General features: G+C 33.4%; 10 protein-coding genes across 10 annotated transcripts; 2 read left to right on the top strand and 8 right to left on the bottom strand.

Annotated features, from left to right (window-relative positions):
• Positions 1-53,375: 53,375 nt before the first annotated feature.
• LOC140450559 (uncharacterized) lies at positions 53,376-54,206 on the bottom strand. Its single transcript, XM_072544215.1, has one exon. It carries the CDS (start codon positions 54,204-54,206, stop codon positions 53,376-53,378), a length of 831 nt encoding a protein of 276 aa, XP_072400316.1.
• A 91,103-nt stretch (positions 54,207-145,309) lies between these two features.
• On the bottom strand, positions 145,310-148,483 carry LOC140450558 (uncharacterized). Its single transcript, XM_072544213.1, has 2 exons — positions 148,032-148,483; positions 145,310-147,977 (listed from the first exon to the last, which is right to left on the bottom strand). The coding sequence occupies exons 1-2, from the start codon at positions 148,481-148,483 to the stop codon at positions 145,310-145,312; spliced, it is 3,120 nt and encodes a 1,039-aa protein (XP_072400314.1).
• A 42,878-nt stretch (positions 148,484-191,361) lies between these two features.
• On the bottom strand, positions 191,362-191,952 carry LOC140450556 (uncharacterized). Its single transcript, XM_072544212.1, has one exon. It carries the CDS (start codon positions 191,950-191,952, stop codon positions 191,362-191,364), a length of 591 nt encoding a protein of 196 aa, XP_072400313.1.
• Positions 191,953-228,916: 36,964 nt separating this feature from the next.
• LOC140450555 (uncharacterized) lies at positions 228,917-229,822 on the bottom strand. Its single transcript, XM_072544211.1, has one exon. The coding sequence runs from the start codon at positions 229,820-229,822 to the stop codon at positions 228,917-228,919; it is 906 nt and encodes a 301-aa protein (XP_072400312.1).
• Positions 229,823-289,172: 59,350 nt separating this feature from the next.
• LOC140450554 (uncharacterized) lies at positions 289,173-293,477 on the top strand. The gene has a single exon (XM_072544210.1). It carries the CDS (start codon positions 289,173-289,175, stop codon positions 293,475-293,477), a length of 4,305 nt encoding a protein of 1,434 aa, XP_072400311.1.
• A 35,412-nt stretch (positions 293,478-328,889) lies between these two features.
• LOC140450553 (uncharacterized) lies at positions 328,890-330,014 on the bottom strand. Its single transcript, XM_072544209.1, has one exon. It carries the CDS (start codon positions 330,012-330,014, stop codon positions 328,890-328,892), a length of 1,125 nt encoding a protein of 374 aa, XP_072400310.1.
• A 1,054-nt stretch (positions 330,015-331,068) lies between these two features.
• Positions 331,069-333,918, bottom strand: LOC140450552 (uncharacterized). The gene has a single exon (XM_072544208.1). It carries the CDS (start codon positions 333,916-333,918, stop codon positions 331,069-331,071), a length of 2,850 nt encoding a protein of 949 aa, XP_072400309.1.
• Positions 333,919-372,882: 38,964 nt separating this feature from the next.
• LOC140450551 (uncharacterized) lies at positions 372,883-373,407 on the bottom strand. Its single transcript, XM_072544206.1, has one exon. The coding sequence runs from the start codon at positions 373,405-373,407 to the stop codon at positions 372,883-372,885; it is 525 nt and encodes a 174-aa protein (XP_072400307.1).
• Positions 373,408-911,753: 538,346 nt separating this feature from the next.
• On the top strand, positions 911,754-912,245 carry LOC140450548 (zinc finger MYM-type protein 1-like). The gene has a single exon (XM_072544203.1). The coding sequence runs from the start codon at positions 911,754-911,756 to the stop codon at positions 912,243-912,245; it is 492 nt and encodes a 163-aa protein (XP_072400304.1).
• A 198,987-nt stretch (positions 912,246-1,111,232) lies between these two features.
• Positions 1,111,233-1,111,808, bottom strand: LOC140450546 (uncharacterized). The gene has a single exon (XM_072544202.1). It carries the CDS (start codon positions 1,111,806-1,111,808, stop codon positions 1,111,233-1,111,235), a length of 576 nt encoding a protein of 191 aa, XP_072400303.1.
• Positions 1,111,809-1,153,433: the final 41,625 nt, after the last annotated feature.

Here is a 1,153,433-nt window from a genome sequence, read left to right as displayed (position 1 = left end):
CAAAAAAGTTAAGCACAAATTTCTGCCACATATGTGGCATATGTGGCGCCCTCTATCAGCTTTATCAAAGTATGTATAAAAATATTATTTTTCCTACTCAAAAGCATCCAATTGCAAATTTTTGTATATAAATATTTACAAACGTGAAAGTTATAGCGAAAAATAAAATTTTAAATTTCCACTTTAACACCCTGTATCTTTCTTAATATCAATATTTTATTAAAGCAAGTAGACTTAATAGTAATATGTTTGTTTCTTTTTGTACAATTACTTAAGGACCAGCCTGTATATAATATATTAAAGTATTTATATATTTTTAATCCAATAAAACGATGGAACGGCAACTTACTGGAGGCAACTTACATTGAAAAACAGACAAAGTCATGTCTGCATAAAAAGAAGAAGAAGAAGAAGAAGAAAAAATATATTTTTAATGATCTCGATAGCCATATATTCAATACTCTAAGTATAATACTCTTTTTTTTTCATAAATAATTATTTCAATTTATGTTAAAGAATACGATAACATTCCGTGTAAAATATCTATTATATTCTGAACAATATCCCGTTATAATAAAATTTATAGCCAGATTGACTTAATTGCCAAAGAAAACTGCGGAATTGTGTACCTCCCGGCCAAACTTAAACGTTTAAAGTTTTGTAAGACTAGCCTAAGGCCATCCAAAGCCAATGAGAATTTATCGTTCTTAGGGGAAGTCGCCCATTGATTTTCGATGGAACCTGGGGTCAAAATTAATTGCCTATAATTGAATGCTGAATCCCTGAATTTACTGGGAATGATGATTTCGGAAAAGAAGGAGTTTGGGGTTGTCGAACGAGTCTTTTACATGTGGGTTCAGCGTGTATAGTTGAATTAAACTAAGCTTTACGTCACTTCGTTAATATAATCAGATTGTTTAACTTAAATTATTTGTTTTAAAAGCGTTTTAAAAAATGTATTTTAAAATTTTTTCGTCCCTATCTCTCTCTTTAACAATTTTTTATATTTTAAGAAAATATACTAGAAGCAAGAGAGTATTATTGTAAAATATTTAAATTATTATCTACGATATGCTGGGAAAGTTAACTGTGATAGCTGATACAAAAGCAGACCAAATATATTAAATATGCTTATAAAAAAAAAACTTGCAATTAAGTAAAAACTTCTTTTGTCTATAATGGTATGAAATTTTATTAATCATTTTTTTTTAATTAATCGAAATGGATTTTTCAAAACGTTTTCGATCCTCTCAGATCATACTCAGTGAAAAATCTAAAAGTATAACCACTTAAAAGTAAAACAAAAGGGGTAAAATTTTGACTGTTAAATTGAAAATGTGGTTATTACTTACGTCTATATAGTATTTGGAACTTGCCATATGATGATGTCATATAACCTTTAAATTACATAATTTAAGTAACTAACATTATAATTGAAGAGTCCAAAGCAAAAACGATGAAGGTCATTAAAAGTTAATTGTCGGTAAATTGAATTTTAAGTTTTGAAACCAAAATACACTTACAGCAGGAATATTAGGGAAAATAAGTTAGCGTGCATTTAGTGCAACATTTATTGGATTATATTTTGTGAAAACCTCATGTTTATAAGTCTTTTAATTTTTAACCTAAAGAAAAAAATAATTCCAAAATACAAAAATTACAACACAAAAACGTTGGTTGTCATGACAAACTTGTCAAAAACGATCTAATAATCTATGCTATTTTAAAGGAATTTCACAAATATGCAAAATAACAAACTTAAGCCTAGAAAAGTGTCAAATAACTGTCAAAGTGTGGTTACACATTTTAAAGTTTCTCCACATTTTAAAGTTTAATTCGAGATTCCAACCCTGCGTTTAGTTGATAAAGTGCCGATTAAAATCTGCTCTTACTAAACATCAATTAATCCAGTCTCTGGTTTTTTGGCAACTTCCACAAGTCGAACTAATTAGCCGATACAAGACCGGCTCTAGAAAAATTTTATCAAATGAAGAAAACAAAAATTAAAAATGGATAATTCTGAAAATATTAGTATACCTACTACATCATCAACATCGACATACTCCAATGCAGTAAGCAACTTCAATTTTCCTTCAAAAGAACAAGCCATTATTCTGTCAGCTATCCAAGGTATTAAAATACATGAATACATAGTAGCCATAGGGTCTCTACTCACACCAAAAAATGTTATCTTTGCATCACGAATAGCTAACAACAGAGTTTGTATTTACTTGAACAATACTAGCATAGTAGATACCTTACTAAACAACCATAAAACAGTACTCATCCAAGGCAATGAGATAGAAATTCGAAGACTTATTACGCCAGCAAGGAGACTAGTAATATCAAACATCTGCCCCAGCATTCCGAACAGTATTTTAGAAGAAGAACTGAAACAACTAGAAATAACTGCAGTATCCAAATTAACGTTTTTAAAAGTTGGCATGCCCGAGTCTGAGTATAGTCATGTCTTAAGCTTTAGGCGGCAAATATTTGTCTCTCCGATAATCACCAAACCAATTCCAAATACAATCTTAATAACCTATGACAACACTCCTTACAGAATCTTCCTATCCCTAGATGGTTTAAATTGCTCTAGATGTAATACTACTGGCCACAAAGAAGAAAACTGCACATCAACATCAACTGGTACAGAAACACTTAAAGATCCTTATACCTCAGAACTCGAACTCATGGAAATAAATCAGAATAATTCAGCAACAAATATTTCAGATGATACAACCAACTGTTTCAACCCTATTTCTACAGATATCCCAACGACAAATGATTCGCTTATAGTACACAGCATACCTTCAACTAAAGCTAACAGCAATAATAGTAAAACAACCAATCAAGCAAAAAGGCAAATTTCAACCTCTCCTGAAATCTCAGAAACTAAAAACCTAAACGAAACTTTCATAACTCCAAAAAAATCCGCACACAAAAAAAAGAAAAAGGCTTTAGATGTCGAAGCCACATTAAAACCAATTGAAAACATTTTAATGACAGCATCTCCTTCATATACGCTAAATTTCTCTGAATTATGCGACTTCGTGATAAACGCAATAGGATCAAAATTTCCTGAAGTCACAGCTAAAAACTATACAGAAGATTTTGACGGCTTATACACCTTATTAAAAATGGTTCACTCAAAATTAAATGATAGACGCATGAAAAATAATATCACAAGAATTATAAAGAAAATAAATCCAACAAATGAATCTTCCCTCACTGAAGAAAGCGACTACGATTTATCTCAATAGTCCAATTATATTCATTCTTCAATGGAACTTGAATGGCTATTATAGCCACATTGAAAACATTAAAATGCTAATCAATGAACTGTCACCACTAATAATATGTCTTCAAGAAACTCGTCTTTCCAACAATCAAGCAAAACTAAAAAATTATATGCCCTATACAAAAAATCGAGCAGTACAGCAAATATCCAGTGGTGGAGTCGGAATTTTTGTACATTCAACCATCCAATCCCAAGAAATTCCGTTAAATACAAATCTGGAAGCAGTAGCAGTTTCGGTAATACATCATTTTAAAATCAACATATGCAACGTATATTTACCACATCCTGACGAAACTACTCTATTAGAACTTCAAAATGTAATTAAACAAATTCCATCTCCAAAATTAATTTTGGGTGACACAAACTGCCACAACATCGCATGGGGATCACAAAGAACAGATAAAAATGGACGAATATTATTAGAAGCAATTAATAACATAAAACTAGTTTTATTAAACACAGGAGCACCTACTAGATTCAATGCACATAATGGCACTTTTTCCTCCATAGACTTATCTATCAGTGATTCAACTTTAGCTCCATTTTTACAGTGGAATACATTGGACCACCTATACGACAGTGATCATTTTCCGATAATAATTACTCATGACAAAGATGAAAAAACCTGTACAACACCATATGAAACTTGGAAATTAAAGTCAGCCGATTGGGAAAAATACTCGAACTTAGTAAGCATACGTATACCAAATCTCGTTATATCAGATAATATAGACACTACTCTATCATCTTTCAATGGTATAATTTTAGACGCAGCCAGAGATTCTATAGGAAAAACCAAAAATATCACAAAAGCTCCTCTTCCTTGGTGGAACACTGAAATCGCATCCGCTTTAAAGCAAACAAAACATGCTTTTAATATATACAAAAAGTTTAACACACCTAATAACTTAAACAATTTTAGATCTTTAAGGGCCAGATCTAGATTTTTAATAAAACAAGCAAAAAAAGAGAGCTGGACCAATTACGTGTCGTCAATTGACTCGTCTACGCCCATAAGGGATATATGGCAAAAAATAAGGAAAATAAAAGGTTCAAAAACATTTAACCATATTGACACAATCACTACAAATGATCTAACAACTTCAGACAAACACGAAATCTCAGAAATTTTAGTAGAACACTATCAGTTGTATTCAAGCAATCAGCAGTACCACCCAAATTTCTTAGAACACAAAGAAAGAACAGAAGCATCAAAAATTAATATAGAAGATACTGCTGATCCACTAAACACTTCCATAACACTTGATGAATTAAATGAAAGTCTTAATAACCTCAAAAATACCTCACCTGGACCTGATGACATACCACCAATTTTCATCGAAAAACTACCTATAAGCGCGAAGGTTACTTTAGTAGAGATCTTCAACAAAATTTATTCGACCCATAAATTTCCATCTCTCTGGCGCGAAGCAATTATAATACCATTTTTAAAAGACAATAAACCAAAAAACTTATCTTCTTCGTATCGACCAATATCTCTTACCTGTAGCATCTGTAAAATAATGGAAAAAATTCTAAGCAAAAGATTAAAATGGTACTTAGAAAAGAAAAATCTCCTTACATCCATTCAAAGTGGGTATCGATCAGAACGGTCTACAATAGATAACATTATAGCATTAGAATCTGAAATACACGAAGCTTTTATACATAAACAAAAATTAATAGCAATTTTCTTTGACATCACAAAAGCATTTGACACCACGTGGACATATCACATTTTAAAAACAATGAAGAGTTGGAAAATAGATGGTAAATTCCTAGCCTTCGCCAAAAACTTCCTGGAGAACAGAAGTATAAAAGTTAAAACAAACGGTGTCATGTCAACTAAGAAATCACTGGAAAATGGTATCCCTCAAGGATCTGTATTAAGCCCCCTGCTATTCTTAATAGCAATCAACAACGTATCTAACCATTTTATGCTTCCAGTAAAAGCAAACCTTTACGCCGATGATCTTGTAATATATATGAGAAGTAAAAACCTAAAATCAGCTGCATCAATATTACAAAATACACTAAATAAATTAGAAGGGTGGTCTTTAGATATAGGCTTGAGATTTTCAACCGAAAAAACTAAAGTAATAATATTTGACAAAAGAAAAACACAACACCACTTAAATTTAAAACTTAACGGAAATACTCTTATAACAACCAATGAAATCAAATTTTTGGGAATGACATTCGACTCTCAACTAAAATGGACATCGCACATAAATGAACTAATTAAATCATGCCAACAGAGAATAAATCTTCTAAAAGTTCTTTCCAATCACAAATGGGGCGCAGACACAACTATTCTTCTGCGATTATATCAAGCTCTAATTAGAAGCAAACTAGATTATGGATGTATATGCTACGAAACTGCTACTAAAACTCAAATGAACAAACTGGACATCATCCAATCCACAGCATTACGCATAGTTTTCGGAGCTTTCAGAACCACGCCAATTAGCAGCCTTCAAGTCCTAGCAGGAGAACCGCCATTAACTCTCAGAAGACAATATTTTTCAATGTGTTGTGCTACTAAATATCTCAGTGCAAAGGAAAACCCGTTTATAACAAGCCTAATAAGAAGCAACCCTCCAAATCTGTACTCAAATTATTGCCCTAGAAACTTACCTTTCAATGAACGAATAAATCGATTTGAATTCGATATACATCAATTGAGAGCCACTTCTACAAACAGATGCCAGTCTCCTCCCTGGAAAGTTCAAATACCAAAACTATCCCAAACATTCACACAATCCTTCTGAAATACAACAACAATTCCGGTCTACCATCTCCAGATACCCTGATTTCAAACTAATTTTTACTGATGCCTCTAAAAGCAGTAATGGTGTAGCTGCTGCAGCTATTTTTGAAGACAACACCTCTGTCACCCGTCTAGCCAAGGAGTGTAGCATATATACTGGAGAACTGCAGGCAATCTTCAACGCACTGAACCAATGTACCAGCATTGATACAAACTTTCTTATTATATCAGATTCTCTAAGTGCCTTAAATGGTGTCAAGCAGATGTATCCTACTCATGCCAATTTAGCATTAATAAAAGACATGCTATACAATGTCCAAACATGTGGTAAAAACATAACATTTTTATGGGTACCATCCCATGTTGGGATAAAGGGTAATGAAGCAGCTGATAAAGCAGCAACAGAAACTATCAATAACATGACAATTCCTATTATGCAAAACATACCAATTTCAGACCAAAAAACATTAATAAAAACTTACATGAACAAAATCTGGCAAGTAAAATGGAACCAAACAGAAGCAAAATTAAAAAGTATCAAACCAGATGTTACTTCTGCTTTACTACCGCTCCCAGCTAAAAGACATGACCAAGTAGTTATTAACAGACTGCGGCTAGGTCATACAAAATTTACACATGGATACATCATCTCCAAGGACCCTCAGCCGATTTGCCACATCTGTCAAATACCATTTTCAGTGCAACATATAATGATAGACTGTCCAGTGTACTCAACAGCAAGATCGACAGCAAAACTAAAACACAATTTGAAAGAAACTCTAAAAGAAGACATCAGCAATACAATAAATTTTATCAAAAATTGTAAACTGTATAACAAACTGTAACATAACATAAAATGTTTGTATTTTACAAAACTGTTATGTAAATTTTAATAATATACTAAATGTAACTTTTCTAAAATAAAGATATACCACCCGCTAATAACCCTAGGGGTTGATGCGGTACAAAAAAAAAAAAAAAAAAAAAAAAAAAAAAACTTAAGCCTAACTTATTATTATTTTTCAATCTAATAATAATAATTTTATATAGCATTGCATTACATTATATTGTGATAATTATTTTATTTATTTTTACTCTTTCCACCAGTTCTCATCTTTTTGATTGCTGCCTTTTTACCCTTGCTAACAATTTCTATCTTTTTGATTACTGCATCACTTTTTTCCATTTTTATAAAGTGATTGGTATGGATTCTAAAAAAGAGAAACATATTGATACAAAGAGTCTTAAGACTTAATTCAGTTATTCATTACCTGTATACTTTTTATCTGGAAGAAAAAATTCGTCAGGTCCTGGCATTTCCGTTTGATTGATGAAAGCATTACGAACTATTGCAGTTTCCAAGGCCCCATTATAGGTTGAACGATATGTTATATATATATGTGATAGATATCTGGGATGTACGGATTCTGCTTGAATTTTCCGAAGTGGCTGTACTGCAAATGGACATTTTACTACGTAATATGGGGCTAAATATTTATTCCATTGACGAAAAAAGCTCTGTTCGAGATTAAAACCTTTAAATGGGGTTGGCTTAGCTCTTGCTCCTCTAATTTCATTAATCCAGTCAGCAATAGTCTCAGCTTTAGTATTCTGGTTGATAAGGCCCATATTCTTATCACATTCTAGATAAGAGTGTCCCCTTATAGGAAAGGTAATTTTGATCTTGTCAAGTCTTCGAGTAGTTACAACAACGTAATGGATATATGGAAAAATATTGAAATTGTTGTTTTGCCCCCCACATGAGTCGCAAAATATTTCAAGCTGTTTGACTTTTTTATCTAATTGAGTAAATATTCATAAAGAATGGTATCATCGATACAGCAACGCAAAGTGGAACTGTCACCCATTATAAAAAGCAAGCATGGATGACAGATGAAATAATCGAAATGATGGACGAAAGAAGACAGCTTAAAAATAGAAATAACTCAGAGTATAAACGAAAGCATAATCTGATTCGAAGAAAAATCAGGGAAGCCAAAGAGTTATGGATGCAAGCAAAATGTGAGGAACTAGAAGAATTGCAACGAAAACATGACGAATTTAACACACATAAGAAAATAAAAGAAGTTACAGTACACAAAAGAAATACACCCATAACATTAACGAATAATGAAGTTCATGCACTATCCCTAGAAGACGAAGTAATGGAGGAATGGGAAAACTACATTAAAGCATTATTTAAGGATGATCGAGGATCACTACCTAACTTAAGTGCACATACAGGACCATCAATCTTAAAAGGTGAAGTGGAAAAAGCCATACACCAAGCCAAAAACAACAAAGCCAGTGGACCAGATCAAATATACAGCGAATGGCTAAAATTACTCTCAAATGACAATATAAAAGAACTCACTGTACTTTTCAATCAAATATATGATACCAGTGAAATTCCATCGGACTGGTTAAAATCGATCTTTATTCCTCTACCTAAGAAACCAAACGTTAAGAAATGTAGCGACTGTAGACTCATTAGTTTAATGAGCCATGCTTTTAAAATACTGTTGCAAATTCTTCTAAATCGAATTAACAACAAGTGCGAAGAAATAATTAGTCAAGAGCAGTTCGGGTTCCGGAGATGCCTTGGAACTAAAGAAGCACTATTTTCTATGCAAACACTCCTTCAACGATGTTGGGAGGTAAGAAAACCCGTATATATGTGCTTCATTGATTTTGAAAAGGCATTTGATCGCGTTCAACATACCAGACTAATTACCGCCTTGCAGAGCATCCAACTAGATAAGAAAGACATCAAACTTATTGCCAAACTTTACTGGAACCAAACAGCCATTATTAATACCAACAATAGAGAATCAAAGCCAATCAGTATTGAACGAGGCGTAAGACAAGGCTGTATACTATCTCCCACCCTCTTTAACGTGTATTCTGAGAATCTATTTAGGGAAGCTTTAAAAGATCAAAAAGGAATTATCATAGGAGGAGAAATAATTAACAATATACGGTACGCCGACGATACTGTGATTCTAGCTGAAAACATCGACGATCTGCAGGAGCTAATCAATAGAGTTGACATGGAATGCACAAATTGGGGACTGTCGATAAATATTGATAAAACTAAATACATGGTGACCAGTAAAGTGGATATTGGCGCAACCCAACTGATATTAAACCAACAAGCGCTGCAGAGAGTTCAGAGATTCAAATACCTTGGATGTTGGATTACCCAAAATCTAGATCCATCCTTCGAAATTCGATGTAGAATTGAACAGGCAAGAAACTCATTTCAAAAATTCAAGTCTCTATTATCCAATAACTCATTAAATTTGGAAATCCGTGAAAAGTTTACAAGATGTTACGTGTGGTCTGTACTTTTGTATGGATGTGAAACTTGGACTTTAAACGCCGATATCATGAATAAAATCGAGGCGTTTGAGATTTGGTTGTATCGAAGGATACTAAAAATTCCATGGACTAGCAGAACCAGAAACGAAGAAGTTCTTAGAAGAATGGGACATCAACGAACTCTATTAAATATTATTAAGAGGCGTAAACTAGAATATCTTGGACATATAATCAGAGGACCAAGATATGAGTTCCTTCGGCTAATTCTCAACGGTAAAATCGAAGGAAAGAAATGGATAGGACGGAAGAAACTTTCTTGTTTGAGGAATTTGCGGCAGTGGACAGGTTTGACAGCGGACCAATTGCTACACGTAGCGCAAGACCGAGATCAGTATAAAAATATTATAAGCATGGTAGTCGCCGACGTTCCATAGGGATATGGCACTCTAAGAAGAAGAGTAAATATAAAATGGTGAAGCATTGAAATCACTTCGTCGGACTCTTTAGCAGCAATATTTTCCGAGTAGCAGTAGAAGTGTGAGTCAGCTGTAGAAAGAACATGTATATTAAATGAGTAAAATGCAAGCTGACGTTTATAATATACATCATTAGTGGTAATGTTCGGTAGTGGCAAATTTTTTTGGAAATCCATAGCAATGCTTTCGTAGTCTGTAACGTTCATGCTTCTTTTTCTTGCTGCTCTCTTTCTAGCATAAAAAACTTCAGCCTTCTTTAAGTGTAACTCATTCTGAATTTCTAAATTTTTTAATTGTTGCATTAGTTCTACTTTGCTTTCTGTTATTGGTGTATTTTCAAGTTTTCTCTGTAAGCTTAATTTCTCTGCGTTAAATTTGTCGCACTGCATGTGTAAACTGCATGTGTCGCTTCGAGGGTATCCCAATTTAATATTGAAATTATGATTAAAGATACAGATCCGATAATATTCGTACGACACAGATCCAACATCTAAATCAGTGTACATATTGTACATTTTCTTTAAATTAAGGCTCTCCGGTAGATAAACGACAGTGGATTTTTTACGGCTAAAATGTCTGCCTTTAAAAGAACTGTGATTTTTTACAGCCTCCAAGGTAGCAGGAGGTTTGGTGCAATGGGTGTGTGAGTACATTCCCCATTCCCCTTTCAGAAATTCCATGCAAGGACAGAAATGCCTTTCGACACACCGGAACCTCAATGATATTATTTCCTTTCATAGTTCTTACCTTATAAGAATATGCTTTTTCATGAAATTTGGCTATCTCGTCATTTTGTCTTGGGCAACGTTTTTTAATTGATAACACGTTTATTAATCCTATTAAATATGAACTTTGTTCATTTTTAGAAGACATTTCATTGAATTTTTTTATAATTCGTTTACGTTCAGAAAAATCTAATATTTCAAAACATTTATACCTCAAGCATTTACAGTCTTCGCCCAGCTCGTGGGAAGCTAACCTCAGTTATTTCATAACGTCTACTTCTCGCCCAAAAGATTGTCTTTTTTTAGATCCCATATTCAACTTTTCAATTGTATCCGAGTCACTGCTATTATTTTCTTCTTTTAGTCCCTGTATATTCATTTTATCACCATAAAACTACACAATTCAATGCGAAACAGGTATTCCTCTGGTATTGTTTTGCTTTATAATACACAATAATAACAAACTGACGCTTAATGCGCTTTTAACTCGTACGGGTCATACTGACCTTAACCATTTTTGCTGTGTTTACCCGTGACATTCATCGTTTTTGCGGTGTACACCATTTTTTGTTTCTGAAATAATTCGGTAACTATGAGCTTTATTGCTGTGTACACCGGTTTAGTATATACTACAGACCCTCATCTATTTTATCGAGTTTTAAAAAAAAGTGACTTTCATCGTTTTTGCTGTGTACTCTTCAATTAATAGGACACTAGGTCAATTATACAGAATAACATTTTTTAAGGGAACACAACTTACAATTTCCCAGCTCGAAAAAGGGAACTTAATGCCCTAAGAAGCAACCACCACTGTTCAAAGAAGGAATTAAAAATTGTTTTGAAATAACAAGACGTTTAAGACAATATTGTTCTGAAGCTATTTTCTTGTGGCCTTTTAAAGTCTTCTTCTTCTTCTTGATGTGCCTATCCGTTACGAATGTTGGCGATCATCATGGTAATCTTTATCTTATCTGCAGCAGCGCGGAAGAGCTGCACAGATGTTGTATTGAACCAGATTCTGAGGTTCTTTTACCAAGATATTCTTCTTCTTCCTGGACCTTGTTTTCCAAATATTTTTCCTTATGGGATGGCTTGAAGGAGAGCAGTATACGGGATCTTAAGTATTCTCCGATATAGTCACATCTCAAATGCTTCCAGTTTTCTGCACATATCTTCGTTCAAGGTCCACGATTCAACACCATAAAAAAGGACAGAGAAGACGTAGCATCGCAGCATTCTTACTTTTGTAAAGTATTTTGTAAAGATTGAAAGAGTTAACTATTCACATTTGCTCCGAACGTAAAAATAAATCTTTTCTATCTTAGGAAGCAACTTGAACATGGCTTTGTATGGACGCAAATAGCGACATCTGATATTAAAATTCGTAAACTAATTTTCGAAACCAAATTCAGATTTTTGCTTTAATCTGTGCCTTCTAAGAATTGCAAGGCAAAACAGACGTTGATAAAGATGTTATTAGAGACATGGGGAATCTAAAAATTGCATTCCACAACATATCTCCTCAACTAAGCAAAAATCCTTAGCGAATTGGTTTCTAGTTCTCGTACAGAGTATATCGAAATAAAAGGAAAAAAGACAGTTAAGATTTGATTTCACGTACTGGACGCCTGCTCATCCGCTTATACGTATTTCGGCCTAATAGACCTCATCAGAACGGCTTTCGCAGTCGCTCTGAACGTGAAAATAAATCTTTTCTGTCTTAGGAAGCAACTCGAACATGGCTTTGTATAGACGCAAATAGCGACATCTGATATTAAAATTCGTAAACTAATTTTTGAAACCAAATTCAGATTTTGGCTTTAATCTGTGCCTTGTAAGAATTGCAAGGCAAAACAGTCGTTGATAAAGATGTTATTAGAGACATGGGGAATCTAAAAATTGCATTCCACAACATATCTCCCCAACTAAGCAAAAATCCTTAGCGAATTGGTTTCTAGTTCTCGTACAGAGTATATCGAAATAAAAGGAAAAAAGACAGTTAAGATTTGATTTCACGTACAGTGCGTTTGTGTATCCGCTTATACGTATTTCGCCCTAAAAGGACCCTTCAGACACAACTATTCACATTCGCTCTGAACGTGAAAATAAATCTTTTCTGTCTTAGGAAGCAACTCTAACATGGCTTCGTATAGACGCAAATAGCGACATCTGATATTAAAATCCGTATACAAATTTTCAAAACCAAACACTACACCTTTCAACATTATTGTTGAAAATTAGTTGCATTGCTGCTATAATAATCCTTTTTCAATCGAATGTCACCTTTGTTAACTTAGCACCTACTGAACTTCTAACTTTGTCTCCTGAATCGCTAAACACCACTAAACTGATCACTAATCACTGCAATACTGCTACTAGGGATAGCGATTGATTTATACCGTTTATGCCGTATATGATGGCGTGGTTTGAAAGAGGCTGGACGCGAAAATTTCTGACATCGGAATTTTAATTGGAAGATGGAGTGAACGATAATTTCTTTATAAGGGGTATCCATGTCAGAAGTAACCAGATATCGTAAATTTTTTAATATGACAGTTTGGCCTTTCTTTAGTCTTTATGGCTTCTCGGATAACTCTTGGTTTATAAAAGTGGATGGCAGCTATGCTTCTGAAGTTTTCAAAATCAATTTTCTGACCTGTATGAAGATAATGTTGACCTAGAGCTGAAATTGAATTGGAATGTTCATAAATCCTATTTTGAAATCTACGACTTTGGCCTATATAAGATCGGGGACAGTCAACACAAGAAACTTCATAAACTCCATGTTGTTTATTTGGAACGTTGTCTTTGATTGATTGGACAAGAGATGAAAGTTTTTGTTGAAGGGTAAATATTGTCTTTCTTCTTTGATATAAGAAGTTTCTCTCAGTTTTTTATGTGGATCAGATGGATTTTTTTTGTTTTATTTTTGGGAAGAGTCAAAATTTTGCTTGAGATCACCAAACTGTCGCGAAAGAATCTGGAGAAGGGGGGAAAAATTATTTGTTTATTTTAATCTTCTTGTAGATCTTGTAGATGGAGGTTCTATGACAGAAGCAAGTTATATACAATTTTAGATGAGCATTATTGAGCTTTTGCATCATTCATAGGACTTAATTTTCTTTTTATGACCAATCGCTAGTTAATATTTAGACGGCGTCGGGATTCTCCGTATGAATTTTCCAGCTTCTAGTCCCGAGCTTAGTGCGGCTCTTCAGACAATATGGGAGAAATTAACTGGACTAACTTTATGTTCAAAATTTAACTACTACAATACCAAAACGCATGCAGGCTGTTATAAACGCCCGAGAAACAAAAACTAGGTATTAATAACAAATAACATAAGGATTCTTTAGTAATAACTAGTTTTGATCTACAAAGGTATTCTTCATTGTTTTAATTTTCGGATAATGCCGTATGTTTAAATAAATAACTTTTTCGCATACGTTGTATTTCTTATTTAAATTTAATGTTCCTCCTTTTAGAAACCTCCTACCAAAGTTGTAACAAATATTTTGCCTACCACATAGGGTATTATTATGAGGGGTTAACAACTGGAGACAGAAGTTACTGGGGGTGGAGATAGGGCAAGCAAAATAAACTAAACTTATGCGCACGGCTCTCAGGGTTTATTTAGAGTAGCTGGGTCGTGGATAAGTGAATAAACAATGGGATTTTTTTATTTTTATTTTATTTACATGAATCTTCTGGACAAATGGACAAACAAAACACAAGAAGGACCTCTAGCTATTTAAAATAAGGACGCCGCTTCGAGGTGGCAAATTAACGATAACAACAAGTAGTTGTAATTGTTAAAATAATTTGAAAAAGACAGTCAAGATTTGATTTCACGTACAAAGTGTCTATGTATCTGTGAACGCCTATGAATAGCTGCCCTGAAATACGTATAAACAGATACATAGACACTTTGTACGTGAAATCAAATCTTGACTGTCTTTTTCGTTTTATTCGGATCTACTCTGTATGAGTACAAGAAACCAATTCGCTAAGGATTTCTGCTTAGTTGAGGAGACATGTCGTGGTATGCAAATTTTAGATTCCCCATATCTCTATTAACATCTTTATCAAGGTCTGTTTTTGCCTTGCAATTTTTAAAAGGCTCAAATTAAGGCAGAAATCTGAATTGTGTTTCGAAACTATTTTACGGATTTATTATCAGATGTCGCTATTGCGTCCATATCGAAGCCATTTTAGTGTTGCTTCTTAAAGACAGAAAAGATTTATTTTTCACGTTGAGAACGCCTATGAATTGCTGTTCTGATGAGCCCTATTTGGGCGAAATACGTATAAACAGATACAGAGACACTTTGTACGTGAAATCAAATCTTGACTGCCTTTTTCATTTTATTCGGATCGACTCTGTATGAGTTTAAGAAACCAATTCGCTAAGGATTTCTGCTTAGTTGAGGAGACATGTCGTGGAATGCAAATTTTAGATTTCCCATGTCTCTATTAACATTTTTATCAACGTCTGTTTTTGTCTTGCAATTTTTAGAAGGCTCAGATTAAGGCAGAAATCTGAATTGTGTTTTGAAACTATTTTACGGATTTATTAAAATAATTATTAGAAATGCAAAATATATCTTTTTAAATGAAACTCAAAAAAGGCGTTAGAGAGTTAGTTAAGAGTAATAAACAAAATGGTTTAGAAAAAAATTAAACATTTATTGTTGTCTCACCAAAAACAGTTACAAAAATAAATGGCACAAAATACTATAGAGATAGTTACAGAGATAAATACCAAAATACCAAAGAAGCACTATGTCCTATCCATTTACAACATACGTTTACAAGTGGAAGATACTACAAAACTACAATAAATTGTTACCGGACTATAATCTGTGGCAGAAATAAAAACAAAAGAATTACAAAAAAAGAATTATCTTTTTAGATGAAACTATGTAGAGATGTAAACCTTCTTTACAAACAAAACAAACTAATGTCAAAAATAATAATACAGCTAGCTGTCATATGTCAACATTCAATTTTAATATTGTTCTGAAGCTATTTTCTTGTGGCATTTTAAATTAATTACTATTTAACTGGGAATAAGCCACAATTAAAGGTTAAAATACGTTTATTGACGTTTCAATTTCCACTTCGGAAATCGTTCTCAAAATACAAACATTTGTATTTTGAGAACGATTTATTATTATATTATATTATTATACAAATGTTTGTATTTTGAGAACGATTTCCGAAGTGGAAATTGAAACGTCAATAAACGTATTTTAACCTTTAATTGTGGCTTATTCCCAGTTAAATAGTAATTAATTAAATTTTAAAACAGAGAACAAATAAAATGACAGCAATGGCCACACACTAAAATTTACAATATTAATTATTACAATTTAAATTGTAATGAAAGCAAATTATTATTAAAAAATGTCTTTTTTCACTTTGAAAATTCAAACAAAAAGTTACCTGAGTTTCACTAAAATGCACTTGAGTTGTAACCTGGACTTCACTGGTCGTTAAAATTTCTGGGTGAACTGGACTGGGAATCTCTGACACACGAACAAAAAACTGCATCTATAGACTGGAAAGATTGAATTGAATTCTTATGAATAATAAATAATTAATAGAGGTGGTTTGATGACTATATTAAAAGAAACACTGGTTATACAAATAAAACTATTTACGTCTGTCACATTTAATGTCTAGAGATGAACTCGTCACCGCTGCGGTTTCTTCGACTCGTTCGGTTAAGGAGTCAAGAACAACACACATCAGGGACGGCTCTGCACAAATTGCTAGAACATAGTCTGGAACGACGACCCGGGACAAGCAAAAGCGAGGTTGAAGTGGCACTAAACGCAAACCTTGGACTTTTTAAAAAACAGGAAAATGGAACATGTGGATATCTTTCAAAACCTCACATAACACTACATATTTTCCATGAAAAGTTACGAAGGACAAGAAAACATTACAAATTCGACGTAAAATTTAGACAAACATTGACGCAATTGACAAGAGCAATTGACGACGTCTCAGCGAGAGTAAATAAATTCTTAAAAATCATTCTCTTAACTTGGTATAAACAAAACACTTAACGGGAACAGGAACCTTTATCCTAAAGGGGCTCTGATCACAGAATGTGCGTCTGTGAGATATAAACAAACTCTAAAAATGTGTTTATATCAACTCGGCGAAGCAAAAAGGAATTGAAAGAATTTGGTGTTTTAATGCGTACGATAGGAAATGAAATACACTAAAAATATTCTTTGGTGTTTTAGTACATATACGAGGGGATTTCAATACATACCAAGGAATTCAAAAATGCTATCAAATATAAGTGTTATCTTCAAAAATGTGTTTTCTTTTCTATAAAATATAGTTGGGTAGTTCACAATAAAGATAGTAAATTTCATTAAACTGCTACAAGAATTTTGCTTAACAGTCATATTTATTTGCTACATTATTTTGCTAACAATAGTTTTTCTTGTTGTTTCAGGTAAGTTTCAACGTACTTGAATAAAACTTTACACTGACGTATGGTATAAGGTAAGTGTTAAGTTACAATTTTCGATAAAGTGTATCTGTCTTATCTTAAATTGACAAAAAAAAAATGTTGACGAAACACAAATAGGTAATACATGACGTGTGCTTTAATAATAATAATTGAATTTAATTCCTTAATAATATTCATTAATAGATTTAAATATGTAAATGGGAAACGAAAAAATAAGCAAAAGGTTAATATCAATAATTAGGTACAGTTACTATCACTAACTACTTCTGGAATTCTCTTAGTAAGTGTTAATGGATCCGGTAAGTAGTGCTTAGCCGCATATTTTTTTGCAAAAGTTGATTTCAGTGTAATCGTCGCTAAAGTTTGTTTTTCAAATTGTGTTTTTAAACCTCTTTTAAATCACTTCTACAACTGAATTCATTTGAAATATTTTTTAAGACATCGTCGTTTTTTCTAGATGATTTACATTTTTTTCTCCCATTTATATAATTTTTCGACCTGTAAAACTTCTAATGCCTTTCTTAAGGATTTGATAACATCTTTCAAATCATTAAAATCATACACGTTCTCAACTTTATTTATTTTCTTTTTAATATTTCCATGAACCCTATCTGCTGACATATGGTTGTGTCCTTTAGTTAAATATTTTATAGTTATTTCGTTTGCTGATGAATCTGGACAGTTGAGAATCACAGTCAATGCCGAAAAAATTCTAATGTCTAATTTTTGTCTTGGTCAGTACAATTGTCTGCCCAAAAAATAAATTTTGTAACACATTCTCTATATATTATATAACCGTAAAAGTAGAATCAACGAAGTTGCATTCTTTTGAACGCAAATGAATTTTAAAAGATAATTGCTCATTCTCACTTGGGTCGCTGTAAGAGATCAAATTTGGAGACCAGGTGTGGATCCAAATTTTACATCAAATTTGAAATGTTCCTCGTTGTTTGTCTCTTTTTATAAAAAATATGTGATGTATTGTGGCAGTTAAAGTTTTAAGTGAGGATTGGAAGAATCGTCGTTTCCATCCTCGTTTTGTTTCTCCCTGGTTGTCTTCCCAGGCTTTTTGGCAGTTTGGAGATGAATCTGTTCGTGTGTTCGTTACACAGAGAGTAAAGCCCAGTTCTACCCCAGAACCACAAGTGACGTCCAGTTACAGAAAATTTAAAGTGTTTTAGTGAAAAACCCAGGTAACTTTTTGTTTCAAATTTTAAAGTAAAGGCAGACATTTTTTTAAAGTAATAATTGCTTTCATTAAAATTTAAAAATTGAAATATTTAACATTGTAAATCTTGGGACATGGTTAGCTGTCATTTTAATTGTTGTTTTAAATTTAATATTAACATAAGACAGCTCGCTTTAGTATTTTCGATATTTATTTGTTTTGTTTTTTTTAAAGGTTAATCTCTATTGCAATAATAATTTTTTGGTAAGTTTATGTAATATCTAAAACTCTTAGATTTTGTAAACGGATGACATGTAAGTTTTCTTTGTAATTTTTGTTCTCTGTAACTATTAATCTAGTAATTTGTGCCATTTATTTTTGTAACTGTTTGTGGTGAGACACAATAAATGTTTAATTTTTTGTAAACCATTTTGTTTGTTTGTCTTGACTAACTTTATAACCCCTTTTTTTACTTTCATTTGGAAAGATATATTTTTTATGTTTAATAATTATTTCAATAGTTACAACTAGTTGTTGTAATGGTTATAATTTGGCACCTCGCAGCGGTGTCCGTTTTAAATTGCTAGAGGTATTTCCTGTTTCCTTTTGTTTTGTTTGTCCCAAGAGATTCACGTTAGTACCCCTTTGTTTAATTTTTTGTAGTTGCCCCAATCCGACCACTTGCCATTTACTTATCCACGACCCCAGCTCTCCAAACAAACCCTGAGTGCCGTTCGCTTAAGTATCGATTAATTTGCTTGCCCTATCTCCGCCCCAATAATTTCTGTCCCCAATTTTCTACCCTTTATAATATTACCCCATGTGGTAGGCAAAAATATTTCGTTACAACTTGCCACCCCAAATTTCCGGTTTCAATATTTGATGTCCTGTTTTATAACTTCCTTTCTCTGTGTTACTATCTAGGTCGTTGTTAGAGAATAGTATTTCGCAATATTTTTTCCACACCTCGGCGATACCATCTGGCTTTTGTGAATTTTAAGAAAAGCTCTCTAGATTCTTGGCGGTCAGCATGTTTCTCTAGTTCTATATGCCTATATATTTTTAATATAATTATTTTTGTCCCTTCTGCATAAGTTATTTATAGTATAGTTGTATTTATTGTGCATATCTCTATTTCTTTTTGTTTTAAATTTTATGTGCCGTTTCTTAGTTTTCGTCTTTCTTCTACAATATTGAGAGTCTCTTCAGTCATCCAATGTTTTTTCGTAGCTGTTTCCCTTTGTGATTAGTATTGTTGATAGCTTCAGTGATCTATTTCTTTGTGTATTCCACGTTTTGTCAGGATCTCCGGTAGTCACTGGTAGGTCAGCTTCTGCTAATGCTTGTCTAAACTTTTCCTGCTGTTTTGGAATCAATTTTTGTCTTTTGTTTGTGATTGTTTTACTGTACAACTTAATGCGAAATTCTGCTGTTAATAATCTCCACAGGTGATGTTTAAACATTGCTTTTACTATACTAAGATCCATATCGACGGCTAATTAAAGGAGCCACTCACATCGTTGATTTTGCTCGCCTAAAACGTGCTGACCTATCCTTCCTTTCAAATGGTCATCTATTTTAGTTTTTCCTATTATTGCATTCAAATTTCCTTTTATCATCATTGGTTTTTTATAGGAATATTAGAGATAATTTCATGTATCAGATGGTATGTTTCTTCCACTACATCTTCTGGCGCTTGGCAGAATGTTGGAATATATACCTGAATAATATGCATTTTAGCTGGTTTAGCGTTTAGAGTTATTTTAATTATTGGATTATTTACTGAAAGGTATTCATGTACATATTTTGTCCGACGTTTTTGAATTAATATTGCTACTCCTTTTTGTCCTGATTTTTTAGCTCCTGACATGAAAACTTTCTAGTAAGTGGCCTTTTAATGCCTTTGGCCTTCCCAGTGTGTCTCAGATATCTCACAGATATCTATTTTCTTTTTCATTAGTTCATTTCCTAATATATACAATTTACCTGGCTGTAACAGCCCCCCAAACATTCCATGTTGCGATGCGGTATTTTTTACGTAATGTTATGTTTGATCTTCCAATATTCCATTTCGCAGATATTGCCTGGTCGTCCACAATCATCTGCCCGGTCGCCCATTTCACACATATGGCGCTAGTTGCTAGCCGGATTGCAGAGCACAGAATTTTTTTGGTTAGTCGTTATTTCATAACGCTCTCTGGGAAGATAATCAGGTGGTTTCTTGTTACCTGTCTGATGGCAGTCTCACAGCCGGTTGAACTAAGATGTAGTTGTCGCCTGTGAGTAATTTACACTGGACCTGTATGGATCATACAACCCCAGTGTAATAATGACATAGCTGCTGCCCTATGTCATGCGCTCAGTTGATCCGCGAACACTTATTTGGTTGGACCTTTTCGCACCTGTCCTGCATATCTACAGGAACGTTCCCTATCAGCCAATGGGATGCGCCGTGTCGGATTTGAGGACTTCTTCACCAAATATTTAATATCTAAATCATATATTATCTTTAGTCTAAAAAATATTTCTCTTTGAGCTATTAACAGTAGCAGTATTTTATATGCTTCCACTAAGACCTGAAATTATCTAAAATTAACAACCCTTTCATGGATGTATATTAGTATATTCACTTGGTTAAATAACAAACTACCTATCTAATCAAATTAAAATGTTATATTTTATTTAACCAGACGTGTACCAATATGACGAAATATATTTTCGTTTCAAGTTAAATTATATAAGTACTAGGCGAAGAATATTTCACCTTGCTTCAAATAGAATCAATTAAAAGACAGTATTTTTTAAATGCCATTTTCCTTATTTTGAGTAAAATATACTAGACGTAGCTTGGTAGTATTAATATTTTTAAATAGCAATTCCGAATCGTTTCTTTTAATATCATCTTACTCTGTGACAAATGTACACGTGAACGCGATAACCCATTCAATCCTCCGGGACTAGTTCATTACCGCTTTTTATTTCAACTTCATAGAAATCAGCCGGACATACCTATAGCTATAGAACCCTTATCTCAAAGGTGTCACAACTTAATGATTTATGTTCGATCTGATTTCGTTTTCCAATTTCATCAAAATTTTATTCGAGTTTGATAAAACAGTGGCTGCCCTTTCGTAATTACCAGGACCGATCTATCGGTGAGAGAGATAGAAAATAGTGTATACGGATGAAAGAGGTTCTGGGGACGAAGGTTTATATACGGCAGGGTTCTGTCAATAGATACCATCGAGCTACTCAAAGTCGTGAAAAACATATCAGAGATTAACCCAGATATTACTGAAACTTTTATTGTTAACATTTTGAATTAATTTCGAATTTTCATGGAAATTATAGCATATGGAACCAAAAAACACAATCATATATTTTTTTATGACGATACCTGTCAAGTTTTGACATGTTCTTTTAAAAGGACGGTAGTAATATACGGTACCAGATATCATATATATTTTATTAGTATCAATTTACAAAGAATGAAAGGATTTAAAACAAAATTTTGGATGTAAAGGTATTTTGCACTTTTCACACAAAAACTAGACTTTTTTGTGACAATATCCACATCGCGATAGCTTTTCTTGATAAAGAACCAAGTGGTTAATACCGTCATATCTTGAATTGGCTACCGAATTCGAATTCCGCTTAGAAGGTCCGCGTTTTGTTTCTTTTTTAAAAGTTTCCAAAATATTAGTTGCAATAGATCTTCTAAATTCAAGTTGATCCAGTTTACCGTCTTGAGTTTTGTGAATCTGCCACGCATTTTGAATAGCCATATCAACGCCATGAGCAAAAAGGGGAAAATACCATTTCTTTCCTCTTATGGACACTCGATATAAACTGATGTTCTGGTCACTGCGATCAACGCCACCCATGAAGTTATTGTATATTCTAACAATATTTGGTTGAGGAACTTGAATATGTTTTTTCTCTGCTTGTGAAAATCTCTTTACAGAGAAGCAAGGCATTACTGGTACAAAATTGGAAGCAATAGAAACGATATTATTATCATGCCAGCGGCAAACCACTATTCCTGTATTTTTATCAAGACGATACTCGTATTTACCACGTTCAGTTTTTTTCATAATAGATGAACAGGGTAAAGGGCATTTCATGGTGCGATTTTCCCTTACAGTACCTGTACCAAATATGCCTCTTTGTTTTAGCTCATGCAGTAAATGAATAGAAGTAAAATAATTATCAATAATAAAATGGAATCGCCTTTGAGGCCATACTTCATTCAATCTGTCTGCATAGGATAGAACTACTGATGCACCCAATCCAAGGACTTTATATTGTTCAGGTATTGTAGTGGAATTACCTTGGTAAGGAGAAAACCAAACTATGTATCCCAGACGAAGGGCTCCTACCCACATTTTGTACCCCCAACGGATTGGTTTTCCCCCGATGAATTGTTTTGTGGGATGGCGACCAAAATACGGAACCATTGCCTCATCTATGCTGTGATGTTGTTCTAAAGGGAAAAATTGTATAAATTTTTTGTTTATTACGTCGAACAGGGGTCGCATCTTTGCAAATCTATCAAATTTATCTAATGACAAGTTATTGCAAACATGCAAAACTTTCATTATGTGGGAAAATCTATCCCTAGATATAGCAGCTACCACCATTGCGTTGTGCGAATCGTCACGACTTTCCCAGTACATGTACCTTTTAGGCACAACCACATAACCACTTAATACAAGAACGCCTATAAAACATCGAATCTCATTTTGAGTAATGTCGTTCAAAAGATTTCTTTGTCCTGCGTAGATGTTAGTGTATTCGGTAACCAAATTGATGACTTCATCATCAAAAAACAAATTGAAAATTTCCATCGGCGACTGAGTCATTTTCGGTCCAAATTGAGTTTTCCAGTAAGTACAAACAGGGTGTTGATACAAGTCTCCTTGAATCCAGTGTGCAGATATTCTCTTCTCTAATTGATTGGGCAGCTTTTCCTTGGAAAGAAACAAAGCCAATGGTATATTGTCATCATCCGAATCTTCTTCTGGTAGGCTGGAATTCACAGAATCTTGTGGTAATTCAGTCGCGTTGTCAAAAACAAGTTCTACATCGTTTCTCAACTGACTACCCGGTAAATTATTTATTGTAGTTAGTTCTTCATCGCCGGAGTCGCAAAACATTATCATTGGCATTTTCTGGGGGAAATATGATCAAACCATCTGGAGGGACTGGGATTTCATCAGAATCAAGCTCTTCTAATAGCTCATGCATTTTGAGAGGTCTCCTGAAACAATACGCACGTTGGTAGTACTAATTACTACAGTCTTTTTAAAAGAACAAAATGAAATCCCAAGCGGCGAGCCTTTGAAACAACGTGACAACTATTCGAGCCAAGAATATACGTACCTAAGTCCCTATTATACAATAATCCACATGCCAATGCCGTGAAATAACAGTTTTTTAATTCTAGACTTACCTCAAATTATAAGCATCCATTTTGTAGTCCAAAACCTGGCAATTTACACAGATAACCTCACAATTACAGCATGTGCGCGCACTAAAATCGTTAAAACTTGTCAAATGCTGGCTCTTGAAAACACTCCATCTAGAGCCACCTATCAGTTGGTAGCTGTACTAACCTAAATTACGCATAATTTACACTGCCTTTTAAAAGGACGGTAGTAATATCTGGGTTAAGATATTTTTTATATACACGAAATCTTGAAGTAATTTAAAAGAAGTAATATAGTCGAAATTATAACGTAATACTATTTGAGTGATACCTAAAATTAATATTAAATTCACCAGTCTTCCGGGTTGAACCGCGTTGATTTCCATTTCGCCGATCTTTCGACATCCTCTCTGATGTCTTCTTCAGGGCTTCGGAGGTCTCAGTCTCCCGAGCCCCTAGACCCTACTGCACTACTGCAAAAGTGAATAGTAATCAGTGCAGTAGCATGGTACAATGAACACAAAGTATGACACATAATGTTCCAAAGTCGGTTCGCGTCGCGCATGACTTTTTCACGCAACATTTGAATGTAGTTGTATAGGAAAGACTTCTACTTTTAATTATTTTTATATAATTTGGGTAATTTAATTATAGTAATTATAAAGACATGATAAAATTATGTTATTATAATATTTAATCATAAACAAAATTTTGAAGTTAATTTAAATTTATTGATTTTTGGTACAGTTTGAGTTTGATATTTCAGATGTTTAAAAAGATACAAAAAAGTGGTAACGAAGGTACACAAAATTTGTATGTATATACTGAACTAAACACAAAATCAAAATAAGTAATGGTAAAGTCAACTTTATTTAGATCGAATGAGCTAGCTGGCCATTGAATATGAGTGTAGTAGTGAGGTCACACAAGATTGCACAAATATTTTAAATGACATCTTTTGTAATTTTCACACATAAAATTATCTTGTTATTGTTTAAAAATGATAACATTATACATTTTAATAATGATAACATGATTTAACAAAGAAAAATATGTTATTTTGGAAGATGCTAAATTGATTTCCTCCGAAACAGATCTTATTGCAAATTGCATAGCAGGCTGAGGCTAGTTTCTCACTTAACAAATCGATATGAAAAAAACCATTTAAGGTTGCTGTCTAAAAATATAACAACAATTTTACAGTAACATGTTAAAAAGCTTTAAACTGATATATTCATATGAATTCTGGGTCTTCGTTAATCTACAAAATAAAAGATATTATAATGGAGTTTTTTCTAGTTGCATAACTATGCACATCACTCAGTTTATCCAAATGTTTTTAAAAGCAACTATTTTTAACACATAACAAACATTCAAAAATAGCGATGGTTCATAAAGAATAAACATGAATTAATGCAGATCTGGATAAATTAATACAGAGCGCAGATATCGTTATATTATTGTAAAGTCACAAAGACTAAACTGGCTTGGCCACTTAAAAAGAATGCCAGATAATCAAGTTGTACAACTAATTCAGAGATTAAAACCACAAGATGGCTAATTGGCTCTGCCAAAGCCATTTTTCAATAAAAAAAAACCACAAGCAAATAGGACAAGAGGTAAGCCCAAATATAGACGAAGATCTTCAAACCATGAACATCAGGCAGTGGTGAACCAAAGTATTCAACATTTTAGTTTTTTTTTTGCTTAGACTTATCGTCATACAGCCAGACACAAAAGGACTAAGACAGTCATCATTATAATTATTTATCTAAATGCCCTATCAAAATAAAAGATTACATCGATATTAGGAGAACAGGGACACACTCTTCTCGCCTAGGGACCTATCAAGGCATTGATTTATATAAGAAACAACAACACTAGAGGAGGAAGTTATACAAATGGTTTAAAACAAAGGTAAAAAGTTAACTAAATAAGTTTTAGAGAATTATAATGACAATTTGCTGTCTTTTAAAAATTTAATTAAAGAGTTGTAAATATCTACAGAGCCAAGTGATAATAAATATAGTATATTCCAAGGAGCTGCTATTTTATATTTTAATAAATCATTTATAAGTTTGGATGAGTAGACTCTGTTTTTAGAACAACCAAAAAATATATGATCTAAATCACTTTCCTCTCCACAATGCTCACATTTGTCATCATCCAAAACCTTTATTTAAAATAAGTGCTTTGGATAACATGCGTGTCCGAAACGTATTCTAATAATGGAAGTTATGTGCCTCCTGGAAGCTCTAAAAGACTTGTACCAAGGAAATTTGGGAATATCTGGCTGAATTATCGAGTATTTATTTTGGTTCACAAGAGTATTCCTTCCACTGGTAGCTCCACTCTCGAAGCAATGTGGACTTGCATCCGGAGGTATCTCTCTTGCGTACAGTAAGTGAATAACGTCTTTTAATTTGACCCGGTCAAATGTTTTCTGAAGGTCCACTTAACATATATAATATGCCGGTTTGTTGTATTTTAATGATTTCTTTTGCACTTGCCTTATTATAAATATAGCGTCGGTGCATGATCTTCTCGACCTAAACCTTGTTGTTCTTCTGCTGGTCTTATAATTTTATTCAGTTCATTTGTTATCACTTTGGTTATTAATTTTAGTATTGTGTTTAATAAATTTAATTAATTGCTATGTAATTTTCCGGGTCCGTTTTGTCTCCCTCTTTTAAGAGAGGTATTAAGATGCTTGATCTCCATTCTTGAGGAATTCTATTTTATTCTATTAGTTTTAGGATTAGTTTTAATAGTTTTTTGGCCAGATCGGGTCCTCCGTACTTTAGTTCTTTTGGTATTCTGTTTTCTCCTGTTGTTTTCCTATTATTAATTTCCCAAATGCTTCCTTTACACTTCTTTCTCCTCAATATTTATTTTTTCGTTTGTCGTCATCTCTGGTATTGGTGGTTCATTATCGTCACCTTTAGCAAATAGGGATCGATAGTATTCTACCCATGTTTCCTTATGAATGTGTTTCGTTTTTATTAGTTTGTTCATCTCTTTTCTTTGTCCTGTGATCATTCTCCATATTTCTTTTTATATTTCGTCGTGTCCCATCTCTTTTAATAAGCTCTGCCAGTGTTCTCTTTTTATTTGTCTAACTAAAGTATTCGTTTCATTTCTGATTCGTTTATAGTGGTTGTATGCCTGTTGTGTTTGTTGTGTTCTGTATTGTAAAGAGGCTTTCTTCTTTTCTTCACATTTTTTCTTCACTTCCTCTCTAAATCATGTTGTTTTCTTTGTTGACATGTTAGTATTCGATACTTCCTGTCCAAAGCCAAACGACGAAAGCATGAGAAACTTGCACCCATTAGAAAAGTTTTCGACAAGTTTTTGAAAAATTGCTTGGCTTGCTATACAGTTGGAATGTATTGCTGCATTAAAGAGATGCTTAAAGGTTTTCAGTGAAAATGTAGCTTTCGTCAATACATACCCAGTAAACGGGCAAAATATAAGATAAAAATGTTCGCACTTGTTGATTTGCGAACAACTTTTTATACAGCAAAGTTGGAAATATATGCTGGAAAGTAGGCAGAAGGCACCTTTAAGATAGATAATAGTATTAGCAGTGTGGTTAAACGTATGATAGAACCAATTGCCCATACTGGACGCAACATTACGTGCGACAACTGGTTTACGTCCATTCCACTGGTTACTTGCTACATAATTACAATATAACTCTAGTAGGAACCCTGAAAAAGAATAAACCACAAATTCCTTCTCTTTCTATAGTTACAAAAGAAAAACCAATAAACAGCAGCATTTTTGGTTATGGTAAAGACTGTCTTTTACTATTATACGTTCCCAAGAAAAATAAAAATGTTCTGATGTTATCTACATTTCTTGATGATACCACAATTGATGAAGAAACGGGTGAAAACTTTAAGCCGCAGGTTATAATCTTCTACAAAATGAAAAAGGGAGCAGTGGATGTTGTGGACCAGATGAAAAATGTAATTACATCGATTCTCGAATAAGTTGTAGATGGTCACTTACAGTATGTTTTTATAGATGAACATTGCAGGAATAAATAGGTAATTTATTATAGCAATACTAATACTAAATTAGAACGCCGTAAATATCTAAGAAAAATTAGTACAGACCCCACCTGATAAGTCGTGCATCAATAACAACATAATATTATTACGACTTCAAATAAGACTCCAAGCAAGTCTTCATGATGAAGAAACTTCCGTAGCAACTGCAGAAACTAGAGATAGGGTCAAATGTTTTTACTGTCCTTGAAGTAAAAATAGAAAAATCAGTTCAAGGTGTGCAGATTGTACAAAACCTATTTATGGTACACATATAATTACAATATGTCAAATATGCTACAATAATTGCTATGAGAGTGAATAAAGGGTTCACATGTCTTTTATGTTATACAATTTTTTCTATATGTATTATTGCATTAATAAAAAGTACATACATTCATGTTATTTATCACTAATATAGTTTTTAAAGAACTAGTAACCGACTAAGTTTTGTTAATTGTTGAATATCCCAATGAAATATAATTTAATGAGAAGAAAATGGCGACTGAGCGCATCGCGTCATTTCCTGATATGCGAACAATGACGGGTTAAAGACGAAAAAAAGAAAAACTACCATTTACATATCAATGTCCATAAATTATATCAGTTTATTAATTACATATCTACATATTAAAAAAAAAAAAGCTTAACGACTATGCCTATGCCTTCTTGATTTTCTGTCGTAACCCATCTTAATACTAACCAGGTTGAGGAGCCGCATTGTCCGGGAAATCAGAGTTTCAGTCGAGATTTCCTAAGTTATAGCCTATAAAGTTCGAGGGAAGTGAAAACAGGGAGACGAATACCCTCTAAATATTAATGAGTTCTGCTAAGTTTGGTTACACATTATCTGGGCTGTAGTAGTGGTAGTTTTGTCAAGTTTTGTTATTGGCTGTTCATTGTCTGTCACTATTTTCAAATTAACGGTTTATTGATGGCACGGACGCATCGCTGAACACACAGGAGGATTTTGTAAATGCATAATCAGAATATGCTTTAATATTAATTGAGGCGTAACAAATATTTTAAGAGTAATGTAATTTAGAAATACATTAGGTAATGTTTTAGGTATTTCGTTAGAGTTAAAAGCTTTTATTAAAATATTATTCCCAAATAAATGGAGGGAATTTAATTATTCTGTGAAGCTTAACAATATAAAATATAAGTTGTTTGATAGACGTACAAAGAAGCTTAACTGGTTAAATGCCATAAAAGGCCAACACTGACCCTTACATAAAAGTTGTCAAGGCTCTCAGACCCAAGCGTCGTACTAGACGGTATAAAAAGAGTGGGGTTTACACTATGAACTTTGTGCTCTTGGTACCTTACTAATATTTATTATTGCATCGACCGTCGAGCCGAGAACTGTAGCCAGATTTTTATTTTTTATTGTTATAGCCTATTTGGGTTCAATAGACATGGCGCCACCACTTAAGTAACTGAAGTGACTGTTGTTTTATTTTCGTTTTTTGGAATTTATTTTACAAGTGGTGAGTAATTTTGCTGATATTATGTATTCTTTTATGTAAACATGTATTATTAATTTTATATTGTGATCAGTCAAATTTATTATTTTTAGCACAATGAGTTATGAAAAGGAGCAAAGTCCTTTACTTCAATTGCTTGAGGAAGTAGAAACTGACACAGAACAAAATTTTGATGACATTCAATCAAAGTAAGAAGTAGATAACATACAGGAACATTTTTTAGATTCAGATACTAAACAAGAGAGTGATGGCGATGATTGCGAAGTAGATGTAATACCAGCAAAAGTTTCACGGATTGCTACTTTTATAGGCAAAGATGGAGCAGTCTGGAAAAAACACTTCCCGGTGCAAACGGTAAGAACTCGAAAATTTAATAAAGTTTTTACTTACCGGTTCTAAAAGCATATGGCAAGAATGCCAAATCTATAATTGATTGTTGGAATTTGTTGACAGTACGAACAAATATGTAGATCAAATGAAAGAGATGTATAAGAGAGTTCTGCTAAAAATACTGATGTAATCGAAATAAGAACTTTACTAGGATTGCTCTATTTAGCTGGGTGTTTGAGAAGTAATTGGTTAAGAACAGAAGAGTTGTGGGAGCGAAATGGTAGCGGGATTGAAATGTTTTTGTTAACCACGTCGCAGCAACGTTTTTTATTTTTGTTAAGACATATTAGATTTGATGATTTAGAAACTCGAGATGAAAGAAAATTGTCTAATAAGCTAGCACCTATAGGACAACTGTTTACAAGTTTTGTAAAATTTGCAAAAATGCCTTCACAATTAGCGAGTATGGCACTATAGATGAAAAACTTAAGGCATTTCGGGAAAGATGCGGTTTTAAACAGTATATTCCTTTCAAACCGAACAAAAATGGATTAAAAATCTTTGCCATAGTTGATGCAAAAACTAGAATTACATTAAATCTAGAACCATATGTTGGTTTACAACCAGAGGTACCCTTTCATTTAAAAAATGATCCAGTTAGTATTGCTGAAAGATTAATTGCTCCAATATCGGGTACTGGAATAAACCTTACGTGTGATATTGATTTACTAGCTTTAAGCTTATTACAAAACTTCGTCGTGATTACAATCTGATATACGTCGGTAGAGTGAGAAAAAACAATAGACAATTACCTTTGGAGTTTATAAACAGCAAACATCGACCTGATTATTCAAGTATGTTTGGATTCCAAGAAAATACTACAATAGTATCCTATGTACCCAAGAAGGGAAAAATGTCATACTGGCCTCAAGTATGCACAATAATGATCAAATAGACGAATCAACAGATGATCAACAAATTATATATCTGGCCAATAATTAAGAGGATAATTTGCTTCGTAGCAGAGCTAATCGACCAGCATCTAAAGCGTCGCTCCGTGGTGGAAAATATCTCTCCAGCTATTCGCAACCGACGCCAAGAAGTTGATGGAACTCCAAGTGAACTTTGCAAATGTGCAAAAAATTTATTTTTTTAACACATGCCCAGTTTCAGTGCCCTGATCGTACATTGCACCCACAAAATGTTTAAAAGTACAACGCATAGGATCAAGTTTGACAAATAAATCTTATATTTCAATGTTTTGTACCCTTAATAAAATAAAAGTTAATTTGCATGAACCCTTGTTTTATTTTTCACGATTCACGAACATCTATCAATTATTTTAGAAGGTTATATTATTTATTTAACCCAAATTACATTTTATTGTTTAAATGATGCTCATAAAGAAGTAAAGGTAGATAATACACCAGTATTGTTTTGATTTTCTAATTTTGGGTCAGTCAGACTTGGCGCCACTACTGGTGTTCCGATATGGCGCGCCACCAGTGTAGGGTTAAAATTTCACGGGGACATTTCGAGCCTGGCCAGATGATCTAGAATACATACTTGGCCTGTGCTTCTGAAATGTCAACGAGGACTCACATGGCCCATATTATTTATAAGTAATAAGTAAATATATATTTTTTTGTTATATATTCATAGCAAGAACACATTTTAGGCAAAATCAACAATAATTTCATAAAACAAAACGTAATAACATTAATATTGTTCTGAAGCTATTTTCTTGTGGCATTTTAAAGTAATTAATATTTAAATAGGAATAAGCCACAATTAAAGGTTAAAGTACGTTTATTGACGTTTCAATTTCCACTTCGGAAATCGTTCTCAAAATACAAACATTAGTTATATTATACAACCTAATCTTATATACTAAAACGCTAAGCCCTTTTCTTGTCCACCACTTTACTCAAGAACCATATTAGATAATTAAAATATTTTTTCGGAATATTATTAGTATTACGTATGAGATTGTCAAGATATACTTTTGGTACAAAAATTCACTTCCGGTTTTGAGATGACCGGAAGTTAAAATTTACTTTAAGTTTTAGACCCCACAATGTATATATGGATCGAAATGTCTCGTCGAGACGAATCTAAATATGTACTTCCGGTTGCGATCCGACACCGGAAGTGACCCGAAACGCGCATAAAACGTCAAGATAGAGCAAATCTGACACCGGATTCGTGATCAGCATGCAAAATTAACTGCTTAATGATATCCATGTCGACATTTGATGAACTAAAAATTGCATTCCGGTTTTGAGGTCGACTTCCGGTTTCGTTTTTATTAGTCAAATCAATGGAGAATTCAACGTAGAGTTCAAAAATGTAAGTTCACGAAATTATCATTTATAGTTTTTGAGTTATTGATAAAAATATTTTTACTTCCGGTCATTGTATATATTGTATATTTTTCTCGCAAAATAAAAATTTCATTTAAAAAACTCGATGTCGAGTTGGTCCGCTAGTTGTATCTAAAGTACTAATTTAATTTTTTGTCACGGAATGTATGACAAAAAGGCAATAGAATTTTTTATAGCCATCACATGTTAATAAGGTGTTGGTTGCTTTCGTATGTGCTACTTGCCTTCCTTTCTCTTCTACCATGTTTGCGTATAACGTTGTACATCATCTTCTGCCTGCACGACGAACATCGCTGTGTTTGTGACTATCTTCCATATTGACTGGTGTGACAAATCTTCTAATTGGCCCCGAATTACCTCTTCCTTGAATTTGGTAATCGTCATGCATTCATTGGAAATGCTTAGATGCGAGACGTAGGCATTTATAATTGCTGTGCCAGTCATGAGCTCTATCAATAATTTTCTGTACCATTGTATTCCTTTACGTAATGGCGAATTATAGCTTTTCATTTGATCTGATATATCAATAAAGCTTTTATATTTATCAAAGTCGATGTTATTCTTTGGCTTTACAACATAACCGCATACCTTCTGCATTGTCACCATTTCGTTAGCAAATTTAGGACTTATCATCAGAATATCTCGCTTGTCCCTACACTTCTGAACAACGATGCCCAAATTATTTTGTTCAGCTACATGTTCAGCTACAAAATCATACAGCTCATATAAACAGGATTATGCATCGGAACAGGAATGATTTCATTACGAAGACTAACGCGAGAAAGAGGACAACGAATTTAGGGAAAATGAAAGATATACTTCGCATCGGTATTTGGAACGTAAAGTCTCTAAACACAAGAGAGCAGGAAATTACAAAAGAGCTTGTAGAAAAAAATATAGACATATGTGCAGTAAAAGAGACGAAGAAAAAAGGAAAGGGTCAAATTATGCTAGATGACTATCTGATGATTTACAGCGGTGTTGCGAAAGAAACCTGAGCTAATGAAGGAGTCGTTCTGTAAGTACACAGAAAATTGTTACACCAAGTACAAGAATGTAAATATACTTCTGAAAGAATTGTTAGTGTAAAAGTTAAACTGGATGTCAAACCTCTGAATGTGATAGCAATCTATGCATCAGAGAACAGCAGAGATACCAGCACAAGGGAAAACTTCTACAAACAACTTCAGACAATAATATAAAAGGAAGAGAATAGATAATGGAAAACAAAGAACTCACAATACTCTGTTACCAAAACGACGCAATATTGATAGCCCAAGATGAAGATAGTCGGCAAAGATTTGTCCACAGATTTAACATAAGAGCAAAAGAATTTATTATAACAATCCAATGTCAGAAAACTAAAACAATAGTAATCTGCAAGAACCAATTAGACGTAAAATAGAAATTAACGGCATCAGTATTGAACAAGTAATGGAAATAAAATACCCAAGAATTACACTGTCTATCTATGGAGACCTGGACAAAGAAGTGAGAGATCAAGTACAAGAAGCATATAGACTGGCAGTATGCCTTAATAACACTATATGGCGGATCAGACACATTAACACTGAGACGAAGTCAAGAATTTATAAAGCCATTGTAAGACCAATAATGACATATACCTCAGACACAAGACCCGACACAATCACAACGCAAATGCTACTGGAAACTGAAGAGATGAGAGTACTTAGAAAAATTACAGAAAATACGAAAGAGAAGTCAAGACATTCGAAGAAAATGTAACCTACAGTATATAAAGGAATGGACACAAAATAAAAAAAAAAGAATTAAATACCCACATAAAACCAGAATGGAGGGAGACCCGTATCATCAAAATAGAAAGAGATAAGTCACCAATCGGCAGAAGAAGTATCGGACGACCACGCAAAAGATGAAGTGACAACCATCCACAGAGGTATTCATCCGACAATGAACAAGCAGAATTGCTTATAAAGTGAAAGAAGAAGAAGAAGAAGAATAAGAAAAAGAAGAAAAAGAAAAAAAAAAGAAGAAGAAAAAGAAGAAAAATAAGAAAAAGAAGAAGAAGAAGAAGCTACATGCTCACTTACTTTTCATTTTTTGGAAATGGCGTTTTTGGGATTATATTATCCGTTTTTACTTAGCGTAGCATAAAAATATAAGTGTAGGAGTTCATATGCAAGTGTGACAGAACTGTAGTAGTTATCAATCGCAAGTGTTCGACCTTTGTCAGGCAGTCCATTCCTAAGTTTTACCATTTGTTGATACATGTTCTTTTTCACTGTATATGTTAAAATTATAGGTATAACCACATTCCAGACAAAGTTTCAATAATTTTATCCCAAATTTGTGCCTCTTGTTGGCAATGTACTACTAATTGAATTTTAGTCTCCCTTGAAACGGTACTAAAGTTTTGTCAATCCACACGTTTTCCTTTGGAACGATGGTATCCTTAAATTAATTCGTCAGTCTGCTAAACAGAGAGATGATCTTCTACAAACGGTCATCTGTTGTTACTTAATTATCGTTGAAATGCAGTGTTTTTCTCAATAACTGGAAGCAATTCCTTGACATAACTTTTTTGATATTATTTACATAAAGATCATTCCACACACACCAGTACGAATGAAAATATAGAAAATGACCTAATCCCATCCACATAACTATATCCAGAAATTGTTTTATTTTGGCGACATCAGTGTTGCGCCACGTGGTAATACGTGCGCTATTTTTCTGATTTCTTTCCTGACAATGTAGGGTATAACGATTTGTTTCTTTAACATAAAAATTAAAAAAAAATCGAAATCACTTGAACAAAATAAATTAAATATTTACCATCATCGATAAAAGACCGTCGTCTTCAATCTGTTCGTAGAATTGAAAGGGCGATTTGTTGTAAAAATTTTTGTATTATTGTGTATGAAAACCTGCAGAATTATAGTCCTCAAATGTAAATTTCTTTAAATTTTCTCAGTTGATCGGTCTCCAGAAAGTAACTTAATTCATTGCATTAAATATTACTGGTTCTTCTAAAATTTCCTGTTCAGAGACTTCAGAATATTAGACAATGACAGATTCTATAGCAGTATCAACACTTTCTCCAAAATTCGTATATTATTCTTTTTCTTTTCTTGTAGACGCCGACACATCTTGACCCAACGGTTTGGTATTTCCGGCCACACGTTATCTTTTTTTATTCTGTTCTGGTGTACTCGATTCATTTTCACTGTCACTAGAATCAGTTGGTTGGTACTCGTCCGAAAGATACGTGTCGCCAAATTCATTCGATTCTTCATGTGACAGAATTTCTTGCCAATATTTTTTAAGATTTTGTTGCTCTTTCTCGTACGTTGCATTATACCGGTCTAATCTAAGTACTGACAAGAAAAACGCAAGCCACGGCGACAGCGCCTAAGGGTGCGTTCATAACGGAGACCATCGCACCGTCTCCTCGCCTAGAGCGTAGCACTGACGGCGAACGCTCGCATTTAAGGTAATGCATTAATTTTATCGAAAATCGATTAAATGATACCATCCCATGGACCGAGCGAGGGTCGGTGCCTCGTTATGAACGCACGCTTAGACACAATAGACAAGTCAAGGCCTGATACCACGTTTTACTCTCATAGGCATTTTGTGATAAAAATCCTGCTGGTGGCCGCGAAACTCCAACGTGGACTCACATTTTAAAAAATTAAATTTTAACCAAAATTCGCATTTTAGAGGGTTAGATTTTGATTTAAAAGTGGTTAAAGAAAGTAATAGAAATACTCAAAAAAATGTGATTGACCAATGAAGGTATTAAAATTTTTAATATAGTGGCAATTAACCTATTAATAACTTATATATTCTTATACTATAACGAGTTCGGCATGACAGAAAGCTTATGAATACAATTAAAATAAGAAAAACATCGTATTTGGGCCACATGATCTTTGAAACAATAAATACCAACTTCTGCACGTCATCATGCAAGCAATAGTAGTGGGAAAAAAGTCGCAAAATAGAAGAAATCTTTCCTGAGGAATATCAGAGATTGATCACTAACCTCAGTGTGGAACAGATATTTCACGTTGCAAAAGATAGGGAAGCGTTTAAAGAAGTAATTGCCTACCTTTGTTAGAAGACGGTACAATGAGAATAAAGCCACTCTTCAGTCACCCTAAAGATGACAAAATAAAGTGTCAATGATTAGAACGAACCAGACATCTCTGCGAACATATACCATTTTGTAATACTTTCAGCCATGTGAATCTTAGCTACTGATATATACCTGTTTTTGTTGTGTATTTCTTTATTAAGTATATCGAAATCATATTCCATCACATACTCCCCCCTTTTTACAATCTCCCACTAATTGTTCCATCTCCGTTAGTGGTAGTGGCTGAGATCCATATGGAAGATATAGCGATCCCAAAATTATCTTCTTCATACCTTTGGTTCACCGTCGTTAAATTCACCAATAGCAGGATTTTAATATGTTGTTTGACTATTTTAAAAGTCCTTGATGCTTTGGCATACCTGCTGTGTAAAGGTTTCCAAAAAAGGCCACTACACCTCTTTTTGAGCCCTGGCAAATACTAGACTCTCATACTAAAGCTACATCGCACCTTGTAATAGTGACAGTAAGTTATATTAAATCTGCCTTACTTTGTTGGAAATTTTGCATGCTGATTTTTTAGATGTAAGCTTTATTATCACACGATACGTCTTTTATTTAGCCCTAATGTATTTACGGTCTTTTACCAAGATGACATCGAACCTTTTCATAGAACAGTAAGTCCTACTAAACCTAAACTACTATGATGAAATCTCACCTCGTCTCTCTACTCGTTGCCTTAATATTTATATTTTTAGATTCCTTACTTCTGCTTTTCTGCCATATATATTTTTTGTCTTTATGTCTATTTTATTACCAAGTGTTGGGACGAAATACTACCAGGAACAGCAATGTGATCATATCTAAAAAGACTATAATTCAATATAGTTCGCCAGCTTTCTGGGGCATCGCGTAGACAATACTTTCCCCATATGCTATGTAATTTATTTAGATATACAGAACTATCAGCACCATTTATTTAAAAGAAATTAAAAAAAAAAGTTAAGTCACAATTGATTCGATTATTTTTTAAAGGGACTAAGTGATATTTTTAAGTTTTGACAAAAACAGAAAAATGTTTTTTATTTTTTAACCTCTTGATATTTTAAGTTTTTTTCTCTTTTTTTCATTAGTATGGTTCGGTTAAAGGTGTGTATTAATCAAATAAATCTAGAATTTTGAATTGTTTTTTCTTGGACAGATTTTTCAAAAAAATTAACTTAGGTCGTTTCAGAAATATACATTTTATAAAGCAAATTTAATTTTTTAGGTTTTTATTATAATCCTATAACATGGTAATTTTATTGTGATAAACAGCCACAAAAATATATTTACCCAAATTAAATAAATAATATAATACAAAACATAAAAATAAAACATTATTCTTACAAAGGTTAAAACAAAGTCGAAAATACACGGTTTAAAGTTCCATCAAGATGCTTTGGTTTTGGATTTCTTAGTTTTCCAGGAATTTATTATATTGACGTAAAACTCTAGCTTATCTTCTGGTAACCACTGATTAAGGCTTTGCAACTGGCCTATTTTTGTTTCCAAAATTGCCACCATGTCTTCAGGATATGCTGGTATTTTAGGCCATTCGATATTAAATTGGCTGTTGTGTTTCGGTAAAGCCCAATGGAAGTGATTAACACCACAAATGCTTTTTATATATTCCGATGCCCTTACATACCTGGACTTTTGGAGCTATATACATAATGGTTAAAGGTCGAAATTACAAAATGAGTTATTTGAGATCGAGGAACATTTATTTGTTGAGATTCAGTGGACAGGCTTCTCTTTGTATAATACTTAGGTCATCATTACTTAAAATCACGAATTTCACTAGTTTAAACTTCGTTTACTGTAAACTTGCTTTTGGCAATTGGAGAAAAAGTACAAAAAAATGAAGTTAATCCTTTAAATGTTTTCGACTTTCTAAACTTGACCTACAAGCTTCGCCTAGAAAAACCTTTTAATATGTTTAAAACGTGTGCGAAATTTTTTTACATATAAAGGAAGGCTCAAACTTTAAAAGGCTTTTTGTAAAATTCAAATCGGTTCACTTAAAGAACATTAAAAGACGCTTCTTTAAAAAAAAACGATACAGGCTTACTGGTTACCGAGATATTGAAGGGCAAGGTCAGACCTGAAGATTCTTGTCCTTCCAAAAAAAGAAAAAGACTTTAGAAAAAATTATTGAAGATTGAGTCAAAAAAAAATTTATTTATGAAAAAAAAAATTTTTTTTTCGTTCTCCTTTGTTTTAACAATTTAAATTATTTATTAACAATTTATAAATACATATTTGTTAACTAAAAGTAACAATTTACTTTAATGAATAAATTGCAAGCTCAAAAAAAATGCATGAAGAAAAAATGCATTTACTTGTTTAATATACAATTGTTTATTGCAAATTTCCCAATTTTGCAATTAAAAATATAATATTTGAAATCCTTGTCGTCCGAGACATCGATTAAAAAAAAAGAGCCAAATTGGTTAACAAGAAGCCGAGATAATGCAATTTTTAGCGCGCGCTACGATTTTGTACTCTCCGATTCACATTTCGAGTGAATGTCCCCCACCACCACCTCTCATGCAATCCGAGCGACATTTTACGCGAAAACGGTTTTTTATTTGTCTTTTTTATGGTTATTGCCATAAAGCGCATTACGTAAAACTTGTCATATAAAAAGTACTTGACATGACGAGGGTATCTGTTTAAAAACGAGCTCTCTATCACTTATGGTTACACGGCAAATATATGCCAACTTTGACCTTCAATATTTTGGCAAACAGTAAGCCGAATGTATCTTTTTTTAAAGAAGCGTCTTTTAATATTCTTTAAGTGCATAAATTTTGAAATTGATATGTTTAAAACTCGTAAAGTTATTCAATTTGTTTATAAGCCTAATATATATAAAAAATGTTTAGAACTTTAAAAAAATTTCTAGGCTCTCCTAGTAAACATATTTGAATTTTACAAAAAGCGTTTCAAAATTTGAGACTTTCTTTATGTGCAAAAAAATTTGCAACTATCGGAGAGCTTTATTTAGGGCCTACTATAAATTTAAAAATTTGCAATTTTTTTCCAGTAGGCTGGGTTGCAAAATTTTTATGCAAAACCTATCCGACCGATCTTAACAAAATTTTGCACACCTTTTAAACATATTAAAAGGTTTTTCTAGGCGGAATACGGAGCTTGTAGGTCAAGTTTAGAAAGTCAAAAACATTTAAAGGATTAACTTCATTTTTTTGTACTTTTTTTTCAATTATTGCTATCTTTTCAACAATAAACATTAAATTTTTAAATTTTTAGCTAACGAAATATTGTATAAAATTGAATAACGAAACTTTTAACTTTTTATAATTTTTTCTCTAGGATCAATATTTTCCGAATTATAAACGAAAATAGGAGCAAAAAAATGAGAAATTTTCAATTGTTTTTGGATTTTGTTAAATAAAAAATTTAGTACAGCCCACCTAGACTATAATCTTATAATAGTGTGGTTTTTATTTTGTCCAGGGCAGTTATACAAAATACATTAACCATTAGTTGTATCTTATAGAAGACTTCTTGTAAGGTATATGTGGTAGATGAGCATTTTGCGTATAGTCAAATGCGAGCCCTACCACGTCGTTCCTATCGTAACACTCTTTAACAGTATCCTTTAAATTCGTATAAGACTTGTTGAGCCTTTTTTTGTGTACCAACAATTCTGCAACAACCACTTTTTTTGAGGTATCTTCCATAGAGGGGCTTTTGATTTTTAAATTTAACTCTTTACATTTTACCAATATGTCTATTTGAGGACGGCCAAATTTCAAAGTAGTTTTTGCGAAAATATGTATAATAATAGCTGTATTTAATTTTCGTTTCAGGATTCTTGGATCTAAACATTTCGTAAATAGTTTTTATATTAAGCCTACTTTCTACATATTTATATTCTTTTCCCGATTTTTTCTTTTACCGGATAGCTTTGAATGTGCTTACGAATTAATATGTTTTGATCTTCTGGCATTGCACGTTTAATATTTTTGTTACGTTTATCTCTAGGAGTCAAATTATTTTTAATCAATGATTTTATTCGCTTTATTCTTTTTTCAGATACAGAATGCAAATTTTTAAAAAAGCCCTACAACACAATTTTACTTTTAGATCTCCAACGCGAATAAAATGAACTAAAGATACTTCCCCAAATTAATTGTTTTCATTTTTCTGAAGTCTTCGTTTTGCTACATTTTTCTGATGTATCAAGCTTTGAACATATATATCCTGTTCATCCTTGTTTTGCATTTTGTAGAAATTCTCAAATACTATTTGCTTTTGTTCATCGTTTAGCTTAGTAAAACACTGCATTTTACATCTAAAAAATAACGCATCTATATACCTAGGATACTTAATATATAACTTACTTGCAAGCACCTCCGACTTGCCAGGCAGCAACCATGTTGCCTTTATAATCTGGATACGCAATACTACTGACTCTTTGGTAATTATCATCATTTCTCACACCTCGCCGTCTTTGTCTAAGATTATCTGTTAAGGTAGTTCCACTTCAGTTTCAGTGCTTCTATTTTCGTCCGACATATTGCCAGAAAAATATGATTATATTACTCTTAACTTAACCCTTTTAGTCACACACCTAGAAAGAGGCATCCAAAAATTATAACATTTGGTAGATATGCTTGAGAGAGGTAACTAAAACAATACGTAACAAAGAAAATACTGCCCCTTTATCCGTTTTTTTTTTGTTATGACTTGTACCTCACAAGGTACATGTTGCCTTTAAGGATGTTACTAAAAAAATCAACTAATTAGTATTTAACTTATTCTAACAATTATACACGAGATTAATATTTTGCTTAAGTTTGAAAATTCTATTATATGACATGTTATCTTTTACCAGTGGAATTCCAACATGTAAGGACCAATACATTCTGACTCGTGGATATTCTACATTTCCCATTATTACGTGTATCCCTATAAATTTTTTTGTTTCATCAGGGGTCGTTGGAGAAAATCTTGCTATATGCTTGTGAACGAATGATGATTTGTCATCTCAGCCATTACTGAGAAGATATCATCAGATATATATTTATTGAAAAAATCAATTGGTGCTAGTAAATCAACAACTTGCTCTGGAATGGGATCATAACATGTTACCTTTCTGGTCTCGAACTGTACATCCTTCATCCATTTTATTTGCTTTTTCTCAGTAAAATCATGGTATTTAAAAACCACTTTAATAGTTGTTTCTGGATTCATTTGATATACTTCATCTTCTGTAACTTCTTGGTCGTTGTTTGTATCTTGCCCAAATCATCCTCTTCTTCTTCTTCTTCGTCTAGCCATTCACGTCCACATCTGAACATAAGCCTCTTCAAGTCTTCCTTTCCATTGTTTTTTATTGTACGCTACTTGTAGCCAATTTTTCCCGGCAGTCCTTTTCAGATCATCTGTCCATCTCATAGGAGGTCTGCCTCTGGGTCTTTTGTGTTGGTATGGTCTCCCGGTTAAAATTGATCTGTGCCATTTGTTTAGATCGCTCCTAGCTACATGTGCAGCGTATTCCCATTTCAACTTTAATGATTTTTGCACCACATCGGTGACTTTGGTTTTCTGTCTAATCCATGTGTTTGTTTTCTTGTCCTTAAGTGATATACCTAGCATTGCTCTTTCCATCGCGTGTTGAGTGACTCTAAGTATATTCATATTCTTTTTTGTGATTGTCCATGTTTGTGCCGCATAAGTTAATATCGGTATAATGCATGCATCAAAAACTTTAGATCTAAGATGTAATTGAATTTGTTGATTTCTGAGTATATAGTTCAGTTTACCGAATGCTGCCCAAGCTAACTTTCTTCTTCTTTTTATTTCTTCAGTTTGAATTTCCCTATTTAGTATTATTTTTTGTCCTAAGTATATATATTCTTCAACTTTTTCTATAACTTTATCGTTTATTATTGTCACGGTGTCTTTGGAGTGCATGACTTTTGTTTTGTTTAAATTCATTTTCAGTCCTATTTTAGAAGATTCGGTATGTAGTTCTAAAAGCATGCTTTTAAATCATCCTCTAGATCTTGAGAATTAGTTTCTTCTTCATCTGAACAGGCACTTTCATTCAAAAATTGAAATATTTGATCATTAGTTTCCATTTGCGTATCATCCTCCCATCCATCATCCTTATCGTCAAGATCCGGAATATCTGAGTCATCGTCATTTTCAAGAAAATATTGTAACTCCTCATGTGTAAGTGGTTTTTTACAATAGTTATCCATATCTGAAAATAAATATTTTATGAAAGAACATGTTTTACACGAAAATATGTATTATTCGTTTTGTCACAAAAACACCTTAAAAGCAGTTTGTACCTCATAAGGTACATATAATTGAGGTGCCCAAATTACTACTTTGTATCATCTACATTTTAGAAACTAATACATACTATGATACATTACAGTGTTTACTTTCCTATCAAACATATAGGTATCCGCGTTTATTCTCGAAAATAAACAGCAAAAACAACATACACAAACGGACTGTCCTAACCTGTTGCAAATGTCACTCAAACGAACTAATTTCAACTGTCAAGCCAAAACAAAATCGCGAGCAGAATTCAGGTGTCTACTAATTAGACATGATATTTGACCTGCAAAATATTTTCTTGGGTATAAGTCAATTCCCATTGATGTTTGAAATCATACATAATAAATGTACCTCTCGAGGTACAGTGTGACTGAAAAGGTTAACTGCACACAGTATCGAATCTGGTAAATCACTGAAAATATTTCGCGACACGAGGCTTGAACTTTAAACCAAAACAGAGCTCAAGGTCAAATACAGCATGACACAAAATATTTATTTCTTAAAGGGACTAAGTTAGTTTAGTTAGTCCCTTAGGTCGTTTCTGCGCTGAACCACTATTTTCTCACACAGAAATGCAAGTAATGAATAATGGAAGTTAGTTCATTTCTGCACCAAACGGTAGGTTTTGGGTCTATAATTAATTTCGCATATTAACAGCAAAATGGCCGAAATAGCACTTAAGCCGTTTTAGAAATAATCGATTCAATTAAAATTATACTTATTTTCAATTCCATGTATAGATTACAGGCGACTTCCAGAATTATATTAACTTATCTCGGTAATAACACGTTTTGTGACAAAAAAATTAAATTACGAAACAAAGTTTACAAATGCTTAAAGAAGCTGAATGGAAAATTTTGTGAAAAACAATAAATCCGTTTTAACGTTTATATCGCTGAGACTATATTAACTCTTAACATTTATAACGTAGTTAGGTTGCTGACGTCAACTGTGGTTATATTCCCTGCATCCCTTACTAAAACACAATATAGCTATAATTTATAGTTGGTGCATCAAAGTACCTGTGCTGGTATTACATATCTTGCAGCACAGAGAGCAAATCTAAGGAGAGAATACTTGATTAGTCGGTAAAAGGAAAATTGTCAAAGTCATATGCATGCCTTGTATCTCTAGAAATACACACGGTTTTCATAATTATAACTTACGTCTCTGGTTTGTTAGATGTATTAATATAATTATATATATATATATATATATATATATATATATATATATATATACAGTGTGGATATTAAGTCTTACCCCCCCCCCCTAGTGAACTCCGTTATTTAAGACAAAGATGAAAAACGCTCGGACCCTTCAATTTTTATTTTAATAGAGGTATTTTATAATATAAAAAAAATTGTCATTCCTTTCATCCCCTTCACTTGATAGCTACCCCCTCAAATTTTTCAAATAGCAATGGAGGTCGTGCGATAGTTTGTTGGAAAGTGTTTGAAAAGAAGAATTCAAAAATGTATAAGTTTGAAATTTTGTATGGCATAATGGTTTTATTTAAAATAAAATATACAAAAAATAATGTATTAAATTACATCTTTAAAATTAAAGGAACTGGCAAATTACCCTAAAGAAAACTTAAATTACTGCAGGAGATGCTCGAAATGTTCTCCATTTACTTCCTGGCAGAAGTAGATTCTTTGTTTCGTTGCCTCCCTATCCCTTTGTAGGGTCTGCATATCAATCCTATCACATTCTTCGCTTATTCTTTGACTGAGTTCATCAACTGTCGTCAACTGGCTCCCACACAGTTTGGATTTAAGGTAACCCCATAGGTAAAAATCTAGAGGAGTAAGATCTGGTGATCTTGGTGGCCATTCAATGAATCCATGACGTCCAATCCATCTTCTCGGATACAAATTATTTAAAAAATTTCGGACGCCAGCATCGTAATGAGGCGGAGCTCCATCTTGCTGGAAAATAATATCTTGGGTGAATTCGCCTGGATTGTTTCTAAGCACATCATGAATTGCAGGAATTATTTGTGTTTCCAATAGATTAAGATGGCTTTCCCCCGTTAAATTGCCTTCGATAAAAAAGGGCCTATAATGTGATCCCCTAGTATACCTGCCCAAATATTTAATTTAGTGGGAAATTGAGTATGACACTCTCGAAACAATCGAGGGTTTTCGTCAGACCAATTTCTTAAATTTTGTCGATGTACATGACCATTTAAATAGAATGTAGCTTCATCGGAAAAACAAATATGTCTTAAATAACTTGGATCTTGTAAAATATTATTATCCATAGTTTCACAATATTGCAGTCGTCGATCTGGATCATCCTCTGTCAATTCGTGCACCATTTTCATCTTATAGGGATGAAATTTTTGCTTTTTTAAAATGTTTAAGACAATCCTGTGACTTACTTCGCATTCGCGAGCAACATTTCTAGTTGAACTGGATGGATTTACTACAAATTGACACAAAATATCTACTTGCTTTTCCTCAGAAATCTTTTTTTTACCATCCCGTTTCTTGTTTTCGACAGAACCAGTTTCACAAAATTTGGTGACAGGTAATCTATAGTAATGTCGATCAATTGGACGATTCGAAAAACGTTCATTAAATATTCTCACAGCTTCATGGTAGTTACGGCCTGCTTCGCTACATATTAAAATTGCTTCACATTTGTCTACTAATCTACGAGGTATTGCCATTTTGATTATTTTGAATTTTTTATACTAAAAATTCACAGTTTACCACTAAAGCTCACCAAATCTCAAGTTCTTGTCAATATTCTTTACAATCAACAGTGCTAATTGCTTGGTTTTTATGACAGTTGTCAACAACTATACACGCCAACTAGATTATTTAAAAAATTGTTCGAACCATGATATGTTTTAACGACACAAAAGTATTTATTCTGCAAAAAAATAATTCGGTATGAACGTTCAAGAATAAAAATTAAATAAATTTTGTTATACCGAATGTCCCATATTAAAGCAAAACCAGTGTACCTACTTTTGTATTGTTGTATCGCAAAGTGTATCTCCAAACAATAAATCGTTAATAACAAACAGATCCTTAAAGTTAAAGTAAAGTGTGATAGATTTTAGAATTCTTCTTTTCAAACCCAAACAAACTATCGCATGACCCCCATTGCTATTTAAAAAATCTGAGGGGGTAGCTGTAAAGTTAAGGGGATGAAAGGGGTGACAATTTTTTTTATGTTATAAAATACCTCTATTAAAATAAAAATTGACGGGTCCGAGCGTTTTTCATCTTTGTCTTAAATAACGGAGTTCACTAGGGGGGGGGGTAAGACTTAATATCCACACTGTATATATGTATTATATATTGCTATGTTCCTATTTGATATCAAAAATAAAATAAAAATTGCATCTTTATAGACCACGATCATGTAAATTTTCAATGCCCTGTATATGACAAAATTTGTAAAAATAATTATAGCTAGTTTTAAGAAAGTGTTTTCGCCAAAATATGAATGTTTGGTAAGGCGTCACAACAATAAGAGATTATTCGGATAGCCATTTATAGGGTGGAAAATCCAGTAACCCGTATATATTTCAAAGAGCGATTATTGTATAAAGTAGACAGTTTTAAAATATTCTTTTGTATTAGTTTCTTAAAAATAGATAACACAAATTTTGGAAAGTGTAGAAGTTGTGGTTATAAAAGTATAAGGAATTTTATTTATTCTTGGAACTCCAGAAACAACAAGCAAATACGAAAGTTTGAGAATTTGGACAAAATGGAAAACAAAAAAAGCCACATGCCATGCCCACAGTTAACAAGACACAATAACAGTCTAATGGGTGTTGTGGATTTGGCAGACATAATGATTGCTCTATATAGAATACGCTTTAAAACACACAGATGGTATATAGGCATTTTTTTTTTCAAATTATAGATACATATATCCATTACTAATGCTTGGCCACTATATAAACGTGATGCAAGCATTCTACAAGAAGATAAAAAATAAGTCATTTCTTTGAAATAATTTAGAATTAAACTTGCCAAAAGTATACTGCACGCTGACAAAATAAAAAGAGGACGTCCCAGCAATGAGCAGCTACCACTATCTTCCAAAAAAATTAAAAACCCGGTAAAGCCTAGACCTCAAGATGATATCAGATTAGATCATCTGGATCTTTTTCAGTATACTGCGCAACAGACAGGTGCAAAAATTGCAAGAAAGGGCAATCTGCTATATTTTGTAACAAGTATAATATTAGACTATGTTTAGTGCGTAACAGGGATTGTTTTATGGATTTTCACATTAATAAATATTTTTGATTAAATTTTGATAGTTCTTATTCATATTACTTGTCCTTCATAATTTGGCAATGTATAATATGCTATACAGAGTATACATTTGGCTATGTATACTCTGGTATACAATCCAAATTTTTGACATATAAATGTCATATTTTTTTTGTTGTTAACCTTCCATCATTCGCACCGTTAGAAAAAATCTAATATTTTTAAATATTTGGCCATAATTTTCGTAATATTGCTTCTTTTGGGTTCTGCAACCAGGAATACTTCTGTGAAGACTCGTATAAGACTATGTTAAATAATTATGGGAGTACCTATGATCTTATAGGCGACAGCAGTTGTTGTTAGTTCAAATCTAACACGCGAGCGATCGCGTTCGTCGGAGCGTTAGAAAAAATCTAACTATGCGAATGTTGGCGTGCGTTGATTTTTAGAGAGATCACCTAAGAAAAGTTATAATATTATCATAAAAGGTAAGATTTTTAGTGAAATATCTATAGATTGTTGAACATCCGTTATTATAAACGCTATTTTGGTTTATTGCAGGTAAATATGGACAAGAAAATGGAAAACTAATATCTAAAATGGTATGAAGAGATAGACAGCGATGTGGAACCACTAGATTCTGAAAAGGACTTAAGTGATGTTCGTTCTGAATACAGTATCCACAATACAGATTCTGAGCAGTTCACACAAGATCTACCCAGTGATCCTGAAGATACCATGGAAAAAAGCCGCCAAGATGATAGTTATCCAAGATTTTATGGCAAAGATAAAACACCATGGTTGAAACATAAGAAACACACTCCCAAAGGTAAGACCAAAGCTTGTAATATTGTTACGAATTTACCTGGGGTAAAAGCAAAAGCAAAAGGTGCCAAAACCATATTAAAATGCTCTAAATTGTTTTTCTCGGATGCTATGATCAATAATATTGTAAAATATACAAATCAAAAACTGGATATGATGAGAGTGTTTTATACTCGTCCTAGGGATTGTCCTGTTGTTGACTACGAGGAACTGAAAGCATTTATCGGACTTTTGTTCCTTGTTGTGGTAAAGAGAGCGCAACATTTAATTACTGATGAACTTTGGAAATTAGATGGCACAGCTCTAGATATTTTTGCAGCTACTATGTCCAAGAAACGATTTCACCAAATAATTCAAGCTGTAAGATTTGAAGACGTCACTAAGAGGCAAAAAAAATCGGCAGTTGATAATCTTTCACCTATTCGAGAAATATATGAAATGTTTGTCACTAACTGTTTATTTGCATACACTCCTGGATTCTATGTGACCATAGATGTAATGTTAGAAGCATTCCGTATTCGATGCAAATTTAGGCAGTATTGTCATCGAATGCCATAGTCTGTGGACTAGTGCGCATTTCGATGCGCATCGCCCCGCCTCGAATTTTCCCATTGGCTCTTGACCTGGAAATCCCTATTTATCGCTTGAATAGCGCATATAAATATTGGCGATTTTCAGGTCAGCCAGGGCAGTCCCTCACGGGCTCCGTAACCCGAAAATGGACTTAAGTAGAGGAGCTCTCGACAGTATATTCGAAGCCCTCTACAGAGCACCCGGGGATATCAGAAGGTGGTTAGACCCTTAATTGTTTCCCCGAGGTGACATGGCGCCTGACAACGTGGTTAAAATCCGAACCCACGACCCAGCTCGAATTCACAGAAGGCAACACACCATTAACTTTACCATAGGTTGAAGCCAAGAGAAGAATGGGGAGAACCACGTAGTGTTAGAAAGCAATACTCTAACACTCCGACATCGAGGCGTTCTGCAGACCTGACGTCTTCGACGTGCAGACACCTTTGACGAGCCAGGCTTATTCGAAGTTAGAAGCCCCAGATGCCGATGAAAGTCCTGGAGTAGACCCAGTCATCGCCCCCTACCGAAAGTGGTTGGACGACCACGTAGGCTTCGGCACACTGGTACTCTACGAAACCCCGTTGGATATGGCAGATGGGATCCGGACGACCAAGAAGAAGACGAGCCCGTTGGAGGAGCTGGAACACCGACCGAGGAGGGACCTGTAGGAGCTTGAGATGCCGTCATTACCACCGATCTCCCCTTGTAAGTAGTGCAGTGTTGTGTGAATTTCTTTTTGAACATTTTACTTGTATTTTTATGCATATTTTCTTGTGTATTTTCACATTTGTATTTTTTAATCAATAAATATTTTTTTCCCAGCCGCAGAGTCTCCAGAGGAGGGGGATGTCATCGAATGCCATAGTCTGTGGACTAGTGCGCATTTCGATGCGCATCGCCCCGCCTCGAATTTTCCTATTGGCTCTTGACCTGGAAATCCCTATTTATCGCTCGAACAGCGCATATAAATATTGGCGATTTTCAGGTCAGCCAGGGCAGTCCCTCACGGGCTCTCCGAGAGCTTACTGCTCTCGGGGCTCTGCTTCCTGCATTTATTTTCCATACTCTGAAGCTGAGAATTGTTTCAACTTAACTTGGTGTTTTATTTCGACGAAGAAATTGTCATGTAAGAAATATCTTGCCTTTTTCAAGGCAAGACACTGAAGATAAATATTTTCCGAGTCCATAACCCGAAAATGGACTTAAGAGTAGAGGAGCTCTCGACAGTATATTCGAAGCCCTCTACAGAGCACCCGGGGATATCAGAAGGTGGTTAGACCCTTAATTGTTCCCCCGAGGTGACAGTATATAGCCAATAAGCCAGCGAAATACGGAATCAAAATGTATGCCTTGGTGGACGATAGACCATTTTTCACACAAAATCTCGAAATTTACCCCGGCAAACAACCTGAAGGACCATATCAACTACCCAACGATGCATCTAGTGTAGTAAAAAGACTTATACGACCCATAAGTGGAACCTGTCGAAATGTAACTACGGATAATTACTCTTCCTCTGTACCCTTAGCTAACTCTTTATTAAACGATCATTGCTTGACAACGATAGGTACTTTGCGTAAAAACAAACAACAAATTCTCCCTGAGTTGACAAACGTAAAAGGAAGACCTTTATGTAGTAGCATGTTTACATATGGTGACGATGGAAACAAGTGTGTACTTGTATCATATGTGCCAAAAAAAATAAGAATGTACTACTACTTTCAACACTACACAGCGATGGTTTCATTAAAGAAAACACCAAAGAGCATACCATGAAGCCAGATATTATAACTGATTACAACCTCAGAAAAGGCGGAGTGGATGATATTGATAAAATGAAGGCAGAATACTCGTTGACTCGATTTAGCAATCGCTGGCCGTTTACTGTTTTTTGCAGCCTACTAAATATTTCAACTATAAACAGCCAAATAATTTACAACAATAACGCTAATATTGTAACATCTCGAAGAAGCTACATTGCGGAGCTTGACAAGCAACTTTTAATGTGCCATCTTCAACGACGTTCCAATATCCCAAATCTGCCTTTTCAGTTGAGACTCAGGACCCAAAATATAACCGGAAAAAGCCATCAGTTTCTCAAGGGGCAACTCCATCTATAAAACCAAAATGTTCTTTTTGCCCTTTAAGGAAGAACATGTTTACCCAACATTATTATATTAACTGTAAGTTACCGATATGTAAATATTACACTGGTTTAACACATTTTACTTGCCACAACTGCCTAGAAGAGGAAGAAATCTAATTTTATGCGTAATGCGTACATTTTCTTTGGAATAAATCCCCTTATTTGTTTTGTTCTACGGTAATGTGTTGTACGCTGTTTTTGCAGTTTTGTTTTAAAAAAAATATCATTTTTTGTGAGTTAATAGCCAATAAACTTAACCAATAAGTACTAATGACTCATTTATTTGACCTATACCCATATGGTCGATAAAATCTAACACGCCAGTGATAATGTAATTTTTTGAGGTGCTAGTGAAGGAGGATTACAGAATATTTGTATGATGCCCAAAAAGCAAACATACTAATTTTTAGATTTTGAGATTCAAAATTAACCTTTTGCTAAGCTAAGTTAAGGGTTAAGATTGTACATAAATGGAAAAAACAAGGAATATTATTTACGACCAAGCCTTTACAACCTATTATTTGCCAAGTCGTTATTCATATTTAAACTCAACTTCGTTGTTTTGGTATACAATCACCAACAATATAAAATAAATAAAAACGAAATAATATATTTCGTGTGATAAATTTTCATAATGTGGGAAAACGACAACAACAAACTTACTGGAAACTTATGTACACTCTCATAAAACGTTATAAATTTTACAGAATGGAATAAAACCAAACTTGAGTTACACGCCAACCATAAATAGATTTTTCATGTTTACATTCTAATGTCCAATTTTAATTCTCTTTTATGTTAGCACAAGACTTTCTGTTTTGTTTTCCCAACTTCCCTCCAGCTAGCAACCGCCTATGTTTATTTTGTTTCTTTATTTCCATTTGTAATGTTGTTGAATGACGTTAAACGCTATATTATGTAGAGGTACGGTGTGATATCGCAAGGTGTTACTTACTTGTCGCTGTTACATCTCTATTTAAGCGCAATATCACTTTAGATATTGTTGCCCTTATATTAACCCATTAATGCTCAAAATTAAATTTTTATCAAAACGAAATCAAAACTTCAGAGTGAAATAAAGAGAGGTTGTTTTTAAAAGCAATGTGCAAAATTACAATACATTATTTATTTTAAAATTTTTACAACGTGTGATATTTGACAAAACATGGCTCGGGATGAAGTCCAACATTACATTTAATGCATCAATATTAATTGGTACACTTGCTACATTTGTTGCACCTTCGTTTTTTTTTTCAACTTTGTCCACCAAATAACCTACATTATCCAAACGAATTTCGTCAGCAACATATTTTAAAGATTTTGGACGTACGCTACTTGGCGTTGGAATATCTGGAGCTTTCAAGCTTTCAACAGGGCCTTCAAAATTCGCCTGTAAAATTTTAATAAAGAAATTGATTTCATGAGATAAGAATCATGAGATTTATCTCATGATTTTTATTGATTTAATTCAAAAAGTAGATTGATATAATGTAAACCTGTGAACCTTTATCTGGAGTACGGACGAAAAAAAACCAAATATTTCAAAATTTTTGGAAATACTTAACATGGGATCAGAAAAAAATGTTTGTTGTTAATAGTGTTTGAAGGCACAACCAAAAAGAAGAAAAACTGAAAATAAAGAAACGGAAAAAGTGAATAGCTTTATATATTATTACAGAATTGATGGTCAACCACTCACAGTCTGTCAAAAGATGTTCCTAAATACCATTTGTGTTGGAGACTGGAGTGTAAGAAGCTGGTGCAATACTGAAGGGGATGGAATGATTGTATCTTCGGTGAAAATAAATTACAGAAGAACAAGAGAACCTAAGATGCGAGAAAAAAAAGTTTCTTGAAAACTGGTTTGACAAGCTTCCAAAACTACCTTACATTATGCACGAGCTGCTACCAAAAATAATTAAATCAAAGATAACATAGTTAAAAATAAATCAATCGCAGTTGTACAAAAGGTACGTTTAATGTTGTGAAGGGGAGTCTCTTAGTACTTTTGTTTTTGATGAGATATTTAAGAGAAAAACTCTGGAAAAGATGTATGTTGCGAACTTATACAAATCAAGAAGAGTATAAATCGCACATTGTATCTAAATACCGAGCAAGGACTGAAAAGAAAACTGACAGAAGCTCTTAACGAAAATTGTTGCCTTATAACTATGGACCTTCAAGCTGTTCAACTATGTCCCAGAATGTATTTACTTATTATTTAAAAAAACTTAGAGTATATAATTTTAAAATGTACAATCTGGCAACGCATTAATCAAATTTTTGGTGACATGGAAGGCTTGAGGCTTCAAATTTTCTGGCAATATTAAAGTTACATAATAGATTATCTGCAAATAAGTTAGTCTAGTGTAATAATATACAGCGACGATAGTGGTTACCATAGTCAAACTTCGTGGAGGGATGCCGGTTTTCAACATCCCTTCACGTAGAGTCTTGTTTGCTAACAGTGTCTCTTTCAGCGGTTTGTACTTGCTGTAAGTCCAATTGGTCCGCTAGCCTTCGAATACTCAGTAATAGAAACTTAAATGGACTCTTAAAATGTGATTTAGTCTGGCCTGTTGAATAGATTGATATAATGAAATAAAACAATAACTTGTTTAGCTAGAACTGTAATTGAAAAAGGGCAAAAAATAGAAACTTATAAACTGTGAGTGAATAACTAATCGTAAGGAACCTAATTAGAAAATTACAGTTTACGAACGAAAACACCATAACACTTCACATTAAGGGTTCCCGATATATTGCGTAACTTGCGATTGTGAACGTGGAGAAAAACTCTCCGAAACTTGAAAAGTAGGTCTAAACCCTACAACTATTGCTAATTCACTGGCTTCCCCTAGCCACTCCGAAATAATTGTCTATGCATTTTGAAGGATCTAGCGGTTTAAGGTCAATATGGGTGGAGATTAACATTCTAAGAAATAAGTCAATGCAGGCAAGGAATTTATTTAGGTAACAGATGCGGCGGAAATATTTTTATTTTGTTTTGAAATAGAATTATTTGGTTGGAGATTATTGTTCTCCAACATTCCCCCCGGCGTTAGAGCCTTGTGGTCTAACCTACTCTTCTTTATCTTGCCTAGGGAGAACCGAAATTTTAGAGATTGCCCTTGTAAATTGACCATTGATGGTCTTTAACTTGACCACTCTGACTTTGCCATCTTGACCGGGCATTGTATCAACTATCGACTACATCGTCCTCTCTCAGAAGAACTAAGTCATTGACTTGTATGTTATCTCTTGGTCGGGACCATTTTGGAGAGGTTTGTAAGCGGTTTAAGTAGTCAACAGACCACTTTTTCCAGAAACTTTGTTGTACTTTTGCAATTTGTTGAAACACGGATAGTTTATTTTCCGGAATTTTTTCTAAGTTTTGCTCAGGATGCGCAGTCAGTCTGGAGCCTATTATAAAGTGCCCAGGACTGAGAAAAGTGTAATCGGAAGGGTCGCTGGACATGGCACAGATAGACCTTGAATTCATCACAGCTTCAATTTGAACCATGACAGTATAAAACTGTTCGAAAGTGAAAGAAGAAGAGCCTATTAGTCTACGCATATGATATTTAGCGCTTTTTACTGAAGCTACCCAGATCCCAGCCCAATGAGGAGATCTAGGGGGAATAAACTTCCATGAGATTTGATTTTCAGATAGATATTCCACAATGGTTTGAGAATTTGACTTATTTTTAAAGAATTTGTATAAGTCGTAGAGTTGGTTTCTTGCACCAGAAAAACATGTGGCATTGTCACTGTAAATGACGGTTGGGTTACCACGTCGGGAGATGAACCTTTTGAGTGTTAATAGAAAGGAAGAAGTTGTTAGATCAGAAACAACCTCAATGTGCACAGCTTTGATCACCATGCACACGAAAATGGCTATGTATGCCTTGACTTTTGGCGCTTTTCGGAGTGAAGAAGATTTTAACAGAAAGGGTCCACCATAATCTACACCTATTTTTTGAAAAGGTCTTGTTGTAATGGACAACCTATCTTCAGGTAAGTTACCCATTAGCTGTAGTGCAGGAGTGCACGAAAATCGGAAACATGTGGTGCAGTTACGAATAATTCGTTTTGCTTCCTTTAGACCATTGAGAGGCCAGAAGTTCAACCGAAGGTTTGAAAGAACTGTTTGAGCACCAGCATGTCCCAATCTGATATGCTCATTTTTGATTGACGGTATGATGTTTGGATGGAAGTAGTATCGGATGTTTTTGCAAATAGTCTATGTCGGGACAGTTTGTAAGTCTGCCTCCAACTCTGAGAAAATTAGAAGAATCTACAAATGGTTTTAGTGAAACAATGTTTTTATTTGAAATAAATTTGTTATTTTTAAGCTCCGCAATTTCTTTTGAGAATGCATCACCTTGAATTTGTTTGATGATGAAATCCATAGCATAATTTAACTCCGCCACAGAAAGGGGTTCAGAAATTTTTTGTTTTTTACAATTAGAAATAAACCGAAATACGTACGCTACTGTACGTTTTAAGCGTGAAATATTTGAGAAACGTGAAAAAATTCTCATCCAGAAGTTTTCTACGTTAGAATTTACCACGAGGCTTATTTTTCGTTCCTCGGGCAGGTTTTCGAGCACTTTGTCATTTGCTAGATTGGAAACATTGAAATTTTTATCTCGTAAGCATTTAGGGCGTTGCCACCAGAAATCGCTATCGAGAATTTCAGAACCAGACATTCCTCGAGAAAGAAGGTCTGCGGCATTTTGTTATTTCTAGCCACGCTCGAATTCTACCAACAGAATCTAGTATAGAATGCTTCTTTTTTGTTAATTTATTTAAACCTTTATTGCTCATTGTAATAACTTTAATTTATTTATTTTTAAATGAAATTATTATTTATTATAATGTTACTTTATAAGAACACTAATTTGCACTAAAATAGATTTTTGAATTTATATAAAAAAGTTTGATTGTACGTCACCCCTGGGTTCTTAGTACTTGAGTGTGGGCTGCCTATCCCCCTCTGGAATCAGCTAGTCCTGGAAGAGCATTTCTGGAACTATCACTGTTTTGTTTTGTTTATCGAATGTTTGTTTGTCCGTAGAATAAACAACGCACTCACTATGCCTCTAGGAATTGTTGTCTATCGACGAGAATATCCGAAACACACGAAACTTTTACTGTCTTTTTGAAAGCACAGAATTATATAAATTGAATGTTTTTAGGCCAGAAAGTCGGCTAGTAAAATCAAAATCCGGCTCGAAGTGAACAAATGGAGGGATGCCGGTTTTCAACATCCCTTCACGTAGAGTCTTGTTTGCTAACAGTGTCTCTTTCAGCGGTTTGTACTTGCTGTAAGTCCAATTGGTCCGCTAGCCTTCGAATACTCAGTAATAGAAACTTAAATGGACTCTTAAATGTGATTTAGTCTGGCCTGGTGAATAGATTGATATAATGAAATAAAACAATAACTTGTTTAGCTAGAACTGTAATTGAAAAAGGGCAAGAAATAGAAACTTATAAACTGTAAGTGAATAACTAATCGTAAGGAACCTAATTAGAAAATTACAGTTTACGAACGAAAACACCATAACACTTCACATTAAGGGTTCCCGATATATTGCGTAACTTGCGATTGTGAACGTGGAGAAAAACTCTCCGAAACTTGAAAAGTAGGTCTAAACCCTACAACTATTGCTAATTCACTGGCTTCCCCTAGCCACTCCGAAATAATTGTCTATGCATTTTGAAGGATCTAGCGGTTTAAGGTCAATATGGGCGGAGATTAACATTCTAAGAAATAAGTCAATGCAGGCAAGGAATTTATTTAGGTAACAGATGCGGCGGAAATATTTTTATTTTGTTTTGAAATAGAATTATTTGGTTGGAGATTATTGTTCTCCAACACTTCGATTTTGTCAAATGTTGTGCTGACACATAAAAAAAATGTGGATCAAAAATTTCTCGTAAAGGGCCACACGCAAATGAAATGCGATAGTGTTCACAGCCTAATAGAATAAAATCTGGATTAAAGAGAAATTTATTTGCCAGGGGAATATAAATCAATAACCAGGACCGCGCGTAAAAATCCCTTTTCTTAAAAGCAAAATATTTACACTACGATTTTTTTAAAAAATGCAACGATCCCCTTTTCCAGTGGTATGCTTCTATAGGAGTATCTAGAGTAGAAGACATAAGGTCTCTAAACTATATACTAGAAAGTGTTATATATTACAAAATAGATTTTGACTCAGAATATGTGTTTTGAGTCAAACGGTTGTGTACGACCGTTTGGTCTTTTACTTCTTAGTTTGTGTTAATATAAGTATTTGGAACCAAGTTAAGTAAAACACGATTTTATTAAGGTTTAATAAGTAGAGTAACATATTACAAAATAATATAAAAAAGTAAACTAATGTTAAAAACACTGGACAGAACATTAAAAAAACTATTTTCTACTTCGATAAAAAACAGGAAACTTTTAGTTAATCCGAATAAGTTCAGTTTGGCACTCTTCGCATACTGCACGTGTATGTTCTCTGCATAAAAACTTTTTACATTTACAGCAGGAAACAGTCATTTTCCGGTTCTTTTTACGGTCGCAAAAGTAGCATCTACCATAGACTCCTTCATTCGTTGGAGTGTCGTCTGTGTTAGGAATATTACATATGGCCTTAATACGTAACTTCAGATCTCTATTTAAATTGTCTACTGTTGCTCGGACCCGTAGATGTTCATCCATAAGAGAAAATGCTAAATGCTTCAAAAATTTTCTTCTAAGCATTTTATTATCAGCAAGGTTGTTACTTGCATGAATCACTAGCTAATTAATGCCTGCGATATTTAGTATGGTGTCAAAAATTACCATGGGCCAACGTCTTGTTTTTCGCGAAACATCATAAGAGGAGCATAGCTGATCAACGACGTCAACCCCGCATTTTGTTTTGTTATAAAACGTCAGAATTTCTGGTTTATAATGTTCAAATGTTCCTCTATCTATAGCGTCGTCATCATGTAGACTTGAAACAAGCAATACAACTTTCTTCTTTTTGGACATATACGACACTAAGGTACATGTATCGCTAAAGGCGAACACACTTGATTTTAAAGGACGAGATCCTTGAAGTAATTCAGGGGGCAGTTCCCTTTTGTTCTTTCCAATGGTCCCCACAACAGTCAATCCAAATTCTTTTTTTAAAACATCCATTAGAGGAATGCTAATAAACCAATTGTCTAGAGTAATGTTGCACCCAGAATTCTTTATTGGCGCACACATTCTTTTTACAACTTCTTTCGGGGAATTGTCTACAGTAAATGGGCCATCTGGTTGACGACATACATAAACCGCCATATTTATGGTATAATATATTTCAGCATCACATAAACTAAAAATTTTGAGCCCATACTTTGAGAGTTTGCTAGGAATATATTGTATCCAAGGGCAATTCCCTAAAAATCCAGGAAGCATTTTATCGCATGTTAAATTTTGCGAAGAGTTATATCTCGATTTACACTTTTCTACGAATTTGTCAAAAAATACTCGGATGGCGGCCATCTTATCCCGTCTCCTACGTTCTTCACGATCGACCTTATCATTAAAGCTAATGCATCTTAGAAGAAACCGAAATCGGTATAAGGACAACTAGTCTAAATATTTCGATACCTTTGCCATTAGTTTGCCAGATATCTTCTGTATTCCGGTGATGGGCTTTATATGTCCCTACCAAATATAAAAGGCCTATAAGAGCGCGAATTTCAGATGGGTTTGTAAGCTTTGCATCCCTCTCCCTAGAGAAATTGCTTGCTATACTTTCAATGTTATTATTAGTGGATTCTACAATTATGTAAATCATGTCCTCATCAATGAAATAACTCCATATTTCATAAATGTCTTTCAACTTTTTCGTAAATCTATTAGGCCCAGGTGATTGTTTTACTAAATTAGGCTTGCTCATACCCTTTTGTTTTTTCTTTGATGCCTTCTCCACACTATACCATCTTTTTCCCTAAAAACACTTTCTTCTTGTACATTATTCAGTAAAACTTCTCCTATTTCCTCTAAATCCTGTTCTTGTTCGCTTTCCTAATCTTCCGATCTCTCATCAATAACTTCCGGATTTACTTCATTCTCGTCATCGTCGTCGTCATATTCTATATCAAGCAGTTCTTCTTCCATGAGGGCTTGCAGTCTCCTTTGTTCCTTCTCATAGTCCATTCTAAAAATAAAGCCAAACAAGTTATATATAAAAGTTTGCTGTAGCTTAAAATTAAAAAAAATTAATATTTGATTCTCAATAATAGAACAAAGAAAATTATGAAATATCGTAATAGTAATTTGCTGCAAAGTAATTTAAAATTTGATGACTAATTACATAGTAAAAGAAAGAGAGGTATATTCAAAAGGCTACTAAACAATAAGACAAAAGTATAATAGTATATTGTTTAAAAAAACTAGCGTTTATACATACCTTAAGGTGATAAGAAACACAATAAAACAACGATTTATAAAAACTTTTTAGCTGAGTAGACGCGCGCGGAAATTATGATCTTTGCGCTGTAACTCCTAATCAACAAACCTCCCGCTACTCTCATTAAGTACTGTGGCTCCTTGTATCTAATGAGTAAGCTACTGAAGGCCGTGGTTGCCAAATGTAATTTTTTTCCGAAATATTAGCAATTTTTAATACGTGCGGCCTTTTTGACCATGTAGCGATTAGTTAAGGGTTAACTTAGTTAATTATAAAAACCTTTATTCTTTCAAACCCAAAATTTCTCTCGAAAAATATGAACAACTTCTTGCTATCACAAGAGAAATGGATCGAGATAACTACGATTTCTATAAAAATTTACCACATAAAATTTCCAAAAAAATTAAAGATAAATAGGTAGTGTAAATGAAACGTTTGTATGAGATTTTTATTTGTCGTAAGTTGCTGTTATTTTGTCGAATTAGACATTTAAGTTCTTTAAACTAAGTTTTTGACCATTTCTGTATTTTTTGAAAATTGAACTTTTTGACGTGACAACGTCTTAACTTAGGTTGTGGCTCGGAGTCATTTAAGAAAAAGTGTAACGCCCGCTCACGTCTGTTACAGTGAGTCACCGAACGAGAGAGAGGCCCGCCGGACCGGCGAAAGCCTTGCGTCTCTCTCCCACTCAAACATGATCGGTCCGCTGCGCGCGGCACTAGAGAATTAGGCGCGTTGAATCGCTAAAGTTGAAAATCGTTGAAAGTATCGTCAGCTGTGTCTGTAGTGAAAATGTGGAGTGCTTAGATTCGTCATTTACAACAACTACAACAATAAAGGTAAATAATTGTACACTAATATTTCATTATCGTAAACTATGATTGATTGATTAATTGTTAGATTGACACAAAAGTTGAGAAACTGAGTTTATAGGTTATGTCATACTATTGACAAATGTTGATAGTGTTAAGTAAATTATTAGTTTAAATCACTCTGCAATCAATCGTAATTCAGTCGATTGAGAAGAAACAGCGCGTATTTCTAGTCAAACATTTAAAATAACAAATTATAACTTCTAACCTGTCAAAACAGGGCAACCAAACAAACGAACTAAACCGACCAATCACCACGCGCGGAGTTAGAATTTAACTGTGTTTAGCAAGAATTTCAAATTCCAATTTTAGTAAATGTTTTAATTTTCAACTTTACCATTTACATTTACAAATTTTAATTAATTTCAAATTTATTTAGCAAAAATTTGAACCTTCGATCTGAATAAGTGTTTTGATTTTCAAATTGATTCTTTAAAATTAAAAATATTAAAATATATATAATCAGAAGTGAACGTCACATAACATTATCTGTACTTATTATTATTTAATATGTAGGCAAATACATGTGACCATACTTGGTAGACACAATTGGAAATAGTAATTTTTTATAACTGAAAAAAATAAATATATAAAATACCGGTAGCAAACAATAACTTCAATGATCGATATCTCCGCAACTAATTGATATATCGAAAAAATTTTCAAATAAATTTTGTAGAAAATAATAAGATCAATAATATAATATAAAATAAATAATATATAAAATAATATATAAAAATATAATATATAAAATATAAATAATAATATAATAATATATAATATATAAAATAATATATAAAAAATATTAAATAATATATAAAATAAATATTAAATAAAATAAAAAGACGTTGTCACGTAAAATCTTCGCCCGTAAAACCGACTTTACAGGCAACCGATTTTTTTTTAATTTATGCAACGAGATAACCGAAATAAAAAAACAATTTTCGTTGATTATAATGATTATAAATTTAAATTTATGAGTACAGTTTTTAAAATGGTAAAACCGAGAAATAAAAAAAGGGTTAACTCAAAAATGTTTAGATTTTGAATACAAAAATTAACTTTAAAACTTCTTAAATCTGTTCTAAAATATTCAACATATATTTCTTAATCTTTAAATGATTAAACTTTATAAATTAATCCTTCCTCTTCAATTTGGTGCTTTCAAAATTCATGTATATATATATATATATATATATATATATATATATATATATATATATATATATATATATACAATAGCACTAAAGGCCTTAGAGGCCCATGGCTTAAAAAGTTTGTTCTTTCTTTATTTTAGCTTTCCTTTATGTACTGAGATCTTCTCTGGCTCGATATGTGATATTTCTCCATTCCTTCTTGTTATTCATTTTTCTTTTCTGGTCTTCTAGTCCAATTTCTTCCATATCTTTTTCTACATCCTGATTCCATGTATGAATTTTTTGGCCTTCCTTTTCTCTTTTTTAAAGTTATAGTGTAGTTTAGTACCCTTTTTGGAGTCCTCGTGTTCGGCATCCTTTCTAGGTGACCTCGCCATCTTAGTCTCCGTGCCTTTATCACTCCTATTATATTAGGTTGATTATGTAATTCCTTTAACGCATCATTTGATCTTCTTATCCATAAAACGTCCCTTATTATTCCTTCATATATCTTCCTCAGGATTTTCCTTTCCCATATCTCCAGTAAATTTTGTCATTGTCCATGTCTCACTGCAGTATGTTACTATTGGTTGTATAGTTGTTTAATATAACTGTATTTTTGCCTTTCTTGATAAAAACTTGCTTTTTAACATTCCACTAAGAGCATGTACACTTCTATTGCCTGCCATTATTCTAGCTTGTATTTTTTCTTTAATGTTAGGTTCACGTGATATTATTGTACCTAGGTATGTAAATCTTTCTACCATTTCGAATTCGTATGATGATCTTTCTTCTACTTCTACTTTAAACTTTGTCCATCCCTGAACTGATCATCTGTCCACTGCATACATTTTCTTTTAGTTTCATTTATGTAAAGTCCCATTTTCTTTGCTGCTTTTACTATTCTCTGTACTATCTCCTATAGCTCTTTTTTTCCTCTTGCCAGCAACACTATATCATCCGCAAATGCCAAAACTTGGTGTCTTTTATGATATAGGAGTCCTTCTCTATTGATTTTCGCTTCTCGCATTATTTTTTTAGGCATAAATTGAAGAGTAAAGATGACAAAGGATCGCCCTGCCTTAATCCTTTGTTTACTATAAATTTGTCCGATGCATGATTGTTTACTTTGACTCTGTTTTCTGTATTCTCTAAAGTAAGATGTATCATGTTACGCAACTTTCTGCTAACTCCCAGATCCTCAAGGGTCTCTTTTAATTCCTTCCTTTTTATTCTATAGTATGCTTGCTGGAAGTCAATGAATAGCGCTATCGTTGGTAAGTTGTGTTCATAGCTTTCTGCTTGTAATTCTCTGATTATGAATACTTGGTCCGTTGTGCTTCTCCCTCGTCTAAATTTGCACTGATATTCGCCTATTATATATTCAACTTATTTTTCTAGCTTATCTTTTATGGATTTTGATAGGATTTTATATACGGTATTTAGTAACGCTACTCCTCTGTAATTGCTGCATTCTGTTTTGTCTCCTTTTGTGTGTAATGGGCAAATAATGGCTTCCTTCCAATCTTCTAGTATTCGTTCTTGTATCCATATCTTCTTTATGATCTTATATATTCAATTATTTAGCACTTTTTCACCATATTTCATCATCTCTGCTGTTATGTTATCGTTTCCAGGGGATTTGTTGTTTTTCAGATTTTTTATGATTTCCTCGATTTGTTCTTTACTGGTTGAATTATCTTGTATGTCTTCTAAGTGTTCAATTCTTGCTTCTGCTTCCATACATTCTCTTTGGTTTGACTTGTTATTGCCATTTAGTAATTCATCAAAATACTCTTTCCATCTTTCAACTATTTCTGCTTCCCCGCTTATATTATTTCCTGCTTTGTTTTTAACGAATATGGGTTTTTGTTAAAAACCTTTTTTTTTCATTTCTAGCACCTTGATATAGGTTTTTTATTTTTTTTTTTTTGTAATTCTCTTATATTTGTTTTAGCTTATTTTCTATGTGTTTTCTCTTTTTTTCTCTCAGCACCCTCTTTACTTTTTGTCTTTGCTCCCTATATCTATTCTTTGTCTCTGTTGTTTTTTCCGTGATCATTTCCATCCTTAATGATTTTCTTAGTTCTATTTTTTTTTGGCACTCTATGTCGAACCAGTCTTTCCTCTTTTTATTCTTTTGTTTAATATATTATTTTGCTGCTTTGTTCATTATTTGCTTTATGTTTACCCATTTGTTCTCAGTTTGCTCTTCTATTTGTATCTTTTTTAGTTCTCTTTTCATTGTTTCCTCGTATATTTCTTGCTCTTTCTTTGTTGCTAATCGAATTGGGTTATATATACATTTCTTTTTTATTTATTTTGTTTTTGTTTTCTGATATCAGTTGCTTAATTTTGATGCCCACCATGTAATGATCTGAGTCAGCGTCTGGTCCTCTGTATGCTCTTATCTTCTTTATACATTGCTGTTCTTCTTTTTCGATGAGCACATGGTCTATTTGGTTTTTAGTCTTTGTATCTGGCGATATCCATGTTTCCTTGTGTATTTCTTTTATTTCGAAATATTTGCTCATTATGATCATATTTTTTTCTCTTGCGAAATCTATCAGGAATTGTCCGTTCTCATTAGTTTCATTGTGTTTACTATATTTTCCTATTGTCGGTCTAAATACTTCTTCCTTCCCTATTTTGGCATTTGCGTCGCCTAGAATAATTTTCATATCATATATGGGTATATTTTCGATTGTTCTGTTTAATTCACTGTAGAAACATTCTTTGACATCATTATCTTTTTCTTCTGAAGGCGCGTAAATATTTATGAGGGTGATTTTTTGGTATTTTCCCTTGAACCTGATACTACATATGTGGTCTGATACTGGTTTAAACTTTACTATTGCTTCTTTTAGCTCTTTTCTTATCATAAAACCTGTGCCTAACGTTCGATTCTTTCCGCCGCTGTTAAAAAACATTGTATCTTCTATTTCTAATATATTCTTCTTCTTCAAAATTCATGTATACCTAGAATAATAGTTTACTTATAATCAAGTTCTATTGCCACCATTCTCCCACCAGCTCTACTGTCGTTATTTTTATTGTGACAAATGCAATATGCAAAAGACTATTTTAGATATTATACCATTGGTAGAAAATATATATATATATATATATATATATATATATATATATATATATATATATACACGAGTAAACTGTAAACTGTAAACTGTGTTAGAATTATCCGAATGAAATTTCACAGTAAGACCAACAAAACAATTATAATTTGTCACAGCTCCAGAGAAAAATCGCACGCTTTCCCGTCTCTATTTGTACCTTATTGCGGGCATTTAGACTGTACTTTTCGTCTAGTGGTACACACAATGCGGTAGCTTTACAGCCACTGTTGAAAAGATTTTCTGATTTGTCTTGAAATTAAAATAAAATTATGCAAAGGATTTGCATAGCGCAGAGTTAAATTTAAAAGCTCTGAAAACAAAAGGATAAATTAAACGGTTGTATGGATTTTGCGGAGCTGAATTTCTTACGAAATTAATTTGAATACTGTATAGAGAAACGCAGCAAGCTTTGGGTTTATCTGGGAAGTTGTAAATACAAAAAACAAGTTGGTTTTTAAGTTGTGTGGTTTGTACAACTTTGTAGGTTTTGCATTCTTTTTGTTAAGTTTAATTATCCATCTACTCTGCTCTCGCTTAACGATCATATTGGTAAATTCTTAGCTAAAGTAGCTGAGATGGCGGATTTACAAGGGAAATGTAAAAAGTTTATTTGCTGCAACTATCAAAATCAGCCTGTTATAAATGATTAAGAGGGTACCAATAATTTATTACTGTTCGTTCATCAAAATATTACTTTTTATTTTAAGTAATTTTCAGATACAAATATTGCTTTTAATATACAGGGTGAGTCATAACTATTGGGACATAGACTAAGGAAAGGTTATTTGGACCAAAATATGGCTATTGGGCCAAATATGCCTTAATTAAATGTTGCTGAGAAAAAAGATACAGAGTGTTAAAGTTAATTTTTGTTTTTCGTTTTTTGCTAATAGTTTCCCTGTATATTTATAAATTGCTATCAAAATTGGCACAAAGGCATAATATTAGACAAGAAATAGTATTTTATTTACAATTCCACTATCAAATACCAAACTAATAAACAAAGTTGCAACTAACGTAGGGTTTCCGTTTTGACGATAAATCAAAACTAAACACACTTTAACTTAAAAGAACTCACAAAAACTCAAACTAAATGTTCTACATGGTCTCCTCCGATTTCTATGCCTTTTCTAATTCTTTTTATAAGGGATTTTCGGACGTTAAAAAAATATTATTCTGTCCCCTTATAAGATTAGCTGCATTTTAAATGTATCTCCAAAGTTCGTCTCGTGTATTAATTTTATTGGCATAAACTAAGGACTTCATATGTCCCCAAAAATAAAAATCTAGCGGGTTGTACTCAGGACTTCTTGGTGGCCATTGAAAATCACTGCCTCTGCCAATCCATCGTTGAGGAAATACGTCATTAAGATGATTTCTAACAGCTAATGAAAAATGAGGTGGCGCTCCATGCTACATAAACCATATTTTTCTTCTTACATCCAGTGACAGATCATCTAAAATATCACTAAGAGTATTTTCCAAAAACAATAAATAAGAATCTCCATTTAAATTCGGAGGAAGAACATAAGGCCCTAGTATTTGGTCGCCTATAATGCCACACCAAATATTCAATTTAAACTCATGCTGAAAATGTCTAGCTTTAATAGCATGCGGGTTTTCTTCTTCCCAATAATGACTATTTCGCCAATTAAAAACACCTCGTTTGGTAATAAAAGTTGCTTCGTCGGTGAACATAATATTCTTAATAAAGTGTCTGTCATTGCGATGTTTATTCAGAATACGTTGGCAAAACTGTAACCGTCGTGGAAGATCTGTTGGAAGTAAATTTTGAACAGGAGTGAAGTGATAAGGATAGAGGTTCTCTTTTTTTAGAATTCTAACAATAGACGACTGACTTACTCCTGTTGCTGCTGATAGATGTCGTGAACTTATTTCAGGATTTTCATCTACTCAAACCAGAAGTTCATCTTCTTGATTAGGTGTGATTTGTTTCGGTCGACCACTCCGATTTTTAGTGTGAAATGACCCAGTTTCACTTAACTACGATATAATCTTGCAAAAGTTTTGTGATTTGGTTGCCTTCTGTTTGCGTATAACATTCCATACCTTCTGACAAAAATACAAAACATACAACATACAACATACAAAAATTTTCTTGTGCGTATACGCAAATCATATCTCGCATTTCTTCATTAGTAAAATGATTGTGACGAGGCATTTCAATCAAAAAAAGTAATGATTACTTTTAAAAAATGCAACATTACACTACACTGTCACATCAAAAATAATTTACACTGAACAAATGACATTTACCAACAACAATTATCTGACAGTCCAAAGCATACTTTTCATAAATGAAATAATATTTGAAATCCTTTTTTAAGACGCTAAGAAGTTCGACTGCGTTTTTATCGAAAACGGTTGAAATTATCATGTTTAAACAAGAGTACCAATTTTACGTAGAAATGATGTTTACGTCATATTTTCTAAACAAAATTACTAAAAAGTTTAGACTTAATTTGATCATTAGGAATGATCCACGTGGCGCCCTCTATGACAAAACGTAAAATTGTAAATAAAATACTATTTCTTGTCTAAGATTATGCCTCTGTGCCAATTTTAATAGCAATTTATAAATATACAGGGAAACTATTAGCAAAAAACCAAAAACAAAAATTAACTTTAACACCCTGTATCTTTTTTCTCAGCAACATTTTATTAAGACATATTTGGCCCAATAGCCACATATTTTGGTCCAAATAACCTGTCCTTAGTCTATGTCCCAATAGTTATGACTCACCCTGTATTTTTAATATTTTTATGTATCATATTGTCATACACTTCCCTATTATAAATATAAATTATAAACCCAATAATAATAAATGGATTATTAATAGGCTTACCATACGTCCCGGTTTAACCGGGATTGTCCCGGTTTTAGACATCGGTCCCGGAGTCCCGGCCGGTTTGTCATTTTGTCCCGGTTTGACAAAACTGTCGTAATTTTGAATTTTTGTTAAGTGATTTCACACGAATGATTTTTTTCCTCCTGGATTCATATTTACTGATAATAAATAAGATTATTCACGTTCGTATTATATAAACAATTCTAATAATTATGACTGCACATCTGATTGATAAGATATTTTAATAGGGTTCCAACAGAAGACGTGCTTAATTCTCGAAATCATCAAAATGACCAATTCAGCAATTCATCGTATCACATTTCTTAAACACATTATTTCAGTGAGTCGTTAACAAATATAAACATTAAAAAAATCAAGAATTGATGAATTTAAAAAAAAACAGGTCTCAGGTTACCCTAATCATTTGCAGTGCCATTACATTCCGTTTTTTTATGAACGGTGGTAAAATACGAAAACACTTTGTGTTTTATTTAAGAGCCGTGTTTGATTTAAAATGCCGAAAAGAAATTGCAAATTCACAAGCGAACTTAAAAAAGATTATCCTTTTATAAAAAAAGCTTTGTAGTGACAATAGCAGGGTGAAATGCCAGCAATGTTTTTCAGAATTTTCAATTGCACACGGTGGGCGAGCAGATATTAAAGATCACTTAAAGTGTGCAAAACACAAGACTGGAGTAACGGCGATTGCAAGTACTTCTTCGATCAAATTTTTTTTTTAAAATGATAATCTCATTTAAAACGATTTAATTATTGCAGCTAAAACGGCCACATTCGCTTATCACACAGCAATGCATGATATAAGCTTCAAAACATCAGATTGTACGTCGAAATTTATTTCAAAATTTTTTGAATCAAAATTTGGGGTTGTCAGACCAAACCTTTGTCTTTGTCAGAGTTACACACCGACTTACAGAAGGCTTTTTTCGTAAGTGTTACTAACGACACCTCAAATAAAAAGCACATCAAACTGGTACCGATTATTGTTAGATACTTTTTACCATTAGAAGGTGTCCATGTGAAACTATTGAATTTTGAGTCCATTCAGGGTGAGACATCGGAAATATTGACTCAAAATATAATTTCAACATTACGTCGTCATGACATTACAAAAAAAGTAGCTGCATTTTGTGGAGACAATTGTAATACAAATTTTGGAGATGTGCATAGAAGATGACAAAATAATGTTTACAGAAGACTTGAACAAGAACTCGGTGTAGATATTATAGGAATTGGATGTGGCACACATATTCTACCCAATGCGCTTCAAAATGCTGTGGATGGTTTACCAATCGAAATTGAAGCACTAGTTGTCAAAATATATAAAGATTTTCATATCTACACAGTTCGAGTTACTCAGTTAAAGGAATTCTGTGAATGTGTAAATGTGGAATATAAAAACCTAATCCAACATGGAAGTACCAGATTTCTTTCTCTTTTGCCGGCAATTGAGAAGATTCTAAATATATTCGAAGGACTAAAAGCATGTTTCCTTTCCCAAGATATCTGTCCACGTGCAGTGCGAGATTTTTTTGAAAGTGAAACGTGTGAGTTATATTTTTGGTTTGTGCATGGACAATTAAACAATTTTAACAAGACTGTACTACTCATGAAAAAAAGTGAAACAAGTGCGACTGACATTATTTTGCAATTAAGAAGATTGAAATCTAATCTTCAAGAACGCATGGACAGCAATATTGTACCACAAAGAGCGAAACAATTATTATTAAAGAATCTAGGTAGTAGCCAGGATATTCATAAATTTCAAACAGAAGTAACTGATTTTTACCGACGATGCATTTCATACATTGAATTGTGGGAAGACAGTTTCGGAGGAGCCGACATTTTCGAATGGATTGGACTGAATCACGTATTGAAATGGGACGAAATCGAAGGATCTGCTGAAATTATAAACAAAATACACGGTTCGGACGATCGACAAAATATTAATACTGACAACCTTTTTGACGAGCTGTCACTTACGAAAGTTTTTATAGCATCAAAGAATGATGAATGGATTTCCACGACGATACAAATTGATTATGTTGACAAATGGGTTCTACCATTTAAACATTTTCATGAACAACACATCGATATACCCAACCTAGTAAAAACGGTGCAATATATTTTGTTTTAGAGCGTGTCTTCTCGATGATGAAACATATTTGGTCGGACGATAGAAGCCGTATGTTGGAGTCTACTGGACAAGCATTACTATACTGTAAATTAAACTTTAATATGACATGTAACGATTTTTATGAAAAAATAAAAAAAATAACATTTTATTAAAAAAAGTACATACAAGCGAGAAGTATGAATGGTACAAAAAATAGGTATTTTATTAATAAAAATTTTTGGCAGCAGCTTAATCGTTTTTTTTTTTATAATTTACCCTATTCACCATTTACTGTGCCGGTTAAGAGTGTCACAATTATGGTAAGCCTAGTTATTAATGAGGTGAGACAATTAGTTATTAACTGAAAAAATTGCATGTATTATCGAGGACATTTCTCGAATTGTGTGATTGTGATAAAAAAGAGATGATCATAATCTTTTAAATTTAACCAAAAAATGCCATTAACAAAATATAATAAACACATCTGATAGTCTTTTTAAAAGTACTTGAAAAATGATATCCAAGTTTTCAAAATGTAGATAAAAGTCGTACAGAAGGGAGTACAGTAAACTATGGCGAAGATTTATGCCATGTTTTCTGCATTTTCAGATTTTAACAGGTCTCCTGGAACCGATATTATTAAAGTGCGGTATGTAAAAACTGAAAATTTTTAAAAATTGCAAAAAGCATATCTTCGCATTCATTTGTTTTAAATGCTAAAAACTTATATGCATTATAATTATGATAAAAATGCATTATACTTGTCTTGAGATTCAAAACATTTTTGAAAGAAAAATATGTACCGGGCTTTGGGGATCGGTAACGCACAGACATTACAATTTCTTACTTGTGAGTGACCGGTACTACGGGACCGGTGCATATTTATAAATGCTTACTTGTGTAGTAAATCCACGTTTAGTATCGTTTGTATTTCAATAGCAGGTGTGTTTACGCCTGTGTTTTACTAGTCTAAAAAATGTCATCTCGCGTTAAAAAGATTTTGTTTTGAGCTCAAACAGCTGATACAAACAAAACGAAAACTGTAAAGTGTAACGAACCGAGTACTTCAGTTAAAAATAAAAAACATAACGAAGATAACCCAAATATTGTAAATGCGCGCCAAAGTCTAACTGATTCAAAAGATCATGTACTTGCAGAGTTGCCAAATAGTGACAGCGAAAGTAAACAGGACGATTCTTTTGATTCGGACGATCCTGTAATCGGCAAAAATATGTTCTTTCTTCAGATGAATCGTACAGTGATGTAAGTGCGAACAATTTATTCGATAATGATAACGAGACAGAAATTAAAAGCGAAAAAATGTCAGAATCTGAAAATGATGATGAAAATGAGTGGCATGATATAGATGAGTGACAATAAAGCTGATGAGTTGAAACAATATGAAGATATGCCTATATTACATTTAGCGGTAACGAAATAAAAAATCCTATAGACGCTTACAAGATATTTGTAACAGATGATCTTTTACAGAATATTGTTACTGAAACAAATAGATTTGCTCGGGAAATATTGTTAAGTATACATCGATCAAAATCACGTATACGTTCCTGGGTTAACTGCAATATAGCCAAACTTTAACGTTTTTATTAATATGTATAGTTATGGGATTAGTTCATGGTCCCGCAATAAATTAATATTGGTCGAAAGATCCCATGTTTAGGATGATTACAAATGCCATCAGACGAGACAGGTTTCTTTTACTGATGCGTTGCATTTATTTTTGTATTAATGGACAGTGTAATAAAGATGGTCAGCTCTATTAGTTAAGTAAAGTTTTAAAAGTATTGAACAAAACTTTACAAGCTACGTGAATTCCAGGACGATTTGGTAGTCGACTTCCGTGTCAACGAATACAACAAATAAAGCAATATCTACCAAATAAAACACACCCTTATGGATTTAAATTATATAAGTTAAATACAGTGGATAGAAATACTAACAACATAATCGTTTGTCGTGGTCCAAATACGACTATCATCATCATTGGTGCTACAGCCCTATAAAAGAGCCTCGACCTTCCCAAGTCTATTAAGCCAGTCAGTTCTATTCATTGCCAACTGTTGCCAGTTTCCATCCTCATCTACACCATCCCTCCATAGAGTTTTGGTCTACCCCTACTTCTACTTCCCACAGGTTGTGACATAAGGATTCTTCTAGGAGGGTTGTTCTGCTGTGATCTTGCCAGATGTCCTGCCCATCTTAGTCTTCCTATTTTTATAAAGGATACTACTTTACCACCAAATATATGTTTATATCTGTGATATATCTCGTAGTTGTACCTCCTTCTTCAAACACCATTTTCACAGATGCCACCAAATATTCTTCCCAGGATCCTTCGTTCAAATATAAGCAGGAGATTTTCATCTGCCTTGGAAATGGTCCATGTCTCCGACCCATATGTCAACACTGGTTGTATAAGTGTTTTGTATATGGTTATTTTTGTTTTTTGGCTTAAATTTCTGCTTCTCATATGTCTACTCAGTCCAAAATAGCATTTGTTTGCTAGGATTATTCTTCGCTTGATTTTTTCCGTCATGACGTTCTCCTTGGTGATCAGGAAGCCTAAGTATGTGAATTTGTCCACCACTTCAAAGGTAGAATTATCAACCGTGAATTGGTGGCCGATGTTTCTGGCTCTATTGTTGGGTGTTGATGCCATTATCTTAGTTTTATTTTCATTTACTTGCAAGCCCATATTTTTTGAGGCGTTTGACAAGGTGGTATACATTTCTTCTAGCTTGCGTGTTGTGCGGGCAACTAGATCAAAATCATCTGCATATGCCAAAATTTGGGATGATTTATTAAAAATGTTTCCTCTGCTGTCTATTTGGGCATCCCTGACCGCCTTTTCCAAAGCTGTGTTGAAAAGGAGACACGCCAGCGCATCTCCCTGTCGCAGCCCAACATACGTTTCAAATGCCTGTGATTGTTCGCCCTGTATTTCGACTTTGCAAACAAATTTACGCATTGTAGCCTTAACCAATCTTATCAGTTTATCGGGGATGTAGAATTCATCCATGGCTTCATACAATTTTTTTCTTAAGACACTATTATAGGCCTATTTAAAATCTACGAAAAGATGGTATGTGTCGATATTGAATTCATTGATTTTTTCCAGTATTTACCTTAGCACAAAGATCTGGTCTGTTGTTGATCGACCAGGCCTAAAACCACTTTGATATTCGCCAAGAAGCTCCTCTGAATATTCACTCAGGCGACCATATAAAATACCTACTCGAAAATATTTTGTATGGTGTATTAAGGAGGGTTATTCCCCTATAGTTTCTACATTCTAATTCATCGCCCTTTTTGTGTAGCGGGCAAACGATCCCAATACACCACTCTTCTGGGATTTGTTCCTCATTCCAGGCTCTCAGTATTATTTTAGATATATGATTAGTCAGAGTAGCACCTCCACATTTAATAAGTTCCGCGGGTATACCATCACTTCCTGGAGATTTATTAGTTTTTAGGTGTTTTATTGCATCCCGTACTTCCTGAATTGATGGAGGCTCCAATGGTGTATTGTTGTTTGCTCCTGGGGGTGGTTGATTTGGATCTTCTACTTCGATAGTAAGCAGTTCTTTATAGTGTTCCACCCACCTTTTCAATACTTCTTCTTTTGTATTGAGTATATGCCCCTCATTATCCTTACATAGTCCGATCCTTGGTTTAAATTCTTTTCTTGATTTATTTAGATTTTTATAGAATTTTCTTGTTTGATTTTCCTTTTTTAATGCCTCAAGTTCTTTCAATATTCTATTTTGATAAGTTCGCTTTTTTCTCCGATGGATGTATTTCTCTTCTTTTCTGAGATCTTTATATTTTTGTTCTTTTTCTCGGGTTCTTCTTTGCTGCATCAGTTTATATGCATTGTTCTTTCTTCTTGTAATGTCCTCGCACTCAGCATCGAACCACTCCTTGCGTGGTGGTGGTCTTTACGGCCCTAGAATGTTATTTGCTGCGTCTTTAATGTAATTTTTACACATTTCCCATTGTTCACTAGTTGTTAGATTCTCTTTAGTTGTGTCAAAATACGACTACTAATGCAAATACTTCTCAAAGTAACCATATAGTGTATGGTCTTCTTGAACATATTGAATTCGAAAATGGCTACTATTGCTTTTTTATGCTGATAATTTATTACTGGAGTTTGCTTTTAGCCAAATCATTATTCAAAAAACAAATAATCTATTGTGAAACCCTAAGGTCCAACAGAAAAGGTAATCACAAGACGGTATCTCAAAAATGAAAATGGGAGAAATTTGGGGTACTCAGATCAACTCCATACGTATTATAAAATAGATTGAAAAATGGTCTCTTTTGATGTTAAGTACTGATAAAATCCATACAACTACCTTAGAACTAACAGGAAAGCGAAACTGACAACACGAACATATATTAAACCTAAAGGCAATTATATTAATTAAAATTAAGCAAAAAAAGGAGTAGAATTTAGTGATCAACTGAGTTTTCATCTTTACGTTTTAGGAAAAAGATTAAAATGGAACCGTAAACTAGCCTTTAAATTTTTGATTCTAACAGCTACGGTAAATGCCTGGATTGTTTATAAGTTGTTCCACAAAATTATCTGTACTGGAATTTAGAAGGAGATTGGCACTGGTGTTTCTTGTTACTTCAGTTGCACACGAAGACACCACTAATCCCAAAAGAGTTCTACATACTTTTGTTAAACCGTCAGGACCTAGAAAGAAAAGAAAAAGACAATGTCAAGGATGCCATTATAAATTAAGAGAAACACATTCAAGCAAACAAGCAAGTAATATAGCGACAAAAGTAACAAGTTATTGCAATAAATGTCCTGGAGTACCAGGACTTGATTATCTTGCTTTAATAGCATTCATAAAAAATGATTTATTTTTGAAACTATTATTTTTGTTTAATAACTAAGAACATATTATTTAGTGTATACATTTTTTTGTTTACAAATATCATTTATACTAAAAAATATTAAGAAGTCTTCTGTCATTTGATCTTTTAATCTTACACTGTAAAAATAGTAGGCTGCCCTGACACTTTAAGGGCCGGTTCTGACAATCCAAGTATAAATTGGAGAATAACTATTCGAGTATAACTTATACTTGAGTTTATTCCAAGTATAACCTTTCGAGCGTTCTACATTGTGAAATCGACAGCGGAATAGTTATTGTGGGTAAAACCACAGAACACTAATGTAAAACGAAATAGTAGATCTGATATCCTCAAAATTAGTTCAAAATGTTATTGACAGTGACATTTGGCGGTTGTCATAACTGTAAAATTTGTTTAAATTTAAAGAAATTGATTCGCTTTATCTGGTTTTATTCTACGTTTATATTATTATATTTTGCAAAATTAATATAAAATGGATATTATGGATATAAAATGGACATATACAGAAATTGAAATCCTTGTGAGTTAGTTGAAGAACATAAAGAAATAATAGGTATGTAAACAAGAGTCTAAATATGTATGTATGGGTTAAGTATTTATTTTAATTTTGTTTTTAGAATGTATGAAAACTGACACAACAACAAGTACCATGAAAGATAAGGAGTGGTTGAAATTGTCAATAAAATTTAATTCTAATTGTGGTACAGGAAGGACAGCTAAAATGCTTCGAAGTAAGTGGGAGTCTTTGAAGAAAACCACAAAGTGGGAGTCCCGAAGAATCCGACATAAAAGTATCGGATGTTAGTAACAGGGTGCTGGCTATTGTTGGTGTGGTGTAGTGTAAATTATAATTGATTTAATTAAGAAAAATATATTTAAAACTAAACACATACAGTTTTTAAGAGCAACAAATATTTTTCGTCATAAAAATTTATACATACAATCATTTAAATTAAAATTTCCTTTGGATTTACAATCTAAAATGTTTGTGCAATATTCATATTTAAAATTTTATATTACTTGTAAGCATATAAAATTTGTGCGCTGTGTTGTATTAAAAGATATCAATATTTTTCAACCATTATTATATTCAATTAACCATGTTGATTTTTTTTTCAAAATAAAGGTACTTTAGGATTGTAAACTTTTATTTATTTATTAATAGACAGTTTCAGCTATCTATTCTCAAATTTTCGTCCTTGATTTATTCTTTTTTGTTTTTGACAAAATGTTATATTCATTGATCGGGCTACTAATAATGTATCGAAATTAAAAATTTTTTTCCAAAAGAATTTTATTCATATTTCGTTATAACAAATTCACAAAATGATTATTTATAATTGATGCTCGCATTCTGTTATTTTCATTTACATAGATGTCATTATTTTCTAACACATTATTTTCATGCAATTCTTCATTAATATGCACCTCATTTGGCGGTTCACCATCTTTTTCATTCATTGCTAAGTTATGTAAAATTGAAGTTGCTACGATAATAGCCTGAGAAGTTTCAGGGGATACTCGGATACCTGAAAATAAAATAGGGAATCTACGTTTCCACACTCCATAAGATCTTTCTACACAGTTTCTAGTTCTGATTTGTGACTCGTTAAATAAAATTTCTGCAGGTTGACTTGAAGCTGCTAGAGGTATTATCAAATAATTGTTAATATCATATCCACTGTGTGGAGTTGTCTGTCTCCCATCGGACGCGTCCCCAGGTGGTGGATAGGGGAACGCCCTAACCGGTTCTAGGACCGGCGGGTAGGTGGGAAATAAAATACCACCCGTGAACCAAAACGGACTAAGGTATGGTAACCCTAACAGAAGAGTCCCTGGCCCTCCAGGTTGGAGGTTGGGCTTACGGCCAACAACTCTATCCCGTAAAAAAAACATCGTTACGAGATCTACAGCTAAAGAAACCGGACGGAACTTACGACGACGACCAATGCAACGAAACAAGAACAAAGATTTAAAAATTTACACGTGGAATGTGCGGACACTTTATGAACCTGCCAATCTTAAAAAATTAATAGACATACTAACTCAATATAAAGCACACATTACTGCTGTGCAAGAAGTAAGATGGACTGGCCAAGGAATTATCCAAAAGAGACAATGCGATATATATTACAGCTGTCACAAGAATAATCACGAATTCGGGACCGCATTCATTGTTAACAAAAAAGTAAATCATCTTATTATGGACTTCAAACCAATAAGTCCAAGAATATGTTACCTAAGAGTAAGAGGTAAGTTTTTTAACATCAGTCTCATAAATGTACATGCCCCAACCGAAGACAAAGAAGAGGATGTCAAAGATCAATTCTATGAGGAAGTAGAGACCATCTACGATAGAATTCCCAGAAACGACATCAAGATCATAATTGGAGATCTTAATGCAAAAATAGGGAAAGAAAATATATATAGTCCATACATCGGAAAATGCAGTGCTCATGACGTCACCAACGACAATGGAAATAGAATAATAGGATTTGCAGCATCCAAGAGCATGGTCGTTGGAAGTACCTACTTCCCCCATAAGAATATCCATAAAGTAACATGGACGTCGCCTGATGGTACAACCAAAAATCAAATAGATCACATCCTAATAGAAACCAGGCACTTCTCTAATCTAATGGATGTACGTACTTATCGTGGAGCTAATATAGATTCAGACCACTTCTTAGTAGGCGCAAAAATAAGAGCAGGAATCTCAAATGCAAAAAAAGAAAAGGGCAAGAAAAGTACTCGCTACAATTTAAAACTCTTGAAAGAACCCCGTGCACTAGAAAGGTATCAAAATTACCTTGAACATGAAAACACAATAGATGAGAATTTAACAGCTAGCGAGCAATGGGATATATGTAGAAGAACAATTAAGGAAGCGGCAAACAACGTCCTAGGACCAGAAGAATCCACTCCACGCAACAGTTGGTTCGACGATGAATGTGAAGATATCACTAAAAGAAAAAATTATGCATATAAACTTATGCAACAAAGAAGAACACGGGATAAGGAGCAAATGTACAAAGATCTTAGGAAGGAGGAAAAACGCATACATCGAAGGAAAAAGCGGACCTTCGAAAACCAGATTATGCAAGAGCTTCAATCATTAAAGGAGCAAAATGAAACTAGAAAGTTCTATAATATCCTAAATAAGACAAGAAAAGAATTTAAACCACGGCTGACGATGTGTAGAGACAAAAATGGACATATAGTCAGTACCGCTAACGCAGTACAAAGCAGATGGGTTGAGCACTTCAAAGAACTACTTGGTACCGAAGTGGAAAATGATGCGTCACCCCAAAAACCAAGAAATAACACTCACGTAGAACCTCCTTCAATATTTGAAGTGAAAGACGCAATCACACGACTCAAAAATAGCAAGTCCCCAGGAGTGGATTGTATCCCCGCAGAGCTCATCAAACATGGAGGTAACAGCATTATGCACCAAATTCACAACATAATAGTCAAAGTCTGGGAAGAAGACCAAATGCCAGAGGAATGGTGCACTGGAATAGGGGTATAACTCTTCTGAATACAATGTACAAAATATTCTCCAACGCCCTGTACAGCCGTTTAAGTACGTACGTGGAAGAAATCCTTGGTGAGTATCAAAGCGGTTTTAGGCCAGGTAGGTCAACAATTGACCAGATTTTTGTGCTACGTCAAAAAACCAATGAATTTAATATTGACACGTTCCATCTCTTTGTGGACTTTAAGTCAGCGTATGATAGCGTCCTAAGAGGTAAATTATACGAAGCCATGAATGAACTTAACATTCCCCATAAATTAATAAGGCTCGTAAAAACAACTATGAGTAAAGTGATCTGCAGAGTGCAAATACAAGGCGATATGTCACAAGCGTTTGAAACATATGCAGGGTTAAGGCAGGGAGACGCGCTGGCGTGCCTTCTCTTTAATATAGCGTTAGAAAAGACTATAAGAGATGCCGAATTACACAATAGGGGAACAATCTTTAATAAATCAACGCAGATTATGGCTTACGCTGACGATCTGGATTTGATCGCACGTACTATACGAGGACTTAAAGAGATGACTTCCACCTTCTTGACAGCCGCACAAAATATGGGCCTTAAAATAAACGAGGAAAAAACCAAAATATTAGCATCTATTCCAAATAACTGAGATAGAGCTAGAAACGCCGAAGAAAACTTCAGTATAGACCAATATAATTTTGGGTTCTCTCATAACAAACGATAATGACACATCTGAAGAAGTAAAACGGAGGGTACTGCTAGCAAACAAATGTTATTTTGGACTAAGCAAGCAGCTAAAAAACAGAAATTTAAGCCAGAAAACCAAACTAATAATATATAGAACACTCATCCTACCAGTGCTGACATATGGGTCAGAAACATGGACCATCTCCAAAACAGACGCAAATCTTCTGCTCGTCTTCGAAAGGAAGATACTAAGAAGAATAATGGGCGCATTCTGTGAGAATGGTTTTTGGAGAAGGCGATATAATTTCGAATTGTACGAGAAGTATAAAAAAATAGTAAATGGTAGAGATGTAATATCCTTCATAAAGATAGGTAGGCTTAGATGGGCTGGACATGTGTCAAGAGCAAATGAAAATTACCCACCCAGACGAACTCTATTATCGGTCCCAGTGGGAAATAGGAGTAGAGGCAGACCACGACTGAGATGGAGGGACGGTGTGGACGGGGACGCAAGGAAAATCGGCGCGGCAAATTGGCAACGGTTGGCGATGAACAGAAACGACTGGCGAAATAGACTGGGGAAGGTCAAGGCTCATTTAGAGCTGTAGCACCACTGATGATGATGATCATATCCACTGTCGCCCAGCAGAACAGAATTTGCACCGAATTTTCTTTCTACTAAGCGAGCTTTCAATCTAGAGTTATTAAAAATTGTTTGATGTGTTGATCCTGGCCACCACACCACTATGTCCATTATTCTCAATTATGCATCGCATACAGTCTGAACATTCCATGAAAAATATCCTTTTTGGTTTCTATAACATTCAGCTTGATCTCCACCTGGTGATTGGATATGGATGTGGGTGCAGTCTATTGCGCCTAGAAGAATTTTTATTCGTCAAACTCTTCAAAATAATTAGTCCTAAAGAGTTAAATTTTTTTAAAACTTTAAATGCTACATAAATATATATCTAATTCATACCGAATTCTAAAAGTTTTTGAATGCTTTAGCCTAGGTATTCCTTCTTCAAAATCTTCATCATCAGATTCAAAAATATTAATATTAACTGGATCTATATCAAAATTTTTTATTTTATATATAAAAACAAACAAAACCGCAGTTCAAAGATCGAATGGCATAAAGTGAGGTTAAAATATCTCAGATTTGACAACCCCTGAACGACCAGTGGAAATGCAGTATAAATTTATACTCGGTATATCTGCTTCACTTTGGAGGGATAAAGTTATTCTAGAGATATACTCCGATTATCTTATTCCTTGTTTATTCTTTGTTTGTAGAACACCATTTATGAAGTTATTCCAAGTATAACTTTATTCTCAGTATATACTCGCATTGTAGAACCGGCCCTAAAACATTCTTCGTTCGCGCCAAGCAACCGGTGCCAGGGGACCGGTAATGCACAGTTTCGTGGTTTACATATTTTGAGAACGCAGTCAACCAGTTAAATATTTTTAAAATTAATTAAAGTAATGTGATTATTAATTTATTATTTTTTTACGATTTTTTTACAATCACCAATTTGCCAAGTTTATTTATTTTTTTTAAAGTATTTTTAAAACAAAAATGAACAATATTTGCAAAATTACTTTGATTTATAGAGATTAAGTTTCCAAAATTAAGTCGAGTGTGTTTAAAGTAATACTAAATAATAATAAAATAATATTTAAGAATTACATAGAAGCGCTGTTAGTTAATTTTCTTGTTGCAGTTTTTAATAAAATTGAGGAAACAGTTTACGTTCATGTTGTGTTTCTTCTTCTGTTACGTTTATGTTATATACCGGACACCCATCGTCGCGCAAATAGATTCTTTAACAGCTCCTCACCTAATCTACTGCGTGGTACGTGTATATCTTAAAAATTGAATAAATGCACATCTTTCACTATTTTGTGGCGCTACTTCCGTAACGCCATGTCGTGTCGCTGATTTTGTGATGCTTGCCTTAGCATTTTATTATAGAGAAAAAGTAATACAACGCTAGTATAATAGTTGCGATTCAAAAAGTGAAAGTAACAGAACGCGCAAGATCGAGAACGATATCGGCAAATCGTCATGGAAGCTAACCACGCCTAAAACTTGGCCACGGTACTCAAAGAAGAAGAACAGAACGCTATCAAATGGAGCTAACCCAATTACAGATTCATTAGAAATAGATAATAACGTTCTCCTCTTTTTGAAGAATGTTCCATTAGAAGCAATTGCGACGATCCCAAAAAAGCTAGTAGTATATACATTTGTAACAACACTGTTTTGGATGACCACATTCTTTTTATCTGTGCACTATATTAGATATAAACAAATTATTAAAACAAAAAATATCAAGTCTTTGCTGAAATCCCTGTATTTACTTAAAAAGGTTGTTTTTTATATATTTTTTGGCCATTTTTTAGCTATCTTTTCTACTGAGACTTTTGCTAGATCATATCACGTTTTATTTCTTCCTGTAGTGACCCTGTGTTTGTGATCAATGATTTCAGATATAAATATGAGCTTACAACTTACAATCGTGGTTATGTGTGGATGATTGTTATGTAGTCTATCCACTATCATGATCTTTGTCTCTGATATGTTTAACTGTAGAGTGCAGACCAAATATTTGATATTTTTAACCATTCGTATAATATCCATTAACTTTTCTTGACTATTTTCAAGAATCGCTATGTCGTCTGTAAAAGGTAGGTTGTTTATTTTTTTGTCATTTATTGAAATGACCTTTTCCCTTCCTTCAAGCGCTCTTCTCATAATATGCTCTCAATACATATTAAATAATGTGTAGAAATAATTATTGTTTTACTTGTATCTTGAGAAGAAGTAAGTATGTATTTACCATCCGATAAAATTTTTTCGGTATTCTTAAAAATCTTTAAATACAGCTATTTTAAAAGACTTAATTTATTTTTACGGACAAATAATGTCATCGTTAGTAACCAACACTGTTTTCAGACTAAAAAATACCGCCAGAAAAGGTGAAATGTTTATTGTTTTTAGACAACGCTCCTGCTCACCCTCTGCTCACCACTTTGAAAATATTCTACGTTCAGAAGATGGCAGCTTTAGCTCTATGTTTTTGCCACAAAAATATAGCATCACTTATTCAACCCAAGAATCAGGAAATAATTTTGGCAACCAAACGAACATATCGCAGACGAAGTAATGATTGTACTTCACGATTGAGATAATGCAAAGGATACAAGACAGCATCGTACCTTGCAAAACTTAAGGTTGTAGCCGTCACAACTGCTAACATATAATTAATTAATATAATTTATTATTAAAATCCTAAAACCCCTCAGAATCCCGTTTATGAAACGTTTATGGGCAATAGACGAGACGATGCGCAAGTGTAACAACTACAGGTCAAGAGGCACTCGGCTAAGGTCAGTTTTGGCAAACAACTCACACAGAGAGGTGTATTTCTCCAAGCCTTAACCGGCATTTTTTTTTGTTTTAAAATCGGGTAGAAAATCTGGATTGGATTTAATGTTTTCCCCGAACATCAAGGGAGAAATTGGAACAAATGATAAAAAATCTTGATTGAAAAACCGGCTTCCAAATCTGCAGAAATAAATATTTAAAACCCGGCTTCCAAATCTACTGAAATAATTATTTAAAACCCAGATTTCACCCGATTAGGATAACGTTTAAGATTAGAAGTAGTTTAACCAAACACCTACTTCAACCCATTGGTAACCAGGAACCGATTACAGCAGAACCACAGAACCACAGCGTTCTTCTTCATTCGTTTTTTTCGGAGCCCCAAGGACCTTTAGAGTCTTAAGGGGACTTAACCAGGACAGCTGTAGTGTTGTGACAGACATAAACAACAAGTTTCTCAGGGTTAAGGTTTTTCTTGTAATTTACAACTTTGTATATGCATATACCAAGGTTAGTACTTATTACAGTTTTTGTATCAGCTATAAAAAGTTAGGTAAATAGTTATTAATTAATTAAATTAGATTCATTGATAGAGAAGGGGTTCATGATTTTTGTATAGCGGGTTTTAAAAGGGAAGGGAAGAAATTTATGTATCAGGGTTTTAAAAATTATATATATATATATATATATATATATATATATATATATATATATATATATATATATATATATATATATCTTTCCGAGTCTGTTGGCCATACTCATCACACTTGATCACTTTAGATATCTCCCAGCATCTATGTGTAAGCATAACACTTACACATAGATCTGGTGTTTAGCTGCTTCGACACATATTAGTCGTATATTTGTTAGGTAAGGTAGTTTCTTTTGCATAACCGTCACAGTTTTTTTTAGTATTTATATTCCCTACCTTACCTATCTAGGATTTAACTTTCGTAACTAACCTTAGTGTTAAGATTTCGCTTCTCCCATGGACTTAGATTATATATTTACTAATACACCTTTTTGTTTGGCCCAGTAGTGGGGATCTTTCATTTTGTCGTGGCTTTTTGGTCCTCGCACACCGTAGCCCCACTACTGTAATTATATTTTCTATATATATATATATATATATATATATATATATATATATATATATATATATATATATATATATATATATAGGTGAGTTTTGTTAGTTGTTAATATTATAAATATATTTGTTACAAGTAGTTTTGCTTTTATTTCAGTTCCTGCTTACAGTTATAATATAGCAGAACAAGGTCAATAGTGTCTTTTCGGTTTTTAAACATTATAACAGGGTATTAAATCAATAGTACTTTATTCCTTGTTGTTCATAACTTCATTTATTTTTTTTTTCGTTAATTTCCTTCAGAAATTAGCTGGCGCCCATTTCAGTATTTTCCTAGGCATCTCCGTATATTCTCTTATCTTACCCCATTTATAGTTCCAGATTTTCCGGTGCATTATTATATTGTATTCTTTTGGTTAAAAGATCTCTTTTCCCCTTATCTCAAAGCCAAATTCTAGTGTAGTGAGGCTAGCCCGAATTCTTGCTTGAGGTTTTGTGTCTCTGTGTTCTTTTGAGCTAAGCCATTATTTTTATTATAACTTCTTTGCTAGTTCTTCTCTAATTTATCATCTCCTTCTCCATATACCACCCCATAAATTTTAGTTAGGTTTCAAGGTCTTACAATTTAAAATCAACAATTTTTAATTTTGCTGCAGCATGAAAGAAGGTGAAAGAGCAAATATTAAAAAATGATTGGAAGAATCTGTTTGATGGCCAAGATGCAGACATAGATTAAGATTGGTTGGAAGTTACTGATTTCTGTAGGACAATGCATAATAATGCCGGAGAACATGTAGCTGAGGAAGATGTTGTACAATGGCTAGAAGTAGATAAAGGTGACCCTGGGGATAACATCATGACTGAAAGTGAAATAGCAGATAAGGTTATGAACCTAAAAAATGAGGATGGAAGTGAAGGTAGCGAAGAAGACGACAAAACAACACTGCCAAAAATAAACTTATCAGAGTTAAGATCGGATCTCGACGATCTAATAACATTTATTGATTATTCATCAGATAACGAAGTTCAACTGTATTCTACACATTTTCGTAATTTTAAAGAGTTGATAATAAAAAAAAAACAGTAAATATCGAAAGTGCAAGCAAAACTTGATTTCTTTTTCAAAACTGACAGCAAGCGCGTTGATATCAACAGCAACGTCACTTTACGACGAATTTCCGAGGACAATTAAATAGAATTTTGTTTTTTTTTGTATTTCTTATATACAGTGATGAGTGTCTTACAACCCTGCAAAATAGCGGAAAGGATAGAAGACAGATTAAGTTGTGAGAAAGTACGAGATAAAGCTAGTTCTTAGACGTGGCTATTTCACTTCAGTCATAATTATACGGATGACATCGAAAATATTTTATTTTAATAATTTCTGATGCTAGAATAAATTATTAAATAAATTAAGATATATTATAGTAAAAAACATTAATTAGTAGCGATTTTAAATTATAAATCTTTAAGTTTATTTAATAATAAAAATAACTCAACTGAAATCTTTGACTAAACTAAAGGTAGGTAAGTTCCGTCCGAAAACAATTATTATATGTGGAATTGGTGTAATAGTTAGAGACATGGTCTATTGACAAGAAGATTGGGGTTCAATTCACACCAAGGATAAAATTTTTGTTTTACTCAATCAAAAAATAATAAAAAATATGATACATACTAGGTAACAAGTTTTCGAAAAACTCATTATTTACAATTTATTCTTATTCCAATGTTATAAAATAGAAATACAAAATAATTCAAATTCAATTCCAGTTTTACAGTCTTCAGTTGTGAATGCAAAATAATCCGGTGAAGACTGTTTAATGTCAAATCCATCACTAAAATCTCAGTGTTAATATCAATTCCTCTGTACAGGTAATGATTTTCAAAACAATTGACAACATTGTTATGGATGCGCGCCAACAGCTGCCTGCTTTACAGCTAACCAAATCATCAAGCCATCAAATAATAACATATCGAGATGTGTTTTTGCACGGTAAATAGAAACTTTTTATTGAAAAAACAATTCGTGAAAATGATTTAATGGTCGAGGAAAAAGTGCAAATTGTTGTCTGACATATAAATGGATTATCAGACAACATGATTAGACAACAATTTGTAAATATATTTCCAAATAGGCCGGCTGCAGCACGATCAACAATTCAGTCTATTATACGTAATTTTTTTACTTCTGGATCTGTGTTCGCTCCAAGAGGAGTTCGTAGACGAAGGGAGGTAAATCCAGATTCGGAACTAAGGGACACTTTGATTTGTAAGTATTGAGCAAAATCCTACCCAATCATCATCTCGTCTCGGAGAACAATATGGAATTTCAAGATTTAGAGTAGGTAAAATTTTGAAAAGACATGGATACCGTCCCTATAAACTTCATAAATCCAACGAACAATTCCCTGGGGATCAATATAGACGTTTAGAATTTTGTCAAACTGCAATGGAAATGTCACATAAATGTGAACATTTTTTAGAGAACGTTTTGTTCACCGATGAATGTACGTTTTCATTGCATGGCCGTTACAATTCAATAAATGCTCGGTATTGAATGGTATTGGTCTCGCGGAAATACTCATCAATCAAGTCCAAACTATATGGAACTTAAGAAGATAGGCCTAATTCCCTTCAAGAATTAAGAAAAAAGATCTCTGATTCAATGAGAGGTATTAGTCCAGAAACATTAACTAATGTTTTGTAAATACATTTCATTAGAATAAAATACGTTTATTTAGAATATTTTTATATAATTTCTACCTATTTAAACATTTTTTGTAAGTACATTTATTTAGAACGTTCTTTTATGTTTGAAGAATTTTTACTTTATTTTCGAAAGTACGACATTTTTTTTTAATAAGATTTTTATGTTTAACTATAAACATTTCTAATAAATAAATATAAGGTTGAATGCACGAATAAATGAACTTACCGAACGGTTAAATAACATTAGGATAGAAGAGGGTTTTTATTTAGTTTCTTTTGATGTTTCCAATCTGTTTACTTCTGTACCAAGAGATGAAACATTACCTTTAGTACACAATCTTCTAGACAATTGCAACATATCGGCAAAAGACAAAGATGCTATCTTAACTATACTTAAATTCTGTCTGGATCAGGACTTCTTTCAATTCAATCAAAAAATATATAAACAACCAACAGGTTTAGCAATGGGATCTCCACTATCACCTTTTCTGGCTGACATTTTCTTAGACAGCTTAGAACAGAAGTTTGTTAACAACAACAACAAAATAGTTTTTTGGTCAAGGTATGTTGATGATTGTATAGCTCTCATACAGGGAACCCAAGATGATGCTTTACAGATTCTGGATGATCTTAATAACCTCCATCCCAACATCTCTTTTACTCTGGAACCAGAATCTGATAAAAAGTTGAACTTCTTGGATATGACTATTTCCCGTAATAAAGATTCTTTAGAGTACAATATTTACAGAAAACCTACCCAAACAGATCATGTTATACATGATACATCTAATCATCCAACCCAACATAAAATGGCTGCTTTCAACAGTTACATTCATAGGTTACTCAAATTTCCACTTTCTAATGATAATTTTAATTCAGAACTCAATACTCTTAAACAAATTGCTTTCAATAATGGTTATGATCCTAACATTATCTATAAGCTTCTAAATAGAGCTAAACTAAAAATTGCAGAAAAGCTTGCATATTCATCACAATGTTTTCTTCAACCTACTGCTTCAAATAACACCAGATATTTCTCCTTCACCTACATTAGCAGCATTTCCAATAAAATATCTAAACTTTTTACTTCTACAATCGATAACATCAAAATTTCCTTCAAGTCACACAACACCTTAGGTTCCTTCTTAATCAACACCAAAGATAGGATGAACACACTTGACAAAAGTGGTATTTACAAATTAAAATGTGATGATTGTGATGCCTCTTATGTAGGTAGAACCATTAGAAAGTTATCCACTAGAGTTTCAGAACATTTGAAAAGACCAAACTCTTCAAGTTTTGGTCAACACTTATTATCCAGTAAACACAATTTTAACATCAACACTGGTTCATCTATCTTACATGACATTAGTAGAAAGAAAAACTAGATGGAGTTGGATTTATTGGAAGATTTAGAAATTACAAGGGAAACAAATGAAAGCTCTCACTGTCTTAATACTCAAATTAATTTAAATTGTACTAAATTTAAACCTATTTTTAAAAACTTTATTACAGCTTCACCTCGTAGGGGACCCAGCTCGACTGTTTAGACTTCCTGCACTGAGCACATCCATAGTAATTTTATAGTTATACCATTGACTGTGGGTTCAACTGAACTACTTGGATTACACCCCATTTATATACTTTGCTTTCCATTTTGATTTTCAATTATTAGTATTTTAATTACATAGTCAGATCTCTTCCTTTCTACATTACAGATAGTGCTTGGTAGACCATTTTATTGTAGTCAACCACCCACTGTCTAACATATTGTTTAGTCCGCTTCTTGCATTCTTACTTTTCGTCTATTTCAGTTGCTCTCAAACTAACACCTTAATTATTACAGACATGTTTGAGTGTGAGATCTGGATTATTCAATCTACTTAAAAAATATTCTATATAATTTTATATTTCATCAGTGACCTCCTATAGTAGTGTCAGTTGGACTTTTGATCAATACTTAGTTTCATAGAATTGTAAAAGGTGCAGATCACATATCTATGATTGTGACTGCTCATCCAAGTTGTCATTTGTCACATGTCACCCCAACATTTCCGTTAGATCAGGAGCCATTCTGTCTCCGGCTTCTTCAAGTAATGTAGCCTTCCTTAAATTATTTTAAAGTGTTTGTTTGTCCATTTGTATTGTAGTGTAATGTACATTTATATGTTTATGACATCTTGTTCTTGCCGGATAGGCCACAATTGACGAAGTAAGTCTATAAACGTTAATCACATAAAAACCTTTTTTCAACCATAAACTTCGAGTTTTTATCGAAGTTAATCAATTTCTTTGGTTATAAAAAAACGTTTCTTGGCTTATTTCAGATGCCCCTGAAGATGATCTAGGGATCGAAAGTACTTGGGCAAGATTTAATTAAACTGTGCTCGATATATGCCTTTTATCTGATCAAATTTCTAATAAAGACTGAAATAAATGTTTAGTGATTTAAAGCAAAACGATATAATATCTGCATAATTTCAAATTTTAATTTTTAAAAAAGTAAAACCTTCATGTTGGATTCGAACCCTGAGCGCCTGCATCAGAACATCGTGCCTTGAACTCTGATCCGTCAGACTTTTATGATCCTTTAGTGACAGTTTGGGTTATTGTTCTGCTGCTAATGAAGGCTTATTTGAACATATTGTAAATACGTTTATTTACATTTTTTTTTATTTTTGTAGAATTTTTACTTATTTAAACATTCTTTAAACGTTCTTTTAATTTTGAAGAATTTTTACTTTATTTTCAAAAGTACGACTATACTGTTTTTAGATATTTAAGATATTTATGCTTAACTTTAAACACTTCTAATACTAGTAACGACTGACATAAATGTTTAGTGATTCAAAGCAAAACAATCTCTGCATAATTTTAAATTATTAGAAAAAAAAAAGGAAAAAAACATTTGGGTTTTGAACTCTAATCGTCTGCGACGTCTGTGTCGCAGTGTCGAATTCTTACCACTAATCCACGAAGGATTGATAATTATTCCGTGAAAAGAGTGTATGAAACTCCTCAAATCACAGTACAAATTATTCTTGGTTAATAATTTATTTAGATTAAATAATCACTATTAATTAAAGTATTTTATTCACATTTTTGCTTTATTGTGGTCAATCAGTTTTTACTTTATGCGAAATTAAAAAATGGAAATACGTCACACATACGACGTTACACATAATAATTATGACCGAGGTGATTTAGCTCGAAGCTAACGTCTAAAGGTGTGAGACTATCGATAGTGGTAATGTAATGTAATGTAAATTATAGGTTTCTAATGATTATTTCCCACCTCTACGAGTTTCATCTCTTTTTATTTCACAAGGTTACTGTGTTTTCTATCTCTTACGTTAAAAAGCCGAGTGGTAAGACACTCATCACTGTATATCTAAATACAGTGTACATACATATTTTCAAAAAAAAATTATTTATAATAACATATATATTTATAACATACATTATTTATAAAAACATATTTATAATAACCGATTTCGGCTATAACGGACACGCCGTCCCCCTAAGTAGTTCATTATATTGAGGTTTTACTATACTCTAAAGTAAGCCTTAATCTAAAAGTGGGCATGATTTTTATGCAATAATAATTAATTGTAGTCCAAGTTCACAACAAATATTGACTTTAATTACAAAAAGAAAAAATAAAAAATTGAAAAACAATTCATCAATCTCACATTTCCTGCAATGCCGTTAGAGACTTATGCAGTTAAAATAGTTGTCACTTATTCGTGTGTTAGTTCAGTTGACAGTCTAAGCCAAAATCCAGGAATTTAATCATATTCCCATCACATCGTTTCTCATTACGCAATCACTAAAATAATTTGATTAGCACAACAGTAATTTAATAATCTGTATACATACGTAAAACCCCCTAAACCGCCCCTTTATACTCTTATCATATCCTGTCACCCGGGGTTTATTTGAAATGCGTGCCTTCATTACCAGCAAATACGGTTTAATTGTACTCTTTATGTACGAGTCCTTTATCTGGTAAATTCATAATTTAGATAACAGTTGCAGATACAGCATGTTTTTCCATACAATTGATTAGAGCATGATATATATGATAGATAGTTGTGTAATAACTCATCTGCCTATTTTGGATCAAAAAAATTATCTTTTATTAAATATTTTTGACAGAAAATTCAAGACAAAGGAGAAAGATAAATGTTAACCAAATTCTTCAGTCAGTAATACTTTAGAACCACCTAGATGTGTACTAGATACGATTTTGGCCCTTTTAAGAAAATCCTCCTTGCAGCATTGTGAAATTTGTATACCACAATAAATACAGTAATAAAGGAATGACGTCAGTTATGTACGAACTTATCACTTTATAGCCCCTAACCCATTAACACGTTCGCTGCGTATCTGGAAATGGATACGTCACTACCGAACTGAAGTATATTTTAACTGTTTTTTATAATGTTATCTTAAGAGAATAAATAAACAATTAGTAAAAAAAATATATCTTAAAATTGACCTGTCAATATTGACATCACTGCACTGATCACAAAGTTACATCTGCCGTGCTAAGGTCGCCTATAAGCGACACTTACATTTTAGTAGTAAAACGATGAAACATCGTAGGTGATGGTCAAACCTAACATCTTCTACTCAATTCTACTCTTTCACCGTGACTTACATTTTAGCCAAAAAAAATTTTTAACATTTGAAAATCATTTATTTGTATTACAAAATAAACAAAACATTAATTAATAATGTAAATTAAACTACAGTCATAAAATAACTCGAACAAACAAAAATAACTAACAAAGAACAAAAAAATATAATCTTTGTATTACACAAAAATTAAAAGTCGGTACCTTACAAAATTCTTAAAACAACTTGGAAAAATAAAAATATATGAAACAGAACAAAAAATAATATATCTTAGTATTGCACAAAAATAAAACGTTCTCTTTACAAATTTTTGTGGTACTTAACAAAGCAATCAGATATACACAACCCAGGTTTGTCAATACACGTTTCACAATGAAAAAGTGTTTCTTTTCTAACTTTATTATTGTGAAAATTTTTGCATCTTTTTCTAATAATTTTACCCGAGGCATTATTGCGGATAATTTTGTGGGAAAATGTTCCGTTATTTTAGATTTAGAGCGCAGAATTAGTTCTGACGTCTCCGGGAGCAATGCTGCTATAATCTATAGTCTAAAGTTATAAAAATCTAACTTATTTCCAGAAAATTTATTGGAAAGTAAAAAAGCATTTAGCAGAATAATCTGGAGAGTATGAATGGCCAATTTTTTATACCACCTTATTGTTTTATGAGTAGTTGGGTATTAGGTCATCATTTGATCTTGACGATCGATGCCACTCATAAACTTGTACTGTAGAATTGGACGAGGCTTTAATATTTCTTCTCCCCTTTTAGTTTTAATTTTTTCTAAGCAGTTTTCATGTTCTGTAGATATATAAGCCACATCTCTTCTATCCCTCCATTTTGCAATCATTACGTCGTCTGCATATCTTGCAATAGTGTCTCCCTTAGAAAGTTTAGCTGTTTTTACCTCTTTAGGATTATTTTTTCTATCCAATCGCAGCGTCCCAGTACAATATGTATCTGATGCTAATAACTTTTTTGCTCATAAATAACTATTATAGAAATTATTCATATAGACTGAATGTCCATTATTCAATTTTTCTTTTAACAGGTGTAACACCACTTTTTCTGTATGTCCTTTTCCTCCCATATCATCCAACTGGCCGGTATAAACAAGAAATTTAAGAACTATTCCGTATGGTTCCATTAGCATGTAAAGTTTTATGTCGTACTTGTGTCTTTTGTTCTTAATATATTGGCGGAAAACTAGCCGCCCTCGCCAAAGGACCATAGATTGGTCTAGCGAAAGTTCTTTACTAGGGTAATATAGGTCGCACATTTTTTTGTTAAAATAATCTATTAGCGTATTTTGTCCAAACGATCTTCAGTTTTTGGTTTAGAAGAGTCTGGATTTTTTACGAAGTGTAAACAACGCAAAATAAGTAGAAACCGATATCTATTCATATGGCTTGAAAAGCAGGATAGATTAAAAAGCCTGTCTTTTTTCCAATAATCTTGGTATCTATTAAGTTTTATAGTTCCAGTATGTAGAATTAACCCAATATACTTAAGATATTAGAATTAACCCAATATACTTAAGATATTCTGGCACCGTTAAATCTTTCCATCGCGAAATTCGAGACGATTAAGTTTCAGCTTTTGCAAAAAATACTTCTAGTGCGTACTCATTTGTAAAATTAACTATATCATTTAAAATATTTTCGTCTAATAAAAATAAAAAATAATCAATCGGTTCATTTCCTGGGACACTGTGTAACAACTCACAACGTTTTGAAAATAATATATTTTTAAATCCCGCAAAAACGCTTTGCCATGTAGGGGTTGCTGATGTAGGCGGAGCCATCGTTGTCTTTCCATCTATTGTTGACGTTTGCACAGGAGTGTTATTAATTTCATCATCTAAAAAAAGATATTTATTTTTGCTTGTAAGGCTGCCATAACTAACTCTGTATTTTTACCTGTTTCTGCACTATTGTCTTCGTTAATGTCCTCTTCGTTAGTAAATTCATCAGTCCAGTCGCTACCACTATCCTCAAAGGGCTCAATTTCATCTTCGCTAAGGTCCGCCAATATTTTCATTTCGTCCTCAGTTAATTTTTTAGGATTTTTAGGCTGAAATGTCGGCTTTTTTACACCCGAAGAGCCGGCTTCACTGTCCATAACTAAGTCTTATTTTATACCACCGTAGTATGCAAAACAAAACACAAAACGGCAAACGAACACAAAAAAAAACTTTTTTTTGTCCTTTAAATTTACGCTCGCAAACACACTTTTTCACACTAACAATGCTAAGAGAATACTAACAATATAAAACAAAGCGCACCCTTGTCGCCTTTTACCGACATCAGCACTGCAGGCAATATGCTCATGTCACCAATAGGCGACATGCGCAGTGAACGTGTATGAACAGCACGTTTTACCATGCAAGTAGTATGCAAAACAAAACACAAAACGGCAAACGAACACAAAAAAAACTTTTTTTCGTCCTTTAAATTGAAGCTCGCAAACACACGTCTACACACTAACAATGCTAAGAGAATACTAACAATTTAAAACAGAGCGTACCCTTGTCGCCTTTTACCGACATCAGCACTGCAGGTAATATGCTCATGTCGCCAATAGGCGACATGCGCAATGAACGTGTGTGAACAGCATGTTTTTTCATATAATTGATTAGAGCATGATATATATGATAGATAGTTGTGTAATAACTCATCTGCCTATTTTGGATCAAAAACAATTATCTTTTATTAAATATTTTTGACAGAAAGTTCAAGACAAAGGAGAAAGATAAATGTTAACCAAATTCTTCAGTCAGTAATACTTTAGAACCACCTAGATGTGTACAAGATACGATTTTGGCCCTTTTAAGAAAATCCTCCTTGCAGCATTGTGAAATTTGTATACCATAATAAATACAATAATATAGGAATGACGTCAGATATGTATAAACTTATCACTTTATAGCCCCTTACCCATTAATACCCAAAAATAAAATCCTTAACTTGTTCATTTTTATCAAAACAAAATCAAAAGGTAAAAGAAATAATAAGTTAGACTTACTCACAATCAATTTAATTTAACTAATCGGACGACCGGTTTCGCTTTCTATAATATGCAAAGCATCTTCAGGTCACGATACAAAGTTAAAATGCTGAAAATAATAATCCCATATTAGGGTGTTGTCTAATAAAGATAAAAACAAAGATAAAAACATAGGTAGGTGATATAAATTATATAAATTACAGCAATTATGCCAATATTACATGTCTGTGGTTTTATAAATGAATAAAATGTTTAAGCAGACAAGGTAAGACCCACAAATTGGTAACATAGTCTATTAAACTGTAATGAATTAATAAATAAACTAATAAATAAACATTACTAAAATAAAAATTATTTATTAGTTTATTTATTAATTCATTACAGTTTAATAGACTATGTTACCAATTTGTGGGTCTTACCTTGTCTGCTTAAACATTTTATTCATTTATAAAACCACAGACATGTAATATTGGCATAATTGCTGTAATTTATATAATTTATATCACCTACCTATGTTTTTATCTTTGTTTTTATCTTTATTAGACAACACCCTAATATGGGATTATTATTTTCAGCATTTTAACTTTGTATCGTGACCTGAAGATGCTTTGCATATTATAGAAAGCGAAACCGGTCGTCCGATTAGTTAAATTAAATTGATTGTGAGTAAGTCTAACTTATTATTTCTTTTACCTTTTGAAATGGACTCACACAAGCAACACATTCATGACAAAATCAAAACTTCAAAACGAAATAAAAAGAGGTTGTTTTTAGTAGCAATGTCAACGAAGAACACAATATTTCATAAAAAAATTACTTATTTTAAAATTTTTACATGTTATATTTGACAAAACATTGCTCGGAATGAAGTCCTACATTACATTTAATGCATCGATATTTGGTACACTTGCCACATTTGCCGCTCATTCGTTGTTTTTCAATTTTGTGGACCAACTGACCCACAATATTCAAACGAATGTCGTCAGCAACATGTTTTGAACATTTTGGACGTAAGTACGCCACGTGGCGTTGGAATATCTGGAGCTATCAGCGGGGCCTCCAAAACTCGCCTGTAACATTTTATAAAGAAATCGCCTTAATGTTGCAGTAAAGAAGCCACATGTTGACTATTGCCTAATTCAAAAAAATTTAAATATCGCCCAATACCATATTTTCGATCGAATTCGAATCCTATATAAACCTCTTAGCTTATCGAAGAAGTCTACACCAGCCATTCCCTTGTTATACATTTGCACAACGTTTGGTTGAGGGACCGCTATTTTTTTTTTATTTCTTTAAGTGGAACTCTTTTAATCCTATCTTTCTTAATTGTGCCGATACAGTGTATTTTTTGATCTTTCAACCTTGTCAGTAAAGCTAAAGATCTAAAACATTATCAATATAGATAAAAGATTCTTATGGTAAAAACCCTGTACACAGCTTTTCGATTACGGATCTTCCTAACGAGTTACTCTGTAATTCATCTTCACCCCCAGTACAGGAATGAAATTTTGCAAGGTAATCTTTATTGGTCGCAACACACCAGAATTTATATCCTTAACTGATGGGTTTCCATCGAATAAACTGTTTCATTGAATGATGTCCATATTACGGTTCCATGGCTTCGTTCACTGGCTGGAGGTAACAAAAACGTTCATTTAGATGGTCAATTAGGGGTTGAGCTTTGAACGCTTTATTGGTTTGTCGGTACAACGTATTATCGTTAAAGTGTAAAAATCTACGAATCTGTTCAAATCTGTTTCGACTCATAGTATTACTAACTAGATGTGAGTGAGAGTTATCTCGACATTCCCAATACATTCTAGAAGAAGGCAATGGGTGGTATCCAGTGAGAATAATGATGCCAAAGTATTTATACAAATCATTAACGGACAGAAAGAAAGGGCAGGATTTTTGTGAAGCCTACTTTACCGTTTCTTTACAAAGATAGTCCATGAATTTTTCATCAAAAAATAATTTAAGCACATCGATTGGCTTTAAATTTTGTACTTCCCATTCATTTGGTATATGGAGTTCCATATTCTTTTTAAAAATATCATTCATGGCTTTTTTCAGTTTTTTTAATCCAAGATCGATTCTTTTCATAGATTTTTTTCTGTTTTCAGAATCTTGTGAAATTTCTGCAAGCAATACTTTAAAAATTGTAATTAAACTGGTCTTACTCATCATTTCCGGCATCATCTCTCTTACAATCATTTTCGTCATATTTGGATAATGCAACGTGAGTTAAACTTCGTTACACTAGTCACTTTTCTGAACCAAAATATCATCGTCTTCTGAACTCTCATATATTTGTAACAACTCCTCTGCATGATTGAAATTATTAGGATAATTTTTCGTAATTTTTTCTAAAACAGAAAACAATATTGATTAGTTACCACTTTGCCCAGCGTATTATACAGGGTGTTTCAAAAAGGTGGCATAAATTAAATCATGCATTCCAGGGACAAAAATAAAGTGATTGAATCCAACTTACCTCAGTACAAAAGTGTACACAAAAAAAGTTACAGCCCTTTGCAGTTACAAAATGAAAATTGTTTTTTAGCATTTTCTCCTAAACTACTTGACATTTTGTAATAAAAATGGACACGTTACTTTCTTGTTCTGAAAGCATTTTTCATAAAAAAAGAAACAACAAAATCTAAGCGCACAGAAAAATTTTAAGGGGGTTGTGCAGACCTAAATCCCCCCAAATTTTTGAGTACGTTTAAATCAAATGAATTTTGTAGCATCATTAGTTTAACACATTATCTTTTTTGCCTCTTATCACTTTTTTCAAAAAAACAGTTTTTATTGAGTTACGGCCCTTTTCATTAACCTTTAAAAAAATACGTGCAACTAAATAAATGGCTTAAATGAATTAACAAGTACAAAAAATGTCTATAACCTCTATAAATATATTACAACAAATGTTCAAAATGACCCCCATTTTCTTCAATACATATTCGGTATCGTTTTAATAAGGAAAACCGAATGCGCTGAAAAATTATATTTTTCTGACAAAATTGATTTGCAGCTTCAATTATTCTTACCCTTAATTGTATTTTGTCCTCTATTGTTACAGAATACACTTTCTCTTTCATAAACCCCCAAAAGCAAATGTCCATGGGGTTAAGACCTGGACTTCAGAGTGGCCAAGAAATAGGTGCGTCACGACCCCTTTCAATCCACCGACCAGGGTACTGCCTACAAAGCTATTCCCGGACTTTATTACTGTAATGCGGTGGAGCGCCATCTTGTAGAAACCACATATTTTGCCTTATTGCAATATTCACTTCTTCCAAATACTCTTGTAAATCGTTTGCCAAGAACTGCAAACAATTATGACCATTTAAATTGTTGGGAAGAAATATTGGGCCTATTAGATTGTTATCCACAATTTCTGCCCAAACATTAACTTTGAAAGTCCTGTGGTGATGAGTCGTTTTTTTGGCGTGAGGATTTTCGTCGGCCCAAATGTGCTCGTTATGATGGTTATTGTTATTCCATTTCTACTGAAGGAAGCCTCGTCTATAAACAAAATATATCTAATAAAATTAACATTTCGAGTGTTTTCCATTAACAACCAATCGCAAAATCCAATCCTTTTATGATACTCTTCAACCAATAACTCTAGAACCGTTGTTAAGTGATAATGTTTAAGCAGCTAATCCCTCAAACGCCTCCAAACGCTTAGGTGAGGAACATTTAGTTGAGCAGCTATTACCCTTATACTTGTTCCAGGGACTTTTTCAATGATTTCTAAAATGTCTTCATCAGTTGCATCCATTATTGGACGACCACGATTGCCAGCAACTTGCGGTTGGAATGTACCCGTTTCCCGTAAACGACGATCAATGGTCGGAAATAATCGTCTATCGGGTGTATTTCGATTTGGGTATTTTACTGCATAACGCCTTGCGCTGCTGCACTATTTCCTTGACATTCACCTACGATATTCCCGATAGTTTATTAAAATCATAATTTAATCTGACCCAACTTACCCAAAGATAAATGCATATCTGCCATTTCCTGAAATGTGTAAGCCATTGTAATATCAAAATTTTTAATATTAATCTCATTCACACAATAAATGATAGCTTCAAATTATTGACTATTATTGATGGAACTGTTTTTAATTATTGTATCCGTAGAAACTAATTGTAATTTTATGGCCAACTAGTTTTTCGAAAAAGTGATAAGAGGCAAAAATTTTTTAAAAATAATGTGTGTTAAACTAATGATGCCACAAAATTCATTTGATTTTAACGTACTCAAAAGTTTGGGGGGATTTAGGGCTGCACACCCCTTTTAAAATTTTTCTGTCGCTTACATTTGGTTGTTGCTTTTTTATGAATAATGCTTTCAGAACAAGACAGCAACGTGTTCATTTTTATTACTAAATGTCAACTAGTTTAGGAGATAATGCAAAAAAACAATTTTTATTTTGTAACTTCACAGGGCTGTAACTTTTTTTGTGTACACTTTTGTATTAAGGTAAGTTGGATTCAATCAATTTATTTTTTTCCCCGAAATGCGTGATTTAATTTATGACATACTATAGGGGAAAGGATGAGGTAGCTGGTTCGATGATTTAAAAGTAAATATTTGAAAAATTATAGTCCCACCTTCCTACATTTGGTAGATAAAAAATAAATAAAACCTCGAAGGACCAGCGACCAGTGGGTCGCAAAATTGCGGATTAGTAATAATATAGTGGATAGTAAATAGTTAAAAGTAGAATAATTAAAATAAGAATTTAGCTAGAAATATTTTTATTGTATTATTTACATAAATAAATAGTAGTATCGGGATTGCCAACAAATCACCCTTTTTATTAATAATAAAAACATAAATGTTCATATAAAATGTTCTTAAACCGCACAACTGTTTATATTAATTGTTCATAAATTATGAAATGTTGGCACACAAACTGTCGATTTTCTTCTGTATGAAAGAATAATTTCAGGTACATTTCAGCTGCACAGACACTGAATTTACTATAGTTAACTATTTAATAAAATAAGTTACACTTGAAAGCTGCTTCTATTTAAGAAGCGTGAGAAGAACTATTACTTGCTTCTATTTGAGAAGCTGAAAAAGTAAGTTTGACTTGCGTGCTTCTATTTGAGAAGGCAAAGACGAAGTGGCGTTAAGGGTAGTTGGGTTTGAATATTTTGAATCTGAAGAACTGACAGGCGCAGAAGATACAATGCAACAGAAAGAAGGCATGTCATGCTGATTTAATGTCTTTAAATTAGTGAGATATATTAGTGAAAATAACAATTAGGTATTAGAATTATTATAGAAGAACAAACTATTGTAGAAAATATAATTAATTTTCTACACATACCTTTTTGAAACACCTGTATATCATACGCAAGAATCTAAGACCTTTAAAATACTCACCAGTATAAATTTCAATACTATTTATATCACTATTTGATATTTAAAAGCCTTAATAGTTAAACACTACAAAAGATTTTTCAAAATAAGTCGAAAAAGTTATACAAAATCTCCTAAAATATAACGCCAAGCGATTATCAATTTTTAATGTTATGCTATTCAGTTACATCCTAACATCTACTCTGTAACCTATATTGGGAAAACAACTAATGTTAACTTTTCTTTCTGACTAGTTGATGGCGAAATATGTAGCAGTGTCTCGCGTACACTCCTTCTAAATTTGTCGCCTGTCTTTAATATATGTTTTCTTTTACATACAGAATACGCAATATTCTTCGCAGAGAAGGCGGCAAGACTACTTGACAAAACTTTAAATTTTCTACCTTATCTCAAAGATCCATCACCTTTTTCTTCTTCTTAGGGTGCCTGTCCGTTCCGAACGTTGGCGATCATTCTGGCTATGATGACTTTGTTGGTTTTATACGGAATAGCTGTGTTGAGGTCTTTCTATACCATGCTCTCAGGTTAGCAACCCAGGATATAATTCATCGTATATATCCATCACCATATATCTCTTCTGGTGGTTTATATTCCATTTTCTTTTTATAGGTCACTTTACAAAATACTGTCAAGTTACAGTATATTCCATATTATTTAAAACAACTTATACTGTTTTTCAAATTTCTTAATTAAATCCCAGAAAAAATATTGGAGCCGTATCACTTTAGACAGGTAAACTCATCATCAACATTTTTGCTCCAAGCGCTGGTTTTTAATGCGAAAAATTGCCTTTACCTGGTATATTTCTTGATAACGCGGAAATCTATTAAATTCAGAAATTACTTTAAGCAAATTGCTTTAAATTGTAACTCATATATTTTTATCGGATGCCTCAGAGTGAGTGATCTATTAGACGTATCTATCAATATAAACATATTCAAGATCTGAAAATTCAGGTGCATGCATTTTGCAAAGTAAAAACTACGCAGCTCAAAGACGTTGACGTTAAAGGTCGGTACACATATACGAGCCAAACGGTATGCATACGGTATGCGAACGCTATATTCGTTAATGTGTACGGCAGAAAAAACCGCTTGCGTACTGTTTCATCGTGACTCGTCGCGAACCAAATTGTTGCGGTTTATTCCACGACTTCAAAGGATGCTCGTCTTTCAGTTTGGACGGCGCTTACTAGACGCAGCGAACATTTTTATTGTCTCATCAAATCGACATTGTGGGAATGACGTGTTCCTTCCTAGAGAGACGTGAGTAAACAGTAAACTGATTATTGTACATATTTTTATTTTTGTTAAGCAAGCAAAAACAGAAACATAAATCAGTACCCAAATTATAAATAAAATGAATCATTTCGCACATGTGTGTTCGTTGTTGGTTTGTCGCTTTCCATGGATCGAGATAAGTATGCAATCAGTACGATGTAGAATATTTTTCAAGGATCTGTACGCGTACGGTACGTATACCGTTTGGCTCGCATATGTGTACCCACCTTAACAATAACGAGGCGAGAAGGAGACTGATAACACATTTGTTGGGTTTTCGTTCTTATACATAAAGCATATGTTCGGTTTTAGCTGCACGATTAGCGGTAAAATTGTTTTCAGAGTAATCAGTTCTGTATTGCTAGTAAAGAATTTGCACAAACTGTAGTTGTTGAAAAATTAATTTTATCATAACTTTGCTGACACATTGCGAATCAGTTGTTGGGTTTGGTCAGAAGGAAAAAGAGTACACATTTGTTATGATTGTACAATTAACTCCATTTTTAATTTTTTGTGGGATGTTGGGTTTTGTCAGTATGTCGACTATATCTTCGCTTTTAAAATCTTCAACTAAATTAATAATACATGACTTTTTTGTAGCATCAAATAATGGTTCCTGTGAAATAAAATCATCCTAAATAATGCCCTTTGTCTACAACTTTTTCCACTCTTTTATGGAAAATATTTTAAAGAACTTATCTGTCAATAATTTTTAAATATAATTAAAAAAGAAATCTAAATTTTGTGTTCCAACATAATTTTTTAGTGCTACCCACACAAGCTTCATCGGGTTTCAATCTGGATGATATGATGGAAGCCTTAATACGTAATGTTTGTTATTTTCAATAATGGAATTAATAGCAAATAGTAGGTGACTTTTACTTTTAGGGGTGAAAGTAAAATAATAATAATAATAATAATAGAGTTTACTTATAACAAAAAATGCGTTTCAATATAAATTTACATATTTTATACAATGAATAAACCCAGTTTCTCACAGAAGTTGTTTGTCACATGGAATACAACTTGTACGTGAGGGTTGATTTTTTTGTAACATATATGCACAAATTACAATTATAAATAATTTAAAGTAGTAAAATACAAACTGTTGACAAATAACAATTAGTAAAACATAAAATTTATTTCATTATTATTTTATATATTTATATTTTATATTATAAGATTTATTTGAAATTGAAGCTCATTAATAGCTGTTCATTACTTCATGCAATTTATATCTGTTACCATGGATCCATTGTTTTAATTTTTTTTTAAATTCTTTATAGTTATGTATTATTTTGATGGTAGATGGTAAGCAATTAAACATTTTTGGTCCCAAAAAATCAATGCAACGTTGGCCAATCGTTTTTTCTTTTTTTTGGTACTAATATCGTTAAGTTTCTATTTCTAGTTTGATATGTATGGTGGGTGCAATTCAGAAATGATTTCTCTCTGTGTAAATATAATAATGATTTGTAGGAGTACAACTGGTTTAAATCCATAAAATGACTGTCTGTAAATAATTGGTCCGATGAAGATCTTATACCCCTTCTATATATTATTCTAATTATCGAATTTTGTATAACATTTAGATTTTTGAGGTGAGCACTGTATGCTCCACCCCATCCAATAATCCCATAGGTTAATTGTGATTGTACCAGAGAATAGTATAAAATCTTCAAGTGGTGAACATCTAAGAAGTCGCGAAGATATTTGAATGTTGGGAGTAAACCTCTTATTTTTAGACTACATATTTGGTATGATGATCCCATTTTAGGTGTCTGTCTATTACAATACCAAGGTACTTAATATTTTCTGCTTCTGGAATTGTTGTATCGTTGTCAATTTCAAGTTGTTTGAAGTTTTTAACCCAGTGGTGTATGACGAAAATGGCAAGTATTTAGTTTTTTCAATATGTAATGTTAACTGATTATGTTGAAACCATTTTTTTATTTTTACAAAGTCCATTTCGACATGTTCCTTTAACTTTTTCCAATTATTATTGCTATAAAAAATAGCTGTATCGTCAGCGAAACTTATGATCTGGCCTAAAGTCTGCAATGTAAGTAATGTATTTATCTAAATAGTAAATAACAGCGGCCCCAACACCGTTCCTTGCGGGACTCCGTAAGTCACAGTTCTGGTCATGCTGATTTTACCATCTACAGTTACCTTTTGCTGTCTGTCACTTAAGTAGCTCTCTAACAATTTGAAGGCCACACCCCTGATGCCGTAATTTTTTAGTTTATGTAACAGTATTTTGTGGTTTACAGTATCAAATGCTTTAGAGAGATTTACAAATATACATAAAGAAGCTTTTTTATTATCTAAAGAATTGTAAATATTTTTTACCAATTTACCAATCGCATCTTTTGTAGACCTTCCCTCTCTAAAGCCATATTGACTTTCACATAATATATTATGTTTCTTTAAAAAATAATTTAGACGAGATTTTATAATTTTTTCGATTAATTTACTGAGATTCGAAGTCAAACTGATAGATTTGATGAGATTTTTTGCTTTTGTTAATAATCTGCTGAGATAATTTTTGGATAATTTATATTCGTTACTGATATTTATGTCACTGGGGTGTTTCTTAGATTTTTTTTTTATACAAATAATTTTTTTCCTCAATAGCTCTTAATAATTTTAAATTGATCCAAGGTTTTTTATTTTTTGATTTTTTTCGAATTTGTACTTCCTTAGTGGTTATGTCAATATTTCGTTGTAGTGTATTGATAAACTCCTCAGTTGTATTATTTATGTCTGTGGAATTATAAACAGAGATCCAGTTTTCGTCTTTTAAATTTAGCTTTAATTTTATGTAATCTGTATATTTTTTTAATATTGTGTTCTGTTGTTTATTTGTGGGACTAACTGAAGAGTTGAAATTTTCTAATATTAATACAATGGGACTATGATAAGTTATTTCGTAGTTAAAAATGTAAGAACTAAGTTTATGTTTACTTTTTTGTGAATTTTCAATAAAGAAATGATCAAGGCACGTTTTACTGTGACGTCTTGTGATTTGGTTTATATATGATACATATCCATGCATGTTAAGTAAGTTTTTATACTCCGATACATAGTCATCATCAACTAATAAGTCGATATTAATATCTCCTGCAAAAATATTAATGTCCGACTTCTTTGTACGGCGCAAATAATTGTTAAGGCATGAATTAAATACCTTTGGGCATAAGCTTAATGATCTGTATGTAGAAACGATTTTATTATTTTCATTTTTTCCGTAGATGTTTAATTCGATTGCTATCATTTCAGCGATCTTAATAATGTTGTATTTATAGTTTAGGTGGTTTTTTACATATACAATAACACCATCATTTCTGTTAAACTTACCTCTACTATATATGAGTTCGTATTCCTGTATTTGAAATATATTGCAATCCAGGAGCTGTAAAGTTTCCGTTAAAATAATAATTTCAAAATCAGATGTAAAATGATTTAAAAAAACAATAAATTCGTCAAAGTTTTTTTGGACGCTTCGTATATTCATATGCAGTATTTTTAATGGTAAATTACTGATTGAATTCTACTATTGTATCGATTGTTTCAGCTTTAATTTTATTGTTATTATAATCACGTATAAATGGATCCATATTCAAAATTTAATAAACAGGTATATATTAGTATTAAATACATCTATTTATTAAATGAACGTAACCTAGAAAACTGCCTTGACATTGGTTCTCAGTAGACTTATTTTTCACTTCGTTTTCTATATTCTTCTTTGTGTTGTTACTCTTAATCGGATTTGATGGGTTTTTTTGGTATTCCTATTGATTTTTCTTCAAATACTGGTATTTCTGCTTCAGTCGTCTTTTTGATACTTGGTGTATTCGGTTCACTATTTGTTTGGTATATATTTTCCTCTGTATCTTGCAAGTCTTCTAAAGAGTAAGAACTTCCGTCTACAAAAAGTTTGTTGTCTTTAATGTAGCTTCTAGAATTATAATTCTGTCGGGCAAGTTTAAGATGGGATAAAACGGGAGACTATTATAAGTTTAAGATGGTATTTTAATATTTTTTGCTCTTCTCTTTGTTTTTGAGATTTTAAAATAATTAATAATACCAGAAAAATGTGTCCCCCTTTAATCAAAAATTGACGTAATGCTGGGTTTTTCAAAAATTCTGTCGCAATTACTGAAAATGCCTCTGTTTCATTTTCATCATCCACCCTGTACATACTATTATAAATTACTAATAACATAAATACTAATTGTAATTGAACAAGAAAAAAAAATAAGGTAGAGGATATATAATAACCAGTTTAAGTGCATCTGCAATAATTATCTTAATCCGCTATTTACTAAATTATACATAAAACCGTTTTCTTCAAAATTGTCTGTAAATATTCTTAGTTTTCAATATTCGAGCCTGGCTGAAAATGCCTCTCCAAACTCCAAGCTCTCAACCGATTGTGATAGGGGCAAACTCACTATTTATTCAAAATAGTAAATTTAAAACGTTTGAAGGCTTATCTTTTTCTCGACTTTATTTTATTTAAGTCGAACTATCTCGTTCCAGTTCTTGTCAATGTGCCAGTTACTCCTATCATCTCGATTTACTTTTCAATTTATTGGAATGGGACGGTATTTTCTTGATGTTTGTTGGATCATTTCTTTATCTAATATATCCATGTTTTTAAATTAGATATTGATTTCTTAGTCTTTTTAATATAACCATAAAATACTGAAAACTTTGTTTTCAAAACTTCCACAAAATTTACCATAATATTTTATCACTACAACTGTTTCGACAGAGCGCTTTTCTCAGGTGATCTATTTTTGGAATGGGTTTGGTAGTTTAGTGTTTGTAGTCTTTTGTTTTTCTGTTTTTCTACTATTGAAATCTCTTTTATGTTCTGCTATACGTTTCTTACAAGTTTTACCAGTTTGACCGATGTAAGTTTTTGGACAGTCGCCACATTAATGTTTGTATATACCACTGTGTAAGTGCTTTTTATTTTCGCTCTTATTGTTTTTAATATATTTTCTTAAGTTGTTGTTTGCTCTAAAGGCTGGTGTAACTCCTGTCTTTTTTATGTATTTGTAGCAAAACGTACTGAATTTTTTCTCTGCTGTTGGAAATTCTAATTTCAGTTCTTTCTTATGTAGTTTTTGATTTAAAATTTTATTAGTTGTTTGTCCGTTGTACCCATTGTTTACTGCTACACAGTGCTAGTCAAAAATACGTCTTCATAACAGGTGACATAATAGTGACAGATGACGTTACCGCGCCACTGTGACAGATAATTTTAAATGGGACCTTATGGCAAGTGATATCCCGTTTGAAACGTATTGAAAATACCTATTCAACCATACTAATTTTATTTGAGTTTAAGCTCATTTGGATGAATAAATTAAATAAATACTAAAAATATAGCTTCTCATTTAATTTATAAATATTTATCAACCAGTTCTTATAATAACTGTTCAAAATGTGCTCCATTTACTTCCTTACAGTAATTCATCATATTTCTAAAATCTTGCCGTACTCGTTCAAATGTATCGGGGGAAATTGCCCTACATTCTTCAACAATTCGTTGTTTCAAAATGTCAATATTGTCGGAGTGTAAATTTTAAATTTCAAGTATTCCCACAGAAAAAAATCTAATGGTGTGAGGTCCGGTGACTGAGCTGGCCATTCTATCATACCTCGTCGTCCAATTCATCTACCACGATATTTCCCATCTAGGTAACGTCTTACCATAATGGTGTGCAGGAGCACCATCTTGTTAAAACGTTATTTCCAAGTTGCCGAATTCATCTGGATTATCCTCCAGAATTTCAAGTATTAACGGTTCAATTGCATTTTGTAACATCTCCAGATACACTGCACCGGTTAAGTTAGTATTGAGAAAAACAGGCCCAACTATGTGGTTTTCCAAAATCCCTGCCCAAGCATTTATTTTTTTTTTGAAATTTAGTATGTGTTTCACAAAAGACGTGAGGATCTGTGTCACTCCAATACCTCACATTGTGTGTGTGTGTTAACATTTCCGTCGAGAGAAAAAGTACTTTCGTCACTAAAACAAATTTTTATGATTTAATTGGGCTGTTGGTTAATTTTATTGGACATATTTTCACAGAATCCTAATCTACGATCGGGGTCATCATCTGAAAGTTGGTGCATAATTTTTAATTTGTATGAATGAAAAAATTGTTTTTAGCCAACACTCGGTGTACTGTCTTTTAACTAATACCATAGATAAATGCAACTTGGACTGTAAAAAAATAGGGTTAACGATCCTATTTCTTTAAACTTCCGACGGAGCTTCCTCAAATAAGCTTTCGATGTAGGGCGATCGGTGTACCCGTTAAATTATTTATTTCTTTACTAATTATTAATATAGCTACTACTTTGTCGGCTATAGTACGTAACATTCTGCCTTTTTAAAAATTTAAACGTCTCGTTAAACAATAATTAAACTAAATATTAACTAAAATCAACTTGACTAAACTTAAACTATTTAAACAAAAAAAAAATTTGTTTAATTTACTAATTTAATTAATTAATTAATTAATTAATTAATTAATTAATTAATTTAAACTTGAATTGACTAAACTAAGGCGAAACAGAAACTAAATATTCAGGTATTAACGCGTTTGCAACTAAAAACACAATCTCACAAAATCTAAACGACAACAAACTATTACTAGGCATTTTTCTCGATGTTAAAAAAGCCTTCGGCCAAGTCTGTTATGCTGGACTGGTGAAGAATCTACTGAACAGGACAAATGATAAACATATCTGCACGAATAGCGAACTTTGAATAAACAATACATTTTTTGACCACAAAGACCAACACAAATATACATTTAATAACACCCGTGGACAAAGATCTATGATAGATTACGTTATAGAGGTATACATCCGTCAAAAATATTCGACGTAAGATGCCTTAACTCAGCAGATGTAAGTAGCGACCATAGCCTAGTACTATGTAAAATAAAAATCATCGCGAAATACTTCTCACCTAAGGCAGGTAATAGACGGGCGTAAAATACGCCGCGAGAGATACGCAGCGTATTTGGTTAACATAATAGCCGAGCCTTTTATTTCACGCCTGTTGGCGGAAAGAGTACAGTCATAGTCAGTAATAAAATGGATTTAGTTCAAGTCGGATGTGTTGCTACACTTCGTTTAGTGTTAAAAAAAAAGAAAAATCAAAAAAAGAATTCGTCGTTGGTGGGTTCATCCTGTTATTAGTAGCAGACTCCAAACAGGACAATTTCATTTAAAATTTTGCGAACACAGTATCCCGAAAAATTTTTCTCATACTACCACATGTCTGTAAAAAGTTTTGATGAACTGCTGAAGCTGGTAGAAAGTAAAATAACCAAGACTAAAACCAACATGCGAATTCCAATTGACCCAGCAGAACGATTAGTTATTACAATAAGGTAAATAAACAAAGTAAGATAAAATTTTATTAAAGTAAATTGTTATCCTTAACAAGTCGTTAAGGTAAAATAATTAAAAGTATTAATATAAATCAATTAAAGTATCTTCCGATGCAGCTGGTGACGAAGGGACTAAATACTGTGAAGTTGATTGAGTGGATCCAGAAGAAGAGACTATGGGAGAGTAAGGCGAGGGTGATTGGACGGACGAAGGAGACGGAGTTTCTGAGCAGTGTAGTGACAGACTGGATGCAGCGCAAAAACGGGTTGAAGATACCGGCGGTTATTGCGAGCATGAAGATGACTGCTGTGTATACACTTGTTGAGAATGTTGCATATAATTTAATTGTTGGCAGGTACTCGGCTGATTGTTTATTTGTGGTTGTTGCTTGTATGAAGAAGACTGCTGTGGATATGGAGACTATACAGTGATGAGTGTCTTACCACCCGGCTTTTTAACGTAAGAGATAGAAAACACCTAGAGTTACCTTGTGAAATAAAAAGAGATGAAACTCGTAGAGGTGAGAAATAATCGGAAAAACCTATAATTTATATTACATTACATTACCACTAACGATAGTCTCACACCTTTAGACGTTAGATTCGAGCTAAATCACCTCGGTCATAATTATTATGAGTAACGTCGAATGTGTGACGTATTTCCATTTTTTAATTTCGCATAAAGTAAAAACTGATTGACCACAATAAAGCAAAAATGTGTAGTGATTATTTAATCTAAAGTTTTAAAATATTAACCAAAAATAATTTCTACTATGATTTAAGGAGTTTCATACACTCTTGTCACGGAATAATTATAAATCCTTCGTGGATTAGTGGTAAGAATTCGACATTGCGATACAGACATCGCAGACGATTAGAGTTCAAAACCCACATGTGGTTTTCTTTTTTTTTTTTTTTTTAATAATTTGAAATTATGCAAAGATCGTTTTGCTTTGAATCGCTAAACAAAACTAAAGTTAAAACAAAAAATCTTATTGACAAAATAGTATCGTCGTACTTTCGAAAATAAAGTAAAAACTTTTAAAGAATGTTTAAATAAGTAAAAATTCTACAAAAATAAAAAAATATCCGTGGCCACTAATCAATCGATTAGGAAAAGTCGCACTGAGATATTCACTGACGATGCGAGAATTATGTGCAGGACAACCATCGTGTTGAAATCATATGGAATCGAAAGGTATTGGTAAATTACAAAGGGCTGGGACAATTTCATTTTGCAAAAGTTCCAAGTATTTCCGCTTAGTCAACATACCGTCTGTAAAAAATGGACCAATGACATGATTCCCTATTATGCCTCCCCAAACATTTACTTTTCGAAGACGCTGGGTACGAGCGACATAAATCTGACGAGAATTTCCTCGAGATCAATACCTAGCATTGATTGAATTGTGACGGCCATGCAATGAAAACGTACATTCATCGGTGAACAAAACGTTCTCTAAAAAATGTTCATCTTGATGTGACATTTACATTGCAGTTTGACAAAATTCTAAACGTCTATATTGATCCCCAGGGAATTGTTCGTTGGATTTATGAAGTTTATAGGGACGGTATCGATGTCTTTACAAAATTTCACCTACTCTAAATCTTGGAATTCCAAATTGTTCTCCGAGACGAGGTGTTGATTGGGTAGAATTTTGCTCAATACTTGCACAAATCAAAGTGTCCCTTAGTTCCAAATCTGGATTTACCTCCCTTCGTCTGCGAACTCCTCTTGGATCGAACACGAATCCGTAAGTAAAAAAAATTACGTATAATAGACTGAATTGTTGATCGTGCTGGAGCCGGCCTATTTGGAAACATATTTACAAATTGTTGTCTGATAATCCATTCACATGCCAGACAACAATTTGCACTTTTTCCTCGACCGTTAAAATATTTTTTACGAATTGTTTTTTCAATAAAGAGTTTCTGTTTACCGTAAAAAACACTTCTCGATGTGTTATTATTTGATAACTTGAAGGCTTGATGATTTGGTTAGCTATAAAGCAGGTAGCTGTTCGCGCGCATCCATTCCAATGTCGTCAATTCTTTTCAAAATCATTACCTGTACAGAGGAATTGATATTAACACTGAGAATTTAGTGATGGATTTGACATTAAACAGTCTTCAATAGATTATTTTCCATTCACAACTGAAGACTGTAAAACTGGAATTGAATTTGAAATATTTTGTATTTCTATTTTATAACATTGAAATAAGAATAAATTGTAAATAATGAGTTTTTCGAAAACTTGTTACCTAATATGTATCATATTTTCTATTATTTTTGATTGAGTAAAACAAAAATTTTACCCTTGGCGTGAATTGAACCCCAGTCTTCTTATCGATAGACAACGTCTCTAACTATTACACCAATTCTAGATACAATAATTATTTTCGGACTGATTATACCTATTTAGTTTAGTCAAATATTTCAGTTGAGTTATTTTTATTAGTAAATCAACTTAAAGATTTATAATTTAAAATCGCTACTAATTAATGTTTTTTACTATAATATATATTAATATATTTAATCATTTATTCTAACATCAGAAATTATTAAAATAAAATATTTTCGAGGTCATCCGTATAATTATGACTGAAGTCAAATAGACACGTCTAATAACTAGCCTTATCTCGTACTATCTCACAACTTAATCTGTCTTCTATCCTTTCCGCTATTTTGCCGGGTGGTAAGACACTCATCACTGTATACTGTATTGTAAAGGCTGCATATAATTTGTAAACTGGCTTGTATTATGTTGATTGTTTGTTTCATAAATATGTGTACTGGTGTATATTTGAATCACTTCCATTATCTTAAGTCTAAAATTGATTAAATTCTGTTGCGGCATACTATTCATAATTGACAATAATGACATTAAAAAAGCTTTATTACCCATAACGTCGTCCAATCTCTCCTGTTTTTGTAAAACTACTGACTGCGAAAATATCACTGTGATACTTTTTAAATCTTCATCTTCCTCTAATCTTCGTTTGCGAACATTTTTCTTTAATCTTTTGTTTTCGGGTTCTTCAGTGTCTGAATTTGAGTATTGCTTTCATTTATTGTTTCCGCAACTTGTTGTTTATCTTCTTCTTTTTCTCTTGAATATTAGATGACGTTGGCCTCTTTTTATATGAACCGTTTAAAAAAAGAGTTGATCATAGTATATATATTTTCGCTTTCTTTGTGTAGCGGCTTGTCCGCTTTTAACTTTCTTCTCTAGGGTAACTTCTCGTTTAAATTGATCACGAAGTGAGTATTGGAGTATGGGAGTATTACTTCCATGTGGCAAAGTCAACCATTGGACAAATAGTAAAAGAAACATGCTTGGCTATATGGGAGACATTACAACCGTTAAAAATGCCTATACCAACTAAAGATAAATGGATAGAAATATCAAACACAATGTTCACAAGGTCCAATTTTCCGCACTGCTTGGGCGCGATAGACGGTAAACACATTCGTATGATGTATCCCAAGAATACCGGAAGTGAATACTTTAATTACAAAAAATTTTATTCCATTGTCTTATTGGCCATCTCAGATTCAGATTATTGTTTCACAGCTGTAGATGTAGGGTCTTACGGAAGAAAATCTGACAGTAACATATTGAAAAGTTCAGCTTTTGGACAACTTTTGGATAGTAATCAACTTAAAATACCATTACCTCAACCACTTTCATATACTGATAGTCCCGATTATCCTTTTGTATTTGTTGGTGACGAAGCTTTCGGATTAAACACTAATTTATTACGGCCATATCCAAGACGAAATCTCAGCGATAGTGAGCGAGTTTTTAACTACAGGTTAACAAGAGCAAGAAGATTTGTAGAATGTACTTTTGGTATATTAACCAGCAAGTGGCGGATATTCCTTACACCTATTTTACTTAAACCTGACTTTACAGAACTCTGTACAAAAACCGCCTGTGTCCTTCATAACTTCGTACGAAGAAGAGACGGTTTTGATTTTAATGATACCCTGACAGATCCACTACAAGATATATCGGCCTTAGGAACTAGGGGGACGACCATCGGGAATTTCGATACGATACGATTTCAGTACGATAAAATATAAAATTCAAGTAAAAAATACCTGCCATAAAAGCAATTTTTTTTAAATTGCATATTGTAGTTGAATAAAAAGGTAAAACTTATTTTTTTCGTCTGGGGATAAATCGTTCCAGTTTTCAACCATTTCATTTGCAATTTCACTGCACAATTTGGCCTTTAAATCCCTATTAGAATATTCCTTTAAATGTAAATTGTAAATCGCAGGATAAATCTTTCTGTATCAAACATATTTAATTTGAAAAATTATTTTTTGTTGTGTCTGTACCTCTGGCGTGACACACGTCTCGTCTATTTGAACACATAAGAAACAATTAGTTGCATGCTAGTTCGTTTCTCTCGCCGCGTGGACAACGTAGCAGATTGCGATTGGCTGGCGTAGGATTGCGAGAGCAACGCTCGTGTATTACCGTCCATTGAAATGCGTGGTTCCTATTACAACGTAGAATACGCTGCGTATCTCTCGCAGCGTATCTTACGCCCGTCTATTACCTGCCTAAGAAAACGGCGCTAACACAAACAAAAATCAGAGTCGAAGGACTAAATACGGAATCCAATAAAACAACTTTAAAAAAAAAACTGAATTTTTTTGTACCTAAATTATACTCGTAAAGTATTATGGAACTTTTTTATCTGAACATTCCCATTAAGCTTGGTTTAAAAACTGTTTCCACCTTGTTACAGTGCAGACCTCACATTCTCCAAATTTTAGTACCAAAGGTAGCTTAGTACCAAAGTTTTTTTTTTTTTATTCAGCATCGTATTTCCCATCATATCTTTATAAAGTTCATTATTAAGTTTCTAAACGTAAACAAAAAAAAAATGCTAGGTATACATAGTTGATTTTATAATACTGTTTGTAGACGTTCTTTTTTCTTTTCCTTCAAAATTTTTAAATGTAGAGAATATGACTTTTGCATCTATACTCTTTAAATGTGTTTGTGATTTTGTTGTCTTTATTAATATTCTACCGGTTAAAGAGTAAAGTTTTTCTACTTCATCATCATATTTCTTTTCAGCTGCTGGGGCATAGATTTTGTAAGAAGTTATTAAAAGATTTGCCCTTTAACTGTGTAGCGTTTTAAATTTGGTGGAATATTTTCGTTTTTCTGTTTGCAAATGAATTTTAAAACGATCAATATATTATGACATTTTAAGTTGAGATTCTAAATATCAAGTTTTGGTATTCAGTTGTTTTTGTCATTTGTTTACATTCGAGTCCCCTAATATAATATTGCAAGTCAGGTATTCGGTTTTTCTAAGACGTATTAACTGAGAATATTTTTTTGTCTTTGTTTACATTAATATTCCCCTATTCTCTGTATGTATTGTGAGGTAAAAAATTTCCAGTTAACCAATTTAAAAGTAAATAATCAAGAAGTTTTTTTGTCGGTTCGTTGCTAAAAACGAGGTCAAAAAAGGGTAGATTGTTTGTTTTAAGTTTGTTGGCAAAAACTAGCTTTGAGGCGCGAGGGGAATTTATTTTGCGTTGAAATTGGTAAAATGTAAGGCGTCGGGGAGTCAAGCAATAGATCTCAGAGAAGATAGATGTTTGGGCCATTTTAAATCGCGAGCCGATTCAATTTTTTTGTGTTATGTCTCATTACCGGTTAAGGTGATAATACTCTTTGCAATATGGCAGTTTAAAACAGAATAATCACCATAAGGTTTATGCACCGGCACTGAAGAAATTTTGTAAAATGAGTATATAGGATGTCCCCGTCGTCAGCTTGATTTCCTCCACCAAGTTCCTGTTTCAATCGTTCCTGCCTGCGTATGGAAATGGTTCCTTTTTGTTCGAGTTGAGAGTTTTGTCCTTTGCAGCTCCAATCTCAGAGAAAGTAGCAAGTTTTTTTTTTGAAGTTAAGTGAAACCTAGTGAAGTTAAGTTAACAATTAACATTTTAAATCTTAAAGTAACGACAGACATTTTTTTGATAATTATTAATAATTGCTTTCATTAAAATTTAAAGGAATTGTAATATTTAATAAATTGTAAATTTTAAGGTTTAACTTGGCTGTCATTTTATTTATTTTTTTAGATTTAATGTTGACATAATATGGCAGTTAGCTTTATTTGTTTCGATATTTATTTGTTTTGTTTGTTTTAAACAAAGGTTAATTTCTGTGCGGTAACATTTGTAAGTTTTTGTAGTATCTCCAACCCCTTTGTAAATGGAGTTTGTAAACGGACACATGTAAGTTTTTTTTTATTCTGTATTTGGCAACTATTTATATAGTATATTTTTTATGCCATTTATGTGTTGATAACTGTTTGTATGAGACAAAAATAAACGTTTTGATTTGTTTCTCTGATCCATTTTGTTTTTATTTTAGAAAATCTCCTAACCTTTTTGTATGTTTACTTTTTAGGAAGGAAGAAACTTTTTTTCCTCCTGCAGGAAGTTTTCTCGAAGCGGCGTCCCTTTTAAATAGCTAGAGGTATTTCTTCTTGTCTTTTTTTGCCCATTTGTCCAGGAGATTTATGCAAGTAACCCCTTGTTTTCATATTTTGGTAGTAACCTCAATCTCAACCCCCTTGCCATTCACTTATCCACGACCCCAGCTCTCCAACAACCCCCTGAGTGCCGTTCGCATCAGTAACGATTGTTTTGCTTGTCTTATCTTTGCCCCTTATAGTTTCTGTCCCCTATTTCTACCCTATGATTTTACCCTGAGGTAGGCAAAATATAATAATTCGTTACAACTGGAACAGAATGACTCTCCCAAAACTAGGCGTCACATTGTTGACATATCCTGTGTATGTATTATGGGGCAATCAAAATTCCTCTACGACTCTATTTTGATTATAGTAATTATTTTCGGTTTAGTAAAGTGCCCGCTTCTATTTTATATTTTCCTAAACCATTACATCTGACGTCGCTGAGTCCCAGTATTTGTGTATTTAAACGTTTCATTTGTGAATGACATTATCTAATTTTCCTGATTATTAGAGTTTTAACATTCCATGTGCATAACCTAATTTCGACTTTCATCATTTTGAACCGGAAGATTCTTCTCGTAGATATCAATGTTAATTGTATAAATTAATTTGTAACATTAGTTTCTAAATTTAATTTTCAAAACTAGAATGCGGTTTTTGGACGAAACAAACTAAAGTTACACGCCTATGGCATTCATGTATATATATACAATATGGTTGAAAACAGCGAGCTGTCACGAATGAAACCCTTATCAAAAGTTCACTGAAAGTTTTATGATTATATAATAAGTTAAATTTAAATTAATACCACGTCCGAAACAAGATAAGGTAAATACAGCTTTGTGGGTTTTTTTCGCAAAAAGTCTGAGGTTTAAGTTGACAGTGAAAAATATTTTTGTAAAGTTCGTTTTGAAACTATCAAATAATCCGAATAAACTGAAATTATGACAGTAATTTAAAAGTTCTTGGCCTACTTTTGAAATAACAAGAATTTATTTTAATAATTTTGCATCGTCTGTATAATTAGATTGTAAAATATACTAAAACGGAATATGGCGAAGAAGATACAACTCTGAACTATACAAAATATACCAGGATCTGGATATTATAACATTCATTAAAACAGGATGGTTGCGTTAGATAGGACATGTAGAAAGAATGGAAGAAGGCGAAATACCAAACAAAATATTCAAATAGATGCCAGTAGGAAAAAGAACAAGAGGAAGACCGAAACTGAGATACTTAGAACAAATAGAAAATGATATAACAACCTTAAAAACAAAAAACTGGAGAAAAAAAGCACGAAACAGATTATATGAAAATATACTTTTTTTTTCGTCTTTATAGAGGTGGGGTCTGGAATCTTCAAAAGACATCTCAGTCCAGAACGCCGCCTGACTAACTTTAGTGCAGGATTCGTTCTTCGTACTCCCGGAGATAGTTCCCGAGGTACTTTAAAATGCTCTCTCGTCGCCGAGTCTACGCCGAACGCCTACCTTCTAAACCAGACCCTCCTCTGTCATCCAGCGATCCGGAAGTGGAATGGCAGCTGTAAGGCCGGCATCACTTCCGAATCACTACCTTTATTCATTCATTCTCCATTCATACACATCCACACTCTATTCATCAGCAAGGAGGTTCCCTGTCTCGTTCCAGGTAGCGCGTAGAAGACACTCATCGCTCCATACAGTGTGACCCACTTATCTAGCTTCACCTTTCAGCATCATTCACTCTTACCTTTAGCTTTGGTCCAGCTGTCTTTCTTCCTCTTCCTTTTTCTTGATCACTGCACGGATATAGCTGTGTATGTTCGTCCAAACTAATTTATTTTTAATCATTCTCTCAATAATTTCTGTTACTGTAGCAAAATTCACATCTGTCTCTCTCTCCATTCTGTTCCTTTCCACTATCCATCTGCTGCAATCTAACATCGTATGTGTCACAGTGTCCGAGTATCCACAGTATAGGCATTCATCTGTATCAGCCTTTCCGATCCTATAGAGGTAGGCCCTAAACCACCCGTGTCCTGTGAGCACCTGCGTCAGGAAATAATCCAGTCGCCTGTGGCCACAGTCCACCCAATCTCTTATGTTCGGGATCAGCATTTTCGTCCACTGTGCCACATCTTCCGTGTTGTTCCATTCTTCTTGCCATCTTTCAACTGACCTTTCCCTTTCCTGTCTTTTCTCGGCCAAAGTAAGGTTTGGACCTCTTCTCTCATAAAGCTCTTTTCGTTCCACCGCCAAAACATGCAACGGAACACATTCAGTGATGGTCCATAAGGCTGCCCCAGACACAGTCCTGTAGGCGCATGCTATTCGCAACAGCCTTGTTCTGTCTACTCGTGTCATGAGACTCCTATAGGCAGTTATCTCTACGGCCTCGCTCCAGGCTGGTGCCGCGTAGAGGACGATCGACTGTACAACACCGTGTAACACCCTCCTCCTTTCGGATTTGGGTCCTCCAATGTTCAGTAGTAGTTCGATTTTATCGAAATCCACTTTGCTCGTTAACCAGGAGGTGATTTTCTTCTAATATCCATAGCAATCTTTTATTAATAATTTTTTCCATGACTTTGCACATTACATTGGCGAGACAGATGGGTCTATATGAGTAAATTTTAGTTCGTACATTGTTAGGTGTGAGAATAGATATAATTATTGAATCACTCCAGGAAGTTGAAAAGATATTATTTAACCATATTCGATTGAAAATTTTTAGAAGAGTACACTTAGCATTGTCTGGCAGTTTTCCAAGAATACTAAAGGTATATTATCGGGTCCAGGACCAGAGTTTTTTGTAGTATTAAGGATAAAGTTAGGTTCATCTAAGGTTAAAGGAATATTGAAGGAACTATTATTTCTATCTTCACAATCGAGCTGTTGTTTTTCTATGATGATTTTGTGTTGTATAAACTCTTCGGAACAGTTGCTATTGCTGGAGTCTTTTTCGAAATATGTAGCAAAAGCATCAGCTATTTCGTTATGTTTTGTTATTACATTAGTATTATAAGTAATAAAAGGCACTTGGTAAAATTTGTTTTTTCCTGGTATTTTACGAATATTGGACCAGACTGTGGATAAAGGTGTTGTACTGTTTATATTTGAGACAAATTTCGTCCAGTTGGTTTTTCGAGCATTTTTGTTATATATCGAGCATGTGCTCTCTGTTTTTGTATTCAGTGATGTTAGTAATGTTACTATGTTTTTTCATTCTATTAAAATATGCTTTATATTAATTGATTGCATTTTGACATTCTGTATTCCACCATGGTAGAGGTCTGTGTGTCCTTAATATTTTAGTTTTTCCTATATGCGTTTCTGCTGCGTATGTAATAATATCCGTAAAAATGTTAGGAGTTTCATTTATATCAGTATTTTCAAGACTAGATTTTTGTGATTTTATGTCTGTGTCTATGGCATCAGCATACTTGTCCCAATTAGCGTTTTTTAGGTTCCATTTTCGGACTGGTTGGTATTCAGAGATACTGTCATCAGAAAATACAGAAATTTTTATTGGGTAATGGTCGCTCCCATATAAAAAGGGTAGTGGATCCCAATTAAGAGCCATTGAAAGAGTCGGGTCACAAATCGATAGATCGATTGCCGATGTTGTACCAGTACGTACATTAAATCTGGTTTATCTTCCATCATTGAGAATGTTTAAATTTTCTTCAGTTAACAAGTCTTCGATTAGTCTGCCTTAGATATTAAAATTTGTTGAGCTTCACATTGGGTTGTGACTATTGAAATCTCCTACTCTTAGCCGGGGCATAGGTATTTATGAAATGAGTGCTTTTAAGTCAGTTAAGGTGAAAAGTGTATTTGGGGGAGTATAGATGCATTGGGAAGGTTTAACTGAGACGGCGACAGCTTCGATGTCTGTTTTTAGAGGAATTGTTTGTGCTTCAAGACTATTTTTAACATAAATGGCCACTCCACCACTTGCTTTTTCCTACTTGTTTCTATTTTTATAAAATATTGAAAATTTTTTAAATGTGTGGCAATATTGGTCTTTGAAATTCGTGTCTTGGAGACAAATGATAGCGGGGGTAATATCATTAATTAAAAGTTTTAGTATTCACATTCATTTAAAAGATTAAGATTTCCAAATATTTGAATAAAGCTTTTGAAATATTTGTTAGAAATATTTTATTTATTTGGCGTTACAAGTTATGTATTCCAGTCAGGTCAGCTAAATATTTAAAACTGTTGATGTTGCCAAGGTAACTTTAAAACACGCGCGTTTTTGAAAGTTGAATTTGATCACGCTACGGCGTACTTTAAGTAAACAAAATGGGTACCAATAAAAAAAATTAAATTAAAACAAGAAGTTTTAACGAGTTAAATCACTTATCCTTGTATTTGCGAATATATTAATTTGATAATGCTAATTACTATTATTATAACTAAAATTAATATAGGTAATGCTTCCCAAATAAATATCCTTAATCCACAACACAATTACCTCTCTATCTGTAGGAATTATACCTTAAAATGTCTTCTTCTTTAAGTTCCATCTTCTATCGAAGGTTGGAAATCATCATGGCTATGCGGACGCTGTTGACTGCGGCTTAAAATGTAGAGAAAGTTTAAAACCTGTAACAACACTTTGACAGTTATTTGACAATGTAAATTTTAATTTTAATATAGCATGTGACACAAATGTGACTACATGATATTAACTGCAGTAAATTCAAGAAGTGTTATCAAAGGTGATATAAGTTTTTGATCAAAGGCTACTTAGATATTTATTATTTACTATTATTGTGCATTAATCAGTTCTTTATAGGATTTTGTTGTTTTGTTTAGGTCAGCACAATTATATGATTAGCGAAAGATAGAGAAGTCTTCGCGGTTGATGGCCAACTTCCGATGAGAAGAAAGCACATGAAGAAGAAACATCGATCACAGACACAAACTAAGACAGAAAAAAGAAAACTTATAAAGAGAGAACATACTGAACTGAATTAGAGAACATACTGAATAATATGTAAAGATTCAAACCTTGATTCAAACTAATTAACAATTTTACGAATACTATAATGTAACTAGCAAAATAATCGATCCAGATTAAAACAAATACAGTTTAAAAAAAACTCATCAAGCAAAGGAAAAAAAGAGATTTAATAAAAAAAATACACTATACAGGTGTAAAACACTTAATAAAATAGAAATAGACTAGAAATCTAAAGGTGTCTCAGTAATATGTTGAATTTTTGTATAAAAAATAAAACCGGCAACGTCGTAAAACAAGTCATCGACATGTGCATTCCGAACATATGGCTTGCATTGTATAATTGCTTTACAGTCAGGTAAAGGAAATGAAGGAATTGCGTAAGTGTACCTTTAACATTATGCAAGATTCAACATTCAATAATTATATTTATTATGCCTATTTTATTAATGCAAATAATATTTTATAAAAATATAAACTTGAATAAACTCAAATAATTATAATACCAGACACAGTATTAAATAAAAATAAAGTGAAAACTTAAAAATCTTATTATAATCCTATTATATAACCACATCCGTTTTTACCTTATGAAATGTAGTTGTAGTCGTTGTAGTCAATTTAACTAATCACCGCGCTCAAATTTCTTTCAGTCCTTTCTAATCTGTGTCATTGTGCAGGTCTCATACCATGTGACTTCTCTTTCATGCAATGTTTTAACTATTTCGTTGTTCCAAGTTGCTCCTGGCGTTCCTCTGTCTTTTTTTTGGTTTTTTAAATGCTTGCCATGCTTTTTTGGTTTATCTTTGGTTGTTCATCCTAACCAGCTCCATTGTCTCTAGTCCATGAATTCTAAAATAGATACTTTAAGTTCTTTTTTTAATTTGGTAACTTCTTATAAGCATTTCCTTTTTGTCACATCTCGAACTCGCCTTATATACATTATTTCTATGGCCCGAATCTTAAATTTCTGCCTCTAGGACAATGTCCATCTCTTGCATCCAAGTGATTTTTAAAATTTGTCGCTATTTTCGAAATTTCTTTTTAAGTCGCTCAGAAGCAGAGTGGCCCAACTGATTTTTTTGTATAATTCAGATAGGTAGTACAATAGGTGGTATTGTATCATTATCATATCTTTCATTTCAAAGTGGCTCAACTAACATTTCGCTGTTTACCAAGAGATGGCGCGAGTTGTACAGTTATATGCTACGTAAACATTTTATATGATTTACTTATGGAAATCTGGCCCAAGTGACAGTTAGGCCAGTGTGCTGTGCACTCTGATATTTTAAACATTCTCACTCTTGTCTTGTGTGTTTGTATCACCCTCGTCTAGCCTTAATTCTTTTTTACAGTACTATCAGCCTTTTATACGGTTTATGTTTGTGCAATCTTGTGTAACGATAAGTAAAATACTGTATTTTAAATTAAAAGTTATTGTAAATATCTCGGCTCAAAATTTAATTTATGATTCTAAATTTTTTAAGATTATAACTTGAAAATTATAACTTTAAAATGAAGAAATCGGGTTCGTTTTCTAAGCTTCTAAGTAAATTAATAACTCCACCGCTGGGTAAAAGAGGCAAGCACCCCTCTAAGAATAGAATAAGACAAAGGATATTCCAAATATAAAAGATTTCATAAACAAATTTGCCAAATATACTGCCCACTATATCCGCTACAAAAATCCTAATCGAGAGTATCTGTTACCTGATTTAAAGATCTTAAAACTTTTTTATTTGTATGTGCAAAGTAAAGAACCAGACGTAAAGGTATCCAAATACCTCTTTTCGAAAATATTTAATGAAGATTTTAATCTTTAAGATACCACAACAGTAATTATATTTGATTTGATGATTTTTACGGCAGTGGTTTATTACAAAAGACTGCCGTGGACGTATTGTTTTGGCATCCACAATCTAACGACAGGTCAGATACACATGTATGTATGGCATGAAGGCATAGCTTTACGTGGCCCACAAGAAATTGGTTCTTGCATTTTCCACTACGTAAAAACTTATGTTAATACACCGATTTTGATCTTGTATAGCGATTAATGGGGAGGTCGGGAGAAGGAATCGAAATATTAAACTGACATCTATTTATACATACATGACTGTCTCCAATACTTTCAGTCTAACAGACATACATCACAAGTTTCTAGTTTCCAGTCACTCCTAATTGCCAGAGACTTTGAAGTGATCGAAAAACAAAAACGATATTTTAAAGGCATTTTTTTCCAGACGATTGGGTGAAAGTTATTTCCAGTTCCAAAAAGAATAATAAATTTCAGGTATTTAAAATCACCTCTGAAAATTTTAAGTGTACTGAAAAACTAGAGAGGTTACTCACAAACTTAAAAAAGGAGGAGCAAGATAAAAACGTATACTGGTTTAAAATACAGTAAGTAATATCCAAAGCAGAAGGACCCTTCAAAATTTATTTTAAATATTCTAATCACGAGAGTGTACTATTTAATTGTGTTGACGTCTCAAAAAAAAAGAACAGACATTTTTCAGATAAAAAGAGAAGACTTCTACTTGAACATCCTCTATCCTGCTGGAAGAAAGGATGTTTTTTTTTTCAAGTTTCACTATATGACTATATGTTTTTTTTCAATATTTGGTACCTGGAATGGAAAGCATATATGTGTAGGAAGTTGAGTTTTTTAAATTGTATTATCCCAAAGCAAAAAATTAATTGATTTATGTGTGTATTTGATATAGAAGGTGAATAGAGTAATTGATGTAATGTACTGCTGGTATATTAACTAACTTATAACTTAAGTAGAAAAAGGTTCTTCATGTGAAAAACAACATTTTGCACCTGAGAAAATAAGGTGTGTAAGATATAAGTTCATGAACTTATAGCTTATTGTTATTGTGAGATGAAAAAATACTGGATAAGAGACTGTGATCTCCAGTAGTCCAAAACGGTAACCTGAGGAAAGCATGTGTAGATAAGGGAGATAAAGTATGCTGTAAAAAATTGGAGGGGAATGATGATCTTAGTTAAAGCAGTTGTGTTAAAAATGGTGTTTATGTTACTATAATATTGTAAATATATATTTATTATTACATAATGACAACTTAGACAACACTAGAAGAAACTCTGAAAGTGAATATAAAAGTGACCGCTCCCCCAAAATATTAAAGTCAGAAGTTGTAAGGGCAATCAAACAGAGCAAATGGGAAAAAGCACCAGGCCCAGACGACATATACATAGAGGTTCTAACACTGTTGAGTGAAGACAATAAACACGCCTTGGTAGATCTTTTTAATGACATTTATGGATCCGGTTAAATACCACAGGATTGACTTCAATCAACCTTTATACCAATCCCAAAAAATCCAAACGCTAATAGTTGCGACCAATTCCAAATGATCAGCTTATTGAGCCAGGTCCTAAAACTCTTCTTAAAGATAATCCACACAATAATATACAACTGATGTGAAAGAGACATTAGCCCCACACAGTTCGGTCTCATATAAAGATTTGGCACAAGAGAAGCACTTTATAGCTTAACTGTCCTACTTTAGAAATGTAGAGGTCAGCAAAAATATGTCTTCCCATGCTTTATAGATTACCAGAAAGCGTTGGATTGTGTTAATCATTCAGAATTAGTAAGATTGCTCCAGGAACGTTCGATGGATGAGAATAACCTTAAAATCATAAAGAGCCTTTATATGAATCAAGTGGCATCTGTGAGAGTAGGACTGGAATCTACATCATATTTCTCAATTGAAAAAGGTGTACGACAGGGTTGTGTTCTGTCACCCTTCCTTTTTAATCTTTACTCTGAAACGATTTTCGATGGAGTCTTAAGTGACACTGAAGATGGAATCAAAATCAACGGACAAACTATTAGTAATCTTCGCTGTGCTGATGATACAGTCATAATAGCTGATAGCCAAGAAGCGCTACAACGACTAATATATAGAATAAACACTCAAGGAGAACGACTGGGCTTGAAGATTAATATAGACAAGACAAAGGTAATGGTGGTTAGCAGAACACGAAATATGCAGTTATACATAAGAGTAAACAATAAGAACATCCAAAACGTCCCCAAGTTCAGATATCTCGGTAGTTGGATAATTAAAGATCTAGATCCAGACATAGAGATACGTAGCAGGATTGAGCAAGCTACAACAGCATTTACTAATATGAGAATCTTTCTAAAGCAACAGCAGCCTTAACTTAACGCTTCGATATCACTTTGTAAAATGTTACATTTACTCCATACTACTATATGGTGTAGAAACCTGAACCATAAAGGCCAATGTGATGAACCGGTTGGAGGCTTTTGAAATACTACTTAAAATTTCCTGGATAGATCACACAAAAAAAGTCAAAGTATTAAATCAAATGGGCAGGGAACGAGAATTGCTGCCAATAATAAAAAGAAGAAAAACTGCTTATATGGGTCATATAATGTCGAAATTCCAAGTACCAGTTCGTAAAGCTTATTATGGAAGGGAAGATAGAAGGAAAAAGGGCATCGGAAGAAAGAAATACTCATGGCTTAAAACCATAAGAGATTGGACAAAACTCGTTGCCCATGCACTCTTTAGAGCCACACAAGACCGAGAGGAGTATGCCAGAATTGCCACTAACATAGACTAATTGGATAGGGCACCATAAGAAGAAGATTACATAATAAAATGGTAATTATTGATGTATGTGGGTGTGTATTTGATACAGAAGTTGATCAGAATAAATGGTGTAAAATTCTGCTAGTATATTGCTTAACTTATAACTTAAGTAAAAAGGTCCTACATGTTAAAACAAAACATTTAGTACCTGAGAAATATTGTAAGATGTCTAAGTTATAAGTTTATGAATGTTAGGTAGATGATAGAGTTATAAAATACGGCAAACTAACAAAATTTATGGGTATAGGGTGAATCTATTTGGCTAAAGTTGTAATTTGTAATGTCTAATTATTGTTGTTGTGATAGAAAAATTGACCAAATAAGGGACTGAGATCTCTAGATGTGCAAAACAATAGCCTAAGAAAAGCATGTGTTGATAAGGAAAGAGAAGTATACTTTAAAGAAAAAAATAAAAAAGAGATGATTTTAGTTAGAGCAGTTATGTTAAAAAAAATTGGACGTTAATATAGTATTGTAAATGATAAAAACGAGATTCTGATATGTGGCTTGGCTTTAGATAAACCATGAAATTATCTTGGTATATGAGTGTAAGGGGATGTATATAAGTCAGGGATTATACTTATTGTGTGGTTGTGAACGGTTAGTAGAGGGGGAATAGAATTATCTGATCTGAATCTACTTCTGGAGTATTGATGGATGAAGAACATTGGGCATAACGGCCAGATGTGAAGTTTAAAAATACTGGAAAAAAGGTGTGGAGTAGTGGATAAGTTAAATGCATTAAGAAAGAGTGGCTTGGTGTGGACTGAGAAGGATGAATACTTGGCAAAATGAGAAAGATGAGTAGGAGTTAGGTGTAAGACGAAATGGGTCATGAGAATAGTTGGTGATGGAGAGGTAGAAAGTCTCGATAAAATGAGACATGGCTCTGAGAAACTGTGTTAATTAAATCTGTGTAATTTCTAATTATATTTAGTAATACTAACTAACATTTAGACGCCCTATTCTTCTTATATCTTAATTCTAGTGAGAATATACGTACCTGTATCTCACATGGAGAGTTATTCAATTTAATTTATTTTACCTACACCCCCTTTAAAGTATTAAATAGTAAGTGTAGTGTAGTGATAAGATATTATAATAAATTTTGTAAAACTTTTGAAAACAAAGTTTTCAGGGCTTTATTGTTATATTAAATAGTTACGAGAAATATTAGCTAATAATATAACCGTTTTCACAATTAAATTTAAATATACCTAATTAACATAAATTTAATTCAATTTAATTTTAATTAATAAAATAATACAAATTTTATTACACACAATACCCTCGTTGGGCTATTATTTGAGTAGTTACCAAAAATCCTCTTTCGATTGTCTTAAAGTTCTTGTCTATCTCCTTTATTCTCAATTGTATCTACTTTGTTCCCAATCTAGTCAGTTGGCTGGTTCTAATCGTTGGACGAACTTGCCTACTTTACTGGCGCTAGTTTATTAATTTAACAGTCAAAATGTTACTTTATGTTTTTATCATCTTAACGTGGAAATATTTCTAGTTTTCACTAATGATAGTCTGACTGGACCTAAAACGTTTTTGAAGATATTTGTATCCTTTTGTATAAATTTTAAATCTTTTAGTAATAAAATATGCCATTATACATCAGAAATCTTTACTTCGTTGCAATATTTTAAACTACGGTATACAACCAATATTTTCCTTTAATTTTATCAAACTTAATATCTAACGAACGTCTACCGACAACTGATATAACTCTGGAAAAGAATAATATATAAAAGGCTGAATCGTATATATACTTATACAAAAAATGGAATTATCAAAGCTTAACCTTAAAGAAGAGAGAAGATAGATGATATTGCTTAGCATGGGCAGCATTTGGAAAATTAAAAACAAACTTACCAAATACTTTAAAGGCAAAAACTGTGGCAAAAAAAATTAGTATGTATTGCCAATTGTGACATATGAAACTGAAACATGGTCTTTTAACAACAACGCAGTCCACAAACTTCCAGTAACCCAGGGAACGACGAATGCTCAAAATTAAGCTCAGAAATCGCAAATCCAGTGAAGACCTACAAAGCAGATCAAAAATAACAGATGTAATCAATAGATTGCCATGTTAAAATGAAATTGGCCAGGACATATAGGAAAAATGAAAGACAACCGTTGAACGAATCGAAATGCTGGTATATTTAATATAAAGGCAAGATTGCACCAAAGCTTGGTGCTTAGTTCTTATTTATTCTCATTAGTGGTGGATCAGATAACAGCGAAACTAAAGGGTCATTTTTAGGTATTACCTGATACTTAATGATGCTGTTGATGCAGTATTAGTCGAAGATAGTGAAAGCAATTTAGAACAAAAACTAGAACAGTGGTGACAAGCACTTGGAAAAAAAGTTTCAAACTTAGTAGGACACAAACAGGCTACTTTGAATGTTTATTTAACGAGTTAATACAAATAAAACGATTTCATTGGATGGCAAAATGACTGTGAAAAGTAATAGTTTAAAGTACCTAGGATTGATATTACAAGATAATGGAGAAATAGATGAAACTGTATGCAGTAGAACTAGGATTGGATGAATAGAGTTCAAAAAAACGAGTGGTATGTTGCGTGACAGAAAAATTCCAATGGAGCTGAAGGGAAAGTTGAAAGAATAGAGTTGAGTGAAAATCGTAGTTATTTTGCTTTATCCTTGTTACCAATTTGTTTCTATACTGTTTTTTTACGATATTTTGTTTATTTTTTTTTTCATTTAGATTTTGTCTGGTATTCAAAATTTCCTTTGTTTTTCAAGCATGACTGCCTTACACTTTTAACTATTTTATCTTTTATTTGCTCTTTTTTTATTTTAGACTTCACTCAATCTAGGTCCTGTGTTGTTCAAATCAAAATTGGCCTTTTATATATTTTTTTATTATTAGGCAGCCACATAATGCTAGTGAAAATAGATCTGACTGTGTAAAGAATCGTTACAGGTGTCTCAGAAAAAAAAAGAAACGAGAAAACACAATTAATTATTATTAGTTAAGGTAAGTCAGGGTAAGAGCGAACGCATTTTTCTAGAGATGATGTTCATGTCACTATTAAAACTGAAGTATGCATTCTAAAATAATCACAATTAGTATATAAACTCATTAAAAGTTTCTAATTAGTACTGATTTAGTAACACGTGTTAATTATGCAAACATTATCAAATACAATTTTTTTTTCGTTACCTGATCAAATATTCTCACTTGCCCCGGACTGTTGTGTATTTTACTATGTATGGGGCAATTGCGAATAAGAAACATAAAATTTAGTGTCAGTAATATTTATTTTTATAAAAAGTCCAAAATTTTTTGATGAGAACAAAATATAAAAGCTAAATTTCCTAGCATACGAAATTCAATCGTTTGAAAGATTACACTGAACTGGAACGATTTTCCTCTTCTATTTTCTACAGGATCTGGCAATATCATGACAATATTTTCCCTGGAAACAGTGTCAGTGTCATCATTATCTGGCCAGTAAAATGTATAATTGTTATTCTTCTTTTTCGTGAATTTAACAATTGGATTGTTATTTTCCTGGTCAAATCCCACTATTGTTCCAATGAACTGTTTCACAGATTTCTTTCCGGTATATTTCACTACAAGCCACTGTCCAGACTCAAAATCTTCCTTTAAATTTTCAATATTGTTGCCCATATCGTCATCTAGGATGTCGTCTTCCAAATCATCCAGCGAATCATTATCCAAAGAATCATCATCTAACGGTAGATACATATATCAGATAGCTCATCTAACGAATCATCATCTAACGGTGGATCTATATCAGATAACTCGTCACTAGAACTGGAACTATGCTGTTTTCGTCGTCTAGATTTTATTTTCCGCTGATATTTTACCCCACTGGTGCTGGGCACTGCTTCAATACTATTGTTTGCTTTTTCTTGTAATTTTTGGTAATAATCATTACTGGTTATAACCTCGGCACCAGGAGTTACTCGTGTTTTCTTTACTGGTTCCAAACGAGGCATTGGTTTGAATGTTTTCAAAAGCAAGTCTTCAAAAGAAACCGATGGCGGTAAATCTTCTAGAGTTGCTTCCATATTTTTGTCACCTTGATTCGCAGTTTTGTTATTTATCTCCTTCCAACGTTTATAGGCATCGGGGTGAAATTTATCTTCTTCTACAAAGTCATTTTTGTATGGGAATATTCCCGCTTTCCGAAATCCGCTTTTGATGATTTCTGGCTTTGTACCATACCACACGTCACGAACATGTTCAGAAAATGTTCGCTTCGGCATTTTTATTTCTTGATTTCTTCGCTGCCAAGCCACTAATTTTTTGTTTCACTCAGTCTTAAAGGATTTAAACACGGACAAATCTAAGGGGAGAATGGTAATCTTATTTTCACGAGCTAATTCGATGACTTTTGTATTTACGTGAGTGCTGTGACCATCATATATCAATAATAGTGGTCTTTGTTGTCCCACAGCATTCAAAAATGTATTTTTTAAGAAATTGACGAAAACGTCCGTTTCCATCCAGCCGTTTGGAGTAGATGCATATGCCATATCAAGATTATCTGGGTCCTGTGTTGCCATCCACTGGTCCCATACGAACTTTCCTTTAAATACAATACATGGTGGTACTTTGTCTCCAAATGCATTTGCCGCAGATAATATTGTTACATTCTCCTTACCTGGACCACTCGTAGTTCGCGAACACGGTTTACCTTTGGCTCCTAGCACCTTTACTCGGGATGGGTCAACGCATAAGCTGGTCTCGTCCAAATTCCATGTTTGTTTAGGCTTATCATTAAGATCTAATTCAACAAGAGTGTTCTTTAAGATCTCAAAATACTTATAAATGGAAAATTGATCACACATCTTCTTCGTTGCATACTCAACCGATTGGGGTTTCTTGAGAGATAACTTGTATCTTGCTTTAAAGCCGGTGAACCAGTCATGACCAGGAATATTATTTTTAAATGGCGTTCTTATATTATTTTGTGTAACCAAATCAGAGAGAATCAACAGAACTTCCCGGTTTGACAATCCAAAGCCCCATTTTTCTAGAGTTTTCAATCCTTCGGCTAACTTGCGTTCATGTTCGGCATGAATAACCTAATGTTCCTCTACCTAATGAATCATTTTTTTCCTCTGACACCAGTTGAATGATTGTGCAATGTTGTTTTTGGAATTGCATAATTTCGGCTTGCTGTATGTAGTGTTGTTTTTCCAGATCTGATATCTTCCAGTGCTTTTGCTGTTCCTTACTATAAGATGTCGCTCTCTCCGTCTTACGTTGATAAATGCGAACCATGGTAGCCCCTAAAAAAGAGTCAATCATTAAAATTTTAATCGGGGCAGGTGGAAACGTAACTAATTATTCCTAGTTCCCACTTGCCTCGATAAAATTTTATTGGGGCAAGTGCGAACATTAGTGTACGTGGCCTCTAAGTAGGGTTATGTATATTGAAACACGTTTATCGTATTTACGAAGTGCACTTTTACACTAAAATAATACGGCTAATAATCTTACCTTGAAAATCTTGCTATTGCAGAACACTGGGGTAAGTTCAAATTTGACCAATCAAGTGGATTTTTGCAGATATATGTTCAATACCTCAACTCTCACATTACTGTCGGTAACGTCGCTCCACCGTATACAGAACACATGGTTATGAAGTTGAGTAACGTTTACACTAGATTTCGCTATTTTACTATCGTTGGTTGAATTACGGTATTGACTAGTCGCACTTGCCCCAGATTCCCACTTACCCTGACTTACCTTACCCATATTAACAAAGAAAGCTAATAAAAGGAAAATACCACTATTTACTACAGTCAGCAACATATCGAGGATACATCATTCATGTTTTTTAAATGACAAACATATAAAATCCGAATTTAATGTCTATTGAAAGTAAACTAAGTGTAAGACCAAATACTTACCATGTTGGGATAGTATTATGAGGTTTTTTTCCTGGTTTTTTCCTCATAATTTACTATATAATCAGTAACAGAAGAATGTTACTGTCATTATGGCATGTGGTTATCTTTTTGAAGACGAATTACATGCTACGATTGTTTTCTGACGGATATTCTCAAGTTAAAGTTGATTTCATGTAATCGAATGAACTATCTTACAATAAAGTCGTCCCAGGAACGCAAATCAACCACATTGGCAATATCCTTTTAAAGTCGTTTACTTTAAAATGTATCATATATGTGTAAATTATCAATATAAATAAGTCACCAAGTGAATTTTTCACCAAGTAACAAAAAACAAAATTTGTTTAATTTATTAATGTTTGTATTTTGAGAACAATTTCCGAAGTAGAAATTGAAACTCAATAAACTTATTTTAACCTTTAATTGCGGCTTATTTCTATTAAAATAGTATCTACTATAACTAAGTAACTAAAACTGGTAATATTTTTAAGTATATTCTTAACAAATGTATGAGCAACTATAGAGTATTTAAAATAAATTCGTTAAAATATTTCGTGAAAAAGCAATCGTTTTCTATAAAAACCTTTTCCAAAAGGTAAAAATCATTTACGTGTTTTTCGTACATCCGCCAGTCGTCCGAATTACGGAAATACACAAGTCGAGAGTTGGCAACTTTGCATTAAGGAAGACAGTTGGTGGCAGGAAAGCGACAGGTGCACAGTCAGATGCTTCGGAACAGGTATTTTTTACCTTTTGTTCGACCGTAGGTATTTCGAGTTATTGGTTTGTTGTCTGCGTGTTTCTTTTAACCCCTTTCGCTAGATATTAAGGTCAGAATATATCTGACAAATTTTACAAAATCGGAATGCTGCGATAAAAACTAGGAGACATCGGATAGAAGACAATTAAAACTATGAATAGCGTATTATTTTTGTTCTACATTTAGAATAGTAATGGAAAAGTTAAAAAAACTGCAAATAATACTATGTAATCGTTTCCAACGACTGAAAATGAGGTTGAAGAAATAATAAAATATTTAAAAAATAAAAAGTCACCAGTACATGATAATATTAGATCTGAACTTTAAAAAATAACCATATTTCAAAAATCTTAACTTACATAATAAAGAGATGTCTTAATTTAGGCATTTTTCCAGATATTTTAAAAACTGGAACTATTAAACCACTATTCAAATCTGGCAAAGAAATATATTGTCAGAACTATAGGCCTATCACCCTAATCTTAAACATAGGTAAAATATTAGAAAAAATAATTAAGAAAAGACTTATAAATAAAAAAAAACAATTAATTTACTATCTGTATGTCATTATGGATTTTAAGAAGGAAAATCCGCTGAAGATGCAATCGATGCTATATTAGCTATCTACAAAGCTCTTGATAAGGCAAGATAAGCTCTTTGTATATTTGTATATTTATCAAAGGTATTTGACACTGTTACACATAAAATATTGCTAACTATTCTTCGTTCACAAATTGTTGAGAGCACGAAATATGCCTCAAACTCATAAAACGGTCGTAAATCATAGGCGTTCCTAAGGTGTTTATTCATTAAATAATAATATATTGTTTTAATACTGTTATATATAATATTGATAATATTTTAATACTAATATATTTAGCAAAAAAACAATTAAAACTTTCACGACTAATGTTGGTTATTATATTATATTAATAAAAATAAGAATTTAACCATTAACAATTTTGTAAATAAGAATACCTTATCTCTTTGGATATTTCAATACTAATCTTCGCGTTTAATCACTTTACTAGAAAACCTGGAATTCATATCCGAAGGTACTATTCGTTGCAAGATAATTAAGATGGAATTCCCCAGATTTTTAATAATATAATTATATTCGAAACTTTACTTGAAAGGGTGAAGTTATTACGAACGAAAACAATTTTATTGTTTAGTACGTTTTTGATCGCATGTAATTTACGGCTCGTCGGTGTTTCCGCGTCTACGGCAGTAATTAGCGTCTCGAATATTTCTTTTGCGAATTATATGCAGTACGTGAGTGATTTTTTATTCCATATACCTACGAACATATACGTACCTTTCGCTCGTGCTCGTTTTGTTAGATTGTTTGTGATGGCTTCATCATCAAGTTTTACACCGGTACTGTTGCATACAGTCAGTAAGTCTGTCTATTCACCAAGAGAGAAGACTATTGACCTGAATGTTCACGATGCTCTGGTTTCTCAGATTCTCACAAACACTGTTCGCAACATAGTCGAAAGTTGTGCCAACATGACTGGCGTAGGAGAGTCAACTTTATATAGGTTCCTATCAGAAAGAAAAAAACACGGTATAGCTAACCCAAACCCAAACGAACACTTAAAGAGAGGGAAAAAGCCTATTGAAATTGATGAATTTGCCAAAAATGGTATTCGAAGGAAAATTAAATTTCCGGTGGGAGAAATCAGACCGAAAGTCACTTTTGATTGACCGGGAGGAGAAGATGATGTTGGAGAAGAAATTATCTAAGATTCATACGAAAATTCCGGGCTGAAGAAAGGCCCATCTTCTACCAGGATGAAACGTGGGTAAACTCAGGTCATACTCTAAAAAAAATTTGGTCAGATAAAAATTTATTAAGCTCCAGGCAAGCCTTTATGGAAGGTTGGTCTACTGGTATCTCCCCACCTTCTGGTAAAGGCAGTAGATTAATAATTTCTCACATTGGCAGTGAAAAAGGATTTGTTAAGCATGGTTTGTTGGAATTTCATTCCAAAAGCACAAAAGACTATCATGAGGAGATGACAGCTGATGTTTTCGAAGAGTATTTTGAGCAAATGATTGAACACATACCACCAAATTCAATTATAGTATTAGATAATGCACCTTATCATTCACGACCAGTAGAAGGACTTCTAACGAATGCGTGGAAGAAACAGGATATTCTTGACTGGCTGCGGAATAAGTATCTGCCTTGCGAAGATGGAATGGTAAAAGCAGAACTTTTAAAAATTGCCCGGCAACACAAATCTAAGTTCAAGAAATACGTAGTTGACAAAATGGCGGAAAGGCGAAACATCACAGTCTTTAGACTTCCACCCTACCACTGTGAAATAAATCCAATTGAACTCATTTGGGCACAAATGAAAAGTTATGTGGCTAGAAAAAATACGTCATATAAAATACAAGCTGTACGTGAATTGTTATACGAGTCTTTATAACATATTACAAAACAAAACTGGAAAGATGCAGTAAGACATGTAATAGAAGAAGAACAAAAAATGTGGGATCTTGATAACATAATTGATGCGACCGTAGAGATTATTAACCGAATTATTAACCCTTAAGACGACTCGGATTCCGAAGTTGATCCTATTTATTTTGAATTTGAATAGTTTTCTAATCGTAATTATATAAGGTAAGTAATAGTAGTTGTAATCGTAAGGTATTAAAGGGGAAAGGCGCAAAATGTCGCCTGTCAAAATGTTCAATGTGTTTTAAATGTATCCATTTTTTTTCCTATATTTTCTCTTTTATTTTCACCCCTGTTACATAACATATTAAAATAAACATTGTAGAAGCTTTCAGGGACTTTCTGCCCTGAGTAATAATGTAATCTTTCATTCTGCGTTTAAATTTTTCAAAAATATTTATTAGTTTTCTCCGGATTCGAAAATAATGGATACATTTAAAACACATTGGAAATTTTGCCAGGCGACATTTGGCGCCTTTTTCCTTAATTAAATAAATGTATCTTTTACAAATGGCAAGAAACATTTTATTTTTGAATAAAATAAATAAGTTTTATTAAAAAATACAATTTACATAAGTACAATTTAAAAAATATATCTATTTAGTTCAAATAAATGTTTCAATCATATACTCTACGACACTGGTCATTCATCTCTAACCATTCAAAATACTCCCGTAATAGGATTATATGGTATTGTATTCCTAAGGTGGGTTAGTCGAAAACGTCTTAAACCGTCAGTTTTAGGTTGGTTTTTACTATTATATCGTATTACCTATCCTCTCTGTATTTCAGTTTTCTAATTAGGGTTAAACTTGTAGTGAGCTATCAACAAATTGTGAACCGAGTATAATCTTAAAAAATATGGTATTAGAAGACTTGCATATATTACCCTAGAAATGTATCTTCTAAACAGGCAACAACATGTTTATATATATATATATATATATATATATATATATATATATATATATATATATAGAGAGAGAGAGAGAGAGAAATTATTAAGGGAAGAATTAAATCCTATGGAGTCCCGCAGACAACAGTCTTAGAACCAATTCTCTTTAATATCTACATCAATGATCTATTCAGACTGAATATTTAGGTAAGATAATACGCTTTGCAGATGACACAGTTATTTTCTATGATGCAAATACATGGGGTAATTTAAAACAAAAAGCCGAAACAGACTTTGCTACAATTCAGAAATGATTTCAGTGTACTAAGCTCACCTTAAATGTAGATAAAACAAAATATATGCCATTTACATCGTATGTAAGTAACCTTTAAAATTTTGGCCCATTAATGAAATTCCATATACATACCAGATTTAATATCTAGGAATAATAATTAATAAACATTTACGATGGAATACTCAAGCAAATAATACTGTAATTAAATTAAGAGGGCTACTATCAAGATTCAAATTTTTAAAACAATTTTTAGGAATAACTCAATTACGGATTCTATATTATGCACTTATACAATCTCAACTTACCTATGGCCTTTTAGAATTGGGTGGAATACAAAATAATTACTTGCATTCTATAAACATTATTCAGAAATGGCTAATTAGAATTATTTATGGGAAACATTTAAGATATTCTAGCGAGCTGTTATACAATGAAAGTCAATTTTTAATTGTACGTAAATATTCTGTTACAAAGCCCTTATACATATACATGAAAAAAAGATAATATTATTAAACTTTATTAATTATGTCCATTAAACTAGATATTCAAGGAATAATGCAATTTTACCTAAATGTAATAAATCCATACTCTAGAGATATGTTGGTTACATAGGGCCAAAGTTACAAATTAAAGATTATAAAAAATATAGATATAAATATGAAATTAAACAATGGATTGAAAAACAAAAACAACAAAATTCTAGGAAGAACTGATTATTGGAAAATAATAATAATTAATAAATATTAAATTAGACTTTGATTAAAAACTACATTTCTTGAATTTACTGCAATTATTATCATGTACTTACATTTGTGTACTCATAGTTGTGTCACATGCTATAATAAAATTAAAATTAATGTATTTATTATAAGTACGCATATGTAACTTACTATTTTTTTTTTATTTAGAATTTCCGCATCAACCACTAAAGGTTATTACCGGGTTTTACAGATTTTACAGTTGTTATTAAATATACTAATTACAAATTGCGTATTAAATTACAAATTATAAATTACAAAATTACAAAATATTACATATAATATAACTTCAATTTTGTGTAGTAAACGTATGTCCTTAAGGAATTTGATTGTATTTGATACATTACAGTTTTAAATATTTTTAAGTTTGCTTCTTCTGGTACGTTGTTAATGGCTCTTTCGTAGGAATAAAGAGGACATTCAATCAATATATGTTGAACAGTTATTGGACATTCGCAATAGGAACATTCAGGTGGTAGTCCTTTTGTTATGAGATGCGGGTGAGTTAACGCTGTATGTCCAATTCTTAGTCGTTTTATAATCACCTGTTGCCATCTGTTTTCTGGAAATTGTAGTTTAGTGCCAATCCTAGTTTTAACGTTTTTCAGGTTAGCCTTATTAGAATTCCACATTTGTTGCCAATTTTTTACACAGTGCCGTTTAATAATGAGATGGATATCGCTGAATGGAATTGTAGTCATTATTTCAGTTTGCTCGTCAGTAGCAGTTTTCTTTGCTAATTCATCTACTTTTTCATTTCCTGCGATACTTGTATGTGGTGGTACCCAGAGAAATTTAACGTTCACGTGTCTGTTTTGTAGGTGATAAAGTGCTAATTGTATTTGTTACAGGATAGCATGTACTGGATATATTTGCCGTAAGTTCCGAAGAACTGATAAAGAGTCAGTAACGATAAGAAAGTTTGAGCTTGCATGACTCTTACACATGTCTAATGCTTTTAAAATAGTGATTGCTTCTCCCGTGAAAATGCTGCAGAATTGAGAGATGCGAACTGCATATTCAGACTTTCCTAGAATAAAGGCCGCTGCATTTCCGTTTTCAGTTCTTGACGCATCAGTAAAAATCTAAAAAAAAAATGTATTCTGATATACCTTCTTGATATAATTTGTTAATGATTATGGGATTTGTGGTACTCTTTGAATATGCCGTGAGGGATATATCAATAGTGGGAAAATTAATAGTCCAGGGAGGTATAGTTGGTTGTGTAGGATAAGAATGTGTCAGCTGCTCCATGTCAAAACCATATCTCGTTAAACGTTCTTTAAGGGGTGGATATTTAATTTGTTGATGGCAATGAGTAGATGGATATATTTTGTAAAGAACTGGATAGTTTGTGTTATTAGGGTTGGAAGACAGTCTCGCAACATAATTTAAAGAAATGTGTTGTCTTCGTATTAATAGGGGGGATTCATCTAGGATAACCTGAAAACTTGAAACAGGACTAGTTTGGTAAGCATCCAGAATAAGTCTTAAACATGTGTTTTGTATAATGTCTAGTTTTTAAAGAATATAATTATAATTACTCGCAATTGAATAGCATATTGCACCATAATCCAGTTTACTTCGGATTAATGATTGGTATATGTGCAGCAATTTTAGGGTGTCCGCTCCCCAAGATCGGATTGATAGAATTTTAAGGAGATTTATTTTAGATTGGCAGGATACGACTAGCTTTTTAATATGTTCTGCCCATGTTAGCTGACTGTCCAGTCTCAGGCCAAGAAAGTCAATGCTCTCTAGTTGTTTTAGGTTGATACCATTTAAAGTAAGTGTTGTTTTGCAATCAGTTTTTCTTTTATTGAATACGATGAAACAAGATTTATCAATTGAGAACGTAAAACCTGTTTTTTGGGACCAGTCTTCTAGTTTATGCAGAAATGATTTATCTCTTGAGCGATATTATTAATTGCTATTAAAAATAGAGTGGGGCTTAAGGTTAAGCCCTGTGGAATACTGTTTTTAAGACATTTTGTTTTTGAAGTAATTCCATTCACACGTACTTGGAATACTCTATTATTCATGAAATGTTTAACAAAAGCAAGAAAATTTCCCTGGATACCCATGTTAGACATGGTTTGTAAAATGTTGTATCTCCTTCTTCTTCTTCTCGTGCCACTCCTAGCGGAGATTGGAAATCATCATGGCCACTGCGACTTTGTTAGCAGCGCGCCTAAAAAGTTCAATCGAACTACACCCGAACCATTCACGTAGATTACGAAGCCACGATATTTTTCTTCTTCCCACACTTCTTTTGCCCTTAATTTTGCCCTGCATGATATTTCTTAAAAGTTCGTACTTTTCACCTCTCACAATGTGCCCCAAGTATTCCATCTTTCTAGTTTTTATCTCATTTAGAATTTCGCATCTTTTGTCTAAAGTTTGGAGTACTTGCGTGTTAGTGACGCGGTCCATCCATGATATTCTGAGAATGCGCCTATAGCACCACATCTCGAAAGCTTCGATGTTTTTTGTGGTCAACTGTTTTAGTGTCCAAGCCTCTACTCCATACAACAGGGTAGAAAAGACATAACACCGCAGCATTCGTATTCGTAACTTTATGTTGATATCACGATTGCAAAAGAGTTTGCTTGTTGTATCTCCATGCAGTATCAAATGCTTTATTTATATAAAAAAATATGGCAACTTCTTTCTGGTTATTTCTAAAAGACTCACATATAATATTGTCAATAGCTACTAAGGCATCATGAGTTGATCTGCCTTTTCTGAAACCGCTTTGGACATGGCTTAATAATCGGTTTTTTTCAAGAAACCATATTAATCTGTTATTTAAAATTTTTTCTAGTAGTTTGCATGTATTATTTGTAAGAGAAATTGTCCTCTAGAAAAGAGGGTCAGTTTTCGATTTAAAAGGTTTTAAAATGGGAATAATTGTTGATTCAGACCAGATTGATGGAAATTTTTTATGAAGGTAAATGTGATTGAAAATGTGTAGGAGAATTAATTTTCCTATGTACGGCAAGTTTTTGATAAATATTATTGGTATATTATCAGGACCTGATGAAGTGTTTTTTTATTTATCTAGAGCTTCTTTAAATTCTTGATATGTGATGGGAAAATTTAGTAGATTATCACTATCTACTATAGATATTTCTGTCATTTCACGTTTATTTTTTGAATCTAAAAATGCGGGATCGAAGTTTGCATTGCTTGAATTTCTTATATATCTGAAATAATATTACTAATTTCTTGTTTGGAAGATATTAATTTGTTTTTATAAGAAAGAGTGTTAATGTGAATTAAGTTTTGTTCACCTTTTAGTGTAGTACTTTATTCCAGATTGTAGTCATAGGTGTTGATGAATTTATTGTAGAGACATAATTTGACCATGTTTCTTTTTTACTTTTCTTAATAAGATATTTAGTTTTTGCCCTTAGTTTTTTAAAGTTGTTAACATTTTCTGTTGTTTTATGTCTTTTTAAAACATTGAAAGCATGTTTGCTAAATTTCATAGCTAAAGCTATTTCTTTATTCCATCATGGTACTGGTTTTCGTTTACAAGGTTTTGTTTTTCCCACTGCAATATTAGCGCATTTTAGTATAGTATCATTGAAATGATGAAGAGATGAATCTATGCTATCTTCTAGAATAAAGTTCGTAAGATAATTATTTATTAGATCTCTATATAAGTCCCAGTTTGCTGGGTTTAATTTCCATTTTTGGTAAAAAGGAATATTCGGTTGATCATGCCCAATGGTTTCAATTGTTAGGAGAAAATGATTATATAGATAATCAAGACTATTCCAAGAAAAACTTGTAGCTAATGAGTGATCGCACAACGAAATATCGATGGCAGAAAAAGTACTATTGTGGGAGCTAAAATAAGTAGGTTTACCAGTATTCATTAATATAAGATTTTGATTATCTATTAATTTCTGAAGAAGTCTACCACGTTTGTCTGTTTTTATACTACTTCATGTCATATGACAATTCAAGTCACCAAGTATTAGTTTGGAAGCAGGAATATCATCGATTAAGCGCTGTAAGTCTTCAAGTACATTTTCATTTGGATGAGGGAGGTAAATGTTACATATGTTAATAGGTCTGCAGTTGATATTGCATGACATAGATACAGCAACGGCTTCCAAATTAGTGTTTAGGTGAATTTTTCTTGCTTCTACATAATTTTTTATCATATTTTAAAATTACTATTTCATATTAATATATATACCGGTTGTTCTATAACCCTATATCTTTAAACTGTTGAAAATCCTCGAGTGCATTATTTTTAAGAAAATTTTCAGTACGTGGCTCATCGACTGCTAGTGCTACGATCACTACATCATTTGGCGTGTTGTTTTTTTCGGTATCGTCACAAATGTTGACAGTAGCAAGTCTGTTGTTATATTATGCTGGGAAGTTTATCTGGACTGGTTACATTCCTATTCTTTGGTAGTTTTGTAACCCTTTCCATTTCATCAAAGGGTGTGTTTAGTTTGAACTAGTCGATATATTTCAGATTTGAATTTCTGTTCTTTTAACATCAAGTAAATTCTCAATATATTCCCTCCTCCTATCTAGTTTGTCTTGTTCATTGATTATAATATTTCCTTGTTTGTCAAGTAGACTACATGCAGTTGATTTAAATGGTCCAGTATTTCTTGCTCACTTTTGTACATATTAAGCGTGTCATTGTTTTTCTGCAGTTCTTCTATTTTAAATCATTTGCTGCTGTACTACTTCCTTTTGCATCCTGGATCTTTCTTCTTATTTCTTTATTGATTTTGTTGTATTCTTCAGTATTATTGTCTTCAGCTAGTTAGTTATTCGAAACAAATAACTAGCTGCAACAACAACTACTACTTCAATCCAAACAACAGACTTCTATTGAACAAATATATGCGAGAGTATCGTCAAGTTAGCATGAATTCTATTTTTAGTAAAGACTTTCGTGTGCAAAATATATGTGCGGGCTCGCTGTAGTGATAATGAAAGATAATTTTTGCAATATTTAAATTAATGTCTCCGAGTAAAGGGAATTATTTAAATTTATTATTATAAAAATTTCTCCGTGACCTCAAAAGATAGTTATTATGATTATTGTTGCATGGAAGTTATTATCAACCCTAAGAAATTATGAACTCGTAACTTATTTAATTTACGCCGCGATAGCTCTTAATACACTGTAATTACATTGGGCACATTCATTTTTATGGGAATTTGAGCATGACATTTCTATATAAAGTTAGAATTGGCTGTTATAAACCGTATTCGAAATTTAATTAAAGTTTCTTATTAATTGTACAGAATGAATCTTTAGGAAGAGTTTTAGACTTGCTTTATTGTCATGAGATAAAAATAGTTTATGTGAGAAAATTTTTAATAACATTGTGTTGTACTACCTTTTTGACATCTAGATTAGACGCCAAATCAAATTACTATTATTCAATATAACAAACATGTTTTTGCTTAAATTACGAGACCTAAGAGATTAACTTGAATACCTGAATAGGGTAAACCACCCAGTTATTGGCACTTAAAGGAAAAGAGTTGTTTACATTAGATTTGCTAATATAGGTAACATCATAGAGGGATATTTTGAATCTTTTTATAATTTACCATTATTACTGAACACAAATTAAATGTCATTTCATTATAAATATTGAGGAAAATAATCACAAACAGGTTATTTTAGACAATATACACATTTCGTAATTATTGGCAGTTATATTCTAGTTATTGACATGTAGTAATTGACAGTGTACTCAATCATTAGCACCCAGTAATTGGCAGAATTTTATATCAAAATATTGATTGAGCATTGAAAACAAAACTAAAATATAAGTACTTATGTACAAACAAAGTGTCATTTATTTATATATTTTTTAAAAACAAATTTTACAAAAACAATATTCTTTATACAAGTTGTTTAAGACAAGTTTTACAAACAAAATATTCTTTATATAAATCATATATTTTTCAAGACATCCCTTATGAAATGTTCTGGAACACTTCTGGCATTTAACTCCAAACCGAATCAGGGAAAAATGTCCAGTACATGTAAAGCATGTACCCTTATTTATAAAAATAATATTTTTAGGTGGTGAGGAGAGTTCTGGAACCTCTGGATCAAATCCCTATACTGACAGATTTCTAACGTGCTTTTGGAATTGACCTATTTCCATATTTTTTTCATGGAGCTGTCAATCATCTTCTTTATTTAAAAGCTTGTTTACTTTTAAGTCCTCTAAAATACTAGGTTTCTGCTGAAATAAAGATGTTTCTTTGAGTACCTTAATCTTAGTATTTCGTTTAACACTTTTTCCTTTCAAGAAATTTTCTTTACTTTTCAAAAATCGTTTTGCTTTATTTTCTTTTTTTTTGCTCCTTTTTATTTTTTTTTGCATTCCTTTTCCTCTAGTTCTCTTTTATAAACTGAAGAAGAAATTACAAAAACCAGATCTTTGGGTATTACGTATTCCCTTATTTATAGAGTTTTGACTAGTGGAGGGAACTAAATCAAAAGTTGAAATGGCAGCGAATTCTGTGATTGCTTCTTGAGTATTTTCTGAGTAAAATGCTAAACTTTGTGCCACTTTTGTATTTTGTTCAGGAACTTCTTCCAAAAGAACAACAGGTACAGATTCTAGATATCGTTAGTTAAAGTCATCGCTGCTATCTCTTCTACTACAGACTTATCTTCGAAAAACATTACATCTATTGCAATTTGTGAATTATCGCCTTCTTCATTATTTGAATTATTTAAAAGGAAAATGTTAAAAAATCCGTAAAATAGTTTCGAAACACAATTCAGATTTCTGCCTTAATCTGAGCCTTCTAAAAATTGCTCTGCAAGGCAAAACAGACGTTGATAAAGATGTTAATAATAATTTATTCGGATCTACTATGTATGAGTACAAAAATTTTTAGAAGGCTCAGATTAAGACAGAAATCTGAATTGTGTTTCGAAACTCTTTTACGGATTTATTATCAGATGTCGCTATTTCGTCCATATCGAAGCCATTTTAGTGTTGCTTCTTAAAGGCAGAAAAGATTTACTTTTCACGTTGAGAACGCCTATGAATATCTGTTCTGATGAGCCCTATTAGGGCGAAATACGTATAAACAGATACATAGACACTTTGTACGTAAAATCAAATCTTGACTGTCTTTTTCATTTCGTAAAATGTTAAATATATTAAGTAGTATCCTGAAACTTTTGCTAGTGTTATTAGAGTTTCCATTTTTCCTTGCTTCTTTTAAGAGCTGTAAAGTATCTTCATCGCATATGTTGCAAAAATCGGTCAAATTGATTGATTCTGTTGTGGTTTCGCCAAATTTATCTACGGTATATATTTTAGCTAGGCATTTGCTGTAGTCAATACTATCCGCGTTCCAAGGACAGAAATTACACACTGTAAAACCACTGAAGATAGCCGATTTTTAAGAGTATCTACCGCTTATTTTAAAATTGGAGCAAAGTTATTCTTACTTAGTTGTTCAAATGGATTTTGTCTCTTCCAATTCAACAAAGCTCTTTTCCACGCATTTTTAAGTGGCCTGAAACTAGAGACGTCGGCGGGTTGAAAATTTCTAGTGGCATTTGGATATAATGCCACTAAGATTATTTCCCGTTCTGTACATAGTTGACTTAGTTGATATGTTAAATGTGTTTTGTGCCCATCTACAAACATTATAATTGGAAATGTAACATGCTGTTTTACTAAATAAGGATATAATGTCTTAGATATATAATCATGAAAAACATCTGCTTGCATCCAATCTTTTTTACTAGTAGCAATACTCCACTCATCTGTAACACCTTCTGCGATGCTTTTGGGTAATTTTTTTTTAAGCATAAATGATCATCGGTGGCGTTGTAACTCCCGCAGCAGAAAATGTAAACATGGCGGTAATATTTGTTTTTGTTTGTTTTGTTCTTTTTCTTAGATATGATCTGATGATTTATCTATTCGTAATGTGAAAAACTCTTATAATAAAATTATACAAAATGAATTTCAAGGTCTGACTTTTTTATTCTCGCTTGACACACACAGAGATGATACAGATAAATTATTAGTTGCTATTGGCAACCTTGACATTTCCCCTTTTTAATAATTATGCAGCCACTATCTTGAACATGCCCCCCACCTTGAAAGGATCGCTTTCAATTTAACAGGTAAGCAAGTAAATGAGGAAATGCATTACATGCAATAAAAAATAAACAAATACATCTTCAATAATTATTATAAACTTTTAAGTTTAAAAATCAAACAAATGTTCTTTAACTAAGACGCATTAACAGTTCTAGAACTTAAGACGTGATTGCACCTTCACTTTGATCACTAGGAACCGGAAGTGGACAAATGTTTGTAACAGCTCGCTTTATAAGTCCCTTTGAAGTTCTTATGGTAACCACTCGTGTAACTCCATCAGCGCCGGGATGCAAAACTTCTACGCGCCCAAGACACCAGTTTAAAGGAGGTAAATTTCTTTCTTTGATGAGGACGAGTGTGCCAGTCTGAATTTTAGATTGGTTGACTTTCCATTTCTTCCGTTCTTGCAATTCGGAAATGTATTCCAGAGACCAACGTTTCCAAAAATGATGGCGAAGTTGCTGCAACTGCTGGAATCTAGACAAACTGGTAATGGATGAGTTTGATAGATTTATTTCTGGAACGGAATCCATGGCTCTTCCAATGAGGAAGTGAGCTGGTGTCAAAGGCAAAAGATCAGAAGGGTTAGAAGACAAGGCACTCAAAGGACGAGAATGTAATACTCCTTCAATCTGAGTTAGTAATGTAACAAATCTTTCATAATCTAATTTCGTATCTGTCATAACTCGTTTGAGGTTAGCCTTCACCGATTTGACTCCAGCCTCCCAGAGACCGCCAAAATGAGGAGAATGAGCCGGTATGAACTTCCAATTTATATCAGATTTAGCACACATATCAGGGAATTTATTACCATTGGTTTTCAAAAATTTACCCAATTCCAACAAAGAATTGTTGGCACCCACAAATGTGGTTCCGTTATCACTCATCATCTGACATGGTTTGCCCCTTCTAGCTATAAACCGTTTTATTGCCGCCATAAAGGCTTCGGTGGAAAGATCCGTTACCACCTCTAAATGAATGGCCTTTGTCGATAGGCAAACAAATAAACTAATATAACCTTTATATGAAGAAGCACCCCTATGACGACTAGTTCTGAGGGCAAATGGACCAGCATAATCAACTCCTGTAACAGCAAATGGAAATGAGGGGGTGACTCTTGATTGGGGAAGATCTCCCATGATGGGATTAACTTGATCGGGATTGAAGCGAAAGCAACGCAAGCATTCGCGAACCGTTCTCCTAGCCAATGATTTTCCATGTAAAGGCCAATATTTCTCACGCACGTGAGCTAGGAGATGTTGAGGTCCTGCATGGCACAGCTTGAAATGCTCTTGACGGAAAAATAGAATAGTAAACTTATGATTAGATTGAATTAGAATAGGATGTTTCTTTTGATAAGAAAAGTTTGAATTACTTAATCTACCACCAACCCTGAGTAATCCTTCTGGATCTAAAAAGGGATTAAGTGATAAGATTCTGCTTTTAGAAGAAACTGCATTACCTCTTCTTAAGCACTGAATCTCAGATGGGAAACCTTCAGCTTGTACCAACTTAACTAGAGTAAGGGTAGAATTGTTAATCTCCTGTGTGGTTAAATGCCCCAAAACACGAGTGGCCTTGTTCTTTCGTTGAGAATTGTAGTAGAAACGCAAAGAGTAAGCCACTGACCTTAGCAAGGTTGAAAAACTCGAATATTTTTCAAAATCAAATAATGGAGTAGACGAAACTATCATAAATTGGTTGCTAATAGTTTTAAACTCTGGAAGTTTTTCTTTATCAAAAGATACTTGAACTGGCCAAGTTTCAGGAGAATCTAGCAAGAATGACGGGCCGTTTCACAAATGTGGTTCCGTTATCACTCATCATCTGACATGGTTTGCCCCTTCTAGCTATAAACCGTTTTATTGCCGCCATAAAGGCTTCGGTGGAAAGATCCGTTACCACCTCTAAATGAATGGCCTTTGTCGATAGGCAAACAAATAAACTAATATAACCTTTTTATGAAGAAGCACCCCTATGACGACTAGTTCTGAGGGCAAATGGACCAGCATAATCAACTCCTGTAACAGCAAATGGAAATGAGGGGGTGACTCTTGATTGGGGAAGATCTCCCATGATGGGATTAACTTGATCGGGATTGAAGCGAAAGCAACGCAAGCATTCGCGAACCGTTCTCCTAGCCAATGATTTTCCATGTAAAGGCCAATATTTCTCACGCACGTGAGCTAGGAGATGTTGAGGTCCTGCATGGCACAGCTTGAAATGCTCTTGACGGAAAAATAGAATAGTAAACTTATGATTAGATTGAATTAGAATAGGATGTTTCTTTTGATAAGAAAAGTTTGAATTACTTAATCTACCACCAACCCTGAGTAATCCTTCTGGATCTAAAAAGGGATTAAGTGATAAGATTCTGCTTTTAGAAGAAACTGCATTACCTCTTCTTAAGCACTGAATCTCAGATGGGAAACCTTCAGCTTGTACCAACTTAACTAGAGTAAGGGTAGAATTGTTAATCTCCTGTGTGGTTAAATGCCCCAAAACACGAGTGGCCTTGTTCTTTCGTTGAGAATTGTAGTAGAAACGCAAAGAGTAAGCCACTGACCTTAGCAAGGTTGAAAAACTCGAATATTTTTCAAAATCAAATAATGGAGTAGACGAAACTATCATAAATTGGTTGCTAATAGTTTTAAACTCTGGAAGTTTTTCTTTATCAAAAGATACTTGAACTGGCCAAGTTTCAGGAGAATCTAGCAAGAATGACGGGCCGTTTCACCAAAATGAACAAGAGCTTAGAACCTGAGGTTCAATTCCTCGAGAGAGTAAATCAGCAGGGTTACAATCCGTAGGTACATGTCTCCAATTTTCGGGATCTGTGTTGGACTGAATTTCTGAAACACGATTACCAACGAAAGTTTTTAGTACATGTGACGAAGTTTTTATCCAGCCCAAGGTAATGGTTGAGTCAGACCACAAAAAAATCTTATTGAACTGAATATTCAAAGAAGTAATAACCATTTTAGAAAGACGTGATAAGATCAAAGCTCCGCTAAGTTCCAGGCGAGGTATGCTCAGCTTCTTTACAGGTGCTACTTTGCTTTTAGCACAAAGTAAATTTATAAAAATGTTACCCTTTTTATCAACACTGCGAATATATGGCTGCGCCATAAGCAACTTCGCTTGCGTCACAGAATCCGTGCATTTCAATAAGAACAGAATTAGGGAGAACTACATTTCTTTGAATTTGCAATTTATTCAACTCATGCAACTGATCTCTGAAAGATAACCACTCAGACTGAATATGCAATGGCACTCCTTCATCCCAGTCTAACTTCTCTAACCAAAGGAGTTGCATAAGGATTTTGACTTTAATGATTGATGGACTTAAGAGACCTAAAGGGTCGAATATTTGAGCAATACCAGAAAGTATTGATCTTTTAGTGATAATTTTAGGAGTAACATTTGAATCAATAGAATAGGACAATGAATCTAAACTAGGGCACCATTGTAACCCAAGTGTCTTTGTGTTTTCATTGGCACCAAAAAGGAAGGGAGTGTCTAATGAAATAGATTCCTGGATGGACTTAAGAAATGAAGAATTGTTTGACGTCCACTTTCTAAGTGGGAAGCAACCTTTTGAAAGAATTTCAGAGACTTGTTTACAATTAAGGATTAAGTCCTCTAACGAATCAGAACCAGTTAACAAGTCGTCAACATAGAAGTCTTCAGCTATGATTTTAGAAGCTTGAGGGAATGTATCAGAATGCTCTAATGATAGCTGATAGAGACATCTAGTGGCTAGATAACTACTTGACGTAGAGCCATAAGTAACTGTATTTAATTCATATGAATGAAGAGGATCTTTCGGATGATTTCTCCATAAGATTCTTTGGAGACACCGTTGAGTATCATCAATAAGAATTTGGCGGTACATTTTGGCAATGTCCGCAGATGCAACAAATGGATACCTTCTAAATCTCAACAGGATAGATATCAAATCATTCTGCATGACGGGACCTACCATCTGAAGATCGTTTAGCGAATGACCAGATGATGACGGACAGGAACCATCGAACACTACTCTGAGTTTTGTAGTGAGACTGTCCTGCTTCATCACCCCGTGATGAGGAAAGTAATAACTATGTACTGGCAAAGTACAATCAGTAACTCTTGACATGTGGCCTAAAGACAAGTATTCCTTCATAAATGCAACATACTGCTCCTTCATGATAGGATCATTAAGAAGCCTTTTTTCTAAGCTATAGAACCTTCTTTGAGCTATTGATCTGGATTCTCCCAAAGAGTCAACCTGTGACTTAAAAGGAATGGACACAATGAACCGACCATCCAAATTTCCCCTAAAGGTTGATTTGAAGTGCTCCTCGCACAATAACTCTTCTGAAGACTGAAGTATAGTACCTGAGCACTCCTCAATCTCCCAAAACCTAGAAAGGCCGTCAGTTTCGATATTGTGTGATAATCCACATATGGTAGATTGCTGACTATTCACCCTGGTATTTATTAAAGGACCAGAAATGATCCACCCTAATCTAGTTTTCTGAAGTATGGGTTTTTCAGGACCTAACTTGACCTGACCCACACATAGCAGGTCCCAAAAAATACTAGCACTGATCAGAATATTTACTTCCGAAGGAGTATGAAAATTTGGGTCTGATAAACGAATATTTGCAGGTATGGGCAACGAAGATGCATCAATTTGACAAACTGGAAGTTGTCCACATATTTGTGGAATGATTAAACACTCTAGGGGGAAAGAATATATAGATTGTAAAGAGTTAATAACAATATTACATTTGTGATTTATTTTAGAAGAAACATGAGCGATACCCACTACAGAAATGTTAACCTGCTCCCTTGAAATACCCAGCAAATCAACTAAACTTGACGTGATAAAATTAGATTGAGCTCCACTATCTAAAAGAGCTCTACAATTATGAGCAACCCCTAAATGGTCACGAACTTGGACAACAACCGTTGATAGATGGATTTGTTGATTTTGAGAAGTATTAGAAAGTGTCTGAGGGCTACTCTGAGAAGCAACTACTTGATCATTAAACTGAGACAATGGATTTAGTGGATTTTCAATAAATTCATGGAGAAGAGTATGATGTTTCTGGTTACATTTCTTACATTCGCCATATTTGCACGTAGCTTGTTGATGTCCAGAATGCAGACAATTCAAGCATAATTTAAATCTACGTACTTTATTGATACGGGCAGGAATGTCTAATGAATGAAATTGACTACAGTGAACCAGTTTGTGTTGCTGGTTGCATAAAGGACAAGAAAGAAAAGAAGATTTTGTACTTACAAGAGCCTTAGTACTGTTGTGTCTGAATTTGACATGATTATTGACAGAAGTCCCTTGAATATTGGGTTTATTTAGATTATATCTTTCTAGAGTATCTGCCTTCGTTTTTAGGAAATATATGAGGTCCGAAACTTGACTGACTTTACCATTGTTGGCCTTCTCCCATTCTTTCACAGATTCAGAATCTAATTTTTCCAAAAGAATATATTTGAGAAGGACATCCCAATGTTCGACTGGTTGTTTTAATGCCTCCAAAGCTCTAAGATTGCTACAAAATTTATCAATTAAATTTCTGATTGAAAATGAACCTTCTTTATTGATTGCCTTTAAATTGAAGATGGCTTTAATATGGTTATGCAACAACAATTCCTTGTTAGAATATCTCTCAACCAAAAGATTCCATGTAACAGTAAAATTAGAAGCAGAGAGAGGTATAGAAGCAATGACTCTCTCAGCAGAACCTGTTATGCATGCTCTTAAATAATGTAATTTTTGTATTTCAGATATACTATTATTTTTTATAACTAACGAATCAAATAAGTCATGAAAATCTAACCATTCTTCTATGTTGCCACTGAATTTTGGCAATTCAATAGAAGGAAGTTTTATATTGGAGGTTGTATATGTATGATTGGATGCAAAATGTTCACTAGTAGGACTAGATGTACTGGAGGCACTAGCTGAGGTTGTTGTCAACAGTTGTTTTGCCTTAATTATAACTGAATAAAATGATGTTTCGAACGTTTCTCTGTAATTTATTTCTTCCTCAGTTATTGCGTCCAGTAAACTTTCTATTTTTAATTGGGTTTCTTGATATTGAGTATGAATACTATTCGCGTTTTCGATGCGCAATTCAATTTCAGCGCGAGTTGGCTCATTCATCTCACCTTGGGTTGAGTCCCTATCAATGAATTTAATAAATGAGGTTAATCGCGCTTTAAGAGATGCTCTTATCTTTTTTAACGTAGGCAAATCCCCCATTTTAATTCAAATTTAAATGTTTTAACTATTATGTGTCAAAGTAAACTAACAATGAACAATAAATTTCAAGATTGAAGAAGTCTAAGTTAGGAAATTGAAATGAAAGGCAGATAAGTAAGAAACAAAAGCAGTTTGAATTTGTCTTTCAGTTCGAACAGACGATAAAACCACATTAAGCAGAGATAAGTTTTTGCGGTAATTAAAAATCGATATTTATATTTAAATTTAAAGTTGTGTAAATATATCGGTTTAATACTTGGAATTTTAGTGTAAATAAGTGATTTACCTCCCCTAATGGGGGAGGAAAATAACATTAAGACGCAAATGTGCGAAGTGAGTGTTGCGACAAGTACCCCAGATATGGATATGGATAAGGATATTGAAATTGGTGCGGATTCCGGCAAAACAAGGGAAGTTAAACTGTATAATATTTCCTCTAATAATTATGATTTTCATACCTGTTGCGTTTATATAGAGAAATTAAATAATCAGAACATCTCTCGTTTACATCCAATGGTGGTGGGGGAAATTTTGTATCAAAAACTTAAAATCAAAAACCTAAAGGAAATTAAATCTATAGGAAAAAATAGAGTTAAAGTCATATTAAAATCTATTTTGGATGCAAATCATCTAGTAACACATGATAAGTTAAAAGATGAAAATTTAAAAGCCTATATCCCTAACCATCTCTTGGAAATCAAGGGAATAATTCACGATGTAGATACGAGGTATGATACTGATTATTTAAAAAAACATATAGACTCTTCCGTTAAAATTACCGACATTAAAAGAATGCATAGAAAGGTAGATAAAGAAGGTAAAACAGAATACGTCCCCAGACGAAATATTATAGTTACATTTGAAGGAAATGTTTTGCCAACTCATGTCGTAGTTAATTTTGTGTATTTACCAGTAGAAAGATTTGTAGGCAGGGTAATACAGTGTTACAAGTGTTTGAAATTTGGTCACATTTCTAAGCAATGCAAGGGCACACAAGAATTTTGTATACGATGTGCAGAAATTAAAAATGATAGTCACATATGCGACACTCAAAAAACTTTTTGTATACATTGTAAAAGTAAAGATCATATTTCGATCTCCAAAAGTTGTCCCGTTTATGAGGAACAAAAAAAAATTAAAAACATTATGTTAGATCAAAAAATCTCCTTTCTAGAAGCAAAAAGATTTAAAGAATCATCTTTTTCCGAATTTGTTAGTAACAATAAATTTTCGATATTGTCAAATCTTGAAGAAAATTTTCCAAAACTACCTAACGTATCTGATGACATTATGTCATCTCATCCTACCATTCCAAGATCGTATATGAAAAAATCAACAAACTTTACTCATCCTGGACCTAGTAGGATTAATACTGAACATAATGCACTTAAAAAAAGGAAAGTTTCTACTCCTGTTTCACAATCCCCTACAGATTCCTCCACCTTTCCTTTTAGATTTGGCCCGTTACAGCCCCTACCACCTAATCCCAATAAACCTAATAGTTCAATAGATGGTGAAAAAAACAAGATGGTTATTTCGTTAGTCAAATTTTTTTCTGAATTTATAAAAAATGTAAAATCATTTGAGGATGCAGAAACACTGGATAATAATTTGTTAGCTAAGGGTTTGCATACTGTTCTCGAGGATATTTTTAAAGGTACTTAAATTTATGGCTTTTAACACTAAACTTAAAATTATGCAATGGAACGCTAGATCAGCTGTTGCAAATAAAAACAGCCTACTCAATTTCCTTATTAAAGAAGATGTTGATATTGCTCTTTTAAGTGAAACCTGGTTCAAAAATAATGTTGTATATAATTTTAAAGGTTATAATATTGTTCGTCAAGATCGTGCAGACGGTTTTGCTGGTGTCGCTGTTTTGGTAAAAACGGGTATCCGTTTTGAAATATTAAAATTAAATAAAAACTTCAATAAAGAGCTGCTTGCCTGTGGTATTAAAGTTAATTACGATAATACTCACTTGAGTTTTCTCTCTGTATATAGATGTCCAAAAACCAAAACCAGAATAGAAGATTGGACAAACTTATTTTCCCAAGTGAAGCACCCTTGCATTATTGGGGGTGATATGAATGCCCACAATGCGCTGTGGGGATCAACAAAAAATGATAATATTGGCGATCAAATTGTAGAGACCCTACAGGATCTTGATTTCATTGTGATGAATAACGGTCAACCTACTTGTCAAGGAAATCCAGGACATTCAGATTCTATGATTGATATTACGGTTTGTTCCCCTTCCATTTTTACTAAGACATTTTGGACTGTAGATTCTGATACACTTGGATCAAATCACTATGTTGTAAAAATAGAATTCGAATACCCAAGAGCTGTTAATGAGACCATATACCCCAAAAGTAAATGAAATACTAAGAAAGCTAATTGGGATATGTACGCTGAAATAATTGAGAATACTTTAAATGAAAGTGGACCTATATCCCCAAATGTAGAAGAAAAATATAATCTTTTATTAGACTGTATCAATAAAGCTTCCACACAATCTATTAGCCAATATAAACCCTTTAAGTGTAAGAAACGGACTCCTTCACCATGGTGGGATGCAGAATGTGATCTAATTGTTGCAGAAAGAAAAAATGCATTAGTAAAATACAAGCAAGATCCATCAGTTGAAAATTTTATTAAATGTAAACAAGCTAGTGCACACGCTAAGAAATTATTGAAATCGAAAGCCAAACAAAGCTGGGTTGATTGGTGCTCAAAATTAAATAAACAAACGTCGCCTACTTCGATTTGGAATCAAGCGAAAAGGATGAACAGGAAAAGGGTCACTGCTCCATTACCACTAGAAGATTCGTGGATAGCAGAGTTTTTCGACAAAATTGCACCACCGTATGTGAACAATCACGAAGATTTAATGTTATTCAATCCGAATTATAGTCATTTTCTCTTAAAACCGTTTACTATGGTAGAATTGGACTGTGCCCTTAGTGACCGTCCTAACACTTCTCCTGGTTATGATGAAATCAAATATATTATGCTATTTAATTTACCAAATAATGCAAAAGAGTTACTTCTAAATATTTTTAATCAGATAATTAGAGAAGGTTCTAACTTTTCGGCCTTCAAACATATTATTGTCGTTCCTATTCCCAAACCTGGGAAAAATCTAAAATTAGTTGAAGCTTACAGACCCATATCTTTATTATCTTGTGTACAAAAAACTCTAGAAAGAATACTTAAGGCTAGGCTAGAATGGTGGTTACTAGAACAGAACCTTCTACCCAAAGAACAATACGGATTCAGGAAAGGTTTTGGTACCTTGGATGCATTGGCTTCCCTAGTTGTAGACATTCAAAACAATTATTCCCGGAACAATTACTTACCGGCATTATTTCTTGATATAGAAGGTGCTTATGACTCTGTGTGTCTAACAGCACTCAAAGAAAAAATGACAAGAATATTTCAAATTCCAGCTCAATTTGCTGATAGTATTGTTAATCTTTATTCAAACAGATTAGTTTATTTAAGAAAAGAACAAATGCTCATAGGCCCCAGAATCGTAAACAAAGGATTACCTCAGGGTTCTGTATTGAGTCCTATCCTGTTTAATTTGTACGTAGCGGATTTGTACAATATTAAAATAAACAACATACCATTCAACCTCATACAATACGCAGATGATTTCTGCATTTACACAGAACACAAAGAATATAAACAAGCAATCAAAAACTTGGATAGTATTTACCAACTACTTCAAAAATGGCTTGATAAAAACAATTTTGAATTATCTTGTAATAAATCACAGGTTTGCATTTTTACCAGACATTATAAACCTAATGATCAAATAATTAAATTAGGAAAACATCAATATCCACTAAAAAATAAGGTCAAATATTTAGGTATGACACTTGACAAACATTTGACTTGGAAGGATCACATTGAGGATATGTTAAACAAATGCAACAAGGGAATAAATTTTCTTAAATCGATTAATAAAACGTGGTGGGGTGCTGATGTAGACGTAAATTTATTATTCTACAGAGCGTATATTCGCTCTATTTTGGATTACGGAAGCATATTTTATGGATCAGCCAGTAATGCATTGCTAAATAAAATTAACGTAATACACAATTCAGCTCTACGTACATGTTTAGGTGCTATGAAGTCCACACCAATTCAACCCTTGTATTTGGAAGCCTTGGAACCGCCTTTAAATATCAGACGAAACTTCCTTACCGAAAAATTTCTGGTAAAGACATATATAAAAAATCAATCGTTATACACAAAGCTCATCACTCTGAATTGCTATGATTTGTCTACTAAATACTGGGAAAAAAAGAAATCGCCTTTAGTCTGCGAAGCTCTGCAACATAATATGGAAGCATTAAAAGAGATAGATAAAGCTACGTATACACTTCAAAACATCTCATATGCAACATATCATGGTTCAAATGCAGATATCATGGTACCAAAATATAGTGACAGTATACACATAAATAGAAAGATTATTCACTCAATATTATCAGAATTCGAAAACTCCGTTGTTATATATACCGATGCCTCCAAATCATCAAACGGTACTGGATGCGCTTTTTTTATTCCATTGGAACGAATAGAACGCACATTTAAGTTGAACTCCCAGATCTCTATTTTTACAGCAGAAGCTCTTGCAATATATGAGGCCTTACTTTATGCAACAGAAAGTAACTCGGACCATATAGTGATATTATCAGATTCTTTATCAGTTTTGACCTCTATTGGGAAACCGGGATTGCCAAATACGTACAGTTGCCCTTATATTTACAAAATTAAGGATATCAAACAAAAGTTAGTAACAAGGGGCAAAAATGTACTTTTTGTTTGGATTAAAGCACATATAGGTTTGGAAAATAACGAACATGTAGACCAATTAGCAAGAGAAAGTATTATGTCTGGTAGAGAAACTTCGTATAAAATCACGGCTTGCGACTTTCTGGCTTCCTTAAAATTAAGATTATACCAAAGGTGGGATAATATATGGAAGGAATATTCCATTGTTAGCCCAAATAGATACACTTCTCTTCAAACAGATATTCCTAAAACTCCTTGGTATAAGTTTTTTAATGTACCTAGAAAATATGTTACCACGATCATAAGACTGAGATTTGGGCACGCTTGTTACCCCAAACATTTATTTAAACTTAAGGTTTTAGATAATGATCAATGTGAATTTTGTACAGAAGAAGGAAACCTAGATCATATATTTTTCAGTTGCCCCAGAAATATTATAACTTCATCCAGATTAATAAATAATTTACACAAACACAACATATTAGCCCCTTGGAACCTTCAGTACCTATTATCATTAGACTCGAGAGCAGTGTATGATTTATTAGTTATGTTTTTAAAAGATAGTAAAATAACCATGTGAATAATTATACATTAGTTAATAACGTAACCTTTGTCTCTAACCCAATTGTTTAAATTCCTTTCTTACCGTGGCCTAGTGTTGTATGTAAAAAAAAAATGCCTTGATGGGCCCCTAGGCGAGAAGAGAGTGACCCTGTTTACCGTTTTCCTGTTTTGTATATATTTATTTTAATTTTAATATAAACTCAGACAATCTTTCTTCTTTTACCATGTTGAGTCTGGCTGAATGACTAAAAGTCTATGCCAAAAAAAAAAAAAAAAAAAAAAAAAAAAAGAAACAAAAGCTCACTTCCCTGATTTTTGATGATTCGATGCCCCGTCCAGTGAAATCGTCAGTATGTGTTCAATCGGATTGTATACTTGACTTGAAGCCTGGGGCAAAGGAGTACTCGATGTATTTCTGCGACTGTCTCGTTCAACGTTGTCGGCTGATCTTGTAGGTTGTATGGCGTGGAATAGCACAAATATCCGAAGCTCTAAGGACCAATGTTTGTTTTGTTCTTTTTCTTAGATATGATCTGATGATTTATCTATTCGTAATGTGAAAAACTCTTATAATAAAATTATACAAAATGAATTTCAAGGTCTGACTTTTTTATTCTCGCTTGACACACACAGAGATGATACAGATAAATTATTAGTTGCTATTGGCAACCTTGACATTTCCCCTTTTTAATAATTATGCAGCCACTATCTTGAACAGTTTTCGATGGGCTTTGCTCTATCTGATAAACATTTTTGACACCTTTTGTTGCAAGAACCCTATCTTCTTTCGGACAAAGAGTAAAATAAGTTTCATCTCCGTTGTTAACTCTGCTAGGATCAAAAAGAATATGAAAATAGTTTTTCTGATATCATTTGCTGGCACGTTTCCACTGGTATTATTTACAGCTTCAGGAATTATATTTGTTAAATTAGAGTGTCTTCTTAAAAATGATCGATACCAATGATCCCCAGGAAGATGTTTTTAAATAGATTTGGTCGGGGGTTCTGATCCAAAACTGACTTAACAAAAGCTTGGATGTCTTCGTTTCTTTTCGGAAACATTTTTCTGTAACAATCTACTACCCATTTTTCTAATACAGTTTCTTCTAAAATACTTAAATAGGTATTTGGACCATGTGCTACTTTTTAAAAAATTTCGCTTAGTCTAAATTGCAGAGTAGCTATGGGTATCTTATATTTAACTGCTGCCGTCGCCTTTGGCATGCCATTAATTATTTCCCGTAAAGCTTCTTTAAGAATTTCTTCATTATATTTTTTTGTATATTTGCTTTTCTTTTGTACTTTAGGTATTTTTTCTTAAAAAAATAATTAATATTAGCGGGGAAGTTTCTTAAGGGGTTTCTTATAAAACAGTTACAATAAAAACCGAAGATCACCAATCATCATCAATACAGGATAGTTTGAACTATGTTTCCCGAATCATTAATTAATAATTCTTGTACAGGCATGTAAGTAGTACTTTGTTCTTTACTAATGTATTACAATTCAATAGATTATCTCTTACCAATTTGTGGATTTTACTTTGTCTGCTTAATCTAAATTTTTAAAACCCTCAGTATGGTGGAGATATGCAGATGATGTATTCTCAATATGGCCTCATGGATCAGAGTTGTTGGACACATTCCTAAATGATATAAACGATAAAGAAGAGACAATAACATTTACCATGGAAAAGGAATATAATAACACATTACCTTTTCTGGATGTTTTAATCTCTAAGAACGATACTGGATACGAAACTCAGGTGTATAGAAAATCAACACACACCAACAGATATTTAAATTTCAAATCAAATCACAATATTAATATTAAAAAGGGAATTATTAAATCCTTATACGATAGAGCCAAAATTACTTGTTCTAACGAAAATTCGTTCTTGGAGGAAAAACATTTGTTAACATCTGTTTTATTAAAAAATGATTATCCTTTATCGTTTATAAATAAGGAATTTTCAGCAATCGATCGAATAGAACAAAACAACTTAGAACGAGATCCTACAGCATATGCAAGGAATAATACGAGGAAAATAACAATACCATACATAAAAGGATTATCGGAAAAGCTTAAAAGGATAGGAAATAAATTCAACATTTCAACAACATTCAAAACAACAAACACTTTGAGATCTATTTTGTCCAAAACCAAACCTAACAATGATCAAGAAAGGACAAAAAATTGCATTTATAAAATACCTTGTGAATGCGATCAGTTTTATTTAGGTGAAACATCAAGACCATTAAATGTTAGAATAAGTGAACATCAATCCTATATTAAAAATAGAGAATTTGATAGATCTCAAATATGTAAACACGCATGGGATAATGAATATAGGGTTCAATGGAATGATTCAATAATAGTCCTAAAAGAAACGGATGGTAAAAAGAGAAAAATCAAAGAAGCGGCTCTAACTATGCTAAATTAGACCAATTGGGTCGCGAATTCCTCGGCAGAATGTAGTAGGATCTGGTTACCCATATTGAAAGAGGAAGTTATTAAAAGGAAAATACCAGTATTGGTAAGTCAGTAACATATAGAGAATACATCATTTATGTTTTTTAAAAAACAAACATATAAAATTGGAATTTGGTGTTTATTGAAGGTAAACTAAATGCACGATCAAATACTTACCATGTCGGGATAGTATTATGAGGTTTTTTTCCTGGTTTTTCCCTCATAATTTACTATGGAATCACTAACAGGAGAATTTTACTGTCATCATGACATGTATTTGTCTTTTTAAAGACGAATTACATGTTATGATCTTTTCTGACCAATATTCTCAAGTTAAAGTTGATTTCATGTAATCGAATGAACTATCTTATAAGTAAAGTCGTCCCAGGAACGCAACTCAACAATATTGGCAATATCATGTTAAAGTCGTCTACTTTAAAATGTATAAGGTATGTCTGAATTGTCAATATAGATGAGTTAGATAGAATTACATTATTAGAAGAATTTTTCACTAAGTAACAAAAAATAAAATTTGTTTAATTTACTAATGTTTGTATTTTGAGAACGATTTCCGAAGTGGAAATTGAAACGTCAATAAACGTATTTTAACCATTAATTGTGGCTTATTCCCATTTAAATAGTAATTAATGTAATATTAACATAATTACTGTAATTTTTATCTTTATCTTATATAAGACAGCACCCTAATATGGGCTTTTTATAATTTCAGCATTTAATTTACTTTTTACCGTTTGACCTTAAGATGCTTTGCAAAGTGTAGAAAGCGAAACCGGTCGTTTTGGTAGTAAAATTAAGTTGATTGTAAGTCTTATTTTATTTCTTTTACCTATTATGTTATACATTTTTATATAAAAATGTTTAAGTGTACCTATACTATATTTTTGGACAGAGAGAATATATTTTTTGGCATACAATAAGTTTTTATTTCTTATTTTATGACTATATTTACTTTCCTTTAAAAGCATACTTTTTGAATTTTGGCGCCTAAAATTCACATCATATTTTTTGAATTTGCCGCCTAAAATTTAGAAAGTACGTTTTGAATTTGTCGAATGAAATTAGTTTCGGCCCGTCCGTATTTGGCGATAGAAACTCTCTCTCGAAACTGTTTATGGGAGTTACCTACCTTACTAGGGGGGTATATACTCTGGATATTGACGATTATAATATTCTACGCCCCCGATATACAAACACAAGTTCTACGCCCTACCATAAATAATACATGTTGCCAGATCATTATAAAAGTGGAAGTAAGTACTTACAGTGAATTGCTCCCCAATTAAAAATTTATTTAAAAATAAAATGTCCACTGCCAATAAATGGGCTAGTGCCAACAATTGGGTGGTTTACCCTACTTAAATAACTGAGTACATAAAAGTACTAATAGATAAAACGATAGAATAACAAAAACTGAAATGAAAATTTTTATAGAAGAATGCTGAGAATATCATGGACAGCAAGGATCACGAACAAGGAAGTTCTAGAAAAAATGAAGAAGGAACCAGAGATTGTGTTTACGATCAAACGCATAAAATTGCAATATCTGGGACACGTTATGAGAAATCAGCACCGTTACTCCCTGCTGCAGTCTATATTGCAAGGTAAAGTCAAAGGTAAGCGAGGACCCGGTAGAAGGAGAATATCATGGCTGCGGAATTTAAGAACATGGTTTAAGAAAACCTCAACGGAGCTGTTTCGAGCCGCAGCGAGCAAGGTCATGATTGCCAATATGATTTCCAACATCCGAAACGGATAGGAACCAGAAGAAGAAGAAGAAGAAATGAAAAATGAAAAAGACAGTAAAGATTCCATTTCACGTACAAATCGTCTATGTATCTGTTTATACCTATTTCGCTTTAATAAAACTCATCAGAACAGTTATTTATAGGCGTTCTCAACGTGACAAATAGATCTTTCCTGTCTTTAAGAAGCAACAATAAAATGGCTTCGAAACGGACGCAATAGCGACATCTGATATTAAATCCGTAAAATAGTTTCGAAACACAATTCAGATAACTGCCTTAATCTGAGACTTCTATAAATTGCAAGGCATAGCCAGACGTTGATAAAGATGTTAATAGAGACATGGGGAATCTAAAATTTGCATTCCACGACATGTCTCCTCAACTAAGCAGAAATCGTTAGCGAATTGGTTTCTTGTACTCATACAGAGTAGATCCGAATAAAATGAAAAAGACAGTAAAGATTCCATTTCACGTACAAATCGTCTATGTATCTGTTTATACGTATTTCGCTTAAATAAAGCTCATCAGAACAGTTATTCATAGGCGTTCTCAACGTGAAAAATAGATCTTTCCTGTCTTTAAGAAGCAACAATAAAATGGCTTCGAAACGGACGCAATAGCGACATCTGATATTAAATTACGTATAAATTACGTAATTAAATAAGTATAAACAAATACATAGACGATTTGTACGTGAAATGGAATCTTTTCTGTCTTTTTCATTTTATTCGGATCTACCCTGTATGAGTACAAGAAACCAATTCGCTAACGATTTCTGCTTAGTTGAGGAGACATGTCGTGGAATTCAAATTTTAGATTCCCCATGTCTCTATTAACATCTTTATCAACGTCTGGCTATGCCTTGCAATTTATAGAAGGCTCAGATTAAGGCAGTTATCTGAATTGTGTTTCAAAACTATTTTACGCATTTAATAACAAAAACCTTTGGTACTAAGAAGACGTCTGACACAACAAAAATCTATGCATTGAGAAAATGTGAAATTGCTTGAATTGTTTTGTTTAAAAATTTTGTAAATTTTTCATGTCTTATTTAATAACAATTTAAACACAAAACATTGATTTGAATGGATTTAACAATATAGTTCTGGGCAGTAATGGATTACCTTTGCTGTTTTTTTTAATATATTAGTATAATTAGTTGTCTTTGTAAAGTCTTATTTAAATTTCAAATATTTATATGTATTAGAAATTTATCTTAAAGAATTTTTGTCACTAGACGGACTTCGCCCGTGTTAATTACATGATAAACTTATTGATTATTGATTTTTGTATTTGTAGAAAGAGATTACAATAAATAAAATATGTATAATTTTTTTTTTAAAAACAAATCAATTTTATTAGTTTAATTTGTATTTTGAAAGTATCAAATATTAAGTATATTTAAATAAAATTTTGGTGTATTGCCTTAAAATATATAAAATAATCAGCATCAATGAAATGAACAATAATATTACCCAAATATTGAAAGAAGCTGAAAAGAAATACTGTCCTCGTCCTGAAAATAATAACAAAAAATTAAGCCACAACACAAAACATCTTCTAGAGGAAAGAAGAAAATTTAGGGAAAATCAGGATCATAACCAAAATGAACTAAGAATTTTGAATAAGAAAATTAAAAAGGAAGTTAGAAAAGATCTGAGACGATACAATACGATGGAAATAACTAGAGTAATAGAAGAAAACAAAAGCTTGAAAGTACTCAGACAGAGCATGTCCATTGGAAGAAAAAACGTCCACAAATTAAGAAATGAACAGGGGCAAATCATTGAGGATAGAATTCAAATTATGAATACGATAGAGAGTTTTTATAGACAACTATACAAAGAACAGCAATGTAACCGGAGTGGATCATTACCAAAGATAATCAATCAGGGATCTGAAATTTTACCGGACGTAACACCCAATGAAGTTCGAAGGTCAGTGCAAGAAATGAAAAACAATAAGTCCCCCGGAGGCGATAAAATAGTGGCAGATGCCTTGACGGTGGCTGAAAAAATATTATGGCAGGTCCTTGCCAAACTATTCACTAGATGTTTGCAGAAAGCAATAACACCAACCCAGTGGTATAACGCAGAAATTATCATACTTCATAAAAAAGGGGATGCTACCGACCTCAGGAATTACAGGCCCATAAGTCTACTTTCACATATTTATAAACTATTTACAAAAATAATTACGAAACGACTAGAAAATAAATTGGAATTTTATCAGCCCATAGAACAGGCGGGTTTTAGAAAAGGCGATGGAACAAACGATCACCTACTGGTAATAAAAAATCTTATAGAAAAATGCACTGAATATAATAAACCACTAGCATTAATATTTGTCGACTATGAAAAGGCATTCGACACCGTAAATCAACAAAAAAATGTTGGAAGCCTTAACAGAATGCCGAATTGACTATCGGTATATAAATATAATTAAACATATATACCAAAATGCAACAGCCAGTGTTAGAGTGGGTGATCGTCAAACCCAGAAATTCCCGATACAACGTGGAGTACGCCAGGGGGACACCATATCGCCGAAACTGTTCACTACGCTTTTGGAATATATATGTAAAAGGGCAAAACTGACCGACAAGGGTATAAACATAAACGGAGAAAAGCTTAGCCATCTGAGGTTTGCAGATGATATTGTACTAATAGCTGATAGGATAGATGAGGCCAAAGAACTTTTAAATCAGCTCTACCTTTCCTCGCTAGAAGGGGGATTGAAAATAAATATATCTAAAACCCAGATGATGACAAATCTTGTAGTCAGCGAAGATATATGCGTAGGAACAAGATCCATAGACCAGGTAATGGCCTATAAATACCTAGGTCATGAGATTCGCATAGGAAAAGATAACCAAACCGTTGAGCTTCTCCGTCGTATAAGACTGACTTGGGCAGCCTTCGGCAAGCTGAACCATATTTTCAAATCGTCTGATATACCAATATGCCTTAAAAGAAAAACGTTTAATCAGTGTGTTTTGCCAGTGTTAACTTACGGTGCCGAAACGTTGACCATGACAAGGAGAACAGTTCAAAAGATCCGTGTGTGTCAAAGGGCGATGGAGCGTGCTATGTTGGGCGTTTCACTATGAGACAAGATCCCAAATCGCCAGCTACGACAAAGAACAGGAGTGGCTGATGCAGTAGAGAGAGTAGCAACACTAAAATGGAACTGGGCAGGTCACGTGGCTCGAATGACAGACAATAGATGGTCAAAGCGGATACTGGAATGGAGACCAAGAGATGATGCCTACCGAAGTAGAGGTCGTCCACCAACACGTTGGACTGACGATCTAAAACGTTGTCATAGGAATTGGATGCAAGAGGCACAAGATCGAAATAGATGGAAAATTATGAGGGAGATCTATGTCCAGCAGTGGATAAGCGAGATTGAATGATGATATAAAATAATATAAAAATGCCACAATGAGATAGTTTTAGAGTAGTTGATGTCATATATAAAAACTTGTATAGCGACCCTCGTTAACAAAAAATACAAAATATCATAACTTACTTAGTTTTCTGTTAAATCCTTCATTTTACAATTTCACCGCAAAACCATATAGAACGATTAAACCCAAAGTTTTCACCTTCCTTTATAGCATATTTCGGTATTCATAAAACGTACGACACTTTCAATTTTTCTTTTTTGCAAAGGCCCCAGTTAATTTCTCCAACCAATTTATTATTTATGCGAAGTCCCGGATTAACACCGCAAATATAATGGACTTATAACCCTAATGCTCCCATTTAGAGAACGGCAGGATATACCCGGAATCCCATATTTTATCTAATTACATCCATAAACATTTTTACTAGCTGTGTGTGATACATCACGCAGATTATCCCGGTTATTTATCTTCCAGAAACTGTTTTACCGTTGTTTGATGTGAATAGAGGAGTCGATAAAGATTACTCAGCAAGATAAGAAAGGAGAAATCTTTATTTCTGCGAAATGCTCGTTTTTATGGATTAAATGGCGTACTTTCTACCATTGTAATAGAAAGTATAAAGGATATATTAATTATAAAAAAAGGTGGATGAGTTTTCTTGGCATGCGATTTATATTACGCTTACACGAGAAAAAAAAACCACAAAAGTTTCAATATTTTCTTTGTTGGCTTTTGATTACACTGCTGCTCAAATTGAACGCCAAATTAAGTATCGTCTTTAAATTAGATTGGGAAAAGACCAAAAGATTAATAAAGAAAGTAAAATAAATATCAGAAAAATTGGAAAAAGTGCAAACAATGGAACGGTATTTTGCTATAAACGGACATTACGATTAAGATTGGGGCCTTCCAAATGTATATATATATATATATATATATATATATAAATATATTATAATTTATATATTATATATTTCTTATATATATACATATATAAGAAAAATATAATTAATCTGTTGGTGTCTGTAATTCAAATTATCCAAATATATGAAATAAACAACTCAGTAATTTTTTCTTTAATAATTATATTGAAATTCAATAAAATTAAAAATTGCCACCATCAAACTAAACACTTTTTACATTATTAAACTCTCAAAGCTGATTAATACCTCAGACTACCGACCACTTTCTAATAATCCAACAACTTATTTAGAGAAAACAACAAAAACCATGATCAATAAAACCTCTCTTCCTGTTGATATAAAAAATCACCAATTCCTCGTGGAAACTCTTCCAGAACACCTCAGATATATGGCCTACCCAAAATTTAACAACACAATATTCTTCTATGTCCCATTGTAAGTACATACAACTGCCTTACGCAAACATTGGCCAAGTACTTGGCCAATACTATACAACCTCTTGCCGAAAATGCTTTATTCCTTGTCAAATATTCTTTTCATTTTATCGAACTTCTTAAACAATACTCTATTTTACTCTTTACAAACATTTCTATAGACGAAACTCTAAACATTATAAAAACCAAATACAGTATTCTGCAAAACCACTTATCTCATTAAACATTGTATTATTAAAATAAATGGTGCCCCAGTATATCTTTATAAAAGACTTTGAAAACCAAGCATAATCCTCATTTATTCTGAAATTCACAAATGCGTTGGCTACGATATGTTGACAATACATTTGTCATTTGGCTTCACGGCAGAGATGCTTTGGTGTCTTTTCAAACCCATCTGAATGGTATTCAGTTTACGCTTAAGGTGAAAATGATTCATCCCTACCGTTTCTCGACGTTATCTTAAAAAAAAACCAATTCCAAGGTTTTCATCGCTCTGTTTATCAAAATCCCCACCCAAACCAATCGTTACTTGCATGCCAACTCTCATCATCGACCTTTACGAATTATTTTGATCATTAATACGCTTGCCTCCAGATCAATACGCCTTTGTGATTATGCAAGTAGACTTACTGAGGTCTCTAATTTAAAACAGGCTCTCATTCAAAACGGTTATCGTGAAAATCACATAAAAAAGAGCATCCCCAGACATCAATATCTGACTCAGTCTCAAGACTCTTATTATGCAAAAGAATTTTTTCCTTACATCAAAGATGTCACTGACAAAATCAACAAGTTTTACGAGAACGTCATTAAAAAAACCTTTTTAATATTTTAGTCGCAAGTCGTCGTGGGAGTTCTCTTCTGCGCCGTACGTCATATGTCTGTCGTCAAATCACTGTCCAAAGCGCTCGCTTAACGCTGATGGACGTGATCTATTAAGTAAATATCAGCCACTGTTTGAAACCATAAAAACGGAGAAGAACTTATGAAGAGCGTGAGTGAGGGGAGGCAGAAAGAATGGATAGAGACGTTGAAGAAGATGTATAAAAAACAGAGCAATTAGATCTCGTGGAATCTTGACAAGAAACTAAACTAAGAGAAAAAAGCCTTGACCAGCTTAAGTAACACCAGACCAAATGGCCCATTAACTACTAGTCAATGAAAAATTCAGCCGGAGATTACGACCGTAAGGACCCACAAATGCTACTGTGCTAAATACCACCCACCAAAGTGTGCTTGCTTACCCTTTCACATTGAAAAAACTAAACATTGGTACCGGTTACATAAGGAACGCAAGATAGCGAGTGAGGAAGACCTATGCATGGAGCAGATCAGAAATTTTGGTACAGTTACGAGACATTGACTGCTAGAATTGTTTAACCGATGTATCTCTTCAATCAAACATATGGGCGGACCATTTTGAAGAACTGCTTAGCGGCAACCACGAAGATGGCGAGATTGAGGATCCCATGTTTCAAATGAATGAAGATAATCGGCAACCACCCCCGACCGAAGAAGAAATTAGAGAAGCCATTGCAACACTGAAAAATTAAAGCTCCCGGTTCGGATAATCTCCCTGCCAAACTTTTCAAAAATGGTGGCGACCCCCTCATGAAACACATGCATAAACTGATAACTGCAATCTGGCAACAGAAAGAAACACCCACAGACTGGAAGTTAGGTGTACTGTGTCCTATACAAAAAAGGGAGACATGATGGTGTGTGATAATTATAGAGGCATCACTCTACTCAATATGGCATATAAAGTGTTGTCCAACGTATTGTACAAAAGACTCCTCTCCTACGCCGAACAAATAGTGGGAGGATATCAGTGTGGTTTTCGTCCTAATAAATCAACAACGGACCAGATATTTACAGTGAGGCAGATCCTTGAAAAAACCCTAGAGTTTGATCTTGTCCGGTTAACTGAACTTACACTCACAGGTGCAGAGATCATGGTAAAAATCCAAAACGATCTCTCAAGACCCTTCCATTGCAAAAATGGACTAAGACAGGGTGATGGACTATCGTGTCTCTTATTTAACCTGGCATGAGAAAAAATAATTCGAGAGTCACAGATTACTACGAATGGTACTATCTTTAACAAATCAGTACAAATTGTCGGATACGCAGATGACATAGACATCATAGGTAGGTCCACAGAATCTCTGACTGAAGCATTTCGGTCGTTAAGAGCATCTGCACACAGAATGGGACTAAATATAAATGTTCAAAAGACCAAATACATGTGTTGCACTAGGTCAAGCAACCCGACACCTACACGAATAATAATTGATGACCTAGAACTGGAAGGTGTTGACACCTTCATATACCTAGGGTCGCTGCTAACCAAAGATAACAACGTCAGTGAAGAAATCAAAAGAAGAATAGTGCTCGCCAATAAGTGTTACTATGGCTTAAGAAGACAAATGGCCTCAAAAATGCCTAGAAAAATTAAACTGACTGTATACAAAACACTAATAAGACCAGTGCTAACATATGGTTCAGAAACTTGAACACTAACACAGAATGACCAAGAACTGCTCAAACGTTTTGAGCGAAAAATACTAAGACGAATATATGGAGGCATAAAAGAACAAGGTTTGTGGCGCAGGTGTTACAATTTTGAGTCGTATAGAAGATTTGGAGAACCTGACGTTGTAAAATTCATTAAGGTAGCACGCCTCAGATGGATAGGTCATGTAATCAGACGAGAGAAAGATGTCATAGTTAGAAAAGTTTTTGGCCGAAGAGGGCTAATCGGACAACGAAGAAGAGGAAGACCGAGGCTTAGGTACCAAGACAACCTAGAAAATGATTTGAAGTCTATCGGAATTAGAGCATGGAGAAGAGTTGCCAGAGACAGGGGCGAATGGAGGATTGTTCTGAAGAAGGCTTTGGCTGATAAAGAGCTGTAACGCCACTGATGATAATGATCTCTTTAATCCAGATATCCCAATTCTGGAGGAAAACAAAAGTTATTGCTTTGGAGAAACCAGCCCAGCCTGCCGATATTGCCAGTAGTTACAGACTAATATCTCTATTATGGCACCTGTAAAAACTTTACGAAAAAAGGCTACCTATATAAACTTGGTTACAGTTTACAGTTGTAAGATTTGTAACATTAACCGCAGCTAATGACACTGTTAGCCACAGACTACCCCTTGAGAAAATCAGAGGATTACCAGGATACGAAAAATGTTCAAGTGACATAAAATCACTGCTTAAAAACAGGAGATTGTATGTCTTTTTCGAAGGAAAAGAAAGCCGCTGGTAAAACCAGAAGAACCTAGCGCAGAGTAGGGTACTATCACCGATGTTGTTTAATATCTACAATAACAATTAACCAAACAATAAAACTGCAGAACACTTTGCAATTTGCCTGTATTAAAACCTGTATGCTGAAGACCTTACCGTACAGGACAGCACCTTCGAAGGAACCGAGAGCAGTCTCGAGAAAGAACTTTAAGACCTTATAATTTACTATGATAGGAACTCGAGAAAGCCTTATCCCATCAAAGTAAAAGCAAAAAGAAAGCAAGCTTAAGATTAGATGGAACCTTTACCAACAGTAGCACGCGAAGTATCTAATATACTTGGTAGAGCTAGACATAACATAACATAACAGCTAGACATAACACAAACTTATTAAGCACACTGCCAAAACATCGCTCTGAACTTTTTTTTGTCACCGTACCTTAAGAGAGTCATAACTATGACCTCACCAGGGATCATGGGGAGGAGAAAGGCAATGCAGAAGAGTATGACAGCCTACCTTGTACGTTCGATAGAAAACCACTAAGGGACCTCTTTCTCTACCACCTTCCACTCCAGGAACCTTTCACAAGCGCAAGTTCAACTTAAGTCTGGACTTATTGGACTTGTATAACCTCCCACAGAGGTTATGTGGAATGAGATGGGGGTGGTCTCTTGTTAGTTTATCTGCGTTCTTTGCGCCATCTCGATAAATCAAAAGACGGCTCAACACCTCTCATACCATTCCATTAGTCGCTTTTTATGACAGGAGGATATCAGCGTCCTAGTAGTATTTGTTTTGTTCGTTCGCTTTTAGGAAGCTACTAGGACTCGGAGGACAGCAACAAAAGGAAAATCAAAAAAGCACCTCTTATGTAACTGAATAAAGAAAAAAATGTGTAGCAAACCAACCTTATTAGAATGTATCAGGCTCTTGTTATGGATACTGAAAAAATAAGTCAGCAATACGGATATATCAACGAGTTAATAGCATGTCAGACACATATTATAATTAATTATGCTCTCCACATTTACGAGTTAACTAATTGATCATTTTTATTTTAAAGGTTTCTTGAAAGAAATTGTTTATTAGTAGTTAATCTCATATTACAGAAATAGTGCAAAATGTAAAGGATAAACACTTAAAGACAGATAGATTAGAAAAATCATAGATGACCGATGAGTCCTGAAACTAATGGACAAGAGAAGAGAAGCCAAAAATGACCCATACAAATATAAAACAATAAATATATTAATAAGAACAAAAATCAGAGCAGCGAAAGAAAAAGAAGCAAGGGAAAGATGCGAAGAAATTGAGACTCTGCAGTCAAAGTACGATAGTCACAATGTACATAGGAAAGTTAAAGAACTCACAGGCGTACTTAGACGAAAGCAGAAAAAAATATAACTGATTCTGATGGAAACATCATCTTGGATAAACAGAGTAAAATAAGAACGTGGAAAGAATATCTAGAAAAACTATTTAAAGACCAAAGAGATAACACCTTTGAGCTAGAAGAAGAGGTAAACGATATATCAAGAATATTATAGTAGGAAGTTTATTCCGCAATAACACAGTTAAAGGATGGCAAAGCGGCAGGCCCTGATAATATACAAGCAGAACTACTCAAACTAATGGACAACGAATCAACAGCAATAATCACAAAGATACGCAGGAACATATACAACTCTAGAGAAATACCAAGAGAATGGCTGAAATCTGAGTTTATTGCACTTCCAAAAAAAAAAACAGGAGCCAAAAAATGCGAAGATTATCGTATTTTAAGCCTCCTCCTAAAATTGTTCCTAAAGATAATTCATAAGACAATCTACAAGTTGTTTGAAAGTCAAATTTCCTCCAACCAGTTCGCGTTCACAAATGCTGTGGGTACTAGAGAGGCTTTGTTCTCAGTACTAGTCTTATTCCAGAGAAGCAGAGATGTCAACTGCGACGTCTACGTATGTCTGGTTGATTATGAGAAAGCGTTTAATCGAGAACAGCACGACAAGATGATGCAAATACTAAAAGAAGCAGGAATTAACAACCAAGATCTAAAAATAATTAGAAATCTTTACTGGAACCAGACAGCAAATCTCAGAGTTAAAGGTGAACACACTGACTATGAAATCATGCGTGGAGTAAGGCAAGGCTGTATTTTGTCTCCTTTAATCTTCAATCAATATTTATTAAAGATTTGCACGAAACTGAAACAGGTATTCTACTAAATGGTTACCGGCTAAACAACATCAGATATGCAGATGACACCATAGTATTTGCGGACAACTTAGAAGACCTACAAGTTCTTATAAACAAAATCACGTATTACAGTTAACAATGTGGACTCAATATAAACGTTAAGAAGACAAAGATTGTAATAATTAGCAAAGAAAGGATAACGGAAGGTCAACTTTACGTCAACCAATCCCCTGTAGAAAGAGTGACGCACTACAACTACTTCTGCACCATAATAAATGAAAAATGGACCAACAACCAGGAGATCAGAGCACTCATCGAAGAAGCTAGATCCACCTTCAATCGGGTGGGGGCCTTCTTCAAGAGTCACAACCTCTCTCTTGATACAAAAGTAAGAATGCTGCGATGCTACCTCTTTTCAGTCCTTTTTTATAGTGTTGAGTCGTGGACCTTGAACGAAGATATGTGCAGAAAACTGGAAGCATTTGAGATGTGGCTATATCGGAGAATACTCAAGATCCCGTTGGCTGACCGAGTCACGAATGAGGAGGTCCTCAAAGAATTAATAAGAACCGAGAAGTACTGACCACCATCAAATCTCGAAAGTTACAATTCTAAGGTCATCATCATTCAATCTTCGCTTATCCACTGCTGGACATAGATCTTCCTCATAATTTTCCATCTATTTCGATCTTGTGCCTCTTGCATCCAATTCCTATGACAACGGTTTAGATCGTCAGTCCAACGTGTTGGTGGACGACCTCTGCTTCGGTAGGCATCATCTCTTGGTCTCCATTCCAGTATCCGCTTTGTCCATCTATTATCTGTCATTCGAGCCACGTGACCTGCCCAGTTCCATTTCAGTGTTGCTACTCTCTCTACTGCATCAGCCACTCCTGTTCTTTGTCGTAGCTGGCGATTTGGGATCTTGTCTCGTAGTGAAACGCCCAACATTGCACGCTCCATCGCCCTTTGACACACACGGATCTTTTGAACTGTTATCCTTGTCATGGTCAACGTTTCGGCACCGTAAGTTAACACTGGCAAAACACACTGATTAAACGTTTTTCTTTTAAGGCATATTGGTATATCAGACGATTTGAAAATATGGTTCAGCTTGCCGAAGGCTGCCCAAGTCAGTCTTATACGACGGAGAAGCTCAACGGTTTGGTTATCTCTAAGGTCATATTATGCGAAATAAATCCAGATATGCTCTCCTTTAAGCCATCCTGCAAGGAACAATATTTGAAAAACGAGGTCCAGGAAGAAGAAGAACATCTTGGTTAAAGAACCTCAGAATCTGGTTCAATACAACATCTGTGCAGCTTTTCCGCGTTGCTGCAGATAAGATAAAGATTGCCATGATGATCGCCAACATTCGTAATGGATAGGCACGTCAAAAAGAAGAAGTTAATCCATTATAAAATAATAGTTAACTTAAACATGCCATAAGAAAATAGTTTTAGAACCTTTTTTTGTTTCTTTAAAGCATTTATACTTTAAATCCAACTCACACTAAATAAAATATTCTCGCTTTCTAATAAACTAAGCAAAAAAATAAGAATTTATTATCAGTTCTAGTAAAAATTTAACAATTGTCGTAAAAAATAAAGTCCTCAAAAACAAGCCAGAAGTGATAATATATCAGTGGGCTCCCCTACACAAGCTATTATCTCCCGCATAACATTGTTTTTAAAATGAACAGCAGAACAGAACGTACCAAAAATGTGCCCCGTAACAAAGCTAATGCCTGTGAAATTAGTCCCCAGAAAAAAGACCTAAAGCATACAAAAACATCGTAATATTCTCTTCTACTCCCACCAGTAATGAGTTTCTCCTTTGTAGACGAGAAATTTAAATATAACAATTTTTGCTATAAAAAGTATTATGCGAAGAATTACGGTTTTTCGTAAAAAGGGTGAACAAGATAAAATATTTCGACAGTGCGAGACCATGAATGCAAACAACTCTATTTTGATGTGGTACATGTCTCCTTGCAAAGTAGACGCTATTCACTGAAACGACGCCTGACATTCGGTGTCGCATATGTGTGTTGTATTTCCTGGGGTGTTGTGTTACCATGAATTTTACATAAGTTGGACACAAAAACTTCAACCAGATATTAATTCTGCAGGTCAGGAAATATGAGTTGTTTGTACAAAAATTGTATTTAGTATACGGTGAAAATTTTTCGGTAAGAAAAAAAAACTAGCAAATATAAGCTTATATATTATTTGTCTTTATTTTTAAATTTTCTACGTTGGTTACAATACGTCTCTTGTTAAATAATTTTTAAACCGCTACCCTCCAGGCATTAAATCCAGTAAGTTCATATAGTTAGATCAATATTAAAAAATTTTTTGTTGAAATCCTTTATAAAAGGTATATAAATTAAAAAACCCAAATGGGCTATGTTATGAAGACAAAACGTTTTCGAAATCCAAGTTCCATCATCAGTGTCTAGGTTTAGATGTTTTGAGCCACCAAATATCTGGGTGAAAACCCGTTAAAAGTTATATGTTACAATTTAGTTTACAATTATTTAGTCTTATATATTAGGATGTTAAAGTTACCAGTGGATATGATAACATGGCAACGTATGACTCCACATGAAGTTGCTGGTCCTGAGACGAAGTGTCTACGAGGACTTGATGATAGCAACTGTCCTCGTAGTGTCAAGTCCTCGTAGACACTTCGTCTCAGGACCAGCAACTTCATGTGGAGTCATACGTTGCCATGTTATCATATCCACTGGTAACTTTAACATCCTAATATATAAGACTAAATATTGTAAACTAAATTGTAACATATAACTTTTAACGAGTTTTTACCCAGATTCAAAACATGTACACCTAGACACTGATGATGGGATATGGATTCCGAAAACGTTTTGTCTTCATGACATAACCCGTTTGGGTTTTTTAATTTATATATTTTTTATAAAGGATTTTAACAAAAAATTTTTGTGATACATGGTATACAGCCAGCTACAGGAACTTAGTTTCCTTGTCGAGATCAATATTAGTTATTAATTATGTTAAACCTTTTATAAAGTTAGTCAGTTTCAGTAAAATAAGAATAAATATTCACCGCATCTTAAACGTTTTACAACATATCATATCTTCTGGTGATACTTACAAAAGAAAATAGGCTTTCTGATATTTAACCTTCTTATAATTATCATTGCTTTAATTTTTGCTATTCCACGAAGAATTTTAAAAGTTTCTGGGCTGGAGAAGATTCAAAACTTTCAAATACTAGAACATCTCAGCAAGACTACTGAGATTATAAACGCATCAAGAAGAGAAAGCTGGAGTACTTAGGACATGTAATGAGAGGTCCCAAATATAGGTTGCTACAAAATATTATGCAAGGAAAAATAGCAAGCAGACGCAGTCCAGGAGGAAGAAATACTTTATGGTTAAATAACTTACAAGATTGGTATGGTATTGATACAGGTATGCTATTTAGAGTAGCAGTGAATAAAATTAAGATACCTATGATGGCAACCAACGTTCTAAATGGACATGGTACATGAAGAAGAGGAGGTCAGCTAAATCTCGTTATCATTTATAACTTGGTTTATGACGTTGCTGCTGTCGTGACACTTTCCCATTTTTTCCCGTATTTGTATTAAATTTTATCTCGTATTTTATCACACCACCGCTTGCCCCAATACATGAATTCATATTAATTAATCATGATAACATTAATTATACGATTTTTTTGTCACAAGATTTCTTGGTTTGTTTTTCATGTAAAAGGCAAGGCCACACTGCAGCAAATTGCAAAACAACTCAAGAATCAAACTAAAAATTTTAACCAAAACCCCCACTCCTAAACATCTTCGAAATCCACACCTCCCCAAATACTTCCAACTAATCCCCCAAAAACTCCAACAAACAACCAATCATCAATATAGATACAATACAGTCTACACAAAATAGCTTAAAATGCAGTTTGTAAGAAATATTCATACTTTCCCCTGCGCAAGACGCTAATTCCCAAAATCCCAAGTCTAGACTTGTTTGTTAAAAAAATTGATGCTTCATCCACAAAACCAAAATAAAAGTAAGAAAAAGACTCAAACTCACATACTTATGGAACCGGCCAAGGCATTCATCTCAGGGCGAGACCCTTTATTTATTCTTGATTTTAATCAAATATCTGATCTCTTTGAAAATGTTTATGGTTTACAGGATCCAGTCAGTGTTACAAAAAACTACACTGACGATTTTGAAGTTTTAGTGAAAATGCTAACAGAAATATACCCTTTTTTCAAACAAAGATTCATTAAAGCTAGATGTACAAAAATAAGGAAAAAAGTACAGATACATTTACAGATGACTTAGTTGGATACTGAGGCATCAGAGACTGAAAGTGAGTTATCTCGGGGATAGAGTCATTAACTTCTGTAACAATCCCAAATTTCAGTTTTTATTTATTACACATAGGCTTCTTTTACAATTTTTCAGTGGAACATTAACAGTTTTTACAATAACCTTCCAATGCTCCAAATTATTCTGACCAGATGCAATCCAGATATAATTTTTCTTCGGGAAACTTTAGAGCTCTGGAAAATCAATATTATTTGAAAATATTGTTATTGTTTAAATGAGGTTTTAATATTACTACTACAATCTATAATTGGCTTTATTTTTTAAGTAAAATGTACAATAAATTAAAAAAAAAAAACAATGAAAATTAAAAAACAGATACTGTAAATCAAAGTTATCTATAACCAAACGTTACAAACCAAACTAGGTTCTATAATATCCTAAATATAACATCTTAATCTGATTCAGACTGCATGTTCTTTTTTATCTCAGTACAATGTACACAAATGTTTGCTTTAAATATCCTGGGCAAGTCCACTCATCACAGCTGATGCACCATTACCATTTTCTTGTGTTCTTATTCCTTGCTCGTCCACAAATATGACAATGCCCAAGGACCGAAGATCGAGTCGAAACTTCTTAAGGAGTTACCTTATTTATTTTTAAAAGAAATTTAATTTTTTCTTTTATTTCTGTTGATATGTGAGTGTTGTCAAGTCGCCTTAACATCAGTGGTGTTATTAACTCAAACGAAATGTCCTGGAGAAAAGTGCTTTTTGTGAGTGATGCAGTGACATTATTAGCCTTATACAGGAAAACTGCATTATTTCCTGATATATTTAATAAATCAAAGAACACGGTGAGCGGCCAACGCCGAGAATTTCGGGAAACATCCTATTGTGCACACAACTGGTCAACCAGATCGACATTGAATTTTGTTTGTTGTAATCCGTTATTATTTTGGGTTTGTTCTAATTTACTGTTTCAGGATCAATACTGTCATCATGGTGCATGGTTGAAACAGCTAATACGATCTTATTTTTTTTGGAACGTACGTTACCAAGGTACATTTTCTTGTAGGAATCCGAATAGTGAAGAATGTATGTCTTTGTTATACGTTCTCTGATGTTATAAATTCTTGTGGTAGATTCCTCTTATTTTTACTAATTGTACCAACAATAGTTAACCGGTTTTAAAGCAAGTAAATGGCCAAAGGTATACTGGTAAACCAGTGATCCATGGTTACATTTCTGCCCGTTCCTTTTATGGTTTAACCATTCTTTTAACAACTTTTCCGCTACCCCAATTAGTTTCAAAAGGTTGGTTGTGTTTCACAGCAAATCTCTATATTATAATAGGTATATGCATATTTGCTTTCTACTAACGCAAATATTTTTATACCATATTTGGATGGTTTACTGGGTATGTATTGACGGAATTGACATTTTCCCCTAAAAGCAAGTAATTTCTCGTCAACTGTTAAATATTTTAAAGGTGTAAAATTTTTTTAAAAATTTTTAATAAAAACTCCAAAAATGTCTCGTATAGGAGCGCAAGTTTATTAAGGTTTTCTTCTTTGTTGTCTAGAATTAAAGTCGTCAAACCTCAAACATCTCAGTAGAATTCGCAAACGATTTAAAGACGTTTACGTCAAGTAAATAACTTTAACACCAGTACCTTTCTTATTATCATTTGCAAAACATTTAGTCTTTCAGATTTTAGAACACCTGCTAAAAAGAGTACACCAATATGACCAAATTTATTCGACATCGGTCATTTTAGTATCTCTGTGGCGTTGGAAATTTGCTCTTACCTTCTCTTTCCTTTCATTTCTTTGACGATATTATGATCTAGCATACATTTGAAGAATTTAAACTGCGTTTGTGCGTTTCTAGCTTCTTTTATTGATCCTGGTAACTTCAAAAAATATTTGTTGCACGAGTTCTTGAAGTAGGCGCGGGACACATCTTACTCCACTTTGTTTTTTTTTGTCTTTGCTAAGATAGTATTTTGAAATTATTTTTCCTTCATCTTCTTCTCCTTGAACCTCTTCATACCAGTCTTGTTCCTATTCTTGTTCAGATATTATACATTATTGTTCTAGAACATCGTCAGATACAATTTGCTCAACATTATAGTCATCTGAAATTGCTGATAAAACTTATCTTAACCGCCGAATACAAAATATAATTTTTAGTTTAGGATTACGTAAGTACACGCGTCGATTACAAAGATAACATAACCGAATCAAGTTCTTACACCTACACACATCAAGCGACAGTCGCATACTGAAACAGTTCCTTATACTATAATACTTATACTAAATATACTGTCCTAAAGATATAAGGAGATTCAAGACATTTAGCGAGAAGAAACAATGCCAGATGAATGAAAAGTAGGGGTTATTGTACCAATACACAAAAAAGGAAACAAAAGAGTACTAACTACCAAAGAATAATACTCCTAAACACTACCTTCAAAATCCTTGCAAACATCCTGATAGAAAGAACCACAAAATACACAGAAGGAATCGTTGGAGATTATCAATTCAAGATTTAGACCGGGCCACTCTACCATTGACCAGATATTCACAATAAAACAGATAATGAAAAAATGCTGGCAGTTTGATTGTGAGTTTCATCAGATGTTCATAGATTTTGAACAAGCATTTGATAGAGTATGCAGGGCCAGACTGTGGACAGCGATGCAGGAACTTGGCTTTCCAAAAAAACTAGTCATGTTAATACGGATGTGTATGGAATGGTTACGATGTAAGGTGAGAGTTGGACAACAATACTCGGAGACATTTGAAATAAACAATGGACAGGGAGATGCACTTTCACCACAACTCTTCAACTTAGCTCTGGAACACCTAATCAGAAGTGCAAGAATCGAAAAACCGAATACAGTATTTCATCGAGAAGGACCAAACTTACTACTGGCATTTGCAGACGATATCGATATAATAGGAAACATACGATTAAGGACGAAGGAGACTTTCGTGAGGTTCAAGAAGGAAGCAGAGAAGATGGGGCTCCAAATCAACAAAAATATGACGAAATATATGTATATGAGCCGCAATAACCAAAGCAGAGACAAAATCGGTCAGAACATCACCTTCGATGACTTTAACTTTGAGCGCGTTAGAGAATTCAAGTATCTTGGAACAACAATAACTGAAGAGAATAACGGATCTCAAGAAATAAACAATATAATCCAGGCCGGCAACAGATGTCTTTTTGCCCTCCAAAACCTTATAAAATCCAAACAACTAACAAGACGTACGAAAATACAGGTCTATAAAACAACCCTACGAGCCGTTGTGATGTATGGAAGCGAAACGTGGACGATAACAAAGGCAAACGAACAGATACTATATGTTTGGGAAAGAAATATCCTAGAGAATATCTTTGGCCCTGTGCTGGATGAAGCATCAGGACAGTATAGGATAACTAACATAGAGCTCGAAGAACTTTACTCAGACGCCAACATCATAAAAGAAATGAAGTACAGAAGACTCCAATGGACAGGACACCTCAGAAGACATTCTGATGAACGAATAGTAAGACTGGTGTGGGAGGAAGTCCCAACTGGAAGGAGGCCATACGGACGCCCTCGTCTCCGGTGGTGAGATAATATAGCAGGAGACCTAAGCACTATGGGCGTGGAGAATTGGATGGAGATTGCTCAAGACAGAAAACAGTGGAGGGATGTTGTCGAGTCGCCCAGAACTCACGAAGGGTTGTAACACCACGAAGTAAGTAAGTAAGTAAGTAAGTAACTTTATATACAGTATAGTCCGAATAGCAATATTATAAAATACAATGGATTACGTCTGTAATCCGCGCGTAAAATGTAACAACTATAAAGAAAAGTTAACAATCAAATATATATATATATATATATATATATATATATATATATATATATATCAGAGAAATGTTCAGCATTAACGCAAAGCGCATGTTGCACAATATACTGAACAACTAAGTGATAATTTAGGTCTACAGTAAATAAAAAATATGTCAAACCCAAAAAGTTTCTTAACTTCAATAATTAACATTCTTAATGTTGTAACGGTAAGACTACCAAAGAGAACTCAAGTACTATTGTAAAAATAATACCTCAATTAACCATGGGAGCTTATCGTCTATACCTTGCCTAGCTCACTATCTCAAGAGTGAGTTCGTCTTGTCTTAAACTAGGGATTGAACCTGAGTTCTCAGTTGATAGCCAATAAGACAAATTTTAACCAAACATATTTATTTAAAAGAATAAAAAAACAATAATTAACCCTGCCAAAGCTTAACAGTTAATAAGTGCTACTTATTGCTTCGATGGGCTGCTTGTGTGTTCTAGCTGTTAGGTCCTCCAATTAAGTTGTGGTTTCTGGAGAGCTGCAGTTACATGTGGCTGTATGTCCTGATTAGTTGTTGAAATCCAATATAGCCAATCAATTTGAACTGGTCAAAAAATCCAAATAAACTTGTTGATATGCCAAAATAAAGTTTTGATATGCCAATAAACCCAATAAACCAATAAAGTTTGATATGTCCAATAAAGTTTTGATATGTCCAATAAACCAATAAACTAAAAGATAAGAAACAACTTGCATTAGAATCACATGAAAAAGAAAGGTTTAACTTCCTTGCCATGTTACAAAATTACACTTAAACAAATAGCGTATGGCAAGGATAAAATGAAATATGATTGTTACTACTTAGTTAAAGTCTGTTAAAGAGTCCTAATGCATATATAAAAAAAAGTGCTTTCGAAATAAAGTAAGGTTACAAATATTGGAAATGCGGTCAGAATTATAGAATAAATATCACAATGAAAGTACTCACCCCAAGAGAATTTGTAGACCATAAAAATGAGTCTTATAATAACTTTTGCATCCTTTTATAAATTTCAAAAAGAGGCAAAAAATAATCCCACCACTGAAAAGTTGTTTTAACAGAAAGTGGAAGACTAAATGAAGTTAGCACATATGTCATAGGATGTTGCTGTAGATATCATAAAACTAGCTTGTCTGTCAACACGGAACAGAATAGTCTGCCGGACAAAAGTGAGAGGACGAATATTTATTCTACGGGACAGAAAGAGAGACAAAATAAAGACAGAGGAAGAAGAGAAAAAAACAGAGGGCGCCAACTACTTTTAAAATAAAAAAATAGTAAAAATTAAACTGAAGATAAAGAAATTAATATATCAATAAAGAAATTAAAATGAAATAATTATTTAAATATAAATTAATAGAGATGTGATGTTTATAACGTTACAATGTAATACAAATTTGTTGTTCGCTACCATTGTTTCGCTAATAGCCAATTTGGCTAATGCAATTTTTGATAATAAAAAAAAAAAAAAACATATTTAAGTATTAAAATAAAAAGAAAAATTCCACATGATTTTCTATTCATAATACAAATTTACACCTTCATAATGTTATGATTTCCATAAAACATTCATGCTTGAGTAGCTTTCATAGTAATGTTTACCAAAAAAATATGCACATTTTCACAAAATCAGCTCGCTTTGTGGTTTTGAACATTTCGCCTACACAACGTTCACTCTTTGTTCTTATAAAAAACAAAAATTCCCTTGTGAGGCTGAGTAACTAATTGAAAAATTAAGATTTAAAGCAACAAGCTCGCCAAAGCAGCAAAAAGAAATCCATTTTCACTATTCCATGTTAAGAGTTCATAAAAAGGTTTTCATTTCTCTTTCTCTGGGAAAACCAGCGTAGAACTACACAAATTTTTTTGTGTGTTACTAGCTCTGGCTTAACGACTTATTGTGTTCCCTACTTTCCACCCAGGAAACGGCTAATGAGTAAAGTTTTTTATTTCAAAGCTATAAAATACGCGAGACATGTAGAAAACTCGAGAAAATCCAGAAAACTTTTGCGTTTTAACAATAAAATAACGTTCACAAAATGATTGCCGCAGCTACATAATTGCTTGTATTGTTGATTTACTATAAAAGATTTCTAACAAATTTTCCCGAATATTCGATGAAATGAGAGCAGTCTTGTTATTTAAATTTTTATATTATCAGCTTATGTAGAAAGATATCATTAAAACGTATCTGAGAACATTCAACGAAATGTTTATTTCTTTTATATAGAGTAAATAAAAGATACAAGAAAGTTGTAAAAGCACCGATTTAAAACCTTAATATTTCAGTGAACTAACTCACAATACTCTGAATCTTCACTATTGTGAATTCACTCTACGATCTAAGCAAACTACTCAACATTAATAAACACAATTTTTTTATTTATATTTTTTTATTATTACTGTTCTTTACAAACCAAAAACATTTATTTTATTTTATTAATAACAGCAACAACCACTTTGGGTTTTTTTTGGCTTAGACTTATCGTCATACAGCCAGACACAAAAGGAATAAGACAGTATCCATCATTATAACTAAAGCTCGGATTTATAGGCAACAAAAATTGAAAAAGAAGGCGCCTATATAGGCAAAGATTTTTATTAAAAAAGGCAGGAATATTAACAATATAGGCAATAAAGGAATATAACTTATGATTTATTGTACAAAGTGAATTAACGTAATATTAAATTAAGGCAGGTATATTTACACATCATAATCATAACAGCATAAATAAGCTGGTAACTAAATAACTGTAAATTGATAATTAAACATTGTAACCACTTAAAATTAATTTGTTCATTGAAAACGAACGTTCGACATCGACAGATGTAATTGGAGCATATTTCAGAGCGGATAATAAATCTGGCATAATTTGAAATTCCTTGGAAAATGTCCCATTCAAAACTTTAGCAACATTAGATAAAAACGAAAAACCTTCATTCTTGTCGAAAACATATTTCATTTTTTTTTTTTTTTTTTTAAATTAATTGACCGTTACTTCCAGGTGCCGATTTAACTTTCGTCTTTAAATTATCTATTAATTTTACTGACTCACATAAATTTATCTCTTGTTTTTCTAATAAGGTAATTGTGGTAACTATTAATTTATAATTGTCATTGATATAAGCGAGTTCCCGTTTCAATTTGGGATTTTTTAATATTTTTTTTGCTTCTCGAATGGCTTCGGAAATATCATCATCAAATTCTGACATAACCAATTCTATTTCATTGCAGTGTTCAAAGTAAAAAAAACTGCTTCGAGCCAGGTTCCCTACCTTGTAATTACTGGTTTAGGTGGCCAAGGGACACCGGGAAGTCTTTCTTTATATTTTATATTTGCACCTTCAACGGAGCCTTTACAAAAACTTTTTTCATAAAATTTATAAAATTATTTACCAACGGAAACAGATTTCTTATTTCTTCAGCAATTCTATTTACTCCGTGGGCTACACAAGTGCAATGAATTAAATTAGGATAAAAGATCTTTAAATTAACAGCAGCTTTTAACATATATGCCGCAGCATCTGAAAGCATTAAAACTATTTTATTCACTGATATAGCGTTGAGTAAAAAGAGGTTTGATGAAATTTTAAAAAAGGCACAAATAGGCGGAATTTACGAAAAAAGGCAAAAAGTGCAAAGAACAATTATAATAGGCAAAATAGGCAAAAAAGGCATTTTGCCTATAACCGAACTTTAATAATAACTTACCTAAATCCTAAATGCCCTATCAAAATTAAAGATTACATCGGTATTAGGAGAACAGGGACACACTCTTCTCGCCTACGGACCTATCAAGGCATTGATTTATATAAGACACAACAACACTAGGTCACGGAGAGAAGGAAGTTATACAAATGGTTTAAAACAATGGTAACAAGATTAACTAAATAATTGTTAGAGAATTATAATGATAATTTGCTGTTTCAATTAAAGATTTGTAAATATCTACAGAGCCAAGTGATAATAAATATAGTATGTTCCAAGGAGCTGCTATTTTGTATTTTAATAAATCATTTATATGTTTGGATGAGTAGACTGTATTTTTAGAACAACCAAAAAATATATGTTCTAAATTACTTTCCTCTCCACAATGCTCACATTTGTCATCATTCAAAACCTGTATTTTAAATGATATGTCCAAATGTTTTGGATAACATGCGTGTCTGAATCTTATTCTAATAATGGAAGTTATGTGCAACCTGGAAGCTCTACAAGACTTGTACCAAGGAAATTTGGGAATATCTGGCTGAATTAACGAGTATCTATTTTGGCTCAAAAAAGAGTATTCCTTCCACTGGTAGCTCCACTCTCGAAGCAATGTTGACTTACAAGAAACAATACTATCACAAAGCGTTACTTTATGTAGAATACCAGTATCGGTTGAAAATCTTTCTTCGGCTAATAAGTCGACATATTCATTATACTCAAATCCTACATGTGCTTTAATCCAGAGAAAATGTACATTGATTCCTTTGGTTAAAAGAGTTTGAATATTATCCACAAGGAAACTAAGTTACTGTAGCTGGCTGTATACCATGTATCACAAAAAAATTGTTAAAATCCTTTATAAAAGGTATATACAATTAAAAAAACCCAATCGGGCTATGTCATGAAGACAAAACGTTTTCGGAAACCATGTTCCATTATCAATGTCTAGGTGTACATGTTTGGAGCCATTAAATATCTGGGTAAAAACCCGTTTAAAGTTATGGGTTACAATTTGGTTTACATTATTTAATCTTATATAAAATATTAGCAGTTGCTATTATCAAGTCCTCGTAGACATTTTATCTCAATACCAGCAACTTCATGTGGAGTCGTACATTGCCATGTTATCTAATCCACTGGTAACTTTAACATCCTAAGGTTACTTGTTCTCTTCTATTGTTAAATTTTGGGAATTTTTAATGAATAATATCAACTTCGTAGAGCTTGCTTCGGGAGTTCTTCCATGTGTCCTGCCATATTGAATTAATCTTTTCTTTAAATCATGCTTTGAGGTTAGTGTGAACCGATTTCGTATTCTCTTCTGCCTTTGGGTTAGTAGGTGCATTTTTTTTATTTTGTCTACAACTTCGATTTCAGTATGTGACGATATCCATATAAAATTAACTTTAATGTTCATATTTTCAGAATGTTTTAGTTATTTTTTAATGAGAAGGTGTAGTGGATGATTACAGTAGAGTTGGTTTAATATCACTATTGAACTGAGAAAATCTGTAATAATGATATTTTTCTCTTTTTATTTTTGTTAACTATCAGAACTAGTGCTTTTAGTATCGCATACAGTTCAGCAGAGAACGTTGTTGTATATGAAGGTAATTTGTAAGCTTCTGTATAATCTGATGAGTAGATTGCTGCCCCAGTTTCGTCTTCGTTTTTGGAGGCATCGGTGTAAACTTTGAAACAGCTACCATATTTGCTTAATATTTTTCAAAATTCTTGATTAATTTGACTTGCTGGCGTTTCTGATTTGTTTAGGCGTGGGATTTCTGGTGTCGAAGTAGAGGGAAGTCGAATTGTCCAAGGAGGAATGGTTTGAATTGGGGAGATATCGCTGGTGTCTGAAAAATGGATACTTATCGTTAACAAGTAGGTATGTAGGCAGTAATAGAAAGGGTGATCTGTTCGCTTTGAAGTTTGGAAACAACTTTTGAAGCGGTCAGAGAATACGTTGTGTATTGTCGCGGCATAAGAAAGACTTAGATATTGTCTTCTAAACGAGAGTGAAATCTCTCTAGTTTCCCAGTATAGGGTTTGTAATGGACTTGTGTGTTGTACTCCTAAGAAAATTCGAAGACCTTAATTTTGAATAATATCTATTGTTTTTAATTACGTTTTTTGGAGGAGTTGTAAACACTTGAGCCGTAGTCCAGTTTGAAACGTACTAGGGGCTTGTAGATATGTAGTAATGTAGAAGAATGTACCTTGAATTTTGACAGGAATCGTTGTGTCCTGTAAGTATTTATATTACTGACATAATTTACTACGATACAGTCATATTGCTTCTAAAATAGAGTTACAAATAAGCAATTTATTCTAATGGCAGCTTAAAGCTGGCCTGTAGTATTTACTGAGTTTTGGAATAATAGAAATTTGGACCACTTGGGAAGTAATCTCTATTTAAAAATAAATTGACAATATAATTAAATAACCAGACTTTATAATATCCATTTTTATTAATAAATCATTTATTATGTAACTATATTACAGACAATTGTTTTTTTATATTCCGAATATTAATTACTCTTTTTTGTTCCAGATTTTGTGAAAGGAATAACAGTGGTCATTTCGTATAGCACATATAGTAAGTACTTCACAGATAACTAAATATTTATTCTTGAACGACGTTTAGGAGTAATTGTTGTAAAAACAACCAATTTCTTTGTATATATAATATATTTTAAGGTTACTTTACGTTAAGAAAAACATTTTACAGTTTTCAGATTTCTAATTGTACATTTTTCGCTTCAAAACCATGTTTTGTAAAATGCTTACTACCTAATCTACATAAAATGAGTAAAAAATACCCGACTAGTACTGCAACAATATAATTTGCTTATAAGGACTAAGAGGAGAACTGAAAAATTACTGGGCTTGGAAATGGCGTAAGCAAAAAAAATTATATATTTTAGATAGCCATAAATGGAGAACAGCTCCCAAAGGAATGGACGGAGGCATATATGACATCTATATTTAAGAAAGGAGATAGAAAACGATGCAAAAACTACAGTGGAATAAACCTAATATCATCAATAGGAAGATTATATGGAAAGATACTGCGAGAAAAGATAGACCAAGCGATAAAAGGCAAAATCGGGGAGGATCAGGCAGGCTTCACGGCAGGAAGATCATGCATAAACCACATATACACACTGGAATAACTGTTGGAAAAGAAAAAAGCAAAAAAGGGAGATATACATTTGGCATTTGTGGACTTGAGAAAGGCGTATGACTCTGTACCAAGGTCAGAACTATGGGAGGCAATGTACAAATTAGAAATGCAGACGGAACTCATAGAAGCTACAGAAGCTCTGTATAAAGAAAATAAAGTGTCCATTAAAATGGGAACAAGAATCATAGCAGACTTCAACACAACAAGGGTTGTTTCACATCTCCAATCCTATTTAAAATATACTTAGAGAAAGCCTTGACTACATGGAAAAGAAAATGCGAAGGCATGGGAGTACCGGTACGAAACGAATACCTATATACGATAAGCTTTTCAGACGATCAAGCAGTGATTGCTCAAGACCAAGACGACCTCAGCTACATGATGAAGAATCTACAAGAAGAATATACCAAGGCTGGCCTAGATATTCTTCTTCTTCTTCTTCTTAGCCTTCTGTCGTCCATGTTTTGACATAGGCCTCTCCTAACTCCTTCCATCGGTCTCTATCCTGAGCAACATATTTCCAATTTGTTCGTGCTATTCTTTTAATATCATCAACCCATCTCATCTGTGGTCTTCCTGTTCGTCGTTTACTTTCGTAAGGTCTCCAACGTTGTATTGTAGTATTCCAACGTTGGTCTTTTTGTCTAGCTTGTGACATAGATATTAACCTCGCGAAAACAGAGTACCTATCTACAAGTGAAGAAGACATAAAAGGTCTACAGATTGATGACAACGTAACAATCAAAAGAAACGATAAATTCAAATACTTGGGGTTTATAATCACGAAAAAGGCAACAACAGAGGAAGAAATTACACAAAGGTTAGGACACACAAAAACAGCAATCCGACAACTTAACTCAGTATGGTGGGATAGACACCTAAATATGAAGACAAAAACACAGAGTTATAAAACATTAGTGCGAAGTATTTTGACATATTGGGCTGAAAATTGGATCATAAACAAGAAAAACAGCAGTAAAATAGTAGCAACAGAGATGGAATGCCTGCAAAGATGCTGCAGAGTAACAAGAATGGATAGGAGAAGTAATGACGAAATAAAGCAAAGAACATTAATAGAAACAGACATACTAACATACATAGAACAAAAAAGACTAAACTATGGACATGTAATAAGAATTAGTGACAGATGGATAAAAAGAATAACCGAATAGGAAGGAGGAAAAGAAGACGACCCAGAAAATCCTGGAGGAACGAAGTAGACGACGCCATGAGTAAGAGAGGTCTAAACGATGGAGAATGGGACAACAGAGAGAGATGGAAACAATTGAACGAGGGAAGGCAGTGAATACTGTAGAATCCCTGAATATATATATAAAAAAAATTAAAACGTTTGCTAACGGCTACTCGTGTCTTGGTTGGAGAGCAAGGTCGTGGATAAGGATTCCTTTTTTGGTGGGGACTGGGAGAACTAACTACGAAAAATAAATCAAGAAATACTTACAGAAGTGTCGTGAGCACATACTAAGCAAGAAAATTTCTAAACTATTAGAAATTAGGACGCCGTTTAATAAAATCCTCTTGTTGTTTAAAAAGAAAGGTGTAGGGTTGTTCTTTCTTAAACATGTTTAATGGTGAATATCTTTTTAAAATAAATATTTTTTTAAACTGATAGATTGAAGAGAAAAAATTACATGTTTATTTTTATTTAGATAAACAGTTATTACAAAAGAAATATTTTTAACCTACCAACAAAACAAAATTAAAAACTATGATTTAGTACCAAATGGCAGAAAAAGATGTACTAACTTTCATATATCTAAATGAAACGTCCCAAACTTTCTGAATCATTAAATAATTATCAAAGGTTAATTGTATTTAAAAGAAACTAAAACATGACAATAAGCTAATACATATATTTATTTATAAACTTTTTAAATCGTTATGACAGCAAATCTTATTGTATTAACGATTAATGTTTATTTAGAAAAATTTAATAAAACTACTTGCTTCACTATTTCTTTTTAAATTAATAAAATCGTTTTTTACCTTACATTTGTCTCACAAACTTTAAACAATCAAAACCTGACCTTTGAAAGACTCAAAATGGAGGCTGGATAGATCGTAGCAGAAATCAAATAAAATACTGTAACCTCAGAACCTTTTTTGGATGGTGCTAGAAAGGTCACCAATGGAAACACTGCGGACGACAGCCAGACGGTTGGTGGAGAGCGAGTCGTGAGTTTAAAACTAGCTTTTGGAATTGGGAATGGGTCCTACGGAGGAAATACGTAAAGATAGGACAGGATACAATATATTAGAAAAAATACAGAAATAAACAAAAAGATAGATGGGTAAAATTACCAAAGATAAGATAGAAAAAGGGCGCCACTTAACTTTTTTTGGTTCAAGGGGAAAATTAAGAAACTTTAGAAACTAAAAGAGGTAAAGAAATTTAGGTTCTGAGACCAAATCCATGGAAAGATATCAACAGTTCATTATTAAATAAATTTTGTCAACACACTACATAAACAAATACTAAATATATTAATTTATTAATCTCAGTTGAATTTGAGTCTTGGAATTGAACCTTGATAGTTTCATCAGAACGGCCGAAAAAAACTGACGATATATTAAAAAAATCTTGTTCTGTCTGCCTTATAGATTTAAAAATATTGTCAGCATTTAGCAGGTTGTTTATTTTATGGATTTCGTCAATTTTTTTGTTAGATACTCCAGTTTTTCCTCATTATTGGTTAAAAAATCGTATGTCTCAATGAAAACAGTCTCATCACTTTAATCCATCCGCATAACGTAGCCCATTCATCTTTGACGGTCTATTTTAATAGTTTTTACGATATCTGCTTGCCAAAAATTTTTTGAAATTGTATCGACTTTTACAGGTAAATACTTTTCTTTAACTTCGTCATATATGGTCCTTAATAATTTACTTTCAAAGATTCGTAGTAACTATGGGCATTGTCATTGCCCATTTTACTGATATGAGTGTGATAGTAAGTGAGCACTGGGCGTATAATTGTTTTATAAAGTTTGCACTTTGTTGCTCTCAACACACTTTTCGCTCTTTATTAACAGCCAAGGGCAAAATAGCAGCAGTTCCTTTTAATATTTCTTTATATGTTGTTTTTATAGTGACCAGGTACCCTAAGTAGCAAAATTCTTCCACCTTTCCTATAGTTTCATGTTGCACCTCTAAGTGATTTTCTTGCTTTCTTAATATAGCCAGCATATATTTAGTTTACTGGGTGTTAATCGCAAGTCTGATAATATCAGCGAAATTTTTAATACGTGTGAAGAAGCTTCAATTATCTTATTATCTTATCTGCATATGTCATTATTTGTTATTATTAAGTTTATTCCTGAATCTATCATTATTTATTTTTATTACAATGTATTCTACAGTACCTTTGTTGTTAATATAAATATTTTAATTAAATTGATAGTTTTAACGAAATATTTAGATACCATTTTAAGAAAATTGTGTAGATTGACTGGACTAAAGATTATAGCGCTATTCAGATTTTAGCGGCAGGTGTACTCAAATCTGAGCAAGCAGGTTGTGTCTGGACAGACAAGGCCAACGTTTAAATGGCTCCATAATTCAGTAGGCCAAAAGAGTTACAACGGCACCGAAGCGCAGCGATCTTGAAAAATAGCAAGAACCTGGTGGCTCCCCTGAGAACTCCTTCTCAATTTATGCGTTAATTTAAGCTTTACAGAAAGTTTATCTTGTCACTGGAAGTTACCCGAGGTTTACCTGAATTATGCTCAGCTTCTCCTATCTATTTTCACTAACGATTTAAAACCACTTGATTTTCGGGAAATATATTACATCTAACAATGCAAATCGGTAAAAATACTAGTTAAGATTTTGTTTTATAGCAAATTTATTATATTGATTACATTACTTTAGTTTACTAAAAATTAATAGATTCCTTTTTTTATTCTCTCCCATCTACAATATTTTTTATAAAAAGCACAAAGTAAACTTTTTAGCAATAAATATTATCAAGAAAAATATATAAAATTAACCATTTACTTTAACATTTGTATGTAGCTTATTGTCAAAAAGTTATTAGGAAAGCGATACATTTGTATCAATATCCTAATATAGCCTCACTTGAAAAGCCAAATTTGATATTGGTATTAATAATTAGGCCTCCATAAGTCAAATAAAATCTATAGTTTTTAGGTATTGTTAACGAAGAAGATTTATATTTGTATATCCCAAAGAAAAATTTATAAATAAATGTAGATAGGGATGCCGACTTTGCACCAGTTGAGGCTCGCAAGTCTCCTAATCTAAACTAACCTTAGGTGAGCTATTATTATAATCATAAATATACAATACAAAATCGACTAACTGCTGCACTACAGTGGCGTTTCCCCAGTGCGAGAGAGAAACTGACGTACAGTAGTCTCTACATCTCTGTCTAATGAGCAGGGTTTTTGGACCACTGGTCCTTCTCATTAGTCATTAGGCCACGTGGTCGATAAACTTGACAAAGTAGATAGAGCTGCAAGGCCAGCTTTGTGTCACTTTCTCTGTTGCACTGGGGAACTGGTTGGTATTACAACGATCGGTCTATCTTGTATTTATGTCTATGATCATAATATAACTACTCGCACCCCATTTTCCCATTTTTTCATTTACATTTCTAACTAATACAACACTACTATAACAAAATATCACTTTCTGTTGAATGAAGCGTTTTTTTAATTTTCAATGGTTTATAACAAGAATCTTAATATATACATTATTTTTGCACTCCTACTCGAACTAACGTCGGAAAACGAAAAAACTGTAAGTGTTTGATTAAGTATGTAACACATGTTCTGTGCTGTTCCTTTGTTTCTCCTCTGTTTTCTTTATTAACATATCAAGGTTCCAGAATATTTCTTCTTCTGCTATAATACGTCTTATAGCTTTGTACCAATTGTCAGATGAAATTTTTGATATGAAGTCAGATATTAGTTGACGAACATTTTGACGTTTAAATTTTGTATTATTTCTCTTGACATTTCCCTTCATTTAAGCCTAGATTAGTTCTATGGGGTTAAGTTCACATTAAGGTGGTAATCGCAACACTTAAACTCCATATCCGTTTGCTATTTTAACAAAATATTTCTTAAATTTTGTTGAATATTGTTTGCATATCTGCTATAACTCTTTTTTAAGTAAACTTTCTGCTAGCACTACTATTTCTTTGGTTATTAGCGACTCCACCAAGGGTTTTTGCTTTCTCCATTTAGCGTTAGTTAATGGTTCCTTTATTTTTGAATGGTAACTGGCATTTTCCATGACTATTACAGAGTTGAACGGTAATAAATCTATCGTTTGACTGAAATATTCCTTAAAAGCACTAGCAGTCATTTCTTCATGGTAGACGTTCGTACAAGTTGAAATAAAATTTATCAAGACTTCATCAACAAATTCTTTATCTGCTCCAATATAAGTGATGATTAAAAGGCAACCTCGGCTATTTGAAAATTTTAAACCCTTATACATACCATCTATAAATACCCGACGAGAATTTGTAACCAGTTTATCTAGCCAAACTTTTTTTACAAAATGCCCTTTATTTATCCATGTTTCATCTAAATAAAAAATATTTTTGCCTTCTTTTCTCAATTTTCGAATTTCCCTAAAATATTGGCTCCTCCAACAAATAATTTCTTCTTTCCCTGTGAGCGCTGATTTTCTATTTTTATATTTATACACAAATCCTAATTTACGTGAAGTTTTCCATAATTTGTCTCTTATAATTTTTGGGATGATTCCTCTTGTTTTGTAAGAGATGCGAAACCTACCGACATTGCCAAAATCAAAGGCCTAATTGGTCTTCTTTATCTTGCTGATATTGGAAAAGCATTCCACATGAATTTAGAGGATCTCTGGAGAACACATGGCACTGGCATTGAACCTTTTCCGCTTGTAATGAGTAAGCCTAGATTTCAATTTTTTTGCAGTATCTGCGATTTGATAACAGTCACAGAAGAAATAAAAGAATACAAGTATATAAGCTGACTCCAATACGAACATTGCTAACAATAAGAAAATGCTATGCTTATTCTGCTTATGTTACCATTGACGAGAAACTAGAACACTTCTCGCAAGCCAAATAAATATGGCATACAAATGTTTGCTATTTCCGATGCCAAACAGTTCTATACCAGCCACTTGGAAGTGTACATCGGAAACAATTAAATGACCCTTTTCGTAAGTTAGTACAGCGATGCAAGACGTAATAGAAAGACTTTGTGATCGTATTTATGGGAGTAATAGGAATGTTATTCTGGATAATTGATTTTGTAGTGTCCCTCTGGCTCATAGCCTTAAATAAAAAAAAATAACTTTAGTGAGTACAATTCGAAAAAATAAAAAAGTTGCCATTAGAATTTGTACACAATAATGGCCGATGTATTGGCTCTTATATGTTTGGTTTTTACGACAGAATCACCTTAGTTTCGCATATTCCAAAAAAAAATTGTCTACTCATTGTCCTACTCATCTCTAAAATGTACCATGGAAACGATATTGATCCTACGACAAATGAACCTGATATAATAATTACAGATAATGAGACGAAGGGCGGAGTAGATGTGGTGGATATATTATGAGCGCAATATAATTGAGCCCGTGCCATGAGACGATGGCCTATGGTTTCTTTTTGTAGTTTGTTGAATGTACCAGAAATAAAGTCTTTTGTAGTTTTTACTAGTCTACATAAAGAATCTAAAACACCACGTAAAGAATTTTTACTGCAATTCTCTATGTTATAGTACTTGCAAGCACTCTTGACCATGAAGCTGCTCGAAGGCGGAGTCAAAATTCACGTAAAGGCAGAAAGATTCTATTGTAAGTGGAATTATACTAACCAAACTAAAATGTTCTACCGTCGACTGCAACCTCGAAATTGTCGAAATAATTACAGTGTTGGACTAAGTAATAAATAAAAAATTGCACGGTGCATAACAAAAATTATTTTTATCTGCATTTCGTTTATATTTTCAATGATTTTTGTTCAATTTTTTTTTAAAAACTGGCTTTAATTTGATATTTTAAACTTAACTTTCGATATTAAACGTGAAAAAAGCCCTATTATTTATTGCAAAATTATTGTTTATAAGTTTATATTTTCAATTTCTTATTTTGAGTTGAGACATCTAACTAATATTATGGGATGAATAACTAATACACATTTAATTTAATAATTTATTTTTAAAATGTCTAAACAGTTGTATCTACTTAAAAATTATTTACAAATTAACTAATTTTTGTATTGATTTATAATGGTATTTAGAGATCAAATACGAGACATCAAAATGTAACATTTTTAAGACAGTGCGTTAATTTTAATAAAAAATAATCTAATAAACAAGTTTTAAAATAAAATTTTAAGGGATATAGATAGATTGTTGAGTGAGTATGATGATACAGAAATATAAGTTATATTAAATATAAGTAAATTATAAGTAATTCTTCTAAAAGTTCACATCCTAGGTCACCTTCATCATCGTCAGTGTCTGACCACGAACTATTAGAATCATCTTCGCCAACGTGTATAATTAGTTCAGCCACGTCATCTATTAAGTGTTCTTTTTTAAGGTATTCCTGTTCTACTTCAATAACGTGTTCACATGTATTCTTCCACACATCTGCTCCGAGATTGTTGAATTTTTCTTCCACTATTTGCCTAACGTCGGACATTTTAAACGACACATTCTTTGAAGCCACATCATTTTTAACTACTGCCCAAATTTTTTCAATAGGATTTAGTTCGGGGTGATATGGAGGAAGACGTAATACAATGTGTCCTTGTTTCGCTATTATAGTGTCTACTACATATTGTTTATGTGCTGGTTTATTCAATTTAATTTTTGCACAAAGTTCTGGTTTTGTATCAGTCACTGCAAAATAAATGCATCTTTCTGTTAGCCATCGCTGCATGTCCTTTTTTTCCATGAAGATGTAGGGGCAACTTCACAGGCTACGTTATGATAGGATGCGTTGTCCAATACAAGCACGGTTTTCTGCTGCAAGTTGGGAATTAACTTTTCTTGAAGCCATTTTATAAAGTTTTCGTGGTTCATATCATTATGATAATCTCCAGTACGCTGACCAGATTTGAAAATTAGTAGGCCATTTACAACGAAACCTTTGTCCCCTCTTGCATGTACGATAATTAACCGCTGACCTTTGGCAACAGGAGACTTTAAACACTTTCTTGAACCATTATCCCATGATTTAGATGTTGTATGGCTGCTGTGGAGATACGTTTCATCAGTGTAGATAACATTATAACCCTCAGCTCTATATTTTATTATTTTTTTTAGATATTCGGTTCGTTTGGCTCGAATATCCGTTTTTTCCATAAGTATTTTTCGGTTGTCATTTGTTTTTTGCCATTTAAAACCTAATTTCTTCAACACTTTTCTGAACGACGATAGTTTATCTTGGAAATTAATCTCATTCTCAACAGCGTTGTAAACAGCTGACGTTGTAGGTGTGCTGCCATGAATCATTGCAAAGGTATGCACTGTGTTTCTTATAATTTCTCCCTCATAACCATCGACGTTGGTTTTCGGTTTTGGCTGATTAATTTTTTTTCTGGGAGATTTAAAGACATTTCCCGAGCTTCCTGAAGGAGATGAAAAATCGGAAACTACTTTTAGAAATTCCAGTGGCTTCAACAACCATATTTAAAACCGAAGATTTTGTGTTGTGTTTTTCTTGTTCCTTTTTTAAAAACTTATATACATTGTAAACAATATGTCGGCCCTGACTGTGAATAACACGGCTGTTATTCATTATGATAGCTCTGTGAAGGAAATGAAAATATAAAAATATTTTGATTAAACAATTATGATTGATCTAAATAGAAATTAAAAAAAAATATCACTTCTATGTTCGGTAGGTGTTATAAAATGTTTATTTTTTCTATAAAAAAATCACCAAAAGAATATAATTTAATTATAATCTGACAACGAATTAAAAAAAATGTTAAGATTACATAACTACGTATCTATAAAATAAGTATTGAAATTTTCTATTTTTATCAACAAAAATTATTTTTTATGTTAAAAAAGTTTTAAAAATGTAAAATTTTATGTTAAAAAGAACACGATATATAAAACAAAGATTTAAAAAAAATGTAAACTCAAATCAACGTAAATCGTAACCTATGAAGTAGTTTAAAAAAAAAAGATTTTCCAATATCAAATATTAACCAATTAATTGAAACAGACTGCAAGTAATTTTTGTTTTGCACCAGTCTCAAAACAAAAAAGAAATGAAAAAAATTTATTAAAATTTCCTTAATGCACCCCTATGTATTTTAATTTATGATAAAATACCTAACTTTTGACCGCTTTTAATAAATTTGAATACGCAACAGGTTAACGGGCGAAAACACACAAACTTATTGAAGTTAACACCTCAAAGTCAAAAACACAACTAAAAATTTTCAAGTCGATATTTTCACGTTGTATAGTACAGTGCGTTTCGCGTGGAGGTGGGGACTAAACCAAATTTCGTCTACTGCGCCGTGGTCAAGAGTGCTTGCACGAACTTTACTAACCAGGGAGTATCAAAAATACGGGCTATGTCTACCAACTTACTCAGAACCATTAGAATGAGGCTTAGGCAACAAGCCTGCGCCTTAGGCCAGCGGAACAAGTACCAGTCATAACACCAGGACTCAAGGTCACTATGCTGTTTGTGATTGGCGGAAAAATAGAAAAACAAAATATTTTTGCCAAATATGAACAAAATATCTATGTTTAGAACATGTTACACGATTGTGTACTTTATGTTAATTATTTCTTTTTTTTGTTAGAATTACTCTTTATTTTTGTTTTGTTGTGTATTTAATTAATTTACTTAAGTTCCTAGTAAACAAATTTAACAATATTCACTATATTTTTTTTACTTTTCAAGTTTTTTTGTATATATTAATTGATCATTATGAAAACTAGCTAACTTTTCATTAAAGTAATATATTGTTGGAACAAATGCATATCTACAAAATTATATAATTATATATTTAGTAAATAAGATAATTGTACACAATTTTTAAGAGAAAAAAAAAATTACTGACCCATATTTTGGGCCCGGTCTTGTGCATCGTGTGCTAGTATTTGATCACAGAAAATTGGCGCGAGTAACGAAAAGAGAAGTAACCAAAATGATTCACAATCTGCAAAACACGTTCTGCCGCTTGGAAATTTTCATCCTTTTTAAGAAAGTTTTAGGGCTTATAAATTGACCTTCTCCTTTTGGGAAATTATAAATATTTTTACCTATATAAATTATGTACTTATATCATTTGTTGATTAAAATGACTACAAAATTTAAGACAAGAATTGAAATAAATTGGTTGTTGGAATGTTTTAAAATTTTAGGTAAAACCCAAACATTTTCAGAAAAATGATGAATATTTTATTTTAGAAAATCTCTCTCAATGTTTTATGATGTTATATTGGGATTTATCACACGTGCAATCAAATTTGTGCTATCAATCATTTTTAAATGTACTGTAACATATACGTCTGTAAGCTTCTAATTTGTGTATCACACTCTATAAAATGTATATATGCCAAGAGTTAGCAGACGATAAATAAACATAATTTCGTTGTAATATTATCTAATTTGACGTTAAAAACTACTAAACATTCTTTTTGTTTTACAAGTTTAATGTACATATTGCCTAAAGATGAATTGGATAGATTTCTAAAACGTTCTTTATAGTAGACCCAAGGAAAGGTCTTAATATTTAATATATTTCTAAGTAATACAGGAGGCACGTGCACATCGTTGTGACCACCTGGCGCTCATCCACCTGCCATTAATTCATACCTTCTCGCCGTCCAGGCCTTGCCCATCCCTCATTTTGCAACAGCAAATATTACGAAAATGTTACGAAAGGTGTCAGTCTGTGTGTACGTGGGATAGACAAAAAATGACTAATTAAATAGGTGTCGAGAGAGATTTATGAAAGATCGGATCGTTGAATATGTTAATAAGGTAATGCGAATTTTTATTCTTTTAAGTAAATAATATGCTATTTATCGTATAGCCATATAAATAATTAATTATATGGTATCACAATTATCTTTTAAAGAAACAGGAAAGTTGCAGAAGCAATGCGGAAACATTGATTCGAAGATATATTACGGTATCCCCATCTAAATGAGAACTTTAAAATAAACACTGACAGTTTTTACAAGATTCGCCCTCTGTTTGATTATCTAAATAATTCATTCATTGGAAATTCAGCTGCTATCGATGAGAGCATAGCATTATTATGGACGTAATCCTACAAACCAAATTAATACGAAGCAAGCCTATTCGTTTAAATTTTAATAAGTCTTTTTAAAACATTCCCTTTTAAAAGCCATCGTACTTCGAGTGTATAAAATATGTGCATGTTCACTTCCCATTTCTTTACACAAAGCAGAGAACACTCTTGAGTTCAGTGGAAAAGATTTCATGAAGTTTATAAATTTTACACGCGCTTGCATATATTCGGTTAAAATGAGCTCCATTTTTTTGACAGCTGATGTCTCTGTGGGTGCTACAATGCGCCCAAACACATTCTTGTGCTAAGGCTTTGATCCTCGGAAAAACTCCAGTACGAGAGCCTGTCATTGCTCGTGCTCCATCGGTACTTACCTCCATACGTTTATTTCATTTAATTCCATTGTCAATAATGTAGCTGTCAATCAGAATAAATATTTCTTCAGCCGTTGTTCTTGTTGACAGAGATTTACAAAATGGAAATTCATCGTGAATATTATTTTCAAAATTGTTTCTTACAAAATGCATTAAATTAGCAATATCTGATATGTTTGTAATTTCATCAACTTGCAAGGAAAAATAGTTACACAAGTAACATAATAGTTTCTTTATTATTATCTGCCATCTCCACAATACTACGCTTCGCTGTGTTATTTGATAGAGCCAGCGAATTCACTTGCTCTTCCTGATTTTTATCACATATATCCGAGATGCTACTATTTTCACTGCTGGAACTATTAATTTTTAGTTAATTACGTATAACGGTTTCAGCAAATAACTTGGATATTTCATGAGAAGCCAGTACAAGGTTTTCAGATTAAGCATTCTAACAAAAATTCAAAGGCATTGTCTTTTTGGCAGCAGAATAATTTTCTCTTATTTTGGCTATTGGATTACTTCTGTATTCCGGATGCTTTAATTCTAAGTGCCACTTTAATTTTAAAGGTTTCTAAAAGTAAATAACACATAATAGTTTGTCATCAATACCCTTTATAAAACCAACCTGTAAGTAATCTACCATAAAAGTAGGGATTTTAAAATAGACTCCGAGAAATTGGTAAACTCATCACTGGCCTACATGCACCTCGTGGCAAGTATAGCCCATAGATCCCTTGCAAACCGCCAAGATTTGGTAATTTGGCAGAATAAATCTAAAATAGATGTATTAAATGAAAATGAAATTCATTGGTTTTTATTTGGGAATTCCATAAAATTCTATTGATAGCTACCTAAAACTATGCGAAAAGAAAAATTTCTCTTCATTTGCCCTTGTTCCTTTAACATGGATAGTGAACTGCTCATGGATTACCTTTTGAGCCATCGCGGACGAAAAATATTAATAATTTCAAATTTTAATTGCGAAAGACTCGAAATTGCCTTTTGTGGTCTTGTGTGACGAGAGGGTGTAAGGCTAAATGTCATACAACTGGTGAGTAGATTTTATATCCTTTTTGTTTAGTTGTTTCGCATTGGTGGCGGATCATTCTGGTCAAACAGAAAAAAATTTACTTAATTTAATTCTTCAGCTAATTTCTGTATAGAATTGCAATTGTACTCTTATAATCAGTTTTGCAATACCAGCTGAAGATCGAAATATTTCTTTGACTTAACCATAAATGGATCATTTTTTATAATTCAACAATGTAATTTTTCTTATGAAACGTAGCAATATGAAAACAACTTATTAAAACTTCAAAACTAAAGAAGATGTTATGTTACGGAATAAAGTCCAGTTGTCTGAAAATGACCAGTATGTGTTTATATTTTTATAATTATTTTAGTTGCGGAACATATTCTGCACTGCGACTTGGAACACAATCATATAAGCGACCTTCGAAAACTAAGCCATCAAGTCATCAGCAACTCCTGCAAAAGTAAAAGCTCAAGAGGATTTATTGGAGAGGCCATCAAAAATCATTCACCAAAAGATTGCAACTTGTTCTTTAAAAGAACATCTGACAACAACGAACATCTCTTGTATTCGGTGGAATATGAGCAACGATCGTTCGCCTTTTATGCCACCTGTACCGAAGAGAATGGAAAAGCGCATCATGTAATCCGACATAAAAATTTAAAGACGGACCATGATAAATGTTTTGTATTGCATAACAATTCGCAACAAAATATTATTGATTTTTGGCATTCTTGAGAATATTTAAGTTACTTGGCGAAAGCAGATACAAATTTTATGCAATTTTTCATTCATAGCTCATTAAATGGGCATTACCTGTCTCTTATATTGTGTCTTCCCTAAAAACGCATAGAAATCTACGTCCTGGTCTTTATTCAATTAATTTGTTGCTCCGAAGAAGTTGGTGTAATTTTATGTTCATCAAGACTTGTCGCTGATTTTAAAATTTTGATTTACATGGCCGTAATTGCCATTCGGCCATCTGCACAGCGAATTGATTATTTAACTTGACTCAAAGTTGGTTTCGCAAAATCCAAAAAATTGGTTTGGTAGCCACTTACACGAGAAAAGATTCCAACGGAAAATGGCTGCACCACTTATTTGGCTGGCCATTTTTGGACCCAGAACGAGTTAGCGATTGTTTTGTCAACGCTCCGTTCGGCTCGCGGAGATAAGAATACGGCCGAGGTCAGAAAGCCCTGCTTGTCGTAAGAGGCGACTAATGGGTAGGAATCGAGAGGTGGAGAGCCGTCGCTTGAGGTGTCGGGTTCGTAGAAACGCACACGGTCGCTTAGGCGACACGGTCACCGGTCTACATTCCTAGTATCCGAGACGAGACTCTCGTGGGACCACTCTACTCTCATTCCAAGAGAACCTGTCGAGGTTGAACGAGCTGGGCCCGTACATACCTCTCTTGACCTTGTGTCAAGCGTGGTGTGGGTGCCCCGGCACGTACCCGTCAGGAGATTCAAAAGTGGTAGAGGAGAGATCCTCGGCGGCGACCTGTCTACGTGCGAGGTGGAAATTCCTCTGCCTGCTTCGCCTATCCGCCCGTGGGTGGGATAACGGGTAGGTGAGGTAATCGCAACACAGGTACTACGGCGAAGGTGAAGCCCCACGAAACGTTTCTGGTATACGTGGCGTGGCACCTTCATTTTGTTGTCGGACTCGTAGGGCAGTGGATTCGTTAACGGCCGTATAGGCGACAGGCCAGGTAGACCGGAGTCCTGCCAGTTTTTAATTGGAGGGCACAAAGCATTGCAATGTTTTGTCAACGATGCAGATATCCCTAACCTGCCTTTATTTATGAAAATGGCCGATTATATGGTAGAGAACTACAAAAGTAATAAGTCTCTTTTCCCTCTAAGTGTTTGGGTATCCCAGTCTAGCTATATACATTTCACCACAAATCCATACGAATCCTTTCATTCCCATTTTTTCAACCGTTTTTACCATTCTCATCGCAATATTCTGACTTTGTATCTACGCTTTTACAGTAATAAACATTGGTGTACATAAAACTTCAGAGTTTACATCTACCTGTCTGTAAACTCATTAGGATGACAAGCAAGCTGAAGACATCTTACGTCAAAAGTTAGAAGAGTTAAGTGGGAACAAAATTTTCAATTAAGAATTTGTGAATGTGTCATACAGATATCATAAAAACTTGTAAAAGTAAATTGGGGCAAAAATGCTGGTGATGTGTTTACGTATCTGCGGTGATGAGTTTACCTATCTCCAAAGGACGCCGCTGATCAATTTACTATATCTCGGAGGGTCTAATACTATAAAGTGATGAGTTCGTACACGTCCAAAATCTTGTCGGGTCCAGGTATTCTTCTTTTTTGTGACATTTGTAGATTGCGCATTGAGCAGCAGTTTCCAATTACCACTCGTACCTTCCTCTGAATGGATGTTACTCGACTGTCTATTATTATTGTTGCTCTTAGAACTTGTACCCGGCTGCAGATCACTCGACGGTCTGTTTGTGCAAGTCCTAGAACTTGTACTTGTTTTATAACAAATTTATCCATCGTCAATGATTCGAAAATAAACAGTCATTAAAGATATCGGGTTTTTCTTCAAAATTTATTTGAATCCTATTTATGCCAGTAATAATGCATATGTATAAAAAAATCATAAAAATAGAAAAAATGTGCGTTTAATGGTAGTTAGTGCAAAATAATTTTGTGAAATTTAGGAAGCATAACTATCTTTTGTAGTAAAAAAAGTATACACTACACAAGTCTATGAAATCTGAGAATATTTAGTAGTCACTGATCAGTTAGATGTTATTAGCAAGTTTTATATTTATAAATAGTTATAAATAATTATTTATTTACCGTACATTTGCTGTCTCGAAAATTTTTAAGACATAATCTTAAAATCCAAATAAACCAAAGCAGAGATGAGGTTTTGTTCCAATATAGGACATACATTAGGAAGTTTTCTAATAAATACCAAGCAGTACAAGCTTATTGTTGCGTTTTTATCCTTTTATTACCATTAAAAAGAGGGACCTTTTTATTTTTTGGTTGTAAATTTCAGCAGTTAACTGACGTAATAACCTGATCTATATTTTTATAACAGCAGTTTACGTCTAAAAGAAAAGACGTTAGGAGAGTTATGTATCGAGTTTTATGAGAAGTTATAAATGAAATATTCTGCGTCGATAAATTCCAATCGATCGATGTTAAGTGGAAGTAGCTGATGTATTTTTAACAGCCACCTATATGGTGAAAAATTTAGCCTTGTTTTCAAAAATTTACTACTTTGAGTGCTGATATTTAAGTTTTAAGAAAAGGAAATAGTGGTATAAAATCGTCAAATCTGACAAAGATGTAACATAGAGTTTCAAATTTTCACAGTCTACCTGTTCAGAACCCTCAGCCCCGATTTGTGAGTAACTGTGACTTCATTTTACTTCTGTCAATCAGAAATTAATTACGTTGTCAACCCTCTTAACGCCTGAATATATGGTCGTGGTGATTAGAATGCCCATTTTGAAATTACCTCCTTTCTAGAGGAAAATGTTTTTTTTTAAGTTGGCGTAAACATATATAAATATTTTTAAACGCTAGCTACAAATTCACAAGTAGATCTAACGTTCACCTAAGAGGAGAATTTAAAAGGTTGAATAATAATTGATTCATTAATAAGTCAATAATTAAATTATTTTCTTAGTTAACTGTCACTTATTGGATTATAGGTATGTCAGAATATTTTTTTCGCACGTAACAAAATAAAAAAGAGAAAGTATCATTAAATAAAATGCAAATCGACATTAGAATTATTTAAATATGTAAATTACAAAAATGATTCTTTCACAATAAGTCCATCGAAAACTAACGTATTTTTTTTCGATACGTTAAAATCAGCTATAGTCCATTTCCATCATATTGATAGCACATTATGTATGCAAATCCCTAAACTGTTGATACGGGTGACTCAATGAAAAATAGATATTTGTCAACAAGTTTACAGAAGTATATAGGAAAACAATTTTAAATTGAGTATGACCACCAGGTATAAAGGTTGAAGCAGAATAGAATACAATAGTTTTGAGGGTTACTAATCCCTAAATAAAGTTGCCAGTGTCGGAGTGATGGAGATTAACAGGTACTAATGAATGTGCAAGAAATGTAAGATGTTTATTTTATTGGTTATATATAAAATAATTTGTGGCCGTAACAGGGGCCGATTTGTAAAAAATGAATATTATTTTAATCAAATTCCATTTCAGATTCACCGCTTTCTTCAGAATCTAAGGAATCTTCAACTCCAATGTTAATTATTACCGGTTCCAGCATTGCATCAGTCATATTATCCAAATTCCACATTTTATTTTCTTGCTTGTGAGCATGACTAACAGCATTTTTCCAATTTTCTGGAGTTACTTTTGATAAGAAATGTTCTAATAATTGTTGTAAGTCTTCTAATTTAAAAGTTTTGTTGTTGCCTCCGACTTCACCCTTTACTTGAGACCATATTATATTTTCTATCGGATTCAGATCACAGTGGTATGGGGGTAAACGTAAAATAATTACGTCACGGTTTAATGCCATTTCATCAATTATATATTTTTTATAAGCTGCTTTATGTTGCCTGACAATAGGTAATAATTTCTTTTTTGTCGAAGTCTCCTTGTACTCAATTGCGTGTTTATCCAACCATTCGATTATCTCTCCTTTTTTCCATGCCGTTGTTGGCAATTTTTCTGCTAGTCTAGAATGGTAACTAGCATTATCCATGACTATGACAGAATTTTTTGGAATTAAATCCAACATTTGCTCAAAATATTCTTCAAAAACGTCAGCAGTCATTTCCTCGTGGTAATCTTTGGTTGATTTTGAGGCAAAACTTAATAATCCACCATTGACAAAATCGTATTCGTTTCCAATATGGGTTTTTATGAGTCTGTGTCCTTTTTAACGGGAATATTGTTTATTCTAGTAGATACACCTTCGATGAATGCCTGACGGGAACTTTTCACATTTGTATCAACCCATAATTATGGTACAGTATGACCTTCATTTAGCCAAGTCTCGTCCAAATAAAAAATTATTTTCCCTTCTTCTCGGTACTTTTTAATAGTTTTTAGATAATCTCGTCTCCAACATACAATGTAATCTTTTTCAATTAAAACGGATTTTCGTCTATTCTTTTGCCAACAAAATCCCATCTCTCTCAATAGTTCCCATAATTTCTTGTTGCTTATGATTGGTAACTCTTCGTTTTCTCTAATTAATGTTTGGATTTTGTCCAATGTTGAAAATTCTTTGTTAAAAAAAAATGAGTGGACACTGCGTCTTATCATGTTTTTATGTATCTCTTCAATTTCCAAGGGTTTACTCCCTCCACTCTTCTTGGGAGATGAAACAGTTTCTCCTTTTCTTTCTTTTAGGAATCTATAAATTGTTGATTCTCCAACCCCTGTCATATTTGAACACATGGTAACGATTTCACGAACATTACTTAAAAGGCGTTGATGTACAAGTGCATCGTGTACATTTAATATTATATTTTTCCCTCTTAGACTGAAGGCACCTTTAAAACTACACTTAACCGGGATAAAACCTGTTCTGAACGTCATTTTTAAATGCAAATAACAAAATATCTACACCAAAAACGTAGGTAAGTAAGACACGAACAATGTACATCTACAAACTAAACGGAAGATGCAAACAATTTCTAATTTATATTATTGGCATAAGCTGTAATGTGGCATAAAAACTACTTAAACTATCATTAGTGAAGCCTTATCAGTAATTCCAGGTAATCGTTCAAAGAAGGCATTCTTTTTGTGTCAGGCGATAACTTAAAGAATAGTATAGAAAACAATAATAACCTTTAAATTACTGTTTACATTTATTTATTTCGTGAAACATTGAATTCTCTCGTTAATCACCCGTGTAAAATTAACAATAATCGTGTGGCATATATACCGACGTTTTTTACGCACAAAAAAGGTATAGTGAGATTAGTGGACACTTATTTTACAGAAGATTTTTTAAAAGATAATGAATTGTTGACGGCATCTTAAAATATTAATTTTTTTTATTTATTTCAAAACAAGTATAGGGTGACGGCTATGGTTTTTTGACCTGTTGAGGATTTGCATACATAATGTGCTATCAATATGATGGAAAAGGACTATAAAATGAAAATGAATTTACTTTTAGTTGTATTCTTATATGTTAAATAAAATCTCGAAGTACAAAAGAAATAAATTTGTGATGGATTCGACCGCTACTTGATGGAAATTCATTTTATGTAACAAAAACAATGAAAACTTTGTTTTCAAAACTTTCACAAAATTTATTATAATATCTTATCACTAAAGCTGTTTCGACAGAGTGCCTTTCTCAATTATTCTATTTTTGGTATCTGTTTACACTTTATAGTTTTTAACATGAATAGATTGAGCAGGGGAGAACTGTTTGTCTCAAGTTGGTCATTGAGAAATCTGTCTGTATTTTTTAATTTGTTAATTTGCGTAGATTCTAATAAAAATAGTTTAGGGCCTTTATTTTGGATGTGAAGAATTTGAAATTCGTCATTAAAAGAATGATTATGATCTAGAAAGTAAAGTGCGTATGTAGAACTTTGTTAGCCCTTTTATTTACTGCTATCTTTTTTGTTCGGCCTTAAGTAATCCAACTTTGGACACAGGCCTCCCCAAAATCAATTCAGTGTTTTCTATTTTGCGCCACTTGCTTCCAGTTGTGTCCTCCCATCTTGTTAATGTCATCTGCCCATCTCATTTGTGGTCTTTATCTGCTTCTCTTTCCTAACCATGATCTACATTGTTGTATTTCGTGGTTCCATCTTTTATCCTTCAGTCGGGCAGTGTGTTCTCCTGCGTTTTTTACTTTAATTTTGCTTCTAATCCATTTGCTTGTTTTTTTGTCTATAAGTCTCACCCCGAGCATTGATCTTTCCATCGCTCTTTGCGCCTTTACTAGACTTAGTGAGTGTCCACGTCTGTGAACCATACGTGAGTATAGGGAGGATACACTGATCTTAAATTCTGGTTTTCAAATATTGTTCTATTTTAGCGCTTTTCAAGATCCAACTCGGTTTTTCAAATCCTGTCCACGCTAACCTTATTCTTCTGGTAATTTTGGCAGTTTGATTTTATTTCTTAACTTTCATTATCTGTCCCAGGTAGATGTATTCACTTACTGTTTCTAAATTTATGTCGTTCAACGTTATTTTTCTAATTTTTGGTGTAATTGTCATTATGTTTGTGTATGTGTGAGGATAAACACACACACCGTAAATATAAGTTGTGCCCTCCGAGACATTGTATTAAAAAAAAACAATATATAGAGATGTGTAAAAGATATAATCTTTTAGCGAAAGCCGCTATCGCTTTATTAAATTAAATGGCCAAATATATGGCCTAGGAGGACAAATTCGTTAAACTTCCCGTGCTCGAATCGATATCAATAAAGTGTTATGATCATTTCGGCCTAGCCCAGCCTCATCAGACACTTTGGGCTGATACAAATTCAAACTCGGAAAGTCCAACGAATGTCTCCCAAAACTTCACTACAACAGTAGTTAGCTACAAAGGCGCCACCTGCTTTGGCGGCCGTGAACGAAAACGATATGATAATATCGTTTTTTGTATCCTCTGCGCTATGCGGAATGTGTAAAAGATATAATCTTTTAGCGAAAGCCGCTATCGCTTTATTAAATTAAATGGCCAAATATATGGCCTAGGAGGACAAATTCGTTAAACTTCCCGTGCTTGAATCGGTATCAATAAAGTGTTATGATCATTTCGGCCTAGCCCAGCCTCATCAGACACTTTGGGCTGATACAAATTCAAACTCGGAAAGTCCAACGAATGTCTCCCAAAACTTCACTACAACAGTAGTTAGCTACAAAGGCGCCACCTGCTTTGGCGGCCGTGAACGAAAACGATATGATAATATCGTTTTCTGTATCCTCTGCGCTATGCGAAATGTGTAAAAGATATAATCTTTTAGCGAAAGCCGCTATCGCTTTATTAAATTAAATGGCCAAATATATGGCCTAGGAGGACAAATTCGTTAAACTTCTCGTGCTTGAATCGGTATCAATAAAGTGTTATGATCATTTCGGCCTAGCCCAGCCTCATCAGACACTTTGGGCTGATACAAATTCAAACTCGGAAAGTCCAACGAATGTCTCCCAAAACTTCACTACAACAGTAGTTAGCTACAAAGGCGCCACCTGCTTTGGCGGCCGTGAACGAAAACGATATGATAATATCGTTTTCTGTATCCTCTGCGCTATGCGAAATGTGTAAAAGATATAATCTTTTAGCGAAAGCCGCTATCGCTTTATTAAATTAAATGGCCAAATATATGGCCTAGGAGGACAAATTCGTTAAACTTCTCGTGCTTGAATCGGTATCAATAAAGTGTTATGATCATTTCGGCCTAGCCCAGCCTCATCAGACACTTTGGGATGATACAAATTCAAACTCGGAAAGTCCAACGAATGTCTCCCAAAACTTCACTACAACAGTAGTTAGCTACAAAGGCGCCACCTGCTTTGGCGGCCGTGAACAAAAACGATATGATAATATCGTTTTTTGTATCCTCTGCGCTATGCGAAATGTGTAAAAGATATAATCTTTTAGCGAAAGCCGCTATCGCTTTATTAAATGAAATGGCCAAATATATGGCCTAGGAGGACAAATTCGTTAAACTTCCCGTGCTCGAATCGATATCAATAAAGTGTTATGATCATTTCGGCCTAGCCCAGCCTCATCAGACATTTTGGGCTGATACAAATTCAAACTCGGAAAGTCCAACGAATGTCTCCCAAAAGTTCACTACAACAGTAGTTAGCTACAAAGACGCCACCTGCTTTGGCGGCCGTGAACGAAAACGATATGATAATATCGTTTTCTGTATCCTCTGCGCTATGCGAAATGTGTAAAAGATATAATCTTTTAGCGAAAGCCGCTATCGCTTTATTAAATGAAATGGCCAAATATATGGCCTAGGAGGACAAATTCGTTAAACTTCCCGTGCTCGAATCGATATCAATAAAGTGTTATGATCATTTCGGCCTAGCCCAGCCTCATCAGACATTTTGGGCTGATACAAATTCAAACTCGGAAAGTCCAACGAATGTCTCCCAAAAGTTCACTACAACAGTAGTTAGCTACAAAGACGCCACCTGCTTTGGCGGCCGTGAACGAAAACGATATGATAATATCGTTTTCTGTATCCTCTGCGCTATGCGAAATGTGTAAAAGATTTAATTTACTTTAATAAAGCGATAGCGGCTTTCGCTAAAAGATTATATCTTTTACACATTTCGCATAGCGCAGAGGATACAGAAAACGATATTATCATATCGTTTTCGTTCACGGCCGCCAAAGCAGGTGGCGCCTTTGTAGCTAACTACTGTTGTAGTGAAGTTTTGGGAGACATTCGTTGGACTTTCCGAGTTTGAATTTGTATCAGCCCAAAGTGTCTGATGAGGCTGGGCTAGGCCGAAATGATCATAACACTTTATTGATACCGATTCGAGCACGGGAAGTTTAACGAATTTGTCCTCCTAGGCCATATATTTGGCCATTTAATTTAATATATAGAGTTCATAAACACTTTAGGAAAAAGATACATAATTGGTGACGATTTTAAGGCAAAGAATACCCACTGGGGCTCTAGGCTAACTACAACTAAAGACAAAGAACTATTGTCAGCTGTTAAGGAAAAAAAGGGTAAAGTAATCTCTACTGTTAGACCAACATACTGGCCTACCGATAGAAACAAAATTCCAGACCTGATAGAGTTCTTTATTTACTAAAATATCTCAGCTAACTATCTGGATATCAATGACGGCTGGGACATGAACTCTGATCACTCGCCGATAATTTTAACTATGAGTTATACATTGATTAAAAAAGATTTAAGTCCAATATTAATTAATAAAAAAACTGACTGGGAGAATTTCAAAATAAACCTTGAAAACAAAACTAATCTTGCTGTGCCATTGAGAAACACGAGGCAACTTGATGAAGAATTAAGTTTTTAGAAAAAAAAAAGTTTTTAGATCAAAGTTGGTGTACCACAAGGTGTATTAGGTCCGGTCCAGAATTAGAACAAAACACTATTGTTAACTTCGCGGATGATACAGCCATACTAGCGATAGGAGACACTAGTGAAGAAGCCACTGATAAGTTGCAACTATCAGAAATACATACCTGGACCAGAATATGGAGAATAACTTTAAATGAGTCTAAATCTGCATATATCCACTTTAAAAATAATAAATAAAAAATTTCCCAATTAGAATAAATGATACCCAAGTTGCAATATCAGCAAAATACTTGGGCATCACCCTAGATGCTAGGCTGCGCTGGAAAATCTATGTCAAAAAGAAAAGATGGGAGCTTGATATTAGATATAAAAAATGATTCGAAAAAGTGATTCGAAAAAATTCAACATTATCCATTCATAATAAATGATCCATTTACAAGCAAGTACTGAGGCCAGTACGGGTATATTGGTGCCAACTCTGGGGCTGTACCAAAACTAGTAATCTACATATTATCCAGAGATTTTAAAGTAAGCCATAGGGTAAGCCCTTATATTAAAGTATTTGCTCTATATTCAGCTAGGTCATAAAATAACTGATAATTGGTCATTTCTGACCAGATAGCAGTATACAAACACCGTACAGGTGTTGTACAAAAAAAATATTAAAACAGCAACTGAATATATGGTACAGACACAATTTATCCTAGAACATACGTGCATCCCACGCGACTGCTTATATAACAAGTTCCTATGCGAGTAATCCAGGGATAACTCGTGCATTATTTAATGGCAAGAGCTACATTCATTAAAATTAGATCATTTTTTATTAACAGGAATCTCAATTTAGAACTGAGGATGCGAATGACCCAATGCTATGTCTACTCTATATTATTATATGAAAGTGAAGCTTGGACTTTGTAAAAAACTTAGACATAGACGCTTGTTTAATATTTTTACGACTAAACGTCAAATAAAAAAGCAAGTATTGAACCTCATACAGAAATCACATGCACTAAAATTGACCACACATTAAAATCAGTTGAAATTGAATTCACATGCACAAAGAAATCTGGTTCCGAGAGTTAGAACTTATAAAAACGATTAAAAAAGAGAAGTAGGCAAAAGAGCCATGTCATGGCTTCGCAATATCAGAACTTGGACGGTCATGAATGTTCAACTATTACTAAGAGTGGTGCCGAATAGAAAACATTTTAATGTAGTAATCACTTAATATAAACACAAAATATTATAAATTAACTAAAAAATACTTACATTGTTTAGGACTAAGTTTGGTTGCTGCAAAACTCTGATATTGAAATAAATACTAGCGAGCACCTAACAAGTTTACCAGCAAAGTTGTAGGTTAAAAAGACATGTGGAAATACTAAAAATTATATACCACCTAAAAATAGGCCAGCCACAATACACATGAAATTTTATGGGTGTGTAAAGTCACTGGCAATCAAAGTTGCCACTGAGTGGAATTAAGTAAAAAGGTCACGATGCCTTGGATAAAAAATTTCACATAATAGCATAGTTGCAACTCGAAACAACTCTTTACAGCTATTGGCTCTAAAGTAGTTGTAAAGAGGCCATAATAAATGTCAAAATTCGTAACGGAGGCAGCACTTAAAGGAGAATATGTATTTAATTATAATATTTATGACGATCCATTGCTAAGGTGTTTCCATGAAGTAATTCTGGCTACAGAACAAGTTTTTGGATAAAGGGTCTAAGTAAAAGTTAAAAAATTTTGTTGGGAACTCTGATTTTTCTGCTTTCTATTCTTATTAGTTTTCAAAAAGTAAAATGAAAACTATAATCTAATATTTTTTTTCCATCTAATGTTTATTCTTCTTCTTCTTCATGTGCCATCTCCTTTAAGAAGGTTGGCAACCATCATGCCAATTCGCACTTTCGATACCGCTGCTCTAAAGAGGTCAGTAGAAGTGCAGTTAAACCAAGCTCTAAAATTGTTTAACCACGAGATGCGTGTTCTTCCGCGCCTCCTTCTACCCTGTATTCTTCCTTGTATCATTAATTGCAGCAAGTTATAACGCTCGCTCCTCATGACATGTCCCAGATATTGCAGTTTTCTGACTTTAATTGTATTTATAGCCTCTTTATATTTTCCCAAGCTTCTCAACACCTCGACATTCGAGACTCTATCCATCCAACTTATTCTTAATATCCTTCTGTAGCCCCATAACTCGAAGGCTTCTAATTTGTCCAAAACATCTTTCTTTAATGTCCAAGACTCCAACCCATAAAATAATACGAAAAACACGTAACATCTCAGAAGTCTTATCTTTAAAAAAATTGAAATTTCCCTGCTGCAAAGAACTTTTTTCAGTTTGTTGAAAGAATTTCTTGCCTGTCCTATTCTTGCCTTAATCTCTTCTGTGTACTCATTATTTTAGTTAATTATTGTACCCAGATATTTATATTTTTCAACTTTTTTAATTTATTCTCCATGTATTGTTATGTTTTCTTGGCGCTGTTGGGCTTTTGTAATTACCATTAATTGTGTCTTTTTTGTGTTTAGGGACAGTCCGTTTTCTTCACTGACTTCTACGATTCTGTCAATCATTTGTTATAAATCCCCAAGACATTCCGCTAATAAAATAGTGTCGTCGGCAAACCGTATATTATTGATTGGTCGGCCATTTACTTTTATTCCCACAGTTAGTTCTTCTAATGTTTCCTGGATTATTTCCTCTGAATACAAATTGAACAAAGTACGATGCTGATGCCTTCTCAATCTGTATTTCATTTGAAAAGACGTTGTTCTCTTTTAGCACAGCGATGTGATTATAATAGATAGCGCTAGTGATCCTGATGTCTCTTATATTTAAGTTTTTCCTTTCAAGTAATTCGATAAGACGGTTATGTCTGACCTTATCGAAGGCTATGTTGTAATCCAAGAAACACATATACTGGCTGATTAACATATATGCACCTTTGCACATTCACAGCGAACAGGGCTTCCCTCGTTTCCAGTGCATTTCTAAATCCAAATTGTGTGTCACTTATGTCCTGCTCAAGTTTGTTGTGTATTCTCCGGTGTATAATTTTTAAAATATTTTCAGCGTATGACTTATTAAACTTATTATCCGGTGGTCTTGGCATTCTTTTGCATGTGGTTTTTTTGTTAATGTTATGAATGTTGACATCAGCCAATCTCTGGGAATGATTCCTGTACGATATATTCTATTGAATAAGTCGACCAATATTCCAATTTGCTGTTCTTCTATTAACTGTATTATGTCTACAGGTATTTCGTCAGGACCTGTTGCCTTGTTGTTTTTTGTTCGCTTTATCGCCTCTAATACCTTATCTTCTGTTATGTCTGGGCCGTTGTCGAACTTTTCCTGCTCTATTACTATCTCAGTTCGTTCGTTTTTAAATAGTTCTTGAATATATTCCTGCTATCTTTTAAGACTTCCACCGACGTCTATAATTATTTTGCCGTTTTTATTTAGCAGTATATTTGTTTTTTTTTTTCTTAATATTAGTGCCTGTTATTTCCCTAATTTTTTTTTGAAGGTTTAAGTTATCATGTTTTTCTACGAACTGTTCAATCTCTTCGCATCTGTCACTATACTATCTTTCCTTTGCATCTCTGATCTTTCTTCTTATTTCTGTGTGTATAATAATATACACGTTTTTGTCTTTGGTTTTATAAGATCTTCTTGCTTTCATGAGATCCAGAATCTCATCTGTCATCCATTCATTTTTGTTCTTGATCAGCTTAGGTGATATGTTTTAATGTTTATTGCAAACTGACAATTCGGTAAAACATTACTGTCATATAAAATAAGCTCCAGTCTTCTTAGAAAAAGCCGTTTAAATACTTTGCATATAATAATAGGCAACAAGCAAATTGGGCGATTTGGAGATACTTTCGTATGATTCTTATTGGTTTTGGAATAAAAACAATTTGAGCAACTTTCCATTGAAGTGAGAAATAACTTGTTTTTAGTATTGAAAGAAATATAATAATATAATCTTATATATTTTAAAACTTTTGTGACATTGGCATAGTTAACCCGGTTTGTTTAAAATCAAGATATGGCGCATGGTGTCACATAACGCAGAACATTGCATAACCATTATCTCACCTTGTACGATTTAACGTGGGAGTCTACATCTATCGGATCCAATAAAATATGAATGAAAATTGTAATTAATAAACATTAGAAAACAACGACAACACGTTCGATGTTATTCACCTTTAAAACACTTACGAATGCAAATTTTAAAATATACAGGTGGTTCCTTTAATGTGTGGGAGATTTAATTTGCGAGAAACCAATAATCTAAGTTACATCTTCCAATAAAGTCGTGATTTGTAACAAATGAGACTTTAAATTACGTTTTAACATTTCTAAAATATGGGGAAAGTGTTATTTTACTCCTACGAGATACTAATTGGCTAATATACCGAGAGTCTCTCGGCAAATTAACTGTCAGATTAATCGCTCTTAATAGAAATGTAGATTTTTATTGCAACTAATATGTTTACTGTCCTACCCTTTCTTCACAATTTTTTTTATTTCGAAATATGTGTCTCGACTGCCAATGGTTAATGACGCAGGTATAATTTACATTTACATTTAAACTTTTAATACTTTTACATTGGGTACAATACTACTTACAATAAAATTTGTGAAATACATTTTTTTTTTAATTAAATTTTATAACTTTGAATTTTTTACAAAGTTTAATACATTTTTGTAGTAGCAAAATATATAAACACCAAGACATACACAAAATATCATGGATGAGACCAGCGAGTCTGGAGGAAAATTAAATAGACCATGTACTGATTAAAAAGACACACAAACAATCGATAAATGACATTAATATTATTGAGTGTTTAATTAACATTCTTAAAACGAAAAATATGGTATTAAAAAAGTCAGTAATGTTTTTTCTTAAGGTAATTCGGTTGGTCTAATCATTAGACCAATAAAAATATACATTTTCAATAAAATATTGATACAGTCCTTTATTTACTATACTCCTATTACAGGTCAAATGTTTATATACAGCAAACGATGCACCACATACCTATATAACTAATTCTTTTTCTCTTTCTGCTCTCTCTTACCTATAGCATTACATATGTAATGATTGTGCAGATTGACTCCTATATAAATTTTTAACGGCGAACGCGTGTATAGAAGTATAACTTCTACCGGCAGTCCCACTGGACTGCCACACCCGTTTTTTTCATTAGCACTCGACGAATCCACTGATATTAGTTCCACAGCTCAACTTCTCATATTCATACGAAGTGTTACTCAAGATTTTGAAGTCTTAGAAGAGTTATTAGGAATTTGTTCATTGAAAGGTCAAACCAAAGGAGTTGATATACTCAATGTTCTTTTGGATGAGTGTTCAAAAACTGATTTGGACTTATGGGGATCAAAATTATGGGGAGTTGCGACTGACGGTGCTCCTTTGATGATTGGTGTCAATTCCGGGCTAGTTACTTTGCTGAAAAAGCATCTGCAAGAAAAAAACATAAACGCTGAAGATCTTATGCAGTTTCACTGCATTATACACCAAGAAGCCCTCTGTTCTAAAAAAATTGAATTTAAAAATGTCAGGAAAGTGGTAGTTTCGATTGTAAATTACATAAAATCACGAGGACTCAATCACAGACAATTTAAACAATTCCTTGATGACATCGAAAGCGAATACGGAGATTTACTGTATTATACATTAGTAAGGTGGCTAAGTCGTGGATTGACACTGGAACGGTTTCTAAATTTAATAGAAGAAATTGGAATGTTTCTAGCGGAAAAGCAAAGGGATGTCCCGGAACTTAAAAATCGTGATTGGTTGTGTGATTTGGCTTTTTTAGTTGACATTACAAATCATTTGAATGTCTTGAACACACAGTTGAATTCTGGAAATTACAATCATTTTCCGAATTATAAGAAAATGGCTGAAAAATTCAACAAAACTGCGATTAATTTCAGTTATGTACAAAAACTAGATATTTTGATTCAATTTTTTCAAGAAAGATTTTCAGAGTTTAAAAAAGTGAAACCTCTGTTGGACATATTCAGCAATCCTTTCACGATTTCAGTTGAAAATGCGCCAGAGTCAATGCAGTTAGAAATTATCGACACTATATATGTGAACAAACTTTTTCAATACTAAATAATAATAAAACAAAAAATCGAAACCGCCTTACAAATGAAAGTTTGGAAGCAGTTTTACGTGTTGCTACAAGTATATTTGCCCCATATATAAAAGATTGTAAGCACTACGCAGTGCCACGCTTCAAATTAATAAATTATTTTTCAATTTTAATAAATTATTATCAATTCTTTATTGTCTTTAATTACCTATACTTCTGGCGGCCGGCCCGCCATCAGTTCATGATTTGCCCGACCCGAGTGGCCCCTAGTCTTAATAAGTCTGTGCATCCCTGGTCTAATGTATAAAGAACAGAAAATTCTATTTCTTCAGAGTGGCTTATGCTCTATGACATTTCGTATAATATTTAATGCTGTTTATTTCTCTTTATGGAAACCCTTAAAGCGCATGTACTATTATTTACGTCTTCTATGTCATCTTAATAATTAGTATTGGTTTTCTAAGTTACTGAACGGATTATATCATCTCAGATATTGTCCCAGCAGTCACAATTTCATCAACGTACGTAACGGCAAAGTTATCAAAGGATATTCCTGATTCAGACACCACTGTATTTCATTCTGCAGGAGTTGAAACAGAAATATCTTGGGTTTTAGCTTCCTTTGTTGACGACAATGGAAAATCACAATAATTTTTTATAGTAGTTATAATATACATTTCTCTAAGATTTATTAGCCACCCTCGTGGTTTGCAATACATCTGTAGTAGAATTCTGTTTCCTTTCATATTAATTAAGATGTTCCTGACAAATTATTTTTTATAAAATGAAGAAGTTTTTGATTAATCATTGATCCATAGGCTGTATTTATGATGTATTGACAGGCAGGTAAAACTGTAAGAAAACATTTCATGAGAAAACTGAAATATGGTGAAGTTAAAGAAATAGTCAGCAAAATAATAAGTATAAAAATCAAATCGATAATACAACAGAAAACACAGAAGAGAAGATAAAAAAAGTGCGGATAATATAGGCTAATAAGTCTAATGAGCCATACATTAAAATTTTTTCTTAAAATTATACATCGCAGAATATACAAGCTATGCGAAGAGAGAATACAAGACACACAGTTTGGATTCATGAAAGGCGTAGGTACGAGATATGCACTGTTTAGTCTACAGGTATTATTCCAAAGATGCAGAGATGATATCTACACCTCCTTTGTGGATTACCAAAAGCATTTGACACAGTTTAACACCAAAAAATGATGGATGTTCTAACAAAAGCCCAAATAGATAATAAAGACCTGCGTATAATATAAAATTTATACTGGAACCACTCAGCCACAATGAGAACAAATCTTGGGGATGAACCGACGAAAGCGATCTAGATTCTGCGAGGCGTTATACAAGGATGTATACTTTTACCTATATTATTCAACCTATATTCAGAGGAAATATATATTGAAGCCTTGGAAAATTGCGAACATGGAATCTTTTTAAATGCAGAAAGCCTAAACAGCATCTGCTATGCAGATGACACTATTATTTTTGCAGACAGTTTAAACAGTATACAGCAACTAACAAACAAAGTTAATGAAGTAAGTAAAAGATTTGGACTACAAGTAAACATACCAAAAACTAAATTTATGGTCATCAGCAAAAATAAAATTAGAGACGTCCAGCTGCTTATCAAGAACACACCAGTGGACCGAGTAAAACAGTTAAGCTATCTTGAAACAATAGTTAGCGAACAATAAGATCATTCACAAGAAGTAAAATGTAGAACAGAGATGGCTAGGAGTGCATTCAGCAACATGGCCAAACTCTTTAAAAGCCACAACCTTAATCTGGATATAAAAGTTGGGTCCTACGATGTTATATCTTCTTGATATTATACTACGGAGTTGAATCCTGGACACTCACTGAAGCAATGGAGAAAATAATTGAAGCCTTCGAGATGTGGCTATACAGAAGAATCCTAAGGATATCATGGACGGACAATATAACCAACGAGATTGTACTACAAAGAATGGGGAAAGAAAGAGAAGTGATGTATACGATTAAAAGGAGAAAGTTAGAATATCTCGGACCCATTATGAGAAATGTTACAGATTACTGAAAATACTCCTTCAAGAAAAAGTATTCGGAAAGCGAGGAATTGGGAGAAGAAGAGTATCTTTACTTTACTTTTATGATTTGCAATACATCTATAATAGAATTCTTTTTACTTTTATATTTATCCACATATTATTAACGTTTCAATTTCCACTTCGGAAATAAACGTATTTTAACCTTAAAAAAAAGAAAAAAAAATTTATACAATGAGGAAGCTTTTGATGATACATGGATCCTTACGCTGTAATTATGACGTAGTGGCAGACAGGTATTAAATTTTATCAAGATTTTATTTTTAATCTTTGGCCATTTTATAATTAATATTTATAAGCCGATCTCAAGTCATCCTTTTTTTTTATTTAGAAAAAAACATATAATCCACATCAACCACGCAGGGTTATTAGTGGAGTAACGTACACAAGAGTTCATTTTATTTACATTAAATAGATGTATGTAAACGTAAATCTTTTAAATAATTTCTTACATGGTCAGTGTTTATGGTTAAAGTGGTTTTGATGTCATCTGAGATTCCATATTTTCTTCTTATTTCTCCGTGGTACTGGCAGTCAATCAGAATATGCTTCAACGTCAATGGGAGAGAACAGTTTCTGCAGGTTGGAGAAGATTCTTTGTTGATTAGGAATTTATGGGTCAGTGCAGTGTGTCCAATTCTTAGTCCGTTAGTTATTACTTGGTCCCTTCTATTGGATGGATTATTCGAGATGGTCTTCACAAGGAGATCAATTTCAAATAGTTTGGTTCCTTTAAGTCATCCTTGCATTTGTATTTTCTTCATATTCTAGAGAAAGCGATTAACATAATTGGCATCCTGAAAAACAATGAGGTTTTTAAGATTAACTGGTGACTACTGGTGAGAGTTTTTCTGTACTCGACATGATTGGCTAACAGTGTAGTCAAACGTTTCTTCACATGTCCCTGCCACGATACTAATTAGTTTGAAAAGTTTAAGTATTATTTATTATGAAAACATTTGCTGAGCAGTCAACAGAGTCCGCTTAGCCATGATAATTTCCAACCTTCGATAGAAGGTGGGACTTAAAGAAGAAGAAAACATTTTAAAATAGTCCCATTTTGACAGCATTGAAAATGTTGTCAGGTTTATAACTATGTAGCAAATCTTTAAAAGTAAATTTATATCATCTTTTGAACTTTTCTATCCATTCATTACCGGCCTAGATATTTCGCCTTTTTCTAATAACAGTGTACTAATATTTTGATTTGCACGACATTGCTTATTTAAATTAAGTAAACACTTTCCCATCCCGCAAATTCTGCAATTCGTCGGCTTTTATAGGACGAGTTTAGACCGTTTTAAATTTTTTTCATGATGTCTAATTCATTTTTTATCACTGTTCACAGAGTACTCATTGGCAGGCCAAATTGTTCAGCAACATCTTTCTTCTTTTAACAGATCTTCACAGCTTCGAACACTTCTGACTTTTCAACGAGACTTAAACTTTAAATTAAATTAAAAATAATAAAATTTTTACTTTTTAATCACTTGTTAACGTAGTTCATAAATTCCTGTGATAATCCTATTTATAGTATACTTCTAAATTATTTTTTAAGAAACATTGGTATACATATATTGTTGGCAAATTCTTAAGTCGGTAACTTATTTTTCTTTGAACTGTAAAATGAATACCTTTTTACCAAATATGTAGGTGGTACAGGTTGTAAAATAAATCATTGTTATGTTCGAGATAAAGACGTACAAATACGTCAATTTAGTAAAATGAAGGTTTTTGGAGCTTGAAATAAAGGAAACAAAACATTTTTTGATATTTAAAAGTTTTGGACTTTTAATTGCGATAATTTTCGGGACAAACTATATACTTTTATAATATTTTATTAATAAAAAATATAAATAAAAATAAATCAATAGCGATATTTATAAATGGTTTTCTTGGAATGTCATGGTTTTTGCAAAAATTTAACTTGATAATAAGTTAATTTTGAATGAATGAATTTTGCATATATTTACATAAATGCTAGAATATATTTTTATTTTTACGAAATATTACTACTTAGTTTTGAGAGAAACAATAACCAATCTTTATGAATTACTTAAAATAATGATTGTAAATAATATCTTCATCATTCTTTGAGGCCAGTTCTAAAAATTTACTGCATTAAAAGAAAATGTAAATTTAACTACTAATTTTTGTAATTTCTGTAGTTTGTTATTGGTTTTTATATTAAAGATTGTTCAGTTATTGGATTTGTTTTGCCATTATGATTTTCGGCAATATCTTGTTTGACTTTCTTGAAGTTTTCGTTTATTTTAAATTTCGTTTTCGCATATGTGCTGTCTTGTTTGAGTTGGATTGTATCCATGATTTTCTTGGAGCTAGAGTGCTTCACATTCTGTAGTTTTACTCTTATCGACAAAAACACCGGATTGTGATCGGGGATATGTCGGCTACTGGATAAGTTTTATATGATATTATAGAACTTCTATATCTTCTGTTGACGATAATATTAATCTATTTGATTTCTGACTATGTTCTTGTTGTCAGCTGGTGGTCTTATGTGTATAATCTATGTTAAGGAAGTTTAAACCAGGTATTTGCAATTATGAGTTCCTTATTGATATAGAAATTTACCAGCCGATTGCCACTTTTTTTTAGAAAAAAAGTAAATTTTACGGCGAATTTCAAATGGACTCAATTTTTCCGAGATTTCCCATGTTTCCCGACCAGTGAAAACTATGTAGTTATTCATATTTCGACGAGCTACCCCAGATTAAAAAAAAAAGACTTCTAGCTGCAATGGAAGCCGAGATAATGTAAATTTTTTCTACGTGTTTCAATTTGAAGGAAAAATGGAGCTGAAGTTCCCTCCACTTTCCTATGTCGATCTTTCGAAAGTACCTTCGTTTCGAAGGGCTGTAAGTTTCGAAAAATTTGATGAATTTTATAGCTATAAGTTTCAGTATAGAGTTAAGATTTTCATTCAAAATTTGTGCAAATTTTACTTCTTAATTAATTACTATTTAAATGGGAATAAGCCACAATTAAAGGTTAAAGTACGTTTATTGACGTTTCAATTTTAAATAGTAAATTTACTAATGTTTGTATTTTGGGAACGATTTCCGAAGTGGAAATTGAAACGTCAATAAACGTACTTTAACCTTTAATTGTGGCTTATTCCCATTTAAATAGTAATTACTTTAAAATGCCACAAGAAAATAGCTTCAGAACAATATTTTACTTCTTAATGTTTATAAACAATGTGTATATGATTTTTTTAAAAATAGTCTTTAACTTCGTTTCTATTGGTCACAGAAGGTTTTTTTTAAATGTGAGTTTTTTTTTACCAGCTATCAAATGGTTGTACGTATAGGTCTGTAGCTTGAAAAATATAAAAGTTATTATTATTGTTTATAAGTAAAAAATGTACCCCTTTTTCAAACGTTTATTTTGTAAATAATTTCGATGAAAACGCAATATGAATTTAACTTCTGAGATAGTTTAAGTCTTAAAAAATCCTATAACATTTGCTAAATGTCTCTAGCATCATTAATAGAGCAAGTTCAATAGTTTAAATATTTATCCTCAGGGATAAATAAATTAAATAACTTTTAAATATTTAACTTATCGGGGAGAAATTTCGCACATATTTAAAAGGCGGTAATTCCTCGATGTTCAAATGCATTAATAACATTTTATTTTGTTAATTAAAAAATTAAGAAAATTTATAAATTAGTGCCAAAAATCTGCTTTTTTCCAAATATCTCCGTAAATTATTTATCAATTTTAATTTATAAAACGGGAAAATAAAAATATTCTTGATATAAAAAAATGATATAAATATTTTTTGTGTAAAATATAAGGGAAAAAACTAGACAAAAAATCGAATTGTGACCATAAATTATTGTTTAAAAAAAAGCAAGGTAAAAATACGAGTACTTTTTCATCTATTCGTTATCTAGTAACCCCCACCTATGTCTTAAAAGCTTCAAATATCTGCGAAAAATTTTGCCGTGAAATTGATGATTTTTGCATAACCAGACTGGGCTAAAGAGTTAGCATGTCTAAACTATTATACTGCACACTGGCCCAACTGTCACTTGGGCCACATTTCTATAACTAAATCATATGAAATGTTTACGTAGCATAACTGTACAACTCGCGTCATCTCTTGGTACACAGCAAAATGTTATAATATAGTATTTTTCATATAAAAATGCGTGTACGTCACAATCTATATAAAGTCACTTATATTTAAAATTTCCAGAACGTCAACCTTATGAGTTCAAATTTTCCTAACATAGCTAATAATACGAAACCCATATGGAACTGCTCGATCTTTCACAGGCGTCAACATGGTATAATAATCAGAAAAATGTAATCATCACTATATTGGGAATTTTAAAATTATATTAATTAAATAACCAAAAACATTTGTCATTATTAATAATATAAAATTTTATGAAATAACTCTTTAAGTCTAATATTCCACAAAATAATAAGTTTAATTAAATATATTAGACAATTGTACGCAACTGATACCGGAATACTTTTCGGTTCTGTTCAAAATTTTTTGACAGTTCAGCGTGTGGCAAAATTGTTTAAAGTGTTGCCGCTTTTTTAGAGTAAGAATTTTGTTTATGTTTTGATTTCTTACACAATTTGATCATAATATATTATATATTAATAAATTGTATTTATAAATACATATTAAATTTAGATTAATAGCTTTAAAAACTAATTATTGTTGTGTATTGTGATTGTGCTATGCCAAAACAACTAAATAGTCTGTAGAAAGCTTATAAGCTTTCATTTAAGATAGATTATTTTAAACAAGAAATAATGGCGGGACGTTTTTATTATTAAGCTCTAAAAGTGGTAAGTTTAAAATTTATAATATATAATTTTGTATTAAAATGTTTTCTTGTGTATTTTAGTGTGTTGCAGTAATCTTAAAACTAAGTGTATTTACTGTTAATATAATAGTTTGACAAATAGTTGGCATTTTAAAAATTCCTCACTTACTAACTACTATTCTGATTAATTACTATTTAAATGGGAATAAGCCACAATTAAAGGTTAAAATACGTTTATTGACGTTTTAATTTCCACTTAGGAAATCGTTCTCAAAATACTTTGATTATTATTTTGAGAACGATTTCCGAAGTGGAAATTGAAACCTCAATAAACGTATTTTAACCTTTAATTGTGGCTTATTCCCATTTAAATAGTAATTAATTTTAAATGCCACAAGAAAATAGCTTCAGAACAATACTATTCTGATGTTTTGGCAACGCTGTGGGGCTCTAATGTCGTAAATCTTTAATGACGTGCACGCATTTTTGTATAAAAAATACTGTAGATGAGCCACTTTGAAATGAAAGATATGATAAAATGCCACCTATTGTACTACCTCTCTGAATTATACAAAAAAATTAGTTGGCCACTCTGCTTCTGAGCAACTCAATTATAAATTATTGAAAATCCTTTTCTTAAAAACAGCTGTTGTACTAGCGTGTTCGTTACGTAAACCAACGGGCAAATGCCATTGGTGATAAAGCAAGCAGCGAGTTTTGCAAGTAAAAGTTCAAAGCAAAGAGCGAGTTTTGGATATAACTGTAATTTTCTCGGGAGCATAAAGAACAAGTTTTGGAAAATTCTGATTTTATCATTCGATTCCGATTTAAAATTGAAATAAATTTAACCCTTAACTAGCGTCGTGGTTTATTCTGCTATTAACTGCGTCCTGGGATCTACAGGACCCCATTTTTTTTGTTGAAATTATTAAAGACATAATTCATTATTTAGTTATAATTTTTAATTATTTAAGCTGAAATTAAACCATGTAAGCCCATTATCTATTTATTTTTCATTAATAATGACCAAAACTCTAAAAAAATGTAACATAACATATTTTTTAAGGTTTTCTGACAGCAGACTCTAATTTCTTCCAAAAGAAATATAAAAAATAAAATCACTATTTGTTTCTAGATTTTTTCGGTAATATGAAGAACACAGAATTAACGTTTACAAACTCTCTAATTAAAATATATTATTATCAACAAAACTGTGAACTATTTGCGAGTAACATTTTTCTAAATGCAATCCTTGCAAACATAATGCTCTGCAGTCTCCGTACATAGGTCGGGAACATTAGGTGGACGACATTTTTGTCATTCTTTCGAACCACATCTTTTCGTTTCTGGTTCTGACTATTTAATTCTTCCCTCTCTGCTTCAGGTAAAGCTTTCATTAGTATTCTACTGATTCCCATGCGAAGCTCCCTAGGAAATCGAAAATTGTACAGTCTTATATTGAGATGTGGTTCTGCAAGTTACCCTGCAAGAATTTTGTTAAAGACTTCTTTCTCTATGGCTTGGTTGTTTTTTTAACATGAATGTAAAATGTGTAGAATAGTAGAATTAGTAGAATATGTGGTATATTTTTAATCTAGTGCATCCACACCGCCTTTTGTTTGATTATAGAAGCAAATATTGTGAATTTATTAGACTCTCTGTCCTCACATTCGGTATGGTGCATTGATGATATTAAGACAAATGCCTTGCCTTTTTTTGAACGTAGGAAATTACAGTGTAGTCATTTGTAAAACCATAAATGGAAGATCCTTCAGCTCTGCTCCGACTTGCAAGGAACTGCATAGGTATTTCCTTTTTTTCGCTTGAGCGCGTCAACATAGGTTATTCCTTGTTTTTTATTGCATCTATGACTTCTATAGATGAAAAACAATTGTGTGCTGTGACATTTCGGTGTGAATTAGCAATTGGATGACACAATGTAACATTGCTTTTGTTGGTTTCATGAAACAAGTCTCCTCATTTGTTAGGGAAAAATTATCATTATACTTACCAAAGTAAATATACAGCCATTATAGAAATAGTGTGAACTTGCTTGTGTTGAAGCCATAATTTTCAGTCCATATCTCCGAGGTTTATTAGGTATGTAAACTAATGAGGGGTCTAGATTTAAAACCAGACATTTTAGATCCTGTTATAAATTTTAAAATATACGATAAGGCGTAAACTAAAGAAAAAGTAATGAAAATTGGAAATGTTTATTTCTGCATCCAAACTACTTGATTTTATGTCCCTAATTATCCATTATTTTAAATTAACCCATTAGCGCCCACCGTTACTATATGGTAACGTAAAACACATGATTTTTAAAAATTCTGCGGTACGCCCATGGAACTAGTCAGCGACATATTTTGAAAACTATCGTTTCTAGGAATACTTCAGGCACCCATAAAACGTAACGAATTTGTATTTTAGTCTTCTCTCAACCGTCGAGAGATAATCATATGACAGTGTGGTTTGAGTTTATAGAAAAAGATGGACGTCCGTTTTGCGTAAGTAATTTTTGACAGTCTTCTAGTAACTATATTTGCATATTTAAAAAAAACTAAGTTTATTATACTCCAACTTATTATAAATTGTTGTATTTTATCAACAATTAAATGTAGCGAATTTGGTAGGAATAGTCAAAGTACGCCGTTACCATATGGTTGCGGTGGGCGCTTACGGAGTCATAATTTAATTTTTTTTTCAGTCGTGGATTTTCGTTAGCAGAAGCGCTAGATATGGTTTACGGTGACGAAAAATTAGCTGAGCAAGTCGATAATATTTTTATAACACCGCCAGATGTAAATGGTGCTGATACAGACGAGGATTCTGCGAATGAAGATGAAGGTGGATTCATAAATAACCTAACAGGTGCTTAGTTATACAAATAATGATATACGTACATATTATAATTGTTTATTTTTACAGGTAGGCAGCTACGAGCGCAAGCAGAAATACAACTTTCTAGCAACGAAAGGATCGATATTGACAATAAAGAAGTGCAGACAGATGTAAGTATAACCAGTAATTTTTTAATTTACTTAGGTTTAAAATTTATTTCTATTACAGTTACAAGCAGTAGTGGAGACACCCAAAAGAGAAACTAGAGCATCGTTTCAACTATGGCAAAATGAAAGAAAAGATGTATTAATGAAAAACTGTGCTTGGGTTCAAGGAGACTTACAGTCTGCAAGTTTTTCGTTTCCAGAAGAAGATAATTCTATGTATGAAAATCTATCATGTCTTGATATGTTCAGTATATTTTTTGATGATGAGACAGTAAACTACTTAGCGGAAGAATCCCAACGATATGCACAATTTGTAAACCAAACTGACCCATGCATTACATCTGGAGAAATACGTTGTTTTATAGGTATTCTCCTGCTATCGGGGTACAATCCATTACCATCGAAGAGAATGTATTGGGATACTCATGATGATGTAAAGAACACTTTAGTTTCTAATTCAATGAGACGAAATAGATTTCTGCAAATTCAAAGGTTTTTGCATTTCGCAGATAATACAAAGCCTAATATTAGTGACAAAGCATGGAAAATTCGACCATTGATTGACAGAGTAAAAACAAAATGTCTTGAAAATTTTGTTCCAACAAAAAATCTATCATATGACGAGTCTATGATAAAGTATTATGGCCGCCATCAATGTAAACAATTTATACGAAATAAACCAATCCGCTTTGGTTATAAAATGTGGTCGCTAAATACTTCTACTGGATATCTGGTAAACTTTGACCTATACTAAGGAAGAAATCCACGTTCAAATGAACAATACGATAAACTTTTTGGCAAGTGTTCATCCCCTTTGGTGCGAATGCTTGAAGAGATAAATCACTCAGATTTACACTACAATTTACACGTTGACAACCTATTTTCACGATTAAATTTATTTAGTTACCTACGATTTTTGGGGTACGGCACAATTGGAACAATTAGAGAAAACAGAATTCCATCTAGCTGTCCCTTGGAAAAAAAGAAGGAGTTTTCTAAAAGAAATCGTGGCTATTCACAACATACAATAGAAAAAAATAGCGGTATCTTACTGGTGCGATGGAAAGATAACTCTGTTGTCACAATGGCATCTACGAGTTGTGGTGGTTCAGCATTGGGCACGGTAAAAAGATTTTCTCATGAAGAAAAACGCCATATTCAAGTAAGTCGGCCTCACTGTATTGCTGAATACAATAAAAATATGGGGGGTACCGACTTGATGGATCAAGGTGTTTCAACCTACCGAGTAGCAATTCGCAGTAAAAAATGGTACTGGCCAATTGTAACATGGTTGTTGGATGTTGCAGTACATAATTCATGGCATTTATATAAAAAAAATAAAAAAGATATATCCTTGCTATCGTTTAGGAGAGAATTGGCCCAAGTTCTTCTCGCAAGATATGGAAGTCCTCCCTTATATACAGGAAGACCTACTCTACATAGACAGAACTTGCCAGATCTTCGTTTTGATCGCATCGATCATTTCGTTACACCAAGCAGTAGAAGGCGATGTGCTGGTGAAGGATGTACAACATCTGGACGAACAATGTGCCAAAAATGCAACGTTGGTTTGTGTGTTAATTGTTTTATAGGATACCACACCAGACGATAAAAATATTCTCAAATAAATATTTAAAAAAAAATTAAAAATTTTTATTTCAACGATCCTAAAAATTCCTTAAGCGCCCAGCGTTACCATATGGTAACACCATGTAATTTTTTTAAAAAAAGACATGAAACCGAAAAACTTATTTTTTTGGATTAAATTATTAACATTTTCATCTAATTAACCCTAAAAGTAAAGATTTTCAAAAAAAAAAACTTGAACGCTAATGGGTTAATATACTCGTATTACACACGAAAACTAAGAACAAATTCCGTATGTTCACAGATTGGATCATTAAAATCCTGCGTATGTCGTTCTATGTCGTATGAAGTTTTGCTTCTTTGGCCTTTACACCTGCAGATAAAACTACAGGATTTATACCAGTCAATACTTTACCTTTTTTGGTTACTGATAATGCAGTTCCACTGTCAGATTTGTAGAACATCTGTCCTTGAACAAGAATTCTATGTCCTCGCAAACTTTTCTCTTGTAATATTGTAATTCTTGACGATTTGCTGATTTGGAAATGCCAACTTAGGAGCCCTTTCAATAACTTCATTTTTTCTGTTTTCCAATCCATTACTTCAAATTCTGGATATTTAGTTACGGTTGTATATTTAGAAAATATATCATAATATTCTAGGGGTATTATATAATTATTGTCGTTTTTCTTCGTACCGCTTTTTCAATAACGCCAAAACTCGATCAGCAGGTAAAAAAGTTAAATTTGATTAATATTAATAGAAGCACCATCAGCAAGCGATGTTCAACACATAAATACAAGTGTCGAATTTTTGTTTTGTCCCCCACATCCGTCAGATATTTGATGGAATGTATCTATTTCAGAGGGAAAATCTATAATGTTTTAGCCTGTGATATATTGCTGAAGCAATTTCGCAGGAACCTTTTGGTTGATCAAACTCGGTCAATGTGTATGTAAACACATTGTCTTTGGTAAGTTTTGCTTTTACAGAGCCTTGTACTATTGTAAAATTATATACGTAGAGTTGTCTCGAATAGTAGGCTGCCTGATTGGGTATTTTTGGTAAGGGCTTATTTTTCTGACAGTCAAAACTAAAAGTGTAAACATTGGAACTTTCATGCTTTAGTATATCAAAGAAACTTTTAGCTCCATATTTATGCAGCCGAAACTCAGTCATTTTGATGACTTTTTCTTGTTAATTCTCGCAGCGTTTAACAGTTTCTCTCAAACAAAGACAGGTAGAGCAGACATTTGTAGCAGGTGAACCAAACCTAATATTATATTTTGTGTTAAATATATTACGGAAAAAAACAATCTCTTACTTTCAATTCGTTAGTGACTGATTCATTTTATATACGACAGAGTTTCATTATATTATTCTCTGGATCTAAGTACACTGTTACTCTTAAAGATGGTCTGCAATAGTGTGATTCGTTACATTTAAGAGATTTGATAAATTCCTGAATTTTGACGTGACAACGTCTTAAATTAGGTTGTGGCTCGGAGTCATTTAAGAAAAAGTGTAACGCCCGCTCACGTCTGTTACAGTGAGTCGCCGAACGAGAGAGAGGCCCGCCGGACCGGCGAATGCCTTGCGTCTCCCACTCAAACATGATCGGTCCGCTGCGCGCGGCACTAGAGAATTAGGCGCGTTGAATCGCTAAAGTTGAAAATCGTTGAAAGTATCGTCAGCTGTGTCTGTAGTGAAAATGTGGAGTGCTTAGATTCGTTATTTACAACAACTACAACAATAAAGGTAAATAATTGTACACTAATATTTCATTATCGTAAACTATAATTGATTGATTAATTGTTAGATTGACACAAAAGTTGAGAAACTGAGTTTATAGGTTATGTCATACTATTGACAAATGTTGATAGTGTTAAGTAAATTATTAGTTTAAATCACTCTGCAATCAATCGTAATTCAGTCGATTGAGAAGAAACAGCGCGTATTTCTAGTCAAACATTTAAAATAACAAATTATAACTTCTAACCTGTCAAAACAGGGCGACCAAACAAACGAACTAAACCGACCAATCACCACGCGCGGAGTTTCAAAGCAAGAATTTCAAATTCCAATTTTAGTAAATGTTTTAATTTTCAACTTTACCATTTACATTTACAAATTTTAATTAATTTCAAATTTATTTAGCAAAAATTTGAACCTTCGATCTGAATAAGTGTTTTGATTTTCAAATTGATTCTTTAAAATTAAAAATAATAAAATATATATAATCAGAAGTGAACGTCACATAACATTATCTGTACTTATTATTATTTAATATGTAGGCAAATACATGTGACCATACTTGGTAGACACAATTAGAAATAGTAATTTTTTATAACTGAAAAAAATAAATATATAAAATACTGGTAGCAAACAATAACTTCAATGATCGATATCTCCGCAACTAATTGATATATCGAAAAAATTTTCAAATAAATTTTGTAGAAAATAATAAGATCAATAATATAATATAAAATAAATAATATATAAAATAATATATAAAAATATAATATATAAAATATAAATAATATATAAAATAATAATATAATAATATATAATATATAAAATAATATATAAAAAAGACGTTGTCACGTAAAATCTTCGCCCGTAAAACCGACTTTACAGGCAACCGATTTTTTTTCTGTGGGAATTTTTTAAATGAGAAACTCTGTCACCGCCCCTTTGATCGGTCGGCATTGTCCCCAATTTGTGAAATTTTTTCATTACATCCAAAGCTCGGTGTTTGGAAATATCAAGTATACCTAAGAACGCCTTTCTACATACGGGTATTTTTTATTTGTTAACAGCAGTGTATATAAAATATTTTACACTCACTTCTCTAGCTTTTTTCTCCACCTGATACTTATGACGTGCTGGTCCACGCACTTCACAATGCTTTAAAATAAAAGCATCTTGAACATCTTTTTTTTTATTTCATAAAAATTTTTATGAAATCGCTGTATGTCCATCATTGAAAAATAGCAGCATTGAAATGATTTTATTTTGTGATTACACGATGGATACTGAGGCAAACTGCTTGCAGAATATCTACAACAATAAATTAACACTGGATTAATATAAACGCTAAGAAAAATAGTTATAAAAATAGTTACCAATGTTAGGTATATTAATATTTTTACTCATAATACTTGATCAAACATATACAATTTTAATTGTGAATGAAACAATTATAATTTTCATACATTTATAACGGCAAAAACTTTCGAGTCATATAAAACAAAGTTACAGATTTTTGAAGCACTTGGCAATGTGGTCTAATATTTTTGCTCATATTTATGTCAATCACCGAGTAAATGTGCTGTAAATGGTTGTAACCTAAATACATTTAATTGCCGCCAAATATTATTGGTTATGTTTACAATACTGTTTTATATTTTAAAAGTTTAAAATCTTACCTTGCAACTTTTTGTTTTGATCTTTTCCAAGAACTAGGACCGCGTTGTCTTTTCCTTGAATCGCTGGTTGAAACTTGGGAGCAGGTTGTTTCCATTTTTTTAATAAAAAAGCAAATCTGATTCCTATTGTTTAACTTGTTGAGTTCGCGTTTATAAGTTTCACACTATATTCTTATATTCAATAATACTAACAGTGTTGCCAAGCGATAGCTAATAGAAATGTCATGTTTTAAATCTCAAGCGTTGGAGGAAAAGTCCACTTTTGCATCTGAATCAATTCTTTAACACGAAATTACTACTAGGCAGTGTTTACTTTTGCTCTATATAAAATTGCTAATATATGGATCTTTAATCAGTAATTACAGGGGTGTATTTAACTAATTTTGACCAAAAAGTGGAAATGTCCGGTTTTGCATCTAGACCCCTCAAATAACCAAGACACTGCTGCAGTTCTATTATTAGTTTCACGTTCTTCTCGATCATCTGCATTATCAAACCTAAAACAAAATCAATAAAATATTTACACTAACTATTCAGTTAACAAACCTTAGACATGCGAGCAACACATATACTCTTTTCAAAGACATAATGGATCTGAATATGTCTCCTCCCGTTCCATCAGTTGCAAATATTTCTTGCAAGTCTTCATCGTTTGACTTGGAAACTGCAGATAATACAAGATAGCAAGACACGCAAATTCTTCCTTTGTTAGTTCTCTCAGTTATGTTTTATCAGAATTGCTAAATTTATCTTGAAATAACAAAACCTTTTCATTTGTCCGTAGAATTATTTCGTTTCTCATCATCACATTTTGCTGGTCCTTTCTACCCCGAAAGAATTTACCAGATTGATTTTTTTGGTTCTAATTATTAAATCTGGATTGGCCGGAACAGCAGACCACTTGTATCGATTTATGTATATATATATATATATATATATATATATATATATATATATATATAATCCTAAACCCATTTACCCTAAGGTGTCGAGTGTAATGTCTTTAGTTAGTTGCATATACAATTTTTCTCCATTGCTTCTTATTTTTTGCTTGGTTTCTTGCTTGTTCTTTGCTGATTCCTCGAGTCTCTAGGATTGAGGTTACATTATCATCCTATGTCTTCATTGGCCTGCCCCTTGGTCTCTTGGTTTGACTGCCTCATTTCTAATCCTGTCTAACCTGGTTATACCCATTATTCTTCTAAGAAACTTCATTTCTATGCTCTGTGTTTTCGATTTTAATTTATCGGTAAGCGTCCAACTTTCACTACCAAAAGTTAAGAAAGGCACAAGCACCGTTTTGTATATGGGATACTTCTTTTTTTGACAAAAACGTACTTTTAATTGCGTGGTAGATCCGAGCAGCACTTTCTATTCTGGAACTTATTTCAGTTTCTTCAGTTCCTCTGTTCTCTATTTGTACTCCCAAGTATTTGTAAGTATCGACTTGTTCAAGTGTATTTCCGTTAAGTGTTATCTTCGTTTGTTTTCTATTTTTTCCACATACCATTACTTTCGTCTTCTCATTATTGATCCTCAAATTTCGTTTAATTAGTGCAGCGTTCCATACTTGTAAATTTCGATTAAGTGCTTCTTCATTTATCCCAAATATCACTAGATCGTCTGCCTATGCACACTCTGAGATCCACACTGCATCTAGATTTCTATGTCCGGCATATAATTTCAATGTTTCTGCTCTAGTTTCTTTAATTATATCATCCAAGACAATGTTAAACAATATGGGGCCTAGGACTCCTCCTTGACGTAGACCCTCATTTACTATGAACTCTTCGGATTCCATATTATCGGTTCTGATTCTGTTCCTTGTATGTCTATATATACTCATAATGGCTTGCCTGAGTTTGATTTTGACACCTTTATTTTTTAAGCATATGTCAATCACTTTCCTTGGAGTACTATCAAATGCCTTCTCTAAGTCTATAAAGGCTTGGTATAACTCAGTGCTTGAGTTCCGTGCGTTTTGTATTAGTTTCTTGATAGTAAAAATGTAATCTTGGATACTTCTGCCGTTTCTAAATCCACTTTGTGATTGTTCCATTTTAGAACCAACTTCTTGTAAAAGACGTTTTTCTATATTCTCCCATATACTTTGGATGGGATGCTCAGTAGTGTTATTGTCGCCCATGTTTTTAAGCATTTCTGCTGTGATTTTATCAAATCCAGCCGCCTTACCTTTCTTAAGCTCTTGTATGATTTCTTTTGTTTCTGCTATAGTTATTTCATCTTGAATTTGGTCTTCTTGCACTACCTCTTCTGGTTCTTCCGTGATAATGTCTACATCGTTTTGGATATTCAGTAGATCCTCGAAATATTGCTTCCATCTATCTAGGATGTGGTCATTGTCATGCAGTAAGTGTCCTTCTTTATCCCTTATTTGTTTTGGGGTTTTTTGAGCCTTTTCGGTTCTTAAATTCTTCAGGGTTTTAAAGAATAACTTTTCGTTAGAGTGGTAGTCTTCTTCCATCTTATTTCCGAATTCTTCCCAACTTTTTCGTTTCGCTACTAGTACCATATCTTTGACTTTGATTCTTTTCAGTTTATATATTTGGTAGTTGTCTGCAGTTTCGTTCCTTAAATAATTTTTCCAAGCTATCTTCTTGGACTTCACTTCTGTTTTTATTTCATTGTTCTACACTTTGTTCTACAGTTTGTACACTTTTTGCTTCTATTATTTCTTGTTATTCGGCATGCTTGTTTTCCACCGTTTAGGAGTGCTTCTTTCAGTATTTGCCAACTTTGGTCTAAGTCACAGTCATGTTCAACGTGCTCTGTTAGGTAGTTTTTAACGTAGTTTTGAAACTTGTTTGCTGTCTCCTTGTCCGCTAGCTTATGTGACGTGATTACCTCTACAGTGGGTATATAATAAACTTTGCTTATTTTCTTGGTCTCTTTCGTTATTGATTCTTGTCGCACTCCCAAGCTGATCCTGGCTACAACTAGATAGTGGTCACTATATATTTCAGCTCCTCGTTTTACTCTTACGTCTTTAATGCTTTAAGTCTTTAATGTATCAATTTTTACCAAAATAAAACTTTTCATTTGTTGTTTCTGGCTCCTCTTTTTCTTCATCTATAGCCTGATTTTCGTGTGTTTTAGTATTGTCCACTTGATCTTTTATCTCAGAATCAGAGTTTTGGTCACTCCCTGGATAAAAATCTTTGTCATTGTAGTCCTCATAATTACTAAAATCGCTTTCTAATTTATTATACCACCGCCTTAAATTTTCATCAATATTATGCTCTATGAAATATATTATTTTAGACAAACCTGCCATTTCAGAAATAAAACATTATTAGAGTCGTGGTACCACACAGACCACAAATGTACTTTACCGCTGGCTATTCAGAACAATACTAAATCACAGTGAAGTTTTACATGGATTTAAAATGTACTGTGCTCCACCTGACCCTACAACGCTAGTTGACGGTTAACAAAAAAAAGATTTTGTCGACTAGTGAGTTGGAAATAATGCCCTGATATAGAATATGCATATGATTGTTTTACTAAAATTTACTACAGATCTACAATTTCGAAGTTATTGATGTTTATTTCTGTTGATAAATTGTCTTCTCATTTCATTTTTATTTAATTTTACTCTAACAATATATAAGGGTATATTGGGGGTGAAGACACCATTCTAATAATATATAATAATTTATTGATGGAAGCTGTAATTAAATCTAATATACCCCTCTAATGAATTGTCTCCACTCTGATAAATGCTGTCACCATTATAGAAGACATCTGATTCAATATCCTTATCAATGCCTCTACAATTCTTAGGGGATACTTATCCCTGCGAGCGGGGCAAGGCTTACTGGCTCCACTAGTCTGAACTGACTGGTTTCGCCCTCGCGGATTTACAAGAGGGTAGAGAAATCTTTTTGGAAAGGAAGGGGATTAAGGACTTCTCGGTCTCAGGTCCTGCAAAGAGTGAGAGGCTATGGGCTTACGTTAGAAGCCGGAGCACTGCATAGCGAAATGTGTATCTCTTCTAGTCTCGACCTGTAACGGCTAGGAATAACAAAACAATTTCGAATTTACAATGTATTAACTAGACTGTCGATCGGATAGCCAAGCGGGCTGGGCGGCTGGCTTCTCCTTCGCTTCAATGCGAGAGATGTCAGTTCAAATCCCCGGCTCGGTGAATAGCAAACAAAAAGGCTAACGCAGTAGTTTAAAATTCTAAAATGAATCTGCGGCTTAGTCTAGAATATGCTGGTATCTGATCGGCCTATGGTGGAGCAGTACGGCAAGAGATAAGGGCTTGCGGCTAGGTGATACTCCTCCATAGATCCCTACCGGAAGGGCGTGGAACGCCTAAATACCGGGTATATATATATATTAACTAGACTGTACATTACAAATATCAGTTATGACAAAAATTGTTCGCTCAGGCGCGAAGGGAGACGAGAAAAGACAAGCAAGGAATTAAAGATCAGACAATTTCCGTATTATTAGACATACCTGGGGTTAGTATATAGAGATCTTAGTTACCTCTGCGTATCTAGGCTCTAGCTAAGGAATACGCCTCCAGTCTACCGGGATTTGAGATTTCGTAACTTCGAATCTCCAGTTGCCGACACTTTATACGTCACACTACCCCGTCGAGTTAAATAACGCGTCCACTGTCTGCGTACCTTCCGATCTCCACACTATGGCGTGGAGCTGCTGCGTGACCACTTCCCACTAACGCCGCTCTCGCGTGGAGCCCTCAGGCGCCGCGCTACTACTGTCTGTTTGACCAACTTCTGTTTGTTTTTATGTATCGCCAACTCCACCTTAGATTCTTTATGTCACGTATTCCATGTGTTAAACTTGATCACGCTATGTAAAAACTTCTTACTCAGCTCAATTCTTCTCACTTGTTTAACAATTCTTACCTTGTATTAATTTCCAACAAGGTCTAAGTGTCGTAATTTTTTAAACATTCAGGCTTGTGTTAAACTGGGTCAATCGTTTTGTTTTTACTTTGGAATGTATACGTTAAACTGTGTCGAATTTATTCTTTATTAATTTGGAATATATAATAATTACTTAAATAATTATTACTCTTTACTAGGCTAATTACCTCTTAATTTTTCCTTCTTTATTTCCTTGCTGTTTACATTACATTACTTATATATTATTATTTTTTTATATATTATTACGCTATATTCTTTATTATATATTGCCTTAGACCGTCACTGTATGTGTTTTCATCGTATAAACGTATTACTGTATATCACTTCATCCTCCTATTTATTCCGTTTCTATTTTTATACCCCAAGGACCCGTAAAATACACATTGCACGAATCAATATATCCTAATGAATGTTCCTCTCACGTTCGTGGCCTACTTCATTACTAATGGAGATTCTACTGCTTCTTTCCGCACACTAATCCTCTGCTAACTTCGGTTCGCTCCTATCGTCCTGTTAATCCTCGTAATCCTAGACACGACGAAGAAGTTCGTCAAGTAGTTTTGGTCGTTTTACTTTAACTTTTAAAGATTTCTTACCCTGTTATCACAGGGTTTTCTAGATAGATAATATGTGCTATTTTATATTAATTTTAAACTTTTTAGAGATTATGGGCAAAACAAGAAATAATAATAAAAAACTTTATTTATTGTCCTTGAGAGCTGTTAAAAAACTTAATTATACAGAATGGTTATAGATTCAGTAACTAAATATGTATTTGCTTCAGATAAGAAATGGATGAATAATAGTACCTGGATACAAAAAAGGGAGTATATTTGACAATATATATATATATATATATATATATATATATGTGTATATATATATATATATATATATATATATATATATATATATATATATATATATATATATATTATATAAAGTGCACTCGTAAGTGAATGGGATGTTTTCGGTCAATTTGGAGTTAAAAAAGACAAGAGTTGTGCTACTTTATCTATTTATTGAAGACGTTTCGCCCACTGTTCAATGAGCATCATCAGTTCATCTAAAAGAGTGTTATTAGCGATACATCTAATATGAAAAACAATTAAGTAAATGATCTTACATACAGAAACACAGAACGCCGGAAGATTCCCAATTTAAGTAATTTTATATTAATTTTTTTAATTTAACTTTTGAAAACATTGATTGATTATAAAATCTATCAAAAAAATGTAATTGTCAATTTTGAAATGTTATATTAACAACGGCACGGCTAGGGTTCTTGACTGTTATGATCATATCATGCAAAATGAAGTATTTGAAAGCTCGAATGTCAGAACTGACAATCAGCTGGTGAGATTGAAGGAAAAGTTTTGTAGATGCCAATATAAATGTACATAGATGAATGTATAGATGCCAATATAAAAGAATCAATTTTGTAGTATTAGTGCATGGTAAATTTGGCTTAAAATGCTGATATGATTTAATGCATTAGGTTGTTTCAAAATATGGCACATCTCCATAAACTGTCTCTTATTAAGGTTACGTTCTCTACAGAGAATTCTAACATCATCAAAATTCACAGTATATTTGGTGTTGATTGCATGTTCTGCAAGGGCACAAGTATGTTTAGAAAGTTCAATGTCACTACGATCTGAAGTAAGGTGAAGTAAGGCGTCCTTTAAGGGAACGGCCAGTCTGACCAATATAACATGCATCACATTCAGAACAGCGTATGTGATAGACTACATTCACTTGTTCCAAAAAGGAAAGAGGTGTTTTAATTTTAGAAAACAAGTTCCTGATAGTCGTAGCATTATTGATAGCAATCTTAACCGGGATATTGTTCTGTTTGTACAATTTAATAAGTTTTTCAGTAACATATGGGAAATAGGGTAGTGAAAGTAATGGGTGGTGAAAGTTGCAATGTTAGGAGAAAGTAGAGTACTGTTGTTCATAATATTATTAGAAATCATTCTTAGTTGATCACCAATAGGTAAATCATTAATAGAAGACCCAAAACTTGTTAAAAAAAGGTACTTATTTATGAGAGATGTAAGGTAAGAATTGTCAGATAGTATACTTCTGAGTAACAAAAGAGAATAAAAAAAAACAATATATATATATATATATATATATATATATATATATTTATCATAACTTAGCTTATATTCTTCCACTGCTTCACATAGGCCTCCCGTAAAACTTTCTACCTATTTCTATCTTGAGCTTCTTGCATCCAATTTGTGGGGATGCACTTTATATCGTCGTCCATTCATCTAGTCGGTGGTTGTCCTCTGTTTCGATATGATTCGTCCTCTTGTATTGGTCGCCATTCCAGAATTTTTCTGGTTTATCTATTATCCGTTAGTCTACCAACATGTCCGGTCCAAGCCCATCTAGTCATGGCTATTCTTTTAACTAGGTATATCCGCAACTCCTGTACTTCGTCTTAATTCTAGTTTTGGTCCTTTATCTCTGATGGTAATACATCATAACATTGATCTTTCCATAGCGTGTTGTGTAGCTCTTATTTTATTCATTATTTGTTTTTGCCAGAGTAATAAATGTTTCTGCACCATGTTAAAGTAGAAACCCTCAATTTAGAAGAGTGATATCATACTTTAAACGCGGAATATCCTCAAATTTAAATGTACACAGCGGCCCTCGAAAACTGCCTGTTTTCTCGATTGCAATTTGCGTTTCCTCATAAGAAATTACAGAATATATAAAGTAGTATATTTATTTATGCTTCTCTATAGTAGACTTGACCAGAAGTTGTCGACAGTGTAGCCAATTCTTGTTCACAAGTAGTAATTATGGTCATACAAAACCTGTATTCTTCCATGCAGCGATTATTACGGTCATAAAAATACAAAAAAACCTGATTTTTTCAATAGTAAAAATTAAGCACAAAATTGTAATGAAATAAATTTTATTTATATGTTCCGTTTCGTTACATATTTAAATTTATAAAATAAAAATCGATATTTCAAAACAATATTTTTCAATCGTTTGGCAACTTTGGAATTAGCGAGGGAACTCCGTTTCAATTCAGATCCACAGAAAGCCGTCAAACTAGTTTTTGTCGAGCGAGTGCCCATCAACAATAGGTTATTTACATTGGCGTATCTGAGAGTAGGATATTTTATGCGATAAGTTTGTGTTATTGATAAAACGTGTTATTGATACTACGATTGTTATAGTTTGTCGTTTTATAGTAAATGTTTAGTTATATTCTGTGATTATTTGGTTTGAGTTTTATTGGAGTTGGACGAAAAGCCGAGTTGTTCCAAGAGAAGACTGCAAAAATCTGATGTTGATTCCAAAAATGAAATGCCGCAAAAGAGACGGAAAATGTTAACGTCCGAAGAGAAGGTAATAATACGAAACGTTTATGAAGCAATTGTCGGCAGAAAAATGGAATTAAATGTTAGCCAAGCGATCGACATTTGTAGCAGTTTAACAAAAGTATCCGTTAGCTGTATTTATCGTGTACTTAAAAATACATCGGAAAATAAAAAGCAAGAAAAAGGTAAAACTAGAGGTAGGAAAAGCATTGTTTTGGATGACGAGACAAGGAATATTATACGTCGAAAAATTTATTCATTTTATTTTCGGAATGAAATTCCAACACTGAAAAATATTTCTCAAGAGCTCGAAAACGATGACTCCTTACCCAAGATATCTCGTAGAGTCTTAACCAGGACCATGCGTGAAATGAACTTTCGATATGTAAAACTCAACAGAAAAAGTATGCTATTAGAAAAAAATAAAATTATTGTGCGGAGAAGAAAATATTTCGAAGAAATACGCAAAATTCGCAGCACTGGACGCAAAATATGTTATTTGGATGAAACCTGGATTAACCAAGGTTGGAAAAGGTCATACAGTTGGAAAAGTTTGGCAAGATTTACATGTCAAAAGTAAACGCAAAGCATTTATAGAGGGCTGATATACAGGATTAAAAGCTCCATCAGGAAAGGGACGGCGTTTAATCGTCACCCATATAGGAAGTGATACAGGGTTTCTTGATGATGGTTTTCTTCAATTTGAGTTGAAAAAAACAGGTGATTATTAAAGAAATTGAAAGGGAGGATTCAAGAATGGCTTACAGAAAAGGGGATTGCATACGAAGAATCAATGCTCAAAATTTAACTCCTTGATATTGCACGGTTAAGGAAAATTGAATATCTTAAATATGCTGTAGATGAAACTACAAAAGATTATGGTGTCAAAGTTCTGCGTCTACCACCTTATCATTGCGAACTTAATCCCATTGAACTTATCTGGGAGCAAGTGAAAGGAGATGTAGCACGCAATAACAAAACGTTCAAATTAAACGAAATTAAGAAACTTTTGATTCAAGCAATCCTCCATGTAACTCCAGCGAAATGGGCTAAATGTATAGGCCACATAATTAAAGAAGAACATCGTATGTGGGAACTTGACACTCATATCAAAGTTTTACTAGAGCCAATTATAATTACACCAGGTGGTGAAGATAATGACAGCGATAGCAGCACTGCATCTTTAGATTTAGACAGCGAATAATATTTTCTAATAGTTTAATAAGAACATCAGCATAAAAAAAAACCAAAAACAAAAAAAAACGAGAAGAACATAGTAAGTGTGTATAGTGTTTGTGTTTAAACACATCAAACATTATTTTTATTTTGTTTTTATAGAATTTTATTTTGTTTTTATAGGATTTTATTTTGTTTTGTTTTATACTGTTTAAGTGTTTTGTTCATTTATTTAATAAGGCGATATGGCTCTTGGCGAACACCCATTTAAAAAAAGTATCGCGCCACAAGACATACCTCTGGGGTGGTGTGGAAACTGTCTTAAAATTTGTTTTAAAAAAATTTCATTGTGTAACTGTTTAAGGACGGGTCACGTCAAAAGACGTTTTAGCGTAACTTCCGCGACAGCCGGTTGGCATCAGGAAACTTTCTGCAAAATTACTTCTTTTTTATAGCTTTTTGTTTATGGCATTCTGTATTTTTAGGGGAATGTAGGGAATGAGCCACAAAATATTTATTCATATGTTTATTTATTGACGTTTCGATCTCTATATCCAGAGACCGTTTTCAATTATACAAATGATAGTACTATTTATTTTCTATGACTTTTCGCTTGTCATTCTGTATTTTTAGAAATGATGTTGGGAATAAGCCACAATATATTTATTCAAATGTTTAATTTACGGACGTTTCAATCTCTATAAAGAGACCGTTTTCAAACATACAAATGACAGATATATTTATTTTTCTATAGCTGCTTGTTTGTGGCATTCTGTATTTTTAAGGAGAAGGTTGGACATAAGCCACAATATATCTATTTACATGTTTAATACATTGACGTTTCGATCTCTATTCCGTTTTTAAAGAAAAAAAAAAAGAAAATAAACAATATAAGATTATAAAAATATATAATAATAAACAAATAAAATAAATATAACTACCATTTATATCTTTGAAAGCGGTCTTTGGATATAGAGATCGAAACGTCAGTAAAAACTTGTAAATAAATATATTGTGGCCTATTTCGAACATTAATATTTGAAAACTAAAATATAATTACCGTTAAAATAAAAGTAAGTGTACGTCATTGGATTTCCAAACAGCTTTCCGCATTTCTGGGCCTTTAAACGATGACTCACTCTCTCAAATAGTAAAATTATACCATAGAACCGGTAAAACACATTGGTTAAAAACCTTTCTTTTTTAACAAACCGGAATATTAGACTTGAAATGTTGTTTAATCTACCAGGGGCAGCCCATTTAATCTTTCGTTACTCGCGCACGGCGTGTCAGTCCGGCTCTGTAAATAGTTTCTAGTAATTCTGATTGTAGTGGGGATTTGGAATACTGCTCGTGATATTGCTCCATATAATACCTCTTTAGTCTTTACTTCAGTCGTCACTTAACTGTGGGTGAAGGATATGTGCACGTGCAGTGTACAAAAGAGCATTGTAATTCTATTATTAGGCAATACAGTCCGGTACACGGGGTATGAGTATTATTCATACATTTTTGTGCTTTGGTTCAGACATCCAAAGTTTTACTCTGTAAGGTGATATAAGTTCTTTTTATTATTTTCAATGTTTATATATTTGTATATTTATAGGTATACAGATATGGATTACAAGAAGGAGAAACAGAGATAATTAAAATTATTTGAGAAAGTATCGACCGACGAGAAACAAAGATGGTGATGAACAAAATGAAATTTACTATGTAGAAGAACGATCTGAATGTAGATATATCTTGATTTAAATAGAAAAAAGCTAATATACATACAATATAAAGAAAGTACACTATAAATTTTTGATATATTGTTTAAGTAACATTTTGAAATTATTGAGATTAGTACATTTTTTTACAGATGTTGGTAACTGATTAAATTAAAGAAAGCTGTTAAAAAAAAAAACGAATTCATCGTACTTTTATACATAGTTCTAGGTACATATATGTCATCCAAACCTCGGGTATTATAAGAATGAATACTTTTGTTGAAAGAACTGAATTCCTGAAAATATTCAGGTGATAAGCCATTTACTATTTTGAAGACCAAAATCATGGTGAAATAAAACAGTCTATTTTCAACAGAGAACCAATTTAGAGTATTTAACATCGTCCCAATTGGGGTACGGCGAATTGTTTTAAGAACTATTCTCATTCCACGGTTCTGTAATTTTTGTAGTCAAAATGAGGTTGAATAATTATGTTATATACTGTTATTTTTGACTCCATTGATAAATTTTGAGATATTCTACTCAGAAAGTAAAGGTTTTTTGATATTTTTTTATGAACATACTCGAAGTGACTTTCAAAATTTAAAATATTGTCTAGCTGGAATCCCAAATATTTAACTGTTGTGACAATTTCAATTTTTTCATTATTATTATTTAAATTTATGATTTCAGAATCAAGCAACCTATATTTATGTTTGGTAGTGAAAACCATTGCCTTTGTTTTTTTCACATTCAATTTCAGTTTATTCATTTTTAAATATTTATGAACCATATCTAAAATAGTTGCCGAAGACAGCTACGATCTTAGCTATATGGTAAGAAAACTGCAAGAAGAATATGAGGTGGCAGGTCTAAACATGAATATGACAAAATGTGAATATCTCTCAGTGGAAACAGATGAAATATGTGACCTAGTCTTGGAAGACGACAAAATCAAAGGCGTGCAATCCTGCAAATATTTGGGGATCATTTTCAACAAGAAGGGAAATAGCGCAGATGAAATCAGGGAAAGAATAAACAAGGGCAGAGCAGCGACCCGTGCCTTAAACTCTCTTCTCTGGCAAAAAACAATTCGACGAGAAACCAAAAAACACATTTACGGTAGTATAGTTCAAAGTATTACACTTTACGGTTCGGAAGTATGGGACGTCACCAAAGCTAATAAAAACAAACTTATAACGACAGAAATGGATTATCTGAGACGAAGCTGCGGTAGATCGAAACTGGAGAGAGTTAGAAACGAACAAATAAGAAACGAAATGAAAATGGAGAGAAAAATCAATGATGACATAGAAAGAAAAGAATTAATCTGGTTCGGACATGTTAAAAGAATGCCAGAGTACAGATGGCCTAGGAGAGTACTGGAATGGATCCCTCCTGAAAGAAGAAAGAGAGGACGACCACGGAGAAGTTGGCGCGACGATATTGATGAAGCAATGACGGCAAGAGACTTAGAAGAGGCAACTGCATATGACAGAAAAAGATGGAAATTGGGGGCGGAGAAGCGGCGACAGCCGTAATAAATCCGTTATTATATATATCTAAAATAGTGTTCATTTTTTGAATAGCTACATTAAAATTTTCATCACTACAACATATTAGAGTATCATCGGCAAAAAGATTAATAAATTAACAAATTACAAAAATATCGATATCGTTAATGTACGGAATAAATAAAAGGGGGCCTAATACACTACCTTGAGGAATCCCTGTATTACTATCCATTTCAGATGACAATTGGTCTTCAAATCGAACTTTTTGTTTGCGATCTTGTAAATAATTTTCTAACCACGCAATTACTGTACCTCCTATACCATACTGTTTAAGTTTAGAAATCATTATTGTCCTGTCAATTGTTTCAAAAGCTCTTTTTAAATCAACAAATACACCGACTACGTACTTATTTTTATCTAAATTACTCTTTATGTGACATAATGTAACTTGTAACGCTGATTCACAAGGGAATTGTTTTCGAAAACCTGATTCATTATTAATTAAGATTTTATTTTTTGTTACATGTTCTAATAATTGTTCATAAACAGCAATTTCTAATATTTTCTCTATAGGAGGTAAAGTATTGATTGGTCGGAATTCTTCAGCTTTGATAATGTTGGGTATTTTTCGAATAGGGGTGATGGTACTTATTTTTAATACATCAGGAATTTTACCCATAGTAAGAGATGTATTAATTAAATTTAACATAACGTGCCCAATGGTTTCAAAAACTTCCTTTACCATTCTGCAATTTAACGTTTCATGTAGGGAGAATTTATTATCTAAATTGCCAACAAATTTTCGCAAATCCTGCATAGAGAGCTCTTCAAATTTTTCAAAATTTAAATATAGATTACTATTTACGTTACACCATGTTTCAGAATTATCAATACTTTGAACAATACTTTCAATGCTTTCAACAAAATACTCATTTCTACGCTGTTTGTTAATCATTTTAGGCCAGTAGTAGTTTCAAAGATTACAGTGGCATTTCTATGCCACTATACAGTGGCATGACTATTATCATTGATTAATTATTTTAAAGTTTTAAAAGTCTGCCATTTATGTTGTTTTTCAATGACGTTAATACATTTTGTAAAATCTTTATAAGCCCTATCATGTTGTTGAATTTGTTTAAACACCTCATAATCAAACCAAGGTAATTTTGATTGAAACTGGCATGTTACAATTGGTATTATGCCATTGATTACATTTTCACAATTTTGCAAAATTTCCTGGAAATTGATATTAACATCAACAGAATCTAAATTAAAGTGACACATGATAAGATTAGTTTTGATTTTATCTATAGTAGAAACCCTCAATTTAGAAGAGTGATATCATAGTTTAAACGCCGAATATTCTCAAATTTAAATGTACACAGCGGCCCTCGAAAACTGTTTGTTTTCTCGATTGCAATTTGCGTTTTCTCATAAGAAATTACAGAATATATAAAGTAGTATATTTATTTGTGCTTCTCTATAGTAGACTTGACCAGAAGTTGTCGTACAGTGTAGCCAATTCTTGTTCACAAGTAGTAATTATGGTCATACAAAACCTGTATTCTTCCACGCAGCGATTATCACTGTCATAAAAATACAAAAAAACCTGATTTTTTCAATAGTAAAAATTAAGCACAAAATTGTAATGAAATAAATTTTATTTATATGTTCCGTTTCGTTACATATTTAAATTTATAAAATAAAAATCGATATTTTAAAACAATATTTTTCAATCGTTTGGCAACTTTGGAATTAGCGACGGAACTCCGTTTCAATTCAGATCCACAGAAACCCGTAAAACTACTTTTTGTCGAGCGAGTGCCCATCAACAATAGTTCATTACATTGGCGTTTCTGAGGGTAGGGTATTTTATGCGATAAGTTTGTGTTATTGATAATACGAGTGTTATAGTTTGTCGTTTTATAGTAAATTTTTAGTTATATTCTGTGATTATTTGGTTTGAGTTTTATTGAAGTTGGACGAAAAACCGAGTTGTTCCAAGAGAAGACTGCAAAATTCTGATGTTGATTCCAAAAATGAAATGCCGCAAAAGAGATGAAAAATGTTAACGTCCGAAGAGAAGGTAATAATACGAAACGTTTATGAAGGCATTATCGGCGGAAAAATGGAATTAAATGTTAGTCAAGCGGTCGACATTTGTAGCAGTTTAACAAAAGTATTCGTTAGCTGTATTTATCGTGTACTTAAAAATACATCGGAAAATAAAAAGCCAGAAAAAGGTAAAACTAGAGGTAGGAAAAGCATTGTTTTGGATGACGAGACAAGGAATATTATACGTCGAAAAATTCATTCATTTTATTTTCGGAGTGAAATTCCAACACTGAAAAATATTTCTCAAGAGCTCGAAAACGATGACTCCTTACCCAAGATATCTCGTAGAGTCTTAACCAGGACCATGCGTGAAATGAACTTTCGATATGTAAAACTCAACAAAAAAAGTATGGTATTAGAAAAAAATAAAATTATTGTGCGGAGAAGAAAATATTAAGAAGAAATACGCAAAATTCGCAGCACTGGACGCAAAATATGTTATTTGGATGAAACCTGGATTAACCAAGGTTAAAAAAGGTCATACAGTTGGAAAAGTTTGGCAAGATTTAAATGTCAAAAGTAAACGTGAAGCATTTATAGAAGGCTGATATACAGGATTAAAAACTTCATCAGGAAAGGGACGGCGTTTAATCGTCACCCATATAGGAAGTGATACAGGGTTTCTTGATGATGGTTTTCTTCAATTTGAGTCGAAAAAAACAGGTGATTATTAAAGCAATTAAAAGAGGGGATTCAAGAATGGCTTACAGAAAAGGGGATTGCATACGAAGATTCAATGCTCAAAATTTAGCTACTTGACATTGCACGGTTAAGGAAAATTGATTATCTTAAATATGCTGTAGATGAAACTGCAAAAGATTATGGTGTTCTGCGTCTACCACCTTATCATTGCGAACTTAATCCCATTGAACTTATCTGGGAGCAAGTGAAAGAGAAGTAGCACGCAATAACAAAACGTTCAAATTAAACGAAATTAAGAAACTTTTGATTCAAGCAATCCTTCATGTAACTCCAGAGAAATGGGCTAAATGTATAGGCCACATAATTAAAGCAGAACATCGTATGTGGGAACTTGACACTCATATCAAAGTTTTACTAGAGCCAATTATAATTACACCAGGTGGTGAAGATAATTTCAGCGATAGCAGCACTGTATCTTCAGGTTTAGACAGCGAATAATATTTTCTAATAGTTTAATAAGAACATCAGCATAAAAAAACCAAAAACAAAAAAAAAAAACAAGAAAGAACCTAGTAAGTGTGTATAGTGTTTGTGTTTAAACACATCAAACATTATTTTTATTTTGTTTTTATAGAATTTTATTTTGTTTTATAGGATTTTATTTTGTTTTATTTTATACTGTTTAAGTGTTTTGTTCATTTTATTTAATAAGACAATATGGCTCTTGGCGAACACCCATTTATAAAAAGTATCGCGCCACAAGACATACCTCTGGGGTGGTGTGGAAACTGTCTTAAAATTTGTTTTAAAAAAATTTCATTGTGTAACTCTTTAAGGATGGGTCACGTCAAAAGACGTTTTAGCGTAACTTCCGCGACAGCCGGTTGGTATCAGTAAACTTTCTGCAAAATTACTTCTTTTTTATAGCTTTTTGTTTGTGGCATTCTGTATTTTTAGGGGAATGTAGGGAATGAGCCACAAAATATTTATTCATATGTTTATTTATTGACGTTTCGATCTCTATATCCAGAGACCGTTTTCAATTATACAAATGATAGTACTATTTATTTTCTATGGCTTTTCGCTTGTCGTTCTGTATTTTTAGAAATAATGTTGGGAATAAGCCATAATATATTTATTCAAATGTTTAATTTACGGACGTTTCGATCTCTATAAAGAGACCGTTTTCAAACATACAAATGACAGATATATTTATTTTTCTATAGCTGCTTGTTTGTGGCATTCTGTATTTTTAGGGAGAAGGTTGGACATACGCCACAATATATCTATTTACATGTTTAATACATTGACGTTTCGATCTCTATTCCGTTTTTAAAGATAGAAAAAAAAAGAAAATAAACAATATAAGATTATAAAAATATCTAATAACAAACAAATAAAATAAATATAACTATCATTTATATCTTTGAAAGCAGTCTTTTAATATAGAGATCGAAACGTCAGTAAAAACTTGTAAATAAATATATTGTGGCCTATTTCGAACATTAATATCTGAAAAATAAAATATAATTAACGTTAAAATAAAAGTGAGTGTACGTCACTGGATTTCCAAACGGCTTTCCGCATTTCTGGGCCTTTAAACGACGACTCACTCTCTCAAATAGTGAAATTATACTTTAAGTTTTGATTAATGTAGTGATATTGAACAAGAATTTGAAGATGATTAAACAGAGGAAGAAAATGTTAGTTTCCAATATATTTGTACGATTGCCAGCTATGAAAGAATTTGTTAAAACTCAATCAACACCTATTGACATTTTGAATTGCATTTTTGACAAAGAAATGCTAAGTCTAGTTGTTGACTGTACAAATATAAAAACTAAGAGTGTTAATGGTCAGAATACACCAACAGGTGTATCTGTTCTGATGTGAACAGAACAGATACTTTGAGCAAGTCATGTAGAAGTACAAAATAATAAATATCAAACTAAGAATAGTCATTTCTATAAAACATTAGAGTCAGTACTGTATATAGAAACCGAAAATCTAGAGAAATTTAATTTTTCTTTTGTTTTGGACACTTTAATAAATACGTTTGCCGAATAAAAAGCGAGGTTCATTTTTAAATTGTTTAAGTAACAACGTAGAACTATATTTAATAAATATTTTGTTTAATACAAACGTTTTTGCTTCTTTTGATGAACATTTTTTACCACGATCCCATATCAGTCGTAGAAAAAAGCCCCGCGACAAACTTTGATACTGCGCCACTGATTTTCGTATTCTAATAATAGGCATTTTTTTATATTTGCTGTTGCATTATTTTATATAAGTGCACGAGATGCAAAACTCGCTAATCGACCAAAATTGAAAAAGTAGTTAAGCACGCCATCTTGTTCGTACAATATTTAATTATTATTTTACATAAGTATTTGGAGCAAAACTAGCTTTTTAACACACGAAAATCCGTCCCAAAAATCATGACTTGATGCAAAACCCGCTTCATGCATTGATGCGTGTGATGCAAAACTCTCTATTTGTACGGCGTTCAATCACAGCATCGGATTTTACTCACGTGGTTAGGGAAGGGCATCATGCATGTTGTTTGTTTCCTGGTGTGGTTTGACCGTTTGAAGTTTCCTGTTTTTAAAATTATTAAAATGCAAGTAGACAGTGAAATTTCTGCAGCCAATGATAGTGTTAGTTCTGCAATACAAACTACTCCAAAGAACATGTGTAGAACGAAAATTACGACGGAAAGTAAAAGACAAAAGCTCAAAAGATTAAGGTAATAAAAACGATATCAATTTGTTAGAATATTTTTTTAAAACTGTGTTATTTTAGGCACACTCGGACACATTTACCGGAGTACCCGACCTGTGGACTTAACGGTCAGCCAGGTAAGCCGTACTATTGTGCCACTTTAACGATAAGCGAAATTCAAGATTTTCATAGAAAACTGTATGCTTCTAAGGAAAAATGTAGACAAGATAGTTTTATAATTGCAACTTGTGAAGACCAGAAGTGCAAAAGATCAAAAGTGGCAAAGGCAAAAATATCCATTTAGTATTATGTAACCACTTCTGCTAAAAAAATCCGTATTTGTAAGACGGCATTCTTAAAAATCATATCCCTTAGTAGAGATCGGATTGGGAGAGTCATGAAAAACTTTGTTTTAAAAAGGAATATACCACGAGAAACAAGAGGAAGTGACATCCTTAATAAAAACGATGATAAAAAGTTAGCAATAAAACATTTCATTGAATCTCTCCAATGCATAGAGAGCCATTACTGTAGAAGTAAAATCAGTACTCGTGTTTATTTACCATGTGAACTTAATTTTACAAAATTATGGAAAATATACGAATCTAAAGTTCGCGATAACCAACTACATGTTAAATTGGCATTTTTTAGGACATACATAAATTCTAATTACATCGGATTTGGCACCCCAAAAACTGATTTATGCTCAACCTGCTTAAGATCCAAGGAAAAGTTAAAAAACAAAAATATTTCTAGTTCAGAAATGCAAATTATTATCACCGAGCAACGGATACATAGACTTAAAGCAAAGGCATTTTTTGCCTTATTAAAGCAGCCGCTAGAAAATACAGCGGTTTTTTCGTTTGATTGTTAGAAAAATTTGCCTTTGCCTAAGCTTCCGGATCAAGCTAGTTATTTTAGTCAACAAATTAACTATTACAACTTTACGGTAATTCATGGATCATCAGCAGCACAGTTGGTTCCAGAAAATGTTTATTCTTATGTTTGGACGGAGGTGGATTTTTCCAAAAATTCTAATTCGATAGCTTCAGGTGTTTGGGATGTATTGAATAAGTTTACCTTTCCCAATGAAATCGGTACAATTCGTTTATTTGCTGATGGATATGAGGGGCAAAATAAGAATATTATAATGATGACCATGCTTTCTGTTTGGTTGATGACGAAAGCTCCCACAAACGTAAAGACCATTAACATAATATTCGCTGTAGTGGGACATTCTTTTCTACTACCTGATAGGTTGTTCGGAATGATTGAAAGAGAGGTAAAAAAGAAATCCATTATTTTAAAAACTTCTGACTACGAAGATATTATAGCAAATAAGTCGACAATTAGAAAATTGGGTTTAGATTGGCAGGTGTATGACTGGTAGAATGAAGCACAAGTAAACACCAAAGCACCATCCTCATGGCACTTTCAGTTTAATAATGCTAAAAGGTTTGTGCTTACTAAAGGAAAAACCAATGCACTAATACGAGGTGAGCCCAATTATTGTGTTGACGTCGGTGAAGCCAAGTCTGTTGTTAAGAGAGGAATAAAATTGACACGTATCAATCCTACTCAACTTCCTATTGGCTGCAAACTCAAAGGCGATAAATCGACAATAATTTCTCTTCTCAAAACACATTATGGAAACGCCTAGGAAGAAAATCCTGATTTGGTTTTCTTTAAAGAAAATCTTGTTAACCCTCGAAGGGTGGAAAACCAGACTTTTATAAACGATGTTGAAGCTGGTTGCAGTGGTTTAAAACCTTGCGATATTAATTTACCAATTTAATGTAATATGTAAATAACTGCTTAATTTCTTTGTGAATAAAATTTGTTCCAAACTATTGATGTACCATTTAAATGCATTCTTTTTTCTTCATTTATTTAAAAAATCTGCACTATTTTTTTTAAATATGTTAAAAACTATTAGAGGTGTATATGTTCTAAAGGTACGCTTACATTATTAATTGGTTATTAAGAAATATAATGCAAAAAACGTTTTTTGCATTATATTTGTGTTTTGCGTCTCGTGCACTTATATAAACTATGTATATAAATGGACTTGGACAAGCTTTAATTAAAATCAATGTTTTTAAAGTATTTTTATGAGAAAAGCTATTTTCTTTCTATTATAACAACATCTACATCTACAACAAATAAAGCCATACATTATAATAAGAGATAAGATAGTCACAAAAGGATAACATACAATGTAGTCATGATAATAAAAATAATAAATTCTTAAACATAGTTAGCTTTTATGATGCTTGATATAAACTTTTGATTCATTCCTCAAAATAAAATTGACAAAAATGTGTAGCAGTTTTACGGTAATTTCGGAAATAAACGTTTCCAGTCAAAACTCTATAAACTTCAACGATGTCTTGTTAATTCTCAACAAGTTTAGATCTTAGACAAAACGAAGAGGTTTTCCAAGTGTTTCTTCCGTTTTTATTTCTGTTTCTTTTTAATCTCGGATGTCTAACGTCTCGGGCACTTCACAAATCTTAATTGGCCTTATCTTTTGTAGCTCCAAATTGGGTGGGTGTGAAAATAACAAGTAATAATGCGAGAAGTAAGTAAGTAAGTAGAGTTGTAGACTAAAGTTTGGAGTGAGTTTTACGGAAAAATTCTTTTGAAAAAATTGCTGTACTTTCGAAAGTCGGCGGGCAGAGGAGCACAGAGACGAACTTTGCTGATGAAGTTAAAAGTTTACTAGCCTTGGAATTATATATTTCAAGTTTTAATAAAATAACTTTATTAACATTAGTAAGTTTAGCTTCTCTTATACTTTTACTAAAATAATAAAACAACTTCAATGTAAATTTAAAACCAAGTTTTAATATTGAAAAACTAATACTTAACTTAATAAATCTTCTACTAAAAATGTTGATTTACTACAACTAACAAAAATCTAATTAAATTTTAAATACATCGTCTCTTTTATTTGCTTGTTAAAAAATAATCCAAATGGAATTTGGAATCCAAATTGTCAATAAATTAATTAAAACGTTTTCTATACGTTTATTGGTAATTTTTTTAGCCTCCAGAGTTGAAAAAACAATAAATGGTTGTTTTCTCGAAAATTACTTTTTTTGACTGACGGGGTTTTTCTCCTGTGACCTTCATATATTTGGGTACCACATACAGCAACTTAAACTTTTTAGTTCGTAAGGTTTTATAGTCGGTTCGCTATATTTACGTGGGTTTCGGATTAAAAATTTTATTGTAAGTACCCAGTTTTAATTACCTGCTCTTTGGGGAAATATCAACTGGCCAAATAAAATGAAAAATAATCCATAATTTTTTTTAATTAAATAATAATGGAAAATCTTTTATATAATTGACAGTATAATAAGGAGAATTACTTCATTAATGGAGTCTAATCTGGCTAATATAAACCTATTCTCTGTTCACAAATTGTTGAGAGCACGAAATAGGCCTCAAACTCATAAAACGGTCGTAAATCATAGGCGTTCCTAAGGTGTTTATTCATTAAATAATAATATAATGTTTTAATACTGTTATATATAATATTGATAATATTTTAATACTAATATATTTAGCAAAAAAAACAATTAAAACTTTCACGACTAATGTTGGTTATTATATTATATTAATAAAAATAAGAATTTAACCTTTAACAATTTTGTAAATAAGAATACCTTATCTCTTTGGATATTTCAATACTAATCTTCGCGTTTAATCACTTTACTAGAAAACCTGGAATTCATATCCGAATGTACTATTCGTTGCAAGATAATTAAGATAGAATTCCCCAGATTTTTAATAATATTCGAAACTTAACTTGAAAGGGTGAAGTTATTACGAACGAAAACAATTTTTTTGTTTAGTACGTTTTTGATCGCATGTAATTTACGGCTCGTCGGTGTTTCCGCGTCTACGGCAGTAATTAGCGTCTCGAATGTTTCTTTTGCGAATTATATGCAGTGCGTGAGTAATTTTTTATTCCATATACCTACGAACATATACGTACCTTTCGCTCGTGCTCGTTTTGTTGGATTGTTTGTGATGGCTTCATCATCAAGTTTTACACCGGTACTGTTGCGTACAGTCAGTAAGTCTGTCTATTCACCAAGAGAGAAGACTATTGTCCTGAATGTTAACGATGCTCTGGTTTCTCAGAATCCCACAAACACTGTTCGCAACATAGTCGAAAGTTGTGCCAACATGACTGGCGTAGGAGAGTCAACTTTATATAGGTTCCTATCAGAAAGAAAAAAACACGGTATAGCTAACCCAAACACAAACGAAAACTTAAAGAGAGGGAAAAAGCCTATTGAAATTGATGAATTTGCCAAAAATGGTATTCGAAGGAAAATTCATGGATTTTTTTTTTCAAAAAAGAAATACCAAACCTAAACAAAATTTTACAAGAAATTAGAGACGACCCGGATTTGCCTCATATCGGCCGAAACTAAATTGTGGCAAGTTTTAAAAGAATTAAATTTCCGGTGGGAGAAATCAGACCGAAAATCACTTTTGATTGACCGGGAGGAGAAGATGATGTTGGAGAAGAAATTATCTAAGATTCATACGAAAATTCCGGGCTGAAGAAAGGCCCATCTTCTACCAGGATGAAACGTGGGTAAACTCAGGTCATACTCTAAAAAAAAATTGGTCAGATAAAAATATATTAAGCTCCAGGCAAGCCTTTATGGAAGGTTGGTCTACTGGTATCTCCTCACCTTCTGGTAAAGGCAGTAGATTAATAATTTCGCATATTGGCAGTGAAAAAGGATTTGTTAAGCATGGTTTGTTGGAATTTCATTCCAAAAGCACAAAAGACTATCACGAGGAGATGACAGCTGATGTTTTCGAAGAGTATTTTGAGCAAATGATTGAACACATACCACCAAATTCAATTATAGTATTAGATAATGCACCTTATCATTCACGACTAGTAGAAAGACTTCCAACGACTGCGTGGAAGAAACAGGATATTCTTGACTGGCTGCGGAATAAGTATCTGCTTTACGAAGATGGAATGGTAAAAGCAGAACTTTTAAAAATTGCCCGGCAACACAAATCTAAGTTCAAGAAATACGTAGTTGACAAAATGGCGGGAAGGCGAAACTTCACAGTCTTTAGACCCTACCACTGCGAAATAAATTCAATTGAACTCATTTGGGCACAAATGAAAAGTTATGTGGCTAGAAAAAATACGTCATATAAAATACAAGCTGTACGTGAATTGTTATACGAGTTTTTATAACATATTACAAAACAAAACTGGAGAGATGCAGTAAGGCATGTAATAGAAGAAGAACAAAAAATGTGGGATCTTGATAACATAATTGATGCGACCGTAGAGATTATTAACCTAATTATTAACCCTCAAGACGACTCGGATTCCGAAGTTGATCCTATTTATTTTGAATTTGAATAGTTTTCTAATCGTAATTATATAAGGTAAGTAATAGTAGTTGTAATCGTAAGGCATTAAAGGGGAAAGGCGCAAAATGTCGCATGTCAAAATCTTCAATGTGTTTTAAATGTATCCATTTTTTTTTTCAAATCCTGAGAAAACTAAAAAGCATTTTTGAAAAATTTAAAGGCTGAATGAAATATTTTTTAGAATAAATAAAAAGTTTCTTTTGCATGCAATATTTTCAATTAAAAATTATACTATATTTTCTCTTTTATTTTTACCCCTGTTACATAACATATTAAAATAAACATTGTAGAAGTTTTCAGGGACTTTATGCCCTGAGTAATAATGTAATCTTTCATTCTGCGTTTAAATTTTTCAAAAATATTTATTAGTTTTCTCCGGATTCGAATCCGTTTTATTAAAAAATACAATTTACATAAGTACAATTTAAAAAATATATTTATTTAGTTCAAATAAATGTGTCAATCATATACTCTACGACACTGGTCGTTCATTTCTAACCATTCAAAATACCCTCGTAATAGGATTATAAGGTATTGTATTCTTTCAGATATAAGGTGGGTTAGTCGAAAACGTCTTAAACCGTCAGTTTTAGGTTGGTTTTTACTATTATATCGTATTGCCTATCCTCTCTGTATTTCAGTTTTCTAATTAGGGTTAAACTTGTAGTGAGCTATCAACAAATTGTGAACCGTGTATAATAATAATTTTATATTACACTTCACAAAGAAAATATGGTCTATGTATATTTGTTCCATGGAGAGAATTTCTAATGAAAAATAAAAAAATTTAACTTGCCAACAAAAATGAAAATCAGTCATTATCATCAAAAATATCATAATCTTCATCATCATCACTGTCATCACCATTAATTGTTATTATTATTGGACTTATTTCTGATTTTAAAATATGTTGTGTAAATGGTATGTGTTCCTTTGTCAACCATTCTTTAATTTTATTAACCAAGAATTTGTTGGACTTTTGTTTAATACTTCAGAATGGTAAGGTGCATTGTCTAAAATAATTACGCTGGGCTCACTTAAACCTGGGAGAAGTTTTTCATGTAACTATTTTACAAACATTTCTGTGTTCATATTATCGTGATAGTCACTTGATTTTGATTTAGATGAAAATATTAAATCAGCACCTTCTATAAAACCCGATTTCCCTCCTGCATGTAAAATTATGTGTCGCTTCCCTTCTCCATCAGTATGTTTGATAGACTTTACGTTATCATCTTGACATATTCTCTTGGTTGCACCCCTAGAAAATATCCATGTTTCGTCTAAATATATAAAATTTGCCCTTTCTTCTTTTAATTCAGAATATTTTCTTAGAAAGTTAATTCTTTCATGCACAACAGAACTTCTTTCACAAAGGGCTTTTCTGTTATCCTCCTTTTGAAATTTGAAACCCAAATTATGTATCACTTGCCATAGACTTGTTCTGCCAATTTCGTCAAATTTTCTATCTTTTAATTCCGAGAGAATTGTATTTAAGGTCACATGTTCCTTGTTGGCTCGCATTCGATAAATGGTATCACGAATTTCAAATTTTTTTCCATCTGGAATATCTTACGTTTTCAATGACAGGCGAGTTTTTCGGTGATCTTCTTTCGGCCGTTCATTATTGCGATTTTGTAATACTCCTCTTAGTTTGGTTTCACTAATTCCTAGAGCATCACATACGCGTTGTTGAACAGACATTACCGATTTTAAAGGACCGCCATTTTCTTTTTCATCCGTAAAATACTTATGTACACTACAAATTAGACTATCTACATCTAACATACGTCTAGGCATTTTTAAATATTTCCACCAAACATACAATGTCATCACTGGCAAAGAATCAATTCAACTGCAATATTGTAACAAATTTATACTAACCCTAATGTTATTTTAATGTATTTTAAAATATGACCATTAATGCAGTTTTTACCTAATTTTCTGGGAAGTCATTTACTGCAACTGGTTATCAATGAGTCATTAGCATAATTTTGTTAATCCGAAACCCACGTAAATATAGCGAACCGACTATATTATGCAATTTGCAAATGTTGCAATGGATTGTATATTACATTTTGTGGTACCTATTTATGATTTATAAAATTTTAGTACATTTTAAATTTTTTTGTTATTGTTTATTCAGTGACAATAAAGCATATTTCTATATTTCGGGAATCCAAAAGTAAATAATGAACAGGGAACTCTATTTGAAATGAGAAAGTTGTTTTAAGCCACTCTTACACGACACACCCTATATGAAAACTTTTTATTTCAAAAGATGCTCAATTTAAAATACCAATCAACGTGTTTTTACCTGTTTTGTACACGATCCTATTTATTTAATATCTAATTAATTCCATTTGGCTGTTCCACTCTGTGTTTAAAATTTTGTCTGTAATAAAATATATAATACTAATGTCAAATTATGTTAGAACTATGGATAATTTATTAGAATTGCAATGAATTACAGTTTTAGTAAACAAGAATTGATATTTAATGCATCTATTTGAAAAAAAAAAAAACAATTTTTTTTAAGCTTGTTGTTTGAACACAGAAAACAGATTTAAAAACAGATAACAGCCTAAGGATGCTAATATTGGCCTATTAAGCTTATATGTAAGTTCAAATTTCTTGGATGTTTTATTTTAGTTCCCCTTTCCTTCAGTCATGTAGGAACGCCCAAGATGATGTTTATTAAGTGAGAAAAGTGGGTAGAATTATCGCTGCTGTATTTTTTAGCACTTCGGCGGTTTATCTAAGCCTTCAGGAGACTTTAATGGCAGTATAAACAGGCTTTATGTGTTTTTGTATGAAACGGTCGTATGTTTATCTTAGCTCGCCAATTTGAGATTTACGCGGTCAGGTCAATTTTCCCTATTGTCTCGAGCTTTAACACCCAATGCAACGGTCACTGTTTACTTAGGAATTTGATAATATAACCAGATGTTTGACTTTCCAGGTTTCGATTTATAAAATACTTTTATTCGATTTAAAACACAATCTTAGCATCGATTTGTTTTATGATTAATGTTTAATTTTTAAATATTAAAAAAAAATGTAATCAATTATGGACGCTATTAACATGATTAACTATCAAGTAATCCATAATACACTCGCGATCATAAAATCCGGGTCATCTTGAAAATTTCAAGTTTCTTAAATATTTTTGCCTCTGGTGCAGTAATAACCTTTTTTTTTGGCTAATGTATTTTTTATTTGTCATCAATGTTTGCTTTGAAAAAAAAAAAAAACGGTTTTTTTATTGTTTCTATTGAAAAAGCAGAAAACAAACCAAATTGTTGAAACAGACTTACGAAAAAAAAACATGAAAAGTGCACAACGTGGTAAAACATCAGTGGAATTTCAATGACTAATATCGTGTATTGCCTCCCCTTCCTCTAATAACCTCTTGCAGACGACGGGGCATATTCTCAATTTTTCTCCGGATTACATGTTGAGGTATGTTATTCCACTCTCTCACTAACAGATCCTTAAGCTCCTGTGCGTTGTTAGGAGGAAGTGTATGGGTTTGAATACGTTTTTTCAAATCGTCCCAGAGATGTTTGATGGGATTCAGGTCCGGAGACCTAGCTGGCCAGGGTAACCTCGTAATTCTAACCTCGTCCAAGTATTGCATACTGATCCTGGCAACGTGCGGTCGCGCGTTGTCCTGCATAAAAACGGCGTCTTCTCCAACCCCTGCCATGGTGGGCATAACATGTTCTTCCAGAATCTCCCTAATGTACCTTCGTGCAGTTAAGGACCCATTTTCGATGAAGGGTAACTCTGTGCGGAAGTTGGAAGATACATCTCCCCAAGCCATGACCGAGCCTCCACCAAATGGCATTCTTGGAGCAATGCAAGCTTATGAAAATCGTTCACCGGTTCTCCTCCAAACTCTTACACGTCCATCGGATCCAGTTAGGCAGAAACAGGATTCATCTGAGAATAACACTTTGCTACAATCGTTAATTCCCCAATGCGCGTATTGTCGACCAAAAGCTAGTCGCGCAACTCGAGGCACCCGGCGAAGTGGCGGTCCTCTAGCCATTATCCGAGAAGATAGTCAAGAGGAACGAAGTCTTCTTCTGACTGTTGCAACACTAACATTGCGATTTCGTACTTCCTCTAGACGATTTTGATGCATAACCGCAGTTGAGGTCCGGTTTCATAAAGCCTAAAACGCAAGGAAACGGTCATCTAGTGCCTTGGTCGTTCTTCTTCGTCCAGAGCCAGGTCACCTGGTTAGCAAACTTGCCTCCTGAAAGCGTTGAAGCACTCGTTGAACCGTAGAAAGGCTTACGCCAACAGTTCTTGCGACTTGCCGTTGAGTGTGATCGTCTTCCACAAGTGCAACAATTTGTGCCGTTTCAACAACAGTCAAAGGCATTTTTGTCAAAAAATAAACACTAATAATGGCACTAATAAACACTAATGGTGGCAATAATAAACGTTTGTCCGTTGCATTTGAACAGAAAGTCGAAGTACAAACGAGACATTTAAAACAAGCGTAGTTACAAGTAGCGTTCATTTTGGGAAGTGTGCACTTTACCGCGAAATACCGCACTATTGGAATCTTTTTTACAAAGGAGACCGCAACAATTCTCAGAAACATGCATTAGTTTGTATTTGTGTTATTATTATTTACGATAAAGCTCGGTAAAAATGAAATATCGGTGATTTTCAAAGTGACCCGGATTTTATGATCGTGAGTGTATAAAAAAATGAACCGCAAAATGTGTTGGTAAGCGCATAACTTAACAACGCATGGACCAATCATAACAATTCTTTTTTTTTTTTTAATGGTTCTTGAAGTCTAAGGATGGTTTTTACGGCGAGAAAAATTGGAATTATTACCGGGAAAACCCTAAAGCCTAAATATAGTATTGCATACAAAGCTCTTATGAGTGAAATTGACCGGCAGAATTAAATGTTGGCTTACTATCTCTGCAATCTAAAGGCCATCATATAGTAAAAAAAATATTCTTTCATGTACTGCAAATGAGTTTACTAATATAGTAATAATAGTCAATAATAAGGCCTTTTGTTCTTTGATGTAAAATAAATCCCACTCCATCTTTTCCACTTTCATTGCAGCTATAATATACAGGGTGGCGCACCGAAAACGAAACAGATGCATTTACTGGCAGATGATTCCTTTAAAAAAAAACGCTTGGACCCGTCGATTTTGTTATCGAGGGGAAACAAAATTGGCATAAAATCACATTAACATTTGCAGCCCCCTAAGCGGGGGTGGCACCATCCCTAAAATCTTAAATGGAAAGGGGGGTCGAATGATCCATCATTGAAAAGGTCTTTCAACTCCCTTTACAATGATGTAAAATTCATGTACTTCAATTCAGTAGTTTTGGAGATTTATTGATTTAAAGTTTAAATACATCGTCGTAAGAGGAGATCAATACATAGCAGCAAAGTTGTTAAAAAATAAAGAATGAACTGACCTGTCAGCCGAGTAAATGTTGAAAATGACCACCATTACTTTCCATGCAATAATAAAGATTTTGCTGAAAACGTTGCCGGACATTTTGCAATATTTGAGGAGTAATTTGATGGCACTCATTCACAATTCTTTGTCGTAAATCTTCTAAGGATGTTGGCTGAGTAGCATAGATTTTGCTTTTTAAGTAACCCCACAAAAAGAAATCCAAAGGTGATAAATCTGGCGATCTTGGGGGCCATTCAACGGCACCTCTTCTACCAATCCATTGACCTGAAAAGGTCTGATCTAAATAATGCCGAACTCTTAATGCGTAATGTGGTGGGGCACCATCCTGTTGGAACATCAACATATTCTCAACGTATCGACCATCATTCTGATTTTTAATTATATCTGTTAGCGCAGGATCTATGGCATTTTGCAGTAATTCCAAATACATTTCACCAGTCAAATTTCCAGGTAAGAAAAAAGGACCAACCAAATGATCGCCAAAAATGCCAGCCCAAACATTTAATTTTTGTGGCTGCTGTGTGTGTACCTCATGGTAAATTCTGGGATTAGAGTCCGACCAATATCGACAATTATGACGATTTACTTCGCCAGTTAAAAAAAAGGAACATTCGTCGGAAAAGCAAATGTTAAATAAAAATTGTTCATCGTTTGTAATTCGTTCACTCATAACTTCACAAAATTCTAATCGCTTATAAAAATCGTCTTCATTAAGTTCTTGTACAAGGTGAATTTTATACGGATGAAAATTATGGGCCTTTAGAATCCGTTGGATAGTACGTCGACTAACACCACACGAAGTTTGCAATTTGCGGGTACTTAATGTAGGATCTACAATAACTTGCCCTAAAACCCCCACTTCTGTTGCTTCGTTCCTTATAGGATTTTCAATATTACGGTTTTTATTGGCGACTGATTCAGTTTCCCGAAATTTAGCTACAAGTTCTAGAACATATTTTCGGTTCACATTATTGTTCTCATGTCGCTCATTAAAAATTTGTGCTGTTCTATTAGCGCACTGATTATTTCCGAAAAATATTTCAATAATTTCAATACTTTCTGCCGTGGAATATACCATGGTTAATTTATGTATAAAGCAATAAATGATATTTTAACAACAAAGATTGGTCAAATCAATCGCAAACTAATGTACTATTTCCTATTTAAAATAAGTACGTGGCATTCTCTACTTATCTTTCTTCAAGAAACAACTTTTTTTGTCACAAAGGACACTTCAATTGCTATTTTTATTATTAATAAACCATGGGCGTAGTAAATAAAAGCATTTACTTATTAAGAAAATGCTTTTACTCAAATTTCTTCTGAAAGAAGTACAAACTAATTTGATGTACCTATTAAAGTCTACTTTAAACTTTAAATCAATAAATCTCCAAAACTACTGAATTGAATACATGAATTTTACATCATTATAAAGGGAGTTGAAAGACCTTTCAAATAATAGATCATTCGACCCCCCTTTTCATTTAAGATTTTAGGGATGATGCCACCTCCGCTTAAGGGGCTGCAAATGTTAAAGTGATTTTATGCCAATTTTGTGTCCCCCTCAAAAACAAAATCGACGGGTCCGAGCGTTTTTTCAAAAAAGGAATCATCTGCCACTAAATGCCTCTGTTTCGTTTTCGGTGCGCCACACTGTATAGAACGGGTTCTCTTTTGCAGAGTGTCTATCCCGTCCATGGCATGTTTTTTTATTAAATTAATTAGAGTTTTCTGATTTACATCGCAAATATCATAAAGTTTTTTTTAACGTCAAAGGATAATTATTAATATTGCTTAATAAATTTAAAAAGTTTCTTTTTATGATATTCAGAATTTTTTTTTTTTTAGTACAAAAACAGTTTTAAAATTTTCATAGGAAGTGTAATTATTTTACGAGTATCCAAATTTCTTGTTTATGTTGTTTTATCAATGTTATAAAAAACCAAACCGATAAATTTTTGGTAAATTAAAATTATTTATGTGGTACAATTTTCATTGGGATAGTTAAGCCCATGGAATTTATTTGATAAATCTTATTATTAATTATTAATATTATTTCTTTTGATAATAGAAAATATTTGTATTTGTTTGTTTATGTTATTTCTATTTATTTCCTTTTCCTATTTTATCCCGATAAGGAACAACTAAGAGATACTGGAAGCCACGAGAAAAGATAAGTATAACCTAAACTGATTTATTCTTTTTTTTTATAATAAAATGGCACCCTGAAATTGTTTTTTTTTATGTTTGATTTGCGACACTTAGATAATTAATTATATAATAATTAATTAAAGTAATTAAATAAATAAAAAGTTAATATAAAAGTAAGAAAAAGCAGATCATAGTACTACATATTATGTGTATTGTATTATGTGTTATGTGCTTACCGCGTAATATAATTAAACTCCTCATTACTATTTTGTTCCCGTATAGTAACCATCTGTATCTTTCTCATATTGTTTTTGTCTTATTGTCTTTCCGCTCTCGTCACTTCGTATTTTTTCGTTATCGTTCCTATCCTATTTTCTGCCAATTCCAATATTGACCAGGTTTCCCTTTTTCTTTCAAAAATAGGCTGGTCCCCAAAATTCTCTTCCCTTTCGTATTTCTTTCTCCATCTCACTCGGTTATCTTCTGTAGTCTAGCCCTGTCGAACCCCGACCAAGAAATCTCTGCCAGACTGAAGCCTGGACATTAATTTCGTTCTTTGTGTAAACCTCCCTTCTGTTTATAAAGAGGTTACATTGTTATAATAAAAACAAGAGGTCATTTATGGAATATATGTATTTTGTGATATAAATATAAAACTTACGGATTTTACCTAGTGACGGTGCTGTTTTTAAATAATTTTTATTTTAGAATTAAATTATATCGCTTTTTTACTTTAAAAATATTTTACTTATTTTACTTTGGTTAGCTCGTTAATTTTCCAATAAATCCTTTTTTCTCCAACATTTAATACACGTTTTTCAAAATACAAACACAAACACAAAAATCATAAAGTAAAACAAAATCGATGATATTTGCTAGTAGCATTATACCTATAATATCTGGTTAATGTCAATATGGAATTTTTTCAGCTAACGAGAATATTATTTGTGCACCGGAAATATCAACTAACTACGGTATAAAACACATAAATATTGTTTTAGATTGATTCGTATATTAAACCAGATATTTGAACGGTACCGACGATATAAAGGTTTACAGTATTTATTTTTCTTTTAATTTATATTTCCAAGCCATTGGGGTTTGGAAAAATGTTAGTTTGGATTAGTATTTCCAAAAGCTACTTTTAAACATTTTATCGTTTAATTAAAGATATATACAGGAAAACCAAATGAATCAGCTATATTATTTTGAACTATGTCAATATTTTAGATTGACGAAATGAACAGTCAATTTTTAATTTGTTTGACGGTAGTTTTCAGTTCTTAATTTTCAATTGAAAACCAGAAAACATTACATCACCAGTAAGATTAAGAGTAAAATACCTTTTTAAAGTCCATGCTATCCTCTTCACAATATACCCTGTTGTGCAAAATTTAACCGGACACTCAGATTTTTCTGTTTTTTTGTTGGTGTTTAGATTAAAACTTGTTTAATTTGTATGATTTGTATTTTATGCCTTATTAGCCATAACGTTTTTTTTTCTTGTTTGAACATAGTTAGATGTTTTGTGCGAACAACAACACTTTTACACATACGTTTTGTCAACCACGTGAAATAGTGGCTTATTAATTTAAGTTTATTGTGGTACTTTACCTGATTATAAGTTCGGCTGTAGGTTTTTGTATTGTCTCCTGTTTAAAACTTGCATTAAAAGCTGTTGCTTTACAGGATGATGGTGGAGCATTCGTTACATCGCAAATGTTTAAGGAATTTCTCGAAGTAGCGTGTTTGATGCAATATAAAGATTTCCGTAAACAGGACAGTACACTAGGAAGCCAGGTCAAGGTAGACGAAGAAGTCAGGGTAAAGATCGCTTTCTTAGATTACAAGCGATACGTGATCGTACATTATCAGCACCAGTACTTGCTCAACGATTAAATAATTTCAGCAGCAGCTCATCTGAGGCAACGTTTACACTTCGCTCGGGAACATCTAAATTGGGGTGCTGACGATTGGAGTGCTGTGCTTTTTACGGATAAATCAAGATTTAACAGATACTCATCAGATATGCGGCCTAGGATATGGAGAGGAGCTGGTGAACGTTATCAGCAATGTTGTTTTACTCCAAGAGCTTAATTTGGTGGAGGTGATATAAATCATCTAGTGCCATTTGCTCCATTTTTTGGACAAAAACTTTCGTCTCATGCAAGGTAATACTCGTCCGCACATCGCAAGAATAACACGGGATTACTCGGATGAAGATGGGATTCGTTTATTACCATGGCCCCCAAGAAGTGCAGACTTATATCCAATAGACCATGCATAAAATATTCTGGGACGACATATTCGACGTAACCATGATGAGTTTAAAACCATAAATGATTTAGAGTAAGCAGTTCGTGACGGACAAATCCCTCAACCAGAGCTTTGCTGCCTTAATCGGAAGTATGTCTGATTTAATGAGAGCCGTAATTAGGGCCAGTACAGGTAATACACTCTACTAAATATCGTTTTTCATAAAAAACGTTTATATTAAAAAAAAAAATTGTTTCTTTGCTGATCTTAAAATGGTTTGAATTGTTTATTGTGTTTTCTGTGTAACGTTCTTGAGTGGTAAGAAATTTGATTTTTAAATTTTGTTTATTATTAAATACTCTTAAACTTTTTTAAACGCCAGTTTTTACCAAAAATCTGAGTGTCTGTTTAATTTTGCACCACAATGTCTACTATCCTTCTGCAAGAAACATTTTGAGGTAATATTGTAGATAATTAGAGCGGTTATAGAATATCATATAAAAAACTCAAACACGTTTATTAAAATAACTAACATAATTAGCATAACATAAAAAGCTTTTATGAAAACAAGCATTTCAGTATACAAGAAAAGCATAAAAGTAAGGACATAAATTATGAAAAACCATATTTTTACAAAAATTAGCATAAAACATTATATAATAATTTGTAAGCTTAGCTTAAGAACTAGTAAGTACCTATTAAGAAAAGTGGTACAATGAGCTGTAATGTAGTCTAGCGCAAAGATTTGAACTAGTCTTTCTGTATTTTCACATGTGTAAATAAAGAATTGTTACTAAGAATAACAAATAAACTTACCTACTATAGGTGTTTGTGTTGACACCTGACCGAAATATTCACAATTAACATTTGTCTGTGATGACGAATACTAATAATATTGGAATACTTTATTAATTTTTTCATTTTTTCTTTATTCACGTTGGAAAGTATCAAGTAAATATTTGTTTGTGATGACAAATATCGTCTATAATTCTGAAACTGTTTTCAAATTTTAAAATACTTTCAAAACTTGTATTTATAAAACTTCTTCCTGGAAACAGAAACGTCAAATCAGGTATTTTCGGTTCGCTGATCCCAGTCCCAACTGTCTAGTAAATTTAGTAATAATTATTTTTTGCTACTTTGGTTAAATTTTGACCGACTGGCAGTGGTTGGAAATTACTTTGCAACCAAACATACGTGCTTGTAGCAAAATTTAAATAAAAAAATATTCACGTGCAAATTATTAACACAATAAAACTGCATCAATTAAAACAAGTTTATTTTTGAAATTTGTAAGAAATATCAGAAGCACGGCTAGTAAAAAACTCCTGTAATAGTGAAAACTGTCCTATACACTATATATATACATATATATATATACACATATATATACACACATATATATACATACATATATAGATAATTTTTATAGCTTTGTTAATTTTATTACATATTTTTTTAACAATGTTGGCGTTTAAGTTTAAGTTTGCGAGGGAAAACTACAAGATCATTACGAAGATAGTGCTATACTTCACTTAGAAAGATCAAACCAGATGAAGAAAGCAGTCCTACAAGTAATCAGTAATCAAATATCGTCAATAATATAGTTGGTAATACCGTGTATATAATATTATCACATGTGTAAATAAAAATTGTTATTAAGAATAACAAATAAACTTACCTACTATAGGTGTTTGTGTTGACACCTGACCGAAATATTCACAATGAATATTTGTCTGTCATGGCGAATATAAACAATAGTGGCTTAGTTAATAAATTTTTTTATTTATTCTTCATGGTTTCAAATACCAGAAGCTGCGAACATAATACATGCGGCACAAAACAGAGAAACCTATCGTTTGATGGTCGCCAACCTTTGGTAGAAGACGGCACATAACGAAAGATTTATTCTTCCTTCTCTTTGGAAATTATCCAAGTAAATATTTAGTTGTGGTGACAAATATCGTCAATAATATACTTGTTAATACCGTAAAAAAAAATATGCAGAAGAAATATTTGTTGTGATGACAAATATTCAGGACAAAATATTTGTTGGAATAACAAAATTGTAGAGGAAATATTCGGGGAACTTATCCTGATAATGAATATTGTTTGTGATAAAAATAATAAGGTGAATAATAATATCTATAATACAGTTTGTAGTGACAAGCTTAAGCATATGGTTTGATATAAATAGGTTTCAGGCCAGATAGAATGTAGTGCTTTTTGGATTGCAAGAAGACATTTTATCAATTCTGGGTGATGATAATAAAGTAAAAATATCAGTTACAAGCTCCATACAAACAGATTGCCGCTCGATAGGCTCATATTTTAACTTCCGGGCTAGAAGAAGATATCTGCAAGCTAGTGGCTCCTCTAAATATAAATCCGGAAGTAAAAGTAGCAGTAAGTGACTCCACACTTCGCAAAGATGCTCGTTTGATACTGCTCCAACAATAAATTGATGCTAGTATGGCAGCTGTAGGAATAGCTTTAACAAACATGCTTGGTGAAAAGGAGGGAGGAAATAAAGAGTAGCGATGCCAGCCGCTTATTGACAAACATTCATTATTCAGAGTCATTATCGCGAAGAGAACTAATAGCCATTAATTTAAATAAAGAAATAGAGGTATTAAAGGATACCCCAATCACGGAATCGCCTTTTGGTAATGATCTTGACAATAAGGTCAAGACGGCGAAAGAATTGAAGAAATTAGGGTAACAAAAAGGTATTAACATACATACGAGGTATGGTTATCCCACTTGCAAAGAAACCAAAACAAACAGTTGTAGCGTCTGAAGATAAACGGTCAACTAAAGAAGTAAAACTTATTACAAACCTTATAAACAAATTAATGCTTAGTGGTGCAATATCTAATGTTGATCATAGTGATGATCAGTATATTTCCAAGGTTTTTGCAATTCCAAAATCGGATGGATCATACTATCTTATTTTATATCTTAAAAAATTTAATAAAATTGTTGGAAATGTACATTTTAAGATAGAAGACAATAAAGTTGTCAGATTTATATCTCAAGGTTGTTCATGTCAAAATTGATTTAAAAGATGCTTACCATTTAATATCGATACAAACATCTCATCGTAAATATTTAAGATTTTCATTTAATAGCACTTTATACGAATACAACTGTTTTGCCTTTTGGTTTAAGTTGTGCACCTAGAATATTTACAAATATATTAAAACCTATTGTAGGAATTCTAAGAGAAAAGGGGGATCTTTTAACAATGTATTTGGATGATTTTCTGATTCTAGGGAAATCATATAAAGAGTGTAAACATAATGTAAAATTAACTGTAGAAATACTCACACATTTTGGTTTTTAATTAATCATACTAAAAGCAAAATTACTCCTGCAAATGTGTGCACATATTTGGGGTTTACTTTTGACTAAAATAATTTGACAGTAACGTTACCTAACAGCAAAAAATTGAAAATTCTAAAAACGCTTAATATTTTTTGCAACTACCGGAGTGTAAAACTAGAAAATTTTAAAAAATTTTGGGAACTTTTGTATCTGTTTGCCGGCTTTAAAATTTGATTTTTTGCACACAAAAATTATTTGAACGTCATAAATATTTAACATTGAAACAATCATTTGAAAAAGACAAAAGATTTAAGAGGATCATGCAGAGCTTTATTACTGACTCATAAGAAACCTTTTCATAAGGCCACTCCACAAACCATTTGTAGATGGATCAAATTTATTCTACAACAGAGTGGCCTGGATATAAGTCAGTTTAAAGCACATAGCACACGCCATGCCGCAACATCTGCGGCAGCTAGGAAAAGGGTCAGTTTTGACACTATAAGTTGGCGGCAGGTGGGACGAAAAATTCTAAGAAACTTGCGAAAAATTTACAATAGGCCCTTAGTTTTAATAAAGAATTTGCAACACAATTTTAAATAGGTAAAAGAACCTGATTTATGTTAAGTACTATATATAATATTTGTAAGGATTTTAGAATATACATTTAGTTAAGGTTGGATTATGTTATGTAATGTGTTAACTAGTTGCCTCAGGGCATTTTAGATACGAACTTTACATTTTAGGGACATATAATATGTTGGGCAGTATTATAATAGAGTTGTTGCAACGACTTTAAACATCTACAATTTATTTATTTATGAGATGAGGCCGAATATAATCTTAAGATCAAACGAACTTACCTGAAGTTCGATCTTGATTATATGAGGCCTCATCGAAATAAATAAGTCCCAACCCACCCTAACATTTTGGAAAAATGCCCATAATATGTTGCAACAACAACTTTCAAATAGACTGAAAAGTATAGACCAGAGACGATGAGAAGAGGTTTCGAGTGGTTGTTTATTTATACTTTAAAGTGTAAGTAATTAGCCAGAAGCGGAGATACTACTACAGTAATTAGCCAGAAGCGGAGATACCACTACAATTTATTTATTTATGAGATGAGGCCGAATATAATGAGCTGTAATGTAGTCTAGCGCAAAAATTTGAACTAGTTTTTCTGTATTTTTAAAATTGAAAAAAGTAATTTTATTATTTATTTATTAAAACCAATTAGCGCCGAGATTAATAAATTATTGATTTTATATTATTTCTTGCAATATTATTAATGAACTGCGTTTAAATAATAATAAACGTCATAAAATATTTTTTTTTGAGATATTAAGTGTTGCCTGAAAGCAACGCTAGGCACTTACACTACCTAGTTTCTGTTGAAAATAATAAACCAAAAAATTAAAGCATTTGGCATACAGTAAAGTAGGCAATAAAACAAAAATAGATATTTATTTATAAAAAATGTAATTCGGTGTAATTAATTATAAAAATTTACACTATCCAGAGTGAAACGGTATAAAACAAGGACTACATAGTCCAATATCACATTTTAAACACACTGTTCTAAGGATAGATTTACATGTTTTAGACGCACATCTTTTCTTTTTCCCATCTTGAATGTACTGTATCAAATGATTGATGGTGTCAAAACAAATGTCATCCGATACTCGGCTGTCGACAAACGCTGTCAAGGAAGCCGACAGTCTTCCACTTCCTTTACTAAGTACACTACACTTCGCTAAATATGTGCTTACAATCTCTCTTGTAAAATCTAATTGCGATACCTTTTCTCTGCCAGTTTTATTATACAATATCCAACTATTTTGTAACGCAACATCGAGCATCCACGTAAAAATTGGCCAATACCTTTTTTTTGCCACGAATACTGATCCGGTAGCAACTTACATTCTGATCCATTTGGCCAGTTCCTCCCATAAATATATTATACTTGGCGATCAATTTCGGTCTAGAAACAATTATGTTTCGTTTGAGTTTCTTCGAAAATCTTCTTACTTGCTTCTTGAGTGCCACAGGATGATGAAATCATTGTTACTGCTGCATTATCCATCCACCGGACATATAATTGTCCATCATTTCGTTCAATAGCTGTTTCAAAATAAACTCGATCTTTTTTCAGAAACTTATTTTTAGGAGTTAATGGAGATCCTCTGGGAACTCGTTTTTCGCGAATGGTTCCTATGGCGGTATAACCACGAAACACATAAAAATGAAAATAAGGCCTTTCCAGAAAACAAATTATCCATATAAATATTGTATCTTAGATTGCTTTTCTCGGCTGGCAGATCATCCGATAATAATAGCAAAGTACTGGCAGCTTTTCCAAATAGTTTTTCATAGTCTTTATTTGATTTTGGATTTTTTCCTTGGTATAAGTCAATGTTAACTAAATACCCATTTTTTGTGTTGACACACGACATTTTGTATCCAAATTTTGTATCTTATTGGCTTTCCTCTAGTAAACTGCTTACAGCTATGTCTGCCAAAGTATTTTATCATACTTTCATCGTAAGATAAATGTTCTTCCGGTACGAAATTTTCAACACAACTTTTTTAAGCATGTCAATAAGAGGTCGTATTTTCCACGCGTTGTCATTTTGGTTGATTTTGGTATTATCTGAACAGTGCAAAAACCGGCAAACATGTAAGAATCGATCTCTTCGCATGGCCTTGGATACTATTGATAATTAATTATACCCACTTATATATAAATAGTAATAAACAAACGGATCTCCTCACCTCTTATCTTCGGATCGGGACAATTTAAAAATAATGCATAGCGACTAATTTCGTCCACTAAATGTTGGATAAATGCATCATTTATAAACTGTTCAAATATTTTTGTTGGAGATATTTGTTCATATCTAGAATAGTCGGATTTTGGAAATACCGATGCACGTTCTTTGTCAAAGTCTGCTCCCTTCAGCCATTGAGGTTGATTTCGAGGCTCAAGAAGTCTATTTAAAATCCAATTTTTTACTACTTCAGAATTAAAATTATGGCCACAACTATAGTAGAAACCCTCAATTCAGAAGAGTGATATCATAGTTTAAACGCCGAATATCCTCAAATTTAAATGTACACAGCGGCCCTCGAAAACTGCCTGTTTTCTCGATTGCAATTTGCGTTTCCTCATAAGAAATTACAGAATATATAAAGTAGTATATTTATTTGTGCTTCTCTATAGTAGACTTGACCAGAAGTTGTCGTACAGTGTAGCCAAATCTTGTTCACAAGTAGTAATTATGGTCATACAAAACCTGTATTCTTTCACGCAGCGATTATTACCGTCATAAAAATACCAAAAAATATGATTTTTTCAATAGTAAAAATTAAGCACAAAATTTTAATAAAATAAATTTTATTTATATGTTCCGTTTCGTTACATATTTAAATTTATAAAATAAAAATCGATATTTTAAAACAATATTTTTCAATCGTTTGGCAACTTTGGAATTAGCAACGGAACTCCGTTTCAATTCAGATCCACAGAAAGCCGTCAAACTAGTTTTTGTCGAGCGAGTGCCCATCAACAATAGTTCATTACATTGGCGTTTCTGAGGGTAGGGTATTTTATGCGATAAGTTTGTGTTATTGATAAAACGTGTTATTGATAATACGAGTGTTATAGTTTGTCGTTTTACAGTAAATTTTTAGTTATATTCTGTGATTATTTGGTTTGAGTTTTATTGAAGTTGGACCAAAAACCGAGTTGTTCCAAGAGAAGACTGCAAAATTCTGATTCCAAAAATGAAATTCCGCAAAAGAGACGGAAAATGTTAACGTCCGAAGAGAAGGTAATAATACGAAACGTTTATGAAGGAATTGTCGGCAGAAAAATGGAATTAAATGTTAGCCAAGCGGTCGACATTTGTAGCAGTTTAACGAAAGTATCCGTTAGCTGTATTTATCGTGTACTTAAAAATACATCGGAAAATAAAAATCAAGAAAAAGGTAAAACTAGAGGTAGGAAAACCATTGTTTTGGATGACGAGACAAGGAATATTATACGTCGAAAAATTTATTAATTTTATTTTCGGAGTGAAATTCCAACACTGAAAAATATTTCTCAAGAGCTCGAAAACGATGACTCCTTACCCAAGATATCTCGTAGAGTCTTAACCAGGACCATGTGTGAAATGAACTTTCGATATGTAAAACTCAACAGAAAAAGTATGCTATTAGAAAAAAATAAAATTATTGTGCGGAGAAGAAAATATTTAGAAGAAATACGTAAAATTCGCAGCACTGGACGCAAAATATGTTATTTGGATGAAACCTGGATTAACCAAGGTTGGAAAAGGTCATACAGTTGGAAAAGTTTGGCAAGATTTAAATGTCAAAAGTAAACGAAAAGCATTTATAGAAGGCTGATATACAGGATTAAAAGCTCCATCAGGAAAGGGACGGCGTTTAATCGTCACCCATATAGGAAGTGATACAGGGTTTCTTGATGATGGTTTTCTTCAATTTGAGTCGAAAAAAACAGGTGATTATTAAAGAAATTAAAAGGGAGGATTCAAGAATGGCTTACAGAAAAGGGGATTGCATACGAAGAATCAATGCTCAAAATTTAGCTACTTGACATTGCACGGTTAAGGAAAATTGAATATCTTAAATATGCTGTAGATGAAACTGCAAAAGATTATGTTGTCAAAGTTCTGCGTCTACCACCTTATCATTGCGAACTTAATCCCATTGAACTTATCTGGGAGCAAGTGAAAGGAGAAGTAGCACGCAATAACAAAACGTTCAAATTAAACGAAATTAAGAAACTTTTGATTCAAGCAATCCTCCATGTAACTCCAGAGAAATGGGCTAAATGTATAGGCCACATAATTAAAGAAGAACATCGTATGTGGGAACTTGACACTCATATCAAAGTTTTACTAGAGCCAATTATAATTACACCAGGTGGTGAAGATAATGACAGCGATAGCAGCACTGCATCTTCGGGTTTAGACAGCGAATAATATTTTCTAATAGTTTAATAAGAACATCAGCATAAAAAAAACCAAAAACAAAAAAAAAAACGAGAAGAACATAGTAAGTGTGTATAGTGTTTGTGTTTAAACACATCAAACATTATTTTTATTTTGTTTTTATAGAATTTTATTTTGTTTTATAGGATTTTATTTTGTTTTATTTTATACTGTTTAAGTGTTTTGTTCATTTTATTTAATAAGACAATATGGCTCTTGGCGAACACCCATTTAAAAAAAGTATCGCGCCACAAGACATACCTCTGGGATGGTGTGGAAACTGTCTTAAAATTTGTTTTAAAAAAATTTTATTGTGTAACTCTTTAAGGACGGGTCACGTCAAAAGACGTTTTAGCGTAACTTCCGCGACAGCCGGTTGGTATCAGTAAACTTTCTGCAAAATTACTTTTTTTATAGCTTTTTGTTTGTGGCATTCTGTATTTTTAGGGGAATGTAGGGAATGAGCCACAAAATTTTTATTCATATGTTTATTTATTGACTTTTCGATCTCTATATCCAGAGACCGTTTTCAATTATACAAATGATAGTACTATTTATTTTCTATGGCTTTTCGCTTGTCGTTCTGTATTTTTAGAAATAATGTTGGGAATAAGCCACAATATATTTATTCAAATGTTTAATTTACGGACGTTTCGATCTCTATAAAGAGACCGTTTTCAAACATACAAATGACAGATATATTTATTTTTCTATAGTTGCTTGTTTGTGGCATTCTGTATTTTTAGGGAGAAGGTTGGACATAAGCCACAACATATCTATTTACATGTTTAATACATTGACGTTTCGATCTCTATTCCGTTTTTAAAGATAAAAGAAAAAAAGAAAAAAAACAATATAAGATTATAAAAATATATAATAATAAACAAATAAAATAAATATAACTATCATTTATATCTTTGATAGCGGTCTTTGGATATAAAGATCGAAACGTCAGTAAAAACTTGTAAATAAATATATTGTGGCCTATTTCGAACATTAATATTTGAAAAATAAAATATAATTAACGTTAAAATAAAAGTAAGTGTACGTCACTGGATTTCCAAACGGCTTTCCGCATTTCTGGGCCTTTAAACGATGACTCACTCTCTCAAATAGTGAAATTATACTTTAGGAATGAATTCATTCTGTACATAATCTTCGTTCAAACCAATTCTTTCATTGTTTGGTAGTCGTATTTCTGCTCCGACACGTAATTGACGGGATAAAAGGTTATCTACCGGCCTAAAAATGGTAGGTGTTAACATTACATTACACTACTAAGGCCATACGTTTTTATTATAAAAGATTTGATTATAGTTTATTCGTCTTCCGGGTTTGGACCGTGTCATTTGTGAGTGACACAAAAGTGGGTTCATCTCGACGTTTCGCTACAATTGTATGTAGCTTCTTCAGGAGAACAAAAAAGAAAAAGAAAAAAAAGACAGGAAGATGGGTAGTTAGCAACGGTAACTCAGTTACTCAACGCAACCAGAGGCGAATACTAACTACCAAGATGGGCATTTGGTCACAGTAACTCAACTACTCAACGCAGCCAGAGGTGAAAACAAAATGCCAGGACAGGGATTCACGTTTAACAGCTCAGAACACTAACGCGTCGAGAGGCAGGGAGTGAATCCCATTCATAGGATTGGTCTGGTCCCCATAAGAACAGAGCAAATGGTGGATACGAAAATATTAAAAACTCCATTCGTGCGCATATAAACTCTATTCCAGCAAAAGTAAGAAAATTCCATTGCACAAGAAAAGAGCAACTAGACTGTATTTTGATGAGTCTTTTACGCTTCCGAAATTATATTCGCTGTATAATTAATGAATGTTAGAGAATCACCTATGCGACAAGCCAGCCACCAAAAGTCGGTTTTTGGACCTAAAAGAAATCATTGTCTCACTTGTAATCTACATAACACTAAAGCAAAGAAAGACGAGTGAAAAAGAGAGAAAACAAAAGTGAGGATACAATATAAGACAAAAAGAAGATCGATGGAACAAAATTCCTATAAGTTGGAGACCGTGGGAATATAAACGAAGCAGAGGAAGGCCCCAAATGAGATGGATAGAGAAGAATGGAAAAGGATTGGGGAGGCCTATGTCCAAAGATAAACCGAAGAAGACTAATTAGATAGATAGATAGATGGATACCATTTACATGTACCTAATCAAAGAAACATACTGTGTTGAAATATTCTTGAAAAACTTCGTATTTTAACCCGACCTAAATTAGGACCTGTAATTTTAACAACAATACGATACGTGAAGGTGAAAAGCTGAGGAAAAGTTATAAAATATGGAAGATATGGAAGAAAACTACAAAAAAATATTAAAGCTAACGAAGTAAAAAAATAAAATGTTATGTAATTTTTTAAAATCGCTCTCTAAACTAAGCAAAAGTGAGTAACAATATTTTTCATATCAGGTGTCGATATGCTTAGAAATCCAGTCTCTAGTAATAATACAACATAATTAATATTGAAAAATTGGACCCAGTAAATTTTCGATTTTTAAATGCTTTGTGTGCTAAGGTAATATCAAATTTACTAAGTTTTTCACTGGCCTATTTTCTTTGACCCATAGTGTACAATAATAATAATTCTAATAAATAAAAAAAACTCGACGAGCAACGCATCGGGGATATAAGATGCGCCGCACAAAGCAAACACGAAGAAGTAATTTAAAAAATAATTCCATACCAATATAGCCGGTTTATTCATATATTACCTTCAAAGAAAGTTTGTAAACACGGCTGATAAAAGCCATTAATTTAACCAATACTCTCCCTTGTTGTATCCTTTAGAATTCCCTTTTGTTTAATATTAAATTTCGGTCCCGTATATAAAACAACCTCTACTTATATTAGAAAAATCTGTTTTTTCTTTTCATCACAAATCATGTGCACTTGGCTGATCAAAGAACAAAAAGGCTCTTTTCTAAAAGGTGGTTACTTGAGGAGCTCTTTTCCGTTCTCAGCCTTGCGTGTACAAACCTATCTGGACGCTATCCCAATAAAACAACAACAAAAAGAAGGCAGAAACAAAAAAACGTGGTATTTTTTCTCGTGTAATATTGAATGATTCGGTTGGAGAATAATAAATTTGGGGCTTTGGTAAAGGGATTATAAAATCGAGAATCGTCATAGTTTGTGTAAAAGAATATAATTCAAATTATTTTCAGTTCCCACATGATTTTTTGGGAATATATATATATATATATATATATATATATATATATCTACGGCATAAAGTGGACTCCGCCCATGTTAAAATTCAGGTTCAATTGAGCTCCGTGGTCAAGTGGATACCGATATACGGAGCTCACTTGACCATTCCATAATATTGGTTCTGTCGATTCGTCAACATGTAGAGTTTAATAATTTATAAAAATTTTTTGGAGCCCGTAAATACCCCTGTATCATAAATGTATATCGTTTAGTTCACGTGTATATATTATAGGGGTCGTACAGATCTTCTTCAATGTATATTTGAACCATACGTTTATCGGTTTAAGTAAGCTCTGAGAGTTTGGCAACTGTGTGATTATACCGTATATTTTCAACATATACCCTGAACGGTTCATATGGGCTCCTTATTTTTATCTACTGTTCGTAGACAGTGTAATCTAATACGCATTACACCGAGTAACAGAGGATATCTTATTACCTGATATAACTACGTACTGAAAGGTAACTGGTTCTTTAAAAACAGGTATATAGATACAAAAGGATTTGGGCTTATTATTTAATGTAATATTCGGTTGCATAGGAAATTTTATTTTGTCTGCATTTTTAAAAATGTTGTTCTTTTATTTAATATAATTTTATTAGTTCAATGCCAAACTCGATGTTTTTTTTAATTACAAAAATTTCGTAATATATTTTGTTTACGTGAGTATGTCTTTGTACGTTTTATGTAAGCATCCGATTAATAAAAACTAATTTTATTTCATCCAATCTTCTGCGATATCTTGTATAAAGCTTTTTTATTATTTTAGTTCTGGTCTTATTTATGTACAACATATGATAAACTCGGTTCGCTAATCCCAGTCCGAACTGTCTAGTGAATTTAGTAATTATTTTTTCGCGAAGTTAGTTACTTTTTGACAGACTAAAAGTGGCTGGAAATTACTATACAACCAAGCACTCGTACTCATAGCCAATATTAATAGTAAACAAACTAAATAGTAAATAAAATAGAACTTTGCGAATTACCGACAATCAATATTTATTTATCTGCACCATATAATAAATAGTTATGTTAAATTATAACAACTAAATATATATTTTTTAAATATATACTACCCAAAATTTGATGGGTTTAGTATACACTTCGACTATTTAGAATAATTCTTCTTTTTTTAAAGAAAGAAGTCTGTAATAGCAGGATACTTGAGCTATTAATACTGAGAAGTAGGAATTGTTGTGTTGTAGGTTTCCGACAATGAATCTGTCAAAATTTGTCCGAGCTAAGCGAATGGAGTTTATCTCGATAAAAGTTTATCTCAAAATAAATATGTCTAACATAATAATATAATAATTTTTCTAACAAGGTATATTCGGCAGCAGATGCATATAGTGCAAGCGTCTATGTTTTAAGGGCGGAAGGATGTGCACCTCATTTTTAGCTGACAAGCTTGCGAACAATATTATTTCTGGTCCTCAATTTACCTTTTAGTTTTAAACAATAATCTGTGACTGACCCCGTGCGATACAAACTATTTTCAAGGAATTTATAGGGAGTCTACGTTCAACAATTTCATGACATTATTGGATGTTCAGTTTTGTGAAGGCGTCTATGTTAGGGAAATTGAAGGAACACACACGAGCTTTTTAGGGGTTTTGGCTAAAAATTGATTCATAGTTTATTTTTATTGTGCAATAATAGGTGTATCGTCTATATAATAGAAGTCTTAGTATCTACCGGTATGGATCATTCGTTTGTGTAAATGTTATACAGTGTAGGTGCCTTTATGCTACCCCAAGCGAGACCGTTCTTCATCTGCTATTTTTACCATTGAGTGATATAAAAAATATTCTCTTGTGTAGGCATACACAGAAATTATAAGTGAGTTTGTTATCTAAGGGGATACCATATAGTTTTTCAAAAAATATTCTGTAAGTTAAGGTGTCGTAAGCGGCATTTAGATTGAAAAATACCACCACTGATACCCGATATTTTTCGTACCCATCTTTGATTTAGTATTTGTGATGTACATCACTTTGAATAGCTGACAAAATAAAGATATTGGCCGATAGTTTTTGTGGTCGTTGGAGTTTTTGCCAGGTTTAAGCAAGGTAACAACTTTGGTATGTCTCTAGACTTTGGGTATCTCCTAATTTGAATACAGTTGTTCATCATCTGGATAAGCCATTGTAGTGTTTTTGGTCCAGATGTCGTAATAAGCTTTGTGCTCAGGTCCTCAATGTCGGTATTTGTATTATTTTTCATTAAATATATAGATGGTGGATCCAAGCTCAAAATCGTTAAAAGGTTCTCTCAGCTGACTGGTTTTGTCCTTTCTTACTTTGAGTTATTCTTTGCTTTTTTTCCGATAGAAATAATATGTCTATATCTATAATGTGGTTTTCAGCGATCAGCTATATACCAAATACCCTAGGTTAGGCCCTATATGTGTTTCTTGTACTAGAAATTAGTCAGATTCGTGTTTAGCTCATATGTCTGATAAGTTTAAGTAAAGTAAACTTTCTTGATTTTTAGATTTACCCCCTTAACAGTTATAGATATATGTTATTAGAATAGTTGGTTCTAAAAAGGACCAATTTGACAAAATCATATTAAGGGGGTGACTGAAGAATTAGCCGATTAATTAATTAATCATTACCCGGGGTATGCCCGATTGCGGTGGTCTTATTAGTACTTCAATCTACCTAAAGGCTCGTTTTTTAAACCCCATAAGTAATGCGTAATCTTTTACTTTTTATTAAAAATTTAAATTTTACATGCCGTGTATTACTTTTTGAAGATATGTCGAATCAGATTTGTATAGTAATAATTTTAGGTTCTAAAGAGCCTCTTTGTGGAAAATAAATAAGTTTGTGATATCTGTCACAACTCATAATAAAGATATAGATAATAAAAAAATAAACAGTTAAAATAATTGTAAACAATCTTAACTACATACATCGGCGCCACTGTTCAGGTGATGGGTTTATCACAAATATCAAAGGTTACATTTTAATTCAATGTTCTACTTACGTATCTTCAATATTAAAAAAGTAGAAAAAGACATGTTTATGCTTTTATTTTTTTAAATCTATTCTATTTTCTTTCTAGAGTTCCGTCTTTTTTGAACGATCTGTGTTCTTTTTTCAATTGGGCACTTGTCCAAAGCTATGACAAATACTCTGTCCTCTGCTATTCTACATTAATATGACATTCATTATTTTCTCTAAACACTCTGTCCTCTGATATTCTACATTAATATGACTGATTTATTTTATCTTTCTTGCAACTATTTTAATGTTTATCCTGTGTATCTTCTTCTTCTTCTACTTTTTCTTTTTATATAGACATAACTCTGTCTGTTTTTCAATGTGCCTCCAGTAAGTTGCCTTTCCATTGTTTGCGTGGTCGTCCTACTGATCGTCTTCTTATGGGTTAACCGTCTCTTGCCGTCTTTATTGTTTTATTTGTTGTCATTCGGCTTATACGATCGTTTCATTCTACTCTTCCATTTCTTGATGTTCTTCACCTTGCGTCTACGTCGTATATCTGTACTTCTAGCTCTGTCCCATAGTGTCTTACCATCAATTTTTCTAAGTGTTTTCATCTCTGCTGTTTCATATCTTTTTGGTCATCTCTGTGTCAGATCTTGTTTCTGCCGCGTATGTCATTATTGGTCTGATGACTGTTTTGTAAATTCTGCCTTTCGTTTCTTTTCCGATATTTTTATTTCTTCATAATGTTTCATTTAGGCAGCCTGTGGCTCTGTTTGCTCTATTCACTGGGTCTTCCACTTTAGTTTCGAGCTTTCCGTAGCTAGATAATGTGATGCCTAGATATTTAAGCTCTAACACTTGTTCTATTATATGACCTTCCAGCTCCAATTAACATCTTAGTAAATTTGCTCTTGTAACCATGCATTTTGTCTCTTTTGGGGAAATTAACATGTTAAATTTTCTGGCGGTTATATGAAATTGGTGCAGCATACGTTGTAAATCATTTTCACTGTGAAAGAGTAGTATTGCGTCGTCTGCACAGCAGATTATTTTAATTTGTTTTTCTTCCATTTGGTATCCCTTTTTAATTCTTATTTTTTATTATTTCATCCATAATCAGGTTGAATAATAGAGGACTCAGGTAATATCCCTGTCTTATCCCATTGTCACCTTTAATAGGGTCGGTTAGTTCTTCTTCTACTTTTACTTTTATTGTGTTGTTTTGGTATATATTTTCGATCGTTTTGATTTTTCCTAGAGGTATCTCTCTTGCGTACAATAAGGGGATAACGTTTTTTTAATTTGTGTATCTTCTGTTTATCATTATTTCTTTTGTGTACTAAAAATTAAATTTTGGTTATTATTTCTTAAGATTCTCTTAACGTGTTTATTAATTGTCTTGTTTCATGTGTATCAAGATATGTGTGTCATGATAGATTGTAATGCATATTTCATTTAATGTAATTAAAGTGCTCTTTGTGTTTGCCAATTACTTTCTCACTTCCTCAGCGATAGGTCTTTTTTTCCTCATCAATAACCTTATCCTCGCTCAATACAGCTATTTTAACCCTCTATAGCCCCGTGTGTACTCAAGGCAACAAAGGAGTTTTTGATGCAGAAAACTTTTTTAAAACAATTTACGACTCTAGTATGCCCTCTGTTAATTTCAGGCAACATTTGGTTATACATTTTAATACACTCGATGAACCTATGACAAAACCTATATGGAAATGTTTAACAGTATGTCAAATGGACATGACTGCCTTATTAGTTTGTATTTTCGATCGTGATTTATTGTTATAAATTGTGTACAATATATTTTAAAATACATACAGAGGCATTATATCAGCATTTAGATATTGATTACCGTTGACATTTGTTTATTTTATTGTGTTGTTTCAGTACTGTGATAAAAAACAGGTATGTTGCTTAGATAATAAGAAAGTGATAATGAATTTTCGAGGTACTCAGATATTAATCGATCCAGGATCAAATAAAATGGAAAATGAAGATGATTTGTACGAAGCAAATTTAGACCAGGATACCAATTTAGATTTGGACCAAGATGAAGATGAGGGCGATACCGATAAAACAGAAAAACACACTGAACAAAATGTGCTCAAAAGGTCAAAAATGATCGTAAAAAACATTCAGTGGAAGAGTGGTTTCCGAACAGTATTTCCAATTCCAGAATGGAAAGGTAATTCACCAACATGCAAATTATTAGAACCGGAATCCCCTCTACATTATTTTAAAAAGATGATATCTACCAATATGCTGGAAAACATAGTAGAACAAAGTAATTTGTATGCACTGCAAAAGAATATAAATAAACCATTGAATATGACACTAGCAGAATTAAACCAATTTATTGGATATGTTCTACTGATGTCAATATATGGCTTGCCAAGGACAAGATCATTTTGGCAGAAGGAAACACGTGTTGCTTAAATAGTCGATACTATATCTAGGAATCGCTGGGAAGAAATAAAAACTAAAATGCATTTCAATAATAACGAAAATATGGTCAACAATAATGATAAGTTATACAAAATTAGACCATTCATCAACGGTCTATTTTAAAATTTTCAAAGTATTCCAATGAGTGAAAAATTGTGTATTGATGAACAAATGATACCATTCAAAGAGGCACATTCTTTAAAACAATATATGAAGAACAAACCCGAAAAATGGGGATACAAGGCATTTGTTTTGTGTGATAGCAACGGTATTGTTTATAACTGGGAATTATATACAGGAACTGTTAAACATCCTCTTCATTTGCCTAATGTAGACACCAGCGGTAATGTAGTAATAAGATTGTGTGAGATAGTCAAACCAAACAAATACTATAAAGTATATTTTGACAACTGGTTCAATAGCATTCAGTTGCAGATTGAAATGGAAAAACGTGAACTGCAATGTTTGGGAACTGTTCTTCCAAACAGATTGCCTTATTGCCATTTTTCTGATGACAAGAATATAAAGAAACAGAGCAGAGGTACTGTAGAAGAAAAGCACGCTACAGTAGATGGCATAAGACAAACAGCGTTAAAGTGGTACGATAATAAACCGGTTCATTTGCTTAGTACATTTGTTGGTTCTGAGCCTACTTCGTTAGTCAAGATGTGGAATAAGAAACAAAAATCAAGAATTATTGTATGCTGTCCAAATTCAGTGCAATTTTATAATAAATTTATTGGAGGTGTCGATCTTATGGATTCACTAATTGCTTTTTACCGAACAGACATAAGATCTAAAAAGTGTTATCTAAAAATATTTTTTCACCTTCTGGATTTAGCTGTTGTTAACAGCTGGTTGTTGCATCCTCGTGATTGTGATTACCCTTGCTGTCGTGATTGTAATTACTTTGAAATTAAAAAGAAGTTGCCTTTGTTACAGTTTAAGTACCACTTATGTAGCGTACTGTTAGCAAGCAATGACCAGATCAAAAACAAAGGACGTCCCAGGCTCAGTGAAATTGAGAACGAAATTGTAAAAAAACAGAGGAGAGGATCTACTGCTATTGTCCTACCAAAGGAAGTTAGGCTTGACCAAACCCTTCACTGGCCAGTAATTTCTGAAAAAAAGGGAAGATGCGAAAAACCAGGATGCTGTAATACTTCTAAAGTAATGTGCGATAAATGTAAAGTTGCTTTATGTTTTACAACTACAAATATTTGTTTTTTTGAATTGCATAATAAATAAGTATAAAACTTAATTCGTTAGTTTTTGGTAAACACTCCCAAAACTCTCCCCAAACGAAATTTAAAAAATCTAAAAAAATTAATAGTTGTTGTAAATGGATATTTGAGCACATATACAAATTAAAACATTTTATAAACAAAAAAGTTTACAAAAAAGTCGGGCAATAGAGGGCTAAGATATTTATATTTCACTATATGCTCTATCATTTGGTTTTCATTTCAAATTTGCACCTATGACGAAATTTATAATATCTAATATCTGGTGCTTTCATATGAAACTGGAATAAAACACTTGTTAGATAATATTTATTTGTTTTGAGTACACTTTTTTTAGAACCTAGTATATAAAAAAATAAATATTTGTCTGTCAACAAATTTCTATATAAAAGTACGAGGCACTATTCTCATGCTGTGAGCTTTGCTGCTCTGTTACTTTTATAACGCTTAAGCTATTTTTAATTTATTTTCAATATTTTTGAGGTGTGTTTCCTTAAATGAAATTAAATGAAATTTACATTAATTTGATAGTTTCCATTTTATTAGTGCTGGTGGTATATGACTAGCATCTGTTGGTACTATATATCAATTTCAACATGTGGAAGTGAGAGCACTCTCTTGTTTGTAATTTCAGTGTAAATTTTGACCAAACCAGAAATAACCCATAATATTCTCCCCGTGTGATCTTAGTATTTCCGTTGAATAAATAGTATAGGGTATCCAATATTTCAATCAACGGTATGTCAGAGTGGTTTTTATTAATTTTTATATATATTTGCAAAATGAAAAAGAAAGTTCAGTACAGGCAGTTAAACAGCTGATCTGTCAATTTAGAAGTAAGAGCAAGTACCAACTTGCTGAAAAGTATACCCATACACAAAAGTGATGATAAAATGTACTGCACAAACTGTAGCGGTAAAAGCTATATATAAGCTATATATTAATAATTAGGATATACAGTATTTTTTCTAATACACCTGGAACGATTGAGTGAATAGGTGAACTATCAAATAGGAGACCATTAGTGTGGAATTAGAACAACTTAATAAATCGTTGATCAATTATTCACTATTAGGCAGTTAAAACATTAAACATTAAACTAGTTATTTATAGATTTTAAACAAACACATGATATAATCATAAGAATGAAACCATAGAATACTAATGCCGAACAAGGCTTACCTAAGAAATTAATTTTAACAAGGAGTAATCTACAAGTAAAATAAATATGCTTTTACAGAAAACTGGACAAAGTGCTTTAAAAAGGTGAATGAATTAGCGTAGGTAACAGCTGTTTTGAAACCTAAATATTATGAGAACAATTGGGGATATTATATTACATAAACTAAACCGCTTGTCTACAAAAATTATCAGGAAAATTTGATACGACAGGACAGACTAATGACTTTACAACTAATTGCCACATAAATATCACTTTACACAAATAGGATGATTTTGTATAATATAAGACAATTCATATATTATAAATTATACGTATATAGATACAAATAGTAAAATAAAATTACAACTATTATACACTATAGTAAATACTTATTTAGATAAACGTAAAATATTCCACAGAACGTTAAAAATAAATGTTATAAATAAAGGTGCTTTTCAATTCGCGGTAAAAGATTTGATAGAGTTCAGCACACAAGATAAATTCGTAACAAAATTCATATACCAGTAAATGGTACTCGATACAGCAGCAAAGTAATTTTGGCAATAAATATGTAGGTTGTACTTTATCCCATTGGAATCATAGCACCCGCTATGGAAAATGGTGTCTTCTTTGACATACAGCAACCACAAATGTGAAATCAGGAAAGATTAATGTGAAGTTAGGAACATTATATACTTAATGAAAAATGTTATGGGAAATGAAATGGGAATAAAAAAACATTAAGCTAGTTATTTATAGATTTTAAACAAACATATGATATAATTATAAGATTGTAACTAAAATGCTATGGAAGAACTAGGCATACCTAAGGAAATAACTGTCAACTTACTTTCAAATGTACAGTTACCTCAAACAGGAAGATGCCGTATCTCCAATCGTGTTTACGATCGTTTTGGAAAGCATCGCCCTGAAAGCTAATACAGAAAATCTCACAGTTTAATAATCAAGGTCTTCAGATTATACGGACTTTCGAGGATGAGTTTAATATAGTAGCGAGTATAATTATTAGTAACAAAAAAACATTAATACATTCAATAGAAAAAGCGCAGAAAAGGGTCCTCCAAATCAACGATAATAAAAAAAATATATGGCTATCATAAGAAGAGCACTACGAAACAGAATAGGACATAATATTTTAATAGACCAGTACAACTTTAAAATGGTTCATCAGCCTAAATAGTTGGGATTTAAGAGCACTTTTAACAAAAACACTACAAAAGAGAATAACAGAATACAAGCTGGCAATGCTAAGTTTTAAGCAAAAAAATTAAATCCAATCTTTATTTTCCTGTTTGACCTTAGCATTAGTTCCCGGTCGTAAAACATTTCTGGGGCTTTTCTTGTGAGTTTTACTTACATTGTTTTTTTATATCCTGATTTTAGTAGTTTGTATTACACTTCTGGATTTAAATTTTCAAACCTTTCAAAATTATATGGGTCTATTGTTACGTTATATGCCCTATTCTACATCGTCTCTTTTGTCTTTTAATGAACATTTATCTGGTTTTCTCGTTACTGACTATTATACCGTTTTTTTTTGCTGGTATGTAATAGCATTACTCAATAGTATTCTAATATTTAATCGATGGATTAAATCCGGATAGCGGATAGATAATCTTTACTTTTTTGGAGAAATTATATTCTAACACACAAAAAACCTATTAAATTGCCAAAACCTTCCTTGGCTATTATATATAATCGTCTGGCTGGTCGTTGGATAATAGAAAGCATGAATGTAGCAGTTTTAATGGCTTGCTAAAATCGGGAAGCAGAGATATCAGTAGGTACCAAGTTAATAACTCTTGGAATTGTTGCTTGACCGGCAAAATATTAAATACCAGAAGGTATAACGATAGCAGTCTCACTGCGACCTCGATGGAGAAGGCAAAGCGAAACAACTTCATTATTATTAAACAACATTATATTTTCTAGTAAAATCATCACGATTTTACAGTAAGACAAATTTTCTAATGTTGGTAATCAAAAGATCATGTACGTACCACTGGATTCCCTATTTCGGTATCCAGCAAACTCCTTGTAATAACGATACAGGAAACAAAACACCAGAGATATAAATAAATAAACCAGAGATCTAATAAAATACAGATTCTCGATTCAAATAAATCAAAAATGAACGAACAGCTTACCAAAATAGAAATAACGTCCTTTTAACACGTAATCCATTAACGGTCAATTAACAAAGCAGCTCCTAGAATGATGCTTATGATATAGATTTCATAGGAAACTCTCTCCCGTTCCTAAACGACATCTTCAACAAAGTCCAGAGAGCATGAAAAAAGTTTTACTTAAAATCAACGAGGTGAAAACCAAATACAAGCAAATACACAGAAGAGACCAATTCAATGAATTTAGATAAAACATTAAAGTCAACAACTACGTTTTTTAAAGTATGGAAGACTTTAAATATATTGGATCAATAATCACAGTTAATAATAAAGCCACTGAAGAAATAAAGAACAACTTCAGACCTATTTTAATATAGTGATGCGAATTATGAAGAATGACTAAAACAAATAAGGTTTTATTACTATACTGCTACAAATCCGTATAGATTAGGAACAGATACTGAATGAAGAAAGCTCTTATAAGTCCAGGAGAATTAATTTTATTGACTAAGTTAGATCGGACACAAAATCGGATATCTCAAAAAATTAATATTTCATTTGATTGCAGATTCATAGAAGACCGATCAACGTGGAGAAAAGTTGTAGTTAGCGAAGACTCACCCAGTGTTGTAGCGCTATGTAATGATGACGATAAAAAGAAAGGGCAAATAAAAAAGCAACAAAAATAAACCAATGGTGCAGAGCTGCTTAAAAATCTTGATTGGAAATAATTAATAATGTATATGTATAGGTCATTTCCAGAGCCAATGTGCTAATTGTGCGTAAAATAAAACTTTTTAGACTAAATCTGCTACAGGATTGTGTGACCCAAATACATCCATAGCTAAAAACTATCGATGTTTGTATGAAAGATGAAAATTTCATTTTTAAATGCTAATTACAATAAAATGGTAAATTTATCGCTACGGGACATACCGATGTCGCGGTGTCTACCTGCGAATTTTATTAATCTCTTTTAAAAGAATATTGGCACGTACACATAATCACATAATTGTAGACGGTATCTTGTACATAAATACTAAGAAGGTTGTCGTTGTTATCTAAGACTAAGTTTGACAATTTACAGGAGAACCATGTTGGAGTACTATTACTCAGGACTCCCACATGAAGAACATTTAGCTGATAGTTGTGCTCCTAAAGCGCATAAGAGTGTTATAGCTCACAAAATGGGTTCAATTACATTGCAATTTTTTAAAGTTTTTGTGATAAAATGAAGTGATTGATTGTTGTTTTGAAAAAGCAAGTTGTTTTTTTATTTTTGTATTCCTATCATTATATAAATGTACCTGATATTGTAAAACCAACAACATTTTTCATAATCTAGTCTGAAATGGGCTTTCTCTTACTGATAACTATCAAAAGTTTTATTAACTTCTCGTTAATATAATTATGTAGGTATTTAGATTTTTATCTTGTTCTTACTATAGTGCTAAAACACAAATCTAGTCATAGTCTACTGTATTTTTTTCGTAGGTTTCATAGTTTTTAACTGTGTGATAGCCTATGTGTCTATAATAACTTACGCATAGAAAATAATAGAATTTTGTACCTCATAATTTATGTTTATTATCCTTTGTTTTTTTTGGAACATCTAAAAGTATAGCAATACATTTTAATTATTAAACAAAAGAGAAAATAAAAACACTTTTTGTGGTGTGCCACTTAACCTTACACAAAATCGTACACAAATAGTCAAATGGTAGTAAAAGTTTCCGATATAGGCAGACGGCAGAGGCATCGCCGCGCACGATGTCCATACTATGACATGTTTTTCATACGGTTTTCGGATCGATTTTTTCAAAACATCAAATATAATTTATTTTTGCCTTTCTTTATTTAGGCTAACCGCTACTGTTTTTTTCTTCAGCGTTTCTTCTTAATCTAGATTAATGTTATATTTACAATTCTTTCTGAAACGAGCTATAATTTTTCTCAAATATCCATATTGTTTGGTTAAGGCGCCTTACGGTTTAGCATGCTGTGTCAGATGCTCTTTAAAGTCTCTTTCAATATTAATATCGTTTGAGAAATTTTTCCCAGATACTTATATTTCGTTAGCTAATCTACCAGTTGAAGTTCAATTTTCTTTTAATATTAGTTTAAATGGTTCAGTAGTGTATTCGAACAGTTCAGTTATAAGCAAAATTAGGTGTTGTTGTACACCTAATTCTTTTAGTATCAGTCATAAGTGTATCCATTTGGCTCTGTCGAACGCTTTACGATAATCTATAAAACAAATCTATAGTGGGATATTAAATTCCCTAGACTTTTATACTTTTTTTGGACTTTTATAATAATATCTTTAAAATTAAATGTTTAGTGAAAATCTCTACGCGACTTTAATGCATTAAATATTTTAATTAAAAATCGACATACCTATTGAAATTAGACAGTAAAAAATTATGTCATTAAAGATTGATTTATAAATTATTGTAGTTTAAATTCAACTACGATATGAAACAAATATTGTATGTCATAATCTACAGTAATCGAAAAATTACAAAGACCTTCCTGTTGTACAGTTTTCTTGAATTAATAGGGTAACAAACATTATAATCCTACCGAAGGGGCTTCTACTTTCATAAACTGTTACACGATTACTCTATCCGATGTACGTACATTTATCGACTAAATGTTTCAGTGCCAATGCATTTTAACAAAAAATACTAATTAATAAAAATGGAAACTTAACTTTTCCAAGTTTATAATAGACACTTTATTTTTGAAAATATATAAAGCAAGTAATATAAATTACCGTCTTGTTTATTAAAACTAAGAAGTAAACTAAAGTTATGTGTCGGTTAACAATTTATATTTAACTTCATTAGCCAAGTAATCCTGAAATTCCTCCATGACTAAATTGATGGATATTTAAATAAATTTCAAGTTCCAAAGTGTACCTGCTGTAAAATTTGAAAATCTACTACTAATACAATTATTGGCAACATCGCAGGAGTTTAGAAATGTACACAGAATGGTAAATACGGATCCCATAAATGGTTTATCCTTTTGTGGAGTCCACTTAATCCTACATGTTGGTCGGAGTCTACATAAAGCGCTACTCAGATAATAGTATACACGGTGTATATTTTACTGGAGTTAGTATAATACCGTTTTAGAACGGAGCTTACATTAACCGCTAGATGTATATATATATATATATATATATATATATATATATATATATATATATATATATATCGAAAAAGTTGTATTTTATTAATTTTATTTTTATTTATAATAAATGTAGTAATTTTTAAAATATGTGGTTCGTTGTTTAATTTAATATATACCTCAGCTAGCTCAATTTATGTGTTCTAAGCAATCTGTCACTATGTGACGTCGACTCTGTAGTCTCCTGGTAGAGTTCAAAAAGAAATTAAACCAAAATTTACTTTAGACTTTTGATAAATTAACCCAAATAAAGCACGTTATTTATTAATATTGAACAAATTTAATATAAACAATGTCGTGAGTGTCGTGACAATAAAAATTTATTACAAAATGTGGAGACTCTCTACAAGTACCTAAAAACTAAATAAATATTGCAACTTTATAAAGTGTTTAAATGAACTATAAAGAAAAAGAAAATGAACACTTTATTCCGCTGACTTTTAACTTGCATTCAAATATAATCAAAATTTCAAATGATCCCCAAAATTATTATCCAACCTCACTTTAAAACAGTTCTGATTTATTTAAAGAAAACTAACTACTCGCAAAATAATCAGTGAAACTGGAATATCAATCCTCTCTTCGGAAGTTAAGGTACGTACTATTCTATTTTTAATTTAATGATCATTAATAATTTCAATTTTTTTAAGGCCTATCGCAATTATGTTAACTCATGAATTTTAATTTTCTCAATTTAAATGACATTTCTGTACTCCAATAATAATTTATAAGTCAAATTGTTTCTCTTACTCTCTGGAACAAATTCTGGATATCTCTGCTGTGGAAACTGTGGAAAAACTAAAATTCTAATTAGACGAGTTAAAAAAAACACTCCCGACCTATTCTACAGTTTCGGGGGTCCCCTTCGTCGAAAAATCCTCGTCGGCCTCCCCAAAAAAACTCTTATCCGTTGCTAACAGCAACCAACGTTCTTTTTCTTTTCGTTTCTATTTTTTTAAACCATAAAACTGTCCTGTTCTGACACATTTGTCAATCCACATTAATTTCTCATAATCACTTTAATCACATCTAATTTGGGAATTTATAAAAAAAAAATGTTCAGATATAAAACTTATTCTATTACAATGCTAATACAATTTATTTTTTTCATCTCCCCATCATTGTAATTTCTTATTTAACAAAACTCCTATTAATTTAGCTCCCACAGACTTGCTTGACAGTTTATTTTCTGACGTTTTTTTTAAAATTTCTATGTTTAAATATTTTTTAAGAATTCTTCTTTTTTTGTTCTTTTTAAGGTTTAGACGATTCACCTATACACTAGGCAACTATACTATTCAGAAATTATTAACACTATACCAGGTAAGTCAAAATTAATTTATTTAACAATTTACTAATCTTTTTCTCTCTTTTTTTTCAGAGTCGAACCCACATTGTGATGGCTTCATGAAATTCATGAACAACAAACTCATATAAAAATCCATTTAAGTTGTATCCTTTTTAACATATTGAAATCATTTTAACTTCCCCCCAATTTGGATTTTGTTTAGTGCTAACTATCAGCACTTACTAAATCTAAATTCTTACCGGTAAACTTAAATATTTTATTAATATTAACATAACAATAAACTGACTTTTATTAATAAGCATATCTCTTGAATATTTTTTTTTATAATATACTCTATGACAAATACAGAATTCTCCAAACAAAATCTACAAATCTTTCACTAATTATATCAACTTCAGAATCAAATTTCCAAGTACTTTCCCAATTTCTTTATTTCTTTCCTGTACTATTTATTTCTTGTACTATTTTCGTAGAAATTCTTATAATTGTTCCCCTATATACTATTTCATATACTATTTCAGTATCTTTATTCATTGCCGCATTATTATTTATTCTTTTTATATCCGCATATAATATTCATTTCATCATCTCTACATATAACTCTCTATATTTCATATTTCAATATTTCATATAATTCTATTTTTCATCTTATTTCCGCATATACTATTTATCATTATAATATTCCCTATTTCCCAATTTCTACAAAATATCGATTTGTCCTTAGTACTTTGCTCATTTATTTATACTTGTAACTCCTATAAATCTACTTGAAAATAAATCAACCTTTTTTGTTTATATAAATTCATCATTATTCTGTACATCTGTTCCTAATAAATTATTTAATTATCAAATTTATCTCAAGATATGCTTATTTATTAATTATCCTTCTATTTACAAAACTTATATCTTATAATACCAAATTCGTGTCATAATATTGCCTACCCTTGTATGTTTATTCATAATACTTATAAATTCCCTCTATATTAAATATCCCTCTAATTTTATTAGTTTCTGGATGTCTTAGTTCATAACTGTTTACCCCATGTTCATTACTAATGACTTAAGGTCCTTCAAATGGCAAAAGTAATTTTCCACACAGATTTTCATCCCTTTTAGGCACCTGTAGTGACCTGATAAGTACCTTCTCCCCTTTTTCAAAAGTAACTCTTTTCTTTCTCTTCTTATTGATTCTATTTACATAACGATTAACATTTCTTATTAAATTTTGGTTCACCTTCTTCATTACTTCTTGAATGTCCCCTGTATTACTGATTTCCCAGTGTTCGGATTTGATCCAAACTGGCAACAGCGCCCTCGCGTCCTACCCCTAACCACCCTTTGTTACAGACCAAAAATTTGACGATACGAAAGATTGCACACAATTCTCTCTCTTGTACGTTCAACTCTCCGAGAAGACACATCGCTCAGAACCATCCGATCACGTCTTAATAATAACTGTAAGTGTTAATATTCATTACACAAGCAATGAGCAAATAAATAGTAATTAGTATATTGTTTATTAAACAATTAAGGGTATACTATTGATAATCAAAATACATTTCTACTGAGCAAGAGTAGTTTTAATTAAATCCATGTAACAAAAAGAACCACCGCTTAATGGAAATATACCAAATCGAAGGATAATCCGAAATAATTACCTTATAATTATTTGTACCCAGCCGAAGTATTTATTCGGCCCACTTGGACGGTGCAGAGGAACCCAGCCCGTTCCATGGTCCTTCTCCCATATGTTATAAACTAGGATTTATATAAATAACAAATTCAACACAAATATATTTAAATATATTATATTCTACAAATTGCTACGTCGCGTCATTGGCTGTGTGAGAATTCACGGCATCAGGCACACCGCTCATCACTGCAGGTACAGAAAAAGTCCTTTCTTCCCACGTGCTCACAGAATAATTTCGATACTAAGAAAGACACTATTGTTTCGCATAAAATAAAAATTTGAATAATAATTATTTTAAGAAATTCTTTGTAATAATTAGTTTTAAGAATTAAAAACATTTATTTGCTCAAGCGAAAAACTTATTATTATTTATCTTTGAAATTTCACTAAATAAATACTTTCAATATTTTTACACATCATAAATATTATACTTACCGATTTCACAGTGCCTCCATATATTTAACGATTTTATATATACTACACATATTCTACAACACATTTAAATATTCATTTATTGATATTTCTATTGATTTGTTTGTATTGTATTGTTTTTCTTTCAGGGCGCTTATAAAAGTTGTACTATATCTAACGCGGTAGTGTTTTCGCAAGTGAATTTAAGGTGTTTGTAGTGATTGCATATATCATACTTGTTTAGATTTAAAACCTATATTTAATAATGGAGGCACTGAAGAAACAACGAGCAACGGCAAAGTCGGCTTTAACGCGAGCATATAATTGGTGTGATCAATTTTTACATTCTCAACTAACTATAACAGAATTACAACTAAGAGAAGAATCAATAATTAAACATTTTGAACGTTATAATGTTATACAAGATAACATAGAACAAGCCACTGACGATGCCGATGCTCTTGAAAATCGTGATCTTATGGAAAAACATTATTTTAAATATTTAACTTTATTACGCGAAAAGTGCAAATCTCTCGTAGAGTCAAATCTACCCAGTCTTACCACTCAAACTCCCACTGTTACACAAACCACGCCTACTAATGTAAAACTACCCCAATTATCACTTCAAATCTTCTCAGGCAACTACGATAAATGGATATCATTTTATCAACTCTTTACCTCTTTAATCATTGATAACCCCTCTCTGACAAATATTCAACGGTTTATATACCTAAAATCTTCTCTAAAAAATGAAGCTCTCGCCTTAATTGACTCTCTCGAATTAACCCACGAAAACTTTACCATTGCTCTTGACCTCTTGGAAAAACGATACTCTAATAATTTAAATATAATCAACGCACACTTAAAATCCATTTTGGACTACCCCACTCTCACTAAGGTTAATGCCCAAACACTCAGAGACTTCGTAACTACAATAAGAAAACACATTCAATCTTTAAAAAACTTAAACATTCCAGTAGACACTTGGGACATCATCTTAGTTTATATTTTATCAAGAAAAATTGACTATAACTCCAAAAAACAATACGGAGAAAAAAGAATTAAATCAGATTTACCCACATTAGACGAGTTTCTAGACATTTTAGAAGATAGGTGCAATTTATTAGGTGATTTAAGTGACTCACGTGACTATAAAACGGAAAAACCTTCTCCGAAATTCTCTCGCACTACTTCTCTTCACACCAATGTTACCTACAATAATTCTTCCACTTCTAAATGCATATACTGTAATGACTTCTCTCATAAAATATATCGTTGTCCACGTTTCTCATCTCTACCACACTCTGATAAATTAAATTTCACACATTCTCAACACATGTGCACAAATTGCTTGGGCACAGGACATTCTTACAATGAATGCATCTCTAAAACTTGCTCGATTTGTTCTAAAAAGCATCACACTCTCTTGCACGTACGCAAAACCCACAACACTAACTTCTCGCATCCATCTCACAATCCAGGCACATCTCAAGGCCAAAGAACTACCTATCCTCAAGGCAACCAACATAATTGGAGATCCAATTCAAATCAAACACATTCTGATGCCAACTCCAGAAAACATAATTATCATCAAACTCAAGAAAAATCAAACCCTAATTTAAATTCTTATAAAAATCATACAGAATTCGACGACAAGCCATCTTCCTCTGGCAATAACATCCACCCCGAGTCTGTCACAGCGGTATCTCTAGATACCACAGGCGACCTTACATTCTCCGCTAAACCTTGTAATGTTCTATTAGCAACAATTAAAATATCTATTCAATCAAAATCAGGACATATGATAACAGCCAAGGCACTTCTCGATAATGCTAGTCAAAGTAGCTTTATATCAAGGAATCTTTTTGAAAAAATTAGCTGTAAAACCCTCCAACAACCACTTCAAATTTCTGGAATTGCCCAGAGCTCAATCATGTCTAACATAATGGCAAATCTTACAATTTTCTCTACTAATAATAAAAGCAATAAACTTAACATGTCTTGTTACGTACTCGATAGAATAACTACCCCACTACCGCAGACACATATACCCCTAGAATTGCTCGAAATACCACACAACATTTCCTTAGCCGACAGTGAGTTCTTTTCAACTTCAAGCATTGACATTTTGATAGGTGCTGACAAATACTACGAACTCATTACCGATGGCATCGTAAGATTAGGAAAAAATCTCCCTGTACTTCAAAACACCTTTTTTGGTTGGATTGTCGCTGGTAGTGTACCTCATAATCATCTACAAAATAAAAGAGTATCCTTATTTACTCAAACTTCTAATGTTATCTCCGAAAACACTTCTTCCCTTAACTCGCTTCTTCCCAAATTCTGGGAAATGGAGGAAATACCCACTAAAAAACTTCTCACCCCGACTGAAGAAATTGCTGAACTTGACTTCAAGAAAAACTTTAAAATTTTAGAAACCGGACGATTCCAAGTCAATCTTCCCATTAAATGCCCCTCAGAGCATACCAAACTAGGTGACTCTTTTCATATCGCTAAAAAACGATTCGAAGGCTTAGAAAAGAAATTCCAATTAAATCACTCTCTATTTCTTGAATACAAAAGGTTTATCGATGAATACATTACATTTAATCATGCACGATATATCCCACTCACACTATACAATAACTTATCCGAACACAAATATTTCTTGCCCCATCATTGCGTGATAAAAGAGAGCAGTACCAGCACTCGATTACGCGTTGTTTTTGATGGATCTTGTAAATCCTCTTCTGGAACCTCTTTAAATGACATTATGCTCACAGGTCCACAGGTACAACCTGATCTATTTGACATCATTTGCCGTTTTAGAATACCCCAATTTGTTTGTACTGCTGATATTCAAAAAATGTATCGTCAAATAATTATCAACCCAAATCAAACCTTCCTGCAAAATATACTGTGGAGAGATGATCCCTCTAAACCACTTGAATGCATTGAACTTACTAGCGTAACGTACGGCCTCAGATCTTCAAGTTTTTTATCTACTCGGGCTATAAAAGAGCTTGCATTCACTAACATCCAAAAATACCCCCTCGCTTGTGAAGCCTTACTTACACAAACTTACGTAGACGACATCCTCTGTGGTGCCGAAACTGAAGCTGACCTAGAAACCACATATCACGAATTAAATACCGTTCTAGGTAGTGCTTGCATTTCAACTCATAAATGGGTTTCCAATTCCACAAGGTTCACTAAAAAATATTGTAATAATGATCAACCCACTTCATATGACATCCAAATCGAAAATGCCTCTAATAAAGTTTTAGGACTTTCATGGAACCCTTCTCCAGACACACTCTCAATTTCAGTACCTGAAGCCCCAACTAACACTTGCGTTACAAAAGGAATTGCCTTATCCACTCTAGCCAAAATGTATGACCCCTTAGGGTTAATAACTCCTGTGATTCTACATGGAAGGTTATTTATTAAGAAACTTTTCCTTGAACGAATGGACTGGGACGATATCTTGCCTCCCTCTTTGGAAAAAGAATGGACAACCTTTGTAAACAGTATACCTCACTTAAAGTCCTTAAAAATCCCACGCTGTCTATTTCTTAATAAGAAAGTCGCACACATACAAATTTATGGCTTTGCTGACAGCAGCGAAAGGGCTTATGCAGCATGCATTTACTTTCGTACTGTATATTCTGATAACACAGTTTCCTGCATACTGGTTACAGGAAAATCTCGGTTAAGCCCTATCAGGACAACTACCCTACCTAGACTTGAACTCTGTGCCATGTTACTCCTCTCAAAACTCACCAAAAGAATCATATCAATATATGAAAACAAACTGTCATTCTCTAGTGTCAATTTGTGGAGCGATTCAAGGATAGCACTATCGTGGATACAATCCCACACATCCCGCTGGAATACCTTTGTTTCCAATCGAGTTGCTCAAATCACTGAATTGACAAATGCCTTTCAGTGGCGCCACATAAAATCTGCAGAAAATGCTGCCGACTACCCATCTCGAGGATTACTAGCCCAAAACATTTTAAAATTAGATTTATGGTGGTCAGGTCCTTCATTTCTGCAAGACCCCAATCTAAATCTCGCTCATTTTAATGAAAAAATTAATGAATGCAACTTACCAGAAGAGAGAAAAATCTCACTTATTACCACTAAACCTACCGAAGAAAATTTTTGGCATAAAATATTTCTTAGATTTTCCAAATTTTCTAGACTAGTGCACGCAATGGCATATGTTCACAGATTTATTCACAATTCAAGATTTCCCACTAAAACTCTTACTGGTCCACTATCTGTAGATGAACTTCTCACGTCCACTAACTCAATTTGTAAAATTGTTCAACACCAACACTTCAGTTCAGAAATCTCTGAAATCCAAAATAGTAAATCACTCTCAAATAAAAACATGGTCTCACTTAGCCCATTCATAAATCACTATGATTTTTTATGTATCGGTGGACGCTTAAAAAATGCAGACATTCTAGAATATCACAAACACCCTATTTTACTTCCCTCTAAATCACATGTAGTCACTCTACTGCTTTCACACGAACATACTAGACTTGGTCATGTCTGACCACAGGCCTTACTTTCCGGTCAGAGCTGTACGGATTCGAACTAGTGAAGGAGTCTTCATTAGGCCCATCACAAAGCTATGTCCCTTGACTCAAGATTCTTAATTTGATTGTCGTTTATTACTTTCTTCTTATTCCTGCTTACTTTCTTGTTTATATATCATAGGTCTTCTGTATCTTCTCACGTTCCAACTGAACCATTAGATCTCATTCCTTTCTTATCTTTCTACCTCATTATTGAATGAGACATTCAACGGCCGGGGAGTATGTTCGGATTTGATCCAAACTGGCAACAGCGCCCTCGCGTCCTACCCCTAACCACCCTTTGTTACAGACCAAAAATTTGACGATACGAAAGATTGCACACAATTCTCTCTCTTGTACGTTCAACTCTCCGAGAAGACACATCGCTCAGAACCATCCGATCACGTCTTAATAATAACTGTAAGTGTTAATATTCATTACACAAGCAATGAGCAAATAAATAGTAATTAGTATATTGTTTATTAAACAATTAAGGGTATACTATTGATAATCAAAATACATTTCTACTGAGCAAGAGTAGTTTTAATTAAATCCATGTAACAAAAAGAACCACCGCTTAATGGAAATATACCAAATCGAAGGATAATCCGAAATAATTACCTTATAATTATTTGTACCCAGCCGAAGTATTTATTCGGCCCACTTGGACGGTGCAGAGGAACCCAGCCCGTTCCACCCAGGGTATTTCTGGATACTTTCCAGACATTAGGAAATATGGGCATTGTTTGGTGATTCCATGTGGTGTCTCATTTAAAAATCTTTCGACTTGTGGTAAATTTTCCTGCCATAAATAATGTTGTCTAGCACACAAAATTCTTAAGAATTTTACCACCTCTTTGACGTATCTTTCTGCAGGATTAGATGCGGGTCTTCTGATACTAATGAAATTTAATTGGATTTTCTTTTCTTCACAAACTCTTTTTAATCTTGGACTTTCAAAATATGTGGCATGATCTAAGATAATTGTTTCTGGAGTACCTACTTCCTCTATGTATTTTTCTAGATAGTATTTTACGGTTTTTTACATTTGTCCTTTCGCTGGGATATAACTTTACAAATTTTGTATGTATGTCAATCATTATAAAAATATTTTTGCAACCCTGTTCACTTATGGCTAAATTTATTAGTTATTTTTTTCATCTCCACATCATTGTAATTTCTTATTTAACAAAACCCCTATTAATTTAGCTCCCACAGACTTGCTTGACAGTTTATTTTCTGACGTTTTTTTAAAATTTCTATGTTTAAATATTTTTTAAGAATTCTTCTTTTTTTGTTCTTTTTAAGGTTTAGACGATTCACCTATACACTAGGCAACTATACTATTCAGAAATTATTAACACTATACCAGGTAAGTCAAAATTAATTTATTTAACAATTTACTAATCTTTTTCTCTCTTTTATTTCAGAGTCGAACCCACATTGTGATGGCTTCATGAAATTCATAAACAACAAACTCATATAAAAATCCATTTAAGTTGTATCCTTTTTAACATATTGAAATCATTTCAATATATATAAACTAAATGTAATATCAAATAGTTACCACGTCAAACTAATGTTATGATGTTTTTTCCTGGTTTTTACGAATGATTTACTATAATATCGCTAACATGAGAATTTTACTTTAAAGACGAATCATATACTATGTAAAAAACGTCGGGATATATGCCACACGATAATTGTTAATTATACACGGGTGATTAACGAGAGAATTCAATGTTTCACGAAATAAATAAATGTAAACAGTAATTTAAAGGTTATTAATGTTTTATATACAAGTTATCGCCTGACACAAAAAGAATACCTTTTTGAACGATTACCTGGAATTACTGATAATGCTTTACTAATGATAGTTTAAGTAGTTATTATGCCACATTACAGCTTATGCCAATAATATAAATTAGAAATTGTTTGCATCTTCCATTTAGTTTGTAGATGTACATTGTTCATGTCTTACCTACCTACGTTTTTGGTGTCGATATTTTGTTATTTGCATTTAAAAATGACGTCGACAACAGGTTTTATCCCGGTTAAGTGTAATTTTAAAGGTGCCTTCAGTCTAAGAGAGAAAAATATAATTTTAAATGTACACGATGCACTTGTACATCAACGCCCTTTAAGTAATGTTCGTGAAATCGTTAACATGTGTTCAAATATGACAGGGGTTGGAGAAGCACCAATTTATAGATTCCTAAAAGAAAGAAAATGAGGAACTGTTTCATCTCCCAAGAAGAGTGGAGGGAGTAAACCCTTGGAAATTGAAGAAATACATAAAAACATGATAAGACGCAGCGTCCACTCATTTTTTTTTAACAAAGAATTTCCAACATTGGACAAAATCCAAACATTAATTAGAGAAAAAGAAGAGTTACCAATCATAAGCAACAAGAAATTATGAGGACTATTGATAGAGATGGGATTTCGTTGGCAAAAGAATAGAAGAAAATCCGTTTTAATTGAAAAAGATTACATTGTATGTTGGAGACGAGATTATCTAAGAACTATTAAAAAGTACCGAGAAGAAGGGAAAACAATTTTTTATTTGAACGAGACTTGGCTAAATGAAGGTCATACTGTACCATATCTATGGGTTGATACAAATGTGAAAAGTTCCCGTCAGGCATTCATCGAAGGTGTATCTACTGGAATCAACAATATTCCCGTTGGAAAAGGACGCAGACTCATAACTTATATTGGAAACGAATACGGTTTTGTCAATGGTGGATTATTAAGTTTTGCCTCAAAATCAACCAAAGATTACCACGAGGAAATGACTGCTGACGTTTTTGAAGAATATTTTGAGCAAATGTTGGATTTAATTCCAAAAAATTCTGTCATAGTCATGGATAATGCTAGTTACCATTCAAGACTAGCAGAAAAATTGCCAAAAACGGCATGGAAAAAAGGAGAGATAATCGAATGGTTGGATAAACACGCAATTGAGTACAAGGAGAATTCGACAAAAAAGAAATTATTACCTATTGTAAGGCAACATAAAGCAGCTTATAAAAAATATATAATTGATAAAATGGCATTAATCCGTGATGTAATTATTTTACGTTTACCCCCATACCGCTGTGATCTGAATCCGATAGAAAATATATGGTCTCAAGTAAAGGGTGAAGTCGGACGCAACAACAAAACTTTTAAATTAGAAGACTTACAACAATTATTAGAACATTCCTTATCAAAAGTAACTCCAGAAAATTGGAAAAATGCTGTTAGTCATGCTCACAAGGAAGAAAATAAAATGTGGAATTTGGATAATATGACTGATGCAATGCTAGAACCGGTAATAATTAACATTGGAGTTGAAGATTCCTTAGATTCTGAAGAAAGCAGTGAATCTGAAATGGAATTTAATTAAAATAATATTCATTTTTTTACAAATCAGCCCCTGTTACGGCCACAAATTATTTTATATATAACCAATAAAATAAACATCTTACGTTTCTTGCAAATTTATTAGTACCTGTTAATCTCCATCACTCCGACACTGGCAACTTTATTTAGGGATTAGTAACCCTTAAAACTATTGTATTCTATTCTGCTTCAACCATTATACCTGGTGGTCATACTCAATTTAAAATTGTTTTCCTATATACTTCTGTAAACTTGTTGACAAATATCTATTTTTCATTGAGTCACCCGTATCAACAGTTTAGGGATTTGCATACATAATGTGCTATCAATATGATGGAAATGCACTATAAGTTAAAATTAATTTCATGTAATCGAATGATTTATCTTATTACTAACACTATTATTATTACAACAATTACACTAATTTTACACTAATTATTACACTAATATTGGCAATATCATTTTAAAGTCATCTACTTTAAAATGTATAATATATGTCTGAATTATCAATGTGAATGAGTCAGATAAAACTAAATTATTATAAAGATTTTTCTTCTTCTTAAGGTGCCCCCTCCATTACTGAAGGTTTGTCATAACTACAGCAAATTGCTCTCTATCTTGAGCTGTTCTTAGTATCGAATGTGTGTCTATTCCTGTTCAGTCTATTACATTTTTCAGCCAGGAGCAGTTTCTTTTTTCTGGACCTCTTCTTCCTTCCACTTTAACTTCCATTATCAATCGTAGGAAGTTGTATTTTTCTCCTCTGTAAATATGTCCTAGATAACTCGTTTTTCTGTTTTTTTACAATATTTAGGAGTTCTCTCTCAGTCCTCATTCTTCTCAGCACTTTGTTGTTGGTCACGTGCTCTGTCCAAGAGATCTTCAGCATCCTTCGAAAAACTCACATTTCAAAGGCTTCTACACGTCTCATACTTGTGATTCCGAGAGTCCATGTGTCCACTCCGTATAGCAATATGGAATAAATGAATGTTTTTATTTACAAATTGGTATCGGATATTTAACGATTAGGTAGTTTATTAGAAGTTTTTTTCATTCTTAGAAAAGCGGACCTAGCATACTCTATACGAGCACGTATTTCGACTTCGTAGTCAAGATCGTTTGATATCCAGCAACCAAGATTTTGTACGGGTTCTATCTGTTTGTTGTAGATATGAATAATAATCTCGCCATTTCGTGCACGTGTAACGGCCATTACTTTTGTTTTATTTGTGTTTATATTCAGCCCCAAGCTATCTCCCTCACTGGTTATTGCATTTAAAAGTCGTTGCAAACCCTCAGCACTGTCCGCAATAATAGCGATGTCTTCTGCGTGTCTTAAGTTGTTTACATATTCTCCGTTGATTTTTATTCCTTCTTCAATATTTTGAGGCATTTTGAAAGATCTTTTCGAAATATATATTAAACAATAATGGAGAAAGTATACAGCCCTGGAGAACTCATCTTTTTATTAACGTTTTTGCTGTCATACGATTGTCTATTTTAATTAACGCCATTTGATCCCAATATAGGTTTTTAACCCTCGATCGAACGCGCCTATAATTATCGCGTGAGTGGACGCGTGGTGCAAATATGCTACCAGCAGCAAATTAAAGTTCTAGAACTGTTTAAATGGCTTATAAGTAAATAAAGTTTTAGGAAATTGTTTTAAATATTTATTAAACGTATATTTTACATACCAAACAAATAAACAAACACTGTAAACATAAAAAGTTAGTCACTTTCATCAGTCTCCACTAAATTGGTTTTACATCTGTGACAGGTAATCGTAGTTTCACTGTGCTCTTGACAGACAAAATTATCACATTTGTCACACAATTGTGACGTAAATTTATTTTTCTGTCTTGCACATAGGTATGGCGCAACGTTCCTGCTTTTTTCTTGGTACATCATGTTTTTGTGCCCCTTCTTTAGGTTTGTAAGTCGTTAAAAATAACTGAATATATGAAGGTAACGACGACATTTTAGACCTTTTCTCTTAGTGAGATTTTATAAGTTGACATGATAAATTTTTAAGAAAAATTCTTCTTGGCCTCTTTGCGTTGTTTTGGTTACTGTTATATAAAATCTGGGCATTTATTCCAGCAACATTGAAAATAGCATAAAATAATGCTAAGGGTTACCTTCTGGTGTTTCGCGAAACAAAATATCCCCCATATAATTGGTCGACTGTATCGACGCCACCCTTGGTCTTATTGTAGTCAAGAATTATCACGAGCTTTCCAGTTTTTTCGTTAATTATCCCATCATCATGCATAGTAGAAAGTAATACTACAGATTTTGACTTTTTCGGAACGTAAGACACCATACACACCTCTTTTTGAAAACCATGGCACGAAGATCCAATTGCACGATCTTTGTGGGGCAAAAACTCAGGAGGTATTTCTGATCGCAGAGTAACAATGGTTGTTATTTTTTGTTTCAAAAGTGAACATGCCAAAGGATAGCTAGTGTACCAATTATCGGTGGTCAGATTTCTATTAGTACCTTTTATATGCGCAACTAGTCTGTTTACTATATCAGATGGAGAGTTAGATTTACAGTAGGGCCCCTCAGGCTGTTTGCCATAGTAAACTTCAAAAGCACTGGCATAATAAGTTTCGGCATCGCAAAGCGCAAAAATTTTTAAACCGTATTTGGCCGGTTTATTCGGGATATATTGGATAAAGCTGCATCGTCCTCTAAAAGGTTCCAGTTTTTTATCTATGGTTACATAGTAACTGTGATTTTAATATTTCTTACAGCTGTCTTGAAACTTGTCTAAAAATACTCTAATTGCCGCCAGTTTATCTAATTTTTTACATTGTTCTCTTTTTTTTTTATCGTCAAACCTTATACATCGCAGCAATAATTGAAACCGCCTATAGCTCATGCAGGTCCTCAAAATTGTCAAACCTGTTTCGTCATTTGTCCAAAGTTCCTGGACATTAGTCCGACTTCCTTTTTTAGTACCAATTAGAAACAATAATCCAAACAAAGCCATCATTTCAGATTTACTTGTAACTTTAACTGCTCTTTCTCTGCTATAATTAACCCCCTTTCTCTTTTTTTCAATATACAGATCTGTAAAATGTACGATATCATTTATAATTCTATCATCAATTAATTCCAAAAAAGTCTCAATCTCGGTGGGAACGTTGTTTGCAGTCCCTTTCGGACCAGGATTCGTTTTTAAAAGATTTTTTGAACTGATCTTGGAAGTTTGTGAATGGTAAGTAGTTTTTCTCCATTTGGTTTTCTTGTTTCTACCGGTATAAAAGTTATTACCGATTTCGCCAGGCAGACTGTCAGAATCTACTTCCATATCAGAACCGGAGTTACTAGCATAAACAGCCTCATTTTCCTCAATGTCTTCCAACTCTATCTCTGAACCTGAATTATGGTCTTCTTTGGTTACAATCTCTCCGTCTTCTTCGCTCCATTCTCCGTCATCTGAGTCATTAATTTCTTCTATATTAGACATATCTTCTAAAATTTTTCGAAGCTCTTCCTCCGTAAGTCCTTTTACCCTAAAATAGAGTAAAATGTAAGTTTTGGCAACGCTGTAATACAAAGACACTGATAAACGACATTTTTTAGCAACCTAAAATTAGTAGTAGCAGAAAAAATAACATTATAAAGAAAAAATAAAAATTAATTCACTTACATGACTGGACGCGTGGTAGCAAAAATGATCCAATTAAATTTAAGTTGCCGTAGACAAAGACAATTTCTCGTCAAGACAAGCTCGTCAATTTCTAGGAAGATACTGAGGAGAGGTATAAAAACAAATAACCCAATAGTCCACGCGCCACCCACTCATAATGTAATATTGGTAGCACTATTGCACCAGCGCCTCCACTCGAGGGTTAATTGGAACCACCGTGTTATGGTCTATACCATGTTGAATTAGTGTTTTTATGAGTTCTGTGTGTTTTACCCGATAATACGCCTTCTCGTAGTCGATAAAACAGAGAAACACGTCTTTTCGTTGATCTCGATATTTTGTAGTAATATCTGAAAGCCAAATAATGCCTCTCTCGTACCAATCCCCATACAAAATTCAAGTTGATTGTAGCTTAAATTTCTTTCGCATTCTCTGTATATACGTTGATGTACAATTTTGAGTAAAATTTTCAGAAAATGACTCATCAGGCTAATTAATCTTAATCTGATCTGTGAGCATCTATTTGCTTTATTTTTCTTGGGTATAAATGTCGATCTAAGCCAGTCTTCTGGGAATATTCCTGTGGTATATATTTAGTTAAATAGTAGTGTTGGACTGAAGATTTTCTTCATGGATAAGTTTTTTTTTTTTTTTAAAGGTTAAAATACGTTTAATGACGTTTCAATTTCCACTTCGGAAATCGTTCTCAAAATACAAACATTAGTAAATAAACAAATTTTGTTTTTTGTTACTTAGTGAAAAATTCTTCTAATTTAATTTTATCTGACTCATCTATATTGACAATTCAGACATACCTTATACATTTTAAAGTAGACGACTTTAAAATGATATTGCCAATATTGTTGAGTTGCGTTCCTGGGACGACTTTACTTATAAGATAGTTCATTCGATTACATGAAATCAACTTTAACTTGAGAATATCCGTCAGAAAAGATCATAACATGTAATTCGTCTTTAAAAAGACAAATACATGCCATGATGACAGTAAAATTCTCCTGTTAGTGATTCCATAGTAAATTATGAGGGAAAAATCAGGAAAAAAAACCTCATAATACTATCCCGACATGGTAAGTATTTGATCGTGCATTTAGTTTACCTTATTATATAAGTTAAATTTTATATAAATATTACTTATTTATAAGTTTTATTATCTCTACATATATCTCATCTGGACCTGACGCCTTACGTGGCTTTGCCGTATTGATTGTTTTTGTAACTTCCAATTTTGTGTCTTGTATTGTGTCTTTTACTATATTCATTTGTGGCTCTGTTCTCTCATCATCAAACAGATCTTCTATGTATTTTTCCCATATATTTCCTACGTTTTCTGGACTAGATACTATTTGGTTGTTATCATCTACTACGATTGTTGTAGTGAATTTTTTCTTCATATTTGTGACTTCCTTAATCTTTTTGTATGCATTGAAGTAGTCATGTTTTTTAGTAATTCCTTCAGTTCCTCACATCTGCTGTTCATCCATTCTTCTTTGGCTTTTTTTTTATATTTTTCTTTATATTTCTTTTTATTTTACTTCATTGCGGTTTTTGTAAGATCTTACGTTCATCAGTTCTAGGATTTCTTCTGTCATCCATGTATTCTTTATTTTTCTTGTGTTGTCTTGTAGTTGTTTTGTTTGTGTACTTGTGGTTGTTGTTTTAAAGATGTGCCAAATACTTTCTACTGATTCTTCTGCTACCACGGGTGCTTGACTGAATTTTTTCTTTAGTGTATCATTGAGTATTTTCTCTATCTCTGCCTGTATTGCAGGATCTTTAAGTTTTTCGAGGCTATATTTTATCTTCTCTCGTATTTGGTAGTTTAAATTAGGTGTTTGCGATAATTAGATTTTCCTCTTGGCAAAATTGGACCAGTATTTCTCCTTTATCCTTTCTTTGGCTTAAACCAAAGTTTCCGACTACATCTTCGGTCCGTCCTTCACCTACTTTGGAATTAAAATCTCCCATAATAATCTTTACAGCATTTTTCATTGCGATCTTGATTAGCTGTTGATCTCTTGGTAAAATTCTCGTATTTCTCTGTTTTTTTCTTCTGTAGGAGCATGTACTTTAATAAAGTTAATAATTCGAGGACTGGTATTAATTTTTAGTATAGTTACTCTATCAGATATAGGTATAAAGTTTTTTACACATTTACTGCTTTTCTCGTTAACTATAAATGCCACTCCGTTATATTGATGACGATTGTCATTATTAGCATAGTATATCACATGGTTATCGATGTTTGTCTGTTTAGATCAGGGCCACCTAACTTTAGCATAAAGAGAGATTTTGTATTCCAGGTTCCAATTGTCAATGTGTCATCTTTGTTTTCCACTTTCGGGTGGTTTCTAGCATTTAACGTGGAGATTCTTAGCACCCCTTGACCATTTAAGGTCTGCTACGGATTGGGGGCCTTTTGTTTTCCATAACTTGCCATAGTCATAATATCCTGAGAATATTTAGTGTATTGGTTTTTCCTTGCGAAAAAATCATTCTTCTCTAGCCTTGGAGTTACTAATGGCATAGCTGCTGCCCTATACCATGTCCTCATTTGATCCCTACTTAGTTCAGAACTCTTCCTCCACAAAAGCTGAGACCAGCCACGGATTTTTTTTTCACCAAGTAACAAAAATAAATTAGTTTAATTTATTAATGTTTTGTATTTTGAAAACTATTTTTGAAGTGGATCATACTTTATATTTACTTGGTTTACATGCAAGAATTTTATTATTTTAAAAATTTATGCAGAAATGGTAACTAACACTCAAATAAATCTGGCAGATACATTAAAATAGGTTCAGGGTCGTATTTTAAACATCTACCATGGTGCATTTAGATAATAACTCAATTTAGTAAATTGTATTACTTATTGGAAATATCTTTGATGTCAGTCTTATTAATGATAGAAGTTAGATACTTTTTATGTAAATCATCTCCAATATCCATCTTTTAATATAGTTTTGTTCTTTTTTTACAATTTGTACTTTTCAAAATCAAAAGAATGGCTATTTTCCAAAGAATCCTTGGCTAAGACTGTTGTGTTTGATTCGTTGTTTTGTAAACTATGTTTGTGTGCAACAACCCTTCTATGCAGATATTGATGTGTTTGTCTAATATATGTTGAATTGCATTATTTACAACTTATTTTATAAATAACATCTGACTGATGAACTTCATCTATATTGGGTTTATATTTTGAAAAATATTTTCCGGATGTTTTTGACAATTTATGTCCATCATATTTTGCCATCATTTTCGATACATTGTTGTCCTGAGAATCTATTAATGTATGGTAGGGATATGTAATGTTTGTTTGATTTAGTGACATTACTGTTATTATTGCTAGGTATGGTTTGCAACCAAATTAACAATCAAAGTGATAACAAATAAACTGAATGAATTATATCACTTTTTATGAGTTTATATCACTAACAACAAGGTTTTAAAGGTCTGGAAGATCATAAATCGATGTTATTTTTATAATAATGCAAGTGCAAGAGAAATCATTAGAATACAACAAACCCGTATATCTATATTTCGTAGGCCTTAAGAGGATATTTGACAGGGTTAAATCAAAGTACGTTGTTTCCTTATTGTACGCAAGAGAAATACCTGTAGAAATAATCTTAACAATTAAAAATATCTATCAAAATAACACAATAAAAGTAAAAGTAGAAAAAAAACTAATTGACCCAATAGATGCTGGCAATGGCATAAGACAGGGAAACTTCTATTTGTTTAATCTTATCATGGGTGAAAAATAACTTGAAATAATGCGCAATGACGACGCAATGCCAATCTTTTAAAGTAAAGATAATTGACAACGTATGCTGCACCAATTTAATATAACCGCCAGAAAATTTAACATGTTTTTTTTTTATTATTATTATAATTACCCCGTTATTTGCGGGGTGGTATATTTTTATTTTAGAAAAGTTACACTTAGTATATTATTAAAATTTACATAACAGTTTTGGAAAATACAAACATTTTATGTTATGTTACAGTTTGTTATACAGTTTACAATTTTTGATAAAATTTATTGTATTGCTGATGTCTTCTTTTAGAGTTTCTTTCAAATTGTGTTTTATTTTTGCTGTCGATCTTGCTGTTGAGTACACTGGACAGTCTATCATTATATGTTGCACTGAAAATGGTATTTGACAGGTGTGGCAAATCGGCTGAGGGTCCTTGGAGATGATGTATCCATGTGTAAATTTTGTATGACCTAGCCGCAGTCTGTTAATAACTACTTGGTCATGTCTTTTAGCTGTGAGTGGTAGTAAAGCAGAAGTAACATCTGGTTTGATACTTTTTAATTTTGCTTCTGTTTGGTTCCATTTTACTTGCCAGGTTTTGTTCATATTTTTATTAATGTTTTTTGGTCTGAAATTGGTATGTTTTGCATAATAGGAATTGTCATGTTATTAATAGTTTCTGTTGCTGCTTTATCAGCTGCTTTATTACCCTTTATCCCAACATGGGATGGTACTCATAAAAATGTTATGTTTTTACCACATGTTTACCACATTTTGCTAAATTGGCATGAGTAGGATACATCTGCTTGACACCATTTAAGGCACTTAGAGAATCTGATATAATAAGAAAGTTTGTATCAATGCTGGTACATTGGTTCAGTGCGTTGAAGATTGCCTGCAGTTCTCCAGTATATATGCTACACTCCTTGGCTAGACGGGTGACAGAGGTGTTGTTTTCAAAAATAGCTGCAGCAGCTATACCATTACTGCTTTTAGAGGCATCAGTAAAAATTAGTTTGAAATCAGGGTATCTGGAGATGGTAGACCGGAATTGTTGTTGTATTTCAGAAGGATTGTGTGAATGTTTGGGATAGTTAAGTAAGGTAAAATCTACTTTTGGTATTTGAATTTTCCAGGGAGGAGACTGGCATCTGTTTGTAGAAGTGGCTCTCAATTGATGTATATCGAATTCAAATCGATTTATTCGTTCATTGAAAGGTAAGTTTCTAGGGCAATAATTTGAGTACAGATTTGGAGGGTTGCTCCTTATTAGGCTTGTTATAAACGGGTTTTTCTTTGCACTGAGATATTTAGTAGCACAACACATTGAAAAATATTGTCTTCTGAGAGTTAATGGCGGTTCTCCTGCTAGGACTTGAAGACTGCTAATTGGCGTGGTTCTGAAAGCTCCGAAGACTATGCGTAATGCTGTGGATGGGATGATATCCAGTTTGTTTATTTGACTTTTAGTAGCAGTTTTGTAGCATATACATCCATAATCTAGTTTGCTTCTAATTAGATCTTGATATAATCGCAGAAGAATAGTTGTGTCTGCGCCCCATTTGTGATTGGAAAGAACTTTTAGAAGATTTATTCTCTGTTGGCATGATTTAATTAGTTCATTTATGTGCGATGTCCATTTTAGTTGAGAGTCGAATGTCATTCCCAAAAATTTGATTTCGTTGATTGTTATAAGAGTATTTCCGTTTAGTTTTAAATTTAAGTGGTGTTGTGTTTCCTTTTGTCAAATATTATTACTTTAGTTTTTTCGGTTGAAAATCTCAAGCCTATATCCAAAGACCACCCTTCTAATTTATTTAGTGTATTTTGTAATATTGATGCAGCTGATTTTAGGTTTTTACTAATAAACATGTTTATTTCCCAAAAAAAAGTCAAAATGCATGGTTACAACACTAAATTGCTACATCTACTAATAAAAGACTGGTTTATTTTATGTAGAAATGGAGTGGGCTAACTACTTCTTATCTTTTTAAAACAGTTACTAACATCCCTCTTATTTATCTCAAATACAATTTTAAATGCACATCTTCCACACATATTTTCGTTGTCTCTATTAAATTTGTTTAAGTCTTTTTAGCTAATTTTAAGCTAATTTTCGTCGAAAACTATAATATATTTGCGCATCAACTTCGTGAAAAGCTTACTTTTGAAACTAGCATCGAGCTTGTCCATATCCTAATTCAACTTCTATATTAGAATAAGTTGAAATTATCAGAGAAGCCTCTAATATGCTAAGTTTGTCCATTAGGCGTGTTCTGACCCACATAATTGGCCATTATGAATAAAAACTCTCGAAACCTTCAACTTTGTGTACAACTTCCAAACTATTTAGAATTGCGTGGAGCTGAGACACTAATAAAAAAGTTTCTTTGTTTTTTGCTCTCGTTTTTCGCTGTTTCATTGAAACAACGACCAACACGCAAGGGTGGACTTGTGAGGGTTGCTGCTTTGGTGAAAAAGTTGTTTTCGTCTTTTGAGAGTTATTGTTTGCAAAAATGCTTAAAGGAAAAATTCTATAAGGCTTCGGTTTTGTTTCTAAATTCATATATTTATAAAATAAAGGAGAAATGATCAAAAGAAAAAGCAAATTAAAATTTCATTTTCTATATAAATTGTTTAATATTTGTTTATGAACAAATGAATTTAAATTATTTATTACACGAAAATATTACATCAGTAATATATTGTTTTTTCCCTAACAAACAGATCAAAGAAACCTTAATAATGTTAACTGTATATAAAAGCGTTGTGTTGTATTTGTGTTAGATTTATGAGCCCAAAATTTCTGTTTTTGTATAAACATGTTTTTTTCCCTGAATTTGAAATGCTTTAGCCTTTAAAATCCCACGCTAGGATTACGTTAAATTAACGTAAGCAACCAAGTAAAGTATTATAGCGATCCCATTTTTGTTTAATATCAGTGACTAATATAAACAAAAATAAAACAAAATAAAACAAATCCCATTTCTATCAACACATTGACCAGAAACATTCATACCAGTGAAGTGATGTTAAGAGGGGATCTCAAAATAATTATGTCTAATAAGTCTTGTTGAACTGTATATCAGGTTTATAATATGTTTTATTAACAATATTAATTCCCACCACCAGTAGCACAGCCTCAAATGGGGTACCAATATCAAAACCAACATGTTAATATCAAAACCTACAAGTATTCCAATATATAAACCAACAATCAGCCCCAAACTTTGCCTGTGAAGAAAAACGGGAGACAGTAATAAACAAAAAAATTAGCAAGAAGCCCTGAATTGGAAAAATCTAGAAAAGAAACAATATTAAGCGACTATTGGCAGCAAAAGCCACTCAACAAAAATAACTCTTTAAAAGATTAACTAAAAAAAATAAAGAAAGGAAAGAAGAAGAAAATCATAAAAAAAAACAATTTAAAAAATATACCTAAGCCACTAACGATAACTATGTACAGAGTGTTTCAAGTGTTAGGGTAGGTAAAAATCTGAAAAATAATTGGGGTTTGCTTAGTAAAAAATTTTTGTAACGCCGTCCGTGTTCAAGATACAGGGCGTTGAAGAAAAAAAAAATTTACGCATTTTTTACGATTTTGCCGAAACTACTGGCAACATTGTAATGAAATTTTATACGAATATGTTTTGGAAGCTGATACATCCCATGAATTTGTTTTTATATCTGATTCTCATAGAATTACACGGATCGTACTAAGTATTAGTCAATATAACTTTTTTAAGAGTGAAATTATTAATCAAAATTTCAAGTAAACTTAAACATCATTCAATTTTACACGAAAAAGGTACTCTTGGTAAAACTCGATACTGTGTACCGTTTTCGGAATATTTTGATTTGAAAATTATGAAGTAATAATTGATGCTGGTAGTAATGATAAAGTTCTAATAGGTATACCTCTATTTTCTCCAAGTGTGCCGTGGAAATCTGACATTTATTGATTGTTATGACGATAAATCAACAATAATAAGAGTTTTGAAACCTTGTTATTTGTAAAATCAAATCAAAATGTACTCAAATGTTGAATACACTGACATTAATCTTAGGCGAATGTTTAGGATGTTCTAGTGCAGCTGTGACACGTTATGCAGAAAAGTTTCCTAGAAGAAACTTACCAAGTAAAAAAACATTTAGAGCCGTTGAATGACGTTGTCGAGAAACTGGGAATGTGAGGCCAAATAAAATAAATTCTGGTAGACCAAGAACAACAAGAACAATTAATAAAGAAAATAATAATATTTTAAATTAACTTGATCAAGATCCAACAGTTAGCGTAAGGAATATAGCAAGACAAACAAATACTTCTTCTTCAAGTACTTGGCGGATACTGAAAGAACAGCAATTACATACTTATTATAACAGACAAGTCCAAGAGCTCTTGCCAGATGATCTACCGATTAGAGTGGATTTTTGTGAAACATTGCAACAAAGGACAAGCCCACAATCCAAATTTTTTTAAATGCATTCTTTTTACGGACGAGGCCACCTTTACGCGACAAGGTATGTTTAACTCTCATAATGCACACTACTGGTGTGATGAGAATTCACGAGTCAAAAGGGTATCATATTACCAACACTCATTTAAAGTTAATGTTTGGGCAGCAACTTTAGGTAACAAATTAATAGGTTATCATCTTCTACCAGGAAATTTAAATGGTGATATGTATCTTGATTTTTTAAACAATTCCTTATTCGAGATATTAGAAGATTGAACGCTAAACGAGCGAAGATCTTTATTTTTTATGCACGATGGAGCTCCACCACACTTTGATAGAAGGTGTCGTAATTGGTTGAGTAATCATTTTCCGAATCGATGGATTGGTGGAGGTGCAGAAGCTCCGATTCATTGGCCTCCTCGGTCATGCGATTTTAACCCGTTGGACTACGCAGTTTGGTCGTATATTAAGGAAAAAGTCTATGCTACAGAGGTAAATTCACGCCAAGAATTGGAAAAAAGAATTCAACATCAATTAAAGACATCATAACTGATCCCCTACCGTTTAGAAGGTTAATGGAATCTTTAGAAAAAAGAATAGACTTGTGTATTCACGAAAACGGAGGGCATTTTGAACACTTACTGTAATTGAATTTTATTTTATGTTCTTAGTCATTAATTTAATTTTCTTCTTTTGAGTTTTGTTTAATTGCTAACTATTTTATACCAGCATCAATTATTACTTCATAATTTTCAAATCAAAATATTCCGAAAACGGTACACAGTATCGAGTTTTACCAAGAGTACTTTTTTCGTGTAAAATTGAATAATGTTTAAGTTTACTTGAAATTTTGATTAATAATTATACTCATAAAAAAGTTATACTGACTAATACTTAGTACGATCCGTGTAACTAGCGCCCTCTATGAGAATCAGATATAAAAACAAATTCATGGGATGTATCAGCTTCCAAAACATATTGTTGTAAAATTTCATTACAATGTTGCCAGTAGTTTCGGCAAAATCGTAAAAAATGCGTAAATTTTTTTTTCTTCAACGCCCTGTATCTTGAAAACCGATGGCGTTACAAAAATTTTTTACTAAGCAAACCCCAATTATTTTTCAGTTTTTTACCTAACCTAGAGACAGGGTTACCTTTTTTTTGAAACACCCTGTATATTGTAGATGTAGTACAATACAATATAGGACTACTTAAACAAATCACAAATAATAAAGACATGATCAAAACTATCAGCCATCAAACAATAAAGGCCCAAGTCTTAACCTACAAAGGCCCAAGGCCTCCAAAATACTTCTTCTTCAAGTGCCATCTCCGCGGCGGAGGTCGGCAATCATCATAGCTATTCGGACTTTTGAGACGGCTGCTCTGAAAAGTTCATTTGATGTACATTCGTACCACTCTCTCAGGTTACGCAGCCATGACATTCTACGCCTCCCTATGCTTCTCTTTCCTTGAATCTTTCCCTGCATAATCAGTTGGAGCAAGGTGTATTTCTCTCCACGTATAATATGTCCGACATATTCCAATTTTCTTGTTTTAATTATATTTATCCAAAATACTACATTTTCCTAATTACAAGTTGTATCATACAAAAGGCCAAGATGGTGGAGCACATGCAGGAAGTGCCATAATTATTCGTAATTCCATGAAACATTCTGACAGGGAGACGTACACCATGGATTATTTACAAGCAACCATCCTAACAATTTAGAAAGAATATGGCCCAATAACATTATCTGCTATGTACTGCCTATCGAAAGATGCCAACAAAGAAGAAAAATTCCAGGAATATTTTACCACTATAGTTAAAAAATTAATTGCCGCTAGAAATCGTAATTCAAAACAATCGATATGAAGCTCTAGAGTAACACCTCAACAAAAGGCTGAGAATAAGCTGTCCTTAAAAGAAAAGCTTCAAATAGAATCAGCAGTAGTAAGTCTAACTAAAAAATTACCAATTGCAGCTTGTCATACGACTCCTCCACATGTGTCACTTCCAGAAGGAAGCAATGTGTCTCTCACAACTAAACAACAAATTGCAGAAAAACGACAGCTTTAAAAAAGTTGGCAATAATCAAATATCGAAGAAAATAAGATAAAATTTAATAAAGTAAAAAAGGATTTAAAAGAATAATTAATCCATAAAGAAACAAAGCTTGGAATTCAAGAATACCTACAAAATCTATCTTCAATCGAAGCTACAGGGTTTACTGCTCGAATGGTTTGTTTAAAATTTGCTTTCTTAGGCATATAAAAAATATTGTCTTCAATTGTAGACATTGGTAGTCAATGAAAGAAACTATACTATTTATTGAAAAATAAAAATACAGTAAAAATTTAAACTAAATGTAGGTTTGTAATATAAAATGTAAGTATTTATTTCCCACGGAAATTTACAAAACAGTTGCGATCTTTTTGAATGCACAAATGCACCTTACATTTAGTGCAAGTCCATCTAGACTTGCCCTTGCAGCCAACATTCTTGCACCGTCCAGGAAGATACACTCCAGTGTGCTCAGGTATATGATTTATGTTGTCTAATTTTACTGCTGCAAGAGGCCTTCCTACTTTCTTTCTGGAAATATCATTGCCCTGCTTGATGAGCACCTCCCCTATCTCAATTCTGAAGTGCAATAAGTCCAGTTGTTTTTTTGTTGGGCGACCAAATAATTGGCAATATTTTCTGTAGGTACTCTAACCAAGAATTTACAATTGCCACACACGCCACATTCACGGCATAGCATCCGGAACTATCCCATAGTTCCGGAACAGCATAACATCAGTCAAGACGTACCCAGGAGTTGATATTAAATCAGACCATAACGCACTGATTGGAAAAATTAGGCTCAGGCTAAAGAAGGTTAGACGTAGTGTCAATCCAAAATTCGACATCAAGCTATTGAAAGATCAACACACAGAACATAGTGTAAAGCCGTATATACAGAACAATTTGAATACCGTTATTCAATCAAGTGTAATGGACCAGGAGCTAGAAAAGTTACATACAGTTTCAAAAGACATACGAGAGAAATTTCTCAAACCACCAAAAATAAAGAAGAAATCGTAGATGACAAATGAGATTCTAGATATGATGGAAGAGAGGCGAAAGTTCAAAGATCAAGACATGTCATTATACAAAAGAATCGATAGAAAGACCAAAAAAACTATTAGAATAGCTAAGGATACACATCTAAGAAAACAGTGTGCGGAAATACAGCAATTGCATCATGAACACGATTCATTTAATATGCACAAAAAAGTTAAAGAAGCCGCAGGCTTATACAAACCTAGAAGAGTTGGGTGTTTGGCAGATAAACAAGGCAAACCACTGTTAACTGTGGAAGAAAAACTAGACACTTGGAAGAATTATGTGGAAGTAACTTTTGCAGATGAAAGGCAGAATACCATTGAAGACACTGAGTGCCAAACAGGACGCCGATTACCATTGAAGAAGTCACGTCAGCTATTAAAAGAACTAAAGATGGTAAAGCGCTAGGGCCTGATGAGTTTTGTGCAGAATTCCTAAAACTTATAAATGAACAGAGAATAAAATGGATAACAACTGTATTCAACAACATATACGTAACTGGAAAAATACCCCAAAGCTGGTTAAAGTCGACCTTCGTGACCATAAAAAAAAAGGAAATGCCAAGACATGCGAAGACTACAGAACAATTAGCCTAATGAGCCACTTACTTAAAACGTTCTTGAAAGTGATACACGGCAGAATATATAAAAAATGCGAAGAACAAGTATCATGGACGCAGTTTGGATTCCGCGATTCCTTAGGCACCCGAGAGGCTCTATTCGCTGTCCAAGTGCTTATGCAAAGATGCAGGGATGTTAACTGTGATGTGTATACTTGTTTTATCGACTACAAAAAGGCATTTGATAAAGTAAAGCATGATAAACTTATAAACATCTTGAAAGAAGTGGGGTTAGATGATAGGGACTTAAGAATCATCTATAATTTATATTACAACCATAAAGTGGATGACCAATTGACAGAGGCAGTCTCCATAGATAGAGGAGTGAGGCAAGGATGCATTCTGTCCCCGGTGTTATTTAATATATACTCTGAAGCAAGCGCTAGGCGAACTACAAGAAGGCGTATTAGTCAACGGAATACGTCTAAACAACATTAGATATGCCGACGACGCAGTAGTTTTTGCAGATATTCTGGACGGTTTGCAAAGAATAATGTCGCGTATATTAGATATAAGTAAAGAACACGGACTTGATTTTAATACGAAGAAAACAAAGTACATGGTAGTCAGTAAGCGCGAAATATTAAATACACAGCTTTTGGTTAACCAACATCCAATTGACAGAGTGGACAGCTACACATACCTTGGTACCAACATTAACAGCCAATGGGATCACTCCAGTAAAATAAAATAACGCATAAGAAAAGCGAGATCGGCGTTCATAATGATGAAGTCTCTTTTCAGAAGTCACGATTTACCACTTTCTACTAAAATCTCTTTCATTGGATGCTATGTATTTTCTACGTTATTATACGGAGTAGAGGTCTGGACACTTTCCGAAGCTTCTTTAAGAAAACTCGAGGCATTCGAGATGTGCTGTTACAGACGTATTTTAAGAATTTCATGGGCGGATCGTGTGACTAATGTTGAGGTCCTACGTAGAATAGGCAAGGAATGCGATATTATTAACACCATCAAAGAGTGCAAACTAGAATATCTTGGCCATGTTATGAGGAATAAACAGAGATACGGCTTGTTGCAACTCATTCTTCAGGGCAAGGTATTTGGAAAGAGAGGACCAGGGAGAAGAAGAATATATTGGTTTCAAAACCTGAGAAAGTGGTTTAATACATCGACAACCGGACTATTCAGAATAGCAGCAAGCAAAGTTAGGATAGCATGTTTATCGCCAACATCCGGAACGGATAGGCATCGTAAGAAGAAGAAGAATATCCACGGCATGAGATATCATTCTCAGTCTCCATTTTTTGGAGCAAATTTTTGTTCTATATATTGATATAAGGGCGTCAGCTTTGTCGACTCTGCTCATTGAAGTATTGTATTCCTTCACTATTTGAGGTCGGTTCACGGAAATGTCAAACAACCAATAATTATGTTATTCAAATAAAGCTGTTAGCTCTTTCAAATTGGTTGGTAAGAACTGATTATCATTATTCCGAAGAGCATGAATATTGGTACAATCGACCATTTTTTCGAATAAGTTTTCTGTAAAATATTTCACGAAATAGTCTACTGGATATATTTCATTCTCAAGCGAAAGGTTTTGAGCTGATTGTTTTTGAGCTGATTGTTCCTTCAAAAACAAACTTCTGGTTTGAAGCTTGACCTCTTGCATCCGTATGATCTCGTTTCTCTGGAATATATCCATATTTCGATAAATATCTATAAACTCTTTAGAATTTGGAGGCGAATGTTCCTCATCCATAATGCTATTCTCGATAACATCATGACACTCATCTGCTGGTTCAATTATATCCTCCATATCATCAGGTAAAGGATCTACAATTCCTCTTGACATTATAATATCTTCATCTTCATCGCTACAATCAATTTCAAGGCCTTCTATATCAAAAAGTCCCTTTTTCTAGCTCTTTAAAAGTTAATTTTCCGTTAAAAATTTTCTATTAAACATGATTTGCTGAAACAAATAAAATATTTAAAAAAAAAATAAAACTTTCATTTTATACAATTGTCTACAATTGAAGACACCGGATTTTAGAGACCTGTTATAGTCACTTCAAGAAATATATGATGAAAATATTTATATACACCTAATAACATAATATTTTTACTGCAAGTGAAAATATAAGGGACTGGATGAGCAATAACTTTTGATATATTCATGGAATTACGAGAGCTTACCTGGGTAACGCAGTAACCACCATGTTAACAGCTCTTATAAATTGATGCTTTTCTATGCTAGAAGTTTCTTCTAGCATAGAGAATCTTTTTCTAGGCAATACTTATTACAGAATGTATGTGGCTAATGTATAAGATATCACATAACTGTAGAACGAAGCCAATTGTGTGTAGGCCAGATACTTGAAAATTATGTCTACAATGGTAGACACCATTATCGAAAGGGTTAATTAAGTTCTATATTAGGCATCTAGATTTAGAGTCTAGAGTACTAATAACACGCTGCAGTAAGGGAATTATCAAAGTCGAAATTTTAAACGTAGAATAAAATAGTATTTTATTATTATATGAAAAAGAAAGGTAGGGGGGCCATAAAAATTAAAGATGATAATTGTGCCCCCAATCCTAAAAGGTTAAGAAACGCTGTGATATGGTATAATGATTTTCATTTGCTTCCATTAAATATTTAGATTTATTTTTATAATGCATTATGTATCTTCCAAAACAAGCACAATATTTGAGAACTAAACATATAAAACTTTTTCCAATATCCAAAACTACTTTATCCAACTTTAATTATTAGCTGAAAAATTTCAATGGCGTAATCGTATTTGGCTTGTTTACAAAAGAAAACAACAATGCCATTTCGTTACAATTTAGAGAGAAAAGTTCCAGTGGATTTTATTTGATAAAATTTACAATTAAACTACCCTTAAGTTCTCCTTTTATCTAGTTGGACGATAAATTGACGTCTGTTTGGTAATTTTTTGTTAAGGTCTAGAAGTTGTTACAGCTTTACTGAAATAAAATGGTTTTAAGGGATTTATCTCCGACTGAATTGATGCCAATACTTGATATTTTTGGTATAAAATTAACTAGGGGTACAAAACTTTTAATGATAGGCATTCTTTTACAAATGTTAGATATGAATTCTTTCTATTAAGGGTGTTATTTATATTACAGTCCACATTTTTTTTAAATGTTTTATTATGACATTAAACATTAACCTACTGCTCTTCAAAAAGGGAGACAGGGGAGATCTGAAGAACTTTAGGCCAATCTCCCTGCTATCCCAAATGTTCAAACTGTTTATGAGAGTAATAACAAACAGGTTAACGTCGAAGCTCGATATCTATCAACAGTAGAACAGGCAGGATTTCGAAAAGGTTACAGTACAGCGGATCATCTTCTTACAGTCAGAATGCTAATAGAGAAAGCCAATGCATATCACTTGAACTTATACATTGGCTTCGTTAATTATGAAAAGGCATTCGACTCCATGGAACTTTGGGCAATAGAGATAGCTATGAACAACTGCAGGATATACTCGCGATACACAATGCCATACATAATATTTACAAGAAAGCTACAATGAAAATACAAATAGATGCGAAAACCAAAGCTATACCAATCAACAGAGGAGTTCGCCAGGGAGATGTTATCTCACCAAAGCTATTTACACTTGGACGGGAAGACGTGTTCAAAGACATTAACTGGGCAGATAAAGGAATAAATGTTAATGGAAGACAACTGAGTCATTTAAGCTATGCCGATGACATTGTAATATTCGCTACAAGTTTCGAAGAACTACAGATCATGATAACGCAACTATTTCAAGCTTCGGAAAAGTAGATCTTAAGATGAACTTGGAAAAAACAAATTTAAAATTTAGAAACAGTAAGCCAATACATCTACCTGGGACAGATAATGAAAATTAACAACGAAAATCAAACTGCCGAAATTACTAGAAGAATAAAGTTAGCATGGGCAGGATTTGGAAAACTGAGTTGGATCTTGAAAAGCACTAAAATAGAACAATATTGGAAAACCAGAATTTACGATCAGTGTATCCTCCCTATACTCACGTATTGTTCACAGACGTGGAAACTCACCAAGTCTTATGTGGATAAAATAGTAAAAGCACAAAGAGCGATGGAAAGATCAATGCTCGGAATAAGACTTATGGACAAAAAAACAAACAAATGAATTAGAAGCAAAACCAAAGTAAAAGACGCAGGAGAACATGCTGCCAAAATAAAATGGAGCTTCGCAGGCACAATGCCCGACTAAAGGATAAAAGATGGAACCACGAAATACAACAATGGAGACCATGGTTAGGAAAGAGAGGCAGAGGAAGACTACAAATAAGATGAGCTAATGACATAATGAAGATCGGAGGCCACAACTGAAAGCAAGTGGCGCAAAATAGAAAACACTGGATTGATTTGGGGAAGGCCTATGTCCATAGTTGGATTATTTAAGGCTAAAGAAGAGAAAAAGAAGAAGCATTAACCTTTAACTACTCACGCATCAAGTTATATAACATAAGTACTTCTTCTTCTTCTCGTGCCACTCCTAGCGGAGATTAGAAATCATCATGGCCACTGCGACTTTGTTAGCAGCGCACCTAAAAAGTTCAATCGAACTACACCCGAACCATTCACGTAGATTACGAAGCTACGATATTTTTCTTCTTCCCACACTTCTTTTGCCCTTAATTTTGCCCTGCATGATATTTCTTAAAAGTTCGTACTTTTCACCTCTCACAATGTGCCCCAAGTATTCCATCTTTCTAGTTTTTATCTCATTTAGAATTTCGCATCTTTTGTCTAAAGTTTGGAGTACTTGCGTGTTAGTGACGCGGTCCATCCATGATATTCTGAGAATGCGCCTATAGCACCACATCTCGAAAGCTTCGATGTTTTTTGTGGTCAACTGTTTTAGTGTCCAAGCCTCTACTCCATACAACAGGGTAGAAAAGACATAACACCGCAGCATTCGTATTCGTAACTTTATATTGATATCACGATTGCAAAAGAGTTTGCGCATTCTATTAAAGACTGATCTAGCGATTTCTATTCTACATCTAATCTCTTTTGTTTAATCAGGATCGTCTGTGATCCAACCACCTAGATATTTATAACAGGACACACGCTCAAAAAACATAAGTACACGCGTGGCGTATTAGTTTTGTTTATTTGTTTTAAAAAAAAATACACTTAGTTATTTGTTATAAACTTTTTGAGCATTTTGGACATTTTGAGTAAGTCAGATAGAATGAATTCAACAGAAATTCGACAGATTTTTTAAAACCAAAGAGACGTAATTATCATCACTCAACCAATCGCGTCCACTGCTGGACATAGACCTTCCTCAGTTCTTTCCAGTGTTATCTACACTGGGCCGCTTGTAGCCAGTTTCCCGCTACACGTTTTATATCATCGGTCCATCTAATCGTTGGTCGTCGTTGGCTTCTTTTATAGTTTCTGGGCCTCCATTTCATAATACGTCTTGTCCACCGTTCATCTTGTGTTCTGGCTAAGTGCCCTGCCCAGTTCCACTTAAGCGTCGTGGTTCTTTCGATGACGTCTTGAACTCCTGATCTTTGCCTGATTTGTTGGTTTGTTATGTGGTCTTGAAGGCTCACGTTCAGCATTACACGTTCCATGGCTCGTTGTGTAACTCTGAGTTCATTCGCAGATTTTTGCGTGAGTGTTAAAGTCTCTGCTCCATAAGTTAGTACAGGCAAAACACATTGGTTATAAATCTTTCGCTTGAGACACATAAGAATTGAACTTTTTAGAATATGACTTAATTTGCCAAATGCTGCCCATGTCAGGTCTATTCACCTCTGCATTTCATGTGTTTGATTGTCTCTGCTTATTTTGATCTCATGTCCCAGATACTTGTAAGTGTCTGTTTGTTGTATGGTATTATTGTCTATAGTTATATTTCCACTCATTACGAGATTTGTCATAAGTTTAGTTTTCTCAAAGTTTATCTTTAATCCTGCTCTTTTAGACAGACTTTTAAGCGAATGTATCATAGAAATTGTATCCTGTAAGTTATCTGCGATTAATACAACATCATCTGCAAACCTTAAATGATTTAATCTTTCTCCATCTATATTGATACCCATATCTTGCCATTAAGTGTTCTTAAATATTGACTGTGGAGCTGCCGTGAACAATTTTGGTGAAATATTGTCTCCTTGTCTAACTCCTCGAACTAAGCTGAATTTTTCTGTGTCTTCGTGTAGTCGTATACTTGATATAGCGTTCTCGTAGATGTTTTTAATTAGTGTCGTGTACCTGTAATCTATTCGGCTTTGATTTAGGGCTTCCAGTACTGTTTCAAACACTACAGAATCAAAAGCCTTCTCGTAATCGACAAATGCAAGAACCAGTGGTATGTTGTACTCGATGCACTTTTCTGTTCAGATCTTTATGGTATGCAAATGGTCATTTGTGCCATATCCTGCCCTGAAGCCTGCCTGTTCCTTGGGCTGATAGAAATCGAGTTTAGGTGTTAGTCTCTTTGTTAAGATTTTCATAAAGAGTTTGTATATATGTGTCAAGAGGCTGATGGGTCTGTAATTTTCTAATTTAGTAATATCGCCTTTTTTGTGTAACAAGACTATCACTGCATTATTATAGTCTTTTGGATTCGTACCCGCATGTAAGCATTTATTAAACAGTTCGCTTACTGATTTTAATATAATTTCTTCTCCTGATTTTATTGCCTCAATAACGAGTCCATCATTACCAGGCGATCGATGGTTCTTCATTTCCTTTAAAGCTGCTCTTACTTCTGACACAGTAATGGGTAAAAGTATTTTCGATCCCTGATTTATGAGAGTCTTTACTCGTGTCGGGAAATTGTCTTGTGGTCTTTGGCTGGTATAGAGGTCTTTATAAAACTCTCTGGTTATATTCAGAATATTTTGTTTATCTGTTGTTGCCTTTCCGTCCTTATCTCTCAGCTTGTGTATTTCTTTTTTACTTTGTGCGAGTTTTCTTTTCATTATATTTTGTTCTCTTCTACTGTTTGAGTAATTACAATAGTATTATATCTTTTTACATATTTTCTAATTTCCGCTGAAATTCTTTTATTTAGTTTTTTATATTCTTCTTTGTCTCCCTTTTTGTTTCAGCTTAGGTTTCGTCGAATTTCCATGAGAGCTTTTGTATCTTTGCCAATCTTTTCACTTTTGTCATTTTTCTTGCAAAAGAGATGTAATACTAATATTAAAATATAAAAACTAACAGTCAAAATGATAAATATTTATTGCACATCCTCTAAGCTGTCATATTTGTTTTGACATTGTGTGTAAGTAACAGCAGCAACAGAATGATCCTTGCAGACTTATCTGAGACAAATGCTGCATGTTATCGTTGTAGTTTGATTTTTCTGTCTACTACAAGAAAAACACCTTCCTCTCGTACTTTTGCTGGTGGTTCGTTATTCCGTTAAGCTATTTTAGGCCCGAGCTATTTCAGCTCGTTCTGAAAGAGGTGGTTTTATCAATGATATTGCTAACGATTTTAAAAAATTTCTTCTAAAGTTGGTTAAACTGTTAAAGTGAGCAAAATTATATAATATTGGACTATTCATTCCTGAACCATTCAATATCTGAAAAAATATGACTAAAGGTCACCTACGGGTAGGTCTTGCTACTGAATTCGTAGAGCACATTTTATCTACGGTGTCAAGTGAGACCTTTGTGATAATTATAGTTCATAATAATATTAAGTTTATTAGTGACTTAATCTAGGAGGAGGAGGAATTATATTGCATCGTGGAAAGTAAAATAACCGCTCTTTCTTTTTTGGAACAAATGATACAAGTGTCGCTTCCTGTTAAAACCCAAAAAGAAATGAACATTCTATTCGATTTTTTTTGGGTAAAAAATTTTTTGGGATCTCTCTTTTTTAAAATTAATTATAAATGAATTTTTTGAAAGTAATTTATTAAACCAAAATAACCTAAGGTCTAAAATAGTCAAAAAATAATTAAGCAAATTACCTATATCCATTTAATTGTAGTAAAAAAAATTAAAATTACAATAAAATGGCACATAATGACAATCCCAAAGTGCTACTGCACCAATACCAATAAGCATATGACAATTCACAAAATAGCTGGCGTGTTTGGAAATTGTTAAAAACTCGCGCCTAGAATCAACAAAACTAACGCCGGATCAGGTTAGATACCACCTCCTACTAAAGGAAAAAATGTCTAGAAAACAAAATATTCCAACGTTACAACGTGATATCTTCAAGTGCCATCTCCGCGGCGGAGGTCGGCAATCATCCTAGCTATTTGGACTTTTGAGACAGCTGCTCTGAAAAGTTCATTTTATGTACATCCGTACCACTCTTTCAGGTTGCGCAGCCATGACATTCTACGCCTCTCTATGCTTCTCTTTTCTTGGATCTTTCCCTGCATAATCAGTTAGAGCAAGGTGTATTTCTCTCCATGTGTAATATGTCCGAGATATTCCAATTTTCTTGTTTTAATTGTATTTGAAATTTCTATTTCTTTATTCATCCTTCTCAGAACCTCTTTGTTTGTGATGTGTTCTGTCTACGATATTTTCAGAATTCTTCTATACACACACAGCTCGAATGATTCCAGTTTTTTCATTGATGTCACATTCAAGGTCCAAGATTCCATTCCATAAAATAAAGTCGAAAAAACATAGCACCTCGCCAACTTTTGGCCAACTCTTGGCACTTTTGGCCGACCGATATAGGCATTGAAAATAACACTAATGACATTTTTTTTCCTATGAAGAACTTCTACCAAATATTTCTTTAATAAAAGTTGGTAAAGAAGCAGGTTTGGATCATATTAGAATGGAGCAAATGAAAATTTTTGGCAAAGAAACAATAAATTGGCTCTTACTAACGACCAATTTGATGGAGTTTTAAAAATACATAAACTGTGGCGCAAATCAAAAGTGGCCACAATTTTGAAACAAAGTATAACACACACCAAAACCAGAAATTTCCCACCAGTTTAACTGCTTTGTCAAACTTTATTTAACTGTTTTATAGAATACCAGAAAGCGTTCGATTGTGTTAATCAGAACTAGAATTAGTAAGATTGCTCCAGGAACGTTCGATAGATGAGAATGAACTTAAAATCATAAAGAACCTTTATATAAATCAAGTGGCATCTGTGAGAGTAGGACTGGAATCTACATCTTATTTCTCAATCGAAAAAAGTGTACGATAGGTTTGTGTTCTGTCACCTCTCCTCTTTAATCTTCACTCTGAAACGATTTTCGATCTGAAACGATTTTCGATAGAGCCTTAAGTGACACTGAAGATGAAATCAAAATCAACGGACAGACTATTAGTAATCTTCGTTATGCTGATGATATAGTCATAATAGCTAATAGCCAAGAAAAGCTACAACGACTAGTAGATAGAATACCCACCGAAGGAGAACGACTCGACTTAAAGATTAATATAGACAAGACGAAGGTAATGATGGTTAGCAGAACACGAAAAATGCAATTAAATGTAAGAGTAAACAATAATCTCATCCAAAAGGTCCCCAAGTTCAGGGGATTTACTAATATGAGGACCTTGCTAAGCAACAGCAGCCTTAACTTAACGCTTCAATATCGCTTTGTAAAATGTTAGATTTACTCCATACTGCTATATGGTGTAGAAACCTGGACCATAAAGGACAATGTGATAAACCGATTGGATGCCTTTGAAATATGGGTATTTAGAAGACTACTTAAAATTCCCTGGACAGATCACACAACAAATGTCGAAGTATTAAATCGAATGGGCAGAGAACGAGAATTGCTGCCAGTAATAAAAAGAAAAAAACTGCTTATCTGGGTCATATATTTCGAAATTCCAAGTAGCAGTTCTTAAAGCTTATTATGAAAGGGGAGATATAATGAAAATTGGGCATCGGAAGAAAAAAATACTTATAGCTTAAAAACATAAGGGATTGGACAAACTTTGATAACGGAGAGGAGTATGCCAGAATTGTCTCTAACATCCACTAATTGGATAGAGTACCATAGAAAGAAAGACGTCAAACTTTCAAAATTTTTCAGCTAATAATACTCAACAAAATCTTGACCATTATAGAAGAGAAGCTTATAGCAAATTAGGCTAGATTCAGAGCTGGAAAGTCTTAAAACCTCCGCTTATGACAACGTCAACCACCAAAAATTGCTAAATAAAGTGTATGAAATGACCAAGAATTTCAGACTAATGTGGCTGCTGAGGTGCATCATAAAGAATCGTCAGTTCTGTGTTACATTTCAATCCAGGAAAAGCCGCTAAAGAAATCAGAGAAATTGTCTGTCTCAGGAAAGAGTGGTTGCACATCTTCTCTATAATATTTACACTAACGACTTGCCAAATCACTTTGATAAAAGGCGCTTTATTTATGCTAATTATACGGCGGTAGCGGCACAGGAAAAAATTTTAAAGGCGTAGAAACGAAATTTCGGCTGCGTTAGAAAAACTATTAGAGTAATCATCAAGCCAGAAAAACCTGAACATAACATGGCGATCAGAACTGCTGGAGAACTGTACAAAATCAAAATACTTAGAGATAGAATTGGATCGCACTATCACATTTAAAGATCATCAGCTATTACTTTGTATCTCTCTGCAGCAGAATATTCAGCTCCAGTTTAAAATTCATTAAATATCAAACACCACACTATTTTCCTTTAGTGTACCTATAAAAATTATACAGATGGCAGGAATATATAGCAGAACTGTTCAGTGACAACCAACACATTGAAGTATATGACAACGTTGAGAATGGACCAACAATAACAAAATCAGAAGTAAGATCTACCATAAATCATCTAAAAAACAACAAAGTGCCAGGACCTGATGGAATATATGCTGAGGTATTGAAATTGATAGAAGATAATCAACTTGACATTCTGAGAGAATTATTTAACCGTATATATGAAACAGGAACTTTACCAAAAGATTGGTACATGTTCATATGTATACCACTGCCAAAAAAGCAAATACTAGGAAATGTGAATAACACCGAATCATTAGCCTCATGAACCACTCACTCAAAATATTCTTAAACATCATCCATGCTCGCATATACAAGAAATTGGAGGAGGGTATTGCTGATGTACAATTTGGATTTCTCAGCGGTCTTGGCACAAGAGAAGCACTTTTTAGCAAACAATAAACAACGAGCAAGAGATGTTAATACAGATATCTTTGCCTATTTCATTGACTTTCATTGACGAAAATGCATTTGACAAAATACAGCATGAGAGGCTTATTGAAACTTTGCGAATCGCAAACATCGATGACAAAGATATAAGAATAATAGCCAATCTCTATAGGAAACAAGTAGCCAAGATTCGAGTAGACAAGCAATTATCCGATGAAGTCCCAATACAAAGAGGAGTACGACAAGGTTGCATACTCTCGATTTTCCTGTTTAATGCGTACTCTGAACATCTATTTCGAGAAGCTTTGGGAGAAACGACTGATGGCGTGATTGTTAACGGTGAAGTAATAAATAATCTAAGATCTGCAGACGACACTTTCCTTGTTGCGGATAGTGCTGAATGATTACAAAGACTGATAGATCAAGTAGTTAACATCGGTAGAAAATATGGAATGAAACTTAATAAAAGAAGACGAAAATTATGATCATAAACAAAGACCAAGATACAGATGCAAATTATGGCAGACAATGAGGTATTGGATATAACAAAAAAAATAACATACCTAGGATGCAAAATCACAGACAGCTGGGATCACTCATACGAGATTAAATGTAGGATCGAAAAAGCAAGGAGTGCCTTCCAACAGATGAAGAAAGTTCTCTGCAATTTAGCCTTGAATGTAATCTCCGACTCAAAATCCTTAATTTTTATGTGTTTTCTGTTCTTATGTATGGAGCAGAGGCATGGATACTCACTGATGCGTCTTGCAGACGGTTGCAGTCTTTTGAGATGTGGTGCTATCGTCGCATGCTCAGAATATCATATGTACATCATATAACTAACGACGCAGTAATGCAACGTTTACAAAAAGAACCTGAAGTCTTGAAATCCATTAAAGAAAGAAAGTTAGCATACTTCGGACATATAGTGAAAAATGAAAATAAAAACAGAATCCTACTATTGATATTAGAATGGAAAATAGAAGGAAATAGAAGACCAGGACGCCGCCGAATATCCTGGCTTAAGAATTTGAGACAGTGGACAGGTACGACCACCACAGACCTATTTCGAACAGCTGCTAATAAAATACGATAGGCCATTGTGGTAGCCAACATCCATAGAGGATAGGCACTAGCAGAAGAAGATAGAAAGACTAAAAATATTTTGACGTTAAAATTTAAACATTTTGAACCGAATTAAAGAAATGTAGAAAATCTCTACAAAGTCGCTAAGTGCGATTTCTATGAGGGTTATATAATAAAGATATTAGCCTAATAATTCTTTTTCTTATTTGCGTGCCTTAGGAAGTCCCCTTGACGTTGATGACTAACATTGAAAAACCCTCCCTATCTTCAGCTAAGCTAAAGAGTTATTCTGCTCTTCTTACGACGGTTTTTTCTTTGATATTTTATAACAAACCTCATTTAAAACGTAATTTTTTTCTCTACACGACACGCTATTTTTTTATTTACGTAATAACTTTGAACATAATTTTGGATTTAACTAATTTGTTGGCTGATTATCAGTGATAACAAGAAAAGCCTACAATTTCACCAAATTCTCTAATTAAATATTCTTTGTGACCTTCAATACAATAATTCAATCAGATAATTTTTTTTCTTTTTGTAAAACTATCACTTTTTCATACGAATTTAAAAACAAATGAATCCTAATTATCTTCTTTGGTGTTTGCCAGGTTACCTTTGATTTGCGATTTGTTAACAGCCGATTAATCAGAGATATTATTGTAAAGGCTTACAAAAATATGATTTTCGAGTGAAGAAAAATATAATTAGTTAATCAGTGTACTAAGGCTACGGCAAGGATCTTTAATACGAACCAACTAAAAATAACCTAAATTGTCAATACGTTAAAGATTTAACTGAGAAGTTTGACGATACGTGTGACGTTAACAACACAAAACATGAAGTAGACCGTCTAGTACGAAATAAAGCAGTTAAAGTTGCGGTATTGGGTCATTTACAAATGGATAATCGACAGTATATCAGACAACTATCTCGTGCATCTGGTGTATCAGCATCTAGTGTTTATTGATTTTTAAAATCCTATTAATTTCACCCTTATAATAAAATACGATTACTTTATTAATTAAACGAAGATGATTATAATCGTCGGCATCTATTTTATGAAGAATTTAGTGAAATCATAAGTAACAACCAACATTGATTGTACAATACGTGTTTTTCCGACGAGTTTACTTTTATGTAAAATGGTGAAGTTAATAGACATAATTGTCGTCATTTGGTAACAGTAATCTTCATTTATTCATGGAGACATATTCACAGACACCTCAGTAATTTAATGTATGGTTTGACATTTTAGGTAAACACGTGATTGGACCATCTTATCTCCAACGGAACAACTTATTTAAATTTCTTAGAAGACGTTATTGATCCGCTAATCACTGACACATTAGAATCTATGATAATCTTTTAGAGGATGAACTGACTTTCTACAGGACGGGGCACCCCCACAATATAATATACGCGTAGAACAACTTTTGAATCAACGTGTTTCAGAGCGTTGGATTGGCAGAATGGGATCCAATAGAGTCGCCTACCAGATCTCCGAATCTTTTGTCTTTGGATTTTTTTTGTAAGGATACTTAAAATCAAAAATATAAGCTACTCCGCTTGCACACCTTGCAGAGTTGCGACAAAGAATTGTGACAGAATGCCGATTGTTGACGATTAATGCCGGAAGTATTTGCAAATATACGAAGAGGCTTTAAAAAAAGACTCAATTATTGTATGGAGGTTACGGGAGGCCATTTCGTACATTTAATTGGTTAATTTGATAAAATTTTATGTTGAATTTAAAATTATCTTCAAAGTTATTTCGTAAATTAAAAAATAAATAAGAGTGTCGTTTAGAGAAAAAAAAACTTTCCAAATGATGTGCCAATGGACAACACTTGCTACTTAAAAAATAGGAGGTTGAAATTTTTTTCCCCTTCCAATACAAATTGACGTGTTTTTTTTTTTTAACTTTTGAAGAAGCTCTTCGTTTCTGAGTTTTCGGTGGGGTCAAATTTTTGTTGGAACACACTGTATAGTAATTCGTTGCAGTTATGTCTAACAAATAAAGTATTTGTTTGTCGCTCGACGTATTCAGCAGCAATATTGTAATATATAACTTATTAAATTATAATGGAGAAAGCTATACAAGTCAACAATATATTTGGAAATGCATATTTCATACTTGCCGACTTCGCTTCTGTGAAATATTTGCCATCCAATAACGTGTAGCACTATTCAACTACCTTTATTATTCAGAGCTACTATTTCTTATCTAGGAGTGTCTCAAACATAACATTGCTGATATGAAAAATATTTTTAACAAGGCAATAAAAAATATTACTACACATACGTTCATATGAATGTATACAACACGTTAACCAAAATGTCTAGAGTAGAATATGGAACTTGAACAAATTAATAATAAGTCCATTACAGTGAATGAAGACTGAAAAATTAGCTTAAACTTAATCATAAAATACATGATAATGTATTGTTGATATTTTTTTGCATTCTTTATTTATTGGAATCTGTTTCTTCAAATAAAACAAAACAATAATCAATAAGTTTATCACGTAATTAACACATATTCTTCTTCTTCTTTCGTGCCGTGCTTGTATTCAAGTGTTGGCTATCGTCATATTGACAAGCTGATGAAATGATTCTCGGTCGGCAGCTAGATGAAACAGTTCCTCGACCGTTCGACCTGTCCATTGTCCAATGTTACGTAGCCAGGACAGTTGTTTTCTTCCGACCCAACGTTTTCCTTCGATTTTGCCCTGAATGATTAACCGGAGTAAGCGATATTTAGGTCCTCTCATTATATGACCGAAGTATTGGACCTTTCTCATTTTGATGATGTTGATCAATTCTCGCTCTTTGTGCACGGTCTCTAGCACGCGTTCGTTAGATATGTGTGCTGTCCACGGGATTCTGAGCATGCGACGGTAACACCATAACTCAAACGCTTCTAATTTGTTAAGATTTTTTATTTTTGATGTCCAGGTTTCACATCGATAGAACAAAGTGGACCAGACGTAGCACTTCAATACTCTTAGACGTGTGGTCAACGACAGACTTCTACTGCATAATACAGAACGCCAGTTTATAAAGTTTTTCCGTGTGAGTTCTATTCTGGTCGAAATTTCCTCGTCATTTTCAACCCTGCAGTCAATCCAGCTACCCAGATATCTAAAGTGTTCCACCCTTTCCAGGATTTTGTTATCTAATCTTAGTACATTATGTTTAATTTAACACATATTGTCCTGAAGCTAATTTCTTGTAGCATTTTAAAGTAATTACTATGGAGGGATGCCGGTTTTCAACATCCCTTCACGTAGAGTCTTGTTTGCTAACAGTGTCTCTTTCAGCGGTTTGTACTTGCTGTAAGTCCAATTGGTCCGCTAGCCTTCGAATACTCAGTAATAGAAACTTAAATGGACTCTTAAATGTAATTTAGTCTGGCCTGTTGAATAGATTGATATAGTGAAATAAAACAATAACTTGTTTAGCTAGAACTGTAATTGAAAAAGGGCAAGGAATAGAAACTAATAAACTGTGAGTGAATAACTAATCGTAAGGAACCTAATTAGAAAATTACAGTTTATGAACGAAAACACCATAACACTTCACATTAAGGGTTCCCGATATATTGCGTAACTTGCGATTGCGAACGTGGAGAAAAACTCTCTGAAACTTGAAAAGTAGGTCTAAACCCTACAACTATTGCTAATTCACTGGCTTCCCCTAGCCACTCCGAAATAATTGTCTATGCATTTTGAAGGATCTACCGGTTTAAGGTCAATATGGGCGGAGATTAACATTCTAAGAAATAAGTCAATGCAGGCAAGGAATTTATTTAGGTAACAGATGCGGCGGAAATATTTTTATTTTGTTTTGAAATAGAATTATTTGGTTGGAGATTATTGTTCTCCAACATTCCCCCCGGCGTTAGAGACTTGTGGTCTAACCTACTCTTCTTTATCTTGCCTAGGGAGAACCGAAATTTTAGAGATTGCCCTTGTAAATTGGCCATTGATGGTCTTTAACTTGACCACTCTGACTTTGCCATCTTGACCGGGCATTGTATCAACTACCCGTGCTAGAGGCCATTTTAGAGGAGGTACATCGTCCTCTCTCAGAAGAACTAAGTCATTGACTTTTATGTTATCCCTTGGTCGGGACCATTTTGGAGAGTTTTGTAAGCGGTTTAAGTAGTCAACAGACCACTTTTTCCAGAAACTTTGTTGTACTTTTGCAATTTGTTGAAACACGGATAGTTTATTTTCCGGGATTTTTTTTTTAAGTTTTGCTCAGGATGCGCAGTCAGGCTGGAGCCTATTATAAAGTGCCCAGGACTGAGAAAAGTGTAATCGGAAGGGTCGCTGGACATGGCACAGATAGGCCTTGAATTCATCACAGCTTCAATTAGAACCATGACAGTATAAAACTGTTCGAAAGTGAAAGAAGAAGAACCTATTAGTCTACGCATATGATATTTAGCGCTTTTTACTGAAGCTTCCCAGATCCCAGCCCAATGAGGAGATCTAGGGGGAATAAACTTCCATGAGATTTGATTTTCAGACAGATATTCCACAATGGTTTGAGAATTTGACTTATTTTTAAAGAATTTGTATAAGTCGTAGAGTTGGTTTCTTGCACCAGAAAAACATGTGGCATTGTCACTGTAAATGACGGTTGGGTTACCACGTCGGGAGATGAACCTTTTGAGTGTTAATAGAAAGGAAGAAGTTGTTAGATCAGAAACAACCTTTATGTGCACAGCTTTGGTCACCATGCACACGAAAATGGCTATGTATGCCTTGACTTTTGGCGCTTTTCGGAGTGAAGAAGATTTTAACAGAAAGGGTCCACCATAATCTACACCTATTTTTTGAAAGGGTCTTGTTGTAATGGACAACCTATCTTGAGGTAAGTTACCCATTAGCTGTTGTGCAGGAGTGCACGAAAATCGGAAACATGTGGTGCAGTTGCGAATAATTCGTTTTGCTTCCTTTAGACCATTGAGAAGCCAGAATTTCAACCGAAGGTTTGAGAGAACTGTTTGAGCACCAGCATGTCCCAATCTGATATGCTCATTTTTGATGATAAGATTGACGGTATGATTTTTGGATGGAAGTAGTATCGGATGTTTTTGCAAATAGTCTATGTCGGGACAGTTTGTAAGTCTGCCTCCAACTCTGAGAAAATTAGAAGAATCGACAAATGGTTTTAGTGAAACGATGTTTTTATTTGAAATAAATTTGTTATTTTTAAGCTCCGCAATTTCTTTTGAGAATGCATCACCTTGAATTTGTTTGATGATGAAATCCATAGCATAATTTAACTCCGCCACAGAAAGGGGTTCAGAAATTTTTTGTTTTTTACAATTAGAAATAAACCGAAATACGTACGCTACTGTACGTTTTAAGCGTGAAATATTTGAGAAACGTGAAAAAATTCTCATCCAGAAGTTTTCTACGTTAGAATTTACCACGAGGCTTATTTTTCGTTCCTCGGGCAGGTTTTCGAGCACTTTGTCATTTGCTAGATTGAAAACATTGAAATTTTTATCTCGTAAGCATTTAGGGCCTTGCCACCAGAAATCGCTATTGAGAATTTCAGAACCAGACATTCCTCGAGAAAGAAGGTCTGCGGCATTTTGTGCAGACTTTATGTGAAGCCATGTAAAGTTTTGAGTCAACTCCTGGACAAGTGCTACCCGGTGAGCCACGAAAACCGACCACCGACTCGGGTGACTTTTACACCACGACAGAGCTACCTGGGAGTCTGACCAGAGGGTGACTGAATGAAATTTTACAGGTTGATTTTCAAAGATAGAAATTAATTTTGAAACAAGTTTTGAAAGGAGAACCATTGCGCACAGCTCAAGCCTAGGAAGTGTTACCGTCTTTAACGGAGTTATCCTTGATTTGGAAGAAACTAATGCACAGGATATGGTCTCATCGGCATAGAAAGTTCTCAGGTATACGCATGCGCCATAAGCTGCCAAACTGCTGTCAGAAAATCCATGAAGCTCAACCTTTAGAATTACTTTTTCAGAAAAGTAGAAACGAGGAATTTTTAAATTTTTTAATTGTGACAAGTCCTGTAGAAACTTGTTCCAATTGTTTAGAATATTTTTGTCCAAAATTTCTGTGTCCCAGTGAATTTTTTGCAGATAGAGTTTCTGCATAAGCATTTTGCCTTTAACAATGAATGGATTGATAAGTCCCAGAGGGTCGAAACATTGTGCTAATGCAGACAGGATTTTTCTTTTTGTTACTGGTGGGCAGAAATTATTTTCGGGGACGGAGATTGTTATTTGGTCTTCTGCAGGGTTCTATTTTAGGCCTAGAACTTTGCTGGAAGTAGAATCGAAATTTAGGTCAAATATCCTGAGTAGTATTTTTTGAATGTTTTGGATTGATTTTTTGTAGGAATATGGATGAATTTGAATGAAATTTATGTAATGTAAAACCATGGCGGTTTAGAACAGAATTTAATTGCTGAAGTATTTCGAGCAATTCTTCAATATTATTTGACCCACATAAACCATCATCTACATAGAATTGGGTTTCGAGAAAATGTGAGGCCAATGGAAATTGAATTTTATTTTTATTTGAAATCTCTTGCAAGACTCTCGTCGCAAGAAATGGGGCGCTGTTCGTCCCGTATGTAACAGTATTAAGTTGAATACATTTTATAGAATCGTGGGTATCGTCCCTCCACAGAATATTTTGTAGAAAGCGTTGATCTTTGTTGATCCACGTCTGTCGAAACATTTTTTTAATATCACAGGAAAATATGAATTTGTATTGCCTGAAACGAACCAGAATATCGAATAGATCAGGTTGCACCTGATACCCTTTTAATGAAATATCGTTCAGACTTTTTCCTGTAGAGCTTTTACAACTAGCATCCATGACGACACGCAAAGTTGTACTTTTATTTTGTTCGTTGATGACACACAAATGTGGAATAAAATATTTTTTGTCCGAATTTTCATTCACGAACGAAAGCGGTACATATTCAGCATGCCCTGAAGAAATATATGTGTCAATGAAGTTTTTGTACTCGAAAAATAATTTTTTATCTTTTTGGAATTTATTTTCGAGCGAGAGAAAACGCCGTTTGGCTATGGAAAATGAATCACCCAGTAATTGGTGTTCTTGTGCACTTTTTAATGGAATATCTACTTTAAAGCGTCCATTTTCAAGGATCTTTGTTGTAGTTTGAAATATTTGTTCGGCCAGCTCGTCAGCTTCCGACAGAATAGGTTTTTGAGAAAGTTCTTCCATGTTCCAAAATTTTGTGAGCTGCTCATCCGTGCTACACGTAGAAAGTAGAGCAACCTCTCCAGAAACATTGTTTGCTACTGTGGGTGCCGTCAAGTGATGAGCTATCACGCCGGCAATTAGGTACCCCAGGTGCGAAGCCTGCAAGATTGGAAGCCTGGGGCCAAGAGGAATTATTTCCGGAAGAATTAGGTCGTAGTACAAATCTGCCCCAACCAAGATGTCTATTTGACTAGGTTTGTGAAAGGAATCATCGGCGAGAAAAATGTCCCCTGGAATTGGTAACTTTTTTGTAAGAATGCGGAACTGTGGAAGATTGCAAGTAATATTTTCTAAGATAGCACATGAAATTTTGAAAGACTTTTTATTGTAGTTAGAATGCATTTTTATGTTGACCATCTTTTTTGAAACCGAATTATTTTGGCCTATGCCAGAGATATTTAGAGAAATGTCATACGGCTTATAACCCAGCCTATCAGCGAGACACCGGGTACAAAGGCTATTCTGACTTCCTGTATCGAGTAACAATCGGGCCGTTAAAGGGCTCCCGTTTTTGTCGAAAATGGTGACTTTGGCCGTAGCTAGAAGTATGTTTGAATTTTTTACGGACAAAGCAGAAAAAGAATTTGTAAAAGGTTCTTGCCCTTGAACCGAAGGACCTTGAAAAGTTGAATTAGACGAATGTTCGCGTTTGTAATTGTTTAAATTTGTAGAAGTTGACGGACTTTCATTGTTATGAGTCGTAGAAAAAGTATAATTTTTACCCGAAATGTGAAGAACAGTGTTATGGCGCTTTTTACATATGGTGCATCCATGTTTTGAGGAGCAGTTTTTAGAATTATGCCTACCTAAGCAGTTTACGCAGAGACCTTTTGAATTTACGAATTTTATTTTGTCATCATGCTGAACGTTTTTGAAAAATTGACATTTATAAATTTTATGTCCTTGTTTTTTGCAGTAAATACAATAAAAGTCAGAAACTAAATTATTTGAAATATTATTTTTATTTGAATCCTCTGATGTGTTATTACTGTATGCATGGTGTGAAACTTTTACGTTTTTGGTTTGCCTAGGATTTGTATTTTCCAGACTTTCCAGAACAATGCACCTTTTTTCTAGAAATTTAAGAAAAGCATCTAAATTTGGTACATCTGTATGATTTCGCTCAGTTTCAAAAAGTCTCGTTGTTGAAAAGTCTAATTTGCTTTGTAGCAGAAAAACTAAAATTATATCAATGAGCTCTGAACTTGAAAATTGCAAATTTTTTAGCAGTTGCATATTTTTTGTTACAGTTGTTAGAAAATTTCTGAGGATCTGCGGTGAGCTGTTTCTCAGTGTAGGAATGTCTAGAATTTCTGTTAAATAAGAATTTATGATTGTGACCTTATTTTGATAGCGGTTTTTTAGAATATCCAAAGCAATTGAAAAATTTTCATTGGTGACTTTCAAAGAATCCACCAACTTTAGAGAATCACCTTGTAGGTAACTTTTTAAGTAAAGAAATCTTTGGATATCAGAAAGGGACTGATTTTTTATTATTAGTGTGTCGAATAGTTCATAGAAGCTTTCAAAATCATTTACGTGTCCAGAAAATTTGTTTATACTGATTTCTGGGAGTTTTACGGCCATTTGTTTATTAGCGCTCCCTGTATTGGTAATTTCCAATGATTTAATTGAATTTTGAATTTTTGAAAGCGTCGCAAAATAATTTTCTTCAAACAAAGCACGATCAGACTCTTGAGAATCGTCCAGGAATTCAATTTCATCCTGTACGCTGTTGAAGTCAGAGAAAAGGTCTTTTAACCTATCTTCTCGCGTTTTGAATGAGAAAATATCTTTTTCCGAATCGTGGTTTATTTCTAGCCACGCTTGAATTCTACCAACAGAATCTAGTATAGACTGCTTCTTTTTTGTTAATTTATTTAAACCCTTATTGCTCATTGTAATAACTTTAATTTGTTTATTTTTAATGAATTTATTATTTATTTTTGAATTAATTAATTCTGAATTATTAATTTTGAATTTTAACAAGCATGCAATAAGCTAAACTAAAAATTTAACTCTGAATAGTTTTTTAACAATGTTTTTATAAGAACAATGTTTTTTGAAATAACTTTTTGAATTGATATAAAAAAGTTTGATTTGTACGTCACCCCTGGGTTCTTAGTACTTGAATGTGGGCTGCCTATCCCTCTCTGGAATCAGCTAGTCCTGGAACAGCATTTCTTGAAGTAATCACTGGTTTTCTTTAAACTATCACTGTTTTGTTTTGTTTATCGAATGTTTGTTTGTCCGTAGAATAAACAACGCACTCACTATGTCTCTTCTAGGAATTATTGTATATCGACGAGAATATCCGAAACACACGAAATTTTTACTGTCTTTTTGAAAGCACAGAATTACAGAAAATTAAATTGAACGTTTTTAGGCCAGAAAGTCGGCTAGTAGGATCAAAATCCGGCTCGAAGTGAACAAATGGAGGGATGCCGGTTTTCAACATCCCTTCACGTAGAGTCTTGTTTGCTAACAGTGTCTCTTTCAGCGGTTTGTACTTGCTGTAAGTCCAATTGGTCCGCTAGCCTTCGAATACTCAGTAATAGAAACTTAAATGGACTCTTAAATGTAATTTAGTCTGGCCTGTTGAATAGATTGATATAGTGAAATAAAACAATAACTTGTTTAGCTAGAACTGTAATTGAAAAAGGGCAAGAAATAGAAACTTATAAACTGTGAGTGAATAACTAATCGTAAGGAACCTAATTAGAAAATTACAGTTTATGAACGAAAACACCATAACACTTCACATTAACCCATTAACCGCCAAGGTATGAAATATGTAAATTTTTTATAAAAATAATATAAGGGTTAGTTATTTATGGTGTTTTAAAGACAAAACTGGATATAATTTTTTTTTAGGTTACAGGGTGTTCTAAAAAAATAATGTTGCGTTTTCGCATCAATGGCGGAATCTGTTAAGAAATTAACGAAATACACTTTTATGGATTATGAGATTTATTTCAAAATTAAAGATACAAAAGTAGTAAAACTAAATAAAATATTTGTAAAAAAACTATAAAACCTAATATTACAATTTATGGAAGCTGTCAAAACATGTAGAGTGTAAATGTACATTGCACTTCTGACACATATATATATATATATATATATATATATATATATATATATATATATATATATATATATATATATATTCCTCGTCCTTTGTATTTAGGAGCTGATGTACCCTCATCGTCGCTGGCTGATAATGAATTACTTTCTTCTGATTTTATTAGCGCCATAACAATATAAGAGCGAAACTCTAATTGCGATATTGTAGAGTCATTTGCCAATTTATAAATTTTCCATGCATTGACGATTGTACTGCCTATAGTATTTATAAAAAGAGGCCACCACCATTTCTTTCCTCTTACTCTTATACGATAATTGGCTATGCCGTTATCATGTAAATCAACACCCCCCATATTTTTGTTGTATTCTTTTATTAGAAATGGCCGGTCTACACTTACTTCTTTTCGTTGTTTTCTATCATACCGTTTTACTTGCTGAATTGGATTTATTGGTATATTATTTGACATCATAATAACGATTGAATTATCATTCCATTTAACTACACAAATTTTGGATTTTAAATCATATCTAAAATCGAAAGCACCTCTGCCCCCTTTTTTTAAATCATTTGAGCTATCTAAAGGACACTTTTGGATTCTGTTTTCCCGCACAGTTCCTGTGGCGTATATATTATTTTCAGTAAGATATTGAAATAGTTTAAAAGACGAAAAAAAATTGTCAAAAAATATTCTGTGTTGAGAAGGAAATTCAAGAACTTTTAATAGATCTATAACAACATCTGCTCCCAGTCTCATATCACTTTTATGTTCTCGTGCTCCAGCGTATGGACTAAACTGAAACAAATATCCATCTTGAGAACAAAGACACCAAATTTTAAAACCGAAGCGAACAGGCTTCCCTTTGATGAACATTTAAGCGGAGTGTCTACCAAAATAAGGAACCATTTCCTCATCGACTGATAAATTTTGTGAAAATACACCAAACTGCAGATTTCTTCTGTTTATTTTGTCAAATAATGGGCGCAATTTAGCAAACTTATCTTGCTTGTCAAGTTAAGCATTATCACATACATGTATATATTTTTTTATATTGCGAAACTTATTTCGACTCATGCAATTTTTAATTAATGGTACTCCCTTGTCCTCATCTCTGCTCCAATACATCTCCATTTGTGGCAACGTGTGATATCCTGACAAGATCAAAATAGCAATAAATTTCTTTAAATCAGATACTGTCATTGAAAAATCATGTCGCTTGTTGTCCTTGGCATATTTTAAAGTGTATTTTAAAATCATGTCTAATAATTCCTCGTCAAAAAAATTATAAAATACTTCAACTGGTGATTTACCGTAAAGCATGTCTTTTATACGTTGTTTTTGAATGTGCTCCTGCGATTCCGGAAAATTACTGTATACGGGGTCCCTTTTGCTCCAGTTTGGATTATATTGAACAGATTTTGCCCTCTTTGAAGTAGCCTGGCTTGTAGAAGGTTCATTATAATTATCTTCAAATTCATTTGTGTTGTCCTCAGCCATCAATTCGAATGTCCCAGCAGTATCTTGAGGCTTATCATGGCCTATAAGTAATAAAAAAATAAAAGTTATATAACAGTATCTTATATAATTATACCGTATAATACCTTCCAATAAATCGTCATCTATTTCCTCTTCATCAGTAAGCTCATCGACATCTGGTGGTATTATAACAGCATCAATTTCGGTCTCATTTTGAATTTCTTCAATAGCAGCTTCCAATTCTTGAATAGTAAGAGGTCTATTCCGATCATAATTATCTTTCCACTTATTTTTGCCAGAACTCATTATATATGTTTTATCCGCAACAATACAGAGAAACACAATTATTGCTGTATATGCTTATACTAAAACGCTTTAGACAAGACTGAACTAGTCAAATACGGTTACACTCGATTTGTCACGTAGCGTAGGCGGTATTACCTAGAGACAGCACATTCCGCCGTTGATGCGAAAACGCAACAATAAGTTTGAATGCATGTAACTTTTTCTTGATAAAATTATTTAATTTTTTTGTATGGTTATTGCTAAATCTGTAGTTTATGCTTTATAAAAATCATATAAACCATTATGTTATAAGCAAAGTGAAAATTCTACAAGAAGATTATATAGTCATGACGAATCATGTAAAAAACTGCTGAAGAAATTAATTTATAATAGATAAACAATTAATTATATTTGTTCTATAAAATATATTTCAATATCATCAAGCCTTTAGGACTTAAAACATATAAAGAATTTTCTAAAAACAAATAATTTAGTTGTATAAAAAAAATTCCTTTTAAAATGTTGCGTTTTCGCATCAACGGCGCTTAATGGGTTAAGGGTTCCCGATATATTGCGTAACTTGCGATTGCGAACGTGGAGAAAAACTCTCCGAAACTTGAAAAGTAGGTCTAAACCCTACAACTATTGCTAATTCACTGGCTTCCCCTAGCCACTCCGAAATAATTGTCTATGCATTTTGAAGGATCTACCGGTTTAAGGTCAATATGGGCGGAGATTAACATTCTAAGAAATAAGTCAATGCAGGCAAGAAATTTATTTAGGTAACAGATGCGGCGGAAATATTTTTATTTTGTTTTGAAATAGAATTATTTGGTTGGAGATTATTGTTCTCCAACATACTATTTAAATGGGAATTAACCACAATTATAGGCTAAAGTAAATTTATTGACGTTTCAATTTCCACTTCGGAAATCGTTCTCAAAATACAAACATTAGTAAATTATGAAATCAAAGAAGTGGCTCTAATTATGCTAAATGAGACTAATTGTGTCGCAAATTCCTCAACAGAATGTAATAGGATCTGGTTACCCATATTAAAAGAGGAAGTTATTAAAACGAAAATACCAGTATTAGTAAATCAGTAACATATCGAGGATATATCATTTATATTTTTTAAATAACAAACATAAAATCAAAATTTGGTGTTTATTGAAAGTAAACTAAATGTACCAACAAATACTTACCATGTCGGGATAGCATTATGAGGTTTTTTTCCTGGTTTGTCCCTCATAATTTACTATGGAATCACTAACATTAGAATTTTACTGTCATCATGGCATGTGTTTGTCTTTTTAAAGACGAATTACATGCTACGATTTTTTCTGACGAATATTCTCAAGTTAAAGTTGATTTCACATAATCGAATGAACTATCTTACAAGTAAAGTCGTCCCAGGAACGCAACTCAACAATATTGGCAATATCATTTTTAAGTCGTTTACTTTAAAATATATAATGTATGTCTGACTTGTCAATATAAATGAATCAAATAAAATTAAATTATTAGAAGAATTTTTCACCAAGTAACAAAAAAACAAAATTTACTAATGTTTGTATTTTGAGGACGATTTTCGAAGTGGAAATTGAAACGTCAATAAACTTACTTTAACCTGTAATTGTGGCTTATTCCCATTTAAATAGTAACTAATTAGCACAGGGGAGATCCGTTTAGTGACAAAAATTATTTGAGATAAATTTCTAATACATATAAATATTTGAAATAAAAATAACACTTTACAAAGACATATTATACTAACATATTAGAAAATAGCAATAGTTAAAATACACGCACAGTTGGGTATATAATGATAGTATATGTTTATGTATTTACAAGTATAGAAAAGTCTAAAGGATCACAGCGATTTAGTCATCCTCTGATCGGTCGCTTAAGTAGGTCTTGGGTAGGCATATTTTGATGGTTCAGTAGTCTATTTTTATAAATGCCACTGAGCGACCAACGATGTATTTAACCTTTACACTGCGGCTTTTTGGATCTGAAGGTCTCGATGTATAGCATAATTGGGCACATACCATGGTGCATTGGCAATATGTCTCAAAACTTTAGATTGGAAACGCTAAAGTTTCAGTAAATGAGAATTAGATGCTGTACCGCATATCTGTATGGCGTAAATCCAAACTGGCTTTAGAATACATTTATGCAGTAATATTGTTATGTAGACTTAATTTGGGTTTTTAGGTTATGAAACAATACATTTTCCTGTATCTTAATCGTAGTTGCAGTCGCTTGGTCCAGATTTACTTTCCCCAATTTAATCGGCTGTCAAAATGTGCTCCCCAGTATTTAACATCACTTCTTTTCGGTATTATCGTATTGTTTATACGCACAAATGGTACACTCTTCTTGCGTAACGTAAATGGTATGGCACAGTTTTAACTATTTTTATAGATCATTTAAATAAATTTGTAAATTTTGACAGGTTGTAACAGGGAGCGAGCTAGAAGCCACTATTACAGTATCGTCTGCATAGGTAGTAATTGTGCAGTTTATTCTTTACTCTTTTCAATTATATCTCTTGCTACTCTGGCAACCCTATTTATCTACTCAATTGTTGCCTGAATTCAAACTGATAATCCGGTATTAACATTTGTCTGTCAGTTACCTATAGAATTTATTGTTTGAAGGAGTATCCGTATATCTTAGAGATAATGAACTGATTGAACGATACGATAGTATAATAGATCATGTAAGTCTATATCTGCTTTCGGTATTAGAACAATTTGTGTTATTTTTCGTTGAAACGGAAAATAACCTAACTTTAGTATAGCGTTAAATATGTAAATAACCAACCGAAATCTTTATTCAAGTAAATTTCTGCAGATTTTTTCCGATAATAAATCATACACTGGAGCTTTTTTAATATTACGATCTTTAACTTAATCTTTTATTTCATTCATTTTGATATTTTCTATAGGAGGTGACTCTGGAGATTGCATCTAAGTTCTTTTGAATGAATTTTTCTTTTTCCATTGAGATAGTTTTGGAGTAAGGTTAAAAAACTTGTCTAAGATGATAAACAAATGCTTTTTCTTTATCTTCATTGTCCTTGGCTCAATCACAATCTTTATTTCTAATGTTATAATCATGCTTAATCTGATGTTTAAGTTTCTTAGAGAGTTTCCAAATAGAGTAATTGCTGTCATCAGTCTTTTAAGTAGAGTAAGAGACTTCTCTTTTCAGTAAGACTTTCAAGAAATTCATTTATACCTTGATCTTTGTATTTGTGTAGTTTGATTTTAAGCAAACGAGTAGCACTATTCAGTTCAGTTTTGTGCGTAGGAGATCTAGAAGTTTGCTACTGTTTTCTTAGTTTTCTCTTTTCGCTAATTAGAATTTTGATATGATGTGGATATGGTACACAGCTATTACTCTGATTTAGATCTTAAGTTGCTCTCCAAGTTGCCTGTTAAAGGTTTGATGTAGGGTGATGGACTGCTTCCTTAATATTTTCATTTGTTTTAAGAGGAAGATTTAAAAAATTATTTGCATTTTGAATATTAACTCTGAACAAACTCCAATTTGTTTTAAGATTTGAAAACGTGGGGTATTTGTTTGTATTAAATAGATGTTCCATCACATCAATACATACATCACTTATTTGAGAAACCCCATAAGTAATAATTTTACCAAAATCGTATTTTCAGTAAAATGGATTTTTAAACTATAAATACATATTTTTTTAAAGAAACGCCTTCAGCCAGTGCATTCATAATCTATCTACAGCGGTATGATTTGGCGATGTATTACAGAAACACCAAAGTCCATGACTAAAGGCGTTTCTCCTATGCAGCGCGCATGTCATTATAATTTCGCGCAACAATGCCAATATTTTCAGTCAAGTTCAATCTTGGGCTGTGCATGCACATAAGATGCACGTAGATAAATAAATGTGTAGTGAATACGAATAGAGTAGTAATAATATTGTGGATTACTTATTTGTATTATATCTTGATAAAAGTATTTTAAAATGAGTGAAAGCGGCAGTGATCATAACGATGTTAATTTACCTAATCAGAAAAAGAAACGAATTAAAAAAATCTTATTTAGTTCAAAAACTTTTTTACTACAGTTTTCTAAAGGTCTTTTTTGCTATGGCACTATTGGATAAAGTAGAAAGTATTTTTCAAAACATGTGTTATGTACTAATACACATTTACTTCAGCATCACTCCGATTCTGTTGCTCCCGCTTATATATCAGAATGCAAATGATAAAATGCGTATCTGTTAAAAGTAGCAGACATGATTATAAGAGTCAGAATAAAGTATTGAAAACCAAAAAAACAGATGAAGAAATCATATCATGTCCAGAACCTATTGCAGACTATAATAATAGATATATGGGAGGAGTGGATTAGTTTGATCATCATAATGCAAATAATTTAGTTGCATGGAAGTTTCCTCAGTGTTGGCCAAAGCTCTTATTATCTGTTAGATGTGTCAGTCGTAAACATCTACGATGTTTATAAAGAAACCCTAAAAATGGCAAATGTTATAATTTTCCAAAGCCACCGCAGATTTTCAAGAAAACTTACAAACATCTCTAAAAACTCTAAAACAAAATTTTTAAGCAAATGTTATTGAAAGTCGTAATATTAAAAAAGTCTACAAATACATACGTTCCTCCTTGACGTCTAAAGTTTCCATTTCTCTACTTCAAAAACTCAACCAGACTTTATGCTTTTCTGACAAAGAATCTTCCGAAACTCTCTCTTTAGCATTTTCACAGGCTTTACTAAAGAATCGAATGATGGCTATTCTACCTGCTATTAACTGTAATCGTGTCGGCGCATCCATACAGCAAGTTGAATTCACAGTAGATCATATCATACAACACTTAATTAAACTTTGGAGAGCCGCTTCATCTGGTTTAGATGGTTTAAGACCAAAACTGTTAAAAAGGTGCACAGACAAGCTTTCAATACCCGTAACCTTTAACTACCCGCGCTGGTATATAATATATACCATTTCTACTAAAACAACGATAAAATCCAAATTCCGTATACCCCACTTTTTTACACTCTATGTAAACTTGGAACGATGTGTTTTTTACGTGCACACGCAGTTGCATGTCGATAGCTGTAGAGTTTGATGATTTATTTATCACTTTCTTCGTGCAATACAGTTTGGTGAATAAAATACACCGCGCGAGTAGCAATGTAAGTATAATTATTTGTTCAGTAAATTGATGTTTTTTTTTGGTTTTTTGGACATTTTCATTATTTTATTTATTTTTATTATATTTATATTTTATTTTTAGGGACAAAGTAAAAATCAAAAACCATCATCATCATAATTGGCTTTTACAACTCTTCGTGAGTTTTTGCCGCGTTTACTATTGCCTTCCATTAATTCCGATCCTGTGCTATTATTTTCCATGGCCTTACTTCCATCTTCTCCAGGTCTTCCCTGACTGCGTCTTTCCACCTTTTTCTAGGCCTTCCTGTCGATCTTCTACCATCTGATCTTTCCCAAAACACATTGCTAATCAGTCTGTCGTCATCACTCCGTACCAAGTGGCCTGCCCATCTTAATCTATTGGCTTTTATGTATCTTACGATGTTTCCTTTCCCGAAGAGAGTCAGAAAAATCAGAAACCCCAATAAATTAACACAGATGGAATTAGAGGAGCTGGCTCAAGTTATTTGCAATTCCGATTCGGAAGAAGAATTACCAAACGACGATGCTGATACTTCTTCTGAAGAGTACGTAAAGGAGACTGAACATGACTCAGAATTAGAAATTGAAAGTAACGACTCCCATGACGATTTAGAACATGTTGAATCTAGCAGTTACTTTATTGCCAAAGATAAACTGACTAGATGGAATAAAAATCCACTCAAGAGCAAATTTAGTAAAGTCAGCGCTAAAAATCTTGTGAAAATCTTTCCTGGCGTGAAACAAAAAGCAAGGGATATTCAAAACGAAGTAGATGCTTTTATGAAAATATTCACAGATGAAATGATAGAGTACATTATTAAATGCACGAATCGATACATTACGAATGTTAAACTACAGTTTATGAGAGAACGTGATGCAAAAGACGTAACAAAAGTAGAAATGCAGGCATTTATAGGTTTGCTTTTGTTATCTGGATACAAGAAGCAAAATCATAGCCACTTTTTGGAACTCTGGACAACAGATGGCACCGGCTCTGAAATTTTTCGGGCATGTATGAGCAAAAACAGGTTCTTATTTTTACTCGCAGTGATTCGATTCGATGATAAAAGTACCAGAAATGAAAGAAAAAAGGTAGATAAGTTAGCTGCAATAAGATGGGTTATAGATACATTCGTAACGAATTGCAAAGACAATTACACTCTGGGTGAATTTTTAACAATTGATAAAATATTGATACCTTTCCGAGGGCGTTGTAGTTTTCTTCAATATCTTCCCAACAAACCCGCGAAGTATGGACTGAAACTTTTTATATTGTGTGATGCAAAAACATTTTATGTGTCAAACTTTGAAGTTTATTGTGGTAAGCACCGTTTGTTGAACGAAGTAAAAGGTACTAATCGGAACTTGACATGTGATAACTGGTATTCAAGTTATCCGCTAGCGAAGGAGTTATTGGAAGATAAAACTACCATGATTGGGACCATGAAAAAAAATTAAACGGGAAATACCGCAAGAGTTTTTACCTTATAAAAATAGACCTGGTAAATCTTCGTTATTTGAAATCCAAAAAAATGTAACATTGATTTCCCATGTACCGAAAACAAATAGAGCGGTTGTATTAATCTCAACGATGCACGAGGATGGATATATAGATCCAGTGTCGAGTAAACCTGAAATCATCTTACAATATAACGCAACCAAAGGTGGAGTTGATACTGTTGATAAAATGTGTAGCACATACTCAGTATCAAGAAGAACAAGACGATGGCCATTGTCTATATTTTTCCAACTCATGAACATCGCGGGAATCAATGGACAACTTCTCTATAATGCAACTCATGTCAATGCAGCTTATAAGCATAGACGGGAATTTTTGAAAGTGCTTTCCTTAGGTTTGATGAAGCCATACCTCTCTGAATGCGCCAGTATTCAATCACTGCCAATTGATATAAAAGGTTTTATGGCGAAATATAAAAAACCAACAGAGGACAATGAGGAACCACCTGCAAAGATCAGAGCGCGGTGTTTCATTTGCGGTAGGAAAAACAATCGAGTCACAACAATTATCTGCGGAAGTTGCAATAAGTCAGTTTGCAAACAACATATGACAACAGTTGTTACATGCGATTGTTGCAAAAATGGAGAAGCAAGCAGTGAATAATACAAACTAACAGTGACACATGTGAAGTTTTCATTTTAAGAATTTACTTGTTTTCTTGAGTTATTTCTTTGTGAAGATTTTGTCTTTAAAAAAAAGTATTTTTTATTTATATCATTAAAAATGCATAAAAATTAAGGAATCATGTTTTTTATCCCTATACATTAATATAAATAATTCGTATGTATTGAATCTGATATTAATAAATATGGTATATAGAATACACCGCGCGGGTAGCTGCGTGAGATTTTGGAGCGCGGGTAGTTAAAGGTTAACGTTAATTATGCAAACTTCTTTCATCCAGAACTCCGTACCCCGTAGTTGAAAATTAGCATCCGTCATCTCTATTTTGAAAAAAGGCAACAAACTCGACCCCAACAATTATCGTCTGATTAGCTTGCTGTCAGTAGTTGCCGAAGTTATGGAAGCCATTATTTCCGAGAAGATTGCCAAATTCCTTCTTCAGGAACATGTTATTCCAACACAACAACATGACATTGTCGCTCTACTCTAACCAATCTCCTACATTGTGTTAACGACTGGACGTCATCCCTTAACAGTTCGCAGCCGGTCGAGTTGTTTATCTAGATTTCTTTAAGCCTTTGACCTTGTACCTAAGCGCAGACTTCTACATAAGCTAGAACATTTCGGAATTCGCGGTAATTACTTTGTTGGATAGATGATTTCCTGACAGATCGACATTACCAAGTTGGCGAATCTTTCTCACAGGACAGGTTAGGGGAAAGTGGAGTGTCTCAGGGTTCTGTCCTTGGACGAACCAGCGATGTTCCCTATTAGGTCTCAAGTAAAATATCGTTCTACGCTGACAACACAAAAATATATGCCAATCCAATCACAAACCAGCTAACCCTCTAAATGGACTTGGACTCTATTTTAATTTAATGTTCCCAGTGGTTACTATCCTTAAATGCGGAAAAATGTGTAGTGCTTCGAATTGGTAAAAATAACCCACTTGTCTCCTACTTTCTTAACGGGCAGCCATTAGATTCTGTGTTTTGGTATAACGACCTTGGTGTTATCGTAAACAGTAGCCTAACTTGGTCCGACCATATTACCTCTATTTGTAAACGTGCGAACTCCAGACTGTATATTATTCGGAGGTGTCTTTCGAGAGTTTCAATGCAATCATTCTGTAAGCTTTACACTCTTTACGTAAGACTCATACTTGAATACGCTGGACCAACGTGGTATTCTGATTTGGTTCGAGAAAAGACTTTGTTGAAAAACGTTCAAAGAAAAGTCACTCGAATTCCTTTGGGACCGAGAAGACCTTCTTATGCAGAAAGACTAAGTATGGCTAACCTAACTTCTTTTGAACTTCGCCGACAACGTGGAGACTTAATTACAACATTTAAAATATTAAAATTTAATTTTGGAAATCTCGATGAAATGTTTACCATTAATCAAGATAAACGCCTCAGAGGTCATCAGTTTAAACTAAAGAAAGACAACTTTTCTACAAGATCAAGACAGAACTTTCTACCAAATAGAATTTTTAAGTGCTATAATAACCGCAATGATACTATTGTCTCTGAGCCTTCTACCAACTCGTTCAAAAACAGATTTGACCGTTTTATATTATAGTTAAAATATTGTTTTTCTTTTAAACCAAAAAATTGTAATTTTGTTATTTTTTTTGTAATTTTGTTATTTACTAGTAGGTTATTAATGAACTTGTTTCTCTGCCGTCGCTTATGATAATAATAATCTCTTACTGCCTAGAAAGATAGGTTTATCTCTACTAAAAAATTTTAGGGGTGAATATAAATACCTTTTAAAAGAAATAATTTTGAACTCCTGGTTTAAACAGGAACCTTACATATTTATTTTTATTTCACATAAACAGTTCTTACAAAGAAATATTTAAATTTATCAACAAACATTAATTGAACCTTCTAACAAAACAGACTTTAAAACTATGGTTACATACCATATAGCAGAAAAAGATGTACTAACTGTTATTATGTCGAAATGAAATACTAAACTTTTCTGAAATATTAATTAATTATCAAGGTTAATTTTATTGAAAAGAAAACTAAAATATGACAATTAGCTGATCCTCAAAACTTATATTTATTTATAAGTATTTAAACTGAAATGAGAGCAAATTTTAGTTTATTAAAGAAACATGTTGATTTAGAAAAATTTAACAAAACTAATCGCTTCACTGGCTAATTTTTTGAAATCATTAAAAAAAAATTAATACAAAAACACTTTCCCACTAACTTCAAACGATCTAGATCCGACCCATGGGAGACACAAAATGGAAGCTGCAGCTTAACAAACCCTGGGAGAAATTAGATATTAAAACCGGGCATCGGGTTATCCTGGATGAAATCAATGTGTTTCCTTAAACTCGGCTGCTCAGATTTCACTCAAAACGGCTTACTTAGCCTTAACTCTAACCGAAAACCATGCTCTGTTCCATTCTACTTTCACACCCCGCTCTGTTCTCTCCGACAGCTACACTATCGAATTCCCGATGACAAATTTTTTTATGATTTTAACAATGAAATGACTGCTCTCGAGGCCGGTCCATCAAGGAGTGATTTCATCTACACAAAGCATTCTATTGCCCGCATCAGCGGAAAAATTGTTGCTTATTTCAGGCGTAAATATCTAGGCGGAATCAATATCAATCGAAAGAGCAATTATCATAATTATAAACACACTGGAAAATATTTACGTTACCAATCTTAGAGACGCAAAAAGATTAAGAATATTTTTCGGTGTTGTTTGATATACGGGGTAAAACGAAAATGCTACAACATCAGCCATCAACTAGAGACCGACCGATTAATCGGCTTCGGCATCGGCTTCGGCCACCTTCGGCCAATATTTAAACCTTCGGCCTAAATTCGGCTTCGGCCGAAACAAAGCCGAAGGTTTCGCCGAAGGTGGAATAATAAAATGCTCTGTCAGTATACTATACTACTATACTATAGAAATGAAACAATCTCTGAACAATATGCTTCGGCGAGTCTTTGATAATTTAAATAATATTTACACCCTATTTTATACCCTTAACTAAAACGTTTTACAAACTTTTAGGTCAGGTATTAGGTAGGATATAAATTTTAACAATAGGCCAAGATGTCTCAAAGATCATCATTTGAATATTTCTCACGTAGTAAAATTCTGATAATAATAATTTTATTGTATTTGTTAAAACTCACGATTACTGGTGTTTTGACTAGATACCTAAATGGCAAAACAAAGACTATTGACTATAAATTATTCGACTTTAATGTTTTATAATGTTATTTATTTTTATTATCGCTTCTATTACCAAATAATGTATAAGTGTTTGACTTTGTATCTCATACTTTCATATTTTTGTTTACCACTTATCAGGTAATAAAAAAATAAAGCACATTATTTAAATTTTTAACATATAATAGGTATATTTTTAGTCACCTTCGGCTTCGGCTTCGGCTTCGGCCGAAGGTAACCTACAGGCCGAACTTCGGCATCGGCTTCGGCTTCGGCCAAAAAAATCACATTCGGTCGGTCTCTACCATCAACTATCACAACCAGCTCTTTTTTCAATAAGGAGGATTACCGTCGATATGTTCTATGCAGTAGTTCTCAAAAAAAACTCAATCTAACATCTATGTAGCTTGTCAGATTGCTTTGTGCAAGGGGCTGCATAGCTCCATATTTTACAAAAAAAAAATAAAAGAATATTTTGATGTTTTAATTGTTTTAAAGTTTTATAACCACTATGCATTTTCATACGTTTTTTTTTTATTTTTTAAATTTGCTTGGTAGTTACAGCTACCGTCATGTAACAGGAGCAATAATGATCACTGAGAGCTATACCTACCGCCATTTTATCTTCTCCCTACGCTTGAAAATTAATTAAAAAACTTTTTAAAATATTTTTTCCGATTTTGAGATGTTATCCTTTGTAAGGTCGATTTAAAAAAAAAGAATTTTTTTAATCAAACGTAGTTCTGTTCATTAATTGAGAAATAATACAAATCCCCAAGTTGAATTCATGACTTTATGAGTTTTCACGATTAATAAGTAAACTATTTTCTATTATAAAATTAAATGAAAAACTCAAAGTCAAAATTAGATATCTATTTTAACAATTATGGTCTCTTAATATGCATTTATAGGTTTTTATATTCATACCGCAAACAATTTAACTCTAGGGGTAACTTTAATGATATCTTATGAAATTTTTAATTAATTGAAAGTTACGTTAATTATATTTGACTGAATTAATTGCAAGATTTTTAGTCGCAAAGCATCCAGTTAAATTTTTAATCGGTGCTTTATTTTTAGAGTTTCTAATAAAATTTAAAATGTTAGCAGCAAAATGATGTTTACAACAGACCCTTAAGTTAATGATATACTTAATCTATTAATTATAGTACTCAGCCATAACAGTTAAAAATTTTCATATTCCAATTTCATTTAATCATAAAATGTGATAAACACTTTAAGATTCTTTATACAAGAGTACAATATAGTTGGTTTATATGAGTTCTCAAGTAAATAAGTTTTTAGATATTTTATGAATAAGAATAAAGGCATCTTATTTTTTGTACAAAACTGAGTACAATAAACTTTTAAAATATTGAACTGAGTTTATATATTTTAATACTTAGTTTATTAAAGTCTTTATTTGTACTTTGTCATACTAATTTATTTCACACTATAATTATATAATTTATTTAAAACATTTATTACAATTTATTTATCCCGACAATGAAACTTTCTCACACAATGAAAATTTCTCTCTCTCTCTCTCTCTCTCTCTCTATATATATATATATATATATATATATATATATATCAAACAGTCGTTAGTCTGGAATCTCTCGAAGCGGACGGATGTTGACCTGTGCTGACCCGTGAACTGTCTCGAACGGCATAGAAGAAGTTTCTTTGAAGAAGAAGCTTCTTTGATCTTCGGTCTCCAACGAATTTATTGGATCCTTCTCTGGAGAGTTCCAATCGCAGGTATAAGAGGGGACCCGTTTGGTTATTACCTGCTAAAAAATACTTGTTAGAAAAAGATTTTAAGAGTCAATATTTCTGTCACTCCAGTGAATAAGTGGTTAAGTCAATTTTGCATAGTTTTCAGGAGATGAGTTACAAGTTTTGACAACATGTCATAAATCGATTTTATACGATAGAATGCTAAAACATTTACAAAAAAATTAGATAGAATACAAATGTATTATTGGTCTCATTCTGTAACTACTAAGTGATTAGGATACTGAGATATGAGACTTAACCATTTATTCACCGTCGACTTAACCAGTTATTCACATCAATATATTAATAAAAATAAGCCAATCTGTGTATTTTATTTCTTGGTTTAATGACTTAAAACATAAAAAAAAGGATATCTCTTTATTTTAAATTTAACAAAAACAGTTTAACAGTTTAAAAAACATTTATTATGAATTATTTGGTGTATCTTCGTCAGGATCCAATTCTTCCAGGTCAGGATCATTGACGACATCGTTTTTCGTTTTCAGGTTTTGATAAAATGAATGGAATGAAGGATCTATTAAAGGCAATAAAGACAATAAGTCTTTTTTCTTTTCTGCTGCTATCGGTACTGATTCGTTGTTAATATTGGGTAAACTATATAATATAGTTGGACGTCCTCTACGAGCAAAATTTATTGTTTTGAAATGATCTTCTTCTTTTAATGAGCACTTAAATGAAATTTGGCCGCCGCTTTGAGCATATTGAAGCCATTGGACAGGTTTCCACAGAAACCGTTCGCCATCATTATCAATTTTTTTAATAATGTAAGGGCCATGTTTCTTCACAAGCGAATTAAAATCGAAGAAATTCTCTTTCAACATCATAACAATTTCAAAAGGATTTTTTTGTTTAGCAATTCTGATTAACTGTGCCTAGTCGTTAAGATGATTTATTTTTAAATTAGTTTTTTTCTTGGCCCTTTCAATAACGGAGTGGTCAGTATCACACTCCATATGGGTATGACCACTAACCAAAAATTTGTGTTTGATCTTCAGGTTTGCCTTTTGATTCACAAAATTAAGAAACATTAATGCAACGACGTTATTTTTATTTTGACCGCCACACGTATCGGAATAAAATGTTACTTCTGTTTTTTCAGAAGACAAGTGTGTTAAAAAATGATTAAGGCATGAGGCGATTTCATTAGCTCCACTGCCAGATATGGTTTCATCCCACAAGTAGCAAGTTGCTTTGTCTGTTACCATGTCATGCACCGTGAGGTTAAAGCTCCACAGCTGCCTCTTGTAGAAAGAAACTGAGGTTGTAAGGTAAGGGGTAGGCAGGCACTGTTGCAAGTCAAATGCATAAACTCCTTTCGATTGATTTTCTTTAGCAATTGCCTTGTCTCGACTTTTCTGCTCATAAGCAAATTGAGCCATGTTATGATGTTCGTCTCTTTCGGCTATTAATTGGGTTTTATATTCTTCTGAGGATAATTTAATTTGTACATTAAAATTGTCACATTTGTGACATGTATCTTGCTTTGGTTTTTTAAAAGCTAAACCTAAATCACGAAAGATTTTAGTGTAAATAGTTAGGCAAACAGAAGATGCTCGTCCTTCCTTATACAAATTAAACATTTTTGAAATAGTCAAATTGGATGGTAAAAATTTCTTATTAGTTCGATTTTGACAATAGTGGCTCTCGTAATTGGAGAATGACAAAATATGGGACTTGACATCCTGCAAATCTTTTAAGCTCCATTTACTTTGAGGAGAGGCTAAAACTCGTTGGTCTTTTTGTATTATACCACTTGCAGAATTGGTCTTTTTTTTCTATTACTAATTGGACAAAACCTTTTGTTTCGCCCAATATTTTTTGGAAACAATCTCGGCATACTTTTACTTTTTGTTTATCAATTATTAAATGGTACGAGCAACTGCATGACCTGTCTTTTTTTGGATTAATAATATTTTTTTTAGTCTTTTTATCATTTATTTCTATTAAAGAACCAACGTAACTGGCCCTCTTGTTTCTACTTCCTAAATTCCAATAGTTTTCGAAGCAAATTTTTTTATCATTTTATGTTATCCTGTCATTGCATTTCATTCTACATGATTTTAAAGTACCCATTGTTCGTTCAGAAATTATTTTTCCTTTTTCGGTTATATATGATTTTCCTAAATTTCTCAATTTTTTGCATTCGGCTCTCTGACGTCTGGATCTCCCTCTTTTAATATCTTTTTTATTATTATTAGTTCTTACCTCAACAACTTCAGTGTTACATGAATTACTTCCATTGTTGTCTTCTTGGCACATATTTGTTTTTTTCGTCCGCTTAGTGTTGGAGTTTCCTTCATCTGACGAGCTTGAATATCCAGGCTGTGGTAAATAAATCGGATCAGCAATGCTATCATCTGAACTGAAATCTTCCAGCACGTCAACTGCAACGATATTACTAGCTGATGATGTATTTGCGACATCCACATCTGAAACAAAGAACTGTTTTAGAAAGGTTTTGCACAAATCTAAGTAAGTAACCTTTCATTAAATCGCTATCATTATGGTCCTTTAGTTTGTTGTCTTCTTGGCACATATTTGTTTTTTTCGTCCGCTTAATGTTGGAGTTTCCTTCATCTGACGAGCTTGAATATCCAGGCTGTGGTAAATAAATCGGATCAGCAATGCTATCATCTGAACTGAAATCTTCCAGCACGCCAACTGCAACGATATTACTAGCTGATGATGTATGTGCGACATCCACATCTGAAACAAAGAACTGTTCTAGAAAGGTTTTGCACAAATCTAAGTAAGTACCTTACCTTTCATTAAATCGCTATCATTATTGTCCTTTAGTTTGTTTGAATCAAAAGCAGGCAGCACAATCTTTTTTGACAAAGCTTTTTCTTTTAATTCTCTCAAAAATATTGACCGGGAATGCATATTTTAAACAGAATGCAGAAATAGTACGAAGAAATAATGTTATCAGTCACAGAGTAAAATTAAAATGAATGTAAATTTTTAATTTATCCTCGATAATAATATCGTTATATGCGCGTGTACTTCCCCGAATAGTGTTAATTAATAATTCAATAAATGTACATACAACGCTATCTAACGACTAGTGTATAACTACGCTGTAGCTCATCCAAAGGTATCTGCTTTGGATCGTAAATTAGCCAGAAAATGTCGTGATGTAATAACTTATATTATAGTTAACCAGTTGTGCACACTGGTCCAAAAAAGGTCAACTCGACTTAACCTGTTAAGCACAGAAAACGATTATTGGTCATAACTGGGCAGGTTAATTTAACCATTTATTTCCTAAGACATTATTTTATATGTTATTAGGTAAGTCGAGTTAATCTAAATAGTACATAAATTTTAAAGATGGCCAAAAATACACATACGTATAACTTTGGCTAGAGTCAGCTTACAACTTAACTACTTGTTCACAACATCGGAGTTCACATTCTTTCCTCATTTGTACACTTAACCCATTTTGGCAAAAATTCGACTTAACCACTTATTCACTGGAGTGACAGATTTATCGTAACAATATATAGAAAAGACATGTAAGATTTGATTTCACGTATAGTGCATCTGCAATTCGCTTATACGTATTTCGTCCTAGCAGGACACATCCGAGCGACTGGGTAGAAGCCCCGAACATAAAATCAGATCTTTTTCGTCATAAGTAGTTATAATAAAATAACTTCATACATACGCATACGGCGTTATCTAAGAATAAAAATAAAATTCGAAAATGTCTAGCTCGAAACCAAAATTCAGATTTTTGCCTAAATCTGTATCTTCTACAATTTTTAAAGCAAGCACCCGATGAATTCTTTGTCAGAAAGTTTCAGTGCAAGAAACTTTTTGTGACAGATAATAAGTTTTATCAATTTCCGCTTCTTTACATAAGTGGACATATCGATCCGAATAGAGACAGGCTATACTCATGTTATGGTCCAGGTAAACTTTATTCATGTTCTCTTGTCGACTGTAGTAACTTTGATACTTTGGAATCGAATGTATGTGGTTTCTTACACATTTAGTATTTCCGAATCAAATATTTTGTTCACACGGTTTGCATCTTTTCCTCTGTTGGTTGTGTCTATCTGGCACTAGGTTTCCTTCTGTCTTCTTGCGAACAGTGTTATTTACTCTGCCTTAGAAGCTTGAAGTCCATAGATATTTAAAAATTCTGTTTTACAGACACGTGTAGTTTTACCATTAACATTAGTGGAGTAGACTGCATTGCTCTTTCTATGCGATTCTTGATGTTTTTGCTTCTTTCGGTAGAACCTTTTCTTCTTAACCAATATCTATACATACGAATAAGTAGTAGTTTTTAACTCACATGAACCAAGGTTCCAAAAATCGTTAAAAATATTGCTCTTGTGGCCCTGACTTTTTCCTACAATTCTTAATGCAACTGCAAGACGCTCCCAATTCTCGACCAGACACTTTTTTTTTGTCTTGTTGGAGTTTTGTCGGGTGTGTTTTTTTTTGTCCTTTTTCTTGACGGACCTTGTTCATTATCCTACATTAAAATGCAATAATATAACAAGCCATGTCACAAGCCACTACAATCATACTTTTATATTGAATGGTAATAATGTAACAAGCCACATTTAACAAAAAAATTATATACCGCTGTATTTTCATTACTTGAGTCACTTCTAGATTGTACATAGTTAGGATCACGGTTACTGTCATCAAACGTCGACTCAACTTCAATATTTTTCACTCACATAAATATCCGAATCGCTTCCGCCCATGTTCGCCATTTTGATGTGGCTTATCATTATGTCAAGTAGATACTAAGACAAATTAGACCTATGCAATAGTATTATCAGAGGTTTATCGGGCAATCTATTAACGAAGGGCTGAAATAAATTTTTATTGGCTTGTTATACTATTACCTATACTGTATATGTATATATATATATATATATATATATATATATATATATATATATATATATATACCGCTTTTCACATGCAAAACCGCCGACACTATCGGTGCACAGAAAACAAGAGTCAGTCACGGAAGGTTAGTGGCAGCCACTTAAATTTAAACACTAAATTACTCCAAATACCATTCAAAGCAATATGAACTTATTATTTTAAAATTAAACAATAAAAGTAATATACAGTGAGCTCCTAAAGTAATGGTTAAATTTATTTTAGACAATATTATGAATACAAATGGAAAATCGTAAAACAGGTCAATTTTTATATATGAAAATACACTTTCCCAATGACATTATTCAAATGTATTTTGAACTTCCTAAGGATAGTAGTTACCCCTGAAAAAATTTTAAATGAAAAGGGGTAGCGTGTGGTACAGCGTTTAAAAGGGTTTTGAATGCTTTATTTAGCAATGTAAATAATTTTCGTTTGTGTACAGGGATGGTCAAGAAAAAACTTATTATATTTCATTCCATCAAAAAGCCATCGAGTCAAATATTTTTCAGGATTTACTCGTCTATTAGTTGTTGTGTTTTGTCAAAGAAGTAACATCGAATCTTTATTGTTTAGACCATAGATAGTTGGACCATACTTTTTTGACGGTACAGTAACAGAAATGAATAGAAACATACGATTTTAACAAGATGGGGCTCCACCACATTATGCAGGAGCAGTATGAACATTTCTCGATCAAACTTTTCTGCATCGATGGATTGGTAGACGTGGCGACATTGAATGGCCATCCCGTTCTTGTGATCTGACTCCACTGAATTATTTCTTGTGGAGCTATTTAAAAACAAAAATTTACATAATCAAACCGACCAATATTGATGATTGAAAGCACCGCACAAGGCAAGAAATTAATGAAATCACCGCAGGGATGTCGCAAAATCGAAAATTTTCAACACCGTCTATTTTTCTGTTAAGAGATGAACAGTAGGGTGGAGCTCAAATTTATTTTTTCGAATTTCGTTTTTGCGGGGTGCGGAATTGATACGTCTTCCATTTTCGAATGAAAAACTTAAATGACATTTTTTCGTATTTTCAGTCTGAAAAGTGCCCCAAGGTGATTGAAATTTTGGAATTTTGTAAAAAATTTTTTAATTCGACACAGTCAACGATAATGTTTTTTATTCATTTATTTGAGCTATTAGGATTATAAATAATACGAAGAAAAAAGAAAAAATAGTTAATACAAAATAAAAAAAATATGCTTACAAATTCAAGAATAACATAAAAAATCATTATAAATGATAGTCTTTCTTACTGTCAAATTTAGGCATCAAAAGGCATGATTTCAGCTTATTCTTAATAAATAAAATTCTTAATAAATTCATAATAAATCCATCTCTCCTCTGTGGTCCACAGACGGCAGCACTTGCTTCTGTAATTAATTTGACACACCTTTCAGTGGATTGTGTGTGACACGGAATTTTTCTAATATTGTTCAGGATTTCATTTTCGACAAGCTGTGGCTCTGTGATGGCCTGATATATTATTTCGGTACTGATACTCTTCGTTAGTGGAGGTTCTGTCTTAGTTTTCCAATCTATCATATCGATATAATTATGAGCATCCATATTTAAAGTAGGTACTTGGAAAATACGCAAGGCTCCGATGTTTGATGTGTCTCTCATCTTCAATATTCTGCGGAGTGCAAGTTCTCTGACGTACTCTCTGTTGTCGGCTAACATTCCTAGTAGTAAATTCTCTGAATGTCCAAAGAATGCATTTCTCTGTATGACTGGGTCAATAATATTCTTCAAATGGTTTGGCAAATAGCACGACAGTTTAATCGTATCATATAAATGTTTGGCACCAAAAATACACATTGGCTCAGTCTTGATCCTGAACCACATAGGAGCATAGACCGTTGAAATAAATGTGCTTAGTATAATTAGGTTTTCTGACGGAGTTTCATTTGAGACATATAATCTCAATATCCGGTTCCTTAGCCTTTGTCAACCATCTAGAGTGAACTAGTTTACCAGGATTTTTTTCGCAAAGTTTTCATCACAATGTCCACTATTAATATACTGACATATTTGTATTAGATACAGTTGATCGGAGCTTAACTCTTGTGTCGATTTGGTAATATCGGGTAACGCACATTTATTTGCATCAAACAGAACAACTGGTAACACTTCACAGTTAGTAACTGCCTTGCCAATGGGACCTGTAAAAGCTTTTGGTCCACTTGTAGTGCCCTCTAAATGTTAAAAAAGGTGACGCAATGGCAGTTCAATAGCGTGTAGTTGGCATACGAGCCATTGGAGGGGACGTTGAAACTTGATTTCCAATAAATGAATAACGCCACCTTTGATTCCTGTGTTCACGGCAGTCCCATCACAACCAATAGCCATTATTTGATTTGCATCGATGGACTTGGAGGAAAGGAATGTCAGAATAAAGTTGCAAATCGTTTTGGCGTCACCAGTTTTCAAAGAAATATGACCTAGGTATTCAGAGTCCGGTTCTTTCAATTTGGTAATATGCTCCTCCTGAATCACTCTTCTACGACCATCTTCGTGTATTAACGTTTTATCTTTTCTACCAACGTAAAATAATCCGATAATAGCAACAAAAATTGTAGGTTCACCTGTCAATGTAGCCCTAGCTTTAGAACGAGCTCGTCGAACTCTACTTCTGTCTATAACCCGTGATGAATCGTTTGCAGTAATGAGACCAATGTCTTGGAAAACTGCAGAAATGATTACAGTTCCAGCACGATCTGAAACCCCATAACGATCTAATGTTCTGGCAGCAACTGGAAATGTGATATCAGTCATAGTGAGTGAAGAAGTGGAAATAATTGATTGCGATTGGAAGTCGTCAATGTCACCGTTTTTCTTTAATGTATCTGACTGTTGAACATTCAGTCGTATCTTTGAATTTGTAGGTGATTTGGAAGTACTAGGAATGGATTCCACATCTATTTGCAAGGCTCTTTGTTCTTCACGTTGCTTTTGTTGGTGTAATCTATGTAAATTCACCTCATTTTTTTTTTGTCGCTTCACGATCTAAACTACCAGTAATCATTTTACGGTCAGTTCGTTGGTCGATTAAGAAATTTCGTTCTGGTATTGGAATTTTTCGGTTTCTAGGACAGCTGCAATCTGTAAACTCTAAACATTTGCAAGTAGCAATATCAAACAATTTCTTGCTATCCTCATCAAACTTAAACAGCTTCTCTTTGTAACCAACTTCGTCCTTCCTGCCTTTATATGGTTTCAATAATGTTCTATACTTATCGTGGCTATAACTCTGGCTAATATTGTTTTGTGTTCTACGAACAGTGTTTATACTGTTTTTTATAGCTTTGAGGTACGAATATAAACAACTTCATCATATCTTTATACGTAGGTAACACATTTTTAGGGAGCTCACTACCAGAACCAAATATTGGACAAGTTACTTCACTCCGGAGTAATGCCATAGTTGTAATCTAATTATAGTAACTGAATTCACACAAAATTTGTCGCAACACTAAACTTTGACGATTGAGCTTGATGCTACAGAAAACGATACTAAACCAACCAATTATCGAAACAGTACTGAATAGTGAATACAAAAGATGTACCTAGTACCTACTTAGAATTGAAATGGAGTGGGAGAGTAAAGGTCGACTTCTGTGACAGGTAATAACTGGTTGGTATCTCCGTTAGGTAGGGGGCTGGCCCGAAATTCAAAATAGATCGATTTCAGTAGCACCGGGGCAGTTATTCTGATGGAGATAGCAAGAAGTGTTTGAAGTTTTCGTTTCATATCCTAGAACCGGATTGATACCGCACCCCGCGCATGAAAAAATATTTCTTTTTTATAACTTTCAAAATTTTATATCACGTTGGGACAGATGTCAGAGTAGAAATATAAAAAAATGACTATAAACTTTTCGAATACTGTCCCACAGTAGCATCGATTCCGCACCCCGCGTTTGTGAAAATCGTTATTTTATTTTTTACCATATAACAGCGCTCCACCCTAATGAACAGTGATCATTTTGAGCATATAATAGACTAAATTGTTAAAATTATTGTTAATAAACTTAAACTCGTTCTATGGCAGTATTATTTTACAAAATAAACAAATAAATCCGATGTTACTCTTTTGAAAACAAAAGAGAGAACATAAAAAAAATTCCTTGGCCATCCCTATAGAAAAAATAAAAATATTTACATTGCTAAATAGAGTATTAAAAACACTTTTAAACGATGTATCACACGTTACCCCTTTTTATTTAATATTTTTTTAAGGGGTAACTACTACCCCTAGGCAGTACAAGATACATTTGAATAATGTCATCGGGAAACTGTATTTTCATATACAAAAGTTGACCTGTTTCAGTATTTTCCTTTTGTATTCATAATGTTGTATAAAATGAATTTATCCGTTACTTTAGGACCTCACTGTATATACTCCCTAATATATAACATGACGTCTTAGTATTAAAATCTTAATATGCTAAAAAAGTTTTTGGAAATCGTTTAAAATACATATTTATAGATGAAAAATGAATGAAACACAAACAACAGATCCAAGCAAATAATCAAAGAGGAGAAACAAAGGGAAATGAAAATTATATTAATTGGATGAAATATTTGTAAGCATTTTAGCGAAATACTAGTTTAATTAAAGTTATATAAACATACCAGCGCCAAAATTATCCTTCAATTAATATTCATTCCATCAGAAATGCACAATTGATCTCCCAATTAAACAATATAGTTCGCTAAACTTGGAGGTTCATGTATAATACCGTCCTGTTCCGTACAATAGTCACCAGAGACCATAGTTGTCCCTCGGGGCCTAGAATTTACATTTAAAAGACAAAAGTCCCCTATACAAATGAAATCTGGTCTGGGACTTTTGACATCCGATAACTAGTTTTACATATTCATTATCCGACAAGTAATGTCAACGTTATTTTGCATATTACATCCTATAAATTGTATCAGTGATATGTGTTAACGAAAATAAACAGAAAGCGTTTGAACTACATGACACAAAAATGAACATAGAAGCTTTAAAAACATGATAATAATGTTGTTCAGAAAGGTGTGAAAATTAATAAATACAAATAATTACTTGGGTTACATTAACGAACCACACAATTAGTTTTTCATGGATGAAATATTGGAAATAACAATAACTATCCAATTATTTTCGAAAGAAATCAATTTCACCTAATTAGTAAAATGTACAGGTGTTTATGTAAATTTTATTGAGGCTGGCTGGTTTCATAATTAAAATGATAAAGAAAAAATGCAATATTTGATTTTGAATAAAATTAGTAATTAATAGGTTGGACTGCCAGTGTTTCCTATAGAACACGCTAGTCGACCATATATTCTCAGCCAATGTTTCCTATAGAATACACAGTTTATTGCATTTTACATTGGAGACATGTAGTAGTGGTCCCAAAGGATATCTGCGTCCCAGACAATTGCCCAAAAACAGTTTCTCGAAAGAAAATTCCCCGAATGGACAGTTCCTCGAATGGACAATTTCCCGAATGGACAATTGGCAGATAAACAATTGTCTGAAAAGAGAATTGACCGAAAAATATATTTAAATATTTATTGCTATACATGTATTTCCTATATACTAATACGGTAACTTACGTACTATTTAAATAGTTATTATAGTCGGTTCGCTATATTTACGCGGGTTTCGGATTAACAAAATTATGCTAATGACTCATTGATAACCAGTTGCAGTAAACGACTTCCCAGAAAATTAGGTAAAAACTGCATTAATGGTCATATTTTATAATACATTAAAATAACATTAGGATAGGTATAAATTTGTTACAATATTGCAGTTGAATTGATTCTTTGCCAGTGTTGACATTGTATGTTTGGTGGAAATATTTAAAAATGCCTATACGTGTGTTAGATGTAGATAGTCTAATTTGTAGTGTACATAAGTATTTTACGGATGAAAAAGAAATCGGTCCTTTAAAATCGGTAATGTCTTTTCAACAACGCGTATGTGATGCTCTAGGAATTAGTGAAACCAAACTAAGAGGAGTATTACAAAATCGCAATAATGAACGGCCGAAAGAAGATCACCGAAAAACTCGCATATCATTGAAAACGAAAGATATTCCAGATGGAAAAAAATTTGAAATTAGTGATACCATTTATCAAATGCGAGCTAACAAGGAACATGTGACCTTAAATACAATTCTCTCGGAATTAAAAGATAGAAAATTTGACGAAATTGGCAGAACAAGTCTATGGCAAGTGATACATAATTTGGGTTTCAAATTTCAAAAGGAGTATAACAGAAAAGCCCTTTGTGAAAGAAGTTCTGTTGTGCATAAAAGAATTAACTTTCTAAGAAAATATTCTAAATTAAAAGAAGAAGGGGCAAATTTTATATATTTAGACGAAACATAAGAGAATATGGCAAGATGATAACGTAAAGTCTATCAAACATACTGATGGAGAAGGGAAGCGACACATAATTTTACATGCAGGAGGGAAATCGGGTTTTATAGAAGGTGCTGATTTAATATTTTCATCTAAATCAAAATCAAGTGACTATCACGATAATATGAACACAGAAATGTTTGTAAAATGGTTACATGAAAAACTTCTCCCAGGTTTAAGTGAGCCCAGCGTAATTATTTTAGACAATGCACCTTACCATTCTGAAGTATTAAACAAAAGTCCGACGAATTCTTGGACTGTTAATAAAATTAAAGAATGGTTGACAAAGGAACATATACCATTTACACAACATATTTTAAAATCAGAATTATTACGCTTGGCAAATATCCACGCAAAACCAAAAACCTTTGTTGTGGATCAGATTATTGAAAGTTACGGTCATCAAGTTTTACGTCTGCCACCGTATCATTGCCAGTTTAATCCCATCGAATATATATGGGGAACAGCAAAACAATATTATGACAACCATATTGGGCCTAACGGTTATAGCGACGACGCAGTTCGGGAAACTTGGCGAAAGCCACTTTCAATTGTAACTCCAGAAGTGTGGTGCAACTGTATATTCAAGTGCGAGAAACTAATAGAAGATTGGTGGACTCCTGAAAATAAAATAAACGAAATAAGTCCAATCATAATAACAATTAATGGTGATGACAGTGATGATGATGACGATTATGATATTTTTGATGATAATGACTGATTTTCATTTTTGTTGGCAAGTTAAATTTTATTTTTCATTAGAAATTCTCTCCATGGAACAAATATACATAGACCATATTTTCTGTGTGAAGTGTAATATAAAATTATTATTAGGTTTATATTAGCCACATTAGACTCAATTAATAAAGTAATTTTCCTTATTATACTGTCAATTATATAAAAGATTTTCCATTATTATTTAATTAAAAAAAGTTATGGATTATTTCATTTGACCAGTTGATATTTCTCCAAAGAGCAAGTAATTAACACTGGCTACTTACAATAAAATTTTTAATCCGAAACCCGCGTAAATATAGCGAACCGACTATACTGCTTAGCCTGTGTTCGACCTAGCTCTCGTTAATTAATTTATTATTATAATATATATTTTGTATTCCATTTTCCCTTCGCACTTTACTCAGGCTTAGGACTGGCAGCGTACCACTGGCGTGTTCAGAACTTAAAATAAACATCCAATTTGTCATTTTTTTCAGATTTTTTATTTTTTTTTGAATTTTTTTACAGTTTATTTTATTTAGTATTAATTTTAAATTTTTTTTTTTTACTTTTTTTTACAGTTAGTTTTTTATCCTTGTAAATTTTTTATACATACGATCTTTATATATATTTCCTATATACTAATACGATAAATTATGTGCCATTACCCGCAAGAATCCGTAAGATTTCGCAGAGTCTTAATTGTTTACCAGACTTGCAATCCGCTCTGCACAATATTTGTATTTCTTACGTGTAGCAAAACTTTCCAAGCCACCTATATACTATTCAATTTGAAGTTCACGTAAGCTCTACTTCAGCTGAATGCCTTTAATAAAGCTCCAAATGTTTGGATGATCTGCGGAAATCTGTTGTTCAAACCCTCGATAATATCCTTCTATGGAAGTGTTTATTTTTGGTATACTTTCTTAGACCGCATCATAAACATTCCACAGATAATGTAAAAATAAGGACAAACTATGTTGTCTACCTCTTTGTGGACGCCCGATTCAGATATCTTTAAAATAATCAATTACTTACTGACTGGGCTTTTGCTGGAAACACATCTTGTTCGCAAATCGTTTCAAATGCCTCCACTGTCTCCTACTGTCTGCAGTAGTAACGAATATTAAGGCCGGATAGCTTAATAATCGAAGCTTTAAACCAAAATCTATATTAGTTTCATATCTTTTTAAACCGTCTGACTGGATTCTTCCAAATAGATATTGAGTAAAATAGAAAAAGCACCCATGATGTCTTGAGTCGAGATATTCTTGTCTTATAGCACTTATCATACTGCTTTCCAAATCTGTTAATACGGTTGCAGGCGAAGCTCCAGACAAAAGGGTTTTTAATTTTGAAAGTCGCCGAACATAAGTTTCTTCTGTCTTGTTAGGTAGTAGTGCGTATACTAAAGGAATCGCAGTATTTGTCTCTAATCCGTGGATTGTATGATATAGTTAATAAAAAAGGTGAGGTACAGTTTTAAAAGTTCCGTCGGCAAACCAGTGTTGTGACCTTGCCAGAAGAAGCAGATTTTGTCTTGTTAAAAAATTAACAACCGATCATCGTGTGGGTCTGAATCAAATAGTAAAAACTGTAATCTATTTTGTGATAGTTTATACTTTTCTGGAAATCAATGTCTCTTCTGTGAACAGGTAAAGCCAGAGCGACTTGCTGATTACTTCGAAATCGCCTTATTGTACTTTTAATGCTGCTCACTTTTAAAAGCGTGGCAGCTGTAGCTTGACTTAGCTGAACAGATGTAGTGGATATTATATGCTGTGGCCCATCTTTTATTTTTGTTTTTTCCACTTGCCTTGCATCCACTATATGGTTATCTGTCCCACTTCTTTTTGCTACTGCATCTTCTAAGGTTATAACACGAGCTTTATACTTGAATGTCTTGTAGTAATCGTAATAAAAGTAAACACTTTTAATAAATGTTTCGCTTTTCCTTATCTTTCTGGTAAAGATTACCACCGATCAATAATTTACTCTTACCCTTTTGAGATTTGCAGATGACACGGTAATTATGGCTGAGAGTATAGAAGAACTACAAACTTTACTAGATGCAATAAATAGTGAATGCATTCAAATGGGACTTGACATCAACAAAGATAAGACCAAATTTATGATAGTATCAAGAAGTCAAATAAATAATGAACAACTAACTCTTGGTGGACAGCAAATAGAGAGAGTGACAAAATATAAATATCTGGGAGCTTACATCAACACAGAATTAGATCCAGACCAAGAGATCTGGGTACGAATAGAAATGGCAAGGGCAGCGTTCTTAAAATTCAAACAATTGTTCTGTGACAAAAATCTGAATACTGCGCTGAGACTGAGGTTTGTTGAATGTTACGTCTGGTCGCAACTATTGTACGGGGTAGAAACATGGACACTAAAAGTGCAAATAGTTAAAAAGATTGAAGCCTTTGAACTTTGGATATACCGGAGAATGTTGAGAATTCCATGGACTGATAGGGTCACCAATGAGGAAGTGCTGAGAAGGATGGGTCGAGACAAAAAATTGTTGAGAACGATAAAAGTACACAAGACTGCATACCTTGGACACATACTAAGAAATTATAAATATAGTCTTCTGCAGGTCATCATGCAGGGTAGAGTCGATGGCAAAAAGGGAATAGGTAGAAAGAGGAAGTCATGGCTGCGAAATATTCGAGACTGGACAAACATGACTGTAGACGAATTATTCCACGTTGCAAAAGACAGAGAAGCTTTTAAAAATGTGGTCGCCAACCTCCGTTAATGGGGACGGCATAGGAAGAAGAAGACCCTTTTCACTAAGTACTTACTTCAAAGCCATTTTTGCGTCGTGACCCTAGCTCAGAGTTAATACCGCAATAGAAAACTTTTGTTTTTTAAGAATTTATATGAAATTTAGTTGTTTTGGTTAGTGTTAAGACTAATGGCTCAGATTGTAATCTCTGTTAATGAGCTGTTCTTATAAAGAATTTAAGAGTGGGATTTTCCAACTTCAGGTAATCAAGTAAAATAGAATTTATTTTAAAATTTTATTATCAAAAAGAACAGGAAACAAATAATAAATATTTAGAAATGTCGTTGGTCGTCGAAAAGTTAGTTGCACGTTACATTAAAATCTAACCGTAAATAAGGAGACAAGGCAAATTGTCGCATTGTTCACTTGGAAAAATCCTGATATAGGCATTGCCAAAAGCTGCCAAAAATATGTTAACATATCCTTTTTAAACTAAACTTTATGTACTATCTTTTAAGTGCCTCTTTTGCAACATACAACTTAACATACAAATTCAGCTACATTGACTTGTCCCCTTTTACCCACAATTAAAACATACTTTTTTTAACCGATATTTGAGTTAATCCCGTTTTCATCAAAAATTGATTTGTCCCATTTTTCACGTTTATAAGCGATTTATTATAATGGCAAAACGGTAGATAATATTCATAAAAGTAAAATTCCCAACTAACAGAAACTTTCGTTTATTCGTACGTCCGATACGTATCGATACATTCATTTTTTTTTCTATCGATGAGACGTTAGTCTAATCTGGTACACAGCAAATATTTTTTTTTTGAACCTATTCCCTATCCTTCCATTGTTGGATATAGGTCTCCCCCAGTTCTCTCCATCTTTCCCTATCTTGAGCTGTTCTCTGTCATGTGGGACCTCGTTGTTTCCTGATGTCATCTTTCCACCTCATCTGTGGTCTGCCTCTTGATCTCTTTGCATTGTATGGACGCCACTTTCCGATGGCATTGTTCCAATCGTCCGTCTTGGAGACGTTCATGGTGTCCAGCCCATGTCCCTTTCAGTTTTGCTGCTTGTTCTATCGCGTCTACTGTCTTTGTTCTTGTTCTGATCCACTCGTTACGTTTTCTATCTTTAAGTGATATACCCAACATTTGTCTCTCCATCGCTCTTTGTGCCTTCCTTATCCTATCCAAATTGGCCTGTGTAAATGGCCGTGTCTCTGCTCCGTAGGTGAGCACCGGTATTATACAGGAGTTATATACCTTGCTTCGTAAGTATAGAGGGATTGTTTGATTTTTTAGAACGTAAGAAAGTTTGCCGAACGCTGCCCATCCCATTCTTACTCGTCTCGATATTTCGGCTGTTTGATTTTCTCTGTTAGCTCTGATTGCTTGTCCTAGATAGATATACTCATTTACCTGTTCTATTTTTTCTATTTGTATTTTTATTGCCTCTTGGTCTTCCGTGTTTGTCATTACTTTTGTTTTGTTAAAGTTAATTTTTAGGCCTTTTTGCAGTGATTTTTCATGAAGTTCATTCAGCAATAATTCTAGTTCTTGTCGTTCCGAGGAGATCAGAAGTATATCATCCGCATATCTAAGGTGATTTAGGTACTTTCCATTAATACGTATTCCTCTGTTTTCCCAATCTGTTGATTTTATTATATCTTCGAGGGTCAAGGTAAACAGTTTAGGTGAAATTATATCGCCTTGTCGGACTCCTCGTTTAACTTTTATATTATCCGTTATTAATTTGTCGTCCAGAATTACGATCATGGTTGCGTTTTGGTAAATATCATGTATCAATTGTCGGTATTTTGAATCTATGCTACTATTGACCAGAGCTTCTTCCACCGCCCAGTGTTCAATGCTGTCGAAAGCCTTTTCATAATCTACGAATGCTAAGTACAGCGGAAGGTTGTATTCATTGGTTTTCTTAATTAAGATTTTAAGCTCATGTAGATGGTCGATTGTGCTGTATCCTTTCCTGAATCCGGCCTGTTCCACTGGTTGGTAGTTATCAAGTTTGTAGGTTAGTCAGTTGTTTATTATTCTTGTGAAGGTTTTATATAGTTGTGACAAAAGGGAAATAGGACGGTAGTTGTTTAGGTCTGTTCGGTCTCCTTTCTTATGTATTAAGCATGTGTTGGCATTTCTCCATTGTTTAAGTATTTTACCTTCAAACAGACATTTGTTGAACAGTATTTTTAGTATTTTTTTTATCGTGTCTCCTCCTTCTTTTAGCAATTCCGCCAGTATTTTGTCCTCACCGGCCGCTTTATTTCTTTTCATGTCGTTTATGAATTTTTCGATTTCATCTTCAGTTATTTCTGGTAATACCTCTGAGCCAACATTTTGTATTTTCCTCGAGAGCTTCTGTTTAGATGATAGTGGTGGGTCATTTTTAGAACTGTATAGGTCTGTGTAATATCTTTCTGTGATTTTTACTATTTCTTCTAGATCTCTTTCTTCATTGTTCTCAGCATTAAGCATGATTAGTTTTCTTTCTCCTATATTTGTCTTCATTGTTTTTAAACTTTTGTTCTTCTCTATGCTTTTCTTAATGCGATCTTCTTGGTATTTCTTTAAATCTTCCTTTATCTGTTTTCTTAGGTTTTGTTCAGTTCGGTAAACTCCACTGTATTTCTTTTGTTATCATTCAGGAGTTGTCGTCGTTTTTTTAGCATATCCTGTGATTTAGTGCTAATTTTTTGTTGTTTTTGCTTTTGTTTATTAGCAATCTTCAGGCCTGCTTCTAGTAGTTCTGTTTTTATTTTGTCGTCCAGCAAATATTAATAAATTATACTAAAATAAATAAAATATTATAAAAAATACAAATAAATTATAGGAATATTTTTATACAAATCACCAGAATTAGTAAAAGAATATTTTATTAAGAATAGTATTATTTCTAAAAATCTTAAACAACATATAACTAGAAATTAGATTTATATACCTAAAGTGTCGAGATAAGCAGATAATAGAAACGTTCAACAATTAAATGGACCCCATATATCTCACAATGTTATCCGTAATGGCCACTATAATTCTCATCGACAAAATCAATATTCCTAAAGTAAACGTAGAGATACCTCTCGAGTAAGCATATTTTATGCGATTATTCCCGACCGTCTAATGAATCTTAGACATTACCCGCCATTAAATTGTTCACTACCCAGAAATGACGTCATCCAGTACCAACAATTCACTTGATACCTGTATCTGACAATGCACACACAACGTCGATAGGACGATTTGTCAAGCCAACCCTCCGGAACAAGATCCAAGATATCTTTGGAGAAGCGTTGTGTGTAATCTCACCTCTTTTGTCTTACCCATATTCATCACTGGCTTTTCTCTCCCACCCTTCTTATAAAGCATATAAATCTCGCCTGCGAAAATGTCGATATACCATTCAACATAGATTAAGGTTTATGTAGTGCCATATATTCGTGAAAAGTGTCTGGAAATTTCAATAAAGATTATTCGATTGGCAGAATCGGGAAATGAGAACGGAATTTATGCCGCAACCGGTAATAGGGACAACTGCACTGAGAATTGGATGTCACGATGGCGGGACAGAAATTTAAATATATATTTTTTCTACTTATATACTGTATGAACTGCAAATTAAAACTAGATAAAGCAAATATCAAAAAATTGTGTCAAAATCGATTTCCCTTGATAGCTTTATATATTGCATCACAATAAAATAAAAGAGTTCTTTGGTTAATCCGAAGCGAATACTGGCTTTAGAACAGGTACGAGATTATACATCGAAATAAACAGTAGAGTATTTTTAGAACCTATTTTGATTTTATTTGTACTACTACCAAATTTTTCGTCGCATTCAAAACACACTAAATTTGCAATAAATTGCACGATTACCTACTGTTAGTATAAGAAATCCAATTAAATATGTATATTTTATACGTATACTGATAACTATTTTATACAATGTATATAATGCGCGAAAGAAGGAACTGAACAGAAAGATCCGAGCCGAGAAGAGGCACAGGAGAGAACTGTGTGACAAGTGGAGGATGTATGGGTTAAGGGGTACAAAATCGTAATAAACTCGTTCAAGCTGTACTTTCTGTATGAGATGCCGCGGGACAAGAAGCTTGAGGTTACCTGAGAGCTGTTTTCACCCAGCCACTGGCATGGAGTTTAGAAATTAAAAAGCTGAACGAGCTGAACCTTTTATCATGGACGAACGCAACGAAGCATTGAGTGCCCTAAAGACGCGAAAGGCTCCTAAACTCGATATGATACCACTGGAAGCGTGGCATCATTGGCAGTTTGGAGCCGACGTGGCTTTTGGAACACATGATTGCACTGCTTGAATTTCCAGCAAATTGAAAGATTTCTAGGATCGTGCTACTCCCAAAGGAGAAAGACAATATCGCGCTGTTTAACTTGTATCGTATATGTGTAAATTATACGAGAGGCTTGTAAGAGGGCGAATCCACGAAGAGTCAGGCAGTGCAGTTTCAGAAAGAACAAGAGTACGGTAGATGCGGTGATACAATTCTTCCGGTAGTTGCGCGGGGTGAAAATTAACCAAAAGTGGATATCCTGCTGTTGTTTGACGTTTTACGTGAATGCTTTTAACACCTTAAAATGGAAAGTAATGGAGGTCTTACAGGAGAGAAGGTGTTCGAGCAACTTGATCATTTTGTTGTCGGAGTATCTGTCAGAGAGGAAAATTATGGTAGGAAAAAAAGTGATGGTTGACGTGACGGCGATAGTACCGCAAAGGTTGGTCCAAGGACCCATGCTGTGGAATCTGGAATATAACGGCATTGTGAGCCAACAATACGGAGATGGTGTAACCTGTTTAGCATTTGTAGATTACCTCGCTATGTGCAAACAAGTCAATTAATGGATGAACATGCACGAACTAGAACTGTCTTTGGGAAAGACCTAGGCTATAGACTTCAATTGACCAAGGAAGAAGAATGGGATAATATTCGAATATATATAAAAGAGAGTGGTTGCAAAGAAATGCGCCAAATTTTTAGGTGTAACTCTGTGTGAAAATAGAAAGTACGGGGAGAATATAAAAGCAGTGATGCAAATCTAACAGGAGAAGGGTCCATTATTCTGTTGTACAATTGATCGTTCTCTACGAGCCGCCGATCTGTTTTAGCAATGGCGTTCAGACAAAAGCTCATTCGATCAGATAGGAAGAGTCTGTTGAGGATAGCATGTGTATACAAAACAGTGTCTGCCGAGGCGCTGGGAGTTATCATCAGGTGTATTCCAATGCATGTGTTGGTAAAGGAAATGAAGACAGCAATGGATTGTTTAAAAAATTAGAAATGAAGATTATGTCAAGAGGAAGGGGATAGGATGAGGAGGGTGTCTCAGTGGACGGAGGTGCTGATTCCTAATCTGAGAAGATAGATGGACTGCGGGAATCGGAGTTTGGATAACTTCCTGACGCAGAAGCTCACAGGCCATGGTTCTTTCAGGGTATATTTTTATAGACTTAAAAAGGCAGAAAATCACAAATACCTGTATTGTGAAATATCGAACACTGTCTCACACACTTTATTGGTATACAATAGATGGATAGCAGAGAGAAGCCTGTTTAAGACAGAGCTAAGATGTACGATGTAATCTGTCATGGAACTGGCGGAGGCAGTAATATGTAAAGAGAACGTTGGAGAGAAAGGAACAGGAAGAAAGGGGACTCAAAGAGGGCAGGGTGCCCAGGAACAAGCAAGAAGATAAGGTGGAATGAGAGGTGGTGAGATTAAACATGAACAAGAATAAAATTGAGGAAGAAAAGAATTCAGCAGTTGCAGTAAAAAAGGGCGAGAAAGTGCGTAGATGCGAGATGCGGAAAATGCCGTGCTGACGTTGTGTCACAATTGGAGGGTGTTTTAGCAGGTAGATCTCTGGCATTGACGGTGATTGTGTCTGAACAACCCTTGCATGTGGTCGTTCACGCTGAATGAATCATGCTACTGAGGCTGGAAGTCGGTTCTGCCCACCTTTTAAGACCTAGGTATTTTTCGAACATTTTGATCACCCTCTTCATAAAAGAGGAAAAAAGTTAGATTAGGTTAGATTAACTTGTGGCCTTTAAGTTACGCAGGGTCTCAGTATAGCAGGATATATGATCATCCTGCGTTAAGCACATATGTTTTTGGAGTTTTCTAAGACGTTAAGGTTAGTTCTATTACCCAAAACAACAGGTAAGTATTTGTGTATTGGCATTTTTTTAATCAGTAAAATGTAAGAGAGAATGGCTGCGTGGTAGAATTAAGTAGATAATTGAGAGGTCTAGATGTTTCTCCCATAAAGAGTATGGTTTCTGCTAGGGTAAATATATGGTAAATGTCTCTCGAAAGTCGGAGAGTGGAGAAGTCGCAGTAACATAAGAGCTGCTTTGATTATTACATATGAGTATTTGTCGTCCGAAACGCTTTCAGCAAATTGCATTGAAGTAGCGTAATAAATCCCTTGAGAAAAAAACAATGCTCTAAAGATATGGGTAACATAAGAGCAGTACTAATCTCGAATACCACACCTGGCGGATCATAACTGTCTTCACATTTTCCTCTTTTTTAACTTAATCTTTCCTATTAGCCTCCCTTGGCTAACTTTTGTTTCTTTCCACGTCGAATGGCTATTAGGCTTCCGAGAGCAGACGAGTCATTGTATTTCCTTCTATTACACATGTAACTTTAGATCTAGTAACCGAACGATTACCAGTATAAGTAATCCCCACTTTGAATATGACACTTGATAGGGTACTTCATAGCGCTGGAGCTGAGAAATTAACTACCATATTAAAGTTCCATAAAGATATCCCCAGGGCATCACAATGGGTGGAAATCCAAAAGAAACGAGCCCCAGTATCGGGCACCCGTTAAGTGGGTAAATGGTGCTAAGAATCCACTGATTCAGCCAAGATTGTAACAAAAGTGAAAAGGATCGGAATGAGAAACATTAAAAGCATGTCCCAATCAGCTAAGGCAACACATATAGATAAACAATATATCTATTATTCGAGAGATGACACTATAAGAAACAAAAACAGGGTATCGGTAATATTAAAAAGAGAAATAGCTAAGGCACGAAAAGGATTTACTCCCACATCAGACAAAGTTGTGTTAATAGAGATTGACTCGGTCTATCTAATACAAATATTATTTAGGTCTACGCACCGAGATTCGAATTTACAGGAGCAAAAATAGAAAATTTCTATCAGACTTTGGAGAACTCTCTAAAACTGACAAACAAAACGCGAACTAGCTATTATTGTGGGCGATTTTAAGGCCAACATAGGACAAGGTGCAGTCGAGAATGTTGTGGGGACATAAAGTTTTCGCAAAAGAAACGAAAAAAAGAGTCCAATTCTGCCACAGGACGGATATGGTTGTAATGAATACATTTTTTAAATTACATCTAAGATGATTTTATACAAAGAAAGCACCCTGTGATCATCATCATCATCATTTAACCCGGATCTATCCACTGCTGGATATAGGTCTCCCTCATTATTTTCCATGTATTTCTGTTTTGTGCTGTTTGCATCCAATTTTTGTCGATCCGTTTTATGTCATCAGACCATCTTGTTGGTGAACGACCTCTACTTCGATGTGCTTCTTGTCTCGGTCTCCACTGTATTATTCGCTGTGTCCATCTGTTATCCGACATTCTAGCTATGTGCCCCGCCCAGTTCCACTTAAGGGTCATAATTCTTTCTATGGCATCTGTCACTCCTGTTCTCCGTCTTATTTCCTTGTTCGTCATCCGATCCCTACGAGAAATGCCTAACATCGATCGTTCCATGGCCCTTTGGGTAACACAAATTTTATTTCTTACTTTCTTGGTTAGTATTAATGTCTCTGCACCATATGTAAGTACTGGCAACACGCACTGATTAAAGACTTTTCTTTTAAGACACATAGGCAGTTCTGATTTAAGAACATAGCTTAGCTTGCCGAATACCACCCAAGTGAGTCCTATGCGGCGGCTTAGTTCGCACGTTTGATTATCTCTTCCTATGCGTATCTCATGTCCTAAGTACTTATATGAGGTGGTTTCTTCAATATGCATGCCATTTACTGAAATCTTTTCGCTTAATACAAGATTTGTCATGATTTGTGTTTTTGTGTGGTTGATTTTTAATCCTACTTGTAGTGAGGCTAGGTATAGTTTCTCCAGTTGCGATACTGCATCATCGATTCTGTCAGCAAAAAGGACAATATTGTCAGCAAACCTCAAATGACTAAGCATTTCTCCATTGACATTAATTCCTTTTTCACTCAGATTTGCGTTCTTAAACATATGCTCTAATAATGTTGTAAACAATTTTGGCGAAATTGTGTCTCCCTGTCGCACTCTCCGTTTTATTTTAAATACGTTGGTCTTTTTATCTGCCAGTTTCACACTTGCTGTCCCATTTTGATAGATGTATTTTATCATGTTTATATAGCGATGATCTATACGGCACTCTGTTAAGGCTTTTAACATCTTTTGATGACTTATTGTGTCGAAAGCCTTTTCGTAGTCATCAAATATCATGACTAATGGCTTGTTATATTCAACACTCTTTTCTATTAAGTTCTTAATTACTTGTAAATGATCATTCGTGCCATATCCTGCTCTAAAACCTGCTTGCTCTCTTGGCTGATAGAAATCCAACTTACTTCCTAGCCTGTTGGTAATAACTCTTGTAAATAGCTTATATACTTGTGACAACAAGCTAATGGGGCGGTAGTTTCTAAGGTCGCTGATATCTCCCTTCTTATGAAGTAAGATGATTTCCGCGTTGTTCCACTGCGTCGGTATTATCGCTTCGCACAGACATTTATTGACCAGTTAAGCAAGTGTCAGTGAGAGCTTATTTCCTCCTAGTTTTAGGCTTTCGGTCATTACCCTGTCTTCACCTGGGGATTTATTGTTCTTCATCACCCTAAGTGCATTTTTAATTTCGTCAACAGTTATGTTCGGCATTAATTCTGAGCCTTGATTCTCTATCTTTGGTAAGGGGCGTCTTTTATCGGATTTACTTGTTTCATAGAGTTGTCTGTAGAAGTCTTCCACTGTTTTCACTATTTCTTCCTTATCAGTCACAATGTCGTCTTGTTTATTTCTTAACTTATGTATGTTCTTTTTTCCTGTGGACATGTTGTGTCTTAGAACTTTCAGACTTGTATTTTTCTCTATCACCCTTGTTACCTCTCTCATGTAATGTTGCCGTATGTCTTTTCGGATTTCTTTGTTTATTGTTTTACTGAGTTGACTAAATTCTGCGTAGTTTGTGTTATACTTGTCCTTTAGCCTCCTTCTTTCTTCGATCAGATTTTTAGTCTTGAGACTTATTTTCTCATGTTTTTTCTTCATTTTAGGACAGCACAACTTCTCCGCTTCTTTAAGGGCTTTTACGATACTTTCGTTTAAAACTTCGACCTGTGTTTCGTCGTTGATTCGTTAAAGGTTATGGTCAATGATGTCACGAAAGTGGTCTATATTTTCGGGCGGGGTCCATTTACGATTGTCTGATTTTATCATTTTTGTTCGTTCATTCTTTAAATTGAACAGAATTTTTGCTCGAATCAATCTGTGATCGCTTCCAATTGTAAATCTGTTTAAAACAGATAGATCTTGTACAATTTCTTTTTTATTAGCAATGATAAAATCTATTTCGTTCTTTGTGAAACCGTCTGGACTTTTCCACGTCCACTTTCGTTGGGGCTTTTTTTGAAAGAATGAGTTCATAGAAAAAAGATTTTCTTGGTGTAAAAAATCTACAAGCATGGCCCCTCTTTCATTTCTTTCTCCATAGCCGTAGTTTTCTAGTGCGGTTTTACTTTGGTCTTCTTTATTTCCCAGCTTAGCATTAAAATCTCCTGTTATCAGAGTATAAAACGTCCTAGTACTTTTCAGGGCTGTTCTAATATCTTCAAATAACATTTCAATCTCTTCATCTGTGTGGCTGAATACAGTTGTATCAATTTTAATTTATTAAAAAAATTAAAAAAAACCCTGTGATACCCTGGGAAAAATCATTAGAAACCAAGTAGGTTTTATTAACATAATCAAATATAACATAAAATGAATCTTTCTTTTTTTTAGTTTAAGTTTTAGGTATGCTAAAACAAAATTGTGGTCACTTGCTATATCTGTCCCTGATTAAGCTTTAGTAGTTACTATGGCCTTAGGAAATCTTTGGTTTATAATCATATAAAAAGCTATATAAAGCTATCAGAAACATAATTTTCAGTGATTTATAAATAGTGATTTTGTTTTATTTTTAGACTGGGTTATAAGTTTATTATTTATAATCCAAAGCCATACTTATATTTCATAATTTTCGTTAAAATAAGTAGTATAAAATAGTTTTTATCCACTACCTAGTTGAAATAACTTTTACAGCTAATATTAGCTCTTAGTAGATTTGCTTTAACAACCGCAAAGTTGTTACGTTGAGGCAGAAATGGGCATAATGTGGAATTGTGTACGGATATTACGTGGAGTTCAAAATGAAGGAGATTACCGGTGAAAGCAAATGAGCCTAGTTTACACTGTAAAATTCTCGTAGTGAATTTGTGATTAAGCTTTTAGTAACTGGTAAAATGTGGTTACATATGAACACTGACAAAATAATACACCTGAAGAAGGATTAGGTACGCGGTTTAAAAACTTTGAAGCTCTTACGATACAACAAAATATAAAGAATCTTACTAGCGAGGATGATCAAAATCATCTATTTATGTAACAGGTTAGGATGGTAAGTCACTGTGTGCCCAGTATAGTATACTACAGTAACTGCGCCAACTAGTAAAGAAATTTGGACTAGCAACATTTGACATTTTAATCATATTTTGTTCTTAAAACAATACGTTTAATTAATAATACTAATAACATTAATCACATATTAATATAATTATATAAAGCCTCGTGGCATGAAGCGTGCACATATTTTTCAGTTGGTCAGATCTGTTGTGATTTTTGTAATAATAAAAGATTCTTAATTTTATATTTTTACATTACTTTGATTATGAATAAACTTATATGTAACAGATAATCATTTTTCATTTATTTTAACGTTCCTTGCTCTATTGTGCTTTTAAAAGCCTCTGCGCACTCTTAGGAAACCTACTGCGTACTCTTAAAGCGATATATTCACATATTGCGGATGTGCACCATCTAAATATTATTTAATTATTAATGTTTTGTGCAACTTTACAGTCAAAAAGTATTGACATTTTTGTATCTAATATATTACATATAAACAATGAACAATGAACACACGCCCTCATCTGGTCGATACTATCAAAATTAGAAAGACGTCATATATAGGACACATAATGCGCCATGGGGAATTTGAGCAGCTCCAGGTAATATTAGAAGGCAAGATTTAAGGTAATAGGGGTGTAGGACGAAAGAAAAAATTTTGGCTACAAAACATCAGAGATTGGACCCACACAGGAGGAAATGAATTAATTCATCATGCCCAGAACAGAGAAGAATTTGCCATATTGATCGCCAACCTCAACAGAGAAGGCACTTAGGAGGAGAAGGACATATGTCAGCCATTACTTATTTGATAATTGAGGAGCTTGCGTTCAAAAGGGGCTATATCCATTTGGAAAAAATGTCCAGGAAACGAAAAAAACTTCTTATTGGTCGGCCTTAGTACTTGATGATAACAAGATAAGGTTTATTTGTAGTGTTTTAGAAAAGTAGTTCGATGCAATTTGATTTTTATTTTTTGAGTTAACGTTTTTTGAAAAAAATTGATTATTAATCTAGATATGGATAGTTTTGATTGCAAAATTTTAAAAATTCTCAAAAAGCTAATTAAAATGCCAGAAAACACATTTTTATTATAAAATTGGAACACAAAAGTCAAAAGGAACCAAGAGAAACAAAAAATATTTATATGTGAAGAGCAAGTTCTTCATCCAAATAGTCACATTCCTCGCTCTCGTCTACTTCTGTGTCAGTAGATTCCGTGTCTGCATTAGCGGAAACAAGTAAATCTTTACACCATTTTAGATCTGTTCGCAACATCCAATTTTCACCAAACTGCTCTTTCAGAAGCTTCGTAAGACTGGGTTTCTTCCTATCTGGTAACGAGTTTCTGGGCTCTATAATGTTTAAAACCAGATTCCCATCGTCTTTTCCTTTTTTTAGCATCATCTGACGCGATTTATTTCCAGATGCAAGCCGATAATATAGGTGTGTATTTACTTCAATATTTTGTTCATTTTAAATGTCTTTCGTGATAGAAATTCTTTTTGTTTCCGCAATGCCCTTTACCTTATTGTACACTTTATCTAGTTCCTTTATATTAAAAAGTTTCTAGCCCTTTTCCTAAGAGTTTTACTTGACCACATTCTGAATAAAATTTGACGTACTCCTCTTTAGAAATTATATCGGTATTTTGCCTAAGCAACTTCTCCACTCTCCCAAAACAACGATCAGCAGCCATAAAACTATGTTCGCGGTCTGGAAAAGTGATTGAAATTTCGGATACATCTCTTGGAGACTTATTTTTAAGCCATAACATAAGTGCATGAACGATGTAAGAATTTTTGTTTTGACCTGTACACCCATCACAGAGTAGTCGAATTTTCTTAATTCCATCGTAGTCAAGAGAATCTAGATGGTGAAGAAGCGCTGAAGCAACTTCTGTTGAGCCAAGTCCATCATAATCTTCAGTCCACATATAGAAAGTTGGATTACGCGAAGACAGCGTGACACAACAAAAAGCGTAGAGACTTATCTGATGCGAGTAAAAGGCATCGCCAATAGCCGTCTGAGGTAAAGGCTGTACCTGTTAAAGGTCAAAGCAGAAACTTAAACAATTTTCTGGAGTTTCTTTGGCTAACTTATAAAAGGCAGCAGCACGTTTTGTATGTAGGCGGTATTCCAGTAGCAGCTGATTTCTAATTTCAGCTTTTGGCTCAAATTTGTACTGTTGTTTTAGTCGCGTACATTTATTACACACATTCGAAGCGGGCGATGAAACCCCAAGGTTAAAATCGTGTATAAAAACCTTTCGGAACATAAAATATGACACCCGATTTTGTGGGTATTCCTTATTAAACATTCTCCATAACTTGGCAACTGACAGACTTGCAGATAAGTATATTCTCTTTGACTTTTTCCTATTATAATGACTTTCGCGCCCTTTTAGTCTCTTGAGAAAATGTCGAACGCATTCTTTTTTATCTTTACTTTTTTTAGATTTATGTTCACCGCCCCTATTTTCCATTAGAACACCACCTGCAAGGAGGACTTTCGCAACAGTATTAACTCTTTTTTTGGAGATACTCAGTGCAGCAAGAAACAACTTTTGACACACCTGCGTTGCTTTGTTGTCGCGCTTAATAAAATACGAGACACTATGTCACTACGATGACACGATGGCATTCACGTCAGCCGATCTATGACGAGCAATAGGAGCGACGGATAACATATGGCACAGTCTAACGTCTTGGTTAGTTTTGATCGAATCTGCATAAAATTTCTGCCTTAGGGTTTGGATGTGCCGTTTTCTAACTGTAGCACACTGAAATGATTTCCCATTATGTTGGCAACGCCTTTCGAGTTGAAGCAGTGTTGGATCGGGATCACCATACCTGTAAAATGCAAAGAAACTAGCGTAAAAAAAATATATTTATATCAAACGACACTAACATAGCCAGTGGGACCACCCCCCAAACCCCTTAAAAGCAAGCAATCGAAAAACTAATGTGTAAAAATAAAATTATTATTTATATAAAAGCAATGTAACCAGTAACTAAATCGTATAATATAATTTAAATTTTTACATACCTTGATGACTGTTTAGCCTGGCGTTTTGTCACATTTTTTATGCGGCGTCTAGAACCTTTATTTCCCTGCTCTACGGTGATCATTTCTTCATCCATATTGCACGTGGATCGTCGTTAATCGTCAATATTTCCGGAAGCAAACCAGTACTATTCCCACAAGAGTTGGCGAATAACTGATCGCTGATCGTCACTCAACGAACGCCTTTAACCCCTACCACTCTTTAGTTAACGGTCAACGCGAGGCGGTCGCGAGTTCGCCAAGTGTATCGTTAGGCTACGGTTACTATGCATGCGAATTCGTACGAAATTTTGTTCTTACGTGTTCTGGCGAACTGGTCGTCAGAGCAAGGTGGTTACACTGTGGACGCATTTTGATCGTCAGTACGTTTCTGCCACCCAGCGAAAATGGACGAACTCGATGATCTATATTTTTTGGATAATCCTTTATTAAAGTTATTAATTTTAAATAGTGGAAAATTTGAGCACGTGAGCCAGTTGTTTAGCGGTAGAGACGACAAAGGAGAGTTTCGTATGTTGTTTCGAGAGATATGGGACCAACCAGAGAAGTTTTTCGAGTACTTCAGGATGACACCTGAAACTTTCGACTACATACTAAAGGGGATTGAAAAAAGGATCGAAAAGTTCTCCAATTTTCGCGAATGTATTTCGCCAAAACACAGACTGGCTGTAACTTTAAGGTAAGAAAAAGATGAACTACAGTGTATACTATATATTTAGTTCTTTACTTCAATAACAATTTGAAATATTCAATAATAAAATAAAATACAAAAAGTTAAATTAAACGCAGCAAAATTGAACGAACAAATAGCGCTTAGTTTTTAATAATGTTTGTCGTCCGGTGTTACATTAGAAAAGTACAAAGTAAGGTCATCTTGTTGACTATCACTCGTCGATGAATAAGTGGAAAATGTATGAGTTGGATGGTGAATTGGTTGTGGTGTATATTTACCTCCAAATCTTTCCTCCTCTTCACAAAAAACTTGTTGGAGTTTAGTCCTCACGTACAGTTTTCTGTCATCTGGCACTTTCCTCAAATAAGGTAGTATGCTCATCAGAAAATGATAGTCCGGATCGTCGTTTCGTGGAGATTAATTTCTTTTCTTGATCATTCAAAGTTTCTCTTCTTCAAAATCCATCAATTTTCTGACGATAGTGGCATTATTTATCTTCGCTACTTTTTTCTTGGGTGCAGAAAATGCTTGTGGTGGCGTTGTTTCATCCACTGTGTTATGAGGTGATACGAGAGTTTTTGTATGTGAATCTGGTTCGTCTTCAGCGGAATCAGGGGGAAAACTAAAAGGTGAATTATGGGTGTCTTCTTCACTATCAGATGTTGGCTGGGTGGGTCTCGGGACATTACCCTGCAGTTGTCTTTTTTGAAATTGGTCCTTTAAAAACTTCATGCTTCTAAAATAGGCCCACTTAGACTCTTTGATGATTCCTCCTTCGTCTCCGCTTCGTTTTTCAGCATACTTGCTCAATTCCTAGCGAAACGTGTCCCTCAAACCTCGCCACTTAGTTTTGGCTGTTTCACCTGAAATTATTGAAATGAGAACCAATTAATCTTTTTTTCATTTGTAACCTACTATTATTTTAGTGTATTGAATTATTGTTTTGTTAAATAATGTTGATTTAGTGTGTAGTAGATTTGTTTCTTATTTCAGATTTCTGTCTACTGGGATGTCTTTTCGAGCACTTAGCTTCTCATACAGAATTTCCCACTGCGGTATTCGAAGCATAGTTTACGACACATGTCAAGCTATATGGGAATGCTTCTGCGGTACACATATGTCGTTGCCAACTACAGAGGAATGGAAAAACATCGCGAGTGACTTCTACAACAAATGGAATTTTCCCAACTGCATTGGTTGCATAGATGGCAAACATATTCGCATGAAATGCCCAAAAAAAACTGGGTCGACATATTTTAACTACCAGGGCTATTTTTCAATTGTACTGCAAGGAGTAGCCGATGCAAAGTACAAGTTCATTGCTGTTGAAGTTGGGGGATACGGTAGGCAAAGTGACGGGGGAACATTTTCAGATTCAAATATTTATCAACAGTTGGAAGCAAGAACTCTAAACATACCAGAGAATGAAAATATTCCGTCAACTAACATTCCAGCACCCTATGTTCTATTGGCTGATAATGCTTATCCTCTGAAAACCTATTTATTGAAGCCGTATTCAAGACAAAGACTTGGTATTGAAGAACGGATTTTTAACTATAGACTATCAAGAGCTAGACGGTGTGTGGAATGTGCCTATGGTATTCTGGTATCCAAGTGGAGGTGTTTAAAAACCGAACTGCAAATCGATCCAGATAAAGTAGACATCGTAGTTAAATGCGTTTGTCTTTTGCATAACATAATCGTTGATAAGGAAGGACTGAGTTCTCTTGATATTCCTGCGATGGGACTTGAACCCAAAAACAATGCTCCAGTTTCACGGAGATATAATAACTACGGAAGAAGCGCAAATGATGCTAGAGAAACTTTGAAAACTTATTTTGTTAGCCCAGCAGGTGAGGTTCCGTATCAATATGACCTAGTATAATAATCTCCAGCTCTATAAGATTTGTTATTGATGGGTGAAATGTTAACATTATAACTCTACTTGCTTAGGTAATTTACTTGCTTTATGATTATGTGTAAATTAATATATTCGTAACTAATGTATGTGTAATCACAAACAAATTCATAAACTTTGCTTACTGCTGGTGTCGAGTTGTGATGCAACCTTCTCCCAACTTTGCCGACAAACATCTCTGTTGTGGTAATGTTTTTCCCTCATGTTCCACAAACACTTGTTCTCTTGAACACATCAATTAATTTTTCAATGTCCATGGTGGACAGTCCGCAGTTCCTAGAACAAAACATCCATGTAAATGTTATTGTTTTTAAACATCCATAGTTGAAAGGTTTAACGCAAAAAAGGAATTAACAAATTAAACATCCATGTTTGTTAACATCATAATTCTACTTGATTAGGTGTAATTCGCTAAAAAATTCTTAATAAAAAAAGAAAACTTTACTTACTGCTGGTATGTGTCGCAAAACAGCCGCTATTCGGAACAATTCGTACGAAAATAACAAAGTTGTTTGAACTCTCAAATCGTACTGACGACGACGCACGTATTCTGACGAGGAAATCGCATCCACTGTAAACACTTCCATTGAAAAGCATTTATTTGTTTGTTCAAGCGAATTCGTCAGAACACGTAAGAACAACATTTCGTACGAATTCGCATGCATAGTAACCGTAGCCTTACAGTATTGTCAGATGCACCACTATTTTGCCGTATTTCTGAATATAACGAATTACTGGATATAGCCACTTTTGATCGCAAAAGTAGGATATAGCTACATTTGGTGCAAAATGCCGACTTTATATGCGATTTTAAAATAAAATAGCTCATTTTGAACGCTAATGAACGTGCCATTTGATAGATCTTGTAAAACATAGCCGAAAATCACAAAAAAGCATAATTTGGAAAAAATGGATATAGCCCCTTTTGAACGCAAGCTCCTCAATTAAAACCTAACCATTTATTTTATAATGGAAAAAATATGTTACGTGCGTATTATTGGGCTACAACCTTATACAATGTGTTGTACGTACTGTATAAAAGTTGTTCTGGAAAACATTAAATACATTTTCGATAATAAACATATTTTATTTTATTCGATACAAACTTAAGTGAGTAGCTCTCGTATTTCATTATTATTAATAATTACAGTTTTGCTGTTTCAAATGTTAATTTAAAATAAATAGACGTTATTTCGAAATTCCATTTATTACTCATTTCTCCGAAATTAATTAACAAAGTACATATGTAAATAGTGCAAGTTAAAATCCATTATTAATTAAAAATTCCCTAAATTCCACAAGGGGTTATATTCATCCACAAAACAGATACCCAAAAAATATTAACCCAAAACAAATAAAAGCATAATACAATTTGGTTATTGGGCTATGTATATATGTAAAAGTTTTGTCAATAATTCTAATTTTAAAGTAGTAAAATTTCAAATTTTAACTTAATTAAACAAACAACTAATAAAATGACAGTTTTCAAAATCAAAAAACCAATTAATTCTTTACAGTAAATATTAATTTACTCTAACACACATTGTAATTATTATTTATGGATATTTTGATATGGATATTTAAAAAAAGTAAAGTTTTTAACAAATTAATGAAATTTAATTTAATTATCATGGACATAAAGGACATTGTGTATGGAGTTTTATTATGCGAAATACTACTTTATTTGTTCATACTAGAGCATAGGACTTCCGTAAAATTCTCAAGTACACATAAGCTTATTACCAATTAGTATAAATGCCCTTGTAGATAGTACAAACTCATCACCGCAATAAAAGCAGGAATTTTAAAATAGACCCAAACTTATCATTGACTTACCTGCACCCCGTGGCAGGTAAATAGTTGCAAACCACTAAGGTTTGTTAATTTAAAAGAATAACCCAAGTCCGAATGCAAATTACTAAAATAACGAAGTTGGGGACTATTTCGGATACAACCGGAAATAACATATGCTTAAAAATATTTTCATTAAATGATCACTATTAAAAACTTATAAAGCTGAATTTTCAGATTTCAAATCCATTTAGATTTGCAGGTATGGTACGGTTCTAAAAGGGCCAATGTCAAAATTCTTCGAAATTGAGTTTGGCAGTGATTCTTACTAGGAAATAGTTTATTGTGTAGAAAGGCCGTAAGTCTATGGACTGTCATAAACACTGTATTGAAATTCCACCAAGCCCAATGTAAATTAATACAATGTTTTATATTTTTTATAAAAACGGCTACAGTAGACATAGAATCGGAGTTCCGGAGGTTATTTCATTGTAGAACGGCCTAAATCTATATCGACCCTTCTAACAAAAAATATTTTCCTGCTCTGTTGACGTCGGCCAAGTAATCGAGTGAGCAAAATGTGGTTCGCCCAAAATCTACTGTAGCTAAATTCATCAACTGATGTGTGTTAAGTGTCTGGATCTATGTCGGATCTATGTAAAAGGATTGTCCAGCTCGGTAGAGAGTTGAATATTCAAGAATTTACTGCTTTCGTTAAGGAGATGTTTTTTTGATAATTATTTCTAACACATGTTACTGTTACAACTAACCTGTTACTGTATAATGGATATCTCATAAAAGCAGGTGTTAAAGACAAAATTTAATTGCAATGGATAGTATAGTTTTTATATAACATCATTTTGCAGATAAGATACATTATGTATAACTCATGTCATTTAGTCAGAGTATTGAGAGTTACAATATCTCGGCCACGTTATGAGAGGGATAAATATGTGTTGCTAGAAACCATAATGCAGGGAAAACGAAGTATTGGAAGAAGACGCATCTCCTGGCTCAACAATCTGAGAAAGTAGTATAATTGCAGTTCCGTCGACTTGTTCAGAGCTGCAATCTCAAAAGTGAAAATAGCTGTGATGATTACCAACCTCCTTAGAGGAGACGGTACCTAAAGAAGAAGAAGTCAGAGTATACAGATACATGTATATCAGCTTTTGCTGACTATTGTCATCGGACCCACTTAACTCCAGCAGTGAGAATTCGGAATTGATTTGTTAACCTCTTTTTCAGGTAAATCTGACGCAAACTCTAATTTTTGGAATCCAAGTTGCTTGTTACCGGTCATATCTTGTTTTGACACCACTTGCAGCCTCACGTAACGGAAGCGCAGCAGCTGTTTCTGATATCGCACAAGAAGAGAATCATTCCGTGAATCAAAACTACGATAGTAGTTCTGATCATTTGGTGAAAAACAAGAAGTACAGTAAACGAACAGAAGTCCATTTGATTGTAGACGTTATTGGGGTATATACCTTGACCAGGAGATAAATGCCGATTAACGAAAAAACAAAGAAGACATCAATAAAAGTGGGAACAAGTATAAGGGAGAGTCTTAAAACTGCGGAAAAACGGCACCAATAATCAAAAGGTAATGTTGTTCCTGCCAAGCATTTAAGAATCTTGAAAATGTAAGCTAAAATGTAATGGAAAGTTTAGTGGGCAAGAGAGATTATGTATTTTTGAGAATTTCTATGAACTCTCAGCTAAAGCGCAAAACGCACATCTTGAAATTATTATCGAGGAAGTAATAAAGGAGGTTGAGCGGTTAAGAAAATCAACAGAAGATAGTAGAAGAAAGTACTCTAGAAGGTATTTTTTCATCGAAGGCCATAACAGCAGGATAGAAGTATGTAAATAATGTATATAAGTACTCCCGATTTAACTGAGAAGAAGTTCGGGGTGCTTTTTGAAAAAACAAAAACAGAAATAGTGAGTCAGGAATATGTACGGTGGACCAATAAGGAAAGCCTTCTTCTTCTTCTTCCTAAGCCGTCCTTATTAACGGAGGTTGGCGACCACATTTTTAAAAGCTTCTCTGTCTTTTGCAACGTGGAATAATTCGTCTACAGTCATGTTTGTCCAGTCCCGAATATTTCGCAGCCATGACTTCCTCTTTCTACCTATTCCCTTTTTGCCATCGACTCTACCCTGCATGATGACCTGCAGAAGGCTATATTTATTATTTCTTAGTATGTGTCCAAGGTATGCAGTCTTGCGTACTTTTATCGTTCTCAACAATTTTTTGTCTCGACCCATTCTCCTCAGCACTTCCTCATTGGTGACCCTGGCAGTCCATGGGATTCTCAACATTCTCAGGTATATCCAAAGTTCAAAGGCTTCAATTTTTTTAACTATTTGCGCTTTTAGTGTCCATGTTTCTACCCCGTACAATAGTTGCGACCAGACGTAACATTCAACAAACCTCAGTCTCAGCGCAATATTCAGATTTTTGTCACAGAACAATTGTTTGAATTTTAAGAACGCTGCCCTTGCCATTTCTATTCGTACCCGGATCTCTTGGTCTGGATCTAATTCTGTGTTGATGTAAGCTCCCAGATATTTATATTTTGTCACTCTCTCTATTTGCTGTCCACCAAGAGTTAGTTGTTCATTATTTATTGGACTCCTTGATACTATCATAAATTTGGTCTTATCTGTGTTGATGTCAAGTCCCATTTGAATGCATTCACTATTTATTGCATCTAGTAAAGTTTGTAGATCTTCTATACTCTAGCCATAATTAGCGTGTCATCTGCAAATCTCATGGTGTTTATGATTTCTCCATTAATTCTTATTCCCTCTTTTCTTTCCCATAAGGCTTTTCTGAATATGACCTCTGAGTACACGTTGAAAAGCGTCGGAGACAAGACGCATCCTTGCCTAACCCCTCTCGCAATCGGTATATTATTTGTTTCTATATCCTTCACCTTTACTAGTGCTTTCTGGTTCCAGTATATAGCCTTAATAAACTCAATGTCTTTTTTGTCTAAATTGATGTTTTTTAATTCATCTATTAACTTCATATGCTGCACTCCGTCAAAGGCCTTCCTAAAGTCTATGAAGCATACATATGCACTCTTGTTATATTCCCGACATTTCTGCAAGAGTACCGTCAACGCAAATAATGCCTCTCTTGTACCCATGCCTCCTCTGAAGCCAAACTGAGTTTCATCTATCTGCTCCTCCATTTCTTATAAATTCGGTTTTGAACAATTTTCAAGAGAATATTTAAAGGGTGGCACATTAGGCTTATCAATCTATAGTCATTACATGATTTGGGATTGTTGTTTTTTGGTAGAGGTAAAAATATCGATTTAAGCCATTCTTCCGGGATGTTGCCCTTTACATATATGTGGTTGAGAATTCGGGTGAGTCTCTTTATATTACCGTCATCTAAGGCTTTTAACAGTTCAACTGGAATTTGATCAGGACCCGGTGCTTTTCCTTGTTTTGCATTCTGTAGGGCATTCTTTACTTCTGAGGGTAAAATTTGTAGGTATTGTTTTTTTTTTTTCACCTATATCTTGTTCATTTTCTCTCTCGTCATGGAAAAGATGGATTATATATTGTTCCCATACTTCCTTTATTTTGCTCTCTGCAGTAAGTATTTCTCCATTATTATCTCTTGTTATGAGTGTTCTTCTTTGTCTGGTGTTTCCTGTAAGTGGTTTCATTTTTTATGTAAGTTTGAGGTGTCATGTTTGTTGCTGAGTTCTTCCAATTCCTGGCATTCTTTGTTCATCCATTCCTCCTTAGCCTTTCTGATTTCATATTTGATTTTATTATTGGGAATAAAATCAAATATGAGGAAAGGGAGAAAAGCCTGAGAACCGCCAAAAAATGTCATCTGGAGATAAAGAACGAATAAAGCCCTAGATAAATATGGTCCTGACATATCAGAGTCACTATTTACGATATCATGCTTAACTGCTCTCATCTTTCAATATCACAGATGTAGGTATCGCCTTTATGTATTCATCAACATTGTTTTGATGATAAAATTGAGCCAACAAGTTCGTCAATTTACAAAAAAATTTTTGCGAAGGAATTAAATTTATCTTTTCACAAGCCAAGCAACGATACATGCGGTAAATGTGAGAAATAGGACCTCATTAAGACCTCATGTAAGGTAGAAGATGAACTTTGACCTCCAAAAATGTCTCCCTACACCATTACTAAAAAACAACTACTCCTTTTACAAAAGGAAACTTTAGACACTAAACGTAACTCCTTTTTGAATTGAATGCTACAAGCAACTCATCCATCTGTTACTTACGGAACGAAACTCTTGCAAACCGTGGTAGGTGTCAAATTGCATCTTGTATATTTGCTTACTTGAAGAATATTCCCGAGAGCATAAAAAATTATATTTTATAGTGACTGTTGTCTAGGCCAAAACAGAATCATGTATCTTGCTGTAATGTCCCTACTTAGTATTGAATACTTCCGTAATGAAGGACGACATGTTACTATAATACATAAGTTTTTGGTTGCAGGACACAACCATATGGAAGCTGATATGATTTATGCAACCATAGAAAAATCTAATTGAGTAACAACTGCTTATATTGATATCCCTAGGGACTGGGCTAACTTTGTAAGGTTGGTTTTAAGAAAGTCTCCTATTATTGTCAACGAAATAGAGCGAAACCAGTTTTTAAACTTCAAAGCAGTGCTGGCAAACTACTATCAACACAGAAAAGTCAATACCAATGGAGACTCAGTACCTTGGAAAAAGATATATATTCTGCGTTACAGCTGAGATAGTCCAGCGACATTTTTTTTACAAAACATCATACGAGGCGGAATCTGAATTTATGAGTGTTGACTTAGTTCAGAAATCTAGGCGCCTCTTCGCTACCAGGCCTAAAGATGAAATGCACGGTAATATATCAGATTTAGCGAAAAATGCAACTTTTTTAAAACATTGTTTTGCGTGGTCCGTTTAAATTTGTGGTGACTTGAAGAGCATTTTTTAGTATTTAAAAAAGTATTAATTTACCATAAGCACCGCACTAAGGGACAACCCATATAAAACAAAGATTATAAATAAATAAAAAATGCCTTCCTTGCATTACAATTGTACATTTTTGTTATATACGAGTATTTTGACTGTGATTTCATATTTAGTGTTACTGTCGTACGGCCGTAGCGTCCTCCTGGTTTTCAGGGGTTTCTGGACGATCTACGGCCGCCGCTCTCGAAGAGGATCTCAAGTTTCGAGAGTCCATCTTCGTATTTAAGGAGTTGATTGAGATACCGGCCGTTACGGGCAAGAAGTTCCGCCGAGCCTTTGTGGTAGGTGAGGGGACACCGGCAATCAGAATTCTCTAACAGTTCGAGCTTTCTTACAGACACAATATTCTTACACTGACTTATATGTATTAGAATTCTGATGCGTGGTGTATATCTCAAGTTTCACAAAGATGTCGGCCTTCTCGCTTCGTGTAGCCGCGTTCCCTCTCCTCGAGAGAGGTACAAGAATGCCGGCAATGTCGACTCTTCCTGCTGGCAGTCGCTTCGTATAACTACCTTTTTGTTAACAGTAATTCCTATAGTTACTATTTACATAAGGTTTCGGAGACAAAGTGTTACTGCAGCTCAACCTGTTTGGAAAAGCAATTACAAGTCCTCGTCGGGGCTTTTATTCGCTCTTTACCGTGACAGGCCCAAATAACGCTGTGGTCAGTTCGACACGATTTGAAGTAGTTCTAAGACCAATGTCTTTTCTATCTCAGAAAGTCGTGTTCTACTGTCAGGAAGCGTTTTGTAGTCGACACGCCGGTTCTCGTACACTTGATGATTTAACTTCTAAAGTGGATAACCATTATTGGGTATTATTCTTCAATTTTGGACGTCTTCGACGATAGCAGAATATTGGTTAATTAATAAAACTCAAAGGTAGCTTGGTAGCGCACCGGACCAACAAGGTCTTTCGAGGCTAGTAGTGTATGACGACTGGATCCTGGATCGGAAGATGTGCTGCTCTTTTATACACATCATGTCTGAGAATTTTCAGCACACTTCCGCCGAGACCAATGACAGCGCAGTTAATAACGAGCGCTGTGGTTGGCCGGCCAAAGTAACAATCTTTGTCATGATTGGTTACCTTGGCGACATTACCTCTACATATTTTTATACAAAAGCTTATTGATCAGTGGCGTAGAAATGAAAAATAAAACAAAATAAAATATTTTTTTAAATGTTCCATAGGCAAGAAATAAACAAATTTTCTAATAAAAACAAAACGTCAGAATCTTATCACAAAAAATCTTACTCCAACAATGTTTTCAAGTTATTTATTCATAACCATGTACTTCATTAAAATGCTCATTTGAAGAAAAAGATGGAAAATCAGGACACATCGTGCAAAAATTTGATGTTAGTTTCCTTTGCTTCTCATTTGCGGAACATACTTAACACTTTCTCTTTCGTCTTGTTCCTTCCTTTTTTGACTGAGAGGCCGTAACGTGCTTATGAGATTTTTCTTTAGCCGGATTCTTATAAGTTATATCCAGTTTTTGGTAAGACGGTGAATGTTTTTAAAGAAAGTCATTCACTAACTATTTCTAAAAATCCACTAAACTAATTTGTTTGTTATGTGCAATTGTATAAAACATTTTTGCATTTAGTACCATGCGTTGGATCATATGAAAACCAACTTTTTTAAACCACGTGTAACCTTTTCTAGTAATATCGTAGGACTAAATATCTTGATCTACATCATCCACTGCTATTATATGTTGGTTGTAGCGTTCAACCACTTCAGGTTTTAGAACTGATATATTCATGCTGGTTTTAATTGATTACGTTCTCTTTCGATAAATCCTGCTATAAGTTTTTTAGTTAGTACATACACGTCCCTTTTATCTTTAAAACGTACCATTAGAATGTCGTCGAGTATTTCGTCGAAGGAGAAAATCCGCTAGGCATAATGATGTCTTTATCATTTTTTGTATTTTTCTTCTGCTAATAACCCTTAGTGGTTAAAGAAAAATAAATAAAAAACAATAATAATTATAGGTAAATTGACGTCCCTAATTTTAAATTTATATTTTTGTTGTGCAATATTTTTATATTTATTAATAATCATTGGTTGTATTCAATAAATATAGAAGTAATAACCATTACCTAAATAGAATTATTGTAGGAAGAAACAAATATTTTAATGATAACACCATATCGACATTCTATTGCACACATTAATGCAATCTCTTTACCCAAAAGAGAAAGCAGCGGAAATTGACGTAAATTCGTAAAAAGACGAACGTATTTCAAAAATCAGTTCGCTAAGCCAGAATGGCATATCGAACGTACTTTTAAAACATAGCAAACATGAACTATTGTAAAAACTGACAATACTCTTCAATGAAATTTTTTAAAACAACCAGAATTCCTGTCGAATAGCAGAAAAGTTTTATAAAACATCCTGTCAAAACCGACCAAAGAACCAGATCGAATAATTATAGCGGTATAAACTTACGCTGCGTAACATTGAAAATATTAGAGAAAAGATAATTAAAATAAATTTAATATGATAAAATCGATGACTTTGAAAAACGATGCAAAACGTTCCTGATTTCAGTATCACTAACGGGTAATGGCTACATTTTCATTTGTGGAATTAAAAGAAATTCTAATATGGTAAGCTACTGAAGTAAAGTAATTATTGAAATCGTTTGATGTAATCGCGCTTGGACAGACTTTTTTATTTTATAATTTATTTATGTGATAATTTATATCTTTCCATCTGGCATAAGCCATTTTTTTCTTATATGTTATTGTTGATTTATATTGCTTCTTAAACTTATTATAATCATTTTAATCTTTTGTAACATCAGCAATTATTATATATTGACTGTGAAAAGATTTTCTCGCATTACTTTTAATTTATCATCAAACCAAGAGATCGGAGCTTTACTATGGCATTTTTGTTATACAGTTTTTCTACGGCTCCAATAATTTTTCTGGAATTAAAGTGGGTATTTTAAAAAACGATAAAAGTGTTTCAAATTATATGGAATATCCCGTAACTTAGCAGTATTTTGTTAAGTGACCCCAGAAATAGGAAATGGAATATAAACTAGAATAAGAGATATGATTAGGTGATGAGAAGGTAGAAAATCTGAAGTTTTGTCAAGTAGTCCTACCGCCTTCTCTGCGAAGAATCTTGCGTATTCCATATGTAACAGAAAAAATATATTAAAGACAGACGACAGATTAAGAAGGAGTAAGTAAATAGATCCAAAGACGGCTTCTAAACATCGTTAACCTTACAGTAGTCGCGCACAAACTCTCGCTCCATGATCAAAATTTTATATGAAATTTTTATCATGTTAAAATTATGGAAATTACACGGCAGACACAATCGAAAAACCTCTAGAAACTATCAGAAATAGAGTTTTATCTCAGAGAAAAGCTGCAATAGAATTTGAAGTACCAGTAAGTACTTTAAAAAATAGAATAAAAAATCGGTATACAAAACAATATGGTGGTCAGAAAATCAAAAACAAAAACTGGAATGGCAGCAAAACTTTGGATGCATTTGATGCAATTGAAACATGGCAGCATTGGAAGAAACACTGAGCAGCCGATCAATCAAGCCAATAATCAGATTTGCGTAACACAGAACAAAAATCTACAAAATGAGGTCCTTGGAGACGTTAATAACGAAGTTGTACTTGGCAGTGCCTAGACCAAGAAATCTATGAACAAGCGACCATTGCTGCAGCTGGGTCTAGTGAATTGCCTAAACATAAGATGGTAAAACAAAACAAAACGCTTCAATAAAATACAAGATATTGGAAACATTGCAGATACTACGTCTTATTCTGCATCTAATGAGAGAAATATGAATAATGCAGATCTACAAGAGTTTTCCATTCGAGTTGGAGACTTCGTAATTGTATCCAACTGCTTGGGCAGCTTTCCAGGAAAACTCGATGGATTTGTAAGAAGTAGTAATAACTGTTACGGTTGGGTGCAAGTAATGGTACTAGGTGAAAGAAGTTTATGGCAATGGCCCTAAATCGGCGTAAGAAAATCCTACCACTTGGGTAATAATGATTTCACAGAGCCATTGGAACTTATATAGAGATAACCCATATTTCTTTCCAAATTAAAAAAAAAAGCTTGTGAATCGTTTTATTGTTCAGTTTTTTATAAGAAATTGTGTTTTTTGTAAACTTAGTGCCCTAGGTAGAGTTTCATGTTAGTTGTAGTTTTTTTTTGTTCGAAATTAAAATAAATTTTTTTTATAACTAACAAAATGTTTGTTTCTGATTCATCTTGTAGGATGGCTTTAGCCCAAACAATAACAAGCACAGAGAATAAATGTTGAATGTTGCTTGAGACAACGTCACCCGACACTAGCAAGTGACTTTGCACACTACATATTTATTTTTTATAATAAAATAAGCGCTTCTTTGTGTTTTAGTGTAATTTTTGAAAAAAAGTAGTCAAAAACTCAAATACAAATAAATAAAGAAACATACTTTTATATATTCAGAATACTAAAATCTATATTTAAACTTCGAAAGTTAGCCAAAGTCACCCGAAATTACGGTGACTTTTACGCATTTTTTGTTGTAATTTTTTTCTATTTCCAAACTCTCAAAAGAAAGGCTATTTTTTAGAGAATGTTTGGCTAGAGCTGTTGAGTTTAATGCATTGGTCTGTACACTATGTTTGTGTGAAACAATTCTTTTATGTAGTTATTGGTATGTTTGCCCAACATATATTGAATTATAGTCTTTACAATTTATTTTATAAATAACATTTGATTGATGGTCTTTATTAACAATGGTTTTAAATTTTGAAAAATGTTTTCCTTATGTTTTTGATGATTTATGTCCAATATTAATACATTTGCCGAAATTTTTGACGTTTGTTCAGAAAATTCATTAATGTATGGTAAAATAGGGTTGTAACATTCTAGTGGATAATTATTTTTTTCTAAAATATCTTTAACTTCTCAATCTAATCTTCAATTTGTGGAATGGTATTGTGGACTAGATAGCTTAATTGCTCTGTCAATTAGACTGAACACAACACCTCTTTTATGGGCTATAAGTGCGTTGGTATTACAATTTAAATATCTTCCCGACCAAACATCTTTTGTAAACCAGTTAGTTGTTATCATTCAGTTAGTGTTGTTATATTCGAAGCTTAAATCAAGAAAAGTAATTTCACTATTTTCTTCTAGTACATAAGTAAATTAAATGTTATTATGAAAATTAATTAACATTTGAAAAGTATGATCGATTTCATGATCCGGAATGCAGAGTAAGCAGTCATCAACATATCGTTTGTAGAAATGTATGTTGTACTTCAATTTAGAGATGATTGTTGTTTCTTATATTCCCATTATTAAGTTTGCCATTGGTGCTGAGATAGGCGAACCCATGGCCACTCCAGAAATGTGAGAATAGTATTCATTTTCATGTTTGAAGAACGTTGAATTTATGCAGAATTTTACACCCTTTAGGAAATCTTCAAGAGGAAGAGAAGTACGTGTTTGGATATCATTCCATCTAGTCTTGACATTGGTTAAAGCTATTTCAATTGGGATGTTAGTGTATAATGATTTTACGTCGAAAGATATAAGTTTGTGATTACATAGTTGGTACAGATTGTTTTGAAATAAAATTGTGAAAATCCCATGGATATATAGGATTCATACACTATCAATTAAATGAATGAAAGCTCATAAGTTCCAAAAAATACAAAAACGTCACTTTAAATAATACTTTAAATATATGAACATTGTAGATTTAACCCGTTTTCGATTGTAATTATTAGTTATCCATCCGTCTAATGGAGTGGTAATTTATATTCGAAAATGTTTCTAAAATATTTTTGTTTCGTGTATTAAAAAACCAAACAAAAATTAATAAACTTGTAATAATAGGAATATTGCGTGCAAACAGAACTCCCAGTAACAGGCAGCATCTAGGCCCAAAACAGCGGGCGAAACAGAACGACAAATAATACTTTTTTATGTCTCACCTTATTGGCCTTAATAAAAATATATGAAAGTGTATACATGTCACTATCAACTGTAATTGAATATGTTTGCTACATATTTGGGCCAAGCTTTCAGCCGTACACAAAACATAAAATGTCTCATTTGTCTGAAGTAACGAACAATTTTCTCTTTTACTTTTTGATGAGATTGTATCGTGGCAGCATCTTTTTGGCATAAAAATGCGAATTGTAAACAATCTTTGCTGCCTGTTATACCGTTCGTTTGCTTTTTTTAATAAGTCTTTATTTATTTTCCTACAGGCTACGACATGTATTTCTTGGGTAAAGTTAATTTTGTTTTTACGGAACAGGAGCAATCTGAATTTTTATTAGTAGGGATAACTGTAGATATGTTAAACAAAATTATGCATATGATGTTTTAAGTATAAATACGAAAATTCATACATTATTAATTTTTTTCCAACCATTTTTGATGCTTTCTTGCTTTATATAAATTATGAAGTTTATTATAAACCACATTTGCAAAATAATCCTTTATTTCTCGTTTAGATCTCAAAACCGCAAATCATTTTTAAAACAAAGTTTGTGAAATTCACTCAATTCGAACGACAAAACGTCAAACAAAAATTTATTTTGCAATTATGTTTTGTTTTTAAGTGTAGAAGATGTTTCAGGTAAACAGCTCCACAATAATTGGGGCTAAATTATACCGCTGAAATATAAACAGCTCCCTACCCTTTTCTTCTTCCTGTATGTGCTCTTCCTCTATGTGCGAGATTTTTTTCTTCTTTATTGTTTATGTCATAAGTTTTTTGTAAGTTTTCACATAATTTGTATTATCTGCAATTTATTTTATTCTTTATTTTTGATCAATTGTCTTTTGAGTGCTCTGCAAGCTCTATTTAGATTTGCTTTATCTTCTGGATACGTAGTAAGCTGCCATCTCTTTTGCAGTTTTCTGTTTTACAATATAAGTGTATTCATGTGAGCAGGAGACCTTACGAAAGTAAGACCAAGACCAAGAGGAAGACCACAAATGAGATGGGTTGATGACATTAAAAGAATAGCCGGAACAATTGGAAATAATTTGCTCAGGATAGAGACCGATGGAAGAAGTTGGGAGAGGCCTGGTAATAAATAAATCTAGAAAATTAATGGCTGGAAAAGTAATGTCATTTATAAAAATAAGGAAAATAAGAGGACCCCATACTGAACCTTATGGTAATCCACATGCAATGCTTTTGTGACTAGAGTATCATTTGATTGGCTGGTTGTTTCCTATTCTTAAGTTAGATTGGAACCAATTCAAAGAAATACCTCGAAAGTCATATTTTGTTACAGGAGAGAAATCATTATTGGTAGAAAGCATAAGTGTGCCATCATGAACTGAACTAAGACGATAATACCTAGCAATTGCGGTATATTTTTCTACAAAACAAAGGCTCGTTGAATTCAAGCCAGTGCTCGCTAACCGCAACTGTCAAGTGAAATTCTAATTCCTCTAGAATCAAAAATATTTCATCTGTTTTATATTTTATAGAAAGAATATTAATCTGAACGATATTAAAGTTGTCATCACTAAAATAATTTGAGGATTCTAGTTCTACAAAACACGTCATATTATTTAAAAATTTCCGTTTTGGAGAGGCAACGGAATAGTAGTTTCGGTGACTTTCCTTTGATTTTTGCAGGTGAATAATTCTTTTCGAACTGAGAAAGAACCTAAAAACAGTAAAATCAGCTTCCACCTCCACCAGAAAATAAATATTTCATATACAAAACATCTAAGTGTGACCACACAGTTAACATTTGAATAAAATTATTTATTGATCTAAAAAAAGGATTATGATAATTTGTACCACAGGAGTAGCTAAAAAATTTTACTTGATTTGTTTTAATAACATTTTTATGAGGTCTCTCCTTATATCTTCTTCTTCTCGTGCCACTTCTAGCGGAGATTGGAAATCATCATGGCCACTGCGACTTTGTTAGCAGCGCGCCTAAAAAGTTCAATCGAACTACACCCGAACCATTCACGTAGACTACGAAGCCACGATATTTTTCTTCTTCCCACACTTCTTTTGCCCTTAATTTTGCCCTGCATGATATTTCTTAAAAGTTCGTACTTTTCACCTCTCACAATGTGCCCCAAGTATTCCATCTTTCTAGTTTTTATCTCATTTAGAATTTCGAATCTTTTGTCTAAAGTTTGGAGTACTTGCGTGTTAGTGACGCGGTCCATCCATGATATTCTGAGAATGCGCCTATAGCACCACATCTCGAAAGCTTCGATGTTTTTTGTGGTCAACTGTTTTAGTGTCCAAGCCTCTACTCCATACAACAGGGTAGAAAAGACATAACACCGCAGCATTCGTATTCGTAACTTTATATTGATATCACGATTGCAAAAGAGTTTGCGCATTCTATTAAAGACTGATCTAGCGATTTCTATTCTACATCTAATCTCTTTTGTTTGATCAGTATCGTCTGTGATCCAAGCACCTAGATATTTATAACAGGACACACGCTCAATCGTTGTATTGTCTATTACAAGATTAGCTCTGATGTTCTTTGATTTCGTGATTACCATAAATTTAGTTTTTTTCAAATTAATTTTCAAGCCGTAACTGTTACAGTATATATTGAGACTTTGAACGAGATGTTGTAGTTCTACTAGCGTTCCCGTTAGGAGAACCGTATCGTCAGCATACCTTATATTGTTGATCGTCTCACCATTTATTATCAGACCAAGATCTTCTTCCTCGAGTGCTTGTTCACAAATAGCTTCACTATACAGATTAAATAAAAGTGGCGACAAGATGCATCCCTGCCGGACTCCTCGACGGATTTGAATTTCTTCTATTAGCCTACCCTCAACCTTCACATTTGCTGTTTGATTCCAATATAGGTTGCATATAATTCGAATATCTCGGCTGTCTATATTTTTCTTTATTAGAATTTGTCTTAGTGGTTCATGTTGTACTTTGTCAAAGGCCTTTTCGAAATCAATAAAGAAGGTATAAATTTCTTGGTTCATGTCTAAGCATCTCTGTGAGAGAACGTTCATTGCAAACAGAGCCTCCCTTGTACCCAGCCCTTTTCTGAATCCCATCTGAGTGTTACTGATGTCTACGTCTAATTTCCTATAGATCCTATTATGGATTATTTTCAGGAACAGTTTTAGAGCATGACTCATCAAGGCTATCGTACGATATTCGCTGCATTCCCTTGTATTTGCCTTTTTTGGCAGTAGTATAAAGGTCGAACGGAGCCATTCCCTAGGTATTATTCCAGTTCTATATATTGTGTTAAATAGATCTAGGAGTATTTTAATAGATTCATCGTCCATAAGTTTGAGCAGTTCTACGGGAATTTCATCAGGACCGGGGGCCTTACCACTTTTCGCTTGTTTGATTGCATAATCTATTTCTTCTCTGATTATATCAGGCCCTGTATCATCTGTATATTCGTTTGAGATTTCTTGTCTATCTTTGTCATCAAAAAGTTGTGATATGTATTCTGTCCATCGATTCATTTTTTGTTGTAAATCTGTTATGAGTAAACCATCTGTATCTTTGATCTGTCCTGTCTGTGTTGTGTCTCCTTATATCTGTATCATTAATTTGTTAATATTTATACTCAGGAAACTCTTGTAATTTATTACAAATCAATTCTAAAGTTATTACTATATTCGCATCGTACAAACTGCAGGTAGTTCATTATAATAACATACAGTGTGTAAAAGCCAAATGGAATAAATTCATTATTTAGGTTACTGTACATATTTATAAAAAATCCCGAAACACGTCAAATTTAAATTATAACTTGACATTCTTTAACGTGAAAATGCAACCCCTACCTTCAACCCCCTTAGAATGACAAGTACAACCTCCAATTTTTAAAATACAAAACTTATTTCCCGTTTAGGTCTTGATAATGAGAAAGTGAACAAAAACCATACCAATGTGGTTTCTAGATTGTAACCATTAAAAAACTTTAATGAATTTCCGTGGCAACGTTTTTTAACACGCATTAGTAAATTGTTTTATTTAAGTTGTCAGTATTTTTATTTAAGTAAAAAGTTAGTTTAATTCAATTCTGAAAAATGGTTAGATTAACGAAAATGCATAAAATAACAGTTTTACAAATGATTGGTTACGGAGGTAACACCCGAACACAACAAGACGTAACTCGCCTATTTTATGAGAAATTTCCTAATTTATCGCCTATATTCCAAGGAACAATAAGTAAAATAGAGAAGCAGTTTCGCGAGTTTGGTCATGTAAGGCAGATAAAAAAAGCAGCTGCCAATGCACTGAGTGATGAACTCAAATTAGATGTGTTGCTTGAGTTTCAGGAAAATCCACATACATCGAGTAGACAGGCATCCACTACATTCAATGTTAGCCATACATCGATAGTAAACATATTAAAAGAAAATAAATTGCATCCCTATAAGATGATACCTACTCAGGAGCTCATGGAAGACGATTTTGATAGGAGAACTTTTTTTTGTAAGCAAATGATGGACATGTTGGATAACAATATTATCCAATTAGAAGACGTTATGTTTTCTGATGAGTGTACTTTTTCACTTAACGGTCATGCTAATCGGCAAAATTGCCTCTACTGGGCCACGGAATATCCTCACTGGATGAGAGAAGAACATACTCAATACCCTCAAAAGGTTAATGTTTGGGCAGGGATTGTAGGAAACAATATCATTGGTCCCTTTTTCATTGAGGGCAACTTGAATGGCAACAATTATTTGGCACTACTTCAAAATGATGTCATTCCAACGTTGGCAAATTTATATCCTGATCCAGGAAACCCTCAAGTTCCAGCGAATACGATATGGTTTCAGCAGGATGGAGCACCACCACATTATCAACTTAATGTCCGGCAGTACCTCGATACAATATTTCCCAATCGGTGGATAGGGAGGCGAGGATCGATTGAATGGCCAGCGCGATCACCTGATCTTACATTATTAGATTTCTTTTTATGGAGATATGTGAATAGCCATGTGTACAAAACTAATAAAGGGGATTGAAAAAAGGATCGAAAAGTTCTCCAATTTTCGCGAATGTATTTCGCCAAAACACAGACTGGCTGTAACTTTAAGGTAAGAAAAAGATGAACTACAGTGTATACTATATATTTAGTTCTTTACTTCAATAACAATTTGAAATATTCAATAATAAAATAAAATACAAAAAGTTAAATTAAACGCAGCAAAATTGAACGAACAAATAGCGCTTAGTTTTTAATAATGTTTGTCGTCCGGTGTTACATTAGAAAAGTACAAAGTAAGGTCATCTTGTTGACTATCACTCGTCGATGAATAAGTGGAAAATGTATGAGTTGGATGGTGAATTGGTTGTGGTGTATATTTACCTCCAAATCTTTCCTCCTCTTCACAAAAAACTTGTTGGAGTTTAGTCCTCACGTACAGTTTTCTGTCATCTGGCACTTTCCTCAAATAAGGTAGTATGCTCATCAGAAAATGATAGTCCGGATCGTCGTTTCGTGGAGATTAATTTCTTTTCTTGATCATTCAAAGTTTCTCTTCTTCAAAATCCATCAATTTTCTGACGATAGTGGCATTATTTATCTTCGCTACTTTTTTCTTGGGTGCAGAAAATGCTTGTGGTGGCGTTGTTTCATCCACTGTGTTATGAGGTGATACGAGAGTTTTTGTATGTGAATCTGGTTCGTCTTCAGCGGAATCAGGGGGAAAACTAAAAGGTGAATTATGGGTGTCTTCTTCACTATCAGATGTTGGCTGGGTGGGTCTCGGGACATTACCCTGCAGTTGTCTTTTTTGAAATTGGTCCTTTAAAAACTTCATGCTTCTAAAATAGGCCCACTTAGACTCTTTGATGATTCCTCCTTCGTCTCCGCTTCGTTTTTCAGCATACTTGCTCAATTCCTAGCGAAACGTGTCCCTCAAACCTCGCCACTTAGTTTTGGCTGTTTCACCTGAAATTATTGAAATGAGAACCAATTAATCTTTTTTTCATTTGTAACCTACTATTATTTTAGTGTATTGAATTATTGTTTTGTTAAATAATGTTGATTTAGTGTGTAGTAGATTTGTTTCTTATTTCAGATTTCTGTCTACTGGGATGTCTTTTCGAGCACTTAGCTTCTCATACAGAATTTCCCACTGCGGTATTCGAAGCATAGTTTACGACACATGTCAAGCTATATGGGAATGCTTCTGCGGTACACATATGTCGTTGCCAACTACAGAGGAATGGAAAAACATCGCGAGTGACTTCTACAACAAATGGAATTTTCCCAACTGCATTGGTTGCATAGATGGCAAACATATTCGCATGAAATGCCCAAAAAAAACTGGGTCGACATATTTTAACTACCAGGGCTATTTTTCAATTGTACTGCAAGGAGTAGCCGATGCAAAGTACAAGTTCATTGCTGTTGAAGTTGGGGGATACGGTAGGCAAAGTGACGGGGGAACATTTTCAGATTCAAATATTTATCAACAGTTGGAAGCAAGAACTCTAAACATACCAGAGAATGAAAATATTCCGTCAACTAACATTCCAGCACCCTATGTTCTATTGGCTGATAATGCTTATCCTCTGAAAACCTATTTATTGAAGCCGTATTCAAGACAAAGACTTGGTATTGAAGAACGGATTTTTAACTATAGACTATCAAGAGCTAGACGGTGTGTGGAATGTGCCTATGGTATTCTGGTATCCAAGTGGAGGTGTTTAAAAACCGAACTGCAAATCGATCCAGATAAAGTAGACATCGTAGTTAAATGCGTTTGTCTTTTGCATAACATAATCGTTGATAAGGAAGGACTGAGTTCTCTTGATATTCCTGCGATGGGACTTGAACCCAAAAACAATGCTCCAGTTTCACGGAGATATAATAACTACGGAAGAAGCGCAAATGATGCTAGAGAAACTTTGAAAACTTATTTTGTTAGCCCAGCAGGTGAGGTTCCGTATCAATATGACCTAGTATAATAATCTCCAGCTCTATAAGATTTGTTATTGATGGGTGAAATGTTAACATTATAACTCTACTTGCTTAGGTAATTTACTTGCTTTATGATTATGTGTAAATTAATATATTCGTAACTAATGTATGTGTAATCACAAACAAATTCATAAACTTTGCTTACTGCTGGTGTCGAGTTGTGATGCAACCTTCTCCCAACTTTGCCGACAAACATCTCTGTTGTGGTAATGTTTTTCCCTCATGTTCCACAAACACTTGTTCTCTTGAACACATCAATTAATTTTTCAATGTCCATGGTGGACAGTCCGCAGTTCCTAGAACAAAACATCCATGTAAATGTTATTGTTTTTAAACATCCATAGTTGAAAGGTTTAACGCAAAAAAGGAATTAACAAATTAAACATCCATGTTTGTTAACATCATAATTCTACTTGATTAGGTGTAATTCGCTAAAAAATTCTTAATAAAAAAAGAAAACTTTACTTACTGCTGGTATGTGTCGCAAAACAGCCGCTATTCGGAACAATTCGTACGAAAATAACAAAGTTGTTTGAACTCTCAAATCGTACTGACGACGACGCACGTATTCTGACGAGGAAATCGCATCCACTGTAAACACTTCCATTGAAAAGCATTTATTTGTTTGTTCAAGCGAATTCGTCAGAACACGTAAGAACAACATTTCGTACGAATTCGCATGCATAGTAACCGTAGCCTTACAGTATTGTCAGATGCACCACTATTTTGCCGTATTTCTGAATATAACGAATTACTGGATATAGCCACTTTTGATCGCAAAAGTAGGATATAGCTACATTTGGTGCAAAATGCCGACTTTATATGCGATTTTAAAATAAAATAGCTCATTTTGAACGCTAATGAACGTGCCATTTGATAGATCTTGTAAAACATAGCCGAAAATCACAAAAAAGCATAATTTGGAAAAAATGGATATAGCCCCTTTTGAACGCAAGCTCCTCAATTAAAACCTAACCATTTATTTTATAATGGAAAAAATATGTTACGTGCGTATTATTGGGCTACAACCTTATACAATGTGTTGTACGTACTGTATAAAAGTTGTTCTGGAAAACATTAAATACATTTTCGATAATAAACATATTTTATTTTATTCGATACAAACTTAAGTGAGTAGCTCTCGTATTTCATTATTATTAATAATTACAGTTTTGCTGTTTCAAATGTTAATTTAAAATAAATAGACGTTATTTCGAAATTCCATTTATTACTCATTTCTCCGAAATTAATTAACAAAGTACATATGTAAATAGTGCAAGTTAAAATCCATTATTAATTAAAAATTCCCTAAATTCCACAAGGGGTTATATTCATCCACAAAACAGATACCCAAAAAATATTAACCCAAAACAAATAAAAGCATAATACAATTTGGTTATTGGGCTATGTATATATGTAAAAGTTTTGTCAATAATTCTAATTTTAAAGTAGTAAAATTTCAAATTTTAACTTAATTAAACAAACAACTAATAAAATGACAGTTTTCAAAATCAAAAAACCAATTAATTCTTTACAGTAAATATTAATTTACTCTAACACACATTGTAATTATTATTTATGGATATTTTGATATGGATATTTAAAAAAAGTAAAGTTTTTAACAAATTAATGAAATTTAATTTAATTATCATGGACATAAAGGACATTGTGTATGGAGTTTTATTATGCGAAATACTACTTTATTTGTTCATACTAGAGCATAGGACTTCCGTAAAATTCTCAAGTACACATAAGCTTATTACCAATTAGTATAAATGCCCTTGTAGATAGTACAAACTCATCACCGCAATAAAAGCAGGAATTTTAAAATAGACCCAAACTTATCATTGACTTACCTGCACCCCGTGGCAGGTAAATAGTTGCAAACCACTAAGGTTTGTTAATTTAAAAGAATAACCCAAGTCCGAATGCAAATTACTAAAATAACGAAGTTGGGGACTATTTCGGATACAACCGGAAATAACATATGCTTAAAAATATTTTCATTAAATGATCACTATTAAAAACTTATAAAGCTGAATTTTCAGATTTCAAATCCATTTAGATTTGCAGGTATGGTACGGTTCTAAAAGGGCCAATGTCAAAATTCTTCGAAATTGAGTTTGGCAGTGATTCTTACTAGGAAATAGTTTATTGTGTAGAAAGGCCGTAAGTCTATGGACTGTCATAAACACTGTATTGAAATTCCACCAAGCCCAATGTAAATTAATACAATGTTTTATATTTTTTATAAAAACGGCTACAGTAGACATAGAATCGGAGTTCCGGAGGTTATTTCATTGTAGAACGGCCTAAATCTATATCGACCCTTCTAACAAAAAATATTTTCCTGCTCTGTTGACGTCGGCCAAGTAATCGAGTGAGCAAAATGTGGTTCGCCCAAAATCTACTGTAGCTAAATTCATCAACTGATGTGTGTTAAGTGTCTGGATCTATGTCGGATCTATGTAAAAGGATTGTCCAGCTCGGTAGAGAGTTGAATATTCAAGAATTTACTGCTTTCGTTAAGGAGATGTTTTTTTGATAATTATTTCTAACACATGTTACTGTTACAACTAACCTGTTACTGTATAATGGATATCTCATAAAAGCAGGTGTTAAAGACAAAATTTAATTGCAATGGATAGTATAGTTTTTATATAACATCATTTTGCAGATAAGATACATTATGTATAACTCATGTCATTTAGTCAGAGTATTGAGAGTTACAATATCTCGGCCACGTTATGAGAGGGATAAATATGTGTTGCTAGAAACCATAATGCAGGGAAAACGAAGTATTGGAAGAAGACGCATCTCCTGGCTCAACAATCTGAGAAAGTAGTATAATTGCAGTTCCGTCGACTTGTTCAGAGCTGCAATCTCAAAAGTGAAAATAGCTGTGATGATTACCAACCTCCTTAGAGGAGACGGTACCTAAAGAAGAAGAAGTCAGAGTATACAGATACATGTATATCAGCTTTTGCTGACTATTGTCATCGGACCCACTTAACTCCAGCAGTGAGAATTCGGAATTGATTTGTTAACCTCTTTTTCAGGTAAATCTGACGCAAACTCTAATTTTTGGAATCCAAGTTGCTTGTTACCGGTCATATCTTGTTTTGACACCACTTGCAGCCTCACGTAACGGAAGCGCAGCAGCTGTTTCTGATATCGCACAAGAAGAGAATCATTCCGTGAATCAAAACTACGATAGTAGTTCTGATCATTTGGTGAAAAACAAGAAGTACAGTAAACGAACAGAAGTCCATTTGATTGTAGACGTTATTGGGGTATATACCTTGACCAGGAGATAAATGCCGATTAACGAAAAAACAAAGAAGACATCAATAAAAGTGGGAACAAGTATAAGGGAGAGTCTTAAAACTGCGGAAAAACGGCACCAATAATCAAAAGGTAATGTTGTTCCTGCCAAGCATTTAAGAATCTTGAAAATGTAAGCTAAAATGTAATGGAAAGTTTAGTGGGCAAGAGAGATTATGTATTTTTGAGAATTTCTATGAACTCTCAGCTAAAGCGCAAAACGCACATCTTGAAATTATTATCGAGGAAGTAATAAAGGAGGTTGAGCGGTTAAGAAAATCAACAGAAGATAGTAGAAGAAAGTACTCTAGAAGGTATTTTTTCATCGAAGGCCATAACAGCAGGATAGAAGTATGTAAATAATGTATATAAGTACTCCCGATTTAACTGAGAAGAAGTTCGGGGTGCTTTTTGAAAAAACAAAAACAGAAATAGTGAGTCAGGAATATGTACGGTGGACCAATAAGGAAAGCCTTCTTCTTCTTCTTCCTAAGCCGTCCTTATTAACGGAGGTTGGCGACCACATTTTTAAAAGCTTCTCTGTCTTTTGCAACGTGGAATAATTCGTCTACAGTCATGTTTGTCCAGTCCCGAATATTTCGCAGCCATGACTTCCTCTTTCTACCTATTCCCTTTTTGCCATCGACTCTACCCTGCATGATGACCTGCAGAAGGCTATATTTATTATTTCTTAGTATGTGTCCAAGGTATGCAGTCTTGCGTACTTTTATCGTTCTCAACAATTTTTTGTCTCGACCCATTCTCCTCAGCACTTCCTCATTGGTGACCCTGGCAGTCCATGGGATTCTCAACATTCTCAGGTATATCCAAAGTTCAAAGGCTTCAATTTTTTTAACTATTTGCGCTTTTAGTGTCCATGTTTCTACCCCGTACAATAGTTGCGACCAGACGTAACATTCAACAAACCTCAGTCTCAGCGTAATATTCAGATTTTTGTCACAGAACAATTGTTTGAATTTTAAGAACGCTGCCCTTGCCATTTCTATTCGTACCCGGATCTCTTGGTCTGGATCTAATTCTGTGTTGATGTAAGCTCCCAGATATTTATATTTTGTCACTCTCTCTATTTGCTGTCCACCAAGAGTTAGTTGTTCATTATTTATTGGACTCCTTGATACTATCATAAATTTGGTCTTATCTGTGTTGATGTCAAGTCCCATTTGAATGCATTCACTATTTATTGCATCTAGTAAAGTTTGTAGATCTTCTATACTCTAGCCATAATTAGCGTGTCATCTGCAAATCTCATGGTGTTTATGATTTCTCCATTAATTCTTATTCCCTCTTTTCTTTCCCATAAGGCTTTTCTGAATATGACCTCTGAGTACACGTTGAAAAGCGTCGGAGACAAGACGCATCCTTGCCTAACCCCTCTCGCAATCGGTATATTATTTGTTTCTATATCCTTCACCTTTACTAGTGCTTTCTGGTTCCAGTATATAGCCTTAATAAACTCAATGTCTTTTTTGTCTAAATTGATGTTTTTTAATTCATCTATTAACTTCATATGCTGCACTCCGTCAAAGGCCTTCCTAAAGTCTATGAAGCATACATATGCACTCTTGTTATATTCCCGACATTTCTGCAAGAGTACCGTCAACGCAAATAATGCCTCTCTTGTACCCATGCCTCCTCTGAAGCCAAACTGAGTTTCATCTATCTGCTCCTCCATTTCTTATAAATTCGGTTTTGAACAATTTTCAAGAGAATATTTAAAGGGTGGCACATTAGGCTTATCAATCTATAGTCATTACATGATTTGGGATTGTTGTTTTTTGGTAGAGGTAAAAATATCGATTTAAGCCATTCTTCCGGGATGTTGCCCTTTACATATATGTGGTTGAGAATTCGGGTGAGTCTCTTTATATTACCGTCATCTAAGGCTTTTAACAGTTCAACTGGAATTTGATCAGGACCCGGTGCTTTTCCTTGTTTTGCATTCTGTAGGGCATTCTTTACTTCTGAGGGTAAAATTTGTAGGTATTGTTTTTTTTTTTTCACCTATATCTTGTTCATTTTCTCTCTCGTCATGGAAAAGATGGATTATATATTGTTCCCATACTTCCTTTATTTTGCTCTCTGCAGTAAGTATTTCTCCATTATTATCTCTTGTTATGAGTGTTCTTCTTTGTCTGGTGTTTCCTGTAAGTGGTTTCATTTTTTATGTAAGTTTGAGGTGTCATGTTTGTTGCTGAGTTCTTCCAATTCCTGGCATTCTTTGTTCATCCATTCCTCCTTAGCCTTTCTGATTTCATATTTGATTTTATTATTGGGAATAAAATCAAATATGAGGAAAGGGAGAAAAGCCTGAGAACCGCCAAAAAATGTCATCTGGAGATAAAGAACGAATAAAGCCCTAGATAAATATGGTCCTGACATATCAGAGTCACTATTTACGATATCATGCTTAACTGCTCTCATCTTTCAATATCACAGATGTAGGTATCGCCTTTATGTATTCATCAACATTGTTTTGATGATAAAATTGAGCCAACAAGTTCGTCAATTTACAAAAAAATTTTTGCGAAGGAATTAAATTTATCTTTTCACAAGCCAAGCAACGATACATGCGGTAAATGTGAGAAATAGGACCTCATTAAGACCTCATGTAAGGTAGAAGATGAACTTTGACCTCCAAAAATGTCTCCCTACACCATTACTAAAAAACAACTACTCCTTTTACAAAAGGAAACTTTAGACACTAAACGTAACTCCTTTTTGAATTGAATGCTACAAGCAACTCATCCATCTGTTACTTACGGAACGAAACTCTTGCAAACCGTGGTAGGTGTCAAATTGCATCTTGTATATTTGCTTACTTGAAGAATATTCCCGAGAGCATAAAAAATTATATTTTATAGTGACTGTTGTCTAGGCCAAAACAGAATCATGTATCTTGCTGTAATGTCCCTACTTAGTATTGAATACTTCCGTAATGAAGGACGACATGTTACTATAATACATAAGTTTTTGGTTGCAGGACACAACCATATGGAAGCTGATATGATTTATGCAACCATAGAAAAATCTAATTGAGTAACAACTGCTTATATTGATATCCCTAGGGACTGGGCTAACTTTGTAAGGTTGGTTTTAAGAAAGTCTCCTATTATTGTCAACGAAATAGAGCGAAACCAGTTTTTAAACTTCAAAGCAGTGCTGGCAAACTACTATCAACACAGAAAAGTCAATACCAATGGAGACTCAGTACCTTGGAAAAAGATATATATTCTGCGTTACAGCTGAGATAGTCCAGCGACATTTTTTTTACAAAACATCATACGAGGCGGAATCTGAATTTATGAGTGTTGACTTAGTTCAGAAATCTAGGCGCCTCTTCGCTACCAGGCCTAAAGATGAAATGCACGGTAATATATCAGATTTAGCGAAAAATGCAACTTTTTTAAAACATTGTTTTGCGTGGTCCGTTTAAATTTGTGGTGACTTGAAGAGCATTTTTTAGTATTTAAAAAAGTATTAATTTACCATAAGCACCGCACTAAGGGACAACCCATATAAAACAAAGATTATAAATAAATAAAAAATGCCTTCCTTGCATTACAATTGTACATTTTTGTTATATACGAGTATTTTGACTGTGATTTCATATTTAGTGTTACTGTCGTACGGCCGTAGCGTCCTCCTGGTTTTCAGGGGTTTCTGGACGATCTACGGCCGCCGCTCTCGAAGAGGATCTCAAGTTTCGAGAGTCCATCTTCGTATTTAAGGAGTTGATTGAGATACCGGCCGTTACGGGCAAGAAGTTCCGCCGAGCCTTTGTGGTAGGTGAGGGGACACCGGCAATCAGAATTCTCTAACAGTTCGAGCTTTCTTACAGACACAATATTCTTACACTGACTTATATGTATTAGAATTCTGATGCGTGGTGTATATCTCAAGTTTCACAAAGATGTCGGCCTTCTCGCTTCGTGTAGCCGCGTTCCCTCTCCTCGAGAGAGGTACAAGAATGCCGGCAATGTCGACTCTTCCTGCTGGCAGTCGCTTCGTATAACTACCTTTTTGTTAACAGTAATTCCTATAGTTACTATTTACATAAGGTTTCGGAGACAAAGTGTTACTGCAGCTCAACCTGTTTGGAAAAGCAATTACAAGTCCTCGTCGGGGCTTTTATTCGCTCTTTACCGTGACAGGCCCAAATAACGCTGTGGTCAGTTCGACACGATTTGAAGTAGTTCTAAGACCAATGTCTTTTCTATCTCAGAAAGTCGTGTTCTACTGTCAGGAAGCGTTTTGTAGTCGACACGCCGGTTCTCGTACACTTGATGATTTAACTTCTAAAGTGGATAACCATTATTGGGTATTATTCTTCAATTTTGGACGTCTTCGACGATAGCAGAATATTGGTTAATTAATAAAACTCAAAGGTAGCTTGGTAGCGCACCGGACCAACAAGGTCTTTCGAGGCTAGTAGTGTATGACGACTGGATCCTGGATCGGAAGATGTGCTGCTCTTTTATACACATCATGTCTGAGAATTTTCAGCACACTTCCGCCGAGACCAATGACAGCGCAGTTAATAACGAGCGCTGTGGTTGGCCGGCCAAAGTAACAATCTTTGTCATGATTGGTTACCTTGGCGACATTACCTCTACATATTTTTATACAAAAGCTTATTGATCAGTGGCGTAGAAATGAAAAATAAAACAAAATAAAATATTTTTTTAAATGTTCCATAGGCAAGAAATAAACAAATTTTCTAATAAAAACAAAACGTCAGAATCTTATCACAAAAAATCTTACTCCAACAATGTTTTCAAGTTATTTATTCATAACCATGTACTTCATTAAAATGCTCATTTGAAGAAAAAGATGGAAAATCAGGACACATCGTGCAAAAATTTGATGTTAGTTTCCTTTGCTTCTCATTTGCGGAACATACTTAACACTTTCTCTTTCGTCTTGTTCCTTCCTTTTTTGACTGAGAGGCCGTAACGTGCTTATGAGATTTTTCTTTAGCCGGATTCTTATAAGTTATATCCAGTTTTTGGTAAGACGGTGAATGTTTTTAAAGAAAGTCATTCACTAACTATTTCTAAAAATCCACTAAACTAATTTGTTTGTTATGTGCAATTGTATAAAACATTTTTGCATTTAGTACCATGCGTTGGATCATATGAAAACCAACTTTTTTAAACCACGTGTAACCTTTTCTAGTAATATCGTAGGACTAAATATCTTGATCTACATCATCCACTGCTATTATATGTTGGTTGTAGCGTTCAACCACTTCAGGTTTTAGAACTGATATATTCATGCTGGTTTTAATTGATTACGTTCTCTTTCGATAAATCCTGCTATAAGTTTTTTAGTTAGTACATACACGTCCCTTTTATCTTTAAAACGTACCATTAGAATGTCGTCGAGTATTTCGTCGAAGGAGAAAATCCGCTAGGCATAATGATGTCTTTATCATTTTTTGTATTTTTCTTCTGCTAATAACCCTTAGTGGTTAAAGAAAAATAAATAAAAAACAATAATAATTATAGGTAAATTGACGTCCCTAATTTTAAATTTATATTTTTGTTGTGCAATATTTTTATATTTATTAATAATCATTGGTTGTATTCAATAAATATAGAAGTAATAACCATTACCTAAATAGAATTATTGTAGGAAGAAACAAATATTTTAATGATAACACCATATCGACATTCTATTGCACACATTAATGCAATCTCTTTACCCAAAAGAGAAAGCAGCGGAAATTGACGTAAATTCGTAAAAAGACGAACGTATTTCAAAAATCAGTTCGCTAAGCCAGAATGGCATATCGAACGTACTTTTAAAACATAGCAAACATGAACTATTGTAAAAACTGACAATACTCTTCAATGAAATTTTTTAAAACAACCAGAATTCCTGTCGAATAGCAGAAAAGTTTTATAAAACATCCTGTCAAAACCGACCAAAGAACCAGATCGAATAATTATAGCGGTATAAACTTACGCTGCGTAACATTGAAAATATTAGAGAAAAGATAATTAAAATAAATTTAATATGATAAAATCGATGACTTTGAAAAACGATGCAAAACGTTCCTGATTTCAGTATCACTAACGGGTAATGGCTACATTTTCATTTGTGGAATTAAAAGAAATTCTAATATGGTAAGCTACTGAAGTAAAGTAATTATTGAAATCGTTTGATGTAATCGCGCTTGGACAGACTTTTTTATTTTATAATTTATTTATGTGATAATTTATATCTTTCCATCTGGCATAAGCCATTTTTTTCTTATATGTTATTGTTGATTTATATTGCTTCTTAAACTTATTATAATCATTTTAATCTTTTGTAACATCAGCAATTATTATATATTGACTGTGAAAAGATTTTCTCGCATTACTTTTAATTTATCATCAAACCAAGAGATCGGAGCTTTACTATGGCATTTTTGTTATACAGTTTTTCTACGGCTCCAATAATTTTTCTGGAATTAAAGTGGGTATTTTAAAAAACGATAAAAGTGTTTCAAATTATATGGAATATCCCGTAACTTAGCAGTATTTTGTTAAGTGACCCCAGAAATAGGAAATGGAATATAAACTAGAATAAGAGATATGATTAGGTGATGAGAAGGTAGAAAATCTGAAGTTTTGTCAAGTAGTCCTACCGCCTTCTCTGCGAAGAATCTTGCGTATTCCATATGTAACAGAAAAAATATATTAAAGACAGACGACAGATTAAGAAGGAGTAAGTAAATAGATCCAAAGACGGCTTCTAAACATCGTTAACCTTACAGTAGTCGCGCACAAACTCTCGCTCCATGATCAAAATTTTATATGAAATTTTTATCATGTTAAAATTATGGAAATTACACGGCAGACACAATCGAAAAACCTCTAGAAACTATCAGAAATAGAGTTTTATCTCAGAGAAAAGCTGCAATAGAATTTGAAGTACCAGTAAGTACTTTAAAAAATAGAATAAAAAATCGGTATACAAAACAATATGGTGGTCAGAAAATCAAAAACAAAAACTGGAATGGCAGCAAAACTTTGGATGCATTTGATGCAATTGAAACATGGCAGCATTGGAAGAAACACTGAGCAGCCGATCAATCAAGCCAATAATCAGATTTGCGTAACACAGAACAAAAATCTACAAAATGAGGTCCTTGGAGACGTTAATAACGAAGTTGTACTTGGCAGTGCCTAGACCAAGAAATCTATGAACAAGCGACCATTGCTGCAGCTGGGTCTAGTGAATTGCCTAAACATAAGATGGTAAAACAAAACAAAACGCTTCAATAAAATACAAGATATTGGAAACATTGCAGATACTACGTCTTATTCTGCATCTAATGAGAGAAATATGAATAATGCAGATCTACAAGAGTTTTCCATTCGAGTTGGAGACTTCGTAATTGTATCCAACTGCTTGGGCAGCTTTCCAGGAAAACTCGATGGATTTGTAAGAAGTAGTAATAACTGTTACGGTTGGGTGCAAGTAATGGTACTAGGTGAAAGAAGTTTATGGCAATGGCCCTAAATCGGCGTAAGAAAATCCTACCACTTGGGTAATAATGATTTCACAGAGCCATTGGAACTTATATAGAGATAACCCATATTTCTTTCCAAATTAAAAAAAAAAGCTTGTGAATCGTTTTATTGTTCAGTTTTTTATAAGAAATTGTGTTTTTTGTAAACTTAGTGCCCTAGGTAGAGTTTCATGTTAGTTGTAGTTTTTTTTTGTTCGAAATTAAAATAAATTTTTTTTATAACTAACAAAATGTTTGTTTCTGATTCATCTTGTAGGATGGCTTTAGCCCAAACAATAACAAGCACAGAGAATAAATGTTGAATGTTGCTTGAGACAACGTCACCCGACACTAGCAAGTGACTTTGCACACTACATATTTATTTTTTATAATAAAATAAGCGCTTCTTTGTGTTTTAGTGTAATTTTTGAAAAAAAGTAGTCAAAAACTCAAATACAAATAAATAAAGAAACATACTTTTATATATTCAGAATACTAAAATCTATATTTAAACTTCGAAAGTTAGCCAAAGTCACCCGAAATTACGGTGACTTTTACGCATTTTTTGTTGTAATTTTTTTCTATTTCCAAACTCTCAAAAGAAAGGCTATTTTTTAGAGAATGTTTGGCTAGAGCTGTTGAGTTTAATGCATTGGTCTGTACACTATGTTTGTGTGAAACAATTCTTTTATGTAGTTATTGGTATGTTTGCCCAACATATATTGAATTATAGTCTTTACAATTTATTTTATAAATAACATTTGATTGATGGTCTTTATTAACAATGGTTTTAAATTTTGAAAAATGTTTTCCTTATGTTTTTGATGATTTATGTCCAATATTAATACATTTGCCGAAATTTTTGACGTTTGTTCAGAAAATTCATTAATGTATGGTAAAATAGGGTTGTAACATTCTAGTGGATAATTATTTTTTTCTAAAATATCTTTAACTTCTCAATCTAATCTTCAATTTGTGGAATGGTATTGTGGACTAGATAGCTTAATTGCTCTGTCAATTAGACTGAACACAACACCTCTTTTATGGGCTATAAGTGCGTTGGTATTACAATTTAAATATCTTCCCGACCAAACATCTTTTGTAAACCAGTTAGTTGTTATCATTCAGTTAGTGTTGTTATATTCGAAGCTTAAATCAAGAAAAGTAATTTCACTATTTTCTTCTAGTACATAAGTAAATTAAATGTTATTATGAAAATTAATTAACATTTGAAAAGTATGATCGATTTCATGATCCGGAATGCAGAGTAAGCAGTCATCAACATATCGTTTGTAGAAATGTATGTTGTACTTCAATTTAGAGATGATTGTTGTTTCTTATATTCCCATTATTAAGTTTGCCATTGGTGCTGAGATAGGCGAACCCATGGCCACTCCAGAAATGTGAGAATAGTATTCATTTTCATGTTTGAAGAACGTTGAATTTATGCAGAATTTTACACCCTTTAGGAAATCTTCAAGAGGAAGAGAAGTACGTGTTTGGATATCATTCCATCTAGTCTTGACATTGGTTAAAGCTATTTCAATTGGGATGTTAGTGTATAATGATTTTACGTCGAAAGATATAAGTTTGTGATTACATAGTTGGTACAGATTGTTTTGAAATAAAATTGTGAAAATCCCATGGATATATAGGATTCATACACTATCAATTAAATGAATGAAAGCTCATAAGTTCCAAAAAATACAAAAACGTCACTTTAAATAATACTTTAAATATATGAACATTGTAGATTTAACCCGTTTTCGATTGTAATTATTAGTTATCCATCCGTCTAATGGAGTGGTAATTTATATTCGAAAATGTTTCTAAAATATTTTTGTTTCGTGTATTAAAAAACCAAACAAAAATTAATAAACTTGTAATAATAGGAATATTGCGTGCAAACAGAACTCCCAGTAACAGGCAGCATCTAGGCCCAAAACAGCGGGCGAAACAGAACGACAAATAATACTTTTTTATGTCTCACCTTATTGGCCTTAATAAAAATATATGAAAGTGTATACATGTCACTATCAACTGTAATTGAATATGTTTGCTACATATTTGGGCCAAGCTTTCAGCCGTACACAAAACATAAAATGTCTCATTTGTCTGAAGTAACGAACAATTTTCTCTTTTACTTTTTGATGAGATTGTATCGTGGCAGCATCTTTTTGGCATAAAAATGCGAATTGTAAACAATCTTTGCTGCCTGTTATACCGTTCGTTTGCTTTTTTTAATAAGTCTTTATTTATTTTCCTACAGGCTACGACATGTATTTCTTGGGTAAAGTTAATTTTGTTTTTACGGAACAGGAGCAATCTGAATTTTTATTAGTAGGGATAACTGTAGATATGTTAAACAAAATTATGCATATGATGTTTTAAGTATAAATACGAAAATTCATACATTATTAATTTTTTTCCAACCATTTTTGATGCTTTCTTGCTTTATATAAATTATGAAGTTTATTATAAACCACATTTGCAAAATAATCCTTTATTTCTCGTTTAGATCTCAAAACCGCAAATCATTTTTAAAACAAAGTTTGTGAAATTCACTCAATTCGAACGACAAAACGTCAAACAAAAATTTATTTTGCAATTATGTTTTGTTTTTAAGTGTAGAAGATGTTTCAGGTAAACAGCTCCACAATAATTGGGGCTAAATTATACCGCTGAAATATAAACAGCTCCCTACCCTTTTCTTCTTCCTGTATGTGCTCTTCCTCTATGTGCGAGATTTTTTTCTTCTTTATTGTTTATGTCATAAGTTTTTTGTAAGTTTTCACATAATTTGTATTATCTGCAATTTATTTTATTCTTTATTTTTGATCAATTGTCTTTTGAGTGCTCTGCAAGCTCTATTTAGATTTGCTTTATCTTCTGGATACGTAGTAAGCTGCCATCTCTTTTGCAGTTTTCTGTTTTACAATATAAGTGTATTCATGTGAGCAGGAGACCTTACGAAAGTAAGACCAAGACCAAGAGGAAGACCACAAATGAGATGGGTTGATGACATTAAAAGAATAGCCGGAACAATTGGAAATAATTTGCTCAGGATAGAGACCGATGGAAGAAGTTGGGAGAGGCCTGGTAATAAATAAATCTAGAAAATTAATGGCTGGAAAAGTAATGTCATTTATAAAAATAAGGAAAATAAGAGGACCCCATACTGAACCTTATGGTAATCCACATGCAATGCTTTTGTGACTAGAGTATCATTTGATTGGCTGGTTGTTTCCTATTCTTAAGTTAGATTGGAACCAATTCAAAGAAATACCTCGAAAGTCATATTTTGTTACAGGAGAGAAATCATTATTGGTAGAAAGCATAAGTGTGCCATCATGAACTGAACTAAGACGATAATACCTAGCAATTGCGGTATATTTTTCTACAAAACAAAGGCTCGTTGAATTCAAGCCAGTGCTCGCTAACCGCAACTGTCAAGTGAAATTCTAATTCCTCTAGAATCAAAAATATTTCATCTGTTTTATATTTTATAGAAAGAATATTAATCTGAACGATATTAAAGTTGTCATCACTAAAATAATTTGAGGATTCTAGTTCTACAAAACACGTCATATTATTTAAAAATTTCCGTTTTGGAGAGGCAACGGAATAGTAGTTTCGGTGACTTTCCTTTGATTTTTGCAGGTGAATAATTCTTTTCGAACTGAGAAAGAACCTAAAAACAGTAAAATCAGCTTCCACCTCCACCAGAAAATAAATATTTCATATACAAAACATCTAAGTGTGACCACACAGTTAACATTTGAATAAAATTATTTATTGATCTAAAAAAAGGATTATGATAATTTGTACCACAGGAGTAGCTAAAAAATTTTACTTGATTTGTTTTAATAACATTTTTATGAGGTCTCTCCTTATATCTTCTTCTTCTCGTGCCACTTCTAGCGGAGATTGGAAATCATCATGGCCACTGCGACTTTGTTAGCAGCGCGCCTAAAAAGTTCAATCGAACTACACCCGAACCATTCACGTAGACTACGAAGCCACGATATTTTTCTTCTTCCCACACTTCTTTTGCCCTTAATTTTGCCCTGCATGATATTTCTTAAAAGTTCGTACTTTTCACCTCTCACAATGTGCCCCAAGTATTCCATCTTTCTAGTTTTTATCTCATTTAGAATTTCGAATCTTTTGTCTAAAGTTTGGAGTACTTGCGTGTTAGTGACGCGGTCCATCCATGATATTCTGAGAATGCGCCTATAGCACCACATCTCGAAAGCTTCGATGTTTTTTGTGGTCAACTGTTTTAGTGTCCAAGCCTCTACTCCATACAACAGGGTAGAAAAGACATAACACCGCAGCATTCGTATTCGTAACTTTATATTGATATCACGATTGCAAAAGAGTTTGCGCATTCTATTAAAGACTGATCTAGCGATTTCTATTCTACATCTAATCTCTTTTGTTTGATCAGTATCGTCTGTGATCCAAGCACCTAGATATTTATAACAGGACACACGCTCAATCGTTGTATTGTCTATTACAAGATTAGCTCTGATGTTCTTTGATTTCGTGATTACCATAAATTTAGTTTTTTTCAAATTAATTTTCAAGCCGTAACTGTTACAGTATATATTGAGACTTTGAACGAGATGTTGTAGTTCTACTAGCGTTCCCGTTAGGAGAACCGTATCGTCAGCATACCTTATATTGTTGATCGTCTCACCATTTATTATCAGACCAAGATCTTCTTCCTCGAGTGCTTGTTCACAAATAGCTTCACTATACAGATTAAATAAAAGTGGCGACAAGATGCATCCCTGCCGGACTCCTCGACGGATTTGAATTTCTTCTATTAGCCTACCCTCAACCTTCACATTTGCTGTTTGATTCCAATATAGGTTGCATATAATTCGAATATCTCGGCTGTCTATATTTTTCTTTATTAGAATTTGTCTTAGTGGTTCATGTTGTACTTTGTCAAAGGCCTTTTCGAAATCAATAAAGCAGGTATAAATTTCTTGGTTCATGTCTAAGCATCTCTGTGAGAGAACGTTCATTGCAAACAGAGCCTCCCTTGTACCCAGCCCTTTTCTGAATCCCATCTGAGTGTTACTGATGTCTACGTCTAATTTCCTATAGATCCTATTATGGATTATTTTCAGGAACAGTTTTAGAGCATGACTCATCAAGGCTATCGTACGATATTCGCTGCATTCCCTTGTATTTGCCTTTTTTGGCAGTAGTATAAAGGTCGAACGGAGCCATTCCCTAGGTATTATTCCAGTTCTATATATTGTGTTAAATAGATCTAGGAGTATTTTAATAGATTCATCGTCCATAAGTTTGAGCAGTTCTACGGGAATTTCATCAGGACCGGGGGCCTTACCACTTTTCGCTTGTTTGATTGCATAATCTATTTCTTCTCTGATTATATCAGGCCCTGTATCATCTGTATATTCGTTTGAGATTTCTTGTCTATCTTTGTCATCAAAAAGTTGTGATATGTATTCTGTCCATCGATTCATTTTTTGTTGTAAATCTGTTATGAGTAAACCATCTGTATCTTTGATCTGTCCTGTCTGTGTTGTGTCTCCTTATATCTGTATCATTAATTTGTTAATATTTATACTCAGGAAACTCTTGTAATTTATTACAAATCAATTCTAAAGTTATTACTATATTCGCATCGTACAAACTGCAGGTAGTTCATTATAATAACATACAGTGTGTAAAAGCCAAATGGAATAAATTCATTATTTAGGTTACTGTACATATTTATAAAAAATCCCGAAACACGTCAAATTTAAATTATAACTTGACATTCTTTAACGTGAAAATGCAACCCCTACCTTCAACCCCCTTAGAATGACAAGTACAACCTCCAATTTTTAAAATACAAAACTTATTTCCCGTTTAGGTCTTGATAATGAGAAAGTGAACAAAAACCATACCAATGTGGTTTCTAGATTGTAACCATTAAAAAACTTTAATGAATTTCCGTGGCAACGTTTTTTAACACGCATTAGTAAATTGTTTTATTTAAGTTGTCAGTATTTTTATTTAAGTAAAAAGTTAGTTTAATTCAATTCTGAAAAATGGTTAGATTAACGAAAATGCATAAAATAACAGTTTTACAAATGATTGGTTACGGAGGTAACACCCGAACACAACAAGACGTAACTCGCCTATTTTATGAGAAATTTCCTAATTTATCGCCTATATTCCAAGGAACAATAAGTAAAATAGAGAAGCAGTTTCGCGAGTTTGGTCATGTAAGGCAGATAAAAAAAGCAGCTGCCAATGCACTGAGTGATGAACTCAAATTAGATGTGTTGCTTGAGTTTCAGGAAAATCCACATACATCGAGTAGACAGGCATCCACTACATTCAATGTTAGCCATACATCGATAGTAAACATATTAAAAGAAAATAAATTGCATCCCTATAAGATGATACCTACTCAGGAGCTCATGGAAGACGATTTTGATAGGAGAACTTTTTTTTGTAAGCAAATGATGGACATGTTGGATAACAATATTATCCAATTAGAAGACGTTATGTTTTCTGATGAGTGTACTTTTTCACTTAACGGTCATGCTAATCGGCAAAATTGCCTCTACTGGGCCACGGAATATCCTCACTGGATGAGAGAAGAACATACTCAATACCCTCAAAAGGTTAATGTTTGGGCAGGGATTGTAGGAAACAATATCATTGGTCCCTTTTTCATTGAGGGCAACTTGAATGGCAACAATTATTTGGCACTACTTCAAAATGATGTCATTCCAACGTTGGCAAATTTATATCCTGATCCAGGAAACCCTCAAGTTCCAGCGAATACGATATGGTTTCAGCAGGATGGAGCACCACCACATTATCAACTTAATGTCCGGCAGTACCTCGATACAATATTTCCCAATCGGTGGATAGGGAGGCGAGGATCGATTGAATGGCCAGCGCGATCACCTGATCTTACATTATTAGATTTCTTTTTATGGAGATATGTGAATAGCCATGTGTACAAAACTAGACCTTCTGATTTAAATGACTTAAAAGAACGAATAACGCTTGCGATTGGGTCGATCACGCCTGTTATGTTAAATAATGTTAGAAGACAGTTTTATTTGAGGTAAGGATGTTCGCGGTGAACATTTTGAACATCTACTTCATTAACATTCATAGTTCGTTTTCGTGTTCTACATTTTATTACGTTTTGCATTACATTTTAGTTTTTGATTGTATTGTAGCGAGTTTCGGTAACCACATGATTTTAATTTATTTTATCTTAATTAATCCTAATAAACTTGAAAGCGACAAGATTTTTGAATGGAGAATGAAAAGACCTTTCAAACGATATATCACAAGCTTATACTTCCTATTTTAAAAATTGGGGGTTGTATCTGTCATTCTAAAGGGGTTAAAGGTAGGGGTTGCATTTTCACGTTAAAGAATGTCAAGTTATAATTTAAATTTGACGTGCTTCGAGATTTTTTATAAATATGTACAGTAACCTAAATAATGAATTTATTCCATTTGGCTTTTACACACTGTATATTATAGTATTGCCAAACCTTCCCCGTTTTTGATTTGATCATTTTCACTTTAAAGCAATGTACGTGCATGATCTCTAATTTAATTATTTTACATATCGTCGTTAACCGTAGTTTTAGTTCATTTGTGAATACTCGCAACAACCGCACTATTAGTAATGTTATTATATTCTGTTTTCACATACGCATACATATTTAAAACAAATCGCCGACATTAAACATGTAAATTTTTGTTTTCAATTCGGGACCATCAATATTGCTAATTCATTTGACTGGTGCTCCAATTCAATAGATTTCAGCGATAATTCATCTTTATCTGTCATTTAAAATGGTAGCCATAACACCATACTCATTATTTAGTTAAATATTTTATTTATAAAACCTATATGTTGGTAAAATAAATTATATTATTACGCATGAAAAATAATCATATTCCACCACTGCTATATTCTCTTTCCAGGTGTTAAAATACTCAACATCTAGGGTATTGCTAAATTTTTATTTCTAAAACAGTCAACAACAATTAAATATCGGGATCACAAAGGTTTTAATGTTAAAGCGTTGCTATAACAACTGTTTTGAGTAGATAAAGTATCACTTTAACCGCAAGGGTAGATAAAGTGACACTTTAACAGCAAGAGTAGATAAAATGTTTTAACTTTTTTTTATTCAATAAAATTTACAAATTCAAACACATAAAGGATTAAAAACAACTGAAATTTTACAATTAACATTATTAGAAATATTTATAACACTTGATTTGAGGTACTGGATTGATTTTATATTGGATACAGAGTAATTCATATCCCTAGCAACGGAGCAACACAATTGCTATTTTTGTGCTAAAAATTACAATTTTCTTTGGAATTCTATTTTTCACCTCAACTTGCAGTCTTGCTATAGGAAAAAAAATGTTGTATTGCACACGACAATAAAATCGCATTATCTTCTCGAGCATAATTAGCGTTTCGACTGACGTCTCGACGCTAAAAAACGCTCTCGAAGATAAAGTACAATTTTATCGTCTTGTACGATAAATAAATATTATATGCTTGGAACTTTTTTGAATTGGTTAGACAAATGATGTTATTTTTTATTCTTCTGGGTGATCTATTAAATTTATTTGTCTTTATTTTGTATATTTTTAGTAGTTTAGATATACGCCAAAATATCCAAGATCTAACAGATAAAAGAACACATCTGATAGAAAAATACAACTCTAACTACACAATATTGAAGAAATTAAATAAAAAAAATCGGTTGCCTGTAAAGTCGGTTTTACGGGCGAAGATTTTACGTGACAACGTCTTTTTCTCGGTAGAATATTTATTGATATGAATATTATTAAATTGCACAATAGGAACAAGGAATTGAATGAAAATAAGAATTGCACAAATTTTAACTATAGAAATATATTTTGTTTACTAAACGTTTATGTAAACTTAAACTTAACTAATTTCTATTTGAGTGATTTTGTTGAGGATAGGACGATGATAGAAGAAATAGCATCGCACCAGCGGACCGATCATGTTTGAGTGGGAGAGAGACGCAAGGCATTCGCCGGTCCGGCGGGCCTCTCTCTCGTTCGGTGACTCATCGTAACAGACGTGAGCGGGCGTTACACTTTTTCATGAGTGACTCCGAGCCACAACCTAATTTAAGACGTTGTCACGTCAAAATAATAATAAAATTTTCGGTCAAACCGAAAAGACGCAAGAGAAAACATTACTACAGTTAGAACCGAAATCCTCGAGGTTATCGTGTCACTGGTAATCTTCGTGGTTTGAGCCACGAGAATTCTTCCCGACCGAGTTGTCCATTGTACTCAAAGACAACTTCTGAAGAACACCATAATGGAACACTATATTTTTTCTGTTTTTAAACAACGAAACTATACTATGACAATTTTTTAACTTACATCAATAATAACATTTGTAACATAAAAAAATCATTTAAACAAAATAACTAGAAAAGGCAGAAGATGCAGTAGATGGCAGAAGAAGTATGGGAAGAAGACGAATTTCATGGCTCAAGAACATGAGAGAATGGTTTGGATGCAGCTCAAAATAACTTTTTAGAGCTACTGCTTTAAAAATTAAAATAGCTATGATGATTACCAACCTCCGTAACGGAGATGGTACCAGAAGAAGAAGAACTAGCAAAATTTTAGCTTTTCTTGTTTTTGTGATTTAAAAATCTCTTAAAATTAAAATCCAATCTTTTTTGACATTTATTTTGAACTTTATAACTTACAGTCATTAGTGGCTTTTCCTGTTCTGACGTAGCTTCAGGAGCACCCCCCCCCCAGTTTGGAGATGGGTTGTTTGGGATCTCTAAATGGTTGGCAGGTTAAAGTCATCTTCTTCGTTCTCAGGGCCCTTCATGGTTTGTAGTTCTGTGTCTATCGTTGGAGGTACAGGCCCTATTTCGTTGACGTGGATGGCCCTGTGGACGTTTTGGTTCTGGCGTACCTCATAGTTTAGATCGCCTACTGTTCAGATGATGATCTCAGGTTCAGTCCACGTACTTCCAAAGTTTTCCTTTACGTGGTTTTTCACGAGCACTTGTTGTCGTGGCAGGTAGGTTTGGGTTTGGCCATTTTCTGGTTTCAGAGGGAAGAGGCTCGGGGCGTAGACTGCGACCTTCTAGGTGGCTGTTGCTACTCTTTCTACGCAGGACTCTTGTTTCTTTTTTGCAGCTGTCTCCTTGGACCTCCTTGGACGGTATCCAAGTATTAGGTTGGAAGGTGTTTTCTCCGTGGCGTCGTTCCTCCGTGTTTTAACACTAAACATGATATCGGTGAGATAAGTGTCCCATCTCCGGTCTTCTTTTGAGGACACTATTGCTCTTAGGGCATTCTTGAGCTCCTGAACACGTCTCTCTACAGGGTTTGATTGTTGATGTTGTATTGGGCTAAACTTTGCCTTAATTTTTTCTGGTAAGAAATCTTTTCCAGGAGTTGATTCTGTATGGGCTGCGCTGTCGCTAATGATGATCTTATGTCGCTATATATATAAAGGATGTCGAAGGACACTGTATCTTATGGATTGGTTGGAAGTTCCTTTCTGAACTCTGGATAGAAACTGACGTTCTTGGTCTCGGTTTTGGGCATCTGGCTGCTTTTCCCTGAAGTCATCCGTCTATGATGTAGGCTAACCAGTGCTAAGGATTAATTTTTTTATCCAGCATGTGTTCTTTGGTTAGATTTAGAAAGACGACTGGCTCATTGACTTTGTTACCAAAAAGACTGGTGGTGAAGGCGTTTATCTGGAGCTTGGCTAGTAGGGTTCATAGGCCAACTGTAGTGAAGATGTTGGTCTGGTCATCGACGGAGCCCTGGGAATGCCGCTAATTGACCTTCAGGTGGAATTCAGGAAGATATCGTGGTTGCTGGAGGCTTCATGGGTATTGGAGGTATCGCTGGAGAGGGAGTTGACGTAGATATGAAGGTGTAATATAGAGCCTGGATGAAGCTTTCGGGATTTTGATCTTTCGTTGATTGAATGGTTGTCAGCGGAGAGAGCATGGTCATTGTGGTCTCCAGGGTCGTTGAGTTCATGTAATGTTATTGGGAGTCATGTCACTGGTTAGAATATTCGTGGTTTGACCCCCGAGGATTGCCCTCGGACGAATTGTCCATTGTACTCATTTGAAAAAGTGAAAAACACTTTAATAAAACTCTATATTCTTTTTTTTTTAACAACAAAACTATACTGTGACACTTCTTTATGAAACATCAATAATAACATTTGTAACATAAGAAATCATCGGATTAACATAGCTAGAAAAATATGTTTTTCTTATTTTTGTCACAGTCTCTCGTAAAATTAAAATCCAATCTGACATTTTTTTGACATTATTTTGAATTTTATAACTTGGCGGTCATTGGAGGCACTCCTAAAGTTGTGATGTAGCTCCAGGAACAGTCGAATTCTTTTATCGCAAAATGTATGAGAGCACGAGAGCGCTGATAAAATGCAATATCAACCCCTGCCCAAAATTACTGGCGATGACAAAGTAGTGATTGAGGTGATCAGACTAGGTGAAAATAAATTCATCCAGGCTTTGGCCAAGCTTTTTACCGAATGCATCTACCAAGGAAAATCTCCTTCTCAGTGGAACAATGCAGTCATTGTTTTCTTACACAAGCAAGCAAACATAATTGATCTAAAAGACGACCGTCCTATCAGTTTGTTCTCACACATATATGTATATATATATATATATATATATATATATATATATATATATATATATATATATATATATATATAATTTTCACAAAAATTATTAAGAAGATTGGATGCTAAGTTAGATTCGATCAGCCTATAGCACAAGCTGGATTTAGATCAAGCTACACTACTAACGACCACATACTATTAATACAGAATTACTATATTAGTTATATTCCAATCTATCATATACTCTTAATTTTTTGTTTTTTTTTAGTTTTCCTTTGTTCCTGTTTCCAATTTTTCCTTTCCTATAGTTAGTTTGTTGAATCCAATTCTCACTAAACTTCCTTAAATTTTCCTTTCCTTGTCCTTTGCCTTATTTATTTCTGCATTTCTCTTTCTGCATTTCTGTTGCAGTTAGGTTGTGATTAATATATATACGCTGGTTCTTAATTTTTTTCAGTTTGGATTTATTTTGCATTATTTTTTCTTTGTCTTCAGTCCTCTCCATCATACATACTCATTCTTTTATATTTCTCGCTGCTTTTACCTGAATTTGTACTTTCACTTTTTCTGCAGGAAAATATAGTACTTTTCAATGTATTTAAATCTTCTGTCTGTATTTGGAAGCTGGTAATCACCACATTGCTTTCTTTTCTCCTAACATTCTACTTTAAGCGGCCTACTTCTTGCTTTATCTTCTCGTTCTCTTTCTTTACTCTTTTATATTCATCTTTTATGAATTGGAGTTCCTATTTTATTATATTCCTGTTTGAATAATTTCGTATCGCATTTCTTTCTGCTTATTTCTTTTGTGTCACTCGCCATCTCTTGCATTTTTTTTTATTTCATTCATCAACTGCAATGTTTTGTTGATATTTTTAGACTCAACATCTGTTGAGTCACAATCAATGTTAGATTTAATTTGTTAATTTAATTTTATATAATTAAAAATTTTGCTTTTTTAAATTTTACAATACCTAAGTCCGGCCTGTTCAATTTTACTTTCTACCGATAAAACCCGCATAGAGAAAAAAGCCGGATAAATTCCTAAAAGCCTTTGTGTGTATCAAAATTTAAATGTATTGCACTTGTTTTTGTAATTTATCAAACACTTGCCTGATTATACTATATGCTTGGTTGCAGTATTTACAGCAGAATCACTTTACACTAAAAATTTTTCAGACTAACTGTGGAAAATATGGAAGGTCTACTAAAATGCAAACTTTTTACCGCCGGATTAGGAGTTTTAAACTTATACATACAGTCAGTCGTCTATTTGTTGTCTTCTTCTTCTTAGAGTGCCATATCCCTACTGAACGTCGGCGACTACCATGCTTATAATATTTTTATACTGATCTCGGTCTTGCGCTACGTGTAGCAATTGGTCCGCTGTCAAACCTGTCCACTGCCGCAAATTCCTCAACCAAGAGAGTTTCTTCCGTCCTATCCATTTCTTTCCTTCGATTTTACCGTTCAAGTCCAGTCGCACTATCCATAGCAAAAGTCGATAATACGATTTAATTTGAAAATAAAATATTTCACGAGAAATATCCCAAGTCGAAAAAGCTGAACAGATATTAAAGAAACCATCGTAACAACAGTGAACCAATGTCGCCAACCATCTATAAATAATATCATTAAACCGTGGATCAGCAGAAACACGTGGAAAGTGATTGAACAAAGAAAGCAACTTAAAGTTGGCCCCTGTGATCAACAGACATATAAAGCTCTCTCCAGGGATATTCAACGAAGATGCCGAAAAGACAAACAAGAATACATCTCTGAAATCTGTCAAGAAATAGAAAATCACGGATATCGAAATGAAACCAAAGACCTCTTCCGGAAAGTGAAAATTCTTGCGAGAGAATTTAAACCCAAGAACTATGCAATAGAGGACAAACATGGTATCATCATAAGTGATATCGACAGAGTGTTGGAAACATGGAAAAACTATTGTTCAGAGCTCTACAGGGAAGAACACGTAAATCTAGGCCACACTTCAGCCCTCGAAAACATCGCATACAACCCTGAACCTGAAATTCTGCTGTCCGAGATTGAAGAAGCTGTAACTCACCTCAAGAAGAATAAATCCCCTGGTTGCGATGATATCACGGGAGAGCTCCTTAAGAACATGGGAGACAAAGGATGTTACATAATGTGGAAACTTTGTAATAAAATTTGGAGATGCGGAAAGTGGCCCAGAGAATGGCGCACATCATTGTGCATACCAATCCATAAAAAAGGAACAACTACAAAGTGTAGTAATTATCGTACCATCTCACTGATTTCCCATCAAAGCAAAATATTACTAAGAATCATTAAACGCCGTTTGCAACAATACTTAGACAAACAAATTCCCCAAGAACAAGCAGGCTTTGTCAAAGGGAAGGGTACGAAAGAGCAAATCCTTAATATGCGGCAGCTCATAGAAAAGGCCCGCGAATTTAAAATTCCAATAATAATCTGTTTTCTAGACTACCAAAAGGCATTTGATTGTATGAAGTGGGAAGTTCCCTGGACAGTTCTTCATGAGATGGGAGTTCCAGATCATTTGGCAATATTAATTAAAAACTTATACGAAGATAACTCAGTTAAAATAAGAATTGAAAACCAGCAATCTGATACCTTCAAAACCAGCAGAGGTGTACGATAAGGGTGCATACTATCTCCAGACCTGTTCAATTTATATGGAGAATACATAATGAGGAACGCACTCGATGGATGGAGAGGCGGCATCTCCATTGCAGGAAAAAAGATCTCAAACTTAAGATTCGCAGACGATACAACACTGATAGCAACATCTGAAGAGGAGATGTCGAAACTGATAAAGAAAGTAGAAACCGAAAGCAACAAGTGTGGGCTCAAGATTAATAATCAGAAAACAAAAATCATGATTGTGGACCACGCGAATATCCTCCAAACAACAGGCGCCCTAAATCAATTCGAGAAAGTAGACGAGTTCACGTATCTAGGATCTTCCTTAAGCAATGCAGCCTCCTCCCATACGGAAATTCGCAGAAGAATAGGGATGGCCAAGAACGCGATGAGTCGACTGTCAAAAATATGGAAGGACCGCTCTTTATCCAAAAAACTCAAAATGAGACTGGTACGGACACTCATTTTTTCAATCTTGAGTTACGGTGCCGAAACATGTACAATAAAATCAGAGGATAGGAAAAGGATTGACGCATTCGAAATGTGGTGCTGGAGACGAATGCTACGCGTCTCGTGGACGGAGCACAGATCCAATCAGTCGATTCTCGAAGAGCTAAACATTCAGACCAGACTCTTCTCTCAGTGTCTTGCAAATGTTTTAAAGTTTTTTGACCACATTGCGAGAAGAGACAATGACAACTTAGAAAGACTAATTGTGTGCGGAAACGTAGAAGGACGTAGAGGCAGAGGACGCTCACCTATCCGATGGTCAGATCAAGTACAGAAAGCCACTGGAGAGACGTTTTCCGAGTCCATGAAAGCAGCCCAAAATCGCAAGAGATGGAGAGAATTGACAGCCCGCATTGTAGGAAATCACGATCCTCAGCAATGAGGAAACGACAAGAGAGAGAGAGAGAAGTTTCGCTAGAGAACTTAGAAAAATCCTGAAATAAATGGATAGCGGTAAGGTGCAATAAAAAGCAGAGTTTCTGGGAACTAAATTAACCAGGAGGTCTCTAATTTCAAGAAGGCTGGTTCTGCGAAGCCCTGTCTAGACCAGAACGAATTGTTGGCTGTCGTGCACCTATACTTACATGAAATTAAGTAGGTCAAGTGCTCCATGGCACTCTGCCCTTGGAGCTTGCACGACAGCCAATGCTCAATTTCGGTTAATACCATTGACTGCAATTATTTTGCAATTCGACCAATCGTAAAGCCGAAATTGAGTTTCAATTTCGGGCAATACCACTAGCTGCAATTATGGTTGCAATATGACCAACCGTAAAGTCGGAATTGAGCTATTGGCGATATTATGATAGCCTTAAATGGAATACCGTTGTGTTTAGTGATGAATCCAGATTCTGTTTTGAACTGTATAACAGTAATAACGCGACGTGTTAAAAGATGAGATCCTCAATTTTCTGAAGTAAGGCAAGTGCTTCGCACTGTGGGAATTCTTTTATGTTCAGTAGAGGCAACGTAACCGGCTTGTTACATCTAGGATGTAATGTTTTGCTTATATGTGAATGTACCCACTTTTCAAACAAAAACATATTAACCACATAAAACCAGAATTACGTTAAATTATTTAAAAAAAATCAACTCGATTTATTAACTTGGCCCCCTAGATCTAAGGACCATTCACCCATTCAATATGTTTGGGATATTATGGGTAGAATATGAGTCCATTTACCTCATCCTCCATAGCAATTTCCTCATCTAGTGGCAATTTGGCACGTTTTACAAGTAGCCTGTAACGAGAAACTTTAAGAGGTAATTAATCATTTCATTAGGAGTATCTCCAAACGTATTTCTGAGTGTAGAAGATATCGTGGCGGCCCAACACATTATTAATATTTTTAATTTTTTTCCAAAGATTTTATTTTTTTGCAATGTTGACCAATTAATCAACACGTGTCTCTTAAATCTCTAAAAAAATCTTGTAATAAATTCAGTATTGCTGGTTATTCCTTTTTATATGTCACTTATTATAACAAATTATAACAAACTACAGTAATTTTCCAAATTATTTATTTTCAAAATCATGTTTATTGTCGACAAAGTTTCCAAATTTACTTAGCAATTTATAAAATTCGAATTGTGAACTCGACTAACGTCTCGTGATTTAACTGTCAAAATTTAATTCCCGAAAATTGCCAGGCAACAAACTTTCGTACCAGTCAAAAATATTGCCGGCAAAATTTTCTCTCTCATGATATTATACGAAAAAATACTCCTAGAATATTTTACCAAATTATTTACATTTTTTGTCGACGGTGATTAAGTTTTTTGAATAAATCGACTCATTAATGTGATCAAAATATTCTTATCTTTAAATCAGATTTACTGCTTGTATTTTTTTTTTGTAAAGTTCCAATAAAAAAACCTCGATTTCGTTATATTCCCATGTACATCTTGCCTATACTGGTTTTGCCGATAAACTGTTAATAAAAAATGTTAGTAATAAATTTGTCAATATCTGGAACATTTTAAGATCATTAGCATTAATTAACGCGCTTAAGCTGTAAAAATTAGATCATTTAACTGCGTTGGCTAAAACTTGTCAAGTAAGTCATTAGTTTTTTACAATACACATTTTATTGGCAAAATAATAATTTATTTTCCTAAGTAGTAATCAAAAAGTAACAAAGCATATTTATATAATATTCAGTAATAATCAGAATATACTTATAGTATAAAGGAGTAGTCTGGTCAAGATAGACATTCAAGGATACAAAAATTCGTATAAGACTAAAAATTGGTACGAATGTTTGGAACTCCATTACAAATAAAATGTAAAATGTTTTTATTAATCACTAGAGCTCGGGAAATATGCACTTAAAAAACCCTAAAATATGCATGCACATATGTACAAAAAACACTGGAAATTTGCACTAAAATATGTTGTTTGTACTGTTAGGCATTTAATGCATACTACTACTACTAAGGATTTCCACAGTTTTCACTGTCTTCCTTCACTCAACCGTTTTCTCCATCTCGCAGGATTCTTTTCTCCATAGCCTCGTCGATTTCATCTCTGAATGACCTTCGGGGTCTTCCTCTCTTTCTTCTTCAAATCTGGCTCCATCCTGTGATTTTGTTTATCCAGCATCCTCTGTCCGCTCTTCTGACGTGGCCGTACCAGGATAGTCTCTTCTCCTCTATATAGTCGATTATGTCTGATTGCACTCCCATTCTCCGCTTAATCTCTGCGTTTTCAATTCTGTCTCTTTTTGTAAGTCTACAGCTTCTCCTCAGGAACTCCATTTCTACTGCTCTTATTCTACCTCTATTTCTCTTGTTTATTGTCCAGTTTTTGGACCCATATGTCAGGATACTTCTTGTCAGGGTATTATATATTCTCTTTTTTGTCTTTATCGGAATGTTCTTATCCCACAACACTGAGTTTAGTTGTCTTATACAGTTTCTTGTTTGTCTCAGTCTGTTGTTTATATCTTCTTCTGTTGTTCCCTGGTTCGATATTATGGTTCCTAAATACTTGAATTTATCTGTTCCATTTATTTGTCTTCCCTCGTCTATCTCTAGGTTTCTCATATCCTTGTTTTCTGTTGTTAGGTATTCGGTTTTCTCTAAGTTTATTTCCATTCCGTTGTTTTTATATTCTTCTTCTAGTTTTCTGAGCATAAAGCTGAGATCTTCTTCATCTTGTGCGATGACTACTTGATCGTCGGCAAAACTTAAGGTGTATAGGTATTCGTCTCTTACTGGTATGCCCATTTCTTCGCACTTTCTCCTCCATGGTTTGAGTGTCTTTTCCAAGAATATTTTAAACAGAGTAGGGAGTATTTAATGCATATAAATCAAAAACACAGTAATACTTGTATTAAAGGTAGGTGTTTAATTTATTTTATGCCAAAGTCACAAAAAGTGTTGGGTTTCTTTTCCACATTAAAACCTTGCTTTAGTCTCTTTTTAGTTCTAATGACCTTATCTACAGTAGAAGGAGGAAAACCATTGTTGTTTGCTATTTGTTTAATAATTGTAATTTCTTTATCATAGGTTTAGTTTTTTTGGGAGGTAGGGATGTTAATTTGGGGTGATAGGGATGTAAATTTAATAATTAATGACAATAAGTTGTATCTTGAGAGGACCTGTAACTCCTAGAGAGCGCGTCCTCAGGTGGCGGATAGGGGAATGCCCGACCCGGTTTACCGGTAGGTAGGAGGGAAATAAAATACCTCCCGTGGACCAACAGGTAATTCACCAAATGATTGCTGGTATAAGCAAACCCCTGCTTACCGACCAACCGGCAGATGAGTCGGTAATTAGTTGGACACTCTTTTTTCCTGGAGCTGAGAGATCGACTCCAAAGGCGGAAGAACCAATAAATTGGTCAACGGCAGAAGCATGCAGAAGAAATCGTCATGGCTTATAGAAATGACAATCAACAACCTACTAATCATGGTTCTCGGATGCCAAGATTCGACAGGGAACAAAACAACAGTAACGACAGGGCTTCCCAAGCCGTTAGCCAGCGAAATCTCTGTGCACTAAATATATACAAATCTATCTGCAAAATCGCTACATGGAATGTAAGAAGTATGTATGAACCTTGGAAACTGAGGAATATACAGCAAGATATGTTGCGACTGGAGATTGATATATTAAGAATAAGCGATATAAGATGGATCAGCTCTGGCGAACTCAAGACAAACAATGGACGAATTTATTACTCTGGAAGCAGGGACACTCAACACAGATATAGAGTTGCTATGATCCTCAGTGAAAAAGTACAGAGATCAGTAACAGGCTTCGTTCCGATGTCCGAAAGAATTATATTGCTGCAGCTATTGACAACCCATGGAAAAATGAACTTAATTTAGATTTATGCGCCAACTGCTAACAAAAATGAAGAAGAACTAGAAAACTTTTATAGCGAACTTCAAAAAACATTACATCTCACAGTATCTAGAGATATAACAGTGATCATGGGTGATTTCAATTCAAAAATTGGCGAAAGAAAGTGCTAACCTAATGTAGGATCATATGGGCTTGGTGAACGAAACGACAGAGGAAATCGCCTAATAGAATTTTGCCAGGAACATAATGTTATAGCCGCAAATACATTTTTTAAATTACCTGACAAAGACAACAAAATCGTCAGAAATCACATTGACTACATCCTAATAAAACACAGATATCGAAACTCAATTTAGGCAGTAAAGGCATATCCAGGAGCAAACGTGTCCTCTGATCATAGTCTTTATATTGCTAGGTTTCAACTTCAACTAAAAAAGACGCAAAAAAGCCGCAACAACAATAAACTTAACATACAGAAACTAAAGTCAGAAGAAACAAAAGAAAATCTGAAACACGAAATCAACACAAATCTAGATGGAGCCAAGTAAGAAAGTACTTAAAATAACCAAATGTAAGAAAAAGAGTGAATGACCGAGGAAATTCTAGAGTTGATGAATAAAAGGAGAAAAAAACAAAACCATCAATACGATCCGCAATAACCAGCTTCAAAACCAAATAAGAAGAAAAATTAGAGAGGCTAAAGAAACCTACTTCTCTGAAAAATGTAAAGAAATAGAAGAACTGCAAAACAGATATAACAACTTTATTCTACATAAAAAAGTCAAAGAACTAGCCGGAGTAGAAAGTAGAAGAACCTCAAGTATATTGCTCGACAAAAATGGAAATATATTGTAGACACAACAAAAACTACGACGATGGAAAGAGTAAATCGAGGAATTATTTCATCACCAGAGAGAAGGTAGTACATCTGTAGATTGCCAAACGGGACATGTAGGTCCAGAGATAACCAAATCACAGGTTAGTCAGGCATTAAACTCAATGAAAACCAATAAATCTGCTGGTCCAGATGAATTACCAAGCCAGCTATTAAAGTTGGTCAACGAGAAAAACCTGGACATAATAGTCAAACTGTTCAACGCTATCTACATACGGGAATCATCCCTAGAGAAATGTTGACATCAACATTTGTGTGTTTGCCACAGAAAGTGAATACCAAAGAGTGCAGTGACTATCGAATCGTAAGATTAAAGTCACATACCTTGAAAATTCTGTTGAAAATTATCCACGCCAGAATTCACTCTAAACTGGAGCTGGATATTAGTGACACACAATATGGGTTCCGCAGTGGTATGGGTACCAGAGAGGCACTATTCTCCTTCAACGTGCTGACGCAGAGATGTTTGGATGTTAACCGTCCTCTTTACGTCTGTTTTATAGACTACAATAAATCGTTTGATAAAGTAAAACATGACCGACTCATGGAAATTCTAAAAAATAAAAACGTAGATGAAAGAGATTTAATACTAATAACAAACCTTTCTTACAATCAGCGAGCAGTAGTACGAATTGAAAAAGAGACATCTGAAGAGATGGAAATAAATGAAGGAGTCAGTCAAGGCTGCATACTATCACCTCTATTATTTAAGGCTTATTCTGAAGAGGTAATTCGAGAAACTCTGGAAGATGAAACAGTCGGCATAAGAGTAAATGGAGTCTTAGTTAACAACATCAGATATGCAGATGATACAGTAATAATAGCCGATAGTTTACAAGACCTGGAAAGACTCATAAGTAAAATAGTAATGTGTAGTAGGGAGTACGGACTCTCGCTCAATATCAAAAAGACGAAGTTTATGAAAATTTGTAAAAACAATCATAATTCTAACGAAATCTTGATAGTAGAGGGCCAGCAGATCAAAAGAATAAAAAAGTACACTTACCTATAATAGGAACACTTATAGCAGAAAATAATGACTACACTGCAGAAATCAAAGTCAGAATCGAAAAAGCACGTTATAATTTTATAAAAATGAAAAAGGTCCTTTGTGGCAAAGATTTAACATTAGCTCTTAAAGTATGTCTAACAAAATGTTACGTATACAGTGTACTATACCACGGAGTGGAATCATGGACGTTAAATCTAGACACAATGAGATAACTTAACGCCTTTGAAATGTGGACCTATAGAAGAATTATGAGGGTTTCCTGGGTAGATAGAGTTACGAACAATGAAGTACTGAGAAGGATCGGTAAAGAGAAGGAAGTTGAACTTACAATTAAAAAAAGAAAGCTACAGTATCTCGGACATGTGATGCGGGGCGAGAAGTATAGCATCCTGCGACTCATAATGCAAGGAAAGATAGATGGCAGAAGAAGCATCGGAAGAAGACGAATTTGATGGCTTAAGAACCTGAGAGAATGGTTTGGATGCAGCTTAAAACAACTATTTAGAGCTACTGCCTCAAAAATTAAAATGACTATGATGATTGCAAACCTCCATACCTCTATGGTATATCCATACCATAAGATTATTTGTGGTTAAGAATGAACAAAAGTATTTTCAAGAAAGTCTGAAAAAGATCTGCAAGTAGGGAGAGAGTGGATTTACCATTACTAAACCTTCTGGTTGTCTATAAATTTTATCGTTTAAGATAAAGAAGTCTTGAGGAAGGCAGAATTAGAGTAGAGAGGTAATTTGCGCATATTTGTTCAGGTCAATTGTTCTTGCGAGTAAGAGGTTATTGATGATTGGAATGGTGTCTAATCTGGAAACATTAGTGAAAAGATTTATTACATCGGAAGAGACCATAATAAAGTTATTTGGAAGAGTAGTTGAAGAAATTTTGGAAGTTAAATCTAAAGTGTTGGTGACAGTATATGTGGGAGTGTCAATAATTAGATCTTGGAGAAGAGTGTTGATAAATTTTGCTAATAAGCTGGTAGAGTATTGACAAAACTAACTAATGGTATTATTAGAAAATTAACTTTATAATTTTTTGGAAGACCATGTAAAGCCTTGGCATCAAGGGATTGCTGGAAATAAAAGTTTTAGGTTTAATTTTAAGTTCTTATTCATTGGAATTTTGGTAAGTGAAATAAATGAGTTTTGGAATAAAAAATATTCTACCTTATCAGTATAATCAATCTATGACATTAACGTTAATGGCAACAAGTTAAACTACCTCAGATTTGCTGACGACATAGTGATTATAGCGAGCACATTCGAGGAAGTGCAAATTATGATGGTGGAACTAGCAGCCAGCTCCCAATGCGTCGGCTTAAAAATGAATATGAAAAAAATAAAAATAATGACAAACACACATGACTCCAGACGTATAACTATTTATGGCAGTGAGATAGAACAAATCCAGGAATATATTTACCTATACCAAATCCTGAGACTTGACAAAGAGAACCAAAGTGTGGAAATTACTAGAAAAGCAAGACTAGCATGGGCGGGATTTGGAAAACTTAGTTGGATACTTAAGAACCGCAAAATACCCCAATACTTGAGGAGCAAAATGTTCAACCAATGAATCCTTCCTATCATGACATATGGATGTCAAACCTGGACCCTAACCAAGGCAAACATGAATAAACTAGTCACAACAGAAAAAACAATGGAAAGAGCAATGTTAGATATACGACTGTCAGATAAAAAGAGGAACGACTGGGTAAGATCCAAAACAAAAGTCGAGGACATAGCAACAAAAATTGCCAAACTTAAATGGAGCTTCGCGGGCCACACTGCTAGATAAAAAGACCAACGTTGGAATACTACAATACAACATTGGAGACCTTACGAAAGTAAACGACCAAGAGGAAGACCACAGATGAGATGGGTTGATGACATTAAAAGAATAGCCGGAACAAATTGGAAATATGTTGCTCAGGATAGAGACCGATGGAAGGAGTTGGGAGAGACCTATGTCCAAACATGAACGACAGAAGGCTACGAAGAAGAAGAAGAAGTCATTATAATCTGCATTGTAGAGGATAAGAAGACAACTTCCTTTTTCAACTTTTGTTATTATAAGCTTAGGTTTTAATTTTATTAGAAATAAATAACTCGATATTTTCTAAATCAGTTTTAGTTGCGAAATAAAATGTGAGACCCTTACATAAAAAATCAAGTTCTGTTTTTGTAAAATTGCAATCAGATAAATTTTTATCTCTTTCATGATGAGAAAAGTTGACTCACCTGATTCCTGCTGTTATTATTACTTGTAATAAAAGGATGTTGTTGATTATTACCTGATCGGTCTGATTTTAGTTTGTTGCATTTTTTGTTAGGTTTTTCATATTTAAGGTGTACACTCAATGCTAAATTATCATGATGTTCTTAAAGAGCTTACTGAAATGCTAAAAAAGACGAAGTTACCCCTGCAATGTTGTTTTACATCATTTTGAATGCAATGTTGATATTGTTGATCTTGGCATAATAGAGACAAATTTCTTTTCAAATGAGCTTTCTTTCCAAATCTGTTTTCAACTTTGTTGGTATGTTCTTAGATGTCTTACAGCAAAAATTGGTGTTAAATGTTGCTTAAGGCATTGACGGATGAACCAGATGTCAATAGGTAAAAGTTCTCTCTTTGTAGACAGTCTTAAGATACTTTTGAATTTCCACTACCATACTATAGATTAACAAATAAAAAAACTGATATGATTTTGTGTACACACTTATAACAAATAAAAAAATTAAAAAGAAAATCTTTTTAAAGTGTGTAAACATTTATTTCCTAGCTGAGTACTTTCGGCTTACAAAGCCATCATCAGAGCTATGGTACAATAAAACACTAATATAAATAACTAAATTAAAGTTTAAAATTTTCACTTACGTTAATTTTTGATTTATATGATTTATAATTGTTGTTTAATGTAATTTGATAATAAAACTCTAATTGTTATACATAGTTACCCAGGAAAAATACTAATAACTTTAAAAAACTAATATTTGAGACCGTCGGCCTAATTAACATTTTTTGCAGATGTAGGATTGATGGGGATGTTTCACATTGCAATTATGATGGTATTAACTTTACTCATTACTAGCTGTAATTGTTAAAAATATCAATTGACAGGATCTAAAAATATCTTCAGAATTTTAGAAATAATTCTCCCGGTATAAAACGTATCCTGGATATAGACATTATGTCAGTGTATTATTTAATGTTTCCCCAAACAGAAAAACCACTTACTAAAATATCGACTAGATCTGTCTCGAAGAATGGAATTTATGTCTCTAAAACCAGAAATAAATATCTGTGTCTTAATTTTTTCAGCGAAACTGAAACATCTACCCCCTGCATGCGCCCATCTCTTAAATGCCCTGCTTCCTGAACAGTGATATGGAATAGCGAAAGAGACTGCGGTGAAAAATGGCTTGTTTATTTTCTCAAACTTCTTATCTATTTCTATTCCCTACTGTTATTTTTGATAGCGATCTCTCAGTGTTTACGAAAATCACTCCCAGTTCACTTCGTTCGCTGTAAATTGGTTTGCAAAATTGGTATCTCGAAATGTATGGAAAAAGCACTTTGATTTAAAAATGAATCAATCAGATTTCTATGCATAGTAAATAATAAATGTTTTTAGTTAGAGCTGTTTTACCAACAGTTATTTAGGTAAATCTAGGGGTTTGTTGTAAAAATAATGTTTTAATTTACTCACTATTTAAATCTACAAAACTGTTTTTGGGGATTACTCTATCTTTTATCTGATATTAAAGCAGAATTATAAACAAAGTTTTATAAGCAAGAAGCTTATAAGGTCGATAATAGTTATTTATATGCCAAGGTTATTAAATAACAGATATAAAAATTCTATAGCCTCAGTTAAAACTTATCCTGGAGCAGATGTTAACTCAGACCACAATCCGTTAGTTGCTGACGTGAAAATAAAATTAAAAAGAATTAAACTCAGAAAACAACAACCAAAAATTAATGTAAGAATGCTAAAAACGAAGAAATAAAAAACGAATTAAAAAATAATGTGAATGTTAATATGCAAAAAACACTAACTGACAACAAACAAATTATGGATATAAATAAAAAGTGGTACAATATAAAAAAACTCATTACTGAAACCAGCTCAAGAAACTTTGATACAACATAGGTCAGAGGCTAGAAAACAGTGGATAACAGAAGAAATACTATTACAGATAGAAGAAAGAAGGAAATATAAAGAGATAGAAGAACTAGAGGTACTACGCCGGATAGGTAAAGAGAGAGAGGTAGGAATAAGTATAAAGAAAAGAAAGTTGGAATACTTGGGTCACGTTATGAGACATAATAAATATAGAGTACTACAACTGATCGTTCAAGGGAAAATAGACAGCAGAAGGGGTCCAGGGAGGAGAAGACACTCGTGGCTCCAAAACTTGCGGCAATGGTTCGGATTGTCATCTGCTGAACTATTCAGATCTGCCGTAAACAAAGTCAGAATAGCCATGTTGATTGCCAACGTTCGGAACGGACAAGGCACATGAAGAAGAAGAAGAAGAAGAACTAGAAACAAAATATGGTATGAGAAATATGCACAAAAAAAAATAAGAGAAGTGACTGAAATGGGTTGAAATAGACAGCAAGGACACATAAAAGACAAAAAAGGAGTACTACTAATAGATTTACCAGAGAAATTAAGACGATGGGAGGAGTACGTTAGAAAACTTTTCTAAGATGAAAGAGGTGAAATGCAGAACATACAAAAATTATATCCTTTAGAGAGACAGAAGATCACGATAGATAAAATCAGATATGCTATCAAAAACTCTAAAGACAATAAGGCAGCTGGATTAGATGAAATACCAGTAGAACTGTTAAAACTAGTGAAAGAGGATAACTTGGAAGTATTGGCAGATTTATTCAACACGGTGTACGATACGGGAATAATACCACAAGAGTGGCTGCAGTCAGCATTTATAACCATCCCTAAAAAACAAGCAGCAAAAGAGTACTCTGATTATATAACACTGAGCCGAATGAGACATACTTTAAAAGTACTGCTGAAATTAATACATAAGAGAATATACGAAAGGCTAGAGGAGGATATTAGCGAGACGCAGTTCGGGTTCCGAAATAGAATGGGTACTCGAAAAGGACTATTTGCCATCAATATATTGATTCAGCGATGTCGGCATGTAAACGTTGATCTACACTTGTGCTCTGTTAACTACGAAAAAGCTTTCGATAAAGACATGAAACTAATGTCAATACTTATAAACAAGCGCATTGACAGTAGAATCATAAATATAGTGCAAACATTATATTGGAACCAAAGTGCCATAGTTCAAATTGATGGGCAACACTCAGAAGAAATGAAGATCTGTAGAGGAGTTAGACGGGGATGTTTTATCGCCACTTTTGTTTAACTTATATTCTGAAGAAATTTTCCCAATACACGCTTAATACAGTTTCGTTTGAACCTTCGAAGAGAGAAGTCAAACAACAATAAGCGGCTTACCGATTTGTTATTAATTAATGTTCAAGTTTTTGTTTTTTCGTGTTGCTAAATTTATCAAAACAATTTAAATAAGTTAGATTTTAAAAACTTCGCCCCCGCCATGGGGAGCGTAAAAAATAAGACGCCAGATGGTGATAGTGGAGTTATTTGTGAAAGTGATAGTTTTTCCAATATGGAAAGTACTGCTGCCGTCATGGAAACGGGAACAATAGGCGCTAAGGAGGACGAACCAAAACTATTTGACTCGATAAATCCAGATAAGTACTTGTTAAATAATTATTGCGTATATGTTGAAAAAACTAATCAGCAAAGTTTGGGTCGTTTGCATCCTATGTTTGTAGGACATATTTTACACAAAAATCTAAAAGTACAAAACATTCAGGAAATTAAGGGAATAGGTAGAAATCGCGTTAAAGTAATATTAAATTCAATAGCAGAAGCTAATAAGATGGTCAAAAATAAAAATTTAAAAGAATTAAACTTAAAAGCTTTCATACCTAATCACCTTTTAGAGGTCAAGGGTCTGATCCGAGACGTTGACACAAGTTACGACGTTGATTATTTAAAACAAAACATAAATTCAAACTCAAGGGTTCTAGACATCAGACGAATGCACAGAAAAATTAAAAAAGATGGTAAAGCTGAGTATGTACCTAAGAAGACCATTGTAGTCAGCTTTGAAGGAAACATATTACATATTACCACAGCCATATATCCGTTAATTTTGTTTATTTTAATGTGGAAAAGTTTATAGGCAGGGTCACACAATGCTATAGATGTTTGAGATTCGGACACATATCAAAACAGTGCAAAAGCAGCCAAGAACATTGTATTTTATGTGGATCTGTCAAAACCGAAGAACATAACTGTTCTGAATTTAATAAATCATGTATACATTGCAAGAGTACACAGCATACATCGATTTCCAAACTATGCCCAATTTACGAGGAACAGAAACGTATTAAAAATTTGATGATAGAACAGAAAGTATCCTTTTTAGAAGCCAAAAAGCTTTTTCAATCTTCATATTCAGAAATCACAACGAACAATCGCTTTTCTGCCTTAACAAACTACGAGGCAGACTTCCCGAAACTACCTCAAAGTTCTGGTAATAAACATGCTTTCCAGCAGCCACAACCTACAAATTCTCAACGTTCGGATAGTAGCAGACCTATGGCACTAACCCATAACAACAAAAAACGTAAAGCCACTACTTCTCCCTCATCCCCAAACTTACAGAACCCTCCCATGTTTAACTTCCGTTTTGGACCATCACATCCTCTTCCCCAGTATCCAAAGCAATCTACCTTTCAACCCACAGAAGGTGATAATAAAGATATTGCTCAGGCAGTGACGGAGTGTGTCATTAATTTTTTAAAAAATATTCACACACTTGAGGATTTAAAATCTGAAGATAATGAGAGCATAAATCAAAAAATATTTTCAGTATTGGAGGGTACTAAAACATTGAAATAAAATTCTTAGCATATATCAAAATCAAAATTATTTATCTAAATTATGTAATTCAAATGGAACTTTTTTCTGGCAGTATTTCTTATTTAAACATTAATCCAAGATCAAAATGCACTATTAAAAAAACAAATATGAACGTTTTCACTTATTTTATTATACAACTTTTTACTTATTCGTTAGAATCAGATGTTGGAGGACATCTTCAGTAAATAAGGTTTTCCAAGGACAAACAACTCTGAGAATTTTACAATGGAACGGAAGGTCCGTTGCATCCAATAAAAATAGTTTAGTTCATTTTTTAACAGCTGAAAACATTGATATAGCGTTGTTAAGTGAAGCATGGTTCAAACCAAATCAAAACTATATATTTAAAGGTTATAATATAATCCGCCAGGATAGATACGATGGATATGCCGGTGTAGCAATTTTGATTAAAACTTCTATCTCATTCTGTCAAGTGAATATTACTAAAAATTTCAATGATAAAATTTTAGTTTGTGGCATCTCCGTTAAATTTAACAATTTAGAATTAAGTTTCTTGTCTGTGTATAGGCCTCCTAAAGTCCATACTTCTAAAGATGATTGGAAAAATATCTTCTCTCAAGTTACATCACCTTGTATAATTGAAGGGGATATGAATGCTCATAACTCTTTATGGGGCTCACTGCACAATGATGCTGCAGGTCATCAAATCGTCAGCAGTGTCGAGGACCTAGATCTTATTATTTTGAATAATGGGGAACCCACATATCTTTCCAAATATGGTACTCAGAAATCTATGATTGACATTTCTCTCTGTACAGCTAATCTAGCCAGTAAAGTTTCCTGGTCCGTATCTTCAGATACCTTAGGGTCAAATCATTTTGCTATAACCATGAACCTTTCCACAACTAACACATCACATGAAACAATTTATCCAAAAAGCAAATGGAATATCAATAAAGCCAATTGGTCACTTTATACATCCTTAATAGAAAACATGTTTGTCAACTATAGTATCTCTTTAAACACTTACGAAAATTATAATTTTCTTATTAATTGTATTCATGAATCTGCTTCAAAATCTATCCCTCAATATAAAATTCTTAAACTCAAAAATCGTCCCCCACCACCATGGTGGGACCCTGAATGTGATATTATAATTAATGAAAGAAAAAAGGCTTTAAAAGCTTACAAACTTTCATCGAGTTTTGATAACTACTTAAAATGTCAGGAAGTTACTGCTCGAACAAAAAAGCAGTTGAAGCAAAAAGCTAAATCCAGTTGAATCAAATGGTGCTCCAATTTAAACAAAAATACCTCTGCTAAGCAAATATGGTTACAGGCCAACAAAATGAATCGAAAACCGCAGAATAGTATAAAACCTTTCAGCAATGAAGTTTTAGATGACTTCTTTAATAAAGTTTCTCCTCCCTGGGTTCAATATTTCTCTAACCAATCCGAACAAAGTCACCAATCCAATCACTTTTTGTTGAAACCTTTCACTAAATCTGAATTAGATTTCGCTCTCAAAAATTGCAATAATACCTCCCCAGGGATTGATCAAATCAAATACCCTATGTTAATCAACCTACCAAGAGCCGCTAAAGATCTGCTGTTACAGGTATTTAATGACATCATTCAAAATAACATCGTTATTGATTCATTTAAAAACGCCATGGTTCCTATCCTAAAGTCTGGTAAAGATCCAAATATTGCAAATTCATACAGACCAATATCGTTACTTTCCTGTGTTGTTAAAACTCTAAAGAGACTCATAAAATTTAAACTGGATTGGTGGTTACAAAAAAATAATTTGCTACCAGAAAATCAGTTTGGTTATAAAAGAAGCTTTGGAACACTAGATGCTCTAACAACCATTGTGGTAGATGTACAAAATACCTTAACCAGAAACAACTATTTAACAGGACTATTCTTGGATATTGAAGGAGCATACGAATCAGTTTGCTTGTCAACTTTAAGAAATAAAATGGTTAATTTATTTCATATGCCAATCGCATTCGTAGATACAATAATTGGATTTTACACAAAGAGGATCATCTATGTAAGAGATCATAATAACAAGCTAATTGGACCGCGATATAATTATCAAGGTATACCACAAGGCTCAGTTTTATCTCCAATCTTATTCAATATATACAGCTCTGACATACATAACATCCAAATAAATAACAGTTCATTCAAAATCGTACAGTATGCCGAAGATTTCTGCATCTATACAGAAAACAAAAAATATGAAACCTGTATACAAAGCCTTAGCAAAGTATGTGAATCCCTTTTTTCCCCGCCTTTATGCATGGCATTACAGAATAATCCTATTTTTTCAAGAAATTGGACACGGTTGACAGAAGCTTAGACTACTATTCTTTATTCCACAGAACTCAGGTTATAATACCCACTTATAGTGAGAACACCATTATGAGTAGCAATCTTCTAATATCTCTATTGCAGGATTATAGGGAAGCCACAGTAATATACACGGACGCATCAAAAACAACAGAAGGGACGGGATGCGCATACTTTTTACCTGCTACAAACGTAGATTTCAAGTATAAACTACCATATGAATTTTCAATCTTTTCAGCGGAATCAATAGCTATACTTGAAGCTCTAAAATATGTTAAAAACACCTGTAATAGACATATCTTAATTCTGTCAGATTGCCTTTCAGTTTTGCAGAGAATAAAAAACATTGAATTACCCTCAACATTTAGCAACCCCTACATATTTGAAATAAAAGACCGATTGTATCATTTATCATCGACTAGAGTCAACATAAAATTTATTTGGGGCAAAGCACATATTGGTCTCAAACACAATGAATATGTAGATCACTTGGCTAAAATGAGTGTAACAACTGGCTCTACGTTGAAATATATGCTTAACACATCAGATGTTACTACGATTTTCAAAAAAAATCAGCAACTTAGATGGAAAGAGCAATGGAAACATTACTGTTCTACAAACTCTAAAAGGTATACCTCTTTACAACCAACTCTACCTCAAACAACCTGGTTTCAGAATTTCAAAGCTCCTCGTAAATATATTACTACTATAAATCGAATACGCTTTGGACATGCATGCTACCCATGCCATTTATTTAAAATTAAAGTCATCGATGATGATAGTTGCAAACATTGCGGCAAGCTAGGTGACCTCGATCACATCTTCTTTGAATGTCCTAAATTTATTCAGCATTCAAACTCCCGGTATACAAAATTAACTAAATGCAATACATACGCTCCATATAATATACAGTCTTTGTTAGCCATAGGTTCTGTAACAATATATAATTTAATTATAGAATTTTTGTCAGACACATGCATAGCTTTATAAATCTGGTACTCGTTCATGAAAATTTTCATGAGCGTGTATAGGATTAGACTTGTACCCTTTGTTTATCCTATATGTAACAATACCTTATCCGTGGTCCAGTATTGTTTGTCTGTTAAAATAAATGTCTTGACGGACCCCTAGACGAGAAGCGAGTGTCCTTGTATTTTCCTTCGACGTGTTCTTCTATTAATTATTCGTCTATTTCGTTTTAGGGATATCGCTGTGCATTTGTCTGAGAGAAATAATCTGTACTTATCTGTCTATACTTTTTTAAGGAATATATTATAACCTTTCGAGACTGGCTGAATGACGAAAGTCAATGCCACAAAAAAAAACACGCTCAATACTGTGATCATAGCAACGAGTATCTACAACATCTTATCGAAAGCTTAAGTATGAATAGTGCTGAGATGGGAATTACTATAAACGCTAAAAAAACGAAGTACATGCTAATTACAAAAAGACCACAAAATATACATCACCTATTAACAATCAATGATAACGTGATAGAACAAGTAGAAAAATATCACTACTTGGGAACTTTGATCAATGAAACCAATGATTATACTGCAGAAATAAACAGGCGAATAGAGATTGCCAGATCAGCATTTATACGAATAAAGCCACTCCTAACGTGCAACCATCTAAATTTGGAGATCAGACTACGTACCATTCGCTGTTATATATTTTCAATATTATTATATGGAGCTGAAACTTGGATATTAAATAAATGCAATTTAAAAAGAATCGAGGCTTTCAAACTCTGGTTATACCGCAGAGTATTAAAAATATCATGGACTGATAGAATTCAAGGGAAAGATTCAAGGAAGAAGATCTGTTGGCCGAAGACAGAATTCATGATTGAAGAATCTACGTGACTGGTATCAGTGCAGATCGATTGATTTGTTTAGAGCAGCAAGTTTAAAAATAAAAGTAGCCATTATGATTGCCAACCTCCGTAGGGAGACGGCACTCGCGACGATGTTACAAAAGGGGGGGGGAGGGCGACGAGGGTTTGTAAGTCGCCCGAGGGCATATACATCTATTAATACCCACAAACTTGTCATACTAGTTCGTTAATATATATATATATATATATATATATATATATATATATATATATATATATATATATATATATATATATACATTTTTCCTTAGAGCTGTTTTGACTTTGTGCATTTCTTCGTTCTTATAGTTCTCGTCTGCCAGTTTCTCAGATCTTGTTATTAAGGTTTTTATTACCGAATTTAATTGTGCAGGATGATGGTGTGAGTCTGCGAGATAGAAATATTTCTCACAAAAGTGATTGCAGAATTAAAAAACCATCTTGTGCTTTGGCAGAGCATGTAATCGATAAAAACCATATTATGGATTTTGATAACATTAAAATTTTATGTAGTGAAAGTAATAAATTCAAAAGGACTTTTTTGGAAATGGTTTGTATTAGCAAAAGTGATAATAGTTTAAACAAAAGATCAGAAATTCAAAATCTAAGCAAAATTTATAATTATATTATTTCTTTATAATTTATATATAAAACTTGAAAAATATCACATTTTTATTTAATTTTCCATATATCTGTTACATTTTTTCAGACATCTATCAATGGTGAATAAATCTTCTTCTTTTTTGTTACTAAACAAAAAAGAATGTTTAAACAAAATTTTATTTTTGACAATATAATTGTCAAAGGTAAACATTTTAAGTTGACATTTATGACATTGAGGCTTATTTGTAATTGGTTGCTTCTTTAAACTATTTATAAATTCAATTATTTTTTTGTTAAAAAAATGTTTTCAAAATTATTAAAATTTCAGGGAAGAATTTATTAGATAAGGGCATTTTAGTATTAATTCTTTTTGACATGTATTTGCAGCAATTTTTATTAACGAAACTAATTTTATTTGGTGAGTTAACAAAAAATGTTTTTCTTTATGTTCAACTTTGTAAGATATTTTGTCTTTTTTAGCAGCTCTTGATAAGAATTGTAAACACAATTGAAAGCTCGAGATATTAAATTTCTAACCAATAGCCCCTTTTATTGACTCCAACCCATCAAAAACATTTATATATATATATATATATATATATATATATATATATATATATATATATATATATATATATATATATATATATTTTATATATATATATATATATATATATATATATATATATATATATATATATATATATATATATATATAATAACGGATTGATTACGGCTGTTGCCTCTTCTCCGTCCCCAATTTCCATCTTTTTTTTTTAAGAAATTTTTATTTAATATTATATATTATTTCTTCATTGTTTAGAATTAAAAACTGACATGACAGAACAAAATTTTTAACTGATAGATATATTTTGTCGCTTGGAGTAAGTCGCAGACATCACAGACATTTTATACATGTCTACGGCGTAGATACGAGGTATATAATCTAAACTGAGAAGGTAGAAAAGTTGAGCGCCAACTATTTTGAGAAGAAAAATAATAAAACAAAATAGAAAATTAACAATAGGTATATAGAATTAAAATAAATTGGAATAACATAATTATTAAAAAAAATGTGCAACGGGTGACGTTTATAACGATACATTTTTAAAATGATAATACTTATTGTAACTAAATTGTTCTATTGTAAATAAGCTCTGTAGTTAAGACATAATCAACAAATAACTTTTTAAGCCCTTTTCTATTTACCATGACCCGAATTATAATATGTTCTCTACAAGGAGACCATCAAGGCTGGTTTGAAAAATATTGTCGGGTAAGCAGCTTGGCCGAATGATAATTAAGGATTAAAAAAGAGATGCAAATTCCAAATTTTTGGAGTATTATGGTTATGTCGTGTATTAGTCTTACCTATTAAGACTAGGGCAAACTATCTGGAAAAACCCGATATGCTTTGGAGTTTGTTTTAAATAAGTGGTCTGTTTTCCAGGAATATTTTCAAATAAGGAATGATAGTTTCCAATTTAAGTGTCTTAATTGTCTAATGGTGGTCAAGAGACCGAAATAAAAAAACCTAAAGGCAATAGATTAGGAGAACGAGGAGGCTAAATATAAAACGCGTTTATTAGCTATACATTTTCTATCCAATATTTCTTTTAGACACTAGCCAATGGATCTTGTATTGTGCAGTGTCGCGTGGTCTTGTTGGCATCATGCTTGATTTCTAATTCTAGCAAATTGTGCAAATTTAGTTAAACTGCATTCCGTAAAATTTTTCAATATCATTGGTGTAAGACACAAAAAAATTTAGTCATCAGAAAAAAATGATCAATAAACTAGTTTTAAATATCTTAAGTGTGAAAGTCCTGAGAAGACGGCTAAAAAGTGAAAAATATGAAATACATAAACTAAAGAACAAAGAAGGAGTCCCCATATCAAATAGATAAAAACTAATTGAAGACTTCTATCAAAAACTATACACAAGTCAAAGAGAAGCCGAAAATAACTTGGAAGCCGCCTCATCAAGCAAAAACATCAACCAGGGTTCAGAGATCATGCCAGAGATCACACTAAGCGAAATCCAAGACGCAATGAAAAAGATGACAAGAAAACAACAAAACACCAGGAGAAGATGGAGTCATAATAGAAGCTATAAAGATGGTCAGATATGCCCTTCCCAACCAAATAAATATTTTGTTTAACCTTTGTCTAACAGACTGTTGCATACCGGAAACATGGAAGAATGCAGTAACAATTTTACTATACAAGAAAGGAAACAAGGTGCACTTAGAAAACTATAGACCAATCAGCTTATTGAACCACATCTATAAAATGTTTACTCGAATAATTACGACAAGACTTGAAAAAAAGTTTCTACCAGCCTCGAGAACAAGCTGGTTTCAGCTCAAAATTCAGAACCAAAGATCACATATAAACAGTCAAAACCTTAATAGAAAAATCGATAGAATATATCAGATCACTTTTACTTATCTTCGTAGACTTTCACAAAGCCTTCAATACTGTGGAATAAGACAGCAATATAACTGCTCTGAACAATAGTAGAATAGACTACGGGCTAACAAAGTTAGTACAAATATTGTACCAAAACGCCACAATGCATTTAAAACTACATAATACCACCAGAGAAATTCATATAAAGCGAGCGACACTCTCTCACCTAAATTATTTATAAAGATCCTCGAATACGCCTTTAAAATGCTAAAGTGGGAAAATAGAGGAATAAAAATAGACGGGTAAATGCTCAATTATCTGCGTTTTGCCGACGATATAGTACTTATTACCGAAGATCTGCGTACAAAAGGTCTAAAATTGAACATTATTAAGACCAAATTTATGACAAATTTGGTTCAAAGCGAACAACAAACCATCCAAAATCAAGTGGAAGAATTGACAGAAAGGTACATATATCTCGGTCATGAAATCAGAATAAGAAAGGATAATCAGACCAGTGAATTTCAACGACGAATAAATGGAAGACATTTGACCAATGCGTTCTTCCCATTATGACATACGGAGCAGAAACTCTCACTCTCACAAAAACAACAGCACTAAAAATGCGAGTAACACGTTCAAAACGCATGAAAAGATCGATTCTTGGTGTGACAAAAAAAGACAAAATAAGGAACCAAGACCTAAGAAAAAGAACGGTATCACTGATGTCGAACGTATAGCTCAGCTGAAATGGAATTGGGCAGGTCACATAACGAGACTAAAAGACTCAAGATTGACCAGAAAACTAATTGACTGGCGCCCAAGAGAAGACAAACGCAGCAGAGGATGACCACCAACATGCTGGATGGACGACATTAAACGAATAGCCAAGAAATGGCAACAAGACGCACAGGACCGTGAAGAGTGTCGAAAAATGGGAGAGACCTATATTCAGCAGTGGACAGAAGAGATTGTATAATGATGATGGTGATGAAATATGTTAAACTTAGAACTTACCATAAAAACATAAAATCCATAAAACCAAAATCATAAAACCCAAAGAACAATGGAAAGACAAATGTTGCACATAAGACTAATGGATAAAAAGAGAAACGAGTGGATAAAAACGAAAACAAAAGTGAGTTATGTTAGACAAGAAGTTGCAAAATTGAAATGAAGATTTGCCAGACACAATATAAGACAAAAAGAAGACCGATGGAACAAAATTATTGTAAGTTGGAGACCGTGGGAATATAAACGAAGCAGAGGAAGGCACCAAATGAGATGGGCAGATGATATCAAGAAGCACGTGGGGTCTAGGTAGACGACTACAGCGACAGACAGAGAAGAATGGAAAAGGATTGGTGAGGCCTATGTCCAAAGATGGATCGAAGAAGGCTAATTAGATATATAGATAGAACCTACCAGGACAGTGTATGCGTCTTCTTGACAACTGTTAAATTTAGATATAGAATGAAATTAACTAATCTTAAAGAAAAGGTAAGGTTTTTTCTAATAACTATATAATATATAGAGAGATCTATTTGAGAAATTTTACGTAAGCGTCTTGAATCGCCTTGTATATTAAATGTAATTTTATCATAGAATGTTGAAATATCATTAAATTCTTTAAGAAGGTACCAACAAAATATTTACTGAACAAAATGTTTAAAATTTTATTATTTAAAAAAATCCAGAATGTCAAATAAACACTGTTTCATAATAAAATTGGCCATATCTCGTAAAACACCCAGTACAAGGTAGAAAAACCCTATATTAGGAGAAATATGAAGAGCAGTTAGTAGAACTAATAACCACTTCACAATTTCTTATCTACATAATGAAAGTAAAAGCTGGACAAATCACTTACCACTAAGGCACTAAGTGTTACTAATTATACTAATATTATAATTTGTTGATCAATATCTTAGACTTCAACATACGGAACAGCAATTAAAGTACGTTCAGACTTGATTTTAAAATCAAATATGGTGTAGGTACTAATCAAAATATACGAAGCAGTCATCAACTTTTCTAATAGAGCTTAAAATTGACTTAGGACGGCCATAATCACTTATACAAACTCAACTTTGTTGCATCGTCTTTAAAATATTGTTTTCAAAGATAAATAATGTTATATTAGAAGTCAATTTAAATTGTTCTTACATAAAGTTAAAATATTTTACATTATTTCGTTAATATAAAGGTTTTATACTATTATTGAATAAAATCATAAATAAAATAACTATAGCGAGCCCTTCCAGGAAAAACATCGTAACCAACAATTTTTCGAATTTTTGATTTTTCATGGAAAATGATCCTATCAAGGTTTTTCGTTGACCAAAACATCGTAAGCCAAACGATCACGGTTTTTAATTTAAAAGTAATAATGCATTTTATCGTTACCAACACAAGTCCATATCAGTGAAAGCCAAAACATCGTAACCGTGCGTATAAAAAATCGTTAGGATACTTTTGCATGGTTACGATGTTTTGGGCAAAACTTTTCTTATAGATCAACAAGCCTACACAACATTAAGTTATCGGACTCAAGGTTGTCGATCAAGACAATTCGTTGGTTTTGGAGGGACGTGTGCAGGGGTGCAATTTACTGTTATCGGCTGGTGAATGTGACCTTATCAAACACACCCGTACAGTGTATCCTATGTACAGTTTAGATAAACAAGTTTAAGTAGTTTTTGAAAGTTAACAAGTTTTATTGTGAATTAATTATTGTTTGTTTTTTATTTTAATCAATACATAAATCGGATTACCTACAGCGAAAAATGTCACGACGAAAGGTATGTACTTAATCTTTTAAGATTTTAAAATTCATAACGTAACCTAAAATAGTCGTTCTTGTTCCTTCTTAACTTAAATTACCTGAGAACAAATTATTTTTTTTTTATCTTTTATTTTCATTATCATACAATTTAATTAACCTGTCACTGCGTTATGTAAAATTTGCAACAAATCCTACTCGAAAACAAAAAAATATAATCGTATAGGAAAACAATTCTTTAAAAAATCTACTAATTTTTCTTGAGCCAACTGGGTAACTCATTTTTATTTCCAAATGCATTTAAAAATGTTTATGATCAGGTGTTTGCTATATTTATCATAAATTTGGTTACTTATATCGTAAATAAGAATGACGAAAATTATGTATGTTGGATATTATAAAGCCTGATTTTTTTGTATACGAGAAAATAATTCATAGGTATTTCAGGGTGAAAAGGCAAACCGAAGTGCAAGAATGCTGAATATGGTATTATCTTCGAAAAACGACGAGTATCAAATGGAGGAAGACCCACCAGTTGTATTAAATGAAAACGTTTTACAAAGAGATTTTTTAAGTAACAGTACATATGAACGTGTTCAGGAGTGGATTAATAGTAATGTACTGGATACCTTTCCAAAAATAACACAACAAAATATCAGCAAACTTGTGTATTAATTATCATCTTCATCTTCAGCATCATTGCCGGATGCTATAACTACACCCAACACAAAATCTTGTTTAAATACTGATAATGGTCCACTAAGTAGTCATCTGGAAGATTCAGAAATGTCATGGAATCCAGAAATTCAACAAGAAGATAGCTCTGATACCAAGAGCCTTGAAAGCAGTACAACCTAACCCTTGTCTTACTAAAAAATGTGGTAATAAATGTGCTGAAAAGTTAAGTGAAGAAGATCGAGTTTTGATTTTTGAAAACTACTGGGGTATGGCAAGCTCACAAAGGCAAAGAGATGGGATCTTATCCTGTATGGGGGAAACCCCAATTAAACGAAAAAAGGATGAGTATACGCGAAGATCAAAAACCATGGAATACTATATTCTATATAACAATGAAAAAGTAAAAGTTTGCCATTAATTTTTAAATAAAAGGCTTAATATTTCCCAAATGACGCTACGATATACGAAAGAAAATGCCCTAACCAATAACATTGCTAAGCAAGACCAAAGGGGAAAAAGAAGCCCTAAAAATAAATTTCATTCCAATCAAGTCTCTTTGGTTAAGGAATACATTAAGCAACTACCGGCTGTTCCTTCGCATTACTGTAGGAACAAAGCAATAAATTATATCTTCCAGCCGAGTTTGAGAATGTTACAAACTTGTATCGCTTATACAAAAAATATCTCGTTGACTGTGAAAAACTAACTGAAATTAAATCACTCAGTAAATTTCAAAAAGTATTTCGGTCAGATTTTTATATTGGTTTTCATCTGCCAAATCTTTGTGAGCAGATTAAATATCTACCTAGCCTTGAACAAGATTAAGAAAAGAAGACATAATCCTACAGGCAACACATTAAAGATAAAGAAAAGTGCTTTGAAATTTTTTTGAAAGACCAAAATCTTGCAAAAGAAGAATCTGTGCTGTGTGCAAGCTTTGATCTGGAGAAAGTACTTAATATTCCTCATGGAGAAAGTGTAAATTTATTTTATTGTAGAAAGTAAGTGTTCTATTATGAAACATTTTATGAGAGCGGCTCTGCAAATGTTTATTGTTAGTTGTGGGGTGAATCAGATGCAAAACGAGGCTGCAACGAAATTTGTACAATAGTTAACATGTATTTAAAAAAGAAAGATATTGAAGCCACACATGAAACAATTTACCTATATTGCGATTGCTGTTCCGGACAGAATAGCAACAACGCAGTGCTGGCTATGCTCTCCTCCTTAATCGAAAGGAGTGCATTTATAAAAAATATAAAAATAGCATTTCTGTTACCAGGGCTTACAATAATGCCCATAGACTCTGTGCACAGTAGCACTGATCTTTTCAGCCGTCGCAAAACTGTGAGATCTCCAAGAGAATGGCCAACGATTATACGCAATTCAAGAACGAATCCTTTTAATTATGTTACTGAGTCATTGGATTTTTCTAATTTTTTTAATTGGAAAGATTTCGCTGAAATATTAATACCAAATAAATTAAAAATGAACATTAGTAAACCTCGCGTAGCCATGTTTAATAAAGATAACCCACAAAGCTTTATTTTAAAGTATGGATTCTTTGACAATAGTGAACTGAAAACTATAAATTTGGAGGAAATCTTAAGGACACGCCATAATCGTAATAGTAACAATAGCGCTCCCCAACAGCTCTACAATAATCGACCCAAAAATTTAGTCAGCTAAGTACCTAGATCTTAAAAAACTATGTGATAAGGATATTATCCCAGCAGAGTTTAAAGATGACTTCCTTTTATTACCCCATAGTGGTGATATTACAGACTGCTTGATGGAAACAGATAACGAGGATACAAGTGACGTTGATTTTTGATTATAACTTTTGTTTAATAAATGTATAATTTTCATAATTGTAATTTTTTTCATTGATTTTCATCAAATAAAACACAATTAAAATATATCTTAAGCAACGTGAACCCTTTAAATTTGAACACACGAAACATTGTAGCCTACAATCTCGACAAAATCTCGACAATCTCGACAAAAAGCGTAAGTGACAATTAAGCACAAAAATTTGAAAAACCAAACATCATAAGTAGCACTATTATTAAAAAAATTAAACAAACAACATATTTACTCTTGTCATTTGTAAAGCACACTACCAAATAATATAATATAAAATATTTAACTTTCAAAACTGATTGGAACGGATATTAATTAAAAAAAAACCTCCTTCTGCAAAATTGCACTTTTGCTGGTTACGATGTTTTCCCTGAAAGGGCTCGATAAATAAAGTAAGAAAACAATTTGGAATAAGGTTTAGTACTCATTACATTTCGATAAAGAAGATCATTACGGTCTTTAACTAGGGTCATAGTAACTAGTGTGTGTTTCTCTTCCTGCAGACGCAATTGAATACTTTTGTTAACCATTTTAAGACGTTTTAATTTACACTTCGAAGTTATTCTAATAATTTAATTTTACCTGACTCATTTATATTGACAATTCAGACATATTATACATTTTAAAGTAGACGACTTTAAAACAATAATATCAATATTGAGTTCCGTTCCTGGGACGACTTTATTGTAAGATGGTTCATTAAATTACATGAAATCAAGTTGAACTTGAAAATATCCGTTAGAAAATTCATAGCAAGTGATTCGTCTTTAAATAGACAACCACATGAGATGACGACAGTGAAATTCTCCTGTTAATGACTTAGTAAAGCAGAAAACACACTTAAGCGATCATGTAAAAAAAATATGATATATTGTTCGGCCTGTCCCACCCCAATTATTATTAAAAATAAAATCGATCTGTAGCAACAACTCGTTCCCTAAAATTTGTTTGTTGTTTGGTAATTTTTTGTCTGATCTAAAATTTCAATAAAACTTTCAAAATTCATTCTAAAAAAGTTATAGAAACGGTTCTTATCTCTGCGAAGCTCTAGGTGCAATTTATGAAATTGTTCTTGTTACTTGCACCTCAGATTAATGTCATGTACCTAAATATCTCTTCTTTTTTTTGCAAAATAAAATGCATTAATATCTGCATTTGTAAATGAAAAATAGAATGCATACGCACACCTGTCCTGTTCTTCCACAGTTTAATGCTAAAAGAATACTTCTTATGCTTCTTTAGTAATATGCTTCTTTAGCCATATACTTTGCTTCTTCATGTAAATCGTACATTATATAAACTATTTTCCAACAGGTCTATATCGGTCTAATATGTTCGCTTTCTACAGAAACCGAGATCGTCATCACTATCGTGGACGCGATCGCGATCGTGGTTGCTAAGATGTGTTCTCCGCTTAAATCATGGGGAAAAAACCTTATAATACTATACTGATATTGTAAGTATTTGGTCTAACATTAGTTTACTCTCAATAAATACCAAAATCTAATTTTATATGTATATTTATATTTTTATTTTATATTTGTAAACTTATTTTAAACTTATCGTGTGGCCTATTCTCAATAAAAATAGTAATTGCATTAAAATAACACAAGAAAATAGCTTAAGAACAATAATAATTATTTTATCATCAAACAATGTAATCTATGTATAATGAACAAATAAACAAATGAACCGCAATCCCAATCGGAAATCTAATGTCACATTCTTTAACTAAGATATTTATTTATTCTAAATCTAAACAATTAAAACTTTTAATAAATGAACAATCTCCTAGAATACTTTATCTTCAAGAGACCCATTTTAAAAATACCAATATAAATCTTCGAAATTATTAATGTTTTCTAAGAAACAGAAACGCACACCAAGCCAGTGGCGGAATAGCTACCTTCACTAGAACAGATATACAAGCTAAATCAATTGCATTAAGTACTAGTCTTAAAGTTGTAGCTGTAACAGTTACTTACCAAAAACACATTATCATTTGCAATATGTATCGATTTACAAGAATTTAGAAATCTTATATCTTATCTTTATCATATTCAAAACCCAAAAATTATTTTAGGCATAAGGAAGTCATAAAACTGACAAATTCGCTAACTTAATAAATCACTTTATTGATTCCTTAGATTTAATACTACTTAATGATGGAAAAAGGACTCGATTTCATTCTTATAACGGCTCATTTTCCACCATAGATTTGACATTATGTAGTCTGACATTAGGTCCTTAAATAATATCATAACAGAAGCAGCCTTAACTAATATCGGCAAAACTAAACTTTGTTATAGACAACCAGTGCCTTGGTGGATCAGCGAAATCGCATTAGCTCTATCTATAACAAAACGCGCGTTAAATAAACATAATACGTAAGAACATTTACTCAATTTTAAAAAACAGAGCAAGAATGAGGTATCTCATAAAAAAAAGCAAAAGAAATGCATTGGAAAATTATCTCTCCTATAATTTCATCGACCTCTTTAGGTATCATTTGGTCTAAAATTCGTAAACTCAAAGGTTCCAACCCTTTTAGACAAATAAACTCCTTAACTCTTGGTCAAACACTGTAAAATCCTCTATTATCATCATAGCCGATCTTGATGATCCTTTAAACATCGCCATAACTCTTCAAGAAATAGAATTTGTTATTTCTTATTTAAAAAACACCCCAGCTGGACCAGATGACATATCACCAAAATTTCCATCATCAAGCCAAATAAACCTAAACATAAGCCCACTTCTTACCGGCTCATCTCGCTTACCTGTAGTATGTGTAAAATCTTGGAAACAATTTTAAACCTTTGTCTAATATGGCACTTGGAAAATAATAATCTCCTCTCCCCTTATCAAAGTGGCTTTCGAAGAAGCAGATCGACGTGAGATAACCATGTTACTTTACAAACCTCAATGAAGGAAGTTGCGAATAACCAAAAACTAATTGCAATATTTTTTCCAAAAACTAATTGCAACAAACCGCATTTGCTGCGGTTTACTATTCTGATGAAGAAAACCTCTATAGCATACACTTATATACAAACTGTAGTATATTCACAGGCGATACCACAGCTATATATTTTTTTTTTGCATAGACTTTTAGTCATTCAGTCAGACTCAACATGGTAGAAATGGTTGTTTCAGTTTATATAAAAATAAATATACAAAACAATAAACAGGTAAACAGGGTCACTCTCTGCTCGCTTAGGGGCTCATCAAGGCATTTTTTTTTAAGACATACAACACTGGGCCACGGTAAGAAAGGAATTTAATAATTGGGTTAAAAACAAAGGTTACGTTATTAACTAATGCATAATTATTTACATGTTTATTTTACTATCTTTTAAAAACAACTAAGGAATCATACACTGTTCTAGAGTCTAGTGATAATACCGAAGTATAATACCGATAAGTACCGAAGGTTCCAAGGGGCTAATATATTGTGTTTATGTAATTTGTTTAGTAATCTGGATGAAACACAGCTATATTAAAAGATTTAACTTTTTTTAAAACGAGTAACACGATGAAGTGCGTCATCATCACAATTTGACTTAACACGTTCCTTGCCGATAACGCGCTGGCGCGTCGCTACAAGACTTTAGCTAGACGCCGACGACGCTCTCGCGCGTTCAGACTTTTATTGATTATGATCTTGGATTATTCCACTGGCGCTACAAGAGGGTCTCTTATATTTCAAAGGCAGGTAACTAGGGGTATCAATTCTCTAACTTTGTTTTTGATTCTTCGACTAACGACTTTTTGTCCAGACAGGGTGTCTATATCTTTTGGCTTTGTAATAATTGTAAATATTAGTAACAGTACATAAAATTCTGCAAATGCTTAATATTTTATCGGATTAGTAACCGTCTAAAGATTAGTAATTCCCAGATTTCAATATTTCTCCTATTTTTTGACTCGTGAATCATAACGCTTGGTAATACCCGGATATTTTCAGTGTTTCCCCTAAATATGATTTGGGTTCTTTTACATCTCGTTTGGTTAGTTTATATTTGAATGACATAGGGTGTGCATATTGAAGTGTAAAAATGAATAAAAATAATATAAATGACGATATTATACCAAGTGGCTCAAATTTAAATAAAAAAAGAAAGTTAGATATGAAAAAAAAAGTTATCAGATGAAGAACTGTTGAGGTTATTAGAAACAACTTTCAAGACTTTCTTGATTCAAACAGTGAGTATTTACCAGAATCTGAGGATGAAATTGAAAATAACTTACCTGCAGCACTTATTGAGGATACGGAAGATAATGTATGTTATAAAATTAAATGCAAATATTAATCTTTTAATAAAACTATATTTAATTGTAGACTAAGCTGCTCGTTGAAGTTGATGGAAGCGATAAATGGGAACAAAATGTCGATGGTATGAAAAATTTCCCTTTTTTAAAACACCAGGAGTTACTAATACAAGTTCCCGATAATAATCCAGTTCACTTTTTTCGAATGCTACTTACTGATGAATGTTTGCAGCAAATATGTGATGAGACCAACAGGTAAGCCGAGTACGTTTTCTTGTTTAATTCAGGGGCGACACATTCTAGAATTTTCGATTGGAAAATTTTGACTCCCGAAGAACTGCTAGTCTTTTTAGGATTGGTTTTACATATGGGTCACATTTCATTGCCTAGGATTAAGGATTATTGGAAAAAGAAAGATACTCTTTTTGCTAATGCAATTTTTTCCACTTTTATGGGCTGGAACAGATTTATGGTCATACTGCGTTGTCTGCATTTTAGTAAAAATCCAGAAGAGGGAGAACAAGTACCTGAAGACAGAATATATAAAATTAGATCGATGATAAACTTTTTTAATAAGAGAATGGAAGAAGTTTATTATCCTGATCGTAATTTGAGCTTAGACGAGTCAATGGTATTACACATAGGACGACTTAATTTTAGACAATACTTAAAAAACAAAAAGCATAAATATGGAATAAAGTTGTATATGTTGACCGAACCAAATGGTCTAATTTTAAAATTTTTAGTTTATTCTGAAATGTTTGACGATTCAGGTGGAAAAGGACATGTCAATAAAGTGATTTTGCACCTTTTAGAAGGGAAACTAAATGTAGGCCATTGCGTTTACATGGACAATTTTTACAACAACTTTGATTTAGCCAAAAATTTGCTTGAATTTTCAACTTACTGCACAGGGACTCTTCGAATTGACCGTAAAAATAATCCTTCAGAAGTAAAACAAGAAAAACTTGCTAAAGGTGCAACAATTGCCCGTTGCCTAAAAGGGGTATTAGTTGGCAAATGGGAGGATAAGAGAGAAGTTTACTATATAACAACAGAATGTCAAAACACCTTACAACAAGTTACAACAAGAAGAGGTCAGCATGTAATGAAACCAGATCCTATTATAAGATATAATAAGAATATGTCTGGTATTGACCGACAAGACCAGATGCTTGCCTATTATCCTTGTCAACGAAAAACTGTACGATGGCCAACAAAAATATTTATACATATTATGCAGATGATGGTTATAAATGCTCGCATCCTATACAATAAGTATTCTGGAAAAAAGATTGGTCTTTACGAATTTCGTTTAGAACTCGTTAGATCACTTTTAAAAATTAATAATTCTGAAACTAAACATGTTACAAAAGATCACCTAGTAACAAAACGAGAGGTAAAAGATCTAAAGGGAAAAGTTATGAGAAAACGCTGTAAACTTGCAGCGAACGAAATATCCGTAAAGATACAATTTACGAATGCAAAACCTGTCCCGACACCCCTGGATTTTGTCTGGATTGCTGTCAAATATCCCACATTTAAACCTTAATTTTGTTTTATATATCTATATTTTATCTTATTTTGTATTTCTTGTTTTATTTTTATTTTATATTAGTAAATCAATAAAATGTTCCTATTAAAACTGATTTTATCAATATTATTTACAAAACGCACCAGCGCGTCGTACGGCGTATGTATATAAATACTAGAGCCGAGCGCCAGTGACGCTCTGGCGAGTTCACCACCAACGCTTATTGTATATATGTGCATTTAGTTTAAAAACACTTACGTTATTCGAACTTTTCCAAAAACTAATAAATAAACGTCTGTGTATCAAAAACAGAAAGCGGCTCTTGGTGAAAACCTACCCAGAATAGATCGGCAGTGAACGTGTTAATGCATTATTGAAATTAAAGCAAATTGATACAACAAATCCCATGATACAACTTTCAGTTGGATACAATCGCACACTGAAATCTGGGAAAATGAAAAAGCAGATCAACTAGCAATAACTAGCGGTATCAACTTAGAAGATACTACAAAAATTACAAAATATCCTTATAGTGACATGAAAAATTTTAGAAGAAATTACAGGAACTCAAAGAAGACATCAAATAAGTTTGCTTAAGAAGAAAGATGGAAAGATTATTATAGATTTAACAGAAAAAATTAATAAATAGAGTGAATACATAAGAGAATTGTTTGAGGACAACAGAAATAACATTGTTCAGGTAAATGGTGAAACGGGACCTGAACTCCTAAAATGTGAAGTAGAAGCGGCACCTAGAAATTCAAAAACTGGAAAGGCAAATGGACCTGATGAGGTTCCTACTAAATTGCTAAAGCTCTTGAATGATGACTTAATAGGTATAATATTGCACATATTTAACACAATATACAAAACTGGTATTATACCTCAAGAGTGGCTGTTGTCTACATTCGTTGCACTGTCAAAGAAATCCAATGCAAAATAATGTTCAGAACATCGAATAATATCTTTAATGAGCCATCTACTAAAAATATTTCTAAAACTCATCCACAACCGAGTTCATCAAAAGTTGGATTCAGATATTAGTGATACACAGATGGGGTTCGGAAAGGGATTAGGTACTCGAGAAGCTCTCTTTAGTTTGAATGTTCTTACACAAAGATGTCTAGGCGTTAATCAGGAAGTACATGCATGTTTTATCGATTTTGAAAAAGCGTTTTGGCAGAGTACGCTATGATAAGCTAAGTACATGCATGTTTTTGTCGATTTTGAAAAAGCGTTTGACAGAGTACGCCATGATAAGCTAAGAGACATTTTTGAAAGAAAGGGCATAGATAATAAAGATCTGCGAATATTTCCTAATCTATATTGGAATCAGAAAGCTAACATTAAAATATAAAATGCCTGCAACAATTATGGCATAAGTATCAATCTCAAAAAAACCAAGTATATGGTCTTCAGTAAGAACATGACACAACCAGCACATATTAGTATAAACGGCATTTAAATTGAAAAAGTATCAAGTTACAAATACTTGGGTACTTCAATAACCGAAACTAGAGACCAAAACAATGAAATAAAAAGACGTATCGAAATTGCCAGGGCCACTTTCATAAAGATGAGGAAATTCTTCTGAAACAGAGATATAAGCATCCCTCGCCGATTAAGAATGCTAAGGGGCTACGTATATAACACGCTATTATATGGTGTAGAGGCCTGGACTCTCAAGCAGAACAATATAAAAAATATTGAAAGTTTCGAGATGTGGTGCTAACGTCGAATGCTAAAGATAAGTTGGGTTGCAAGAGTTACAAACTTTGAAGTAATGTGAAGGATAGGAAAAGACCCAGAAATTTTGTCAACGATTAAACGAAGAAAACTCACCTGATGAGAGGACATAAATACGGATTACTTCAAAATATAATGCAAGGAAAAATAGAAGGAAAACGGAATCCAGGCCGTAGAAGAATGTCATGGTTGCGTAATTTGAGAGAGTGGTTTGGCTATACCACTAATGAACTCTTTAGGTCAGCTGTAAACAAGGTCAGGATAGCCTTGATGATTTCTAATCTCCGATAGGACTGGCACAAGAAGAAGTAAATTTGTTGTTGTGCTTCTTCAACATCTGCGTAGTTAGTTAACTACGGAGATAACTAACAACTAACTAACAAGAACTAACAACTAGTTATAGTTATTCCCAGATATCTAAACCTTGCTTCCTGCTTTAGTATATTCCCATGAATTTCGATTTTACATCGTAGTGGGTATTTAGATGTTGTCATACATTTGGTTTTTGCTGCTGATATTATCATATTGTATTTCTCGGCTGTTGTATTGAAGATGTGTGTTAATCTTTGGAGTTCGTCTTCTATCTCGGCGATTAATGTGGCATCGTCTGCATAACATAATATTTGGATTTCTTTGATCCCCATTCTGTAGCCATGACTTTTACGTACTGCTTGTATTATTTCGTCCATTATATATTAACGAGATTGTGTTTGTCATCTCACTAATAACCCTGTGTGGTTAATGTGGAATAAATATTATTAAATAAAAAAAATAAACAAATGCAATGTATGGCATTTCTCATTTCAGAATCTGTAATCTCTTTTATGTAGAAAGTTTTGTCCAGTATTAGTTATTGAATATTACTCTCAGTTTAAAACTTGAGTCTTAAAAACATACTATCTTTTTAATATTATAAATACAAATAGTTTTGTTTGTCATGGTTTCTCGTCCTTTTTATTTGACGGGTATAAATGCCTAATGTTTTATTCCAGAGAATATTTGTAGGAAGTTGTGATTAAGTTGTTTCGAGAGCAGGTAAGTTTCAGGAGCAGACCTTTTGAGATTTTCGTTGTGTTGACTTCAAACTCAATTAACTACGAAATAGACAACAAAAGAGAGGGGGTCAACGGAATTTATTTTTAGCAGCCTCGAGTGAAAAAAAGGAGAAAGAACCAAAGCACTTCTTTGAACTCGAAATCAACTAAGAAAAGCAAGCGTGAGCTCTTTAAGACTACGTTTAAAAAGTAGAATACAAACTTGATGGAAAAATCCCTTAAACAAAGAAGTCCTCGAGAGATCCCGTCCTGTCCAGAATACAAATTCAAAAGGGAGACTGGAAACCTTCGTTTTGAGTGATATAAAAGGCGTTCAGTGCGGCTTCAGTTCTCGATCGATGCTATTTTATGATTATATCTTTGTAATTACATTTTTATTTATGTTTCTTTTGGTTCTTTTTTTGCTGCCTTCTGCCGCTTTTTATCAGTAGAGCTAAGCGGACGGGTAATTAGGTTATGTCTGCTCTAGATACGACCCAAAAATAAGATTTACTTCGAAGTAATTTGAATGGAAACAGAAAATTTAAATTTTACTTCGATGATTCGGTTACGAGGAATATGGAAAATATGGTTGCCTTTGGAAGATACAAAATTCGCTGTACTTAATTCGATCACTGAATTATTTCCATTGTATTCAGATAGGTTTTCCGTCAAATTATTACAGAGAAATATGTATTGATCATTTTGAATTGTTTTTCCTGCTTATTTTATAACCCAGAATTAACTTACGAGACCAAAACTTACAGTAAAAGTAAGGTTAGATAATATTTAGGAATAAAGGCTTTATGGATATCAGTTTTAGATAACAATTATACAACTCCTAGTCAAATTTAATCGAAATACTGTTTATTTTTATTTTTACTTTTTAATACAGTGTGTCAGAATTGACGCCGACGGATTTGTTATGTGTTGAATAAGATTATTTGAAAATTGAAAATAGATTATGAAGCATGCTTCAATACTTATTTAGGACTGGCCTAATCGAGCTAGAACGTGTATGTTCGACCTCTTTAATATTTTGTTGTCTAAATAGCGAAATGGTTGATATTAATTGATAAGAATCACAGTGGAGTAAAGTTATTGTGTTGAGCACCTGCCAGTAGTATTTTGGTGAGTAAAATTTAATTTTACTTGCATTTGCTGGCATAAAAACATTCACAACACTTTATTTAGTAAACGACTTTTTGCTCCTGTTATCAATAATTAGTACGGTACAATAAACATAAACCTCTTATTGGAACAACTACTTTGGAACGACTACTTGTCGAATAGGCAGCCAGAATTACAATGAGTAATTACTGGTTGCTAAACGTAATATTCCCCAATGGAAGACAAAACTAAAAAGATTTCCAGGGTTGCTTTTGACTACGAGGGCATCCCAAATAATAATATGACTTGACCGACTGAAAATAATCCCACTCCGTCAAACATGTCACAGCAATCTACTTCAACAAACATCTCACATCCTTCCATTTCTTACACAGCTGCAGTTAAATCAGCGCCGAAATGCTCCTTTCCAAAGGAGGAGCAAGCCATAGTGATCCATTCAGAAGAAGACTTAAAGTTATATGACTACATTAAATCCATAGGAGATATCATCGGACCAAGGAATATATGCTTCGCCTCAAGGATCTCAAACAGCAGAATATGTATTTATTTAACCAAAACAGATCTAGTTGAGCAGCTCATTTCCACAAATCCTACTATTACTTCCTTTAGCTTTCTTAGAGAATTGCTAAGGTAAAACCAGCCCACTGAGCGAAGCACTCTTGTTTACAAAAAATATAGAAGATCTTCTCTCCGACATTTCCAAGATTTACAAATCAATAACTGAGAGATCTCTCAAAAATCGACTAACTAGAATTAGTAAGAAAATTAAAACGGAACTGGGCTCTAATAATTCTGACGCAGAAAGCATAATCTCGGTATTCTCACAAGACAATTTCGAAGAAGACCATCTCTCTGAAGGGGCAACCACTTCAGAAACATAACATACTCATTTTTAATTTAATCCAGTGAAACTGCGACGGGTTTTAGCCCCGTCTAGAACGTATTCAACAACTAATCATGGACACGAATGCTGACATTATTTGCCTACAAGAAACAAACTTCAAGCAAACGGACAAGTTTGAAATTGTCACTGATCTACCTTCTTTCCACTATTAATGTCGATGTCTTCTTCAATTCTAGAAATTATCCTTCTCCGAGAAAGTGCTTTTCTTTTCATCCCATTGTGATCGAAGAGGTTTCTCAAATGTCTCAAAGTCTCTTTTGTAATTCTAATTATAATGACGTTCACGAAATTTATAGCAAAATTTTAAAAGAAACTTACCAAGGAGTTTTACCACCTTTCATTCATCTTACTAATTTAATTCTATCAAGTGGAGTATTTTCGGAAGTACTAAAATACTCAAAAGTACTTCCTATCTACAAAAAAGGTGATTCCTCAAACACTGACAATTATAGGTCCCTAAGCGCAGTTTTTTTTTGTTCGTGTTCAGAGATTTTCCATCCAGTTTCTACCCCCAGAAATGTTAGTAAGTCCAGTTTACAACTCAAGTGCATTTTAGTGAAAATCAAGGTAACTTTTTTTTTGTGTTTAAACTTTCAAAATAAAAATAGACATTTTTTTTTTCTAATAATTGCTTTCGTTAAAATTTAAGAATCTGTAATAATTAAAATTATATGTATTAGGGCGTGGCCATAGATGTCATAATTATTCTCTGTCTTTAAATGTTATGTTGGCATATGACAGCTGGCAACTAACTTTATTAGTTTTGACATTAATTTGTTTTGGTTTTTTAAAGGTTAACCTCTTTATGAATAGTTTCATTAAAAAGATTATTATATAGATAAATTATTTCGGCCACATGTTTATAGTCCAGTAACTATTTTTTGTAAGTTTTGTAGCATATCCTGAGTTTGTAAACAAATAGGACACATGTAAGTTTTTTTGTTCTTTTAGATATCATTCTTTGTAACTAATTATATCGTATATATTTTGTACCACTTGATATTTTGTACCTGTTTGTGTGAGACAGTAATAAATATTTTATTTATCTCTCTGAACCATTTTGTTTATTTAAGAAAAGTCTCCTAACCTCTTTTTGTGTTTTTTTTTAGGAAGGAAGAACCATTCTTTGTCATTTACTTATCCGCGACCCAGCTCTCCAAAAAAGCCCTAAGTGCCGTTCGCACAGTTTGTGTATTTTGCTTGCCCTATCTCTGCCCCAGTAACTTCTGTCTTAATTTTCAAACCCCTATAATTATACCCTTTGTGGTAGGCAAAATATTTCGTTACAGAGTTAGACACAATTTTATGATCTATTAAAATAGAAGGCATTACAATAGTAATGGGGGACTTTAATGCTAAAGTCGAGAGAGAAAAAGTTGAGGAATATGTTGCGGAATTTGGACTGGGCGACAGCCCTCATCCTCATTTCTATTCCTATTCCTCAACATATAACCAACGTTTGATTATACAAAATTAAGAAAAAGAGAAATATATCAAAAAGTGATCCAAGTCAACTCAAATATAACATCAGAAGATGTCAATGTAAAGTGGAGCAATATCCAGAAAGCATTACTAAAGGCTGCAGAAGAAAATTTAAAGCTTGAAAAGACAAACAAAAAACAGAAGTGGATGACTTCAGAAATTCTAGCATTAATGGAAGAGAGGAGAAAGGCCACAGGGAGAAATGAGCAAAAATATTAAGAACTACAAATTAGAATTAAAGTAGAGATAAAAAAAACGGGTGTGGCAGTCCAATGGGACTGCTGGTAGAGGTTACACTTCTATACACGCATTCGCCGTTACAAATTTATTTGGGAGGCAATCTGCACAATATTTACATATGTTATGCTATAGGTAAGACATAGCAGAAAGAGAAACAGAATTAATAACAACTAACTAACAATTAATAAACAACATTTGACCTGTAATAGGAGTATAGTAAATGAAGGATTGAATCAATATTTTGATGTGTATGAAAGGAGTTGAATGCAAAAATTTTTTTACACATACTCTGCAGTAAAATTCATTGTTTATTTTGTTATTAATATAAAAATACAATACAATACACTGCAACATAATTCAATATAATAATACAATACAAATTAAATTGCAATATTCATAAGTATTTAAAAATGATAATAATATACGTAACTTTTCTACTTACGCATGTGTTTAATTTACGATGTAATAATATTAATAAAAAAGTTCTCCCCGACTGGGAATCGAACCCCGGTCTCCCGTGTGACAGGCTGGGATACTGACTACACTACTACCGAGGACATGACAGAAACGTATTTCAAAATTGACAGTTCTGGGTCATGCAGTGATTTATTGAGATTATTATTTTGAAATACAAAAGACTAATATAATTATGAACATTTAATAAATAATACAAAACATATCACATAAATAATAATATTAATACATATTTTATTATATATATATATATATATATATATATATACAATTATATATACATTATATAATTTATATAATATTATATATATATATATATATATATATATATATATATATATATATATATATATATATATATATATATGTATATATGAAAGGAACATTTTTATATTCGAGAGAGGAAGAGAGAGAAAATATATCTTCTCTCTCTCTCTTACTCATTATCTTACATATGTAATGATTTCACAGATTCACTCCCATACAAATTTCCAACATAGAAGTATAACTTCTAAAAAGCCAAGAAAAAGTGGTTGACAGATTAATGCATAGAAATAGAAGAGTATGACAAAAAATATGACAGCTTTAATATGCATAAAAAAATTAGATAACTAACAAATACCAAAAAGTGAGCACACTATGGATACTCACAAATAATAATAGTAAACTCATTATACGCATCAAAGATAAACTAAGATTTTGGCAGAAATAAATACTTTACATGTTTTGTGTATATTGGCGAGACAAAATAAAAGAAGTCAAACTCTCCATACTTAGAACATAATAAATGAGACAGCTAGTTTAATAATTTTACGAGATTTTATGAAATAACCGGAAACAATATATTTTAAAGCAAATAAGTTAGAATATGCCTTTGAATTAGATTACATTATAATATAGTAAAAGTAAGTAAAAGAAATATAAAAATATGAAAATAAATACTTCATACTTTCCCAAACACCCAGTGTGGATTCAGAGGAGGACTAGGAATTAGGAATGAGAAAAGCTCTGTTTCACTTTTAACTTTCTCGCGCAAAGACCACTAGATATGAACCAGTCTCTATGTCTGCTTTACAGATTATCAAAAGGCTTTTGATAGAGTACGACATCAGAAACTCGTAAAACTGTTAAAAGAAAATAATGTGGATATTCGAGATATACGGGTTATTGTCAATCTGTACTGGGATCAAAAAGCAAAGGTTAGAAACGAAAATGCCGATACAGAAACTATAAAAATTAAAAGAGGTGTTAGACAGGGTTACGTGCTGTACCCATTGTTATTTAATCTATACAGCGAAGCTATTTTTAGGAAGCAATATCAGACGAACAACAAGATATATCAATAAACGGAAAAATCTTGAATAACATAAGATCCGCAGATGACACCGCTGTTTTTGCAGACAGTCTAGAAGTACTGCAATGCCTGGTAAATAGATAACACCAAGTCAGTATAAAATATGGACTACAAATTAACGTTGAGAATAACAAGTGCATAATTATTTCTAAGCAACATATATTAGGAAGGCTAGATATCGAGAAAAAATAAGTAAAAATAAGTATAGAGTGAATAACTACAAATATCTGGAAACATGGGTAAATGAAAACAATGATCAAGGTAGAGAAATAAGGACACGCATTGAAATTGCAGGACAAGCATTTATAAAAATGAAAACAATGTTTGGTAATCCATACCTTACTCTAAAGCTGAGGATAAGAGCCTTAAGATGCTACGTGTTCTCGACTTTGTTGTATGGAATGGAAATTTGGACACTAAAAGTCGATAATATAAAGAAGTTGGAATCATTTGAGATGTGGTGTTTTAAAAAGATTTTGAAAATACCATGGACCCAACGAGTTATCAATGCAGAATTGTTAAGAAGGCTACAAAAGGATTGCGAGGTCATAAAGCACATCAAAACAAGAAAGCTGGAATATTTAGGCCACATTACTAGAGGTGATAGTGACGCGCAACGTATAGCCACTTCTATCCAAAAGTCAACCTCACCTGCTCGTGTGATGATCTAGATCATGGTCATCTGGTACATCCTGCTAGATAACTAACGAGGCTCTGACGTCCGAGTGATTACCGGTATAAGCAATCCCCCCACTTACTGACCAACGGCTTCGGGCGGATGAGTTGGTAAGTGGCAGGGCACTCTTTTGTCCTGGGGTTGATAAATCGGCCCCGAAGGCGAATGAACCAAAATTTGGCCAACGGCATAAGGATTTAGAAGGTAAGGGGAAGCCACTAAATTAAAGATCCACATGAATATCCCTGCAATAATTATCTCATATGTCGGACAAAAGTGAACCAAAGGCCCTCAGTTCCGGGCAGACCTTAGATGGTCCAAGGGTGCTAAGAATCCCCCGGGTTCGACTTAAAGATGTTATTCGTAAAGTAGCGACATGGAACATCAATAGTTTGTGCATCCCAGGAAAGATAGATAACTTGCTCAAAGAAATGCGGCGCCTAGAAGTAAAGATAATGGGTGTAAGTGAATCGAGGTGGTCTGGCTCAGGTATTTCCCATAAAGACAACTTTACAATGTACTATTCCGGTAGCGACACCAGAGATAAATACCACAGACACGGAGTTGCAATCGTACTTGATAGTGAAATTGCGATGTCTGTTATAGATTACATACCCATTTCAAACAGAGTAATAATAGTGAAGTTAGCAGGCCAACCTATTATTATCAACCTAATCCAGGTTTACGCGCCCACAGCTGATAAACCTGAAACTGAAATTTTAGCTTTCTATAAAGACATACATGAAGCATTAAAGGTCACAAAGAAAAACGAGATTAATACACTCAGGTGCAAAAAAATCGATCCATTCCTTATTTCTTATTTATTTGAAGTTGTATAATTTTAGAGACATTAAATTACGTATGTAAATTTAGGTATACCCTCGTATACGAGAAATAAAATAATATTTTTAATATTGCTTTTTATATTTCTTAAAACAAATTGGTCTTTCAGGTTTTTGTCAAAAAGGGTCTGAAGCAAGTAGATATTTATTGAATCTTGTTTTTAATTCAACAACCATACTAGTGTAGTGATTTTATTTTCAAAACGTGTTATATTTTTATTTAATTATCCTTCCTAAATGTCTCTAATTCCGACAGATGCTGCAAGGGCGGTGAGTTTAGTTCAAGATGGTCGTAGCCAATATTATGCAGCTAAAATGTTGTGTGTTAGTCGATCTTCGGTTCAAAGAGCAGTTCGGCGTTTTAGCGACACCGGTAACTTCACAAGAAGACCAGGATCAGGTTGTAGAAGGGTAGGATCCGAAAGAGATGATCGATTTCTGGTGTCATAATGTTTGAGAAATCGGCATCTAACTTCAGTTGAACTGGCAAATCGTCTGAGCGAAGTGAGAAATGTGGATGTAAGCAGATGGACAGTTCGTCGACGACTTGTAGAAGGTAATTTATTATCCAGAAGGCCACCTCTATCTCCAATACTATCCATAGAACATCGCAGAGCTCGTCTTGCTTTTGCAAGAGAACATGAAAACTGGAGTGATGCAGATTGAAGCAATGTATTGTTCTCAGATGAATCCAGATTTAGTCTAAGGTCACCAGACGGCCGAGAAAGGGTTTGGAGAAGACACGGAGAGCGATATTTTTAATGTAATATTGCGGAAAGAATAACTTATCGGGGGGGATCCGTTATGGTTTGGGCTGGTATCAGTTCAGAAGCCCATACTGATTTAGTTATTGTAGATAGAGGTTCTATGACTGCTGCAAGATACATAACAAGTATTTTAGATCAGAATGTGGTACCTTTTGCTCCTTTCATTGGACCTAATTTTATTTTTATGGACGACAACGCGCGTCCTCACCGTGCTAGAATCGTCAACCAATATATAGAAGAGGTGGGAATTGTCCGTATGAACTGGCCAGCTTGCAGTCCCGATCTCAATCCCATAGAACATCTATGGGATATGATGGGAAGACGTCTTCGAGCACGAGTACCCCGTCCAAACAACTTGGCTGAACTTACAGCGGCTCTTCAAGAAATATGGGACCAATTGGATTAATTTGATATCCAGAGGTTAATTACCTCAATGCCTAGACGTGTACAGGCTGTTATAAGGGCCCGAGGGGGAAACACTAGATATTAATTTATTATCAATGTTTTTCTTAATTTCAGAAAGTTTTGAATATTCTTGTATTTTTGAGTTTTGGCGTATGCCTCTATAAATAAATGATTTTTTTGGATAATCTGTAAAAATTATTTTAATCTAGCATATACTTTTACATATATACCTGATTTAAAACTAATATCTTCAAACGTTTTCTTTTTTCAGCAAATAATACCCATGGATCGATTTTTTTGCACCTGAGTGTATCATAATGGGCGATTTCAACGCCAAAGTTGGTAAGGGTAGATGTGGCGATGCGGTAGGTAATTTTGGTCTGGGTAATAAAAATGAGCGGGGAGACTTATTAATTGAATTTTGCGAAGGACATGATTTGTCATGATCTTACCAATACATGGTATCAGCTCCCACCAAGAAGATTGTATACATATCGAGCACATGGAGACAGGCCAGGTCATATGATACGAAATCAAATTGATTACATCTTGATAAACAAAAGATTCCGCAACTATATAAAAAGAGTGGCTGCTTACCCTGGTGCAGACATTTCATCTGACCACAACCCCCTAATCGCAAATGTAAGGCTTCGACTGGCGAAGGTTAAAAAACCATCAAATAAAAAATATATAAACATGAGAGAACTAATGAGAGATGAAGAGCTTAGAACTACATACGGCAACCACATCAACGAGAACCTGAGAAATATACAAGTAAATTGCATAGAGGAAACCTGCGAGAAAATAAAAATGGCTGTAGCCAATGCGGATGAATCAATCGCAAGTAAAATAAAAAGAAATCACAAAAACGAGTGGATGACGGAAGAGATACTTGAGCTAATGGAGCAGGGCCGACAGTACAAAATACATCAGAACCAACGTAAATACAATGAAACTCAACGTACGATAAGAGCAAAAATTAAAACCGCAAAGGAAATCTGGATGAAAGAGCGTTGTGAAGAATTAGAATCACTACAAGAAAAGGGGGACAGCTTTGGACTACACAAAAAGGTTAAAGATATTTCGAATATATACAAGAAACACCACGAGACAAACCTGAAAAATGATCAAGGCGACTACGTACATACCCAGGAAGAACTAGCTAAAATCTGGACAGATTATGCTTCGTCCCTCTTTGCAGACAACAGACCGAATCTGCCAACTACTAACCTATCTACAGAAACTTTGTCCGGTCCTCCGATTATTCGCGCCGAGGTGGAGTACGCTATAAAAATAGCAAAACTGGGCAAGGCCCCTGGACCGGATGGCATTACTACGGAAGCCCTAAAACTGTTGGATGATGACAACATCGACACTCTGGTAACAATCTTCAATGCCATATATGACACCGGCCACATTCCAACGGATTGGCTTTGTTCAACCTTCATAATGATCCCTAAATCACAAAGAGCGGCAAGGTGCAAGGACCACAAACTGATTAGCTTGATGAGTCATTTACTTAAAATATTTCTTCGCATACTCCACACAAGAATGTTCAGAAAACTAGAAGAGCTGAGCGGCGAGACACAATTTGGTTTCAAGAAGGGACTCGGAACGCGCGAAGCATCATTCTGCTTGAATACCCTGGTACAAAACTGTATGGACCAACGAAAAGATATAGTCATCACATTCCTCGACTACGAAAAAGCTTTTGACACCGTAAAACACGATGAAATAATAAAAATGCTACACAATGCTGATATTGATGAGAAAGATATAAGAGTTATCCAGAATCTCTATTGGAATCAAAAGGCACGTGTGAGGTTGAACAAATCAACAAACACAGAGAAATTCGAAATTTTACGAGGGGTGCGACAGGGGTGTATTTTGTCTCCTATGCTGTTCAACCTCTATGTGGAGAATGTTTTTGCAGAGGCACTTGAAGGCACTGATTGTGGTATAAAGGTCAACGGGTACCCGATAAATAACATTCGTTACGCTGACGACACCGCAATAATCACAGATAACGAACATGATATGCAGTTGATACTAAATAAAATAAACACCACTGGAAAAACATATGGCCTGAAGATAAATGCTGGAAAAACAAAATGCATGACAATAAGAAAGGGCGCATTTTTCAGAGTACAACTGCACGTAGATAATGCTCCAATCAAGCAAGTGAAAACATTCAAATACTTGGGAATGATGGTGAATGACCAATGGGATCCTCAACAAGAAATAAAATGCCGTACCGAACAAGCAAGACAAGCTTTTCTTAAATTTAAACCGCTACTTTGTAACCGCAATCTTTCCTTCAATCTCCGTTACAGAATGGTTAAGTGCTATGTATGGTCCATATTGTTATACGACATGGAGACATGGACGTTGAAAATATCTTCCATTAACAAGTTGGAAGCCTTCGAAATGTGGACCTTGCGAAGAATGTTCCGCATACCATGGACAGATAGGGTGAGAAACGAGGAAGTCCTAAGAAGAGCAAATACTGAGAGAGAATTGCTCAACTTGATCAAGGCACGAAAGATTGGATACCTAAGCCACATCCTGAGAGGGGAAAAATACGCAATCCCTCAACTAATTATCCAAGGAAAGATTGAGGGCAAGAGAGGAGTAGGTCGCAAACAAATGTCGTGGCTGCGAAATATAAAGAACTGGACAGGCGTAACTAACACTGGCGAACTTTTGCATGCCGCAAAAGACAGACGTCTGACCTTAAGATAATTCGCCAACGCACTATAGGTGCACGGCACCATAAGAAGAAGAAGACTAGAGGTGCGACATATGAAATATTAAGGCTCATAATGCAAGGTAAAATAAAGTTTAAACGATCCTTAGGAAGACGAAGAATTTCCTGAGAAACCTAAGAGAGTGGTATAGTCCAGCTTAGTAGATCTTTTCACAGTAGCCGCCAATAAGGTAGAAATAGTTTTGATGATAGCCAACCTTTGATATGAGAAGAAACTACAAGTAGAAAAAAAAGGAAATTGACCGTCGTGGTATATTAGGAAGGAAGACTTACTTTTTAAAAATATATAGATTTTTCAGTCTACTTATCGTATGTAATGATTAAAAGCTAAAGTTTAGATTTTTTTATTTGTACTAATCAATTCGAAAAATATAATTATACTTAATATAGCCATCTTGTGTCCTTTTAAGTCTATGCATATGCTAATAATTCATGCGTTAAACCGGTTTCCAACTGTATATATTATTTTGAAATGTTACATTTAGTTTAATGGATACTCCTGCCTTTGCACGTTGGTCCTTGTTAATACTTCTATAAATACGTAGATAACTATCTTTTCCCTGAATATAATTTAAAAAGATTCATTATACACATCTATAGAAATTCTTGGAAACCTTAATTATTTAAAAAAAATGTCGAAAAATTTATTATTAAATTGCAATCCGCGAATTTTTTTCTATCGTTTAAAAACAAATTTCAGTCGGCATCATTAAGCATTTAATTTGAAATGTTTTTACCTTTTCCTATTTAAAATCGTTGAAGAAAAACCATCTGCATTAAATACTAAAACCAACTTAAAAAGGATTATTTCTAAAAGAAAAGTTAAACGGAAATTTAAATGAGTAGAAAGAAAATCTGTTTTCCAGGTGAAAAGAGCGCATAATTATATATAATATAATGCCGTGGAAAAATGTTACTTCGTATTTATTTCCAGTACTTTTTATTCTTTTTGAACTGAAACTATATTATATAAAAGAAGCTTTTAAAAGGTTTAAGTTTACAAAAGTTTATATTAATTCAAGAAACAAGAAAAAAAGATATTAAACGACCGTTTTTAATAAAGTATATCAAAAGAATTTAAATCTTTTCTTGGGGCACTACACTGTAACCGTAAATAAATTTAAATGTACAGCTTCAAGAGGTCTGCCAAAAATAACAAAATACAAAAATATGTTACAGGCTTATCAGAAAAATCAGATACTTAGTAAACACTTTTAAATACTACTAACACTCAAAATAGTAAATACCAATAATAGAGGGTTAAAAAGCTTAATTGTATGAAAATACTGAAGAATCAGTCGATTATTATTTCAATTAAAAATTGTAATTAACCCGTAACTGGTCAGCTGGAGTCATATCGCTGTCCCGGTGGAACAATGACGTAACTGCAAATTTATCGAAAATGAGTGTATGTCGTCATTGGGTTCAAACTTGGTTACCCCATTCGTCAGATCACTGTCAGACGTGTTGTTGAGCTTTAAGCCACCAGGAAGTAGATAAGTCATATTTAAAAAATCAACCGATCTCGGAGAAACAATGACAGAATGTATAGTTGTGCTTCGATAGGTCGAGTGTGTGCTTGTATAGTACATCCACTAATAATTTTCCAACATAAACATGTCTCATTCTGGTATCAAAGGGACCGCCTTTCAATTCAAGGTTGTCAGACATATTTCCTAAAATTCCTAAGGTTATATTTAAAAAATATTCTCTATTCTCTATTCGTTATTATTCAATTGCTAGTCAACGAACGACACTCTTAAAAAATAATATGAACATATTCTCAAAAAATATATATATATATATATATATATATATATATATATATATATATATATATATATTATATATATATATATATATATATATATATATATATATATATATACATATAAATTAATTAACTATAGAGCGTTTCACATTAAGAAAATAACATTGCAGAGATAGGGCTATGTATTTCTTATGGACGATAGAAGCGCAGCGATGCCACGATGAACACAAGCACGATTCAGGGTTGTATATTTGTATTTTCGTTTTCACAGACATGAATTAAATTAATGCTTTTTAACGTAATTGACCAAAAGTGCCCATTCGAAACAAGAGATGAAAAGTAGGGAAAATGATTTTAATTAAATAAATAGTACCTATTTACAAAAGATAATTTTATTTTATCTTATTTTAATTATAGTAACGACAGTTTATTTGTTTTTCGGTAAGAATATCATATACCATGAATCATAGAAATCAGTAGAAAATATTGATTAGTTAAATCATGCACTTTGCCGGCTATTAAAGATTTAAAAGCAAATAAACGGACCGCTTGGAATGCATATATCTAATTACTAATTGCAACTTAAAATAATACGGTGTGCGTATGTCAGCGATTTTATGTCGTTCTCTGAGATTACATAATGAACAGTAATAAGGCTTTGTGCTTTGTGGTTCTTCAGTTGTTATTCTGACTTTACAGTTAAATGTTAATTAAAAATGGAAATTCGAAAAATATATCGACAATCTAGTAAACCGCATGCTTGAGAGTTTTGGCAACACTGAACTCCATAAGCCTAATGTTATTTTCTTAACGTGGAACGCTGTATAGGTACTAATATTTCCATGGACTCTTCACTAATGAATTAAAGCAACCGTGAACTTTGTATATATTACTTATATTCTAAGTAATTTTCGAATATTGGCAACATTGTAGTCTGGAGAGAATTTGAACGTTCGACGTTGCCCTGTTGGTGAATTTAGCGGTAATACTTTTATAGATATAATGATCGACTTTTAAGAAATCAGACAACTTTTAAGAATCCAAGTTCTCAAAAACGGTTTCAAGAATTGTATTATTTTTTTCCAAATTTCATTGATTTTATACCTTACCTGGAAACATGAAAAATTGCAGATATATTAATAATGGTATTAAGGTTATATTCACTAATTTTAAACTCATGCATTATGGCAACAGCGAAACGCAAAGCCATAAATTCTAATGAACACCTGTTTGTCTGGCTATGTGATACCCTAAAATATTTCCTTTTGCAGAGGCGGAGGCTTATTATAAGGTATAAGTAATATAAGTTATAAGTAATATTATATTTTTCTAGGATGGAATTTTTTAAGATGCATCAACTTCTGTGTTATCAATAAATAATGACAATTATGTTAATGACAGCTCCGAATTAAAAAATAAAGATTTGCACGTACAATCCCAAAGAATAGTTTTAAATATGTATGAGTGTTTGAAAAAAGAAAATATTGGGATGGCTGATAATGCAATTGTTTCGAGAATTCATGTATTAAAAAAATCGGGTATAAGACGATATATACAATTATTAAATTAGGCACAGTTACAGATCATTCCTTAAAACGAAAGCGACCAAATAAAAAATTGGGTAGGATTGACACTGCTGCAAAAGACGTTATTCAGCGAACAGTTTACAATTTTTACAAAGAAAATAGAGTGCCTACTTTAGAACTGATTCGTGAAAAATTAAGAGATTTCCCTGAATATAATTATATATTCCGCCGAATTCAGTGATTGTTATGGATAATGCGTCGGATCATTCCCGCATATTAAATAAAATACCTAATAATAACACGAAAAAGGACGAAATTTTAAAATTTATGCAACTTAAAAACATCACTGTTCCTAAAAAGATTCCAGTAAAGAAAGAATTAATTAGAATGATCAAAAGTATGAATTTTAAAAACGAATACGTTATTGACACCATTTGCAGCAGGCACGGCCATACTTTTTTGCGATTACCCTCATACTATTGCATTTTTAATCCAATTGAAATGGTTTGGGGTACCGTAAAAAAACGATTGCGAAAATATAATCAGTCATCAACATTAAGCGCAATGGCCATTGAGAATATTCGAGAAATAATTAGTGGCATTAATAGCGATGTGTGGAAAAATTGTGAAGCTCATGTTGTAAAAATAGAAAACGAATATCCTGTTTTACCGGCAATAGCACCAATAGTTATCCAACCTGGAAACGATTCGACTTCAGAAGACTCTGACGATTCTTTTCAGTCCTTCTAATTAATTTCTTTACAGCTATCGCGATGCATCTTGAACACTAGTATTCATTATTATACAGTGTGTCGCATTTAAGATGAAGACACCTCTATATATCAGCTACTAAAATACATACAGATTTGACATTTTGCACAGTCATACATGTTGATAGTGCACATTTTTTTAAGATAGTCATCTGAAATTTAAATTTTAAACGCGGCATACTGCGAATCTACAAACCGGGTAAATTTTCGATATTTTGCTTCGCGTTAGAGAAATCGGAAAAACTTATTTGGAAAAGTTGTTCCACTTATTGTAACTGCACATACCAAATTTCATGACAAAATTCGCAATTTTAGATTTTCAGTATTATTTGTAATCTCGATCCTAAATCTACAATTGGCTGTCTAAAGATGCATCTCGGGACAGCCAACTGTCCGTTTTAGAATCCTGACTACAATTGAAGAGCTTATTTCCAAAGTGTCTTACATCCATATAATGAAATCCATGAAATTACAGATTTTCATACAAATTTAACATACAAATTATACAATTGTACAATTTTCATATGCACTTTTAAATGGTAAATAAGAAGTTGTTTTGGTACATATAACTTTATTCTAGACTTGAAGAAATCTATAAAGTTTAAAAAAAGAAAATTAAAAAAATCGAAGACACTTTGGAAATAAGCTCTTTAATTAATGAAAAAAGTAAAAGTGCGAATTTTGACATAAAACTTTGTTATGTGGGGTTATAATAATATTTGGAACATCTTTTCCAAATAACTTTTTCAGATATCTCTAACTCGAAGCAAAATATTGAAGATTCACCCTGTTTGTGCATTAACAGTAGGCCGTGTTTAAAAATTAAATTTCAGTTGACTATCTTAATTGCTGGATAGACAATCTTTTAAAATTTTCTGACAGAATGAGCCATTATTTACAGATAATTGTAAAAAAATATTATGGTTTATGTAAAAACTAAATAATAAGTCCAATATTCTTATAAATCACTAAAATTAACAAGCTTTAATTTGAAAGAATTAATTTGTTATTTATTCGATGTTGTGAGCCCGCTCCCATTTGAAAAAAAAAATGATTCTGTCCTTTGAAGAGTCCTATTCAAAAATGCCCCGTTTAAACAAATCGAAGGTTGAAGGGTGCCGGAAATTTTTGCCGGAAACAATTCAAATTCAAAAGATCACCTTTTTCTGCTACGGAAAATATTGCTCCGATTTCTCACCAAAATCAATGTTGATACTTTAGTTTAGATACTCTTGAATCTCAAAAATACTCATTTACATATTTTTCAAGCCTCGAAAATGCATATTAGGTATCGCATTTTTCGGATTTTAAATCGCCTATATCTCCAAAACTATTAACTTTTGAGAAAAATGACTTAGATCTTATTTAGAGTCACCCAAAAACCTAAAAAATATTTTTTGAAGCATAAAAGGTGATATTTTGAATTTGTTTAAAAAATTGTTTAAACAATTTCTGCCCAAAAATTGAGAAATTTTCCTGAATATAATTATGTAAAAATTAATAAAAATTATGTGATTTTTCTTGAAATATGCGTTTGATAACTGATCCCTTTTCTTAATTTCCACGCCAATGGTCGGCATTGGCATCAAAGAATCTCAAAAGCCGACGCTTGGCAAATTGACGATGGAAAAAGTTTACTATTTAGATTTAAATGCATGATATAACTAATATTTTTATCTCAGGATGGCTATAATTTAATACGTTTCACCTATTACAAATAATTTACCTTACATTCTGCACAGTACACAGCTGATTGATATTGATTTTTAATACCTGGTTTTAATAGGATCCCCAATTCAGCAAACATGACCTGCTTATTCTCAAGTTCATCAAAATAGCTAGTTCAGCTTATCACATTTCTTAAACATATTTCAGTGAGCGTGAGAGTCATTATCGAATATAAATATTAAACAAATCAAGAATTTATTGTTGAATTTAAAAACAGTTTTTTTCTCGGAATTCATTATTTTTTTATTATGCGGTAACTATGTATTAAGGTTTTATTATTTAAGGTTTTCACCGGTTATTACATTAAAAAGAAAAAATCAGTAATATCCGTGACAAAAAACAACCCAAAATAGTGTAATAACCAGCTGTATAAAGAAACCAACCATAAATAATGCTCAAAATAAAGTAAAAGGCTCTTTTGAATTAGATGGTTTAGACGATGTAGATTTAAGTTAAGGTTCCACTGATGACTATCATCCTTCGACTACTGAGGTATCATCGTCATCAGAAGAAAACTAAGTAGACATAAATTAATATACACCAAGATCCCCAAACACCAACACTTGGTAATGCTCTCTTAGTCAAGAAGGGAAAAAAAGACAAAGGAATGTGCATAATTGGTTAAAAGAAAAGAAGAAAAGGAGAAAATTTTGGATAGGAGTATACTTCTAGAACAGGAAAACTTGTAGCTGCTAAAAAAATGAGACCTGTGTGTCGTTGAAATGTCCAAACAAATGTCCGTGACAAATGCCGTTTGAAATGTCCAAATAGGGTCCAAAGCCGGACTAATACTCATGTAGGATTCTTTCCGTATAGCAATTTAATTTATTTCTCAATATTATTGCCAAGATTTTGTATACCGTGTCTAGTAAGGCTATACCTCTATAGTTGTCACACTTGAGTTTGTCTCCTTTCTTATGCAGAGGGCATATGCGGGCCTCATACCACTCCGATGGCATTATTTCCTTTTCCCGTACTTGCACTAGTAGTGGTGGAGATTAATTGTTTTGCAAATAGAGGTCTCATTTGCTACCTAATAGCGGATGGTAGAAATGGACGTGGAAAATTACTATTAAGGTTCAAGCTGCATCATGAACTATTATAAATAAACAGTTTTTTCACTCAAAATGAAATAAATTTAAGTATAACTGACAAAAAACACACCGTTAAAGACATCACCGTTCTAAACAGATTTGTTACCAGTAGCGATCATATAATGGTAAGAGGTGAAATAATAATAAGCTTACAAAAGGAGATATATAAGATGAATTAAAAGAAGAACAAATCAAAACCATAAATGAAAGTATCAGATCTAGATAGTTTTCAGGAATGTATTTCCGGCAAACTTGGTAGTCCTGAAACAGAAAATATTATAAACAACAAATATAATAAATTAACAAATGCCTTAGTAAAAAGTCAAAACAAATTTTGTCCTATTCTCCGTTCACAAATTGTTGAGAGCACGAAATGTGCCTCAAACTCATAAAACGGTCGTAAATTATAGGCGTTCCTAAGGTGTTTATTCATTAAATAATAATATAATATTTTAATACTCCTATATATATAATATTAATAATATTTTAATACTTATATATTTAGCAAAAAAATAATTAAAACTTTCACGGCTAATGTTGGTTATTATATTGTATTAATAAAAATAAGAATTTAACCATTAACAATTTTGTAAATAAGAATACCTTATCTCTTTGGATATTGCAATGCTAATCTTCGCGTTTAATCACTTTACTAGAAAACCTGGAATTCATATCCGAAGGTACTATTCGTTGCAAGATAATTAGGATGGCGGCTTTGGCCACGTGCCTCGTCTGTTCAGTTTATATTCGAAACTTAACTTGAAAGGGCGAAGTTATTACGAAAGAAAACAATTTTTTGTTTAGTACGTTTTTGATCGCATGTAATTTACGGCTCGTCGGTGTTTCCGCGTCTACGGCAGTAATTAGCGTCTCGAATATTTCTTTTGCGAATTATATGCAGTGCGTGAGTGATTTTTTATTCCATATACCTACGAACATATACGTACCTTTCGCTGGTGCTCGTTTTGTTGGATTGATTGTGATGGCTTCATTATCGACATCACCAAGTTTTACACTGGTACTGTTGCGTACAGTCAGTAAGTCTGTCTATTCACCAAGAGAGAAGACTATTGTCCTGAATGTTCACGATGCTCTGGTTTCTCAGAATCCTACAAACACTGTTCGCAACATAGTCGAAAGTTGTGCCAACATGACTGGCGCAGGAGAGTCAACTATATATAGGTTCCTATCAGAAATAAAAATACACGGTATAGCTAATCCAAACACAAACGAATACTTAAAGAGAGGGAAAAAGCCTATTGAAATTGATGAATTTGCCAAAAACGGTATTCGAAGGTAAATTCATGGATTTTTTTTCAAAAAAGAAATACCAAATCTAAACAAAATTTTACAAGAAGTTAGAGACGACCCGGATTTGCCTCATATCGGACGAACTAAATTGTGGCAAGTTTTAAAAGAATTAAATTTGCGGTGGGAGAAATCAGACCGAAAATCACTTTTGATTGACCGGGAGGAGATAATATGTTAGAGAAGAAATTATCTAAGATCCATACGAAAATTCCGGGCTGAAGGAAGGCCAATCTTCTACCAGGATGAAACGTGGGTAAACTCAGGTCATACTCTAAAAAAAAATTGGTCAGATAAAAATATATTAAGCTCTAGGCAAGCCTTTATGGAAGGTTGGTCTACTGGTATCACCCCACCTTGTGGTAAAGGCAGTAGATTAATAATTTCTCACATTGGCAGTGAAAAAGGATTTGTTAAGCATGGTTTGTTGGAATTTCAGTCCAAAAGCACAAAAGACTATTACGAGGAGATGACAGCTAATGTTTTCGAAGAGTATTTTGAGCAGATGATTGAACACATACCACCAAATTCAATTATAGTATTACATAATGCACCTTATCATTCACGACTAGTAGAAAGACTTCCAACAACTGCGTGAAAGAAACAGGATATTCTTGACTGGCTGCGGAATAAGTATCTGCCTTACGAAGATGGAATGGTAAAAGCAGAACTTTTAAAAATTGCCTGGCAACACAAATCTAAGTTCAAGAAATACGTAGTTGACAAAATGGCGGAAAGGTGAAACATCACAGTCCTTGGACTTCCACCCTACCACTGCGAAATAAATCTAATTGAACTCATTTGGACACAAATGAAAAGTGATGTGACTAGAAAAAATACCTTATATAAAATACTATATTTTCTCTTTTATTTTTTTTTGAGGACTTTCTGCCCTTAGTAATAATGTAATCTTTCATTCTGCGTTTAATTTTTTTAAAAATATTTATTAGTTTTCTCCGGATTTGAAAATAATGGATACATTTAAAACACATTGGAAATTTTGCCAGGTGACATTTGGCATGTATCTTTTACAAATGGCAAGAAACTTTTTATTTTTGAATAAAATAAATAAGTTTTATTAAAAAATACAATTTACATAAGTACAATTTAAAAAATATATTTATTTAGTTCAAATAAATGTTTCAATCATATACTCTACGACACTGGTCGGTCATCTATAATCATTCAAAATATATTCCAAATATATATAAACCTATTCAAATACCCTCGTAATAGGATTATAAGGTATTGTATTCCTTCAGATACAAGGTAGGTTGGTCGAAAACATCTTAAACCGTCAGTTTCAGGTTGGTTTTTACTATTATATCGTATTACCTATCCTCTCTGTATTTTAGTTTTCTAATTAGGGTTACACTTGCAGTGAGCTATCGACAAATTGTGAACCGACTATAGAACTCAAAATGAAGAGAAGATCAACCAAAAGACCAGCCAACTAATGCAGAAAAGAAGAGAAATGAGAAGCGAGATGGAAACTAAAGCCAGCAAACTCAAAAATTAAATAAAGAAATATCCAGAGCTTTTAGAAAAGATATTCGAAAATACAACCAAGAACAAATCGAACATAAAATTGAAAACAATAGAAGTATGAAAATATTGAGAAAAAGACTTAGAACGGTGACAAATCAGATAATAAAGATTAAAGATAGAAATGGTCATCTTACAACCAACAGAGAGAAAACCCTTAAAATAGTTGAAGACTTCTACAAATACTTGGTTTGAAAATTTTGAAGTTCTTGAATTATTTCTTGAAGTTGAAGATCTACGTCACAATAGACGTAATAAAACTAGCCCTAAGAAAAGCTAAGAATAACAAATCTCCAGGCGAAGATTGTGTAGTTACTGATGCAATCAAAATCAGAGGCACTTGCCCACTTAAGAAAATAAAAAAACCTTTTTAACATGTGCCTTTTGAAAAGTAATATACCCGACAAATGGCACAATGCTGAGATAATTTTATTGTAGAAAAAAGGAGATCCCCATGAATTAGAAACCTACAGACCTATGAGTCTTCGTAGTCACCTATACAAACTCCTTACAAGAATAGTAACAAATCGTATGAGTCATTCAAATCTGGATAAACTTAATTCGCATATAAATACATAAGTATTATATAAAAAGAAATATTAAAATACCTTTATTTTACAATAGTACTGAAATTTTTCCTTATTATAACAAGCCTCCACAATTTTATTAAAAGTTTTTTTTTGCGAAGTTTAAAATATATGTAAGGTTTAAGGGAATACTAAATCAAAAGAAGGCCCCAAAAGAAGAGGTAGACCCAGAGCGAGGTGGATTAGTAAAGTGGAGGAAGACCTTAAACACGTGAAGGTGTTAGCGAATGGAGAAATATTATCCACCAGGTCCTTTAGAGTAGTTAAGAATGTTGTGTATACATATTTAAGTTAAAGTTTTGTTTAAAATAATTGTAATTAGTTAATATTAGGATTATGTTTTAAAAAAAATGTCCTAGGCCTGAACGGCCTGTTGTGGGTAAAAATAAATAAAACTACCTCCAATAGTCAAACTGTTACATGTTTAGTATAGGTATACCGATTTTCTTGCAAAAATGAGATTTTAATAAAATTTTTGAATCGTTAAAATATAAGTGAACTCAACTTTTTATCACAAATAGTACAGAAAACACTTTCATTGTCTATAATCTTCATTTCACTGTTGCCACCAACCCAACTCCGCAATAGACTTGATTTTTGTTTCGCTACTTTTGGCATATTTTCAAAAAAGAAATTATTTTTATTTTATAAGCAGAATATTCACAATCACAAGTTGCTTTGCCAGCTATAGTGTATTTTTATGTATGAGAGAGTAATAAAACAATAAATTATGTATGCAAATTCCTAAACTGTTGATACGGGTGACTCAATGAAAAACAGATATTTGTCAACAAGTTTACAGAAGTATATAGGAAAACAATTTTAAATTGAAAATGACCACCAGGTATAAAGGTTGGAGCAGAATAGAATACAATAGTTGTGAGGCTTACTAATCCCTAAATAAGGTTGCCAGTGTCGGAGTGATTGAGGTTAACAGGTACTAATGAATTTGCAAGAAATGTAAGATGTTTATTTTATTGGTTATATATAACCAATAAAAGTTTAATAAGTACCTACCTATTTGCAAAATAAAGTTTAATTCTTTAGATAAAATAAAACGTTTTATTTTATCTATTTGCAAAATAAAGTTTAATTCTTTGCCTATTTGCAAAATAAAGTTTAATTCTTTAGATAAAATAAAACGTTTTATTTTATCTGAAATGAGTGCATTCCACGAAGTAAGGGTTTCAACAATCAAACATTTAATTCTTTATTTCCAGGAATCTACGACAGTAATTGACTAGATAATTACCTTCTAAACTTATTCCACAGAAAATGTGATAGTGGGTTTTTCCATTTTGTATATAGGAAGGTCCAAGTGGCGTATTCAAAATTCTTAACAGTTCACTAAAAGTAGGTACTTCAGTTGCAAGGTGCAGTTTATTGTGTATACTAGTGTTATGGAAAATTTGGAAGTGCCGTGTAAACGCCGAAAAATTGGTCCTCTAACAGTTAATGAAAAAACATTAATATTTATTTGTTTTAAATCATTTACAGACAAACGTTTATGTGAAAGTGTTGATGAGACCGTTGAGTTAGTTAGCAGTACACTTGGTGTTGGGAAATCTACGATTTACAGAGTTATTAAAGAAGAGAAATGTGGTAGTTTTCAAATGCCACGTAATGCTCTAGGGAAACCAAAATTTCAAATAGAATATCATTTTAAAGAAGAACTTCGACGGAAAGTGCATGAATTCTTCTTTAGACAAGAATTTTTAACATTGGATAAAGTTCTTGTCTCAGTTCGAGATGATAAGGATTACCCAGAAATGAGTCGAAGTACGTTATGGAAACTTTTAAAAGAAATAGGCTTCCGCTGGAAAAAGAATCCCAGAAAGTCTATTTTATTAGAAAGAAGCGATATTGTCATATGGAGAAGACATTTTCTAAGCACCAGAAAGGAAATGAGAAACCAAAAAAGAAAAATATTTTATCTTGATGAAACATGGATCAACGAGGGTCATACACCAAATAAATTTTTGCAGGATGAAACTGTTACAAGTCAAAGGCACGCTTTTGTAAATAACTTATCTACTGGTTTAAACCCACCATCAGGAAAGGGACGCAGGCTGATAATAGTACACATTGGCAGTTCAGACGGTTTTGTTGAAGGTGGTTTATTAACTTTTGAATCAACTCGTACCGGTGACTACCATGAAGACATGAACGCTGATGTCTTTCAAGAATGGTTCGAACAAATGATAGATCTTCTTCCTAAGAACTGTGTAATAGTAATGGATAATGCAAGTTATCACTCCAGACTTATAGAAGGACTGCCCACAACCAAGTGGTTAAAAAAAGACTTGCAGAATTGGCTGAGTTCAAAAAATATTACGTACCATCCCGGATCTATAAGAAAGGAACTTTATTCGTTGTGTGCCCTTCATAAAGAAAAATTTAAAAAATACGAAATTGATGAAATTGCCAAAAATCGTGGAATGACAGTACTTAGATCCCCACCATATCATTGTGAATTAAACCCGATTGAACTGGTATGGGCACAGATAAAGAGTGAAGTTTCAAGAAAAAATACCACTTTTAAAATTCATGATGTTAAACAGTTGTTTTTGGAGGCCGTAAATAATGTAAAACCTGAAAACTGGGAAAAGGCAGTAAATCACACTATTAAAGAAGAGGAAAAAATGTGGAAGCTGGACAATATTACTGATAAAATGATCGAGCCAGTTATTATAAATCTTGGTTCTGAAAGTTCATCTTCTGAATCTGATTTGGATTTGTAACAAGTAGCTGTAAGTTTTATATTAATATTTTTATTCATCTATTTAACATACCTTAGACGGTTTTAAAAACTCTTTTTCTCTTTTGTAATTTTTAAAAATTAAAAAAAATGTGAATTTTTTAAAACCCTTTTTAATGTAGGCCAGTCAGTTCTAATATAGTGTGTGATAAAAGAGGTCACTTTTGTTTACATACACATAACACTTTATAACACTGAAATAATTCATTTATTTTTTACTTTTTTTAATTTTAATTTTTCACTTTAATTATTCAAAGTAATTTTTCAATTAATCTTGAGCACGCCCATGGAGTGGTCGGAGCTACCAGTTAAAATTATGCTAATTACTCTCTCGTTCATAAAAATAAACTATAGTAAAGAGAATTTAAAAACGAATTTACTGTATAATACCTACCTGCATGTTGGCCCTATTCTTCTGATAAATAATTCCCAGATGGGTTTTCCCAAACAATAAAACTTGTAGATTTAACAGATATTTGTAATAAAATTATTTCGTAGTTACCTTACCTAGTACCTGCTATGAATAATTCCAAGAAACTATTATCTAAATATGTATAGAAAACCATTTTATTTATGTGATATTTTCAAATATGTGGCAATATGCTCTTAATCAAGTAAATATGAATAGCATATGCATTTATAAAGAAACCCACAAATATGCTGCATATATATGCACATGCATTTTGCATATAATCCAGTCTCTAGTTATGAGACTCCACGCATTTTATACTTTTAATAAATTCGACCACGCTCCTCAGTTTCCCTTTATATGCGATCGTTTGTCTCCTCTACTTTTCTCACATGGAAGATTACTTTCCCCTCTAAAATTGTTCATTATAGTTCGGAGTCGGCCGGCCCATTGTGATCCTCAAAACATTAATGAAAGTCTCTTGGCAAATGAATAACTTGCCATCTGGACCTTTTACTGGACTACACTTGCATGTAGTCGTTTTATTACGATTGACTCCAGTTTTTGGACGCGACGTCTGCGAACAGGATTTAACTCTAGGAATTGCAGTATAAAGGTGTCTTGTTTAACTTTCTCTTTATTTTTATGAACAGTTTTAGAAAATCCGTAGTTCAGCGTCAGCCGCTGAACAGTACGGACGTGCAGTAGAAGCGACACCTGAAGACCGCCGAGGAGCTGCAGCGTTGAGTCGAAGCCGGACTTATCAGTCTGTGCCGTGAATATAAGCACGGCAGAGCGGAGACTTGCGTTAGCCGCGGCCGAGGCCACTAGAGGCAAAAGCCTATGCCGAGACAAAGCTGAACCGGGGAGATTTGTATTAATCGAATCTTCACGGAGGCCAAAATCAAGGCATAGGCAAGTGAAAAAGTAAACGGGCTTAGCCCGTCGGGATACTTCCTGTACTACGATTGGGATGACACTGTGAGGTGTAATATTTTAGAAATTACACCTGGCAGACACGGCCCCAAGGTCAGGGAGGTAAGAAATTCAAGCGGATCCCACTCTAGTTCTGCCTAGAGCGTGAACTTCCGAGTAAAGGTACTGGGTGGCACCCAGAAGCCGTGCTGACAACGGGTCAGACGGTCAAAAAAAATAAGCTTTCCTCCAAAGATTAGGACTTCCACCCCACGCGATTATGGATCGGTCACGATCCCCACCCTGCCGAAAGGCCACTCCAAGCCCCAATGGTTATAGTTCGAGGTATAAACTCAACTATAATATCTATGATGCCCTCCTAGAAGACCAGGACACAAATTACGAGATCTTTGAAAATCTCCCCACCGAGGACATACACGAAGGGGACTTCAAACGCCCCAAGACCAAGAAAAAACGAACAAAAGACCGCGCGGAGGGAAACCGCGAAAAAGAAATGTACTCCACTGACGACGACGTACCACTCGAAAAACGAGCCACTACAAAAAGGATGAGACAGAGGAGCAGTGAGGACGAAAAGTCCGCACTGGCAAAGATGAAGATGATATTGAAAGAAAAGGACGCCGAAATAGCAGCACTAAAACAGAAAATTGAAGAACTGCAGGATACGATAGTAACCTCGCAAAAAACAATAATTGGCCACATTGACTCAAAGTTCCAAGAACTTAGCAATGGAAAAGAAAATAAAAAAACCAAGAAGACAACAGAAACGGTCTCAAAAGAGAGCAGCAAAGAAGATACCTGGGAAACCCAAGCCAAAAAGGCGTCAAAACCGGAAAAGTCTACGGGAACAATCCCAAAGACAAAAGCAACTGCAGAAAAGTCCACGGGAACAATCCCAAAGACAAAAACAACAATAGAAAATACAAAAAAGGGAAAACAAGCAGAAGAACCCAAAAACAGCAAGAAGAAGGCCGTGAAGGAAGACTTCCCTCCACTAGCGACCCCTAGTGCAACAGAACTAGAGTGTCATCAGGAAAGAGATGCGCGCGCTACACCACGCCCTCCGACTCCATGCCAAGCACAAGCAATGGAAACCGACGGAGAACAAACCACGAAACAAGATAAACCAACGTGGAAACCAAAGCCGCCTGTAATTAAATTACAGAGCGTCAGCCAGACAGGAGCAATACTAGACATTGCTCAGAAAAAGAAGGTGATAACGTCGAATAGACTATCGAGAAGTGGACGAGAAACGTTAATACAAGCGAAAAATCCAGAAGATTATAGGTCTATGGTAAAAATCATAGAGGAGTATAGTCAAAAAACACCTATACAGTGGATTGCCTTCCCACTAGAGGAAGACATAAAACCAAGAATGGTTTTAAGAGGACTACCTCCAAACACAGACGTTACAGAAATGTTCAATACTCTCAAAGAAGAGTATGATATCGAATGTGAATCAATAAAGAATATGATTTCCAGAAAGAGTGATAAAAGAAATCTACCAATGTTTGTGCTGACACTGGAGAAGGAGGACGTGGAAAAAGCCAGGCGCATTACTAATCTGATGCATATGAAGGTTCACATCGAAGACCTCAGAAAAGCAACTGGGCCCACGCAGTGTTTCAACTGCCAGGGGTACCACCACGCGCAGAGAGCGTGTTTTAAGACACCTCGATGCGTACGATGCGGAGAAAATCACTCCACAAGAAACTGCCAAATGCCCCGAGAACAAAAGGCAAAATGTGCCAACTGCCAGGGTCAACACCCGGCAAACTTCAGAGGATGCCCCAGATGCCCAACCTGGGGAAGAAAACAACCACAGAGACAACAAGCCCCGCAAACAAGGCCGCAACAAACATCAAGCGGACCTTCCTACGCACAGGCAGCAAAAGCGCAAAATACCGAGAACACCATCTTGATCTCGAAACAACAGCAAGACGGCCTAGTGAACTCAGTTAAGGAACTGGTCACTAGAATTGTCCACGAGGCGATTGCAGATATAAAGCTAGCACTGAACTAGTGCAAGCAAACAGGGGATACTTGAGGATAGGCTCCTGGAACCCAGGAGGCATAAGGACCAACCAGAATATACTGGACGAACTGGTCAATAGATATGAAATGGACGTCGTGGCAATACAGGAAACAAAGCTCACGAACAACATCAACATCAAGTTTCCAGGCTACGACATATACAGGAACGACAACACAGCAAGATCAGGTGGCACAGCAATATTAGTGAAAAAAGGCATAGGTCACATCAGAATTCTAACACCACAACTAAATACTATGCAAGCAACAACAATAAGAGTACAAATGAGGCAAGGAGAAGTCAGAATTACCTCCGCCTACGTAAGACCACAAGACCTACTGATTGAAGACGACTTAAATATGTTCCTAAACAACGAACCCTCAATCATAATAGGAGACCTAAACGCAAGATCCCCAAACTGGAACGACAGAGCTACGAACAGAAACGGAAGACTACTAAACATATACATAGAAAATAATGACGACGTTATGGCAATGGGCCCCACAGACCCAACGCATTACCCAGGAAACGGACTTCCTACACACATAGACATTGTAGTAGCAAGAAACCTAGGACTACAAACAGAAATACAAACATTAAACGAAGGCACAACGGACCACAACCCCATCCTATTAGAACTAGGAACGTGGGAAGAAGAAAGTACAATCAAAAGAGTTAAAAAGAAAACAAAGTGGACAAACTTTAAAAGACTCGTGAGCACTGGAATTAACATAGTTCCAGTGATAGACAACCCACGAGAAATAGAAGACAGAGTCCTAGAGTTGGAAAACATCATCCAACAAGCACTCAGAAACAGCACTACAGAAGAGGAAGTAGAAATGCACACGGGAAGATTTAAGGATATACCACAAGCAATAAAAGACTTAATAAGGGAAAAGAACAGAGCAAAGCAGACAGCGAGAAGGACAAGGAACCAGGCAGACAAAAATAGAGCAAATAGGCTAAACAGAGAGGTCAAAACAGCACTACAACAACACCGTAGTGAAAGCTGGGAAAACCACATAAGAGACATGGAGGAGCAAGGACCAAATATGCAAAATATTTGGAGGCTCCAGAGAATACTGAGAAACGACAGAAAGCAAATCCCTCCATTACATGGAGAAAACGGAATAGTCTACACCACAGAGGAAAAAGCAGAAGTAATGAGGAGTACTCTCGAAAGAGAGTGTACATTAAATTACCACCCAGATGAGGACATCGACTTCATAGAAGAAGTCGAAAGACAAAGAGGAAGACCTGAAAACCCGAACGAAATCATCCCTCCTACATCACCGGAGGAGATAAACGAGCTAATTAAAAATAGCTCGCCGAAAAAAGCACCTGGTCCTGATCAAATAACGAACAGGGCTCTAAAATACTTACCAGCGAGAGCCATAGTATATCTAACAAATATTATCAACGCGATGCTAAGATTCAAGAAATTCCCAAACAGATGGAAAGAGGCTCATGTCATAATGTTACCAAAGCCCGGAAAAAACAGCACATTCCCGCAAAACTACAGGCCAATAAGCTTACTACCTGCAATCAGCAAGATTGTAGAGAGAATAATACTCGTCAGACTCCAAGCTGAAACAGATAGATTAGATATAATACCCGAAGCCCAATTCGGTTTTAGATCAGAACACTCCAGTGAGCTACAAGTACTCAGATTAACAGAGTACATAGCAGCTGGATTTAATGACAAACAATTCACAGGAGCTGTCTTCCTAGATGTAAGCAAAGCTTTCGACAGAGTCTGGCATAAAGGACTTATCTACAAAATGAGACGATACGGCTACAGCGGAGCAATGACAAGACTAATCTCTTCGTACTTAAGCAATCGTAGTTTCAGAGTCCGGATAGGACAAGTCCTATCCGAACTCGGGAACCCGGAGGCTGGAGTGCCACAGGGAGCGGTACTGTCACCTCTACTGTATACGATATACACAGCAGACATACCTAGAACACCAGGTACACTACTAAGCCTCTATGCCGACGACACAGCGATAGCGGCCAAACACAGAAATGTAGACATAGCGGTAAACAACTTACAAACAGCGCTAGATGACATACAAGAATGGAGTTTAAAATGGAAAATCGCTATAAACTCCGAAAAGACACAGGCTGTACTTTTCAAAAAGAGGCACCAACAACCAGAAGAACAGGTAACTGTGCAAGACAATCCTATCGAGTGGAAAAGTGAAGCAAAATACCTCGGAGTAATCATGGACAAAGGCTTAACATTTAGCAAACATGTAGAAGCTACAGTACAAAAAGCCAACATGGCAAGAGCATCAATAAGAGGCCTAGCAGGAAGAAAAAGCAAACTTAGATTGAAAACAAAAATAAGATTAATAAATTGTATAATTCTTCCTATACTAACATATGCATCTCTCGCATGGGGACACATATGCAATACATCAAAAAAGAAAATACAAGCGGCACATAACAACAGCCTAAGAGAAGCAGTCAACGTACCGAGATACGTAGCAGAAAGATTTCTCTTTAGAGAACTACAACAAATCAGAGTGACCGACACAATGAAAGAAAAAGCTAGGACAAAGTTCGCGGAGATAGAGAACCACCCCAACCACATATTGCGAGAGATATTGAGGTATGACGCTTTCCACAGATGGAAGCACAAAAGACCCAAACAACAAATAGTAGAATAAAATCATAATACTAGAGAGAAAATCAACAATCACACCAGAGAGAAAACAAAACACCAGAGAGAAAACACTTCAAAAAGCAACAACAACGCACAATGAAGATAGTTCGTAGCTCATAACCCTTGTGGACAATCGCAAAGTACAGCGTGGACCCAGTAAATTTTATGTAGATAATTTATTATATAAATATGCACTAATTCTGATTTTATGTTTCAGGCATCCTACAAAAAAAATCCAAAAAACAACAAAAAAAACGGCTTCGGCCACCAAAAAAATCAAAAAACTACTAACAAAATCCGGCGCAAGCCACAAAAAAATATTAACAAAAACCACTAAAAACTCGGGCATGTAGGGCCCAACCCCTTGAGCACCAAGTCGCCGAACTGAGCCTAGCTCAGAGCGGAGACTTGAGGCCCAAGTAAGCAATTTTAGTTCGCGGATAAGCCACATTAAGATAACAGGAATATAGCGACAATGCGCTGTCCTGAGTTTTGAATTCGGTTAGGAAACCATGTTGGGGTTCTATTACCCAGGATCTCCACATGAAGAGCATTTGGCTGATAGTTGTGCCCCTATCGCGCATCAGAGTGCTATAGGGGGGAAAGGGATGGTCTGGAGCATTCGAGCGCGGTGGAGTGACTCCTGTTTTTACTCGAGTTAATACACCTCGCTCCAATGAATTGTTACACCCGAACGTAATTCTTAGGGGTGAACATTTCTCACAGGCTGGGTTTAATTAAATTGCTTGCTTGCTTGCTTTAGAAAATCCCATCACATCCGCAATATTGAGTTTTGTGCACTGGTAGGCTCTCCCGTCGTGCTTGCATGTTGGCATTTTAGGCGCCTTTGTTTCCCCATAGCTACAAATAAATTAAATACACATTCTATTTTAGATTTCTAGTAATTATATGTAAATCATTTTTTGAATTTAAAAAAACAATGAAAATTATACATGTTCCGTGCATTTTAACAAAACTGCCAAGCATGTTGCACTTACGACAGATGACAGTTCTACGCTCCGTGCGTGACTAACGCGACATCTACCGCATTAATCTGACAGTTTTGGACCTCCCAATTTGAGGTTAAACATATATTAAATAGACATATACGAAATTGACAAGTATTAATAATTAGTTTTTTAATTATATTTTTCAGTTTATGTACAAAATAAATTTAGTATTAAAAACTGGGATTCTAAAAATTCATCAACTTTATCATTTCAACCCCAAACAGAAAAGAAAGGGAAAAATCTAGTACTGGCAAATTAAGTTTTTGCATGTGGAAGAGCATGTTATTAAAAACAATAATAGTAAAAATTATGATATAAAAGCTAAAGTCATCAGACAGGCTGCAGTTAGCTTGAAGCCTTATGAAATATCATTTAATGTAAATTATTTAACTTTTTCCTATTTCGATTGCATAAAAATGAGATTATGCGACATTTACTTTTTCATATTAATAGCACGAATCCATCTTTTTCTTTTCTGTAATTTATATGTAATCTTTGGAAAACTATAAAAACTACACTCACTATTTTTGCTATTACATATTAGCACAATTAAATACGCAACATGTATTTGCTCCAATTTTTGATAAAATTTATGCGTTAAAAGATCCAAAAGGTCCAATTTTGTCATATTTTGCCGCTACGCACGCTGGCATCGTTTCAAGGTACCCCTACCATGGTCACGCACGGAGCGAATAGATCTAAAAATATACTAACCTCAGCCGTTTTCTCACATTTCTCGCTCATTTCTCTGACTGTGTGACTCTTTTTCTACACTTTGTAGGCGTTAATACTTCTGATGTTGTCTCCATTTATTACTAAATTGCAAAAACCTACGAGAATAATGTTCCTTTTCTCAGCTTTGGCACTGGTATAACCGCCATCTTAAAAATCACCGACCACGAGATACAATCTAGCGCTATGATTGGTACAGAGGGATATTCTGCCATCCTAAGCCAAAAAGACGCATCTCAATATTTTAAGTTTTTGAGTTATTGCGATTTATCAATTTTTTATTACAGCACTCGTATTTCTTTAATTTTTGAATTTTTTTTTTAGTTATTTGTAGTAATAATGTGTTTGAGTAATAAATACGTTTAAAGATTTATTTGTTTAGAAAGTGCTTTTTAGTTAAAAATGAGATGCGTCTATTCCGCTTAGGATTTTAGTACAAATTTTAGATACGTCAAGAAGGATATTGCATTTTCCTAATATTATTATTATATATTTGCTAATATTACAAAAGAAATGGACAGATTATTACATACTTTTTAAACAAAAGTTTATTGAAAGTGAATAAGTTTAACATATCAGCTTACAATAAAATATTAGCATTTTAGTTTGAGTCATCGAGGTTTTTTATTATTAACTCTTTCTTTTTAGATGAAATTCCAAGGACTTTTTGTTGTTTTTTTTGGCGGGGGCAGTATTTTATTTTTTGTAATTTTGGTAGTAAGAAAATCAAGTGCAATTTTTGAACCATCGAAGTCATTTTGGTATGTCATAATATGGGAACCCCTTTGGACAGATACTTGGACTATTTTATTTAGATATAGCCGGCGGTTAATTTTACTAAGTTTATATTGCGAGGTGTAATCCTTCCAAAGAAAAAAATGCTCTAACTCCATTGGCAGAACTTCAGTTTGCCGTGCGGATTGTTTTAGGTCTTGATCAAAATCTGCAAAATCGTATAGTTTGTTGCCCATCTTTTTCATTGACAGTTCAACTTTGTGATGAAACGAATCCGCGGCCATAAATATATGGCTGGGCTCGAAATATTTTATAATAATTTTATTAGCATTAATTTCATTAGAATTAACAATGTATAGCAAAAATGAAAACAATGACCAATTTTTATTTTGCGCAGAGCAATTATCAAGCAATAATGTTATTTTGACAGCGTCTCTCTTGACAAGAAAAAACTGGTAAAATGTGCTTATTAATTCATCTTTACTGCGTTTAAACAAGGCGTCATGCCAAACAGCGGCAAACGTTTTGTCATTCTTTTTTAAATGTTTCCAGTCTTGGCAGCATAATAACTTTTTCAAGATCTGCGCAGTATATAATCTTACCTGGTTCATCTGGTTGACTACCATCATCTCTGTAATTTTCACGCGACTTTGTTACTGTGTCTATATGTTTTTCCAACTGTTAAAATTATTACAGGTTTCGTCAAGATTATCTTTTGTGTGACTTTTATCATGTAGAGAAACCTCTTCACAACTTTCACATTCTTCGTGTCCAAGATTTGCTAGCGAAATATTCATCTTCTTAGCTACTATACGGTAATTTTCATAAGAAATTTGTATATTGGGATATTTAATTAGAAAATCCTGATGCATTGCCGCAAAAGTAAGGTCACTTGGAAGGTAAAGACGTTGGGGTGCATGCTCTCTCCGATAGTGTGAAATAGTTGGGTTGTAAGAAATAATATGATTACGAATCACTTCATCGTCCATTTTATTGTGAAGTTGCTTCGTGCATCTTAAGTCAGCCACACGTACTACAGAATTATTAGCATTATGCAATGCTGTACGGATAACTTTGTCACTTTGTTTATTAAAGCCGAGAGTTGTCAAAAAAAATACCTTGCATACATTTTCAGATGTTCCTTTTTTCATTTAAGCGTATAGTTATAAGTATTATTTCTTTGATAACCGATATCACAACTGAAGTAGTTCTCTGTTTCACAGGTTTTGATGAAACATGATGTAAAATAAAAGATTTTCTGTCTTTATCATTTGAAATTTTCCAAAATTCATTGTTCAAAAATTTTCTTCTCTCTTCTGATATCTTCAACAGACATTTTTTTAAACAATCTTTTCCACAACCTTCTTTAACGCTGTGCTTTTTCGCAAGTGATTCATGCTTAGCTTTTTTTCTGGATCTTACTGATAATTTAAACTTCTTTCTTTTTCGAACTATTCCCTTTTTGGTGTATTGAACTACAGGTGCTGTATTATTTACTTCAGTTCCGTCGGGTTCTACAAAATCGTCAGAATATGTAACAGGCTCGTCTTGAATAGGTTCATGCATCAATTGTGACTCGGCTGCTTCCGTGATTTGATCACATAATTCAGTCACTGTTTCCAACTCAACATTTTCTACTTCTGACGTAAGGCGGCATAAGTCTGCTTCTTCGAGAGCCTCAAAGTAAACTGACACAAAAGATCTAGAAATATCGAGAAGAACTGGCCTTTCCAATTGTACGTGTATGGCAGGGGCGATTTCTGTTACAGAATTCTCAGATTTTATGTCGTTATTCAAATTAATGTCGTTATTAATATTAAGTTCTTCACTGAACTTACTTGCCGTGTCGCTACTACTATCATTTTCCGAATCAGGGTCAGTCGGATAATAATCTAAATCTCCTGAAACCTTACGGTTTTTATTTTTTTCCTTGGGTTGGAATGCTTGTTTAGTTTCCTTGTTCAGCGCCAACATGACCAGTTTTTTTCCTCGAAATCCTTGTGTTATGTTCATTGAATCTGAAATGGAAGGGAGAGTTAGTTTTAAGTGTTTTTAATAATAAAAACTATTTCTGGATTTTTTTAAGATGTACACCTTATTAAACGTAAATAGTAAAAAGACGAATAAAAACAGACAAAAGTGCTGCTCAGACAAAGACGGCCGAGCATAAGCTCTTCATTATATATTTATAACCTTAAAATATGTCTCGCTCTTTTTGAGGTATGATTAAAGTATGATTCTGCGTTATTTTATAGAAATACCTTAAAACGTTATTAGTTCTCAGGCGCTTTTTACTTTATCGATGTCTCTCTATCATGATGCACGCCAAAAATACGATCTAATTGACTAAACAAAATTAAAAATAATTACTTACCTGTCGAAAGTGTCTTGTAGCCGATATGTCTTCTGTTACAACTTTATAATGGGCACTGTATTTAGTAAGTCTCACAGTTTATCACCGCGATAAAACAAATTTGTTGAAACAACGATTACTACAATTCACATAAAAGTTAGGTTATAAACAGCCGATAACCGGTTGCTCGTTTGTTCTTACCACCACGAATTCATTACACAGAAACTACGATATAACAACATAATTAATTTGGACGGCATCTAAATGCGCACTGTGCTTATACTTACCAAAAATCCTAAGCGAAAAAGGCGCATATTTGAGAAGCGTCATATTCGCTTGGGAATTTGAGATATGTCGAATCGGCGTAGGATTTTGTATTCTTTTTTAAGATGCGTCTAATTTTATTACCAATTTTTAGGCACTATGGAGTTAAAATGCGTCTTTTTTGCTTAGAAAATTATGTTAAGCATGATATTTGGGGTCTTTAAGAACCATAATATAAAAATCGAAAAATTTTGAGATACACTCTTTTGGCTTAGGACGGCAGTATTGGTTGTTTTGAAACCTACACGATCTTGGAGAATGGTCGTTTTGAAACAACAACCAATTTTCTCGATTTAATTTCAATGAGAGTTTGGTAGTTATGTTACGAAATTTATGCATAGCTGGATGCGTCTTTTTACAAGAAATCCAGTGACGTATTCAGGTCAGATTGTTCAAAAAGTGGAGATTGATTGTTTTGCAAGTAAAAGTCTTAAATACTAAATTACAAAGAAAACAAATTCTGTCAGTGGCTTCTATCAACGTTTTGCCGTCAATAATATTAGGTGATTCATATAAATAAGTTATTATAAGTCATAGAATAGACAACAACAATCAATTTAGTTTTATTTCAAAGCTCAACGTATTGACAATGTTTAAACGTTAGTCAAAACGTCTACAAATCTTTTTTGAAAATTTTTACTGGTGAAACCTTAAAAATTATAAGAAATATAATATTTTTAATTAATAATCCTTTTTTTTATAATTATGGAATAGAACATTCAGTGACAGTAAACTTTAGCCCTCTTGAGTCTACTAGAGACTATTATACGATCATTTAGATTTATATTAAAGTCTTTTACTACATAGAAAATTGGCTCAATCATATAGGATTTAATGATACCGAACATAAAATTTTAGTTCTAATTTGAATTTTAATTTGAGAATATTATTTCGATGGAAGCTTTAGATAACATGTTGCAGTTTAAAATTTCCAGTAAATGTTCGTTTCCAGGATTTCAGATCAAGAGAATCTAATGTTGATTCAGCAAAAGTTGACTTGGTTTTTTTCTTTAATTTCTCCATTCGTTTCCCCCGAGATTATAACCGAAGAAATGAAAATCATTAAAAATATTATCCAGACGACACTAAGTAGCCGTCCCCTGATAGCATTCTGTAGAGTATAATAATATGCGCCTTATCTCTACGATAATATTTGACTACTAGTGGTTGGATCTACTTCGGGTTTTGAGGTAATTACACTGTACAGAAATCCCGCGAAAATAAAACCACCGCGAACCAAAACGTTATCTCGGAAATAATGAAAAATTACAATCTCTGCCCAGAAACTCATAAAACTTTTTCCTATTCTAGTTTCCAGGATAGCAGATATCAAAGAAAGGAAACCGTCTTGGTAATTAAAGAAAAATTGAAAAAGGAACAAAACGGAAGCTTCTGTTTACCACTTAATAAGAAAAGCTAGACTGATAAATGAATCTCAGTCGTAAACGTGATATTGTTCTTTATGATACAGTAGTGAATAATAATTATTTCTGATATAATTTTAAATCCACTAAGCCCAAAAACTACATTTGTTCTTAAGTTCTTAATATATTTAGATAATGATGATGAGGGTCTATATATATATATATATATATATATATATATATATATATATATATATATATATATATATATATATATATATATATATATATATAACTGTTTTGGATGGGTTGGAGTCAATAAAAGGGCTATTGGTTAACTATTTTTTTATTCTCGAGCTTTCAATTGTGTTTACAATTATTATCAAGAGCTAAAAAAGACAAAATACTTACAAGGTTGAACTAAAAAGAAAAAACAATTTTTGTTAACTTACCAAATAAAAATTAGTTTAGTTAGTAAAAATTACTGCTTACATCTTCAAAATATTTAATACAAAAATGCTTTAATCTAATAAATGTTTCTCCGAAAATTTTTTATAATTTTGAAAACATTTTTTTAATACAAAAATAATTGAATTTATAAATAAGTTCAAATAGCAACCAATTACAAATAGACCAATAGCACAGCTCCTCACTGACATCTTAACTAATGCTTATAATTTAAACAACAATTTTTACATTAAAGATTCATTTGATTTTAGTTCTTTCATTAATAATTTCCAATTACCACAAAATTATGTTTTAGTTAGTTTTGATGTAACATCTCTTTTTACTAATTTGCCTTTAGATTTAATCATAAGTAGTGTTGAAAAACATTGGAATGAGATTTCACAACACACTAATATTGACTTATTACATTTCAAAACACTTATCAACCTTGTTTTTGATTCTAATATTTTTATATTTAATGGTTTATTTTATAAACAATTTTTTGGTAGTCTTTGTTTTAAACAAATTGCACTTTTTTCATTCCTTTTATTAAGAGTAATGTAGATGATTTAGTTTTGGCACTTTCTAAACACAAAATTCATGAAACAGTCAACATTTTCAACAGTCATAATCAACATATACAATTTACAGTTGAGGAAGAGGTAGATAATTCTCTACCATTCCTTGACATGAGAATTGTAAGAAATACAGACAATATGTTGAAAACCAGATGGTTCAGAAAACCCATATGTAGTAATAGATTTATAAGCTATTACTCTCACCATCCAAATAAGATGAAAATGAACCTTATAACAGGATTAAAAGAACGTGTTTTAAAACTTTCTCATCCAGATTATCTACAAGAAGATCTTCAATTATTAAAAAATATTCTAATTGAAAACTCTTATCCTCCAGATATGCTACATAGGATGCTTTTTTCTAATATTGGTAATATAAATAATTTAACACCATTTTTTGCTCAATCTCAAAACATTGTATCTAACAATCAGAACATCTATTATCATTCACTACCTTTTATACCATCAATAACACCTAAATAAATACAAACACTAAAGGTTATTGACAATTTCTCACAAAAGTGATTGCAGAATTAAAAATCCATCTTGTGCTTTGGCAGAACATGTAATCGATAAAGACCATATTATGGATTTTGATAACATTAAAATTTTATGTAGTGAAAGTAATAAATTTAAAAGGACTTTTTTGGAAATGGTTTGTATTAGCAAAAGTGATAATAGTTTAAACAAAAGATCAGAAATTCAAAATTTAAGCAAAATTTATAATTATATTCTTTCTTTATGATTTATATATAAAACTTGTAAAATGTCATATTTAATTCTCCATATATATGTTACATTCTTTCAGACATATGTCAACGGTGAATAAATCTTCTTCTTTTTGTTACTAAACAAAAAAGAATGTTTAAACGAAATTTTACTTTTGGCAATATAATTGTCAAAAATAAAAATTTTATGTTGGCATTTATGACATTGAGGCTATTTGTAATTGGTTGCTATTTGAACTTATTTATAAATTCAATTATTTTTGTATTAAAAAATGTTTTCAAAATTATAAAAAATTTTCGGAGAAACATTTATTAGATTAAAGCATTTTTGTATTAAATATTTTGAAGATGTAAGCAGTAATTTTTACTTACTAAACTAATTTTTATTTGGTAAGTTAACAAAAATTGTTTTTTCTTTTTAGTTCAACCTTGTAAGTATTTTGTCTTTTTTAGCTCTTGATAATAATTGTAAACACAATTGAAAGCTCGAGAATAAAAAAATAGTTAACCAATAGCCCTTTTATTGACTCCAACCCATCCAAAACAGTTATATATTTGTTCCAAACGAGTCACAAGTACTTCTTTTTTCTTATTCTTATATATATATATATATATATATATATATATATATATATATATATATATATATATATATATATATATATTGTTATGATGTATTATTTGTGAAGATGCAATGATGAAGATTTGTGATGAGCAATGAGTGTTTATTTAATAATATAGGGTTTTTATCGCGGTTCTCAAAGAATTAGTTTGTAAGCACTTTTTAAAGTATCTTTATTATTTCTATTATGAAACACACATATATATCTAACATAACCAATGTAAAATTTAAAAATAACTATCTTTAAATTAAAATTCTTATTAAACTAATTAAATTCTATAGACAATGTAAAATTTAAACAAACTATCTTCAAAATTGAAATTGTTATGACACTAACTAAATTATATTAACAAAATGTTGTACCTTTCTTTCACTGGATGCCTAAATGAACTGTTTTTCACTATATAGATTTTAATCACTACTCAATGTCTTCGTGCTTCGGTTATCCTTGTTTTTGTGAAATTACTTTTTCCAATTATCAGCTTCCACCAATTTAAAATATATTTTTTCTTAAGCATTTATAAACCACCAAGCAAACCAGCAAACAGAATTTATATTTATTCTTCTTTTCAATATACCAATATCCAATCACCAAATATATTATTTAATTTTAATATTCAATTAATACTTCTTCCATTATCCAATCATTATTTATACATAACATAATTTTTAATCTTCAATAATATTTTCTTTATACTGTTTCTTAATCTTGATTTAACTCACTATATTGAACAATTGTAACTGATTGACTGACTCTAACTAACTTTCATACTAAAACTGGACTCATAGTAACTGTAACTCATAACTGATGCCTTGAATCCAAATCACCGGGTATTTATATCTTTTTCCATGTTCCAGAATCATCAAGCAAGAAATCATGTTCGATTTTGTTCCATCTCCTACATGTCTGAATTTTATGGAACAGTCCATTTCGCAAACAAAGCCATCTCCGGTGATCTAGAGAATTCCTTACTTTTCTATCGAGAATTTTGTTGACATTTAGGCTTTTCAGATCAGAATATACACTTAAATCAGTAACTATATATAAATTAAACATTTTAAACTAACATATTATTATAACCCCACTTTATATTCCTAATTATTATTTAAAATGTCACTTGGAGAGTATGTATATCTGGTTCCCTAATCACATGGCTCACTTAAATATATTTACAACATTATAATTATAAAAAAAAATACTTTTTATATGCTAATTTCTTAAAAATTTCTATAAAATATATATATATATATATATATACAAGAATTACTGGATATTAGTGACTGTCGATATAAACAAACAACACAGTTTATTAGGGTTGCAGTCAGAAAATTGGCCGGGATGTTAATGAAACACTCTTATGACTTTTTGTCTGGCTTTCGGAATGGTTTTATTCTTTTCAAGATACTGTAATAAGAAAAAAAAATGTAAATATTTAAAAAATATCACAAATCTTCAGTGCAACTTACTAGTCGTTGAGATTATTTGTAAAAGCATAGACACTCAACATTAATAACACATATAAAATATAAAATAATGGACAAAATACATTCTAAAATTCTTTAAAATTTAGGTACAGATAGTAAAAATTTAGTTTGTCATCTTTTACTGGTGTGTTTTAACTCTGTTTTAACCATTCAAAACACGTTTTGAATGGTTCTTTTTCTTTGCCAAAATACAGGAATCCTCGAAATTAAATTCATGTTTCAACGTTAATGCATGTTCTGTCAATGCACATGCATTTTTTTTTCTTTTTATATCGCTACGATGTGAGATCACCCTACTATAAAAATTACGAGATGATTCTCCTATATATATTTTGTTACAATTATTACACGGTATAGAATAAACAATATTCGATGACTCCTGCATTGTGAAAGGATCTTTTGTTTTTGTGTATAACTTCGATACCGTTTTCACATTTTTGGTTGTAATTTTTAAACCACTAACATTTTTGAAGATGTTGATTAGCTTCGGTGTCAGAACTGGAATGTAGGGTAGGCAACCATAAGTTATTTTAGATGGTATCACTGATGTGTTCTGTGTCAATGTCAATTAAGACAGGTTTAAAAATTAAAATCACCTAAGATGGGCCTCTAGTATTTCTTAAAAAGAAATATAATATTGAGTACACCTAATTACTTTTTAATCATAGGGTTTTCTCTTTTTGTTCTCTATGTGTCACAGTTAAAACACACCAGTAAAAGATGACAAACTAAATTTTTACTATCTGTACCTAAATTTTAAAGAATTTTAGAATGTATTCTGTCCACTATTTTATATTTTATATGTGTTATTAATGTTGAGTGTCCATGCTTTTACAAATAATCTCAACGACTAGTAAGTTGCACTGAAGATTTGTGATATTTTATAAATATTTACATTTTTTTTTTATTACAGTGTCTTGAAAAAGGAATAAAACCATTTTGAACGCTAGACAAAAATTCATAAGAGTGTTTCATTAACATCCCGGTCAATTTTCTGACTGCAACCCTAATAAACTGTGTTGTTTGTATATACAGTGTGGAAACCACTTATGGAATAAAATTGTTTGTGTCCTTATTTTAGAAAATAATAGAAAACGTTGAGATACCTAAACTTTTAAATTTAAATTTGCGCCTTTTAAACATAAATTTGAATGTACAGGGTGATCCACGCAAGTCTGGCATAGTCCACAATCTGTTTTTTAAATAGAACACCCTGTATATTTTTATGTTTTTAAAAGTTCAATAACAACCTGATCTCAACGAATTATACCATGTAGGGTCTATTGTGAATAATACAGGGTGAAATTTTGAAATTAAGTATAATTTTCTTCAAGACAATTAATTCATAGAATACCCGAACTAATTGATTGGATTACATTAAAATAAATGCTCAAAATGTTTTCCACCTTGTTGTTAGGAATAACACAGTCTCCTATAAAACTCGTCCCGAATTTACTTTAAAGTTTGAGTTGAAATATTCCGTATTTCTGTAGTTATTCTTTCTTTGAGATCTTCAATGCTAGTTGGTTGTGTTGCATATACTTTGTTCTTGAGATAACTCCACAGAAAAATATCCAAAGACATAAGATCTGGCTACCTAGCTGGCCACTCTATAGTACCCCTTCGTCCAATTAAGTTATTGAAGTAGATTTTATTCTACGAATGGAATCTACGATGGAACCAGATAGTTTCATGTGGTAGGGTAGGATCTCTTGGATTGGGATATAAGTTAGCCAAGTGAGGAAGAACATCGTCTCTTAGCATGCTTAAAGATTTTTCCACTATCAAATTACCATCTAGATATATAGGACCAATAATATGATCTCCTGTAATACCTGTCCAAACATTCAACTTTTGAGGATACTGAGTGTGTGTCTTACGCATCCAATGAGGATTTATTTTCCGCTGACCAATATTTACAGTTTCGTCGATTTACCTGTCCGTTCAATATAAATATCAGAAAAAAGAATTGTGCCAAGAGCTATTTCATTTGTGTTAATTTTATCCATCATTCTTTCGTAGAAATCCATTCTACGATCTGGATCGTCTTCTGTTAGCTCCTGCACAAAAGCAATTTATATGGATGAAGTTTTTCTTCATGAAGACACCTTAGGACAGTTATGTGACTCACATTATTTTGACGTACAATTTGACGTGAACTTGATGTTGGATTCTCTGCGACACTTAAACAAAATATCCACTTTCATCTCATCTTCAATGAAGTTAGGTTATTTTTTAATGGTTTGACATGTTCAAGTTCTCTGAATTGTGCATAAATTTTAGACACAGTACCTTGTGCAATATTAGGCAGCTGAGGATATCTCTGATTAAATAAGTTTGCTACTTCAACTTGACTTCTATTTCTTAAATTGACTTGAATTCTTATTGACTTGAATTCTCCCCGTAACCGATCATCATTAGAATCTCAATTCGGTGGGTCTCAGTTAAATATTTCATTTTTATTTCTATAAGAAATTAGTTTTTAATTAGGAATTTATTATTTTAATGTAAAATATCAACACACTAACAACTGATTGATAACAATTCGCATTATTTACCGATTTAGTTTAATTATCAGACTATCTAGACAGTTTTTACCTATTCATGACAAAAAATGTTATGACACGGTTACTAACCAGAAATTTTTCCCAATATACTGACACTTAGAGTAGAAGTGTATTTTGTGTATTAAGCTAATTTAAAATAATACCATAACCCGTGATAAATTACTAATTTCAAAATTTCACCTTGTATTGTTCATTATAGACACTACATGATATAGTTCGTTGAAATCAGGTTGTTAAGAATCTTTTAAAAGATAAAAATATACAGGGTGTTTCATTAAAAATAAGGATTATGGACTATGCAAGACTTGCGTGGATCACCCTGTACATTTAAATTTATGTTTAAAAAGCGCACATTAAAATTTAAAAGTGAACGTGTCCCAGAGTTTTTTATTATTTTCTATAATAAGGACACAAACAATTTTATTCCATAAGTGGTTTCCACACTGTATATATATATATATATATATATATATATATATATATATATATATATATATATATTATATATTTCTATATATAAGCATGTGATAGCTTATTATAATTAATTTTAAATATTAGGTAGAATTAAATGTATATATAAATAGAAAGTGTTTCGATTTCGAACCTTCGAACAGTGAACACGTTATCGCTTTAAATCAATTATATTGTTAATTTTATTGATATTTAATATCAGTGTTTAATACAATTAATAAAATGTGAAATAATATTTGTTATGTTTGCATATGAAGTGATTAACAGTCAGTAAGTTTTTATTCTACATATTGGATAATTAATTATTAATTTTGGACTATCTATCGTCTATATAAAATTTCAACTAGTAGTATAAAATATAGTTAGTATAGTGGCTGTAAAGCTGGCCACGGACGTATTAAATCCTTAAATAATTTTAATACGTTGAAGGAAAATAAAATATGGCTACTAACAGCAACATCTCACCTACCTCACTACTAATATCTGAAATAAACTCTAATAGCTCAACGTACTTATCAGCAGTAGCAAATATGCAGTTCCCATCGAAAGAACAAGCGATTGTCTTCAGTGCCTTGGATAATACTAAATTGCAGGACTATTTAATTCCATTGGGCAAGATAATTCAACTTAAGAATATAATATTTTCATCCAGATTATCAAATAACCGTATTTGTATGTATCTAGCAAATAAAAAAGTTGTTGATGACTTCATGACAAACCACGATCATATAAAAATTCAAAATGTAACTGTACAGGCTAGAAGATTAATCAACCCTGCGGAAAGGATTGTTCTTTCTAATGTGTGTCCCAACATACCGCATATTTTCTTAATCAACTACCTACAAAATATCCGACTTAACATGGTATCTCCAATTACATTTTTAAAAATCAGCTCTACATCACCTAAGTATAGTCATATTCTCAGTTTCAGAAGACTTCTACGTTTACTATAAATCATGACGAAACAACATACCGAATCTTGCTGTCTTAAGATAGTATGGTATGTTACAACTGCAAAAAGACCGGACATACTGCCCATCGCTGCAATGAAAACTCACAAGTTTATGTTGAAGAATGTTCTATGGAAACCAATAATGATAATTTATCCCAAATTGAACTTAGCAATGTCATTATGCCAACTCCAACTTCATCTTCTACAGATAAAACAGAATCAATCAAACAAAAATCCGATAAAACACCTAACCAAAAAACTATCACCAACAAGATTGATATCAAAATAGACACATTAGGTATAAATAGTAAACCAAAACGGAATATTCATGATATTCTTACACCGCCAGACACGGATGTAAAAGAAAACCATTTTTCGACACCAGCACCTAAAATGAAGAAAACTAAGACCAGTGAAGATTGCACAGAAACCATACCATGCAGTCAAACTCTTTTCGAACCAGTAAAACACTTTATTGAAAATCAATCACAACCATTTATCCTCAATTTCGATCCATTTTGTTTACTCTTAAGTAATGTAAGCGTGTACAAAATCCCATTAATATAATTCAGGACTTTATTGCAGATATCCCAGCCCTTATTCATATGCTAAACACAATTTACCCCCATTTAAAAGGAAGATCTGCTAAACGAAGCATTACCACACTAAAAAGAAAAATTAGTAATAACAGCAATTTAGAGTCCGATAGTGATACGTCTCAATTCAGTGCCTAAACAATTCATTTGTTTTCTTTTTTTCTTTTCTAAATAATTAAATTCACTAAATTTGTCTTTTTACAGAAACTCATCTCTGACCATTGCCCAGATATAATATGTATCCAAGAAACTAACCTTAGTCCAAACAAAAATTACAATCCTAAGCAGTTCAATTGTTTTAGAAATGACAGAATAAGCAATTGTAATTATTCTTCTGGTGGGGTTGTCACTTTGGTCAAAAAATCTTTTGTAGCAAGCCTATTTCTTGTAAACACCACACTTGAAACAGTCGTAATAAAACTTGTAGTACCTTCAACTCTCTACATCTGTAATATTTATTTACCATCGAGTGCAGTATTTACTTTTGATGACATAAATAGTCTTATCGAACAAATACCATCTCCTCGTATTATAGTCGGTGATTTTAATGGTCACAATAACATATGGGGGTCAGTAGGTACAGATAGTAGAGGCAAATTACTGGAAAAATTAATGTCTGAGTTACAGCTCAACTTACTTAATGATGGAACTCCTACATGTTTTAACATTCAGACGGGAGATTCATCTGCAATTAACTTAAGTTTTTGCGATCCAGTTTTATCTCCTTAGCTCTTGTGGGAAGTCCTACCATATACATATAGTAGTGACCATCATCCCATTATTATCCGAAATTTTACTAGACAACAATCTACTCACGAGTTTTTATCCAAGTGGAAAACTGAATCAGCAAACTGGACAGAATTTAAAGACTTCATCGATAAACCTATGAAAAACTTTATTGCAAAAAATAACATCAATGATACTCTAGAAGACTTCAATAATATCATTATACAAAGTGCAAAACAGTTATAGGTAAAACAAAACCGCCAAAAAATCATACACCCATACCATGGTGGAATCCTGACTGCAGTAAAGCGATTAGGGCAAGTAAAAAAGCTTTTAATATATATAAAAAACATAAAAATCTAGAGAATAAGATTGCATATAAAAGACTTAAGTCTAGAACTTAACTATTAATTAAACAAGCAAAAAAATGCAGTTGGATGAAATATGCTATTAATATAAACAGCTCCACGTCAATAAGTGAAGTTTGGAAAAAAATTCGCAAAATTTCCGGTTTTCAACAGCCACCCACAGTATTGAGCCCAAAAGTAAATAACCAAATAATTACATCACCAAAAGAAATTGCCAACATATTAGCACAAAATTATACAAAAATATCTTCCAATGAAAACTATGACCCTGTTTTTCTTGAAAACAAAATACAATCCGAAAATTATAGCACACTTTCATAAGAAATTAACAATAATCCTCTAAATCTTCCTCTAACGCTTCATGAGTTGAATGATTCGCTTAGAGATTTGAAGGATACTAGTCCTGGACCAGATGATATACCATCTCTTTTTTTAAAACAACTTCCTAATTCAGCCATAAAAGTTATGCTACAGATATTTAATTTCATATGGCAGCAACACCAGTACCCCACAATTTGGACAAAGAAAAAAGAATTTGAAAATTACTAGAAAAAAGTATCAATACAAGGCTCACCTGGACACTTGAAAGTTCAAATCTACTAACGAATGAGCAAAATGGTTTTAGACAAAATCGATCAGGCATAGATAATGTACTAGATTTAGAAAGCGATATCGAGGAAGCACTAGCGATGCGACAACACTGTATGGCAATATTTTTCGATATAAGGAAAGCATTCAACACGTGCTGGAGATATAATAATTTAAAAAAGCTGCACTCATGGAATATCCGGGGAAACTCTCTAGAATTTATTAACAACTTTTTACGACAAAGAGCATTACAAGTCAGAGTTCAAAGTTCATATTCCGAAGAATATATCGAGGAAAACGGAACCCCTCAAGGTTCTATAATTAGCCCGACATTATTTCTAATCGCCATAAATGATATAATTAAAAATTTACAAAAACCTTTGACAGCTCGTCTTTACGCAGACGATTTGGTGGTTTATATCAAGGGCAAAGATTCTTCACTTATATCGAAATACTTACAAAATTTTCTAAAACAACAGGAAGAATGGTGCTGCGACACAGGATTTATATTTTCCGTATCTAAAACAGTGGGAATGATATTCACTAATAAACACGCTTTCAGTAAACCAATATTAAAGTTTTTTTAATTCAGAGCTCATGTTTAAAACAGACATAAAATTCATGGGAATGTGGTTGGACAAATAACTATCCTGGAAAAACACGTAGATCACCTTGTCGCATTGTGCAATAAAAGATTAAATATATTAAGAACTTTATCTAACAGCGATTGGGGCTCTGATTACGATACACTAATTAGTCTATATAAAGCATTAATTAGATCTAAAATAGATTTTGGCTCCATTGCGTATATTTTTGCATCCGACACAACACTAAAACCATTAGATAGTATACACAATACCGCAGTAAAAATTGCTCTGGGAGCATTTAGAACAACACCGGTAGAAAGTCTATATAGTGAAACTGGAGAACCATCTTTAATACACCGTCGCATTTATTTAACATTAACACATGCAACTTCTATAGCATCCAATCGAAACAGACCTATTTTTGACAATACATTCAATAACAAACATACACTTTAAAATAGATCTAATTCACACAAACCTTTCTATAAGAGAATTCGATTCTATCTAAGATATTTAAACCTAGATTTTCCAGATATATTTCAAATAAATTTGAACCATCCTCCACTTTGGTGTACCAATATCCCCGAAATAAATTATAATCTTACTGTATTTATTAAGCATTCTACAAATCCGGCTAATATTAAAAATAACCTCAATTCATTCATAAACAAACATGGAGAAAAATGCTGCAGTATATTTACAGATGCATTCAAATGCAACACAGGAGTTGGTGCTGCATATATAACGTCTAACAATTAATTTCAATTCAGACTGCCCAAATATTTCAGCATCTTCTCTGCTGAACTTTATGCAATACTCAAAGCTCTTGAACATATCAACAATAATAAAATACCAAAATGATTGATTCTGAGTGATTTCCTTGGTGTTTTACAAACCTTAAATCATATGTATCCAAAAAGCCCCCTAGAAAAAATGGCAAAATTTAAATTAAAGCAAGCTGAAGAAAATTCCAGATGCATTACCTTCATATGGATCCCATCTCATATTGGTATTGATGGAAACGAAGCTGCAGACCAGTGCGCGAGTAAAGTGTCGAAACAGATGTAACGGAGTGTCGAAATCCCGCGGGTGATATAAAAACATCTATAAAAAATTTAATTACGTGTAAGTGGAAACAAGAATGGAATTACTCACAGACAACACTACGATAAATTAAAGACAATGTTTATCCATGGCTACCTAGAACTCGAAACCGAAAACTGCAAACCATCATTACTCGACTACGTTTAGGCCATACAAGATATACGCATTCATACCTTTTTACCAGAGATAATCCCCCTAAATATGACATTTGTGACGAAACAAACAGTGTTAAACATTTATTAATTAACTGTCCAATTTTTGTAAATGAACGCAACAGGTTCAGTATTCCAAATATCATCAATAAACTCTTAGGTACAGACTTAAATTATGCTGATTTGGGAAAATATTTTTTTTTTTTTTTTATTTCAACTTTAACGTGCTCGGCTACTATGGCCACTTACACAGGTACTATAACATGAATTTTCATTACACAAACATTAAGTGTTACATTAAGATTATGTTACAATAATACGGAATGATAATAATATGTTATACAATGTCTAAATTAAAATCTAATTATATTTTTTGATATAAGTGTTCATCTCTAAGGAATTGTAGCACAGCTTTTATTTGGTCAGGGTTGTTTAGGATATCTCGTACTTCGCTTTTGAGTTTGTATTGTAATCTTCTGGCCGAATGTTGATGGCATTCAGTGAGAATATGTTTGATTGTCAAATACGATTGGCAGATTTGACAGGAGGGACGGATGCTAGAGGACATTAGGTAGCCGTGTGTGAGTTTTGAATGTCCTATCCGAAGTCGTCTTATCACAATGACATCTCGTCTTGAGAGGGCTGAATAGTCAAATGTAGGCTGACTGGTTATTGACGGTTGTATTTCGTGTAAGATCGAATGGTTAGAGTTCCAATGCTGCTGCCAAAGGAGTCTGGTTCTTCTTTTAATATATGATTTTAGGTCCTTACAAATTTGAATTTTATCGGTGATTTCAGGTGATGCTGTAGCAAGTTTAGCATAGTGATCTGCAGTTTCATTGCCTTCTATACCAATATGAGATGGCAGCCAGATTATGGTAACTGTTATGTTTTGGGACAAGATAATTTGGTAATAGTCTAGGATCTTTTGGACGATTGGATGATCAGTAAATATATTTTTGAGAGAATAGATTGATGCTAAAGAGTCTGTGCATATGGCAACCTGCTTATTAGGTGGAGATATATGGTTAAAAGCTTGCAATATACTAAATAATTCGCCAGTATGAACGCTGCTGATGGCTGGTATAAGTGATGACTTAATTAGTGAATGAGAGGTTGTAACAGAGCAGCCTACTCCTGTGTCATTTTTTGAGGCATCCGTGTATAATATTAGGTCGTATTTATTTGTATCTATAATGTCTTTAAATGCATTTATAATGATCTCTTTCGGATGTTTATTTTTATCGAAGTTGGTGAGCGAGGTGTTAAATTTGGGCGTGGACATGATCCAAGGAGGAGATGGAGGGTATGTGTAAGAGAGATATCATTAAGTGTCTGTGCTAAAATTAGTGGAATAGGTTTTATTGGTGGTAAGAAATTGGTATTGTGTAAATTATACGTGGACAATACAAATAAGGGATGCACTGGATTAGAGGGGTTAGCTGATACCGATGCTGCATAAGAGAGTAGCAGTTGTTTTCGTCTTATACAAAGAGGAGGTTCGTTAGCTTCGCAATAAAGATTATCTACAGGACTAGATCGAAAAGCGCCAATACAAAGACGAAGGGCTGTGTTGTGGGGAAAATATTTAAAATGTATGGGATTATATTATAAAATTTAAACTATTAGAATTGTACACCTACACTGTATTCCCGCTAATTACCTTATGGTGGACTTATGGTGGATGCGGTAAACTTTTTCAATAAAAAAAAATTCAGGAAAAAACCATTTAAGATTGTTTTGAATAACGAGAGGATTATAAAATAGCGATTAACCGTATTCATCTATTGTCTTGTCAAAAATGGGAAAGTTTACAAATTCAATTTATGCAGATTCTATGGTTGGGTATTGGCTTATTTTGTCCATATGCGTCCCTCCAAATGGCCTCAGTAAATTTTCGTGTAATCAGAAACCTTCGTGTCCAATGAACACATAAGGAACTGTCGTTTCTGAGACTCTTGTTAGTGCGCATAGTGCTGGTATATGTAGACTGCCGTCTAGCTTCATTTTACAAAATGTTGTCTCCTTTAATATTGATGAATCGGATTCTTTTTCATAAGATCCGACACTGACGTGTACAAAGCGATAGTCGGAGTCTACGATCGCTAATATTATGATGGAAAAAATCCTTGTAATTGATATAAAGTGAACCGATATTTAGTGGTTTTTGAAGTCGGATATGTTTTTCGTCGACAGCTCGGAGACAGTGGGGAAAATTAACATTTTTGTTAAATCCACTTGCTATCTGTTCCATTCGTCGACTGATGTAGGAAGTCGCATAAATTTTTCACTAAAATTGTTTCATACTTATCTTGAAACTTCTTTAATAATATTGCTAACAGACGATACACCAACGCGATAGGTGTAATGAAGATCTTTAAATAAACACCCGGATGCTGCATACCTGAAAATAAAATTTTACACTTGTTTTAGGAAAACTTGTTATAAAAAAGTGGAGATAGATGAGAGATGCCTGGCTAAGGACACTAAATGATAAAAAGAATTGCAAGACGTCTGGTTCCGCTGTTTCAAACACGAAGCCCTACAAATACCATAATCAGATGCTGTTTTTGAAAAAAGTAGTTGCTGCTGGCGAAACGCACGAAAGCGTCTCTGCTAAACAAACTGAAGAATACACCGAAGATGACACTACGATATCGAGTAAACCTACAAATGAAAATGACAGTGTGACTACAATGACACAACTTGATAATGACAGTCAAAAAGACAAACAAAATCTAGCTCTCCTGCCAAAACGCAGAGCACCAGGCAAAAGAAAGGTTAAAGCTGTTTTATCGGTGCACCAAAACCTAGCGACAGTCTTTTCTCTGTTACCGACAAAATGTCTCGAAATTTGGACACGTTATTCGAAATTATGTTGCCTTTAAAATGATGGTTTTACTTTTTTTATTTTTTGAAACTTCTGTTGAAAAATTGGATTATACTGTTTAACGTTCTATTATAACCAAACTTCTTACGCCCATCACTTGAAAGAGTTTTTTTTTCTGTAATCGTTGATTTTTGTTTCACCTTTCTGTGTCCAGTACTAATCGAGAAAAGCGTGTTCCAACTTTGAAGAAAATTGCTAAAAAATACTAAAATCTAATAGTGAAACGTGTTACTCATCATTGGCGCTTAGATTCATCGTTATCGCCTTCGTGACGTCAAATCTCATGAACGTACGGTCAGTTAGTTCGTGTTAAAACTAATTTGAATTTGTTGTTATTAAACTACCCGTCGGCCGACGGCACTGAGTAAAGATGGTCTGGCGTAAGCAGTGTAGAAAAGTAAGTGATACGCCCATTTCAAATCGCAGTGTGCTTGAACTGCTAAAACAACCTTAATGAAATTGATGTCAGAATGATGCCCTACATTGATTATTAGATAAAACGGAAGAAAATTGAGCAGGATGATCGCAATTTATCGTTCTTCAAAGGTAGTTTACCGTGCTTGGCTTTGCTTGATGATGAACAAACTTTGGAATTCCAATCAGGGGCGATAAATCTACTACAAAATATTAAACATAGAAGAGTTGGCCAGTCAACTTATGAGTGGTCAGCCTATACACAAACATCGGGTGCTAGTCACTATCAATCCCAGGGCTATTTTAGCAGACCACAGCCTACTGATAGTGCACTATCGCCAGTACAATCTGTATAAAGTGATGCTACCTTAGTAGATCTGTCTGAGTTTTAAAAATAAAAGTACGTACCTTAAAAATATCGCTAGTTTTTCTTCTGGGCAGATACTTTTCCTCCATCGGGTATCCTGCTTTTTTAAATCCTTTTTCAATAGTTTAAGAAGTTCATCAAAAGTAGACATTGACATACGAAAGTAATTGTAAAATTTCGATTCATCACCTCGTAATTGACTCATAAGTAAACTGTAAGCACCCTCTCTAGATCTTTGGGCTATAAGTGGATGCTGCCAATAACGTCGAATCTTCCTTCTCCGACGATAGTACAAATACAACACGACAGCGTCTATCCTTGTAGAATAGCGGCATATACACTGCGAGTTTTCTGTTTACATCGCATCCAGTAATGACGGATCCGTTGACCGTTATACAGTGCCTATGTGTACAGAGCATAAATTTATGACGTATCCGTTAAAAAGGAACCAGTAAAACGGACTCCCATGTGTGAACGGGCTGTTAGACGTATTATCCAGTATATCAAATTTTCTGGAATATTAGTGAACAGCGAAAATACATCCATAGAAATCACTACATAGTTATCAGGTAACACTAAACCTCTTACATCAGTTACGAATTTTGATACATTGTGGGTGAAAGAATTGATAGAACTTGTAATGGGACAAAGAGGGCAATTGACTTCATGGATCTTTGGTAAACAATTTAAATTTGGAAAAGATGCATTATAGATAACTAAACCTTTTGTCCCTTTCATCGTGAGCTGATTTTAGGATTATAACCTTCTTATTAGGTTATTAAAAGATGTTTGAATTGACGAAGTTGGGTCTCTTTATTTGAGTAAATATGTTTTTGTGTCATTAAGTAGAAGTTCAGTTTTTTTGATGTAATCATCCTTATTCATAGCCACTGTACAACCACCTTGGTCTGATTCTAAAATAAGTAATTTAGGGTATAACTGAGAAACAGTTTAAACTTTTTTATAGTTATATTTAGATTGGATGGCTTTTAATGTTTGCAAGAATGTATAAAATTAGTTACCACATTAGTAGCTCTTGCTATTAGAAGGTCACTTGAATTGGTCGGAATATCAACAATTATATTCTCTACATTAGAAAGAACATTTTTCAGCCGTAAATCATTTTAAGTATATTTAGGTTGCCAGTGATGTTGTATTGGACAAACCGGACAGTGGCTGAAACATCGGATCACACAACACAAAAGTGACTGTAACAGAAGAAATAAAGCATGCGCTGCTGCCGAATATTTTATAAAAATGCACCACCAATTTGATTATGATAACGTGAAAATATTGCAATCATTAAGCAATTACAAAAACAAAAAATCAACGAAACTAAGAATGCCATTAACAATAAAAGAGACACTAGTAATCTAAGTAATATATTTTATATTGTAACATTTTAAACACTTTATAGTTACATCAAAAATAACATAAGGTTACCTCTCTATTTAATTTTATTTAGGCTTTAATATCTAAGTAAAATAAAGTTAATATATTTTAAAAATGGTAGTATTAATTATTTTAGTGTAATTTTTAAAGTCTCTTGATGTACTGGTTTGCATTTTAATGAATTCACTCTGTGAGATTTTAATTGTCTAAACGATCTATGTATTAATTGGTTTTAATAATAATTGTAATGCATTCGTGATAAAGCTAATAAATATTAGCGAATTATCGAGTTTGACGAGATAATAGAATCGTTTTATTTTTTGACTGAAAAACGTTAGAATTAGAATGATGAATATGAAAAGTATAAGAGAGTTATAAATCAATAAAACTTTTTGAACAAAAAACTATATGGTTACACTGTCTTAATTTCCTTAACTAATGACATGAATTCGCTATGGATATCAAATATCGATATTTTTAATTAAAGTTCCATCATATATACAATTAAATTAACAATAAAAAACTTCTCTCTACTAGGAATCAGTTATCCGATGGAATGGGATTTTCTGTAGTAAATACAATTTTTGAAAAATATCTTTTACATGGAGTAGAATACATTCACGTTAGCGGAAATAAAAAGGGTATCATTTGGAAGTCTGCTAAATGTTAAAAGCATTAGTCCTATTTATGATGTAGTAGTCAAACATGATTTAAAAAGGTTTGAAAGGGAATATTTCCATTCAGTGTCAACATAAAATACGGCCTTGCGTATTACGATTAATGGAACAACCATATTTTTAAATAGTGCGTTTTTAATATTTTCTAGTGTTTGTAGACTTGCATAGCGTTGTATATAGTTGTGCTGTATTATATTAAACCCTAATTAATAAAGTAACGAAAAGTCTCAAAACAGTGCAAATGAGTAGTAATAATAACTTTAAAACTAAAAGACAAATCATGTTCAGTTTTTCAGAGTATTTTCGGCGATAAAGGCAACACTGGTTAAATACAGTTCTACAATCAGAATAGTTTTTTTTTAAATTTTATTAACGCATCAACCACGCAGGGTTATTAGCGTATTTAGATTAATACAATATAGATACAATAGGTAAAATATACATTAGTTTACAATAATAATAATAACAATATCTTTGTGTGTTACAATGTACATTTTAGATCTTTTGAAGAAGTTGGCAGTCTTTAAGATAGGAAAATATTTTTCGGGTGTCTGTATTTTCTTCTAGGGCATCTCTTAGGGAGTTGGGTATGTTATATTTGAGTCGTTTACTATTATATTTGGGACACTGTATTAAAAAATGTTTTACCGTTAGAACACTGTTGCACACTTCACACACTGGTTTATTTTTGCGCTGTAATAAATAGTCATGAGTAAGTTGTGTATGGCCGATACGGAGACGGGTAAGTATCACTTGCTCTCTCCTGTCTTTTATTTTTTGGTTTTCAAAGATGTGAATGTTTGTTGACTTCGTATAGCCTTGATGGAGTGTTGTTCCAAGTTTGTTGCCATTTTTGAATTATTTTTTGTTTTAAGTATGGTTTTAAATCGTTTTGTACCAATATATTACTTTCTTCGGACATCGGGTTAGTTGGTGCGTTTTTAGCCAGTTTATCTACAACTTCGTTACCTTCAATTCCTATGTGAGAAGGCATCCATAAAAAGTGAACTTGGATGTTCTTATTTGCAAGTTCTTTTTTAATAAGAAGTAGAAGGAGGTTGTCACAGCATAATTGAGTCAGTGAGGATAATGAACTTAAAGAATTTGTGATTATTATACATCTTTCTTTGTTTTTGTTTTGTATTAACAATAGTGCTTTTAGAATTGCAAATAATTCAGCCGAAAAGATGGTTGTAATTGATGGCAATTTGAAACTAACTGATGAGTCTTCCGAATAAATTGCTGCTCCAACTCTGTCTTCATTTTTTGACGCATCGGTGTATACGTTGTAGGTATTGCCATATCTGTTTAATAGTGTATAAAACTTTTGTTTAATGACGGCTGATGATATCTCTGATTTTCTTAGGTTTGTTAGACTGATGTCGATATCAGGAATAGATATTGTCCATGGTGCTGGGTTGTGGATTGAAGAGGTATCATAGGTTTTTGGAAATTGAAAATTTAATTTGGATAAGTATGATTTTATACGAAAGTAAAAAGGATGATCAATTTGATATGGAAATTTATTTGTAAATCGATCAGCAAAAACGTTATGCAGTACTGGATTATTTCGGTTTGATGACACTGCCGCTGCATATGTTAGGCTTAGATATTGTCTTCTGAAGGAAAGAGGAAGTTCTCCACTTTCCCAATAGAGACTTTGAATGGGACTTGTGTAGTGAGCACCTAAAGAAGTACGCAGACATCTATTTTGGATAATATCCAGTGACTTCAAATGTGTTTTTTTGGAGGAGTTGTAGACGATGGCTCCATAGTCAAGTTTTGATCGAATTATGGATTTGTAAATAAGTATTAAACTTGAATAATCGGCACCCCAGTTTTTACAGGCAAGTGATCGTAGTAAATTTATACCAGGTAGACAGGATTTTTTCAGCTATTGAATATGTGTCTTCCAAGTTAATTTTTTATCAAACGTCATACCCAAGAATCGGATTTCTTCTACATAATCTAGTTTTTGTTCGTGTAGATATAATTCTTTTGTTTGGATTTGATTTCTCTTTGAGAAACAGATTGCTTTTGTTTTTGTAGTGTTAAACTGAAGTCCACTTGTAGCAGACCATTTCTCAATGTGTGTTAACGCTTTTTGAATGTGATTGTGAATCGTTGCTATGTTTTTTCCTCTACAGAAAATAAATAGGTCGTCAGCGTATAATCTAGCTTTGACGGGGTTTTCAATTTGTGTTAATATCGAATTTATTGCTACTAAGAATAAAGTTGTACTTAAATTTGATCCTTGTGGTATACCATTTTGTTGAATTTTTGTTTGAGAATATATTCCGTCAACTCGAACTTGAAATTGTCTGTTTTCAAGAAAATTTTAAATGTATTTTAATATGTTACCCCTTATTAACCAGTTGCTGAGTGTTTTAATGATTGAATATTTCCAAACGGTATCATATGCTTTACTTATATCAAAAAATATTCCAACACAATGCTGTTTTATTGCAAATGCTTCGTGGATTTCTGAGTCTAAGTCAACGAGGTTGTCTAAAGTTGAGCGATGTTTTCGGAAACCACATTGTTCTGGAATAATTAATTTCTTTGCTTCTAAATACCACATAAGCCTATTGTTTATTATCTTTTCTAAAATTTTACCTATGCTACATATGAGTGCTATCGGTCGATATGTTTGTGGATCTGATTTTGGTTTAGTTGGTTTTTGAATAGGTATTATGATTGAATTATTCCATGATTTAGGAAATACGTTTCTGGATAAGATTATATTGTAGATTTTGAGTAGGTGTTCTTTAGATTGAGGGCCTAAATTTTTAAGAAATATAAACGGTATATTGTCGTGTCCAGGATAAGTGTTCTTACAATTCTGAAATACATTTTCTAATTCTTCCTTTGTTATTTGTATATTAAGATCGTTATTGTTTTGATCGTAATATTCTATAGGATTTTTTTTCTTCTTTTATTTTGATTTTTAAGAAATTGGAAGTATAATTTAAGTTACTTGAGTTATATTCATAAGTAGATGCTAGTATATTGGATATTTCTTCTGGGCTTTTATAAATAGTGTTATTTTGAGTTAGAAAGTTTATTGATTTATGGGGTTTGGAACAAGACATTTTGTTGACTTTTTTCCATATAGCTGTTATAGGAGTTGAACTATGTATTGTGGTGACATATTCTCTCCAAGAGTCACGTTTGGCTTTTTTAATGGTATACCTAGCGACTGCCCTTAATTTTTTGAATTCTATAGAATTTTCTTGAGTTTTTTGTCGGTTGAATTTATTAAAAGCTTGTTTCGATTGTTTTAATGCTTCTTTGCAGTCATGATTCCACCAAGGTACCGACTGATGTTTGTGATCGTACTTAATTATTCCAACGTACTTTTTTGCTGATTCTGTGATTACGTTTGTCAGAGAGTATATTGTTTTGTCTACATCTACATTGTCATTTAGGTTTTGCAGGTTGTTTTCAACGTAATTTTGAAATTCTGTCCAATTTGCGCCTTTTAAATTCCATTTTAGTTGTTGCGGGGTAGTTGATTGTAGTTCATTGCTTATTATGATAGGGTAGTGATTACTATCATATAGATCTGGTAACACATCCCACGTAAGAGTATGTGTAATTGATGGTTCGCAAATACATAGATCTATACTAGAGCCTTCACCTGTTCTTGTGTCAAAGCGCGTATGTTGTCCGTCGTTAAGAATATTTAGGTTGACTTCTTCTATTATTTTTTCTATTTTTCGACCTAGAAATGTTAGTTTTGCTGAACCCCATAACGGATTATGTGTATTGAAATCTCCAATTATTATCCTTGGAGCAGGTAGTTGATTTAATAAGTTTGAAATTTCTTTTGAATCGGTTTCTTTATTGGGGGGAATGTAAATATTGCAAATTGAAAAAGAAATTGTGTCTGTGACTCTTATTCCAATTGCTTCAATAGTTGTTGTGAGTTTTATCAGTTTAGCGTCAAAGCTATCTTTTATGTAGATTGCTACCCCTCCGCTTGCAATTTTCGAATTTTTTCGATTTCTAAAAAAACAATTGAAATTCTTTAAGTCATGAGCTTTGTTGTTTTTGAAGTGAGTTTCTTGTAAACATATCAGACTAGGTTTATGTTTTGAAATTAATAATTTTAACATTTCTAAATGGGTGTAATACCCATTTATGTTCCATTGAATTAGAGAGTTGAAAATTATGTGTTATTAATTTTCTATTGATGCGTCGCTTTCTAAGTCTGTTTGAAGGTCTAAGTTGATTTGTTTTAATATTTTATTTTTTATTCGAGTGCATTTGACTTTAATTTTTCGGTCCTTTAGGTAAGGGTATATATTAGTTAATAGATCTGTGACCTCTACTGTTTCTTCTGTATACATTTTGGTGACACTTAACGGGTCTGGTGAGTGTCAAAGCGCGTATGTTGTCCGTCGTTAAGAATATTTAGGTTGACTTCTTCTATTATTTTTTCTATTTTTCGACCTAGAAATGTTAGTTTTGCTGAACCCCATAACGGATTATGTGTATTGAAATCTCCAATTATTATCCTTGGAGCAGGTAGTTGATTTAATAAGTTTGAAATTTCTTTTGAATCGGTTTCTTTATTGGGGGGAATGTAAATATTGCAAATTGAAAAAGAAATTGTGTCTGTGACTCTTATTCCAATTGCTTCAATAGTTGTTGTGAGTTTTATCAGTTTAGCGTCAAAGCTATCTTTTATGTAGATTGCTACCCCTCCGCTTGCAATTTTCGAATTTTTTCGATTTCTAAAAAAACAATTGAAATTCTTTAAGTCATGAGCTTTGTTGTTTTTGAAGTGAGTTTCTTGTAAACATATCAGACTAGGTTTATGTTTTGAAATTAATAATTTTAACATTTCTAAATGGGTGTAATACCCATTTATGTTCCATTGAATTAGAGAGTTGAAAATTATGTGTTATTAATTTTCTATTGATGCGTCGCTTTCTAAGTCTGTTTGAAGGTCTAAGTTGATTTGTTTTAATATTTTATTTTTTATTCGAGTGCATTTGACTTTAATTTTTCGGTCCTTTAGGTAAGGGTATATATTAGTTAATAGATCTGTGACCTCTACTGTTTCTTCTGTATACATTTTGGTGACACTTAACGGGTCTGGTGAGTTCTGACAGTTTTCAAAAAAGTCTAATAACTGTTCGTAAGTTATAGGGTAGTGGGAATTTGGGTTCTCAAATAAAGGTTTACAGTATCTTAGCATTTCTTCTAGTGTTTTTTGTGGTTTGACATTTTGATCTGATTTTACTTTCTTCTCTTTATTTTTTGGTGTAATAAAAGTAGGTTCCTCTGTAGATGTAGTAGCTGGTGGAGAGACTTGGGAGATTGTGCGTTTGTTTTGTGCTTTGCCTGTGTTTATATGCGTTGCCTTATTTTCTATATCTATTTTTAAGTAGTTTGTTGCTTCTGAATCTTCTTTGGTTAGCTGCATGTGTGGATTTTCTTGTTGGTTATTTTGTGGTTGGGTTTCTTGTTGCATGCTTTCTTCTTTTAATTGTTGTTGTTTAGTGTTTGTCTGGGTTTTTTGAGTTGATAGATTAGTTGTATTTTCAATTGGGTTTATATTTGGAACTGGATTATTTGATGTTGAATTATCTGTTGTAATTGCAGTAGACATTGGGCAATTTTTTGTTAAGTGGTTGGTTTGTTTACATGTTTGACAAGCTTAGTTATCTAATGAAAGGAAAATTCTGTATGTCGTTTTCTCATATGTGATAAGAAAAGAATCAGGTAAGGGCTGGTTATTTAGTGGAGATATGTATGTTTGGCGTCTGAAACTCAAAATATGTTGGAATTGTGGTGTTGATGTGCCCATTCTTAGGAATGTTATAGGTAACAGAAGATTTAATCCATGTGATTTTAATGCGGATATTAGGACTGAGTGTGGGATTGAGGGACAGACATTGGACAATACTAATCGCTGACTGGGGCTAATTAGTCTACGAGCTTGTAAGAGTTGTTGGTTTATTTGAATTTTTTCATTTCTGTTTATGAAATCCTCAGCTAGTTTTTCGTTTGCTAAATAAATACATACTCTATTATTTGATAATTTTGAACACAAGGATATCTGGGTTGGTTGTATCAGATGACTCAAAGCGGACAAGTAATCATCTAGTTTGGTATTTTCAATTGAATTAAAAATAATTGCTTGTTTTCTTGATGGAAATATATTGGATTGTGGTGTTTGATTGGTTACGGAAGAATATGTAGGTGATTCATTAAATTGATGTGATGAGGAGCTGTTTGGTGTATTATTAGTTGTAGGAATTTCAGATTGAATAGAACTATCCATTTTTAATTATCATTTGTAACTGGAGTACGGTCCTGGCAAACAACCTTCTTAGTCTGTAGTGGAGCAGGTTTGGTATAAATACCTGTCCTAGATTTTGTAGGTTATCCGAAATAATATTTGATAATAGTAAAAACTGTTATGTTTAAAGTAACTTACTATCTCTTTTGTATTTGTTTTTGTTATTTCACTGCTGGATCACTAATTAACGAAAATATTTTTAGTATTTCACTAGTTTTTAAATTAATTATGAGAGCTCAATTTTAAAACACGTATTAGCTACTATGTTCAGAGTCGAATCTCAGAATAGTTTATTCTTATTATTATACTTCAAGTAATGAGAACTGTATTATATAGGGTTGGTTCAAAATAATTATGAGAGGTTATATAGATAATAGTCAAATCAAGTTTATCAAAGTCTCAGAAATGTTTCTGTTAGAAACACTCGCGGTATGTCGATACGCAGGCTTCCAATCACGATATTCATAGTGCTTATTTCTCGTACGAAGGGAGCTGTATTTAGCGGTTTTTGTTCACTATGTCACGGTACTGTAGTATTATTATTAATCTAATTTATTGTTTTTATTTATTATTATAGGTTCTACACTTATAACACTTATAAGTTTATTTAAAGTCTTTATTTGCACAATATAACTAATTTATCTTACACTTAATAATTATATAATTTATATACGTGCGTTACATTTTAAAACCTCGGCGCGATGTTCAAAAACTAACTGTTCTGTTTACGACAAAATTCCTCTTTAAATATAAAATCCCGTTATTCGAGAATCACGGCGATCCCCCATCGAAGAGCCGAGAGAGTCACCCATGCTGGTTTTATTCGGCCTGCCTTTGGAAATTTCGAATCGTGGGTGACTCACCATCATTCAGGTAAACAGATCTTTCAACTGAGTGCCGAAATTACTAGAAATAGAGAAGAATTAGTAATAAAATATTTACAGTTTTATACGCCGTAATATTTATCGTAACAGTACTATTGTCAAGAGAGTGATCATCTATTCGGCATGAAAACTAAGATCAGAGAGTTAAGCACAATGTGTCTTTTGTCTTCGCAATTTAACAGCAGAGAAGAATTCGCAGTATTTTTGTCTCGTTGCTACTGGAACAACAATCAGAGAGAGGTGTCAAATAGGTGTCAAACAAATTAGGTGAACATTTTGACAGATACACGCAGAACGGAGAGAAGTGTGACTCGTGTTACCTGCAGTTAAGAGTCGAGGGAGAGTTTATTTTTTTATTTTCTAAGATATGTCTGTATTGTTTTTTAATATTAAAGTTAGGAATTGAGTTATTCAGTGGCAGATCCAAAAATTTTTGTCAGGGGGGGTCATGGGTCTTGAGGGTGATTTTGATATAGAATTTAGATTTTTGCACCTGTACGATTGATATGATTTGTGCCTCATGTAAGGGAACCATTTTCTCAATAATTATTTTAAGCGATATATTAAACAAATGAGAAGTTATTAAAACCCAAATACCCTATGGGTGCAAAGAAGGGTACAACATTAACGGATCTTAAACTTAAACAAAAAAAAATAATTTAAACCCACATACTCTATGACAGTAAAATCAAGGGTATAAGACTATTAAACCAAAGGAAAGTTATTAAAATATAAATACTGAAAAATCAAGGACTGTCAATTTAAACTAGTTATTTTAAAGACAATTAATTTAAATCCACCTATCCTATAGCTACAAAATCAAGAACAAACCAAGGATAAATAAGTATAAACCAAAGTTAAGTAATTTAAATGCAATAACTCAATGTAAGTGTAAACATTAATGAATGTATTTTACATTCCTAATAAACTCTATCTTATCGTTGGATATCCGATATCAATTTGCAAAAACATTCATTTATTCCTTATTGCTATACGGAGTGGAAACATGGACTCTCGGAATTACAAGTATGAGGCGTATAGAAACCTTTGAAATGTGTGTTTTTCGAAGAATGTTGAAGATTTCGTGAACAGAGCACGTGACCAATAACGAGGTGCTGAGAAGAATGAGGACTGAGAGAGAACTCCTAAATATTGTAAACAACAGAAAACGAGTTATCTATGATATATTTATAGAGAAGAAAAATATAACTTTCTACGATTCATAATGGAAGGGAAAGCAGAAGGAAAAATAGGTCCAGGAAGAAAAAAATGCTCCTGGCTGAATTATGTAAGAGACTGGACAGGCATGGACACAAATTCGATACTAAGAACAGCTCAAGATAGAGAGCAATTTGCTGTAGCTATAGCAACCCTTCCGTAATGAAGAAGAAACCTTAAGAATAAGTGTAAACAGCATTTTATTAAAATTGATTTATTCAACCAAAAACAAAATATAATTAAGGAATAGTTATTTCTATAATTAGGCATATTAGGCTATAAGTGAGTGAAATATTTTTTACTCGCTATTGAAATTTTTCTCACGAATTGTCAGCAACAGCCGACAACGAGTGGTAAATAAAAGTTCAATCATTAAAAATACTATAAGAATAAGATAAGTTAATATTATATAATTTTATAAAAATGTATTCTTTTCGCCTATCCTATTTAGCAAATCGCTCTATGATTGCATCAACATCTAGAGAAATTTCAGGATGCATATTGGTGAGTGCTAATGCTAAACCAGTTAACCTTTCCGCAGAAGTACTATTTCTAAGCCAAGTCTTTAGACGCTTAAGCGTTGTTGCTGCACTGACTGGCAGTGTAATTAATATTTGCAGAAATATTCTGGTATTTGGATACATATGAATATCGCAGTTTTCTTATACTTTTAAAATACAATCAGGAAGCTTTCCATTATTTTGCACGACTATTTTCCACTTTTGAATCCACAGTGAAAACTCTTGTTCTACTGTGAATATGCAGTAAGTAGTTGGTCCAATAATACCCTGGAAGGTGTCAACAATTTTTTTTTATGCAACTCTATCTTCTGGTGTGTTATCAGTTTTAGGTAAAACAACTCGAAAATTAAATAGATTCATAACTTTCGGTGAAAGTCGTTCTTCTTAATCAGTTAAGATATTGTCTAAAAGGGGTAAATAAATAGATCTTCGGAAATATTCTTCGCAAGAGTTAGCAGATTGGTTTTGACGACAGGTTTGACAGAAACTATACGAGGCATCTTCAATTCAATGTCTAGTTGTTCAGCTATTTGTTTACTTCAGAGTAAAGTTTGCTAAAAACAGATTCAGCATTTGATCTTTTATTTTGAAGAATGCATTTAGTGTCCTCTATGGCCTCAGTAACCTACTTAAAATCTAATTTTGGTGACTGAAGAAAACGACTAAGTGATGCAGTTGTACCTAAAACATCACTAAGACAAACTACTGTTTCACAGTTTCACAAATACCTTGAACATCAGCCCTCAGTTCCTTTATTTGTATTCACTAACATATCAGACAGAGCGAATGCAACAACAATATTTACTTTGATATTTATTATAGTAAAAATATAAAATGTAGCACACAGTCTCAACAATTATAATACATATTCAAATTACAAACAACCAATTCGTAAACAAAACTGAAGATAAGAAATACCTAATAGAAAATAAAAATGTGCGGATTTCGTGCGAAAAGTCATGTCATGTAGGTACATTGAATGAGCAATAATGTGTGGACGGTAATTCTATCTCATCGATAATCGAACGATTCTCTGGCACTCAAATGATGAATTGACAAAATTTGAAAATCGCGTAACTCTGAATTCGTGGAAGTCTTAGTCGAGGTATTAATGTATTTAGAATTGTTGATTTTTTTAAAGAGCAATTTAAAAAGGCTTCCGTGTAATTCTACACTTACCCCTAAAATAAATGAGTTTAAATCATTTCAACTCTTGCCTTCCTGCTTATAGGGTTGATGGGTTTTAAATTATTTTTTTTAGGATTATTTGATTGATATTTAGTTTTGTTTTGGGGGTGGTCATGACCCCCGTGGCCCCCACCCCCTTGGATCCGCCAATGGAGTTATTACAGCAGAAAATATAAAATGGTGTACAATATTACAATGAGATCCTGAATTCATTTTTAAATCAACTAAATAATGAAATATCATACAATAAGTATAACAAGTATTTAACAACAACGAACAAAAAAAAACGAATGAAAATACTTTAGTTCTTTGACGATAGAGTAATAAGTAAGAGTAACTAAATCTGGAAAAGTAAATAAAAATAAAGCAGTAAGTGGTGATAACGTCAACGAACGTTGTCTAGAAATGTCCTAATTTCTGTTACGGAAAATCCAAATACTAGCATTAGAAAAATTTCAAGTGAATTAAAAATCAGTCAAACGAGTGTATGTAGAATACTTTAGACAAATCACTATCATCCGTATCATATTCAACTACACCAGCATTTGACAGAACAGGATTATGATAAATTTTTAAGTTTTTGTTTATTGACTTTAGATAAAGTTGGGAAAGATCGTGATTTTTTAAAAATGTATTTTTGAATCTACTTTTAACAATAATGATCTTGTAAATAGACATTATTTTCATTATTATAATACGGTAAACAAACATTTATTTCGTAATGTTGATCGCCAACACCAATGGAGTGTATTGATTATGGGCGAGTATGTTATCGGCTGTAGTTTTTGGATCTCAAATTAATAAAATGTTCTAATTTTTAAAATAGTCCGAACAAAAATGTGGCTCCAATTTGACGGAGCTCCTGTTCATTTTTCCCGTGATGTTAGGAAATACCTTAACCTTAACAGAAATATTGTTCTGAAGCTATTTTTTTGTGGCATTTAAGTTTATTGACGTTTCAATTTCCACTTCGGAAATCGTTCTCAAAATACAAACATTAGTAAATTAAACAAATTTTGTTTTTTTGTTTCTTAGTAAAAAATTCTTCTAATAATTTAATTTTATCTTACTCATTTATATTGACAATTCAGACATACATTACACATTTTAAAGTAGACGACTTTAAAATGATATTGCCAATATTGTTGAGTTGCGTTCCTGGGACGACTTTACTTGTAAGATAGTTCATTCGATTACATGAAATCAACTTTAACTTGAGAATATCCGTCCGAAAAAATCATAGCATGTAATTCGTCTTTAAAAAGAGAAACACATGCCATGATGACAGTGAAAATCTCCTGTTAGTGATTCCATAGTAAATTATAAGGGAAAACCAGGAAAAAAACGTCTTAATACTATCCCGATATGGTAAGTATTTGGCCGTGCATTTAGTTTACTTTCAATAAACACCAAAATCTGATTATATATGTTTGTTATTTAACATAACAACATAAATTATGTTAACATAAACGATGTATCCTCTATATGTTACTGACTTACTAATACTGGTATTTTCCTTTTAATAACTTCCTCTTTTAATATGGGTAACCAGATCCTACTACATTCTGCCTAAGAATTTGCGACACAATTGGTCTCATTTAGCATAATTATAGCCGCTTCTTTGATTTTTGTCTTTTTACCATCCGTTTCTTTTAGGACTATATTTGGATCATTCCATTAAACCCTATGTTCATTATCTCATGCGTGTTTACATATTTGAGATCCATCAAAATCTCTATTTTCAATATAAGGTTGATGTTCACTAATTCTAACATTTAATGGCCTTGATGTTTTACCTAAATAAAACTGATCGCATTCACAAGGTATTTGATAAATGCAATTCTTTGTCCTTTCTTGTTCATTGTTAGGTTTGGTTTTAGACACAATAGATCTCAATGTGTTTGTTGTTTTGAATGTTGTTGAAATGTTGAATTTATTTCCTATCCTTTTAAGTTTTTCTGATAATCCTTTTATGTATGGTATTGTTATTTTTCTCGTATTATTCCTTGTGTATATTGTAGGATCCCGTTCTAAGTTGTTCTGTTCTATTCGGTCGATTGGTAAAAATTCCTTATTTATAAACGATAAAAGATAATCATTTTTTAATAAAACAGATGTTAACAAATATTTTTCCTTCAAGAACGAATTTTCGTTAGAACAAGTAATTTTAACTCTATCGTATAAGGATATAATTATTCCCTTTTTAATATTAAAAAAGGGTGTGTGTTGGTTTTCTATACACCTGAGTCTCGTTTCCAGTATCGTTCTTAGAGATTAAAACATCCAGGATAGGTAGTGTGTTATTATATTCCTTTTCCATGGTAAATGCTATTGTCTCTTCTTTATCGTTTATATCATTTAGGAATGTGTCCAACAACTCTGATCCATAAGGCCATATTAAGAATACATCATCTACATATTTTCACCAAACTGTGGGTTTTAAATTTTGTTTAGAAATAATATTTGTTTCAAAATCTTCAATAAATATATCAGCTAATAATAGAGATAAACTAGAGCCCATTGCTAGACCAAAATTTTGTTTATAGAATTCATTATTTAGTTGAAAATATGTATTATCAGTACATAATGTTAATAACTCCATTATAGCTGATATTTTTAGTCTTGTTCTAGTTGCCAATGTATCATCACTCTCTAATTTTGTCTTGGCTATTGTTACGTAAAAATATGAGTCATATTTAAAAACCTGTAAACATGTTTTTATTCACATGTTTATGTTTTAGATTTTACGAGAGGCTTCTATTTACCTGAGCGGACCTTCCAGAAAACGGTCGAAACGATGACCCGGATTGACCTCCTAGTATAATCAGGCTGAATTCTCGACCGGCTGTGTTTTGATATATAATAACGGAGCTTTCATGGAAGGGACAGTTAATTCTGAAGACGCGCTCGCGAATTTAATTGTTACGTTCGGATATATAAATTATTGTAAGATAAATTAATATAAATAAAGAAAATAAATTAAATTCGTAAGTGTTATAAATATTGAACCTTTAGTAAATTAAGATAAGAACAAGACATTATAAATTAAAGAATTCACAACAAAATATAAATAATTATAAATAAATAAAAGACTTTACACTATATTTAAGGTCTTATCTATAATGGCACATTCTTAAATAAACTATTTATGTCAAAACTTACCAAAGTATTATTTGAATTAAATTCAAAATTTGATAATTTATTTAAAAAGTGTTGTGTATTTTCTATAAATGTGTCATTTTTATTTGCAAATAGTTGTATAATATTTAATAAAAATTTTGATAGTTTACTACAAGGAGAATTCATGGTACCAGAAATTGGTCTAAGTGGTATATTCGTTTTAGAAACTTTCGGTACTCCATAAAAATGAGAAGTCTTAATCTTCTCTGATAACTTAATAAATAATCTTTAAACTTGTATAAGGTCCGTTTATTATTAGATCTTTAATTTTGTTTTATATTAAATTTTATCCATTATCACAGTTGCATTCCCGTTGTCTGCTGGTAGGATAATTATGGAGTCGTCATTTTTAAAAGTTCTTATAGCCTTTAGTTCCTCGTTGCTTATGTTTTGTTTAATTTTAATAGACATTTTTAATTTCAGTTTACAAAATACTCTGTGTTCTTTCTTTTCGTGGGTTGGTAAACATCGAGATATTTTCTCCACTGAGCTTATTATGTCTAATTTTGGAATGAATGGATATGTAACAGCAAAGTTTAGACCCTTTGACAGTATTAAACTCTCCGTGGCGTTTTAATGTCTATTTGATATATTGACAACTACCGCTAATATGTCATTACTTCTATTGAGGTTATCTAAAGTGTGTATAGGGGGTTGAAAGGGGGCACTGAACAATCACTGGGCTTGGATGCAGGGTGAGCCAATAAATTGAAACTTTTGAAATTTGAAATTAGAACGCCGTTTAAAAACATCTTCTTGATGCCAAGAAAGAAAGCTTTCTCGTTAATGCATTGTTGATAAAACTAGAACGGTTTTGTTCTTTTTGGATTTATACGACAATAACGTCTCCTCTCGGTCAAAGCAAAATCTTGAATTTCCGATTTCTCTGTTTTTAAGATTAATCGTTTCAGTGGGTATATCTCGTTTATTTTGCCACAAAGTACCAATTATTGTAATGTGGTAAGGAGGCTTCAAAAGAGTATCTGCAAGGGTAACTAAAGTGAACCAATTGTCCATTGTGACGTTTCGGTAACTTCCGTAAATAGTTTCAGTCAACTTTTTAACATAGTATTCTCCTAGAGGTTCCCCATTTGTGTGCGTACGTTTGCCAAAATACGGCTCCACGTTTATCATATACTTGGTACCCACGTCACAAGTCATCACAATTTTAATTCCGTACTTGGCCGGCTTATTCGGGATATACATCCTGAAAGGAAATCGGCCCCTAAAAGCTAATAACTTCTCGTCAATGGTTACATAGCTACCTGGGCGGAAGTACTCTTTACAATTAAAAGTAAATTCATCCCATATTTCTCGGATAAGGGCAAACCTATCTATATGTTTTCTTTTAGTTCTTGTCGTTTTATCATCAAACCCAAGTTTATGTAGAAGAAAATCAAGTCTTTCGGAGGTCATTATTACTCTATAAACGTAGCCAGACATTTTGGAATCAAACATCTTTCTACTATGAAGATGATTATCTTTTTGTGCTCCAGAAAATATAAGGAGTCCAACAAGAGCATTTAATTCAATCTCTTGTTACGAGAGAATTAGTATGTTTAGCAACTTTAAAATTGTTAGATTTTAGGCTGATTTGACTATTGGCGTGCAACAGAATTTTTCGTACATAGAATCATTCATCAAACACTGAAATACATCTAATGGTGTATAAGCATCTCTTGCCTATTCAGATGGTCCTTGAACAATATGCAAAATATTCCTTTTTGTAGTACGTTTCCGAAGATTAGATACAGTACATCACCGATGACCATTTTTGCCTTTGAGACTTGTAGTCAAATTGGAAGTATGTGGTTCAGATTCATCCACAATGTCTTCGGTTTCTTGCTCTTTCACTTATTGAAAACTCACTTCTTCATTACCTTTTTCGTTTTGATGAGGCTGAGTTATAATTTGCTGAAATGAATGTTCTTGTTGAATGTCGGTTTCCACCGAAGAAATCTCACATTGAACTCCACATAGGCATAGAAACAGAAGTATAGTGTTTCTTAGATTTTCTTTTTTTTTTCGTTTTAGGACTGCTATGCTCAAAATCGCTGCTTTTGTCACCAGAAAATTCTTACTCGTACTCCGATTCAGACGGACTGAAACAATTTTGCACTCTATCTTCACTCTCTGAATTAGGAGAAGCATCGTCATTTGATTGTAGGATCTCATCATCAAATTCACCCATCAATATTTTTTCGGCTTCCAATTCCAATTTTAATCGGGGTAAGGGAGTTTTATCGTCAAATTTTCTAGCCATTTTTTATTTAAATTGTCTGTAATAATACCAGGATAAAAAAACCTACGTTAACACTAACCTTTCGTAAAAAAATACGAGCAACTGAGACCTTGCGGATAACGACTGCACAAAGAAATGTAACTACACCGTGAATGTACTCAGCAGACTGATTACCGAAGCAACTCCAATAACCATGCTTCTAGAATTCGTGCAAGGTTGCCAATTCTTAAAAAAACAATTAGCTTTCGTAAATTTTACGAATTGTTAGTGTTCTATGCTATAATTTCACTATTTGGGAGAGTGATTCATCGTTTAAAGGCGCAGAAATGCGGAAAGACGTATGCAAATCCAGTGACGTACACTCACTTTAATACAAACTTACCGCATAAAATATATTCACAAAATGCAACACATGCACTACCCTCAGAAACGCCAAATTAATGATTGTTGATGGGCACTTGCTCGGCAAAAACTAGTTTTACGGCTTTCTGTGGGTCGGAATTGAAACGGAGTTCCGTCGCTAATTCCAAAGTTGCCAATCGATTGAAAAATAATGTTTTAAAATATCGATTTTTATTTTATAAATTTAAATATGTAACGAAACGGAACATATAAATAAAATTTATTTAATTACAATTTTGTTCTTAATTTTTACTATTGAAAAAATCATGTTTTTTGGTATTTTTATGACTTTAACAATCGCTGCCTGGAAGAATACAGGTTTTGTATGACCATAATTACTACTTGTGAACAAGAATTGGCTACACTGTACGACAACTTCTGGTCAATTTTTCTATAGAGAAAATAAATAAATATACTACTTATATATTGTGTAATTTCTTATGAGAAAACGCAAATTGCAATTGAGAAAACGGGTGGTTTTTGAGGGCCGCTGTGTACATTTAAATTTGAGGATATTCAGCGTTTAAACGATGAATCACTCTCCCAAATAGTGAAATCATAGTATAGGGTTAATCACATTATTAAAAACGCACTTTATTAAATTCTAATTTTTACCTTTATTTTAAACAGATTTTTTTTTAAACAGACAAAATATTTTCTGGAAGTGAAATATCCGAGAATCATAACAATATTATACAAATTGGTTAAAATTACTTAATACGTTTACATTTGATAAAAGTGATTTCGATTTAAATAGGTCACACTGTAGTTTACAATGTATAAATGTACATAAAAAGGGCGACAGCTAAAAACAAAGAAAGAAAAGGCAAAGGAAGCTTTGATTTTCTCTACAAGCTCCTGTTATTTTCTATCTAAATTAAAAGAAAATAAAGATTTCTGCGCTAAGACAAAAACCATTAAATTGTTTCCTGAAAACAATGTCAACTCTGTCATTTCTGTTACAATAGAACACTGCTATACACACTTCTTGCAACAAAAATTTCAAATAATACACCGCAAAGGAGCAGTTTAAGAGTTAAAAACCAACAATAATTATCTCTGTAAGTTCATGCGATAAGGTTCGTAATAGTGCATGAACTTTTCTTGAGAACAAGATCTGGTGAAAGATACATGCGATTAACGTTATATTAACATTGCTTATTCTATGTGAACTGTTTTTATCCACCAAAACTAATTATAACTTCTATAACTCTCTGAGAGAATCTGTTTTTCTCTCATGGAATGCTTTATAATGCGTTTAATTAATGTTTCGTATCTACCGAGTAATTTAAATGTGGTTAATATTATAATATTATAAATTAAGGAAATGTGTGTAAAAATTGATTTTAGGAAGACGCATTATTAATTAAGCACACACTATTTAATTTTCATGTATAAGAGTTATTTTATTTGACTGATTTTATCAGTCGAATTTATTACACTGATCTCTTTTAACAGCTGTCGCAAGTTGCTTCCTTAGTATCTTTGTAATATGTAATAATTATTATTTTTTGTGTAAAACCAAAAAAATTAAAATCGAATAACTTGATTAGTTATTCTAAAAAGTGTTTCATGATATACAGGGTGATTTTGGGGAGTTCTAATAATACGTTTTAGAGAAACTTGACATAATCAGGTCAGGTGTGGTAAATGTAAACGATTTTTGCACTTTACAACTAAAAATTTACATATTTTGTGTTTAACCCTTAATAGGTAATTGTGTCCTATGAGATACATTGATATCTAGAATTTTATAAATTTAAAATAATATTTTTACGAGAACTTCATTAAATTTGCGGCAAATCGATCATTGTGTACTGTGAGATCCACAAGCAGACTAACGTATTATACGGTATGGTAACGGGTAGCGGGTGGGGAAATCCATTATTTGTCAGTGTGTTTTTAGCAGTGTGGTGATACGGTCGACAAAATGGAGACGGTAAGTTTTGTAAAGCAATAAAAGACCTTGTACTCATTGTTTTCTTTATTTGAGAAGTTAGAAGCAGTGAAAATACTTTAGAAAATCTAAGTACATTTCTATTTTATAGTTATAATTTGTATAAAGTACCAACATCTTGTTTACACTTGTTTGTATCTCTCAAGATACAACGCCCATAAAAATGTACTGGAAATCCAAATCTTATCTAGCTTTTTTTTCAGCTTCCTACGGTTCTATGTGGCAGTTTTTATAGAAAAAACAGAGGTCCTCAAATTGTAGTACTACCTCCTGAAGATGCGTACGTTTCAAATGTTGGATCATCTAGTAATGAAGAGATGGACGACAGTGATCTGGACCCTAATTTTGAACCAGAAAGTTTACTTCCACACCTACCTACCGAAACAATCGAGCAACATCAAAATGAAGATGATGAATATGACACGGATGATGAGATACCATTATCCATTAGAATTTCAAATGTGAAGGAAAGTAACCAAAAAAATAGAAAAAAAGTTGGAAGCAACTACAATTGGGTGAAAGAAAACTTTCAACGCAACAAAATCTCCATTGAAAGTGAGTATGATGCTCCACCTAATGTACTTACACCTTTGCAATATTTTCAAATGTTTTGGGATGATTCTATTATGCAATATATTGCAGAACAAACGAATCTCTACTCTACTTTTACAACCGGGACATCAATCAATACTTCTCCATCTGAAATTAAAACATTTATAGGAATAGAAATTTAAATGGGTATAATAAGAATGCCATCAGTCGAAGACTACTGGTCAATCAACACAAGCTACAGTATTATAGCAGATGTGATGCCCATAAAAAGATTTAAAAAACTACGTAGACTAATACACTTCCAACATAACAGTGTAGATGTCAACCAAGATCGTTTATTCAAAATCTTTGTATCTACTTTTTTAAAAGTACTTTTACCTTTTTAAAAGAATTCGATCAAACTGTAATAAAATTGAAGGAGAAAATCAGTATTCTATTGATGAAATGATGATTAGTTACAAAGCAACCAAAGCGGGAAATCTTCGCCAATACTTGCCGAAAAAACCTAGAAAGTGGGGTTTTAAAATGTTTGTAAGGGCAGGAGTTTCTGGAATAGTTTACGATTTTTTTATTTACACGGGATCCTCTACATTAGATCATACGGTTTTTTCTAAAAAAGAATCTAACGTGGGTTCAGGCGGCAAAGTAGTTGTTCAAATGTGTAAAACAATTCCTAATCCTTTGGAAAGTATTGTATATTTTGATAACTGGTTCTGTTCATTAGAACTGATTACGCTGTTGAAAAATAAACGTGAAATAGACAGTTTGGGGACCATAAGAAGTAACCGATTACGTAATTGCACTTTGGAGTCTGATAAAATTCTGTTGAAAAAGGTAAAGGATCCATTGACCACAAAGTTGATAATAATGCAGGAATAGCTGTAGTAAAATGGGCAGACACCAAATGCGTCACCTTGGCTAATTCATATATATCCTATAGCCCTATTGTCCAAATAAAGAGATACTGTAAAAATGAGAAAAAAAAAGTTGACGTTATTTGTCCTCAAATAATAAAACAATACAACAAATAGACATTTCTGTAAACAACGCTTGGCTGATATATAGAAGAGATATGCAGGCTACTGAAAATGGAAAACATGATAAATTGAAAACGTTTCGATTACATTTAACTTCATCGCTTCTAAATTGTGACAATATTACTAAAACTAGGAAATTTGATTTTGCAGATGTGCAACCGTCTTAAAAAATTAGAGTACCAGTAACACCCAGACCTACAGACGACGTCAGATATGACCAAATCTGACATTTTCCAACTTTTGTTGAGAAGGGGAGATGTAAACTTTGTGTAAGTGGGCAAACAACGGTTTTCTTTCAAAAATGTGGCTTACATTTGTGCATTGTAAGTGTTAATAATTTTAAAAATTGTTTTACAATTTGCCATACAAAGAACAACTAGATAAGTAATTTTTTTATTTTTTTGTAATTTTTACGTTTACTTTTAGTCGAACAAAATTATTTGTTTTGCAATTGATAAATGCTTTTTTAGTTTTTTAACATAATTATTAATTAGTTTGCAATTTTCAACCCTCTAAAAGAATCTCCCTCACCTATCCCTCTGAACAAAATTATCTCTATAAGCATTTTTAGTGTGTACCATAAATGGGCAATGTACTCCACAAGATATATACTGTTTTTTTTTGCAAACGTTTATAAAAATTTATAAAAATTTTTTTTCTGTATTGCTTAATAGTTATTTAACCAACAGGTGTATTAATAAGGGCGATTAACAATTGAGATATTTTAACGCGTGAGCGAAGCGAGCGCGTTAATGTTCGAGATTGTTAATCGCCATTTTAATTCACGAGTTCGTTACAAAACTTTTCCGTCGACCGTACTTTTCAGAAATAAGGATATCTTAGTTTAAATATTTATTTACTTAACGATAAACAACAATCTTTTCAGCTTTTATTGACTTTATTCAAAGTTTCCTTAGTGGTAGTTTTATTATAGTAAACATTAATATTCGAAATGGTGCAATTACTGAAATTAAAGGAAGATATTGATAAATGATTATCTGCTGTATAGCATTTTGACAAATTTATATTTAAGTCTTCTTGGACCTCTGTAAATTCTGTGATAAAATAAGTTAAATTCTGGTGGAGTTAAATTAAACTCTTCGTCAATATCCATCCTTTGATTTTTCAAATACACAGAAATTCACTGCCAATCACAGAGCGTTTAATTAATTTATGCAAGCAATGTATGTTGTGTTTTCTATAATAAAATCGTTCATTAATAGAAAATCATTCATTAATAGGGGTCATTAATCAATGATTTTGAGGGTGTTAAAATTGATCATAAATGGACGGTCGATGGAAATGTATATTTAATAAACAGAATGTAAAATTTTTAATATTTTACTTTAAATAAAATTTTGCCCGTTTAAGGGTTAACAGAGCAAATTCGTATCTTTGGTAATACCTACTTAGTTCCAATTGTTTTACCCATTTTCTCGAAATTTGGTGTTCGTATTCGTTATTATAAGAGCTTCAGGGGCTGTTTACAATTAACCGAACGAAAAATTCAAACTACAAAAATATAGGGCTAAATGGAAACACGCAATTCGTTGTCCTATTAACTTTATATTGAATTCTTACGGGGAAATGGTGAACGACAATGCAAGTGAACATTTTAAATACATGTAATGTACTTTACAATGATGTTCACAATTATCTCTATATACAGTTAGTGCACACAAATGCCAATAAAAATAAGCTAAATCAAAGTTTTTATTTTTCGAAAACACTGACAGTGCCGGGAAAAATGTGAATTGTTTTTCTACCTTTCGTTGAAATTGTGAGCTCAGGTAACCAGGCCTCGATCATTTCAAATTCAATTGACGAAATATCGGATTCCTTTTCGACGAATTCAGTTCCAAATTTATCGTTGCTCCTAAATCCAACGACTGCAATGTCACCATTTTCTTCATCTACGTCGCGTACACGGCAGACATATTCATAACATGTACTTTTTCTGGTTCCTGCAAGGAATTTCGCTAACACATATATGTTTAGCTTAATTAGGTGCCATTCTGGCAGTTTATATTCAACATCCGGAAGATTTTCTGCTGCATCGTCTTGCGCTCATTCCATTTCATTTAGCTCTTCAACCGAGTCGTCATCATAGGGAACTTCATTTTCTTCTTCGCTTGAATTGCACTCCTTATGTTTTCCTTTTAGTTTCTCTTTGGGAGACTTTTTCATACGAGGCCTAGATTTTCGTGCAGTTTTCTCCTCTTTTTTACGTTCTGCTTTTTTAAGTCGTTCGACATCTTCAATAGTCGTTAGCACCTCTCAATACTGGGCTTGTTCTAATCTTGGTGTAACTTTTTTGGGTTCTACAGAATTTCTGTTTGGGTCCACATTTAGTGTTTTAACAATTGCTGATGAGAATGTAGCAACAATATCTGAAGCAGAAGTAATACACTTGACATCTAAAGTGGCAACATCTAAAGTGGCAGATCCGGATGGATCCTGGGGTACTCGTAGCGGTTCTGCCTCTGGGGGAATTCCATCACTATTGTTTGTTTCTAGTTCGACTTCACTATGTTCGCCCTGTTGAATGTTATGATCTTGAATGGCTCTCTACTGGTAGTCTTTAAACCTTTTCAAATCAGTAGCATTAAATTCGTCTTCTGAAAACTTCTTAGGGTTGACTGGAAATACCCCTGTGGTTACAAATTTGCTTTTAATAGTATTCTCAGTGAAAGCTTCATTCCACACTTGTCCTAAAAGCTCAGTAAATTCTTTCTTCTGTAGGCATCCTGCTCCGTGCCTTATATGTTTCTTTCCATAAGCAATAAGCTTTTTCTACCAGCAAGTTTTTACCGGGCCGAAAACACACTTATCCGGTGGCTGCTGCCTATCTGTTAAATGGCTGGGAAACTTGACTAATACTATTTTATTTTCAAGTGCGCACTCAATAATCCTCAACCTTATGTCACTCTTATGTCCGTCATATAACAGTAACGCTTTCTGGTCAGATAGATGTTTTGTCGCTCGCAAATCCTTCACCCACTTTACGAAAACAGAGTGGAACCAATTGTAGAACTGGGGTTCCTTCATCCATCCATTTGCTGACACAGAATAAACTGTTCCTTAGAAAGCTTCTTCCGGGGTCCATCTTGCCTGCATTTCACATCCTTTAAAAACAATGAAGGGTGGCAGAAAATAATCATCAGCCGCAACGCAAGCCAGAACACTTGTGGACTCTCTCCCTGAACCACCAGAGACTCTTAAGAGAGTTTTTCCTCGGTCTCCAATCCCCTTCAATCTTCAATCTATTAATATGTTCCTTGACTACCACGTTTTCCAAAGTTTTATATAAATTACAGATGACTTCTGGTTTTCTCTCATCTTTTCTGGCCTTCTGGAGATGACAGGCTTTTTGAAGGTCAACTTTTTATGTCGATTCATAAAGCTGTAATACCAGTCTAAGCCACGTCGGCCATCCTTAAATGGTGTTTGTAAATAACTTTCTTTGACAAAAGTTGCAATTAATTCGCGAAGTTCTTCTTTATTACAGGGGTATCCCATTCGTGCTTGAGCCTTTAAACAATCTACTATTGGTTCTTTCACTTCGTTACTTAACACAGTAGGACGTCCACCTCCCATTTTGTTTTCGGGTACTTTTCTGCTCTTGATTCTATGGAAAATAACTGCCAGAGGAACATCATGTCTCTGTAAAGCTTAACGATAAGTACAATTTTTGTTTTTTACATCACTAACTGCTCTTAACAAATCCTCTTGAGAGTATCTCTCCACAGTTTTCTTTTTTATATATTTTCTGGGCATTTTTACTCAACCCTGAAATAAAATAAATACGATAAGTTGTTGTTTACAATAACCCTATATTAGTGTTTACATTTTCCCCACAGACAAATTTTGAAGGGGTAAATGTAAACACTCATTTGTTCAGTATCAATTCGTAATATTGAGGTTAGATCAACAAAATACATTTATTTACATGCATACATTACAACTCACAGCAATAAATGATTTAAAACTTACCTTTCAGTACCTTTTTATTTACGAGCAGGTGATGCGACCGACATGAATTATTACACAATCACAATCTAACTTATACAGTCTGACTTACTTTTTTACCTTCAACTTCCAGCATCTTTCCTTCTTACCTTTGCCACTAATCTAGCTCTCTTTCTTTCTTTTTTTTCTTGATAACTGCCTAAATATAATTGTGTATACTAGTCTAACCTGCTTTATTTTTAATCATTCTCTCAATCATTCCTATCACTTGAAAGGAAGACAGGTGTGCATTTTGTTCCTTTTTACTATCCATCTGTTGCACACTAACATTGTAGGACACAATGACCGAGTGTTCACAGCATAGGCATTTATCTATGTAAGCCTTTCCAAACCTAGAGATTTAAGTCCTAAACTACTCGTGTTCTGTGTGCACCTGCATTAGGAAATAATCCAGTCACCTGTGGCCACAGTCCACTTAATCTCGTATATTCGTGATCAGCATCTTTGTCCACTAATGCAGCCGCACTATTATTCGCAATCTTTTGTGCCACCTCCCGCACGTGCTCACCCATTTTCCATTCTGGTGTAACATCACTATCAGGTACTTTACATGTTTCTTAGGGGTAAGACACGCTTCCGCACATTGTAGTTCCACACTTGGCCTGTTCCTGGGTCCTTTCAGAATGATATACTAAATCCAGTATACAATAATACTAAATCCAGTGATTTTCCCTTTTCATATAATAAATGTATCGCGTCCCGAATTCTCACTATATCAAACGCTTTCTTTAAATCTATCAGACGCATATATGCTGGTTTGTTGTATCCCAGCGACTATTCTTTTATTTGTCTTATTACAAAAACTGCATCCGTGCATGATCTTCCTGTACGAAATCCTTGCTGTTACTCTTGCAGAGATATTCGTTCGTTTATTTTTGTCGCTATTATTCTTGTTGTCAATTTGAGTGTTGTATTTAATAGATTTATTGCTCGATAATTATTGGGGTCTTTCTTATCTCCTTTTTTAAAGATCGCTCTTCTCCATTCATCTGGTATTCTGTTCGTGGTGATTATTTTATTAATAAGAAGTTGCAGTTGTTGTACAAGGTGATTACCTCCATATTTTAAGAGTTCATTTGGTATTTGATCTTCTCCTGGTGACTTTCTGTTTTTTAATTTGTTTATTCCTTCTTTCACATCGTTTTGGGAGATTTCTTTCTTTTCCTCAGTTATTATATTTGGTTTCTGGTAAAGGTTCTTCGTTTTGTTTTTTAAACATTTCTGTCAGAAAGGCCACCCATGTATCCTCTTGTATGTGTTCTATTTCAACTAGTTCTTTTATTTCGCTTCTTTGTTGTCTTATGAAGCGCCATACTTGTTTCTGTTGTCCATAGAAATCCATCTCTAGTCCTTTTGTGAATCTTTCCCAGTAATCTGTTTTTGTTTTTCTTACCGTGTGATGAGTTTCAGTTCTTATTCTTTTATATCCTTCATATTCAAAAACAGAAGTAACAGTCGCAATTACAAACAATGTGGAAAATTTATGTGTGGTGAACACACTATCTATACTTGCCCAGATTATTTTGAGGATAATTTTTTTAACTAAATTTAAAATATATATAAGTTTTATCATAAGTTTTATTTTCATAACAAACATTAAAACTTTATATTATAATCAGTTGTTTTGATTTTTAATAATTTTTTTTTTCAGAATGTATTCCCGATAGTCTTATTTTAACCTCTGTGGAGTGCGGATGTGTTAAAAATAATTTTCTTTGCTAAATAATAATTAACATTCATCGAATTCTCATTAAAATCTAATTATCGCTTAATAGGTATTTTAGGTGATTCGAACCAAATTTGATATTTTGATAAAATTATCTAGATTTATAAAACATAAAATATTTTATTAAGTGCAATAAATAAATTAATTAGTGGGTGATAAGCTGAAAAAATGGACGATGAACCACCCCTGGACAAGGGTGGAACAATGGATGATGGAGGAGCTAGCGTAGATATGGTTACGTTTAACACCACGACAACCAACAGTCAAGATGGTAAAAATACAAGTGATAAAGATAAGGACACACCTTTAGATAGCAAGCAAAAAAGTAAGGTTTTCAATCTACAAAAACCAAACCTGTATTCAGATTTTGTCTACGTATTTATTGAAAATACCAATAATCAAAATATAGGTAAATTACATCCTATGGCAGTCGGTCATATTTTACATAAAAAATTAAATATTCAAAATATTGTAAGAATTGATAGAGTAGGCAAAAACAGAATTAGGGTTCAATTAAAAACAATTAAAGACGCCAATAAACTAGTGGCTAATGATCAATTGAAAAAAGAAAATTTAATTGCTTATATTCCAAATAATTTATTATCGAGGAAGGGTGTTGTTAAGAATGTTGATACTTCTTTTGATGAGCAATATCTTTTTACAAATTTTCTATCTGCGGTAACTATTACTGAGATTCGGAGAATCAAGCGAAAGATTATTTCTGATGGAGAAACAATATTTGTCCCTCGACAAACAGTCATAGTTACATTCGAGGGTAACATGTTACCCTCAAACATTTTTATTAATTCTGTATCTTGTCCAGTTGAACCTTATATTCACGGTGTTACACAATGTTACCGGTGTCTTAAATATGGTCACGTAGCGAAGCAGTGTCGTAACACAGTGGCTCTTTGCATAAACTGTGGTAAAACAAAAGATGAAACTCATTCATGTCGGGATCCACAGGATAATTGTTGTATTTATTGTAAAACAAATTCACATAAATCTATCTCTAAATCTTGTCCAACATATATAAAACAAAGTGAAATAAAAAAGAAAATGGCTGAGGAGAATTTAACTTTTACGGAAGCAAGAAATTTAAATAAAACATCATATGCTTCAACATTAAAAGTTAACAATAAATTTCAAGCTTTATCTTATTTATCAGAGGAAGAGTTTCCCCCTTTGCCCACACGAAGGCCTAATATTAAAAATCCTAGACAACCTTTTTCATCGCAGTCAACTAATTCTATTACCTTACAAACTGAGCGAAACCACAACGCTTTAAATCAAATCGAGTCAGTTAACAGAAAGCGAAAAGCCACATCTCCCATTCAAATATCAAATCCCCCTCCAATGTTCCCATTTAATTTTGGACTTGATAAACCTATTAATGTACCACCAAGAGAAAATTTTGAATCTGATATGTCAGATGAATTTATTAAAGGATTTTTCACGGTCTTTCAGAAAGTACTAAGTGAAGTAAAATCTTTTGAAGAACTCTCAGCCATCGATGTAAATTTTATTAAAAATATTGCGTTTAATTGTAATGAAAGTATACCTGATGATGACGACACATTCTAATCTTAACCAATTAAAAATTTGTCAGTGGAACGCACGTTCCGCTGTATCCAATAAACATAGCTTAGTAAAAATATTATCAGATTATGATGTTGATATTGCTCTTTTATCAGAAACATGGTTTAAACCAAAAGTAACTTATACATTTTATGGATATTCTATTGTGCGAAAGGATAGGATAGATGGTATGACGGGTGTCGCTATTCTTATAAAAAATAATATCAGCTTCAAAGAAGTATTTCTTAATAATGTAGTAGATGGTATGCAAGTCTGTGCAGCAGAAATTTTTATTTCTAAAAACTTATCTATTAATTGTGTTTCTGTATATTGTCCTCCAAATGTTTCAGTTACTGTACAAAATTTTTCCAATCTTTTTAATGATATAAATGGTACATCAATAATTGGAGGAGATTTTAATGCGCACCATGACCTATGGGGCTCATATAAAATCAATCAATCTGGGAAAAATATTGTAAATGCATTAAATCAAAATAACCTGGTAATTTTAAATGATGGGTCACCTACAAAAATATCTCGGTCGGGTCAAAATTCTTCTGTCGATTTAACACTAGTATCTCCAGATATCGCGGATAAAACTAACTGGACGGTGGTAACAGATACTCTTGGATCAGATCATTTTCTCATTCTTATGAAACTTAGTATATTGAGGGAACAGTTTAGCAACACAATACAACCAAAAACCAAATGGAACACTAGAAAAGCTAACTGGATGGAATACGAACGAATGTGCATTTTATATTTTAGTAATAAACCGCAACTACTAAATGTAAATGATAAATATAAATATTTCATGCAAGGCATTGAATATGCTGCTACATGTTCAATTCCAATCAATAAACCTTGTAAAAGAGCTAAACTGTCATCACCTCCTTGGTGGGATGATGAATGTGATAAAGTCGTTCGTTATAGAAAAGAAGCTTTAAATAATTATATCAACAATAGTAATATAGAAAATTATATACAGGTTAAAGAAAAAATGGCAACATCAAAAAAATTTTTAAAAAACAAGGCTAAGAGTTACTGGATTAACTACTGCGCTAAACTTAACAAAAATACTCCGTCTAAGGAAATATGGCAGCAGGCAAAAAAAATGCAAAGAATTCCCGCACCTAAGCCTAAATGTAGTAACTATGACTGGATAGAAACTTTTTTGCAAAATATCACACCATGTTCAGCAGATCAGGAAGTAAAGGATTTAATAGATAATGCAGATGTTCAAAATGATATATTTAATTATCCTTTGAAATTTACGGAACTACAATTTGCATTAAAAATTACCAGTAACACAGCTCCAGGTATGGATCAAGTTACATACGATATGTTGTGGAATTTACCAACTGTCGGTAAATTATTTCTTTTGGAAATTTTTAACGATATTTGGTTATATAACGCTGTCATTGAGGAGTGGAAAAATGTTTTAGTTGTACCAATCCCCAAACCACACAAAAATCCCAACCTTGCAGAGTCTTACCGGCCTATTTCCTTGTTGTCCTGTGTTATGAAAACTTTTGAACGGATTATTAAACACCGGTTAGAATTTCATTTGACTAGCACTGCCTTTTTTCCGTTGGAACAATTTGGTTTTAAAAAGGGGTTTAGTACTATTGACGCAGTTTCTTATTTAACAACAGACATTCAGTTATGTTTTTCAAATAACTATTACTTAGGTGCTGCATTTCTCGATATAAAAGGTGCCTACGATGCAGTTAATATCATTATGTTAAGAGAAAAATTGCTTCAGGCAGATGTCCCTGCGAGAGTGTGTAATGTCTTATGCAATCTTTTAACACAAAGAAAAGTTTATGTAAGGTCAAATAACAATTCTGTAATAGGTCCCAGACGATCATCCACAGGTTTACCACAGGGCTCCGTCATTTCTCCCCTTTTGTTTAATGTTTTTACAAAAGAAATACACGAGGAAAAATATAATTATAATATTATACAGTATGCTGATGATTTTGTCGTTTATAACACTAATAAAAAATTAGAAGTAGGCATAACTGAGCTCACGTCACATATACAACTAACTACTTTGAAATTTGAATCGTTAGGTTTTTCTTTAACGCCTCAAAAATCTAGTGTTACCATCTTTACAAGACATAATCTACCCAATATTGATAACATAAATGTAAATGGTACCTTATACCCAGTATCAAATAAGGTAACTTATCTTGGAATTATTCTTGACAAAAAGCTTAGCTGGAAACCATTTATACAAAGTATAGAATCAAAATGTTTAAAAGGCATACATTTTTTAAAATGCATAAGGAGAACCTGGTGGGGAGCAGATCCACATACATGTTTAACTTTTTACAAAGCCTTTATTAGGTCTATCTTGGATTACGGATGTACGTTATATGGATCAGCTAGTCCTTACATTCTAAAACGACTTGAAATAATTCAAAATATTTACCTAAGACTCTGTTTGGGTGCAATGTGTTCAACGCCTGTGGAACCACTTCGGATTGAAGCACTAGAACCACCATTATTTTTACGAAGGGAATGGTTAGCAGAAAAATTTATTATTAAGTCTTTTTTTAAAAACCGTACTATGTTAGATAAAATAGCCTTATTAAATAACCACGATTTAACTAACTCGTACTGGTCAAAAAAACCTTCTCCTCCATTATGTATGGCGTTTAGAAATACAAGTAGTTATAATAGTAATTTAAAAAGAACTATTTCAGTCGAAAAATTTGAATTCTTTGATATGTTGGAACCACTAGAAATTAATATTCCTGTATATAATGAAAATTTATTGATAAGTAAAAATATATTAAGCGCCTGCATATCAAATCTGTCAGATTTTCTGGAAATATATACCGATGCATCAAAACAAAATAATGGTACGGGATGTGCATTCTATATACCCTCAACAAACGTTCAAGAAAAATTCAAATTGAATAATAATACTTCCATTTTTTCTGCAGAAGCGATTGGTATTATTAAAGCCTGCGATTATGTCGAAAAAAACAAGTTAAAAAAAATACATTTGTTGAGTGACTCCTTATCTGTTCTTAAATGCATCGCTAACCCAATTAATGTGATGGCTACTGATACAAATCCGTTTATTATAGAATTAAAAGCAAGAATTCATAAATTAAAAAAAAGTCAATACGAATTAAAATTCACTTGGGTAAAAGCTCATATAGGACTTCGAGGCAATGAAGTTGCAGACTCCTTAGCCAAAGAAAGCGTTACAACTGGAGAGCATATCAACAACAATTTAGGTGGTCAGGAATATTTAATGATATCTAAGAGTAATTTTAAGGCAAAATGGGAATTGCATTGGAAAAACTATTGCTCTAATAACCTCACACGATATACCCTATTACATCCAAGTATTCCGACAGATTTGTGGCACCAAGAATTTGATTTTACAAGAAATGATATTGTGACCATTTGTAGACTAAAATTCGAACATGCAAGCTTCCCTCAACACTTATATAAAATCGGTGTAGTCAACACCGAACTTTGTGAAACTTGCAATGTGGTTTGCGACTTAGATCACATTTTTTATGCTTGTAGTAAATTTGAAATACAAAGACAAGAACTTATTAATAGTTTATTATTGCAAAAATTATACCCCCCTTTCAATCTACTTTATTTGATATCATTAAATATGTACAAGGTATATAAAATTATTCTTAAGTTTATTAAAATGTGTAACTTAAAACTTTAGTGTAGGTGTTAAGCTCGTTACCTCTGTTGACTCGCCAAATATTTTACCTTTTTACATATACTTTCCGTGGTCTACACTTTCTGTCTGTGAGTCACCTTGAATGACCCCTAGGTGCGAAAAGTAATCCTAGTTCCTCTCCCATCGTAGTCTTCTTTTAATTTCCAGAATTGTAGTGTATTTAGTTTAGTTAGAATAGGTTAATTTAAGTGAATTTTATTACACATTTGCTGCTGGCTGGATGGGCACTTAGCCCGATTGCCAAAAAAAAAAAAAAAAAAAAAAAAAATGTATTCCCGATATTACATATTTTGAAATATTATAACATTTTAGTCAAAATCAATGCTCAAGCTGTATTTTATTATTTTTAAATAGTTGATTAGCTATTAATGATCATATCCGAAGATAGTAGAATAAATTTAAGCCAAGAGGTTTGACAAAAATATATGCCGACAAATACTCCGCTCGTCAGCCTCAGTGTCCAGATTATAAGCGCCAGCCATGGAAGGTTAAGTAAATAAAAACTTAATAAAAGAATAAAAGTCATGAAATACACAGTCAGCAGCTGTTAAAATGATACAAACTCAAATTTGACGACAATTAATATCGCAAAGACCTGCTTTTTAAATTAAGAAGGAATTGGGAGGAAGTGGACTAAAATACAAATAAAATCATATGTATTTTATAGTATAAACTCTTTTTTTTATATTACTTATATCTTTTAGTATTGGTTTGACAAAATCCCCTAATTATATAACTTGTCATGTGAAATTAATTTATGGGAAAAGAAAATTGACAATATCTTTTTGTTTCAGATTTCCAATGAAGAGCTGTTAAGTATAATCAAAAAGGATGGTAAAGTTTGTAAATGGTAAGTTTTTATTATTTACATCAACAATTTTATTTTGCTTTTGCTGTCTATTAATGTCTAATATACTAAATATATTTGATAATACGTTTGATTATTAATATTAATCTAACTATCTTTGTTTAATTTATCTTCTAGGTATATATCTACTTAGCTTATTAAACAGAAATATGATTACTAATATATTTCTCACACTACTCTTCAAGAAATTACAATGATAAATTTTTCATAATTACCCAATATTCACATCATTCTAATATTAGACCAAAAGATAAAATCTAAATTTCTCACATCCAACTCAGTTCCTTCTTTTTACAAAATATACACTTGAAGTTTCCATGAAATTTTTAATAAGCTCTCCGGTTCATTCTGAATGGCCCTCAATTAGAGCATTACGTGTTTTAATTTTGTTAATTTCTCAAGAATACTTAAGAACCTTCACTCTGATTTTTTACTTAAGCAAATAATTTGTTTTGGTAATAATTTTGTTTTATTCAAAAATTTTTAATTGGAAAAAACAAGGGTTAGAAATTAAACATGTATTAGAAAAATTTTTTTACGTCACAAAAGTATTAATTTTTGTGACTTGATTGTCAACATAAAAATGTTACTTTTACGCTTAGGCACAAAAGTGAAAAAATCAAAAGCACAAAAGCCTTGTAAACCGCAGTGGACTTGGTAGGCAACAATCCTTCAGTTGCTGTCTTTGCAGTACAGAAAATATCCGGAGGAATACGAATGCTGTAGGATCTTCGGAATCAGACATAATACTATAGACAGACAATAAGCACAAACGTTCACAAAACTTAACGGGTAGCGCAAAAATCGGTATTTTTTTTATTTGGGGTGAAAATGACTTTCTGTTCCTTGGCTTAATGTTGGAATCACTAGGTTCGTCTGTCAAACGTACAACCTTGCCACAAAAATTAGAATTTTTACTTCTAATAACACAATATACTATAAATAGGGTAATTCGAGGAGATGGCGTACAAAATTAAGAACTTCGTTATAATATTTATTTAAAAAATACAAATACGTGTAAACTATAAAGTTATAACTAGACTTCGGCAAATATGCATATTGCATATTTTGCATATTGTGCATATTTTATGCAAATATTTCATATTTTGGCATATTTGTATAAAAGTTTGCATAAAGTGCATAAAAGTTCAGATTTTTATACTGTATTTGAAAATTTTTAAACATACCAATTTATTTCAATTCTTGTATAAAATTTTGTAGTCATTTTAATCAAGAAATGATCTAAGTACGTAATCTCTACAGGTACAAAACATTTAAAATTTCAAAGAAGATCAATTTAAGTAGCCCTCAACATTCTTAGAAAGTCTCGGTCACTGAGGCATTCAGTTATTGGATAATCGCTAAGGGTTCGCTCATTTGCATTTTATGATCTAATCCCCAAATCTATCTACAATTTATTGTATCTTAACAGCAGGTAAACGGCTAATAGTTTTGTTCCTAATTTAGGGATTTTCCAAAATCTCCCAGTTTATTGAATTAGGTACCTAAACATTTCTAATTTGATGCTCAGATTTGTAAATCATTTTTGTTTTGATATTCAAAGCGTAAACACTCGTTGTGCGTAACAAAAAGGAAGATTGTGATTTTATAATGCCTAAAAGAACCAGTGCTTCAACTTGGATTAAACCTTATAAAGAGCTGTCTATGGATATGGGAAAAATCTACTGTTCAGTATGTGGCAAAATTGTAAGTATCTAATATTTTCTATTAAATATCTAATATTTCATACATACAGGGTGTTTCCAAATGACACTTACAACGTTTGACTGTAGATACTTCTCGAAAAATTGAACAAAACGATATAGTTAATGAGGGGTCAAACTTATTTACTTTTCGAGATACAGGGTGTTAAAATTAAAAAAAATTAAATTCTTTTAGATAATAATAACAATAACTTTAAAACCAATAAACGTATTTACTTGAAATTTAGTACTCGTAGGTTGTTTTTAAATGAAAAATAGCTTCCTTTAGTGAGAAAAAATTGTCCATGGTACAATACAATGGTGTGTATTTAGAATAATTTTTCACCTTTACTTTTTTTATGAAGTCAGCTATTCTAAAACACAATTATTTTTATTGTAATTGAATTAACAAAAAAAAACTTTTGTTGAATTTTAAAATAAGTTATATGATGTACTAATGGTTAGTAACAAAAACTAATTTGTGGATTAATACTGCATTTAAAACACTTAGCGAGTGTTTTTTTTCCAAACCAGTTATTTGATTAACCAATAACACCTTGTATATTTTTATATTTTAAAGGTTGGGTTAAAATAAAGGTTTTTATTTTTATTTATAGATAGCATGTGAGAAGAAATTTCAGATAGACCAACATGTGAGAACTGCTTCACACATTGCAAAAAAAGGAAAAATAGGAGGAAAACATCAAACTTCAATGGCTAAATGTTTCCAATCTACTTCAAAAAAATTAGATGAGCAAGAAACTTTTAATGAAGACTTGTGTCGCGCATTAGTGTCTGCAAACATACCGCTTTCAAAATTAGCAAATGTAAATTTTAGTTCGTTTCTAAAAAAATATTGCAAGCTTAATGTTCCAAGTGATCGGTCTCTAAGAAGAAATAATGTGAACGGGCTATACTCGTCGGTGTTAATTAATATTAAGGAAGAAATTGCAGATTGCCTCTATTTTTACATATCTGTAGACGAAACCACTGATTCCTCAGGAAAGTATATTGCTCATTTATTGATTGGTGTTCTTAAAGAAGATACCTTACCAAAATCTCATCTTATTTCATGCCAGCAACTTGAGAAAACAAATGCTTTAAGAATTTCGCGTTTTATACAAGAAACATTAGCAACTTTTTTTCTTCCGACAACTATTCCTTCTAATAAATTACTGCTTATTTTATCGGATGCTGCTCCTTATATGGTGAAAGCAGGACAAAATTTAAAAATATTTTTCCCAGATTTAATACATGTTACTTGTGTAGCGCATGGATTAAACAGAGTTGCAGAGGAAATACGAAAAAAGTTTCCTCTTGTAAATACCATGATATCCAGTGTCAAAAAAGTATTTCTTAAATCTCCTATAAGAATTCAACTTTATAAAGAAATGCTACCTAACATTCCTCTTCCACCACAACCTATTTTAACGCGACGTTAGAGGTAATATTGGAAAAGATATTTTAAAAAAATTTGAAGCTACTATGGAAAAAAATAAAGGTTACCATATTCTTTCTGAAGTAGTCAGTGTTCTAGCTGGAAATATTTCGGAAACAATTAATTTAGAACCAAATGTTTTGGTTAGTTTGAAAAATGCTCCCGTTACATCAGTTGATGTTGAACGAAGTTTTTCCATATATAAATATATGTACTCAGACAGGAGCCACAAGTTTTTGTTAGAAAATTTTGAACACCACTTGGTCATTTATTGTTACCATAATTCTAAATAAGTTTATTCATACTTAAAAATGATGTAGTTACTTAAAATAAATGTAAATCTTAATGAATAGTAAGAAATATTTAGTTATGTACACTTTTTTTTTAAATAAAATTGTTACTATTTTACGATTTTTTTATTTATTTGTATGCATATTTTGTAAAATATTTGCATATTTTCGGGTAAACACGTGCATATTTATGCGCATATTTTCTACATTTTTATTTGCATATTTGCCGAAGTCTAGTTATAACACATTCAGCTGACTACCTTTTAATAGTAAACTAAAGATGCTATTTCTAAAAAAAATGAATAAACAAAATAAAAGCAATCTCTTCTCTACTATATAGGAGAGATGACTCACCAAAGGTGATATGGCGTGCTTATATTTATTAATAAAACAACAATATTTTAGGAGAATATTCTACATATTATTTTTTGGTTTTACATATTGTTCTTTCACACACATCAGAAAAGTTTAAGTATACTAAGTGACATAGAAATCCGAACACCCAGTTTAAATAATTTTATTTCAATTTTGGTGTAATTAATTAATCTTACTAAAAAAACGAGTGATAAAGTTTTTAGCCTTATCAGTTGGAGATTCCGGTTCTTATACTTTTTGTTTTTAAATTCACTAACAATCTAAAAAGAATATGTCAGCCACAGTAAAGATCCAAATTTGTCGGATTGTGGATCTTGACATTCTTTACGATTGGTTACGATGCTTAGAGTACGGAGACCTGTACGATTTCGTCAACTTAGTGAGTTTGATAGGGGCCGTATAATGAGACTTCGGGAAGCTGGACTTTCTTTTCGGGAAGTTGCAGTTAGAGTGCAAAGAAGTGTAGACTCCGTGGTTAGGTGTTGTCAGGCATGGCTTCAAGAAGGCCGTACGCAAAGAGCAAGGGGCACTGGATGCCGCCGTAGAACAACAGACCGTGAAGATAGCGGCCTAAGATTATTGGCTTTAAGAGACCGTTTCTCCACTACCAGTTCCATTGCAAATGAATGGTTTGCAGAACACGGAAGATCTATTGCCATGCGAAGTGTTTACCGACGAATGAGAAGTTTTGGCCTGTTTTCATACCGACCAAACTGGGTCCTCCCTTTAACTCCAGAACACCGCCGTAATCGCCTTCAGTGGTGCAGAGAACGGTCACTCTAAGATCAGAAATGGAACAGTATTGTCTTTAATGACGAGTCTCGATTTTGTTTAGGCATGCACGATGGTCGAGCGAGGGTTAGAAGGCGACGTGGTGAAAGGAGGAATTCACAGTTTTTTGTTGAAAGACATGTTCATCACACTGTTGGAGTTATGGTTTGGGGTGCTATAGCTTATGGTTTCAGGTCACCTTTAATCTTCATCAGAGGTAACATGAACACGCAGCGTTATATCCAAGAAGTTCTAGAACCCCACCTTTTACCCTATCTTGACACCCTGGCAAATCCAACTTTCCAACAAGATAATGCCCGACCACATGTTGCAAGAGTCACAATAGACTTCTTTCAACATAATGATGTCACATTGTTAGCATGCCCACCAAGATCTCCCGACTTATCCCCAATTGAGCACGTATGGGATATGATGGGTAGAAGTTTGCTCAATTTGCAACGTCCTCCTCAGACTCTACAAGCACCTCGAGAGAAGTTGGTGGTTGCCTTTAATGAGATACCACAAGAGGACATTGTCCACCTGATCAGAAGCGTTGAAGAATGCGTAACACATCGGGGTGCATTTACTAATTATTAAAGGTAAAAGGGCTTTAAAGCAATGCAATAATTTTGAAATTTTAATCATTTACTTATTATGCTTCATTGAGTACTTATACAAAATTTTATTAAAATAAAATCATTTAAACTGGGTGTTCGGATTTCTATGTCACTTAGTATATCTTGTACAACCCTTATGCATCCAACGGATACAATTGACGCACTGAATCCAGTCTTTGCGCTTAGTGGTCTTTTCATAATGTTTGCCGCAGTTTAAATATGTTGCTTTTTCTTCATCGCCGCTAGAAGAATCGTAAATAATAAATTCATCCCCATGCTCTTCGTCAGAGGAAGAACCTTTATATTTCGTATTGTTTTTAGCGCGTGGTTTCTTAATTTTTCCTTTCGACACTGTAATAGTTTTCTTCTTCTTACGATGAGTTTCAAATATTTTTCTTATCAATATAAGCCTAATCGGTTAATATAGTTGCACCTTGCTGACTTCTCTTTCTGACAGAACCAACGCCAGAAGGAACACTTTGGTTTGTTTATGTCAACTGAAGGATTGGAAATGTGCTCCGGAACTCTTTCGGAATTTGCTTGTGAATTGTTATTAGTATTGCTCGTACCCAAATAAGCGTATTCTGGAATTACGGGTGGATTAAATGGGACAATACCAGTAGCTTTTGAAATAATGATATAACATAATGATATAATGATAAAACAGCATTTTGAAATGCTGCTGATTTTTCCCAAGCTGTTGCGAAGAGTCGACCAAATTGAAGTCTGACAAATATTAGAAAGCTTTAAGCGATTGTAAAAACTTAGTGGTGTGGCTTAGAAGGCAAAACAGATTAACATCATTTTCAGATTTCCTATCGGTTTTCTTGGGACAAATTGTTCTTAAGCCCTCGCAGAAAAAGTTCCTTGGTAACGTACGCTCATTTTTCACCCATAAATACTCTTGCACCAGGTGGCCTTACCTTCTTCAAATCCCGCTTTTTGTTTTTACCCTTAAAAATGAACACCGGTGATACAAAGGACCCCTCAGCATTGCAGCATGCGATTACTGAAATTGTTTTTCCTTTTTCAGCCGATGTTACTAAAGCAACATTTTTTGAACCCTTAATTGCCATAACATATTCCGGCATGTTAAACAGCTGTAACCCGGTCTCGTCCATATTGTATATTGAACCAGGTTTATTCATTAAGGAATGTTCATTCAGGATATTTTCAAGTAGAGTAAAATAAGTAGAAATATCAGTTTTGTTCATTCCTACAGCTCTGACAGCTGATACACCTTCAGATTTTCTTACTGACAATTGCTTATTTCTTCGTAGAAATGATTCCAATGGTAACCTGCTTTTTGGCTATCCTTATTAAATTTGTGCTTTGCTTTAACTTTTTCAGCTAATTCAAATGCCATTGATCTTATCATTGTCCGAGTAGGAGCAAAACCATGTTGCTGTTACTTTGTGATACGATTTACCAATTTATTATCATAATTGTCTATCACAAGAGTAGAAGTCGGACCAAGTTCAGGCTTTCGGAAGTCCCTGGTTTTTCGACGGCGGCGCAATGTCGCCCCTGGTATTTAAAAATGTCTACTGGCTTTGTTTACATTTATTTCTTCATTTTTAATTATTGTAATTGCTTGCACAAACTGCTTCTTCGACCACTAATATGTAATAGATATATAACATTATCTTACCTGAACTTGTATTCGACTATCGTAGATTAAAAATTTTCAATGATTCACAAAAATATCTTTGCTTATTTTACACAACTTAAACACGTGTTTAGAACGGCGCCGTAGACAAGTAACACTAATTTCTATACAGGCTTTCGTACAAGGCTGTCAGAATCTTAGCAATGTGAGTGGGGATGGGGATAGTAATACCGAGTCATCTCACCTGATACGCCATCTCTCCTAGAACTACCCTATCTATAGGCTAAGGAAAGTAAAGCTACAAATTTCAAAGCATTTGAAGCAAACTAATACCATTGCTTTTCTTTTTAAATATGATTTTACAAGACATAATATAAAACAAATACTAACAAGATACTAACAAATCTTAACAAACGAAAAATTGTCTGTTCACAGGTCTCCATTTAGTCATTGAAATACCACTTGATGCACTGAAAGAAGGGTTTGGTTTGAACTCTATTACTAAGACTATCTATCGACGCATGCTTTAAAACTCACACAACTGACACTTCTAACCAGTGGCGTTCCGCGCTTGCTGTCTTTTACTTTATCCTTGGTACCTCGCGTTTTTAAGACCTAGTAACCCTAATTTGCGACCACTTTTTTTGAGGGAATTACATCACGACATTTACGTCATGGGCAGCGTATTTTATTTAAAAAATAATTGAACGGAACAAAATTTTTGTTTAAAAATTAATTACCAGCTTTGCATATGACTCATAAATTTTTAATGAGGTTAGGGTCTGGCGAATTGCTGGGTCAATCTAAAACAGAAATCTTCGTTTTTTTTGAAAAATGCCATCATTTGCTTTGAATTGTGACAGGGAGTAGAGACCTGTTAAAGAATCGTTCCTCCTTTGTAGCATTTCTAAATTCTCTGGTATATATTGAAATCCCATCTTATATGTATTAAAAAACCGAAGAATAATTTCCATGTATTTTTGTTTCCTATCCTACAAGTTAAGTTTTTTCAATCCTCTTTGCGTTGATATTGATTACTTCCCGAGGTCCTCGATTATAAACCATTTTAGAGTTAGTTTATTATTTCACAGATGGTTATTTCCTCGGTATTCTTTGATTGTTAAACCGCTCGATACTGCATTTTAAATTAATATTCCCGTTAAGTGTTTTGTTTATACCAAGTTAAGCGAAGGATTTTTAAGCAATTGCTCACTCTCGCTGAGGCGTTGTCTAAGACAACTGCTTCCAGCGTTTAGTCCAAACTCTACTTCGAATTTTTATTTTTTTCTCGTTCTTCGCCCCTTTTCATGGAAATCTAGTGTGTAGTGGCAGTTAATTGTAAAGTTCAATATGTAGTTGCGGTCTAATTCTACCTGTTCATGTTGTTTAAGAAGACCAGTCTGAAGTCCTAAGAAGCAGTCTCAGAGCATCTTTTACAGTTTGGAGCTGGATTTGACCGTGTGGCAGAAGCAGACCGTGTGGTCTGGGCAGGTAAGCCCAGAAATCTTTTAAAGTGCAATTTAGTGAAATCAAGGTAACTTTTTTTGTGTTTAAATTTCAAAGTAAAAATAGACGTTTTTTAATAATAATAATTGCTTTCATTAAAATTTAAGAATTTGTAATAATTAAAATTATATGTATTAGGGCATGGCCATAGCTGTCATAGTTATTCTCAGTTTTAAATTTAATGTTGACATATGACAGCTCGTTTTATTATTTTTGACATTAATTTGTTTTGTTTTTTAAAAGAACGTTAACCTCTCTATGAATAGTTTCATTTTAAAGATATTTCTTTATAACAATTTTTCTAGCAATTCCACTTGTAAACAGAGTTTGTAAACGGATAATGACATGTAAGTTTTCTTTGTTATTTTTGATATAAATCTTTGTACCTATTAATCTAGTCTTCTTCTTTAGGTACCATCTCCGCTACGGAGGTTGGCAATCATCATAGCTATTTTAATTTTTGAGGCAGTAGCTCTAAAAAGTGGTTTTGAGCTGCATCCAAACTATTCTCTCAGGTTCTTGAGCCATGAAATTCGTCTTCTTCCGATGCTTCTTCTGCCATCTATCTTTCCGTGCATTATGAGTCGCAGGATGCGATACTTCTCGCCCCGCATCACATGTCCGAGATACTGTAGCTTTCTTTCTTTAATTGTAAGTTCAACTTCCTTTTCTTTACCTATTCTTCTCAGTGCTTTATTGTTCGTAACTCTATCTACCCAGGAAACCTTCATAATTCTTCTATAGGTCCACATTTCAAAGGCGTTAAGTCGTCTCATTGTATCTAGATTTAATGTCCATGATACCACTCCATAGTATAGTACACTGTAAGTATACGTAACGTTTATCTAGTAACATTAATCTAGTAATTTGTGCTAATTATTTTTCTAACTGTTTGTGGTGAGACTACAATAAATGTTTGATTTATTTCTCTGAACCATTTTTTTTATTTATTTAAAAAAAGTTTTAACCCCTTTTTTGAGTTTTATTTAAAAAGATATATTTTGCATTTCTAATAATTATTTCACTTTCATTTCTAATAGTCATTTTAATTTGTCGTCTGGAAGCGGCGTCCTTATTTTAAATAGATATAGGTCCTTCCTGTTGTTTTATTTGTCCATTTGTTTCAAGAGATTCATGTAAGTACCCCTCTGTTTCATTTTTTTAGTTGCCCCAATCTAATCCCCTTGCTATTCACTTATCCATGACCCAGTTTCTCCAAATAAACCCTGAGTACCGTTCGTATAAGTTTCGTTTATTTGGCTTGCCTTATCTCCACCCCCAGTAACTTCTGTCCTAATTTTCAACCCCTTATAGCAGATCCTATGTGGTAGACAAAATATTTCGTTACACCTTGGGGTTGACATTTTTGGAGTTCTGTGTCCAAACGCTGTTCCAATATGGAATTGTATTTTTGGCTGTTCATCATGCTTTTAATTTTTACCAACGATCTAACCCTGATATATGAAAAACATACCCAAAACATGTTTTTGACTGCATGTTTTACGATTTGATCAATATGAGATTGTGTAAGGTTTTCGTTGTCAAACTTCCCCACGAATTTTGACCTCTGTCCTTGAAAAACTATAAAGTGAGTTTCATCTGTAAATAGGACTTTTCTCCAGTCATCTACAGTCCAATTGGAGTATTTTTGGGCACAATATAGCCTTTGTTTCTTCTTCTGTTCAGTTATAAGCTGCTTTTTCTGTGAACCACAAGTCTTTTCCGAACAGTTGGGTCATGAATCACTACACCTAATGTTGCTAGATCTTGTTGAATCCCTTGGCTTGTTTTTCTTGGGTCTAATTTGCTTTTTGGAAGTAAAAATTTTTCATCTGCTGGTGTTGATTTTCACTTTCTTCCGCATTTTTCTAACCTTTTGATATCCATTGATCCCGTTACTCGTTTATGCTTTAAAATCTTGCTTACTACCCCCTGACTTACTCCACACGTTCTTGCGATTTCGCTTTGTGACATAGCAGTGTGTTCACTTAACGTAATAATCTTTTCTCGTTTTCTAGGCGTAATATTTATGATGGAATTAAACGAAATAAACTCACTACCTAAACAACATAAATAGAGTAAGAAATACCCTAAAATACCCTCAAATAAAAAGTAGGGTTAGGTTTTCAATGCTTGGTCAGTTGTAAATGTGTGGACAGTGTTGCCAACTGTGAATATTGAAAAATGTCACAATGATCCCTTTAATTCGCATAATACTATTAATTGTATTATTAATTGAATTAAAAATATTTGCAGATACTTTTTGAGTGTCAACCTGTTCTCAATGTATCCTCCTAATTTTAAATGTATGTAAAAATATTAGTTTGATTTACTACTATAAAATTCGTAAGACGCGTAACACTCACATAAAACAGTATGTACCTCGTAAGACGATGACTCGCACGCCGTTCAAAGGCAACAAATAAAAGCAATTTGTTGCCTCCAGACCGAAACATTGTATTTACAGCAAAACAAACAATCAATTGTGCAACAAACAAACGTAAATCACGAGCTTAAATGACGATTAACTAAGTTTGAACGGAAGAGCTTATGACATACGTACATTGGATTTTAGAGTTAGAACATAATTATAAACATATTTGGTGAAATACATGCTATTTAGTCGCTTTTTATAAATTATTACATTTAAAGAGTAAAAAAGATAATATAATTTTTATATTTCATAAATATTTAATGAGATAAACTGTTGATCGTAGCCATATTCAAGTTATAGTGATGGTAATTGATAAGTTGAGTGTAATTTCCATGTATCTTCTTATCTAATGTAAGACAAGTTTCTTATTGTTTTAATATTTTATCCATCTTATCATTTCGACCTACTGCAAGGCAGGTCCAACCTGAGTAAGTACATATAGATATTGAAAAATAATGAAATTACAAAATAATTCTTTTATTATTACTGACACCAACTCTAAAAATCAACAACATAGTTACTTGAGAGCTCTTAGCCAACAGAAATTCCCATCTAGAAATCAAGATATATTTTTCAACTGTTTTAATGGAATAAAACGAGAGCAACATCTTGATGCATCGAAACGAAAATCAATTTAAAAAATATACTTTTCTCGTTTAACAATAGAATATGTGTTTACCTATTCAGTGTGGCAAAGGCCGATGAATTCATTAACACTGAAAATGGAATAATTACACAGCATGGATCTAACAAAGACTAGTAATTAACTTAGAGTTTTCTCTATGGTTAAACAATTTTACAGTAAAATTGACAAGTACCAGAATCCCCAACATATTTATACTGGTATATCACCAGATCAGAAAAAGAAATGCGATGTGACTTCATACACAACAACTATACTGCTTCATACAAAATCTCAAATTTTAGTATAGTATATACAGAAGAACTATTAGCAGTCTATAAAGCATTAAAATATGCCCTTAACGCTAACTTAGACAGTTGCTTAACAATCACAGATTACCTAAATTCTATGAGTAGCTTAGTTACCATTCGCCAAGCTCTTCTATTGTTGCGATTGAAAAAAGAGTAACCAACAAACAATGAGACGTGGGTATCCAGAAGTGAACTGTGTCTATTCATCAGTTCCAGGTTTTCTTAAATATAAAATACTAATAATAAAAAATAAAATAAAAAAAAGAATGTACCTACTTAGTTTAACTTAGATCTATGTATGTAAAAATCGACGTAGGTAAAAATCTATGTATGTCAAGATCAGTTTATATTAAGTATCCAAAAATGTAAGAAAAATTGTAATACCCAGTGGCGCTAATATTCACATAAAATGATGCTCCTTAAATCATCATCACCAATGGCGCTACAACTGTTCGTGAGTCTTTGCCGCGTTTACTATTGCCTTCCATGTTTGTCGGTCCTGTGCCAGTAATTCCCATTCTCGCACTCCCATTTTCTCTAGATCTTCTTTGACTGCATCTTTCCACCTTTTTCTAGGCCGCCCTACAGACCTTCTTCCCTCTGGCCTTTCCCAGAACACATTGTTCATCAGGCGATTGTCGTTACTGCGTTCCACATGCCCTGCCCATCTGAGTCTATTGGCCTTTATATATCTGACTAGATTTTCTTTTCCGAATAAAGGCTCTAGCTCGTTTTTGTATCTGCCCCTCCATTCGTTCGTCACGCTGCAAGGGCCATATATTATTCGAAGAATTTTACGTTCCCACACCAGCAATTTATTTATTTCTCTTTTTGTTAGCGTCCATGTTTCGCTTCCATACGCGACTGCTGGTCGTATTATGGTCTTATATATCCGGATTTTTGTACCTCGTGAAAGAAGTTTTGACTTCATTAGATGTTGCATTGCAGATCGAAAGATCTATTTCCTGCCATTATTCTCGTTTTAACTTCTTTAGATGTAAATAAAAAAAAACAATTTATTTGAAAACAAATTATATTAAGAATTAAACAAGCAAGAAAAAATAAGCACAATCAAAGATAAATCCAAGACTTGGGTCATATGTTGGGAGGTCAAAGATACGATTCCGATTATTCCGAAGCATATTAGAGGATAAAGTACACGCTTAAGCAAATGTGGAACAAGAATATGACATTAAAACAATTAATATTACCAACATGATATCCAGAAAGACAGACAAAAAAACTGCCCATGTTAGTTATAAGAGTCGAAAAGGAAAATGTGCTTAAGGCGAAAAAAATCACCAACCTTATGTACATAAAAATATACATAGAGGACAAAGTCAAGGGCCAACCCAGTGTTTTAACTTCTAGGGCTTTTACCATGCTCAAAACGCATGCTTTAAAGAGGCAAGATGTGTCAAGTGCGGAAAAGACGATCTCACAGTTCTGCAAAATTTCAGCAGAACAAAAGGCAAAATGTGCCAACTGTCAGAGACAACACCCCGCTAATTATAGAGGATGACCAAAAGTACCCACATGGGAAAGACCCAGAATACAAGCACCTATTAATACCCGGAAGCGACAACAAATGAGGGCAAACGGGCAGTCATACGCACAAGTCCCAAAAGCACCCGAAATACCATCTTGATCTCGAAAGAGCAACAAAATGGACTAACCCACATGGTGAAAGACCTGGTCCCAAAATAGTGCAAGAAGCGATACAAGACACTGCTAACACTGAACTAAGGTACGAGAAAAAGGGATACCTAAAGATTGACTCCTGAAATCCAGGCGGCATAAAAAATAACGAAAACGTACTAGACGAATTAATTAATAGACACGAAATGGACGTTGTAGCAATACAGGAAACCAAACTCACTAATAACATAAACATAAAGTTTTCTGGCTACGACATCTACAGGAACGGCAATAGAGCAAGGTCAGGAGGCACTGCTTTCCTAGTGTGAAGAGCAATACCGCATAATAGAATACTCACACCATAGAACCAACTACAATCAGAGAACAAATGGGGCAACAAGAAATTAGGATCACCTCTGCATACGTAGGTATGGCCACTAACTTCAATTAGTGAGTATGATCTAAATGCGTTTTTGAATATAGAAAAGCCGTCCTTATTAATAGGAGACCTAAACGCAAGATCCCCAAACTGGAATGATAGGGCTACGAATAGAAATAAAAGACTACTAAACAACTATCTAATAAACAACGACGTTGCCATGGTAATAGGGCCCATCGAGCCAACGCATTTCCAAGGAGATGCTCAACCCACCCATCTAGACATAATAGTAGCTAAAAACCTAGGACTACAGACAGATATCTGAACATTACACCAAGAATCAGCAGGCCTCAACCCCATATTATTAGAAATAGAAACATGGGAAGAAAACAGCACACCAACGATAAAAATAAACAAAATAAAATGGTCAAACTACAAAAGACTTATGAGAATCAACAACATCCCAGTAATCAACAATCTACAAGAAATAGAAGAAAACGTCCCAGAGTTCGAAACTATTATCAACGAATCTGTAAGAAATAGCATCACTGAAGAAGAGTTGGAAATACACGTGGGAATATTTAGAAATATAAACCAGGAAACAAAAGACATGATTAGGGAAAAAACAAAGCCAAAAAGAGAGCCAAAAGAACAAGAAACCAGAAAGACAAAAACAGAGCAAACCGTCTAAACATAGAAGTAAAAACGGCATTGGCAAAACACAGAAGCCGAATGTAGGACAACTACGTACAAGACATGGATGAACAGGGGCCAAATATGCAAAATATTTGAAAACTTCAAAGAACATTTAGGAACGAAAAAAACCGATTCTCCATTACATGAAGAAAATGGCATTGTCTACATCATTGAAGAAAAAGCCGAGGTGATGAGAAGGACTCGAGAGAGAGTGTACACTAAATTATTACCAAGACAAAGACGTAGACTTCATCCAAAAAGTCGAAAAACACTAAGAAATGCCTAAAGTAGCGGAAGACATAATCACACCCACATATCCACAAGAAATAAACAAACTAATAAAAAATAGTTCACCGAAAAAAGCATCTGGTTAAACAAAGCTCTAAAATATCTGCCAGCGAAAGCAATTGTATTTTTAGCTAACACCAACAAATTCGATACTCAGATACAGGCTCTTTCCAAACCGATTCAAGAAGGCCCACGTTATTATGATTCCAAAGCCAGGAAAAAACCATACGTTTCCGCAAAACTACAGACCAATAAGCTTACTTCTAGCAGTCAGCAAGATTGTAAAAAAGGTCATACTTTAATTAAAAACAGACAAATTAGGAATAGTCCCAGAAGCTCAGTATGGATTCCGAGTAGAACACTCCAGCGAACTACAAGAAAGACTAACAAAGTATATAACAGCTGGATTCAACGACACCAGTATACAGGAGCAGCCTTCCTTGACGTTAGCAAAGCCTTCGACAAAGTCTAACATAAAGAACTGACATACAAAATGAGAAGCTATGGATACAGCGGAGCCATGATAGGAATAATCTCATCGTTCTTGGACTGCCGGAGGTTTAGGGTTCGGATGAGATAAGTTATGTCTAAGCACGGAGTTCCGGAGGTAGAAGCGTTACAGGGAGCGGACCAGCTCTACTATATACAATATACACTGCCGATGTTCCAAGAACATCAGGAACACTTCTTAGTGTGTATGCAGATGACACAGCAATTACGGCTAAACACAGAAATAATAATGTAGCTGTAAACAACTTACAGACAGCATTGGGTAACATAGAAGAATGGAGTATCAAATGAAAAATAGCTATCAACTTAGAAAAAAAGCAGCCTGAAAAAATGTCTGTTTCGTCCCCCGTTTTTTTTTAAGTGTTTTCTGTGTGTTTCTGTGTGTGTAAAAGTGTCTTAATTTAATTTTAACATAAAAATTTTTTGGACTTTACAAAAATTTGCCAGATATTGCAACAACTTTATCAAAGAAATTTGATAACTACAAGCTTATATAATTGCACACCCACACAATTTGTACATCCATTCTTATTCATTGTCTTACAACTGTCACCTTCCAAAACAAAACATAAAATCTCAATAAATAACACACATTTCATAAATATATCTCCAGAATAAATATAAATAACTTTAAAGAACTTAATGGTATAGAACATTACTTTCATCAAACAAACAATACATTTCACCTATCTCTACTTCATTGGATAAAATCTGTCTCCTCAAGAACTTCCCCGTTTACTGTTAAACAATTACAATAGTTGACCTGAGTTCTCCAATCAACAATACAAGATAGTTTGAACCATGTTCTTTCAACCATCAATTAATAGAGTACCGGCATCATTTTAACTTTGTATCGTGACCTGAAGATGCTTTGCATATTATAGAAAGCGAAACCGGTCGTCCGATTAGTTAAATTAAATTGATTGTGAGTAAGTCTAACTTATTATTTCTTTTACCTTTTGAAATGGACTCACACAAGCAACACATTCATAATATACATAACACTTTATTATGCGGTCTCGTAGGGATAAATCAAGATTACGGGTAATGAGTAACTGTCGCATCTTTAAGAAGGTGTTTCTTGCCTGTTCTATTCTACATTTAACCTCTTGTTCTTGATCTAAGGTTTCATGTATCCAACAGCCTAGACACTTAAACTTTTTCACTTGTTCAACTAGATTGTTGTTAGTAGTATGTATGTTTATAACTGGTGTGTGTTTTTTTGAAATTACCATTGTTTTGGTTTTTTTACATTCACTTTAAGGCCGTATAGTTCTCCTTCTCGCACTACTTTGGTTAACAGAATTTGTAGTTCTTTTTGACCATTGACTTTTATTCCTTCTTGTGCTTCATCTAGAGCGTGTGCAAAGATGTCCTCTGAGTACAAGTTAAATAATAATAGTGATACTATACAACCTTGTCTAACTCCTCTTTGGATGTTTATGGTTTCAGTATCACCCATTTCAGTTCTGACAGAGGCGTTTTTGTTCCAGTAGAGTTCACGTATTGTATTAATGTCGTTTGGATTCAGGTTCTTTTTTGCAAGCATTCTATTAGCTGATTGTGTTTGACTTTGTCAAAAGCCTTTTCATAATCTATAAAGCACAAGTAGACATCTTTTTGTTGATCCCGACACTTTTGCATGAGAACAATGAGACTGAACAAAGCTTCTCGAGTTTCCATACCGTTTCGAAAGCCAAATTGTTCCGGACCCATATCTTCTTCGCATTTTTTGTAAATTCTGTTATGGATAATTTTTAGAAATAGCTTCAGAATATGGGGCATGGGACTTATTAATCGAAAGTCGTTACATTTTTTTGCGTAGTTTGATTTGGGTATGGGCACAAAGGTAGACGTTAACCAATCTTGTGGAATTGTACTTCTTCTTCTTCATGTGCCTTGTCCGTTCCGAACGTTGGCAATCAACATGGCTATTCTGACTTTGTTTGCGGCAGATCTGAATAGTTCAGCAGATGACAATCCGAACCATTGCCGCAAGTTTTGGAGCCACGAGTGTCTTCTCCTCCCTGGACCTCTTCTGCTGTCTATTTTCCCTTGGAATTGTACTAGTCTTGTATATACTGTTGAAGAGTCTTGATAATAGTTCTAAATTGTCTTCTTCCAAAAGTTGTATAATTTCACTATGAACGTAGTCAGGTCCAGAGGCTTTTCCGGTTTTCATATTTTTTAAGGCGTATTTTATTTCTGATGTTAAGACGGGCAAGTCGTTATTTTCGATGTTTGTTTGTCTATCAATATTTATTGTTCTATCGTCTGAGAATAGATTTTGTATGTATGTTCGCCATTCAACGCTTATTTCTTCTATTGTGGTCAGGACTCTATCATCCGTGCTTTTTATTGTGCCACACTGCCTAGCGTTTCTGATCCCAAACATTTCTTTAATTTTCTTATGGAGAAGTCTATCATCATGTTTATTCTGTAGGTCTTCTATCTCTTCGCAAGTTTCTACAAGCCACTATACTTTTGCTTCCACTATCTTTTTTCTTATTAGTCTTTGTATTTCTTTATATTTATTCTAGTCTTTGTTCTTGTGTTATCGTTTCACATTCATCATTTCTAATATTTCATTAGTTATCCATGGTTTCTTGCCTCTTTGATTCGTGTATTTAAGGTGGTCTTTAGCTTTTGGAAGTACAGTCTTGAGTTCTTTCCATATTGGGTTTAAGTCGTCGGCTTCTTCTGGTACATCATTTTCCTTTTGTCTGTTTTTAAGTTCTCGACATTCGTGGGTAAGTTCTTGTGATATCTTTTGTCTCTTTTCTATATCCTTGAGTAAGCTCATGTCTGATTTCTGTTCTCACTTCTTTCTTTTTATGCTTTTCAGCGTGTTTTTGAATTTGGCGACGAGCAAGGTGTGGTCGGAAGGGGCATCTGCACCGGGGTAAGTTTTTGCGCTTTGTATGCTATTTCGGTATCTCTGGTTGATCATGATATAATCTATTTGGTTTCTGACGCAATTTTTATCATTGCCTTGTGGCGATTTCCATGTATATAGTCTGCGCGCAGGTAATTTGAACCATGTATTCATAATAGTAATATTCTGTTCTTGACAAAATTAAAACAGCCTATCACCTCTTTCATTTCGCTGACCTAATCCATGTTCTCCAATGATATTCTCAGATCTACCTTTTCCCACTTTTGCATTGAGGTCTCCCATTATTATCGATATTTCATGCTTTTTTGTAAGCTGCATTAGTCCTTGTAGGTCTCCGTAGAACTCTTCAATTTCAGTGTCGGGTTTATCAGTTATTGGAGCATATACTTGTATGATATTAATATTCATTGGACTTCCATGTAATTGTAGAAGTAGCATACGATCCGAGTGGTAGACCACGTTTTTAATGCATTTTTCTATATCTTTGTTTACGATGATACCAACTCCATTCCAATGCTGTATTTGATTGTTACCTGAGTAGTATATTTTCTTGTTGTCAATTTTCATCGTTCCTGAATTAGGCCACCTCATTTCACTAATGCCAAGGATACTAATGCCAAATCTATTCATTTCTTGGATGGTGTTATGGATTTTGCCGGCTTCAAACATACTGTTGACAATCGAGGTTCCAATTTGTATGATTTGTTTATTTTTAAATCTTTCCACTTTCGGGTGGGTCCTAGCCTTCTTCGTGGGGATTCTTAGCACCCCCTGACCATCTAAGGTCTGCCACGGACTGGGGGCCAATTTTGTGGTTGTGTTTTGCATGGTCATTAGTTTAGGGAAATCTGACGATCTTTAATGTAGTGGTTTCCTGTTGCCTTCTACATCCTTATGCCGTTGACCATATATAGGTTCATCCGCCTTTGAGGTCAATTTCTCAACCCCGGGACAAAAAAGTGCACCTAACTCATCCGTCCGAAGCCGTTGGTCAGTTAGTGGGTTATTGCTTATACCGGCAATCACTCTGTGAATGATAATGTAGTAGAAAGAAGTATAATGACCCGTCTGCCCTCGTAACCTAATAACCATTTGGGGTCGGAAGAACAAGAGTTAGCCAAGAGACTAAACACTAGTGTTGTTAAAAACCATAAACAGTCATCGCACGAAAATGTCGAAAATAATAAAAGAGAATAATAATTTATCGCGTATATAATTTTATAAATTGAAACTCGGGACTCAAGATGGAACAATATTAATACAATAAAACTATTTTCCATAAAAACAACCTAAATGTACTCAAGACGCTGATTTTGAAGTGCTCTAATAAATCTTTCTACTTAATTTTATCTTTAGAGGTAGTAAAAGACTAAACTTGAAAAATATTTAAAAAGTGTTTTCTTAAAACTTTAAAGTGATCATGCAAATTGAAAGTTATGAAGATTCTGCTTATATCTCCTCTTTGTATTTTTTATTATTAATTAATTTAGTAAAATTAATATTCTGAAACAGGGAAAGTTCTTAATCTACCTTCACTTCAAGTAGGTATATAAACTTTGAAAAACTAATTTTCCTTGTTAAGTACTTTTTGGTGTTACATTGCATCTTGAAAAGTTTGCCGCAGAATCGGGCAATGTCATAAATTTTAAGCAGATCTAAAAGGTAGGTATGCAGCACTGAATTTGCGATAGTTCTCTTAAATCCTGGAAAAGATCATTCTTGGAAAATAATTAAAAGATATATAATAACAGATTCGAAATTGTGTACTAAACGGTAAAAATGCTTTAATAATAAAAACATTTTCAAACAAATTAATGCATTACCAAAAATACCCAAAAGTTTTTTAACAATTAAAAGAGTATATTTTTATTAAAACTTTTTCTCCTACTTAAATGATATTTCTTTAAATAACAAATCGCTGTTCTTGTCTAGCATTTTCTTTTAAAAAGTGTCTAAAACGATCTGATAAATATTGGCACTTGTATCTACAACAAACAAAGATACAAATCAAGTGAGTTATTTATGAAAATCAAAGAAATTAATCCAGCGTTCAAACCACGGACACTTGCCACTTAAATATGGAAGAGCTGGCATAAGGCTGGAAGAGGACAGATATTAATAGGGAAGATACGCCCTACTGTACACATTGGCGACTTCAACAGCCCTCCCAAATTGTGGAAGTATAAGACTTATGATGAAAATGGGAAGGTACTGATAGAATGGTTCGAAGAGCAAAACACTTACTCGTATCTAGTTTTTTTATGCCAAACACAGAAGAACATTTAAATAAGCTGCACGCAGAAAAACGTTTCACCCAAATCCATGATTTGTATCAAAAGATACTAATGCTAGATCACTAACAACTACTAGAAGTGTCCTTGAAGACTTTCCACATACACTACATCTCGTCCTGTGCTTATCACCATTGGCATATCAATCCCAATTATTAGATTACATCAATATAGGTCAAATCTTAGAGAAGCCTAGAAATCCTAGAAGAAGTTCTCTGAAAAACTAGACCAAACCTTAGGCTGGATCCCATCAACCAGCAAGGATTACGGGAGAATTGTGGGTGCAGTAAAAAGCGTTGCAAATGATACCGTCTCCAGAATATATCACACAGAATATGTACCCGAATGAACATGTGAAGACTTATACGCACAGTTTCTCGAAAGTGGTTATCGAGAAATAGTAGACGAGCTCTTACACAATATCCATACAACTAGAAAAATGGATAGAGACTGTTGAAAACCTTGACTTTAAAAAATCAACCCAGCAGAGTTGGTACCTGTTGCGAACAATTGAAGCAGCTAATCAACTGGAATCCAAAGAAAATAAAATATCTGCCAACAAGATTGTTTTCCATGTAGTAGTCTTCAGAGCTCCACGAGATCAAATACATACTAGCAAGATGAAAAGAGACTTAGGGACAATAAAACAAATGAACAAAATGGATTCAGAATATTCAGCAAGAATTTTTAATTGTAAAATTATACATGCGCTGAAAGAAATAAAATTAGGTAAAGCACATTGGTTTAATTTCATTAATCCTAGTTTACGGAACTATACGGAACGGAGATATACGAAACTAATAGCCAATATATATAAGGAAGCCAAAACAACAATTACAGTATATGAAGTAACAAAATTAATACAAATAAATAGAGGCGTGAGACAGGGTGACACAATATCACCGAAACTTTTTAATCAGGATCTGGAAGATATTTTTAAAAGATTAGAATGGGAAGAAAAAGGTATAAAAATTTGTGGACAACGCTTGAACCATCTAAGGTACGCTGATGGCATCGCATTGATAACCGATAAAAAAGAAGAATTATTTGAAATGATTAAAGCAGCAAGACCAATATCATAACAATGAAGACATACAGATGAAGACATCACAATTAGGATCGGACAAGATGAAATAGAAAAAGTTCAGGATTATATATATCTGGATCAAACTATAAAACTTAACAAAGAAAACCAAACAGCAGAGATAAAAGGACGAGTTAGACTGGCATAGGCGGCATTTGGCAAACTAAGCTACATTCTTAAAAACAAAAGATATCCACAGCATCTTAAGACCAAAGTATACAATCAATGCGTACTCCCTGTTCTCACTTATGGCTCCCAAACTTGTACATTTACAAAAGCAAACATGGACAAAAGCATAAAAACCCAAAGAGCAATGGAAAGACAAATGTTGCACATAAGACTAATGAATAAAAAGAGAAACGAGTGTATAAGAGAGAAAATAAAAGTGAAGGATGTTAGACAAGAAGTTGCAAAATTGAAATGGAGACTTGCCGGACACAATATAAGACAAAAAGAAGACCGATGGAATAAAATTCTTATAAGTTGAAGACCGTGGGAATATAAACAAAGCAGAGGAAGGCCCCAAATGAGATGGGCAGATGATATCAAGAAGCACGTGGGCTCTAGGTGGATAACTATAGCGACAGACAGAGAAGAATGGAAAAGGATTGCGGAGTCCTATGTCCAAAGATGGACCGAAGAAGGCTAATTAGATATATAGATAGAATCCTGAGTTTCTGATACACAGTGGTGCAAAACACTATATCGTGTCTTGGAATGTTCTACAATTCTAAAATCAGGCAAACCAAATGATAAAACAGAAAACTACCATTCCACAGCTTTAGTCAGTATGGTATATAAACTATTAAAAAGGCAACATGATTAGTCTCCACGGAACAAGCTGGCTTTCGCCCTCATTCAACCTGTACCGACTTAATCATATAACTAACAACATTATTTGAATCTGTGAGAAGAGAAAGCGGATATGTCCATAAATAGGAATTTTTGACATTTTAACAGAAAACCATTATAAGTATGAAGACGCGCCATTCTGTATAGAAACCCGACATATCCTCATACTAATAATGCTTTTATGTGTATTAGAAATTATGGTATTGTGAAAAAAGCGGATAAGTCCTGGACATGTCCACTTTTTCTACAAGAGCCACAACGCACGTCTATAGTCGGTTCGCTATATTTACGCGGGTTTCGGATTAAAATTTTTATTGTAAGTACCCAGTTTTAATTACCTGCTCTTTGGGGAAATATCAACTGGTCAAATGAAATGAAAAATAATCCATTACTTTTTTTAATTAAATAATAATGGAAAATCTTTTATATAATTGACAGTATAATAAGGAGAATTACTTTATTAATGGAGTCTTATGTGGCTAATATAAACCTAATAATAATTTTATATTACACTTCACACAGAAAATATGGTCTATGTATATTTGTTCCATGGAGAGAATTTCTAATGAAAAATAAAAAACCAATCCACCAATCTTCTATTTGTTTCTCGCACTTGAATATACAGTTGCACCACACTTCTGGAGTTACAATTGAAAGTGCCTTTCGCCAAGTTTCCCGAACTGCGTCGTCGCTATAACCGTTAGGCCCAATATGGTTGTCATAATATTGTTTTGCTATTCCCCATATATATTCGATGGGATTAAACTGGTAATGATACGGTGGCAGACGTAAAACTTGATGACCGTAACTTTCAATAATCTTATCCACAACAAAGTGGTGGATCCTTTTTTGCGTGGATATTTGCCAAGCGTAATAATTCTGATTTTAAAATATGTTGTGTAAATGGTATATGTTCCTTTGTCAACCATTCTTTAATTTTATTAACAGTCCAAGAATTCGTTGGACTTTTGTTTTATACTTCAGAATGGTAAGGTGCATTGTCTAAAATAATTACGCTGGGCTCACTTAAACCTGGGAGAAGTTTTTCATGTAACCATTTTACAAACATTTCTGTGTTCATATTATCGTGATAGTTACTTGATTTTGATTTAGATGAAAATATTAAATCGGCACCTTCTATAAAACCCGATTTCCCTCCTGCATGTAAAATTATGTGTCGCTTCCCTTCTCCATCAGTATGTTTGATAGACTTTACGTTATCATCTTGCCATATTCTCTTGGTTGCACCCCTAGAAAATATCCATGTTTCGTCTAAATATATAAAATTTGCCCTTTCTTCTTTTAATTTAGAATATTTTCTTAGAAAGTTAATTCTTTTATGCACAACAGAACTTCTTTCACAAAGGGCTTTTCTGTTATCCTCCTTTTGAAATTTAAAACCCAAATTATGTATCACTTGCCATAGACTTGTTCTGCCAATTTCGTCAAATTTTCTATCTTTTAATTCCGAGAGAATTCTATTTAAGGTCACATGTTCCTTGTTGGCTCGCATTCGATAAATGGTATCACGAATTTCAAATTTTTTTCCATCTGGAATATCTTTCGTTTTCAATGATAGGCGAGTTTTTCGGTGATCTTCTTTCGGCCGTTCATTATTGCGATTTTGTAATACTCCTCTTAGTTTGGTTTCACTAATTCCTAGAGCATCACATACGCGTTGTTGAGCAGACATTACCGATTTTAAAGGACCGCCATTTTCTTTTTCATCCGTAAAATACTTATGTACACTACAAATTAGACTATCTAACACACGTCTAGGCATTTTTAAATATTTCCACCAAACATACAATGTCAACACTGGCAAAGAATCAATTCAACTGCAATATTGTAACAAATTTATACCTACCCTAATGTTATTTTAATGTATATAAAAATATGACCAATAATGCAGTTTTTACCTAATTTTCTGGGAAGTCGTTTACTGCAACTGGTTATCAATGAGTCATTAGCATAATTTTGTTAATCCGAAACCCGCGTAAATATAGCGTTCCGACTATATCGTCCCAATAGTCATTCGTCACTATGGAAGGTGTACAAGATGATAATCTCGAATTAAAAATTAAGAAAGAATAAATCCAGAGTATTGGAAGGCTGTTATCAATAAAAAAAAGCAAGACAATCTGGACAACAGTATACTGATTATAAAAGTCGTACTATTCCAAGCAAGACGATTGAAAAACCATGCAAGTATGTTGTTGTAACCTCAAATTTTGTTAAATATTTAATTCTTATTAGACTTCTTACATTGTAGAAGTAAGAAGAAATGCTTTAGTACGATTCCTCGTAAATGTAGAGAAGAGATTTTTACAAAATTTTATAAATTGGAAAACAAAAATGCTCAAGACGCTTATTTTCAGTCCCTTATTGAAATACTGACAGTTGCCCGACGGCGTCCTAGACAAAACACTAAAGATAACAGGAGAAAACCACATGAACAATCATTTTCATACAACGTGACAACAAGTACAGGAGTTTATTTTGTTTGTAAATCTGCATTTTTAAGTCTACATGCTATAACGAAACACAGAGTAGATCGGTTTGCTAGAGCTTTTAAAAAAAGGACAAGTACCTGTTGACATGAGAGGTAAACAGAAACCAGCTAATGCAAAACCTAAAGAAATAGTCAATAGTATAAAAGCCCATATTGAGTCATTTTCTGTCAAACTAGCACACTACACTGGACGCGAAGTGAAATATTTGAACGAAAAACTAAATATAAAAATAATGCATTCGTTATTTTCGGAAAAATTTCCAGATTACGCTTCGGCAGGCCTCAGATTGACACCTGCAGCAAACGCGAAGAACTATATTTGAAAATAAAGTCCCAATATTTGAATGATATTGCTTAGAGGGTAGCAATAGTTGAAAAGATGGTGCATGTACGTCGATAAAAAAAGTTTTTTGCTAAAATAAATGTGTAAGAGGTCCTTACCAAATTGGATCCATCGGTAGGAGAAATATGCAAAATCTATTTCTACTAGTAACATCTATCCAAGATATATTTTACCTAACTCAACTTACAGTCAGTGTGCTTTATATACACGATTTTAAAACTTGTAACACTGCCGTGCTACAATGATATATACAAGCCAGAATCGCTCACTGTCGAAGAGAATTGGACGGGGTTTTCTTAAACATATAGAAACTATATCGTATCTTAAATTCAAACACAATTAGATAATATGAAATTATAATTTATAATTGGACGCCACCCCTGGTTTATCCTCGAAGGGGAAGAGCAAAAAAATTAAGATTTATTGAAAGTTTACAAGAAAACTATTCATTATTATTTCTTAGTAATGAACAAAAAGAAAACATTAAAAGTTACGTCATCCCAAAGGGATTCCAAAATATTATTTTATGTTAACATTATCATAAACAAAAAATCTTTGTATCGTATTAAATTAAGAATTGGTTATAAAGAAAATGAATGTATATATATATATATATATATATATATATATATATATATATATATATATATATATATATTGTTATGATATGTAAAATCGAGAAAAATATTGGTTTGTTTAAAAATATTTCAAAATTCAATAACATTAAAATAATTCAGATAAGTAGGATAATATCCAACAAACATTTCGGAGAAGGAAAGTTATTAAATCCTTGGATTTCCTGTACTAAACAAAGTGTAAGCTTTGCATTTATTTCTTATACTTGTTACTGCGTTATACTTGAGTGACCCGCATAAGTTTAAGTGAAAGCCACAGACAATTGAACGGGGTTTTTCAAAATACATTAATGCAGTGATTAAAGACAATAGAAGGGATTATAGAAAGTGGTTTTTGTTAGTTTTTAAGAATTATAGAAAAATATTATTTGTAAATAAGTTTTAGGAAATTTATAAGTATAGGTAAAAATTTGTTTGTTATCGAAATGAAAAAATGGGGGAATTGTGACGAGTTGTGATTGGCGGAGATTGAAAAAGGTGGGACAAGTATGTAGGAAAAAGTTTAGCGAGATTGAGGAGAGAGAAAAGATATAGTCAGTTGGTTTTCCAAATCTGTAAGAGGAACAGTGATTGTTCTCTGGCGGTTCCTGAAATGTAGCAAGCAGTAGTGTTGAATGTTAGTGAGTTTTTGTGGAGTTAGTGTATCTGACAGAAGCTGAAGCAGCAAAATATTGTAAGTCATATTTCTCTACTTATATTCCAAGAGTCACTGTTCAGGCCAACGAGAGATTCAGTTTATCGTAAAGAGAAGATATTCCAAGAGTCATTTTTCACTCGGGCCAACGAGAGATTCAGTTTATCGAGAGGAGAAAGGCTATCATAATTTGAATGATTTGTGCTTTTGAACGAGATCATTAAGGACGATATACTTGCAACAATCTGTGTAAGATTGCTGATTACATAGGGAGCGGTTGAGAGGAGATAATATAGTCTACAAGGAACAAGGATTTGGACCACTCATCATCAGAGAGAGAGATATTTTGTTTTCTGCAGTTTTTTCTTTTATTGATAACACAATTTTTACACTTAATTTAGAAAGGATATAAATATTTTGATTAGGAGAGTTAGAATAGTTCGGAATTTTGAGATTTCAATTAATATTGTTTGTACCATTAATTTTGATTGTTCACGTACGTAGAACAAAATTTTTTAGAATCATTATATGAGATTTGTTTATTGAAAACTTTTGAGTGTGAATTATTTCATTATTTTTATTTCAATATATAGTGTTAGAACATATGTGTTTTTTTATTATTCCGGTATTCTCTGGACCTTACCTTTCACATGTAATAGCATAGATATTGAAGCACGAATTTAACCCTGAGATAAAAGAATTAAAAATTGTGATAGAGTCATAATCATATCATTTAAATAATTTTAATTAATCAAAAAAATTAATTAGCTAATTATTGCTTGGCGCACCAAGACTTTAAATATCACAATAATATATATATATATATATATATATATATATATATATATATATATATATATATATATATATATATTAACCCCAAATTTCGAAATTTGTTTACATTGAAAATAATATAGTTATTTATCAACTAGGAACAATGAAGAAAATAATCCTTTAAATTAAATTAGAACACTCCACTATATTTTCATTTTTTTTGAGTTCATAATCATTTCTGTTGTCTTGAAAGTAGGTATAATAAAAATTGGTACAACCTTAATCTGCTCTGTTTCTCTTCTTATTTAATCAGTCACTAAATAAACCATTGATTCAGCTACGTACTATATCAAATCACCACCATCCTAGATAAGAGGGGTTAGGGATTCCATAAAAAGATACTGCTACTGGGCCATAATCTGGAATAACTCCATAGCAATACTATCTTGCGACGAGTATTAGAAATATATCAGCATTATAGCCTCTCCAATAAGGGTCTCTGAATGATAATAGTATTACCAAAGGTTATAAGTCCTGGTGGACTAGATATTACAAAAGAAATGTTTTATTATATGGATCACTAGGTAGGCATATTCCCAAAGAACAAAAAGTTTCTTTTTCTATGAGCAAGTTCATGCACTTTTCTTGTAACTCTCAGGCAAACGGTCAAATTGTTGGTCATGAATTTATTGATGGAATTGTTCATCATACATTTGAAGTTTCTACACGCACCAAAGTAGAGTCACTACCTGTTAACTTGGCCTATCCTCAAGTCAGATTTCCGATTAAGAAAAAGAAATTAGAACATATATTGAAATTTGCACCCTACTTGGATGAAAACATTCCTGGATGCAAGGTATTGTATGATTCTTATTTACATGGCCAACTGCAGAAGGTGAAGATGAATCCGAAGAATTTTGATTTATTCCTTTTTATCTTGGTATTTTGTATTGTATTGTTTATATCATAATAAATAATCCAAAAATAATACTATACTACCATACTAGCTTAGGCTTGACCTCTACAGAATTGATTGACTTAAGCGCTGCCTGACAATCTGTGAAGATAGCAACTGAACGGAACGTTCTTTCCTGCCTTTCTATTTTTTCCAAACAGTGATGGATTACCGTTATTTCTGCCTGGAAAACTGTCACATCCTTAGATCGACTTACCGGGAAATGTATCCCTTGATTTGTCTCTACTATACCGGCTCCCACACCTTTCGATGTTTTTGAGTCCTTCGTGTACCAGGTAGCAGCAGCTTGTATGGGTACACCTTTATTCCTGTTTTCCCTGCCTGGTATCTTAATTGTGAACTTGTTAGTTGTTAAAGCTATATCTTGTAGCTGTTGCATCAATAGGTTGCTCCATCACAATATCGGCTTTTAGCTCCTAACATGCTAACATGCATGTCCCTTATATGTCGCTAACTATGGATTAATCTATGCATCACTGATCTGATTTCGCGCTGTATAAATATATGAAGTGGTGGTCGATTCAGCAGGACTTCCAACGCTGCAGTGGGAGGTATTTTTATGGCCCCCGTAATACACAGGCATGCTAGCCCTTGTGTATTACCTAGCAGCCTTATTGCTTCCACTTGCTGCGTCTTTGTCCACCCCGTCACCGAGCCATAGGTTATCATTGGTCACCTTGTGTATAATCATAGAGTCATTTTGAGGATAAGTCTTCAATTCTTACCGCACATTCTTCTGTATCTGCCCAGGGACATAGTAGCTTTCTGTGTGGGTTTCAGAATGTGATTATTCCATGTAAGCCTATGATCAAAATACACCGCAAGGTCTATAGTGGATATAGGCCCTCTGTCGTTGCCCCATCACAATATCGGCTTTTAGCTCCTAGATTAGCTTTCTATTGTCAGCACCATGCATCTCTCTTATATGTCGCTAACTATAGATTAATCTGTGCATCACTGATGATCTGACTTCGCGCTGTATAAAGATATGGTGGTCGATTCAGCAGGACTTCCAACGCTGCAGTAGGAGTTATTTTTATGGACCCCGTAATACACAGGCATGCTAGCCCTTGTGTATTACGTAGCAGCCTTATTGCTCCTACTTGCTGCGTCTGTGTCTACCACGTCACCGAGCCATAGGTTACCATTAATCACCTTGTGTATAATCATAGAGTCATTTTCAGAATGTGATAATTCCTTGTAAGCCTATGATCAAAATACACCGCAAGGTGTTTTGTTTCTTTTCCAAATGAAATCTCTGTTCCTTGACGATTTGTATTTTTTTGAGCATTGACTATCAGTCTTTTTTATTTACACTAGTCGTCAAACATATTTAGGCCTGCTTGCATTCTCTACACCACCTAGGCAAACCTGCCCCTGACAACGATTGCTGTATCGTTAGCATATCCTTGACAATAAAAGCCTTTTATGGACAGATTTCTAAGGAGATCATCTACCAAGGTTGTCTAAATTAGAGGGGACAGAATTCCTCCTTGTCTATTCCTGTCCTATTCTCCAGGGATGCCCTTATCCATCTGCATATTATTGCAGGTGCGCCTCGTCTACTCATAGCTTCTTTCAAAGAGCTGGTAGTGACATTATTAAATGCCCCTTCTATATATAAAAAAGCGGCCATTGCTATATATTTGTCTTCCATTGACTTTGAGATGAGAATATTTAGATCATCCAACGCAGACTCCGTAGATTTACCAGATTGGTATTCATATTGACGATTGCTTAGAGGATTATCTTTCAGCACTTCGTCTTTGATGTACCTATCAAAAAGCCTTTCCAGCGTTTTTAATAGAAAAGAAGATAGGCCTGTCAGTATGTATGACTTTGGTGTTAGGACTGATATTTTACCTACCTTGGGCAAGTATATGACTTTAACCTTTTGCCATATTTCTGGTACAACCTCCATGCTAAACCGGTTTTGAGGAGCTTGCATAGGTGTGGTATCAACACCTCTAAGTCCGTATGCAACAGTATTGGATATATGCCCTCTGTCCCTGGAGACTTGTATGGCCGAAACTTATTTATAGCCCATCTAATTATATTTGGTCTTGTGATTGCTGTGGCTATTTCCCAATCTGTAGATCTTGGCCCAGTCAGCCTTTGGTCTATGTTGGTTTGCCTATCTGCATCATCCAGAATTGTTGAGCCCGGAAAGTGCGAAAGTGCGTGTTTATCAGTTTTCTAAAAATTTCCTCTTTGGTGTCCGTAAATTTGCCATTAGCTTTCTTTAAGAAACCTATTTCTTTAGTTGTAGCACCATCTCTTGCTAGGACTCTATGTATTCGAGAACATGCCGGGATATCTGCAATCTCCTTGTAAAACTCTATCCATGAATTCCTTTTAGCTTTCCGAATTTCTTTATTGTATAGCGTTAGCCTATACCTGTAGGCATCCCAAGTTCATGAGGAACATGATGGTTCGTCAGACACAACCCAATTTGTTAATATATCCCTTATCTTGCTTGTGCAGAGTGTTAAATCCAACACTTTTTTGCGTGCCTTAGTGACAAAAGTTGGCTTGTTTCCTATATTGGATATAACCAAACCTTCAGATAAGATGAAATTTAAAATAGACTAACCCCTTGCATTGATGTTTGAGCTGTTCCATATGGTGCGGTGTGCGTTGGCATCATATCATATAATGAGCTGTAATCCTCTTCCTAGACAATATGCAACTATGTCGTTTATAATGCTTGGTGGACACAGGGACTCATCACCTAAAAAGTAGGCTGATCATACCACCACTTTCTGCTCTCCTACTTCCGTGGTTATATTTAGAACAGCTGTGACAATATCATCGGTACAAAGCACCGGGATTGATGTACAATTTACTCTATTACTGTGAATTATACACGACCTTGGCCTTATAGCTTTGAGTGTCTATAAAACCTTACCTTGTTTAGTTGATAGGTCAGCAATCGTCTCACCTATCCTCCAAGGTTTCTGAAGTAGGGCCACATCAATGCCTTCTTGTTCCACTCCTTTAACAAGCGTTGCCGATGCGGCTTTTGCATATTGAAGAGTGGCCTGCAGGAGCCTTATTTCTCTCTTCATTGCGAAGGGATGGCAGATTTTAGATCTGTGGACATTCCTTCTTCCCTGGGTCTGACACCCATTTGGACATTAGTCCCTATGAGTGTGTCAACTTCACCCAAAAAGGTTGTTCCTCTTCCTGAACCCCCATATGTAGAGAAGTTTGCCCTGTGTATGAATGTTAAAATGGGCAGGACACATAGGAAGAATAAAAGTAAACCGTTGGAGAAAAAGAATTATTAAATAGCGACCAGGAGCAAACAAGACAGCAGAAGCAGACAAAGACAAGTAGAGGCAGACGTCAAACCAGATGGACTGATGACATCAAGCGAATGGTTGATCACGAATGGATCCAAAAAACAAAAATAAATGGATATACTTAAGGGAGTCTTACATCCGACGATGAATGGAATAACTGTTGATAATGATAATGATATTAAATCGCATTGATAACAACACCAGGTAGTCAGAACATTTACACATTCTTCAGCTCTGGTTTCATCTAACCAAATCTTTATAATTTTTTAATTTTTTTGATGAAAAATGTTGAAACAACTGAAAATTTCAAGTTTATGAAAAAAATGTGTTTATTTTGCATAGCCCCTGTATTATACAACACTGTAATTTACAGACTATGAAGTATAAAAGAAATTCAATTCTCAGTTTGTATTATATTGTTGAGCCACTACAATTCAATTTATCTCATTGTTTTATTTTTCTTTCTTATTGAAAATTTTTATATTGTTCGTTTTGCACCATCAATAACTGTACAATAAAACTCCTTAGAAATTTATTTTATACCATTTTCTCATTAAATATTTATTTACAATGCTATACTTTACAATTTATTGTCCCGCTTTTTGTAGCATAAATTAGATATGAATCAAATTTTTCATTTATTTCACAACTTTTCAACAACAATTGATAAATGCATTAAGGTATATTTTTATAACTTTTCTATTTTGTATTTTCGCCAAAGTGCCATAAAGAACCAACTCAAAAGTGGTCAATACATAGAATGTGACATTAGAATGTATTTTTCTCCATTTCATCGAATTTTCGTTCAAGTAGAAATGCTTACATCTCAATGGCTTGATTTATTGGAAATTCTCCGAATAATTTCAGAAGTTTTCAATTTGAGAAACTAAGTTTTTCTATTTTGCTACACTCCAATGTTTGAAAAAAATGACAAACAACATATATTGGCGACCTCGATATTAAAATAATTGTGCTCGACAAGAGGAGGGGGTAAAAGTGTTTTAGAAGAAACTAAAAATAGGTAGGGTAATGCACGCAGTTATTGGCACTTACCATTAAGTAAATATTCCGAGAAAAATATTTCCGAGTTCCACAAGAAAAGAATCACAATTTCAGGAACTTTTATTCTGGGCAGTGTGATGTCCTACCTTTCTTATCACACAACTGTTTTTATTAATAACGTTAATATATTTAAAAGAAATTAATTTAAATTAAAAAAAACAGAGAAAATACTAGTTATTGGCACATTGCCTGCAGTTATTGGCATTCAGATGGCTGTAGTCATTAGCACCTACCTGCAGTAATTGTCACACGTCTTGCTGCGTTAATAGCAGCACTTTCATAGTAATGGAATGAAACAATAAGAGCTCAAATTATTTTAAATAAATGTTTACATTTGTTAAATAAAAAAACTGTAACTTAAGCTGAAATAACACTAGAAATCCTAAGATTTCCTACTTAGTGAAACTCTGTTTTAATTTTAAGCTGAAATGGTTTGAAATAAACACCTTAGCTGAATAAATACTTACTTTATCGCGTTAGGACATTTCATACATAAAATTTTGGCCCAGTATCGTGCTACGTCGATTTCATTTTTGTTGGCGAGCCACAAATCTTCGAGGGTACATCGATAAGGACATTTTCTGCATGTAAGAATATGTTCCATATTCTGTGTTTCTCCACAGTCACAATTCACATCATCTATTTTTCCTTATATTGCCATGTTTGATTTTACTGGAGCGACCCCCGTTCTTATCCTATTCATAGTTTTCTACGATTAAAAGTCTAGGGACTGGCCGGTCCATTGAACCTGGGGAAGAGAAAAATACTCAGGCGGTTCATCCTGCACTGTTCCAAGGAAGCTTTTCCTGGATTTTAGTCTCATTCGTGGTGTTCGAGCTTTGTATAGGGCCTCTCGCTCGTCCGCGATCCGGTATCCACCAACAACGTATGCCTTTTACCATTTATTTCTCCATCTACATATACACTATCTTCACGACATTTTCAAGAAGCTATTAGTATGAAAAGGTTTTTGGAAAAGTTCCGGATCGAAGCTGCCCCCCTAAGGCCGACCCGTTGTAGTTTTCCTGGTGGTGAGTTTCTTGATTTGCGTCGTACCTAGGGTGCTTACATGAACTTCATACGTGTCCTATTTCGCCACAATTCCAGCATCTTATGGTCTTCGTTTTCTTGTATGTCATACTTTTAATCATATTAACGAGCTGGTCAAGTTTATCTTCATCTCCTTCCTTTTTTACAGTCCTAAGTTTACTGTACCCGCCAGAGGCCTGCGTAGCTGACTCGTATTCGAGGGCGGCGGATAAGACATCAATCAGCGTCTTGTGACGAGCTAATCGCAGTGTTCTCTGCATTTCATGATCACGAAGACCATCAATAAAGGTTTGAACGGCCAATTTTTCCATCATATCTTCGGGAGCTGTTGGATAAGCATATCGTACTAATCTGGCAATATCTACCTCATATTCTTGAAGATCCTCATCTTTCTTCTGTCTTCGATTTTTAAGCTGCGACTGATATATATGCTCCAAATGTTTGTGGCCGTATCGCATATTTAACCTCTTTTTCAGTTGTTCGAAATTATCCGTCTCCTCTACGGCTATGGTCTGAAGCACATCTAAGGCATCTCCTCGAAGAGCGATAGTAAGGTTTACAGCCTTTTCTTTTTCAGACCATCCATTCGCTCTTGCAGCTGATTCGAACTGTTTGATGTAGTTGTTCCATGATGATTTTCCGTCGAAAGTTGGGAATTTCACATGAACAGAACCTCCACTTCCTTCAAATTTCGGCCGTGTTTCCAACTTATATTTCGTCTCTTCTTCTTTTGTCTCTACCGTAATTGGATTGTTTATTCTCTGTGCTGTCCCTTTTTCCTCCATCTTCCTTTCCATCTCTTTCCATATCTTTTCTTCGAAGGCCAACATATCGGCAGCAACTTGGTCTTTTAACGAAGACATTGTATCGTCGAGGGCAGTCATCTCAGAAGTGACTTTAGAGATGTTAGCAGAAACTTTGTTTTCCAGAGAAGAAATCTCGTTATAAACTTTGTAATGAAGCGATGTCGCCGGAAAATTTCGAAATATCGCCAGAAACTTTGTTCTCTAATGATGCAATGTCAACAGAAACTTTGTTTTCTAATGATGCGATGTCACCAGAAACTTTCGAAATCGACGAGATGACCGTAGCGTGTTTATCTTTAAATATATAAGTTTCCCTGTCTAAACCCTCTTCCTCTAAAGCGTTCTTTAGTCGTTGGACTAAATCTCGTAACTGTGAGCTCATAAATTGTAGTCATTTTCACAATTTATTTTATATTTCACTTTTGACACCAGTTGTTATATTTTTATTAATCTAATTTATTGTCTTTATTTATTATCAAAAGTTTTACACTTATAACACTTACAAGTTTATTTAAAGTCTTTATTTGTATAATATAACTAATTTATTTTACACTAATAATTATATAATTTATTTACATTTATTACAATACGCGCGTTACATTTTAAAAACTCGACGCGATATTATCTTCAGACTATAAATAACTCTGTTTTCAACAAAATTCCCTCCTTAAATATAAAATACAGTTAATCGAGAATTCCTTCGAATTCGGACAACGACCCTCTCGAAAATTCAGGTTGGTTAACAGGTTTTTCAGCTGAGCGGCGAAATAACTAGAATAGAATAGAATTAGAAATAATATGTTTACAGTTTAATATGAATCATATATTTATCGTAACAATATACAATAAATCCAGTAAAGTTAAATAAATATATCAAAAATTATAATTAGCATTAAAAATGCAAAATTAAAATATGCATGTGGAATGTTAAGACGTTATATGAACCAGGAATGCTTAGAAACCTCTTACTTAAAATAGGCAGACTGATATCCTAAAATAAATAAAGGATTCACTTAATCTTGGATTAAAAGATACATTAAATCCTGATAAAACATATGCTTACATAGTATCTGAACTCCCTGTATGCGTTTAATCATTTTAACTTTACCTTCAAACGTAACCAACGTTGTACTAGTGAACCTGAAAATTAGAAAAGCTCAATTAATATATACCGTTCATTTGAAGTGCATTTCTCTTTTACTTCCCTTGTGGAATAAACTCGTTCCTACCCGGAAACGTGGCATGTTTAACGAGTTTGTTCAGTGTAATTAAGTTGTTGACATGTTCTGATTACTTATTCAAAACCTGGTATACGTGGTGAATATAAAGACACAAACTAAATCTACGTTTACCTGTAAAAAAATTAAATATCACATTTTTTTTTAATAATCATTTATTTAAAACCAAACTTTCTACATTAGGTAGAATCGTGATCTCCTTCAATACTCTCAGCAAATATTCTACATTGGTCTCTACCTTCAACTGCTCTTAAAGTTTCGCAGAATGAGTGACTTGCTGAATCCTGAATTTGGTCATTATCATCTGGTTGCTGACCGTCCTTCCGATCTTTTTCTCGGAATGTTTTTAGAAAACATTAATGTCTCTAAACTAACGTTATCTTACTATCGTTAACTCTTGCTACAGTTAAATAAACATGCAAATACTCTTTTAAATGACGTGTTAAATTTAATATCTAATTACACAAATTACTGATGAATCCATCACGCTCATATACAGATTGAACGAATTTAAAACGGAACGTACATTTTAAAATATGTCTGTTTGAACTGCATTTGAAATAGTGGACCAATATAAAACTTGGACAAAAATAAATCCATACCCGGTGATAGACATTGTATAAAATATCGTTCAACTATCTGTCTCCTTTTAGGACGCACCATATTCTATAGCGCCGCCCAAAGTCAGTGTTGCCAATCGCCGTGTAATAATCCGATTTGCGGATCTTTTTGAGAGTTATATCTTCTTCGTATCTTTAAATAAATCGGATATTTGCCTATATTTTTAAAAAAATAAACTTAATGGTTTGTAGTTATTTCCTTTCTTTCCTGTAAAAATTTTATGGTTAACACCTTATTTGAAAAACATCTAGAGGAATGAGATTGGCAACACCGCTCAAAATATCCATCTGACTGCTTAGATAAAGGAAAGAGGAGCTTGCCTAATTGTCGGAGAAATAGAGCCGAAATTTTAAACTGATCAGTAATATGACATTTATCTATTGGAATATATTCATTGTAACTGGGTTAAGACTTTGCCTTACAGGCGGACGCCCCTCGTGGTACAGGGATGAAGTTGTAATTTTTTTCGGAAAAATTAACGATCGATAATATGGCTGAAAATTTGCCCAGAGTAAGATATTGGTATAACTAGACGAAATCCCAAAGGGCGGACACGAGAGTGGATACATAAGGGGTGGCGGACAGGGGTGAAGTTGCAATTTTTTGGGGAAAAATTAACGATAAGTAATATGTCCGCCATTTTCATGGCTCATTATTTAGCCCCTAAAAACTCTAAATCCAAAAGGGCGGACAGCTGGGTTCGTACAGAGAGCCATAAAATGGGGTCAAATGTACCACTTGCCTGCGCATTTTAGGTCTCGGTAACAACTGATCTGAACTTTTCAAACTGATTTTATTATGATATTTTTACACCGATTGATTTGAAAATTTGTATGCTCACTTCTGTTACTAGTTATTCTGAAAAGCGTCAAGTAGAGTTTTCCTTAAAATTTTCCAAAAAAATTTCCGTAAATGAAAATTTTTGTAATTTTTTGAGTAAAATTTAATTTGTAGAATCCTTTCGATTTTCTGTCAGTTATACCATGATTTTTTTCCAAAAATTTTCAAACGATTTTTCCGATAAGAAAAAAAAAATTTAGAAAAACTTTAAAAATTTCGTCATTTTTCTCACTCTCATTGATGTCATCACATTCATCATCTTCGTCACTTTCACTTTCAATAATATCACATTCATTATCTGCTTCATTTTCAATCCCTACTTCTCGAACTGATTCTGGCATCTGAGGTCCACTAAACCATTCGAATTTATATGTTTCATCTTCAAGCTCCCAACCATGTTCTTCAACAATCAATTCTGTTGGTACTTTTTTATGAGCATTTGTCCAAATATTTGAAATATAATGAGCTCGCAGTAGATGTTGGTGTATTTCATCTTGACATGGTGGTAAGCTTGAAGCATCGAAATTTTTTAGTTTTTTTTTTTAAGGCTCGTTCACATCATGTAACTTATACTGCCGGTTAAATAGTGAAAATCTGACATCGTTTACTTTTCTTTTTGGAATTGTTCTCGTCAATCCTGTTCCATATAAGTGACATATGAAAGTTTCTAAGGTTTCAAAAACTTCATTTCAATCGAAGTCAGTTTCACCAAGTTGGATAAAAGCATCTTGCTAAACGCAATTGATTATTATATTGAAAATATTTTTTTTTGTTTTTCATTCTAATATCAAACATTTATTCAATTAAAAATTAATTCGTAAAATATTTATATTTAAGAAAAAAATGTGATTTGTAAAGTAAATATGACTTTAGTTTGAAAAAAAAAACATTATCATAATATCATTTTAAAACCACAAAATATTCTATAAAAGATTCAGACGATGACGTAGAGTTTTATCAAATGTTTTAGAAAAGTTTTTCTAAATTTTTTTTTTCTTATCGGAAAAATCGTTTAAAAATTTTTGGAAAAAAATCATGGTATAACTGACAGAAAATCGAAAGGATTCTACAAATTAAATTTTACTCAAAAAATTACGAAAATTTTCATTTACGGAAATTTTTTTGGAAAATTTTGAGGAAAACTCTACTTGACGCTTTTCAGAATAGTAACAGAAGTGAGCATACAAATTTTCAAATCAATCGGTGTAAAAATATCATAATAAAATCAGTTTGAAAATTGTTACCGAGACCTAAAATGCGCAGGCAAGTGGTACATTTGACCCCGTTTTATGGCTCTTTGTACCAACCCAGCTGTCCGCCCTTTTGGATTTAAAGTTTTTAGGGGCTAAATAATGAGCCATGAAAATGGCGGACATATTACTTATCGTTAATTTTTCCCCAAAAAATTGCAACTTCACCCCTGTCCGCCACCCCTTATGTATCCACTCTCGCGTCCGCCCTTTGAGATTTCGTCTAGTTATACCAAGATCTTACTCTGGGCAAATTTTTAGCCATATTATCGATCGTTAATTTTTCCGAAAAAAATTACAACTTCATCCCTGTACCACGAGGGGCGTCCGCCTGTAAGGCAAAGTCTTAACCCAGTTACAATGAATATATTCCAATAGAGAAATGTCATATTACTGATCAGTTCAAAATTTCGGCTCTATCTCTTAGACCATAAGGAAGCGATAGGTGGTTTGACAGCATAATAACTGCTTGTTTAGTCTAGTTTTGACAGTGATTCTAGGCAACCTATTTGGGTGGAGTTTTGACTTGTTCTTGAATGAATTCAGAATCCAGCAGCCCGCTGAAGTATTGGATTTTTATAATATAATTATTTGACAACCTTTTGTTGGCCAACCACCTAGAGCGGAGTTGAGCCGAAATACATTGATTTCGTATGTTCCGTTTTAAATTCGTTCAATCTGTAGATGATGATAAAAATAAAAATTTAATCTGATACAACCCCTATTAAAAAAATTGAAGAATTCTACGATTTATCTCTAAAGTAGAAATTTTTTAAATAATGAATTTATTCCTTTCATTTGTACATATACTGTATATTCTAGCGTAATATTAAGTCATATTTTAGAAACAAATTATTTCCTTCCAGCTGTTGTACTATATCGAAAGACATTTACCTGCTACCAAAGAGATTGAATTCAACTTGGTTATAATAAGCTCACCACTTCGTTTATATTTTGACGTATATTCGAACTATTCCACAACAAACAGGTGGGTACAATAATAATACTACACTACAACAAAGCAGCATACCTATCTGATTAAACCATATTGATTTCTCCTACAACAATTATATTAAACTTCATTATTCTATTAGACAGCAAACTTTATCGAACAGACACAAAGGAGGCTGTCGATTAATACTTACTCTTCACTACCCACTATTCGCTATCTTAGTTTGCTTGACGGCACATCATAAAGTATGTCATAATCGATTGGTTTATTAAAGTAAATGTTAGTAAGCTAAATTGCAAAGTTTAAATTACAGAGTGACCAGAAACTTCTTCAAAAAAAAAACCGCATTCAAAATAAATTTTTAATAAACTTATTTGTTAATAATTACAAGTGATTAATATATTCATAACGTCTAAATTGGAATAAATCATTTTCACATACCATTAAGTAGTAGTAGTAAAGTATTTTCCACCTAAGAAGACCGCTTTGCAATTAAATGCTGGTAATTTTATTACTAGCGGACCAGATAAGCGGCGATATATTTTACACTACCATTATGAATAAAATTTTACTGCTCTGTTGTTTCAATCAGCACTGCTCAAAAAGTTATTGTTTATTGGTTTTAATATTTTATTTCAATAGTACGAGTAAGAAATATTTATTTAAACAGTGAATTTATTACATTTTGACGTATCGTATAATGTAGGTTTACCCAATAAATCAAAGTTATGCCTTTACAAGAACATATTAGTAGAAAAATAAGGAGCACCATGTGTCATAATAATTGTAATCTGCTTTATACACACTTTAATAATTTGTTTAGTAATGTATTTCTTAAATGACCATAATCATTTAAAAATGATTCATGCTAATTAAAAATATCTTTCTGTTAACGACACTGTTATCGACAAAGTAGATCAAATTCAAACTTGCCATCATATTACACTTCTGTTTATCGGTAAAAATTAATTGATGGTCGTGGGTTGTATTGGAGTTATTTAATAATTTAGCAAAATACATAATCAGCAAAAATCTTATTTAAAACATGCGAACGGTTTTTGAAATCACAATAAATGCAGTGTTTATGCTTGTTTAGCATTGGCTGTTAAATAACTTGTGTTCGATTGTTTCGTCTGTTGTACAATCCTCGTCCTTTTTAGGATGTAGTAGTTGTATATAATTACCTATTTGTTTATAGCATTTTAGTGAAGCGGTACTTTAAAGTAAAATGAGTAATTTGGAAAAAAATAAAATCAGTCAAAACTCAGAGTGTTATCTCCAGAAGAATCTGTACTCTGAAAGAATATTTATCGAAGCTTTGCCCAAAAGTAAAAAAGGTATTCTACTAAATGGTTACCGGCTAAACAGCATCAGATATGCAGATGACACCATAGTATATGCAGACAACTTAGAAGACCTACAAGTTCTTATGAACAAAATCACGTATTACAGTCAACAATATGTACTCAATATAAACGTGAAGAAGACAAAGCTTATAATAATGAGCAAGAAAAGGATAACAGAGGGTCAACTCTACGTCAACTAATCCCCTATAGAAAGAGTGACGTACTACAACTACCTCGGCACCATAATAAATGAAGAATGGACCACCAGTCAGGAAATTAGACCAAGCATCGGAAAAGCTAGATCCACCTTCAATCGTAAGGGGGCCTTCTTCAAGAGTAACAACCTCTCTCTTGATACAAAAGTAAGAATGCTGCGACGCTACGTCTTCTCTGTCCTTTTTTATGGTGTTGAATCGTAGACCTTGAACGAAGATATGTGCAGAAAACGGGAAGCATTTGAGATGTGGCTATATCGGAGAATGCTTAAGATCCCGTGGACTGACCGAGTCACAAATGAGGAGGTCCTCAGAAGAATAAGAACCGAGAGGTACTGACCACCATTAAATCTCGAAAGTTACAGTTCTTCGGACATATTATGCGAAATGAATCTAGCTATGCTCACCTTCAAGCCATCCTGCAAGAAAAAATATTTGAAAAACGATGTCCAGGAAGAAGAAGAACATCTTGGTTAACCTTTTAAACGCCAACGTTCCCATTTTGGGAACACAGTAAAAAATAAGTTGGATTCAGAAAATATTGAAATATTTTCAAATATTGTAACAAATATGCTTTCTGTATGTCCCATTCTTACTTTCTGTTAGCTGAAATGTTTTTTTTACTTACGGGATTCATCTAGAAACCGCGCAAAATGACGTTCAAATTCATATCACTTGCTTTTTTGTGCTAAAGTTGTTACTGGGAGTCGATATGTACCAAACTGTGATTTATTTTTGAATAGAAATACAGTAAATGAATTATATAAAGGAAATATTTACAAAAAACACATTTACGTAACTTATTTCTAAAGATATCACGTTCAGCATTCATTGTTCCCAAAATGGGAACGTTGGCAACAGCGAAACACTGTTATTCAAGGTTCCCTAGAGAATGACCGCGCGTAATTGTAACGGCTTGGATTAGTCGTCACGACGTTACGACGAAGAAAACACGTGGTGTTTATAATAATTTTGAGTTTTAGTTTTATTTCAGTGAAAAAATGGATATATCTTTGGATCCAAAAAGTTTTTATGGGTAAGTTGGTGGCAACAAAAAAAAGCATAATACTTAGATATATTTTTATACACTTAGATCATCTATACGAAGGCATAGATTTCTAATACATGCACTCGACGATGTGGAAGCTTCAACGTCCGCAGAACCAGTGGATATTGTTATTCTTCCACCTGATTCAGCTGATCAAGGTACTGAAAGCGACGAGGATACTATTGACGATCAGGTGTTAGATATTCCTGATATACCAGACGAAGTACCCGGTGAAGTAGAAATTCACGCTTATGAATCTTCCGACGAAGATAAGGAAGAAAATGTATCGGTTCAACGTAAATGGAAAAAGAGTGAGAAGGTTGGAATTCAAGCTCAAGCTTCCACACCACCAAGAGTAGGCGATGAACACTTGGGCAAATCTGAGTTCGAAATTTTTTCATTATTTTTTACATCTGAAATAGTTCAATTTATTCGTCATAATACCGAACTCTACGCTCATAGAGATAAAAATATTCACAACTTTACTGTTTCTGAGGAAGAACTTCGTCAGTTTTTGGGGTTACTTTTGATAAGCGGATATCACCATGTTCCTTCTGAGGATGATTACTGGTCTACTGCAGATGACATGCAGGCTCCAATTTTTTCGAAAATAATGAGTCGGCAAAGGTTCCGACTTATAAAACGTTATCTTCATATTTGTGATAATGCCAACCTTCCAGTTGGTAATAAAGTTGCAAAAGTTGCAGAATTATATGATATGCTGAAACAAAACTTCAAAAAATTTGGAGTTTTCCATGAAAATCTCAGCATAGATGAATCGATGATTCCGTATCATGGGCATCACTCGGCTAAGATGTTCATAAAAAATAAACCAATACGATTCGGTTTCAAAATATGGATGTTATGCGGACAAGATGGATTCCCCTATAATTTAGAGATATACTGCGGTAAAACAATAGATAGAAAGATGCCTTTAGGTTCCCACGTTGTAAATAAAATGTTAGAAGTAATTGAGAACCCCAACAACCATAATGTATTTTTTGACAATTTCTTCACCAGTTATTCACTATTGTCAAGCTTGTGTGATAGAGGTATTCGGGCATGTGGAACTGTGCGTGAGAACAGAATAAATAAATGTCCATTGGTGTCATCAAAAACAATAAAGAAGCAAGATCGGGGAACATTTGATTACAAATCCGATGGTACAGTTATTTGCGTCAAGTGGAATGACAACGCTGCAGTTACAATAGCAGGCAATCATTTCTCCATCAGTCCGCTCCAAAATGCGACAAGAAGAGTAAAATCTGAAAATAGAAAAGAAGTTCCACAACCAAATTTGATCAAGAAGTACAATTTTGGAATGGGTGGTGTCGACCTTTGCGATAGAATGTGTGCTAGTTATCGTCCAAGATTAAGATCAAAAAAATGGTGGTGGAATTTATTTTCTCACTCCTTAAATTTAGCGGTGGTAGCAGCATTCCGTTTCTACCAACACGTAAATCCTGAAAGTACTATAACTCATTTGGATTTTCGAAGAAATGTTGCTATGGCGCTAATCAAAGTTGGAGCAAGCTCAAGAAAAAGAAAAGGTGGTCCAACTTGTCCAGTTCTTAGAGATATACGATTTGATGGAATAAATTATATTTCTAAAAGTACATCACAAGGTAAATGTACTGTATGCCAAAGAAACACACGCTTAGAGTGTACTAAATGTGAAAAGTGTCTACATAAAAATTTTTGTTTTGATAAATATCACTCACCTTGCTAACATATTATTTGTAACATTAGATTTATAGTTTTATTTTAAATTTTGTTAGTTTTGTTATAATATATGGAATAAAATATGTTTTTACTGAAATGATATTACTTTGTTATATGTTGTGACTTATAGATGCCAACGTTCCCATTTTGGGAACATGGTTTTTTTCTCAAAAACAGCATTTTATTTTTTTTTTCACAAAACAAAATTATAAAAGATATCCCAATAACATCTTTTTTATGGATAGTTGAAATTTGTTTACAGTTTTTAATGATTCGGCGTTTAAAGGGTTAAAGAACCTCAGAATCTGGTTCAATACAACATCTGTGCAGCTTTTCCGCGCTGTTGCAGATAAGATAAAGATTGCCATGATGATCGCCAACATTCGTAACGGATAGGCACATCAAAAAGAAGAAGAAAGAATACATTTCTATGGTCTTTTATGTATATACATCGAGAGACATAATTGTAATGTATTTAGAGCAGTTATTTCACTCAAACCAATATCATCCATTTTTTGTTTAAGTATTTTACCACTCTAGCCTTGTTTTTATCATCCTTTCAAACTTATTAGTTGTACACGATAGTAAGGATATAGGACGGAAAAGAAGAGGCTCAATTTTTATCTTTATTAGGTTTTAATCTCACTTCCCTGCTGTTGTCTAGCAGGTTTACCGCACTAGAATTTGGGTAAATTTCTAACCGCTTTAAATGCCTATCACTACACTTTGTTATTTCTTCGCACACAATAGTCACTGAGAGATCACGATGTATGACTTTATTAGGAACGTATTGTGGTGCATTAACGATCTGCCTAAAGACTTTTGATTGGAACCTCTGCAGGATTTCAATATTGGATCCGCTTACACGGAAGGATTTAGGAATTACTTTATAGGCTAATATTTTATTTTCTAGTGATATTTCAGATCTTCTCCCAAGTAGCCAGTAAAGTTGTCTTAATTTTAGTACGAGTTGTTTTCGTTTATTAAAGATGTGGTTTCTCCGAGTAAGTCGTCTATCAAGATGAATACAAGGTATTTTGCACTATCGGATTGCGGTATATCTTGATTGTTTAGTTGTGCAATTGTGTCGTTGTTCCACGGTAATTAGCTGGATGACCTTCGCAATAGTGGATGCATTTTGGAATAGCATTCTTTATCATATTTTCTAGTGATGTGGTTTCCAGTACATCCCACATATCGAGGTTGCTTCACACAGTAATTTTGCGTATGGCCATAGACTTGGCATTTTTTACATTGGGGATCAATTTATTATTCTTTGGCGGGACAATTTCCACTCTCAGTTAAAAGTAAATATTGCAATTGGTGATTAATAAATGCTACAAACTTTGGTATACCACTAACATTGCTTAACAAAATTTATCGAAATTGAGTACAAATGTACAAATGTACTATATAAAAATGTTTAACAGATTTGAAAAGAGCATGTTAGGATAGTGTGGTTACTGCGAAGCCCTTACTGATATTACGAGGCATGTTTTTTAAGTAAGTACCGTTTTGCGATTCCGCCGCCGCAGCGCTACGGTCGGCGTTCCGCGCATGTGCGCTGGTTACCTACATCTCTTGTCTACGCACTGACGCCTTTACAGTCTGATTCTTCATTGTATACTTGTTTACTCCAGTGTTTAAGATGCCTCCAACAATCGTGAGTCACGCTGATTGTGAAGTACGGGCTGTTATACGATTTCTTAGTGCTAAAGGCGTAAAACCAATCGATATTCATCGTGAGATCGTTGAAGTTTACGGACAAAACATTATGAGTGATGGAATGGTAAGGAAATGGGTGAGAGCATTTAAAGATGGCCGCACAAATGTGCATGATGAAGAACGGAGTGGGCGTCCTTCGGTCGTTAATGAAAATTTGGTGCAGAAAGTTTACGAAAAGGTGAGAGAAAACAGACGCTTTACAATTTCATCATTGTCCGACTGCTTTCCTTAGTATTCTCGTAGCGTTTTGTATCGCATTGTTACCGAGAACTTGAATTACCGGAAATTGTGTTCACGTTGGGTTCCAAAAATGTTGACGGATTTGCACAAAACCCAACGTTTAGGCAGTGCATTGACTTTCCTTGAGCGGTACCACAGTGAAGGTGAAGATTTTTAGACCAAATAGTTACTGGTGACGAAACGTAGGTGGCCTACGTCACACCAAAATCGAAACAACAATCAATGGAATGGCGACATTCATCATCGCCCAAAAGAGTGAAGTTTAAGCAAACAATTTCTGCCCGGAAAATCATATGCACAGTTTTTTGGGACAGAAAAGGAGTATTGCTAGTGGAGTTTCTGCCTCGTAATGAGACAATCAATGCAGCGTCTTATTGTGAGACATTGAAAAATCTGCGTCGTGCAATCCAGAACAAAAGACGTGGCAAGTTGAGTAAGGGTATCGTTTTGCTGAATGACAATGCCCGTCCACATGTGGCTAATCAGACCAAAGATCTCATCAAATCATTTAAATGGGAAACTCTAGATCATCCTCCATACAGCCCTGATCTGGCGCCCAGCGACTACCATTTGTTCCAGCACTTGAAGAAACACCTGGGCGGTCAGCGCCTTCAAGACGATAACGAAGTCAAAACATTTGTGATGCAGTGGTTAACAAGTCAGGCGGCAGAATTTTATCAGGAGGGTATTCAAAAACTGATGCCACGTTATGACAAGTGCCTCAATATTCACGGAAATTATGTAGAAAAGTAGATTAATGTACAGGCTTTCATGTAAAAATAAAATTATTGCCATATCTTTGCACGTCTTTTTTTAATTCCAAAACGGTACTTACTTAAAAAACACGCCTCGTAGTTTTCTTCATTTTGCGTGGTGGTATCGAAAAATGTTTTTCTTTTAGATCTTTGTCTCGTGGTGTAAATTTATCAGTAATGTTGCGCTTTGACTATTTATTAAATTTTTATAACTGTATTATCAAGATTGTTGGTAGTTTTTTTCGTTAGATATTTTGTCGAACATATATTTTACTGGTTCTGTTGAATATAAGGTTGTAGTTGGTATTATTTAATTGCTAAGTTCAGTTCGAAATAAATAATTATTAGTCTAAATAATGTTCTTCAATATGTGTAACAGTTAAATTCTTCTTGAATTTAAAACTTTTTATGGCACTGTATGTATCAGTAACCCTGTGTGAGTATAGACTGTTTGGAAAAATTCCTAATATCGTCGATGACTACTTTTTATTTTTAAGTTTATCCTCTTAATCGGTTTTATCTGGGTGTGGTTAATATAAAAATTAGTATCTTTTCATGAAACAAAGTGATAGTACGAATGCCTCTGTTTATTCCTTCCCTCCAGTAGCTACTTAAGACATGTATATTTTATTTTATTTTGAATCCGCATGGCCGAAGATCAAACCGGTCTCACTTCGCTATTGAAGTGGTACATATCTGACCCCAAGCTTTTCCTCATTAGCGTGTGACTAACTTGAGGAGGCTTATGATCTGAGCGTGGGTATCCTGGGTAATGGAACACCCCACTGTTTTTCTTGACTAATGTTAAGCCACCTAATTGTAGGGGTAGCACACATATCGGTTTTTCTCCCTATTTAACTGATTCTATAGAAGTTAATCTGAGATGACTACGGAACTGAGTTCCCGAAAAAAAGGGTGTGTGTTCCGAACAGAGAGCCATCAAGCTAAGTTTATGTCTCTCTGTGCGAAATATGTGTGTATTCGGTTAAAAAATTGTTGTCAAATCAATGTGTTGTCAAAAATAAATTTTGATCTCCTCGCTGGCTGAGCACCCGAAAGTCCTGGCCAGCAAGCCCATGCTTGTCGTACATGACCTTGATGCCCAGTTAAATTGACTGAGGTCTTTTTTCGACCTGTCTTATTTATCTATGCCTAAAGGGCATATAAAAGATTTGACGGATCTTTTATACTTTGCTAATAATAAATGTAAGTTTTGCCTGATAAAATAAGTTATTCAATTGACATTGAGATAAAAAAATGGATATGATGTGATAGGAGGCAAAAGTTTTTTTTTACTAACTAACCTAACCTACAAGTCTGCGTGTGGTGGGGTATGCATTCCCAAGTGTATACGGCTATCACACACCCCGTGTATTTTGTTTTTAACCTAAACGCGTACCCTCCCGGCCCGACTATTTTTGGGTTCACCTCCTTTCTGCTTACTACTGTGTAATTTTGACAACCGGGTGACTATCTCGATTCTTCATAGGTCCTGTATTTCCCTGTATTCTGTGATTTGATGTTTTGGCCGTTTATCTACCTTCCTCTCATTTTCGTCGTAGGTAGTCACCTCACTTTGTTTCCTATTTGGATGGTTTCTTAGGCTGTTGAAGATTTCGTAGGCGTTTTTGTCCATCGTACGCAGGATCTTTAGTTCTTTAACCAAGATGTTCTTCTTCTTCCTGGACCTATTTTTCCAAATATTTTTCCTTGCAGGATGGCTTGAAGGAGAGCATATCTGGATTCATTTCGCATTATACGTCCGAAGAACTGTAACTTTTGAGATTTGATGGTGGTCAGTACCTCTCAGTTCTTATTCATTCTTCTGAGGACCTCCTCATTTGTGACTCGGTCAGTCCACGAGATCTTAAGCATTCTCCGATATAGCCACATCTCAAATGCTTCCAGTTTTCTGCACATATCTTCGTTCAAGGTCCACGATTCAACACCATAAAAAAGGACAGAGAAGACGTAGCATCGCAGCATTCTATCAAGAGAGAGGTTGTGACTCTTGAAAAAGGCCCCCATCTGATTGAAGGTGGATATAGCTTTTCCGATGCGTGCTCTAATCTCCTGGTTGTTGGTCCATTCTTCATTTATTGTGGTGCCGAGGTAGTTGTAGTGCGTCACTCTTTCTACAGGGGATTGGTTGACGTAGAGTTGACCTTCTGTTATTTTTTTCTTTTTTATAGTTTATTCGTCTTCCGGGTTTGGACCGTGTCATTTGTGAGTGACCCAAAAGTGGGTTCATCTCGACGTTTCGCTACAATTGTATGTAGCTTCTTCAGGAGAACAAAAAAAGAAAAAGAAAAACAAGAGACAGGAAGATGGGTAGTTAGCAACGGTAACTCAGTTACTCAACGCAACCAGAGGCGAATACTAACTACCAAGATGGGCATTTGGTCACAGTAACTCAACTACTCAACGCAGCCAGAGGTGAAAACCAAATGCCAGGACAGGGATTCACGTCCAACAGCTCAGAACACTAACGCGTCGAGAGGCAGGGAGTGAATCCGACGATTACTCCGCTACCGCTCTATTTATAGTCGCGGTGACCTGTCGTGTCGGGACGTATCGGCACACTCCGTGGCGCGAACGTCAAGAAGCGAGCGCTGGCCAATCATGTGGCTGCATCGTGGTAGCGGGACCGGACGGCGGCTCTAGACTGAGATTCCAGATGGGAGACAAGTAGTATCCTTCCTCTCGATTGATATTATGTGGATTTTTTCGGATCTCTAGAGATTCGCGGATTTTCCTGGAATAAAAGAAGGGGCTCTTAGAAATAATATGGGTTTTTTCGAATAATATGGAATGACCGGTTTCTTGGCAGTGTTCTGCAACTGCAGAATGGGAGAAAAGACCTGATCGAATGCATCTTTGATGCTCTTGAATACGAGTTTTGACGGAACGACCAGTTTCGCCAATATACACTTGTCCACAGGAACAAGGAATAGAATAGACACCACAGGAAGATAGGGGCGGTAATGGGTCCTTAGGAGAGGGTAGATATTGTGAGATTTTCTTGGGTGGTCGAAAAGTAGTCCTGATACCTTCTTTGCGAAGAATTTTGCCAATCCTATCAGTGACACTTCGAATATACGGAAGAAAAGCCACAGGAGTATTACCCGAAGATTCTGAATTTGTCGTCCTAGGGTGTAAAGGGGGATGTAGATGTCGGTGTGTAATATTTTGAATTGTGGACTTGGAGTAACCGTTGGCGACAAGGGTTTTTTGCAGATGGCCAAGTTCTTCTCTAAGGTTGTCAGGTTCAGAAATCGAAATGGCCCGATGGATGAGAGAGTTGATCACAGAATTCTTTTGGGCAGGATGGTGGTGTGATGAAGCATGTAGGTAACGATTCGTGTGAGTCTTTTTTCTATAAACAGAGTGACCCAATCGGCCATTGGGCTTGGAGGTGACTAACACATCGAGAAAGGGAAGGGACCGATTATTTTCTACTTCCATTGTGAATTTTATACTCGGGTGTTGTGAGTTAAGATGATCTAGGAAGGGAGAAAGGGTATGTTGACCATGGGGCCAGATGATAAATGTATCATCAACGTAGCGGAACCAGACTTTTGGTTTTAAGGGGTAAGATTCTAGGGCTAAAGACTCAAAGGCTTCCATGAACATGTCAGCAATGACAGGGGAAAGGGGAGAACCCATTGGTGTTCCAGATATTTGTTTGTAGAAATTGCCTCTAAAAGAAAAATATGTTGAAAGGAGGCATTTTTCCGCAAGATCTGCCAAAACCAAAGACTTGTTATCATTGGTCAAGTGATCTCGCAGAACAACTAGAGAGTCATGTATGGGGATATTGGTAAATAGGGATGATACATCGAAACTGACGAGAATGTCTTGGGGATCGACCGTGAGGGAGGAGATTAAGGTGATGAAATGTGTGGAATTTCGGACATAAGAAGAGGTACGACCAGTATAGGTCTTAAACTGATTCGACAAGTACTTTGCGAGTTTGTAGGTAGGAGAGTTAATCGTAGTCACAATGGGACGAAGAGGTACGTTGTCTTTATGGATTTTGGGAAGACCGTAAATTCTGGGGCAGATGGAGGCAGGATCTTCCTGTCTCTTGTTTTTCTTTTTCTTTTTTTGTTCTCCTGAAGAAGCTACATACAATTGTAGCGAAACGTCGAGATGAACCCACTTTTGGGTCACTCACAAATGACACGGTCCAAACCCGGAAGACGAATAAACTATAATTCTGACTCTGGCCGTGGAAGCCTACGATTTCATTTATTTTTTTCTTGTTAATTATCATAAGCTTTGTCTTCTTAACGTTTATATTGAGTCCATATTGTTGACTGTAATACGTGATTTTGTTCATAAGAACTTGTAGGTCTTCTAATTTGTCCGCAAATACTATGGTGTCATCTGCATATCTGATGTTGTTTAGCCGAGAACCATTTAGTAGAATACCTTTTTCAGTTTCGTGCAGAGCTTCGATAAATATTCTTTCAGAGTACAGATTGAAGATTAGAGGAGACAAAATACAGCCTTGCCTCACTCCATGCATGATTTTTACATAGTCAGTGTTTTCACCTTCAACTCTAAGATTTGCTGTCTAATTCCAGTAGAGACTAATTATTTTCATATCTTGGTTGTTAATTCCTGTTTCTTTTAGTATTTGCATCATCTTGGCGTGCTGTACTCGATCAAACGCTTTCTCGTAATCAACCAGACATGCGTATACGTCGCAGTTGACGTCTTTGCATCTCTGGAATAAGACTTGTACTGAGAACAAAGCCTCTCTAGTACCAAATGTATTTGTGAACCCGAACTGGTTGGGGGAAATTTGGCTTTCACACAGCTTGTAGATTCTCTTATGAATTATCTTTAGGAACAATTTTAGGAGATGAATCGTGAGGCTTAGAGTACGGTAATCTTCGCATTTTTTGGCTCCTGTTTTTTTTTTGAAGTGCAATAAACTCAGATTTTAGCCATTCTGTTGGTATTTCTCCAGAGTTGTATATGTTGTTAAATATCTTTGCGATTATTGCTATTGATTCGTTGTCCATTAGTTTGACTAGTTCTGCTTGTATATTATTAGGGCCTGCCGCTTTGCCATCCTTTACTTGTGTTATTGCGGAGTAAACTTCCTGCTCTAATATTCTTGCTCCATCATTCACCTCCTCTTCTAGCTCAAAGGTGTTATCTCTTTGGTCTTCAAATAGTTTTTCTATATATTCTTTCCACGTTCTTATTTTACTCTGATTGTGCAAGATGATGTTTCCGTTAGAATCAGTTATATTTCCTTTCTGCCTTCATCTTAGTCTCCTTGTGAGTTCTTTAACTTTCCTATCTACATTGTGACTATAGTACTTTGACTGCAGAGTCTTAATTTCTTCGCATCTTTTCCTTGCTTCTTTTTCATTCGCTCTTCTGATTTTCTTTCTTATTAACCTATTTATGGTTTTATATTTATCTGGGTCATTTTTGGCTTTTCTTCTTTTGTCCATTAGTTTCAGGATCTCATCTGTCATTCAATATTTTTTCTTCAATAATCTATCTGTCTTTAAGTGTTTATCCTTTACATTTTGCACTATTTCTGTAATATGTTTGATCGTTTGTTCTTCGTTCGATTCGTCTCTAATTGCAGTAATTTGCTCCTTTAACGTGGCATCGACTCTTATCCTCGTATCAAGGTCTTTCAGCATACGTAGGTCGTATGATTGTACTTTCCTTTTCTGCACTGTTTTGAGTTTTACTCAAAATACTTTCACCATTGGAACGTGGTCTGTCTCCAAGTCTGCTCCAGGATAAGTCTTAACAGTCTGTAAGGCTGTTTCGGAATCATTTATTTCCTAAAATGGTCGGTAAAACGCGTCTGGTATAGGATTACTCTAAGATATTTAGCCCTGTTGCTTCATTATATTGAAGTATTTATAATTCTTATTTCTCTGTTTAATCTACTTTTCCATTTCTGGTACATAACCGCCTCTGTTTTGACGGGGTTTAGTGAAATTTTTTACTCTATGCATCACCTTTGCAGTTCATTTAGAGTGTTTTGTATGTGATTGGTGGCTAAATCCGGGCCTCTGCTGCTGGCTGCTGTGGCAGTATCGTCAGCATATAGACTCAGTAGTGATCTGGATTCTGTCGGCGTGTCTAGCTACTGCCAGACGGTTTTTTTTAGGTGTCTTACCAGCGACCTCTGTGGTTGTTCACTTCCTGTTTTTTTAGGGAGAGTTCCACTTGTAGTTTCTCTCACCACAGACGCAGGGGCCGGTTTTGTCCATTTTTATCAAAGTGAAAAACTTACAGTGTCATCTCTGTCGACCTGCAGTGAACCCGAATCTTTACAAACGCTTGTCAACAAAAACCTATGCGAGAAGCCTATAAAGGCAGATTCTCGACAGTTTAATTAATGTCGATTTCGTATTCCCTCTGCGTTAATATTAACAAGTCTCTACTAAGGTTTACGCAGCGTCTCCGCCCCTTAGCCCTAATAAGGAGCACTAAGCCTTGTAGCTCGTTTCTATCAAAGCACACTTCTGTACTGTTCGACCGTTGCGATCGATAATTAATTAATTAATTTTATTCGGAGACCGATCTAAACATGGTATTCATTAATGTACAAATTGGTATTACAATAATCTTAAAAAAAAATATTGTAAAAAAATCTAATTAGTATGCCCATCCCGCAGAGTAGAGTAGAGTAGAGTCGAGTAGAGTATTTATTTAACTACATAACATATACAAATATTGTTTGTAGCAAGTCAAAAAAACAGATCCTAATTTAATAACCATGATCTAACGTCCAGAATATGTATATCTTAATATCCTAATTTAAACGTCCATTTAATTAAAATAAACCGTGAATAGAAACATAAACACATAAAAAAACTAAAAACGCACTTTTCGGGCTTTCGTCTCGGAAAACTTTTTGACAATACCTTTAATGTCCAATGTCGCACACACTTCATGTTCTATAGATAACATTGCAGAAAGCAGAAACATATCTTACTACAATAATTGTTATTTGTTCTACGTGCGCCCCAATGTTTTTTCTCCATTTCATATAATTTTTGATGAGCAGAGTCAATTGTTAATCCTTTTTTTAATGTTGTAGATAGTTTAAACAGTTTTTGAGAATATTTTATATGAGCTGCACCGGATTCATGTCTTTTTAAAATAACAGCTAAATGTTGCAAGTCACTTACCCCATTAATTCCACTAAGTAATTGTCGGCTGCTTTCATCACAACAAAATAGTTTACAGGGTGCACAAAAAACACTATTTAGTGATCATGAGTAAAGTAACCACGGGCGATGAATTTGGTCTTGATTAGGTAATGTGCGGTAATATTAAGTTTCTGAAAATTTCCTATTATTTGTATCTCTGGGGAAGTTAATTTTTGTAATTTGCTGAGGAAAATTTTCAACAACAAATTGAACTTCACTTGGATTCATATTTGCAGATCATTTTCCAGGATCATCTGAAACCAAATATGTGCTGGAACTTCCTACACTGCAATCCAGATTAACTTGAACATTAATTGTTCTGTCTTGGTTGGTGGTTTCAGGTTCAGGCGTTTCAGCATCAGTACTCGCACTATCGCTATTATTGTCATCAAATCATACGTCTCTATCCGCAGGAATATTCAATTTTTTGGTACTTTTTTATATGGTTTGGACTTTGCTTGAAGTTGAAGGTCCTAAATTTATATCCGAGTCTTCTATATTTTCATGTATGTTTTTCATCAAAAATGATTCCAGTGCACCTCTAAGTTTTTTTTTCTCCTCAGTTTTTGCCTCTTTTATTTTTTTATATTAAAAACCTGAAAGTCATTTTCCTTTTCTTTCGGACATTTTGAAATCACCACTTAAGAACGAAGCCGGGCTGATTTAACAAAATAAATCCAAAAACACTGCAAATAAGTGGTCCAAATAATGTTTCTCCAAATAATATGTAGCCGTAACGCGTATACGAATAAAATTGCTCCGATCTCGACGTTACTCCGAAATACAGTACCTACTGTGCAAAAGAAACGGATACAGTACTATATTTTATAAACGAAATCGTCTATCAAAAGCGTGTCTAAATTCATCGAATTCTCAACTAAGACTGAACATAAGACATAATAACCCATCTATAAACATAACCATAGGAAAAATATTATAACAGAAACTTTACAACCACTTGTCTCAATTCTTGTAAAGTATCTACGTGTGAAATCCCAAATAACTGGAGTCCGAAAGCCGCCAGCCGCTTTGAATTAAAAAGTATTCCCGAAACTGCTTTATGACTGTACCTACAAAAGGGCGGCAGTTCATTCAATAAATAATATTTTTTGACATTTTTTTTAGATTAGGATGAAAAAAAGAAGTATACATGATAAATGAAACACATTTAAGTATTATCACGTACTGAATAATTATTATTGTTTGGAATATTAGAGTTCACAGAATTATCTAAATCATCATCATTATCATCATCAAACGCGCTACAACTCTTCGTGAGTCTTTGCCGCGTTTACTATTGCCTTCCATGTTTGTCGGTCCTGTGCCAGTAATTCCCACTTTCGCACTCCCATTTTTTCTAGATCTTCTTTGACTGCATCTTTCCACCTTTTTCTAGGCCGCCCTACAGACCTTCTTCCCTCTGGCCTTTCCCAGAACACATTGTTTATAAGGCGATTGTCGTTACTGCGTATCACAGGTCCTGTCCATTATCTTTAATTAGTTTAATTATCTGAATCATTACTATTTAATTATTTGAATTTATTTTCGTTTTAAAAAAGTATTATCATCAGTGGACTGCTTTTGGCCGCCCCTATTGTTGGCCGTCCGTGGGCGATGCACACTTGGCACACATGGCAGCGGCGGCCCTGGAAATACGAACAAACCAGTTGAGTCGATTATCTATGGTTATTCCCAATAGTTTAACAGTATCTTTATTAACTAGATCATTGTGTAAATTACTTGCAGATATAACCAAATTTTGCGTTTTATCAGAGTTTTCGTTTGTTTGCAGCAAACCATGAGCTAGATTTAGTAGAAACTTCCTCATAAGACATTTTTAAATCATCATTATTTTTTCCTGTTAAAACGTATGTCGTATCATGTGCGAATTGTACGGAGATATGAATTTACAGAATTTACAGAGAATTACAGAGAATTGTACAGAGGAATAAACATAATGGGAATTATAAATTGAAGTCAGTTTCATTTTTTTTTAAATATTATGTTCTTTATATGTTTCATATCCTAATAAATCTATTATACTTACTTGATTGCATGAAAAGTATAATCAATCCCAAAAATATTGACTACCCAATTATTTATTTCTTCGTCTCACCCGTGAAATATGCTTATATTAATTTTCCCGAGTTAAACGGCGCTTTTCTCTGTTTTATAAAAGGATTTAATTTTGCTCGTTGCTGAATTGGTCGAAATTTTATACTCTCTAAATTAATTGCAACCCTTTCTCGAATATTATTTTCCCTTTTTAAGACGTCATTACCAAAACTTCAGAAGTATTAATGTTGCGATTATATTTTTTGGAGATCTTTTATGTTTCTTTTTAAATTATGAGCAGGTGGAATGAAGACGTAATTTGAAAGACGCTTTTGGCGAATTTCTCTTTTGAAACATTGTTTTTGTAAGAGAAGTAATAATATACCTATCTATTTTAAGAAGATAATTGAAGAATTAAAAGGGTTCACGGAGCATGGTGGAAAATAAAAGCGGAATTCTTTAAAACTTTTAAATAACAATAATAACAATTTAATTAAATAATTAAATACGGGTTAAAGTCCTACAAGTGATGTTTGGTAAGGCGTTGGAAGCAATTGTTCTTATTTAAAGCTACATTTTATTTGGAATTACGAAAGAATTATGAACTACAATTATGTATGCAAAACTCTAGCGCAATCAGTTTTTGAGATAAATGGCGTTGAGGACAAATAAGTGTTAAACATTTTAACGATTTTGCCGAAATTACTGGCAACATTGTAATGAAATTTTATACGAATAAGTTTTGGACGCTGATACATCCCATAACGGCTATAGCGGGATAAGATGGTCAAAAGTGCCCCCCCCCCCACCGATCAGCACCGCGACTTGTGTTTTCAATAAAGCATATAAAAACATGACTACATACAAATTTTTAACTTCCCAGAGCCCATAGAACTTCTTAAATCTAAAAAAGAAGATCTTTTCGGCTTTATTTTTTTCTGGACGCAATTTTGCTTTAAAAAATCCGAAAAAATTCATGAAGATGTAACTTTTGAATACAAAATAGCCTGTTTCTTTTCAAATTTTTATATTAAAAATTGAGCTCAGGAAAAATCATTAAAATGTTCAATAATTTTTTAGGTTATGTTAATAATTTTTGGTTAACTTTTAAATAGTAATTTTTTATGTATTTTTTTTTCGTTTTTTTAGATAGCCAAGGCATAATTTTTAATTTCTGAACGGAAAGCGTCGAAAAATCAAAAAACCGTTTTTGTAGTGATTTATTTGCACATAACCTCAAAACTTAAATGGTAATTTAATATTTTTCAATATTTTTTCTTCCACGTTATCAAAATTCCCCATCAAGTAAAAGTCCCCATTTAACTCTTTTATAGAGATAAAATTCGAAAATACCACGTTTTTTATCCTTTTCGCATTTTTTTTACCTTACCTCAAAATCAGATAGTTAGATGTATGCTTTTCCATCTATTTTCTTACGGGCTATAAATCATCATTGTAAAAATAATAATTTTTAACTTACAAATTCTCAAATTGCGAAAAAATTGTGAATTTCTAATATTTTCCCATTTTATTAGCTCATAACATTAAAATCTAGTGGCCTAATGATCGAATTTCCACTTGTCTTTTTTTTCCTAAATAGTCAAAACTCGAAACAAACCTATAGCTTTATGACTGACCCTTCCTCAACAATGGTGGATCCAAGGGGTGGGTCACGGGGGTCATGACCCCCTCCAAACAAAAATAAATATCAATCAAATAATCCTAAAAAAATAATTTAAAACCCATCAACCCTATAAGCAGGAAGTTAAGAGTTGAAATGAATCAAGAACATAGGAAGAATTTGAATCCAATAATAAAAACTGTTATTCTTTGTGGTAGACAAAATATTTCTTTGAGAGGGCATAGGGATGATAAAAATATTAAAAGTATTGTAAACAGCGATGGTACAAAACCAATAATGGCAATTTTAGAGCATTGCTTAGGTTTATGATAGATACTGGCGATAATGATCTGCTAAAACATTTGAAAACTGATCCGGCTAATGCTACAATAATTAGTAAGACTACTCAAAATGATATCATTTCTTGCTATAAAGAAGAATGTATCTGCGATGTCTATATTTAAATGATATTAGCGAAGATTTCATTACATTTGTTATCGCCTACGATTCGATTCGAGAAGAAGACGTCGGTTCAAAAGGAGAACGCCGCTTAACTGGATTGTTAAAGATTCCGTAAAGAATTTTAATTTAGATTTAAATTTTTGTGCAGGTTTTGGTGTCGACAGTTGCTCAGTAATGGCATTCGAAACGAAAGATGCCGTTAACGAATTAAAAAAATTGGCCAAACATGCTGTGCGTTGTCCATGTAGCAATCATATGTATTTTGAATAATTCCTTGGCAAGCTCCTCAAAAGTTAAATCATGTCGTAATGCTTCAGGAACTATGAGAAAAGTAGTAGTTTTTCCTAATTCCTCTCCCAAACGACATGTTGTTTTTAATAAGGATCTGGGGGCTGCTGCCCAAGGTATTTGTGAAACTTGTTAGGTTGAAAGGCATAAGCTTCATCTTCAGTTCCAGGGCGAATCAATGATCAAAATATACAACGCTCTTGAAACCATTTCTACGTGGAAGGACAGTAAAATGTCAGCTGATAAATTCTCATTAATGCAAATTATTAGGATGCTTACGTTGGTGCCAAGGTACACATAAGATTCTAATAATGCACAGTAAACGAGGGCCAGGCAGGAGAAGACACTCGTGACTCCAAAATCTGCGGAAGTGGTTCGGGCTCATATCGGTCGAACTATTCAGAAGCGCCACAAACAAAATCAGAATTGCCATGTTAATATCCAACGTTTGCAACGGACAGGGCACTTGAAGAAGAAGAAGATTAGGAGCTCAGAATTTCACATTTCAGTAGTTTGTCTTTGTGATGTTTTAGTATACAACTGTATTACTTAGTTGTCTTCTTCGATCACCAAAATTATATTTCAAGTAGGCTACTGAGGCCATAGAAGATATTAAATGCATTATTTAAGATAAAAGATCAAATGCTGAATCTGTTTTTAGGAAACTTTACTATGAAGTAAAGAAAATAGCTGAACAACTAGACATTGAATTGAAGATGCCTTCTATAGTTTCACGTCAAAACTAACCTGTTAACTTTTGCGAAAATATTTAAATATATATATATATATATATATATATATAAAATATATAAAAGATCTATTAATTTACCCCTTTTAGACAATATTTTAAAAGAACGACTTTCACCGAAAGTTATGAATCTATTTAATCTTCGAGTTGTTTTATCTAAAACTGATAACACACTAGAAGATAAAGTTGCATTAAAAAAAATTGTTGACACCTTCTAGGATATTATTGGACCATATACTGCATATCCCACAGTAGAACAAGAGTTTTCGCTGTGGATTTAAAAGTGGAAACGAGTTGTGCAAAATAATGGAAAACTTCCTGATTCTATTTTAGAAGTATTAGAAAACTGCGATATTCATATGTATCCAAATATTAGAATATTTCTGCAAATATTAATTACATTTTTTGTCAGTGTAGCAACAGCAGAGCGTAGTTTTTCTACGCTTAAGCGTCTAAAGACTTGGCCTAGAAATAGAACTTCGGAGGAAAAGTTAACTAGTTTAGCACTCATCAATGTGTATCCTGAAATTTCTCTAGTTGATACAACCATAGTATTTTAAATCACAGAACTTTTATTTACCACTCGTTGCCGGCTCTTGCTGACAATTCGTGAGAAAAATTTCAATACCGAGTAAAAAAATATTTCACTCACTTATAGCCTAATATGCCTATTTATAGAAATAACTATTCTTAAATTATATAGTGTTTTTGTTAAATAAATTAATTTAAATAAATTGCTGTTTACACTTCTTCTTAAGGTTACTTCTTCATTACAGAAGGGTGACTATAACTTTAGCAAATTGTTCTCTGCCTTAAGCGTTCTTAGTATCGAATGTGTGTTTATGCCTGTCCAGTCTCTTACATTCTTCAGCCAGGAGCATTTTCTTCTTCCTAGACTTTTTTTTCCCTCTACTTTCCTTCCATTATGAGTCGTAGAAAGTTATGTTTTTCTCCTCTGTAAATATATCCTAGATAACTCGTGTTTCTGTTGTTTACAATATTTAGGAGTTCTCTCTCGGTCCTCATTCTTCTCAGCACCTCGTTGTTGGTCACGTGCTCTGTCCACGAAATCAGCATCCTTTGAAAAACACACATTTCAAAGGCTTCTATACGCCTCATACTTGTAATTCCAAGAGTCTATGTTTCCACTCTGTATAGCAATAAGGAATAAATGATTATTTTTACAAATTGATATCGGATTTCCAACGATAAGATAGAGTTTATTAGGAATGTTTAATACATTCATTAATGGTTACACTTACATTGAGTTATTGCATTTAAATTACTTAACTTTGGTTTATACTTATTTATCCTTGGTTTGTCTTAATTTTGTAGCCATAGGATAGGTGGGTTTAAATTAATTGTCTTTAAAATACCCAGTTTAAATTAACAGTCCTTGATTTTTCAATATTTATATTTTAATGACTTTCCTTTGGTTTAATAGTCTTGTACACTTGATTTTACTGTCATAGAGTATGTGGGTTCAAATTATTTTTTTTTTGGTTTAAGTTTAAGACCCCTTAATGTTGTACCCTTCGTTGCACCTGTAGGCTATTTGGGTTTTAATAACTTCTCATTGATTTAATATATCGCTTAAAATAATTATTGGGAAAATGGTTCCCTTACATGAGGCACAAATCATATCAATCGTAAAGGTGCAAAAATCTAAATCCTATATCAAAATCACCCTTAAGACCCATGACCCCCACCCCTCCGACAAAAATTTCTGGGGATCGACCACTAAAAGGTGCAAAAATCTAAATCCTATATCAAAATTACCCTCAAGACCCATGACCCCCCAGACAAAAATTTCTGGATCCGCTACTGTTCCTCAACAATTGTTTTTAATCGCATATCACTTTTTGTGCTCAAGTCTTAGCTGATAATGCATATTGCCTACATATAGTTCCAAATGTTTATCAAAATAAATAAGTTACTAGATAATGATAGAGTACGCCTATGGGATATATCATCCCTTTATCCTAAAATTCGTTGCGAGTTAATATCGAAAATCTCGAGTCGTATTGAAATTCTCGAAGTAGTTGGTCAAATCGAAGTTTAGAGTTGAATATTATAATTGCCATATATCCTATAGGCGCGCGTATGGTACTCTATGGAATAACACGGTCAAAGCGATACGATTCGAATACGAATTACTGGATATTGAACATCTTATAGATTTGACTAAAAGATCTTTAGTTGAGTTTTTTCTATTTAATCATAATGATCGCTTAAGTCCACAAAAGACAATTAAATTTTAAAGATTTAGTAACTAAAATTTGTAACCAACGATCAGGTCACTGTCCATGTGAAAGGATCAAGGGCAAATGAACAGAAAGTTTTCTTTTTGCGTAGTAAGAAATAATACTATAAAAAGTAAAAGTAAGAAATTGTACAAATAGAATTTAGTGGAATTGCAACGTTCCGGCTAACTCTTGCATTTAGTACATCCCGATTTGGATTATTCTTTACAATTAGCAAATCTTATGTGCCTACAATGTACAAACTTTATCAACAGAAGCATCAATGATAGAACTGGAGAATGAACTACAACACATAAAATGGTATAAGTGAAGTTAGGCGTCGAAAAGAAGATCAAATAATACTTAAGTTGGAAATATGTTCCATTTCAGAGGAAACGAAGATTCATCTGTTGGAGGAGTGGGTTTTTTAATCCATAAAAAATGGGTACCAAACATAATCACAATAAAAAGTATATGTACCAGAGTTATTTATCTTATTTTTAAATTAAGCCCAAGATACAAACTTAAAATTATACAGGCTTACGCACCAATTATGAGTCACCCGGATGAGGAAGTTGATCAATTTTATGAAGATATCAGAGCAGCTATACAAACTTCAAAAACACATTACACATTGATAATTGGAGATTTTAACGCCAAATTGGGATTCAAACAAGATGATGCAGAATCTGCTATGGGAATCTTTGGATTTGGTGAGAGAAATGAGAGAGGTAACAGGCTTCTTGACTTCTTACATCAGGAAAATCTCTTTGTGATGAACTCATTTTTCGGAAAGAAACCCCAACTTAAGTGGACATGGAAGAGTCCGAACCAAAGAACAAAAAATGAGATTTATTTCATAATATCAAATCGGAAAGATATTGTTCAGGATGTAACAGTATTGAATAAATTTTCAACAGGGAGCGACCATAGACTAGTTAGAGCAAAAACCACTTTTAACGCTGAAGTTGAAAGAACAAAAATGATCCTCAAAAAGAAAAGTGGAAGGTAGCTGTTCCCAGAAGATATAACACTTTACGAAGAAAATATTAAGACTAGTTTGGATACACACGACTTAGAGAATATCAGCATCAATGAAATGAACAATAATATTACCCAAATATTGAAAGAAGCTGAAAAGAAATACTGTCCTCGTCCTGAAAATAATAACAAAAAATTAAGCCACAACACAAAACATCTTCTAGAGGAAAGAAGAAAACTTAGGGAAAATCAGGATCATAACCAAAATGAACTAAGAATTTTGAATAAGAAAATTAAAAAGGAAGTTAGAAAAGATCTGAGACGATACAATACGATGGAAATAACTAGAGTAATAGAAGAAAACAAAAGCTTGAAAGTACTCAGACAGAGCATGTCCATTGGAAGAAAAAACGTCCACAAATTAAGAAATGAACAGGGGCAAATCATTGAGGATAGAATTCAAATTATGAATACGATAGAGAGTTTTTATAGACAACTATACAAAGAACAGCAATGTAACCGGAGTGGATCATTACCAAAGATAATCAATCAGGGATCTGAAATTTTACCGGACGTAACACCCAATGAAGTTCGAAGGTCAGTGCAAGAAATGAAAAACAATAACTCCCCCGGAGGCGATGAAATAGTGGCAAATGCCTTGAAGGTGGCTGGAAAAAGATTATGGCAGGTCCTTGCCAAACTATTCACTAGATGTTTGCAGGAAGCAATAACACCAACCCAGTGGTATAACGTAGAAATTATCATACTTCATAATAAAGGGGATGCTACCGACCTCAGGAATTACAGGTTCATAAGTCTACTTTCACATATTTATAAACTATTTACAAAAATAATTACGAAACGACTAGAAAATAAATTGGAATTTTATCAGCCAATAGAACAGGCGGGTTTTAGAAAAGGCTATGGAACAAACGATCACCTACTGGTAATAAAAAATCTTATAGAAAAATGCACTGAATATAATAAACCACTAGCTTTAATATTTGTCGACTATGAAAAGGCATTCGACACCGTAAATCAACAAAAAATGTTGGAAGCCTTGACAGAATGCCGAATTGACTATCGGTATATAAATATAATTAAACATATATACCAAAACGCAACAGCCAGTGTTAGAGTGGGTGATCGTCAAATCCAGAAATTCCCGATACAACGTGGAGTACGCCAGGGGGACACCATATCGCCGAAACTGTTCACTACGCTTTTGGAATATATATTTAAAAGGGCAAAACTGACCGACAAGGGCATAAACATAAACGGAGAGAAGCTTAGCCCATCTAAGGTTTGCAGATGATATTGTACTAATAGCTGATAGGATAGATGAGGCCAAAGAACTTTTAAATCAGCTCTACCTTTCCTCGCTAGAAGGGGGATTAAAAATAAATATATCTAAAACCCAGATGATGACAAATCTTGTAGTCAGCGAAGATATATGCATAGGAACAAGATCCATAGACCAGGTAATGGCCTATAAATACCTAGGTCATGAGATTCGCATAGGAAAAGATAACCAAATCGTTGAGCTTCTTCGTCGTATAAGACTGACTTGGGCAGCCTTCGGCAAGCTGAACCATATTTTCAAATGGTCTGATATACCAATATGCCTTAAAAGAAAAACGTTTAATCAGTGTGTTTTGCCAGTGTTAACTTACGGTGCCGAAACGTTGACCATGACAAGGAGAACAGTTCAAAAGATCCGTGTGTGTCAAAGGGCGATGAAGTGTGCTATGTTGGGCGTTTCACTACGAGACAAGATCCCAAATCGCCAGCTACGACAAAGAACAGGAGTGGCTGATGCAGTAGAGAGAGTAGCAACACTAAAATGGAACTGGGCAGGTCACGTGGCTCGAATGACAGACAATAGATTGACAAAGCGGTAACTGGAATGGAGACCAAGAGATGATGCCTACCGAAGTAGATGTCGTCCACCAACACGTTGGACTGACGATCTAAAACGTTGTCATAGGAATTGGATGCAAGAGGCACAAGATCGAAATAGATGAAAAATTATGAGGGAGATCTATATCCAGCAGTGGATAAGCGAAGATTGAATGACGATCAGTTAGAAAGCATTTTATATTCTCCACCTGCCATGGGGTACAAGTAAGCCAGAGATAATGTTTGCAAATCTATTCATGTCTATTTCTAAATCCTGGTAAAATATCTAATGTTATAGTATTATATGTTAGAGCTCATAATCGCTTGTTTATCAATTTTATTACCGCTGCTTTCTAATGAAGGTAAATTGCATTAAGTTTTTACATTTCTCATCTCTCAAAGTTTGCGACGCATTATAATAAAACAAATCGTTTAACGTAAGAGATCTGTCCTCATCAACACGATTAGCAGAAAATAGAGAAATAAATTTATTTATTACTTTTAGCTAGGAGAAGTTAACTATTTTTTAATTAAAATTCTCAGTCTTTCATCTCGTCAAAGTTTAAAGTTCAAAAGTTTATGAAGCAAAGAAAAGATTAGTTGATTGCGCTTCACGCGTATATATTTCCATCACGCAACAGGAATTAAACTCATAAGTTCCCCTTAACCTTTGTAGTTGTCGTTATCCCCTCCCCATCACTATCCACGTTGATTATTAGCCGCATCCCTCTAGAAGTTAGAAGCAAATAATGAAAAACCTTGGTAATACAAACTGGAGTGTAGTTTGGCGCGAAACAGGGTAGGATTAAAGAATATTGATATTACCGAAAGTAAATTTAATAAATAATTATAAGTACATCCTACATTATTAATAGGGAATTAATTAGTTTTGTTATTATTTCGCCACTAGTGAATTAAAACAATTTTACTGAGATGATAGAAACAGAGCGTAGGCGCAAAATTTCGGGCCAATGCTTTTTAAATGCATTCATTTTTTTCGAATCCTGAGAAAACTAATAAGTATTTTTGAAAAATTTAAACGCAGAATGAAAGATTACATTATTACTAAGGCCGAAAGTCCCTGAAAACTTCTATGTTTATTTTAATAAGTTACAGGAGTGAAAAAACAGAGAAAATTTAGTGTAATTTTTAATTTCAAATATCTCATTCGAAAAAACTTTTTGTTTATTCTAAGGGACTTTCGGCCCTCAGTAATAATGCAATTTTTCATTATGCATTTAAATTTTTCAAAAATATTTATTAGTTTTCTCAGGATTCGAAAAAAATGAATGCATTTAAAAAGCATTGGCCCGAAATTTTGCGCCTACGCTCTTAAGCGTATTATTTTCAATCAAAGATATTTTACTCATTAAAGTTGACCCTTTGACGCCGAAATTATTTTTTTTTTTTTTAACTTTTAACAAGTTTTTTGGTTTTTTATATAAAATCATTATTTTTAATAACAATGTATTGTATTTTTTATTATTTATCAGCTAACAAAGGCTATAGACCGTGTCATAAGTAGGACAGTAGGCGTCCTAGTGGGACACTAGAAAGACTGGTGTGGTTCTTTTCGAGTGCTGCAAAGGGCACATCTCCTTGGATTTATGGAATTGAAGAAATTGTAGAACTAAACTTTATGGCCCTTTTCTACCAATTTACAAGTAAGATCCTTTACGACTCTAGCTCCTATTTTTTTTTCTGTCGTATCAGCAACTTTTCCTGTATAAAAATCGAACTGGCATACAAATCCGGATTCGCCGGCCCTGATCCAGACCTTGTAGCCTATTTTTACTGTCTTCATTGGTAAAAATTGACGTAAGGAACTATGTCCTTTAAATTTTATCATTGACTGGTCTATTGCTTGATTTTCTGAGGGATTATAACAAGCAAAAAACGATTCTGATACATGATTCAGTAAAGGCCTAAGTTTATATAGTTTGTCATAGTTGGCCTCATGTCTTTTAGCTTAAAGAGAATTGTCGTTTAAATGCAAGTCTTTAAGCAACCACACAAACCGATCTCTTGGCATACAATAACTAATATACACATCTCGAAGATCCGCTCTAGAAGACCAGTAGTCTCTCAGACTAGGAAGTCCCTTTATTCCCATTAGTAAATTCATTGCTAAGAATACCCGCATTTGTTCTGCATTGGTTTGTGTAAATCTATTCTCGTCACCTTCGCTATTTTGGACCGTATATAGATTGGTTTGAAAGACAATATTATCAGGAAGGTCCTTTGTAAAGAGTTGAAGAAATACATCCGTAGGAGAATCAATATTGTCTGGTATATTGGGGTCGACTGATTCATTAATTTTTTTTTTTATAGGGAATGCAATTTTGGGAGTCTCTAGTCCAAATTGTATTTGAAAGAAAATATTTCCTTCTACGTATATCCAATGAAGTATCATCATCGTCACTCTAATCTGCTTCAATTTGATTTGTCTCTAAGACGTCCTCAAGTTGGTTTTCCATTGAAACGGCGTCTTTAAAGATAATCGGCAAAGACTCTATATCAAAAATACTATGATTCATATTTGTTTTAAATCTGTTTCCTTATCGTTATCGGAGCTGTCATCAATACTTAAATCTACATCAGATGGAATGTCTTCAATAAGAGTAAAGATTTCCTCTTGAGACGTACGTTCCAAATCGGCATAGAAATGTTTAATTTTGACTGGAACAAAAAAGCATGCTTGTCAGCCAGCACTGCCACCAATATAATTCTTCTTATAGGAGGAATTTAAGTCAGAAATTCAAGTAAGTGAAAAAATAGGATGTTAAAAAAGTACAAAGTATGTAGTAGTAAAAATGTTAAGTGAAATAAAAGGGAACGTATTAATGTATTCCACCGACTTCTAAATAAAATATTACAAGATAAACAAATCGCTCAAGACTAAAATTAAACAGTAAATTGATACTGTGTCAAAATGGCGACCAATACGATCTACAATCTACATGAGAATGTTATATTAACCATTGTCTAGAGATATTATAAATTATTAAGCGTTGGAACATTAAAGCTATAGGTCTAGAATTTTTTAAGTATTAAATCACGAACCCGAAAATCCAAGATTTCTAATTGACGAAACCAAAATCCAGATTTTTGCTTTAATCTGTGCCTTCTAGGAATTGCAAGATCAACAGATATTGATAAAGGTGTAATTAGAGAAAATGGGGAATCTAAAATTGCATTCCACGGCATATCTCCTCAACTATGTAAGTTGCTGCAAGACCAAAAGGAAGGCAATGGAAAAGGTGGGAATATGAAGTAGCAGTGGACGCGCAAAATTTGCTAGACGTGAGAACCTGGAGAAAATCGGCGCTGGACCGGCAAAGTTGGAAGCATAGTTTGGAGGAGGCCAAGATTCGATTTGGGCTGTAGTGCTATTGGAGATAGATAGTTATTATTATGTATCTTACCAGTAAATGCTAGCGTAAACATTTCACAACTTTCATGAGTTTTTTAAAACTCAAAAAATTACATGTTGTTTACGAGATACCATGTACTAACTACGAATGTGTCTATATTGGACAAACCACTTAACTGCTTTAAACAAGAATTCGTTGTCACAAATATGAGAAGAACAACATCACTGCGCTTACAAAGCATGAGAATAAGAAGCATAAATTTGACTTCGGAAACATCAAATTTTAAAAACTAAGCAAAACAAAAATAAAAGGGTACCAATCAATAGAAATAAAAAGGAATACTAGCGCAATCAATGACAAAAAATATACAAAGAATCCAAATAAAATACATTTCAATCTGATTTCAATAATAATAAATATAACACCATAAAAAATTCTTAAAATTGTTCTGGAAGCTATTTTCTTCACGCAAAGTCACAATTGAAAGTTAAAATAAGTTTATTGACATTTCAATCTCCAAAGTGGATTCTTTAAAACCAAATAAAGCACCAGTAGTTGATAGAATTGCTCCAGAGTTCTACAACTTTCTTTCAAAAAACGGAAAAGTGCTTGTACTTGGGCTTACTAACAATGTTTTCGTCAAACCAGACTTTCCTTAGAATTTTTATGATGCAATAATTTTTCCTCCTTTTTAGAAAGGAAACATGGAAAGTGCAGAAAGTTATCGAGGTATTAGCTTCTTAAATGCAATAATCAAACTCATTGGGGCATTGACTTTAACCAGATTTACCTCGTGGGTACAAAATAATAACATTTTAAATGAGTTCCAGGCAGGATATAGAATCGGCTATTCAACTGTAGACAACATTTTTAATCTTGCACGGGGAGTAAAAAATGTTTATACATTTTTAGTGGACTTTAATGCTGCTTTTGATACAGTTGATCGGTTGATCGGCTAGCCCTTTTTTACAATTTGAGTCACTTGGGATTATCTACTAAAGTGCTGAATTTGTTAAAAAGTATGTTCGCAAATACAAAATCGGCAGTCTGGTCAAATTAAGGTCGATCTAAATGGTTTGACTGTAATGTAAGAGTGAGACAGGGATGTCTTTTAAGTCCATTACTGTTTGCGCTTTTTTGAATGACCTACATGAAGCATTGGGAGGCGGTTTGGAGATAAATCGTTTGATTATAAAACTTTTATTATATGCAAATGATTTGGTTTTGATGGCAATCAATCCTAAGGTGCTACAGCGAACTAGAAAAATACTGCCTTCAAGAATCGTTGGTGGTGTCCCTTCCCTCTCATCTCTACCTCTTACCTCATCTCTTTCGTCGTGCAGGTTTTTTTCTTCTTCTTCCTCTGTATTAAGTGCCTGCTTAAAGTATTCCACCCATTTATTCAATACATCTTTCCTTGTTGTTAATAGGTCGCCATTCTGACTTCTGCATTGTCTTGTGGATGTCTTAAATTCTTTTCTGTTGATGGTGACTTTTTTATATAATACTCTTAATTCTTTCTCTTTGTTGAGGTTTTCTATATATTTAACTTCCTTATTTAAGTGCTTTCGTTTTTTTTGTGTACCCTTCTTTTTTCTCTTTTTTTTTGTCTATTAATTCTCTATAGTTCTTTTGTTCTATATTTTTATTTGATTTTTACAAGCACAAATTTCTATTCTTATTTCATCTTTCGCTGCTGATTCAGTGTCTTTTATTATTCTGGTCCAGTACGAGTCTATATCTGTCTGGCCTTCTTCATTTACATTTTGATTCCTTAGCCTGTTTGTGATGTTTTCCGAGTAACGTTCTGCAATTGTCGCATCTCTTAGCTTTTGCACATTCCATTTGTTTATATTTATTTTATATTCTTTATTGGTGTTTGAAATTATAGTCCTCAATGTTGGGATCACTAGGATATGAGTCCATATTTGCCTCTATAACTTCTGCAGTTTATTATATCTGTTCCATGCCTTAAATTCATTAAGATGTAATCAATTTGACCCGTTATTCTTCTATCAGGAGAGGTCCAGGTTACCTTGCGTATGTTTAAAATAGGTGCTAGCGACTGTCATATTTAGTGCTGCTGCTAAGTTTATCAGTCGTAATTGAATATCGCTACTGATGTTGTGTAGGCCATGCTTTCCCCTCGTGGGCATCAAAACTCGTTCTCGTCCTATTCTTGCATTCATATCACCTAACACAATCTTAATGTCACTTATGAGACATCTTCTGTAGACTTACTCTAGGTCATCGAAGAACTGTTCTTTTATTTTCTCTGGTTTGTCATTCGTTGACTGTAGGCTTGAAAGTCAATAATAAGGCCTTTTGTTCTTTGGTTTACAGTAAATTCCATCCCATCGATGTGTTGACTTTCATTGCAGCTATAATATTATGAAATGGTTTCTTTTCTCAAGAGTTCCAGTTCTCGTCCACAGCATTTCCTGCAGTGCTAAAACATCTACTTTGTACGTGTTTACTATGTCTAGTAAATATGTTCCAGTTCGGTACAGGGTTAGAAACACCATTTTATAGTTTATTTTAAAAGCTATTTAAATGGAATTTACTATTCTAGAGATTACCATGTTTTTTTATAAACTTTTTTATGGTAACCACTTCAAGAGGAAAAGTACATATTGCCATAGGGTAGATTTTATTATTTGAGCTATTTTTTACCTACTGTCAAAATTTCAACCAGATCGATACAAAAAAAAATCCAAAGGTTTTCTACTATTTTTACGATCATATCTAGATTATCAACTTGGTCATATGTTTTTATCTTTCCCTTCTTGTGAAACTAGCTACTTCGGATAGGATTTCTTTTCGTCTTCTATCAGAAATACTAACTCTTTTCCACAAGTTTTCCTCTTCTCCTAATGATTATTTTGAAATGTAATTCCAATTAGAAAAATGAACTTAAGAATGAATTATGAAATGAAATGAAATGAAATATGAATTATTCACATGAATTAGAAATTTGAACTAAACACTGCACTAATATGTTGTATTGTCTTGTAGATAGGATCAAAATAGAAAAGTTTGGAATAATGACATTTAAGGATAATTTTCACATTTGGTGCCATTGAAGATAGCTATAATTGAGCTGTCAATTAAAGTTCATAGAACGAAATGTTGGCGTTTGACTGTGTTGCCATGTTTTTTTAATAAATCGGGAAAGAGCATGTGATTTATAATTAATCCAATAATATAAAAATCCAATAGAACGTTAACAAACTAACAGTAAAAAAGAAATTCTTTCAAAAATTAATAAGAATAGTATTCAGGTACTTTCCACAGACATCTGGTGACCATCTGTAACAATCTGGCAACTGGTGGTTTGAGGATTTCCAAATCTATCAGCTTATTATCAAAGCAAATGATAAAAAAATGTTGTAATAATTAACTGCAATTAATATGAGAAGAAACGAGTATTTATTCGTTCGTGTTGTATATAAAAAAATAAAAAGATTGCATAATTCATATAATAATAAAATAAAAATGTATTTTTGAAAGCTTCTCTATTTGTAATTGAAGCCTACAGCATATACATTACAAAGACATAACAACACATTCAAACGTCAAAAATTTGTTCTGTGAATTTAATTGACAGCTCCTTTATAGCTATCTTCAATGGGACCAAATGTGAAAATCGTCCAAATTTTACCATCTTTAACATAAGAGTATAAGTATAAGTTTTAACATACTCGCATGTCATGTACAATATGTGCTAGTTACATTATTTCGTACTGTTGTCTGTTTTGTACTATTTTATAAATAATTATTTATATTAAATACTACTAAAAGCAAATATAAATATAAAAAACAAGCATAAACTAATTAATTAACTAAATCCGTTCCTGACTGCTACTCAGTCACACTCCGTCATCATTTGAACCTATAACCAACCATTCACCTGTCCAGGTCTATTGTACCTGAGCTTCCGTTCACAAGTGCCTTCCTCTTTCCCCTCCGCGATGCCTACTCCACCCATCGACCCTAAGGAGCAGAGGTTATGTCTTGGACCTGTGGGCCGCGCAGCCGTTACACTCTCGTGCTCACAGTGTGAAAAAGTGAACAGTCCCACGATTGTGTTGTTAGGCTAAACAATAAAAGATATAGATTATGTTTATGTATGAGTCATTAAGGAAGACCGGAAAGACGGTAGAGGATGTGAAAACGGCAGAAAATAAGTATGAAGACGATCTTAGAACGCTAATAGAACGATCAAAATCGCCGAAATTACAAAGATTAAGTGAAAGGAGAATTGGTTTAGTATGTTTTGTTTAAAAGTATCTATTTTTAGTTAGAATATATTAATAATAGTAAAAAAAATAGCAAAAGTTACCAAGCCACAGACATACCTAAAAAATAATAAAATGAGTGTACTCCTATTAACACTTTTTTAAATTTTTATTATAGCCTCATCAAATAAAATAAAATCAAAATGTTATTCGGTACTTGTTGAAATACATTTTATTAAAAATTTAGGTGAAAACAAAAGATATTTTTAAGAAAGTATATGTACTGTATAACTACACTTGAGTGCAAAACAATCGACCAAAAGTGATATTTGAGATTACACCTTCTGTTTCAATGTACAAGTGCAAACAATATTATTGAACTTACAAAAACTGCTATTGCCTTATTTGGAAGACGCATTATAAAAACAATATGCAATACGAAGAGAGTTTCCTAAATATTCATCATTGGAACTAACGCAAGAAAGACGTTATGAACAGAGAAATCATCAATTACAAAATGAATTTCTTTATTTTTCAGTATTTGATATTATCACCCCTACTCCTAATTACACTTTCCAATCGATTTCGCATGGATCGGATGACTTTTATAATAAATTCTTGAGGCATTGCTCCCCATTCATCATTAAGCTCAGCTCTCGATTCCATTATGTTCCTTGGTGCATGATTTATGTCCTGGACCCTTCGTTTAAGCTCATCCCAAACATGCTCTATTGGATTTATGTCCGCGCTCAACGAAGACCAATTTATTGTAGGTATACCGATCCCAGTCAGATAGGTGGTGGTCACTAGTGTGGTATGACATCGTGCCTTATCGTCCATTAAAATAATGGCATCACCAATAAATCCCGCGTATGGAACTACATATTCCTCCAAAATGTCTCTGATATTATCCGCCATCCGCCGTTAAAACTCCTCAACGTCCTCCACCAGGCACGAAAACCAACTCGGATTTTCATCCATGGAAATGCCTGCCCAAAACATACAAGAAGCGTCTTCATATGACCCAATTTCTCGTATACAACATTGAGCAAATCGCTCTCCTGGCCTTCTATAGCCTTATATATCCTTGCCATGTAGGTATTCCTACTTTCGTCGAAGAATAATACCTGACTCCATTGATAGTCGTCCCAATCCAGATGTTTTCGAGCAAATTCTAATCGCCTTTTCTTCTGGACTGCAGTTAGCTGTTGACTCGTAGCTGCTCTTTTTAGTGTCAGGTTGGCTACCTTCAGTCTCCTTCTGATTGTCCAAATACTGGTAACTACACCTCGGACCTCTCTAAGCTCTTCTTTGAGATTAGCACCAGTTAAATGTCGATTTCTCGGGGATTTCGATACAAGAAATTGATCGTCTCTCTCCGTTGTTATTCGTTTACGCCCTCCTCCTTAGTGGCGGACATAATCACCGGTATCTTGGTACCGACGATACACTCGGGACACAGCAGATTGGCTTAAATTTAGTCGATTTGCCACGGCCCTCTGACGCAGGCCTTCTCACAATAATGCTACTGCTTGAGCTGCTTTGACGGATGTGGAATCCATTTGTAATGCAGTTGCGAACTTAGAGACTGATGTATTAGTGGGTTGCTATGGAAATTGTTACGTACGATGTTAACCGAACGAAGTCGGTGCGTGTCGATTTCAATGAATCAAATTCTGACCCCCTCTCTACGTGTTGCATTATTTACTTGTAATAAGTCATCGGATTCACCAAAAAACAAAACTTTTTTAAAACTCAATAATGAGGTTAATGATTGTACACTAAATATTTTTAAATTTACACTTTTTAGATTGAAACAGGAGACATACTTTCTCAAAATAATTTTGAGTCTATTATTTTGCACTCAAGTGATTGTTTAAATAATGAAAAATGTGACATTTTTGTACACAATTTACTTTTTTAACTACTGCGGTAATTCATATATTTATAAAGGATTCAACGACTTTTTTCTTCAAAGTTGAAGGAAAAAGCTTTAATATAGGACTTACTGAATTAAATTTGACCCTTATTTTATTAAAATAATTATAAATATAGCTTGAAAAACAATTTTGCAAAAAAATATATATATTTACATTGTACGAAAGCCCTACAAATATTTTATTTTACAGGAAAAGTTGCATTATGTTACCAATATAAAGCAAAAAAAAATTGGTTGAAAAACATTTAATGGTTTATAAGAAATTTAATTTGTTTATTAAATGTGTCTTTTTTTGTTAACTGCAAAAACGCAGTTGTAACCGATAGAGACACTTTTATAAGGTCTCATTTTTTTGTTTTTTTTTGTAAATTTTCGACAAATGCGTTGGGAAATCAAAATTTCAATAAAACTCTCCCCCAAAGTGGTTTTTAAAAATTGTTTTTATTTGTTTATAATTTGTTTTTTATAATGTCATTGTCGAAAATAAAAATGTTAAAATGACCTTTCGATATTTGTTAGGAATTGTTCCACTAGATTATCACCAATTATACCCTAGGTAGCGTTCCTTTTCTTAACCTTTGCCGCAGTAATTAGAAGCTAACCTGTTGAATCATTGAAGTGTTTGCTATTTTGTGATTTTGATAATAATTATCATTTTTTCAACTTTTATTTTTGAAAGTGTAAGTACTGGTGATGTTTATTGATACAGTATAAGAATCATTTGTTTGAGATCGAATATGTTTATTAGGTTTTTTATTCTTTCAGGTGAAATATTTGTATTGGAATAGATTTTCAAGAATTGTCGCCTTAAGTCCCATTGGATTTTAGGAAAAATATTATAAAACACTCGCTTTAACTTCAGATGACCTAGAGAGTTCCACTCATAAAGATGTATGGATAGTAGTTATTCTTCCTGAGGTTGACTATCAAACTGGCAATGAGGGCATAGATAAGAATGATCTTCAGACCAAAAGCTTCTGAAAGGTGTTCCCGGAGAAATACAGGTTTATTACAAAGTGATGGCTCTGATAATGATGAAGAAGACAACCTTCCCCTTTGACATTAGGGGAGAAAATTTACTGAAGGATCAAAATAAAACCAAATAGTCTGACTGGGCAAATGAAAATACTGATATTAGAATGACAGGTTACAAGGGACGTCTGGATGATAGGAAAGAGCAAATCCGAGGTAATTTTCCTATCGAAATATTTTAAAAAATTTCGACAATAAGACGATTGAATATATTACAGAACAGACAAATTTATATGCCGCCGAAAATTCGGGAAAATTATTAGTGACGAATTCATGATATTGTTAAAAAAGGTATAAAATAAAAATAAAAAAAAAAAACAGGCGCAGATACTTGTATCTATATATGTATCTACTATTTCTGGGGTGCCAAGAAATTGACCAAAATTTATCAAAACAGTGCCGTAAATTAATTAATAATAAAAAAACTCAACTTACCACCAGTATTTACCACTAATGAACTTAAAGTTTGTTAATACGATTTAGTCTTTAAAGAATGGTTGAAAGCGGTCATTTTCCAAAGAAAATAGACAAACAACTTCAATGTCGCCTATGCCATTAAAGAGTACGTTGGACATGTATACAGTGTGAAGTTACTCTGTGTTTGGAACGTGATTGTTTCGTATAATTTCATACTCATATTAGATTATAATACAGGATATAGCCTATGCATATAAGTATGCCCCCATATTGTAAGCAAATAAAACATTTTCATTTTTACACAATGTTTAATATTTTTGACTCCTGATCAGTAGACTTCGGCAAATATGCAAATAAAAATGTAGAAAATATGCGCATAAATATGCACGTGTTTACCCGAAAATATGCAAATATTTTACAAAATATGCATACAAATAAATAAAAAAATCGTAAAATAGTAACAATTTTATTTAAAAAAAAAGTGTACATAACTAAATATTTCCTACTATTCATTAAGATTTACTTTATTTTAAGTAACTACATCATTTTTAAGTATGAATAAACTTATTTAGAATTATGGTAACAATAAATGACCAAGTGGTGTTCAAAATTTTCTAACAAAAACTTGTGGCTTCTGTCTGAGTACATATATTTATATATGGAAAAACTTCGTTCAACATCAACTGATGTAACGGGAGCATTTTTCAAACTAACCAAAACATTTGGTTCTAAATTAATTGTTTCCGAAATATTTCCAGCTAGAACACTGACTACTTCAGAAAGAATATGGTAACCTTTATTTTTTTCCATAGTAGCTTCAAATTTTTTTAAAATATCTTTTCCAATATTACCTCTAACGTTCCGACAACATGACGCAAATTCTTTTATTAATGCTGTACTTTCGAACAATGACAGTTTTGGTGATTCTAACTGAGTAATTGTTTTTTGAACAAAACTAAAATTTGATTTTATAAATCAAAGTTCTTGTTGAAGCAAGTTACTCTGAAAAGTTTGTTTAGAATCCAAAAGAGATTGGGAACTTTCATCTATTAACGTATCAATTATGTTCTTTATTTTAACAAAATGATCTGCATAAAAATTAGCTGCTTCTAACCATGTTCCCCATCGCGTTAAAATACGTTGTGGTGGAAGAGGAATGTTAGGTAGCATTTCTTTATAAAGTTGAATTCTTATAGGAGATTTAAGAAATACTTTTTTGACACTGGATATCATGGTATTTACAAGAGGAAACTTTTTTCGTATTTCCTCTGCAACTCTGTTTAATCCATGCGCTACACAAGTAACATGTATTAAATCTGGGAAAAATATTTTTAAATTTTGTCCTGCTTTCACCATATAAGGAGCAGCATCCGATAAAATAAGCAGTAATTTATTAGAAGGAATAGTTGTCGGAAGAAAAAAAGTTGCTAATGTTTCTTGTATAAAACGCGAAATTGTTAAAGCATTTGTTTTCTCAAGTTGCTGGCATGAAATAAGATGAGATTTTGGTAAGGTATCTTCTTTAAGAACACCAATCAATAAATGAGCAATATACTTTCCTGAGGAATCAGTGGTTTCGTCTACAGATATGTAAAAATAATTATCTGCAATTTCTTCCTTAATATTAATTAACACCGACGAGTATAGCCCGTTCACATTATTTCTTCTTAGAGACCGATCACTTGGAACATTAAGTTTGCAATATTTTTTTAGAAACGAACTAAAATTTACATTTGCTAATTTTGAAAGCGGTATGTTTGCAGACACTAATGCGCGACACAAGTCTTCATTAAAAGTTTCTTGCTCATCTAATTTTTTTGAAGTAGATTGGAAACATTTAGCCATTGAAGTTTGATGTTTTCCTCCTATTTTTCCTTTTTTTTGTGTGAAGCAGTTCTCACATGTTGGTCTATCTGAAATTTCTTCTCACATGCTATCTATAAATAAAAATAAAAACCTTTATTTTAACCCAACCTTTAAAATATAAAAATATACAAGGTGTTTTTGGTTAATCAAATAACTGGTTTGGAAAAAAAAACACTCGCTAAGTGTTTTAAATGCAGTATTAATCCACAAATTAGTTTTTGTTACTAACCATTAGTACATCATATAACTTATTTTAAAATTCAACAAAAGTTTTTTTTTTGTTAATTCAATTACAATAAAAATAATTGTGTTTTAGAATAGCTGACTTCATAAAAAAAAGTAAAGGTGAAACATTTTTCTAAATACACACCATTGTATTGTACCATGGACAATTTTTTCTCACTAAAGGAAGCTATTTTTCATTTAAAAACAACCTACGAGTACTAAATTTCAAGTAAATACGTTTATTGGTTTTGAAGTTATTTTTGTTATTAACTAACAGAATTTAATTTTTTTTAATTTTAACACCCTGTATCTCGAAAAGTAAATAAGTTTGACCCCTCATTAACTATATCGTTTTGTTCAATTTTTCGAGAAGTATCTACAGTCAAACGTTGTAAGTGTCATTTGGAAACACCCTGTATGTATGAAATATTAGATATTTAATAGAAAATATTAGATACTTACAATTTTGCCACAGACTGAACAGTAGATTTTTCCCATATCCATAGACAGCTCTTTATAAGGTTTAATCCAAGTTGAAGCACTGGTTGTTTTAGGCATTATAAAATCACAATCTTCCTTTTTTTTACGCACAACGAGTGTTTACGCTTTGAATATCAAAACAAAAATGATTTACAAATCTGAGCATCAAATTAGAAATGTTTAGGTACCTAATTCAATAAACTGGGAGATTTTGGAAAATCCCTAAATTAGGAACAAAACTATTAGCCGTTTACCTGCTGTTAAGATACAATAAATTGTAGATAGATTTGGGGATTAGATCATAAAATGCAAATGAGCGAACCCTTAGCGATTATCCAATAACTGAATGCCTCAGTGACCGAGACTTTCTAAGAATGTTGAGGGCTACTTAAATTGATCTTCTTTGAAATTGTAAATGTTTTGTACCTGTAGAGATTACGTACTTAGATCATTTCTTGATTAAAATGACTACAAAATTTTATACAAGAATTGAAATAAATTGGTATGTTTAAAAATTTTCAAATACAGTATAAAAATCTGAACTTTTATGCACTTTATGCAAACTTTTATACAAATATGCCAAAATATGAAATATTTGCATAAAATATGCACAATATGCAAAATATGCAATATGCATATTTGCCGAAGTCTACTGATCAGCCATTGAACTCGTATGAGTGCTGAAAATTAAATTTTTTAAGTCAAATAACAATGAATTTTTGTAATTTAACCCAGGTTCAACAAGGACATTAAAAACAAAATGTATTATCGAAAAACAAAAATGTCGTGGGATCAAATAGGTCAAATAATATCCTTAAATGACCTTAATAGAATAATTAATGACCCTTAGTAGAATGTTTTTTTTGAAGACTTTTCCTGCAATAATTAGACTCTACACTCTACAGTATATTGTTTTCTGAAAAGTACCTTTTGTCAGATATATTATATTCCTTACAAAGTTAACAGCCTAATTTAAGCAAATGGCGTGATTTTATTCTGCCTTTAATTGCACGTTTACCTGCCTTACAAGAACCTTTTCGTTAAAATTTTATCTAGACATAAAAGTTGACTGGCGGACTGGGAATAATAATGTTAACAGGTAACGTAGCTAGAACATGAAGGCAAGCTTGTTTCAATTTCACACTCAGCTGATATCATTAGATGGAAAAGAGTCTTTTTTCGTTGAAGAACAAATATAGACGGGTGGTAGTTAGTTCCGCATTAAAGAGAAGGTTTTTTTTGAGAATATATTGAATTTTAGTCAATTTTTTTTCGTTATTTATATCTATATCATGGCATTATATATATAATATATATTTATTTAATAATATTTATATATATATATATATATATATATATATTTATATAATAGAAAAATATATATTTATAAATATTTTTATCGTTATCTGTCCTTGTTCATTAGCATATTGGTGATAAATTTTAAAACATTTAATAACAAATATTTTAATTATTGTTTTGAAAGACATTAACAAAAAAAAAAAGTAACTTGTGTATAGTGCCAGCAAAAGTACATTCTACCAAAAATTTCAAATTGAGCAAGAAAAATGATCCTGAATCAAATAAATGAAGAGCCGGTCGTAAAACATGTTAAGTGACAAAATCTTAAATTTTCACAAATCACAACAACTGGAGCTGATATAACAGATTACATAGTTCTAAATCACACTGAAGTCGCTGATTAAAAGCGCGAACAAACTGTTATGTGACTTCAATTTTATTCAGTGTATAAAAAAAAACTTATCAACTGCAGTCAGTGTACTTAACGCGTAGATCTTGTGCCGATTAAGTTAATAAAAATGTTAGAATAAACTAATATTTCTTTACAAGAGGAATCATTTTAAGGTTCAGATTCTGATCCATACTTCAGTGAAGGAGAAATATCGTTAAACAGTTCCGAAATTGAACAAGTAAGTTTGAAGATAACTTAACAAGTGTGTGTAACTATAGTAAAGTCGTTTTACCCTGTCTTATTTCGGATTAACGCCCGAAAAATAGCTTATGACTGTTGTCACAGCCACTCTGTTATGCTTTCCCTTTTCTACCTGCTTTGTGGTACCGAACCTCCTACTGGTCGGCTGTAGTACTTGAGGATAAATCAGAACTACCAAAACAATTTTTTTATAAATCGTGAACAAACGCAAATTGAAAACTTTGTGATGATAATTTATTGAAAAAACTTTTATAATTTTATTTCAAATAAAATTGTCTCGAAGAGTGCATCCATTCCTTGCGGTCGCATAACTGGATAATTTTAGTTGTTATATTTGCAAAAATAGTAAACAGCCTGCGGAGTCGAGGCTCTCCATTGACCGGACTCATCGGCCAATGACCGACGCGCCCTGCCACCAAGGCCCCGCCCCCTCGTGTATATATTCAGAGAGCTCCGAAAAATCTCGCTATTAGTATTCAACGATCGCCGGTTTTCAATAGTAACAATGGATAACGTACAAGAAAACGATAGAACGCCTAAATATAAGTTTTTATCTCCGAGTGAGCGTCGAATTGTGTTGAAAGTAGAAAATTATTTTACTTTACATCAGTACTGGCCGTTCAAAAAAGGACAAGTGCAGCTTGTGCAATTTCAGAAGGGACCTTGCAAAGAGTTCGCAAAATGAGTGATGAGGAATTAAGTAATGAAAATAAAAGGATTCGTTTGCATCCGAAAACCCTCGACTTGCCACAAGGTATTAAAATCTCAATCAGAAATATCATTTATGACATGTACAAAGCAAAAGAACATGTTACAAGAAAGACGCTTACTCAAAAAATAAAGGACAGAGAACTTTGTAATATGGGTTTGACCAGTTTACCAAAAGTATTAAAAGCTATGGTTTTTAGATAGAAAAAAACCAATGTTGTTGGAAAAAGGTGGAAATTTATAAAAAACTATTTAAAAAACAAGAATTCCGAATTTGCCAGACAATTTGTGCTTCTTGACGAAACATGGATTTTTGCGAAAGGAAATAATACCGAATCATCCTGGCAAGATGATTCTACCAAATACTATTCGAGTACTAGTGCAAGTAATGGCAAAAGATATATTATATTGCATGCAGGAAATACGGAAGGTTTTATACCCAATGCTAGTCTTATATTTTCTTCGACAAAAAAAACTGATGATTACCACGGAAATATGGACGCCGATATTTTTGAACATTGGTTTGAGGAAAAATTATTAAAAAATCTGGAAAATCCGTCATTAATAGTCTTAGACAATGCTTCATATCACACCAGAGAGGAGGAAAAGATTCCCACAAGCAGCTGAAAAAAAGAAGCCTTAAGAAAGTAGCTGTCGGAGAAAAATATAGAAAAAAAAAAGAAAAGAGGTTAGTCTTTGTATGTGGGTATATTTTATTTTATAAAAACCCTTAAAAGGGCAACATTACAAGCACGAACGTTTTCGGAACAACTGTTCCATCATCAGGTTAAAATGCCTAAAATAAGTATAAACCATTTAGTTACAACAAACGTGGTTTAAAATTTTGACTAAGGTTAAAAACAATAAAATGGTTATACTTACAGGTTAACATGCCTGAGCCACCAAAATATTTGGGTAAAAACCCTTTAAATTGAAAAATGTTACCGAAGAATGTACATGATGTTTATAATATTATATGATGTTTAATATTTTAATTAGATTTTACTTCAGGTAACATACACCCATGCTTAAGTGAGTTCCAGTGTCCGGAGAGTAAACCTCTTCAAACGGACTACGGTTGGCAACTGATTGATGAAATACTCATGAGCGGTGTCAGAAACAAAATGTCAATGAACCATGAAACAGTGTTAGTTAAACATTATATTACTACAGCCAAAAGATTAAAAAACTTTGATGATGTTAAAATGATAACAGTAATCCAGGTGTTGGAATTTAAAAATTTTTCTCTATAATTATTTAATATTGGATGTAAAAGATGTAAATTACTGGTGTTGTTGAAGGTCATGTTTAAGAAGATGACGTATGTATTAGGCAGCTTATTTTACTCTTTATCGTATGGAGTGTGGTCTAAAAGGTGTAATTTGTGAAGAATTAGCTGAAATATATGGAAATGTCCTTTTATGTTGCTAACATCTAGGACAAGGAAGAATAATTAGTATATATTTGTAGCTAATGTAAGACTTTTTTAAGTAGATGAAATTGTTTAATACTGCTAGTATCGTAAAAATTTTTTTAATATAAGTGAGTCCAATAGTTTGAGAAAAAATGATTGAAAATCTTCCGGCTGAAGGAATTAAAGTTATAATTTATGTGATTAAATTTAAAAATTTTATGGAAAGACTGAGATCCTCAGAGACCTGGCAGGAATAACAGTAAATGGAATGACTAAAGAATAAAGGGGAGTGGGTTAAAGGGAAATGAATGAGTTAATCAACAAAATTAGAGATGATAGAGGTCCTTCATGCTTAAAGCATCTAGCATCCTGAACAAAATATATTTTGGTTGTGTTAAAATCTGATACATAAAAGTTTGAAATTTTATTTGTGAGTATGGTGTACTAAGTTGTTGACTAAGAGAGGGGGGAGCAATGGTTGATTAAAGGTTTAGGTAAAGTGGGAGAAAGTGAATTCTGATGAATTGCTGGATTGTGTTTAAATGTTTACTGAGTTTGGAAGTAATGGGTGGATGGTAGATATATGAAAAGACAGAGAACTAGCAAAAGAAAAAAGAATGGACAGGAATATGGTGCAAACGTGAAGATTGTAAAATTATGAAATAGTGAGGTATAAAAGATATGATGTTAACAATAGGGGGCTGAAAAATTCTTTTGGAGGGAGTGTTGTGACAGTAGTGTAGAGAGAATGGTTGTTTTTTAAAAAACAATAATTGTTGAGAAGGATTAAGGTGTTGACATTTATAGAGGAAAGACAGATGAAGAAGATGGGGTAAATTTGAGAAGTGTGGGTTATGAAAAGAGTTGTCGGTGTAAGGGTTGAAAGTCACGGTTGAAAGATACATGGCGATTAACGCAGTTGGGGCTTCTTTGCTTTTCCTTGACTATTTCCAAGTCTTCATATAGATCTAATTTTAGAAAATTTTTTTGGGGTATATTATGTAACAAAGAGACGTCTTCTGGTATGTTGAGGGTATGTTTATGTTGTGCAAGATGTTGTGAGAAGGTGGAAGTGTTCTCTTTTTTAGTGTGTTCTTGGGAACGGGAAGTTAGTGATCTACAGGTTCTACCTATATATGTAGCATCACAATCAGAGCACTGTAATTTGTAAACACCACTACGATCCATGTAGTTGATGCAATCTTTTGAATTGGTTAAACATTGTCCTAGATTGTTCAGGACTTTAAAAGAAATGTGGGTATTCTCAACAGATCTTTTTAGAATATATCTGATATCTCCAGAAAGACGTTCTTGAAGGTAAGGTAAGGAAGCATAATGAGGTTTAATGGTCAAGTCTCTGTGGAACGCAGCCTCTCTCAAAAGTTTGAGTTGTCTTTTATTAATAAGTTTGTTAATGAGGTTGGGGTCATACCCATTGTTGGATGCTATTTGTTTTAGAATATTGAGTTCTGTTTGGTAGTTAGATTGTGATAGTGGGATTGTTTCTAGGCGGTGAATATAACTATGGAAGGCTGCATATTTATGTGACATTGGGTGGTTGGAAGATAAAGGTATGATATGATCGGTTTGTGTAGGTTTCCTATAGATACTGAAATCGAAATGGTCGTTTAATCTGGTAATAGTAAGGTCGAGGAAATTAATTGATTGAGACGACTCTAGTTCCATGGTGAACTTTATATTTGGGTGGATTTGATTTATTTTGGAGAGTAATAGATCAGCTGAATTCGAGTTACCTGATATGAAGACTAAACAGTCATCAACATATCGAAACCAATGGAGAATTTCAGGATTTTTCATAATGTGTGTGGATTCTAAGTGATCCATAAATATATCAGCTAGGAGAGGGGAAAGGCAACTACCCATGGCTAAGCCATCAGGTTGTCTGTAAAATTTACTATTGAAAACAAAAAAGTCTTGAGCTAGACAAGTTTGTAATAATTGAATAATTGAGTTAGTGGTAGACATAGTGATAGAATTTGCTCGTAGAAGAGAGTGGACCAGATTAATAGTTTCTTGTTTGGGGACTGAAGTAAACAAATTGCTGACATCAAATGAAAGCATTGTGATGTTGGGATGAAGATTTATTTGTTGGAGATTGTTGACTAGATGAATTGTATTTTTGACTGAAAAGCGAGGGGTGAAGTTCGTCATATTGTTAATGAGATTCAATATGAATTTTGACAGGATAGAAACTGGAGTGTTTATAAAACTAACAACAGGACGAATGGGAATTCCCTCTTTGTGTATCTTAGGTAAACCATACAATCTGGGTGTTAATGGGTTGCTAGGTATTTTATAATATGGAGCATCATGTTCTGACAAAAATTCTGTGAAAAGTTTATTGGTAGCTTTGATTTTATTAATGAACTTTTTTGTTGGATCTTCGGGGAGTGGAGTGAAATTGTTATCTGAAAGAAATGTAGTGACCTTGTCGTTATATAACTTCTGATCAAGAATGACTAGACAATTGCCTTTGTCTGCTTTACTAATGATTAAATTATGGGATTTGATTTTGTTTTGAATAGACTTGAGGATATGAAGTTGGTCTTTCTGTTTTTTGTATGAAAATTGTGGAAAAGGAACGTTGAATGAGTAATTTTGAGAAGTAGAAGGTAGGTTGATGGATGATGAGTTGTGGGATGTGTTACACATCCCACCTTCTACTTCTCAAAATTACTCATTCAACGTTCCTTTTCCACAATTTTCATACAAAAAACAGAAAGACCAACTTCATATCCTCAAGTCTATTCAAAACAAAATCAAATCCCATAATTTAATCATTAGTAAAGCAGACAAAGGCAATTGTCTAGTCATTCTTGATCAGAAGTTATATAACGACAAGGTCACTACATTTCTTTCAGATAACAATTTCACTCCACTCCCCGAAGATCCAACAAAAAAGTTCATTAATAAAATCAAAGCTACCAATAAACTTTTCACAGAATTTTTGTCAGAACATGATGCTCCATATTATAAAATACCTAGCAACCCATTAACACCCAGATTGTATGGTTTACCTAAGATACACAAAGAGGGAATTCCCATTCGTCCTTTGGTTAGTTTTATAAACACTCCAGTTTCTATCCTGTCAAAATTCATATTGAATCTCATTAACAATATGACGAACTTCACCCCTCGCTTTTCAGTCAAAAATACAATTCATCTAGTCAACAATCTCCAACAAATAAATCTTCATCCCAACATCACAATGCTTTCATTTGATGTCAGCAATTTGTTTACTTCAGTCCCCAAACAAGAAACTATTAATCTGGTCCACTCTCTTCTACGAGCAAATTCTATCACTATGTCTACCACTAACTCAATTATTCAATTATTACAAACTTGTCTAGCTCAAGACTTTTTTGTTTTCAATAGTAAATTTTACAGACAACCTGATGGCTTAGCCATGGGTAGTTGCCTTTCCCCTCTCCTAGCTGATATATTTATGGATCACTTAGAATCCACACACATTATGAAAAATCCTGAAATTCTCCATTGGTTTCGATATGTTGATGACTGTTTAGTCTTCATATCAGGTAACTCGAATTCAGCTGATCTATTACTCTCCAAAATAAATCAAATCCACCCAAATATAAAGTTCACCATGGAACTAGAGTCGTCTCAATCAATTAATTTCCTCGACCTTACTATTACCAGATTAAACGACCATTTCGATTTCAGTATCTATAGGAAACCTACACAAACCGATCATATCATACCTTTATCTTCCAACCACCCAATGTCACATAAATATGCAGCCTTCCATAGTTATATTCACCGCCTAGAAACAATCCCACTATCACAATCTAACTACCAAACAGAACTCAATATTCTAAAACAAATAGCATCCAACAATGGGTATGACCCCAACCTCATTAACAAACTTATTAATAAAAGACAACTCAAACTTTTGAGAGAGGCTGCGTTCCACAGAGACTTGACCATTAAACCTCATTATGCTTCCTTACCTTACCTTCAAGAACGTCTTTCTGGAGATATCAGATATATTCTAAAAAGATCTGTTGAGAATACCCACATTTCTTTTAAAGTCCTGAACAATCTAGGACAATGTTTAACCAATTCAAAAGATTGCATCAACTACATGGATCGTAGTGGTGTTTACAAATTACAGTGCTCTGATTGTGATGCTACATATATAGGTAGAACCTGTAGATCACTAACTTCCCGTTCCCAAGAACACACTAAAAAAGAGAACACTTCCACCTTCTCACAACATCTTGCACAACATAAACATACCCTCAACATACCAGAAGACGTCTCTTTGTTACATAATATACCCCAAAAAAATTTTCTAAAATTAGATCTATATGAAGACTTGGAAATAGTCAAGGAAAAGCAAAGAAGCCCCAACTGCGTTAATCGCCATGTATCTTTCAACCGTGACTTTCAACCCTTACACCGACAACTCTTTTCATAACCCACACTTCTCAAATTTACCCCATCTTCTTCATCTGTCTTTCCTCTATAAATGTCAACACCTTAATCCTTCTCAACAATTATTGTTTTTTAAAAAACAACCATTCTCTCTACACTACTGTCACAACACTCCCTCCAAAAGAATTTTTCAGCCCCCTATTGTTAACATCATATCTTTTATACCTCACTATTTCATAATTTTACAATCTTCACGTTTGCACCATATTCCTGTCCATTCTTTTTTCTTTTGCTAGTTCTCTGTCTTTTCATATATCTACCATCCACCCATTACTTCCAAACTCAGTAAACATTTAAACACAATCCAGCAATTCATCAGAATTCACTTTCTCCCACTTTACCTAAACCTTTAATCAACCATTGCTCCCCCCTCTCTTAGTCAACAACTTAGTACACCATACTCACAAATAAAATTTCAAACTTTTATGTATCAGATTTTAACACAACCAAAATATATTTTGTTCAGGATGCTAGATGCTTTAAGCATGAAGGACCTCTATCATCTCTAATTTTGTTGATTAACTCATTCATTTCCCTTTAACCCACTCCCCTTTATTCTTTAGTCATTCCATTTACTGTTATTCCTGCCAGGTCTCTGAGGATCTCAGTCTTTCCATAAAATTTTTAAATTTAATCACATAAATTATAACTTTAATTCCTTCAGCCGGAAGATTTTCAATCATTTTTTCTCAAACTATTGGACTCACTTATATTAAAAAAATTTTTACGATACTAGCAGTATTAAACAATTTCATCTACTTAAAAAAGTCTTACATTAGCTACAAATATATACTAATTATTCTTCCTTGTCCTAGATGTTAGCAACATAAAAGGACATTTCCATATATTTCAGCTAATTCTTCACAAATTACACCTTTTAGACCACACTCCATACGATAAAGAGTAAAATAAGCTGCCTAATACATACGTCATCTTCTTAAACATGACCTTCAACAACACCAGTAATTTACATCTTTTACATCCAATATTAAATAATTATAGAGAAAAATTTTTAAATTCCAACACCTGGATTACTGTTATCATTTTAACATCATCAAAGTTTTTTAATCTTTTGGCTGTAGTAATATAATGTTTAACTAACACTGTTTCATGGTTCATTGACATTTTGTTTCTGACACCGCTCATGAGTATTTCATCAATCAGTTGCCAACCGTAGTCCGTTTGAAGAGGTTTACTCTCCGGACACTGGAACTCACTTAAGCATGGGTGTATGTTACCTGAAGTAAAATCTAATTAAAATATTAAACATCATATAATATTATAAACATCATGTACATTCTTCGGTAACATTTTTCAATTTAAAGGGTTTTTACCCAAATATTTTGGTGGCTCAGGCATGTTAACCTGTAAGTATAACCATTTTATTGTTTTTAACCTTAGTCAAAATTTTAAACCACGTTTGTTGTAACTAAATGGTTTATACTTATTTTAGGCATTTTAACCTGATGATGGAACAGTTGTTCCGAAAACGTTCGTGCTTGTAATGTTGCCCTTTTAAGGGTTTTTATAAAATAAAATATACCCACATACAAAGACTAACCTCTTTTGTTATACGTGGTATACAGCCAGCTACAGGAATTATTTTCCTTGTGGATTTTTTTAAAAATATAGAACACGAACATCTAGTTTTAAAAGCTGAATTATTAAATAAGTGCAAAGAACACATTACTGAGAAAAAATTTGTCGTTGACCAAATGGCACTAAAATATGGTCATGAGGTCCTAAGACTACCACCATATCACTGCCAGTACAATCCAATTGAATTGGTGTGGGGCATCACTAAAAACTACTATGATAAACATGCATGTAAGACCACCGACGAAGCCAGCGTTTTACAACTCTGGCAAGATGCACTAAACGAAGTCAATGAGGAACAATGGCGGAAATGTATTGAGCATTCTGAAAAAAAAAATTTAGAGTCATATGAAATAGAACAAGTTATTGATGAAGTAAGACCTTTAATTATTCGTAATGATGAAGATTCAGATGAATCGGATAGCGAGTCAGATAGTGATGATACCTGTCCATAGATTAAGACGTAGATAGAAAAATTAACACAAAAGGGTACCAACCACCAAAAAAAAACAAAATAAAACAAAAACCGCATGCAGGAGAGAGCCGGAGGCACGCCGTACGACGCTCTTGAATGCTTGACGGGGGATACCGCGAAATAGTCGAGACCTGGCTCCAAAGATCAGGGGGCGGAGGAAAGCCGGGGCTGGTTGTACCGCAGGAGGACAACCTACCTCGGTGGGTTTGGGAAGGTGTGTGTGGGAAGTAGGAATAAGTCTTTGTTTTATATAGATATATATTTTTATAGATATATCTTTATAAAAAATATAAAAATAAAAATATAATACAAAATTTTGAACACCCAGTATTAACATTGGCAATTTTTTTATGCTTAAATAAAAAAAAAGTTTAGTACACGCTGAAAAAGAATTTTTGTTTTTTCAGCATAAATGTTAACCACAATATTAATTTTTGAAGTTGCATGTGTAATATGATAAATTTTTCAAAAACTTTAAATATCTCAAAAACGGCTATTTTTTCGTGTAAAAGCACAGTTTCTATTTAAAATAAGAAACTTAATGGTGACTTCCGGTACAGCCGGAAGTGCTAGAAGAATACAAATATTTAAAAAATGAAGAATGCTTTGCATAACCCATTATTCCAAGTTTGCGGAAACCAGTGACGACCAGAACTTTGAAAACTTTTAACCAACATGTTGCGTGAATGACCCTGTATATTTCATACTCAATGTTTATCAATTTACATTATGATATTCAATTATTATAAAACATAATACAAAGTTATTTTATTAAAAAAATCCCTAATGTCGTATTATCAAATTAAGAAAACCGTACATTTTTAATTTGAGAACCGCTGACTACCTGAAGCAAATCTGAACAGACACTTTTAATACTTATGCGACAGGATAAAACGATCCTACTTTATCGCCTAAATACCATCACACTTTCAGATACCTGGCAACAAAAAACAGATCAAGCAGCTAATCTTGCTCTCGAGCGATCAAATAATATGTCCAACTCTACATCCAGTACAATGGAACAAGTATTCAAACAATACTGTTTCAATTCCAATTTTATAGATTCAATTAATATTTTACAAATATTTTATGAAAGCACAAGATACAAAACAATATAGGCCTATAAAAAGTAAAGAAATGAGAAACCAAGTAAAATATATAATGAAATGAACGACCAGGAAGAAAAACGGAAATATATTATGTTTGCGTTTGGATTTAATTGGAGACTCTTACCACTCTCTTACACGTATTTTAAGATCTAGCTATCATCAGAGAGACTTGTAAGAAGACTGGAACCAACTCAAAGAGCACCGGTTAGTACGGCAATTATACTCTTTAACGTTTCCGGTAGAAGACAGATCTACTTCAGAGATGCGACCCTGCCCACGTAAGCTATAATTATCTCCCAATCTCCTGGTACCTAGCAGAAATTATATCCTAGACCTATTCTCCCATCTAATTACCAAAGTTTCCCTGCCAATGTCCTACTCTAACGTCAGGCAGCGGCATCACCAGTACCAAGATAGAGCGTAAGGGAAATGAGCCTGGGTTGGTCTATTATTGGATACTATAAGTTTTAACTTAACTGAATGATTACCGATATAAGTAATCTCCCACTTGTTGGTCAAGAGCTATGGGTGGAAGAACCGACACGTGGTAGGGCACTTCATTACTTTGGGCTAAAAAATTAACTTCGAAAGCAAAAGAGCTAATTAGTCAACGGCATTGATATGTGGAAAGCTATGAGATGACTACCACATTAAAGATCCGCATGAATATCCTTGATAAAAATCATCATGGACCCACTAGTCGATGATTTACTTAATGATCATAGAGCTCGGAATCCAAGATCCGGCAGGGGCGGACAATCAGATTTAGACGACAGCGCCTCTTAGGTCATCATTAAGGTAAATCCCTGTCAAACAAATAAGAATAACTCTACAGCCTTAAAAATTTTCACAGGGCACGTAAAAAGTTTATACCAATTAGGCAAAATAGATAAGCGACAAGACTGTGTCGGAAATGTGCACAACGCAGATTAACATACTGTGGTTTAGCGATGTACAATGGCCTGAATCAGGAAAATGTAATACTAGAAATGGAACAATGTATTATTCTGGTAACAGCAACACCAATTACAAGCAGATAGTTGGCATTATAGTTGACTAAGAATTCTCAAAATGCTGTTTTTAACTTTGTTCCTTATTTTGATTGATTATTAATGCTTTCTCTCAACTCTCATTTAAAACGTAAAATATATATAATAGAAGTATATGCACCTACTTCAGACAAGGATGAAGACACCATACAGAGCTTCAATGAATTAATTGGCTATGTCTTAAAGCTGACTAAAAGACATAATATAAATATTAAAATGGGAGATTTAAGCGCTAAAGTGGGAAAAAGTGGAGAATTGTGTTGGACGATTTAGATTCGAAGAGAGGAATGAACGTGACGATCGGGTGGTTGATTTCTGTATTAATATGGAACTCATAATTGCAAATACCTTGTTCAAACTTCCTAAACGTAGATTATATACATGAAGGTCATCAGCTGACCATGACAACAAAATTGTCAGAAATCAAATAGATTATATTATCGTCAACAGAAGATATAGAACTTCTATAATATCATCAAAAACTTATCCCAGAGCGGACATATCCTCCGATCAGAACCTGGTTGTTTTGTCAATGAGAGTGAAATCAAAGAATGTAAAGCAGCCTAGTTCCAAAAACAAAAATCATAAATGCAAAGCGGATCAAACAAGACAACAAATATGCGGAAACGAAATTTAAAACAAACGAGAACATAAGAAAAGTCAAGGAAGATTAATGCAGAAACTAACTATAGACCAAAAATGGGGAAAATTTAACATTTTCTTGTGTCTATTGTAACGTTCCAACGAACATTCATTGGACGTCAATCTATGACGTGCCAACGAATATTCATTGGGTGCCAATTTGTAACCCTTCGAGGCTCAATTTGTAACATCCCAACGTTGAGCTGTTGTTGCCAACTTGTAACCGCAAACCTTAGTTTGCTGCTACAACCCGACTAACATCATTAACAACGTTGGAGCGACAAATCGTTTTCCGTTGGGACCAATTTTTAACGTCATAACCCCTAATGTATCAATTGCAAAATTGCTACATTAGACGTTATACGAAACACTCCCTGGCTAGCTCACTCAGGACGTGAATATGGCCTACTCTGGAACAACACACGCAAACAAGTAAAAAGAAGAAACAATACACAGTTAAATCAACACATGTTTATTAAAATATTAAAAAAAATGACAGAAAAATACATGTTTAAATATGATATTGAATTTAAATAAAAATTATTCGACTTCTTGCTCCAGTGTTACATTACAGTAAAGAAAAATGTTTGTCACCAAATCCTAGGTTTTATCCTGGTCTTTTCTGCTATGGTTGTTAGCAAGCCATGTTGTTAGCTGTGGATTTTCTTGCCCCGGAGTTAACTCTCCTATCGGAATGATAGTGCCATTCTCAGGCCGGTTGGTCTTCTGGATGTTAATAGAATTTGACCCGCACCTGAGAAATGTATCCCGGAGGTTGACTCCTAATCAGGAGACGACACAACAATTGGTTATTGTACTTTTACAGAAGTCATGAAGAAAATCGACATTTTTAGAAGTAGAAGCCATTATATCGACTTTTGTATCGAACGGGAAGGGGGAAATGTCAACAAAAAGGAGTCTTTGACAGACAGTTAACCAATAATGCAATGACAATGTTACTAGCATTAAACTAAACAGAGAATAAAGATGGCACCTCTCGTTCCAAAGTAACAGAAATAGAGATGAAAATAAAATTCATTCTTTAGAAACTTGAGTAAAAGATAAAACTGATGATTATTAAGAAAATAGGAAAGGTAGATACTGAAATATATATATATATATATATATATATATATATATATATATATATATATATATATATATAAAGAAGATAGATTTGGACGCCAACTGGTTTTTATACCAAATACCAGTAAAAATGACAAGAGAATAATGAATCAATTAAGTAACGACATAATTCTGATACAATCTATATCTGAGAAAATATATAGAAAAATAAGAGATACAATGGAGGATATAGAAGAATATGAATTATGACAGAAGATATGGAAATTGGAGAATATAATTAACGAAATATATTAACATAAGAAAGAAAGCAGGCAATGTAGCAGTTATAACGCTACACTATTGGAAAAGAAACCCTCAAACCACTTGGGTTAAAAGTAAAACCTCGGATGACAGTAGAAATTCTTGAACTCATGGAAGAGCGAAAACAACATAAAGCAAAGACCTGAATAAATACAAAGAAATTCAGAAAAATATCAAAAAAAAATTTGAGACGCAAAAAGAGAGGTGGCTCTCCCACAGATGCAAGGATATTGATCCGGAGAAAAAGTATGATAACTTTAATTTACACAAACAAAATCAAAGAAATGGCAGGTTCTAGAAAAAACACAAGAACGAGTATCCTTAAAAATGGTAAAGGAGATATTATTACTGATGTGAAGGACAGATTGTATCACTGGACAAATTATATCCAAAAGCTATTTAATGATGAAGGAAAAGAACTGTCATTAGCAACCACAGAGGATACCAGACCACCAATATGATGGGAAGAACTCATATATGCCACCAAAAACATAAAAGAGGGCAAAGCTACTGGACCAGGTGATGTTTCCATCGAATTATTCAAACTTATTGATGAATATGTTATTAATGTAATGATTAAAGTCTTTATTTAATGTATTAGACTGCTAAAATCCTCAGACAATGCTTGCAATCAACCGTTGTGGTAATAACCAGAAGTTCAAGTGCAAAATCCTGCTCAGATCACAGAACAGTAGCTTTACTGAGTCATACACTTTATATATATATATATATATATATATATATATATATATATATATATATATATATATACAAAAAATTATTTCTGTATAGGAGTCAAACTGCCAATGAAGCTAAAATATTTTTAACTATTAAAAAAAGAAAACTTATGTACTGAGGATATGTGAGGAGAGGCCAAAAATACTCATAATTGCTACTTACTATGCAAGACAAAATTTGAGGAAATCGAAATGTGGGAGGACGAAGAATATCGTGGCTTAAGAACTTGGGGCAATAGTTCGGCAACAACTAGCGGCATAGCCATGATGATTTCCAACCTTCGATATAAGACGGAACTTAAAGAAGAAGAATTACCAAACGATACATTTAGCGACCTCTAACGAGAAGGATGAAGTGAATATACTGTGAACATAAACATAATTTGTAAACATTCCGTATATTACTCAACTTGCATTAAGTTTCGTCTAATTGAAAAACAAAGCCCCACTTATAAATATTCCATAACTACCCGATATTTTTAAGCTTAAACCGCGCACTCCACCCTAATGGCAGTCAATCAGAGTTCGTTAATAAATCGATTGGTATCGCTATTATAAAGTTAATTAATACATTTCATAAGCGTTGTTTTGAATTAAGCTGGTTGGCTATGAAATTTAATTACTGCCATTTAATATATCTTTGTGTCTGGAAAATTAACGTCATTTAAAAGCGGGGAAAGAAACGAATGTTATTAAGCCCTTTTATACTTATTAAAACGAGACTTAACTAAAAATTTAGTATAGCGCTCTATGTAAACATAGAGGATATAAAAACTTTTACCAGAAATAAGATAGCGCTGCTAACTCATTTCCTTCTGCTAAAAATATTAACATAAAATAGAAACTGATATTATATACTCGTCTTGGAGTTTTTTGAATTTAAGAAATGATGTGAGAGCATCGTATACTGATTCGAAATAAATGCATATGTATAAATATAGTCCAAAAGTTTATTGGAGAGGATAAATACACACACTCATATATTTATTGTAATATATTTGTACACACTACATATCATCGTAGTGTGTATAAATTACAGTTGGTTATTGTTTGAGTTTAACCATCATTTTTATATCAGCTTAAACAGAAGAATTTTCTATTGCCAGTGGTGTTTTTATTTAGTCATAAAGTGCATCAGAGACCCCGTATTTTGGATTAACAGATTGCAAGGTCAGTCTTTTTATTTTGTTTATATCTATTTACGGCGATTCTCTCCCACTGCTGCTCTGCTGCTTCCACCATGTCGACCTGCGCTAACTGTTCACAGTCAATCGATGATCGAGATTCATCAAAACAACTTCAATGTAAAGCCTGTAAACAGAACATGCATCTAGCTTGCACTGATCTACGAGTCGAAGATCGAGTTACAAGGCATTAGCTACGTGGAAATAAAATTCTCTGCAACAACTGCTGCTCTGATATCGGAAGTTTTGCTAATTTAAAGACGCTCTTAAGAGATCTAAAACAGGATCTTCAATCAAAAATTGATCTAATAGGTCAAAAAGCTAATGATATTAGTGAAAGACTTTTACAGATCGAAAACAAGTTGTCTATTGAGGATCATTCTTCATCTCCAAAATTACAGATACCATAGCAAATGAAACAGTTGAGCGCATTAACCGGGCTAAGAATATTTTTGTTAGGGGTGTACCAGAAATTACAGGAGACATTGAAACAAAGAAAAGTCACGATGGTGGAATATTAAAAAATATTTTAGATACTGTAATGTGTAACTCCACTCCTGTCACATTTTTCAGGATTGGAAAACCAAACAATCGCTTCCCTAGGATGATAAAGGTCATTATGCAAAATGAACATAAAGCCAAACCTATTTTGAAAAACAAAAAGAAACTTTTACAAAACGTCTCTTTAAAAAACGTTTCCATTATCGACGATAAGACTCCGAATCAAATAGAATCCCCAAAAGAACTTCGAATGGAACTGGAACAGAGAAAATCAAATGGAGAGGAAAATTTAACCATAAAATATATACAAGGTGTCCCGAAAATTGTAAACTTTTGTCACTAATTCTGGTATTTCAGGTTTTCATAATTGGCTCTGTTTCTATACTAATCTAGCTACTTTAAATTCTAAACTTAATGCATTTTTATGTAACATTCAAAACCTAATTCCTCAAATAATTCTTATCACTGAAACATGATTAACACCAAATGATCTTGACTCGTTTTATAACATTGATAATTATTTCCTTTAGAGGTGTGATCGTCGTAATCGACGTGGAGGAGGAACTTGTATCTACTTGTCGTCAGAAATTACTAATAATTTCTCTGTTACATCTCTTGATATAACTGTCCCTAATATGGAACTCCTTGGCTTAAAAATATGTCTTAAAAACTCTTTTGTTTTTCACCTAGTATGTGTTTATCGGCCTGGTGATTCTAGATTAGCAGATGATATCTTATCGCATCACTTGATGAACTGTCTAGGCTAGAGAATCTGATTGTTATTGGAGACTTTAGTTTAAGAGACATTTCGTGGCCTATAACTGATCCACCTAGTGGCTTAACAACTTCCAAAAATGTATTTACAGATTTTGTATTAAATTCTAATTTACATCAATTCATAACGGAGCCGACTCGTTTCAGAATTAATAATTTACCATCTATTTTAGACTTGGTATGCTCTAATGATCCCCATTTATTAACACATCCCATAATAATCTGGTTGTATTCTGGGATAAGTTTTTACACGTTGTTAATTTCTACAAAAACCGAAATACCTTCAAAAAAAATTATATACAAAAATAACATAAAACCTTGGATTAATGGAGAATTATTATATCTTATCAAGTATAAAAGAAAGTTGTGGAACAAATATAGACGTACAAATCGCATAGAGGATTTACTAATTCATCGAGACTTTGCCAAAGATTTAAAGAAATCTCTACATGAAGCTCGTGTTGCCTACGAAGAGAGTATAGCCATTAGTAATAACTGTAAAAAATTGTACATGTATATTAAAACTTCGTTGACAACAAAAGTTTCTATACCTTTACTGGAAAATGATAATGGGGATATATCCCATAGTAACTATGAGAATGCCGAAGTCCTCGCCAGTACTTTCTCTAAGGTTTCCTCTGTCGAACCCACTAATCATTAGTTGCCTAATATTACTTCGTCACGAGTTTCTTCTTCCCTTGAAAATATAATCATACCTCCTGAAAAAGTTAAACATCATCTTCAAAGCCTAAAAAATAATTCGTCTGCTGGTCTTGACTTAATATCTTCTTTTAAAGAAATGTTCTGATGCTTTAGCTTACCCACTATATGTGATTATGTCCTTATCATTCACCACACATATTTTGCCTCCTGTATGGAAAACCATATCTGTAACACCGATTTTTAAAAAGAGAACAAATTAAATCCTAATTACTATCGTCCTATCAGCTTAACACCTATAATATCTAAGATAATGGAATCTATTATCGCTGAGACAATTTCTGATTTTCTGCAAAATGAACTGGTTATACCAGAACAGCAGCATGGTTTTGTCAAAGGACGTTCTTCAGACAAATCTTCTCTGGTGTGTTAATAAATGGTCAAGAGCATTAGACAGAAAAGCCCCGGTAGAAATTATTTACCTCGATTTTGCTAAAGCTTTTGATCGAGTTCCAAAGCGAAGACTATTACATAAATTGTAACACCTTGGTATCCGTGGTCAATTACTGAGGTGGATCGTTGCATATTTAACAGATAGAAAGATTTGTGTTAGGGTTGGGGACTCTTTCTCAGTTGAGAGAACGGTTTTTAGTGGGGTACCGCAAGGATCAGTTTTGGGCCCCCTTTTATTCATAGCATACTCAAGTGATCTACAATTTCACATTAAATGCAGCAAAGCTTTCTATGCCGATGACACGAAGATATTTTCCGGTCCCTCTGTAAATTTCCAGTTAGTACAAGATGACCTTGATTGCATATCGGAATGGTGCTTTACTTGGATGCTGCCTCTTAATGTGGACAAATGTGTAGTTCTTCACATGGGTAAAAATAATTCGTGTCTTCCTTACTCTATGAATGAGCGCGTGTTAAAAACAGTGAAATCACATAATGATTTAGGTGTTATAATTAATAACAATCTAAGTTGGTCGGACCATATTTTGCATATTTCTAAAAAAGCTAACAGTAAATTATATCTACTAAATAAAACGTTTGCGAAAGTGTCATTTATGAGCTCAGTTCATCTGTATAAACAGTACATTCGTCCAGTTCTGGAATATTTCGGAATTGTTTGGTGTCCGGTATTAGTGCGCGATCGTAATATTCTCGAAAACGTACAGCGGCAGTGCACTAGGATGTCTTTTGGTCGCTCAAGACCTACGTATTCAGAAAGACTGAATATGGCCAATCTCACTACATTTGAACAACTTCGACTTCGAGGCGATTTAATTATTACGTTTCAGATAGTAAAATACAACTTTGGAAATGTGGGGGATATGTTTATACTAGACAATGACAATCGTCTTCATGGCCAAAAACTTAAGTTTAAAAAGGAAACTTTTTCAACAACAACTAGACAATTTTTTCTCTGTAATCGAGTGTTCTCGATATGGAATAGCCTTCCGGCTGAGATCATAGATGCCCCATCTGTCAGTATTTTCAAAAATAAACTGAATGAACATTTGCTCCATAGTTGAACATTTAATTTGCTCAAATTTATTATAAAATAAATAAATAAATTAATTAATTCCAAAATTCCAGCGGCGTCGTTATTTCATTATTTTTTTAGGGATTGCATTATTTTAATACAAATTAATTCCATCGTGATCTGTAAGTATCTTTGTCGTTGTGTGAGTTTTGTAATGACCCAAGTCTGGCCTTACTATTATGGGAACGTAGGCACGTGAAATCTTGCGATTAAAGCTTTTACCTAAATTAATTTGTTAAATCCACACATCATTAAACTATGTTTAACAAGATAAGATATTGCGCATACTAAAGAGAAGGGAGATTGAAATCGTGACGTAGTTGGAGAGTGATGTCAGTTTAGTTTAAATGGTTCGCGGTTATTAGCTAAGTTTATTTTATATTTTATTTGTATAAAAGTGAGATCTACCTTACTAAAAAAGTGTTAACGTGAGGTGTGCTGGTTTTAATTGTAATAACGAAAATCAAATTAAAGGCTTTGCTGGTGAAATTAGATTTTTTTCGGTTTCCCAAAGATAATGTTTTATCTAAGAAATGGGTACATTTTTATAGCTGGTCTGACAAATTCAATGTGCTCACTGTAACAATGTGTTCTGTACATTTTACTGGTGATGATTTTAAAAGTCATGTCATGGCAGAATTATTAGAATATGCCAGCAAGAATAGAAGAATCGTAAAAAAGGATTTCATCATCATCAGTTGGCGCTACACCCCTTCGTGAGCCTTGGCCTGCTTCAAAACATTCTTCCATCCTTCCCTATCGAGTGTCTGTCTACTCCAGCCCCTCACTCCAATCTCCCTCAGAACTTCCTGTACATCGTCCAGATATCTGAGTTTAGGTCGACCCCTTCTTCTTCCTCCGACCGGCCTGTTTAGCATAGTTATTTTAGTGGGATCACTCTCATCCATCCGCATAACGTGGCCCACCCACCTTAGGCGGTTTATTTTGATGGTCTTCACAATATCTGCATCACCAAAAAGTCTATAGAGTTCAAAGTTATATCGCCGTCTCCACAGACCCTGTTCGTTTACTCCGCCATATATGGTCCTCAATACTTTTCTTTCAAAGACTCGCAGTAACTCTTCATCTCGGGTCGTCATTGCCCATGTTTCCGATCCGTATGTGAGCACTGGGCGTATTATTGTCTTATAAAGTTTGCACTTTGTTGCTATTGACATACTTCTCGCTCTTAGTTGAGGGCCCAGGCCAAAATAACAGCAGTTAGCCACGCATATTCTTTTTTTTGTCTCGTTGGATGTGTTATTTTTGTAGTCTACCAGTGATCCTAAGTAGCAGAATTCTTCTACCATTTCTATCGTTTCGTGTTGCACCTCTAAGTTATTTTGTTGAATTCTTGTTATGGCCGGCATATATTTAGTTTTCTGGATGTTAATCACAAGTCCGATGTTTTCTGCGGCATTTTTGATACGTGTGAAAGCCTCCACTGCTTCATTTTGGGTTCTTCCAATTATGACGATATCATCAGCGTATGCCATTGTTTGTATACTACGGGTATATATCGTACCTTTTTAAAAAAAGGTAAAGGAAAAAGGATTTAGTACCTTTCTTTTTAGAGAACAAATTAGCCTGTAAAAGATAGATAGATGGTTTAATGGTAATAAATGAATACAAAAGTATTTTTTGCAAGTCAAAGGAAAAAAAATATATGTCAATATAGTTAATATACACATATGAAAATATAAATATAAAACACAAAACTGATGAAAATTAAGAGCTGTTATTCTAGCTGGCACTAAGTTGTAGAATTTTATGGCTAATACCTTGAACCATTTCTGGATCTCTCAAGTCGGTCAAATTCTGGTTTAAGATTATTGTTAAATCTGGAGGGATAATTATGAAAATCTACATGCGCATTGTATTGGCTAAGATTTTGTTTAAGTGCAACAGATACTGCATAATGTATACACAAGGTAAAGTTAAAATTTTTAAAGTTCTAAAGGAGTTTCTACAGTCTGCTCTATAACAGAGCCCAGAAATAATACGAACACACTTTCTTTATTGTCCAAACACTTTATCAATATGACAAGAGTGACCCCAGGAAAGAATAGCATATTATGTCAGATGAGAATGAAAATTACTATAATAAGCTGTTAAAATAGATTCCCTGGAAGTCACTTATACAAGGTTCCTGAAGAGGAAAAGTTGTCGGGAAAGCTTTTTCGATAGATTAACTATATGTTGTTCCAGGTTAATCCTGCATCCAAATATATTCCAAGAAACTTTGCTCCGGTTACACATTGTGGTAGAGCAACGTTTTCAAAACAAGTGTTATTTCTTAAAGTAAAATTAACAGTTTGTGATTTAGAGTTGTTAAAAGAAAGACGGTTAGTTAAAAACCAATTGAATAAGTTTTTACAGATATTTGGTAATCAAGGGTGTCGAATTTAGAAGGGTGATAGCTTGTATAAAAAGTAGTGTCATCAGCAAATAAAACAGTGTTAACTGATTTATTTTGTGAGTACACTTATACTCACAAAAGTATATTTTGTACTAAATATAATAATATATAATTACGTAATGCTAGATTAGTGAAGAGAAATATTAAAAACAGTGTTATTAGAAAAGAACGCAACGTAGGTATTTTGTGTAATAATTTAATGTTTCTTAATTTTTTCTGAACGTTTTAGGTGAACTCTAGACGGCGAAATGCCGGAAAATATATACCGAACTTGCTGAAAATCTCAATTTGGATGAAAGTGTTAAACAGTTTTTTGTTAAGTCGTTTGTATTTTAGAGTAATTAGGAAATTAAATATTGAGTTAAAAAAGACTGACAGGACACGCAAACAAACATTTAATAAAATAATTCAATGATTACAAAAAACAGCAGTTTCCAGTATTTTCTATTCGGATTACAATCTTCAAGAATTAATTCTTCATTAATTTTAACCGTTTGAAAATATTTTGATATTAAGTTGTTTAAGAGATAATCAAAACATTCTAACATTAAAAAAAAATGAAATCTTAAGTGTAGCATCTGGGAGCAAATCTAGCGCAAAGAAATTTTCTAAATTGTCTCCAAATATTGTTATTGACTATTTGTACATTAGGCCGGTTAAATATTTTAATAGGCCTTTGTATATTTTAAATTTTAACTGGAAACCTGACGAGGCCTTATTTCTTCCAATATCTTTATGTCCGAAGACAGATACAGTGGTAACACGTATTCAAATTACCTATTATATATAATTTTATAGTAATTAATTCACAGCTTAACAAGAAAAAATGTGTCTTGGTGCCGAAAAAAAATCAACTGATTTTCTTTCTATCAGCTCTAGTTTTCTAGATATAACATAATCATCAAATACTTAAATACATTCTAAAAAAAATTCTTACATTTCTGTATATTTCACCACTATAATTGCAATATGTTTATTAACAAACTTAACAATTTCTATTGACACTACAACATAAAAAACCTTGCACCGGGCAAATTTGACAAACGGCAGGTTGTGGCATCCAGGATACCTGCATTTTGATCTTGATTTTTGGCTTTCATTAACAAAGTCTGGAAGGTGTTTACATTTTCATTTTCTTCGTCACTTTCGTCGAATGTATCTGGTTCACTTCTGTTCTTGGAGTACAAGAGCGACCTAGCAAGCGAAAACTTAAATGGCAGGTAATCTTGAATATGTTTTTTGGGAGTTTCTACAACTAAACAATCTTTCTTGTATTGTAGCTAACTAGCTGCAGCACAAAGATCAATAAAGGCGTAAATACATCGTATTGTCCATTTATTTGTTCTATTGCTTATAGGGTACTGTGACATAATCCTATCCAGCAAATCTACTTCACCTATGCTTTAATTTTAGTGCTTAATCACTGGTGGACGATTTATTTCTATGTATTTTTTATCTTTTACTAAACAGCGGATACATAAGTCCAAGGGTTTAGCTCCAAATGCTGATAAAGCCATATAGATTGGTTTGTAATCAAACCATTTTATAAAAGCTATTTTGTTGTCTTTGTTAATGACCATATCGTGGGAGTCTCTTCCTGATTTTCTTAGATCTTTATCTGTCTTAAATGTCACATCAGTTTTTGGTAATCTATTTTTCATATTAGTGTTCCTGGTTCATAAAGCTTCCGTAAATGTAATGCATCAATCAATATTTTTGACGTAAAACATCTGTCAACAAAAATAGATACTCCCACTGGCAGAGTATCTGTAAGTTTTAAAACAACCTTTCTCCCGATGTCCAGCCGTTTTGGTGTAAGTACCAAGCTGGATTTAATAAATCTGCCTTTACCTTCATACATGTGAAAATCAAGTGAATTCCCCCCCGTAGGCGTCATGATAAAACTCTTCCATCCTACAGGGTTAGGTGTTCCTCGCACAAACTGTCTTATTAATACTTTTCCATAAAAAATAATCATTTGCTCATCGATTGACACTTTTTCAGTTCTTTCATTATTCAGACAAGCCCTTTGAATTTGATCCAACAATGGTCCTACTTTCCAAAATCTATCATTTTCTTTAGTCTTCTTGGTTACAGAATCATCGTCAACTATTTTGAGTCGTGTTCGAATGGCAAAAAAACGATTTCTTGAGATGATGTCTGAAACTATTGGTACCCTGGTGTCCATTTGCCAAAACATTAGAATTCGTGTTTAATTATAAATACCAATATGCAAGCAGCCTGCAATACACGTTTTTAATTCTTCTGCAGAAGTTTCCAAAGATTTTCCAGTTTTTTTACTTCCTTCATATTTGCGTACAACGCCATGGATTCAAAAAAATTGTTATCGATGTATTTATTGAAGTAGTCAATAGGTCTTGGAATATTTTCGGGATTTAAGGGATCTTGTAGGGTTGATATTGGGCAAATTGTAGTGCAAAATGTGTTCTCTTCCATTCTTTCCTGTCTTTTTCAGGAATAGAATTTGCCGTGTTACTCTCCTTTAAAAGTTGGGTTGCCAAGAGCATGTCATCATCCGAATCGTCTGATATGTCACTGATTTCAGCGTGATCGTCACTCTTTTCTTCCTCACTTTCAATAATTATTTCATTGTCAACCAGATTTCTAGGTTCATCCCATTCATCCCCATCATCATCACTGTCAGGAAAAAGAGAAAGATTTATGTCAGATCACTTTTACCCTATGACGGCCGATATGCAATTAAGATATGATCAGTGGGCCTCAAACAGTGGGGCGTTAATATTTAATTCCGATCGCCTGAAAAGTAAAAATATTTAATTTCCTGTATTTTATGTTCATTAGTAATATTGGATTTTACTGTATCAAAGGCAAATAAAATGACTATAGTATGTATATACAGGGCGTGTTAAAAGAAGTGGGACGGAATATTTCGAATAAGTCTCTATTTTACGTAGAGTGAGAATTATACTAATGGTTTTGCATGCAGTAAAATTGGAAAATACTTGCCAAGTTGCTGGTATGTCCAAATTTGAATAAAATACATCCAAGACTTTACTTTCTGCAGACACTGTATTAAGTATAACCTTTTATTTTTAGTTTTCAGCAAAACAAAAGGTTTAAATACATGTAGTCCAGTAATTAATACCAAATCTACTGAGAGTATGCAGTCCAGTAATTAGACCGAAGGTATTATCGTTTAACTAAAACGCACCACAAAGTCCGGATTGAATTCCCGAAATACTTTTTTGTTACTTCTTTTTAGCAAACAATTTGTCCTATTCACTGTCTGATATTTCACTAGCAGAGTCGTCACTATCTGAATTGTCTATCCGAATAATTAGAAGTCGGACATCATCTATAACTCGCTCGGTTTGAAAACACTAAAGATGATTATGTCTTCCGTATGTCTAATACAATTTTGTCTTTATTCTGCCTTTATTTGTTCTAGCGATTCTTTCCATAAACTAAGAACGCTAGCGTCGTCTGTTGTTTTGGATGCATGTTTGTAATAAAAATTTTTGGCTATACCCCAAACTAACCCAATTGCATTATGGTGGCAATGGTAGGGCGGAAGTCGAAAAATTTCATGGCCATATTTAAGATCCATTTGGTCAGTAACAAATTTCTTTTGAATTTTGTGCTCTCCACACCTTTGAAGTAAATCGACAACTTTAATAATTCTTCTTTTGTCCAGCTGCTTGAAGGAAATCTCTCTTCTACTCTTAAGTGGTAGGATGCATTATCCAACACTATTATGGATGGTCACTCCAATTTTTTTAACAATTTTTTTCAAACCATTCTTCAAAAATATTTGCATCCATACTTCCATGGTAACCACCTGTATTCTTTGTGGACGAAAAAATTACACTAGCGTCAGGAATCAAACCCTTATCATTTCCAGCATGAAATATAATGTAGCGTTTACCATTACCGAAACGACTAGAAGAGTTTCGTGGTGCCATCTTGCCAGGATGATATTGACATATTTCCTTTAGCGAAAATCCAAGTTTCATCTAAAAATACAACTTGCCTCGGACTATCAGACGTTTTATTGTTTATGTATTTTCTTAAAAAATGCCACCGTTTTGAAACGACATTTCAAAACGGGCGAGAGTTCACGCAATACTTGTCTATTATTTGTCTTTGTATATAGAAAACCTAAATTTTTCAGCACTCTCCACAAATTTGTTTAACTTTTACCACGGAGTTTCTTGTCTTTTATTTTTTGTAACACAGCACTAATTGTTTCAAGTTCTTTGGCTTTATACATATTATATATAATATTTTTAATTGCAAGTTTAATTGACTGGTGCAAATCTTAATTTTTTGGGTGCCGACGATTTCTCTTGCTTACTTTATTTATTTCATCATTACTAATGTTACTACTGCCATAACAGATGTCAATGGACTTATATTATTTTTTTCCAAATTGAAATAACTTTCGACTTTCAGAACTAAACGCCCTTCTTCTGGAGATAACATTCTACGTTTCGACTGTATTTTACTTTCTTCCAAATTACTCATTTTACTTTAAAGTGCACTACACTACTATAAAAAATAGGTACTTATATACAACTACTACACCCTAAAAAGGACGAGGATTTTACAACAGACGAAACAATAGAACACAAATTATTTAACAGCTAATGCTAAACAAGCATAAACACTAAATTGATTGTGATTGCAAAAACCGTTCGCATGTTTTAAACAAGATTTTTGCTGATTATGTTTTTTGCTAAATTATTAAATAACCCCAATACAACCCACGACCATCAATTAATTTTTAACGATAAACACAAGTGTAATATGATGACAAGTTTGAATTTGATCTACTTTGTCGATAACAGTGTTATTAACAGAAGGATATTTTTAAATAGCATAAATCATTTTTCAATAATTGTGTGGATTTAAGAAATACATTACTAAACAAATTTTTAAAGTGTATATAAAGGAGATTACGATTATTATGACACATGGTACTCCTTAGTTTTTATGTACCTGTAAAGGCATATCTTTGATTATTGTGTAAACCTACATTATACGATACGTCAAAAGAAATTAAAAAAAAATACATGTTATAAATTCACTGTTTAAATACATATTCCGTATTCGTACTATTGTAATAAAATATTAAAACCAATAAACGATAACTTGTTGAGCAGTGCTGATTGAGACAACAGAGCAGTAAAATATTATTCATAAAGGTAGTGTAAAATATATCGCCGCTTCTCTAGTCTGCTAGTAATAAAGTCACCAGCATTTAATTGCAAAGCGGTCTTCTTAGTTGGAAAATACTTTAAGTCACGTAATACTTTGTAGGCATTTCATTGATTTATATTTTTAGTGATATTATAAGCAGTTAGTGCTTTAGCCCGATCTAACATTAATTGCCTGATGGTATCAGTTGTTTGTTGTCTGTTATCTGAGGGTAACACATTCTTCTAGTATTTCTTGGGTACTGTCGTTTAGCCCTTTTTGAAACGTATTTTTTTCTTCTAATCATCTTCTCTAAATCGTCAACGTAATTATCCTAATATTTTTTATTGTTTTGATTTTCAATATCCTTCACAGAAAATTACTGATATAAAAATAGGTTCAATTTAGTCGCTAATTTTTGAAAAATGTGTTAGCTGTTTGTTTTTATTTTTGAGCAATAATGTATCGTTTTATTGTTCTGAAGCCATTTTCTTGTGGTATGTTAAAGTAATTACTATTTTAATGGGAATAAGCCACAATTGAAGTTTAAAATTAGTTTATTGGCGTTTCAATTTCCACTTCGAAAATCAATTAAAAAAAATTGAAACTTCAATAAACTTATTTTTTTCCATAGCTAATGTTAAAGTGTTGCGATAACAACTGTTTTGAGTAGATAAAGTATCACTTTAACCGCAAGGGTAGATAAAGTGACACTTTAACAGCAAGAGCTGATGGCAGGTTTTCCTTTTCTTGTGTCAATTCTTTTCCGTCCATTTCGTATTTATTCACTTTGTACAAAAAACGCAACAATATTCTCCGCAAAAACCAAAACGTAACATTTGTTTGACATTTGTTGACAGAGTAATTCATATCCCTAGCAACACAGCAACACAATTGCGATTTTTGTGCTAAAAATTACAATTTTCTTTGAAATTCTATTTTTCACCTGAACTTGAAGTCTTGCTATAGAAAAAAATGTTGTAGCTCGAGCATAATTGGCGTCTCGACTGACATCTCGACGCTAAAAAACGCTCTCGAAGATAAAGTACAATTGAAGAGCTTAATGTGAAACAATGACAAGCCTCAAAAAGGCAAAAGTTAGATATTTGACTTTGAATGTTAAAAATAATATTATAAAATCCAGTAACAACTTTTGTTGTTTTAATTTAGATATGTGGGTGCATGTTGCGCTATGGAACTATATTTATAACAATATTAATAAAATTACTCCAAAGTTGAGATAAAAACAGTCTTTATTTAAAAAAAATGTGGCTTGTTACATTATTACATTAATGATAAGTACCCAAAATCTTATTTAATCAACCAACTCGGCGACCTCATCAGCAACATCAGGGTAAACTCTTGTAGAATGGATGATACACTGAAGGTATGTAGGGTAATAATGATCTTAAATTTTCGGGTTTCTTTATTGCAATCCGAATGGGCTCAATATACTTCTGTTTTAAAGCAGATACAGTAAGCACATTAGGACGTCCCTTCTTGACAACACTAACGGGGTTGTAGGTACCATTCACAGAATGTTTAACATAAAATGCTTGTCTGTTATCACTCCTGAGGAAAAAACATTGGAAAAATCCAAAGATTGCTGGTCATCAGTGCGAGTACTCTTTTTAATGTTCTCTAAGAGTGGTTGTACATTGAGGAAATCTTCCTGCTTCATAACAGTTAAGTTGAAGGGCTTCTTTTTATTAGATTCTTTTATAATTTTTTGCCATTCCTCAGGAGAGTACACAAGCGGAGCATACTTTCTATGTAGTTTTTCTATAAGAGCAAAATCCCTGTCGGAGGGAAGGTGAGTGTGTCCGCTGACTAAAAAATGGTGTGTAATAGACTTAAACTTTTGTTCCTTCACTAGCTGGAACCATAAAGACATTAAAAGCCAGTTTTTGTTTTGCCCGGGATACTTATCCGTGAAGAAAACGAGATGCTCTACTTCACCTATCTTTGAGCTTAGAAATTTTATGAGTATTGATGCAATTTCATCACTTACTCTTTTTGCAATGTTTTCCGTCCAGACAAACATATGACCAGCGTCTTCCGTACAATCATGGATTCCTAGAGTATACATGCAGATTTTCCTGCAATAAAATGCAGGACTAGTGGTTAATTTGGGAATCGGTAACGCTTGCTGCAAGTCAAACAATATAACACATGTCCTGTTATCAATTTTGGACTGGGCTGTTTCGCTCTTCAGTAGTTGTTGCATTGCCTGAGCCTTACACTTGTGCAAGTTAAGTCTTGTTGTTAATTCGCTATAATCATTTTTTTCTGATTTTGCTGACTCTATTTGGATATTAATTTCGTCGCATGTCTTGCAAGTATCTGATTTTGGCAGCTTGAATCCAATATTATACTCGGTACAAAATATTTTACGGTAAGTATGCTCCTTGACTGGTTCAATTCCCATTTCTGTAAACCAAGGGACATATCGATCCAAATAGAGACTGGCTATACTCATGTTATGATCCAGATAAACTTTATTCATGTTCTTGTGTCGACTGTAGTGACTTTGATACTTTGGAATCGAATATATGTGGTTTTTAAGACTTAGTATTTCAGAATCAGATATTTTGTTCACACGGTTTGTATGCTTTCCTCTGTTGTCTCTTTCTGGCACTAGATTTCCGTCTATCTTCTTGTGAACAATGTTATTTACTCTGCCCTTAGAAGCTTGAAGTCCGTGGATATTTAAAAATTCTGTTTTACAGACACGTGTAGTTTCACCATTAACATTAATGGAGTAGACTGCATTGCTCTTTCTATGCGATTCTTGATGTTTTTTCTTCTTTCGGTAGGACCTTTTCTTCTTAACAATATCTATACATCCGAATAAGTAGCTATTTTGTAACTCCCATGAACCGAGGTTCCAGAATTCGTTAAAAATATTGCTCTCGTGGCCGTGAAGCTTTTCCCTACACTTCTTAGTGCAACTGCAAGGCGGTCCCAATTCTCGACCAGGCACATTTTTTTTTCGTTTTGTCGCTTACATATGGTTGCCCTAAATTTCGTCGAATTTTTCTTTTTGATCTTGAATAACAGTGTTCATTGCTTTGTCTCCATCGACTTGTTGGAGTTTTGTCGGGTGTGTTTGGTTTTGTCCTTTTTCTTGACGGACCTTGTTCATTATCCTACAACAAAATGCAATAATATAACAAGCCATGTCACAAGCCAAAACAATCTTTAGCCACAACAATAAATACTTTAATCTTTAATGGTAATAATGTGACAAGCCACATTTAACAAAAAAATTACGTACCGCTGTATTTTCATCACTTGAGTCACTTCTAGATTGTACATAGTCAGGATCACGGTCACTGTCATCGAATGTCGACTGAACTTCAGTATTTGTCTTACTAGAATCGTCAGAACTCACAGAAATATCTGAATCGCTTTCGCCCATGTTCGCCATTTTCATGTGGCTTGTCATTATGTTGAGTAGATACTAAGACAAACTAGATCTATACAACACTGTTACCATAGGTTTGTCGCGTCATCTATTAACGACGGGCTGAAATAAATTTTTAGTGGCTTGTTATACTATTACTTTAACCGATCATAGCACTAACTCTTTTTGAACTCATGTGTGGCTTGTCATTGTTTCACATTAAGCTCTTCAATTTTATCGTCTTGTACAATAAATAACTATTAAACTTCAATTGTGGCTTATTCCCATTAAAATAGTAATTATTGTATCGTTTTAATCTTCACGCAGAAAACAGTTCGTTGCACTTACAAACTTACACTGTACTTAAAAAACCAAATTAAATTTTTTATTGCATGTCTTTTAATAAAAATCGACAAGCTGAAATATTAATATCCACTTAAAATGGTACCATAGTTAACTGCTAACCAAAAACATAATTTCATGTAGTTGAATTGAATTGAAATTCAAAATAAACACAAATGTAACAGCAGCAGCAACAAAAACCATCGTCTCTTCATAACAGCTAGTTTATATTACTTAAATATTAAATAACTCCAGTTACATAAAACGAAACTGCTTTCCATAGTTGCTCACAAAATCAACAACTTTTGTTTAACCGGCAATCATTCCCGTTGTCTTTGTAGCTCTGTTTATTTTACTGTCAGAAAGAGATTTTCTCTGTATTTATGAAAACATTAGGCAAATAAACAATTATTAAAAGTGGAACAAAGCATCTGAATCCATTATGAGTAGTAGAAATAAACATACAATTCAAACGGATTCTTTAGGTTTGAGATTCGTGGTCATAAAAGTGGAGTCGGTCGGGAAAGATGAATCGATCTTTTCCTTTCAGGCCTAGTTTAGTCAGGAATAGATGTACAGGAAATGGTTGAAAATGTAAATATAGGACACCCCGATGGTTGCCGTTGTAAAAAAGGAATGTAAACATACATTATAGTTTGTCAAAATAAAAAACAATCTAATAGTAAACCAGAAAATAATTAATATTTTAATTAATGTTATATAAAATACGGAATAAATTTATTATATTTAAAACCTAAATATTTTTAAAGGAACACAGTAATGTAGAGTTTAGAGTGTTTAGAGTTTATTTATTTAACTACATAATAAATACAAATCGCTCATCCGGAAGAAAAGTGACACAACTCAAAAAATGCATAATTCCAGTTATCTTGTTAAATTGACTCCCAATATCCTATACTTTTACCAGAAAAAGTGTCACATAGATATCTACTATCAACTTCGAAAAATGGGGGTAGTGTCATTATTCCTTTGGTGGTAAAATGAACACTTTTATTCCGGAAGAATGACACTTTTCAGTTGGGCTCTGACGTTCGAAGTAAACGTATCGATTTTTATCAAGAAAACCGTTATATTTTGAGAAGTGTTCTAGTATTTTTCAGCGTTTTGACGGAACAGTGAGATATTTAGATTTAGATTTGTGTCGTTTTTCTTAAAAAGGTGAGTATGTTCCTTATTGCATTTTTAATAAAATATAGTCATATTTTGAGTTATGTAATTAATTATGAAGTATTTGATAAAATATATTTTACGTTTTTGTTTTTTTCCACATATGACATTGTTTTTGAAAAAATAGATTAACTATTTATCGTCACTGTTGAAATATGTAGAGAAATTACTTTTTTCTCGTATATTCATCTACCTTTTTGTAAATAACTAAACATTTTAATAATTAGTGATGGACAGAATCAAATAAGTTGATTTAAAAAATAAAATACTGTTTTAAATGTATCAATTAGTCCTGATTTAAAAAGAAAAAGACAGTCAAGATTTGATTTCACGTACAAAGTGTCTATGCATCTGTTTATACGTATTTCGCCCTAATAGGGCTCATCAGAACAGCTATTCATAGGCTTTCTCAACGCGAAAAATAAATCTTTTCTGTCTTTAAGAAGCAGCAATAAAATGGCTTCGATATGGACGCAATAGCGACATCTGATAATAAATCCGTAAAATAGTTTCGAAACACAATTCAGATTTTTTCTTTAATCTGAGCCTTCTAAAAATTGCAAGGCAAAACAGACGTTGATAAAGATGTTAATAGAGACATGGGGAATCTAAAATTTGCATTCCACGACATGTCTCCTCAACTAAGAAGGAATCCTTAGCGAATTGTGTTTCGAAACTATTTTACTGATTTATTATCAGATGTCGCTATTGCGTCCATATCGAAGCCATTTTATTGTTGCCTATTAAAAAAAGAAAAGATTTATTTTTCACGTTAAGAAAGCCTATGAATAGCTGTTCTGATGAGCCCTATTAGGGCGAAATACGTATAAACAGATACATAGACACTTTGTACGTGAAATCAAATCTTGACTGTCTTTTTCTTTTTATTCGGATCTACTCTGTATGAGTACAAGAAACCAATTCGTTAAGGATTTCTTCTTAGTTATGGAGACATGTCGTGGAATGCAAATTTTAGATTCCTCATGTCTCTATTAACATCTTTATCAACGTCTGTTTTGCCTTGCAATTTTTAGAAGGCTCAGATTAAAGAAGAAATCTGAATTGTGTTTCGAAACTATTTTACGGATTTATTATCAGATGTCGCTATTGCGTCCATATCGAAGCCATTTTACTGTTGCTTCTTAAAGACAGAAAAGATTAATTTTTCACGTTGAGAAAGCCTATGAATAACTGTTCTGATGAGCCCTATTAGGGCGAAATACGTATAAACAGATACATAGACACTTTGTACGTGAAATCAAATCTTGACTGTCTTTTTCTTTTTATTCGGATCTACTCTGTATGAGTACAAGACACCAATTCGCTAAGGATTTCTTCTTAGTTGAGGAGACATGTCGTGGAATACAAATTTTAGATTCCCCATGTCTCTATTAACATCTTTATCAACGTCTGTTTTGCCTTGCAATTTTTAGAAGGCTCAGATTAAAGAAGAAACCTGAATTGTGTTTCGAAACTATTTTACGGATTTAGTCCTGATTTGTTTAATGTTTATATTCGTTAATGACTCTTACATTCACTGCAATTGGTTTACAGAATTGCTCGTTTTGATGATTTTGAGAATAAGCATGTTTTCTTTATTAAATAGGAAATTCTAATTAAAAATAAATATTATAAATCAATACCCAGAGTGGAAAACTACTATTACCGTGCCAAAACTGAAAAACAATATACAGAAGGAGGTAAAACAATTGCAGAGCTACATAGGGATTATATTAAAATTTGTGAAGAGAAAAATCAACCGTTTGGAAACTACATGTTGTACGCTCGTATTTTTAACGAAGAATTTAATCTGTCTTTCTTTGTCCCAAAGAAAGACCAGTGCGAAGTATGTGTTGGTTATAATATCGCTACGGAAGAGGAGATAAAGGGTCTACAGATCAAGTATGACGTGCATCGTGTAGAAACAGATTTATCTCGTAAAGAAAAAGAAAACGATAAAAGTTCTAACAACACGATTGCAGTCTATGATCTTCAGGCGGTTTTACCATACCCGTCTGGAGAAGCCTCATCCTTCTATTATGTTTCCAAAGTTAACGTTTATAATCTAACTCTCTGCAACATTTAAACTAAAAATGTTCAATGTTACATATGGCATGACGGAGAGACTCTAAGAGGAGTAAATGAAATAGGTTTATGTATACTGAAATACCTCCATAGTTTTGAAAAAGAGAAAAATAGGACTATTTTTTTTTTTTGATAACTGTGCAGGCCAACAAAAACACCGTTTTATAATAGCTGCATACTCATACGCCATTTTGAATATCGATGAGCTGCAGAGCATAACACATAAGTTTTTGATTACAGGACACAGCCAGAATGAGGGAGTGCTTATTCAGTTAATGAACGCCAAATTAAAAGATCAAAAAAATCAGAAGCTGTATATTATATCCCTGATCAATATGTGACGCTTGTACGCGCTGCTAAAAAATCTGGAGAATCATACAAAGTTGATAAAATTTGTCATCAAGACATTTTTGATCTAAGGCAATTAACAGCTGATATTATGACTTTATTCTTTTTCCAAGAATACTAATGGCGAACCCGTAAAAATTTCTGATATAAAAGTTTTAAAAATAACAAAAGAATTTCCTGGAATATTGTTTTATAAAACCTCTTACCAGCAAGAACATTTTGATAGTGTGTTGATATTGAATCAAAGAAAAAAAAAATATCAAACCAAAATTAAAAAAGGTTTACAAAAATAAAGTAGGGATATCAGAAAACGAGAAAAAAGGGTTGATGTCTTATTTAAAAAAAAATTGTATCAACAAGTGTTATTTGCAATTTTATTAGTCTTTGTAGATTATCTACTATTTACCTGTTATATTCAAGTATTTTCGTTTTATCAAGTGTTATACATAAAATGTCTATTTTTTTTATATGTTTAAAAAAATTTTTTTAAACTAGTAAGATAATTTCCATATTATTATAAATAAAATTTTATTTTTCAAGTTATTACTTTCATTAATTTTTAAAAATGTGACCAACATTTTGAAGGAAAACTGACATAAGTCAAAATTTTCTATTTTTATCTCTCCTGAAAAATGATGTTTTTTACTTGTGACACTGTTCTTCCGGATGAGCGAAATATTATTTGTAGCAAGTCAAAAATACGTAGTAATAAAAATGGAATATAAAACATACCTAGCTTAAAAACATCACAAATAAGAACACAGATTAACAGAAAATGATTGATCGGAATGTAATTTCTGGGACAATTGTAATAAAAAAACGGGTGTGGCAGTTCAGTGGGACTGCCGGTAGAAGTTATACTTCTATACACGCGTTCGCCGTTAAAAATTTATATAGGAGTCAATCTGCACAATCATTACATATGTAATGCTATAGGTAAGAGAGAGCAGAAAGAGAAAAAGAATTAGTTATATAGGTATATGGTGCATCGTTTGCTGTATATAAACATTTGACCTGTAATAGGAGTATAGTAAATGAAGGATTGTATCAATATTTTAATGAAAATATATATTTTTATTTTTATATGTATAAAAGGAGCTGAATGCAAAAAAAATTTACACATACTCTGCAGTAAAATTCATTGTTTATTTTCTTATTAATATACAAATTACAATACAATAAATACACTGCAACATAATTCAATATAATAATACAATATAAATTAAAATGTAATATTCATAAGTATTTAAAACTGCCAATATACATAACTTACTTTACGAAGATAAAAATAAAAAATCAACTAGGATTATGTTGTAAATTTTCATTTTATTTTAAAATTTATGTTTTTTGCGTATATTACATATATTTAATAAGATTAACGTGAGGTTTTTAAATATTTCAAAAATAAAAAAGGAAATTCATAATTGGGATTCGAACTCACAACCACCAGCATATGAACCAAACACGTAAAGGATTTGCCAATTAGACATGACACTAACGGATTTTAAAATTGACAGTTCTCGTTAAAACAGTGATTATTTTGAAATACAAAAGCCTAAAATAATCATAAACGTTTAATTTTAAATAATACAAAACATATCACATAAATAATAATATTAATACATATTATAGTATATATAATATTATATTTATACAGTAGACTCCCTCTATAACGAGAACTGAAATGGCAGACTAATTACCTCGTTATAAGCCGATCTCGTTATATCAGGCACCCTACATGTTAAAAACAACGTTTGGTACCTGAGAAATATAAGGTGTCTAAGTTCTAGGATAATACTGTGCATACATATGAATATGTAATTTTCTAAAACATTAACTTCCTATAGTCAAGCCATTCGGAGCAATATAAGATGCTAATAAATATTGTTTGAATGGCGTTTTTGAAAAAAAAGTTGTTTACTTTTATTGTCAATGATATACGTTAAAACTGTAATCTGTACCTACTGAAAAAATCTGTACTTACATATTGTTCCAACTACAAAATGTATAAAGTATAAAGCGTATTTTCAAGGATAACATAAACTATTGCTTCTGCAATTGGAAGAAGTCTGTCATTTTTGACTGCTTTAAATTGTCAAGTATCATTCTATCTATTATATTTTCTAAAGATTTGAAACAGTTGTATTTATTGTAAAGAAGTTTATTGCGGGCGGCAGTTAAGTTTATTGGGGGGGCAGTTAAAAAGGGTATTTATTTATAGCCACGGCCGGACCAGAAACGTAAAAAAAAACGTGTTTTGATCTTATTTTCTCTCGTTATAACCAAATTTGTCTCGCCATAGAGGGTTATAGTTCAATAGAAATTTCACGGGACATCTAATGTACCTCGTTATAAGCGAAACCTCGTAATAACCGTGTTCGTTATAGACGGAGTATACAGTATATACAATATTATATATATAATATTAAATATATATACAAAAGGAACATTTTTATTCTCGAGAGAGGAAGAGAGAGAAAATATATCTTCTGTCTCTCTCTTACTCATTATCTTACATATGTAATGGTTTCACAGATTCACTCTCATGCAAATTTCCAACGCCGACCGTGCGTATAGAAGTATAACTTCAAAAATTGATTTATTTCGTATGGAGGTAGATCAGGTTGTACCTAACTGGATCTTGTATTGTTTTTTTCTAAACTTACTATTTTTCAGCATTCTCTAGGTTTATTATTAGAACTGGCAATAAAATTACAGTAAGCTGACTTTTTAACAATTCCTAATTGCCGATTATATTAGAGTTTGTTTTTGTTTATATACTTTAAACAAATCGGGATCCTTAGTGGCATCTGCAATGTGTTTAATAAGAGAAAGATCAGATCATTATTAATCCATTGCACGGGTGTTTTCTAAGCAGTTTGTTCTAATTTTTTAATGGAAAATGCTTTAATATTAAGTTGTTATAAATATCGATAAGAAAGACTGTGAAAAAATCAGGATCATTATTAATATCATAGAAAAAGTCCATCTCTGTACTAGTCAGCGCACATCTATGTAGGGTCTGAAAATAATGCTTCCAGATTTCTGTTGATCACTGATTATTTGCCTACTTTCATCTTTACATAGACTTGTTTGAAGTTTTCCTCTAATTTCGTTTTTTTTTTGAAATTTTCTTCCAATGTTTCTATTTATCCATTTTCATAGGCTTTTTTTATTTCTACATATCTTGTCTGCTTTCCGTCTTGCGACTTCAAATGATGTTCGTCTTTTCCCTCTTCTTCTTGTTATATACATTTTGTGTGCTCGTCATCGAACCATGCTGCTCTTTTCATCTTTTTCTTCTTTCCCAGGGTGGACACTGCCGCTGTCAATACTACTGTTTTTATATTATTCCATTTGCCCTCTATGGAGTGCAGTTCTAGCGTCTTGAATTCATTTGCGACTTATTCTTCGAACTTCTCTTGACATTCTTGAATCTTCAGTTTTTCCAGTAAGTACTTTCGTCAAGCTAAGTTGACTGTAGTTTCTCCCATTGTTCAGGATGTTGACGAGGATGAAGAAATGCCTTTGTGAGAGTGGATACACAAATTTAATGTAAAGCAGAGCGGGTTTTAAACTGATCTTGACTCCTAAATTTTAGTAAACGATCAGGTAGAAACATTTCAAGTTTTAAGTAAGTTTTTAAAGAAATTGTGGAACAAGTACAAAATGTGGAAATGGATGTTGATGAAGATGAAGAAGAAGCAGACGGCGTTGATTGTCCTACAATCCAAGAAGCAATAAGAACGCTGAGACCATATCCAGGTTTTATCAGTTCAGGGAGGCATCCTCAATTCCCAAAGAAGCAAGCAGCTCAGAATATTAAGGACACTAAAGAAAAACTTTATTTTTCGAAAAGGGTTGTGCAGAAGAAAATAACTGACTTTTTCATAAAAAATGTAAGTTACATGTACATGATATGTTTTATTTCTTTATCCTAAACGCAGCTGTAATAATAAATAATGCTGTAATAAAATTTTGCCTCGTTAAAATTTTATTTTTTTTTTGGACTCTCGACTTTTTACTGGACCCTTCAATGATGCTATAACCAAGTTCCACTGTAATTATTCGAAGAAAAATAACAAACATGTGACGTTTAGAACGTTACAGAATTTCTACTAATAATACAGAAAAAATATAAAATTGGACTATAACTGGAGGAATCATCTCTACCAGACAAACAATGATAATTTGTAAATTGTTTCTTGTAAATTTGTATGCAATAATAATTTTTGAAATTACACTTACCGTATACATTAGGTAATTAATGGTAGTAGAGCAATGCTAGTCCATTTAAACATAATTTTATATTCACACGGCTATTGTTTAGAAAACATGTACACAACGATTCAGCGTTGAGGTACTAATTTTGCTTTGAAAAGGCGTGTCCCCAACACGACCGACCAGCTAGGTGCAATGAAATAAATTATAGACCATGGTAAATCATTCAGTTCTTATATTTAATTACTTTCAAGTGGAATAATGCATTATTAACGGTGAAATCATGTAGTATTGTTTTTATCGTGGCTCTATTTATTGCGTAAAAAGACTTATAACGTAGTCGTATAAATTTTAATTCAGTTATATCGACTATTCGTAATGAGATAATTAACTCTACATAACAAAATACTCGATAGATTACAATTTATAGCAATTAAAATATTTCTACGTTACTTTGCAACCGAATTAACAACTCGTCTTCTTTTACGGAAGGTCGATCTGTGACAAAATCGTCGATTTCATATAGGTAAACATTTTATACAGATTTTTTAAGGTTCTAACAAGTACCTATATGAGGAATAGCTAATGACAAATCCTTGTTCCTTTGTTTTTTTTAAACGTTTCTTATACATTTTAGAAAAAATAATTCAAATAAAAATTGTGAATATTGAAAAACTCGTTGATTTGCGAGTCCTTACATTAAAATACATAAAAAGTTCAGAGAGATAATTTATAAATTTGAATGTTAATATCTAGAGTGCTTTTTTATGCATATTAAATGTATCGTGTTTTGTTCCAACAATTATACAGTGATGAGTGTCTTACCATCCGGCTTTTTAACGTAAGAGATAGAAAACACAGTTACCTTGTGAAATAAAAAGAGATGAAACTCGTAGAGGTGAGAAATAATCGGAAAAACCTATAATTTATATTACATTACATTACCACTTTCGATAGTCTCACACCTTTAGACGTTAGCTTTGAGCTAAATCACCTCGGTCATAATTATTATGAGTAACGTCGAATGTGTGACGTATTTCCATTTTTTTATTTCGCATAAAGTAAAAACTGATTGACCACAATAAAGCAAAAATGTGAATAAAATAATTTAATTAATAGTGATTATTTAATCTAAAGTTTTAAATTATTAACCAAGAATAATTTCTACTATGATTTGAAGAGTTTCATACACTCTTTTCACGGAATAATTATAAATCCTTCGTGGATTAGTGGTAATAATTCGACATTGCGATACAGACATCGCAGACGATTAGAGTTCAAAACCCACATGTGGTTTTCTTTTTTTTTTTTTAATAATTTGAAATTATGCAAAGATCGTTTTACTTTGAATCACTAAACAAAACTAAACAAAAACTAAAGTTAAAACAAAAAATCTTATTGACAAAACAATATCGTCGTACTTTCGAAAATAAAGTAAAAACTTTTAAAGAATGTTTAAATAAGTAAAAATTCTACAAAAATAAAAAAATATCCGTGGCCACTAATCAATCGATTAGGAAAAGTCGCACTGAGATATTCACTGACGATGCGAGAATTATTTGCAGGACAACCATCGTGTTGAAATCATATGGAATCGAAAGGTATTGGTAAATTACAAAGGGCTGGGACAATTTCATTTTGCAGAAGTTCCAAGTATTTCCGCCCAGTCAACATACCGTCTAAAAAAAATGGACCAATGACATGATTCCCTATTATGCCTCCCCGAACATTTACTTTTCGAAGACGCTGGATACGAGCGACATAAATCTGACGAGGATTTCCTTGAGATCAATACCTAGCATTGATTGAATTGTGACGACCATGCAATGAAAACGTACATTCATCGGTGAACAAAACGTTCTCTAAAAAATGTTCATCTTGATGTGACATTTCCATTGCAGTTTGACAAAATTCTAAACGTCTATATTGATCCCCAGGGATTTGTTCGTTGGATTTATGAAGTTTATAGGGACGGTATCGATGTCTTTACAAAATTTCACCTACTCTAAATCTTGGAACTCCACATTGTTCTCCGAGACGAGGTGTTGATTGGGTAGGATTTTGCTCAATACTTGCACAAATCAAAGTGTCGCTTAGTTCCAAATCTGGATTTACCTCCCTTCGTCTGCGAACTCCTCTTGGATCGAACACGGATCCATAAGTAAAAAAATTACGTATAATAGACTGAATTGTTGATCGTGTTGGAGCCGGCCTATTTGGAAACATATTTACAAATTGTTGTCTAATCATGTTGTCTGATAATCCATTCACATGCCAGACAACAATTTGCACTTTTTCCTCGACCGTTAAAATCCTTTTCACGAATTGTTTTTTCAATAAAAAGTTTCTGTTTACCGTAAAAAACACTTCTCGATGTGTTATTATTTGATAACTTGAAGGCTTGATGATTTGGTTAGCTATAAAGCAGGTAGCTGTTCGCGCGCATCCATTCCAATGTCGTCAATTGTTTTGAAAATCAACACCTGTACAGAGGAATTGATATTAACACTGAGAATTTAGTGATGGATTTGACATTAAACAGTCTTCAATGGATTATTTTCCATTCACAACTGAAGACTGTAAAACTGGAATTGAATTTGAAATATTTTGTATTTCTATTTTATAACATTGAAATAAGAATAAATTGTAAATAATGAGTTTTTCGAAAACTTGTTACCTAATATGTATCATATTTTCTATTATTTTTGATTGAGTAAAACAAAAATTTTACCCTTGGTGTGAATTGAACCCCAGTCTTCTTATCGATAGACAACGTCTCTAACTATTACATCAATTCTAGATACAATAATTGTTTTCGGACTGATCATACCTATTTAGTTTAGTCAAATATTTCAGTGGAGTTATTTTTATTATTAAATAAACTTAAAGATTTATAATTTAAAATCGCTTCTAATTAATGTTTTTTACTATAATATATCTTAATATATTTAATCATTTATTCTAACATCAGAAATTATTAAATAAAAAATTTTTGAGGTCATCCGTATAATTATGACTGAAGTCAAATAGACATGTCTAATAACTAGCCTTATCTCGTACTATCTTACAACTTAATCTGTCTTCTATCCTTTCCGCTATTTTGCCGTGTGGTAAGACACTCATCACTGTATATCTTGACACTGTGTTTTTAACTAATTTTTTGGCCTTTCATATTTCGTTTCTTATTTGTCTCTGAATATTTTTGTACGTTCTTTTGTTATTCTTTGATTTTCTTATTTCTTCCATAATGTTGCAGTATATTGTCATTTATCCAACTTTTCCTCTTCTCTTTATTTTCTATTAGATGTTCTTCTCTGATCTTGTTAAGAGTGTCACATATATTCTGAAGTGATTCTTCTGGATCATATGTAATCCAGAAGATCATATTCATCTTAATATTTTAAAGTGTCAGGTTTAAGTTACAATAATTATTGTCATTCTGATTGGTAATCTCCCAAGAGAAGCTAAATGCAAGAAGAAGATATAAGCTGCAGTTAAAATTTGAATCATCTCAAAATCTTTCTTCTTCTTCTTCTTCCTTTGCCCTATCCGTTTCGGACGTTGGCTATTAACAAGGCTATTTTGACTTTGTTTACGGCACCTCTGAACAGTTCGGTATATGTTAATCCGAACCATTGTCGCAGGTTATGCATCCATGAGTGTCGTCTTCTTCCCGGTCCCTCCTACTGTCGATTCTTCCTTGGACTATTAACTGTAGCAGCCGGTACTTAGTATGCCTCATGATATGTCCGAAGTACTCAAGCTTCCGTTTCTTTACGGTGAAGATTATTTCTTTGCTTTTGCCTATTCTCTGCATTACTTCCACGTTAGTGATGTGGTCTGTCCAGGATATCCGAAGAATACGGCGATATATCCACAGCTCAAAGGATTCTAGTTTCTTCAGGGTGGCTTCCGTTGTGGTCCATGCCTCTGCTCCATAGAACAAGACCGGGAAGACATAACACTTGACCAGTCTTAATTTTAGTTCCATTGAGATTTTGCTTGTGAACCACTTTTTCATATTGTTATTGTTTCATATCTTATTTCTGTTGATTGGTCCCATTTTGTATTAACTGTGGTTCCAAGGTATGTATATGTCTCCACTTGTTCTATTTTTCGGTTGTTTAATGTCAATTGCATCGGAGGTTGTTGTGTTCTGCTGATGAGCATGCATTTAGTTTTGGTTGTATTGAGTTCTAAACCATATTCTTGACTTGCTGTGTGTATGCTTTGCATGAGTCTTTGAAGCTCGTTGCAGTCATTTGCGATAATAACTGTGTCGTCAGCATATCTAATATTATTGATTACCTCTCCGTTTACTTTGATACCCTCCGAAACTTCTCCCAGTGCTTCTCTGAAGATTTGATCAGAGTATATATTGAACAGGAGCGGCGAGAGGACGCATCCCTGTTGTACACCCTTTTTAATATCTATCTTCCTACTGTGTAAGTTGCCCATCTTTATCTCAGCACTTTGGTTCCAATAGAGACTGGTTATTATGCGCAGATCCTTGCCATCAATATCAATATCAAAATCTTTAAGATTTTATATTCAGTCTCGTAGGCTGCGTTTTAAAAACTTCTTCGGTCCAATATTACGTTTTTAGCTAGCGATAAGAAATTTTAGATTATAGAATCTCTTGCTCTCGTGAAATTTAAGTTTGTTTGTCCATTAATGTCATAAACATAAAGTTCATTAATATCAACTAACTAGACATTATATAATATGTTATTATACTGGTTTAATAATATAAAAATACAAAACTTTCATGCAAAACCCCTTTACCATCAAATCGCTTGCCAACAAATCTGCAATAAAATTTTAAGCTTAACTTGCCCCTAGCAAAGAGAGTGGATTTTGGCGCATAAATTTAAATACAATTTAATTTTTATTGAAGCTAAATTACCCTAAACCACGTAATCTACTTAGTTCATCATAGAATAAAAGAATGCGAAGGGAGTCCGAGAATTGTCAGCTTCAACACATTGTCATAGACAAAAATTATTATGGTTTACTGTGTCAACCATAAAAGATTTAAATTTAAGGAGTTTAAAATTTGCTGGACAGCTTTTAGTAGTAAATATTTATTTATTAAAATTAATTTTGTTACAGTAAAGGGGCAGGACGATTGAAAATTTATGGTTAAAAACTAATTTATTCTTTTTTAAAAGATTCTTTTTGTAAATTAAGATAGTTCTTTTCTCTAGATACAGAGACAAGTGGATGAAGCAATTATTTTTTTATATACGGTTAAAGAGTTGTTAAAGTTTATTTATTTAACTACTTAACAAATACAAATATTGTTTGTAGCAAGTAAAAAAAAAATACATAGTATATAAACAAGGAATACAAAACGTAATTTAAATATATCTCAAACAAGAACACATACTAAACAGAAAAAATGTATTGCAAAGTAACGGTAAGCAGTTCAGTGGATGTTCCGCAATGAGTCATATATTCTTCTGAGCAGACAAAAGCAATGTTTCAGAAGATATTTTTTTTCAACTTTTTCGAAACTATCATAGCTTAATATTGTTCTGAAGCTATTTTCTTGTGGCATTTTAAATTAATTTATATTTAAATGGGAATAAGCCACAATATTTTATAATTAATAACCTTTAATTGTGGCTTATTCCCATTTAAATATAAATTATCATAGCTTAGCTGTTTAATACTTTTTGCTCAAATATTGTATATATCAAAATTTGGTTATATCTGCAAGTTATTTACATAATGATCCAGATAACAAAGAGACTGTTAAACTATTGGGAATAACCATAGATAAATGACTGAACTGGTCGGCTCATATCTCATAACTAAAAGAAAAGCTATCAAGTTCATTATTTGTTATTCGCCAACTAGCAAGGGTTGTTAACTTTGAAACAATAAAAATGACATATTTTGTCAGTGTAAAAGAGTGTAAAAGAAAGCTATCAGAATTTTAGCAGGAGTTAGTTATCTAGAACACTGCCCAACTTTCTTTATCTAATTCAAAATTATGCCGCTATGGATTAAATCGCTGTAGATTACGTCTTTTAGATAAAACTTGCATTAATTATAATTAAATATAAGGTTGAATGCTCGAATAAATGAACTTTGATCAAATAAGAGGCATATATCGAGCACAGTTTAATTTAATCTTGCCCAAGTACTTTCGATCACTAGATCATCTTCAGGGACATTTCGTCAATTGCGGGCTATCCGACAAGAACAAAATGTCATAAACATATAATTGTACATCACACTACACTACAAAAGGACAAACAAACACTTTAAAATTATTTAAGAAAAGCTACATTGCGTGCAGAAGCCGGAGACAGAATGGCTCCCGATCTAACGGAAATGTTGGGATGACATGTGACAAATGACAGCTTGGATGAGCAGTCACAATCATAGATATGTGATCTGCACCTTTTAAAAATTCTATGAAACTAAGTATTGACCAAAAGTCCAACTGACACTACTATAGGAGGTCGAAGTATAAAATTATATAGAATATTTTTTAAGTAGATTGAATAATCCAGATCTCACACTCAAACCTGTCTATAATAATTAGGGTGTTAGTTTGAGAGCAACTGAAGTCGACGTAAAGTAAGAATGCAAGAAAAGGACTAAACAATATATTAGACAGTGGGTAGTTGACTACAATAAAATGGTCTACCAAGCACTATCTGTAATGTAGAAAGGAAGAAATCTGACTATGTAATTAAAATTCTAAAAATTAAAAATCAAAATTGAAAGCAAAGTATATAAATGGTGTGTAATCCAAGTAGTTCAGTTGAACCCACAGTCAATGGTAGAACTATAAAATTAATATGGATGTGCTCAGTGCAGGAAGTCTAAACAGTCGAGCTGGGTCCCCTACGAGGTGAAGCTGTAATAAAGTTTTTAAAAATAGGTTTAAATTTAGTACAATTTAAATTAATTTGAGTATTAAGACAGTGAGAGTTTCCATTTGTTTCCCTAGTAATCTCCAAATCTTCCAATAAATCCAACTATATATCGTTTTTCTTTCTACTAATGTCATGTAAGATAGATGAACCAGTGTTGATGTTAAAATTGTGTTTACTGGATAATAAGTGTTGACCAAAACTTGAAGAGTTTGGTCTTTTCAAATGTTCTGAAACTCTAGTGGATAACTTTCTAATGGTTCTACCTACATAAGAGGCATCACAATCATCACATTTTAATTTGTAAATACCACGTTTGTCAAGTGTGTTCATCCTTTCTTTGGTGTTGATTAAGAAGGAACCTAAGGTGTTGTGTGACTTGAAGGAAATTTTAATGTTATCAATTGTAGAAGTGAAAAGTTTAGATATTTTATTGGAAATGCTGCTAATGTAAGTGAAGGAGAAATATCTGGTGTTATTTGAAGCAGTAGGTTGAAGAAAACATTGTGATGAATATGCAAGATTTTCTGCAATTTTAAGTTTAGCTCTATTTAGAAGCTTATAGATAATGTTAGGATCATAACCATTATTGAACGCAATTTGTTTAAGAGTATTAAGTTCTGAATTAAAATTATCATTAGAAAGTGGAAATTTGAGTAACCTATGAATGTAACTGTTGAAAGTAGCCATTTTATGTTGGGTTGGATGATTAGATGTATCATATATAACATGATCTGTTTGGGTAGGTTTTCTGTAAATATTGTACTCTAAAGAATCTTTATTACGGGATATAGTCATATCCAAGAAGTTCAACTTTTTATCAGATTCTGGTTCCAGAGTAAAAGAGATGTTGGGATGGAGGTTATTAAGATCATCCAGAATCTGTAAAGCATCATCTTGGGTTCCCTGTATGAGAGCTATACAATCATTAACATACCTTGACCAAAAAACTATTTTGCTGTTATTGTTAACAAACTTCTGTTCTAAGCTGTCTAAGAAAATATCAGCTAGAAAAGGTGATAATGAAGATCCCATTGCTAAACCTGTTGGTTGTTTATATATTTTTTGATTGAATTGAAAGAAGTCCTGATCCAGACAGAATTTAAGAATAGTTAAGATAGCATATTGTTCTGAAGCTATTTTCTTGTGGCATTTTAAATTAATTACTATTTAAATGGGAATAAGCCACAATTAAAGGTAAATACGTTTATTGACGTTTCAATTTCCACTTCGGAAATCGTTCTCAAAATACAAACATTAGTAAATTAATCAAACTTTGTTTTTGTTTTTTAAAAATATGGTGATATCTATGAAAATTGCGTTTGTACTTACATTGTTGTTGTTGAAGTAAGCTAATGCAAGAGTTTCTCAAATATTGTTTAGTATCAGCATTGTTAGTCATACCTTCTATTAGAGTATCCAGTTCTACTGCAAATCCTCCCAGCACTGGGTCACTTAACCTAAAATTCTGACAAGAAAACTTAAGGCCTAATCCTAAAAAATACAGTTCATCCTCTGAAAAGTTAGTGTTACTTAGATTTAAGAATCTAGGATGAAATTGGTGATCTGAAAACTTATGCATAAGTGTTGAGGTGCTTCTCTATTGTTTTTGCAAAATCAAACGGTTTAATTTGTTGGTAAGACTTCTCTTCTTGGTGGATTGTAAGCGGGAGACCTCATCTTCTATGTTGTGAAAGGAATCGTTGACAAAAAACCAAGGATGTTGTTGAAAAATTTGATCATAAGTAATTATCTGCATTAATGGGATCTCCATTATCACCTTTTCTAGCTGATATTTTCTTAGACAGCTTAGAACAGAAGTTTGTTAACAACAACAGCAAAATAGTTTTTTGGTCAAGGTGTGTTGATGATTGTATAGCTCTCATACAGGGAACCGAAGATGATGCTTTACAGATTCTGGATGATCTTAATAACCTCCATCCCAACATCTCTTTTACTCTGGAACCAGAATCTGATAAAAAGTTGAACTTCTTGGATATGACTATATCCCGTAATAAAGATTCTTTAGAGTACAATAGTTACAGAAAACCTACTCAAAGAGATCATGCTATACATGATACATCTAATCATCCAACCCAACATAAAATGGCTGCTTTCAACAGTTACATTCATAGGTTACTCAAATTTTCACTTTCTAATGATAATTTTAATTCAGAACTTAATACTCTTAAACAAATTGCGTTCAATAATGGTTATGATCCTAACATTATCTATAAGCTTCTAAATAGAGCTAAACTAAAAATTGCAGAAAAGCTTGCATATCCATCACAATGTTTTCTTCAACCTACTGCTTCAAATAACACCAGATATTTCTCCTTCACTTACATTAGCAGCATTTCCAATAAAATATCTAAACTTTTTACTTCTACAATTGATAACATTAAAATTTCCTTCAAGTCACACAACACCTTAGGTTCCTTCTTAATCAACACCAAAGATAGGATGAACACACTTGCCAAAAGTGGTATTTACAAATTAAAATGTGATGATTGTGATGCCTCTTATGTAGGTAGAACCATTAGAAAGTTATCCACTAGAGTTTCAGAACATTTGAAAAGACCAAACTCTTCAAGTTTTGGTCAACACTTATTATCCAGTAAACACAATTTTAACATCAACACTGGTTCATCTATCTTACATGACATTAGTAGAAAGAAAAACGATATATAGTTGGATTTATTGGAAGATTTGGAGATTACTAGGGAAACAAATGGAAACTCTCACTGTCTTAATACTCAAATCAAGCTGTCATTTGTCACATGTCACCCCAACATTTCCATTAGATCGGGAGCCATTCTGTCTCCGGCTTCTGCACGCAATGTAGCTTTTCTTAAATAATTTTAAAGTGTTTGTTTGTCCTTTTGTAGTGTAGTGTGATGTACAATTATATGTTTATGACATTTTGTTCTTGTCGGATAGACCACAATTGACGAAGTAAGTCTATAAACGTTAATCACATAAAAACTCTTTATCAACCATAAACTTCGAGTTTTTATCGAAGTTAATCAATTTCTTTAGTTATAAAAAAAACGTTTCTTGGTTTATTTCAGATGCCCCTGAAGATGATCTAGGGATCGAAAGTACTTGAGCAAGATTAAATTAAACTTTACTCGATATATGCCTTTTATTTGATCAAAGTTCATATATTCGAGCATTCAACCTTATATTTAATTATAAGTAATGTAATTTTTATCTGAAAGACGTAATCTATAGCGATTTAATCTATACTGGCATAATTTTGAATTAGATAAAGAAAGTTCGGCAGTGTTCTAGATAACTAACTCCTGCTTAAATTCTAATAGCTTTCTTTTACACTCTTTTACAATGACAAAATATGTCATTTTAATTGTTTCAAAGTTGACAATCCTTGCTAGTTGGCGAATAACAAATAATGAACTTGATAGCTTTTCTTTTAGTTATGAGATATGAGCCGACCAGTTTAGTCGATTATCTATGGTTATTCACAATAGTTTAACAGTCTCTTTGTTATTTGGATCATTATGTAAATAACTTGCAGATATAACCAAATTTTGCGTTTTATCAGAGTTGTTTTAGTTTTTTTTTGCAGCAAACCATGTGCTAGAGTTAATAGAAACTTCCTCAATAAGTCATTTTTAAATCACCATTATTTTTTCCTGATTTAACCTATGTCAAATCATCTGCGAATTGTACGGATTTGTATAGAGATATGAATTTAGGCAAGTCGTTGACATAAATATTAAACAAAAGAAGTCCTTTAGAGATGACCTTTAGACACTACCGCCTAGTGACTGCCACATAGATAAGAAATTATAAGCTTAAGAGGGATACCTATGATTCCATAGTAATTTAATTTGTAAAGCAAAATGTCGTGTGAAACACAGTCAAAAGCCTTTGGCAAGTCGCAAAGAGAAATTGATAGGGGATTGCCGCGTTCAAGCCCCTCAATCACCTTGCTCACAACATTAAATACCGCGTTCGTAGTAGAACGAACACTTCTAGAATCCATATTGTGGGTTGCTAAAGTAATTATTTTACTCAAAATAGATATAAAATTTTTGTTTGATAACCATTTCAATCACTTTCCCAAATGTAGAAATAATGCTTTTGGCTCTGTAATTGTCAGTTTTTGAGGAATTACCTTTTTTGTAGATAGGTAGTACTTTTGAGTATTTTAGTACTTCCGGAAATACTCCAGTTGATAGAATGAAATTAGTAAGATGAGTGAACACACATAATTTGAAATGAGGAACAGTTATCTGTGAAAACCTTATAGATTTTATACAGTATATTTTGGTTTCTAGAGGCTGTGGTCTATGTTTCTTTCTGATATTCCATTTATAACTAGTGCAGACGTTAACAAAGGCAAGTAATAGAAACAAACGCAGCCTATCAGATATGCACACCATTTAGAAAATGACATATTGATAGGTGTTACAATTTATTGGAGTGACGTGGATTGATCCGAGTAGATCAGGAACCACTCCACCTCGCCCCAATGCTTCAGACCATCCTCCACGCCCCGATAGCACGCTGATGCTTTATAGAGGCTACAAATCGGTAAACTACTTGTCACATAAGAGTCGAAAGTACAATCCAAAGCCCCTCCATGGGAGGGGGTACAAAGCCTCCCACATGAAATACTTGTCGTAGTTATGCTGAAGAGCGTGAGGCGCTATAATCCTGCTATCATCTTAACTGACATCATCATCGTTGTGCTTTTGTTGTTGTTGGGCGACTAGGCGCTCGAGTGTTTGGGCCGTCCAGCTTTTTATGTTTTTGTTAGTATATATTTTTGTAGCTTGCGTCGTTTTGTTAGCTTCTTTTAATTATTTTTGCTTAGCTGAAGCAGTATTTCTGAGAGTTTTGCGAAATTAGACAAGAAGATATCACCAACAGGGATGATTGTCGGAAACAAATAAAAACAACAGTATTCACTGCATATCGAGAAAATGTTTTAAGACAATGAACATTTAAAAATGGCTGAATGGCACAAACCATCTAAGATCTAGTGGACGTTCCGAGCTACTACAAGTCCATAGACAGAGAAAAATATAATCTTTTTCTTCTTCTGTCAGTACCCTGTCCGATTATCGAACGTTGGCGATCATATTGGCAATAATAACTTTGTTTACGGCGGCTCTATATAATTTAGCGGTGGTCTCTTGATACCATTCTCGAAGATTTCGGAGCCAAGATGTTCTTCATCGGCCTGGGCCTCTCCTTCCGGCGATCTTACCCTGTATTATGAGGTGTAGAAGGTTATACCTCTCTAGATGTCTCATTACATGACCGACATATTGTAACTTTCGAATTTTTATCGTTTTTGTTATTTCTGTGCTCTTTTTCATTCGATGTAAAACTATTTCATTTCTTATTCGATCAACCCAACTTATCCGCAATACTCGTCGATAAATCCACATCTCAAAGGCCTCTAATTTTTTCATTAATGTCTCTGTAAGGGTCCAACTCTCCATACCATACCACAATGTAGAGAATATGTAGCAGCGTAATAATCTGACTTTAAGGTTTAACGTAATATTTAATTTATAGAAGGCGGCTCTGGATTTTTCAATGCGTATTCTTATTTCTTTATTTATATCCCAGTTATCGTTAACGTTTGCACCCAAGTAGGTAATATTGTGGACTCTTTCTAACTCTATTCCATACGCCCTGATGTTCGTTGGTTGTAACTCCGTTTTGGTGACAACCATAAGTTTTGTCTTAGAAGTATTAAGTTTTAGCCCATATTCATCACATGCTTAGGTTACCATGTGTATAAGTTGTTGCAGGTCTTCTTCATTGGAGGCAATAAGTACCTTATCGTCTGCATATCTGAGATTGTTGAAATTTATTCCGTTGATTTTAATGCTTGTATCTTCAACTAAGGCTTCTTTGAAAATAAATTCGAAGTAGATATTAAAAAGTAGAGGCGATAGAATACGTCCTTGCCTCACTCCACGTCGTATTTCCACTACTTCCGTCGTGTTGTGTCCAGCTCGTATGTTTGCACATTGATGCCAATACAAATTTTTGATAATACGGAGGTCTCGGTCATCAATTCCCACCTGTTGCAAGACACCTATAAGTTTGTCATGGTTTACTCGGTCAAAGGCCTTATCGAAGTCGATAAAACACATATATACTGATTGTTCTATATCCCTACATCTTTGAACCATGACCTGCAAACTGAAGAGTGCTTCTCTGGTCCCGAGGTTGTTTCTGAAACCAAATTGTGTTTCACTTAGTTGTGCTTCTATTTTGTTGTAAATTCTCTAGTGCATAAGACTGATAGTGCGATGATCGCCACACTGTTTGGCATTTATTTTTTTCGGTATCATTACAAATGTTGACAGTAGCCAGTCTGTTGGTATATGTCCTGTTTCGTATATTTTATTAAAGAGGCTTACAAGAGAATGTTTGCCCTTATCGTCGAGCAGTTTGATTATTTTGCTTGGAATTTCATCTGGACCGGTTAATTTTCTATTCTTTGATAGCTTTATAGCTCCTTCCATTTCATCGAGTGTTATGTTTGGACCAGTCGATATGTTTTTGATTTGAATTTCTGTTCTATCGTCATCAAACAGCTCCTTAATATATTCTTTCCACCTCTCTAATCTCTCTTGTTCATTGACTATAATATTTCCTTGTTTATCAAGTAAACTACGTGCAGTTGATCTATATGTTCCAGCTATTTCGTTCACGTTTTTGTACATATTAAACGTGTCATTCTTTTTCTGCAGTTTTTCTATTTTAAGATATTTGTTGCTGTACCATTTTTCCTTTGCATCCCGGATTTTCCTTCTGGTTTCTTTATGAATTTTATTGTATTTTTCAGTGTTTTTATTTTTCTGTTTTCGCCTGCTTTCCAGACTATTATTTTCATGACTATTATTTTGGAAAAATACAATAAAATACATAAATCAATCCAAAAAATAATTAAAGTAGGAAGGGACCGATGGCTACAAGAATCATATTTAGAAATTAGGAAGCTGGACCAACATTAAGACAGCTTCCATTTGCATAAAAAACTAAAATAGTTAACAGGAAAAAGATGAATTTACAGTCAAAACTTATTACAAGGCTTTGATGGTAGAATTTTAAGTAATATTAAAGAGCGCTGTATCAAATGGAAAAATAACATAATAGAATTATTTAAAGATGAGCAAAGAAACGAAGGAAGGCTTCTGGTCCTAACAAAATACCTACAGAATCGTTACAACTATTAGATAATGAGAGTGCGACTATCACCTTCTTCTTTAACAACATATACAGTAGCGGTAAATTAACAGACAACTGGTTAGTATCAATATTTACAACAATACCCAAGAAAAAAAATGCTAGACAGTATAGCGACTATCAGCTTGTCAGTTTAATGAGTCACACGCTCAAAATTTTTATAAAATATTGCATTGTCGCATATATAAACTTTCTGAGGGGATAACTGGTGATGAGCAGTTTGGTTTCCGAAACGGTATGAAAGGCTGTTTTTGGAAGAAGCATTGAGTTTAGAAATTGATATTTCAATGCTTGGACTGAGTTATATGCTGGACTGTATGTGTGCTTTGTCGATTATAGAAAGGCCTTCGACCGCATCAAACACGAAAAATTTATTGAGGTGCTAAAAGAAGTAGGGTTGGACGGACACGACATAACTATTATAAGTAATACATGCTGAAACCACATAGGATGCGTTCAAACAGAGAACGGAAACACCAAGTATATCAACATAGAACGAGGAGTGCGACAAGGGTGCATTTTATCCCTCCTATTATTTAATGTATATGCCGAACATATAATTAAAGCTTCTCTTGAAGATCGCCCTGAAGGTGCCAGAGCCAATGGAATCATCATTAACAATATAAGATAGGCCGATGATACCGTAGTATTAGCAGAAACAGAAGACCAACTAAAAATATTGATGAGCACATTATCAAAACAAAGTCACAGGCTGGGCTTGGACATTAACTATTCCAAAACCAAAATTCTGGTATTCCACAAAAACACTCATGAACAAGTTACACCTAACATACAAATAAATGGCATCACCCTTCAGAATTCCCAAAGCTTCATATACCTGGTCAGAGAACTAAATAGTCAACTAGGCCACTCAAAAGAAATTAGAAGACGCATAGAAATAGCAAGATCTGGTTTCATAAATATGCGTAAAATGCTCTGTAACCACAAGCTATCAGTCTCAATAAGATTAAGAACACTAAAGTGTTATGTGTGGTGGAATGTGTATTGAAGAAAATGGGGTTCATTTTGAACATTTATTGTAATATCATATTTAGAGAGGTTTTAGTATATATTTATAGACATTTTTTGTACTTGTTAATTCATTTAAGCCATTTATTTGGTTGCACGTAATTTTTTAAAGGTTAATGAAAAGGGCAGTGTTACGTCCCTCCACATATATTCTTAGTTTTTATTAATAATTTTTATTATTTTATTTTTATATTTAATTCTTTACTTAACGTGTGTGTATGTCTTGTCATCGTGAATTAAGACGGACCTCTACAGTCCTCCCCCCTAGTATTAAGGGAGCAAGCTACGGGACGACACGCATTTCAATCTTAGTTTAGAGATAGTCCTGTATAAATCGGCGCGCTAAACACTCCAGTATTTTGTGTAACCTTGACCACGCGACCCTTTTGAGAAGATTTCTGTTCCCGAATCAGCCCAGTGCACTGAGGAAGAAGAAGTATACATCAACATCACAGGTACCGTAATTTGATTGCATACACACATAGTATTTATATTAATTGATAAATTTACATATAACTTATTTTCATATTAAAATTAAGCCAGCACCTAAATAAACAATTATGAGTGAGTGTCTCTTATAGAACTTAAAAACATTCATTGGTCCTTCAGATCCGCATTAAAATTAGTTTAAAGTAATTTATTCAATTAAAAACGTGATCAAATTATATAAAATTTTAAATATATACTGCATAGCTTCTCTCAAGGTCGTTTAAAATCATTGAAAACATTCCACTAGCGGTACACATCTTGCAACGGATCCGTTAATCCCAAACAAGGTCTCTACCTGATCTATTGTTAAATCGAAGTACAGCCGTTGAAAGTTTCCAAAAACACGTTCAATTTCTGTTACAATCTACAATTTAGAATTCTTTAAATACAAGGGGTTTATATGATTATATATTTTATTTTAAATAACTTAGGAAATTGTAAAAAACGCAATATTAATTGAACACTGGTTTTAAAAATATTTTATGCGTATATTTCTAGTTACAATTAAATAAATATATTTTGGATTTTGTTTAAATAATACTTGGAGTGTTTTTTTGTTTGCTCGATTATACATACTCATATATAATAAATATTTATTCTTACTGATACTTGGGTTAAGTTGAGTTGATTGAGTTTCATAACTTTAAAAGTATTACATATATTACATATACGAGTACATACTGAATTTATTGAGATCATTCTTTAAAGGTTCTTTGTGTTACATAAATTTCTTTTTCTATATATACAATAATGTCTTCCAGAAATTCAAATAAAATTGTTCGTTTGCGTGCATTGAGAAACGTTGACATTTGTAAGATTAAACAAATGGAAAAGCTGGCAGATGAAGTGTTGGTTGAAGTTTCATTAATTCCAGGGTTTCTCTTTGCTGCAAAAGATTATGAAGCTATCAATACTAGCTTCAATAATCAGCATACTGAATTAATTAATTTAATTGTTGTCGAGGAAGACGCAAATCTGGATACGGAAGAAATAATTAGGTTTGAATTTGCCAATAGTATTAATAAAATAGCTTCTCTTTATTTTAAACATAATTCTTTATTAAATAATACTACTAGTGGAACTCAAAATGTGTCCGCTGATCCACATATCAAATCAAAAACTAACGTAAATCTTCCTAAACTGAATTTAAGTATATTTGCGGGCGAGATTACAGATTTCCCCACATTTATAGATTTATGTAATGCTCTTGTACATAATAATTCTGATCTTTCTAATATAGAAAAGTTTAGTTATCTTCTGCAATCACTTAAGGGAGTACCTTACAATTTAGTTAAAAGCATTAAGCTGCAAGATTCTAATTATATAATTGCTTACAACACCTTAATTGATCGCTATGAAGGTAAAAGAGACTTATCTAGAGCATTATGAAAAAATATTCAAAATGCCAGTGTGGTTAAAACTGATGATCCTGTTTCACATAGAAAATTATTAGATATTTTCAATGAAAACTTAGCCTCTTTAGAAAAATTACTTTTTTCTCCCTCTCAATGGGACTTTATTCTAATGAATTTACTGATGGACAAATTGGATGTAGAAACAGTTAGAGCTTTCGAATTACACTTTGCTTCAAAAAATGTACCTTCCTATGAGGAAGTTTATAAGTTCGCATTGCAGCGTTGCACTTCATTGGAGTCATATAAAAGACAAGTCAGCAAAAATGTTAAATCTACTAATTCCGATACTTCTAATAACGTAAGGTATTCATCTCGTCAAACTTCTACATTTTTGACCAGTTCTGTCAAAAATAAGTGTCTATTTTGTGGTTCGGGTCATGCTTTATTTAAATGCAATCAATTTCTTGCTGAATCACCTCAAAAACGTTTTGACTTTGCTAAACAGAATAAATGTTGTATAAACTGCTTGTCTAAAACTCATGTTACGATCAAATGCCTTTCATCCAAAAGATGTACACATTGTAATAAAAAACATCATACTGCTCTTCATTTTGAAGAGCATCATCAATTCAATGCGGCTTTATCGATACAAGGTCTTGATAGAATGTGCACCCCAGCCAAATCAGGCGTAAAATTGAACATTTCTTCGTCTTATGACATAAACTTTCATTGCGAGATAGATGCAATAATTCTTCCTCAAATCTGTCAAAACATGCCAACTGTTCCAATTTCTTTAGACAACTTGCCGTATCTTCAACATTTAAGGTTGGCTGATAAAATGGCAAATATTCCAGGTGAAGTTGATGTTCTATTAGGAGCAAATATCTTTCCTGACATCTTAACAGGAGGAATTATTAAAACCCGTAATGATCAGCTTTCAGCTCTTGAAACAAGTTTCGGTTATGTTTTGATGGGAAATATTCCACCTACAAATATAACAAATATTCATTCCTTTTTCACGTCATTTTCTGCTAATGATTCTGAGCAATTAGATGCGACATTAAAACAATTCTGGGCCATTGAGGAAGTACCAGAAGTTAAATCTTATTCTCCGGAAGACTCATTCTGTGAGAAGCTGTATACTCAAACCACTTGTAGAAATTCCGAGGGCAGATTTGTAGCAAAGCTGCCTTTCAAAAACGAAATACCTTCTTTTGGCGACACGAAACGTTTAGCCTTATAAAGATTTAGTTCTTTAGAGCGCAGATTTGCCAAAAATGAATCACTTAAGCTTCAATATTCAAGCTTTATCAAAAGTTTCATAGATAATCATTATTTAAATCCTATTCAGCCAAGTACGGCAATAAATAATGCTTATTATCTACCACACCATTGTATTTACAAGGAGTCCAGTACTACTCCATTGCGCGTTGTGTTTGATGCTTCCGCACACGCCCCTCACTTTCCGTCTTTAAACGATACGTTATATTCAGGTCCAAAATTACAAAATGATCTTGTAAATTTATTGCTTAAATTCAGGTTTCATAAATATGTCTTTACTGCAGATATTAAATCCATGTTTACTCAGATTCTTATCGCTCCTGAGCAACAAAGATTTCAAAGAATACTTTGGCGTTTTTCGGAACAGGAATCTATTGCTGAATACGAACTTACTCGGGTTACTTTCGGTGTGTCTAGCTCACCATATCTTGCAATTCGTACTCTACAGCAGCTAGCACTTGACGAACCGGACTTACCTGTAGCCTCATCTGTACTCCTAAAAGATACTTACGTAGACGATGTGGTGACAGGAAAGGATTCTATAGAAAATAGTGTTCTTGCTATAAAAGAATTAATATCTTTATTGACACGTGTTGGATTTGAGTTACAAAAATGGGCAAGTAATGCCCCTCAGTTATTCTCTCTCGCTAATATTCCTTTGGATCATATTCTGCAACAGTCTTTTTCATTTGACTTAGATCAATCTTCGTTGAAGGTATTAGGACTTGGATGGAATCCATCATCTGATGATTTCTTTTACAAAATTTTACCTCTTATCCCAAATAGCTCGCATATTCGATCCTTACGGTATTCTTAATCCTGTCACTTTGATAGTGAAGACTATTATTCAACGTCTTTGGCTACTTAATTTAGATTGGGATGCAACTCCACCTTGGGAAATTACTTCAAGGTGGGAACAATTTAAAATTGAACTGCCTATACTATCTAAGTTTACTATACCTCGTCATATTTCTTTAAATGGAATTATTTTCTGTGAGCTTCATGGCTTTTGCGACGCTTCTTTACGTGGATCTTCTGCTGTTACATACCTTCGTGTGTGTTATGATACAGGAGTCATCAAAACTTATTTTCTTTTAGCCCGAACAAAGGTATCTCCTACCAGGGTGCAAACTATCCCTCGTCTCGAGCTCAATGCAGCAGTAATTCTTAGTAAATTATTATCCTATATACTGCAGACTCTCACTATACCGTTTCGTAGAATTTACGCATGGTCAGATTCGACTGTTGTTCTTCATTGGATTAATTCACAGCCATATAAATGGAAAACCTCGTCAGTAACAGAATTTCTTATATTCAAGACAGGATAGCTTCAAAACACTGGCGATATATATTCCTTCTTCATTAAATAGTGCAGATCACGGATCCCGTGGACTTTTCCCCGATGATTTCTTAAATACTCCTGCTTGGTGGGTGGGTCCGGAATTTCTTCGCACTACTGAAGATAACTGGTCATTCTCCTTGACCGATTCTATCGAACATAACTTAGAATTGAAACAGAAAAGTTGTCTTTTGTCTTTTCCATCTGATGAATTTGTCGATAATCTCTGTAATCGATTTTCTTCCTTTTCAAAATTAAAACGTATCTTTTCCTATGTTCTTAGATTTGTTGGTAACCTAAAATCAGCCAATCAACGAACAGTTGGAAAGCTTTCTATTCAGGAACAAAGTAACGCCACTAATCAACTAATTAGATTAGTGCAACAAAGATATTTGAAGGAGGAAATAGAACAGGTTAAAGGTAATTCTATAAAATTCAAATATTTGAAAAAATTAAATCCCTTCTTTGATTCACATGATCTCCTAAGAGTGGGCGGAAGACTTAGCCAGTCAGAATTAGCGTATGATAAGCGCTTTCCTCTTATTTTACCTTCTAAAGGTAATTTTATCAAATTACTTATTTCGGAAATTCATATTGTACATCTACATGCAGGCATTCAAGGTACGCACTTCGCCTTGTCACATAACTTTTGGATAATTTCATCCAAACGTGTTATTCGTAGTGTTCTTTCAAAATGTCTTTCCTGTTGGAGATTAAAACCTCAAAATTATCAGCCACCTATGGGGGCTCTTCCCGACCTACGGATATCCAAGGCCAAACTATTTTCTTGCGTTGGCGTCGACTTTGGCGGTCCTTTTCTGATACGAGCCAATAAGCTTAAAAATGCTAAACGAACGAAAGCCTATATTTGCCTATTTGTATGCTTTGCCACTAAGGCTTTGCACTTAGAATTGGTATCTGAACTTAGTACCGAGGCATTTTTAGCCTCATTCAGACGTTTTATAGCACGTCGAGGACGTTGCTCTGTTGTCTATTCTGATTGCGGAACAAATTTTGTAGGAGCAAAATCCTATTTAGAAGACATTAAGTCACATTTTGATAAAAACGACGTCATTACATGGCATTTAAATCCTCCGGCAGCTTCTCATTTTGGTGGATTGTTTGAAGCGGGTATAAAAAGCGTAAAAACACATGTGTCTAGAGTCATAGGCGAACAGGTTTTAACCTATGAAGAATTCAATACATTACTCATACAAATAGAGGCTGTCTTAAATAGTCGTCCCTTATGTCCTGTCAGTAATGATCCAAATGATTTTTCAGTGTTAACACCTGGTCATTTTCTTACACTAGAGCCTTTAAAGATAATTCCCGATCGGGATTACAGTGATGTTCATTTAAATAGACTAAGTCGTTGGCAATTGCTGCAACGATTATATGCAGACTTTTGGCAAATATGGAGTAGAGAATATTTACATATTCTTCATCAACGCTCGAAGTGGCATAAAAATGAGGGTAACCCTATTATAGGTACACTCGTACTAATACGCAATGAGACCAAGCCTCCCTTACAATGGCAAATGGGTCGAATTAAAACTTTAATTTTCGGTCAAGATGATATTGCTCGCGTAGCTATCGTACAAACCGCGAAAGGTGAACTTAGGCGACCTTTGGTTAAGCTATGCCCTTTGCCTTATATTGACTAAAAATGCAAATATGCATTTTGGTGGGTGGGAATGTTACGTCCCTCCACATATATTCTTAGTTTTTATTAATAATTTTTATTATTTTATTTTTATATTTAATTCTTTACTTAACGTGTGTGTACGTCTTGTCATCGTGAATTAATACGGACCTGTACAGTCCTCCCCCCTAGTCTTAAGGGAGCAAGCTACGGGACGACACGCATTTCAATCTTAGTTTAGAGATAGTCCTGTATAAATCGGCGCGCTAAACACTCCAGTATTTTGTGTAACCTTGACCACGCGACCCTTTTGAGAAGATTTCTGTTCCCGAATCAGCCCAGTGCACTGAGGAAAAAGAAGAAGTATACATCAACATCACAGGTACCGTAATTTGATTGCATGCACACATAGTATTTATATTAATTGATAAATTTACATATAACTTATTTTCATATTAAAATTAAGCCAGCACCTAAATAAACAATTATGAGTGAGTGTCTCTTATAGAACTTAAAACATTCAGGCAGTAACTCAATAAAAACTGTTTTTTGAAAAAAGTGATAAGAGAAAAAAAATTTAAAAATAATGTGTTAAACTAATGATGCCACAAAATTCATTTGATTTGAACGTCTTCAAAAGTTTGGAGAGATTTAGGGCTGCACACCTCCCTTAAAATTTTTCTGTGCGCTTAGATTTTGTTGTTTCTTTTTTATAAAAAATGCTTTCAGAACAAGAAAGTAACGTGTCCATTTTTATTACAAAAGTAGTTTAGGAGATAGTGTAAAAAAATTTATTTTGTAACTTCAAAGGGCTGTAACTTTTTTGTGTACACTTTTGTACTAAGGTAAGTTGGATTCAATTAATTTATTTTTGTCCCCGGAATGCGTCATTTAATTTAAGACATACCTTTTTGAAACACCCAGTATATACATTTGGATTTTCCTTATACGAGATCGCCTACTTTTTGAGTGATCCTTGTACCTAGTCTACTAAATTATTAGTCCAAATTCAATTACAGAAAGCATAATAGTTCGGTTTCGTTAACCACGTGGATCAAACTGTTTTTCAGTAAGCGAATTATGTCAACGATACCGTATCCAAATGCTTAATCAACGGAAAACCGAAGAAAATTTTGTGATTAGAAGATCTGTGTCAAGTTTCATAAAATATAAAGTGTAAATAACTCATTTAACGAATGAAGTAAAAACACAGTTTTGTTTTACAAGAAATACGGCACTTTGTGAATCCGTTATAAAAATTATAAATATTACACAAACCTTTTTAATTCTTGATCAAAAATTTCAACTATCGCTTCAAAAAACATTAATTTCATATCCATTCGTATCAAGATTCTGCAAACAATTTTTTTGTTCCATTCCAAGTTTTGGTTATATTTCCTCTTGATTTAATAATTGTAATGGGCCATATCATCAAAATGATTTAAGATATTGGAGTTCAGGCATTTTTATATTACTTTGCGTTGGCTTTTTTATCTGTTAATACATAATTTTATTCTTAATTAAAAGTCCAGGACAAATTTTTATTGACAATTTTGTTTAATAGCATTAGCTACTGGTGGGAGTTTTTATAAGATTCGCCAATATTTGAATATTTTTAAATATGGCTCAGTAAGCGTGTATTCACGTGTTAGTTACCATTTTGTGGAATCTGCAACGCAGTGTAAGATTTGAGAAAGGCACTCTGGACGAAACTGCTGTAGTGATAATAATATAAAATAAATTTTGTGGAAGTGTTGAAAACAAAAGTTTTCGGTGTTTTATTGTTAGAATAATAAAATTATTATTTCTAATGATCTTAAAGCGATTTTTGCAAAGAAACTGCCTTTATACAGTGTGTCCGTAAAGTATGGAATAAATTCGATATTTCCTAAATGAAAAGCCTTTTTAAAAAATCTAGAACACGTCGATTTTTAAATTTATGTTCTACGTTTTACAATAAAATTTTATCATACAAGGTGATACAAATTACAGTGATGGCTCTTTTTTAAATGTAACACCCTATATTTTAGGACATTTTTAGATCGATAAAAATGAGTTGATTCCAAAAAAGTTTTAATACTTGGGTCTAATGGATATAATTTGAAAGATATGCGCTTAGAAAATAAATTATTTATTATGAATTGCAAAAAAGTAGCCTACTTCTAGTTTTTGGTAAACTGTAATTATTTTTAGTAACGTTCAATAACAATTAAGTAGTACAATAATTGTATTAATTCGTGAATGTTCTGTATTATTGCTTAGAATTAATTTTAAGTAGAAATGAATTTGAGTGTAAAGCAAAGAATTGAAGTACTCATGATGATTGGGTATGGAGACAAATCGCGAACTCAGATGGAAGTGTGTAATTTATTTAACCTTTAACTACGGGCGCCCCTCCATTAGTCATAACTACGTGCGCGGTGTATTCTGTACACCACCGACTAAAAACGCAAATAAAAGCCACAACTAGGTATTTTTGGTACATATATTGTATATAATAAATGTAGGCATATATTTAAGAAAATGTCTTAACATAAAAAATAATACATAACGAAAATATAAAGATTAGCAACAAATATAAGAACAAAAACTCAACCACTTCTTTTTCTCTAAAAATAACCTTCTTGAGATTCTTGTATATTAGCTTAACATTAAAAATATTATAAAACTAGTATATAAATCTAAAAACTAGGAGTAAATAATCATTCAAAAATGAACATATTTGAGAATATGTGTGCTATTCACTTTCGTTTTCTTCCTCGTTTGCGTCTACTAAATTACAATTTGCACAAATTGTAACAGAGTGCTTTTTACAAACCATTATATTACATTTGTTGCAAGATATTGTTGTAACTCTATTTTTGCTCCTTCCACAACAATGGCACCTCCCCCGTTTTTTTGCTGGTGGTTCTTCATCGTGGTCGTCTTGTACGTTTTTGTATTTCTTCAAGAATATTTTTAAATCCAGAGGTAAACTCTGTATTTCCGCCCTCTCAGAAAGATGAGGTCTTATCAATGCCAATGATAATTCTTTTAGAAAAACTCTTCTATATTTTTGAGGATTGTCGATGTTGGCAGCATTGTACAGGATCTGGCTGTTAATTCCGGCAATATTCAGGAGTTGAAAAAACAATGCCATTGGCCATCTTCGTGTTCTTCGGGATGCCGAATAGGTACTGCACATTTTGTCTACAGTGTCTACGCCTCCTTTATGTGAATTATAGTCTAAAATTATCATTGGTTTTCCTGTTTCGCGATCTACTGTAGAATTACTGTGCATGGTAGATAGGAGAATGACAGCTTTATTTTTTTTTGGTGTGTAGGATACAATGGTAACTTCTTTTTGAAAACCAAAAGTGGATGATCCAATTGGTGTGTTTTTTCTTGGTAAAAACTCTGGAGGTAGTTCCCTTTTATTTCGTTTAAGTGTGCCAACCATCGTTATCTTTTCCTTCAAAAGGTCAATTGCCAACGGATAACTCGTATACCAATTGTCGCATGTTAAATTACGGTTTTTACCTTTCCAAGGTTGAAGCAGGCAATGGGTAATATCCGTTGGTGTGTTAGATTTTTTGTAGGGCCCTTCCGGTTGTTGACCACAATACACCTCAAAATTGGTGACATAAAAGGTCTGCGCGTCACATAACACAAACACTTTTAAGCCATACTTTGCAGGTTTACTTGGAATGTATTGCACAAAGTTGCATCTACCTCTAAAAGGTATCAACATTATATCGATAGTCATTTCTTCTCCCAAGGAATAGTTGCTGCTACAGTTTTTCATAAACGTATCAAGAGTAAAGCGAATGGCAGCAAGTTTGTCAATTGATTTTCGGTCCTTTCGAGTATCTTTGTTGTCAAACCTAAGAGCAGCAAGCAAAAATAAAAATCGATCTGCGCTCATACAGCCTCGAAAGATTTCTGAGCCGGTACCATCTTTTGTCCACAATTCGAGGAAGTGTGTATGATTTTGTTTTTTAGTCCCTGCAAGAAATAATAATCCTAATAATACCATGATTTCCTGTTTAGTCGTATCTTTAGCCCGTCTTGGCCATTCATAATTTAATCGCATTTTTGCAATCTGCAAATTTGTACATTCAACTATATTTTCTATGATTTCATTTATAAAGAGTTTTTCAAAAGCACTTAGTTCCGTAGTAACATCTCCCGCACAAACTGTTGGCCCAGGAAATATCTTGACAATATTTTTTGAAGGAGTTTTAGTAAATTTGCTAAGAAGAGATTTCTTATACCATTTAGTTTTTCTGTCTTTTGCTATAAAATAATCATTGTCTTCATCAAGATCTGAACTGTTTTCAATGTTACTGTTTGTGTCCGAGTCAATCATATATTGATTTTCATCATTCAGATCAACTTCTGATTCAGTGTCGTGCTCCGTTTTTTCTATTAGCTCGTCGTCTGAAGTATCTGGGTCTCCACCAACATCTTCATCAGATTCTTCCTCAAATATAGCTTGAGCCATAGCTCTAAGTTTATCTTCTGAGAGTTTTTGGGGATTTCTTACTGGTACACGATCCCTGCAAAGTAAATATTTTGTAGTACCTCTCGATTTATAAACGTTACGAGAAATATATAGAGGCAACGTTTGTAATTTTTATTATTTATTTCTAATTATTATTTCAAAGAGACATGACCGTATTGCTATGGAAGAAAGAACATGAAAAAACAAGACCACAAAAACAACTAGAAGGTCGTTAAATAGTCCAATAATAGGTACTCACAAATATCCAAATAGATAACGGTATATTAAGTTATGAGAAAATGCTAAAATAAAATATTTGATCAAATGTATTATCATAAAACTAGTTTTATTATAATAAAATGAAAGTTTTATTAAAATTTTAATAACAAATTACAAATTCTTTTATTCAAAACGTTGCAAAATGTCTAGCTTTTGTTACATATAAGTCGCTATACATTAATAATGCTATTTTTTAGTAGATAAACGTAATATAAATCTCACAAAATTTACTTACATAACTAGGTGCTTGGTGTACTACATACACCACTGCTAAACTTCTCCTGAATTTTTCCAACCGTCAGTCTATCTCTGCAGCAATCAATTTTACAACTGTTGAGGTTTATAGCTGACACATCACAGATAGGTTAGGTAGAGGGACACGTGCGCAACCAGTGCTTATCAGAAATAGCGGCAAATTTAGTGCGACTGGTGTACTGAGTACACCGTAGCCCGTAGTTAAAGGTTAATGATAATATCCAGAAATACCCATCACGCAGTCAACAGTAAGTAAGATTGAAAAGAAATTTCGAGAAACTGGTACGGTTGAAAATTCACGCAAATCAGGTCGTCCCCCTGTAAATTATGTTACAACATTAGATGTTCTACTTGTTTTTGAAGAAGATGCGCACACTTCTGTTCGTAAGGTTAGTAGTAATCTCGATGTTTGCAAAACAACGATACACAAAGTACGTAAAAGTAAGTAAAGTAAGTAAAATACACAGTTGTACAGTAATTAAAGGAGGATGATCCAGATAAAAGAATCCAATTTTGCGAAATATTGATGGATAACAGCCACCGAAACCCTCTCTTGGTTCAAAACATTATTTTTTCTGATGAGGCTACATTCAAATTAAATGGCGAGGTCAACCGTCAGAATTGTAGATACTGGGCAAAAGAAAACTCCAACTGGATGCAGGAACATTATACACAATACCCGCAAAAGGTAAACGTATGGGCTGGCATTGTAAGAAATAAAATCATTAGACCCTACTATTTCGAAGGTAATTTAAACGGGCCAGCATACGTTCAGTTTTTAAGTGGGTATCTACCGACTTTAGTTAATTTATTCCCCAGTACAATTAATCTTAGAGGTTTAGATAAAAGTTTATAGTTTCAACAGGATGGTGCGCCTCCGCATTATGCTTTAAATGTTCGAAGGTACCTAAACGAATTTTTTCCGAACAGGTGGATTGGAAGATGTGAACATATTGAATGGCCAGCTAGGTCGCCAAACCTCAATCCTTTGGATTATTTTATGTGGGGTCATTTAAAGAATATTGTTTATAAAACGAAACCTGCAAATATTAAAGACTTAAAAACAATAATTCGTAAATAAATAAACAATATTTCTCAAGAAAACATAAACAAGGTTCTACAAGAATTTGTACAACGTTTGGGTTACTGTCAAATACAACAAGGGCTACAATTCGAACATATAAGATTAAGTCATGTGTTAATTACCGGATTACTTTCAAGTTATTTATTATAATTTATTTATAATTTATTAATATTATAAATCAGTAAAAATGAATTTTCTAAGCGCATACCTTTCAAATTATATCCATTAGACCCCCAGTATTATACTTTTTTGGAATCAGCTCATTTTTATCGATCTAAAAAAGTCCTAAAATACAGGGTGTTGCATTTAAAAAAAGAGCCGATGACGTCATCACTGTAATGTGTATCACCTTGTATAATGAAATTTTATTGTAAAATGTAGAACATTAAATTTAAAAATCGACGTGTTTTAGATTTTTTTAAAAAGGCTTTTCATTTAGGAAATATCGAACTTATTCCATACTTTACGGACACACTGTGTACTTCTCATCCAAATGTGGTCATTTTAAAACAGATACCGCCCGGTCTGTAAATCCAACACATTGCCTATATAGCTATAATACTCAAATACAAACGGAACATGCCAGAAACTAAGATTAAAATATTTACTCCTAAAAGCTTAAAATAACTTGACAATTCCAAATATGTGAATATTTTACATATACACTACGATAGTTGCCATTTGCTTTTAAATTTCCTGCTGTGTTATCTTAGAGACAGTCACATTTTAAAAGATATATCTAATTTATTAGTTATAAGAGAACTCGTTCTGACGACTTTATATCATAATGTCGGCAGTGCAATGGCTGCTTTGTTTCTTTTTGGTTAAAAGTTCCACTTTTTGTCGCCGTGTGGGTTGTAATTGTTAGACGGAAAAGGATAATCTTAGTCTTGTTGAATGTCTCGATGACTCACTATAATAAGAGTTTTAAAATTTGTTTACAGAATTAACAGCAGTGGCGGCATCTTTAGGTAAATATATTGCAAGTTTTTAATGACAAACAATTTTATTGTTGACATATTTATTGATCTCTTATTAGGAAGATGTTTTTGCCTATTCCTGGACAAGATGGGATAGGATTTAAAATGAGTTTGTAACTGAGTCTCATTATGCTTTACAGTCCCATACAGAAAGGTGCCAATACACGTCTTAGAAACAACTTTATAAAAAAGAGAGGATTAAGAGTAGTATGAGTAAACAGAAAATTCACGAACCAAACAACGTGTAAGCGAAGCTACTGGAGTATCTGTATGCATAGTAAAAGGCAAAATTCCACAAAAGAATATGTTATCAAACTCATATTCAAATAATTGACCAGAATTTCCAGCTATAACACCTGATAAACGAAAGGCCAATGTGACAGACATAAGGGACTACGATAAACAGTTCATTAGAAATACAGTTAACCATTTACATGGGATTAAAGGTTGTCGAGTATCATTTAAGCTATTGCAGAAACATTTTAAAGAGAGATACGAGTGGATACCTCTTCAAGAGACTCGTACGTCTCTGAAGTGTGAGTTCTCTTTACAGGATTGTAAAAGATTTGGGATTTTACTAGAAGATAATTAAAGGTGTTTATTAATTAAACGGAATGAATAAAATTCATGTATTTAGACACTATTAAATACTTTAGAAGTGAAGGTGAGCTAATTGTAAAATACAGAACTACGCTGAAAAGCTGGTCAGATGATAGTGGTAAAATTTAACAAGAAAGCAGATTTGTTATCCTACATGGTGGTGAGTAAATGAGTTTCATACAGAATGCTCTTTTAATTTCTATACCAATTACCAAGTCAGGAGATTACTATGATGACATTTATGCAAAAAATTACAAAAAATGGTTAAAACACGAGGTAATTTTCAATTAATAGATCAAATTAGCAACAGATATATGTTTCGAAAAACTTGATAGTGTGTAAATTTTTTATTAAAATCAGCTTTTAACATGTCACACACCATCTTCAGAGCTTCGTCTTAAGGGAGGTTATAAATACCTAATGGGAATGTAATTACCAACACAAAACATATTAAAAAGACACATTAAAAAGGCTAAAGCCTTTGTTATAGGGATTAAACCCTTTTGATATCTGAAAAATCACATTTAATAGTGCTTATTGCACCAATAGATACCTGGTAGGTAGTATTTATAACCTCCTATAAGACAAAGAAGTTCAGCTGAAGACAAACATGCAACAAGTTTACTTAATTCAAGTATACGCAACAGCAGCGAATAAGGACGAAGAGGACATTTTTACATGGAGTTAGACACAATTTTAAGATCCGTTAAAGAAGAAGACGTTACAATAGTAATGGGGGACTTTATTGTTAAAGTCAGGATAGGAAAAGTTGACGAATATATTGAGGCATTTGGACTAGGTAACAGACACGAAAAGGAAATAGTCCCTTTGGGGATGGATATGTATGTCACAGAAATCGCTTGTCTGCTGGTAAATAAGAACGGGAGTATTTTAGAGCATGATAGACACGAAGGACGACTGGCTAAGCAATGACTCTCACGGCTCAGAAGATCAGTAAGGCGTCTCAGAAAAAGATAGAAAAATAATGTTGAAGCCGTTTTATCTGATTGTGATGTTTTATCCAGCATCTGCGTTTCTTCAAACAGCATCCGATGTTCTCCGCTTTCCACAATACTACTCACGGTTATATTGGGAAGCGGTGGAAATATATAAGCACCCAAATAATTTTAATCGGATAGAAGAAGGACTAAAAATTAACAAAACATAGATACCAACATTAAAATCCACAAACACCCTTCCCGCAAATCATGAAAAAAGAAAAGCTACAAACGACGACACGCCCCCTCACGCCGAAACCAGTGAAGAGGAGGCGAGTAGAAAATATAAATATTGCCTCCGTAGTACAACTCGGCGTCAGTTTCAGCTTAAAAACGAAGCAGTAACATCTCCAGAAGATGCCAACCCCTAGTGTTGGCGAAACGTCGAGAACTAATCTCAGAGGACCAGGGCCTAACAGCCCGAACAAACAGTTTAACAAGTTAGACGATGGCCGTGTCTAAAAGCCTAACGCATTTTATCTTGGAAGTAGTGTTCAATATATAGATAGTGTAAGCTCATCGTGGCACACCCTGTATAATTATAAAAAGCTACATCATATATGCAGCTGGTATTATAAAGTCATCTAAATTAATGACATTTATGAAGTAAGCTTAGTTTAAAAATAGTTTAAAAACAACTCATTTTGATAGTTCATAGAAAAATTCTTAAAGTTTAGATTAATTAATTAGTGTGATTGTTAACGTCGATTCGGATAGATGCATATAAAGCTAAAACTAAAAGCATTCGTATAAATATTTTCATACGTACTTTTCATAGTCGAGTAATTTTTTCTGGAGAAAACCGGCCATGTGACTGATGAAATTAAAAAAGTTTTGTCAGAATTGTTTTGAACGGATAGAAAAACTAATCACCGAAGCTAAATTGTGGAGTATGTGGAGCCTCTATATGTAATCGAGTTACATATAAAGGCAAAATATTAACAAAAATAGCCAAACACATAAAAAAGGAATGACACCAGCTTTTAGAAAAAACAACAACTTAGGCAAATATATTAAAAACAACAAGAGCCAAAATAAAAAGGCACTTACACAGCGGTGTATACAAACTTAAATGTGGCGACTGCCCAAAAACTTCCATTGATCAAACTGGTAGAACTTTTATCAAACGTATAGTAGGACACAAAAGGGATTTCAATAATAGAAAAACAGATTTTACATACGCACTTCACCTTCTAGATCATAATCACTCTTTTAATGTCGATTTTCAAATTCTTCACATTAAAAATAAAGGACATAAACTATCTTTGTTAGAATTCATGGAAAATAACAAATTAAAACACACAGATATAATTCTGAATGACCAACTTGAGACAAACAGTTCTCCTCTCCTCAACCTATTTCATTAAAGACTATAAAGTGTAAATTCATACCAAAAATACATCATTTGAGAAAGGCACTCTGGCCGAAATAGCTGTAGTGATAATAATTTATAAATAATTTTTTTATAAATAAATTTTGTGTAAGTGTTGAAAACAAAAGTTTTCAGTGTTTTATTTTTAGCTAAATTCGTTAATTTAAGACTAACATGACTCAATCTCCCTACAGTGGGGATCTCCGAGGTCGACTCCAGAGGGTAAATATTTCAACACCCATAACATCAAGTTAATGTCATTCAATATTCATCTCTGATTTAGCATCAACTGACTTATTTTTAATCCTCTTCATGAAAAATAAAGTTGAGCCTGACGAAGGTTGGTATATTAAAAACTTATGCTTTGGATTTATCTCATTTACAGCGGAAAATGTGTTGCATAAATTCGTTTCGAATATAATAATAATTTTTTTTTTAAGTAGTTTTAAATTAAAAACAAAGAAACATGGCTGTTTGCAATTTTATTTTACATGCAAATCTGTACATTAAAGCAGTTATAGTAACATAAAGCCTGGTTTGGAATCCCATTTTTTTGATATGCCACCTGAATATCTTTTCCGTGTTTTTGCACTACTAAAGATCGTAATGTGCTACAACAAATTTTAAGCAATCTTTTTAATTGTTCTCTCTGTTCAGCTGTTATAAGAGTTTCTCAGAATAAATGGAAAGTTGAATTCTGAATTTGGTCGGACCATCTGGTTGGTGACCGTCCTCCTGGTCTTCTTCAGGACTTAAGATCCAAAAACAATTAATCTCACTAAATTTTTGTTACCTCTGTAAACAACGTGATAAAGAACTGTAGAATTCTCTGCAGAAATGTTGTGGATAATCTTTTCTTAATGTCAAGTTGGTCAAGAGTGAAAACGTTTGTTTCATGGTCTAATTCAGAAGGACAGCCCCAACACAGTATGCAAGAAATTGTTTAAAAAATCCATATCCACCGTTCTAAAAACTAAGCTAATCATATCCACTTCACCGATAGAAGGAGGAAACATATATCTATAACAAGACAAGTGACCCAAAACTACAAAATATTAAAGAATGCATTAATAAACTCCCCGATATGAATCTCATTACACATTTCATCAATCACAAATGTCTTAATGTCTTGATAGAACTCGACACCAATACTAGGCTTACCACAATCATTAACCAAAATATACTGAGGTACTTTGGACACATTATCAGACGAATGGAAGGCATGAAGAGGTTGGTGGTTGAAGGCGTGGTAGATGCTAAAAGAACCCTAAAAAGATAGCCACTTCGATGGTCAGACCAAATAAAGTGCGCTACCGGTTACTCTCTGTCTAGAATGGATAGCAACCATTCGTCAAATACCATAACGTCACCACATCCTTAAGAAGGATAAAGGATTTTAAATGTTGCACCTTGTCAAATGCCTTTTCAAAGTCTATAAAGCATATGTAGACTTCGCAAGGAAAATAGGGCCTCTCGCGTTCCTTGTCCGCTTCTAAACCCAAACTGAACACTGCTAATGTTTTCTTAAAGCTTTCTATACATGCGAGAGTGAATAACACAATGAAGGATTTTGAGTGCATTGCTCATTAAGCTTATAATTCTATAATCAGAGCATCTAGTGGCATTTGCCTTTTTGGGGAGAGGGATGAAGGTGGAAACAAGCCAATCTGTAGGAAATTCTGCAGTTTCATAGATTTTGTTCAGTAGACTCGTTAGGAATTTGAGTTTGTTGTTTTCAGTTTCAATATTTCAGCTTGTATGTTATTAGGTCCAGGTGCCTTGTTGGTTTTTAGTCTTTTTATTGCAGATGTTAGTTCACTGAACATTATTTCTGGTCCTGAACATCCAGAAACACTGACTTCTGTCTCTTGCTCTTCCTTGAATAATTCTTCCATCTATTTCCTCCTTCTCTCAAGTATTCTCTCATTTTCGTAGAGCAGATTGTTGTGCTTTTCTAGTATAAAGTTATGACTTCGTGATTCGTTTTCTCCAGTTAAGTTTTTGATCTTTTTATGTTGGTTAAAAGTGTCATGCTTCTGTTCTAGGGATTATATTTCTATGCCATGATTCTTTTGCTTTTTTAATATTTCTCTTAATGATTTTGTTTATTTCTTTGTACCTTTCCTCATTCTTTTTTCTGTGTTTTCTTCGTTCTTCCATTAGCTCTAATATTTCTTCTCTCATCCAAGGCTGTGTCTTTATATTGTTTTCTGGTTTAAGTTTATATCGACCACTGAATTACAGATATTTTTGATTTTATTCCACATGTCATCCACACTTATGTTTTCTTGATTAATATCTGAGATTACCTTACTGTTTATTTTGTTTTTGATCTCCTCTTTGACTTCTTCTCTTGTGGTTTTATCTTTCAACTTCTGGATGTCAGAAAATTTTTGTGCTTTTTTATGGACTTTTTGTCATGTGGAGTTTGAAACGTTTTAGTAAAAGATTATGGTCTGATGGAAAATCTGCTCCCGGATTTGTTTTTGCGGATTTTACGGAATTCTAAAATCGTTTGTTGATGATGATATAGTCAATCTGGTTTCTAATCATTTTTTCTTTTGGACAGTCAGCTAAAGATTTCCAGGTGTAGAGTCTTCGAGGTGGTAATTGAAAAAAGGTGTTCAATATTGCGTTATCCGTTTCCTGGCAGCACTAAACAAGGTGGTCTCCTGTATCATTTCGCGTCCCTAGTCTTAAGTGTCCCACAGTATTGCCAACACCTCCTTTGCCTACTTTGGCGTTGAAATCTCCTAGCAGGATATTCACTTCTTGTTTTTTTGTATGTTTTAGGGATTTTTTCAATTGTTCATAGAATATTTCTATTTCCTGCTTTGAGCTTTCCGAAGTTAGAGCATATGTTTGAATATTGTTCATGGTAACTGGTTTAGCATTAATTTTGAGTGCTGCAACTTTATCTGATATTCCTATAAAACTAAGTACCCATTTGTTAACTGCTTTATCTACTATTATAGCCACTCCGTTTTTGTTTGTTGTAGTATCTCCACAGTAGTGTATTGTGTGGTTTTCTATTTCGCACTAGCCTAAATTGGGCCATCTAACTTCACTGCATCGAAGTATGTCAATATTGAGTCTTCGTATTTCTTTAATTACGTTATTCACTTTTACGGCCTGGAATAAACTTCGTAATTCCATGTACCAAACTTATGATATTTAGGGAAAGTTAATTGGGGTGGTTTCCCGTTGCCTTCCCCAATTATTTTTCTTTCGTGTGAGGTTTACTCCTTGGGAATGGATATCTAAGAGGATTTATTTGTTTTTTTTGTAGGTATCTTGGGTTGGGCACATGACTTCCCCCGGCACGGATAGCCTTGGCTCGCATGGGCAGGGTTGTATACCTGAAGTAGATCTATTTCACACCGGGATAGTACAAGAGTACCTACCCGCTACTGCAGTTAGTTTATAATAAGTTTAATAACAGGCTTAAGTAATTAATTAGGTGTACTCATAATAATATGAGAACAATAAACGTATGGGAGTATTTTTGACAATTTACAATGTTGTTACAGATGTGGTATCTGTAGATGATTTTGAGAGTATAAGTGCTCGAAATTGGAAAGAAATGCGAAGGTTTACCTTCAACTTTAGAAGATATTCGTGCTTCTATTTCGCGGGTCTAAGATGGATATTGTAGAGGATGTACCTTTAGCATTGCGGTTAAAAAGATTACGAGAACAAAAGTGTTTAGTTCCGCAATGGACAAAAATTTGTAGTACAGTATGGTAAAAACATCAGGATGGAATGAGTGGTTTGAAATCGTTAAATATGAATTACAAGACTTAAATAAAGTTAAGATATTTTTTTGAAAAATAAAAAAGTATGAAATATGCGCATAAATATGCAGTATTTTTTTTTATTTTTTTATTAACAAAAATACTTACAATATTATAAATACATAACATATACAATTATTTTAACATATAAATATTATTTTGAATTGTGGTAACAATAGATTATCAAATGATGTTCAAATTTTTCTAATAAAAACTTATGGTTTCTATCTGAATACATATATTTGTAAATAGAAAAATTTCTTTCGACATCAACTGATCGGCATCTTACGGCACTATACGGCATCTTTCAAATTTACTATAATAGATGGTTCTAAATTAAGTGGTTCGGAAAATGTCCCAGCTAGTACTTGAACCACTTCAGAAAGAACCTGGTAACCACTATTTATTTGCTTGGTTACTTTAAATTTTTGAAAAATTTCCTTTCCAATAGTACCTTTAACATTTTGACACAATGCCTCAAATTTTTTTATTAAAACTGTAGCCTCTAACAATGATAATTTGGAGGATTCTAATTGAGTTATAGTTTTCTAGACAAAACTATAATTTGATTTAAGAATGACAGTTGCTGTTGGAGGATGTTATTTCGGAAGGCTTGCTTAGTTTCCAATAAAGATTAGCAACTATCATCCGCTAAAAGTGTTAATTCTTTTTTTTTTTAATCAACCAACTGATTAGCATAGAAATTAGCTGCTTCCAACCATGTTCCCCAACGTGTTAAAATGGGTTGCAATGGAAGTGGAACAGCAAGAAGCATATCTCTGTAACATTGTATTCTTACAGGTGATTTCAGGAATACCTTTTTGATGCTCGCTATTAAACTGTTAACTAGTGGAAATTTTTTTTTTACTTCCTCCGCAACTCTGTTTACTCCATGCGCTAAACAAGTGACATGTATTAAGTTTAAATAAAATATTTTTCAATTTTGTCCTACTTTCACCATATATGGTGCGTCATCAGATAAAATAAGCAATTATTTATCATTAGGCACAGCAGCAAGAAGAAAAAAGTTTACTAATGTTTCTTGTAGAAACCGTGATCTTGTTAGAGCGTTGGTTTTTTCCACTTGCTTACAGGAAATTAAATACGATTTTGGAAAGGTTTCATCGCTAAGTACACCAATCAATAAGTGCACAATGTATCCTCCTGACGAGTCAGTGGTCTCGTCCACACATATGTAAAAGTAATTATTACCTATTTCGGCTTTTATGTTAGATAATTTTGAAAGCGGTATATTTAAGATACTAATGCACGACACAAGTCTTCGTTAAAAGTTTCTTGTTCGGTTTGTTTTTTGGAACTTGACTGAAAGCACTTGGACACTGAAGGTTGATATTTTTCACCAGATGTGATTTTTACTTTTTTAGCTAAATATTTCGCGGTTCTGACATGCTGATCTATTTGAAATTTTTTTTAGATGAAATCTAAAAAGATTATAAATATTCTATAGTAGGTACACATTTTTAAAATCTAAGATTGTAGAAATAAACTAAAAATGAATCGTTTTTGCATAACAATTAAAAGATTTAAGTAAAATCAAATAAAAATCGGTGTAGTAATCTTAAAAATGTCTAGCAATGACTGCGCCAGAAGGAAGAATCCCCAAATATTCACAAAAGGCTCTGGGTCTTTTCTGTTTACATTTAAAGAAAAAATTCTATGAGCATAAATTAAAAGCACTTAATTAATTAAGTCCAATATATAATATGTTTTTCTTTTTAGCAAAATTAAAGCAAACTATGCTATTGTTAGAAATATATTAGCTACCTTTCAGTAGACTATTGAATGGTTTCAATCTTAAATAGGTATCCTATTTTCTATCGCAAGGAGTTTATAAAATGCTCGAAAAAAGAAAAAATGCATCGATTTATTCTGAACTAGCCTTGTGTCGGTATTTTTCATAAATATATAAATATACAATATATAATCTACAGTTTTAAAATTTTTGTTTGTACCACCGTGTAAATTTTTAAAATAAAATAAAAAATAATACTTATGTACGTAAGGTGTTATCCAAGTTGAAACATTGCTTATTTTCGGCATTTTCAAAGCACAATAATTATTCACAATTAGAAATACACGATGTTTACGCCTTCAATTTTACAACAAAAGTGAGACCAAATGAAACTGACCATTAAAATAAAAATTTCTACTTAGAGAGATAAACTGGCAAACACAAACCCTTAATTCCACGACAAATGAATACCAAATGATTATAAAACAAAACTAAATATTGGCATTTTCATGCTATCTGTAAGTTTGAATATAGAAATATATAGTTAACACTAAATTTTCAAATTATATGCACATTGTGCTCACTTTTCTAAAAATATGCAAAATTTTACATTTTTTATGTGAAGTCTAGTTGTGACTTTTAATGTCTGTTTCAGTATTATTAAATAGAACAGATGCAATGATAATTTCGTCTTTATTGGTCTAAATTAGACATACTTTTATTCCACACTCCTATTCCTATTTTTATGTAAATTTTTCGAATTTTAATATCTCTATGATACTCTCTTAATTATTTTTCCGACGATGCGCCAATGGACGAATGACGTTTCTTTGTTTGTTCGGCTACCTGAGTTCTAAATTTAGTCGAGTGTGTACATGATTCCGTTAGCTTCGCCCAGAAGAAATAAATAAATTTAATCGTCGTGTCCGGTTGATTGGAATGGGAATATTTTCTATGTTCCGCCGTGGATGATTGATTTATGTGAATAAAATATGCTTTTGTAAAATAATATCTACCTATCTAGATATTATTGCATTGAATACAAAAAGGAACAGATTTGTTATAGGATATTAGAAAACGCGGAAACGATGACAATATTATTTTTCCAACATTATTAACATTATTGTCCTAAAAACATTTTTACGTTGTTTATTCTACGTCCCCGTTTTAATGAGTGTGTCCCCTATTTGTGGTTCATAATACATTTCCCTATGTGGATTGCAAAATAAGCGTTCAAATATTTGGTAAACTTCTGGCACGATCAAAAGATTGTTTGTGTTTCAGGCCGCCCCAAAGCCTAAAAGTTCATTCCAGCGTATGCAAGAACGTGCTTAGTTATCTATTTGAATCATTGTTCCTTAAAAATATTGCAAAAACGTAAACTAATAACTAATTAAAAAAGAATTAAACGATATTGCAGAAAATTTATTCGAAATCAGTTCGGACGGTGATTTTGATACAGACGGTAGCTTGGTATAGCGGAATAGACTACCTAAGTCTGTGTAGTCTTAGCGCCATGTGTCCACCGGTGGGCATTTTCAATGTTTCCTTTAAGATCGCGTGCCCACCCGTGGAAATTTGATGTTACTTACTTTAAGTTACCGTGGCCATATGTGGGCACGGTTTATATTAGTTTTACGTATGGTGACGTATTCAGGGGTCCCAGGAAACAACAAAATTTTACGTAGACCGGGCAAAATGAATGTATCGGTTGTGATTTTTGGCAGTACAAAAAACTAATATAATTGTGTCTGTTTACATCGTTTATTACAAAAATAAATTAAATTCTACACTAATAAAAATAAAAATAAACGAACAAACATATGTAAATATTAAAAAACAAGTAATCTTAACGTATTTGTAATACAACAAAAAATAATAAAAATTAAATTTCTGGAAATGAGATAGTTGCTAGATATGCTTTTGAAAACATTCGAGGCACATTGGCAGGTTACAGGTATCGCATTACATATTAATTTTTTTCGCGTTTTTACGGGCATAAACTAGATTTTGTCGCTGAGACATAGTCTTGTAGCATGGGCTGCACCTTTTTCTGGTAACCCGCTTTTGCCTCTCGTATTCTTATAAAAAGTGTTTTATCTTGGTACTGTAGGGCCTTGATTGTATTGGAATTGGATTTAAATCTTGATAAATCAGAGCCTCGGCGATATTTTCTTTGAATTCTATTATTCCCAATTTCTTGGTATTAATTTTGTTATACAGATGCAGAGCATTTACCATAGCTGTTGAAGTAACAAAATGAAAAACGAGTAGCTTATACCACTTGACGGTTCTTTTCACGTATGGTGCATAAGATGCCATTTGGTCAGAAGTGTCGACAAAAGCTTTTCCCTTGTTGTAATCTACAACCATCGCTGGTTTATGAACTTCTTGTCCTCTTCGATTAACTGTAACCATAGTGTCGTCATGTTTGGTGCTGAGCATAACAACATATCTTTTATCTTTCCATTTGCAGACAACTGTTTTTTTTTCGTTTTGTTGGGCCACGACTTTACCCTTTCTTTTTACCTTAGCTTTTTTTAATTTAGCTTTTACCACATGTGGGGAATTATATTTTCTGTTTGTCCTTAGTGTTCCAACTTAATGTGTTTGTCGTTGAATTAGACTATTAGACAGCGAAACACTAGTGTATCAGTTATCGGTATATACAGTTCTACCTGCATCCAAAAGTCTCTCCATCAGTGTTGTGACAATTTTTTTGGCAACTGATATATCGTTCGCTCTTTCTTTGCCGGTATAGACTTTAAACGACCATGTATAACCTCCAGCAATACAGAGTTTGAAAACCTTTATCCTATACTTATGTCTTTTATTGGGAATATACTGTCGGAAATAAATACGTCCTCGAAATTGTACGTTGCTTTCATCTATACAAACTTCTTTTTCAGGAATATACGATTCTTTGAATTTCTTTTCTAATGCGTTTAAAAATTTAGAGATTTTGTGAAGTCTTTCTTCCAGATCGATTGGTTGCTCATTGTTTGATAGATGAAACATCGAAAGTAACATCTCAAATCTATTGCGGCTCATTATTTTTGGAATTCCATTTTCATAAATTCTTTTTTTGCTCCAGTAATCCCTCAATTTTGGCAAATGCTTAAGTCCCATCCACAAGACAATGCCCAAAAACTTGCGCATCCCTGTACAATAAGTGTCAACCCATTTACTAAGTCTTGGAGTTCCGCTTCCTGCTGGGGCAGCTTCATTCAGCATTTCTTTGTGCAGCAAATATATTGGTTTTTTCCACAAACAATGAGATAATTTCATCGTCTATGAAGTGTTCAAGCAGCATTTCTTTGTGCAGCAAATCTATTGGTTTTTTCCACAAACAATGAGATAATTTCATCGTCTATGAAGTGTTCAAAGTAACTTATAGGAGAGGCTCCGTTAAGTTTCTGGATTATATGTTCGGGTACACCGGTGTAGGCATAAAGAAAATTAAATTTCAATCTGTCCCCTGTACTGGCTCCCAGTTGGTCTGGGGTATATTATCGGTAAAAGTAACTACTTCAGCAACTTCGTTACCGACATCAAATGCAGCTAATTCATCCTCACTTGAATCCGAGCTTTCTTCATCATATGAGTAATCTTGATCTGCAATGGAGTACTCGGAATAGTCGCAACATCAGACAAATTTTCCAACTTTCAAAGCAGTTCTTCTTCTGTTAGTCCTCTTCTTGCCATTATTCTTTAAAATTTGCAACAAAAGAAATAATGAAATGCGTGACCACTGGTGGACATTTGGTCCCACAATGTAAAATAACAACCTTGGACCGCTTGACCACCGGTGGGCACTAAAAAAATCAGAAAAAACAAAGCTGCAAAAAAAAGGGTTGTTTAAAACACCATAATAAACATTTAAAAAGCAGGTTTCTAGAAGAAAAAAACATTTTAAATATTTGGTCCCAGGGAGTGAACAAACAATTACAGCGTGGCCCTAAATGTGTTAAGATTGTTTGGTAAATGGTATTTAATTCTGTTACGATTAAACTTTTCGCACTTTTCCACTAGCACATGTTTGACCATAAGGAGTGAACCGCACTTATCAAAAATAAGACGTTCTTCTTTCTTAAACCAATGTTCATGAGAAAACTTAATATGTCCAAGTTGTAAACAAAAAATAATTATTTGCTTTTGTTTGGATACCTCGGGTGGTTGCCATGGTCCAACCTTATTTTTTATCTCCTGAAGTTTTGATCGTGTGGATTTCCATTTATTGTTCCAGTTCTCGTGCGGGTGCTTTATGAAGTAGCTGTTTAGATCCATACTTACAGGTTGGAGTGATATGAGGATACGCTTATCGTTTATAGCTTCTTTGACATTTTGTCTGCTGCTTCGTTATCTGCTATTCCAAAATGTGATGGGACCCAGAGAAACTTGATGCTTGTATTTTCAGAATACAATTTATTCAGTTATTCCTTTATTAGTAAAGCTAATGGATGCTTCATGTATATTTTTCAGATTATTTGTAGTGATGACATAGAATCTGTCACGATTAATATTTTGTTCATCTTATTTGCATTTGCGTGCAGTATCGCTTGGTAAAGTGCATAGAGTTTTACTGTTTGCATAGTTGCAGTATCAGAATCTTTGTGCTGTTATTTATTGCCACTCCGACTCCATATTTAGTTTTAGGCAAGTCTGTATCGTATACTGTGTAATAGGAATGGGAGTTAATTAGATATCTGCAGAGTTGTATGATAAGACTAGGGTGGGTGCTATTTTTTTGGAATTGAAATAGACTGCAATTTGACTGTTAGAATTTTGATAATCCAAGGTGTAGATTAAAATATATTTTTGTATTGATATAAGGATGGAAATTGCTTCCAGTTAAGTAGGTTCATTGCATGATAAATTTTGCGGAAATATGGGAGATTAAACTATGAAAAGTCATTAGCCATGGATATATCTAAAATATTATTTATTGGAATTATTTTATTTACAGTTATGCTAGAAGTGTAATTAAGGGTTAATAGCTACCTAAGACGCTTTAAAGTGAGTTCACCTATTTCAGTTTGTATGGTATTTATTGGAGTTGTTCTGTATGCCCCAATTATAATCCTTAGGGAGGTGTTATGTAACTTATCCAAAGGTGTTAACGTAAGGATCTGTATAATATGAGTCTTTTACCATCGGCACCCTAAATTTTGTGAGCTAGGTACTTTAACAAGTTGAGACCATTTCGACATGAAAGTACTAACTGCTGGACATGACTTTTTCAATTTAACTGTTGATCAAATATCACTCCTAGAAATTTTATTGTATTTGAATGGAAAGATTTTGGTTTTCAAGCATTAGGTGTAGTTTATTCTTGATGTCTTTTTGACAATATTCTACAATTTGTTTTATCGGAGTAAAAACTAAAACCGGTACTTAGGAACCAATTTACTAGTGTTTTCCTAGTATTGACGCCATACGATTTAAATTCTTGCCTTTGATAATGGACAGGCTTTATTTTTGTATTTTGAGAATTTCTATAAGAGCTCTATATGAATATTTTCTTTCAAAAGCGACTATACGTTTTTTTTAATGAGCATACATACATTTATTGGAAAATAAAAAATGACTATAGGCCATCGGCGAGTGGCTCGAGCGCAATTATAGGCGGCACACATTTTATCAAGTAGATCTACTCCTCCTTTGGATATGTTATAGTCATATATAGTATAAGATTTCTGACTTGGCCGTAAATGCTCGATTTTCTATGCATTCGATATACTTCTGGGAGAAGTAGGATATTTCTTCTTTGACAGATTTCATTTGAAGATCACGAGCAATAACACTGTTAGTTATGTATGATGGAGCTTTTACGATAATCCTAAGTACTCTGGACTGGAATCTTTGTAGGATTTCGATATTTGAGTAAGATTCTTTCCCCCACAATTAAATTCCGTAGTTCCAAATTGGATTTAGTGTACTATGTAAATTAGCAATTTGTTGGTAAATGTTATTTGTGATTTTTGACCTAACTACAGAACAATTTGCTAAGTTTTAAGCCCAGTTACTTTCTATTAGTAAATATATGTGCCTCCAAGTTAATCGTTGGTCCAGATGGATTCCCAGATATTTTGCATCTTCTTTTCTTGCAAGAACCCACCATTTAATGACACAGTTAGACAGGCACCTCTTCGTAGGGTGTAGGTGACATTAATAGATTTAATTCCATTTTCTTTAATTCGCCACATTTTTGCCAGGAGGAGATACCATCCAAGCTAGTCTACAAGGTTTTAGAAGCGATGATAAGATCTATGTTTAGAATTTAAAAAAGTATTTTAAAATAGAGGAAGCCCAAAATAACCATTAAGAACTGATAGGAAAATGTTTGATTTTCAATTAAGGGATTTATAGATTTCAAAAATAGTATTTTTCCACTTTTTTTTTGAGCATTTAAAATTGTCATTTTAAATTTTTTCTTACTTATATATTTTACTTTAAAATCCTTGAAAATCGTTACAAATGTATCAGGTTATGTTACAATTTAAAAGTGCAACGATGCGACCTATTAACCCTGAGAGGGCTTACAATGTTGTCAACGTTAATTTGTGCGTTCTTGAAACATCTGGAAGGAAATGTCTACTCGAGAATGTATCAACACATCTTTACATCGGATAAACGAGATGGCAATACTTTTTAGAAACGTCATATTAGAGAAAAAGTTCGGTACGATAAATTGAATTTTTGTTAGACAAGATAAAGTGATTTTTTTCAATCAGAAAGCTCCAGTTATTTCTTTTACATTTAACTCACTTTCCGCGGCAGTTCGTTCTTGAAAGTTTTGAAACTACTTACACAAGGGAGTCGTAACCTCGAACACAGCGAAAACGAATTGATTTTACACTGAGTTGACAAACTCGATAATTCTGCTCTCAACGTGACCTACAAAAATAAATAGATAGGTAATTTAAGGTTGTCACCAAAAGGCGATAACCTGAAAGAATCAAAAAACAGTGTTAAACAGGCATATAGTTCTTAATAGTTCTTTATGTAGCGAGGGCAAAACGTATACATTCTTGCTTGAGAATAACACATAGCGTTTATTATTCAAAAACAATGTTACACTTTTTTTTAATATTTAATAAAATAAAACATTTTTTAAATGGGTAACTAGTATAGAGCTATCGAAAAGCATCGAATTTAAGATGGACCAAGCCATCACATAAATATACGGGTAAATAGTAGCATAAATAATTAGAGCTGGGGAAATATGTAAAATGCATATTAAGTAAATATTTGCATATTTTGGATAAATTGTACGAGTCATGTTTTTTAAATAAGTACCGTTTTGCGATTCCGCCGCCGCAGCGCTACGGTCGGCGTTCCGCGCATGAGCGCTGGTTACCTACATCTCTTGTCTACGCACTGACGCCATTACAGTCTGATTCTTCATTGTATACTTGTTTACTCCAGTGTTTAAGATGCCTCCAACAATCGTGAGTCACGCTGATTGTGAAATACGGGCTGTTATACGATTTGTTAGTGCTAAAGGCGTAAAACCGATCGATATTCATCGTGAGATCGTTGAAGTTTACGGACAAAACATTATGAGTGATGGAATGGTAAGGAAATGGGTGAGAGCATTTAAAGATGGCCGCACAAATGTGCATGATGAAGAACGGAGTGGGCGTCCTTTGGTCGTTAATGAAAATTTGGTGCAGAAAATGGACGAAAAGGTGAGAGAAAACAGACGCTTTACAATTTCATCATTGTCCGACTGCTTTCCTCAGTATTCTCGTAGTGTTTTGTATCGCATTGTTACCGAGAACTTGAATTACCGGAAATTGTGTTCACGTTGGGTTCCAAAAATGTTGACGGATTTGCACAAAACCCAACGTTTAGTCAGTGCATTGACTTTCCCTGAGCGGTACCACAGTGAAGTTGAAGATTTTTAGACCAAATTGTTACTGGTGACGAAACGTGGGTGGCCTACGTCACACCAGAATCGAAACAACAATCCATGGAATGGCGACATTCATCATCACCCAAAAGAGTGAAGTTTAAGCAAACAATTTCTGTCCGGAAAATTATGTGCACAGTTTTTTGGGACAGAAAAGGAGTATTGCTAGTGGAGTTTCTGCCTCGTAATGAGACAATCAATGCAGCGTCTTATTGTGAGACATTGAAAAATCTGCGTCGTGCAATCCAGAACAAAAGACGTGGCAAGTTGAGTAAGGGTATCGTTTTGCTGCATGACAATGTCCGTCCACATATGGCTAATCAGACCAAAGATCTCATCAAATCATTTAAATGGGAAACTCTAGATCATCCTCCATACAGCCCTGATCTGGCGTCCAGCGACTACCATTTGTTCCAGCACTTGAAGAAACGCCTGGGCGGTCAGCGTCTTCAAGACGATAACGAAGTCAAAACATTTGTGATGCAGTGGTTAACAAGTCAGGCGGCAGAATTTTATCAGGAGGGTATTCAAAAACTGGTGCCACGTTATGACAAGTGCCTTACTATTCACGGAAATTATGTAGAAAAGTAGATTAAGGTACAGGCTTTCTGTATCTTTGCACGTCTTTTTTTAATTCCAAAACGGTACTTACTTAAAAAACACGCCTCGTATAAGTAAGTGTATATACATTTATTAAAAGTGCATATTTTAAGATATATCACAATATAGACAAATATCTGAGAACTCAAGGAATACCCCTTATTGGTATTAGCATAATATGACAATATGAGCTGTAAAACGCGATAAGCCGATTGCCAGATTGAACAAATTACCAGAATTTTTATTAGCAAAAGACAAAATGCAATTGTCGTTCTGTACTTAGTTACAGGAAGTTTAGTTTGGTGTATTCTTTGGTTCAATGAAGTTCTGTTTAAGTGTTTATAAAAAGTGTTTGAAAATGCCAAAACAAAGTGCAAATGAATCAATTCTTCCGAAAAAGTGGATTAATAGTAGAACAAAGTTTAAAAGCATTGATGACAACCATATACACTACCGAGCATAAAATTAGGGTCACCTTGTAATTTAAATTTATTTTAGAAATTAATATTCTGTTTTAACTATTTTCGGTTGTAACATAGTTTTCTAATGGATTTCTTGAAAAAAAAAATTGTTGTCGTTGTTGTTTTGACAAGGTTTGAGATAAAAAGGACCCCTTAGCCTAATTCCTAAAAACCGTTATCAGCACAGTTTTTATGGTTTTAACGTCAATTGTAAATTGTTTGTGTATTGTTTTCACTGTCAGTGTATTGCAATGAGCATAAATTCTGTTATGGCGGCATTAGAAGATGGCCATGGTCGGCGCGAAACTGCGAGAAACGTTGGTGTAAATCTCTCGAGTGTGCAACGAGTATGGCAACGGTACGAAGAGACCGGTCTGCTTACTCGAAAACCTGGTTCAGGTCGAGGCAGGATTACACAGCTAGAGATGACCGCTTTGTCGTTTCTAGTGCTTTGAGAAACCGAACGGTCACGGCTCTTCGAAATCATCTGCAAGAAGTGAGAAATGTAAACATAAGTGAATGGACAGTTAGGAGACGACTTCATGCTGCTGGTTTAACTCCTCGAACTAGAGTAACTGGACCGCCGCTTTCCCGTGAACACCGCATTGCCAGATTGAATTTTCCACGAGAACACTTGGCTTGGACAATGCAGGATTGGAGTCGTGTATTGTTTTCCGATGAATCGAGATTCTGTCTTACGGGCTCAGACAAACGTGTAAGAGTGTGGCGACGTCTAGGCGAGAGATATGCTCAAGCATGTGTTGCCGAGCGTCTTACATTTGGTGGAGGGTCAGTTACGGCATGGGGAGACATATCGTTTGATGCTTGCACGGAGTTGGTCTTTATCGAGAATGGGACATTGACAGCGCATAGGTACCTGACACAGGTTCTTAAAGACCATGTTTTACCGTTTATAGTTATTCTTGGAGACGACGCAACATTTATGCATGATAATGCACGGTCCCACACTGCTAGGATAGTTACTGAGTATATTGACGAGGTTCAAATCACACGATTTGTTTGGCCTGCTTGCAGTCCAGATATCAATCCCATAGAACATGTTTGGGATGAGATGAAGAGACGTTTACGGAGTCATGTGCCAGCCCCTAGAAGTTTGAGAGAGATTCGCGACATATTGGTGCAAGAATGGAATAATCTTCCGCAGAATGTGATCCAAAATCTGATCCAAAGCATGCCTCGTCATTTGCAAGCTGTTATCACTGCCAGAGGAGGGAATACTCGCTACTGAATTTCTTAAAATTTCTTTTTTTCAACAAGAAAGCACATCAAATTAAAATTGTCCCTTTTCAATATTTAGTATATCAAAGGAAAATTCTTCATTTCCATTATTTTTAATAAAATTTAAACGACAAAAACGTTGTTTTGTTTAAGCAATCCGTTAGTAAACTATGTTACAACTGAAAATAGTTAAAACAGAATATTAATTTCTAAAATAAATTTAAATTGCGGGGTGACCCTAATTTTATGCTCGGTAGTGTATTTTGCACGGTTTGTAACAAACCGGTAAGTATTATGTTTAATTTAATTATTGTTTTAATTTTTAAATATTTTTCTAAGAATATTAGCTAAATATGTATAATTTTACGTTAAAATTTAATTTTAGAATAGGAATCTCATTCATTATGAAAAACTTATTTATTTTAATGCGCTGATTTTAAAATTATTTTTTCTTCTTCTTCTTTAATTATTACGCTATTTTTTTACGATAAAAATGTGACATTTTACTAAAACCTCTGATATTTTTGAAAAAAAAATTTTACGATCAAAACTAAAAAAATAGTTTATATAGGAGATATTTCGGGAAACAAGTTTTATAAAATTGTAACATGTACCTAGTGTGCTTGATTAATATTTCAGCTGTGTTATGAAAACATTTGTAAAGATTGTGAATGTCATAAAATCAAATGAACTAAAACACAGAGAGTTTCACGAATTTTTGAAAGAACTTATGTCGCAATATGGGGACATTCTTTACCACACAGACGTGAGATGGCTGAGGGTAAAGTAAAGGGTAAAGATTGGAACGTTTCTTTAGCATTCGACATGAGATTACTCTGTTTTTGGCTACAATGAATAAAGAGTTTCCTGATATTCATAATTTTAGTTGGTGGCTTAAAGTAGCGTTTCTCACTGATACAATGAGCATTATGAATGAAACATTGACCAAATTGCAAGGACACTACAATAACATTGTAACGAAAATGATGAGTATTTTGTTTTTACTGGAGCAGAAGCTGAATATGTATATTGAAGAATTATCAAATGAAGATTATTCCAGCTTTCCTTCCGTTAAAGCACTGTTTGAGGAAAATCCAGATGAAAGTCAAGAGTTTTCTGACCTACTGAAGCTGTTAGCAGACCTAAAGGATCAATTGTCTGTGAGGTTTAATGACTTCAGGAAGTTCCAAGAACATTTCGCTTGGTGGAAAATCCATGGGCAATAACAACAGCAAATGTAGCTCATCTTTCTATTTTTGGATACGAAGCTAGGGATTTGAAAAATGAGTTAATTGATTTTCAGAATGATACAGAGCTCAAAAGTATTTTTGAGGAAAAAAAGAAGGAAAAAGCTCACTATAAGTTTTGGGAAGCAGTTGAAAATGACAAATTTCCTAACTTAATTGACTGTGCTCAGAAAATTTTGTGTATTTTTGCATCTACGTATGTCTGTGAATCTACATTCAGTAAGCTGAAGTTCATAAAAAACAAGTACAGATCTAGGCTAACTAGTGAGAACGTTGAAAACATTTTGAGAATTTCAGTTTCTTCCCAACCTGCTAACATAGATGCCATTCTAGAGAGCTGTGAAAGATTTCACCCATCGGCTTCAAAGAATTAACAAATTCAGTACTTGACATTCCTGGAGTCAAATAAAAGACATTTTCCAACTTTTTACATGCAAAACAGTCCATATAATTTATAATTGTATTGTTTTTACGTAACTCGTAATTAACTTATGTTATAGTCATACAGTTTTAAAGTTATTTCATACCATCACTTGTACTTGCGGCCCTGAGGAAAATTGCATTCAAACTATTAGGCTCTCAAAGAAATCCTAGTGAGGACCCCTGGTCTATACGATGTTTTGAGCTTAATGATATTCATTCCATTAGTATAAGTTATTGCTTAATTTTGTCAAAATAGAATAAGTCGTATTATTAGAAGAAGACGTGGATACTATTTCTTACCTCAAGACATACATTTTTTAAATACGCTACCAAAAAAATAGAACTGTATTTTAAGCTACCCATGTGAACATAAAAAAATTGATTTCTTCAAAACTACTTTTTTCGACCTACACTCTAGTTCTCAATCACCCTAGAATTAATAACTATTAATATTTTTTGACTAAATGCATAATTCTAACACAAATATTTTACAAATGAGTTAATTTTTAAAAAACTAGTTAATATTCCGTTAAAACACTGTCGACATCCTATTTAACGTAAACGAAAAACCGACGTGTTTACCTTTTACAACGAACCACATTTCCTGCATTTCATATATTTTTAATTAACCTTAAAATTTACTAACCTGCGGATTAGTATCAATCTGTTAATTTTTCAACTCGTTGGAGCCGCGTAGTTTTCCGACTTCCTTTGTAATGTTAAATTTCAACCCCTAAAAGCTAATTACCGCAAAGTAGTGTTTCAAAATGGTTTCCATAAGCTTTCACTACCTACTGTAGCTATACAATCAAAGACCGGGCTGGCTTTTCCAAGGTTGAAGCACAACACGAGCTGCAGATGAAAAAGCGTTTCAGGAGTTCCCTTGATTGTATTCTTGCTTTATTAATATCATGCTTTACAACGGACAGGATAGAATGGGTTAATACTTTTTAGATATTTACATGCTTTTTTAGTTGCATATATTTCTTTGCTAAATAAATAAATATATATATATATATAGTAAACTCTTAAATATTGGGGAAATCTGCAAGAAATACTCTAATGTGTATCAATTGTTTCGCCTAACGTTTTCGCCAAAGAGAATTAATTTGGCTTCTTCAGGGCTGAAAGAGAATAAATTATAATTAGCTACCATATATTATCTATTAAAACATTATTGATCTTACCGTAACTTAGAATTGTAGAGTTAGAATATTAAAAAACTTTGCTAGTAACATAGTGGTGTTTTTTGTTACTATGTGCAAAAAAAAGTTTTTTATAAGGATTGAAATGTATGGCAGCTATGAACTTGACACGTAAAGGCTTACCCAAGGTTAATCGAAAAACCCAATGCAACTACATTTAAAAGGAGGTAATTCTTTGAATTGTCGGCAATAACTACATTTTTGATTTTTAGATAGTTAAAAGTGAGGTTCTGTTTAAGCCAGAACGCAAGCGCTGACAACTTCATTAGTTCGTATGAATCTTTATGTCGTTAAGGTTCATTGGTAAAAAAACGAATGAATTTAAATCCCAGTAAAGGGAAATATTATTTTGATTTTTTTTATTTAATTATATTATATTGTTCATGTATTATTGAATCTTATTGAGACGTATCTAAGAAAAGCAAGGGAATGTTATATATTTTTTGTTAATGAAAATTAATTATAAAGGTATGTTAGTTGTTAATGGATAAGTCAAGTTAGTTATCTGTGATATAGTATTGTTCTTGGTATCTGATTTAAGTAACAGGTGGTATATATCGCTTAGATTCTTGATGTCACTCTTAACATTAATGGAGAAATCGTTAAGGAAAATATAAGACATTTCAATGAACTCTCTTTTAGATTTATTGTTCTCACGGTGGAGAATTGTGGTGTTAGTATAGTCCATGAGATGACCAGTGGAATGGACATGTTTGGCTAATGCACAACGGTCAGGGTGAAGTCGAGAATCACTTTTGTGTAGTGTAATACGTGATTTCAATAATTGAGATGTTTGACCGATGTAGGAATTGTTGCAAGAGAGACATGGAATGTTGTAGACAATATTACTAAGCCTATCTATGGGAGTCTTATCTTTTATCTTAGAATAAAGATTATTAATTGTTAGGGCTGATCTACAAGCCACATTAAGTTTAATGTTGTTATTATTATTGCCAAAGCTATTTTCAACACTTTTCAGAATCCTTGTTAACCCCGGAGTGATATCTCTGAAATATGGTAATGAAAAATATTTGTTTATAGGAGTATCCGAGACTGGGTTCCCACTTAAGACATCAGGATCAGCATTGTTAGTCGCAAAGGAAGGTGAAATATCTTCGTCATGGATAGTATTAAACAAAATCTTATTAACTAATGGTGTTGGATAAGCGTTTGAAATAAAAAGTTTCTGTAGGATTTGTAGGTTTTTTGTATGAAATGAAGGATCTGATAGTTTTGTTACTCTATTTTTCATCTGTTTGATTAAGTTGACTTTGGTAGAATTATTATGGTATGAGTTGTAGTTAAGGTATCTACTAGAATGGGTCGGTTTTTGATACCAATCTATTTTGATGTTGTTGGTTTCCCTGATCATCCTTATGTCGAGAAAGGGGACGGACCAATTACCATCTTCCCTCTCTATAGTGAACTGGATGTAGGAGTCATAACCATTAAAAGTGTCTAATAGTTCATCTACCTTGTCATTGGGTATAGCCAAAATGATATCATCCACATATTTTTTAATAAATGGAATATTAAAGGATAGTAAAGGAATGACTGAGTCTAATACTAATCCATAACGTAAGTTGCAATGATAGGAGAAATCTTAGCTCCCATAGGGGTACCGAAAGTTTGTTGATAGAATTTATCATTAAATGAGAAGTAAGTGTTGTTAAAGAGAAATTCGACGATGCTGATGAATCTGTCGTAAGACATGGAACAACAACCTCTAATACGGTCCCAGTTGATCTCTATTGATGTCAAACATATTCCTAGATGAACATTGCTGAATAAGGATACAACGTCAAGGCTAACGAGGACATAATTTGATGGAAGTATGTAGCCATTATATTTATTTACCATCTCAAAAGAATCTTTAATGTAATATTGACTTTCATAATTATATGCATTAGTAAGTATGTCTGTAACAAAAGCTGAGATATTTTCAGTGGGTGTTCCAATGGAAGCTACTATGGGACAAACCGATAGTGTTGGTTTGTGGATTTTTGGCAAAGCATAAAACTTTGCAATGTTCCCATTATATGCTGTTAGTTTTTTCTTTGTGTTACGGTCAATCTCATTGGAAGGGGCTAAGGATGCGATTAATGTATTGCATTTCCTTTGCAGAGAAGAAGTGGGATTGGAAGTAAGTGAAACATAAGATCTATCATTATCTATAAGAGAAGAACACAGTTGTAAGTAGTGAGTTCTTTCTAAGATGACTGTAACATTACCTTTGTCTGCTTTTGTCACTAAGAGCTCAGGATTGTATTTAAGAAATTTTTTAGTTTTAGTATATAAGTTATGAAAAAATGTATTAGATGATTTAGAAGTATCCAAAATGTGATTAGTGATAATGTTGGTGGTTCTTGATCGGATTAAGTTTTGTTCTAATTCAGATGGCAATGAAGAAATTATGTATTCTAAGTCTGCTAAAAGTGTTTTTACTTGAAAATCTTTTCCTAACTTTGGTTCGATGCTAAATTTATTTCCTAATGCCAAGAAACCTAGAATATCATCAGGAATAGTTGTGGTAGATAAATTTTTAATCCATTTTGGATCAGTTTTAAGAACAGATTTACAACAGGACTGATATAGTGAGTTAATTTTTTTGATATTGTCTGATTTAATTGAATAAAATATTTTATTATATCTAATAGATTGAATATGTGAAATGAAATGTCTTATATTTTCCTTAACGATTTCTCCATTAATGTTAAGAGTGACATCAAGAATCTAAGCGATATATACCACCTGTTACTTAAATCAGATACCAAGAACAATACTATATCACAGATAACTAACTTGACTTATATATCTATTAACAACTAACATAACTTTATAATTAATTTTCATTAACAAAAAATATATAACATTCCCTTGCTTTTCTTAGATACGTCTCAATAAGATTCAATAATACATGAACAATATAATATAATTAAATAAAGAAAATCAAAATAATATTTCCCTTTACTGGGATTTAAATTCATTCGTGTTTTACCAATGAACCTTAACGACACAAAGATTCATACGAACTAATGAAGTTGTCAGCGCTTGCGTTCTGGCTTAAACAGAACCTCACTTTTAACTATCTAAAAATCAAAAATTTAGTTATTGCCGACAATTCAAAGAATTACCTCCTTTTAAATGTACTTACATTGGGTTTTTCGATTAACCTTGGGTAAGCCTTTACGTGTCAAGTTCTAAGCTACCATACATTTCAATCCTTATAAAAAACTTTTTTTTGCACATAGTAACAAAAAACACCACTATGTTACTAGGAAAGTTTTTTAATATTCTAACTCTACAATTCTAAGTTACGGTAAGATCAATAATGTTTTAATAGATAATATATGGTAGCTAATTATAATTTATTCTCTTTCAGCCCTGAAGAAGCCAAATTAATTCTCTTTGGCGAAAACGTTCGGCGAAACAATTGATACACATTAGAGTATTTCTTGCAGATTTCCCCAATATTTAAGAGTTTACTAGTTAACTAATCTGCAAAGATTAAATTTCTTTTCTATATATATATATATATATATATATATATATATTGTCATACTTTTTCTTTCCCAACCAAAGAAAAATAAATAAAATATCCATCGGAATAAAATTTTAAGAAATCATTATAAACAAAAATGTATATATTAATTTAAGATAAGATTTAGTGTAGATAAGAATAGAAATTTGTTTGGCAAACGACCTGTTTCCGTTGCAAACAAAATTATCAAAAAACCTTTGTTTAGAATTAGAAGACATTTTACCTGCAAGTTAATAATCTTTTCATTGTTTGTATAGTCGAGTATTAAATGACCATATTTTAATCTTTTGAAATAGGTATAAATGATGTATTGAAAAAAACCAATTTTAAAGTAAGCTATTTAGTTTTCTCTGAAACCGAAATTAGGCTTTTCCAAAATCATGATAAACACAATTTAAGCGTTTTGATTGGACGGTCGTTTTTAAAATGGGAATTTGGTGAGTCGATCATGAGAGAGGAGAAGTTAGTCATATTTTGGTCATCGAAAGGAGACAGTCGTGTGTCTCAAGATAGGGTGTGGTTCGTGAGTTTGGATACCGGCGTAACGAAAAGAAGTGAATAGTTTGAAGAAGGAGATAACAAGTAGATAAAAAGAGGTCCTTGTATCTACCGTGGGCATTTTATACAGTATATGTGAAAGTATTCTTACGGCATCAATTTGACAAAAGGAGGTCCTGGTGTCATAAATAAGTAGCGGAGTTTGGAGAAGTGAATCAGGTGTTTTTTGTGTAGTCTGAAGGAGATTTGCAGAGACGTAAAGAAGGAGCCGAGGTGCCAAAGAGGGGAGATCACATCTTTGAGGAGACTGGACTTTTCTGGGTATGTTCCAACATACAACTCAAGAAGAAAATAAACTGTAAGTGTTTGTACAATTGAATTTTATATCTGTGAAGGATCGTTTCGACATCATGGTCATTAGCATTCAAATTTAAGAACTGAGGTTTTGTTAGGCTAATCAAAAGTTTAAAGTTTTGTGGTTTCTTTTTTCAAGTAAAGAAAATTTGGGGAAGGCAACGGAAAACCACCCCATAAGAATTTCCTAGAATAGTTATCATGGCAATACACTACGATAACAAAAACATTACTGATCATGGTGATCGGATCCCAAGACCCGGCAGGGGAGGATGCACACAAACAAATAGTAGGGCCTCCTTGGTCGTCAGCCAGCGAAATCCCTACGGCCTAAAAAAGGAAGCAAGTCCTCAACACCTAAGGATTGGAACTTGGAATGTACGAAGTATGTACGAGAGCGGCAAAACTCATAACATTGTAAAAGAGATGAAAAGATTAAAAATTGATATATTGGGAATTAGTGAAACACACTGGCAAAACTCTGGACAATGCGATATACTTGGATATAAAGTTTACTATGCTGGAAACGACACAACACATCACAGAAACGGCACCGCAATAATAGTTGCCCCACGTATTAATTCGGCAGTAAAATCTTTCACTCCCCATTCAGATAGAATAATGCTTTTACAAATTCAAGCAACACCGGTGAATATTAACATATTACAGGTATACGCGCCAACGGCAGATAAAGATGAGGTAACCAGCGAAGAATTCTATGAACAACTGGGAAGCCTGATGAAAATGACAAAAAAACATGAAGTAACAATAGTGATGGGAGATTTTAATGCAAAGGTTGGCAGAGGCAAGGTGAATGAGATCGTGGGTAACTTCGGCCTAGGAGAGAGAAACGATAGAGGTGATAGACTTATATGCTTCTGCCAGGAATATAACCTGCTATTAAGTAATACACTCTTCAAGCTCCCCAAACGTCGACTTTACACATGGAAATCCCCCGCTGACTCACCTGACAACATCATAAGGAATCAGATAGATTATATAGCAGTGCCAACAAGATATAAAAACATGATAAAATCATCAAAAACGTACCCAGGTGCCGATGTTCCTACGGACCACAATCTGTTGGTATGCAGAATGGTCATGAGAGTAAAACGGCTCGAGAAAAGATCTAATTTAAACACAATTGATATTAAGAAACTCACTAACCCAAAAACCGAAATAAAAGTACGAGAACAACTAGGAAAGAAAATAAACGACATTAACGAGAACACGTCGGACATAATAGAGAGATGGGATAAATCGAGGGAAGCAATCCAAACAACATGCGCGACTCTATTAAAGCGTGACAGACGAAAGAAGAACGAATGGATGTCTGATGAGATAATGGATATGATGGATGAAAGACGTAAATTCAAGAATAAAAATGAAGAAAAATACCAGCAGATCCACAAAATCATAAGAACGAAAATTCGAGAAGCCAAAGAAAAATGGTTTTCCAGCGAATGCAGGGAAATAGAACAATACGAACGAAAATACGACAGTTACAATATGCACAAAAAAATAAAATCAATGACAAACAAGAGGAAATTCAATAAGTCACCCAACAGCATAAAAGATGGCGATGGAAATCTTATCTCGGAGCCATCAACGATCTTAGAAACATGGAAATCATACATAGAAAAATTATTTGCATCTGACAGGACTGATAATCACCTATATGGAGAAGGAGAAACAGGACCTTCAATCCTTAAATCGGAGATAGAAGATGCCATTGCAGCACTAAAAAACAATAAGTCAGCAGGTCCGGACAATGTACCCTGCGAAATATTAAAGATCCTATGTAAATCGGACAAACAGTTCCTTGATAATCTAGTTGAACTTTTTAACAACATATATAATAGCGGTAAAATCCCGGAGAACTGGCTGCAGTCAACATTTATTACAATCCCGAAGAAACCAAAGGCCCAGATCTGTGATGACTACCGGCTTATAAGCTTGATTAATCATGTCACTAAAGCGTTCACTAAGATCATTCATAGAAGAATATATGATAAATGTGAGTCAAATATTGATAGATCGCAGTTTGGCTTTCGGAAAGCACTTGGAACTAGAGAAGCAATTTTCGCTCTCCAGGTGCTTATACAGCGGTGTAGAGACGTTGATAAGGACGTGTATTTGTGCTTTGTGGATTTTAGAAAAGCATTTGACAATGTCAATCATGAACAATTGATAGATATTCTGCGAAAGACAGGTATTGACGACAAGGACATTCGAATTGTGGCAAACCTATACTGGGGTCAAACAGCAAGAGCAAAAATTGGCAACGAACTCACTAAAAGTGTGCAGATCAAAAGAGGTGTCCGTCAGGGTTGTATATTATCCCCACTCCTATTCAATATTTATTCCGAAGAAATATTTAATAAATGTATGGAAAATGCAAATGAGGGCATAAAAATAAACGGCGAGTTAACAAACAATATAAGATATGCCGACGACACGGTGATCCTTGCCAGTACCATAGACGAATTACAGCAGGTAATGGAAAGAGTTTATTTAGTTAGTGAGGAATACGGCCTGAGCCTCAACTTCAAGAAGACAAAGTGGATGCTGATAAGCAGGAAGCAACAGCCTGCTCGACAGTTACGGATAAGTAACATACTAATTGACCATGTAGAATCTTATGTGTACCTTGGCACCAACGTAAATGTAAAATGGGAACAGGCCACAGAAATTAAGGCGAGAATAGAACGAGCTAGAGCAGCATTTAGCAATATGAAAAAGCTCCTCATAAGCAGGGATTTGTCTCTTCCCCTAAAACTACGACTAGTTAAATGCTACATTTTTCCGATCTTACTGTATGGTGTGGAGGCCTGGACGCTGACGGAGACGCTCACGAGAAAACTAGAAGCATTCGAAATGTGGGTGTACCGACGCATTCTTCGTATATCCTGGACCGAACATGTCACCAACACAGAGGTAATCCAAAGAATCGGAAAGGAGAAAGAAATCGTGAATACAATTAAACAAAGAAAGCTTGAATATCTAGGCCACATATTGAGACACGATAAGTACCGTCTACTGCAATTGATTGTCCAGGGAAAAATAGACAGTAAGCGAGGGCCAGGCAGGAGAAGACACTCGTGGCTCCAAAATCTGAGGAAGTGGTTCGGGCTCACATCGGTCGAACTATTCAGAAGCGCCGCAAATAAGATCAGAATTGCCATGTTAATAGCCAACGTTCGCAACGGACAGGGCACTTGAAGAAGAAGAAAGAAAATTTTAAGTAAAATTGGTTTTTCACGTAATATAAATGTATGTAGCTTTATAATCTTATTATCATAATAATTTGATTTATTTTCTTGTATGCTGATTGATAAGATAACGACAGAATTTAATAATTGTTTTATTCGTTCATATAAAATAAAGAAACGTAAATATTTGTAATATAATATATTTGTATTATTATCCTTTCTTCTTCTCCCGATAAAAGACAACTAGAAAATCTTTTGAATCCATCGAACACAGGTAATATAAGGATTATTTTACTTTTGATAACAGATAAGTTATAATTTTTTTATTGGCTCAATAAACTAAGTTTGAACTCAAAATAAACAATCATAACAAAATATATATATATATATATATATATATATATATATATATATATATATATATATATATATATATATATATATAAGTCAAAGACAGTAACGGGTTACTGGTAAACACAGACGGTTGAAGGTAACCGGGAACGACCCAATACTAAGGAAGCAATAAAAAACGGGTGCTTCTAAGTGAGTGTCTTTTATTAAAAGTCAAGCTTTCGCCACATAATTTTGGGCTTTATCAGAACTTGCTGTAATGGAAAACCATTCTTTACAATATCATAATTAAAGATGTTATTTTAATCTTACTTTAATGTCGAAACTATCTCTTAGTGTATAATAAAATTGACATGGACATACACATATTTTTGAAAACAAACCAATCGCATCTCCCAACTGAAGGAAAAGTTTCAAACAAGGCCTTTATTCAATATTTAAAGTTATTTTATTATAACCGTGTGGCCGGCATTTTTGACAAGAATTGTTAATTAAGTGATGTGTTGTTTCAACTGTCACTTATCGAAACAGCACCTGTCTTAATCACTTCTTCTTTTTGTTGGCATAGAACAATAATATTATTTAGTCAGCAATATTAGACTTTTATTAATTGTCATACAAAATTAAATTAAAAATTAAAAATAAATATAGGCCACTCCTCTATATAAACATATCATGTTTAATAAATTATTTGGTTTGTAATTAGTGTTGGGTATAGTAGTCAACACTACGGTAAGATGTATGTCTTATATATATATACAAGGATTTCCACAGTTTTCACTGTATTCCTTCACTCAACCGTTTTCTCCAATTTTTCCTGTTTAGCCAGTCCCCTTCCTGTAGGTTTCTTCTACTCATTACTTCGTCCACCTCATCTCTGAAAGATCTTCGGGGTCTGCCTCTCTTTCTTCTTCCTATCGGGCTCCACTCTGTTATTCTATTTATCCACCGATTTTGGTCTGCTCTTCTGACATGTCCGTACCAGGTTAACCTCTTCTGTTCGGTGTAGTCTATTATGTCGGAGTTCATTCCCATTCTCCTCTTATCTCCATGTTATTTATTCTATCTCTTCTTGTTACTCTGCAGCTTCTCCTTAGGAATTCCATCTCTGTTGCTCTTATTTTGTTTTTGGTTTTCTTATTTATTGTCCAATTTTCACACTCATAAGTGAGGGTACTTCTTGTCATGGTATTATATATTTTTTCTTTGTTTTCTTGCTGATGTTCTTATCCCATAGTACCGGGTTCAATTTTCGTATGCAGTCTCTTATTTGTCCTAGTCTATTTTTTATATCTTCCTCCGTTGTTCCTTTGTTTGGTATTATGAAACCTAAATACTTATACTTGTCTGTTCCTTTGATTTGTTTACCTTCGTCTATTTCCAGCTGTTTTATTTCTGTATTCTCCGTTGTTAGGTATTCAGTTTTATTTAGGTTTATTTCCATCCCATTCTTTGTATATTCCTGCTCCAGTTTTCTCATCATAAAACTGAGGTCATCCTCGTCTTGTGCGATCACTATTTGGTCGTCGGCAAAACTTAGCGTATATAGATATTCGTTCCTCACTGGTATACCCATTCTTTCGCACTTTCTTTTCCATGGTTTCAGGGTTTTTTCCAGGAATATTTTGAACTGGGTTGGGGATGTGGAGCAACCCTGTAGTAGTCCCTTTGTCGTCTTAAATGGACTGCATATTCTATTGCCCGTTTTGATAGCTACTTCGTTATTCTTGTAGTGTGCTTTTACCGCGTTTATTAATCTTCGTGGAACTTCGATGTCTTCCACTGCATGTATGTCTTATATACCTTTTTTTAAAGAACCAAGTGTATCAATGATGTTAATAGATATAAAACAAAAGTTAATCTTGTTCTCACAAAAGGGGCTTTATTTTAAGAAATAAAGTATCTGCTATGCAAAAGAAAACAAGTAAAAAACAGAGGCCTAAATCTAGAAAAAGATACTTGCCAATGTATACGGCTAAGACACTAACCAATTTGTGTGGCTAAAGTTTCATTGTAGAATGATTGTAGTGATATGATTGAAAAGAGAGCGAATAAAAATTTGCATTGGCTTATATAGGATGGAACGGCTACTAAAAATATTTATAATTAAGTGAGGTCGCTTTGGAATAATATAGTACGGGGGACAAGTACCAAGCGGAGCTTGGTGTCACGTTTAATTGGTTGATTGAAACGTTATAAGTTTTAAAAGACAAAATTTATAATAGTATGTGAGAAACGTTTTTACATAAGAAACGAAATATGGCCACCGAAAAAGAAAACTCTTAACACTTAAAACGCAATAGAAATGGATTGTTGGAGTGAAGCGGCCGTTAAATCAAAATTAGACAGAGTAAGAAAAATTCATGGTCGTTTTTAGTTTTTTTTATCCGATCTAAATTTCGCAAAATATTCGACCGCTTCTTTTGGCACACTCGGTAGAAGTTGTTGTGAAAATGCCAACACAAAATAGTTGTCAAACCGTATTAAATTCTGGTTTAGAAAAATTAATTTTTCCTAGGAAGTGACATGATTTCGCACATATTTTATTTTATTCTATGAAGCTTCCGTTCAAATTACGGAGAAGTTTTAACGAGTTTAAAACTAGTTAACAGAATTTGTATACGTATGATATCGCTGCAATGACAACTGGATCAAACTGTTGGAATCAATTATATTTAAAAAAAATTCTATTTTTAACATAATGTGAATACTTCTCCAATTCTTACATCAAATATAGACACTGCATGTAGTGCATATAATAATGCAAATATTTTACATTTTGCATATTTGAAGTGAAAATTTGTAAATGAATCTAAAGCTTTAATTATTTTTCAATTGATGTCAGTATCAATACAATTTTTATTATTTATGTTAATACCAAGAATATACAAAAATGACAATATTTCTTGATACGTTAGGAGGATGTGATCTATAGTCCGTCAACGCCTGGACTCGTATTTTAGGTGACAACATAATTGGCCCTTTTTTCATTGTGCGTACTGTTAGGTACCCACAGGTATTCAAGGTAATAAAAGTTTGCAACGAGGAGGTATTTCTTCATCCACATGATGACAACACTGTGCAAGCAGCCATTAAAGAAGATACACTCGTGCCTGCGAGAAGTGAAACGATCATAGTAACGCGGCTACAGGGAATTGTGGACGAAGAAACACCTGTTATGACGGAGCCTTGGAACCATGACGACGAGGTTGGCCGTGGAATTATAATTGGAAAGGAATTGGTGACTTCGGATAAAGAAATTCCCGTGAGACTTATCAATGTCAATGACTACCTAGTGACCATCAAGAAAAAGACAAAAGTAGGAACTTGTATACCTGTGACATCCATAATCCGTCAGGCGACAACATCTGATAATTCCAACGACAAATTCAACCAAATGGTTGCAGTTGCGGGACAGTCTCTAAATCAAATGGAGAAAAGGAAATTAAGGGAATTTCTTCGACAGTATCGTGATATTTTCGTACCGAAAGGAGAAAAGACGGGAAAAATAACCGTTGTTAAGCACAAAATTGATACTGGTAATGCTAAGCCAATTCGTCAAACAGCTCGACGATTACCACAAGCGAAAAGAGAGAAAGCTGAAACGATTGTTCAGGAAATGAAGAAAGACGGGGTGATAGAATCTTCTACGAGCCCATGGGTCTCTCCGGTGGCCCTGGTTAAGAAGAAAGACGAAACGACGAGGTTCTGTGTGGATTACCGTTTGCTGGACAACGTTACCAAGAAAGATAGTTATCCTCTGCCTCGGATCAACGACACATTAGACACATTGGCTGGAAGTAAAATGTTTTCTACTTTGGATTTGAAGTCTAGATACTTGCAGGTAGAAATGGACCCAGTAGATAAAGAGAAGCCTTCACCACAGGATCTGGATTGTGGCAATTCAACGTTATGCCATTTGGACTCTGTAATGCTCCTGCGACATTTGAGAGGCTTATGAAAAATGTGTTAAGAGTGTTATCTTGGAAAACATGCCTGGTTTATTTAGATGACATAATCGTCTTGGGGAAGACATTTGAAGATCATATAAAGAATTTAGAAAACGTTTTTAATCAACTTAAAGCTACCCAATTGATGTTAAACCCCAAAAAGTGCCAGCTAATTCAAGGTAAAGTCAATTATCTGGGTCAATAGTCAGTAAAGAAGGAGTGGCCGTGAATAAGGGAAAAATCGATTCCATTAAGGAATGGCCAGTACCAACGGACAAACATCAAGTGAGAATTTTTCTTGGACTATGTACTTACTACCGGAGGTTTATTAAGAAGTTTGCAGATATCGCTAAGCCATTAACGCGACTTACAGGAGAAACAAGAGACTACCGCTGGGATACAGACTGCCAAAATGCTTCTGAGACCTTAAAAAAGCATTTAATCACAGTACCAATTTTAGGGTATCCACTGCCAGAAGGAGAGTTCATTTTAGATACAGATGCAAGTAATGTGAGAATTGGAAGAGTGCTGTCTCAGATTTAAGGAGGACAGGAACGAGTCCTTGGATATTTTAGTAAAGTTCTTTCAAAACCTGAGCGGAATTATTGCGTCACGAGAAGAGAACTTCTAGCAGTAGTCAAATCAGTAGAGCACTTCTATCAATACCTCTATGGAAGGAAGTTTTTAATCCGAACCGACCATGTCGCCCTTAAGTGGTTGATGCAGTTAGAATTCAGACGGTCAGATAGCCAGATGGATCGAACGACTCCAAGAATACGATTTCGAGATTGAGCACCAGGCCGGAGTTAGCCACAGAAACGCTGATTCTCTTTCCAGAAGGCCATGCCCAGCAGAGTGTTCCCACTGCAACAAAACGGAATCCAAGGAAGCAGCAGTCCTAAGAACAACGATGGTCAACGACGATTGGACGCCTAGTAAGATAAGAAAAGAACAAGAGAGAGATCCAGTTATACAAATAATTCTAAAATGGAAAGAGGAAACCGTCGACTACCTTGGCAAGAAATATCAAACCTATGCGTAGTAGTTAAGACGTATTGGGCCCAGTGGGATTCATTAATCATGGAAGATAGCTTGCTCAAACAAGTACTAAAAAATGATGACGGTTCAGAGAAGAGAAGATAGTTGGTGATCCCAAAGAGCAGAATAGCCGAAGTACTTTGTCAGTTACACGACAGTCCATCAGGAGGGTATTTCGGTGTAAAGAAAACCATTCAGCGAATTCGGGAATGGTTTTATTGGATGAACAGTTCCGACGACGTAAAGGACTGGTGTAAGAAATGTACTATTTGTGCTACAAGTAACGGGCCTCACCGAAAAAGGAGAGCTCCTATTAGACAATATAATGTTGAAAGCCCGTTTAAAAGAATAGCTTTGGACATCGCTGGGCCATTTCCAGAAAGTAAAAATGGAAAGTACATGTTGGTAGTAATGGATTACTTTACTAAGGGGGTCGAGATTACGCACTTCCAGACCAGAAGGCCGCCACCGTTGCAGGTAAGTTGATCCAAGAATATATCAGTCGATTTGGAGTGCCTTTGGAGATCCATAGTGACTAAGGAAGAAACTTCGAAAGCGATCTATTCCAAGGAATATGTGATACACTAGGCATGAAGAAAACAAGAACTACAGCGTATCATCCGCAATCGGATGGTATGGTAGAACGGATAAATAGGACAGTTGGCAAGTATTTGACAAAGATGGTGTCCGATCATCAGCGAGACTGGGACCAATATCTTCCGTTCTTTACAATGGCCTATAGATCTGCTGTTAACGAATTAACAGGCCAGACACCAGCCAGAGTCCTATTCGGACGTGAGATGCGATTACCTTGTGATCTAGAGTTTGGGTGTCGATCTGGAGAAGATGTAGCATATGAAGAATATGTGATCGAATTACGAAGAAGAATGGACAATGTACACGAGTTGGTCTGTTCCCATCTTCAGATCGCTAGCGACCGAATGAAGAAACGGTACGATACGCAAGCTAAAAAGGGATGCTTTAAGAAGAACGACAAAGTCTGGCTCCATAATCCCAAAAAGCGAAAAGGTTATCAAGTTGCAGCAGTTTTGGGAATGTCCATACCTCATTATGGAGAAGATCAACGATGTCATCTACCGAATAAGCAAGATTTCGAGTGGAAAGCCGATGATAGTACATAAAAATCTAGCATCTTTTGAAGGTGACCACGATGTAGATGAAGAAGTGGAAGTAAACCAAGTCCAAGATGTCCTGGTAACAAAAGACACTGCCCATGACCAACCTACCTCCCGAGATGTATGGGAAGCCTTACTTCAATTGAGAGAGCACGTACTAGAGTCCGACGTGCAAAAGTTAGCCATGCCGAAGTAAGAGTACCACCAATTAGATTGGAGGGTTATCCGAAGTATGGTTGAGGAGATCTTTAAAGATACCGAAGTCCAGGTGTTAGTCTGTCGCAATCCGCATAGTTACTGGTTACTGTTACTGGTGCGGAGAGAAAACTGCCCCTTGTCATTTTTATACAACTGGAAGTTGTAAGAGAGGGTCCAGTTACCGATACCAGCATACCGTTCATGTTCCAGTCCCGACAAGATGCCAGGAGGAACAATTTTTTAAGAGGGGGGCAATGTTACGATAAATATTATGACTCATAAAACAGTAAACATATTATTTCTAATTCTATTCTATTCTAGTAAGTTCGCCGCTCAGCTGAAAAACCTGTTCGAGAGGGTCGCCATTCGAATTCGAAGGCATTCTCGATTAATTTTATTTTATATTAAAGGAGGGAATTTTGTTGAAAACAGTTATTTCTAGTTCTAGTTCTATAAAGAATCTCTAAAAGTAGAAAGTAGAATCCGGATACAAAATGAATTAACGGAAACAATAGATGTGAAAAAGGGACTACGCCAGGGAGACGCTCTATCATGCATCTTGTTCAACATCGTACAACCAAATAGAACGAGCTGCACAAAATAGTGGTCTTAAAATCAATCAGACCAAAACAAAATATATGCAGGTAAGTAAAAACGCAGAAATAGGGCAGCCACAATATATAACAATAGGAGAATACAACATAGAGGGGGTAAAAAACTTTATATACTTGGGATTCCTAGTCACGTCTGATAATAACGTTACGGAGGAAGTGAAGAGGCGAATATTTATTGCAAATAAATGTTACCATGGCTTAATTAGACACCTAAGATCAGATAACGTCGCAAGAAAGACAAAATGCCAAATATATAAAACCCTAATAAGACCGGTACTCACATATGGCTCAGAAACCTGGACACTCACTAAAAGAGAGGAAACGTCGTTAGCCACCTTCGAAAGAAAAATCTTGCGACACATATATAAGGGCACAAAAGAAAACGGAATATGGCGAAGACGATACAACTCCGAAGTATACAAAATATACCAGGATCCGGATATTATAACATTCGTTAAAATAGGACGGCTGCGTTGGATAGGACATATAGAAAGAATGGAAGAAGGTGAAATACCAAACAAAATATTCAAACAGATGCCAGTAGGAAAAATAACAAGAGGAAGACCGAAACTGAGATACTTAGAACAAATAGAAAATGATATAACAACCTTAAAAATAAAAAACTGGAGAAAAAAAGCACGAAACAGATCAGAATGGAGAAGAATCCTGGAACAGGCCAAGACCCAAAAAGGGTTGTCGAGCCAGTGATGATGATGAGTTAGTTCTAGTTCTAGTTTTGAATATCGAGTTTAAATTGTAAGCCGTAAATAAATAATAATAAATATTGTGAAACAAATTAATGAATATCGTAATAAAGACTTTAATAAACTTGTAAGTGTTATAAATATAGAACCTTTGATAATAAATAAAGACAATAAATTAGATTTAATAAAAATACTACAGTACTTTGTGTCGTAAATACCTAGATCTCCTTAAAATCACAATTTCAGCAGTTCGAGCATTACCTAAATTACCCATGGATAAAATTTGGTTACAGCAAGAAGATGCACGGAAGGGGTTAGATTTTTAAAATTTTACGTTTCCAGATAGAGTTTAGTACAAAAGGTGCCATACAAATGTCACCTCTCTCTCCTGATCTTGCACCTTTAAACTTTTTTGTATGGGGATATGTGAAGCAACAAATTTACTGACAGGAGCATTAACTTGCCGGAAATTTAGACGAATTACGTAAAAAAATTATTCAGAACTTTTAAAGTTTATTTCAAATCATCCGAATTATAGACGAACACTAAACTTAACGTAGTGGACTTTTTAAAGATTTAATTTAAAAAAAATTTCATTAAAATTATAAAATTGTTTTTTTTTAGAATAAATTGTTAAGAATTTATTATGTGTTTTTTTATAAATTGAGATTAAAGAAACTGTTGAATCACATCTTTGAAATATTTGCCCAGACCATCTAAAAAATAAACAGTAGATTCTACACTTTAAAATATTACGATTTAAGCCAAATTTCTTTAATAAAATGTTGATATTAAGAAAGATACAGGGTGTTAAAGTGCAAAATTAAAATTTTATTTTTCGCTATAACTTTCATGTTTGTAAACATTTATGTATAAAAATTTACAACTGGGTACTTTTAAATATGAGAAATTATAATAATTTGATGCACACTTTGATGTAACTGATAGAGGGCGCCACTTATACCACATATGTAGTATAAATTTGCACTTAACTTTTTTGCTCTTTAAGTTACCTATATTTGGGATAAAAAATATTAAAGATAAATTATTTTAACAAAAAAAAGGTATACTTGTTAATAACTTCAAAACTCAACAGTTTTCGAGATAATCGCATTTTAAAAATCAGCTGCATAATTCTGATCTAAGGCAATTACTCCAGGCAACTAAGAAAAAATAGACAAAAACATCTGAATTTTGGTATAAAATACCTTTTACTAAAGTTATTAGTTAACAAAATATTAAATAAAATAAATATATCAGCAGGATAATTAATAATAGAATTTGACAAAATAACAGAATAATAGGATTTTACATCAAACATTTTACGTTTTATGTTAAATTAAAGTCATAATCAAAACATTCTGTTTACAAACCAAATTAATAAATAGTTAAACTAAATAACATAACTTTTTGTCAAAGTAAGTGTTCAATATGTCTTACCCAGTATCCTCGGGTAAGTTCCTCGTCCCCAGTCGGTTCGGGACGAGTTTTATAGGAGACTGTGTTATTGCCAACAACAAGGTGGAGAACATTTTGAGCATTTATTTTAATGTAATCCAATCAATTACCTCGAGTATTCTATGAATTAATTGTCTTTATGAAAATTATACTTAATTTCAAAATTTCACCTTGTATTATTCATAACAGAACCAACATGATATAGTACGTTGAGATCAGGTTGTTAAGAAGCTTTTAAAAACATAAAAACATACAGGGTGTTTCATTTAAAATACAGATTATGGACTATGCCAGATTTGCGTGGATCACCCTGTACATTCAAATTTATGTTTAAAACATTAAGGTATCTCAACGTTTTTTATTATTTTCTAAAATAAGGACACAAACAATTTTATACCATAAGTGGTTTCCACACTGTATATTAAAGCCTAAATAAAATTATATAGAGGTATATGTTATTTTTAGTTACTATAAAGTGTTTAAAATGTTATAATATATATTACTAAGATGACTATTTTTCGTTATATTACTAATAACAGTCTTAGTTCGATTGATATGACAGATCTCGAAAAATAATCTAATTTTGTAATTGCTTAATGATTGCAATATTTTTACGTTATCATAATCAAACTGGTGGCCTGTTTTTATGAAATGTTCGACAACAGCGCATGTTTTATTTATCCTGTTCCAGTCACTTTTGTGTTGTGTAATCCGGTGTTTCAGCAACTGTCCGGTTTGCCCAATATAACATCTCTGGCAGCCTAAACACTGTTATTGATATATGACATTACTATTATACATCACTGGTGTCCGATATTTAATTTTAGAGAATATAGTTTTGCATGTACGCTTACTGTATGTGCTAATTTTTATATTTGTGTAGTCCCTAAACAGGGGTTTGTTAAACTCCGAATGTATGGTAGTGTTTTCTATTTAAGATCTTGTGCATGTTTATCTAATTGTCCATCATCGTGTGTTGAATATTAGTTGTTTTAGTATATCCTCAGGATAACAGATATTTAGAAACAATTGGAATAATTTGTTTTTTTCTGGTATAAAAATTTGTCGTTGCGGATGTGTTCTATTCTATTTTTCATTGCAATAACGGTACCTATTACATTTTTGATATTTAGGGTGATTAGAAGCATAGTTTAGAAACCTTCCCGATGTTGTAGGCTTTTGATACCAGTCTAGTACAATATGATTATTAGATTTACTGTTGACTTTGGTATCTAGAAATAGTACACAATTGTCCTTCTCCATCTCAACAATAAATTGTATGTTTTTTTTGAATGAATTAAAAACTAAAAGCATTAATGTTGTCTGTAAATGATCTTGTGGGACAGCGCAAATTATATCATCAACATATTTGTATAGGAAAGGTAGCTGAAAGGCAAAGTAAGGACATTTTCTGGTATTAAATTATCTAAAACAATCAGAGCTAAAAATCGATAGGACTGCCCATGGGCGTTCCAAAAATTTGACGGTGAATCAAATCATATCATTAAAAGAAAAGTACGTGTTTTGGATAATACATTTTATTAAATTTAAGAAATTTTCTTTGGACAACCTTGTCCCATCTTCAATAAATTTCCACTTAGACTGTATTATACATTACCGTATACCAAATTTTCTGGAATATTAGTGAACAGCAAAACTACATCCAGAGAAATCAATACATAGTTATCAGGTAATATTCTTCAGGGATTAGTAACTACGTCTAGTGTAATTGTTAATCAATGTGTTATCAGTGTATAATGTAATCAGTGTAATTGTTAAAGTCCTGTGATGTGCTGGTTTTTTATGTTAATGGTTCCACTCTATAAGTGTTTATTTGTTTGTAATTATGTTTTATATAATAATTGTTTTTAATTATAATTTTAGTGCACTATGATGAAGCTAATAAACGTTTCTCTTAATTAATTTTTAATCTCAGGACTATTTTTTACCGTTAATTTTCTACGTGGCTTCAAAGTAATATCTATACTAATGCCTTTGAGTGAAAGATGGACAATGGGAAAATAAATAAAAATAAATAAATTTGTGATAATAAATTATCAAACAATTTTTAAAAATTACTTTTAATTTATTAAATCAAATAAACTTATAATTAAACCAAACATATAACCTATGCTTTAATAAGTATAATTAAATTTAAAAATTCTCTAATGTTCATACACAAATTATCAATACTTATAATGACTTGTAGTCAAGAAGAAGATCTCTTACTCTTAATTAAATTTTATATTTATTATGAAAGCGAATAGCTGAACAAAATATTGAAATAATGAAATTAGGTATGATATCCTTACGAGTGTGGTTGAAGTCTTTTTTTATTGTATATTAGACTGATCTTTTATTTATACAATTTTTCTATCGGCTTCTTTTCTCTTCCGACTGTGCTCTGACCATCTACTGCTCGTATTCTTGGATGCTTCACACACCCCTGTTCTCCTCAGCTGGTGAAAGTCTCTCACACACACTAACGCCGCCACAGTTTCTCCAAAACACCTCCTGGATAAACAGCTATCCCCCAGGAACACACTTTCTTAATAATTGAAAGGATTTTCACTGCACCGATTAGCACTACATATATGCTACATCTGTTATCCTTACTACAGGATGTAAATTCCACTTGGAACTGCTACCGCTGCTTTGAGGAGCATCAGATTCCAGCATCATACACTCCACATCTTAAATTCCAACCAGTCACATTCAATACTTTCTCAGTAAACAAACTTGCTATCGTCATGAACTTATATCATTTGGTATTTCCAATTTCATGAATACTTCCTTTCTTTTTGTTTCCAAGTCTCGATATAAAAATATAACTAAACATCAAGACTATTATCTAGTCATCTTTTACTAAAAACTTTCTCCTTGGTTTCAAAATTCTGTGTATACTCCATTCGCTTAGCTCGGGCATATTTTGACAGATTCATTGTCGGAAACCTACAACACAACAATTCCTACTTCTCAGTATTAATAGCTCAAGTATCCTACTATTGCAGACTTCCTTCTTTAAAAAAAGAAGAATTATTCTAAATAGTGGAAATGTATACTAAACCCATCAAATTTTGGGTAGTATTTATGGTTGTTATAATTTAACATAACTATTTATTATAAATATGGTGCAGATAAATAAATATTGATTATCGGTAATTCGCAAAGTTCTATTTTATTTACTATTTAGTTTGTTTACTATTAATATTGGCTATGAGTACGTGTGCTTGGTTGTATAGTAATTTCCAGCCACTTTTAGTCTGTCAAAAAGTAACTAACTTTGCAAAAAAATAATTACTAAATTCACGAGACAGTTCGGACTGGAAATAGCGAACCGAGTATACAAAAGATTTCTATTTTGTATTCAAAAATTTCCTATACCTATGCCTTTGACATAATTGTTTATTAAAAACCAACTATTGCTATCATATTGATATCTCTCTAATGTTCATACTTTTCTTATTTATTTATTAAATCGAGTTTATTGGTCCATTTACGAGTCGATGAGAATATATATATATATATATATATATATATATATATATATATATATATATATATATATATATATATATATATATATATATATATTGTTGTACTTTTGAATGTCCATAAGCAATAAAAAACCGATATACAAATTTTATTACTTAAATAAAAATTAAAATTATTGATATTTCATAAAGACACGGGCATATAAATTTTCAAACATCCTGTATAAGACAAAATATGTTTTTTAAGTTGTTCGAAGAATTGTTCATTAGGCCTCAGAGACAAGACTTTCAAATATTATCGATAAGAAATTAGTCGGTTATTGTGGAATGGATCTACCCGGAATAAAAGTGTATATAGAAAGTGTTTAAACAATAGACCGGGATTTGCGGTGGTTTTTCTCCCCGAAAGATTATATCGGTAAAAGTTTATTAACAAAAGACATTGAATTGAGAAACAGGTATCGTTTGTAGCTATTAGTAAGAAATATTTGTAAAGCAGATAGATTTAGTTAGAATAATTAAAGAATGTTGTTTTCTGGAATTACCCGAATGACGTTTTATAGAGAGAGTTGGTTGGGAACGATATACGTCACAGAGGTGGATGATTATTATTGGTCAATTTTTGAATGCAAGGAGGTGGTGGTTTTGGCTATGAGATAGGAGAGAGGAAAAAAGTTAGTTAGACAGTTTTCGTCGTCCAAGAAGGAAGGAAATTTGTGATTTGTGTTTGTTTGAAGTCCCGAAGACGTAATTTACCGGGTGTGTTTATTTGCTGTGTAAAAGCTGACCAGTGTGAGGAACGGAATATATATATATATATATATATATATATATATATATATATATATATATATATATATATATATATATATATATATATATATATATATATATATAGTCAGTAGTATTGACCAGTATACTGCAATATACTGGTCAATCTGAAACTAATCAAATAAGTTTTATGTCACGTGATTTATCAATATTACTACCGATATTACAAGAGATATTCTCAGATTTTGACGAGCAATTAAATTGATCGATTATATTATATTGTAAATTTTTAATAATTTATTGTTTCTTGTTTCAGGTAAGTCTTTTGATATTTATTTTGAAAAAATAAGGTAAGCAAAATAGTAAAGAGGATATATTCAGTTTGTTTTATATGAAGAACCTGTTCTGAATATACAGTTTACTAAAAAAATTAAAAAATATAGACATGGTGTTATATAGATTATGAATACTTCCCGTATTATGATGATCTGTATTATTTAAAATATCGAACAAGTAAAGTATTAAAAAATTTGTAGCTTCAACTCAATAATTTATTGATAGCTGTGATAGCATTAAATCTAAGTTTTAAGATAAAATCAAAGCATAAAAAGTAATTAAATTCTACCTTATATTGGTTAAAATCAGCAGCTCATTACAAATGCAAAATTTCAACAGCAGAAAAGAATTAACAAAGAAAGAGCATACAGAATGGGGAACACAGAAGTAAAAATACTCTTGTATGATACGTAGAGAACTACAAACTTTACTAGATGCAATAAATAGTAAATGCATTCAAATGGGACTTGACATCAACACAGATAAGACCAAATTTATGATAGTATCAAGGAGTCCAATAAATAATGAACAACTAACTCTTGGTGGACAGCAAATAGAGAGAGTGACAAAATATAAATATCTGGGAGCTTACATCAACACAGAATTAGATCCAGACCAAGAGATCCGGGTACGAATAGAAATGGCAAGGGCAGCGTTCTTAAAATTCAAACAATTGTTCTGTGACAAAAATCTGAATACTGCGCTGAGACTGAGGTTTGTTGAATGTTACGTCTGGTCGCAACTATTGTACGGGGTAGAAAGATGGACACTAAAAGCGCAAATAGTTAAAAAGATTGAAGCCTTTGAACTTTGGATATACCTTTGAATGAGGAAGTGCTGAGAAGGATGGGTCGAGACAAAAAATTGTTGAGAACGATAAAAGTACGCAAGACTGCATACCTTGGACACATACTAAGAAATAATAAATATAGTCTTCTGCAGGTCATCATGCAGGGTAGAGTCGATGGCAAAAAGGGAATAGGTAGAAAGAGGAAGTCATGGCTGCGAAATATTCGAGACTGGACAAACATGACTGTAGACGAATTATTCCACGTTGCAAAAGACAGAGAAGCTTTTAAAAATGTGGTCGCCAACCTCCGTTAATGGGGACGGCATAGGAAGAAGAAGATGATACGTAGACGACGCAATATTGATAGCCCAAGATAAAGATAGTCTGCAACGACTGGTCCACAGATTTAACATAAGAGCAAAATAATTTAATATGACAATCTCATCTTAGAAAACTAAAATAATAGTAGTCAGCATAGAACCAACCAGATACAAAATAGAAATTGATGACATCAGTATTGAACAAGTAATAGAAATAATATACCTTGGAATGACACTGTTCAACTATGTAGACCTGGACAAAGTAGTAAGAGATTAAGTACAAAAAGCAAATAGACTGTCAAGATGCTTTAATAACACTATAATATGGCGAAACAGACACATTAACAATGAGATGAAGACAGGAAACAACAGGAACGACAGTAACAAGAATTACAAGTAATAGGTTGAGAAATGGAAAGAGAAGTGAAGACATTAGAAGAAAATGTAATGTGCAGTGTATAAACGAATTGACAATAGATAGAAAAAAAGGATGGAATGACTACATAAGCAGAATAGGGGAGACCTAGGTCATCAAAATAGCAAGAGATCAGTCACCAATCGACAGAACAAGTATCGGATGACCGCACAAAAGATGGAGTGTTAACCTTCCATAGAGGTACTAATCCGCCAATGAACAAGCAGCATTGCTTTTAAAGAGGAATAAGGAGAAGTACGTAAGGCTGGTTGTCAAGACCATAAACTATTGCTGTACGGATATAGTTACAATCACTAAGGTTTTTTAACGGTATTCGACCTAGAAGCATTCGTTAAATAAAATAGTTGCAAGTTTAAAATAATTATTTAAACTAAAACTCAATTTCGTATAATTTATTATCCATGATAGCATGAACTCAATTTTTAGGTATACATACAATATAACTTGACTTAATTTTTGGGTGAATAATTTGGTACAAAGTTTTCGAACACACAGAATAGAGTAAAAGGTATATAGTTTTAATATTTCTAACTATATATTTTTTTTTGTAATTCCCTCTTAAACATTTCGATTCGTTTAAATTAAATCGTTATAAATATAAAGAGTGCAACTTCCTTTGATCTCTCTTAATGGCAGACGCTACTAGAAGTTCTGTTTTGTATGATTGAAATCTTAAAAATAACAAAAACAGCACAAATTCTATTTCAGATTGCGTAATCTATAAAAATTCTTTCAGAGAAAATAAATAGATCTCATAATTTAAGGCCAATGCGGCCATAAGTTATATTTTCGTATCATAATAAATATATTTGAGGCACTTCTGAGTTGGTATGTGTGTTAGAGGTGGGTTAGTCCTGAACGATTAATCAAATTTAAACGTTATTATAGGAAAATAAATACAATGATTCAGTTACTACTTTCGTAAGTTTACTAAAAAGTTTTGTTTTTTTTTCAAATTTGATTAAGAAATGTCGAGTGATAAAAGAAATATTATAGTAATCTAGATGAACGTATAATCATTTTGATGAATATTCGATATCTATTTAAATGTACTAGATTACAATAGTTACAAGTAAACAGAAACGGGGAGAATGATCAGTCGGAGAAGAAAATATTGATGGTTAGAAAAGTCGATGGAATGATTTTTTTAGTTGCAAATAAATTGTTAAAATAAAATTTAAACATACGAAATAAATATAATATTTCTTCAAGTTCCATTTTTTTTAAAGGAAAACCTGACAACATGTAAAATTTTTTTTTCAAATCCTTTATAAAAGGTATATACTAAAATAACCAAACAGGGTATATCACAAATACATCACAGAACGTTTTCGAAATGTAAATTCCATCATCAGTGTAACCTGAAAGTATATAACCACTTTAATTAAAAAGAAAGTAAAATTTAAAATGTTGACTAAGGCTATGCAAAATATGGTACAAATCTTTATCCTTCACACCGAATCAGTAATTTATTTCATGAATTTATAACTTAAAAAATCTATTGTATTTACGAGTTACCAAATGATGTTTTTTTGACATAGAGGGCCTTCCATGCTTAAGTTGTAAGTTAAGCAACACATGAGCATTAAATTACAAAAACATTCTTTTCATATTCAAATTTCATCTCAACAGCACATTCAAACATATTGTTCAGTATATCACTATATCACTCAACAATAAATTTTATAGAACCATCTTCCTACATATGTCTTTTTTACTATTTCCTAGGTACCAAATGTTTCATAACATACAGGACCTGTTGTTAAAATTAAATTTAGACACATGTATAGTTGGTTGCCTATCGATACCTACAAAATTTCACGTACTCCAGTCTGCCTACATTAATTTATAAAACAAAGTTTTTCATTGTTTTTCAACATAAATATAGGACAAATTCACATTACAGACTACGACATTGATGGTTGATACTGTTATATTATTATAAATTTAATTTATTCAATTTTAAATAAAGTTGGCTGCTGTCATTTTTAGACAACTACCGTAAGTTGTACTGACTGCTTTGTTCCGACATCCTTCCTAACATGTCAATATTGTCATTTTTATCAGTTGTTTTCAACAGGTCCTCGAAGACACCTTGTCTCAGGACCATGTAACCTATGTAGAGCCATAAGTTGCCATGTTACCAATTCTAACGGTAACTTGAACATCCTAATTTGCAATAATATATAATGTAACATATCTATAAATTAATAATATTTAACCGTTTTACACCCATATATTTTAGTGGCTCATAGCAGGTTATACTTCGTAAGTATTAACCACATTTTGCATAACCTTAGTCAACATTTTAAATTTTACTTTCTTTTTATTTAAAGTCGTTATATACACTCGCGATCATAAAATCCGGGTCAACTTGAAAATTTCAAGTTTCTTGAATATTTTTGCATCTGGTGCAGTAATAACCTTTTTTTTTAGGCTAATGTATTTTTTATTTGTCATCAATGTTTGTTTTAAAAGAAAGAAAAAACGGTTTTTTTATTGTTTTTATTGAAAAACAGAAAACAAACCAAATTGTTGAAACAGACATACGAAAGAAAAAATGAAAAATACAGAACGTGGTAAAACATCGATGGAATTTCAATGACTAATATCGTATATTGCCTCCCCTTGCTCTAATAACCTCTTGCAGATGACGGGGCATATTCTCAATTTTTCTCCGGATTACATGTTGTGATATGTTATTCCACTCTCTCACTAACAGATCCTTAAGCTCCTGTGCGTTGTTAGGAGGAGGTGTATGAGTTTGAATACGTTTTTTCAAATCATCCCAGAGATGTTTGATGGGATTCAGATCCGGAGATCTAGCTAGCCAGGGTAACCTCGTAATTTCAACCTTGTTCAAGTATTGCATACTGATCCTGGCAACCTGCGGTCGCACGTTGTCCTGCATAAAAACTGCGTCTTCTCCAAGCCCTGTCATGGTGGGCATAACATGTTCTTCCAGAATCTCCGTAATGTACCTTCGTGCAGTTAAGGACCCATTTTCGATGAAGGGTAATTCTGTGCGGAAGTCGGAAGATACACCTCTCCAAGCCATGACCGAGCCTCCACCAAATGGCATTCTTGGAGCAATGCAAGCTTGTGAAAATCGTTCACCAGTTCTCTTCCAAACTCTTACACGTCCATTGGATCCAGTTAGGCTGAAACGGGATTCGTCTGAGAATAACATTTTGCTCCAATCATTAATTCCCCAATGCGCGTATTGTCGAGCAAAAGCTAGTCGTGCAACTCGATGCGGACGGCCAAGTGGCGGTCCTGTAGCCATTACCCGAGAAGATAGTCCAGAAGAAGACCGCGAAGTCTTTTCCTGACTGTTGCAACGCTAACATTGCAATTTCGTACTTCCTGTAGAATATTTCGATGCATAACAGCAGCTGAAACACATAATCACGTGCCGTAGTCGTTCTTCTTCGTCCAGAGCCAGGTCGTCTGGTTAGCAAACTCGGCTTCTGAAAGCGTTAAAGCACTCGTTGAACCGTAGAAAGGCTTACGCCAACAGTTCTTGCGACTTGCCGTTGAGTGTGACCGTCTTTCACAAGCGCAACAATCTGTGCCGTTTCAACAACAGTCAAGGCATTTTTGTCAAAAAATAAACAATAATAAACACTAATAATGACACTAATAAACACTAATGATGGCAATAATAAACGATTGTTTGTTGTGTTTGAGCCGAAAGTCGAAGCACAAATGAGACATTTAAAACAAGCGGCAGTTACAGGTATCGTTCATTTTGGGAAGTGTATAGTTTTCCGCGAAATCGGCATTATTGAAATTCTTTATTACAAAGGAAACCGCTAAGCCGACAAAAATTCTCAGAAACATGCATTAGTTTGTATTTGTGTTATTATTATTTACGATAAAGCTCGTTAAAAATGAAATAACGGCGATTTTCAAGGTGACCCGGATTTTATGATCGCGAGTGTACTTTCAGGTTACAATGATGATGGAATTTACATTTTGAAAACGTTCTGTAATGTATTTGTGATATAGCCCGTTTGGGTATTTTATTATATACCTTTTATAAAGGATTTGAAATAACATTTTTTGTGATACATCGTATACAGCCAGCTACAGTAACTTAGTTTCCTAGTGGATGACAACATGTATATTTGTATACCCGTTATCAAGCCATTTGCCACTGTTTGCCATTTATGTGCAACCACATACATTTATACAAAATTTCATGTGTATCAAAACCATTACAGGAATTACTACAGCAGATAACTCTGGGTAAATATACTTTAAAATGTCTTGCTAACAACCAAATTAAAGTTCAAGCTGACTTATCCAAAAACTATTTATTAATCGTAAAATCTTTAACAGAAAAATATACTCAGTACCAGACATACCAAATAAAACAAAACCGTGGATTCTGAGTTGTTATACGTAATTTACATTCTTCAACAGATGCTTCTTCTTCTTTAAGTGCCGTATCCCTATCGGAGGTTGTATATCATCATCACTATATTTAATCTATCTACTGCTGCTCTGAAGAGTTCTATAGAACTGCATTTAAACCAGTTCGTTATTATTTCGCATTCTTTGCCCATTTCTCGCAATACTTCCATGTTAGTTTTCTTCTGTGTCCATGCTATTCTAAGCATCCTCCTGTAATACCACATTTCAAAGGACTGTAACTTATTTATGTGTTCTTGCTTTAATGTCCAGCTTTCAAGTCCATATTGCAGTATCGAAAACACGTAGCATCTCAGTGCTCTTACTCTCAGTTCTAATCTAAGGTCTTTGTTGCAGAGAATTGTTTTCATTTTTACAAACGAATTTCTTGCTATTTCTATCATGGCTCTTATTTCGGCTGTTTTATCATTATTGTCTGCAATCAAGGTTCCTAGATATTTGTATTTATCAACCCTTTCTATCGGTACATTTCTCAAATGTTTGTTTGTTGGTATATTTGTTTTCTTTGTTATTATCATGTATTTGGCCTTTTTTATATTCATTTTTGGTCCATATTTTTCACAGAAACTGTTTGTTTTGTTTAGCAGTAGTTGGAGTCGTCCAGCAGAGCTTGCCATAATTACGGTGTCATCTGCATATCTTATGTTAATAGATCTTCCGTTAGTTATTATTCCTTCACTTTGAGATAGTAATGCTTCTTTAAAAATGGCTTCACTATATACATTAAATAGTAATGGGGATATAATACATTCCTGCCTAACTCCTCTCCTGGTTTCAAATTCTGGACTGGGTTCGTTACCTATTACGATTTGTGCTCTTTGATTCCAGTAGAGGTTTGTTAGTATTCGTAAGTCCCTATGGTCTATTTATTTTGTCTTTAGAATTTGGACTAATTTTTCATGTCTTACTTTGCCAAATGCTTTTTAAAATCAACGTAACAAACATGCACATCAAAATTAATATCCATGCATCTTTGAGCTAACACATTAAAAGCAGTTCCTTGTATGTTTCTAAACCCAAACTGACTATCATCTATTCCTTCTTTCAGTTTTTTATTTATACGATCATGTATTATTTTCAGGAATAATTTGAGAATGTAACTTATTAGTGGTATTGTTCTGTATTCACTGCAATCTTCAGGGTTTGTATTTTTAGGGGTAGCACAAAAGGTGGAGAGTAACCATTGTTTCGGTATGTGTCCTGTTTTATATACTGAGTTAAATAAGTCTACTACGAGTATATTGTCTAAGGTTTCATCATTTATGCATTTTAAGATTTCTATAGGGATTTGGTCTGAACCTACTGCTTTACCATTTTGGCTGTTTTTTTCTCTAAGCAGATTCAGATGACATTAAAAAAGCGTTGCTAGTGTACATATATACAGCACTGAACATCTCCAACGTTAAGCAAACAGGCACAAAGAAATATCTGCCACTATTTATTATAGAATTCAATTCAATAATAATATAGAACTATTCAAATCAATAATAAAGTTGAGCCCACGCATCCGAAAAAGGAAAAGAAACATTTTGGTCACACACACAATTATTGCCACGCTCTGTAAAATGCGTGGGCGATTACCTATCGTCTCAATGTCCAAAACAAAATGAGATGTTCAATGTGTAAATTGTCTGGAAAATCATCCTGCCAGCTACAAGGGATGTTCAGTATACAAAGAGCTGTAGAAAAAAAATTTAAGAGAAAAAAACGCAAGTCAACCACCTCGTGCTATACATCTATCAATCACTTAACCAACTGTCAGCTATGCGAAAATTGTTACAGGAAGAGATAATACAAATACATCTACCACAGAAGAGATTTCTCATGTAATAGAAACAACAACTCCTCAACACACACAAAACATTTTAGAACTAGTAGTGCATAAGTTAATGGAAAGAGTGGTTTATAGGAGATAGTCAATTCTCACAATCTTAGGTAGTTTTTATTGTAATAAACTTGTAGGCTACCGGTTTTAAGACCTACAATATATGCCCTATCACAGTACAAAGGTATTAGTTTCAATAAAAACCAAAAGATATCAGATACAAGAAGGCTCTGCTAGAATGTATAATACAATATTATTACAATAAAAACTACGTAAGATTGTGAGAATTGACTATTTTCTATACCAAAGTGTTATAGACTCACATTAGCAAGCTTTTCATTATTTATTGGAAAGAATGGATACGTTTGATCTCATAACGTCTCTGATATCTAAGCTTAACCTTTAACACTAAACTAAAGATGTGCTATTGAAATGCCAATGGCTTAACCACTTATTTTGACGAATTTAAAGCCTTTATTTATTTTCATAATCTAGATGTTATGTTTATTTCCGAAGCACACACGACTAATAAGAGCCGTTTCTATATTTCCAAATATTCAACTTATGTAAAGTTTGTTAAGCAGTAAATGGTTGACTTCAATTTTAGTACCGACTATAAAAACCGATAATAGTATAAAAGGTCCGGTTTCAGGTAAAATTTAAATGTTTCCTGGTAAAATTTGTCAGGCTTCATTTCTTAATGTTGATTTAATTACGTACCATCCAAACTGTACTGATAAGAGAGTTTTTCGAATTCGACGATAGTGCGCGACGGGTTTGCGAATCACCTTTTAAGTGGTTTTCAGGTATTTATATAATAAGTTTATGGAACTGAACACCAACCAGTATTTAAATACGAGTTCTTCATAAAATTTGATTGTCTTTATGTATCACAGGAAGTGTTATGTAGTATTACTCATGACGACGACAAGATCGTTTTAACCTTATTTAAGCCTGGGCCTCTTCAAGGAATGGGGTACTCCCTTTTTTTTCTATGAGTAGTGGGGGTGTGGTAAACGGCAATAACGTGAAACGTTGTGAGAAGTAGTGGACTACTAAGAAGCAGGGGGGAAGCTGAAGGTGGCTATGTGTGGGTGATCTGAGAAGATCCAGAGGCGCACAAGAGGAAGTGGGAACTGCCTAGCATGCTAGTTAAGGTACTTCAGGGGTTACCAGCTAAGTTTTAGGAACGGCTGTTTATCAGCGTTGTTGGCGCGCAGACTTTACCTGCGATATTGGATGGGGAATGATTCTAAAATATCAAAGTACTCTGCTGAGGGTTATCATTCTGTCCTTTATTGGTGTTATATTGGCTAATGTGTGTATGTGGGCTGATGGATACGACCAATCCTTCCTCATGCAGTATCGTAGGATACGACGTTCAGTGGCCATAATGGCATTTAGTTGGTGTGAAGTATTACTCATTTTATTCATTAGATTTTGTATCAGTATATAATAATGGAGCTTCTTCTAAAGTTCTGGTGAAGAAGAAACATTTGTCTGTAGATTAAAAGCAATTTGTAAAAACTATATACAGTTACTTACTTTAAAGAAGACTCGACACAACTTCCGTTATGAGTGAAATATGCGATTTGACGAAAATACCTCTGACCACAGTAAAAAGAATTACATGAAATCCCACAGAAACAAGAAAAAAAAAACGTAAAGATTCCAGTTCCACCAAATGTATGGGCGAACCCGATAAGGACTTGATATGTCGAAAAGTCTATACCATGCATAAAGAACAATGCATACCTACATTAAGAGCTCTGAAGCAACGGCTCAATGTTGACGAAACCCAAATAAGCTGTACCGTCACCAGCTTATGGAAAATTTTGAAAAGTATGGGCTTTCGATATCGTATAATTGATAAAAGACAAGTAATTATGGAATCTCATAGATTACAAAAATGGCGTTATAAGTATATAACTTCGATAAGAAAATCATAACCTTACGTGGACGAGAATTATTAAAAAGTATTAATAAGAATCATTTAATTCCTCTCTCTACTGGATAGCTTACTTACTGGCCCAGTGACTTTACTGATTTTGCTATAGTGAAAGAAATATCACATACCTACCTCCAAATTTCTCCTTCATTTGACCTATCATCATATCATTATCCGTTCTTTATAGATTTACAAAGCCAAATTCGTAACTGACCTAAACCCTTTAACACTTTCGAATAAAAGGACAAACTGGAACAGATATAGAGAAGAAGAAAAATAATCCGCTAACCTAAACTTGCCTCTTAAAAGTGAAAGCGACATAAAAATGCAGTTGTTTACTTAACTATAGTTATTCAGCAAAAGGCTTGTACGTCCACCCCAGAAATTACCTACAAAGACATTTCCAGATCCTATTCTGCCCACAAAAAAACACCTATATTGGAATAAAGACAACTGCAAAAGACGTGGTAGCTCACTAGACATCTAGAAGATAAAGCAAATCTTAATAGAGCTTACAGACTACTCAAAAGAAATCTGATCCAACATAAACACAGTGGGATCAACAAATATATAAAGAACCTTTTATCTGCTGCAGATGATACAAATTAGTCGCTGTGGAAATTACCAAAAAAATTATACACAACGAACAAATATGAATATGCCAATCAGGAAATAAAATGGGACTTGAGCTAAAACTAACATAGAGAAAGCATATACTTTTGCAAATTATCTTTCCAAGTATATCTTGGGTTAGAGATATCCCGTTAGAGGGAAGTCTCAGTTAAAGAAGAGAAAGCTATTCATGAAGTCGCAAATGCACCATATCAAATGGCTCCGCCTATTAAATCTGTTAAGAAATTCAAAATCAAGGAAGGAATTGATAATCTTGCAACTAAAAAGTCACCTGATATGATATAATATCTAATTTAGTACTACAAAATCTAATTTGTAGTTTTTTGTAATTTCATTAAGTACCTAATAAGGCTAGTGATAAATGAAATATTATAGTTACTATAGACAGAGTGCTTACTATTGCTGATAAAAACATATTTGATGGCTTTAAAAATTTAAATTATAATATAAGCAAAGAAACGCTGAAAATTTTCAGTAGGACGAAAAGAAAATATTGATGGTTAGAAAAGTTGATTGAATGATTTTTCTAATTACAAAATATGAGCGAATAGTAAAGAATCGAATCATTAAATCTAACGGTTTGGCCCAGTTCCAATACCAATAGGCGTTCAAAATAAATATTATTTTGAAAGGGCAAACGGAATACCCAGTGATATCTGGGAATGTTTGCCATATGGCTACAACCGTTGCCAGGTAAGTAAAGATTGTGTAAATGGTAACAGTATGTTGAGGTTTAATTTGATCCGATTCTCTCGTAGAAATTGAAATATTGTTAAGCTAATTATAAATGAAATAGAACAAAATATAAACAGATATTATTATTAGTATTGAGTATCTTCTACATTTCGTAAGGAATGATAAAAAAAATGATCTCATAAACATCTTTAAAAATATGGCAAAAAGTCAAAAGGGAAAAAATTAGCTACAGTATAAATTAACCCTTCACTGCGCATTTTTTTTTATTTCGTTTCCAAAAAAAAATCGGAACAATGTAATTGTGTCTACAAAACAAGAAAAAAATAAAAAAAAAAATAAGGGACAAACTCAGTTCTCGTGCAAGCTGACAAAGTAGTTATTATTTTTGTTTAAACAAAGATTTACACCACATTTAAAACATTTTATGAAGGAGACTGACTTACAGGTTGGTAATTTACACCTTTTTCTGGCTTCATGATATGTAGATCAGTGACCAATGGAGTAAGTCCTGATGTCTTTTTCTTATTCTTCTTTTTTTTTCTTTATAAGCAAGTCTGCTTGTTCATCAGCGGATTATTACCTCTATGGAAGGTTGTCACTCCATTATTTGCGCCGTCTTTCGATACTTCTTCTGCCGATTACTGACATATCTTGCTATTTTGATGACATGGGTCTCCTTCATTCTGCTTATGGGGTTACTCCATTTTTTTTTTCTATTTTATGTCTATTCGTTTATACATTGTACGTTACATTTTCTTCTAATGTCTTCACTTCTCTTTCGATCTCACCGTATTTCCTGTAATTCTTCTCAGTACACTCTTCTCTGCCGTTTCCAGTAGCCTTTGCGTTGAGGCTGTATCGGGTCTTGTTTCTGAGGCATATGTCATTATTGGTCTTGCACGGCTTTATAAATTCTTGAATGCATCTCAGTGTTAATGTTTCTGTTTCACCATATGGTGTTAGTAAGGCATACTGCCAGTTTATTTGCTTTTTGTACTTGATCTCTTACTCCTTTGTCCAGGTCTCTATAGCTAGGCAGTGTAATTTCCAGGTATTTTATTTCCATTACTTGTTCAATACTGATGCCATTAATTTCTATTTTACATCTGGTTGGTTCTTTGCTGACTACTATTGTTTTAGCTTTCTGAGATGAGATTGTCATATTAAATTATTTTGCTCTTATGTTAAATCTGTGGACCAGTCTTTGCAGACTATGTTCATCTTGGGCTATCAATATTGCGTCGTCTGCCTAACAGAGTATTTTTATTTCTTTGTTTCCCATTCTGCATCCTCTTCCTTTGTTAACGCTTTTGATGATTTTATCCATGATTAAATTGAAGAGCATGAGGCTCAATAAATCACCTTGTTTTATTCTGCTGCCTATTTCTATAGGTTCTGTAGTTGTCTATCTAATCTGAATTCCATTTTGTTGTTTTGGTAGATGTTTTCGACAGTTTTTATAATATTTAGGGGAACTTCTCTGTTATGCAGAAGATGGATTACATCTTTGGGTATTACTCTGTCAAACGCTTTCTTTAGGTCAATCAGATACAGAAATGCTGGTCTATTATACTCTGGACTCTGTCGAGCTACTTGATCCACCCAATAAAGCCCGCAGTTTTGATGGGTGGATCGAGTAGCTCGACAGAACTGTTGCCGGTCCCAAGCCCGGATAAAGAAGGAGGGGTCTACAGCCAGGTTAGCACCCTACTGATAGACTTTAAAACCATACAGCTCATGGAAACAGGAGTATGCCTCGGAACAGGAATGATTTCTAATGTCTTTATAAGGTACAAAATGTACAGTTGCCGATTTTATTTTACGATTGGTAGGTTGCTAACCTTGCCAATCACCCTCCAAATATTATCCGGGATTACGACTGGCTGTGGTAGCCGCAGAGCTACTTAATCCATCTCGGCAATACCAGTAATTAAGCAAAAACATAACGAGGATGTCAAAAACAAAAATGGAAAACTGATGATAAACTTTTGCATGAATAACGAACTAAGAATAAACAACACATTTTTTGACCACAAAGACCAACACAAATAAACATTTATTAACACAGATATCCATCCATCAAAAATAATGACGTAATATGCCTCAACTCACCATATTTAGGTAGCGACCATAGCCTAGTATTGTGTAAAATAAAAATCATTCTGAAATACTTCCCATCCAAGAGAACGGTGCCAACACAAACAAAAATCGAAGTCGAAGGACTAAATACGGAATTCACGGAATACTTATATAGGAAAAGAATATTAGAGAAGATCGCTTTGAATGAAATATTAGACAACGATAACATCAAGGAAAGCTGGGAAAAACTCAAAAATACCCTAATTAAGGCAGCAACAGAATCACTTGGAGAGAGAAAAGTAATGAACACTAATATATCAAAAAAGAAAACACCATGGTTTAGAGAGAAAGTGAAGACAAAATGTGAAGAAAAGAAGAAAGCCTTTTTACAATACAGAACACAACAAACACAACAGGCATACAACCACTATAAACGAATCAGAAATGAAACCAATACTTTAGTTAGACAAATAAAAAGAGAACACTGACCAATAATGACATACGCGTCAGAAACAAGACCTGACACAGAGAAGACAAAAAGGATGTTAGAAACAGCAGAGATGAAAACACTCAGCAAAATTGATGGTAAGACAGATGGGACAGAGCTAGAAGTACAGATATACGACGTAGATGGAAGGTGAAAAACATCAAGAACTAAATAAAAATAGAAGAGTAGAATGAAACGATCATATAAGCTGATTGACAACAAATAGAGTAGTAAAGACGGCAAGAGATGGTTCTCCAATAGTACGACGATCAGTAGGAGGGTCACGAAAACGATGTATCGACAACTTACTAGAGGGACATTGAAAAACAGACACAGTCATGTCTATATAAAAAGAAGAAGAAGAAAAAAAAGATTTCAACAAAATTACACATAATTGATTTTTATATAACTAGAAATATTTCTTTTAATTATTTACAGTTTGAGGAAGCATGGGACATAACTTCGATCATTCTCCCATCCCTCTCACAGTGAGTGATACTGCTATTTAATGTCAGCCACCTTCTAAACTAACCAATAGACTAACAGACTGGCCAAGAATAAATAAAGGTGATAACACACTTGAGTGTGAAAACGTCATATAGGAAAAAAGTGAAATTAAATTAGTCACTCCAAAAGAAGTGTCCAATGAAATTAAAGTAAACATCAATCCCATGAAAGCACTTGGGTTTGATTTAATTACAGCGAAAATGTTAAAGCAAATTCCTAGAAAAGTAATAGTGAAGCTGACAAATCTTATCAAGGCCATGGTTTGGTTAAGATCTTAAGATACAAACATTAGTAAATTCATTTACTAATGTTTGTATTATATAATACAAAGTAATATTATATCTTTAAAAGCCACAATCTTAATCTGGAGATAAAAGTAAGGCTCCTACGATGTTATATCTTCTCAATATTGTATTACGGAGTTAAATCCTGGACACTAACTGAAGCAATGGAGAAAAAACTTGAAGCCTTTGAGATGTGGCTATACAGGCGAATTCTAAAGATATCATGGACAGACAAGATAACCAACGAGACCGTATTACGAAGAGTGGGCAAAGAAAGAGAGGTGATGTATACCATTAAAAGGAGAAAGTTGGAATATCTCGGACATATAATGAGAAACAGCACTAAATACAGATTACTGAAGGTAATCCTACAGGGTAGAGTATTCGGAAAGCGAGGAATTGGCAGAAGGAGAATATCATGGTTGAAGAACCTGAGGAAATGGTTCTCCACAACAACAACGAATCTATTTAAAGCATCAGTCAATAAAATAATTATAGCCAGAATGATTGCCAATATTCGGAACGAATAGGCACTGAAAGAAGAAGAATGTTTGTACATATTTTGAGAGCGATTTCCGAAGTGGAAATTGAAACGTCAATAAACGTACTTTAACCTTTAATTGTGGCTTATTCCCATTTAAATAGTAATTACTTTATAATGCCACAAGAAACTAGCTCCAGAACAATACAATTTTTATGTTCAGTGTACCTTCCTAACTATGTAAGAATTAAAAGAAATTAAAGCTGATATCAGAATCCTATACCTAACAGGTACATTACATGGCAACAGATTAAAACTTTCCGAATTTTGGACCACTGATGGAACTGGTAATTCTATATTTCCGACCGCATTGGGTATAAATCGTTTTTGTTTTCTTAAGAAATACATGAGACTAGATGATGTAACCACAAGAGAAGAAAAAAAAGAAGTAGACAAGATCACTGCTATTAGAAACATTTTTGAACTGTTCAGTAATAATTGTCAAATATCATATAGCACTGGTGAGTATGTGACACTGGATGAAACGTTTTGGGTCTTATGCGACAGGTGCAGTTTTTGTATGTATATTCCCAACAAGCCAGCAAAATATGGTATCAAAGTTTTTGCTTTAGTAGACGCCAGAACTTATTACACCGTTAATCTAGAAATTTGCGCAAGGCTTCAGCCGGAGGGTCCATATAAAATTGGTAACAAAACTGACGATGTTGTAGAACGATTGTGTAAGCCTATTTTTAATTCCAGAAGAATTGTTACGATGGATAATTCATCATCATCATCATCAATGGCGCTACAACTCTTCGTGAGTCTTTGCCGCGTTTACTATTGCCTTCCATGTTTGTCGGTCCTGTGCCAGTAATTCCCATTGTCGCACTCCCATTTTCTCTAGATCTTCTTTGACTGCATCTTTTCACCTTTTTCTAGGCCGCCCTACAGACCTTCTTCCCTTTGGCCTTTCCCAGAACACATTGTTTATAAGGCGATTGTCGTTACTGCGTATCACATGCCCTGCCCATTTGAGTCTTCTTCTTATGGTGCCGTGCACCTATAGTGCGTTGGCGAATTATCTTAAGGTCAGGCGTCTGTCTTTTGCGGCATGCAAAAGTTCGCCAGTGTTAGTTACGCCTGTCCAGTTCTTTATATTTCGCAGCCACGACATTTGTTTGCGACCTACTCCTCTCTTGCCCTCAATCTTTCCTTGGATAATTAGTTGAGGGATTGCGTATTTTTCCCCTCTCAGGATGTGGCCCAGGTATCCAATCTTTCGTGCCTTGATCAAGCTGAGCAATTCTCTCTCAGTATTTGCTCTTCTTTGGACTTCCTCGTTTCTCACCCTATCTGTCCATGGTATGCGGAACATTCTTCGCAAGGTCCACATTTCGAAGGCTTCCATATTGTTAATGGAAGATATTTTCAACGTCCATGTCTCCATGCCGTATAACAATATGGACCATACATAGCACTTAACCATTATGTAAAGGAGATTGAAGGAAAGATTGCGGTTACAAAGTAGCGGTTTAAATTTAAGAAAAGCTTGTCTTGCTTGTTCGGTACGGCATTTTATTTCTTGTTGAGGATCCCATTGGTCATTCACCATCATTCCCAAGTATTTGAATGTTTCCACTTGCTCGATTGGAACATTATCTACGTGCAGTTGTACTCTGAAAAATGCGCCCTTTCTTATTGTCATGCATTTTGTTTTTCCAGCATTTATCTTCAGGCCATATGTTTTTCCTGTGGTGTTTATTTTATTTAGTATCAACTGCATATCATGTTCGTTATCTGTGATTATTGCGGTGTCGTCAGCGTAACGAATGTTATTTATCGGGTACCCGTTGACCTTTATACCACAATCAGTGCCTTCAAGTGCCTCTGCAAAAAGATTCTCCACATAGAGGTTGAACAGCATAGGAGACAAAATACACCCCTGTCGCACCCCTCGTAAAATTTCGAATTCCTCTGTGTTTGTTGATTTGTTCAGCCTCACACGTGCCTTTTGATTCCAATAGAGATTCTGGATAACTCTTATATCTTTCTCATCAATATCAGCATTGTGTAGCATTTTTATTATTTCATCGTGTTTTACGGTGTCAAAAGCTTTTTCGTAGTCGAGGAATGTGATGATTATATCTTTTCGTTGGTCCATACAGTTTTGTACCAGGGTATTCAAGCAGAATGATACTTCGCGCGTCCCGAGTCCCTTCTTGAAACCAAATTGTGTCTCGCCGCTCAGCTCTTCTAGTTTTCTGAACATTCTTGTGTGGAGTATGCGAAGAAATATTTTAAGTAAATGACTCATCAAGCTAATCAGTCTGTGGTCCTTTCACCTTGTCGCTCTTTGTGATTTAGGGATCATTATGAAGGTTGAACAAAGCCAATCCGTTGGAATGTGGCCGGTGTCATATATGGCATTGAAGATTGTTACCAGAGTGTCGATGTTGTCATCATCCAACAGTTTTAGGGCTTCCGTAGTAATGCCATCCGGTCCAGGGGCCTTGCCCAGTTTTGCTATTTTTATAGCGTACTCCACCTCGGCGCGAATAATCGGAGGACCGGACAAAGTTTCTGTAGATAGGTTAGTAGTTGGCAGATTCGGTCTGTTGTCTGCAAAGAGGGACGAAGCATAATCTGTCCAGATTTTGGCTAGTTCTTCCTGGGTATGTACGTAGTCGCCTTGATCATTTTTCAGGTTTGTCTCGTGGTGTTTCTTGTATATATTCAAAATTTCTTTAACCTTTTTGTGTAGTCCAAAGCTGTCCCCCTTTTCTTGTAGTGATTCTAATTCTTCACAACGCTCTTTCATCCAGATTTCCTTTGCGGTTTTAATTTGAGTCTATTGGCCTTTATATATCTGACTAGATTTTCTTTTCCGAATAGAGACTCTAGCTCATTATTGTATCTTCCCCTCCATTCGTTTGTCATGCTGTCTCTGCAAGGGCCATATATCATTCGAAGAATTTTACGTTCCCACACCAGCAATTTATTTATTTCTCTTTTTGTTAGCGTCCATGTTTCGCTTCCATACGCAACTGCTGGTCGTATTATGGTCTTATATATCCGGATTTTTGTACCTCGTGAAAGAAGTTTTCATTAGATGTTGCATTGCAAAGAAAGATCTGTTTCCTGCCATTATTCTCGTTTCAACTTCTCGCTCTAATTTGTTGTCATTTGTGATTGTTGCTCCTAGATATTTAAATTCTTTAACCACTTCGAAGTTATGATCATTTATAGTAATGTTTTGCCTTTTTCGTCGTCGTTCTTGTTTTGAGACGACCATGTATTTTGTTTTGTCTTCATTTATTTTTAGACCGATATTTAATGCAGCTTCTTCAAAGCTCGAGAAAATATCCTTAATTTCTAATGTTGATTGTGCTACTGCGTCTACGTCATCGGAAAAGGCGAGTATGACTTTTGCTCCCCGAGCAGTTATGTCTGGTTTGATTTTTGGATATATCTTTCGCATGACATATTCTAAGGCCAGGTTAAACAACAATGGGGACAACGGATCTCCCTGTCTCAATCCAGAATTTACGCAGAAAGCATTTGATATTAATTCCCCTATTCTAACTTGTGCAAAAGGGTTACTTACACACATTTATGTTACCGCAGCTAGTTTCTTGGGTACGCCGAGCTCGATCGTTGTCTTCCATAATGTTGCACGATTAATTAAATCATCAGCCTGTTTAAAGTCTATAAAAATCTGATGCACGTCGTGATTATATTCCCAATACTTTTCAAGCATTTGTCTTATTGTAAATATTTGATCAATAGTCGATCTGCCAGGCCTGAAACCACACTGGTAGTCACCAACTATTTCTTCGGCGTATGGTACTAATCTTTTTAATAATATCAAAGCCAATATTTCATATGTAATGTTGATTACCGAGACTCCTCTGTAATTCATGCATGATTCTTTTTTTCCTTTCTTGTGTATTGGTACAATAATACTACCACACCATTCTTTCGGCATTATTTCTTGTTACCAGGCCATTGGTTTTTGGCAGCCAGCATTTCTCCATTTTTATCTCTTACGAAGTTAGGTGTGCTTATGTACGAGCCTCTCTTATGTTGTCTTACTTCTCTGTAGAAATTTTTATTTTGATTTCGTCTGTGTTCTTCTTCTACTTTTTCAATTTGTTGCTGCAGATATTGTCTCTTTTTTTGTCTAAGTGTTCTTCTAGCTGCGGCTCTCTCTCTCTGTGGAATCGTATACGTTTTTCTTCTGATGGATTCGATAGATAATCAATTCTTCTTTTGTTTGCTTCTTTTAGAGTTCTTTCACATTCGTCGTCGAACCATTTTTTCTTTTTTGTTTTTTTTTTTCGTTCCTCCGATAGATTTCTCTGCTGCTTCTGTAATAGTTATTTTTATGGAGTTCCATCGCTGATCTATATCTTCACTTTAATTTTCATTTATTTCCAAAACCTGAAACCTATTTCGTAATTCTAGTTGGTACTGTCTTTGATTATTTTCTTCTTTCGGCTTCGCCACATTCGGTTCGGTATAGTTCTTACACTTATTATACTGCTAGAATGTCTCCCAGCAATCAATACGTGATCTATTTGATTATTTGTTCGTTCATCTTTTGATCTCCATGTTGCCTTGTGCATCTTTTTTCTATCGAACTGGGTGCTTTTGATGGCTAAGTTGCAGCCTGTCGCAAAATCGACCAAACGTGATCCATTATCGTTTGTAACTTCATGTAGACTATATCTTCCTATACGATGGATAATTGGTTTACTGGAATTGAAATAATGAAAAAGATGCTTAAAGAATATAAGTTAACAGTTGTTGGAACTGTACGGAAAAATAAGAAACATATAGCATCGGCATTCATTCAACCGAAAATATTGCTCTTGCTTTATATATTCCAAAAACAAAAAACAAATGTGTGTTGGTAGCTTCCAGTTTACATCACAACGATAACATCCATGAAAAACAGCTGAACCAAAGAAACCTAAGATGATATCATTCTATAAACTGACCAAAGGAGGTATAGATTCTGTTGATCAGTTATGTTGTAAATATAATTGTGCAAGAAATACCCGACGCTGGCCTATGGTCATATTTTATGAAATACTGAATGTAGCTGGTGTAAACGCTTTTATACTCTAATTCTAACAAAAATGGTACTCTCGCTAGACGACATTTTATAAAACAGTTATCATTGTAGTTGATAAAAAACCATTTAATGGAAAGGGCTGAAAATATGCATTTGCAAAATTTGAAATGGAACCAATAAAAGTTAATAACTCTGAGCCTTCAACCACTAAGAGAAAGTACTTCTTCTTCTTCAAGTGCCGTCTCCATCAATGGAGGTTAGCGGTTATGGTGGCAAACGTTTGTCTATCTTCAGCTGTTCTTAAGAGTTCCTCAAATCCAAGTCCTGTCCAGTTCAGTTCAGAGAAAGTACAGTACATTTTAAAAGAATAAAAAAAGTAGATATTAGTTTAAAAAATGCGCCTGTTGCATTTGTTTGCAACATGCTAATTACGTATGTCCTAATTGTAGTGAAATCTCTGACTTCCTAATTCTATCGAAAACTTGTGATTTTAACGTTTTAAGTTTCCAGTATAAATCCACTGTATTAAGGAATATTTAATGTGGTGATGTATTTCTGATAGTTTATAATATTAAACTACTAGTTTTATTGCTGCATACCGTAATTTGGGGTAACTTGAGAAACTTTTTAACTTAAACCTGAAGTTTATTACATACGGAGAAAAAATTAATGTTCAAAAACTATTTGAAAACATTAGTCGGGCAGGTAACTATGATATGTTTATAGAATATTTCTGTTTATTTTGTCACAAGTTTTTTCAATTTTTTTTATGTCTGTCTCAAGTCTTAGTATAAATTCAAAAAGTGACTTAAATTACGCATTGATAGGGTAACTTGGCACACCGAAAATATAAATGTTAAATTGAGACATTCAGAATATTTTTTTGGGTTAATAAAAAAGACATTTAAAAACAATTAATTACAGCAATTTTAGTTCGGGTACTGAAAAAATACCTCGGTTGTTTAGGGCTTTAGGCGGTTTAATACCACCTACAATGTCCTGCCAGCAATAATACAGTTCATCCTTAGGTTTGGGCCATTTCCAGTTTTCCCGTGAAGTCTTTGTCATTGCACTTATTATTGCGCCTTTACCGTCAATCTTTTCAATTACCCCAGGATAAAAATTTGAGTCATAACTAACTATGACAAAGCATCCAACTTGTTTAGTTATTGGTTGCAGAGGATGTTTATTTTGATGAGAGTAAATATTATCCTGGTCATTAGTCTCTTCAGTAATATTGTCAATCTGTTTTGCTTGAAATGAATCCCAGTCATCATCTGAACTGTCGTCAAATACAACCTCATTGCAACTGTCTTCGTCACTTTCACTAGACATAATTACTTTACTTGTTTTTTGCCTTTTCTTACTAGATGATGGTTTTTCTTTATTTTTTTCCATTAATTGGCTTCTTTTCTTTTTTTCTAGCTTTGGTTTGTCTTCCAAAATTATTGTATCCTCTTCACAGATTCCTCTACCAGCAGGAACATTCAATTTCTTTTTTTTTTGTTTTCTTAAACCATCTGTCTCTTTCCTTCTACTTTCTTTTAAATATTCTTGAAATGTAGTTACTCAGGCAACGGTATTCTTACTTTCTTTGCCATCCTCTACTGCCTGTTTACTGGGAAGCCTCTTCAAGACTTCTCCTCGATTTAGTGGAATTAACCCTGCTCCTTGAAATCCACTTATTACGTTTTGTGAAAGATTTTTCTCTCCCATTGCCTCCAGACATTTTTTTAATAAACGAGGAAATGTATCTTTTGGCACAGTTCCACGATTTTTTGTTTTTCAAGAATCTAAAGTTTTGCGCCACTTTTGAGTGCTATTTGGGGGAAGTAGGATGAAGAATATGTTGTTTTTTTTTTACATTCCTCTATTATATATTGGGATATATGGCTCGCCAAATTATGCCCAATCATTACTTTTTTCTCTTCTTTATCTTGTTTCGAGAAATAAGGCAAGGCAATTTTTCGAAACCAATCTTCGAATATCTCCAAAGTGAACCAGCCACTCTTACTTCTATTATAAACTGTCCCCTTAGGGCCATGTTCGGTCCATGTATTATAAAGATTCTCAGCTTTGTATGTTACATATGGAGGAAGAAGTGTCCCGTCTCCGGCAGCGGCAAACATTACAGACGTACTTGACTTAGAAAAATCAATAATCCTTTCAGGATGTCGACATCCTCTTCTAACAACAACTTTTTTACGACCAGGATCGTCTGTCATATTTGTTTCATCATAATTAATGACAGAATGAGAAAGAACTCCCTCCATTCACTGATTTAACTCATCAAAGTAAATATTTATGGCGTTATGGTCGACTTTGGCTCGAGATCTCTTTATGTTTTGGCACATTTTATTACTTAAAGTGTTCTGGTGACGCTTCAAGAAAGACATGACAAAATCTCTACCTGGCATGTTGTTTTTAAATCTATGTTCATTTCTTCCAGAACGGTCGAGGAATGCTTTGACAATGAGTCTAATATCGTATAGTGTGAGAGGAAAGCCCCAATCCCCAGCTGAACATAGACACATTACTAAAGCATTTTGGTCAACTTCATTTAAAACAAATGGTCTACCAACCTTTCCTGTGTTCTTTTCATTTATTGCTCTATTTATAGAACATCGTGGTATTCCAAACTTTTCTTCGGCTTTCCTCAAAGAAATCCCGGACCTAACAGCTTCCACTGCTTTATGAAGTTGCTCCTCCGAGAAATTTCGGTATTTTCTAGATCCCAAAATTCTTTTTTGCGTTCGAACCATACCTAGCCTAAACCAATAATGAAAAAAAAAGGTAAGTAGATAGGTAAGTAGATAGGTTAGAAACTAGTTTTTATAGTATCTAATTTGTGGTGGGTAACTTGAGACAGCTGTCTCAAGTTGACCAACCAAGGTCAGGCTGAGAATTCATATTTTATAGCAGCCATAAACTTGGCAACGCCGCAATGAAATTTACGGCACACCAATATTAATATTAGAGGTTACGTTTTCTACAACAATTGCTTGTTTTCGGATATTAGTCATAGAATTATTATATAAGTTATGTTCTACATGAAACTTGGCAATTTTAAAGTTGATGTTTATTAAAAAAATTATCAACTTACCTTAGATAAGACAAAAGAATTTAATTACTAACGGTCAACAACCACACGTTAGCTACCTTTTGCTATCAAAACAACACTAACAGTATTAACCGGGATGCCAAATCGACGAAAAATAATAGTGTCTACAAATTGTCTCAAGTAATCCCATCGTCTCAAGTTACCCCAAATTACGGTAATTGTTAATTAAAACTTGTTACCCATAGGCCTCTCAGGCCTAACGTGTGCTATAATGGATTTTTTCACGTGTTTACTGTAGGGTTAATAAAAAAATCGCATTTTATGTACGAAATTTGGTTATTCGAGAAAAGATGGATATAAAAAAAACTTTCCTTTATTTTTATATTTTTTTCTGTCTTAAAAATTAATACAAAACCTAAACATATATACAATGTACATAACATTAATCAATATTATTATTAATAAAAAAAGATTCCCCAATTGTCATTAAGTCAGAAGAATAATTAGGCTAATTTATTTTAAATATGACTTAAAAAGGGTTTATACTTTATACGTTATATGTATTAAATAAAAAATCTAAATCTATAGAGTAGTAGATATAACTGAATACCTGATAAAATATTCGTAATAATTTTTTACACAGAAGTCCGTCTATCACTAATGCAACTAAAACGTTGAAGGGATATGAAATTAATTAATGTCTAATTAAATCCTACCAAGACATGCTGGGCAAGTCGTCCTGTCTCTAGTCCAAACCCTGTTTGAAACCATGACCACATAATTAGATCACAGATTTGCTTCTGATGGCCTCGCCGCAGAAATCAATGATTTGAATTTATGTTCGGATTGAACATTATCCTGTAGGAATATAAAAATATCTTAGATTGCTGATGAATCGATTTGATTAATGAAATTTGGCCGATCTCTGTAACTGACAATATGATAATTCAAAAGAAACAATTTTTTTATCCTCAGTGTTTATAATGAAATTATTAAAAATATAATAATTCTACTGTTAATTTTACAGTTGAATGTGGTTGTAAAAACCAACTTCATGTTATTATTTATTTAGTTTTTACGACAGTTATTAAACCCTTTAAGTATTAGAAGTGATTAAGTATCAGTATTTAAGTGGTAGATAATATATTTACCTGATATGAAGACGTTGATGTTAATTATTGCCTGTCGGACTATAGAGGCGATTCTGATGCAGAAAGCAATATTTCAACTGTATCCTATTCTACGTAGTGTCTTGCCCAATCTTATTTAAACACAAATATTATTTTAGTATAGAACACTCTCTGAGCAATCCGTAGGTATTAAAATAAATGGTGTTAGATTAAACAATCTGAGATTTGCCGACGACACCGTTCTGATCGCAGAAACACTTGAAGAGCTACAGACATTGGTGAATAAGATAGCAGACTGCAGCGAAGAATATGGAATATCTTTGAACATAAAGAAAACTAAATTTATGGTAATATCGAAATCAACACAAAATGTCCAAAATTTATATTTACACAATGAAATTATCGATCGAGTTAGCAAATACAAATATTTAGGCACTTTTATAAATGAAGACAACGATAGCTCAGCAGAAATCAAAATGAGAATAAAAAAAGCCAGATCCATATTCACTAAAATGAAGAGAGTGTTCTGCGGAAGAGATTTGAGCCTTGAAATGAAACTTCGCCTGATGAGATGTTACGTACTTTCTGTGCCATTATACGGAATGGAGTCATGGGCGTTGAAAAAGATTGATACCAAAAAATTGAAGGCATTTGAACTGTGGATGTATCGCAGAATCCTGAGAATATCATGGACCGAGAGAGTCACAAATGTCGAGGTCTTGAGAATGAATAAAGAAAAGGAAGTCATATTTACGATCAAAAAACAAAAACTGCAATACCTGGGACACATTACAAGAGGCGAAAGATATGAACTGCTTCGAATAATTATGCAAGGGAAAATAGCATGAAAAAGGTCCATAGGAAGAAGACGAAACTCCTGGCTAAAGAATCTACGGGAATGGTATAGCTGTAGCAACAACGAATTATTTCGGTCAGCAGTTTCGAAGATACGTGTAGCCCTGATGATCGCCAACCTTCGGAACGAAGATAGCACTTGAAGAAGAAGAAGATTATTTTAGTTTAAGATCAAGCATTGCTTCAATATCTTCTCCTTTGTGTACCGTAATTGTTTTCAAGCGTTGGCTATCATCGCATTAAGAAGCTGATAAAATGTTTCACGGTCGGCAACTATATAAAGTAATTCCTCTACCGTTAGATCTGTCTATTGTCTAATGTTACACAGCCTAATGAAAACAGCAGATATTGTTTTCTTCCGACCAAACCCTAAATGATCAATCGGAGTAAACGATATTTAGGTTCTCTCATTATATGATCGAAGTATTGGATCTTTCTCATTTTGTTGACGTTGATCAATTCTCTTTCTTTGTTCATGCTTTCTAGCACATGTTGCTTAGATATGTGTGCTGTTCATGGGATTCTGAGCATACTACGGTAACACCACAACTCAAACGCTTCTTATTTGTTAAGATTTTTAATTTTTGTTGTTCAGGTTTCACATCCATACAACCACACGTAGCACTTTTATACTCTTAGACGTGTGGTCAATGAGATACTTCTACTGCATAATACAGAACAGCTTGATAATAAAGCTTTTTCGTCAAAGTTTTATTCTGGTCGAAATTTCCTCGTTACTTTTAACTCTGCAGTCATTCCATCTACCCAGATATCTCAAGTGTTCCACCCTTTCGAGGATTTTGTTATTTAATTTTAGTACATTTTAGTACTGACTCTTCGATATTAATAGTTTTCCGACCACTATGCATTTTGTTTTCTTTGCGTTGATTGTTAATCTCTTTTCAATGCATTTGTGGTTTACAGTTCAATACAATTTGAAAGGCTTTCAGACTCTCTGCCATTATGGCAGTGACATCTGCGTATCTGGTGTTACTTATAATTTGAGCACCGATTTTAATACTTTTGCGACGATTATTTAACGCTGGTCTCAATATAATCTCAATCTTATTTAATCTCAAAAACTGGTTCGGTATAGATATTAAACAACATCGGTGACATAACACATCCCTGTCTGACACCACGATTGGTAGAAACTTTACCTGTAACCTATTGATCCATCTTAATACAAGCGGTATGATTGTAGTAAATATCTTAAGCATTCTATGTACTCCATCAAAGGTTTTCCGAAATCTATAAAACATACGTAAATATTTTTCCCAAACTGATATGTCGATAGTCGCTACACTGTCTGCTGGTGTTTTTTTGGAAATAGTTATAAATATTGATTGTAATTAATTGTCTGGCGATTTGTTTCTGCTAAAAATCTTTTTAAAGAAAAGGGTAATAATCTAAACACTCTAATTATCTAACAATTCTGCAGGTATTTCGTCAGGATCAGAAGCTTTTCTTCGTTTCTCTTGGTCGATGGCCTTCTGAACTTCTGAGATAGGAGTAGGTGTGCCTGTATCTCAGTTAGATGTTATTTCTAAGTAAATTCTTTGGTAATCTTTAAATAATTATATGACGTAATTTTTTAATGTGATAAAAAGCTCTTTAATATCATTTAAAATTCTACCACCAGAGTCTTATAATATATTTTGCCTGTAAATTCTGCTTTTGCTTGTTATTTATTTTAGTTCTTTATGCAAATGGAAGCAGTTGTGTCGTTTCTCCAGTTTCTTAATTTCTAAATAGCATTCTTCTGGCATCGGTCTGGCGTCAATATTAAACAAACCTAAATATTAACAAACTCATTTAACTTTGGATTTCCCAGGCAGCGGTGATGAAGATTATGACGATTTATATAGTTTTGTATCTAGATTATTTTGCCGAAAAGATTTATACTAAGAGGACAAAACCTAAACTATATACTCATCTGACACTGACTAACAGCCAGAAGTCAATAATAACAATAACCATGTGAATGTTGTATCTTCCAATAAGTGTGAATTTAGTTGACCTAAAAAGACAGATCCAATTTTAGACTATAATTCATTTCATTTTAGTGAGGATAAAAAATGTATTATTGAATTTCCAGAAAATGCTTCCCTATTGGATTTCTTCAGTAGTATTTTCAATGTCTTGTAGTGCAGATAGAAAAATTTTTAGATCTCACTGTGGAAGAACCAGAAACTTTAATTATGGGTTTACATACATTACCTACAATTCTATAGTTCAACTAACAGAAACTTTTTTCTATTCAGGATCGCAAATATCTTTACTATATTATTTATCTATGAAAAAGTTCTTAAAAGTTTTGACTGTTATACATTAACGATAATTTAGAAATAGCTTACAAGCGTAAACACCATCAAGGAATATGTCAATCGACAGAAGTATAGTGTCGTTCAAAGGCAGAATTGTAGTGTATATTAAAAAATATTTTTTTGTCCATGACCGGACACAAAGGATCCTAGTCCGTGAATCCTGGCTGAGCCGACTTCGTTGTTTCCTCATGGTCCAGTCTTTCTTCTGGGATGGACCTAGCTGGAATTGATAGAATATCCCTGGCCAGACAAGTCATTTTAGGAAATTTATTGTTGTCTTTCCACCAAGATAAGATGTCCACCTTTCTGTTTTCTCGTTTTTCTAATTCGTCGGAGAGCCGCAGCCTTTTCTTGTACCGTGACAACATTTTAAGATCGTCCTCGTCACGGTTTAGGCTCTTTTTTCATATTTTTATCTTATTTTAGTAAACGGTCCTATTACGATAAATCGATAGCTTTCAATTTGTGGTGTAGATCGATTACTAGAGAAATACAGTACACCCAACTTGCTGTATTGTAGTATTTGATAACCTGCTATTAAAGTGGTTTTCGAATTAAATTCCCCAGTCATTGTTTTAAACAGTACTATACTCGTTTTCATCGTTCTTGGCGTGTGCCTGAAATAAGCTACTACGGAATTTTTCATATTCGTCTCTCTCTGATACACAGATGCGTAATTCAATTGTGCGAGTCACGTTCGTCATGGTAAACTGCGATGAGAAGGGAATGAAGAGACCACCCACGTCTCCCAGTATTGTAGCAATAACATCGATGCGTTTGGCCGATACGGTGTCGGTGATAAGTTCGGCCTCTTTACGAATACACATAGCTGGCAGTGACGTGTTTTTTTTTAACATGTTACCCTGATCTGTGCAGGTTTGAAGTAGCTGATGAAATAGTTTTTATAAGTAAACAGTTTTTAATTAATTAATAGTTTGAGCTCGTACTGTGTGGAATTCCATTACATAAAATAATACTCTCGACACCTTAAAAATTCCAGTTTATTATAAATTAACTCTCTCTCTTCCGATACCCACTGCAATAATGACTTGTGGCATTGTTCTTGAATAAGCTGGCTAATAAGTTTATAATTGTAGCAATTACCATTGATATTTTATGTTGTTTTAGTCGATTTTAGTCAGTCATTGTTGGAATGTGTTCCGAACAGTTTTACTTATTATTTTTTGTTGTGAATAACTAATTGTTCTATTTAATAAAAAAAAATGCCGGGAAAAACGATAACAGGAGAAATGCGACAATGTGTAGTTCATTTATTGGAGAAGTTTAAAAAAGAAAAAGAAAACAACGGACCTTTGCTTTCGTTATCATCGGTACATGAACGAGTAGCGGACGCTTTGAAAATCAGTCTTCGCACAGTGACAAGAATAAAGAGTGAATACAAGACAGGGGCAGCTCTTACTACACCAGGAGAGTCACGTAATGTACAAAAAAAAAAGACTAATGATGTCAGCGATACTATAAAAGGAGAGATTAGAAATGTACTGTATGGCATGAAAGCAAAAGGAGAGCACGTTACAATTAAAGTTCTAAATACACAATTAAGAAACAAGCATCTCAATGACGGTTCTGATACAAGTTTGTAGCGTCTTATGAAAAATTGTGGGTTTTCATACAAACTAGAAAATAGTAGACGAGTGCTATGTGAGAAACCATGTATTGTCTCCAAACGACTGTATTTTTTGAGGCATAATATGAGAAATTTTTTAAGTCCAAGCTCACTTCAGTTCGTTTTTTAGATGAAACATGGATATTCCTAAGAGGGGCATATAAACGTACTTGGCAAGATGACTGTGTCAAAAGCACCAGAAAAGGACACGAAAATACAGGTAAACGCTTTGTTGTTTTACATGCCGGAAGTAGGCAAGGATTTGTTAAAGATGCTGGATTACTGTTTTCTACGAAATCGAAGAGTGCAGACTATCATGATTCTATGGATAAAGAGTCTTTTAAAAAGTGGGTCTCCGAAAAGCTAATACCAATGTTGGAGGAACCATCTCTAATTAATATGGATAATGCCTCATACCATAGCTCTTTAATAGAAAAGTTACCGAATGCCAGTTGGAAAAAATCGGACTTACAAGAATGGTTACGAGCGAAAAAAATAATTTTTGACGACGATTCGGGCAAGACAGAGCTATTAAGTCTTTGTCGCCAGAATAAACCACAAAATACCAGGTACGTTATAGACGAGCTACTCCAAGAACATGGGCATCAGGTTTTGAGATTGCCTCCATATCACTGTCAATATAATCCGATTGAGTTGGTCTGGGGCATTTCTAAACAATACTATGATCGTAATATTGAAGAACTTGGACGTGGAGATGAAACAGTGAAAAAAGTTTAGGGCGATGCATTAGCTGAGGCAACACCTGCAGTGTGGGCGAGTTGTGTTAACCATACTGAAAAATTAATTCAGGACGACTGGGCAAAAATGGTCACATATGATGAAAATGAAAGTAGGATAATCATCGATTTGGCGGAAGATTCCAATGATGAAGACAGTTCCAGTGAAGACGCTGACTGATTAGCTAATTAATCAAGGTCAGTACGTTGTAACAGTTCAGAATTCGCTACAGTGCTTAAAACTTAAAAAATCTGTATCATTTTTTAATTAAAGTGGGTTAAATAATTAACACTTTTTTGGGTATATTTCAAAATCCTTTTAAAATGTACTTTTCGTTATATCCTGTCATATTGTACTGCAAGCTAGAAAAATATTTCTTCGCAATTTATACGTATATTCCGTTATTAGAAATTTAATGAAAAATAATTTATAATTTTCTTTTATAACTATTATTTCGTTTGACATGATACATTTTGCTCCGCCACTGGAAGAGGTAAACGAATCGAGCTTAGACAAGGAAAGACAGATGAAACAACTTATTGCAAGTGTTTTTACACGCACACGCCAAGAACGATGAAAACGATTATAACATATTTTTGTCGAAGTAGTTGAGTCCTTAATTTATGTACATTACCACACCAGAAAACGTGACGTACTTTTCGCCTCCTAGTAAGTCTGGGAAGTCTAACTTTCTATTAATTTTAGTTAATCCCATTCTGCTGCTTGAATTCTGAATGGTATTAATTTTAAATTATTGACACAGAAAAAAGTAAAGGAAAGAAAGTTCATTTTATTTTATCACGTTCACGGTTAGGTTCAAAGGTATCATTATCAGGTGGTGTTGCCGTAATGTCGGGTTGCGGTTTATTAAGAGGACCTAAACCAAAACAATTTTTTGCATACGGGGACATTTCGAGCCCGGCCAGATGGTCTAGAAAGCATACTTGACCTGTGCTTCTGAGATGTCAACGAGGACTCACATGAACCATAATATTTATAAGTAACAATTGCATAATTATATATTTTTTGTTATTATTCATAGGAAGAACAAATTTTATTCAAAATAAGCTTTATTTTCGTAAAACAAAATGTAATAACATTACATCAAAATTGTATCTAAAGTACTAACTTATTTTTTTTACCAAACCTAAGACAAAAAAACAGCCAAGGCAATAGAATTTTTTACAGCTTTCACAAATCAATGAGGTGTTGGTTGCTTTCCTTTGCTACCATTTTTGAGTAACACGTTGTACATCGTCTTCTGCCTGCACGATCAACATCGCTGAGTTTGTGACTATTTTCCATAATGAATGGTATGACAATAAAATTTACTAATAGGCCCCGAATTACCCCTTCCTTGAATTTGGTAATCGTCATGCTTTCATTGGCAATGCTTTGATGCGCGATATAGTCATTTATAAGTGCTATGTCAGTCAAGAGCTCCATCGATAATTTTCTGTACCATTTTATTCCTTTACGTAATGACGAATTATAGCTTTTCATTTGATCTGATATATCAATAAAGCTTTTATATTTATTACGTTCGATGACATTCTTTGGCTTTACAACATCAGCGTGTGCCTTCTGCATTGTCACCATTTCGTCAACGGTTTTGGTACTAATCATCAACACATTTCGCTTCTACCTCCACTTCTGAACAACGAGGCCCGACTTACTTTGTTCAGCTACATATTTGCCTACTTTTAATTTTTGAGAAATAACGTTTTGGGGATTATATTTGCGGTTTGCACATAGCGTACCAATAATATAAATTTTTCGGTGTAGGAGTTCATGTGCAAGTGTAACAGAACTGTGGTAGTTATCGATGAAGTGTTCGTCCTTTGTCAAGCAGTTCATCCATAAGTTTTATCACTACATTTGTTTGTAAGGTGCTACCTTTAGCAAGTTTTTTTCCACAATATATGCAAAAATCATAGGTATAACCACTTTCCAGACAAAGTTTGAATAATTTTATCCCAAATTTGTGCCCCTTGTTGGCAATAGACTGCTTGAATTTTAGTCGCCTTTGAAAAGGCACTAAAGTTTCGTCAATGCACACGTTTTCCTTTAGAACGATGGCGCCTTGAATTTATCCTTTAGTCTGCTAACCAAAGGAACGATCTTCTGCAAACGGTCATCTGTTGTTACTGAGTAATTATCTTTAAATGCAGCGTTTTCCACAATAACTGAAAGCGATTCCTTGACATTACGTTTTTGGTATTATTCACATAAAGATCATTATTTGACCAGAACGAATGAAAAGATGGAAAATGACATAATCCCATCCATATAACTATACCCATGAATCGTTTTATTTCGGCGACATCAGTGTTGTGCCACGCGGTAATACGTGAGCTTTTTTCTGATTTATTTCCTGACAATGCAGGGCATAACGGTTTGTTTCTTCGACCTAAAAATAAAACAAAATCAAAATGAGTTGAAAAAAATAAATAATATATTTACCATCAGGGATAAAGGACAATCGTCTACAAAATATTTGTAGAATTGAAAGGGCGATTTATTGTAGAAGTTTTCGTATAATTGTGTATGGAAACCTGCATAATTATAGTCAACATTTTCGCTGTTGACCGGCCCCCAGACAATAGCTTCATTCATTCATTCAAAATGTCTTCTTCAGAAACTTCAGAGTTTTAGGCAACAACAGATTCTATAGCAGCGAGAACATTAACACTCGTATATTCTTTTTCTTTACTGGGGGACGCCAATACATCCTTGTCCCAACGGTTTGATATTTCCGGCAACACGTTTTCTTTTTTATTTTGTTCCGGAGTACCTACTCGATTCACTTTCACTGTCACTAGAATCAGTTGGTTGGTACTCGTCCGAAAGATACGTGTCGCCAAACCCATCCAATTTTTCATCTGACAGAATTTCGGGCCAATATTTTTCAAGTTTTTATTGCTCTTTATTTTGATTTGAAATTTAAAAACAGTAGGAGAAATAGTTTAAAAAAAATGATCGGCCAATGAAGACATTAAAATTTTCAATAAGGTGACACTTAATCTGTTAACCCGGCACTACATATGTGGGGTTTCACAAACCCCAGCTCCCAAATATCGCTCTTAAAATAAATCAAACGCAGACTTATGCGCACGTCCACCCCAATAGCTTCCCAAAAATGTCCCCACCATCAAATTCAGGCATTACCTCAGTACATTGTAGGCAGTGAGTGAAGTTACACGCGCCTGAAACGCTCTGGGGTGTGTCAAACCCCACCTATGTACTCGCGTTTGCAATTTTGACATTATAAGTTTTTATTTTTGACTTATTTGAATCTGCATATTCAATTGTTTAATTTTTTAGCTAAAATATCATGTCATACGAAGCGGAACAGAAAAAGTTTGAAGCTCTATGGGCTAAAATTGATGACGATGCCATCGAATGGGGAAGCGATGACAATATTGACCATATTTCTGAAAGCGACCACAACACCGACTCGGAGCAGGATATCGCAATAGAAGATGTAGTTTCTGACGGACATTCAGACATGGAGACATCAAAAACAGAACTTCAGAATGAGACGGAAAATAAAAGCTTTGACGGACCTCCAAGAAACGAAGAAATGTATCTCGGAAAAGACGGAACACAATGGAACAAACTTGCTTCAAATAATAAACGAACAAGATCAGAGCACAATATTACTCATTTGCCTGGTGTGAAGCATTATGCAAAAAATGCTAAACGTGCTTTAGATTGTTGGCAATTGTTTTTTGACCGACAAATGATCGAAGACATAGTGCGCTGGACCAATCTCAAAATTCAACAAAAATCAATTGCATATCAAAATAAATGCATGGTGAAACCAACCAATGAATGTGAAATTAAAGCATTTATCGAACTTCTTTATTTAGCAGGTATGTTTTATTTTAATCGCCAGAATTTGAGAGACTTATGGCAAACAGATAGGACTGGTGTCGATATACTCCGCAATACTATGTCTATAAATCATTTTCAATTCCTGATGGTCTGTCTTCGGTTCAATAACATCGAGAATCGTAAAGACAGATTGGCGATTGACAAATTAGCTGTTGAAAATTGTAAGCTGGCCTATACTCCTTCTCAATATGTGACGATAGATGAGAAGTTGGAGTCTTTTCGTGGAAGATGTGCTTTCAAACAGTACATGCCCAACAAGCCTGCAAAGTATGGGATCAAAGTGCAAGCCCTAGTTGATGCCCGTTCGTACGACGTTTTAAATTTCTAAGTGTATATAGGAAAACAGCCAGAAGGTCCCTACAGTGTTAGTAATTCCCCAATAGATATAATAGAGAGGCTAATACAACCTATTTCTGGTTCCAACCGAAATGTGACCTTTGACAACTGGTACACTAGTTATGAATTAATGATAAAATTGCTGAACGAGCATAAACTTACGTCAGTAGGCACGCTGAGAAAGAACAAACGATGCATCCCAGCACAATTTTTGACAGTCCAGAACAGAGAACAAATGACATCTTTATTTGGCTTTCAGAAAGATATTACACTTTTATCGTATGTGTCGAAAAAAAAATAAAAACGTCCTACTGTTGTCCACCATGCACCATGATAGAGCTATTGATGAAGCAACTGGCGATAAAAATTTACCAGAAATAATAAGCTTCTACAACTTTACTAAAAGTGGAGTAGATATAGTGGATGAACTGTCTGCATCATATAACGTATCTAGAAACTCACGGAGATGGCCTCTTACGATCGTCTTTTCTCTCTTGAATACAGCCGCCATAAATGCTTTGGTGATATACAGAGAAAACAATCAAGATTTCAAACTTGCCAGAAGATTGTTTATCAAAATGTTGGGCTTTGAATTGATCCAGGACCACATATCTGAAATAAAAAATAATCCAAGAATACCAAGGAGTATTCGTCAAAACATTGCACATTTTGGCCAAGATGCCCCTGCAGTGCCACCTGCCAAGATTCCAAAACTCATGGGAAGATGTTCAGTATGTCCAAGAAGCCGAGATCGGAAAACTAAATATTTTTGTTCAAACTGTGAATCATTACTGTGCCTGGAGCATGCTGTCATAAGTTGTCAAAATTGCATGAATTCAAATAGCGATTAATTTTTTTTCTTTCACTGTACAACCGGGCAGAGTTTTTCCTTGTATTATCTTACTATTAGATTTTCATTTTTGATCATATAATGTTTATATTTTTTGGTAAGATTGTTTAGTTAAGTTGTGGTTTTTGCTTATGGAGAATTGCCTATTATTAGTTTATTTTTAATATCTTTTGAATAAAGGTGTTCTGATTATTTCTTTTTTGCTTAAATAGTCCTTAGATGATCACTTCAGACCATGAAATTAGAAAACATATAAAAAAACTGCCAGAAAAAATTCTGATTTTCTTAGAAATTGGGGTTTGTCACACACCACATAATATGTGACACTAATGACAGCAAAATCCACGTATGTGACGCCGGGTTAATTATTTTTCATCAACATGAATATTAAAACAGAAAACCTTTTAATTTCTATAAATATTTTTACGTTGCAAATGTAATGCAGATACTTTTGTAAGTTTAATTACCAAATCATTCTGATAATAATAAAAGTGCACTGTTTGCGGGGCATGTGGGACGTGTTCCGTCCCGTGTCCCGTCTCGTCTCGTGGGACAAAATGCAGGACAAAGTTCGGGACGGAACGTCCCGCGTGTATCCCTAATTAAGGGTATTTACTATTTTATAGTTTTATTTTTTATCTTTAGGCAAAGGTTAATAAATAATTAGCTTCTTACTCCATCGATCGTTTCCAACTTTTCTGTGAATAATATAAAAATTTACGCAATCGCAGTTACAACGCACCTAGAATATACCGTCATAGCAATAAATTACATGAAATATTACTACACACAGAATATATTCCAATGCATAGAACTTTTTCAAACAAAAATAATTGTTGTGCTACCGCAAAATAATTTGATTTACATAATTCGGATGTTACTAATTGAACTTATAAATTAGTCAATATGCTAATATCCTTTATAATTTAATAGCGACGATTTTATGTTCCCAAAAAATTATGGTATAATTCATATTTGCCTGTTTACCTTTTAACCAGATCTAATGGCTCCAACTAATTGGGTCACTTGTTTTCAAATACTAAATTATAATAATAGTATGCTAACACTGCACATTATTTTGTTTATGTAGATATAGATTTGGATCAACTATAATTTAGGTGATCGGAAAAGCTAGTTTATTGCTTGTATTCTATTTACTGGGGCATTATAATATTCTATAAATTTAATTTAAATATTACAGCTATGTAAAAACGAAGTAAAAAAATTTTTTTTAAACATTTGCAACAGCTGAATCATCTTAAATTTATTCTTCTTTTTTACGTGCTGGATCCTCTCAGAAGGTTGGTAATCATCATGTGATGCAAATCTTCGATGCCGCTACTCTAAACAGTTCTTTAGAACTGCAGTTGAACCACCACTTTTTATCCGGAGTCTATCTTGGGTTGTCCAATGTAGCAAAGATTGCCCAATGTTCTCTGAAGTCAAAAGCTTTATTATAAATAACAAATGTCAACCTAAGTGAAATTTAATATTCCGTGCATTTTTCTACGAGTGTGTGTACTGATTAAAGTTAATCAATTCATTAGAACTACCTTATTGAGCAAGACGATTACGATTAATATTAAAGTGTTATCTTTTCGTGTGAATAAAATACATTTAGTTTTTGTCGGTGAAAATTGTAATTTGATAGTCCTAGACCATGATTCTAACTAATTGATTGTTTGTTGTAAATGTTTTTGATTGTATGTAGAGTGTTTTCCTTTGGCAAGTTAAACTAAGTCATCAGCGTATAATCTTCCTTTATCAATTGGTGAGCATTGTTGGAGTATGTCGTTTATGGCTATTAGAAAAAGTGTTGAGCTTATAACTGATCCTTGTGGTACTCCGTTCTCTTAAACTTTTTTTATCTGAGTTAACGTGGTCTGATCGAACTATGAAGCTGCGAGATTGAAGAAAATTTGAAATAAATTTTAACATATTACCTCTGATTTTCCAATTATGCAATTTTTATATGATATTGAATCGCCAGACAGTATTATAAGCTTTATTAATATCAAAAAAGACTGCGATACAATCTTGCTTATTTGCAAATGCTTCATGTATTTCTGACAAGTCTATTAGGTTATCTATAGTAGATCGATTTTCCCTAAATCCGCTTTGTTGAGCTTTAACGTTTAAAACACATTGTTTATTTCTTACCCACAATCGGAATCTTATTTACATCGAAAAAATATGATGCAGCAATATTACAGTAAAAAGTTTAAGAATAGTTTACCACGGTAACCTTCTCAAAATGTTTTATTTGTTGAAAAATTGTATATCAATTTGTTTATGGATATTGTAAACTGACCTATGTTATATAAAATAAAAATGGCCTTAGTGAATTTTAAAACTAATTTGCAAAATTTCACCTCGTATTTTTTGTTTTTAAATTAGATGTCCAACCTGTCGAAAATAGCCTCGAAAAACGTTTAAATCGGCATTTTTACTTGTACATTTGTCTATAAAGGTATATATATATATATATATATATATATATATATATATATATATATATATATATATATATTTTGACTTTAATCTTAGTTTATATAGCCAATAAAAAAAATATAACTTATTTGTTATCAAAAGTAAAATAATCCTTATATTACCTGTGTTCGATGGATTCAAAAGATTTTCTAGTTGTCTTTTATCGGGAAGGAGAAGAAAGGATAAGAATACAAATATATTATATTACAAAGATTTACGTTTCTTTATTTTATATGAACGAATAAAACAATTATTAAATTCTGTCGTTCTCTTATCAATCAGCATACAAGAAAATAAATCAAATTTTTATAATAATAAGATTATAAAGTTACATACATTTATATTACGTGAGAAACCAATTTTACTTAAATTTTTCTTTACTTGAAACAAGAAACAAAAAAACTTTAAACTTTTGATTAGCCTAACAAAACCTCAGTTTTTAAATTTGAATGCTAATGACCATGGTGTCGAAACGATCCTTCACAGATATAAAATTCAATTGTACAAACACTTACAGCTTATTTTCTTCTTGAGTTGTATGTTGGAAAATACCCAGAAAAGTCCAGTCTCCTCAACGATGTGATCTCTCCTTTTTGGCACCTCGGCTCTTTCTTAACGTCTCTGCAAACCTCCTGCAGACTACACAAAAAACACCTGATTCACTTCTCCAAACTCAGCTACTTATTTATGACACCAGGACCTCCTTTTGTCAACTTGATGCCGCAATAATACTTTCACATATACTTCATAAAATGCCCACGGTAGATACAAGGACCTCTTTTAATCTACTTGTTATCTCCTTCTTCAAACTATTCACTTCTTTTCGTTACGCCGGTATCCAAACTCACGAACCACACCCTATCTTGAGACAAAACGACTGTTTTCTTTCGATTACCAAAATATGACTAACTTCTCCTGTCTCATGATCGACTCCCAAATTCCCATTTAAAAACGACCGTCCAATCAAAAAGCTCAAATTGTGTTTACCATGATTTTGGAAAAGCCTAATTTCGGTTTCAGAGAAAACTAAATAGCTTACTTTAAAATTGGTTTTTTCAATACATCATTTATACATATTTCAAAAGATTAGAATATGGTCATTTAATACTCGACTATACAAACAATGAAAAGATTAACTTACAGGTAAAATGTCTTCTAATTCTAAACAAAGGTTTTTTGATAATTTTGTGTGAAACGGAAAAAGGTCGTTTGCCAAACAAATTTCTATTCTTATCTACACTAAATCTTATCTTAAATTACTATATACAATTTGATTATATTGATATCTTGAAATTTTATTTCGATGGATTTTTTTATTTATTTTTCTTTGGTTGGGAAAGAAGAAACATAACAATATATATATATATATATATATATATATATATATATATATATATATATATATATATATATATATAAGGATTTTTACAGCTGTCGCCGCCTTCCTTCTTTCAGCCAACGTCTCCAGTCCTTTTCGTTCTGCCATTCTCCATCACTATGGTCTCGTCTTTCCATGGCCTCGTCCACCTCATCCCTCCATGATCTTCGGGGTCTACCTCTTTTCCTCCTTTCTATTGGGCTCCAATCTGAAATCTTTGCTATCCACCTTGTATGATCTGTTCTTCTCACATGTCCATACCAAATTAAACGTTTTTCTTCGATGTAGCTATGTCTTGCTCTACTGCCATTCTTCGTTTTATCTCCTCATTTCTGATGCGAGCCATTTTTGTTACCCTGCAGCTTTTTCTCATGAACTCCATTTCAGTTGCTGTGATTTTGGATCTGTTTCGTTTATTTATTACCCAATTCTCTGCTCCATAGGTCATTATACTGCGTACCAAGGTGTTATAAATTCTCTTCTTTGTATTTCTGGTAATCTGTCTATCCCACAGTACCCCGTTTATTTGTTTAATACATGTTCTTGTCTGTGCTAATCTGCTGGTTATCTCTTGCTCGGTGGTTCCATTTTTTGAGAGTATGAATCATAAATATTTGAATTTGTCAGTGCCGTTAATTTCCCTATTATCGTCTATTTCCAAGTTTTTCACTGGTTCTTGCTCTGTTGTTAAATATCTGTGTCTTTTCTAGATTTATTTCCAGTCCATTTTTTGTGTATTCCTTTTCTAATTTTCGGAGCATAGAGCACAGATCTTCTTCATCTTGAGCCGTTACCACTTTGTCATCTGCAAAGCTGAATGTGTACAAGAGGTTGTCCCGGATTGGTATTCCCATCCCTTCAAATTTCCTTTTCCATGGTTTTAATATTTGTTCGAGGAATATCTTAAACAGTGTCGGAGATGTAGAGCATCCCTGCAATAAGCCTTTTGTGGTCTTAAATTCGTTGGAGTATTTATTGCCGGTTTTAACTCTTACCTTGTTATTGTAAAGGTTTTTTACGGCTTCTATATATATATATATATATATATATATATATATATATATATATATATATATATATATATATATATATATATATATATATATATATATTGGTGATAAATAAAAATAAACACGGGGAGAATAAAACACAATGCAATTAAAATACCAAACTTTGTAACAAAGGCAATTTTGCATACGTTGTAGATAAGTATTCATATTTTATACTGCACCATACCCGTGTTTTTATCTTTCGTGAGAACAGCACTATGTTACTAGTATGTATTTAGAGTAAACGTTAATAGGAAGAATGGCCATGGGATTCAAAGACTGCTGCTGTAATAATTGCAGTAGGATGTAGTTTAACGGTAAAAGTGCTTTTCAATAGAACCCAACATTACTTGATTATGGTTGTTATAGGGAACACGAGAAGTTTAAAATGAATTGAAACATAAATAACATTTTTTATGGTTGATTATGTTTTCAGTGTTTCGTAAATGGGAGACATCTGCATTGCGATTATTATTTTGGATTCTTACTGTACTCTCTGAAACAAACGCACATTATTCTATAATATCTATAAATAATATTACAATTTCCAATTTTTTCAAAGCAATTAGATTTTTTCTATTTTATTAGAACATTAAAAATACAGATAATATGTTGTTTTTATAAATGAGTCTTCATTTGTATAATTTAACGCTGATGCCATGATATGTCTTGTTTGATATGTTGATAGCAATTTTCCAACTTGTTCGCAGTTACATATTGTCTCTACTAGTTACCTTATAATTGGAACAATTAGATAAAATTTGGTACTTAAATAGAGTTCAAATATTCGTATCTTTTTCTATTCCTCGCCTAAGTTTTTCTTAGAAGAGAAAAATAAACAAAATATTTTTGCAAAACAGTTTCTTACAAGACTTTTTTTACAAATAGATGTTAAGCGGTGACCTTTACCACATGAGGACGAGCAGGAGCTTGTCCCAAAACATACGAGTTAACTAAGTACGGTAGCCCAGAGAATATCAAGTATGCTCCTCAGTCGGCGGATTTAGCGACCTATAATAAAGAGTAATAAAGATAAAGAATAGTAAAAAAAAGGTAATATATTTTTAATGTTTGCATTAACCACATATAATAAACATATTTCATTATTTTTAGAATCTTTATGTTCTTTTATGTCCCAATCGATTTTATAATTCGCAGCAAATTGGCTGAATAGTTCTAAGAAACACGATTTTACAGTTTTCCGTAGATATTAGCTATTTTTACTTTGCCATCAACGAATACGTTTTTAATTTTTTTGCTCTAAAATAACTACTGACATTCATTCATGTAGCAACTGCTTCAAAACCTGACGTTCATTAACGACAATACAATTTTTGAATCGTCCATATATCCATTCATCTCTGGTTCTAATTATGGTTCCCACAGTTATTTCTTAGTTTTACCTACTGTTTTTATAATTAGACTACCTACATAATTCATCCATAAAAGGGCACTAGCGCAGAGCCGTACTCCACGTTTTAAATTTATTTTGGAATAATTATAATTTAATTATTAATTTCTCTACTATTGTAGAGATTCTGTAGACCCAGAGCAAAATAAAATCTTTATTTTTCTGTAAAAAGTGTTTAACATTATTTTCTCATTTTATTCTGTTTGTTGATTTTTTACTTTGATTACTCATTTTTAGTTTTAAGACCTCTATTTTAAAGCTTTACATATATTTTGTTTCTTGCCTTTGTATTAATCCGGCTGACAAAACGTGATCCATCTGTGGTATTTTGTTTTTTTCATAAACATACCTACTGGATTCATTATATATTTTTTAGCTCCATGTAATTCGTCCTACTTAATAATACCCGTGTACCTTTTTCCTATTCCTATATATAGCTTCAAGAATTTTCTCTTCTTACTATTCTAATTTCTTTAGTCCTCTTTTTTTGGTGCTCATTGCATTCCAAGGTTATTCCAATTCCGAAACCGAGCAAACCAAATTGTAAGCCAGAAAACTATCTTCCCATAGCTTTAATTAGCATGGCATATAAACAACTATTAGAAATGCTTCATCACAATAGGATACTTAAAAATGTCTCCAGTGAACAAGGGGACTTTTGCCTTCATCGACTGTACGGTCCGCTGTACGGACCAAGTCTTGACACTAACAACTTTTATAGCAACTAGTTTTCTAAAGAAACAAAAAACAGCTGCAGAATTCATACCTAGATCTATCAGCGGCATACTGTTTGAAGAAGATATTACAGACCAGTTTATACAGGGTGTGATAAAAGAAGCAAGACGGTCAAATATTTCTCGAACTAAACAACAGATCAGAAAATTAAAAAACGTTACAATATTTTCAAAAATCTATCGAATAACACCAAATTCGACCCTCAGTCACACCCCCTAGAGCAGGGAGGGGGGCAACTTTGAAATCTTAAACGAAAACTCCCATTTTTGTTGCAGATTTGGATTACTTATAAAAATATTTTTTTACTTATTATATTGTTATTACTATATTAAAACAAACATTTTTATTTTGTAATACTAATCACAACTATGACACGTGCTACACTAATTTGTAGAGTATGCGTGTTAAGTTGGTTTCTCGTTACATTAAAATTTAACTATGAATAAGGGTAAGTCAAGTTGTCTCATTATTCACTAGGAGAAATACCGATGTAAGCAAGCAAGCAAGCAATTTAATTAAACCCAGCCTGTGAGAAATGTTCACCCTTAAGAATTACGTTCGGGTGTAACAATTCATTGGAGCGAGGTGTATTAACTCGAGTAAAAACAGGAGTCACTCCACCGCGCTCCAATGCTCCAGACCATCCCTTTCCCCCCTATAGCACTCTGATGCGCGATAGGGGCACAACTATTAGCCAAATGCTCTTCATGTAATAGAACCCCAACATGGTTTCCTAACCGAATTCAAAACTCAGGACAGCGCATTTTCGCTATATTCCTGTTATCTTAATGCGGCTTATCCGCGAACTAAAATTGCTTACTTGGGCCTCAAGTCTCCGCTCTGAGCTAGGCTCAGTTCGGCGACTTGGTGCTCAAGGGGTTGGGCCCTACATGCCCGAGTTTTTAGTGGTTTTTGTTAATATTTTTTTTGTGGCTTGCGCCGGTTTTTGTTAGTAGTTTTTTGATTTTTTTCTAAATTTTGATCTTGACACTGATTTGTTGTAGTTCTCTAAAGAGGAATCTTTCTGCTACGTATCTCGGTACGTTGACTGCTTCTCTTGGGCTGTTGTTATGTGCCGCTTGTATTTTCTTTTTTGATGTATTGCATATGTGTCCCCATGCGAGAGATGCATAATATGTTAGTATAGGAAGAATTATACTATTTATTAATCTTATTTTTGTTTTCAATCTAAGTTTGCTTTTTCTTCCTGCTGGGCCTCTTATTGATGCTCTTGCCATGTTGGCTTTTTGTACTGTAGCTTCTACATGTTTGCTAAATGTTAAGCCTTTGTCCATGATTACTCCGAGGTATTTTGCTTCACTTTTCCACTCGATGGGATTGTCTTGCACAGTTACCTGTTCTTCTGGTTGTTGATGCCTCTTTTTGAAAAGTATAGCCTGTGTCTTTTCGGAGTTTATAGCGATTTTCCATTTTAAACTCCATTCTTCTATGTCGTTTAACGCTGTTTGTAAGTTGTTTACCGCTATGTCTTTATTTCTGTGTTTGGCCGCTATCGCTGTGTCGTTGGCATAGAGGCATAGTAGTGTACTTGGTGTTCTAGGTATGTCTGCTGTGTATATCGTGTACAGTAGAGGTGACAGTACCGCTCCCTGTGGCACTCCAGCCTCCGGGTTCCCGAGTTCGGATAGGACTTGTCCTATCTGGACTCTGAAACTACGATTGCTTAAGTACGAAGAGATTAGTCTTGTCATTGCTCCGCTGTAACCGTATCGTCTCATTTTGTAGATCAGTCCTTCATGCCAGACTCTGTCGAAAGCTTTGCTTACATCTTGAAAGACAGCTCCTGTGAATTGTTTGTCATTAAATCCAGCTGCTATGTACTCTGTTAATCTGAGTACTTGTAGCTCACTGGAGTGTTCTGATCTAAAGCCGAATTGGGCTTCGGGTATTATATCTAATCTGTCTGTTTCAGCTTGGAGTCTGATGAGTATTATTCTCTCTACAATCTTGCTGATTGCAGGTAGTAAGCTTATTGGTCTGTAGTTTTGCGGGAATTTCCTGTTTTTTTCGGGCTTTGGTAACATTATGACATAAGCCTCTTTCCATCTGTTTGGAAATTTCTTGAATCTTAGCATCGCGTTGATAATATTTGTTAGATATACTATGGCTCTCGCTGGTGAGTATTTTAGAGCCCTGTTCGTTATTTGATCAGGACCACGTGCTTTTTTCGGCGGGCTATTTTTAATTAGCTCGTTTAACTCCTCCGGTGATGTAGGAGAGATGATTTCGTTCGGGTTTTCGGGTCTTCCTCTTTGTCTTATACCGATGTAGGCAGTGCCAAAAGGAATATGTTAACATATCCCTTTTTACACTAAATTTTCTGTACCATTTTATAAGTGCCTCTTTTGTAACAATCAACTTAACATACAAATTCAGTTACATTGACTTGTCCCCTTTTACCCACAAATAAAACATGCCTTTTTTAACCTATATTTGATTTAATCCCGTTTTTATCAAAAATTGACTTGTCCCATTTTTTATGCTCGACAGCGAAATGTTTAGACACTTCAAAATACTTTTCTTTTTCATTATTTAATTTTATTTTCCGTCGACCGTCCATTTATGATCAATTTTAACACCCTCAAAATCATTGATTAATGACCCCTATTATTGAATGATTTTCTATTAATGAACGATTTTATTATAGGCAACACAACATACTCGTACATTGCTTGCATAAATTAATTAAACGCTCTGTCATTGGCAGTGACTTGTGGTGTAAGCAACCAAACATATACCTATTTATATTCCCACTAAAAAATTAATTTAAAATGAAGTAGCCGCTGTTAGTACTATCTGTCATTAGTGTCATTGTATGTCATTATTTACTTTTTTGTTAAAAATTCTGTGTATTTGAAAAATTAAAGGATGGATATTGACGAAGAGTTTAATTTAACTCCACCAGAATTTCTTCTTCTATCACAGAATTTACAGAGGTCCAAGAAGACTTAAATATAAATTTGTCAAAATGCTATACAGCAGATAATCATTTATCAATATCTTCCTTTAATTTCAGTAATTGCACCATTTTGAATATTAATGTTTACTATAATAAAACTACCACTAAGGAAACTTTGAATAAAGTCAATGAAAGCTGAAAAAATTGTTGTTTATCGTTAAGTAAATAAATATTTAAACTAAGATATCTTTATTTCTGAAAAGTACGGTCGACGGAAAAGTTTTGTAACGAACTCGTGAATTAAAATGGCGATTAACAATTTCGAACATTAACGCGCTCGCTTTGCTCACGCGTTAAAATATCTCAATTGTTAATCGCCCTTATTAATACACTTGTTGGTTAAATAACTATTAAAGTCGGCGTCTATAATTAAGATCGTTAAGATATATTTTTAATGGAATATTGATTAAATTAATTCATTGTTTTGCTGTGTCAAATTTTTGACGTTATAAAATCAGTAATCCTATTTAAATTTAGATCAAATTTCAATATTATAATAGTATATTATACGAATTATTACCATAATAATAACAGATGTCGTCATAATAGAGACGCTGCTCGCGGTAATGTTTTTGTTCGTAAACAGTTTTCATCTTTCTTTTTTCCTATTATATTGTATATAATTATTTTTTGTAGGTAGTATCATTATCGTACACGTCCCCTATGGTTTCGTCCTCAGTGTGGTCCTGCGTACCATCATACCATTGAAAGTGCAAGAGATTTCTCTTAAGATTCTGTAATCTAGTTGTATAAAATAAAAGAGTTACAAGAGGCAGGATATACAAACGAGCAAGAGAGATAAAAAATACGACAGCCGGATGCTGACCAATACCTGTTTTATTTCATGTTTTTTCATTCGAGCTACTGGCACAAGGGCGAGGTAGCGTAGTCGTAGTGAGTTCAACTTTTCTTGCAGGGGCGTGAGAAGTGTCGGATCTAGAGGTTCGGTACTTGAGATACTTGTTTAAGGAAATTGTTTTGAATTCAGTTTGCCTGTAAATATTTTTTAACTTCTTTATTTGGTAATCTGCCTACATAAACAAGGAGCTTATTATGAATTAGAATTTTTTGTTATCGTTTGGTAAAATGCTTAACGTAAGGTTGTTAAAAAAAAAATTCTTTATCGTAACATATTTGCTTTATTTTAATCATTTCAGCAAAATAAAAATAATTCTACTAACTCTAATAGCGGACCATGATCGAGAATAAATCGCAATTTTTTCTTAAAAAAGCTTTGCCAATTTTTGTTCATTATGAGTTTTCAATCTGTAAGCAGAGACCGTTTTATACATTATGAACCAAAATTGTTGGATGTTATCTTCTTTCGGTAGATAAGGTTGACGCTTTCACAAGTTGGGGAAAACAAATTTTGTACGGTTGGATATCCGAAGACAAACATATCCATCTATCCGTGAAATCAAAACCCTTAACAGGGTGAGTCATTGTAGATGGGCATTATGTCTAAAGAAAATGTTGATAAACTATTTTTAAGGATAGGTGTATTCCAAAACACTGTAACACTCTCTATTTTACCTTCTTCTTTTTTAAAGTAAGTTTTAAAGGAAGTTTTTTAAAAATATTTTAATTGTCTGAGAATTCAGTACTTTTAAAAAAAGGATAAATCTTTTCTCTATCGGTTTTTCTTAATTTAAAGATAAAGTCGCATCTCACCTAATGGTTATTAGCGACCAATCTGTACAATTCTACAAGTATAGATAATTATATTACATGGTTACAAAAAAGATATTTTTGCAAAATAGTACTGAAAGTGTAAACAATTTTAAACAAAAATAAAATCTTTTGGAATACATCGATAGCTTTTAAATAGTCTATTAAGTTATTTAAATTATTATTTTGACCTAGCACGACTGATAAATTTGAATCTATATTAATTTTTTTTTATTGTTACATTGCATGTTTACAATCTACTCTATACACAGAGTAATAAGTAAATAGTCTGTAAGTAAATTAACGTGAGTTAGGTACCGTCCAATGACGGTTCTCTAAGTATTATTGCGGTAGGTCTTCTGGCCATACCCTCTTCAATCTTCTTTCGGCAAGTGGTTGGGTGAATAAATTATTTATCAGTTCGTTGTTGTGATCAGTGGTGCCATGTTTATATTTTATTGAGTGATTCTTTATTATGTCCTTAAGAAATGGGATGTCCAGATCATTGTGAAGTGTTTGGTTAGATACATACCACGGAGCTTTACTTATCATGCAGAGTATTTTGGATTGGAATGTTTGAAGTATCTTCATATTTGAAGGTTTACTACAGCCCCATAGTTCTATTCCATATGCCCAAACTGGTATAAGTATAGCTTTGAACAGAAGCAATTTATTTTCAAGAGATATCTGAGACCTTTTGTTAAATAGCCAGTTCATATTTTCTAGTTTGAGATCTAGTTGTTTCCGTTTAGTTTTAATGTGCGTTGTCCATGTAAGTTTTTTATCCAGCTGCAATCCCAAGTATTTGACAACTGGTTTTATAGGAATGGGAGTATTATTAGTATAAACTTGTGGACATGTGGATTTTCTTGTTGTAAAAGTAATTTGTACTGATTTGCTAGCATTAACACTTATCTTCCATTGCTTAAGCCAATTTTGTAAATGATCTAAATGATTTTGTACTTTTTGTGATGCTACATTAGGGTCGATATCCACTGCCAAGATTTCCGTGTCATCGGCAAATGTAGCTAAGAAGGTATCATTGCTGATTGGAACGTCTGCTGTAAATATCAGATACAGAAATGGGCCCAAAACGCTACCCTGAGGTATGCTGGACTGTATGATGTGGTAATTTAAGTAGCTGTTTTCAATTTTGACTTGGAAGTAACGGAGTGTAAGATATGATTTTAGTATAATGTATAGTTCGTCTGTTAGGTGTAATTTCAGTTTGTAGAGGAGACCTTCATGCCATACTCTATCAAATGCCTGTTGTATATCTAGAAACACTCCAACGCAAAACTGTTTCTCTTCGAGACTTGTTTTAATTATATTTACTATTCTGTGGCCGAATTGGTGTTGTGGTATAATTTCGTTCATGGGAACAACTTGCTCGATTTTAGGTAATACTACTAGCCTTTCTAATAATTTTGACATTATTGGGAGTTGACTTATTTGGCGATATAAATTTGCTTGCCTTGCGGGCTTACCAGGTTTCGGAATCATAGTAACTTGAGAAAATTTCCATTTTATTGGAAAGTATCGAAGACGTAGTATGCTGTTGTATATTATTGTTAATAGCACCACTGCTTTTCTCGGTAATTTCTGAAGTAATTCCCCTGTTATCAAATCATAGCCAGCAGCTTTCTTAGGATTTAACATTTTTATTTGTTGTCGAACCTCTGTCGGAGTAAATGTTCTCAGAAGAAGAGATAGTTGACATGGAGTTTTGAGGTATATTCTTATATCATCATCTTTATCGTTATTAGTATCTGGTGCTGCGTATACAGTTGCAAGATGCTCTGCTAATATTGTTGATTTTTCTGCGTTTGTGAGGGCCTAGGTCATATCTGTTTTTCTTAAAGGTAAATTTGTTACTGTCGGTCGTTTAAACTTTTTTGTAGTTTTCCATATAGAGTGGTCTTCATGTTAGAGGTTCGAAATATAAAACTGGAAAGTGTCGATTTTTTCTTCATGTAATGCTCTATTTAGTCTATGACTTATCCTGTTAAGATACGTTTTATTTAGTAGATTTCTCGTTTGTTGCCATATGCGTCGAGCTCTTCTTTTTTCTGCTACCAGTTCCCTTATATGAAGGGGGTTATTATGGTTTTCTTGCACACTTCTTTGGCGCTGTGGTGTTGCTTCCCATAGCTGGGATACAATTTGATACTGAATACGCGAGAGTCTAAACTCTTAAACCAGAAATGCGTCGAATTTTATCGAATACGAAACTAAACACTAACTAATATGCGAGTGCGACCAGCTAAGCTTGGATACAATGTTATACTGACTAAAATTCCGATTTTCAATACCCGACTATTTCAAGTGATTTGCGGGGGTCGGGGGACAACTTCAATATTTTTATACAGAGGTAGGTAAAACCAACCTTTTGAATTCTTGTCTAACAGGAAAATTTTTGAAATTAGTCGGAGAAAGTTAATCTATGGGTAAAAATATCTTTTGAATAGATTTTCGGCTTTTATGAGAATTTGCTGGAGAATTTACTTAGGTATTATTTAAGAAGTGTAAGGTAATTGCTACCAATGGCGTAGCAACACTTAAATACATTTCTGTATTTCACTTGTTTATCGTTTTCTCCATTTCAATGACAAAACCATCTAAAGAAACAATCTTTAAACATAATTGTTTTCAATTGCTAATACATTGGCTTCTATATAATTCATTGTGTGATCTTTTTGGTTAACGTGCATGGATAAACTACACCTATCTGGATATTTCTCCGAAATACTCTTGTGGGAGGTGATACGGTCCTTTAGTCGCCTTCAAGAATGGCCAATGTATTGTAAATTACAATTTTTACAAGGCATACTGTAGATTATGTTAGGAAATTATAGTTTAATTTTTTATCTTTGAGTTTAGAGAAAACTGAATTTATCGTTAAAACTGTTTTATTAGCAAATTTAAAGTCACCAACAGAATTGAATATTCGTGTCAGTTTCGGTATGACATTTTGTATATATGGTAGTATTTAAAATGTTTTGGGAGTATGTGTGATAACGGTAGTGTCATTTTCCTGATTCACAGCAGCAGTGTTAATAGAGGAATGATTTTGTGTAGTATTATATGTTTTAGACGATGTTCTAAACAAAATTTTGTTTAAAAGAGCTGGTGGATAATTGTTGTCTAGGAACAGTTGGTATATAATTCTAAGTTTTTTTTGTTGTAGTGATGTATCTGAAATTTTTATGACCCCAGATTTCATTTGTTAAGTAAATTTAATTTTATAGAATGTTTGTGGTAGGACATATAATTTAAATACCTCCCTGAGGCCATGGATTTTTTGTACCAATCTACCAATATTTCGTTTTGGTTTGAACAACTTTGTGTCCAAAAACGGAACAGTTTGGAAATTGTCTTCAACCTAAATTGTGAACTGGATGTATGGGTCATAACTATTAAAAACGAACAATAGTTCCTTTTTTTAAGATGTAAAGGAAAACTATCGCAACCTATCAAATATGAAACTGGCATTAGACAAGGAGATTCGCTAAACCCATTAATATTTAATCTGATAATGGATGAAATCATAAAGAAAGTTAGAAAAACTTTAGAAAGAAAAAAGAAGAGGATATAGAATGGGAGAAAAGGAAATAAGTATATTATGCTATGCCGACGACGCCATAATAACAGCCGAAAATGAAGATGTCCTACAAAGACTAATTAAAGAATTCGAAAATACGGCGCTCATATACAACATGGAGATCTCAACAAAGAAAACTAAAACGATAGTGATATCAGCGCAACCGAGACGATGTAAACTAGTCGTAAATAACAAAATAATATAACAAGTGATGGAAACTGAATACTTGGGAATAAAACTGTCAAGCTACGGAAAAGTGGAAGAAGAAGTACAAAAACAAGTGAACATGGCAAACAGAGCAGCAGGATGTCTCAACAACACAATATGGAGAAACAAAAACCAGGATATATAAATCAACAATAAGACCGATAATGACGTACACAGCGGAAACAAGAGCAGATACGGCGAAAACACAAAGACTACTGGAAACAACAGAAATGAAAGTCTTACGAAAAATAACAAACCAAACTCTAAGAGACAGAGTAAGTAAGAAGAAGAAGAATAGTACCTTTGTTTTATCACTAGGAATGGCTAGTATTAGGTCATCTACGTATTTTTTAATGAAGCTTAGCCTGAAAGGTAAGACTGAGATAAAAATGTCTAGCAAATCGTCCATAATCTAATTAGCTAAGATAGGGCTAATCTTGGCTCCCATAGGTGTACTCCAATTTTGTTTTATAATGTTTTCCTCATAAGTGAAATAATTATTATTGAAAAGGAAAGAAATCAAGTCAATGAAACTACTGATGTCCATCTTACAGTGTCTACTTTTCTTATTCTAATTTTTATGTACAGATCTAGCATAAGCATCTACATATACAAGTATCTAGATATATTTCTAAAAAGAGATACCACATCTAAATTGACAAGGACATAGTTGTTTCGGTAAAATATAACCATTGAAAATTTTGTTTACTTCAAAAGAATCTTTTATGAAATATTCATTATTTTTGTCATATGCTAAGGTCATATGCTATAAGGTTAAAATATTTGTTATAAAGGAAGATATATTCTATGTGGGTGCAATATTAGTTGATACTATAGGTCTTACTGCAAGTGTGGGCTTGTGAATTTTAGGTAAAGAATAGTATTTTGGAACAGAACTAGAAAATATTTTGATATAAGGTTGAATGCTCGAATAAATGAACTTTGATGAAATAAAAGGCAGATATCGAGCATAGTTTTATTAATTAAATCTTGTCCAAGTACTTTTGCTTCCTAGAGCATCTTCAGGGGCATCTGAAATAAGCCAAGAAACGTTTTTTAACTGAAGAAAAATTAATTAACTTCGATAAAAAACTCGAAGTTGATGGTTGATAAAAGTTTTTATGTGATTAACGTTTTAGACTTAATTCGTCAATTTTGGCCTATCCAAGAATCAAAGAATGTCATAAACATGGATAGGATTGGATAGGCCAAAATTGACGAAGTAAGTCTAAAACGTTAATCACATAAAAACTTTTATCAACCATCAACTTCGAGTTTTTTATCGAAGTTAATTAATTTTTCTTCCTTTAAAAAAACGTTTCTTGGCTTATTTCAGATGCTTCCGAAGATGCTCTAGGAAGCGAAAGTACTTGGGCAAGACTTAATTAATAAACTGTGCTAGATGTCTGCCTTTTAATTAATCAAAGTTTATATTATATTTAGTAAGGCTTTTCTTTGCAACTTCATCAATATATTTATTATTAAATAAAGTAGCTACTAATTTATTGCTTTGAGTTTGTATTGTATTCATTGGATCAGTTCTTAATAGTATATACCAATTATCGTTATCTAAGAGTTCATTAGATAATGTTTTATAATCGATTTTATCGATGACTACAGTGACATCTGATTGTGACTCTTTATCTGATTTTGTAACTATTATTTCAGTGTGTTCTTTCAGAAAATTCTTTGTTTTATAAAGTAGGATAGAGAATTGATATAGACTGACAATGACACTTATTCTATGTAATAGAAGATTAATAAGCCTTCGCAATGGTGATTGCCAACGTCAGATAACTCTGATATGGCACGTGAAGAAGAAGGGAATGCATATAATCAGATAAGTTAGGCAGCGAAGACAGAAATACAACCTGTTATGTTCCAAATTTAAAGTAGACGGTCCCACCTCTATTTTCAAAAATTTTAACAGTTCTGGACGTGTAAGATCGGTTGCCTATAATATATTATAAGCAAGGTGGCGAAAATAAAATTAGTAGTTTTCAAATAGGGGTAATGTCTGGCAAATTGTGCTAAAGTTTTCTAGAGCCATCTTGGAAAAATTGGGATCACAAAATTTAAATATTTTAATCCCGGTATTATTCGGTGACCTCCGTGTATCAAGTTGACAAGTGTTCGGGAAGACGACGGAAAGAAAGGGATTCTAGGTTTGACCGTATTACTGAAAAGTTCGTGGAAGCGTTTTTTTTTTGGGAATATCCACAATTTCTCTAAAAAAAAAGCGGATCTACAGTACACGCGAATACCGGAGTCGCATTTAGATCAAGAAATTAGCCTTAATGACGAGTCCAAATAGCCGACTACGTTTAGGTCCAATTTAGGATATTTCAAACCCCTAATCTGGCTAAGAAGGGTGAGTGTTAGAACATTTCGTTTTTAATTAATTAAAAAGTTGTAATTTTTTTATCCCATTTCTAAAAAGCTATTCATATTTTCATAAGTTGTCATATATTTCAAGTTCCAAAGACGTCTTTTTTGGTATTGCTCCATTATCGCCAAAAAGCAGATAAACAAAGTGTTAAAATCAATATATTTATTTCCAAATTATTATTTTAGACACGTATGGTAATTAGTGTTTTCTTGCTTCAGGGTTCTTCTTCTTCGTCTTTTTCTGTCTGGCTGTAATTTTTAACTTTTCACACAAACATTGTCACACAAGTCTATGACATCTTCTTCTTAAAGTGCCTATCCGTTCCGGATGTTGTCGATCATCACGGCTATCTTTACTGTATTTATTGCAGCGCAGAACAGTTCAGTGGTAGTCGTGTTATACCACTTTCGTAAATTTTGAAGCCAGGAAATGCGTCTTCTTCCCGGCAATCTCTGTCCCGTCTTCTATGACATCGGCAATCGTATTTTTGGAGTTCCTCTGAAGTCGCAGTGGATTTTCCGAATGGTATTTTTTGATTGAAGTCACACTAAACGTTAACTAGGATCCCACGCGGTAAAGTATATGAATGTGATTAAAAATTCGAAGTATGGATCGATAATTAATTTTCGATGGAAGCTTTAAGCGCCGTCTAATTTGTTTACGGGATACAAAAGTTTTTTTAAAGATTATTTGCGGTTTGTTTTTATTTTAATATTTACAAATACTTTACAGTTTTTTTTTAAAGATTATTTGTGGTTTATTTTATTAATCAAATATTTACACATACTTATTATATTTTTGTAAACTGCGTCTAAGGGGGGGGGGTGGGGTTAAATATTTGAAATAAATATATTTTTTTTATATTATTGTCTGCGCATGCACTTGATGCTCTCATGATGTCCTATTTAGGTTAATTATTTTTTCTGTCGGTATTGAAACACACACCCCTTAGCGTCCGGTACTTTTGATACATCTTACCCTTTTTTTGAGCAATTAAATAGAAATAACTTATGAATTTTTATTAGGCAAGTAGAAGCCGCATTTTTATATTATTTTTATTAAGCCTTTGGTAAAGTTAAATAATATTGTAATATGTATTTGTTTTCAAATATCTTGGGAACCTATTTATTAAAATTGACTAAATCCTGATCTTATACAAGTTCATTTATTTTTTTATATATTCAGGTTGTATACTATACTAAATATTTTAGTAGTAAACCTATTGGAAAGTTGTTGGTTTATTGAATAGTAACATAGGAAAGGCTGTGGGCCAATTTAGCTGGCGCCCCTGATATAACTTCGGGTTTTTTTTTGTTTAGTGGACCGCACGACCATCTCCACTGTTTTGTCTAGCCGCAAGCCATTCCCAAACTATCACCGTATAGTACTTTGCTTTCCGAGTGTACGTCTGATTTACATGTGGTACATTTTGTAACTTTTTTTATATAGATTCGGTTTTGTACGCCACAAACCCTTCTACATTCGATAAAATCACCAAAAAAAAATAAAAAAGGTGACCATCTCCAGTGTGACAACTATAGAGGTATAACCCTGTTAACAACTGCTTACAAAATACTAGCAAATATTCTCTACGAAAGGCTGCAAGTTTACACAGTGGGCATAGTTGGTAAATATCAAGCTGGATTCACTCCAGAAAGATCAACAATTGACCAGATTCATTCAATAAAACAGATTCTCGAGAAAATATTAGAATTCAATATTCAAACCCATCACCTATTCGTCGACTTCAAGGCCGCATACGACAGTGTCAAGAGAACAGTGCTATACCAATCAATGCATGAGTTTGGTATACCAGAGAAACTTATCCGACTAACGAGAATGACAATGTCTAACTTAAAAGCCACTGTTAAAATACAGGGAGAGAATTCTAGATCCTTTGAGATAAAGGATGGACTCAGACAAGGGGATGCTCTGGCTTGCCTCCTATTTAATATTGCCTTAGAAAAGGCAGTCCGAGATACACGAATTAGGGACGGCGGTACTATTTACAATAGATCGATACAAGTCATAGCATATGCTGATGACATTGACATAATAGGGCGTAGCAAGCGAGATGTTGAGCAATATCTCCTGGAATTGGAAACAGCGGCGAAACAGGTCGGTCTAGTCATCAGCGAAGACAAAACCAAGTACATGTTGGTTACAAAGGATCCGATAGCAAATTAGGAACGAGAAACAGTCTTTGAAAGTCATACCTTGACTTGAAAGACAATTTCACATACCTTGGGTCGCTATTGACTACTACCAATAAAACAAGCGAAGAAATCAAAAGACGAATAAATCTTACAAATAGGGCATACTATGGACTCCAAAAGCATTTCCACTCAAGAAACATTCAAAGAAGAACTAAAATTATTATATACAAAACATTGCTGAGGCCGGTCCTCACATATGGAGCAGAAACATGGACTCTAACGCAGAAAGATGAAAGACTTTGCGGAATATTTGAGCGTAAAATACTCCGCAAAATATTTGGAGCTATAAACGACCAAGGGCAGTGGCGCAGAAGATATAATTTTAAATTGTATCAGCTCTTTGATAAGCCAGATGTCATAACGTTCATTAAAACACAGCGACTTAGATGGGCTGGACACATAATACGAATGCCAGAAAATACGATTGCTAAAAAGCTAACTACAGGCACACCTGTAGGAAGAAGAAGGCCGTCCGCGAATTAGGTGGTTAGATAGAGTTGAAACCGACTTACGGATATTAAAAATCAGAAGATGGCAACATGTTGCCAGAAACCGAACAGAATGGCGACGAATCTTAGAACAGGCCAAGATCCATAGAGGATTGTCGAGCCAAAGATGATGATGATGATGATAGCCTAAAAAACTACTACATATTCTTAACGAATGATGGCCACCTTGATAAGTCAGTTCCATTCCATTCTCATTCAAAACATTTTCTCCTTATTGGCTTACTATTTTGTTACTATCCTTTCTTCCAGTTCTTGCTTTGAGGTCACCCATCAATATAATTTATTTCCAATTTTTTATATTTTTTAGTTTTTTTTTCATAATGTTTCTTGTACTTTTATTGGTAGAAGCATAATCTAACGAAGACCTACTCCTCCTCATTTCTCAATCGTGCTTGCAACCAGCTACGGCGAAGATTTTTTAATAAGAGTTAAAAAAAATGCAAGGAACTTTATTGTATCACACAAAAGTATTTTATTCATATATTTAACGATATACGTGTTATTTGAAAAAATATCCAGTGTATTTAGTTTAGCTAAATTTAAAAAACCTCAAAATGAAACTCGACAAACAAAGAAAAGTACTCTATATTTCCCATTTCACAAAAAGAGAGGAATAGGCAGGGAAAATCTAACGTAATTAAAGAAAAACTCTTCAAAGAAGTTATTTGATTTAACAGTGAAGCTAAAATAACACATTTCAGTTGAATAGACAATGCCCATCGCTTTGTCTGTTATATAAATAGTCGCAGATCAGTAAAAAAGTTAATTAAGTTCTAATAATATGTGCTTTTTAAATGAAATGGTCGTTAAAAAATACAAAAGATTCAAACCATGTACTTCCAAACATCAATGAGATATTATTTTGTATTTTAAAATAAAATTTCAGTACGACAAACTTAAAATCGATATTTATTTTTTCACTTGATTTCATTTTAAAAATCAAGGTATTGTGTACACAATCAATAGAATCAACAATATTAAATCATATGTTTAAATTTTTATGGTACTTACCGTTTTTAAATAATTTCATATTGTAACGAAATATGAAATTACCCAACCCCCACTATGGGGGTTGAAATTTGGGGACAGAAACTACTGGGGGTGGAGATATGGCAAGCAAAATAAACGATACTGTGCGAATAGCACTCAGGGTTTGTTTGGAGAGCTGGGTGGTGGATAAGTTGATGGCAAGGGGTCGGATTGGGGCAACTATAAAAATGAAACAAAAGGGTACTGACATGAATCTCCTGGAACCAAAGGGTTAACAAAAAACAACAAGCAAGACCTCTAGCTATTAGAAATAAGGACACCGCTTCGAAGAATCCTAATCTTGCTGTAAAAAGGAAAAAAAGGCTCTTCTTTTCTAAAATGAAGAACACAAACAGGAGTTAGGAGACTTTTCTAAAATAAAATAAAAAATTGGTTTAGAGAAATAAATCAAACATTTTTTGTGTCTCACCACAAACAGTTACAAAATTACAGATGTCACAAAAATTACTATATTAGTAGTTACAGAAATTTATACCAAAAATAACAAAGAAAACTTACATGTGTTCTATTCATTTACAAACTCGGGATATGCTACAAAACCTTACAAATTTTACTGAGCTATAAACTGTGGCAAATAAAAAATTATTTCAAATAAAAAATTATCTTTTTAAATAATGAAAGCAATTATTATTTAAAAAAAATGTCTATCTTGACTTTAAAATTTAACACAAAAAGTTACCTTAAAATTCACTAAACTTCGCATATCTGGGGTCGGGAACTGGAATCATGCTGAAATTATACTGGGGGCAGATCCGGGATGACGACCAGGGATAAGAAGATGAGGGCGGAAGCCTGCACCGGCTGGAACACAAACCTTGAAAACTTGTCTTCTTCAAAGACTAGTGTCACTTCATAGTACATTTTCATGACAAGAAAAGGAAAACCAAAAGATTAAGAATTTGAAAATAAATTCCGACTCCAACAAAACTAAACACGCCTTTAACAGCAGCCGGCTTTAGCGAGAGTGATCTCATAATCTTGTAGATTCATTCGCACAATCTTGGTATAAACAAAACGTATAAACTGGAATATTTCCGTCTATTTCCAACGCGCAAAATATCTCAAAGCGGTTTCGATCAAAAAGATGCCGAGGAGAAACACATCTGTGAAATATAAACAAACTCTAAAATGGTTTACAGTAACCTCGGCGACGTAAAGATGACTTGGAAGAATTCGATGTTTTAATACGTACGAATGGGAAACCGAAATACACAAATACAAGATTATTCTTTGATATTTTAACAAATACGAGGGGATTTCAATACATATTCAAAGAATTTTCAAATGCTACAATATCAATGCAATTATTATTTTTAAACATCTTTAAGACAGAAACTGTGGAAAATACAAAGAGAGATTGGAAAGGACAAGTTAATAAGAATGATATAAAAAATATACAATGAGAACAACAATGCCGTAATTAGAAATAGTACATTAGATTAGTTTACAATAAAAGGGTTTTAAAATAGAGACAAGCACTTATTATTTTTGTTCATAATTTTAATGCTATTGGTACGAGACAGGCTCTTTTCTCAGTACAAATCTTACTCAAATAATGCTGACACGTCAATATGGACGACAAGCGTAAAGCCATTACTTGAGATCAGAAAGGTCACTTTTTAATTGTAAGTATCGCAAGAGTTTTTGTAAAATAAATACATAAATAAAAAAAATAATAAGTAGTTTAATTAGTAAACATTTAAAAGTATAGTAGTAAACATAAGTACAAGTACATAGTATAGTTAACACAAGTACTTAGGACATGAGATACGCATAGGAAGAGATAATCAAACGTGCGAACTAAGCCGCCGCATAGGACTCACTTGGGTAGCATTCGGCAAGCTATGTTCTTAAATCAGAACTGCCTATATGTCTTAAAAGAAAAGTCTTTAATCAGTGCGTGTTGCCAGTACTTACATATGGTGCAGAGACATTAACACTAACCAAGAAAGTAAGAAATAAAATTTGTGTTACCTAAAGAGCCATGGAACGATCGATGTTAGGCATTTCTCGTAGGGATCGGATCACGAACAAGGAAATAAGATGGAGAACAGGAGTGACAGATGCCATAGAAAGAATTATGACCCTTAAGTGGAACTGGGCGGGGCACATAGCTAGAATGTCGGATAACAGATGGACACAGCGAATAATACAGTGGAGACCGGGACAAGAAGCACATCGAAGTAGAGGTCATCCACCAACAAGATGGTCTGATGACATAAAACGGATCGACAAAAATTGGATGCAAACAGCACAAAACAGAAATACATGGAAAAGACTGAGGGAGACCTATATCCAGCAGTGGATAGATCCGGGTTAAATGATGATGATGATGATGATGATGATGATGAGTAAACATAACTCTGTATAACAAATACTAGGTAAAAACTAAGTAAGCAAACAGAGAACAGGAAGTTTTACAAGAACCTGTCAAAAGCAGAAATAAACTCAAACCGATAACAATTATCTGCAGAGATAAGGAGGATAAGACATTTGGAATAGCAAGAAATATATTTATAACTAAGAACATAAATATAAAATTTTAATATACTATTAGACCAAGTAGACAACAGAGAAAAGAGTCTACCAAAAATAGGAAGGAAGGAGGAGACGTATTACTAAATACCATACATCAGCTAATAACAAAGTTATAGAGTGAAACTTCTCCATAACGTACACCAATGGAGAAAAATATTCGTCCGTTGTGTAGAGTTATCGCTTAATCGATTGAAATAAAAAAAAATAGGTTTTTATTTACTTGATCTTTAAATATACATTTTCGTACAAATTTGCATAAGCATATACACAAGGCCAGCCTAATGAAACAACAAAGGAGAACGTCAAAAGAAAAATAAAAAACGTGGTATCAGAAGCACTACCAAATATAAAGAGCTTTAAAAGAACTAAAAAATAATAAAGCTCCAGGACACGACGGTATAATTGCCGAGCTCTTGAAAACAAGCAAGACATTAACAATCCCTGTACTAACAGAGCTATTTAATAGATGTCTCCATAATAGCAAGATCTCTAAAGACTGGAACGAGAGTCTAGTAATACTCTTACACAAAAAAGGAGACAAATGTGATCTTCAGAATTATAGACCTATATCGTTGCTCAGTCAAGTATACAAACTATTTATGAGAATTATTAACAACCGGTTAACCTACAAAATGGACAATTACCAACCGGTTGAACAGGCTGGCTTCCCAAAAGGATATAGTACATCAGACCATCTGCTGACAATGAGAACATTGATAGAGAAGGCAAATAAATACCAACTACCCGTATTTCTTGCCTTCGTCGACTATGAAAAAGCGTTTGATAGTATCGAGATGTGGGCCATAGAACAAGCTATTAATAATTGTAGAATAGATTCGAAGTATAGGCAACTAATACATAATATATATGAAAATGCAACTATGATAGTACAACTAGACGAAAATACAAATCCCATCCCCATTAAGAGAGGAGTGAGACAAGGAGACTTAATATCGCCAAAGCTTTTCAACCTAGCCCTAGAGAGACTTGACAAAGAGAACCAAAGTGCGAAAATTTGGAAAACTTAGTTGGATACTTAAGAACCGCAAAATACCCCAATACTTGAGGAGCAAAGTGTTCAACCAATGCATCATTCCTTTCATGACATATGGATGTCAAACCTGGACCCTAACCAAGGCAAACATGAAGAAACTAGCCACAACAGAAAGAATAATGGAAAGAGCAACGTTAGGTATACGACTGTCAGATAAAAAGAGGAACGACTGGGTAAGATCCAAAACAAAAGTCGAGGACATAGCAATAAAAATTGCCAAACTTAAATGGAGCTTCGCGGGCCACACTGCTAGACAAAAAGACCAACGTTGGAATACTACAATACAACATTGGCGACCTTACGAAATTAAACGACCAAGAGGAAGACCACTGATGAGATGGGTTGATGATATTAAAAGAATAGCCGGAACAAATTGGAAATATGTTGCTCAGCATAGAGACCGATGGAAGGAGTTGGGAGAGGCCTATGTCCAAACATGGACGACAGAAGGCTAAGAAGAAGAAGAAGAAGAAGAATACACAAATAAAACAAATAAAATACTAATGTTAAAAGGTAGGTATTACTTCTTAAAAAACCATTGATTTTGGTTGAGTTTTTGTTTTGAACATGATTTTTCATGATTTAACGAACAAAACCATTTAAATTTTCTCCTAAACGATTTGCATCAACTCTTAGATGTTCCTTTAAACATCAGATTTAATATGTGATTTTTACATGACGATGCTCCACCTCATTATCCACGTGAAGTGCAAAATTATACTGTTTTTCCTCACCAATGGATGGGCCAAGGCAGTGAACATCTGTGGCCTTCCCGAAGCTGCGATTTAAAACCGTTAGACTTTTTCTTTTGGGTATATAGGAAACATCCTATATAGGAAACATTCAGGACCTGTGATCAATACACGAAATGAGTTTTGGCAAAAGATAGTGGATGCTACTTACGAAATTGGAATATGGAGGGTGGAATATCTAAAGTACGTGTAAATAATAAACTGCCTGGCAGCTTTGAAATCAACAGTGGACTCAAACAAGGGGATGCGTTATCTCCACTACTATTTAACCTTGTATTAGAGAAAGTCATGAGGGCGGCCGAAATAAAAACAGAATTGTTATGGGTTCAAGGTCCCAAGCTATTACTCGCATATGCAGATGACATAGATCTCGTTGAAGACTCCATCCTATCCACGAAAGACATCTTCAACAAGGTGGAAGGAGCAACAAGTGAAGTAGTGCTGACGGTTTATGAAGAGAAGACGAAATATATGTGTATAAATAGAACGACACTCGAAGAAACAGAATAGGACAAAATGTGACGAGCAACACCTTCAACTTTGAAAGAGTACAACGTTTTAAGTATCTGGTGGCCGTAATCACAGCTGACAACTATGTTACTGAAGAAATAAAAGACAGAATCCAATCTGCAAACCGCTGTCTATTCGCACTGGATAAGCTCATAAAATCAAAAAATCTTACAAGAAGTTCAAAGATCAAAATCGATAAATCCATCGTCAGACCTGTAATAACATACGGATGCGAAACGTGGACCATGACCAAAGCAAACGAAGAAAAGCTCAGACGCTTTGAACGAAAAATACTTGGACCTCGCCATGACATCACCACAAACCAGTATAAAATCAGAACCAATATCGAATTAGAAGCACTCTACAATGACGCCGATATTGTTCAAGAAATTAAATCACAGCGACTAAGATGGGCAGGCCACGTGCACAGACTGCATAGCGATATACTTGTAAAACTGGTATAGGAAGAGATCCCACAGGCAAAAGACCACTCGGACGTCCCAGAATGCGATGGAGAGATAACATCCAAGCAGATCTCCGGAAAATGAACATTCCATTTGACCCTAGGTTGATCCGAATCTTTTTCTCGCAAGAAGAAATTTTATAAAGAGATGTAAAAAATGAATGAAAGTAAATGAAGGACATTTTAAACGTTTGGTTTAGTTAAAAGTACTATTTTTATTGTTCATTCGTTATTTTAGCTTAATATTCTGATTCAAATCATTTTAAAATATGTTAGTCTTTATATTTCTTTTACAACTATTCCTGATAAGGCAAATGTATCGCAATGACATAAACATGACAACTTGCACAATTATTATGGTTTCAAGCTTATATAACAACAATTATATTACGCAAAATATTGAATTTTGCATCGGATGGTTAAAATGCGTTTATTTCGAAAATGGTTGAATTTAGCGAGATGAATTTGGTATATCTTATTTGACCCTAGAGTACTAACCATCGTAATTTTTTAACGCCAATGTCGGTTCGCCCGCTCATCTTACATTAGTATATATCGAAACGGTTTACAAGTACTGAAAATGAGCACAGCTTCGTAAATATTAAGAAGGTACGTAATAACGTTATAATTGCAGTAACAACGATATTGTCAGTTTTGTTTTTTTAAGTGTAAAATATGAATACGAAAAATAGAGACATGCACAGACCTCCCAGAAAGCGGGAGTTGGAAGCTGAGATGCAATTATGCCTGGAAGAATTTTGGCCAGATGAATCGGATAACAATTCTGATAAATTAGACAGTGAATCTGAAACATAAGATGCCGTTTTAAAAGCATTTAGTCAATCTGAATGAGAGTTCGAACCATCAAGTGAAAATGACTCAGATTCCGACCATGACTTGCCATCCAGTAGTAAGAAAGGAAAAAGAAGTTCTAAAAAGAGTAATGAGTTGGAAAAACAGTTTACTTTGGTGTTTTTAAGAAAAGAAAGTAGTGGCTCTAAAATCGACAATGAAAAGCAGTGTCTTGCTCAGCAAACTCCATCAAATGAAGAAGAATCTCCAGAAATTACAGCTAAAGAGAAGCAAACTCGGTTGCCGTCGAGTCTAAAAGGTAAAAATGGACACAAGTAGTCCTCTCAACCAAAGGCCGCTATTCTATCTATCTATCTATACAGCCCTTGCTGTCCAATTTTGAACATAGGCCTCCTCTTCCTTCTTTCACGTCTCTCTATTGTAGGCAGCTTGTATCCACTTCGGGCCTGCGTGTTTCTTCAAGTCATCTGACCATCGCATTTGTGGCCTTCCTCTTTTTCGTTTGTAACTATATGGTCTCCAGTGTATAATCATCTTATTCCATCTGTCGTCTTTCTGTCTTATGGTATGTCCAGCGAACTTCCACTTAAGGTTTGCTATCTGCGTTAATACAGCGGTCACTTTTGTTTTGTTGCGGATCCAAGTATTTCTTTTCTTGTCTGATAGCCTGATGTTCAGCATTTGCCTTTCAATGGCTCTTTGGGTCTTTGCTCTTTTTTCCATGTTTTCCTTTGTAAATGTCCAAGTTTAAGAACCATAGGTGAGAACAGGCAGTATACATTGGTTGAAGACTCTTGTTTTTAAATATTGCCGGTATTTTCTATTTTTTAGTATACCATGCGGTCCATATGTATGGAATAAATTCATTTTTAGCGTTATGATGTACTATATGAAAAAAACCTGAAACAGGTCGATTTTTATTCTTAAATTGACAATATACAGTATGAAAATATTATCCCTTTCCAACACCCCCTTTGAATTATAAGCACCCCCTCGAAAATTTTAATTAACAAAGGGGATCGTGTGGCACCTTGTTAGAAAGAGATTTTAGTCCTCTGTTCAGCAATATAAAGTTTTTTGAGTTTGTGCAATCATAACTGAGAAAATTGGTTTTTACAATTAAATTAAATGTTCAACTTGAGCACCATTATTCAGTTCTTGACAATAACCGAGGCGATTTTGGAATTCTTTTACAACATTTTGTATGACCTCGGGGGTTATTTTGTTAGTTTCTTCCGTTATCCTAACTTTTAAATCAGCAGTATTGCCTGGTCTGTTAAAATATACTTTGGAAATAATCAGGTATTTTCGTATCTGTTCTGCTAAACATTAGGGAAAAAACTTTTAAAATAATAAAATATTGGTCAAAAAGACTAATAAACAGTTGATATGAATCTAGTAGGCTGCTGTCATTTAGGTATTTAAAGTTATTAAAAGACGTCAGTATAATATTTGTGCGCGTATTAAATTTAATTATGGCTTATTTGTCCGAGACTAAAAGAGTAGAAATTTTAATTATTATTGGTTTTAGTAATAAAACAAGAACTCAAAAGGAGGTTTGTGAAATGTTTAATAATAAATCCCTGGTCAACAAGTTTCGCAGTCTACGGTTAGAAATATTGAAAAAAGTTTCGTTATACTGGACATGTAAAAAATATTGAAAAACAAGGTAGAAATGTTAAATTTACTGATGAAAAAAAGTTAGATGTACTTCTAGAGATTGAGGAAAATCTGCATAAGACAATTCGAAAACTGGCCGCCGTCAATGATGTAAGTAAATCATTTATTTTGAGAGTTTTGCATAAAGAAAAATACCACCCTTACAAAGATCAGTTGATTCAGGAGTTAAATGAAGATGATCCCGATAGAAGGCAAGAATTCTGTGAAATGATGATGGGCAGAATGAACGTAGATTTGCAGTTCATAAACAAAATAGTTTTTTCTGATGAAGCGACGTTTCATTTAAACGGAACGGTTAACAAACTCAGAGAAAATCCTCATTGGTGTGTGAGACTCACGCAATATCCTAAAAAAATAACATTTGGGCTGGTATCATTAACAATAAAATTATTGGTCCTTATTTTTTTGAGGACACAGTTGATGGTGAGGTTTATCTAGATTTTTTGACTTTTAGACTTTTTAGTGCCTACATTACGAAGATTGTTTCCTGATGTCAATCATCCAAATGAGATCGATATATTTAATACCAACAAGACAAAGCTCTTCCGCATTTTGCACGTATAGTTAGAAATTATTTAAACGAGGTTTTTCCCAATAGGTGGATTGGAAGACGTGGAACGATCGAATGGCCGGCTAGATCCCCGATTTGACTTCTCTCGATTACTTCTTATGGAGTTATTTAAAATCTAGAGTATATTTTAGTAGACCAAACAGTATCGCTGATTTAAAAGTTTGGATAACGGAAGAAATTACCAAAATAACCCCCGAGGTCGTACAAAATGTGCGAGAATTCCAAAATTGCCTCGGCTATTGTCAAGAAGTGAATGGTGGTTATTTTGAACATTTAATTTAATTGAAAAATACATTTAAAATATTATGTGACAATATTATCTTCATTCAACCTAAAGTTTTGTGATAGAGACATTATCAAAATTTTACATCTTAAAAATCAATTTTCTCAGTTATGATTGCACCAAACTTAAAAAACTTTATATTTCTGAATAGAGGACTAGAATCCCTTTCTAATAAGGTGTCACACGACCCCCTTTGGTATTTAAAATTTTCGAGGGGGTGCTTAAAATTTAAAGGGGGTGCTGGAAGGGGATAATATTTTCAAACTGTAACTTGTCAATTTAAGAATAAATATCGACCTGTTTCAGGTTTTGTCAGATAGTACATAATAATGCCAAAAATTAATTTATTCCATACATATGGACCGCATGGTATAGGAAAGTTTTACGAAGGATACCCAAGCCAACCGTATCCTTCTCTCTATTTCTCCGGTCTGATTTTCTTTATTTAATTTAATTAGTTGTCCCAAATATACCTATTCATTTACTTGTTCTATAGTTGTTTGTGCAATTGTAATTATTAATTCTTCTGGTTGGTTTGTCATAATTTTCGTTTTATTATAATTCATTTGTAGACCTATTTTTGTTGATTCGCTATTTAATTCAAGCATTATACTTTGCAATTTTTCCCTTTTATCTGTTATTAATACAATGTCCTCTGCATATCTTAAGTAATTCAAGTATTGGCCATTTATGTTAGTACCCCCGTTTTTCCCATTGTAATTTCCTCATAACGTCTTTCAAAGCTTGATTGAATAGTTTGGGTGATATAGTGTCACCCTGTCTGACTCCTCGCCGTATCTTAATGGGTTCCGTTTGTTCAACTATTTTGATGGATGTTGTTGCCTGATCATATATATTGGAAATTAAGTCCGTATATCTATCGTCTATTCTCCCATTTTGTAAAGACTTCTTTACTGCCCAATGTTCCACCTTATCGAATGCTTTTTCAAAGTCTACAAATGCCATATACATTGGGATTTGATATTCGTTGGCCTTTTCAATTAATGTTTTTATCGTTAGCAGATGGTCGCTTGTACTGAATCCTTTTCTAAAACCGGCTTGCTCTCTTGACTGGTAATTATCTAACTTAGTTGTTAATCTGTTTGTTAGTAGTTTAGTTAACAGTTTGTACATTACATTCAGTAGCGTTATGGGCCAATAGTTTTTTAGATCTTTTCTATCCCTTTCTTAAACAGTAATAGTGTTATTGCCTCGTTCCATGTGTTGGGTATTTGTTTTGTGTTCAATATTTTATTCATTAGTACATAAAGGACTTCCACTGTAGTTTTCCCACCATTTTTAGCATTTCCGCAGTTATTCCATCTTTCCCAGGAGATTTGTTATTCTTCGTTTCTTTGAGTGCTTTTTTTATTTCATTTTTACTGATTTCTGGTTGTAAGTTAGAGTTAACGTTCTTTATTTTCAGTTGTAACTGATTACGGATTTCTTGGGTTGGTTTTTGTTCTGTTTTAGGCTGCTATTAAAACTCCTAAAGGTAACTTCATACATTTTGTTTAAGGCCCCTCTGATAAAACCAAGCAAGCACAAACTCCCTTAGATGCTTTTCATTGTTTTATGAGTGCAGAGTCTCTGGCAAAAATTGTAGGATATAAATGCTAAAATTTCTGTTGGGACATAAAAATATAAAGTCGAAAAACTTACAAACTCGAAAGTAAATATCGACAAATTGCATGCACTCCTAGAACTACTTATTTTTGCTGCTGCACAAAAAGACAATCATTTAGCGACAAGACAAATGTTTGATGACAACATTTCTGGTATAGATATATAAAGCAACTATGGGCCGGGAAAGATTTGAATCTGATAGAATGTTTACGTTTCGATGATAAAATAGATAGAAAAGAAACAGACCTATTAGCAGCCATTCGTGAAATATGGGATGATTTTATACAGGACTGCAAAACGTCCTATAAGCCCAGTTCATACCAAACAATCGATGAGCAGTTACTGGCTTTAAGGGAAAGATATCCTTTCCGGATATATATCCTAAACAAGAATCTCCGATGCAGAATCTCCTACAATATCCCTGATGCAGATTTGCATTTATTAAAGGGAACTAAAACCTCTAGTAAAATATTATGTAAAACAATTAACTCACGGTTTGTACCTAAGTAACCGTTACATAACCATGGATAATTGATTGACATCAGTAGCTCTAGCATCAGAGTTCTTAAAACCTCCTTACCTACTAAAAAAAGGGAAAAATAAGGTTAGTATTCTAGGGTTGAGTAAAAAGATTAAGAGAATAAAAGTTTTGATTCAAAAAATATGTAGGGTGGGGAATAAAAAAATGTAACGTATTAAATGAGCGCTGAAATACATATGTGGCACCCTCTGAGTACCACATTTTACCCAAAAACCCCCACTTACCAAATTTTGTGTTGTTATTCCATGCCTGTCAGAAAATATTCAAAAATAAATAAAATAAAAGGTTAACATTGACACTCTGTATTTCGGCTATTATCAACTTTCGTACTAAGGTAAGTTAGCTTAAATCGACCTATTTTAACCTCAGGAAGCTGAGGTTACCCTATGGCCCATTCGATACCAAACACCCTATATACTTTTCCTCACAATTTCTTTAATTGCTTTTAAAAGTTGAGTAATGTTACCCCAACTTACGATATTCTTCTTTTTTATAAACATTTTATATTGTATTTCTCTATTTACCACTTTTATTGATAGTTCCTATACATTTTCACGTCTTCTGAAAATAAGGAATTTAATTTGAAACGCCAATAAAATATTAATTACGTACTAATTTAAGCATTTTCTAACCAATGACAAAAGTTACCTGAAGTCTTTGATATTTTGACCAAATACTCAATGATATATTTACACATAGCAACAAAGCTGTCGAAATAACCAAATAAACATTTATTATATTGTCTAAATACACAAAGAGGTATTAGCACACGTTACAAAATTAATTGAACAGATTGCCGCCTTAGGCTGTTATTGCCAATTGGCTGTTGTTTCGAATAAACACGTTTAATGCCGTAAAACAACATATCATATGTAATTACCAATATTATACATTGTTAATATGCGTTATGTTAAATTATTTTCATGGGATGCTGTGTCACAAAGTAGTAATTAAAATCACTAATTATAAATAACTTTTCCCTTTTGCCCTTTAGCAGGCAAAGTAATACATAGATTTGAACACAATTATTCGATATACCGGAACTAAGTATATTGGACTGCTCATGGTAGAGGGAGTTTAAATATTTTTTTTCTGGAGTTTTTTTTCATATACGGAGTAATAGACATAATACGACGTGTTTTATTGTTCTTTGTGCCTGAGATTTAAAAACTGAAGCGTTTATAAAAAGGTATGTTCCCTATAGATAAATAGTTTTAGTCTTTTTATACAGATAACGACATTGGTTTGTTGACCATAGGAATTAAGATTTATTGCAATCCCATCTCTAGATTATATTTATTATGCTCTAAAACTAATTTTTTGATATATTTAGCCTTAATAGCAATACAAATAAATAAGTAAGTAAATAAGTATGTAATATGCTTTATTGTCACTGAAAATTGTACAAATTTTATGGACAAAGCTTATAACCATAAGACAAGAAAGAAAAAAAAATCAGAATAAGAATCGTTTGTACTTTTAAATAAAAAAAAAATAATAAAATTCTTTCAAACTTAAACATAAAAATTACTACCTAATTAAGAACCTACAAACTTCGTAAAATTTACCTTACTAAAAATAAAAATTAGGAAAGCAGATTAATGAATTAAAGGCTCAAATATTCCACCTCCTTGTGCTAAAGAGTAACCAAATCTGTAATACAGACTTCTCCTCATATTTTGGAGTATGGCTGGTGTAATGCTTGCAGAGAAATGAAGTATTTTTGCCCTTAATTCGACTAGGTTTGTGGCCCTTTCAAACTGATGCCTAAAAATGTTTTCTTTGAGAAAACCTCAAAAAAAGAAATCGTTAGGCGCTAAGATACAGGATCTAGCGGGCCATTTCATTGTACCACGTGTACATATCAGTCGATCAGGAATCGTTTGATTGAGGAAGTCGATAGTTGGTCTAGAGTTGTGAGCCGAACACCCATCCTGTTGGAAATAAACCTCCTGAAAATTAACGGGAAGGCGTCGAACTGCCGGAATGATCTCATTCTATAAAAGTTGTAAATAATATTTGGGCTTGTTTAGGTTTCCATCGATAAAAAATGGACCGACAATATGGTCGTCTAACATTATAGTCCAAACATTTAACTTTTGCGGATGCTGCGTTCGTACTCCAACACTGAGGTACTTATTTTTCCGAGAATAACACCTTGCAACGGATGGATTGTGTTTTCTATGTAATGCAAATAAAGATTCGTCAGAAAATAAAATATTTTTTAAAAAGTGTACATTTTTATTCTGTTTATCTAACGTAAATTCACAAAACTCCATCCGCCTAAAATTATCTTCCGGAAACAGTTCTTGTGTTGGTTGTATTTTAAAACAGTGATACCTATTCCTTTTGTGAACTCGCTGGACAGATCGAGCATTCACGTTAACTTTCCTAGCAATTTGTACACTATTGCAGAGTTAAGTGCTTCCACAAACGCACAAATATCAATATCCCTGTTTTGACGCTCCTAATCGGCAGGTCTAACACGTGGTTCATTACCTTCAGACACTTTTTACAACTGTTTACACATCCCGAAGTTTGAAAATGTTTAATGGTATTTTTAACTGTTGTAACATTTGGTGATGGTCTATTTTCGAAGGCAACTATAATAAATCAATTACTTCGCGTATCGAATGATCCTGAAAGTACCATTTTACAAGTTGTACTTTTTCTTGGAGGGTATACAACGTAATAGGCATTTTATTAATTATTTGTTTATTCGTTCAGAACTTCGTTTGGAATTTTTAATGTCAATGTGACAATAACGACATTTGTGTTGTATGTTCAATAAAACAATGTCATGATCTGTATAAGTCGTATTAATACTTGTGATGGATGCCTTTTAACCTATAAATATCGTGGTTTATATCTAACTGAAACTTTTAACCTGTGGTAGTAGACATTAAACTATATAGTAGTTTTACACAATGATACATGTTTCATAATGTACCATACTAAATCATTCTATACCAATAGCATTCTACTGTAGGTGTACCATGGCAAGGAGGAAGAAAGAAAGATCAAGAGTTAAATTTACAAGTGAACAAACGACCGCAGCAGTCATAGAGGTTATAAACAATAGAACTGCACTTTGCGCTGCGGTAGATATGTTTGACATACATTTTAGCACATTAAGGCAATATCTTTAAATGAAAAAAAATTATCCAAATGCAAAAAATGGAACCAAGTTATGATGTTAGATAAGTATTTAACAAAGAGCATGGAACGTCGATGTGTGATTATATTAAGAACTGTAACAAAATGGCTTTTGAGTTGAATACTCTAAAAGTCAGAGAATTGGCATATGAAATGGCTGCTAAAAACAATATCACTATGCCAGAATCTTGGAAGGCTAACAAATGTGCAAGCAAATATTGGTTAAGGGCATTTATAAAAAGAAATTAATCATTAAGCCTCAGAAGGCCAGAAATATATTCACTGTTAAAGTTTACTTCAATTACGAAACCAAATGTTTACCGAATTTTCTTATATGACCGAGATTTGAAGCAAATATACGTAAAATATTCATCAATTGTTGAATATATTCGCATCTACAATGTTAACGAAACAGGATTACTCGCTACTACTTGTGTAATAATTCGAGCAAATAGAACATTTCTACCTCCGGTCATTGTTTTTTCTCGCAAAAAGTTTAATACGATTATGCTAAAAGGTTCTCCGCCAGGAACATTAGGACTAACTAATTATAGTGGATGGATGATTGCCGAATTGTACACACAAGTATTAGATCATTTTATTAAGAATACTGGTGCTAGAAAAGAAAATCCGTGTTTATTAATATGTGACAATCACGAATCGCATATGTATTTGGAAATAGCAGAAAAAGCAAAAGCTAACAACATAATAAATTGTACCTTACCTGCATATACAAGCAATAAGATACATCCATTGAACAAACATCTTATACATGTTTGTAATGTTTAGTGTTTCTGGAAGATATAATCTTCTCGTATTTTTTAGACTGTAATGTGACTTTCGCCCTTTAAAGCTGAAGATATGACTATGGATTTTACCCAAAATTTCTTACGTAATCTTGTGAGGTTACATAGTGTCAACAATAAAAATGGATGACTGGGACCAATATTTTGAGAAACTCCGAAGGGAAGATAGACCACAATTTAAAGACAGCAACGAAACACAAAATATAAATATTTTAACTTCACCCATACGAATAACAACGAAAAAAGTGGAAGATTTATGTAAATCTCTAAAAAATAACAAAGCTCCGGGTCCAGGTAACTCTAAAGAGTTGATTAAACACGGTACACCCAAACTATATACAAGTTTAGCAAAATTGTTTCAAAACTGCATTAATGGAATGACAACCCCAGAGGAGTGGAAGACATCATTCATATCCACTATAGACAAAAAAGGTAAAAGGGATGAATGTGACAATTACAGAGGCATTGCCGTGACAAACTCGTTCAGTAGAATATACGCAAAAGTAATTAAAAACAGCATAGAAAGCGAATATAAAGACTATAAAAGGATTTAGGGCAGGTAGATCTGCTGTTGACCATTTGTTTTGCATTACACAGATTATTAAAAAGAAAATGGCCGTTAATCAAGAAGTACATTTATTGTATGCAGATCTACGAAAGGCTTATGATAACGTACCACATTATAAATTATGGGAAGCGTTGAAGAAAACAAACATAAGCATGAATTTAATAAATGCGACGAAGGAACTGTACGCTAATGCTAACTCAAAGGTAAAGGTTCTAAATAATCTGTCAAGTGGATTCCAAATGAATAAAGGCCTTAAGCAGAGGTACGGTCTCTCCCCGACATTATTTAAAATTTATCTAGAACAGGCCCTAAAACTGTGAAAGCCCAAATGTAGAAATATGGGAATGCCGATTAACAACAATAACATATACACTTTGTCATTTGCAGATGATCAAATAGTGTTAGCACAAGATTATGAAGATATTGAGTATATGACTCGAAAATTATTCGAGAAGTATAAAAAATGGGGACTTGAAATCAATATCTTTTTGAACTTGAAACAACAGGACCTTATATTGGAAGATGGAGAAGTTATCAAACATTGCAACACATATAAATATTTAGGTATAATCATCACAAAAGAAGGCAACGTAGACGACACAATTGAGGAGAAAAACAACCAAGCAAGAAAAGCAATTTCCAAAATCCTTCTCAATAGTATCCTTTAGGATCAATCAACCTCTAATAATAACAAGCACAAGATATATAATACAATCATTAAAATTATAATTACCTACAGTAGAGAAGTATGGCAAATAAAGAAAAGATACAAGAGAAAACTTGAGGCAACGGAAATGGATTTCTGGAGACGTTCAGCTGAAAAATCTAGACTAGAAAGAGTAACGAACAACAGAATAAGAGCAATTATGAAAGTAAAACATACGATAGTAGACGATATTGGTACCCAACAACTCAGATGGTACGGTCATGTACAGATAAGTTCGAAGAACGTCTCCCAAAACAAGTCTTAATGTGGATCCCACACGGTAGAAAAAAAAAAAGAGGAAGACCTGGCCTTAGTTGGAGAGAAGGCATCAATAGAGAAATGAAAGACAGAGACATAGAAGAAGACTTATGGATAAATCGAGAGGAGTGGCAACTGGGTATTGGAAGACGTAGGAGAACGTTTTAAACCGATCTATATATAACCTTGTAAGGACGGTTTGTGTGCTTTCCCCTTTTATCATTTCCCCCGCCTTTATCTTTAAGATGTTTTTTGAGAGTTATCAGTCTTCGATTTATAATTCCATGTAAATTAATAAAATCTGTTTGACATACTTGCATTTCCTTAAACTGCTGTTCTTTCTTGACAAAAAGCCTTACTTTGTACTTAAAAGCGTTCTCTCCTTGGAAAGGTCTCCTTGGACGCCTTCTTTGTAAATTATTTATGCTAATAAGGCCACATAAATGCTTTGTTCATTTATCTTGCACATTAAATTGAATTGTTAATTTAATCACGTTTCTGCATATCAGTAATTACGTCAAAACACTTGAACCTTTTACAGTTACATGATTCACCAATTTCATGAGTGTGGTTTCTAATTTTCTTAGTTAATTTATTAACTTAGTTTCTTAATTTTGTTTCATGCATAGGATATGACATACGCAATCTTATCCTCCGTGGTAGCTATTTTCGGCGAACCGAGGCATGGTTTATCCAAAACCGAACTGCCACTACATTGAAACTTAAACCAATATTTGGCACTTACCATAGAAGGATGGTAAGTGCCATCAAGGCAAAGGAAGGAGTCAACGTACACATAATCCAAGCGCTTTTTGATTTCGCTACGCGATTTCCCTTCCAAAAATAAGAATCGAAGCACCGACGGACATGGCTCTTTTTCCATTTTTTTAAAATCCGTGGACACGCCCCCTTTCAAACGCGGTCAAAACAAAATAACCAGTTCGACTTGGTTGGAATTTTGATATAAGCCTGTAACGAAATATTTTGCCTACCACACGGGGAATTAATACAAGAGGTAGAAAATTAAGGGAAGAAACTACTAGGGTGGAGAAGGGCAAGCAAAATAATCAAAATATATGCGAACGGCACTCAGGTTTTGGTAGGAGAGCTGGGGTCATGGATAAGTAAAAGACAAGGGGGTTGAATTGGGGCAACTACAAAAAAATGAAATAAAGGGGTATGAATCTCTAGGGACAAAATAAAAAGAAACAGGAAACACCTCTAGTAATTTATAAAGAGCGCCACTTCAAGGTGCCTAATTATAACTATTACAACAACTAGTTGTAACTTGAGATATAATTATTAAACCTAAAAAACATATCTTTACAAATGGAAACTCAAAAAAAGGGTTAGTTAAAAAAAAAGAATAAACAAAATGTTAAGAAACAAAATTTAACATTTATTTTTGTGTCACCACAAACAGTTACAAAATAGATAGTGAAAAAATAATACAACAATACTCGCAAAATACAAAAATACAAAAAAGACTTACATGTTTCATCTGTTTACAAATTCCAGGAGTTGGAGAAACCATTATAAACTTACAAAATTTACCGCACAGAGATTAACCTTTTTTTAAAAATAAAACAAACTAAAATCAAAAATAATAAAACGAGCTGTCGTGAGTTAACATTAAATTAAAAAAAAAACTGAACAAATAAATTGACAGTTAAAGTCAAACCCTAAAATTTTACAATTTATTAATTATTATTACAAATCCTTTTTGTCATGAAAGCAAATTCTTATTATTAAAAAAATGTCTGTCTTTACTTTAAAATTTGAAAGTTACCTGGATTTCACAAAAATTACACTTGTGCTGTAAACTGGACTTCTTAAAAAGTCAACAGTGGCTGGGAATCTCTGACACACGAACAAAAAGGAAAATGGGTCACTGGAACACAAACGTGGAAACTAAACTGGACTTGGCTTCTTAAAAACAGGAAAAGGTACAACTGGATACAATGGCAACATTTCAAAACTCACTCAAAACTGTAACTGAACCATTAAACTGCTACTATATTTTACATATTTTTTATAAAAAAAGACGAACAACGAGGAACATTTCAAATTTGACGTAAAATTTGGACATAACGCTGAAGACCACCGCTCTTCACCGCGGCTCCAACGAAAGTGACAAAATTATCTTAAAAAATTGATCGCATAAGTTTGAATAAACAAAACACTTTGGGTTTAAGACACATTAACAAGACACAACGGAAATCAGGACGTAAATTCTTAATTTGAAAACGCAATATCGGGCGGTTTAAACAAAGAAATATCGAAGAAATTTGCACCTGTGATATAAACAAACAATAAAATGATTTATTATCGACGGCAGCGACCTAAAAAGAACGAAAGATTATTTGGGTTTTAAATTGAAGGATACGAACTAAGAAACATTGAAAAAATTCTTCGTTATTACAATGCATATAATAGGGGATTTCAATTAACACATATACGAGGGGATTCCAATAAATTTCAAATGCTACAAGCCGTCTACTTGTCTACCAGTGTTGTATCAATCGCGATTAATTCGTTCGGTTTAATTCAATCGCTTTAAAGTATTGAACGACCCAATCCCGCTAGTGCGGGATAACGATCCAATCGTGCGGTGACAAAAATGGATAACGCCGTCGGCGGTCGATCGAACTAAAAAAAATCCCACAACCAATACCCTCATTAATTTCGGTTCTTGGTCGTGTATGACGATGACCAAATATTGAATTAACAATTGCGTGCAAGGCAGAAACTTAGCTATAGACCGGGAGTATTGGAATTGGAAAATATACTAGCGGGCCCCAGTGGTTGCTTTCGCTTGTGTTGTAGTTATATGTTAATAGTACGACTTTAAAATCATAAAATATCTATTTGCACGGCTTTTATATAAAGCTAAAGCGAGACCAAACGTTTAAATGACAATAAATATTATATTTGGATGCAGCGCAGATTTCCATATAAATTTATAATTATTTTTAAGTTACACTAAAAAACTTGCAAACAAAACAGTACGTAAACATGATATTCCAACAATTCAGGTCAAGGCAATACACATACGAAATACAGTAAGCAATAATGCTCTTGGTTTTCAATCGATTCAGCTCAATCAATCGGTTACTCGTTATTTTTTTTAAACGGCAACGAAAAGTATTGAAACGAACAAAGGAATAAAATGATTCGATCGTATTCGGAGTCGGTCACTAATAGTTTACGTCACTGACTGCTGACACTATCACTGACACTGTCTACGTATAGTCTAAATGTATTACACGATAGTCGATTTCTCTTGAGATAGTGGCGCCATTGGGCGATAAGGCTAAATACTTTGGATGGTTACGTACTTCCAAAATTGCTTAACACGGTCACATTTTAGAGCAATTTACAGTTGTAAAAGGTTTGAGACAGAAAGATCCTTTATCCACTACATTATTCAACTTAGTTTTAGAAACTGTAATCAGAAAATTCGACCAGAAGGTGAAATAAACAATCATGAAAAATGAGCATTAGTGCATGGCATTTGCTGATGATCTGAGGATCTTAGCAAAAACCGTTAAAGAATTAAGCAGAGTAATGAAAAAAATTATTGAAGAATCAAAGAAGTACGGATTGGAGCTAAATGAAGACAAAACCAAATATATGATTATGGGAAGGACAAAAAAGAGAAGATATTAGTGTGAGGTCTGTAAGTATAAAATTTATAGTTTTTAATAGGGTAAAAAAATTTTGCTTCAAACGTCAAATAATGATGACATTACTTATCTAACTTAATCCTGTCAAAGTTTGATGTCTCCGCCGGCAGCAGTTTTTTTTTTCCCATTTCTTTACGGCGGAGGGAAAAATGTTGTCATGGCAACAATATGAAACATGTTACAAAGCAACAATACAAATGTCATTAACAACAATTAAACATCATTTTTATTTATAGTAATATTAAAAGTACAATTAGTTAATGAGGCATTTTCAAAATTGAAACCGTGCAAAAATGTTTCCGACTCTTGATACGCATTGGTAATTGTTGATAATACTGATGGTCGAGAACAACTTTCAGCAATCATTCCCGATGTTGGCGAATCATGAGGGTTTAAAATTGTTTGAGCATTATCGTTCTTATTTCTTATTGAATCCTCTATATATCCTTCGGCAACCGTGCTTGATTTCCAGTCCCCATGCCGTTTGAGGCATTCTAGATTTCCGCCTCCATCAATTAAAAGTGTTGCTGAAGTTCGTCGTAAAGAGTGACCCATGTATGCGCTTGCATCGTTTAAATTTAAATAACTAGCTACTTTTTGGGCTACTGCGCTGATCGAATGTATTCCCATGAAGCTTCGGTAACACTTTCCATTTTGGTACTTGATAAAAAATCGGTTTTCTGTGAAATTTTCAGGCCGCAGTGATGCATACTTTTTATACAGTTTAATGTAGTTTTGACCAATTATCGTAAAAGATCTAATTTGTCGTGTTTTACTGTCTGGGATTTTGATAATTATTACATTTTCTTTATCCTCAATGTCCACAGTCTTAATTTTTACCATTTCGTCGCATCGACAGGCGCCGGTAACCCCAATTAACAAAACAATCTGAAATATTTTTATAATTTAGTAGAGTATACTACATGCTTTGCAATATAATTTTTTTTACCTTTAATCCTAAATACAACTTATCTGGCGCTTCAAACAAAAATATATCAAACTCGTCTTTAGTGAAAACTTTAGACTTCTTTGCAGTATATCCTTCGCTTTTTTTTTTTCAGAAAGGCACGTAACTTTAAAAATTTGCTTATATCCACATTTTTTCTAATAACTAACTTGGATTTTATCATAGAGTATCGTGACCACATTGTAGAAGATTTCCATTTATTTTCATTTTCCATTATATTAAAATATGCCAGTAAAACGTCTTCGGTAACTTGCCTTACTCCTCTTGTATCGCACCACTCGTGGAAGTGATTGTACGCTAACCGATACTTTATTCCGGACTTGGAGGGCCCCACCTCCCCCCTACTGCATCATTAGCCGCGGACTCAATTTCGTTTAGGTTTTCCATTTTCGCATTAAATTTGCGCTTGCGGTTGCAACAACAATAAGCTGTCTTTAATAATCGCAAACAACTGTCAAACAACTGTAACCAGGGAGACGCAAATCCCACCGACGACTTAATTATTTTAATTTCTAACATCTAGACGACTTTGATAGTTGTCACAGTTAATTTCGAGTAAAAATAGCGTATGAATTATACTATTTATGGTTGAAAATTGCTACGTTTGAAAAAAAAATAGTACACTTTATTCGGCAAAGAAGCGACTTTTCTTGACTTGCCCTCTATTACGCGCCTCACTTCGTTCGGCGCGTAATATCGGGCGCGTCAAGAAAAGTTATGCTTCTTCGTCTCATAAAGTAATATACTATTGAATACCTAGGTGTAGTATTCGATGAACATAAAAAAAATGTGAGCTCGATGCCAAAATATCAAAACAAAATAAAACATTTGGCCGTGTAAGAGCAAGGCAAACCCCGAATATATAAAACAGTAATTATACTCACACTAACATATGTTTGCGAGGCATGGACATTAACTAAGAAATAAGAGGAGACTCTGAAAAGATGGAAAAAGCTATTGAGACGCGTATTCGGAGGAAGGAAAAAAGAAACGGGTGAGTGAAAAGAATCAACAACGAAGTATTGGCTTTGTACAAAGAACCTACCATCACCGAGTTAGAATGAGATAGTTGGGACATGTAGAAAAATTGGCAGCGAACAGATTGCTTAAACTAGTTATGACCCAGAAAACGAAGTAGGCCCAGAACGTGGATTAATAAAGCGGATTAAGACCTAACGGATGTTAAAGTGAGGAACTAGAAAAGTAAAGCACAGAAAAGAAGTGAATGGGAGAAATATTATTGTTCATCGGATCCTTCAGAACAGTAGTTAAGAGCTTTGTTTATACATAAGTTTGAGTTTTGAATAAAATAATTGTAATTAGTTATCCTTATGATTGTATTTTATAAAAATGCCCCAGTCCTTACTGTCTGTTATGCGTATCAGTAAAATAAGTTTATGCATAACCTATTTAAATATATGTGGAAGTTGTTGGATTTATTTATCCAAATAAAAAATAGCTTAAAACGCCTACAGAGTATGTCCTAAATTTCTATATTTGTTAATGTGATGACCTGAATATTTCGGTAAATAGGGAAATAATAGTGCGACCGCGAGCCCCAGGGGAGTATCGTATTTAGGTTATCCGTTATTTAGTTAATAGGAATAATCTGTTTGTTTATTTTCCTCTTATGAAGATAAAACGAACGAAACTATCACGGGAGCTTTAATGCGTACACACTTTGGAGTCGTAAATTTCACCTATTGTAATTTAATCAAATATACCTACTTGAGGTAAGAGCAAAGCTTGTAATATTGCGTTACGTTAAGAAATATTAGTTGAATGTAGGTACACACAACCAAATTTATATGGAATCAACATGTATTTTAAACTATTATTTATTTATTTTGAACAAACTTGTTATTGTTGGGGGGAATAAAGGTTTTAATTGCAAATAAACAAACCAACAAAACAATCAGATAACACGGCACGGTATAGATTATTTGTTTTAGTTGTAAATTGAATTAAACGAAAATAAATAAACTAACTTTTGCTTTTAAAAAGGAAAATATGCCTTATGTGGGGTTAATGGATGTGCAAAAATCAAAGATTATTGGTCTTGTGGAGCAATGAATGTCTCAGAGGGACATAACTACATTGGTAGGCGTCAAACAGGGCGTTGTGTCAAAAATATATGCTAGGTATCAGTTATAGTTAGAAATGCTTAAGAATAGACCATTATAAAATCGTCAAAAAATAACAACGGTTTTATATATTTTATTATATACGCGAAGAAATAATATTTAAAGATTTCTATTAATATTAACTTAAAGAAATACACAATAATATTATGTTTCATTTAATTTGTATAAATGCATTATAAAGCGTTTTTATGAAGAACATTTATTTGTTCTGTAACTGTAATCGAACGAAGATGATATTTTGGCATAAATTGGTAACACTTATTTGACAGTTGCGGTGTTGACACTTTTTGTACTTTAATATTTTGAATTTTAAAGTAAATACCCCTTGTTTTATATTTTTACCTATTTAATAAAATCTGTTCTTTTTAGAACAAAATTAGTGTGTTTTATTTCAAAAATGTCAAGTAAGAATTTAAATAGTCGTTGTAAAGGATGGAAAAGATGGATGTAAACGAAATCGAATAAACGATCTCTATCTAATCACTATCGATCAGAAAACCGAAATTTAAATAAATCTAAACTAAATAAGTAATAAAAAAAGTGTTGTTTTTGTATAAGTATTCCATTTTACATCTTGATACGACACATACAAGCGGCTTAAATTGTTTTTAACAAGATTATTTTTTAACTCTTGTTTTGTTTCTGTATAATCTACTTTTGCAATAATTATGTGACCTATTTGATTTAAAATGGATTCAGGATTTTTTTATACTTTGACAACTATGTCAACTTCGATCTCTGTCAATGATAATGACGTGCAACGGTAAGTAAATTAGATGGACTGTATACATACCAGCAGAGTCACTACAGCCTTCCTTGAAGCAGAAGATATCACTATTCTGTAGTGACTTGCTTGCTCACCCGACCTTAACCATATAGAGCATTTGTGGGATATGCTTAAAAAAAGAATTAGAACTTGCTGGGATAATCCACAAAACACCGTACAGCTAGTACAACTGGCTCTAGAAGAAAGGAAACAACCTACCACAATAAAATGTTGGCAATTTTTTTAGAAGCATTCCCCGCGAATTGAAGCTTGCATACCGCCTAGGGTTAGTAACCGTGACTACTAAAAAAACATAAATAAAAACAATTGAAACATTACTCCTAATATACCTATTGAAATTGTGTATGCTATTAACTTTAAACTAAATAATTTCAATTTTAATATTTAAGAACTTATGGGTTTCTTTAATATTTATGTATAGATGATTAAATTGCTTTAAAATAAATATGATTTGACTTTGTAGGTTATTTTTTTTTAATTACTTAAAATAATAAGAAATATCAGCTGATTCCATATAAGTTTGGTTGTGTGTATTTAAGAATATACACACTTACACATCAACTTAAGTGAAAAATACAAATAAGCACAAAATTTAAAACAAATCTTAATTATCAATGACTTTAAAATTATGTGTTTATTTCATATTTACTCCTCTTTTGGTCAATCTTGTCTTGTTTTTGAAGTTATACTTCTATACGCGCGCTCCACGTTGGAAATTTGTATGGGAGTGAATCTGTGAAATCATTACATATGTAAGATAATGAGTAAGAGAGAGACAGAAGATATATTTTCTCTCTCTCTCTTCCTCTCTCGAATATAAAATGTTCCTTTTGTATATATAATTTAATATTATATATATTATATAAAGATATATATATATATATATAATATTATACATATAATAAAATATTTATTATTATTATTATTTATGTGATATGATTTGTATTATTTATTAAATGTTCATAATTATATTAGTCTTTTGTATTTCAAAATAATAATCTCAATAAATCACTGTATGATCCAGAACTGTCAATTTTGAAATATCTACATTATTGTCATTTTTAAATACTTATGAATATTGCATTTTAATTTGTATTGTATTATTATATGGTATTGATCCATACTTGCGACGGTATTTAGTGAGCTTTAGGGGGCTAATTTCACTAGTAACATAGGTGTGTCTTTTAACATTAAAACAGGTAAAAGAAAGTATTGCGTTGCTTTAATTAGAAAAATATTTCTTTTGGCAATAACTTTTGATAGTGGTAAAATTATATTAAAAAAGTTGCCTAGATGGGACTTCCTTAAAACCAAGCACATATAATACACCAAACTTCATATAATACACCAAAAGATTAAGTGGACAATCTGTCGTCGAATGCATAGTATTAAATACCCTTTTAAATTTTATTTACATTTTATATTTTATTTACCTCGAACAACTAATAGAAAAAGGAATGGCCAAAAATAGATTCGTCCATCTGGCTTTTGTTGATCTTAAGAAGGCATATGACTCAATACCTAGAACCAAGCTATGGGAAGCAATGGAAGACATCGAAGTTCCACGAAGATTAATAAACGCGGTAAAAGCACTCTACAAGAATAACGAAGTAGCTATCAAAACGGGCAATAGAATATGCAGTCCATTTAAGACGACAAAAGGACTATTTCAGAGTTACTCCACATCCCCCACCCTGTTCAAAATATTCCTGGAAAAAACTCTGAAACCATGGAAAAGAAAGTGCGAAGGAATGGGTATACCAGTAAGGAACGAATATCTATATACGCTAAGTTTTGCCGACGACCAAATAGTGATCGCACAAGACGAGGATGACTTCAGTTTTATGATGAGAAAACTGGAGCAGGAATATACAAAGAATGGGATGGAAATAAACCTAAAGAAAACTGAATACCTAACAACGGAGAATACAGAAATAAAACAGCTGGAAATAGACGAAAGTAAACAAATCAAAGGAACAGACAACTATAAGTATTTAGGTTTATTAATATCAAACAAAGGAATAACGGAGGAAGATATAAAAAATAGACTAGGACAAACAAGAGACTGCATACGAAAATTGAACCCGGTACTATGGGATAAGAACATCAGCATGAAAACAAAGAAAAAAATATATAATACCATGACAAGAAGTATTCTCACTTATGGGTGTGAAAATTGGACAGTAAATAAGAAAACCAAAAACAAAATAAGAGCAACAGAGATGGAATTCCTAAGGAGAAGCTGCAGAGTAACAAGAAGAGATAGAATAAATAACATGGAGATTAAGAGAAGAATGGGAATGAACTCCGACATAATAGACTACATCAAACAGAAGAGGTTAACCTGGTACGGACATGTCAGAAGAGCAGACCAAAATCGGATAAATAGAATAACAGAGTGGAGCACGATAGGAAGAAGAAAGAGAGGCAGACCCCGAAGATCTTTCAGAGATGAAGTGGACGAAGCAATGAGTAGAAGAAACCTACAGGAAGGGGACTGGCTAAACAGGAAAAATTGGTGAAAACGGTTGAGTGAAGGAATACAGTGAAAACTGTGGAAATCCTTATATATATATATATATATATATATATATATATATATATATATATATATATATATATATATATATATATATATATATATACCAACGTGACCAACGAAGAGGTACTACGCCGGATAGGTAAAGAGAGAGAGGTAGGAATAAGTATAAAGAAAAGAAAGTTGGAATACTTGGGTCACGTTATGAGACATAATAAATATAGAGTACTACAACTGATCATTCAAGGGAAAATAGACAGCAGAAGGGGTCCAGGGAGGAGAAGACACTCGTGGCTCCAAAACTTGCGGCAATGGTTCGGATTGTCATCTGCTGAACTATTCAGATCTGCCGTAAACAAAGTCAGAATAGCCATGTTGATTGCCAACGTTCGGAACGGACAAGGCACATGAAGAAGAAGAAGATATATATATATATATATATATATATATATATATATATATATATATATATATATATATATATATATATATATATATATATATATATATTGTTATGATGTGTTTTTTGTTTGAATGATGAGCAATGAGTATTTTTAATAATATAATATATAGGGTTTTTATCGCGGTTCTCAAAGAATTAGCTTGTAAGTACTTTTTTATATTATCTTTATTATAACTATTATGAAACACACATATATATCTAACCTAGCCAATGTAAATTTAAAATAAACTATCTTTAAATTGATATTCTTATAAAACTAATTAAATTCTATAGACAATCTAAAATTTAAACAAAACTATCTTCAAAATTGAAATTGTTATGACACTAACTAAATTATATTAACAAAATTTTGTACCTTTCTTTCACTGAATGCCTAAATGAACTGTTTTCCACTATATATATTCTAATCACCACTGAATGTCTTCGTACTTCGGTTATCCTTGTTTTTGTGAAATTTCTTTTTCCAATTATCAGCTTCTACCAATTTAAGATATATTTTTCTTCACCAGCATCTATACACCACCAAGCAAACCAGCAAACACCATTTATATTTATTCTTCTTTTCAATATACCAATATCCAATTATTATAAGTTGATTTATACTAATCTCCAATCATAATATAATTTTAATTCCTTTCAATGTCCATCCAATATTCTTCTAATATACTTTTATAATCTTCAATAATTATTTGTGTATAATTATAAATGTGCATTAAATATATGCATAATTTTTAATCTTCATTTAACTCACTATATTAAACAATTGGACTATTTGTACTTGATTCACTGACTCCAACTAACTTTCATATTTCTTACTAAACTTTTCTGACTGACTTCTTGAAAATTCTGAACAATTTACTTTACTAACTAAATGTATCTACTAACTTTCATAATGAACTGGCCTGACTTCTGACTAAAAACTCCCATCTTGAATCCAAATCACGGGTATTTATATCTTTTTGGATATTCTAGAACCATCTGGTAAGAGATCATGTTCCAATTTCGTTCTATTTCTTCGATATGGATGTTCTCGAAAAAATATCTGTTCCATCCACCGACATAATCATTATTCTAGAATGTTCGACCGTAAACAATGGTCACACTCTGCACTCTGGAGAATTCGTTAATGTTCCATTGATAATTTTGTTGACATTTAGGCTTTTCAGATCAGAATAAACATTCAAATTAGTAACTAACACTTTAATTTAATAAAATACACATTTCAAACACTATATTATTATAACCCCACTTTATATTCCTAAAAATTTCCTAAAATGTCACTTGGAGACAGAGTTTGTATAGTTGGTTGCCTAGTCACATGGCTCACTTAAATATATCTACCACATTATAATTACTAAAATACAACTTTTTACAATTATTATATGCTAATTTCTTAAAATTTTTCTAGTAGATTAACAGTCAAAATTTTAACCTCTTTTATTCATTAAATTAAAGTGGGATTACTTAAATTCAGGTTTATTTGATGATGGTGTAATAGGACTGAAAACATTTTAAAAATTCTAATCGCTTTATTTATTTTATTTTAATAATTTTACAAATATACTAATTACACTTTTTTTAAACTGTGGTATACAACCAACCAGTGGCAATTTCCCCGTTGTAAGTTTTTGGTACACACAATAATCCGATTGTTACATAAAAAAATTTAATTATTTTTTCTTGTTTCAGGTAAGTCTTTTGGTTTTCCCTTAGAAAAGGTAAGCAAAATTATGTTCGAATTTTAAGGTATTTTTGTGCTGGCAAACAAAGTGGGCATATACTAGTACGCTCCGACGGTTAGATTTTAATAGTCTACAGGAAAGGGTCACAGGTAAATTCGATCCGGCCATATACACACAACGCAAAAGTCTAGGAATATTTTTATAAATAGACGTATTTTGTTTATCTCTAATCAATTTAAAACAAGTAATACAAAATTTGTAGTTTAAATTGTTGTTTAATATGTCAAAAACCATAAATTGCAAAAAAACAAAAAATTGGAGCAAAAAAAATATATTGCAAATCACCCATGTTTCACATACCACCATAAAATGTCAAAAATACGAAATATAAACTTAAAATAAAGTATGACCACCACGTTGGTTTATCACAGTTCTACATCTACTGTTCATGCTCCGAATCACATTGTTAATGTCTGCTTGAGGTAGTTGTGTCTATTTTTCTCTCAGAAGCTCTTTTCATTGAAACTCATTGTAGATATTGCCTATATGTGGAGTAATTTTTCGTTGGAGCATGTCTCATACATGCTCAATGGGATTCAAGTCCGGTGATTGTACTAAAAAAAATAGATGGAGTATATCTTAACCATTTGCGTTTCGCAGACGACATAGTACTAATAAGCACAGATATCCATGAACTAAAATCAATGCTACAAGATTTAAATCACAAATCGAATCAAATAGGATTAAAAATGAATCTCGACAAAACAAAGATATTAAGCAACAGCCTAGAAAACATCACGATAGATAACATCAATGTAGAAAAGGTAGAACAATATATATATCTAGGACATGCAATTAAAAACGAAAAGGAAAATCAAACCCTAGAAATTAAAAGAAGGACACAATTATCATGGGCTGCTTTTGGGAAGTTGAGCTTCATTTTAAAAGACAGAAAAATCCCAATACACTTAAAACGAAAAACCTATGACACTTGTATACTACCAGTTGCAACTTATGGATTGGAAACTATGGCAATAACAAGAAAAATGGCAGAACAATTAAGAGTAACTCAACGGGCCATGGAGAGGGCCATGTTAAATATAAGCCTCAGAGACAAAATTCCTAACACCGAAATACGTCGAAGAACTAAAGTAACCGACATCATGGAAAAAATAGCGACATTGAGATGGCAATGGGTAGCACATGTAGCAAGACAAGACACCAACAGATGGTCTCATAAAGTGACATTCTGGAGACCTCGAGAAACAAAAAGAAGCGTGGGAAGACCCAAAAAGAGATGGATAGACGATATAACAGCTGTAGCTGGAAAGCAATGGATGAGAATTGCAAAAGATAGGGAAGCGTGGAAACAATTGGAGGAAGCCTATGTCCAACAATGGATGAATGAAGGCTGAAGAAGAAGAAGAAGATTGTACTGGCCACGGCAATACATCAATACCCTCGTTATCCAACCAGTTTGTTACAATAAGCGCAACATGTAGTCGAGCGTTATCATACATAAAGTAAAAATTTTCTCGAACAGCAGCAGCAAACGGGCGCACAACAGGTTCAAGAGTAGTGTCCAAATATTGCTGACTTGTGAGAAAGCCACGTGGGAAAATGAGGTCAGTTCTTCCGTCAATCATGTTTCCGCCCCATACCATTAATGTACCACCTCTGTATGCATACACTGCTTGAAGATGTCGTAATCGTTTTCCATTTCTGTCATCAAGTGCCACCAATCACGCACTTCGATGTTCATCGCCCTTCCTTCTGGAACATTTAATTAAATTTAATTGGTTGAGAAATGAAAAAGTTTCATATAAAAGTTAATTTATCTTTAAATATGGGACATTTTCGGATCTCGAGTCAGTCGAGTCAGTTAGAGGTCAGTTGTGACGAGTTGTGATAGTAGTGTCTAACTCATGGTTTTACCCGTGTAGGGTAGCTCCCTAGAGCACTTTGCTCGAAGGGCTCTGTTTCTTTCTAAGACTCTGAAGCTGAGTTTTTTTTCTTCTTAGAAAGAATGTGTTTTATTTCCACCACCTAATAAAACCATAATGGCATTGTCTCTTCAAGATAATGCCACAATAAGAGCGTACCGGCCAACTACGCAATATTACACCATATTGCGCAATAGTTGGATAAATTAATAAACATGGAAACTTGCACCAAGTTGCAATCAGTTTTTCATACGTTTATTAATTACACCGGAGACGACATGTATGAAAAACTGATTGCAACTTGGTGCAAGTTTCCATGTTTATTAATTTTTCCAACTATTGCGCAATATGGTGTAATATTGCGTAGTTGGCCAGTACGCTCTTATTGTGGCATTATCTTGAAGAGACAATGCCATTATGGTTTTATTAGGTGGTGGAAATAAAACACATTCTTTCTAAGAAGAAAAAAACTCAGCTTCAGAGTCTTAGAAAGAAACAGAGCCCTTCGAGCAAAGTGCTCTAGGGAGCTACCCTACACGGGTAAAACCATGAGTTAGACACTACTGACTTGACTGACTGGAGATCCGAAAATGTCCCATACTTAAAGATAAATTAACTTTTATATGAAACTCTTTCATTTCTCAACCAATTAAATTTAATTATAAGTTCCAGAAGGAAGGGCGATGAACATCGAAGTGCGTGATTGGTGGCACTTGATGACATTTCCGGGTCGTCTCCAAACGCTTGTCCGACGGGAATCTGGATGAAATCCATATCTAGACTAGTCTCTAAACAAAACTGTGGTCCAGTCATTGTCAGTCCAATTCTGAAACTCTTGACACCAGATTAATGTTGCAGCGCGATTGCATCTAGAGTTAGACATCTCAGTGGTCGCCGACTACGAAGATTGGCTTCACAGAGACGATTTCTTACAGTACTGCTGCTAATTGTTACATTATGTGCAAGCTGTAAATCATTAACCAGCTCGGGTGCTGTGATTGTTGCCTGCCTTCTGGCATTTAAAATTAGATATCGGTCTTGAGCGACGGTTGTAGAGCAACCACGTCCTGGATGTTGCTCGACTGGTTCCCAATGTCTCTAAACTGACGCCACAATTGACTTACGATGCTTTGGGAGACACCCAGCAACTTGAGTTTGTCGCATACCAGCTTGAAGGAGGCCCACGGCTCTATTCATCTCGTCCAACGTTAAATGTTGTCGTTGCATGGTAAAAAGACAATACCTTTAACTCACCTATTAAACAAGAATGGTATAAAGTGACTAAAATTAAAAATAAACAAAACATAAAAATGTCGATTTTTTTGTCCCTTATAAAAAACATTCTAAAATACGTATTGCTATCAGTTTTACAATTTTTTTTGATGATAAGAAGTGACTGTCTGTATCAACAATTATAGTACAAGCAAATTTATATGGCCATGAAATTTCTGTCATTGGTATTGTCAAATTATTAAAATATCCTTAGACTTCTGCGTTGTGTGTATTTCTTAGAAAAGATAGTTTAAAATGCCTTAAGAAGGTACACAAAGAATAATAATGAGTAGCAAGGGTCAGCGTAAATAAAGAATGTTGTCTTTATAAAGCAGCTACTTTAATACATTTTATTAATAAAATTTATAATAAATATTTCTCAAACTTTGTAGTTACCTAAATACAAAACTACTTCTTAGAACTTATATTCCCTTGTTCAATATTTGATTGAATTTTTTCCCTGTCAGAAATTGTAAGTGATATATTTCTTGAAAAATATTGGTAATTATTCTTCTATTTTAAATTTTATGATAGGAAATAGAAGTAGTGTGAATAAATTTGAAATAAGTGAAATGTTAAGCGAAAAGGGCAAGTATATGCTAGATATTGTCAATTATAAGTATCACTTTTATAAAGTTCTTGCTAATAATATCAAAGCAAGAAGTGGTAAAGCATTTGTTAAAACTCTAAACATTTATAACAGTGTAGTTGAATGTAGTGATAATTGTGTGTGTGTGTGTGTAGATAGTGGATGGCATTAGAACTTGTCTATTTGCCACAGAATATCTGTATTTTTTTTTTATTATTATTATTAAGGATAGGATAGGGATAAAAACATGGCCACTCGTTTCTTGTCTAGGGACCCATCAAGACATTTTTATTAAGACAAACTAGACTAGGTCACGGGCAGGAGGTATTAACAAATGGGGTAAAACAGAGGTTTGGATTCTAATTACATAATGTTTGTAAAAACATATTTATATACACATATATACATATACACATATTTAACCATATGTGAGCTAAATATCTATTTTTGCTTCTAAAACAAACTTGATTAAAAGGTTGTATATTTCTTTCTCTTGTTGTGCTAATAAAGTAGGAATGTTAGTTGGTAGACTTACAAACTTTTTCAGTTCTTGGTACAGCATATCTGTATGTGCAGTATATTTTTGACACTCTAAGAAAACGTGATTTATATCGGCTAAAGGTTTTTCTGGACAGTGGGGACAACACGGAGAATCTAAGATACCAATCCTAAACAAATGTGCTGGAAAGCGACCATGATTAAGTTTTAAACGTGATATAATTGATGACCTATATCTATTATAATCCCACGAGTTGATGTAAGGAATCTTCTTCTTCAAGTGCCGTCTCCATCAATGGAGGTTAGCGGTTATGGTGGCAAACGTTTGTCTATCTTCAGCTGTTCTTAAGAGTTCCTCAAACCCAAGTCCTGTCCAGTTTCTGATATTACGTAACCAGGACAATTTTTTTTTTTTCCAATTCCTCGCTTTCCTTCTATTTTGCCTTTTATTATCAACTGAGGGATGTAGTATTTCTCGTTGCGCAACAAATGCCCTAAATAACTGGTTTTTCTTCTTTTGACTGTTCTCAATAGTTCTTTTTCTAAATTGAGTCTCGCTAGTACTTCTTCATTTGTTTTTCGTGCTGTCCAAGGAATTTTGAAAATTCTACGGTACACCCACATTTCAAATGCCTCGATTCTATTCAGGCTCTTTATTTTTAAAGTCCATGTTTCGACTCCGTAGAGAAGAACAGACCAGATAAAACATTTTACAAGTTTTAATCTCAATTTAATATTTATATGTGTATCGCAGAATAGAACGCGCATCTTAAAGAAACTATCCCTAGCTTGAGCAATTCTCGCTTTAATTTCTTGTTCTGGGTCCAGCTTGCAATTAATCCAACAGCCAAGGTATTTGTATTGGTTTACCTGTTCTAAAATATTCCCATTTATTTTTATAGGTAAGGGGATATTCTGTTTTCTTTGGATCACCATTACTTTTGTTTTTTTTTTCGTTGATCTTCATTCCAAACTCTCGACAAGCATCCTTAAGGTGGTCTATAACCCTCTGTAAGTTTGTGTCTGTATCAGCCAGTAGGACAGTGTCATCTGCATATCTTATGCTAGATATTGGTTCTCCATTAATTTTTATTCCTGTGGAAAGGTTTTCCAAGGCTTGCTTGAATAGTAGTTCCGAGTAAAGATTGAACAGCATAGGGGATAGTATGCATCCTTGCCTTACTCCTTTATTTATACTAATATTTCTAGATGTATGATCGTCGATCCTAATCTTGGCACTCTGCCTCCAATATAAGTTCTTAATTAATCGGAGATCTTTGCTATCCAAGTTGATGCTCTGCAAGGAATTTAACATTTTATTATGGTTTACGCGATCAAATGCCTTTTCAAAGTCTACAAAACATAGAAAGACATCCTTTGTAAGGAATGTTCGTCGGTAAAACCGGTTGAAGTTTAAAATAGAGGTTCTCTGATGTAGTTGAAAATTTACTGTACTGAGTTTCCCATCTAACCCTTACATCAGCCTTATATAAATTAATAAGATCTGATGGGTTGCACATGTTTACTTTCAATTCTGAGTCAAGTGCTTTTTTAGCTGCGATATCAACTGCCTCATTCCCAGTTATCCCTGAATGACCTCTAACCCAGACTAGTGTAACTCGTACACCATACTCCTGCAGTTTATATAGACTATTTTTTATAGATAGAAGAATATTTTTATTATAATGATTAAAAGGAGGGCTTTTAATGGCGTTCAAAACTGAGAGAGAGTCTGTTACAATTACCACAGATAAAGGTAAATTCATCTCGCACCAATCTAAAGCTTTGCTAATAGCTATAGCCTCTGCACTGAAAATCGATAAATAATAAGGGACTTGATATTGCTCAACATGGTTAATATTAGAAACTAAAAATGCACAGCCTGTTTTACATCTTTTTTTTGATCCATCCGTATAGATGATGATTTTATTCTCTCCTAAATTACAGAGTATAGATTTGAAAATTAATTTTGATAGAAATATATTATCTGGATAGTTTGGAATTATAATGGTTGGTTTAAATATTAAGGCTGCAAAATTGATTTCGTAAATAGGATATTTTTTTTGACTATGTATTAGTTCTTTATGTCTCTCAGTGTCAATAAAAGCATCAGCAAGAGGGGGAGATGTTTTAATTCTCCAATATTTGTTTGTAAGATTCTGGACCACTATATTTGATATTTTTTTGACCATAAATGTACTAAACGTCCTATACTTTATTAGCTGTTTATTAGCTAAGTACTCTCTTCGAAGGCACAAAGGCGGTTCTTGTGCTTCAGCGAGAACTGCACAATTCGGTGACGACATCATAATTCCTAGACTTATTTTAATTGCCTTATATTGAATTCTGTCTAAGATTAATAAGTTTGATTTGCTAGTTGAGGCATAAATAGTACATCCATAATCTATTATTGAGCGGATGTATGACTTGTAAAAAGTAAGAGATATTTTAACATCTGCACCCCATTTATATTTAGAAACTACACGCAGAAGATTGAGCCCTTTCTCACATTTTTGCTTTACGTGTTTTATGTGGCTGGTCCATAAGAGTTTATTATCTATATGGATGCCAAGATATTTATATTCTTTCACTACGGGTATAGTAAAATCACCTATGGTATACAAATCGGGTGTTTTAAGTCTATGCCTAGTAAGACACATAACCGCTGTCTTTTGCTGTGAAACACTAAAACCCATAGTATGTAACCAATCACGCATGCAGCAAAAAATATATTCTAAATCTATAATACATCGTTCATATGAACTATGGATAGTATAGAAACAAATATCATCCGCGTACTGTATAACTTTTATAGTGTCATTCATCAAACTATGCAGCTCTGCTGTGTATACATTAAATAAAAGTGGACTCAATATTGATCCCTGCGGCAAACCGTTATATACTGTTCTTGGCCCGTGGAGTACATTTCTGTGGTCACGAATATAAATTTTTCTGTTTAGAAACAAATTTATTAAGTTATTTGATACCTGTTTGCTGATACCCATTTTACACAATTTTGTTTTTAAAATACTCAAATCAACCACATCATATGCACCTTTTAGATCCACAAATAGGCATAACATGTATTTGTTATCAGATAAGCATATTTGTGCATCTGTAACCATATGAGTCAATGCATCTATCGTACTACGGCCTCTCCGAAATCCATACTGTGTAGTGGGTAGGAGAGAATTGCTTTCAATAAAATGTTCTAGGCGAAACTTAATCATGCGTTCAAAAGTCTTGGTCAGACAAGACATTAACGATATAGGTCGATATGATGAGGGTAATTTTGGATCTTTAGATGGTTTTTTAATTAAACATATAACAATATTTTTTAAATCCTCAGCATAATCTTGTTTTACCCACCAGTTGTTAAAAATTTTTAAAATTATTTGTTTAGCTGAAACTGGAAGATTGTGTAAAATTTTATATGTGAAACCATCCAAACCGGGAGCCGTGCTTCTGGTTTGGTTTAATGCCAAAATTAACTCTGAATAAGTAAAAGTTTTAGACATAGTATCTGAAGTAGAACAAAAATGAAAATTTTTTTGATTGTCTACATTGACATTAGAGACCGAAGGCGGGGCCAGCTGATTCAGAACATCCTCAATTAAATCTTCGTGCAATGGAGGTTTCTTTTGTTTATGATATTTGTTTCTTATAGCTTTTACACAATTCCAAATGTTTGAAAGGGGTGTAGATCTATTGAGTTGATTAAGAAAGGTTATCCAACTATTTTTTTGTTTTAACTTGAAAATGAGTTTAGCCTTTGCTGCGATATTTTGGTAATTCAGATCATTTGTAATATTTCCTTGTCTTCTGAACAATTTAAGTGCGTGGGAGCGACTTTCAGCTATATCAGAACATTCTTTGTCCCACCAATAGGGCCTTGGGACAGAAGGAATGAAAGGTTTTTTAACGGGCATGGATGCAGATGCTGCTGAAGATATAACTTCAAATAATTTTTTTGTTATTTGACAGTTATCTGAATCATTTAGAGATAAATTTGAACTGATTTCATTTTCAATAAATGCTTGAAAGGCTGACCAATCGGCACGACCGTCATTCCACTTGGTTGTCGGATTGATTTCGATAGATATGGGAGCAATTTGAAGCTGAATCTGAATAGGGTAGTGATCAGAACCTAAAGTGTCTTGATATACGGACCAATTTACCAAATCTGCCAAAAAAGGGGAGATAAGAGTTAAATCAACTGCAGAGTGATTACCATTGGGATTAACTCTAGTGGGCGATCCATCATTTAAAGTAATTAGTTCCAAAAAATCTAAAGCTTCTGTTAAATCCTTTCCCCCGCGATCTTCCGGAATAGGGCCCCACCTGTAATGGTGTACATTAAAATCGCCGCAAAAAATTGTACGGGAGATATCAAACTGTACCAATAAGTTTAACCAATCTTTTTTTTTGGCTGCTATGTCTGAAGGTTTGTATACTGAAACGAAAGAAATATTTATATCTGGAATAAATACTGCACATACTTCAATGCCCCTTGAAAAATTTTGAATTATTTCACTTTCTTGGTAGTTAATTGTTTGTAAGATAAATATACCAACTCCGCCATATCCGTCATCACGACACCTTTTAATGAAGTTATATCCCTTAATATTAAAATTACTATTAGACCTAAGCCAAGTTTCGGAAAGTATGATAATATCAACATGGTTTTTATTAAGGTAATTTAACAAATTATTTTTATTAGATGTTATTGATCTACTATTCCACTGGCAAAATTACTAATTGGTTTTTAATTGTTTGTTTATTAGCCATTTTTAAAGTTTAATCAGTAAAATAGTTTTTCACTTGAATCTGATTCACTATATGTTTCCATGGCATCATTTGGATCACTTGGAACAAACGCACTTTCTACAAAGTCCCGTATATTAGATTCCATGAGAGTATTTGGTGGTAATTGAAAATTTTTTTGAAATTTATTTATGAAGGAGGTAATTAACATTATAGTTTTCTCTTTATAGTCCATAAATTCTTCTCTGTAGGGGTTAGGTATAATGGGTTTAGGTTTTTGACTAGGTTTAAAAGATTTTTTTACAGGCATCGTATCTGGTGTAGGAGAGGTTGGGTGTGTTCGTTTAATTGTTTTAACAGTATTCACTTTAGAAGCTGGTTTTGGTTTTTTAAAAGTACTATTAGATGATGGACTGTCGCCAGAAGTATTTGGTAAAGTTGGAAAATTGTTATCGTTGTTTAAAATAGAGAAACGGTTATTCGTAGCCACCTTCGCATATGATGGATTATTGTATATATTTTCGGCTTCTTTAAAAGAAATGTTTTCAACTGACATAATTTGTTTTATCCCCTTTTGCTTTGCATATACAGGACAAATACGTGAAATTGAGGGGTGGTCGTTATTATTACAATAAATACACAAATTATTTTCTTTACAATCCTCTTTTGTATGACTTGTATCTGTACACTTTTGGCATCTCTCATTTTTTGATTTACATTGTCTAGCTGAGTGGCCATATCTCAGACATTTGAAACACTGTACAACGGGTTGTATGTAAGGTTCAACATGAAAATTGCATAAATTTATTTGTATACATTTTGGAATTTCATTTCCTAAAAATTCTACTATTATCATTTGTCTATTTACCAAAACTACGTTTCCATCAGAGTCTATACTTTTCCTTTTCATACGATTGACACTTGATACCTGTTTGTTTGATTTGATAGCCGTTAAAAAATATTCTTCAGAAAAGAAAGTATCTACCATCCTGACAACTCCTTTTTTGTGAGTGTAGAATTTAGGTATAAATGCTATTAACTCATTTTTTAATATAACTTCGTGGTTAACTAAACTATTGGCTATTTCTAAGGTATTAAAAATAACCTTTACCCTATTAACTCCTACCGGTTTAATGTCTATTACATCTTTTTTTAAAATTTCATCTTTAAGTAGAAAGGGCCCTATTTTAATTGGAAAAAGTCTCCCTAAATTTTTATTTTTATGTTCCACAAACACATAAAATGGGCCATTATCTCCTGGTCTATAACTGTTATTCATATCTATTTGCTGAACATACCTGCTATTATCACTATCAGTGTTTTTTTCATCGGGCGGCTTATCGCCGCCCGTTTTTTCTGACATCACTTACGCCTTAAAAAACTCTAATATGCTCTCCGTAAATATCAATACCAAAACTAACAACTAATTACACTTCTTATATTTTACAAGAAACAATCACCAGCTAATTCACAAAACTCGAATACGTCCACCCACCTTGACTAACGAATTCGAACTGGTAGTGATAATTACAACCATAAAAGTTTATCAAAAACTTAAACTTGCCATGAAACCGGCAAAGGTTAAATAATGGTGATAAGAGAAAAGCAATGTATGATTTGTATGGAAAACCATTGAAGTGAAACACAGCGAAATTAAACGAACGGGCATTGAAACTCTTACTGTAGAAGGTGTAAAAATGATCTGCCTTGAATTGTTTAAAGACAAAAAAGTGTCAAAAATTGAAACTAAGTTTTAGTCAAAAGATTGTGTAGGCCGATTACGAAAAATTAGGTAAAAATAAATGCAGGTGTAGGTTAAGTGTTTTTTTTCTGCGAAAATGAAAGTAAGTAGATTTCATCTCAGACAATCATACTGGAGAAAAATTTAAAAAGTTAGAATGGCTACTAAATATTCAAAGGACACTGACGTCGGGCAATACCTTAGATACATATTTGGTTGACCTTTGGTAGATCCATTAGACGTGGTGAGTGTTTTGCTTTAGATTTTAGCATGAGAAATTAAAGCACAACTCCAATCAGTACAACAATTGGCTGACTATTTAGTCGACAACTATACTTATGAAGAGGCAGAGTTATCGCCTGAAATGTGGGCGGAAAACAGTCCATCACTTAAACTTTATCCTCTTTAGACTCCATCGCTAGGTACACTGTGAAACTTTTTTTACAGAAAATTTTTTTCAGTAAAAGAAAAGATAACAATGCATTGAATTGGCGGCATTAGGATATATGTTCCATGATACAACAAGTTAAAGTTGGCGATGACTTAATGTGACCGTTTTGTGTTAATTTTTAGTTGGATTCTATATTTATTGTTAATCACATGAATTTATATATCAGAAACAATAGAAAACCACAACTTTTAGATTTCTATATTAGAATCTACATTTTTTCGATGTTGTTTTCTTTTTTTATTGTCTCTTCATCAAAACACACTAAATGTGAGTAATTCTCACTTAAGTGGCTGATGTTAGATTTCCTGTTAACGGTTTTTTTTTGTTTCAGAGATAAAAGCCATTTCAAGAAACAATCTTTTAAATTAATTGTTTTCAATTACTAATACCTTGGCTTCTATGTAATTCATTGTGTGATCGATTTGGTTAATGTACATGGATAAATTACACCTATCTGGATATCTCTTCGAATCACTCTAGTGACAGGTGATTCGGTCGTTTAACCGCCTTGAAGAATAGCCACTGTATTGTAAATTACAATTTGTACAAGGAATACTATAGACTATGTTAAACCTTTAAATCTTTTAATGTTTTATCTTTGGGTTTAGAGAAGACTGAATTTATCATTAAAACTGTTTTATTAGCAAACTTAACGTCACCAACAAAATTAAAATATTCGTGTCAGTTTCGGTGTGACATTTTGTGTATATTATGGTAGTATGTAATTTTTTTTTAAATAGGTGTGATAACTGTAGTGTCACTTTTCTGATTCACAGCAGCAGTGTTGATACAGGAATGATTTTCCGTAGTATTTTATGTTTGGGACGGTGTGCTAAACAAAAATTTTCTTTAAAATAGTTGGTGGGTAATTATTCTCTAGGAATAGTTGGTATAGGATTCTAAGGTTTTTTTGTTGTAGTGATGTATCTGAAATTTGTATGAGCCTACATTTCATTTGTTTAACCAACTTTAATTGACACATCTGATTAATCGAAGGGAATCACTTCAATTATTAAGAAGTATTCTAATTGAGAATTCCTACCCATCCTCTCTCATTAATAAATACCTTTACTTACAAAGCTATGGCTCCTCTTTAGATGACATACCCAATGGTGACCAACTTAGAGTAATATCTAATAATTCAATTAATAGCATTGTTCTGCCTGATACTGATCTTGGGCTCCTACTACCCATTATTCATCTTTACCTTACTTTCCTCAAGTTACTGAGAAACTTATTAAACTTTATAAACAAAATAACATACCTGTGAAAATCGCTGTTAAAAATGCTAAGACTGTTAGAAATTTGTTTTCAAAAACTAAAACACCCTTGTCCCTTCTGGAACAAGTTAATACCATTTATCACATACCTTGTGCTGAGTGTGACTCATGTTATATCGGTCAGACTGGAAGATCATTGAAAGGGCGCCTTACTACTCATCGTAGTGACATTAATTTATCTAAACATACTTGTGCTCTTGCCCAGCATGCTATTGATACCAAGCATAAGATAGACTTTAATGAAGTTAAGATTCTTGGCACAGAACGTAATCTCGTCAAAAGACAGTTTTTGGAAATGTGTTCAATACTTAAACACCCGAATGCTCTTAACAAGAGAACAGACATCAGTAACTTGAGCCAAATATATCATGCTTTAATATTGCAGAATTAGGCTTAACAAGCTATTTACTTTATCATTGTCATTCAAGGTGTATAGGTTTACCATATTTTCATTATTTTCTTATTAAATAATTAAATACATATAAATAATAAATTTAAATAAAATAAAAAAACAAAGAAATATTTCTCACTTATATTAACTTAAACTTATGTAACTTTTGACATAGTCACTAGTTGCATATTCACATATATTTATTAACATATAAAATAATTTTAATATAAAATAGAATACAAGAAATATTTCTTACTTATATTAACTTACACGTATGCAACTTGCATTACTGTTGACCTAGTCTCGTGTTGCATATACACAGATTTGTATTAACTGTTTTTAATCAAATAGTTCAATACAGTTATATAATTGATGTGATTCATAGAATTCTTTTTTTTATTTGCAGCTCCAAGTTATGAACCTTGGACTGTTGGAAATTATAATTGATCTTCACCTGTGGCTGATTAACCATCCACAACGTTGACGATACATATATGAGTTTTTGGTTTGACCTCACTTGTTTTGTTTGTTTTTTCTTAGCCGATCAATGGGGGATATTTGGTGTTATTAACCACCTTTCCTTTCATTTATTGGTTCCTAACAAGCAGGTTGTCACCCAAATTCATCCTATAATTTAAATAAACCGCTCTATCATTAGGGTTGGTATTTCACCTTGCTGTTCTGTCATAATTAATGACCTCAAGGTTTTTACTCTCTTTTACGTTGATGGCGTGATTGTCTTTATTTAACACCATTTTACCGGCAGCATTTAAGAAGCCAGGAGTGGTAATTTCATTATACATTAAATTATTCAATTTCAATATTAATTAATATAATAATGCTACCTAAAGTAAAAATTAAATCATAACTATTGCTATATTGTTGGAAGTGCTTCTTTGATTTTCTTAGTTCTTCATTCTCTTTTTAATGTTTTTTTTTAACTTATACATTTACATAAAAAAACAAAACCACATGTTCTTTTTTTGAACAAATTGTTAACTTATCTAGTTCAATTTATTGTTTATACATCATAATCGTATAATGTTCATTTACTTAAGTGTCTTTACAACTTTGTTATCACTGACTGCTACATATCTTTTTAAGGTAACACATGTAACAACTTTTCCATGCTTTTGTGGTTTTTTTCATATTGTTCTTTTTAGATGAACTGACGATGAAGAAAGCGAAACGTCTTTAATAAATAGATGAAGTAGCCATCAACTTTGTCTTTTTTCTCCACCTTTTGACCGAAAAAACCCACCACTCTTCTAAGTGATCCTTAATTATATATATATATATATATATATATATATATATATATATATATATATGTATATATATATATATACTTATTATCCATCCAAAATTAGCAAATACGGAATTTAAAAATCGATTATTTTTAAAATAATATGTTTTTTTCGTTTTCTGAAAATTAACAAAGTGGTTTTTGTAAAACATGCCTCAATTAATTTTACACGCTCTAGAAGAAAAATACACCTGACTTAAAAACAAACCTGATGACTATTAAAAATCTGACGTTTTCTTAAATATTTAATATTCTATAACTGAATTAAATGTAAAAGTTATTAGCAAGGGTTAATATTATACAACAAAATACCCAGGGTGGGACACTATTAAGTCATGCCTTTATTATTATAAACATTTAAGTATTTAAACTTTAAATATTTATAATGGCAAATTGTCGAATAAAGTAAATAGAACAATATTGATTTAACCAATAAACAGTTAAATCAAACACTATTATTACCTTTTCTTATAAATCACTTAGCTTCTTCCCTTCTTTTTCGCACCTATACCTACCGGTTCGGTGTCACAGACATTAATATCACACCTGTCCAACTAGAGAAAATTACTCAACAAAAAGACGAATCGGTCTCATGTCAACTAAAAGTCCAAGGACGATCCGACACTCGAAAAAGGACTAAGGAGAATTTCAATTTTATTTGATACAAATGCGGGAAATCATTCTTCCATTCTTATTCTCTACATGCGGAAAAACTCTGTCAACTTGATATATGGGCCTCATATCTTTTCTCGATGTTAGGATACTAACTATTTAGTTATAGACGAATTTATCACAAGTGAAAGAGAGAAAAATTGCGACAGCTGAAAGGGTCATAGCTTCATTAGAATCGTCTTTTCGCCAAAGTACAAAGGTCAAGCGGGTATCTGGAATATAAATGTTTTATTATTTTTAATATATACGATTAAACTGTTCTCAAACTGTTTTCTTGTGGCATGTTTAAGTTAACTACTGTATGCATGTGGGATTAAAGTACAATTGACAGTAATGAGATCTACATTTTACATTCGTTTTTAACGTTGCGATTTCTGATCCGGAAATCGTTTTCAAAAAAAGTTTTATAAATTAAGAAATTATTTTAACCTGTAAATGTGTAACAAATGCCGCTTTAGGGCAGTAAATTTAACAGTTTTAGCAAATTAAACGACAAAGATTAGAACATCGTCGGTGTACGGCCCAGAAAATAGCAAGCCTCAAACAAATAGGGAAACGTTTTATAACGAACTACAAGAGTACTAGATCAAATCAGAGGGAAGATGATAATATTAAAGATTTTTACGTTCAATCAAGGCAATCAACTTCAAGCAATCAAGTAATACCCGAACCTAAGCAAAAACAAAAACATAACGAAAATGCTAAAACCGAAAATGGAGAAACCATGATAAACTACTGCACGAATAACGATTTTTTTTTTAAATAGACAACATATTTTTTACTAGAAGGACCAACACAAATACGAGTATACATTCAATAACACCTGTGCACAAAGACCTATGATAGATTATGTTATAGTTGTACACAACAGAGATATACGTCCCTCAAAAATAATCGACTTAACCCTTTGAGACCCTGTGTACATGTGTATGTACATAGCTTTTATTGTTTTGTTAAATACCAACTACTCGCTTATCTATACCGAAATAGCATTCAGTCACTCAAATATACATTTACGATCCACATTTTTAACTTCTACTTCCATCTAGTGGTCAACAGGTAAAGTTGTCAGCGATTTTGTTGTAAAGGGTCAGCTGTTTAGTTGGTAACTTGGTAACCGATACTGCTAGTTTTATTTTACGAGAAACTGTTATCTTTTGTGAAACGAAATCGATCCAACTTTTTAAGTGTGATTTATAAGGTAAGTAGTTTTTTATAAAGTACAAAACATTGCCATAAAAACGATAGTTTTGAAATAAACAAACATTTTTTAGATGCACATGAGCATGTACAAGTGGTCTGAAAGCATATTTCTGATTGTACATCTGTATGTACATATGGTCTAAACTTGGGTTTTAACTTAGTATTGTTGATTGCAGATAACATGGATTACAAAAGAAAAAAATATGATTTCGATAACCCAAAACATCTCCAAGAGTTAATTGACCTGATAGAGGACGGTAACGTATCAGAAATAGACAATTTGGAAGGAGGAGAGAGTTCTGACGAGGAGGATGGAATTCTGGATAACTGTGAGAATAAATCTATTATAAGACCAGGGGTTGATGCTTTGACCAGACGTGACACTGAGACACTGGAAGAAGGTGATGGCAGCGAAAATGATAATGAGGAGTTATGGAGAACTTATGATTCAGACGACGAATATATACCAGATGAAGTTGCAGGTTACTCGGGTACAAAAAAATTAGGAAGTAAAGTATGTTTCTCAGAAAAGGATTGTTCTAAAAAACTAAAACAAAGAGAAATTAAAACAAAAAAGAGAACCGTAGAGTGAACTAAGGCATCGATAGAGACTCCTAAATTTACATGGCATTCTACTTCCCCAAATACAAGTCTTACAGAGCCACTGTACCCAATTCAGTATTTTTCGAAGTATATTTCAAATGATTTGTTTGAAAATATAGCAACATTTACAAATGTATATGCCTTACAGAACGGAAAAAATTTTAGACCAACTAATGAGAGAGAAATTAAAATTTTATTTGCACTTCATATAATGATTGGAAATTTAAACAAATTTCCCAAAATTAGGATGTACTGGGAAAGAAGCCTTGGTATTAGAATGTTCCTAGATAACATGTCTAGGGACAGATTTTTCCAGCTTAGAACATGTTTACATCTAGTGAACAATTTGGAAAGACCAGCAGGTGATACAGATAAATTTTATAAGGTTCGTCCTATCATCGACGCTGTCAGAAAGAGATGTTTACAGCTTGAACTTAAGGAATTACTTAGTGTTGACGAGCAAATGATTCCTTACACAGGAAAACTTTCCGTAAAACAATATGTGAAGGGGAAGCCCTGTCCTTGGGAAATAAAATTATTCGTCTTGTGCGGAAAAAGTGGTTAGGCTTTTGATTTTGTTTTTTATCAGGGTAAATCTACAGAACTGAATGCAGATAATAAAACAAAACATGGATTAGGGGCATCTATCGTTCTTCAACTAGCCGAAAGAATTTCCACCAGTGAAGGCCACAAATTATATTATGACAATTATTTCTCATCCTATGAACTACTTGAAATATTATTGGCCAAAAAAATATATGCTGGAGGGACTATTCGAATAAATAAATTTTACAAACCTCCTGTATTACCAGACAATGAAATGCTGAAACTACCGAGAGGTTCCGTAGATGAAGTCGTCAATAAAGAAAAAAATGTGGTGCTAGTCAAATGGTTAGATACAAAGACTGTGAAATTAGCCTCCAATTATATTGGTGCAGGTAATTTAGACATAGTTAGAAGATGGGACAAAAAAGGCTTTTGTTACGTAGATGTTAACCGACCTGAAATTGTCAAAGATTATAATTATGGAATGGGCAGAGTTAATCTAATGGACCAGAGGATTAATTATTATCGAATATTTATTAGATCGCGAAAGTGGACATTGCGTGTTATTATGCACATGATAGACTTCGCTCTCACCAACAGCTGGCTGGAATACAGGAAGGACTGCGACAAATGTAATACAACCAATAATGATCGAATGAAATTTCTAGACTTCAGAGTTAGAGTTGCCGAAAGCCTAATAAATATGGGCAATTCAGTAAGTAGAAAATGAGGAAGACCAGCATCTTCATCTCCTAAGCCTTCTATTTCAACATTTAAAAGACGAGGAGAGACGAGACCATTTTTGGAAATACAAACGGACACATACTGGAGTTTGATTCTAAGAAGGAGGCTACTAGGTGTAAAAACACAGATTGTAATGGACGTAGTCATGTGTTCTGTACAAAATGTAAAATACATCTGTGTTTAATTAAGGCTAGACACTGTTTTGCAGCTTTTCATGAACAATAAATATGTAATAATAATTACTTTGTAGTAAATATATTTTTAGTGTTGAGTTTATATTTAAGACCATATGTACATACATATGTACAATAAAAAATTTTTTTTTTAAAACGGTAAACACAAGTTTTTTTCATTTTATCTTACTAATTGAAGACTTTTGAAATATAAAAACACATAAGATTTTTTTTTGAAAATTAAAAAGTCAGGTCTCAAAGGGTTAAGATGCCTCAATTCAGTAGATGTAGGTAGCGACCATAGCCTAGTATTATGTAAAATAAGAAGCATAAGGAAATCTTTCGCACCCAAGAGAATGGCGCCAACACAAACAAAAATTAGAGTCGAAGGACTAAATACGGAATTCACAGAATACTTATACGGAAAAAGAATATGAGAGAAGATTGCTGGTAATGTAGTATTAGAAAACGATAACATCGAGGAAAGCTGAGAAAATTTATTTTAGTTGTATTTGTTTTGTTTTTTTGCTATATTCCTTCCAATATAGGGTTTGGTCCGGGCGTAGCCCAAGGCATTTGGTTGTTTTATTGTTATTATGTTTATGACTTGTTAGTGCTGCTCTTTCATCTGCAAATGGGCTAATTGTTACGTTACTGGACTTACCTCTGGTAATACCATTGGGCATAACTCTTTTTGATAATTTGGTATTTAGTTTGCACCTGTGAAATCTAGATCTATTCTTTTTATTAAAAGTTTTTTTAGTAATTTGGAGATTGTTAATAACATACTTATGGGTCGATAGGATAGGAGATTTTACTGGGATCCTTCCCTGATTTCTGGAATAAAAGTATTTCCGCAATTTTTAAATTGTTAGGCCAATAATTACACCTTAACATTGCGTTAATTCTATATCTGTAAGGATTGCTACACTTTTTTTGAGAAATTCTTCTAGCATTTTTGGTGTTATTAAGTGTACGTTTGGATCTGACACTTATTGCATGAAATTTGTGTTAGACATACTAGTAGGTGAGCTGGTAGATATTTTTGGGTAGGTATTTGAGATATTCTGAAAAATTTTTAGATACCTTTTCCGTAATATCCTAACACAGAAATGCAGACCTGGCTGGAGGGAAGTAATCATTTAACAATCCCTAAATTAAAAAACATTTTAATTACAAAAAATATCTTTGAGGCAACTTGTAATTTTTTTGAAGTGAAAACTTCCTTGTGCACTTTTAGGATGGGGAAAAAGCATTGAATGCGTGACAGATTTTTGCGCTCGTCACCGCTATGCAACTTGGTAGCAACGTTGCACAGCTCCAGAACGGCTCGATGGATAGTGATGTATAACGTCTCGTTTAAATGGGGAGAAGGAAACTAGTACAGTGACGAAAAAAATACATGGCGGTATTGCCAAAAGGGTATTACATCATATCTCCGTTGTTAGTGGTCCGATTGGAGTCCGTAATGCATTAAATAAAAGGAAACGAGATAACAATTATAATAAGATAGAAAAAAAAACAGGGCGACTATCGAAAGGGCACTAAACAGCATCTTTGTTATTAATGAACGTAGAGTTATATACGAGATATCATAGGGACTATAGATGAAAATTGATTAACTATAAGACAAATTTTGATTTATTGACTTAAACAAGGCTCGTGACTGAGTACAAAATAAACAACTATCCGAATACTACCATATGATACATTAAATGACACGACGTGAGATGTACAGTACATATAATGTATACAGGGTATAGTAAAAATCATGAAACATATATGTATTTACAGAATATAAAAAAACACTCGGGGAAGCGCGGATCAAATATTTGTGCCACATTTGAAAGAATGCTTCTTTTTGAAATGCATGTTTCCTTTTGTTGTGCAATTTGATAGCTTATCATTGTGAGGTTTCCATGATATTCCTAGCGTCTTCGTATTTTCATGATTTGCAAAAAATAGCACATGGTGCTCTTCATTGACGGTTTCTTCCTCTTTAAGTACACGTTTATCATTTGAATAGAATTTTCTAAGATGAAAACCGCCCTGTTTTAATATTTCCTTAACAATAATACAAATTTCTGCTGCATCTTCTAACTTGTCAGCGCCGCTTAAAAGATCATCCACATAAAAGTGATTATCTTCCGACAATTGAAAAAGTAGTACCATTTAGCCGTAAATCGCACATGAATATCTCACATATTAAAATACTAATACTGCTAAAACAAAGGGACTTTCCTCAAAACCAGTCAGCAAAACCAGTCTCGTAATTTTTTTACTAATTTTTTGTAAACATTTTTAGTTGTTACATATTTCGCTTCCTTTGTCAAATCATATTTGATATTGAAGGTGCTTTTGACACTATAAGTAGGCAATGTATATTAAACAAACTTATCCTTCTTAATATTAATGGTAATATATTTAACTTCATACGAAATTTTCTATCTTCTAGATCGTTCAGAGTCTCTGTCAACGGTATTTTATCTTCTACTCATACTCAAACTGATGGCGTACCTCAGGGATTGGTACTAAGTCCTACACTTTTTAATCTAGCAATAAGTGATTTATGCTCTCACCTCATTTCCCCTATTAAATATATCATGTATGCTGATGATCTAGTAATTTACTGTCATGGACAAAACCCTTCTACCACCTCGAAGCTTATTCAAACTGCTGTTGACACACTTTTAAAAAAAAAAACTAGTGACATGGGGTTATCTTTATCCTATGTAAAATCTAAAATTATAAACTTTAGTAGACGTCCCCCTTCTCCATCTCCACTTATTTTGATCAACAATGTCCCTCTTCCTGTTGTTAAACAATGCAAAATTCTCGGATTAACGTTTGACTCACGACTAACTTGGAAGTAACATTTATTTGCAATAAAAGGAGAAACGTGCATAAGACTAAACATAATAAAAACTCTATCACATCATTATTGGGGATCTGACGAATTCTCACTTCTTAAAATATACAGATCACTAATACGCTCCAAGCTAGATTATGGTTGTCACATATATATATATATATATATATATATATATATATATATATATATATATATATATACATATATATATATATATATATATATATATATATATATGTATATCCGCCTCCAAAACATATATTAACCTTCTAAACTCAATTCACAACACAGCCCTTCGTCTTTGTATTGGCGCTTTTCGATCTAGTCCTGTAGATAATCTTTATTGCGAAGCTAACGAACCTCCTCTTTGTATAAGATGAAAACAACTGCTACTCTCTTATGCAGCATCGGTATCAGCTAACCCCTCTAATCCAGTGTATCCCTACACAATACCAATTCCTTACCACCAATAAAACCTATTCCACTAATTTTAGCACAGACACTTAATGATATCTCTCTTACACATACCCTTCCTCTTTATCCCCTTCCATCTCCTCCTTGGATCATATCCACGCCCAAATTTAACACCTCGCTCACCAACTTCGATAAAAATAAACATCCGAAGGAGATCATTATAAAAGCATTTAAAGACATTATAGATACAAATAAATATGACATAATATTATACACGGATGCCTCAAAAAATGACACAGGAGTAAACTGCTCTGTTACAACATCTAATTCACTAATTAAGTCATTACTTATACCAGCCGTCAACAACGTTCATACTGGTGAATTATTTAGTATATTGCAAGCTTTTAACCATATATCTCCACCTAATAAGCAGGTTGCCATACGCACAGACTCTTTAGCATCAATCCATTCTATCAAAAATATATTTACTGATCATCCAATCGTCCAAAAGATCCTAGACTCTTACCAAATTATCTTGTCCCAAAACATAACAGTTACCATAATCTGGCTGCCATCTCATATTGGTATAGAAGGCAATGAAACTGCAGATCACTATGCTAAACTTGCTACAGCATCACCTGAAATCACCGATAAAATTCAAATTTTTAAGGACCTAAAATCATATACTAAAAGGCAGCACTTTGGCAGCAGCATTGGAACTCTAACCGTTCGATCTTACACGAAATACAACCGTCAATAACCAGTCAGCCTACATTTGACTATTCAACCCTCTCAAGACGAGATCTCATTGTGATAAGACGACTTCGGATAGGACATTCAAAACTCACACACGGCTACCTAATGTCCTCTAGCATCCGTCCCTCCTGTCAAATCTGCCAATCATATTTGACAATCAAACACATTCTCACTGAATGCCATCAACATTCGGCCAGAAGATTACAATACAAACTCAAAAGTGAAGTACGAGATATCCTAAACAACCCTAACCAAATCAAAGCTGTGCTACAATTCCTTAGAGATGAACACTTATATCAAAAAATATAATTAGATTTTAATTTAGACATTGTCTAACATATTATTATCATTCCGTATTATTGTAACATATTCTTAATGTAACACTTAATGTTTGTGTAATGAAAATTCATGTTATAGTACCTGTGTAAGTGGCCATAGTAGCCGAGCACGTTAAAGTTGAAATAAAAAAAAAGCGGTAAAAAATTCCAGTCGTAGTTTTCTGTTTTTATGTTTTTTTGGAATATTTTGGTCAAATCCAGGATAGCAAAAAAAATTAAAGTGCAATAGGACAAATATGCAAATGTACAGCACGTTTTTCATATTTAGCCAGTTGCTTCTGTTAACAAAAACGCATTTAGTACGAAGGTGCGGCAATCCATCGGACACAAAAACGATAAAAAATTATTTATATTGTAGAGCGATTCGTGCCGGGGCATTTATATAAGATTTTTCCCACATTCATAGAATATAGACTCATAATTCACGGTAAAACACTGCGGGGTTATTTCAGCAATTTTATTTCATCCCGGACATTTATTTGAAAATACATTAATAGGATTTATTTGTTTGCACAAAGGAATTCAATTTGGAAAGATAAATCGGAGTGTAAAATCATCGCATTGCATTTTTACTTTTTCTTTACTTAGTGTTTAAAATTAAAGTAGATGATAGTAGTAGCTAGGTGGAAACACGTGCCTTGAATTAAAGAAACGAAATCTCAGGGCTTTGTGCATTATTGAAAACACTTAAAAGTGTTTATTACATTTCTCATTAAAACAATTAAGTGCTCTTTGCAAAAAAAAGAGAGGAACTCCACAGGGTAACAAACAAATAATGTTATGTCAGAGTAGTACGAATTGTTGGTGGATTTCGAAAATCGAGCATCAAAACTTTACACGGAAAGGAAAGGGGGAAAAATGGAACTCAGTTTTTATAGAGGTCTTAAATAAATAAACGTGGCACGATTTTTTCCATTTTTTATAATTCTAATGAGGTCAATGACCACCTCTACCATGTACCCCTTTCATTGACCGGCCACTATGGAGTTTCTATAACTAGAAGCTAATCTTCAAAACCTACAGCATAAAATTTTAGTTTTCAGTTTTTCATTCTGCAATTGGTGGCCAAAAATTAAAATCAAATTTTCATGTTATGGGTTTTAACCCTTTAATTGATTTAATGTATCTTTAAAGATACATATCAAGGAAAAATTTGTATCAACGTATTTTCTTCAAAATTCTGCCAGTCTTTCTACAAATTCTATAATTTTTAGGGGTCGAATCACTGACGACTGGACTATAAAAGTGGTTTCAATTTTTATTTATAATAGGCTAAAGGCAGGGATTGACACGATTCAATTGTAGTTGGTTAAAGTCTGCTTGGAAGTTGCGCGTGCAATGCTGAGAAGCTACTTTAATCGTGTCACCTGTTCATCCAAATACACTTGTATCAACAGGTTCTATCCAAGTTAATTAGGATGCTGGCCAACTTCCTTGGATAGAAGTAGTGTGGTATTGTAACATTAAAATGGCGTCGGAGTCGAAAAATCTAAAACGAAAATTAAACACAAAAAGAATATGGTCTGAAAGGGAGAGTGTTAGATTCATGGAGTTATACGAAGCTGAGGAAGCATTATGGAATGTACGGATAAAGGAATATAAAAATAAGGATGCTAGAGTGGGGCACTTTTTCTTTTTTATTAATTTTTTCTGACTTTCAAGCTCATCTATTAACACATCAGCAAGCACTTTGACATCCAAGTCATTTAACCATTTCAACCAACTTGGTACAGGTACACTTGTACAAGTCCACTTGGTCCAAGTTGGAATCCAAGCATTCTTGTAACATAGTTGGTAACGTCGGTCTTGTTTTTTAATAATGAATATCTAAGGTTGTGATTTTCTGTTAATATTTTGATGTGACTAAATACTCAATATAACTATAATTAAATAACAATATAGTAAGAAATGATCAATAGTTATTTATTTTCGAGAAAAAAATGCACTTTAAAAAAAATTTACTAACATAATTGATAAATAATTTACAAAAACATGTCAAGTTTTTGAATACAAAATATCAACCAACATAAAGACAAGGGTTGAAATGTCACTAAAAAATTAATATTATTCAACAGATGTCCAACATAAACTGAAACTATTGTAAGTTTGTTTCTTCATTTTCTTCTACACTGCACGCAACGCGTAGTCCGGTTAAATGTTCCAAACACATATATTTGCCACACTGCCTACAAAGAAACCGAGTTTTGCGATTTTTCTTACTACTGCAGAACGTACATCTTTCATACACATTATTCTGGATAGGTTAATTTCTTGTCTGCATGCCACAAATTTCCACTAACCTGATACGAATTGTCCTTGGAATATTTTGTTCTAGGGCTCGTCTGCGAATATGTTCGTCAATAAGTTGAAAACCTAAGTCTTCCAAAAACTTTCGTCTAGGAATGCGTGTGTCTATATTCGATTTGTATATAATGTAGGAATTTATCCCAGCGACATTCAAACAACTGTAAAAAAAAATCGGTTGCCTGTAAAGTCGGTTTTACGGGCGAAGATTTTACGTGACAACGTCTTTTTCTCGGTAGAATATTTATTGATATGAATATTATGAAATTGCACAATAGGAACAAGGAATTGAATGAAAATAAGAATTGCACAAATTTTAACTATAGAAATATATTTTGTTTACTAAAACATTATACATGTAAACTTAAACTTAACTAATTTCTATTTGAGTGATTTTGTTGAGGATAGGACGATGATAGGAGAAATATGAAATGAAAGGAAGTGTTTCTGCTGTAATGTGTCTTGAACGCCAAGAACGCTCGAGAAAGACAGAGACACAAGCACGGAAGCACGCACCGATTCAACGCGCCTAATTCTCTAGTGCTGCGCGCGCAGCGGACCGATCATGTTTGAGTGGGAGAGAGACGCAAGGCATTCGCCGGTCCGGCGGGCCTCTCTCTCGTTCGGTGACTCACTGTAACAGACGTGAGCGGGCGTTACACTTTTTCATGAATGACTCCGAGCCACAACCTAATTTAAGACGTTGTCACGTCAAAATGACCATTGGCCAACGACGGGTTACTCTAGCGCAATTGTATGCCGTGCAGAGTTTGTCCACGACATCCACGCCTCCTTTAGTCTTACTATAATCTATGATCAATATTGTTGTCATAGTAGGTAACACTAAAACATTTTAACCTTTTCGGGGTACATACGATACAAGGGTACACTTCTCTTGAAATGCGAACATACTGGATTTTTCTGGCTTTTGTTGTGTAAGCACTAGAGGAGTTTGAGGTTTATTCTTTAGTAACGTTCCTATAACAGTAATACAATGTTTACGTTGAAGTAATCGCGTGAACTGAACGCTTGTGAAAAAATTACCCATGGTAACGTTCCTTCCCGTTCCCCAAATCGGTTCACACAGACGAGGTACAAGTGACATATTTGACGTATCAACAAAATATTTTCCTGCTGGCTGTCTACTAACATATACTTCCATCTTGGACGTATAATACACCTCAGCGTCTGCTAAAGCATATATTTTTATATCGTAACGATTTGGTTTATTCGGTATGTAAACCCTAAATGAACATTTGACGCGAAAGGCTTCTAACTTTTCATCTATCGTAGAATATGCTGAAAGATTGTAATGCTTCAGTAGATTAGAATTAAAAGCTTCAAAAATCTCACGTATCGAGGCCAACTTGTCGAATTCTTGCCTTTTGTATTCTAACTATTTATTACCTCGAGCTTTCCATTGTATTGACAATTATTATCATGAGCTGCTAAAAAAGACAAAATATCTTACAAAGTTGAACTAGAAAGAAAAAAATTTTTGTTAACTCACCAAATAAAATTAGTTTGGTAAATAAAATTGCTGCTAATACATCTCAAAAAGAATTAATATAAAAATGTCCTAATCTAATAAATGCTTCTCTGAAAATTTTTAGTATAATTTTGAAAACATTTTCTTAACACAAAAACAATTGAATTTATAAATAAGGTAAAATAGCGACCAATTACAAATAAGCCTCAATGTCATAAATGCCAACTTAAAATTTTTATTTTTGATAATTATATTGCCAAAAATAAAATTTTGTTTAAAAATTCTTTTTTGTTTAGTAACAAAAAAGAAGAAGATTTATTCACCATTGATAGATGTCTGAAAAAATGTAACAGAAATATGGAAAATTAAATCAAAATGTGACATTTTACATGTTTTATACATAAATTATAAAGAAATAATATAATTTTGCTTAGATTTTGAATTTATGATCTTTTATTTAAAATCACTTTTATTAATACAAACCATTTCCAAAAAAGTCCTTTTGAATTTATTACTTTCACTACATGAAATTTTAATGTTATCAAAATCTATAATATGGTCTTATTATTATAAACATATACTATATATTTATAGGTAAAGTAATTGAAGATACAAATGGATGATTGTGATATGTAACTAAATATCTATTATAAGGTAATTGGCTCTAAAGATTTTCATTAAGAACTTTTTCAAATATTGTGTTTTAAAGAGTCTAAGTTAAATGTAGGGGAGACATGAAAGGAGAAGACCCTGATGGTTTCCAGGGCAACAACTAACAATAACCACGGAGGAAGCTACAGCTACCTGGGGAAAGGAATGCTAAACGTTGAAACGTTTAAAACAAATGGAAAAGGATAACTAACTCTAATGCCACAAATTGGTCGCATTGCTCCTGTAGTTATCCTTTTCCAAGTTAACATGCTTCTTTTCTAACTTGGCTGCACCGTACTGAAGACGACCAATAGTCAGAAATACGTATATACGGTTACCTTCCATCGATATACCTTTTTTGGTTTTTTGTTTTGCGAGACATGCCAATACATTTTACTTTTATTATTTACTCGCATTATCCTTTTCCATATATATATATATATATATATATATATATATATATATATATATATATATATATATATATATATATATATATATATATATATATATATATATATATATCTATATTGTTGTGGTATTCAAAATTGAAGAGTAAAAATATTAAATGTACGATGAAATCAATATTTCAGAGATTATAGAAAGTAAAAATACTCCGAACTGCCTGGAATTAACCAAAGGTAATCTTAGTCATAAATAATCTTTTGTATAAATATAGCAAGTGGATAGTGCGGGTACAATGAATAGAAGTTAACGATGATTTTTTCCCATAAGCCATAAAGTGTTCCGTAATCCGGGTTTGCGCCATGAACTGGACAATAAAAATAGTTAATTAGTAAATGGTTTTTCGGAATCTGTAAATACCCAGTAGAAATTAAGTGTCCTTGTAGAAATAATATGAATTAGGAAAGTTTGTAGGTATTTCTGATATGTGGGGAGTGGTATGCAAATTTCTGATTGGCCGAGAATTTGGAAAGTGGTGAGATGGGTGTGTACAATGAGAGGTTGGATGGATGGATAGATGAGATGAGATAGTTAGTTAGTTCCAGTTTCTTAAAGTAATGGTTGGTTTTCGAGGTATTCTTCAGGGGTAATAAGTGATAAAGAATAAGTTGTGAGTTGGTGAAGTAAGTGTGTCCGACGGTAGTTGATCTGGTACAAATTTGTAAGTAAACTTTTCCTACTTGTATTCTACGTATCGCTGTTTATTTCGGAACGTGAGATTAAGTTTGGTGAGAGGAAAAGAGGCTGGCATCATTGGAAAGGTACGTGCATTCGAAGGAGAGCATTGAATACACTAAATTGCAATATCTTGTTTAATATTGTCAATTACATAGGAGGCTGCTGAGAACTGATAGTTAATTTTGCATAGACCGAGTAATTGGACAACTCAAGGCAAAGGAAGCTTTTCAACGGGAGAAACATTCATAATATATTCAATTTGAGAATTTTGGGTCAAATAATATTATATCATATTGAATAAGTTGTCGATAGTCGAAGGAGATCAAATTTGTTCTGAGAGGGGACACGGAGCTGTGGAGAGAATTGGATAATTCATACAAATTTTTCTTGGTACAATCGATATACCAAAATTGCATTAGGATCGACACTGAATATTACTTGATTTGTTTATATGGAATAATAAGCTGGATTTTAGATTATAATTGTATTATATTATCCATGCATTATTGAAGGTTCACGTACGTAGAACGAATTTTGTTTGATAAACATTATATGCTAATAATTTTTGGAGGTATTTTAATCAGTTTTATTACATTATTTTCATATCATATTATGTTGTTTTATTCCGTTATTCTTTGGACCTAACCCATCAGCTGTAAAGTATAGATATTGAAGCACGAGTAAAACCTGAGATAACAAAATTGAAAGGTGGGATATAAATCATGAATCAAAAATTTAAATAATGTTTTATATATATTTTTTGTAAAGTTTTAAAATTAAAATTCTTGATATCACACTAATATATATACAGTGTATAAAAGCCAAATGGAATAAATTCATTATTTAGGTTACTGTACATATTTATAAAAAATCCCGAAACACGTCAAATATTAATTATAACTTGACATTCTGTAACGTGAAAATGCAACCCCTTCCTTTAACCCCTTTAGAATGACAGGTACAACCCCCAATTTTTAAAATAGGAAGTATAGGCTTGTGATATATCGTTTGAAAGGTCTTTTCATTCTCCATTCAAAAATGTTGTCGCTTTCAAGTTTATTAAGATTAATTAAGATAAAATAAATTAAAATCATGTGGTTACCGAAATTCGCTAAAATATACTCAAAACTTATTTCCCGTTTAGGTCTTGATAATGAAAAAGTGAACAAAAACCATAGCAATGTGGTTTTTAGATGGTAACCATTAAAAAACTTTAAAGAATTTCCGTGGCAACGTTATTGTAACACGCATTAGTAAATTGTTTTATTTAAGTTGTCAGTATTTTAATTGAAGTAAAAAGTTTGTTCAATTCAATTTTGAAAAATGGTTAGATTAACGGAAATGCATAAAATAATAGTTTTACAAATGATTGGTTACGAAGATAACACCCGAACACAACAGGAAGTAACTCGCCTATTTCATGAGAAATTTCCTAATTTACCGCCTATATCCCAAGGAACAATAAGTAAAATAGAGAAGCAGTTTCGCGAGTTTGGTCATGTAAGGCAGATAAAGAAAGCAGCTGCCAATGCACTGAGTGATGAACTCAAATTAGATGTGTCGCTTGAGTTTCAGGAAAATCCACATACATCGAGTAGACAGGCATCCACTACATTTAATGCTAGCCATACATCGATAGTAAACATATTAAAAGAAAATAAATTGCATCCCTATAAGATGATACCTACTCAGGAGCTCATGGAAGACGATTTTGATAGGAGAACTTTTTTTTGTGAGCAAATGATGGATATGTTGGATAACAATATTACCCAATTAGAAGACGTTATGTTTTCTGATGAGTGTACTTTTTCACTTAACGGTCATGCTTATCGGCAAAATTGCCGCTACTAGGCCACGGAAAATCCTCACTGGCTGAGAGAAGAACACATTCAATACCCTCAAAAGGTTAATGTTTGGGCAGGGATTGTAGGAAACAATATCATTGGTCCCTTTTTTATTGAGGGCAACTTGAATGGCAACAATTATTTGGCACTACTTCAAAATGATGTCATTCCAACGTTGGCAAATTTATATCCTGATCCAGGAAACCCTCAAGTTTTAGCAAATACGATATGGTTTCAGCAGGATGGAGCACCACCACATTACCAACTTAATGTCCGGCAGTACCTCGATACAATATTTCCCAATCGGTGGATAGGGAGGCGAGAAACGATTGAATGGCCAGCGCGATCATCTGATCTTACATTATTAGATTTCTTTTTATGGGGATATGTGAAGAGCCATGTGTACAAAACTAAACCTTCTGATTTAAATGACTTAAAAGAACGAATAACGCTTGCGATTAGGTCGATCACGCCTGTTATGTTAAATAATGTTAGAAGACAGTTTTATTTGAGATTAGGATGTTGCCAAGACGTTCGCGGTGAACATTTTGAACATCTACTTCATTAACATTCATAGTTATTTTTCGTGTTCTACATTTTATTACGTTTTGCATTACATTTTAGTTTTTGATTGTATTGTAGCGAATTTCGGTAACCACATGATTTTAATTTATTTTATCTTAATTAATCTTAATAAACTTGAAAGCGACAACATTTTTGAATGGAGAATGAAAAGACCTTTCAAACGATATATCACAAGCCTATACTTCCTATTTTAAAAATTGGGGGTTGTACCTGTCATTCTAAGGGGATTGAAGGTAGGGGTTGCATTTTCACGTTAAAGAATGTCAAGTTATAATTTAAATTTGACGTGTTTCGGGATTTTTTATAAATATGTACAGTAACCTAAATAATGAATTTATTCCATTTGGCTTTTACACACATATACAAAATCTAAATGTTTTTTATAAATTTTCACGCAATTGTTGTATCGTAACATGATATTTTCATATGATAGTTTTAAAGTCGAAATAATATATCCCTGTTAAAATCCTCTAGTTGTATATAGAATCCTTTGTTTTTACCAAAGATATTTGAGCATATTGTGCTCCATTATTTGGCTCTTTTGTTCACATAATTAACCACACCATTAATCTAGTCGATGAATAATCACTTTATGACACGTAACTGATCGCGGTTTGTTATTCTCACCTACTTTCAATACCCACTAATCAATTAAGTAATATATCTCGATCATATACTTAATTTCGTCAGGAGCTGAAAATAGCTAATAATTAATTTGTGACTTTGCGAGGCAAACATATTAAATTAAATTGACATGTCATTAACCTTAATTTGATAATTTTAGGTTAATTAAAGACGAATTTGATATGCTTGGTGTATTGTTTTTTCACTTCAATATGAAATTGTGTTACATACAGATTGAACGAATTTAAAACGGGACATACGAAATCAATGTATTTCGGCTCAACTCCGCTCTAGGTGGTTGGCCAACAAAAGGTTGTCAAATAATTATATTATAAAAATTAAATACTTCAGCGGGCTGCTGGATTCTGAATTCATTCAAGAACAAATCAAAACTCAACCCAAATAGGTTGCCTAGAATCACTGAAAAAACTAGACTACACAAGCAGTTATTATGCTGTCAAATCACTTATCGCTTCCTTATAGTCCAAGAGATAGAGCCGAAATTTTGAACTGATCAGTAATATGACATTTCTCTATTGGAATATATTCATTGTAACTGGGTTAAGACTTTGCCTTACAGTCGTGGTACAGGGGATGGCTATACAGGGATGAAGTTGTCATTTTTTTCGGAAAAATTAACGATCGATAATATGGCTGAAAATTTGCCCAGAGTAAGATCTTGGTATAACTAGACGAAATTCCAAAGGGCGGACGCGAGAGTGGATACATAAGGGGTGGCGGACAGGGGTGAAATTGCAATTTTTTGGGGAAAAATTAACGATAAGTAATATGTCCGCCATTTTCATGGCTCACTATTTAGCCCCTAAAGACTCTAAATCCAAAAGGTCGGACAGCTGGGTTGGTACATAGAGGGGTCAAATGTACCACTTGCCTGCGCATTTTAGGTCTCGGTAACAATTTTCAAACTGATTTTATTATGATATTTTTATACCGATTGATTTGAAAATTTTTATGCTCTCTTCTGTTACTATTCTGAGAAGCGTCAAGTAGAGTTTTCCTCAAAATTTTCCAAAAAAATTTCCGTAAATGAAAATTTTCGTAATTTTTAAAGGTTAAATCCAATTTGTAGAATCCTTTCGATTTTCTGTAAGTTATACCATGATTTTTTTCCAAAAATTTTCAAACGATTTTTCCGATAAGAAAAAAAAATTTAGAAAAACTTTTCTAAAACATTTGATAAAACTCTACGTCATCGTCTGAATCTTTTATAGAATATTTTGTAGTTTTAAAATGATATTATGATAATGTTTTTTTTTTCAAACTAAAGTCATATTTACTTTACAAATCACATTTTTTTCTTAAATATAAATATTTTACGAATTAATTTTTAATTGAATAAATGTTTGATATTTGATATTTTATTAAATTAAAGTAATTTTATAATGTTAACTATTAAATATTTTTTGTATAACAAATAGTAATTTTACTTATTTTTTATTACAATAAAAAGGTTTTTAAATTTATATTGCATAAATAATGGTTGTTCAGATATAAGAAAAATTTGATTTATTATTACATTAATAATCAAATACAAAATATATTATTTCTATTTATCAATAGGTAAAATTCAATTTGTAGAATTCCTTTAACATTTTACAAATAATTATTAATAAAAATCAATTTAATAGTGGAATTATCAATTTTTTAAGTTTTGAAATTTACTTTGTACTTAGATATTTTCAATATTTTTTTTTAACTTTCAAATTGATTGAATTTTTTTTTCATTAGTTAATTATAATTTTACAAATTCTGTTTGGACATTAATTTTGCATCATTATTATTTTAAAATATTAAAATAATAATGATGCGCGTTCCATTTAGACCAGTAATTCTAGACGCGTGCGCTAAATGTAATAAGTATCAAGATGCTTTTATCCAAGTTGGTGAAACTGACTTCGATTGTAATGAAGTTTTTGAAACCTTAGAAACTTTCATATGTCACTTATATGGAACAGGACTGACGAGAACAATTCCAAAAAGAAAAGTATACGATGTCAGATTTTCACTATTTAACCGGCAGTATAAGTTGCATGATGTAAACGACCTTTTTAAAAAAAAAAAAACTAAAAAATTTCGATGCTTCAAGCTTACCACCATGTCAAGATGAATTACACCAACATCTACTGCGAGCCCATTATATTTCAAATATTTGGACAAATGCTCATAAAAAAGTACCAACAGAATTGATTGTTGAAGAACATGGTTGGGAGTTTTAAGATGAAACATATAAATTCAAATGGTTTAGTGGACCTCAGATGCCAGAATCAGTTCGAGAAGTAGTGATTGAAAATGAAGCAGATAATGAATGTGATATTATTGAAAGTGAAAGTGACGAAGATGATGAATGTGATGACATCAATGAGAGTGAGAAAAATGACGAAATTTTTAAAGTTTTTCTAAATTTTTTTTTCTTATCGGAAAAATCGTTTGAAAATTTTTGGAAAAAAATCATGGTATAACTGACAGAAAATCGAAAGGATTCTACAAATTAGATTTTACCTCAAAAAATTACGAAAGGAAATTTTTTTGGAAAATTTTGAGGAAAACTCTACTTGACGCTTTTCAGAATAGTAACAGAAGTGAGCATACAAATTTTCAAATCAATCGGTATAAAAATATCATAACAAAATCAGTTTGAAAATTGTTACCGAGACCTAAAATGCGCAGGCAAGTGATACATTTGACCCCGTTTTATGGCTCTCTGTACCAACCCAGCTGTCCGCTCTTTTGGATTTAGAGTTTTTAGGGGCTAAATAATGAGCCATGAAAATGGCGGACATATTACTTATCGTTAATTTTTCCCCAAAAAATTGCAATTTCACCCCTGTCCACCACCCCTTATGTATCCACTCTCGCGTCCGCCCTTTGGGATTTCGTCTAGTTATACCAAGATCTTACTCTGGGCAAATTTTCAGCCATATTATCGATCGTTAATTTTTACAACTTCATCCCTGTATAGCCACCCCCTGTACCACGAGGGGCGTCCGCCTGTAAGGCAAAGTCTTAACCTAGTTACAATGAATATATTCCAATATAGAAATGTCATATTACTGATCATTCCAAAATTTCGGCTCTATCTCTCCGACTATTAGGCAAGCTCCTCTTTCCTTTAAAGGAGACAGATAGTTGAACGATATTTTATACAATGTCTATCACTGGGTATGGATTTATTTTTGTCCAAGTTTTATATTGGTCCACTATTTCAAATGCAGTTCAAACAGACATATATTAAATTGTATGTTCCGTTTTAAATTCGTTCAATCTGTATATATACTTTCTATAGTGTTTTCTTTATTATTCCGCATTAAAACTTTCGAATTCCAATTAACGTCAGAGTACTGAAGAGTGTAACAAATTTGCCTTGTAGGGTAGCTCAATTAACCTTGATAAAGTAATATCTTTTATCTTTGACTCATCAAGTACCTACACAATGTAAACCTGACAGTAATTCTTTCGATTTGGTCTTTTACTAACACTTTTAAGTTAGACATCCAGTGGCCCCGCGGTATTATGAGGGTTAAGAATACCTAATTGATGGATTCGACCGTTACTTGATGGAAACTCATTTTATGTAACAATAAAACACTGAAAACTTTGTTTTCAAAACTTCCACAAAATTTATTTTAAATTCTTATCACTACAGCTGTTTCGGCTAATTGCCTTTCTCAAGTGATCTGTTTCTGGCATGGGTTTACACTTTATAGTCTCTAATGAAATAGGTTGAGGAGGGGAGGACTGTTTTTCTCAAGCTGGTCATTCAGAATTATATCTGTGTTTTTTAATTTGTTGATTTCCATAGATTCTAACAAAGATAGCTTAAGGCCTTTATTTTGAATGTGTAGAATTTTAAATTCGTCATTAAAAGAATGATTATGATCTAGAAGGTGAAGTGCGTATGTAGAATCTGTTTTTCTATTATTGAAAGCCCTTTTATGTTCTGCTATTCGTTTATTAAAATTTCTACCTGTTTGACCAATGTAAGTTTTTGGGCAGTCACCACATTTAAGTTTGTACACACCACTGTGTAAGTGTTTTTTATGTTGGCACTTGTTGTTTTTAATATATTTGCCTAGGTTGTTATTTGTTCTGAAAGCTGGTGTTGTTCCTTTCTTTTTATGTGTTTGGCTATTTTTGTTGATATTTTGCCTGTATATGTAATCGAGCAGAAGGTACTGGGTTTTTTCACTGGTGGTGGAAATACTAAGTTCAGGGCTTTCTTGTGTAGTTTTTGATTTAACATTTTATTAATTGTTTGTTCGTTGTATCCATTGTTTACTGCTATTTGCTTAATGATATTTAATTCTGTCTCAAAATTGTATTTTGACATAGAAATTGCTGTTAATCTATGTAACATACTATGATAGGCTGCCAGTTTATGTTGTGTGGGATGGGATAATGAATTGTGAATAGTCGTGTCCGTATGGGTAGGTTTATGAAATATGGAGAAGTCATGTTTGTTTTTAAGTCTGGTAATTTTTAAATCTAAAAAATTTATGGATTGATTTTGTTCTGTTTCGATTGTAAATTCAATATGACTATGAAGAGAATTAATATACGATAAAAATTGGTCGAGTTGCCTGTTAGTTCCTGTGAGACATACCAGTACGTCATCTACGTATCTCCACCAATATAAAAACTGTTTGAATATGGGATGTTTTGAAATCTTTGTCTCTAGATGATCCATAAATCTAGATGATCCATTATAATGGGCAATCCTCTAAGCCCATAGCTATCAGATATTTTTATGGATCATCTAGAGATAAAGATTTCAAAACATTCCATATTCAAACAGCTTTCAATAATAGAAAAACAGATTCTACATACGCGCTTCACCTTCTAGATCATAATCATTCTTTTAATGACGAATTTAAAATTCTACATATTCAAAATAAAGGCCTTAAGCTATCTTTGTTAGAATCTATGGAAATCAACAAATTAAAGAACACAGATATAATTCTGAATGACCAGCTTGAGACAAACAGTTCTCCCCTCCTCAACCTATTTCATTAGAGACTATAAAGTGTAAACCCATGCCAGAAACAGATCACTTGAGAAAGGCAATTAGCCGAAACAGCTGTAGTGATAAGAATTTAAAATAAATTTTGTGGAAGTTTTGAAAACAAAGTTTTCAGTGTTTTATTGTTACGTTAAGAATACCCTTATATTGTAAATACGATTTACATTTTGAGCACTTATCAGAATTTTCTATTTACTTTTTTTTCCGTGAAATGTATTTTCTTTTTTCTACTGATTCACTTGTGCCCGCTCGACTGTACCTCTTGTTCCATTTTCTTAGAAAACTATTTTTATTTCTCATTTTCCGGTTGCCACCATAATCATATCAACCATATATCTTATTACTGATGAAACAAATCAACGAAATTGAATTGTTCCTATATCGAGTTTATCTTTGATGTATCCTTTCTTTAATAAATAATTATTCGCAATATTGTTTATCAAGATAACCCAAACGTCATTATTTTTAGATTTAGAACTAACAATTTCGAGATTAGTCTTATTGCATCCTGCTCGAGATACGAAATAAGAAATGTAGTTGGTAATCGGAATTCTTCATCAGTGGAAATGATAAAAGCCATCCTCTCTGAATTAACTGCGGATGTGTATAAGAAAAAGAGAACATTAATGAGACAGCAGTATCAGTCTAATAAAAAGTAAACAGCTTGTTTGATGCAACTTTATAAAATTGCGATATTAGGAAGTCTTTCATTACTAAGTTGGTTTTTGTTGTTTTTTTTTTTTTCATTTTGATATAAATTAATGTGTAATGTAGTATCAGTAAATTGTATTTTATGATCAATAAATTATATATTCACCAGTTTTGTTGGTAATTAATCAGACAGTAACTTAGGACGATTTTCGGGGATTTTTTGATTCGATTTCCTAATTATTATAATTTGTAATATTAAACGATAATAATGTTAGCTTGTAATGAAAATAAAAATCTGGTCTGAAATATCAATTTAACATACTCATAAGTATAAGTAATAAGTAAGCGCTGTAAGCAATCCTGCAATTTATGTGATCACCATGGTTTTGGATGACACTTCACATTCGATTTAATATAGAACTGATCACGATTTATATATCCCTTTAAGAACAAGTGGTTCCTCATTGCGAGCCATTTAAAGCTTTTCACATGTTGGAGGAGATATACGGCGTCTTGCATGCCTTTTAAGAAGGCTCCATATAGACTCAAAAGGATTAGGTCTGCACTTCGTGTAGGCCAGTTCATTTTTGAAATACGAACATCTTTAGGATACCGTGTTACAATCCTTATCGTATGTGGTCTCGGATTATCATACATTACCAGTAAACCATTGCCAATAAACATATGGCATAACATGATATTGTCTGATCTTCGTTATGAATCTATGTGCTATTAATACGTCCGTCTCAATCAAGACGAGATTCATGTGTGCCTCAAAGGAAATCTGTGTCCAAAACATTACTGAGTCATTACCAAAAGCAACCTGGTGTGACCGACAGCAGGCAGTATAACGTTCTCTATCCCTTACATATACCTTATTCCGAACATCTATTTCATATAATATTATTCTACATTTATCCATTAACAATACTTTTTTCCAATCGTTTATTCTCCAATTGACGTGATTACGAGCAAATTTAAGCCTGCGTCTTTTGTGAACAACAGTAAGTAATGGCCCTGTTGTTGAAAGGCAAGCTGTCAAACCTGTTCTGTAAACCTTCTTTGAACAGTAAAATACTGATTTCTGGTCCTTGAGCTTGCTGAATATGGCTTTGGAGCATTTTTGCAGTTTGCAACTGATTTCGCAATGCGGCAATAGTAAGAAAGCGATATTCTCAGACCGTCGTTTTTCTTTTGACACCCGTACCAAGTCACTGTTGATAAGTTTCGGTCTTAAGAAATTGTTGGTATCTTCTCTGCACAATGTAAAAGACTAACATTTGTCTTGCCTCATCCCTATGACTTGTTTTGTTTTTCAGCAACGTAACAAATTGAACAGACTTTTGATATTTTTCTATCAATCCAAATATTCCTTGAGCTATCCAGCGCCTACAGATGGTCTCAAGTGCGTCTCTATATGGTATCGGAACAATGGTAACGGTGGTGTATTGTGTAAAAAACTAGTGAAAGTATATGTAGGGATAATGCATGCAAATATATAAAGGTCGAAGACTAAAGAGAGACGACGATAGAGGAATTACACAGGAAATAGGTAAGTGGAAGCGGAAAGGCTTGGTAAACGAAATAGTTAATTATCGATCTAAAGCCGTGGAATGAATATAAACTTAGAAAATACTCCCTGGCACTGGGGTCGCTGGGGTACTGGTCGCTTCCGTCCACCTTCTCAGTTGTCAGAGGTAGTCGTGTAAGATAAGAGTTTTTGAGCGGCGAATGGATTTTAGGTTGGATTAAAGAAACATGGAAATCGTGATGATTAGAGAAGACAGAGAATAAAGAAATAAATACTGTCTAATTTCTGAGGTCATGAATAAAAATAAGGTAGAGGACAGATGGTGGATGGTGAAAAAATTTTTGGATTTTATACTTTATTTATCTCACGTTCAAGTACAATTAAAAATTTTATATCAATAGACGTAACCTAAAAATGTTCACTGAAAAAAAGTTATGTAACAATATAAAAAATACACAAAACCTAATTAAAATTATACTCAGAACTTTGCGTACTATTATTAATAATACAGATAACGACATTGTTTTGTTGACCATAGGAATTAAGATTTATTGCAATCCCATCTCTAGAGTATATTTATTATAATGCTCTAAAACTAATTTTTTGGTTATTTTTTAGCCTTAATAGCAATACAAATAAATAAGTAAATAAATACGTAATATGCTTTATTGTCACTGAAAATTGTACAAATTTTATGGACAAAGCTTAGAACAATAAGACAATAAAGAAGAAAAAAAATCAGAATATGAATCGTTTGTACTTTTAAATAAAAAAAAACAATAAAATTCTTCCAAACTTAAACATAAACAATACTACCTAATTAAGAACCTACAAACTTCGTAAAATGTACCTAACAAAAAATAAAAATTAGGAAATCAGATTAATAAATTAAGGGCTCAACTATTCCACCTCTTTGTGTTAAACAGTAACCAAATCTGTCATACAGTCAAGTTTGTGGCCCTTTCAAACTAATGTCTATACAAGTTTTCTTTGAGAAAACCCCAAAATACCCCAATCTAGCGGGCCATTTCATTGTACAACGTGTACTTATCAGTCGATCAGAAAACGTTTGATTGAGGAAGTCAATAGTTGCTCTAGAGTTGTGAGCCGAACACCCATCCTGTTGGAAACAAACCTCCTGAAAATTAACGGGAAGGCGTCGAAATGCCGGAATGGTCTCATTCTGTAAAAGTTGTAAATATTTCAGCCTGTTTAGATTTCCATCGATAAAAATGGACCGATAATATGGTCGCCTAACATCCCAGTCCAAACATTTAACTTTTGCGGATGCTGCGTTCGTACTGCAACACTGAGGTGCTTATTTTTCCGAGAATAATACCTTGCAACGAATGGATTGTGTTTTTTATGTAATGAAAATCAAGATTCGTCAGAAAATAAAATATTTTTTAAAAAGTGTACATTTTCATTCTGTTTATCTAACATAATTTCATAAAGCTCCATCCGCCTAAAGTAATCTTTCGGAAACAGTTCTTACGTTGGTTGTATCTTAAAACAGTGATACCCATTCCTTTTGAGAACTCGCTGGACAGTTCGATCATTCACCGTTAACTTCCCTAGCAATTTGTACACTATTGCAGGATTCACTAGCTTCCACAAAAGCACAAATATCAAGCTCGCCTAAACGCACTAATGTTTTAGAACAGTTTGTTTCAAAAAAAATGCCAACAGTTTGTCAGACGCGATGGAATTTTAAATCACCGTTAGTTTTCACTGTAGCAGATTTTCGTGAACAGCTTTTGGAAGTTTTTAATTTTATTATTGAATGCGACGATTTTAAAAGTGATGATATCTCGATCCGTGAAGCAATCGGTTTGAAAACTTTATTAAATGATTACTCTTTTAACATTCTTTTAAATATTTTTAAGAAAGTATTTACCCAAACCGATTTGATATTCAATGTTGTTCAAAATCAGTTAACTGACAGTATTCATTCCAAAAATAGAATAACAAAACTGGTGCAAAATCTCGGAGATTTTCGTAATCTCCAGTATATACGCAGTGACGTTTTGGACTCGCTTGATAGTTCCGAATCCCCCAAACAAAGACAAAGGCATGACACAGAAACAGATCTCGAGAAACCAGTATATTTTGAAATTTTGGATACTATTATTATGCAAATAGATACTCGTTTTTCAAATTTTGAAGATTTATAGATTTTTGACCTCTTTGACGATTTAAAATTTAAAAGTTAAGCCAAAGAGTTTCCAAGATATTTATTAGACAGGTGAATTAAAAATAATCCATCATTCTATAATAAAATAAAATTAGAAAATGAATTAAAAGTTTTATATGTTGATCCAAATATTTTCGGAAGGTGGGATAAGTTACAACATATATGTATAATGTTATTTACTGCAATTCATTACAACAAACTGTTACCGAAATTAATAAATTATTGTCATTAATTCTCTCATTACCACCAACTTTTGCCTCAAATAAACGAGATTTCTCTTGTCTCAAAAGAATCAAAACGTATTGGCGAAACACCATGAAACAAGAGAGAATGTCAAGCTTGTCTCAAATGTCAATGGAAAAAAAAACTTTTAAAATCTCTCCAAAACTTTAATAAATTGTACGATGACGTTATAACCCATTTTGCTACTTCCAAACAACGTTGTCTAGAGTTAATTAATAAACCTGTTTAGGTTCTAAATTTATAGGAAAAAACAAAAAACGTCTTTTTATTAGACGGTATACCTGAGGAGACAAAAAAACCTTGCCGACCTTGTCACTAAAGCCACGAGTCGCCACTGGCAAACATACAATTTTCTTAATGGGACACCCTATACATTTATCATATTTATATTCGCCTCATAATTCTTGGTCTTATAATATTGGGCTTTGCTTTACTATACAGAGTATTTAATAAGTTATGACCAATTTTATTTCGAAATCCCTATAAAATCAACACAATATATATAAATAAGTAATGCATAAACAATATTATTTATTTTATATGATAAGGTAAACAATATATTGTAGTTTTTAAATTAAGTTTATTTGAAATCATTGATTAAAATTTGTAAAAAAGGGTAAACTACAAAATGAAATTACGATTTTCTCAATTTTTTTAAATAGATCACCCTGTATTTTATTTCTTAGAAATATTGTATTTATGATACCCTTTCATTTTTATATAGCATTCTCTATACCTAAATCCATTATTTTTCGAAATATTTTTAGTTGTCTTTAAATCTCGGGAATACATTCAATTTTTGTAAGTAGAAATAAGTATTGAGTATTGAGTGATAATACAACAAAATTATTTTTATTCAATAAGTAACTAACAAAAATATAAACCATAATAATATGTAATGAACATAACAATGAATGTGATATTAAGGAAATAAATCTAAAGTAAATGTTCAAAATGTCCATACAAGTTTGTAACCGATATTCAAATGACCGAGCACATTCCTTAACATTTTTTTATTAAAAGTTTCTCTTATATATTGCATATCATCTGAAGTTGTTGAAGGCTTCTGGTATATAAGGTCTTCGATGTAGCCCCACATGAAAAAATCAATTTTGGAGAATTCCGGTGATCGCGGTGGCCAAACAGTTGGTTTTCCTGTGCCTTTCCACCTCTCAGGAAAGTTATTATTTAGATAATTGTGAATAGGAGCAGTGTGGTGAACTTCAGCACCGTCGTGTAAAAACCACATTAGTTGTCGAATATTAAGCGGTACATTTTGCAGTAAAATATAGTCTCATCTCCAAAAAGCACATAATCGAAAAAAAAAATCGGTCTCTTTGCACTTGCTCCTGAGACCATTAACAAATAGCTAATCTGCGTTGATAATCATCGACTGCCAATTATTGATGTAACTGTACTACACGAAAATAGACTAATGTCATGTTGAGGTGAAATTTCAAGAGTGCTATTTCAATAAAACAATTTTGGTTCTCTCATTTTTTTTATATACAACTGACCCAGTGCAAACGAAACGATCCATTAATTTTTCAAAAGCTCTTGCGTTTGGCTTTCTCCGTTTGGCGTTCAGGATATAGCTCGTGCTATATTCTGGATGCAAGTAAGCAATTTCTCCATCTTTCTCCTAATACCCAGATCATATCTGTTAACACGACCATATCTGTTAATTTAACGAATTTGTTCTCCTAGGCCATATACTTGGCCATATAATTCAAAAAAGCTATAGCAGCTTTTGATAAAAGATGTAATCTTTTACACATTTCGTATATCCCAGACGACAGAAAACAATATTCCTAATCATTTTGGCTTTACAACCCTGTGTGATTCCCAGCCTCCCCAAGAATTTTTTTTCCAGTCGTTCCTATCCATCGCCTTCCTCCGCCAAGCATGTATTTCCATATTTCTCATATCTTGATCTATGTTATTTAGGAATCTTGTTCTGGGTCTTCCTCTTCTTCTTTGACCAATAGGCCTATCAAGGAGCGTTTTTCTAGCTGGGTCGGTTTGCTCCATCCGCAGCAAACCTTTGTACCTGGTACTTTTGTACGCTAACCACTGCAGTGGTCAAGTTTTAGGTGGACATTCGCTAGGCTTTTCGAGTTTGAATTTGTATCAGCCCACCAAGTGTCTAATGAGGCAGATATATGCTAAAATGATTTATAACACTTTATTGAAACCGATTCGAGCACGGTAAGTGTAACGAATTTGTCCTCCTATATATACATATATATATATATATATATATATATATATATATTGTTATGATGTTTTATTTGTGAATGATGAGCAATGAGTGTTTTTTAATAATATATATAGGGTTTTTATCGCGGTTCTCAAAGAATTAGTTTGTAAGCACTTTTTGAAATTATCTTTATTGTATCTATTATGAAACATACATATATATCTAACATAACCAATGTATAATTTAAAATAAACTATCTTTAAATTGAAATTCTTATAAAACTAATTAAATTATATAGACAATGTAAAATTTAAAACAAACTATCTTTAAAATTGAAATAATTATGACACTAACTAAATTATATTAACCAAATTTTGTACCTTTCCGTCGCTGAATGCCTAAATGAAAATGTTGTCAAAAATAAAGATTTTAATCACCACTCAACGTCTTCGTTCTCACCCTCGGTTATCCTTGTTTTTGTGAAATTACTTTTTCCAATTATCAGCTTCCACCAATTTAAAATATTTTTCTTCTTAACAGCATTAATATATATTCTTCTTTTCAATATACCAATATCCCATCACCAAATATATTATATAATTTTAATTTTCAATTAATACTTCCTTCCATTATCCAATTACCATTTTTACATAACATAATTTTTAATCTTTAATAATATTATCTTTATACAGTTTCTTAATCTTCATTGAACTTATTATATTGAACATCTGGACCTTCTGACTGACTATCTTGAAATTACTGAACAATTGACTTCACTAACTAAATGTGTCTATCTTCTAACTAACTTTCTTACTAACTGACTGGCCTCATAGTAACTGTAACTATATATAAATTAAACATTTTAAACTAACATATTATTGTAACCCCACTTTATATTCCTAATTATTATTTAAAATGTCACTTTCAGAGTATGTATATCTCTCTGTCATTTAAATGTATAGTTGGTTGCCTATGCACATGGCTCACTTAAATATATTTACAATATTATAATTATTAAAATAAAACTTTATTACACTTATTATATGTTAATTTCTTAATAATACCCTCATATAAATAATTTTTATAAAATTCTCTAGTATATAACTTATTAAAATAACCAAATACTTTTAATATCTAATATTATCTAGTATATAACTTATAAATTAATTTTTTAAACACTATTTTTCCTCCTCCTACGTCCAATATCATTTCAATATATATATATATATATATATATATATATATATATATATATATATATATATATATATATATATTTATATATATATATATATATATATATATATATATATATATATATATATAGAAATGTAGCCATAAGCTCCCTTACTATTAAGAATCAGCAGATTCCGATATCCGACGTTATAAATAGGAAGAAATCAATATTTTTATTATTATTGTAATTATTATGTTTCAATAGTCAACTTTAAATCATTAAATGTAGTAGTTTGTAGAATTTCTCAAAAATTGTAACTTTTTATTTCGAAATAAAGATTTTTTTTTGGGAATATCGACGTTGAAGAAACATTTCTGGCGCTGCGAACCACAGGATATTTCATACAGAAACATAGTCGTTTCCTGGTCTACATTAGTTTAATGAAATCCTGAAGAACCTGGTAAAAGAGAAAAATGTATTGGAAATCAAACACGATCATCCTTGCGTAAGTTTTTCCTTTCTTTACCATTGTTTATGAGCATTTATTATTTTAATTGAATTCTTAAACATTTACATTGAATTTATTATTTATTGTTTATTGAATTTATATTATTTATAACATTTTACTTCAACGAATTTTTTATATATATCTGCATTTATATTTTTTCATGTTTGCATATATTTTATGAGTACATTGAATGATATTTCCCAAAATAGTATCGAAAATTTAAGTTTACTATTCGACAATTTAAATTTAAAAATAAAAAGAAATCTACAAACCTCTAAATCTAAGCCTGCATCTAAATTACGTTCCAAAATGCCGATGACCAATAGCGATATTGCTAGCCTTTGCTCAACTCTGCCCGAATTCTCTTCTGGAGACAACCTCTCCACCTTCATCAAAGCAGTAGATAATTTAATAGTTTTCTTAGGCACCCAAGATTTAAATCCGTCCCAAGAATTTATCTTAAATTCCCATATCGTATCTCGAATTAAAGGAGAACCTAGAAATTTCTTAAACTATTCTAATAAAACCAATTGGACAGAAATTCGTCCAGCATTATTAACTAAATACGGAGACAGACGTTCCGAAGACATATTAGTAACACAACTATCCACTACCGTCCAAAAACATAGTGAATCCTACGACAATTATCATCAGAGAATAACTACAAATCTGAACGATTTACTCCAACACATCACTTTAAACGATAATCCCGCGACAGTAACATTTAAAACTCCATACTTCAAAAACATTGCCCTCAAAACTTTCTGTACCGGAATCAACGAGCCTTATTGCGAATACTTATCGCATTTTGAATTAAATTCCTTAGAAGAAGCCCTTCAAAAGTGTATTGCCTACGATAACCACAAAAATCAACAACAATACATGAACTTCCTTAAGAGCCAACAAAACAAAAAGGCCCCACTCAAAAATAAACCCTATCAATCTTCGAATAATCAAAGATCCACAAACTTTCAACCCACATACTCAAACTTCCAACCCACGCATTCAAATTATGTGAGACCTTCAACTCACAACACAGAGCCCAATTTTAACTTCACTCCACAACAGAACTATAATTTTCCTCAGAGACAAAATTTCAGTTCTCACGAACAAAATCAATCCTTCCAACGAAACAATGTTCCGAAAAACAACCAACAAAGACTAAATAAATATAAAGCTCCTCGACCCCAACCAAATTTTGCTACTCCAATGAGCGGTGTTCAAACTACCACAACCAGAAACCATCAGCCCATGACAATTACAACTAATAGAAGCCACAATTTTCACATAGATTCAAATGATACCCAATATTTCGAAAACGATTTCGAAAATTACGAATCCGAACAAGAGCCCGATTTGCATGATGAAAATCATCAGGATTTTCAAGCCATCCCGTTAGACGATCATCCACCCCCTGTATAAACCTACATAATATCGAAAGTTCCCCTGGGTTACCCTGTTTCGTTACACCCAAAACACATCTACGCGTTTTAATCGATACCGGCGGTTCCCATTCAATTTTAAATCCGCGAGCTCTCAAACTATTTGATAAAAATCATATTTATCGAAAACCTTTTTCGCTAACGTCAATGAAAATTACTTCCAAGCACGACTTAAATATTAAGACGCCACTATTCCTAGAATATGGAATTCCACAAACATTCGACGTAAAAATTGCCGACTTTAGTCAATTCTTTGACCTCCTCCTTGGAACTTACGATCTGAAAAGATTCCACGCCACAATTAGCTACGCAACTCATACTTTAACCTTTGAGAATCCTCACGTTAGCATTCCATTTGAAACTTTATACCAAAAAATTCCAGTAAGCGTTCATAATGGCGAAGTCTTATTGCGCGAAAGACACTTTCAAGGTATCAAAATTCCCCATTCTATTCACGTTGCAAAAAACGGCTTTCTAGACACTTTCGACTTACCTATGCCTATGAAATTTAATAAGAGAATTGAAGTTGAGAACTTTTGTAATTATAATATAGCAAAAATTCCAACGACGCATTTTAACGAAAACAAAATCCGTACTTCGCACTTAAATAACGAAGAAAAATATAAAATTATAAGTCTTTGCAAAAAATTTAAAGACGTATTTTACGACGAAAATAAAAATTTAACTTTCACGTCAGCTGTTAGACACGAAATTAAAACTAAGGATGAAAATCCAATTTATGTAAAGGGATTTCGGCATCCCAAAGCAATGCAGGAAGAAATAAAAAAACAAATAAATAATTTATTAGATAATAAGATAATTCGACCGTCAATTTCACCGTACTCAGCTCCAGTTTGGATAGTACCAAAAAAAGCTGATGCCTCAGGTCAGAAAAAATTTAGATTAGTAATTGATTACAGGAAGCTTAATGATCATACTGAAAGTGATCGCTACCCACTTCCTCAGATAGATGAGATACTGGATAACTTAGGAAAAGCCAGTTATTTCACAACATTAGATTTAGCTCAAGGTTACCATCAGATTGAAGTTCATCCGGATTCTATTCGGAAAACAGCCTTTTCAGTTCCGCATGGTCACTTTGAATTTTTACGTATGCCCTTTGGTTTAAAGAATAGCCCAGCAACATTCGAAAGGTTAATGGACAATATTCTTAGGCCCTTTATTCATAAGTTTTGCTTCGTCTACATGGACGATGTCATTATTTTTTCCAAGTCACTGCAAGAACACTTAGTTCATATTGCGACTATTTTTGACACTTTTAGAAAAAATAATTTAAAAATTCAGTTAGACAAATCTGAGTTTCTCACGAAAGAAGTTTCTTTCTTAGGTCACGTAGTGACAACCGAAGGAATCAAACCTAACCCAGCAAAAATCGAAGCTATACAAAAATATCCTCTACCAAAAACAGTAAAAGAAATTAAATCATTTCTTGGTTTAATCGGTTACTACCGAAGATTCATACCCAACTTTGCAAAAATAACGTCCCCATTTTCGAGATGTACTCGAAAAGGAGCAACTATCGACCCCACAAATCCAAATTATTTAGAATGTTTTGCAAAATGCAAACAATTGTTAACTAATTCTCCAATCTTACAATATCCAGACTTCGAAAAGCCTTTTGTACTGACTACAGACGCCTCTAATATAGCTATAGGATCAGTATTATCTCAAAATAATCACCCTATTGCCTACTATTCTCGAACTCTAAATTCCGCAGAACGAAACTACTCCACTATTGAAAAAGAACTTCTAGCCATACTAGATTCTTGTAAACACTTCCGTATGTATTTATACAACCAAAAATTCACCGTAGAAACAGATCACAATCCTCTCGTATGGATCTACAAAATTAAAGACCCCACTTCTAGATTAGCCCGATGGAGACTTAAACTAGAAGAATATGATTTTGAAGTTAAATATAAAAAAGGCAAAGAGAATCAAGTTGCTGATGCTCTTAGCCGAGTCCAAATAAATGCCCTAAGCTCGAGTTCAGAATGTGCTGAACCCCCGAATTCAGAATGTGCTGAACCACCCGACAATTTCGACATAGACGATTTCCTTGCCGATTTTGACAACTTACAAAACAGTACTAACACACAACATACATCAGTTGAGAACCCTATCACTGGAATAGAGATTTCACCTGAACCAATTAATTTATCCTCAAACCAAATTATTTTTAAACCAGAGTCAAATAATTTTGAAATTAAATACAAAAGAATTTTTAACAAACACCGTTACACTGTCACTTTGACAAATAATTGGAAAACAGAAATAGCAAATACCTTCCAAAATATCCTTAGACCAAATCAAAAATTTGCAATAACAATCCCTCACGAATTTAGACCTTTTATCTGTAACTATTTTAAAGAAAAAATAAATTCCACAGTCAAAGCAATATTTTGCAATATACTACTTCAGGACATAGAAGAAGAAAACCAACAAATAGAATGCATAAAGAAATATCACGTAGAAAATCACAACGGAATAATTGAAACCTACAAACATTTAAAACAAAAATTTTATTGGCCCTCTATGCAGACAACTATTTCTAATTTTATCAATAAATGCGAAATTTGCCTAAAAAATAAATACGAGCGACGTCCTTATAAACTTCCTCAATTAGGACCGTTGTTAGGTCAAAAACCTTTTGATATATTACATATCGATCTATTCCACTGCAATAAAAACCTGTATCTCACAATAATAGATTCTTTTTCCAAATACGGTCAATGCTATAAGCTCACCGACAAAACTTCCATTTCGATACTAAATAAATTAAGACACTACTTTTCGCACCACAATTACCCAAAAAAGATTGTATGCGACAGCGGCACCGAATTTAATTCCGCAGTCATTAAAGAATTCCTAAATATCCACAAAATCGAAATACATTTTACAACAGTAAACAATTCTTCCTCAAACTCTCCAGTAGAGCGCTTTCATTCAACTCTTATTGAAAAACTTAGGACCTTACAAGCCCAAAATCCAAATGATTCGTTAGATGACATTCTAACACACGCCATTCTTATTTACAACCAATCAATCCACAGTTCCACAGATTATTCCCCGTTCTCAATTCTGTACGGACCCTATGCAGAAGAAATACATTTCGACTTTGATCTTCCGATATACGAAACATATAATCAAAGACATAAAGAAGAACTCCAACCCTTTATTGCAGAACTATATAATAAACAAAAACAAAAAAGACAACAACTCTTAGATAGACAAAACGAAAATGCCGAAGATATTCCGGAAATAGACCTTACAAAATCCCTATATGTTTCTAAGAAAAAACATAAGTCCAAATTACAAGCCCCTTTCTCCACTATTCATCCAGAAACGCAAGACAAAACAAAAATAATCGGTAAAACAGATAAACAAAATTTAACAAGCACTCACCTTAAATATGTAAAACGAATACGAAAACATGTAGATAAACCTACTCAAGACCCAAATTTTTCACAGGACAATCCTCGCCCTGGTCCATCCACTCAATATTCAGGAGATTCCGAATAATGGTTACTATGCTGAAGAGATAGGCAAATCAAGAGAAATCTCCCACTATCACAGACATTTTCTTCACATTCCACTAGACAAATTATCCGACAGTATTGACGCTAGTCCGACAAGCTATTTCAAAGATCACTTCAAAAATGCACCTCTCTCGCTACTGTACTCCCAATACACCCACATACAAGAACAAACAAAAGACGATCTACACAAGATTACGCGAAAACAGAAACGCGGACTTTTTAATTTTCTAGGTACAGCCATCAAATACGTGACTGGAAATCCAGACGACTCTGACTTAGACTTGTTAAAATCACACATAATCTCTTTAGAAAATAAACAAAACGAAATCATAAAAAAATTTAATAACCAAATATCTTATGGAAACTCTTTTAACACGAGATTCGATAAACTTTTAGAAAAACTAAATTCTGATAATTCAATTCTCATATCTGCACTCAACAAATTATCAGCTGATTTCGACAGCTATATCATTCTACACAATGAGATAATAAATCTCCAAAATATAAACGAATTTCTAATGAAACTTATAAGAACCATTACTTTATCTGAACTTAATATCTCTAATATAGAATTATTCACTTTAAAGGAAATAATAGACCTTAAAGAGAACCTTCTCAAAATTTATCCCAGAAATTCAATTCCCAATAGTAATGAACACCCTTACGAACTTATAGAGTCAACAAAAACTTTAGTTTGTGTAACTTCAAATACAATGCTCATAATAATTAAAATCCCTATACTCCATGAAATTCCTTATACTACCTATAAAATCTATCCCATTCCAAACAAAGATCATGTTATGATTCTGCCACCTGCAAGCTACTATACAAATAATAAATGGTTCAACACTTGTATAGGACAAGGCGATAACATAGTTTGTTCCAACTATGTACAATCCAAATGTAACATACCCAATGTAGATAATTGCACAAAAACGTTAATCACAGAGAACTTTTTCCAAGAAACCAGCAAAGTCATATTGCTAGGAATAGTTCACCCAATGAGAATCCAGCAGATAGAAATTAATTCAACCAGCCTCTTGACGACAGATGTACCAATAATGATTGAAGGTATCCAATTTAATAAAAAGACGTCTCAAGATATTTCCATTCCAAAAATTGTTCCAATAAAATTAATACCAAACCATGAGATGAAAATTGAAAAATTAACAATCCCAGAGACACATGGCCAAATTCAACCAATAGATACCATAGAAGTACTACCCCGATTATCCATAGGACTGAGCACCACTTCTGTTATAATATTTTTAACTATTTTAGCTTTCCTAATAATCTTCCTAATTAGGAAAAGAAAACGAATTTCCAAAATCCTATTTGGAGAAAAATTGCATCCTGCCCAGATCCAGATACTAGACGAGCTGATAGCCGAAGTAACCAAAACTTCGAGGACGAAGTCCCAACCAATGGAGGGAGGAGAAATGTAGCCATAAGCTCCCTTACTATTAAGAATCAGCAGATTCCGATATCCGACGTTATAAATAGGAAGAAATCAATATTTTTATTATTATTGTAATTATTATGTTTCAATAGTCAACTTTAAATCATTAAATGTAGTAGTTTGTAGAATTTCTCAAAAATTGTAACTTTTTATTTCGAAATAAAGATTTTTTTTTGGGAATATCGACGTTGAAGAAACATTTCTATATATATATATATATATATATATATATATATATATATATATATATATATATATATATATATATATATATATATAAACATGAAAAATAATTAAGTTAACGAACCTTAGTAATTGAACAAGTACCGCTGTTGAATTTGTAATTATTTAATTTAAATTAAATTGTTAATAATAATAGAATATTATCAATAATACTGGGTTATTTCGAAGTTTCCGTAAGGTCGATGTTATCTGACTCCACTGATTAGTTTCCTCGTTAGGTTAGTTTTATAATCAGTGATTTTCCCTGGAAACTTGACCGTAAATTTGTATATGAAACACAATATTTTACTGAAAGGAGACAGAGAAGCTTATTATATAAATTTCCGCTTCGTTGCCGTATTTTGATTTGGTTTGAATCGTATTTGTAATTCTATAACCAAGAAACCCTCGTAATGCAAGACGATGCGGAACTATTTTATTGAGCTCAAAATAAAACTATTTTCCTTTACGTACGTCTATATTCGTATAATAATAAACTCATACATTTAAATAATAATATTATGTTATAATGGTTAAATATTCGATATTCGTATTACCAAAATATTAAAATAAAAAAATGTTATAATAAAGTATTTAATAATGCAATTTTAATATCATACGAAGATATTAATGAGTGGAATAAAAGTACCAAAATAATGAACACATGAAGAGTGAAATAAGAAGTGTTATGATAACCTCGATCCAGAATACTTTCCTTAATCCAGGCCACAGTAACCAAACTAAGAGTTGCCAAAAGAAGAATGAAACGATCGTTACTTGCATTGACTCGCTGAGACAGAATTTGAAACGAGGAATTAAGAAGAACAGACGTCAGAGATGTCATAGAGTGCATAGAATGGGTGAAGTGGAACTTGGCGGACCATATGGCCAGAATTAATAACAGGCGGTAGACCTAAATAATAAGAGAGTAGAGACCACAAGCTGACAGAAGAAGCAGAGGTAGAATACCTACACGATAGACTTCATCTTCTTAAAGTGCCCTCTCCTCAATGGAGGCTGGCTACTACAATTTTAAACTCTTCTCTATCTTCAGCTGTTCTTATTAGCTGTTCAAAATTTAGCCCTGTCCATTGTCGGATGTTTCTGAGCCACGATAGTCTTTTACTTCCTAGGCCTCTCTTTCCCTCGATTTTTCCTTTCACTATAAGTTGGGCATATTGGTACTTATTATTTCTCAGTATGTGGCCTAGGTATGATGTTTTACTGTGTTAAAAAGTTCTCTTTCCTTGCCTATTCTATGCAGCACTTCTTCGTTTGAGGTGTGCGATGTCCATGAAATTTTGAGTATTCTCCGGTAGAGCCACATTTCAAAGGCCTCCAATTTATTTACGGTTGATATTTTAAGGGTCCACGTTTCAACTGCATATAGAAGAGTCGATTAGACGTAGCATTTTGATAAACGTAGTCGAATTTCGAGTTTTATTCGAGAATCACAAAGCAGTTTTTTATTTTTTCGAAAGATTTTCTGGCCTGTTCTATTCTCGATCTTATTTCTAGATCAGGATTTAGGCTGCTATCGATCCAACATCCCAGGTACTTAAATCTATTGACCTGTTCTAAAATGTGCCCATTTATTGTGCAAGGTTGAGGTACGTTTTGGTTTTTTCGGATTGACATCACTTTGGTTTTTTGAATGTTTATTTTCATACCAAATTGCTCACAGGTCGAGTTGGTCTTGTCGATGAGTCGTTGTAGACCTAAGTCGGAATCCGCAATTAACACTGTATCATCGGCGTATCTGATACTGTTGATATTTACGCCATTCACATTGACTCCATCCTTGGAATCCTCCAATGCTTCTTTAAATAAAAACTCGGAGTAAAGATTAAATAGCAGAGGCGACAGAACACATCCTTGTCTAACTCCCCTCCTAATTTCTACTTCTGCGGATGTGGAACCTTCGATCCTAACTCTGGCGTTTTGGTTCCAGTACAAGTTTTTTAAGAATTTGATGTCTTTTCCATCTAAACCGACTTCTTGCAAACGTTCTAAGAGTAGGTCGTGTCTTACTCTATCAAATGCTTTTTCGAAGTCTATAAAGCATATAAATATATCTTTCTGTTGGTCGTAGCATTTTTGGGCGAGGACTAGTAAACTGAACAGGGCTTCTCTCGTTCCCATGCCGGCTCTGAATCCAAACTGATCGTCTCCGATGATTGTTTCGCACTTTCTATAGATACGATTATGTACGATTTTTAGTAGGACTTTTACTGCATGACTCATAAGACTCAAAAGCCATGGTTTGGCTTTTTTTTGGTAGTGGGAAGAATATTGACTCCAGCCAATCTTGGGGTATTTTACCTGTATCATAAATGCGATTGAATAAAAGGATAAATATTTCGATATTTTCTTCGCTGATTAATTTTAACGTTTTTGGGTGTATTCCGTCTGGACCTGGGCTTTTATTTGTTTTAAGATGATTAATTGCATTTATGATTTCAGATTTCAGAATTGTTAGCCCTTCGTTGTTATTTTCCAATCTTGCTTCTTCTCGTATGTCGTGAAAAAGAATTTTAATATAGTTTTCCCATTCTTTCAGTTTATCTTCCGTTGATTCTAGCAGTTTACCATCCGTGTTTAGCATGGTGTGAAAAGTCGTTCTCTTGGTAGTCGATGTAAACTCTTTTACCTTTTTATGGAAATTAAAAAAATCGTGCCTTTGTTGTAGTTCTTCTATTTCCACGCATTTTGTTTCCAGCCATTTCTCTTTTGCTTCGGTTATTTTTTTTTCGAATTATTCTATTTAGTCTTTTGTATTCTCCGTCCTTGTCATTTTTTCCTTTAGATTCTCTTCGTTTGTTCATTAATTGTAAAATCTCTTCTATCATCCATTCCTGTTTCTTATTTCTAGGTGTTACTTTCGGATGTTTTTCCGTTACATTGTTCATTTGTTCTTTAATAGTTTTCCACAGAACGTTTATGTCATCGTACTCGCTAATTCTATTGTGGTCGATATTTCCGACAAATTTTTGTTTAATTCTTTATTTACTGTCTGATGTATGGTGTCGTTTTTCAATAATTGGATGTCTAATAGTTGGTGTTGAGGTTTTTGGTTCTTTATTAGTTTCCATCTTGCGCGAACTTTTGCAACAACAGGATTATGATCGGAATTGATGTCAGTTCCAGGATATGTTTTTGCACTGATGATTGCATTGTGATATATTTTGTTGACCAATATGTAATCTATTTGGTTACGGATTACTCTGTTTTCATTGTGTTGTGGTGAAGTCCAAGTATACAATCTGCGAGGGTGTAATTTAAACCATGTATTTGTCGCTACCATGTTGTGTTGTTGGCAGAATTCTGTCATTCCCTCTCCCCTGTCGTTCCTTGCTCCAAGTCCAAGGTCTCCGATCAATCCAGAAACTTTTCCTCTACCTAACTTAGCATTAAAGTCACCTAAGATAAATGTTAGGTCTCGTTTTTGGTCATCTTTATAAGTTTTTCTACGTCAGCATACCACGCTTCTAGCTCTTCTATGAGTTTATCGGCCGTAGGGGCATAAGTTTGAATGATGTTAATATTTACTGGCTTTCCGGATAGTTGAATAAGAAGACATCGGTCCGAAAATGGCACAAAGTTTGTGACGGCATTGTTATATTTGTCTTCTAAAATTACTCCAACCCCGTTACGATGAACCGGATCATTATTACCCGAGTAATAGAAAGTTTTGTTCATGGTTTTAACTTTACCTGAACCTGGCCATCTAACTTCACTCAAACCCAATATCTGCAACCCTAAACGTTTCATTTCGTGGCATACGTTAGACAGACAACATCAAAGGAATCGCTGGAGATTGGCTACAAAAAGCTCAAGACAGAATTTAAAGAAATTAGGGGTTTCCTATATTCAACTTTGCATACAAAAGACTGGATGATTATATTGATGATTCTACAATTATATTATAATCCCACTCATTATGCGACGTAGAAATTAGACTACTAACAAAAACATTACTCACTTGAACCTCGGGCAGGGAGAGACACGATAAGTATCTAATATCTAAGCATGCGAAGGCTTTCGATGAATTTCTGGAATTACTTGGTGGGCAAAAAATTTCTTCTTCTTCTTGATGTGCCTATCCGTTACGAATGTTGGCGATCATCATGGCAATCTTTATCTTATCTGCAGCAGCGCGGAAAAGCTGCACAGATGTTGTATTGAATCAGATTCTGAGGTTCTGAGGAATAGTACAAAAAATTTAATTTGAACTATTCTATCACATACTTACTTAATATCCACTTTGGCCTACAATTTCTTCTAACTTCCATCAGTGGTTGAAAATTTCCATCACCAATGCCTACATGCACTATCTGAAAACACGCTCTGACGGGACAAAAAGAGCTTGCCTAAATAAGGCTCCCTAACACATACTTAACATTATCTAATACACACCAGACAACAAAATATCCTGCATAGTTTAATCGATCGATCGCGGTTTCAGTGAGTTTGTTTCAATCTTTTATATGGCGACTTTATTGCAAAGAATACCCACTTGGGCTCTAGGCTAACTACAATTAAAGGAAAAGAACTATTGTCAGCTGGTAAAGAAGAAAAGAAAAAGTATGATCTACTGGTAGACCAATATACTGTTTTACCGATAGGAACAAAATTCCAGACCTGATAGCTTTTTTTATTCACAAAAATATCTCAGCTAACTACCTGAATATCAATGACGGCTGGAACATGAACTTTGATCACTCACCGATAATTTTAACTATGAGTGGTACAGTGATCAAAAAAAAATTATTCCAATACTGACTAATAAAAAAACTGACTGGAAGAGTTTCAAAATAAACCTTCAACACAAAATTAAGCTTGCTGTGCCATTGAGAAACACGAGGCAACTTGATTACGAATTAAAAGTTTTTATAAAAAGTATCTTGGTAACAGGTAGCTTGGAAAAATACTTCCACAATAACTTCTAGAACAAAAGGGGACAACTATCCAAAAGAAATCAGAGAATTCATAGTTATGGAAAGCAACATAAAAAATGAAGAGACCAATTATTCATTCTCCTCCTATCAATTTGGAAAACTGGGCAACTGGTCTAGAAGTAACGTTCAGAAAGCAGAACGGGTTGCAGACCAATTAGAAAGCACGTTCACACCCAACGACAATGATGGTGAAGAACTGCAATGGGAAGAAACATTCCAAGTTGAAGAAAGAATAACGTTGACATCATTTAGAGAGGTATCAACAGAGATAAAAGATAATATACATCCTAAGAAAGCTCCAGGATATGATCTCATAACAGGAAAACTATTAAAAAATCCACGAAGAAAAGCCATAGTTAAGCTGATGCACCTAACAAATACTGCTTTTAACTTGAGTTATATTCCCAGACTCTGAAAATAGCCGAAGTCATTATAATCGCCAAACCAGGTAAACCTCCTAATAAAGTGAAATTCTATCGGCCAATTTCACTCCTTCCAGTGATGCTAAAACTTGAAAAACTTCTTTTGAAAAGATTAAATCCAATAATAGAAAGAAAATATCTTATACCAAATCATGAATTCGGTTTCAGAAATAGATATTCCACTATAAATCAAGTTTCCAGAATAACGAATATAATAGAAAGAATATTAGAAGAAAAGAAAGTCTGCTCTACAATCTTCTTGGACGTAGCACAGGTGTTGCTGGCATGAGGGTTTAAACTATAAACTAAGAACGTTCATGCCTTAACAGTATTCAGAAATCATAGAATCATACATTGTGAATGTATTACATCCGGTCGTAATTGTATACGTGAAATTCCACAGCTAAAACAAAACACTGTTGCTATAGTCCATTTCCTTCATATTGATAGCACATTATGTATGCAAATCCCTAAACTGTCGATACGGGTGACTCAATGAAAAATAGATATTTGTCAACAAGTTTACAGAAGTATATAGGAAAACAATTTTAAATTGAGTATGACCACCAGGTATAAAGGTTGAAGCAGAATAGAATACAATAGTTTTGAGGGTTACTAATCCCTAAATAAAGTTGCCAGTGTCGGAGTGATGAAGATTAACAGGTACTAATGAATTTGCAAGAAATGTAAGATGTTTATTTTATTGGTTATATATAAAATAATTTGTGGCCGTAACAGGGGCCGATTTGTAAAAAAATGAATATTATTTTAATCAAATTCCATTTCAGATTCACTGCTTTCTTCAGAATCTAAGAAATCTTCAACTCCAATATTAATTATTACCGGTTCCAGCATTGCATCAGTCATATTATCCAAAGTCCACATTTTATTTTCTTCCTTGTGAGCATGACAGCATTTTTCCAATTTTCTGGAGTTACTTTTGATAAGGAATGTTTTAATAATTGTTGTAAGTCTTCTAATTTAAAAGTTTTGTTGTTCCGTCCGACTTCACCCTTTACTTGAGACCATATATTTTCTATCGGATTCAGATCACAGTGGTATGGGGGTAAACGTAAAATAATTACATCACGGTTTATTGCCATTTTATCAATTATATATTTTTTATAAGCTGCTTTATGTTGCCTTACAATAGGTAATAATTCCTTTTTTGTCGAATTCTTCTTGTACTCAATTGCGTGTTTATCCAACCATTCGATTATCTCTCCTTTTTTCCATGCCGTTGTTGGCAATTTTTTTGCTAGTCGTGAATGGTAACTAGCATTATCCATGACTATGACAGAATTGTTTGGAATTAAATCCAACATTTACTCAAAATATTCTACAAAAACGTGAGCATTCATTTCCTCGTGGTAATCTTTGGTTGATTTTGAGGTAAAACTTATTAATCCACCATTGAAAAAACCGTATTCGTTTCCAAAATGGGTTATTATGAGTCTGCGTCCTTTTCCAACGGGAATATTGTTTATTCCAGTAGATACACCTTCGATGAATGCCTGACGGGAACTTTTCACATTTGTATCAACCTATAGATATGGTACAGTATGACCTTCATTTAGCCAAGTCTCGTCCAAATAAAAAATTGTTTTCCCTTCTCGGTACTTTTTAATAGTTCTTAGATAATCTCGTCTCCAACATACAATGTAATCTTTTTCAATTAAAACGGATTTTCTTCTATTCTTTTGCCAACGAAATCCCATCTCTCTCAATAGTCCCCATAATTTGTTGTTGCTTATGATTGGTAACTCTTTGTTTTCCCTAATTAATGTTTGGATTTTGTCCAATGTTGGAAATTCTTTGTTAAAAAAAAAATGAGTGGATGCTGCGTCTTATCATGTTTTTATGTATTTCTTCAATTTCCAAGGGTTTACTCCCTCCACTCTTCTTGGGAGATGAAACAGTTCGTCCTTTTCTTTCTTTTAGGAATCTATAAATTGTTGCTTCTCCAACCCCTGTCATATTTGAACACATGTTAACGGTTTCACGAACATTATTTAAAGGGCGTTGATGTACAAGTGCATCGTGTACATTTTATATTATATTTTTCTCTCTTAGACTGAAGGCACCTTTAAAACTACACTTAACCGGGATAAAACCTGTTGTCCACCTCATTTTTAAATGCAAATAACAAAATATCGACACCCAAAAAGTAGGTAGGTAATACATGAACAATGTACATCTACAAACTAAATGGAAGATGCAAACAATTTCTAATTTATATTATTGGCATAAGCTGTAATGTGGCATAAAAACTACTTAAACTATCATTAGTGAAGCCTTATCAGTAATTCCAGGTAATCGTTCAAAGAAGGTATTCTTTTTGTGTCAGGCGATAACTTGTATAGAAAACAATAATCATCTTTAAATTACTGTTTACATTAATTTATTTCGTGAAACATTGAATTCTCTCGTTAATCACCCGTGTATAATTAACAATAATCGTGTGGCATATATACCGACGTTTTTTACGCACAAAAAAAGGTATAGTGAGATTAGTGGACACTTATTTTACAGAAGATTTTTTAAAAGATAATGAATTGTTGACGGCATCTTAAAATATTAATTTTTTTTATTTATTTCAAAACAAGTATAGGGTGACGCCTATGGTTTTTTGACCTGTTGAGGATTTGCATACATAATGTGCTATCAATATGATGGAAAAGGACTATACCTTCTCGGATGATACAACCATACTAACGATAGAAGACACTAGAGAAGCGACTGATAATCTAATAAAATTAAATAAGGCTAAATCTGCATACATTAACTTTACAAATAAAAAAATAGAAAATTTTCCAGTTAGAATAAACGATACCCAAGTTCCTTATGCAATATTAGCAAAATACTTGGGCATCACATCATCAAACAATTCAACATTATCCATTCATAATAAATTATCCATTTACAAGCAAGTACTGAGTCTAATATGGGTATATGCGTGCCAAATCTGGGCTGTACCAAAGCTAGTAATCTACGTATTATCCGCAGAGAATTTTTCAAAACAAAGCACTGAGGAACATTGTTGTTGCTCCTTGGTATATCCGTAACAGCAACCTCCATCAGGACCTGGGTATGGAAACTGTGACCGAAGTAATCAAGAAAACAGCAGCAAGTCACGAGCAGAGGCTGCATAGTCATGTGAATGTCAAGGCAATCCAGTTTCTTCACAACACTGAGCTAAAGAGATGACTCATAAGGACAAAACCATTTGAGTTAGTGTAAAAGTGTAACAGTTTAGTGTAAAAAGCAGAATGCTCTGATGTGCATTAGTTGATAGATAAAATAAGAGTAAGCCATAGGGTAAGCCCTTAGATTTAAGTATTTGCTGTTTATTAAGTTAGGTCAGAAAATAACTGATAATTGGTCATTTGTGACCAGATAGCACTGTACAAACACTTTACAGGTGTTATAGAAAAAAAATTCAACCTTTGGATACATTGAGTTACTGTTCATGAATTCCCCTTCTTATCTTAACGGTAAGGATCACAATAGATCTAAAAAGGTTTCAGACGAATAACCCGAAAGCCAGCTCATTGAATATATACCCAAACGGTATATATACCCTAACGGTAGTCCGATTTTGTCATTGGATAAATATTATAAACGTTCAAATATGCTGTCCCAACAAAATAACTTAGAGGTGCAACACGAAACGATAGAAATGGTAGAAGAATTCTGCTACTTAGGATCACTGGTAGACTACAAAAATAACACATCCAACGAGATAAAAAAAAGAATATGCGTGGCTAACCGCTGTTATTTTGGCCTGGACCCTCAACTAAGAGCGAGAAGTATGTCAATAGCAACAAAGTGCAAACTTTATAAAACAATAATACGCCCAGAGCTCACATACGGATCGGAAACATGGGCAATGACAACCCGAGATGAAGAGTTACTGCGAGTCTTTGAAAGAAAATTATTGAGGACCATATATCGGAGTCAACGAACAGGGTCTGTGGAGAAGGCGATATAACTGTAAACTCTATAGACTTTTTGGTGATGCAGATATTGTGAAGACTATCAAAATAAACCGCCTAAGGTGGGTGGGCTACGTTATGCGGATGGATGAGAGTGATCCTACTAAAATAACTATGCTAAACAGGCCGGTCGGAAGAAGAAGAAGGGGGCGACCTAAACTCATATCTGGACGATATACAGGAAGATCTGAGAGAGATTGGAGTGAGGGTCTGGAGAAGACAGACACTCGACAGGGAAGGATGGAAGAATGTTTTGAAGCAGGCCACGGCTCACGAAGGGCTGTAGCGCTAACTGATGATGAGGGCTGGGCTGTCCAAATAAGACACGGTCTTACGAAAGCGGAAGACAATTAGGTGATAAAATATTGATGAAATCAAGACTTTTTAATTAACAAAATTCAAATTTGAACTTTTTAGAAATTTATTGCATTTACGTATTTTATTTTTATACATTAAAGACTGTAATTATGACAAAATATACAGAGAATGTGTATATTGATTGACTCTTACTGTGTTTATTGTACAACGGAGATGAAGACCAAACGTTTTACGCCTCTATTCATATGAACCGTTTATAGCTTTTTTATTATCCTTGAAAAACATTGACACTGCTATTCGAGTACTTTTACAGGATAAACATGTTTCCCACATACGAGATTCGAAACTTAAGTATTAGATCATGGAAATGGCCAATAAAACGCAAAGAATACGGCGAGTGTGGTAAATGGAGCGGCCATCAAAACCCCATTTTCCATTTTAAAAATTGTTTGTTACAATGTTGTTTCTGAAAGCAACTAGTTGAAGATTAATTGTCTCAATAGATAAAAAGTGTGGTTGCGAAAGAAACTTAATTTATCATCGAGAGAAAAAACGTTCAAGTTTGGGATTCATGAAAATGTTAATGGCGGTATAACGGTTTGAAGTAGATTAATATGGTCTTTGTATATACGCGAAATAATAATTTAAAAACGACTGAGAGCTTTTATTACATGTATATTTGAATGAGTTTATTATAAAGAAAATAAGTCAATATTACGAGACGTAAATAAAAGATTTCGAGATGGCAATGCTGTTTTAAAGTCATCAAATCGGAATTGTGAAGTGGGAATTTCAAATATACAATTAAAAAATTTGTTTGAATGTTTTATTTAGTAATCCAAAAAGGTACAGTAGATTCGCTGGATCTTTGCACCTTATCAACATTCCTTCTTCTTCTTCTTCTTGCCTCTTTTATGTAAAGCCCTTAAAAAAATTCTTTAAAGACTGTTTTTTTGTCAATATTATCCTCCTAAATTGTTTAAATTATCGCACCATCTTTTTTTTTTGTCTAAAAATACTTCTTCGTCCATTTGGCGACTTATCTGTATTCGTTCTATTTAATCCTCTGCCATGTGTTTGTTCCACTCCTGTTTCTGTTTTGTCACCCATCCATTTATGTCTTACATATTGCATGCTCTTCTTATGTTTTCTTCTCGCTATTCAATAGCTTCTCTTCCTGTATGTTAATATGTGTATGTTAATATAGGTCTATTTGTTGCTTTATAGATTCTTGTTTTTGTGTTTTGTCTTAGGTGTTTGTTCTTCCAGATTGTGTCATTAAGAGATCCCGCCGCTTTACTTGCTTTTAAGCTTTTTTGTCCTACTTCTTCTTCAACATCTCCGTTACTAATATCTTCTGTATAATGGAAAAGTTCTCCTAATAATTATATAAATTATCAAAAACATCCACCAAAAAAAGTGGAAGTCAGAATAGATGTACAACTTACAGAACCTATAGAAATAGGCAGCGGAATAAGACAAGGGACTCATTGAGCCCCATGCTCTTCAATTTAATAATGGATGAAATCATCAAAAGCGTCAACAGATGAAGAGTATATAGCCTAAGATGAAGATAGTCTACAAAGACTGGTCCATAGATTTAACATAAAAGCGGAAAAGAATTTAATATGACAATCTCATCTCAAAAAACTAAAACAATAGTAGTCAGTAAAGAACCTACCAGATGTAAAATAGAAATTGATGGCATAAGCATTGAACAATTAATGGAAATCAAATATCTGGCAATCACACTGTACAGCTATGGAGACCTGGACAAAGAAGTAAGACATCAATTACAAAAGCAAATAGACTGGAAGGATGCCTTACCAACACTATATGATGAAACAGACACATTAACACTGAGACATAAATAAGAATTTATAAAGCCAGTGTATGACCAATCATAACATATGCCTCAGAAACAAGACCCGACACAGCCACAAAGCAACCGACTACTGGAAACGGCAGAGATGAGTGTACAGGAAAGAGTTATAAGAAATACGCTGAAAGATCGAAAGAAATGTATACAGATTAGAAGAAAATGTAACGTACAGTGTATAAATAAATGGACATAAATAAAAAAAAAAGAATGGAATAACCACATAAGCAGAATGGAGAAAACCCGTGTCGTCAAAATAGCAGAGCTGTGCTTTGTGCCCTCCAAATAAATTGACAGGACTCTGGTCTACCTGGCCTTTCGGCATACGACCGTTAGCGCCTCCACTGCACCTACGAGTCCGACTCCAAAATGAAGGTGCTGCGTTGCATATGCATCGCGGGGCTCCACCTCCCCCGTAGTACCTGTGTTGTGATTACCTCACCCATCCGTTATCCCCTCCCACGGGCGGACAGGTGACGCAGGCAGAGGAATTTCCACCTCGCACGTAGACAGTTCGCCGCCGAGGATCTCTCCTCTACCACTCCTAAATCTCCTGGCGGGTACACCGACACCACAATTGGTGGTGTAAGGCCAAAAGAGGTGTGTACGGGCCCAGCTCGTTCAACCTCGCCTGGTTCTCTTGAAATGAGAGTAGAGTGATCCCACGAGAATCTCGTCTCGGATACTAGGAATGTAGACCGGTGACCGTGACAACTAAGAGCCTCGAGTGCGTTTCTACAAACCCGACACATCAAGCGACGGCTCTCCGCCTCTCAATTCCTACCCTCTTACGACAGGCAGGGCCTTCTGACCTCGGCCGTATTCTCATCTCCCTGAGCCGAACGGAGCGTCAAAATAGCAAAAGATAAGTCCCAATCGGCAGAAGTATCGGACGGATGCGCAAAAGATGAAGTGAAAACCTTCCATAGAGGTATTAATCCGCCAATGAACAAGCAGAATTGCTTATAAAGAGAAAGAAGAAGAAAAAAAAAAAGAAGAAGTGTATGGGTTTAGAATTAATGAATGACTTTGTTTTACACAATATCGAAGAGCTTTGAGCCTCGTAAAGGGCATTGTTCATACAAAATTACTAAAATAGACTACAAGCCCATAGGATATTGTTAAGGGGTCATTTGATCCAGTATAAATCAAATTTAAATAAATACCAAAATATGTAATATGCAATATGTAATAACAATTTTAGAAACTATGTCGTCAATTTTTATTGGTACAGGTGTCTACACTGGTAAGTTAAACTTACCACTCAAGAGGGGACATTTTGGTCAAACGTATTATTTTTTTTAGTACGACATTTATAACTTAGGTAGGTAGGTAGGTAATATAAAAATAATGACCTGGGACCTAATACCGTACAAAATATTGGTACCAGTAGCAGGGACAATCTTTGATGATCGGAAAATTTTGATCCCATTTTCGGTAATTTGGTACAGTACGGCATTTATACACATCGTTTCAGATCGTTATTTAGATTACTTTTTTGCAGTGCCGTACATATCGGCTGGTATCAGGAAGAGAAATCTAGGGCGCACTCCCCTTTTTTTAATCAGTACAAGGAAGGTGATTTAAGCCAATATGAAACTCACCCATTTAAATTTAGTTGCATAAAATAATAACATTTTTGGATATGCCGTACATTTTTCACGGTACATGTGCTTATAAGAAGAAAATTAATTACCCTTTGATAAATGGGATATCACGTTCGAAAATGTATGTACGGCATTAATGTATTTTGTTAATATTGACATCAATTATCAATAAAAACAAAATGCCGTACAAAAAAATGGTTCTAAATGGCTTTGATAGTATTATAGTATTAAATCCCAATTCTTTTATTAAAATGCTAACAGATGTCTTGTAAATAAACATATCTTCATTATCCCTTAATTCATTACTTCTTATACTTAACAGAGTAACATATTTTTCTAAAAAGAGATAAGTACAGAATAAATCGCACTGAATACTTTGATTTTATTAAACTATTAAAAAACTCACCAGAAAATTTACTTAACTACTTTCATCAATCTTTTTTTACGACATACATTTATATAGAGTATTGATTAAAATGTTCCTTCGGGTTTATTATAAAATTCAAATTGGAGTAATTAGATAAGAATAAGAAAGAATACATAAGATTATTTCCTTTTTATAATTATAATAATAGAATTATTTATTGATTATATATTTAGATAAATTAACATACTTTTCAATACGTTACTTATTGAACATATGAAAATAGCTAAAAAGACCGTCCATTCATTTTTTCTAATTCAAACTTCAACATACATAGTTAACGCAGCTCGAATTCAATGGTTTACCAGGTATATTCTGAAAATAAAGCCCCTTAAAAATATTTTGTATCACACCGTTGACATGGTTTTTCATCATCAACCTGTATACGTCCAGTGCTGGATATATGTCTCCCTTAGCTCCTCACATCTACTTCTGTCCATCTAGTTAGAGGGCGTTCCTCTGCTCCGTAGTGCTTCTTGTTTTGGACTCCACTCGACAATACGTTTTGTCCATCGGTTTCTCAGAGACACCCAACATAGTGCTCTGGCGTTCCATAGTGCTCTGGAAACACACATTGGTCAGATGTCTTTCATTTTGAGGCATATGGGTAGGTCTGATTTAAATACATAGTTTAATATATTAAACGCTGCTTAGGCTAAACTCTGCCCAACCGAATTTCATAACGTCCTAAGTACCTATACGATGCAGTTTGTACAATATTTCTTTCATTTACAGCAATATTTCGATTAAGCACCAGGTTAGTCATTACTTGCATCTTGTTCATATTAATCTTTCGGCTAATCGGCTATAAGGACGATGTAATCTTCAAATTTCAAATAACTGAACTTCTCTCTATTTATGTTGATACCATGCTCGTTCAGATGTGCCTTCTTAAAAGTATGTTCTAAAAGCGTCATGAAATAGCTTTAGAGAGACGCCTCTAGGCGAGAGTACGGCAAGGTGGTGTATGGTATAAAATGCTTTCTCGTAGTCCACAAATATCAGTTCCAATGGTTTGTTGTATTCTGCAGACTTCTCTGTCAGGTTCTTTATCACTAGTAAATGGTCGTTAGTGCTGTATCCCGATCTAAATCCAGCTTGTTCTCTAGGCTAGTAGAAGACTAACTTAGCATCCAGTTTTTTTTTGATAAGTTTTGTGAAAAGTTTATATATGTTTAAATTCAAACTGATAGGATGGTAGTTTTTTAGATCTGTTATGTCTGCTCTCTTGTGTAATAAAGTAACGACTGCATTATTTCATTCAGGAGTTTTTTCTTAGTAGATGCATTCGGTGAAAAGCTTGGCCAAAGCCTAGATAATTTTATTTCAACCTAGTTCGATCGCTTCGATCACTACTCCGTCATCGCCAGGGGATTTGTTATTTTTCATTGGTAAAAGTGCCGTTTTGATTTCGTATGGAGTTATTTCTGACATTAATTTTGATCCCTGGTGTGTAATTTTGGGCAGACTCTGATATTGCATTTCGTCGGTTCTTTCATACATTTCGCAAAAAAAAAAACGATTCAACAATCTCAAGGATTTTGGTTCTATCCGTAATAATGTTTCCATTTTTGTTTTTATTTTGTACATATTTTTGTTGTCTATGTTGTTCGTATTTGGCCTCAAATATTTTAAACTTTTGTTCTCTTGAAATACATATTTTAGTTATTTCTCGTATATTTTTTGCTCTTACGTCTTTTCGGATTGACCGGTTGATATCTTTATTTAATTTCTTTATTGTTGTATAGCTGAAGCCGTATGTTTCCGTCAGCTGTCCTCTTTTACTCTATTAGCTCTTTAATATGCTTAGTTTTTCTTTATGGGTCACACGGATCGGACAGTTCTTCCTTTTTTTCTTTTTTGAGAGCCTTTGTTATGCCATGATTTGCTTGATGTACAACTTCTATTTCGTCTTGCAAGTCCTGTATATATCTGGTTAGTGTAATTTCATACCGGTCGTTGTTTTCTGAGGAAATATTTTTCTTTTTTCTTGTTTTTACGATCATCTTTGTTTTTTCCAATTTAACATTTAATAGTATCTTAGCCTGGATTGATTTGTGATCGCTTCCTATTAAAAATTTGTTAAGTACTTCAATGCTTTACATTTTTTAATATATTTCATTTTTGACTCTGCCATCTGGGCTGATCCATGTCCATTTACGCTGAGGATTTTTATCGAAAAAAGAGTTCATCATGGATAAATTTTCCTGGTGTATAAAGTTCAGCAATTTTTGCCTCCGTTTATTTCTTTCGCAATATCCATACTTACCCATTGCTAGTTATGCATCATCTAGGTCCACATAAAATTCTTCAATTTCTTAATCCGAGTGGGTAGTTGTTGGAGCATATGTCTGGATAACCTTAAGGCTATATCTTGCATTTAATTTGAAGATGAGAATGAGCAATTTTAGAAATACAGGAAAAGTGTGAGTGGATATATATTATTATTGGATAATAAAATAATCCAATATTATGGTTTTTAAAGTAGCAGAACTGTATGGCACTGTCAACAGCAGAAGCTGAGTACATTGCAGCATCTCATACTGTAACGAAATATTTTGTCTACCACATAGGGTATTGCTATAAAGGGTTGAGAATTGGGACAGAAGTAACTGAGGGTGGAGATAGGGCAAACAAAATAAACGAAACGTTTATGCGAACGTCACTCAGGGTTTATTTGGTGTAGCTGGATCGTGGATAAGTGAATGGCAACGAGCTTGGATTGGGGCAACTACAAAAATGAAACAAAGAGGTCCTTGCATAAATCTCCTGGAATAAATGGACAAATAAAACAACAAAAAAGACCTCTAGCTATTTAAAATAAGGACGCCGCTTCGAGGTGACAAATTATAACGATTACAACAACTAGTTGTAACTATTGAAATAATTATTAGAAATGCAAAATATATCTTTTTAAATTAAACTCAAAGAAGGGGTTTTAAACTGTTTTTCTAAATAAATAATCAAAAATGGTTAAGAGAAATAAATCAAACATTTATTGTTTCACCACAAACAGTTACAAAAATAAATGACACAAAAATACTATATTAATAGTTACAAAAATCTATACGAAAATAACCAAGAAAAACTTACATGTCCCATCTATTTACAAACTCTGTTTACAAGTTGCTACATAACTTACAAAAAACTGCTACAAATAAAGAATTAACTTTTTAAGCGAAACCATGTATAAGGGTTTACCTTCTAAAAACAAAACAAACTAATGTCAACATAAATTTTAAAACAGAACAATTAAAATGACAGCTAACCACGCCCTAAAACATATATTTTTAATTATTACAAATTCTTTACAAATCCTTATGAAAGCAATTATTATTATTAGAAAAAAATGTCTATCGTTCCTTTGAAAGTTTAAAAACAAAAAAGTTACCTTGATTTCACTTAATTTAATTTTTAAAGATAAGAAAATAAGGGTGGAAGCTAGCACTAGAACACAAACCTTGGAAAACTCGTTTCCTTAAAAAACTGGAACAAGTACAACTAAACACAATGGCAAAATGTGGTTATCTTCAAAATTTCACTCTAACTGTAACTATTAATTGAACTGCTACTATACTTTACACTGCTACACATTTTTCCATAAAAAAAGGACGAAGGACGAGGAAACAATACAAATTCGACGAAAAATTTGGACAAACGCTAGAAGCAGCTGTCAACGCTATTATGTACTCCAAACTCTTGCATTAAATGCATTAAAATATATCTTCTACATATACACAAGTAACAGAAAATTACGAGATAATGTATTTGTGAAGGAGTTAATGATCCAACAAAATCTTTTTATCAAAAGGTTTTGCATTGGCTGAGCTACTTCAATTAAATTTGAACCTTCGGTAAGTTGACTCAAGGATGTTTGGTCACTCATTTTAACACTTATAAAAAATTACTCTATATCATAATTACCATGCCTGATATTTTGTCGTATTTTAACGGTATTGAATCTCCAAAGTGGTTGAGTTATGACTAGCAGATTTGATATTAAGAAAAAAACTTTAAAGCTTATTTTGTACAAAAAGCATCATTCTAGCATCCCTAAGTATGCTAGGTGCTAGTGTTAAATTATAAAAACACTTCAGAAGCCACTCAATTTTTGTTTAATAAAAAGATATTAACTGCTGATTGTTAACTCCGGTATAAAAAATTGATTTCCCATAATGTCAGCTTTAATTTATAGAAAATTATTTGCTTATCATAAATTTATTAAGAGCTATGTGCGAATAAATGCTGATCGAATACTAATCTATTTTATTATTAATACCTTATTTGGCTACAAAAAGAAATTTGTACCCATGACACATTACAAAGCGAAGATTCGGCTTTTGAACATTTGCCAAAGTTTCTGATTCAGCCCTGTTAATGCACATCGCACTGTCGGACAATGACTCGTAACTGAAAAAATATGAGTTTAATTGGATTTTGTTGTGCAAGTGTGTTAACAATGACTGCGAAAAAACAAAAAGAATAGTTAGATTTATTTATTCATATATGTATGCTCAATTTGATTTTTCGATTAATGAATGTTTTATAGTATTAGTAGTATTATTTGTAATCTTTTATCAATATTTCTGGTTTTTATTTCATTTAAATACCGATCATTATCTTTAAAATCATACTAAAAAACTGTGTTATAACAAAACAATCATTAGGTATGAAATGAAAAAAAAAAATGAAAAAGATTGGTAATAAAACCTTTTTGTTCACAATACTTAACGTTCCTCAAGTTAGGAAGCTTTGGGGCTGGGTAAGAATATATATGATATAAAAATGCAGATCTAAAACAGATAGATAAACGATAGAAATTAATTAAATCAGAAAATAGTTTGACAAAAAAAAACAAGACACAGAAAACAGCTAAACTCTAAAACAAATTGGGCACCAATGAGTTTTACCCTAAAACTTGAAAAAACTCAAGAGTAAATCAACTAAACAAACATTTCTCTAACAGATTTAAGCGAAACACACGTTAGAATACATAACAACACATTATCAACAAAAATCATAAAAATCGACGCATTTAAATATAAGCTGTAAGAAAAGGTTACACATTCAATGAAATACTTAAAGATTTTGTACACTGAATTTACTATCACTATGTTAAACTGTCTGAAAAGGTTTGTGAACTGTGGCGATAAACCCCTGATGTAAGAGACATACTTCACTTACCTGACAGAAAGAGTTAAAAAACTGGATAACTTCAATGTAGTGTATTCTATTCCATGTGGTTTCTGTTCAAAAGTATATGTCGGTCAAACCAGCCAGAAACTATCAAAAGAATAGCTTTGCACAAGAGTGATGCTGTGAGGAAACCTACAACTACAGCTTTTAGCCAACATAATAAGAATACTGGACACACTGCCAACTATGACAATGTGAAAGTACTAAAAAAGGTAGACAACTAATTCAAGAGAAATTTCATAGAAATGTGCTACATCCATAACTGTAGTCTTCTATGAATTGTAAAAGGGATGTGGAAAACTTGAGTTGTATTTACTCATTTTTGCTTCAACAAGACTTGACAAGACGTAACAGACTGGAATATGGAGGCAACTTATCATAACATACACAGATGACCTACCTGCACTTGAGAACGGATTTCGTTCCCCGGCTGATTGTGTTTCTTTGGAAGTTTTGTTCCGGCTGGCGATTCCATGTTGTTGTATGGGGTGTAGATATAAATATAACCTTGTTACAAATGACGTCAAGATATTGACAGAAGATGGCAAGATTTTCAACAAAAGAGAAGAATAATTTTTCTGTTCTACTTCTTCCCTTTGAAGTGCCTTTGACATGAAGTTGTGGTTTTGTTGTTTTTTAGAATTTTTTTATTTAAAATTTTAAATGTTTTTTTAACATATTTTATGACAATGTTCACTATCAGGACTAACTGAACATTTTCAATGTAAGTTTTACATGTTAACTTCCACCACTTGTACTAAATAAGTTTTCCATTTAGGTGCTGATGAAGGTGACAGCCTATCACTGAAAATTTCACATTTAGAATAAAGTTCTTCACCAAACTGGCTTATACTTTTCCGAAAGTTACCTACCAAAGATTCAAAGATGTATTCTTAGCATCGCTATATGTTGGAACTAGATTTTATTGTCCATTGAAATCAACGTTTCGGCAGGTAACCCTTACCTTTGTCAAGAGTCTAAAATATACAAGATTAGGAACAAAAAGTTATTGTAAAGTAAAAAACTTACCAAAACGTAAAACGGGACACTGACATTAATGAATTGACTGAAGACTGATATCTGATATCTCATGGTTTACTATCATTAGTATATAATTATTTTTATATGGGCGTATTATTGGTGTTTTCGAAAAAGGTAAAGTGAAGATATGTTATTCAGAATTTGACGTCAATCCGAGGATACAACAACACCCCTCAGAATTGCATTCAAAGACATGAATAATGCCTCTATGGGTGGCCGCACACAGAAAGAGCAAAACTGTTTTAGTCAAAAACGTTTTTGACTAAACGAGTCTGACGCTGATGTTTCCATATAAATGAAATGAGCTGACGCACACTGATTAGTCGTGTGTCTAAAGCATGTTTAGGCTCATTTAGTTTCAGTCAGCCTGTTTGATCTTGATGTTGATTACCGGATCGTCGTTTTGTGTCGAAACATTTCAATGTACGCAGGCGCAACGTATTTTTGGAATTCCCTTCTTGAAATCGCTCGAGTAGTCAACAAGAAGCACATGTGGAAACAGCGATGTTTTGCTTGTTTATATTGTGTGTATCATGGAAGTGGACGCAGAAAAATTAATTTTACTGATTGAGGCCAGATTCTTTTCTCATTTATAGGATGCACCCAAAATTGTCTTTTATTTTGCGTTTTTTCGTCCTGTAGGAGGAACCACTGCCAGAAAACTAGTGCAATTTCGTCATTATCTGTCGAAATCTTTAAAAAAACTGATTGCAGTATGGTTTGTGCAAACATTTTGTTCCTCTTGAAAACAAAATGTTTCTTGTGGAAACAAAAACGTTTTCGTTTCGTTTCAAACAAAAACGTTTTTGACTAAAACAGTTTTGCTCTTTCTGTGTGCGACCACCCTATAAGATCAAAGCAAGTTAAGTCAACTCTTATATTAGTATTACCACCTACCACCAATGATTATAAATATTTATAAGATAAAATCATTTATAATTTTTATTTCAGAATTTTTGAAGAACGATTTTCCGATTGAAAATCGAAATGGTAAAGCAAACATAAAATGTAATTCTTATTACAATCAACTGTAATTAAAACCCGTATAAAATAATTCACAGGACCAAATGTAAAATGAATGTTTTTCTTTTTGTATATTTGGTATTACTTCCACAAAAACCTAATATTTATACATTGTGTAGATACATGTATTTCTTTGTAATATTTCTTTAATAGACAAGGCATTCCATATTTCAGTCAATGCTCAATTTCATCGCGGTTTTGCTCCTGAATAAAACTTTATAGTATGTTATTTTCCGAGTCATCAAAAGGCTGTCCGACGTACTCCAAGGGATAAAGAGCTACACATAGGACTTTAAAGCAGCAAAAAATAACCGCTGCGGATATAAAATCAATTTCAGCTCACCTAATCCTCTGGTAGATGTGTTTTGTAAAAAGTATACAATGTTAAAATTCTGCCTGCCCAAGACTCTTCTCCCTTCAGAGACGTACACAAATATTGTTACAGTGAAGGATTTTCCGTATCAATTACGGATATATATAAAGAGTCACTTCAAAATTTTTGTGTTGTACAGAATTAGGATCAGATTTATACACTGGGCATGGAAAATTACTGTTATCTTAAATTTAAAATGTTAACTACAACAATACTAACCTTAATCTTGGAAATTGGCTTGCAACCGAACCAACTTGATTGATTGTATATAAAGCTGTCGTTTGGCCTTTCAGACCTGCCCATAATGCTAACTAAAATATCGTTTATGTATACTCTACCTCTATATTATTGGCTCTCGGATAGGTTTTAGCGTCTGTTGTGGAGCTTGCTCTTTTTGATCTAGATCTCCGTTTATCCTCACCCGTTAGATCTTTTTCAATCCTTTCTGAGCTACATCGCGGTTTTTCTGACGACTTGTTAGTAGATCGCTTTATAGGATATACATTTCATAGTTTCTGGATGACTGAGTTATGTTTTCCCAGTCTATTAGTTTCTCAGAAGGACGATCTCTTCCGGAACAGAACGTTTGTGTCAGCTAATACCCCTGTTGTAGAGAAACTAATTTTATTACATATTGATAAAAGGCGAAAACAAAAAGGAAAAAAAACAATATGATGTTAATAATACGATGCTTTATAAATTATGCCTTGAAAGAAATAGAACTCATCTATTTTACCTGACCAACATTTGCTTGGTATAGCTCTTCTTTATTTTCATTATTCTATACGAAGCGGCATCTATACGAAGTAACAAGAAGTAAAGAGACCTCTGATAGTATTTTTCAAGGGTGAATCGTAGATGCATGTCGAAGTAAAAGAATACTTCTAGCGTCGTTTAAAAGCCTCTAGTACGGGGCTTTGAATTTGAGGTTCACCTAATTTGCTATCAAAGAGAGGTCTGTTTCTCTTGACCATTGGTCCTGCCAAATCTTCAAACTCATTTTTCTTTTTGTATTTCTGAACTTAAAGCTCCGTTGCCCCTTTGGTACATCCGAACCCTTTTCTTCTTCTTAACGTGCCCTATCAAGTCCCCTTGACGTTGGCGATTAACATGGCGAAATTGTCTCTGTCTTGAGCTATTCTAAAGAGTTGCTCAGCTTTCCTCATTCCTGTCCACTCCCTGATATTCTTCCCCAAACCCTTTTATTAACCAGTATATGCACCAGCACAGCACCGGCCACTATTTGTAAGGTAAGGGTTGATACGGTCCTGTGCGCTGCATAACCTGATCAATGCTATTCTCTGTGTCCTAAAAAGCATGTCTTTATATTTCGCTTTGTTAAGGATCTCATGCCACACTGGAGCTCCATATAGTAAGATGGACATGATTAATTGTAGGATAACCTATATTCGGCATTGTCTTATTAAGGGTCGAGGTCCTCTCTTCCCCCTTCCAACATGCCTCTTGTATATGGTGTCTGAATGCCAGTTTGACGTCCAGTATGATTCCCAAGTATTTTACGGCCTTCTGGGATCTTAGGTCTGAATCGAAAATTTACGTTTTTTCTGTCCCGTGATCCCCTCAAGATAATTACTTCTGTCTTTTCTACTGCAAGGTTTAGATCATTTCTCTCCATCCATCTCGCAGTTTTTTCTATTGCTTCATTTACTTTGTTTATAATGCCCCAATTCATATCTTCTATAAGTACGGCTAGATTGTCTACATATGCAATAGCCCAATAGCCCCCCAGTTTGTTGAATTGAAGGCGTTTTTGATGTCCAATTAAACAAGAACCACCCATTTCTTTTTGCTTGTTTGCACCACGTTTCTTATGCAAATCACAGCATCGACTGCTGATCGACCTTTTCTGAATCCATATTGTTAGTTGGATAGAGCTCTCCTATCTACCAACACGCCTTCCAGCCTCTTCTGGACAAGATTCTTATAGAACTTGCCAAGGTAGTCCAAAAGGTATATTGGCCTATCCGAGGAAGCTGAATCAGAGAGTTTCCTAGGCTTTAGGGACAAAATCAGATTTGTTTCCTTTAGTTCTCTGGGAAACTCTTGCTTTTGCAGTAGATCGTTTTATTAATTTCTTGCACGCAGTGACCGACCGATGTAATTTTGTTGTTCGGTTCGGGGACAATGAGCAGGTCTGTTTCCAACATGCAGGCTTTTGTGTAAACAAGATCGTAAGCTCTTTTCGCTCTGCCCACGTTTACCTGCAATATCCTTATACCAGTCTTCTGGTAAGTAACGAGCCTTACATAATTATGTAGTTAAATTGCTTCGTAAAAGTTATGATTTGGTGTGCCTCTAGTAGCTTTAAAATTTTACCATGCACTCTGTCAGGTTCTGGTGGTTTTCCATGTTTAACTCGCTTAATACCCATAGTTACTTCTTCGTTTGTTATTTCTGGACCAGAGTGATTGTCTATTTCGGTCTGTCTTCTTGCTGTATCTTCGAATAATTCTTACATGTTTTTTTTCATCTTCCTATACTAATCTGTTTACAACTACCGAATAAAAATCGTTCAGATTAATATTTTTATGATTGTCTTTTATTTATAAAAGAAGAAAAAACCCTGTCCCGATTATTAATGATAGAATTTGAAAGAGATTTTTCAGCAACAACGGTAACTCGTAGAAAAGTTACTGCTTTAAAATAACTAAATTGTTCGGGAAACTTTTTAGTATTATATTGGTGCCTTTTATTTTTTTATGACATTTAAACTAAAGCGTGCAAAAAAATATTTTTCAATCATTTATGGCACGTCGATTTAATTTTATATTTTTACGTTTTCCATAAACTATTTTCCATATTTTTATTGACAACATAATAAAGCCTCGGAAAATTGACAATTCTATAACCCATAATTTTCCGTTCGCCACGGCATTGCAGTGGAATCCAATACCCTCCAATATAAAGTTCGATTTTAAAACGATTTCTGAGAAGGTAAGCAGCAAGAACGGTTCGGAAAATCTTTTAGTTGAGGTATTAAACTGACGAGCAAACGATAACAGTTTTCTACGCCGAATAAACTTCATCGGGAATAAATTTTGAGCATGGAGTTCTTGTAAATGCAATTCGAATATAGCCGCAGATGCAGATCTATGAAAAGTAGGTTTTGAAAATGTTATTTTTAGTTACTTAAGGATAATTGGCAAACCATATAGAAACTATTTTTAGTAAAGTATGCATTAAATAAAAAAAAACTAATTTCCTTATATATCTATGTATTTTTTAATCAGTTAAATTGTAACAATAACGAAAAGTTATTAGAGGATAAATCCTTCTCTTATTATAGCCCTATTACAGCCATACTTTTGTTTATTGTTAACATATTATATAATGAAATTAGTTTTCTTTATTTAATACATACTTTACTGTTATGTCATGTAGTCGATGAAACAGAGGTATATTTTTTTTGGTGATCGAGGCATTTTTGAATGAGTGTTTATAGTACTTATGTCTATTTTACATTTTTTATAAATTTGATTCTTTATGATCTTTAAAAATATTTTTACTAACTGACTCATTAAACGAATGGGACAATATTAGTCGCATTTGCGGGAACTGGATTTCTTTGGTATAGGTTTGAATTCTGAGTTAAGCCATTCCTTTGGTACTACGCCACTTTCATCATCATCATAAGTGGCTCGACAATCCGTTGTGGATCTTGGCCTGCTCACAAAAAAGTAGCCACTTTTGTCGATTCCTGGTTACTTTCCTCCATCTTCTGATCCTTAGAATCTATAAGTCTTCTTCCACATCATCAATTCATTGCCTTCGTGGTCGTCCTCTACTTCTTGTGACCGCTGGTTTTGAAAATGGTAATCTCTTCGTGTCTTCGTGATCTGACCAGTGGCGGCTAGTGTGGTAAAATTTTGGGTAGGCCAAGCCAGCAAATTACATATAGCTATGTGTAATCAGTGGCGGATCCAGAGGGAGGGGTCACGAGGTCATGACCCCCCCCCCCCTAAAAATATTTGAAAACCCACTTATTCTATTGGTGGTAAGACGAAAAGTGACCTTGCATCAGAGAAAAGTAATCACCCTCAAGATCCATGGCCTCCCCAAAAAAAATTCTGTAGCCGCCAGTGTGTGTAATACATATTTTTTTTTTGTGAGAGTGGGAATCTTTTTTTTTTTTCGAACTTTACGATTTTTTTTAAATTTATTTGGGCAACCGTGCACTTGTTTGCAATTGTGTTGTTTGTTTGAAAATATGTTACAATTATAGATTATGTTACATATTTTTTTATCATAATTTAAAAGAAAATTTATATTACAATTCGATAATTACGTTACAAGTGACAACGATGATCGGCGTAGGCCCGATCGTCTGGTGCCTAAACAGCAAGCATAAATACGACAATATAAATCGTTGTCCGGCAAGCTGCTTAACTTCAAACGCTTTTTGTACGGGGATCTTATGTGAGCTGGGTCGGCCAGTTCCAATCAGGCCTATTAATGATATTTAAAATGCCTGAATACGATTCGATGCTTTCTGTGGTAATATAATAACATAGTTGTTTTAACGGACGCTAATGTATTAAGTGATTTAGTACATTTAAAAGTTATTTACATGCCTTAACATAATTTTTGAATATATGTTTTTCAATTCTAAAGCTCTTAAAATTATTGGGTAGGCCCGGCCTATCCTGCCTACACCCAAAAGCCGCCACTGGATCTGACATTCTAGCAATGTGTTCAGCCCATCTAAGTGGATGCTAATAATGCTAATATTAGCGAACTTCTCTTTAAGTCTTATTCGACATATCCTATGATCAATAGCTTTGAAATTAATTACAGTATGTTTGACCTTGCTGCTTATGATAAATCCGGTACCAAATTCGTGTCGGGTAAGGTGTCCACTGTAGTAAATATTGCAGTTATTTTTTTCCAGGATGCCTGTGCTAGTCCACATCATTTCCTGTACAGCATTGATATCTGCTATGGCTTTATTTATTTCTTGTATGAGCAAACCGTGGCTCCAGACTGATAAAGACTTCTTACCTTCCACGTGCAAATTTTTAAATCATTATCCTTATTTGGTTTGCGAGTTCGTCGTAGGTTAGACAGTTCCATTTTGTTTCTCTGTAACTCTCATAAAAAAAGGTTTTTTACAGAGTTAGATAGTTAATTCAACGCCAAACCCCCTTTGCGGAAGGCCATTTCACCCACTTTCATCAGTTCCTGGCCAAACTTTCCACCTGGGTTAAATACCAGATCTCCAGTTGGGTTGTTTATTTTACAGGGGACACCAGCGTAAAGGTGAGGTCATATTTGAGTAGAAGCGGCTAATTGGAGTAAACTGGAATCTCTAAACAACTCCATGTTTTCGCATTCTACCTCTTTATCCCCCACGCCACTTTCATATATGATGTTAAAAATATATGTTTGCAGTTTTTTGTTGTTATTATCTATTAGTTTTATTACATTTATATATAGTTCTTCCAGTCCACAAGCTCTCCAATTCTTTCAATACCTCTCTAGGATTGGGGATCCTTCCATCTCCTACGTCGAAGTCTGTTGCAATTCAGGTCTGTCATCCGCAAAGGATTTTTCGATAAATTCCTCTCATACTTGAATTTTTTCGCTTCTTTCTATAATTATTCTTTCTTTGTTATCAGCTAGAGTGGGTATGTTATGTTTATTCAGGTCTTCATTAAGTTTGGTTGCTATTTTTTTTTTAGCTTCGTTTCGAAGTATTTTAATATTGCAATTTTTTGGTTTGGTTTGGCATATTGTTTTTAATTTTTGTATGACAATTGATTAAAACTGGATTTTTGTCTGTTTCTACGTCCATACCCGGATAGGTTTTTTGCACTCTGGATACTTGATTTAAATCTATAAATAACCAAAGCAAAATCAATTAGATTGCTTACAATCTTTTGATTATTGTTTTGAGGTGATTTTCATGTGTAGATTCGCCTGTGAGGTAGTTTAAACCATGTTTTTGATACCACATATTCTTCTACCTGGTAAAATTGTATTAGACGTTTGCTTTTGTCATTGCGTGGGCCTAATTCGTATCCTCCAGTGATCAGCTACTTTTTCTTTACCGATTTTTGCATTAAATTCTTCCACCTCATTTTCTTTTTTGTCTGCTGTGGGTGCATGTACACTTGTATTAGATTAAGTCTAGTATTTTTACCGTTAATTTGTAGTAGCTCTATCCTTTTGCGCTAATTGAGTTCACTATCAGGATATTTAATTTTTTGTTTACAGATTTTATTTTAATCAACCAACAAAGTTCTGTCGCCAGAAAGGTTAAGAAAAAATATCATGTGACGATAAGAATTACCTCCATATACTGTATACATTTACTAAAATAAAAAAGCTATATAACAATTTAAAAACAATAAACTAACACATAGTAATTAACTGTATTCCAACATTTCCATTAGAACCGTCTCATGTTGTCTCCATACTTCCCAAACATTTTCGAAACTATTCCGAATACGTTTACAGAGTGAAGGGCACAGTGTTAGTCCATTTAAAACTTTGATAATGTGGGTTACCCGAGAATGTCCAATATCAGAATAAGTCAAGTCGAGGGCAGAGTTCACTGGAAAAGTATATTGATCAGTAGTATTGTGTACTACAACAACAAAACTTTAACTTGATTGTTTGACTTCGTTACAATCACTCATACGATTTATTTTATATAACAGCATTATAACTCGTCGAACTAAATTTCTATAAATTGTAGGACTTTATATTTCAGAAGTTGTAAGAGATGATTTAAAATATTTATATAAATAATAACATAAAAGGACTTTATATTAACGTTTTGAGAAGAGTAGTTAATTATTGCAATTACAGTAATAGTTATAGACAGTTTATAACTTCGTTTTTGTTAAACATGTTTATGCTTCTGTAAAATGCAGCCCAAACAACTGAAAAAAATAGCTCTTCATAACGATGGTTGTATAAATCGTTATAGTGATAATTGTTGTTAATCCAACAAACAAAATTTTTGGAGCAGACTTAGGATAGTTTTAGTTGAGATTCAATATGAGTGGGTGCTTAACCATCCGAGGTCTATTGTGGCTCATCACTAGGTAAGAGTTGTCTGTTCAGCCCAGCCGTTTAACCCTCGAGCGGGCGCGCCCATGTATTTTGTACACGTCTAATAGAAAAAGTCGTCTAAAAATAGAAGTGTCGTCAATCTGGCGATATCGTCGCGTCTATTCGTCCAGTAGAGATCTGTCGTTCGAATAGTTGAGTAATATTTTTTGTTGCAGCTGAGTTTTGTGAGAATTCTTAGAACTACGAGAGTGTGACGGTTTTGTGTACATAATACACGGCGCGCCTTCTAGTGTAAGTATTTTATCCATTAATTATTTTACTTTATAAAAAGTTGTAATTCGAAATTAAAGTCAAATTAACTTTAGTTTTACTTTATTTTAGGTTGAACAGGATATTGTAACATTATTGAGAAGAAATATAACGGCTACGCTGAGAGAATATCATGTAAGAATTTAGTTGCATTGTTATATTATTTGTGTGTTACTTTTTTTTTATTTTTGCAGGCTAGAAAGAAGTTTTTAACTGAGGCTGAGTTATATAAAATTCCTAATGAAGACCCAGAAACAGAAACTAGTGAAATAGAATATTCCGATGAATCTGAGACAGATGAAGAAATAATACACCATGATGACCACAATTCTGAATCTGAACAAGAACAGAATGACCACGACAGAGCCAGTAACTTCGAAGATAATACTGCAGTAAGTACGACTGGTTTCGAACATTTTCAAGGTAAAGATAAAAAAACTGCATGGCGTAAGACTCCGCTGTCGTCGCAATCAAAAATTAAAAAGAAAAATATTATCAAAATACTTCCAGGACCAAAGGCAATGGCTTCAAAAGTGACCTCAGAACTTTCAGCTTTTGAAAAAATTATAGATTCTGATATATTAGAGAACATCGTACAATTTACTAATTTGTACATTGATAGTAAAAAAGAATCTGTTCAATATAAAAGAGAACGAGATATGAAACATACTTCAAAAAGTGAAATAATGGCGTTACTGGGAGTGCTTTACCTCCTAGGCACTAAAAAGGCTAACCATACTAACGCACTTGAACTTTGGACATCCGATGGAACAGGTATAGAAATTCTTAGAGCTATAACCAGTTACAAAAAATTTTTATTTTTGTTACGTTCAATGCGCTTTGATGACAAAACCACAGGACATGAACGGAAAATATATGACAAACTTGCACCAATTAGAAAAATATTGGACGCATTTGTTAGTAACTGTAAAAATTCCTATAATCTTGGTGAATTTGTTATAATAGACGAAAAACTAGAGGGATTCAGAGGACTTTGTAGTTTCATCCAGTATTTACCAAATAAACCAGCAAAATACGGTATCAAGCTGTTCATTTTGGGCGATGCACAAACTTACTTTGTTGGAAATTTAGAGGTTTATTGTGGACGGCAACCTGAGGGGCCTTATACTGTATCAAACTCTCCCAGTGATTTGTAGATAGGCTTATTGATTATATAAAAGGTTCAAATCGCAATTTGACAACCGATAATTGGTATACCAGTTATCCTTTAGCTATTTCCCTTTTGGAAAATAAAATAACTACAATTGGCACTTTGAGAAAAAACAAAAGGGAAATACCTATTGAATTTTTACCCCAAAAACAAAAAGAAGTGGGAACGTCACTCTTTGGGGATTCCAGAAAAATGTCACTTTGGTTTCATTTGTTCCAAAAAAAAGTAAGTCGGTCATACTTTTATCCACGATGCATGACACTGCCACCGTAGACGTCGAAACTAAAAAACCAGAAATTATTCTGGATTATAATGCCACAAAAGGCGGTGTGCATACTATTGACCAAATGTGTGCATCATATTCTGTAAAAAGAATAACCAGGAGATGGCCACTAATTATATTTTTTTCTCTAATGGATATGGCGGGTATCAACGCGCAGGTGTTGTTTTGTGCCAATAAAACAAATCCCAAAATATGTCGTCGAATTTTTCTAAAGAATTTAAGCTTGAGTTTAATGAAAGTACATCTTTCAGAAAGAGCGACAATGCGATATCTTCCTCAGGATATTCAAGGTTTTCTAATGAAATATAAATCATGTGAAGAACCTACTAGAACAGAAGTGCAAAGCTCTAGAAAACGTGGACGTTGTGCAATATGTCCAGGCTCAAAAAATTCCAGCACAACAGTTAGATGTGGGCTATGTAGAATATTTGTATGTAAAATGCATTCAGAAACCACAATTACCTGCGTAAAATGTAAGAACAATGAACGGCAGCAATCAGAAGAAATCGAGTGAAGTAACCCGTAGGTACATGTTTTATGTTTATTATTTTATGTAACAATAAACTATTTTTGTAAATCGTGGTTGTCATTTTGTTAAAACGCACTAAATTTGGTAAAATCAACTAAAATGTGTTTTGTGTACAAAATACACAGCGGGCCCGGTTATGAAACGGTAGTCTGCTGTAGGGTTAAACAAAGTTTATTACGACAGTTGACACTTCTACAAAGTGGTAGGGCTTAAGTTGGTCATGCACAAATGTATTGAGCCTTATCCTATTCAACCTTGGGCAGTTACACAGAACGTTTTTCGCCGTCACGTCATTAGCCTGACAGAATATGCAGTTTACACTTTCTGCCAGTTCAATTTTGTTCATGTACCACTTGAGGTGACAGTGTCTTGGTAGGAGACCTACGACAATAAGCAGAACACTACCATTCTCTCTAGTATATCTTTGGATCTTTTCTTTGAAGGTTCGTGTATAAAAGCCTTTAAGTATTTGAGATTTTCTTGTCCGTATTAGTGGTTACGTTTCATTTCTTTCACCCAATTCAATAACGTTCTTTTGGTTATGTTTTTTGCTATGCCAACGACAAGTTCTGGACCTATGAATGTTTCCTTTGCCCCCCCACTAACTGTTACTTTTTCCGATCCGAATCAGATTCTAAAGACAGTTCCAAACTAACTTGGTGTCAATCCGATTCGATACCAGTGACTTTAATGTCGCCTGGCTGTAAGCAATTTTTTTTTATAGATTTGGCCCTTCAGTTCCTTGTGATGAGTTCCTGTAGGTACATTTCTATAGCATAGATTTCTGCTCTTGGAAGATAGTAGAGTGATTACCTAGGCTTTCACTTAGGCTTAGTCTTTGGTTTTCCCATGTATACTCCAGCTCCAACCCCTTCATCGGTTTTAGAAACATCGGTATACCAGCAGTCCCATTCGTTCTTTCCTGTAAATGCTTTTCTAAATTATATTTATATTGCATTGCATGTAGTATCATTTCCAGCTCTGCGTGATTTTTAATTATCCCCCTACATTTGATTCCGGTATCCTTTTGCCCTGCTTACTGGCACCTTGCTCGTCTTCTGTATTCTTCAACCTTTGTCTCCTTTTCCATCCATATATGTAATGAAGGGAGGTTAAGCAAGACCTACATGGAGGTGGTTGGGGTAGTCAATATCGTTCCTGTTATGATTAAGTATGCTTGTTATTGAAACTTATTCAGCTTCTCTTTGGTTCTTCTCTCAGCTTCTTATCTTGTCGTTTAGACCACTATATTAGTACGCTATACGTAGTTATAGGCCAGACTATAGTCATAAATAGCCAATAAATCTGTTTGGATTTCAGACCCCAGTGTTTTCACATATTCTTCGACATTTATAATGAGAAAGCTTTGCAATGTTGGTTATTTTTACCAAATCAACGTTTCACGCAACTCGCTTATCTAGAATTACTCCTAGATATTTGACTTCATTGGCCTCTTTGAGAGTTTCTCCATACAGAGCGTTTATCCAGACGTTATCTAGTTTCTGTTATCTTGTGAAACTAAATACCTACTATTGTTTTACTATTTAATGTTTTTTGGAGTGTGTTGGATAGCACATTACCATATTTTCTTCTGACTGTAATAACTAGATCATCTGCATTTATGACCTTGCTATTATAAATCATCACCATCTTTGGCTTTGATTTTATTCATATGCAGTCGGATTTCCTAATTTTATTTAACGACAAATTTGTATCTTAAATTACACCAATATCAATCTACTTCACATATATATCCTTCCTAACAGCTTCCCCCAGGTCCTCTTTGGACTTCTCTTCTACTTCTTTATAGAAGTACATGAGTACATGAGTATTTGCACTAGTAATGTGCAAATCAGCAATTATTGATATTGGCGATTAGCATTTTAATATTGAACATGAACTAACCATCTTAACCTGTACTTCTTCATTTTTATTTATTCATTTTGAATATAATTTGGATCTATTTTTCCTTCGTTTTTATTTTCTACACAGTCGGTATCCTCACTTTCGCTCTCGGACCCTTCAACATCCATATTCTCATTACCTGTGATAAAGCAAACCAAAACACAAGTTCAAACGCAGATTGTAAATCGTGATCGCTCTCCATAGCAAAATCTTTATCATATTCTAATTGTATATCCTGTTATCGCTGTTATCCTCTTCAAATTACTTTAGGAGAACGTCTTCAAGAGTCTTGTCCCCGTAGATTACTCGCTTTGGATAAAGTGGTCCCTTTTCCATTATATTTAAATAAATCCAAAACTAACTTTGACACTATGATCCCATCTAGTAGACGGTACCTGCTGCTTAAATTCAAATAAATGGCAAACGACGCTTTTGCCCTATCGGAATCCAGTCTGTATCGACGGTGTGTACTTAAGGGTTAAGTTAATTTTTGAAATTTTGACCTGTAAGCGGATTCAATTCCATAGCTTCCCGATGGCTGTAGGTGTGTTGTCACTCTTTCTTGTTTGTGCAAAGAGAATCTATTAAACATATCGTCAATTATTTTTCTTCTTCTTAGCTTTCTATAGTTAATTTTTGGATATAGGCCTCTTCAAACTCCTTTCATCGATCTCTATCCTGAACAACATACTTCCAATTTGTTCTGGCTATTTTTTTGATGGCATTTACCCATCTCATTTGTGATTTTTGTTTTGGTCATAATACCTTTGTAAGGTCACCAATATTGTATCTTGGGGCTCCAACGTTGATTTGTTTGTCTAGCAGTGTCGTCTGTGAGGTTTCATTAAGTTTGGTAAATATCAAACCGGTCAAACTGAATCAATTCCGACAGAAACCCACTTATCGTTAAAAAAACTATCATCATCATTATTCTGGCTTTTTAACTCTGTGTGGGTCCTAGTATCCTCAAGAATTTCTCTCCAGTCGTCCCTATCCATCGCCTTTTTCCGCCAAGAAGGTATTCCCATATTTCTCATGTCTTCATTGATGCTACCAAGCAACCTTGTTCTGGGTCTTCCTCTTCTTCTCTGACTAATGGGTATCAATGGGTCTATCTATCAACATATATACGTATGTTTTATTGACTATAATAAAGCATTCGATAAAGCACGGAATAAACAATTAATGAATGTCCTGAAATCAAAGAAGATTGACTACAACGAGCTCAGGATCATATCAAATTTATACTATAAACAGCGAGAAAAAGTACGTGTTAACGAACAGCTGTCAGAAGAAATTGAAATAAGATGTGGAGTGAGACAGGGACTCACTCATACTCTGAAGAAGAGATCCTAAAAAACGCTCTTGAGGGTCAAACAGCTGGAATAAAGGTAAATGGAGTTTCCATTAACAACATTAGATATGCGGACGACACTGTGATCTTAGCCGAAAATATTGAAGATCTTCAAAGACTGGTGACCAGAATAGCGGAGTATTGAAAAGAGTATGGTCTAACAATGAATGTCAAGAAGAGGAAATTTATGAGAATTTAAAAAACTCTAAGAAATAAAAAGTATCTTCTAATAAACGGAACCAACGTCGAACAAGTGGACAAATATGCATATCTGGGAACAATGATTAACTCAACAAATAATTACATTCAGGAGATCAAAATCAGAATAGAAAAGACAAGAGCAAATTTCAACAAAATGAGAAGAGTGCTATGTACAAGGGATTTATAATTGGAACTAAGAGTTAAGTTGGCGAGGTGCTATGTTTTTTCGACTTTATTTTATGGAATGGAATCTTGGATCTTGAATGCGACATCAATGAAAAAACTGGAATCATTCGAGTTGTGGGTGTATAGAAGAATTCTGAAAATATCGTGGACAGAACACGTCACAAACAAAGAGGTTCTGAGAAGGATGAATAAAGAAATAGAAATTTTAAATATAATTAAAACAAGAAAATTGGAATGCCTCGGACATATTACACGTGGAGAGAAATACACCTTGCTTCAACTAATTATGCAGGGAAAGATCCAACGAAAGAGAAGCATAGTGAGGCGTAGAATGTCATGGCTGCGCAACCTGAGATAGTGGTACGGATCTACATCAAATGAACTTTTCAGAGCAGCCGTCTCACAAGTTCGAATATCTATGATGATTGCCGACCTCCGCCGTAGAGATGGCACTTGAAGAAGAAGATGACATACATATTACTGTTTTCAGAGCCAGATTGAACAGAATATAGGAGGAGGGATATAGTGTCACCCTGGCGCAGCCCGTTATTTGTTTTAAAAGGTTCAGACAGTTCTCCCTGAATTCGTATCTTACATTTAACTTTTTTAAGAGTTAGTTTTGGTAAATTAACCAACTTATTTGGTATTTCTTGCTCTTTTATTCCTTTGAACATTTCTGTTCTATTTACAGAGTCGTAGACTGCTTTGTAGTCTATAAATATGTGATGAATATCAATGCCATATTCCAGTGTTTTTTCCAAAATTTGTTTCAGAGTTGCAATCTGATGAATTGTAGATTTACCACCTCTGAAACCAGCCTGTTATTTTCCTACTATCCGTTCTAAATATTGTGCCATACAGTAACATAGTACTGTGGAAAATATTTTATACGCTGCATTTAGAAGCGTAATTCCTCTGTGGTTAGAGCATTCAAAGATATCCCTTTTTGTGTACAGTGCAAAGTATTCCAATATTCCAATTAGAGACCGACCGATTAATCGGCTTCGGCATCGGCTTCGGCCACCTTCGGCCAATATTTTAACCTTAGGCCTAAATTTGGCTTCGGCCGAAACAAAGCCGAAGGTTTCGCCGAAGGTGGAATAATAAAATGCTCTGTCAGTATACTATACTACTATACTATAGAAATGAAACAATCTCTGAACAATATGCTTCGGCGAGTCTTTGATAATTTAAATAATATTTACACCCTATTTTATACCCTTAACTAAAACGTTTTACAAACTTTTAGGTCAGGTATTAGGTAGGATATAAATTTTAACAATATGCCAAGATGTCTCAAAGATCATCATTTGAATATTTCTCACGTAGTAAAATTCTGATAATAATAATTTTATTGTATTTGTTAAAACTCACGATTACTGGTGTTTTGACTAGATACCTAAATGGCAAAACAAAGACTATTGACTATAAATTATTCGACTTTAATGTTTTATAATGTTATTTATTTTTATTATCGCTTCTATTACCAAATAATGTATAAGTGTTTGACTTTTTATCTCATACTTTCATATTTTTGTTTACCACTTATCAGGTAATAAAAAAATAAAGCACATTATTTAAATTTTTAACATATAATAGGTATATTTTTAGTCACCTTCGGCTTCGGCTTCGGCTTCGGCCGAAGGTAACCTACAGGCCGAACTTCGGCATCGGCTTCGGCTTCTGCCAAAAAAATCACATTCGGTCGGTCTCTAATTCCAATCATTGGGAAGGGATTTCTGTATTCATATTTCTTTTATAAGCTACTGTAATGCCATTATGGTGTCATGGCCACCTTCTTTATATAGTTCAGCTGAGAGATTATTTATTCCAGGTGATTTGTTTTTGGCTAGTTTTTTCACTGCATCTTTAACTTTAAGAACCGTGGGTAGTTTCCCTTCCCTCTCCTCTGCTCTCCTTACCTAATCTCTTTCGTCTTCCAGGTTTTCTTTTTCTTCCTCTATATTAAGTGCCTGGTTAAATTATTCCACCCATCTATTTAATACATCTTTCCTTGTTGTTATTAAACTGTTAAAATTAAAATCAAACTATATATTATATATACCGAATTAAAACTATAAACGTTTTTAAGTTATATCAAAAGTAAAAAAACAACGCGTTAATTTTATCTAGAAGTCTATTTGGTAAAATAACACAATATTGGATAAAACGAGAAATAACTCATTTATTTATATGTATCTAATTTTGGTCTGTTTAATACAAAAAACTCCACTTTTAAAACTCCACTAAATTACTAAATAATCGCTTAAAATTTTAACTCACTAATCGTTTTCGCATCATCCTCAAGAGCCGTTCATAATTATTCTGCGAAATTAGTTTCATTTCTAGTAGGTATTCATACAAAAGTTTTCTCGTTTATTGTTACTTTAGGTGCAACAAAAACAAATTCGAATTGAAATGAACACAAATTGCATTATTCCACCATTTTAAATTTAATTAAAAAACTCCTTGGAGCTCAGCCACTGTTACCTTCCGTCCAAGAATGAAAACCATTGAGAGAATTGCACTGCAGATGGAAATTTTAATCTGCAATGCAATTATATGAAACTATGAAAAAGTTGCAATATTGGCCATGTTAGGTAATTTTGATGGGCCCTTGAATTATCAGTTAATTGTATTGCAAACAAAGTCAAGCAAGTAACGTTTTACACATTTTGCGCGTAAATTATGGAAACATAAAAATATCTGTGATACCCCGTATAATATAGTGCCAAAATATTAGTTCTTCTTCTTATTTTTATGTAGACATGACATGTCTGTTTGTCAATTTGCCTCCAGTACGTTGCCATTTCATTGTTTTTGTGGTCTTCTATAATAAATTGGGGTGGCTAGCTGTAATAATTTAGGATTGAAGCTGTAAATAAATCTAATAAACCCCTCTAATGAATTGTCTCCACTCTAATAAAGGCTGTCACCATTGCAGAAGACGTCTGTTTCAATATCCTTATCAATGCATCTACAATTCTTAGAGGATACTTATCCCTGCGAGCGGGGCAAGGCTTACTGGTTCCACTAGTCTGGACTGACTGGTTCCGCCCTAGCGGATTTACAAGAGGGTAGGGAATTTTTTTTGGAAGGAAGGGGATTAAGGACTTCTCGGTCTCAGGTCCTGCAAAGAGTGAGAGGCTATGGGCTTACGTTAGAAGCCGGACACTGCATAAGCGGAAATGTGTATCTCTTCTAGTCTCTACCTGTAACGGCCAGGAATAACAAAAACAAATTTCGAGTTAACAATGTATTAAACAGACTGTACACTACAAAATATCAGTTATGACCAATAATATTTCGATCAGGCGCGAAGGGAGACGAGCAAGGAATTAAAGGTCGGACAATTCCGTATCATTAGAATATACCTTGGGTTAGTATATAGGTCTTAGTTACTTTAGCGTATTTAGGCTCTAGCTAATGAATACGCCTCCAGTCCTACAGGGATTCGAGATCGCGAACTTTCGAATCTCCAGTTGCCGGCACTTATACGTCACACTATCTCGTCGAGTTAAACACCCGCGCGGCGGGTGGCCGCCGCGCCTCTCGCGTGGGCCACTCTCGGGCGCCGCGCTCTTACTGGACGCTGGCCTGCTTCGTTCCGTTTTATCTATTGCCAACTCGTACCTTAGATTCTTTTTGTCACGTCCGAAGTGGAGGTTTGTTTCTACGTTTTCGCTGATTATGCCATCTATTCCATGTGTTAAACTGGATCACGCTATGTAAAACTTCTTAGTCAGCTCAATTCTTATCACTTGTTTAACAATTCGTACCTTGTATTAATTTCCAACAAGGTCTAAGTGTCGTAATTTTTTAAACATTCAGGCTTGTGTTAAACTGGGTAAATTGTTTTGTTTTTAATTTGAAATGTATACGTTGAACTGTGTCGAATTTATTCTTTATTAATTTGGAATATATAATTATTACTCTTTACTAGGCTAATTACCTCTTAATTTTTCCTTCTTTACTTCCTTGCTATGTTTACATTACACTTCTTACTGAACGTCTTCCTATTGGAAAACCGTCTTTCACCGTGTTTTCTACTTTATTTGTTGTCATTCGGCTTATATGATTGTTACATTCTACTTTTCTATTTCTTAACCAGTTTATACCTGTACTTCTGGCCCTGTCCAATATTGTTTTACCATCTATTTTTCGAAGTGTTTTTATCTCTACTATTTCTAACATCCTTTTTGTCTTCTCTGTGACAGGTCATGTTTCTACTGCATATGTCATTACTTGGCTGATCACTGTTTTGTTAATTCTGCCTTTTATTTCTTTCCGATATTATTATTTCTCCATATTGTTCTATTCAGGCCACGTGCGGCTTTGTTTACTCTATTTACTTGATCTTCTACTTCTTCTGTTTCCCAGGGATTCTAGGGATTGCCAGGGCAGGTCTGGAGATGGCGCTGGACGTGACAGCATGCAGGACGTCGGTGGCAGAGAGTTGTGGAGGCGGGCCCCTGTTATACTATCAGAAACAGTAAAAACAAGAGCTCCACTCCCTGAAGGTGCTGCGCTGGAACATCAGTCAGCGCTCACTCAAGCGGGACGACTAAGACAGTGCATAAAATGGATTGTGTCCATGACTGAAAATATTTTGCGCTCTTATTAAAGGTGACAAACCTCGGTCAAAAAACGAACGGCTATCTACAAAATCTGTATGCTGAATTTTGCAGAGAGTATCCAGAAATGCAAGTATCTAACCGAGTAGCAGATCAAATCCTCCATAGTTCTTCGGGTTTACTTTGAAACACTTTTGACTTTAGATACAAGCAAATTTTGGCCAGGAAATATCGCCGTTTTTACTCATAAGACGACCAGGGAACGACCTTCTTAGTAAATCCATTGGCACTCATGATGTAACATGTTGCATCATCCTGTTGAAAGGTGGTGTGTTCATCTCAATAATTCTTGAACCCGGAAGAAAAAAAATTCACGTAGCGAATAGAGTTTACTGTTACCTTGTCCCCAAAAAAAATAAGGTCCGATAATGCCTAACGAAGAAATTGCACACCACACGGTTATCTTTTTTTAATATAGGGGTGTTTCCGTTATTGTCGGATCAATAACGGAAATTTTGTTTATTTACATACATACTTAGATAAAAGTGGGCTTCATCACTCATCCAAAGATTATGCAGCAAGTTGTCGTTTCCAATAATACGCTAAAACATTTGTTCACAAAACCCTAGTCTTCTTCTTCTTCTTCTTTTTTTTATGTAGACATGACTTTGTCTGTTTTTCAATGTGTCTTCAGTAAGTTATCGTTACATCGTTTTCGTGGTATTTCTACTGATTGTCTTTCTATTGGGGAACCATCTCCTGCCGTATTTGCTACTCTATTTGTTGTCATTCGGCTTATACGATCGTTTTATTCTACTCTTCTATTTCTCATCCAGTTCTTGATGTTCTCCACCTTGAATCTACGTCGTATATCTATACTTCTAGCGCTGTTCCATAGTGTCTTGCCATCAATTTTTCTGCTTTATTCTCTGCTACTTCTAACATCCTTTTTGTCCTCTCTGTGTCAGGTCGTGTTTCTGCCGCGTATGTTATTATTTGTCTGATGATTGTTTTGTAAATTCTGATTTTTATTTTTTTCCCGATATTTTTATTTTTTCATATTTCTTCATTTAGGTAACCTGCGGCTCTGATTGCTTTATTCACTTGATCTTCTACTTCAGTTTCGAGCTTTTAATAGCTAGATAAACTAGCCCTAGTCGGGTGGAATAATCTTGAACGTTAAGGGCTTGCACAATCTGGATTTTGTATGAATGAAACTAAAGATATTTATGCAAAAATTCTGCTTGTAGTGGTATAGCTTAATCCCAGATTTAAGCTTCTTCGTCGCAGTAATCTTAGAGGACTCGCGTGTAGTGAGTTTCGCACCGCTTCAATATTCTGTGGTGTGCGCAGGCCCGACCAGTGGGGGGCAGGGGGGGCCAAATCCCCGGGGCCCAAGGGGGCCCGGGCCCGGCCGTTAGCAAATTTAAAAAAATTCCTTTTATTAAAATATTTTACAACAGATTGAATTTGCTTGCGGTTTTAATTATGGAATTATTATAAGGAATATTATGCATTTGGAAAAAGCAATATGCAAGAAACTATTTCTTTGCATAAGTTACAATTAATAAAAATATATCGGGAATTCATTGCGCGTGGGAGCCCCTGATCGGAAGCTCGCTCTATCGGCCACTGCCACACGATTCGCAGAAGCGCTGACCTTGACGATGTTGAGAGTAGTAATATAGAGAGCCTAATTGATGATTTAAGTGCCTTAAGAAATAACTGGGACAAGATATTGTCTGAATGCAAACATGTTGCAAATGCTTATGGTATCTAACAGGAACTCTCCACTTCCCGTGCGAGAAAGAGGAAGACTTTTCACGATGAAACAGCTACAGAAGATGTAATGTTAAATTTATCCCCGGAAGAACGCTTCAAAACAGAAGTTTTTTACACAATAATTGATGTTTTGGTGGCCAACCTAAAAACGAGGTTCACAGCACTGAGAGAAATCGAAATGAAATTTTCATTTTTATGGAAGTTTAACGAAATGGACGACAATACGATCTCAGAAAGTTGTGTAAGATTCGCCGAAGAGTACAATTCAGATGTAAGCAGGGATCTAGTTGATGAAATGATTTACTTGAAAACTGTTAGTAAATCAAACATCTCAGATACGTCGCTGAAACCAGCAAAACTTTTGAACAAGCTCGTGTCCCTTAATGTGACAAATCTTTTCACCAATGTGTGCATTGCTCTTCGCATATTCTGTTGCCTACCAGTATCCGTTGCTCAGGCCGAGAGATCATTTAGTGTTTTGAGCCGAATTAAGAATTGTTTCAGATCTACTATGGGTCAACAACGATTATCTGGTTTGGGAATGATTTCGACCACGTGATCCAAAACTTTGCGGATATGAAAGCAAGAAAAGTTATGTTGTAACTAACAGTTCTATTGAAAATAATTAAAAACAAAGTTTGCTTCCTTCCAGTGTCAATAGCATGAGTGTTCACTATTACATATCCCAGTTTATAAGTTATCAGATTTTTGGGAATTTTCGTTCAACTGGGTTTGGGGGGGGGGGCGGCCGGGTCTCATCCCCGGGGCCCGGCCTGGCTCTGGGCGGCCCTGGGCGTGCGAACAGTTCTGACACTGCCACCTCTTTTATGTGATGTTGAACCACCACTTTTAAAGTACCCAATCCAGGGCTGAATAGCCTTGTTTGATGGAACTGGAGCGCGGGCGGCAATTTGTAAATGCACGTTATTTACCAGATCACTGCTCCATAATAACTAAACTTCAAACATCCCACTCTCTAAATTCACAACGTTTACGTCACAAGCCTGCTTCTCCTATATTTTTCGCCAAATCGTGCCTTTCACTAAATCACCCATTAGTATATAACAATTTTTGCACCAGATCACAAGATACTGTAGTACAGGTGAAATGTTCCCGATTAGGTACAGGATTTAAGTTATTGTTAATTGTATTTTGGTTTATTGTAAAATGTGGGATGTATACCGTGACAATACCGATTAATTTCATAGGATTCTTTTAAACTTTCTGCAATTGTGTCACTTATAATGTAGCATGATCTTTCGTTTAAGTACCGAATATTTAAATATATAAAATGTACACGGATTTACTTGATACGCCCCTGGCTACGTCACAGAGACCTGAAGTTTGTTTACCCAGGTTTATGTTCCGAGTCATCTAAAGAAAATATTAACTGCGTAGTGTCTAATTGCGTTTTAATTTAAATAAGTTCCCACACAAATTTAAAGTCCCAGCACTTTAAGCTCCATTATCAAATCAAAAGCGTAGTTAAAGAGAGATCCGATTGGGTGCGAGTTAGAAATTAGTACGGGGTGAACGGCGTCCTATTTTAAATAGTTTAGGAATATTTTGGTGTGGTGTTGCCCAGGACATCTCTGTAAGTATTTTTTTTTATTTCTTTTTCGCAGTTGGTCCTCACAGTCCTCCCCAAATAAAGGAATCCTTATCCACGACACAGCTCTTCAACCAAACACGAGTAGCCGTTCGCAAACGTTTCAATTTATATGCTTACTCTATCTTCAAATCCAGTGATTGTTCAGTCCCCCTCTGCATCCCCCAATAAGCAAAAAATATAATTGTTACAATAGTATTATAGAATTGTGTGTTCAGTATTTTTTATCCCATTGAAATGAAATTTGTATTGAAAGAAGGATTTTTTTTTCATTCTCACATGATAATATTGTATAATTTCTTATCATTTTGTAGTAGATAAGGTGAGCTACCTCCTTAGGTTCCTGTCACTTTTTTTTAAGTCTCATCTCTTAGTGACATAAGAAGTTTCACATTATCTGTTAGCCAAGAATTATAATTTTTAGTGACATTAATTTTATTAAAGGGAGTATGTTTGTCGAAAAGAGACACAATGGAACTACTTAAGAATTTTACTTTGCCATTATTGTTTTCAATGTGATAGATATTGGCAAAAAATTAGAGTTTAAATCAAGTAAAAAAAGATTTTCATTAATGTTGGAAATTTCTAACAGTCTTACAAACTGTAGCAGGTTTTTCTGGGAAGATAATTCTATACACATTCTTATTCTTTGTGCTTTAATAATTTATTATGCTAACAAATTTGAACCGCAGAATATAAATAACTAATCCCTTAGTATCTTCCTGGATAGCAGCTAATTAACATTTTTATATAATTCTTCACCTTATCTTTGGAGGTAACTATGTCAGTATATCTCGCTTCAAATACACTCCGTTAGCTGTATCTTTGCACATCATAGCTGTACGAATTAAATCAAAGCGTTTAAATCAAACGTTAGTATTTTCTACATTCATGAAATAATTAGGAAATGTTTAATATCCCGTTAAACGTATTTATAGTGATTGTTTTTGTTTATTAGGATTATTGGAAGAAATGCTCTATTTGAAATATTGTAGTCGAGAAAGATGGATCCTAGATCAAACAGCTTAAATTCTCATATTTATTTTTTTATTTATACATCAAAGCATCCAACAGCCGAAGCCAGTTACTGGATGAAAAAAAAATTTTCATTCAAAATACAATATTAAACATTTACATCGTATACATATGACAGTCAATTTTTAAGCTTAAGCATAAGAAAATGCCCTAAAAGATAAAAAACTCTTGTGCATGCTTTTCGAACTAAGTTAACAAAAAATATTTTTTTTAAACTTTACAAAATAAAACAATAAAAACAATGGAAAAAGAAAAATTTCGAAAATACATTAATTTATAGAAAACTTAAAGGGTGTTACAAATTAGTGCTCAATCTGTACGTCTCTAGGTATACGACTTTCCATGTCGCATACCTAGAGACTTAGTATTTCTTTTTTGTACTAGCTGGTTTTTATCAATTTTTTTTTACTTGTATATCAAACTTCTCTGTAGTTTCCAAAATAAAGTGTGGAAAGTTATGTGTAAAAGGTTTCATTGTTTTAGCCTAAAGAATGGATCAATTACTTTGTTAGTAAAAAAAAAACAAAATATCAAAATTATATATTTCCTATAGAATCCGAGATATCTCCAGGATTTATTATGATGGGTTGAATATCAATATCAACTATATTTTGCTCTCGGACACACCACTTTTGAATAATTTCATGAGTATGTCTTACACATTTTTCCCAAATGTCTCCATTACATTGATTAAGCGCCTCTTTCCTCATATTTATAACAGCACTATCAGAATAGCCATCCCTACCAATATGCTTATTGTAATATGACTTGCAATTTGCCCAAATTAATTCAACAGCGTTGAATTCGCAATGCTAAGGAGGTAGTCTCAACACTTCATGACAATGATCTCTTAGTAACTCATAAATAACATACACATTTTCTTTTTTATTCATTTTGGCAACTTGTAATAATTCAGGTTTTGTAAATTTTGGGTCAAATTGGATGTTATTTGTTGTCAGCCAGGTAACAATTTCATCTTTCCTTGAATCAGTGGTAGGTTACTTTTCTAAAAGAACACTGATATGGAGCATTATCCATTACAATCAACGATGGTTCTTCTAAATTGGGAATTACTTGTGTCCTTATCCACAAAAATGTCGTTGTTCATTTCTCCATGGTAATCAATATGTTTAGACTTAGAAAAAAACAATAAACTTGCTTCAGAAACAAATCCTTTAGAAGAACCAGCGTGAACAATTATGAAACGTTTACCATCAAAACCTTCTGGTTTACGTACACTTTTGCTACCAGTGTCTTACCAGGAAGTTATTTTATATCCTTTTGAATAAATCCTTTCATCCAAAAAAACAAGTTCTCTTGGATGCACACTTTCCAGGTTTTTAAAGTACTCACGAAAGAATTTTGCTCTTAAACCAGCAATATTGGTTGGTTCGAATAATGATCTTCGATTGTCATCATTTTTATATTTAAATCCTATATCTCTCAGTACAATGCTCAAGGATGTTTTTCCCATAGTAACAACTTCTTTTTCCTCTAATTCACATTTCAAACTTTGTAGAGTAACATGCTTTTCAAAAAAAAAACTAGTAATAATAGTGAAACTTTATTTTAGATGTGTTAATTTTGAGGTGAAACATCTATTGGCTGGGGTATAAACCAGATCGTTTTTATTTTGTAGAATATGAACTTGTACTTACTTTGTAGTTACATATTGTACACAGTGTTTCGTATTGCCATGTTAGTTCCTTCAGGCAGATCAGCTTTTACGACGACGTCTACCTTTGCCTGGACTTGAAAGGACAGGATTGCTTTCTTTTCGTTTTTTAATTGTACATACTGTACGATGTGATATTTTCAAGGCAGCAACTACCCTCTTACATTAAAAACAATTTTATGATAGGTAAATTATTAAACAACATACAATTCATTACAATACCTCTTGAACACAAGCCAAATATGTCAATAAGGGTCCTCCGTTCCTTTTTTCTAACTCAAAATATCCATACAAATTCAGCAATGCTAAGTTGAGTTGCTGGGATTGAGAATTTAATGTATTTCCAGGCATATTCTAAAAATAAAAACCTTGAAAAATATTCTGTTTGATATTTGTTTGATATTTATGACAACAAATAATGTTTTATATCGATCCGTTAGACAGAGTTTTAGCCAGATTCAAAAATGATACATCAAATTAAAGGTAAGACAATTTAACTGCAAAATCTATACTTACATCAAGGAATCCAATACTAAGTGAACAGTTAGTTGTTATAACAACTCTTTTTGAGAAAATTTATAAACTCAAGGCACGAAAATGTAATGGAAAATTAAACAATTAGAATATAATTTTTGTAAACACCATAACGCTGTGAAGTTGACAATAAGCAGGTTCAATGATGAGAATTTATCACAGACTGTTGTTATATTACTGTCTTTGTGTTATGTATTATTAAATGTTGGACAAACGGCTTAATTTCAACATTTTATATTCTGTGAGTAGAAATGAGACAAAATTTAAAAATAGTTCGTGAATAATTTCATACATGTGCAAAGATACAGCGAACGAACTGTATATGTCTTTAAATTGTCTAGTTAGACTGTTTTTCGACATAAATCAGTTTAAAAATTTGTAGGATAATAACTGATAAACTCTTTTAACCAAGAAATACTTTTTACCTTTTTAACCTTTTTAATCTCTTACAATTAATCCACCTTCACCCTTTATTTAAAGCCTAATTAAATTACACCGTTGCCCTTTTAATTCATTTAAGAAGTTTATTATGACTTCGCTGTTTTATTTGCTTGGGTGCAGTTTGTTTACTTCTTGGCGAAGGTAAAACAAGCATCTGCGTAAGTTTCATTCACTATACCAAACTCATTACAATTTATTTAATTAAGTGAGTGAACTGGATAAAGCAGATAGAATAGGGAGAATGGAATCTTGAACAATAACAGATTCGGACTGGCTTAAATTGGTTTTAGGTATAATCTTTTTATATCTATAAACAAGGATTTTAAAATCCTCCCCTTTTTAAATTTAATGTCTATTTCGTCCCCCCGTTTTTTAAGTGTTTTCTGTGTGTTTTCTGTGTGTCTTAAAGTGTCTCAATTTTAATTTTTAACTTTATATATTGGACTTTTCAACAATTTGCCACATATTGTAACATAACTTTATCAAAGAAATTTGATAATTACAAGCTGATATAATTGCACACCCACACAATTTGTACATCTATTCTTATTCATTGTCTCACAACTGTCACCTTCCAAAACAAAAATAAAAATCTCAATAAATAACACACATTTCATAAATATATCTCCAGAATAAATATAAATAACTTTAAAGAACTAAATGGTATAGAACATTACTTTCATCAAACAAACAATTACATTTACCTATCTCTACTTCATTGGATAAAATCTGTCTTCTCAAGAACTTCCCCGTTTACTGTTAAACAATTACAATAGTTGACTTGAGTTCTCCAATCAACAATACAAGATAGTTTGAACCATGTTCTTTCAACCATCAATTAATAGAGTACCGGCATGTAGATAATGTTTTATTTATTTGTTTATTTATTAATTCATTACAGTTTAATAGACTATTTTACCAATTTGTGGGTCTTACCTTGTCTGCTTAAACATTTTATTTATTTTTAAAAACCACAGACATGTAATATTGGCATCATTACTGTAATTTATATAATTTATATCACCTATCTTTGTTTTACCTTTATTAGACAACACCCTAATATGGGTTTATTATTTTCAGCATTTATTTAACTTTGTATCGTGACCTGAAGATGCTTTGCATATTGTAGAAAGCGAAACCGGTCGTCTGATACTAAATTAAATTGATTGTAAGTAAGTCTAATTTATTATTTCTTTTACCCTTTTTTTAATTATTATTCCTTCACTTTGAGATAGTAATGCTTCTTCAAAAATGGCTTCACTATATACATTAAATAGTAAGGGCGACATAATACATCCCTGCCTAGCTCCTTTCCTGATTTCAGTTTCTGGACTGGGTTTGTTATCTATTACGATCTGTGCTCTTTGATTCCAGTAGAGATTTGTTATTATTCGTAAGTCCCTATGGTCTATGTTTTTTGTCTTTAGAATTTGGACTAATTTTTCATGTCTTACTTTGTCAAATGCTTTTTCAAATTCAACGTAACAAACATGCACATCAACATTCATATCCAAGCATCTTTTAGCTAACACATTAAAAGCAAATAACGCTTCTCTGGTTCCTAGTCCTTTTCTGAACCCAAACTGACTATCATCTATTCCTTCTTTCAGTTTTTTATTTATACGACCATGTATTATTTTCAGGAATAATTTGAGAATGTAACTTATTAGTGATATTGTTCTGTAGTCACTGTAATATTTAGCGTTTGTATTTTTAGGGATAGAACAAAAGGTGGAGAGTAACCATTGTTTTGTTATGTGTCCTGTTTTGTATACTAAGTTAAATAAGTTTACTATAATGTGTAAGGTTTTATCATTTATATATTTTAAGGTTTCTATAGGAATTTGGTCTGGACCCACTGCTTTACCATTTTTGCTGTTTTTTAATGTCATTTTAATTTCCTCTTTAAATATCTTTAAAACCATATCCTCTTCTACTATCTCCATCTGTTCTGTTTTATTGTCTTTGAATAGTTCATTGATGTATTCTGTCCATCTCTAATTTGTCGTTAGTATTCAACACAAGTTTCCCATTTGCATCTTTCAGTATTCCTGGTTTTCTTGTTCTATTGTTGTGAGTAAATTCTTTAATTTTTTTTATATGTGTTAAAACTTTCATGTCTTTTCTAGTATTCTTCTATTTCTGCGCATTGTTCTTTTAACCATTGTTCTTTCGCTTTCTTAATTTTGTATTTTATTTGTTTATCCACTTTTTTATACATCTGATTATCTTTGTTTTTATATTGACGTCTTTCTTCCATTAGATCTAAAATTTCTTCCATCATCCATTGCTTTTTTTTATATCTGGTTGGTATTAGAATTTCTTTTTGACTTTTATCTATTTCTGTCTTTATTAATAATCATTTTTAACCGTCTCAGTATTTTGTAGAATTTGTTCTTTAACATTCATTAATCCGTTGTTGATTTCATCTGCCAGGCGTTGCCTTATGTGTGAGTTCCTTAATTTACTTGTATCGATTTTTGCATTTGTTGTTCTTCGTTTTATTATTTTCATTTTGAGCCTAATTTTGGTCACTACTGGGTTGTGATCTGACCCTATGTCGGCACTTGGATAGGTTTTTGCGGATATAATTGCGTTCCCGTGTCTTTGTCTAACTAATACATAGTCTATTTCGTTTCTTACAATTCTCTCTTCTTGATCTGCTGGTGACTTTCAGGGATATAGTCTTCTCTTTGGCATTTTGAATAATGTATTAGCTATCTTCTTCTTAACGTGCCCTATCAAGTCCCCTTGACGTTGGCGATTAACATGGCGAAACTGTCTCTATCTTGAGCTATTCTAAAGAGTTGCTCAACTTTCCTCATTCCTGTCCACTTCCTGATATTCTTCAACCAAGAGGCCTGCTTTCTACCAATTTCTCTGCGTCCTTCGATTTTACCCATCATAATAAGTTGAAGAATATTATATCGGTCTCCACTTACTACGTGTCCAAAATAGGCCATCTTTCTAAATTTGATGTTATCAAGCAGCTCGCGAGCAGCATTTGCTCTTTCAAGGACTGCCACATTTGTCAGCATAGCCGTCCAGGGAATTTTTAGTATAAGTCTGTGCAGCCACATTTCAAAGGCCTCCAGACGATTAATGGTGGATATTTTTAATGTCCATGCTTCTACACCGTATAAGAGGACTGACCAAATGTAGCATTTAACCATGCGCTTTCGAAGTTGAAGCTATAAGATTAGCTATAAAAAAAATATTGTTTTGGCAAAATTCGATAAGCCTGTCACCCCTTTAGTTTCTGTTACCCAGACCATATCCTTCTGTACATTCTTCTACTTTTTCTTCCCCAACCTTTGCGTTAAAGTCTTCCATTATTAAACTCTAATTATATATATAAATTATATCGTTGTTGTTACGCAACAATAGTATTTATTTAAAATCCACAGCATTTTACACAAATGACCATGTATCATTTTTATGTTGAGAGTAATATGTAATATAACAATTTATGCATCCTTTTTTGCTTAAAAAAAATTGTATCAATCTCCCCCACTACACCCTACTTTTGTAAAATATTTTACAATATTTAACATAAACTGTTTAACTGTTAAATGATTTAGTTTGATAAAATAAGCCTTTCTCTTCAATTTGGTGCGTTTAGAATTCATGTATACCCAATAGTTTAGACATAATAACATTGTTGATAAGATCTTTATGGGATAAACAATTTCAATTTTGCAATAACTATTACGTCAAACTTCCTAAAATTTATATAGCTGAATACATAGGATTGTCCCTATTATCACGGGGAATTAAAGGTTTTTTGTTTTTTTAGGAAATTTATTAATGATTTTCAAAGAATCTACTTTTGAAGCCCTTTTTGCAATAATGAAGCTAAAAATTAACAAAAAATAACTTTACAAACTCTCATATTTTTCAGTAAAATTGTGTCATTTTTCCATATACCTTACCGGTCTTCATCTTTAGTTTTTAAAATCAAATAGACACCTTACATTGTTTGTAAGTAAAACATTGCATCTTTTGCCTATTTTCTTTATTACATTTTGTTATCACCAAATGTATCAAAAGCAGTTAGATATCTGTCCCAAAGAGTGTCACGAAAATGGTTTTCTATTTGCTAATTTCTCTGGTCTATATGTCGGAAGTGGAAAAACTGCTATGGAATTCGATTAAAATACATATTTTATTTACAGCAGCTCTCATTGTTTTATGGCGTCAAATATGCCTGTTAGCATCAACATTTGCTAACATTGTGGCAACTGTGCGATAATTATTACTGAAATTGTTACAAACACTTATCAGATGTATGATTTTAATTAGATCGTGAAGAATTGATGCTCTCACGTAACGGCACGTTATCGATACGTTGGGAAGGAAAAGATAACCTGCTGCGAGGTATCGAGATTGGATTAAAAAAAATCGTAGTGGATTACGTCACATCCGGTGGATATTATTGCTCAACATGTTGGTTGTTGATGTTGCTATCTGGAAGGTTATGATTAGCAAGGCACCAGTGGCGTCGCTTGATTGCCTAATATCTAGTTATATAGAACTGTTAAGAAATCGAGGATAATAGCTTGTGACATAATATATACATTAAACACTATCAACTTAATTAACAGGAAGACAATTATAGATGAATCAATGACTCCATAAGTAAATGTGTAAATACATATTTAATACTCCACTTAATATTCTCTTGTTTTTAATTTCCGTTTAACTTTTTTCTTTGTAAATTTGTTAGAACTTGTTCCAGAGCTATGGTAATTAAGAGTTTGCAATTAATTATTTAAATACTTTATTCTACAATAATAATTAGAACTAAAAATGTGCTAAATGTACACGTAAGTGACAGTTGAAAACCAAAATCACTACTAAAATTGTGAACCAGTGTTGCAAATACAAAATGTGCAGTAGATAAACGGCCAATTCGCAGTAGATAATCTCGAGAACTAAAAGTGACTAAAACATGAAAATTGGAATGTAGGGGTTTGAAGAGTGATCTATTTAATAAAAATATTTTCATCTATTTGCTACATTTTTGCTAACTGTTCTTGAGTTATGTTTTTATATGAAAATTACACTTTTCTACCATCTATATAAAGTTTAATATCCTCTAATGGAATTTGAATAAAAGTTTAAATTCCTTATTAACCATATACAATATTATCGTTTACAGCTTAAAGTTTTCGCCTAATTCCTTTTTTCAAATGGGACACCCTGTGTGTGATATTATATCTGAAAAATATGTTTTTCAATATTGATTTATATTAGTATTCCCTATTCATATCTCTTGCAGTTTTCGAATAAATTAACTTTATACATTTGTCACAAAATATTTATTTATCAAGTCGCCTATGGAATATTCTAAAAAATATATCAGTTATTATTACTACTACTACTTGTCGGTTTATAACGTTCTCCGCCGTTTTCCGACTTCCAATCGCCACTTAGACCGGTTGTTCCATAGATCTTCTTCTATGGCCCTCTCTCTCAGTTCTTTATTTATTCCTTCGCTCCAACTTTTTCTCGGTCTACCTCGTTTTCTCTTTCCTTCTGGTTGCCACTTTAGTATTTCTTTTGGCATTCGTTGTTCGTCCATTCTTTGTAAGTGTCCGAACCAGATAAGTTGTTTTGTTGTTAGGTCATCTGTGATTGTTCGTTTGATTCCCATTATTTCTCTAATGCGTTCGTTGGTAATCCTTTCTCTTCTAGATCTTCCTGCGGCTCTTCTCCAAAAATCCATTTCTGTCGCTTTCAGCGTTGACAGTGTTCTTTCTTTCAGTGGCCATACCTCACAGCTGTATAAAGTGATACTTTTTACTATAGTCTCATATATCCTCTTTTTATTTTCTTTGCTGATGGATTGGTCCCATAGAATGGTGTTTAACATTGTGATGGCTTTTCTCCCTGACGTATTTCTCTCTCTTATGGCTTTGTCCAATGTTCCATCTTGTGAAATAGTGATACCTAAGTATTTGTAGTCACAGCAGTGCTTTATCGTAGTGTTATCGTCTAATATGAGATCTTTTTGTTCTGCTCCAATGCACAGGTATTCGGTTTTCTTTTTATTTACTTCTAGACCCCATATATCATACTCTTCAATTAATTTTCGTGTCATATAGTTTAAATCGTCATAATCTTGAGCCATTATTACTTGATCGTCTGCAAAGTTAAGCGTATATACCATAGTATTGGTGAGCGGTATCCCCATTGTCCTGCATTTTTGTTTCCATCTTTTTAAAGCACTTTCGAGGTATATTTTAAATAAAGTGGGAGACAAGCAACATCCTTGCTTTAATCCTTTTAATGTTATAAATCCTGTTGTTATTTGTGTCCCCGCTTTTATCTTTATTATTGGTTGGTTGTATAGCACTTTGACGGCTTTTATTAATTCTATATTAATATTCGTGCTTTCCATTGATTGCCACAGCTTCTTCAGTGGAACGCTGTCGTAGGCTTTCCGTAGGTCGACGAACAACATATGAATCTCTTGATTCCTTGCCATCTTTTTTTCTATTATCTGGGTTAAGGAGAAAATGTGGTCAATAGTGGATCGACCCGTACGAAATCCTGCTTGTTCTTCTGCTTCATAATACAAGTATTCTCTCTCGATTCGGTTCTTTAACACCTTTCCATATATTCGACTCATAGATCCGGTTACAGCTATTTCTCGGTAATTTTCACAATTATTTTTATCACCCTTTTTATGTATAGTGCTAAGGTGTGATATCTTCCATTCCGTAGGGATTTCGCTTGTGTTTATGCATTCTTGAAAAAGTTGTCGAAGACATTCGTACAATTTGTTCGTTCCGTACTTAAACAATTCTCCGGGTATATCTCCTGGTCCGGGTGCTTTGTTCCTCTTCAGCTGTTTACATACATTTTTAATTTCCTCTGTTGTTAATCTTATTGGCGAGCCAACTATTGAAATTCTATCTTGGTTTTGATTTCTACGTTCCTGAAATTCGACTCTATTCTCTACCAAAAGTCCTTTGAAATACTCTTCCCAGTCTTCAGGTTTTATGCTCTGTATTACTTCTTTATTCTTTTCTTTTCTCAATTTTTTTATCAGTTTCCAGCTTTCTGTGCTTCTGGTTCCTCCTAGATAAGTATTTATTCGTTGGCAGTTTCTTTCCCAAGACTCGTTCTTCTTCTTAGAGATTTTCCTTCGTACTTCTGCTTGTTTTTCCTTATATTTTATTTTGTCTTGTAATGATTTAGAACTTAAATATTGTTGGTATAGTTGTCTTTTACATTTTATTTCTTCCTCTATTTCGTTATCCCACCAGTATGGTTTGTTTACCTTGGGTTTTATGTAGTATCCCATTGCTTCAAATGCTGCTTCGTGTAAACAGTTTTTTATATGTTTATATAGCTGGTCGATATTCTTGGGGGCGGGAATTTGTAGCTTCTTATCCAATCTATTTTTAAATAAGTCTTGGGTACTTTCTTCATCTAGGCTTCTGATGTTGTATCTTCGTTCCTGTATCTTTTCTGTTGTGTTTATGTCTATGCGTGTTTCTCTTTGTGGTCTTCGGATTGGGAAGTGTATTTTTGAACGTAATAAATAGTGATCGCTACCGCATGTTGAGCTTCTCTGAACTCTTACATCTTGTACTCTTAGTCGGGTTTTTTGTTTTGTTACAATATAATCGATTATTGATTTTATGTTTCGTGTTTCCTGAGTCCATGTATAGCTGTGTATCAGTTTATGTGGAAAGTACCCATTTAATATTCTGAGTTGATTCTGGTTGCATAAATCTATGAATCTTTCACCATTGTTGTTCATGGTGTCTTCTCCGTATTTTCCTACCATTTCATCCGCATCTTTTCTTCCTACTCTACTGTTAATATCCCCCATTAATATTATTTCCCGCGATTGACTTATTTTCGATATTTCTTCGTGAAGCTGTTCAAAAAATGCGTCTTTTACGTTGGCTAGTGCGTCGTTATTTATTGCGTATACGCCCATAATTGTTAGTTTATATCCGTGAAGACACATATTTACTTTAATCAATCTTTCACTTATGGCTTCCCAGGTTGTTATGAACTTTCTTAGTCTTCTGTGAATCATTAAAGAAATTCCCTGTTGAGCTCTACATTCTTTTGGTACTCCACTATAGAAATGGTCATATTTTCCTAGATTTTCAGAGCCGGTTCCCTTCTTTTTTGTTTCAGTAATGACTGCTATGTCTATTTTTAGTTCTGTTAATTCATGTAAGACTTCATTGAGTTTTTTTGATATACCTTGAACGTTCCATGTACCAAAAAATCGTGTATTTTTTCGAAGCTTATGTCGTCTTTGTTGTGCCGTCCTATTCCGAGTCGTGTGATTGGGTTTTTTAACATTTTTATGTTTTTTACAAGTACTGGGGAGTTAGCCCAATGCCTTAACCCCCAACCTGGAGGACCAGGGGTTTGGGTTCAGAGTCTCCCTCTCCTAGACGAATTGCGGGATCTACCGCTAACGGGTTTCGTCCACCCTTTTTAATTTTATACGAACCCTAAAATCGGGGGTCGCCACTTCCGCCATACACACCGTACTGAAGATGTTCTTCTCCGCCGTGGATACCGTTGTGGTCTTCATCCGTGACCCTGGATAAGGGACCCTAATCAGGTACTAGTTTCCCGGGTCAGGAAACTCCTGGAAGGTCAAGAAAGAGGGCAGGGATTGATTCATTTTCCCTGGTAGGACTGTCCAAAGGAGTTCCTACCCGCTACCCGTCAGTAATATCAGTTATTACTAATGTTTAATAGTAATCTTGTTTTTGCCATTGGGTGACAATTATAATAATAATTTGCCTAATTTTCTTGACAAAATAATACTGGCTCAGTTAGGATATACAAATGATGATTTTTTAAATTTAATTATAATTTACGGTGAGTGTAACAGAATGGTATCCAAAACTTGCTGTGATTTTGCTGAGATATATCCTGAGAAGCCTTGACCAAATCATAAAACTGTCAAACCTTTGTTGAACAACTGTTTCCAGTTTGGTCAGTTTATAAGTAAAAGGACACACATCGATAATAAATACCTACAAATAGATATTCTGGGATATTTTGCAGCTAATCCAAATTCTTTCTTACGATAATGTAAGCAATTGTTACAGGTATTGACTCGAAAAATTCACAGAATTTTAAAAAACCTCATTGGACCCTTTATTCGTATACACTAGCTCAACATTTACATCCTAGATTTATTTATCGTATGGCAATTACAACACATTTAGAACAAATACACAAACACTAGTAATATAGGTATTTGACAAACTTTAAATAGTTACAAACAAACATCAAGTGTATTTATATAATCAATTGACTCTGAAGTTGCAAACAGGAAGTCTACAGGGCTACCATTGTAGGATCTTGAGGGACACTCTTGAATAATGTGGTCGATGGTTTGGTTCTCCCCACAGTCACATTGAGGAGACGGGTTCTTTCCCCATTTATGTAGCATGTATGCACATCTGTCATGTCTGGTTCGGATCCTATTTAGAGTGGACCATGTTTTGCGTAGAAGATCAAAACCTGGTGGCTTGTGGGTAATGCAGGGCATGTTATTTTGCCATTCGTTCCATTTTTGGGACCATGCATTCAAGATGTTGAACTCCTCATGTATCATTCTTGCCGTTTTCATTGGTGGTTTTCTAGCTGATTGTCGAACTTTTTTACGTGTGGACTGTGTAGCCAGACTGGAGCACAATATTCAGCGGTCGAGAAAACAAGGGCTAAGGCAGTAGAGCGGAGAGTGGAAACTGATGCTCCCCAGGTGGTACGGCAGAGCTTCTGTATAATGTTATTTCTTGTACTCAACTTTTGGGCAGTTTTTGTTAAATGCTCTTTAAATGATAGCGTACTGTCTAGTGTTACGCCCAGGTACTTCGGTGTTTTGTTGTGGGTAAGTGTGTAATTTTCAAACCGTATGTTGAGTTCCTTTCCAGCAAGTTTATTGTTCAGGTGAAAGCAACTAACTTCTGTTTTGGATGCATTTGGTTAAAGTCGCCACTTGCGAAAATATTTTCCCAATGTATATAAGTCTGCCGTCAGAACTTCTTCAGACGTTTCTAGTATTCTGCATCGTGTAGCGAGGGCCCAGTCATCGGCGTATCCGAACTTTCTTGACTGTGTTTCCGGCATATCTGCTAGGTATAAGCTAAATAGTAGTGGAGAGAGCACTGACCCCTGTGGTAGGCCATTCTTAAGTTTCTTTGGTAGGCTGATATGGCATGGAGGCGGGAATACAACCTCGACCTATGCTTCATCTCGACCGACAACAAAGACATACCTCTAGGGGCTTCACGAAGAGTTCTAACTGATTTCCCACACAGCCAACATCGACCAGTAATAATAGAAGTAGGGACGCAAATCCCTTTAATTAGTTCTATCCCACGTCCAAGATGGAATTTTAAAAAGGCCAACTGGACTGACTTCTCTGCGGATCTGGATAAATGCCTAGGGTGGATTACACATAATATCAAAAACTACCACAGATTTGTTGGTGCCGTCCTAAGTGTAGCCAAAAAACACATACCAAGAGGCTATCGCAAAGAATATATCCCTGGCTGGTCGGAAAATAGCGAGGAATTATATCAGAGCTTTCTTAAAACTGGCGACCAAGAAATACCGGATGAACTACTGTACAGCCTAGATGCCGCTAGAAGCCAAAAGTGGACCGAAACAGTGGAAAGTCTAAACTTCCAGAAATCAAGCAGACAGGCATGGTCATTACTGAGAAAATTAGGGAGTGGTGTCCGTACGAAACGCCGAGAGGCAGCCGTAAAGCCAGATGCCGTAGCATCACATATAGTAAAAACATCCAGGGCACCAAAGGATAAAGCACACACCATTTTCGTAAAGAGAGAACTTAAAACTTTAAAACAGGTAGCCACAGAAACGGAGCATTCCCTCCCCTTCACCAGCAAAGACATACCAAAGGCTCTTAAAGACGTTAAGCCAGCAAAGGTACCAGGATTTGATAATATTCACCCTGAATTATTCCTAATAAAGTGTGGCAAGTATACAAAAGTTTGGCTGGCTCGATTTTTCACAGACATCATGGTAACTGGAAATATTCCACAAGAACTAAAGCGCTCTAAGATAATAGCCATACTAAAGCCAGGCAAACCCGCCGATAACCTAAAAAACTACAGACCAATTGCGCTTCTCTCTGCCATCTACAAACTATTAGAGAGGCTTATATATAATAGAATCAGTACAGAACTGTTCCAGGCGATCCCAGTCGAACAAGCGGGTTTTCGACCAGAACGAAGCTGTGCAGACCAGGTAATGTCACTCACCACCTACATCGAAGCGGGTTCCCAAAGAAGACTTAAAACTTCAGCGGCATTAGGTCTGGAGAGAGGGCCTTATATACAAAATTCTCCGTGAAATCCCCTGTAAACCAATAGCACGCCTAATAGATAGCATGTTCAACGACCGAATGTTTCAAGTAGTGATGGGCACAGATATCAGCCTACATCCTAGAGATTATGTAAGACGTGTAGAATGTTGTGAATGGGTTTTAATGAAATGCCAAGATCAAGATTTTCCAAAAAAAAAATTATTTGGTGTGAAGAATGGAAGTTTACAAAAAACTGTGTTAAATTTTAACTGTGTTAAAATTAATCCCTTAATTTGTAATCTTACATTATTCTTAACTTCTTAATATTTTATAGTTTCACCGTGTATAAATGAAATATTGCGAAAACATATCATGTAATCCACAAGGAAACAAAGTTCCTGTATTTGGCTGTATACCATATATTAAAAAATTTTTTTGAATAAAATCCCTTATAAAAAGGTATATAAAAAACCCAGTTGGGCTATGTTGCATTGACAAAACGTTTTCGGAATAAATATTCCATCATCAGTGTCCTAAAATAGTATTTAACCACTTAATTAAAAAGAACATAAAATGATTTAAGTTTTGACTAAGGTTAATGTAAAAGTGAGGTTAATACTTACAAGTTAATACATGGATGTAGCCACTAAATATGTGGGTAAAAACCCTTTAAAAATTATTAAATAAGATTTGATTTACATTATGTCTAATTTACAGTTAAGATGTTAAAGTTACCGTTGGATTGGTAACAAGGCGACATATGACACTACATTAGTTGCGAGTCCTGAGACGGTATGTCTACGAGGACTTTGTCAAAGCAACTGATTGAAATGACAATCTTGGCAGGTTAAGACGGAAGTTATGACAGAGCAGTCAGTGTAACTGTATAAGTCTATTTAAGACAGAAGCCAACGTTGTTTAAAATTGTGAAAGTTGAAATAAAATAAAATTATAACAGTATCAACCATCAATGTTATTGTTTTAAATTATGTATGTGAAATGAAATTGTGGTGAGAAAATTATTTGATTATAGTTAGGCAACCAACTATACAGTGTCGAGTGGTGTGATGAAAAGATTCTTATATAAGGCCCTTTATGTTTTAATAACATTTGGTACCTGGAAAATGGAAACTAGACACTGGTGGAAAGTTGGGTTCTTGAAAAAATATAGGAATTGATATATTTAATATGTGAGGATGTTGTTCAATGAATGAAATAAAACTATTATGATATAAAGTTCATGTAAAAATTAACTTACAACTCAATTATATTAGGCCCTGTATGTCAAAAAACAACATTTGGTACCTGGAAAATGTAAAACTTCTTGAGTTGTAAGTTCATGAATATGAATATCTGATCTGATGATATGAATATCCATGTTTTACATTTTCCAGGTACCAAATGTTGTTTTTTGACATACAGGGCCTAATATAATTGAGTTGTAAGTTAATTTTTACATGAACTTTATATCATAATAGTTTTATTTCATTCATTGAACAACATCCTCACATATTAAATATATCAATTCCTATATTTTTTCAAGAACCCAACTTTCCACCAGTGTCTAGTTTCCATTTTCCAGGTACCAAATGTTATTAAAACATAAAGGGCCTTATATAAGAATCTTTTCATCACACCACTCGACACTGTATAGTTGGTTGCCTAACTATAATCAAATAATTTTCTCACCACAATTTCATTTCACATACATAATTTAAAACAATAACATTGATGGTTGATACTGTTATAATTTTATTTTATTTCAACTTTCACAATTTTAAACAACGTTGGCTTCTGTCTTAAATAGACTTATACAGTTACACTGACTGCTCTGTCATAACTTCCGTCTTAACCTGCCAAGATTGTCATTTCAATCAGTTGCTTTGACAAAGTCCTCGTAGACATACCGTCTCAGGACTCGCAACTAATGTAGAGTCATATGTCGCCTTGTTACCAATCCAACGGTAACTTTAACATCTTAACTGTAAATTAGACATAATGTAAATCAAATCTTATTTAATAATTTTTAAAGGGTTTTTACCCACATATTTAGTGGCTGCATCCATGTATTAACTTGTAAGTATTAACCTCACTTTTACATTAACCTTAGTCAAAACTTAAATCATTTTATGTTCTTTTTAATTAAGTGGTTAAATACTATTTTAGGACACTGATGATGGAATATTTATTCCGAAAACGTTTTGTCAATGCAACATAGCCCAACTGGGTTTTTTATATAGCTTTTTATAAGGGATTTTATTCAAATAAATTTTTATATCATGTAATATTTAATAATTAGTTCATTTACCTACAACGTAATAAATTGCCGAATAATATATTTTCCAATTGAACTTCCTAAATGATGCAATTACGGCCTAGATTAAATTGTATTGTAAGCTAATATTTCAAAGTTCGTTAGTGTGATAGAAGCAATAACCTAGGTGCTGAGGTATACATTATTTGTGGGATTATCAATTGGGGATTTGAGCTTATTTGAGCGCAGTCTATTGTAGAAAGTTACCTAACCATCATCTATAGTGTAATTATTAGTAGCTGTCAATAAAACCATAATTTTTACTCCACCGCTTCGACGTTTTATTGTATTTATCATCGTCAATCAAGAAGAATCGGACAAAGGGACATTACAAAACGATTCGATCCTTATAACTACGTTCGAATCTGTCCAACTGCCATAAGAGTCATTTTTGGAGTGACGAAAATTCTCAGCTCACGTGTGATAGAAAATGTCAAGCATTCTTTTCGTTCATTGTTTTTTGTGCTGATACTCGCTCTTATGATTTCTGATCAAAATTTAAACCGAGAGCGTTACTGCAACATTTTACGCCAAGTAATTGTATCTGCGCTGAACGCTTATATTAATATTACCGACCAACGAGGCTTAGTTTCATCAAGATGAAGCACCAGCTCACAATATTTAAGGAGTCGGCACATTGCTTGATGAAATATTTAGCGATAGACAGATCGCTAATGAAAATAAATTTCTCTGGTCTCGAAGATCACGTTGTCACCGTTAGATTACTATGTTGTATGAGGATATGTTAAAAGTAAGATATTCTCTAAACCTGTCACTACTAAGAAAGCTATAATAAATAAAATTCTTCAAGTTATTAACGAAATAGATGGATAATCAGTATCGAAAGTTACTAATGAAAATCTGATAAAAGAGTTCATAAATTATTAGATGGGTAAGATTTTAAACATTTATTACATTAATAAGCTGGTGCCTATTTTCTTTGATAGTATCTTTTTATAAGGAGATAGGGATTCTGAAAATACCATGGACAAAGTCACAAATGAAGAAGTACTGCGGATGATAAACACAACCGCGGATTTGGTCAACATCGTAAAGGGCCATAAGCTGCAGTACTTGGGGCATATAATGAGAAATCAAATCTGATACGAGCTACTCCAATGCACTTTGCAAGGTAAAGTATCTTTTTAATTGTTCAGTGTTTAACTTACAATATGAAAATTGTAAATTAACACAACATAATCTACGAAAATAATTTTTTTGTGGCAAAAATGTATAAAATTAGTTTATTTGAAAACTGCAAGAGATAGGCATAGTGAATACAGATCGATAGTGAAAAACATATTTGTCTAAAATAATGAATCACATACATGGCGTCCTATTAAAAAAGGAATTAGGTGATAATTTAGGATGCCGGTTTTATGCCAATTTTGACAGCATTATGTAAAATCAAAAAGGCAACATTACATTGTAAACGATAATGCTGTATGCGGTTTATAAACTTTTAAGGAATTTAAACTTTTATTCAAATTACTTAAATTGAAATTATATACATGGTAGAAAAGAATAATTTTCATCATCATGTGGTCTTGGCCTGTTCCAGCATTCTTCTCCATTCTGATCTGTTTCGTGCTTTTTTTCTCCAGGTTTTTATTTTTAAGGTTGTTATATCACTTTCTATTTGTTCTAAGTATCTCAGCTTCGGTCTTTCTCTTGTTCTTTTTCCTACTGGCATCTGAATATTTTGTTTGGTATTTCGCCTTATTCCATTCTTTCTAGATGTCTTATCCAACGCAGCCGTCCTATTTGAATAAATGTTATTATATCCGGATCCTGGTATATTTTGTATAGTTCAGAGTTGTATCTTCTTCGCCATATTCCGTTTTCTTTTGTGCCCTTATATATGTGTCGCAAGATTTTTCTTTGAAAGGTGGCTAATAACCTTTCCTCTCTTTTAGTGAGTGTCCAGGTTTCTGAGTCGTATGTGAGTACCGGTCTTATTAGGGTTTTATATATTTGGCATTTTATTTTCTGTTTTGTTATCTGATCTTAGTTGCCTAATTAAGCCATGGTAACATTTATTTGCAATAAAAATTAGCCTCTTCACTTCCTCCGTAACGTTATTATCAAACGTGACTAGGGATCCCAAGTATATAAAGTTTTTTACCCCCTCAATGTTGTATTCTCCTATTGTTATATTTTGTGGCTGCCTTATTTCTGCGTTTTTACTTACCTGCATATATTTTGTTTTGGTCTGATTGATTTTAAGACCACTATTTTGTGCAGTTCGTTCTATTTAGTTGTATGCCTTTATCATTTCTCTTCTTGATCTTGCGATTATGTCAACAGCATCTGCAAATGCTAGTATTTGCACGCTTTTATTAATGATTGTTCCTCGTGTATTGACTGTTGTGTCCCTCACTATTTTCTCGAGTACGATGTTGAACAAGATGCATGATAGAGCGTCTTCCTGGCGTAGTCCCTTTTTTACATCTATTGTTTCCGTTAATTCATTTTGTATCCGGATTTTACTTTCTACTTTTAGAGATTCTTTTATCAGTTCTATTAGTTGTGTTGGTATATTAAATTCTTTCATTGCTTTTATTAAGAATTCTCGGTTTATATTGTCATATGCGCTTTCAATGTCTATGAAGAGATGATGTGTGTCGATGTTATATTCACTTGTTTTTTCAAGGATCTGTCGCAGAACAAATATCTGGTCTATTATTGACTTCTGTCTACAGAAGCCACTTTGGTATTTGCCAACTATTTTTTCAGCATGTGGTCTAATTCTTTCATAAATGACGTTGGACATTATTTTGTATGCTGCATTCAGCAGCGGGATTCCACGGTAGTTTCCACATTCTAACTGATTTCCTTTTTTATGTAATGGTACAATAATACCGCTATTACACTCCGCTGGTAGCTGTTTATTCCACCATATCTTTGTTATCAATTCATGTATTGTTTTTTGTAGTGCACCTCTTCCTTCCTTCAGTAACTCTGATGCTATTTGATCCAATCCCGGTGCTTTATTGTTCTTTAATTTGTCTACTGCTGCTCTAATCTCGGCTATTGTTGGTGAAGTCTTTTCTCTGTTGTCAGCTTGGTCTAATGGTATGTCAGGGTTCGTCTCTCTCCGATCGCCTTCAAGCTTTTCCCTGAAATGTTCTGTCCATTTACTTAGTATCTCTTGCTGTCCTGTTAATATATTACCTTCCTTATCTCTACATATCGTTGTTCTCGGTTTGAAGTCTTTTCTGCTTTTGTTCAGTCTCTGATAATATTTTCTTGTCTCTGTTGATTTACTTAGTTCTTGTAGTTCTTGAAGTTTTTTGTTCATATATTCTCTCTTTTTTCTTCGGTGAGTTTTCTTTTCTTCTTTGCGTAGTCGTTTAAATTCTTCCTCTGCTTGTCGGGTTCTGTGCCCCCACTCCTTATTTAGGCTTTCATGCGTTATTCTGTTTTCTAGTTTGTTGTTTATCTTTTCTTTATACTCTTTATTTTTGTTTGTTTCTTTGTTGGTATTATTACGAGCTCGAGGCATATATAGTTTGGGCGCCATACGAGATTCTCGTATTCCAAATTGCAAGCATCCGGTCGATAAAGATATAAAAGATGAGCTACGTAGCTATTCTTGTGAATTTGTAGGCTCTGCATTTGGTGTGGACATCAATACTGCCTTTTGGAAAGATAACATGTCAGTGCGATTGGCATCAACGTACATCAACCAAACATCCAGCGAAAGCAGCTCATAATAGTCACATAGGCGGCGTAGAATTGATCGACGGACTTACGGGCCGGTATCATATTAGAGCAAAATCACACGATGCAATCACCCGATTGTTTTACCATTTCATTGACATTGACATTGACAAGCGGACAAGTTCAACGACTCAAGTAATTACTTTACTTATGTATTGGCCAACATTACACATCTTAGACATTACTTATGTCTTGGCCAAAGAACGGGTATTGAAATTACCACAATTTCGTGAAACAGTTGCCGCTTCTATAATAGCCTACCAAGAAAAACGGCCCATTGGTCGTCCAAAACCATCAACATCGCGACCATCAACTTCCGTAAATCCAAAGCCAGGCAGCTCGAGCGTTGGTCAAAAGTCGAAACATCCACTTCCTGACGTGTGTTACGACGATCAAGACCATTTCCCAATCTGGCTCGACAAAGAAGGTGAAAAGAGATGTGCAAATTGTACAAGAAGTCACAAACGCAGTGTGTTTGCTCAAAATGCTTTTATGCAGTTCCAACGTCAAAAACTGTTTTTTCGATTACCACACTAAAAAATAATTCATTTCATTTATGTTTTGTCATTTATCCTCATCCATTTATTATATATATTATAAGCAGCGACGCACAATCACTTTTAGGAGTCCGTGTATGGAGAAGAGCAGCCACAGACAGACAAGGGTGGAGGCAAAAAATAAAGGAGGCCAAGGCTCATTTTGGGCTGTAGTGCCGTAGAAGAAGATTTATTATATTATTCTTTTATCCCTTAATAAACAACATTTTTATTGATGATTCTACCTTACTCTTGTCTTGTATACGTGCTCTTATATTCGGCCTAAACTGTCATGCGTGCCCGAGGCATTGTTTTACCTTTACTAAATGATTAGGCATCACTAAATGATTTTTTCTTCAAACGTCAAATAATGATGACATTACTTATCTAACTTGATCCTGTCAAAGTTTGATGTCTCCGCCGGCAGCAGTTTTTTTTTCCCATTTCTTTACGGCGGAGGGAAAAATGTTGTCATGGCAACTATATGAAACATGTCACAAAACAACAATACAAATGTCATTAACAACAATTAAACATCATTTTTATTTATAGTAATATTAAAAGTACAATTAGTTAATGAGGCATTATCAAAATTGAAACCGTGCAAAAATGTTCCCGACTCTTGATACGCATTGGTAATTGTTGATGATACTGATGGTCGAGAACAACTGTCAGCAATCATTCCCGATTTTGGCGAATCATGAGGGTTTAAAATTTTTTGAGCATTATCGTTCTTATTTCTTATTGAATCCTCTATATATCCTTCGGCAACCGTGCTTGATTTCCAGCCCCATGTCGTTTGAGGCATTCTAGATTTCCGCCTCCATCAATTAAAAGTGTTGCTGAAGTTCGTCGTAAAGAGTGACCCGTGTATGCGCTTGCATCTTCTTCTTAAGGTGCCATGCATTTCTGCGTAGGCGTCCACCGTACATCGTCTTGTCAGGTGAGATGTTAAATAGTCAGGATTAAATAATTCTGTTTTTAGCAGCATTGCGAAGCATTTCATAGCTGTGGATTCCTGTCCATTGTCGAATATTGCGCAGCCATGACATTTTTTTACGTCCGAGACCTCTCCTACCCTCTATTTTCCCTTCGAGTATCAGTTGCTGAAAAGTGTATCGTTCTCCTCGTATAATGTGCCCCAAGTATGCAGTCTTCTTACTTTTTACATAATTAAAAAGTTCCCTATCCTGTAAGCCCGCTCTTCTGAGTACTTCCTCATTTCTGACCCTGTCCGTCCATGATATTCTGAGCATTCGACGCAGGCACCACATTTCGAACACTTCAAGTTTGTTAATGGAACTGGCCTTTAACGTCCATGCTTCCATTCCGTACAGGAGAACAGGCCACACGTAACACTTAAGCATCTTGTATCGGAGGTTGAAGTCCAATTTGCGATCAGTCAGAAACTTACGAAGCCTCAAAAAAGCATTTCTGGCTTGTTCAACTCTGCTCTTTATTTCATTCTCGGGGTCCCAACCCTCATTCAGCAAACATCCCAAGTATTTGAATTGCCTGACTTGTTCGATTTCTTCTCCAGAGACATATATCTTTGCGTTGGGGTAATCATTTCTACTTATAATCATTGATTTTGTCTTCTTGATATTTATTTTCAAACCCCGAGCTTCACTTGCAAGAGTTAGATCATTCAAAAGGCACTGAAGATCTTCGATGTTATCTGCCACTATGGCTGTATCATCGGCATACCTGATGTTATTAATAAATATGCCGTTAACTTTAATACCCTTATTAGAGTCTTCCACTGCTTCTGCGAAGGCTTTTTCTCCGTATAAATTGAACAGCATTGGAGACAGTATACAACCTTGCCTTACTCCTTTTTTAATGGAGAAATCTTCTGTTTCGTTGGAATTTTGAAGACGTACTGTTGCTGTCTGATTCCAATACAGATTGGCAATGATTCTTATATCCTTTGCGTCCAATCCCAACTCTTGTAGGTATTTTATCATCAATTCATGTTTTACATTATCGAATGCTTTCTCGTAATCGATGAAACAGATAAAAACATCATTTCTTTGATCTAAACAATTCTGTATCAATGTTTGCATACTAAAGATCGCTTCTCTCGTACCAAGTCCATTTTTGAAACCAAACTGACTCCATCCACTGACCTCTTCACATTTCTTAAACAATCTAGTGTGAAGTATTCTCAGGAAAAGTTTCAAAAAGTGACTCATTAGGCTTATTAGTCGGTGGTCCTTGCAGAAGTTCGCACGTGGTGTTTTTGGTAGGGCGATAAATGTAGATCGAAGCCAATCTTTTGGAATCTGGCCCGTATCGTAGATGTCGTTAAAGAGCTTGACAATAATGTCTAGGTTTTCTTCATTAAGTAACTTGATTGTTTCTGCGTACATATCATCTGGTCCTAAGTTTTGTTACTTTTTAATAGTTTGATAGCGTGTACAATTTCAGCTTTCAAAATACTTGGGCCATACAAATGGTCTCCCAGTTGTGGTGGTTTTTGTGTTCTGTCATCATTGAACAAATTGGCTGTGTACATTTTCCAAGTATTAAGTATATCGCTAGGGTCCGTTATTAATTCATTTTGGTCATTATGTATACCAGTGACTTGTTTTTTCTTGAAGACACCAGCAATTTCCTTAATTTTCTTGTGAAGATTGAAGCTGTCGCCGAGTTTATATAGGCTTTCAGCTTCGGTGCAAAGTGTAGTCATCCAGATCTCCTTCGCCGCTATAATTTCTTTACGAATTTGACTGTGTATATTTCGGTACCCTACTTCGTCCTGCCTGATCTTACACTGCCTGCGTTGTTCCATCATCTCTAATATTTCTTCTGTCATCCACTCATTCTTGGTAGTTGTTTTACTCTCGAGTAGAAAAGTGTTGTTCAACTCATCAAATGATTCTTTTATGGTGGTCCATGACTTTTCAACATCATTCTCAGTTGCCATATTAGAGAACCTATTGTTTATTTCCTCTGTGTACGCTTCATTTGTTTCATTGTTTTTGAGTTTTCTAATGTTTACTGATGCCTTCTGGTGTTTTCTTTTAGCTGTAGCGAGCCTCAGTTTGATATTTGCTACTAAGGGATTGTGGTCGGATCCTATGTCTGCTCCAGGTAATGCAGATACCTTAGTAATAGCATTCCTGTACCTTCTATTAATTGTCACATAATCTATTTGGTTCCTTATAATGCCCTGATGTCCGTCTAAAGGCGACTTCCATGTGTAAAGCCTCCTGGGTGGTAACTTATACCAAGTATTGTCGATGCGCTTGCATCGTTTAAATTCAAATAACTAGCTACTTTTTGGGCTACTGCGCTGATCGAATGTATTCCCATGATGCTTCGTTAATACTTTCCATTTTGGTATTTGATAAAAAAATCGGTTTTCTGTGAAATTTTCAGGCCGCAGTGATGCATACTTTTTATACAGTTTAATGTAGTTTTGACCAATTATCGTAAAAGATCTAATTTGTCGTGTTTTACTGTCTGGGATTTTGATAATTATTACATTTTCTTTATCCTCAATGTCCACAGTCTTCATGTTTACCATTTCGTCGCATCGACAGGCGCCGGTTACCCCAGATAACAAAACAATCTGAAATATTTTTATAGTTTCGAAGAGTATACTACATGCTTTGCAATATAATTTTTTTTACCTTTAATCCTAAATACAACTTATCTGGCGCTTCAAACAAAAATTTATCAAACTCGTCTTTAGTGAAAACTTTAGACTTCTTTGCAGTATATCCTTCGCTTGTTTCTTTCAGAAAGGCACGTAACTTTAAAAATTTGCTTATATCCACATTTTTTCTAATAACTAACTCGGATTTTATCATAGAGTATCGTGACCACATTGTAGAAGATTTCCATTTATTTTCATTTTCCATTATATTGAAATATGCCAGTAAAACGTCTTCGGTAACTTGCCGTACTCCTCTTATATCGCACCACTCTTGGAAGTGCTTGTACGCTAACCGATACTTTATTCCGGACTTGGAGGGCCCCAAACGTGCTACTGCATCATTAGCCGCGGACTCAATTTCGTTTAGGTTTTCCATTTTCGCACTAAATTTGCGCTTGCGGTTGCAACAACAATAAGCTGTCTTTAATAATTGCAAACAACTGTCAAACAACTGTAACCAAGGAGACGCAAATCCCACCGACGACTTAATTATTTTAATTTCTAACATCTAGACGACTTTGATAGTTGTCACAGTTAATTTCGAGTAAAAATAGCGTATGAATTGTACTATTTATGGTTGAAAATTGCTACGTTTGAAGAAAAAATAGTATACTTTATTCGGCAAAGAAGCGACTTTTCTTGACTTGCCCTCTATTACTCCTCTATAATATCTAATTATACTAGAAAAAAAAATTGCCATTCATTTTTTTTCACGTTGAGAGTTTTGACTGTTAGAGGGTTAAACAGGTTCTAGAAAATAATGAAGGCTTCAAAATTATTCAGAATGTGTCATACATTTTTAGAAGCCATTTTGACATAGATGGAATCCTGTTGTCAAAATTAAAATATGCCCCTTTTATCTCAGTAGATGTGGAGCGAAGCTTCTCTATATAAACACATGTTTTTTGATAAAAGACAAACCTTTACTCTAGAAAATTTTGAAAAATATTTAGTTGTAAATTCCTTTTACAATATCAATAATGAAAATAAGGATATCCAACAAAAGAAAGTGACCTAATTTTTTATTTCGTTTCAGCTTTAATGTTTACAATTTACGTTTCAATGTTAATTTTGCAAATTCACTTTTTCTCCCGAATATTTTTACATACATTTTTTTTTGTAGTTTTTCAACCTTCAGTAAATTGAAGTGTTTGTCTGTTAAACATTGCAATATGATGCTTTTACATTTGGAATATTCTTCTTCTTCTTCCTACTTTATAAATAGGCAAAACGCCTGTTTTACTTCGGTTTTTAGCCTCAATTAACGTTGTCTGACCATCTTTTTCTCGGTCGTCCCAATGATCTTCTTCCATTTGGCGATTTGTCTCTTGCTATTCGTACTATTCTATTTTCTGTCATTCTTTCGATGTGTTGATTCCATTCCACTTTTCTTCTTTTGGTCCACGCGTTTATTTCCTCTATACCACATCTTGCTCGTATTTCCTTACTTCTTACTCTGTCTCTTAGAGATTCTAAGAGACTCTAGGAGACATTTGGAACATGTAATAATAATAATATAATAAATTGCCTTTATTTAGTCTGTAAAAATTTACAAACAAGAGATACATGAGGCGAAGTCTAGCTAGAGCTACTCCACTTAACCTCAAGTTTACAAAATCAGTTTGAAATAAGTAGAACATGAAAAAAAAAATTATTTATAAATTGACATAAATAATAATACAATATTGAAATGGTAGAAATAGTCATGTGGCTACTAGAAAAATAAGATAAAGAAAATAATTTGTGATGTTATGTGATAAATGATATTAATGATAACAATGGTAACAATTACGACAACAATATACTATATAATAATAATAACGTTACTGCGATTGTAGTAAAAATTTCTTATAATGCCGCTTCATGAAATCAAGAGATTTACCTCTTAAATTTTTTGTTAAACTATTAAACACTAAAACAGCATTGTAAGTAAACGATCGCTGGAAAATAGCTAGTCTATATCTTGGCAGCATAAGACTAGTCAGTTTAAATTCTGCTTTTTTTTGCTTCACTTTAATATTGCTCTGTTTTCTCCAATATATCTATAATTGCTTCTCTTCCAGTAGTGTAGTTACTCTGAATTTCTTATTGTTATAGTTAGTAGCATTTGTCAGCCAAGAAACATTCACAATTGCATTAGCCATTTTCTTTTTATACACTCACGGACACGAAAAATGAAACACTTGTATTTTTAAAATAAAAACTTTAATTTAAAAATAAAATGTTAATTCTCTTTGAACTTTTCTTTTTGATTCTTTATTTTTGTCTGAGCCCATAACCTTTTAGATTTTACTCACCAGTTATTGTAATTAAAAGTTGTCAGTTAATTATTGAAATACTTTATTCTAAAGTAAAAACAAAAACTAAACATGTGCTATATTATAACATAAGATTACAAGTGACAGTTAACAACCAGAATTACCAAAAATGTTGTAAACCAATGTTGCCAAGTACAAAATTCCATTACGATTTTCTCTTACATTTTCTATTTTTATTCAAAGATTGAAAAATTCCAGTCAAATCAGTTAATGAAACAAGTATGGTACAACCTAGACAGTTTAAACCATGAGAGTGTAAAGCTACTGTATAAAAAATGATTAGACCAAAAATTAGAAATGGGTAGTTTTGAAAATATCGAAAGAACACTACGAACAAAAGGTTGATTCATTTAGCAGCAGAAGAAGCACTGGGGAAATGTGACGAAAACCATAAAGGAATAAAACCGTACTAGTGGGATGAAGAAATAGAGAAGGAAATTAGAGATAAACGTCGGAAATACCAAACATTATTAACAACAAAAACAGAAAACAATAAAACAACCTACAAAGAAGCACAAGCCAAAGTAAGGAAAAAGATAACTCAAAAAAGAACGAATCATGAGAACAGAACTGCCAAAAGATCAATACCTACGTAGAAGATAGAAGAAGAACAGAGAGTTGGAGATTGGTTAAAAGTATGAGAAATAATAAGAAAAAAGACGTTATATCACCAATATCAACAGAAAAATGGGAAGAATATTTCAAAAATTTAATAACAGAACAAAGACCAGCATTTACTAACATGGAAGACAACACGATAGGTATACGTATAAATGTATTCATCACCATTACAAATAAGTAAATCAGAGATGGAAGAAATAACCAAATCCCAGAAAAATTGGAAAATCCCCTGGTCCTGGTGACATCCCTGCAGAATTAGTGAAAGCCGGCACAGACAAACTCCAGGAACAGTTAAGAAAACTCTTTCAAGGCTGCTGCTTAAATAGAGCTAAATTACCAAAAGAATGAAAATTATCTATCATGTCAACTATCCACAAAAAGGGCAGCAAGGATCAGTGTGAAAATTACAGAGAAATTGCGGTAACTTATTAAGAACAAAATAGAAAATGACTATAGAGATTACCAAGCAGAGGAGCAAGCTGGTTTTAGAGCTGGGCGATCCACAGTAGACCACTTGTACTCTATTACGCAAGTTATTGAGAAAAAAACAGCCGTCAATAAAGAAGTTCACCTGGTGTACATATACTTACAAAAAGCATATGATCGTGTACCCCTCAGTCAACTATGGTCAACCCTACAGCAAACCAACATTAAGCATGGTCTTATCAAAGCAGTCCAAAGTCTGTATAATGGAATGACTGCAAAAATTAAAACTTGATCAAGGATATCTGAGGGATTTAAGGTCATGAAAGGACTAAAGCAGGGTTGCTGTATTTCGCCTACCTTTTTCAAAATTTATCTGGAACAAGCACTCAAGCTGTGGAAAAGAAAATGTAATGGCATGGGAATCCCTCTCAAGGACGAGACTACACTGTACACCTTATGCTTCGCTGATAACCAAATACTGATTGCTCAGGATCATGACGACTTGAGTTACATGACTCGGAAGCTAATAGAAGAATATAACAAATGGGGTCTCGAAGTCAACATTAAGAAAACTGAAACCATGTGTATTGGAGGGACAAAGCAGTCCATTATATTAGACGATATGGTAGAAATTAGACACTGCGATGAATACAAGAACCTGGGTATGAAGATAACTCAAGATGGAACACTCGATGCTGCTATAAAAGACAGAAACATACAGGATAGAAAAGCCATATCCATGATGAACGGCATTTTGTGGGACCAAACAATATCTAAAGCGAACAAACAACTCATATACAACACCATACTTAAAAGTGTAATCACATATGGCAGTGAAGTTTGGCCAATGAAACAAAGAACAGAGAAACTGTTACTAGCAACAGAAATGAACTTCTGGAGAAGAGCAGCAGGCAAATCAAGAAGAGATCGGATACCAAATGAGAGAATACGAGATATGATGGGAGTGAAGCATACAATAGTTAATGATATAAAAACAAAACAGTTAATATGGTACGGCCATGTACAGCGAATGCCAGATGACAGGATTCCGAAACAGATTTTGACGTGGACAACACAAGGAAGAAGAAAAAGAGGAAGGCCGAGAAGAAGCTGGAGAGAGGGAATTGAAAAAGAACTAGAGGAAAGAGAAATCCCTCCAGGCCTATGGTTAAATAGAGAAGAATGGCGGTTAGGAGTCGGAAGGCGTCAGAGAACGCTGTGAACCGATAGTAGTAGTAGTGAAACTCCAGCTCAAACTGACTTTGACTAGTGAATAGTTAATAATGCATAATTATATAATATTGTTCAACAATTTTATCACCTTTTAATAGTAATTTTTTTCTATAACGACGCAGAAAGTTTTTTAATTATTTACTTTGCTAACTATATGTATCAAATAGAATTCAATGAAGTAGGTAATAGTTTACTTATTAATGTTACCTGTTACTTGGAAACTTGTATACTGAAATTGCAGCTTTAAATAATAATTACAAACACTAAAGTAATATAACATTAGGACTATGTTTTGATATGGTAAATTCTTGTTTGTTATTACTCGCATATTCTGCTGTTTAAAATTTGTCATCCACATTGTATTTAGTAACTGTGAAACTTCTTCACACACATGATGATGATCGGCAGAAGCAATGTCCTGTTTATAAATTGTCTGAGTTTGGAAGATTAAAATATTCTGACAATTAAAATATACATATTTGAGTTTTTATTTTATTATAATCAGTAGAGCTCGGGAAATATGTACTTTATCATTATATTATTGCCTTATGTGTCAGAAAAAACCAGGCTTGTGTTTATTGTGTTGCTTGCAAATTTTTATAAGTCCGAAAAGTATTTTACTTACATTATATTTTTTTGTTTGTATACAAGTATTACAACATATTCTAAATCTTCTCCTTGCGACATACATGTGCGTCGTCCGTTACTGGTGTAAGTACCTTTATCTTATACCATACATGTGAGCCATGCAAAAATTTTTCGTTGATTCACTATAATAATTACATCGGTGAGTTCGAAAACCGTACATGTCCAAAATCTGCATTCCGAGAAAATCAATAAAAACCTTTTAACACTCAAACTACTCAACATAGACTATCAGCATGCATAGAAAAGTTTTAGATCTCTTACTTTGCAATATGTTTTTAATGGCAGTTTTTCAGAAAATAAAATGGACTACCAAAGAAAGATCAAAATGGAGGATGGACTTGTATGGTTTTTGAACTCAAGCCTATATACGAAAAGAAATAGGTAAACATTTCTTGATTTATTTAACATCCATTCAATACATAATATCAAAACTGTTATCTCAATCACTTTATCATTATTTTCAGAATTTGTGGTTTTCAATGATGTGATGTAATAGAATTCCAATGCTTCATTATGGGTATAAGTCAATAACTTCTTGAGGTCCAGGATTTTTTTTTCATTAATTTTAAAGGGTTCTTTATACGCCTTACTAATGGGCAAAGGTGGACTGTTCTTATGTTCTTTGGGCAATTTACAAGTATTGGAGTGTAAACCATCTATATACTCCCACGTTTTAACATATCCTGGCTTTGAACTGCCATACAGGAACTCCCTATAGTTTGACACAGCAAATGTTATTGGAACTAGTACCTCGAGAGCTATACGTAATATCAGTGTATCGGATTTGCTTAGGATTAGAGATCCTCTAGTCCTAGATAACATTCTCTAGCCTGACGCTTTTTATAAAGTCTAGTAGCTTCGAGACTGTACCTTCCATGTAGCTATTTGCTGGTGGATTTTCTTCTCCTAATGCAAAGAACCGCACATTTGCTAGACTGTCACACTGACACAAAATGTGTTCTGCCGTTTCTTCTTCGAGGTGACAGAATCTGCATAGGTCATCATCTGATAATCTTATCAGCTTTAAATGCCTATTCAGCTTACAGTGCCCTGTTAGAAGAGCGACTATGGCCTTGACTGTTTTTCTGTCTTTGCTTATTAGGTCTGCCGTAAATTTTTTCAAATGTTCTCTAATGAACTGTTTTGCCTGTCTTTGTCCTGGTGAATTCCTCCACCATTCCAGAGATTTGTGAGCTACACACTTCCTTGTAGCCGTTCTTGTTACTGATTTTGCAACTCCGCAGAAGGGTTCCGGTCCAATGAATGGCAATGATGAGCCTTGTTTGGCCATTTCATCTGCTTTTTCATTGCCCTTATGACCCTCGTGCCCCGGTACCCAGGCTACCGTAACCTTGCTACGGTCTCCTAGTTTATTTAGGGCACACATGCAATCCCATACTAGCTTAGAATTGACCTCTACAGAATTGAGTGCCTTAAGCGCTGCCTGACTATCTGTGAAGATGGCAACTGAACAGAACGTTCTTTCCTGCCTTTCTATTTCTTCCACGCAGTGATGGATTGCAGTTATTTCCGCCTGGAAAACTGTCACATCCTTAGATAGACTTACCGGGAAATTTATTCCTTGATTTGTCCCTATTATGTCGGCTCCCACACCCCCCGATGTTTTTGAGCCATCCATGTACCAGATAGCAGCAGCTTGTATGGGTACACCTTTATTTCAGTCTTCCCTGCCTGGTATCTTAATTGTCAAATTAATTATCTCTCAAAGTCAATGGAAGACAAAGAGATAGCAATGGCCGCTTTTTTAGATATAGAAGGGGCATTTAATAATATTACCACCAGCTCTTTGATAGGGGCTCTATGAGTAGACGAGGCGCACCTTCGCTAATATGCAGATGGATAAGGGCATCCCTGGAGAATATTACAGTAATGTTCACTCTGGATAAAGTAACCATCAAAGCAAAAGTAGGTGGAGGCCGTCCACAAGGAGGAGTTCTGTCCCCTCTACTTTGGGCAACCTTGGTAGATGATCTCCTCAGAAATCTGTCCACAGAAGGCTTTTATTGTCTAGGATATGCTGACGATATAGCAATCCTTGTCAGGGGCAGGTTTGCTCAGGTAGTGTCTGAGAGAATGCAAGCAGCCCTAAATATAGTTGACGACTGGTGTAAACAAGAGAGACTGATAGTCAATGCTCAGAAAACACAAATTGTCAACTTTACCAAAAAAACAGCACTACAAGGCCTAAAACTACCGGTGCTGGGAAGAACAGAGATTTAATTTGCCAAAGAAACAAAATACCTTGGGGTGTATTTTGATCATAGGCTTACATGGAATACTCACATTCTAAAAACCACATCCTTCAGCAGATGTAGAAGAATGTGCGGTAAGAATTGGGGACTTAACCCCAAAATGACTCTATGGTTATACACAAGGGTTATTAGACCAATGATAACCTATAGCTCGGTGACGTGGTAGACAAAGACGCAGCAAGTGGAAGCAATAAGGCTGCTACGGGGGCCATAAAAACAACTCCTACTACATCGTTGGAAGTCCTGCTGAATCTTCACCACTTCATATCTTTATACAGATCCGTGATGAACAGATTAATCCATAGTCAGCGACATATAAGCCAGATGCATGATACTGACAACAGAAAGCTAATCGAGGAGCTAAAAGCTGATATTGTGATGGGGAAACCTATCGATGCAACAGTTATGAGATATAGCTTTAACAATAAGTTTACATCTATACTAACATACTGAAACGTAAAAATTTGTTTTCAAATGAAATGGATTCGCGCTAAAAGTTATCAATAAATGTACGTATAATGCACATACACTCTATGTACTACTATAGTAAAATTAATTAAGCGATGCAGGAAGATGTAAACATTAGCACGTGTAGGCCTGCAACAGGGCCGCATTTGGGATTATCTTTTTGTTTAGTCAGAATATATATTATCTTATAAAATACGAAATTTATATTTTAATTTTGCAAAAGTGCTCGACAAAGTACCTGATTGTTTTAGTTGATATCCGATAATAGGAACCATTTATACAGGGGAAAAACCCAAGAATTTATTTTTTTTTGCCAACAATTTTATGTACCGAGTGCCTGCAAAAATATGTTTTATTTTTAATTTTTGCTATACTTAGTTGTTTGTACAATTCTAAAAAGTTTCATAATAATAATAAAATAAAAATACTCATTACTCAATTATGTTGAAATAATATATATATATATATATATATATATATATATATATATATATATATATATATATATATATAATTATATAATTATATATAATTATTAATATGTCGTGACTCGTCACTGTTAAATTATCAATATCTGAAAATTTTGGGGAATGCATATGTAGGTACTATAAATATGTCACCAGAACTAAACGTAAAGTCAAGCAATGAGGCATGCAAGTCATAGGTTTAATGATAACTCACCGGTAAAACATGAGGGCAAACAAATTCAACAAATTGTTTCTCATATATTAGTTTTTTCGTTACCGTTAAGTTTGGCAGGAAAGCGCTGTTGCCAAATAAAAACATATGTATTTATTACAGCAGCTACCGGCCAAACCATGCCATCATGAATTGCCATCAATCAATGCCATCACTTGCCATCGTGAATTGGTGTCAGCATATAAACATTACGTTTGTTTTTCCAGTTCACTGCTAAAATATTGTCTTTGGTGCTCATGTAGAACGTTCCATGCGGTACATTTTGCGAAAACGTTGGAAAATATTTTCTGTTTCAGTTCACCGTACTGCATACACAATGTTTTTGTCACACAAATACTTGCTAAATTTGGACTTGCGTACCAATTGTCTGTCTAGAATATATGTCCTTTATTTTCATATTTGGTTATAAAATATTTTACTACGCTACCACTAAATCCACTGTATAAACTGTTAATAAATCTGATACTATTCCAATTTCACCATCACACAGCACAAACATCTTTACTCCAAATCGGTGTCTTTTTGAGGGGATATATCTAAAAAAGGAGATATGTCTAAAAAGGAGTCTGTCATGCCCCGCTGGATTTACATTGTCGACGAAGTGTAAATATCGAAGTAGTTGAAGAATGCGATCTCTGGTCATATATTTTGTAAAAAAAGTCCGTTTTTATCAATTAATCTGTTGTCCAGATTCGGCATTAACATCACTAAAGCGAAGAAGGTATACATGTCACTCAATATTCGGTAAAATGTGGTTTTTGAAAAATTTGGCAAATCAGGGTCATCGTTCACCTTCTTTAAAACCTTATCAACGGTGGGTATTTCGTTGCTCATAAAAAAATTATGAACCAGTCTTCTAATTACATTTTTGTCAAAATCATCAATTTTGTCAAACTTCTTTTTCCGGGTCAGACATACTTTTGGTCCAGCGAATTGATGATTCGTTTTGTATTCCTTTATCACCGTAAACACACTTCTATCGCAAACTCCAACTTTATTAGCCACTTTTTTCACAATATCTTCAACCACTAACCCGGGATTTTCTTGTCTTTCACATTTAAAAATATTTAAAATTATTTCTTTAATTTTTTTCGAGGAGGACTCCATGTATTTTCAACCAATTCATCAGCAGAATCAGTGGATGACATTTTTGCTTTCAATATCAGTTATTGAAATATGTGGTTATTGTTACAGTAATCACAATCACGTATAGACAGGGTCTTTATACAAATAAAAATATATACTTAAATAGTTTTAAATCGCACAACAAATAATTGCTAATTCAACATTAGCAGCATAAATATAATTTATTGTCCTTTAACCATCAAGATGACTAAAAATATACTCACAAATTGATTCAAATTACAAAATTTCAATACCGAAATATAATACCTACTTAAATCGTGTCCGAACCTGTATGAGTTCCGACGACGTCGGCAGTAACGAAATAAAGATGGACATTTCGGTTAGTTTTTAAATATTCTTGAAGAACTGTTACTTGCATGTATGCATAAAATATTCATTTATTTTATAAATCAGATTATTTTTTTACTTACTATGTATTCAGTGATAAAAATAATTTATATACTATGCAATAAACACTAATAGTTGAGAAAATAAAAGAATTAAGTAAGTGTCATAATTATACTGTTACTTATCGGAACGAGTAGACTCATTTGGAACATCTTTAACAATCATCTGATAAATTTATATTTGTTTAACGCCCTGCATCGCTTAATGAAAGTAGGTATAGTCACAGTGTAGAACTTTTTTACTTACCTACACGCAGATCCTACAGTCTTTGCATTAACGTGTTTTCCGTTCTTAGAAACATATGACTGACCTTGTAAACGGGATATTTTTCTTGCATTCAGCAGAAACCAGCAACATTCCTTTTTGTTTTTCGGCTATCACTAGTGATATCAGTAACTTCTTCACTATCACTAAATGACATAATTTTGTTTGAAATTTTTGATAATTCGCAAATATGAAGTGAATGTTAAGCATGTCAATATTCAACTGACCAATATTTTATTGTGGAGGTAAAAACCCGTACAAGGTACAAGTCTCGGACATGTACGGTTTTTCTCCTCACATACGACTACAATCAGCTGTGCTACGTTAACGGCTAAGTATGTAGTACGGATTTTAAGCCCAATCGAGAAAGGGATAAATTTTAAACAAAATGGCTATTTTACTTTAAAATAAATATCAAATTGTGGACTTTTTTCGAACGGTTTTCGAACTGACTGATTCATTTGTGATTAATAATTACTAGAAGTCGGGAAATTATGCACTTAAAAACCTAAACTATGCATGCAAATATGCACAAAAACAGTTGAAATATGAACTAAAATATGCTTTTTATGCATATAAATAAATGTCTTTTAATGTATATAAATAAAAAACGTAGTCATATTTGTATTAAAGGTATTTAATTTAATTTATGCTAAAGTCACAAAAAATATTAATTGAAATTTGTATTATCTACATCATTATTTATTCATCATCATCATTCTTTATATTATTAAATGTTTCTCTAAATTTTCTAAAGAAAAACTGTGCCGTCTATCTGATAATAATTATTGTCTATATGCCGAAAAATTTCTTTCTATTTCACATGAAGTTAAAGGAGCAAACTTAAAATATTGTATATTTAAGAGTTCTACCTGTAAAATTAAAATATCTTCTCAATTCCCCATCTTATAGTGTATTTTTATGTATGAGAGAGTAATAAAACAATAAATTATATATGCAAATCCCTAAACTGTTGATACGGGTGACTCAATGAAAAACAGATATTTGTCAACAAGTTTACAGAAGTATATAGGAAAACAATTTTAAATTGAGTATGACCACCAGGTATAAAGGTTGGAGCAGAATAGAATACAATAGTTGTGAGGCTTACTAATCCCTAAATAAGGTTGCCAGTGTCGGAGTGATGGAGGTTAACAGGTACTAATGAATTTGCAAGAAATGTAAGATGTTTATTTTATTGGTTATATATAACCAATAAAAGTTTAATAAGTACCTACCTATTTGCAAAATAAAGTTTAATTCTTTAGATAAAATAAAACGTTTTATTTCATCTATTTGCAAAATAAAGTTTAATTTTTTAGATAAAATAAAACGTTTTATTTTATCTGAAATGAGTGCATTCCACGAAGTAAGGGTTTCAACAATCAAACATTTAATTCTTTAATTCCAGGAATCTACGACAGTAATTGACTAGATAATTACCTTCTAAACTTATTCCACAGAAAATGTGATAGTGGGTTTTTCCATTTTGTATATAGGAAGGTCCAAGTGGCGTATTCAAAATTCTTAACAGTTCACTAAAAGTAGGTACTTCAGTTGCAAGGTGCAGTTTATTGTGTATACTAGTGTTATGGAAAATTTGGAAGTGCCGTGTAAACGCCGAAAAATTTGTCCTCTAACAGTTAATGAAAAAACATTAATATTTAATTGTTTTAAATCATTTACAGACAAACGTTTAGGTGAAAGTGTTGATGAGACCGTTGAGTTAGTTAGCAGTACACTTGGTGTTGGGAAATCTACGATTTACAGAGTTATTAAAGAAGAGAAATGTGGTAGTTTTCAAATGCCACGTAATGCTCCAGGGAAACCAAAATTTCAAATAGAATATCATTTTAAAGAAGGACTTCGACGGAAAGTGCATGAATTCTTCTTTAGACAAGAATTTCCAACATTGGATAAAGTTCTTGTCTCAGTTCGAGATGATAAGGATTACCCAGAAATGAGTCGAAGTACGTTATGGAAACTTTTAAAAGAAATAGGCTTCCGCTGGAAAAAGAATCCCAGAAAGTCTATTTTATTAGAAAGAAGCGATATTGTCATATGGAGAAGACATTTTCTAAGAACCATAAAGGAAATGAGAAACCAAAAAAGAAAAATATTTTATCTTGATGAAACATGGATCAACGAGGGTCATACACCAAATAAATTTTGGCAGGATGAAACTGTTACAAGTCAAAGGCACGCTTTTGTAAATAACTTATCTACTGGTTTAAACCCACCATCAGGAAAGGGACGCAGGCGGATAATAGTACACATTGGCAGTTCAGACGGTTTTGTTGAAGGTGGTTTATTAACTTTTGAATCAACTCGTACCGGTGACTACCATGAAGACATGAACGCTGATGTCTTTCAAGAATGGTTCGAACAAATGATAGATCTTCTTCCTAAGAACTGTGTAATAGTAATAGATAATGCAAGTTATCACTCCAGACTTATAGAAGGACTGCCCACAACCAAGTGGTTAAAAAAAGACTTGCAGAATTGGCTGAGTTCAAAAAATATTACGTACCATCCCGGATCTATAAGAAAGGAACTTTATTCGTTGTGTGCCCTTCATAAAGAAAAATTTAAAAAATACGAAATTGATGAAATTGCCAAAAATCGTGGAATGACAGTACTTAGATCCCCACCATATCATTGTGAATTAAACCCGATTGAACTGGTATGGGCACAGATAAAGAGTGAAGTTTCAAGAAAAAATACCACTTTTAAAATTCATGATGTTAAACAGTTGTTTTTGGAGGCCGTAAATAATGTAAAACCTGAAAACTGGGAAAAGGCAGTAAATCACACTATTAAAGAAGAGGAAAAAATGTGGAAGCTGGACAATATTACTGATAAAATGATCGAGCCAGTTATTATAAATCTTGGTTCTGAAAGTTCATCTTCTGAATCTGATTTGGATTTGTAACAAGTAGCTGTAAGTTTTATATTAATATTTTTATTCATCTATTTAACATACCTTAGACGGTTTTAAAAACTCTTTTTCTCTTTTGTAATTTTTAAAAATTAAAAAAAATGTGAATTTTTTAAAACCCTTTTTAATGTAGGCCAGTCAGTTCTAATATAGTGTGTGATAAAAGAGGTCACTTTTTTTTACGCACACATATATACACATAACACTTTATAACACTGAAATAATTCATTTATTTTTTACAATTATTCAAAGTAATTTTTCAATTAATCTTGAGCACGCCCATGGAGTGGTCGGAGCTACCAGTTAAAATTATGCTAATTACTCTCTCGTTCATAAAAATAAACTATAGCAATATTATTTATTTGAATTATTTTTGATATTAATCATTTTTCTTTAAAATTGCGCACACTTTTTGATACACTTTGTATGTTTCCCTAAGGTGTTTAATTTTTTCATTTAATGAATTGATAATTTCAATACATTGGTCTAATAAAATGTTTCGCTTTTCTAATCTGGTAATTGATTCAGCAATATTTACAAAATTGGTTTGGATATGTGCCAAATTACTTTTTAATAACGATTTTTTTAAAACGTCCACACATTTTTTTATAGCACCTGAGCTATCTACATCGAAACTACAAATTACGTCTCTAATTCCGTCAAAATATCGGTTATAAAATTTACTAAATTTAACCATATTTCTCATCTAGTTATCACCGGTTCAGGTGGTAAAGGCACATTAGGTAAACGATCTTTATACGCCTGTACTCGCAGAGGGGCTTTTAAAAATAATTTTTTTAATTATACAAGAACCATTGGAAACTCTGTCCTTACAGTTTCTGCTGCTCTATTTAAAGCATGTGCTAAACAGGTGTATCAAATTTGAGAAAATTATTTTTAAATGCTGTCCAGCATTGATCATATTATATTGCGCAGCAGCACTTAACAATAACATAATATTTTCAGTTAGTGTCGGTTGAGGTAAAAAAAAAAGTTACTCACACATTCATTTACAAATCTACAAGTTACATTGTTCGATTTTTGCAACTCCTTAACGGAAATTAATATCCGGTGCTACACTCACTCCCGTTTAAACTTTCTTTAACTAGATTTTCAATATACCGTCATTTAACATTAGTCGTCTCGTCAACAGATATCCATATTGAATTATTTCCAATTGCAGGTTTAATCGCTTCAACAGTAAATTGCATGCTAAAATCTACATTTTTTTTTTTTTCGTAGAGTCGTAGCAGAAGGAACTGGTACAACATCATTATTGCAGTACTTTTTAAAAAATTGTTTTAATTATAGATTATCCAATTTTGTAATTGGAATATTGCAACCAATCAGCAAACTGCAGAAAACTTAATTAAAATTTTGTTGGTAAGAAACTTTAGTTTCATTTGTAGTTATAAGCTGCTGAACCGAATCTTGAGGCTTTGGTGCACGAGATTTATGCATTGCAGTTCGCAAATGTATATCAACTTTTTTTCACATACAATCTGAAAATTGGAAATAAAAAAGTTAACCAAAAAACTTGTAGTAGCCACTTTAACATTAATTTAATTGGTTTTCACCTCTATTAAAATTTTATATACGAGATATTAAGACAAATGGCGATTTCCTTAGTCACTTTTAAACATAATAACATATTACTTTATGACGAAAAATCAGTGTCAAAACCATGTTTACATCATCATCATCATGGGCTCCACAACCCATGGTGGGTCTTGGCCTGCTCAAGGATAAGTCTCCATTTTCTCCTATTCTTCGCCTTGGCTTTCCAGTTTTGTACTCCCAACATTCTCAAGTCTTCCTCCACCTGATCCTTAAATCGTGCTCTGGGTCTGCCTCTTCTTCTCACTCCATCTATTCTTTAGTTATAAATATGTTTTGGCGGCTCCATATCATTCATTCTCTCTATGTGACCTAACCACCGCAGCCGGTTTATTTTTATAATATCAGGTCTGTCATACAGGCGGTAAAGTTCGAAATTATAGCGTCTACGCCATAATCCGCCCTCCTGTACTCCTCCATAGATATGCCGGAGGATTTTACGTTCAAAGCGTCTTAAACGTTCTTCATCGCTCTTTATCATCGGCCATGTTTCCGACGCGTAGGTGTGGATGGGCTTGATAAGAGTTCTGTATATCACTAGTTTAGTTCTTTTTGTAACTAGGCTTGTTGTTAAAATTTTTTTTATTCCATAATAGGCTCTATTTACCAGATATATCCGTCTGTTCATTTCTGAACTTACTGCATTATTCTGATTAATTTGTGAGCCTAGGTATGTAAACTCTCTTACTCCTTCGAAAGTATATGTTCCGATCGTTAGATCTTCGGGTTGTGCTGCTTGCATATAATTTGATACTTTCATATTCTTCGCCTTACTAGTGTTATCCTCTAATCACATTCTTTTTGTTGCTGCATCAAGCGCCTTGAATGATTCGACCACGTCCGCCCTTCTTCTTGCAATAATGTCGATGTCATCGGCGTATGCTAGTAATTGTACGCTGCGATTAATAATAGTTCCTATGGGTGTTATTCCAGATTCTCTTATCGCTTTCTCTAGTACAATATTGAATAGAAGGCATGATAGGCTGTCTCCTTGTTTAAGTCCTATCTGAGACTGGAACGTTCTGGAAACTCTGTTCTGCACTCTAACTTTACACTCGACTCTTGAGAGGGTCGCTTTCACCAATTTTACTAAGTGTACTGGTATGCTGAATTCTATCATGGCCTTGTATAGTGCGTTTCTTTCAACACTATCATAGGCACATCTAAAATCAACAAACAGGTGATGAGTATCAATGCCATACTCGTATGTTTTTTCCAGAGCTTGCCTTAGAAGGAATATTTGATCGGTCGTTGATCTTTCTTTACGAAACCCACACTGATATTTACCTATTATGTCTTCCCAATATCCTGATAGTCGGCTGTAAAAAATATATGCCAATGTTTTGTATATTACATTTAGGAGGGTTATTCCTCTGTAGTTGTCACATATTGTTTGATCTCCTTTATTGTGGATAGGTACAATTATACCTACATTCCAGTCTTCTGGCAACTTTATTTGCTTCCAGATTAGTTCTATCAGTCTACATATACAGTATGTCAGGTTTTTTGCCATGTTTTAAAAGTTCTGAAGGAATGCCATCTGCCCCAGGAGCTTTATTTTCTTTTCAGTTTTTGTATAGCTTGGATGACTTCTACCTCTGTTGGGATGTTATCTTTCTCTCTTTCGTCATCAATGTCGAGTTAGATTTCTGATTCGTGAAGCCCTGTCTCACCTCTTATATTTAGAATTTCCTCGAAGTTTTCTGCCCATCTTTTTAGTATCTGGTCCTAATCACCAATAATCTCCCCTGTTCTATTTCTAACGATTAATAATTTAGGTTTGAATTATTTCCTATTCTGGTTATTCCTATTGTAGAACTTTCCCGTTTCTGCTTGTGCCTTATAGTTCTCTAGTTCTTTTAGTTGGCTCTCTATATGCCCTTTCTTCTTTTTTTTAAGTATTCGTTTTTCTTCTCGTATCAGCTGCCTAAACTCTTCCTCTATTTGTCTCGTTCTTTACCCGTGGAGTCTTCTATATGTCTGATTTTTTCTATGCGTTGCTTGTGCGCATTCCTCATTGTACCAGTCTGACCTTAATTTTTTACGTTTTTGCTTTCCGATAACTTCAGTTGCCACTTCTTTTAATATTGCTCTACACTGCCTACAATAGTTGTTAATATTTTCAACTATAACATCCATGCAGCCTTCCAGTTTGCTTTCGGGACTTTCCTCAAATCTCTTAGCTATCTCAGGGTTCTTCAACGCTTCTACTTTAAACCTTTTCTCTTTAACTCCTTTTTATTTCTTTACATTGGAGATTCCAGCTCTTAGTTTAGCTTGTAGTAGGTAATGGTCCGTGTCTATGTTCGCCCCACGTCTTGAACGTACGTCTATCACGTCGCTGAAGTATCTTGCGTCAACTACCACATGGTCGATTTGGTTTACTGTATTCCCATCTGGACTTCTCCATGTTCTCTTATGTATATCTTTGAGCCTGCAGTATGTGCTGGCAATCAACATATTCATTGAGGAGGCTAAGTGTATTAGTCGAGTTCCGTTGTTGTTTGACTCTTCATGTAAGCTGTGAATTCCAATGGTTGGCATGTATTTACTCTCCTTACCCATCTTTGCAATGAAATCTCCTATTAAGACCTTAACGTCATTTCTAGGACAATGTTGTATGATATTTTCCCGTTGTTCATAAAATTGTTCTTTTTCTTCATCCGGCTTCTCCTCAGTTGGTGCATGGGCATTTATTATTGAATATTTAAAGAATTTACCTTTGATTCTTAGTGTTCATAATCTGTCGTTGAGAGGTTGGAAGTCTACTATAAGGTGCTTTACTCTTTTATTGACTATGAATCCCAAAACCATGTTTACACCTTTGCTAAAAATAATTTTAAAATTAGTCCATTAAAATAAATAAGTTTTTCATAATGAATGGCAGTCCTATTCTAACATTTACATTTTAACGTAAAATTATATCCAGCTTATATTTTTAGACAAATATTTAAAAATAAAAAAAAAATAATTAAATTAAACATATTATTTACCGGTTTGTTACAAACCGTGCAAAATATATGGCTGTCATCAATGATTTTGAACTCTTACTATTAATCTACTTTTTCAGAAGAATTGATTTACTTGCACTTTGTTTTAGCATTTTCAAACACTTTTGATAAATACTTAAACACATCTATACTGAACCTAAGAATACACCAAAATGAACTAACTATAACTACGGATAGAACTACAATTGAATTTTGTCTTTTGCTAATACAAATTCTGGTAATTTGTTATTTGCTAAGCTTTCGAGAAAAAACATATTGATTTATGAATTATAATTTTATTTAATGCCTGCAATCGGCTTAATGCATTTTACTTATATTGTCTTATTATGCTAATACCAGTAAGGGGTATTTCCGAGGGATATTTTTACCTATAGTCCATTTCCATCATATTGATAGCACATTATGTATGCAAATCCCTAAACTGTTGATACGGGTGACTCAATGAAAAATATATATTTGTCAACAAGTTTACAGAAGTATATAGGAAAACAATTTTAAATTGAGTATGACCACCAGATATAAAGGTTGAAGCAAAATAGAATACAATAGTTTTGAGGGTTACTAATCCCTAAATAAAGTTGCCAGTGTCGGAGTGATGGAGATTAACAGGTACTAATGAATTTCCAAGAAATGTAAGATGTTTATTTTATTGGTTATATATAAAATAATTTGTGGCCGTAACAGGGGCCGATTTGTAAAAAAATGAATATTATTTTAATCAAATTCCATTTCAGATTCACTGCTTTCTTCAGAATCTAAGGAATCTTCAGCTCCAATGTTAATTATTACCGGTTCCAGCATTGCATCAGTCATATTATCCAAATTCCACATTTTATTTTCTTCCTTGTGAGCATGACTAACAGCATTTTTCCAATTTTCTGGAGTTACTTTTGATAAGAAATGTTCTAATAATTCTTGTAAGTCTTCTAATTTAAAAGTTTTGTTGTTGCGTCCGACTTCACCCTTTACTTGAGACCATATATTTTCTATCGGATTCAGATCACAGTGGTATGGGGGTAAACGTAAAATAATTACATCACGGTTTAATGCCATTTCATCAATTATATATTTTTTATAAGCTGCTTTATGTTGCCTTACAATAGGTAATATTTCCTTTTTTGTCGAATTCTCCTTGTACTCAATTGCGTGTTTATCCAACCATTCGATTATCTCTCATTTTTTCCATGCCGTTGTTGGCAATTTTTCTGCTAGTCTTGAATGGTAACTAGCATTATCCATGACTATGACAGAATTTTTTGGAATCAAATCCAACATTTGCTCAAAATATTCTTCAAAAACGTCAGCAGTCATTTCCTCGTGGCAATCTTTGGTTGATTTTGAGGCAAAACTTAATAATCCACCATTGACAAAACCGTATTCGTTTCCAATATGGGTTATTATGAGTCTGCGTCCTTTTCCAACGGAAATATTGTTTATTCCAGTAGATACACCTTCGATGAATGCCTGACGGGAACTTTTCACATTTGTATCAACCCATAGATATGGTACAGTATGACCTTCATTTAACCAAGTCTCGTCCAAATAAAAAATTGTTTTCCCTTCTTCTCCGTACTTTTTAATAGTTCTTAGATAATCTCATCTCCAACATACAATGTAATCTTTTTCAATTAAAACGAATTTTCTTCTATTCTTTTGCCAACGAAATCCCATCTCTCTCAATAGTCCCCATAATTTCTTGTTGCTTATGATTGGTAACTCTTCGTTTTCTCTAATTAATGTTTGGATTTTGTCCAATGTTGGAAATTCTTTGTTAAAAAAAAATGAGTGGAAGCTGCGTCTTATCATGTTTTTACGTATTTCTTCAATTTCCAAGGGTTTACTCCCTCCACTCTTCTTGGGAGACGAAACAGTTCCTCCTTTTCTTTCTTTTAGGAATCTATAAATTGTTGCTTCTCCAACCCCTGTCATATTTGAACACATGTTAACGATTTCACGAACATAACTTAAAGGGCGTTGATGTACAAGTGCATCGTGTACATTTAATATTATAAAAATTTTGAATAAAATCCTTTATAAAAAGGTATATAAAAAACCCAGTTGGGCTATGTTAAATTGGCAAAACGTTTTCGGAATAAGTATTCCATCATCAGTACCCTAAAAGTATTTAACCACTTAATTAAAAAAGAATTGAAATAATTTAGGTTTTGACTAAGGTTAGTGTAAAATGTGGTTAATACTTACAAGTTAATACATGGATGTAGCCACTAAATATGGGGTTACAAACCCTTTAAAAATTGCTAATTTAAATTTAGTTTACATAATGTCTGTTTTACAATTTAGATGGTAAAGTTACCGTTGGATTGGTAACATGGTGACATATGACTCTGCAATAAGTTGCAAGTCCTGAGACGGTATGTCTACGAGGACTTCAATAAAGCAACTGATTAAAATGACAATCTTAGCAGGTTGTGACGGAAGTTGTGACAGAGCTGTCAGTGTAACTATATATGTCTATTTAAGACAAAAGCCAACGTTATTTAAAAATTGTGAATGAATTGAAATAAAATAAAATTATAACAGTATCAACCATCAATGTTATTGTTGTGAATTATGTATGTAAGATAAAGTTATGGTGAGAAAATTATGTGATTAAAGTTAGGCAACCAACTATACAGTGTCAAGTGGTGAGATGAAAAGATTCTAATATAAGGCCCTTTATGTTTTAATAACATCTGGTACCTGGAAAATGGAAACTAGACACAGGTGGACAGTTGGGTTCTTGAAAAGTATAGGAATTAATATGTTTGATTTCCACCTGTGTCTAGTTTCCATTTTCCAGGTACCAGATGTTATTAAAACATAAAGGGCCTTATATTAGAATCTTTTCATCTCACCACTTGACACTGTATAGTTGGTTGCCTAACTTTAATCACATAATTTTCTCACCATAACTTTATCTTACATACATAATTCACAACAATAACATTGATGGTTGATACTGTTATAATTTTATTTTATTTCAATTCATTCACAATTTTTAAATAACGTTGGCTTTTGTCTTAAATAGACATATATAGTTACACTGACAGCTCTGTCACAACTTCCGTCACAACCTGCTAAGATTGTCATTTTAATCAGTTGCTTTATTGAAGTCCTCGTAGACATACCGTCTCAGGACTTGCAACTTATTGCAGAGTCATATGTCACCATGTTACCAATCCAACGGTAACTTTACCATCTAAATTGTAAAACAGACATTATGTAAACTAAATTTAAATTAGCAATTTTTAAAGGGTTTGTAACCCCATATTTAGTGGCTACATCCATGTATTAACTTGTAAGTATTAACCACATTTTACACTAACCTTAGTCAAAACTTAAATTATTTCAATTCTTTTTTAATTAAGTGGTTAAATACTTTTAGGGTACTGATGATGGAATACTTATTCCGAAAACGTTTTGCCAATTTAACATAGCCCAACTGGGTTTTTTATATACCTTTTTATAAAGGATTTTATTCAAAATTTTTAATATATGGTATACAGCCAAACACAGGAACTTAGTTTCCTTGTGGATTTTAATTTGACGGTATGGTCAACTTGGCTCCTCAGTACATGCGCTTAGCCACTAAAAGATGCACTTTGAAGCTGGATATTTGGTTCATCTCCCAATGTATAAATAACCAGGTCTTCCCTACTTTTTGTAAGATAAAAACTCCAGGAAATGTTCCAGTCAACCTAAAGAACACCTTCCAACGGAAAATTCTGAAAAAGGAGATTTGTAACCATTATGGAAAGCTCAACTACATTGATTGTAAACTTAAGGTAACATATGACTCTCTACTTGATTGCATGGGCTTCGACAATTTAAATAATTTTTTGAATGATGTTCAGGACAGATTGGACAATGTAACTTTTACCAAATTCAATAAACTTAAATCTAAATTAAATAATCTTATCAAAAATAAACATAATTCATCAAATAGTAACAGTAACAACAACAGTAAATTCTCTAATTTTTCTTTTCACCCAAGATTAAAAAATCTCTCTTCAGTTACCTTCGACAACAATGAACTTCATCTTCTAAACCTAGGTCTCAAATACTCCATCCCCCTTAAGGTTTCCGAAAAAGACCTTCAGAGTCTCTCCATTGAGCTAGATATTATCATCCAAAACCTCTCAGTCCCGTTAAATCAAAAAACTTCTATCAGAAACTCTTGCTTCAATACCATCAACAAATTTAAAAACAAAAATTATCCTTCTAATTCTTCAACAGTACTTAATACCAACACACCCTCATCTTCCAACTTTTCTTCCAACGCACAAAATCTTCATTTAACACCCAATCTTCATTCAACACCCAATTTTCATCAAATGTCTCAAAACAAACGCAATGAACACCTCAAGACCCTTCATTCCATCAAGAAGAAAATCAAATCTAATAACTTAATCATCAGCAAAGCTGACAAAGGTAACTGTCTAGTGATTTTAGATCAAACATCATACAACAATAAAGTTTCTACTTTCCTTGATAATAATAACTTCACTTTACTTGCAACAGACCCCTCTAAAAAGTTTATAAACAAATTAAAAGATAACATTAAACATTTTACAGACTTTTTCTCTGAACATTTTGCACCATATTATAAAATCCCAAGTAACCCTTTGACACCCAGACTGTATGGTTTACCTAAGATACACAAGGAGGGCATTCCCATTCGTCCAGTTGTTAGTTTCATAAACACTCCAGTTTCCATTCTATCAAAATTTATATTGAATCTAATTAATAATATGACGAACTTCACCCCTCGATTCTCAGTCAAAAATACTAGTCATCTAGTCAATAATTTACAACACATCAATCTTCACCCCAACATCACTATGCTTTCATTTGATGTTAGCAATCTATTCACCTCTGTCCCCAAACTAGAAACAATTAATCTGGTTCATTCACTTCTAAGAGCCAACTCCATTACCTCATCTACCACTACCTACATTATCCAACTATTACAACTTTGTTTAGATCAAGATTTCTTCGTTTTTAACAACAATTACTATAGACAACCTGATGGCTTAGCCATGGGCAGCTGTCTCTCCCCTTTATTAGCTGATGTCTTCATGGATCATTTAGAATCCACACATATCATGAAAAACCCTGAAATATTACACTGGTTTCGTTATGTTGATGACTGTTTAGTCTTCATTTCAGGTAATTCCAATTCAGCTGAACTTTTACTTTCCAAAATCAACCAAATTCACCCCAATATCAAGTTCACCATGGAACTAGAATCTTCCAAGTCAATTAATTTTCTTGATCTAACCATCACCAGATTAAATGACCACTTCGACTTCAGTATCTATAGGAAACCTACACAGACTGACCACGTAATTCCTTTTTCATCTAACCATCCTATGTCACATAAACATGCAGCTTTTCATAGTTACATCCATCGTCTAGAAAGCATTCCACTGTCAGATTTAAACTACAAAAAAGAACTAAATATACTTAGACAAATAGCAGTCAACAACGGATATGATCACAACATCATTAACAAATTCATCCACAAAAAACGCCTCAAGACCCTGCGGGAGACTGCGTTCCCCAGAGACCTTACCACCAAACCCAACTATGTTTCACTCCCTTTCTATCATGAAAGTCTTTCTGGAGATATTCGAAATCTCATCCAACGTTCTGTTGAAAACATCCATGTTTCTTTCAAAGTACCCAACAATCTGGGACAACATATTTCTAATTCCAAAGATCCTATCAATTATATGAACCGGAGTGGAGTATACAGACTTAAATGTTCAGATTGCAATGCCACCTACATAGGTAGAACATGCAGATCTCTTTCTTCACGCTCTCTAGAGCACATAAAAAGAGAAAACACTTCCACTTTCTCCCAACATCTCAAAGAACACAACCACACCCTCAATATCCCAGAAGACGTTTCACTCATCCACAATATCTCCCAAAAAAATTTCCTCAAATTAGATTTATACGAAGATCTTGAAATTCTTAAAGAAAAACAAAAAAGCCCAAATTGCGTTAATCGCCATGTTTCATTCAATCGAGATTTTCTTCCTCTCCATCGCCAACTATTCTCCTAACCCACATTCCCAATTTACTTCTATAATTAAAAATCCATATTCATTAATAGTCTACCATCCTCCTTAGTCAATTCTAATAAATTTTCTTCCAATACACTTTACTCTCCATTTATCACACTCTTTTCTTTTCAAACCAAATTTCATTTCTTAACCACTATAACCAATACTTTACATTCCTCTATTTCGTCATTTCCAAATTCAGATCAGATCACCCGTCATCCCCCCACCCCTTCCTGACTATTAAATTCTTATTTTACTTCTCTACACAATTCCCTCAGGGTTTGGCTTCGGTTCTCTGGGACCTCAGCCTTCCGTAGTCTATCCGTTTATCACAATTCTCTCTAAAAAACACCTTAATTTTTATCCTCTTTACTCAAATTCTACAGAGCCACCAACAACAATTTCATTTTACTAATATATTCAATATAGACCAATAGTTCATTCAACCCACCAACTTATAACTTAATCTTTTATTTTCCTTATGTACCTAGTGTTGCTTTATAACAGATAGGGCCTTTTCTCAAGTTATAAGTTGAGTACTTTATGACCAGCACATTATAAAACCACTTCCAACCATCAATTTTTTGTCCATTTCAGATACCTGTAAACACTTAAAATATAAATACATAACTCAGTTTGTTAACACCCAATCAGATATTACATTTATGAACTTGCAACTCAAGAAATTCTACATTTTCCAGGTACCAAATGTTGTTTTTTGACATACAGGGCCTAATATAATTGAGTTATAAGTCAATTTTTTACATCTATCTTATACTACAATAGTTTTATTTCATTCATTGAATAACATTCTCACATATCAAACATATTAATTCCTATACTTTTCAAGAACCCAACTGTCCACCTGTGTCTAGTTTCCATTTTCCAGGTACCAGATGTTATTAAAACATAAAGGGCCTTATATTAGAATCTTTTCATCTCACCACTTGACACTGTATAGTTGGTTGCCTAACTTTAATCACATAATTTTCTCACCATAACTTTATCTTACATACATAATTCACAACAATAACATTGATGGTTGATACTGTTATAATTTTATTTTATTTCAATTCATTCACAATTTTTAAATAACGTTGGCTTTTGTCTTAAATAGACATATATAGTTACACTGACAGCTCTGTCACAACTTCCGTCACAACCTGCTAAGATTGTCATTTTAATCAGTTGCTTTATTGAAGTCCTCGTAGACATACCGTCTCAGGACTTGCAACTTATTGCAGAGTCATATGTCACCATGTTACCAATCCAACGGTAACTTTACCATCTAAATTGTAAAACAGACATTATGTAAACTAAATTTAAATTAGCAATTTTTAAAGGGTTTGTAACCCCATATTTAGTGGCTACATCCATGTATTAACTTGTAAGTATTAACCACATTTTACACTAACCTTAGTCAAAACTTAAATTATTTCAATTCTTTTTTAATTAAGTGGTTAAATACTTTTAGGGTACTGATGATGGAATACTTATTCCGAAAACGTTTTGCCAATTTAACATAGCCCAACTGGGTTTTTTATATACCTTTTTATAAAGGATTTTATTCAAAATTTTTAATATATGGTATACAGCCAAACACAGGAACTTAGTTTCCTTGTGGAATTTAATATTATATTTTTCTCTCTTAGACTGAAGGCACCTTTAAAACTACACTTAACCGGATTAAAACCTGTTGTCGACGTCATTTTTAAATGCAAATAACAAAATATCGACACCAAAAACGTAGGTAGGTAAGACATGAACAATGTATATCTACAAACTAAATGGAAGATGCAAACAATTTTTAATTTATATTATTGGCATAAGCTGTAATGTGGCATAAAAACTACTTAAACTATCATTAATGAAGCCTTATCAGTAATTCCAGGTAATCGTTCAAAGAAGGTATTCTTTTTGTGTCAGGCGATAACTTGTATAGAAAACAATAATCACCTTTAAATTACTGTTTCCATTAATTTATTTCGTGAAACATTGAATTCTCTCGTTAATCACCCGTGTATAATTAACAATAATCGTGTGGCATATATACCGACGTTTTTTACGCACAAAAAAGGTATAGTGAGATTAGTGGACACTTATTTTACAGAAGATTTTTTAAAAGATAATGAATTGTTGACGGCATCTTAAAATATTAATTTTTTTTATTTATTTCAAAACAAGTATAGGGTGACGCCTATGGTTTTTTGACCTGTTGAGGATTTGCATGCATAATGTGCTATCAATATGATGGAAAAGGATTGTCACCTCACTAAATTGTATTACTTGCGTTCTCAGATATTTGTCTATATTGTGGTATACCCGAAAATATGCACTATTAATAAATGCATATGCACTTATATAATTTACCCAAAATCTGCAAATACGCACTTAATATGCATTTTGCATATTTCCCGACCTCGATTTATATATGTCAAAAAAGTCAATCAAACTTGAGAAGAAAAATTTATCCATTTTAAATTTTTTATTTTGACTTTTGACTCACGGTATCTTAGCAATTGTACGAATACGATACTTTTAATATTCTGTAATGGTCCCACGGGCTGAAAAATTAGCAAAGCTGAGTTCGTCTATTAAAATTTCTCACAATTTTTTACTTCAGCTCCTAAATGAAAACCTTGATTGTAATAAAAGTCTTTATCGCCAAGGACGAAATTAAAAAAAAAAGGAAACTTTCCGCCGAATGTTTCAAAAGTAATTAATTTCAGTTGTAGCACAAGCACTGAATGATACTTATTTTCAAATGATTTTAATAAAATGTCTTGCTTGCTTTAAATCTGAGTTGTTGAGATTTAAGTTTCAGGAAAATCTAAAGTTAATTCAAACGGATAATTAATTAATTCAGCTGAAAAACGAAAACTTTCGGGGAAAGCTTATATCGTCTTATGCTTTACTTCCAATGGGGAAATTGGGAATTCTTTTTCAATTAGTTCTGATAGAATTCTAAACAATTCGAATTTGTCCGAGTTTTTTAGAGTTCGTTTAACATTTTTGAATCAAGATGAGATTGGGATTCACAGAAAACGCAATAAGTGTTTCTTATTTGGTGATACGTAATATTTTAAACTGAGCAAATATTTTTATCTTCTTTACTATGACATTTAATAGTAATAAAAAAGAACTAAAAAGTATTTTTATGAATAAAATAATTTATATAAAAGTTTTTAGCAATTCAACTTTAACTGAATTTACTAACAGTTTCCTAAAACTGAGTCAATCCTATTTTTTTTTTCAATTAAGATTTCTTAATTATAACCTAACATCTTCTTCTGCTTCTTCTATTTATGAAGACATGACTCCATCTGGTTTTTAGTGTGCCTCCAGTAAGTTGTCATTCTATCGTTTTCGTCGTCTTCCTATTTGTTGTCATTCGGCTTATATGATCGTTCAATTCTACTCTTCTATTTCTTACCCAGTTCTTGATGTTTTTTACCTTGTATCTATGTACTTCGTTTACCTCTAATTCTAGCTGTCCAATAATGTCTTACCATAAATTTTTTATTTCTCCTGTTTCTAACATCCTTTTTGTCCTCTGTCTTTAGTCGCCAAGGTAACCGATCACGACAAAGATTGTTATTTTGACCGGCCAATCACAGCGCCCATTATTAACTACGCTGTCATTGGCCTCTCAGCGGAAGATTGCTGCAAATTCTCAAACACAATGTGTATAAAAGAGCAGCACATCTTCCGATCGGGAACCAGTCGTCATACACTACTAGCCCCGCTAGACGTTGTTGGCCTGGTGTGCTACCACTTTACTTTAATTTTATTATTTAACCAATATCCTGCTATCGTCAAAAACGTCGAACCCAAGAATATTTTATCCAATTTAGAAATTAAATTATCAAGAGTACGAGAACCGGCGTGTCGACTACAAAACGCTTACTGGCAGTAGAACACGACATTCTGAGATAGAAAAGACATTGATTTTAGAACTATTACAAATTGTGTCGAACTGACCACAGGGTTATTTGGGCGTATCACGGTAAAGAGCGAATGAAAGCCCCGACGGGGACTTGTAATTGCTTTTCCGATCAGGTCGAGCTGCAATAACACTTCGTCGCCAGAAACCTTATGCAAATAGTAACTATAGGAAATACTGTTAGCGAAAGCTAGTAACACGAAGCGACAGGCAGCAGGAAGAGTCGACATTGCTGGCATTCTTGTGCCTCTCTCGAGGAGAGGGAACGCGGCTACACGGAGTGAGAAGGCCGGCATCTCTGTGGAATTTGAGACATACACCACGCATCAGAATTGTAACATAAATATTAAGCCATTGTAAGAATTCTGATTGCCGGTGTCCCCTCACCTACCACAGAGGCTCGGCGGAGATTCTCACACGTAGAGGCCGGAATCCTAATTTAACTCCACGAAACGAAGACGGACTCTCGAAACTTGAGATCCTCTTCGAGAGCGGCGGTCGTAGATCGTCCAGAAACCCCTGAAAACCAGGAGGCCGCTACGGAAGTTCGACAGTGTCAGGTCGTGTTTCTGCCGCGTATGTCATTATTGGTCTGATTACTGTTTTGTAAATTCTGAATTTCATTTCTTTCCCAAAATTTTTATTTCTTCATATTGTTACATTCAGGCAACCTGCAGCTTTGTTTGCTCTATTTCCTTGATCTTCCACTTTAGTTTCAAGCTTTCCGTAGCTAGTTAATATATTATTTAAACTTCATTACTTGTTCTGTTATCCGACTTTTCAGCTCCAATTTAAATCTAAGTAAATTCGCTCTTATAACAATTCATTTTGTCTTTTTGGGGAAACTAACATGTTAAATTTTCTGGTAGTTATATTAAATTGGTTCAGCATACTTTGTAAATTATCTTCACCTTGAGAGAGTAGTATTGCGTCATCTGCATAGCAGATTATGTCATCTGCATAGCGATTATGTTAAGTTGTTTTTCTCCCATTTGGTATCCTTTTTTAGTTCTTACTTTTTTTATTATTTCATGCATAATCAGGTTGAACAATAAAGGACTTAGGGAATCATCTCCCTGTCTTACCCCATTGTCCACTTCAATGGGGTCGGTTAGTTCTTCTTTCACTTTTACTTTTATTGTGTTGTTTTGGTAGATATTTTCGATCGTTTTGATTATTCCTAGAGGTATCTCTATTGCGTACAATAAGTAGATAGCGTCCTTTAATTTGACCCGGTCAAATGCCTTCTTAAGGTTCACGAAACATAGATATGCCGGTTTGTTGTATTCTAATCATTTCTCTTGAAGTTGTATATAAATATAGTGTCGGTGCGTGATCTTCCGGACCTAAAAAATTGTTGTTCTTCTGCTAGTGTTAGAATTTGATTCAGTTTATTTGTTATCACTTTGGTTGTTAATTTTAGTGTTGTGCTTAATAAATTAATTCCTCTGTAATTTTCCGGATCCGATTTGTCTCCCTTTTTGAAGAGAGGTATTAGAATGCTTGATATTCATTTTTGAAGAATTCTGTTTTTTTGTATTATTTTTTGAATTAGTTTTAATAGTTGTTTGGTCAGATCTGGTCCTCCTTACTTTAGGAGTTCGTTCGGTATTCTGTTCTCTCCTGGTGTTGGTGGTTTATTATCGTCACCTTTAGTAAATAGGGATCGAAAGTAGTCTACCCATATTTGCTTTTAAATGTGTACCGTTTTTATTAGTTTGTTCATCTCTTTTCTTTGTCCTCTGATCATTCTCCATATTTCCTTTTGTGTTCCGTAGAAGTAGTGGTTCATCTGTTTTGAGAAGCTCTGTCCGTATTCCCTTTTTATTTGTTTAACTTAAGTATTTGTTTCATTTCTGGTTCGTTTATAGTGGTTATATGCCTGTTATGTTTGTTGTGTTCTCTATTGAAAAAGAGCTTTCTTATTTTTTTACATTTTGTCTCACTTCTTCTCTAAATCATGGTGTTTTCTTATTTGATATATTAGTGTTCGTTACTTTCCTCTCACCAAGTGATTCTGTTTTATTATTTTTGAGTTTTTCCCAACTTTTATGTTAACTCTTATGTTATCGTTTTCTAATATTTCATTCTCAGCGGTCTTCTCGGATATTCATTTTCTGTATAAGTATAAATCAATTTAAATGAATTGGGCTATTGAGTCTTTTCATTTCAGTGGTGTCAAGGAATTAAATTCTCTTAACATTCCCATAGCTATGGAGTCTTTTCTTGATACTTCTCTTGGTATCTTGGTGTATTTTGAGAGTAGGTAAAAATAAATAAAAATAAGACTTACTCACAATCAATTCATTCTACCACCAACGACCGGTTTCGCATACTATAATTTGCCATGCATCTTCAGTTCAACGGTACATGGTAAACTACTGAAATTATAAAAACGCGTATTAGGGTACTGTCTGGTACAGAATATACAGCAATTATGCCAATATTATGTGTGTCATTAATAAATATGACTTGAAAAATTGATTAAATGCACAAAGTCAAACTTAAGTGAAAAACAATCTAGTAAAATTGAAACCAAATAAATAAATAACTAATTAGTTAACTAATTAATTAGCTCTAAAAAGTAACTTTTAAAATTTTTTAACATGTTATATTACTATAACATGTTAAGTCCTACTCGTAATTCTCAACAGTTCTCAAGTTGGTTTACTTACTGTCCTGGTTCATATTATATAATATTGTATTTAGAATTGCCATTTTATTGCCCTCAGGTAAATCAGTAGTTTTCGTTTTTAAACGAGGTGTGCTTTTTTCAGGAGAAGATAAAACAGGATTTTTTTCTATTCTTTTTCGTATATTGAATACTGTTTTTCTCGCTAATTTAGGTACAACTGCACAAAACAAAAATAAGAAGGTCCCAATTATAAATATTTTGTTTTGTAATAAAGTAGGCAAATAAATAATATTAATAATACATATGCTTGTAATCATTAAAGCTGTATAATAGCGCACATTTAAAAATTATAATTTTTGTACCTATTGAACAGATGACAACGGTTCCAACGGCCCCCCATTTCTTTTTTCCAATTCAAAGTACTCGATTAAATTTAAAACGAATTCTTGTGCTTGTGAGGTAAGAGTTTTTTCATTCCTAATCTAAAAAAAATCAATTAAATATTTTCTTTTTGTCATTTCTTTCACTTTTCCGAAAACTTAAACAAAACCATGACATAAATTATTGACAAAAAATTAAATACACTTATCATAATATTTCAAACTCAAATGAATGGGTCCCTCCAGTAACGTTCCAAGCGCCAGTTTAAAAAATTTTCAGGAAATGAAAAAAACATTTTTAGCCATAAAAAATAAGTTAATACCTTAAAATATTATAGCAATATTATTGTAAACCTTTGTGTACAACATTAGTAGTAAAACCTTTAAGTTACACAAAGTAGTAATAAAGTTATAAGCAAAATAGTAAATTTTTAATTGCAACAACGTTCTAAGCGACTGTCGCTTAGAACGTAGTTGTAACTTTTTGCGGGAGTAATGACGGTTGAAACGTTATTGCGTGAAATAATCAACACGTTCACATGTTAAAAAGTAACTTTATTTTACAGACAAAATCGTGAAGCCAATTTAAAAAAAAAACTTATAAAATTATTTATAAATTATAAAATAAAATAATGATTGAGTTTTTAAACTAAACGATAATGCCACTATACGGAAAAATGTACACATTTTTATACAAAATAATACCTGTCAAAGTTATGAAACTAATACAATTTAAAAAGTTAAAGTAAAACAAAATAATCAAAAACAGCTTGCTTTTAAATATTTTACTTTAGTCTAGTCCTCGTCATAAGCAGATATATTTTCATAAAATTCCCTAAATTCCTCAGGCACATATGGCATCATTGACATGAGGTCCTTCTTTTTCTCTTTTTATATTGGAAGTTGTCCTTCATAAAGTCTGCGAAATGTTGCGACTTTTACTGGAGGGAGATTGACGTTCCTCCTTCCTGCTGCTTTCTTTGCAATGCATTGAGTCTGCCATGGCTGAAGGATGTTGTGGGAGATTCTGGTTTAAAATGAAGTTGGATCATCATGTGTCAGTTTAAACCACATAAAATTAGTTATTTGAAAATATACTATTCTCAGAGAATTTTCAACAATGCTAAAATCTTTAAAGTTTTCAGTAGACATTAAATAGACAAAAAAATTTTTTGGAGCAGCTGTAATTACTTCTACCCACTGGAAAGAAACATAAACCATTGCAGATTTCTTATGACGCTCAATCAGGGCAAAGTCCCTATCACAGGGTAAAAAGCTGTGTCCTGTTATTAAGAATTTCTGTTCCACAGTAGTGAAAAATTTATTTACATCAAAATGTTGCATAAGAGCTACCATTTTCCAGTTATTATTCTGCCCTGTACAACGATCTGACCATATGATTAAGTTACGGGTCATGTTATCTTCTAAGGGGGCAAAATGATAGGTGACATATGCAAGGATGCATTAGGCAATTTCTGCAGAGCCTCGTTTTCCTTTAGTTTCGTCCCAAAGAAACATCATTACTTTGTTGTTGCCCTGGTCATGGACACATAGGTTGTAGCACGATAGCTGTCTTTGGTAAAAGACATCTCCATGATTTAGAGTTGGGCAATACAGCACCTGTTGCAAGTCAACACAAAGTACAATGGTGTCTTTGTTAAGTTTACCTGTCTTTTTGTCATTTGCTAGAGTCTTGTATGCACCGTCAGCTCTAGCATGATGCAATTGACTCTTTATCTTTATTTGATTAAACAAAGCATTGCTAGATGTTGTTGTTGACCTCATTTTTATAAAAAAAGATTCGCTTTGTTTACAAGTATCTGTGCTCGGAACACCAAATCTTAAATTCGATTTTGTTTTAAACACGTTCCGATAGTAGTGTAAATTAACTCTTGTACCAGGGTATTTTTTCTTAAAAAGGTTCCACATTTTATATACACTTAAATCAGGTGACAAACACTGTTTGCTACTTTGATGTCTAGAAAAATGATTCTCTTGTAAAGGAAATGAAGCTACATGGCTCATAACAAGATTCCTATTTTCATCGGAAATGCGGTTTGGTCGATTACCATGGGTCCCACGACCATCATTCAGTGGTTTCCTGAACTTAACTTTTTCTACCAACATCTGAACTCTATGCGAAGTAATTTAAAAATGTGACATAGAGTTTTTCTACAAATTCTAATTGAATACCCATTAGTTTTAATGTAATACTCTACACTACACTGTCTCTTAGAAACATCTTCACTCACCCGTCGCCGCTTTACTTCACCAATCTTAATGCAAACCACATTTAGATATGATGACTGGCCGTTGTAGTCGAATTTGTAAAATTCCTGGAACAAAACTACTTTGTCTTCATCCTGAATGTCCCCACAATGGTTTTGGCAGCTGCAGACTCTACCCTAAAACCTAAACAAATTATTACACATTGGTCCCAAAAAAGGTTATTTATTGGTTAAAATTGAAAATGCCTATAACTGTTTCAGTGTTTTGACGTGAGTTGTAAAGCTTAAGTTAAATAACGCTGTTTTAAAAGCGAAAACTGAAAATTTAAAAAATGCACAATATTATGAAACATGTCGCTTATAACGTTACTGCACTCACCTCATATGGAGGAAGTTTTCCTAGCTTAGGCTTCCTCTTCTCAGTTAAATAAGGTTCCCCTGCATTTCTAAAATCCTTATGCACATTTTTAGACCAGTGAGCGATGTTAAGTTTCCTGCTTTTACTTCGGTTTAACCGATTTATATCAGATGGTGCTAAACTGACACACGGCGATAAATAACTGCAATTTTTCTGTTAAAATTAGCATAAAAGTCTCCTTTCGATTCCTGTTTAAAAATATATTACCAACTTTAACTGCTTAGATACTATTTTATTGGGAGTAAGCCACAATTAGAGGTTAAAATAAGTTTATTGGCCTTTCAATTTCCACTTCGGAAATCATTCTTAAAATACAAATAATAATAAATTAAACAAATTTTGTTTAAAAAAAATTGTTTAATTTATTAATATTTGTATTTTGAGAATGATATCCGAAGTAGAAATTTAAACGTCAATAAACTTATTTTAGTCTTCAATTGTGGCTTATTCCCAATAAAATAGTATCTAATTTAAAATGAAATAAGAAAATAGCTTCAGAACTTTACTGCTGTAATACATTGAAAAACTTTGCATATCAGGTATCTAATCTGAAGCTCGTTTAGTTTGGTTCTCCACATTTCCTCATTTTTTTTAATTACTATTTAAAAGTACACACCTCTTCTAATACATTTTTAATGCATGTTTGCCCCACTTGTTCCACTATTTATCGAGTAATTTTGTTGTACCAAAAATATATTATATATTTTAGAACTATAATTTTGTTACATGTTTTAGACAACTCAATTAGCTCCATCATAATCATTCCATAAACAAGTGGTGATTACTTACTTGTTCTATTGAAATATAATATCTTGAAGGGTGTAAACTGCTAAGTGTTCTTCTTGTAATTTATATCTTTCTGCATCCGGTGAAGGTTTTCGTGAACATGGCAAGCGGATATTTTGCATAATTGCTTGCAACTCGAAATATGCATGTTTCGTGATAACTAGTTAATGTTGGATCTGCATACAACCTATAATACCGTCGTTCTTTAAATTATATGTCAATAAGATCTATGTTTTTCAGATGATAGGCCTTCATGTTATTACAAAGTGTGAAAAAGTTAATTGATTGACTTTTTTATTAAACAAGTTGACTGTTTTACTTTATAAGAACAATCAACAAGGACAGTAAATTCCTGTAGTTGGCTCGATGCCATAAATCACAAAGGTTTTATTTAAAAAAATTCCTTTATGAAAGGTATATTAAGGCTGCTCGTAACTTTAGAGACAAGGGTCGGCAAGTTTTTTTTTTGTCTCCTCATATAGGTATTCCGTCTAGTAAAAAGGCTTCAATCATCATATGAGATTTTTTTTTTATTTTTTTATGTTTTTCTTCTCTTTTTTTCTTATAAATTTAGAACCTAAACATGTTTATAAATTAATTCTAGTCTACGTTGTTTGGAAGTAGCAAAATGGGTTATAACGTCATCGTAAAATTTATTAGAGTTTTGGATGGATTTTAAGTTATTTTTTTTATACGTTTTTTGAAAAAAAAAAAGTCAGAATACATAAATATTATAGTTAGAACTCTTTCAACAATACTCAAAATTAATTAATATTAAAGTATTTTTCACAGTTTCATTTAGTAAAACTGGTTAAAAACTAAGTAGTGTGTGAACTTCGGCAGTAAAAAGGCAGTAAACTTATTGGAGAAAATCTTTATAGTGCTACCTTCAAGTCAACCGAGTAAACGTTACGTGAGTACCAAAAATCACTTCATAGTATTTATATTAATATTAATATAACCTATAACGTTGGGAAGAAATAGAAACAAATCCAGTTTTGGTCAAAATCCACACCGGTTTTCGAACCGGTGATGGGGCCGGACTTATAATTAATCAACCATGACTTCGAATAAAACTATGAATACTACTCACACTTCATGTCACGTCTCATATTCCAGTGTTGTCAACACATTTAAAGATCCAACAAAAGAACAAGCTACAGTACTTTCCAGTATTGAAAGAACTAAAGTTCATGACTACATCATCGCTGTTGGTTCACTAGTTGGTCCACATAACGTATCCTTCGCTTTCAGAATTGCCAACAATAGAATAAGTCTATATCTTTCATCCAAAAATGCAGTTGATTCACTACTACATTCCCACAAATATGTTAATATAAATGAAACACAAGTAGAAATAAGAAGATTTATCTCTCCAGCTCAAAGACTAGTCATATCAAATGCTTGTCCTACTGTTCCAAACTCGTTAATTGAACAAGAACTACATCAGATGGGTATAAACTCTGTCTCAAAAATGACTTTTCTAAGAGTAGGTATGCCTGAAAGCGAATACAATCATAAGACATGAATATTTATTACACCTTTAGACAATATATCTATTCCTGATTCTTTCATTATCTCTTATGATAATACCAATTATCGTTTATACCTTTCTATAGAAGGATTTAACTGTACAAAATGCAAAACTATTGGTCATCAGGAAGCTGAATGCTCTAACCAAGCAAACCCCACTACTTCTAATGTACACTCAGAAACTTCCCAAAACATATCACCTACAGTAAATACATCTAATAACCAAACAGAACTACAAAGTTCTGACAAAGCTAATTCATCCACTGCTAGTGCACACCCAGAAACTTTTCAAAACACATTAATTCCAATAAAATCCTCTAATAACCAAACAGAACCAATTATGGAAACTGACAATAACCTGACTGGATCCATAAGTAATAGAAGTGAAACATCTTCCTAAAAAACTCCAACATCATCAACCTCAAACAACATCAGAAATCCTACTCCAGTAGAAATAACACCAAATCCAATTAATACAAACGTCACTAATCAACTAAAAAGGTTCATCTCATCTTCTCCAGGCACTAACGAAAATACCCCACAGACCGATTCACAGATATTTACTTCTCCTGTAGTAAGCAAACCAAAAAAAAGTCAAAAAAGTCAAAAAGAAATTTCCGCGAAGAACTTTTACTTTCACTAGAGTCAATTAAAGACAAAATAGAAAACAGATCACCACCGTTTATCCTAATATATTGACTTTTTTATCCTGTTTATCCTGATATATAGTAAATATGTAACTTTCTAGAAAATAAAATATATGCCAAACACCCTGAAATAATTTCAAAAGATTACTCGAATGAAACTACCGAGCTAATTGAGATCCTTAATTTTGTTCACGCTTATACCCACAATTCAAAATTAAAAAATAATATAACTAGATTAAACAAGAAACTAAAGCCCAATAATATCTCTTCCACAGAAGAAACACATGAACAATTATCTCAGGCAGAATTCTAATATGTCCAATTCCTTTATTTTACAGTGGAATCTTAATGGGTTTTATACCCATTTGGAACAGTTAAAACTATTAATAAATGAATTATGCCCAAAGATCTTATGTCTTCAAGAAACTCATTTTAAACAAGTTGATATAAATCTTCGAAATTATCAATGTTTTCCAAAAAACAGAGTAGCACAACAGGCCAGTAGTGGAGTAGCTATCTTCATGCTCTAGCCCACTGAGTGTGAAACATAAATATCCTGCTTGATTGTCCTTAATTCAAGGAAAAAAGAAGATCCAACGGATTCATAGATGATGATCTCAAGACAGTTCTCACCAAAAAATTTCGACAGTGTTAAGCTATTTAAAAGACATCAAGTTATTCAATTTTATTTAATGTAATATTTCATGTATTTGTTATAACCGTGCAGGGGGTTTGTTGTGGTTTTGTGTTTAAATAAAAAAAAAAAAAGTTTTTTTTTCTATTGACATTTGAGACAAGCTTGACATTCTCTCTGGTTTCATGGCGTTTCGACAATACGTTTTGATTCTTTTGGGACAAGAGAAATCCCGTTAATTAGAAGCAGAAGTTGGCGGTAATGAGATAATTATTGACAATAATTTATTAACTTCGGGAACAAATTGTAATGAATTGCAAGTATATAACATTATATATATATATCTTGTAACTTATCCCACCTACCGAAAATATTTGTATCTGTTTGTTTCTATAAAGACCTAAATAATTCCTTTAAATTATCGTACCACGATTCACACCACAGATTTTGATTTTTGCCCTATTTTTCAAAAATAAAATGCAAGCCAATAAAAAAAATTTATTTTTTATTTCACTCCCGGTAAGCCATAAGTACTTGTACCAATTATCCAAAAATAATCTATTGCTTCCCTTATCTCCGCACTAATATTTATAAGCGGAGACATTTTAGGCAAAAAAGTCTGTATTTTTAATATCAATTTGTTCTTCGTATGGAACTGTTGAAAACCCATTTTGAAAAATATAATATACAATATCAGATTTGTCAGTACTTACAGTCTCTCCCATAGCTTGCATTTTTTAGTTTTTTTAACCAATTTGCTTACACTAATTTTAAACAAGAAAAACCTTCAAATATATCGCAAAACCTTTAACTATTTACGACAACGATAAATTATCACAGGAAAGCTTATCCTTCGCTACTACAGTACTTATCCCAAAATAACATTTCATCCCGCACTCGCAAGGCACGTGAAACTTTGCAGCTAATCCAAATGAAGCATCAGCATACTCAGATTTCAGTTCCAGTTTCCAGTTACAGTCGGATGGATAATTCAGATCTAGGATCATTAATTTGAAAAGTTTCTTGATACGCAGATATCATTTACCGCTCAGATTGGCCGAAGTCTGTTAGAAACCATGAATAAAATCTAGTCTGCATTATCTCACAGATATTGGTTTTTATTTTACTGAAACAAATAACATCAACTTATTACCTACGGTAATTAATTACTAAAATACTGATTAAACTAAGTACTAAAAAAATCTTTAATACCCACAAATAATTTCTTAAATCCACATATATCATCGAAAAATGATTCATGTTATCTAAAAACTGTTATCGACGAAGAAATATGTGCTGCGGAGGCAACATCTGTGAGAAAAGTATTACCACCTGATTTATACTTATTATCATCTGACTCAGAGTTCAAGTTAAATATACCGAATATAAGAAAATCGTGCGTAGAGTGAGGCAAAACTGTATTTTGCCTCCTATACTCTTTAATCTTTACTCTGAAAGACACGGAAAAAGGCATTTTTCTAAACGGATACCAGCTAAACAATATTAGATATGCAGATAACACCATAGTATTTGCTAACAATCTAGAAGACCTACAAGTCCTTCTTTTTATTCTTCTTCGGGTTTTCTCTGTTATGAGTTTACTGCTTTCGTCCTCCATACTACTCTATTTTCCCAGTCCAATATTGTTTTCGACCACCTGTGCTCTGGCATTATTTTTACATGCCCGTATCTCTGCAGGGCTCAGTTTTCCAACTTTTTTGTAATTTTGTATTCTGCTTCCATTCTGTTCCATATTTGATTTGTGGACAACTTTTGTCAATTTGTAGACGGAGGCAAACTTTATTGTTTACCTGTTTTCATTTTTCAAAATAAATTTCTCAAATAAATTCAAATTTCGATGTTTGCAATAATTTTGATATTCCTTAATGATACGCCACAAATAGAGAGTGTACTATAGAAAGAGATAAGAATTCAAAAAAATTATGCTGAATAAAGGTTAATTTGCTAGAACGTATTGTAAATAAGTCCGTTATCACAGTTAGCTAACTGCAAAGGACCGTATATTACGCATTAAGATGTACTATCTATCCAAATCCGCTATCCAAATATTGTAAAGCGATATAACTTTGATTTTCTTATGAGTACACGGCGTATTTGATTTGCACCTCGTACGATTTTTATTTCACGTTACAATTATGAGTCACCCTCCCCAATTTCTTCTTGACAAAGTATTTATAAACGGACTAAAAAAGTTTATGTTACTAACGCACGTAAAGTAAATGTTGAGAAGGGAAATTTTGAGTACTTAACACAATTGGCTTAGTAATAGTAATTATACTTACACAATCCTTTGAGTCCAATTTTCGTCAACACTCTGTATATTCTCCACTTTGTACACTAATGGTTCAAAATAAGGTATTTGCATCAAACTCACGGTATTGTTTTATCGTTTCATATAGCTCTCTTAATTAGATCTAGTACTTTTAAAAAGCTGTTGACTGATGCACTGTAAACAATTTCATTACTGAGCGTTTATCAGTTCGTTGCCCTTATAGGTGCTTACAACTTCTAATGGGTAGTCGTAAACTTCGTGTAAATTCAAACAGAGCTTGATAAGAAGATAACCTACAAAGTGAGCGGCTCACTAATGCTTTCATACTGATGAGGAACATAAACAGTGATGAGAGGTAAGCTTTAGATTAGAGTCAATTCCCAGGTCGAACGTTCCCTAAAACTTTCTCGTATTAGATATTCAAAAAATATTAACATACGTATCCCGTAGTACAAAGTTTAATTTGAAACACATTATTTGCTAAAATAAGTAGTAACGAATATATAAATATATGTTTATTAATATTTATTGTTTATAACGTTTGTTCTGATCTTTAAATAGTTTATCATACTGACTTAAATAAGCTTGAAATTAATTATTAATCGTTCTTATATTGCGCAATATTTGACAAGGAGTTTTCTGTGTTAGATATTTAAATATTTACTGTGATCTAAATTCGAATATTAAATAGGGTTATAGTCGGTTCGCTATTCCCAGTCCGAACTGTCTAGTGAATTTAGAAATTATTTTTTTGCGAAGTTAGTAACTTTTTGACAGACTAAAATTGGCTGTAAATTACTATACAACCAAGCACACGTACTCATAGCCAATATTAATAGTAAATAAAATAGAACTTTACGAATTACCAACAATCAATATTTATTTATCTGCACCATATAATAAATAGTTATGTTAAATTATAACAATAGAAATATATTTTTTAAATATATACTACCCAAAATTTTATGGGTTTAGTATACACTTCCACTATTTATACTAATTCTTCTTTTTTTAATAAAAGAAGTCTGCAATAAAAGTTTATTTAAGCTGGTAATATTGTGAGCTAGGACCTTTTGTATTGTAGGTTTCCAGCTATGAATCTGTCAAAATATGCCCGAGTTGAGCGAATAGACCTTATATCCGGTTAAATAAGACATTATTCTATTACAGCTGTTTTCAAATGTAGTGCCGAGCAGGGCTAGACATGTTTTATCACAAATGGAATTTGTGTTAAAATTAAATATTAAAACAAAAAATTATTTTATCTTTAAAACCGTCATTATAAACATACAAACAACTGAATCTCTGTCTCGATGAATGACCCCTATTTTTTGATTTGTAAATTCAAGATCTTTTATAAGACTACATCTTTTATAAGAGTTTTAGGATAAATTATTTATTTATATTTAACCTTGCTTGAGTGGATTTGAAGATTGGAATATGGTTTAAAATGGCCTTGAGCACTATTTATGATTTAAACTTCTTCTTCTTGTTCAAGTTTGTCTCTATCTTCTCCTTTTCTTAAAAATGTTCAGGATATAACGGTTTTCTGCTAAGAATTATTTGCTTATGCTTGAATTTGCTTGAAATTTTTACTGTATGTGCTTCTTCTCTCGGGGTGATTACCACCTCAACTCGCGGATGAAAAATGTTTAACAAAAATAACCATAGTAATCGCTAGAATAGTGACTTTTAAGACAAACCTGTTCTTTATAGTCGAAGATGCCAGTGCAGGATCACTACGTTCATAACATAGTTGTAGTAACATAGTAACATCAAACTAACATTTTTACATACATTTACAATTAGGAAAATACTATGCTACTATACTATACTAAATAATAGGATGCCAGTAAATAAGTGGCAGAAAATATTTTTTATTCAATTAATATTAATTAATTTTTGAATTAATTTTTTATTTCGTCAATTTATTTTTTAAGTTAAATACACTGCTCATGACGTATATGCATGTTTTTTATATCAAAATAAAGCTAATTTTTTATTTATTGTTATGATGTAAGGTTGTCTGAGAAAAAATGGTCGCAAATTAGAGTTTCCAGCTGTTGAAAATGAGAGGTACCAAAGATAAAGTAATAGAAAGCTAGGGCAAAAATTGCCACCTTGCGTTCCATCTTTTCATTCGACGATTTTGTATTTGACAAAAATAATTGTATTTCCTTGAGTTATAACATACATATCCCCCAATTTTTTTATGTACTATGAGTTATAGAAACAGCAGGTCGTCAGTTAAATTATGCATGATGAGAAAACAATGTAAGGTGAGACCAATTGAGACATACAGTCGTGTATAATAGGTATCAAATGAACAGATCACTTCATTTAATAAATATTAACAAACCAGCTTTTATTTTATACAAATATCTTAAAATAAAAGTTATCCACATCGATCCAGGCGTTCTCGAGTTGTTATAAAAAATATATTGTATAGGTTAAATTATAAAGTGTATATATATGAATGAGTATTATGTATGTATATTACGGTATACCTCAAGGTTATTACAGGCGTCTTGAATTTTCGCGTCACCCAACTAATGGAATGGAGTAAACAATATGTAAATTGTTTAAACTTCTACTTCCACCAATATTTAAAAAAATTTGAAGTTATACTTCTATACGCGCGGTCGACGTTGGAAATTTGCACGGGAGTGAATCGGTGAAATCATTACATATGTAAGATATGAGTAAGAGAGAGACAGAAGATATATTTTGTCTCTCTTTCTCTATCGGGAATAAAATGTTCCTTTTGTATTTATATATATATATATATATATATATATATATATATATATATATATATATATATATATATATAATATAATATATATTAATATTATTATTTATGTGATATGTTTTGTATTATTTATTAAATGTTTATAATTATTTTAGGCTTTTGTATTTCAAAATAATAATTACAATAAATCACTGTATGACCGAGAACTGTCAATTTTGAAATACGTTAGTGTCATGTCTAATTGGCAAATTTCTTACGTGTTTGGTTTATACGCTGGTATATAGGAGTTCGAATCCCAATATGAATTTCCTTTTTTATTTTTGAAATATTTAAAAACCCCACGTTAGTCTTATTAAAGATATGTAATATACGCAAAAATGATAAATTTTAAAATAAAATGAAAATTTTCCACATAATCCGAGGTGTTGGTTTTTTATTTTTATCTTCCACAAACATTTTTATCTTCCACAAACTTCTATACGCGCGTTCGACGTTGGAAATTTGTGTGTATTCGTATATATTGAGTGAATCGGCAAAATCATTACATATGTAAGATAGAGGTAAGAGAGAGATAGAAGAAATATTTTCTCTCTCTTTCTCTCTCGAGAATAAAAATGTTTCTTTTGTAAACATATTTAATATTTATTAATATTATTATCATGGTAAATTAAATATATGCGTAAGTTATGTATATTGTCATTTTTAAATACTTATGAATATTGCATTTTAATTTGTATTGTATTATAATATTGAATTATGTGGCAGTGTATTGTATTGTATTTTTATATTAATAACAAAATTAACAATAAATTTTACTGCAGAGTATGTGTAAAAAATTTTTTTGCATTCAACTCCTTTTATGCATATATGAAAATAAAAATTTATATTTTCATTAAAATATTGATTTAATCATTCATTTACTTACTTTACTCCTATTACAGGTCAAATGTTTATATACAGCAAACGATGCACCATTTACCTGTATACCTAATTCTTTTTCTCTTTCTGCTCTCTCTTACCTATAGCATTATATATGTAATGATTGTGCAGATTGACTCCCATATAAATTTGTGACTTTGTGAATTTGTGAAAAAACGAAGAACGCGTGTATAGAAGTATAACTTCTAGCGGCAGCCCCACTGGACTGCCACACCCGTTTTTTTTTTGTTTCAATTTCAATTTGAAATTTGTGGTAATCTGAGAAATATCTTTTTAGACCAATATTGCATTGAAATGAACTATTGCATAGTTTTTCCAAGCATTTATAATTTCACATTGATTTGCGATTTTGGGTTTTTGATGATGAGCTTTTCTGATGTGCTTGTTTAAGTTTGATTGTGTTGAATAAGGTTTCTTACAAATCAAATACATTACAGACATGTTTAATATAATTTAAAAAATACAAAAATTAAGAATTAAAAATAAATAAATTAAAAAATACAATTTAGAAAATGGAGCGACGCACCGCTGTACCCACACTAAATCCAAAAAAAAGTATTTTTTGGGTATTTATCTAAACACAAAGTTCGTTGCAAAGTACGAACTATGCCAATTTGCTAATAATTACAAATTCAAAATAATAAACAAAACATAAAAATGTGGTTACATAACCTCAATAACTAGTGCCACAAATGTCATCCAGTCGTCCAATGAGAAGATGGAACTTAAAGTGGCAACTAGCCTCTTATATAATAATATAGTGTCGTGGCGCACTTACTTTATTTCTTTATTTTACTATATCTGTAATACCTTGCGTTTTTACCAACTGGCAACCCTAAATTGCGACCATTGCAACCTTATTCGTCATATTTAGCTTTAACTTGATATAAAAAAACATGAATATACGTCATAAGCACTGTACTTTATTTAAAAAATAAATCAACGAAATAAAAAAAAAAAGAGTTTTTTTCGCTAAGTTGTATATCAGGGAGAATTGTGTGTAGATATATAGGGAGGTTTTTACGTCGCAATAAGCTATTTTCATGGCTTATTTGGTTCTTAGGTGTATGGTATGTGGTGTCATCTGTGAAATTAGGAGCATGTTTAAGACGGGTATCGGTTAGGGAGAGGATTTGTATGTTTTGGGTAAAAATCCAGCGTTTGATAAGAGCTCTTTCCTAACCGACACCGTTGAAGTTGATCGTCCCTATTACATAATCATACGTAGTGACTTAATAGTTGGGTACGAAGGTACTTAATTTCGACCTTATTATTTTGCATGGAAGGAACAACTGAGTGCCCAAAGAGTGTACTGGACAGATCAGAAGTGTACTTGCGTATCATTTTCCGTCTGTCAGGGAGAATGTTAAGCATTAAGGTAGGTGTAAATTGGATGAAGGCTTTAATCTCGTTGGTTTTATGGCATCTGGGAGATCATGCGGGATAACGTATGGCCCTAAAGTTTTGGGAAAAATTTCAAAAGCATATAACTCTGCCACAATAATCTTATATTTTTATTAAATTATTCAACTTAACTATCCTTATTATAAATCGAAATTCAAATGACAGACAAGGGACTATTATTTTCAATTTGCCTAATAATTCCCCTGACACGTTGCATCATCCTTTGGACGACCTCAGCGTCAATTTCTCTAATTTTTGTATATATGCGGCGTCTTAACTGTTCCTGATTTTGTGCTTCCCATCCGTTATTATAGACTTTCCGACTTAATATTGCCCAGAACTCTTCAATTGGACGAGCCTGAGGTAGGTTGGGGGGATTTTTTACTTTCGGTACAAAGGTAATGTTGTTAGTTTCGTACCAGTGATCCTCACGTAATGACATGAAGCAAGATCTGGCCAAAAGACTATTTGATCATTTGCATGATGTGTGTTCACAAACTGAAGCAATTTAGAGAGACATCTTTGAATATAAATATTTGCGTTTAAGGCTTCGCCTCGAACAACACCAATGTAGGGCTGTGAGATAAAGCCAGCCTCAGAAATTGCACACCATACCAAAATTTTGTCCTCAAATTTTTTCTTACTTTTGAATTTTATTTCATCACGTACATTTTCGTAATCGTTCTTGTAAAACCCATCGTTACCCTTCATCTCAAAGTTGGACAAAGTAAAATATTTTTTATCGTCCATCACGATCAACTTCTTGACGAAATGCACTCGCCTTAACGCGCGGCAACATCTCGGAATTTTCTGTAATTGATCCTCTGTGTATTTTGGAGCTTTCCTTCTTTTCCGGTAGATAATATTGTTGCTCGATAGGGTCCTGTATACTGTAGTCTTTCCAACATGAAATCTTCTGGCCAGTTTTCGCTGTGAGACCCCAATTTTGTTCTTAGCTGCTTCAATCAGTCTTGCCTCTCTTATATCGTTCAAATCCGCGGTCAGCCACTTTTACGCAAGTTAACACATGGTATTCCTTCTTCACATTCTCTGATTGTGCGATAAATTGTCGATTTGCTTATGTTTTGATTTTCTATAAATATTAACAATATCTCGTTTCGACATTCGCCCAATCATATTATAAACACCTCGACGAATATCAATTTTATAAGACATTTGCAGAGCACAAACCAAAATATTCTGCTTTGTTTATTAAATGTCAATAACTGATGACATTTCAATTCCATGGCTTTCTTTATTAAATGCATTTTGCTTCTCAATCAGACTAGGTGAAATTTTTTCCAAAATTTTAGAACCATACGTTAAGTACCCTCGTAGTTTGGGCATTTGGGAGATTTTAGTTAAGGGCAGCTAGGACTCCGATGTTCATTACTGCCACAGTTAGGACATATGGTTGGTCTCTGCTGGCATTCCGAGATGGTGTTGATTTCGCAATATCTGCTGCAGTATGTGTTGGTTGGTCTTGTAGTGTGGGAGGCTTTACAAGGCCTTATTAATTGGATTACCACTGATACATTTACCATTAGTAAAGGCGTCTTTGAAGTGAGCTTCAGAGTCAAGATACATATGGATAAGCCTAGTAGGTTTGTCGTATTTTAAAATTACTGGTGATTAGTATTTGAAAAGATGATTTGGTTTTATTGGAGGACCTGGAGTTTTTGGTCTCAATAAAGATTGACGGATCTCTAGTCCTGTCTTAGAGTTTTCTTGCCATATTTCGAAGATCGACCGTTTTGGAGGTCTAGAGATATGCAAAATGGTCTTTAGGTACCATCCAATGTTTACCATAATACCTTTCAGAAGTTCCTGTACGTTTACCAGTTAGAAGAACTACCTCTGGGTATCATAGGCCAGTTAAAAATTAATATTGCTGGTACTTTGGAGCATGAAGCTACTGGATAATCTATTGATTTTGTTTGCTCTTTGTGGTATTGATATTAAAAGAGTTAGCTAAAGTGGTTGAGTTAATTTGTTGAAGTTTAGAACTCGCACGAGTTCTTGGTCTTAAAGTTGAAGCGGACCTGGAGAAATCGGATTTGCTGTAAGAGGCATAGTCTCTGGATTATGGAAGGGCTGAAAAGTCTCATTAATAGCTTACAGACTTGCTACCTTGAGGTGGGTCAACGAATATTGGGTGGCTTAGTTGTATACTCTGTAGAGGATGCGAGAAAGAGGCAGGAAAATTTGTGAGGCCTTCCTTGAGGAAGGCACGTGCTTTGGATGGTTGGCTTTTGTTGGTATGTATAGGGGCACTCTCTAAGACGATGAGTTTTCAGTCTCAAGAGTGGAGGATTGCTTGACGCCCCATACTTAATAGGAAAAGGTATAGAGAAGCGCGCGGATTTTTTGTCCGCTTATCTTGTTAGCCACCGGCAGACTTACCAACGGCAACAAAATCCTTCTGGGAAGACTTGTCCCTTTTAAAATAAGCTTTAGTACCCGCTGTGCACTTACGAACCCCCGCATAACTAGCTAAAGACCCCACCTAGAAATGTCCAGTGAACGGTTTTGGCCATTCCTGAGGACCAGTGCCCTAGGTGTTACTTTGTAACTCATTTCCAGTATAGTTATCTTATATTTGCTATGCCCAACTGTTGTTAGTATGTTTTGTAGTTTCTGGTATTAGATATTTATTATTATAATTCGATATCCATTTATTATTTAGACTTCTGCTGAAATTTTCTATTTATTATTTTCTGGGAGCCATTCCATAGAAAATGTTGAACATTATGTATACCTGGTCCATGTCATCATACTGGTAAAACTAAGTCAAGATGCTGAAATTAAAAGAACACAACTGGCATGGGCCGCTTTTGATAAACTAGCAAATATGTTGAAAAACAGCTCCATTCCCATAAATTTAAAGAAAAAGCTGTATGATACATCCATATTACGGGTTGGAGACTATAGCCAATCATTAAAAAATCTGGTTAAAAACTAGAAACAACGCAAAGAAAAATGGTGCGCAACATGTTTGAAATATCTTTGAGAAACAAGATAAAAACACCGAGATAACACGTAGAACAAATTACAAAAATGAAATGGTGCTGGGCCCTTCATATATCCAGATATGATAATAATTGATGGATACGGAGAATTCTAGAATGGGGACTAAGGAGGACGACAAGAAGAATGTGAATATCTCAAAAAAGATGGGTGGATGACATGAGAGTTTTTTTTATTTTCGCATGTATATTTGCTGTGTCATCACAAAAAAACTGAACAATAGAAAGTGGTCATACAATTTTGTAAAACAAACTATATTAATGCTATGGTTAGGGGCTATTTAATACAGACTTGATTTTAAAAACTATTTTTAATGTATATAATAAACATTTATATGCACCTACCCATCTAAAGAATACTTACTCAGCATGTTCAACCTAATTTTCTCGAAAACATATAGGCCAATATCTCTTACGTGTAGTATGTGCAAAATGCTAGAGAAAATAATAAATAACAGACTCATATGGTATCTGGAATCAAAGAAACTAATTATACCAGAACAAAGTGGCTTCCGAAAACGTCGTTCTACTGTAGACAACCTTATTGATGTAGAATCGGAAATACATGAGGCTTTCGCAATCAAACAACACTGTATTGGAATATTTTTCGACATTAGTAAAGCCTACGATTCAGTATGGAAATATTTAATTTTGAAAACGCTCAGCGAATGGAAAATAAGAGGTAATATACTCAAATACATATCAAACTTATTAAAAAATAGACAATTTCAAGTCAGAGTAGACGGCGTATATTCCTCAACAAAAAATTAAGAAAATGGTATACCACATGGCTCGAACCTTAGCACTACTCTGTTTCTTGTAGCTATGAATTCTATTACCGGAAAAATTAAACATCCTGTAAAAGCTAGGCTTTATGCAGATGATTTAGTTATACTTTGTAGAGGAAAGAACCTAACAACCATCCATAACCATGTCCAAAAAGCCATAAATCAAATTGAAGAATGGTCATTCACAAGTGGTCTTCAGTTCAATACCCTCAAAACCAAAGCAGTCTGTTTTATGAAAAGTCACCAAATACAACCTAAGAACTTATATTTAAATGGAGAACAGCTTAAATATAAAGACGAAGTTAGATTTCTTGGTATGATCTTTGACCAAAAACTAACTTGGAAGAAACATTTAGAATATTTAAAAAAGACATGTCTGCCTAGAATAAATTTGTTACGATCCCTTGCAAACAAAAAATGGGGCGCCGACTCTTCTACATTACTACATATCTACAAGGCTTTAGTACGCTCCAAACTGAACTACGGCTCAATTGTTTACAACTCCTCCAAAAAATCGTACTTAAAAACAATATATGTTATTCAAAATACAGGCCTGCGAATTTCCTTAGGAGCACACTACACAAGTCCAATACAAACTCTATACTGGCAAACTGGAAAGATTCCACTCGCATTTAGAAGACAATATCTAAGTCTTTCTTATGCCGCAGCAGTATCGTCTAATCAAGATAATCCTGTTATACACAACGTATTCGCTAACCGCTTCAAAAGTTGTTTCCAAACTTCAAATCGAACTGATCACCCTTTCTATTACCGCCTACATACCTACCTGTTAACAATGGGTATCCATTTTTCAGACACCTACGATATCTCCTCAATTCAAACCCCTCCTCCTTGGACAATTCGACTTCCCTCTACTGACACCAGCTCATTGCGCCTAAACAAATCAGAAACGCCAGCAAGTCAAATTAATCAAGAATTTCTAAAAATATTAAGCAAATATGGTAGCTATTTCAAAGTTTACACCGATGCCTCCAAAAACGAAGACGAAACTGGGGCAGCAATCTATTCATCAGATTATACAGAAGCTTATAAATTACCTTCATATACAACAACGTTCTCAGCTGAACTGTATGCGATACTAAAAGCACTAGTTCTGATAGTTAACAAAAATAAAAAGAGAAATATCATTATTACAGATTCTCTCAGCTCAATAATGGCATTATACCAAGTCTACTGTAATCATCCACTACTCCTTCTCATTGAAAAGGAACTAAAACATGCAGAAAATATGAACATTAAAGGTAATTTTATATGGGTACCGTCACATACTGGAATCGAAGGAATCGAGGTTGTAGATAAAATAGCAAAAAATGCACCTACTAACCCAAACGCAGAAGAGAATACGAAAGTTTTTCACACCGATCTGAAAGCATTCTTTAAAGAAAGGATAATTTTAATATGGCAAGATACATGGAAGAACTCCCCAACCAAGCTGTACGAAGTTGATAAGAATCATAAAAAAATCCCAAAATTTAACAATAGAAGACAACAAGTAACCTTCACTCGCCTCCGGATTGGCCATACTCGGTTAACACACGACTACTTCTAAAACGTACTGATAAACCTGTGTGTGACATGTGTGAAAGTGTCTTAACGGTAAAACATTGTTTATTGCAGTGCCCCAAGTACGATATGCAACGCAAAATGTATAACATACCGTCAACATTAAACAGTGCTCTTGGAAAAGACAGTAATACTAAAAATATTTTGCCTTTCTCAAAGACTGCAAGCTGATATCAAAAATCTAATATTTTACTGTGTATAGATCTAGGTTTATTTCTGTTTATGTATTGCTATAATTAATATTCTATTGTTAAGTTCTAACTCTGTATCACAATCCATACACGCTAAAAACCCTGCGTGGTTGATGCGTCATATAAGGAAAAAAAAACATTTATATAAATCTGTTTGCAACTCACATATGCATTTTATTTTTATTTTGGATTATTTTAAATTAATTTACAAAAATAATCACTATAAAGTACAAAGAATGTAGGAAATTAGCTTTGCGGTTATTAAACAATTACAGCATGAATTAATTTTGAAGAGAAATATCATGCAATAATTATAATTATAATGGCAACGTTTAATGGAATTTACAGTTATTTTGTAAATATTGGACAAAATAATTGATGTTTAATATAAATAGAGAGAATACACAAGTAATGAAACCGTCGAAAATGCTATCAAAAGGCATTTATGCAATACCATACTTTGGATGTTTCACAGCGCTAATAAAACATTAATATTATATGAAACATTGATAGGGATGAGACTCGAATGACAATCGTACCTATTAATTTTTATGCACTAATAATTTTATTCAATTTTGTAATAACATTTTATTGTACATTTGCGTTGTTATTATTCAATATGAAAACTTTTGTATGCAAATTATTTTGATGTCCTCACAAAATGAAAATTTAGATTTTTGTTAGTTTAATACCTCTTCTCAATGTTTTATATCTAATTACGACAAAAATACACATTTGGACAGTATTTGTAGTAGTTGGTACAAAGTTAAATATATCCCCCTTATAACGTTAATAATTATGGCGAAAATACAGTAGATTCGCCGGATCTTTGCACATCGTCGTCATTCTTATTATATAGGTTATTTCACGAATATACAACTGTTTTGGATTAATACGACAATGAATATTTTACTGTGCAAGTAGAAGTATGAAACAAAATTGGTCTAATCATTATTCCAATAAAAAGGATCTACTGTTAGTATGACATCTATACTAAAATTATTTCAGTTAATAGATGTTCATATAGACGCAAAATTTATTGTGAAATTTAATCGGAAAATAACAAAAATTTTTACGCAAACGCTCCTGCAAATAAATACAATGACGTCTATGAAGTCAAATGTGTTCATCAGACATTTGGGTTGGATTTTGGCGAAATTTAAAGACCAAAGAGGCATACCGGGTTTCTCTGATATTACACTATTTTATTACTTTATTAGATACTACAACTGTAATAAAAAGAAATATACTATTTTTAATATAAATGAAAAGAAATTGGCAGAACGATGGTTCAGAAACTAAAAAAAGAATCTAATATTTCACTTTGTTAGTTTTACATATTTATTTGCTTTGAGTGGATGTACTCAAAAGTTGCGAAAGTAACGGGTATAACATACCGACTATTGATAGTTAAAGTACCGAGTCGGTACAGATATTAAAAAGTAACGAAAATTTACATACAGTTTCATATATCTCCGACTGAATTTAGTTTTAAAAACCGTCCGTTTAGAGGTGTCCGTTAAGAGAGAGTTTAGTGTAGTGTTTTTTTTTATTGAAACCAAAAATGCCGAGACGTGTTTTAGATGTAGACAACTTTATATTTAATGTACTTTCTTATTTTACTGCTGAGAAAACCAATGGGGACACTTTGCGACCAGTCGAGTCCGTTTATAAACGTGTGTGTGATGCACTCTGTATTAGTGAAACAAAACTAATGTCGGTTTTACAAAAAGCAAAAAAAGTGGACAAAGTGAAGAAAATGTCACACAATATAAATCTCTTTGACAACCAAAGACTATAGAAATTCCCGAATATATTTGAAATTTCCAGAACAAGTCTCTGGAGAGTTTTAAGACAGATTGGCTTTAAGTTTAAAAAAGGAAAACAATAGAAAGGCTTTGTGTCAAAGGGCTAGTGTCGTTTACAAAAGAATAGAATTTTCAAGAAATTATAATAAAAAAAAGAATGTTTTTCCTTCCGTTTATTTAGACGAAACATGAATTTTTGCTAAAGGCGGTATCAAACGAATTTGGCAGGATGAGAGTATAAAATCCATAAAAAACATCGATAACGAGGGAAAGAGATATATTATAGTGCATGCAGGTGGTAAACATGGTTTTATTGAGAGAGCAGATCTTGTGTTTTTATCAAAATCAAAATCAGCCGATTATCATGACAATATGAATACGGAGATATTTGAAAACTAGGTATACATTTATAAATATTATTTTCCAATTTTTGGAAACCTACAGGTCCTCCAATAAAATCTACAGTAAATAAATATTTAACCATAACAGTTATAAATAAAAGTGTCTTCATTGCATGTAAGCAAATATGTATATATCGGTGATGGTCTAAATAACTGAATAGGATCCATCTCAGGGCTCTATTATCTTTATCATTTCGTTTATTTAGTGTTATATATGGTTTTCGGACTTAACTAATAACTTTGTTTTTACTACTGTTAATATTGATAGATTCAAGATCGAAAAGCTTTAATTACGTGTTGTAAAAATAACCTATTTATAATATTGTAATCGTAATATAGTTATTTTATCAACTTGTACGCTCAGGACGTCAGCTCTCGTGTTAATGTGTTTGCCACCCTCTCCTTCATAATCTCTCTTCACCCCGCGTTATATAACTTGCGTGCGAATTTGCCTCTCGGCAAGAAAAAACGGGGTTGTGTTGTCGATCCCGAAAGGTACGTGTTGCGTGAGTGATAGATGCGCAAACGTTAGAACCAGTGTTTTGTGTTAAAACGTACACCAGTTTTATTTCTCTCAATACTCTGTATCTCTGTTACTGCCTCCTAGCACTGTAAAGCTAATGATATTTTTGTAACTCTTTTTAGTATTATCAGAATTATCAGAAGCGATAATTATCAATGTAGAATCAGCCCTTAAGTTTTCAATAAATTAATCTAAGGAAAAATACGTCAAAAGTGTTTTATTGCTTCAATGGTCCTTAATAAATATTTTAAAGCAAGTGTGTGTTCAACTACGCCTCTCTAAAATGTGGAAAGTTTGGTAATGAATTTATCCTCTTCACCATTACGGATTAATTAAGAGCCGAATGAGTATTATTCATACAAAATTACTAAAACTGTAATAAACATTGTAAACTAGATGCAGGTTACAAATGTTATAAAAATAAATTAAATTAAAATCTATATACCAAAATTAACACAGCAAAATTCAGTATAATAAATTAAACTACAACCATAAATAGACTTTGTGGTGATGCACGTATCGTAAAAACCATCAAAATTAACCGCCTAAGATAGATGGGCCACTTTATGCGGATGAATTAAAGTGATCCTTCTAAAATAACCATGTCGGAATATAGGCCGGTCGGAGGAAGAAAAAGGGGGTGACCTAAACTCAAGTATCTGGACGATATGCAGGACGATTTAAGGAAGATTGGAGTAAAGGGATTGAGAAGACCGACACTCGACAGAGTAGGATGGAAGAATGCTTTGAGGTAGGCCAGGGCTCACGAAGCTCCAACTGATGATGATTCTTCTTCTTTCAGTGCCTATTCGTTCCGAATATTGGCAATCATTCTGGCTATAATTATTTTATTGCCTGATGCTTTAAATATATTCGTTGTTGTTGTGGAGAACCATTTCCTCAGGTTCTTCAACCATGATATTCTCCTTCTCCCAATTCCTCGCTTTCCGAATACTTTACCCTGTAGGATTACCTTCAGTAATCTGTATTTAGTGCTGTTTCTCATTATATGTCCGAGATATTCCAACTTTCTCCTTTTAATGGTATACATCACCTCTCTTTCTTTGCCCACTCTTCGTAATACGGTCTCGTTGGTTATCTTGTCTGTCCATGATATCCTTAGAATTCGCCTGTATAGCCACATCTCGAAGGCTTCAAGTTTTTTCTCCATTGCTTCAGTTAGTGTCCAGGATTCAACTCCGTAATACAATATTGAGAAGATATAACATCGTAGGAGCCTTACTTTTATCTCCAGATTAAGATTGTGGCTTTTAAAGAGTTTGGCCATGTTATTGAATGCACTCCTAGCCTTCTCTATTCTACATTTTATTTCCTGTGAGTGATCCCATTGTTCATTTACTATTGTTCCAAGATAGTTATACTGTTTTACTCGGTCCACTGGTGTATTATTGATAAGTAGTTGAGCGTCTCTAACTTTATTTTTGCTGATGATCATAAATTTAGTTTTTGTTATATTTACTTGAAGTCCAAATCTTTCACTTACTTCATTTACTTTGTTTATCAGTTGCTGTAAACTGTTCAAACTGTCTGCAAAAATAACGGCGTCGTCTGCATAACGGATGTTGTTTAGGCGTTCTCCATTTAGAAGTATTCCATGTTCGCATTTTTCCAAGGCTTCACTAAATATTTCCTCTGAATATAGATTAAATAGTATAGGTGAAAGTATACAACCTTGTCTAACGCCTCGTAGAATCTGGATCATTTCCGTTGGTTCACCTCCAAAATTCGTTCTTATTGTGGCTGATTGGTTCCAGTATAAATTTTGTATTATACGCCGATCTTTATCATCCATTTGGGCTTTTGTTAGAATATCCATCAATTTTTGGTGTTGAACTGTATCAAATGCTTTTTGGTAGTCCACAAAGCAGGTGTAAATATCGCAAGTCATATCTCTGCATCTTTGAAATAATACTTGTAGACTAAACAGTGCATCTCTTGTACCTACGCCCTTCATGAATCCAAACTGTGTGTCTTGTATTCTCTCTTCGCATAGCTTGTATATTCTACGATGTATAATTTTAAGAAAAAGTTTTAATGTATGGCTCATTAGACTTATTAGCCTATATTCTCCGCACTTTTTTGCTCCCTGTTTCTTTGGTAAGGTAATAAATTCTGAAAGTAGCCAATCTTTTGGGATATTGCCTGTGTCATAGATATTATTGAAGATTTTACATAGTACTCTTAAAGATTCATCATCAAGAAGTTTAAGAAATTCAGATTGTACTCCGTCTGGTCCTGGAGCTCTCTCTACCTTCTTTTAGTGATATTATGGCTGCTCTTATTTCTGCCACTAGTATAGGTGGTCCTGTTTCCGTAGGTATTGGGGGCTGGTTCTCTCTCTCATCAAAAAATAAATTTCTTATGTAATTTTTCCATGATGATGATAACAGTCGTAAATTTAAGATTTCTTCACTATCAGATAGCTACTCAGCTATATGTAGATATGCAGAATGTCAACATATTTTCATATTTTTTTCTCGAATATACCACTTTTAATTAATTTCATGAGTATGTCTCACATATTTTTCCCAAATTGCTGTGCTTCCATATACACTCAGCGCCACGAAAAACGGAGCAATCGTATTTTTAAAATAAAAACTTAAATTTTTTAATTATCTTTCAACTTTTATTATTATAATAACGTAAACACAAACAAAACAAACTGTTTAACGCCAATGGTGCGAAAACGCACCATTTTTTTGTAGAATCTTTTATTGGCAACACGTTAATTTTTTTAAAATCTTTTTATTTTTTTCGAAACCAGAAGGTATAAGTGTAACCAAATTTAATTTTCTCTAGTTTCCAAACTCATTTTTTCTTTACAAAAATATTTTCTAAATATCCGACATTTTCAGTCCTTCGACACAACTTTATTTTTAGTGTAGTAATTTTATTGCTAAAACACTTTTGTGGTCAAATAAATTGAAACTTGATATTTTTAACCTATTTGTACATCAATTGATATAGAAATAAATAAAAAAAATTTTTGAGTCATCAAATTTCGTGTTTGAAAATAATGGTTCGATAACGAACCGTTGGCGGAAGTCGACTTAGAAACTTGTCTGGTCAGGAATTTCAAAGACGGGTATTCTGGTATTCAGTTTTGTTATACTCTAGGGTTGTGAGGTTGTGTAGTGTGGTAGACAGAATGTCGAATTGGAAAAATAACCCTAAAAAGGCTCTAACTTTGTTGGAATTTGAAGCCGAATTGGAGAATCTCAGTGATAACGATGATGAAGTCGCAGAAATAGCTATAATACCTTCCGACTGTGACGAATTGACAGATGAAGAAATGATTGATGATGATGTTGTAATAGGTAAACTATTTCCTATTTTTAGTTTCATATCAACTATAACGTAAGGTTGTAGGTGACAATGGGATTCGAGAGATTGCCGGTACATTTGAGATTTCTGCTAAAGATACTGTTCTTCGGGAACCTTCCACAAGTAAATCCGAAGTTGTTTTGTAGAGATTCCTACTAGGAAGTCATTCGACGTTGACCCAACAACTAGGAAATTAAATAAAAAATCGTAAAGTATGTAGTGTGATAACTCCAAAATGGTCTACAGTAACTGATCCGACATTTTCATCAGCACCACAGTCACATAAAATTGAAAAAGGGATAGAACTTGAGAACTGTGTCGCTGGAAAAACCCCTTACGAATGTTTGCAGTTCTTCCTCGATGATGGTTTGACAACCTTATGTGATGATGAAAGTTTACAACCTTATTATTAATTTTACTATAAAATGTACCAACGATAATAACTGTCACGATTTTCATTTGACAAATGCATCACTGAAAAGGTTATTGGGAATACTCATTCTTACAGGATATCACACCTTGCCACAAATGAATATGTATGAATTTGGAGACGATCTGGCAATGCTGAACGATTGGCCACCGTGCAGAAGGTTCATAAAGAGTAAAGCGGCGTCTAAATCGTCGGTAAAGTGGGCGTCCACATACTGCCAGGGTCGTGCGAACATTCCTTGAAGATAATGAAATTGAGGATTTACCATGGCCTGCACAATCGCCAGATTTGAATCCAATTGAGCATGTATGGGACATATTGGGCAGATTTATTGTACAACAAAATATTGCGTTTAATAAAAGACAGCAACTGTTTTAATCTTCTTAAGAGTTATTGCGATAATTATAAGAAATAATGTTTATTTTATATTTGGGACACTTATTTATAACTTTTTATTAAAATATATAAAATAAATTATTTGAAATCCTTCTGTGATCGCGCATTTTGTTTTTGTCCCCTAGATTATTTTGATGTGTGTATTAGAAGGCCAATATTTACAGTATGTTTCAATTCAAGACCATGAATGTTACACTTGATCTGATGTAAACCTATTTTGGTCAATATTTCCTTTATATAATACTTCCTTTATAGATTTATGTAGTGTTTAAAGATTGTTTATATTTATTTATTTGTTTTAATACCATAATGCTCTTTTTTACCAACTTGTTTGTGACGGAATCACTTAGCTTTTCGTCATTAAAAAAGAATATACCTACGTGTGATATACATTTGAGTGATAAAAACTTTCAGAATTTTTCATTTCACTTGTAATTTCCAAATGAAATTTTCGCTTTAATTACCTACAACAGGAATAAAAATTTAACTTTATTCTCTTTGAATGAATGCAGCTTCGTCAGGAAAAACTCGACAGAAATTAGGGTGGAAGGCATTCAAAATAAGTTCTCCCATATATATTCAGATTTTATAGTATCAAGGTGTATTTAGTAGCGAAGGATAAAAAGGGGATGACATTAATTGCTGTCACACTCCAGAACGACAAATTTTCCTTTGAAAAAGAAGTCCCCCAACTGTAATTTCACGGTACTAATCAAATACGGATGGATCCCCGTAGCGTTTTATATTCAAACTAATAATAAATTTTAATATTCAATTTTTTACATATATATCTTTGGGTTATTACTGGAGCACTGCACAGAACATATTAATATTAATATAAATGAAAACCCCGAAATGAAATATATCCGAGATTTATTAGTATAATTTTCACTTTGATTCACATTCTATTAATATATCGAAATAAACGGTATTGCCATTATACATTATTCAAACTTTTATATAGAAACATAAACCATTAAAAGCCATACGGAAGAGGCTGGTACAGTGGCCACTGTTTGGGAAAGTATGTACTATTTCTTTTCATATTTTTATTATTAATATTTTTCTTTTAGTGTACTATAATGTGATCTAATTCAATGCTGTATTCTAACGACTTTGGTAAAATATATTGCTTCCTGTTATTTCGTAAAATTGTTAAACTGGATATCTCATTTATTGTGTTTTAAGTACGGAGAATTTGACTTCTTTTGTTACTTTTGTTTCGCCAATACACACAAGTGTATGGTTTCGTATTACGGTCACAATTAACTTAAATTATTGCCACTCAAAATCGCAATACAATAGAGTGATTTATGGGTTTACCCTCTTGCTACCGACCACCTCGAAGCATGGTCAGAGAATGGTTTTCTGACGATCTCAAGACGACACTTTATCCCAAGACAGCGAACCAAACGGACCTAGTGTGTGATATGTTCTCGTCCTATCGAGCGTCGGCGGGCGTCCCGACGTACCAACGAGATTTCCCTGGCTAAGAATACGACATCAATATTTCAAAGGGTAAGTCTGTATTCTTTGTACACAACAATAATGAGTAAAACCAGTTAATTTCTTAATTTATTTACAGTTGTATTTGCTATTTTTCGCTAATTTATTTACAAACAAAATATTGCATTTTTATTTTATAATTTTTTATCTAATATCATTTAATCAGCGACCTCTTAAGTTTTATACAAAACCTTTCGAGTAAATTCAAGATAACTTTAATATAAATCATAATATCTTCTTCTTCTTCAGCCTTCATTCATCCATTGTTGGACATAGGCCTCCTCCAATTGTTTCCACGCTTCCCTATCTTTTGCAATTCTCATCCATTGCTTTCCAGCTACAGCTGTTATATCGTCTATCCATCTCTTTTTGGGTCTTCCCACGCTTCTTTTTGTTTCTCGAGGTCTCCAGAATGTCACTTTATGAGACCATCTGTTGGTGTCTTGTCTTGCTACATGTGCTACCCATTGCCATCTCAATGTCGCTATTTTTTCCATGATGTCGGTTACTTTAGTTCTTCGACGTATTTCGGTGTTAGGAATTTTGTCTCTGAGGCTTATATTTAACATGGCCCTCTCCATGGCCCGTTGAGTTACTCTTAATTGTTCTGCCATTTTTCTTGTTATTGCCATAGTTTCCAATCCATAAGTTGCAACTGGTAGTATACAAGTGTCGTAGGTTTTTCGTTTTAAGTGTATTGGGATTTTTCTGTCTTTTAAAATGAAGCTCAACTTCCCAAAAGCAGCCCATGATAATTGTGTCCTTCTTTTAATTTCTAGGGTTTGATTTTCCTTTTCGTTTTTAATTGCATGTCCTAGATATATATATTGTTCTACCTTTTCTACATTGATGTTATCTATCGTGATGTTTTCTAGGCTGTTGCTTAATATCTTTGTTTTGTCGAGATTCATTTTTAATCCTATTTGATTCGATTTGTGATTTAAATCTTGTAGCATTGATTTTAGTTCATGGATATCTGTGCTTATTAGTACTATGTCGTCTGCGAAACGCAAATGGTTAAGATATACTCCATCTATTTTTAATCCCTTTTCGACCCAATTTAGTTTTTTGAAGACATTTTCTAATGCCAAAGTAAATAACGGGTGAGATGGTGTCACCCTGTCTCACGCCTTTGCCAAGGTCTATTTTCATAGTTTCCAGATCATCATCTATTTTTACGTGAAAAGTAGCATCATCGTATATATTCTTAAGGAGGGTAGCATATCTTGAATCTACTCTGGCGTCGTCCAATGCTGTTAAGAAAGCCCATTTCTCGATACTGTCGAATGCTTTGTGATAATCGACAAATGCCAGATGTAGTGGTATGTTGTACTCTATTGTTTTTTCAATAACTGTCCGGATTGTTTGCAAGTGATCGATAGTGCTAAAACCCTTACGAAAGCCTGCTTGCTCCACCGGTTGGTATGCATCTAGCTTAGCTGTCAATCTATTTGTTATTATTCGGGTTAGTAGTTTGTAAAGGTGTGACAACAAGCTTATTGGTCGGTAGTTTTCTATATTTGCGGCGTCTCCTTTTTTATGGAGTAGAATGACTTCCGCATTTTTCCATGCTTTTAAGATCCTCTGAGCCCACATTTAAGATATGTTTTGTTGGTATACCGGGGTTCGGAATAGTAGAAGTATACAGCTTCTCGTAAAATTTTCGGATTTCTCTAACGATCTTTTCCTTATGCGAGCACAATGTTCCACGGTCGTCTTTTATCTTTATGATTTTATTCCTGCCAGCGGATTTACATGTTTTTAGTACTTTCATGTTCTTATTGTTCTCTATGGTTTCAAGAATCTGGTTTGTTCTATAAGCTCTGAGGTCTTTTCGAATATGTTTCTTAACGCTTCTGTTGAGCGCTTTATAGTCCGGGTTATCTCTGTTCGTTCTTCTTCTTTTCTCTATCTGTTCTAGAGTCTCGGGTTTTAGTTTAGCTTCTTTTTGTTTTCTTATTCTGCAACAAAGTTTCTTAGTGACTGTTTGTATGTCTTTAGTTATTTTCTCAGCTAGTTCATCTATATTCTTGTGCTCAAAGGTATTTGCTACTAGTTTCTGTGCTAATTCCTCTTGATATTTCTCTTTATTACTGGCTAGGATGTCTGCCGTCGGTAAAGGGTTTGTTGTTAATAGTTTTCGTCTTTCTCTCTTTACGTTAATATGTATATCGGCACGAACTAGTCTATGGTCACTGCCAGTATTAAATTTGTTCAGCACCTCGATGTTTTTACATATTGATCTATCACTGGAAAGGATAAAATCTATTTCATTCTTAACCTGGCCGTTCGGGCTACGCCATGTCCACTTTCTTTGTATTTGTTTTTTATAGAACGTGTTCAGGCAAAACATTTTTTCGGTTCTTATGAAATTTGCTAATGTCTCTCCTCTGGTGTTTCTGTTGCCTAGACCGAAGTTTCCTATGTAGTCTGAGTCGCCTGGTATTCGCCGCCCTATTTTTGCATTAAAATCTCCGGTGATGATAACATAATGTGTTTTTTCTAGGTCTTTAGCTCGCGTTATATCTTCGTAGAGTTGTTCTATTGACTCGTCATCCGCAGTGGAAGTTGGAGCATAGCAGTGTATTATTTGTAAGCTATATCGTTTATTCAGTTCTAATACAAGATATATCACTCTTTCCGACACTGCTGAGTATTTTACAATCTGGTGTTCTATTCTTCGGTTGACCATGAAAGCCACTCCTCCTTGACCGTGGTTCTCTTCTGAATTATATTGGTATAAAGTGTGCCCAGATTTTAGGGTGGTCTTTTTCTCTCCTTGAAGTCTCGTTTCACATAAGCTTACAATATCCCATTTAATAGCCCCTAGTTCCTGCTCTAATTCCTCTAGATGGTCGTTCGTTCTCATGGTTCTAATGTTGTATGTAGCAAATTTAAATTTTTGAGAATTAATTTGTTTATTATTGTCATGTATTTTCGATCTTCTCATTTATTTATAATATAATGTATAATTAATAATATAATTATAATATAATATTTCATCATAATATAATAAGTATAAACTCAAACAATCCCAAAAAAATACGCAGGAGTAACTAATTTTGTTTTTTCAAAAAATGTAGCCACTGTAACAAACTAGATGGTACAGTGGCCACAAAGGTAAGGTACAGTAGTCATTACTTGCAATTCTTATATTTTTATTTATAATATTCATAAAAAAAAGTAATATTAATCTTTAACAAATATTAGATGATAAATCCGCTTTAAAAATAAACAAATTTGCTGTTCGTCGTGTTGCACCAGCACTTTTTGGTTGGATTAAAATGAGCTCAACATCTTCTTTTGTAATTGTGGCAGAATCTGTAACTGTAGGAAATAAAAACTGTATTCCTTGACGCCTTAGAAAATTTGCATTGTATTCCTGACCGGAGGAAAATCTTCTGTAACTTGTGCAACATAAAATTTTCTTTGTTTGAAACCTCACGAGAACAAATGAATTCACTCTCACCATTCGTGAGGATATGTATTTGTCATAAATTTTATCTACTTCTGAAAATAGACTAACATCGTCGGAATCCACAACATCAGACAATACAATGTCACTGTTAGTGTCATCACTGGGTATGATTTTATTTTTCTTTGCATTACTTCTATTCGACTTGTTTGAACTATCGATTTTTCTTTTTACCGTTGTCTTAGCTCATTTCAATCTACTTTGCCTTGATATTCTGTTTGCTGTTTCCGCTTCTATTCTTTTATAAATTGGTGTATCAGTTAAAATTTCAGTAGTCTTCTTTTTCCTTTATTTCTTTAATGGCAATAAGGTAGCTTTAGGGAATGGTTGCAGTAATACAGGGAAAATAAATCGATTTTCGGGTGTGTCCTTGGAAGTTGCCATCGCTTCGTAAGAAACAGTTTTCTTTTCAGATGTTATTTCCGATGGATGTTTCTGATTTGTTTCTGGAATTGTATTTGGACAAGTTGATGTTGAAGGGAACTGAATGTCCATTTGTGGTATATCGCTAACATTTAAATTATTTGGTTGTTGTTTTTCTTGATGTATGTTTGGCATGTCTGTTACGGTTGAAGCCGTAAAATCATCGTCATTAAAAATGTTATCATTATATAAAAATGCCCCAGTAGCTTTAAAAGCTGATACCACATTTTTGGGACAGAAAGCAAGTGGATAAGCGTCGCTCAAAATTTCTGCTCAAAATGTCGTAAAACTCTTTTTGTATACCACAAAACATACACAACATTTAATATGTATATTATTATTGGTTAAAAAGATGTTTAAACTTACCTGCTACTTCTACACAACACAACTCTCAACAGGTTCGTATACAAAATGGTTCTGGAAACGATGGTGCAGGGGTCAAGCGTAGTAAGCGACTACTGTGACTAAAATTGTTAGCGTTTGTACTAGATGGCGCATCTGTATCTATCAAACAACAACAAAATATTTAAAAGTGGCCACTGTACCTGACTGGCCACTGTTCCAGCCTCTCCCTTATATAAAAATGTGTAAAAATAGGTTTCTTGAAATTTAGTTTAGGCCAGTGCCGATAATTTTTGAAACCAAAAAAAAACAGTAAACGGATGGACCCCATGGTAAAAGAAAGAAAATACAGCAAAAATTAAACGAAAAATAATTTATGGCGATCTGAGGTCAGGAAGTAGAAGGTGTAAGTTTTCAATGGTAAAAAGCGGTTTATCACGATTTCCGGCAAAACTACAAGTCCAATGGAAAAAACTTAACTAGCAAAGTTGTAGGTAATAAAAAAATCTAAAATTTTTTATTTAAAAATCTCATAATATGCATGAAACTAAATGTAACTGAATCATAAAAATTGGAATAAAGGGGTTTTGAAGAGTGACCTATTTAATGAAAATATTTTTATCTATTTACTACTTTCGATTAGACCGGTAGTTACTTATAACTTCGTTTTTTTAATGGGACATCCTGTATATTTTTTAACTTAGGAAATATTCACATTACACAATACCTGTTATAGAGCATTTTTGAGTTCTACTGGTTTTTATATGATAGTTACACTTTTCTAGTATGTATATAAACTTCAATATCCTCTAATGTAATTTGAATAAAAGTTTAAATTCCTTTAGATCTTATTAACCAGATACAGCATTATCGTTCATAGTGTAACGTTGCCTTTTTCATTATACAGGGTGCTGTCAAAATTGGCATAAAACCGGCATCCTAAATTTTCGCCTAATTCTTTTTTTTTTAATTGGACACCCTGTATGTGATCCATTATTTTAAAAACATATATGTTTCACTATCAATTTGTGTAAGTATTTTCTATACCTTGTCGCCAAGTGCTCGGTCAGAGTGACCAATGAGCACTCTTGGCGCGTATCGCCCCGCCTTCCTTCCTTTTCCTATTTTCTTATTGGTCTTTTGGTTTGGAATCTTGTAAAATATTATGTATAAATATTAGTTGATTGTTAAACCAAAGAACCAAAGATAGTCTACCTCGGTCTCTTCTAGAGCTCTAAACTCTAGGGAGCCGACTAGCGGGGCTCTGCTCCACCTACCTTAGACTCTGAGGCTTTGTCTTCGCCTTCTACAAGTTAGTTTATTTTATCCTTCGAAAAACAATTCAACATCCCAACTTGAAAAAGGGATAAGTGCCTAAGGTATTTCGCACACCAAATTCACGAAATATTCTAGAGCAGAGCGTACAGTGGGGGACGGTTTTACCGTCCTGTTAACCCTCGCCCCCCCCCCTCCCCGAGACGACAACCTATCCCTAGCAGTTTTCAAATAAATTAACTGTAGCCTATGGAATAGTCTGACAAAAATATCAGTTATTGCTAATGTTTAGTAACAGTTGTATGATATTGGGTTAGAGTTATATTAATAAAAAGAGGTTAATCTTTGTATGTGGGTATATTTTATTTTATAAAAACCCTTAAAAGGGCAACATTAAAAACACGAACGTTTTCGGAACAACTTTTCCATCATCAGGTTAAAATACAGGTTACCATGCCTGAGCCACCAAAATATTTGGGAAAAAAACCCTTTAAAATGTAATGTGTTACCAAAGATTGTACATGATGTTGATAATATTATATGATGTTTAATATTTTAATTAAATTTTACTTCAGGTAACATACACCCATGCTTAAATGAGTTCCAGTGTCCGGAGAGTAAACCTCTTCAAACGGACTTCAGCTGGTAACTGAAGTCCGAATATTTTTTCGGAATATTATTAGTATTACGTATGAGATTGTCAAGATATACTTTTGGTACAAAAATTCACCGGTTTTGAGATGACCGGAAGTTAAAATTTACTTTAAGTTTTAGACCCAACAATGTATATATGGATCGAAAGGTCTCGTCGAGACGAATCTAAATATGTACTTCCGGTTGCGATCCGACACCGGAAGTGACCCGAAACGCGCATAAAACGTCAAGATAGAGCAAATCTGACACCGGATTCGTGATCAGCATGCAAAATTAACTGCTAAATGATATCCATGTCGACATTTAATGAACTAAAAATTGCATTCCGGTTTTGAGGTCGACTTCCGGTTTCGTTTTTATTAGTCAAATCAATAGAGAATTCAACGTAGAGTTCAAAAATGTAAGTTCACGAAATTATCATTTATAGTTTTTGAGTTATTGATAAAAATATTTTTACTTCCGGTCATTGTATATATTGTATATTTTTCTCGCAAAATAAAAATTTTATTTAAAAAACTCGATGTCGAGTTGGTCCGCTAGTAACTCTCTAATACTGTTGACGTATATCCATTTCTAAAAAAAAAAGTTAAAAACAGAACTGCAAGTACTATATGAAAGAGAAGAACTGCGAACCATTTCTAGAGCCGTTCCTCTTTTATTGATACTTTTAAAGGAAGAACTAATACCTACTTTCCAAGAACCTGTGTGATGTGGGGGTGTAGAGTTATGTTATAGAGGTAGAATTTTAGGTGTTATAGAGATAGTGTCACAAACGGGCGATGGTTCTTGATAACTGGTCCTCATAAGACAACTAACTCTCAATTATGGCTCCACGTGCCACACACCGGGCAACTGCGTTGGTCTGCAGGCTACACTAAGTAAGGGTAGCCAGATATGGCGAAAATTTCACCGAGCGATTACCGGTATAACCAATCCCCCGTTTACTGGCCAACAGCTTCGCGTGTAGAAGCTAGTAAACGGTAGGCCACCCCTTTGCGCTGGAGTTGGGAAACTGGCTTCAAAGGCAGAAGAACCGTGGAAGTGGTCAACGGCATATAGATGAGGAACAAAGATTGGGACAAGACACCTCATTAAAGATCCAGTGGGTAAGTCCTAGTAGAATCAAATGGCTATGCTTGCAGCGAAATTCAATTCCGGAGTAAGCACGATTAAAATGCAAAGAAGACAGAATAAGCACATGGAACGTGAAAACCATGGCACAGGAAGGTAAAATCAATGATATAATACAAGAAATGGCACTTCTTCCTCTTTCAGTACCCTGTTCGATTATCGAACGTTGGCGATCGTATTGGCAAAAATAACTTTGTTTACGGCGGCTCTAAATAAATTAGCGGTGGTCTCTTGATACCATTCTCGGAGATTTCGGAGCCAGGATGTTCTTCTTTGGCCTGGACCTCTTCTTCCGGCGATGTTACCCTGTATTATGCGGTGTAGAAGGTTATACCCCTCTGAATGTCCCATTACATGACCGAAATATTGTAACTTTCAAATTTTTATCGTTTTTGTTATTTCTGTGCTCTTTTCCACTCGATGTAAAACTATTTCATTTCTTATTCGATCAACCCAACTTATTAGCAATAGTCATCGATAAATCCACATCTCAAAGGCCTCTAATTTTTTCATTATTGTCTCTGTAAGGGTCCAGCTCTCCATACCATATAGCAATGTGGAGAATATGTAGCAGCGTATTAATCTGACTTTAAGGTTTAACGTAATATCTCTATTAATTAGAATTTTCTTTAATTTATAGAAGGCTCTGGCTTTTTCAATGCGTATTCTTATTTCTTTATTTATATCCCAGTTATTGTTAACGTTTGCACCCAAGTAGGTAATATTGTGACTGAATAAGACTCTTTCTAACTCTATTCCACACGCTCTGATGTTCGTTGGTTGTATCTCCGTTTTGCTGACAACCATAAGTTTTGTCTTAGAAGTATTAAGTTTTAGCCCACATTCATCACATGCTTCGGTTACCCTGTTTATAAGCCGTTGCAGGTCTTCTTCATTGGAGGTAATAAGAACCGTGTCGTCTGCAAATCTGAGATTGTTGACATTAATTCCGTTGATTTTAATGCCTGTATCTTCAACTAAGGCTTCTTTGAAAATAAATTCGGAGTAGATATTAAAAAGTAGAGGCGATAGAATACATCCTTGCCTCACTCCACGTCGTATTTCCACTGCTTCCGTCGTGTTGTGTCTAGCTCGTATGTTTGCACATTGAGGCCAATACAAATTTTTGATAATACGGAGGTCTCGGTCATCATTTCCCACCTGGTGCAAGACACCTATAAGTTTGTCATGGTTTACTTGGTGAAAGGCCTTTTTGAAGTTGATAAGGAATGGCACACATGAAATTAAATATTCTGGGAATAAGCAAAATGCTTTGGAAAGGTATAGCAACCGCAAATATCGAGGAACACCGCATTTACTATTCTGGAACAGATAACGGCAAACATGAATTAGGTGTCGGCATTATATTGACAAAAAGAGTGGCAAAATGTTTTGACAACTTCATCCCAATCTCAGCAAGAGTAATGTCCTACAACTCAAAGCAAGACCAATCGACATCAATATAATTCAAGTGTATGCACATGTCATGGATGACTTTAACGCCAAAGTTGGGGCCAACAAAACATCACCTGCAGTTGTAGAGATGTCAGCTGTGATGTTTTTGCATGCTTGTTTGACTACAAAAAGGCTTTCGATAGAGTTAGGCATGACCAAATGATGGAAGTACTAAAGAGGACAGTGATTGATGGAAGAGACCTAAAAATAATAGCTAAGAGAGGGATATGGGTACATAATTTCAGCACTGGTATTCAATCTGTACGCGAAACACATTTTTGAAAAGACTCGAAAAGATATTATTGGGAGAATCTTAATAAATGGAGTCAAGCTCAATAACCTGCGATATGATAGTGTTTTCCAATACCCTAGAGGGGCTGCAAAACTTAATGAACAAAAAAACGGAAACAAGTAGAACATATGGACTGGATATAAACACCAGCAAAACTAAGCTAATGATCATCATCAAGGAAAACATAACTGGAGCAAATCTGTATGTAAACCAAATGTAAATTGAACGTGTCTTACAGTACAACTACTAGGGAACTATAATCAATGAGTCGCGGGACAATACCCACGAGATTAAATGTCGGATCGGAAAGGCAAAAGTGTATTCTTGACTATTTGCTCTGTGTTCAAGAGCCATGACCTTACCCTAGAAACAAAAATAAGGCTTCTTAAATGTTACGTGTACTCAGTACTTCTGTACGGAATAGAAGCGTGGACATTGAAGGCGGAAAATCTATCAAAACTGCAGGCTTTTCAGCTATGGTTATACAGAAGGATCCTGAAGATACCATGGACAGATAAAGTCACCATTGAAGAAGTACTACGGAGGATAAACACAACCGCGGATTTGATCAACATCGTGAAGGGATGGAACTTGGGATATATAATGAGAAATCAAGGCAGATATGAGCTACTACAAGGCATTTAGCAAGGTAAAATTAAAGTAAAAATGGCGTTACGACGAAGAAGAATTTCGTGGCTTGAGAGCATGGTGTAGAAAGACCTCACCACAGCTATTCTGTATAGTAACCAACAACGTCATCATAGACAGAATGATCGCCAACGTTCGGAAGGTACCCTAAGAAGAAGAAAAAACCTGTTAAGCTGCTTGAAGTTTAAGTGACTACGCCTTTGTCATAATCCGAAGCTGAAAAATGCTTCTCTATGTTAAAGAGGACAAAAACTTTTTACGCAACGTCTTTGAAAGAAGAAAGACTAAGTGCATTGGGAATAATGCCAGCTGAGAAAGTGTTTTCCAACAACATTAAAGACTTTAATACACAGGTTATTTACACACGTTTTACTTATAAAACAGAACGAAGATTTCAAATATATTTCATATTTGAATGTATGTTTAAGTGTGCACGTTAGCCTTTTAAATTTTATAGGTATTTTAAAGCTTTGGTGGGAGTGTAACTTATTTCTGATAACTGCAAAACTTTCCACATTTGATTTAGAGGTATTTTCCAGGCTGATCACTAATCTGTTATCGAAATAGATGTGTTAACCTATGGTTATTTGGAAGTTACATGATTATATTAATTTTCTCAAAAAATAAAGGAAGTATTTACATTTTGACAATTTTTACCGTAATAAGTTCTAAAATCGGAATCCGTTCGACGGTTTTTTTCTGTCTAGTACAGTTTTTTCAATTTAAGATTGAACAGACGGGCAGCCAAACATAATTTAGACGGTCGAAATTTTATTTTTGTATGATTGTTTCGATTAAATGGAAAATATTTTTCCTTAATATAAAACTTTTCTTTATATTATTTTTGGTAAATAGAAAAGAATGAACACTTGAAATACACCACAGAAAATATGACAAAAGATCGGTTTCGAATAGTATCCAGTATCACATTAATTACGCCACTCTTTATACTATTTCATAATAATATAATTTAAATAGTTAATAGAAATACATTTCTTTGATTTCCAGTAAATGCATATTATTTTGTAATAAATTGCGCTGCATTCATAGGTATTACATGTGATAATTGGCATTTAAAAGCTTAGTTTATGAAGTAATTATAATACAAATTAACTGTGTGAATGTCAAACACTCGAGAGAGTTTCATGACTCATTTTGTATAAATCAGTACTTGCAGAAAAAACAACATTTACAATCTAAGTAGAAGTACATAAATTACATTTTTTTTCTTTATTTACATTAGTTCTATTGTAATAACTGTTAGGTTCAGGGTGGATCCAGAAATATTTTTTGGCGCAACTTTCAGTTTTTAATAGTTATAAGATAAGTAAAAATATATTGGTATGCTTTACAGGAACTAACAGGTAACTTTAACAATTCTTTTTTTTTTTTTATTTAGAAAAAACATATAATCCATATCAACCACGCAGGATTATTAGTAACGTACACAAAAGTTCATTTTATTTACATTAAATAGAAGTATATAAACGTAAATCTTTTTAATAATTTACTACATGGTCAGTGTTTATGGTTAAAGTGGTGAGATTTGTCTGTTTGAGATTTCTTCTTGTTTCTTTGTGGTACTGGCAGTCAATCAGAATATGCTTCACCGTCAATGGGAGAGAACAGTTTCTGCAGGTTGGAGAAGGTTCTTTGTTAATTAAGAATCTATGGGTCAGTGCAGTGTGTCCAATTCTTAGTCGGTTAGTTATTACTTGATCCCTTCTATTGGATGGATAGTTTGGTTCCTGAATCTTTCCAGTAGTCTTGCCATATTAGGTTTTTGAGATCGGAGTATGGGCAATTTCTTGATTTTGTTGTGTATTGTGAGATTATTCGACTTGTGTTTGCTAGGTTTTCCACTTTCTCATTTCCAGCTATTCCTACATGCGACGGTACCCAGATAAATGCTACTTCTTTTTGAGTTGATTTAATTATATTTATCTTATTTTTTATAGCCCGAAATATTGGAGTTGTAGGGTATATTTGTTTTACACCTAATAGAGTATTTAATGAGTCAGTGATGATGACACATTTATTCTCACTACGCGTTTTGAAGAAAATTAAGGCTTCCAAAATAGCCATCGCCTGTGAAGATTCAGCGTGTCTGTCATGAGCTTTAGACGCATCACTGAAAATTTCGAGATAATTAGGATAATGAGATATCACTTCGGAGTACAAGTGTTTACTGAAAATCGGATTTGTAGTTGATTTGGGGTAATTTGTGAGGGTTAAGTCAATGGTTGTTGAGGTCAAAGTGGTTGAATTGTCCATAGAGGAAAATTTACAGTGACTTGTAGAGATCGATTTAGCTTATCCATATCAAAGATAGAAGATTTTATTCGTTCTATAAGGGGATTACTATTTTTAGTTAGTTTTGTAGAATCAATACTGGGATGGCAAAGTTGGGAGAATACTGGAAGTTGTTTCTGTGCTGATATTTTCCCTATATAGTTTAGGGATAGTTGTTGGCGTCTAATATACAGAGGTGGTTCTGTCGCTAAAACTTGTAAGCTACTAATAGGACTAGTTCTGAAGGCACCCAGTTCTAATCTCAAAGCTGTAGATTGTATGCTATTTAGTTTTTTTAAAGCAGTTTTGCTGCACCACCGTAAGATATGCAACCGTAATCTAATTTACTTCTAATAAGTGATTTGTAAAGGTTAATTAATGGTTTACAGTCGGCACCCCAAAATTTATTAGATAATATTTTAAGTATGTTAAACCGGTTTTAGCATGCTTGTTGTAATTTATTAATATGTACATTCCAATTTAATTCTTTATCGAAAGTTAGGCCTTTTTACCAATTCCTATCTTATATTAATTCACTTCATAGTCAGATCTTTGCTCGACCAACTTGAAAGCTATGATATAAACGAACCGACAAAAGAAATGTGCACAGTGGTAAAACAGTTGGAGAACACAGTAAATCACAGGAAAACAATGATAAAACTAGAACTGTCAGTCAAAGATCACATGGGAAGCCAAGCACAGAAGATTAAGTAGCAAAAATAACAAGGATAACCAATACTTCAAAAAACTAATTAGGGATACAGCAACTAATAAAAAGAAGGAACGAAAATTGTCTACAAATAAGGAAAAGGTAGTAAAGAGTGTAAAAAAAAACAAAAAACTAAAAGATTGAAATTTAAAAAACTAACAGGATACGAATAGGAACATGGAATATATACACTCTATTAAAAGCTGGTAACATGGAAGAGCCTGGTGAAGGAGATGGAAAAGAATCAGATCAAAATCTTAGCATTACAAAAAATTCGATGGAAACATCAAGGGGCAATGGTACAAAATAAATACACAATTTTTTATTCCGGAGATATCAAACAGGGTCATTAGGGTACAGCTTTCCTAATTAGCAATAAACTAAGGTACAAGTTGATAGATTTTAAAACTATTTGTGGAAGATTATATTATGTCAGAATAAAAACCAAGCAGTTTAATCAACTATTGTTATGAAGCTATTTTCTTGTCTCATTTTAAAGTAATTACCATTTTAAAGCATCCGCATTGTCGGGATGTCTGCGGGACATAGTCTGGTTCTATGTCATAGAAGTTCGCGAAGATCTATCTATCTCTATCTTGCGCCAATCTAATCTACTGTTTGCCTGCCACTGCTCTTATGTCATCTATCCATCTTTTTTGAGTTCTTTTCATGCTTCTTGTTGTCGTCCTTGATCTCTATTCTAGAATTCTCCGTGTCCACCTGTTGTCATTATATCGGGCTATGTAACCTGCCCAGCGCCATTTCATTTTTGTAATTTCTTCCACAATATCCCTAATCTTCGTTCTACGTCTTACCTAGGTGTTTCTAATCTTGTCTCTCAGTGATATTCCAAGCATGATTCGTTCCATTGCTCTTTGCGTTGTTTCTAATTTTTTAGCAGATTTTTGATAAGGGCTACTGTCTCCAAGCCGTAGGTACAAACTGGTAGTATGCATGTGTTATACACCTTTTACTTTAAGTTTACTGGAATGGAAGTGTTTTTTAAGATATATGCTAGTTTGCCGAAAGCGCGCCATGCCAGTTGTGTTCTTCTTTTAATTTCAGCATCTTGATTTGGTTTTCTTAGTTTGATGACATGACCTAGATATACATAATGTTCAACATTTTCTATGGTATGATTTTGTATTGTTATATTTGTCTGGTCTCGGCTCAGTATTTTTGTTTTACTGTAGTTCATTTTTAAGCCTACTGCTCCTGAAACAGCATTTAATTGTTGTAACATATCATTTAGTTCTTGGATATTATCGGCTATAAAAACTATGTCATCTGCGAATCTCAAGTGGTTTAAGTATGATCCGTTGACGTTGATACCCTTGTTGTTCCATTCTAGTTTCTTAAAATTGTCTTTTAGAGCAAGGGTGAATAATTTGGGAGAGATGGTGTTTCCTTGTCTTACTCCCCGTTGTAGTCTTATGGGATTAGTTTTTGTGGTTTCTTCCAGTTTAATCTGCATGGTGGCATTTTCATATATATTTTTAATTATGTTAGTGCATTTTTCTATCAGTGTTCTTACGGCGTGCAAGAAGTCTTACTTACTTACTTACTTAGTCCTAAGCCTTTCTACCGTTAGGTGTAAGGCTGGTGGGGTTAAGATTTGCACTGTTGTCTCCATGCTATCCGGTCTTGTGTTAGATTTCGTGCACTTTCCCATGTCAATCCTTTCTTCTCAACTTCTTTTCTGATTTCGTCTACCCACCTAACTCTTGGTCTTCCTAGTTTGTTTTTCCCTTGCATTCTCGTTTCAAACACTCGTTTTGTTAATCTTTCATTCGACATTCTACACATGTGCTCGAACCATCTTAGTTGCCCCTCTACTATTTTTTCGTTTATTGGTTCTAGTTTTAGGTTTTGTCTGATTGTTTCGTTACGTATTTTGTCTGTCCTCTTTCTGTTTGCTATTTTTCTCAGGAACCTCATTTCCATAGCATTGACTCGAGATTTTTGTCTCCCAGTCAATGTCCATGACTCGCTATTATACATGATTGTGGGTCTAACTAAAAATGTTGTTTTCATAGTGTTAAATAAGCTTCCTGTTCGTCCCATTCTCTCATTTATTTCCATGTTTTGTTTACCGTTTGATTCAATTATTGCTCCTAGGTATTTAAAATGTTCCACTTGTTCTAGTTGTTTTCCGTTTAATTGTATTGCGTGTGTCTTTCTCTTATTTGAAATTATCATTGTTTTGTTTTCTCTGTATTTATTTTCATATTTATGTTTGACAGTTCTTCTTCTAGGATTTCAAGTTTGTTCTGTAGGTCTTCTCTGTTTTCTGCTATCAAAACCATGTCGTCTACAAATAGAAGCTCTGATAGTTGAGTCTGTTTCATTTGCCAGTATCCTAATGTTAGTTTTCTCATTCTTCTCTTGGCTTTCTTTATTGCTTCATCCAGTACCACTGAGAACAGCAGTGGGCTCAACACGCATCCCTGTTTGACGCCTTGACTTGTAGTAAATTCTTCGGATTCCTCGTTGTTGGTTATCACCGTATTTGTATTATTATTGTACATATCCTTTATTACATCAATTGTTATCCTGTTAACTCCTTTTTCCTTTAATGTCCTCCATACGTCCTTTTTTTGTATTCTGTCAAACGCCTTTTCCAGATCAATAAAGCATATATGTATTTCTTTATTTTTATTGATTACTTTCTCACTTATTTGTCGTTGTGAATATGTGGTCGTGCGTGCTTCTGTCCTTCCTGAATCCACATTGTGTATCATCCATAGTTGGTTCTATTTGGGTTTTTTTTCTTGTTTCTATTATTCTTGGGAATATCTTCCCAGGAATACTTGATATAGTAATACCTCGGTAATTATTACAGTTTCTCTTGTCGCCCTTTTTGTGTATTGGTAGTATAATGTCTTTCTTCCAGTCCTGTGGTATTTTTGCTCTCTTTATGATATCATTCATTAGTTCTTTCATGCTGTCCACTCCCTCTATTCCCATGAATTTTATCATTTCCGGGGTGATATCATCCTTGCCTGGTGCTTTGCCTAATTTAACTCTTTCAATTGCCTTTTCTAGTTCCTCTGTTGTTATGGGTTCTACTTTTTGTTCTTCATTAATTTCTTGTATCTGCACTATGTTGTCTACGTCTGTATGAGTTAGCTCTTTGAAATGTTCTCTCCATCTTTCCATTATTTGGTTTTCTTCTGTTATTACCTTTCCATTCTTGTCTTTTATATTCGGCATCATGTGTTCTTTCTTTTGTCTGAGCTGTTTTAATGCGCCATAGAAGAGTTTTTGGTTTTCTCTATAATTATTTGTCATTTTTAGTCCAAACTTTTCCCATGACCTTTCTTTTTCTGCTTTCACAGCTATTTTAACCTCTTTTCTTTGTTCTTTATATGCCTCATAATCTTCAGGGCGCTTTGTACTTAGATATCTCTTCCATTTTTCTATTTTGTTCTTTACTTTCCTTCGTATTTCGTCCGTCCACCATTCAGTTCTCCTCATGCTATTATTTGTTATTTTTGTCTTTCCGTAAGTTTCCTCAGCAGCTATGATTAAGCTGGTCTTGAGATTTTCCCACTTTTCTTCTATACTTGCAGTTTTTGTCCTATCTTTCAAAATATTGTCTAATTTTTCTTGGAAGAAAGTCTTTTGGTGCAAGAAGTCTATGGTACTAAAATGTTTTCTGAATCCAGCCTACTCGACAGGTTGATAGGAATCGAGCTTATGTGTTAGGCGGTTGGTTATGATTTTAGTTAGTTATTTATACAGATTCTTTCCACTACCAGGCAAAAAGGCAATACCTTCTGCTTGATTACATATACAGGCAAGATATCAACAAAAATAGCCATACCCATAAAAAAGAAGGAAATAATACCCGATTTTAGAAATAACAATAACTTTAGCAAATATATTAAGAACAACAAGAGCAAAAAGAAAAATAAAGCTAATTACATTGGTCAAACTGGCAAAATCTTTTACAAACATATAGCAGAACACAAAAAGGCTTTTAATGATAGAAAAACAGGTTATACGTGCGCACTTCACCTTTTATGTCATAATTATTTTTTTAATGACCAATTTTAAATTCTACAGTCAAGGTATAAAAAAAGTCAAGAGTTAGGTCTATATCAAGATTATTTGCATAAAAAGAGTGAAATAAAAAGTTAGTTAAGATATAATTGTAACCCTACTGATTTGTTAAATTTATAGAGTTAATACCAGCTATAATAGTTCTCAATTAGTAAATTTGCACATAATTTTGCTGATAATTATATTGAAAATAATTATATTTATCATGCACGGGATAAAGCGAAATTACTGTTGCTGTAATCATCCATCAATTTACATTTGCACTGAAAAATTACCTAGGTTGTTACGCGTCACATATCCAAAAATTAAATATGTTAATAATAACGTAACAAAAAAATCTAGGCAAAAGGACACGCAAAGAATTGTCCGATCCCTTGATTTTGATCAGATTATTTGCGCAAGAAGTTCTACTTCCTCCAATATAGAGGAATTTATTTCGTTAAATTAATATCCCTCTATAATTTTACAAAATGACTAAATTATTATTTTCTAAATGTTGTTTTCTTGTAAATTATTAAGATTCCACCCGTCGATAATGTGGGATCGACCACGGAGTAACTCGGCTATGGAATAACTAAGTAGGTAATAATAGTGACCACCCGAAGAAACTCGTCTACATCCGTTTAAATAAGTGGATTAAACTACAAATTTTCATTATAAAAATATTGTTTATCATATTATATAAAGAAATACTGGTACAAAAATTGTATAATATAATAATTGTCTTAGACCGAAATGAAATTAGATAGATATAAATAAGACAACAATAAGACAATTTCTTCCGATGGAGTCACAAGCAAACGTTACTCGTAACAGATATTAGTGTCACACTTATTGCTTTACCCAATATTCTGTAAAATTATGAAATAAGTGGACATGATATACTCACCAGTTTTTTAATAATTATATGTTAAGTATCCTTATAGGTTACTACTTTTGTAATGTGACATAGAATGGATCTGATATATGATATAATGAATAATAATAATGACTAATAATAAACACTAGTTTAAATCTTTTATTTAAAATCAAACACTTTTTTTAGAAGATCTTTACAATAAATAAAGAATTTAAACGTAAAAACAATCCAAATTTATACTGGTACTAGAAATAGAAATAAGAAAAATCCTAATTCAATTGTCATTGTCTGAATCATTTCCTGTTTCTTTCTCGGAAAATGGTAGATTTAAAAAATATTATGACAAGGATTCAATATAACTCTTGTCACATAGAAATTTTAAAAGGTCATACTTTTTTTGGATATAGGAAGTAATGTTGTATTAAGGGGTTTTAAGCAAAAGTCTCTGGCATTGACGTTGAGCGACTTTCTTCCTTTTTTAGATATTAATATTTTTTTAATGGATCATCGTTACTGTAAGAATATTTGATGAAAACTACATTTGGGGTATGAAAGTTTCAACAGTTTTAATTTTATTCCACGTGACTTTTTTATTTTGTTCATCCTTGTCATACTTGATTGCTGTTTTTTCTTGTAGACTTTTTAAATTTAGTATGTTTGCTTGCTCTAGTTCAATTACGACGTAAAGTTGTTTTCTTTACGCAGACCTAACGATTGTATACCATTGTTCAGGAGTATAAACAGATACATTTTTGGCAGCTTTCTCTATAACACTATGTACCGAGTCCCCTTCAGACTGTGTATGGCTACAAAGCAGCCTACAACTCTGTGAATAGAAGAGAAATGTCCAAGCAATGAAAGAGCTAGGAATACCAAATCAGATGGTAATTTAACAAAACTAACTCTTAAAAAAGTTGAATATAGAGTACGAATTCGGGGAGACCTTCTTTCCTGTTTACTGTTCAATCTGGCTCTGGAAAAAGTAATACGTATGTCACAAATCACCACTGCTTCAATTATAATAAATCAGTGCAAATCTTGGCCTATCCTGATTATATCAATATTGTTGGGAGAACGGAAAACGCTGTACGAGAGGCGTATGTAGTATTAAAAGAATCAGCAAAAAAAGGGGTTTAATAATAAAGACCAACAAAACGAAGTATATGGGAATAAGTAGGCAACCACAAATAATACGACCACTTGTTATAAAAAACGACGTCATCGAAGCAGTGAACGAATTTGTATACCTGGAAGCGCTCCTTAACACTGAAAATAATACTACCGCAGAGATAAACCGCAAAATTTGCACGGAAAACAAATGCTACTTTGGGCACAATCTCTCTTAAAACCAAAAAATAACATCTTTTGTACAATTTGCATTTATTATGCGTTATTTTGTGGTAAGGATATTCCAGTTCTCGTATTTTTTGTTTGTTCTGCTTGTATGTACAGATATTTGTTTTTGTCATGATATTGGTTTCATCCGCAATTAATTTTAGTACTGATTTTACAGATCTCAGATGAGTTAAACAATTTGTACCTTAAAAGTTTAAAATATAATCATTTTTTCCATCGAAGTCCTTTGCATAAGCTACAAATATTAATTACGTTTCTGCATAATTTACTTATTAAGCCTCATCTTCATTTCAAAATAAACTTTTTTAAAAGTTCTCCAATTTATATGTTTTTATTAGACTTAAAGAGCCAGCTCGACTCTGATATATGCAACATTAACGTTACTCGAGCTGCGAGAAGAATATGAATGAAAGAAGAAAAACAAAAAGAGGATCTAAGAGGAGCAGGTGGAGCAGAGCGAGTTGTTTAGCTTGGAGCGCTTTTTGTATCGCATAAGCGCAGGATTACGATATTTTTTAAAGGTAAAGTGTAACAACGGTATCATCCGGAGATGATAGCATCTTTTAAATATTGAAGAGTATTGTTGGAATTTTAGAATTCGATTAGGATGTATAAAATATGACATAAAAGGTGGATTTATATTAGATATATTATGTAATGTATGAATATTTAAAGCAGTTTCGTTTAACCAATTTGCAGATCATTTAGGTACATATTTTTTCTCTCATGTGACGTTCTTTAAAGGTGAATGCTATATTTATCTCATTACCCATTACGTACTTGAAACAAGTCAACTTTATTTTTGCAGTAGGTTCCAGAACTTCTTTATCGTGTTTCATAAATAATGCTAGTGAAGCCCTTTTTACACTGAATGTTTTGCTACAAAAAATTTTGAAGTTTTAAAAAGTTCATTAACACTTGGTGAGACGAGAGGAACTAAAAATAATTAAAAAAGAGGTTTAAATCTTTGTATGTAGGTATATTTAAAAATCCTTAAAAGGGCTACATAAAAAAACACAAACGTTTTCGGAATAATAATTCCATCATCAGGTTAAAAAGCAGGTTAATATGCCTGAGCCACCAAAATATAAGGGTACAGCCCTTTACAAAAAAATGAAGTTACCAAAAAATGTATATGTTGTTGTTTAAAAGTGAGTGATGTTTAATATTTTATTAGATTTAACTTCAGACAACACATAATCATGCCTCACGTGAGTACCAGCGTCCGGAGGGTAAACCCCTTCAAACGGACATCAGCTAGTAACTCACTTTTTAACCTGATGATGGAATTATTATTCCGAAAACGTTTGTATTTTTTGATGTAGCCCTTTTAAGGGTTTTTAAATATACCTACATACAAAGATTTAAACCTCTTTTTGTGATACATGGTATACAGCCAGAGCTGCAGGAATTTATTTTCCTTGTGGATTTTTTAAAAATAATTGTTTTAAAATAAAATACATGTTATTTAGTCACAAGCATAGAAGATAATTTTGGCCCACCATTATTTCAGCAGTTTATTGTCCATCAAAGTATCAACCTAACTTAAATGGATTTGAAACACTTTTTAAATTATTAGGTCCAAGGTTCTTAGTCGGTGGCGACTAATATTCAAAACACAAGAGCTGGGACTAAAGATTATCCCCTCAAGAAGAAGTAGAGTCTTATACGACGTGGTGAAAGAAATGCATCTAAAATATCTCTTAATAGACTGCACGATCTATTTGACTTCTTTATCTATAAAGGAATACCAAAAGAATACCTGTACATAGAATCATATAATCAATACATATGATCAGATCATTCACCAATCATTGCAGCAATAATAATAAATCCATCAGGAAAATATCCATGTTCAAAATTAACGAATAAAACAACAGGCTGAAATATTTTTAAAGAAATCCTACAAGGAAAAATCTAAAGATCTTAAAATCCTATTAAAGCAACCATAAAATATAGAAATAGCAATAAAAATATCAAAATAAATACAAGAAAATGTATCTACAAAAGGAAATCTACAAAACATTACTTTGAACAAAAATGGTCCCATAAAGATTGTCCAACAATAATAAGAACAACAATATTAGAAAAACGAAAACTTCGTAAAATATGGCATTAAACTCGTTCACCTCAAGACAAAACAAAAGTAAATAGAGTATGTATGATAACAAAAAAAACTACTAAAACAACATTGCAATGCCAATTTCCAACATTACCTAGAAAATCTAACACCTAACCCAGATAGTGATTACTCGTTACTACTACATACTAGTTACTCGTAACTAGTTATGAATGGCCACAAATAAGCTAAAGTGGGCACAAAATTTAATTTCACCTATCAAACAGAAGATTTAAAATAATTAAAGAAAGATTTGATTCTACAAATCTTTAGAAGAGGTCTTTGGTAGAAACAGGCCACATAATTATTGTAATCGGATAGATCAAACTAAAATACGACAGAAGGGAGATGAGTACAGAGAAGTCTTAAGAAAAGAATTTGTAAAACATTATCAACAAGAATATTCTGACAGGAACACAATTAATAAAGAAATGCAACGAAAGCTCTTGAAAGCAGGACTGACTGTTGCAAAGAAAACGAAAAATAAAGACAGAAAGAAGAAGAAGAAGAAGACAGAATAAGTGATGAAACAAAACGGTTGATCGAAAATACACGCACATTTCTAAGCGGAGGAAAGCGAAACACCAATGGTTTCAAAGAATTGAATAAACAAATCAAGAAGGGAGTAAAGGAAGATTTAAGGATTTACAATAACAACAAGGAAAAAACAATAGAAAAAATAATAGAAAAAACCGAGGGATGAAATGCTTAAGATCAAAGTTAGGAAAACCTATAATGATCTCATTAAAATATAAAGATGGAAAAGAAATAAGAGAAAAGAACAAAATCCTAAAAGTTACTCAAACATTTAACCGTTATTTATATTCCTCAAACAAGAACTCAGATAACACTGCAAAGGAAGATCTTAAGAGAAAGATAACGAATGACAACTCCCTAACATAGAATCCTTCGAAATAAAACAAGCTATGGCACAACTAAAGAACAACCAAATGCCAGGATCGTTACTTCTTTTAACTTTACGCTTCTTCGAATTCTCCATTTTGTTCTAAAAAAAAGTAAGATCCGGTAAAAATCACGAGTTAATATAATTATGAATCAGGATTTGTAAGTACTATCCTGAGTATGCTAATAAATTATATACTAATAGTATATAGTATATAGTATACTAATAGGTTAGTAGACCAAAATTGAAAACTAACTTTGACAAACTTAAGAACACGGTTAGTGGCGTGGGGGACAGTCGTCAACCACTAAAAGATTTATGGAAATAACAACTAAAGGAATGTTACTGTTCACAATTACGTTATACATTAACCCACATACTGCTTGGAAAGTACTGAAGTCTAGGAAACGCTGACACCTACCGATTTAAATCTGTGAGTAGAAATCACTCAACAACTGAAAAATCAACAGGGAAACATCATCACAGATAAAAATCAAGAAATATGCATATGGGCCGAATACATACTCTTTGATGATAATAGGTCCGAACAACCTAGGTCCTACATATCGATGGCCTAGAATGAAAAAGTCGTAAGTAGGTTTTTACAAATTATACAGGAGGAACAAAAAACTGGTTATTTTGACCAATAATGGTTTTAATGAAAAACTTTTTGGTACCATATTAGTTTTTAGACTAATACAATAAAATTGATATTAAAAAAATCTTAATGAGTAGGCATTATGGAGAAAACCAAATTTTTTTGGACTTACGACTTTTTCAGATAACAAAATTCTAGAAATTACCTGACTTACGATATTTTCAGATATCAAAATTAAAGAAGCCAGCCTCAACATCACATTAAATACATTTATTAAGAAATTATTACAAAGTTTCAGTACAAAATAAAACTAATAAAATATAATGATTATGTTCTATAGCTTTAGAAAAGAATTTATTTTACTCGTGTGGTAATGAATCATAGAAATTGTGCACCTCTTTTGGAAGGACATGTTTCATTTCTTGCACGTGTCTAAATTTTATAGCTGTAATCTTCGGTTTGTTTTGATATAAAGGTGTGATTCGTTCCAAGTCTTCTACAAGAGGCATTTTAATTCTGCGTGGAATATTAGAATACTCATCTTCATAACTTGTCTTTACCTTTAGCTCCCCATTTGGGCAATATTGAATACATTTTATGTCTGTCACTACAGGATCGCCTGCTTTGTTACCCGGTCTCAGAGACGAGACATAGTTTAAACTACTAAATTTCTTGAAAAAAGTATACTCAAGCCATTCAACATTATATGGTTTCGGTTTAATTCTGGCAGTTCTACATATTTCTATGTAATTACTTGGAGAATAAATTTCTCGGTTCTGCAATTTTCTCTCAATAGTGGCATGCATAGCATTACATTCCATTTGTGTATGGCCCTTCTCTAAAATTTTTTGAGTAATTTTTATTCCTGTTTTGACAGACGCAAGCAAGAATGTATTTGCCAAAATTGAATTCCTATTCTGGTAATTACAACCGTCACTAAAAATTATTATTTCAGCATTTACTCCTCCTTCACTTTCATCCCACAAAAGACAATATCTTTCAGACGATTTTATATCGAATATTGTAAAATTGTGGACTTTTAGCTTGGTTCTGTAATAGAGTGCTGATGCCTTTAATACGGGACATAAAAGTACTGCTTGTAAGTCCATTGTTAATACAATTTTACTGTTGTCAGAAAATTTATCTGCATTTTTTTCATTCCTTGCTAGTGTCTTGTTATTTTGGTGTATCATATAATTTTCTTTACTTTCATTTTCTAATTTGTAAGCGGTGCAAAGATCACATTGATCTTTTCGAGGACTAAACAATGATAAATTTTTGCTCTCAAAAACATCATCAAAAGTGAAAGATGAAGCCGGTTTTTGATTCATGGCATTGCAGTATGTTATATATTCACGATAAAGAGCTGCCTTTGAAGACCACATTGGTTCCAAATATAATTTTTTTGTTGATTTTCGACAATAATGCGACTCTACTTTGGGAAGAGCATCCAAAAAATTATTAATACACTTTCTAGAATCCTCAGCTTTATTTGAGCCAGCTTTAGGTTGAGCCTGCACATTTTTTTCTTCATTGGCTTGTGAAGAATCCAAAGCAGAAGCTTCTTCCTCTTCAATTTCGGACTCCCTTGTACTATTCAAAGAGTTTTTGTACTTTCCTACCCAGTCAAATACTCATCTCTCTCCAATTGCCAATGTATTTAAAAAAAGTTTCTTACAAACTTTGTACTTTTCTTCAGCTGTACTAAGTTTTAGGTAGTATTCATAAGTAGTCTGTCTTCTGAATTTTTTCTTGTTTTTATATTTTCTTTCCTTGACGCTAACAATATTGACAGATTGAGCAACAAACATTTTTTTTTTCATCCCAATTCATATCCCAAAACTGAGCAAATATTTTTTGTCTTTTGGATTCATCAAACAAAGCACATTTGAGTTTCTTTTCAAGTTTACCTTTTTTGCAACCACAATGTACTTTTAATTTTTTTGCTTCTCGCCCAATAGTAAACGAATTTCCTTCTCTTCCCAAGTAATTTTGTCCTCTCATTCTCTTATCTTTGTTTGACTTTTGGATCCACTCTCCCTTTCTCGGTTTACCTTTTCGTGCTCGTTTTCTTATATTTTCTGAAGAAATTTCCATGGAACTATGAGAATTGATAGGCTCATCTGTACCAATGTTTTCCAAGATTTGTTTACTTGAATTGGAAGCATCATTCACGTCATCATTTTCTGCATAAATTACAATCGAAATACTAGCATTGGTCGGATCATGATGTATAGTTGCAAGATTTGCATCAGTGTTGGTTCTTTCATTTAAATCTGTATTGATGTTTTCCAAAATTGGTTTACTTGAATCTGAAGTACAACTTTTGTCACCAACAAGTCCAGGGGTATTCATTTCCAATTGCAAAGAACCATCTTCTTGGACTAAGAAATTTAGAGAACTTTCAACTACAGGAAAACTATTCATTGTATATATTATACTCGTATCATTAGATACACTTAGCTCTAGAGGTGAAACTGGTAGATTTGAGGTAGTTTCGTGTAGGTTTTCGTCTGCATTGATAATATCTTGCTTGATATTTACACTACATTGGATCGGTTCTGTATGTAGCTTTTGATCCACAGGAGATTCTGTCTCGATATTCTTGCAATGAGACTTTGGTTGCAGAACGGATTTTACCATTCTAGCTCCTCGAGATTGATTGGTTTGTGATAGTATACGATCTGTAACAAAATAAATTGAAATAAATAAAGCAAGCGTCTTTGTGCTGGTGAGATGTGAGTATGATAATGTCTAAAAATATCACCATTGATTCTAAAGAAAAATTCTGTTGCCATATGTGTCCATTTTAGAATGAAAACCACGTAAGTCTGACCTAAGCAACTGGGACTTGGGAGTAAACAAATAAGGCACGATCTAAAAACTCCAGTGAAGTCGTAAGTCAAGACATATGACTTTTTCACTGAAGTATAATAAGCATTCTCTCGACTTACAACGTTTTCATTGAAATTTTAATCATTTTATTCCTTTTTTAAACGCAATAAACACTAAATATTAAGCCAAATAATTAAGGAAAAACAATAGCAAATAGGGAATAAAGAGTACAAAAATGTAATAAACTTACCCATTTTCCAAATAAATTGAGTTCTTTGCACAAATCAAAATATTATTTATCGGCACGTTTCACTCGAGATACGACAACTTCACTGGTGAATATACAATTCAAGACTGACAACATTTTTATTTTTCGCCAGGTGGCAGCAGGAGATTATTTTTCTCTCTCTCTCTCTCTCAATTGTAATGTTGTAGCATAATACTGGGGTGTGTAGGAGGAGAGAGGTATAAGAAGAGTGGTCTATATATATGGGATGAAATAGATAACAATTAAGTAAAGAAGTATGAAAAAAAAATATTGAACGGAATGTGGCTAGGCTAGCAATGTAGGCAAGAGAATGACCACTGGAAACTCAAGGATGGATACGGCCAATTTGCATGCCTTTTAAAGACAGTAAATCAGGAAAATATTTATGATGGATAGAAAAGAAGATATGAAAAATAAATAGATATAATGAAAATTAACAAAGAAAACAAATTGAGGGCGCCAGAAGAGGGATACTACTCTAAAAAGAGTAACGGTCACTCTTCCAGGTATCGTATACTGCTAATATTAATTAAAGTTGATTTAATAAACAAAAATGCTGTAAATGTAAAAAGGTAAGGAAATTATATGCAAAAACAAATTCAAGTTTATTAAATATAACTTCTTAGATTTTGACAATCTCTAAGTTACCAAAAAGTATATGAAAATTTCACAATATAATATTTTAAAAAAAGAATGTTGAAAACAACTATAATAAAAAGTTGAAAACTACACAGAATAACTCTGATATAGAGTGTACAACCTACATCTAGGTTAAAAAACAACCTTAAACAAAAAATAATGCTAACGTTGGAAGAACGTATAGCCAAGTAAATATATCATACTAACCTACAATATGACCAACAATATTGTTAAACACCTCTAAATTCAAATATAATAAACAAGTAATATATATAAATGGGAACAAGCCAAATTAAACAATTGAAACGGTATATTATCCTGAAGGGATAATAACCGGAGTTAATAACGCAAGATGAAATATAAAAAATTAGTTAAGTAGACAAATAATGAAATAATTAAAGTTAATAATGAAATAATTAAAGTTAATAAAGAAATAAATGGTTAATACAAAAAACAATGGAAGATAATCTCTGGGTAGAATTTGAGCTCAAACTTACCGATACCTTACACCAAGGGGAGTTATATTAATTAATATATATATATATATATATATATATATATATGTTATAAAAAAACTATAACTAGTGAAACAAGATATATATATAGTTCTGAATCAAAAACCAACTGTCCTCCTAGGTGAAACAGTTGTCTGGAAGGATACTCCCGAATGGCTTCGGTGTCCCAGCGAAGTCCTCCTTGAGGTCCGAAATTAGCACGGAGCTGGTGCTAATTGGCTCAGTTCCGATGATGACTGTCCTGCCCTATCTCTAGGTGCAGGCTGGAGAAAAAATGAGGGTGGAGTAGACAATACTCCCTGGCTTGTCCCAAATGACCCTGATTCTAATAGAGTTGAAGTGGTACTCTCCCTTGGATGTTCTGAGGGAAATTTATAATTCCATGGTAGGTGGCTGAAAACAATTCCCCGTTACTTCCAATCTCAATATTGATAAAAAGAAATCAAAGAAGAAGTGAGGAAAGTTTCTTTCAGCATAAGAAACCGGAGCAAAAAGATAATTATGATAGATAAAAAAAACCATCCAATCGGATGTAGCGTGACCTTGCTTCACATAGAGTAAAAATATAATGGCCTTGGACAAAATACTATATTAAAATATGAAATAATGAATCTGAATAATAGGATATAGATAAAATACTCTAATGTTTATAATATAAAAAATTATTATTTACCAGATAGCTAATCAATTCCGTGCTAGAAATCTCACTTCACCTCCCGAGTTTGCGAAAACACCGTCAATTAAATCGTTATGGTATACTTAGAATATTTAACTTCTTGAAGTGAAGAAAATTCTATGCATTAATTGGATTTTCTTTCGCTAACTGCCACTTGTACCACTTCAAACTATAGATCAAAAGTGAATTTTAATTCACAGTTAATTAACCAAGAAGAGCCAATTTCCACCTCCCTTAATCTCCTGTCATCTCTTTTGGTTCGCAATGGTACCAAATTAGAACAGAGTGACAACTTAAATTATTAACAATACACACTTAATGGGCAAATGAACACTTAAAGTTAGGCAACCCATACTACATCTCTGAAATTATTTTCATATAAATTGTTTATTATTTAAATACAAATTGTAATAAAAGTAACGACTGTTACATTCCCCTACTAGTCGGGAAAAAAAAAAATTTTAGTCAAAATTTTTTTTTTCATAAAATTAAAGTATCAATAACTAAGTGTACTGGCCTAACATTACACGTTGATCCGTAAGTTTACACAAAAAAAATAACCACGAACTAAAGATCACGGGAAAAAAAAAAGAATGGTCATGGCGCCAAACACCACAAACTCAGATGACTCAAAGTAAAAATCCAAGTCTCAATCGACAATATGCTTAAAAGCCAAATATTAACTAAATATACCAACTAAATTCTTGCTGACAAATAAATGTCGAATTGGGCACTAAATCCAAAATTGAACTATCCATGGACATCAGATTTATAAGACTAAGTATATCCAAGGACGAACAACCAGGCAAATGTATGAGCCAATTCAACCAATATCTCACCCGGAGATATACTAAACTAAGATCAAAGAAATCATAAACTAAATAGGTTAAGAACTGAACACTTAATCCAAAATTGAACTAACAATGGACACCAGATTCATAGTAATATATCCAGAGAAGAACAATCAGGAAGATTTATGGAGCAATTCTCACCAAACCAAATAACACAAATAGTAATCTAAATCATAAACATACCAAAGTATATCAAAGACGTAATAACCAAAATAAATGTGAAATAGGACGCTTAATCCAAATTCAGACTATCAATGGACACCAGATTCATAAAAGCATATCCAATGAAGAACGACCAGGAAGATTTATGGACCCATTCACACCAATACTAAATCTCAAAACTAAATGAGGTCTACGTACACCCACATCCGGTAATACAAACCTACATAACCAAATAAACCAAATAAGTGAGGAATCAGACACTGAATCCAAAATCGGACTATCGATGGACACCAGATTTATAAATAGAGCATATCCAAAGAAGAACGATCAGGAAAGGGCCAATTCTCACTAATGCTAATAACTAAATTAGCTCTTACCCTCATCCGGTAATATGAGCCAATGCCAACTAAGTAATTACAATAAAGCAAAATTTCCTAAAGTGTGAAGCAGCATTGTCACACTTATTCAGACTAAGTAATGTAATATGTAACTGAACTAAACCAAAGATAAAGATAAATACCTAAAGTCTAAAGTCTAAAATGGACTAAAGGAATTCAGAGGCTAAATAAATTTTGAGGGTGCTGGTATTCGCTAACTATAGCATGGGGCTACAACAGATGTATGAGAATAACCAGACACCGATAAAATCCCAATAGAAATCCTAAGAAAATATAAGTGGTGGACTTTTCCTATAATACCATTACTAACGAAAGAAAAAAAATATATGTCGAGAACAAGCAACCAGTTTTGAACAAAACTGTAGATTTATAACAAGTTCTCGCAGCATGGAATTATCCGGGAATAGTCCTAAATCTAAACAGCAATTTATGCCTAAGGAAAGAAGTGGGATTACACTAAGAGAACAACTCATTTGTCTAAACTCTTAAATAGTGAAAATGTCTAACTTGACATGTGTAGGGATAGTTAAAGAAAAAAAACATAACCTGAAGTAAGATAACTAATATGAACTAATTAAACTTCCCTATCAAGTTGTGAAAAGGTAACTGGAATATTTGGACAATCACACAAGAATGGTTAGGACATGTCGCGAGCATTTCCTGACCAGAAATATTATGAGGCATAAACATCTGCCTACTCTGCAATAAACACATATAGTACGAACCTAATTGAGCAGCAGTGATCAGTTGCTGAGCAACAATCTCGAACCCACGTATTCACTAAAGCTGAGTATTGACAGATTCATTGACAGAAAATTCAGAAGAATAAATAAGAAGAAATAAGAAGGACGCCGGCCATCCTTACCTACTTCAAAATTCCAAACTAATTCCAGAACCATCCTGTATATGGAATCAGGACATAAATTATTGTAGAGTATTTAAGATTTTCGTGACAAGTGAGAATAAAGCAGACCAAAGATAAAAAAAAATCATAACATCTTTCCAAATTGGCAAATATTGAACAAATATATCAAAACAAATACTAAGGAATCAAATATCAAAGATATAACACACAATATATGATCCAGTAGTGTAACAACATAGTTCCATAGTTCCTTATCAGTAATAGGATTAACTATAAGTATAAATCTAAATATGTAAATATATACTAAACAACCCTCGTATCATATGAGGTTAAAAGGAGTAATTCTCCTGGGAAGATTAGTACTTAAGAATATTAATTCATTATGAAGTGCATCATTTATAATACAAAAAAAATGGATAAGTCATACATACTAATTATCTAATAAGTTATAGAAGTCATTAACCAATGCCACAAGATACAAAAAATAGCGGTGTACCTACGTTATCTGGTGATTAAGAAAATCTTAGACTAAAATGCAAAATATAATCAAAATAAGCTAAAGACAAACAGAGAAAGAGATTAGCTTAAACGAAAGTGTTAAGTTAGTCTTCTTCTGAGGATGAAGAACTAACCTCGTCGATGGTGTTATCAGGCAGTAAATCCTTTACATGAAATTGACCAATTCGTTTGTTGGACGAATTGTCCCTTAATTCATATACCAAAGGAGATATTACCCTTACAACCGTACACGGAATGTATTTCTGGCAAAATTTTGCCGAAATAGCATCACCTTTACTTGATTTTACAAAGTTTCTCTTTAAAACTCTATCGCCAACAAAGAATCGCAAATCTAAAGTATTTGATTGGTTATAAATATTATATGGTACAACCATAGACATATCATCATCATCAACAAACCTAAAAGTTGATACTGATAATGGAACTATTTCACTACTGTAATCATTAGAATTGTGTTTAACTCTACTGGGTAAAGAAGAATTGGTAGTTGACCATCTGTGATCACTTAAAACAGGCGGATTCAACGTTTCATGATTAGTAGTTAATTTCGGGACTGATTTTGTCTTGTGGTGTGCTTTGCTTTTTTGAAAGTTACCCCTTTCCCTTTCCGACTCGGAGATGGGTTTGGGTTGCTGGATGTGCTTGGACCAGCGGTCTCGTTTGAAGTTTGGGTTTGATTCCCTGATTGGATGGTGGACGGAGAAACGCTCAGGGGACGGACCTCCGACAATTCGTTTCCCGAACACTTAAAACAATTTCTCTTTAGAGTGTTTTCCCTACCACAACCATGGCAGAAAATACGAGTGCGAGGGATCGAACATTCAACAAACGAATGACCAGACTGACGACAATTCCAGCAGACGATAGAACTTACCACTGACACATTACGTTCAGGGCCCTTATTTTGCCAAGAACGATGACTAAAAGAGTTTGGCTGAGAAGAAAAATTAGAAGAAGGTCGAGATGTGGATGAAGACTGAGAGGACCAGGATAACGTTTCCTCTAAACGTTTACACTTTACAGTAAGGTCATCAATAGTTTGGATGTCCATAAGAGCTAGCTGTTGATGGTAAAAAGGTAACAGACATTTAAGAATAATTTTTATCTTAGCAGAATCTGATAAAGAAGTCTCCAAACGGCTACACATGCCCAAAATAGTGTTAATGAACATGGTGACAGATTCTCCAGGTTTCTGCTTATGGTTTTTGATTTGGTCCAATAGATCATCCTGGAATGAGTAAGGAAGAAAATCTGACTTCAACTTGTGTACCAGATCAGACCAACAAGAAAAATTACCTCTATTATTCATGAACCATGTAAAAGCTGTACCGGTGAACAGTTCAGCAGAAGCAGCAAACAAATCCTCTTCAGAGACACCTCTAGAAACACGAAGACATTCAACCCTTTCTATAAATGACATCACATCAGTGTGCTGTTTTTCACCAGAAAATGAAACACCCCATTTGTGTACTTGCACAGGTTTGGAGTACGAAAAGCTAGAAACTACATTGACTGGAGCATTAGGAGTAGATGTAACAATATAATTAACTCTAGAATCAAGTTCACCCTCCAATGTAAGTATTCTCAGAGAAACAGTCCTTTTAAAAGATTCCTGCTCTTCAGTAGAGCAATGTAACAAATGTACGCGGCCAGAAATGTGAGCTAAACGAGAAGTTAGTCGCGCATACAAGTTATCTTGTACAGTTCCCCTGAAATCTCCTATTCTCGTCGACAAATCATCTAAGGTTTCGGATATTCCTTTCTGTTGGTCATCGAAAGGGATGTGTGTAGCAGAAATCTGAGTAAAACTCCTATTTTCCTGTTTCTGCTTTAAATCTCCACGCAAAAGCTTGCGTTTGTCTTCTACCTTTGCCGACTCTGCAGGCGTTATACCCCTAACATTCAATTCGTAATCCAATTCGTTTACCAAAAGATGCTCAACTTTGAAAGCACACATGATGAGAGGAAAAATATGGACAAAGTGATACCAAGATCAGAAATATGAAATACTAATTATTAATTATACCTAAGTTGTAAAAAAATGTGGACAAATTATTAGCAACACACCACCAAGATCAAAATAGCCAGCAAAAATAATATATATATATAATCAAATAAATACCTTAGTTATCTTACTAAAATACTCAAAATAATTTCTAGTTATATGTAAATTATAACTATTCTAAACCAAATATTAATATATATGCAACAATTAATAGTACCTATAAGTATAATACTGTTGGCTGTAGGAATAAAAGTTTATATAATATACGATATAAGTATGTGTAGGTAAGTAAGTAAATATAAGTTCTCAATAAAAAAAATACAAAATTCAACCTAGAATATAAGTTGTACTACTATAACCTATCACTGAGGTTTCAAAATGTTAATAACTAATAAATCTAATAAATAAAACTAATAAATCAATACAGCAGTATAAGTATACCTGTTTAGTAATAATAACAAATTTAAAGATAGAATAAATCAGCAATAATATGAGTAAAAAAAAAAAAAAAACAAAAATACAAAAACTCAAGTAAGAAAAAAAAAAGAACTCAGCTAAAAGCTACTGTCTTAAAACCAAAAACTTGGAAAAGGCACCGCGTTGGGACGCCGATGTAGCATAATACTGGGGTGTGTAGGAGGAGAGAGGTATAAGAAGAGTGGTCTATATATATGGGATGAAATAGATAACAATTAAGTAAAGAAGTATGAAAAAAAAATATTGAACGGAATGTGGCTAGGCTAGCAATGTAGGCAAGAGAATGACCACTGGAAACTCAAGGATGGATACGGCCAATTTGCATGCCTTTTAAAGACAGTAAATCAGGAAAATATTTATGATGGATAGAAAAGAAGATATGAAAAATAAATAGATATAATGAAAATTAACAAAGAAAACAAATTGAGGGCGCCAGAAGAGGGATACTACTCTAAAAAGAGTAACGGTCACTCTTCCAGGTATCGTATACTGCTAATATTAATTAAAGTTGATTTAATAAACAAAAATGCTGTAAATGTAAAAAGGTAAGGAAATATTAATAAAAAATTATATGCAAAAACAAATTCAAGTTTATTAAATATAACTTCTTAGATTTTGACAATCTCTAAGTTACCAAAAAGTATATGAAAATTTCACAATATAATATTTTAAAAAAAGAATGTTGAAAACAACTATAATAAAAAGTTGAAAACTACACAGAATAACTCTGATATAGAGTGTACAACCTACATCTAGGTTAAAAAACAACCTTAAACAAAAAATAATGCTAACGTTGGAAGAACGTATAGCCAAGTAAATATATCATACTAACCTACAATATGACCAACAATATTGTTAAACACCTCTAAATTCAAATATAATAAACAAGTAATATATATAAATGGGAACAAGCCAAATTAAACAATTGAAACGGTATATTATCCTGAAGGGATAATAACCGGAGTTAATAACGCAAGATGAAATATAAAAAATTAGTTAAGTAGACAAATAATGAAATAATTAAAGTTAATAATGAAATAATTAAAGTTAATAAAGAAATAAATGGTTAATACAAAAAACAATGGAAGATAATCTCTGGGTAGAATTTGAGCTCAAACTTACCGATACCTTACACCAAGGGGAGTTATATTAATTAATATATATATATATATGTTATAAAAAAACTATAACTAGTGAAACAAGATATATATATAGTTCTGAATCAAAAACCAACTGTCCTCCTAGGTGAAACAGTTGTCTGGAAGGATACTCCCGAATGGCTTCGGTGTCCCAGCGAAGTCCTCCTTGAGGTCCGAAATTAGCACGGAGCTGGTGCTAATTGGCTCAGTTCCGATGATGACTGTCCTGCCCTATCTCTAGGTGCAGGCTGGAGGAAAAATGAGGGTGGAGTAGACAATACTCCCTGGCTTGTCCCAAATGACCCTGATTCTAATAGAGTTGAAGCGGTACTCTCCCTTGGATGTTCTGAGGGAAATTTATAATTCCATGGTAGGTGGCTGAAAACAATTCCCCGTTACTTCCAATCTCAATATTGATAAAAAGAAATCAAAGAAGAAGTGAGGAAAGTTTCTTTCAGCATAAGAAACCGGAGCAAAAAGATAATTATGGTAGATAAAAAAAACCATCCAATCGGATGTAGCGTGACCTTGCTTCACATAGAGTAAAAATATAATGGCCTTGGACAAAATACTATATTAAAATATGAAATAATGAATCTGAATAATAGGATATAGATAAAATACTCTAATGTTTATAATATAAAAAATTATTATTTACCAGATAGCTAATCAATTCCGTGCTAGAAATCTCACTTCACCTCCCGAGTTTGCGAAAACACCGTCAATTAAATCGTTATGGTATACTTAGAATATTTAACTTCTTGAAGTGAAGGAAATTCTATGCATTAATTGGATTTTCTTTCGCTAACTGCCACTTGTACCACTTCAAACTATAGATCAAAAGTGAATTTTAATTCACAGTTAATTAACCAAGAAGAGCCAATTTCCACCTCTCTTAATCTCCTGTCATCTCTTTTGGTTCGCAATGGTACCAAATTAGAACAGAGTGACAACTTAAATTATTAACAATACACACTTAATGGGCAAATGAACACTTAAAGTTAGGCAACCCATACTACATCTCTGAAATTATTTTCATATAAATTGTTTATTATTTAAATACAAATTGTAATAAAAGTAACGACTGTTACAATGTGTGAGGCCTGTTACACACAATACATCGGTATAAAAATCTCAATATCGAAAAATATCGACTTATGACTTTTTCATTGTAGGCCATCGATATGTAATGACCACTTACCAATCACATAAGATGAAGTGGAAAAAGCAACATCACAACTAAAAGATGGTAAAGCTCCTGGACCTGACAATGCTTATACTGAACTCATAAAGCTATTTAACACCGACGGTACTCAACGACTAACAAAAATATTCAATGACATATATTTAAACGGCGTACTACCAAGATCATGGCTAAAGTCAACGTTTATTGATCTACCAAAGAAAACAAAATCCGTATCCTGCAATGATTTCCGGACCATCAGTTTAATGAGTCACATTTTGTAACGAATATTTTGCCTACCACATAGGGTTTTACTATGGGGGGCTGAAAATTGGGGACAGAAATTATTGGGGCAGAGATAGGGCAAGCAAAATAGACGAAACTTATACGAACGGCGTTTAGGGTTTATTTTTTAGAAACTGAGTCGTGGATAAGTGAATAGCAAGGGGGTTGGATTGGGGCAACTACAAAAATGAAACACAAAGAGGATACTTACATGAATCTCCTGGACAAATGGTCAAACAAAACACAATAAGGTCCTCTAGCTATTTAAAATGGGACGCCCCTTTGAGGAAACTTCCTGCTGGATGAAAGAAAAAGGCTCTTCCTTCCTAAAAATCACAAGAAAAAGGATTAGAATCTTTTTTAAAATAAATAGACAAAATGGTTTAGGGAAAACAATTAAACATTTATTACTGTCTCACCACAAACAGTTACAAAAATATAAATGGTTCTTCTTCTTCTTCTGGTTCCTATCCGTTTCGGATGTTGGAAATCATATTGGCAATCATGACCTTGCTCGCTGCGGCTCGAAACAGCTCCGTTGAGGTTTTCTTAAACTATGTTCTTAAATTCCGCAGCCATGATATTCTCCTTCTACCGGGTCCTCGCTTACCTTTGACTTTACCTTGCAATATAGACTGCAGCAGGGAGTAACGGTGCTGATTTCTCATAACGTGTCCCAGATATTGCAATTTTATGCGTTTGATCGTAAACACAATCTCTGGTACCTTCTTCATTTTTTCTAGAACTTCCTTGTTCGTGATCCTTGCTGATATAAAGCCACATCTCAAATGCTTCAAGTTTTTTAATAGTGGTGTCTGTAAGTATCCATGCCTCCGCCCCGTACAACAACACAGAGAAAACATAGCATCTCAAATATCTCATTTTTGTATCTAGGGATATGTTGTGACTTTTGAAGATGGCGCTCATTTTGTTAAAAACCGTTCTTGCCTTTCCTATGCGGCACTTTATTTCCTGTACATTGCTCCACTGTTCGTTTATAATAGTTCCCAGGTAGCAATACTGTTTTACTCGCTCTATCTGCGTCCCATTAATGTATAGATGAGCCCCATTTATATTCTCCTTGCTGATAATCATTTGTTTCATTTTGTGGGTATTAATGTTTAGTCCGTACTGTTGACTGTACTCGTTTATTCTGTCCATTAGCCTCTGAAGTCCCTCTAAACTATCTGCTATCACCATGGTGTCGTCGGCATATCTAACAATGGTAATACAAGATAAATACTATAAAAATGATTACAGAGATAAATACCAAAATAACAAAGAAAAGACACTTACCTGTCTTATCAACTTACAAACTCTTGAAGTTGGAGATACTACAAAATGGGCGACAATTTGTAGCAGAAATAATTTATTACAAATGAAAAATTATCTTTAAGTGAAACGCTATGCATAGAGGTTAATCTTTTTTTAAAAACAAAACAAAAACAAGATCTGTTATGATTAGATATTTACCAAAGGTCAAAAAAATAAGGGTAGCTGTCAGATGTCAATATTAAATTTTAAAACAGAACTAATAATATAATAGCTATGGCCACACCCTACATTTATAATTTTAATTATTACAATTTTATTACAAACTCTTATGAAGGCAATTATTATTAGAAAAAAATGTGTATTTTTACTTTAAAAGTTTAAACAAAAAAAAGTTACCTGGATTTCAGTAAAACGCACTTTAAGATTTCTGGGGTTGGAAACTGGACTTACATTGGATTTTAGAATTTCTGCCACACAAAAAACTGCATCTCACACTGCGAATTATGTTCTGAAACGGCTTCTTAGTTAGGTCAAAGCAAATTTGAAGTTAAAATTAGCACTGGACGCAAACCTTGGACTCGGCTTCTTAAAAAACAGGAATAGGTACAACTGGGGACAATGGCAACATGTGGTTATCCATCAAAGTTGTTGCAGACGCCGTTTTACAAATATCTCAGATGAGAGATGGCTTACAACATAAACCAGTGATTACTCTAATCTAATCAGACACATTACGTTGAGTAAAAATCCCTTCTTTTAACAAATTTGACTATAACTACACATTTAACTTGTGTATCTTCTTTTCTTCTTTTCTTTTTACCTGGTTATTCTCTACAGCTGTTCTATTTCTTCAAGTAAGCATTTTTCTTTATATCTACCTGGCTTTTTTCATTTAAGTTTAGATTTCATAGCCTATTAGTAATGTTTTTTGAGTACCGTTCTGCGTTGCATCTATTAGCTTTTGCTCATTCCGAATTCGTTCTATCTATTTTATTTTCTCTTCTGAGGTTATTTCAGAAGTTTCAAAAAATTTATTATTATACCTAATTCCTAGTAAATATTGAAATCAATGTTGCTCGCGCCATCTATCCGCGACTACATTTAAATTACCTCAAGGACCCTACTGTAGTTTCTAATATCTCTTACCGTCACCTCAAAATCAGAGCGTTCGTTAACTCAGCAAAATTAATCTCCCTTCCTCTTTCTCTCTTTGAACGTCCAAAAGCCAGGACGAAAACTTTGTTTGAGTGGTATCTTGACGAGGTGAGCCGAAAAATTCCTTTTCTGAGACACGACACAATCACAATCACAATCAGTTCATTAGCATTTAGTTTGCATATGAACCTTTAGAGTGCACGTTGAAACTTGATTTTCAATAAATGAATAACGCGACCTTTGATTCCTTTGTTAACGGCAGTCTCATCACAACCAACAGCCATTATTTAATTTGCATCGATAGACTTGTAGGAAATAAACGTCAGAATATAGTTGCAAATTGTTTTGGCGTCACCAGTTCTCAAAGAAATATGGCCTGGTTATTTAGAGTCCAGTTCTTTCAATATGGTAATATGTTTCTCGTGAATCACTCTTCTACGACCATCTTTATATCGCACCTTGAAAACCATATGGCAATATCTGCAATTTTTTCGTAAAATGACCTTTTAATGCAGTCTAATAGAAAAAAAAATCTATTTTTTAATGCTATTTAGCAGCAACTGCAACGAATTTTAAATTCGGCACCAGAAAGATACGTCCTTATGGCTTTTGTAAAAAATCTATTCATCTTTTTATACCATCAGGCAATATCTGCAGTTGTTGCTCTATGGTTCTAAAATGGGAACAAAAACTCAGATCTATCTGGCAATATCAGCAGTTAATGCCAAATGGTTTTTCAAGCCTGGCAAAAATGTAACATTGCCTGTAACTACTTTTATCTGTTGTGTTGTGAGTGTTGTGAGTAAAAAATCGTTTTTAATTTAGTTAAACGTAACATCCCGTAGTAGCAGCGTGCCTAGTACTTCACGAGTACTTTCAGCACATGAATTCGACATCCCCTATGAGAAGGTAACTACTTGTAACAATTTTTTTCCATTTATGCCACTGAGGAGCACGGGCGTCTCTCATTCAATTACGTGAGGAGATGGAGTTTACACGTATTCTTTTTGTATTGCATTTTATGCGCTCCCTCTAATATAACGTTCTTTAAATCAAAATTGTTATTAACTTCGGTTAACTTTTTTCTTGCAGTATGACTCAGTGGAAACGAAGAACATTACGGTTGATTTAATCACTACTATACTTAAGGAAACGAGAGGAAATGAGGGCACCAACACGGTTATTAAATCATACAACATTGGTGATCAAAATGAAATATCTGTTTATAACGATCCAAGTAATATTCAACCGTCATCAAAATCGAGTGATAATGAGGAAATATGCTTATCCGAGTCATTATTTGGAGAACTCAGTGACGACGATCGTAAATGGTACCCTCAAACCAAATCGAATTCATCTTCGGATGACAACACAGATGAGGAAATTTGTCCAAGACTGAATAGTGTTACTGACTCTAATACTCTTAAAAATAAAGGTGTTGTGGAGATAAGATGTAAAAAAAAAGTAGAAAGAAGAAATGTCAACCGGAGGAATGAGGCAAAAATAAAAGAAAGAAATTACGCAATTCAGAAATGGATTATGTTAATGTAAAAAAAATGTGACCCTTGCTCGTAAAATGAAAGCAAGATGTACTGAGGGAAAATGCAAATTTGAATGCAAAAATGTAACTGATGAACAAAGAACGCAATTATTTAAAAATTATCGGGCAATAGGAGACTTACATCTTTAGTGGAATTTTATAGGAAGATCAATGGAAAAACTAATATGAAATATAGAAGAGTAAATCCAGACAGTAATCATGAAGCAAGCTATGCCTATTTCTTCGAAGTGAAAGGCAAGAAACAGAGTGTGTAAGCACAATTTTATTGCAACACTGGGAATAAGCGACAAGACTATAACAAATATACAACGTCGTACTGTAGATGGGTTTATCCCAAAAAACAAGCGAACAAGACAAGAGGAACTTACAAGAATGGAAAAAGAATCGACGAAGTCGTGAAACAAAACATAATGAGTTACATCGAATCCATTCCTAGAGTGGAATCTCACTACTTAAGAAAACAAACTACCACAGAATTCGTCAGTGGTGACAAAACTCTGGCTGATATTCATCGCGATTATATAAAAATTTGCGAAGAAAAAGGTTCGGTGTTCGGAAATTACGCTACGTTTAGGACCATATTTAACACGGAATTTAATATAAGTTTCTTTAAGCCCAAAAAAGATCTCTGCTCGCTATGTGAGAGTTACAAAAATTCATTATATAAAACTACATTAGAAGCAGCCTATAATATTCACCGTCAAGAAGTGGAACTTAGTAGAAAATAAAAAGAAACTGACTCAAAATCCAATACTTGCATTACTGCTTGTTTTGACTTACAAGCCGTATTACCGGCACCTTCAGGCGATGTCTCCTTATTTAATTGCAAAAGGAGATTATCAACATTTAATTTCACAATTTTTGACCTGACCACAAATGCAGGACACTGCTACCTTTGGTTCGAGAAAATTGCTAATCGTGGTCCAAACGAAATAGCCTCATGCCTGTTACAATTTCTGAGCCAGAGAACAGGAAATAATATTATATTCAGATAACTGCAGTGGGCAAAATAAGAATAAGTATATTGTCTATCTTTATCTCTATACAGTACAGAAATTGAACATACCTAAAATTGCCCACAAATTTTTGATAACAGGTCACTCCCAAAATGAAGGAGATAACATGCATTCTTTGATTGAGAAACAAAAAAAAAGGGCATTAAAAGGAGGACCAATTTAAATGCCTGCGCAATGGGTCACAGTAGTTCAAACAGCGATAAAAACAGGTGAACCTTACAAAATTAATGAAATGTCTACATCGGATATATTGGACTTTAAAAAATTATGTAAGGAAATGGGGAACAATTATAATATTGACGAAGAAGGAAATCAGGTCGTCTGGAATGAGATTAAGATAATCAAGGTGGAGAAGACACTTGAAAATAAGTTTCAGGTTAAGACAAGCTACAATGATACAGAGTTCAGAACCATTAATATAAGGCGAAGACAACGAGGGTTGGTGGCTAATATGAAACTAAGTAAAGCATATTCACATCCACCAGGAATATCCAATCTAAAAACACAAGATCTGCTCTCACTGTGTAAGGCTAATGTTATTCAAGAGCACTACCATAGGTTTTTTGAAAATTTGCATGTGAACAATGGAACAGTAGAAACCGAACAAACAGAATACAATATGCATGATTTTGATTAAGTGTTAAAACCAAAAAATTGTAATAAATAAGTACAATCTTAAATAAAAAAACTTTAATTTGATATGAATTTTTACAGCATCATTTTCCAAAATTGATATATATTTTAAAACCATATGGCGGTATGTGCTAAAATACCTATTTCCTAAAATAAATTTCACATACTCCTTAGTGCATATAAAAATATGCAAAATTAAAGACAATTATGCTAAATACCAGGTATGTAGTTTAATTTTTGGAATAATAGTAAATAATAATAACTTTAAAAAAAATTGAAACGCTCATAACTCAACATTATGATTTTTGCATTTACTGCCCTATGGTTTTCAAGGTGCGATATAATAACGTTTTATCTTTTCTACCATCGTAAAATAATCAGATGATGTCTGCACCAAAAATTGTAGGTTCATCTGTCAATGTAACCCTAGCTTTGGAACGAGCTTGTCGAACTCTACTTCTGTCTACAACTCGTAATGAATCGTTTTTAGTAATGAAACCAATATCTTAAAAGCTACAAAAACGATTTCAGTTCCAGCATGGTCTGAAACTCTATAACGATCTATTGTTCTGGCAATAAATGTAGTTATTGTGAGTGATGAAGTGGAAATAATCGATTGCGATTGGAAGATCCCAGAGTCACTATTTTTCTTTAATATATCTGTCTATTAAACATTCGATCGTTCACTGCCAGAAGCAAATATTGAACAAAAGTCTTCATTTCGGAGCAACGCCATAGTTGTAATCTAATTATAACAACTGTAAACGAATTCACACAAAATGTGTCACAATACTAAACCTTAACGATTGAGCTAAATGATTATAGAAAACCGTACTAAATCTACCGATTATCGAAACAATACTGAATAGTGAATACCTACTTAGAATTGAAATTGAGTGAGATAGTGAGGGTCGACTCCTGTGACAGGTTATAACTGATTGGTTGCACCGTTAGGCAGTGGGTTGGTCCTAAAGTCAAAATAGATTAATTATAGTAGCGTTGATGCAGTTATTTTGATGGAAATAGCAAGAACTATTAATTAAGTTTTAGATTTATACCCTAGAAGTGTATTGGGGTAGATGTCAGATGTCAGGTGAAGATGTCAAAACAAAAATATCCAAAAATGGCAATGAATTTTTCGAATCCTTCCCACAGCGGCATCAATTCCTCACAGGTGATCACCAACTCAAGTCTAGCTTGTACAATATTTCAGTGATTTCTTGAGTTATCGACTAGTTACATTTTCTTCAGACAGCAATATTACTTCAAATTTTTCGCTGCTTTAACTCTCTATCTCTGTGGTGATATGTTCCCTTTATGAGCGTTTGTGTCCAACTTTTTTACATGTATTTATACAGTTTTTAAATCGATCATACTTTTGTAAATGTAATTCAAACTTTTAATTTAGTCATCATGTATACTATTCGAGTCATTAAAACATAAAACTGGTTGGGTGATTTCGATTGTTTTCAAATGAAATATGTCATTTTGTTGTATTTGTATATAAAAAATGTATGTTTGTTTTACCATTACCATTTTTGTTAAAACATGTTTGCTTTTTGAAGTTACAACTGAGAGAAAAAACAAACCTTTTTGAATTATTTTTTTAAATCAATAAAAATTTTGTTGAATAGGTTTTATTGTGAAAAATAAACTATAATACTAGAATGTTTGTTATGTATAAATAGTCAAAATAGTAACAGTTTTTCTCTTTTAGTCCTTCTATTCACTTGAATTCTAAAATACTTAATCACGGCACTCGTGTACTTCATAAAACTTGTATACGATCAGATCGTTTTAGAGTAGTTCTCTCTCTGCTACACTCATTTTCAATCATTATTTTTAAAAATGCAAATATAAGCTTACAGAAGTAAACATTAACTTTTATTTTAAATTTTTTGTAATAATATATGTTTTCCAAAATGTCCGATTTAATAATACCTTTTGAAGCAGCGACAAGCAGGTTGTGTAAGATAAGACAAAGAGGAAATTATAAAAATATAACATTTAGTACCAAGTAAACATAGAGATAAAAATATTAAACAGACATATTATGAATTATTCGAAAAAAATTATTCTTTAAAATACTTTCATATGGGACAAAAAATATCGATTTCAACGCAAAGATTGGTAGGGAAGATGTATATGTCGCCACAGTGGACCAATCACAGCGAAGATTGTCACTCTGGCCGGTCAATTACAACGAGGTTTATTATCTACGATTGTATTGGCCCTCCGACGGAAGATCGCTGCGCACATGCAACATGAAAGTATATAGAATGTTATACTAGGTAACAATAAGTAAGTATAGTAAACAAGTGTTGGATATACATACGTACATACATACACACGTACATACACACACACACACACACCTACATACACACAAATGCATATACACACACATACACATATACACATATCTATATATTCACACCTAATATTTAATGATAAGTAATTTTGAATGGGGCTGATTGATCTCTCTCTCTCTTACACACATACACAAACACACGCGCACACACAGTGATCAACCCTGCCCATAAGGAACATGTGTATATCATTGTACTGTGGCATTCACATGTCCGAAGATCAAACCGTTCACACTGCGCTATTGAAGTGGTACCTATCTCACCCCCTGGCTTTTCCTACACCCATACTCAACGTGTGACTTACGTGAGGAACCTTATGATCGAAACGTTACTTTGGGTGCCCTGGGTAATGGAACACTCTCTGTTTTTCTTGACTGTGGTTAAACCACCTATCTGTAGGGGTAGCACACATGTCGGCTTTTCTCCCTATTTACTTTACTGGCTCAGCAAGTATGGCAGTGACTCTAACATGACTACCGGACGGAACCTAAGTAGATGTCTTTCTGTCCGAAATATGTGTGTTTTTGATTACTAAGCCGCCGATGGCCACCCAAAAGACCTGGCCATTGAGCCCATGCTTGTCGCACATGACCCCGATGCTTAGTTTTTGCGACTAAGGTATTTTTCGACCTACCTTAGGGGCATATACCTGTTGGTTTTGTAGGTATGGCCCCATGCTGCTGATGCATACTCCAGTGTGGGTAATATTACACCATTTGCCATTCTAATTTTTGTTTAAAATCTTAATTTGCTTCTCCTGCCTATTAGAGAAGAGAGTTGACTTTTTAGCGCTTTTGCTTTGTAGACCGTTTGTTTAACGTATTTTGTGAATGTAAATTTTTTGTCTAGTACTACTCCAAGATATTTTGCTTCATTGGTCCCTTCTATTGGAGTGTTTGCTATCCTTTTTTTTTATTTAAACATAGAGAACCCACATCAACCACCAAGAGTTATTAGTGGGGGGGCATACACAGTAGTACATTTTGGTAAACTAAAGTTTATTATAAATGATTATGTCTTTTACAAACTACAATAAATCCGAGATATTTGTCGTAAGCGCACTTCTCAGGTTTTCACTAATTCCTCGGCATGTTCTCTGAGGTTGGAACTGCGGGCAGTCGATTATCAGATGCTTCACGGTGAGTTGAGTAGAGCAGTAGGTACAAATCGGAGCTGGTTCTTTATTTAGAAGGTGTTGGTGTGTTAGTATTGTGTGGCCGAGTCGAAGACGATTTACGATTACTTGATCTCTGCTTTTTCCTTGTTGTGGTAGGCTTGCGTCTACTCGAGGCTTTATTGTTTTTAATTTAGAGTCTGTTGCGTCCCAGGTTGCTTGCCATAAATTTATTATATTGTAACCGTTTCAAAAGATTTAAAAGAAACTCATTATATATTTCGATTATATTTTTTTTTTTTAAACTAATAGCCCCATCTATCTGTCAAGTACCTACTTGTAGCCGACTCAAGGATTCTTCTGTAATTCCCAAATATATCCGGTAGATGAGCATATTTTTCAACTTGTCGCTCACACCCAATTTCCAGATTCAGGCGCCATGACAGCGCTTCGCTCTTTTCTGTTAAGACCGTCCAACCGTTAAGACGTGTTTTATAAAGTGGGTCTCAATTCAGAGGTGAGCAAATAAATCCTTTTCTTGTCCATATTTCAGATAGATATTTATTTTTTTAGACCCTCATTGGAGAGGCTATAATGCTGATATTATATTTCTAATACTCGTCGCAAGATAGTATTGCTATGGAGTTATTCCAGATCATGGCCCAGTAGCAGTATCTTTTTTTGGAATCCCTAACCCCTCTTATCTAGGATGGTGGTGATTTTATATAGGACGTAGCTGAATCAATGGTTTATTTGGTGACTTATTAAACAAGAAGAGAAACAGAGCAGATTAAGGTTGTACCAATTTTTATTATACCTACTTTCAAGACAACAGAAATGATTATGAACTCAAAAAAAAATGAAAATATAGTGAAGTGTTCTAATTTAATTTAAAGGTTTATTTTCTTCATTGTTGCTAGTTGATAAATAATTATATTATTTTCAATGTAAACAAATTTCGAAATTTGGGGTTAATATATATATATATATATATATATACATTCATTTTCTTTATAACCAATTCTTAATTTAATACGATACAAAGATTTTTTGTTTATGATAATGTTAACATAAAATAATATTTTGGAATCCCTTTGGGATGACGTAACTTTTAATGTTTTCTTTTTGTTCATTACTAAGAAATAATAAAGAATAGTTTTCTTGTAAACTTTCAATAAATCTTAATTTTTTTTTGCTCTTCCCCTTCGAGGATAAACCAGGGGTGGCGTCCAATAATAAATAATAATTTCATATTATCTAATTGTGCTTGAATTTAAAATACGATATAGTTTCTATAACCCCGCCCTATTCTCTTCGACAACGAGCGATTCTGGCCTTGTAATATTATTGTAGCACGGCAAGTGTTACAAAAATGGCGCGCCAATCGTGGAGCGTGTATCTTCAGTTTTTTTCAATATTATTAGTTGTTTTGTACCCCCCTGTATATGTGGTTAATTAAGTCTGTATGTTTTGAACCATTTTTTTGGTTAAATTGTGTATTTGTTTTATCCAATTTTTCATTAAATCAACACTGCTACTATTTTAGATTTTTTTGCAAAGTATTTATATGTATTCGTTTTTAATCTTCGTAAAATTACGTAGAAATGTTCTCGTCTGTTATTTTGTGAGATCCTGATACGTATTTAGAATGGTATAATCATTCGCCAATGCTTGCCATGCATTTTCTTTTTGTCGGTATTCTTAATGTGAACGTGTTTATTCCCCGTCCGCCTAGGTAAACATTCCATAAGTGAAAAATGAATTTTGTTTATTTCTTTTTTTAGTGCTTAGATTGATTGAAACCTTGAATTTATTTGGGCTAGTATGTCTCAACAATTTGTATAGTCCTCAATTCTTTTTCCTTGCAGTTCAGTCTTTTTGTTTATAAGAACCATAATAATTATATTCCTCAATGTGTTTATTTTAAATAAACGAAATGGCTATTAGCGTTTGTTATTTGAAAAATCAATTAAGTGAATTTTATTCCTTGACCTTGATTCATGGTTTTTATTTGCGGCACACAGCTGGGAATTATACCTATATACAGGCTGTCCCGACCTACCTAATTTTAAAATATGTTATCTGGATTCGTGTAGAATACTTACGCGAAATATTCTTTTTTCGAGGATTTGAAGTTGAGTTCTTTGATAATAGGATGTTTTTAATATGTTTTTTTAGTCTGTTATCTGTTAAATTTTCTTTTTAATTTGTCTTTCGTTTATTTTAAAAAATTATTTTTTCATAGTTTAACTTTTTCGTACTTTGAAAAGAAAATTTTATTTCCTGAAAAGGAAAATGCTTTCTATATTTTACAGTCCATGGTTCTTTTGTTTTAAAAGTATAAGGAAGTAATGATGTGACTTCGTTTCTCTCTGCCTAAGGCGTCTTTGTTGAGAATATAGAGCGGAAATATTGTTATGTTCCTTCTGTTATGTTAATTTTATATCTTTGTGTGGTCAGATGTAGTAGAAGTATGTTTTTGGTACTGGAACTTATTGTTATTTGTGGTTTTACCTTTTTCTTTTCTCGAGATGTCCTGTAGGACGTACAGGCACGTGACCTGTATTATTGTATCTTGAGTTATTTGTGTGGATGTCAGACTGTTGTATACGCAGCAGCTTTCTTTTTTTGTCGTTGACATTTTTGCGGTCTTCTAATAGTTTATTAGACCACATATATCTTTTTGCTTTGAGACTTTTGGCTAAGGCTCGAAAGCTTTCATTTATTATCTTGTGTTCACGATATGGTACAAGTGAAGGTTGGAGTAGTTTACTGTTGTCTATTGTGACTCTTTGTATAAACAGAGGTGAAACAACCCGCTGCCGCCTATTGTGAATTTATCTTTTATCTTTATGTCGACGTTAAGACCACGTTTGTTTAACAATTGAAATAGTTCTGGTACTACCGTTAAATGACCCACTCAGAATTAAAAGTTTATATTATTTTGACTTTGTTAGAGTTCTGCTAAAGAATGGTAAACATTTCTTTGTGATTTGTATGACGACCATATTGGATTCAATTAGGTGTCAAAAATGTTTTACTGTTCAACCTTTTTTTATTGTTGTGGTGTGTTACATCCAACATCATGATTTTTTCATTATTGACGATGGACTGTAATATTTTTCTATTTCTTTGGAAGATTGTAATAATTCTTCCGTTCCTTTTAAGTCTTATCGTAAGTTTTTGTTTCGTGGAAGACTCTTACTATTTTTTTTTGTTTCTTTTGGAAACAACAGTTTGAAACTGAACTATTTGTGTATCGATTATGGTTTGTATGCCATAAACCCATTTTCTTTCTTCTTCTCCAAGATTGTGTATTAACGGTTTGGATTTATTTTCTTCTTTAGTCCTTTTGATAGTCTCCTTACTTGGAAATTTTCCGCTGTGATCAATCCCAGAGGATATTCTTATGGAACTATTGGCCATCCTGTCTTTCTTTTTTTGCGTTAGTTTAATTTTCAACCAGTGGTTGGAAATTCATTTATTGCTTGACTGTCATAGTCAACTTTATTATTGTTTGATGCTATTTAGGTTGTCTACCTAGTGGATAACCATAGCAAAACTTGCTAAAGCTATTTAGTTGGCCACCCGCCTTTGTTAAGCTGGAAGCATCCCTCTTTTCGCTCCCAGAAACTTTAACACTGGCCTGTTCCACACTTTTGGTTAGGCTAGAGCCATGTTTATAGAAGTCTGCCATTGGTCGTTGTGCCTAATAGCCAACGAACTGTACCTGATGTCGATTCATCAAATCGAGCATCCAGTTTAATTTAGCATGTTAATATGTCGTGATTTTTGTTTATTTTTTTTTGTTTTATTCAGACCTAAAGCTTATCTAAGTCAGTGTTTCGACAGATAATTTAGATTTGTCTGAAAACGAATAAATCAGTTTTCTTAAATTTTTAATACCTTTCTTCTAAAATGTTTAGTCCATTCTTAATTTTTAACTTTTTAGTTGATTCCCTTTACGCTTTGCGTACTTAATCTTTGCTACCTTCTCCAGCGACTATTCAATCCCTCCGTGGCCCGTGTACAGGAAGAGTTGCGCTAACGCGAACTTTATTCTGGAGAGGATTCGTTTCCTTTCCAAATTTTTTTGGCGTGGGGTCAGTACAGCACTGATACCCTAGTACTTAGTACATTGAATACCACTTTGCTTCGGCAAATCTGTCCCTTAGTGCTTCTTTCCCTTCAGGAAGTTGACACGTTTCAATTTTTTTTTGAGCTGTCTCGACAACCCTTGTTTTATGTCGGTGGTGTTGACTATTAGTCAGGGAGCATCCTGCTATAGTCAAGTGGATTAGTGGACCTATCCCTATTCCAATTAATAATTTTGTGTATCTCAGATGTTGTCGCAAAGAGACGAGCCTCTGGAAGTAGTGTAGGAGACTCCGCACGTCGATCTCCAGAGCAACTCAGTTTGGCTCGCACCCCAGTTCGTTGAACTGTTTTACTTTTTATTATTATAATATTGATCATTTATTGTGTTCAATATGTCTATATATATATATATGTATATATGTCGTATTTCTTTTCGACATAAATTTTATTTTTATCTTATCTTATTCTACTTCGGTATTATTCTCTCTCTAGTTTGTATTGATCGAGATCTTGAGTTTGTGCTACCCCGACCAAGAACCTATATTGATTTTAAGGGTGTTTGCAAAATTTAATCTCATTTTATTTTTAGAATGCCTTGGTAGAATGTGATATTTTTATGCTTATGTTAGTTTATATTACAATAAATTGTACATACCTTTAGTTGTCTTCAAGTGGATACAAAATTCAATTTATCTTATTTTACGGATTTATAAATCCAAGTAATTTTTTTGGTATCTATACCAAAGATATCAAGATTCCTCTGTCTAGTTACCAATGATAGTTCATTATAGTATCTGTTCATTTTGCCTAAGTTTTACTCTTAGTGTGAAGACCTTCGAATTTCGACTCTCTATTCGAAACCCCCCAAAATAATGTTTGAAAAGATTATTGCTGTCTAACATCCTATATTCTGAATGGCCAGACACTGAGGAAGGCTAGGGATGAAGTAAGCGGATTCCCGCTAGTTGACTCGTCGGAATGATAAGCCATTCATAATTGTATTTCAGTAATAAATCTAGAATAACAGCCTCCCGCGTCAGGAAACTTTTTTTAGTTCTCCAATACCTGTTTAGTTATGTAATCTAGAATTATTTAGACCCTACCCGAAGTTGACCCTACCCGAAGTTGACCCTACCCGAAGTTGACCTACCAATGTTGTCCCTATTATAGGCGGATGATACACGTTAGTTATCACAAATTCTAGTTGTCATACTAATAACTAAACATCAGCCTTTTTTTGTTTCTAAATATAGATGTGTCTTACAGAAATTCTGATGTCTACCTTTCCCAGTAAACTTATTAAGGCATGTCTTCGTAGAACTTTAATGTACCCAATTTTGAACTATTAGTAACTCTTTCCCTTTCTCTGCGTATTTCTAAATGTGTCTATAATGACGCGCTGCGTTATTACCTTATGTTATTCGTGGATTAAGTCATAGATGAAAGACTCTATGCTTCCGAACAAACGATGACACATTTGTATTTTGTATCTTATGGCGTTAATGATACGATTGTATTATTATTCTTATGTTATTTGTGGATTAAGTCATAGATGAAAGACTCTACGCTTCCGAACAAACGATAACATTATTTTTTTTGTGTTTTATTGTGTTAGGTCTCATAACGACTACGCAGTAAATTATCTGTTTTGTATCTTGGTGACAACACTAGTATGTTTTGCTTTATATTACTTATGAAATTTCAAATAATAATATCTTAATTATATTGTTTCGATTGAATGCGAGCATTTGGTCTCAAATAATGATTTGTAGATATGTTTTGTTTTATTCCGCTTTGTTCATGATATTGGTTATAGGTGAAATACCCTATGCATTTTGAGAGTGAGCATGCAATTTTTTTTGTTTACATTTTTATAGTTAAGTCATTTCTATGCGTTCTGTTTCGCTTTGTTCTGAAATCTTTGAGTTGTTCCCACGTGAGTTGTGAAAGAAGGATTCTGTGAGTCCAGATTGTAGCTATATTTGTCCATTCTGTTTGTCTTACCTCTCCGTATATCTATTCCCACTTTTGAAAAGGTTAGTATGGTGTGCCACCATGCCTAGTCCGATTCCACGCTGGTACCCAGTTGAAATCGTGGGGAGGGCTGTGTAACCGTTTCAAAAGATTTAAAAGAAACTCATTATATATTTCGATTATATTTTTTTTTTTAAAACTAATAGCCCCATCTATCTGTCAAGTACCTACTTGTAGCCGACTCAAGGATTCTTCTGTAATTCCCAAATATATCCGGTAGATGAGCATATTTTTCAACTTGTCGCTCACACCCAATTTCCAGATTCAGGCGCCATGACAGCGCTTCGCTCTTTTCTGTTAAGACCGTCCAACCGTTAAGACGTGTTTTATAAAGTGGGTCTCAATTCAGAGGTGAGCAAATAAATCCTTTTCTTGTCCATATTTCAGATAGATATTTATTTTTTTAGACCCTCATTGGAGAGGCTATAATGCTGATATTATATTTCTAATACTCGTCGCAAGATAGTATTGCTATGGAGTTATTCCAGATCATGGCCCAGTAGCAGTATCTTTTTTTGGAATCCCTAACCCCTCTTATCTAGGATGGTGGTGATTTTATATAGTACGTAGCTGAATCAATGGTTTATTTGGTGACTTATTAAACAAGAAGAGAAACAGAGCAGATTAAGGTTGTACCAATTTTTATTATACCTACTTTCAAGACAACAGAAATGATTATGAACTCAAAAAAAAAATGAAAATATAGTGAAGTGTTCTAATTTAATTTAAAGGTTTATTTTCTTCATTGTTGCTAGTTGATAAATAACTATATTATTTTCAATGTAAACAAATTTCGAAATTTGGGGTTAATATATATATATATATATATATATACATTCATTTTCTTTATAACCAATTCTTAATTTAATACGATACAAAGATTTTTTGTTTATGATAATGTTAACATAAAATAATATTTTGGAATCCCTTTGGGATGACGTAACTTTTAATGTTTTCTTTTTGTTCATTACTAAGAAATAATAAAGAATAGTTTTCTTGTAAACTTTCAATAAATCTTAATTTTTTTTTTGCTCTTCCCCTTCGAGGATAAACCAGGGGTGGCGTCCAATAATAAATAATAATTTCATATTATCTAATTGTGCTTGAATTTAAAATACGATATAGTTTCTATAACCCCGCCCTATTCTCTTCGACAACGAGCGATTCTGGCCTTGTAATATTATTGTAATACGGAAGCGTTACAATATGATTCAGGGACTGTCGTTTATGGTCGGTGTGGGGATTTTCAGTAATTTCTGGAACATTTTCATTTCTGATTTATTTTAATGCCAATTGATCAACTTCCTCGTTGCTTTAATGCCAATATGTGAAGGTATCCAAATAATTATAACCTTTTTATTTATATGGATGGATGGATGGTGATGATTAAACTATTATTTTCAGTCATTAAAGAGGAGTTTTTGATAGCTTCTAATATCGCTGTGGTTTCCCCGGTGTAAATGCTGCAGTGCTGTGGAATTCTAATGGCATATTTGTAATTTTTATTTGTGAAGGCTGCGGCATCGCCATTTTCAGTTTTTGATGCATCTGTGTATATTATGTGGTGGTGTTTTCTATCCTTATTTCTCTGTTTAGTCTACTTTTTCTTTGCTGGTACATAACCGGCTGTGTTTTTTCGGGGTTTAATGCAATTTTCCACCTTATACACCATCTTCCTAGTTTGTTTAAGGCCTTTTGTAAATGATTGGTGGCTATATCTGGATCTTTGCTGCTGGCTGCTATGGCAGTATCGTCAGCATATAGGCTCAATATTGATCTGGGTTCGGTCGGTGTATTAGTGGTGTAGATGGGACACAAATAATGCGACAACACTGTTCCCTGCGGTACATTCGGGTCCAGGGTTTCGACTTCGGACAGGGTAGACCCTATATGAATTCTAAACGTCCTGTTGGTTAGGTATGAGGCAAGAAGACATGTTAAATCTATTTTTTACCAGTTTTTCGGCCTCTTTTTTCTTTTCTGACGGTCGTCGCTTTTTTTTATTTTTGTCGTGTTGTTTATTTGCTGTTAGTTGTTTCATCAGGATCAGGATCATTGCCGTGAACCGTCTATTTTCCTTTTAGGAAAATAGACGGTTTTTTTAGTCTAAGCCACTATGATGTGTGCGTAAGTGCGACGATCCAACCTCCGAAAGATGTCAATTAAAACGCCATCTCTCGGTTTAGTTGAATTTTAAACTTTCCGCTTGCTGCTACGATTCGGTTCTTCTCTCCAGTACCTCTCAAAGATGACTAACAGTTTCCACTAACGGAGTCTTACTCACCGAGAGCTGAAAAGCTCTGTGATCACTGTTTAACCGGTCTCTAAGTAAATTTTAACAAGGCATTCAATAAAGTACAGCATGTAAAATTTATGCAAATGCTAAAAAATAAAGGACTAGATGATAGCTACACCGATAAAATGCCCACATAGCGAGGAGTCAGGTAAGATTGAATTTTGTCCCCAACATAGTTCAGCGTTTACTGGTACCATTTATTTAAAAATAAGCACTTGAGAGGCAATTATATGAATAAAAATCAATAGAAAGGTAATGCACATGCCGCTGTAATCCACATCTAGATGCAGAGCTTAAGCTCTTGCTCAGCGTGCTATGCAATAAGATTTGTTTCGAAGGAAATGAATTTAGCATCTTCCACAATAACATACTTTTCCTTGTTTGAGTTTCATCTTCGATATGGCCTTCCTTTTTGGGGTTCTAGTAAAGCTGCCCAATCTGATGTTAGTTTTAAATTACAAAAAAGGCCAATACGGTATCTTTTTATCCATAGTAGAATATCACATTGCAAAAGCTACTTCAAAAATCACGGGATTTTAACCCTTCCCTCTCTATATATTCTAGAAACTGTTTGCTTAATTCGTAAACACCTACATGTTATTCCAGCAGGACCTAGTCATGACTACTTCACCAGAAATTCGAGCTTTGATGTGTATTTACCGATCCCATACACTGAGTTAGTAAAGAAATCTATATTATAGTCAACAAAAAAATTATACAACCATCTCCCTTTGCAACTTAAATCTACAACTTCTTTCCTTAAGTTCCGTAAATTGACAAAAGCCTATCTATCTCAAAGACCTGATTATTCTGATCCTATCGACTAATTAGGAAAGTACAGTACGTTCAGGAAAAAGCAACAAAGTATTTATATATAAATATATATATATATATATATATATATATATATATATATATATATATATATATATATATATATATATATATATATATATATATATATATATATATATATATATATATATTTATGTATATATATTTGTGTATCACATGCAGCAGCTTAAACTTATTCGTAAACTAGTTCGTAAGGTTTTATTATGCAATTTGCAATTTAGTGAAATTTTGCAATGGATTGTATATTTTATTATGATTTATTCTGTGATATTGATGATTTATCTAATTTTAATTGTTATTGTTATTATTATATTTTTTTAAATTTCTAAGCTTTGTCCATAAAATTGTACAATTTTCAGTGACAATAAAGCATATTTCTATTTCTATTAAATTACCTCAGCTCAAGTTGCAAAAAAAGTTAACAAAATTACATATTAAAGAACCGTCGTAACGTACCAACTAGATATAGATATGGAAACAAAACGCAGAATAGCAATGACTAAAACCACTTTTCTGAAAATGAAAACAATTCTTTGCAATAGCCATCTCAGTTTAGAACTAAGACAAAGAATGGTTAAGTGCTATATTTGGTCTGTACCAAAAGTGTGGACTGTCTGTATGAACCAAAAGTGTGGACACTAAAAGTATCAAGTATGAACAGAGTTAAAGAATTGGAAATGTGGATTCATAGACGGATGCTGAAGATACCTTGAACTGCAAGAAAAACTAATGAGAAAGTACTAAGGAGAATCAACAAAGATAGAGAATTGCTACAGACTCTACAGACAAGACACAACACTGAAAAATGTCATATATAGAATACATATTGAGAGGAAATCGATATAGAACACTACAACTAATTCTTAAAGACAAAATAGAAGATCGGAGATGCGTAGGAAGAAAACAAGTTTCTTGACTAAAAAACATTCATGAATGAACTAAGATACCAAATGCAAGACACTTATTCCATGTGACAGAAGATCGAGGAGCCTTCGCAATAGAGGTCGCAAACGTGAGACAATTTTGATATGACACGAAATAACTAATATCGGTAATATCTAATTTTTAAGGTTAAATGGCTTTCTGGTCCCCCTACTCAGTTGGCTAGTAACCTTTGTCAGACCCAGATATAGTTGCCGTTTCGAGTACGCGTCAATACGTTCCCTGCTGGCTAAATCTAAAATCATGGATATTATGTCATTTAATTTTGATTTTCACATTTGGTAATTTATCTGTTTTTATATTGTTTTTTAAGTGGTTTTTTGCAAATACTCAAATAAGTAATGATACCAACGTTTTTAGATTAACAGTCAAAATTTGACCCTCTTTTGTTCATTAAATTAAAGTGGGATTACTTACTTTTAGGTTTCACTGATGATAGTGTGATGATACTGACAACATTTTGAAAATTGTAATTGTTTTATTATTTTAATAATTTTACAAATATACCAATTACACTTCAGAAGTTTTTACTTTATTGTATTTTTTTTAAACGATGGTATACAACCAACCACTGGGAATTAACCCGTTATAAGAAATTTTAATTAATTACTGAAATTACTTAATTAATGAAATTTTATTTTATTAACCTGGTCTGAAAGTTCTTTTTTATATAAATTTATTGCTGTTAATAATACTCACAATAATGGGATTGGTACATAAAAAAATGTAATTATTTTTTTTTGTTTCAGGTAAGTCTTTTGGTGTTTCCTTAGAAAAGGTAAGCAAACTAAGCATGTTCGAATTTTAAAGTATTTCCGTGCTGGCGAAAAGTGTACTAGTATGCTCCTGCGGTCAGATTTTAATCATCATCATCATCATTTTGGCTTTACAACCCTGTGTGGGTCCTAGCCTCCCCAAGAATTTTTTTCCAGTCGTTTTCGGGTATAAGTTTCTGTTCCTATTTCATCTTGTGCTGCTGACTCAATATCTTCCTTTATCCTGTTCCAGTAGGAGTCTAGGTATCTCTGGTCTTCTTCGCCTAGACTTTGATTTCTTAACCTATTGGTAATATTTTCCCAGTACTGTTTTGCAATAGTTGCATCTCTCAGCTTCTGTACACTCCATTTCTTTCTATCTATTTCTGTTTATTTGTTGGAGTTTGAAATTCTAGCCCTTAGTGTTGAGATCACTAAACAATGGTCTGAGTCTATGTTTGCGCCTCTATACCTTCTGCAGTTTGTTATGTCCGTTCCGTGTCTTGAATCTATTAAGATGTGATCAATCTGGCTAGTTGTTCTTCCATCAGAAGAGGTCCAGGTTACCTTGTATATATTCTTGTGTTCAAAATAGGTGATAGCGACGGTCATGTTCAGTGCTGCTGCTAAGTTTATCAGTCGTAATCCATTATCGCTACTGATGTTGTGTAAGCTATTCCTTCCTATAGTCGGCATAAAAACTCGCTCTCGTCCTATTCTTGCATTCATATCACCTAACACTATCTTGATGTCATTTCTGGGGCATCTTCTGTAGGCTTGTTCTAGGTCTTCGAAAAACTGTTCTTTAAGTCTTCTAGTTTGTCGTCGGTCGGTGCATGTGCATTAATTAAACTGTAATTAAAGAATTTACCTTTTAAGCGTAAATAGCATATTCCTTGACTGTAGGCTTTAAAATCAATAACTAGGCCTTTTGTTCTTTGGTTTACTATAAATCCCACCCCATCTATGTGTTGGTTTTCATTGCAGCTGTAATATATGGAGTGGGTTCTCTTGTCAAGAATGCCTGGTCCCGTCCATCGCATTTCCTGCAGTGCCACAACATCTACTCTGTACATGTTCACTATTTCTAGTAGAAATGCGAGTGCTCCAGCTCGGTACAGGGTTCGGGTGTTCCATGTTCCTAATCTTAATTCCATTTTTCGTTTGTGTGTCGTCGTCGTAAGTTGCGTCCGACTAATAGTTCTTGAGGTTCCGTAACATATGATTTTTACAGGAAAAGGTTGTTAGCCTCTAGCCTAACCCCCAACCTGGAGGGCCAGGGACTCTGTTGGGTTGCTATAGCAGTCTGTTTTGATTAACGGGTGGTATTTTATTTCCCATCTACCCGCCAGTCCTAGGACTGGTTAGGGCGTTCCCCTATCCACCACCTGGGGACGCGTCCGATGGGCGACAGACAACATCCACACGGATGTTAATGTCAGATTTTAATACCAAACAGAAAAGGATTGCAGATAAATTCACTAATCTAATTCCACTGTCAATTTTGCCGACATTAATTTTCTTAGAACTTGGTATAAGGTCGAGAGCGAACTAGTATGAGGTCTTCAGAGCGAACTAGCATATAATTAAAAGTGTTTTTTGACCCCGGGAGTGAACTAGTATACCCCGAAAAACTATGTCTTATAGATGTATATTCTATAAAAGATTGTATAACTGCAAATGTAATGTAACGTTACAAACGTCACATCTTTATTAATGTTCTGTCCGGTAGACTAAATAATATTCTGTTCTACTTTGACAGAAGAGCTAATTCTATCATAGACATATGTTCTAAGGCATATATGCTACACTTCAATGTAGTCACAACTTATGTCTCTAATCCCCACTATTTCAGTAAATCAGCTTTTCTAACATGGTAGGATATTTTTGTTTGTATGCAGTTGAAATTTATAAAAGAAGGAAATATGAAATTAGGTTCATTTAATGGTCTGCACAAATTTCTTTGAGGTGAGTACTTTCATTGTAACCTATATTTCATAATTGTGACAGTATTTTCAATAGTCATAACCTCACTTCTTCCTAAGCCACGTTTTCGATTTTATGCATGTAGGAATCTTACAAAATAACTAATTTAAATTATAATTCTATTTTACTTTGTTGCCATCTATGTGTTTAATTGTGATTTTGGAAAATAATTGGCAAGGAAGATGACCCCCATTGATATCTCTCTAATACACCCCGTGTTATATTGGTCTAGTTTTTGGGATAGTTTATTAAATAAAACTAATTTCTGCTTTTTCTTTCGGGGGTAATCTCCTGAAAACATCGTCGACGACGGATTAACCACATATAAATCCAATCAACTAAGACTGCAGCTATCTTCAAAGACCACTTACATGGCAGACACCTAATACCTACCCACATAATTTGGATACAACAACATTCTATACAGAAGCAAGCAACCCATCGATGCCATAAGTATCACTTTATTTTATTGTAAAGCTATACGCAGGGTTTACCTATAGTGCAAACTAAACATAATTATTTTGTTTTATGCCAAATAAATATAATGAGTTAATTCATTATTTTATTTGTTACCAACTGAATTTTCATTGTTTAATTCACAGTTTAAGACAAGATGGATTCACACACACAAGAAACTGAGCTAGGCGAAGTATAGACGATAAGCTCTCAGTTGATTGAGGTATTATTTTATAATAGTATTTCACTTCTCTTTGGTAGTCTTATACGTTATACATTGGCACCCCCAATGCCTGTTTACAGGTTGAAGGATGCCATATCGTTATACATTGACGCCCACGTAACTTATCTTATTCGAAGATTTGAGCTCTGAATTTTTAGTTTGGTAGCAAATTAATAAGCATTAATAAATACTATTTTTATATGTTACAATATATTCATTGTTTGTAGTCAATCGTGATATTTTCATACTTTGTGTACTTTTTGACTACTTTTTATATACAAATATTAATTTTCATGTTGGGTTAAAAAGTATTCCCATTTTCATATATTTCAGCATATTTGATTTATATTTAATACTGAGATATTTTTACATATTGTTTTATGATGGTATTTCTATATTGATTTAAATGGTTTTTTTAACTTAACCAGTTTTTGTGGATAGCGTACTTTAACTTTAAATACTTTCTTAATTTTTTAAAACTATTTCTTTAAGATCCCACCTAAACATCTAAAGACAGATAAATTATCATACGAAATTCTTATTAGGTAGGTCTCTGTCCCAAGTACAGTAGAGGAATAACGAAAGATTCTTAATATACTTCTTTCTCAGGAAGCCAGTAACCGTAGTTTTTTAGATATTTTGGTCAATTTATCTTTCGATGTTGGTTACCAGCAAGCTTTAGCTTCCTATTCTGATCTGCTAGATCTTATATCTGATTATTCAGGTACAAAATCTGATCTATCTATCTATCTATACAGCCCTTGCTGTCTAATTTTGGACATGGGCCTCCTCTTCCTTCTTCCACGTCTCTTTATTGTAGGCAGTTTGTATCCACTTCAGGCCTGTGTATTTCTTTAAGCCATCTGACCATCTTATTTGTGCTCTTTCTCTTTTTAGTTTGTAACTATATTGTCTCCAGTGTATAATCATCCTATTCCATCTGTCGTCTTTCTGTCTTATGGTATGTCCAGCGAACTTCCACTTAAGTTTTGCTATCTGCGTTAATACATTGGTCACTTTTGTTTTGTTGCGGATCCAAGTATTTCTTTTCTTGTCTGATAGCCTGATGTTCAGTATTTGCCTTTTCATGGCTCTTTAGGTCTTTGCTATTTTTTCCATGTTTTCCTTTGTAAACGTCCAAGTTTGAGAACCGTAGGTGAGAACAGGAAGTATACATTGGTTGAAGACTCTTGTTTTTAAATATTGGGGGTATTTTCTATTTTTTAGTATATAGGAAAGTTTTCCGAAGGATACCCAAGCCAACCGTATCCTTCTCTTTATTTCTCCGGTCTGACTTTCTTTATTTAATTTAACTAGTTGTCTCAAATATACATATTCTTTTACTTGTTCTATAGTTGTTTGTGCAATTGTAATTATTAATTCTTCTGATTGGTTGGTCATAATCGTCGTTTTATTAAAATTCATTTGTAGACCTATTTTTGTTAATTCGCTATTTAATTCATCCATCATATTTTGTAATTCTTCCCTTTTATCTGTTATTAATACAATGTTGTCTGCATATCTCGAGTGATTCAAGTATTGGCCATTTAGGTTAATAACCCGTTTTTCCCATTGTAATTTCCTCATAACGTCTTCCAAAGCTTGGTTGAATAGTTTGGGTGATATGGTGTCACCCTGTCTGACTCCGGACACGTTGCCAGATAAACGTAGCAGAGGAAGACCACCTACACGATGGCAAGACGACTTACGAAAGACAACAAAAAACTGGATACAGCAAACACAAGCTAGAACACTTTGGAGACAAACAGGGGAGGCCTATGTCCAGCAGTGGATTGAGAGAGGCTGATTGATGTCTGACTCCTCGCCGTATCTAAATGGGCTTCGTTTGTTCAACTATTTTGATGGATGTTGTTGCTTGATCATATATATTGGAAATTAAGTCCGTATATCTATAGTCTATTCTCCCATTTTGTAAAGACTTCTTTAGTGCCAATGTGCCACCTTATCAAATGCTGTTTAAAGTCTACAAATGCCATATACATTGGGATTTGATATTCGTTTGCCTTTTCAAGTAATATTTTTATCGTAAGCAGATGATCGCTTGTACTGAATCCTTTTCTAAAACCGGCTTGCTCTCTTGACTGGTAATTATCTAACTTAGTTGTTAATTTGTTTGTTAGTAGTTTAGTTAACAGTTTGTACATTAAATTCAGTAGCGTTATGGGCCTATAGTTTTTCAGATCTTTTCTATCGCCTTTCTTAAATAGTAATAGTGTTATTACCTCGTTCCATGTGGTGGGTATTTGTTTTGTGTTCAATACGATATTCATTAGTACATAAAGGACTTCCACTGTAGTTTTCCCCCCATTTTTTAGCATTTCCAGAGTTATTCCATCTTTCCCAGGATATTTGTTATTCTTTATTTCTTTGAGTGCCTTTTTTATTTCATTTTTACTGATTTCTGGTTGTAGGTCAGAGTTAACGTTCTTTATTTTCAGTTGTAATTGATTACGGATTTCTTGGGTTGGTTTTTGTTCTGTTTTATAAAGATTTGTATAATATTCGTGCGTTATATGTAAAATTTCTTTTATATTGTTGGTCTCCACTCCTTCTTTGTTCTTTATGCTATTAATTTGTATGTTTCCGAGGTTCTGCTTTAAGCACTTCATGTTTCTATTTTTTTCAATTGTTTTTTCTATCTTTTCTTCCTGTACTCTTCGTTTACACTCCTTGATATTTTTTTTTAATAGTTTTGTTTATTTCTTTGTATTTTATTTTATTTCTGTCCCCTTGTTCTAGTAATGTTCTTCTTGTGTTCATAAGAATCTTTGTTTCCTGGAATATGAAACTTTCTTTTTTTGTTGTTGTCTGTGCTATTTCTTTACCCACTTTCATTAGAGTTTCAGTAAATATCATGTTTATTTCATCGATATGTTTATGTTCTATATCTTCTTTGGTGGGCAATATTTCCTTTATTCTCTCTTCGTACGCCTGTTTTTCTTGTTTTTGTTTTTCCATGTCTAATTTCTGATTATTTTCCATTTTCTTTCTTGTTTCAAATCCACTATCAATGATCAGCTTGGCTCGGACTAGTCTATGGCCGCTTCCAGTTGAGAAGCGAATTAGGGCTGTTACTTCTTTAACCATGGATTTTTTCGGTGAAATAATATAATCAATTTCGTTTTTAGTTTCACCATTGGGACTAATCCATGTCCATTTTTTTGGGGTTTTTTCTTAAAGAATGTATTCATTGCATATAGTTGCTTCTCCTCCAAGTAACTCATCAATGTTTGTCCTCTATCATTTCTTTTGCCGTATCCATGGTGTCCTACTTTGTCTTCTTCTTTATATAGTTGTTCTCCTATTTTGGCATTGAAGTCCCCGATTATTAGCGTTAATTTTAATTTCTTTTCTTCCATAGCTGTTGTTATATCTTCGTAGAAATGTTCAATATCTTCGTCGCCGTAGGTACTTGTTGGAGCGTACACCTGTATGATTTTTAAGGACGTTCTTTTTAATTTAAGCGTCAAGTATGCTACTCTATCTGATATGCCCTTGGTAGATTGTATGTGTTTAACTACTTTTTTATTTATTATAAATTCTACTTCATTGTTGGTGTTTTCTTTATTACCTTTATAGTATAGCAAATTTCCTGATTTTAGCTGTATTTTTTGTTCTCCTTTTCTTCTTACTTCGAATATGCCGATAATATCCCACTATATTTTAGTCAGTTGTTCCTCTAGTTCGTGGATTTTAGTGTCTTCGTTCATGGATCTGATGTTATACATTGCTACATTTATTTTTGTCGAATATTTGCCTCCCCCAGAATCCTTGAGGCGGACCGGTTTCCCGGTGTGGGATTCCGAGTTAGTAACTCTACTCACCTGGGGTCCTATTCCGTTTGTTTCATAATTCGACAAAATCCGATAGCAGATTTAAAACTTTTAGTTCTCGTTTAATTTATTTATCTGGTAGAATCTCCCGTCTACAGTCAACTGCTGTAAATAAAGAAAAATTTAAAAAAGCTATCCGCTTTGATTTGTTAAAATAAGAGGCTACTTTGTCTGATATTCTAGATCAACCTGTTGTTTCTACTCCTAACCTAAATTATTCTCAATCTTCAACATCACCTGTTAAGTCTGTTCGTGTTTATAAATGGGATCTTAACAATTTTCTGGTAAAGAAACTCTAATTCCATTTCTGGAACAAATTGAATCTTTAAAGTTTTCTAGGAACTGCACCAATGAACATTTATTTATCTCTGCAGGATATTTAAAGGTGCTGCTTTTACTTAGTGGTCTAATAATTTTACAAATTAAATTTTCAATTGATGATCTGAATTAGTTGCTTCCATAAAGGAAACTTATTTACCATATATAACTATGAAAGAAATTTGTGGCAACAAATACGTTCCACAAAACAGTCTTTTCGACAACCGGTTTCTGCATATATTTCTAACATGGAGTCTTTGATGCTCCGGTCTTCAAAAACAATTCCTGACTTTTCCTAAAATGATTTTCTTTATAGTATTAAATTAAACAGAAACAGGATAATTACTGCACTGTTTGATATTTGCATTTATTAAATGCATAAACTGTTGATATTAACCACTCATATGATACAGTTGTAGATATTATTGACCTATGAAATTGTTTTCCTATAAAAATGTTTAAAAAATAGCCAAAATGATATTAAAAATTCCATACTCTGGGCATATTTTCAACCAAAATAAATTTATTTATTTTTGTGTAGCAGTTTTAAACAACTTTTAATACGATATTCAGTTTGGGTAATTACCGCACAGAGTAAAAAGTTTGTTAATGAAAACATACCGAAAATTTACAAATAAACAAAAACAGTCCAGCAAAATTTAATTTGCAATCAGTTAAAGCCATATTGGAAAAATATCATACATATTTAACGGGGAACAAAATAACACTGTTTAGTTTACAAAATTGTAAACAATATACAGTATCTGACCAAATTATCATAGAAAGATGATAAAATAAATTTTCTAAATTTGTTTCAATTGGTCAATGTTGGTTGAGTACTAAGTTGACACATTTAGTACCCAACCAGGATAATAATTTCAACGACAAAGAAATAGAACGAGTCTCTCTCTTGTCTTTTCCACATTACTGAGGATCGTGATTTCTTCCCATATTTCTAACAATTTTTTTCCATTGGTCTTTATCTTCAGCTACTCTGAGAGCTTCGCAGAATGAGTTTCCAGCTGAATTCTTAATTTGGTCAGACCATTTAGTTGGTGTTTCTGTTGCAATCGACATGTTTGGTTTTGGAGGTTTTGGCCATAACCCACCACGCTGGCCAGACGGGTTGGTGGGGTATAAGAATGTATCGTGTCCGCCATTGTAACCGAGGTTAGCGGCCTACTCAGTTCAGCCAACACCCCTCGGAAAAGATGGGTCGGCAAAACTCATTCTTAATAGAATTACATTTCCTTAATTCCGGGTGTTACAGTTATACCGCTGATACTCTGTCTTCAGGGCCTCATTTGTGATAACAGGGTTCACCAACGTGAAGGTGAGATTGACATTTGAGTAGGAGAGGCAGTTTGAGTCGCATCACTAACCCCCAAGAACCCCATATGTTGCTCAGGATAGAGACCGATGGAAGGGGTTGGGAGAGGCCTATGTCCAAACATGGACGACAGAAGGCTAAGAAGAAGAAGATTTAGTTGGTGATCGTCTTCTTGATCTTCTCCCCGAAACGTTTCCAGAAACAGTTAATCTCTCGAAACTATCGTCACTTCTGCGAACCGCTTGCCTTTTTGTAATCTCGAGTTGGTTTATAATGGAAACGTTTGTCCTATGAACAGTGTCTGCCCCGTACAGAAATATTGAAAATACAAGGGCATTCATCAGTCTCATCTTGATATTTTGAGAGATGGATCTGTCTTTACAAACTTTAGTTAGGCGACTCATCGCCTTTTTTGCCATACCAATACTTCTCCGATAACAACAAGGTAGAATTAATCGATAAATACACATACTTGGGTCATGAAATTAGAATAACCAGAGACAACCAAACCTGCGAGTTAAATAGACAAATCACGTTGAGATGGGCGGCATATGGAAGGATGAGAGACATTTTTAAAACAAATACCCCAATTCACCTGAAAAGGAAGGCATTTAACCAATGCATCTTACCAGTCTTGACCTACGGAGCAGAGACCCTAACTTTAACGAAAGCTACTGCCGAAAAACCGAGGGTAACACAAAGGCGAATGGAGAGATCAATGCTGGGCCTGACCTTGAAAGATCGCGTGAGAAATGAGGAGATACGCCGACGAACTGGCGTAGACGATATTATACTGCGAATCAATAAACAAAAGTGGAGGTGGACTGGACATGTTGCTAGAATGGAAGACGGAAGATGGACGAAGAGATTATTGGATTGGAGACCAAGAGCCGACAAGCGAAGTCGAGGCAGACCACCCACCCGATGGACCGACGACCTAAGGAGATTAGAAACAAACTGGATTGCAGCAGCTAGAGATAGAGAGAACTGGAGACGTTTGGAGGAGGCCTATATCCAACAATGGATGTGAAAATGGGGCTGGATGATGAATACTTCTCCGAACTTTGGCTTCACAGTTACCATCGTTAGTTCTACTAGACCCCAAATAGACAAAACTGTCCACTGGTATTCCTGTAACATGTTAGTCAGGTAAATAGTGTGAAATCTGTCGATCACCATTATTTTTGTCTTAGCTTTATTGATTTTCAGACCAACATAATTGCATTCGTACTCAACTGTTCGCAGGAGATTAAATATTTATTGCTTATTTGTTGCTATAAGTATAGTGTCAACAGCTAATTTTAATTTATAGATTTTCCTACAAGCCACTGTTAAATCATTAAAGTCTAACATCCTTGTCTAACACCTCTCTCGGTCTTGAATTGGTTTGAGAACTTCTGATCTAGTCGTAGTGTTGCTTTGTTGGACTCATACAAATTTTTGGTGTCACTAGGTGCATTGGTGTACCCATTTCTATTAAAATGGACAATATATTTATTCAGCTTGCATAATTAAATGCCTTTTGGTAATCAACTAAGCATATAATCACAGGTACTTGAAATTCTCCAGACTTTGTAATGAGTTGTCTCAGGTTCAGGATTTGTTCCTTTATACCTTTACCCGTTACAAACCCCGCTTGTTCCTGACGTATTTGGTAATGTACGTATTTGGACGTGTTTTTAATTTGTTTTTGATGATATTCAACAAGATTCTATCAGCATTTGAGGGGCCACGGGAAAGAACGACCAGACTCCATTTTTGGTCGGAATTTAGATATTGGCGTCATATTTCAGCTTTTCTTGGAAAGAACCCAAGCATGGTTTGGTTTGTACAATAACGATCACCGTAGAGAAGATAATAAAGGGGAAAGATATAAGCCAACGGAGAAGAACGATCAGGTTTCTCGCGCTGACGGCTAATAACGATCAGATTCCGACGACCTTGTAACTAATCGTAGATTGTCGTTTGCATCTATAGTATCTTAGCGTCAGTTCTATTCTGTAATCGCTAAGCAAGCTGCTGCTGTTTTGTAGTTTTCATTAGATTGTTTTTGAGAAAATTCATAAGGTCAAGTGATCTTAGTGATAGTGATATATCTAATGGAAATAATCAGCCAGGTGAAGTTAAAAAGCGGAGAAAAAATGAGTAATATAATGACTGTAAAAATTACGTGCCACCACTCACGACGTCGGGCAAGACTGTAAGTGCATTCGTTACAACTGTTTTTAAGTTATCCCTTCGAATGAAAGACAACGATTTATTTCTCATTTTAATGAGTTAGGGGACTACAATGCTCAAAACAAATATTTAACATGTCTTGTCACGGTTATACCTGTTGGTAGATAGAAAAGCCAAAACCCTTAAGCTGAAGCAAGTTCTAATCAATCTTCTTATAGCTATAGAGTTCGGGTAAATGTGAGTGGCTCGTTACAAGATACTGTTGTGTGCTATAAAGCATTTTTGTCTTTACACGGTATCACTAATCGCCGTGTTCAAACGATAAAGAAAAATTTACTTGAATTTGGCGATGCTAAAGAAGATGAAAAATTTTTATTCATAGTCACAAAAAAGTACTTTACGGATCAAGAAAAGTATATAACGGTTTGCCGCAGGGATCAATATTGAGTCCACTTTTATTTAAGGTATACATAGCAGAGCTGCATAGTTTGATGGATGACACTATAAAAGTTATTTAGTACGCGGATGATATTTGTTTCTATACTATCCATAGTGATATGAACGATGTATTACAGATTTAGAGTATATTTTTTGCTGCATGCGTTATTGGTTACATACTATTAGTTTTTCACAGCAAAAGACAGCGGTTATGTGTCTTACGAGGCACAGACTTAAAACCCCTGATTTGTATATCACAGGTGATTTTACTATCATCATCATTCAATCTTCGCTTATCCACTGCTGGACATAGATCTCCCTCATAATTTTTAATCTATTTCGATCTTGTGCCTCTTGCATCCAATTCCTATGACAACGTTTTAGATCGTCAATCCAACGTGTTGGTGGACGACCTCTGCTTCGGTAGGCATGATCTCTTGGTCTCCATTCCAGTATCCACTTTGTCCATCTATTATCTGTCTTTCGAGCCACGTGACCTGCCCGGTTCCATTTCAGTGTTGCTACTCTCTCTACTGCATCAGCCACTCCTGCTCTTTGTCGTAGCTGGCGATTTGGGATCTTGTCTCGTAGTGAAACGCCCAACAAGGCGCGCTCCATCGCCCTTTGACACACACGGATCTTTTGAACTGTTCTCCTTGTCATGGTCAACGTTTCCGCACCGTAAGTTAACACTGGCAAAACACACTGATTAAACGTTTTTCTTTTAAGGCATATTGGTATATCTAAAAATATGGTTCAGCTTGCCGAAGGCTGCCCAAGTCAGTCTTATACGACGGAGAAGCTCAACGGTTTGGTTATCTTTTCCTATGCGAATCTCATGACCTATTTATATATTTATATTTTTATAGGCCATTACCTGGTCTATGGATCTTGTTCCTACGCATATATCTTCGCTGACTACAAGATATTACTATACCCATAGTGAAAGAATATAAATATCTTGGCATCTATATTGATAATAAACTCTTACGGGCCAGGCACATAAAACAGGTAAAGCAAAAATGTGAGAAAGGGCTCAACATTCTACGTGTAGTTTCCAAATATAAATGGGGTGCAGATGTTAAAATATCATTAACATTTTATAAGTCATACATCCGCTCAATAATGGATTATGGATGTACTATTATTCTTAGAGAGAATTCAATATAAGGCAATTAAAATAAGTCTAGAAACTATGATGTCGTCACCTAATTGTGCAGTTCTCGCTGAAACATAAGAACCGCCTTTGTGCCCTTCGAAGAGAGTATTTAGCTAATAAACAGCTAATACAGTACAGGACGTTTTGTACATTTATGGTCAAAAAATATTAAATATAGCGTTCCAGAATCTTACAAATAAATATTGGAGAATTAAAACCTCTCTCCCGCTTGCTGATGCTCTTATTGACACAGAGACATAAAGCACTAATACATAGTAAAAAAAAATATCCTGTTTACGAAATTATTTTTGAAGCTTTAATATTTAAACTAACCATTATAATTCGAAAATATCCAGATAATATATTTCTATCAAAATTAATTTTCAAATCTATACTATGCAGTTTAGGAGAGAATAAAATCATCATCTATATGGATGGATAAAAAAAAAAGATTTAAAACAGGCTGTGCATTTTTAGTTTTTAATATTAACCATATTGAGCAATATCAAGTTCCACATTAATTATCGATTTTTAGTGCAGAAGCTATAGCTATTAGGAAAGCTTTATATTGGTGCGAGATGAATTTACCTTTATCTGTGATAATAATTATAACAGACTCTCTCTCAGTTTTGCACGCCATTAAAAGCCCTGCTTTTAATCATTATAACAACAATAATATACTATCTATAAAAAATAGTATATATAAACTGAAGGAGTATAGTGTACGAGTTACATTAGTCTGGGTTAGAGGTCATTCCGGGATAACTGGAAATGAAGCGGTTGATCTTGCAGCTAAAAAAGCACTTGACAGCTACATCAAAGAGTCTCTATTTTAAAATTCATCCGGTTTTACCGACGAACATTCCTCACACCAATTCTAGGGATTATAATAGATATAAGTCATCAATTATATTACGTTTAAAACTTAATTATCGTCGCTTTCTAGCACATTTGTTTCGGATTGGTATCTTAGATTCTCCGTGTTGTCCCCACTGTCCAGAAAAACCTTTAGCCGATATAAATCACATTTTCTTAGAGTGTCAAAAATATACTGCACATCCAGATATGCTGTACCAAGAACTAAAAAATTTTGTAGGTCTATCAACTAACATCTCTACTTGATTAGCACAACAAGAGAAAGAAATATTGTTCTAAAGTAGACGACTTTAAAATGATATTGTCAATATTGTTGAGTTGCGTTCCTGGGACGACTTTACTTATAAGATAGTTCATTCGATTACATGAAATCAACTTTAACTTGAGAATATTTGTCAGAAAAGATCATAGCATGTAATTCGTCTTTAAAAAGACCAACACATGCCATGATGACAGTAAAATTCTCCTGTTAATGATTCCATAGTAAATTATGAGGAAAAAAACCAGGAAAAAAACCTCATAATACTATCCCGACATGGTAAGTATTTGGTCGTGCATTTAATTTACCCTCAATAAACACCAAATTTTGATTTTATATCTTTGTTATTTAAAAACATAAATGATGTATCCTCTATATGTCACTGACTTACCAATACTGGTATTTTCCTCTTAATAACTTCCTCTTTCAATATGGGTAACCAGATTTTACTACATTCTGCCGACGAATTCGCGACACAATTGGTCTCATTTAGCATAATTATATCCGCTTCTTTGATTTCTCTCTTTTTACCATCCGTTTCTTTTAGGACTATATTTGAATCATTCCACTGAACCCTATGTGCATTATCCCATGCTTGTTTACATATTTGAGATCTATCAAATTCTCTATTTTTAATATAGGATTGATGTTCACTTATTCTAACATTTAATGGCCTTGATGTTTCACCTAAATAAAACTGATCGCATTCACAAGGTATACATGCAATTCCTTGTCCTTTCTTGTTCATTGTTAGACAAAATTAAATTATTAGAAGAATTTTTCACTAAGTAACAAAAAAACAAAGTTTGTTTAATTTACTAATGTTTGTATTTTGAGGACGATTTTCGAAGTGGAAATTGAAACGTCAATAAACGTAGTTTAACCTTTAATTGTGGCTTATTCCCATTTAAATAGTAATTAAGAGAAAGAAATATACAACATTTTAATTAAGTTTGTTTTAGATGCAAAAAAAGCTCATATATATGGTTAAATATATATGTGTATTTACAAACATTATGTAATTAGAATCCAAACCTCTATTTTACCCCATTTGCTAATACCTCCTGCCCGTGACCTAGTCTAGTTTGTCTTAATAAAAATGTCTTGATGGGTCCCTAGACAAGAAATGAGTGGCCATGGTTTTATCCCTATCCTATCCTTAATAATAAAAAAAATACAAATATTGTGTGGGAAATAGACATGTTCTAATGTCATCCACTATCTACACACACACAAAATATTTTATAGCAACTATATCTCACGGTAAACTAATCGTGGGGTAAAACAGTGAATAAATTGTTTTTTATTGTAAAAAATAGGTCTTGTTTGTAAATCCAATAGTGAACAAATAAATATTCTTTTAAAACCTTAAAACCTCTATCGAGTAATACCTTTGATGTGTAAACTGGTCAATATGTAAAACTTTCATAATATACTTTGTTACTTCAAAAGCCATATGACATCCATTTCTATATTAAATGTGAATAGCAAAGAGAGCAGAGCATGCAGCACTCGACGAACAAAAAACTATCAAACAGACGTAGACAACTCATTTCGAATCTGAAAAGTTTCCATGATTCAATTTTTAGCGAATTTGCTTATTGAAAATCCATGTTTGATGGGCACATAATAAATATTTGAAAGTGAAAGAAATAAATGCAACAGTAATAATAATAGTAATTGAAGATGACGTACGACAGTTATTTTTTGATTAGAGTCGATTCCGGGGTAGTAAAAAGTTTGAGCGTATCCTGTAACTAAAATAAATAATTATTTTTCGTTAAATGCCTATCCGTTACGAATTTTGTCAACTAACACAACAATTTTCACTTCATTTAGATTAGAAAAATTCGAGACGATGAGTCCTGATTGTTTACACTCCATTTTATCTTTTGATTAAAAAAATATGTTTTCATTACATTCAAAAGGTATTACAATACAAGTTTGTAATTCAAAATTATCTGTCGTGGAAAAAACATAAATTTCGTGTCGAAAGTTAAGAATGTGAAATTACTCATCTCTTGGATAGCAATTCTTAAAACGGAAATCGGAGAGGCTAATTAAAACCAAAGATTTTTTATGGAATTTTCTACAATATCGTGTGGTATGATTGAGGAGATAATTGATATTACGATTTTTCTGGTAGGGAAAATCAGTGTACAAATACTTAGGGTTATGTCTACTATGTGAATATTTAAATGCGATTTTAATAACTGTTCGACTTTATTGGAATTTTTGTCATATATAGATACAGATCCTATTACTGAATATGTTAAAAGCAAAAGCAATTTGTTTTGAAGGAAAGCTTAGGAATAGATTTAACAATGGATACATACTAAGTCAATTATCAAGAAGTTGCAATGTAATGTAAACATAGCAAGGGAATAAAGAAGGAAAAAATAAGGGGTAGTTAGCCTAGAAAAGAGTAATAATTATGTAAGTAATTATTATATATTCCAAATTGAATAAAGAGCAAATAATTCATAGTTAGTCAGTAACATAGTTAATGTATACAGTTTACATTAAACAAAGATTGAAAACTCGACCTAGTTTAAGTGTATTACACGAGTCTCAAATATCAGGTCGCCACGGTTGTTTAAAAGAAAAAAATCACGTTTAAAAACATAGACCTTCGCTGGAAAATAATACAAGGTACGAATTGTTAAACATGTGATAAGAATTGAGCTGACTAAGAAGTTTTACATGGCGTGATCCAGTTTAACACATGGAATAGATGGCATAATCAGCGAAAACGTAGAAACAAATATCCACTTCGGACGTTACAAAAGAATCTAAGGTACGAGTTAGCAATAGATAAAAACAAACAGAAGTTGGTCAAACGAGCGTTTAGTAGCGTTCTGGCAACCGAGCCAGAGGGTATCCGGGCGCATCCGGTGCCAGTGGTATCTCGGCAGTCGGCAGTCAGCGCGGCAAGCGTTTGCTCAATTATCGTGATATTCGTGTCGACGGAAGGTAGAGATTCGAAAATACGAATTTTTCGTCTCGCTCGGTACCGCCATAACGCACAGTGAATTCCAGCGTTCATCCAGACTATTCCAGATTTTCAGTTTGGACTACAAGGAGTATTCATTAGCTAGGGCCTAAGTACGCTAAGGTAACGAACAATGTTTACTAACTATTTTGGGAACAATTAATAGTAAAAAAAAATATACCCACATACAAAGATTAACCTCTTTTTGTTATACGTGGTATACAGCCAGCTGCAGGAATTATTTTCCTTGTGGATTTTAATTAATAGTAGGTTGTCCGCCTTTTAAATTCTCTTAGTAAAATCTCTTCTCGTCTCCCTTCGCAAACAATAATAACCACTAATAGCTCATTGTCCGTTTTGTGTAGTAGTTGTAAAATTACGATTTGTTAGTTATACAGTAAGTTGAAAGTGGCTTGTTTTATTTTACCGTTAGATAGAGACAACAAGGGAACACATTTTTGCTTTGTACATCTTCCTGGCTTCTAACGCAAGCCCATAGCCTCTGACTCTTTACAGGGCCTGCATCGGAGTACCGTTCAGCCCTATCCTGTTTGTCTTCCCACCCTCTACCTATTCGAACTAGTGGACCAGTATGCCTCAAATTCGCTCGGATAGCTAAATCTCCTTTAAACACAGGGGAAATTTCAGTGGTGACAGTGCTAAGCATCCCTTAGCTTGCATCCTATTTTATTACAGCAATATATATGTAGTTTAAGGCATATCGGTTATTGTGTCCGCCTGTACTTTGTACATATCGTGGTCGATGCCCCTGGACTAAATAAATATACTCGTAATTTGTAATCCACACTTTTATTTATGTCAGCCATGTAAGTGAATGGTATGCATACTACATACGTATGTTCCGTATTTGTAAGTCGGAACAGCACTTTGCAATGTTATAGAAGATGTAACAACCTTCTTGTCCTAAAATATAATACCATACTTGAATTATAAATCTAACCTAAAATATACTACTATACTACAATTAATAATCTAATCTTTTTAGAGCTACTATTATTCCGTTGAAGCGGCGCAAAGAAACCTCAAAGCAAGGTGAGGAAATGATACTTGTAATGAAATGTTCACTTTTTGATAATGATAGACCTTGTTCTTTACCATCCACGGATGATCGAATAAATGAAAAAGGTCCAAAAATAACAAAAGAAGAAGTTATTTATGCAGTAAAAGCTTAGAAAAACAGAAAAGCCATCGTTTCCAACAATATCAATGTCGAAATACTTAAACTAATTGCAGACAACAAAAGTAAAAGCCTCGACTTAATAATAGCACTATTTAATAAGATACATGACACAGGTAAAATACCATCAGACTGGCTAAAATCAGCATTCGTAACATTACCAAAAAAATCCAATGCCTCACACTGCGATGACTCTTCAATATTAAGCATGATGTCTCATGTCCTTAAAACTTTTTTTAGAATTATTCATACACAAATTTACAAGAAGTGTGAGTAACACAATGATGCAGAAACATAAAAATGTAGATGTATATGCATGATTTATTGATTATTGAAAAGCTTTTGACTGCGTTAACCATTAAAAGATGATCGAAATTTTGAGAACAACTTGAATTGACGAACACGACATGCAAAATATCTCGGTACTATATTGGCACTAAACAGCAACAATTCAAATAGAGCACACAATATCCAAAGATATACGAATCCAACGAGAAGTGCGACAAGGTTGCGTCTTATCACCACTTTTATTAAATCTGTATTCGGAATCAATATTCAGAAAATCATTAGACGAGGCTTAAGGTAGAATCCAGATTAACGGAACCAGCATAGAAAAAATCAGGTACGCTGGTGATACCGTCCTAGTAGTACCGTCCTCGTAGTGTAGCATTTGTAAATTCCTTGGTATATATTGAAATTCCCTCGTATATAATATTAAAACACCCAAAAATATTCTTTCAATTCCTCTTTGCGTCGCCGAGTTTATATAAACCATTTTACAGTTTGTTTATATTCAGACGCGTATTTCTTTGGTATTTTCTTTTGATTGAAGCGGCTTAATATTCTGCATTTCAAATAAATATTCCCGTTTAGTGTTTTGTTTATACCAAATTAAGCAAATGATTCTAAAAAATTTACTTACTCTCGCTGAGGCCGTTGTCAAGAGCATTGGCTTTAGGTTAGTCCAAATTTTACGTCGAATTTGTAATGTTTTCTCCTTCTTCGTCACTTTTCATGTAAATCTAGTGTGTAGTGGCAGTTAATTGTGCAGTAAGTGTAGTTATAAAGGATGTTTGAAATGTGAGCGTTTTGAGTGGCAGAGACGTGTTTAATTTATTCGGAAAAAACCAGCCAATTTGTTGAAAAAAGTGATTTACACTCAAAGTAATGTATCATTTCAGATAAAAATTCTCACTGTTTTTTTGTTGTATGCTCTCATATGATATATTTGTAAAACGGCGTTTGCAACAAATTTAGAAAAACCCACATTGTTCCAGTTTTTTTTAAGAAGCAGATTTTCAAAGCTTGTGTTCAGGGCCCTAAATTTCAACCTCAAATTGTTGTCCTAAGAAGCCGTTTTAAAATACTTTTCGTAGTATGAAGATGAATTTGTTCCTGTGGCAGAGAGTGTAGGTCTAGTTTCCACCCCCAGAAGTTTTAGTGCAATCCAGGTGTTAACTTGTGTGTTTAATTTTTAAAGGAAGAATAAACATTTTTAATAATTATTTGCTTTCATAACAATTTACAAAATAGTAAAAATTAAAATTGTAGATGCTAGAGTGTAGTCTAGGTCTAGCTGTCATATTATTTGTTATGTTTTAAGATTTAGTACTGACATATGGCAGCTAGCTTTACTATTTTTGACATCTGATAAATATCTAATCATATTTTAGATTTTGTTTTGTTTTTTTTTTTAGAAAAAGGTTAACCTCTATGCACAGTTTCACTTAAAAAGATAATTTTTTATTTGTAATAATTTATTTCTGCTACAATTTATAGCCCAGTAACAATTGTAAGTTCTTATAGTATCTCCAACTTCTAAGAGTTTGTAAACGGATAGGACATAGTAAGTGTTTCTCTTTGTTATTTTTGTATTTACTTTTGTGACTATTCATATAGTATATTTGTATTATCTATTTTTGTAACTGTTTGTGGTGAGACAGTAATAAATGTTTTATTTTTTTTCCCTAAACCGTTTTGTCTATTTATTTTAAAAAAGATTCTAACCCTTTTTCTTGTGTTTTAAGGAAGGAAGAGCCTTTTTCTTTCATCCAGTAGGAAGTGTCCTCAAAGCGGCGTCCCATTTTAAATAGCTAGAGGACCTTCCTGTGTTTTTTTTTGGCAATTGGTCCTGCAGATTCATGTAAGTACCCCTTAGTTTCATTTTTGTAGTTGCCCCAATCCAACCCCCTTGCCATTCACTTATCCACGACCCAGTTTCTCCAAATAAATCCTGAGCACCTTTCGCAACAGTTTCGTTTTTTTTGCTTGCTTTATCTCCACCCGAGTAACTTCTGTCCCCAATTTTCAACCCCCTATAGTAATACCCTATGTGGTAGGCAAAATAGTTCGTTACAATAGCAAGCAATGCACAAGAACTACAAAATATAATAAATACGGTAGTTCGTCATAGAAAAATGTTCGGTTTACATCTAAATGTTTTCAAAACTTAAAAATTCTAGTATTTCCAAAGATACCAAAAAACGTACATTTATACGCCAAGGGAGAAATAATAGAACAGGTAACTTCCATCAAATATTAGATTAGTTCATAATCATTCATTTAATGAAAAATTTAAAATTCTTTACATTCAAAATAAAGGCCTTAAACTATCTTTGTTAGAATCTATGAAAATAAACAAATTAAAAAACACAGCTATAATTCTGAATGACGAACTTGAGACAAACACTTCTCCCCTCCTCAACCAATTTCATTAGAGACTATAAAGTGCAAACGCATGCCAAGAATAGATCACTTGAAAAAGGCAATTAGCCGAAACAGCTGTAGTGATAAGAGTTTAAAATAAATTTTGTGGAAGTTTTGAAAACACAGTTTTCAGTGTTTTATTGTTATATAGTTTCATTATATTTAATTGGATTTTTTGTTTTGAATAATTTTCTTTCATTCATTAATAGTAATATTTCTTCAGTCATCCGGTCTTTATGTTTCCTTTTCTTTGGTTTTAAGTTTTCATTTGCTGTTTTAATTATTGCTACTTTTATATTTGCCCATTTCTGATCAATGTTGTAACTACTTTTATTCAGTTCTTGGACATTACGTAGATCTTCAGTAAGAGTTTTTACTTCCTTTGTTTGTGGTTACCTTAATCTCTTAATATCAATTCTACTTTGTGTGGGTTTTTTTAACCAGTTTCAATTTGGTTCGTAATGTGACTATTATGGGGTTATGGTCTGAACCGATATCTGCTCCAGGGTAAGTTTTGGCACACAGTATAGAATTACGAAATCTTTGTCTAATGAGGACAAAGTCAATTTGATTTCGGATTATTCTATTTGTTGTATTACAGGGAGATTTCCATGTATACAATCTTCTTCTTGGTAGCTTAAAAAGTGTATTAGCTATTACAAATTCTTCCGTCTGGCAAAATTGTATTAAACGGTCACCACGTTCATTTCTATTTCCTAGACCATTATTCCCAATATATCCATCCACTCTTCCCTGGCGAACTTTTTCATTGAAGTCGCCCATTACTATTGTAGTGTGATGTTTCTTCATTGATTTTAAGACTTGTTCCAAATCATGGAAATGTTCGATACCGTCGTCATCTTTATCTGCCGTAGGAGCATAAACTTGAATAAAATTTACTATACCTTTTTTAGACTGAAGTTGTATTGATAATATCCTATCAGAATAAGAAGTAAAACTTCTCACCGAGTAATTGACCTTTTTTGCAACTAAGATAGCAACACCATAGCGATGATTGACCTCGTTGTTACCTGAATAATATATGGTTCTATTATTTGTAATTTGTTTGCCTGAACCTGGCCACTGTACGTTACTTATACCTAAAACATCAATTTGGAGGTTTTCCATTTCAAGCAGTACGTTCGCTAATTTACCACTTGCGTATAGACTTCTGACATTCTAGGTTACTATTTTCAATGTCTTAAGTGCACAGGAATTTCTCTGGTTTACGACCTGGGAGGCCCTGTGATCTACAGTTATTCCTTCCCTGACGGATCTTGGATTCCGTGCTCCATAATCAGTAAGTTTGTTTACTCTACTTGTCATTTGCCATTCATGACTTTACTAGGGGTACTCTATGAATCTTTAATGCAGTGGTTCCCCGTTGCCTTCTGCACCCTTACGCCGTTGACCTATTTTTCGATTCATCCGCCTTTAGGACCAGTTTCCCAACCCTTGGACAAAAGAGTGCCCTTTCACTTATTAACTCATCCGCCAGCAGCAGTTGATCATAAGTGGGGGATTGCTTATACCGGCAATCATTCGATGAATTACCTGTTGGTCCACGGGAGGTGTTTTATTTCCCTCCTACCCACCGGTAAACCGGGTCAAGCATTCCCCTATCCGCCACCTGGGGACACGCTCTCTAGAGGTGACAGGTTTCCCAAGAGATATACAGACGTTAGATATACAGACTGGCAAACATAATAATCATAACTAACATAATAATTGATTACAACGCAACCAAAGGAGGAGTAGGCACTATTGATAAGGTGTGTGAAAGCTACTCGCTGGCTCATGGTGATATTTTATGCAATATTGTATATCGCCGGCATAAATTCATTTACAGTACACAAGTGTAATTCTGCTCTGACAGCCCAACGCATACCACTTAAAGAACATTTTTAGAGACAATGGGCATTCAATTGCTTGAACCACATGCAAGACGTAGAGCACTTGCAATAAACATGCCAAGGATGATAAGTATGCGATGAGAAATATTTAATATCAAGTTAAATGTGCAAAATATTGAAAAACTGTCATTGTTTTCACTGTGGAAGGAAGCCAGAAAAGTCGAAAAACAAAGTACAGTTGTTACTCGTGTAATAAATGTATGTACTTAGAACACATAAAGGGTATATGTGTGGAATGTTCAGAAAAATATTGACTTTTTTTAAGTTTGCCCATCAACGCCTTGTGTGACCACAATTAATGTTGCTGGTAGCTTAACTTAACGCTAGAAATCTATCCGCAGTTCAACTTTTCGTTACTAGATGGCAGTGTATTCAATTTGTTACTGTATTACGTATTACATTCAACAGTTTGGAAGAAAAAAATGGTATAGCTTTGTGAATTCATGCGCATTAACGAATGTGCAAATTATGCAATCGAGATTTGAGTAAGTAGTTTTATTAGTTTAATATTTCCAGAAATTTAAATAATTATTGATATAGTTAAGGAAGTAGGTTAAAACATAAAAAATATAACAGGCAACCTCACCCATTAATATAAAATTTACATTAGATTGAATCACACTGTTAGTTTAAAACGAAGACAATGATCTAACCGGCATATATATAAGTCCACCTGATCCAAATGTTTTGACTGATGAAGATTTGGCTGACGAGGATAATGGTGGATTTGTAGATAACCTGTCTCGAAGACAATTATTAGCAGAAGCCGAGCTGGGTTATTTTGATGGTGCACCTTCTTCTTCTTCTTCTTCTTACCCTTCTGTCGTCCATGTTTGGACATAGGCCTCTCCCAACTCCTTCCATCGGTCTCTATCCTGAGCAACATATTTCCAATTTGTTGCATCACCAGATGTATGTATGTCATCACTTGATACAAAACATATTACTAGTTTTTTGAAATCACTAATGGGAAAAAAGAACTGTCCAGATCCAAAGATTACCTTGGACGAGCTCATATGATGTTTTCTGGGTATTTTGATTGTGTCGATACAACTGTCTTCCTGGAAAAGTATTTTATTGGTACAATGGAACAGACATTTCCAATAAAATGATAAAGGATGCAATGCGTCGCAACGGGTTTATCCAAATAATGCGTTTCATGCACTGTGCTGATGGATTTAAATGATAAAATGTGAAAATTGAGACCAGTAATCAAGAAATTACATAATACAATACAAAAATATGAATTATGATGGGTTGATGGTAAAATATTATGGTCGCCATAATTGTAAACAATTCATTAGGGGAAAACCGATAAGATTCGGTTATAAAGTGTGGTGCCTTAACTCCGAAACTAAATAGTTACCTTGTAAATTTTGAGATCTATCAAGGGAAAAGTACAAATTCGAACGATTTTTACCAACTTGCATTTGGAAAGGCTGCCGCTTCCCTTGTCTCGATGTTGGACACTTTGACACAACAAAAGCTGCCTTACCAAATCTATATAGATAACCTTTTTACTGGATTCAATTCATTCAGAGAAAACAGAATACCACAAGATGTTGCACACTGTTCCACACAAAAAAATTATGTCCAAAAAAACTCGAGGTTAGTTGGTTTCAAAAATTGACAAGGAAGATGGTATTATGTTGACAAGATGGATGGATAACGCCGTCGTAACAATGGCATCAACTTCATATGGTGTGCATCCTATTCAACAAGTAAAACGTTATTCACATTCTGATAAAAAAAGTTGTCCAAGTTCCTCGCCCACATATTGTTGGAATGTATAACAAGTTTATGGAAGGCACTGATAGAATGGATGAGGGTTTAACAAGATACTGTTTAAGTATTCGTAGTAAGAAATGGTATTGGTCTATACTTATATGGTTAATTGATGCTGCAGTGCAAAATTCGTGGATACTTACTACTACTTACGACTACTTACCTTACCAAATTCAGAAACCTTTTCATTAGATCTGGTAGACCAACAACAAGTAGAAACATTCTATCGTTTAACAGAATCTCTGACAACATTAGGTACAATGGTAATAAGCTTCTCGTTATACCTGTTTCTCCTTAGGAAAAGGGTGCTGCTCAGTAAGACGTAAGCAGTGTGAGAAGTGTGATATTGAACTCTGCATTGAATGCTTTACCTTATTTCATAAATTTACCTTATAATATTTTTATATTATTTTGACCTAGTGTTACCATATGGAAACCGTTTGTAATGTTATCCATTCGATAAACACATAAAATTGAATAGGTTTTTCTGCTTATTTGTATTTTTCTAAACTTTTTTTTTTTCGTCTTTATAGAGGGGGGGGTCTGGAATCTTCAAAAACATCTCAGTCCAGGACGCCTCCTGACTAACTTTAGTGCAGGATTCGTTCTTTGTACTCCCGGCGATAGTTCCCGAGGTACTTTAAAATGCCCTCTCGTCGCCGAGTCTACGCCGAACGCCTACCTGCTAAACCAGACCCTCCTCTGTCATCCAGCAATCCGGAAGCGGAATGGCCGCTGTAAGGCCGGCATCACTTCCGAATCACTACCTTTATTCATTCATTCTCCATTCATACACATCCACACTCTATTCATCAGCAAGGAGGTTCCCTGTCTCGTTCCAGGTAGCGCGTAGAAGACATTCATCGCTCCTAGTTCGGCATTATTTCCAGATGGGCATTTCCTCCTTCCCCACAGTCTGATTCACGCATTTCAACTCATACAGTGTAACCCACTTTTCTAGCTTTACTTTTCAGCATCATTCACTCTTACCTTTAGCGTTGGTTTAGCAGTCTTTCTTCCTCTTACTTTTTCTTGATCACTTCACGGATATAGCTGTGTATGTTAGTCCAAACTAATTTATTTTCAATCATTCTCTCAATCATTTCTCTCACTGTAACAAAATTCACACCTGTCTCTCTCTCCATTCTGTTCCTTTCTACTATCCATCTGCTGCAATCTAACATCGTATGTGTCACAGTGTCCGGGTATCCACAGTATAGGCATTCATTTGTATCAGCCTTTCCGATCCTATAGAGGTAGGCCCTAAAACACCCGTGTCCTGTGAGCACCTGCGTCAGGAAATAATCCAGTCACCTGTGGCCCAATCTCTTATGTTCGGGATCAGCATTTTCGTCCACTGTGCCACATCTTCCGTGTTGTACCATTCTTCTTGCCATCTTTCAACTGACCTTTCCCTTTACTGTCTTTTCTCGGCCACAGTAAGGTTTGGACCTCTTCTCTCATAAAGCTCTTTTCTTTCCACCGCCAAAACATGCAACGGAACACATCCAGTGATGGTCCATAAGGCTGCCGCAGACACAGTCCTGTAGGCGCATGCCACTCGCAACAGACTCTGTCTACTCGTATCATGAGACTCCTATAGGCAGTTACCTCTACCGCCTCGCTCCAGACTGGTGCCGCGTAGAGGACGATCGACTGTACAACACCGTGAAGACCCTCCTCCTTTCGGATTTGGGTCCTCCAATGTTCGGCATCACCCTCCTAAACGCAGCCGTACTATTCGCAGCCTTCTGGACCACCTACCGCACGTGCTCTCCCCATTTTCCATTCTGATGCAATGTCACTCCTAGATACTTTACTTGTTTCTTAGGTAGGTGTTAGACATGCTCCCGCACATTTTAATTCAATATTTTGCCTGTTCCTTGTCTCCTTCAGAATGATGGCTTCGGTTTTCTCTGTCGCAAGTTTCAGTCCGTGCTGCGTCATCCATTTCTTTACGACGCCGCCTGCGTTTGGAATCCGGTATTTGAGATCTGGCTCATCCCGGGCCACTACCAGTACAGCGAGGTCATCCGCGAATGCGAAGGGGGTTGTACCCTCTCCTTATTCACAGTGCATAACCCCGTCATATGCCAGTTTCCATAGCGTCGGGCCCAAGACAGATCCCTGGGGTACCCCGGCCGTAACGTCCACGATCGTGCCCTTTTCCACCATAATCCTTCTCTCGGACAGATACTCCGCCACCACATTCATCAGGTAACCAGGACATTCTCTCTCCTTCATTGCCTTCATTACCTCGTTCCACTGCAACGAATTGAATGCATTCTTAATATCAAACAACAGCAGAGCCGCCCAGCGATGTTCATCCCCTCTGTTGCGCAATGCTTCGAGTACACTCATGATTGCATAAATCGTGCTTTTCCCTTTACAAAAACCAAATTGCCTCCTTGATAAACCACCTGACCTCTCAATCATGTCGTCTATGCGTACTCGCAGCATCCTTTCATACAGCTTACTGATGCATGGAAGCAGACAGATAGGGCGATACTTTTCCCTAGCTTTGGGAAGCAGTATTAACCTCGATGTCCTCCAAGGCTCAGGAAAGGTTTATGCTTCCAGCAGTGCATTCATGTGTTCCAGAAGCCACGCAGGTTCCACCCGTCCCAGACCCTTCACCGCCTCAGGTGGTATCTGATCTAGTCCTGAAAAAATTTTTTAAAATATTTTCCCAAACTAAACTTGGTAAAAAACCACCAGTTTAACAAAAAAATTAATTCAGGCTTTGATGGGTTAAAGTTACCTCGTATTATTAACATTGTTTAAGTGTGGTTATTATAAGTGGATAAATTCAGCTTTAATTTAAAAATAACTCAGCAAATTTCTTGTCTATTGTAAGATTTTAGGGTTTTTTTTTTTCATTTTTTAGATTAGTTGCTTATTTTTGTCAAAATAAATATTTATAAATATAATTTTGAAATAAAACTCTATTTATTTTAAATAAAAAGGTATTTAATAAGACCCTTGAAGTAATTAAATTTTAAAAGTTTTTAAAATTTACAGTTCTAGTGCATGTATAAATATACGGTCCCAGAGACGGACGTTAGCACTTATGTGAAAATAATTCACATTAGCACTAAAAGGTTGATATCAATTAATTTTTTAAAAATTATCCTACTCGTAGAAACAATCTGACTCGTCCATCTCTAATAATAACTGGTAACATTACCAGATATTATATACAATTTATAATTTTGGGACAGAATAAACAAAGCTTCCCATTAATTTACAACCTCAAATGCAGCTGAACCGAAAATAAACAAAACACGGTGAACAAAATAGCCACAGTAAACAGGAACACTAATGTCAACATGAACTGGGAATCTGCTGAATCGATCCTATTTATTATCGCGAATATATCGTCGACGATTCCCTCTCGAAAAAAAGTAAATCAAATCAAATTTGTCGCCTGGGCAGAAAAGTTTCGTGCATGACGCTCCAAACCTTACCCACTTCTTTTATTTTATTTCCGTTTTTCACCCTCTGAACATTTTGAACTCAAATTTTCAGATAAAACAATAAATTTTTGAAGAACAGATACGAAACTTTTGGGGGAACAAATATTATATTCCTTTATCCTGCTGAATTTACACTTAATTTAAAAAAAAGGTTAGAAAAATAAAAAGAGAACAACTGTTTTCTTGACGTTACATCTTTCGTAAAGTTTTTGGTGCACAAAGGCATTTATTATACGGTTTTTTTTCGTTTTTTCTTTCTCTTTTATCCCGTAAAGACATTCACTTAGAAGAAAAATTGTCTTGAGCATAGTTTTGACGGATGTATGTAATAACTGATGCCATCGATAAAATGACATCGAACTGATTTATTCAACAATCACTTAGCAATAACCATGGCGTTTTGCTTATTATGGTCAATGAAAAATTAACGTTTGCTGATGATGAAATTATTTTTGTTCATTCAGATAACATTACTGAGAAGTTACAGTGAAATATGTCTTTATCATTTAATCTTTGCTTATCCACTGCTGAACATAGACCTCCCCCATAATTTTCCATCTGTTTCGATCGTGTGCCTCTTGCATCCAATTCCTATGGCAACGATTTAGATGGACAGTCCAACGTGTTGGTGGTTAACCTCTGCTTTGGTAGGCATCATCCCTTTGTCTTCATTCCAGTATCCGCTTTGTTTATCTGTTATTTGTCCTTCTTCTTCTTTGGGTGCCGTGTCCGTATTCAGACGTTGGCCGTCATCATGTTTACAATTTCCTGAAACCTTTCTCTGTCGGCTGCTGCGCGAAATAATTCTTCTACTGTGGAACCACACCATTGTCTAATATTACGCAGCCATGAAAGTTTTTTCGACCAATCCATCTCTTTCCTTTCCTTGTATTATAAGGCGAAGTAGATGGTATTTAGGTCCTTTAATTATATGGCCGAAGTATTCTGTTTTTCTCCTCTTTATGGTGTTTAAGAGCAGACGTTCTTAATTGATCATTTGAAGAACATCTTCATTGGAAGTGTGCGAAACCCACGATATCTTTAGGATTCGTCTATAGCACCACAATTCGAATGCTTCTAACTTATTTAACATTGTGGTTTTTAACGTCTATGTCTCACAACCATACAATAGGATGGACACACATAACATTTCAGGACCTTCTTACGAATATTCATCGACAGGTTTCTGTTGCATAAAACTGGTTTCCAGGTCATAAAAGCCTTACGTGATATTTCGATCCTGGTTATTATCTCTTCAACATAGTCACAATTTACATTTAACCAGCTGCCAAGGTATTTGAAATGATTTACCCTTTCGATCTCCTCTCCATTAAGAGAAATCAGACCTTGATCTATATTGATATTTCCAACTGCCATCCACTTTGTCTTTGAAATGTTGATTTTAAGGCCTCTCCGATAACTTGCTTTACTGACTAGATTTAGTAATGTTTGGAGATCTTGTAAATTTTCTGCAAGAATGGCTGTATCGTCAGCGTATCTAATATTGTTAATTACTTCTCCACCTAGTCTTACTCCCTCTTGTCTGTTATCCAAAGCCTCTCTAAAGATTTCTTCAGAGTACAGATTAAAAAGAGTGGGTGACATAACATAACCCTGTCGTACTCCACGTTTGATGGATATTTTTTCAGTCGGACTGTCTTCAATTTGGATAGAGGCTACTTGATTGTAATATAAGTATTTCAGCAGTCTTATATCATAGTGGTCAACTCCTGCTGCCCGTAGGCAATCGAAAAGTGTATCGTGTTGTACTCTGTCGAACGCCTTCTCGAAGTCGATGAAACAAACATAAACATTCTTTCGGAATTCACAACTTTTTTGTAATAAAACGCGCATACAGAATAGTTCCTCTCTAGTTCCTAGACCGTTTCTAAATCCAAATTGCTTATTACCCATCCTACTTTCGCATAGAAGGAATACTCGGTTTTGTATAATTCGTAAGAGTATCTTCAGTGTGTGACTCATCAAACTGATTAGTCTAAAATCGCTGCATTTGGTGGGCCTGCTTTTCTTTGGTAATGTTATAAACAGTGACTCTAACCAATCATCTGGTATTTTTCCTTCGTTGTAAATTTTGTTGAAGAAAGTGGTTAAGCAGGCAATGCTTTCCTCATCCAAAAGTTTAAGTAGCTCAGCAGGGATTTGATCTGGTCCAGGTGCTTTATTGTTTTTGGCTTGCTATTGCCTTTTTGACTTCTGAATTCAGTATACTGGGACCTCTGTCTAACTGGTTGTCACAGGCAGTTATTTGTCCTAACATGCCCTAATCCAGTGGCGGCTCGTATGACTTTAAGAAGGTAGTGCCAGAATTCGGGCAACTGCCTAAATTTTTAGTGACGGATTCATGATATTGTCAAAAAATGTATAAAATAAAAATAAAAAAATAGGCGTAGATACTTTTATCTGATATATGTATCTACTATTTCTGGAGTGCCAAGAAATTGACCAAAAATTATCAAAACAGTTCCGTAAATTAATTAATTAATTAATTACTTAAAGTTTGTTATTACGATTTTGTCTATAAAGTATATTTACAAAATTATAAAAATAATACTATTTCAGTATTTACACACACGCACAAAGTTGTGTAATATCACGTTTAAAGTTTCCGATATATTAAGTCCATCCTTCTTTCTTTTTTGGTTGCAAAGTTTTCAATCACTTTATTATTAAAATTATCAATGCCATTTACAAAATGTTTTTGACAGATGTTGACACAGAAATGGTAATTAGTATACTTAAAAGTTTAATGGTTTCTTCAAATGTACATTTTAAACCTTCATCATTTAATAAAACTGATAGCGGAATAGCCCCAGAGGTAGTACTTAATTCGTCTCGCTGATACAGTACCTGTAATTCAGTTTTAAACCGAGTTTTGTTTAAAAATAAAAATTGTCTGCATGCTTCATTAAGAAATGATTCAAGAAACTAATGCTAATTAGCAGAAAACTTCTCCAACATCAATAAATTAGAAGCAACTAAATGTCCGGAGAAGGTAAACCTTATTTTTATTTGTAACAAAACTGCATCGCATATCTTTAAGGCTTCCCGTTTTTTGCTGGGCCTGTCCTCTCCAATTCTCGCCTTTTTTGACGTGACAACGTCTTAAATTAGGTTGTGGCTCGGAGTCACTCATGAAAAAGTGTAACGCCCGCTCACGTCTGTTACGATGAGTCACCGAACGAGAGAGAGGCCCGCCGGACCGGCGAATGCCTTGCGTCTCTCTCCCACTCAAACATGATCGGTCCGCTGCGCGCGCAGCACTAGAGAATTAGGCGCGTTGAATCGGTGCGTGCTTGTGTCTCTGTCTTTCTCGAGCGTTCTTGGCGTTGTAAAACCGAGAAAGCGTCATAATACAAGTTCACACGTGTGGTTGAAGTATCGTCAGCTGTGTCTGTAGTGAAAATGTGGAGTGCTTAGATTCGTCATTTACAACAACTACAACAATAAAGGTAAATAATTGTACACTAATATTTCATTATCGTAAACAATGATTGATTGATTAATTGTTAGATTGACACAAAAGTTGAGAAACTGAGTTTATAGGTTATGTCATACTATTGACAAATGTTGATAGTGTTAAGTAAATTATTAGTTTAAATCACTCTGCAATCAATCGTAATTAATTACAATTGATTACATTACAATGTTTTAGTAAACAAAATATATTTCTATAGTTAAAATTTGTGCAATTCTTATTTTCATTCAATTCCTTGTTCCTATTATGCAATTTAATAATATTCATATCAATAAATATTCTACCGAGAAAAAGACGTTGTCACATAAAATCTTCGCCCGTAAAACCGACTTTACAGGCAACCGATTTTTTTTTTATTGATTCATCATTATCATTATCCGATTGTATCTGCGACGTGTTTATTTATTCTTGAATGTTATCAATAATAACGTCCATTTGCTCCCTTATACCTTGAATTTCTGCTTCAAAATTCTCCAAATCTTTTTTCACTTTAACAGAATCAGTGCATAATTTTTGCAATTGATGAAAAATAATTTCAACGTGATTATTTTATTAAAAATAAATAACCAAAATGCAAAATTTTTATCCTGGAGCTTTAATTTATAACCATTTGCGTGATTAATGGATGACAAATTACGTGAAGTACTTTGTATAATGTCCATAACTGCAATGAAATCTTGTCTATTTTCATGAACAGTATGAACACCCCGTGATAAAAACCCCTCGAAACCTACCGTCTAAATATTCATACACAAAACATGCGATTTTAGTTTAACCGTGCAGCGAAAAGAAGGAGCTGTTTTCTGTTTGTTGTGAATCATTTAAACAACGTTTGGTTTTTACATTTTACCAGTTGTTTTGTGTATTTAGTTAAAAATATCGCTTCTAAAGTAAACCAAAGTGACGTAGCAAGTAAATTCGATCCAAAGTGGGAGAAGAGCTAAGTCTTTATACAAAAATATTGATAAGTTACTATATTTTTATTAAGATTCTTTGTTAATTTTATTATTTAGATGTTATATTATACTACTGTTTGTATTAAGTGGTATTTAGAATCACTATGTGTTACCGAGGGTAATCCAAAATTAAGCGTACGAAAATTTATACGTTAGGATTTTGATAACCATTAGTTTCCTTATGTTTGTAGTTTTGTATGTGAGTTTTTTTAGAAGACCACTTACTACCGAGGAGCTTATAGGGTGTCTAATAGTGACGAGGAACTTGCCGGTGCACAATTAATATATATATATATATATATATATATATATATATATATATATATATATATATATATATATGTATATATATATATATATATATATATATATGTATATATATATATACCCGGTATTTAGGCGTTCCACGCCCTTCCGGTAGGGATCTATGGAGGAGTATCACCTAGCCGCAAGCCCTTATCTCTTGCCGTACTGCTCCACCATAGGCCGATCAGATACCAGCATATTCTAGACTAAGCCGCAGATTCATTTTAGAATTTTAAACTACTGCGTTAGCCTTTTTGTTTTCTGTTCACCGAGCCGGGGTTTTGAACTGACATCTCTCGCATTGAAGCGAAGGAGAAGCCAGCCGCCCAGCCTGCTTGGCTATCCGATCGACACAATTAATAAACCTTCCTAAAAAGTACAGAGACACGGATGTCGATGAAATTCCAGAGGAAGAAAATTTGGTGAATACTAATACCGTGAATTTATCGGGCCCTGGTCTACTAGCAAAAAGTTCTCAGGTGAAAATAATTACACACGACCTTGAAAGGATTGAATGGAATTTGGAACACTCAACTTTAAAAATAGTTTAAAAAAAACAGGTTTATCAACAAAGAACAAAGATGGGCGGACGTGCCCTTCTCAACCAAATAAAAATGTTGTTTAACCTTTGTCTAACAGATTGTTGCATACCAAAAACATGGAACAATTCAGTAACAATTTTATTACACAAGTAAGAAGACAAGGCGCACCTAGAAAACTATAGACCAATCAGCTTATTGAATCACATCTATAAAATGTTTACCCGAATAATTACGACAAAACTAGAGAAAAAGTTAGATTTCTACCAGCCCCGAGAACAAGCTGGCTTCCGCTCAAAATTCGGAACAAACGATCACCTACAAACAGTAAAAACCTTAATAGAAAAGTCGCTAGAATATAATAGACCACTGGTACTTATCTTCGTAGACTTTTACAAAGCCTGCGACACTGTGGAATTAGACAGCATTATAACTGCTCTGAACAATAGTAGAATAGATTACCGGCTCACAAAGCTAGTACAAACATTATACCAAAACGCCACAATGCGTGTAAAACTACATAATACCACCAGAGAAATTCATATCAAGCGAGGTGTGAGACAGGGTGACACTCTCACCTAAATTATTTATAACGGTCCTCGAATACGCCTTTAAAATGCTAAAGTGGGAAAATAAAGGAATAAAAATAGATGGAGAAATGCTCAATCATCTGCGTTTTGCCGACGACATAGTACTTATTACCGAAGATCTGGGTGAAGCACAACAAATGGTACAAGAATTAGAAAACGTTTCTTCAACCATAGGTCTAAAAATGAACATCAGTAAGACCAAATTTATGACAAATTTAGTTCCAAGCGAACACCTAATCATCCAAAATCAAGTGGTAGAATTGACACTCACAAAAACAACAGTCCTAAAAAGACGAGTGGCACAAAGGCGCATGGAAAGATCAATTCTCGGCGTGACAAAAAAAGACAAAATAAGGAATCAAGACTAAAGTAAAAGAACAGGTATCAGTGATATGGTCGAACGTATAGCCAAGCTGAAATGGAATTGGGCAGGTCACATAGCAAGACTGAAACACACAAGATGGACCAGAAAACTAATTGACTGGCGCTCACGAGAAGACAGACGCAGCAGAGGACGACCACCATTACGTTGGATGGACGACATTAGACGAATATCCAAGAAATGGCAACAAGAAGCACAGAACCGCGAAGAGTGGCGAAAAATGGGGAGACCTATGTCCAGCAGTGGACAGAAGAAGTTGCATGATGATGATGATGAATCAGCAAAGAACAGGAGACGTTCGTGGAAAGCCTTGCATTTTGAAGAAAAGTTGTAATACTATTTACTAAATATAGATAAAAGTTGTAACAATCCCTTTAAGGATCACTTGTAATATTTTGCATCGACTTCCCCTTACTATATGTCCCAGATAAGACATTTTTCGATGTTTAACGATCTTTAGCAAGTTCTCTATCTTTGTTGACGCTCCTTAGTACTTCTTTATTAGTTTTCCTTGCTATCCAAGGTATCTTCAGCATTCGTCTATGAACCCACATTTCCACTGCTTCAATTTTGTTCATGATCGATACTTTTAGCGTCCACACTTCTGCACTATACAAAAGTACGGACCGTACATAATATTTAACCATTCTTTGTCTTAGTTCTAAACTAAGATGATTATTGAAAAGAAATGACTTCCATTTCATAAAAGTAGTTTTAGTCATTGCTATTCTATCCAAACTGTTGCACATAATAGACCAGATCTCGTGCTAGTTATGAAACTAACGAGACAAACAACACTAATCGATATATTGATACCTAACAACAATAATCTGCATTTTAAGTACAACGAAAAGATCGCCAAGTATCTGCAAATTTACATAAGTAGACAATGAAAAATGAAAAGTACCCAGACGATACCCTGTTCTGGTATTCTTTCTACCACTGGAGTCATTCCGAAGAACCTTATAGAAAACATAAAAAAGCTGGGTCTAAATGAACATCTATATAGGATCATGCAGAAAGCTGTGCTACTTTCGACGTCAAGATGCGTGCGAAAATTTTTGAGAGATACACCGACGTACCAAGTCACCTAGGACTCGATAACCTCCTCCCACCAGAGGTCAATCCTTTTGACCGGAGGTATCTGGGATAAGTGAATTTTCCCCTTAGAGAGAGTGTAAGCCGTAGGCTAAATCTGCCAACACATGGCTAAAACATGGCTAAAATGGCTAAAAAGCACAACAGACTAAAATATCATTTTGTTTTTGTCCTAGCTTTAAAAAGAAAGAAATCAAAAAAAATAAGTGGTGACTAGATGGCAACTGATTGAATTCCCTGTCGCATGGTGACGGGCAAAATCACTAGTAATATTATAAAATAACCCCTTCGGGCTACATCAAACAACGTTTCCGGAATGACTATTCCATCATCAGTGTTTTCTCTAGGTTTACATGTCTGAAGTCATTAAATATATGGATAAAAACTCTTTAAACATAGTTAAATCAATTTGAAATTCATGTCCGCTGATAATATTCTAAGATATTTAAGTTTTAGACGGAATTTACTTTATTTCATCGTAGCGTTGCTGGCCCTGAAACAAAGTGTCTACGAGACCTTGTTAATAGCTGTCAATAAGTCCTCACAAGAAAAATATCAAACATATGACGTTACAATCCAACACATCAAGTAATACTAACAAAATTTTAGCTATCATTAGTGGCGTACGGCGCGGCGGGGCACAGAAATAATTCTCTACTTTATACTTTATGCCACTGGCAGAATGGGCATTCTGGTTCATTATTCAATGCCTATAGTAGAATTTCACTATTTGGGAGAGTGATTCATCGTTTAAACGCTGAATATCCTCAAATTTAAATGTACACAGCGGCCCTCGAAAACTACCCGTTTTCTCAATTGCAATTTGCGTTTTTTCATAAGAAATTACACAATATATAAGTAGTATATTTATTTGTGCTTCTACATAGAAAAACTGACCAGGAGTTGTCGTACAGTGTAGCCAATTCTTGTTTACAAGTAGTAATTATGGTCATACAAAACCTGTATTCTTCCACGCAGCGATTATTACCGTCATAAAAATATCAAAAAACATGATTTTTTCAATACTAAAAATTAAGCACAAAATTGTAATGAAAAAAATTTTATTTATATGTTCCGTTTCGTTACATATTAAATTTATAAAATAAGAATCGATATTTTAAAACAATATTTTTCAATCGTTTGGCAACTTTGGAATTAGCGACGGAACTCCGTTTCAATTCCGACCCACAGAAAACCGTAAAACTAGTTATTGTCGAGCAAGTGCCCATCAACAATAGTTCATTTACATTGGCGTTTCTGAGGGTAGGGCATGTGTTGCATTTTGTGAATATATTTTATGCGATAAATTTGTGTTATTGATAAAACGTGTTATTGATAATACGAGTGTTATAGTTTGTCGTTTTATAGTAAATTTTTAGTTATATCCTGTGATTATTTGGTTTGAGTTTTATTGGAGTTGGACGAAAATCCAATTTGTTCCAAGAAAAGACAGCAAAATTCTGATGTTGATTCCAAAAATGAAAAGCCGCAAAAGAGACGGAAAATGTTAACGTCCGAAGAGAAGGTAATGATACGAAACGTTTATGAAGGAATTGTCGGCAGAAAAATGACATTAAATGTTAGCCAAGCGGTCGACATTTGTAGCAGTTTAACAAAAGTATCCGTTAGCTGTATTTATCGTGTACTTAAAAATACATCGGAAAATAAAAAGCAAGAAAAAGGTAAAACTAGAGGTAGGAAAAGCATTGTTTTGGATGACGAGACAAGGAATATTATACGTCGAAAAATTAATTCATTTTATTTTCGGAGTGAAAATTCCAACACTGAAAAAAATTTCTCAAGAGCTCGTAAACGATGAATCCTTACCCTAGATATCTCGTAGAGTCTTAATCAGGACCATGCGCGAAATGAACTTTCGATATGTAAAACGCAACAGAAAAAGTATGCTATTAGAAAAAAATGAAATTATTCTATGCAGAAGAAAATATTCAGAAGAAATACGCAAGATTCGCAGCACTGGACGCAAAATATATTATTTGAATGAAACCTGGATTAACGAAGGTCATACAGTTAGAAAAGTTTGGCAAGATTTAAATGTCAAAAGTAAACGCCAAGCATTTATAGAAGGTTGGTCTACAAGATTAAAAGCTCCATCAGGAAAGGGACGGCGTTTAATCATCACCCATATAGGAAGTGATACAGGGTTTCTTGATGATGGTTTTTTTCAATTTGAGTCGAAAAAAACAGGTGATTATGAAAGAAATTGAAAGGGAGGATTCAAGAATGGTTTACAGAAAAGGGGATTGCATACGAAGAATCAATGCTCAAAATTTAGCTACTTGACATTGCACGGTTAAGGAAAAGTGAATATGTTAAATATGTTGTAGATGAAACTGCAAAAGATTATGGTGTCAAAGTTCTGCGTCTACCACCTTATCATTGCGAACTTAATCCCATTGAACTTATCTGGGCGCAAGTGAAAGGAGAAGTAGCACGCAATAACAAAACGTTCAAATTAAACGAAATTAAGAGACTTTTGATTCAAGCAATCCTCCATGTAACTCAAGAGAAATGGGCTAAATGTATAGGCCACATACTTAAAGAAGAACATCGTATGTGGAAACTTTACACTCATATCGAAGTTTTACTAGAGCCAATTATAATTACACCAGGTGGTGAAGATAATGACAGCTATAGCAGCACTGCATCTTCAGATTCAGACAGCGAATAATATTTTCTAATAGTTAAATAAGAACATCAGCATAAAAAAACCAAAAACAAAAAAAAAACGAGAAGAACATAGTAAATGTGTATAGTGTTTGGTTTAAATAGAATAGTACAATGTTTTCTTACATCAAACATTATTTTTATTTTGTTTTTATAGAATTTTATTTTGTTTTATAGGATTTTATTTTGTTTTGTTTTACATATACTGTTTAAGTGTTTTGTTCATTTTATTTAATAATATGGCTCTTGGCGAACACCCATTTAAAAAATGTAATGCGCCACAAGACATACCTCTGGGGTCGTGTGGAAACTGTCTTAAAATTTTTTTTAAGTAAATTTCATTGTGTAACTCTTTAAGGACGGGTCACGTCAAAAGACGTTTTAGCGTAACTTCCGCGACAGCCGGTTGGTATCAGTAAACTTTCTGCAAAATTACTTGTTTTTTATAGCTTTTTCTTTGTGGCATTCTGTATTTTTAGGGGAATGTAGGGAATGAACCACAAAATATTTATTCATATGTTTATTTATTAACGTTTCGGTCTCTATATCCAGACACCGTTTTCAATTATACAAATGATAGTAATATTTATTTTCTATGGCTTTTCGCTTGTCGTTCTGTATTTTTAGAAATAATGTTGGGAATAAGCCACAATATATTTATTCAAATGTTTAATTTACGGACGTTTCGATCTCTATAAAGAGACCGTTTTCAAACATACAAATGACAGATATATTTATTTTTCTATAGCTTCTTGTTTGTGGCATTCTGTATTTTTAGGGAGAAGGTTGGAAATAAGCCACAATATATCTATTTACATGTTTAATACACTGACGTTTCAATCTCTATTCCGTTTTTAAAGATAGAAAAAAAAAGAAAATAAACAATACAAGATTATAAAAATATATAATAATAAACAAATAAAATAAATATACTTATCATTTATATCTTTGAAAGCGGTCTTTGGATATAGAGATCAAAACGTCAGTAAAAACTTGTAAATAAATATATTGTGGCCTATTTCCAACGAAATTTGAAAAATAAAATATAATTAACGTTAAAATAAAAGTGCGTGTACGTCACTGGATTTTCATACGTCTTTCCGCATTTCTGCACCTTTAAACGATGAATCACTCTCTCAAATAGTGAAATTATACCATACATATTGTGTACGAAAATAATATATTTTTTGTTGTAGCGATAAAGTTATTATGTTTGGAGCTATTTAAAGTTAAACAATTAATTATACTGCATAATTATTTTGTTTGAAATGTTTTTATCATGTCGATGGTTTTTATCATAGGATAGCATGCATTAAGTGAGTTAAATTTTATAAATGCTTGTTTAGGATTTAAAATTAAATTTATCAGTAACAGCAGATCAGTTACAGATATCTGTGGATGATAGTAACTAATAAATAAAAAATATTTTTTTCTACCCTCTTGTGGGTAGTTTTAATTTTAGAATTTAAAGTTTTTAGAATAATTTTAATTCGATGTTCATATTATCATCAATTATCAACTAGGCATCAAATACAAAACCCCTATTTCCCGACCACACTCCACAAGCCGTTGTTGATGTTGATTTTCCGCAATACAATTTACACAATACTATGCAAGTATGCAAGTAAATTCAAAAATTATTCACCTATCCATAGCATGAACTAGTTTTTATTTTAAAGTATAGTTTGCGATAAATCCAGTTCTGAGTTTAGCATTGATCTAAATTAATTATTATTATTTAGTACATTGCTGGCATTGCTATTAAATGTTCACATTTATGGTTACTAAATATTTTAAATAAAAAATTTCTTCTTTAGCCTTTAAAAAAAATTACTTTATCTAATAATAAAACACTGAAAATTTTTGTTTTCAAACTTTTCAAATGTAATTTCATTTGACGTAAAAAATCTTTTTCCCTGTATTCCTCCTACAGAAACTTTTGTTCTATAGTTTGTTTCACCTTGACTTTGCAGTGCAGGTTCTTATCGTCAACAGCAATGCCAAATTTTATCAGAAAATGGTGTAAAGAAAACGTGCATATGTGTAGTATTTTTGATCAGAATACGACTTTAAAGGAACCCTATGTCTTGATATGACGTTCGTTATGAATTCTACTGCTAGAGGGGTGCAATTTCAGGTCATTTTTAAAGATATTTCATTTCGACCATTAAGTACTTGATTTCTTTTTCTGTCATCGGAGGTGGACCGAGAATATCCACTGCAAGTCATTCATAAGGCTGTCTGGAAAGATATTGTTCCATTTTACCACGATTTCTTGTACTAGGGTTCTACTATTAAATAAATTGCATTTTTTCCACCAATCTTCTACATTTTGGCGACAATTGATCCAATAAAATCTGTCGCGAACTCTGGCAAGTATTCATTTAACTGCAAAATGTTCTCCAAAAAGACTGCTACGAAGTGCTTGTAACGCCTTTATAGTTCCACTGTATTTAATTATTTTCTGCCCAATAGGTTTTACTTCATTGTTAAGTCATTCTCGTATGACTTTAAGGTCATTATCTTTCTTTTGACTCTATTTAAGATTTTACAGAGAAGTCTGATCATTACCTCCTTCTGTTTAACTGTAGTCCTCCGGAGACTTATTTCTTCGGTTACATTCTCTTTTTTTTAACTGACACTGTAATTCGTTCAAAGCATCTTGAAATTCTTGTTCATTCTAAAAAATTGACACCTGTTCTCTTAACTTTTCTCTTTCGTTTTTACTAATCGCTAGTTGCTTCTTCAAATGTGCAACTTCAGATTCCAGAGTATCTTTTCACTTCTGTTGTCACTTGTGGAAAATTGATTTCTTGGAGACATATATCTGCTAGTATTTATAGTAGGACTATGTGACAGGCTTTTGGATGTCGATTTAGGTGACATTCTGACTTCAGTCTTCAGACTTTCTAACAAGACAGATTTTAAAATTTTGGTTATTTACCAAATGACAGAAAAGTATATACTGACTGTCATATGTCGAAATGAAATATCAAACTTTTATGAAATATTAATTAATTATCAACGTTAACTTTATTAAAAAAAACTAGAATATGACAATTAGCTGATTCATTACACTTATATCTATTTATAAACTTTTTAATTTGTCATGAAAGAACGTCTTAGTAGGTATATTAACAAAAAATGTTTATTTTAAAAAATTTAACAAAACTATCTTCTTCATTGGCTTATTATTTTCTTCTAAAATATTAAAAACGTTTGTTATCTTAAAATTGGATACAAAAACACTGTCCCACACAATCTACAAACGATCTGGATTCGACCCATGGGAGACACAAAATGGGGGCTGACGAACACCAAAACTTGACCTCAGGTTATTATGGATGATAACTATATGTATTCCTCAAAACTCGGCTACTCATTTTTCACTTAAAACTATGTAGGCCCCTCAGAAACGCTGTTAACAGATACGGAATACAGTATCCAACAAACCTGTGATAAACTAACTCACTATACAAAGACTGCTAAATAGCATTTTGAGTATTAAATCACCTTATCTTAACTAAAACACATCGAATTAAGTGAAAACTTGCCGATTTTTGAAACTATCGCCGAAAAAGATTCTTCTTCGTTTAGACCCCAATTCGTTCTCTCCTTAACTGCCTACTGACGAATTTCCAATGACAAAAACGAATAACGAATAACAACAACGAATTTTAAGAAAATCTGGAGTTAAACAATGAAATCGACAGGCAACCATCAATGCCTGTCGATGGATTCTCTGACAGGCATCCATCGAGCAGTAATATCCTGTAAGTAAGATTCCTGTTTATTTCCTGCGTAATATCTAGGCGGAATCAATATTAAAAGAAAAAGCAATTTGTGTTATTATAAACAGACTAAAAATGTTTATATTATTAAACTTAGAGACGCAAAAAGATTTAGATTATTTTTTGGTGTTTTATTATATACTGGGTCAAACGAAAATGCTTGAAAGTACCATTGTTTATGGTTTAAGGTTACTTTTAATTTTTGCCAGAAGGAATATGACAGCTCAACTATATGAAGAAAAAATTTTAGAACTTCCGAGATGCCCAGATTGATCCCAATTGAATACGTATGGAACATGATGAGTCAGAAACTTCTTAACTTAGAGCATCCTCCCAAAACCTTAAGAGGGCTCCGGGAGGATGAAAGACGAATATAGTATGAAACGAGAAACTCCAGGAAGATATCGACCACCTAATCAGAAGCGAGCTCAGGCGTATACAAAAGTGTGTTGCCCACCAAGAGGCAGTAGATTGTTAACTGATTTATAACTGATTTTTATGCAAAAATCATCGATCTCACGGCAAAATTTTTCGCAGATATCTGAAGCTTTTAAGACATAGGTGGGAGTTAATAGATGACGAATAGATGAAAAAGTACTCGTATTTTTACCTTGCGTTTTTTTTAACAATAAATTATGGTCACAATTTGATTTCTTGTCTATAAGTTTGTTTCCTTATATTTTACATAAACTATATTTATAACATTTTTTATATTTCTTTATTTCCCCGTTTTTTAAATTAAAATTGATAAATAATTTACGGAAATATTTGCAAAAGAACAGTTCCGATATTTCTTGGGAGAAGGGGGGGGGCGAAAATTATGTAAATTAAATAAAAAAGTAAGTTTCTACGGTGAATTTCAAATGGACTCAACAATTTTTGCAAGGTTTCCCATATTTCCGGGCTAGTAAAAACTATGTAGTTATTCATATTTCGACGAGCTACCCCAGAAAAAAAAGCTTCTAGCTGCGATGTAAGTCGAGATAATGTAAATTTTTCCTACGTGTTACAATTTGAAGTTCCGACTTCGGAGAAAAAAAAACGGAGCTGAAACAGTTATCCCCTCCACTTTCCTATGTCGATCTTTCCAAAGTACCTTCGTTTCAAAGGGCTGTAAGTTTCGAAAAATTGGATAAATTTTATAGCTATAAGTTTTAATATGAAGTTTTGATTATCATTCAAAATTTTTGCAACTTCTACTTCTTAATGTTTATAAACAATGGAAATATGATTTTTTAAAAACTAGTCCCTAACCTCGTTCCTATTGTTCATAGAAGGTTTTTTTGTTTTAAGTGAGTTTTTTTACCAGCTATCCAATGGTTGTACGTACAAGTCTGTAGCTTGAAAAATAAAGAGTTTATTACAATTGTGTACCCCGGAGGTAAAGGACACTATGTCCATTTTTATCAAAATTTAGATTAATGCACTTTTAAATATAACTTTTCTGGCTGTACACATAGGTAAACCATACTATGTCTAGAGACAATTTTACGGCAAGTTAACGACTTTTTAATAAACACCAAGTCCACTTCCAGTCAGAGGTAAACAACACCATGTGGACTTGGTGTTATTTACCTCTACTATATGTGTGCACCGTCATTTACCATCCGGACATAGTGTTATGTGCCCTTGTACACTTCCCGTCATATAAAATTGGTACACTTTTTTTTCTCAATGTAAACCAGTGTTCAGACCAGAGATATATAAGAGAGCCTCTCTTACATATTTCTGGTTCAGACTGGAGACAATGGTTCGTGAAACAATTCATTGTTGCCATCACAGATAACGGAATTGCACTAAATCTAAATAAAAAAAATAACGTTCAAAAATGTGTTTAGATAAATATTATTTTTATTATTAACAACAAAAAACGGTATCTAATAAATTTAATAACCAGAGAGATGGTTGAGTTAATGTCCAAAATGTTTGAAGAATTTTTTAATAATGGAGATATGACAAAATACTATTATTTCAGCAGTTTCGAATTATAATACATATATTTAAATTCCGCACTTGTTCACTGTAAAAGTTATTTATTTTGTATTAATTTCAAAATAAATTTTTAATTTTTCCAGTGTTTTATTTACTCTAGTATCCCATAACTAAATACAATTTTGAGCTACACTTTACGAGAAACGAATGACAGCTCTCGATTTGAAATTAAACATAATAATTTAAAGTCATGTCTAAATTTTTTATTTTTTAACATTATTTTTTATTTATTAATTATTTATTAATAAAAATATTTTCATAAATTATAATAAAACACGATTCAAGTCCTTCTTTTAGCTGGTTTGATATAATATATTCGTTATAAGAAAGAAGTGGACGAAAATGATAATTTGTTTGGAGATGAAAATTCGAATATTGATAAAATCTATGAGCCTCTAAGTGGTGAAAGCTCAGAATCGGACGACAATGTTATGAGAAGTTTAAGTAAACCAGCAAAAACAAAGGTAAAAGAGAAAGCTATTATTACTCCTACGATTAGTGGGGCAATAAAAAAAATCTTCTTCAGGACGATTTATCCTTATGCAGGCAATTTCAATGAACATAATGAAGTTATTTTAGAAGAGAAAAGTGTTAAAAGAATGGTACAAAATATAACTAAGTGCAAACAAAAAAGTAAAAAACGTGTAGTAAATGAACAAAATTGGGCCTGTAATATTCGCAAACGAAAAATAGCTGGTGGGAAAGAGTATCTCAGTAAAAGAGGCAAAGACATGCCTGCAAAAATGTTAAAGCCTCCTTGCATGTGTCGCATGAAATGCTCTGAAAGATTTCCAGAATACGAAAGACAAAAAATTTCAACTCATACTGGACTGAGACAAACGTTTCAGATCTTAAAAAGCAGTTTATCTTCTCATGTATCGATATCCAACCTACTCTTCGATCAAGAAAAAAAGATCTAAATTCTACCAAATCTAAAAATAATACACTACACTACCACTTTACAGTGAACAATCAGCTATTGAAGGTGTGCAAGGTTATGTTTTTAAACACACTTTGTATATCTAATTTAGTAGTAGTAAATATGTTGAAAAAAATTGAGCCAGGAGGTTTAATAAAAGCTGATCAAAGAGGTAGACACACGCCAACCAATAAAAGTCCTACCAAAACCATAAATAGTATACATCAACATATTAAATCATTCTCAAAATACGAGAGTCATTATTTCAGAGAAAGGAGTAAGAGAGATTATCTGGGCACAGAACTTACAATAGAAAAGATGTATCAACTGTACATTGATGAATGCAATGAAAGACATGTAGATCCAAAGCTCAGAGCAAAAAAGTGGTTGTACGCAGATATTTTTAATAAAGACTTCAAGTTGTCGTTTAAACCGCCCGAAAGAGACGTTTGCGATACATGCAGTATATTCACCGCTCAATTAAAAAATAATCTTACTGTAGATGAACTAACCAGTGTACAAGCTGATCATGATGCTCACCTAATTGAATCTAAAACTCGGTATAACTTAAAACAATTGGACTTTATAATATCTAAAGAGTCACCAAAATACAAAGTACTATTTGGTGATTTGCAAAAATGTTTGCCTTCACCACTAACAAACAATTGTATTAGTTTCTGCAGAAGGAAGCTTTGGACATTAAATTTTACATTACATGATCTCAGTGATTCTTCTGTACAATGTATAATGTGGGACGAATCGAAAGGGGCCCGAGGTGCAAATGAAATTGCCTCGTCAATTTTGAAATGGGCCGATAATACAATTCCAGGTAGTCAAGTAGAGGACATCACTCTTTGGGCCGATAACTACTATGGACAAAATAAAAATATAAGTATTATAATGTGCTATTTTTGGATACTGCAAATAAAGACAATCACTCAAAAGTTTTTACTGAAGGGGCACACACATATGGAAGCAGACACTGTTCATGATTTAATCGAAAGAAACTCTCCAATTTGGCCATTTTAACACCATGGGACTGGCAACAACTAGTTAGGTAAATATTAGGTAAATACACAGTGCACAATATGGAACTTGCAGATTTCAAAACGCTATTTGATAAGAAATTGTCATCTAATCCTCCTTTTGTAAGTAGAAAAAAAAATATTAATAAAGACCCTGTTCTACTGTCAACATGTGTTTTCCTGCAAGTCCAACAAGAACACATTGGAAAGTTTTTTTATAAGACCGATTTCAATAATCAAAATATGTATGAAGTGGACTTCATGAGGTATCGAAGACAGCAAGTAACGTTTCCAGCCCAATTAAATCAAGTCTCAGTAATCCCATTACCAATCACAAAACCAAAGTGCAATGACTTAATTGCACTACTGCCTTTTGTTCCGTCAGTTTTTCATGCGTTTTATCAAAATTTAACACATAGCGATGTAGCCACAAACGATTACCCACAAGAAGATGAAGATGTTATGGAGCATGTTTAACAATTTTGAAACTTATCGTCTATAATTTTACTTAAATATTATAACATTATAATATTTACCTCTAATAAAATAATAGTATAGGCTGTTTAATGTGTTTGTATTGTTTATTTCGTAAAGACCTTAACATGCAATGCCACATTATTTAAAAAAGTTTTTAGAGGTAAACAACACTATGTCCAACTACACATTTTTAAAAAAATTTTAAATAATGAACGGTAAACCTCAGATATATATTACTTCATGGAATGAAAAACGATTGTACACACCACAATAATAAAATATTATTCTTGGTTAAATATAAGAAACATTCGAGTATTTACTGATTACATATTTAAAAAACTTTAAAACTGCTCTCCTGAAAAAGTAAGAAAATGGACATAGTTTCCTTTACCTCCGAGGTACCGAATTGTTTATAAGTAAAAAACATACCCCTTTTTCAAACGTTTATTTTATAAATAATTTCGATGAAAACGCAATATGCATTTAACTTGTGAGATAGTTTAAATCTTAAAAAATCCTATGAAATTTGCTAAATGTGTCTAGCATCATTAATAGAGCAAGTTCAATAGTTTAAATATTTAGCCTCAGGGATAAATAAGTTAAATAAGACGCTAATTCCTCGATGTTCAAATCTATTAATAACATTTTATTTTGTTAATAAAAAAAATAATAAAATTTATAAATTAGTGCAAAAAAACGGATATTTTGCAAATATCTTCGTAAATTATTTATCAATTTTAATTTAAAAAACGGGAAAATAAAGATATTCTTGATATAAAAAAATGATATAAATATTGTTTATGTAAAATATAAGGGAAAAAACTTATAGACAAAAAATCAAATTGAGACCATAAATTATTGTTTAAAAAAAACGCAAGGTAAAATACGAGTACCTTTATTATTCGTCATCTATTATTCGTCATAATATTCGTCATCTAGTTACCCCCCCTGATCTCTTAAAAGCTTCAGATATCTTCGAAAAATGTTTCTACCTTTTTTTTAATCAGACTGGGCTATTAGCACTGTGAGATGTTTTAATCATATTAAAATTGTGTTCTTTTGTTTATTTTACTTCCCTGTATAATTGTAAAATCCATTTTCAAAACATTATAATAGATGTTCGGAGTTCTATGTTACTTAGTACATCAACAATACAAAACATTGTTAATGCTCTTCCAGTATTATCATTTTCTATTGATACAAATAAAAAATGTTTGATTTAGTCTGAAACGTCGAATAAAAGTAAAACATCCGGTAGGTGAAACTACTGTGACTTTATGTCGACAGGTCATTGTTCTAACTTAATTGTCTTTTGTCTTGTATATAATTAATAGCAACAATAGGTGTTCTTATTGCTGAGAAAAAAGTATTACCTATTTGAATAAAAGAAGCCGGATTAAACGACTAAATTTAAAAAATAATGTAAAAAAGTATACGTCTGTAAGAAATTGCTGAAATCATTCAGAAACAATTTCTGCAATTAGATTTGTAAATGATGAAACATAGACAGAGCGCCTTAAGCTTTTCCATGGGTATAAATATACAGTCCGTCTAGAAAGTATCCGGAAAAAAGAAAGCAGAATTATAATTTTACGGTATTTATTTCTATCACTTAAAATATAAAATTTCAACAAATAATTCATCTCATTTACTTATACAACCTCCATTTAAATCTAAACACTTAACTAAACGTCCAGGTACACCCGAAACTAGGTCAAGGCCATAATTTTCGGTAATGGTGTTCTAGGCCTGTAAAACTGACCGAATCAAATCTTCTTTATCTCGTGGCGCTACTCGTTCCACTTCAATCTTCATCAGTCCCCATATTTTTTCAATGGGGCTTAGATCTGGAGATGCTGCTGACAAGTAATTGTTGCCAGTTCGTGTTCTTGCATCCAAGCTTGAGTATAAGCAGAAGTATGGCATCTTGCATTATCTTGCTGAAAACGCCACAGCGTTTTGGATGTCACAATATTTTGCACTATCAACAGTACCATTAACTATACAGACAGGTGTAGCACCACGCTGAGATATTGCTCCCAAAACTATTATTTTAGTGGGAAATTTGGAAATTTAAACGGTAAGATTTTCTCTTGATAGGTCATCTTCAAGTTAGACAAGATAGATAAAAAGACAATAGCTATACGCAAACAAATCATTCATGCTAATTTTTGATATTTTTATCCTATTGAACTAACACCATACTAATTACCATTTAATTTAGTAATTAAATAGGCTCACCAACTCATACCTATATGGCCATGACTCCCTACAATAACCTGCTGCTATCTTAGCCTGCCCTGTCTCATCATAGTAACTACTTCCACTAAACTAAGTTTATTTCTACCAAACCACTTTAACTTAATCTGTCTCAACACCGAACATTTTCTCAAAAATAGTATCACATCTTCCATTTCCTTCATGTTACACATTGAACAAAACCTTCTTTTATCATTTCGTATATATATATATATATATATATATATATATATATATATATATATATATGTGTGTGTTGGGCATTACGTCATCAGTGTCGGCGTAATGACGTCATCGACGATTTTTTTAAATACAAATCGAGGTCACGCGACAGCTCATTTGAAAGATCTCCTCATCGTCTTTGCAACGATGTAATCATTTGAATATTTATTTAAGTTCAAAATTATGAACTTTGTTAAGTAACATGGAATTACAATAAATATTCATTCACTGAACTAATATACAGTAAGGAACTCCACTGGAAATAAAACAAAATAGCGTAAAAAAATACATTGATAACAAACAATGCTACATTATAATCTGAAATTAATTATTGTAGTAAGTATTCCAAGTTATTTTTCGATAATATTTAAATCAATATTGTCAGTGGCTCATCTTTATCTGTAAATGATTTGTAAATCTGTCAAATAATAGACGTCAAATTTTTACTCTTCGAGTTTTTTGCCGGCATTAATAACAGCATTTACAAAAATGAAACTAACAGAAACAGAACGAATCGAGATTTTAATCAGATTGGTTATGGAGATAGAGTGAGGACTCAAGCAGAAGTTCGTAATTTATTTAATGCTAAATACCCCAATCGCGAACCAATTACTCAATCAACAGTAAGTAAAATTGAAAAAAAAATTTGAGAAACGGCCATGTTAAAGATCTTCCCAGAAGTGGTAGAAAATCAATATCCGAAGTCAAGAAACTGGACATTGTACTGCCGTTTCAAGAAACAGTACCAGTTCTAGCCAGGTCGCACTAGATAATAATGTCCACCAATCAACTGTTGTAAGAGTGCTAAAAAAGGAGAAGTGGCATATATACAACGTACATCTAGTCCAGGAGCTATTAGAAGATGACTTTGATCGAATTCTGCGAAACCGTTATGAAAAAATGTAACAGAGATCAGGATTTCATACAAAAGGTACTTTTTTTTATGAAGCGTTTTTTATGCTAAACTATCAATCCTGGGCAAGTGAAAATACACATTGGATGAAAGAGTATAGGACACAATATCCCGAGAAGGTGAATTTTTGGGCAGACATTGTAAACAATCAAATTGTAGGGCCATATTTTTTTGAGTAAAACTTAACTGCTTCTCATTATCTAGAATTTCTTCAGGATTATCTGTTACCACAGCTGAATCAGATATTTCCAAATAAAACTGATTTGTGGTATCAACATGATGTGGCTCCCCCACACTACGGCGTTGAGGTACGAAATTACCTTAATAACGTTTTCCCAGGTAGCTGGATAGGTAGAAGGGAGGCCGTCGAATGGCCACCAAGGTCTCCAGATTTGACTCCGTTAGACTTTTTTTTGTGCGAAATATTTAAAGAGCAAAGTTTATCAAAATCGACCGAATAATGTAGAAGAGTTGAAGGAGCGCATCAGAACGAAAATTGCATAAATAACACCTGAAGTCATCGAAAACGTTAGGAAAGAATTTATTACCCATCTTTCACATTGTATTATTGCTAAAGGTCGTCAATTTGAACATTTGGTGTAATTTAATTGTATTTAAGTAAACATTTATTGTAAGTTAATTGTATTAATAAACCAACAGTTTTGGTTAACCCTGTAAAAATAAATATTCAAATGATTATATCGTTGTTAAGGCGATAAGGAAACCTTTCAACTGAGCTGTCGGGTAACCTCGGTTTGTATTTAAAAAAATCGTCGATTACGTCATTAAGCCGACACTGATGACGTAATGTCCAACACATATATAGCAGTTGATGGTCATTCAAAAATTAAAATTGACGTGTTTTAAGATTTTTTTAAATCGTCTGTTTCTGAAATAATAAATTTATTCCATACATTTGCATCATACTGTATAGGCTCTAGCAATATCTTTCTCCAAATCTAACGTAAAGTTAGGATAATAACTTGGACAAGAAAACTTTTTTTAATATATAAAATCTTCTGATTATTTCCACCTCATCGTGCTCAAAAAGACCGCATACCTGAGACCCATAAGTCAAAATTGATCTTACAACTGACTCATACACTGTTACTTTAGCCAAAAACGGGTATATCAGCCTTAGACACTAAACTACTCCAAGCCGTGCGAATCGCCACTTTTGCCAAACTCTGGCGCTTTTTTAGATGAGCTTTCATCAACAATTTGGGTGATACTAACATTCCCAAATAATTATAGTTATTCACTACCTCTAATATTCGATCATTCAGTTCCCAAAATTCTTTGATCACACCACCTCCTTTTCTGAACAAGAATTTTGGATTTATCCAAATTTATTTTCAGATTCCACATCCTTCAATATTTTTCCAGTTGATTAATCGTCTGCTATAACACCTTCTGATTGATTGCCATCAAAACAAAATCATCTGTATATAATAAAAGTCTAATAATCAAACTATTTATCTCCAAACTGTCTCCCAATGCTTCATGTAGGTTATTCAAGAAAAGCGCAAACAGTAATGGACTTAAAAGACATCCCTGTCTCACTCTTACATTACAGTTAAACCATTCAGACAGACCTTCATTTAACCAGATTGTTAATTTTGTATTTGCTAACATACTTTTTAACAAATTAAGCACTTTAGTTGATAATCCCAAGTGACTTAACTTGTAAAAAAGAAACCGCCGATCAACTGTATCAAAAGCAGCACTAAAGTCCACAAAAAATGCTTAAACATTTTTTACTCCCCTTTCATGTTCGATTTTTACTATACTCGTAAGATTGAAAATGTTGTCTATAGTTGAATATCCGGTTCTATATCCTGCCTGGAACCCATTTAAATGTTATCATTTTGTACAAACGAGGAAAGTCTGTCTAAGATCAGTGCCATAATGAGTTTAGTTATTGCATTTATAAATACCTCGATAACTTTCAGCTCTTACCATGTTTCCTTTCTTACATAGAGGAAAAATTATTGCATCATAAAAACCCTGAGGAAAGTCTGGTTTGACAAAAAAATTATTAGCAAGCCCAAGTATAAGCACTTTTTCATTTTCTGGAAAAAACTTGTAGAACTCAGCAGCAATTCTATCAATTCCTGGTGCTTTATTTGGTTTCAAAAAAATCCAATGATATCTTTTTTCATACTAAATGGCCGGTCTAAATGTTCATTGAGGATAAACGGATCTGCATACAACACAGGATTCGCCGTATTTAAATGTCTTGCAAAATATTGCAGTAAACTGTTAACACCTTCTCCAATGGCCGAACTTCCAAACTTATACAGCCCAACAGCCTTCCAAAATTCTTTTGAATTTTTTGTATTCCTTAAACTCAATGTAGCATTCTTATAAAATTCTTTCTTTTTCAAGTCACAAAAGTGCTTGTATTCCTGTTTAACGTCATTGAGATATAAGACATAAGATATGACATTACTTGCTTCCTCTTTCTTGCGCACTCACCATGACACCATTGCTGGCTTTTTTTACTCTCCTCCTTTGCCTTAAAAAGCTTACATTCTCCCTTGTGTGCTGATTTTTTATACATTGCTTTATATATTTCCGAATCAGTTTGGGTCCAAGTAATTTTAGGAAGCAGTGGCAAAACTTTGATAATTGGTGATTAAAAATTCATTTAGACCAAATAGAGTCACTACAAACAACATATTCATACTTAGAACAATACAAAAGAAAGATTATAAATATGACATAGAACTATATAGTATCTGTATAGACTTTAAACAAGTTTGTTTTGTTGAAAAAGAGACAAAATGCTGGAAGACCTCCGAAATCTAATTATATCAAAATAATATATCAACCTCATAAAAATGACGTTCTAAAGCCGTCTCTAACGCCGTTCTAAAGTTAGAGTAGATGGAGAACTGTCTTCCCTGTTTGACGTCAACATGGGGGTGAGACAGGGAGACCCACTTTCAACCATGCTGTTCAGCATAGTTCTTGAAGCAGTCATCAGAAAAACCAATGTAACCGGCAATATAATCACCGAAACAGTACAAATGTCTGCATAATAATATGCAGCCGACGTCACCATTATTAGTAGAAGCAAGACACGACTAATGGAAACTTTCAAGGAACTTGATCCTGAAGCACAAGAAAAGCTTAAAATAAACGAAACAAAAACTAAGTACATGACCATCAAAAGAACACCTTAGAATGAAAGTAATATAGCAACTATACTATTGAACGTGTGAATGGTTTCACATATCTGGCCACAGAAATCAATCAGAAGAATTCTGTAAATAGCGAAATTAATACACGTATTTCCAGTGGAAATCGTACATACTGTAATAATAAAAGATTGATGACATCGAAATTATTAAACAAAAGAACCAAAATAACTACAGAACTTTGATTAGACCCGTAGTAACCTATTGTTGTGAAACCTGGATAATGACGAAAAAAGAGAAAGCCCAACTCAGGACATTCAAAAAAAAGATACTAAGGAAAGTATATGGCCCGTTGCAAGAGAAAGATGGCACATGGAAAATCAGGAAAAACGACGAGGTGAATGAACTGAATGAAGAGTATGACATTATAAGATTTGTAAAAAGTCAAAGACTGTCATGGCTGGGACATGTTCAGCGACAAGAAGACACAAAATCGACAAAGAAGATGTTACAGTGGAAGCCGAAAAAAAGGAATGACCAGGAAGAGATGGTTGGATGACGTGGAAGACGACCTGAAAATCATAAATGTAAAATAATGGAGGAGAAGGGCGCAAGAGAGATCCAAATGAAAGGACATAGCCAAACAGGCAAAGACCCATCCAGGGCTATGATGCCAAAAGGAGAAGAAGTGAAGCTAAAGAACCTAAAAAAAAATTATCTACAAAATTTAACATCGATCTTGATACACATTCAAAATCTAATTATTATATAAGCATGAAATAAAAAAAGTTACATACCCATTAGCTAAATAATTAAAGATATTTTAGGATTGTGCTCAAAACTAATATTTTATAGAAATGTTATAAAGTAGAAGACCTATCTTCACAAATACACAGTCGAATTTATTATTTCCATGAAAAAATATTAAGTACCAAGCTAATAATTATCAGACAGACCTGAAAACCTGGAACATGATAACATTTTGAAAATCCGATATCGATGAAGGGACTACTGAAGTATATTAACTATACTAAATATAAAAATTCATCGAATAAACTCCGTGGCAAGCTGCAGAAAGATTTAATGAAACTGAAGATTAGACGAATTTCAACCTTTATTAGAATAAAAATCGAAATTGGACATTTCATTTCTGAATGGGGCAATATGAAGGCCATTGAAGTACTCGATGGTAATAGTATTGGCAGTAACCAACCAGCTTATCTGACACCAGGTAGCCAATTAGGTACTTGACAAAAGATTAGTTATGGGTTATGAGGTTAGTTTTTAATAAACCATTAAGTCTATACTTCTAGTTTTATTTAATTCAAGATATATCCTACATTAGATTTTTAATAATGGCCTTTATACTTTTACTTTCAGATTAACAATCGAGTTAACACACAATTTTATTACACAATTAGACATCTACAAAGCGCAAGTAACTTTTCGAGCAATTTTATGTACATATACAATTCACTAAAGTAGAAAACAGGATCAAACTTGGTGTATAAACGCCGGAAGCCCGTTTTTTGTTTATTTGGATTACTTAATAGGTGTAATTTCCGCAGGTTCTTCGTTTTAACAAGAAAAAGTGAGGATATGATTAGAAACAGTGTCGAAGAAATCAAAGCGAGAGTAGTATGTTTAAATTGGTTCTCTTATGAAATAAATTGACATTTGTCGTGATGGTAATTGGAACAAAGACAAAGAAAAGGTGTTTCGTAATGAAGTTTGAGTAAATTGATTTTTAAAAACACGTGTATTTTTTCTATGTTTCTATTTCCTATTTTGAATCATGTCAGTATCTGAATATTTTTGATGATTATTCTACATTAACTAAAAGCGGAAAATATTAGCAATTATTCAATCAGTTTAAAAGTTAACACTAATATTCCTTATTACGAAAATTATATAAATTTAAGAAAAGACTTTTGTTCAAAGGGATTCGTTACTGAATATTAGATGCCAGACTTAAAAATAATATTCGCTTATATTTATATTGTAGTATGACTGATTTTTATTTTCTAGTTGCGCTTGTGTCTTGTCGAATACAGATCCATTCCCCCACGTTTCAACAGAAAGCAAAACAATATTCAATGAAACAATTTTTAGACTGTTATATCAACAGTATTCTAAGCCAGGAATTTTTAATAAAACATTTCGAACTGCCGATTGTGACGCGCAGTTATTAATAAGTAAAAGGCCATTTGTGTCAGTTAAAAAGGTAAAATAGTAGGCTTTGAAAAAAATGACAGTTTTCATATTATTAAACCATAAACGGTAGGCTTTGAAAGTGACAGTTTTCATATTATTTTACCTTATTATTATTTTATTGTTAAACATGAATTTTTTTGCAGAAGAGTTAACAGATATAATCTGGGTATTAGGAAAAAGTTCGAGAAAATGCTTACTTGGATTCAGACTATATATTGTAACGTTATAAACGTCACGTCTCTATTAATTTATATTTAAATAATTATTTCATTTTAATTTCTTTATTAATTTATTAATTACTTTAACTTCATTTCTCTTTTTACTATTTTTTATTTAAAAAGTAGTTGGCGCCCTCTGTTTTTCTTTTCTTCCTCCTGTCTTTCTTTTCTCTCTTTCTGTCCCGTAGAGTAAATATTCGCCCTCTCTATTTCTGTCCGCTAGACTAAAATACTCTGTTCCATGTTGACAAAAGCGTGTCTATGTGCTAACTTCATTTCACTCTCCCACTTAGTTTCTATCAGTTTACTTTTTTAACGTAGTAGGAATAAAATTTTTTTTTTTTTGAAATTTATAAAAGAAGGCAAACATTATTATAAGATTCATTTTATGGTCTACAAAATTCTCTTGAGGTAAGTACTTCTATCTTTATCTTTATTCTATAATTCTGACAGCGTTTCCGATATTCATAACCTTAATTCTTTCGAAACCACGCTTCTTGAATTGATTATGATGTTTTAATAAGGAAATTAAACCCCTTTTGATGTGTCTCTGATACCATTTATTGTTGTATTTTTAGTTTACTGGGTTTATTGGCGATTTTATTGACAACATTCCAATTTTATTGACCAGTTTGAAAATTTATTGACCACGAGTTTATTGGCTGAATTAATCAAATCATGAAAATTTATTAACCAATGGAGGACCTAACCTAAATCCTTAACAAATTATGAAAATTTATTGTCCATTGGAGGACCTAACATCTACAACACACAAGCAGCCCATTGAAGTCATAAGTATCAATAATTATTGTTAAGCTTTGGCAGGGTGGATTATTGTTTGTTTTTTGTTCTTTTTAATAAATATGTTTAGTTAAAATTTGTCTTATTTGCTATCAGCTAAGAGTTCAGGTTCAATCCCTAGTTTAAGGCAAGACGAACACTTGAGATACTGAGGTAAGCAAGACATAGACGATAAGCTCCCATGGTTGATTGAGGTATTATTTTTATAATAATACTTCAATTCTCTTTGGTAGTCTTATCGTTACAATATCAAGCAATATCCTGAACAGAGGAGGCCAAACGCAAGAGCTTTTGAAAAATTAATTGATTCTTTTGTTCGCTCTGGGTCAGTTTTATATGAAAAAAAAAAAATGAGAGAACCAAAATTGTTCTAAGTAAATGAAAAGCTACTGATATTACTGAAGATACTCACATCATTACCCGTGAAATTTCATTTCAACATAACATTAGTCAAACTTTGGCGGCAAAAATCCTTCGTAAACATAAACTGCATCCTTACCGCATACAGTTACATCAAGAATTTACAGTCGATGATTATTAAAACAAATTAGCTTTTTGTTAATGGTCTCAGTAGCATGTGCAAAGAGACCGATTTTTTTTCCATTATGTGCTTTTTGAATGGAACGGTGAATCGGCATAATTTTCATTACTATTAAACCGCATGCATGCATTAAGCAATCCCTATTAACACTCATAATCAAACTAGGTGGTCCATAAATGTTTAGGGTGCTATTGTTGGCGATTATGTGATTGGACCACATTTTTTTGACGGTACTGTAAATGATACCATAAATATCTAGATTTTCTAAATAATCATTTGCCAATACTACTGCAAAATGTACCGCTTAATATTCGACAACGAATGTGGTTTTTACACGACGGTGATCCAGTTTATCACACTGCTCCTATTCACAATCATCTAAGCAATAACTTTCCTGAGACGTGGATAGGCAGAGGTGGACCAACTGTTTGTCCACCGCGATCACCGTATTTCTCCAAAATTGATTTTTTCATGAAGCGCTATACATAAAAGATCTTGTATACCAGGAGCCTCCAAAATCGCCAGATGATATGAAATATAGAATAAGAGAAGCTTTTAATAAAAAAGACATACAAATGTTAAGAAATGTGGCTCGGTCATTTGAATATTGGTTACAAACTTGTATAGACGTTGAAAGTGGACAGTTTGAACATTTACTTTAGACTTATTTCCTTAATTACATTAATTGTTACATTCATTACATATTGTTATGTACATGTGTTATAATATTACTCAATACTCAATACTTATTTCTACTTACAAAAATTGAATGTATTCTCAAAATTTGAAGAAAACTAACAATATCTAAGTTATCTTATAAAAGGGCTCAGGGCTCTTTTATAAAAAAGAGATAAGCCTGAGAGAGATAAGCCTGAGATAAGCCCTTTAATAATAATAATAATTTAATATAAAATAAATCTAATAAAAAATTAAATAAACTTATATCCGAATTAAAGACCTCTTATTTTATTCTTTTATTTTCTTTTTTACTAGTGACTCAAAAATTTTATATTTACTTTTATTTTCTATTAAGAAAAACAAACAATTAAAAACAAATAACTTTGATCTAAATAGATGGTCGTGGTTGATAGTCTCTGTTAACCAAAACTATCCTTTTGTCTTTAAAATGGCTGACTCCACCTTATTCTCCCTCGATTGTGACCTATCCCCTCGCTCATACTTCCTCCTGCTCTCTCCTCTGCCTATCGTTTTCGATAAAACAATTCGAATTCTATAAATTCTAAATTCTATAAATGTATTAATCTTTGCTTAACTCCTCACTCAAACTGCTAACTCCAGAAACAACACCTTCTAGTATGTCATCTATTTCTTCAACTTCTTTTGCCTTCTACCACAGTTTGAACTCGTTCCACAAACACAAAACACAACTTTTCACAAAATTTACTTTTCGAAAACTCTGCTAATTAGCACCGTCGTATCAGAAAAACTGTGGGGTCGTTTTCAGGCCTTCAAAGCACAATTACAATTTCTTCTCCTGGCAGAACTCACATCGACCCCTAAAACGTCTCTCTGTATTTTCTAAACCAATCAGAACACTTAAATATCCTTCTCATTCCAACCATTTTCCAAAAAACAAACTGCTACCACAACCCCAAAAGAGCATTTTTTAGCTGGTGGGAGAAAAAAAAATTGTCCTGGTTTTGACTTCCATGTTGACAATCATCAGGGTATGATGAAGTATGCGAGTCTAGCTCAGGTTTGGACTGTTTGTTTTGTCGCATTTGGGCATGTAGCTCATAAGAATGAAAAAGTTGATAATATAGTGCAGTACTACGAATATAGCGTTCTGTATTGTGCAGTGTAAATCTTTCATTGACCACACCTCTAAAAGTATTGAAGTGCTACGTCTGGTCCGCTTTGTTTTATGGATGTAAAACTTGGATAACAAAAATAAAAACTTTTAATAAATTAGAAGCGTTCGAGTTGTGGTGTTACCGTCGCATGCTCAGAATCCCGTGCATAACACACATATCTAACAAACGTGTGCTAGAGACTATGCACAAAGAGCGAGAATTGATCAACATCATCACAATAAGAAAGGTCCAATACTTCAACCATATAATGAGAGGTCCTAAATATCGCTTACTTCGGTTAATCATTCAGGGCAAAATCGAAGGAAAACGCTAGGTCAGAAGAAAACAACTGCCCTGGCTGCGTAACATTAGATAATCGACAGATCAAACAGTCGAGGAATTGTTTCATCTAGCTGCCGACCGAGAAACATTTCATCAGCTTGTTAATACGACGATAATCAACGTTTGAAAACAAGCACGGCACACAAAAAAGAAGAAGGCACTAGTAAGTGAAAATAGCAGCTTTACTTAAGCGGAAAACACACCTACGCGATCACGACGCGATGGCATACGCGAAGGCGTTCACGGTGACGACCGCGATTCTACTCGTCGCATTAAAACAAGTGTATCAGCACATACTTGTCGTGACTTGCTGGCGATCAAAAGAATTTGTGCAGCGTTCGGACGGCGATATAATTATTTTAGCGTTCAGAACGCAGCAGTTTACGTTTATCGCTGGTCGCGTCGATGCAAATTTGCTAATTAAAATGGATATCGAAAAAGTTATTGAAATGGTAAAATAAAATGAGATATTGTTCGACATGCCCCACCCAGATTATAAGAACGTACATATTAAAACTAAAATGTGGGATCAGATTGGTAGTGAATTAAATTTAAAAGGTAAGTACTGTGTTTTATTTGTTTGGAATTATAAATTTCTAAAATAAGTAACAAATTTTTCACGTATTTCAAGAGCTCCGTTTACTGCTCTTCTTCCGTCAATCGCCAGATTTTCAAATACTGGTAAAGGTATATTAGAGTTTTCTTGTAAATGCAAAAGTTGCTCATCAGTGTTTCTTGTGCGCAGTAAGTAGTGCAATACGCATGCAGCCTTCACAAAATTCGTAGCTGTTTGAACTTTAACTTCTAGTGGTCTGAAGAATAGGCGCCATTTATGTGCCAATATTTCAAAGGTATTTTCTACTACGCGTCGGGCTCTGCATAGATGGTAATTAAATCTCTCCTTGCAGTCGTCATTCCGTGCTTGTCTATACGGATATGGCCTCATTAAGTAGGGGCTTAGTGTAAGAGCTTCATCGCTAAATAATACACACGGAATCTCATCATTTTCATCAGCTAATGGTCTGTTGGGTGGGATATTCATGGTTCCATTTGCAAATTTTCTGCCCCTAGCCGATGTCTCAAAGATACCACCGTCACTATTTTTACCATATCCACCTACATCTATACAAATAAATTTGTATTCAGGGTCAACAATTCCCATAAGAACATTGGAAAATTTTTTTAAATAGGAGAAGTAATTTCATCCACTCTTCTGGGGACATCTGATGGTCACATGTTTGCAATCTATGCTTCCTAAACAGTTAGGAAACTGTCAGATATCTTTGAAGTCTAGAATTGATTTTTCCCATATTTCTTTTGTTGATTCTGGCATATAAATCGGTTGCAGCTGGTTCCATATGGCTCAGATGTTTCATACACAATATTTGCAACGATTGAAAATCCTAACCGAAAACTATGCCCAATCGTTTTGTATGAATCACCAGTAGCTAAAAATCTGAAAAAAATATATTTTTTTAAATTTCTCACGTTTTTGTTTTTCAAATAGTTACTGGAAAAAGAGTTAAAAAGAAACCATAAATATGTATATAAGCCAAAAGCTACAATTTATTTAAAAGAGCTACATGTTCCCATTTTATGTATTATATTTTACTATCAGACCTATAGTACACTATATTAATCATATTCATCAAAAAGAAAGTATACGCGTTACTTAGATTAGTAGTTTTTGACTTTTTCTGAATTAACTACCGAAGGATACTTTTAATTAATTACCTATTTGAATTTTTTACAGGTGAAGATCTAAAGAAACGCTGGAAAAATTTGAGAGACTGTTACTCCAAATACCTCCGTTCTGAAAAGACTACAACTGGACAGCAAGCGAGGACTACTAGCCGCTACAAGTCCTGGGCTTGGGCACAACATACGGAAGCTTTCCGACCCTTCTTGTAGTTTGCTCAAACGGAGTCCAACGTTTTAGATCCTGGCGTTGCAGAATCATTAGAAATAATTAATGAAGAAGTAGTCACTAGTCAGAACGAACCTTCTCTAACAGAAGAAAATTTGTCAATGTCAAAGATAAACCAATAGAAAAGTTGAGAACTAATTGTAATAAGAGAAAACTTTTGCAAGAATTTCCACATACTGCAGTTAATAAAGTTATAGCCTTTTTAAATAAACGGCACAGTAATGATGAAGAAAGTGCTGACGAAATCGATCTAGTGTTTCGGGGTTATGCAGCGAGCGTTAAAAAACTATCACCACAACGTCAGACGCTCATTAAGTATAAGATTGCTAAATTAATAATGGAAGAGGAATTATCTCAGCAAGCAGAAATCCGACCAGGGATAAGTAATTCCTTCAGCTCTTATCGATCATCGTCCACTTTACCTCTTTATTAACCAAACGATCAACAGTATGTTTACAATGCAAGACCAGAAGATTCTATTAACAGCCATTCTTCTGCACAATAGTACCAGGATTTTGCTCACAGTAATGTGCATAATTAAATATAAAAAAATCATAAACATCTTTGTTTTTATATAAGTATTCTTGTAAACATAATTTTCTCTCTTTTTAGATTTTACATATTCGAATAATTTTTTTAAAGTATTTCGTATTGATAAATAAAAAATATGCCTACTATCTACATCTTATTCATCACTGAAACTTATAACTGTGTGTTATTTAAAATAACATTGATTTGCAAAGAAAAAATATGCAGAATTTTGTAGTACCTTAAAATAACAGCTAATCGTTCTGTAGCATCAACTGGTTCCCTAAAATGTGTTTGTTGTTTGGTGATATCATTTTTTATCCGATCTAAAATTTCATCAAAACTTTCAAAATTCATTCTAAAATATGTATAGAAACGGTTCTTATCTCTGCGAAGTTCCGAAATTTCTTTCTTTATCCGAATTAATTATGTTACATACCTTCGAATTCTATTGAATTGCCTTTCTTCATCCAACAATACTGCAACCAGCAATGCTTCTTCTTCTTGTAAATCGCCTATTTTATACACTATATTTCAAACTCTATAATTTATACTAATGAAATCGCAGGTCGCTATCGGTCCGATGTGTTCGCTTTTTACAGAAACGGAGATCGCCATCACTATCGTGGACGCGATCGTGATCGTGGTCGCTGAGATGTGTTCTCCGCTTTAAATGAGTACGGTAGGCGCTAATGGGTTAAAATCATTTCATAAAGTAAAGGTCCAAAATTTGTTGGAAAATCAGTAGGACAATTCAACTTTGTATCAAAATTTGGCAAACTAAAAACATCTGTAAAACAGTGAAAATATCAAATTCATAAAAGAACTCATCACGTCGTTGTTACATGACTTCCTCTAGGACATACCCGACTTACCCACGAATGCATAATTGGTCAAAGTAATTCCAGTTTATGTGAAAACAATAAAATGTTTCACTCAGTATTTGGCATGACCTTGTAGACTGTTCAAAATACCAGTTGGAAAGACCCACCACATCATCGGATCAACAAGTGAAATCTAAAAAAAAAAATTTTTTTTCTCACTTCCTATCGATTCTTTTCTTAGATCTTTTTCTGTTTTCAGAATCTTGTGAAATTTCTGCAACCTCTCTTTTTCTTTTATTACCTGATTCGTAAGTTTCAATCACAGTTGTATTTGACAGCACTGTTTTCTCAATTGCTGTATTTTTTAGAGAAATAGCTGTAGTATCTATGCTTTGAGATAGTGTACCTCGGCCAATACTTTGAAAAGTGTAATTAAACTGGTCTTCCTCATCACTTTTGACATCATCTGTGTCAGAATCATTTCCGTCATTTGGATAATGCAACGTGAATTGAACTTCGTTACACTGGTCAATTTCCTGCGCCAAAGTATCGTCATCTTCTACACTCTTATATATCTTTAACAATTCCTTTGAATCTTTGGGATTATTAAGATCATATTTTTTCGTCATTTTTTCCAAAACAGAATCAATATTAATTAGTTACCACGATTGCCCAGCGTATTACATATCATCCGCAAGAATCAAAGACCTTTAAAATACTCACCAGTATAAACTTCAATACTATTTATATCAGCATTTGATATTTACAAGCCTTACGTTGAACACTAGAAAATATTTTTCAAAAGAAGTCGAAAAAGTCCTACAAACTCTCCTAAAATGCAACCGGTGAACTATAATATAGCCTAAGAAAACTTAGCACAAAACTTATCACACTTTACCGCCAAGTGGTTATAAATTTCTAATGTTATAATAAACAGTTACCTTCTAACATCTACTGTGTGACCTATATTGGAAAAACAACTAACGCTTACTTTTTTTCTTACTAGTAAAAGGCGAAATATGTAGCAGTATTACATAAAATACGATTGACATTAATGGGTTAACCTATTATCCCGTCTCCAGTACCAAAATTACTTGAAAATTCGTTAAATAACATGCAAAAGTGTATCAATTTTTGACGATAACTTCATTTTTTCGTGTCATCCTGCAATTTTAACTAGCAACCCTTGTAAGCTTAAATAATCGTCCTCTTCTCGAGCTGTTTTTCTATCGCTAATTGTAAAAGGAAAACTGCAAAGAAAAGTAAGCAGCAGCGCCTGCCTCAATTACACCTTTTAGAATAAATACCAAAAAGGGGTTTCTTACTCATAATCTACAAAAGATTTACCTAATGCTATGATATTACTACCTTTCGTGCCTTCCCAAATTAAAATAATTTAATTAAGGTTTTAATTAATAATCGCCGTAGGAGAAACCGTGTATTTTAAAGACGTCGGGTCCCATTATAAACGTTGAAGAATTATTCCATTTATTTCATTTATGAGAATAATAATACCTTAATTAGAGTCAAAAAGAAGATTGCCCGTTAGATTTTAATAGGAGAGAATGGAGCAAACTAAAACAATAAGTATTTTACTCCATAAAGAATAGAAATTATATTTGATTGTAGGAAATCATCGGGAATTTATTTCAAGAGGTAGTTTTCCCCAGAAGTGCTCTACGTTTTAAGGTGCCTTAGACTTTAAGAGTGATCGAAGTCATTAATTCACATTTTCCATGGGAACATTAAGAAACAAACAGAGAAAAATGCAATTCTTTACCAATATTAAAAGAATATTATTATTTTTTGTTTGGCTGTCGTGCTTTGCATCCATACACTAAAGTACTTTTAAAGATTAAGTTAAAGAGGAGGTGTTTTCTTTCTCGAGATATATCTTTGGATCACAGTATTAAATTTATACATCTTATAAACTTTTTTTCCCTTACAAACCTTTCTTGTTGTCCTTAGGGCTCGTTTTCACGCTGATAGTACTTTCGCGAAAGTACTCTCACGATAGTAACCTCGATAGGGCTACCATGAAAGTGAGGTGTTACACCTATAAAAAATTATCAATATTAATTGCTGTCGCAATAAAAAGAAAGGCGATGCTGAAAACGCAGAAAATGAAGAACAAACAGAAAATAGGAATGAAAACAATCAGAGCCTCCCTCATACAGCGAAGTATTGGCGACCATAAACAGATTAAAGACAAGGAAAGCAGCAGGACCAGACGACATTATAAATGAGTTCTTCAAGAAAGGGGGAGAGGAACTAGCCCACAGAATCCACAACCTAATAGAACGAATATGGGACGAAGAACGCATGCCGAACGACTGGAATTGTGGTCTGATAACACCAATCCCTAAAAAAGGCGACAAGACGAAATGCACTAACTACAGGGGAATCACGTTATTAAATACAATGTACAAAATATTAACTAATTTGATCAGACAAAGAATAGAAAAAGAAACTAGAACAAAAATAGGTGAATACCAACATGGATTCAGAGAAGGTAAGTCAACAATAGATGCAATACACATTGTAACGCAAATCGTCGAAAAAAGTTACGAGCACGGAATAGATCTACATATACTGTTTATTGACTACAAGCAAGCTTTTGACAGTGTAATAAGGGAGGAGCTAATTAAGGATATGAATCAATTAGGCATCCAAGAAAAACTAATAAGTCTCACGAAAATGACGATGAAGAAATCCAAGGCACGAATATTAACAAGGGAAGGCCCGTCAGATGAAGTACAAATGGAGGTAGGTGTCAGACAGAGAGACTCCCTGTCCACAACATTATTTAACATTGCCATAGAGGGGACAGTAAGATCAGCCAAAATTATGGGAACGATTATCGAATCTTCAGCTCAACTGATAGCGTATGCAGACGATATTGCGCTGGTTACTAGAGATTTAAAAACCATGCAGAACAATATTAATACTAGATAAAGAAGCAAAGAAGAGAGGGCTAGTAATAAACCAAAGCAAAACGAAATACCTCAAGTGTTCAAGAGAGAATACGAACATAGAGAAAGAAATTAAGCTTGGTGCATATACATTTAAAAGAGTACACCATTTCAAATACCTGGGAGTGATGGTGAATGACAGAAATAATAGAACGGATGAAATAAATAAACGCATCCTACTGGGTAATAAAACCTACTGGAACTACCAAAAATTCCTGAAAGAAAAGCACATTAAAAGTGAAACTGGAACAAACCATGAAGTGGAGATATCCAGGAGTGGCTAGTATACCTGTTGAATACAAAGCACGTGGTGTTCGTGTGTATTAAGGTATAAAAAATGCTTATTAAAAGCTTAAAATTTTTATTTTAAAGAAGATCTTTTCGGAATTAAATCATTCCATCATCAGTTTAATAAAAAGTTGTTAAAAACATTGTATGGCCACATAAAAACGTTGGAAGGACATCCGTAATAAAAAATCCTCATGATATTTATCAAGGTAAATGCAATAGACTGAGCACATGATGCAATAGACAAAAGCACATTAGTAAGAAAACCAAATTAAAAATTCACAAGACTGCAATCAGGCCAGTGATCACCTATGGTGCAGAGACGATGTGTCTAACACAAAAAGATGAAATGAGGTTGGAAATCTTAAAGAGAAAGATAATTCGACGAACAATGGGAACGGGTGAGAATAAGTGTAGGCGAATTTAGAAGATTAACCAGTGAAGAAATTAAAGAAGTCATCGAGGGTGAAGACATAATCAAGTTCGTGAAGACGCAAAGGCTCAGGTGGCTGGGACACACAGAAAGAGCTAACCCAGACACTACGCTAAAGCGAATAACTAGATGGAGACCAACAACAAAGAGACCAAAGGGGAGACCCAAAACAAGATGGAGAGATCAAGGCTTAGGAGACATAATAAAGAAGCTGAGAATCTACAATTGGAAGGAGCGCTGTAAGGACCGGAAAGAATGGAGAAAAATTGTAGACAGGGCCAAGTCACACACGCTGCTATAATAATAGAAAAAAAACAGCGGACTGATTCTCCGCAATAAATGAATCAGAGAGCCCAAAAGGGCGGCAAACACTCCGCCAGGAGTGAATAAGCCATGATGATGATGAATTGTTGCCGCAGCTGCTAGTGTTGAAATAATTAAAAAAAAAACTGAGAAAAACTAAAAAACTAAAAAGGTATGGGTGAGAAAATAGATAGAAAGGAGATGTACACTTGATGCTTCTGCAGCACTTCTAAAAGAATTTACTGTAGAGGATCCCAAAAGCGTTTTTAACTGTTTACGCATGAATGACAAAATGTTTAATACGTTAACAATAAATTTTATTAAAAAAAAAATTTTTAAGCATTAAGATACAGAATAATAATACCGTTATGCGAATACCTCTATCAGAAAAGCTGAAACTTCAAATAGCTTGCCGATATATTGCTACTGACGACTCACTAGGATCTTTGCAGTACCTTTACCGAGTGCCGAAGTGTACGATAAGCCAGTTTCTACTAGATGTCTTTGATGTCCATATACGAAGTACTGAAAGACTATTTTGTGGTATGTAACGATGGATAACACACAATAATTTTAATGTCTTTAATTATAGAAATTATAGAAAACATAAAAAAGTTAAGGCATGCTTAATAAAAGCAAGAGAATATTTGAAAACATGTTAACTATGGTTCTATATTATTCTTATTAAGAGTCGGAAGCAGAATTATCATCACCCGTCCAATTCGGAAAATAATTTACGAGGTGTGGCTTTGGTTTCTGCACATCAAGCTATAGTATATCTGTCCCTCTAAAGAAGTTGACGGTTTACTATTGTGTTGTTGATCTGCTTCATTGTCAGATGCAGTATTTTTTAAAAATAGTGTTGTAATTGAAGTAGCCGAACAGTGGTTATTAATCTCTGGATTTCGGCCTAAATTATTTAATGGCTTCTTTTAACGGAAGAAGCTTGAGTTGAGCAGAAATATGTTGACTGAATACAATAAATTCATTGGGGGGGGGGGGGGGATTTTTAGGATGCCATTTCTTTCATCATCCTTTTTGAATTTTCTTTCTTTTTTAACTTGCAGACCTTTTGCGATTTTGTGAATAGACGGAAGCGGTTTCTTCTTAGGCTCTTGCGCCAACTTTTCATCAGATGTGGGCTGTAGATTGGGCTTGTTAAACTTCACCTGTCATTCTCGTCGGATTGGTAGTGGAATCGAAAGTTAATTTTGCAGGATCTGCAATAAAATATATATAAAATAATATTTTTAATTAGTTAGAATTGTTTCAACAAACGTGTTTCTATTTTTTAGATACCTTTAAGGAAAAATGAGTGGAATAAAGTAATAAATGAATTAGAAACTCGCTGAAAGTTTACTAATTGTATTGGAGCACTCTTTTAAGTGTTCAGTGCCGTCCCAATTTCAATTATCAATACTCTAACTGCAAAGTCTTATCGTTAACTCTGTAACTCTTATCGTTTAGCATTGTACAGCTGGCACTGGTGGATCATAACTCTAATTTTACATCTATTGATATTGGGAGTTACGGCAGCAGTTCAGATGGTGGGATATTAAGTCCTCTTTTCGAAACGCCATTTCTCACTTTCAATATTTAGTATATTCCGAAAGTATTTCTTTTATCGTTCGACGATTACTGTCTCTACATTTATTAATTCATTTGCTTCATTTCTCATTGCTTGTGTTACTCCAACAGTTTTATTTTGTTTGTCTTCACTTCCCTAAAGAATTTCCTTATCTGATTCCTCTCGCCACTTATGTCCAATTCTCGTATTTGCTGTACTATATTGCATCTTTTTTAGTTCTGAGAAGTCGTCTTGTCTCTACCCTTGTTCTGTCAAAATCTGCTTTGTTATCATCAATAGGGTTTTAAGAATTTTTAATCTGTTGTTAGTTTTTATTTACAGCATTTCCTCGCATTTTTTATTAAACTATTTCCGTTGTGGGCGAGTCCTCTTTTTCCAATGGTTTTCTTCACTGCTTGTTCTATAAATGATACGACTCGCTGCCTCGCTTGTCCTAAGTCTGCATTTTTATCTTCCTCTCCCAGCAATTTTAATCTATTGCTTATGGCTATTTGATAATTCAGTTCTTTATTTTTGTGTTCATTATCATTTGTTGTGTTGTGTAGGCTATTTTTACCATTAACTTCTCTTAAATAGTCTTTCTTACCTAGTTTAGCACTACAATCTCCCACTACTATTTTGACGTCGTGTTTTGGAGCCACTTGATAGTGTTGGTGTAATAATTTGTAAAATTCATAAAATATTTTCTTCTTCTTCTTCTTCTTCTTTTTATATAGACATGACTCTGTCTGTTTTTCAATGTGCCTCCAGTAAGTTGTCATTCCATCGTTTGCGTGGTCTTCCTACTGATCGTATTCCTATTGGGGAACCGTCTCTTGCCGTCTTTACTACTCTATTATTTGTCATTCGGCTTATATGATCGTTCCATTCTACTCTTCTATTTCTTACCCAGTTTTTGATGTTCTCCACCTTGCATATATGTCGTATATCTGTACTTCTAGCTCTGTCCCATAGTGTCTTACCATCAATGTTTCTAAGTTTTTTCATCTCTGCTGTTTCTAACATCCTTTTTGTTCTCTTTGTGTCAGGTCTTGTTTCTGCCGCGTATGTCATTATTGGTCTGTCATAAAATATAGTGAGATTAAATCACTTACCTTTGAGTCTACTATAGCAGATTCGTTCGTTTATTGGCTTGAAATCTATCACTACCGTTTTTTGTTTTCCAAAAATTTTCTGTTGCTGTCCAGCTTATTTCTTGTGTTGTCTTATATCCATATTATATTTTTGTAATTGTCGAATGGCTCTTGTCGCTATTCTAGGTATGTGCGAACTTAATACATTCCACGTTCATATGCAAATATCTTTATTCCATTGCGTTTTTCGCTTATATTGAATATCCGTTCTATTCTGAAGCAATAGTTTCTGCTCTCGTCAGTTCCCGACCCAACTTTCCGCCGGGGTTGGATACCGGATCTAAAGTTGGGTTGTTCGGTTTAAAAGTATTTAGGTAGTCAGTGACATTGCTTAAATTATAATTTTTCTATGAGGTTAGATTTAGGGGCTCAACTGTGATAAAATTATGTTGTTTAATGTTAATTTACATTCATTCAATTCAATAAAAGATTAATTGAATAAATTATCTATTTTCAAAAGAGAACAACGGCACAAGTCCAAAAGTAAAATAAAGGGTAAGTAGAACTCAAATCTTAATTTTCATGAAATTGAGTGGTGACACGGAAAATTACACGGTATCCCCGTACTTGACGGTTATTTACTGACGTACCTGTATACCAAATTTTATTTAAATGCTCTTACTTGCCCACGTTTTCTATATTTGTTCTCATTATATTCAAACTGAACAAAAAATATATTACAATGTGTTCCGTTGTGTAATTAGTATAATATAATTTCTCAAAAAAAGTTCTCTACAAAAATTACTTTTGTCTATCGCTAAACCAACTAAATACTATAACCTAGTTTAGTCCGCCTCTGACATTGATGCGTATACGACGTCCAAGTGCCGATGAAGAAAAGAAGAAGGAGAACTGAAACACCTTCGAGGTGGATCGGGTTCGCTGACCAATCATTATAAGTTTTTAGAACTATATTCACCGGAAGTCAGTGGGATTATTAATAAAAACACATGACAACGTTATATTTCATTCATTAAAGCTGAGTTTACGAGGACTTGCGTTTTTATGACCTTAAAAAAGGTAATTAAACGTTTATAGGAGAGAAGTCTAATTATTAGATACCGTGAATGTTTTTAGCCTTTTTAAAAAGAAAAGTTTACATAACAAGGGCCTTTAGTGAACATGGTAAAGCTTTTTGTTATAGGATATTATGCAGCTGTTCTTAACTACGTGAATAATACTCATTTAATGGTTACCTCATTTTTATGCAAAGTTATAAGAAGTATACAAAACACATTTTTTAGTAGATTTTTATTTGTGATTATTAATGATGAAGCTCACATATTTAGGACTACAGAACATTACTGCTAGCTGAAAAATTCAGGACTGAAGAACTTTAAACCCTACCGTTTTTGCCCGTCAAATGAACCTTTCAAAAGAAGCTTTTTCCTGTAGTTGTTCAACAAAATCTTCAATATAGGCTTTCGGACACCATGTAAATACATGTGTTTCACATATTTATAACTGGAAAAAACTATTGTGTCAAAAAATAATCAACAAGCTACGAAAGAGGATATTCTGTGATTTTCTCAAGGAACAAAAATACCAACATAACCACATTCTCCTTCGACCTTTGGCCTGTTCGGAGCAAAAGACCAGCAGAAATATTGGAACAGGCAGCTTTATTGGGTCGTTTATGAGTACTCAAATGCTTGAGCCTTAAAAGTCATTTTAATCGAGCTAATTAACTTTTTAAAGTAAAGCGGATCATTACGAAAGCCTTTAGCATTCGATCCTAGAGAGCTTCAGGATAATTCTTGAACACTCGGCATAAGAGACAAATGAAAATTGCATTGTTATAGGTTTCCAAAGTGCAGCTCAAAGTGTTATATCATATATGATATGATATATCATATATAATATGTGTTATAGATAAAGGAAAATAATCATGAAAATGAGTTTAATTTTCATACTAGGGGGTTTTTAAGGTCGCTAAATAGGAATATCGGGTTGATGAAGCTGTAAGAGGTACCTAGTGCCCGGTATTTACGTCACGTCTTGGAGTTTTATAAAAATTGTGATTATAAAAATCGTTGAAACTTGTTATACAGAGGTTTTTAAGGTCGTTGAAAATCGCTATTTGAAATTCTAACTGCATTCATTGTACCATAAAAGAGTTTCGGATCCATATCTACAAAAACAATCAATGAGTCCGTAACTTCATAGTGTGCCATATATAGCACAAACCTTTTTTGGGGTTTTCGAGAGACTTTCAACATTCTTAATTTTTAGTACTAACTTCTAACTTCGAGCACTGTTTCACGTGGTTCAGAATTTCAACAAGAATGAAGTTGAAACTGCGCACGGCTGCCTATCTCGCTGTCAGAACTTTGCCGCATATCTCGCGTACGCTATGTCAGATATGGGCTGTCATGCAGCTACGACAAAAATTGAGTTAAAACACTAAAAAAATTTTTTTTTTTGGTTTGTGCCGTTTATTGCACATGCCAGTAAAGGATTAAACCAAAGCCTCATTATAGATTTACAACAACTTATAAACATTAGGCAAATCGTAACCGAAATGAAGGTATTACAAAGTTTCGCATTTCCCGTAAAATTGATCAAGGTGGAGATTGACGACATTGATAATAGGCGACTCATCAGTGACGTAGCCAGGATTTTATTTCGGGAGGTATCCACTCATTTAAATTCGCACCCACTTTCTACAAACCTACAAATAAAATTAAATAAAATTAAACAAAATTAAAAAAAAAATAAACAAAATTAAATAAAATTAAATAAAATTAAATCAAATTAAATCAAATTAAATCAAATTAAATAAAATTAAATCAAATTAAATAAAATTAAATAAAACTAAATAAAATAAATAAAATTAAATAAAATTAAATAAAATTAAATAAAATTAAATAAAATTAAATAAAATTAAATAAAATTAAATAAAATTAAATAAAATTAAATAAAACTAAATAAAATTAAATAAAATTAAATAAAATTAAATAAAATTAAATAAAATTAAATAAAATAAATAAAATTAAATAAAATTAAATAAAATTAAATAAAATTAAATAAAATTAAATAAAATTAAATAAAATTAAATAAAATTAAATAAAATTAAATAAAATTAAATAAAATTAAATAAAATTAAATAAAATTAAATAAAATTAAATAAAATTAAATAAAATTAAATAAAATTAAATAAAATTAAATAAAATTAAATAAAATTAAATAAAATTAAATAAAATTAAATAAAATTAAATAAAATTAAATAAAATTAAATAAAATTAAATTAAATTAAATTAAATTAAATTAAATTAAATTAAATTAAATTATAGACACTAAATTAAATAAAACTAAATTAAATTAAATTAAATACAATTAAAGAAATTAAATTAAATAAAAGTAAATAAAATTAAATAAAATTTAATAAAATTAAACAGAATTAAATAAAATTTAAATTTAAAATGAAAATTCCCAGTGGTTGGCTGTATAATACAATTTAAATAACTTATAACGAAGTAAAAACTTTGTAAAATGGTATAAAATTTCATTATTAAAATTTTTAAACATTATCCAAAATGAATTTATAAATTTTCATAACTTTTCGATCCAATCAGATCATCATCAGTGAAAAACGTTACGTTCACGTTAGTGCAGTGGAACTGCGATGGGTTCTACCCTCGCTTGGAATGCTTACAACAGTTAATCAATAATACAAAAGCAGATGTCATCTGCCTTCAAGAAACCAATTTCAAGGAAACACATAGACGTGAACTTAAAAATTTTGAAGGTTACCATTTCGTTCGGAATACGTTTACAAGAGCAAGTGGAGAAACATCTATCTCTGTGTCTAATGATTTATTTTCTATACAATATATCCTAACTACCAATTTGGAGGGCATAGCAATAACTGTCTGGTGTACCGACCAAATAACCTTATGCAGTACATATATTCCACCTAATTACAACTTAACAGAAACCGAGTTAGATGACTTAATTCGCCAACTTTCCAGTCCTTTTATACTAGTTGGAGACTTTAACGGCCATGATACTATATGGGGCTCAAAGAAAACATTTGGTAGAGGAACAACCGTAGAGACCGTATTGAATTGCAATAATACTTATCTGATGAATAGTGGAGCCAGTACATATTTTAAAATTGCCTCAGGAACTTACTCTTCTATCGATCTAAGCATATGTGATCCCAAGTCTGCCGATTCACTCTCATGGTATACTTTAGATAGCTTATATGATAGTAACCACTTCCTGATAGTCATAACAAATAGCAATAAAAATATTTGCACCATTACTAAATGGAATATGCCTAAAGCGAACTGGAATAATTTTCAAACTAGCGCTGAAGATCATATTTTATTACTTCAACAATCTGAAGATATAGACGAGGCAATAAGTCTCTTTAATAACTGCATTTGATATAGAAGGAGCTTTCGATACTTTCTCGCGCCAAGCCATTCCTGAAAAGCTTCGTCAATACGAGATAACATTAAATATTTACTCCTTCATAAAAAACTTTTTACAACAAAGAACGTTCAAAGTAAAAACAAATGGGGAAATTTCGGTGATATTCGGGCAAAAGAATAGAGTCTCATAAGCCTCAGTACTCAGTTCAACACTATTTATTCTTGCAATAAATGATATTTGTTCCAGTATTTGTCCACCAGTCAAGCACTTAATATATGCAGATGACCTTATTTTATATTGTCAAGGAAAAAGCACAATTGCCACATGCAACGTGTTCAAAACCGCTGTAAATTAACTTAGCGAATGGTCCAAACAAAAAACCGGGTTAGCTCTTTCAACGACTGAATCAAAATTAAGACGGTTTAGCAGAAGACCCTGCAGCCAAAGTCCCTTATTATCGCCCTTAATGAAACTCCATTGCAGCTAGTTACTCACCACAAAATACTTGATGTAACGTTTGACAATAGGCTAACATGGAAACAGCATATTAGTGTATTAAAGGGCAATGTAATGAAGAGACTCAATATTATCAAGGCACTATCAAAGTACACATGAGGTGCGGACTTACCATCTTACTTAATATATATAGAGCATTAATCCGCTCAAAACTGGACTACGGCAGCTTCATATACATGTCTGATTCAAAATCTGACTTAAAGCTACTGAACTCTGTTCATAACACTTCTATTCGTCTTTGCTTAGGCGCTTTCAAATCTAGTCCCATAGACAGCCTTTACTGCGAGGCTAATGAACCACCTCTCTGGATTCGACGAGAGTATCTTCTTCAATCTTACTTTGATTCCGTATCTGCAAACCCATCCAATCCAGTCTACCATTTAATTACTTCAACATCACCTCCGGAGACCGCAAAGGATCCAATCAATAATAGACATCCTGAAATTAACTCTAAGAAAAACCATCGACCTTACTAAAACACATCCCTTTTCAATCCCGGATACTCCGCCTTGGAATAGACCAATTCCACATTCAATCACTTCTCTATTAAAATACAGTAAACATGAAACCTCAAACCTTCTCATAAGATAACACTTCAAAGAAATCATAAGCAAGAACCAATTCCAAAAAATTCTGTATACAGATGCCTCCAAAAGCGAAGCAAGCGTTGGATGTGCCGTTACCACATATGATGAAATAATAAAATCATCTTTTTTACCGAATTTATGCAGCGTATACACTGGAGAACTTTATGCGATACTAGACGCTTTTAAAAAACTAAAAACAGATGATAAAAACCAAGCATTATGCACAGACTCCCTGACGTCACTACAATCGACAAAAAGTCTATACTCTCAGCATCCCTTAGTTCAAGAAATCCATAGGACTTACAGTGCACTCGCTTTTCAAGGTGTAAATGTCACGATCATCTTTCTACCATCCCATATCGTCACCCCCGGTAATGAAAAAGCAGACCAAACAGCCAAGCAAGCTTCTTGTGTAAACAGTCAATCCTCAAAAGCCCAACATATTCAAATCCGTAATGACCTAAAGCAAATATTCAAGCAACAACAGTATCATACCTGGCAAACCCACTGGAACACAATCAAGAGTGCATTCCATGAGATCCGGCAGACTGTTGAAAAATTTGAACTTTTAACTATCTCTAGAAACGAAAAAGCTGTCATCCGAAGATTAAGAATAAGACATACCCGATTCACACATGAATACTTAATGAAGTCCGAGCCGAAGCCCAATTGCCAAATCTGCTCAAGTGCATTAACTGTGAAACACATCCTGATCGAGTGTCCCCAGTACGCAAAACATAGAGTGCAACATAAACTTAAGTCTAATATCAAAGATGTTTTAAACTCACTCGATCAAGTCTTTAACCTAATTGGTTTCTTGAAAGACATTCAGTTGTTCAACAGAATATGACTCCTTGTTTTCCATGTACTTTACTTATATTATATTATTTAATCATAGGTTCTAAGCTTATAGATTAACTGTTGCAATTAGTTACTGTACTTATTAGCTACGTAATGTACTTATTGTAATTATTGTACACAATATTGTTTGTGTCAATGGCCATTGCAGCCGAGACACATTAATTTAAATAAAAAAAAATTTGCTTGATTGGTAATATTTTAATAACTTAATTTATCAATTTCTAGATGCTAGGTTCGTAAATTTTTAAAGATTATTACCATATTTTTACTATGTAAATTTAAAAGACTTTCAATCTAAAAAGTTATCCAAATACTGTCGAAAATCATTATATGGACACTATTGAAAATAGTTTAAGAAGTATTACTTCCTAATAAAAGATTTTGTGAATAGAACAAATATTATTTAATGTGCATCTTCACAATAATCTTCAGAAAAATCAAAATATTTGTTAAATTTAAAATAAAATTGTCTAATTTAATATTTTTTACGTATTTAATGAGTTTTAAAACCATCAGTATTTCATATTTCTAGGGGTTTAACCCCCCTCCTCTAGGCTACGGCGCTGCGACTCACATATGCTGAACAAATGACAAGTTGAATAGAGAAATTTGTTTGTATTTAGCGAAAATCTGCATGATTTTTCTTATTACAACAATTTTTAATCGATCTGAAGTATTGTATTTAGCATAAATTACTGGTTTTATCTTCAAATATTTTGATAAACCTTAAATATTTGTGATGCGCATGTAAGAAAATATAATGTAAATATTATCAACGGTTGATCTTCCCACGTAGAGCTGCGTAGGAGGCAATATTATAAGTGTTATATGGAGTGTTTCTTTGACACATGTCGCGTTAATAAAATATGTTGTTCATGATGTCTCTTCTTAAATCTTTAAAAAGTGTCCATTATAATATTGACAATAGTCTAAGGAGTTTCTAGTTTTAATATAATTTTTAATTTTTAAAAGAAGTGTAGTGTGCTAATAAAGAAAGTAAACAATTATAAACTTTTTTTTATTTAAAAAATACCTAAGCGGTGGTTAAGGTTATTTACTAACTATCACAAATGATTAAACAAATCAGCCAATTTTCTCTATTGACAATCTTAAAACTAATGTTTGTTGAGTTTTCTCCAATGATATTTCTCATTTTTTTTTTAATTGGCTTACATTGCACTTATCACTTAAGGGACTTTCAGATATTAACTGTTTTCACGAACTCAAAAGGTTTTACACCAACTCGAAAGGTTTTGTACACCAGAGCTTTATGCCATAATATGGCATTGTCCCGGTAAGTAAATTTTAAAGTACCTATTGGCAGCCATTTTGTAGTATTCATTGTTAAATCTCTAAAAATGATTTGTTGTCACATTTCTTTCCTTGCCATGGAGAAATGTTTCATATATTATCAATATATTGAAAATACATTATTTTCTTATAATTTTATTTGTATTTTCGATTTCAAAAATCATATAATTATTCTAATTTTTTTAGGGTTGTGCAAATTTCAGGTCTTTAAGTTTTTTTATCAGCACTAAATCAATTTCTTGTGCAAACCTCTATTTCTCGTGAAGTTTAACAACCTTGGTTAGTTTTTTCTAGTCCACTTTCCCCTACATAACAAGAACGGAAATTGAAAGGAGCTATATTTTTTTAGCCGACCCCCTAACAAATTATTATATTCATCAGAAGTCGCCTGGGAGAAAAAGTTTATTTAAATTGGAGCTGGATTTTCTTTTTTTTTTCTTTTCACAAGGATTGGTTTTTGTTCTATTATTTTTAAAAATGGAAGGTAAATTAGAGTTTCCCCACTACAAACTCAAATCCAACTTTTCCTTACTACTCAAATTTAGTCTTAGGTTAGACATATTAAATGATAGAATTTTTTTTTATAATTAATAATAATTTATAATTAATTATTTTTTTTTATAATTAGGGATAGGGGAATTCGGAATAATCTCCGAATTAACAACACATACTTTGACCACCCAATACAACATAAGATCACCTGGTCAGATACAAGAGGACATAACTCTATGATTGACTACATTATAACAAACAGACGAATACACCCCAAGAATATAATAGATGTGCGCACTCTATCTTCCGCCAATATAGGATCCGACCATGGCCTGGTACTAGGAAAAATAAATATAGCAATCACCACACAAGGCAAGCAAAATACAAAAGTAGAAGAAAAGTTAAACATAGAAAGCTTAGAAGAAGAAGGGACACAAAACTTGTATAGAAACAGACTAACAGAAAAGCTAAACAGCCATAACCTAGAGACTAAAAAGAATATAGAAGAAACCTGGAAAATTATTAAAAAATGTATCCTACAAGCAGCGGAAGAAGCTTTAGGTAAAAGAAAAGTTAACAGAAATAAACGGGAATACAAAACACCATGGTACGACGAAAGGGTAAAAGCACTAGCAAATGAAAAGAAACAAGCTTTCCTAACATACAAAAGAGTGAAGACACCGGAGGCACGAGAAGACTACGTGAGAATCAGGAATAGAGTAAACCAAGAAATAGATAACATAAAAAAAAAACACTGGGAGAAATTTACCAACAATATGGAACATGACCTCTATAGATCCCAGAAAAAGGTGTATAAGATAATAAGGAGACAAAAAACAAAATGAATAAATTTGTACGCATACATAACATTACGGAGGAACAATGGACTGAGCATTTCACGAAATTATATGGAGAAGGAGAAGAAGAGAACAGGGAAAGAATCATTAACGAAACTCACGATAGAGTACTAATATCAGAAGAAGAGCTACAAGAATTAATAAAAAAATTAAAAAACAGAAAAGCACCTGGTCCTGATAAGATAAACAATGAAGTGCTAAACTATGGAGGAACAACTCTAAGCAAATGGCTCCTAAAATTATTCGTCGATATAATAAATACCGGAGTAGTACCAGCGGAATGGAAGGAAAGTCTCCTGCTACCGATACTTAAAAAGGGAGACCCGAGAAATCCTGAAAATTATAGAGGCATTAGTCTGATGAATAGTACATTAAAATTGTTAACGGCAGTCATAAAAGATAAAATCGAGGAAAAAGCGAACATGGCAGAGGAACAACAAGGCTTCCGGAAGAACCGCAGCACAATAGACGCAAATATTATTATCAGACAAATAATAGAGAAGTCTAATGAATATGGAAAACCAGCATACATGTGCTTTGTAGATTTAAAAAGTGTTTTTGACAGGGTGAAAATGACATCTTAAATTTATTACAAGCTGAACAAATAGACCATCAGATAATAAGGACAATTAATGAAATTAACAAGAACAACAAGACCAGAGTTATAATGCCAACAGGGAAAACATAATGCATAGAAATAAAAGGAGGAATCCTCCAAGGAGACTCGCTCAGCCCATCCTTATTCAATATGGAGATGAATCAAATAATTCACGAAGTAAGAAAACGACATGGATTCCACATGGGAGCGCATAAAATCACGATACTATGCTATGCCGATGATGCAGTACTAATTGTTTATAACGAAGATGGCATACAAGGCAGCTCCACACCTTCAATATTACAGCAAACAAACTTAATATGAGAATATCAGTAGCAAAAACTAAATGTATAGTGATCAGTAAAGAGCCGCGTAGATGCAAACTAGAAATAGACGGCAAAATTGTAGAACATGTAATGAAATTCAATTACCTAGGAGTAGAGATCACTAGTGACAGGGATATATGAACAGAGACCACAAGGCAAACACCAAAAGCAAGAGTAAGTCTTGCCTCCAAGAAACCATATTTGGAAACAAACATCTGACCACGGAAAGCAAAATGAAACTATACAAGACAACAGTAAGACCAATCCTAACATATGCAGCGAAGACAAGGGCCGATACAAGAAAGACGAAACAACAAATCAACAATATCGAAATGAAAGTATTAAGATCAATAGCGGGTATATCATTAAGAGACAGACAAACCAACAGAAGTATACGCGAACAATGCAAAATTCAAAATATTAACAGGTGGATAAAAACGAGAAAAAAACTGGAACGAACATGTAAACCGAATGGGATCAGATAGATTAGCGAACATCTGTAAAAACAAGCCGTATAGAAGAAGACCCGTTGGAAGGCCGTCAAAGAGGTGGAAAGATAATGTACAGTCAACAACGACTGAAACAGAATAAGGGGCAGACAAACAGGAGTAATCATAGTCGCGCGAAGAAAAAGAAGAAGAAGAACGTTATATAGAAAAGTTAAGTTTACACTGTACATAATAGGTGAAGGGTACCATATGTTAAATTTAATTGCTAACTGTATATTTACTATAACTAAGCAAGGATTAAATTGGGTTGTACATCATCATCATTCTGGCTGTACAACCCTGCGTGAGTCCTAGCCTCCTCAAGAATTTCTCTCCAGTCGTCCCTATCCATCGATTTTCTTGGCCAAGCACGTCTCCCTGGCGCAGCCCTTTATTTGTTTTAAAAGGCTCAGACACTGAACTCGTACTCTACATTTAACTTTTTCAAGAGTTAAATTTAACAACTGATTTAGTATTCCTAGCTCTTTCATTGCTTTGAACATTTCTCTTCTATTCACAGAGTCATAGGCCGCTTTGTAGCCTATAAATATGTGATGAGTATCAACGCCATATTCCAGTGTTTTTTTCAAAATTTGTTTCAGGGTTGCAATCAGATGAATTGTCGATTTACCACCTCTGAAACTATCCTGGTATTTTCCTACTATCTGTTCTGAATATGGTGTCATACGGCGACACAGTACTGTGGAAAATATTTTATACGCTGCGTTTAGAAGCGTAATTCCTCTGTGGTTAAAGCATTCACAGATATCTCCTTTTTTTTATATGGTGCAAAGTATTCCAATATTTCACTTATTGGGGAGAGATTTATGTGTCCATGTTTCTTTTATAAGCTGCTGTAGTGCCATTATGGTATCATGGCCACCTTCTTTATATAGTTCAGCTGGGAGATTATCTATTCCGGGTCATTTGTTTCTGGCTAGTTTTTTAACTGCATCTTCAACTTCAATAATCGTTGGTGGTTCCTCTTCCCTCTCGTCTGGTTCATCTATGGGTTGTACATCATCATCATGCAACCTCTTTTGTCCACTGCTGGACATAGGTCTCTTCCATTTTTCGCCACTCTTCACAGTTCTGTGCTTCTCGTTGCCATTTCTTGGATATTCGTCTAATGTCGTCCATCCAGCGTGTTGGTGGTCGTTCTCTGTTGCGTTTAGTGCTGTTGTTTTTATGAGCGTGAGAGTTTCTGCTCCGTATGTCATAATAGGAAGAACACATTGGTCAAATGTCTTCCGTTTCATAGCTATCGGGATGTTACACTTAAAGATGTCTCTTAGTGAACCATACGCCGCCTAAGTAAGTGTTATTTGTCGTTGAAATCCTCAGGTCTGGTTGTCCTTGCCTATTCTGATTTTATGACCAAGGTATATGTACTTTTCTGTCAATTCTACCACTCGATTTTGGATGATTAGGTGTTCGCTGGGAACTAAATTTGTCATAAATTTGGTCTTACTGATGTTCATTTTTAGACCTATTGTTGAAGATACGTTTTCTAATTCTTGTACCATTTGTTTTGCTTCACCCAAATCTTCGGTAATAAGTACTATGTCGTCGGTAAAACGCAGATGATTAAGCATTACTCTATCTATTTTTATTTCTCTATTTTTCCACTTTAGCATTTTAAAGGCGTATTCGAGGACCGTTATAAATAATTTAGGTGAGAGAGTGTCGCCCTGTCTCACACCTCGCTTGATATGAATTTCTCTGTTGGTATCATTTAGTTTTACACGCATTGTGGCGTTTTGGTATAATGTTTGTACTAACTTTGTGAGCCGGTAATCTATTCTACTATTATTCAGAACAGTAGTTATAATGCTGTCTAATTCCACAGTATCGAAGGCTTTGTGAAAGTCTACGAAGATAAGTACCAGTTATCTGTTATATTCTAGCGACTTTTCTATTAAGGTTTTTACTGTTTGTAGGTGATCGTTTGTTCCGAATTTTGGGCGGAAGCCAGCTTGTTCTCGGGGCTGGTAGGAATTTAACTTTTTCTCTAGACTTGTCGTAATTATTTGGGTAAACATTTTATAGATGTGGTGCAATAAGCTGATTGGTCTATAGTTTTCTAGGTGCGCCTTGTCTCCGTTCTTGTGTAGTAAAATTATTACTGCATTGTTCCATGTTTTTGGTATGCAACAATTTGTTAGACAAAGGTTAAACAACATTTTTATTTGGTTGAGAAGGGCACGTTTGCCCATCTTTATAGCTTCTATTACCACATCTTCTCCTGGCTTTTTGTCGTTTTTCATCTTTTTCATTGCGACCTGGATTTCGCTTAGTTTGATCTCTGGCATGAGCTCTGAACCCTGGTTGATAATATTGCGTGATGCGGCGGCTTCCAAGTTCCTTTGGTCTTCTCTTTGGCTTGTGTATAGTTCTTAAAAGAAGTCTTCGACTATGTGTAGCAGTTCGTCTCTATTTTATGTGGGGACTCCTTTGTTTTTTAGTTTGTGTATTTCGCATTTTCCATTGTTTAGTCGTCTTCTCGGGACTTTCAGACTTTTATTCTCTTTTATAGGTCACTGGACTTTTTGATTCTTAAATTTCCTTAAATCTTTCCTTATAGCTTTTGATACGTCTTTGTTTATTTTTCGCAGGTCTTCTTCGTCAATGCTTTCTTTTCCTTTGATTTTTTTTTCTAGTTTCTATTAGTTGCTTTGTTTCAATTATTATTTTTTCGTCTTGGCGTCTTTAAGGGCAGCATTTTAGCGTTTAGGGCATTTACATTATTCATACATTCATTTTGTTGTACGATTTTATTGATATTGCCTTGATATTCATTTAAATTCGTTGGGTCGTTCCATATTGGATTGGCTTTCTTCCTATCCATTTTGGATCTTTCTGTTATTAAGTCTAATTTTAGTTTAGCTCTTACCATTCTATGATCGCTGCCTGTGGTAAAGCTATTAAGGACTGTGACATCGTTGAATATATATTTTTTGTCAGTAATTATGTAGTCTATCTTGTTTTTGGTCTTACTATCTGGTCTTTTCCACGTCCATCTTCTGTGATCTTTTTTAGAGAAGAAACTATTCATCTGGTATAGATTTTGTTGTAATAGAAATTCTAGTAGTTTTTGTCCACGTTCGTTTCTGCCTTTGGATCCAAATTTACCTAGTGCTGTTTCCTGTTCATCCTGCTTTAGACCGATCTTTGCCGAAGTCGCCGCATATAATCCTGTAGTGTGTTGATGTTTCTTTCAGTGTCGCAGAGATGTCATCGTAGAAGTCTTTAATCTCCTCATCCGGATGGTCCGTTGTTGGTGCGTATACCTGAATAATCTTTATTTTATACCTTCGGTTCAGCTTTACGAATAAAACGACTACTCTTGTGAATATACTTCTTGTAATTACTATGTCATCTGCAAGTCTTTTGTGTATAAAGAAACCGACTCCCCCGATTGATTCGGTTTCACTACCTATACTGTAAAATATATGCCCTGATTTTAGTGTTGTCAGGTTTTCTCCATGTCGTCTTACTTCACTGACTCCAATGATATCCCATTTTACTTTTTACATTTTACATTTTTCAGATAATAATGTTCTGGCATTGTAGGTACAAATAAAGAGTGTTTTTTCGTCTTTCGCGTCGTCAGTTTTTGCGCATGTGACAAATTGATGCTGTCAATTTGTCACATTCATTTCTATATAACTGTCTTCTACCGGCATGCAAATTGGCCAAATCCTTCCTGAGTGTCAATTGGTCCTTTTCCGGCATAGCCTGGTAGCCAATCTGCATTAAGTCTCACAGGTTACAATATTTTGTATTGTGAGCATACTTCTAATTCTTGTTACATTTTGTTAAGCCTTGTTACTAATTCTAAATTGCTAAGTCTTGTTACATTTTCTTCTATTTTTGTTACATCGGCCATTATATCAGCCAAATCCATTTTTATTACACTGGTGCACAAAGCCCATTTCTACAACTTTTGTTACACCAAACATTAGCCAATAAGAAAAAAGTCCAGAAAGAACTTTAATCAAATCCAAATCTATCCATTCTTCTTTTCGATAAAGGAAATGTCATCGTCATCCTAAGCACTTCTTCTTACATTAATAAACTCTTTAATCTCATTAGTACTCCAGACTACAGACCAATTCCTAATAATCCAGTAACCTATTTAGAAGAAACAACAAAAGCCTTCAACAAGAAAACCTTCCGGTTGCCATAAACAATCTCTAATCCCTTGTGAAAAGTCTGTCAGAACACCTTGAATATATGACCTACCCAAAATTCACAAACCCGATATTCCTCTACGTCCCATTTTCGGTGCATACAACTATCCTACGCAACCATTGGCCAAGTACTACGCAACCATTGGCCAAGTACTTGGCTGATTCTGTACGACCTCTTCATCTAAATACTTCAATACTTCATCTAAAGTGGTATAAGTTTGAATGCTTGAATAAATGAACTTTGATCAAATGAAAGGCAGATATCGAGCACATTTTATTAATTAAATCTTGCCCGAGTACTTTCGCATCTTCAGGGGCATTTCGTCAAATTTGGCCTATCCAATAATCTTTGAGAATGTCATAAACATAAAATTGTACACTACACGACACAGCGACACACAGTTTAAAATGTTTTTTTTTTAACGGCGAAGCTACATGTTGATTGGCATCAGGAGAGAGAATTCTCTACTGATGGGTTGGGTTGGTGTATTCCGTGATGATTTAAATATACTAGGATTAAGAAAATTGCAATATTTAATATTTTAATTTCTTTTGTTAAAATAAATGGTATTGATAATTTCTATTGAATTTATGTGTGTGTATTTTTTTCCCGTGTCTATACCGATACGGAAACAACTAAGAAATACTAGGAGCCACGAATGAAGGTAATTTATATAAAAATTGAGCCCTGAGATTTGTTTTTTCTTTATGTTTTGATTTCCTTAATTAATCATTTTTTTTTTGATCAATTCATTAAAGTAGTTTGAGTCCCATCAACACCAACAGGTTAAAAGAAGATCATAACAATATATATATATATATATATATATATATATATATATATATATATATATATATATATATATTGTTATGATGTATTTTTTTGTTTGAATGATGAGCAATGAGTATTTTTAATAATATAATATATAGGGTTTTTATCGCGGTTCTCAAAGAATTAGCTTGTAAGTACTTTTTTAAATTATCTTTATTATAACTATTATGAAACACACATATATATCTAACCTAGTCAATGTAAATTTAAAATAAACTATCTTTAAACTGATATTCTTATAAAACTAATTAAATTCTATAGACAATCTAAAATTTAAACAAACTATCTTCAAAATTGAAATTGTTATGACACTAACTAAATTATATTAACAAAATTTTGTACCTTTCTTTCACTGAATGCCTAAATGAACTATTTTCCACTAAGTATATAGATTCTAATCACCACTGAATGTCTTCGTACTTCAGTTATCCTTGTTTTTTTTGTGAAATTACTTTTTTCAATTATCAGCTTCTACCAATTTAAGATATATTTTTCTTCACCAGCATCTATACACCACCAACCAAACCAGCAAACAGCATTTATATTTATTCTTCTTTTCAATATACCAATATCCAATTATTATAAGTTGATTTATACTAATCTCCAACCATAATATAATTTAATTTCTTCCAATATACCTTTTTTTATCTTCAATAATTATTTGTGTATAATTATAAATGTGCATTAAATTATATGCATAATTTTTAATCTTCATTTAACTCACTATATTAAACTATTGGACTATTTGTACTTGATTCACTGACTCTAACTAACTTTCATAATAAACTGCTTGACTTCTGACTAAAAACTTCTAAAAACTGCCACTTCTGAATAAAAACTGCCATTTTGAATCCAAATCACGGGTATTTATATCTTTTGGACATTCTAGAACCATCTCGTAAGATATCATGTTCCAATTTGTTCTATCAAATACTTGTCTGAATTTTCTGGAACAAACCATTTCGCAAACATGGCCATCTCCGGAGATCCAGAGAATTCCATTCTTTTCTATTAATAATTTTGTTTACATTTAGGCTTTTCAGATCAGAATATATAATTAAATTAGTAACTAACACTCTAATTTAATAAAATACACATTTCAAACAATATATTATTATAATAACCCCACTTATATTCGTATTATGATTCTTAATTTGACACTTGGAGTATGTATAGTTGGTTGCCTAGGCACATGGCTCACTTAAATCTATTATTTTACAATTTATTATATTTTTCTATTATATTTTTACAATTATTATATGCTAATTTCTTAAAAATGCCCTCACATAAATATATTTTTATTAAATTCTCTAGTATATAACTTATTTAAAACAACCAAATATCTAATATTATGTAGTATATAACTTATAAATTATTTTCTATAAACCCTAATCGTCACAATATATATATATATATATATATATATATATATATATATATATATATATATATATATATATATATACATATATGTTATAAGAAAAAAATTTAATAATATTAATTACCTCTTAAAAATTCTTACTCGTAATGTATTTCGCCCGACAATAAAAATCAGTGCAGGTCACTTTGAAATAAATAAGGAAGTGTATATTGAAACGTTAATATAAATTGAATTTTTCTTTTCTGAAAAGGAATTCTTATATCTATGCATATTATATAGGTCAATATTATATGCATATGTACATATATAATTTACCGTATGTAATAAAACATCTAAATTTGACTTGCATTTTTAGAAGAATACAAATTCAAGTAAATTAAATATTAAGAGATAGTGAGCATTTTATATAAAAATGTTTAAACTAATTTTACCGGTAATATTTTGTATGTAAATGAGCTTAAGTGGTATTTGAGGGCTGTCGGTTTCAACAGGATTCAGTTACAAATACACTAATTAAAACTAAGTTAAGTCTAGTGCGGAACTAAATAGAAAATCTAGCAAATGAAAAGATAAGCAAGCAATTAAACGACATAATTAGAAGATTAGAAGCATAAAAAATGATTAAAAAAGTTAAAAAAACACGAAGCGAAAACAAAAAAATATAACAGGAAGGCACAGGCAACGATTTAATAATACCTTACCACACACAAGAATACACCTCCCTAAGCTTCTCTTTTCTTGGATCTTTCCCTGCATAATCAGTTGGAGCAAGGTGTATTTCTCTCCCCGTGTAATATGTCCGAGATATTCCAATTTTCTTGTTATAATTGTATTTAAAATTTCTATTTCTTTATTCATCCTTCTCAGAACCTCTTTGTTTGTGACGTGTTCTGTCCACGATATTTTCAGAATTCTTCTACACACCCATAGCTCGAATGATTCCAGTTTTTTCATTGATGTCGCATTCAAGGTCCAAGATTCCATTCCATAAAATAAAGTCGAAAAAACATAGCACCTCGCCAACCTAACTCTTAGTTCCAATGTTAAATCCCTTGTAAATAGTACTCTTCTCATTGAGTTGAAATTTTTTTCATTTTTCATTTTTGCCTTTTCTATTCTGATTTTGATCTCCTAAATGTAATCATTTGTGGAGTTAATCATCAAGCTTATTAGATTCTCGTTATTTCTTTGAGTTTGCGATATTCTCATAAAGTTCGTCTTCTTGACATTCATTGTTAGACCATACTTTTTTTCATACTCCGCTATTCTGGTCACCAGTCTCTAAAGATCTTCAATATTTTCGGCTAAGATCACAGTGTCATCCGCATATCTAATGTTGTTAATGGGAACTCCATTTACCTTTATTCCAGCTGTTTCACCCTCAAGAGCGTTTTTCAGGATCTCTTCGTAGTAGACATTAAAAAGAATTGGCGACAATAGGCATCCCTGTCTCACTCCACATCTAATTTCAATTTCTTCTGACAGCTGTTCGTTAACACGTACTTGTGCTCACTATTTATAGTATAAATTTGATATAATCCTGAGGTCGTTAACTTGTAGTTAATCTTCTTTGATTTCAGGAAACTCATTAATTGTTTATGTTGTATTTTATCGAATGCTTTATTATAGTCAATAAAACTATATTATATTAAATAAATCTTGATTAACGTCCAGACATCTTTGTATCAGTATATTAAGTGAAAAAAGAGCTTCATGCATTCCTAGGCCTTTGCGAAAACCAAGTTGTGTATCATTACCGTCTATGTCCAGTTTGTGGTATACTTATGTAATTCTGATATGGCACATGCGTAAATACATGTACATTGGTAAATATATTATATTTCAAAAATCAAACAACTTTAGACTTATTCGAAATGATTTGAATTTTTTTTTCAAATTTCTTGTTGTTCAGATGTTTTGTGTCAGAAGTTAGGAGCATAAATAAACGATTTGTAGTAAAATAAACATTTAACATAAAATTTAGTTTATTATGAGATTTGTCTATGTGTTTAGTAATACAGAATAGTTTGTCAGCTTACTATGCAGTTAAAAAAACATTATCTAGTGTTGCATTCAATTAACATAAAACGATTGCCAAAATATTAAATAAGTATATAAGTACACAACAAAAACATTCCATCCATTTTTAACATTCCTCGTTTTATTCCTGTACCCTTTAATTTTACATTTAAATTGTTTATATTTCGAGGTGCAAATCATTACCAAGACGTTTAAATAGTTTTTTCTAATCTAAAAAGTTGCTACGTATGACACTATAAGAGATAAAATGACTAGAGAATTTAAAATAAAAGAGCTCATTTAAAAATAAAAATAGATAAAAACTCAAATATGTATATACCTATTAATACATTCATACTTAAAAAGTAGTTAAACACGTGTTTGAAAACTTATTGTATCATGAAATTTCATTAACCAGTCTACTGCACACGGCTAGCATTGAAACCACGACGGACCTGTTCAAGATTTGATCGCAGGTGAATGCAACGCACTGTTTCCCATTATCAATTTCTCGAAATTCATTCATTCTAGCAACTTTATCTAATTCGTTAGAGAAAAGAATTCCCACGTATAAAACAGCTTGGTTTATTGTAAATTTATACATCACAAGATACAATAATTGTTCCACTGTTACTTTTTCACACGTCACGGGTGAGTAATATATCACGTCCCATTAGTAGAAAACCAGCTATCTTTATGACGACAGGTCAAAGTTCAAAAAGTTTTGAATCTGGCCTAATAGTCGCATCCTTACGGTTATAGCTTTATTAATTAATAAACATTTATATTGATAATTTAAAAAGTGGTATCGTATATCACATACAATAACCTGGGATAAAATAACGTGGCCAGCTATGTCATCCTAAATTTCGTTTCGTATTTAATATAATAAATGACCAGATATTCAAAAGAGTGACAACAGAAAATCGCCTGTGAAACTTGTTCATTGTATGTATTTTTTTCAACTCAAACTTTTTTCAAACCATAGTGTATAGATTTAGATAAAATAAAAGGATTCATAGCGTAAGCTGTTTGAATATAAGTATCATTTTAGTGTTATTTATATAAAGTTATTTAGCCTTTAAACCCTACCCGGGGTACTGGAGTACAAGCAAAATTAATTTTATTAGGATTCTTGAAATTTTAAAGATTTAGCGCCTGTCCTCTTTCTTCTATAAGTTCCATCTTCTATCGAAGGTTGGAAATCATCATGGCTGTGCGGACTCTGTTGACTGCCGCTCTAAAAAGTTCTGCACTACTGCATTCAAACCATTCCCTTAAGTTTTTATGCCAGGATATTCTTCGTCTTCCCACATTTCGCTTTCCTCGGATTTTGCCTTGCATAATAAGTTGTAATAATGCGTATTTTTGCCCCCTCATCACATGTCCTAAGTACTTAAGTTTTCGTCTTTTGATCGTTAATATTATTTCCGCCTCATTTCCTATTCTTCTAGTTACTTCCATGTTTGACATTCTTTGAATCCATGATAATCGTAGGATTCTTCAGTAACACCAAAATTCAAAAGCGGCCAACTTATTCAGATGGACTTGTTTTAGTGTCCACGCTTCCAAGCCATAAAGAAGAGTAGAAAACACGTAACATCGAAGCATTCTCGTAGTTCTAAGCTTATATCCCGACAACAAAGAAACTTTTTTAAGTTTAATGAATGATGCACGTGCTATTTCAATGCGTGTCCTAATTTCTTTGGTTTGGTCTACATCTGATGTTATCCATGTTCCTAAGTATTTATGGTTATTAACACTCTCAATTGCAGTATCTTCAATAGTCAGTTGGATATTTGCATGTGCAGATGATCATGCATTTTGTTTTCTTTAAATTTATCTTCAGTCCGTACTCATGACAGCGTTCATTAAGGCGTTGCATTACGTTCTGTAAATCATTGTTGTTATCCGTCATTATTACTGTATCGTCTGCAAAACGTAAGTTATTCAAAACTTCTCCATTGATAGATATACCTTCTATTGAGTCTGAGAGTGCTTTTTGAAATACCGCTTCACTGTAGACATTGAAAAGTAGTGGGGACAGCACGGAACCCTGGCGGACTCCTCTCTGTATTTTGATATTTTGGGTGTACTGGTTGTCAATTCTTACCTTGGCAGTTTGATTCCAATATAAATTAGATGTAATTTTCATATCACGACTGTCAATATTTTTGCTTTTTAATATATCTACAAGCTTTTTATGTTGAACATTATCAAATACCTTTTCAAAGTCTACAAAACATAAGTACATGTCCTGATTCATGCCCATGCATCTCTGAGCCAGCACATTCAAGCCGAAAAAAGCATCTCTTCTACTCATACCATTTGTAAAGCCAAATTGTGTATCACTAATTTCTTCATATTCAAGAGTTTTAACAATTCTACTGTGAATTATTTTCAAAAATGTTTTAAGTGTGTGACTCATTAAAGCTATTGTTCTGTGATCTGAGCAAGTTGTTGCACTTGGCTTTTTAGGAATTGCTAGAAAGGTCGATTGCAGCCGTTGTCTGGGGATTGTGGCAGTCTGATATATTAAATTAAAGAGTTCAACCGTCACATCAATAACATCTTCATCGATGAGTTTTAATAATTCGATTGGCACATCATCTGGTCCAGAAGCTTTACCCTCTTTTATGTTTTTGATGGCATAGATGACTTCTTCTATTAATATTGGTGGTCCGGTATCCTCGGTGATTTCTAATGACAGCTCTTCTCTTTCATCATTAAATAGTTGTTGGATGTAATTGGTCCAGTGACATAATATCTCCTTCATATCAGTAATAATATCCCCTTTATCATTTTTAAGGATATTCGTTCTTGTACGTTTTCTAGAACCTGTCATTTCTTTGATTTTTTTGTGTAAATTAAAGCTATCATATTTTTTATCCAGATCTTCTATTACCTTGCATCTGTCGGAGAGCCACCCCTCTTTTGCCTCTCGAATTTTCTTTCTGGTGTTTCTCTGAATTTCTTTGTATTTATTCAGGTCTTTTGCTTTATGTTTTCTTCGTTCTTCCATAAGAAGTTCTACTGTCATCCAAGGTTTTGTTTTTTCTCCAAGTGGTTGGAGGGTTTCTTTTCCAACTGACACAAGGGCATGTTGAATTTTTCCCCATTTTTGGTCAATAGTCAGAGTTTCCGCATTATCTTCTTTGACTTTCCTTAAGTTCTCGTTTATTTTAGATTTCGTGTCCGCATATGTGTTGTCTTGTTTAAGAAGTCTTGTATCCATGTCCTGGATACCATATCCATAGCTTGTCCTCTATCTACCTCTAAAATGCTATTAGGCTCGAAACAGTGTATACTTTGTTCAGTTTCTCACGATACGCTAGGCTCCATAGACGTGTTGGTGTACAGTAGTACCGCTGAGTAAGGAAAGTATAACAAATCGTGATAATTATTTAAACGTTTGAATGAGTGTTTCTAGTATATTATTCTATAATCCCAGTTATTAGTTAATAAAAATTGTATCATTTACATACTTACTTAGAAGTTTTTTGTATTCTTATAGAATAAAATTATGGATGCTCCAGAGCCCAACACTAGCAGTTGCCAAGGCAGAAGTGGCAACGAAAGTACTTGAAACAACACGGGTTGGAAGACATAATGAAGAAATTTGTTGAATAACTTGACCAAGAGCCAGAAGATAATGAAGAAGATGAAGGGATAAAATCTTTTGATATAGATAAAAAATAAATATTCATAAAGAAAATAGTAAAGAAGCGAAAGACATCGATAAAGCGGAAAATGATGCTCAAAATAAAATTCGAGTAAGAGATTCTGGCGATATATTAAACGTTGTAAGTGTACCAACAAGACTTTACGGTAAAAACTAATTTAAATGAAATGGAGTGAGACCCATCAATTGCACTCGATAGCCCGACATGTCAAGTCAGGGTATGCAGCCTTCTGTTTATTTTTTACCGATGACAAGGTGAGAGGGTGAAAGATCAAGAAGAGTTTCTGAATGCTGCCGTAAGATACACTTTTACCCAGCATACGACCATAATTAAATTGAAGGCGCTATTTGGGCTCTACATATTGGCAGAAGTTCTGAACACGAATTATGTCACAGTAAAAAAATTATTTCATAGGTATTTAGGTGTAAGGCATTTTTGCTATACCATGCTTTAAGCCCGATTTGAATATCTGACTAACTGTTTAAGATTTGACCATCTTAATAACAGGAAAGAAAAATAGAAATTAGATTGCTTAGCCTCTATTAAAGTTTTGTTTGATCATATAGTTCAAGGAAGTCAGGATTTGTACGTCCCATTCGAATATTGCACTGTAGACGAGCAGCTAGTTGCATTCAGAGGAAAATGTTCATTTAAGCTGTAAATTTCGTCAAAGGAATTGACGGCACAATGATATGATGATAAATATGGCATTAAAATTGTAATGAAGTGTGAAGCAAAAACATTTTATATAATAAATGCCAAGGCTTAAATTAGAAAGGTTTAACTCCTGGAGGTATATACGTTGCAGAATATTGTTCAGTTGAAATGACCATACCCATCCACGGCACAAACAGAAACTGTACATTTGATGATTGATTCACTTCTATTCCGATGGCCCAAAAGTTATTAATAGGATATAACGGGATTTAATTAAGCATTAGATCTAAGTAACCTAATTCAGTTTAAAATTTAAAATCCTTTTATTAACAATTACACTATTATTGCTAAAGGCGATTGTTTGTTTACGACATTGAAAATATCGGTGTAACGAGGACGCACGCTGACCTAGTGAAATTTGCAATGTTATCAAGAGCTTATTAAATAATGTGTACAAATTAAACAAGTAAAAACAAAATTATATCAGTAACAAATGCACGTGAATTAAATAGCTGGACATCACGGGAGTAAAATTATTATTAAGAATGAAGAATTAAGTGAACGGTCGAAGTTAGTGTTGTTATCCGTCAACTGGGTACTCTCTATTATTGTACTTAGAGAACTTATAAAGGAATTATGAGTATCTAGTATGTTCGAGTAATTAAACACCTGCAAGGGGTAAACTACCCCTAGAGTTCCACTATATGGAACTCTTGATAGAAGCAATCCTATATCCGTTATAAGTAAATATAACATTATTGTAAGGAGATCAGGCAATCATGACAATTGTGGGTACTACGAAAGTAAATAAAGCTGAAATACCACCAAGCTTTATAAATAAAAAGACTAGGAACAAAAATACCGCTATATTTGCATTTAGTGAAGATCTAGTTCTTCTTTCTTATTATCGTACAAAATCTAAAATTAAAAAAACTGTTATATTGCTATCCATCATGTATGAGGAAGCAGCAGATAAAGATAACAGTGTTCAATTGCCCAAGATAATACAGTTCTACAATAGCGCAAAAAGAGGTGTTAATAGTATAAACAAGCTTAAGTCCGTATTAATTAGAACCCGTCGTTAGTCTCTGCGTAATCAAGGGTATTTTGAAGGAAAGTGAACCTATTGAAATTCAAGAACAAACTCATGCGAATTCAGGCAGATGCAGCTTCTGCGTGCGATCTCGAGACAGTAAGAGCCGAACGAGGTTTCAATAGAAAAAATTAGAAATGGCAAACAACCGTGGCAACGAAATAAAATATTGAAGCGTATTCAATTTTTGATCTAATAAGTGCCATGTATATTTTTAAGATTATGAAGCATTGTGCAACCCAAGTATTATTGGGAAGGACATTTATGAGATTCAAGGTTACTTTAGATTTAGTTTTAGCTTAGGAAAATTTGGATTAAGTTGATTTTAAGAGAATCAGACTACTTTAGTTTTTATTCTACTAAATTATCTACTACTAAATTTAATGTAATTCAAGTTTTTTTGACCACAATTCTAGGCTCTTTACTACTTCTTGTATTACAACTGATGAAGAGTAGATGTTTTTATTATCTACGTAGATTACCAAATCGTCTGCATATAATCTTTCTAAGTTCCTTTTCTTATTATTACATTATTGCAAAAAAAAAACAAAAAGCTCCACAACAGAAAGTAATGGAATGGAATGAAAGTTAGAGGATAAGGATTTGGCAAAAGTCTTTAAAAGTGAAGTACTAAAAGAGTTTGAGGAAAAAGATACGGTACATGACTCGTGGGAAGCTAACAGCAAGATTGTAGTACGAGTGGAAGACGAAGTGCTAGGAGAAACATTTGACAAAGAGCCTCCTAAGGACAAAGAAACTTGGTGGTGGAACCATAAAGTGCAGCAGAAGGTTAATGAGAAGAACGAGGCTAGAAAGAGGAATGACAGGTTTAAAAGAGAGGAAGATAAGGATATATACAAAATAGTAAAGAAGGAAGCAAAGCGCGCTGTAGCTTCTGCTAAGCAAAGATCGTCTGCACAGCTGCATAAAGAATTGGAAACACTTAAATGGATGGAAGACTAATACAACATGCTAAAGTAAAGGACAAGTCATCAAAGGACTTGACTTACACGCGACAGAGTGAGTGCGGATGGAAAAGTTTTAAAAATTGATGTTGAAACAAAGTAAGGATGATATGAGTACTTGAAGTACTTGTACTTCAGTATTTGAGTACTTGAAGTAGTTGAAAGTTGCCAATTAAGAATACCAGAGGAGAGACAGAGAATGCGGGATCTCAAATCAGAATGTAATACCGGCAATACCGAGTGATTAGGTTGTCGAACCGTTAAATAAGATGAATAATGCTAAGACAGTAGGATCTAATGGAATAACTGTGGAGGTCTGGAGGGCTTGAAGGGCTCTAGGAGAAAAGGGGTTATTTTTTCTAGCAAATGATGAGTAGAATATATGAGGAAAAAAGGATGCCCAATACATGGAGAGAAAAAAAGAGAGAGTGATGAGATCGTCGTATAAAGATAAAAGAGACATTCAGGATTGTAAAACCTGCAGAAAGATAAAGTTAATGTCGCACCCAATGAAAATGTGATATACCTGTAGAGCGATGTTTAGAAGTTAGAAGTTAGAAGCTCAAAGACATCCTTAGAAGAAGAGTTTGGGCTTATGCCAAGAAAGAGGACAACGGATGCCTTGTTTGCTTTGAGACAATTGATAAAGAAACACAGCGAGAAGAAAAAAGAGCTACATTTGTGATTTATAGATCTTCAGAAGACGTACAACACAATTCCTAGACAAGAGCTATGACGATATCTTAGGAGAATACCTAAATAGTCGGAGAATTTAAATATCTTGGTTTCTACACAACGAAAAATGGGACACTAGAGCGAGAAATTGCTTACACAGTACAGGCTGTTTGGTTTAACTGGGAACAGATAACCGAGGTAATCTATAATTAAAAAAATATATTAAGAGTGTGGATATACCTGCGTTGGTGTAAGGCGGTAAAGTGTGGCCGGTAAAGGAATATTTAGGAAAAGAAGATAAAGGTAGCTGAAATGAAAATGTTACGGTGAATGTTAGAAAGATTAAAAGGGACAGGATCAGGAGCGACTTGATTAGGGAAAGAGTCAAAGTAGCTACAGTCTCAACTATGTGGGGCGAAGAATAGAGCTGTTAGGAGTTGATGGAAAGAGATGTAGAGAAAAACCGAGGAGAAGATGGAAGGACTATGTGTCAGAGGACTTAAGAGAGAATTTAGGTGAAGAAAACCCGGTGGACAAAAGTGAGTGGCGTCGAACAGTAAGGAACAGTGAAAAGTTGTGAAATAACAAAATGTTGTTTGGAATAAAAAAATTAAATAAATTTTAAACTATGATTAATTCGATGATTAATTCTGAAAGTCTAAGAATATTTAGCACTAGAATGCCTAACTTTCCACACAATATCAAGGTGGTAAGTTTATTTTTTAAATAGGTATGAACATTTATTTAAAATTAATAATTCTTAGGTTTTTTGCAGTTTCCTATTCAGGATCAGGAGCGACTTGAATAGGACAAGAGTCTATTTAAAATTTTTAAAAACATTTATTTAAAATTAAGATTTTTAAGTTTTTTACAGTTTCCTATTCAACAATTTAGTAAATCAACATTCACAAATGACTATTTTAAAGCTTTAAACGTGTTTTATTAGACAGTTAGTTAAAGTTCTGTTTCATATGCTTTACTTTTTAATGGTAGAAGAAGGTACATAAAAGAATACATTTTTGGTCTTAAATTGTTAATAATTTAAAAAATCCACCGAACTTTCTGCTGGAAACGTAGAGGTTTTAGATATTGAGTTCCATAAAGCTCAAACAATTAGTCAAATACCTACTTCTCTGTACTATCTTGTAAAGATCGAATCTACCTCTGAAAACCTTTGAGAAGCAATGAAAATATTGGTTACAGCTTATACCTTTGCGTCCATCTTTGGAGTTTCGTTGATTATAAGCTAAAACATTCTGCTCTATACAATTTGAATCTATTTTTATTACTAATATTGTTTAAACCATTACCCTGCAAACTGTGGTCTTTTAAACTTGCGTTTGTGATTTCATGATGTTTACTGTTTTTCTAAGCTATATTTTTGAATTTGTAACTATTACAATAATAGATAAATATTTTTTGAACTTTTAAAATTAGACCTTTATATAGCATATTTTTATAAAAATGAAATTAAAATAGTAGTAACAAAACTTTGTTGTTTCAGGTGAAGACTTTCTTTCTTGGAAACAAATGAAACTAAAAATCGGTAAGTATAAAGTTCATTAGTTTCAAGCCAATACTATTTACTAATATGTATTGGGAATTTATCTTTAAGTGTGTATATACACTTCTATTGTATTTCAAGTAGTTTGATCTAACACCCGAGTAGATCGGGATTACATTATAAATTACCTTCAGTGTTTGATAATAAAGTTGAGTACAGTTTAAATTCAGTGCGATTTAAGAGGTAACATCATCTATAGTTACTGTAAGTGGTCTTACTATTAATATTAGCTCCAATTATCTCCAAAGTAGAGTAATCTACGGGCTATTTTCGACAACATTTTCCTGATGGGTGGTTAAAGCTAACTACCGATGCAATCAATTCCTCTAAGAAACAACGATTTCATCAATTGCACTTTTCAGAACTTTCATATCTTTTCATTAACAAATATTAATTACAAATATTCATTAGTTAAATAAAAACTGTGCGAGTATACCATTTTTCAAAGTAAAAACGTTGCACGTCACAATTTACATAAAGTGACTTATATTTCAAAATTCCAGAACGTCAACATTAGAATTTAAATTTTCCTAACACAGCTATTAATACGAAACCCATACGGAACTGCTCGATCTTTCATAGGCGTCAACATGGTATAATAATCGGAAAAATGTATTATTATTATTATATTGGGAATTTTAGAATTATATTGATTAAATAATCAAAAACATTTGTTAATAATAATAATATAAAGTTTATGAAAAAACTCTTAAAGTCTAATATTCCACAAAATAATAATTTAGTTAAATAGATTAGACAATTGTACGCAACTGATACGGGAATACTTCAAATCTTAATGACAGTTTAGCGTGTGGCAAAATTGTTTAAAGTGTTGCCGCTTTTTTAGAGTAAGCATTTTGTTTAACTTTTAGAAAAATCCAACCTTATTTGCAGAACCCATGTTCCAGTAAACTTTTAGAAAACACGGTTTTCTAAAGATACAGAACATATATCGTATTTAACGAAAAGAGGAAAATTTAATAGTATTAGATTATCTTCCTGTCAGTTTGGATTAAGATTTTTAAAGAATTTGTTTATCTTTTGTATATTCTTACAGTGTCTAGTTTTTGTATTAGTAACAAAAATTATAACATAGATCCAATTATTTGTTTTGGGCTAGTCAGTTCATCTTTTACATAGGATCTAACGATTTTTTATGTATTTTAGGTGTGCGGTTTAATAAGAATTTTGACACTTTAAAACGTTGAACCAATGAAACCTAGACTTAATTTATCAAGAGGAGCTTTAATGATATCGATGTTGTCTGAACAAAATCAACAACTCAATGATGTTCTCAATAAGACTGAATCCAACTTAAAAAAAAGATCCTCAACCAATTAGTGCAACTTCCTTAACTATAGAGGCTCAATTTGAAACCGAAATAATACCTGCTTATCCAGTGATTGAAGAAGATATGGACTCAATAAATTTTCTGCAATCTGCGAAACTTTTAAATAATCCAGATCAGAAGTCTTCAAAATGTAACGAAGAAAAAGAAAAGACGTTAATTTACACAACACTTGAGGTATTTACTCCATCTCAAAATGTTCCAGTCCACAGTGAAGTAGAAACTTTAAATAATACGGTTATACCAGAAGAAGTACAAACAGAAAATAAACAACTCGAAGCACAACAACGGTTTTTTGACACAACATTAGAAGTTTTTAATTCATTAAATTTAAACCAAAATTTTTAAGGTGAAAATGATCCGGTACAAAGAGAAATAAAAACTGTAAACAATAGTGTAGTTCATAATGAAAAACCTCAAGCAAAAGAACAGCAGTTAGATTTAGAACAAGAACCAGATAGAGAACCAAATGAAGAACTTGGTATTACAAAAAGTGGAACTCAAAAGATACGGAAGAAAACAGGTACAGCTTTAAAAGAAAAAGTACCAAACAAAATAAAGAAGTTGAAAGAAGATCATCCCACGTGTGATCCTTGTGGTGATAAATGTCGCTACACATGTATAAAATTTTCGGAAAAGTGGCGACAGCAATGTAACGCCGAATTTTGGAACAACAATTTCACTGAAAGACGAGACTTTATCGTCTTATGCGCCACTGCGCTCCTGGTAAAAAGACATCGAGGTATATCGCAAACCAAACAAAATTCATTTCACATATTTTTTTAATTACCAAAAAGGCGAAAGAGTTAGCGTATGTAAAACATTTTTTCTAACTACTCTTGGATTTTCTAAAGAAAATAACTCAGTTATTTATGATACATCTGGTGACAAAAATACAATGGCAGGTACTGCGTCAGGTGTAACCGTCAAAACAGACAGCATTCTAATCATAAGAAAATTGACATTAGAAATCATATAGAGAGTTACAACTCATTGCTCATTACAGAAGAGATCATGCACCAAATCGCCGATACCTTCCAAATGATGTGACCATTCAAAGGATGTATAATGACTTTAGACAAAGTGAAAACTTTTGTGACTGTTCTTACGATTTATAAAGAAAAGTTAATAATGAACTCAATATATCATTCGCGAAACTAGGTCATGAAGAATGTGGCATGTGCTTTAAGTTTAAAAAACATAATAAAGACCACAGTCAGGAAAACTTATCATCAGATTGTTTGGTTTGCGTCTGTTGGAAGAACCATATTGCAAAGGCTACAGAATGAAGACAATTATATAAAGAGCATACAAAACTACAGTCTTCCATGTTTTTTTGTGCTGATCTTCAAAAGTCATCATGTTGCCACGCATAGATTCATTGAAAGAAGTCGTGTTTACTCGAAGAATGGTAGTATTTAATGAAAGTTTTTTACCTATTGGTACTAAACGTAAGACCAAGCCTCTCGCGGTATTGTGGCATGAGGCAATAAGTGGAAGAAAAAAGGAAGACATCCTAAATGCCTTTTACTCATTTTTTTACCAGTTCAGAGATGTAAAACATATTTGTATTTGGCTGGACAATTGCTCAGCACAAAATAAGAACTGGACTTTTTTTACCTTTTTAGTGTATATTGTTAATTATTGCCTGGAGATTTCTGTCAACTTCGTTGATATTTTTTATTTCGAACTTTTATAATTGCTGACTCCTTTCACCATCAGCTAGAATTAGCTATGAAGCATAGTGGAAAAGTGTACGATTTCCAAGATTTTGTTAACTGTGTTCTGGAAGCAAACTTAGGAAAAGTGGAAACAAAGGAGCTTAGTGGTGAGGATCTTTTCGGAAAGACTACACTTCCAAGCCAAAACTTAAGCATCATGGCAACGAAAGCGTTCCGTATATTACAGATATTGTAAAAATAATAGCTAAGCGAGGCAGTACAAATCTACTATATTCCACTGATTACCAAGAATCTAATACCAAAGTGCTAAATTTCTTACAAGCTAAATATATCAAGAACTTTCCAATGCCTGAGAAAACTAAAGGAGTAAGAGGATTTAATAAAGCTAAAAAAAAAATAGTTGAACAATTGTGCCCTCTCATACCATCTAATCGCCGTGGATTTTGGTTAACCATTCAAGAGTTAGAGGAGACAGATTTATTAAACACTGAACTGATGCTGAATGAGTCATAAAACCCATTTTTCCCCTATGTTACTTAGTTCAAAATTATTTCATAACTTTAAATTTTTATATGTCTATTCATTTTTAGATATTACACAGTTCTTAAAAATATAAGTTGTATTTTCAATAAACCTTTTATGTTCAGTATGTATAAAATTAGTTAATTTTTAAAGTAAAAAGCTTTATCTGCCTATATGAGGGAGTTAGGGCTTCTTAGAATCTGATATGTCAGCATCCAACTTTAAAATAAAAAGCCCTAAATCCATTTTTCTCCTAAAAAATTTAAATATTCTTATGTTAACGTTAAAACCATAATTTTAACATTGAAACAAAACCATTTACACATTAAAAAATTCATTTAAAAATATCAAAACTGTGATGCTGGAGAAAAAATTGGTTTTCCTTGTCTCCTGTAAAATTTTGTTCTTTGGAGAAAGGGATTTTAGCTTATGAGGGCAGTATATATTACATATATAATTGAAAATTATAATCAAAATTTCTTAAACTCCCTAATACACCCAAAAATAAACCTTTTGTCAGGCCAACGCTTATAATATACCTATCCATTAAAACAGAGCTAATCAAACGTGTGTACATTTTCGTACTCGAATCAACATGCAACTTTTTTAATAAACTGTCGTATTATAAAAACCAGCTCTACAGCCACGACATTTTTATTAATAACTAGTTCCATATTTTTTTTCACCTCGTTGGTGCACTCGTAGCAACATATACGAGTCTTTGAATATTTAATAACTGGTTGATAATTAAAAGTAACCTCAAAGGTTCATTCACAAGTGGGTTCCCACAGTTGGAGTTTGTGAGGCAAAGACGAAGAAAGCAGCATTTTAATCTTCACTTATGGGGCATCCTGAGCTCGGTGGGCAGTCAGTAGCGGTTCATAACTAGGTGACTTATATAAAATTTTCAAGAAAACGAAATGTCCTACTGAAAGTAATAAACATTTTCTCGTTAGTAAATTTTTTTGTATACTTGATTTTTTTATTACATCCTTTATTAATTGTAATCTGTTTCTACAAATAAAAAAAACAATAAACAATAAGTTTATCACGTAATTAACACAGGGGAGATCCGTCCAATGACAAAAATCCTTTAAGATAAATTACTAATATATATAAATATTTAAAATATAAATAACACTTTACAAAGACATATATTAACATTCAAAATTAGCAATAGTTAAAATAAACACATAGTTGGGTATAAAATGATAGAGTATACGGTTATGTATTTACAGATATAGAAAGGTCTAAGGCAGTAGTTACCAAATGCATCCGGACAGTGAGCTTGTTTTTTGCGAACCACCGTTAAATTCAAAATATAGTAATAAAATTATAGTGTAAAATTATAAACAAATTTAAATATATAAATATCTTTACATTTTTAAAATGCACAGTACTAATACTATACGAAAATACTCGTAATCCAAACAATATGTTTCGACTAAACGGTTTTCCAAAATTTCAGGAAGTACCTACTTAAAAATAATCTTTAAGCAAACTACAATAGAAAAGCTGTCTGAACACTTAAATTATTTTAATTTGTCTATAATAAAACTAAAATGTTTTTTCCGAACTTTCAGGTAATAGAACCATAATAAAATGCCCTAATAGCACAGGTACGTCCAGTGGACGTCCATAGTACGTCCCCCGCGGACTTTAAGGACTTCCCTCGAACGTCTGCTTTGGTCCCAAGGACGTCCTTTTAACGTCCTATATTGGTCCAAATGTCGCTGTGCCAAACGTCCTATGGACGTCCAT

Source organism: Diabrotica undecimpunctata, chromosome 9 (genome assembly GCF_040954645.1).
Source record: "Diabrotica undecimpunctata isolate CICGRU chromosome 9, icDiaUnde3, whole genome shotgun sequence".
Lineage (NCBI taxonomy): Eukaryota > Metazoa > Arthropoda > Insecta > Coleoptera > Chrysomelidae > Diabrotica > Diabrotica undecimpunctata.
Note: the sequence above shows the minus strand (reverse complement) of the source record. Positions and strands in the feature narration are given on the sequence as shown.

Coding starts and splice junctions, on each gene's coding strand:
- LOC140450559 (XM_072544215.1), bottom strand. CDS start 54,206: ATGGGTAACTTACCTGAAGATAGGTTGTCCATTACAACAAGACCTTTT.
- LOC140450552 (XM_072544208.1), bottom strand. CDS start 333,918: ATGAGCAATAAGGGTTTAAATAAATTAACAAAAAAGAAGCAGTCTATA.
- LOC140450558 (XM_072544213.1), bottom strand. CDS start 148,483: ATGGGGGATTTGCCTACGTTAAAAAAGATAAGAGCATCTCTTAAAGCG. Junction 147,978..148,031: donor TTTCATGACTTATTTGATTC/GTTAGTTATAAA, acceptor ACATTATTTAAG/AGCATGCATAACAGGTTCTG.
- LOC140450553 (XM_072544209.1), bottom strand. CDS start 330,014: ATGGATTTCATCATCAAACAAATTCAAGGTGATGCATTCTCAAAAGAA.
- LOC140450554 (XM_072544210.1), top strand. CDS start 289,173: ATGGAGGCACTGAAGAAACAACGAGCAACGGCAAAGTCGGCTTTAACG.
- LOC140450551 (XM_072544206.1), bottom strand. CDS start 373,407: ATGAAGAAAAAACATGAGAAAATAAGTCTCAAGACTAAAAATCTGATC.
- LOC140450556 (XM_072544212.1), bottom strand. CDS start 191,952: ATGATTCATGGCAGCACACCTACAACGTCAGCTGTTTACAACGCTGTT.
- LOC140450546 (XM_072544202.1), bottom strand. CDS start 1,111,808: ATGGGAATTGTTGACCCTGAATACAAATTTATTTGTATAGATGTAGGT.
- LOC140450548 (XM_072544203.1), top strand. CDS start 911,754: ATGTTAAATTTATCCCCGGAAGAACGCTTCAAAACAGAAGTTTTTTAC.
- LOC140450555 (XM_072544211.1), bottom strand. CDS start 229,822: ATGGTACTAGTAGCGAAACGAAAAAGTTGGGAAGAATTCGGAAATAAG.